A 1,153,433-nucleotide genomic window follows, 5' to 3' on the forward strand; every position below is an offset into this window, starting at 1 on the left:
AGACCGGCAGGCCCAGTGGGGTGTCACAAGCATTTGGCCCAGGACAAAGGGCGCCTTCTTTGTCTGCACAGCGGCACAAACACTCACCTTTCCACTCAGGCCGCCCTCTTACTTGAAGTGTGTGTGGAACCTGTCCGCGCAGTACACCTCGCTGCACAGCTAACCATAGGTCTGAGCATCGTAGCTTCCTGCCAGGTGACCGAAATTCGCAGGCAGATGGGTCCCTGGGACACACGCAGAGAGGCTCCTGCCCCGGCCACAGGCCACCCACTGCCACTGCCACAGATCGTGGGGCACAAAACAGCCCTGTCTGAGGCCGTGCCTCTAGAGGGAGTAGTGGACCAACACTTGTAGTCAACGGGGTCTTCGCGGGTAACTCATTGGAGGGACACAAATAAATCTTTGCGGACTTTCTGATGAAATTTACGAGTGTTCACACCTAAGCCTCTTACAAAGTCAGATGTTTAGCTAAACATGAGCTCATGATCTAATTTTACACAATAATGAAGAAATCAGTTACAGGGGGAGACAATCAGCAAAAACAATCAATACCAGGATTAGATTCCCTAGACCATCGATCAGACGTTGGAATAATCTGGTGCAAGGCAGAAAATATACATAAAACTGGAACTGAAACAAGGAACAAGGATGTTTTCAAAGACTGGTAGGATCTCTAAAACATTTTTAAAGTACATGTCATTGATAAAGCTAAATACTCAAAGGTTGTGTAATACAACAGATTCATCATTGAGAAGAGTGAAATTATGCTGTTTTGAAAACTATGGCAGGTCAGATTTTCTGCCTAAATATATAAGAAGATTTGTCTGAAAACTACACATTATTTCAAAGACTTATTGGCTGTGAAATAAGTTAAGGTTATTTCAAATGGCTTGTCTGCAAAGAAAGGTGAGATGTAGGAAATCACAGAAAGTCGAGGGGAAAATAGGTCAATATATACTTTGCTATATAGTGAACTAAGCTTTTGGCCAGCCACAATGTAGAGGACCTGACCCTTAGAAACTTCCAAGTAAGCTGGAATCTTTAAAAATTCAAATCTTTATAAGTAAAAAATTTATTAAAATGAATAACCAAGTGTTTTAATTGACATCAGAAGATCAAAACAATAAACCCTGAGAACATAGAAAAAAGATAAATAAAGATATGAGCAGAACTTAATACCACAGAAAACGTATAAAATTCAGTTGAGGTAGTAAGTCCAAAGAATATTCTTTGACAAGATTTAAAAGACACACATTGATTAAGGAAAACCAAAACATAAGTAAAGAATAAACAGAAAGAATCAGGACAATGTTATAGCAGAGAATATATGAAATGCCAGTAAATTTGAACATTTGTGTAAATTGGACCATTTCCTAGCTCCTAAACTTTACCAAAATTGACACAAGAGGAAATCATTGAAAGTCATCATGTCAGCCCTTGGCATTCTCGGAATGCCCTGGCCTCAGAATGCAGCATCTGTAGTCCATGGTAACCTGCGGAGAGGGGGCGGGGCTGAGGGAGTTTGGAACACTGCCCTCACAGAGGGAGTGGGTGTGGCCATCTCTGCTGTGACTGAACAAAGGGCAGGGGAGCAGGGGGCCCAGGGCAGGGCCCTCAGAGCCCGGCAGGCCCAGTGGGGTGTCACAAGCATTTAGGCCCAGGCCAAAGGGCGCCTTCTTTGTCTGCACAGCTGCCCAAACTCTCACCTTTCCACTCAGGCCGCCCTCTTACTTGAAGTGTGTGTGGAACCGGTCCGTGCAGTACACCTCGATGCAAAGCTAACCATAGGTCTGGGCATCATAGCTTCCTGCCAGGTGACCGATGTTCGCAGGCAAATAGCTCGTGGGACACACGTGGGGAGACTCCTACCCAGGCCACAGGCCACCCAAATCCACTATCCCAGATCGGGGGCAGCAAAGCAGTCCTGTCTGAGTCCCAGCCTCTAGAGGGCGTAGTGGACCAACACTTGTAGAAAAAGGGGTCTGCGCGGGTAACTCATTGGAGGGACACAAAAAAATCTTTGCGGACTTTCTGCTGAAGCTTACGAGCGTTCACACCTAAGCCTCTTACAAGGTCAGCTGTTTAGCTAAAAATGAGCTCATGATCTAAATTTACACAATAATGAAGAAATCAGCTACAAGGGGAGACAAGAAGCAAAAACAATCAATACCAGAATTAGATTCCCTAGGCCAACCATCAGATGTTGGAATAATCAGGTGCAAGGCAGAAACTATACATAAAACTTGAACTGAAACAAGGAACAAGGATGTTTTCAAAGACTGGTAGGATCTGTAAAACATTTTTAAAGTACATGTCATTGATAAAGCTAAATACTCAATGGTTGTGTAATACAACAGATTCATCATTGAGCAGAGTGAAATTATGCTGTTTTGAAAACTATGGCAGGTCAGATTTTCTGGCTAATTATATAAGAAGATTTCTCTAAAATATACACATTATTTCAAAGACTTATTGGCTGTGAAATAAGTTAAGGATATTTTAAATGGCTTGTTTGCAAAGAAAGGTGTGATGTAGGGAATCACAGAAAGTCGAGGGGAAAATAGGTCAATATATACATTGCCATATGGTGAACTAAGACTTAGGCCAGCCACAATGTAGAGGACCTGACCCTTAGAAACTTACAAGTAAGCTGGAATCTTGAAAACTTCAAATCTTTATAAGTAAAAAGATTTATTAAAATGAATAACCAAGTGTTTTAATTGACATCAGAATATCAAAACAATAAACCTGAGAACATAGAAAACATATAAATAAAGATATGAGCAGAACTTAATACAATAGAAAACGTATAAATTTCAGGTGATGTAGTAAGTCCAAAGAATATTCTTTGACAAGATTAAAAGACACACTTTGATTGAGGAAAACCAAAACATAAGTAAAGAATATACAGAAAGAATCAGGACAATGTTATAGCAGAGAGTATATGAAATGCCAGTAAATTTGAACGTTTGTGTAAAATGGACCAGTTCCTAGCTCCTAAAATTTACCAAAACTGACACAAGAGGAAATCATTTAAGGTCATCATGTCAGCCCTTGGCATTCTCGGAATGCCCTGGACTCAGAATGAAGCATCTTTAGTCCATGGTAAACTGCGGAGAGGGGGCGGGGCTGAGGGAGTTTGGAACACTGCCCTCACAGAGGGAGTGGGTGTGGCCATCTCTGCTGTGACTGAACAAAGGGCAGGGGAGCAGGGGTCCCAGGGCAGGGCCCTCAGAGCCCGGCAGGCCCAGTGGGGTGTCACAAGCATTTAGGCCCAGGACAAAGGGCGCATTCTTTGTATGCACAGCGGCGCAAACTCTCACCTTTCCACTCAGGCCGCCCTCTTACTTGAAGTGTGTGTGGAACCTGTCCGCGCAGTACACCTCGCTGCACAGCTAACCATAGGTCTGAGCATCGTAGCTTCCTGCCAGGTGACCGAAGTTCGCAGGCAGATGGGTCCCTGGGACACACACAGAGAGGCTCCTGCCCCGGCCACAGGCCTCCCACTGCCACTGCCACAGATCGTGGGGCACAAAGCAGCCCTGTCTGAGGCCGTGCCTCTAGAGGGAGTAGTGGACCAACACTTGTAGTAAACGGGGTCCTCGCGGGCAACTCATTGGAGGGACACAAATAAATCTTTGCGGAGTTTCTGATGAAACTTACGAGTGTTCACACCTAAGCCTCTTACAAAGTCAGATATTTAGGTAAACATGAGCCATGATCTAATTTTACACAATAATGAAGAAATCAGCTACAGGGGGAGACAATCAGCAAAAATAATCAATACCAGAATTAGATTCCCTAGGCCATCGATCAGACGTTGGAATAAACAGGTGCAAGGCAGAAAATATACAAAAACTGGAACTGAAACAAGGAACAACGATATTTTCAAAGACTGGTAGGATCTCTAAAACATTTTTAAAGTACATGTCATTGATAAAGCTAAATACTCAAAGGTTGTGTAATACAACAGATTCATCATTGAGAAGAGTGAAATTATGCTGTTTTGAAAACTATGGCAGGTCAGATTTTCTGCCTAAATATATAAGAAGATTTGTCTGAAAACTACACATTATTTCAAAGACTTATTGGCTGTGAAATAAGTTAAGGTTATTTCAAATGGCTTGTCTGCAAAGAAAGGTGAGATGTAGGAAATCACAGAATGTCGATGGGAAAATAGGTCAATATATACTTTGCTATATTGTGAACTAAGCTTTTGGACAGCCACAATGTAGAGGACCTGACACGTAGAAACTTACAAGTCAGCTGGAATCTTGAAAAATTCAAATCTTTATAAGTAAAAAGATTTATTAAAATGAATAACCAAGTGTTTTAATTGGCATCAGAAGATCAAAACAATAAACCCTGAGAACATAGAAAAAAGATAAATAAAGATATGCGCAGAACTTAATACCACAGAAAACGTATAAAATTCAGTTGAGGTAGTAAGTCCAAAGAATATTCTTTGACAAGATTTAAAAGACACACTATGATTAAGGAAAACCAAAACATAAGCAAAGAATATACAGAAAGAATCAGGACAATGTTATAGCAGAGAATATCTGAAATGCCAGTAAATTTGAACATTTGTATAAAGTGGAGCATTTCCTAGCTCCTAAAATTTACCAAAATTGACACAAGAGGAAATCATTTAAGGTCATCATGTCTGCCCTTGGCATTCTTGGAACGCCCTCGGCTCAGAATGCAGCATCTGTAGTCCATGGTAACCTGCGGAGAGGGGGCGGGGCTGAGGGAGGTTGGAACAATGCCTTCACTGAGGGAGTGGGTGGGGCCATCTCTGCTGTGCCTGAACAAAGGGCAGGGGATAAGCGGGCCAACGCCGGGCCCTCAGAGCCCGGCAGGCCCATTCGTGTGTCACAAGCATTTAGGCACAGGTCAAAGTGCGCCTTCTTTGTCTGCACAGCTGCCCAAACTGTCAACTTTCCACTCAGGCCTCCCTCTTACTTGAAGTGTGTGTGGAACCGGTCCGTGCAGTACACCTCGCTGCAAAGCTAACCATAGGTCTGGGCATCATAGCTTCCTGCCAGGTGACCGAAGTTCGCAGGCAGATTGGTCGTGGGACACACGTGGGGAGCCTCCTGCCCAGGCCACAGGCCGCCCAAAGCCACTATCCCAGATCGGGGGCGGCAAAGCAGTCCTGTCTGAGTCCCAGCCTCTAGAGGGAGTAGTGGACCAACACATGTAGAAAAAGGGGTCCGCGCGGGTAACTCATTGGAGGGACACAAAAAAATCTTTGCGGACTTTCTGCTGAAGCTTACGAGCGTTCACACCTAAGACTCTTACAAGGTCAGCTGTTTAGCTAAAAATGAGCTCATGATCTAAATTTACACAATAATGAAGAAATCAGCTACAAGGGGAGAGAAGCAGCAAAAACAATCAATACCAGAATTAGATTCCCTAGGCCAACCATCAGATGTTAGAATAATCAGGTGCAAGGCAGAAAGTATACACAAAACTGGAACTGAAACAAGGAACAAGGATGTTTTAAAAGACTGGTAGCATCTCTAAAACATTTTTAAAGTACATGTCATTGATAAAGCTAAATACTCAATGGTTGTGTAATACAACAGATTCATCATTGAGCAGAGTGAAATTATGCTGTTTTGAAAATTATGGCAGGTCAGATTTTTTGCCTAATTATATAAGAAGATTTCTCTAAAAATTACACATTATTTCAAAGACTTATTGGCTGTGAAATAAGTTAAGGGTATTTCAAATGGCTTGTGTGCAAAGAAAGGTGAGATGTAGGGAATCACAGAAAGCCGAGGGGAAAATAGGTCAATATATACATTGCTATATGGTGAACTAAGACTTAGGCCAGCCACAATGTAGAGGACCTGACCCTTAGAAACTTACAAGTAAGCTGGAATCTTGAAAAGTTCAAATCTTTATAAGTAAAAATATTTTTTAAAATGAATAACCAAGTGTTTTAATTGACATCAGAAGATCAAAACAATAATACCTGAGAACATAGAAAAAATATAAATAAAGATATGAGCAGAACTTAATACAATAGAAAACGTATAAAATTCAGGTGATGTAGTAAGTCCAAAGAATATTCTTTGACAAGATTAAAAGACACACTTTGATTAAGGAAAACCAAAACATAAGTAAAGAATATACAGAAAGAATCAGGACAATGTTATAGCAGAGAGTATATGAAATGCCAGTAAATTTGAACGTTTGTGTAAAGTGGACCAGTTCCTAGCTCCTAAAATTTACCAAAACTGACACAAGAGGAAATCATTTAAGGTCATCATGTCAGCCCTTGGCATTCTCGGAATGCCCTGGACTCAGAATGCAGCATCTTTAGTCCATGGTAACCTGCGGAGAGGGGGCGGGGCTGAGGGAGTTTGGAACACTGCCCTCACAGAGGGAGTGGGTGTGGCCATCTCTGCTGTGACTGAAGAAAGGGCAGGGAAGCAGGGGGCCCAGGGCAGGGCCCTCAGAGCCCGGCAGGCCCAGTGGGGTGTCACAAGCATTTAGGCCCAGGACAAAGGGCGCCTTCTTTGTCTGCACAGCGGCACAAACTCTCACCTTTCCACTCAGGCCGCCCTCTTACTTGAAGTGTGTGTGGAACCTGTCCGCGCAGTACACCTCGCTGCACAGCTAACCATAGGTCTGAGCATCGTAGCTTCCTGCCCGGTGACCGAAGTTCGCAGGCAGATGGGTCCCTGGGACACACGCAGAGGGGCTCCTGCCCCGGCCACAGGCCACCCACTGCCACTGCCCCAGATCGTGGGGAACAAAGCAGCCCTGTCTGAGGCCGTGCCTCTAGAGGGAGTAGTGGACCAACACTTGTAGTCAACGGGGTCCTCGCGGGCAACTCATTGGAGGGACACAAATAAATCTTTGCGGAGTTTCTGATGAAACTTACGAGTGTTCACACCTAAGCCTCTTACAAAGTCAGATGTTTAGCTAAACATGAGCTCATGATCTAATTTTACACAATAATGAAGAAATCAGCTACAGGGGGAGACAATCAGCAAAAACAATCAATACCAGAATTAGATTCCCTAGACCATCGTTCAGACGTTGGAATAATCAGGTGCAAGGCAGAAAATATACATAAAACTGGAACTGAAACAAGGAACAAGGATGTTTTCAAAGACTGGTAGGATCTCTAAAACATTTTTAAAGTACATGTCATTGATAAAGCTAAATACTCAAAGGTTGTGTAATACAACAGATTCATCATTGAGAAGAGTGAAATTATGCTGTTTTGAAAACTATGGCAGGCCAGATATTCTGCCTAAATATATAAGAAGATTCCTCTGAAAACTACACATTATTTCAAAGACTTATTGGCTGTGAAATAATTTAAGGTTATTTCAAATGGCTTGTCTGCAAAGAAAGGTGAGATGTAGGAAATCACAGAAAGTCGAGGGGAAAATAGGTCAATATATACTTTGCTATATTGTGAACTAAGCTTTTGGCCAGCCACAATGTAGAGGACCTGACCCTTAGAAACTTCCAAGTAAGCTGGAATCTTTAAAAATTCAAATCTTTATAAGTAAAAAATTTATTAAAATGAATAACCAAGTGTTTTAATTGACATCAGAAGATCAAAACAATAAACCCTGAGAACATAGAAAAAAGATAAATAAAGATATGAGCAGAACTTAATACCACAGAAAACGTATAAAATTCAGTTGAGGTAGTAAGTCCAAAGAATATTCTTTGACAAGATTTAAAAGACACACATTGATTAAGGAAAACCAAAACATAAGTAAAGAATAAACAGAAAGAATCAGGACAATGTTATAGCAGAGAATATATGAAATGCCAGTAAATTTGAACATTTGTGTAAAGTGGACCATTTCCTAGCTCCTAAACTTTACCAAAATTGACACAAGAGGAAATCATTGAAAGTCATCATGTCAGCCCTTGGCATTCTCGGAATGCCCTGGCCTCAGAATGCAGCATCTGTAGTCCATGGTAACCTGCGGAGAGGGGGCGGGGCTGAGGGAGTTTGGAACACTGCCCTCACAGAGGGAGTGGGTGTGGCCATCTCTGCTGTGACTGAAGAAAGGGCAGGGGAGCAGGGGGCCCAGGGCAGGGCCCTCAGAGCCCGGCAGGCCCAGTGGGATGTCACAAGCATTTAGGCCAAGGCCAAAGGGCGCCTTCTTTGTCTGCACAGCTGCCCAAACTCTCACCTTTCCACTCAGGCCGCCCTCTTACTTGAAGTGTGTGTGGAACCGGTCCGTGCAGTACACCTCGATGCAAAGCTAACCATAGGTCTGGGCATCATAGCTTCCTGCCAGGTGACCGATGTTTGCAGGCAAATAGCTCGTGGGACACACGTGCGGAGACTCCTGCCCAGGCCACAGGCCGCCCAAATCCGCTATCCCAGATGGGGGCAGCAAAGCAGTCCTGTCTGAGTCCCAGCCTCTAGAGGGCGTAGTGGACCAACACTTGTAGAAAAAGGGGTCTGCGCGGGTAACTCATTGGAGGGACACAAAAAAATCTTTGCGGACTTTCTGCTGAAGCTTACGAGCGTTCACACCTAAGCCTCTTACAAGGTCAGCTGTTTAGATAAACATGAGCTCATGATCTAAATTTACACAATAATGAAGAAATCAGCTACAAGGGGAGACAAGCAGCAAAAACAATCAATACCAGAATTAGATTCCCTAGGCCAACCATCAGATGTTGGAATAATCAGGTGCAAGGCAGAAAGTATACACAAAACTGGAACTGAAACAAGGAACAAGGATGTTTTCAAAGACTGGTAGGATCTCTAAAACATTTTTAAAGTACATGTCATTGATAAAGCTAAATACTCAATGGTTGTGTAATACAACAGATTCATCATTGAGCAGAGTGAAATTATGCTGTTTTGAAAACTATGGCAGGTCAGATTTTCTGCCTAATTATATAAGAAGATTTCTCTAAAAAATACACATTATTTCAAAGACTTATTGGCTGTGAAATAAGTTAAGGGTATTTCAAATGGCTTGTGTGCAAAGAAAGGTGAGATGTAGGGAATCACAGAAAGCCGAGGGGAAAATAGGTCAATATATACATTGCTATATGGTGAACTAAGACTTAGGCCAGCCACAATGTAGAGGACCTGACCCTTAGAAACTTACAAGTAAGCTGGAATCTTGAAAAGTTCAAATATTTATAAGTAAAAATATTTTTTAAAATGAATAACCAAGTGTTTTAATTGACATCAGAAGATCAAAACAATAATACCTGAGAACATAGAAAAAATATAAATAAAGATATGAGCAGAACTTAATACAATAGAAAACGTATAAAATTCAGGTGATGTAGTAAGTCCAAAGAATATTCTTTGACAAGATTAAAAGACACACTTTGATTAAGGAAAACCAAAACATAAGTAAAGAATATACAGAAAGAATCAGGAGAATGTTATAGCAGAGAGTATATGAAATGCCAGTAAATTTGAAGGTTTGTGTAAAGTGGACCAGTTCCTAGCTCCTAAAATTTACCAAAACTGACACAAGAGGAAATCATTTAAGGTCATCATGTCAGCCCTTGGCATTCTCGGGATGCCCTGGACTCAGAATGCAGCATCTTTAGTCCATGGTAACCTGCGGAGAGGGGGCGGGGCTGAGGGAGTTTGGAACACTGCCCTCACAGAGGGAGTGGGTGTGGCCATCTCTGCTGTGACTGAAGAAAGGGCAGGGGAGCAGGGGGCCCAGGGCAGGGCCCTCAGAGCCCGGCAGGCCCAGTGGGGTGTCACAAGCATTTAGGCCCAGGACAAAGGGCGCCTTCTTTGTCTGCACAGCGGCACAAACTCTCACCTTTCCACTCAGGCCGCCCTCTTACTTGAAGTGTGTGTGAAACCTGTCCGCGCAGTACACCTCGCTGCACAGCTAACCATAGGTCTGAGCATCGTAGCTTCCTGCCCGGTGACCGAAGTTCGCAGGCAGATGGGTCCCTGGGACACAGGCAGAGAGGCTCCTGCCCCGGCCACAGGCCACCCACTGCCACTGCCACAGATCGTGGGGCACAAAGCAGCCCTGTCTGAGGCCGTGCCTCTAGAGGGAGTAGTGGACCAACACTTGTAGTCAACGGGGTCCTCGCGGGCAACTCATTGGAGGGACACAAATAAATCTTTGCGGACTTTCTGATGAAACTTACGAGTGTTCACACCTAAGCCTCTTACAAAGTCAGATGTTTAGCTAAACATGAGCTCATGATCTAATTTTACACAATAATGAAGAAATCAGCTACAGGGGGAGACAATCAGCAAAAACAATCAATACCAGAATTAGATTCCCTAGACCATCGATTAGACGTTGGAATAATCAGGTGCAAGGCACAAAATATACATAAAACTGGAACTGAAACAAGGAACAAGGATGTTTTCAAAGACTGGTAGGATCTCTAAAACATTTTTAAAGTACATGTCATTGATAAAGCTAAATACTCAAAGGTTGTGTAATACAACAGATTCATCATTGAGAAGAGTGAAATTATGCTGTTTTGAAAACTATGGCAGGTCAGATTTTCTGCCTAATTATATAAGAAGATTTCTCTAAAAAATACACATTATTTCAAAGACTTATTGGCTGTGAAATAAGTTAAGGGTATTTCAAATGGCTTGTGTGCAAAGAAAGGTGAGATGTAGGGAATCACAGAAAGCCGAGGGGAAAATAGGTCAATATATACATTGCTATATGGTGAACTAAGACTTAGGCCAGCCACAATGTAGAGGACCTGACCCTTAGAAACTTACAAGTAAGCTGGAATCTTGAAAAGTTCAAATCTTTATAAGTAAAAATATTTTTTAAAATGAATAACCAAGTGTTTTAATTGACATCAGAAGATCAAAACAATAATACCTGAGAACATAGAAAAAATATAAATAAAGATATGAGCAGAACTTAATACAATAGAAAACGTATAAAATTCAGGTGATGTAGTAAGTCCAAAGAATATTCTTTGACAAGATTAAAAGACACACACTTGATTAAGGAAAACCAAAACATAAGTAAAGAATATACAGAAAGAATCAGGAGAATGTTATAGCAGAGAGTATATGAAATGCCAGTAAATTTGAAGGTTTGTGTAAAGTGGACCAGTTCCTAGCTCCTAAAATTTACCAAAACTGACACAAGAGGAAATCATTTAAGGTCATCATGTCAGCCCTTGGCATTCTCGGAATGCCCTGGACTCAGAATGCAGCATCTTTAGTCCATGGTAACCTGCGGAGAGGGGGCGGGGCTGAGGGAGTTTGGAACACAGCCCTCACAGAGGGAGTGGGTGTGGCCATCTCTGCTGTGACTGAAGAAAGGGCAGGGAAGCAGGGGGCCCAGGGCAGGGCCCTCAGAGCCCGGCAGGCCCAGTGGGGTGTCACAAGCATTTAGGCGCAGGACAAAGGGCGCCTTCTTTGTCTGCACAGCGGCACAAACTCTCACCTTTCCACTCAGGCCGCCCTCTTACTTGAAGTGTGTGTGGAACCTGTCCGCGCAGTACACCTCGCTGCACAGCTAACCATAGGTCTGAGCATCGTAGCTTCCTGCCCGGTGACCGAAGTTCGCAGGCAGATGGGTCCCTGGGACACACGCAGAGAGGCTCCTGCCCCGGCCACAGGCCACCCACTGCCACTGCCCCAGATCGTGGGGAACAAAGCAGCCCTGTCTGAGGCCGTGCCTCTAGAGGGAGTAGTGGACCAACACTTGTAGTCAACGGGGTCCTCGCGGGCAACTCATTGGAGGGACACAAATAAATCTTTGCGGAGTTTCTGATGAAACTTACGAGTGTTCACACCTAAGCCTCTTACAAAGTCAGATGTTTAGCTAAACATGAGCTCATGATCTAATTTTACACAATAATGAAGAAATCAGCTACAGGGGGAGACAATCAGCAAAAACAATCAATACCAGAATTAGATTCCCTAGACCATCGATCAGACGTTGGAATAATCAGGTGCAAGGCAGAAAATATACATAAAACTGGAACTGAAACAAGGAACAAGGATGTTTTCAAAGACTGGTAGGATCTCTAAAACATTTTTAAAGTACATGTCATTGATAAAGCTAAATACTCAAAGGTTGTGTAATACAACAGATTCATCATTGAGAAGAGTGAAATTATGCTGTTTTGAAAACTATGGCAGGCCAGATTTTCTGCCTAAATATATAAGAAGATTCCTCTGAAAACTACACATTATTTCAAAGACTTATTGGCTGTGAAATAAGTTAAGGTTACTTCAAATGGCTTGTCTGCATAGAAAGGTGAGATGTAGGAAATCACAGAAAGTCGAGGGGAAAATAGGTCAATATATACTTTGCTATATTGTGAACTAAGCTTTTGGCCAGCCACAATGTAGAGGACCTGACCCTTAGAAACTTCCAAGTAAGCTGGAATCTTTAAAAATTCAAATCTTTATAAGTAAAAAATTTATTAAAATGAATAACCAAGTGTTTTAATTGACATCAGAAGATCAAAACAATAAACCCTGAGAACATAGAAAAAAGATAAATAAAGATATGAGCAGAACTTAATACCACAGAAAACGTATAAAATTCAGTTGAGGTAGTAAGTCCAAAGAATATTCTTTGACAAGATTTAAAAGACACACATTGATTAAGGAAAACCAAAACATAAGTAAAGAATAAACAGAAAGAATCAGGACAATGTTATAGCAGAGAATATATGAAATGCCAGTAAATTTGAACATTTGTGTAAAGTGGACCATTTCCTAGCTCCTAAACTTTACCAAAATTGACACAAGAGGAAATCATTGAAAGTCATCATGTCAGCCCTTGGCATTCTCGGAATGCCCTGGCCTCAGAATGCAGCATCTGTAGTCCATGGTAACCTGCGGAGAGGGGGCGGGGCTGAGGGAGTTTGGAACACTGCCCTCACAGAGGGAGTGGGTGTGGCCATCTCTGCTGTGACTGAACAAAGGGCAGGGGAGCAGGGGGCCCAGGCAGGGCCCTCAGAGCCCGGCAGGCCCAGTGGGATGTCACAAGCATTTAGGCCAAGGCCAAAGGGCGCCTTCTTTGTCTGCACAGCTGCCCAAACTCTCACCTTTCCACTCAGGCCGCCCTCTTACTTGAAGTGTGTGTGGAACCGGTCCGTGCAGTACACCTCGATGCAAAGCTAACCATAGGTCTGGGCATCATAGCTTCCTGCCAGGTGACCGATGTTCGCAGGCAAATAGCTCGTGGGACACACGTGGGGAGACTCCTGCCCAGGCCACAGGCCGCCCAAATCCACTATCCCAGATCGGGGGCAGCAAAGCAGTCCTGTCTGAGTCCCAGCCTCTAGAGGGCGTAGTGGACCAACACTTGTAGAAAAAGGGGTCCGCGCGGGTAACTCATTGGAGGGCCACAAAAAAATCTTTGCGGACTTTCTGCTGAAGCTTACGGCGTTCACACCTAAGCCTCTTACAAGGTCAGCTGTTTAGATAAACATGAGCTCATGATCTAAATTTACACAATAATGAAGAAATCAGCTACAAGGGGAGACAAGCAGCAAAAACAATCAATACCAGAATTAGATTCCCTAGGCCAACCATCAGATGTTGGAATAATCAGGTGCAAGGCAGAAAGTATACACAAAACTGGAACTGAAACAAGGAACAAGGATGTTTTCAAAGACTGGTAGGATCTCTAAAACATTTTTAAAGTACATGTCATTGATAAAGCTAAATACTCAATGGTTGTGTAATACAACAGATTCATCATTGAGCAGAGTGAAATTATGCTGTTTTGAAAACTATGGCAGGTCAGATTTTCTGCCTAATTATATAAGAAGATTTCTCTAAAAAATACACATTATTTCAAAGACTTATTGGCTGTGAAATAAGTTAAGGGTATTTCAAATGGCTTGTGTGCAAAGAAAGGTGAGATGTAGGGAATCACAGAAAGCCGAGGGGAAAATAGGTCAATATATACATTGCTATATGGTGAACTAAGACTTAGGCCAGCCACAATGTAGAGGACCTGACCCTTAGAAACTTACAAGTAAGCTGGAATCTTGAAAAGTTCAAATATTTATAAGTAAAAATATTTTTTAAAATGAATAACCAAGTGTTTTAATTGACATCAGAAGATCAAAACAATAATACCTGAGAACATAGAAAAAATATAAATAAAGATATGAGCAGAACTTAATACAATAGAAAACGTATAAAATTCAGGTGATGTAGTAAGTCCAAAGAATATTCTTTGACAAGATTAAAAGACACACTTTGATTAAGGAAAACCAAAACATAAGTAAAGAATATACAGAAAGAATCAGGAGAATGTTATAGCAGAGAGTATATGAAATGCCAGTAAATTTGAAGGTTTGTGTAAAGTGGACCAGTTCCTAGCTCCTAAAATTTACCAAAACTGACACAAGAGGAAATCATTTAAGGTCATCATGTCAGCCCTTGGAATTCTCGGAATGCCCTGGACTCAGAATGCAGCATCTTTAGTCCATGGTAACCTGCGGAGAGGGGGCGGGGCTGAGGGAGTTTGGAACACTGCCCTCACAGAGGGAGTGGGTGTGGCCATCTCTGCTGTGACTGAAGAAAGGGCAGGGGAGCAGGGGGCCCAGGGCAGGGCCCTCAGAGCCCGGCAGGCCCAGTGGGGTGTCACAAGCATTTAGGCCCAGGACAAAGGGCGCCTTCTTTGTCTGCACAGCGGCACAAACTCTCACCTTTCCACTCAGGCCGCCCTCTTACTTGAAGTGTGTGTGGAACCTGTCCGCGCAGTACACCTCGCTGCACAGCTAACCATAGGTCTGAGCATCGTAGCTTCCTGCCCGGTGACCGAAGTTCGCAGGCAGATGGGTCCCTGGGACACACGCAGAGAGGCTCCTGCCCCGGCCACAGGCCACCCACTGCCACTGCCCCAGATCGTGGGGAACAAAGCAGCCCTGTCTGAGGCCGTGCCTCTAGAGGGAGTAGTGGACCAACACTTGTAGTCAACGGGGTCCTCGCGGGCAACTCATTGGAGGGACACAAATAAATCTTTGCGGAGTTTCTGATGAAACTTACGAGTGTTCACACCTAAGCCTCTTACAAAGTCAGATGTTTAGCTAAACATGAGCTCATGATCTAATTTTACACAATAATGAAGAAATCAGCTACAGGGGGAGACAATCAGCAAAAACAATCAATACCAGAATTAGATTCCCTAGACCATCGATCAGACGTTGGAATAATCAGGTGCAAGGCAGAAAATATACATAAAACTGGAACTGAAACAAGGAACAAGGATGTTTTCAAAGACTGGTAGGATCTCTAAAACATTTTTAAAGTACATGTCATTGATAAAGCTAAATACTCAAAGGTTGTGTAATACAACAGATTCATCATTGAGAAGAGTGAAATTATGCTGTTTTGAAAACTATGGCAGGCCAGATTTTCTGCCTAAATATATAAGAAGATTTCTCTGAAAACTACACATTATTTCAAAGACTTATTGGCTGTGAAATAAGTTAAGGTTACTTCAAATGGCTTGTCTGCAAAGAAAGGTGAGAAGTAGGAAATCACAGAAAGTCGAGGGGAAAATAGGTCAATATATACTTTGCTATATTGTGAACTAAGCTTTTGGCCAGCCACAATGTAGAGGACCTGACCCTTAGAAATTTCCAAGTAAGCTGGAATCTTTAAAAATTCAAATCTTTATAAGTAAAAAATTTATTAAAATGAATAACCAAGTGTTTTAATTGACATCAGAAGATCAAAACAATAAACCCTGAGAACATAGAAAAAAGATAAATAAAGATATGAGCAGAACTTAATACCACAGAAAACGTATAAAATTCAGTTGAGGTAGTAAGTCCAAAGAATATTCTTTGACAAGATTTAAAAGACACACATTGATTAAGGAAAACCAAAACATAAGTAAAGAATAAACAGAAAGAATCAGGACAATGTTATAGCAGAGAATATATGAAATGCCAGTAAATTTGAACATTTGTGTAAAGTGGACCATTTCCTAGCTCCTAAACTTTACCAAAATTGACACAAGAGGAAATCATTGAAAGTCATCATGTCAGCCCTTGGCATTCTCGGAATGCCCTGGCCTCAGAATGCAGCATCTGTAGTCCATGGTAACCTGCGGAGAGGGGGCGGGGCTGAGGGAGTTTGGAACACTGCCCTCACAGAGGGAGTGGGTGTGGCCATCTCTGCTGTGACTGAACAAAGGGCAGGGGAGCAGGGGGCCCAGGGCAGGGCCCTCAGAGCCCGGCAGGCCCAGTGGGATGTCACAAGCATTTAGGCCAAGGCCAAAGGGCGCCTTCTTTGTCTGCACAGCTGCCCAAACTCTCACCTTTCCACTCAGGCCGCCCTCTTACTTGAAGTGTGTGTGGAACCGGTCCGTGCAGTACACCTCGATGCAAAGCTAACCATAGGTCTGGGCATCATAGCTTCCTGCCAGGTGACCGATGTTCGCAGGCAAATAGCTCGTGGGACACACGTGCGGAGACTCCTGCCCAGGCCACAGGCCGCCCAAATCCGCTATCCCAGATGGGGGCAGCAAAGCAGTCCTGTCTGAGTCCCAGCCTCTAGAGGGCGTAGTGGACCAACACTTGTAGAAAAAGGGGTCTGCGCGGGTAACTCATTGGAGGGACACAAAAAAATCTTTGCGGACTTTCTGCTGAAGCTTACGAGCGTTCACACCTAAGCCTCTTACAAGGTCAGCTGTTTAGATAAACATGAGCTCATGATCTAAATTTACACAATAATGAAGAAATCAGCTACAAGGGGAGACAAGCAGCAAAAACAATCAATACCAGAATTAGATTCCCTAGGCCAACCATCAGATGTTGGAATAATCAGGTGCAAGGCAGAAAGTATACACAAAACTGGAACTGAAACAAGGAACAAGGATGTTTTCAAAGACTGGTAGGATCTCTAAAACATTTTTAAAGTACATGTCATTGATAAAGCTAAATACTCAATGGTTGTGTAATACAACAGATTCATCATTGAGCAGAGTGAAATTATGCTGTTTTGAAAACTATGGCAGGTCAGATTTTCTGCCTAATTATATAAGAAGATTTCTCTAAAAAATACACATTATTTCAAAGACTTATTGGCTGTGAAATAAGTTAAGGGTATTTCAAATGGCTTGTGTGCAAAGAAAGGTGAGATGTAGGGAATCACAGAAAGCCGAGGGGAAAATAGGTCAATATATACATTGCTATATGGTGAACTAAGACTTAGGCCAGCCACAATGTAGAGGACCTGACCCTTAGAAACTTACAAGTAAGCTGGAATCTTGAAAAGTTCAAATCTTTATAAGTAAAAATATTTTTTAAAATGAATAACCAAGTGTTTTAATTGACATCAGAAGATCAAAACAATAATACCTGAGAACATAGAAAAAATATAAATAAAGATATGAGCAGAACTTAATACAATAGAAAACGTATAAAATTCAGGTGATGTAGTAAGTCCAAAGAATATTCTTTGACAAGATTAAAAGACACACTTTGATTAAGGAAAACCAAAACATAAGTAAAGAATATACAGAAAGAATCAGGAGAATGTTATAGCAGAGAGTATATGAAATGCCAGTAAATTTGAAGGTTTGTGTAAAGTGGACCAGTTCCTAGCTCCTAAAATTTACCAAAACTGACACAAGAGGAAATCATTTAAGGTCATCATGTCAGCCCTTGGCATTCTCGGGATGCCCTGGACTCAGAATGCAGCATCTTTAGTCCATGGTAACCTGCGGAGAGGGGGCGGGGCTGAGGGAGTTTGGAACACTGCCCTCACAGAGGGAGTGGGTGTGGCCATCTCTGCTGTGACTGAAGAAAGGGCAGGGGAGCAGGGGGCCCAGGGCAGGGCCCTCAGAGCCCGGCAGGCCCAGTGGGGTGTCACAAGCATTTAGGCCCAGGACAAAGGGCGCCTTCTTTGTCTGCACAGCGGCACAAACTCTCACCTTTCCACTCAGGCCGCCCTCTTACTTGAAGTGTGTGTGAAACCTGTCCGCGCAGTACACCTCGCTGCACAGCTAACCATAGGTCTGAGCATCGTAGCTTCCTGCCCGGTGACCGAAGTTCGCAGGCAGATGGGTCCCTGGGACACACGCAGAGAGGCTCCTGCCCCGGCCACAGGCCACCCACTGCCACTGCCACAGATCGTGGGGCACAAAGCAGCCCTGTCTGAGGCCGTGCCTCTAGAGGGAGTAGTGGACCAACACTTGTAGTCAACGGGGTCCTCGCGGGCAACTCATTGGAGGGACACAAATAAATCTTTGCGGACTTTCTGATGAAACTTACGAGTGTTCACACCTAAGCCTCTTACAATGTCAGATGTTTAGCTAAACATGAGCTCATGATCTAATTTTACACAATAATGAAGAAATCAGCTACAGGGGGAGACAATCAGCAAAAACAATCAATACCAGAATTAGATTCCCTAGACCATCGATTAGACGTTGGAATAATCAGGTGCAAGGCAGAAAATATACATAAAACTGGAACTGAAACAAGGAACAAGGATGTTTTCAAAGACTGGTAGGATCTCTAAAACATTTTTAAAGTACATGTCATTGATAAAGCTAAATACTCAAAGGTTGTGTAATACAACAGATTCATCATTGAGAAGAGTGAAATTATGCTGTTTTGAAAACTATGGCAGGTCAGATTTTCTGCCTAATTATATAAGAAGATTTCTCTAAAAAATACACATTATTTCAAAGACTTATTGGCTGTGAAATAAGTTAAGGGTATTTCAAATGGCTTGTGTGCAAAGAAAGGTGAGATGTAGGGAATCACAGAAAGCCGAGGGGAAAATAGGTCAATATATACATTGCTATATGGTGAACTAAGACTTAGGCCAGCCACAATGTAGAGGACCTGACCCTTAGAAACTTACAAGTAAGCTGGAATCTTGAAAAGTTCAAATCTTTATAAGTAAAAATATTTTTTAAAATGAATAACCAAGTGTTTTAATTGACATCAGAAGATCAAAACAATAATACCTGAGAACATAGAAAAAATATAAATAAAGATATGAGCAGAACTTAATACAATAGAAAACGTATAAAATTCAGGTGATGTAGTAAGTCCAAAGAATATTCTTTGACAAGATTAAAAGACACACACTTGATTAAGGAAAACCAAAACATAAGTAAAGAATATACAGAAAGAATCAGGAGAATGTTATAGCAGAGAGTATATGAAATGCCAGTAAATTTGAAGGTTTGTGTAAAGTGGACCAGTTCCTAGCTCCTAAAATTTACCAAAACTGACACAAGAGGAAATCATTTAAGGTCATCATGTCAGCCCTTGGCATTCTCGGAATGCCCTGGACTCAGAATGCAGCATCTTTAGTCCATGGTAACCTGCGGAGAGGGGGCGGGGCTGAGGGAGTTTGGAACACAGCCCTCACAGAGGGAGTGGGTGTGGCCATCTCTGCTGTGACTGAAGAAAGGGCAGGGAAGCAGGGGGCCCAGGGCAGGGCCCTCAGAGCCCGGCAGGCCCAGTGGGGTGTCACAAGCATTTAGGCGCAGGACAAAGGGCGCCTTCTTTGTCTGCACAGCGGCACAAACTCTCACCTTTCCACTCAGGCCGCCCTCTTACTTGAAGTGTGTGTGGAACCTGTCCGCGCAGTACACCTCGCTGCACAGCTAACCATAGGTCTGAGCATCGTAGCTTCCTGCCCGGTGACCGAAGTTCGCAGGCAGATGGGTCCCTGGGACACACGCAGAGAGGCTCCTGCCCCGGCCACAGGCCACCCACTGCCACTGCCCCAGATCGTGGGGAACAAAGCAGCCCTGTCTGAGGCCGTGCCTCTAGAGGGAGTAGTGGACCAACACTTGTAGTCAACGGGGTCCTCGCGGGCAACTCATTGGAGGGACACAAATAAATCTTTGCGGAGTTTCTGATGAAACTTACGAGTGTTCACACCTAAGCCTCTTACAAAGTCAGATGTTTAGCTAAACATGAGCTCATGATCTAATTTTACACAATAATGAAGAAATCAGCTACAGGGGGAGACAATCAGCAAAAACAATCAATACCAGAATTAGATTCCCTAGACCATCGATCAGACGTTGGAATAATCAGGTGCAAGGCAGAAAATATACATAAAACTGGAACTGAAACAAGGAACAAGGATGTTTTCAAAGACTGGTAGGATCTCTAAAACATTTTTAAAGTACATGTCATTGATAAAGCTAAATACTCAAAGGTTGTGTAATACAACAGATTCATCATTGAGAAGAGTGAAATTATGCTGTTTTGAAAACTATGGCAGGCCAGATTTTCTGCCTAAATATATAAGAAGATTCCTCTGAAAACTACACATTATTTCAAAGACTTATTGGCTGTGAAATAAGTTAAGGTTATTTCAAATGGCTTGTCTGCAAAGAAAGGTGAGATGTAGGAAATCACAGAAAGTCGAGGGGAAAATAGGTCAATATATACTTTGCTATATTGTGAACTAAGCTTTTGGCCAGCCACAATGTAGAGGACCTGACCCTTAGAAACTTCCAAGTAAGCTGGAATCTTTAAAAATTCAAATCTTTATAAGTAAAAAATTTATTAAAATGAATAACCAAGTGTTTTAATTGACATCAGAAGATCAAAACCATAAACCCTGAGAACATAGAAAAAAGATAAATAAAGATATGAGCAGAACTTAATACCACAGAAAACGTATAAAATTCAGTTGAGGTAGTAAGTCCAAAGAATATTCTTTGACAAGATTTAAAAGACACACATTGATTAAGGAAAACCAAAACATAAGTAAAGAATAAACAGAAAGAATCAGGACAATGTTATAGCAGAGAATATATGAAATGCCAGTAAATTTGAACATTTGTGTAAAGTGGACCATTTCCTAGCTCCTAAACTTTACCAAAATTGACACAAGAGGAAATCATTGAAAGTCATCATGTCAGCCCTTGGCATTCTCGGAATGCCCTGGCCTCAGAATGCAGCATCTGTAGTCCATGGTAACCTGCGGAGAGGGGGCGGGGCTGAGGGAGTTTGGAACACTGCCCTCACAGAGGGAGTGGGTGTGGCCATCTCTGCTGTGACTGAACAAAGGGCAGTGGAGCAGGGGGCCCAGGCAGGGCCCTCAGAGCCCGGCAGGCCCAGTGGGATGTCACAAGCATTTAGGCCAAGGCCAAAGGGCGCCTTCTTTGTCTGCACAGCTGCCCAAACTCTCACCTTTCCACTCAGGCCGCCCTCTTACTTGAAGTGTGTGTGGAACCGGTCCGTGCAGTACACCTCGATGCAAAGCTAACCATAGGTCTGGGCATCATAGCTTCCTGCCAGGTGACCGATGTTCGCAGGCAAATAGCTCGTGGGACACACGTGGGGAGACTCCTGCCCAGGCCACAGGCCGCCCAAATCCACTATCCCAGATCGGGGGCAGCAAAGCAGTCCTGTCTGAGTCCCAGCCTCTAGAGGGCGTAGTGGACCAACACTTGTAGAAAAAGGGGTCCGCGCGGGTAACTCATTGGAGGGCCACAAAAAAATCTTTGCGGACTTTCTGCTGAAGCTTACGGCGTTCACACCTAAGCCTCTTACAAGGTCAGCTGTTTAGATAAACATGAGCTCATGATCTAAATTTACACAATAATGAAGAAATCAGCTACAAGGGGAGACAAGCAGCAAAAACAATCAATACCAGAATTAGATTCCCTAGGCCAACCATCAGATGTTGGAATAATCAGGTGCAAGGCAGAAAGTATACACAAAACTGGAACTGAAACAAGGAACAAGGATGTTTTCAAAGACTGGTAGGATCTCTAAAACATTTTTAAAGTACATGTCATTGATAAAGCTAAATACTCAATGGTTGTGTAATACAACAGATTCATCATTGAGCAGAGTGAAATTATGCTGTTTTGAAAACTATGGCAGGTCAGATTTTCTGCCTAATTATATAAGAAGATTTCTCTAAAAAATACACATTATTTCAAAGACTTATTGGCTGTGAAATAAGTTAAGGGTATTTCAAATGGCTTGTGTGCAAAGAAAGGTGAGATGTAGGGAATCACAGAAAGCCGAGGGGAAAATAGGTCAATATATACATTGCTATATGGTGAACTAAGACTTAGGCCAGCCACAATGTAGAGGACCTGACCCTTAGAAACTTACAAGTAAGCTGGAATCTTGAAAAGTTCAAATATTTATAAGTAAAAATATTTTTTAAAATGAATAACCAAGTGTTTTAATTGACATCAGAAGATCAAAACAATAATACCTGAGAACATAGAAAAAATATAAATAAAGATATGAGCAGAACTTAATACAATAGAAAACGTATAAAATTCAGGTGATGTAGTAAGTCCAAAGAATATTCTTTGACAAGATTAAAAGACACACTTTGATTAAGGAAAACCAAAACATAAGTAAAGAATATACAGAAAGAATCAGGAGAATGTTATAGCAGAGAGTATATGAAATGCCAGTAAATTTGAAGGTTTGTGTAAAGTGGACCAGTTCCTAGCTCCTAAAATTTACCAAAACTGACACAAGAGGAAATCATTTAAGGTCATCATGTCAGCCCTTGGAATTCTCGGAATGCCCTGGACTCAGAATGCAGCATCTTTAGTCCATGGTAACCTGCGGAGAGGGGGCGGGGCTGAGGGAGTTTGGAACACTGCCCTCACAGAGGGAGTGGGTGTGGCCATCTCTGCTGTGACTGAAGAAAGGGCAGGGGAGCAGGGGGCCCAGGGCAGGGCCCTCAGAGCCCGGCAGGCCCAGTGGGGTGTCACAAGCATTTAGGCGCAGGACAAAGGGCGCCTTCTTTGTCTGCACAGCGGCACAAACTCTCACCTTTCCACTCAGGCCGCCCTCTTACTTGAAGTGTGTGTGGAACCTGTCCGCGCAGTACACCTCGCTGCACAGCTAACCATAGGTCTGAGCATCGTAGCTTCCTGCCCGGTGACCGAAGTTCGCAGGCAGATGGGTCCCTGGGACACACGCAGAGAGGCTCCTGCCCCGGCCACAGGCCACCCACTGCCACTGCCCCAGATCGTGGGGAACAAAGCAGCCCTGTCTGAGGCCGTGCCTCTAGAGGGAGTAGTGGACCAACACTTGTAGTCAACGGGGTCCTCGCGGGCAACTCATTGGAGGGACACAAATAAATCTTTGCGGAGTTTCTGATGAAACTTACGAGTGTTCACACCTAAGCCTCTTACAAAGTCAGATGTTTAGCTAAACATGAGCTCATGATCTAATTTTACACAATAATGAAGAAATCAGCTACAGGGGGAGACAATCAGCAAAAACAATCAATACCAGAATTAGATTCCCTAGACCATCTATCAGACGTTGGAATAATCAGGTGCAAGGCAGAAAATATACATAAAACTGGAACTGAAACAAGGAACAAGGATGTTTTCAAAGACTGGTAGGATCTCTAAAACATTTTTAAAGTACATGTCATTGATAAAGCTAAATACTCAAAGGTTGTGTAATACAACAGATTCATCATTGAGAAGAGTGAAATTATGCTGTTTTGAAAACTATGGCAGGCCAGATTTTCTGCCTAAATATATAAGAAGATTTCTCTGAAAACTACACATTATTTCAAAGACTTATTGGCTGTGAAATAAGTTAAGGTTATTTCAAATGGCTTGTCTGCAAAGAAAGGTGAGAAGTAGGAAATCACAGAAAGTCGAGGGGAAAATAGGTCAATATATACTTTGCTATATTGTGAACTAAGCTTTTGGCCAGCCACAATGTAGAGGACCTGACCCTTAGAAATTTCCAAGTAAGCTGGAATCTTTAAAAATTCAAATCTTTATAAGTAAAAAATTTATTAAAATGAATAACCAAGTGTTTTAATTGACATCAGAAGATCAAAACAATAAACCCTGAGAACATAGAAAAAAGATAAATAAAGATATGAGCAGAACTTAATACCACAGAAAACGTATAAAATTCAGTTGAGGTAGTAAGTCCAAAGAATATTCTTTGACAAGATTTAAAAGACACACATTGATTAAGGAAAACCAAAACATAAGTAAAGAATAAACAGAAAGAATCAGGACAATGTTATAGCAGAGAATATATGAAATGCCAGTAAATTTGAACATTTGTGTAAAGTGGACCATTTCCTAGCTCCTAAACTTTACCAAAATTGACACAAGAGGAAATCATTGAAAGTCATCATGTCAGCCCTTGGCATTCTCGGAATGCCCTGGCCTCAGAATGCAGCATCTGTAGTCCATGGTAACCTGCGGAGAGGGGGCGGGGCTGAGGGAGTTTGGAACACTGCCCTCACAGAGGGAGTGGGTGTGGCCATCTCTGCTGTGACTGAACAAAGGGCAGGGGAGCAGGGGGCCCAGGGCAGGGCCCTCAGAGCCCGGCAGGCCCAGTGGGATGTCACAAGCATTTAGGCCAAGGCCAAAGGGCGCCTTCTTTGTCTGCACAGCTGCCCAAACTCTCACCTTTCCACTCAGGCCGCCCTCTTACTTGAAGTGTGTGTGGAACCGGTCCGTGCAGTACACCTCGATGCAAAGCTAACCATAGGTCTGGGCATCATAGCTTCCTGCCAGGTGACCGATGTTCGCAGGCAAATAGCTCGTGGGACACACGTGCGGAGACTCCTGCCCAGGCCACAGGCCGCCCAAATCCGCTATCCCAGATGGGGGCAGCAAAGCAGTCCTGTCTGAGTCCCAGCCTCTAGAGGGCGTAGTGGACCAACACTTGTAGAAAAAGGGGTCTGCGCGGGTAACTCATTGGAGGGACACAAAAAAATCTTTGCGGACTTTCTGCTGAAGCTTACGAGCGTTCACACCTAAGTCTCTTACAAGGTCAGCTGTTTAGATAAACATGAGCTCATGATCTAAATTTACACAATAATGAAGAAATCAGCTACAAGGGGAGACAAGCAGCAAAAACAATCAATACCAGAATTAGATTCCCTAGGCCAACCATCAGATGTTGGAATAATCAGGTGCAAGGCAGAAAGTATACACAAAACTGGAACTGAAACAAGGAACAAGTATGTTTTCAAAGACTGGTAGGATCTCTAAAACATTTTTAAAGTACATGTCATTGATAAAGCTAAATACTCAATGGTTGTGTAATACAACAGATTCATCATTGAGCAGAGTGAAATTATGCTGTTTTGAAAACTATGGCAGGTCAGATTTTCTGCCTAATTATATAAGAAGATTTCTCTAAAAAATACACATTATTTCAAAGACTTATTGGCTGTGAAATAAGTTAAGGGTATTTCAAATGGCTTGTGTGCAAAGAAAGGTGAGATGTAGGGAATCACAGAAAGCCGAGGGGAAAATAGGTCAATATATACATTGCTATATGGTGAACTAAGACTTAGGCCAGCCACAATGTAGAGGACCTGACCCTTAGAAACTTACAAGTAAGCTGGAATCTTGAAAAGTTCAAATCTTTATAAGTAAAAATATTTTTTAAAATGAATAACCAAGTGTTTTAATTGACATCAGAAGATCAAAACAATAATACCTGAGAACATAGAAAAAATATAAATAAAGATATGAGCAGAACTTAATACAATAGAAAACGTATAAAATTCAGGTGATGTAGTAAGTCCAAAGAATATTCTTTGACAAGATTAAAAGACACACTTTGATTAAGGAAAACCAAAACATAAGTAAAGAATATACAGAAAGAATCAGGAGAATGTTATAGCAGAGAGTATATGAAATGCCAGTAAATTTGAAGGTTTGTGTAAAGTGGACCAGTTCCTAGCTCCTAAAATTTACCAAAACTGACACAAGAGGAAATCATTTAAGGTCATCATGTCAGCCCTTGGCATTCTCGGGATGCCCTGGACTCAGAATGCAGCATCTTTAGTCCATGGTAACCTGCGGAGAGGGGGCGGGGCTGAGGGAGTTTGGAACACTGCCCTCACAGAGGGAGTGGGTGTGGCCATCTCTGCTGTGACTGAAGAAAGGGCAGGGGAGCAGGGGGCCCAGGGCAGGGCCCTCAGAGCCCGGCAGGCCCAGTGGGGTGTCACAAGCATTTAGGCCCAGGACAAAGGGCGCCTTCTTTGTCTGCACAGCGGCACAAACTCTCACCTTTCCACTCAGGCCGCCCTCTTACTTGAAGTGTGTGTGAAACCTGTCCGCGCAGTACACCTCGCTGCACAGCTAACCATAGGTCTGAGCATCGTAGCTTCCTGCCCGGTGACCGAAGTTCGCAGGCAGATGGGTCCCTGGGACACACGCAGAGAGGCTCCTGCCCCGGCCACAGGCCACCCACTGCCACTGCCACAGATCGTGGGGCACAAAGCAGCCCTGTCTGAGGCCGTGCCTCTAGAGGGAGTAGTGGACCAACACTTGTAGTCAACGGGGTCCTCGCGGGCAACTCATTGGAGGGACACAAATAAATCTTTGCGGACTTTCTGATGAAACTTACGAGTGTTCACACCTAAGCCTCTTACAATGTCAGATGTTTAGCTAAACATGAGCTCATGATCTAATTTTACACAATAATGAAGAAATCAGCTACAGGGGGAGACAATCAGCAAAAACAATCAATACCAGAATTAGATTCCCTAGACCATCGATTAGACGTTGGAATAATCAGGTGCAAGGCAGAAAATATACATAAAACTGGAACTGAAACAAGGAACAAGGATGTTTTCAAAGACTGGTAGGATCTCTAAAACATTTTTAAAGTACATGTCATTGATAAAGCTAAATACTCAAAGGTTGTGTAATACAACAGATTCATCATTGAGAAGAGTGAAATTATGCTGTTTTGAAAACTATGGCAGGTCAGATTTTCTGCCTAATTATATAAGAAGATTTCTCTAAAAAATACACATTATTTCAAAGACTTATTGGCTGTGAAATAAGTTAAGGGTATTTCAAATGGCTTGTGTGCAAAGAAAGGTGAGATGTAGGGAATCACAGAAAGCCGAGGGGAAAATAGGTCAATATATACATTGCTATATGGTGAACTAAGACTTAGGCCAGCCACAATGTAGAGGACCTGACCCTTAGAAACTTACAAGTAAGCTGGAATCTTGAAAAGTTCAAATCTTTATAAGTAAAAATATTTTTTAAAATGAATAACCAAGTGTTTTAATTGACATCAGAAGATCAAAACAATAATACCTGAGAACATAGAAAAAATATAAATAAAGATATGAGCAGAACTTAATACAATAGAAAACGTATAAAATTCAGGTGATGTAGTAAGTCCAAAGAATATTCTTTGACAAGATTAAAAGACACACACTTGATTAAGGAAAACCAAAACATAAGTAAAGAATATACAGAAAGAATCAGGAGAATGTTATAGCAGAGAGTATATGAAATGCCAGTAAATTTGAAGGTTTGTGTAAAGTGGACCAGTTCCTAGCTCCTAAAATTTACCAAAACTGACACAAGAGGAAATCATTTAAGGTCATCATGTCAGCCCTTGGCATTCTCGGAATGCCCTGGACTCAGAATGCAGCATCTTTAGTCCATGGTAACCTGCGGAGAGGGGGCGGGGCTGAGGGAGTTTGGAACACAGCCCTCACAGAGGGAGTGGGTGTGGCCATCTCTGCTGTGACTGAAGAAAGGGCAGGGAAGCAGGGGGCCCAGGGCAGGGCCCTCAGAGCCCGGCAGGCCCAGTGGGGTGTCACAAGCATTTAGGCGCAGGACAAAGGGCGCCTTCTTTGTCTGCACAGCGGCACAAACTCTCACCTTTCCACTCAGGCCGCCCTCTTACTTGAAGTGTGTGTGGAACCTGTCCGCGCAGTACACCTCGCTGCACAGCTAACCATAGGTCTGAGCATCGTAGCTTCCTGCCCGGTGACCGAAGTTCGCAGGCAGATGGGTCCCTGGGACACACGCAGAGAGGCTCCTGCCCCGGCCACAGGCCACCCACTGCCACTGCCCCAGATCGTGGGGAACAAAGCAGCCCTGTCTGAGGCCGTGCCTCTAGAGGGAGTAGTGGACCAACACTTGTAGTCAACGGGGTCCTCGCGGGCAACTCATTGGAGGGACACAAATAAATCTTTGCGGAGTTTCTGATGAAACTTACGAGTGTTCACACCTAAGCCTCTTACAAAGTCAGATGTTTAGCTAAACATGAGCTCATGATCTAATTTTACACAATAATGAAGAAATCAGCTACAGGGGGAGACAATCAGCAAAAACAATCAATACCAGAATTAGATTCCCTAGACCATCGATCAGACGTTGGAATAATCAGGTGCAAGGCAGAAAATATACATAAAACTGGAACTGAAACAAGGAACAAGGATGTTTTCAAAGACTGGTAGGATCTCTAAAACATTTTTAAAGTACATGTCATTGATAAAGCTAAATACTCAAAGGTTGTGTAATACAACAGATTCATCATTGAGAAGAGTGAAATTATGCTGTTTTGAAAACTATGGCAGGCCAGATTTTCTGCCTAAATATATAAGAAGATTCCTCTGAAAACTACACATTATTTCAAAGACTTATTGGCTGTGAAATAAGTTAAGGTTATTTCAAATGGCTTGTCTGCAAAGAAAGGTGAGATGTAGGAAATCACAGAAAGTCGAGGGGAAAATAGGTCAATATATACTTTGCTATATTGTGAACTAAGCTTTTGGCCAGCCACAATGTAGAGGACCTGACCCTTAGAAACTTCCAAGTAAGCTGGAATCTTTAAAAATTCAAATCTTTATAAGTAAAAAATTTATTAAAATGAATAACCAAGTGTTTTAATTGACATCAGAAGATCAAAACCATAAACCCTGAGAACATAGAAAAAAGATAAATAAAGATATGAGCAGAACTTAATACCACAGAAAACGTATAAAATTCAGTTGAGGTAGTAAGTCCAAAGAATATTCTTTGACAAGATTTAAAAGACACACATTGATTAAGGAAAACCAAAACATAAGTAAAGAATAAACAGAAAGAATCAGGACAATGTTATAGCAGAGAATATATGAAATGCCAGTAAATTTGAACATTTGTGTAAAGTGGACCATTTCCTAGCTCCTAAACTTTACCAAAATTGACACAAGAGGAAATCATTGAAAGTCATCATGTCAGCCCTTGGCATTCTCGGAATGCCCTGGCCTCAGAATGCAGCATCTGTAGTCCATGGTAACCTGCGGAGAGGGGGCGGGGCTGAGGGAGTTTGGAACACTGCCCTCACAGAGGGAGTGGGTGTGGCCATCTCTGCTGTGACTGAACAAAGGGCAGTGGAGCAGGGGGCCCAGGCAGGGCCCTCAGAGCCCGGCAGGCCCAGTGGGATGTCACAAGCATTTAGGCCAAGGCCAAAGGGCGCCTTCTTTGTCTGCACAGCTGCCCAAACTCTCACCTTTCCACTCAGGCCGCCCTCTTACTTGAAGTGTGTGTGGAACCGGTCCGTGCAGTACACCTCGATGCAAAGCTAACCATAGGTCTGGGCATCATAGCTTCCTGCCAGGTGACCGATGTTCGCAGGCAAATAGCTCGTGGGACACACGTGGGGAGACTCCTGCCCAGGCCACAGGCCGCCCAAATCCACTATCCCAGATCGGGGGCAGCAAAGCAGTCCTGTCTGAGTCCCAGCCTCTAGAGGGCGTAGTGGACCAACACTTGTAGAAAAAGGGGTCCGCGCGGGTAACTCATTGGAGGGCCACAAAAAAATCTTTGCGGACTTTCTGCTGAAGCTTACGGCGTTCACACCTAAGCCTCTTACAAGGTCAGCTGTTTAGATAAACATGAGCTCATGATCTAAATTTACACAATAATGAAGAAATCAGCTACAAGGGGAGACAAGCAGCAAAAACAATCAATACCAGAATTAGATTCCCTAGGCCAACCATCAGATGTTGGAATAATCAGGTGCAAGGCAGAAAGTATACACAAAACTGGAACTGAAACAAGGAACAAGGATGTTTTCAAAGACTGGTAGGATCTCTAAAACATTTTTAAAGTACATGTCATTGATAAAGCTAAATACTCAATGGTTGTGTAATACAACAGATTCATCATTGAGCAGAGTGAAATTATGCTGTTTTGAAAACTATGGCAGGTCAGATTTTCTGCCTAATTATATAAGAAGATTTCTCTAAAAAATACACATTATTTCAAAGACTTATTGGCTGTGAAATAAGTTAAGGGTATTTCAAATGGCTTGTGTGCAAAGAAAGGTGAGATGTAGGGAATCACAGAAAGCCGAGGGGAAAATAGGTCAATATATACATTGCTATATGGTGAACTAAGACTTAGGCCAGCCACAATGTAGAGGACCTGACCCTTAGAAACTTACAAGTAAGCTGGAATCTTGAAAAGTTCAAATATTTATAAGTAAAAATATTTTTTAAAATGAATAACCAAGTGTTTTAATTGACATCAGAAGATCAAAACAATAATACCTGAGAACATAGAAAAAATATAAATAAAGATATGAGCAGAACTTAATACAATAGAAAACGTATAAAATTCAGGTGATGTAGTAAGTCCAAAGAATATTCTTTGACAAGATTAAAAGACACACTTTGATTAAGGAAAACCAAAACATAAGTAAAGAATATACAGAAAGAATCAGGAGAATGTTATAGCAGAGAGTATATGAAATGCCAGTAAATTTGAAGGTTTGTGTAAAGTGGACCAGTTCCTAGCTCCTAAAATTTACCAAAACTGACACAAGAGGAAATCATTTAAGGTCATCATGTCAGCCCTTGGAATTCTCGGAATGCCCTGGACTCAGAATGCAGCATCTTTAGTCCATGGTAACCTGCGGAGAGGGGGCGGGGCTGAGGGAGTTTGGAACACTGCCCTCACAGAGGGAGTGGGTGTGGCCATCTCTGCTGTGACTGAAGAAAGGGCAGGGGAGCAGGGGGCCCAGGGCAGGGCCCTCAGAGCCCGGCAGGCCCAGTGGGGTGTCACAAGCATTTAGGCGCAGGACAAAGGGCGCCTTCTTTGTCTGCACAGCGGCACAAACTCTCACCTTTCCACTCAGGCCGCCCTCTTACTTGAAGTGTGTGTGGAACCTGTCCGCGCAGTACACCTCGCTGCACAGCTAACCATAGGTCTGAGCATCGTAGCTTCCTGCCCGGTGACCGAAGTTCGCAGGCAGATGGGTCCCTGGGACACACGCAGAGAGGCTCCTGCCCCGGCCACAGGCCACCCACTGCCACTGCCCCAGATCGTGGGGAACAAAGCAGCCCTGTCTGAGGCCGTGCCTCTAGAGGGAGTAGTGGACCAACACTTGTAGTCAACGGGGTCCTCGCGGGCAACTCATTGGAGGGACACAAATAAATCTTTGCGGAGTTTCTGATGAAACTTACGAGTGTTCACACCTAAGCCTCTTACAAAGTCAGATGTTTAGCTAAACATGAGCTCATGATCTAATTTTACACAATAATGAAGAAATCAGCTACAGGGGGAGACAATCAGCAAAAACAATCAATACCAGAATTAGATTCCCTAGACCATCTATCAGACGTTGGAATAATCAGGTGCAAGGCAGAAAATATACATAAAACTGGAACTGAAACAAGGAACAAGGATGTTTTCAAAGACTGGTAGGATCTCTAAAACATTTTTAAAGTACATGTCATTGATAAAGCTAAATACTCAAAGGTTGTGTAATACAACAGATTCATCATTGAGAAGAGTGAAATTATGCTGTTTTGAAAACTATGGCAGGCCAGATTTTCTGCCTAAATATATAAGAAGATTTCTCTGAAAACTACACATTATTTCAAAGACTTATTGGCTGTGAAATAAGTTAAGGTTATTTCAAATGGCTTGTCTGCAAAGAAAGGTGAGAAGTAGGAAATCACAGAAAGTCGAGGGGAAAATAGGTCAATATATACTTTGCTATATTGTGAACTAAGCTTTTGGCCAGCCACAATGTAGAGGACCTGACCCTTAGAAATTTCCAAGTAAGCTGGAATCTTTAAAAATTCAAATCTTTATAAGTAAAAAATTTATTAAAATGAATAACCAAGTGTTTTAATTGACATCAGAAGATCAAAACAATAAACCCTGAGAACATAGAAAAAAGATAAATAAAGATATGAGCAGAACTTAATACCACAGAAAACGTATAAAATTCAGTTGAGGTAGTAAGTCCAAAGAATATTCTTTGACAAGATTTAAAAGACACACATTGATTAAGGAAAACCAAAACATAAGTAAAGAATAAACAGAAAGAATCAGGACAATGTTATAGCAGAGAATATATGAAATGCCAGTAAATTTGAACATTTGTGTAAAGTGGACCATTTCCTAGCTCCTAAACTTTACCAAAATTGACACAAGAGGAAATCATTGAAAGTCATCATGTCAGCCCTTGGCATTCTCGGAATGCCCTGGCCTCAGAATGCAGCATCTGTAGTCCATGGTAACCTGCGGAGAGGGGGCGGGGCTGAGGGAGTTTGGAACACTGCCCTCACAGAGGGAGTGGGTGTGGCCATCTCTGCTGTGACTGAACAAAGGGCAGGGGAGCAGGGGGCCCAGGGCAGGGCCCTCAGAGCCCGGCAGGCCCAGTGGGATGTCACAAGCATTTAGGCCAAGGCCAAAGGGCGCCTTCTTTGTCTGCACAGCTGCCCAAACTCTCACCTTTCCACTCAGGCCGCCCTCTTACTTGAAGTGTGTGTGGAACCGGTCCGTGCAGTACACCTCGATGCAAAGCTAACCATAGGTCTGGGCATCATAGCTTCCTGCCAGGTGACCGATGTTCGCAGGCAAATAGCTCGTGGGACACACGTGCGGAGACTCCTGCCCAGGCCACAGGCCGCCCAAATCCGCTATCCCAGATGGGGGCAGCAAAGCAGTCCTGTCTGAGTCCCAGCCTCTAGAGGGCGTAGTGGACCAACACTTGTAGAAAAAGGGGTCTGCGCGGGTAACTCATTGGAGGGACACAAAAAAATCTTTGCGGACTTTCTGCTGAAGCTTACGAGCGTTCACACCTAAGCCTCTTACAAGGTCAGCTGTTTAGATAAACATGAGCTCATGATCTAAATTTACACAATAATGAAGAAATCAGCTACAAGGGGAGACAAGCAGCAAAAACAATCAATACCAGAATTAGATTCCCTAGGCCAACCATCAGATGTTGGAATAATCAGGTGCAAAGCAGAAAGTATACACAAAACTGGAACTGAAACAAGGAACAAGGATGTTTTCAAAGACTGGTAGGATCTCTAAAACATTTTTAAAGTACATGTCATTGATAAAGCTAAATACTCAATGGTTGTGTAATACAACAGATTCATCATTGAGCAGAGTGAAATTATGCTGTTTTGAAAACTATGGCAGGTCAGATTTTCTGCCTAATTATATAAGAAGATTTCTCTAAAAAATACACATTATTTCAAAGACTTATTGGCTGTGAAATAAGTTAAGGGTATTTCAAATGGCTTGTGTGCAAAGAAAGGTGAGATGTAGGGAATCACAGAAAGCCGAGGGGAAAATAGGTCAATATATACATTGCTATATGGTGAACTAAGACTTAGGCCAGCCACAATGTAGAGGACCTGACCCTTAGAAACTTACAAGTAAGCTGGAATCTTGAAAAGTTCAAATCTTTATAAGTAAAAATATTTTTTAAAATGAATAACCAAGTGTTTTAATTGACATCAGAAGATCAAAACAATAATACCTGAGAACATACAAAAAATATAAATAAAGATATGAGCAGAGCTTAATACAATAGAAAACGTATAAAATTCAGGTGATGTAGTAAGTCCAAAGAATATTCTTTGACAAGATTAAAAGACACACTTTGATTAAGGAAAACCAAAACATAAGTAAAGAATATACGGAAAGAATCAGGAGAATGTTATAGCAGAGAGTATATGAAATGCCAGTAAATTTGAAGGTTTGTGTAAAGTGGACCAGTTCCTAGCTCCTAAAATTTACCAAAACTGACACAAGAGGAAATCATTTAAGGTCATCATGTCAGCCCTTGGCATTCTCGGGATGCCCTGGACTCAGAATGCAGCATCTTTAGTCCATGGTAACCTGCGGAGAGGGGGCGGGGCTGAGGGAGTTTGGAACACTGCCCTCACAGAGGGAGTGGGTGTGGCCATCTCTGCTGTGACTGAAGAAAGGGCAGGGGAGCAGGGGGCCCAGGGCAGGGCCCTCAGAGCCCGGCAGGCCCAGTGGGGTGTCACAAGCATTTAGGCCCAGGACAAAGGGCGCCTTCTTTGTCTGCACAGCGGCACAAACTCTCACCTTTCCACTCAGGCCGCCCTCTTACTTGAAGTGTGTGTGAAACCTGTCCGCGCAGTACACCTCGCTGCACAGCTAACCATAGGTCTGAGCATCGTAGCTTCCTGCCCGGTGACCGAAGTTCGCAGGCAGATGGGTCCCTGGGACACACGCAGAGAGGCTCCTGCCCCGGCCACAGGCCACCCACTGCCACTGCCACAGATCGTGGGGCACAAAGCAGCCCTGTCTGAGGCCGTGCCTCTAGAGGGAGTAGTGGACCAACACTTGTAGTCAACGGGGTCCTCGCGGGCAACTCATTGGAGGGACACAAATAAATCTTTGCGGACTTTCTGATGAAACTTACGAGTGTTCACACCTAAGCCTCTTACAAAGTCAGATGTTTAGCTAAACATGAGCTCATGATCTAATTTTACACAATAATGAAGAAATCAGCTACAGGGGGAGACAATCAGCAAAAACAATCAATACCAGAATTAGATTCCCTAGACCATCGATTAGACGTTGGAATAATCAGGTGCAAGGCACAAAATATACATAAAACTGGAACTGAAACAAGGAACAAGGATGTTTTCAAAGACTGGTAGGATCTCTAAAACATTTTTAAAGTACATGTCATTGATAAAGCTAAATACTCAAAGGTTGTGTAATACAACAGATTCATCATTGAGAAGAGTGAAATTATGCTGTTTTGAAAACTATGGCAGGTCAGATTTTCTGCCTAATTATATAAGAAGATTTCTCTAAAAAATACACATTATTTCAAAGACTTATTGGCTGTGAAATAAGTTAAGGGTATTTCAAATGGCTTGTGTGCAAAGAAAGGTGAGATGTAGGGAATCACAGAAAGCCGAGGGGAAAATAGGTCAATATATACATTGCTATATGGTGAACTAAGACTTAGGCCAGCCACAATGTAGAGGACCTGACCCTTAGAAACTTACAAGTAAGCTGGAATCTTGAAAAGTTCAAATCTTTATAAGTAAAAATATTTTTTAAAATGAATAACCAAGTGTTTTAATTGACATCAGAAGATCAAAACAATAATACCTGAGAACATAGAAAAAATATAAATAAAGATATGAGCAGAACTTAATACAATAGAAAACGTATAAAATTCAGGTGATGTAGTAAGTCCAAAGAATATTCTTTGACAAGATTAAAAGACACACACTTGATTAAGGAAAACCAAAACATAAGTAAAGAATATACAGAAAGAATCAGGAGAATGTTATAGCAGAGAGTATATGAAATGCCAGTAAATTTGAAGGTTTGTGTAAAGTGGACCAGTTCCTAGCTCCTAAAATTTACCAAAACTGACACAAGAGGAAATCATTTAAGGTCATCATGTCAGCCCTTGGCATTCTCGGAATGCCCTGGACTCAGAATGCAGCATCTTTAGTCCATGGTAACCTGCGGAGAGGGGGCGGGGCTGAGGGAGTTTGGAACACAGCCCTCACAGAGGGAGTGGGTGTGGCCATCTCTGCTGTGACTGAAGAAAGGGCAGGGAAGCAGGGGGCCCAGGGCAGGGCCCTCAGAGCCCGGCAGGCCCAGTGGGGTGTCACAAGCATTTAGGCGCAGGACAAAGGGCGCCTTCTTTGTCTGCACAGCGGCACAAACTCTCACCTTTCCACTCAGGCCGCCCTCTTACTTGAAGTGTGTGTGGAACCTGTCCGCGCAGTACACCTCGCTGCACAGCTAACCATAGGTCTGAGCATCGTAGCTTCCTGCCCGGTGACCGAAGTTCGCAGGCAGATGGGTCCCTGGGACACACGCAGAGAGGCTCCTGCCCCGGCCACAGGCCACCCACTGCCACTGCCCCAGATCGTGGGGAACAAAGCAGCCCTGTCTGAGGCCGTGCCTCTAGAGGGAGTAGTGGACCAACACTTGTAGTCAACGGGGTCCTCGCGGGCAACTCATTGGAGGGACACAAATAAATCTTTGCGGAGTTTCTGATGAAACTTACGAGTGTTCACACCTAAGCCTCTTACAAAGTCAGATGTTTAGCTAAACATGAGCTCATGATCTAATTTTACACAATAATGAAGAAATCAGCTACAGGGGGAGACAATCAGCAAAAACAATCAATACCAGAATTAGATTCCCTAGACCATCGATCAGACGTTGGAATAATCAGGTGCAAGGCAGAAAATATACATAAAACTGGAACTGAAACAAGGAACAAGGATGTTTTCAAAGACTGGTAGGATCTCTAAAACATTTTTAAAGTACATGTCATTGATAAAGCTAAATACTCAAAGGTTGTGTAATACAACAGATTCATCATTGAGAAGAGTGAAATTATGCTGTTTTGAAAACTATGGCAGGCCAGATTTTCTGCCTAAATATATAAGAAGATTCCTCTGAAAACTACACATTATTTCAAAGACTTATTGGCTGTGAAATAAGTTAAGGTTATTTCAAATGGCTTGTCTGCAAAGAAAGGTGAGAAGTAGGAAATCACAGAAAGTCGAGGGGAAAATAGGTCAATATATACTTTGCTATATTGTGAACTAAGCTTTTGGCCAGCCACAATGTAGAGGACCTGACCCTTAGAAATTTCCAAGTAAGCTGGAATCTTTAAAAATTCAAATCTTTATAAGTAAAAAATTTATTAAAATGAATAACCAAGTGTTTTAATTGACATCAGAAGATCAAAACAATAAACCCTGAGAACATAGAAAAAAGATAAATAAAGATATGAGCAGAACTTAATACCACAGAAAACGTATAAAATTCAGTTGAGGTAGTAAGTCCAAAGAATATTCTTTGACAAGATTTAAAAGACACACATTGATTAAGGAAAACCAAAACATAAGTAAAGAATAAACAGAAAGAATCAGGACAATGTTATAGCAGAGAATATATGAAATGCCAGTAAATTTGAACATTTGTGTAAAGTGGACCATTTCCTAGCTCCTAAACTTTACCAAAATTGACACAAGAGGAAATCATTGAAAGTCATCATGTCAGCCCTTGGCATTCTCGGAATGCCCTGGCCTCAGAATGCAGCATCTGTAGTCCATGGTAACCTGCGGAGAGGGGGCGGGGCTGAGGGAGTTTGGAACACTGCCCTCACAGAGGGAGTGGGTGTGGCCATCTCTGCTGTGACTGAACAAAGGGCAGGGGAGCAGGGGGCCCAGGGCAGGGCCCTCAGAGCCCGGCAGGCCCAGTGGGGTGTCACAAGCATTTAGGCCCAGGCCAAAGGGCGCCTTCTTTGTCTGCACAGCTGCCCAAACTCTCACCTTTCCACTCAGGCCGCCCTCTTACTTGAAGTGTGTGTGGAACCGGTCCGTGCAGTACACCTCGATGCAAAGCTAACCATAGGTCTGGGCATCATAGCTTCCTGCCAGGTGACCGATGTTCGCAGGCAAATAGCTCGTGGGACACACGTGCGGAGACTCCTGCCCAGGCCACAGGCCGCCCAAATCCGCTATCCCAGATGGGGGCAGCAAAGCAGTCCTGTCTGAGTCCCAGCCTCTAGAGGGCGTAGTGGACCAACACTTGTAGAAAAAGGGGTCTGCGCGGGTAACTCATTGGAGGGACACAAAAAAATCTTTGCGGACTTTCTGCTGAAGCTTACGAGCGTTCACACCTAAGCCTCTTACAAGGTCAGCTGTTTAGATAAACATGAGCTCATGATCTAAATTTACACAATAATGAAGAAATCAGCTACAAGGGGAGACAAGCAGCAAAAACAATCAATACCAGAATTAGATTCCCTAGGCCAACCATCAGATGTTGGAATAATCAGGTGCAAGGCAGAAAGTATACACAAAACTGGAACTGAAACAAGGAACAAGGATGTTTTCAAAGACTGGTAGGATCTCTAAAACATTTTTAAAGTACATGTCATTGATAAAGCTAAATACTCAATGGTTGTGTAATACAACAGATTCATCATTGAGCAGAGTGAAATTATGCTGTTTTGAAAACTATGGCAGGTCAGATTTTCTGCCTAATTATATAAGAAGATTTCTCTAAAAAATACACATTATTTCAAAGAGTTATTGGCTGTGAAATAAGTTAAGGGTATTTCAAATGGCTTGTGTGCAAAGAAAGGTGAGATGTAGGGAATCACAGAAAGCCGAGGGGAAAATAGGTCAATATATACATTGCTATATGGTGAACTAAGACTTAGGCCAGCCACAATGTAGAGGACCTGACCCTTAGAAACTTACAAGTAAGCTGGAATCTTGAAAAGTTCAAATATTTATAAGTAAAAATATTTTTTAAAATGAATAACCAAGTGTTTTAATTGACATCAGAAGATCAAAACAATAATACCTGAGAACATACAAAAAATATAAATAAAGATATGAGCAGAACTTAATACAATAGAAAACGTATAAAATTCAGGTGATGTAGTAAGTCCAAAGAATATTCTTTGACAAGATTAAAAGACACACTTTGATTAAGGAAAACCAAAACATAAGTAAAGAATATACGGAAAGAATCAGGAGAATGTTATAGCAGAGAGTATATGAAATGCCAGTAAATTTGAAGGTTTGTGTAAAGTGGACCAGTTCCTAGCTCCTAAAATTTACCAAAACTGACACAAGAGGAAATCATTTAAGGTCATCATGTCAGCCCTTGGCATTCTCGGGATGCCCTGGACTCAGAATGCAGCATCTTTAGTCCATGGTAACCTGCGGAGAGGGGGCGGGGCTGAGGGAGTTTGGAACACTGCCCTCACAGAGGGAGTGGGTGTGGCCATCTCTGCTGTGACTGAAGAAAGGGCAGGGGAGCAGGGGGCCCAGGGCAGGGCCCTCAGAGCCCGGCAGGCCCAGTGGGGTGTCACAAGCATTTAGGCCCAGGACAAAGGGCGCCTTCTTTGTCTGCACAGCGGCACAAACTCTCACCTTTCCACTCAGGCCGCCCTCTTACTTGAAGTGTGTGTGAAACCTGTCCGCGCAGTACACCTCGCTGCACAGCTAACCATAGGTCTGAGCATCGTAGCTTCCTGCCCGGTGACCGAAGTTCGCAGGCAGATGGGTCCCTGGGACACACGCAGAGAGGCTCCTGCCCCGGCCACAGGCCACCCACTGCCACTGCCACAGATCGTGGGGCACAAAGCAGCCCTGTCTGAGGCCGTGCCTCTAGAGGGAGTAGTGGACCAACACTTGTAGTCAACGGGGTCCTCGCGGGCAACTCATTGGAGGGACACAAATAAATCTTTGCGGACTTTCTGATGAAACTTACGAGTGTTCACACCTAAGCCTCTTACAAAGTCAGATGTTTAGCTAAACATGAGCTCATGATCTAATTTTACACAATAATGAAGAAATCAGCTACAGGGGGAGACAATCAGCAAAAACAATCAATACCAGAATTAGATTCCCTAGACCATCGATTAGACGTTGGAATAATCAGGTGCAAGGCACAAAATATACATAAAACTGGAACTGAAACAAGGAACAAGGATGTTTTCAAAGACTGGTAGGATCTCTAAAACATTTTTAAAGTACATGTCATTGATAAAGCTAAATACTCAAAGGTTGTGTAATACAACAGATTCATCATTGAGAAGAGTGAAATTATGCTGTTTTGAAAACTATGGCAGGTCAGATTTTCTGCCTAATTATATAAGAAGATTTCTCTAAAAAATACACATTATTTCAAAGACTTATTGGCTGTGAAATAAGTTAAGGGTATTTCAAATGGCTTGTGTGCAAAGAAAGGTGAGATGTAGGGAATCACAGAAAGCCGAGGGGAAAATAGGTCAATATATACATTGCTATATGGTGAACTAAGCCTTAGGCCAGCCACAATGTAGAGGACCTGACCCTTAGAAACTTACAAGTAAGCTGGAATCTTGAAAAGTTCAAATCTTTATAAGTAAAAATATTTTTTAAAATGAATAACCAAGTGTTTTAATTGACATCAGAAGATCAAAACAATAATACCTGAGAACATAGAAAAAATATAAATAAAGATATGAGCAGAACTTAATACAATAGAAAACGTATAAAATTCAGGTGATGTAGTAAGTCCAAAGAATATTCTTTGACAAGATTAAAAGACACACACTTGATTAAGGAAAACCAAAACATAAGTAAAGAATATACAGAAAGAATCAGGAGAATGTTATAGCAGAGAGTATATGAAATGCCAGTAAATTTGAAGGTTTGTGTAAAGTGGACCAGTTCCTAGCTCCTAAAATTTACCAAAACTGACACAAGAGGAAATCATTTAAGGTCATCATGTCAGCCCTTGGCATTCTCGGAATGCCCTGGACTCAGAATGCAGCATCTTTAGTCCATGGTAACCTGCGGAGAGGGGGCGGGGCTGAGGGAGTTTGGAACACAGCCCTCACAGAGGGAGTGGGTGTGGCCATCTCTGCTGTGACTGAAGAAAGGGCAGGGAAGCAGGGGGCCCAGGGCAGGGCCCTCAGAGCCCGGCAGGCCCAGTGGGGTGTCACAAGCATTTAGGCGCAGGACAAAGGGCGCCTTCTTTGTCTGCACAGCGGCACAAACTCTCACCTTTCCACTCAGGCCGCCCTCTTACTTGAAGTGTGTGTGGAACCTGTCCGCGCAGTACACCTCGCTGCACAGCTAACCATAGGTCTGAGCATCGTAGCTTCCTGCCCGGTGACCGAAGTTCGCAGGCAGATGGGTCCCTGGGACACACGCAGAGAGGCTCCTGCCCCGGCCACAGGCCACCCACTGCCACTGCCCCAGATCGTGGGGAACAAAGCAGCCCTGTCTGAGGCCGTGCCTCTAGAGGGAGTAGTGGACCAACACTTGTAGTCAACGGGGTCCTCGCGGGCAACTCATTGGAGGGACACAAATAAATCTTTGCGGAGTTTCTGATGAAACTTACGAGTGTTCACACCTAAGCCTCTTACAAAGTCAGATGTTTAGCTAAACATGAGCTCATGATCTAATTTTACACAATAATGAAGAAATCAGCTACAGGGGGAGACAATCAGCAAAAACAATCAATACCAGAATTAGATTCCCTAGACCATCGATCAGACGTTGGAATAATCAGGTGCAAGGCAGAAAATATACATAAAACTGGAACTGAAACAAGGAACAAGGATGTTTTCAAAGACTGGTAGGATCTCTAAAACATTTTTAAAGTACATGTCATTGATAAAGCTAAATACTCAAAGGTTGTGTAATACAACAGATTCATCATTGAGAAGAGTGAAATTATGCTGTTTTGAAAACTATGGCAGGCCAGATTTTCTGCCTAAATATATAAGAAGATTCCTCTGAAAACTACACATTATTTCAAAGACTTATTGGCTGTGAAATAAGTTAAGGTTATTTCAAATGGCTTGTCTGCATAGAAAGGTGAGATGTAGGAAATCACAGAAAGTCGAGGGGAAAATAGGTCAATATATACTTTGCTATATTGTGAACTAAGCTTTTGGCCAGCCACAATGTAGAGGACCTGACCCTTAGAAACTTCCAAGTAAGCTGGAATCTTTAAAAATTCAAATCTTTATAAGTAAAAAATTTATTAAAATGAATAACCAAGTGTTTTAATTGACATCAGAAGATCAAAACCATAAACCCTGAGAACATAGAAAAAAGATAAATAAAGATATGAGCAGAACTTAATACCACAGAAAACGTATAAAATTCAGTTGAGGTAGTAAGTCCAAAGAATATTCTTTGACAAGATTTAAAAGACACACATTGATTAAGGAAAACCAAAACATAAGTAAAGAATAAACAGAAAGAATCAGGACAATGTTATAGCAGAGAATATATGAAATGCCAGTAAATTTGAACATTTGTGTAAAGTGGACCATTTCCTAGCTCCTAAACTTTACCAAAATTGACACAAGAGGAAATCATTGAAAGTCATCATGTCAGCCCTTGGCATTCTCGGAATGCCCTGGCCTCAGAATGCAGCATCTGTAGTCCATGGTAACCTGCGGAGAGGGGGCGGGGCTGAGGGAGTTTGGAACACTGCCCTCACAGAGGGAGTGGGTGTGGCCATCTCTGCTGTGACTGAACAAAGGGCAGTGGAGCAGGGGGCCCAGGCAGGGCCCTCAGAGCCCGGCAGGCCCAGTGGGATGTCACAAGCATTTAGGCCAAGGCCAAAGGGCGCCTTCTTTGTCTGCACAGCTGCCCAAACTCTCACCTTTCCACTCAGGCCGCCCTCTTACTTGAAGTGTGTGTGGAACCGGTCCGTGCAGTACACCTCGATGCAAAGCTAACCATAGGTCTGGGCATCATAGCTTCCTGCCATGTGACCGATGTTCGCAGGCAAATAGCTCGTGGGACACACGTGGGGAGACTCCTGCCCAGGCCACAGGCCGCCCAAATCCACTATCCCAGATCGGGGGCAGCAAAGCAGTCCTGTCTGAGTCCCAGCCTCTAGAGGGCGTAGTGGACAAACACTTGTAGAAAAAGGGGTCCGCGCGGGTAACTCATTGGAGGGCCACAAAAAAATCTTTGCGGACTTTCTGCTGAAGCTTACGGCGTTCACACCTAAGCCTCTTACAAGGTCAGCTGTTTAGATAAACATGAGCTCATGATCTAAATTTACACAATAATGAAGAAATCAGCTACAAGGGGAGACAAGCAGCAAAAACAATCAATACCAGAATTAGATTCCCTAGGCCAACCATCAGATGTTGGAATAATCAGGTGCAAGGCAGAAAGTATACACAAAACTGGAACTGAAACAAGGAACAAGGATGTTTTCAAAGACTGGTAGGATCTCTAAAACATTTTTAAAGTACATGTCATTGATAAAGCTAAATACTCAATGGTTGTGTAATACAACAGATTCATCATTGAGCAGAGTGAAATTATGCTGTTTTGAAAACTATGGCAGGTCAGATTTTCTGCCTAATTATATAAGAAGATTTCTCTAAAAAATACACATTATTTCAAAGACTTATTGGCTGTGAAATAAGTTAAGGGTATTTCAAATGGCTTGTGTGCAAAGAAAGGTGAGATGTAGGGAATCACAGAAAGCCGAGGGGAAAATAGGTCAATATATACATTGCTATATGGTGAACTAAGACTTAGGCCAGCCACAATGTAGAGGACCTGACCCTTAGAAACTTACAAGTAAGCTGGAATCTTGAAAAGTTCAAATATTTATAAGTAAAAATATTTTTTAAAATGAATAACCAAGTGTTTTAATTGACATCAGAAGATCAAAACAATAATACCTGAGAACATAGAAAAAATATAAATAAAGATATGAGCAGAACTTAATACAATAGAAAACGTATAAAATTCAGGTGATGTAGTAAGTCCAAAGAATATTCTTTGACAAGATTAAAAGACACACTTTGATTAAGGAAAACCAAAACATAAGTAAAGAATATACAGAAAGAATCAGGAGAATGTTATAGCAGAGAGTATATGAAATGCCAGTAAATTTGAAGGTTTGTGTAAAGTGGACCAGTTCCTAGCTCCTAAAATTTACCAAAACTGACACAAGAGGAAATCATTTAAGGTCATCATGTCAGCCCTTGGAATTCTCGGAATGCCCTGGACTCAGAATGCAGCATCTTTAGTCCATGGTAACCTGCGGAGAGGGGGCGGGGCTGAGGGAGTTTGGAACACTGCCCTCACAGAGGGAGTGGGTGTGGCCATCTCTGCTGTGACTGAAGAAAGGGCAGGGGAGCAGGGGGCCCAGGGCAGGGCCCTCAGAGCCCGGCAGGCCCAGTGGGGTGTCACAAGCATTTAGGCCCAGGACAAAGGGCGCCTTCTTTGTCTGCACAGCGGCACAAACTCTCACCTTTCCACTCAGGCCGCCCTCTTACTTGAAGTGTGTGTGGAACCTGTCCGCGCAGTACACCTCGCTGCACAGCTAACCATAGGTCTGAGCATCGTAGCTTCCTGCCCGGTGACCGAAGTTCGCAGGCAGATGGGTCCCTGGGACACACGCAGAGAGGCTCCTGCCCCGGCCACAGGCCACCCACTGCCACTGCCCCAGATCGTGGGGAACAAAGCAGCCCTGTCTGAGGCCGTGCCTCTAGAGGGAGTAGTGGACCAACACTTGTAGTCAACGGGGTCCTCGCGGGCAACTCATTGGAGGGACACAAATAAATCTTTGCGGAGTTTCTGATGAAACTTACGAGTGTTCACACCTAAGCCTCTTACAAAGTCAGATGTTTAGCTAAACATGAGCTCATGATCTAATTTTACACAATAATGAAGAAATCAGCTACAGGGGGAGACAATCAGCAAAAACAATCAATACCAGAATTAGATTCCCTAGACCATCGATCAGACGTTGGAATAATCAGGTGCAAGGCAGAAAATATACATAAAACTGGAACTGAAACAAGGAACAAGGATGTTTTCAAAGACTGGTAGGATCTCTAAAACATTTTTAAAGTACATGTCATTGATAAAGCTAAATACTCAAAGGTTGTGTAATACAACAGATTCATCATTGAGAAGAGTGAAATTATGCTGTTTTGAAAACTATGGCAGGCCAGATTTTCTGCCTAAATATATAAGAAGATTTCTCTGAAAACTACACATTATTTCAAAGACTTATTGGCTGTGAAATAAGTTAAGGTTATTTCAAATGGCTTGTCTGCAAAGAAAGGTGAGAAGTAGGAAATCACAGAAAGTCGAGGGGAAAATAGGTCAATATATACTTTGCTATATTGTGAACTAAGCTTTTGGCCAGCCACAATGTAGAGGACCTGACCCTTAGAAATTTCCAAGTAAGCTGGAATCTTTAAAAATTCAAATCTTTATAAGTAAAAAATTTATTAAAATGAATAACCAAGTGTTTTAATTGACATCAGAAGATCAAAACAATAAACCCTGAGAACATAGAAAAAAGATAAATAAAGATATGAGCAGAACTTAATACCACAGAAAACGTATAAAATTCAGTTGAGGTAGTAAGTCCAAAGAATATTCTTTGACAAGATTTAAAAGACACACATTGATTAAGGAAAACCAAAACATAAGTAAAGAATAAACAGAAAGAATCAGGACAATGTTATAGCAGAGAATATATGAAATGCCAGTAAATTTGAACATTTGTGTAAAGTGGACCATTTCCTAGCTCCTAAACTTTACCAAAATTGACACAAGAGGAAATCATTGAAAGTCATCATGTCAGCCCTTGGCATTCTCGGAATGCCCTGGCCTCAGAATGCAGCATCTGTAGTCCATGGTAACCTGCGGAGAGGGGGCGGGGCTGAGGGAGTTTGGAACACTGCCCTCACAGAGGGAGTGGGTGTGGCCATCTCTGCTGTGACTGAACAAAGGGCAGGGGAGCAGGGGGCCCAGGGCAGGGCCCTCAGAGCCCGGCAGGCCCAGTGGGATGTCACAAGCATTTAGGCCAAGGCCAAAGGGCGCCTTCTTTGTCTGCACAGCTGCCCAAACTCTCACCTTTCCACTCAGGCCGCCCTCTTACTTGAAGTGTGTGTGGAACCGGTCCGTGCAGTACACCTCGATGCAAAGCTAACCATAGGTCTGGGCATCATAGCTTCCTGCCAGGTGACCGATGTTCGCAGGCAAATAGCTCGTGGGACACACGTGCGGAGACTCCTGCCCAGGCCACAGGCCGCCCAAATCCGCTATCCCAGATGGGGGCAGCAAAGCAGTCCTGTCTGAGTCCCAGCCTCTAGAGGGCGTAGTGGACCAACACTTGTAGAAAAAGGGGTCTGCGCGGGTAACTCATTGGAGGGACACAAAAAAATCTTTGCGGACTTTCTGCTGAAGCTTACGAGCGTTCACACCTAAGCCTCTTACAAGGTCAGCTGTTTAGATAAACATGAGCTCATGATCTAAATTTACACAATAATGAAGAAATCAGCTACAAGGGGAGACAAGCAGCAAAAACAATCAATACCAGAATTAGATTCCCTAGGCCAACCATCAGATGTTGGAATAATCAGGTGCAAGGCAGAAAGTATACACAAAACTGGAACTGAAACAAGGAACAAGGATGTTTTCAAAGACTGGTAGGATCTCTAAAACATTTTTAAAGTACATGTCATTGATAAAGCTAAATACTCAATGGTTGTGTAATACAACAGATTCATCATTGAGCAGAGTGAAATTATGCTGTTTTGAAAACTATGGCAGGTCAGATTTTCTGCCTAATTATATAAGAAGATTTCTCTAAAAAATACACATTATTTCAAAGAGTTATTGGCTGTGAAATAAGTTAAGGGTATTTCAAATGGCTTGTGTGCAAAGAAAGGTGAGATGTAGGGAATCACAGAAAGCCGAGGGGAAAATAGGTCAATATATACATTGCTATATGGTGAACTAAGACTTAGGCCAGCCACAATGTAGAGGACCTGACCCTTAGAAACTTACAAGTAAGCTGGAATCTTGAAAAGTTCAAATATTTATAAGTAAAAATATTTTTTAAAATGAATAACCAAGTGTTTTAATTGACATCAGAAGATCAAAACAATAATACCTGAGAACATAGAAAAAATATAAATAAAGATATGAGCAGAACTTAATACAATAGAAAACGTATAAAATTCAGGTGATGTAGTAAGTCCAAAGAATATTCTTTGACAAGATTAAAAGACACACTTTGATTAAGGAAAACCAAAACATAAGTAAAGAATATACAGAAAGAATCAGGAGAATGTTATAGCAGAGAGTATATGAAATGCCAGTAAATTTGAAGGTTTGTGTAAAGTGGACCAGTTCCTAGCTCCTAAAATTTACCAAAACTGACACAAGAGGAAATCATTTAAGGTCATCATGTCAGCCCTTGGCATTCTCGGGATGCCCTGGACTCAGAATGCAGCATCTTTAGTCCATGGTAACCTGCGGAGAGGGGGCGGGGCTGAGGGAGTTTGGAACACTGCCCTCACAGAGGGAGTGGGTGTGGCCATCTCTGCTGTGACTGAAGAAAGGGCAGGGGAGCAGGGGGCCCAGGGCAGGGCCCTCAGAGCCCGGCAGGCCCAGTGGGGTGTCACAAGCATTTAGGCCCAGGACAAAGGGCGCCTTCTTTGTCTGCACAGCGGCACAAACTCTCACCTTTCCACTCAGGCCGCCCTCTTACTTGAAGTGTGTGTGAAACCTGTCCGCGCAGTACACCTCGCTGCACAGCTAACCATAGGTCTGAGCATCGTAGCTTCCTGCCCGGTGACCGAAGTTCGCAGGCAGATGGGTCCCTGGGACACACGCAGAGAGGCTCCTGCCCCGGCCACAGGCCACCCACTGCCACTGCCACAGATCGTGGGGCACAAAGCAGCCCTGTCTGAGGCCGTGCCTCTAGAGGGAGTAGTGGACCAACACTTGTAGTCAACGGGGTCCTCGCGGGCAACTCATTGGAGGGACACAAATAAATCTTTGCGGACTTTCTGATGAAACTTACGAGTGTTCACACCTAAGCCTCTTACAAAGTCAGATGTTTAGCTAAACATGAGCTCATGATCTAATTTTACACAATAATGAAGAAATCAGCTACAGGGGGAGACAATCAGCAAAAACAATCAATACCAGAATTAGATTCCCTAGACCATCGATTAGACGTTGGAATAATCAGGTGCAAGGCACAAAATATACATAAAACTGGAACTGAAACAAGGAACAAGGATGTTTTCAAAGACTGGTAGGATCTCTAAAACATTTTTAAAGTACATGTCATTGATAAAGCTAAATACTCAAAGGTTGTGTAATACAACAGATTCATCATTGAGAAGAGTGAAATTATGCTGTTTTGAAAACTATGGCAGGTCAGATTTTCTGCCTAATTATATAAGAAGATTTCTCTAAAAAATACACATTATTTCAAAGACTTATTGGCTGTGAAATAAGTTAAGGGTATTTCAAATGGCTTGTGTGCAAAGAAAGGTGAGATGTAGGGAATCACAGAAAGCCGAGGGGAAAATAGGTCAATATATACATTGCTATATGGTGAACTAAGACTTAGGCCAGCCACAATGTAGAGGACCTGACCCTTAGAAACTTACAAGTAAGCTGGAATCTTGAAAAGTTCAAATCTTTATAAGTAAAAATATTTTTTAAAATGAATAACCAAGTGTTTTAATTGACATCAGAAGATCAAAACAATAATACCTGAGAACATAGAAAAAATATAAATAAAGATATGAGCAGAACTTAATACAATAGAAAACGTATAAAATTCAGGTGATGTAGTAAGTCCAAAGAATATTCTTTGACAAGATTAAAAGACACACACTTGATTAAGGAAAACCAAAACATAAGTAAAGAATATACAGAAAGAATCAGGAGAATGTTATAGCAGAGAGTATATGAAATGCCAGTAAATTTGAAGGTTTGTGTAAAGTGGACCAGTTCCTAGCTCCTAAAATTTACCAAAACTGACACAAGAGGAAATCATTTAAGGTCATCATGTCAGCCCTTGGCATTCTCGGAATGCCCTGGACTCAGAATGCAGCATCTTTAGTCCATGGTAACCTGCGGAGAGGGGGCGGGGCTGAGGGAGTTTGGAACACAGCCCTCACAGAGGGAGTGGGTGTGGCCATCTCTGCTGTGACTGAACAAAGGGCAGGGAAGCAGGGGGCCCAGGGCAGGGCCCTCAGAGCCCGGCAGGCCCAGTGGGGTGTCACAAGCATTTAGGCGCAGGACAAAGGGCGCCTTCTTTGTCTGCACAGCGGCACAAACTCTCACCTTTCCACTCAGGCCGCCCTCTTACTTGAAGTGTGTGTGGAACCTGTCCGCGCAGTACACCTCGCTGCACAGCTAACCATAGGTCTGAGCATCGTAGCTTCCTGCCCGGTGACCGAAGTTCGCAGGCAGATGGGTCCCTGGGACACACGCAGAGAGGCTCCTGCCCCGGCCACAGGCCACCCACTGCCACTGCCCCAGATCGTGGGGAACAAAGCAGCCCTGTCTGAGGCCGTGCCTCTAGAGGGAGTAGTGGACCAACACTTGTAGTCAACGGGGTCCTCGCGGGCAACTCATTGGAGGGACACAAATAAATCTTTGCGGAGTTTCTGATGAAACTTACGAGTGTTCACACCTAAGCCTCTTACAAAGTCAGATGTTTAGCTAAACATGAGCTCATGATCTAATTTTACACAATAATGAAGAAATCAGCTACAGGGGGAGACAATCAGCAAAAACAATCAATACCAGAATTAGATTCCCTAGACCATCGATCAGACGTTGGAATAATCAGGTGCAAGGCAGAAAATATACATAAAACTGGAACTGAAACAAGGAACAAGGATGTTTTCAAAGACTGGTAGGATCTCTAAAACATTTTTAAAGTACATGTCATTGATAAAGCTAAATACTCAAAGGTTGTGTAATACAACAGATTCATCATTGAGAAGAGTGAAATTATGCTGTTTTGAAAACTATGGCAGGCCAGATTTTCTGCCTAAATATATAAGAAGATTCCTCTGAAAACTACACATTATTTCAAAGACTTATTGGCTGTGAAATAAGTTAAGGTTATTTCAAATGGCTTGTCTGCATAGAAAGGTGAGATGTAGGAAATCACAGAAAGTCGAGGGGAAAATAGGTCAATATATACTTTGCTATATTGTGAACTAAGCTTTTGGCCAGCCACAATGTAGAGGACCTGACCCTTAGAAACTTCCAAGTAAGCTGGAATCTTTAAAAATTCAAATCTTTATAAGTAAAAAATTTATTAAAATGAATAACCAAGTGTTTTAATTGACATCAGAAGATCAAAACCATAAACCCTGAGAACATAGAAAAAAGATAAATAAAGATATGAGCAGAACTTAATACCACAGAAAACGTATAAAATTCAGTTGAGGTAGTAAGTCCAAAGAATATTCTTTGACAAGATTTAAAAGACACACATTGATTAAGGAAAACCAAAACATAAGTAAAGAATAAACAGAAAGAATCAGGACAATGTTATAGCAGAGAATATATGAAATGCCAGTAAATTTGAACATTTGTGTAAAGTGGACCATTTCCTAGCTCCTAAACTTTACCAAAATTGACACAAGAGGAAATCATTGAAAGTCATCATGTCAGCCCTTGGCATTCTCGGAATGCCCTGGCCTCAGAATGCAGCATCTGTAGTCCATGGTAACCTGCGGAGAGGGGGCGGGGCTGAGGGAGTTTGGAACACTGCCCTCACAGAGGGAGTGGGTGTGGCCATCTCTGCTGTGACTGAACAAAGGGCAGTGGAGCAGGGGGCCCAGGCAGGGCCCTCAGAGCCCGGCAGGCCCAGTGGGATGTCACAAGCATTTAGGCCAAGGCCAAAGGGCGCCTTCTTTGTCTGCACAGCTGCCCAAACTCTCACCTTTCCACTCAGGCCGCCCTCTTACTTGAAGTGTGTGTGGAACCGGTCCGTGCAGTACACCTCGATGCAAAGCTAACCATAGGTCTGGGCATCATAGCTTCCTGCCAGGTGACCGATGTTCGCAGGCAAATAGCTCGTGGGACACACGTGGGGAGACTCCTGCCCAGGCCACAGGCCGCCCAAATCCACTATCCCAGATCGGGGGCAGCAAAGCAGTCCTGTCTGAGTCCCAGCCTCTAGAGGGCGTAGTGGACCAACACTTGTAGAAAAAGGGGTCCGCGCGGGTAACTCATTGGAGGGCCACAAAAAAATCTTTGCGGACTTTCTGCTGAAGCTTACGGCGTTCACACCTAAGCCTCTTACAAGGTCAGCTGTTTAGATAAACATGAGCTCATGATCTAAATTTACACAATAATGAAGAAATCAGCTACAAGGGGAGACAAGCAGCAAAAACAATCAATACCAGAATTAGATTCCCTAGGCCAACCATCAGATGTTGGAATAATCAGGTGCAAGGCAGAAAGTATACACAAAACTGGAACTGAAACAAGGAACAAGGATGTTTTCAAAGACTGGTAGGATCTCTAAAACATTTTTAAAGTACATGTCATTGATAAAGCTAAATACTCAATGGTTGTGTAATACAACAGATTCATCATTGAGCAGAGTGAAATTACGCTGTTTTGAAAACTATGGCAGGTCAGATTTTCTGCCTAATTATATAAGAAGATTTCTCTAAAAAATACACATTATTTCAAAGACTTATTGGCTGTGAAATAAGTTAAGGGTATTTCAAATGGCTTGTGTGCAAAGAAAGGTGAGATGTAGGGAATCACAGAAAGCCGAGGGGAAAATAGGTCAATATATACATTGCTATATGGTGAACTAAGACTTAGGCCAGCCACAATGTAGAGGACCTGACCCTTAGAAACTTACAAGTAAGCTGGAATCTTGAAAAGTTCAAATATTTATAAGTAAAAATATTTTTTAAAATGAATAACCAAGTGTTTTAATTGACATCAGAAGATCAAAACAATAATACCTGAGAACATAGAAAAAATATAAATAAAGATATGAGCAGAACTTAATACAATAGAAAACGTATAAAATTCAGGTGATGTAGTAAGTCCAAAGAATATTCTTTGACAAGATTAAAAGACACACTTTGATTAAGGAAAACCAAAACATAAGTAAAGAATATACAGAAAGAATCAGGAGAATGTTATAGCAGAGAGTATATGAAATGCCAGTAAATTTGAAGGTTTGTGTAAAGTGGACCAGTTCCTAGCTCCTAAAATTTACCAAAACTGACACAAGAGGAAATCATTTAAGGTCATCATGTCAGCCCTTGGAATTCTCGGAATGCCCTGGACTCAGAATGCAGCATCTTTAGTCCATGGTAACCTGCGGAGAGGGGGCGGGGCTGAGGGAGTTTGGAACACTGCCCTCACAGAGGGAGTGGGTGTGGCCATCTCTGCTGTGACTGAAGAAAGGGCAGGGGAGCAGGGGGCCCAGGGCAGGGCCCTCAGAGCCCGGCAGGCCCAGTGGGGTGTCACAAGCATTTAGGCCCAGGACAAAGGGCGCCTTCTTTGTCTGCACAGCGGCACAAACTCTCACCTTTCCACTCAGGCCGCCCTCTTACTTGAAGTGTGTGTGGAACCTGTCCGCGCAGTACACCTCGCTGCACAGCTAACCATAGGTCTGAGCATCGTAGCTTCCTGCCCGGTGACCGAAGTTCGCAGGCAGATGGGTCCCTGGGACACACGCAGAGAGGCTCCTGCCCCGGCCACAGGCCACCCACTGCCACTGCCCCAGATCGTGGGGAACAAAGCAGCCCTGTCTGAGGCCGTGCCTCTAGAGGGAGTAGTGGACCAACACTTGTAGTCAACGGGGTCCTCGCGGGCAACTCATTGGAGGGACACAAATAAATCTTTGCGGAGTTTCTGATGAAACTTACGAGTGTTCACACCTAAGCCTCTTACAAAGTCAGATGTTTAGCTAAACATGAGCTCATGATCTAATTTTACACAATAATGAAGAAATCAGCTACAGGGGGAGACAATCAGCAAAAACAATCAATACCAGAATTAGATTCCCTAGACCATCGATCAGACGTTGGAATAATCAGGTGCAAGGCAGAAAATATACATAAAACTGGAACTGAAACAAGGAACAAGGATGTTTTCAAAGACTGGTAGGATCTCTAAAACATTTTTAAAGTACATGTCATTGATAAAGCTAAATACTCAAAGGCTGTGTAATACAACAGATTCATCATTGAGAAGAGTGAAATTATGCTGTTTTGAAAACTATGGCAGGCCAGATTTTCTGCCTAAATATATAAGAAGATTTCTCTGAAAACTACACATTATTTCAAAGACTTATTGGCTGTGAAATAAGTTAAGGTTATTTCAAATGGCTTGTCTGCAAAGAAAGGTGAGAAGTAGGAAATCACAGAAAGTCGAGGGGAAAATAGGTCAATATATACTTTGCTATATTGTGAACTAAGCTTTTGGCCAGCCACAATGTAGAGGACCTGACCCTTAGAAATTTCCAAGTAAGCTGGAATCTTTAAAAATTCAAATCTTTATAAGTAAAAAATTTATTAAAATGAATAACCAAGTGTTTTAATTGACATCAGAAGATCAAAACAATAAACCCTGAGAACATAGAAAAAAGATAAATAAAGATATGAGCAGAACTTAATACCACAGAAAACGTATAAAATTCAGTTGAGGTAGTAAGTCCAAAGAATATTCTTTGACAAGATTTAAAAGACACACATTGATTAAGGAAAACCAAAACATAAGTAAAGAATAAACAGAAAGAATCAGGACAATGTTATAGCAGAGAATATATGAAATGCCAGTAAATTTGAACATTTGTGTAAAGTGGACCATTTCCTAGCTCCTAAACTTTACCAAAATTGACACAAGAGGAAATCATTGAAAGTCATCATGTCAGCCCTTGGCATTCTCGGAATGCCCTGGCCTCAGAATGCAGCATCTGTAGTCCATGGTAACCTGCGGAGAGGGGGCGGGGCTGAGGGAGTTTGGAACACTGCCCTCACAGAGGGAGTGGGTGTGGCCATCTCTGCTGTGACTGAACAAAGGGCAGGGGAGCAGGGGGCCCAGGGCAGGGCCCTCAGAGCCCGGCAGGCCCAGTGGGATGTCACAAGCATTTAGGCCAAGGCCAAAGGGCGCCTTCTTTGTCTGCACAGCTGCCCAAACTCTCACCTTTCCACTCAGGCCGCCCTCTTACTTGAAGTGTGTGTGGAACCGGTCCGTGCAGTACACCTCGATGCAAAGCTAACCATAGGTCTGGGCATCATAGCTTCCTGCCAGGTGACCGATGTTCGCAGGCAAATAGCTCGTGGGACACACGTGCGGAGACTCCTGCCCAGGCCACAGGCCGCCCAAATCCGCTATCCCAGATGGGGGCAGCAAAGCAGTCCTGTCTGAGTCCCAGCCTCTAGAGGGCGTAGTGGACCAACACTTGTAGAAAAAGGGGTCTGCGCGGGTAACTCATTGGAGGGACACAAAAAAATCTTTGCGGACTTTCTGCTGAAGCTTACGAGCGTTCACACCTAAGCCTCTTACAAGGTCAGCTGTTTAGATAAACATGAGCTCATGATCTAAATTTACACAATAATGAAGAAATCAGCTACAAGGGGAGACAAGCAGCAAAAACAATCAATACCAGAATTAGATTCCCTAGGCCAACCATCAGATGTTGGAATAATCAGGTGCAAGGCAGAAAGTATACACAAAACTGGAACTGAAACAAGGAACAAGGATGTTTTCAAAGACTGGTAGGATCTCTAAAACATTTTTAAAGTACATGTCATTGATAAAGCTAAATACTCAATGGTTGTGTAATACAACAGATTCATCATTGAGCAGAGTGAAATTATGCTGTTTTGAAAACTATGGCAGGTCAGATTTTCTGCCTAATTATATAAGAAGATTTCTCTAAAAAATACACATTATTTCAAAGAGTTATTGGCTGTGAAATAAGTTAAGGGTATTTCAAATGGCTTGTGTGCAAAGAAAGGTGAGATGTAGGGAATCACAGAAAGCCGAGGGGAAAATAGGTCAATATATACATTGCTATATGGTGAACTAAGACTTAGGCCAGCCACAATGTAGAGGACCTGACCCTTAGAAACTTACAAGTAAGCTGGAATCTTGAAAAGTTCAAATATTTATAAGTAAAAATATTTTTTAAAATGAATAACCAAGTGTTTTAATTGACATCAGAAGATCAAAACAATAATACCTGAGAACATACAAAAAATATAAATAAAGATATGAGCAGAACTTAATACAATAGAAAACGTATAAAATTCAGGTGATGTAGTAAGTCCAAAGAATATTCTTTGACAAGATTAAAAGACACACTTTGATTAAGGAAAACCAAAACATAAGTAAAGAATATACAGAAAGAATCAGGAGAATGTTATAGCAGAGAGTATATGAAATGCCAGTAAATTTGAAGGTTTGTGTAAAGTGGACCAGTTCCTAGCTCCTAAAATTTACCAAAACTGACACAAGAGGAAATCATTTAAGGTCATCATGTCAGCCCTTGGCATTCTCGGGATGCCCTGGACTCAGAATGCAGCATCTTTAGTCCATGGTAACCTGCGGAGAGGGGGCGGGGCTGAGGGAGTTTGGAACACTGCCCTCACAGAGGGAGTGGGTGTGGCCATCTCTGCTGTGACTGAAGAAAGGGCAGGGGAGCAGGGGGCCCAGGGCAGGGCCCTCAGAGCCCGGCAGGCCCAGTGGGGTGTCACAAGCATTTAGGCCCAGGACAAAGGGCGCCTTCTTTGTCTGCACAGCGGCACAAACTCTCACCTTTCCACTCAGGCCGCCCTCTTACTTGAAGTGTGTGTGAAACCTGTCCGCGCAGTACACCTCGCTGCACAGCTAACCATAGGTCTGAGCATCGTAGCTTCCTGCCCGGTGACCGAAGTTCGCAGGCAGATGGGTCCCTGGGACACACGCAGAGAGGCTCCTGCCCCGGCCACAGGCCACCCACTGCCACTGCCACAGATCGTGGGGCACAAAGCAGCCCTGTCTGAGGCCGTGCCTCTAGAGGGAGTAGTGGACCAACACTTGTAGTCAACGGGGTCCTCGCGGGCAACTCATTGGAGGGACACAAATAAATCTTTGCGGACTTTCTGATGAAACTTACGAGTGTTCACACCTAAGCCTCTTACAAAGTCAGATGTTTAGCTAAACATGAGCTCATGATCTAATTTTACACAATAATGAAGAAATCAGCTACAGGGGGAGACAATCAGCAAAAACAATCAATACCAGAATTAGATTCCCTAGACCATCGATTAGACGTTGGAATAATCAGGTGCAAGGCACAAAATATACATAAAACTGGAACTGAAACAAGGAACAAGGATGTTTTCAAAGACTGGTAGGATCTCTAAAACATTTTTAAAGTACATGTCATTGATAAAGCTAAATACTCAAAGGTTGTGTAATACAACAGATTCATCATTGAGAAGAGTGAAATTATGCTGTTTTGAAAACTATGGCAGGTCAGATTTTCTGCCTAATTATATAAGAAGATTTCTCTAAAAAATACACATTATTTCAAAGACTTATTGGCTGTGAAATAAGTTAAGGGTATTTCAAATGGCTTGTGTGCAAAGAAAGGTGAGATGTAGGGAATCACAGAAAGCCGAGGGGAAAATAGGTCAATATATACATTGCTATATGGTGAACTAAGACTTAGGCCAGCCACAATGTAGAGGACCTGACCCTTAGAAACTTACAAGTAAGCTGGAATCTTGAAAAGTTCAAATCTTTATAAGTAAAAATATTTTTTAAAATGAATAACCAAGTGTTTTAATTGACATCAGAAGATCAAAACAATAATACCTGAGAACATAGAAAAAATATAAATAAAGATATGAGCAGAACTTAATACAATAGAAAACGTATAAAATTCAGGTGATGTAGTAAGTCCAAAGAATATTCTTTGACAAGATTAAAAGACACACACTTGATTAAGGAAAACCAAAACATAAGTAAAGAATATACAGAAAGAATCAGGAGAATGTTATAGCAGAGAGTATATGAAATGCCAGTAAATTTGAAGGTTTGTGTAAAGTGGACCAGTTCCTAGCTCCTAAAATTTACCAAAACTGACACAAGAGGAAATCATTTAAGGTCATCATGTCAGCCCTTGGCATTCTCGGAATGCCCTGGACTCAGAATGCAGCATCTTTAGTCCATGGTAACCTGCGGAGAGGGGGCGGGGCTGAGGGAGTTTGGAACACAGCCCTCACAGAGGGAGTGGGTGTGGCCATCTCTGCTGTGACTGAACAAAGGGCAGGGAAGCAGGGGGCCCAGGGCAGGGCCCTCAGAGCCCGGCAGGCCCAGTGGGGTGTCACAAGCATTTAGGCGCAGGACAAAGGGCGCCTTCTTTGTCTGCACAGCGGCACAAACTCTCACCTTTCCACTCAGGCCGCCCTCTTACTTGAAGTGTGTGTGGAACCTGTCCGCGCAGTACACCTCGCTGCACAGCTAACCATAGGTCTGAGCATCGTAGCTTCCTGCCCGGTGACCGAAGTTCGCAGGCAGATGGGTCCCTGGGACACACGCAGAGAGGCTCCTGCCCCGGCCACAGGCCACCCACTGCCACTGCCCCAGATCGTGGGGAACAAAGCAGCCCTGTCTGAGGCCGTGCCTCTAGAGGGAGTAGTGGACCAACACTTGTAGTCAACGGGGTCCTCGCGGGCAACTCATTGGAGGGACACAAATAAATCTTTGCGGAGTTTCTGATGAAACTTACGAGTGTTCACACCTAAGCCTCTTACAAAGTCAGATGTTTAGCTAAACATGAGCTCATGATCTAATTTTACACAATAATGAAGAAATCAGCTACAGGGGGAGACAATCAGCAAAAACAATCAATACCAGAATTAGATTCCCTAGACCATCGATCAGACGTTGGAATAATCAGGTGCAAGGCAGAAAATATACATAAAACTGGAACTGAAACAAGGAACAAGGATGTTTTCAAAGACTGGTAGGATCTCTAAAACATTTTTAAAGTACATGTCATTGATAAAGCTAAATACTCAAAGGCTGTGTAATACAACAGATTCATCATTGAGAAGAGTGAAATTATGCTGTTTTGAAAACTATGGCAGGCCAGATTTTCTGCCTAAATATATAAGAAGATTTCTCTGAAAACTACACATTATTTCAAAGACTTATTGGCTGTGAAATAAGTTAAGGTTATTTCAAATGGCTTGTCTGCAAAGAAAGGTGAGAAGTAGGAAATCACAGAAAGTCGAGGGGAAAATAGGTCAATATATACTTTGCTATATTGTGAACTAAGCTTTTGGCCAGCCACAATGTAGAGGACCTGACCCTTAGAAATTTCCAAGTAAGCTGGAATCTTTAAAAATTCAAATCTTTATAAGTAAAAAATTTATTAAAATGAATAACCAAGTGTTTTAATTGACATCAGAAGATCAAAACAATAAACCCTGAGAACATAGAAAAAAGATAAATAAAGATATGAGCAGAACTTAATACCACAGAAAACGTATAAAATTCAGTTGAGGTAGTAAGTCCAAAGAATATTCTTTGACAAGATTTAAAAGACACACATTGATTAAGGAAAACCAAAACATAAGTAAAGAATAAACAGAAAGAATCAGGACAATGTTATAGCAGAGAATATATGAAATGCCAGTAAATTTGAACATTTGTGTAAAGTGGACCATTTCCTAGCTCCTAAACTTTACCAAAATTGACACAAGAGGAAATCATTGAAAGTCATCATGTCAGCCCTTGGCATTCTCGGAATGCCCTGGCCTCAGAATGCAGCATCTGTAGTCCATGGTAACCTGCGGAGAGGGGGCGGGGCTGAGGGAGTTTGGAACACTGCCCTCACAGAGGGAGTGGGTGTGGCCATCTCTGCTGTGACTGAAGAAAGGGCAGGGGAGCAGGGGGCCCAGGGCAGGGCCCTCAGAGCCCGGCAGGCCCAGTGGGGTGTCACAAGCATTTAGGCCCAGGACAAAGGGCGCCTTCTTTGTCTGCACAGCGGCACAAACTCTCACCTTTCCACTCAGGCCGCCCTCTTACTTGAAGTGTGTGTGAAACCTGTCCGCGCAGTACACCTCGCTGCACAGCTAACCATAGGTCTGAGCATCGTAGCTTCCTGCCCGGTGACCGAAGTTCGCAGGCAGATGGGTCCCTGGGACACACGCAGAGAGGCTCCTGCCCCGGCCACAGGCCACCCACTGCCACTGCCACAGATCGTGGGGCACAAAGCAGCCCTGTCTGAGGCCGTGCCTCTAGAGGGAGTAGTGGACCAACACTTGTAGTCAACGGGGTCCTCGCGGGCAACTCATTGGAGGGACACAAATAAATCTTTGCGGACTTTCTGATGAAACTTACGAGTGTTCACACCTAAGCCTCTTACAAAGTCAGATGTTTAGCTAAACATGAGCTCATGATCTAATTTTACACAATAATGAAGAAATCAGCTACAGGGGGAGACAATCAGCAAAAACAATCAATACCAGAATTAGATTCCCTAGACCATCGATTAGACGTTGGAATAATCAGGTGCAAGGCACAAAATATACATAAAACTGGAACTGAAACAAGGAACAAGGATGTTTTCAAAGACTGGTAGGATCTCTAAAACATTTTTAAAGTACATGTCATTGATAAAGCTAAATACTCAAAGGTTGTGTAATACAACAGATTCATCATTGAGAAGAGTGAAATTATGCTGTTTTGAAAACTATGGCAGGTCAGATTTTCTGCCTAATTATATAAGAAGATTTCTCTAAAAAATACACATTATTTCAAAGACTTATTGGCTGTGAAATAAGTTAAGGGTATTTCAAATGGCTTGTGTGCAAAGAAAGGTGAGATGTAGGGAATCACAGAAAGCCGAGGGGAAAATAGGTCAATATATACATTGCTATATGGTGAACTAAGACTTAGGCCAGCCACAATGTAGAGGACCTGACCCTTAGAAACTTACAAGTAAGCTGGAATCTTGAAAAGTTCAAATCTTTATAAGTAAAAATATTTTTTAAAATGAATAACCAAGTGTTTTAATTGACATCAGAAGATCAAAACAATAATACCTGAGAACATAGAAAAAATATAAATAAAGATATGAGCAGAACTTAATACAATAGAAAACGTATAAAATTCAGGTGATGTAGTAAGTCCAAAGAATATTCTTTGACAAGATTAAAAGACACACACTTGATTAAGGAAAACCAAAACATAAGTAAAGAATATACAGAAAGAATCAGGAGAATGTTATAGCAGAGAGTATATGAAATGCCAGTAAATTTGAAGGTTTGTGTAAAGTGGACCAGTTCCTAGCTCCTAAAATTTACCAAAACTGACACAAGAGGAAATCATTTAAGGTCATCATGTCAGCCCTTGGCATTCTCGGAATGCCCTGGACTCAGAATGCAGCATCTTTAGTCCATGGTAACCTGCGGAGAGGGGGCGGGGCTGAGGGAGTTTGGAACACAGCCCTCACAGAGGGAGTGGGTGTGGCCATCTCTGCTGTGACTGAAGAAAGGGCAGGGAAGCAGGGGGCCCAGGGCAGGGCCCTCAGAGCCCGGCAGGCCCAGTGGGGTGTCACAAGCATTTAGGCGCAGGACAAAGGGCGCCTTCTTTGTCTGCACAGCGGCACAAACTCTCACCTTTCCACTCAGGCCGCCCTCTTACTTGAAGTGTGTGTGGAACCTGTCCGCGCAGTACACCTCGCTGCACAGCTAACCATAGGTCTGAGCATCGTAGCTTCCTGCCCGGTGACCGAAGTTCGCAGGCAGATGGGTCCCTGGGACACACGCAGAGAGGCTCCTGCCCCGGCCACAGGCCACCCACTGCCACTGCCCCAGATCGTGGGGAACAAAGCAGCCCTGTCTGAGGCCGTGCCTCTAGAGGGAGTAGTGGACCAACACTTGTAGTCAACGGGGTCCTCGCGGGCAACTCATTGGAGGGACACAAATAAATCTTTGCGGAGTTTCTGATGAAACTTACGAGTGTTCACACCTAAGCCTCTTACAAAGTCAGATGTTTAGCTAAACATGAGCTCATGATCTAATTTTACACAATAATGAAGAAATCAGCTACAGGGGGAGACAATCAGCAAAAACAATCAATACCAGAATTAGATTCCCTAGACCATCGATCAGACGTTGGAATAATCAGGTGCAAGGCAGAAAATATACATAAAACTGGAACTGAAACAAGGAACAAGGATGTTTTCAAAGACTGGTAGGATCTCTAAAACATTTTTAAAGTACATGTCATTGATAAAGCTAAATACTCAAAGGTTGTGTAATACAACAGATTCATCATTGAGAAGAGTGAAATTATGCTGTTTTGAAAACTATGGCAGGCCAGATTTTCTGCCTAAATATATAAGAAGATTCCTCTGAAAACTACACATTATTTCAAAGACTTATTGGCTGTGAAATAAGTTAAGGTTATTTCAAATGGCTTGTCTGCAAAGAAAGGTGAGAAGTAGGAAATCACAGAAAGTCGAGGGGAAAATAGGTCAATATATACTTTGCTATATTGTGAACTAAGCTTTTGGCCAGCCACAATGTAGAGGACCTGACCCTTAGAAATTTCCAAGTAAGCTGGAATCTTTAAAAATTCAAATCTTTATAAGTAAAAAATTTATTAAAATGAATAACCAAGTGTTTTAATTGACATCAGAAGATCAAAACAATAAACCCTGAGAACATAGAAAAAAGATAAATAAAGATATGAGCAGAACTTAATACCACAGAAAACGTATAAAATTCAGTTGAGGTAGTAAGTCCAAAGAATATTCTTTGACAAGATTTAAAAGACACACATTGATTAAGGAAAACCAAAACATAAGTAAAGAATAAACAGAAAGAATCAGGACAATGTTATAGCAGAGAATATATGAAATGCCAGTAAATTTGAACATTTGTGTAAAGTGGACCATTTCCTAGCTCCTAAACTTTACCAAAATTGACACAAGAGGAAATCATTGAAAGTCATCATGTCAGCCCTTGGCATTCTCGGAATGCCCTGGCCTCAGAATGCAGCATCTGTAGTCCATGGTAACCTGCGGAGAGGGGGCGGGGCTGAGGGAGTTTGGAACACTGCCCTCACAGAGGGAGTGGGTGTGGCCATCTCTGCTGTGACTGAACAAAGGGCAGGGGAGCAGGGGGCCCAGGGCAGGGCCCTCAGAGCCCGGCAGGCCCAGTGGGGTGTCACAAGCATTTAGGCCCAGGCCAAAGGGCGCCTTCTTTGTCTGCACAGCTGCCCAAACTCTCACCTTTCCACTCAGGCCGCCCTCTTACTTGAAGTGTGTGTGGAACCGGTCCGTGCAGTACACCTCGATGCAAAGCTAACCATAGGTCTGGGCATCATAGCTTCCTGCCAGGTGACCGATGTTCGCAGGCAAATAGCTCGTGGGACACACGTGCGGAGACTCCTGCCCAGGCCACAGGCCGCCCAAATCCGCTATCCCAGATGGGGGCAGCAAAGCAGTCCTGTCTGAGTCCCAGCCTCTAGAGGGCGTAGTGGACCAACACTTGTAGAAAAAGGGGTCTGCGCGGGTAACTCATTGGAGGGACACAAAAAAATCTTTGCGGACTTTCTGCTGAAGCTTACGAGCGTTCACACCTAAGCCTCTTACAAGGTCAGCTGTTTAGATAAACATGAGCTCATGATCTAAATTTACACAATAATGAAGAAATCAGCTACAAGGGGAGACAAGCAGCAAAAACAATCAATACCAGAATTAGATTCCCTAGGCCAACCATCAGATGTTGGAATAATCAGGTGCAAGGCAGAAAGTATACACAAAACTGGAACTGAAACAAGGAACAAGGATGTTTTCAAAGACTGGTAGGATCTCTAAAACATTTTTAAAGTACATGTCATTGATAAAGCTAAATACTCAATGGTTGTGTAATACAACAGATTCATCATTGAGCAGAGTGAAATTATGCTGTTTTGAAAACTATGGCAGGTCAGATTTTCTGCCTAATTATATAAGAAGATTTCTCTAAAAAATACACATTATTTCAAAGAGTTATTGGCTGTGAAATAAGTTAAGGGTATTTCAAATGGCTTGTGTGCAAAGAAAGGTGAGATGTAGGGAATCACAGAAAGCCGAGGGGAAAATAGGTCAATATATACATTGCTATATGGTGAACTAAGACTTAGGCCAGCCACAATGTAGAGGACCTGACCCTTAGAAACTTACAAGTAAGCTGGAATCTTGAAAAGTTCAAATATTTATAAGTAAAAATATTTTTTAAAATGAATAACCAAGTGTTTTAATTGACATCAGAAGATCAAAACAATAATACCTGAGAACATACAAAAAATATAAATAAAGATATGAGCAGAACTTAATACAATAGAAAACGTATAAAATTCAGGTGATGTAGTAAGTCCAAAGAATATTCTTTGACAAGATTAAAAGACACACTTTGATTAAGGAAAACCAAAACATAAGTAAAGAATATACGGAAAGAATCAGGAGAATGTTATAGCAGAGAGTATATGAAATGCCAGTAAATTTGAAGGTTTGTGTAAAGTGGACCAGTTCCTAGCTCCTAAAATTTACCAAAACTGACACAAGAGGAAATCATTTAAGGTCATCATGTCAGCCCTTGGCATTCTCGGGATGCCCTGGACTCAGAATGCAGCATCTTTAGTCCATGGTAACCTGCGGAGAGGGGGCGGGGCTGAGGGAGTTTGGAACACTGCCCTCACAGAGGGAGTGGGTGTGGCCATCTCTGCTGTGACTGAAGAAAGGGCAGGGGAGCAGGGGGCCCAGGGCAGGGCCCTCAGAGCCCGGCAGGCCCAGTGGGGTGTCACAAGCATTTAGGCCCAGGACAAAGGGAGCCTTCTTTGTCTGCACAGCGGCACAAACTCTCACCTTTCCACTCAGGCCGCCCTCTTACTTGAAGTGTGTGTGAAACCTGTCCGCGCAGTACACCTCGCTGCACAGCTAACCATAGGTCTGAGCATCGTAGCTTCCTGCCTGGTGACCGAAGTTCGCAGGCAGATGGGTCCCTGGGACACACGCAGAGAGGCTCCTGCCCCGGCCACAGGCCACCCACTGCCACTGCCACAGATCGTGGGGCACAAAGCAGCCCTGTCTGAGGCCGTGCCTCTAGAGGGAGTAGTGGACCAACACTTGTAGTCAACGGGGTCCTCGCGGGCAACTCATTGGAGGGACACAAATAAATCTTTGCGGACTTTCTGATGAAACTTACGAGTGTTCACACCTAAGCCTCTTACAAAGTCAGATGTTTAGCTAAACATGAGCTCATGATCTAATTTTACACAATAATGAAGAAATCAGCTACAGGGGGAGACAATCAGCAAAAACAATCAATACCAGAATTAGATTCCCTAGACCATCGATTAGACGTTGGAATAATCAGGTGCAAGGCACAAAATATACATAAAACTGGAACTGAAACAAGGAACAAGGATGTTTTCAAAGACTGGTAGGATCTCTAAAACATTTTTAAAGTACATGTCATTGATAAAGCTAAATACTCAAAGGTTGTGTAATACAACAGATTCATCATTGAGAAGAGTGAAATTATGCTGTTTTGAAAACTATGGCAGGTCAGATTTTCTGCCTAATTATATAAGAAGATTTCTCTAAAAAATACACATTATTTCAAAGACTTATTGGCTGTGAAATAAGTTAAGGGTATTTCAAATGGCTTGTGTGCAAAGAAAGGTGAGATGTAGGGAATCACAGAAAGCCGAGGGGAAAATAGGTCAATATATACATTGCTATATGGTGAACTAAGACTTAGGCCAGCCACAATGTAGAGGACCTGACCCTTAGAAACTTACAAGTAAGCTGGAATCTTGAAAAGTTCAAATCTTTATAAGTAAAAATATTTTTTAAAATGAATAACCAAGTGTTTTAATTGACATCAGAAGATCAAAACAATAATACCTGAGAACATAGAAAAAATATAAATAAAGATATGAGCAGAACTTAATACAATAGAAAACGTATAAAATTCAGGTGATGTAGTAAGTCCAAAGAATATTCTTTGACAAGATTAAAAGACACACTTTGATTAAGGAAAACCAAAACATAACTAAAGAATATACAGAAAGAATCAGGAGAATGTTATAGCAGAGAGTATATGAAATGCCAGTAAATTTGAAGGTTTGTGTAAAGTGGACCAGTTCCTAGCTCCTAAAATTTACCAAAACTGACACAAGAGGAAATCATTTAAGGTCATCATGTCAGCCCTTGGCATTCTCGGAATGCCCTGGACTCAGAATGCAGCATCTTTAGTCCATGGTAACCTGCGGAGAGGGGGCGGGGCTGAGGGAGTTTGGAACACTGCCCTCACAGAGGGAGTGGGTGTGGCCATCTCTGCTGTGACTGAAGAAAGGGCAGGGGAGCAGGGGTCCCAGGGCAGGGCCCTCAGAGCCCGGCAGGCCCAGTGGGGTGTCACAAGCATTTAGGCCCAGGACAAAGGGCGCCTTCTTTGTCTGCACAGCGGCACAAACTCTCACCTTTCCACTCAGGCCGCCCTCTTACTTGAAGTGTGTGTGGAACCTGTCCGCGCAGTACACCTCGCTGCACAGCTAACCATAGGTCTGAGCATCGTAGCTTCCTGCCCGGTGACCGAAGTTCGCAGGCAGATGGGTCCCTGGGACACACGCAGAGAGGCTCCTGCCCCGGCCACAGGCCACCCACTGCCACTGCCCCAGATCGTGGGGAACAAAGCAGCCCTGTCTGAGGCCGTGCCTCTAGAGGGAGTAGTGGACCAACACTTGTAGTCAACGGGGTCCTCGCGGGCAACTCATTGGAGGGACACAAATAAATCTTTGCGGAGTTTCTGATGAAACTTACGAGTGTTCACACCTAAGCCTCTTACAAAGTCAGATGTTTAGCTAAACATGAGCTCATGATCTAATTTTACACAATAATGAAGAAATCAGCTACAGGGGGAGACAATCAGCAAAAACAATCAATACCAGAATTAGATTCCCTAGAGCATCGATCAGACGTTGGAATAATCAGGTGCAAGGCAGAAAATATACATAAAACTGGAACTGAAACAAGGAACAAGGATGTTTTCAAAGACTGGTAGGATCTCTAAAACATTTTTAAAGTACATGTCATTGATAAAGCTAAATACTCAAAGGTTGTGTAATACAACAGATTCATCATTGAGAAGAGTGAAATTATGCTGTTTTGAAAACTATGGCAGGCCAGATTTTCTGCCTAAATATATAAGAAGATTCCTCTGAAAACTACACATTATTTCAAAGACTTATTGGCTGTGAAATAAGTTAAGGTTATTTCAAATGGCTTGTCTGCAAAGAAAGGTGAGATGTAGGAAATCACAGAAAGTCGAGGGGAAAATAGGTCAATATATACTTTGCTATATTGTGAACTAAGCTTTTGGCCAGCCACAATGTAGAGGACCTGACCCTTAGAAACTTCCAAGTAAGCTGGAATCTTTAAAAATTCAAATCTTTATAAGTAAAAAATTTATTAAAATGAATAACCAAGTGTTTTAATTGACATCAGAAGATCAAAACAATAAACCCTGAGAACATAGAAAAAAGATAAATAAAGATATGAGCAGAACTTAATACCACAGAAAACGTATAAAATTCAGTTGAGGTAGTAAGTCCAAAGAATATTCTTTGACAAGATTTAAAAGACACACATTGATTAAGGAAAACCAAAACATAAGTAAAGAATAAACAGAAAGAATCAGGACAATGTTATGGCAGAGAATATATGAAATGCCAGTAAATTTGAACATTTGTGTAAAGTGGACCATTTCCTAGCTCCTAAACTTTACCAAAATTGACACAAGAGGAAATCATTGAAAGTCATCATGTCAGCCCTTGGCATTCTCGGAATGCCCTGGCCTCAGAATGCAGCATCTGTAGTCCATGGTAACCTGCGGAGAGGGGGCGGGGCTGAGGGAGTTTGGAACACTGCCCTCACAGAGGGAGTGGGTGTGGCCATCTCTGCTGTGACTGAACAAAGGGCAGGGGAGCAGGGGGCCCAGGGCAGGGCCCTCAGAGCCCGGCAGTCCCAGTGGGATGTCACAAGCATTTAGGCCAAGGCCAAAGGGCGCCTTCTTTGTCTGCACAGCTGCCCAAACTCTCACCTTTCCACTCAGGCCGCCCTCTTACTTGAAGTGTGTGTGGAACCGGTCCGTGCAGTACACCTCGATGCAAAGCTAACCATAGGTCTGGGCATCATAGCTTCCTGCCAGGTGACCGATGTTCGCAGGCAAATAGCTCGTGGGACACACGTGCGGAGACTCCTGCCCAGGCCACAGGCCGCCCAAATCCGCTATCCCAGATGGGGGCAGCAAAGCAGTCCTGTCTGAGTCCCAGCCTCTAGAGGGCGTAGTGGACCAACACTTGTAGAAAAAGGGGTCTGCGCGGGTAACTCATTGGAGGGACACAAAAAAATCTTTGCGGACTTTCTGCTGAAGCTTACGAGCGTTCACACCTAAGCCTCTTACAAGGTCAGCTGTTTAGATAAACATGAGCTCATGATCTAAATTTACACAATAATGAAGAAATCAGCTACAAGGGGAGACAAGCAGCAAAAACAATCAATACCAGAATTAGATTCCCTAGGCCAACCATCAGATGTTGGAATAATCAGGTGCAAGGCAGAAAGTATACACAAAACTGGAACTGAAACAAGGAACAAGGATGTTTTCAAAGACTGGTAGGATCTCTAAAACATTTTTAAAGTACATGTCATTGATAAAGCTAAATACTCAATGGTTGTGTAATACAACAGATTCATCATTGAGCAGAGTGAAATTATGCTGTTTTGAAAACTATGGCAGGTCAGATTTTCTGCCTAATTATATAAGAAGATTTCTCTAAAAAATACACATTATTTCAAAGACTTATTGGCTGTGAAATAAGTTAAGGGTATTTCAAATGGCTTGTGTGCAAAGAAAGGTGAGATGTAGGGAATCACAGAAAGCTGAGGGGAAAATAGGTCAATATATACATTGCTATATGGTGAACTAAGACTTAGGCCAGCCACAATGTAGAGGACCTGACCCTTAGAAACTTACAAGTAAGCTGGAATCTTGAAAAGTTCAAATATTTATAAGTAAAAATATTTTTTAAAATGAATAACCAAGTGTTTTAATTGACATCAGAAGATCAAAACAATAATACCTGAGAACATAGGAAAAATATAAATAAAGATATGAGCAGAACTTAATACAATAGAAAACGTATAAAATTCAGGTGATGTAGTAAGTCCAAAGAATATTCTTTGACAAGATTAAAAGACACACTTTGATTAAGGAAAACCAAAACATAAGTAAAGAATATACAGAAAGAATCAGGAGAATGTTATAGCAGAGAGTATATGAAATGCCAGTAAATTTGAAGGTTTGTGTAAAGTGGACCAGTTCCTAGCTCCTAAAATTTACCAAAACTGACACAAGAGGAAATCATTTAAGGTCATCATGTCAGCCCTTGGCATTCTCGGGATGCCCTGGACTCAGAATGCAGCATCTTTAGTCCATGGTAACCTGCGGAGAGGGGGCGGGGCTGAGGGAGTTTGGAACACTGCCCTCACAGAGGGAGTGGGTGTGGCCATCTCTGCTGTGACTGAAGAAAGGGCAGGGGAGCAGGGGGCCCAGGGCAGGGCCCTCAGAGCCCGGCAGGCCCAGTGGGGTGTCACAAGCATTTAGGCCCAGGACAAAGGGCGCCTTCTTTGTCTGCACAGCGGCACAAACTCTCACCTTTCCACTCAGGCCGCCCTCTTACTTGAAGTGTGTGTGGAACCTGTCCGCGCAGTACACCTCGCTGCACAGCTAACCATAGGTCTGAGCATCGTAGCTTCCTGCCCGGTGACCGAAGTTCGCAGGCAGATGGGTCCCTGGGACACACGCAGAGAGGCTCCTGCCCCGGCCACAGGCCACCCACTGCCACTGCCACAGATCGTGGGGCACAAAGCAGCCCTGTCTGAGGCCGTGCCTCTAGAGGGAGTAGTGGACCAACACTTGTAGTCAACGGGGTCCTCGCGGGCAACTCATTGGAGGGACACAAATAAATCTTTGCGGACTTTCTGATGAAACTTACGAGTGTTCACACCTAAGCCTCTTACAAAGTCAGATGTTTAGCTAAACATGAGCTCATGATCTAATTTTACACAATAATGAAGAAATCAGCTACAGGGGGAGACAATCAGCAAAAACAATCAATACCAGAATTAGATTCCCTAGACCATCGATTAGACGTTGGAATAATCAGGTGCAAGGCAAAAAATATACAAAAACGAACTGAAACAAGGAACAAGGATGTTTTCAAAGACTGGTAGGATCTCTAAAACATTTTTAAAGTACATGTCATTGATAAAGCTAAATACTCAAAGGTTGTGTAATACAACAGATTCATCATTGAGAAGAGTGAAATTATGCTGTTTTGAAAACTATGGCAGGTCAGATTTTCTGCCTAATTATATAAGAAGATTTCTCTAAAAAATACACATTATTTCAAAGACTTATTGGCTGTGAAATAAGTTAAGGGTATTTCAAATGGCTTGTGTGTAAAGAAAGGTGAGATGTAGGGAATCACAGAAAGCCGAGGGGAAAATAGGTCAATATATACATTGCTATATGGTGAACTAAGACTTAGGCCAGCCACAATGTAGAGGACCTGACCCTTAGAAACTTACAAGTAAGCTGGAATCTTTAAAAATTCAAATCTTTATAAGTAAAAAGATTCATTAAAATGAATAACCAAGTGTTTTAATTGACATCAGAAGATCAAAACAATAAACTCTGTGAACATAGAATAAAGATAAATAAAGATATGAGCAGAACTTAATACCACAGAAAACGTATAAAATTCAGTTGAGGTAGTAAGTCCAAAGAATATTCTTTGACAAGATTTAAAAGACACACTTTGATTAAGGAAAACCAAAACATAAGTAAAGAATATACAGAAAGAATCAGGACAATGTTATAGCAGAGAATATCTGAAATGCCAGTAAATATGAACATTTCTGTAAAGTGGACCATATCCTAGCTCCTAAAGTTTACCAAAATTGACACAAGAGGAAATCAGTTAAGGTCATCATGTCTGCCCTTGGCATTCTCGGAACGCCCTGGCCTCAGAATGCAGCATCTGTTGTCCATGGTAACCTGGGGAGTGGTGGCGGGGCTGAGGGAGGTTGGAACACTGCCTTCACTGAGGGAGTGAGTGGGGCCATCTCTGCTGTGCCTGAATAAAGGGCAGGGGAGAAGGGTGCCCAGTGCAGGGCCCTCAGAGTCCGGCAGGCCCAGTGGGGTGTCACAAGCATTTAGGCCCAGGCCAAAGGGCGCCTTCTTTGTCTGCACAGCTGCCCAAAATGTCACCTTTCCACTCAGGCCGCCCTCTTACTTGAAGTGTGTGTGGAACTGGTCCGCGCAGTACACCTCGATGCAAAGCTAACCATAGGTCTGGGCATCATAGCTTCCTGCCAGGTGACCGAAGTTCGCAGTCAGATGGGTCGTGGGACACACGTGGGGAGCCTCCTGCCCAGGCCACTGGCCGCCCAAAGCCACTATCCCAGATCGGGTGCAGCAAAGCAGTCCTGTCTGAGTCCAGCCTCTAGAGGGAGTAGTGGACCAACACTTGTAGAAAAAGGGGTCTGCGCGGGTAACTCAATGGAGGGACACAAAAAAATCTTTGCGGACTTTCTGCTGAAGCTTAGGAGCGTTCACACCTAAGCCTCTTACAAGGTCAGCTGTTTAGCTAAACATGAGCTCATGATCTAAATTTACACAATAATGAAGAAATCAGCTACAAGGGGAGACAAGAAGCAAAAACAATCAATACCAGAATTAGATTCCCTAGGCCAACAATCAGATGTTGGAATAATCAGGTACAAGGCAGAAAGTATACATAAAACTTGAACTGAAACAAGGAACAAGGATGTTTTCAAAGACTGGTAGGATCTCTAAAACATTTTTAAAGTACATGTCATTGATAAAGCTAAATACTCAATGGTTGTGTAATACAACAGATTCATCATTGAGCAGAGTGAAATTATGCTGTTTTGAAAACTATGGCAGGTCAGATTTTCTGCCTAATTATATAAGAAGATTTCTCTAAAAAATACACATTATTTCAAAGACTTATTGGCTGTGAAATAAGTTAAGGCTATTTCAAATGGCTTCTTTGCAAAAAAAGGTGAGATGTAGGGAATCACAGAAAGTCGAGGGGAAAATAGGTCAATATATACATTGCCATATGGTGAACTAAGACTTAGGCCAGCCACAATGTAGAGGACCTGACCCTTAGAAACTTACAAGTAAGCTGGAATCTTGAAAAGTTCAAATATTTATAAGTAAAAAGATTTATTAAAATGAATAACCAAGTGTTTTAATTGACATCACAATATCAAAACAATAAACCTGAGAACATAGAAAAAATATAAATAAAGATATGAGCAGAACTTAATACAATAGAAAACGTATAAAATTCAGGTGATGTAGTAAGTCCAAAGAATATTCTTTGACAAGATTAAAAGACACACTTTGATTAAGGAAAACCAAAACATAAGTAAAGAATATACAGAAAGAATCAGGACAATGTTATAGCAGAGAGTATATGAAATGCCAGTAAATTTGAAGGTTTGTGTAAAGTGGACCAGTTCCTAGCTCCTAAAATTTACCAAAACTGACACAAGAGGAAATCATTTAAGGTCATCATGTCAGCCCTTGGCATTCTCGGAATGCCCTGGACTCAGAATGCAGCATCCTTAGTCCATGGGAACCTGCGGAGAAGGGGTGAGGCTGAGGGAGTTTGGAACACTGCCCTCACAGAGTGAGTGGGTGTGGCCATCTCTGCTGTGACTGAACAAAGGGCAGGGGAGCAGGGGGCCCAGGGCAGGGCCCTCAGAGCCCGGCAGGCCCAGTGGTGTGTCACAAGCATTTATGCCCAGGACAAAGGAAGCCTTCTTTGTCTGCACAGCTGCCCAAACTCTCACCTTTCCACTCAGGCCGCCCTCTACTTGAAGGGTGTGTGGAACCTGTCCGCGCAGTACACCTCGCTGCACAGCTACCCATAGGTCTTGGCATCGTAGCTTCCTGTCAGGTGACCGAAGTTCGCAGGCAGATAGGTCCCTGGGACACACGCAGAGAGGCTCCTGCCCCGGCCACAGGCCACCCACTGCCACTGCCACAGATCGTGGGGCACAAAGCAGCCTTGTCTGAGGCCGTGCCTCTAGAGGGAGTAGTGGACCAACACTTGTAGTCAACGGGGTCCTCGCGGACAACTCATTGGAGGGACACAAATAAATCTTTGCGGACTTTCTGATGAAACTTACGAGTGTTCACACCTAAGCCACTTACTAAGTCAGATGTTTAGCTAAACATGAGCTCATGATCTAAATTTACACAATAATGAAGAAATCAGCTACAGGGGGAGACAATCAGCAAAAACAATCAATACCAGAATTAGATTCCCTAGGCCATCGATCAGACGTTGGAATAATCAGGTGCAAGGCAGAAAATATACATAAAACTGGAACTGAAACAAGGAACAAGGATGTTTTCAAAGACTGGTAGGATCTCTAAAACATTTTTAAAGTACATGTCACTGATAAAGCTAAATACTCAAAGGTTGTGTAATACAACAGATTCATCATTGAGAAGAGTGAAATTATGCTGTTTTGAAAACTATGGCAGGTAAGATTTTCTGCCTAAATATATAATAAGATTTCTCAGAAAAATGCACATTATTTCAAAGACTTATTGGCTGTGAAATAAGTTAAGGTTATTTCAAATGGCTTGTCTGCAAAGAAAGGTGAGATGTCCAAATCACAGAAAGTCGAGGGGAAAATAGGTCAATATATACTTTCCTATATTTTGAACTAAGCCTTTGGCCAGGCACAATGTAGAGGACCTGACCCTTAGAAACTTACAAGTAAGCTGGAATCTTTAAAAATTCAAATCTTTATAAGTAAAAAGATTTATTAAAATGAATAACCAAGTGTTTTAATTGACATCAGAAGATCAAAACAATAAACCCTGAGAACATAGAAAAAAGATAATAAAGATATGAGCAGAACTTAATACCACAGAAAACGTATAAAATTCAGTTGAGGTAGTAAATCCAAAGAATATTCTTTGACAAGATTTAAAAGACACACTTTGATTAAGGGAAACCAAAACATAAGTAAACAATATACAGAAAGAATCAGGACAATGTTATAGCAGAGAATATCTGAAATGCCAGTAAATTTGAACATTTGTGTAAAGTGGACCATTTCCTAGCTCCTAAAGTTTACCAAAATTGACACAAGAGGAAATCATTTAAGGTCATCATGTCTGCCCTTGGCATTCTCGGAATGCCCTGGCCTCAGAATGCAGCATCTGTAGTCCATGGTAACCTGCGGAGTGGGGGCGGGGCTGAGGGAGGTTGGAACACTGTCTTCACTGAGGGAGTGGGTGGGGCCATCTCTGCTGTGACTGAACAAAGGGCAGGGGAGAAGGGGGCCCACGGCAGGGCCCTCAGAGCCCGGCAGGCCCAGTCGTGTGTCACAAGCATTTAGGCCCAGGCCAAAGGGCGCCTTGTTTGTCTGCACAGCTGCCCAAACTGTCACCTTTCCACTCAGGCCGCCCTCTTACTTGAAGTGTGTGTGGAACTGGTCCGCGCAGTACACCTCGATGCAAAGCTAACCATAGGTCTGGGCATCATAACTTCCTGCCAGGTGACCGAAGTTCGCAGGCAGATGGGTCGTGGGACACACGTGGGGAGCCTCCTGCCCAGGCCACAGGCCGCCCAAAGCCACTATCCCAGATCGGGTGCAGCAAAGCAGTCCTGTCTGAGTCCCAGCCTCTAGAGGGAGTAGTGGACCAACACTTGTAGAAAAAGGGGTCTGCGCGGGTAACTCATTGGATGGACACAAAAAAATCTTTGTGGACTTTCTGCTGAAGCTTACGAGCGTTCACACCTAAGCCTCTTACAAGGTCAGCTGTTTAGCTAAACATGAGCTCATGATCTAAATTTACACAATAATGAAGAAATCAGCTACAAGGGGAGACAAGAAGCAAAAACAATCAATACCAGAATTAGATTCCCTAGGCCAACCATCAGATGTTGGAATAATCAGGTGCAAGGCAGAAAGTATACATAAAACTTGAACTGAAACAAGGAACAAGGATGTTTTCAAAGACTGGTAGGATCTCTAAAACATTTTTAAAGTACATGTCATTGATTAAGCTAAATACTCAATGGTTGTGTAATACAACAGATTCATCATTGAGCAGAGTGAAATTATGCTGTTTTGAAAACTATGGCAGGTCAGATTTTCTGCCTAATTATATAAGAAGATTTCTCTAAAAAATACACATTATTTCAAAGACTTATTGGCTGTGAAATAAGTTAAGGGTATTTCAAATGGCTTGTTTGCAAAGAAAGGTGAGATGTAGGGAATCACAGAAAGTCGAGGGCAAAATAGGTCAATATATACATTGCCATATGGTGAACTAAGACTTAGGCCAGCCACAATGTAGAGGACCTGACCCTTAGAAACTTACAAGTAAGCTGGAATCTTGAAAAGTTCAAATCTTTATAAGTAAAAAGATTTATTAAAATGAATAACCAAGTGTTTTAATTGACATCAGAATATCAAAACAATAAACCTGAGAACATAGAAAACATATAAATAAAGATATGAGCAGAACTTAATACAATAGAAAACGTATAAAATTCAGGTGATGTAGTAAGTCCAAAGAATATTCTTTGACAAGATTAAAAGACACACTTTGATTAAAGAAAACCAAAACATAAGTAAAGAATATACAGAAAGAATCAGGACAATGTTATAGCAGAGAGTATATGAAATGCCAGTAAATTTGAACGTTTGTGTAAAGTGGACCAGTTCCTAGCTCCTAAAATTTACCAAAACTGACACAAGAGGAAATCATTTAAGGTCATCATGTCAGCCCTTGGCATTCTCGGAATGCCCTGGACTCAGAAAGCAGCATCCTTAGTCCATGGTAAACTGCGGAGAGGGGGCGGGGCTGAGGGAGTTTGGAACACTGCCCTCACAGAGGGAGTGGGTGTGGCTATCTCTGCTGTGACTGAACAAAGGGCAGGGGAGCAGGGGGCCCAGGGCAGGGCCCTCAGAGCCCGGCAGGCCTAGTGGGGTGTCACAAGCATTTAGGCCCAGGACAAAGGGCGCCTTCTTTGTCTGCACAGCGGCACAAACTCTCACCTTTCCACTCAGGCCGACCTCTTTCTTGAAGTGTGTGTGGAACCGGTCCGTGCAGTACACCTCGCTGCACAGCTAACCATAGGTCTGGGCATCGTAGCTTCCTGCCAGGTGACCGAAGTTCGCAGGCAGATGGGTCCCTGGGACACACGCAGAGAGGCTCCTGCCCCGGGCACAGGCCACCCACTGCCATTGCCACAGATCGTGGGGCACAAAGCAGCCCTGTCTGAGGCTGTGCCTCTAGAGGGAGGAGTGGACCAACACTTGTAGTAAACGGGATCCTCACGGGCAACTCATTGGAGGGACACAAATAAATCTTTGCGGAGTTTCTGATGAAACTTACGAGTGTTCACACCTAAGCCTCTTACAAAGTCAGATGTTTAGGTAAACATGAGCCATGATCTAATTTTACACAATAATGAAGAAATCAGCTACAGGGGGAGACAATCAGCAAAAACAGTCAATACCAGAATTAGATTCCCTAGGCCATCGATCAGACGTTGGAATAATCAGGTGCAAGGCAGAAAATATACAAAAACTGGAACTGAAACAAGGAACAAGGATATTTTCAAAGACTGGTAGGATCTCTAAAACATTTTTAAAGTACATGTCATTGATAAAGCTAAATACTCAAAGGTTGTGTAATACAACAGATTCATCATTGAGAAGAGTGAAATTATGCTGTTTTGAAAACTATGGCAGGTCAGATTTTCTGCCTAAATATATAAGAACATTTGTCTGAAAACTACACATTATTTCAAAGACTTATTGGCTGTGAAATAAGTTAAGGTTATTTCAAATGGCTTGTCTGCAAAGAAAGGTGAGATGTAGGAAATCACAGAAAGTCGAGGGGAAAATAGGTCAATATATACTTTGCTATATTGTGAACTAAGCTTTTGGCTAGCCACAATGTAGAGGACCTGACACTTAGAAACTTACAAGTAAGCTGGAATCTTGAAAAATTCAAATCTTTATAAGTAAAAATATTTATTAAAATGAATAACCAAGTGTTTTAATTGACATCAGAAGATCAAAACAATAAACCCTGAGAACATAGAAAAAAGATAAATAAAGATATGAGCAGAACTTAATACCACAGAAAACGTATAAAATTCAGTTGAGGTAGTAAGTCCAAAGAATATTCTTTGACAAGATTTAAAAGACACACTTTGATTAAGGAAAACCAAAACATAAGTAAAGAATATAGAGAAAGAGTCAGGACAATGTTATAGCAGAGAGTATATGAAATGCCAGTAAATTTGAAAGTTTGTGTAAAGTGGACCAGTTCCTAGCTCCTAAAATTTACCAAAACTGACACAAGAGGAAATCATTTAAGGTCATCATGTCAGCCCTTGGCATTCTCGGGATGCCCTGGACTCAGAATGCAGCATATTTAGTCCATGGTAACCTGCGGAGAGGGGGCGGGGCTGAGGGAGTTTGGAACACTGCCCTCACAGAGGGAGTGGGTGTGGCCATCTCTGCTGTGACTGAACAAAGGGCAGGGGAGCAGGGGGCCCAGGGCAGGGCCTTCAGAGCCGGTCAGCCCCAGTGGGGTGTCAAAAGCATTTTGGCCCAGGCCAAAGTGCGCCTTCTTTGTCTGCACAGCGGCACGAACTCTCACCTTTCCACTCAGGCCGCCCTCTTACTTGAAGTGTGTGTGGAACCGGTCCGCGCAGTACACCTCGATGCAAAGCTAACCATAGGTCTGGCCATCATAGCTTCCTGCCAGGTGACCGAAGTTCGCAGGCAGATGGGTCGTGGGACACACGTGGGGAGACTCCTGCCCAGGCCACAAGCCGTCCAAAGCCACTATCCCAGATCGGGGGCAGCAAAGCAGTCCTGTCTGAGTCCCAGCCTCTAGAGGGAGTAGTGGACCAACACTTGTAGAAAAAGGGGTCCGCGCGGGTAACTCATTGGAGGGACACAAAAAAATCTTTGCGGACTTTCTGCTGAAGCTTAGGAGCGTTCACACCTAAGCCTCTTACAAGGTCAGCTGTTTAGATAAACATGAGCTCATGATCTAAATTTACACAATAATGAAGAAATCAGCTACAAGGGGAGACAAGCAGCAAAAACAATCAATACCAGAATTAGATTCCCTAGGCCAACCATCAGATGTTGGAATAATCAGGTGCAAGGCAGAAAGTATACATAAAACTTGAACTGAAAAAAGGAATAAGGATATTTTCAAAGACTGGTAGGATCTCTAAAACATTTTTAAAGTACATGTCATTGATAAAGCTAAATACTCAATGGTTGTGTAATACAACAGATTCAACATTGAGAAGAGTGAAATTATTCTGTTTTGAAAACTATGGCAGGTCAGATTTTCTGCCTAATTATATAAGAAGATTTCTCTAAAAAATACACATTATTTCAAAGACTTATTGGCTGTGAAATAAGTTAAGGTTATTTCAAATGGCTTGTGTGCAAAGAAAGGTGAGATGTAGGGAATCACAGAAAGTCGAGGGGAAAATAGGTCAATATATACATTGCTATATGGTGAACTAAGTCTTAGGCCAACCACAATGTAGAGGACTTGACCATTAGAAACTTACAAGTAAGCTGGAATCTTGAAAAATTCAAATCTTTATAAGTAAAAAGATTTTTTAAAATGAATAACCAAGTGTTTTAATTGACAAGAAGATCAAAACAATAAACCTGAGAACATAGAAACAATATAAATAAAGATATGAGCAGAACTTAATACAATAGAAAACGTATAAAATTCAGCTGATGTAGTAAGTCCAAATAATATTCTTTGACAAGATTAAAAGACACACTTTGATTAAGGAAAACCAAAACATATGTAAAGAATATACAGAAAGAATCAGGAGAATGTTATAGCAGAGAGTATATGAAATGCCAGTAAATTTGAAAGTTTGTATAAAGTGGACCAGTTCCTAGCTCCTAAAATTTACCAAAACTGACACAAGAGGAAATCATTTAAGGTCATCATGTCAGCCCTTGGCATTCTCGGAATGCCCTGGACTCAGAATGCAGCATCTTTAGTCCATGGTAACCTGCGGAGAGGGGGCGGGGCTGAGGGAGTTTGGAACACTGCCCTCACAGAGGGAGTGGGTGTGGCCATCTCTGCTGTGACTGAACAAAGGGCAGGGGAGCAGGGTGCCCAGGGCAGGGCCCTCGGAGCCCGGCAGGCCCAGTGGGGTGTCACAAGCATTTGGCCCAGGACAAAGGGCGCCTTCTTTGTCTGCACAGCGGCACCAACTCTCACCTTTCCACTCAGGCCGCCCTCTTACTTGAAGTGTGTGTGGAACCTGTCCGCGCAGTACACCTCGCTGCACAGCTAACCATAGGTCTGAGCATCGTAGCTTCCTGCCAGGTGACCGAATTTCGCAGGCAGATGGGTCCCTGGGACACACGCAGAGAGGCTCCTGCCCCGGCCACAGGCCACCCACTGCCACTGCCACAGATCGTGGGGCACAAAACAGCCCTGTCTGAGGCCGTGCCTCTAGACGGAGTAGTGGACCAACACTTGTAGTCAACGGGGTCTTCGCGGGTAACTCATTGGAGGGACACAAATAAATCTTTGCGGACTTTCTGAAGAAACTTACGAGTGTTCACACCTAAGCCTCTTACAAAGTCAGATGTTTAGCTAAACATGAGCTCATGATCTAATTTTACACAATAATGAAGAAATCAGCTACAGGGGGAGACAATCAGCAAAAACAATCAATACCAGGATTAGATTCCCTAGACCATCGATCAGACGTTGGAATAATCAGGTGCAAGGCAGAAAATATACATAAAACTGGAACTGAAACAAGGAACAAGGATGTTTTCAAAGACTGGTAGGATCTCTAAAACATTTTTAAAGTACATGTCATTGATAAAGCTAAATACTCAAAGGTTGTGTAATACAACAGATTCATCATTGAGAAGAGTGAAATTATGCTGTTTTGAAAACTATGGCAGGTCAGATTTTCTGCCTAAATATATAAGAAGATTTCTCTGAAAACTACACATTATTTCAAAGACTTATTGGCTGTGAAATAAGTTAAGGGTATTTCAAATGGCTTGTCTGCAAAGAAAGGTGAGATGTAGGAAATCACAGAAAGTCGAGGGGAAAATAGGTCAATATATACTTTGCTATATTGTGAACTAAGCTTTTGGCCAGCCACAATGTAGAGGACCTGACCCTTAGAAACTTCCAAGTAAGCTGGAAACTTTAAAAATTCAAATCTTTATAAGTAAAATATTTATTAAAATGAGTAACCAAGTGTTTTAATTGACATCAGAAGATCAAAACAATAAACCCTGAGAACATAGAAAAAAGATAAATAAAGATATGAGCAGAACTTAATACCACAGAAAACGTATAAAATTCAGTTGAGGTAGTAAGTCCAAAGAATATTCTTTGACAAGATTTAAAAGACACACATTGATTAAGGAAAACCAAAACATAAGTAAAGAATAAACAGAAAGATTCAGGATAATGTTATAGCAGAGAATATATGAAATGCCAGTAAATTTGAACGTTTGTGTAAAGTGGACCATTTCCTAGCTCCTAAACTTTACCAAAATTGACACAAGAGGAAATCATTGAAAGTCATCATGTCAGCCCTTGGCATTCTCGGAATGCCCTGGCCTCAGAATGCAGCATCTGTAGTCCATGGTACCTGCGGAGAGGGGGCGGGGCTGAGGGAGTTTGGAACACTGCCCTCACAGAGGGAGTGGGTGTGGCCATCTCTGCTGTGACTGAACAAAGGGCAGGGGAGCAGGGGGCCCAGGGCAGGACCCTCAGAGCCCGGCAGGCCGAGTGGGGTGTCACAAGCATTTAGGCCCAGGCCAAAGGACGCCTTCTTTGTCTGCACAGCTGCCCAAACTCTCACCTTTCCACTCAGGCCGCCCTCTTACTTGAAGGGTGTGTGGAACCTGTCCGCGCAGTACACCTCGCTGCACAGCTAACCATAGGTCTTGGCATCATAGCTTCCTGTCAGGTGACCGAAATTCGCAGGCAGATGGGTCCCTGGGAAACACGCAGAGAGGCTCCTGCCCCGGCCACAGGCCACCCACTGCCACTGCCACAGATCGTGGGGCACAAAGCAGCCCTGTCTGAGGCCATGCCTCTAGTGGGAGTAGTGGACCAACACTTGTAGTCAACGGGGTCCTCGCGGACAACTCATTGGAGGGACACAAATAAATCTTTGCGGACTTTCTGATGAAACTTACGAGTGTTCACACCTAAGCCTCTTACAAAGTCAGATGTTTAGCTAAACATGAGCTCATGATCTAAATTTACACAATAATGAAGAAATCAGCTACAGGGGGAGACAATCAGCAAAAACAATCAATACCAGAATTAGATTCCCTAGACCATCGATCAGACGTTGGAATAATCAGGTGCAAGGCAGAAAATATACATAAAACTGGAACTGAAACAAGGAACAAGGATGTTTTCAAAGACTGGTAGGATCTCTAAAACATTTTTAAAGTACATGTCATTGATAAAGCTAAATACTCAAAGGCTGTGTAATACAACAGATTCATCATTGAGAAGAGTGAAATTATGCTGTTTTGAAAACTATGGCAGGCCAGATTTTCTGCCTAAATATATAAGAAGATTTCTCTGAAAACTACACATTATTTCAAAGACTTATTGGCTGTGAAATAAGTTAAGGTTATTTCAAATGGCTTGTCTGCAAAGAAAGGTGAGAAGTAGGAAATCACAGAAAGTCGAGGGGAAAATAGGTCAATATATACTTTGCTATATTGTGAACTAAGCTTTTGGCCAGCCACAATGTAGAGGACCTGACCCTTAGAAATTTCCAAGTAAGCTGGAATCTTTAAAAATTCAAATCTTTATAAGTAAAAAATTTATTAAAATGAATAACCAAGTGTTTTAATTGACATCAGAAGATCAAAACAATAAACCCTGAGAACATAGAAAAAAGATAAATAAAGATATGAGCAGAACTTAATACCACAGAAAACGTATAAAATTCAGTTGAGGTAGTAAGTCCAAAGAATATTCTTTGACAAGATTTAAAAGACACACATTGATTAAGGAAAACCAAAACATAAGTAAAGAATAAACAGAAAGAATCAGGACAATGTTATAGCAGAGAATATATGAAATGCCAGTAAATTTGAACATTTGTGTAAAGTGGACCATTTCCTAGCTCCTAAACTTTACCAAAATTGACACAAGAGGAAATCATTGAAAGTCATCATGTCAGCCCTTGGCATTCTCGGAATGCCCTGGCCTCAGAATGCAGCATCTGTAGTCCATGGTAACCTGCGGAGAGGGGGCGGGGCTGAGGGAGTTTGGAACACTGCCCTCACAGAGGGAGTGGGTGTGGCCATCTCTGCTGTGACTGAACAAAGGGCAGGGGAGCAGGGGGCCCAGGGCAGGGCCCTCAGAGCCCGGCAGGCCCAGTGGGGTGTCACAAGCATTTAGGCCCAGGCAAAGGGCGCCTTCTTTGTCTGCACAGCTGCCCAAACTCTCACCTTTCCACTCAGGCCGCCCTCTTACTTGAAGTGTGTGTGGAACCGGTCCGTGCAGTACACCTCGATGCAAAGCTAACCATAGGTCTGGGCATCATAGCTTCCTGCCAGGTGACCGATGTTCGCAGGCAAATAGCTCGTGGGACACACGTGCGGAGACTCCTGCCCAGGCCACAGGCCGCCCAAATCCGCTATCCCAGATGGGGGCAGCAAAGCAGTCCTGTCTGAGTCCCAGCCTCTAGAGGGCGTAGTGGACCAACACTTGTAGAAAAAGGGGTCTGCGCGGGTAACTCATTGGAGGGACACAAAAAAATCTTTGCGGACTTTCTGCTGAAGCTTACGAGCGTTCACACCTAAGCCTCTTACAAGGTCAGCTGTTTAGATAAACATGAGCTCATGATCTAAATTTACACAATAATGAAGAAATCAGCTACAAGGGGAGACAAGCAGCAAAAACAATCAATACCAGAATTAGATTCCCTAGGCCAACCATCAGATGTTGGAATAATCAGGTGCAAGGCAGAAAGTATACACAAAACTGGAACTGAAACAAGGAACAAGGATGTTTTCAAAGACTGGTAGGATCTCTAAAACATTTTTAAAGTACATGTCATTGATAAAGCTAAATACTCAATGGTTGTGTAATACAACAGATTCATCATTGAGCAGAGTGAAATTATGCTGTTTTGAAAACTATGGCAGGTCAGATTTTCTGCCTAATTATATAAGAAGATTTCTCTAAAAAATACACATTATTTCAAAGAGTTATTGGCTGTGAAATAAGTTAAGGGTATTTCAAATGGCTTGTGTGCAAAGAAAGGTGAGATGTAGGGAATCACAGAAAGCCGAGGGGAAAATAGGTCAATATATACATTGCTATATGGTGAACTAAGACTTAGGCCAGCCACAATGTAGAGGACCTGACCCTTAGAAACTTACAAGTAAGCTGGAATCTTGAAAAGTTCAAATATTTATAAGTAAAAATATTTTTTAAAATGAATAACCAAGTGTTTTAATTGACATCAGAAGATCAAAACAATAATACCTGAGAACATACAAAAAATATAAATAAAGATATGAGCAGAACTTAATACAATAGAAAACGTATAAAATTCAGGTGATGTAGTAAGTCCAAAGAATATTCTTTGACAAGATTAAAAGACACACTTTGATTAAGGAAAACCAAAACATAAGTAAAGAATATACGGAAAGAATCAGGAGAATGTTATAGCAGAGAGTATATGAAATGCCAGTAAATTTGAAGGTTTGTGTAAAGTGGACCAGTTCCTAGCTCCTAAAATTTACCAAAACTGACACAAGAGGAAATCATTTAAGGTCATCATGTCAGCCCTTGGCATTCTCGGGATGCCCTGGACTCAGAATGCAGCATCTTTAGTCCATGGTAACCTGCGGAGAGGGGGCGGGGCTGAGGGAGTTTGGAACACTGCCCTCACAGAGGGAGTGGGTGTGGCCATCTCTGCTGTGACTGAAGAAAGGGCAGGGGAGCAGGGGGCCCAGGGCAGGGCCCTCAGAGCCCGGCAGGCCCAGTGGGGTGTCACAAGCATTTAGGCCCAGGACAAAGGGAGCCTTCTTTGTCTGCACAGCGGCACAAACTCTCACCTTTCCACTCAGGCCGCCCTCTTACTTGAAGTGTGTGTGAAACCTGTCCGCGCAGTACACCTCGCTGCACAGCTAACCATAGGTCTGAGCATCGTAGCTTCCTGCCTGGTGTCCGAAGTTCGCAGGCAGATGGGTCCCTGGGACACACGCAGAGAGGCTCCTGCCCCGGCCACAGGCCACCCACTGCCACTGCCACAGATCGTGGGGCACAAAGCAGCCCTGTCTGAGGCCGTGCCTCTAGAGGGAGTAGTGGACCAACACTTGTAGTCAACGGGGTCCTCGCGGGCAACTCATTGGAGGGACACAAATAAATCTTTGCGGACTTTCTGATGAAACTTACGAGTGTTCACACCTAAGCCTCTTACAAAGTCAGATGTTTAGCTAAACATGAGCTCATGATCTAATTTTACACAATAATGAAGAAATCAGCTACAGGGGGAGACAATCAGCAAAAACAATCAATACCAGAATTAGATTCCCTAGACCATCGATTAGACGTTGGAATAATCAGGTGCAAGGCACAAAATATACATAAAACTGGAACTGAAACAAGGAACAAGGATGTTTTCAAAGACTGGTAGGATCTCTAAAACATTTTTAAAGTACATGTCATTGATAAAGCTAAATACTCAAAGGTTGTGTAATACAACAGATTCATCATTGAGAAGAGTGAAATTATGCTGTTTTGAAAACTATGGCAGGTCAGATTTTCTGCCTAATTATATAAGAAGATTTCTCTAAAAAATACACATTATTTCAAAGACTTATTGGCTGTGAAATAAGTTAAGGGTATTTCAAATGGCTTGTGTGCAAAGAAAGGTGAGATGTAGGGAATCACAGAAAGCCGAGGGGAAAATAGGTCAATATATACATTGCTATATGGTGAACTAAGACTTAGGCCAGCCACAATGTAGAGGACCTGACCCTTAGAAACTTACAAGTAAGCTGGAATCTTGAAAAGTTCAAATCTTTATAAGTAAAAATATTTTTTAAAATGAATAACCAAGTGTTTTAATTGACATCAGAAGATCAAAACAATAATACCTGAGAACATAGAAAAAATATAAATAAAGATATGAGCAGAACTTAATACAATAGAAAACGTATAAAATTCAGGTGATGTAGTAAGTCCAAAGAATATTCTTTGACAAGATTAAAAGACACACTTTGATTAAGGAAAACCAAAACATAACTAAAGAATATACAGAAAGAATCAGGAGAATGTTATAGCAGAGAGTATATGAAATGCCAGTAAATTTGAAGGTTTGTGTAAAGTGGACCAGTTCCTAGCTCCTAAAATTTACCAAAACTGACACAAGAGGAAATCATTTAAGGTCATCATGTCAGCCCTTGGCATTCTCGGAATGCCCTGGACTCAGAATGCAGCATCTTTAGTCCATGGTAACCTGCGGAGAGGGGGCGGGGCTGAGGGAGTTTGGAACACTGCCCTCACAGAGGGAGTGGGTGTGGCCATCTCTGCTGTGACTGAAGAAAGGGCAGGGGAGCAGGGGTCCCAGGGCAGGGCCCTCAGAGCCCGGCAGGCCCAGTGGGGTGTCACAAGCATTTAGGCCCAGGACAAAGGGCGCCTTCTTTGTCTGCACAGCGGCACAAACTCTCACCTTTCCACTCAGGCCGCCCTCTTACTTGAAGTGTGTGTGGAACCTGTCCGCGCAGTACACCTCGCTGCACAGCTAACCATAGGTCTGAGCATCGTAGCTTCCTGCCCGGTGACCGAAGTTCGCAGGCAGATGGGTCCCTGGGACACACGCAGAGAGGCTCCTGCCCCGGCCACAGGCCACCCACTGCCACTGCCCCAGATCGTGGGGAACAAAGCAGCCCTGTCTGAGGCCGTGCCTCTAGAGGGAGTAGTGGACCAACACTTGTAGTCAACGGGGTCCTCGCGGGCAACTCATTGGAGGGACACAAATAAATCTTTGCGGAGTTTCTGATGAAACTTACGAGTGTTCACACCTAAGCCTCTTACAAAGTCAGATGTTTAGCTAAACATGAGCTCATGATCTAATTTTACACAATAATGAAGAAATCAGCTACAGGGGGAGACAATCAGCAAAAACAATCAATACCAGAATTAGATTCCCTAGAGCATCGATCAGACGTTGGAATAATCAGGTGCAAGGCAGAAAATATACATAAAACTGGAACTGAAACAAGGAACAAGGATGTTTTCAAAGACTGGTAGGATCTCTAAAACATTTTTAAAGTACATGTCATTGATAAAGCTAAATACTCAAAGGTTGTGTAATACAACAGATTCATCATTGAGAAGAGTGAAATTATGCTGTTTTGAAAACTATGGCAGGCCAGATTTTCTGCCTAAATATATAAGAAGATTCCTCTGAAAACTACACATTATTTCAAAGACTTATTGGCTGTGAAATAAGTTAAGGTTATTTCAAATGGCTTGTCTGCAAAGAAAGGTGAGATGTAGGAAATCACAGAAAGTCGAGGGGAAAATAGGTCAATATATACTTTGCTATATTGTGAACTAAGCTTTTGGCCAGCCACAATGTAGAGGACCTGACCCTTAGAAACTTCCAAGTAAGCTGGAATCTTTAAAAATTCAAATCTTTATAAGTAAAAAATTTATTAAAATGAATAACCAAGTGTTTTAATTGACATCAGAAGATCAAAACAATAAACCCTGAGAACATAGAAAAAAGATAAATAAAGATATGAGCAGAACTTAATACCACAGAAAACGTATAAAATTCAGTTGAGGTAGTAAGTCCAAAGAATATTCTTTGACAAGATTTAAAAGACACACATTGATTAAGGAAAACCAAAACATAAGTAAAGAATAAACAGAAAGAATCAGGACAATGTTATGGCAGAGAATATATGAAATGCCAGTAAATTTGAACATTTGTGTAAAGTGGACCATTTCCTAGCTCCTAAACTTTACCAAAATTGACACAAGAGGAAATCATTGAAAGTCATCATGTCAGCCCTTGGCATTCTCGGAATGCCCTGGCCTCAGAATGCAGCATCTGTAGTCCATGGTAACCTGCGGAGAGGGGGCGGGGCTGAGGGAGTTTGGAACACTGCCCTCACAGAGGGAGTGGGTGTGGCCATCTCTGCTGTGACTGAACAAAGGGCAGGGGAGCAGGGGGCCCAGGGCAGGGCCCTCAGAGCCCGGCAGTCCCAGTGGGATGTCACAAGCATTTAGGCCAAGGCCAAAGGGCGCCTTCTTTGTCTGCACAGCTGCCCAAACTCTCACCTTTCCACTCAGGCCGCCCTCTTACTTGAAGTGTGTGTGGAACCGGTCCGTGCAGTACACCTCGATGCAAAGCTAACCATAGGTCTGGGCATCATAGCTTCCTGCCAGGTGACCGATGTTCGCAGGCAAATAGCTCGTGGGACACACGTGCGGAGACTCCTGCCCAGGCCACAGGCCGCCCAAATCCGCTATCCCAGATGGGGGCAGCAAAGCAGTCCTGTCTGAGTCCCAGCCTCTAGAGGGCGTAGTGGACCAACACTTGTAGAAAAAGGGGTCTGCGCGGGTAACTCATTGGAGGGACACAAAAAAATCTTTGCGGACTTTCTGCTGAAGCTTACGAGCGTTCACACCTAAGCCTCTTACAAGGTCAGCTGTTTAGATAAACATGAGCTCATGATCTAAATTTACACAATAATGAAGAAATCAGCTACAAGGGGAGACAAGCAGCAAAAACAATCAATACCAGAATTAGATTCCCTAGGCCAACCATCAGATGTTGGAATAATCAGGTGCAAGGCAGAAAGTATACACAAAACTGGAACTGAAACAAGGAACAAGGATGTTTTCAAAGACTGGTAGGATCTCTAAAACATTTTTAAAGTACATGTCATTGATAAAGCTAAATACTCAATGGTTGTGTAATACAACAGATTCATCATTGAGCAGAGTGAAATTATGCTGTTTTGAAAACTATGGCAGGTCAGATTTTCTGCCTAATTATATAAGAAGATTTCTCTAAAAAATACACATTATTTCAAAGACTTATTGGCTGTGAAATAAGTTAAGGGTATTTCAAATGGCTTGTGTGCAAAGAAAGGTGAGATGTAGGGAATCACAGAAAGCTGAGGGGAAAATAGGTCAATATATACATTGCTATATGGTGAACTAAGACTTAGGCCAGCCACAATGTAGAGGACCTGACCCTTAGAAACTTACAAGTAAGCTGGAATCTTGAAAAGTTCAAATATTTATAAGTAAAAATATTTTTTAAAATGAATAACCAAGTGTTTTAATTGACATCAGAAGATCAAAACAATAATACCTGAGAACATAGGAAAAATATAAATAAAGATATGAGCAGAACTTAATACAATAGAAAACGTATAAAATTCAGGTGATGTAGTAAGTCCAAAGAATATTCTTTGACAAGATTAAAAGACACACTTTGATTAAGGAAAACCAAAACATAAGTAAAGAATATACAGAAAGAATCAGGAGAATGTTATAGCAGAGAGTATATGAAATGCCAGTAAATTTGAAGGTTTGTGTAAAGTGGACCAGTTCCTAGCTCCTAAAATTTACCAAAACTGACACAAGAGGAAATCATTTAAGGTCATCATGTCAGCCCTTGGCATTCTCGGGATGCCCTGGACTCAGAATGCAGCATCTTTAGTCCATGGTAACCTGCGGAGAGGGGGCGGGGCTGAGGGAGTTTGGAACACTGCCCTCACAGAGGGAGTGGGTGTGGCCATCTCTGCTGTGACTGAAGAAAGGGCAGGGGAGCAGGGGGCCCAGGGCAGGGCCCTCAGAGCCCGGCAGGCCCAGTGGGGTGTCACAAGCATTTAGGCCCAGGACAAAGGGCGCCTTCTTTGTCTGCACAGCGGCACAAACTCTCACCTTTCCACTCAGGCCGCCCTCTTACTTGAAGTGTGTGTGGAACCTGTCCGCGCAGTACACCTCGCTGCACAGCTAACCATAGGTCTGAGCATCGTAGCTTCCTGCCCGGTGACCGAAGTTCGCAGGCAGATGGGTCCCTGGGACACACGCAGAGAGGCTCCTGCCCCGGCCACAGGCCACCCACTGCCACTGCCACAGATCGTGGGGCACAAAGCAGCCCTGTCTGAGGCCGTGCCTCTAGAGGGAGTAGTGGACCAACACTTGTAGTCAACGGGGTCCTCGCGGGCAACTCATTGGAGGGACACAAATAAATCTTTGCGGACTTTCTGATGAAACTTACGAGTGTTCACACCTAAGCCTCTTACAAAGTCAGATGTTTAGCTAAACATGAGCTCATGATCTAATTTTACACAATAATGAAGAAATCAGCTACAGGGGGAGACAATCAGCAAAAACAATCAATACCAGAATTAGATTCCCTAGACCATCGATTAGACGTTGGAATAATCAGGTGCAAGGCAAAAAATATACAAAAACGAACTGAAACAAGGAACAAGGATGTTTTCAAAGACTGGTAGGATCTCTAAAACATTTTTAAAGTACATGTCATTGATAAAGCTAAATACTCAAAGGTTGTGTAATACAACAGATTCATCATTGAGAAGAGTGAAATTATGCTGTTTTGAAAACTATGGCAGGTCAGATTTTCTGCCTAATTATATAAGAAGATTTCTCTAAAAAATACACATTATTTCAAAGACTTATTGGCTGTGAAATAAGTTAAGGGTATTTCAAATGGCTTGTGTGTAAAGAAAGGTGAGATGTAGGGAATCACAGAAAGCCGAGGGGAAAATAGGTCAATATATACATTGCTATATGGTGAACTAAGACTTAGGCCAGCCACAATGTAGAGGACCTGACCCTTAGAAACTTACAAGTAAGCTGGAATCTTTAAAAATTCAAATCTTTATAAGTAAAAAGATTCATTAAAATGAATAACCAAGTGTTTTAATTGACATCAGAAGATCAAAACAATAAACTCTGTGAACATAGAATAAAGATAAATAAAGATATGAGCAGAACTTAATACCACAGAAAACGTATAAAATTCAGTTGAGGTAGTAAGTCCAAAGAATATTCTTTGACAAGATTTAAAAGACACACTTTGATTAAGGAAAACCAAAACATAAGTAAAGAATATACAGAAAGAATCAGGACAATGTTATAGCAGAGAATATCTGAAATGCCAGTAAATATGAACATTTCTGTAAAGTGGACCATATCCTAGCTCCTAAAGTTTACCAAAATTGACACAAGAGGAAATCAGTTAAGGTCATCATGTCTGCCCTTGGCATTCTCGGAACGCCCTGGCCTCAGAATGCAGCATCTGTTGTCCATGGTAACCTGGGGAGTGGTGGCGGGGCTGAGGGAGGTTGGAACACTGCCTTCACTGAGGGAGTGAGTGGGGCCATCTCTGCTGTGCCTGAATAAAGGGCAGGGGAGAAGGGTGCCCAGTGCAGGGCCCTCAGAGTCCGGCAGGCCCAGTGGGGTGTCACAAGCATTTAGGCCCAGGCCAAAGGGCGCCTTCTTTGTCTGCACAGCTGCCCAAAATGTCACCTTTCCACTCAGGCCGCCCTCTTACTTGAAGTGTGTGTGGAACTGGTCCGCGCAGTACACCTCGATGCAAAGCTAACCATAGGTCTGGGCATCATAGCTTCCTGCCAGGTGACCGAAGTTCGCAGTCAGATGGGTCGTGGGACACACGTGGGGAGCCTCCTGCCCAGGCCACTGGCCGCCCAAAGCCACTATCCCAGATCGGGTGCAGCAAAGCAGTCCTGTCTGAGTCCAGCCTCTAGAGGGAGTAGTGGACCAACACTTGTAGAAAAAGGGGTCTGCGCGGGTAACTCAATGGAGGGACACAAAAAAATCTTTGCGGACTTTCTGCTGAAGCTTAGGAGCGTTCACACCTAAGCCTCTTACAAGGTCAGCTGTTTAGCTAAACATGAGCTCATGATCTAAATTTACACAATAATGAAGAAATCAGCTACAAGGGGAGACAAGAAGCAAAAACAATCAATACCAGAATTAGATTCCCTAGGCCAACAATCAGATGTTGGAATAATCAGGTACAAGGCAGAAAGTATACATAAAACTTGAACTGAAACAAGGAACAAGGATGTTTTCAAAGACTGGTAGGATCTCTAAAACATTTTTAAAGTACATGTCATTGATAAAGCTAAATACTCAATGGTTGTGTAATACAACAGATTCATCATTGAGCAGAGTGAAATTATGCTGTTTTGAAAACTATGGCAGGTCAGATTTTCTGCCTAATTATATAAGAAGATTTCTCTAAAAAATACACATTATTTCAAAGACTTATTGGCTGTGAAATAAGTTAAGGCTATTTCAAATGGCTTCTTTGCAAAAAAAGGTGAGATGTAGGGAATCACAGAAAGTCGAGGGGAAAATAGGTCAATATATACATTGCCATATGGTGAACTAAGACTTAGGCCAGCCACAATGTAGAGGACCTGACCCTTAGAAACTTACAAGTAAGCTGGAATCTTGAAAAGTTCAAATATTTATAAGTAAAAAGATTTATTAAAATGAATAACCAAGTGTTTTAATTGACATCACAATATCAAAACAATAAACCTGAGAACATAGAAAAAATATAAATAAAGATATGAGCAGAACTTAATACAATAGAAAACGTATAAAATTCAGGTGATGTAGTAAGTCCAAAGAATATTCTTTGACAAGATTAAAAGACACACTTTGATTAAGGAAAACCAAAACATAAGTAAAGAATATACAGAAAGAATCAGGACAATGTTATAGCAGAGAGTATATGAAATGCCAGTAAATTTGAAGGTTTGTGTAAAGTGGACCAGTTCCTAGCTCCTAAAATTTACCAAAACTGACACAAGAGGAAATCATTTAAGGTCATCATGTCAGCCCTTGGCATTCTCGGAATGCCCTGGACTCAGAATGCAGCATCCTTAGTCCATGGGAACCTGCGGAGAAGGGGTGAGGCTGAGGGAGTTTGGAACACTGCCCTCACAGAGTGAGTGGGTGTGGCCATCTCTGCTGTGACTGAACAAAGGGCAGGGGAGCAGGGGGCCCAGGGCAGGGCCCTCAGAGCCCGGCAGGCCCAGTGGTGTGTCACAAGCATTTATGCCCAGGACAAAGGAAGCCTTCTTTGTCTGCACAGCTGCCCAAACTCTCACCTTTCCACTCAGGCCGCCCTCTACTTGAAGGGTGTGTGGAACCTGTCCGCGCAGTACACCTCGCTGCACAGCTACCCATAGGTCTTGGCATCGTAGCTTCCTGTCAGGTGACCGAAGTTCGCAGGCAGATAGGTCCCTGGGACACACGCAGAGAGGCTCCTGCCCCGGCCACAGGCCACCCACTGCCACTGCCACAGATCGTGGGGCACAAAGCAGCCTTGTCTGAGGCCGTGCCTCTAGAGGGAGTAGTGGACCAACACTTGTAGTCAACGGGGTCCTCGCGGACAACTCATTGGAGGGACACAAATAAATCTTTGCGGACTTTCTGATGAAACTTACGAGTGTTCACACCTAAGCCACTTACTAAGTCAGATGTTTAGCTAAACATGAGCTCATGATCTAAATTTACACAATAATGAAGAAATCAGCTACAGGGGGAGACAATCAGCAAAAACAATCAATACCAGAATTAGATTCCCTAGGCCATCGATCAGACGTTGGAATAATCAGGTGCAAGGCAGAAAATATACATAAAACTGGAACTGAAACAAGGAACAAGGATGTTTTCAAAGACTGGTAGGATCTCTAAAACATTTTTAAAGTACATGTCACTGATAAAGCTAAATACTCAAAGGTTGTGTAATACAACAGATTCATCATTGAGAAGAGTGAAATTATGCTGTTTTGAAAACTATGGCAGGTAAGATTTTCTGCCTAAATATATAATAAGATTTCTCAGAAAAATGCACATTATTTCAAAGACTTATTGGCTGTGAAATAAGTTAAGGTTATTTCAAATGGCTTGTCTGCAAAGAAAGGTGAGATGTCCAAATCACAGAAAGTCGAGGGGAAAATAGGTCAATATATACTTTCCTATATTTTGAACTAAGCCTTTGGCCAGGCACAATGTAGAGGACCTGACCCTTAGAAACTTACAAGTAAGCTGGAATCTTTAAAAATTCAAATCTTTATAAGTAAAAAGATTTATTAAAATGAATAACCAAGTGTTTTAATTGACATCAGAAGATCAAAACAATAAACCCTGAGAACATAGAAAAAAGATAATAAAGATATGAGCAGAACTTAATACCACAGAAAACGTATAAAATTCAGTTGAGGTAGTAAATCCAAAGAATATTCTTTGACAAGATTTAAAAGACACACTTTGATTAAGGGAAACCAAAACATAAGTAAACAATATACAGAAAGAATCAGGACAATGTTATAGCAGAGAATATCTGAAATGCCAGTAAATTTGAACATTTGTGTAAAGTGGACCATTTCCTAGCTCCTAAAGTTTACCAAAATTGACACAAGAGGAAATCATTTAAGGTCATCATGTCTGCCCTTGGCATTCTCGGAATGCCCTGGCCTCAGAATGCAGCATCTGTAGTCCATGGTAACCTGCGGAGTGGGGGCGGGGCTGAGGGAGGTTGGAACACTGTCTTCACTGAGGGAGTGGGTGGGGCCATCTCTGCTGTGACTGAACAAAGGGCAGGGGAGAAGGGGGCCCACGGCAGGGCCCTCAGAGCCCGGCAGGCCCAGTCGTGTGTCACAAGCATTTAGGCCCAGGCCAAAGGGCGCCTTGTTTGTCTGCACAGCTGCCCAAACTGTCACCTTTCCACTCAGGCCGCCCTCTTACTTGAAGTGTGTGTGGAACTGGTCCGCGCAGTACACCTCGATGCAAAGCTAACCATAGGTCTGGGCATCATAACTTCCTGCCAGGTGACCGAAGTTCGCAGGCAGATGGGTCGTGGGACACACGTGGGGAGCCTCCTGCCCAGGCCACAGGCCGCCCAAAGCCACTATCCCAGATCGGGTGCAGCAAAGCAGTCCTGTCTGAGTCCCAGCCTCTAGAGGGAGTAGTGGACCAACACTTGTAGAAAAAGGGGTCTGCGCGGGTAACTCATTGGATGGACACAAAAAAATCTTTGTGGACTTTCTGCTGAAGCTTACGAGCGTTCACACCTAAGCCTCTTACAAGGTCAGCTGTTTAGCTAAACATGAGCTCATGATCTAAATTTACACAATAATGAAGAAATCAGCTACAAGGGGAGACAAGAAGCAAAAACAATCAATACCAGAATTAGATTCCCTAGGCCAACCATCAGATGTTGGAATAATCAGGTGCAAGGCAGAAAGTATACATAAAACTTGAACTGAAACAAGGAACAAGGATGTTTTCAAAGACTGGTAGGATCTCTAAAACATTTTTAAAGTACATGTCATTGATTAAGCTAAATACTCAATGGTTGTGTAATACAACAGATTCATCATTGAGCAGAGTGAAATTATGCTGTTTTGAAAACTATGGCAGGTCAGATTTTCTGCCTAATTATATAAGAAGATTTCTCTAAAAAATACACATTATTTCAAAGACTTATTGGCTGTGAAATAAGTTAAGGGTATTTCAAATGGCTTGTTTGCAAAGAAAGGTGAGATGTAGGGAATCACAGAAAGTCGAGGGCAAAATAGGTCAATATATACATTGCCATATGGTGAACTAAGACTTAGGCCAGCCACAATGTAGAGGACCTGACCCTTAGAAACTTACAAGTAAGCTGGAATCTTGAAAAGTTCAAATCTTTATAAGTAAAAAGATTTATTAAAATGAATAACCAAGTGTTTTAATTGACATCAGAATATCAAAACAATAAACCTGAGAACATAGAAAACATATAAATAAAGATATGAGCAGAACTTAATACAATAGAAAACGTATAAAATTCAGGTGATGTAGTAAGTCCAAAGAATATTCTTTGACAAGATTAAAAGACACACTTTGATTAAAGAAAACCAAAACATAAGTAAAGAATATACAGAAAGAATCAGGACAATGTTATAGCAGAGAGTATATGAAATGCCAGTAAATTTGAACGTTTGTGTAAAGTGGACCAGTTCCTAGCTCCTAAAATTTACCAAAACTGACACAAGAGGAAATCATTTAAGGTCATCATGTCAGCCCTTGGCATTCTCGGAATGCCCTGGACTCAGAAAGCAGCATCCTTAGTCCATGGTAAACTGCGGAGAGGGGGCGGGGCTGAGGGAGTTTGGAACACTGCCCTCACAGAGGGAGTGGGTGTGGCTATCTCTGCTGTGACTGAACAAAGGGCAGGGGAGCAGGGGGCCCAGGGCAGGGCCCTCAGAGCCCGGCAGGCCTAGTGGGGTGTCACAAGCATTTAGGCCCAGGACAAAGGGCGCCTTCTTTGTCTGCACAGCGGCACAAACTCTCACCTTTCCACTCAGGCCGACCTCTTTCTTGAAGTGTGTGTGGAACCGGTCCGTGCAGTACACCTCGCTGCACAGCTAACCATAGGTCTGGGCATCGTAGCTTCCTGCCAGGTGACCGAAGTTCGCAGGCAGATGGGTCCCTGGGACACACGCAGAGAGGCTCCTGCCCCGGGCACAGGCCACCCACTGCCATTGCCACAGATCGTGGGGCACAAAGCAGCCCTGTCTGAGGCTGTGCCTCTAGAGGGAGGAGTGGACCAACACTTGTAGTAAACGGGATCCTCACGGGCAACTCATTGGAGGGACACAAATAAATCTTTGCGGAGTTTCTGATGAAACTTACGAGTGTTCACACCTAAGCCTCTTACAAAGTCAGATGTTTAGGTAAACATGAGCCATGATCTAATTTTACACAATAATGAAGAAATCAGCTACAGGGGGAGACAATCAGCAAAAACAGTCAATACCAGAATTAGATTCCCTAGGCCATCGATCAGACGTTGGAATAATCAGGTGCAAGGCAGAAAATATACAAAAACTGGAACTGAAACAAGGAACAAGGATATTTTCAAAGACTGGTAGGATCTCTAAAACATTTTTAAAGTACATGTCATTGATAAAGCTAAATACTCAAAGGTTGTGTAATACAACAGATTCATCATTGAGAAGAGTGAAATTATGCTGTTTTGAAAACTATGGCAGGTCAGATTTTCTGCCTAAATATATAAGAACATTTGTCTGAAAACTACACATTATTTCAAAGACTTATTGGCTGTGAAATAAGTTAAGGTTATTTCAAATGGCTTGTCTGCAAAGAAAGGTGAGATGTAGGAAATCACAGAAAGTCGAGGGGAAAATAGGTCAATATATACTTTGCTATATTGTGAACTAAGCTTTTGGCTAGCCACAATGTAGAGGACCTGACACTTAGAAACTTACAAGTAAGCTGGAATCTTGAAAAATTCAAATCTTTATAAGTAAAAATATTTATTAAAATGAATAACCAAGTGTTTTAATTGACATCAGAAGATCAAAACAATAAACCCTGAGAACATAGAAAAAAGATAAATAAAGATATGAGCAGAACTTAATACCACAGAAAACGTATAAAATTCAGTTGAGGTAGTAAGTCCAAAGAATATTCTTTGACAAGATTTAAAAGACACACTTTGATTAAGGAAAACCAAAACATAAGTAAAGAATATAGAGAAAGAGTCAGGACAATGTTATAGCAGAGAGTATATGAAATGCCAGTAAATTTGAAAGTTTGTGTAAAGTGGACCAGTTCCTAGCTCCTAAAATTTACCAAAACTGACACAAGAGGAAATCATTTAAGGTCATCATGTCAGCCCTTGGCATTCTCGGGATGCCCTGGACTCAGAATGCAGCATATTTAGTCCATGGTAACCTGCGGAGAGGGGGCGGGGCTGAGGGAGTTTGGAACACTGCCCTCACAGAGGGAGTGGGTGTGGCCATCTCTGCTGTGACTGAACAAAGGGCAGGGGAGCAGGGGGCCCAGGGCAGGGCCTTCAGAGCCGGTCAGCCCCAGTGGGGTGTCAAAAGCATTTTGGCCCAGGCCAAAGTGCGCCTTCTTTGTCTGCACAGCGGCACGAACTCTCACCTTTCCACTCAGGCCGCCCTCTTACTTGAAGTGTGTGTGGAACCGGTCCGCGCAGTACACCTCGATGCAAAGCTAACCATAGGTCTGGCCATCATAGCTTCCTGCCAGGTGACCGAAGTTCGCAGGCAGATGGGTCGTGGGACACACGTGGGGAGACTCCTGCCCAGGCCACAAGCCGTCCAAAGCCACTATCCCAGATCGGGGGCAGCAAAGCAGTCCTGTCTGAGTCCCAGCCTCTAGAGGGAGTAGTGGACCAACACTTGTAGAAAAAGGGGTCCGCGCGGGTAACTCATTGGAGGGACACAAAAAAATCTTTGCGGACTTTCTGCTGAAGCTTACGAGCGTTCACACCTAAGCCTCTTACAAGGTCAGCTGTTTAGATAAACATGAGCTCATGATCTAAATTTACACAATAATGAAGAAATCAGCTACAAGGGGAGACAAGCAGCAAAAACAATCAATACCAGAATTAGATTCCCTAGGCCAACCATCAGATGTTGGAATAATCAGGTGCAAGGCAGAAAGTATACATAAAACTTGAACTGAAAAAAGGAATAAGGATATTTTCAAAGACTGGTAGGATCTCTAAAACATTTTTAAAGTACATGTCTTTGATAAAGCTAAATACTCAATGGTTGTGTAATACAACAGATTCAACATTGAGAAGAGTGAAATTATTCTGTTTTGAAAACTATGGCAGGTCAGATTTTCTGCCTAATTATATAAGAAGATTTCTCTAAAAAATACACATTATTTCAAAGACTTATTGGCTGTGAAATAAGTTAAGGTTATTTCAAATGGCTTGTGTGCAAAGAAAGGTGAGATGTAGGGAATCACAGAAAGTCGAGGGGAAAATAGGTCAATATATACATTGCTATATGGTGAACTAAGTCTTAGGCCAACCACAATGTAGAGGACTTGACCATTAGAAACTTACAAGTAAGCTGGAATCTTGAAAAATTCAAATCTTTATAAGTAAAAAGATTTTTTAAAATGAATAACCAAGTGTTTTAATTGACAAGAAGATCAAAACAATAAACCTGAGAACATAGAAACAATATAAATAAAGATATGAGCAGAACTTAATACAATAGAAAACGTATAAAATTCAGCTGATGTAGTAAGTCCAAATAATATTCTTTGACAAGATTAAAAGACACACTTTGATTAAGGAAAACCAAAACATATGTAAAGAATATACAGAAAGAATCAGGAGAATGTTATAGCAGAGAGTATATGAAATGCCAGTAAATTTGAAAGTTTGTATAAAGTGGACCAGTTCCTAGCTCCTAAAATTTACCAAAACTGACACAAGAGGAAATCATTTAAGGTCATCATGTCAGCCCTTGGCATTCTCGGAATGCCCTGGACTCAGAATGCAGCATCTTTAGTCCATGGTAACCTGCGGAGAGGGGGCGGGGCTGAGGGAGTTTGGAACACTGCCCTCACAGAGGGAGTGGGTGTGGCCATCTCTGCTGTGACTGAACAAAGGGCAGGGGAGCAGGGTGCCCAGGGCAGGGCCCTCGGAGCCCGGCAGGCCCAGTGGGGTGTCACAAGCATTTGGCCCAGGACAAAGGGCGCCTTCTTTGTCTGCACAGCGGCACCAACTCTCACCTTTCCACTCAGGCCGCCCTCTTACTTGAAGTGTGTGTGGAACCTGTCCGCGCAGTACACCTCGCTGCACAGCTAACCATAGGTCTGAGCATCGTAGCTTCCTGCCAGGTGACCGAATTTCGCAGGCAGATGGGTCCCTGGGACACACGCAGAGAGGCTCCTGCCCCGGCCACAGGCCACCCACTGCCACTGCCACAGATCGTGGGGCACAAAACAGCCCTGTCTGAGGCCGTGCCTCTAGACGGAGTAGTGGACCAACACTTGTAGTCAACGGGGTCTTCGCGGGTAACTCATTGGAGGGACACAAATAAATCTTTGCGGACTTTCTGAAGAAACTTACGAGTGTTCACACCTAAGCCTCTTACAAAGTCAGATGTTTAGCTAAACATGAGCTCATGATCTAATTTTACACAATAATGAAGAAATCAGCTACAGGGGGAGACAATCAGCAAAAACAATCAATACCAGGATTAGATTCCCTAGACCATCGATCAGACGTTGGAATAATCAGGTGCAAGGCAGAAAATATACATAAAACTGGAACTGAAACAAGGAACAAGGATGTTTTCAAAGACTGGTAGGATCTCTAAAACATTTTTAAAGTACATGTCATTGATAAAGCTAAATACTCAAAGGTTGTGTAATACAACAGATTCATCATTGAGAAGAGTGAAATTATGCTGTTTTGAAAACTATGGCAGGTCAGATTTTCTGCCTAAATATATAAGAAGATTTCTCTGAAAACTACACATTATTTCAAAGACTTATTGGCTGTGAAATAAGTTAAGGGTATTTCAAATGGCTTGTCTGCAAAGAAAGGTGAGATGTAGGAAATCACAGAAAGTCGAGGGGAAAATAGGTCAATATATACTTTGCTATATTGTGAACTAAGCTTTTGGCCAGCCACAATGTAGAGGACCTGACCCTTAGAAACTTCCAAGTAAGCTGGAAACTTTAAAAATTCAAATCTTTATAAGTAAAATATTTATTAAAATGAGTAACCAAGTGTTTTAATTGACATCAGAAGATCAAAACAATAAACCCTGAGAACATAGAAAAAAGATAAATAAAGATATGAGCAGAACTTAATACCACAGAAAACGTATAAAATTCAGTTGAGGTAGTAAGTCCAAAGAATATTCTTTGACAAGATTTAAAAGACACACATTGATTAAGGAAAACCAAAACATAAGTAAAGAATAAACAGAAAGATTCAGGATAATGTTATAGCAGAGAATATATGAAATGCCAGTAAATTTGAACGTTTGTGTAAAGTGGACCATTTCCTAGCTCCTAAACTTTACCAAAATTGACACAAGAGGAAATCATTGAAAGTCATCATGTCAGCCCTTGGCATTCTCGGAATGCCCTGGCCTCAGAATGCAGCATCTGTAGTCCATGGTACCTGCGGAGAGGGGGCGGGGCTGAGGGAGTTTGGAACACTGCCCTCACAGAGGGAGTGGGTGTGGCCATCTCTGCTGTGACTGAACAAAGGGCAGGGGAGCAGGGGGCCCAGGGCAGGACCCTCAGAGCCCGGCAGGCCGAGTGGGGTGTCACAAGCATTTAGGCCCAGGCCAAAGGACGCCTTCTTTGTCTGCACAGCTGCCCAAACTCTCACCTTTCCACTCAGGCCGCCCTCTTACTTGAAGGGTGTGTGGAACCTGTCCGCGCAGTACACCTCGCTGCACAGCTAACCATAGGTCTTGGCATCATAGCTTCCTGTCAGGTGACCGAAATTCGCAGGCAGATGGGTCCCTGGGAAACACGCAGAGAGGCTCCTGCCCCGGCCACAGGCCACCCACTGCCACTGCCACAGATCGTGGGGCACAAAGCAGCCCTGTCTGAGGCCATGCCTCTAGTGGGAGTAGTGGACCAACACTTGTAGTCAACGGGGTCCTCGCGGACAACTCATTGGAGGGACACAAATAAATCTTTGCGGACTTTCTGATGAAACTTACGAGTGTTCACACCTAAGCCTCTTACAAAGTCAGATGTTTAGCTAAACATGAGCTCATGATCTAAATTTACACAATAATGAAGAAATCAGCTACAGGGGGAGACAATCAGCAAAAACAATCAATACCAGAATTAGATTCCCTAGGCCATCGATCAGACGTTGGAATAATCAGGTGCAAGGCAGAAAATATACATAAAACTGGAACTGAAACAAGGAACAAGGATGTTTTCAAAGACTGGTAGGATCTCTAAAACATTTTTAAAGTACATGTCACTGATAAAGCTAAATACTCAAAGGTTGTGTAATACAACAGATTCGATTGAGAAGAGTGAAATTATGCTGTTTTGAAAACTATGGCAGGTCAGATTTTCTGCCTAAATATATAATAAGATTTCTCAGAAAAATGCACATTATTTCAAAGACTTATTGGCTGTGAAATAAGTTAAGGTTATTTCAAATGGCTTGTCTGCAAAGAAAGGTGAGATGTAGGAAATCACAGAAAGTCGAGGGGAAAATAGGTCAATATATACTTTGCTATATTTTGAACTAAGCCTTTGGCCAGCCACAATGTAGAGGACCTGACCCTTAGAAACTTACAAGTAAGCTGGAATCTTGAAAAATTCAAATCTTTATAAGTAAAAAGATTTATTAAAATGAATAACCAAGTGTTTTAATTGACATCAGAAGATCAAAACAATAAACCCTGAGAACACAGAAAAAATATAAATAAAGATATGAGCAGAACTTAATACCACAGAAAACGTATAAAATTCAGTTGAGGTAGTAAGTCCAAAGAATATTCTTTGACAAGATTTAAAAGACACACTTTGATTAAGGGAAACCAAAACATAAGTAAACAATATACAGAAAGAATCAGGACAATGTTATAGCAGAGAATATCTGAAATGCCAGTAAATTTGAACATTTGTGTAAAGTGGACCATTTCCTAGCTCCTAAAGTTTACCAAAATTGACACAAGAGGAAATCATTTAAGGTCATCATGTCTGCCCTTGGCATTCTCGGAACGCCCTGGCCTCAGAATGCAGCATCTGTAGTCCATGGTAAACTGCGGAGAGTGGGCGGGGCTGAGGGATTTTGGAACACTGTCTTCACTGAGGGAGTGGGTGGGGCCATCTCTGCTGTGACTGAACAAAGGGCAGGGGAGAAGGGGGCCCACGGCAGGGCCCTCAGAGCCCGGCAGGCCCAGTGGGGTGTCACAAGCATTTAGGCCCAGGCCAAAGGGCGCCTTCTTTGTCTGCACAGCTGCGCAAAATGTCACCTTTCCACTCAGGCCGCCCTCTTACTTGAAGTGTGTGTGGAACTGGTCCGCGCAGTACACCTCGATGCAAAGCTAACCATAGGTCTGGGCATCATAGCTTCCTGCCAGGTGACAGAAGTTCGCAGGCAGATGGGTCGTGGGACACACGTGGGGAGCCTCCTGCCCAGGCCACAGGCCGCCCAAAGCCACTATCCCAGATCGGGTGCAGCAAAGCAGTCCTGTCTGAGTCCCAGCCTCTAGAGGGAGTAGTGGACCAACACTTGTAGAAAAAGGGGTCTGCGCGGGTAACTCATTGGAGGGACACAAAAAAATCTTTGCGGACTTTCTGCTGAAGCTTACGAGCGTTCACACCTAAGCCTCTTACAAGGTCAGCTGTTTAGCTAAACATGAGCTCATGATCTAAATTTACACAATAATGAAGAAATCAGCTACAAGGGGAGACAAGAAGCAAAAACAATCAATACCAGAATTAGATTCCCTAGGCCAACCATCAGATGTTGGAGTAATCAGGTGCAAGGCAGAAAGTATACATAAAACTTGAACTGAAACAAGGAACAAGGATGTTTTCAAAGACTGGTAGGATCTCTAAAACATTTTTAAAGTACATGTCATTGATAAAGCTAAATACTCAATGGTTGTGTAATACAACAGATTCATCATTGAGCAGAGTGAAATTATGCTGTTTTGAATACTATGGCAGGTCAGATTTTCTGGCTAATTATATAAGAAGATTTCTCTAAGAAATACACATTATTTCAAAGACTTATTGGCTGTGAAATAAGTTAAGGGTATTTCAAATGGCTTGTTTGCAAAGAAAGGTGAGATGTAGGGAATCACAGAAAGTCGAGGGGAAAATAGGTCAATATATACATTGCCATATGGTGAACTAAGACTAAGGCCAGCCACAATGTAGAGGACCTGACCCTTAGAAACTTACAAGTAAGCTGGAATCTTGAAAAGTTCAAATCTTTATAAGTAAAAAAATTTATTAAAATGAATAACCAAGTGTTTTAATTGACATCAGAATATCAAAACAATAAACCTGAGAACATAGAAAACATATAAATAAAGATATGAGCAGAACTTAATACAATAGAAAACGTATAAAATTCAGGTGATGTAGTAAGTCCAAAGAATATTCTTTGACAAGATTAAAAGACACACTTTGATTGAGGAAAACCAAAACATAAGTAAAGAATATACAGAAAGAATCAGGACAATGTTATAGCAGAGAGTATATGAAATGCCAGTAAATGTGAACGTTTGTGTAAAGTGGACCAGTTCCTAGCTCCTAAAATTTACCAAAACTGACACAAGAGGAAATCATTTAAGGTCATCATGTCAGCCCTTGGCATTCTCAGAATGCCCTGGACTCAGAATGCAGCATCTTTAGTCCATGGTAAACTGCGGAGAGGGGGCGGGGCTGAGGGAGTTTGGAACACTGCCCTCACAGAGGGAGTGGGTGTGGCCATCTCTGCTGTGACTGAACAAAGGGCAGGGGAGCAGGGGTCCCAGGGCAGGGCCCTCAGAGCCCGGCAGGCCCAGTGGGGTGTCACAAGCATTTAGGCCCAGGACAAAGGGCGCCTTCTTTGTCTGCACAGCGGCGCAAACTCTCACCTTTCCACTCAGGCCGCCCTCTTACTTGAAGTGTGTGTGGAACCTGTCCGTGCAGTACACCTCGCTGCACAGCTAACCATAGGTCTGAGCATCGTAGCTTCCTGCCAGATGACCGAAGTTCGCAGGCAGATGGGTCCCTGGGACACACGCAGAGAGGCTCCTGCCCCGGCCACAGGCCTCCCACTGCCACTGCCACAGATCTTGGGGCACAAAGCAGCCCTGTCTGAGGCTGTGCCTCCAGAGGGAGTAGTGGACCAACACTTGTAGTAAACGGGGTCCTCGCGGGCAACTCATTGGAGGGACACAAATAAATTTTTGCGGAGTTTCTGATGAAACTTACGAGTGTTCACACCTAAGCCTCTTACAAAGTCAGATGTTTAGGTAAACATGAGCCATGATCTAATTTTACACAATAATGAAGAAATCAGCTGCAGGGGGAGACAATCAGCAAAAACAATCAATACCAGAATTAGATTCCCTAGGCCATCGATCAGACGTTGGAATAATCAGGTGCAAGGCAGAAAATATACAAAAACTGGAACTGAAACAAGGAACAGCGATATTTTCAAAGACTGGTAGGATCTCTAAAACATTTTTAAAGTACATGTCATTGATAAAGTTAAATACTCAAAGGTTGTGTAATACAACAGATTCATCATTGAGAAGAGTGAAATTATGCTGTTTTGAAAACTATGGCAGGTCAGATTTTCTGCCTAAATATATAAGAAGATTTGTCTGAAAACTACACATTATTTCAAAGACTTATTGGCTGTGAAATAAGTTAATGTTATTTCAAATGGCTTGTCTGCAAAGAAAGGTGAGATGTAGGAAATCACAGAAAGTCGAGGGGAAAATAGGTCAATATATACTTTGCTATATTGTGAACTAAGCTTTTGGCCAGCCACAATGTAGAGGACCTGACACTTAGAAACTTACAAGTAAGCTGGAATCTTGAAAAATTCAAATCTTTATAAGTAAAAAGATTTATTAAAATGAATAACCAAGTGTTTTAATTGACATCAGAAGATCAAAACAATAAACCCTGAGAACATAGAAAAAAGATAAATAAAGATATGAGCAGAACTTAATACCACAGAAAACGTATAAAATTCAGTTTAGGTAGTAAGTCCAAAGAATATTCTTTGACAAGATTTAAAAGACACACTTTGATTAAGGAAAACCAAAACATAAGTAAAGAATATACAGAAAGAATCAGGACAATGTTATAGCAGAGAATATCTGAAATGCCAGTAAATTTGAACATTTGTATAAAGTGGAGCATTTCCTAGCTCCTAAAATTTACCAAAATTGACACAAGAGGAAATCATTTAAGGTCATCATGTCTGCCCTTGGCATTCTCGGAACGCCCTCGGCTCAGAATGCAGCATCTGTAGTCCATGGTAACCTGCGGAGAGGGGGCGGGGTTGAGGGAGTTTGGAACAATGCCTTCACTGAGGGAGTGCGTGGGGCCATCTCTGCTGTGCCTGAACAAAGGGCAGGGGATAAGCGGGCCAACGCCGGGCCCTCAGAGCCCGGCAGGCCCAGTCGTGTGTCACAAGCATTTAGACACAGGTCAAAGTGTGCCTTCTTTGTATGCACAGCTGCCCAAACTCTCACCTTTCCACTCAGGCCGCCCTCTTACTTGAAGTGTGTGTGGAACCGGTCCGTGCAGTACACCACGCTGCAAAGCTAACCATAGGTCTGGGCATCATAGCTTCCTGCCAGGTGACCGAAGTTCGCAGGCAGATGGGTCGTGGGACAAACGTGGGGAGCCTCCTGCCCAGGCCACAGGCCGCCCAAAGCCACTATCCCAGATAGGGGGCGGCAAAGCAGTCCTGTCTGAGTCCCAGCCTCTAGAGGGAGTAGTGGACCAACACATGTAGAAAAAGGGGTCCGCGCGGGTAACTCATTGGAGGGACACAAAAAAATCTTTGCGGATTTTCTGCTGAAGCTTACGAGCGTTCACACCTAAGACTCTTACAAGGTCAGCTGTTTAGCTAAAAATGAGCTCATGATCTAAATTTACACAATAATGAAGAAATCAGCTACAAGGGGAGAGAAGCAGCAAAAACAATCAATACCAGAATTAGATTCCCTAGGCCAACCATCAGATGTTGGAATAATCAGGTGCAAGGCAGAAAGTATACACAAAACTGGAACTGAAACAAGGAACAAGGATGTTTTCAGAGACTGGTAGGATCTCTAAAACATTTTTAAAGTACATGTCATTGATAAAGCTCAATACTCAAAGGTGGTGTACTACAACAGATTCATCATTGAGAAGAGTGAAATTATGCTGTTTTGAAAATTATGGCAGGTCAGATTTTCTGCCTAAATATATAAGAAGATTTCTCAGAAAAATGCACATTATTTCAAAGACTTATTGGCTGTGAAATAAGTTAAGGTTATTTCAAATGGCTTGTCTGCAAATAAAGGTGAGATGTAGGAAATCACAGAAAGTCGAGGGGAAAATAGGTCAATATATACTTTGCTATATTTTGAACTAAGCCTTTGGCCAGCCACAATGTAGAGGACCTGACCCTTAGGAACTTACAAGGAAGCTGGAATCTTTAAAAACTCAAATCTTCATAAGTAAAAAGATTTATTAAAATGAATAACCAAGTGTTTTAATTGACATCAGAAGATCAAAACAATAAACCCTGAGAACATAGAAAAAAGATAAATAAAGATATGAGCAGAACTTAATACAATAGAAAACGTATAAAATTCAGCTGATGTAGTAAGTCCAAATAATATTCTTTGACAAGATTAAAAGACACACTTTGATTAAGGAAAACCAAAACATATGTAAAGAATATACAGAAAGAATCAGGGCAATGTTATAGCAGAGAGTATATGAAATGCCAGTAAATTTGAAAGTTTGTGTAAAGTGGACCAGTTCCTAGCTCCTAAAATTTACCAAAACTGACACAAGAGGAAATCATATAAGGTCATCATGTCAGCCCTTGGCATTCTCGGAATGCCCTGGACTCAGAATGCAGCATCTTTAGTCCATGGTAACCTGCGGAGAGGGGGCGGGGCTGAGGAAGTTTGGAACACTGCCCTCACAGAGGGAGTGGGTGTGGCCATCTCTGCTGTGACTGAACAAAGGGCAGGGGAGCAGGGTGCCCAGGGCAGGGCCCTCGGAGCCCGTCAGGCCCAGTGGGGTGTCACAAGCATTTGGCCAAGGACAAAGGGCGCCTTCTTTGTCTGCACAGCGGCACAAACTCTCACCTTTCCACTCAGGCCGCCCTCTTACTTGAAGTGTGTGTGGAACCTGTCCGCGCAGTACACCTCGCTGCACAGCTAACCATAGGTCTGAGCATCGTAGCTTCCTGCCAGGTGACCGAATTTCGCAGGCAGATGGGTCTCTGGGACACACGCAGAGAGGCTCCTGCACCGGCCACAGGCCACCCACTGCCACTGCCACAGATCGTGGGGCACAAAACAGCCCTGTCTGAGGCCGTGCCTCTAGAGGGAGTAGTGGACCAACACTTGTAGTCAACGGGGTCTTCGCGGGTAACTCATTGGAGGGACACAAATAAATCATTGCGGACTTTCTGATGAAACTTACGAGTGTTCACACCTAAGCCTCTTACAAAGTCAGATGTTTAGCTAAACATGAGCTCATGATCTAATTTTACACAATAATGAAGAAATCAGCTACAGGGGGAGACAATCAGCACAAACAATCAATACCAGGATTAGATTTCCTAGACCATCGATCAGACGTTGGAATAATCAGGTGCAAGGCAGAAAATATACATAAAACTGGAACTGAAACAAGGAACAAGGATGTTTTCAAAGACTGGTAGGATCTCTAAAACATTTTTAAAGTACATGTCATTGATAAAGCTAAATACTCAAAGGTTGTGTAATACAACAGATTCATCATTTAGAAGAGTGAAATTATGCTGTTTTGAAAACTATGGCAGGTCAGATTTTCTGCCTAAATATATAAGAAGATTTCTCTGAAAACTACCCATTATTTCAAAGACTTATTGGCTGTGAAATAAGTTAAGGTTATTTCAAATGGCTTGTCTGCAAAGAAAGGTGAGATGTAGGGAATCACAGAAAGTCGAGGGGAAAATAGGTCAATATATACATTGCTATATGGTGAACTAAGACTTAGGCCAGCCACAATGTAGAGGACCTGACCCTTAGAAACTTACAAGTAAGCTGGAATCTTTAAAAATTCAAATCTTTATAAGTAAAAAATTTATTAAAATGAATAACCAAGTGTTTTAATTGACATCAGAAGATCAAAACAATAAACCCTGAGAACATAGAAAAAAGATAAATAAAGATATGGGCAGAACTTAATACCACAGAAAACGTATAATATTCAGTTGAGGTAGTAAGTCCAAAGAATATTCTTTGACAAGATTTAAAAGACACACATTGATTAAGGAAAACCAAAACATAAGTAAAGAATAAACAGAAAGAATCAGGACAATATTATAGCAGAGAATATCTGAAATGCCAGTAAATTTGAACATTTGTGTAAAGTGGACCATTTCCTAGCTCCTAAACTTTACGAAAATTGACACAAGAGGAAATCATTGAAAGTCATCATGTCAGCCCTTGGCATTCTCGGAATGCCCTGGCCTCAGAATGCAGCATCTGTAGTCCATGGTAACCTGCGGAGAGGGGGCGGGGCTGAGGGAGTTTGGAACACTGCCCTCACAGAGGGAGTGGGTGTGGCCATCTCTGCTGTGACTGAACAAATGGCAGGGGAGCAGGGGGCCCAGGGCAGGGCCCTCAGAGCCCGGCAGGCCCAGTGGGGTGTCACAAGCATTTAGGCCCAGGACAAAGGGCACCATCTTTGTCTGCACAGCTGCCCAAACCCTCACCTTTCCACTCAGGCAGCCCTCTTACTTGAAGTGTGTGTGGAACCTCTCCGCGCAGTTCACCTCCCTGCACAGCTAACCATAGGTCTTGGCATCGTAGCTTCCTGACATGTGACCGAAGTTCGCTGGGAGATGGGTCCCTGGGACACACGCAGAGAGGCTCATGCCCCGGGCACAGGCCACACACTGCCACTGCCACAGATCGTGGGGCACAAAGAAGCCCTGCCTGAGGCCGTACCTCTAGAGGGAGTAGTGGACCAACACTTGTAGTAAACGGGGTCCTCGCGGGCAACTCATGGGAGGGACACAAATAAATCTTTGCGGACTTTCTGATGAAACTTACGAGTGATCACACCTAAGCCTCTTACAAAGTCAGGTGTTTAGCTAAACATGAGCTCATGATCTAATTTTACACAATAATGAAGAAATCAGCTACAGGGTGAGACAATCAGCAAAAACAAACAATATCAGAATTAGATTCCCTATGCCATCGATCAGACGTTGGAATAATCAGGTGCAAGGCAGAAAATATATATAAAACTGAAACTGAAACAAGGAACAAGGATGTTTTCAAAGACTGGTAGGATCTCTAAAACTTTTTTAAAGTACATGTCACTGATAAATATAAATACTCATAGGTTGTGTAATACAACAGATTCATCACTGAGAAGAGTGAAATTATGCTGTTTTGAAAACTATGGCAGGTCAGATTTTCTGCCTAAATATATAAGAAGATTTCTGTTAAAAATGCACATTATTTCAAAGACTTATTGGCTGTGAAATAAGTTAAGTTTATTTCAAATGGCTTGTCTGCAAAGAAAGCTGAGATGTAGGAAATCACAGAAAGTCGAGGGGAATATAGGTCAATATATACTTTGCTATATTGTGAACTAAGCCTTTGGCCAGCCACAATGTAGAGGACCTGACCCTTAGAAACTTACAAGTAAGCTGGAATCTTTAAAAACTCAAATCTTTATAAGTAAAAAGATTTATTAAAATGAATAACCAAGTGTTTTAATTGACATCAGAAGATCAAAACAATAAACCCTGAGAACATAGAAAAAAGATAAATAAAGATATGAGCAGAACTTAATACCATAGAAAACGTATAAAATTCAGTTGAGGTAGTAAGTCCAAAGAATATTCTTTGACAAGATTTAAAAGACACACTTTGATTAAGGAAAACCAAAACATAAGTAAAGAATATACAGAAAGAATCAGGACAATGTTATAGTAGAGAGTATATGAAATGCCAGTAAATTTGAACGTTTGTGTAAAGTGGACCAGTTCCTATCTCCTAAAGTTTAGCAAAATTGACACAAGAGGAAATCATGTAAGATCATCATGTCTGCCCTTGGCATTCTCGGAATGCCCTGGACTCAGAATGCAGCATCTGTAGTCCATGGAAACCTGCGGAGAGGGTGCAGGGCTGAGGGTGGTTGGAACACTGTCCTCACTGAGGGAGTTGGTGTGGCCATCTCTGCTGTGAGTGAACAAAGGGCAGGGGAGCAGGTGTCCCAGGGCAGGGCCCTCAGAGCCCGGCAGGCCCAGTGGGGTGTCACAACGATATAGGCACAGGACAAAGGTGGCCTTATTTGTCTGTACAGCTGCACAAACTCTCACCTTTCCACACAGGCCGCCCTCTTACTTGAAGTGTGTGTGGAACCTGTCCGCGCAGTACACCTCTCTGCACAGCTAACCATAATTCTGGGCATCGTAGCTTCCTGCCAGGTGACCGAAGTTCGCAGGCAGATGGGTCCCTGGGACACACGCAGTGAGGCTCCTGCACGGGACACTGGCCGCCCACTGCCACTGCCCATATCCTGGGCCGCAAAGCAGCCCTGTCTGTGCCGTGCCTCTAGAGGGCGTAGTGGACCAACACTTGTAGAAAACGGGGTTCTGGCGGGCAACTCATTTGAGGGACACAAATAAATCTTTCCCGAATTTCTGATGACGCTTACGAGTGTTCACACCTAAGCCTCTTACAAAATCAGATGTTTAGCTAAACATGAGATCATGATCTAAATTTACAAAATAATGAAGAAATCAGCTACAGGGGGAGACAATCAGCAAAAACAATCAATACCAGAATTAGATTCCCTAGGCCATCGATCAGACGTTGGAATAATCAGGTGCAAGGCAGAAAATATACATAAAACTCGAAAGGAAACAAGGAACAAGGATGTTTTCAAAGACTGGTAGGATCTCTAAAACATTTTTAAAGTACATGTCATTGATAAAGCTAAATACTGAAAGGTTGTGTAATACAACAGATTCATCATTGAGAAGAGTGAAATTATGCTGTTTTGAAATCTATGGCAGGTCAGATTTTCTGTCTAAATATATAAGAAGATTTCTCTAAATATACACATTATTTCAAAGACTTATTGGCTGTGAAATAAGTTAAGGGTATTTCAAATGGCTTGTTTGCAAAGAAAGGTGAGATGTAGGAAATCACAGAAAGTCGAGGGGAAAATAGGTCAATATATACTTTGCCATATTGTGAACTAAGCCTTAGGCCAGCCACAATGTAGAGGACCTGACCCTTAGCAACTTACAAGTAAGCTGGAATCTTTAAAAGTTCAAATCTTTATAAGTAAAAAGATTTATTAAAATAAATAACCAAGTGTTTTAATTGACATCAGAAGATCAAATCAATAAACTCTAGGAACATAGAAAAAAGATGAATAAAGATATGAGCAGAACTTAATACCACAGAAAACGTATAATATTCAGGTGAGATAGGAAGTCCAAAGAATGTTCTTTGACAAGATTTAAAAGACACACTTTGATTAAGGAAAACCAAAACATAAGTAAAGAATATACAGAAAGAATCAGGACAATGTTATAGCAGAGAATATATGAAATGCCAGTAAATTTGAACATTTGTGTAAAGTGGACCGTTTCCTAGCTCCTAATGTTTACCATAACTGACACAAGAGGAAATCATGTAAGGTCATCATGTCTGCCCTTGGCACTCTCGTAATGCCCTGGACTCAGAATGCAGCATCTGTAGTCCATGGTAACCTTCGGTGAGGGGGCAGGGCTGAGGGCGTTTGGAACACGGCGTTCACTGAGGGAGTGGGTGGGGCCAATTCTGCTGTGACTGAACAAAGGGCAGGGGAACAGGGGGCCCAGGGCAGGGCCCTCAGAGCCCGACAGGCCCAGTGGGGTGTCACAAGCATTTAGGCCCAGGACAAAGGGCTCCTTCTTTGTCTGCACAGCTGCCCAAACTTTCACCTTTCGACTCAGGCCGCCCTCTTACTTGAAGTGCATGTGGAATCTGTCCGCGCAGTACACCTCGCTGCACAGCTAACCATAGGTCTGTGCATCGGAGTTTCCTCCCAGGTGACCGAAGTTCTCTGGCAGATGGGTCCCTGGGACACACGCAGTGAGGCTCCAGCACGGGACACAGGCCGTCCACTGCCACTGCCCATATCGAGGGGCGCAAAGCAGCCCTGTCTGGGCCGTGCCTCTAGAGGGAGAAGTGGACCAACACTTGTAGAAAACGGGGTCCTCGCGGGGAACTCATTGGAGGGACACAAATATATCTTTCCGGAATTTCTGAGGACACTTACGAGTGTTCACACCTAAGCCTCTTACAAAGTCAGATGTTCAGCTAAACATGAGATCATGATCTAAATTTACACAATAATGAAGAAATAAGCTACAGGGAGAGACAATCAGCAAAAAATATTTATTCCAGAAGTAGATTCCCTAGGCCATCGCGCAGACGTTGGAATAATCACGTGCAAGGCAGAAAATATACATAAAACTGGAACTGAAACAAGGAACAAGGATGTATCCAAAGACTGGTAGGATCTCTAAAACATTTTTAAAGTACATGTTATTCATAAAGCTAAATACTCAAAGGTTGTGTAATACAACAGATTCATCTTTGAGAAGAGTGAAATTATGCTGTTTTGAAAACTATGGCAGGTCAGATTTTCTGCCTAAATATATAAGAAGATTTCTCTAAAAAATACACATTATTTCAGAGTCTTATTGGCTGTGAAATAAGTTAAGGGTATTTCAAATGGCTTGTCTGCAATGAAAGGTGAGATGTAGGAAATCACAGAAAGTCGAGGGGAAAATAGGTCAATATATACTTTGCTATATTGTGAACTAAGCCTTAGGCCAGCCACAATGTACAGGACCTGACCCTTAGAAACTTACAAGTAATCTGGTATCTTTAAAAGTTCAAATCTTTATAAGTAAAAAGATTTATTAAAATGAATAACCAAGTGTTTTAATTGACATCAGAAGATCAAAATAATAAAACCTGAGAACATAGAAAAAAGATAAATAAAGATATGAGCAGAACTTAATACCACAGAAAACATATAAAATTCAGGTGAGGTAGTAAGTCCAAAGAATATTATTTGACAAGATTTAAAAGACACACTTTGATTAAGGAAAACCAAAACATAAGTGAAGAATATACAGAAAGAATAAGGACAATTTTATAGCAGTGAATATAGGAAATGCCAGTAAATTTGAACATTTGTGTAAAGTGGACCATTGCCTAGCTCCTAGAGATTACAAAAACTGACACAAGAGGAAATCATGTAAGGTCATCATGTCTGCCCTTGGCATTCTCGGAATGCCCTGGACTCAGAATGCAGCATCTGTAGTCCATGGTAACCTGCGGAGAGGGGGCGGGGTTGAGGGCGTTTGGAACACGGCCTTCACTGAGGGAGTGGGTGTGGCCAATTTTGCTCTGACTGAACAAAGGGCAGGGGAACAGGGGGACCAGGGAAGGGCCCTCAGAGCCCGACAGGCCCAGTGGGGTGTCACAAGCATTTAGGCCCAGGACAAAGGGCTCCTTCTTTGTCTGCACAGCTGCCCAAATTTTCACCTTTCCACACAGGCCGCCCTCTTACTTGAAGTGCATGGGGAACCGTCCACGCCGTACACCTTGCTGCACAGCTAACCATAGGTCTGGGCATCAGAGCTTCCTGCCAGGTGACCAAAGTTCGCAGGCAGATGGGTCCCTGGGACACACGCAGAGAGGCTCCTGCACGGGACACAGGCCGCCCACTGCCACTGCCCATATCGAGGGGCGCAAAGCAGCCCTGTCTGTGCCATGCCTCTAGAGGGAGTAGTGGACCAACACTTGTAGAAAATGGGGTCCTCGCGGGCAACTCATTGGAGGGACACAAATAAATCTTTCCGGAATTTCTGATGAAGCTTACGAGTGTTCACACCTAAGCCTCTTACAAAGTCAGAAGTTTAGCTAAACATGAGATCATGATCTAAGTTTACACAATAATGAAGAAATCAGCTACAGGGGGAGACAATCAGCAAAAAAAATCAATACCAGAATTAGATTCCCTAGTCCATCGCTCAGACGTTGGAATAATCAGGTGCAAGGCAGAAAATATACATAAAACTGGAACTGAAACAAGGAACAAGGATGTTTTCAAAGACTGGTAGGATGTCTAAAACATTTTTAAGGTACATGTCAATGATAAAGCTAAATACTCAAAGGTTGTGTAATACAACAGATACATCATTGAGAAGAGTGAAATTATGCTGTTTTGAAAACTATGGCAGGTCAGATTTTCTGCTTAATTATATAAGAAGATTTCTCTCAAAAATACAGATTATTTCAAAGACTTATTGGCTGTGAAATAAAATAAGGGTATTTCAAATGGCTTGTCTGCAAAGAAAGGTGAGATGTAGGAAATCACAGAAAGTCGAGGGGAAACTAGGTCAATATATACTTTGCTATATTGTGAACTAAGCCTTAGGCCAGCCACAATGTAGGAAACCTGACCCTTAGAAACATCCATGTAAGCTGGAATCTTTAAAAGTTCAAATATTTATAAGTAAAAAGATTTATTAAAATGAATAACCAAGTGTTTTAATTGACATCAGAATATCAAAACAATAAACCCTTAGAACATAGAAAAAAATAAATAAAGATATGAGCAGAACTTAATACCACAGAAAACGTATACAATTAAGGTGAGGTAGTAAGTCCAAAGAATATTCTTTGACAAGATTTAAAAGACACACTTTGATTAAGGAAACCAAAACATAATTAAAGAATATACAGAAAAAATCAGGACAATGTTATAGCACGGAATATAGGAAATGCCAGTAAATTTGAACATTTGTGTAAAGTGGACCGTTTCCTAGGTCCTAAAATTTACCAAAACTGACACAAGAGAAAATCAAGTAAGGTCATCATGTCTGCCCTTGGCATTCTCGGAATGCCCTGGACTCAGAATGCAGCATCTGTAGTCCATGGAAACCTTCGGAGAGGGGGCGGGGCTGAGGAAGGTTGAACACTGTCCTCACTGAGGGAGTGGGTGAGGCCATCTCTGCTGTGCCTGAACAAAGGGCAGGGGAGCAGGGGTCCCAGGGCAGGGGCCTCAGAGCCCGGCTGTCACAGTGGGATGTCACAAGCATTTAGACCCAGGACAAAGGACGCCTTCATTGTGTGCACTGCTGCCCAAACTCTAACCTTTCCACTCAGGCCGCCCTGTTACTTGAAGTGTTTGTGGAACCTGTCCGCGCAGTACACCTCGCTGCACAGCTAAACATAAGTCTGGGTATCGTAGCTTCCTGCCAGGTGTCCGAAGTTCGCAGGCTGATGGGTCCCTGGGCCACACGCAGAGAGGCTCCTGAACGGGACACAGGCCGCCCACTGCCACTGCCCATATCGAGGGGCGCAAAGCAGCCCTGTCTGTGCCGTGCCTCTAGAGGGAGTAGTGGACCAACACTTGTAGAAAACGGGGTCCTCGCGGGCAACTCATTGGAGAAACAAATAAATCTTTCCGGAATTTCTGATGACGCTTACGAGTGTTCACACCTAAGCCTCTTACCAAGTCAGATGTTTAGCTAAACATGAGATCATGATCTAAATTTTCACAATAATGAAGAAATCAGCTACAGGTGGAGACAATCAGCAAAAACAATCAATACCAGAATTAGATTCCCTAGTCCATCGCTCAGACGTTGGAATAATCAGGTGCAAGGCAGAAAATATACATAAAACTGGAACTGAAACAAGGAACAAGGATGTTTTCAAAGACTGGTAGGATCTCTAAAACATTTTTAAAGTACATGTCATTGATAAAGCTAAATACTCAAAGGTTGTGTAATACAACAGATTCATCATTGAGAAGAGTGAAATTATGCTGTTTTGAAAACTATGGCAGGTCAGATTTTCTGCCTAAATATATAAGAAGATTTCTCTAAATAATACACATTATTTCAGAGACTTATTGGCTGTGAAATAAGTTAAGGGTATTTCAAATGGCTTGTCTGCAAAGAAAGGTGAGATGTAGGGAATCACAGAAAGTCTAGGGGAAAATAGGTCAATATATACATTGCTATATGGTGAACTAAGCCTTAAGTCAGCTACAATGTAGAGGACCTGACGTTTAGAAACTTACAAGTAAGTTGGAATCTTCAAAAGTTCAAATCTTATAAGTAAAATGATTTATGAAAATGAATAACCAAGTGTTTTGATTGATATCAGAATATCAAAACAATAAACCCTGAGAACATAGAAGAAAGATAAATAAAGATATGAGGAGAACTTAATACAATAGAAAACGTATAAAATTCAGGGGATGTAGTAAGTCCAAAGAATATTCTTTGACAAGATTTAAAAGACACACTTTGATTAAGGAAAACCAAAACATAAGTAAAGAATATACAGAAAGAATCAGGACAATGTTATAGCAGAGAATATATGAAATGCCAGTAAATTTGAACATTTGTGTAAAGTGGACCGTTTCCTAGCTCCTAAAGTTTACCATAACTGACACAAGCGGAAATCATGTAAGATCATCATGTCTGCCCTTGGCATTCTCGGAATGCCCTGGACTCAGAATGCAGCATCTGTAGTCCATGGTAACCAGCGGAGAGGGGGCGGGGCTGAGGGAGGTTGGAACACTGCCCTCACAGAGGGAGTGGGTGTGGCCATCTCTTCTGTGACTGAACAAAGGGCAGGGGAGCAGGGGGCCCAGTGCAGGGCCCTCAGAGACCGCAGGCCCCGTGGTGTGTCAGAAGCATTTAGGCCCAGGACAAAGGGCCCCTTCTTTGTCTGCACAGCTGCCCAAACTCTCACCTATCCACTCAGGACGCCCTCTTACTTGAAGGGCATGTGGAACCTGTCCGCGCTGTAAACCTCGCTGCACAGCTAACCATAGGTCTGGGCATCGTAGCTTCCTGCCAGGTGACTGAAGTTCACAGGCAGATGGGTCCCTGGGACATACGCAGTGAGGCTCCTGCACGGGACAATGGCCGCCCACTGCCACTGCCCATATCGTTCGCCGCAAAGCAGCCCTGTCTGTGCCGTGCCTCTAGAGGGCATAGTGGACCAGCACTTGTAGAAAACGGGGTCCTCGCGGGCAACTCATTGGAGGGACACAAATAAATCTTTGCGGACTTTCTGAAGAAGCTTACGAGTGTTCACACCTAAGCCTCTTACAAAATCAGATGTTTAGCTAAACATGAGATCATGATCTAAATTTACAAAATAATGAAGAAATCAGCTACAAGGGGGAGACAATCAGCAAAAACAATCAGTACCAGAATTAGATTCCCTAGGCCATCGATCAGACGTTGGAAAAATCAGGTGCAAGGCAGAAAATATACATAAAACTGGAACTGAAACAAGGAACAAGGATGTTTTCAAACACCGGTAGGATCTCTAAAACATTTTTAAAGTACATGTCATTGATAAAGCTAAATACTCAAAGGTTGTGTAATACAACAGATTCATCATTGAGAAGAGTGAAATTATGCTGTTTTGAAAACTATGGCAGGTCAGATTTTCTGCTTAATTATATAAGAAGATTTCTCTAAAAAATACACATTATTTCAAAGACTTATTGGCTGTGAAATAAGTTAAGGGTATATCAAATGGCTTGTCTGCAAAGAAAGGTGAGATGTAGGAAATCACAGAAAGTCGAGGGGAAAATAGGTCAATATATACTTTGCTATATTGTGAACTAAGCCTTAGGCCAGCCACAATGTAGGGAACCTGACCCTTAGAAACATCCATGTAAGCTGGAATCTTTAAAAGTTCAAATCTTTATAAGTAAAAAGACTTATTAAAATGAATAACCAAGTGTTTTAATTGACATCAGAATATCAAAACAGTAAACCCTGAGAACATAGAAAAAAAAATAAATAAAGATATGAGCAGAACTTAATACCACAGAAAACGTATACAATTAAGGTGAGGTAGTAAGTCCAAAGAATATTCTTTGACAAGATTTAAAAGACACACTTTGATTAAGGAAAACCAAAACATAAGTAAAGAATATACAGAAAGAATCAGGACAATGTTATAGCAGGGAATATATGAAATGCCAGTAAATTTGAACATTTGTGTAAAGTGGACCGTTTCCTAGGTCCTAAAATTTACCAAAACTGACACAAGAGGAAATCAAGTAAGGTCATCATGTCTGCCCTTGGCATTCTCGGAATGCCCTGGACTAAGAATGCAGCATCTGTACTCCATGGAAACCTGCGGAGAGGGGGCGGGACTGAGGGAGGTTGGAACACTGTCCTCACTGAGGGAGTGGGTGCGGCCATCTCTGCTGTGCCTGAACAAAGGGCAGGGGAGCAGGGGTCCCAGGGCAGGGCCCTCAGAGCCCGGCTGTCCCAGTGGGGTGTCACAACCATTTAGGCCCAGGACAAAGGGCGCCTTCATTGTCTGCACAGCTGCCCAAACTCTAACCTTTCCACTCAGGCCGCCCTGTTACTTGAAGTGTTTGTGGAACCTGTCCGCGCAGTACACCTCGCTGCACAGCTAACCATAAGTCTGGGCATCGTAGCTTCCTGCCAGGTGTCCGAAGTTCGCAGGCTGATGGGTCCCTGGGACACACGCAGAGAGGCTCCTGCACGGGACACAGGCCGCCCACTGCCACAGCCCATATCGTGGGGCGCAAAGCAGCCCTGTCTGTGCCGTGACTCTAGAGGGAGTAGTGGACCAACACTTGTGGAAAACGGGGTCCTCACGGGCAACTCATTAGAGGGACACAAATAAATCTTTGCGGACATTCTAATGAAGCTTACGAGTGTTCAAACCTAAGCCTCTTACAAGGTCAGATGTTTAGCTAAACATGAGCTCATGATCTAAATTTACACAATAAAGAAGTAATCAGCTACAGGGGAAGACAAGCATCAAAAACAATCAATACCAGAATTAGATTCCCTAGGCCATAGATCAGACGTTGGAATAATCAGGTGCAAGGCAGAAAATATACATAAAACTGGAACTGAAACAAGGAACAAGGATGTTTTCAAAGACTGGTAGGATCTCTAAAACATTTTTAAAGTACATGTCATTGATAAAGCTAAATACTCAAAGGTTGTGTAATACAACAGATTCATCATTGAGAAGAGTGAAATTATGCTGTTTTGAAAACTATGGCAGGTCAGATTTTCTGCCTAAATATATAAGAAGATTTCTCTAAAAAATACACATTATTTCAAAGACTTATTGGCTGTGAAATAAGTTAAGGGTATTTCAAATGGCTTGTCTGCAAAGAAAGGTGAGATGTAGGGAATCACAGAAAGTCTAGGGGAAAATAGGTCAATATATACATTGCTATATGGTGAACTAAGCCTTAAGTCAGCAACAATGTAGAGGACCTGACGTTTAGAAACTTACAAGTAAGTTGGAATCTTCAAAAGTTCAAATCTTATAAGTAAAAAGATTTATGAAAATGAATAACCAAGTGTTTTGATTGATATCAGAATATCAAAACAATAAACCCTGTGAACATAGAAAAAAGATAAATAAAGATATGAGGAGAACTTAATACAATAGAAAACGTATAAAATTCAGGGGATGTAGTAAGTCCAAAGAATATTCTTTGACAAGATTTAAAAGACACACTTTGATTAAGGAAAACCAAAACATAAGTAAAGAATATACAGAAAGAATCAGGACAATGTTATAGCAGAGAATATATGAAATGCCAGTAAATTTGAACATTTGTGTAAAGTGGACCGTTTCCTAGCTCCTAAAGTTTACCAAAACTGACACAAGAGGAAATCATGTAAGATCATCATGTCTGCCCTTGGCATTCTCGGAATGCCCTGGACTCAGAATGCAGCATCTGTAGTCCATGAAAACCTGCGGAGAGGGGGCGGGGCTGAGCGTGGTTGGAACACTGTCCTCACTGAGGGAGTGTGTGTGGCCATCTCTGCTGTGAGTGAACAAAGGGCAGGGAAGCAGGGGTCACAGGGCAGGGCCGTCAGAGCCCGGCAGGCCCAGTGGGGTGTGACAAAGATTTAGGCCCAGGACAAAGGTCGCCTTCTTTGTCTGCACAGCTGCCCAAACTCTAACCTTTCCCCTCAGGCCGCCCTCTTACTTGAAGTGTTTGTGGAACCTGTCCGCACAGTACACCTCGCTGCACAGCTAACCATAATTCTGGGCATCGTAGCTTCCTGCCAGGTGACCGAAGTTCACAGGCAGATGGGTCCCTGGGACATACGCAGTGAGGCTCCTGCACGGGACACTGGCCGCCCACTGCCACTGCCCATATCGTGGGCCGCAAAGCAGCCCTGTCTGTGCCGTGCCTCTAGAGGGCGTAGTGGACCAACACTTGTAGAAAACGGGGTCCTCGCGGGCAACTCATTGGAGGGACACAAATAAATCTTTGCGGACTTTCTGAAGAAGCTTACGAGTGTTCACACCTAAGCCTCTTACAAAATCAGATGTTTAGCTAAACATGAGATCATGATCTAAATTTACAAAATAATGAAGAAATCAGCTACAAGGGGGAGACAATCAGCAAAAACTATCAGTACCAGAATTAGATTCCCTAGGCCATCGATCAGACGTTCGAATAATCAGGTGCAAGGCAGAAAATATACATAAAACTGGAACTGAAACAAGGAACAAGGATGTTTTCAAACACCGGTAGGATCTCTAAAACTTTTTTAAAGTACATGTCATTGATAAAGCTAAATACTCAAAGGTTGTGTAATACAACAGATTCATCATTGAGAAGAGTGAAATTATGCTGTTTTGAAAACTATGGCAGGTCAGATTTTCTGCTTAATTATATAAGAAGATTTCTCTAAAAAATACACATTATTTCAAAGACTTATTGGCTGTGAAATAAGTTAAGGGTATTTCAAATGGCTAGTCTGCAAAGAAAGGTGAGATGTAGGAAATCACAGAAAGTCGAGGGGAAAATAGGTCAATATATACTTTGCTATATTGTGAACTAAGCCTTAGGCCAGCCACAATGTAGGGAACCTGACCCTTAGAAACATCCATGTAAGCTGGAATCTTTAAAAGTTCAAATCTTTATAAGTAAAAAGATTTATTAAAATGAATAACCAAGTGTTTTAATTGACATCAGAATATCAAAACAGTAAACCCTGAGAACATAGAAAAAAATAAATAAAGATATGAGCAGAACTTAATACCACAGAAAACGTATACAATTAAGGTGAGGTAGTAAGTCCAAAGAATATTCTTTGACAAGATTTAAAAGACACACTTTGATTAAGGAAAACCAAAACATAAGTAAAGAATATACAGAAAGAATCAGGACAATGTTATAGCAGGGAATATATGAAATGCCAGTAAATTTGAACATTTGTGTAAAGTGGACCGTTTCCTAGTTCCTAAAATTTACCAAAACTGACACAAGAGGAAATCAAGTAAGGTCATCATGTCTGCCCTTGGCATTCTCGGAATGCCCTGGACTCAGAATGCAGCATCTGTAGTCCATGGAAACCTGCGGAGAGGGGGCGGGCCTGAGGGAGGTTGGAACACTGTCCTCACTGAGGGAGTGGGTGTGGCCATCTCTGCTGTGCCTGAACAAAGGGCAGGGGAGCAGGGGTCCCAGGGCAGGGCCCTCAGAGCCCGGCTGTCCCAGTGGGGTGTCACAACCATTTAGGCCCAGGACAAAGGGCGCCTTCATTGTCTGCACAGCTGCCCAAACTCTAACCTTTCCACTCAGGCCGCCCTCTTACTTGAAGTGTTTGTGGAACCTGTCCGCGCAGTACACCTCGCTGCACAGCTAACCATAAGTCTGGGCATCGTAGCTTCCTGCCAGGTGTCCGAAGTTCGCAGGCTGATGGGTCCCTGGGACACACGCAGAGAGGCTCCTGCACGGGACACAGGCCGCCCACTGCCACAGCCCATATCATAGGGCGCAAAGCAGCCCTGTCTGTGCCGTGACTCTAGAGGGAGTAGTGGACCAACACTTGTGGAAAACGGGGTCCTCACGGGCAACTCATTAGAGGGACACAAATAAATCTTTGCGGACATTCTAATGAAGCTTACGAGTGTTCAAACCTAAGCCTCTTACAAGGTCAGATGTTTAGCTAAACATGAGCTCATGATCTAAATTTACACAATAAAGAAGTAATCAGCTACAGGGGGAGACAAGCATCAAAAACAATCAATACCAGAATTAGATTCCCTAGGCCATAGATCAGACGTTGGAATAATCAGGTGCAAGGCAGAAAATATACATAAAACTGGAACTGAAACAAGGAACAAGGATGTTTTCAAAGACTGGTAGGATCTCTAAAACATTTTTAAAGTACATGTCATTGATAAAGCTAAATACTCAAAGGTTGTGTAATACAACAGATTCATCATTGAGAAGAGTGAAATTATGCTGTTTTGAAAACTATGGCAGGTCAGATTTTCTGCCTAAATATATAAGAAGATTTCTCTAAAAAATACACATTATTTCAGAGACTTATTGGCTGTGAAATAAGTTAAGGGTATTTCAAATGGCTTGTCTGCAAAGAAAGGTGAGATGTAGGGAATCACAGAAAGTCGAGGGGAAAATAAGTCAATATATACTTTGCCATATTTTGAAATAAGCCTTAGGCCAGCAACAATGTAGAGGACCTGACCCTTATAAACTTACAAGTAAGCTGGAATCATGAAAAGTTGAAATCATTATCAGTAAAAAGATTTATTAAAATGAATAACCAAGTGTTTTAATTGACATCAGAAGATCAAAACAATAAACCCTGAGAACACAGAAAATATATAAATAAAGGTATGAGGACAACTTAATACAATAGAAAATGTATAAAATTCAGGTTATGTAGTAAGTCTAAGTATTTTCTTTGCCAAGATTTAAAAGACACACTTTGATTAAGGAAAACCAAAACATAAGTAAAGAATATACAGAAAGATTAAGGACAATTTTATAGCAGTGAATATAGGAAATGCCAGTAAATTTGAACATTTGTGTAAAGTGGACCATTTCCTAGGTCCTAAAATTTACCAAAACTGACACAAGAGGAAATCATGTAAGGTCATCATGTCTGCCCTTGGCATTCTCGGAATGCCCTGGACTCAGAATGCAGCATCTGTTGTCCATGGGAACCTGCGGAGAGGGGGCGGGGTTGAGGGCGTTTGGAACAAGGCCTTCACTGAGGGAGTGGGTGTGGCCAATTCTGCTCTGACTGAACAAAGGGCTGGGGAACAGGGGGCCCAGGGCAGGGCCCTCAGAGCCCGACATGCCCAGTGGGGTGTCACAAGAATTTAGGCCCAGGACAAAGGGCTCCTTCTTTGTCTGCACAGCTGCCCAAATTTTCACCTTTCCACTCAGGCCGCCCTGTTACTTGAAGTGCTTGTGGAACCAGTCCGCGCCGTACACCTCGCTGCACAGCTAACCATAGGTCTGGGCATCGTAGCTTCCTGCCAGGTGACCGAAGTTCGCAGGGAGATGGGTCCCTGGGACACACGCAGAGAGGCTCCTGAACGGGACACAGGCCGCCCACTGCCACTGCCCATATCGAGGGGCGCAAAGCAGCCCTGTCTGTGCCGTGCCTCTAGAGGGAGTAGTGGACCAGCACTTGTAGAAAACGGGGTCCTCGCGGGCAACTCATTGGAGGGACAAATAAATGTTTCCGGAATTTCTGATGACGCTTACGAGTGTTCACACCTAAGCCTCTTACCAAGTCAGATGTTTAGCTAAACATGAGATCATGATCTAAATTTACACAATAATGAAGAAATCAGCTACAAGGGGAGACAATCAGCAAAAACAATCAATACCAGAATTAGATTCCCTAGGCCAACCATCAGATGTTGGAATAATCAGGTGCAAGTCAGAAAGTATACATAAAACTTGAACTGAAACAAGGAACAAGGATGTTTTCAAAGACTGGTAGGATCTCTAAAACATTTTTAAAGTACATGTCATTGATAAAGCTAAATACTCAAAGGTTGTGTAATACAACAGATTCATCATTGAGAAGAGTGAGATTATGCTGTTTTGAAAACAATGGCAGGTCAGATTTTCTGCCTAAATATATAAGAAGATTTCTCTAAAAAATACACATTATTTCAGAGACTTATTGGCTGTGAAATAAGTTAAGGGTATTTCAAATGGCTTGTCTGCAAAGAAAGGTGAGATGTAGGAAATCACAGAAAGTCTAGGGGAAAATAGGTCAATATATACATTGCTATATGGTGAACTAAGCCTTAAGTCAGCAACAATGTAGAGGACCTGACGTTTAGAAACTTACAAGTAAGTTGGAATCTTCAAAAGTTCAAATCTTATAAGTAAAAAGATTTATGAAAATGAATAACCAAGTGTTTTGATTGATATCAGAATATCAAAACTATAAACCCTGAGAACATAGAAAAAAGATAAATAAAGATATGACTAGAACTTAATACAATAGAAAACGTATAAAATTCAGGGGATGTAGTAAGTCCAAAGAATATTCTTTGACAAGATTTAAAAGACACACTTTGATTAAGGAAAACCAAAACATAAGTAAAGAATATACAGAAAGAATCAGGACAATGTTATAGCAGAGAATATATGAAATGCCAGTAAATTTGAACATTTGTGTAAAGTGGACCGTTTCCTAGCTCCTAAAGTTTACCAAAACTGACACAAGAGGAAATCATTTAAGGTCATCATGTCTGCCCTTGGCATTCTCGGAATGCCCTGGACTCAGAATGCAGCATCTGTAGTCCATGGAAACCTGCGGAGAGGGGGCGGGGCTGAGGGTGGTTGGAACACTGTCCTCACTGAGGGAGTGGGTGTGGCCATCTCTGCTGTGAGTGAACAAAGAGCAGGGGAGCAGGGGTCACAGGCAGGGCCATCAGAGCCCGGCAGGCCCAGTGGGGTGTCACAACGATTTAGGCCCAGGACAAAGGTCGCCTTCTTTGTCTTCACAGCTGCCCAAACTCTAACCTTTCCCCTCAGGCCGCCCTCTTACTTGAAGGGCATGTGGAACCTGTCCGCACAGTACACCTCGCTGCACAGCTAACCATAATTCTGGGCATCGTAGCTTCCTGCCAGGTGACCGAAGTTCACAGGCAGATGTGTCCCTGGGACATACGCAGTGAGGCTCCTGCACGGGACACTGGCCGCCCACTGCCACTGCCCATATCGTGGGCCGCAAAGCAGCCCTGTCTGTGCCGTGCCTCTAGAGGGCGTAGTGGACCAACACTTGTAGAAAACGGGGTCCTCGCGGGCAACTCATTGGAGGGACACAAATAAATCTTTGCGGACTTTCTGAAGAAGCTTACGAGTGTTCACACCTAAGCCTCTTACAAAATCAGATGTTTAGCTAAACATGAGATCATGATCTAAATTTACAAAATAATGAAGAAATCAGCTACAAGGGGGAGACAATCAGCAAAAACAATCAGTACCAGAATTAGATTCCCTAGGCCATCGATCAGACGTTGGAATAATCAGGTGCAAGGCAGAAAATATACATAAAACTGGAACTGAAACAAGGAACAAGGATGTTTTCAAACACCGGTAGGATCTCTAAAACATTTTTAAAGTACATGTCATTGATAAAGCTAAATACTCAAAGGTTGTGTAATACAACAGATTCATCATTGAGAAGAGTGAGATTATGCTGTTTTGAAAACAATGGCAGGTCAGATTTTCTGCCTAAATATATAAGAAGATTTCTCTAAAAAATACACATTATTTCAGAGACTTATTGGCTGTGAAATAAGTTAAGGGTATTTCAAATGGCTTGTCTGCAAAGAAAGGTGAGATGTAGGAAATCACAGAAAGTCGAGGGGAAAATAGGTCAATATATACATTGCTATATGGTGAACTAAGCCTTAAGTCAGCAACAATGTAGAGGACCTGACGTTTAGAAACTTACAAGTAAGTTGGAATCTTCAAAAGTTCAAATCTTATAAGTAAAAAGATTTATGAAAATGAATAACCAAGTGTTTTGATTGATATCAGAATATCAAAACTATAAACCCTGAGAACATAGAAAAAAGATAAATAAAGATATGAGGAGAACTTAATACAATAGAAAACGTATACAATTAAGGTGAGGTAGTAAGTCCAAAGAATATTCTTTGACAAGATTTAAAAGACACACTTTGATTAAGGAAAACCAAAACATAAGTAAAGAATATACAGAAAGAATCAGGACAATGTTATAGCAGAGAATATATGAAATGCCAGTAAATTTGAACATTTGTGTAAAGTGGACCGTTTCCTAGCTCCTAAAGTTTACCAAAACTGACACAAGAGGAAATCATGTAAGATCATCATGTCTGCCCTTGGCATTCTCGGAATGCCCTGGACTCAGAATGCAGCATCTGTAGTCCATGGAAACCTGCGGAGAGGGGGCGGGGCTGAGGGTGGTTGGAACACTGTCCTCACTGAGGGAGTGGGTGTGGCCATCTCTGCTGTGCCTGAACAAAGGGCAGGGGAGCAGGGGTCCCAGGGCAGGGCCCTCAGAGCCCGGCTGACCCAGTGGGGTGTCACAACCATTTAGGCCCAGGACAAAGGGCGCCTTCATTGTCTGCACAGCTGCCCAAACTCTAACCTTTCCACTCAGGCTGCCCTGTTACTTGGAGTGTTTGTGGAACCTGTCCGCGCAGTACACCTCGCTGCACAGCTAACCATAAGTCTGGGCATCGTAGCTTCCTGCCAGGTGTCCGAAGTTCGCAGGCTGATGGGTCCCTGGGACACACGCAGAGAGGCTCCTGCACGGGACACAGGCCGCCCACTGCCACAGCCCATATCATGGGGCGCAAAGCAGCCCTGTCTGTGCCGTGACTCTAGAGGGAGTAGTGGACCAACAGTTGTGGAAAACGGGGTCCTCACGGGCAACTCATTAGAGGGACACAAATAAATCTTTGCGGACATTCTAATGAAGCTTACGAGTGTTCAAACCTAAGCCTCTTACAAGGTCAGCTGTTTAGCTAAACATGAGCTCATGATCTAAATTTACACAATAAAGAAGTAATCAGCTACAGGGGAAGACAAGCATCAAAAACAATCAATACCAGAATTAGATTCCCTAGGCCATAGATCAGACGTTGGAATAATCAGGTGCAAGGCAGAAAATATACATAAAACTGGAACTGAAACAAGGAACAAGGATGTTTTCAAAGACTGGTAGGATCTCTAAAACATTTTTAAAGTACATGTCATTGATAAAGCTAAATACTCAAAGGTTGTGTAATACAACAGATTCATCATTGAGAAGAGTGAAATTATGCTGTTTTGAAAACTATGGCAGGTCAGATTTTCTGCCTAAATATATAAGAAGATTTCTCTAAAAAATACACATTATTTCAGAGACTTATTGGCTGTGAAATAAGTTAAGGGTATTTCAAATGGCTTGTCTGCAAAGAAAGGTGAGATGTAGGGAATCACAGAAAGTCGAGGGGAAAATAGGTCAATATATACTTTGCCATATTTTGAACTAAGCCTTAGGCCAGCAACAATGTAGAGGACCTGACCCTTATAAACTTACAAGTAAGCTGGAATCATGAAAAGTTGAAATCATTATCAGTAAAAAGATATATTAAAATGAATAACCAAGTGTTTTAATTGACATCAGAAGATCAAAACAATAAACCCTGAGAACACAGAAAATATATAAATAAAGGTATGAGGACAACTTAATACAATAGAAAATGTATAAAATTCAGGTTATGTAGTAAGTCTAAGTATTTTCTTTGCCAAGATTTAAAAGACACACTTTGATTAAGGAAAACCAAAACATAAGTAAAGAATATACAGAAAGATTAAGGACAATTTTATAGCAGTGAATATAGGAAATGCCAGTAAATTTGAACATTTGTGTAAAGTGGACCATTTCCTAGCTCCTAAAGTTTACCAAAACTGACACAAGAGGAAATCATGTAAGGTCATCATGTCTGCCCTTGGCATTCTCGGAATGCCCTGGACTCAGAATGCAGCATCTGTTGTCCATGGGAACCTGCGGAGAGGGGGCGGGGTTGAGGGCGTTTGGAACAAGGCCTTCACTGAGGGAGTGGGTGTGGCCAATTCTGCTCTGACTGAACAAAGGGCTGGGGAACAGGGGGCCCAGGGCAGGGCCCTCAGAGCCCGACATGCCCAGTGGGGTGTCACAAGCATTTAGGCCCAGGACAAAGGGCTCCTTCTTTGTCTGCACAGCTGCCCAAATTTTCACCTTTCCACTCAGGCCGCCCTGTTACTTGAAGTGCTTGTGGAACCAGTCCGCGCCGTACACCTCGCTGCACAGCTAACCATAGGTCTGGGCATCGTAGCTTCCTGCCAGGTGACCGAAGTTCGCAGGGAGATGGGTCCCTGGGACACACGCAGAGAGGCTCCTGTACGGGACACAGGCCGCCCACTGCCACTGCCCATATCGAGGGGCGCAAAGCAGCCCTGTCTGTGCCGTGCCTCTAGAGGGAGTAGTGGACCAACACTTGTAGAAAACGGGGTCCTGGCGGGCAACTCATTGGAGGGACACAAATAAATCTTTCCGGAATTTCTGATGACGCTTACGAGTGTTCACACCTAAGCCTCTTACCAAGTCAGATGTTTAGCTAAACATGAGATCATGATCTAAATTTACACAATAATGAAGAAATCAGCTACAGGGGGAGACAATCAGCAAAAACAATCAATACCAGAATTAGATTCCCATGTCCATCGCTCAGACGTTGGAATAATCAGGTGCAAGGCAGAAAATATACATAAAACTGGAACTGAAACAAGGAACAAGGATGTTTTCAAAGACTGGTAGGATCTCTAAAACATTTTTAAAGTACATGTCATTGATAAAGCTAAATACTCAAAGGTTGTGTAATACAACAGATTCATCATTGAGAAGAGTGAAATTATGCTGTTTTGAAAACTATGGCAGGTCAGATTTTCTGCCTAAATATATAAGAAGATTTCTCTAAAAAATACACATTATTTCAAAGACTTATTGGCTGTGAAATAAGTTAAGGGTATTTCAAATGGCTTGTCTGCAAAGAAAGGTGAGATGTAGGGAATCACAGAAAGTCTAGGGGAAAATAGGTCAATATATACATTGCTATATGGTGAACTAAGCCTTAAGTCAGCAACAATGTAGAGGACCTGACGTTTAGAAACTTACAAGTAAGTTGGAATCTTCAAAAGTTCAAATCTTATAAGTAAAAAGATTTATGAAAATGAATAACCAAGTGTTTTGATTGATATCAGAATATCAAAACAATAAACCCTGTGAACATAGAAAAAAGATAAATAAAGATATGAGGAGAACTTAATACAATAGAAAACGTATAAAATTCAGGGGATGTAGTAAGTCCAAAGAATATTCTTTGACAAGATTTAAAAGACACACTTTGATTAAGGAAAACCAAAACATAAGTAAAGAATATACAGAAAGAATCAGGACAATGTTATAGCAGAGAATATATGAAATGCCAGTAAATTTGAACATTTGTGTAAAGTGGACCGTTTCCTAGCTCCTAAAGTTTACCAAAACTGACACAAGAGGAAATCATGTAAGATCATCATGTCTGCCCTTGGCATTCTCGGAATGCCCTGGACTCAGAATGCAGCATCTGTAGTCCATGAAAACCTGCGGAGAGGGGGCGGGGCTGAGCGTGGTTGGAACACTGTCCTCACTGAGGGAGTGTGTGTGGCCATCTCTGCTGTGAGTGAACAAAGGGCAGGGAAGCAGGGGTCACAGGGCAGGGCCGTCAGAGCCCGGCAGGCCCAGTGGGGTGTGACAAAGATTTAGGCCCAGGACAAAGGTCGCCTTCTTTGTCTGCACAGCTGCCCAAACTCTAACCTTTCCCCTCAGGCCGCCCTCTTACTTGAAGTGTTTGTGGAACCTGTCCGCACAGTACACCTCGCTGCACAGCTAACCATAATTCTGGGCATCGTAGCTTCCTGCCAGGTGACCGAAGTTCACAGGCAGATGGGTCCCTGGGACATACGCAGTGAGGCTCCTGCACGGGACACTGGCCGCCCACTGCCACTGCCCATATCGTGGGCCGCAAAGCAGCCCTGTCTGTGCCGTGCCTCTAGAGGGCGTAGTGGACCAACACTTGTAGAAAACGGGGTCCTCGCGGGCAACTCATTGGAGGGACACAAATAAATCTTTGCGGACTTTCTGAAGAAGCTTACGAGTGTTCACACCTAAGCCTCTTACAAAATCAGATGTTTAGCTAAACATGAGATCATGATCTAAATTTACAAAATAATGAAGAAATCAGCTACAAGGGGGAGACAATCAGCAAAAACTATCAGTACCAGAATTAGATTCCCTAGGCCATCGATCAGACGTTCGAATAATCAGGTGCAAGGCAGAAAATATACATAAAACTGGAACTGAAACAAGGAACAAGGATGTTTTCAAACACCGGTAGGATCTCTAAAACTTTTTTAAAGTACATGTCATTGATAAAGCTAAATACTCAAAGGTTGTGTAATACAACAGATTCATCATTGAGAAGAGTGAAATTATGCTGTTTTGAAAACTATGGCAGGTCAGATTTTCTGCTTAATTATATAAGAAGATTTCTCTAAAAAATACACATTATTTCAAAGACTTATTGGCTGTGAAATAAGTTAAGGGTATTTCAAATGGCTAGTCTGCAAAGAAAGGTGAGATGTAGGAAATCACAGAAAGTCGAGGGGAAAATAGGTCAATATATACTTTGCTATATTGTGAACTAAGCCTTAGGCCAGCCACAATGTAGGGAACCTGACCCTTAGAAACATCCATGTAAGCTGGAATCTTTAAAAGTTCAAATCTTTATAAGTAAAAAGATTTATTAAAATGAATAACCAAGTGTTTTAATTGACATCAGAATATCAAAACAGTAAACCCTGAGAACATAGAGAAAAATAAATAAAGATATGAGCAGAACTTAATACCACAGAAAACGTATACAATTAAGGTGAGGTAGTAAGTCCAAAGAATATTCTTTGACAAGATTTAAAAGACACACTTTGATTAAGGAAAACCAAAACATAAGTAAAGAATATACAGAAAGAATCAGGACAATGTTATAGCAGGGAATATATGAAATGCCAGTAAATTTGAACATTTGTGTAAAGTGGACCGTTTCCTAGTTCCTAAAATTTACCAAAACTGACACAAGAGGAAATCAAGTAAGGTCATCATGTCTGCCCTTGGCATTCTCGGAATGCCCTGGACTAAGAATGCAGCATCTGTAGTCCATGGAAACCTGCGGAGAGGGGGCGGGCCTGAGGGAGGTTGGAACACTGTCCTCACTGAGGGAGTGGGTGTGGCCATCTCTGCTGTGCCTGAACAAAGGGCAGGGGAGCAGGGGTCCCAGGGCAGGGCCCTCAGAGCCCGGCTGTCCCAGTGGGGTGTCACAACCATTTAGGCCCAGGACAAAGGGCGCCTTCATTGTCTGCACAGCTGCCCAAACTCTAACCTTTCCACTCAGGCCGCCCTGTTACTTGAAGTGTTTGTGGAACCTGTCCGCGCAGTACACCTCGCTGCACAGCTAACCATAAGTCTGGGCATCGTAGCTTCCTGCCAGGTGTCCGAAGTTCGCAGGCTGATGGGTCCCTGGGACACACGCAGAGAGGCTCCTGCACGGGACACAGGCCGCCCACTGCCACAGCCCATATCATAGGGCGCAAAGCAGCCCTGTCTGTGCCGTGACTCTAGAGGGAGTAGTGGACCAACACTTGTGGAAAACGGGGTCCTCACGGGCAACTCATTAGAGGGACACAAATAAATCTTTGCGGACATTCTAATGAAGCTTACGAGTGTTCAAACCTAAGCCTCTTACAAGGTCAGATGTTTAGCTAAACATGAGCTCATGATCTAAATTTACACAATAAAGAAGTAATCAGCTACAGGGGGAGACAAGCATCAAAAACAATCAATACCAGAATTAGATTCCCTAGGCCATAGATCAGACGTTGGAATAATCAGGTGCAAGGCAGAAAATATACATAAAACTGGAACTGAAACAAGGAACAAGGATGTTTTCAAAGACTGGTAGGATCTCTAAAACATTTTTAAAGTACATGTCATTGATAAAGCTAAATACTCAAAGGTTGTGTAATACAACAGATTCATCATTGAGAAGAGTGAAATTATGCTGTTTTGAAAACTATGGCAGGTCAGATTTTCTGCCTAAATATATAAGAAGATTTCTCTAAAAAATACACATTATTTCAGAGACTTATTGGCTGTGAAATAAGTTAAGGGTATTTCAAATGGCTTGTCTGCAAAGAAAGGTGAGATGTAGGGAATCACAGAAAGTCGAGGGGAAAATAGGTCAATATATACTTTGCCATATTTTGAACTAAGCCTTAGGCCAGCAACAATGTAGAGGACCTGACCCTTATAAACTTACAAGTAAGCTGGAATCATGAAAAGTTGAAATCATTATCAGTAAAAAGATTTATTAAAATGAATAACCAAGTGTTTTAATTGACATCAGAAGATCAAAACAATAAACCCTGAGAACACAGAAAATATATAAATAAAGGTATGAGGACAACTTAATACAATAGAAAATGTATAAAATTCAGGTTATGTAGTAAGTCTAAGTATTTTCTTTGCCAAGATTTAAAAGACACACTTTGATTAAGGAAAACCAAAACATAAGTAAAGAATATACAGAAAGATTAAGGACAATTTTATAGCAGTGAATATAGGAAATGCCAGTAAATTTGAACATTTGTGTAAAGTGGACCATTTCCTAGCTCCTAAAGTTTACCAAAACTGACACAAGAGGAAATCATGTAAGGTCATCATGTCTGCCCTTGGCATTCTCGGAATGCCCTGGACTCAGAATGCAGCATCTGTTGTCCATGGGAACCTGCGGAGAGGGGGCGGGGTTGAGGGCGTTTGGAACAAGGCCTTCACTGAGGGAGTGGGTGTGGCCAATTCTGCTCTGACTGAACAAAGGGCTGGGGAACAGGGGGCCCAGGGCAGGGCCCTCAGAGCCCGACATGCCCAGTGGGGTGTCACAAGCATTTAGGCCCAGGACAAAGGGCTCCTTCTTTGTCTGCACAGCTGCCCAAATTTTCACCTTTCCACTCAGGCCGCCCTGTTACTTGAAGTGCTTGTGGAACCAGTCCGCGCCGTACACCTCGCTGCACAGCTAACCATAGGTCTGGGCATCGTAGCTTCCTGCCAGGTGACCGAAGTTCGCAGGGAGATGGGTCCCTGGGACACACGCAGAGAGGCTCCTGAACGGGACACAGGCCGCCCACTGCCACTGCCCATATCGAGGGGCGCAAAGCAGCCCTGTCTGTGCCGTGCCTCTAGAGGGAGTAGTGGACCAACACTTGTAGAAAACGGGGTCCTGGCGGGCAACTCATTGGAGGGACACAAATAAATCTTTCCGGAATTTCTGATGACGCTTACGAGTGTTCACACCTAAGCCTCTTACCAAGTCAGATGTTTAGCTAAACATGAGATCATGATCTAAATTTACACAATAATGAAGAAATCAGCTACAGGGGGAGACAATCAGCAAAAACAATCAATACCAGAATTAGATTCCCATGTCCATCGCTCAGACGTTGGAATAATCAGGTGCAAGGCAGAAAATATACATAAAACTGGAACTGAAACAAGGAACAAGGATGTTTTCAAAGACTGGTAGGATCTCTAAAACATTTTTAAAGTACATGTCATTGATAAAGCTAAATACTCAAAGGTTGTGTAATACAACAGATTCATCATTGAGAAGAGTGAAATTATGCTGTTTTGAAAACTATGGCAGGTCAGATTTTCTGCCTAAATATATAAGAAGATTTCTCTAAAAAATACACATTATTTCAAAGACTTATTGGCTGTGAAATAAGTTAAGGGTATTTCAAATGGCTTGTCTGCAAAGAAAGGTGAGATGTAGGGAATCACAGAAAGTCTAGGGGAAAATAGGTCAATATATACATTGCTATATGGTGAACTAAGCCTTAAGTCAGCAACAATGTAGAGGACCTGACGTTTAGAAACTTACAAGTAAGTTGGAATCTTCAAAAGTTCAAATCTTATAAGTAAAAAGATTTATGAAAATGAATAACCAAGTGTTTTGATTGATATCAGAATATCAAAACAATAAACCCTGTGAACATAGAAAAAAGATAAATAAAGATATGAGGAGAACTTAATACAATAGAAAACGTATAAAATTCAGGGGATGTAGTAAGTCCAAAGAATATTCTTTGACAAGATTTAAAAGACACACTTTGATTAAGGAAAACCAAAACATAAGTAAAGAATATACAGAAAGAATCAGGACAATGTTATAGCAGAGAATATATGAAATGCCAGTAAATTTGAACATTTGTGTAAAGTGGACCGTTTCCTAGCTCCTAAAGTTTACCAAAACTGACACAAGAGGAAATCATGTAAGATCATCATGTCTGCCCTTGGCATTCTCGGAATGCCCTGGACTCAGAATGCAGCATCTGTAGTCCATGAAAACCTGCGGAGAGGGGGCGGGGCTGAGCGTGGTTGGAACACTGTCCTCACTGAGGGAGTGTGTGTGGCCATCTCTGCTGTGAGTGAACAAAGGGCAGGGAAGCAGGGGTCACAGGGCAGGGCCGTCAGAGCCCGGCAGGCCCAGTGGGGTGTGACAAAGATTTAGGCCCAGGACAAAGGTCGCCTTCTTTGTCTGCACAGCTGCCCAAACTCTAACCTTTCCCCTCAGGCCGCCCTCTTACTTGAAGTGTTTGTGGAACCTGTCCGCACAGTACACCTCGCTGCACAGCTAACCATAATTCTGGGCATCGTAGCTTCCTGCCAGGTGACCGAAGTTCACAGGCAGATGGGTCCCTGGGACATACGCAGTGAGGCTCCTGCACGGGACACTGGCCGCCCACTGCCACTGCCCATATCGTGGGCCGCAAAGCAGCCCTGTCTGTGCCGTGCCTCTAGAGGGCGTAGTGGACCAACACTTGTAGAAAACGGGGTCCTCGCGGGCAACTCATTGGAGGGACACAAATAAATCTTTGCGGACTTTCTGAAGAAGCTTACGAGTGTTCACACCTAAGCCTCTTACAAAATCAGATGTTTAGCTAAACATGAGATCATGATCTAAATTTACAAAATAATGAAGAAATCAGCTACAAGGGGGAGACAATCAGCAAAAACTATCAGTACCAGAATTAGATTCCCTAGGCCATCGATCAGACGTTCGAATAATCAGGTGCAAGGCAGAAAATATACATAAAACTGGAACTGAAACAAGGAACAAGGATGTTTTCAAACACCGGTAGGATCTCTAAAACTTTTTTAAAGTACATGTCATTGATAAAGCTAAATACTCAAAGGTTGTGTAATACAACAGATTCATCATTGAGAAGAGTGAAATTATGCTGTTTTGAAAACTATGGCAGGTCAGATTTTCTGCTTAATTATATAAGAAGATTTCTCTAAAAAATACACATTATTTCAAAGACTTATTGGCTGTGAAATAAGTTAAGGGTATTTCAAATGGCTAGTCTGCAAAGAAAGGTGAGATGTAGGAAATCACAGAAAGTCGAGGGGAAAATAGGTCAATATATACTTTGCTATATTGTGAACTAAGCCTTAGGCCAGCCACAATGTAGGGAACCTGACCCTTAGAAACATCCATGTAAGCTGGAATCTTTAAAAGTTCAAATCTTTATAAGTAAAAAGATTTATTAAAATGAATAACCAAGTGTTTTAATTGACATCAGAATATCAAAACAGTAAACCCTGAGAACATAGAAAAAAATAAATAAAGATATGAGCAGAACTTAATACCACAGAAAACGTATACAATTAAGGTGAGGTAGTAAGTCCAAAGAATATTCTTTGACAAGATTTAAAAGACACACTTTGATTAAGGAAAACCAAAACATAAGTAAAGAATATACAGAAAGAATCAGGACAATGTTATAGCAGGGAATATATGAAATGCCAGTAAATTTGAACATTTGTGTAAAGTGGACCGTTTCCTAGTTCCTAAAATTTACCAAAACTGACACAAGAGGAAATCAAGTAAGGTCATCATGTCTGCCCTTGGCATTCTCGGAATGCCCTGGACTAAGAATGCAGCATCTGTAGTCCATGGAAACCTGCGGAGAGGGGGCGGGCCTGAGGGAGGTTGGAACACTGTCCTCACTGAGGGAGTGGGTGTGGCCATCTCTGCTGTGCCTGAACAAAGGGCAGGGGAGCAGGGGTCCCAGGGCAGGGCCCTCAGAGCCCGGCTGTCCCAGTGGGGTGTCACAACCATTTAGGCCCAGGACAAAGGGCGCCTTCATTGTCTGCACAGCTGCCCAAACTCTAACCTTTCCACTCAGGCCGCCCTGTTACTTGAAGTGTTTGTGGAACCTGTCCGCGCAGTACACCTCGCTGCACAGCTAACCATAAGTCTGGGCATCGTAGCTTCCTGCCAGGTGTCCGAAGTTCGCAGGCTGATGGGTCCCTGGGACACACGCAGAGAGGCTCCTGCACGGGACACAGGCCGCCCACTGCCACAGCCCATATCATAGGGCGCAAAGCAGCCCTGTCTGTGCCGTGACTCTAGAGGGAGTAGTGGACCAACACTTGTGGAAAACGGGGTCCTCACGGGCAACTCATTAGAGGGACACAAATAAATCTTTGCGGACATTCTAATGAAGCTTACGAGTGTTCAAACCTAAGCCTCTTACAAGGTCAGATGTTTAGCTAAACATGAGCTCATGATCTAAATTTACACAATAAAGAAGTAATCAGCTACAGGGGGAGACAAGCATCAAAAACAATCAATACCAGAATTAGATTCCCTAGGCCATAGATCAGACGTTGGAATAATCAGGTGCAAGGCAGAAAATATACATAAAACTGGAACTGAAACAAGGAACAAGGATGTTTTCAAAGACTGGTAGGATCTCTAAAACATTTTTAAAGTACATGTCATTGATAAAGCTAAATACTCAAAGGTTGTGTAATACAACAGATTCATCATTGAGAAGAGTGAAATTATGCTGTTTTGAAAACTATGGCAGGTCAGATTTTCTGCCTAAATATATAAGAAGATTTCTCTAAAAAATACACATTATTTCAGAGACTTATTGGCTGTGAAATAAGTTAAGGGTATTTCAAATGGCTTGTCTGCAAAGAAAGGTGAGATGTAGGGAATCACAGAAAGTCGAGGGGAAAATAAGTCAATATATACTTTGCCATATTTTGAAATAAGCCTTAGGCCAGCAACAATGTAGAGGACCTGACCCTTATAAACTTACAAGTAAGCTGGAATCATGAAAAGTTGAAATCATTATCAGTAAAAAGATTTATTAAAATGAATAACCAAGTGTTTTAATTGACATCAGAAGATCAAAACAATAAACCCTGAGAACACAGAAAATATATAAATAAAGGTATGAGGACAACTTAATACAATAGAAAATGTATAAAATTCAGGTTATGTAGTAAGTCTAAGTATTTTCTTTGCCAAGATTTAAAAGACACACTTTGATTAAGGAAAACCAAAACATAAGTAAAGAATATACAGAAAGATTAAGGACAATTTTATAGCAGTGAATATAGGAAATGCCAGTAAATTTGAACATTTGTGTAAAGTGGACCATTTCCTAGCTCCTAAAGTTTACCAAAACTGACACAAGAGGAAATCATGTAAGGTCATCATGTCTGCCCTTGGCATTCTCGGAATGCCCTGGACTCAGAATGCAGCATCTGTTGTCCATGGGAACCTGCGGAGAGGGGGCGGGGTTGAGGGCGTTTGGAACAAGGCCTTCACTGAGGGAGTGGGTGTGGCCAATTCTGCTCTGACTGAACAAAGGGCTGGGGAACAGGGGGCCCAGGGCAGGGCCCTCAGAGCCCGACATGCCCAGTGGGGTGTCACAAGAATTTAGGCCCAGGACAAAGGGCTCCTTCTTTGTCTGCACAGCTGCCCAAATTTTCACCTTTCCACTCAGGCCGCCCTGTTACTTGAAGTGCTTGTGGAACCAGTCCGCGCCGTACACCTCGCTGCACAGCTAACCATAGGTCTGGGCATCGTAGCTTCCTGCCAGGTGACCGAAGTTCGCAGGGAGATGGGTCCCTGGGACACACGCAGAGAGGCTCCTGAACGGGACACAGGCCGCCCACTGCCACTGCCCATATCGAGGGGCGCAAAGCAGCCCTGTCTGTGCCGTGCCTCTAGAGGGAGTAGTGGACCAACACTTGTAGAAAACGGGGTCCTCGCGGGCAACTCATTGGAGGGACACAAATAAATCTTTCCGGAATTTCTGATGACGCTTACGAGTGTTCACACCTAAGCCTCTTACCAAGTCAGATGTTTAGCTAAACATGAGATCATGATCTAAATTTACACAATAATGAAGAAATCAGCTACAAGGGGAGACAAGCAGCAAAAACAATCAATACCAGAATTAGATTCCCTAGGCCAACCATCAGATGTTGGAATAATCAGGTGCAAGTCAGAAAGTATACATAAAACTTGAACTGAAACAAGGAACAAGGATGTTTTCAAAGACTGGTAGGATCTCTAAAACATTTTTAAAGTACATGTCATTGATAAAGCTAAATACTCAAAGGTTGTGTAATACAACAGATTCATCATTGAGAAGAGTGAGATTATGCTGTTTTGAAAACAATGGCAGGTCAGATTTTCTGCCTAAATATATAAGAAGATTTCTCTAAAAAATACACATTATTTCAGAGACTTATTGGCTGTGAAATAAGTTAAGGGTATTTCAAATGGCTTGTCTGCAAAGAAAGGTGAGATGTAGGAAATCACAGAAAGTCTAGGGGAAAATAGGTCAATATATACATTGCTATATGGTGAACTAAGCCTTAAGTCAGCAACAATGTAGAGGACCTGACGTTTAGAAACTTACAAGTAAGTTGGAATCTTCAAAAGTTCAAATCTTATAAGTAAAAAGATTTATGAAAATGAATAACCAAGTGTTTTGATTGATATCAGAATATCAAAACTATAAACCCTGAGAACATAGAAAAAAGATAAATAAAGATATGACTAGAACTTAATACAATAGAAAACGTATAAAATTCAGGGGATGTAGTAAGTCCAAAGAATATTCTTTGACAAGATTTAAAAGACACACTTTGATTAAGGAAAACCAAAACATAAGTAAAGAATATACAGAAAGAATCAGGACAATGTTATAGCAGAGAATATATGAAATGCCAGTAAATTTGAACATTTGTGTAAAGTGGACCGTTTCCTAGCTCCTAAAGTTTACCAAAACTGACACAAGAGGAAATCATGTAAGATCATCATGTCTGCCCTTGGCATTCTCGGAATGCCCTGGACTCAGAATGCAGCATCTGTAGTCCATGGAAACCTGCGGAGAGGGGGCGGGGCTGAGGGTGGTTGGAACACTGTCCTCACTGAGGGAGTGGGTGTGGCCATCTCTGCTGTGAGTGAACAAAGAGCAGGGGAGCAGGGGTCACAGGGCAGGGCCATCAGAGCCCGGCAGGCCCAGTGGGGTGTCACAACGATTTAGGCCCAGGACAAAGGTCGCCTTCTTTGTCTTCACAGCTGCCCAAACTCTAACCTTTCCCCTCAGGCCGCCCTCTTACTTGAAGTGTTTGTGGAACCTGTCCGCACAGTACACCTCGCTGCACAGCTAACCATAATTCTGGGCATCGTAGCTTCCTGCCAGGTGACCGAAGTTCACAGGCAGATGTGTCCCTGGGACATACGCAGTGAGGCTCCTGCACGGGACACTGGCCGCCCACTGCCACTGCCCATATCGTGGGCCGCAAAGCAGCCCTGTCTGTGCCGTGCCTCTAGAGGGCGTAGTGGACCAACACTTGTAGAAAACGGGGTCCTCGCGGGCAACTCATTGGAGGGACACAAATAAATCTTTGCGGACTTTCTGAAGAAGCTTACGAGTGTTCACACCTAAGCCTCTTACAAAATCAGATGTTTAGCTAAACATGAGATCATGATCTAAATTTACAAAATAATGAAGAAATCAGCTACAAGGGGGAGACAATCAGCAAAAACAATCAGTACCAGAATTAGATTCCCTAGGCCATCGATCAGACGTTGGAATAATCAGGTGCAAGGCAGAAAATATACATAAAACTGGAACTGAAACAAGGAACAAGGATGTTTTCAAACACCGGTAGGATCTCTAAAACATTTTTAAAGTACATGTCATTGATAAAGCTAAATACTCAAAGGTTGTGTAATACAACAGATTCATCATTGAGAAGAGTGAAATTATGCTGTTTTGAAAACTATGGCAGGTCAGATTTTCTGCCTAAATATATAAGAAGATTTCTCTAAAAAATACACATTATTTCAAAGACTTATTGGCTGTGAAATAAGTTAAGGGTATTTCAAATGGCTTGTCTGCAAAGAAAGGTGAGATGTAGGGAATCACAGAAAGTCTAGGGGAAAATAGGTCAATATATACATTGCTATATGGTGAACTAAGCCTTAAGTCAGCAACAATGTAGAGGACCTGACGTTTAGAAACTTACAAGTAAGTTGGAATCTTCAAAAGTTCAAATCTTATAAGTAAAAAGATTTATGAAAATGAATAACCAAGTGTTTTGATTGATATCAGAATATCAAAACAATAAACCCTGTGAACATAGAAAAAAGATAAATAAAGATATGAGGAGAACTTAATACAATAGAAAACGTATAAAATTCAGGGGATGTAGTAAGTCCAAAGAATATTCTTTGACAAGATTTAAAAGACACACTTTGATTAAGGAAAACCAAAACATAAGTAAAGAATATACAGAAAGAATCAGGACAATGTTATAGCAGAGAATATATGAAATGCCAGTAAATTTGAACATTTGTGTAAAGTGGACCGTTTCCTAGCTCCTAAAGTTTACCAAAACTGACACAAGAGGAAATCATGTAAGATCATCATGTCTGCCCTTGGCATTCTCGGAATGCCCTGGACTCAGAATGCAGCATCTGTAGTCCATGAAAACCTGCGGAGAGGGGGCGGGGCTGAGCGTGGTTGGAACACTGTCCTCACTGAGGGAGTGTGTGTGGCCATCTCTGCTGTGAGTGAACAAAGGGCAGGGAAGCAGGGGTCACAGGGCAGGGCCGTCAGAGCCCGGCAGGCCCAGTGGGGTGTGACAACGATTTAGGCCCAGGACAAAGGTCGCCTTCTTTGTCTGCACAGCTGCCCAAACTCTAACCTTTCCCCTCAGGCCGCCCTCTTACTTGAAGTGTTTGTGGAACCTGTCCGCACAGTACACCTCGCTGCACAGCTAACCATAATTCTGGGCATCGTAGCTTCCTGCCAGGTGACCGAAGTTCACAGGCAGATGGGTCCCTGGGACATACGCAGTGAGGCTCCTGCACGGGACACTGGCCGCCCACTGCCACTGCCCATATCGTGGGCCGCAAAGCAGCCCTGTCTGTGCCGTGCCTCTAGAGGGCGTAGTGGACCAACACTTGTAGAAAACGGGGTCCTCGCGGGCAACTCATTGGAGGGACACAAATAAATCTTTGCGGACTTTCTGAAGAAGCTTACGAGTGTTCACACCTAAGCCTCTTACAAAATCAGATGTTTAGCTAAACATGAGATCATGATCTAAATTTACAAAATAATGAAGAAATCAGCTACAAGGGGGAGACAATCAGCAAAAACTATCAGTACCAGAATTAGATTCCCTAGGCCATCGATCAGACGTTCGAATAATCAGGTGCAAGGCAGAAAATATACATAAAACTGGAACTGAAACAAGGAACAAGGATGTTTTCAAACACCGGTAGGATCTCTAAAACTTTTTTAAAGTACATGTCATTGATAAAGCTAAATACTCAAAGGTTGTGTAATACAACAGATTCATCATTGAGAAGAGTGAAATTATGCTGTTTTGAAAACTATGGCAGGTCAGATTTTCTGCTTAATTATATAAGAAGATTTCTCTAAAAAATACACATTATTTCAAAGACTTATTGGCTGTGAAATAAGTTAAGGGTATTTCAAATGGCTAGTCTGCAAAGAAAGGTGAGATGTAGGAAATCACAGAAAGTCGAGGGGAAAATAGGTCAATATATACTTTGCTATATTGTGAACTAAGCCTTAGGCCAGCCACAATGTAGGGAACCTGACCCTTAGAAACATCCATGTAAGCTGGAATCTTTAAAAGTTCAAATCTTTATAAGTAAAAAGATTTATTAAAATGAATAACCAAGTGTTTTAATTGACATCAGAATATCAAAACAGTAAACCCTGAGAACATAGAAAAAAATAAATAAAGATATGAGCAGAACTTAATACCACAGAAAACGTATACAATTAAGGTGAGGTAGTAAGTCCAAAGAATATTCTTTGACAAGATTTAAAAGACACACTTTGATTAAGGAAAACCAAAACATAAGTAAAGAATATACAGAAAGAATCAGGACAATGTTATAGCAGGGAATATATGAAATGCCAGTAAATTTGAACATTTGTGTAAAGTGGACCGTTTCCTAGTTCCTAAAATTTACCAAAACTGACACAAGAGGAAATCAAGTAAGGTCATCATGTCTGCCCTTGGCATTCTCGGAATGCCCTGGACTAAGAATGCAGCATCTGTAGTCCATGGAAACCTGCGGAGAGGGGGCGGGCCTGAGGGAGGTTGGAACACTGTCCTCACTGAGGGAGTGGGTGTGGCCATCTCTGCTGTGCCTGAACAAAGGGCAGGGGAGCAGGGGTCCCAGGGCAGGGCCCTCAGAGCCCGGCTGTCCCAGTGGGGTGTCACAACCATTTAGGCCCAGGACAAAGGGCGCCTTCATTGTCTGCACAGCTGCCCAAACTCTAACCTTTCCACTCAGGCCGCCCTGTTACTTGAAGTGTTTGTGGAACCTGTCCGCGCAGTACACCTCGCTGCACAGCTAACCATAAGTCTGGGCATCGTAGCTTCCTGCCAGGTGTCCGAAGTTCGCAGGCTGATGGGTCCCTGGGACACACGCAGAGAGGCTCCTGCACGGGACACAGGCCGCCCACTGCCACAGCCCATATCATAGGGCGCAAAGCAGCCCTGTCTGTGCCGTGACTCTAGAGGGAGTAGTGGACCAACACTTGTGGAAAACGGGGTCCTCACGGGCAACTCATTAGAGGGACACAAATAAATCTTTGCGGACATTCTAATGAAGCTTACGAGTGTTCAAACCTAAGCCTCTTACAAGGTCAGATGTTTAGCTAAACATGAGCTCATGATCTAAATTTACACAATAAAGAAGTAATCAGCTACAGGGGGAGACAAGCATCAAAAACAATCAATACCAGAATTAGATTCCCTAGGCCATAGATCAGACGTTGGAATAATCAGGTGCAAGGCAGAAAATATACATAAAACTGGAACTGAAACAAGGAACAAGGATGTTTTCAAAGACTGGTAGGATCTCTAAAACATTTTTAAAGTACATGTCATTGATAAAGCTAAATACTCAAAGGTTGTGTAATACAACAGATTCATCATTGAGAAGAGTGAAATTATGCTGTTTTGAAAACTATGGCAGGTCAGATTTTCTGCCTAAATATATAAGAAGATTTCTCTAAAAAATACACATTATTTCAGAGACTTATTGGCTGTGAAATAAGTTAAGGGTATTTCAAATGGCTTGTCTGCAAAGAAAGGTGAGATGTAGGGAATCACAGAAAGTCGAGGGGAAAATAAGTCAATATATACTTTGCCATATTTTGAAATAAGCCTTAGGCCAGCAACAATGTAGAGGACCTGACCCTTATAAACTTACAAGTAAGCTGGAATCATGAAAAGTTGAAATCATTATCAGTAAAAAGATTTATTAAAATGAATAACCAAGTGTTTTAATTGACATCAGAAGATCAAAACAATAAACCCTGAGAACACAGAAAATATATAAATAAAGGTATGAGGACAACTTAATACAATAGAAAATGTATAAAATTCAGGTTATGTAGTAAGTCTAAGTATTTTCTTTGCCAAGATTTAAAAGACACACTTTGATTAAGGAAAACCAAAACATAAGTAAAGAATATACAGAAAGATTAAGGACAATTTTATAGCAGTGAATATAGGAAATGCCAGTAAATTTGAACATTTGTGTAAAGTGGACCATTTCCTAGCTCCTAAAGTTTACCAAAACTGACACAAGAGGAAATCATGTAAGGTCATCATGTCTGCCCTTGGCATTCTCGGAATGCCCTGGACTCAGAATGCAGCATCTGTTGTCCATGGGAACCTGCGGAGAGGGGGCGGGGTTGAGGGCGTTTGGAACAAGGCCTTCACTGAGGGAGTGGGTGTGGCCAATTCTGCTCTGACTGAACAAAGGGCTGGGGAACAGGGGGCCCAGGGCAGGGCCCTCAGAGCGCGACATGCCCAGTGGGGTGTCACAAGAATTTAGGCCCAGGACAAAGGGCTCCTTCTTTGTCTGCACAGCTGCCCAAATTTTCACCTTTCCACTCAGGCCGCCCTGTTACTTGAAGTGCTTGTGGAACCAGTCCGCGCCGTACACCTCGCTGCACAGCTAACCATAGGTCTGGGCATCGTAGCTTCCTGCCAGGTGACCGAAGTTCGCAGGGAGATGGGTCCCTGGGACACACGCAGAGAGGCTCCTGAACGGGACACAGGCCGCCCACTGCCACTGCCCATATCGAGGGGCGCAAAGCAGCCCTGTCTGTGCCGTGCCTCTAGAGGGAGTAGTGGACCAACACTTGTAGAAAACGGGGTCCTCGCGGGCAACTCATTGGAGGGACACAAATAAATCTTTCCGGAATTTCTGATGACGCTTACGAGTGTTCACACCTAAGCCTCTTACCAAGTCAGATGTTTAGCTAAACATGAGATCATGATCTAAATTTACACAATAATGAAGAAATCAGCTACAAGGGGAGACAAGCAGCAAAAACAATCAATTCCAGAATTAGATTCCCTAGGCCAACCATCAGATGTTGGAATAATCAGGTGCAAGTCAGAAAGTATACATAAAACTTGAACTGAAACAAGGAACAAGGATGTTTTCAAAGACTGGTAGGATCTCTAAAACATTTTTAAAGTACATGTCATTGATAAAGCTAAATACTCAAAGGTTGTGTAATACAACAGATTCATCATTGAGAAGAGTGAGATTATGCTGTTTTGAAAACAATGGCAGGTCAGATTTTCTGCCTAAATATATAAGAAGATTTCTCTAAAAAATACACATTATTTCAGAGACTTATTGGCTGTGAAATAAGTTAAGGGTATTTCAAATGGCTTGTCTGCAAAGAAAGGTGAGATGTAGGAAATCACAGAAAGTCTAGGGGAAAATAGGTCAATATATACATTGCTATATGGTGAACTAAGCCTTAAGTCAGCAACAATGTAGAGGACCTGACGTTTAGAAACTTACAAGTAAGTTGGAATCTTCAAAAGTTCAAATCTTATAAGTAAAAAGATTTATGAAAATGAATAACCAAGTGTTTTGATTGATATCAGAATATCAAAACTATAAACCCTGAGAACATAGAAAAAAGATAAATAAAGATATGACTAGAACTTAATACAATAGAAAACGTATAAAATTCAGGGGATGTAGTAAGTCCAAAGAATATTCTTTGACAAGATTTAAAAGACACACTTTGATTAAGGAAAACCAAAACATAAGTAAAGAATATACAGAAAGAATCAGGACAATGTTATAGCAGAGAATATATGAAATGCCAGTAAATTTGAACATTTGTGTAAAGTGGACCGTTTCCTAGCTCCTAAAGTTTACCAAAACTGACACAAGAGGAAATCATGTAAGATCATCATGTCTGCCCTTGGCATTCTCGGAATGCCCTGGACTCAGAATGCAGCATCTGTAGTCCATGGAAACCTGCGGAGAGGGGGCGGGGCTGAGGGTGGTTGGAACACTGTCCTCACTGAGGGAGTGGGTGTGGCCATCTCTGCTGTGAGTGAACAAAGAGCAGGGGAGCAGGGGTCACAGGGCAGGGCCATCAGAGCCCGGCAGGCCCAGTGGGGTGTCACAACGATTTAGGCCCAGGACAAAGGTCGCCTTCTTTGTCTTCACAGCTGCCCAAACTCTAACCTTTCCCCTCAGGCCGCCCTCTTACTTGAAGTGTTTGTGGAACCTGTCCGCACAGTACACCTCGCTGCACAGCTAACCATAATTCTGGGCATCGTAGCTTCCTGCCAGGTGACCGAAGTTCACAGGCAGATGTGTCCCTGGGACATACGCAGTGAGGCTCCTGCACGGGACACTGGCCGCCCACTGCCACTGCCCATATCGTGGGCCGCAAAGCAGCCCTGTCTGTGCCGTGCCTCTAGAGGGCGTAGTGGACCAACACTTGTAGAAAACGGGGTCCTCGCGGGCAACTCATTGGAGGGACACAAATAAATCTTTGCGGACTTTCTGAAGAAGCTTACGAGTGTTCACACCTAAGCCTCTTACAAAATCAGATGTTTAGCTAAACATGAGATCATGATCTAAATTTACAAAATAATGAAGAAATCAGCTACAAGGGGGAGACAATCAGCAAAAACAATCAGTACCAGAATTAGATTCCCTAGGCCATCGATCAGACGTTGGAATAATCAGGTGCAAGGCAGAAAATATACATAAAACTGGAACTGAAACAAGGAACAAGGATGTTTTCAAACACCGGTAGGATCTCTAAAACATTTTTAAAGTACATGTCATTGATAAAGCTAAATACTCAAAGGTTGTGTAATACAACAGATTCATCATTGAGAAGAGTGAAATTATGCTGTTTTGAAAACTATGGCAGGTCAGATTTTCTGCCTAAATATATAAGAAGATTTCTCTAAAAAATACACATTATTTCAAAGACTTATTGGCTGTGAAATAAGTTAAGGGTATTTCAAATGGCTTGTCTGCAAAGAAAGGTGAGATGTAGGGAATCACAGAAAGTCTAGGGGAAAATAGGTCAATATATACATTGCTATATGGTGAACTAAGCCTTAAGTCAGCAACAATGTAGAGGACCTGACGTTTAGAAACTTACAAGTAAGTTGGAATCTTCAAAAGTTCAAATCTTATAAGTAAAAAGATTTATGAAAATGAATAACCAAGTGTTTTGATTGATATCAGAATATCAAAACAATAAACCCTGTGAACATAGAAAAAAGATAAATAAAGATATGAGGAGAACTTAATACAATAGAAAACGTATAAAATTCAGGGGATGTAGTAAGTCCAAAGAATATTCTTTGACAAGATTTAAAAGACACACTTTGATTAAGGAAAACCAAAACATAAGTAAAGAATATACAGAAAGAATCAGGACAATGTTATAGCAGAGAATATATGAAATGCCAGTAAATTTGAACATTTGTGTAAAGTGGACCGTTTCCTAGCTCCTAAAGTTTACCAAAACTGACACAAGAGGAAATCATGTAAGATCATCATGTCTGCCCTTGGCATTCTCGGAATGCCCTGGACTCAGAATGCAGCATCTGTAGTCCATGAAAACCTGCGGAGAGGGGGCGGGGCTGAGCGTGGTTGGAACACTGTCCTCACTGAGGGAGTGTGTGTGGCCATCTCTGCTGTGAGTGAACAAAGGGCAGGGAAGCAGGGGTCACAGGGCAGGGCCGTCAGAGCCCGGCAGGCCCAGTGGGGTGTGACAACGATTTAGGCCCAGGACAAAGGTCGCCTTCTTTGTCTGCACAGCTGCCCAAACTCTAACCTTTCCCCTCAGGCCGCCCTCTTACTTGAAGTGTTTGTGGAACCTGTCCGCACAGTACACCTCGCTGCACAGCTAACCATAATTCTGGGCATCGTAGCTTCCTGCCAGGTGACCGAAGTTCACAGGCAGATGGGTCCCTGGGACATACGCAGTGAGGCTCCTGCACGGGACACTGGCCGCCCACTGCCACTGCCCATATCGTGGGCCGCAAAGCAGCCCTGTCTGTGCCGTGCCTCTAGAGGGCGTAGTGGACCAACACTTGTAGAAAACGGGGTCCTCGCGGGCAACTCATTGGAGGGACACAAATAAATCTTTGCGGACTTTCTGAAGAAGCTTACGAGTGTTCACACCTAAGCCTCTTACAAAATCAGATGTTTAGCTAAACATGAGATCATGATCTAAATTTACAAAATAATGAAGAAATCAGCTACAAGGGGGAGACAATCAGCAAAAACTATCAGTACCAGAATTAGATTCCCTAGGCCATCGATCAGACGTTCGAATAATCAGGTGCAAGGCAGAAAATATACATAAAACTGGAACTGAAACAAGGAACAAGGATGTTTTCAAACACCGGTAGGATCTCTAAAACTTTTTTAAAGTACATGTCATTGATAAAGCTAAATACTCAAAGGTTGTGTAATACAACAGATTCATCATTGAGAAGAGTGAAATTATGCTGTTTTGAAAACTATGGCAGGTCAGATTTTCTGCTTAATTATATAAGAAGATTTCTCTAAAAAATACACATTATTTCAAAGACTTATTGGCTGTGAAATAAGTTAAGGGTATTTCAAATGGCTAGTCTGCAAAGAAAGGTGAGATGTAGGAAATCACAGAAAGTCGAGGGGAAAATAGGTCAATATATACTTTGCTATATTGTGAACTAAGCCTTAGGCCAGCCACAATGTAGGGAACCTGACCCTTAGAAACATCCATGTAAGCTGGAATCTTTAAAAGTTCAAATCTTTATAAGTAAAAAGATTTATTAAAATGAATAACCAAGTGTTTTAATTGACATCAGAATATCAAAACAGTAAACCCTGAGAACATAGAAAAAAATAAATAAAGATATGAGCAGAACTTAATACCACAGAAAACGTATACAATTAAGGTGAGGTAGTAAGTCCAAAGAATATTCTTTGACAAGATTTAAAAGACACACTTTGATTAAGGAAAACCAAAACATAAGTAAAGAATATACAGAAAGAATCAGGACAATGTTATAGCAGGGAATATATGAAATGCCAGTAAATTTGAACATTTGTGTAAAGTGGACCGTTTCCTAGTTCCTAAAATTTACCAAAACTGACACAAGAGGAAATCAAGTAAGGTCATCATGTCTGCCCTTGGCATTCTCGGAATGCCCTGGACTAAGAATGCAGCATCTGTAGTCCATGGAAACCTGCGGAGAGGGGGCGGGCCTGAGGGAGGTTGGAACACTGTCCTCACTGAGGGAGTGGGTGTGGCCATCTCTGCTGTGCCTGAACAAAGGGCAGGGGAGCAGGGGTCCCAGGGCAGGGCCCTCAGAGCCCGGCTGTCCCAGTGGGGTGTCACAACCATTTAGGCCCAGGACAAAGGGCGCCTTCATTGTCTGCACAGCTGCCCAAACTCTAACCTTTCCACTCAGGCCGCCCTGTTACTTGAAGTGTTTGTGGAACCTGTCCGCGCAGTACACCTCGCTGCACAGCTAACCATAAGTCTGGGCATCGTAGCTTCCTGCCAGGTGTCCGAAGTTCGCAGGCTGATGGGTCCCTGGGACACACGCAGAGAGGCTCCTGCACGGGACACAGGCCGCCCACTGCCACAGCCCATATCATAGGGCGCAAAGCAGCCCTGTCTGTGCCGTGACTCTAGAGGGAGTAGTGGACCAACACTTGTGGAAAACGGGGTCCTCACGGGCAACTCATTAGAGGGACACAAATAAATCTTTGCGGACATTCTAATGAAGCTTACGAGTGTTCAAACCTAAGCCTCTTACAAGGTCAGATGTTTAGCTAAACATGAGCTCATGATCTAAATTTACACAATAAAGAAGTAATCAGCTACAGGGGGAGACAAGCATCAAAAACAATCAATACCAGAATTAGATTCCCTAGGCCATAGATCAGACGTTGGAATAATCAGGTGCAAGGCAGAAAATATACATAAAACTGGAACTGAAACAAGGAACAAGGATGTTTTCAAAGACTGGTAGGATCTCTAAAACATTTTTAAAGTACATGTCATTGATAAAGCTAAATACTCAAAGGTTGTGTAATACAACAGATTCATCATTGAGAAGAGTGAAATTATGCTGTTTTGAAAACTATGGCAGGTCAGATTTTCTGCCTAAATATATAAGAAGATTTCTCTAAAAAATACACATTATTTCAGAGACTTATTGGCTGTGAAATAAGTTAAGGGTATTTCAAATGGCTTGTCTGCAAAGAAAGGTGAGATGTAGGGAATCACAGAAAGTCGAGGGGAAAATAAGTCAATATATACTTTGCCATATTTTGAAATAAGCCTTAGGCCAGCAACAATGTAGAGGACCTGACCCTTATAAACTTACAAGTAAGCTGGAATCATGAAAAGTTGAAATCATTATCAGTAAAAAGATTTATTAAAATGAATAACCAAGTGTTTTAATTGACATCAGAAGATCAAAACAATAAACCCTGAGAACACAGAAAATATATAAATAAAGGTATGAGGACAACTTAATACAATAGAAAATGTATAAAATTCAGGTTATGTAGTAAGTCTAAGTATTTTCTTTGCCAAGATTTAAAAGACACACTTTGATTAAGGAAAACCAAAACATAAGTAAAGAATATACAGAAAGATTAAGGACAATTTTATAGCAGTGAATATAGGAAATGCCAGTAAATTTGAACATTTGTGTAAAGTGGACCATTTCCTAGCTCCTAAAGTTTACCAAAACTGACACAAGAGGAAATCATGTAAGGTCATCATGTCTGCCCTTGGCATTCTCGGAATGCCCTGGACTCAGAATGCAGCATCTGTTGTCCATGGGAACCTGCGGAGAGGGGGCGGGGTTGAGGGCGTTTGGAACAAGGCCTTCACTGAGGGAGTGGGTGTGGCCAATTCTGCTCTGACTGAACAAAGGGCTGGGGAACAGGGGGCCCAGGGCAGGGCCCTCAGAGCGCGACATGCCCAGTGGGGTGTCACAAGAATTTAGGCCCAGGACAAAGGGCTCCTTCTTTGTCTGCACAGCTGCCCAAATTTTCACCTTTCCACTCAGGCCGCCCTGTTACTTGAAGTGCTTGTGGAACCAGTCCGCGCCGTACACCTCGCTGCACAGCTAACCATAGGTCTGGGCATCGTAGCTTCCTGCCAGGTGACCGAAGTTCGCAGGGAGATGGGTCCCTGGGACACACGCAGAGAGGCTCCTGAACGGGACACAGGCCGCCCACTGCCACTGCCCATATCGAGGGGCGCAAAGCAGCCCTGTCTGTGCCGTGCCTCTAGAGGGAGTAGTGGACCAACACTTGTAGAAAACGGGGTCCTCGCGGGCAACTCATTGGAGGGACACAAATAAATCTTTCCGGAATTTCTGATGACGCTTACGAGTGTTCACACCTAAGCCTCTTACCAAGTCAGATGTTTAGCTAAACATGAGATCATGATCTAAATTTACACAATAATGAAGAAATCAGCTACAAGGGGAGACAAGCAGCAAAAACAATCAATTCCAGAATTAGATTCCCTAGGCCAACCATCAGATGTTGGAATAATCAGGTGCAAGTCAGAAAGTATACATAAAACTTGAACTGAAACAAGGAACAAGGATGTTTTCAAAGACTGGTAGGATCTCTAAAACATTTTTAAAGTACATGTCATTGATAAAGCTAAATACTCAAAGGTTGTGTAATACAACAGATTCATCATTGAGAAGAGTGAGATTATGCTGTTTTGAAAACAATGGCAGGTCAGATTTTCTGCCTAAATATATAAGAAGATTTCTCTAAAAAATACACATTATTTCAGAGACTTATTGGCTGTGAAATAAGTTAAGGGTATTTCAAATGGCTTGTCTGCAAAGAAAGGTGAGATGTAGGAAATCACAGAAAGTCTAGGGGAAAATAGGTCAATATATACATTGCTATATGGTGAACTAAGCCTTAAGTCAGCAACAATGTAGAGGACCTGACGTTTAGAAACTTACAAGTAAGTTGGAATCTTCAAAAGTTCAAATCTTATAAGTAAAAAGATTTATGAAAATGAATAACCAAGTGTTTTGATTGATATCAGAATATCAAAACTATAAACCCTGAGAACATAGAAAAAAGATAAATAAAGATATGACTAGAACTTAATACAATAGAAAACGTATAAAATTCAGGGGATGTAGTAAGTCCAAAGAATATTCTTTGACAAGATTTAAAAGACACACTTTGATTAAGGAAAACCAAAACATAAGTAAAGAATATACAGAAAGAATCAGGACAATGTTATAGCAGAGAATATATGAAATGCCAGTAAATTTGAACATTTGTGTAAAGTGGACCGTTTCCTAGCTCCTAAAGTTTACCAAAACTGACACAAGAGGAAATCATGTAAGATCATCATGTCTGCCCTTGGCATTCTCGGAATGCCCTGGACTCAGAATGCAGCATCTGTAGTCCATGGAAACCTGCGGAGAGGGGGCGGGGCTGAGGGTGGTTGGAACACTGTCCTCACTGAGGGAGTGGGTGTGGCCATCTCTGCTGTGAGTGAACAAAGAGCAGGGGAGCAGGGGTCACAGGGCAGGGCCATCAGAGCCCGGCAGGCCCAGTGGGGTGTCACAACGATTTAGGCCCAGGACAAAGGTCGCCTTCTTTGTCTTCACAGCTGCCCAAACTCTAACCTTTCCCCTCAGGCCGCCCTCTTACTTGAAGTGTTTGTGGAACCTGTCCGCACAGTACACCTCGCTGCACAGCTAACCATAATTCTGGGCATCGTAGCTTCCTGCCAGGTGACCGAAGTTCACAGGCAGATGTGTCCCTGGGACATACGCAGTGAGGCTCCTGCACGGGACACTGGCCGCCCACTGCCACTGCCCATATCGTGGGCCGCAAAGCAGCCCTGTCTGTGCCGTGCCTCTAGAGGGCGTAGTGGACCAACACTTGTAGAAAACGGGGTCCTCGCGGGCAACTCATTGGAGGGACACAAATAAATCTTTGCGGACTTTCTGAAGAAGCTTACGAGTGTTCACACCTAAGCCTCTTACAAAATCAGATGTTTAGCTAAACATGAGATCATGATCTAAATTTACAAAATAATGAAGAAATCAGCTACAAGGGGGAGACAATCAGCAAAAACAATCAGTACCAGAATTAGATTCCCTAGGCCATCGATCAGACGTTGGAATAATCAGGTGCAAGGCAGAAAATATACATAAAACTGGAACTGAAACAAGGAACAAGGATGTTTTCAAACACCGGTAGGATCTCTAAAACATTTTTAAAGTACATGTCATTGATAAAGCTAAATACTCAAAGGTTGTGTAATACAACAGATTCATCATTGAGAAGAGTGAGATTATGCTGTTTTGAAAACAATGGCAGGTCAGATTTTCTGCCTAAATATATAAGAAGATTTCTCTAAAAAATACACATTATTTCAGAGACTTATTGGCTGTGAAATAAGTTAAGGGTATTTCAAATGGCTTGTCTGCAAAGAAAGGTGAGATGTAGGAAATCACAGAAAGTCTAGGGGAAAATAGGTCAATATATACATTGCTATATGGTGAACTAAGCCTTAAGTCAGCAACAATGTAGAGGACCTGACGTTTAGAAACTTACAAGTAAGTTGGAATCTTCAAAAGTTCAAATCTTATAAGTAAAAAGATTTATGAAAATGAATAACCAAGTGTTTTGATTGATATCAGAATATCAAAACTATAAACCCTGAGAACATAGAAAAAAGATAAATAAAGATATGAGGAGAACTTAATACAATAGAAAACGTATAAAATTCAGGGGATGTAGTAAGTCCAAAGAATATTCTTTGACAAGATTTAAAAGACACACTTTGATTAAGGAAAACCAAAACATAAGTAAAGAATATACAGAAAGAATCAGGACAATGTTATAGCAGAGAATATATGAAATGCCAGTAAATTTGAACATTTGTGTAAAGTGGACCGTTTCCTAGCTCCTAAAGTTTACCAAAACTGACACAAGAGGAAATCATGTAAGATCATCATGTCTGCCCTTGGCATTCTCGGAATGCCCTGGACTCAGAATGCAGCATCTGTAGTCCATGGAAACCTGCGGAGAGGGGGCGGGGCTGAGGGTGGTTGGAACACTGTCCTCACTGAGGGAGTGGGTGTGGCCATCTCTGCTGTGCCTGAACAAAGGGCAGGGGAGCAGGGTTCCCAGGGCAGGGCCCTCAGAGCCCGGCTGACCCAGTGGGGTGTCACAACCATTTAGGCCCAGGACAAAGGGCGCCTTCATTGTCTGCACAGCTGCCCAAACTCTAACCTTTCCACTCAGGCCGCCCTGTTACTTGGAGTGTTTGTGGAACCTGTCCGCGCAGTACACCTCGCTGCACAGCTAACCATAAGTCTGGGCATCGTAGCTTCCTGCCAGGTGTCCGAAGTTCGCAGGCTGATGGGTCCCTGGGACACACGCAGAGAGGCTCCTGCACGGGACACAGGCCGCCCACTGCCACAGCCCATATCATGGGGCGAAAAGCAGCCCTGTCTGTGCCGTGACTCTAGAGGGAGTAGTGGACCAACAGTTGTGGAAAACGGGGTCCTCACGGGCAACTCATTAGAGGGACACAAATAAATCTTTGCGGACATTCTAATGAAGCTTACGAGTGTTCAAACCTAAGCCTCTTACAAGGTCAGCTGTTTAGCTAAACATGAGCTCATGATCTAAATTTACACAATAAAGAAGTAATCAGCTACAGGGGAAGACAAGCATCAAAAACAATCAATACCAGAATTAGATTCCCTAGGCCATAGATCAGACGTTGGAATAATCAGGTGCAAGGCAGAAAATATACATAAAACTGGAACTGAAACAAGGAACAAGGATGTTTTCAAAGACTGGTAGGATCTCTAAAACATTTTTAAAGTACATGTCATTGATAAAGCTAAATACTCAAAGGTTGTGTAATACAACAGATTCATCATTGAGAAGAGTGAAATTATGCTGTTTTGAAAACTATGGCAGGTCAGATTTTCTGCCTAAATATATAAGAAGATTTCTCTAAAAAATACACATTATTTCAGAGACTTATTGGCTGTGAAATAAGTTAAGGGTATTTCAAATGGCTTGTCTGCAAAGAAAGGTGAGATGTAGGGAATCACAGAAAGTCGAGGGGAAAATAGGTCAATATATACTTTGCCATATTTTGAACTAAGCCTTAGGCCAGCAACAATGTAGAGGACCTGACCCTTATAAACTTACAAGTAAGCTGGAATCATGAAAAGTTGAAATCATTATCAGTAAAAAGATTTATTAAAATGAATAACCAAGTGTTTTAATTGACATCAGAAGATCAAAACAATAAACCCTGAGAACACAGAAAATATATAAATAAAGGTATGAGGACAACTTAATACAATAGAAAATGTATAAAATTCAGGTTATGTAGTAAGTCTAAGTATTTTCTTTGCCAAGATTTAAAAGACACACTTTGATTAAGGAAAACCAAAACATAAGTAAAGAATATACAGAAAGATTAAGGACAATTTTATAGCAGTGAATATAGGAAATGCCAGTAAATTTGAACATTTGTGTAAAGTGGACCATTTCCTAGCTCCTAAAGTTTACCAAAACTGACACAAGAGGAAATCATGTAAGGTCATCATGTCTGCCCTTGGCATTCTCGGAATGCCCTGGACTCAGAATGCAGCATCTGTTGTCCATGGGAACCTGCGGAGAGGGGGCGGGGTTGAGGGCGTTTGGAACAAGGCCTTCACTGAGGGAGTGGGTGTGGCCAATTCTGCTCTGACTGAACAAAGGGCTGGGGAACAGGGGGCCCAGGGCAGGGCCCTCAGAGCCCGACATGCCCAGTGGGGTGTCACAAGCATTTAGGCCCAGGACAAAGGGCTCCTTCTTTGTCTGCACAGCTGCCCAAATTTTCACCTTTCCACTCAGGCCGCCCTGTTACTTGAAGTGTTTGTGGAACCTGTCCGCGCAGTACACCTCGCTGCACAGCTAACCATAAGTCTGGGCATCGTAGCTTCCTGCCAGGTGTCCGAAGTTCGCAGGCTGATGGGTCCCTGGGACACACGCAGAGAGGCTCCTGAACGGGACACAGGCCGCCCACTGCCACTGCCCATATCGAGGGGCGCAAAGCAGCCCTGTCTGTGCCGTGCCTCTAGAGGGAGTAGTGGACCAACACTTGTAGAAAACGGGGTCCTGGCGGGCAACTCATTGGAGGGACACAAATAAATCTTTCCGGAATTTCTGATGACGCTTACGAGTGTTCACACCTAAGCCTCTTACCAAGTCAGATGTTTAGCTAAACATGAGATCATGATCTAAATTTACACAATAATGAAGAAATCAGCTACAGGGGGAGACAATCAGCAAAAACAATCAATACCAGAATTAGATTCCCATGTCCATCGCTCAGACGTTGGAATAATCAGGTGCAAGGCAGAAAATATACATAAAACTGGAACTGAAACAAGGAACAAGGATGTTTTCAAAGACTGGTAGGATCTCTAAAACATTTTTAAAGTACATGTCATTGATAAAGCTAAATACTCAAAGGTTGTGTAATACAACAGATTCATCATTGAGAAGAGTGAAATTATGCTGTTTTGAAAACTATGGCAGGTCAGATTTTCTGCCTAAATATATAAGAAGATTTCTCTAAAAAATACACATTATTTCAGAGACTTATTGGCTGTGAAATAAGTTAAGGGTATTTCAAATGGCTTGTCTGCAAAGAAAGGTGAGATGTAGGGAATCACAGAAAGTCGAGGGGAAAATAGGTCAATATATACTTTGCCATATTTTGAACTAAGCCTTAGGCCAGCAACAATGTAGAGGACCTGACCCTTATAAACTTACAAGTAAGCTGGAATCATGAAAAGTTGAAATCATTATCAGTAAAAAGATTTATTAAAATGAATAACCAAGTGTTTTAATTGACATCAGAAGATCAAAACAATAAACCCTGAGAACACAGAAAATATATAAATAAAGGTATGAGGACAACTTAATACAATAGAAAATGTATAAAATTCAGGTTATGTAGTAAGTCTAAGTATTTTCTTTGCCAAGATTTAAAAGACACACTTTGATTAAGGAAAACCAAAACATAAGTAAAGAATATACAGAAAGATTAAGGACAATTTTATAGCAGTGAATATAGGAAATGCCAGTAAATTTGAACATTTGTGTAAAGTGGACCATTTCCTAGCTCCTAAAGTTTACCAAAACTGACACAAGAGGAAATCATGTAAGGTCATCATGTCTGCCCTTGGCATTCTCGGAATGCCCTGGACTCAGAATGCAGCATCTGTTGTCCATGGGAACCTGCGGAGAGGGGGCGGGGTTGAGGGCGTTTGGAACAAGGCCTTCACTGAGGGAGTGGGTGTGGCCAATTCTGCTCTGACTGAACAAAGGGCTGGGGAACAGGGGGCCCAGGGCAGGGCCCTCAGAGCCCGACATGCCCAGTGGGGTGTCACAAGCATTTAGGCCCAGGACAAAGGGCTCCTTCTTTGTCTGCACAGCTGCCCAAATTTTCACCTTTCCACTCAGGCCGCCCTGTTACTTGAAGTGCTTGTGGAACCAGTCCGCGCCGTACACCTCGCTGCACAGCTAACCATAGGTCTGGGCATCGTAGCTTCCTGCCAGGTGACCGACGTTCGCAGGGAGATGGGTCCCTGGGACACACGCAGAGAGGCTCCTGAACGGGACACAGGCCGCCCACTGCCACTGCCCATATCGAGGGGCGCAAAGCAGCCCTGTCTGTGCCGTGCCTCTAGAGGGAGTAGTGGACCAACACTTGTAGAAAACGGGGTCCTCGCGGGCAACTCATTGGAGGGACACAAATAAATCTTTCCGGAATTTCTGATGACGCTTACGAGTGTTCACACCTAAGCCTCTTACCAAGTCAGATGTTTAGCTAAACATGAGATCATGATCTAAATTTACACAATAATGAAGAAATCAGCTACAGGGGGAGACAATCAGCAAAAACAATCAATACCAGAATTAGATTCCCATGTCCATCGCTCAGACGTTGGAATAATCAGGTGCAAGGCAGAAAATATACATAAAACTGGAACTGAAACAAGGAACAAGGATGTTTTCAAAGACTGGTAGGATCTCTAAAACATTTTTAAAGTACATGTCATTGATAAAGCTAAATACTCAAAGGTTGTGTAATACAACAGATTCATCATTGAGAAGAGTGAAATTATGCTGTTTTGAAAACTATGGCAGGTCAGATTTTCTGCCTAAATATATAAGAAGATTTCTCTAAAAAATACACATTATTTCAGAGACTTATTGGCTGTGAAATAAGTTAAGGGTATTTCAAATGGCTTGTCTGCAAAGAAAGGTGAGATGTAGGAAATCACAGAAAGTCTAGGGGAAAATAGGTCAATATATACATTGCTATATGGTGAACTAAGCCTTAAGTCAGCAACAATGTAGAGGACCTGACGTTTAGAAACTTACAAGTAAGTTGGAATCTTCAAAAGTTCAAATCTTATAAGTAAAAAGATTTATGAAAATGAATAACCAAGTGTTTTGATTGATATCAGAATATCAAAACAATAAACCCTGTGAACATAGAAAAAAGATAAATAAAGATATGAGGAGAACTTAATACAATAGAAAACGTATAAAATTCAGGGGATGTAGTAAGTCCAAAGAATATTCTTTGACAAGATTTAAAAGACACACTTTGATTAAGGAAAACCAAAACATAAGTAAAGAATATACAGAAAGAATCAGGACAATGTTATAGCAGAGAATATATGAAATGCCAGTAAATTTGAACATTTGTGTAAAGTGGACCGTTTCCTAGCTCCTAAAGTTTACCAAAACTGACACAAGAGGAAATCATGTAAGATCATCATGTCTGCCCTTGGCATTCTCGGAATGCCCTGGACTCAGAATGCAGCATCTGTAGTCCATGAAAACCTGCGGAGAGGGGGCGGGGCTGAGCGTGGTTGGAACACTGTCCTCACTGAGGGAGTGTGTGTGGCCATCTCTGCTGTGAGTGAACAAAGGGCAGGGAAGCAGGGGTCACAGGGCAGGGCCGTCAGAGCCCGGCAGGCCCAGTGGGGTGTGACAACGATTTAGGCCCAGGACAAAGGTCGCCTTCTTTGTCTGCACAGCTGCCCAAACTCTAACCTTTCCCCTCAGGCCGCCCTCTTACTTGAAGTGTTTGTGGAACCTGTCCGCACAGTACACCTCGCTGCACAGCTAACCATAATTCTGGGCATCGTAGCTTCCTGCCAGGTGACCGAAGTTCACAGGCAGATGGGTCCCTGGGACATACGCAGTGAGGCTCCTGCACGGGACACTGGCCGCCCACTGCCACTGCCCATATCGTGGGCCGCAAAGCAGCCCTGTCTGTGCCGTGCCTCTAGAGGGCGTAGTGGACCAACACTTGTAGAAAACGGGGTCCTCGCGGGCAACTCATTGGAGGGACACAAATAAATCTTTGCGGACTTTCTGAAGAAGCTTACGAGTGTTCACACCTAAGCCTCTTACAAAATCAGATGTTTAGCTAAACATGAGATCATGATCTAAATTTACAAAATAATGAAGAAATCAGCTACAAGGGGGAGACAATCAGCAAAAACTATCAGTACCAGAATTAGATTCCCTAGGCCATCGATCAGACGTTCGAATAATCAGGTGCAAGGCAGAAAATATACATAAAACTGGAACTGAAACAAGGAACAAGGATGTTTTCAAACACCGGTAGGATCTCTAAAACTTTTTTAAAGTACATGTCATTGATAAAGCTAAATACTCAAAGGTTGTGTAATACAACAGATTCATCATTGAGAAGAGTGAAATTATGCTGTTTTGAAAACTATGGCAGGTCAGATTTTCTGCTTAATTATATAAGAAGATTTCTCTAAAAAATACACATTATTTCAAAGACTTATTGGCTGTGAAATAAGTTAAGGGTATTTCAAATGGCTAGTCTGCAAAGAAAGGTGAGATGTAGGAAATCACAGAAAGTCGAGGGGAAAATAGGTCAATATATACTTTGCTATATTGTGAACTAAGCCTTAGGCCAGCCACAATGTAGGGAACCTGACCCTTAGAAACATCCATGTAAGCTGGAATCTTTAAAAGTTCAAATCTTTATAAGTAAAAAGATTTATTAAAATGAATAACCAAGTGTTTTAATTGACATCAGAATATCAAAACAGTAAACCCTGAGAACATAGAAAAAAAATAAATAAAGATATGAGCAGAACTTAATACCACAGAAAACGTATACAATTAAGGTGAGGTAGTAAGTCCAAAGAATATTCTTTGACAAGATTTAAAAGACACACTTTGATTAAGGAAAACCAAAACATAAGTAAAGAATATACAGAAAGAATCAGGACAATGTTATAGCAGGGAATATATGAAATGCCAGTAAATTTGAACATTTGTGTAAAGTGGACCGTTTCCTAGGTCCTAAAATTTACCAAAACTGACACAAGAGGAAATCAAGTAAGGTCATCATGTCTGCCCTTGGCATTCTCGGAATGCCCTGGACTAAGAATGCAGCATCTGTAGTCCATGGAAACCTGCGGAGAGGGGGCGGGGCTGAGGGAGGTTGGAACACTGTCCTCACTGAGGGAGTGGGTGCGGCCATCTCTGCTGTGCCTGAACAAAGGGCAGGGGAGCAGGGGTCCCAGGGCAGGGCCCTCAGAGCCCGGCTGTCCCAGTGGGGTGTCACAACCATTTATGCCCAGGACAAAGGGCGCCTTCATTGTCTGCACAGCTGCCCAAACTCTAACCTTTCCACTCAGGCCGCCCTGTTACTTGAAGTGTTTGTGGAACCTGTCCGCGCAGTACACCTCGCTGCACAGCTAACCATAAGTCTGGGCATCGTAGCTTCCTGCCAGGTGTCCGAAGTTCGCAGGCTGATGGGTCCCTGGGACACACGCAGAGAGGCTCCTGCACGGGACACAGGCCGCCCACTGCCACAGCCCATATCATGGGGCGCAAAGCAGCCCTGTCTGTGCCGTGACTCTAGAGGGAGTAGTGGACCAACACTTGTGGAAAACGGGGTCCTCACGGGCAACTCATTAGAGGGACACAAATAAATCTTTGCGGACATTCTAATGAAGCTTACGAGTGTTCAAACCTAAGCCTCTTACAAGGTCAGATGTTTAGCTAAACATGAGCTCATGATCTAAATTTACACAATAAAGAAGTAATCAGCTACAGGGGGAGACAAGCATCAAAAACAATCAATACCAGAATTAGATTCCCTAGGCCATAGATCAGACGTTGGAATAATCAGGTGCAAGGCAGAAAATATACATAAAACTGGAACTGAAACAAGGAACAAGGATGTTTTCAAAGACTGGTAGGATCTCTAAAACATTTTTAAAGTACATGTCATTGATAAAGCTAAATACTCAAAGGTTGTGTAATACAACAGATTCATCATTGAGAAGAGTGAAATTATGCTGTTTTGAAAACTATGGCAGGTCAGATTTTCTGCCTAAATATATAAGAAGATTTCTCTAAAAAATACACATTATTTCAGAGACTTATTGGCTGTGAAATAAGTTAAGGGTATTTCAAATGGCTTGTCTGCAAAGAAAGGTGAGATGTAGGGAATCACAGAAAGTCGAGGGGAAAATAGGTCAATATATACTTTGCCATATTTTGAACTAAGCCTTAGGCCAGCAACAATGTAGAGGACCTGACCCTTATAAACTTACAAGTAAGCTGGAATCATGAAAAGTTGAAATCATTATCAGTAAAAAGATTTATTAAAATGAATAACCAAGTGTTTTAATTGACATCAGAAGATCAAAACAATAAACCCTGAGAACACAGAAAATATATAAATAAAGGTATGAGGACAACTTAATACAATAGAAAATGTATAAAATTCAGGTTATGTAGTAAGTCTAAGTATTTTCTTTGCCAAGATTTAAAAGACACACTTTGATTAAGGAAAACCAAAACATAAGTAAAGAATATACAGAAAGATTAAGGACAATTTTATAGCAGTGAATATACGAAATGCCAGTAAATTTGAACATTTGTGTAAAGTGGACCATTTCCTAGCTCCTAAAGTTTACCAAAACTGACACAAGAGGAAATCATGTAAGGTCATCATGTCTGCCCTTGGCATTCTCGGAATGCCCTGGACTCAGAATGCAGCATCTGTTGTCCATGGGAACCTGCGGAGAGGGGGCGGGGTTGAGGGCGTTTGGAACAAGGCCTTCACTGAGGGAGTGGGTGTGGCCAATTCTGCTCTGACTGAACAAAGGGCTGGGGAACAGGGGGCCCAGGGCAGGGCCCTCAGAGCCCGACATGCCCAGTGGGGTGTCACAAGCATTTAGGCCCAGGACAAAGGGCTCCTTCTTTGTCTGCACAGCTGCCCAAATTTTCACCTTTCCACTCAGGCCGCCCTGTTACTTGAAGTGCTTGTGGAACCAGTCCGCGCCGTACACCTCGCTGCACAGCTAACCATAGGTCTGGGCATCGTAGCTTCCTGCCAGGTGACCGACGTTCGCAGGGAGATGGGTCCCTGGGACACACGCAGAGAGGCTCCTGAACGGGACACAGGCCGCCCACTGCCACTGCCCATATCGAGGGGCGCAAAGCAGCCCTGTCTGTGCCGTGCCTCTAGAGGGCGTAGTGGACCAACACTTGTAGAAAACGGGGTCCTCGCGGGCAACTCATTGGAGGGACACAAATAAATCTTTCTGGAATTTCTGATGACGCTTACGAGTGTTCACACCTAAGCCTCTTACCAAGTCAGATGTTTAGCTAAACATGAGATCATGATCTAAATTTACACAATAATGAAGAAATCAGCTACAAGGGGAGACAAGCAGCAAAAACAATCAATACCAGAATTAGATTCCCTAGGCCAACCATCAGATGTTGGAATAATCAGGTGCAAGGCAGAAAGTATACATAAAACTTGAACTGAAACAAGGAACAAGGATGTTTTCAAAGACTGGTAGGATCTCTAAAACATTTTTAAAGTACATGTCATTGATAAAGCTAAATACTCAAAGGTTGTGTAATACAACAGATTCATCATTGAGAAGAGTGAGATTATGCTGTTTTGAAAACAATGGCAGGTCAGATTTTCTGCCTAAATATATAAGAAGATTTCTCTAAAAAATACACATTATTTCAGAGACTTATTGGCTGTGAAATAAGTTAAGGGTATTTCAAATGGCTTGTCTGCAAAGAAAGGTGAGATGTAGGAAATCACAGAAAGTCTAGGGGAAAATAGGTCAATATATACATTGCTATATGGTGAACTAAGCCTTAAGTCAGCAACAATGTAGAGGACCTGACGTTTAGAAACTTACAAGTAAGTTGGAATCTTCAAAAGTTCAAATCTTATAAGTAAAAAGATTTATGAAAATGAATAACCAAGTGTTTTGATTGATATCAGAATATCAAAACTATAAACCCTGAGAACATAGAAAAAAGATAAATAAAGATATGAGGAGAACTTAATACAATAGAAAACGTATAAAATTCAGGGGATGTAGTAAGTCCAAAGAATATTCTTTGACAAGATTTAAAAGACACACTTTGATTAAGGAAAACCAAAACATAAGTAAAGAATATACAGAAAGAATCAGGACAATGTTATAGCAGAGAATATATGAAATGCCAGTAAATTTGAACATTTGTGTAAAGTGGACCGTTTCCTAGCTCCTAAAGTTTACCAAAACTGACACAAGAGGAAATCATGTAAGATCATCATGTCTGCCCTTGGCATTCTCGGAATGCCCTGGACTCAGAATGCAGCATCTGTAGTCCATGGAAACCTGCGGAGAGGGGGCGGGGCTGAGGGTGGTTGGAACACTGTCCTCACTGAGGGAGTGGGTGTGGCCATCTCTGCTGTGAGTGAACAAAGGGCAGGGGAGCAGGGGTCACAGGGCAGGGCCGTCAGAGCCTGGCAGGCCCAGTGGGGTGTCACAACGATTTAGGCCCAGGACAAAGGTCGCCTTCTTTGTCTTCACAGCTGCCCAAACTCTAACCTTTCCCCTCAGGCCGCCCTCTTACTTGAAGTGTTTGTGGAACCTGTCCGCACAGTACAACTCGCTGCACAGCTAACCATAATTCTGGGCATCGTAGCTTCCTGCCAGGTGACCGAAGTTCACAGGCAGATGTGTCCCTGGGACATACGCAGTGAGGCTCCTGCACGGGACACTGGCCGCCCACTGCCACTGCCCATATCGTGGGCCGCAAAGCAGCCCTGTCTGTGCCGTGCCTCTAGAGGGCGTAGTGGACCAACACTTGTAGAAAACGGGGTCCTCGCGGGCAACTCATTGGAGGGACACAAATAAATCTTTGCGGACTTTCTGAAGAAGCTTACGAGTGTTCACACCTAAGCCTCTTACAAAATCAGATGTTTAGCTAAACATGAGATCATGATCTAAATTTACAAAATAATGAAGAAATCAGCTACAAGGGGGAGACAATCAGCAAAAACAATCAGTACCAGAATTAGATTCCCTAGGCCATCGATCAGACGTTGGAATAATCAGGTGCAAGGCAGAAAATATACATAAAACTGGAACTGAAACAAGGAACAAGGATGTTTTCAAACACCGGTAGGATCTCTAAAACATTTTTAAAGTACATGTCATTGATAAAGCTAAATACTCAAAGGTTGTGTAATACAACAGATTCATCATTGAGAAGAGTGAAATTATGCTGTTTTGAAAACTATGGCAGGTCAGATTTTCTGCTTAATTATATAAAAAGATTTCTCTAAAAAATACACATTATTTCAAAGACTTATTGGCTGTGAAATAAGTTAAGGGTATTTCAAATGGCTAGTCTGCAAAGAAAGGTGAGATGTAGGAAATCACAGAAAGTCGAGGGGAAAATAGGTCAATATATACTTTGCTATATTGTGAACTAAGCCTTAGGCCAGCCACAATGTAGGGAACCTGACCCTTAGAAACATCCATGTAAGCTGGAATCTTTAAAAGTTCAAATCTTTATAAGTAAAAAGATTTATTAAAATGAATAACCAAGTGTTTTAATTGACATCAGAATATCAAAACAGTAAACCCTGAGAACATAGAAAAAAAAATAAATAAAGATATGAGCAGAACTTAATACCACAGAAAACGTATACAATTAAGGTGAGGTAGTAAGTCCAAAGAATATTCTTTGACAAGATTTAAAAGACACACTTTGATTAAGGAAAACCAAAACAAAAGTAAAGAATATACAGAAAGAATCAGCACAATGTTATAGCAGGGAATATATGAAATGCCAGTAAATTTGAACATTTGTGTAAAGTGGACCGTTTCCTAGGTCCTAAAATTTACCAAAACTGACACAAGAGGAAATCAAGTAAGGTCATCATGTCTGCCCTTGGCATTCTCGGAATGCCCTGGACTAAGAATGCAGCATCTGTAGTCCATGGAAACCTGCGGAGAGGGGGCGGGGGTGAGGGAGGTTGGAACACTGTCCTCACTGAGGGAGTGGGTGTGGCCATCTCTGCTGTGCCTGAACAAAGGGCAGGGGAGAAGGGGTCCCAGGGCAGGGCCCTCAGTGCCCGGCTGTCCCAGTGGGGTTTCACAACCATTTAGGCCCAGGACAAAGGGCGCCTTCATTGTCTGCACAGCTGCCCAAACTCTAACCTTTCCACTCAGGCCGCCCTGTTACTTGAAGTGTTTGTGGAACCTGTCCGCGCAGTACACCTCGCTGCACAGCTAACCATAAGTCTGGGCATCGTAGCTTCCTGCCAGGTGTCCGAAGTTCGCAGGCTGATGGGTCCCTGGGACACACGCAGAGAGGCTCCTGCACGGGACACAGGCCGCCCACTGCCACAGCCCATATCGTGGGGCGCAAAGCAGCCCTGTCTGTGCCGTGACTCTAGAGGGAGTAGTGGACCAACACTTGTGGAAAACGGGGTCCTCACGGGCAACTCATTAGAGGGACACAAATAAATCTTTGCGGACATTCTAATGAAGCTTACGAGTGTTCAAACCTAAGCCTCTTACAAGGTCAGATGTTTAGCTAAACATGAGCTCATGATCTAAATTTACACAATAAAGAAGTAATCAGCTACAGGGGGAGACAAGCATCAAAAACAATCAATACCAGAATTAGATTCCCTAGGCAATAGATCAGACGTTGGAATAATCAGGTGCAAGGCAGAAAATATACATAAAACTGGAACTGAAACAAGGAACAAGGATGTTTTCAAACACCGGTAGGATCTCTAAAACATTTTTAAAGTACATGTCATTGATAAAGCTAAATACTCAAAGGTTGTGTAATACAACAGATTCATCATTGAGAAGAGTGAAATTATGCTGTTTTGAAAACTATGGCAGGTCAGATTTTCTGCTTAATTATATAAGAAGATTTCTCTAAAAAATACACATTATTTCAAAGACTTATTGGCTGTGAAATAAGTTAAGGGTATATCAAATGGCTTGTCTGCAAAGAAAGGTGAGATGTAGGAAATCACAGAAAGTCGAGGGGAAAATAGGTCAATATATACTTTGCTATATTGTGAACTAAGCCTTAGGCCAGCCACAATGTAGGGAACCTGACCCTTAGAAACATCCATGTAAGCTGGAATCTTTAAAAGTTCAAATCTTTATAAGTAAAAAGACTTATTAAAATGAATAACCAAGTGTTTTAATTGACATCAGAATATCAAAACAGTAAACCCTGAGAACATAGAAAAAAAAATAAATAAAGATATGAGCAGAACTTAATACCACAGAAAACGTATACAATTAAGGTGAGGTAGTAAGTCCAAAGAATATTCTTTGACAAGATTTAAAAGACACACCTTGATTAAGGAAAACCAAAACATAAGTAAAGAATATACAGAAAGAATCAGGACAATGTTATAGCAGGGAATATATGAAATGCCAGTAAATTTGAACATTTGTGTAAAGTGGACCGTTTCCTAGGTCCTAAAATTTACCAAAACTGACACAAGAGGAAATCAAGTAAGGTCATCATGTCTGCCCTTGGCATTCTCGGAATGCCCTGGACTAAGAATGCAGCATCTGTAGTCCATGGAAACCTGCGGAGAGGGGGCGGGACTGAGGGAGGTTGGAACACTGTCCTCACTGAGGGAGTGGGTGCGGCCATCTCTGCTGTGCCTGAACAAAGGGCAGGGGAGCAGGGGTCCCAGGGCAGGGCCCTCAGAGCCCGGCTGTCCCAGTGGGGTGTCACAACCATTTAGGCCCAGGACAAAGGGCGCCTTCATTGTCTGCACAGCTGCCCAAACTCTAACCTTTCCACTCAGGCCGCCCTGTTACTTGAAGTGTTTGTGGAACCTGTCCGCGCAGTACACCTCGCTGCACAGCTAACCATAAGTCTGGGCATCGTAGCTTCCTGCCAGGTGTCCGAAGTTCGCAGGCTGATGGGTCCCTGGGACACACGCAGAGAGGCTCCTGCACGGGACACAGGCCGCCCACTGCCACAGCCCATATCGTGGGGCGCAAAGCAGCCCTGTCTGTGCCGTGACTCTAGAGGGAGTAGTGGACCAACACTTGTGGAAAACGGGGTCCTCACGGGCAACTCATTAGAGGGACACAAATAAATCTTTGCGGACATTCTAATGAAGCTTACGAGTGTTCAAACCTAAGCCTCTTACAAGGTCAGATGTTTAGCCAAACATGAGCTCATGATCTAAATTTACACAATAAAGAAGTAATCAGCTACAGGGGGAGACAAGCATCAAAAACAATCAATACCAGAATTAGATTCCCTAGGCCATAGATCAGACGTTGGAATAATCAGGTGCAAGGCAGAAAATATACATAAAACTGGAACTGAAACAAGGAACAAGGATGTTTTCAAAGACTGGTAGGATCTCTAAAACATTTTTAAAGTACATGTCATTGATAAAGCTAAATACTCAAAGGTTGTGTAATACAACAGATTCATCATTGAGAAGAGTGAAATTATGCTGTTTTGAAAACTATGGCAGGTCAGATTTTCTGCCTAAATATATAAGAAGATTTCTCTAAAAAATACACATTATTTCAGAGACTTATTGGCTGTGAAATAAGTTAAGGGTATTTCAAATGGCTTGTCTGCAAAGAAAGGTGAGATGTAGGGAATCACAGAAAGTCGAGGGGAAAATAGGTCAATATATACTTTGCCATATTTTGAACTAAGCCTTAGGCCAGCAACAATGTAGAGGACCTGACCCTTATAAACTTACAAGTAAGCTGGAATCATGAAAAGTTGAAATCATTATCAGTAAAAAGATTTATTAAAATGAATAACCAAGTGTTTTAATTGACATCAGAAGATCAAAACAATAAACCCTGAGAACACAGAAAATATATAAATAAAGGTATGAGGACAACTTAATACAATAGAAAATGTATAAAATTCAGGTTATGTAGTAAGTCTAAGTATTTTCTTTGCCAAGATTTAAAAGACACACTTTGATTAAGGAAAACCAAAACATAAGTAAAGAATATACAGAAAGATTAAGGACAATTTTATAGCAGTGAATATACGAAATGCCAGTAAATTTGAACATTTGTGTAAAGTGGACCATTTCCTAGCTCCTAAAGTTTACCAAAACTGACACAAGAGGAAATCATGTAAGGTCATCATGTCTGCCCTTGGCATTCTCGGAATGCCCTGGACTCAGAATGCAGCATCTGTTGTCCATGGGAACCTGCGGAGAGGGGGCGGGGTTGAGGGCGTTTGGAACAAGGCCTTCACTGAGGGAGTGGGTGTGGCCAATTCTGCTCTGACTGAACAAAGGGCTGGGGAACAGGGGGCCCAGGGCAGGGCCCTCAGAGCCCGACATGCCCAGTGGGGTGTCACAAGCATTTAGGCCCAGGACAAAGGGCTCCTTCTTTGTCTGCACAGCTGCCCAAATTTTCACCTTTCCACTCAGGCCGCCCTGTTACTTGAAGTGCTTGTGGAACCAGTCCGCGCCGTACACCTCGCTGCACAGCTAACCATAGGTCTGGGCATCGTAGCTTCCTGCCAGGTGACCGACGTTCGCAGGGAGATGGGTCCCTGGGACACACGCAGAGAGGCTCCTGAACGGGACACAGGCCGCCCACTGCCACTGCCCATATCGAGGGGCGCAAAGCAGCCCTGTCTGTGCCGTGCCTCTAGAGGGAGTAGTGGACCAACACTTGTAGAAAACGGGGTCCTCGCGGGCAACTCATTGGAGGGACACAAATAAATCTTTCCGGAATTTCTGATGACGCTTACGAGTGTTCACACCTAAGCCTCTTACCAAGTCAGATGTTTAGCTAAACATGAGATCATGATCTAAATTTACACAATAATGAAGAAATCAGCTACAGGGGGAGACAATCAGCAAAAACAATCAATACCAGAATTAGATTCCCATGTCCATCGCTCAGACGTTGGAATAATCAGGTGCAAGGCAGAAAATATACATAAAACTGGAACTGAAACAAGGAACAAGGATGTTTTCAAAGACTGGTAGGATCTCTAAAACATTTTTAAAGTACATGTCATTGATAAAGCTAAATACTCAAAGGTTGTGTAATACAACAGATTCATCATTGAGAAGAGTGAAATTATGCTGTTTTGAAAACTATGGCAGGTCAGATTTTCTGCCTAAATATATAAGAAGATTTCTCTAAAAAATACACATTATTTCAGAGACTTATTGGCTGTGAAATAAGTTAAGGGTATTTCAAATGGCTTGTCTGCAAAGAAAGGTGAGATGTAGGAAATCACAGAAAGTCTAGGGGAAAATAGGTCAATATATACATTGCTATATGGTGAACTAAGCCTTAAGTCAGCAACAATGTAGAGGACCTGACGTTTAGAAACTTACAAGTAAGTTGGAATCTTCAAAAGTTCAAATCTTATAAGTAAAAAGATTTATGAAAATGAATAACCAAGTGTTTTGATTGATATCAGAATATCAAAACAATAAACCCTGTGAACATAGAAAAAAGATAAATAAAGATATGAGGAGAACTTAATACAATAGAAAACGTATAAAATTCAGGGGATGTAGTAAGTCCAAAGAATATTCTTTGACAAGATTTAAAAGACACACTTTGATTAAGGAAAACCAAAACATAAGTAAAGAATATACAGAAAGAATCAGGACAATGTTATAGCAGAGAATATATGAAATGCCAGTAAATTTGAACATTTGTGTAAAGTGGACCGTTTCCTAGCTCCTAAAGTTTACCAAAACTGACACAAGAGGAAATCATGTAAGATCATCATGTCTGCCCTTGGCATTCTCGGAATGCCCTGGACTCAGAATGCAGCATCTGTAGTCCATGAAAACCTGCGGAGAGGGGGCGGGGCTGAGCGTGGTTGGAACACTGTCCTCACTGAGGGAGTGTGTGTGGCCATCTCTGCTGTGAGTGAACAAAGGGCAGGGAAGCAGGGGTCACAGGGCAGGGCCGTCAGAGCCCGGCAGGCCCAGTGGGGTGTGACAACGATTTAGGCCCAGGACAAAGGTCGCCTTCTTTGTCTGCACAGCTGCCCAAACTCTAACCTTTCCCCTCAGGCCGCCCTCTTACTTGAAGTGTTTGTGGAACCTGTCCGCACAGTACACCTCGCTGCACAGCTAACCATAATTCTGGGCATCGTAGCTTCCTGCCAGGTGACCGAAGTTCACAGGCAGATGGGTCCCTGGGACATACGCAGTGAGGCTCCTGCACGGGACACTGGCCGCCCACTGCCACTGCCCATATCGTGGGCCGCAAAGCAGCCCTGTCTGTGCCGTGCCTCTAGAGGGCGTAGTGGACCAACACTTGTAGAAAACGGGGTCCTCGCGGGCAACTCATTGGAGGGACACAAATAAATCTTTGCGGACTTTCTGAAGAAGCTTACGAGTGTTCACACCTAAGCCTCTTACAAAATCAGATGTTTAGCTAAACATGAGATCATGATCTAAATTTACAAAATAATGAAGAAATCAGCTACAAGGGGGAGACAATCAGCAAAAACTATCAGTACCAGAATTAGATTCCCTAGGCCATCGATCAGACGTTCGAATAATCAGGTGCAAGGCAGAAAATATACATAAAACTGGAACTGAAACAAGGAACAAGGATGTTTTCAAACACCGGTAGGATCTCTAAAACTTTTTTAAAGTACATGTCATTGATAAAGCTAAATACTCAAAGGTTGTGTAATACAACAGATTCATCATTGAGAAGAGTGAAATTATGCTGTTTTGAAAACTATGGCAGGTCAGATTTTCTGCTTAATTATATAAGAAGATTTCTCTAAAAAATACACATTATTTCAAAGACTTATTGGCTGTGAAATAAGTTAAGGGTATTTCAAATGGCTAGTCTGCAAAGAAAGGTGAGATGTAGGAAATCACAGAAAGTCGAGGGGAAAATAGGTCAATATATACTTTGCTATATTGTGAACTAAGCCTTAGGCCAGCCACAATGTAGGGAACCTGACCCTTAGAAACATCCATGTAAGCTGGAATCTTTAAAAGTTCAAATCTTTATAAGTAAAAAGATTTATTAAAATGAATAACCAAGTGTTTTAATTGACATCAGAATATCAAAACAGTAAACCCTGAGAACATAGAAAAAAAATAAATAAAGATATGAGCAGAACTTAATACCACAGAAAACGTATACAATTAAGGTGAGGTAGTAAGTCCAAAGAATATTCTTTGACAAGATTTAAAAGACACACTTTGATTAAGGAAAACCAAAACATAAGTAAAGAATATACAGAAAGAATCAGGACAATGTTATAGCAGGGAATATATGAAATGCCAGTAAATTTGAACATTTGTGTAAAGTGGACCGTTTCCTAGGTCCTAAAATTTACCAAAACTGACACAAGAGGAAATCAAGTAAGGTCATCATGTCTGCCCTTGGCATTCTCGGAATGCCCTGGACTAAGAATGCAGCATCTGTAGTCCATGGAAACCTGCGGAGAGGGGGCGGGGCTGAGGGAGGTTGGAACACTGTCCTCACTGAGGGAGTGGGTGTGGCCATCTCTGCTTTGCCTGAACAAAGGGCAGGGGGGCAGGGGTCCCAGGGCAGGGCCCTCAGAGCCCGGCTGTCCCAGTGGGGTGTCACAACCATTTATGCCCAGGACAAAGGGCGCCTTCATTGTCTGCACAGCTGCCCAAACTCTAACCTTTCCACTCAGGCCGCCCTGTTACTTGAAGTGTTTGTGGAACCTGTCCGCGCAGTACACCTCGCTGCACAGCTAACCATAAGTCTGGGCATCGTAGCTTCCTGCCAGGTGTCCGAAGTTCGCAGGCTGATGGGTCCCTGGGACACACGCAGAGAGGCTCCTGCACGGGACACAGGCCGCCCACTGCCACAGCCCATATCATGGGGCGCAAAGCAGCCCTGTCTGTGCCGTGACTCTAGAGGGAGTAGTGGACCAACACTTGTGGAAAACGGGGTCCTCACGGGCAACTCATTAGAGGGACACAAATAAATCTTTGCGGACATTCTAATGAAGCTTACGAGTGTTCAAACCTAAGCCTCTTACAAGGTCAGATGTTTAGCTAAACATGAGCTCATGATCTAAATTTACACAATAAAGAAGTAATCAGCTACAGGGGGAGACAAGCATCAAAAACAATCAATACCAGAATTAGATTCCCTAGGCCATAGATCAGACGTTGGAATAATCAGGTGCAAGGCAGAAAATATACATAAAACTGGAACTGAAACAAGGAACAAGGATGTTTTCAAAGACTGGTAGGATCTCTAAAACATTTTTAAAGTACATGTCATTGATAAAGCTAAATACTCAAAGGTTGTGTAATACAACAGATTCATCATTGAGAAGAGTGAAATTATGCTGTTTTGAAAACTATGGCAGGTCAGATTTTCTGCCTAAATATATAAGAAGATTTCTCTAAAAAATACACATTATTTCAGAGACTTATTGGCTGTGAAATAAGTTAAGGGTATTTCAAATGGCTTGTCTGCAAAGAAAGGTGAGATGTAGGGAATCACAGAAAGTCGAGGGGAAAATAGGTCAATATATACTTTGCCATATTTTGAACTAAGCCTTAGGCCAGCAACAATGTAGAGGACCTGACCCTTATAAACTTACAAGTAAGCTGGAATCATGAAAAGTTGAAATCATTATCAGTAAAAAGATTTATTAAAATGAATAACCAAGTGTTTTAATTGACATCAGAAGATCAAAACAATAAACCCTGAGAACACAGAAAATATATAAATAAAGGTATGAGGACAACTTAATACAATATAAAATGTATAAAATTCAGGTTATGTAGTAAGTCTAAGTATTTTCTTTGCCAAGATTTAAAAGACACACTTTGATTAAGGAAAACCAAAACATAAGTAAAGAATATACAGAAAGATTAAGGACAATTTTATAGCAGTGAATATAGGAAATGCCAGTAAATTTGAACATTTGTGTAAAGTGGACCATTTCCTAGCTCCTAAAGTTTACCAAAACTGACACAAGAGGAAATCATGTAAGGTCATCATGTCTGCCCTTGGCATTCTCGGAATGCCCTGGACTCAGAATGCAGCATCTGTTGTCCATGGGAACCTGCGGAGAGGGGGCGGGGTTGAGGGCGTTTGGAACAAGGCCTTCACTGAGGGAGTGGGTGTGGCCAATTCTGCTCTGACTGAACAAAGGGCTGGGGAACAGGGGGCCCAGGGCAGGGCCCTCAGAGCCAGACATGCCCAGTGGGGTGTCACAAGCATTTAGGCCCAGGACAAAGGGCTCCTTCTTTGTCTGCACAGCTGCCCAAATTTTCACCTTTCCACTCAGGCCGCCCTGTTACTTGAAGTGCTTGTGGAACCAGTCCGCGCCGTACACCTCGCTGCACAGCTAACCATAGGTCTGGGCATCGTAGCTTCCTGCCAGGTGACCGACGTTCGCAGGGAGATGGGTCCCTGGGACACACGCAGAGAGGCTCCTGAACGGGACACAGGCCGCCCACTGCCACTGCCCATATCGAGGGGCGCAAAGCAGCCCTGTCTGTGCCGTGCCTCTAGAGGGAGTAGTGGACCAACACTTGTAGAAAACGGGGTCCTCGCGGGCAACTCATTGGAGGGACACAAATAAATCTTTCCGGAATTTCTGATGACGCTTACGAGTGTTCACACCTAAGCCTCTTACCAAGTCAGATGTTTAGCTAAACATGAGATCATGATCTAAATTTACACAATAATGAAGAAATCAGCTACAGGGGGAGACAATCAGCAAAAACAATCAATACCAGAATTAGATTCCCATGTCCATCGCTCAGACGTTGGAATAATCAGGTGCAAGGCAGAAAATATACATAAAACTGGAACTGAAACAAGGAACAAGGATGTTTTCAAAGACTGGTAGGATCTCTAAAACATTTTTAAAGTACATGTCATTGATAAAGCTAAATACTCAAAGGTTGTGTAATACAACAGATTCATCATTGAGAAGAGTGAAATTATGCTGTTTTGAAAACTATGGCAGGTCAGATTTTCTGCCTAAATATATAAGAAGATTTCTCTAAAAAATACACATTATTTCAGAGACTTATTGGCTGTGAAATAAGTTAAGGGTATTTCAAATGGCTTGTCTGCAAAGAAAGGTGAGATGTAGGAAATCACAGAAAGTCTAGGGGAAAATAGGTCAATATATACATTGCTATATGGTGAACTAAGCCTTAAGTCAGCAACAATGTAGAGGACCTGACGTTTAGAAACTTACAAGTAAGTTGGAATCTTCAAAAGTTCAAATCTTATAAGTAAAAAGATTTATGAAAATGAATAACCAAGTGTTTTGATTGATATCAGAATATCAAAACAATAAACCCTGTGAACATAGAAAAAAGATAAATAAAGATATGAGGAGAACTTAATACAATAGAAAACGTATAAAATTCAGGGGATGTAGTAAGTCCAAAGAATATTCTTTGACAAGATTTAAAAGACACACTTTGATTAAGGAAAACCAAAACATAAGTAAAGAATATACAGAAAGAATCAGGACAATGTTATAGCAGAGAATATATGAAATGCCAGTAAATTTGAACATTTGTGTAAAGTGGACCGTTTCCTAGCTCCTAAAGTTTACCAAAACTGACACAAGAGGAAATCATGTAAGATCATCATGTCTGCCCTTGGCATTCTCGGAATGCCCTGGACTCAGAATGCAGCATCTGTAGTCCATGAAAACCTGCGGAGAGGGGGCGGGGCTGAGCGTGGTTGGAACACTGTCCTCACTGAGGGAGTGTGTGTGGCCATCTCTGCTGTGAGTGAACAAAGGGCAGGGAAGCAGGGGTCACAGGGCAGGGCCGTCAGAGCCCGGCAGGCCCAGTGGGGTGTGACAACGATTTAGGCCCAGGACAAAGGTCGCCTTCTTTGTCTGCACAGCTGCCCAAACTCTAACCTTTCCCCTCAGGCCGCCCTCTTACTTGAAGTGTTTGTGGAACCTGTCCGCACAGTACACCTCGCTGCACAGCTAACCATAATTCTGGGCATCGTAGCTTCCTGCCAGGTGACCGAAGTTCACAGGCAGATGGGTCCCTGGGACATACGCAGTGAGGCTCCTGCACGGGACACTGGCCGCCCACTGCCACTGCCCATATCGTGGGCCGCAAAGCAGCCCTGTCTGTGCCGTGCCTCTAGAGGGCGTAGTGGACCAACACTTGTAGAAAACGGGGTCCTCGCGGGCAACTCATTGGAGGGACACAAATAAATCTTTGCGGACTTTCTGAAGAAGCTTACGAGTGTTCACACCTAAGCCTCTTACAAAATCAGATGTTTAGCTAAACATGAGATCATGATCTAAATTTACAAAATAATGAAGAAATCAGCTACAAGGGGGAGACAATCAGCAAAAACTATCAGTACCAGAATTAGATTCCCTAGGCCATCGATCAGACGTTCGAATAATCAGGTGCAAGGCAGAAAATATACATAAAACTGGAACTGAAACAAGGAACAAGGATGTTTTCAAACACCGGTAGGATCTCTAAAACTTTTTTAAAGTACATGTCATTGATAAAGCTAAATACTCAAAGGTTGTGTAATACAACAGATTCATCATTGAGAAGAGTGAAATTATGCTGTTTTGAAAACTATGGCAGGTCAGATTTTCTGCTTAATTATATAAGAAGATTTCTCTAAAAAATACACATTATTTCAAAGACTTATTGGCTGTGAAATAAGTTAAGGGTATTTCAAATGGCTAGTCTGCAAAGAAAGGTGAGATGTAGGAAATCACAGAAAGTCGAGGGGAAAATAGGTCAATATATACTTTGCTATATTGTGAACTAAGCCTTAGGCCAGCCACAATGTAGGGAACCTGACCCTTAGAAACATCCATGTAAGCTGGAATCTTTAAAAGTTCAAATCTTTATAAGTAAAAAGATTTATTAAAATGAATAACCAAGTGTTTTAATTGACATCAGAATATCAAAACAGTAAACCCTGAGAACATAGAAAAAAAATAAATAAAGATATGAGCAGAACTTAATACCACAGAAAACGTATACAATTAAGGTGAGGTAGTAAGTCCAAAGAATATTCTTTGACAAGATTTAAAAGACACACTTTGATTAAGGAAAACCAAAACATAAGTAAAGAATATACAGAAAGAATCAGGACAATGTTATAGCAGGGAATATATGAAATGCCAGTAAATTTGAACATTTGTGTAAAGTGGACCGTTTCCTAGGTCCTAAAATTTACCAAAACTGACACAAGAGGAAATCAAGTAAGGTCATCATGTCTGCCCTTGGCATTCTCGGAATGCCCTGGACTAAGAATGCAGCATCTGTAGTCCATGGAAACCTGCGGAGAGGGGGCGGGGCTGAGGGAGGTTGGAACACTGTCCTCACTGAGGGAGTGGGTGTGGCCATCTCTGCTTTGCCTGAACAAAGGGCAGGGGGGCAGGGGTCCCAGGGCAGGGCCCTCAGAGCCCGGCTGTCCCAGTGGGGTGTCACAACCATTTATGCCCAGGACAAAGGGCGCCTTCATTGTCTGCACAGCTGCCCAAACTCTAACCTTTCCACTCAGGCCGCCCTGTTACTTGAAGTGTTTGTGGAACCTGTCCGCGCAGTACACCTCGCTGCACAGCTAACCATAAGTCTGGGCATCGTAGCTTCCTGCCAGGTGTCCGAAGTTCGCAGGCTGATGGGTCCCTGGGACACACGCAGAGAGGCTCCTGCACGGGACACAGGCCGCCCACTGCCACAGCCCATATCATGGGGCGCAAAGCAGCCCTGTCTGTGCCGTGACTCTAGAGGGAGTAGTGGACCAACACTTGTGGAAAACGGGGTCCTCACGGGCAACTCATTAGAGGGACACAAATAAATCTTTGCGGACATTCTAATGAAGCTTACGAGTGTTCAAACCTAAGCCTCTTACAAGGTCAGATGTTTAGCTAAACATGAGCTCATGATCTAAATTTACACAATAAAGAAGTAATCAGCTACAGGGGGAGACAAGCATCAAAAACAATCAATACCAGAATTAGATTCCCTAGGCCATAGATCAGACGTTGGAATAATCAGGTGCAAGGCAGAAAATATACATAAAACTGGAACTGAAACAAGGAACAAGGATGTTTTCAAAGACTGGTAGGATCTCTAAAACATTTTTAAAGTACATGTCATTGATAAAGCTAAATACTCAAAGGTTGTGTAATACAACAGATTCATCATTGAGAAGAGTGAAATTATGCTGTTTTGAAAACTATGGCAGGTCAGATTTTCTGCCTAAATATATAAGAAGATTTCTCTAAAAAATACACATTATTTCAGAGACTTATTGGCTGTGAAATAAGTTAAGGGTATTTCAAATGGCTTGTCTGCAAAGAAAGGTGAGATGTAGGGAATCACAGAAAGTCGAGGGGAAAATAGGTCAATATATACTTTGCCATATTTTGAACTAAGCCTTAGGCCAGCAACAATGTAGAGGACCTGACCCTTATAAACTTACAAGTAAGCTGGAATCATGAAAAGTTGAAATCATTATCAGTAAAAAGATTTATTAAAATGAATAACCAAGTGTTTTAATTGACATCAGAAGATCAAAACAATAAACCCTGAGAACACAGAAAATATATAAATAAAGGTATGAGGACAACTTAATACAATAGAAAATGTATAAAATTCAGGTTATGTAGTAAGTCTAAGTATTTTCTTTGCCAAGATTTAAAAGACACACTTTGATTAAGGAAAACCAAAACATAAGTAAAGAATATACAGAAAGATTAAGGACAATTTTATAGCAGTGAATATAGGAAATGCCAGTAAATTTGAACATTTGTGTAAAGTGGACCATTTCCTAGCTCCTAAAGTTTACCAAAACTGACACAAGAGGAAATCATGTAAGGTCATCATGTCTGCCCTTGGCATTCTCGGAATGCCCTGGACTCAGAATGCAGCATCTGTTGTCCATGGGAACCTGCGGAGAGGGGGCGGGGTTGAGGGCGTTTGGAACAAGGCCTTCACTGAGGGAGTGGGTGTGGCCAATTCTGCTCTGACTGAACAAAGGGCTGGGGAACAGGGGGCCCAGGGCAGGGCCCTCAGAGCCCGACATGCCCAGTGGGGTGTCACAAGCATTTAGGCCCAGGACAAAGGGCTCCTTCTTTGTCTGCACAGCTGCCCAAATTTTCACCTTTCCACTCAGGCCGCCCTGTTACTTGAAGTGCTTGTGGAACCAGTCCGCGCCGTACACCTCGCTGCACAGCTAACCATAGGTCTGGGCATCGTAGCTTCCTGCCAGGTGACCGACGTTCGCAGGGAGATGGGTCCCTGGGACACACGCAGAGAGGCTCCTGAACGGGACACAGGCCGCCCACTGCCACTGCCCATATCGAGGGGCGCAAAGCAGCCCTGTCTGTGCCGTGCCTCTAGAGGGCGTAGTGGACCAACACTTGTAGAAAACGGGGTCCTCGCGGGCAACTCATTGGAGGGACACAAATAAATCTTTCTGGAATTTCTGATGACGCTTACGAGTGTTCACACCTAAGCCTCTTACCAAGTCAGATGTTTAGCTAAACATGAGATCATGATCTAAATTTACACAATAATGAAGAAATCAGCTACAAGGGGAGACAAGCAGCAAAAACAATCAATACCAGAATTAGATTCCCTAGGCCATAGATCAGACGTTGGAATAATCAGGTGCAAGGCAGAAAATATACATAAAACTGGAACTGAAACAAGGAACAAGGATGTTTTCAAAGACTGGTAGGATCTCTAAAACATTTTTAAAGTACATGTCATTGATAAAGCTAAATACTCAATGGTTGTGTAATACAACAGATTCATCATTGAGAAGAGTGAAATTATGCTGTTTTGAAAACTATGGCAGGTCAGATTTTCTGCCTAAATATATAAGAAGATTTCTCTAAAAAATACACATTATTTCAGAGACTTATTGGCTGTGAAATAAGTTAAGGGTATTTCAAATGGCTTGTCTGCAAAGAAAGGTGAGATGTAGGGAATCACAGAAAGTCGAGGGGAAAATAAGTCAATATATACTTTGCCATATTTTGAAATAAGCCTTAGGCCAGCAACAATGTAGAGGACCTGACCCTTATAAACTTACAAGTAAGCTGGAATCATGAAAAGTTGAAATCATTATCAGTAAAAAGATTTATTAAAATGAATAGCCAAGTGTTTTAATTGACATCAGAAGATCAAAACAATAAACCCTGAGAACACAGAAAATATATAAATAAAGGTATGAGGACAACTTAATACAATAGAAAATGTATAAAATTCAGGTTATGTAGTAAGTCTAAGTATTTTCTTTGCCAAGATTTAAAAGACACACTTTGATTAAGGAAAACCAAAACATAAGTAAAGAATATACAGAAAGATTAAGGACAATTTTATAGCAGTGAATATAGGAAATGCCAGTAAATTTGAACATTTGTGTAAAGTGGACCATTTCCTAGCTCCTAAAGTTTACCAAAACTGACACAAGAGGAAATCATGTAAGGTCATCATGTCTGCCCTTGGCATTCTCGGAATGCCCTGGACTCAGAATGCAGCATCTGTTGTCCATGGGAACCTGCGGAGAGGGGGCGGGGTTGAGGGCGTTTGGAACAAGGCCTTCACTGAGGGAGTGGGTGTGGCCAATTCTGCTCTGACTGAACAAAGGGCTGGGGAACAGGGGGCCCAGGGCAGGGCCCTCAGAGCCCGACATGCCCAGTGGGGTGTCACAAGAATTTAGGCCCAGGACAAAGGGCTCCTTCTTTGTCTGCACAGCTGCCCAAATTTTCACCTTTCCACTCAGGCCGCCCTGTTACTTGAAGTGCTTGTGGAACCAGTCCGCGCCGTACACCTCGCTGCACAGCTAACCATAGGTCTGGGCATCGTAGCTTCCTGCCAGGTGACCGAAGTTCGCAGGGAGATGGGTCCCTGGGACACACGCAGAGAGGCTCCTGAACGGGACACAGGCCGCCCACTGCCACTGCCCATATCGAGGGGCGCAAAGCAGCCCTGTCTGTGCCGTGCCTCTAGAGGGAGTAGTGGACCAACACTTGTAGAAAACGGGGTCCTCGCGGGCAACTCATTGGAGGGACACAAATAAATCTTTCCGGAATTTCTGATGACGCTTACGAGTGTTCACACCTAAGCCTCTTACCAAGTCAGATGTTTAGCTAAACATGAGAACATGATCTAAATTTACACAATAATGAAGAAATCAGCTACAAGGGGAGACAAGCAGCAAAAACAATCAATACCAGAATTAGATTCCCTAGGCCAACCATCAGATGTTGGAATAATCAGGTGCAAGTCAGAAAGTATACATAAAACTTGAACTGAAACAAGGAACAAGGATGTTTTCAAAGACTGGTAGGATCTCTAAAACATTTTTAAAGTACATGTCATTGATAAAGCTAAATACTCAAAGGTTGTGTAATACAACAGATTCATCATTGAGAAGAGTGAGATTATGCTGTTTTGAAAACAATGGCAGGTCAGATTTTCTGCCTAAATATATAAGAAGATTTCTCTAAAAAATACACATTATTTCAGAGACTTATTGGCTGTGAAATAAGTTAAGGGTATTTCAAATGGCTTGTCTGCAAAGAAAGGTGAGATGTAGGAAATCACAGAAAGTCTAGGGGAAAATAGGTCAATATATACATTGCTATATGGTGAACTAAGCCTTAAGTCAGCAACAATGTAGAGGACCTGACGTTTAGAAACTTACAAGTAAGTTGGAATCTTCAAAAGTTCAAATCTTATAAGTAAAAAGATTTATGAAAATGAATAACCAAGTGTTTTGATTGATATCAGAATATCAAAACTATAAACCCTGAGAACATAGAAAAAAGATAAATAAAGATATGACTAGAACTTAATACAATAGAAAACGTATAAAATTCAGGGGATGTAGTAAGTCCAAAGAATATTCTTTGACAAGATTTAAAAGACACACTTTGATTAAGGAAAACCAAAACATAAGTAAAGAATATACAGAAAGAATCAGGACAATGTTATAGCAGAGAATATATGAAATGCCAGTAAATTTGAACATTTGTGTAAAGTGGACCGTTTCCTAGCTCCTAAAGTTTACCAAAACTGACACAAGAGGAAATCATGTAAGATCATCATGTCTGCCCTTGGCATTCTCGGAATGCCCTGGACTCAGAATGCAGCATCTGTAGTCCATGGAAACCTGCGGAGAGGGGGCGGGGCTGAGGGTGGTTGGAACACTGTCCTCACTGAGGGAGTGGGTGTGGCCATCTCTGCTGTGAGTGAACAAAGGGCAGGGGAGCAGGGGTCACAGGGCAGGGCCGTCAGAGCCCGGCAGGCCCAGTGGGGTGTCACAACGATTTAGGCCCAGGACAAAGGTCGCCTTCTTTGTCTTCACAGCTGCCCAAACTCTAACCTTTCCGCTCAGGCCGCCCTCTTACTTGAAGTGTTTGTGGAACCTGTCCGCACAGTACACCTCGCTGCACAGCTAACCATAATTCTGGGCATCGTAGCTTCCTGCCAGGTGACCGAAGTTCACAGGCAGATGTGTCCCTGGGACATACGCAGTGAGGCTCCTGCACGGGACACTGGCCGCCCACTGCCACTGCCCATATCGTGGGCCGCAAAGCAGCCCTGTCTGTGCCGTGCCTCTAGAGGGCGTAGTGGACCAACACTTGTAGAAAACGGGGTCCTCGCGGGCAACTCATTGGAGGGACACAAATAAATCTTTGCGGACTTTCTGAAGAAGCTTACGAGTGTTCACACCTAAGCCTCTTACAAAATCAGATGTTTAGCTAAACATGAGATCATGATCTAAATTTACAAAATAATGAAGAAATCAGCTACAAGGGGGAGACAATCAGCAAAAACAATCAGTACCAGAATTAGATTCCCTAGGCCATCGATCAGACGTTGGAATAATCAGGTGCAAGGCAGAAAATATACATAAAACTGGAACTGAAACAAGGAACAAGGATGTTTTCAAACACCGGTTGGATCTCTAAAACATTTTTAAAGTACATGTCATTGATAAAGCTAAATACTCAAAGGTTGTGTAATACAACAGATTCATCATTGAGAAGAGTGAAATTATGCTGTTTTGAAAACTATGGCAGGTCAGATTTTCTGCTTAATTATATAAGAAGATTTCTCTAAAAAATACACATTATTTCAAAGACTTATTGGCTGTGATATAAGTTAAGGGTATTTCAAATGGCTTGTCTGCAAAGAAAGGTGAGATGTAGGAAATCAAAGAAAGTCGAGGGGAAAATAGGTCAATATATACTTTGCTATATTGTGAACTAAGACTTAGGCCAGCCACAATGTAGGGAACCTGACCCTTAGAAACATCCATGTAAGCTGGAATCTTTAAAAGTTCAAATCTTTATAAGTAAAAAGATTTATTAAAATGAATAACCAAGTGTTTTAATTGACATCAGAATATCAAAACAGTAAACCCTGAGAACATAGAAAAAAAATAAATAAAGATATGAGCAGAACTTAATACCACAGAAAACGTATACAATTAAGGTGAGGTAGTAAGTCCAAAGAATATTCTTTGACAAGATTTAAAAGACACACTTTGATTAAGGAAAACCAAAACATAAGTAAAGAATATACAGAAAGAATCAGGACAATGTTATAGCAGGGAATATATGAAATGCCAGTAAATTTGAACATTTGTGTAAAGTGGACCGTTTCCTAGGTCCTAAAATTTACCAAAACTGACACAAGAGGAAATCAAGTAAGGTCATCATGTCTGCCCTTGGCATTCTCGGAATGCCCTGGACTAAGAATGCAGCATCTGTAGTCCATGGAATCCTGCGGAGAGGGGGCGGGGGTGAGGGAGGTTGGAACACTGTCCTCACTGAGGGAGTGGGTGTGGCCATCTCTGCTGTGCCTGAATAAAGGGCAGGGGAGCAGGGGTCCCAGGGCAGGGCCCTCAGAGCCCGGCTGACCCAGTGGGGTGTCACAACCATTTAGGCCCAGGACAAAGGGCGCCTTCATTGTCTGCACAGCTGCCCAAACTCTAACCTTTCCACTCAGGCCGCCCTGTTACTTGAAGTGTTTGTGGAACCTGTCCGCGCAGTACACCTCGCTGCACAGCTAACCATAAGTCTGGGCATCGTAGCTTCCTGCCAGGTGTCCGAAGTTCGCAGGCTGATGGGTCCCTGGGACACACGCAGAGAGGCTCCTGCACGGGACACAGGCCGCCCACTGCCACAGCCCATATCATGGGGCGCAAAGCAGCCCTGTCTGTGCCGTGACTCTAGAGGGAGTAGTGGACCAACAGTTGTGGAAAACGGGGTCCTCACGGGCAACTCATTAGAGGGACACAAATAAATCTTTGCGGACATTCTAATGAAGCTTACGAGTGTTCAAACCTAAGCCTCTTACAAGGTCAGCTGTTTAGCTAAACATGAGCTCATGATCTAAATTTACACAATAAAGAAGTAATCAGCTACAGGGGAAGACAAGCATCAAAAACAATCAATACCAGAATTAGATTCCCTAGGCCATAGATCAGACGTTGGAATAATCAGGTGCAAGGCAGAAAATATACATAAAACTGGAACTGAAACAAGGAACAAGGATGTTTTCAAAGACTGGTAGGATCTCTAAAACATTTTTAAAGTACATGTCATTGATAAAGCTAAATACTCAAAGGTTGTGTAATACAACAGATTCATCATTGAGAAGAGTGAAATTATGCTGTTTTGAAAACTATGGCAGGTCAGATTTTCTGCCTAAATATATAAGAAGATTTCTCTAAAAAATACACATTATTTCAGAGACTTATTGGCTGTGAAATAAGTTAAGGGTATTTCAAATGGCTTGTCTGCAAAGAAAGGTGAGATGTAGGGAATCACAGAAAGTCGAGGGGAAAATAGGTCAATATATACTTTGCCATATTTTGAACTAAGCCTTAGGCCAGCAACAATGTAGAGGACCTGACCCTTATAAACTTACAAGTAAGCTGGAATCATGAAAAGTTGAAATCATTATCAGTAAAAAGATTTATTAAAATGAATAACCAAGTGTTTTAATTGACATCAGAAGATCAAAACAATAAACCCTGAGAACACAGAAAATATATAAATAAAGGTATGAGGACAACTTAATACAATAGAAAATGTATAAAATTCAGGTAATGTAGTAAGTCTAAGTATTTTCTTTGCCAAGATTTAAAAGACACACTTTGATTAAGGAAAACCAAAACATAAGTAAAGAATATACAGAAAGATTAAGGACAATTTTATAGCAGTGAATATAGGAAATGCCAGTAAATTTGAACATTTGTGTAAAGTGGACCATTTCCTAGCTCCTAAAGTTTACCAAAACTGACACAAGAGGAAATCATGTAAGGTCATCATGTCTGCCCTTGGCATTCTCGGAATGCCCTGGACTCAGAATGCAGCATCTGTTGTCCATGGGAACCTGCGGAGAGGGGGCGGGGTTGAGGGCGTTTGGAACAAGGCCTTCACTGAGGGAGTGGGTGTGGCCAATTCTGCTCTGACTGAACAAAGGGCTGGGGAACAGGGGGCCCAGGGCAGGGCCCTCAGAGCCCGACATGCCCAGTGGGGTGTCACAAGCATTTAGGCCCAGGACAAAGGGCTCCTTCTTTGTCTGCACAGCTGCCCAAATTTTCACCTTTCCACTCAGGCCGCCCTGTTACTTGAAGTGTTTGTGGAACCTGTCCGCGCAGTACACCTCGCTGCACAGCTAACCATAAGTCTGGGCATCGTAGCTTCCTGCCAGGTGTCCGAAGTTCGCAGGCTGATGGGTCCCTGGGACACACGCAGAGAGGCTCCTGCACGGGACACAGGCCGCCCACTGCCACAGCCCATATCATGGGGCGCAAAGCAGCCCTGTCTGTGCCGTGACTCTAGAGGGAGTAGTGGACCAACACTTGTGGAAAACGGGGTCCTCACGGGCAACTCATTAGAGGGACACAAATAAATCTTTGCGGACATTCTAATGAAGCTTACGAGTGTTCAAACCTAAGCCTCTTACAAGGTCAGCTGTTTAGCTAAACATGAGCTCATGATCTAAATTTACACAATAAAGAAGTAATCAGCTACAGGGGAAGACAAGCATCAAAAACAATCAATACCAGAATTAGATTCCCTAGGCCATAGATCAGACGTTGGAATAATCAGGTGCAAGGCAGAAAATATACATAAAACTGGAACTGAAACAAGGAACAAGGATGTTTTCAAAGACTGGTAGGATCTCTAAAACATTTTTAAAGTACATGTCATTGATAAAGCTAAATACTCAAAGGTTGTGTAATACAACAGATTCATCATTGAGAAGAGTGAAATTATGCTGTTTTGAAAACTATGGCAGGTCAGATTTTCTGCCTAAATATATAAGAAGATTTCTCTAAAAAATACACATTATTTCAGAGACTTATTGGCTGTGAAATAAGTTAAGGGTATTTCAAATGGCTTGTCTGCAAAGAAAGGTGAGATGTAGGGAATCACAGAAAGTCGAGGGGAAAATAGGTCAATATATACTTTGCCATATTTTGAACTAAGCCTTAGGCCAGCAACAATGTAGAGGACCTGACCCTTATAAACTTACAAGTAAGCTGGAATCATGAAAAGTTGAAATCATTATCAGTAAAAAGATTTATTAAAATGAATAACCAAGTGTTTTAATTGACATCAGAAGATCAAAACAATAAACCCTGAGAACACAGAAAATATATAAATAAAGGTATGAGGACAACTTAATACAATAGAAAATGTATAAAATTCAGGTAATGTAGTAAGTCTAAGTATTTTCTTTGCCAAGATTTAAAAGACACACTTTGATTAAGGAAAACCAAAACATAAGTAAAGAATATACAGAAAGATTAAGGACAATTTTATAGCAGTGAATATAGGAAATGCCAGTAAATTTGAACATTTGTGTAAAGTGGACCATTTCCTAGCTCCTAAAGTTTACCAAAACTGACACAAGAGGAAATCATGTAAGGTCATCATGTCTGCCCTTGGCATTCTCGGAATGCCCTGGACTCAGAATGCAGCATCTGTTGTCCATGGGAACCTGCGGAGAGGGGGCGGGGTTGAGGGCGTTTGGAACAAGGCCTTCACTGAGGGAGTGGGTGTGGCCAATTCTGCTCTGACTGAACAAAGGGCTGGGGAACAGGGGGCCCAGGGCAGGGCCCTCAGAGCCCGACATGCCCAGTGGGGTGTCACAAGCATTTAGGCCCAGGACAAAGGGCTCCTTCTTTGTCTGCACAGCTGCCCAAATTTTCACCTTTCCACTCAGGCCGCCCTGTTACTTGAAGTGTTTGTGGAACCTGTCCGCGCAGTACACCTCGCTGCACAGCTAACCATAAGTCTGGGCATCGTAGCTTCCTGCCAGGTGTCCGAAGTTCGCAGGCTGATGGGTCCCTGGGACACACGCAGAGAGGCTCCTGCACGGGACACAGGCCGCCCACTGCCACAGCCCATATCGTGGGGCGCAAAGCAGCCCTGTCTGTGCCGTGACTCTAGAGGGAGTAGTGGACCAACACTTGTGGAAAACGGGGTCCTCACGGGCAACTCATTAGAGGGACACAAATAAATCTTTGCGGACATTCTAATGAAGCTTACGAGTGTTCAAACCTATGCCTCTTACAAGGTCAGCTGTTTAGCTAAACATGAGCTCATGATCTAAATTTACACAATAAAGAAGTAATCAGCTACAGGGGAAGACAAGCATCAAAAACAATCAATACCAGAATTAGATTCCCTAGGCCATAGATCAGACGTTGGAATAATCAGGTGCAAGGCAGAAAATATACATAAAACTGGAACTGAAACAAGGAACAAGGATGTTTACAAAGACTGGTAGGATCTCTAAAACATTTTTAAAGTACATGTCATTGATAAAGCTAAATACTCAAAGGTTGTGTAATACAACAGATTCATCATTGAGAAGAGTGAAATTATGCTGTTTTGAAAACTATGGCAGGTCAGATTTTCTGCCTAAATATATAAGAAGATTTCTCTAAAAAATACACATTATTTCAGAGACTTATTGGCTGTGAAATAAGTTAAGGGTATTTCAAATGGCTTGTCTGCAAAGAAAGGTGAGATGTAGGGAATCACAGAAAGTCGAGGGGAAAATAGGTCAATATATACTTTGCCATATTTTGAACTAAGCCTTAGGCCAGCAACAATGTAGAGGACCTGACCCTTATAAACTTACAAGTAAGCTGGAATCATGAAAAGTTGAAATCATTATCAGTAAAAAGATTTATTAAAATGAATAGCCAAGTGTTTTAATTGACATCAGAAGATCAAAACAATAAACCCTGAGAACACAGAAAATATATAAATAAAGGTATGAGGACAACTTAATACAATAGAAAATGTATAAAATTCAGGTTATGTAGTAAGTCTAAGTATTTTCTTTGCCAAGATTTAAAAGACACACTTTGATTAAGGAAAACCAAAACATAAGTAAAGAATATACAGAAAGATTAAGGACAATTTTATAGCAGTGAATATAGGAAATGCCAGTAAATTTGAACATTTGTGTAAAGTGGACCATTTCCTAGCTCCTAAAGTTTACCAAAACTGACACAAGAGGAAATCATGTAAGGTCATCATGTCTGCCCTTGGCATTCTCGGAATGCCCTGGACTCAGAATGCAGCATCTGTTGTCCATGGGAACCTGCGGAGAGGGGGCGGGGTTGAGGGCGTTTGGAACAAGGCCTTCACTGAGGGAGTGGGTGTGGCCAATTCTGCTCTGACTGAACAAAGGGCTGGGGAACAGGGGGCCCAGGGCAGGGCCCTCAGAGCCCGACATGCCCAGTGGGGTGTCACAAGCATTTAGGCCCAGGACAAAGGGCTCCTTCTTTGTCTGCACAGCTGCCCAAATTTTCACCTTTCCACTCAGGCCGCCCTGTTACTTGAAGTGCTTGTGGAACCAGTCCGCGCCGTACACCTCGCTGCACAGCTAACCATAGGTCTGGGCATCGTAGCTTCCTGCCAGGTGACCGACGTTCGCAGGGAGATGGGTCCCTGGGACACACGCAGAGAGGCTCCTGAACGGGACACAGGCCGCCCACTGCCACTGCCCATATCGAGGGGCGCAAAGCAGCCCTGTCTGTGCCGTGCCTCTAGAGGGAGTAGTGGACCAACACTTGTAGAAAACGGGGTCCTCGCGGGCAACTCATTGGAGGGACACAAATAAATCTTTCCGGAATTTCTGATGACGCTTACGAGTGTTCACACCTAAGCCTCTTACCAAGTCAGATGTTTAGCTAAACATGAGATCATGATCTAAATTTACACAATAATGAAGAAATCAGTTACAGGGGGAGACAATCAGCAAAAACAATCAATACCAGAATTAGATTCCCATGTCCATCGCTCAGACGTTGGAATAATCAGGTGCAAGGCAGAAAATATACATAAAACTGGAACTGAAACAAGGAACAAGGATGTTTTCAAAGACTGGTAGGATCTCTAAAACATTTTTAAAGTACATGTCATTGATAAAGCTAAATACTCAAAGGTTGTGTAATACAACAGATTCATCATTGAGAAGAGTGAAATTATGCTGTTTTGAAAACTATGGCAGGTCAGATTTTCTGCCTAAATATATAAGAAGATTTCTCTAAAAAATACACATTATTTCAGAGACTTATTGGCTGTGAAATAAGTTAAGGGTATTTCAAATGGCTTGTCTGCAAAGAAAGGTGAGATGTAGGGAATCACAGAAAGTCTAGGGGAAAATAGGTCAATATATACATTGCTATATGGTGAACTAAGCCTTAAGTCAGCAACAATGTAGAGGACCTGACGTTTAGAAACTTACAAGTAAGTTGGAATCTTCAAAAGTTCAAATCTTATAAGTAAAAAGATTTATGAAAATGAATAACCAAGTGTTTTGATTGATATCAGAATATCAAAACAATAAATCCTGTGAACATAGAAAAAAGATAAATAAAGATATGAGGAGAACTTAATACAATAGAAAACGTATAAAATTCAGGGGATGTAGTAAGTCCAAAGAATATTCTTTGACAAGATTTAAAAGACACACTTTGATTAAGGAAAACCAAAACATAAGTAAAGAATATACAGAAAGAATCAGGACAATGTTATAGCAGAGAATATATGAAATGCCAGTAAATTTGAACATTTGTGTAAAGTGGACCGTTTCCTAGCTCCTAAAGTTTACCAAAACTGACACAAGAGGAAATCATGTAAGATCATCATGTCTGCCCTTGGCATTCTCGGAATGCCCTGGACTCAGAATGCAGCATCTGTAGTCCATGAAAACCTGCGGAGAGGGGGCGGGGCTGAGCGTGGTTGGAACACTGTCCTCACTGAGGGAGTGTGTGTGGCCATCTCTGCTGTGAGTGAACAAAGGGCAGGGAAGCAGGGGTCACAGGGCAGGGCCGTCAGAGCCCGGCAGGCCCAGTGGGGTGTGACAACGATTTAGGCCCAGGACAAAGGTCGCCTTCTTTGTCTGCACAGCTGCCCAAACTCTAACCTTTCCCCTCAGGCCGCCCTCTTACTTGAAGTGTTTGTGGAACCTGTCCGCACAGTACACCTCGCTGCACAGCTAACCATAATTCTGGGCATCGTAGCTTCCTGCCAGGTGACCGAAGTTCACAGGCAGATGTGTCCCTGGGACATACGCAGTGAGGCTCCTGCACGGGACACTGGCCGCCCACTGCCACTGCCCATATCGTGGGCCGCAAAGCAGCCCTGTCTGTGCCGTGCCTCTAGAGGGCGTAGTGGACCAACACTTGTAGAAAACGGGGTCCTCGCGGGCAACTCATTGGAGGGACACAAATAAATCTTTGCGGACTTTCTGAAGAAGCTTACGAGTGTTCACACCTAAGCCTCTTACAAAATCAGATGTTTAGCTAAACATGAGATCATGATCTAAATTTACAAAATAATGAAGAAATCAGCTACAAGGGGGAGACAATCAGCAAAAACTATCAGTACCAGAATTAGATTCCCTAGGCCATCGATCAGACGTTCGAATAATCAGGTGCAAGGCAGAAAATATACATAAAAGTGGAACTGAAACAAGGAACAAGGATGTTTTCAAACACCGGTAGGATCTCTAAAACTTTTTTAAAGTACATGTCATTGATAAAGCTAAATACTCAAAGGTTGTGTAATACAACAGATTCATCATTGAGAAGAGTGAAATTATGCTGTTTTGAAAACTATGGCAGGTCAGATTTTCTGCTTAATTATATAAGAAGATTTCTCTAAAAAATACACATTATTTCAAAGACTTATTGGCTGTGAAATAAGTTAAGGGTATTTCAAATGGCTTGTCTGCAAAGAAAGGTGAGATGTAGGAAATCACAGAAAGTCGAGGGGAAAATAGGTCAATATATACTTTGCTATATTGTGAACTAAGCCTTAGGCCAGCCACAATGTAGGGAACCTGACCCTTAGAAACATCCATGTAAGCTGGAATCTTTAAAAGTTCAAATCTTTATAAGTAAAAAGATTTATTAAAATGAATAACCAAGTGTTTTAATTGACATCAGAATATCAAAACAGTAAACCCTGAGAACATAGAAAAAAAATAAATAAAGATATGAGCAGAACTTAATACCACAGAAAACGTATACAATTAAGGTGAGGTAGTAAGTCCAAAGAATATTCTTTGACAAGATTTAAAAGACACACTTTGATTAAGGAAAACCAAAATATAAGTAAAGAATATACAGAAAGAATCAGGACAATGTTATAGCAGGGAATATATGAAATGCCAGTAAATTTGAACATTTGTGTAAAGTGGACCGTTTCCTAGGTCCTAAAATTTACCAAAACTGACACAAGAGGAAATCAAGTAAGGTCATCATGTCTGCCCTTGGCATTCTCGGAATGCCCTGGACTAAGAATGCAGCATCTGTAGTCCATGGAAACCTGCGGAGAGGGGGCGGGGCTGAGGGAGGTTGGAACACTGTCCTCACTGAGGGAGTGGGTGTGGCCATCTCTGCTGTGCCTGAACAAAGGGCAGGGGGGCAGGGGTCCCAGGGCAGGGCCCTCAGAGCCCGGCTGTCCCAGTGGGGTGTCACAACCATTTAGGCCCAGGACAAAGGGCGCCTTCATTGTCTGCACAGCTGCCCAAACTCTAACCTTTCCACTCAGGCCGCCCTGTTACTTGAAGTGTTTGTGGAACCTGTCCGCGCAGTACACCTCGCTGCACAGCTAACCATAAGTCTGGGCATCGTAGCTTCCTGCCAGGTGTCCGAAGTTCGCAGGCTGATGGGTCCCTGGGACACACGCAGAGAGGCTCCTGCACGGGACACAGGCCGCCCACTGCCACAGCCCATATCATGGGGCGCAAAGCAGCCCTGTCTGTGCCGTGCATCTAGAGGGAGTAGTGGACCAACACTTGTGGAAAACGGGGTCCTCACGGGCAACTCATTAGAGGGACACAAATAAATCTTTGCGGACATTCTAATGAAGCTTACGAGTGTTCAAACCTAAGCCTCTTACAAGGTCAGCTGTTTAGCTAAACATGAGCTCATGATCTAAATTTACACAATAAAGAAGTAATCAGCTACAGGGGGAGACAAGCATCAAAAACAATCAATACCAGAATTAGATTCCCTAGGCCATAGATCAGACGTTGGAATAATCAGGTGCAAGGCAGAAAATATACATAAAACTGGAACTGAAACAAGGAACAAGGATGTTTTCAAAGACTGGTAGGATCTCTAAAACATTTTTAAAGTACATGTCATTGATAAAGCTAAATACTCAAAGGTTGTGTAATACAACAGATTCATCATTGAGAAGAGTGAAATTATGCTGTTTTGAAAACTATGGCAGGTCAGATTTTCTGCCTAAATATATAAGAAGATTTCTCTAAAAAATACACATTATTTCAGAGACTTATTGGCTGTGAAATAAGTTAAGGGTATTTCAAATGGCTTGTCTGCAAAGAAAGGTGAGATGTAGGGAATCACAGAAAGTCGAGGGGAAAATAGGTCAATATATACTTTGCCATATTTTGAACTAAGCCTTAGGCCAGCAACAATGTAGAGGACCTGACACTTAGAAACTTACAAGTAAGCTGGAATCATGAAAAGTTGAAATCATTATCAGTAAAAAGATTTATTAAAATGAATAACCAAGTGTTTTAATTGACATCAGAAGATCAAAACAATAAACCCTGAGAACACAGAAAATATATAAATAAAGGTATGAGGACAACTTAATACAATATAAAATGTATAAAATTCAGGTTATGTAGTAAGTCTAAGTATTTTCTTTGCCAAGATTTAAAAGACACACTTTGATTAAGGAAAACCAAAACATAAGTAAAGAATATACAGAAAGATTAAGGACAATTTTATAGCAGTGAATATAGGAAATGCCAGTAAATTTGAACATTTGTGTAAAGTGGACCATTTCCTAGCTCCTAAAGTTTACCAAAACTGACACAAGAGGAAATCATGTAAGGTCATCATGTCTGCCCTTGGCATTCTCGGAATGCCCTGGACTCAGAATGCAGCATCTGTTGTCCATGGGAACCTGCGGAGAGGGGGCGGGGTTGAGGGCGTTTGGAACAAGGCCTTCACTGAGGGAGTGGGTGTGGCCAATTCTGCTCTGACTGAACAAAGGGCTGGGGAACAGGGGGCCCAGGGCAGGGCCCTCAGAGCCCGACATGCCCAGTGGGGTGTCACAAGCATTTAGGCCCAGGACAAAGGGCTCCTTCTTTGTCTGCACAGCTGCCCAAATTTTCACCTTTCCACTCAGGCCGCCCTGTTACTTGAAGTGCTTGTGGAACCAGTCCGCGCCGTACACCTCGCTGCACAGCTAACCATAGGTCTGGGCATCGTAGCTTCCTGCCAGGTGACCGACGTTCGCAGGGAGATGGGTCCCTGGGACACACGCAGAGAGGCTCCTGAACGGGACACAGGCCGCCCACTGCCACTGCCCATATCGAGGGGCGCAAAGCAGCCCTGTCTGTGCCGTGCCTCTAGAGGGAGTAGTGGACCAACACTTGTAGAAAACGGGGTCCTCGCGGGCAACTCATTGGAGGGACACAAATAAATCTTTCCGGAATTTCTGATGACGCTTACGAGTGTTCACACCTAAGCCTCTTACCAAGTCAGATGTTTAGCTAAACATGAGATCATGATCTAAATTTACACAATAATGAAGAAATCAGCTACAAGGGGAGACAAGCAGCAAAAACAATCAATACCAGAATTAGATTCCCTGGGCCAACCATCAGATGTTGGAATAATCAGGTGCAAGTCAGAAAGTATACATAAAACTTGAACTGAAACAAGGAACAAGGATGTTTTCAAAGACTGGTAGGATCTCTAAAATATTTTTAAAGTACATGTCATTGATAAAGCTAAATACTCAAAGGTTGTGTAATACAACAGATTCATCATTGAGAAGAGTGAGATTATGCTGTTTTGAAAACAATGGCAGGTCAGATTTTCTGCCTAAATATATAAGAAGATTTCTCTAAAAAATACACATTATTTCAGAGACTTATTGGCTGTGAAATAAGTTAAGGGTATTTCAAATGGCTTGTCTGCAAAGAAAGGTGAGATGTAGGAAATCACAGAAAGTCTAGGGGAAAAGAGGTCAATATATACATTGCTATATGGTGAACTAAGCCTTAAGTCAGCAACAATGTAGAGGACCTGACGTTTAGAAACTTACAAGTAAGTTGGAATCTTCAAAAGTTCAAATCTTATAAGTAAAAAGATTTATGAAAATGAATAACCAAGTGTTTTGATTGATATCAGAATATCAAAACTATAAACCCTGAGAACATAGAAAAAAGATAAATAAAGATATGAGGAGAACTTAATACAATAGAAAACGTATAAAATTCAGGGGATGTAGTAAGTCCAAAGAATATTCTTTGACAAGATTTAAAAGACACACTTTGATTAAGGAAAACCAAAACATAAGTAAAGAATATACAGAAAGAATCAGGACAATGTTATAGCAGAGAATATATGAAATGCCAGTAAATTTGAACATTTGTGTAAAGTGGACCGTTTCCTAGCTCCTAAAGTTTACCAAAACTGACACAAGAGGAAATCATGTAAGATCATCATGTCTGCCCTTGGCATTCTCGGAATGCCCTGGACTCAGAATGCAGCATCTGTAGTCCATGGAAACCTGCGGAGAGGGGGCGGGGCTGAGGGTGGTTGGAACACTGTCCTCACTGAGGGAGTGGGTGTGGCCATCTCTGCTGTGAGTGAACAAAGGGCAGGGGAGCAGGGGTCACAGGGCAGGGCCGTCAGAGCCCGGCAGGCCCAGTGGGGTGTCACAACGATTTAGGCCCAGGACAAAGGTCGCCTTCTTTGTCTTCACAGCTGCCCAAACTCTAACCTTTCCCCTCAGGCCGCCCTCTTACTTGAAGTGTTTGTGGAACCTGTCCGCACAGTACACCTCGCTGCACAGCTAACCATAATTCTGGGCATCGTAGCTTCCTGCCAGGTGACCGAAGTTCACAGGCAGATGTGTCCCTGGGACATACGCAGTGAGGCTCCTGCACGGGACACTGGCCGCCCACTGCCACTGCCCATATCGTGGGCCGCAAAGCAGCCCTGTCTGTGCCGTGCCTCTAGAGGGCGTAGTGGACCAACACTTGTAGAAAACGGGGTCCTCGCGGGCAACTCATTGGAGGGACACAAATAAATCTTTGCGGACTTTCTGAAGAAGCTTACGAGTGTTCACACCTAAGCCTCTTACAAAATCAGATGTTTAGCTAAACATGAGATCATGATCTAAATTTACAAAATAATGAAGAAATCAGCTACAAGGGGGAGACAATCAGCAAAAACAATCAGTACCAGAATTAGATTCCCTAGGCCATCGATCAGACGTTGGAATAATCAGGTGCAAGGCAGAAAATATACATAAAACTGGAACTGAAACAAGGAACAAGGATGTTTTCAAACACCGGTAGGATCTCTAAAACATTTTTAAAGTACATGTCATTGATAAAGCTAAATACTCAAAGGTTGTGTAATAAAACAGATTCATCATTGAGAAGAGTGAAATTATGCTGTTTTGAAAACTATGGCAGGTCAGATTTTCTGCTTAATTATATAAGAAGATTTCTCTAAAAAATACACATTATTTCAAAGACTTATTGGCTGTGAAATAAGTTAAGGGTATTTCAAATGGCTTGTCTGCAAAGAAAGGTGAGATGTAGGAAATCACAGAAAGTCGAGGGGAAAATAGGTCAATATATACTTTGCTATATTGTGAACTAAGCCTTAGGCCAGCCACAATGTAGGGAACCTGACCCTTAGAAACATCCATGTAAGCTGGAATCTTTAAAAGTTCAAATCTTTATAAGTAAAAAGATTTATTAAAATGAATAACCAAGTGTTTTAATTGACATCAGAATATCAAAACAGTAAACCCTGAGAACATAGAAAAAAAAATAAATAAAGATATGAGCAGAACTTAATACCACAGAAAACGTATACAATTAAGGTGAGGTAGTAAGTCCAAAGAATATTCTTTGACAAGATTTAAAAGACACACTTTGATTAAGGAAAACCAAAACAAAAGTAAAGAATATACAGAAAGAATCAGCACAATGTTATAGCAGGGAATATATGAAATGCCAGTAAATTTGAACATTTGTGTAAAGTGGACCGTTTCCTAGGTCCTAAAATTTACCAAAACTGACACAAGAGGAAATCAAGTAAGGTCATCATGTCTGCCCTTGGCATTCTCGGAATGCCCTGGACTAAGAATGCAGCATCTGTAGTCCATGGAAACCTGCGGAGAGGGGGCGGGGGTGAGGGAGGTTGGAACACTGTCCTCACTGAGGGAGTGGGTGTGGCCATCTCTGCTGTGCCTGAACAAAGGGCAGGGGAGCAGGGGTCCCAGGGCAGGGCCCTCAGTGCCCGGCTGTCCCAGTGGGGTTTCACAACCATTTAGGCCCAGGACAAAGGGCGCCTTCATTGTCTGCACAGCTGCCCAAACTCTAACCTTTCCACTCAGGCCGCCCTGTTACTTGAAGTGTTTGTGGAACCTGTCCGCGCAGTACACCTCGCTGCACAGCTAACCATAAGTCTGGGCATCGTAGCTTCCAGCCAGGTGTCCGAAGTTCGCAGGCTGATGGGTCCCTGGGACACACGCAGAGAGGCTCCTGCACGGGACACAGGCCGCCCACTGCCACAGCCCATATCGTGGGGCGCAAAGCAGCCCTGTCTGTGCCGTGACTCTAGAGGGAGTAGTGGACCAACACTTGTGGAAAACGGGGTCCTCACGGGCAACTCATTAGAGGGACACAAATAAATCTTTGCGGACATTCTAATGAAGCTTACGAGTGTTCAAACCTAAGCCTCTTACAAGGTCAGATGTTTAGCTAAACATGAGCTCATGATCTAAATTTACACAATAAAGAAGTAATCAGCTACAGGGGGAGACAAGCATCAAAAACAATCAATACCAGAATTAGATTCCCTAGGCCATAGATCAGACGTTGGAATAATCAGGTGCAAGGCAGAAAATATACATAAAACTGGAACTGAAACAAGGAACAAGTATGTTTTCAAAGACTGGTAGGATCTCTAAAACATTTTTAAAGTACATGTCATTGATAAAGCTAAATACTCAATGGTTGTGTAATACAACAGATTCATCATTGAGAAGAGTGAAATTATGCTGTTTTGAAAACTATGGCAGGTCAGATTTTCTGCCTAAATATATAAGAAGATTTCTCTAAAAAATACACATTATTTCAGAGACTTATTGGCTGTGAAATAAGTTAAGGGTATTTCAAATGGCTTGTCTGCAAAGAAAGGTGAGATGTAGGGAATCACAGAAAGTCGAGGGGAAAATAGGTCAATATATACTTTGCCATATTTTGAACTAAGCCTTAGGCCAGCAACAATGTAGAGGACCTGACACTTAGAAACTTACAAGTAAGCTGGAATCATGAAAAGTTGAAATCATTATCAGTAAAAAGATTTATTAAAATGAATAACCAAGTGTTTTAATTGACATCAGAAGATCAAAACAATAAACCCTGAGAACACAGAAAATATATAAATAAAGGTATGAGGACAACTTAATACAATAGAAAATGTATAAAATTCAGGTTATGTAGTAAGTCTAAGTATTTTCTTTGCCAAGATTTAAAAGACACACTTTGATTAAGGAAAACCAAAACATAAGTAAAGAATATACAGAAAGATTAAGGACAATTTTATAGCAGTGAATATAGGAAATGCCAGTAAATTTGAACATTTGTGTAAAGTGGACCATTTCCTAGCTCCTAAAGTTTACCAAAACTGACACAAGAGGAAATCATGTAAGGTCATCATGTCTGCCCTTGGCATTCTCGGAATGCCCTGGACTCAGAATGCAGCATCTGTTGTCCATGGGAACCTGCGGAGAGGGGGCGGGGTTGAGGGCGTTTGGAACAAGGCCTTCACTGAGGGAGTGGGTGTGGCCAATTCTGCTCTGACTGAACAAAGGGCTGGGGAACAGGGGGCCCAGGGCAGGGCCCTCAGAGCCCGACATGCCCAGTGGGGTGTCACAAGCATTTAGGCCCAGGACAAAGGGCTCCTTCTTTGTCTGCACAGCTGCCCAAATTTTCACCTTTCCACTCAGGCCGCCCTGTTACTTGAAGTGCTTGTGGAACCAGTCCGCGCCGTACACCTCGCTGCACAGCTAACCATAGGTCTGGGCATCGTAGCTTCCTGCCAGGTGACCGAAGTTCGCAGGGAGATGGGTCCCTGGGACACACGCAGAGAGGCTCCTGAACGGGACACAGGCCGCCCACTGCCACTGCCCATATCGAGGGGCGCAAAGCAGCCCTGTCTGTGCCGTGCCTCTAGAGGGAGTAGTGGACCAACACTTGTAGAAAACGGGGTCCTCGCGGGCAACTCATTGGAGGGACACAAATAAATCTTTCCGGAATTTCTGATGACGCTTACGAGTGTTCACACCTAAGCCTCTTACCAAGTCAGATGTTTAGCTAAACATGAGATCATGATCTAAATTTACACAATAATGAAGAAATCAGCTACAGGGGGAGACAATCAGCAAAAACAATCATTACCAGAATTAGATTCCCTAGTCCATCGCTCAGACGTTGGAATAATCAGGTGCAAGGCAGAAAATATACATAAAACTGGAACGGAAACAAGGAACAAGGATGTTTTCAAAGACTGGTAGGATCTCTAAAACATTTTTAAAGTACATGTCATTGATAAAGCTAAATACTCAAAGGTTGTGTAATACAACAGATTCATCATTGAGAAGAGTGAAATTATGCTGTTTTGAAAACTATGGCAGGTCAGATTTTCTGCCTAAATATATAAGAAGATTTCTCTAAAAAATACACATTATTTCAGAGACTTATTGGCTGTGAAATAAGTTAAGGGTATTTCAAATGGCTTGTCTGCAAAGAAAGGTGAGATGTAGGGAATCACAGAAAGTCTAGGGGAAAATAGGTCAATATATACATTGCTATATGGTGAACTAAGCCTTAAGTCAGCAACAATGTAGAGGACCTGACGTTTAGAAACTTACAAGTAAGTTGGAATCTTCAAAAGTTCAAATCTTATAAGTAAAAAGATTTATGAAAATGAATAACCAAGTGTTTTGATTGATATCAGAATATCAAAACAATAAACCCTGAGAACACAGAAAAAAGATAAATAAAGATATGAGGAGAACTTAATACAATAGAAAACGTATAAAATTAAGGGGATGTAGTAAGTCCAAAGAATATTCTTTGACAAGATTTAAAAGACACACTTTGATTAAGGAAAACCAAAATATAAGTAAAGAATATACAGAAAGAATCAGGACAATGTTATAGCAGAGAATATATGAAATGCCAGTAAATTTGAACATTTGTGTAAAGTGGACCGTTTCCTAGCTCCTAAAGTTTACCAAAACTGACACAAGAGGAAATCATGTAAGATCATCATGTCTGCCCTTGGCATTCTCGGAATGCCCTGGACTCAGAATGCAGCATCTGTAGTCCATGGAAACCTGCGGAGAGGGGGCGGGGCTGAGGGTGGTTGGAACACTGTCCTCACTGAGGGAGTGGGTGTAGCCATCTCTGCTGTGAGTGAACAAAGGGCAGGGAAGCAGGGGTCACAGTGCAGGGCAGTCAGAGCCCGGCAGGCCCAGTGGGGTGTCACAACGATTTAGGCCCAGGACAAAGGTCGCCTTCTTTGTCTGCACAGCTGCCCAAACTCTAACCTTTCCCCTCAGGCCGCCCTCTTACTTGAAGTGTTTGTGGAACCTGTCCGCACAGTACACCTCGCTGCACAGCTAACCATAATTCTGGGCATCGTAGCTTCCTGCCAGGTGACCGAAGTTCACAGGCAGATGGGTCCCTGGGACATACGCAGTGAGGCTCCTGCACGGGACACTGGCCGCCCACTGCCACTGCCCATATCGTGGGGCGCAAAGCAGCCCTGTCTGTGCCGTGCCTCTAGAGGGAGTAGTGGACCAACACTTGTAGAAAACGGGGTCCTCGCGGGCAACTCATTGGAGGGACACAAATAAATCTTTGCGGACTTTCTGAAGAAGCTTACGAGTGTTCACACCTAAGCCTCTTACAAAATCAGATGTTTAGCTAAACATGAGATTATGATCTAAATTTACAAAATAATGAAGAAATCAGCTACAAGGGGGAGACAATCAGCAAAAACAATCAATACCAGAATTAGATTCCCTAGGCCATCGATCAGATGTTGGAATAATCAGGTGCAAGGCAGAAAATATACATAAACCTGGAACTGAAACAAGGAACAAGGATGTTTTCAAAGACTGGTAGGATCTCTAAAACATTTTTAAAGTACATGTCATTGATAAAGCTAAATACTCAAAGGTTGTGTAATACAACAGATTCATCATTGAGAAGAGTGAAATTATGCTGTTTTGAAAACTATGGCAGGTCAGATTTTCTGCTTAATTATATAAGAAGATTTCTCTAAAAAATACACATTATTTCAAAGACTTATTGGCTGTGAAATAAGTTAAGGGTATTTCAAATGGCTTGTCTGCAAAGAAAGGTGAGATGTAGGAAATCACAGAAAGTCGAGGGGAAAATAGGTCAATATATACTTTGCTATATTGTGAACTAAGCCTTAGGCCAGCCACAATGTAGGGAACCTGACCCTTAGAAACATCCATGTAAGCTGGAATCTTTAAAAGTTCAAATCTTTATAAGTAAAAAGATTTATTAAAATGAATAACCAAGTGTTTTAATTGACATCAGAATATCAAAACAGTAAACCCTGAGAACATAGAAAAAAAAATAAATAAAGATATGAGCAGAACTTAATACCACAGAAAACGTATACAATTAAGGTGAGGTAGTAAGTCCAAAGAATATTCTTTGACAAGATTTAAAAGACACACTTTGATTAAGGAAAACCAAAACAAAAGTAAAGAATATACAGAAAGAATCAGCACAATGTTATAGCAGGGAATATATGAAATGCCAGTAAATTTGAACATTTGTGTAAAGTGGACCGTTTCCTAGGTCCTAAAATTTACCAAAACTGACACAAGAGGAAATCAAGTAAGGTCATCATGTCTGCCCTTGGCATTCTCGGAATGCCCTGGACTAAGAATGCAGCATCTGTAGTCCATGGAAACCTGCGGAGAGGGGGCGGGGGTGAGGGAGGTTGGAACACTGTCCTCACTGAGGGAGTGGGTGTGGCCATCTCTGCTGTGCCTGAACAAAGGGCAGGGGAGCAGGGGTCCCAGGGCAGGGCCCTCAGTGCCCGGCTGTCCCAGTGGGGTTTCACAACCATTTAGGCCCAGGACAAAGGGCGCCTTCATTGTCTGCACAGCTGCCCAAACTCTAACCTTTCCACTCAGGCCGCCCTGTTACTTGAAGTGTTTGTGGAACCTGTCCGCGCAGTACACCTCGCTGCACAGCTAACCATAAGTCTGGGCATCGTAGCTTCCAGCCAGGTGTCCGAAGTTCGCAGGCTGATGGGTCCCTGGGACACACGCAGAGAGGCTCCTGCACGGGACACAGGCCGCCCACTGCCACAGCCCATATCGTGGGGCGCAAAGCAGCCCTGTCTGTGCCGTGACTCTAGAGGGAGTAGTGGACCAACACTTGTGGAAAACGGGGTCCTCACGGGCAACTCATTAGAGGGACACAAATAAATCTTTGCGGACATTCTAATGAAGCTTACGAGTGTTCAAACCTAAGCCTCTTACAAGGTCAGATGTTTAGCTAAACATGAGCTCATGATCTAAATTTACACAATAAAGAAGTAATCAGCTACAGGGGGAGACAAGCATCAAAAACAATCAATACCAGAATTAGATTCCCTAGGCCATAGATCAGACGTTGGAATAATCAGGTGCAAGGCAGAAAATATACATAAAACTGGAACTGAAACAAGGAACAAGTATGTTTTCAAAGACTGGTAGGATCTCTAAAACATTTTTAAAGTACATGTCATTGATAAAGCTAAATACTCAATGGTTGTGTAATACAACAGATTCATCATTGAGAAGAGTGAAATTATGCTGTTTTGAAAACTATGGCAGGTCAGATTTTCTGCCTAAATATATAAGAAGATTTCTCTAAAAAATACACATTATTTCAGAGACTTATTGGCTGTGAAATAAGTTAAGGGTATTTCAAATGGCTTGTCTGCAAAGAAAGGTGAGATGTAGGGAATCACAGAAAGTCGAGGGGAAAATAGGTCAATATATACTTTGCCATATTTTGAACTAAGCCTTAGGCCAGCAACAATGTAGAGGACCTGACACTTAGAAACTTACAAGTAAGCTGGAATCATGAAAAGTTGAAATCATTATCAGTAAAAAGATTTATTAAAATGAATAACCAAGTGTTTTAATTGACATCAGAAGATCAAAACAATAAACCCTGAGAACACAGAAAATATATAAATAAAGGTATGAGGACAACTTAATACAATAGAAAATGTATAAAATTCAGGTTATGTAGTAAGTCTAAGTATTTTCTTTGCCAAGATTTAAAAGACACACTTTGATTAAGGAAAACCAAAACATAAGTAAAGAATATACAGAAAGATTAAGGACAATTTTATAGCAGTGAATATAGGAAATGCCAGTAAATTTGAACATTTGTGTAAAGTGGACCATTTCCTAGCTCCTAAAGTTTACCAAAACTGACACAAGAGGAAATCATGTAAGGTCATCATGTCTGCCCTTGGCATTCTCGGAATGCCCTGGACTCAGAATGCAGCATCTGTTGTCCATGGGAACCTGCGGAGAGGGGGCGGGGTTGATGGCGTTTGGAACAAGGCCTTCACTGAGGGAGTGGGTGTGGCCAATTCTGCTCTGACTGAACAAAGGGCTGGGGAACAGGGGGCCCAGGGCAGGGCCCTCAGAGCCCGACATGCCCAGTGGGGTGTCACAAGCATTTAGGCCCAGGACAAAGGGCTCCTTCTTTGTCTGCACAGCTGCCCAAATTTTCACCTTTCCACTCAGGCCGCCCTGTTACTTGAAGTACTTGTGGAACCAGTCCGCGCCGTACACCTCGCTGCACAGCTAACCATAGGTCTGGGCATCGTAGCTTCCTGCCAGGTGACCGAAGTTCGCAGGGAGATGGGTCCCTGGGACACACGCAGAGAGGCTCCTGAACGGGACACAGGCCGCCCACTGCCACTGCCCATATCGAGGGGCGCAAAGCAGCCCTGTCTGTGCCGTGCCTCTAGAGGGAGTAGTGGACCAACACTTGTAGAAAACGGGGTCCTCGCGGGCAACTCATTGGAGGGACACAAATAAATCTTTCCGGAATTTCTGATGACGCTTACGAGTGTTCACACCTAAGCCTCTTACCAAGTCAGATGTTTAGCTAAACATGAGATCATGATCTAAATTTACACAATAATGAAGAAATCAGCTACAGGGGGAGACAATCAGCAAAAACAATCATTACCAGAATTAGATTCCCTAGTCCATCGCTCAGACGTTGGAATAATCAGGTGCAAGGCAGAAAATATACATAAAACTGGAACGGAAACAAGGAACAAGGATGTTTTCAAAGACTGGTAGGATCTCTAAAACATTTTTAAAGTACATGTCATTGATAAAGCTAAATACTCAAAGGTTGTGTAATACAACAGATTCATCATTGAGAAGAGTGAAATTATGCTGTTTTGAAAACTATGGCAGGTCAGATTTTCTGCCTAAATATATAAGAAGATTTCTCTAAAAAATACACATTATTTCAGAGACTTATTGGCTGTGAAATAAGTTAAGGGTATTTCAAATGGCTTGTCTGCAAAGAAAGGTGAGATGTAGGGAATCACAGAAAGTCTAGGGGAAAATAGGTCAATATATACATTGCTATATGGTGAACTAAGCCTTAAGTCAGCAACAATGTAGAGGACCTGACGTTTAGAAACTTACAAGTAAGTTGGAATCTTCAAAAGTTCAAATCTTATAAGTAAAAAGATTTATGAAAATGAATAACCAAGTGTTTTGATTGATATCAGAATATCAAAACAATAAACCCTGAGAACACAGAAAAAAGATAAATAAAGATATGAGGAGAACTTAATACAATAGAAAACGTATAAAATTAAGGGGATGTAGTAAGTCCAAAGAATATTCTTTGACAAGATTTAAAAGACACACTTTGATTAAGGAAAACCAAAATATAAGTAAAGAATATACAGAAAGAATCAGGACAATGTTATAGCAGAGAATATATGAAATGCCAGTAAATTTGAACATTTGTGTAAAGTGGACCGTTTCCTAGCTCCTAAAGTTTACCAAAACTGACACAAGAGGAAATCATGTAAGATCATCATGTCTGCCCTTGGCATTCTCGGAATGCCCTGGACTCAGAATGCAGCATCTGTAGTCCATGGAAACCTGCGGAGAGGGGGCGGGGCTGAGGGTGGTTGGAACACTGTCCTCACTGAGGGAGTGGGTGTAGCCATCTCTGCTGTGAGTGAACAAAGGGCAGGGAAGCAGGGGTCACAGTGCAGGGCAGTCAGAGCCCGGCAGGCCCAGTGGGGTGTCACAACGATTTAGGCCCAGGACAAAGGTCGCCTTCTTTGTCTGCACAGCTGCCCAAACTCTAACCTTTCCCCTCAGGCCGCCCTCTTACTTGAAGTGTTTGTGGAACCTGTCCGCACAGTACACCTCGCTGCACAGCTAACCATAATTCTGGGCATCGTAGCTTCCTGCCAGGTGACCGAAGTTCACAGGCAGATGGGTCCCTGGGACATACGCAGTGAGGCTCCTGCACGGGACACTGGCCGCCCACTGCCACTGCCCATATCGTGGGGCGCAAAGCAGCCCTGTCTGTGCCGTGCCTCTAGAGGGAGTAGTGGACCAACACTTGTAGAAAACGGGGTCCTCGCGGGCAACTCATTGGAGGGACACAAATAAATCTTTGCGGACTTTCTGAAGAAGCTTACGAGTGTTCACACCTAAGCCTCTTACAAAATCAGATGTTTAGCTAAACATGAGATTATGATCTAAATTTACAAAATAATGAAGAAATCAGCTACAAGGGGGAGACAATCAGCAAAAACAATCAATACCAGAATTAGATTCCCTAGGCCATCGATCAGATGTTGGAATAATCAGGTGCAAGGCAGAAAATATACATAAACCTGGAACTGAAACAAGGAACAAGGATGTTTTCAAAGACTGGTAGGATCTCTAAAACATTTTTAAAGTACATGTCATTGATAAAGCTAAATACTCAAAGGTTGTGTAATACAACAGATTCATCATTGAGAAGAGTGAAATTATGCTGTTTTGAAAACTATGGCAGGTCAGATTTTCTACCTAAATATATAAGAAGATTTCTGTAAAAAATACACATTATTTCAAAGACTTATTGGCTGTGAAATAAGTTAAGGGTATTTCAAATGGCTTGTCTGCAAAGAAAGGTGAGATGTAGGGAATCACAGAAAGTCGAGGGGAAAATAGGTCAATATATACTTTGCCATATTGTGAACTAAGCCATAGGCCAGCAACAATGTAGAGGACCTGACCCTTAGAAACTTACAAGTAAGCTGGAATCTTGAAAAGTTGAAATCATTATAAGTAAAAAAGATTTATTAAAATGAATAACCAAGTGTTTTAATTGACATCAGAATATGAAAACAATAAACCTGAGAACACAGAAAAATTATAAATAAAGGTATGAGGAGAACTTAATATAATAGTAAATGTATAAAACTCAGGTGATGTAGTAAGTCTAAGAATTTTCTTTGCCAAGATTTAAAGGACACACTTTGATTAAGGAAAACCAAAACATAAGTAAAGAATATACAGAAAGAATCAGGACAATGTTATAGCAGAGAATATATGAAATGCCATTAAATTTGAACATTTGTGTAAAGTGGACCATTTCCTAGCTCCTAAAGTTTACCAAAATTGACACAAGAGGAAATCATGTAAGGTCATCATGTCTGCCCTTGGCATTCCATGAATGCCCTTGACTCAGAATGCAGCATCTGTAGTCCATGGAAACCTGCGGAGAGGGGGCGGGGTTGAGGGAGGTTGGAACACTGTCCTCACTGTGGGAGTGGGTGTGGACATCTCTGCTCTGACTGAACAATGGGCAGGGGAGCATGGGTCCCAGTGCAGGGCCCTCAGAGCGCGGCAGGCCCAGTGGGGTGTCACAACGATTTAGGCCCAGGAAAAAGGGCGCCTTCTTTGTCTGCACAGCTGCCCGAACTCTAACCTTTCCACACAGGCCGCCCTCTTACTTGAAGTGTTTGTGGAACCTGTCCGCACAGAACACCTCGCTGCACAGCTAACCATAAGTCTGGGCATAGTAGCTTCCTGCCAGGTGATCGAAGTTCGCAGGCAGATGGGTCCCTGGGACACACGCAGAGAGGCTCCTGCAATGGACACAGGCCGCCCACTGCCACTGCCCATATCGTGGGGCGCAAAGCAGCCCTGTCTGTGCCGTGCCTCTAGAGGGAGTAGTGGACCAACACTTGTAGAAAACGGGGTCCGCGCGGGCAACTCATTGGAGGGACACAAATAAATCTTTGCGGACTTTCTGATGAAGCTTACGAGTGTTCACACCTAAGTCTCTTACAAAGTCAGATGTTTAGCTAAACATGAGATCATGATCTAAATTTACAAAATAATGAAGAAATCAGCTACAGGGGGAGACAATCAGCAAAAACAATCAATACCAGAATTAGATTCCCTAAGCCATCGCTCAGACGTTGGAATAATCAGGTGCAAGGCAGAAAATATACATAAAACTGGAAATGAAACAAGGAACAAGGATGTTTTCAAAGACTGGTAGGATATCTAAAACATTTTTAAAGTACATGTGATTGATAAAGCTAAATACTCAAAGGTTGTGTAATACAACAGATTCATCATTGAGAAGAGTGAAATTATGCTGTTTTGAAAATTAGGGCAGGTCAGATTTTCTGCCTAATTATATAAGAAGATTTCTCTAAAAAATACACATTATTTCAGAGACTTATTGGCTGTGAAATAAGTTAAGGTATTTCAAATGGCTTGTCTGCAAAGAAAGTTGTGATGTAGGGAATCACAGAAAGTCGAGGGGAAAATAGGTCAATATATACTTTGCCGTATTGTGAACTAAGCCTTAGGCCAGCAACAATGTAGACGACCTGACCCTTATAAACTTACATGTAAGCTGGAATCTTGAAAAGTTGAAATCATTATAAGTAAAAAGATTTATTAAAATGAATAACCAAGTGTTTTAATTGACATCAGAATATCAAAACAATAAACCTGAGAACACAGAAAAAATATAAATAAAGGCATGAGGAGAACATAATACAATAGAAAATGTGTAAAATTCAGGTGATGTAGTAAGTCTAAGAATTTTCTTTGCCAAGATTTAAAAGATACACTTTGAATAAGGAAAACCAAAACATAAGTAAAGAATATACAGAAAGAATCAGGACAATGTTATAGCAGAGAATATATGAAATGCCACTAAATTTGAACATTTGTGTAAAGTGGACCATTTCCTAGCTCCTAAAGTTTACCAAAATTGACACAAGAGGAAATCATTTAAGGTCAACATGTCTGCCCTTGGCATTCTCGGAACGCCCTGGCTTCAGAATGCAGCATCTGTAGTCCATGGTAACCTGCGGAGAGGGGGCGGGGCTGAGGGAGTTGTGAACACTGACCTCACTGCGGGAGTGGGTGGGGCCATCTCTGCTGTGACTGAACAAAGGGCAGGGCAGAAGGGGGCCAACGGCAGGGCCCTCAGAGCCAGGCAGGCCCAGTCGTGTCTCACAAGCATTTAGGCCCAGGCCAAAGTGTGCCTTTGTCTGCACAGCTGCCCAAACTCTCACCTTTCCACTCAGGCCGCCCTCTTACTTGAAGTGTGTGTGGAAGCATTCTGCGCAGAACACCTCGCTGCAAAGCTAACCATAGGTCTGGGCATCATAGCTTCCTGCCAGGTGACCGAAGTTCGCAGGCAGATGGGTCGTGGGACACACACGGGGAGCCTCCTGCCCAGGCCACAGGCCGCCCAAAGCCACTACCCCAGATCTGGGGAAGCAAAACAGTCCTGTCTGAGTCCCAGCCTCTAGAGGGTGTAGTGGACCAACACTTGTAGAAAACGGGGTCCGCGCGGGTAACTCATTGGAGGGACACAAATAAATCTTTGTGGACTTTCTGCTGAAGCTTACGAGCGTTCACACGTAAGCCTCTTACAAGGTCAGTTGTTTAGCTAAACATGAGTTCATGATCTAAATTTACACAATAATGAAGATATCAGCTACAAGGGGGAACAAGCAGCAAAAAAAATCAATACCAGAATTAGATTCCCTAGGCCATCCATCAGATGCTGGAATAATCAGGTGCAAGGCAGAAAGTATACACAAAACTGGAACTGAAACAAGGAACAAGGATGTTTTCAAAGACTGGTAGGATCTCTAAAACATTTTTAAAGTACATGTCATTGATAAAGCTAAATACTCAAAGGTTGTGTAATACAACAGTTTCATCATTGAGAAGAATGAAATTATGCTGTTTTGAAAACTATGGCAGGTCAGATATTGTGCCTAAATATATAAGAAGATTTCTGTAAAAAATACACATTATTTCAAAGACTTATTGGCTGTGAAATAAGTTAAGGGTATTTCAAATGGCTTGTCTGCAAAGAAAGGTGAGATGTAGGGAATCACAGAAAGTCGAGGGGAAAATAGGTCAATATATACTTTGCCATATTGTGAACTAAGCCTTAGGCCAGCAACAATGTAGAGGACCTGACCCTAAGAAACTTACAAGTAAGCTGGAATCTTGAAAAGTTCAAATCATTATAAGTAAAAAGATTTATTAAAATGAATAACCAAGTGTTTTAATTGACATCAGAATATCAAAACAATAAAGCCTGAGAACATAGAAAAAAGATAAATAAAGATATGAGGAGAACTGAATACAATAGAAAACGTATAAAATTCAGGTGATGTAGTAAGTCCAAAGAATATTCTTTGACCAGATTTAAAACACACACTTTGATAAAGGAAAACCAAAACAAAAGTAAACACAATACAGAAAGAATCAGGACAATGTTATAGCAGAGAATATATGAAATGACAGTAAATTTGAACATTAGTGTAAAGTGGACCATTTCCTTGCTCCTAAAGTTTACCAAAACTGACACAAGAGGAAATCATTTAAGGTCATCATGTCTGCCCTTGGCATTCTCGGAATGCCCTGGACTCAGAATGCAGCATCTGTAGTCCATGGTAACCTGCGGTGACAGGGCGGGGCTGAGGGAGGTTGGAACACTGCCCTCACAGTGGGAGTGGGTGTGGCCAATTCTGCTGTGACTGAACAAAGGGCAGGGGTTATGGTGGCCCAGGGCAGGGCCCTCACAGCCCGGAATGCACAGTGGGGTGTCACAAGCATTTAGGCCCAGGACCAAAGGGCTCCATCTTTTTCTGCACAGCTGCCCAAACTTTCAACTTTCCACTCAGGCCGCCCTCTTACTTGAAGTGCATGTGGAACTTGTCCGCGGAGTACACCTCGCTGCACAGCTCACCATAGGTCTGGGCATCATAGCTTCCTGCCAGGTGACCGAAGTTCGCAGGCAGATGGGTTGTGGGACACACGTGGGGTGCCTCCTGTCCAGGCCACAGGCCGCCCAAAGCCACTATCCCAGAGCGGGGGTAGCAAAGCAGTCCTGTCTGAGTCCCAGCCTCTAGAGGGAGTAGTGGACCAACACTTGTAGAAAAAGGGGTCCGCGCGGGTAACTCATTGGAGGGACACAAAAAAATCTTTGCGGACTTTCTGCTGAAGCTTACGAGCGTTCACACCTAAGCCTCTTACAAGGTCAGCTGTTTAGATAAACATGAGCTCATGATCTAAATTTACACAATAATGAAGAAATCAGCTACAAGGGGAGACAAGAAGCAAAAACAATCAATACCAGAATTAGATTCCCTAGGCCAACCATCAGATGTTGGAATAATCAGGTGCAAGGCAGAAAGTATACATAAAACTTGAACTGAAACAAGGAACAAGGATGTTTTCAAAGACTGGTAGGATCTCTAAAACATTTTTAAAGTACATGTCATTGATAAAGCTAAATACTCAATGGTTGTGTAATACAACAGATTCATCATTGAGAAGAGTGAAATTATGCTGTTTTGAAAACTATGGCAGGTCAGATATTGTGCCTAAATATATAAGAAGATTTCTCTAAAAAATACACATTATTTCAAAGACTTATTGGCTGTGAAATAAGTTAAGGGTATTTCAAATGGCTTGTGTGCAAAGAAAGGTGAGATGTAGGGAATCACAGAAAGTCGAGGGGAAAATAGGTCATTATATACATTGCTATATGGTGAACTAAGACTTAGGTCAGCCACAATGTAGAGGACCTGACCCTTAGAAACTTACAAGCAAGCTGGAATCTTGAAAAGTTCAAATCTTTATAAGTAAAAAGATTTATTAAAATGAATAACCAAGTGTTTTAATTGACATCAGAAGATCAAAACAATAAACCCTGAGAACATAGAAAAAAGATAAATAAAGATATGAGCAGAACTTAATACCACAGAAAACGTATAAAATTCAGTTGAGGTAGTAAGTCCAAAGAATATTCTTTGACAAGATTTAAAAGACACACTTTGATTAAGGAAAACCAAAACATAAGTAAAAAATATACAGAAAGAATCAGGACAATGTTATAGCAGAGAATATCTGAAATGCCAGTAAATTTGAACATTTGTGTAAAGTGGACCATTTCCTAGCTCCTAAAGTTTACCAAAATTGACACAAGAGGAAATCATTTAATGTCATCATGTCTGCCCTTGGCATTCTCGGAACGCCCTGGCCTCAGAATGCAGCATCTGTAGTCCATGGTAACCTGCGGAGAGGGGGCGGGGCTGAGGGAGGTTGGAACACTGCCTTCACTGAGGGAGTGGGTGGGGCCATCTCTGCTGTGACTGAACAAATGGCAGGGGAGACGGGGGCTCAGGGCAGGGCCCTCAGAGCCCGGCAGGCCCAGTTGTGTGTCACAAGCCTTTAGGCCCAGGCCAAAGTGCGCCATCTTTGTCTGCACAGCTGCCCAAACTCTCACCTTTCCACTCAGGCCGCCCTCTTACTTGAAGTGTGTGTGAAACCAGTCCGCGCAGTACACCCCGCTGCAAAGCTAACCATAGGTCTGGTCATCATAGCTTCCTGCCAGGTGACCGAAGTTCACAGGCAGATGGGTCGTGGGACACACGTGGGGGGCCTCCTGCCCAGGCCACAGGCCTCCCAAAGCTACTATCCCAGATCGGGGGCAGCAAAGCTGTCCTGTCTGAGTCCCAGCCTCTAGAGGGAGTAGTGGACCAACACTTGTAGAAAAACGGGTCCGCGTGGGTAACTCATTGGAGGGACACAAAAAAATCTTTGCGGACTTTCTGCTGAAGCTTACGAGCGTTCACACCTAAGCCTCTTACAAGGTCAGCTGTTTAGCTAAACATGAGCTCATGATCTAAATTTACACAATAATGAAGACATCTGCTACAAGGGGAGACAAGCAGCAAAAACAATCAATACCAGAAGTAGATTCCCTAGGCCAACCATCAGATGTTGGAGTAATCAGGTGCAAGGCAGAAAGTATACACAAAACTGGAACTGAAACAAGGGAAATGGATGTTTTTAAAGACTGGTAGGATCTCTAAAACATTTTTAAAGTACATGTCATTGATAAAGCTAAATACTCAAAGGTTGTGTAATACCACAGATTTATCATTGAGAAGAGTGAAATTATGCTGTTTTGAAAATTATGGCAGGTCAGATTTTCTGCCTAAATATATAAGAAGATTTCTCTGAAAAATGCACATTATTTCAAAGAGTTATTGGCTGTGAAATAAGTTAAGTTTATTTCAAATGGCCTGTCTGCAAAGAAAGGTGAGATGTAGGAAATCACAGAAAGTCGAGGGGAAAATAGGTCAATATATACTTTGCTATATTGTGAACTAAGCCTTTGGCCAGCCACAATGTAGAGGACCTGACCTTTAGAAACTTACAAGTAAGCAGGAATCTTTAAAAACTCAAATCTTTATAAGTAAAAAGATTTATTAAAATTAATAACCAAGTGTTTTAATTGACATCAGAAGATCTAAACAATAAACCCTGAGAACATAGAAAAAAGATAAATAAAGATATGAGCAGAACTTAATACCATAGAAAACGTATAAAATTCAGTTGAGGTAGTAAGTCCAAAGAATATTCTTTGACAAGATTTAAAAGACACACTTTGATTAAGGAAAACCAAAACATAAGTAAAGAATATACAGAAAGAATCAGGACAATGTTATAGCAGAGAGTATATGAAATGCCAGTAAAGTTGAACGTTTGTGTAAAGTGGACAAGTTCCTAGCTCCTAAATTTACCAAAACTGACACAAGAGGAAATCATTTAAGGTCATCATGTCAGCCCTTGGCATTCTCGGAATGCCCTGGACTCAGAATGCAACATCTTTAGTCCATGGTAACCTGCGGAGAGGGGGCGGGGCTGAGGGAGTTTGGAACACTGCCCTCACAGAGGGAGTGGGTGTGGCCATCTCTGCTGTGACTGAACAAAGGGCAGGGGAGCAGGGGGCCCAGGGCAGGGCCCTCAGAGCCCGGCAGGCCCAGTGGGGTGTCACAAGCATTTAGGCCCAGGACAAAGGGCACCTTCTTTGTCTGCACAGCGGCACAAACTCTCACCTTTCCACTCAGGCCGCCCTCTTACTTGAAGTGTGTGTGGAATCTGTCCACGCAGTACACCTCGCTGCACAGCTAACCATAGGTCTGGACATCGTAGATTCCTGCCAGGTGACCGAAGTTCGCAGGCAGATGGGTCCCTGGGACACACGCAGAGAGGCTACTCCCCGGGCGACAGGCCGCCCAATGCCACTTCCCCAGATCGTGGGGTGCAAAGCAGCCCTGTCTGAGGCCGTGCCTCTAGAGGGAGTAGTGGACCAACCCTTGTAGAAAACGTGGTCCTCGCAGGCAACTCATTGGAGGGACACAAATAAATCTTTGCGGACTTTCTGATGAAGCTTATGAGTGTTCACACTTAAGCCTCTTACAAAGTCAGATGTTTAGCTAAACATGAGCTCATGATCTAAATTTACACAATAATGAAGAAATTAGCTACAGGGGAGACAATCAGCAAAAACAATCAATACCAGAATTAGATTCCCTAAGCCATCGATCAGACGTTGGAATAATCAGGTGCAAGGCAGAAAATATACATAAAACTGGAACTGAAACAAGGAACAAGGATGTTTTCAAAGACTGGTAGGATCTCTAAAACATTTTTAAAGTACATGTCATTGATAAAGCTAAATACTCAAAGGTTGTGTAATACAACAGATTCATCATTGAGAAGGATGAAATTATGCTGTTTTGAAAACTATGGCAGGTCAGATTTTCTGCCTAAATATATAAGAAGATTTCTCTGAAAAATGCACAATATTTTAAAGACTTAATGGCTGTGAAATAAGTTAAGGTTATTTCCAATGGCTTGTCTGCAAAGAAAGGTGAGATGTAGGAAATCACAGAAAGTCGCGGGGAAAATAGGTCAATATATACTTTGCTGTATTGTGAACTAGGCTTTTGGCCAGCTACAATGTAGAGGACCTGACCCTTAGAAATTTACAAGTAAGCTGGAATCTTTAAAAATTCATATCTTTATAAGAAAAAAGATTTATTAAAATGAATAACCAAGTGTTTTAATTGACATCAGAAGATCAAAACAATAAACCCTGAGAACATAGAAAAAAGATAAATAAAGATATGAGCAGAACTTAATACCACAGAAAACGTATAAAATTCAGTTGAGGTAGTAAGTCCAAAGAATATTCTTTGACAAGATTTAAAAGACACACTTTGATTAAGGAAAACCAAAACATAAGTAAAGAATATACAGAAAGAATCAGGACAATGTTATAGCAGAGAGTATATGATATGGCAGTAAATTTGAACGTTTGTGTAAAGTGGACCATTTCCTAGCTCCTAAAGTTTACCAAAATTGACACAAGAGGAAATCATTTGAGGTCATCATGTCTGCCCTTGGCATACTCAGAATGCCCTGGCCTCAGAATGCAGCATCTGTAGTCCATGGTAACCTGCGGAGAGGGGGCGGGGCTGAGGGAGGTTGGAACACTGCCTTCACTGAGGCAGTGTGTGGGGCCATCTCTGCTGTGACTGAACAAAGGGCAGGGGAGAAGGGGGCCCAGGGCAGGGCCCTCAGAGCCCGGCAGGCCCGGTCGTGTGTCACAAGCATTTAGGCCCAGGCCAAAGTGCGCCTTCTTTGTCTGCACAGCTGCCCAAACTCTCACCTTTCCACTCAGGCCGCCCTCTTACTTGAAGTGTGTGTGGAACCGGTCCGCGCAGTACACCTCGATGCAAAGCTAACCATAGGTCTGGGCATCATAGCTTCCTGCCAGGTGACCGAAGTTCGCAGGCAGATGGGTCGTGGGACACACGTGGGGAGACTCCTGCCCAGGCCACAGGCCGCCCAAAGCCACTATCACAGATGGGGGCAGCAAAGCAGTCCTGTCTGAGTCCCAGGCTCTAGAGGGAGTAGTGGACCAACACTTGTAGAAAAAGGGGTCCGCGCGGGTAACTCATTGGAGGGACACAAAAAAATCTTTGCGGACTTTCTGATGAAACTTACGAGTGTTCACACCTCGGCCTCTTACACAGTCAGATGTTTAGCTAAACATGAGCTCATGATCTAATTTTACACAATAATGAAGAAATCAGATACAGGGGGAGACAATCAGCAAAAACAATCAATACCAGAATTAGATTCCCTAGGCCATCGTTCAGAAGTTGGAATAATCAGGTGCAAGGCAGCAAATATACATAAAACTGGAACTGAAACAAGGAACAAGGATGTTTTCAAAGACTGGTAGGATCTCTAAAACATTTTCAAAGTACATGTCATTGATAAAGCTAAATACTCAATGGTTGTGTAATACAACAGATTCAACATTGAGAAGAGTGAAATTATGCTGTTTTGAAAACTATGGCAGGTCAGATTTTCTGCCTAATTATATAAGAAGATTTCTCTAAAAAATACACATTATTTCAAAGACTTATTGGCTGTGAAATAAGTTAAGGTTATTTCAAATGGCTTGTGTGCAAAGAAAGGTGAGATGTAGGGAATCACAGAAAGTCGAGGGGAAAATAGGTCAATATATACATTGCTATATGGTGAACTAAGACTTAGGCCAGCCACAATGTAGAGGACCTGAACCTTAGAAACTTACAAGTAAGCTGGAATCTTGAAAAGTTCAAATCTTTATAAGTAAAATTATTTATTAAAATGAATAACCAAGTGTTTTAATTGACATCAGAAGATCAAAACAATAAACTTGAGAACATAGAAAAAAATATAAATAAAGATATGAGCAGAACTTAATACAATAGAAAATGTATAAAATTCAGGTGATGTAGTAAGTCCAAAGAATATTCTTTGACAAGATTAAAAGACACACTTTGATTAAGGAACACCAAAACATAAGTAAAGAATATACAGAAAGAATCAGGACAACGTTATAGCAGAGAGTATATGAAATGCCAGAAAATTGGAACGTTTGTGTAAAGTGGACCAGTTCCTAGCTCCTAAAATTTACCAAAACTGACACAAGAGGAAATCATTTAAGGCCATCATGTCAGCCCTTGGCATTCTCGGAATGCCCTGGACTCAGATGCAGCATCTGTAGTCCATGGTAACCTGCGGAGTAGGGGCGGGGCTGAGGGAGTTTGGAACACTGCCCTCACAGAGGGAGTGGGTGTGGCCATCTCTGCTGTGACTGAACAAAGGACAGGGGAGCAGGGGGCCCAGGGCAGGGCCCTCAGAGCCCGGCAGGCCCAGTGGGGTGTCACAAGCATTTAGGCCCAGGACAAAGGAAGCCTTCTTTGTCTGCACAGCTGCCCAAACTCTCACATTTCCACTCAGGCCGCCCTCTTACTTGAAGTGTGTGTGGAACCTGTCCACGCAGTACACCTCGCTGCAGAGCTAACCATAGTTCTGGGCATCGTAGCTTCCTGCCAGTTGACCGAAGTTCGCAGGCAGATGGGTCCCTGGGACACACGCAGAGAGGCTCCTGACCCGGGCAAAGGCCACCCACTGCCACTGCCACAGATCGTGGGGTACAAAGCAGCCCTGTCTGAGGCCGTGCCTCTAGACGGAGTAGTGGACCAAAACTTGTAGTAAACGGGGTCCTCGCGGGCAACTCATTGGAGGGACACAAATAAATCTTTGCGGACTTTCGGATGAAACTTACGAGTGTTCACACCTAAGCCTCTTACAATGTTAGATGTTTAGCTAAACAGGAGCTCATGATCTAATTTTACACAATAATGAAGAAATCAGCTACAGTGGGAGACAATCAGCAAAAACAATCAATACCAGAATTAGATTCCCTAGGCCATCGATCAGACGTTGGAATAATCAGGTGCAAGGCAGAAAATATACATAAAACTGGAACTGAAACAAGGAACAAGGATGTTTTCAAAGACTGGTAGGATCTCTAAAACATTTTTAAAGTACATGTCATTGATAAAGCTAAATACTCAATGGTTGTGTAATACAACAGATTCATCATTGAGAAGAGTGAAATTATGCTGTTTTGAAAATTATGGCAGGTCAGATTTTCTGCCTAAATATATAAGAAGATTTCTCTGAAAAATGCACATTATTTCAAAGACTTATTGGCTGTGAAATAAGTTAAGGTTATTTCAAATGGCTTGTCTGCAAAGAAAGGTGAGGTATAGGAAATCACAGAAAGTCGAGGGGAAAATAGGTCAATATATACTTTGCTATATTGTGAACTAAGCCTTTGGCCAGCCACAATGTAGAGGACCTGACCCTTAGAAACTTACAAGTAAGCTGGAATCTTTAAAAATTCAAATCTTTAGAAGTAAAAAGATTTATAAAAATGAATAACCAAGTGTTTTAATTGACATCAGAAGATCAAAACAATAAACCCTGAGAACATAGAAAAAAGATAAATAAAGATATGAGTAGAACTTAATACCACAGAAAACGTATAAAATTCAGTTGAGGTAGTAAGTCCAAAGAATATTCTTTGAAAAGATTTAAAAGACACACTTTGATTAAGGAAAACCAAAACATAAGTAAAGAATATACAGAAAGAATCAGGACAATGTTATAGCAGAGAATATCTGAAATGTCAGTAAATTTGAACATTTGTGTAAAGTGGAGCATTTCCTAGCTCCTAAAGTTTACCAAAATTGACACAAGAGGAAATCATTTAAGGTCATCATGTCTGCCCTTGGCATTCTCGGAACGCCCTCGGCTCAGAATGCAGCATCTGTAGTCCATGGTAACCTGCGGAGAGGGGTCGGGGCTGAGGGAGGTTGGAACAATGCCTTCACTGAGGGAGTGGGTGGGGCCATCTCTGCTGTGCCTGAACAAAGGGCACGGGATAAGGGGGCCAACGGCCGGGCCCTCAGAGCACGGCAGTCCCAGTCGTGTGTCACAAGCATTTAGGCACAGGTCAAAGTGCGCCTTCTTTGTCTGCACAGCTGCCCAAACTCTCACCTTTCCACTCAGGCCGCCCTCTTACTTGAAGTGTGTGTGGAACTGGTCCGTGCAGTACACCTCGCTGCAAAGCTAACCATAGGTCTGGGCATCATAGCTTCCTGCCAGGTGACCGAAGTTCGCAGGCAGATGGGTCGTGGGACACACGTGGGGAGCCTCCTGCCCAGGACACAGGCCGCCCAAAGCCACTATCCCAGATCGGGGGCAGCAAAGCAGTCCTGTCTGAGTCCCAGCCTCTAGAGGCAGTAGTGGACCAACACTTGTAGAAAAAGGGGTCTGCGAGGGTAACTCATTGGAGGGATACAAAAAAATCTTTGCGGACTTTCTGCTGAAGCTTACGAGCGTTCACACCTAAGCCTCTTACAAGGTCAGCTGTTTAGTTAAACATGAGCTCATGATCTAAACTTACACAATAAAGAAGAAATCAGCTACAAGGGGAGACAAGCAGCAAAAACAATCAATACCAGAATTAGATTCCCTAGGCCAACCATCAGATGTTGGAATAATCAGGTGCAAGGCAGAAAGTATACATAAAACTTGAACTGAAACAAGGAACAAGGATGTTTTCAAAGACTGGTAGGATCTCTAAAACATTTTTAAAGTACATGTCATTGATAAAGCTAAATACTCAAAGGTTGTGTAATACAACAGATTCATCATTGAGCAGAGTGAAATTATGCTGTTTTGAAAACTATGGCAGGTCAGATTTTCTGCCTAATTATATAAGAAGATTTCTCTAAAAATTACACATTATTTCAAAGACTTATTGGCTGTGAAATAAGTTAAGGGTATTTCAAATATCTTGTTTGAAAAGAAAGGTGAGATGTAGGGAATCACAGAAAGTCGAGGGGAAAATAGGTCAATATATACATTGCCATATGGTGAACTAAGACTTAGGCCAGCCACAATGTAGGGGACCTGACCCTTAGAAACTTACAAGTAAGCTGGAATCTTGAAAAGTTCAAATCTTTATAAGTAAAAAGATTTATTAAAATGAATAACCAAGTGTTTTATTTGACAACAGAATATCAAAACAATAAACCTTAGAACATAGAAAACATATAAATAAAGATATGAGCAGAACTTAATACAATAGAAAACGTATAAAATTCAGGTGATGTAGTAAGTCCAAAGAATATTCTTTGACAAGATTAAAAGACACACTTTGATTAAGGAAAACCAAAACATAAGTAAAGAATATACAGAAAGAATCAGGACAATGTTATAGCAGAGAGTATATGAAATGCCAGTAAATTTGAACGTTTGTGTAAAGTGGACCAGTTCCTAGCTCCTAAAATTTACCAAAACTGACACAAGAGGAAATCATTTAAGGTCATCATGTCAGCCCTTGGCATTCTCGGAATGCCCTGGACTCAGAATGCAGCATCTTTAGTCCATGGTAAACGGCGGAGAGGGGGCGGGGCTGAGGGAGTTTGGAACACTGCCCTCACAGAGGGAGTGGGTGTGGCCATCTCTGCTGTGACTGAACAAAGGGCAGGGGAGCAGGGGTCCCAGGGCAGGGCCCTCAGAGCCCGGCAGGCCCAGTGGGGTGTCACAAGCATTTAGGCCCTGGACAAAGGGCGCCTTCTTTGTCTGCACAGCGGCGCAAACTCTCACCTTTCCACTCAGGCCGCCCTCTTACTTGAAGTGTGTGTGGAACCTGTCCGCGCAGTACACCTCGCTGCACAGCTAACCATAGGTCTGAGCATCGTAGCTTCCTGCCAGGTGACCGAAGTTCGCAGGCAGATGGGTCCCTGGGACACACGCAGAGAGGCTCCTGCCCCGGCCACAGGCCTCCCACTGCCACTGCCACAGATCGTGGGGCACAAAGCAGCCCTGTCTGAGGCTGTGCCTCTAGAGGGAGTAGTGGACCAACACTTGTAGTAAACGGGGTCCTCGCGGGCAACTCATTGGTGGGACACAAATAAATCTTTGCGGAGTTTCTGATGAAACTTACGAGTGTTCACACCTAAGCCTCTTACAAAGTCAGATGTTTAGGTAAACATGAGCCATGATCTAATTTTACACAATAATGAAGAAATCAGCTACAGGGGGAGACAATCAGCAAAAACAATCAATACCAGAATTAGATTCCCTAGGCCATCGATCAGACGTTGGAATAATCAGGTGCAAGGCAGAAAATATACAAAAACTGGAACTGAAACAAGGAACAACGATATTTTCAAAGACTGGTAGGATCTCTAAAACATTTTTAAAGTACATGTCATTGATAAAGCTAAATACTCAAAGGTTGTGTAATACAACAGATTCATCATTGAGAAGAGTGAAATTATGCTGTTTTGAAAACTATGGCAGGTCAGATTTTCTGCCTAAATATATAAGAAGATTTGTCTGAAAACTACACATTATTTCAAAGACTTATTGGCTGTGAAATAAGTTAAGGTTATTTCAAATGGCTTGTCTGCAAAGAAAGGTGAGATGTAGGAAATCACAGAAAGTCGAGGGGAAAATAGGTCAATATATACTTTGCTATATTGTGAACTAAGCTTTTGGCCAGCCACAATTTAGAGGACCTGACACTTAGAAACTTACAAGTAAGCTGGAATCTTGAAAAATTCAAATCTTTATAAGTAAAAAGATTTATTAAAATGAATAACCAAGTGTTTTAATTGACATCAGAAGATCAAAACAATAAACCCTGAGAACATAGAAAAAAGATAAATAAAGATATGAGCAGAACTTAATACCACAGAAAACGTATAAAATTCAGGTGAGGTAGTAAGTCCAAAGAATATTCTTTGACAAGATTTAAAAGACACACTTTTATTAAGGAAAACCAAAACATAAGTAAAGAATATACAGAAAGAATCAGGACAATGTTATAGCAGAGAATATCTGAAATGCCAGTAAATTTGAACATTTGTATAAAGTGGAGCATTTCCTAGCTCCTAAAATTTACCAAAATTGACACAAGAGGAAATCATTTAAGGTCATCATGTCTGCCCTTGGCATTCTCGGAACGCCCTCGGCTCAGAATGCAGCATCTGTAGTCCATGGTAACCTGCGGAGAGGGGGCGGGGCTGAGGGAGGTTGGAACAATGCCTTCACTGAGGGAGTGGGTGGGGCCATCTCTGCTGTGCCTGAACAAAGGGCAGGGGATAAGGGGGCCAACGCCGGGCCCTCAGAGCCCGGCAGGCCCATTCGTGTGTCACAAGCATTTAGGCCCAGGTCAAAGTGCGCCTTCTTTGTCTGCACAGCTGCCCAAACTCTCACCTTTCGACTCAGGCCGCCCTCTTACTTGAAGTGTGTGTGGAACCGGTCCGTGCAGTACACCTCGCTGCAAAGCTAACCATAGGTCTGGGCATCATAGCTTCCTGCCAGGTGACCGAAGTTCGCAGGCAGATGGGTCGTGGGACACACGTGGGGAGCCTCCTGCCCAGGCCACAGGCCGCCCAAAGCCACTATCCCAGATCGGGGGCGGCAAAGCAGTCCTGTCTGAGTCCCAGCCTCTAGAGGGAGTAGTAGACCAACACATGTAGAAAGAGGGGTCCGAGCGGGTAACTCATTTGAGGAACACAAAAAAATCTTTGCGGACTTTCTGCTGAAGCTTACGAGCGTTCACACCTAAGACTCTTACAAAGTCAAATGTTTAGCTAAACATGAGCTCATGATCTAATTTTACACAATAATGAAGAAATCAGCTACAGGGGGAGACAATCAGCAAAAACAATCAATACCAGTATTAGATTCCCTAGACCATCGATCAGATGTTGGAATAATCAGGTGCAAGGCAGAAAATATACATAAAACTGCAACTGAAACAAGGAACAAGGATGTTTTCAAAGACTGGTAGGATCTCTAAAACATTTTTAAAGTACATGTCATAGATAAAGCTAAATACTCAAAGGTTGTGTAATACAACGGATTCATCATTGAGAAGAGTGAAATTATGCTGTTTTGAAAACTATGGCAGGTCAGATTTTCTGCCTAAATATATAAGAAGATTTCTCTGAAAGATGCACATTATTTCAAAGACTTATTGGCTGTGAAATAAGTTAAGGTTATTTCAAATGGCTTGTCTGCAAAGAAAGGTGAGATGTAGGAAATCACAGAAAGTCGAGGGGAAAATAGGTCAATATATACTTTGCTATATTGTGAACTAAGCCTTTGGCCAGCCACAATGTAGAGGACCTGACCCTTAGAAACTTACAAGTAAGCTGGAATCTTTAAAAATTCAAATCTTTATAAGTAAAAAGATTTATTAAAATGAATAACCAAGTGTTTTAATTGACATCAGAAGATCAAAACAATAAACTCTGTGAACATAGAAAAAAGATAAATAAAGATATGAGCAGAACTTAATACCACAGAAAACGTATAAAATTCAGTTGAGGTAGTAAGTCCAAAGAATATTCTTTGACAAGATTTAAAAGACACACTTTGATTAAGGAAAACCAAAACATAAGTAAAGAATATACAGAAAGAATCAGGACAATGTTATAGCAGAGAATATCTGAAATGCCAGTAAATATGAACATTTCTGTAAAATGGACCATATCCTAGCTCCTAAAGTTTACCAAAATTGACACAAGAGGAAATCAGTTAAGGTCATCATGTCTGCCCTTGGCATTCTCGGAACGCCCTGGCCTCAGAATGCAGCATCTGTTGTCCATGGTAACCTGGGGAGTGGTGGCGGGGCTGAGGGAGGCTGGAACACTGCCTTCACTGAGGGAGTGAGTGGGGCCATCTCTGCTGTGCCTGAATAAAGGGCAGGGGAGAAGGGGGCCCAGGGCAGGGCCCTCAGAGCCCGGCAGGCCCAGTGGGGTGTCACAAGCATTTAGGCCCAGGCCAAAGGGCGCCTTCTTTGTCTGCACAGCTGCCCAAACTCTCAACTTTCCACTCAGGCCGCCCTCTTACTTGAAGTGTGTGTGGAACTGGTCCGCGCAGTACACCTCGATGCAAAGCTAACCATAGGTCTGGGCATCATAGCTTCCTGCCAGGTGACCGAAGTTCGCAGGCAGATGGGTCGTGGGACACACGTGGGGAGCCTCCTGCCCAGGGCACAGGCCGCCCAAAGCCACTATCCCAGATCGGGTGCAGCAAAGCAGTCCTGTCTGAGTCCCAGTCTCTAGAGGGAGTAGTGGACCAACACTTGTAGAAAAAGGGGTCTGCGCGGGTAACTCATTGCAGGGACACAAAAAAATCTTTGCGGACTTTCTGCTGAAGCTTACGAGCGTTCACACCTAAGCCTCTTACAAGGTCAGCTGTTTAGCTAAACATGAGCTCATGATCTAAATTTACACAATAATGAAGAAATCAGCTACAAGGGGAGACAAGAAGCAAAAACAATCAATACCAGAATTAGATTCCCTAGGCCAACCATCAGATGTTGGAATAATCAGGTGCAAGGCAGAAAGTATACATAAAACTTGAACTGAAACAAGGAACAAGGATGTTTTCAAAGACTGGTAGGATCTCTAAAACATTTTTAAAGTACATGTCATTGATAAAGCTAAATACTCAATGGTTGTGTAATACAACAGATTCATCATTGAGCAGAGTGAAATTATGCTGTTTTGAAAACTATGGCAGGTCAGATTTTCTGCCTAATTATATAAGAAGATTTCTCTAAAAAATACACATTATTTCAAAGACTTATTGGCTGTGAAATAAGTTAAGGGTATTTCAAATGGCTTGTTTGCAAAAAAAGGTGAGATGTAGGGAATCACAGAAAGTCGAGGGGAAAATAGGTCAATATATACATTGCCATATGGTGAACTAAGACTTAGGCCAGCCACAATGTAGAGGACCTGACCCTTAGAAACTTACAAGTAAGCTGGAATCTTGAAAAGTTCAAATCTTTATAAGTAAAAAGATTTATTAAAATGAATAACCAAGTGTTTTAATTGACATCAGAATATCAAAACAATAAACCTGAGAACATAGAAAAAATATAAATAAAGATATGAGCAGAACTTAATACAATAGAAAACGTATAAAATTCAGGTGATGTAGTAAGTCCAAAGAATATTCTCTGACAAGATTAAAAGACACACTTTGATTAAGGAAAATCAAAACATAAGTAAAGAATATACAGAAAGAATCAGGACAATGTTATAGCAGAGAGTATATGAAATGCCAGTAAATTTGAAGGTTTGTGTAAAGTGGACCAGTTCCTAGCTCCTAAAATTTACCAAAACTGACACAAGAGGAAATCATTTAAGGTCATCATGTCAGCCCTTGTCATTCTCGGAATGCCCTGGACTCAGAATGCAGCATCCTTAGTCCATGGGAACCTGCGGAGAAGGGGTGAGGCTGAGGGAGTTTGGAACACTGCCCTCACAGAGGGAGTGGGTGTGGCCATCTCTGCTGTGACTGAACAAAGGGCAGGGGAGCAGGGGGCCCAGGGCAGGGCCCTCAGAGCCCGGCAGGCCCAGTGGTGTGTCACAAGCATTTATGCCCAGGACAAAGGAAGCCTTCTTTGTCTGCACAGCTGCCCAAACTCTCACCTTTCCACTCAGGCCGCCCTCTTACTTGAAGTGTGTGTGGAACCTGTCCGTGCAGTACACCTCGCTGCACAGGTAACCATAGGTCTGGGCATCGTAGCTTCCTGCCAAGTGACCGAAGTTCGCAGGCAGATGGGTCCCTGGGACACACGCAGAGAGGCTCCTGCCCCGGCCACAGGCCACCCACTGCCACTGCCACAGATCGTGGGGCACAAAGCAGCCCTGTCTGAGGCTGTGCCTCTAGAGGGTGTAGTGGACCAACACTTGTAGTAAACGGGGTCCTCGCGGGCAACTCATTGGAGGGACACAAATAAATCTTTGCGGAGTTTCTGATGAAACTTACGAGTGTTCACACCTAAGCCTCTTACAAAGTCAGATGTTTAGGTAAACATGAGCCATGATCTAATTTTACACAATAATGAAGAAATCAGCTACATGGGGAGACAATCAGCAAAAACAATCAATACCAGAATTAGATTCCCTAGGCCATCGATCAGACGTTGGAATAATCAGGTGCAAGGCAGAAAATATACAAAAACTGGAACTGAAACAAGGAACAAGGATATTTTCAAAGACTGGTAGGATCTCTAAAACATTTTTAAAGTACATGTCATTGATAAAGCTAAATACTCAAAGGTTGTGTAATACAACAGATTCATCATTGAGAAGAGTGAAATTATGCTGTTTTGAAAACTATGGCAGGTCAGATTTTCTGCCTAAATATATAAGAAGATTTGTCTGAAAACTACACATTATTTCAAAGACTTATTGGCTGTGAAATAAGTTAAGTTTATTTTAAATGGCTTGTCTGCAAAGAAAGGTGAGATGTAGGAAATCACAGAAAGTCGAGGGGAAAATAGGTCAATATATACTTTGCTATATTGTGAACTAAGCTTTTGGCCAGCCACAATGTAGAGGACCTGACACTTAGAAACTTACAAGTAAGCTGGAATCTTGAAAAATTCAAATCTTTATAAGTAAAATGATTTATTAAAATGAATAACCAAGTGTTTTAATTGACATCAGAAGATCAAAACAATAAACCCTGAGAACATAGAAAAAAGATAAATAAAGATATGAGCAGAACTTAATACCACAGAAAACGTATAAAATTCAGTTGAGGTAGTAAGTCCAAAGAATATTCTTTGACAAGATTTAAAAGACACACTTTGATTAAGGAAAACCAAAACATAAGTTAAGAATATACAGAAAGAATCAGGACAATGTTATAGCAGAGAATATATGAAATGCCAGTAAATTTGAACATTTGTATAAAGTGGAGCATTTCCTAGCTCCTAAAATTTACCAAAATTGACACAAGAGGAAATCATTTAAGGACATCATGTCTGCCCTTGGCATTCTCGGAACGCCCTCGGCTCAGAATGCAGCATCTGTAGTCCATGGTAACCTGCGGAGAGGGGGCGGGGCTGAGGGAGGTTGGAACAATGCCTTCACTGAGGGAGTGGGTGGGGCCATCTCTGCTGTGCCTGAACAAAGGGCACGGGATAAGGGGGCCAACGGCCGGGCCCTCAGAGCACGGCAGTCCCAGTCGTGTGTCACAAGCATTTAGGCACAGGTCAAAGTGCGCCTTCTTTGTCTGCACAGCTGCCCAAACTCTCACCTTTCCACTCAGGCCGCCCTCTTACTTGAAGTGTGTGTGGAACTGGTCCGTGCAGTACACCTCGCTGCAAAGCTAACCATAGGTCTGGGCATCATAGCTTCCTGCCAGGTGACCGAAGTTCGCAGGCAGATGGGTCGTGGGACACACGTGGGGAGCCTCCTGCCCAGGACACAGGCCGCCCAAAGCCACTATCCCAGATCGGGGGCAGCAAAGCAGTCCTGTCTGAGTCCCAGCCTCTAGAGGGAGTAGTGGACCAACACTTGTAGAAAAAGGGGTCTGCGAGGGTAACTCATTGGAGGGATACAAAAAAATCTTTGCGGACTTTCTGCTGAAGCTTACGAGCGTTCACACCTAAGCCTCTTACAAGGTCAGCTGTTTAGTTAAACATGAGCTCATGATCTAAACTTACACAATAAAGAAGAAATCAGCTACAAGGGGAGACAAGCAGCAAAAACAATCAATACCAGAATTAGATTCCCTAGGCCAACCATCAGATGTTGGAATAATCAGGTGCAAGGCAGAAAGTATACATAAAACTTGAACTGAAACAAGGAACAAGGATGTTTTCAAAGACTGGTAGGATCTCTAAAACATTTTTAAAGTACATGTCATTGATAAAGCTAAATACTCAAAGGTTGTGTAATACAACAGATTCATCATTGAGCAGAGTGAAATTATGCTGTTTTGAAAACTATGGCAGGTCAGATTTTCTGCCTAATTATATAAGAAGATTTCTCTAAAAATTACACATTATTTCAAAGACTTATTGGCTGTGAAATAAGTTAAGGGTATTTCAAATATCTTGTTTGAAAAGAAAGGTGAGATGTAGGGAATCACAGAAAGTCGAGGGGAAAATAGGTCAATATATACATTGCCATATGGTGAACTAAGACTTAGGCCAGCCACAATGTAGGGGACCTGACCCTTAGAAACTTACAAGTAAGCTGGAATCTTGAAAAGTTCAAATCTTTATAAGTAAAAAGATTTATTAAAATGAATAACCAAGTGTTTTATTTGACAACAGAATATCAAAACAATAAACCTTAGAACATAGAAAACATATAAATAAAGATATGAGCAGAACTTAATACAATAGAAAACGTATAAAATTCAGGTGATGTAGTAAGTCCAAAGAATATTCTTTGACAAGATTAAAAGACACACTTTGATTAAGGAAAACCAAAACATAAGTAAAGAATATACAGAAAGAATCAGGACAATGTTATAGCAGAGAGTATATGAAATGCCAGTAAATTTGAACGTTTGTGTAAAGTGGACCAGTTCCTAGCTCCTAAAATTTACCAAAACTGACACAAGAGGAAATCATTTAAGGTCATCATGTCAGCCCTTGGCATTCTCGGAATGCCCTGGACTCAGAATGCAGCATCTTTAGTCCATGGTAAACGGCGGAGAGGGGGCGGGGCTGAGGGAGTTTGGAACACTGCCCTCACAGAGGGAGTGGGTGTGGCCATCTCTGCTGTGACTGAACAAAGGGCAGGGGAGCAGGGGTCCCAGGGCAGGGCCCTCAGAGCCCGGCAGGCCCAGTGGGGTGTCACAAGCATTTAGGCCCTGGACAAAGGGCGCCTTCTTTGTCTGCACAGCGGCGCAAACTCTCACCTTTCCACTCAGGCCGCCCTCTTACTTGAAGTGTGTGTGGAACCTGTCCGCGCAGTACACCTCGCTGCACAGCTAACCATAGGTCTGAGCATCGTAGCTTCCTGCCAGGTGACCGAAGTTCGCAGGCAGATGGGTCCCTGGGACACACGCAGAGAGGCTCCTGCCCCGGCCACAGGCCTCCCACTGCCACTGCCACAGATCGTGGGGCACAAAGCAGCCCTGTCTGAGGCTGTGCCTCTAGAGGGAGTAGTGGACCAACACTTGTAGTAAACGGGGTCCTCGCGGGCAACTCATTGGTGGGACACAAATAAATCTTTGCGGAGTTTCTGATGAAACTTACGAGTGTTCACACCTAAGCCTCTTACAAAGTCAGATGTTTAGGTAAACATGAGCCATGATCTAATTTTACACAATAATGAAGAAATCAGCTACAGGGGGAGACAATCAGCAAAAACAATCAATACCAGAATTAGATTCCCTAGGCCATCGATCAGACGTTGGAATAATCAGGTGCAAGGCAGAAAATATACAAAAACTGGAACTGAAACAAGGAACAACGATATTTTCAAAGACTGGTAGGATCTCTAAAACATTTTTAAAGTACATGTCATTGATAAAGCTAAATACTCAAAGGTTGTGTAATACAACAGATTCATCATTGAGAAGAGTGAAATTATGCTGTTTTGAAAACTATGGCAGGTCAGATTTTCTGCCTAAATATATAAGAAGATTTGTCTGAAAACTACACATTATTTCAAAGACTTATTGGCTGTGAAATAAGTTAAGGTTATTTCAAATGGCTTGTCTGCAAAGAAAGGTGAGATGTAGGAAATCACAGAAAGTCGAGGGGAAAATAGGTCAATATATACTTTGCTATATTGTGAACTAAGCTTTTGGCCAGCCACAATTTAGAGGACCTGACACTTAGAAACTTACAAGTAAGCTGGAATCTTGAAAAATTCAAATCTTTATAAGTAAAAAGATTTATTAAAATGAATAACCAAGTGTTTTAATTGACATCAGAAGATCAAAACAATAAACCCTGAGAACATAGAAAAAAGATAAATAAAGATATGAGCAGAACTTAATACCACAGAAAACGTATAAAATTCAGGTGAGGTAGTAAGTCCAAAGAATATTCTTTGACAAGATTTAAAAGACACACTTTTATTAAGGAAAACCAAAACATAAGTAAAGAATATACAGAAAGAATCAGGACAATGTTATAGCAGAGAATATCTGAAATGCCAGTAAATTTGAACATTTGTATAAAGTGGAGCATTTCCTAGCTCCTAAAATTTACCAAAATTGACACAAGAGGAAATCATTTAAGGTCATCATGTCTGCCCTTGGCATTCTCGGAACGCCCTCGGCTCAGAATGCAGCATCTGTAGTCCATGGTAACCTGCGGAGAGGGGGCGGGGCTGAGGGAGGTTGGAACAATGCCTTCACTGAGGGAGTGGGTGGGGCCATCTCTGCTGTGCCTGAACAAAGGGCAGGGGATAAGGGGGCCAACGCCGGGCCCTCAGAGCCCGGCAGGCCCATTCGTGTGTCACAAGCATTTAGGCCCAGGTCAAAGTGCGCCTTCTTTGTCTGCACAGCTGCCCAAACTCTCACCTTTCGACTCAGGCCGCCCTCTTACTTGAAGTGTGTGTGGAACCGGTCCGTGCAGTACACCTCGCTGCAAAGCTAACCATAGGTCTGGGCATCATAGCTTCCTGCCAGGTGACCGAAGTTCGCAGGCAGATGGGTCGTGGGACACACGTGGGGAGCCTCCTGCCCAGGCCACAGGCCGCCCAAAGCCACTATCCCAGATCGGGGGCGGCAAAGCAGTCCTGTCTGAGTCCCAGCCTCTAGAGGGAGTAGTAGACCAACACATGTAGAAAGAGGGGTCCGAGCGGGTAACTCATTTGAGGAACACAAAAAAATCTTTGCGGACTTTCTGCTGAAGCTTACGAGCGTTCACACCTAAGACTCTTACAAAGTCAAATGTTTAGCTAAACATGAGCTCATGATCTAATTTTACACAATAATGAAGAAATCAGCTACAGGGGGAGACAATCAGCAAAAACAATCAATACCAGTATTAGATTCCCTAGACCATCGATCAGATGTTGGAATAATCAGGTGCAAGGCAGAAAATATACATAAAACTGCAACTGAAACAAGGAACAAGGATGTTTTCAAAGACTGGTAGGATCTCTAAAACATTTTTAAAGTACATGTCATAGATAAAGCTAAATACTCAAAGGTTGTGTAATACAACGGATTCATCATTGAGAAGAGTGAAATTATGCTGTTTTGAAAACTATGGCAGGTCAGATTTTCTGCCTAAATATATAAGAAGATTTCTCTGAAAGATGCACATTATTTCAAAGACTTATTGGCTGTGAAATAAGTTAAGGTTATTTCAAATGGCTTGTCTGCAAAGAAAGGTGAGATGTAGGAAATCACAGAAAGTCGAGGGGAAAATAGGTCAATATATACTTTGCTATATTGTGAACTAAGCCTTTGGCCAGCCACAATGTAGAGGACCTGACCCTTAGAAACTTACAAGTAAGCTGGAATCTTTAAAAATTCAAATCTTTATAAGTAAAAAGATTTATTAAAATGAATAACCAAGTGTTTTAATTGACATCAGAAGATCAAAACAATAAACTCTGTGAACATAGAAAAAAGATAAATAAAGATATGAGCAGAACTTAATACCACAGAAAACGTATAAAATTCATTTGAGGTAGTAAGTCCAAAGAATATTCTTTGACAAGATTTAAAAGACACACTTTGATTAAGGAAAACCAAAACATAAGTAAAGAATATACAGAAAGAATCAGGACAATGTTATAGCAGAGAATATCTGAAATGCCAGTAAATATGAACATTTCTGTAAAATGGACCATATCCTAGCTCCTAAAGTTTACCAAAATTGACACAAGAGGAAATCAGTTAAGGTCATCATGTCTGCCCTTGGCATTCTCGGAACGCCCTGGCCTCAGAATGCAGCATCTGTTGTCCATGGTAACCTGGGGAGTGGTGGCGGGGCTGAGGGAGGCTGGAACACTGCCTTCACTGAGGGAGTGAGTGGGGCCATCTCTGCTGTGCCTGAATAAAGGGCAGGGGAGAAGGGGGCCCAGGGCAGGGCCCTCAGAGCCCGGCAGGCCCAGTGGGGTGTCACAAGCATTTAGGCCCAGGCCAAAGGGCGCCTTCTTTGTCTGCACAGCTGCCCAAACTCTCAACTTTCCACTCAGGCCGCCCTCTTACTTGAAGTGTGTGTGGAACTGGTCCGCGCAGTACACCTCGATGCAAAGCTAACCATAGGTCTGGGCATCATAGCTTCCTGCCAGGTGACCGAAGTTCGCAGGCAGATGGGTCGTGGGACACACGTGGGGAGCCTCCTGCCCAGGGCACAGGCCGCCCAAAGCCACTATCCCAGATCGGGTGCAGCAAAGCAGTCCTGTCTGAGTCCCAGTCTCTAGAGGGAGTAGTGGACCAACACTTGTAGAAAAAGGGGTCTGCGCGGGTAACTCATTGCAGGGACACAAAAAAATCTTTGCGGACTTTCTGCTGAAGCTTACGAGCGTTCACACCTAAGCCTCTTACAAGGTCAGCTGTTTAGCTAAACATGAGCTCATGATCTAAATTTACACAATAATGAAGAAATCAGCTACAAGGGGAGACAAGAAGCAAAAACAATCAATACCAGAATTAGATTCCCTAGGCCAACCATCAGATGTTGGAATAATCAGGTGCAAGGCAGAAAGTATACATAAAACTTGAACTGAAACAAGGAACAAGGATGTTTTCAAAGACTGGTAGGATCTCTAAAACATTTTTAAAGTACATGTCATTGATAAAGCTAAATACTCAATGGTTGTGTAATACAACAGATTCATCATTGAGCAGAGTGAAATTATGCTGTTTTGAAAACTATGGCAGGTCAGATTTTCTGCCTAATTATATAAGAAGATTTCTCTAAAAAATACACATTATTTCAAAGACTTATTGGCTGTGAAATAAGTTAAGGGTATTTCAAATGGCTTGTTTGCAAAAAAAGGTGAGATGTAGGGAATCACAGAAAGTCGAGGGGAAAATAGGTCAATATATACATTGCCATATGGTGAACTAAGACTTAGGCCAGCCACAATGTAGAGGACCTGACCCTTAGAAACTTACAAGTAAGCTGGAATCTTGAAAAGTTCAAATCTTTATAAGTAAAAAGATTTATTAAAATGAATAACCAAGTGTTTTAATTGACATCAGAATATCAAAACAATAAACCTGAGAACATAGAAAAAATATAAATAAAGATATGAGCAGAACTTAATACAATAGAAAACGTATAAAATTCAGGTGATGTAGTAAGTCCAAAGAATATTCTCTGACAAGATTAAAAGACACACTTTGATTAAGGAAAATCAAAACATAAGTAAAGAATATACAGAAAGAATCAGGACAATGTTATAGCAGAGAGTATATGAAATGCCAGTAAATTTGAAGGTTTGTGTAAAGTGGACCAGTTCCTAGCTCCTAAAATTTACCAAAACTGACACAAGAGGAAATCATTTAAGGTCATCATGTCAGCCCTTGTCATTCTCGGAATGCCCTGGACTCAGAATGCAGCATCCTTAGTCCATGGGAACCTGCGGAGAAGGGGTGAGGCTGAGGGAGTTTGGAACACTGCCCTCACAGAGGGAGTGGGTGTGGCCATCTCTGCTGTGACTGAACAAAGGGCAGGGGAGCAGGGGGCCCAGGGCAGGGCCCTCAGAGCCCGGCAGGCCCAGTGGTGTGTCACAAGCATTTATGCCCAGGACAAAGGAAGCCTTCTTTGTCTGCACAGCTGCCCAAACTCTCACCTTTCCACTCAGGCCGCCCTCTTACTTGAAGTGTGTGTGGAACCTGTCCGTGCAGTACACCTCGCTGCACAGGTAACCATAGGTCTGGGCATCGTAGCTTCCTGCCAAGTGACCGAAGTTCGCAGGCAGATGGGTCCCTGGGACACACGCAGAGAGGCTCCTGCCCCGGCCACAGGCCACCCACTGCCACTGCCACAGATCGTGGGGCACAAAGCAGCCCTGTCTGAGGCTGTGCCTCTAGAGGGTGTAGTGGACCAACACTTGTAGTAAACGGGGTCCTCGCGGGCAACTCATTGGAGGGACACAAATAAATCTTTGCGGAGTTTCTGATGAAACTTACGAGTGTTCACACCTAAGCCTCTTACAAAGTCAGATGTTTAGGTAAACATGAGCCATGATCTAATTTTACACAATAATGAAGAAATCAGCTACATGGGGAGACAATCAGCAAAAACAATCAATACAAGAATTAGATTCCCTAGGCCATCGATCAGACGTTGGAATAATCAGGTGCAAGGCAGAAAATATACAAAAACTGGAACTGAAACAAGGAACAAGGATATTTTCAAAGACTGGTAGGATCTCTAAAACATTTTTAAAGTACATGTCATTGATAAAGCTAAATACTCAAAGGTTGTGTAATACAACAGATTCATCATTGAGAAGAGTGAAATTATGCTGTTTTGAAAACTATGGCAGGTCAGATTTTCTGCCTAAATATATAAGAAGATTTGTCTGAAAACTACACATTATTTCAAAGACTTATTGGCTGTGAAATAAGTTAAGTTTATTTTAAATGGCTTGTCTGCAAAGAAAGGTGAGATGTAGGAAATCACAGAAAGTCGAGGGGAAAATAGGTCAATATATACTTTGCTATATTGTGAACTAAGCTTTTGGCCAGCCACAATGTAGAGGACCTGACACTTAGAAACTTACAAGTAAGCTGGAATCTTGAAAAATTCAAATCTTTATAAGTAAAATGATTTATTAAAATGAATAACCAAGTGTTTTAATTGACATCAGAAGATCAAAACAATAAACCCTGAGAACATAGAAAAAAGATAAATAAAGATATGAGCAGAACTTAATACCACAGAAAACGTATAAAATTCAGTTGAGGTAGTAAGTCCAAAGAATATTCTTTGACAAGATTTAAAAGACACACTTTGATTAAGGAAAACCAAAACATAAGTTAAGAATATACAGAAAGAATCAGGACAATGTTATAGCAGAGAATATATGAAATGCCAGTAAATTTGAACATTTGTATAAAGTGGAGCATTTCCTAGCTCCTAAAATTTACCAAAATTGACACAAGAGGAAATCATTTAAGGACATCATGTCTGCCCTTGGCATTCTCGGAACGCCCTCGGCTCAGAATGCAGCATCTGTAGTCCATGGTAACCTGCGGAGAGGGGGCGGGGCTGAGGGAGGTTGGAACAATGCCTTCACTGAGGGAGTGGTTGGGGCCATCTCTGCTGTGACTGAACAAAGGGCAGGGGATAAGGGGGCCAACGCCGGGCCCTCAGAGCCCGGCAGGCCCAGTCGTGTGTCACAAGCATTTAGGCACAGGTCAAAGTGCGCCTTCTTTGTCTGCACAGCTGCCCAAACTCTCACCTTTCCACTCAGGCCGCCCTCTTACTTGAAGTGTGTGTGGAACCGGTCCGTGCAGTACACCTCGCTGCAAAGCTAACCATAGGTCTGGGCATCATAGCTTCCTGCCAGGTGACCGAAGTTCGCAGGCAGATGGGTCGTGGGACACACGTGGGGAGCCTCCTGCCCAGGCCACAGGCCGCCCAAAGCCACTATCCCAGATCGGGGGCGGCAAAGCAGTCCTGTCTGAGTCCCAGCCTCTAGAGGGAGTAGTGGACCAACACATGTAGATAAAGGGGTCCGCACGGGTAACTCATTGGAGGGACACAATAAAATCTTTGCGGACTTTCTGCTGAAGCTTACGAGCGTTCACACCTAAGACTCTTACAAGGTCAGCTGTTTAGCTAAAAATGAGCTCATGATCTAAATTTACACAATACTGAAGAAATCAGCTACAAGGGGAGAGAAGCAGCAAAAACAATCATTACCAGAATTAGATTCCCTAGGCCAACCATCAGATGTTGGAATAATCAGGTGCAAGGCAGAAAGTATACAGAAAACTTGAACTGAAAAAAGGAATAAGGATGTTTTCAAAGACTGGTAGGATCTCTAAAACATTTTTAAAGTACATGTCATTGATAAAGCTAAATACTCAATGGTTGTGTAATACAACAGATTCAACATTGAGAAGAGTGAAATTATGCTGTTTTGAAAACTATGGCAGGTCAGATTTTCTGCCTAATTATATAAGAAGATTTATCTAAAAAATACACATTATTTCAAAGACTTATTGGCTGTGAAATAAGTTAAGGTTATTTCAAATGGCTTGTGTGCAAAGAAAGGTGAGATGTAGGGAATCACAGAAAGTCGAGGGGAAAATAGGTCAATATATACATTGGTATATGGTGAACTAAGACTTAGGCCAACCACAATGTAGAGGACCTGACCCTTAGAAACTTACAAGTAAGCTGGAATCTTTAAAAACTCAAATCTTTATAAGTAAAAAGATTTATTAAAATGAATATCCAAGTGTTTTAATTGACATCAGAAGATCAAAACAATAAACCGTGAGAACATAGAAAAAAGATAAATAAAGATATGGGCAGAACTTAATACCATAGAAAACGTATAAAATTCAGTTGAGGTAGTAAGTCCAAAGAATATTCTTTGACAAGATTTAAAAGACACACTTTGATTAAGGAAAACCAAAACATAAGTAAAGAATATACAGAAAGAATCAGGACAATGTTATAGCAGAGAGTATATGAAATGCCAGTAAATTTGAACGTTTGTGTAAAGTGGACCAGTTCCTAGCTCCTAAAATTTACCAAAACTGACACAAGAGGAAATCATTTAAGGTCATCATGTCAGCCCTTGGCATTCTCGGGATGCCCTGGACTCAGAATGCAGCACCTTTAGTCCATGGTAACCTGCGGAGAGGGGGCGGGGCTGAGGGAGTTTGGAACACTGCCCTCACAGAGCGAGTGGGTGTGGCCTTCTCTGCTGTGACTGAAGAAAGGGCAGGGGAGCAGGGGGCCCAGGGCCGGGCCCTCAGAGCCCGGCAGGCCCAGTGGGGTGTCACAAGCATTTAGGCCCAGGCCAAAGGGCGCATTCTTTGTCTGCACAGCTGCCCAAACTGTCACCTTTCCACTCAGGCCGCCCTCTTACTTGAAGTGTGTGTGGAACTGGTCCGCGCAGGACACCTCGATGCAAAGCTAACCATAGGTCTGGGCATCATAGCTTCCTGCCAGGTGACCGAAGTTCGCAGGCAGATGGGTCGTGGGACACACGTGGGGAGCCTCCTGCCCAGGCCACAGGCCGCCCAAAGCCACTATCCCAGATCGGGTGCAGCAAAGCAGTCCTGTCTGAGTCCCAGTCTCTAGAGGGAGTAGTGGACCAACACTTGTAGAAAAAGGGGTCTGCGCGGGTAACTCATTGCAGGGACACAAAAAAATCTTTGCGGACTTTCTGCTGAAGTTTACGAGCGTTCACACCTAAGCCTCTAACAAGGTCAGCTGTTTAGCTAAACATGAGCTCATGATCTAAATTTACACAATAATGAAGAAATCAGCTACAAGGGGAGACAAGAAGCAAAAACTATCAATACCAGAATTAGATTCCCTAGGCCAACCATCAGATGTTGGAATAATCAGGTGCAAGGCAGAAAGTATACATAAAACTTGAACTGAAACAAGGAACAAGGATGTTTTCAAAGACTGGTAGGATCTCTAAAACATTTTTAAAGTACATGTCATTGATAAAGCTAAATACTCAATGGTTGTGTAATACAACAGATTCATCATTGAGCAGAGTGAAATTATGCTGTTTTGAAAACTATGGCAGGTCAGATTTTCTGCCTAATTATATAAGAAGATTTCTCTAAAAAATACACATTATTTCAAAGACTTATTGGCTGTGAAATAAGTTAAGGGTATTTCAAATGGCTTGTTTGCAAAGAAAGGTGAGATGTAGGGAATCACAGAAAGTCGAGGGGAAAATAGGTCAATATATACATTGCCATATGGTGAACTAAGACTTAGGCCAGCCACAATGTAGAGGACCTGACCCTTAGAAACTTACAAGTAAGCTGGAATCTTGAAAAGTTCAAATCTTTATAAGTAAAAAGATTTATTAAAATGAATAACCAAGTGTTTTAATTGACATCAGAATATCAAAACAATAAACCTGAGAACATAGAAAACATATAAATAAAGATATGAGAAGAACTTAATACAATAGAAAACGTATAAAATTCAGGTGATGTAGTAAGTCCAAAGAATATTCTTTGACAAGATTAAAAGACACACTTTGATTAAGGAAAACCAAAACATAAGTAAAGAATATACAGAAAGAATCAGGACAATGTTATAGCAGAGAGTATATGAAATGCCAGTAAATTTGAAGGTTTGTGTAAAGTGGACCAGTTCCTAGCTCCTAAAATTTACCAAAACTGACACAAGAGGAAATCATTTAAGGTCATCATGTCAGCCCTTGTCATTCTCGGAATGCCCTGGACTCAGAATGCAGCATCCTTAGTCCATGGGAACCTGCGGAGAAGGGGTGAGGCTGAGGGAGTTTGGAACACTGCCCTCACAGAGGGAGTGGGTGTGGCCATCTCTGCTGTGACTGAACAAAGGGCAGGGGAGCAGGGGGCCCAGGGCAGGGCCCTCAGAGCCCGGCAGGCCCAGTGGTGTGTCACAAGCATTTATGCCCAGGACAAAGGAAGCCTTCTTTGTCTGCACAGCTGCCCAAACTCTCACCTTTCCACTCAGGCCGCCCTCTTCCTTGAAGTGTGTGTGGAACCTGTCCGTGCAGTACACCTCGCTGCACAGGTAACCATAGGTCTGGGCATCGTAGCTTCCTGCCAAGTGACCGAAGTTCGCAGGCAGGTGGGTCCCTGGGACACACGCAGAGAGGCGCCTGCCCCGGCCACAGGCCACCCACTGCCACTGCCACAGATCGTGGGGCACAAAGCAGCCCTGTCTGAGGCTGTGCCTCTAGAGGGAGTAGTGGACCAACACTTGTAGTAAACGGGGTCCTCGCGGGCAACTCATTGGAGGGACACAAATAAATCTTTGCGGAGTTTCTGATGAAACTTACGAGTGTTCACACCTAAGCCTCTTACAAAATCAGATGTTTAGGTAAACATGAGCCATGATCTAATTTTACACAATAATGAAGAAATCAGCTACAGGGGGAGACAATCAGCAAAAACAATCAATACCAGAATTAGATTCCCTAGGCCATCGATCAGACGTTGGAATAATCAGGTGCAAGGCAGAAAATATACAAAAACTGGAACTGAAACAAGGAACAAGGATATTTTCAAAGACTGGTAGGATCTCTAAAACATTTTTAAAGTACATGTCATTGATAAAGCTAAATACTCAAAGGTTGTGTAATACAACAGATTCATCATTGAGAAGAGTGAAATTATGCTGTTTTGAAAACTATGGCAGGTCAGATTTTCTGCCTAAATATATAAGAAGATTTGTCTGAAAACTACACATTATTTCAAAGACTTATTGGCTGTGAAATAAGTTAAGGTTATTTCAAATGGCTTGTCTGCAAAGAAAGGTGAGATGTAGGAAATCACAGAAAGTCGAGGGGAAAATAGGTCAATATATACTTTGCTATATTGTGAACTAAGCTTTTGGCCAGCCACAATGTAGAGGACCTGACACTTAGAAACTTACAAGTAAGCTGGAATCTTGAAAAATTCAAATCTTTATAAGTAAAAAGATTTATTAAAATGAATAACCAAGTGTTTTAATTGACATCAGAAGATCAAAACAATAAACCCTGAGAACATAGAAAAAAGATAAATAAAGATATGAGCAGAACTTAATACCACAGAAAACGTATAAAATTCAGTTGAGGTAGTAAGTCCAAAGAATATTCTTTGACAAGATTTAAAAGACACACTTTGATTAAGGAAAACCAAAACATAAGTAAAGAATACACAGAAAGAATCAGGACAATGTTATAGCAGAGAATATCTGAAATGCCAGTAAATTTGAACATTTGTATAAAGTGGAGCATTTCCTAGCTCCTAAAATTTACCAAAATTGACACAAGAGGAAATCATTTAAGGTCATCATGTCAGCCCTTGGCATTCTCGGGATGCCCTGGACTCAGAATGCAGCATCTTTAGTCCATGGTAACCTGTGGAGAGGGGGCGGGGCTGAGGGAGTTTGGAACACTGCCCTCACAGAGGGAGTGGGTGTGGCCATCTCTGCTGTGACTGAAGAAAGGGCAGGGGAGCAGGGGGCCCAGGGCAGGGCCCTCAGAGCCCGCCAGGCCCAGTGGGGTGTCAAAAGCATTTAGGCCCAGGCCAAAGTGCGCCTTCTTTGTCTGCACAGCGGCACAAACTCTCACCTTTCCACTCAGGCCGCCCTCTTACTTGAAGTGTGTGTGGAACCGGTCCGCGCAGTACACCTCGATGCAAAGCTAACCATAGGTCTGGCCATCATAGCTTCCTGCCAGGTGACCGAAGTTCGCAGGCAGATGGGTCGTGGCACACACGTGGGGAGACTCCTGCCCAGGACACAGGCCGCCCAAAGCCACTATCCCAGATCGGGGGCAGCAAAGCAGTCCTGTCTGAGTCCCAGCCTCTAGAGGGAGTAGTGGACCAACACTTGTAGAAAAAGGGGTCCGCGCCGGTAACTCATTGGAGGGACACAAAAAAATCTTTGCGGACTTTCTGCTGAAGCTTACGAGCGTTCACACCTAAGCCTCTTACAAGGTCAGCTGTTTAGATAAACATGAGCTCATGATCTAAATTTACACAATAATGAAGAAATCAGCTACAAGGGGAGACAAGCAGCAAAAACAATCAATACCAGAATTAGATTCCCTAGGCCAACCGTCAGATGTTGGAATAATCAGGTGCAAGGCAGAAAGTATACAGAAAACTTGAACTGAAAAAAGGAATAAGGATGTTTTCAAAGACTGGTAGGATCTCTAAAACATTTTTAAAGTACATGTCATTGATAAAGCTAAATACTCAATGGTTGTGTAATACAACAGATTCAACATTGAGAAGAGTGAAATTATGCTGTTTTGAAAACTATGGCAGGTCAGATTTTCTGCCTAATTATATAAGAAGATTTCTGTAAAAAATACACATTATTTCAAAGACTTATTGGCTGTGAAATAAGTTAAGGTTATTTCAAATGGCTTGTGTGCAAAGAAAGGTGAGATGTAGGGAATCACAGAAAGTCGAGGGGAAAATAGGTCAATATATACATTGCTATATGGTGAACTAAGACTTAGGCCAACCACAATGTAGAGAACCTGACCCTTAGAAACTTACAAGTAAGCTGGAATCTTTAAAAACTCAAATCTTTATAAGTAAAAAGATTTATTAAAATGAATATCCAAGTGTTTTAATTGACATCAGAAGATCAAAACAATAAACCGTGAGAACATAGAAAAAAGATAAATAAAGATATGAGCAGAACTTAATACCATAGAAAACGTATAAAATTCAGTTGAGGTAGTAAGTCCAAAGAATATTCTTTGACAAGATTTAAAAGACACACTTTGATTAAGGAAAACCAAAACATAAGTAAAGAATATACAGAAAGAATCAGGACAATGTTATAGCAAAGAGTATATGAAATGCCAGTAAATTTGAACGTTTGTGTAAAGTGGACCAGTTCCTAGCTCCTAAAATTTACCAAAACTGACACAAGAGGAAATCATTTAAGGTCATCATGTCAGCCCTTGGCATTCTCGGGATGCCCTGGACTCAGAATGCAGCATCTTTAGTCCATGGTAACCTGCGGAGAGGGGGCGGGGCTGAGGGAGTTTGGAACACTGCCCTCACAGAGGGAGTGGGTGTGGCCTTCTCTGCTGTGACTGAACAAAGGGCAGGGGAGCAGGGGGCCCAGGGCAGGGCCCTCAGAGCCCGGCAGGCCCAGTGGGGTGTCACAAGCATTTAGGCCCAGGCCAAAGGGCGTCTTCTTTGTCTGCACAGCTGCCCAAACTGTCACCTTTCCACTCAGGCCGCCCACTTACTTGAAGTGTGTGTGGAACTGGTCCGCGCAGGACACCTCGATGCAAAGCTAACCATAGGTCTGGGCATCATAGCTTCCTGCCAGGTGACCGAAGTTCGCAGGCAGATGGGTCGTGGGACACACGTGGGGAGCCTCGTGCCCAGGCCACAGGCCGCCCAAAGCAACTATCCCAGATCGGGTGCAGCAGAGCAGTCCTGTCTGAGTCCCAGCCTCTAGAGGGAGTAGTGGACCAACACTTGTAGAAAAAGGGGTCTGCGCGGGTAACTCATTGCAGGGACACAAAAAAATCCTTGCGGACTTTCTGCTGAAGCTTACGAGCGTTCACACCTAAGCCTCTTACAAGGTCAGCTGTTTAGCTAAACATGAGCTCATGATCTAAATTTACACAGTAATGAAGAAATCTTCTACAAGGGGAGACAAAAGCAAAAACAATCAATACCAGAATTAGATTCCCTAGGCCAACCATCAGATGTTGGAATAATCAGGTGCAAGGCAGAAAGTATACATAAAACTTGAACTGAAACAAGGAACAAGGATGTTTTCAAAGACTGGTAGGATCTCTAAAACATTTTTAAAGTACATGTCATTGATAAAGCTAAATACTCAATGGTTGTGTAATACAACAGATTCATCATTGAGCAGAGTGAAATTATGCTGTTTTGAAAACTATGGCAGGTCAGATTTTCTGCCTAATTATATAAGAAGATTTCTCTAAAAAATACACATTATTTCAAAGACTTATTGGCTGTGAAATAAGTTAAGGGTATTTCAAATGGCTTGTTTGCAAAAAAAGGTGAGATGTAGGGAATCACAGAAAGTCGAGGAGAAAATAGGTCAATATATACATTGCCATATGGTGAACTAAGACTTAGGCCATCCACAATGTAGAGGACCTGACCCTTAGAAACTTACAAGTAAGCTGGAATCTTGAAAAGTTCAAATCTTTATAAGTAAAAAGATTTATTAAAATGAATAACCAAGTGTTTTAATTGACATCAGAATATCAAAACAATAAACCTGAGAACATAGAAAAAATATAAATAAAGATATGAGCAGAACTTAATACAATAGAAAACGTATAAAATTCAGGTGATGTAGTAAGTCCAAAGAATATTCTTTGACAAGATTAAAAGACACACTTTGATTAAGGAAAACCAAAACATAAGTAAAGAATATACAGAAAGAATCAGGACAATGTTATAGCAGAGAGTATATGAAATGCCAGTAAATTTGAAGGTTTGTGTAAAGTGGACCAGTTCCTAGCTCCTAAAATTTACCAAAACTGACACAAGAGGAAATCATTTAAGGTCATCATGTCAGCCCTTGTCATTCTCGGAATGCCCTGGACTCAGAATGCAGCATCCTTAGTCCATGGGAACCTGCGGAGAAGGGGTGAGGCTGAGGGAGTTTGGAACACTGCCCTCACAGAGGGAGTGGGTGTGGCCATCTCTGCTGTGACTGAACAAAGGGCAGGGGAGCAGGGGGCCCAGGGCAGGGCCCTCAGAGCCCGGCAGGCCCAGTGGTGTGTCACAAGCATTTATGCCCAGGACGAAGGAAGCCTTCTTTGTCTGCACAGCTGCCCAAACTCTCACCTTTCCACTCAGGCCGCCCTCTTACTTGAAGTGTGTGTGGAACCTGTCCGTGCAGTACACCTCGCTGCACAGGTAACCATAGGTCTGGGCATCGTAGCTTCCTGCCAAGTGACCGAAGTTCGCAGGCAGATGGGTCCCTGGGACACACGCAGAGAGGCTCCTGCCCCGGCCACAGGCCACCCACTGCCACTGCCACAGATCGTGGGGCACAAAGCAGCCCTGTCTGAGGCTGTGCCTCTAGAGGGAGTAGTGGACCAACACTTGTAGTAAACGGGGTCCTCGCGGGCAACTCATTGGAGGGACACAAATAAATCTTTGCGGAGTTTCTGATGAAACTTACGAGTGTTCACACCTAAGCCTCTTACAAAATCAGATGTTTAGGTAAACATGAGCCATGATCTAATTTTACACAATAATGAAGAAATCAGCTACAGGGGGAGACAATCAGCAAAAACAATCAATACCAGAATTAGATTCCCTAGGCCATCGATCAGACGTTGGAATAATCAGGTGCAAGGCAGAAAATATACAAAAACTGGAACTGAAACAAAGAACAAGGATATTTTCAAAGACTGGTAGGATCTCTAAAACATTTTTAAAGTACATGTCATTGATAAAGCTAAATACTCAAAGGTTGTGTAATACAACAGATTCATCATTGAGAAGAGTGAAATTATGCTGTTTTGAAAACTATGGCAGGTCAGATTTTCTGCCTAAATATATAAGAAGATTTGTCTGAAAACTACACATTATTTCAAAGACTTATTGGCTGTGAAATAAGTTAAGGTTATTTCAAATGGCTTGTCTGCAAAGAAAGGTGAGATGTAGGAAATCACAGAAAGTCGAGGGGAAAATAGGTCAATATATACTTTGCTATATTGTGAACTAAGCTTTTGGCCAGCCACAATGTAGAGGACCTGACACTTAGAAACTTACAAGTAAGCTGGAATCTTGAAAAATTCAAATCTTTATAAGTAAAAAGATTTATTAAAATGAATAACCAAGTGTTTTAATTGACATCAGAAGATCAAAACAATAAACCCTGAGAACATAGAAAAAAGATAAATAAAGATATGAGCAGAACTTAATACCACAGAAAACGTATAAAATACAGTTGAGGTAGTAAGTCCAAAGAATATTTTTTGACAAGATTTAAAAGACACACTTTGATAAAGGAAAACCAAAACATAAGTAAAGAATACACAGAAAGAATCAGGACAATGTTATAGCAGAGAATATCTGAAATGCCAGTAAATTTGAACATTTGTATAAAGTGGAGCATTTCCTAGCTCCTAAAATTTACCAAAATTGACACAAGAGGAAATCATTTAAGGTCATCATGTCAGCCCTTGGCATTCTCGGGATGCCCTGGACTCAGAATGCAGCATCTTTAGTCCATGGTAACCTGCGGAGAGGGGGCGGGGCTGAGGGAGTTTGGAACACTGCCCTCACAGAGGGAGTGGGTGTGGCCATCTCTGCTGTGACTGAACAAAGGGCAGGGGAGCAGGGGGCCCAGGGCAGGGCCCTCAGAGACCGGCAGGCCCAGTGGGGTGTCACAAGCATTTAGGCGCAGGCCAAAGTGCGCCTTCTTTGTCTGCACAGCGGCACAAACTCTCACCTTTCCACTCAGGCCGCCCTCTTACTTGAAGTGTGTGTGGAACCGGTCCGCGCAGTACACTTCGATGCAAAGCTAACCATAGGTCTGGCCATCATAGCTTCCTGCCAGGTGACCGAAGTTCGCAGGCAGATGGGTCGTGGGACACACGTGGGGAGAATCCTGCCCAGGCCACAGGCCGCCCAAAGCCACTATCCCAGATCGGGTGCAGCAAAGCAGTCCTGTCTGAGTCCCAGCCTCTATAGGGAGTAGTGGACCAACACTTGTAGAAAAAGGGGTCCGCGCGGGTAACTCATTGGAGGGACACAAAAAAATCTTTGCGGACTTTCTGCTGAAGCTTACGAGCATTCACAACTAAGCCTCTTACAAGGTCAGCTGTTTAGATAAACATGAGCTCATGATCTAAATTTACACAATAATGAAGAAATCAGCTACAAGGGGAGACAAGCAGCAAAAACAATCAATACCAGAATTAGATTCCTTAGGCCAACCATCAGATGTTGGAATAATCAGGTGCAAGGCAGAAAGTATACATAAAACTTGAACTGAAACAAGGAATAAGGATGTTTTAAAATACTGGTAGGATCTCTAAAATAATTTTAAAGTACATGTCATTGATAAAGCTAAATACTCAATGGTTGTGTAATACAACAGATTCATCATTGAGAAGAGTGAAATTATGCTGTTTTGAAAACTATGGCAGGTCAGATTTTCTGCCTAATTATATAAGAAGATTTCTCTAAAAAATACACATTATTTCAAAGACTTATTGGCTGTGAAATAAGTTAAGGTTATTTCAAATGGCTTGTGTGCAAAGAAAAGTGAGATATAGGGAATCACAGAAAGTCGAGGGGAAAATAGGTCAATATATACATTGCTATATGGTGAACTAAGACTTAGGCCAGCAACAATGTAGAGGACCTGACCCTTAGAAACTTACAAGTAAGCTGGAATCTTGAAAAATTCAAATCTTTATAAGTAAAAAGATTTATTAAAATGAATAACCAAGTGTTTTAATTGACATCAGAAGATCAAAACAATAAACCCTGAGAACATAGAAAAAAGATAAATAAAGATATGAGCAGAACTTAATACCACAGAAAACGTATAAAATTCAGTTGAGGTAGTAAGTCCAAAGAATATTCTTTGACAAGATTTAAAAGACACACTTTGATTAAGGAAAACCAAAACATAAGTAAAGAATATACAGAAAGAATCAGGACAATGTTATAGCAGAGAATATCTGAAATGCCAGTAAATTTGAACATTTGTATAAAGTGGAGCATTTCCTAGCTCCTAAAATTTACCAAAATTGACACAAGAGGAAATCATTTAAGGTCATCATGTCTGCCCTTGGCATTCTCGGAACGCCCTCGGCTCAGAATGCAGCATCAGTAGTCCATGGTAACCTGCGGAGAGGGGGCGCGGCTGAGGGAGGTTGGAACAATGCCTTCACTGAGGGAGTGGGTGGGGCCATCTCTGCTGTGCCTGAACAAAGGGCAGGGGATAAGGGGGCCAACGCCGGGCCCTCAGAGCCCGGCAGGCCCAGTCGTGTGTCACAAGCATTTAGGCATAGGTCAAAGTGCGCCTTCTTTGTCTGCACAGCTGCCCAAACTCTCACCTTTCCACTCAGGCCGCCCTCTTACTTGAAGTGTGTGTGGAACCGGTCCGTGCAGTACACCTCGCTGCAAAGCTAACCATAGGTCTGGGCATCATAGCTTCCTGCCAGGTGACCGAAGTTCGCAGGCAGATGGGTCGTGGGACACACGTGGGGAGCCTCCTGCCCAGGCCACAGGCCGCCCAAAGCCACTATCCCAGATCGGGGGCGGCAAAGCAGTCCTGTCTGAGTCCCAGCCTCTAGAGGGTGTAGTGGACCAACACATGTAGAAAAAGGGGTCCGCGCGGGTAACTCATTGGAGGGACACAAAAAAATCTTTGCGGACTTTCTGCTGAAGCTTATGAGCGTTCACATCTAAGACTCTTACAAGGTCAGCTGTTTAGCTAAAAATGAGCTCATGATCTAAATTTACACAATAATGAAGAAATCAGCTACAAGGGGAGACAAGCAGCAAAAACAATCAATTCCAGAATTAGATTCCCTAGGCCAACCATCAGATGTTGGAATAATCAGGTGCAAGGCAGAAAGTATACACAAAACTGGAACTGAAACAAGGAACAAGGATGTTTTCAATGACTGGTAGGATCTCTAAAACATTTTTAAAGTACATGTCATTGATAAAGCTAAATACTCAAAGGTGGTGTAATACAACAGATTCATCATTGAGAAGAGTGAAATTATGCTGTTTTGAAAATTATGGCAGGTCAGATTTTCTGTCTAAATATATAAGAAGATTTCTCTGAAAAATGCACATTATTTCAAAGACTTATTGGCTGTGAAATAAGTTAAGTTTATTTCAAATGGCTTGTCTGCAAAAAAGGTGAGATGTAGGAAATCACAGAAAGTCGAGGGGAAAATAGGTCAATATATACTTTGCTATATTGTGAACTAAGCCTTTGGCCAGCCACAATGTAGAGGACCTGACCCTTAGAAACTTACAAGTAAGCTGGAATCTTGAAAAATTCAAATCTTCATAAGTAAAAAGATTTATTAAAATGAGTAACCAAGTGTTTTAATTGACATCAGAAGATCAAAACAATAAACCCTGAGAACATAGAAAAAAGATAAATAAAGATATGAGCAGAACTTAATACCATAGAAAACGTATAAAATTCAGTTGAGGTAGTAAGTCCAAAGAATATTCTTTGACAAGATTTAAAAGACACACTTTGATTAAGGAAACCAAAACATAAGTAAAGAATATACAGAAAGAGTCAGGACAATGTTATAGCAGAGAGTATATGAAATGCCAGTAAATTTGAACGTTTGTGTAAAGTGGACCAGTTCCTAGCTCCTAAAATTTACCAAAACTGACACAAGAGGAAATCATTTAAGGTCATCATGTCAGCCCTTGGCATTCTCGGGATGCCCTGGACTCAGAATGCAGCATCTTTAGTCCATGGTAAACTGCGGAGAGGGGGCGGGGCTGAGGGAGTTTGGAACACTGCCCTCACAGAGGGAGTGGGTGTGGCCATCTCTGCTGTGACTGAACAAAGGGCAGGGGAGCAGGGGGCCCAGGGCAGGGCCCTCAGAGCCCGGCAGGCCCAGTGGGGTGTCAAAAGCATTTAGGCCCAGGCCAAAGTGCACCTTCTTTGTCTGCACAGCGGCACAAACTCTCACCTTTCCACTCAGGCCGCCCTATTACTTGAAGTGTGTGTGGAACCGGTCCGCGCAGTACATTTCGAAGCAAAGCTAACCATAGGTCTGGCCATCATAGCTTCCTGCCAGGTGACCGAAGTTCGCAGGCAGATGGGTCGTGGGACACACGTGGGGAGAATCCTGCCCAGGCCACATGCCGCCCAAAGCCACTATCCCAGATCGGGTGCAGCAAAGCAGTCCTGTCTGAGTCCCAGCCTCTAGAGGGAGTAGTGGACCAACACTTGTAGAAAAAGGGGTCCGCGCGGGTAACTCATTGGAGGGACACAAAAAAATCTTTGCGGACTTTCTCCTGAAGCTTACGAGCGTTCACACCTAAGCCTCTTACAAGGTCAGCTGTTTAGATAAACATGAGCTCATGATCTAAATTTACACAATAATGAAGAAATCAGCTACAAGTGGAGACAAGCAGCAAAAACAATCAATACCAGAATTAGATTCCCTAGGCCAACCATCAGATGTTGGAATAATCAGGTGCAAGGCAGAAAGTATACATAAAACTTGAACTGAAACAAGGAATAAGGATGTTTTAAAAGACTGGTAGGATCTCTAAAACATTTTTAAAGTACATGTCATTGATAAAGCTAAATACTCAATGGTTGTGTAATACAACAGATTCAAAATTGAGAAGAGTGAAATTATGCTGTTTTGAAAACTATGGCAGGTCAGATTTTCTGCCAAATTATATAAGAAGATTTCTCTAAAAAATACACATTATTTCAAAGACTTATTGGCTGTGAAATAAGTTAAGGTTATTTCAAATGGCTTGTGTGCAAAGAAAGGTGAGATGTAGGGAATCACAGAAAGTCGAGGGGAAAATAGGTCAATATATACATTGCTATATGGTGAACTAAGACTTAGGCCAGCCACAATGTAGAGGACCTGACCCTTAGAAACTTACAAGTAAGCTGGAATCTTGAAAAATTCAAATCCTTATAAGTAAAAAGATTTTTTAAAATGAATAACCAAGTGTTTTAATTGACATCAGAAGATCAAAACAATAAACCTGAGAACATAGAAACAATATAAATAAAGATATGAGCAGAACTTAATACAATAGAAAACGTATAAAATTCAGCTGATGTAGTAAGTCCAAAGAATATTCTTTGACAAGATTAAAAGACACACTTTGATTAAGGAAAACCAAAACATATGTAAAGAATATACAGAAAGAATCAGGACAATGTTATAGCAGAGAGTATATGAAATGCCAGTAAATTTGAAAGTTTGTGTAAAGTGGACCAGTTCCTAGCTCCTAAAATTTACCAAAACTGACACAAGAGGAAATCATTTAAGGTCATCATGTCAGCCCTTGGCATTCTCGGAATGCCCTGGACTCAGAATGCAGCATCTTTAGTCCATGGTAACCTGCGGAGAGGGGGCGGGGCTGAGGGAGTTTGGAACACTGCCCTCACACAGGGAGTGGTTGTGGCCATCTCTGCTGTGACTGAACAATTGGCAGGGGAGCAGGGTGCCCAGGGCAGGGCCCTCGGAGCCCGGCAGGCCCAGTGGGGTGTCACAAGCATTTGGCCCAGGACAAAGGGCGCCTTCTTTGTCTGCACAGCGGCACAAACTCTCACCTTTCCACTCAGGCCGCCCTCTTACTTGAAGTGTGTGTGGAACCTGTCTGCGCAGTACACCTCGCTGCCCAGCTAACCATAGGTCTGAGCATCGTAGCTTCCTGCCAGGTGACCGAATTTCGCAGGCAGATGGGTCCCTGGGACACACGCAGAGAGGCTCCTGCCCCGGCCACAGGCCAACCACTGCCACTGCCACAGATCGTGGGGCAAAAAACAGCCCTGTCTGAGGCCGTGCCTCTAGAGGGAGTAGTGGACCAACACTTGTAGTCAACGGGGTCTTAGCGGGTAACTCATTGGAGGGACACAAATAAATCTTTGTGGACTTTCTGCTGAAGCTTACGAGCGTTCACACCTAAGACTCTTACAAAGTCAGATGTTTAACTAAACATGAGCTCATGATCTAATTTTACACAATAATGAAGAAATCAGCTACAGGGGGAGACAATCAGCAAAAATAATCAATACCAGGATTAGATTCCCTAGACCATCGATCAGACGTTGGAATAATCAGGTGCAAGGCAGAAAATATACATAAAACTGGAACTGAAACAAGGAACAAGGATGTTTTCAAAGACTGGTAGGATCTCTAAAACATTTTTAAAGTACATGTCATTGATAAAGCTAAATACTCAAAGGTTGTGTAATACAACAGATTCATCAATGAGAAGAGTGAAATTATGCTGTTTTGAAAACTATGGCAGGTCAGATTTTCTGCCTAAATATATAAGAAGATTTGTCTGAAAACTACACATTATTTCAAAGACTTATTGGCTGTGAAATAAGTTAAGGTTATTTCAAATGGCTTGTCTGCAAAGAAAGGTGAGATGTAGGAAATCACAGAAAGTCGAGGGGAAAATAGGTCAATATATACTTTGCTATATTGTGAACTAAGCTTTTGGCCAGCCACAATGTAGAGGACCTGACACTTAGAAACTTACAAGTAAGCTGGAATCTTGAAAAATTCAAATCTTTATAAGTAAAAAGATTTATTAAAATGAATAACCAAGTGTTTTAATTGACATCAGAAGATCAAAACAATAAACCCTGAGAACATAGAAAAAAGATAAATAAAGATATGAGCAGAACTTAATACCACAGAAAACGTATAAAATTCAGTTGAGGTAGTAAGTCCAAAGAATATTCTTTGACAAGATTTAAAAGACACACTTTGATTAAGGAAAACCAAAACATAAGTAAAGAATACACAGAAAGAATCAGGACAATGTTATAGCAGAGAATATCTGAAATGCCAGTAAATTTGAACATTTGTATAAAGTGGAGCATTTCCTAGCTCCTAAAATTTACCAAAATTGACACAAGAGGAAATCATTTAAGGTCATCATGTCAGCCCTTGGCATTCTCGGGATGCCCTGGACTCAGAATGCAGCATCTTTAGTCCATGGTAACCTGTGGAGAGGGGGCGGGGCTGAGGGAGTTTGGAACACTGCCCTCACAGAGGGAGTGGGTGTGGCCATCTCTGCTGTGACTGAAGAAAGGGCAGGGGAGCAGGGGGCCCAGGGCAGGGCCCTCAGAGCCCGGCAGGCCCAGTGGGGTGTCAAAAGCATTTAGGCCCAGGCCAAAGTGCGCCTTCTTTGTCTGCACAGCGGCACAAACTCTCACCTTTCCACTCAGGCCGCCCTCTTACTTGAAGTGTGTGTGGAACCGGTCCGCGCAGTACACCTCGATGCAAAGCTAACCATAGGTCTGGCCATCATAGCTTCCTGCCAGGTGACCGAAGTTCGCAGGCAGATGGGTCGTGGGACACACGTGGGGAGACTCCTGCCCAGGCCACAGGCCGCCCAAAGCCACTATCGCAGATCGTGGGCAGCAAAGCAGTCCTGTCTGAGTCCCAGCCTCTAGAGGGAGTAGTGGACCAACACTTGTAGAAAAAGGGGTCCGCGCCGGTAACTCATTGGAGGGACACAAAAAAATCTTTGCGGACTTTCTGCTGAAGCTTACGAGCGTTCACACCTAAGCCTCTTTCAAGGTCAGCTGTTTAGATAAACATGAGCTCATGATCTAAATTTACACAATAATGAAGAAATCAGCTACAAGGGGAGACAAGCAGCAAAAACAATCAATACCAGAATTAGATTACCTAGGCCAACCGTCAGATGTTGGAATAATCAGGTGCAAGGCAGAAAGTATACAGAAAACTTGAACTGAAAAAAGGAATAAGGATGTTTTCAAAGACTGGTAGGATCTCTAAAACATTTTTAAAGTACATGTCATTGATAAAGCTAAATACTCAATGGTTGTGTAATACAACAGATTCAACATTGAGAAGAGTGAAATTATGCTGTTTTGAAAACTATGGCAGGTCAGATTTTCTGCCTAATTATATAAGAAGATTTCTGTAAAAAAATACACATTATTTCAAAGACTTATTGGCTGTGAAATAAGTTAAGGTTATTTCAAATGGCTTGTGTGCAAAGAAAGGTGAGATGTAGGGAATCACAGAAAGTCGAGGGGAAAATAGGTCAATATATACATTGCTATATGGTGAACTAAGACTTAGGCCAACCACAATGTAGAGAACCTGACCCTTAGAAACTTACAAGTAAGCTGGAATCTTTAAAAACTCAAATCTTTATAAGTAAAAAGATTTATTAAAATGAATATCCAAGTGTTTTAATTGACATCAGAAGATCAAAACAATAAACCGTGAGAACATAGAAAAAAGATAAATAAAGATATGAGCAGAACTTAATACAATAGAAAACGTATAAAATTCAGTTGAGGTAGTAAGTCCAAAGAATATTCTTTGACAAGATTTAAAAGACACACTTTGATTAAGGAAAACCAAAACATAAGTAAAGAATATACAGAAAGAATCAGGACAATGTTATAGCAAAGAGTATATGAAATGCCAGTAAATTTGAACGTTTGTGTAAAGTGGACCAGTTCCTAGCTCCTAAAATTTACCAAAACTGACACAAGAGGAAATCATTTAAGGTCATCATGTCAGCCCTTGGCATTCTCGGGATGCCCTGGACTCAGAATGCAGCATCTTTAGTCCATGGTAACCTGCGGAGAGGGGGCGGGGCTGAGGGAGTTTGGAACACTGCCCTCACAGAGGGAGTGGGTGTGGCCTTCTCTGCTGTGACTGAACAAAGGGCAGGGGAGCAGGGGGCCCAGGGCAGGGCCCTCAGAGCCCGGCAGGCCCAGTGGGGTGTCACAAGCATTTAGGCCCAGGCCAAAGGGCGTCTTCTTTGTCTGCACAGCTGCCCAAACTGTCACCTTTCCACTCAGGCCGCCCACTTACTTGAAGTGTGTGTGGAACTGGTCCGCGCAGGACACCTCGATGCAAAGCTAACCATAGGTCTGGGCATCATAGCTTCCTGCCAGGTGACCGAAGTTCGCAGGCAGATGGGTCGTGGGACACACGTGGGGAGCCTCCTGCCCAGGCCACAGGCCGCCCAAAGCAACTATCCCAGATCGGGTGCAGCAGAGCAGTCCTGTCTGAGTCCCAGCCTCTAGAGGGAGTAGTGGACCAACACTTGTAGAAAAAGGGGTCTGCGCGGGTAACTCATTGCAGGGACACAAAAAAATCCTTGCGGACTTTCTGCTGAAGCTTACGAGCGTTCACACCTAAGCCTCTTACAAGGTCAGCTGTTTAGCTAAACATGAGCTCATGATCTAAATTTACACAGTAATGAAGAAATCTTCTACAAGGGGAGACAAAAGCAAAAACAATCAATACCAGAATTAGATTCCCTAGGCCAACCATCAGATGTTGGAATAATCAGGTGCAAGGCAGAAAGTATACATAAAACTTGAACTGAAACAAGGAACAAGGATGTTTTCAAAGACTGGTAGGATCTCTAAAACATTTTTAAAGTACATGTCATTGATAAAGCTAAATACTCAATGGTTGTGTAATACAACAGATTCATCATTGAGCAGAGTGAAATTATGCTGTTTTGAAAACTATGGCAGGTCAGATTTTCTGCCTAATTATATAAGAAGATTTCTCTAAAAAATACACATTATTTCAAAGACTTATTGGCTGTGAAATAAGTTAAGGGTATTTCAAATGGCTTGTTTGCAAAAAAAGGTGAGATGTAGGGAATCACAGAAAGTCGAGGGGAAAATAGGTCAATATATACATTGCCATATGGTGAACTAAGACTTAGGCCATCCACAATGTAGAGGACCTGACCCTTAGAAACTTACAAGTAAGCTGGAATCTTGAAAAGTTCAAATCTTAATAAGTAAAAGATTTATTAAAATGAATAACCAAGTGTTTTAATTGACATCAGAATATCAAAACAATAAACCTGAGAACATAGAAAAAATATAAATAAAGATATGAGCAGAACTTAATACAATAGAAAACGTATAAAATTCAGGTGATGTAGTAAGTCCAAAGAATATTCTTTGACAAGATTAAAAGACACACTTTGATTAAGGAAAACCAAAACATAAGTAAAGAATATACAGAAAGAATCAGGACAATGTTATAGCAGAGAGTATATGAAATGCCAGTAAATTTGAAGGTTTGTGTAAAGTGGACCAGTTCCTAGCTCCTAAAATTTACCAAAACTGACACAAGAGGAAATCATTTAAGGTCATCATGTCAGCCCTTGTCATTCTCGGAATGCCCTGGACTCAGAATGCAGCATCCTTAGTCCATGGGAACCTGCGGAGAAGGGGTGAGGCTGAGGGAGTTTGGAACACTGCCCTCACAGAGGGAGTGTGTGTGGCCATCTCTGCTGTGACTGAACAAAGGGCAGGGGAGCAGAGGGCCCAGGGCAGGGCCCTCAGAGCCCGGCAGGCCCAGTGGTGTGTCACAAGCATTTATGCCCAGGACGAAGGAAGCCTTCTTTGTCTGCACAGCTGCCCAAACTCTCACCTTTCCACTCAGGCCGCCCTCTTACTTGAAGTGTGTGTGGAACCTGTCCGTGCAGTACACCTCGCTGCACAGGTAACCATAGGTCTGGGCATCGTAGCTTCCTGCCAAGTGACCGAAGTTCGCAGGCAGATGGGTCCCTGGGACACACGCAGAGAGGCTCCTGCCCCGGCCACAGGCCACCCACTGCCACTGCCACAGATCGTGGGGCACAAAGCAGCCCTGTCTGAGGCTGTGCCTCTAGAGGGAGTAGTGGACCAACACTTGTAGTAAACGGGGTCCTCGCGGGCAACTCATTGGAGGTACACAAATAAATCTTTGCGGAGTTTCTGATGAAACTTACGAGTGTTCACACCTAAGCCTCTTACAAAATCAGATGTTTAGGTAAACATGAGCCATGATCTAATTTTACACAATAATGAAGAAATCAGCTACAGGGGGAGACAATCAGCAAAAACTATCAATACCAGAATTAGATTCCCTAGGCCATCGATCAGACGTTGGAATAATCAGGTGCAAGGCAGAAAATATACAAAAACTGGAACTGAAACAAAGAACAAGGATATTTTCAAAGACTGGTAGGATCTCTAAAACATTTTTAAAGTACATGTCATTGATAAAGCTAAATACTCAAAGGTTGTGTAATACAACAGATTCATCATTGAGAAGAGTGAAATTATGCTGTTTTGAAAACTATGGCAGGTCAGATTTTCTGCCTAAATATATAAGAAGATTTGTCTGAAAACTACACATTATTTCAAAGACTTATTGGCTGTGAAATAAGTTAAGGTTATTTCAAATGGCTTGTCTGCAAAGAAAGGTGAGATGTAGGAAATCACAGAAAGTCGAGGGGAAAATAGGTCAATATATACTTTGCTATATTGTGAACTAAGCTTTTGGCCAGCCACAATGTAGAGGACCTGACACTTAGAAACTTACAAGTAAGCTGGAATCTTGAAAAATTCAAATCTTTATAAGTAAAAAGATTTATTAAAATGAATAACCAAGTGTTTTAATTGACATCAGAAGATCAAAACAATAAACCCTGAGAACATAGAAAAAAGATAAATAAAGATATGAGCAGAACTTAATACCACAGAAAACGTATAAAATTCAGTTGAGGTAGTAAGTCCAAAGAATATTTTTTGACAAGATTTAAAAGACACACTTTGATAAAGGAAAACCAAAACATAAGTAAAGAATACACAGAAAGAATCAGGACAATGTTATAGCAGAGAATATCTGAAATGCCAGTAAATTTGAACATTTGTATAAAGTGGAGCATTTCCTAGCTCCTAAAATTTACCAAAATTGACAGAAGAGGAAATCATTTAAGGTCATCATGTCAGCCCTTGGCATTCTCGGGATGCCCTGGACTCAGAATGCAGCATCTTTAGTCCATGGTAACCTGCGGAGAGGGGGCGGGGCTGAGGGAGTTTGGAACACTGCCCTCACAGAGGGAGTGGGTGTGGCCATCTCTGCTGTGACTGAACAAAGGGCAGGGGAGCAGGGGGCCCAGGGCAGGGCCCTCAGAGACCAGCAGGCCCAGTGGGGTGTCACAAGCATTTAGGCGCAGGCCAAAGTGCGCCTTCTTTGTCTGCACAGCGGCACAAACTCTCACCTTTCCACTCAGGCCGCCCTCTTACTTGAAGTGTGTGTGGAACCGGTCCGCGCAGTACACTTCTATGCAAAGCTAACCATAGGTCTGGCCATCATAGCTTCCTGCCAGGTGACCGAAGTTCGCAGGCAGATGGGTCGTGGGACACACGTGGGGAGAATCCTGCCCAGGCCACAGGCCGCCCAAAGCCACTATCCCAGATCGGGTGCAGCAAAGCAGTCCTGTCTGAGTCCCAGCCTCTATAGGGAGTAGTGGACCAACACTTGTAGAAAAAGGGGTCCGCGCGGGTAACTCATTGGAGGGACACAAAAAAATCTTTGCGGACTTTCTGCTGAAGCTTACGAGCATTCACAACTAAGCCTCTTACAAGGTCAGCTGTTTAGATAAACATGAGCTCATGATCTAAATTTACACAATAATGAAGAAATCAGCTACAAGGGGAGACAAGCAGCAAAATCAATCAATACCAGAATTAGATTCCTTAGGCCAACCAACAGATGTTGGAATAATCAGGTGCAAGGCAGAAAGTATACATAAAACTTGAACTGAAACAAGGAATAAGGATGTTTTAAAATACTGGTAGGATCTCTAAAATAATTTTAAAGTTCATGTCATTGATAAAGCTAAATACTCAATGGTTGTGTAATACAACAGATTCATCATTGAGAAGAGTGAAATTATGCTGTTTTGAAAACTATGGCAGGTCAGATTTTCTGCCTAATTATATAAGAAGATTTCTCTAAAAAATACACATTATTTCAAAGACTTATTGGCTGTGAAATAAGTTAAGGTTATTTCAAATGGCTTGTGTGCAAAGAAAAGTGAGATATAGGGAATCACAGAAAGTCGAGGGGAAAATAGGTCAATATATACATTGCTATATGGTGAACTAAGACTTAGGCCAGCAACAATGTAGAGGACCTGACCCTTAGAAACTTACAAGTAAGCTGGAATCTTTAAAAACTCAAATCTTCATAAGTAAAAAGATTTATTAAAATGAGTAACCAAGTGTTTTAATTGACATCAGAAGATCAAAACAATAAACCCTGAGAACATAGAAAAAAGATAAATAAAGATATGAGCAGAACTTAATACCATAGAAAACGTATAAAATTCAGTTGAGGTAGTAAGTCCAAAGAATATTCTTTGACAAGATTTAAAAGACACACTTTGATTAAGGAAAACCAAAACATAAGTAAAGAATATACAGAAAGAGTCAGGACAATGTTATAGCAGAGAGTATATGAAATGCCAGTAAATTTGAACGTTTGTGTAAAGTGGACCAGTTCCTAGCTCCTAAAATTTACCAAAACTGACACAAGAGGAAATCATTTAAGGTCATCATGTCAGCCCTTGGCATTCTCGGGATGCCCTGGACTCAGAATGCAGCATCTTTAGTCCATGGTAAACTGCGGAGAGGGGGCGGGGCTGAGGGAGTTTGGAACACTGCCCTCACAGAGGGAGTGGGTGTGGCCATCTCTGCTGTGACTGAACAAAGGGCAGGGGAGCAGGGGGCCCAGGGCAGGGCCCTCAGAGCCCGGCAGGCCCAGTGGGGTGTCAAAAGCATTTAGGCCCAGGCCAAAGTGCACCTTCTTTGTCTGCACAGCGGCACAAACTCTCACCTTTCCACTCAGGCCGCCCTATTACTTGAAGTGTGTGTGGAACCGGTCCGCGCAGTACATTTCGATGCAAAGCTAACCATAGGTCTGGCCATCATAGCTTCCTGCCAGGTGACCGAAGTTCGCAGGCAGATGGGTCGTGGGACACACGTGGGGAGAATCCTGCCCAGGCCACAGGCCGCCCAAAGCCACTATCCCAGATCGGGTGCAGCAAAGCAGTCCTGTCTGAGTCCCAGCCTCTAGAGGGAGTAGTGGACCAACACTTGTAGAAAAAGGGGTCCGCGCGGGTAACTCATTGGAGGGACACAAAAAAATCTTTGCGGACTTTCTCCTGAAGCTTACGAGCGTTCACACCTAAGCCTCTTACAAGGTCAGCTGTTTAGATAAACATGAGCTCATGATCTAAATTTACACAATAATGAAGAAATCAGCTACAAGTGGAGACAAGCAGCAAAAACAATCAATACCAGAATTAGATTCCCTAGGCCAACCATCAGATGTTGGAATAATCAGGTGCAAGGCAGAAAGTATACATAAAACTTGAACTGAAACAAGGAATAAGGATGTTTTAAAAGACTGGTAGGATCTCTAAAACATTTTTAAAGTACATGTCATTGATAAAGCTAAATACTCAATGGTTGTGTAATACAACAGATTCAAAATTGAGAAGAGTGAAATTATGCTGTTTTGAAAACTATGGCAGGTCAGATTTTCTGCCAAATTATATAAGAAGATTTCTCTAAAAAATACACATTATTTCAAAGACTTATTGGCTGTGAAATAAGTTAAGGTTATTTCAAATGGCTTGTGTGCAAAGAAAGGTGAGATGTAGGGAATCACAGAAAGTCGAGGGGAAAATAGGTCAATATATACATTGCTATATGGTGAACTAAGACTTAGGCCAGCCACAATGTAGAGGACCTGACCCTTAGAAACTTACAAGTAAGCTGGAATCTTGAAAAATTCAAATCCTTATAAGTAAAAAGATTTTTTAAAATGAATAACCAAGTGTTTTAATTGACATCAGAAGATCAAAACAATAAACCTGAGAACATAGAAACAATATAAATAAAGATATGAGCAGAACTTAATACAATAGAAAACGTATAAAATTCAGCTGATGTAGTAAGTCCAAAGAATATTCTTTGACAAGATTAAAAGACACACTTTGATTAAGGAAAACCAAAACATATGTAAAGAATATACAGAAAGAATCAGGACAATGTTATAGCAGAGAGTATATGAAATGCCAGTAAATTTGAAAGTTTGTGTAAAGTGGACCAGTTCCTAGCTCCTAAAATTTACCAAAACTGACACAAGAGGAAATCATTTAAGGTCATCATGTCAGCCCTTGGCATTCTCGGAATGCCCTGGACTCAGAATGCAGCATCTTTAGTCCATGGTAACCTGCGGAGAGGGGGCGGGGCTGAGGGAGTTTGGAACACTGCCCTCACACAGGGAGTGGTTGTGGCCATCTCTGCTGTGACTGAACAATTGGCAGGGGAGCAGGGTGCCCAGGGCAGGGCCCTCGGAGCCCGGCAGGCCCAGTGGGGTGTCACAAGCATTTGGCCCAGGACAAAGGGCGCCTTCTTTGTCTGCACAGCGGCACAAACTCTCACCTTTCCACTCAGGCCGCCCTCTTACTTGAAGTGTGTGTGGAACCTGTCTGCGCAGTACACCTCGCTGCCCAGCTAACCATAGGTCTGAGCATCGTAGCTTCCTGCCAGGTGACCGAATTTCGCAGGCAGATGGGTCCCTGGGACACACGCAGAGAGGCTCCTGCCCCGGCCACAGGCCAACCACTGCCACTGCCACAGATCGTGGGGCACAAAACAGCCCTGTCTGAGGCCGTGCCTCTAGAGGGAGTAGTGGACCAACACTTGTAGTCAACGGGGTCTTCGCGGGTAACTCATTGGAGGGACACAAATAAATCTTTGTGGACTTTCTGCGGAAGCTTACGAGCGTTCACACCTAAGACTCTTACAAAGTCAGATGTTTAACTAAACATGAGCTCATGATCTAATTTTACACAATAATGAAGAAATCAGCTACAGGGGGAGACAATCAGCAAAAATAATCAATACCAGGATTAGATTCCCTAGACCATCGATCAGACGTTGGAATAATCAGGTGCAAGGCAGAAAATATACATAAAACTGGAACTGAAACAAGGAACAAGGATGTTTTCAAAGACTGGTAGGATCTCTAAAACATTTTTAAAGTACATGTCATTGATAAAGCTAAATACTCAAAGGTTGTGTAATACAACAGATTCATCAATGAGAAGAGTGAAATTATGCTGTTTTGAAAACTATGGCAGGTCAGATTTTCTGCCTAAATATATAAGAAGATTTCTCTGAAAACTACACATTATTTCAAAGACTTATTGGCTGTGAAATAAGTTAAGGTTATTTCAAATGGCTTGTCTGCAAAGAAAGGTGAGATGTAGGAAATCACAGAAAGTCGAGGGAAAATAGGTCAATATATATTTTGCTATATTGTGAACTAAGCTTTTGGCCAGCCACAATGTAGAGGACCTGACCCTTAGAAACTTCCAAGTAAGCTGGAATCTTTAAAAATTCAAATCTTTATAAGTAAAAAATTTATTAAAATGAATAACCAAGTGTTTTAATTGACATCAGAAGATCAAAACAATAAACCCTGAGAACATAGAAAAAAGATAAATAAAGATATGAGCAGAACTTAATACCACAGAAAACGTATAAAATTCAGTTGAGGTAGTAAGTCCAAAGAATATTCTTTGACAAGATTTAAAAGACACACTTTGATTAAGGAAAACCAAAACATAAGTAAAGAATAAACAGAAAGAATCAGGACAATGTTATAGCAGAGAATATATGAAATGCCAGTAAATTTGAACATTTGTGTAAAGTGGACCATTTCCTAGCTCCTAAACTTTACCAAAATTGACACAAGAGGAAATCATTGAAAGTCATCATGTCAGCCCTTGGCATTTTCGGAATGCCCTGACCTCAGAATGCAGCATCTGTAGTCCATGGTAACCTGCGGAGAGGGGGCGGGGCTGAGGGAGTTTGGAACACTGCCCTCACAGAGGGAGTGGGTGTGGCCATCTCTGCTGTGACTGAAGAAAGGGCAGGGGAGCAGGGGGCCCAGGGCAGGGCCCTCAGAGCCTGGCAGGCCCAGTCGTGTGTCAAAAGCATTTAGGCCCAGGCCAAAGGGCGCCTTCTTTGTCTGCACAGCTGCCCAAACTCTCACCTTTCCACTCAGGCCGCCCTGTTACTTGAAGTGTGTGTGGAACCGGTCCGCGCAGTACACCTCGATGCAAAGCTAACCATAGGTCTGGGCATCATAACTTCCTGCCAGGTGACCAAATTTCGCAGGCAGATGGGTCGTGGGACACACGTGGGGAGAATCCTGCCCAGGCCACAGGCCGCCCAAAGCCACTATCCCAGATCGGGGGCAGCAAAGCAGTCCTGTCTGAGTCCCAGCCTCTAGAGGGAGTAGTGGACCAACACATGTAGAAAAAGGGGTGCGCGCGGGTAACTCATTGGAGGGACACAAAAAAATCTTTGCGGACTTTCTGCTGAAGCTTACGAGTGTTCACACCTAAGCCTCTTACAAGGTCAGATGTTTAGCTAAACATGAGCTCATGATCTAAATTTACACAATAATGAAGAAATCAGCTACAGGGGGAGACAAGCAGCAAAAACAATCAATACCAGAATTAGATTCCCTAGACCATCGATCAGACGTTGGAATAATCAGGTGCAAGGCAGAAAATATACATAAAACTGGAACTGAAACAAGGAACAAGGATGTTTTCAAAGACTGCTAGGATCTCTAAAACATTTTTAAAGTACATGTCACTGATAAAGCTAAATACTCAAAGATTGTGTAATACAACAGATTCATCATTGAGAAGAGTGAAATTATGCTGTTTTGAAAACTATGGCAGGTAAGATTTTCTGCCAAAATATATAATAAGATTTCTCTGAAAAATGCACATTATTTCAAAGACTTATTGGCTGTGAAATAAGTTAAGGTTATTTCAAATGGCTTGTCTGCAAAGAAAGGTGAGATGTAGGAAATCACAGAAAGTCGAGGGGAAAATAGGTCAATATATACTTTGCTATATTGTGAACTAAGCTTTTGGCCAGCCACAATGTAGAGGACCTGACACTTAGAAACTTACAAGTAAGCTGGAATCTTGAAAAATTCAAATCTTTATAAGTAAAAAGATTTATTAAAATGAATAACCAAGTGTTTTAATTGACATCAGAAGATCAAAACAATAAACCCTGAGAACATAGAAAAAAGATAAATAAAGATATGAGCAGAACTTAATACCACAGAAAACGTATAAAATTCATTTGAGGTAGTAAGTCCAAAGAATATTCTTTGACAAGATTTAAAAGACACACTTTGATAAAGGAAAACCAAAACATAAGTAAAGAATACACAGAAAGAATCAGGACAATGTTATAGCAGAGAATATCTGAAATGCCAGTAAATTTGAACATTTGTATAAAGTGGAGCATTTCCTAGCTCCTAAAATTTACCAAAATTGACACAAGAGGAAATAATTTAAGGTCATCATGTCAGCCCTTGGCATTCTCGGGATGCCCTGGACTCAGAATGCAGCATCTTTAGTCCATGGTAACCTGCGGAGAGGGGGCGGGGCTGAGGGAGTTTGGAACACTGCCCTCACAGAGGCAGTGGGTGTGGCCATCTCTGCTGTGACTGAACAAAGGGCAGGGGAGCAGGGGGCCCAGGGCAGGGCCCTCAGAGACCGGCAGGCCCAGTGGGGTGTCACAAGCATTTAGGCGCATGCCAAAGTGCGCCTTCTTTCTCTGCACAGCGGCACAAACTCTCACCTTTCCACTCAGGCCGCCCTCTTACTTGAAGTGTGTGTGGAACCGGTCCGCGCAGTACACTTCTATGCAAAGCTAACCATAGGTCTGGCCATCATAGCTTCCTGCCAGGTGACCGAAGTTCGCAGGCAGATGGGTCGTGGGACACACGTGGGGAGAATCCTGCCCAGGCCACAGGCCGCCCAAAGCCACTATCCCAGATCGGGTGCAGCAAAGCAGTCCTGTCTGAGTCCCAGCCTCTAGAGGGAGTAGTGGACCAACACTTGTAGAAAAAGGGGTCCGCGCGGGTAACTCATTGGAGGGACACAAAAAAATCTTTGCGGACTTTCTGCTGAAGCTTACGAGCATTCACAACTAAGCCTCTTACAAGGTCAGCTGTTTAGATAAACATGAGCTCATGATCTAAATTTACACAATAATGAAGAAATCAGCTACAAGGGGAGACAAGCAGCAAAAACAATCAATACCAGAATTAGATTCCTTAGGCCAACCATCAGATGTTGGAATAATCAGGTGCAAGGCAGAAAGTATACATAAAACTTGAACTGAAACAAGGAATAAGGATGTTTTAAAATACTGGTAGGATCTCTAAAATAATTTTAAAGTACATGTCATTGATAAAGCTAAATACTCAATGGTTGTGTAATACAACAGATTCATCATTGAGAAGAGTGAAATTATGCTGTTTTGAAAACTATGGCAGGTCAGATTTTCTGCCTAATTATATAAGAAGATTTCTCTAAAAAATACACATTATTTCAAAGACTTATTGGCTGTGAAATAAGTTAAGGTTATTTCAAATGGCTTGTGTGCAAAGAAAAGTGAGATATAGGGAATCACAAAAAGTCGAGGGGAAAATAGGTCAATATATACATTGCTATATGGTGAACTAAGACTTAGGCCAGCAACAATGTAGAGGACCTGACCCTTAGAAACTTACAAGTAAGCTGGAATCTTGAAAAATTCAAATCTTTATAAGTAAAAAGATTTATTAAAATGAATAACCAAGTGTTTTAATTGACATCAGAAGATCATACAATAAACCCTGAGAACATAGAAAAAAGATAAATAAAGATATGAGCAGAACTTAATACCACAGAAAACGTATAAAATTCAGTTGAGGTAGTAAGTCCAAAGAATATTCTTTGACAAGATTTAAAAGACACACTTTGATTAAGGAAAACCAAAACATAAGTAAAGAATATACAGAAAGAATCAGGACAATGTTATAGCAGAGAATATCTGAAATGCCAGTAAATTTGAACATTTGTATAAAGTGGAGCATTTCCTAGCTCCTAAAATTTACCAAAATTGACACAAGAGGAAATCATTTAAGGTCATCATGTCTGCCCTTGGCATTCTCGGAACGCCCTCGGCTCAGAATGCAGCATCAGTAGTCCATGGTAACCTGCGGAGAGGGGGCGCGGCTGAGGGAGGTTGGAACAATGCCTTCACTGAGGGAGTGGGTGGGGCCATCTCTGCTGTGCCTGAACAAAGGGCAGGGGATAAGGGGGCCAACGCCGGGCCCTCAGAGCCCGGCAGGCCCAGTCGTGTGTCACAAGCATTTAGGCATAGGTCAAAGTGCGCCTTCTTTGTCTGCACAGCTGCCCAAACTCTCACCTTTCCACTCAGGCCGCCCTCTTACTTGAAGTGTGTGTGGAACCGGTCCGTGCAGTACACCTCGCTGCAAAGCTAACCATAGGTCTGGGCATCATAGCTTCCTGCCAGGTGACCGAAGTTCGCAGGCAGATGGGTCGTGGGACACACGTGGGGAGCCTCCTGCCCAGGCCACAGGCCGCCCAAAGCCACTATCGCAGATCGGGGGCGGCAAAGCAGTCCTGTCTGAGTCCCAGCCTCTAGAGGGTGTAGTGGACCAACACATGTAGAAAAAGGGGTCCGCGCGGGTAACTCATTGGAGGGACACAAAAAAATCTTTGCGGACTTTCTGCTGAAGCTTATGAGCGTTCACATCTAAGACTCTTACAAGGTCAGCTGTTTAGCTAAAAATGAGCTCATGATCTAAATTTACACAATAATGAAGAAATCAGCTACAAGGGGAGACAAGCAGCAAAAACAATCAATTCCAGAATTAGATTCCCTAGGCCAACCATCAGATGTTGGAATAATCAGGTGCAAGGCAGAAAGTATACACAAAACTGGAACTGAAACAAGGAACAAGGATGTTTTCAATGACTGGTAGGATCTCTAAAACATTTTTAAGTACATGTCATTGATAAAGCTAAATACTCAAAGGTGGTGTAATACAACAGATTCATCATTGAGAAGAGTGAAATTATGCTGTTTTGAAAATTATGGCAGGTCAGATTTTCTGTCTAAATATATAAGAAGATTTCTCTGAAAAATGCACATTATTTCAAAGACTTATTGGCTGTGAAATAAGTTAAGTTTATTTCAAATGGCTTGTCTGCAAAAAAGGTGAGATGTAGGAAATCACAGAAAGTCGAGGGGAAAATAGGTCAATATATACTTTGCTATATTGTGAACTAAGCCTTTGGCCAGCCACAATGTAGAGGACCTGACCCTTAGAAACTTACAAGTAAGCTGGAATCTTTAAAAACTCAAATCTTCATAAGTAAAAAGATTTATTAAAATGAGTAACCAAGTGTTTTAATTGACATCAGAAGATCAAAACAATAAACCCTGAGAACATAGAAAAAAGATAAATAAAGATATGAGCAGAACTTAATACCATAGAAAACGTATAAAATTCAGTTGAGGTAGTAAGTCCAAAGAATATTCTTTGACAAGATTTAAAAGACACACTTTGATTAAGGAAAACCAAAACATAAGTAAAGAATATACAGAAAGAGTCAGGACAATGTTATAGCAGAGAGTATATGAAATGCCAGTAAATTTGAACGTTTGTGTAAAGTGGACCAGTTCCTAGCTCCTAAAATTTACCAAAACTGACACAAGAGGAAATCATTTAAGGTCATCATGTCAGCCCTTGGCATTCTCGGGATGCCCTGGACTCAGAATGCAGCATCTTTAGTCCATGGTAAACTGCGGAGAGGGGGCGGGGCTGAGGGAGTTTGGAACACTGCCCTCACAGAGGGAGTGGGTGTGGCCATCTCTGCTGTGACTGAACAAAGGGCAGGGGAGCAGGGGGCCCAGGGCAGGGCCCTCAGAGCCCGGCAGGCCCAGTGGGGTGTCAAAAGCATTTAGGCCCAGGCCAAAGTGCACCTTCTTTGTCTGCACAGCGGCACAAACTCTCACCTTTCCACTCAGGCCGCCCTATTACTTGAAGTGTGTGTGGAACCGGTCCGCGCAGTACATTTCGATGCAAAGCTAACCATAGGTCTGGCCATCATAGCTTCCTGCCAGGTGACCGAAGTTCGCAGGCAGATGGGTCGTGGGACACACGTGGGGAGAATCCTGCCCAGGCCACAGGCCGCCCAAAGCCACTATCCCAGATCGGGTGCAGCAAAGCAGTCCTGTCTGAGTCCCAGCCTCTAGAGGGAGTAGTGGACCAACACTTGTAGAAAAAGGGGTCCGCGCGGGTAACTCATTGGAGGGACACAAAAAAATCTTTGCGGACTTTCTCCTGAAGCTTACGAGCGTTCACACCTAAGCCTCTTACAAGGTCAGCTGTTTAGATAAACATGAGCTCATGATCTAAATTTACACAATAATGAAGAAATCAGCTACAAGTGGAGACAAGCAGCAAAAACAATCAATACCAGAATTAGATTCCCTAGGCCAACCATCAGATGTTGGAATAATCAGGTGCAAGGCAGAAAGTATACATAAAACTTGAACTGAAACAAGGAATAAGGATGTTTTAAAAGACTGGTAGGATCTCTAAAACATTTTTAAAGTACATGTCATTGATAAAGCTAAATACTCAATGGTTGTGTAATACAACAGATTCAAAATTGAGAAGAGTGAAATTATGCTGTTTTGAAAACTATGGCAGGTCAGATTTTCTGCCAAATTATATAAGAAGATTTCTCTAAAAAATACACATTATTTCAAAGACTTATTGGCTGTGAAATAAGTTAAGGTTATTTCAAATGGCTTGTGTGCAAAGAAAGGTGAGATGTAGGGAATCACAGAAAGTCGAGGGGAAAATAGGTCAATATATACATTGCTATATGGTGAACTAAGACTTAGGCCAGCCACAATGTAGAGGACCTGACCCTTAGAAACTTACAAGTAAGCTGGAATCTTGAAAAATTCAAATCCTTATAAGTAAAAAGATTTTTTAAAATGAATAACCAAGTGTTTTAATTGACATCAGAAGATCAAAACAATAAACCTGAGAACATAGAAACAATATAAATAAAGATATGAGCAGAACTTAATACAATAGAAAACGTATAAAATTCAGCTGATGTAGTAAGTCCAAAGAATATTCTTTGACAAGATTAAAAGACACACTTTGATTAAGGAAAACCAAAACATATGTAAAGAATATACAGAAAGAATCAGGACAATGTTATAGCAGAGAGTATATGAAATGCCAGTAAATTTGAAAGTTTGTGTAAAGTGGACCAGTTCCTAGCTCCTAAAATTTACCAAAACTGACACAAGAGGAAATCATTTAAGGTCATCATGTCAGCCCTTGGCATTCTCGGAATGCCCTGGACTCAGAATACAGCATCTTTAGTCCATGGTAACCTGCGGAGAGGGGGCGGGGCTGAGGGAGTTTGGAACACTGCCCTCACACAGGGAGTGGTTGTGGCCATCTCTGCTGTGACTGAACAATTGGCAGGGGAGCAGGGTGCCCAGGGCAGGGCCCTCGGAGCCCGGCAGGCCCAGTGGGGTGTCACAAGCATTTGGCCCAGGACAAAGGGCGCCTTCTTTGTCTGCACAGCGGCACAAACTCTCACCTTTCCACTCAGGCCGCCCTCTTACTTGAAGTGTGTGTGGAACCTGTCTGCGCAGTACACCTCGCTGCCCAGCTAACCATAGGTCTGAGCATCGTAGCTTCCTGCCAGGTGACCGAATTTCGCAGGCAGATGGGTCCCTGGGACACACGCAGAGAGGCTCCTGCCCCGGCCACAGGCCAACCACTGCCACTGCCACAGATCGTGGGGCACAAAACAGCCCTGTCTGAGGCCGTGCCTCTAGAGGGAGTAGTGGACCAACACTTGTAGTCAACGGGGTCTTCGCGGGTAACTCATTGGAGGGACACAAATAAATCTTTGTGGACTTTCTGCGGAAGCTTACGAGCGTTCACACCTAAGCCTCTTACAAGGTCAGCTGTTTAGCTAAACATGAGCTCATGATCTAAATTTACACAATAATGAAGAAATCAGCTACAGGGGGAGACAATCAGCAAAAACAATCAATACCAGGATTAGATTCCCTAGACCATCGATCAGACGTTGGAATAATCAGGTGCAAGGCAGAAAATATACATAAAACTGGAACTGAAACAAGGAACAAGGATGTTTTCAAAGACTGGTAGGATCTCTAAAACATTTTTAAAGTACATGTCATTGATAAAGCTAAATACTCAAAGGTTGTGTAATACAACAGATTCATCAATGAGAAGAGTGAAATTATGCTGTTTTGAAAACTATGGCAGGTCAGATTTTCTGCCTAAATATATAAGAAGATTTCTCTGAAAACTACACATTATTTCAAAGACTTATTGGCTGTGAAATAAGTTAAGGTTATTTCAAATGGCTTGTCGGCAAAGAAAGGTGAGATGTAGGAAATCACAGAAAGTCGAGGGAAAATAGGTCAATATATATTTTGCTATATTGTGAACTAAGCTTTTGGCCAGCCACAATGTAGAGGACCTGACCCTTAGAAACTTCCAAGTAAGCTGGAATCTTTAAAAATTCAAATCTTTATAAGTAAAAAATTTATTAAAATGAATAACCAAGTGTTTTAATTGACATCAGAAGATCAAAACAATAAACCCTGAGAACATAGAAAAAAGATAAATAAAGATATGAGCAGAACTTAATACCACAGAAAACGTATAAAATTCAGTTGAGGTAGTAAGTCCAAAGAATATTCTTTGACAAGATTTAAAAGACACACTTTGATTAAGAAAAACCAAAACATAAGCAAAGGATATACAGAAAGAATCAGGACAATGTTATAGCAGAGAATATCTGAAATGCCAGTAAATTTGAACATTTGTGTAAAGTGGACCATTTCCTAGCTCCTAAAGTTTACCAAAACTGACACAAGAGGAAATCATTTAAGGTCATCATGTCTGCCCTTGGCATTCTCGGAATGCCCTTGCCTCAGAATGCAGCATCTGTAGTCCATGGTAACCAGCGGAGAGGGGGCGGGGCTGAGGGAGGTTGGATCACTGCCTTCACTGAGGGAGTGGGTGGGTCCATCTCTGCTGTGAGTGAACAAAGGGCATGGGAGAAGGGGGCCAACGGCAGGGCCCTCAGAGCCCGGCAGGCCCAGTCGTGTGTCAGAAGCATTTAGGCACAGGCCAAAGTGCGCCTTCTTTTTCTGCACAGCTGCCCAAACTCTCACCTTTCCACCCAGGCCGCCCTCTTACTTGAAGTGTGTGTGGAACCGGTCCGCGCAGTACACCTCGATGCAAAGCTAACCATAGGTCTGGGCATCATAGCTTCCTGCCAGGTGACCGAAGTTCGCAGGCAGATGGGTCGTGGGACACACGTGGGGAGCCTCCTGCCCAGGCCACTGGCCGCCCAAAGCCACTATACCAGATCGGGGGCGGCAAAGCAGTCCTGTCTGAGTCCCAGCCTCTAGAGGGAGTAGTGGACCAACACTTGTAGAAAAAGGGGTCCGCGCGGGTAACTCATTGGAGGGACACAAAAAAATCTTTGCGGACTTTCTGCTGAAGCTTACGAGCGTTCACACCTAAGCCTCTTACAAGGTCATCTGTTTAGCTAAACATGAGCTCATGATCTAAATTTACACAATAATGAAGAAATCAGCTACATGGGGAGAAAAGCAGCAAAAACAATCAATACCAGAATTAGATTCCCTAGGCCAACCATCAGATGTTGGAATAATCAGGTGCAAGGCAGAAAGTATACATAAAACTTGAACTGAAACATGGAACAAGGATGTTTTCAAAGACTGGTAGGATCTCTAAAACATTTTTAAACTACATGTCATTGATAAAGCTAAATACTCAAAGGTTGTGTAATACAACAGATTCAACATTGAGAAGAGTGAAATTATGCTGTTTTGAAAACTATGGCAGGTCAGATTTTCTGCCTAATTATACAAGAAGATTTCTTAAAAAATACACCTTATTTCAAAGACTTATTGGCTGTGAAATAAGTTAAGGTTATTTCAAATGGCTTGTCTGCAAAGAAAGGTGAGATGTAGGGAATCACAGAAAGTCGAGGGGAAAATAGGTCAATATATACATTGCTATATGTTGAACTAAGACATACGCCAGGCACAATGTAGAGGACCTGACCCTTAGAAACTTACAAGTAAGCTGGAATCTTGAAAAGTTGAAATCCTTATAAGTAAAAAGATTTATTAAAATGATTAACGAAGTGTTATATTTGACATCAGAATATCAAAACAATAAACCTGAGAACATAGAAAAAATATAAATAAAGATATGAGCAGAACTTAATACAATAGAAAACGTATAAAATTCAGGTGATGTAGTAAGTCCAAAGAATATTCTTTGACAAGATTAAAAGACACACTTTGATTAAGGAAAAGCAAAACATAAGTAAAGAATATACAGAAAGAATCAGGATAATGTTATAGCAGAGAGTATATGAAATGCCAGGAAATTTGAACGTTTGTGTAAAGTGGACCAGTTCCTAGCTCCTAAAATTTACCAAAACTGACACAAGAGGAAATCATTTAAGGTCATCATGTCAGCCCTTGGCATTCTCGGAATGCCCTGGACTCAGAATGCAGCATCTTTAGTCCATGGTAACCTGCGGAGAGGGGGCGGGGCTGAGGGAGTTTGGAACACTGCCCTCACAGAGGGAGTGGGTGTGGCCATCTCTGCTGTGACTGAAGAAAGGGCAGGGGAGCAGGGGGCCCGGGGCAGGGCCCTCAGAGCCCGGCAGGCCCAGTGGGGTGTCACAAGCATTTAGGCCCAGGACAAAGGGCGCCTTCTTTGTCTGCACAGCGGCACAAACTCTCACCTTTCCACTCAGGCCGCCCTCTTACTTGAAGTGTGTGTGGAACCTGTCCGCGCAGTACACCTCGCTGCACAGCTAACCATAGGTCTGAGCCTCGTAGCTTCCTGCCCGGTGACCGAAGTTCGCAGGCAGATGGGTCCCTGGGACACACGCAGAGAGGCTCCTGCCCCGGCCACAGGTCACCCACTGCCACTGCCCCAGATCGTGGGGAACAAAGCAGCCCTGTCTGAGGCCGTGCCTCTAGAGGGAGTAGTGGACCAACACTTGTAGTCAACGGGGTCCTCGTGGGCAACTCATTGGAGGGACACAAATAAATCTTTGCGGACTTTCTGATGAAACTTACGAGTGTTCACAACTAAGCCTCTTACAAAGTCAGATGTTTAGCTAAACATGAGCTCATGATCTAATTTTACACAATAATGAAGAAATCAGCTACAAGGGGAGACAATCAGCAAAAACAATCAATACCAGAATTAGATTCCCTAGGCTATCGATCAGACGTTGGAATAATCAGGTGCAAGGCAGAAAATATACATAAAACTGGAACTGAAACAAGGAACAAGGATGTTTTCAAAGACTGGTAGGATCTCTAAAACATTTTTAAAGTACATGTCATTGATAAAGCTAAATACTCAATGGTTGTGTAATACAACAGATTCATCATTGAGAAGAGTGAAATTATGCTGTTTTGAAAATTATGGCAGGTCAGATTTTCTGCCTAAATATATAAGAAGATTTCTCTGAAAAATGCACATTATTTCAAAGACTTATTGGCTGTGAAATAAGTTAAGGTTATTTCAAATGGCTTGTCTGCAAATAAAGGTGAGATGTAGGGAATCACAGAAAGTCGAGGGGAAAATAGGTCAATATATACATTGCTATATGGTGAACTAAGACTTAGGCCAGCCACAATGTAGAGGACCTGACCCTTAGAAACTTACAAGTAAGCTGGAATCCTGAAAAGTTCAAATCTTTATAAGTAAAAAGATTTATTAAAATGAATAACCAAGTGTTTTAATTGACATCAGAATATAAAAACAATAAACCTGAGAACATAGAAAAAATATAAATAAAGATATGAGCAGAACTTAATACAATAGAAAACGTATAAAATTCAGGTGATGTAGTAAGTCCAAAGAATATTCTTTGACAAGATTAAAAGACACACTTTGATTAAGGAAAACCAAAACATAAGTAAAGAATATACAGAAAGAATCAGGACAATGTTATAGCAGAGAGTATATGAAATGCCAGTAAATTTGAAGGTTTGTGTAAAGTGGACCAGTTCCTAGCTCCTAAAATTTACCAAAACTGACACAAGAGGAAATCATTTAAGGTCTTCATGTCAGCCCTTGGCATTCTCGGAATGCCGTGGACTCAGAATGCAGCATCCTTAGTCCATGGGAACCTGCGGAGAAGGTGTGAGGCTGAGGGAGTTTGGAACACTGCCCTCACAGAGGGAGTGGGTGTGGCCATCTCTGCTGTGACTGAACAAAGGGCAGGGGAGCAGGGGGCCCAGGGCAGGGCCCTCAGAGCCCGGCAGGCCCAGTCGTGTGTCACAAGCATTTAGGCCCAGGACAAAGGAAGTCTTCTTTGTCTGCACAGCTGCCCAAACTCTCACATTTCCACTCAGGCCGCCCTCTTACTTGAAGGGTGTGTGGAACCGGTCCGTGCAGTACACCTCGATGCAAAGCTAACCATAGGTCTGGGCATCATAGCTTCCTGCCAGGTGACCGAAGTTCGCAGGCAGATGGGTCGTGGGACACAAGTGGGCAGCCTCCTGCCCAGGCCACAGGCCGCCCAAAGCCACTATCCCAGATCGGGTGCAGCAAAGCAGTCCTGTCTGAGTCCCAGCCTCTAGAGGGAGTAGTGGACCAACACTTGTAGAAAAAGGGGTCCGCACGGGTAACTCATTGCAGGGACACAAAAAAATCTTTGCGGACTTTCTGCTGAAGCTTACGAGCGTTCACACCTAAGCCTCTTACAAGGTCAGATGTTTAGCTAAACATGAGCTCATGATCTAAATTTACACAATAATGAAGAAATCAGCTACAAGGGGAGACAAGAAGCAAAAACAATCAATACCAGAATTAGATTCCCTAGGCCAACCATCAGATGTAGGAATAATCAGGTGCAAGGCAGAAAGTATACATAAAACTGGAACTGAAACAAGGAACAAGGATGTTTTCAAAGACTGGTAGGATCTCTAAAACATTTTTAAAGTACATGTCATTGATAAAGCTAAATACTCAATGGTTGTGTAATACAACAGATTCATCATTGAGCAGAGTGAAATTATGCTGTTTTGAAAACTATGGCAGGTCAGATTTTCTGCCTAATTATATAAGAAGATTTCTCTAAAAAATACACATTATTTCAAAGACTTATTGGCTGTGAAATAAGTTAAGGGTATTTCAAATGGCTTGTCTGCAAAGAAAGGTGAGATGTAGGGAATCACAGAAAGTCGAGGGGAAAATAGGTCAATATATACATTGCCATATGTTGATCTAAGACTTAGGCCAGCCACAATGTAGAGGACCTGACCCTTAGAAACTTACAAGTAAGCTGGAATCTTGAAAAGTTCAAATCTTTATAAGTAAAAAGATTTATTAAAATGAATAACCAAGTGTTTTAATTGACATCAGAATATCAAAACAATAAACCTGAGAACATAGAAAACATATAAATAAAGATATGAGCAGTAGTTAATACAATAGAAAACGTATAAAATTCAGGTGATGTAGTAAGTCCAAAGAATATTCTTTGACAAGATTAAAAGACACACTTTGATTAAGGAAAACCAAAACATAAGTAAAGAATATACAGAAAGAATCAGGACAATGTTATAGAAGAGAGTATATGAAATGCCAATAAATTTGAACGTTTGTGTAAAGTGGACCAGTTCCTAGCTCCTAAAATTTACCAAAACTGACACAAGAGGAAATCATTTAAGGCCATCATGTCAGCCCTTGGCATTCTCGGAATGCCCTGGACTCAGAATGCAGCATCTTTAGTCCATGGTAAAGTGCGGAAAGGGGGCGGGGCTGAGGGAGTTTGGAACACTGCCCTCACAGAGGGAGTGGGTGTGGCCATCTCTGCTGTGACTGAACAAAGGGCAGGGGAGCAGGGGTCCCAGGGCAGGGCCCTCAGAGCCCGGCAGGCCCAGTGGGGTGTCACAAGCATTTAGGCCCAGGACAAAGGGCGCCTTCTTTGTCTGCACAGCGGCGCAAACTCTCACCTTTCCACTCAGGCCGCCATCTTACTTGAAGTGTGTGTGGAACCTGTCCGTGCAGTACACCTCGCTGCACAGCTAACCATATGTCTGGGCATCGTAGCTTCCTGCCAGGTGACCGAAGTTCGCAGGCAGATGGGTCCCTGGGACACACGCAGAGAGGCTCCTGCCCCGGCCAGAGGCCACCCACTGCCACTGCCACAGATCGTGGGGCACAAAGCAGCCCTGTCTGAGGCTGTGCCTCTAGAGAGAGTAGTGGACCAACACTTGTAGTAAACGGGGTCCTCGCGGGCAACTCATTGGAGGGACATAAATAAATCTTTGCGGAGTTTCTGATGAAACTTATGAGTGTTCACACCTAAGCCTCTTACAAATTCAGATGTTTAGCTAAACATGAGCCATGATCTAATTTTACACAATAATGAAGAAATCAGCTACAGGGGGAGACAATCAGCAAAAACAATCAATACCAGAATTAGATTCCCTAGGCCATAGATCAGACGTTGGAATAATCAGGTGCAAGGCAGAAAATATACAAAAACTGGAACTGAAACAAGGAACAAGGATATTTTCAAAGACTGGTAGGATCTCTAAAACATTTTTAAAGTACATGTCATTGATAAAGCTAAATATTCAAAGGTTTTGTAATACAACAGATTCATCATTGAGAAGAGTGAAATTATGCTGTTTTGAAAACTATGGAAGGTCAGATATTCTGCCTAAATATATAATAAGATTTCTCAGAAAAATGCACATTATTTCAAAGACTTATTGGCTGTGAAATAAGTTAAGGTTATTTCAAATGGCTTGTCTGCAAAGAAAGGTGAGATGTAGGAAATCACAGAAAGTCGAGGGGAAAATAGGTCAATATATACTTTGCTATATTGTGAACTAAGCTTTTGTCCAGCCACAATGTAGAGGACCTGACACTTAGAAACTTACAAGTAAGCTGGAATCTTGAAAAATTCAAATCTTTATAAGTAAAATGATTTATTAAAATGAATAACCAAGTGTTTTAATTGACATCAGATGATCAAAACAATAAACCCTGAGAACATAGAAAAAACATAAATAAAGATATGAGCAGAACTTAATACCACAGAAAACGTATAAAATTCAGTTGAGGTAGTAAGTCCAAAGAATATTCTTTGACAAGATTTAAAATACACACTTTGATTAAGGAAAACCAAAACATAAGTAAAGAATATACAGAAAGAATCAGGACAATGTTATAGCACAGAATATCTGAAATGCCAGTAAATTTGAACTTTTGTATAAAGTGGAGCATTTCCTAGCTCCTAAAATTTACCAAAATTGACACAAGAGGAAATCATTTAAGGTCATCATGTCTGCCCTTGGCATTCTCGGAACGCCCTCGGCTCAGAATGCAGCATCTGTAGTCCATGGTAACCTGCGGAGAGGGGGCGGGGCTGAGGGAGGTTGGAACAATGCCTTCACTGAGGGAGTGGGTGGGGCCATCTCTGCTGTGCCTGAACAAAGGGCAGGGGATAAGGGGGCCAACACCGGGCCCTCAGAGCCCGGCAGGCCCAGTCGTGTGTCACAAGCATTTAGGCACAGGTCAAAGTGCGCCTTCTTTGTCTGCACAGCTGCCCAAACTCTCACCTTTCCACTCAGGCCGCCCTCTTACTTGAAGTGTGTGTGGAACCGGTCCGTGCAGTACACCTCGATGCAAAGCTAACCATAGGTCTGGGCATCATAACTTCCTGCCAGGTGACCGAAGTTCGCAGGCAGATGGGTCGTGGGACACACGTGGGGAGACTCCTGCCCAGGCCACAGCCCGCCCAAAGCCACTATCCCAGATCGGGGGCAGCAAAGCAGTCCTGTCTGAGTCCCAGCCTCTAGAGGGAGTAGTGGACCAACACATGTAGAAAAAGGGGTCCGCGCAGGTAACTCATTGGAGGGACACAAATAAATCTTTGCGGACTTTCTGCTGAAGCTTACGAGTGTTCACACCTAAGCCTCTTACAAGGTCAGATGTTTAGCTAAACATGAGCTCATGATCTAAATATACACAATAATGAAGAAATCAGCTACAGTGGGAGACAAGCAGCAAAAACAATCAATACCAGAATTAGATTCCCTAGACCATCGATCAGACGTTGGAATAATCAGGTGCAAGGCAGAAAATATACATAAAACTGGAACTGAAACAAGGAACAAGGATGTTTTCAAAGACTGGTAGGATCTCTAAAACATTTTTAAAGTACATGTCATTGATAAAGCTAAATACTCAAAGGTTGTGTAATACAACAGATTCATCATTGAGAAGAGTGAAATTATGCTGTTTTGAAAACTATGGCAGGTCAGATTTTCTGCCTAAATATATAAGAAGATTTCTCTGAAAAATGCACATTATTTCAAAGACTTATTGGCTGTGAAATAAGTTAAGTTTATTTCAAATGGCTTGTCTGCAAAGAAAGGTGAGATGTAGGAAATCACAGAAAGTCGAGGGGAAAATAGGTCAACATATACTTTGCTATATTGTGAACTAAGCTTTTGGCCAGCCACAATGTAGAGGACCTGACCCTTAGAAACTTCCAAGTAAGCTGGAATCTTGAAAAATTCAAATCTTTATAAGTAAAAAATTTATTAAAATGAATAACCAAGTGTTTTAATTGACATCAGAAGATCAAAACAATAAACCCTGAGAACATAGAAAAAAGATAAATAAAGATATGAGCAGAACTTAATACCACAGAAAACGTATAAAATTCAGTTGAGGTAGTAAGTCCAAAGAATATTCTTTGACAAGATTTAAAAGACACACTTTGATTAAGGAAAACCAAAACATAAGTAAACAATATACAGAAAGAATCAGGACAATGTTATAGCAGAGAATATCTGAAATGCCAGTAAATTTGAAGGTTTGTGTAAAGTGGACCAGTTCCTAGCTCCTAAAATTTACCAAAATTGACACAAGAGGAAATCATTGAAAGTCATCAGGTCAGCCCTTGGCATTCTCGGAATGCCCTGGCCTCAGAATGCAGCATCTGTAGTCCATGGTACCCTGCGGAGAGGGGGCGGGGCTGAGGGAGTTTGGAACACTGCCCTCAGAGAGGGAGTGGGGTGGCCATCTCTGCTGTGACTGAACAAAGGGCAGAGGAGCAGGGGACCCAGGGCAGGGCTCTCAGAGCCCGGCAGGCCCAGTGGGGTGTCACAAGCATTTAGGCCCAGGCCAAAGGGCGCCTTCTTTGTCTGCACAGCTGCCCAAACTCTCACCTTTCCACTCAGGCCGCCCTCTTACTTGAAGTGTGTGTGGAACCGGTCCGTGCAGTACACATCAATGCAAAGCTAACCATAGGTCTGGGCATCATAGCTTCCTGCCATGTGACCGATGTTCGCAGGCAAATAGCTCGTGGGACACACGTGGGGAGACTCCTGCCCAGGCCACAGGCCGCCCAAATCCACTATCCCAGATCGGGGGCAGCAAAGCAGTCCTGTCTGAGTCCCAGCCTCTAGAGGGCGTAGTGGACCAACCCTTGTAGAAAAAGGGGTCCGCGCGGGTAACTCATTGGAGGGCCACAAAAAAATCTTTGCGGACTTTCTGCTGAAGCTTACGAGCGTTCACACCTAAGCCTCTTACAAGGTCAGCTGTTTAGCTAAACATGAGCTCATGATCTAAATTTACACAATAATGAAGAAATCAGCTACAAGGGGAGAGAAGCAGCAAAAACAATCAATACCAGAATTAGATTCCCTAGGCCAACCATCAGATGTTGGAATAATCAGGTGCAAGGCAGAAAGTATACACAAAACTGGAACTGAAACAAGGAACAAGGATGTTTTCAAAGACTGGTAGGATCTCTAAAACATTTTTAAAGTACATGTCATTGATAAAGCTAAATAATCAATGATTGTGTAATACAACAGATTCATCATTGAGCAGAGTGAAATTATGCTGTTTTGAAAACTATGGCAGGTCAGATTTTCTGCCTAATTATATAAGAAGATTTCTCTAAAAAATACACATTATTTCAAAGACTTATTGACTGTGAAATAAGTTAAGGGTATTTCAAATGGCTTGTGTGCAAAGAAAGGTGAGATGTAGGGAATCACAGAAAGCCGAGGGGAAAATAGGTCAATATATACATTGCTATATGGTGAACTAAGACTTAGGCCAGCCACAATGTAGAGGACCTGACCCTTAGAAACTTACAAGTAAGCTGGAATCTTGAAAAGTTCAAATCTTTATAAGTAAAAAGATTTTTTAAAATGAATAACCAAGTGTTTTAATTGATATCAGAAGATCAAAACAATAATACCTGAGAACATAGAAAAAATATAAATAAAGATATGAGCAGAACTTAATACAATAGAAAACGTATAAAATTCAGGTGATGTAGTAAGTCCAAAGAATATTCTTTGACAAGATTAAAAGACACACTTTGATTAAGGAAAACCAAAACATAAGTAAAGAATATACAGAAAGAATCAGGAGAATGTTATAGCAGAGAGTATATGAAATGCCAGTAAATTTGAAGGTTTGTGTAAAGTGGACCAGTTCCTAGCTCCTAAAATTTACCAAAATTGACACAAGAGGAAATCATTTAAGGTCATCATGTCTGCCCTTGGCATTCTCGGAACGCCCTGGCCTCAGAATGCAGCATCTGTAGTCAATGGTAACCTGCGGAGAGGGCTCGGGGCTGAGGGAGGTTGGATCACTGCCTTCACTGAGGGAGTGGGTGGGGCCATCTCTGCTGTGACTGAACAAAGGGCATGGGAGAAGGGGGCCCAGGGCAGGGCCCTCAGAGCCCGGCAGGCCCAGTCGTGTGTCAGAAGCATTTAGGCACAGGCCAAAGTGCGCCTTCTTTTTCTGCACAGCTGCCCAAACTCTCACCTTTCCACTCAGGCCGCCCTCTTACTTGAAGTGTGTGTGGAACCGGTCCGCGCAGTACACCTCGATGCAAAGCTAACCATAGGTCTGGGCATCATAGCTTCCTGCCAGGTGACCGAAGTTCGCAGGCAGATGGGTCGTGGGACACACGTGGGGAGCCTCCTGCCCAGGCCACAGGCCGCCCAAAGCCACTATCCCAGATCGGGGGCGGCAAAGCAGTCCTGTCTGAGTCCCAGCCTCTAGAGGGAGTAGTGGACCAACACTTGTAGAAAAAGGGGTCCGCGCGGGTAACTCATTAGAGGGACACAAAAAAATCTTTGCGGACTTTCTGCTGAAGCTTACGAGCGTTCACACCTAAGACTCTTACAAGGTCAGCTGTTTAGATAAACATGAGCTCATGATCTAAATTTACACAATAATGAAGAAATCAGCTACATGGGGAGACAAGCAGCAAAAACAATCAATACCAGATTTAGATTCCCTAGGCCAACCATCAGATGTTGGAATAATCAGGTGCAAGGCAGAAAGTATACATAAAAGTGGAACTGAAACAAGGAACAAGGATGTTTTCAAAGACTGGTAGGATCTCTAAAACATTTTTAAAGTACATGTCATTGATAAAGCTAAATACTCAAAGTTTGTGTAATACAACAGATTCATCATTGAGAAGAGTGAAATTATGCTGTTTCGAAAACTATGGCAGGTCAGATTTTCTGCCTAAATATATAATAAGATTTCTCTGAAAAATGCACATTATTTCAAAGACTTATTGGCTGTGAAATAAGTTAAGGTTATTTCAAATGGCTTGTCTGCAAAGAAAGGTGAGATGTAGGGAATCACAGAAAGTCGAGGGGAAAATAGGTCAATATATACTTTGCTATATTGTGAACTAAGCTTTTGGACAGCCACAATGTAGAGGACCTGACCCTTAGAAACTTACAAGTAAGCTGGAATCTTGAAAAGTTCAAATCTTTATAAGTAAAAAGATTTTTTTAAATGAATAACCAAGTGTTTTAATTGACATCAGAAGATCAAAACAATAAACCTGAGAACATAGAAACAATATAAATAAAGATATGAGCAGAACTTAATACAATAGAAAACGTATAAAATTCAGCTGATGTAGTGAGTCCAAATAATATTCTTTGACAAGATTAAAAGACACACTTTGATTAAGGAAAACCAAAACATATGTAAAGAATATACAGAAAGAATCAGGACAATGTTATAGCAGAGAGTATATGAAATGCCAGTAAATTTGAAAGTTTGTGTAAAGTGGACCAGTTCCTAGCTCCTAAAATTTACCAAAACTGACACAAGAGGAAATCATTTAAGGTCATCATTTCAGCCCTTGGCATTCTCGGAATGCCCTGGACTCAGAATGCAGCATCTTTAGTCCATGGTAACCTGCGGAGAGGGGGCGGGGCTGAGGGAGTTTGGAACACTGCCCTCACAGAGGGAGTGAGTGTGGCCATCTCTGCTGTGACTGAACAAAGGGCAGGGGAGCAGGGGTCCCAGGGCAGGGCCCTCAGAGCCCGGCAGGCCCAGTGGGGTGTCACAAGCATTTGGCCAAGGACAAAGGGCGCCTTCTTTCTCTGCACAGCGGCACAAACTCTCACCTTTCCACTCAGGCCGCCCTCTTACTTGAAGTGTGTGTGGAACCTGTCCGCGCAGTACACCTCGCTGCACACCTAACCATAGGTCTGAGCATCGTACCTTCCTGCCAGGTGACCGAAGTTCGCAGGCAGATGGGTCCCTGGGACACACGCAGAGAGGCTCCTGCCCCGGCCACAGGCCACCCACTGCCACTGCCACAGATCGTGGGGCACAAAACAGCCCTGTCTGAGGCCGTGCCTCTAGAGGGAGTAGTGGACCAACACTTGTAGTCAACGGGGTCCACGCGGGTAAATCATTGGAGGGACACAAATAAATCTTTGCGGACTTTCTGATGAAACATACGAGTGTTCACACCTAAGCCTCTTACAAAGTCAGATGTTTAGCTAAACATGAGCTCATGATCTAATTTTACACAATAATGAAGAAATCAGCTACAGGGGGAGACAATCAGCAAAAACAATCAATACCAGGATTAGATTCCCTAGACCATCGATCAGACGTTGGAATAATCAGGTGCAAGGCAGAAAATATACATAAAACTGGAACTGAAACAAGGAACAAGGATGTTTTCAAAGACTGGTAGGATCTCTAAAACATTTTTAATGTACATGTCATTGATAAAGCTAAATACTCAAAGGTTGTGTAATACAACAGATTCATCATTGAGAAGAGTGAAATTATGCTGTTTTGAAAACTATGGCAGGTCAGATTTTCTGCCTAAATATATAAGAAGATTTCTCTGATAACTACACATTATTTCAAAAACTTATTGGCTGTGAAATAAGTTAAGGTTATTTCAAATGGCTTGTCTGCAAAGAAAGGTGAGATGTAGGAAATCACAGAAAGTCGAGGGGAAAATAGGTCAATATATACTTTGCTATATTTTGAACTAAGCCTTTGGCCAGCCACAATGTAGAGGACCTGACCCTTAGAAACTTACAAGTAAGCTGTAATCTTTAAAAATTCAAATCTTTATAAGTAAAAAGATTTATTAAAATGAATAACCAAGTGTTTTAATTGACATCAGAAGATCAAAACAATAAACCCTGAGAACATAGAAAAAAGATAAATTAAGATATGAGCAGAACTTAATACCAGAGAAAACGTATAAAATTCAGTTGAGGTAGTAAGTCCAAAGAATATTCTTTGACAAGATTTAAAAGACAAACTTTGATTAAGGAAATCCAAAACATAAGTCAAGAATAAACAGAAAGAATCAGGACAATGTTATAGCAGAGAATATATGAAATTCCAGAAAATTTGAACGTTTGTGTAAAGTGGACCAGTTCCTAGCTCCTAAACTTTACCAAAATTGACACAAGAGGAAATCATTTAAGGTCATCATGTCAGCCCTTGGTATTCTCGGAATGCCCTGGCCTCAGAATGCAGCATCTGTAGTCCATGGTAACCTGCGGAGAGTGGGCGGGGCTGAGGGAGGCTGGAACACTGCCCTCACTGAGGGAGTGGGTGCGGCCATCTCTGCTGTGACTGAACAAAGGGCAGGGGAGCAGGGGGCACAGGGCAAGGCCCTCAGAGCTGGCAGGCCCAGTGGGGTGTCACAAGCATTTAGGCCCAGGCCAAAGGGCGCCTTCTTTGTCTGCACAGCTGCCCAAACTCTCACCTTTCCACTCAGGCCGCCCTCTTACTTGAAGTGTGTGTGGAACCGGTCCGTGCAGTACACCTCGATGCAAAGCTAAACATAGGTCTGGGCATCATAGCTTCCTGCCAGGTGATCGATGTTCGCAGGCAGATGGCTCGTGGGACACACGTGGGGAGACTCCTGCCCAGGCCACAGGCCGCCCAAATCCACTATCCCAGATCGGGGGCAGCAAAGCAGTCCTGTCTGAGTCCCAGCCTCTAGAGGGCGTAGTGGACCAACACTTGTAGAAAAAGGGGTCCGCGCGGGTAACTCATTGGAGGGCAACAAAAAAATCTTTGCGGACTTTCTTCTGAAGCTTACGAGCCTTCACACCTAAGCCTCTTACAAGGTCAGCTGTTCAGATAAACATGAGCTCATGATCTAAATTTACACAATAATGAAAAAATCAGCTACAAGGGGAGACAAGCAGCAAAAACAATCAATACCAGAATAAGATTCCCTAGGCCATCGATCAGACGTTGGAATAATCAGGTGCAAGGCAGAAAATATACATAAAACTGGAACTGAAACAAGGAACAAGGATGTTTTCAAAGACTGGTAGGATCTCTAAAACATTTTTAAAGTACATGTCACTGATAAAGCTAAATACTCAAAGGTTGTGTAATACAACAGATTCATCATTGAGAAGAGTGCTATTATGCTGTTTTGAAAACTATGGCAGGTAAGATTTTCTGCCTAAATATATAATAAGATTTCTCAGAAAAATGCACATTATTTTAAAGACTTATTGGCTGTGAAATAAGTTAAGGTTATTTCAAATGGCTTGTCTGCAAAGAAAGGTGAGATGTAGGAAATCACAGAAAGTCGAGGGGAAAATAGGTCAATATATACTTTGCTATATTTTGAACTAAGCCTTTGGCCAGCCACAATGTAGAGGACCTGACACTTAGAAACTTACAAGTAAGCTGGAATCTTTAAAAATTCAAATCTTTATAAGTAAAAAGATTTATTAAAATGAATAACCAAGTGTTTTAATTGACATCAGATGATCAAAACAATAAACCCTGAGAACATAGAAAAAAGATAAATAAAGATATGAGCAGAACTTAATACCACAGAAAACGTATAAAATTCAGTTGAGGTAGTAAGTCCAAAGAATATTCTTTGACAAGATTTAAAAGACACACTTTGATTAAGGAAAACCAAAACATAAGTAAACAATATACAGAAAGAATCAGGACAATGTTATAGCAGAGAATATCTGAAATGCCAGTAAATTTGAACATTTGTGTAAAGTGGACCATTACCTAGCTCCTAAAGTTTACCAAAATTGACTCAAGAGGAAATCATTTAAGGTCATCATGTCTGCCCTTGGCATTCTCGGAATGCCCTGGCCTCAGAATGCAGCATCTGTAGTCAATGGTAAACTGCGGAGAGGGGGCGGGGCTGAGGGAGGTTGGAACACTGTCTTCACTGAGGGAGTGGGTGGGGCCATCTCTGCTGTGACTGAACAAAGGGCAGGGGATAAGGGGGCCAACGCCGGGCCCTCAGAGCCCGGCAGGCCCAGTCGTGTGTCACAAGCATTTAGGCCCAGGCCAAAGTGCGCCTTCTTTGTCTGCACAGCTGCCCAAACTCTCACCTTTCCACTCAGGCCGCCCTCTTACTTGAAGTGTGTGTGGAACTGGTCCGCGCAGTACACCTCGATGCAAAGCTAACCATAGGTCTGGGCATCATAGCTTCCTGCCAGGTGACCGAAGTTCGCAGACAGATGGGTCGTGGGACACACGTGGGGAGCCTCCTGCCCAGGCCACAGGCCACCCAAAGCCACTATCCCAGATCGGGGGCAGCCAAGCAGTCCTGTCTGAGTCCCAGCCTCTAGAGGGTGTAGTGGACCAACACTTGTAGAAAAAGCGGTCCGCGCGAGTAACTCATTGGAGGGAAACAAAAAAATCTTTGCGGACTTTCTGCTGAAGCTTACGAGCGTTCACACCTAAGACTCTTACAAGGTCAGCTGTTTAGCTAAACATGAGCTCATGATCTAAATTTACACAATAATGAAGAAATCAGCTACAAGGGGAGACAAGCAGCAAAAACAATCAATACTAGAATTAGATTCCCTAGGCCAACCATCAGATGTTGGAATAATCAGGTGCAAGGCAGAAAGTGCACATAAAACTGGAACTGAAACAAGAAACAGGGATGTTTTCAAAGACTGGTAGTATCTCTAAAACATTTTTAAAGTACATGTCATTGATAAAGCTAAATACTCAATGGTTGTGTAATACAACAGATTCAACATTGAGAAGAGTGGAATTATGCTGTTTTGAAAACTATGGCAGGTCAGATTTTCTCTCTAATTATATAAAAAGATTTCTCTAAAAAATACACATTATTTCAAAGACTTATTGGCTGTGAAATAAGTTAAGATTATTTCAAATGGCTTGTCTGCAAAGAAAGGTGAGATGTAGGGAATCACAGAAAGTCGAGGGGAAAATAGGTCAATATATACATTGCTATATGGTGAACTAAGACTTAGGCCAGCCACAATGTAGAGGACCTGACCCTTAGAATCTTACAAGTAAGCTTGAATCTTGAATAGTTCAAATCTTTATAAGTTAAAGGATTTATTAAAATGAATAACCAAGTGTTTTAATTGACATCCGAATATCAAAACAATAAACCTGAGAACACAGAAAAAATATAAATAAAGATATGAGCAGAACTTAATACAATGGAAAACGTATAAAATTCAGGTGATGTAGTAAGTCCAAAGAATATTCTTTGACAAGATTAAAAGACACACTTTGAATAAGGAAAACCAAAACATAAGTAAAGAATATACAGAAAGAATAAGGACAATGTTATAGCAGAGAGTATATGAAATGCCAGTAAATTTGAACGTTTGTGTAAAGTGGACCAGTTCCTAGCTCCTAAAATTTACCAAAACTGACACAAGAGGAAATCATTTAAGGTCATCATGTCAGCCCCTGGCATTCTCGGGATGCCCTGGATTCAGAATGCAGCATCTTTAGTCCATGGTAACCTGCGGAGAGGGGGCGGGGCTGAGGGAGTTTGGAACACTGCCCTCACAGAGGGAGTAGGTGTGGCCATCTCTGCTGTGACTGAACAAAGGGCAGGGGAGCAGGGGGCCCAGGGCAGGGCCCTCAGAGCCCGGCAGGCCCAGTGGGGTGTCAAAAGCATTTAGGCCCAGGCAAAAGTGCGCCTTCTTTGTCTGCACAGCGGCACAAACTCTCACCTTTCCACTCAGGCCGCCCTCTTACTTGAAGTGTGTGTGGAACCGGTCCGCGCAGTACACCTCGATGCAAAGCTAACCATAGGTCTGGCCATCATAGCTTCCTGCCATGTGACCAAAGTTCGCAGGCAGATGGGTCGTGGGACACACGTGGGGAGACTCCTGCCCAGGCCACAGGCCGCCCAAAGCCACTATCCCAGATCGGGGGCAGCAAAGAATTCCTGTCTGAATCCCAGCCTCTAGAGGGAGTAGTGGACCAACACTTGTAGAAAAAGGGGTCCGCGCGGGTAACTCATTGGAGGGACACAAAAAAATCTTTGCGGACTTTCTGCTGAAGCTTACGAGCGTTCACACCTAAGCCTCTTACAAGGTCAGCTGTTTAGATAAACATGAGCTCATGATCTAAATTTACACAATAATGAAGAAATCAGATACAAGGGGAGACAAGCAGGAAAAACAATCAATACCAGAATTAGATTCCCTAGGCCAACCATCAGATGTTGGAATAATCAGGTGCAAGGCAGAAAGTATACATAAAACTTGAACTGAAACAAGGAACAAGGATGTTTTCAAAGACTGGTAGGATCTCTAAAACATTTTTAAAGTACATGTCATTGATAAAGCTAAATACTCAATGGTTGTGTAATACAACAGATTCAACATTGAGAAGAGTGAAATTATGCTGTTTTGAAAACTATGGCAGGTCAGATTTTCTGCCTAATTATATAAGAAGATTTCTCTAAAAAATACACATTATTTCAAAGACTTATTGGCTGTGAAATAAGTTAAGGTTATTTCAAATGGCTTGTGTGCAAAGAAAGGTGAGATGTAGGGAATCACAGAAAGTCGAGTGGAAAATAGGTCAATATATACATTGCTATATGGTGAACTAAGACTTAGGCTAGCCACAATATAGAGGACCTGACCCTTAGAAACTTACAAGTAAGCTGGAATCTTGAAAAGTTCAAATCTTTATAAGTAAAAAGATTTTTTAAAATGAATAACCAAGTGTTTTAATTGACATCAGAAGATCAATACAATAAACCTGAGAACATAGAAACAATATAAATAAAGATATGAGCAGAACTTAATACAATAGAAAACGTATAAAATTCAGCTGATGTAGTAAGTCCAAATAATATTCTTTGACAAGATTAAAAGACACACTTTGATTAAGGAAAACCAAAACATATGTAAAGAATATACAGAAAGAATCAGGACAATGTTATAGCAGAGAGTATATGAAATGCCAGTAAATTTGAAAGTTTGTGTAAAGTGGACCAGTTCCTAGCTCCTAAAATTTACCAAAACTGACACAAGAGGAAATCATTTAAGGTCATCATTTCAGCCCTTGGCATTCTCGGAATGCCCTGGACTCAGAATGCAGCATCTTTAGTCCATGGTAACCTGCGGAGAGGGGGCGGGGCTGAGGGAGTTTGGAACACTGCCCTCACAGAGGGAGTGGGTGTGGCCATCTCTGCTGTGACTGAACAAAGGGCAGGGGAGCAGGGGTCCCAGGGCAGGGCCCTCAGAGCCCGGCAGGCCCAGTGGGGTGTCACAAGCATTTGGCCAAGGACCATGGGCGCCTTCTTTCTCTGCACAGTGGCACAAACTCTCACCTTTCCACTCAGGCCGCCCTCTTACTTGAAGTGTGTGTGGAACCTGTCCGCGCAGTACACCTCGCTGCACAGCTGACCATAGGTCTGAGCATCGTAGCTTCCTGCCAGGTGACCGAAGTTCGCAGGCAGATGGGTCCCTGGGACACACGCAGAGAGGCTCCTGCCCCGGCCACAGGCCACCCACTGCCACTGCCACAGATCGTGGGGCACAAAACAGCCCTGTCTGAGGCCGTGCCTCTAGAGGGAGTAGTGGACCAACACTTGTAGTCAACGGAGTCCTCGCGGGTAACTCATTGGAGGGACACAAATAAATCTTTGCGGACTTTCTGATGAAACTTACGAGTGTTCACACCTAAGCCTCTTACAAATTCTGATGTTTAGCTAAACATGAGCTCATGATCTAATTTTACACTATAATGAAGAAATCAGCTACAGGGGGAGACAATCAGCAAAAACAATCAATACCAGGATTAGATTCCCTAGACCATCGATCAGACGTTGGAATAATCAGGTGCAAGGCAGAAAATATACATAAAACTGGAACTGAAACAAGGAACAAGGATGTTTTCAAAGACTGGTAGGATCTCTAAAACATTTTTAATGTACATGTCATTGATAAAGCTAAATACTCAAAGGTTGTGTAATACAACAGATTCATCATTGAGAAGAGTGAAATTATGCTGTTTTGAAAACTATGGCAGGTCAGATTTTCTGCCTAAATATATAAGAAGATTTGTCTGAAAACTACACATTATTTCAAAGACTTATTGGCTGTGAAATAAGTTAAGGTTATTTCAAATGGCTTGTCTGCAAAGAAAGGTGAGATGTAGGAAATCACAGAAAGTCGAGGGGAAAATAGGTCAATATATACTTTGCAATATTGTGAACTAAGCCTTTGGCCAGCCACAATGTAGAGGACCTGACACTTAGAAACTTACAAGTAAGCTGGAATCTTGAAAAATTCAAATCTTTATAAGTAAAAAGATTTATTAAAATGAATAACCATGTGTTTTAATTGACATCAGAAGATCAAAACAATAAACCCTGAGAACATAGAAAAAAGATAAATAAAGATATGAGCAGAACTTAATACCACAGAAAACGTATAAAATTCAGTTGAGGTAGTAAGTCCAAAGAATATTCTTTGACAAGATTTAAAAGACACACTTTGATTAAGGAAAACCAAAACATAAGTAAAGAATATACAGAAAGAATCAGGACAATGTTATAGCAGAGAATATCTGAAATGCCAGTAAATTTGAACATTTGTATAAAGTGGAGCATTTCCTAGCTCCTAAAATTTACCAAAATTGACACAAGAGGAAATCATTTAAGGTCATCATGTCTGCCCTTGGCCTTCTAGGAACGCCCTCGGCTCAGAATGCAGCATCTGTAGTCCATGGTAACCTGCGGAGAGGGGGCGGGGCTGAGGGAGGTTGGAACAATGCCTTCACTGAGGGAGTGGGTGGGGCCATCTCTGCTGTGCCTGAACAAAGGGCAGGGGATAAGGGGGCCAACGCCGGGCCCTCAGAGCCCGGCAGGCCCAGTCGTGTGTCACAAGCATATAGGCACAGGTCAAAGTGCGCCTTCTTTGTCTGCACAGCAGCCCAAACTCTCACCTTTCCACTCAGGCCGCCCTCTTACTTGAAGTGTGTGTGGAACCGGTCCATGCAGTACACCTCGCTGCAAAGCTAACCATAGGTCTGGGCATCATAGCTTCCTGCCAGGTGACCGAAGTTCGCAGGCAGATGGGTCGAGGGACACACGTGGGGAGCCTCCTGCCCAGGCCACAGGCCGCCCAAAGCCACTATCCCAGATCGGGGGCGGCAAAGCAGTCCTGTCTGAGTCCCAGCCTCTGGAGGGAGTAGTGGACCAACACATGTAGAAAAAGGGGTCCGCACGGGTAACTCATTGGAGGGACACAAAAAAATCTTTGCGGACTTTCTGCTGAAGCTTACGAGCGTTCACACCTAAGACTCTTACAAGGTCAGCTGTTTAGCTAAAAATGAGCTCATGATCTAAATTTACACAATAATGAAGAAATCAGCTACAAGGGGAGAGAAGCAGCAAAAACAATCAATACCAGAATTAGATTCCCTAGGCCAACCATCAGATGTTGGAATAATCAGGTGCAAGGCAGAAAGTATACACAAAACTGGAACTGAAACAAGGAACAAGGATGTTTTCAAAGACTGGTAGGATCTCTAAAACATTTTTAAAGTACATGTCATTGATAAAGCTAAATACTCAAAGGTGGTGTAATACAACAGATTCATCATTGAGAAGAGTGAAATTATGCTGTTTTGAAAATTATGGCAGGTCAGATTTTCTGCCTAAATATATAAGAAGATTTCTCTGAAAAATGCACATTATTTCAAAGACTTATTGGCTGTGAAATAAGTTAAGTTTATTTCAAATGGCTTGTCTGCAAAGAAAGGTGATATGTAGGAAATCACAGAAAGTCGAGGGGAAAATAGGTCAATATATACTTTGCTATATTGTGAACTAAGCCTTTGGCCAGCCACAATGTAGAGGACCTGACCCTTAGAAACTTACAAGTAAGCTGGAATCTTTAAAAACTCAAATCTTCATAAGTAAAAAGATTTATTAAAATGAATAACCAAGTGTTTTAATTGACATCAGAAGATCAAAACAATAAACCCTGAGAACATAGAAAAAAGATAAATAAAGATATGAGCAGAACTTAATACCATAGAAAACGTATAAAATTCAGTTGATGTAGTAAGTCCAAAGAATATTCTTTGACAAGATTTAAAAGACACACTTTGATTAAGGAAAACCAAAACATAAGTAAAGAATATACAGAAAGAATCAGGACAATGTTATAACATAGAGTATATGAAATGCCAGTAAATTTGAAGGTTTGTGTAAAGTGGACCAGTTCCTAGCTCCTAAAATTTACCAAAACTGACACAAGAGTAAATCATTTAAGGTCATCATGTCAGCCCTTGGCATTCTCGGGATGCCCTGGACTCAGAATGCAGCATCTTTAGTCCATGGTAACCTGCGGAGAGGGGGCGGGGCTGAGGGAGTTTGGAACACTGCCCTCACAGAGGCAGTGGGTGTGGCCATCTCTGCTGTGACTGAACAAAGGGCAGGGGAGCAGGGGGCCCAGGGCAGGGCCCTCAGAGCCCGGCAGGCCCAGTGGGGTGTCAAAAGCATTTAGGCCCAGGCCAAAGTGCGCCTTCTTTGTCTGCACAGCGGCACAAACTCTCACCTTTCCACTCAGGCCGCCCTCTTACTTGAAGTGTGTGTGGAACCAGTCCGCGCAATACACCTTGCTGCACAGCTAACCATACGTCTGGGCATTGTAGCTTCCTGCCAGGTGACCGAAGTTCGCAGGCAGATGGGTCGAGGGACACACGTGGGGAGCCTCCTGCCCAGGCCACAGGCCGCCCAAAGCCACTATCCCAGATCGGGGGCGGCAAAGCAGTCCTGTCTGAGTCCCAGCCTCTGGAGGGAGTAGTGGACCAACACATGTAGAAAAAGGGGTCCGCACGGGTAACTCATTGGAGGGACACAAAAAAATCTTTGCGGACTTTCTGCTGAAGCTTACGAGCGTTCACACCTAAGACTCTTACAAGGTCAGCTGTTTAGCTAAAAATGAGCTCATGATCTAAATTTACACAATAATGAAGAAATCAGCTACAAGGGGAGAGAAGCAGCAAAAACAATCAATACCAGAATTAGATTCCCTAGGCCAACCATCAGATGTTGGAATAATCAGGTGCAAGGCAGAAAGTATACACAAAACTGGAACTGAAACAAGGAACAAGGATGTTTTCAAAGACTGGTAGGATCTCTAAAACATTTTTAAAGTACATGTCATTGATAAAGCTAAATACTCAAAGGTGGTGTAATACAACAGATTCATCATTGAGAAGAGTGAAATTATGCTGTTTTGAAAATTATGGCAGGTCAGATTTTCTGCCTAAATATATAAGAAGATTTCTCTGAAAAATGCACATTATTTCAAAGACTTATTGGCTGTGAAATAAGTTAAGTTTATTTCAAATGGCTTGTCTGCAAAGAAAGGTGATATGTAGGAAATCACAGAAAGTCGAGGGGAAAATAGGTCAATATATACTTTGCTATATTGTGAACTAAGCCTTTGGCCAGCCACAATGTAGAGGACCTGACCCTTAGAAACTTACAAGTAAGCTGGAATCTTTAAAAACTCAAATCTTCATAAGTAAAAAGATTTATTAAAATGAATAACCAAGTGTTTTAATTGACATCAGAAGATCAAAACAATAAACCCTGAGAACATAGAAAAAAGATAAATAAAGATATGAGCAGAACTTAATACCATAGAAAACGTATAAAATTCAGTTGATGTAGTAAGTCCAAAGAATATTCTTTGACAAGATTTAAAAGACACACTTTGATTAAGGAAAACCAAAACATAAGTAAAGAATATACAGAAAGAATCAGGACAATGTTATAACATAGAGTATATGAAATGCCAGTAAATTTGAAGGTTTGTGTAAAGTGGACCAGTTCCTAGCTCCTAAAATTTACCAAAACTGACACAAGAGTAAATCATTTAAGGTCATCATGTCAGCCCTTGGCATTCTCGGGATGCCCTGGACTCAGAATGCAGCATCTTTAGTCCATGGTAACCTGCGGAGAGGGGGCGGGGCTGAGGGAGTTTGGAACACTGCCCTCACAGAGGCAGTGGGTGTGGCCATCTCTGCTGTGACTGAACAAAGGGCAGGGGAGCAGGGGGCCCAGGGCAGGGCCCTCAGAGCCCGGCAGGCCCAGTGGGGTGTCAAAAGCATTTAGGCCCAGGCCAAAGTGCGCCTTCTTTGTCTGCACAGCGGCACAAACTCTCACCTTTCCACTCAGGCCGCCCTCTTACTTGAAGTGTGTGTGGAACCGGTCCGCGCAGTACACTTCGATGCAAAGCTAACCATAGGTCTGGCCATCATAGCTTCCTGCCAGGAGACCGAAGTTCGCAGGCAGATGGGTCATGGGACACACGTGGGGAGAATCCTGCCCAGGCCACAGGCCGCCCAAAGCCACTATCCCAGATCGGGTGCAGCAAAGCAGTCCTGTCTGAGTCCCAGCCTCTAGAGTGAGTAGTGGACCAACACTTGTAGAAAAAGGGGTCCGCGCGGGTAACTCATTGGAGGCACACAAAAAAATCTTTGCGGACTTTCTGCTGAAGCTTACGAGCGTTCACACCTAAGCCTCTTACAAGGTCAGCTGTTTAGATAAACATGAGCTCATGATCTAAATTTACACAATAATGAAGAAATCAGCTACAAGGGAAGACAAGCAGCAAAAACAATCAATACCAGAATTAGATTCCCTAGGCCAACCATCAGATGTTGGAATAATCAGGTGCAAGGCAGAAAGTATACATAAAACTTGAACTGAAACAAGGAACAAGGATGTTTTCAAAGACTGGTAGGATCTCTAAAACATTTTTAAAGTACATGTCATTGATAAAGCTAAATACTCAATGGTTGTGTAATACAACAGATTCAACATTGAGAAGAGTGAAATTATGCTGTTTTGAAAACTATGGCAAGTCAGATTTTCTGCCTAATTATATAAGAAGATTTCTCTAAAAAATACACATTATTTCAAAGACTTATTGGCTGTGAAATAAGTTAAGGTTATTTCAAATGGCTTGTGTGCAAAGAAAGGTGAGATGTAGGGAATCACAGAAAGTCGAGGGGAAAATAGGTCAATATATACATTGCTATATGGTGAACTAAGACTTAGGCCAGCCACAATGTAGAGGACCTGACCCTTAGAAACTTACAAGTAAGCTGGAAGCTTGAAAAATTCAAACCCTTATAAGTAAAATTTTTTTTTTAAATGAATAACCAAGTGTTTTAATTGACATCAGAATATCAAAACAATAAACCTGAGAACATAGAAACAATATAAATAAAGATATGAGCAGAACTTAATACAATAGAAAACGTATAAAATTCAGGTGATGGAGAAAGTCTAAATAATATTCTTTGACAAGATTAAAAGACACACTTTGATTAAGGAAAACCAAAACATAAGTAAAGAATATACAGAAAGAATCAGGACAATGTTATAGCAGAGAGTATATGAAATGCCAGTAAATTTGAACGTTTGTGTAAAGTGGACCAGTACCTAGCTCCTAAAATTTACCAAAACTGACACAAGAGGAAATCATTTAAGGTCATCATGTCAGCCCTTGGCATTCTCGGAATGCCCTGGACTCAGAATGCAGCATCTTTAGTCCATGGTAAACTGCGGAGAGGGGGCGGGGCTGAGGGAGTTTGGAACACTGCCCTCACAGAGGGAGTGGGTGTGTCCATCTCTGCTGTGACTGAACAAAGGGCAGGGGAGCAGGGGTCCCAGGGCAGGGCCCTCAGAGCCCGGCAGGCCCAGTGGGGTGTCACAAGCATTTAGGCCCAGGACAAAGGGCGCCTTCTTTGTCTGCACAGCGGCGCAAACTCTCACCTTTCCACTCAGGCCGCCCTCTTACTTGAAGTGTGTGTGGAACCTGTCCGTGCAGTACACCTCGCTGCACAGCAAACCATAGGTCTGGGCATCGTAGCTTCCTGCCAGGTGACCGAAGTTCGCAGGCAGATGGGTCCCTGGGACACACGCAGAGAGGCTCCTGCCCCGGCCACAGGCCACCCACTGCCACTGCCACAGATCGTGGGGCACAAAGCAGCCCTGTCTGAGGCTGTGCCTCTAGAGGGAGTAGTGGACCAACACTTGCAGTAAATGGGGTCCTCGCGGGCAGCTCATTGGAGGGACACAAATAAATCTTTGCGGAGTTTCTGATGAAACTTACGAGTGTTCACACCTAAGCCTCTTACAAAGTCAGATGTTTAGCTAAACATGAGCTGATGATCTAAATTTACACAATAATGAAGAAATCAGCTACAGGGGGAGACAATCAGCAAAAACAATCAATACCAGAATTAGATTCCCTAGGCCATCGATCAGACGTTGGAATAATCAGGTGCAAGGCAGAAAATATACATAAAATTGGAACTGAAACAAGGAACAAGGATGTTTTCAAAGACTGGTAGGATCTCTAAAACATTTTTAAAGTACATGTCACTGATAAAGCTAAATACTCAAAGGTTGTGTAATACAACAGATTCATCATTGAGAAGAGTGAAATTATGCTGTTTTGAAAATTTTGGCAGGTCAGATTTTCTGCCTAAATATACAATAAGATTTCTCAGAAAAATGCACATTATTTCAAAGACTTATTGGCTGTGAAATAAGTTAAGGTTATTTCAAATGGCTTGTCTGCAAAGAAAGGTGAGATGTAGGAAATCACAGAAAGTCGAGGGGAAAATAGGTCAATATATACTTTGCTATATTTTGAACTAAGCCTTTGGCCAGCCACAATGTAGAGGACCTGACCCTTAGAAACTTACAAGTAAGCTGTAATCTTTAAAAATTCAAATCTTTATAAGTAAAAAGATTTATTAAAATGAATAACCAAGTGTTTTAATTGACATCAGAAGATCAAAACAATAAACCCTGAGAACATAGAAAAAAGATAAATAAAGATATGAGCAGAACTTAATACCACAGAAAACGTATAAAATTCAGTTGAGGTAGTAAGTCCAAAGAATATTCTTTGACAAGATTTAAAAGACACACTTTGATTAAGGAAAACCAAAACATAAGTAAACAATATACAGAAAGAATCAGGACAATGTTATAGCAGAGAATATCTGAAATGCCTGTAAATTTGAACATTTGTGTAAAGTGGACCATTTCCTAGCTCCTAAAGTTTACCAAAATTGACACAAGAGGAAATCATTTAAGGTCATCATGTCTGCCCTTGGCATTCTCGGAACGCCCTGGCCTCAGAATGCAGCATCTGTAGTCCATGGTAAACTGCGGAGAGGGGGCGGGGCTGAGGGAGGATGGAACACTGTCTTCACTGAGGGAGTGGGTGGGGCCATCTCTGCTGTGACTGAACAAAGGGCAGGGGAGAAGGGGGCCCACGGCAGGGCCCTCAGAGCCCGGCAGGCCCAGTCGTGTGTCACAAGCATTTAGGCCCAGGCCAAAGTGCGCCTTCTTTGTCTGCACAGCTGCCCAAACTGTCACCTTTCCACTCAGGCCGCCCTCTTACTTGAAGTGTGTGTGGAACTGGTCCGCGCAGTACACCTCGATGCAAAGCTAACCATAGGTCTGGGCATCATAGCTTCCTGCCAGGTGACCGAAGTTCGCAGGCAGATGGGTCGTGGGACACACGTGGGGATCCTACTGCCCAGGCCACAGGCCGCCCAAAGCCACTATCCCAGATCGGGTGCAGCAAAGCAGTCCTGTCTGAGTCCCAGCCTCTAGAGGGAGTAGTGGACCAACACTTGTAGAAAAAGGGGTCTGCGTGGGTAACTCATTGGAGGGACACAAAAAAATCTTTGCGGACTTTCTGCTGAAGCTTACGAGCGTTCACACCTAAGCCTCTTACAAGGTCAGCTGTTTAGATAAACATGAGCTCATGATCTGAATTTACACAATAATGAAGAAATCAGCTACAAGGGGAGACAAGCAGCAAAAACAATCAATACCAGAATTAGATTCCCTAGGCCAACCATCAGATGTTGGAATAATCAGGTGCAAGGAAGAAAGTATACATAAAACTTGAACTGAAAAAAGGAATAAGGATGTTTTCAACGACTGGTAGGATCTCTAAAACATTTTTAAAGTACATGTCATTGATAAAGCTAAATACTCAATGGTTGTGTAATACAACAGATTCAACATTGAGAAGAGTGAAATTATGCTGTTTTGAAAACTATGGCAGGTCAGATTTTCTGCCTAATTATATAAGAAGATTTCTCTAAAAAATACACATTATTTCAAAGACTTATTGGCTGTGAAATAAGTTAAGGGTATTTCAAATGGCTTGTGTGCAAAGAAAGGTGAGATGTAGGGAATCACAGAAAGTCGAGGGGAAAATAGGTCAATATATACATTGCTATATGGTGAACTAAGACTTAGGCCAGCCACAATGTAGAGGACCTGACCCTTAGAAACTTACAAGTAAGCTGGAATCTTGAAAAATTCAAATCCTTATAAGTAAAAATTTTTTTTAAAATGAATAACCAAGTGTTTTAATTGACATCAGAATATCAAAACAATAAACCTGAGAACATAGAAACAATATAAATAAAGATATGAGCAGAACTTAATACAATAGAAAACGTATAAAATTCAGGTGATGTAGTAAGTCCAAATAATATTCTTTGACAAGATTAAAAGACACACTTTGATTAAGGAAAACCAAAACATAAGTAAAGAATATACAGAAAGAATCAGGACAATGTTATAGCAGAGAGTATATGAAATGCCAGTAAATTTGAACGTTTGTGTAAAGTGGACCAGTTCCTAGCTCCTAAAATTTACCAAAACTGACACAAGAGGAAATCATTTAAGGTCATCATGTCAGCCCTTGGCATTCTCGGAATGCCCTGGACTCAGAATGCAGCATCTTTAGTCCATGGTAAACTGCGGAGAGGGGGCGGGGCTGAGGGAGTTTGGAACACTGCCCTCACAGAGGGAGTGGGTGTGTCCATCTCTGCTGTGACTGAACAAAGGGCAGGGGAGCAGGGGTCCCAGGGCAGGGCCCTCAGAGCCCGGCAGGCCCAGGGGGGTGTCACAAGCATTTAGGCCCAGGACAAAGGGCGCCTTCTTTGTCTGCACAGCGGCGCAAACTCTCACCTTTCCACTCAGGCCGCCCTCTTACTTGAAGTGTGTGTGGAACCTGTCCGTGCAGTACACCTCGCTGCACAGCAAACCATAGGTCTGGGCATCGTAGCTTCCTGCCAGGTGACCGAAGTTCGCAGGCAGATGGGTCCCTGGGACACACGCAGAGAGGCTCCTGCCCCGGCCACAGGCCACCCACTGCCACTGCCACAGATCGTGGGGCACAAAGCAGCCCTGTCTGAGGCTGTGCCTCTAGAGGGAGTAGTGGACCAACACTTGCAGTAAATGGGGTCCTCGCGGGCAGCTCATTGGAGGGACACAAATAAATCTTTGCGGAGTTTCTGATGAAACTTACGAGTGTTCACACCTAAGCCTCTTACAAAGTCAGATGTTTAGCTAAACATGAGCTGATGATCTAAATTTACACAATAATGAAGAAATAAGCTACAGGGGGAGACAATCAGCAAAAACAATCAATACCAGAATTAGATTCCCTAGGCCATCGATCAGACGTTGGAATAATCAGGTGCAAGGCAGAAAATATACATAAAATTGGAACTGAAACAAGGAACAAGGATGTTTTCAAAGACTGGTAGGATCTCTAAAACATTTTTAAAGTACATGTCACTGATAAAGCTAAATACTCAAAGGTTGTGTAATACAACAGATTCATCATTGAGAAGAGTGAAATTATGCTGTTTTGAAAACTATGGCAGGTCAGATTTTCTGCCTAAATATATAATAAGATTTCTCAGAAAAATGCACATTATTTCAAAGACTTATTGGCTGTGAAATAAGTTAAGGTTATTTCAAATGGCTTGTCTGCAAAGAAAGGTGAGATGTAGGAAATCACAGAAAGTCGAGGGGAAAATAGGTCAATATATACTTTGCTATATTTTGAACTAAGCCTTTGGCCAGCCACAATGTAGAGGACCTGACCCTTAGAAACTTACAAGTAAGCTGGAATCTTGAAAAATTCAAATCTTTATAAGTAAAAAGATTTATTAAAATGAATAACCAAGTGTTTTAATTGACATCAGAAGATCAAAACAATAAACCCTGAGAACATAGAAAAAAGATAAATAAAGATATGAGCAGAACTTAATACCACAGAAAACGTATAAAATTCAGTTGAGGTAGTAAGTCCAAAGAATATTCTTTGACAAGATTTAAAAGACACACTTTGATTAAGGAAAACCAAAACATAAGTAAAGAATATACAGAAAGAATCAGGACAATGTTATAGCAGAGAATATCTGAAATGCCAGTAAATTTGAACATTTGTGTAAAGTGGACCATTTCCTAGCTCCTAAAGTTTACCAAAATTGACACAAGAGGAAATCATTTAAGGTCATCATGTCTGCCCTTGGCATTCTCGGAACGCCCTGGCCTCAGAATGCAGCATCTGTAGTCCATGGTAAACTGCGGAGAGGGGGCGGGGCTGAGGGAGGTTGGAACACTGTCTTCACTGAGGGAGTGGGTGGGGCCATCTCTGCTGTGACTGAACAAAGGGCATGGGAGAAGGGGGCCCACGGCAGGGCCCTCAGAGCCCGGCAGGCCCAGTCGTGTGTCACAAGCATTTAGGCCCAGGCCAAAGTGCGCCTTCTTTGTCTGCACAGCTGCCCAAACTGTCACCTTTCCACTCAGGCCGCCCTCTTACTTGAAGTGTGTGTGGAACTGGTCCGCGCAGTACACCTCGATGCAAAGCTAACCATAGGTCTGGGCATCATAGCTTCCTGCCAGGTGACCGAAGTTCGCAGGCAGATGGGTCGTGGGACACACGTGGGGAGAATCCTGCCCAGGCCACAGGCCGCCCAAAGCCACTATCCCAGATCGGGTGCAGCAAAGCAGTCCTGTCTGAGTCCCAGCCTCTAGAGGGAGTAGTGGACCAACACTTGTAGAAAAAGGGGTCTGCGCGGGTAACTCATTGGAGGGACACAAAAAAATCTTTGCGGACTTTCTGCTGAAGCTTACGAGCGTTCACACCTAAGCCTCTTACAAGGTCAGCTGTTTAGATAAACATGAGCTCATGATCTGAATTTACACAATAATGAAGAAATCAGCTACAAGGGGAGACAAGCAGCAAAAACAATCAATACCAGAATTAGATTCCCTAGGCCAACCATCAGATGTTGGAATAATCAGGTGCAAGGAAGAAAGTATACATAAAACTTGAACTGAAACAAGGAATAAGGATGTTTTCAACGACTGGTAGGATCTCTAAAACATTTTTAAAGTACATGTCATTGATAAAGCTAAATACTCAATGGTTGTGTAATACAACAGATTCAACATTGAGAAGAGTGAAATTATGCTGTTTTGAAAACTATGGCAGGTCAGATTTTCTGCCTAATTATATAAGAAGATTTCTCTAAAAAATACACATTATTTCAAAGACTTATTGGCTGTGAAATAAGTTAAGGGTATTTCAAATGGCTTGTGTGCAAAGAAAGGTGAGATGTAGGGAATCACAGAAAGTCGAGGGGAAAATAGGTCAATATATACATTGCTATATGGTGAACTAAGACTTAGGCCAGCCACAATGTAGAGGACCTGACCCTTAGAAACTTACAAGTAAGCTGGAATCTTGAAAAATTCAAATCCTTATAAGTAAAAATTTTTTTTAAAATGAATAACCAAGTGTTTTAATTGACATCAGAATATCAAAACAATAAACCTGAGAACATAGAAACAATATAAATAAAGATATGAGCAGAACTTAATACAATAGAAAACGTATAAAATTCAGGTGATGTAGTAAGTCCAAATAATATTCTTTGACAAGATTAAAAGACACACTTTGATTAAGGAAAACCAAAACATAAGTAAAGAATATACAGAAAGAATCAGGACAATGTTATAGCAGAGAGTATATGAAATGCCAGTAAATTTGAACGTTTGTGTAAAGTGGACCAGTTCCTAGCTCCTAAAATTTACCAAAACTGACACAAGAGGAAATCATTTAAGGTCATCATGTCAGCCCTTGGCATTCTCGGAATGCCCTGGACTCAGAATGCAGCATCTTTAGTCCATGGTAAACTGCGGAGAGGGGGCGGGGCTGAGGGAGTTTGGAACACTGCCCTCACAGAGGGAGTGGGTGTGTCCATCTCTGCTGTGACTGAACAAAGGGCAGGGGAGCAGGGGTCCCAGGGCAGGGCCCTCAGAGCCCGGCAGGCCCAGGGGGGTGTCACAAGCATTTAGGCCCAGGACAAAGGGCGCCTTCTTTGTCTGCACAGCGGCGCAAACTCTCACCTTTCCACTCAGGCCGCCCTCTTACTTGAAGTGTGTGTGGAACCTGTCCGTGCAGTACACCTCGCTGCACAGCAAACCATAGGTCTGGGCATCGTAGCTTCCTGCCAGGTGACCGAAGTTCGCAGGCAGATGGGTCCCTGGGACACACGCAGAGAGGCTCCTGCCCCGGCCACAGGCCACCCACTGCCACTGCCACAGATCGTGGGGCACAAAGCAGCCCTGTCTGAGGCTGTGCCTCTAGAGGGAGTAGTGGACCAACACTTGCAGTAAATGGGGTCCTCGCGGGCAGCTCATTGGAGGGACACAAATAAATCTTTGCGGAGTTTCTGATGAAACTTACGAGTGTTCACACCTAAGCCTCTTACAAAGTCAGATGTTTAGCTAAACATGAGCTGATGATCTAAATTTACACAATAATGAAGAAATCAGCTACAGGGGGAGACAATCAGCAAAAACAATCAATACCAGAATTAGATTCCCTAGGCCATCGATCAGTCGTTGGAATAATCAGGTGCAAGGCAGAAAATATATATAAAATTGGAACTGAAACAAGGAACAAGGATGTTTTCAAAGACTGGTAGGATCTCTAAAACATTTTTAAAGTACATGTCACTGATAAAGCTAAATACTCAAAGGTTGTGTAATACAACAGATTCATCATTGAGAAGAGTGAAATTATGCTGTTTTGAAAACTATGGCAGGTCAGATTTTCTGCCTAAATATATAATAAGATTTCTCAGAAAAATGCACATTATTTCAAAGACTTATTGGCTGTGAAATAAGTTAAGGTTATTTCAAATGGCTTGTCTGCAAAGAAAGGTGAGATGTAGGAAATCACAGAAAGTCGAGGGGAAAATAGGTCAATATATACTTTGCTATATTTTGAACTAAGCCTTTGGCCAGCCACAATGTAGAGGACCTGACCCTTAGAAACTTACAAGTAAGCTGGAATCTTGAAAAATTCAAATCTTTATAAGTAAAAAGATTTATTAAAATGAATAACCAAGTGTTTTAATTGACATCAGAAGATCAAAACAATAAACCCTGAGAACATAGAAAAAAGATAAATAAAGATATGAGCAGAACTTAATACCACAGAAAACGTATAAAATTCAGTTGAGGTAGTAAGTCCAAAGAATATTCTTTGACAAGATTTAAAAGACACACTTTGATTAAGGAAAACCAAAACATAAGTAAACAATATACAGAAAGAATCAGGACAATGTTATAGCAGAGAATATCTGAAATGCCTGTAAATTTGAACATTTGTGTAAAGTGGACCATTTCCTAGCTCCTAAAGTTTACCAAAATTGACACAAGAGGAAATCATTTAAGGTCATCATGTCTGCCCTTGGCATTCTCGGAACGCCCTGGCCTCAGAATGCAGCATCTGTAGTCCATGGTAAACTGCGGAGAGGGGGCGGGGCTGAGGGAGGTTGGAACACTGTCTTCACTGAGGGAGTGGGTGGGGCCATCTCTGCTGTGACTGAACAAAGGGCATGGGAGAAGGGGGCCCACGGCAGGGCCCTCAGAGCCCGGCAGGCCCAGTCGTGTGTCACAAGCATTTAGGCCCAGGCCAAAGTGCGCCTTCTTTGTCTGCACAGCTGCCCAAACTGTCACCTTTCCACTCAGGCCGCCCTCTTACTTGAAGTGTGTGTGGAACTGGTCCGCGCAGTACACCTCGATGCAAAGCTAACCATAGGTCTGGGCATCATAGCTTCCTGCCAGGTGACCGAAGTTCGCAGGCAGATGGGTCGTGGGACACACGTGGGGAGAATCCTGCCCAGGCCACAGGCCGCCCAAAGCCACTATCCCAGATCGGGTGCAGCAAAGCAGTCCTGTCTGAGTCCCAGCCTCTAGAGGGAGTAGTGGACCAACACTTGTAGAAAAAGGGGTCTGCGCGGGTAACTCATTGGAGGGACACAAAAAAATCTTTGCGGACTTTCTGTTGAAGCTTACGAGCGTTCACACCTAAGCCTCTTACAAGGTCAGCTGTTTAGATAAACATGAGCTCATGATCTAAATTTACACAATAATGAAGAAATCAGCTACAAGGGAAGACAAGCAGCAAAAACAATCAATACCAGAATTAGATTCCCTAGGCCAACCATCAGATGTTGGAATAATCAGGTGCAAGGCAGAAAGTATACATAAAACTTGAACTGAAACAAGGAACAAGGATGTTTTCAAAGACTGGTAGGATCTCTAAAACATTTTTAAAGTACATGTCATTGATAAAGCTAAATACTCAATGGTTGTGTAATACAACAGATTCATCATTGAGCAGAGTGAAATTATGCTGTTTTGAAAACTATGGCAGGTCAGATTTTCTGCCTAATTATATAAGAAGATTTCTCTAAAAAATACACATTATTTCAAAGACTTATTGGCTGTGAAATAAGTTAAGGGTATTTCAAATGGCTTGTTTGCAAAGAAAGGTGTGATGTAGGGAATCACAGAAAGTCGAGGGGAAAATAGGTCAATATATACATTGCCATATGGTGAACTAAGACGTAGGCCAGCCACAATGTAGAGGACCTGACCCTTAGAAACTTACAAGTAAGCTGGAATCTTGAAAAGTTCAAATCTTTATAAGTAAAAAGATTTATTTAAATGAATAACCAAGTGTTTTAATTGACATCAGAATATCAAAACAATAAACCTGAGAACATAGAAAACATATAAATAAAGATATGAGCAGAACTTAATACAATAGAAAACGTATAAAATTCAGGTGATGTAGTAAGTCCATAGAATATTCTTTGACAAGATTAAAAGACACACTTTGATTAAGGAAAACCAAAACATAAGTAAAGAATATACAGAAAGAATTAGGACAATGTTATAGCAGAGAGTATATGAAATGCCAGTAAATTTGAACGTTTGTGTAAAGTGGACCAGTTCCTAGCTCCTAAAATTTACCAAAACTGACACAAGAGGAAATCATTTAAGGTCATCATTTCAGCCCTTGGCATTCTCGGAATGCCCTGGACTCAGAATGCAGCATCTTTAGTCCATGGTAAACTGCGGAGAGGGGGCGGGGCTGAGGGAGTTTGGAACACTGCCCTCACAGAGGGAGTGGGTGTGTCCATCTCTGCTGTGACTGAACAAAGGGCAGGGGAGCATGGGGCCAAGGGCAGGGCCCTCAGAGCCCGGCAGGCCCAGTGGGGTGTCACAAGCATTTAGGCCCAGGACAAAGGGCGCCTTCTTTGTCTGCACAGCGGCACAAACTCTCACCTTTCCACTCAGGCCGCCCTCTTACTTGAAAGGTGTGTGGAACCTGTCCGCGCAGTACACCTCGCTGCACAGCTAACCATGGGTCTTGGCATCGTAGCTTCCTGTCAGGTGACCGAAGTTCGCAGGCAGATGGGTCCCTGGGACACACGCAGAGAGGCTCCTGCCCCGGCCACAGGCCACCCACTTCCACTGCCAAAGATCGTGGGGCACAAAGCAGCCCTGTCTGAGGCCGTGCCTCTAGATGGAGTAGTGGACCAACACTTATAGTCAACGGGGTCCTCGCGGACAACTCATTGGAGGGACACAAATAAATCTTTGCGGACTTTCTGATGAAACTTACGAGTGTTCACACCTAAGCCTCTTACAAAGTCAGATGTTTAGCTAAACATGAGCTCATGATCTAAATTTACACAATAATGAAGAAATCAGCTACAGGGGGAGACAATCAGCAAAAACAATCAATACCAGAATTAGATTCCCTAGGCCATCGATCAGACGTTGGAATAATCAGGTGCAAGGCAGAAAATATACATAAAACTGGAACTGAAACAAGGAACAAGGATGTTTTCAAAGACTGGTAGGATCTGTAAAACATTTTTAAAGTACATGTCACTGATAAAGCTAAATACTCAAAGGTTGTGTAATACAACAGATTCATCATTGAGAAGAGTGAAATTATGCTGTTTTGAAAACTATGGCAGGTCAGATTTTCTGCCTAAATATATAATAAGATTTCTCAGAAAAATGCACATTATTTCAAAGACTTATTGGCTGTGAAATAAGTTAAGTTTATTTCAAATGGCTTGTCTGCAAAGAAAGGTGAGATGTAGGAAATCACAGAAAGTCGAGGGGAAAATAGGTCAATATATACTTTGCTATATTGTGAACTAAGCCTTTGGCCAGCCACAATGTAGAGGACCTGACCCTTAGAAACTTACAAGTAAGCTGCAATCTTTAAAAACTCAAATCTTCATAAGTAAAAAGATTTATTAAAATGAATAACCAAGTGTTTTAATTGACATCAGAAGATCAAAACAATAAACCCTGAGAACATAGAAAAAAGATAAATAAAGATATGAGCAGAACTTAATACCATAGAAAACGTATAAAATTCAGTTGAGGTAGTAAGTCCAAAGAATATTCTTTGACAAGATTTAAAAGACACACTTTGATTAAGGAAAACCAAAACATAAGTAAAGAATATACAGAAAGAGTCAGGACAATGTTATAGTAGAGAGTATATGAAATGCCAGTAAATTTGAACGTTTGTGTAAAGTGGACCAGTTCCTAGCTCCTAAAATTTACCAAAACTGACACAAGAGGAAATCATTTAAGGACATCATGTCAGCCCTTGGCATTCCCTGGATGCCCTGGACTCAGAATGAAGCATCTTTAGTCCATGGTAACCTGCGGAGAGGGGGCGGGGCTGAGGGAGTTTGGAACACTGCCCTCACAGAGGCAGTGGGTGTGGCCATCTCTGCTGTGACTGAACAAAGGGCAGGGGAGCAGGGGGCCCAGGGCAGGGCCCTCAGAGCCCGGCAGGCCCAGTGGGGTGTCAAAAGCATTTAGGCCCAGGCCAAAGTGCGCCTTCTTTGTCTGCACAGCGGCACAAACTCTCACTTTTCCACTCAGGCCGCCCTCTTACTTGAAGTGTGTGTGGAACCGGTCCGCGCAGTACACTTCGATGCAAAGCTAACCATAGGTCTGGGCATCATAGCTTCCTGCCAGGAGACCGAAGTTCGCAGGCAGATGTGTCATGGGACACACGTGGGGAGAATCCTGCCCAGGCCACAGGCCGCCCAAAGCCACTATCCCAGATCGGGTGCAGCAAAGCAGTCCTGTCTGAGTCCCAGCCTCTAGAGGGAGTAGTGGACCAACACTTGTAGAAAAAGGGGTCCGCGCGGGTAACTCATTGGAGGCACACAAAAAAATCTTTGCGGACTTTCTGCTGAAGCTTACGAGCGTTCACACCTAAGCCTCTTACAAGGTCAGCTGTTTAGCTAAACATGAGCTCATGATCTAAATTTACACAATAATGAAGAAATCAGCTACAAGGGAAGACAAGCAGCAAAAACAATCAATACCAGAATTAGATTCCCTAGGCCAACCATCAGATGTTGGAATAATCAGGTGCAAGGCAGAAAGTATACATAAAACTTGAACTGAAACAAGGAACAAGGATGTTTTAAAAGACTGGTAGGATCTCTAAAACATTTTTAAAGTACATGTCATTGATAAAGCTAAATACTCAATGGTTGTGTAATACAACAGATTCAACATTGAGAAGAGTGAAATTATGCTGTTTTGAAAACTATGGCAAGTCAGATTTTCTGCCTAATTATATAAGAAGATTTCTCTAAAAAATACACATTATTTCAAAGACTTATTGGCTGTGAAATAAGTTAAGGTTATTTCAAATGGCTTGTGTGCAAAGAAAGGTGAGATGTAGGGAATCACAGAAAGTCGAGGGGAAAATAGGTCAATATATACATTGCTATATGGTGAACTAAGACTTAGGCCAGCCACAATGTAGAGGACCTGACCCTTAGAAACTTACAAGTAAGCTGGAATCTTGAAAAATTCAAATCCTTATAAGTAAAAATTTTTTTTAAAATGAATAACCAAGTGTTTTAATTGACATCAGAATATCAAAACAATAAACCTGAGAACATAGAAACAATATAAATAAAGATATGAGCAGAACTTAATACAATAGAAAACGTATAAAATTCAGGTGATGTAGTAAGTCCAAATAATATTCTTTGACAAGACTAAAAGACACACTTTGATTAAGGAAAACCAAAACATAAGTAAAGAATATACAGAAAGAATCAGGACAATGTTATAGCAGAGAGTATATGAAATGCCAGTAAATTTGAACGTTTGTGTAAAGTGGACCAGTTGCTAGCTCCTAAAATTTACCAAAACTGACACAAGAGGAAATCATTTAAGGTCATCATGTCAGCCCTTGGCATTCTCGGAATGCCCTGGACTCAGAATGCAGCATCTTTAGTCCATGGTAAACTGCGGAGAGGGGGCGGGGCTGAGGGAGTTTGGAACACTACCCTCACAGAGGGAGTGGGTGTGTCCATCTCTGCTGTGACTGAACAAAGGGCAGGGGAGCAGGGGTCCCAGGGCAGGGCCCTCAGAGCCCGGCAGGCCCTGTGGGGTGTCACAAGCATTTAGGCCCAGGACAAAGGGCGCCTTCTTTGTCTGCACAGCGGCGCAAACTCTCACCTTTCCACTCAGGCCGCCCTCTTACTTGAAGTGTGTGTGGAACCTGTCCGTGCAGTACACCTCGCTGCACAGCAAACCATAGGTCTGGGCATCGTAGCTTCCTGCCAGGTGACCGAAGTTCGCAGGCAGATGGGTCCCTGGGACACACGCAGAGAGGCTCCTGCCCCGGCCACAGGCCACCCACTGCCACTGCCACAGATCGTGGGGCACAAAGCAGCCCTGTCTGAGGCTGTGCCTCTAGAGGGAGTAGTGGACCAACACTTGCAGTAAATGGGGTCCTCGCGGGCAGCTCATTGGAGGGACACAAATAAATCTTTGCGGAGTTTCTGATGAAACTTACGAGTGTTCACACCTAAGCCTCTTACAAAGTCAGATGTTTAGCTAAACATGAGCTCATGATCTAAATTTACACAATAATGAAGAAATCAGCTACAGGGGGAGACAATCAGCAAAAACAATCAATACCAGAATTAGATTCCCTAGGCCATCGATCAGACGTTGGAATAATCAGGTGCAAGGCAGAAAATATACATAAAATTGGAACTGAAACAAGGAACAAGGATGTTTTCAAAGACTGGTAGGATCTCTAAAACATTTTTAAAGTACATGTCACTGATAAAGCTAAATACTCAAAGGTTGTGTAATACAACAGATTCATCATTGAGAAGAGTGAAATTATGCTGTTTTGAAAACTATGGCAGGTCAGATTTTCTGCCTAAATATATAATAAGATTTCTCAGAAAAATGCACATTATTTCAAAGACTTATTGGCTGTGAAATAAGTTAAGGTTATTTCAAATGGCTTGTCTGCAAAGAAAGGTGAGATGTAGGAAATCACAGAAAGTCGAGGGGAAAATAGGTCAATATATACTTTGCTATATTTTGAACTAAGCCTTTGGCCAGCCACAATGTAGAGGACCTGACCCTTAGAAACTTACAAGTAAGCTGGAATCTTGAAAAATTCAAATCTTTATAAGTAAAAAGATTTATAAAAATGAATAACCAAGTGTTTTAATTGACATCAGAAGATCAAAACAATAAACCCTGAGAACATAGAAAAAAGATAAATAAAGATATGAGCAGAACTTAATACCACAGAAAACGTATAAAATTCAGTTGAGGTAGTAAGTCCAAAGTATATTCTTTGACAAGATTTAAAAGACACACTTTGATTAAGGAAAACCAAAACATAAGTAAAGAATATACAGAAAGAATCAGGACAATGTTATAGCAGAGAATATCTGAAATGCCAGTAAATTTGAACATTTGTGTAAAGTGGACCATTTCCTAGCTCCTAAAGTTTACCAAAATTGACACAAGAGGAAATCATTTAAGGTCATCATGTCTGCCCTTGGCATTCTCGGAACGCCCTGGCCTCAGAATGCAGCATCTGTAGTCCATGGTAAACTGCGGAGAGGGGGCGGGGCTGAGGGAGGTTGGAACACTGTCTTCACTGAGGGAGTGGGTGGGGCCATCTGTGCTGTGACTGAACAAAGGGCATGGGAGAAGGGGGCCCACGGCAGGGCCCTCAGAGCCCGGCAGGCCCAGTCGTGTGTCACAAGCATTTAGGCCCAGGCCAAAGTGCGCCTTCTTTGTCTGCACAGCTGCCCAAACTGTCACCTTTCCACTCAGGCCGCCCTCTTACTTGAAGTGTGTGTGGAACTGGTCCGCGCAGTACACCTCGATGCAAAGCTAACCATAGGTCTGGGCATCATAGCTTCCTGCCAGGTGACCGAAGTTCGCAGGCAGATGGGTCGTGGGACACACGTGGGGAGAATCCTGCCCAGGCCACAGGCCGCCCAAAGCCACTATCCCAGATCGGGTGCAGCAAAGCAGTCCTGTCTGAGTCCCAGCCTCTAGAGGGAGTAGTGGACCAACACTTGTAGAAAAAGGGGTCTGCGCGGGTAACTCATTGGAGGGACACAAAAAAATCTTTGCGGACTTTCTGTTGAAGCTTACGAGCGTTCACACCTAAGCCTCTTACAAGGTCAGCTGTTTAGATAAACATGAGCTCATGATCTAAATTTACACAATAATGAAGAAATCAGCTACAAGGGAAGACAAGCAGCAAAAACAATCAATACCAGAATTAGATTCCCTAGGCCAACCATCAGATGTTGGAATAATCAGGTGCAAGGCAGAAAGTATACATAAAACTTGAACTGAAACAAGGAACAAGGATGTTTTAAAAGACTGGTAGGATCTCTAAAACATTTTTAAAGTACATGTCATTGATAAAGCTAAATACTCAATGGTTGTGTAATACAACAGATTCAACATTGAGAAGAGTGAAATTATGCTGTTTTGAAAACTATGGCAAGTCAGATTTTCTGCCTAATTATATAAGAAGATTTCTCTAAAAAATACACATTATTTCAAAGAGTTATTGGCTGTGAAATAAGTTAAGGTTATTTCAAATGGCTTGTGTGCAAAGAAAGGTGAGATGTAGGGAATCACAGAAAGTCGAGGGGAAAATAGGTCAATATATACATTGCTATATGGTGAACTAAGACTTAGGCCAGCCACAATGTAGAGGACCTGACCCTTAGAAACTTACAAGTAAGCTGGAATCTTGAAAAATTCAAATCCTTATAAGTAAAAATTTTTTTTAAAATGAATAACCAAGTGTTTTAATTGACATCAGAATATCAAAACAATAAACCTGAGAACATAGAAACAATATAAATAAAGATATGAGCAGAACTTAATACAATAGAAAACGTATAAAATTCAGGTGATGTAGTAAGTCCAAATAATATTCTTTGACAAGATTAAAAGACACACTTTGATTAAGGAAAACCAAAACATAAGTAAAGAATATACAGAAAGAATCAGGACAATGTTATAGCAGAGAGTATATGAAATGCCAGTAAATTTGAACGTTTGTGTAAAGTGGACCAGTTCCTAGCTCCTAAAATTTACCAAAACTGACACAAGAGGAAATCATTTAAGGTCATCATGTCAGCCCTTGGCATTCTCGGAATGCCCTGGACTCAGAATGCAGCATCTTTAGTCCATGGTAAACTGCGGAGAGGGGGCGGGGCTGAGGGAGTTTGGAACACTGCCCTCACAGAGGGAGTGGGTGTGTCCATCTCTGCTGTGACTGAACAAAGGGCAGGGGAGCAGGGGTCCCAGGGCAGGGCCCTCAGAGCCCGGCAGGCCCAGGGGGGTGTCACAAGCATTTAGGCCCAGGACAAAGGGCGCCTTCTTTGTCTGCACAGCGGCGCAAACTCTCACCTTTCCACTCAGGCCGCCCTCTTACTTGAAGTGTGTGTGGAACCTGTCCGTGCAGTACACCTCGCTGCACAGCAAACCATAGGTCTGGGCATCGTAGCTTCCTGCCAGGTGACCGAAGTTCGCAGGCAGATGGGTCCCTGGGACACACGCAGAGAGGCTCCTGCCCCGGCCACAGGCCACCCACTGCCACTGCCACAGATCGTGGGGCACAAAGCAGCCCTGTCTGAGGCTGTGCCTCTAGAGGGAGTAGTGGACCAACACTTGCAGTAAATGGGGTCCTCGCGGGCAGCTCATTGGAGGGACACAAATAAATCTTTGCGGAGTTTCTGATGAAACTTACGAGTGTTCACACCTAAGCCTCTTACAAAGTCAGATGTTTAGCTAAACATGAGCTGATGATCTAAATTTACACAATAATGAAGAAATCAGCTACAGGGGGAGACAATCAGCAAAAACAATCAATACCAGAATTAGATTCCCTAGGCCATCGATCAGTCGTTGGAATAATCAGGTGCAAGGCAGAAAATATATATAAAATTGGAACTGAAACAAGGAACAAGGATGTTTTCAAAGACTGGTAGGATCTCTAAAACATTTTTAAAGTACATGTCACTGATAAAGCTAAATACTCAAAGGTTGTGTAATACAACAGATTCATCATTGAGAAGAGTGAAATTATGCTGTTTTGAAAACTATGGCAGGTCAGATTTTCTGCCTAAATATATAAGAAGATTTGTCTGAAAACTACACATTATTTCAAAGACTTATTGGCTGTGAAATAAGTTAAGGTTATTTCAAATGGCTTGTCTGCAAAGAAAGGTGAGATGTAGGAAATCACAGAAAGTCGAGGGGAAAATAGGTCAATATATACTTTGCAATATTGTGAACTAAGCCTTTGGCCAGCCACAATGTAGAGGACCTGACACTTAGAAACTTACAAGTAAGCTGGAATCTTGAAAAATTCAAATCTTTATAAGTAAAAAGATTTATTAAAATGAATAACCATGTGTTTTAATTGACATCAGAAGATCAAAACAATAAACCCTGAGAACATAGAAAAAAGATAAATAAAGATATGAGCAGAACTTAATACCACAGAAAACGTATAAAATTCAGTTGAGGTAGTAAGTCCAAAGAATATTCTTTGACAAGATTTAAAAGACACACTTTGATTAAGGAAAACCAAAACATAAGTAAAGAATATACAGAAAGAATCAGGACAATGTTATAGCAGAGAATATCTGAAATGCCAGTAAATTTGAACATTTGTATAAAGTGGAGCATTTCCTAGCTCCTAAAATTTACCAAAATTGACACAAGAGGAAATCATTTAAGGTCATCATGTCTGCCCTTGGCCTTCTAGGAACGCCCTCGGCTCAGAATGCAGCATCTGTAGTCCATGGTAACCTGCGGAGAGGGGGCGGGGCTGAGGGAGGTTGGAACAATGCCTTCACTGAGGGAGTGGGTGGGGCCATCTCTGCTGTGCCTGAACAAAGGGCAGGGGATAAGGGGGCCAACGCCGGGCCCTCAGAGCCCGGCAGGCCCAGTCGTGTGTCACAAGCATATAGGCACAGGTCAAAGTGCGCCTTCTTTGTCTGCACAGCAGCCCAAACTCTCACCTTTCCACTCAGGCCGCCCTCTTACTTGAAGTGTGTGTGGAACCGGTCCATGCAGTACACCTCGCTGCAAAGCTAACCATAGGTCTGGGCATCATAGCTTCCTGCCAGGTGACCGAAGTTCGCAGGCAGATGGGTCGAGGGACACACGTGGGGAGCCTCCTGCCCAGGCCACAGGCCGCCCAAAGCCACTATCCCAGATCGGGGGCGGCAAAGCAGTCCTGTCTGAGTCCCAGCCTCTGGAGGGAGTAGTGGACCAACACATGTAGAAAAAGGGGTCCGCACGGGTAACTCATTGGAGGGACACAAAAAAATCTTTGCGGACTTTCTGCTGAAGCTTACGAGCGTTCACACCTAAGACTCTTACAAGGTCAGCTGTTTAGCTAAAAATGAGCTCATGATCTAAATTTACACAATAATGAAGAAATCAGCTACAAGGGGAGAGAAGCAGCAAAAACAATCAATACCAGAATTAGATTCCGTAGGCCAACCATCAGATGTTGGAATAATCAGGTGCAAGGCAGAAAGTATACACAAAACTGGAACTGAAACAAGGAACAAGGATGTTTTCAAAGACTGGTAGGATCTCTAAAACATTTTTAAAGTACATGTCATTGATAAAGCTAAATACTCAAAGGTGGTGTAATACAACAGATTCATCATTGAGAAGAGTGAAATTATGCTGTTTTGAAAATTATGGCAGGTCAGATTTTCTGCCTAAATATATAAGAAGATTTCTCTGAAAAATGCACATTATTTCAAAGACTTATTGGCTGTGAAATAAGTTAAGTTTATTTCAAATGGCTTGTCTGCAAAGAAAGGTGATATGTAGGAAATCACAGAAAGTCGAGGGGAAAATAGGTCAATATATACTTTGCTATATTGTGAACTAAGCCTTTGGCCAGCCACAATGTAGAGGACCTGACCCTTAGAAACTTACAAGTAAGCTGGAATCTTTAAAAACTCAAATCTTCATAAGTAAAAAGATTTATTAAAATGAATAACCAAGTGTTTTAATTGACATCAGAAGATCAAAACAATAAACCCTGAGAACATAGAAAAAAGATAAATAAAGATATGAGCAGAACTTAATACCATAGAAAACGTATAAAATTCAGTTGATGTAGTAAGTCCAAAGAATATTCTTTGACAAGATTTAAAAGACACACTTTGATTAAGGAAAACCAAAACATAAGTAAAGAATATACAGAAAGAATCAGGACAATGTTATAACATAGAGTATATGAAATGCCAGTAAATTTGAAGGTTTGTGTAAAGTGGACCAGTTCCTAGCTCCTAAAATTTACCAAAACTGACACAAGAGTAAATCATTTAAGGTCATCATGTCAGCCCTTGGCATTCTCGGGATGCCCTGGACTCAGAATGCAGCATCTTTAGTCCATGGTAACCTGCGGAGAGGGGGCGGGGCTGAGGGAGTTTGGAACACTGCCCTCACAGAGGCAGTGGGTGTGGCCATCTCTGCTGTGACTGAACAAAGGGCAGGGGAGCAGGGGGCCCAGGGCAGGGCCCTCAGAGCCCGGCAGGCCCAGTGGGGTGTCAAAAGCATTTAGGCCCAGGCCAAAGTGCGCCTTCTTTGTCTGCACAGCGGCACAAACTCTCACCTTTCCACTCAGGCCGCCCTCTTACTTGAAGTGTGTGTGGAACCGGTCCGCGCAGTACACTTCGATGCAAAGCTAACCATAGGTCTGGCCATCATAGCTTCCTGCCAGGAGACCGAAGTTCGCAGGCAGATGGGTCATGGGACACACGTGGGGAGAATCCTGCCCAGGCCACAGGCCGCCCAAAGCCACTATCCCAGATCGGGTGCAGCAAAGCAGTCCTGTCTGAGTCCCAGCCTCTAGAGTGAGTAGTGGACCAACACTTGTAGAAAAAGGGGTCCGCGCGGGTAACTCATTGGAGGCACACAAAAAAATCTTTGCGGACTTTCTGCTGAAGCTTACGAGCGTTCACACCTAAGCCTCTTACAAGGTCAGCTGTTTAGCTAAACATGAGCTCATGATCTAAATTTACACAATAATGAAGAAATCAGCTACAAGGGAAGACAAGCAGCAAAAACAATCAATACCAGAATTAGATTCCCTAGGCCAACCATCAGATGTTGGAATAATCAGGTGCAAGGAAGAAAGTATACATAAAACTTGAACTGAAACAAGGAACAAGGATGTTTTCAAAGACTGGTAGGATCTCTAAAACATTTTTAAAGTACATGTCATTGATAAAGCTAAATACTCAATGGTTGTGTAATACAACAGATTCAACATTGAGAAGAGTGAAATTATGCTGTTTTGAAAACTATGGCAAGTCAGATTTTCTGCCTAATTATATAAGAAGATTTCTCTAAAAAATACACATTATTTCAAAGACTTATTGGCTGTGAAATAAGTTAAGGTTATTTCAAATGGCTTGTGTGCAAAGAAAGGTGAGATGTAGGGAATCACAGAAAGTCGAGGGGAAAATAGGTCAATATATACATTGCTATATGGTGAACTAAGACTTAGGCCAGCCACAATGTAGAGGACCTGACCCTTAGAAACTTACAAGTAAGCTGGAAGCTTGAAAAATTCAAATCCTTATAAGTAAAATTTTTTTTTTAAATGAATAACCAAGTGTTTTAATTGACATCAGAATATCAAAACAATAAACCTGAGAACATAGAAACAATATAAATAAAGATATGAGCAGAACTTAATACAATAGAAAACGTATAAAATTCAGGTGATGGAGAAAGTCTAAATAATATTCTTTGACAAGATTAAAAGACACACTTTGATTAAGGAAAACCAAAACATAAGTAAAGAATATACAGAAAGAATCAGGACAATGTTATAGCAGAGAGTATATGAAATGCCAGTAAATTTGAACGTTTGTGTAAAGTGGACCAGTACCTAGCTCCTAAAATTTACCAAAACTGACACAAGAGGAAATCATTTAAGGTCATCATGTCAGCCCTTGGCATTCTCGGAATGCCCTGGACTCAGAATGCAGCATCTTTAGTCCATGGTAAACTGCGGAGAGGGGGCGGGGCTGAGGGAGTTTGGAACACTGCCCTCACAGAGGGAGTGGGTGTGTCCATCTCTGCTGTGACTGAACAAAGGGCAGGGGAGCAGGGGTCCCAGGGCAGGGCCCTCAGAGCCCGGCAGGCCCAGTGGGGTGTCACAAGCATTTAGGCCCAGGACAAAGGGCGCCTTCTTTGTCTGCACAGCGGCGCAAACTCTCACCTTTCCACTCAGGCCGCCCTCTTACTTGAAGTGTGTGTGGAACCTGTCCGTGCAGTACACCTCGCTGCACAGCAAACCATAGGTCTGGGCATCGTAGCTTCCTGCCAGGTGACCGAAGTTCGCAGGCAGATGGGTCCCTGGGACACACGCAGAGAGGCTCCTGCCCCGGCCACAGGCCACCCACTGCCACTGCCACAGATCGTGGGGCACAAAGCAGCCCTGTCTGAGGCTGTGCCTCTAGAGGGAGTAGTGGACCAACACTTGCAGTAAATGGGGTCCTCGCGGGCAGCTCATTGGAGGGACACAAATAAATCTTTGCGGAGTTTCTGATGAAACTTACGAGTGTTCACACCTAAGCCTCTTACAAAGTCAGATGTTTAGCTAAACATGAGCTCATGATCTAAATTTACACAATAATGAAGAAATCAGCTACAGGGGGAGACAATCAGCAAAAACAATCAATACCAGAATTAGATTCCCTAGGCCATCGATCAGACGTTGGAATAATCAGGTGCAAGGCAGAAAATATACATAAAATTGGAACTGAAACAAGGAACAAGGATGTTTTCAAAGACTGGTAGGATCTCTAAAACATTTTTAAAGTACATGTCACTGATAAAGCTAAATACTCAAAGGTTGTGTAATACAACAGATTCATCATTGAGAAGAGTGAAATTATGCTGTTTTGAAAATTTTGGCAGGTCAGATTTTCTGCCTAAATATACAATAAGATTTCTCAGAAAAATGCACATTATTTCAAAGACTTATTGGCTGTGAAATAAGTTAAGGTTATTTCAAATGGCTTGTCTGCAAAGAAAGGTGAGATGTAGGAAATCACAGAAAGTCGAGGGGAAAATAGGTCAATATATACTTTGCTATATTTTGAACTAAGCCTTTGGCCAGCCACAATGTAGAGGACCTGACCCTTAGAAACTTACAAGTAAGCTGGAATCTTGAAAAATTCAAATCTTTATAAGTAAAAAGATTTATTAAAATGAATAACCAAGTGTTTTAATTGACATCAGAAGATCAAAACAATAAACCCTGAGAACATAGAAAAAAGATAAATAAAGATATGAGCAGAACTTAATACCACAGAAAACGTATAAAATTCAGTTGAGGTAGTAAGTCCAAAGAATATTCTTTGACAAGATTTAAAAGACACACTTTGATTAAGGAAAACCAAAACATAAGTAAACAATATACAGAAAGAATCAGGACAATGTTATAGCAGAGAATATCTGAAATGCCTGTAAATTTGAACATTTGTGTAAAGTGGACCATTTCCTAGCTCCTAAAGTTTACCAAAATTGACACAAGAGGAAATCATTTAAGGTCATCATGTCTGCCCTTGGCATTCTCGGAACGCCCTGGCCTCAGAATGCAGCATCTGTAGTCCATGGTAAACTGCGGAGAGGGGGCGGGGCTGAGGGAGGATGGAACACTGTCTTCACTGAGGGAGTGGGTGGGGCCATCTCTGCTGTGACTGAACAAAGGGCAGGGGAGAAGGGGGCCCACGGCAGGGCCCTCAGAGCCCGGCAGGCCCAGTCGTGTGTCACAAGCATTTAGGCCCAGGCCAAAGTGCGCCTTCTTTGTCTGCACAGCTGCCCAAACTGTCACCTTTCCACTCAGGCCGCCCTCTTACTTGAAGTGTGTGTGGAACTGGTCCGCGCAGTACACCTCGATGCAAAGCTAACCATAGGTCTGGGCATCATAGCTTCCTGCCAGGTGACCGAAGTTCGCAGGCAGATGGGTCGTGGGACACACGTGGGGATCCTACTGCCCAGGCCACAGGCCGCCCAAAGCCACTATCCCAGATCGGGTGCAGCAAAGCAGTCCTGTCTGAGTCCCAGCCTCTAGAGGGAGTAGTGGACCAACACTTGTAGAAAAAGGGGTCTGCGCGGGTAACTCATTGGAGGGACACAAAAAATCTTTGCGGACTTTCTGCTGAAGCTTACGAGCGTTCACACCTAAGCCTCTTACAAGGTCAGCTGTTTAGATAAACATGAGCTCATGATCTAAATTTACACAATAATGAAGAAATCAGCTACAAGGGGAGACAAGCAGCAAAAACAATCAATACCAGAATTAGATTCCCTAGGCCAACCATCAGATGTTGGAATAATCAGGTGCAAGGCAGAAAGTATACATAAAACTTGAACTGAAACAAGGAACAAGGATGTTTTCAAAGACTGGTAGGATCTCTAAAACATTTTTAAAGTACATGTCATTGATAAAGCTAAATACTCAATGGTTGTGTAATACAACAGATTCATCATTGAGCAGAGTGAAATTATGCTGTTTTGAAAACTATGGCAGGTCAGATTTTCTGCCTAATTATATAAGAAGATTTCTCTAAAAAATACACATTATTTCAAAGACTTATTGGCTGTGAAATAAGTTAAGGGTATTTCAAATGGCTTGTTTGCAAAGAAAGGTGTGATGTAGGGAATCACAGAAAGTCGAGGGGAAAATAGGTCAATATATACATTGCCATATGGTGAACTAAGACGTAGGCCAGCCACAATGTAGAGGACCTGACCCTTAGAAACTTACAAGTAAGCTGGAATCTTGAAAAGTTCAAATCTTTATAAGTAAAAAGATTTATTTAAATGAATAACCAAGTGTTTTAATTGACATCAGAATATCAAAACAATAAACCTGAGAACATAGAAAACATATAAATAAAGATATGAGCAGAACTTAATACAATAGAAAACGTATAAAATTCAGGTGATGTAGTAAGTCCATAGAATATTCTTTGACAAGATTAAAAGACACACTTTGATTAAGGAAAACCAAAACATAAGTAAAGAATATACAGAAAGAATTAGGACAATGTTATAGCAGAGAGTATATGAAATGCCAGTAAATTTGAACGTTTGTGTAAAGTGGACCAGTTCCTAGCTCCTAAAATTTACCAAAACTGACACAAGAGGAAATCATTTAAGGTCATCATTTCAGCCCTTGGCATTCTCGGAATGCCCTGGACTCAGAATGCAGCATCTTTAGTCCATGGTAAACTGCGGAGAGGGGGCGGGGCTGAGGGAGTTTGGAACACTGCCCTCACAGAGGGAGTGGGTGTGTCCATCTCTGCTGTGACTGAACAAAGGGCAGGGGAGCATGGGGCCAAGGGCAGGGCCCTCAGAGCCCGGCAGGCCCAGTGGGGTGTCACAAGCATTTAGGCCCAGGACAAAGGGCGCCTTCTTTGTCTGCACAGCGGCACAAACTCTCACCTTTCCACTCAGGCCACCCTCTTACTTGAAAGGTGTGTGGAACCTGTCCGCGCAGTACACCTCGCTGCACAGCTAACCATAGGTCTTGGCATCGTAGCTTCCTGTCAGGTGACCGAAGTTCGCAGGCAGATGGGTCCCTGGGACACACGCAGAGAGGCTCCTGCCCCGGCCACAGGCCACCCACTTCCACTGCCAAAGATCGTGGGGCACAAAGCAGCCCTGTCTGAGGCCGTGCCTCTAGATGGAGTAGTGGACCAACACTTATAGTCAACGGGGTCCTCGCGGACAACTCATTGGAGGGACACAAATAAATCTTTGCGGACTTTCTGATGAAACTTACGAGTGTTCACACCTAAGCCTCTTACAAAGTCAGATGTTTAGCTAAACATGAGCTCATGATCTAAATTTACACAATAATGAAGAAATCAGCTACAGGGGGAGACAATCAGCAAAAACAATCAATACCAGAATTAGATTCCCTAGGCCATCGATCAGACGTTGGAATAATCAGGTGCAAGGCAGAAAATATACATAAAACTGGAACTGAAACAAGGAACAAGGATGTTTTCAAAGACTGGTAGGATCTGTAAAACATTTTTAAAGTACATGTCACTGATAAAGCTAAATACTCAAAGGTTGTGTAATACAACAGATTCATCATTGAGAAGAGTGAAATTATGCTGTTTTGAAAACTATGGCAGGTCAGATTTTCTGCCTAAATATATAATAAGATTTCTCAGAAAAATGCACATTATTTCAAAGACTTATTGGCTGTGAAATAAGTTAAGTTTATTTCAAATGGCTTGTCTGCAAAGAAAGGTGAGATGTAGGAAATCACAGAAAGTCGAGGGGAAAATAGGTCAATATATACTTTGCTATATTGTGAACTAAGCCTTTGGCCAGCCACAATGTAGAGGACCTGACCCTTAGAAACTTACAAGTAAGCTGCAATCTTTAAAAACTCAAATCTTCATAAGTAAAAAGATTTATTAAAATGAATAACCAAGTGTTTTAATTGACATCAGAAGATCAAAACAATAAACCCTGAGAACATAGAAAAAAGATAAATAAAGATATGAGCAGAACTTAATACCATAGAAAACGTATAAAATTCAGTTGAGGTAGTAAGTCCAAAGAATATTCTTTGACAAGATTTAAAAGACACACTTTGATTAAGGAAAACCAAAACATAAGTAAAGAATATACAGAAAGAGTCAGGACAATGTTATAGTAGAGAGTATATGAAATGCCAGTAAATTTGAACGTTTGTGTAAAGTGGACCAGTTCCTAGCTCCTAAAATTTACCAAAACTGACACAAGAGGAAATCATTTAAGGACATCATGTCAGCCCTTGGCATTCCCTGGATGCCCTGGACTCAGAATGAAGCATCTTTAGTCCATGGTAACCTGCGGAGAGGGGGCGGGGCTGAGGGAGTTTGGAACACTGCCCTCACAGAGGCAGTGGGTGTGGCCATCTCTGCTGTGACTGAACAAAGGGCAGGGGAGCAGGGGGCCCAGGGCAGGGCCCTCAGAGCCCGGCAGGCCCAGTGGGGTGTCAAAAGCATTTAGGCCCAGGCCAAAGTGCGCCTTCTTTGTCTGCACAGCGGCACAAACTCTCACTTTTCCACTCAGGCCGCCCTCTTACTTGAAGTGTGTGTGGAACCGGTCCGCGCAGTACACTTCGATGCAAAGCTAACCATAGGTCTGGGCATCATAGCTTCCTGCCAGGAGACCGAAGTTCGCAGGCAGATGTGTCATGGGACACACGTGGGGAGAATCCTGCCCAGGCCACAGGCCGCCCAAAGCCACTATCCCAGATCGGGTGCAGCAAAGCAGTCCTGTCTGAGTCCCAGCCTCTAGAGGGAGTAGTGGACCAACACTTGTAGAAAAAGGGGTCCGCGCGGGTAACTCATTGGAGGCACACAAAAAAATCTTTGCGGACTTTCTGCTGAAGCTTACGAGCGTTCACACCTAAGCCTCTTACAAGGTCAGCTGTTTAGCTAAACATGAGCTCATGATCTAAATTTACACAATAATGAAGAAATCAGCTACAAGGGAAGACAAGCAGCAAAAACAATCAATACCAGAATTAGATTCCCTAGGCCAACCATCAGATGTTGGAATAATCAGGTGCAAGGCAGAAAGTATACATAAAACTTGAACTGAAACAAGGAACAAGGATGTTTTAAAAGACTGGTAGGATCTCTAAAACATTTTTAAAGTACATGTCATTGATAAAGCTAAATACTCAATGGTTGTGTAATACAACAGATTCAACATTGAGAAGAGTGAAATTATGCTGTTTTGAAAACTATGGCAAGTCAGATTTTCTGCCTAATTATATAAGAAGATTTCTCTAAAAAATACACATTATTTCAAAGACTTATTGGCTGTGAAATAAGTTAAGGTTATTTCAAATGGCTTGTGTGCAAAGAAAGGTGAGATGTAGGGAATCACAGAAAGTCGAGGGGAAAATAGGTCAATATATACATTGCTATATGGTGAACTAAGACTTAGGCCAGCCACAATGTAGAGGACCTGACCCTTAGAAACTTAAAAGTAAGCTGGAATCTTGAAAAATTCAAATCCTTATAAGTAAAAATTTTTTTTAAAATGAATAACCAAGTGTTTTAATTGACATCAGAATATCAAAACAATAAACCTGAGAACATAGAAACAATATAAATAAAGATATGAGCAGAACTTAATACAATAGAAAACGTATAAAATTAAGGTGATGTAGTAAGTCCAAATAATATTCTTTGACAAGACTAAAAGACACACTTTGATTAAGGAAAACCAAAACATAAGTAAAGAATATACAGAAAGAATCAGGACAATGTTATAGCAGAGAGTATATGAAATGCCAGTAAATTTGAACGTTTGTGTAAAGTGGACCAGTTGCTAGCTCCTAAAATTTACCAAAACTGACACAAGAGGAAATCATTTAAGGTCATCATGTCAGCCCTTGGCATTCTCGGAATGCCCTGGACTCAGAATGCAGCATCTTTAGTCCATGGTAAACTGCGGAGAGGGGGCGGGGCTGAGGGAGTTTGGAACACTACCCTCACAGAGGGAATGGGTGTGTCCATCTCTGCTGTGACTGAACAAAGGGCAGGGGAGCAGGGGTCCCAGGGCAGGGCCCTCAGAGCCCGGCAGGCCCTGTGGGGTGTCACAAGCATTTAGGCCCAGGACAAAGGGCGCCTTCTTTGTCTGCACAGCGGCCCAAACTCTCACCTTTCCACTCAGGCCGCCCTCTTACTTGAAGTGTGTGTGGAACCTGTCCGTGCAGTACACCTCGCTGCACAGCAAACCATAGGTCTGGGCATCGTAGCTTCCTGCCAGGTGACCGAAGTTCGCAGGCAGATGGGTCCCTGGGACACACGCAGAGAGGCTCCTGCCCCGGCCACAGGCCACCCACTGCCACTGCCACAGATCGTGGGGCACAAAGCAGCCCTGTCTGAGGCTGTGCCTCTAGAGGGAGTAGTGGACCAACACTTGCAGTAAATGGGGTCCTCGCGGGCAGCTCATTGGAGGGACACAAATAAATCTTTGCGGAGTTTCTGATGAAACTTACGAGTGTTCACACCTAAGCCTCTTACAAAGTCAGATGTTTAGCTAAACATGAGCTCATGATCTAAATTTACACAATAATGAAGAAATCAGCTACAGGGGGAGACAATCAGCAAAAACAATCAATACCAGAATTAGATTCCCTAGGCCATCGATCAGACGTTGGAATAATCAGGTGCAAGGCAGAAAATATACATAAAATTGGAACTGAAACAAGGAACAAGGATGTTTTCAAAGACTGGTAGGATCTCTAAAACATTTTTAAAGTACATGTCACTGATAAAGCTAAATACTCAAAGGTTGTGTAATACAACAGATTCATCATTGAGAAGAGTGAAATTATGCTGTTTTGAAAACTATGGCAGGTCAGATTTTCTGCCTAAATATATAATAAGATTTCTCAGAAAAATGCACATTATTTCAAAGACTTATTGGCTGTGAAATAAGTTAAGGTTATTTCAAATGGCTTGTCTGCAAAGAAAGGTGAGATGTAGGAAATCACAGAAAGTCGAGGGGAAAATAGGTCAATATATACTTTGCTATATTTTGAACTAAGCCTTTGGCCAGCCACAATGTAGAGGACCTGACCCTTAGAAACTTACAAGTAAGCTGGAATCTTGAAAAATTCAAATCTTTATAAGTAAAAAGATTTATAAAAATGAATAACCAAGTGTTTTAATTGACATCAGAAGATCAAAACAATAAACCCTGAGAACATAGAAAAAAGATAAATAAAGATATGAGCAGAACTTAATACCACAGAAAACGTATAAAATTCAGTTGAGGTAGTAAGTCCAAAGTATATTCTTTGACAAGATTTAAAAGACACACTTTGATTAAGGAAAACCAAAACATAAGTAAAGAATATACAGAAAGAATCAGGACAATGTTATAGCAGAGAATATCTGAAATGCCAGTAAATTTGAACATTTGTGTAAAGTGGACCATTTCCTAGCTCCTAAAGTTTACCAAAATTGACACAAGAGGAAATCATTTAAGGTCATCATGTCTGCCCTTGGCATTCTCGGAACGCCCTGGCCTCAGAATGCAGCATCTGTAGTCCATGGTAAACTGCGGAGAGGGGGCGGGGCTGAGGGAGGTTGGAACACTGTCTTCACTGAGGGAGTGGGTGGGGCCATCTGTGCTGTGACTGAACAAAGGGCATGGGAGAAGGGGGCCCACGGCAGGGCCCTCAGAGCCCGGCAGGCCCAGTCGTGTGTCACAAGCATTTAGGCCCAGGCCAAAGTGCGCCTTCTTTGTCTGCACAGCTGCCCAAACTGTCACCTTTCCACTCAGGCCGCCCTCTTACTTGAAGTGTGTGTGGAACTGGTCCGCGCAGTACACCTCGATGCAAAGCTAACCATAGGTCTGGGCATCATAGCTTCCTGCCAGGTGACCGAAGTTCGCAGGCAGATGGGTCGTGGGACACACGTGGGGAGAATCCTGCCCAGGCCACAGGCCGCCCAAAGCCACTATCCCAGATCGGGTGCAGCAAAGCAGTCCTGTCTGAGTCCCAGCCTCTAGAGGGAGTAGTGGACCAACACTTGTAGAAAAAGGGGTCTGCGCGGGTAACTCATTGGAGGGACACAAAAAAATCTTTGCGGACTTTCTGTTGAAGCTTACGAGCGTTCACACCTAAGCCTCTTACAAGGTCAGCTGTTTAGATAAACATGAGCTCATGATCTAAATTTACACAATAATGAAGAAATCAGCTACAAGGGAAGACAAGCAGCAAAAACAATCAATACCAGAATTAGATTCCCTAGGCCAACCATCAGATGTTGGAATAATCAGGTGCAAGGCAGAAAGTATACATAAAACTTGAACTGAAACAAGGAACAAGGATGTTTTAAAAGACTGGTAGGATCTCTAAAACATTTTTAAAGTACATGTCATTGATAAAGCTAAATACTCAATGGTTGTGTAATACAACAGATTCAACATTGAGAAGAGTGAAATTATGCTGTTTTGAAAACTATGGCAAGTCAGATTTTCTGCCTAATTATATAAGAAGATTTCTCTAAAAAATACACATTATTTCAAAGAGTTATTGGCTGTGAAATAAGTTAAGGTTATTTCAAATGGCTTGTGTGCAAAGAAAGGTGAGATGTAGGGAATCACAGAAAGTCGAGGGGAAAATAGGTCAATATATACATTGCTATATGGTGAACTAAGACTTAGGCCAGCCACAATGTAGAGGACCTGACCCTTAGAAACTTACAAGTAAGCTGGAATCTTGAAAAATTCAAATCCTTATAAGTAAAAATTTTTTTTAAAATGAATAACCAAGTGTTTTAATTGACATCAGAATATCAAAACAATAAACCTGAGAACATAGAAACAATATAAATAAAGATATGAGCAGAACTTAATACAATAGAAAACGTATAAAATTCAGGTGATGTAGTAAGTCCAAATAATATTCTTTGACAAGATTAAAAGACACACTTTGATTAAGGAAAACCAAAACATAAGTAAAGAATATACAGAAAGAATCAGGACAATGTTATAGCAGAGAGTATATGAAATGCCAGTAAATTTGAACGTTTGTGTAAAGTGGACCAGTTCCTAGCTCCTAAAATTTACCAAAACTGACACAAGAGGAAATCATTTAAGGTCATCATGTCAGCCCTTGGCATTCTCGGAATGCCCTGGACTCAGAATGCAGCATCTTTAGTCCATGGTAAACTGCGGAGAGGGGGCGGGGCTGAGGGAGTTTGGAACACTGCCCTCACAGAGGGAGTGGGTGTGTCCATCTCTGCTGTGACTGAACAAAGGGCAGGGGAGCAGGGGTCCCAGGGCAGGGCCCTCAGAGCCCGGCAGGCCCAGGGGGGTGTCACAAGCATTTAGGCCCAGGACAAAGGGCGCCTTCTTTGTCTGCACAGCGGCGCAAACTCTCACCTTTCCACTCAGGCCGCCCTCTTACTTGAAGTGTGTGTGGAACCTGTCCGTGCAGTACACCTCGCTGCACAGCAAACCATAGGTCTGGGCATCGTAGCTTCCTGCCAGGTGACCGAAGTTCGCAGGCAGATGGGTCCCTGGGACACACGCAGAGAGGCTCCTGCCCCGGCCACAGGCCACCCACTGCCACTGCCACAGATCGTGGGGCACAAAGCAGCCCTGTCTGAGGCTGTGCCTCTAGAGGGAGTAGTGGACCAACACTTGCAGTAAATGGGGTCCTCGCGGGCAGCTCATTGGAGGGACACAAATAAATCTTTGCGGAGTTTCTGATGAAACTTACGAGTGTTCACACCTAAGCCTCTTACAAAGTCAGATGTTTAGCTAAACATGAGCTGATGATCTAAATTTACACAATAATGAAGAAATCAGCTACAGGGGGAGACAATCAGCAAAAACAATCAATACCAGAATTAGATTCCCTAGGCCATCGATCAGTCGTTGGAATAATCAGGTGCAAGGCAGAAAATATATATAAAATTGGAACTGAAACAAGGAACAAGGATGTTTTCAAAGACTGGTAGGATCTCTAAAACATTTTTAAAGTACATGTCACTGATAAAGCTAAATACTCAAAGGTTGTGTAATACAACAGATTCATCATTGAGAAGAGTGAAATTATGCTGTTTTGAAAACTATGGCAGGTCAGATTTTCTGCCTAAATATATAATAAGATTTCTCAGAAAAATGCACATTATTTCAAAGACTTATTGGCTGTGAAATAAGTTAAGGTTATTTCAAATGGCTTGTCTGCAAAGAAAGGTGAGATGTAGGAAATCACAGAAAGTCGAGGGGAAAATAGGTCAATATATACTTTGCTATATTTTGAACTAAGCCTTTGGCCAGCCACAATGTAGAGGACCTGACCCTTAGAAACTTACAAGTAAGCTGGAATCTTGAAAAATTCAAATCTTTATAAGTAAAAAGATTTATTAAAATGAATAACCAAGTGTTTTAATTGACATCAGAAGATCAAAACAATAAACCCTGAGAACATAGAAAAAAGATAAATAAAGATATGAGCAGAACTTAATACCACAGAAAACGTATAAAATTCAGTTGAGGTAGTAAGTCCAAAGAATATTCTTTGACAAGATTTAAAAGACACACTTTGATTAAGGAAAACCAAAACATAAGTAAACAATATACAGAAAGAATCAGGACAATGTTATAGCAGAGAATATCTGAAATGCCAGTAAATTTGAACATTTGTGTAAAGTGGACCATTTCCTAGCTCCTAAAGTTTACCAAAATTGACACAAGAGGAAATCATTTAAGGTCATCATGTCTGCCCTTGGCATTCTCGGAACGCCCTGGCCTCAGAATGCAGCATCTGTAGTCCATGGTAAACTGCGGAGAGGGGGCGGGGCTGAGGGAGGTTGGAACACTGTCTTCACTGAGGGAGTGGGTGGGGCCATCTCTGCTGTGACTGAACAAAGGGCATGGGAGAAGGGGGCCCACGGCAGGGCCCTCAGAGCCCGGCAGGCCCAGTCGTGTGTCACAAGCATTTAGGCCCAGGCCAAAGTGCGCCTTCTTTGTCTGCACAGCTGCCCAAACTGTCACCTTTCCACTCAGGCCGCCCTCTTACTTGAAGTGTGTGTGGAACTGGTCCGCGCAGTACACCTCGATGCAAAGCTAACCATAGGTCTGGGCATCATAGCTTCCTGCCAGGTGACCGAAGTTCGCAGGCAGATGGGTCGTGGGACACACGTGGGGAGAATCCTGCCCAGGCCACAGGCCGCCCAAAGCCACTATCCCAGATCGGGTGCAGCAAAGCAGTCCTGTCTGAGTCCCAGCCTCTAGAGGGAGTAGTGGACCAACACTTGTAGAAAAAGGGGTCTGCGTGGGTAACTCATTGGAGGGACACAAAAAAATCTTTGCGGACTTTCTGCTGAAGCTTACGAGCGTTCACACCTAAGCCTCTTACAAGGTCAGCTGTTTAGATAAACATGAGCTCATGATCTGAATTTACACAATAATGAAGAAATCAGCTACAAGGGGAGACAAGCAGCAAAAACAATCAATACCAGAATTAGATTCCCTAGGCCAACCATCAGATGTTGGAATAATCAGGTGCAAGGAAGAAAGTATACATAAAACTTGAACTGAAAAAAGGAATAAGGATGTTTTCAACGACTGGTAGGATCTCTAAAACATTTTTAAAGTACATGTCATTGATAAAGCTAAATACTCAATGGTTGTGTAATACAACAGATTCAACATTGAGAAGAGTGAAATTATGCTGTTTTGAAAACTATGGCAGGTCAGATTTTCTGCCTAATTATATAAGAAGATTTCTCTAAAAAATACACATTATTTCAAAGACTTATTGGCTGTGAAATAAGTTAAGGGTATTTCAAATGGCTTGTGTGCAAAGAAAGGTGAGATGTAGGGAATCACAGAAAGTCGAGGGGAAAATAGGTCAATATATACATTGCTATATGGTGAACTAAGACTTAGGCCAGCCACAATGTAGAGGACCTGACCCTTAGAAACTTACAAGTAAGCTGGAATCTTGAAAAATTCAAATCCTTATAAGTAAAAATTTTTTTTAAAATGAATAACCAAGTGTTTTAATTGACATCAGAATATCAAAACAATAAACCTGAGAACATAGAAACAATATAAATAAAGATATGAGCAGAACTTAATACAATAGAAAACGTATAAAATTCAGGTGATGTAGTAAGTCCAAATAATATTCTTTGACAAGATTAAAAGACACACTTTGATTAAGGAAAACCAAAACATAAGTAAAGAATATACAGAAAGAATCAGGACAATGTTATAGCAGAGAGTATATGAAATGCCAGTAAATTTGAACGTTTGTGTAAAGTGGACCAGTTCCTAGCTCCTAAAATTTACCAAAACTGACACAAGAGGAAATCATTTAAGGTCATCATGTCAGCCCTTGGCATTCTCGGAATGCCCTGGACTCAGAATGCAGCATCTTTAGTCCATGGTAAACTGCGGAGAGGGGGCGGGGCTGAGGGAGTTTGGAACACTGCCCTCACAGAGGGAGTGGGTGTGTCCATCTCTGCTGTGACTGAACAAAGGGCAGGGGAGCAGGGGTCCCAGGGCAGGGCCCTCAGAGCCCGGCAGGCCCAGGGGGGTGTCACAAGCATTTAGGCCCAGGACAAAGGGCGCCTTCTTTGTCTGCACAGCGGCGCAAACTCTCACCTTTCCACTCAGGCCGCCCTCTTACTTGAAGTGTGTGTGGAACCTGTCCGTGCAGTACACCTCGCTGCACAGCAAACCATAGGTCTGGGCATCGTAGCTTCCTGCCAGGTGACCGAAGTTCGCAGGCAGATGGGTCCCTGGGACACACGCAGAGAGGCTCCTGCCCCGGCCACAGGCCACCCACTGCCACTGCCACAGATCGTGGGGCACAAAGCAGCCCTGTCTGAGGCTGTGCCTCTAGAGGGAGTAGTGGACCAACACTTGCAGTAAATGGGGTCCTCGCGGGCAGCTCATTGGAGGGACACAAATAAATCTTTGCGGAGTTTCTGATGAAACTTACGAGTGTTCACACCTAAGCCTCTTACAAAGTCAGATGTTTAGCTAAACATGAGCTGATGATCTAAATTTACACAATAATGAAGAAATCAGCTACAGGGGGAGACAATCAGCAAAAACAATCAATACCAGAATTAGATTCCCTAGGCCATCGATCAGACGTTGGAATAATCAGGTGCAAGGCAGAAAATATACATAAAATTGGAACTGAAACAAGGAACAAGGATGTTTTCAAAGACTGGTAGGATCTCTAAAACATTTTTAAAGTACATGTCACTGATAAAGCTAAATACTCAAAGGTTGTGTAATACAACAGATTCATCATTGAGAAGAGTGAAATTATGCTGTTTTGAAAACTATGGCAGGTCAGATTTTCTGCCTAAATATATAATAAGATTTCTCAGAAAAATGCACATTATTTCAAAGACTTATTGGCTGTGAAATAAGTTAAGGTTATTTCAAATGGCTTGTCTGCAAAGAAAGGTGAGATGTAGGAAATCACAGAAAGTCGAGGGGAAAATAGGTCAATATATACTTTGCTATATTTTGAACTAAGCCTTTGGCCAGCCACAATGTAGAGGACCTGACCCTTAGAAACTTACAAGTAAGCTGGAATCTTGAAAAATTCAAATCTTTATAAGTAAAAAGATTTATTAAAATGAATAACCAAGTGTTTTAATTGACATCAGAAGATCAAAACAATAAACCCTGAGAACATAGAAAAAAGATAAATAAAGATATGAGCAGAACTTAATACCACAGAAAACGTATAAAATTCAGTTGAGGTAGTAAGTCCAAAGAATATTCTTTGACAAGATTTAAAAGACACACTTTGATTAAGGAAAACCAAAACATAAGTAAAGAATATACAGAAAGAATCAGGACAATGTTATAGCAGAGAATATCTGAAATGCCAGTAAATTTGAACATTTGTGTAAAGTGGACCATTTCCTAGCTCCTAAAGTTTACCAAAATTGACACAAGAGGAAATCATTTAAGGTCATCATGTCTGCCCTTGGCATTCTCGGAACGCCCTGGCCTCAGAATGCAGCATCTGTAGTCCATGGTAAACTGCGGAGAGGGGGCGGGGCTGAGGGAGGTTGGAACACTGTCTTCACTGAGGGAGTGGGTGGGGCCATCTCTGCTGTGACTGAACAAAGGGCATGGGAGAAGGGGGCCCACGGCAGGGCCCTCAGAGCCCGGCAGGCCCAGTCGTGTGTCACAAGCATTTAGGCCCAGGCCAAAGTGCGCCTTCTTTGTCTGCACAGCTGCCCAAACTGTCACCTTTCCACTCAGGCCGCCCTCTTACTTGAAGTGTGTGTGGAACTGGTCCGCGCAGTACACCTCGATGCAAAGCTAACCATAGGTCTGGGCATCATAGCTTCCTGCCAGGTGACCGAAGTTCGCAGGCAGATGGGTCGTGGGACACACGTGGGGAGAATCCTGCCCAGGCCACAGGCCGCCCAAAGCCACTATCCCAGATCGGGTGCAGCAAAGCAGTCCTGTCTGAGTCCCAGCCTCTAGAGGGAGTAGTGGACCAACACTTGTAGAAAAAGGGGTCTGCGCGGGTAACTCATTGGAGGGACACAAAAAAATCTTTGCGGACTTTCTGCTGAAGCTTACGAGCGTTCACACCTAAGCCTCTTACAAGGTCAGCTGTTTAGATAAACATGAGCTCATGATCTGAATTTACACAATAATGAAGAAATCAGCTACAAGGGGAGACAAGCAGCAAAAACAATCAATACCAGAATTAGATTCCCTAGGCCAACCATCAGATGTTGGAATAATCAGGTGCAAGGAAGAAAGTATACATAAAACTTGAACTGAAACAAGGAATAAGGATGTTTTCAACGACTGGTAGGATCTCTAAAACATTTTTAAAGTACATGTCATTGATAAAGCTAAATACTCAATGGTTGTGTAATACAACAGATTCAACATTGAGAAGAGTGAAATTATGCTGTTTTGAAAACTATGGCAGGTCAGATTTTCTGCCTAATTATATAAGAAGATTTCTCTAAAAAATACACATTATTTCAAAGACTTATTGGCTGTGAAATAAGTTAAGGGTATTTCAAATGGCTTGTGTGCAAAGAAAGGTGAGATGTAGGGAATCACAGAAAGTCGAGGGGAAAATAGGTCAATATATACATTGCTATATGGTGAACTAAGACTTAGGCCAGCCACAATGTAGAGGACCTGACCCTTAGAAACTTACAAGTAAGCTGGAATCTTGAAAAATTCAAATCCTTATAAGTAAAAATTTTTTTTAAAATGAATAACCAAGTGTTTTAATTGACATCAGAATATCAAAACAATAAACCTGAGAACATAGAAACAATATAAATAAAGATATGAGCAGAACTTAATACAATAGAAAACGTATAAAATTCAGGTGATGTAGTAAGTCCAAATAATATTCTTTGACAAGACTAAAAGACACACTTTGATTAAGGAAAACCAAAACATAAGTAAAGAATATACAGAAAGAATCAGGACAATGTTATAGCAGAGAGTATATGAAATGCCAGTAAATTTGAACGTTTGTGTAAAGTGGACCAGTTCCTAGCTCCTAAAATTTACCAAAACTGACACAAGAGGAAATCATTTAAGGTCATCATGTCAGCCCTTGGCATTCTCGGAATGCCCTGGACTCAGAATGCAGCATCTTTAGTCCATGGTAAACTGCGGAGAGGGGGCGGGGCTGAGGGAGTTTGGAACACTACCCTCACAGAGGGAGTGGGTGTGTCCATCTCTGCTGTGACTGAACAAAGGGCAGGGGAGCAGGGGTCCCAGGGCAGGGCCCTCAGAGCCCGGCAGGCCCTGTGGGGTGTCACAAGCATTTAGGCCCAGGACAAAGGGCGCCTTCTTTGTCTGCACAGCGGCGCAAACTCTCACCTTTCCACTCAGGCCGCCCTCTTACTTGAAGTGTGTGTGGAACCTGTCCGTGCAGTACACCTCGCTGCACAGCAAACCATAGGTCTGGGCATCGTAGCTTCCTGCCAGGTGACCGAAGTTCGCAGGCAGATGGGTCCCTGGGACACACGCAGAGAGGCTCCTGCCCCGGCCACAGGCCACCCACTGCCACTGCCACAGATCGTGGGGCACAAAGCAGCCCTGTCTGAGGCTGTGCCTCTAGAGGGAGTAGTGGACCAACACTTGCAGTAAATGGGGTCCTCGCGGGCAGCTCATTGGAGGGACACAAATAAATCTTTGCGGAGTTTCTGATGAAACTTACGAGTGTTCACACCTAAGCCTCTTACAAAGTCAGATGTTTAGCTAAACATGAGCTCATGATCTAAATTTACACAATAATGAAGAAATCAGCTACAGGGGGAGACAATCAGCAAAAACAATCAATACCAGAATTAGATTCCCTAGGCCATCGATCAGACGTTGGAATAATCAGGTGCAAGGCAGAAAATATACATAAAATTGGAACTGAAACAAGGAACAAGGATGTTTTCAAAGACTGGTAGGATCTCTAAAACATTTTTAAAGTACATGTCACTGATAAAGCTAAATACTCAAAGGTTGTGTAATACAACAGATTCATCATTGAGAAGAGTGAAATTATGCTGTTTTGAAAACTATGGCAGGTCAGATTTTCTGCCTAAATATATAATAAGATTTCTCAGAAAAATGCACATTATTTCAAAGACTTATTGGCTGTGAAATAAGTTAAGGTTATTTCAAATGGCTTGTCTGCAAAGAAAGGTGAGATGTAGGAAATCACAGAAAGTCGAGGGGAAAATAGGTCAATATATACTTTGCTATATTTTGAACTAAGCCTTTGGCCAGCCACAATGTAGAGGACCTGACCCTTAGAAACTTACAAGTAAGCTGGAATCTTGAAAAATTCAAATCTTTATAAGTAAAAAGATTTATTAAAATGAATAACCAAGTGTTTTAATTGACATCAGAAGATCAAAACAATAAACCCTGAGAACATAGAAAAAAGATAAATAAAGATATGAGCAGAACTTAATACCACAGAAAACGTATAAAATTCAGTTGAGGTAGTAAGTCCAAAGAATATTCTTTGACAAGATTTAAAAGACACACTTTGATTAAGGAAAACCAAAACATAAGTAAAGAATATACAGAAAGAATCAGGACAATGTTATAGCAGAGAATATCTGAAATGCCAGTAAATTTGAACATTTGTGTAAAGTGGACCATTTCCTAGCTCCTAAAGTTTACCAAAATTGACACAAGAGGAAATCATTTAAGGTCATCATGTCTGCCCTTGGCATTCTCGGAACGCCCTGGCCTCAGAATGCAGCATCTGTAGTCCATGGTAAACTGCGGAGAGGGGGCGGGGCTGAGGGAGGTTGGAACACTGTCTTCACTGAGGGAGTGGGTGGGGCCATCTCTGCTGTGACTGAACAAAGGGCATGGGAGAAGGGGGCCCACGGCAGGGCCCTCAGAGCCCGGCAGGCCCAGTCGTGTGTCACAAGCATTTAGGCCCAGGCCAAAGTGCGCCTTCTTTGTCTGCACAGCTGCCCAAACTGTCACCTTTCCACTCAGGCCGCCCTCTTACTTGAAGTGTGTGTGGAACTGGTCCGCGCAGTACACCTCGATGCAAAGCTAACCATAGGTCTGGGCATCATAGCTTCCTGCCAGGTGACCGAAGTTCGCAGGCAGATGGGTCGTGGGACACACGTGGGGAGAATCCTGCCCAGGCCACAGGCCGCCCAAAGCCACTATCCCAGATCGGGTGCAGCAAAGCAGTCCTGTCTGAGTCCCAGCCTCTAGAGGGAGTAGTGGACCAACACTTGTAGAAAAAGGGGTCTGCGCGGGTAACTCATTGGAGGGACACAAAAAAATCTTTGCGGACTTTCTGCTGAAGCTTACGAGCGTTCACACCTAAGCCTCTTACAAGGTCAGCTGTTTAGATAAACATGAGCTCATGATCTGAATTTACACAATAATGAAGAAATCAGCTACAAGGGGAGACAAGCAGCAAAAACAATCAATACCAGAATTAGATTCCCTAGGCCAACCATCAGATGTTGGAATAATCAGGTGCAAGGAAGAAAGTATACATAAAACTTGAACTGAAACAAGGAATAAGGATGTTTTCAACGACTGGTAGGATCTCTAAAACATTTTTAAAGTACATGTCATTGATAAAGCTAAATACTCAATGGTTGTGTAATACAACAGATTCAACATTGAGAAGAGTGAAATTATGCTGTTTTGAAAACTATGGCAGGTCAGATTTTCTGCCTAATTATATAAGAAGATTTCTCTAAAAAATACACATTATTTCAAAGACTTATTGGCTGTGAAATAAGTTAAGGGTATTTCAAATGGCTTGTGTGCAAAGAAAGGTGAGATGTAGGGAATCACAGAAAGTCGAGGGGAAAATAGGTCAATATATACATTGCTATATGGTGAACTAAGACTTAGGCCAGCCACAATGTAGAGGACCTGACCCTTAGAAACTTACAAGTAAGCTGGAATCTTGAAAAATTCAAATCCTTATAAGTAAAAATTTTTTTTAAAATGAATAACCAAGTGTTTTAATTGACATCAGAATATCAAAACAATAAACCTGAGAACATAGAAACAATATAAATAAAGATATGAGCAGAACTTAATACAATAGAAAACGTATAAAATTCAGGTGATGTAGTAAGTCCAAATAATATTCTTTGACAAGACTAAAAGACACACTTTGATTAAGGAAAACCAAAACATAAGTAAAGAATATACAGAAAGAATCAGGACAATGTTATAGCAGAGAGTATATGAAATGCCAGTAAATTTGAACGTTTGTGTAAAGTGGACCAGTTCCTAGCTCCTAAAATTTACCAAAACTGACACAAGAGGAAATCATTTAAGGTCATCATGTCAGCCCTTGGCATTCTCGGAATGCCCTGGACTCAGAATGCAGCATCTTTAGTCCATGGTAAACTGCGGAGAGGGGGCGGGGCTGAGGGAGTTTGGAACACTACCCTCACAGAGGGAGTGGGTGTGTCCATCTCTGCTGTGACTGAACAAAGGGCAGGGGAGCAGGGGTCCCAGGGCAGGGCCCTCAGAGCCCGGCAGGCCCTGTGGGGTGTCACAAGCATTTAGGCCCAGGACAAAGGGCGCCTTCTTTGTCTGCACAGCGGCGCAAACTCTCACCTTTCCACTCAGGCCGCCCTCTTACTTGAAGTGTGTGTGGAACCTGTCCGTGCAGTACACCTCGCTGCACAGCAAACCATAGGTCTGGGCATCGTAGCTTCCTGCCAGGTGACCGAAGTTCGCAGGCAGATGGGTCCCTGGGACACACGCAGAGAGGCTCCTGCCCCGGCCACAGGCCACCCACTGCCACTGCCACAGATCGTGGGGCACAAAGCAGCCCTGTCTGAGGCTGTGCCTCTAGAGGGAGTAGTGGACCAACACTTGCAGTAAATGGGGTCCTCGCGGGCAGCTCATTGGAGGGACACAAATAAATCTTTGCGGAGTTTCTGATGAAACTTACGAGTGTTCACACCTAAGCCTCTTACAAAGTCAGATGTTTAGCTAAACATGAGCTCATGATCTAAATTTACACAATAATGAAGAAATCAGCTACAGGGGGAGACAATCAGCAAAAACAATCAATACCAGAATTAGATTCCCTAGGCCATCGATCAGACGTTGGAATAATCAGGTGCAAGGCAGAAAATATACATAAAATTGGAACTGAAACAAGGAACAAGGATGTTTTCAAAGACTGGTAGGATCTCTAAAACATTTTTAAAGTACATGTCACTGATAAAGCTAAATACTCAAAGGTTGTGTAATACAACAGATTCATCATTGAGAAGAGTGAAATTATGCTGTTTTGAAAACTATGGCAGGTCAGATTTTCTGCCTAAATATATAATAAGATTTCTCAGAAAAATGCACATTATTTCAAAGACTTATTGGCTGTGAAATAAGTTAAGGTTATTTCAAATGGCTTGTCTGCAAAGAAAGGTGAGATGTAGGAAATCACAGAAAGTCGAGGGGAAAATAGGTCAATATATACTTTGCTATATTTTGAACTAAGCCTTTGGCCAGCCACAATGTAGAGGACCTGACCCTTAGAAACTTACAAGTAAGCTGGAATCTTGAAAAATTCAAATCTTTATAAGTAAAAAGATTTATTAAAATGAATAACCAAGTGTTTTAATTGACATCAGAAGATCAAAACAATAAACCCTGAGAACATAGAAAAAAGATAAATAAAGATATGAGCAGAACTTAATACCACAGAAAACGTATAAAATTCAGTTGAGGTAGTAAGTCCAAAGTATATTCTTTGACAAGATTTAAAAGACACACTTTGATTAAGGAAAACCAAAACATAAGTAAAGAATATACAGAAAGAATCAGGACAATGTTATAGCAGAGAATATCTGAAATGCCAGTAAATTTGAACATTTGTGTAAAGTGGACCATTTCCTAGCTCCTAAAGTTTACCAAAATTGACACAAGAGGAAATCATTTAAGGTCATCATGTCTGCCCTTGGCATTCTCGGAACGCCCTGGCCTCAGAATGCAGCATCTGTAGTCCATGGTAAACTGCGGAGAGGGGGCGGGGCTGAGGGAGGTTGGAACACTGTCTTCACTGAGGGAGTGGGTGGGGCCATCTCTGCTGTGACTGAACAAAGGGCATGGGAGAAGGGGGCCCAGGGCAGGGCCCTCAGAGCCCGGCAGGCCCAGTCGTGTGTCACAAGCATTTAGGCCCAGGCCAAAGTGCGCCTTCTTTGTCTGCACAGCTGCCCAAACTGTCACCTTTCCACACAGGCCGCCCTCTTACTTGAAGTGTGTGTGGAACTGGTCCGCGCAGTACACCTCGATGCAAAGCTAACCATAGGTCTGGGCATCATAGCTTCCTGCCAGGTGACCGAAGTTCGCAGGCAGATGGGTCGTGGGACACACGTGGGGAGAATCCTGCCCAGGCCACAGGCCGCCCAAAGCCACTATCCCAGATCGGGTGCAGCAAAGCAGTCCTGTCTGAGTCCCAGCCTCTAGAGGGAGTAGTGGACCAACACTTGTAGAAAAAGGGGTCTGCGCGGGTAACTCATTGGAGGGACACAAAAAAATCTTTGCGGACTTTCTGCTGAAGCTTACGAGCGTTCACACCTAAGCCTCTTACAAGGTCAGCTGTTTAGATAAACATGAGCTCATGATCTGAATTTACACAATAATGAAGAAATCAGCTACAAGGGGAGACAAGCAGCAAAAACAATCAATACCAGAATTAGATTCCCTAGGCCAACCATCAGATGTTGGAATAATCAGGTGCAAGGAAGAAAGTATACATAAAACTTGAACTGAAACAAGGAATAAGGATGTTTTCAACGACTGGTAGGATCTCTAAAACATTTTTAAAGTACATGTCATTGATAAAGCTAAATACTCAATGGTTGTGTAATACAACAGATTCAACATTGAGAAGAGTGAAATTATGCTGTTTTGAAAACTATGGCAGGTCAGATTTTCTGCCTAATTATATAAGAAGATTTCTCTAAAAAATACACATTATTTCAAAGACTTATTGGCTGTGAAATAAGTTAAGGGTATTTCAAATGGCTTGTGTGCAAAGAAAGGTGAGATGTAGGGAATCACAGAAAGTCGAGGGGAAAATAGGTCAATATATACATTGCTATATGGTGAACTAAGACTTAGGCCAGCCACAATGTAGAGGACCTGACCCTTAGAAACTTACAAGTAAGCTGGAATCTTGAAAAATTCAAATCCTTATAAGTAAAAATTTTTTTTAAAATGAATAACCAAGTGTTTTAATTGACATCAGAATATCAAAACAATAAACCTGAGAACATAGAAACAATATAAATAAAGATATGAGCAGAACTTAATACAATAGAAAACGTATAAAATTCAGGTGATGTAGTAAGTCCAAATAATATTCTTTGACAAGACTAAAAGACACACTTTGATTAAGGAAAACCAAAACATAAGTAAAGAATATACAGAAAGAATCAGGACAATGTTATAGCAGAGAGTATATGAAATGCCAGTAAATTTGAACGTTTGTGTAAAGTGGACCAGTTCCTAGCTCCTAAAATTTACCAAAACTGACACAAGAGGAAATCATTTAAGGTCATCATGTCAGCCCTTGGCATTCTCGGAATGCCCTGGACTCAGAATGCAGCATCTTTAGTCCATGGTAAACTGCGGAGAGGGGGCGGGGCTGAGGGAGTTTGGAACACTACCCTCACAGAGGGAGTGGGTGTGTCCATCTCTGCTGTGACTGAACAAAGGGCAGGGGAGCAGGGGTCCCAGGGCAGGGCCCTCAGAGCCCGGCAGGCCCTGTGGGGTGTCACAAGCATTTAGGCCCAGGACAAAGGGCGCCTTCTTTGTCTGCACAGCGGCGCAAACTCTCACCTTTCCACTCAGGCCGCCCTCTTACTTGAAGTGTGTGTGGAACCTGTCCGTGCAGTACACCTCGCTGCACAGCAAACCATAGGTCTGGGCATCGTAGCTTCCTGCCAGGTGACCGAAGTTCGCAGGCAGATGGGTCCCTGGGACACACGCAGAGAGGCTCCTGCCCCGGCCACAGGCCACCCACTGCCACTGCCACAGATCGTGGGGCACAAAGCAGCCCTGTCTGAGGCTGTGCCTCTAGAGGGAGTAGTGGACCAACACTTGCAGTAAATGGGGTCCTCGCGGGCAGCTCATTGGAGGGACACAAATAAATCTTTGCGGAGTTTCTGATGAAACTTACGAGTGTTCACACCTAAGCCTCTTACAAAGTCAGATGTTTAGCTAAACATGAGCTCATGATCTAAATTTACACAATAATGAAGAAATCAGCTACAGGGGGAGACAATCAGCAAAAACAATCAATACCAGAATTAGATTCCCTAGGCCATCGATCAGACGTTGGAATAATCAGGTGCAAGGCAGAAAATATACATAAAATTGGAACTGAAACAAGGAACAAGGATGTTTTCAAAGACTGGTAGGATCTCTAAAACATTTTTAAAGTACATGTCACTGATAAAGCTAAATACTCAAAGGTTGTGTAATACAACAGATTCATCATTGAGAAGAGTGAAATTATGCTGTTTTGAAAACTATGGCAGGTCAGATTTTCTGCCTAAATATATAATAAGATTTCTCAGAAAAATGCACATTATTTCAAAGACTTATTGGCTGTGAAATAAGTTAAGGTTATTTCAAATGGCTTGTCTGCAAAGAAAGGTGAGATGTAGGAAATCACAGAAAGTCGAGGGGAAAATAGGTCAATATATACTTTGCTATATTTTGAACTAAGCCTTTGGCCAGCCACAATGTAGAGGACCTGACCCTTAGAAACTTACAAGTAAGCTGGAATCTTGAAAAATTCAAATCTTTATAAGTAAAAAGATTTATTAAAATGAATAACCAAGTGTTTTAATTGACATCAGAAGATCAAAACAATAAACCCTGAGAACATAGAAAAAAGATAAATAAAGATATGAGCAGAACTTAATACCACAGAAAACGTATAAAATTCAGTTGAGGTAGTAAGTCCAAAGTATATTCTTTGACAAGATTTAAAAGACACACTTTGATTAAGGAAAACCAAAACATAAGTAAAGAATATACAGAAAGAATCAGGACAATGTTATAGCAGAGAATATCTGAAATGCCAGTAAATTTGAACATTTGTGTAAAGTGGACCATTTCCTAGCTCCTAAAGTTTACCAAAATTGACACAAGAGGAAATCATTTAAGGTCATCATGTCTGCCCTTGGCATTCTCGGAACGCCCTGGCCTCAGAATGCAGCATCTGTAGTCCATGGTAAACTGCGGAGAGGGGGCGGGGCTGAGGGAGGTTGGAACACTGTCTTCACTGAGGGAGTGGGTGGGGCCATCTGTGCTGTGACTGAACAAAGGGCATGGGAGAAGGGGGCCCAGGGCAGGGCCCTCAGAGCCCGGCAGGCCCAGTCGTGTGTCACAAGCATTTAGGCCCAGGCCAAAGTGCGCCTTCTTTGTCTGCACAGCTGCCCAAACTGTCACCTTTCCACTCAGGCCGCCCTCTTACTTGAAGTGTGTGTGGAACTGGTCCGCGCAGTACACCTCGATGCAAAGCTAACCATAGGTCTGGGCATCATAGCTTCCTGCCAGGTGACCGAAGTTCGCAGGCAGATGGGTCGTGGGACACACGTGGGGAGAATCCTGCCCAGGCCACAGGCCGCCCAAAGCCACTATCCTAGATCGGGTGCAGCAAAGCAGTCCTGTCTGAGTCCCAGCCTCTAGAGGGAGTAGTGGACCAACACTTGTAGAAAAAGGGGTCTGCGCGGGTAACTCATTGGAGGGACACAAAAAAATCTTTGCGGACTTTCTGCTGAAGCTTACGAGCGTTCACACCTAAGCCTCTTACAAGGTCAGCTGTTTAGATAAACATGAGCTCATGATCTGAATTTACACTATAATGAAGAAATCAGCTACAAGGGGAGACAAGCAGCAAAAACAATCAATACCAGAATTAGATTCCCTAGGCCAACCATCAGATGTTGGAATAATCAGGTGCAAGGCAGAAAGTATACATAAAACTTGAACTGAAAAAAGGAATAAGGATGTTTTCAACGACTGGTAGGATCTCTAAAACATTTTTAAAGTACATGTCATTGATAAAGCTAAATACTCAATGGTTGTGTAATACAACAGATTCAACATTGAGAAGAGTGAAATTATGCTGTTTTGAAAACTATGGCAGGTCAGATTTTCTGCCTAATTATATAAGAAGATTTCTCTAAAAAATACACATTATTTCAAAGACTTATTGGCTGTGAAATAAGTTAAGGGTATTTCAAATGGCTTGTGTGCAAAGAAAGGTGAGATGTAGGGAATCACAGAAAGTCGAGGGGAAAATAGGTCAATATATACATTGCTATATGGTGAACTAAGACTTAGGCCAGCCACAATGTAGAGGACCTGACCCTTAGAAACTTACAAGTAAGCTGGAATCTTGAAAAATTCAAATCCTTATAAGTAAAAATTTTTTTTAAAATGAATAACCAAGTGTTTTAATTGACATCAGAATATCAAAACAATAAACCTGAGAACATAGAAACAATATAAATAAAGATATGAGCAGAACTTAATACAATAGAAAACGTATAAAATTCAGGTGATGTAGTAAGTCCAAATAATATTCTTTGACAAGACTAAAAGACACACTTTGATTAAGGAAAACCAAAACATAAGTAAAGAATATACAGAAAGAATCAGGACAATGTTATAGCAGAGAGTATATGAAATGCCAGTAAATTTGAACGTTTGTGTAAAGTGGACCAGTTCCTAGCTCCTAAAATTTACCAAAACTGACACAAGAGGAAATCATTTAAGGTCATCATGTCAGCCCTTGGCATTCTCGGAATGCCCTGGACTCAGAATGCAGCATCTTTAGTCCATGGTAAACTGCGGAGAGGGGGCGGGGCTGAGGGAGTTTGGAACACTACCCTCACAGAGGGAGTGGGTGTGTCCATCTCTGCTGTGACTGAACAAAGGGCAGGGGAGCAGGGGTCCCAGGGCAGGGCCCTCAGAGCCCGGCAGGCCCTGTGGGGTGTCACAAGCATTTAGGCCCAGGACAAAGGGCGCCTTCTTTGTCTGCACAGCGGCGCAAACTCTCACCTTTCCACTCAGGCCGCCCTCTTACTTGAAGTGTGTGTGGAACCTGTCCGTGCAGTACACCTCGCTGCACAGCAAACCATAGGTCTGGGCATCGTAGCTTCCTGCCAGGTGACCGAAGTTCGCAGGCAGATGGGTCCCTGGGACACACGCAGAGAGGCTCCTGCCCCGGCCACAGGCCACCCACTGCCACTGCCACAGATCGTGGGGCACAAAGCAGCCCTGTCTGAGGCTGTGCCTCTAGAGGGAGTAGTGGACCAACACTTGCAGTAAATGGGGTCCTCGCGGGCAGCTCATTGGAGGGACACAAATAAATCTTTGCGGAGTTTCTGATGAAACTTACGAGTGTTCACACCTAAGCCTCTTACAAAGTCAGATGTTTAGCTAAACATGAGCTCATGATCTAAATTTACACAATAATGAAGAAATCAGCTACAGGGGGAGACAATCAGCAAAAACAATCAATACCAGAATTAGATTCCCTAGGCCATCGATCAGACGTTGGAATAATCAGGTGCAAGGCAGAAAATATACATAAAATTGGAACTGAAACAAGGAACAAGGATGTTTTCAAAGACTGGTAGGATCTCTAAAACATTTTTAAAGTACATGTCACTGATAAAGCTAAATACTCAAAGGTTGTGTAATACAACAGATTCATCATTGAGAAGAGTGAAATTATGCTGTTTTGAAAACTATGGCAGGTCAGATTTTCTGCCTAAATATATAATAAGATTTCTCAGAAAAATGCACATTATTTCAAAGACTTATTGGCTGTGAAATAAGTTAAGGTTATTTCAAATGGCTTGTCTGCAAAGAAAGGTGAGATGTAGGAAATCACAGAAAGTCGAGGGGAAAATAGGTCAATATATACTTTGCTATATTTTGAACTAAGCCTTTGGCCAGCCACAATGTAGAGGACCTGACCCTTAGAAACTTACAAGTAAGCTGGAATCTTGAAAAATTCAAATCTTTATAAGTAAAAAGATTTATTAAAATGAATAACCAAGTGTTTTAATTGACATCAGAAGATCAAAACAATAAACCCTGAGAACATAGAAAAAAGATAAATAAAGATATGAGCAGAACTTAATACCACAGAAAACGTATAAAATTCAGTTGAGGTAGTAAGTCCAAAGTATATTCTTTGACAAGATTTAAAAGACACACTTTGATTAAGGAAAACCAAAACATAAGTAAAGAATATACAGAAAGAATCAGGACAATGTTATAGCAGAGAATATCTGAAATGCCAGTAAATTTGAACATTTGTGTAAAGTGGACCATTTCCTAGCTCCTAAAGTTTACCAAAATTGACACAAGAGGAAATCATTTAAGGTCATCATGTCTGCCCTTGGCATTCTCGGAACGCCCTGGCCTCAGAATGCAGCATCTGTAGTCCATGGTAAACTGCGGAGAGGGGGCGGGGCTGAGGGAGGTTGGAACACTGTCTTCACTGAGGGAGTGGGTGGGGCCATCTGTGCTGTGACTGAACAAAGGGCATGGGAGAAGGGGGCCCACGGCAGGGCCCTCAGAGCCCGGCAGGCCCAGTCGTGTGTCACAAGCATTTAGGCCCAGGCCAAAGTGCGCCTTCTTTGTCTGCACAGCTGCCCAAACTGTCACCTTTCCACTCAGGCCGCCCTCTTACTTGAAGTGTGTGTGGAACTGGTCCGCGCAGTACACCTCGATGCAAAGCTAACCATAGGTCTGGGCATCATAGCTTCCTGCCAGGTGACCGAAGTTCGCAGGCAGATGGGTCGTGGGACACACGTGGGGAGAATCCTGCCCAGGCCACAGGCCGCCCAAAGCCACTATCCCAGATCGGGTGCAGCAAAGCAGTCCTGTCTGAGTCCCAGCCTCTAGAGGGAGTAGTGGACCAACACTTGTAGAAAAAGGGGTCTGCGCGGGTAACTCATAGGAGGGACACAAAAAAATCTTTGCGGACTTTCTGCTGAAGCTTACGAGCGTTCACACCTAAGCCTCTTACAAGGTCAGCTGTTTAGATAAACATGAGCTCATGATCTAAATTTACACAATAATGAAGAAATCAGCTACAAGGGAAGACAAGCAGCAAAAACAATCAATACCAGAATTAGATTCCCTAGGCCAACCATCAGATGTTGGAATAATCAGGTGCAAGGCAGAAAGTATACATAAAACTTGAACTGAAACAAGGAATAAGGATGTTTTCAACGACTGGTAGGATCTCTAAAACATTTTTAAAGTACATGTCATTGATAAAGCTAAATACTCAATGGTTGTGTAATACAACAGATTCAACATTGAGAAGAGTGAAATTATGCTGTTTTGAAAACTATGGCAAGTCAGATTTTCTGCCTAATTATATAAGAAGATTTCTCTAAAAAATACACATTATTTCAAAGACTTATTGGCTGTGAAATAAGTTAAGGGTATTTCAAATGGCTTGTGTGCAAAGAAAGGTGAGATGTAGGGAATCACAGAAAGTCGAGGGGAAAATAGGTCAATATATACATTGCTATATGGTGAACTAAGACTTAGGCCAGCCACAATGTAGAGGACCTGACCCTTAGAAACTTACAAGTAAGCTGGAATCTTGAAAAATTCAAATCCTTATAAGTAAAAATTTTTTTTAAAATGAATAACCAAGTGTTTTAATTGACATCAGAATATCAAAACAATAAACCTGAGAACATAGAAACAATATAAATAAAGATATGAGCAGAACTTAATACAATAGAAAACGTATAAAATTCAGGTGATGTAGTAAGTCCAAATAATATTCTTTGACAAGACTAAAAGACACACTTTGATTAAGGAAAACCAAAACATAAGTAAAGAATATACAGAAAGAATCAGGACAATGTTATAGCAGAGAGTATATGAAATGCCAGTAAATTTGAACGTTTGTGTAAAGTGGACCAGTTCCTAGCTCCTAAAATTTACCAAAACTGACACAAGAGGAAATCATTTAAGGTCATCATGTCAGCCCTTGGCATTCTCGGAATGCCCTGGACTCAGAATGCAGCATCTTTAGTCCATGGTAAACTGCGGAGAGGGGGCGGGGCTGAGGGAGTTTGGAACACTACCCTCACAGAGGGAGTGGGTGTGTCCATCTCTGCTGTGACTGAACAAAGGGCAGGGGAGCAGGGGTCCCAGGGCAGGGCCCTCAGAGCCCGGCAGGCCCTGTGGGGTGTCACAAGCATTTAGGCCCAGGACAAAGGGCGCCTTCTTTGTCTGCACAGCGGCGCAAACTCTCACCTTTCCACTCAGGCCGCCCTCTTACTTGAAGTGTGTGTGGAACCTGTCCGTGCAGTACACCTCGCTGCACAGCAAACCATAGGTCTGGGCATCGTAGCTTCCTGCCAGGTGACCGAAGTTCGCAGGCAGATGGGTCCCTGGGACACACGCAGAGAGGCTCCTGCCCCGGCCACAGGCCACCCACTGACACTGCCACAGATCGTGGGGCACAAAGCAGCCCTGTCTGAGGCTGTGCCTCTAGAGGGAGTAGTGGACCAACACTTGCAGTAAATGGGGTCCTCGCGGGCAGCTCATTGGAGGGACACAAATAAATCTTTGCGGAGTTTCTGATGAAACTTACGAGTGTTCACACCTAAGCCTCTTACAAAGTCAGATGTTTAGCTAAACATGAGCTCATGATCTAAATTTACACAATAATGAAGAAATCAGCTACAGGGGGAGACAATCAGCAAAAACAATCAATACCAGAATTAGATTCCCTAGGCCATCGATCAGACGTTGGAATAATCAGGTGCAAGGCAGAAAATATACATAAAATTGGAACTGAAACAAGGAACAAGGATGTTTTCAAAGACTGGTAGGATCTCTAAAACATTTTTAAAGTACATGTCACTGATAAAGCTAAATACTCAAAGGTTGTGTAATACAACAGATTCATCATTGAGAAGAGTGAAATTATGCTGTTTTGAAAACTATGGCAGGTCAGATTTTCTGCCTAAATATATAATAAGATTTCTCAGAAAAATGCACATTATTTCAAAGACTTATTGGCTGTGAAATAAGTTAAGGTTATTTCAAATGGCTTGTCTGCAAAGAAAGGTGAGATGTAGGAAATCACAGAAAGTCGAGGGGAAAATAGGTCAATATATACTTTGCTATATTTTGAACTAAGCCTTTGGCCAGCCACAATGTAGAGGACCTGACCCTTAGAAACTTACAAGTAAGCTGGAATCTTGAAAAATTCAAATCTTTATAAGTAAAAAGATTTATTAAAATGAATAACCAAGTGTTTTAATTGACATCAGAAGATCAAAACAATAAACCCTGAGAACATAGAAAAAAGATAAATAAAGATATGAGCAGAACTTAATACCACAGAAAACGTATAAAATTCAGTTGAGGTAGTAAGTCCAAAGTATATTCTTTGACAAGATTTAAAAGACACACTTTGATTAAGGAAAACCAAAACATAAGTAAAGAATATACAGAAAGAATCAGGACAATGTTATAGCAGAGAATATCTGAAATGCCAGTAAATTTGAACATTTGTGTAAAGTGGACCATTTCCTAGCTCCTAAAGTTTACCAAAATTGACACAAGAGGAAATCATTTAAGGTCATCATGTCTGCCCTTGGCATTCTCGGAACGCCCCGGCCTCAGAATGCAGCATCTGTAGTCCATGGTAAACTGCGGAGAGGGGGCGGGGCTGAGGGAGGTTGGAACACTGTCTTCACTGAGGGAGTGGGTGGGGCCATCTCTGCTGTGACTGAACAAAGGGCATGGGAGAAGGGGGCCCAGGGCAGGGCCCTCAGAGCCCGGCAGGCCCAGTCGTGTGTCACAAGCATTTAGGCCCAGGCCAAAGTGCGCCTTCTTTGTCTGCACAGCTGCCCAAACTGTCACCTTTCCACTCAGGCCGCCCTCTTACTTGAAGTGTGTGTGGAACTGGTCCGCGCAGTACACCTCGATGCAAAGCTAACCATAGGTCTGGGCATCATAGCTTCCTGCCAGGTGACCGAAGTTCGCAGGCAGATGGGTCGTGGGACACACGTGGGGAGAATCCTGCCCAGGCCACAGGCCGCCCAAAGCCACTATCCTAGATCGGGTGCAGCAAAGCAGTCCTGTCTGAGTCCCAGCCTCTAGAGGGAGTAGTGGACCAACACTTGTAGAAAAAGGGGTCTGCGCGGGTAACTCATTGGAGGGACACAAAAAAATCTTTGCGGACTTTCTGCTGAAGCTTACGAGCGTTCACACCTAAGCCTCTTACAAGGTCAGCTGTTTAGATAAACATGAGCTCATGATCTGAATTTACACTATAATGAAGAAATCAGCTACAAGGGGAGACAAGCAGCAAAAACAATCAATACCAGAATTAGATTCCCTAGGCCAACCATCAGATGTTGGAATAATCAGGTGCAAGGAAGAAAGTATACATAAAACTTGAACTGAAAAAAGGAATAAGGATGTTTTCAACGACTGGTAGGATCTCTAAAACATTTTTAAAGTACATGTCATTGATAAAGCTAAATACTCAATGGTTGTGTAATACAACAGATTCAACATTGAGAAGAGTGAAATTATGCTGTTTTGAAAACTATGGCAGGTCAGATTTTCTGCCTAATTATATAAGAAGATTTCTCTAAAAAATACACATTATTTCAAAGACTTATTGGCTGTGAAATAAGTTAAGGGTATTTCAAATGGCTTGTGTGCAAAGAAAGGTGAGATGTAGGGAATCACAGAAAGTCGAGGGGAAAATAGGTCAATATATACATTGCTATATGGTGAACTAAGACTTAGGCCAGCCACAATGTAGAGGACCTGACCCTTAGAAACTTACAAGTAAGCTGGAATCTTGAAAAATTCAAATCCTTATAAGTAAAAATTTTTTTTAAAATGAATAACCAAGTGTTTTAATTGACATCAGAATATCAAAACAATAAACCTGAGAACATAGAAACAATATAAATAAAGATATGAGCAGAACTTAATACAATAGAAAACGTATAAAATTCAGGTGATGTAGTAAGTCCAAATAATATTCTTTGACAAGACTAAAAGACACACTTTGATTAAGGAAAACCAAAACATAAGTAAAGAATATACAGAAAGAATCAGGACAATGTTATAGCAGAGAGTATATGAAATGCCAGTAAATTTGAACGTTTGTGTAAAGTGGACCAGTTCCTAGCTCCTAAAATTTACCAAAACTGACACAAGAGGAAATCATTTAAGGTCATCATGTCAGCCCTTGGCATTCTCGGAATGCCCTGGACTCAGAATGCAGCATCTTTAGTCCATGGTAAACTGCGGAGAGGGGGCGGGGCTGAGGGAGTTTGGAACACTACCCTCACAGAGGGAGTGGGTGTGTCCATCTCTGCTGTGACTGAACAAAGGGCAGGGGAGCAGGGGTCCCAGGGCAGGGCCCTCAGAGCCCGGCAGGCCCTGTGGGGTGTCACAAGCATTTAGGCCCAGGACAAAGGGCGCCTTCTTTGTCTGCACAGCGGCGCAAACTCTCACCTTTCCACTCAGGCCGCCCTCTTACTTGAAGTGTGTGTGGAACCTGTCCGTGCAGTACACCTCGCTGCACAGCAAACCATAGGTCTGGGCATCGTAGCTTCCTGCCAGGTGACCGAAGTTCGCAGGCAGATGGGTCCCTGGGACACACGCAGAGAGGCTCCTGCCCCGGCCACAGGCCACCCACTGCCACTGCCACAGATCGTGGGGCACAAAGCAGCCCTGTCTGAGGCTGTGCCTCTAGAGGGAGTAGTGGACCAACACTTGCAGTAAATGGGGTCCTCGCGGGCAGCTCATTGGAGGGACACAAATAAATCTTTGCGGAGTTTCTGATGAAACTTACGAGTGTTCACACCTAAGCCTCTTACAAAGTCAGATGTTTAGCTAAACATGAGCTCATGATCTAAATTTACACAATAATGAAGAAATCAGCTACAGGGGGAGACAATCAGCAAAAACAATCAATACCAGAATTAGATTCCCTAGGCCATCGATCAGACGTTGGAATAATCAGGTGCAAGGCAGAAAATATACATAAAATTGGAACTGAAACAAGGAACAAGGATGTTTTCAAAGACTGGTAGGATCTCTAAAACATTTTTAAAGTACATGTCACTGATAAAGCTAAATACTCAAAGGTTGTGTAATACAACAGATTCATCATTGAGAAGAGTGAAATTATGCTGTTTTGAAAACTATGGCAGGTCAGATTTTCTGCCTAAATATATAATAAGATTTCTCAGAAAAATGCACATTATTTCAAAGACTTATTGGCTGTGAAATAAGTTAAGGTTATTTCAAATGGCTTGTCTGCAAAGAAAGGTGAGATGTAGGAAATCACAGAAAGTCGAGGGGAAAATAGGTCAATATATACTTTGCTATATTTTGAACTAAGCCTTTGGCCAGCCACAATGTAGAGGACCTGACCCTTAGAAACTTACAAGTAAGCTGGAATCTTGAAAAATTCAAATCTTTATAAGTAAAAAGATTTATTAAAATGAATAACCAAGTGTTTTAATTGACATCAGAAGATCAAAACAATAAACCCTGAGAACATAGAAAAAAGATAAATAAAGATATGAGCAGAACTTAATACCACAGAAAACGTATAAAATTCAGTTGAGGTAGTAAGTCCAAAGTATATTCTTTGACAAGATTTAAAAGACACACTTTGATTAAGGAAAACCAAAACATAAGTAAAGAATATACAGAAAGAATCAGGACAATGTTATAGCAGAGAATATCTGAAATGCCAGTAAATTTGAACATTTGTGTAAAGTGGACCATTTCCTAGCTCCTAAAGTTTACCAAAATTGACACAAGAGGAAATCATTTAAGGTCATCATGTCTGCCCTTGGCATTCTCGGAACGCCCTGGCCTCAGAATGCAGCATTTGTAGTCCATGGTAAACTGCGGAGAGGGGGCGGGGCTGAGGGAGGTTGGAACACTGTCTTCACTGAGGGAGTGGGTGGGGCCATCTGTGCTGTGACTGAACAAAGGGCATGGGAGAAGGGGGCCCACGGCAGGGCCCTCAGAGCCCGGCAGGCCCAGTCGTGTGTCACAAGCATTTAGGCCCAGGCCAAAGTGCGCCTTCTTTGTCTGCACAGCTGCCCAAACTGTCACCTTTCCACTCAGGCCGCCCTCTTACTTGAAGTGTGTGTGGAACTGGTCCGCGCAGTACACCTCGATGCAAAGCTAACCATAGGTCTGGGCATCATAGCTTCCTGCCAGGTGACCGAAGTTCGCAGGCAGATGGGTCGTGGGACACACGTGGGGAGAATCCTGCCCAGGCCACAGGCCGCCCAAAGCCACTATCCCAGATCGGGTGCAGCAAAGCAGTCCTGTCTGAGTCCCAGTCTCTAGAGGGAGTAGTGGACCAACACTTGTAGAAAAAGGGGTCTGCGCGGGTAACTCATAGGAGGGACACAAAAAAATCTTTGCGGACTTTCTGCTGAAGCTTACGAGCGTTCACACCTAAGCCTCTTACAAGGTCAGCTGTTTAGATAAACATGAGCTCATGGTCTAAATTTACACAATAATGAAGAAATCAGCTACAAGGGAAGACAAGCAGCAAAAACAATCAATACCAGAATTAGATTCCCTAGGCCAACCATCAGATGTTGGAATAATCAGGTGCAAGGCAGAAAGTATACATAAAACTTGAACTGAAACAAGGAATAAGGATGTTTTCAACGACTGGTAGGATCTCTAAAACATTTTTAAAGTACATGTCATTGATAAAGCTAAATACTCAATGGTTGTGTAATACAACAGATTCAACATTGAGAAGAGTGAAATTATGCTGTTTTGAAAACTATGGCAAGTCAGATTTTCTGCCTAATTATATAAGAAGATTTCTCTAAAAAATACACATTATTTCAAAGACTTATTGGCTGTGAAATAAGTTAAGGGTATTTCAAATGGCTTGTGTGCAAAGAAAGGTGAGATGTAGGGAATCACAGAAAGTCGAGGGGAAAATAGGTCAATATATACATTGCTATATGGTGAACTAAGACTTAGGCCAGCCACAATGTAGAGGACCTGACCCTTAGAAACTTACAAGTAAGCTGGAATCTTGAAAAATTCAAATCCTTATAAGTAAAAATTTTTTTTAAAATGAATAACCAAGTGTTTTAATTGACATCAGAATATCAAAACAATAAACCTGAGAACATAGAAACAATATAAATAAAGATATGAGCAGAACTTAATACAATAGAAAACGTATAAAATTCAGGTGATGTAGTAAGTCCAAATAATATTCTTTGACAAGACTAAAAGACACACTTTGATTAAGGAAAACCAAAACATAAGTAAAGAATATACAGAAAGAATCAGGACAATGTTATAGCAGAGAGTATATGAAATGCCAGTAAATTTGAACGTTTGTGTAAAGTGGACCAGTTCCTAGCTCCTAAAATTTACCAAAACTGACACAAGAGGAAATCATTTAAGGTCATCATGTCAGCCCTTGGCATTCTCGGAATGCCCTGGACTCAGAATGCAGCATCTTTAGTCCATGGTAAACTGCGGAGAGGGGGCGGGGCTGAGGGAGTTTGGAACACTACCCTCACAGAGGGAGTGGGTGTGTCCATCTCTGCTGTGACTGAACAAAGGGCAGGGGAGCAGGGGTCCCAGGGCAGGGCCCTCAGAGCCCGGCAGGCCCTGTGGGGTGTCACAAGCATTTAGGCCCAGGACAAAGGGCGCCTTCTTTGTCTGCACAGCGGCGCAAACTCTCACCTTTCCACTCAGGCCGCCCTCTTACTTGAAGTGTGTGTGGAACCTGTCCGTGCAGTACACCTCGCTGCACAGCAAACCATAGGTCTGGGCATCGTAGCTTCCTGCCAGGTGACCGAAGTTCGCAGGCAGATGGGTCCCTGGGACACACGCAGAGAGGCTCCTGCCCCGGCCACAGGCCACCCACTGCCACTGCCACAGATCGTGGGGCACAAAGCAGCCCTGTCTGAGGCTGTGCCTCTAGAGGGAGTAGTGGACCAACACTTGCAGTAAATGGGGTCCTCGCGGGCAGCTCATTGGAGGGACACAAATAAATCTTTGCGGAGTTTCTGATGAAACTTACGAGTGTTCACACCTAAGCCTCTTACAAAGTCAGATGTTTAGCTAAACATGAGCTCATGATCTAAATTTACACAATAATGAAGAAATCAGCTACAGGGGGAGACAATCAGCAAAAACAATCAATACCAGAATTAGATTCCCTAGGCCATCGATCAGACGTTGGAATAATCAGGTGCAAGGCAGAAAATATACATAAAATTGGAACTGAAACAAGGAACAAGGATGTTTTCAAAGACTGGTAGGATCTCTAAAACATTTTTAAAGTACATGTCACTGATAAAGCTAAATACTCAAAGGTTGTGTAATACAACAGATTCATCATTGAGAAGAGTGAAATTATGCTGTTTTGAAAACTATGGCAGGTCAGATTTTCTGCCTAAATATATAATAAGATTTCTCAGAAAAATGCACATTATTTCAAAGACTTATTGGCTGTGAAATAAGTTAAGGTTATTTCAAATGGCTTGTCTGCAAAGAAAGGTGAGATGTAGGAAATCACAGAAAGTCGAGGGGAAAATAGGTCAATATATACTTTGCTATATTTTGAACTAAGCCTTTGGCCAGCCACAATGTAGAGGACCTGACCCTTAGAAACTTACAAGTAAGCTGGAATCTTGAAAAATTCAAATCTTTATAAGTAAAAAGATTTATTAAAATGAATAACCAAGTGTTTTAATTGACATCAGAAGATCAAAACAATAAACCCTGAGAACATAGAAAAAAGATAAATAAAGATATGAGCAGAACTTAATACCACAGAAAACGTATAAAATTCAGTTGAGGTAGTAAGTCCAAAGTATATTCTTTGACAAGATTTAAAAGACACACTTTGATTAAGGAAAACCAAAACATAAGTAAAGAATATACAGAAAGAATCAGGACAATGTTATAGCAGAGAATATCTGAAATGCCAGTAAATTTGAACATTTGTGTAAAGTGGACCATTTCCTAGCTCCTAAAGTTTACCAAAATTGACACAAGAGGAAATCATTTAAGGTCATCATGTCTGCCCTTGGCATTCTCGGAACGCCCTGGCCTCAGAATGCAGCATTTGTAGTCCATGGTAAACTGCGGAGAGGGGGCGGGGCTGAGGGAGGTTGGAACACTGTCTTCACTGAGGGAGTGGGTGGGGCCATCTGTGCTGTGACTGAACAAAGGGCATGGGAGAAGGGGGCCCACGGCAGGGCCCTCAGAGCCCGGCAGGCCCAGTCGTGTGTCACAAGCATTTAGGCCCAGGCCAAAGTGCGCCTTCTTTGTCTGCACAGCTGCCCAAACTGTCACCTTTCCACTCAGGCCGCCCTCTTACTTGAAGTGTGTGTGGAACTGGTCCGCGCAGTACACCTCGATGCAAAGCTAACCATAGGTCTGGGCATCATAGCTTCCTGCCAGGTGACCGAAGTTCGCAGGCAGATGGGTCGTGGGACACACGTGGGGAGAATCCTGCCCAGGCCACAGGCCGCCCAAAGCCACTATCCCAGATCGGGTGCAGCAAAGCAGTCCTGTCTGAGTCCCAGTCTCTAGAGGGAGTAGTGGACCAACACTTGTAGAAAAAGGGGTCTGCGCGGGTAACTCATAGGAGGGACACAAAAAAATCTTTGCGGACTTTCTGCTGAAGCTTACGAGCGTTCACACCTAAGCCTCTTACAAGGTCAGCTGTTTAGATAAACATGAGCTCATGGTCTAAATTTACACAATAATGAAGAAATCAGCTACAAGGGAAGACAAGCAGCAAAAACAATCAATACCAGAATTAGATTCCCTAGGCCAACCATCAGATGTTGGAATAATCAGGTGCAAGGCAGAAAGTATACATAAAACTTGAACTGAAACAAGGAATAAGGATGTTTTCAACGACTGGTAGGATCTCTAAAACATTTTTAAAGTACATGTCATTGATAAAGCTAAATACTCAATGGTTGTGTAATACAACAGATTCAACATTGAGAAGAGTGAAATTATGCTGTTTTGAAAACTATGGCAAGTCAGATTTTCTGCCTAATTATATAAGAAGATTTCTCTAAAAAATACACATTATTTCAAAGACTTATTGGCTGTGAAATAAGTTAAGGGTATTTCAAATGGCTTGTGTGCAAAGAAAGGTGAGATGTAGGGAATCACAGAAAGTCGAGGGGAAAATAGGTCAATATATACATTGCTATATGGTGAACTAAGACTTAGGCCAGCCACAATGTAGAGGACCTGACCCTTAGAAACTTACAAGTAAGCTGGAATCTTGAAAAATTCAAATCCTTATAAGTAAAAATTTTTTTTAAAATGAATAACCAAGTGTTTTAATTGACATCAGAATATCAAAACAATAAACCTGAGAACATAGAAACAATATAAATAAAGATATGAGCAGAACTTAATACAATAGAAAACGTATAAAATTCAGGTGATGTAGTAAGTCCAAATAATATTCTTTGACAAGACTAAAAGACACACTTTGATTAAGGAAAACCAAAACATAAGTAAAGAATATACAGAAAGAATCAGGACAATGTTATAGCAGAGAGTATATGAAATGCCAGTAAATTTGAACGTTTGTGTAAAGTGGACCAGTTCCTAGCTCCTAAAATTTACCAAAACTGACACAAGAGGAAATCATTTAAGGTCATCATGTCAGCCCTTGGCATTCTCGGAATGCCCTGGACTCAGAATGCAGCATCTTTAGTCCATGGTAAACTGCGGAGAGGGGGCGGGGCTGAGGGAGTTTGGAACACTACCCTCACAGAGGGAGTGGGTGTGTCCATCTCTGCTGTGACTGAACAAAGGGCAGGGGAGCAGGGGTCCCAGGGCAGGGCCCTCAGAGCCCGGCAGGCCCTGTGGGGTGTCACAAGCATTTAGGCCCAGGACAAAGGGCGCCTTCTTTGTCTGCACAGCGGCGCAAACTCTCACCTTTCCACTCAGGCCGCCCTCTTACTTGAAGTGTGTGTGGAACCTGTCCGTGCAGTACACCTCGCTGCACAGCAAACCATAGGTCTGGGCATCGTAGCTTCCTGCCAGGTGACCGAAGTTCGCAGGCAGATGGGTCCCTGGGACACACGCAGAGAGGCTCCTGCCCCGGCCACAGGCCACCCACTGCCACTGCCACAGATCGTGGGGCACAAAGCAGCCCTGTCTGAGGCTGTGCCTCTAGAGGGAGTAGTGGACCAACACTTGCAGTAAATGGGGTCCTCGCGGGCAGCTCATTGGAGGGACACAAATAAATCTTTGCGGAGTTTCTGATGAAACTTACGAGTGTTCACACCTAAGCCTCTTACAAAGTCAGATGTTTAGCTAAACATGAGCTCATGATCTAAATTTACACAATAATGAAGAAATCAGCTACAGGGGGAGACAATCAGCAAAAACAATCAATACCAGAATTAGATTCCCTAGGCCATCGATCAGACGTTGGAATAATCAGGTGCAAGGCAGAAAATATACATAAAATTGGAACTGAAACAAGGAACAAGGATGTTTTCAAAGACTGGTAGGATCTCTAAAACATTTTTAAAGTACATGTCACTGATAAAGCTAAATACTCAAAGGTTGTGTAATACAACAGATTCATCATTGAGAAGAGTGAAATTATGCTGTTTTGAAAACTATGGCAGGTCAGATTTTCTGCCTAAATATATAATAAGATTTCTCAGAAAAATGCACATTATTTCAAAGACTTATTGGCTGTGAAATAAGTTAAGGTTATTTCAAATGGCTTGTCTGCAAAGAAAGGTGAGATGTAGGAAATCACAGAAAGTCGAGGGGAAAATAGGTCAATATATACTTTGCTATATTTTGAACTAAGCCTTTGGCCAGCCACAATGTAGAGGACCTGACCCTTAGAAACTTACAAGTAAGCTGGAATCTTGAAAAATTCAAATCTTTATAAGTAAAAAGATTTATTAAAATGAATAACCAAGTGTTTTAATTGACATCAGAAGATCAAAACAATAAACCCTGAGAACATAGAAAAAAGATAAATAAAGATATGAGCAGAACTTAATACCACAGAAAACGTATAAAATTCAGTTGAGGTAGTAAGTCCAAAGTATATTCTTTGACAAGATTTAAAAGACACACTTTGATTAAGGAAAACCAAAACATAAGTAAAGAATATACAGAAAGAATCAGGACAATGTTATAGCAGAGAATATCTGAAATGCCAGTAAATTTGAACATTTGTGTAAAGTGGACCATTTCCTAGCTCCTAAAGTTTACCAAAATTGACACAAGAGGAAATCATTTAAGGTCATCATGTCTGCCCTTGGCATTCTCGGAACGCCCTGGCCTCAGAATGCAGCATTTGTAGTCCATGGTAAACTGCGGAGAGGGGGCGGGGCTGAGGGAGGTTGGAACACTGTCTTCACTGAGGGAGTGGGTGGGGCCATCTGTGCTGTGACTGAACAAAGGGCATGGGAGAAGGGGGCCCACGGCAGGGCCCTCAGAGCCCGGCAGGCCCAGTCGTGTGTCACAAGCATTTAGGCCCAGGCCAAAGTGCGCCTTCTTTGTCTGCACAGCTGCCCAAACTGTCACCTTTCCACTCAGGCCGCCCTCTTACTTGAAGTGTGTGTGGAACTGGTCCGCGCAGTACACCTCGATGCAAAGCTAACCATAGGTCTGGGCATCATAGCTTCCTGCCAGGTGACCGAAGTTCGCAGGCAGATGGGTCGTGGGACACACGTGGGGAGAATCCTGCCCAGGCCACAGGCCGCCCAAAGCCACTATCCCAGATCGGGTGCAGCAAAGCAGTCCTGTCTGAGTCCCAGTCTCTAGAGGGAGTAGTGGACCAACACTTGTAGAAAAAGGGGTCTGCGCGGGTAACTCATAGGAGGGACACAAAAAAATCTTTGCGGACTTTCTGCTGAAGCTTACGAGCGTTCACACCTAAGCCTCTTACAAGGTCAGCTGTTTAGATAAACATGAGCTCATGGTCTAAATTTACACAATAATGAAGAAATCAGCTACAAGGGAAGACAAGCAGCAAAAACAATCAATACCAGAATTAGATTCCCTAGGCCAACCATCAGATGTTGGAATAATCAGGTGCAAGGCAGAAAGTATACATAAAACTTGAACTGAAACAAGGAATAAGGATGTTTTCAACGACTGGTAGGATCTCTAAAACATTTTTAAAGTACATGTCATTGATAAAGCTAAATACTCAATGGTTGTGTAATACAACAGATTCAACATTGAGAAGAGTGAAATTATGCTGTTTTGAAAACTATGGCAAGTCAGATTTTCTGCCTAATTATATAAGAAGATTTCTCTAAAAAATACACATTATTTCAAAGACTTATTGGCTGTGAAATAAGTTAAGGGTATTTCAAATGGCTTGTGTGCAAAGAAAGGTGAGATGTAGGGAATCACAGAAAGTCGAGGGGAAAATAGGTCAATATATACATTGCTATATGGTGAACTAAGACTTAGGCCAGCCACAATGTAGAGGACCTGACCCTTAGAAACTTACAAGTAAGCTGGAATCTTGAAAAATTCAAATCCTTATAAGTAAAAATTTTTTTTAAAATGAATAACCAAGTGTTTTAATTGACATCAGAATATCAAAACAATAAACCTGAGAACATAGAAACAATATAAATAAAGATATGAGCAGAACTTAATACAATAGAAAACGTATAAAATTCAGGTGATGTAGTAAGTCCAAATAATATTCTTTGACAAGACTAAAAGACACACTTTGATTAAGGAAAACCAAAACATAAGTAAAGAATATACAGAAAGAATCAGGACAATGTTATAGCAGAGAGTATATGAAATGCCAGTAAATTTGAACGTTTGTGTAAAGTGGACCAGTTCCTAGCTCCTAAAATTTACCAAAACTGACACAAGAGGAAATCATTTAAGGTCATCATGTCAGCCCTTGGCATTCTCGGAATGCCCTGGACTCAGAATGCAGCATCTTTAGTCCATGGTAAACTGCGGAGAGGGGGCGGGGCTGAGGGAGTTTGGAACACTACCCTCACAGAGGGAGTGGGTGTGTCCATCTCTGCTGTGACTGAACAAAGGGCAGGGGAGCAGGGGTCCCAGGGCAGGGCCCTCAGAGCCCGGCAGGCCCTGTGGGGTGTCACAAGCATTTAGGCCCAGGACAAAGGGCGCCTTCTTTGTCTGCACAGCGGCGCAAACTCTCACCTTTCCACTCAGGCCGCCCTCTTACTTGAAGTGTGTGTGGAACCTGTCCGTGCAGTACACCTCGCTGCACAGCAAACCATAGGTCTGGGCATCGTAGCTTCCTGCCAGGTGACCGAAGTTCGCAGGCAGATGGGTCCCTGGGACACACGCAGAGAGGCTCCTGCCCCGGCCACAGGCCACCCACTGCCACTGCCACAGATCGTGGGGCACAAAGCAGCCCTGTCTGAGGCTGTGCCTCTAGAGGGAGTAGTGGACCAACACTTGCAGTAAATGGGGTCCTCGCGGGCAGCTCATTGGAGGGACACAAATAAATCTTTGCGGAGTTTCTGATGAAACTTACGAGTGTTCACACCTAAGCCTCTTACAAAGTCAGATGTTTAGCTAAACATGAGCTCATGATCTAAATTTACACAATAATGAAGAAATCAGCTACAGGGGGAGACAATCAGCAAAAACAATCAATACCAGAATTAGATTCCCTAGGCCATCGATCAGACGTTGGAATAATCAGGTGCAAGGCAGAAAATATACATAAAATTGGAACTGAAACAAGGAACAAGGATGTTTTCAAAGACTGGTAGGATCTCTAAAACATTTTTAAAGTACATGTCACTGATAAAGCTAAATACTCAAAGGTTGTGTAATACAACAGATTCATCATTGAGAAGAGTGAAATTATGCTGTTTTGAAAACTATGGCAGGTCAGATTTTCTGCCTAAATATATAATAAGATTTCTCAGAAAAATGCACATTATTTCAAAGACTTATTGGCTGTGAAATAAGTTAAGGTTATTTCAAATGGCTTGTCTGCAAAGAAAGGTGAGATGTAGGAAATCACAGAAAGTCGAGGGGAAAATAGGTCAATATATACTTTGCTATATTTTGAACTAAGCCTTTGGCCAGCCACAATGTAGAGGACCTGACCCTTAGAAACTTACAAGTAAGCTGGAATCTTGAAAAATTCAAATCTTTATAAGTAAAAAGATTTATTAAAATGAATAACCAAGTGTTTTAATTGACATCAGAAGATCAAAACAATAAACCCTGAGAACATAGAAAAAAGATAAATAAAGATATGAGCAGAACTTAATACCACAGAAAACGTATAAAATTCAGTTGAGGTAGTAAGTCCAAAGTATATTCTTTGACAAGATTTAAAAGACACACTTTGATTAAGGAAAACCAAAACATAAGTAAAGAATATACAGAAAGAATCAGGACAATGTTATAGCAGAGAATATCTGAAATGCCAGTAAATTTGAACATTTGTGTAAAGTGGACCATTTCCTAGCTCCTAAAGTTTACCAAAATTGACACAAGAGGAAATCATTTAAGGTCATCATGTCTGCCCTTGGCATTCTCGGAACGCCCTGGCCTCAGAATGCAGCATTTGTAGTCCATGGTAAACTGCGGAGAGGGGGCGGGGCTGAGGGAGGTTGGAACACTGTCTTCACTGAGGGAGTGGGTGGGGCCATCTGTGCTGTGACTGAACAAAGGGCATGGGAGAAGGGGGCCCACGGCAGGGCCCTCAGAGCCCGGCAGGCCCAGTCGTGTGTCACAAGCATTTAGGCCCAGGCCAAAGTGCGCCTTCTTTGTCTGCACAGCTGCCCAAACTGTCACCTTTCCACTCAGGCCGCCCTCTTACTTGAAGTGTGTGTGGAACTGGTCCGCGCAGTACACCTCGATGCAAAGCTAACCATAGGTCTGGGCATCATAGCTTCCTGCCAGGTGACCGAAGTTCGCAGGCAGATGGGTCGTGGGACACACGTGGGGAGAATCCTGCCCAGGCCACAGGCCGCCCAAAGCCACTATCCCAGATCGGGTGCAGCAAAGCAGTCCTGTCTGAGTCCCAGTCTCTAGAGGGAGTAGTGGACCAACACTTGTAGAAAAAGGGGTCTGCGCGGGTAACTCATAGGAGGGACACAAAAAAATCTTTGCGGACTTTCTGCTGAAGCTTACGAGCGTTCACACCTAAGCCTCTTACAAGGTCAGCTGTTTAGATAAACATGAGCTCATGGTCTAAATTTACACAATAATGAAGAAATCAGCTACAAGGGAAGACAAGCAGCAAAAACAATCAATACCAGAATTAGATTCCCTAGGCCAACCATCAGATGTTGGAATAATCAGGTGCAAGGCAGAAAGTATACATAAAACTTGAACTGAAACAAGGAATAAGGATGTTTTCAACGACTGGTAGGATCTCTAAAACATTTTTAAAGTACATGTCATTGATAAAGCTAAATACTCAATGGTTGTGTAATACAACAGATTCAACATTGAGAAGAGTGAAATTATGCTGTTTTGAAAACTATGGCAAGTCAGATTTTCTGCCTAATTATATAAGAAGATTTCTCTAAAAAATACACATTATTTCAAAGACTTATTGGCTGTGAAATAAGTTAAGGGTATTTCAAATGGCTTGTGTGCAAAGAAAGGTGAGATGTAGGGAATCACAGAAAGTCGAGGGGAAAATAGGTCAATATATACATTGCTATATGGTGAACTAAGACTTAGGCCAGCCACAATGTAGAGGACCTGACCCTTAGAAACTTACAAGTAAGCTGGAATCTTGAAAAATTCAAATCCTTATAAGTAAAAATTTTTTTTAAAATGAATAACCAAGTGTTTTAATTGACATCAGAATATCAAAACAATAAACCTGAGAACATAGAAACAATATAAATAAAGATATGAGCAGAACTTAATACAATAGAAAACGTATAAAATTCAGGTGATGTAGTAAGTCCAAATAATATTCTTTGACAAGACTAAAAGACACACTTTGATTAAGGAAAACCAAAACATAAGTAAAGAATATACAGAAAGAATCAGGACAATGTTATAGCAGAGAGTATATGAAATGCCAGTAAATTTGAACGTTTGTGTAAAGTGGACCAGTTCCTAGCTCCTAAAATTTACCAAAACTGACACAAGAGGAAATCATTTAAGGTCATCATGTCAGCCCTTGGCATTCTCGGAATGCCCTGGACTCAGAATGCAGCATCTTTAGTCCATGGTAAACTGCGGAGAGGGGGCGGGGCTGAGGGAGTTTGGAACACTACCCTCACAGAGGGAGTGGGTGTGTCCATCTCTGCTGTGACTGAACAAAGGGCAGGGGAGCAGGGGTCCCAGGGCAGGGCCCTCAGAGCCCGGCAGGCCCTGTGGGGTGTCACAAGCATTTAGGCCCAGGACAAAGGGCGCCTTCTTTGTCTGCACAGCGGCGCAAACTCTCACCTTTCCACTCAGGCCGCCCTCTTACTTGAAGTGTGTGTGGAACCTGTCCGTGCAGTACACCTCGCTGCACAGCAAACCATAGGTCTGGGCATCGTAGCTTCCTGCCAGGTGACCGAAGTTCGCAGGCAGATGGGTCCCTGGGACACACGCAGAGAGGCTCCTGCCCCGGCCACAGGCCACCCACTGCCACTGCCACAGATCGTGGGGCACAAAGCAGCCCTGTCTGAGGCTGTGCCTCTAGAGGGAGTAGTGGACCAACACTTGCAGTAAATGGGGTCCTCGCGGGCAGCTCATTGGAGGGACACAAATAAATCTTTGCGGAGTTTCTGATGAAACTTACGAGTGTTCACACCTAAGCCTCTTACAAAGTCAGATGTTTAGCTAAACATGAGCTCATGATCTAAATTTACACAATAATGAAGAAATCAGCTACAGGGGGAGACAATCAGCAAAAACAATCAATACCAGAATTAGATTCCCTAGGCCATCGATCAGACGTTGGAATAATCAGGTGCAAGGCAGAAAATATACATAAAATTGGAACTGAAACAAGGAACAAGGATGTTTTCAAAGACTGGTAGGATCTCTAAAACATTTTTAAAGTACATGTCACTGATAAAGCTAAATACTCAAAGGTTGTGTAATACAACAGATTCATCATTGAGAAGAGTGAAATTATGCTGTTTTGAAAACTATGGCAGGTCAGATTTTCTGCCTAAATATATAATAAGATTTCTCAGAAAAATGCACATTATTTCAAAGACTTATTGGCTGTGAAATAAGTTAAGGTTATTTCAAATGGCTTGTCTGCAAAGAAAGGTGAGATGTAGGAAATCACAGAAAGTCGAGGGGAAAATAGGTCAATATATACTTTGCTATATTTTGAACTAAGCCTTTGGCCAGCCACAATGTAGAGGACCTGACCCTTAGAAACTTACAAGTAAGCTGGAATCTTGAAAAATTCAAATCTTTATAAGTAAAAAGATTTATTAAAATGAATAACCAAGTGTTTTAATTGACATCAGAAGATCAAAACAATAAACCCTGAGAACATAGAAAAAAGATAAATAAAGATATGAGCAGAACTTAATACCACAGAAAACGTATAAAATTCAGTTGAGGTAGTAAGTCCAAAGTATATTCTTTGACAAGATTTAAAAGACACACTTTGATTAAGGAAAACCAAAACATAAGTAAAGAATATACAGAAAGAATCAGGACAATGTTATAGCAGAGAATATCTGAAATGCCAGTAAATTTGAACATTTGTGTAAAGTGGACCATTTCCTAGCTCCTAAAGTTTACCAAAATTGACACAAGAGGAAATCATTTAAGGTCATCATGTCTGCCCTTGGCATTCTCGGAACGCCCTGGCCTCAGAATGCAGCATTTGTAGTCCATGGTAAACTGCGGAGAGGGGGCGGGGCTGAGGGAGGTTGGAACACTGTCTTCACTGAGGGAGTGGGTGGGGCCATCTGTGCTGTGACTGAACAAAGGGCATGGGAGAAGGGGGCCCACGGCAGGGCCCTCAGAGCCCGGCAGGCCCAGTCGTGTGTCACAAGCATTTAGGCCCAGGCCAAAGTGCGCCTTCTTTGTCTGCACAGCTGCCCAAACTGTCACCTTTCCACTCAGGCCGCCCTCTTACTTGAAGTGTGTGTGGAACTGGTCCGCGCAGTACACCTCGATGCAAAGCTAACCATAGGTCTGGGCATCATAGCTTCCTGCCAGGTGACCGAAGTTCGCAGGCAGATGGGTCGTGGGACACACGTGGGGAGAATCCTGCCCAGGCCACAGGCCGCCCAAAGCCACTATCCCAGATCGGGTGCAGCAAAGCAGTCCTGTCTGAGTCCCAGCCTCTAGAGGGAGTAGTGGACCAACACTTGTAGAAAAAGGGGTCTGCGCGGGTAACTCATAGGAGGGACACAAAAAAATCTTTGCGGACTTTCTGCTGAAGCTTACGAGCGTTCACACCTAAGCCTCTTACAAGGTCAGCTGTTTAGATAAACATGAGCTCATGATCTAAATTTACACAATAATGAAGAAATCAGCTACAAGGGAAGACAAGCAGCAAAAACAATCAATACCAGAATTAGATTCCCTAGGCCAACCATCAGATGTTGGAATAATCAGGTGCAAGGCAGAAAGTATACATAAAACTTGAACTGAAACAAGGAATAAGGATGTTTTCAACGACTGGTAGGATCTCTAAAACATTTTTAAAGTACATGTCATTGATAAAGCTAAATACTCAATGGTTGTGTAATACAACAGATTCAACATTGAGAAGAGTGAAATTATGCTGTTTTGAAAACTATGGCAAGTCAGATTTTCTGCCTAATTATATAAGAAGATTTCTCTAAAAAATACACATTATTTCAAAGACTTATTGGCTGTGAAATAAGTTAAGGGTATTTCAAATGGCTTGTGTGCAAAGAAAGGTGAGATGTAGGGAATCACAGAAAGTCGAGGGGAAAATAGGTCAATATATACATTGCTATATGGTGAACTAAGACTTAGGCCAGCCACAATGTAGAGGACCTGACCCTTAGAAACTTACAAGTAAGCTGGAATCTTGAAAAATTCAAATCCTTATAAGTAAAATTTTTTTTTAAAATGAATAACCAAGTGTTTTAATTGACATCAGAATATCAAAACAATAAACCTGAGAACATAGAAACAATATAAATAAAGATATGAGCAGAACTTAATACAATAGAAAACGTATAAAATTCAGGTGATGTAGTAAGTCCAAATAATATTCTTTGACAAGACTAAAAGACACACTTTGATTAAGGAAAACCAAAACATAAGTAAAGAATATACAGAAAGAATCAGGACAATGTTATAGCAGAGAGTATATGAAATGCCAGTAAATTTGAACGTTTGTGTAAAGTGGACCAGTTCCTAGCTCCTAAAATTTACCAAAACTGACACAAGAGGAAATCATTTAAGGTCATCATGTCAGCCCTTGGCATTCTCGGAATGCCCTGGACTCAGAATGCAGCATCTTTAGTCCATGGTAAACTGCGGAGAGGGGGCGGGGCTGAGGGAGTTTGGAACACTACCCTCACAGAGGGAGTGGGTGTGTCCATCTCTGCTGTGACTGAACAAAGGGCAGGGGAGCAGGGGTCCCAGGGCAGGGCCCTCAGAGCCCGGCAGGCCCTGTGGGGTGTCACAAGCATTTAGGCCCAGGACAAAGGGCGCCTTCTTTGTCTGCACAGCGGCGCAAACTCTCACCTTTCCACTCAGGCCGCCCTCTTACTTGAAGTGTGTGTGGAACCTGTCCGTGCAGTACACCTCGCTGCACAGCAAACCATAGGTCTGGGCATCGTAGCTTCCTGCCAGGTGACCGAAGTTCGCAGGCAGATGGGTCCCTGGGACACACGCAGAGAGGCTCCTGCCCCGGCCACAGGCCACCCACTGACACTGCCACAGATCGTGGGGCACAAAGCAGCCCTGTCTGAGGCTGTGCCTCTAGAGGGAGTAGTGGACCAACACTTGCAGTAAATGGGGTCCTCGCGGGCAGCTCATTGGAGGGACACAAATAAATCTTTGCGGAGTTTCTGATGAAACTTACGAGTGTTCACACCTAAGCCTCTTACAAAGTCAGATGTTTAGCTAAACATGAGCTCATGATCTAATTTTACACAATAATGAAGAAATCAGCTACAGGGGGAGACAATCAGCAAAAACAATCAATACCAGAATTAGATTCCCTAGGCCATCGATCAGACGTTGGAATAATCAGGTGCAAGGCAGAAAATATACATAAAATTGGAACTGAAACAAGGAACAAGGATGTTTTCAAAGACTGGTAGGATCTCTAAAACATTTTTAAAGTACATGTCACTGATAAAGCTAAATACTCAAAGGTTGTGTAATACAACAGATTCATCATTGAGAAGAGTGAAATTATGCTGTTTTGAAAACTATGGCAGGTCAGATTTTCTGCCTAAATATATAATAAGATTTCTCAGAAAAATGCACATTATTTCAAAGACTTATTGGCTGTGAAATAAGTTAAGGTTATTTCAAATGGCTTGTCTGCAAAGAAAGGTGAGATGTAGGAAATCACAGAAAGTCGAGGGGAAAATAGGTCAATATATACTTTGCTATATTTTGAACTAAGCCTTTGGCCAGCCACAATGTAGAGGACCTGACACTTAGAAACTTACAAGTAAGCTGGAATCTTGAAAAATTCAAATCTTTATAAGTAAAAAGATTTATTAAAATGAATAACCAAGTGTTTTAATTGACATCAGAAGATCAAAACAATAAACCCTGAGAACATAGAAAAAAGATAAATAAAGATATGAGCAGAACTTAATACCACAGAAAACGTATAAAATTCAGTTGAGGTAGTAAGTCCAAAGTATATTCTTTGACAAGATTTAAAAGACACACTTTGATTAAGGAAAACCAAAACATAAGTAAAGAATATACAGAAAGAATCAGGACAATGTTATAGCAGAGAATATCTGAAATGCCAGTAAATTTGAACATTTGTGTAAAGTGGACCATTTCCTAGCTCCTAAAGTTTACCAAAATTGACACAAGAGGAAATCATTTAAGGTCATCATGTCTGCCCTTGGCATTCTCGGAACGCCCTGGCCTCAGAATGCAGCATCTGTAGTCCATGGTAAACTGCGGAGAGGGGGCGGGGCTGAGGGAGGTTGGAACACTGTCTTCACTGAGGGAGTGGGTGGGGCCATCTCTGCTGTGACTGAACAAAGGGCATGGGAGAAGGGGGCCCACGGCAGGGCCCTCAGAGCCCGGCAGGCCCAGTCGTGTGTCACAAGCATTTAGGCCCAGGCCAAAGTGCGCCTTCTTTGTCTGCACAGCTGCCCAAACTGTCACCTTTCCACTCAGGCCGCCCTCTTACTTGAAGTGTGTGTGGAACTGGTCCGCGCAGTACACCTCGATGCAAAGCTAACCATAGGTCTGGGCATCATAGCTTCCTGCCAGGTGACCGAAGTTCGCAGGCAGATGGGTCGTGGGACACACGTGGGGAGAATCCTGCCCAGGCCACAGGCCGCCCAAAGCCACTATCCCAGATCGGGTGCAGCAAAGCAGTCCTGTCTGAGTCCCAGCCTCTAGAGGGAGTAGTGGACCAACACTTGTAGAAAAAGGGGTCTGCGCGGGTAACTCATAGGAGGGACACAAAAAAATCTTTGCGGACTTTCTGCTGAAGCTTACGAGCGTTCACACCTAAGCCTCTTACAAGGTCAGCTGTTTAGATAAACATGAGCTCATGATCTAAATTTACACAATAATGAAGAAATCAGCTACAAGGGAAGACAAGCAGCAAAAACAATCAATACCAGAATTAGATTCCCTAGGCCAACCATCAGATGTTGGAATAATCAGGTGCAAGGCAGAAAGTATACATAAAACTTGAACTGAAACAAGGAATAAGGATGTTTTCAACGACTGGTAGGATCTCTAAAACATTTTTAAAGTACATGTCATTGATAAAGCTAAATACTCAATGGTTGTGTAATACAACAGATTCAACATTGAGAAGAGTGAAATTATGCTGTTTTGAAAACTATGGCAAGTCAGATTTTCTGCCTAATTATATAAGAAGATTTCTCTAAAAAATACACATTATTTCAAAGACTTATTGGCTGTGAAATAAGTTAAGGTTATTTCAAATGGCTTGTGTGCAAAGAAAGGTGAGATGTAGGGAATCACAGAAAGTCGAGGGGAAATAGGTCAATATATACATTGCTATATGGTGAACTAAGACTTAGGCCAGCCACAATGTAGAGGACCTGACCCTTAGAAACTTACAAGTAAGCTGGAATCTTGAAAAATTCAAATCCTTATAAGTAAAAAGATTTTTTAAAAGGAATAACCAAGTGTTTTAATTGACATCAGAAGATCAAAACAATAAACCTGAGAACATAGAAACAATATAAATAAAGATATGAGCAGAACTTAATACAATAGAAAACGTATAAAATTCAGCTGATGTAGTAAGTCCAAAGAATATTCTTTGACAAGATTAAAAGACACACTTTGATTAAGGAAAACCAAAACATAAGTAAAGAATATACAGAAAGAATCAGGATAATGTTATAGCAGAGAGTATATGAAATGGCAGGAAATTTGAACGTTTGTGTAAAGTGGACCAGTTCCTAGCTCCTAAAATTTACCAAAACTGACACAAGAGGAAATCATTTAAGGTCATCATGTCAGCCCTTGGCATTCTCGGAATGCCCTGGACTCAGAATGCAGCATCTTTAGTCCATGGTAAACTGCGGAGAGGGGGCGGGGCTGAGGGAGTTTGGAACACTGCCCTCACAGAGGGAGTGGGTGTGTCCATCTCTGCTGTGACTGAACAAAGGGCAGGGGAGCAGGGGGCCCAGGGCAGGGCCCTCAGAGCCCGGCAGGCCCAGTGGGGCGTCACAAGCATTTAGGCCCAGGACAAAGGGCGCCTTCTTTGTCTGCACAGCGGCACAAACTCTCACCTTTCCACTCAGGCCGCCCTCTTACTTGAAGTGTGTGTGGAACCTGTCCGCGCAGTACACCTCGCTGCACAGCTAACCATAGGTCTGAGCATCGTAGCTTCCTGCCCGGTGACCGAAGTTCGCAGGCAGATGGGTCCCTGGGACACACGCAGAGAGGCTCCTGCCCCGGCCACAGGCCACCCACAGCCACTGCCCCAGATCGTGGGGAACAAAGCAGCCCTGTCTGAGGCCGTGCCTCTAGAGGGAGTAGTGGACCAACACTTGTAGTCAACGGGGTCCTCGCGGGCAACTCATTGGAGGGACACAAATAAATCTTTGCGGACTTTCTGATGAAACCTACGAGTGTTCACAACTAAGCCTCTTACAAAGTCAGATGTTTAGCTAAACATGAGCTCATGATCTAATTTTACACAATAATGAAGAAATCAGCTACAGGGGGAGACAATCAGCAAAAACAATCAATACCAGAATTAGATTCCCTAGTCTATCGATCAGACGTTGGAATAATCAGGTGCATGGCAGAAAATATACATAAAACTGGAACTGAAACAAGGAACAAGGATGTTTTCAAAGACTGGTAGTATCTCTAAAACATTTTTAAAGTACATGTCATTGATAAAGCTAAATACTCAATGGTTGTGTAATACAAGAGATTCATCATTGAGAAGAGTGAAATTATGCTGTTTTGAAAATTATGGCAGGTCAGATTTTCTGCCTAAATATATAAGAAGATTTCTTTTAAAATGCACACTATTTCAAAGACTTATTGGCTGTGAAATAAGTTAAGGTTATTTCAAATGGCTTGTCTGCAAATAAAGGTGAGATGTAGGGAATCACAGAAAGTCGAGGGGAAAATAGGTCAATATATACATTGCTATATGGTGAACTAAGACTTAGGCCAGCCACAATGTAGAGGACCTGACCCTTAGAAACTTACAAGTAAGCTGGAATCTTGAAAAGTTCAAATCTTTATAAGTAAAAAGATTTATTAAAATGAATAACCAAGTGTTTTAATTGACATCAGAAGATCAAAACAATAAACCTGAGAACATAGAAAACATATAAATAAAGATATGAGCAGAACTTAATACAATAGAAAACCTATAAAATTCAGGTGATGTAGTAAGTCCAAAGAATATTCTTTGACAAGATTAAAAGACACACTTTGATTAAGGAAAACCAAAACATAAGTAAAGAATATACAGAAAGAATCAGGACAATGTTATAACAGAGAGTATATGAAATGCCAGTAAATTTGAAGGTTTGTGTAAAGTGGACCAGTTCCTAGCTCCTAAAATTTACCAAAACTGACACAAGAGGAAATCATTTAAGGTCATCATGTCAGCCCTTGGCATTCTCGGAATGCCCAGGACTCAGAATGCAGCATCCTTAGTCCATGGGAACCTGCGGAGAAGGGGTGAGGCTGAGGGAGTTTGGAACACTGCCCTCACAGAGGGAGTGGGTGGGGCCATCTCTGCTGTGCCTGAACAAAGGGCAGGGGATAAGGGGGCCAACGCCGGGCCCTCAGAGCCCGGCAGGCCCATTCGTGTGTCACAAGCATTTAGGCTCAGGTCAAAGTGCGCCTTCTTTGTCTGCACAGCTGCCCAAACTCTCACCTTTCCACTCAGGCCGCCCTCTTACTTGAAGTGTGTGTGGAACCGGTCCGTGCAGTACACCTCGCTGCAAAGCTAACCATAGGTCTGGGCATCATAGCTTCCTGCCAGGTGACCGAAGTTCGCAGGCAGATGGGTCGTGGGACACACGTGGGGAGCCTCCTGCCCAGGCCACAGGCCGCCCAAAGCCACTATCCCAGATCGGGTGCAGCAAAGCAGTCCTGTCTGAGTCCCAGCCTCTAGAGGGAGTAGTGGACCAACACTTGTAGAAAAAGGGGTCTGCGCGGGTAACTCATTGGAGGGACACAAAAAAATCTTTGCGGACTTTCTGCTGAAGCTTACGAGCGTTCACACCTTAGCCTCTTACAAGGTCAGCTGTTTAGCTAAACATGAGCTCATGATCTAAATTTACACAATAATGAAGAAATCAGCTACAAGGGGAGACAAGAAGCAAAAACAATCAGTACCAGAATTAGATTCCCTAGGCCAACCATCAGATGTTGGAATAATCAGGTGCAAGGCAGAAAGTATACATAAAACTGGAACTGAAACAAGGAACAAGGATGTTTTCAAAGACTGGTAGGATCTCTAAAACATTTTTAAAGTACATGTCATTGATAAAGCTAAATACTCAATGGTTGTGTAATACAACAGATTCATCATTGAGCAGAGTGAAATTATGCTGTTTTGAAAACTATGGCAGGTCAGATTTTCTGGCTAATTATATAAGAAGATTTCTCTAAGAAATACACATTATTTCAAAGACTTATTGGCTGTGAAATAAGTTAAGGGTATTTCAAATTGCTTGTGTGCAAGGAAAGGTGTGATGTAGGGAATCACAGAAAGTCGAGGGGAAAATAGGTCAATATATACATTGCCATATGGTGAACTAAGACTTAGGCCAGCCACAATGTAGAGGACCTGACCCTTAGAAACTTACAAGTAAGCTGGAATCTTGAAAAGTTCAAATATTTATAAGTAAAAAGATTTAATAAAATGAATAACCAAGTGTTTTAATTGACATCAGAATATCAAAACAATAAACCTGAGAACATAGAAAACATATAAATAAAGATATGAGCAGAACTTAATACAATAGAAAACGTATAAAATTCAGGTGATGTAGTAAGTCCAAAGAATATTCTTTGACAAGATTAAAAGACACACTTTGATTGAGGAAAACCAAAACATAAGTAAAGAATATACAGAAAGAATCAGGACAATGTTATAGCAGAGAGTATATGAAATGCCAGTAAATTTGAACGTTTGTGTAAAGTGGACCAGTTCCTAGCTCCTAAAATTTACCAAAACTGACACAAGAGGAAATCATTTAAGGTCATCATGTCAGCCCTTGGCATTCTCGGAATGCCCTGGACTCAGAATGAAGCATCTTTAGTCCATGGTAAACTGCGGAGAGGGGGCGGGGCTGAGGGAGTTTGGAACACTGCCCTCACAGAGGGAGTGGGTGGGGCCATCTCTGCTGTGACTGAACAAAGGGCAGGGGAGCAGGCGTCCCAGGGCAGGGCCCTCAGAGCCCGGCAGGCCCAGTGGGGTGTCACAAGCATTTATGCCCAGGACAAAGGGCGCCTTCTTTGTCTGCACAGCGGTGCAAACTCTCACCTTTCCACTCAGGCCGCCCTCTTACTTGAAGTGTGTGTGGAACCTGTCCGCGCAGTACACCTCGCTGCACAGCTAACCATAGGTCTGAGCATCGTAGCTTCCTGCCAGGTGACTGAAGTTCGCAGGCAGATGGGTCCCTGGGACACACGCAGAGAGGCTCCTGCCCCGGCCACAGGCCTCCCACTGCCACTGCCCCAGATCGTGGGGCACAAAGCAGCCCTGTCTGAGGCCGTGCCTCTAGAGGGAGTAGTGGACCAACACTTGTAGTAAACGGGGTCCTCGCGGGCAACTCATTGGAGGGACACAAATAAATCTTTGCGGAGTTTCTGATGAAACTTACGAGTGTTCACACCTAAGCCTCTTACAAAGTCAGATATTTAGGTAAACATGAGCCATGATCTAATTTTACACAATAATGAAGAAATCAGCTACAGGGGGAGACAATCAGCAAAAACAATGAATACCAGAATTAGATTCCCTAGGCCATCGATCAGACGTTGGAATAATCAGGTGCAAGGCAGAAAATATACAAAAACTGGAACTGAAACAAGGAACAACGATATTTTCAAAGACTGGTAGGATCTCTAAAACATTTTTAAAGTACATGTCATTGATAAAGCTAAATACTCAAAGGTTGTGTAATACAACAGATTCATCATTGAGAAGAGTGAAATTATGCTGTTTTGAAAACTATGGCAGGTCAGATTTTCTGCCTAAATATATAAGAAGATTTGTCTGAAAACTACACATTATTTCAAAGACTTATTGGCTGTGAAATAAGTTAAGGTTATTTCAAATGGCTTGTCTGCAAAGAAAGGTGAGATGTAGGAAATCACAGAAAGTCGATGGGAAAATAGGTCAATATATACTTTGCTATACTGTGAACTAAGCTTTTGGACAGCCACAATGTAGAGGACCTGACACTTAGAAACTTACAAGTAAGCTGGAATCTTGAAAAATTCAAATCTTTTAAGTAAAAAGTTTTATTAAAATGAATAACCAAGTGTTTTAATTGACATCAGAAGATCAAAACAATAAACCCTGAGAACATAGAAAAAAGATAAATAAAGATATGAGCAGAACTTAATACCACAGAAAACGTATAAAATTCAGTTGAGGTAGTAAGTCCAAAGAATATTCTTTGACAAGATTTAAAAGACACACTTTGATTAAGGAAAACCAAAACATAAGTAAAGAATATACAGAAAGAGTCAGGACAATGTTATAGCAGAGAGTATATGAAATGCCAGTAAATTTGAACGTTTGTGTAAAGTGGACCAGTTCCTAGCTCCTAAAATTTACCAAAACTGACACAAGAGGAAATCATTTAAGGTCATCATGTCAGCCCTTGGCATTCTCGGGATGCCCTGGAGTCAGAATGCAGCATCTTTAGTCCATGGTAACCTGCGGAGAGGGGGCGGGGCTGAGGGAGTTTGGAACACTGCCCTCACAGAGGGAGTGGGTGTGGCCATCTCTGCTGTGACTGAACAAAGGGCAGGGGAGCAGGGTGCCCAGGGCAGGGCCCTCAGAGCCCGGCAGGCCCAGTGGGGTGTCACAAGCATTTGGCCCAGGACAAAGGGCGCCTTCTTTGTCTGCACAGCGGCACAAACTCTCACCTTTCCACTCAGGCCGCCCTCTTACTTGAAGTGTGTGTGGAACCTGTCCGCGCAGTACACCTCGCTGCACAGCTAACCATAGGTCTGAGCATCGTAGCTTCCTGCCAGGTGACCGAAATTCGCAGGCAGATGGGTCCCTGGGACACACGCAGAGAGGCTCCTGCCCCGGCCACAGGCCACCCACTGCCACTGCCACAGATCGTGGGGCACAAAGCAGCCCTGTCTGAGGCCGTGCCTCTAGAGGGAGTAGTGGACCAACACTTGTAGTCAACGGGGTCTTCGCGGGTAACTCATTGGAGGGACACAAATAAATCTTTGCGGACTTTCTGATGAAATTTACGAGTGTTCACACCTAAGCCTCTTACAAAGTCAGATGTTTAGCTAAACATGAGCTCATGATCTAATTTTACACAATAATGAAGAAATCAGCTACAGGGGGAGACAATCAGCAAAAACAATCAATACCAGGATTAGATTCCCTAGACCATCGATCAGACGTTGGAATAATCAGGTGCAAGGCAGAAAATATACATAAAACTGGAACTGAAACAAGGAACAAGGATGTTTTCAAAGACTGGTAGGATCTCTAAAACATTTTTAAAGTACATGTCATTGATAAAGCTAAATACTCAAAGGTTGTGTAATACAACAGATTCATCATTGAGAAGAGTGAAATTATGCTGTTTTGAAAACTATGGCAGGTCAGATTTTCTGCCTAAATATATAAGAAGATTTCTCTGAAAACTACACATTATTTCAAAGACTTATTGGCTGTGAAATAAGTTAAGGTTATTTCAAATGGCTTGTCTGCAAAGAAAGGTGAGATGTAGGAAATCACAGAAAGTCGAGGGGAAAATAGGTCAATATATACTTTGCTATATAGTGAACTAAGCTTTTGGCCAGCCACAATGTAGAGGACCTGACCCTTAGAAACTTCCAAGTAAGCTGGAATCTTTAAAAATTCAAATCTTTATAAGTAAAAAATTTATTAAAATGAATAACCAAGTGTTTTAATTGACATCAGAAGATCAAAACAATAAACCCTGAGAACATAGAAAAAAGATAAATAAAGATATGAGCAGAACTTAATACCACAGAAAACGTATAAAATTCAGTTGAGGTAGTAAGTCCAAAGAATATTCTTTGACAAGATTTAAAAGACACACATTGATTAAGGAAAACCAAAACATAAGTAAAGAATAAACAGAAAGAATCAGGACAATGTTATAGCAGAGAATATATGAAATGCCAGTAAATTTGAACATTTGTGTAAAGTGGACCATTTCCTAGCTCCTAAAGTTTACCAAAATTGACACAAGAGGAAATCATTTAAGGTCATCATGTCTGCCCTTGGCATTCTCGGAACGCCCTGGCCTCAGAATGCAGCATCTGTAGTCCATGGTAACCTGCGGAGAGGGGGCGGGGCTGAGGGAGTTTGGAACACTGCCCTCACAGAGGGAGTGGGTGTGGCCATCTCTGCTGTGACTGAACAAAGGGCAGGGGAGCAGGGGGCCCAGGGCAGGGCCCTCAGAGCCCGGCAGGCCCAGTGGGGTGTCACAAGCATTTAGGCCCAGGCCAAAGGGCGCCTTCTTTGTCTGCACAGCTGCCCAAACTCTCACCTTTCCACTCAGGCCGCCCTCTTACTTGAAGTGTGTGTGGAACCGGTCCGTGCAGTACACCTCGATGCAAAGCTAACCATAGGTCTGGGCATCATAGCTTCCTGCCAGGTGACCGATGTTCGCAGGCAAATAGCTCGTGGGACACACGTGGGGAGACTCCTACCCAGGCCACAGGCCGCCCAAATCCACTATCCCAGATCGGGGGCAGCAAAGCAGTCCTGTCTGAGTCCCAGCCTCTAGAGGGCGTAGTGGACCAACACTTGTAGAAAAAGGGGTCTGCGCGGGTAACTCATTGGAGGGACACAAAAAAATCTTTGCGGACTTTCTGCTGAAGCTTACGAGCGTTCACACCTAAGCCTCTTACAAGGTCAGCTGTTTAGCTAAACATGAGCTCATGATCTAAATTTACACAATAATGAAGAAATCAGCTACAAGGGGAGACAAGAAGCAAAAACAATCAATACCAGAATTAGATTCCCTAGGCCAACCATCAGATGTTGGAATAATCAGGTGCAAGGCAGAAAGTATACATAAAACTTGAACTGAAACAAGGAACATGGATGTTTTCAAAGACTGGTAGGATCTCTAAAACATTTTTAAAGTACATGTCATTGATAAAGCTAAATACTCAATGGTTGTGTAATACAACAGATTCATCATTGAGCAGAGTGAAATTATGCTGTTTTGAAAACTATGGAAGGTCAGATTTTCTGTCTAATTATATAAGAAGATTTCTCTAAGAAATACACATTATTTCAAAGACTTATTGGCTGTGAAATAAGTTAAGGGTATTTCAAATGGCTTGTTTGCAAAGAAAGGTGTGATGTAGGGAATCACAGAAAGTCGAGGGGAAAATAGGTCAATATATACATTGCCATATGGTGAACTAAGACTTAGGCCAGCCACAATGTAGAGGACCTGACCCTTAGAAACTTACAAGTAAGCTGGAATCTTTAAAAACTCAAATCTTCATAAGTAAAAAGATTTATTAAAATGAATAACCAAGTGTTTTAATTGACATCAGAAGATCAAAACAATAAACCCTGAGAACATAGAAAAAAGGTAAATAAAGATATGAGCAGAACTTAATACGATAGAAAATGTATAAAATTCAGTTGAGGTAGTAAGTCCAAAGAATATTCTTTGACAAGATTTAAAAGACACACTTTGATTAAGGAAAACCAAAACATAAGTAAAGAATTTACAGAAAGAGTCAGGACAATGTTATAGCAGAGAGTATATGAAATGCCAGTAAATTTGAACGTTTGTGTAAAGTGGACCAGTTCCTAGCTCCTAAAATTTACCAAAACTGACACAAGAGGAAATCATTTAAGGTCATCATGTCAGCCCTTGGCATTCTCGGGATGCCCTGGAGTCAGAATGCAGCATCTTTAGTCCATGGTAACCTGCGGAGAGGGGGCGGGGCTGAGGGAGTTTGGAACACTGCCCTCACAGAGGGAGTGGGTGTGGCCATCTCTGCTGTGACTGAACAAAGGGCATGGGAGCAGGGTGCCCAGGGCAGGGCCCTCGGAGCCCGGCAGGCCCAGTGGTGTGTCACAAGCATTTGGCCCAGGCCAAAGGGCGCCTTCTTTGTCTGCACAGCGGCACAAACTCTCACCTTTCCACTCAGGCCGCCCTCTTACTTGAAGTGTGTGTGGAACCTGTCCGCGCAGTACACCTCGCTGCACAGCTAACCATAGGTCTGAGCATCGTAGCTTCCTGCCAGGTGACCGAAATTCGCAGGCAGATGGGTCCCTGGGACACACGCAGAGAGGCTCCTGCCCCGGCCACAGGCCACCCACTGCCACTGCCACAGATCGTGGGGCACAAAACAGCCCTGTCTGAGGCCGTGCCTCTAGAGGGAGTAGTGGACCAACACTTGTAGTCAATGGGGTCTTCGCGGGTAACTCATTGGAGGGACACAAATAAATCTTTGCGGACTTTCTGATGAAATTTACGAGTGTTCACACCTAAGCCTCTTACAAAGTCAGATGTTTAGCTAATCATGAGCTCATGATCTAATTTTACACAATAATGAAGAAATCAGCTACAGGGGGAGACAATCAGCAAAAACAATCAATACCAGGATTAGATTCCCTAGACCATCGATCAGACGTTGGAATAATCAGGTGCAAGGCAGAAAATATACATAAAACTGGAACTGAAACAAGGAACAAGGATGTTTTCAAAGACTGGTAGGATCTCTAAAACATTTTTAAAGTACATGTCATTGATAAAGCTATATACTCAAAGGTTGTGTAATACAACAGATTCATCATTGAGAAGAGTGAAATTATGCTGTTTTGAAAACTATGGCAGGTCAGATTTTCTGCCTAAATATATAAGAAGATTTCTCTGAAAACTACACATTATTTCAAAGACTTATTGGCTGTGAAATAAGTTAAGGTTATTTCAAATGGCTTGTCTGCAAAGAAAGGTGAGATGTAGGAAATCACAGAAAGTCGAGGGGAAAATAGGTCAATATATACTTTGCTATATAGTGAACTAAGCTTTTGGCCAGCCACAATGTAGAGGACCTGACCCTTAGAAACTTCCAAGTAAGCTGGAATCTTTAAAAATTCAAATCTTTATAAGTAAAAAATTTATTAAAATGAATAACCAAGTGTTTTAATTGACATCAGAAGATCAAAACAATAAACCCTGAGAACATAGAAAAAAGATAAATAAAGATATGAGCAGAACTTAATACCACAGAAAACGTATAAAATTCAGATGAGGTAGTAAGTCCAAAGAATATTCTTTGACAAGATTTAAAAGACACACATTGATTAAGGAAAACCAAAACATAAATAAAGAATAAACAGAAAGAATCAGGACAATGTTATAGCAGAGAATATATGAAATGCCAGTAAATTTGAACATTTGTGTAAAGTGGACCATTTCCTATCTCCTAAAGTTTACCAAAATTGACACAAGAGGAAATCATTTAAGGTCATCATGACTGCCCTTGGCATTCTCGGAACGCCCTGGCCTCAGAATGCAGCATCTGTAGTCCATGGTAACCTGCGGAGATGGGGCGGGGCTGAGGGAGTTTGGAACACTGCCCTCACAGAGGGAGTGGGTGTGGCCATCTCTGCTGTGACTGAACAAAGGGCAGGGGAGCAGGGTGCCCAGGGCAGGGCCCTCAGAGCCCGGCAGGCCCAGTGGGGTGTCACAAGCATTTAGGCCCAGGCCAAAGGGCGCCTTCTTTGTCTGCACAGCTGCCCAAACTATCACATTTCCACTCAGGCCGCCCTCTTACTTGAAGTGTGTGTGGAACCGGTCCGTGCAGTACACCTCGATGCAAAGCTAACCATAGGTCTGGGCATCATAGCTTCCTGCCAGGTGACCGATGTTCGCAGGCAAATAGCTCGTGGGACACACGTGGGGAGACTCCTACCCAGGCCAGAGGCCGCCCAAATCCACTATCCCAGATCGGGGGCAGCAAAGCAGTCCTGTCTGAGTCCCAGCCTCTAGAGGGCGTAGTGGACCAACACTTGTAGAAAAAGGGTCTGCGCGGGTAACTCATTGGAGGGACACAAAAAAATCTTTGCGGACTTTCTGCTGAAGCTTACGAGCGTTCACACCTAAGCCTCTTACAAGGTCAGCTGTTTAGCTAAACATGAGCTCATGATCTAAATTTACACAATAATGAAGAAATAAGCTACAAGGGGAGACAAGAAGCAAAAACAATCAATACCAGAATTAGATTCCCTAGGCCAACCATCAGATGTTGGAATAATCAGGTGCAAGGCAGAAAGTATACATAAAACTTGAACTGAAACAAGGAACATGGATGTTTTCAAAGACTGGTAGGATCTCTAAAACATTTTTAAAGTACATGTCATTGATAAAGCTAAATACTCAATGGTTGTGTAATACAACAGATTCATCATTGAGCAGAGTGAAATTATGCTGTTTTGAAAACTATGGCAGGTCAGATTTTCTGGCTAATTATATAAGAAGATTTCTCTAAGAAATACACATTATTTCAAAGACTTATTGGCTGTGAAATAAGTTAAGGGTATTTCAAATGGCTTGTTTGCAAAGAAAGGTGTGATGTAGGGAATCACAGAAAGTCGAGGGGAAAATAGGTCAATATATACATTGCCATATGGTGAACTAAGACTTAGGCCAGCCACAATGTAGAGGACCTGACCCTTAGAAACTTACAAGTAAGCTGGAATCTTGAAAAGTTCAAATCTTTATAAGTAAAAAGATTTATTAAAATGAATAACCAAGTGTTTTAATTGACATCAGAATATCAAAACAATAAACCTGAGAACATAGAAAACATATAAATAAAAATATGAGCAGAACTTAATACAATAGAAAACGTATAAAATTCAGGTGATGTAGTAAGTCCAAAGAATATTCTTTGACAAGATTAAAAGACACACTTTGATTGAGGAAAACCAAAACATAAGTAAAGAATATACAGAAAGAATCAGGACAATGTTATAGCAGAGAGTATATGAAATGCCAGTAAATTTGAACGTTTGTGTAAAGTGGACCAGTTCCTAGCTCCTAAAATTTACCAAAACTGACACAAGAGGAAATCATTTAAGGTCATCATGTCAGCCCTTGGCATTCTCGGAATGCCCTGGACTCAGAATGAAGCATCTTTAGTCCTTGGTAAACTGCGGAGAGGGGGCGGGGCTGAGGGAGTTTGGAACACTGCCCTCACAGAGGGACTGGGTGTGGCCATCTCTGCTGTGACTGAACAAAGGGCAGGGGAGCAGGGGTCCCAGGGCAGGGCCCTCAGAGCCCGGCAGGCCCAGTGGGGTGTCACAAGCATTTAGGCCCAGGACAAAGGGCGCCTTCTTTGTCTGCACAGCGGCGCAAACTCTCACCTTTCCACTCAGGCCGCCCTCTTACTTGAAGTGTGTGTGGAACCTGTCCACGCAGTACACCTCGCTGCACAGTTAACCATAGGTCTGAGCATCGTAGCTTCCTGCCAGGTGACCGAAGTTCGCAGGCAGATGGGTCCCTGGGACACACGCAGAGAGGCTCCTGCCCCGGCCACAGGCCTCCCACTGCCACTGCCACAGATCGTGGGGCACAAAGCAGCCCTGTCTGAGGCTGTGCCTCTAGAGGGAGTAGTGGACCAACACTTGTAGTAAACGGGTTCTCGCGGGCAACTCATTGGAGGGACACAAATAAATCTTTGCGGAGTTTCTGATGAAACTTACGAGTGTTCACACCTAAGCCTCTTACAAAGTCAGATATTTAGGTAAACATGAGCCATGATCTAATTTTACACAATAATGAAGAAATCAGCTACAGGGGGAGACAATCAGCAAAAACAATCAATACCAGAATTAGATTCCCTAGGCCATCGATCAGACGTTGGAATAATCAGGTGCAAGGCAGAAAATATACAAAAACTGGAACTGAAACAAGGAACAAGGATGTTTTCAAAGACTGGTAGGATCTCTAAAACATTTTTAAAGTACATGTCATTGATAAAGCTAAATACTCAAAGGTTGTGTAATACAACAGATTCATCATTGAGAACAGTGAAATTATGCTGTTTTGAAAACTATGGCAGGTCAGATTTTCTGCCTAAATATATAAGAAGATTTGTCTGAAAACTACACATTATTTCAAAGACTTATTGGCTGTGAAATAAGTTAAGGTTATTTCAAATGGCTTGTCTGCAAAGAAAGGTGAGATGTAGGAAATCACAGAAAGTCGAGGGGAAAATAGGTCAATATATACTTTGCTATATAGTGAACTAAGCTTTTGGCCAGCCACAATGTAGAGGACCTGACCCTTAGAAACTTCCAAGTAAGCTGGAATCTTTAAAAATTCAAATCTTTATAAGTAAAAAATTTATTAAAATGAATAACCAAGTGTTTTAATTGACATCAGAAGATCAAAACAATAAACCCTGAGAACATAGAAAAAAGATAAATAAAGATATGAGCAGAACTTAATACCACAGAAAACGTATAAAATTCAGTTGAGGTAGTAAGTCCAAAGAATATTCTTTGACAAGATTTAAAAGACACACATTGATTAAGGAAAACCAAAACATAAGTAAAGAATAAACAGAAAGAATCAGGACAATGTTATAGCAGAGAATATATGAAATGCCAGTAAATTTGAACATTTGTGTAAAGTGGACCATTTCCTAGCTCCTAAACTTTACCAAAATTGACACAAGAGGAAATCATTGAAAGTCATCATGTCAGCCCTTGGCATTCTCGGAATGCCCTGGCCTCAGAATGCAGCATCTGTAGTCCATGGTAACCTGCGGAGAGGGGGCGGGGCTGAGGGAGTTTGGAACACTGCCCTCACAGAGGGAGTGGGTGTGGCCATCTCTGCTGTGACTGAACAAAGGGCAGGGGAGCAGGGGGCCCAGGGCAGGGCCCTCAGAGCCCGGCAGGCCCAGTGGGGTGTCACAAGCATTTAGGCCCAGGCCAAAGGGCGCCTTCTTTGTCTGCACAGCTGCCCAAACTCTCACCTTTCCACTCAGGCCGCCCTCTTACTTGAAGTGTGTGTGGAACCGGTCCGTGCAGTACACCTCGATGCAAAGCTAACCATAGGTCTGGGCATCATAGCTTCCTGCCAGGTGACCGATGTTCGCAGGCAAATAGCTCGTGGGACACACGTGGGGAGACTCCTACCCAGGCCACAGGCCGCCCAAATCCACTATCCCAGATCGGGGGCAGCAAAGCAGTCCTGTCTGAGTCCCAGCCTCTAGAGGGCGTAGTGGACCAACACTTGTAGAAAAAGGGGTCTGCGCGGGTAACTCATTGGAGGGACACAAAAAAATCTTTGCGGACTTTCTGCTGAAGCTTACGAGCGTTCACACCTAAGCCTCTTACAAGGTCAGCTGTTTAGCTAAACATGAGCTCATGATCTAAATTTACACAATAATGAAGAAATCAGCTACAAGGGGAGACAAGAAGCAAAAACAATCAATACCAGAATTAGATTCCCTAGGCCAACCATCAGATGTTGGAATAATCAGGTGCAAGGCAGAAAGTATACATAAAACTTGAAATGAAACAAAGAACAAGGATGTTTTCAAAGACTGGTAGGATCTCTAAAACATTTTTAAAGTACATGTCATTGATAAAGCTAAATACTCAATGGTTGTGTAATACAACAGATTCATCATTGAGCAGAGTGAAATTATGCTGTTTTGAAAACTATGGCAGGTCAGATTTTCTGGCTAATTATATAAGAAGATTTCTCTAAGAAATACACATTATTTCAAAGACTTATTGGCTGTGAAATAAGTTAAGGGTATTTCAAATGGCTTGTTTGCAAAGAAAGGTGTGATATAGGGAATCACAGAAAGTCGAGGGGAAAATAGGTCAATATATACATTGCCATATGGTGAACTAAGACTTAGGCCAGCCACAATGTAGAGGACCTGACCCTTAGAAACTTACAAGTAAGCTGGAATCTTGAAAAGTTCAAATCTTTATAAGTAAAAAGATTTATTAAAATGAATAACCAAGTGTTTTAATTGACATCAGAATATCAAAACAATAAACCTGAGAACATAGAAAACATATAAATAAAAATATGAGCAGAACTTAATACAATAGAAAACGTATAAAATTCAGGTGATGTAGTAAGTCCAAAGAATATTCTTTGACAAGATTAAAAGACACACTTTGATTGAGGAAAACCAAAACATAAGTAAAGAATATACGGAAAGAATCAGGACAATGTTATAGCAGAGAGTATATGAAATGCCAGTAAATTTGAACGTTTGTGTAAAGTGGACCAGTTCCTAGCTCCTAAAATTTACCAAAACTGACACAAGAGGAAATCATTTAAGGTCATCATGTCAGCCCTTGGCATTCTCGGAATGCCCTGGACTCAGAATGAAGCATCTTTAGTCCTTGGTAAACTGCGGAGAGGGGGCGGGGCTGAGGGAGTTTGGAACACTGCCCTCACAGAGGGAGTGGGTGTGGCCATCTCTGCTGTGACTGAACAAAGGGCAGGGGAGCAGGGGTCCCAGGGCAGGGCCCTCAGAGCCCGGCAGGCCCAGTGGGGTGTCACAAGCATTTAGGCCCAGGACAAAGGGCGCCTTCTTTGTCTGCACAGCGGCGCAAACTCTCACCTTTCCACTCAGGCCGCCCTCTTACTTGAAGTGTGTGTGGAACCTGTCCGCGCAGTACACCTCGCTGCACAGCTAACCATAGGTCTGAGCATCGTAGCTTCCTGCCAGGTGACCGAAGTTCGCAGGCAGATGGGTCCCTGGGACACACGCAGAGAGGCTCCTGCCCCGGCCACAGGCCTCCCACTGCCACTGCCACAGATCGTGGGGCACAAAGCAGCCCTGTCTGAGGCTGTGCCTCTAGAGGGAGTAGTGGACCAACATTTGTAGTAAACGGGGTCCTCGCGGGCAACTCATTGGAGGGACACAAATAAATCTTTGCGGAGTTTCTGATGAAACTTACGAGTGTTCACACCTAAGCCTCTTACAAAGTCAGATATTTAGGTAAACATGAGCCATGATCTAATTTTACACAATAATGAAGAAATCAGCTACAGGGGGAGACAATCAGCAAAAACAATCAATACCAGAATTAGATTCCCTAGGCCATCGATCAGACGTTGGAATAATCAGGTGCAAGGCAGAAAATATACAAAAACTGGAACTGAAACAAGGAACAACGATATTTTCAAAGACTGGTAGGATCTCTAAAACATTTTTAAAGTACAAGTCATTGATAAAGCTAAATACTCAAAGGTTGTGTAATACAACAGATTCATCATTGAGAAGAGTGAAATTATGCTGTTTTGAAAACTATGGCAGGTCAGATTTTCTGCCTAAATATATAAGAAGATTTGTCTGAAAACTACACATTATTTCAAAGACTTATTGGCTGTGAAATAAGTTAAGGTTATTTCAAATGGCTTGTCTGCAAAGAAAGGTGAGATGTAGGAAATCACAGAAAGTCGATGGGAAAATAGGTCAATATATACTTTGCTATATTGTGAACTAAGCTTTTGGACAGCCACAATGTAGAGGACCTGACACTTAGAAACTTACAAGTAAGCTGGAATCTTGAAAAATTCAAATCTTTATAAGTAAAAAGATTTATTAAAATGAATAACCATGTGTTTTAATTGGCATCAGAAGATCAAAACAATAAACCCTGAGAACATAGAAAAAAGATAAATAAAGATATGAGCAGAACTTAATACCACAGAAAACGTATAAAATTCAGTTGAGGTAGTAAGTCCAAAGAATATTCTTTGACAAGATTTAAAAGACACACTATGATTAAGGAAAACCAAAACATAAGTAAAGAATATACAGAAAGAATCAGGACAATGTTATAGCAGAGAATATCTGAAATGCCAGTAAATTTGAACATTTGTATAAAGTGGAGCATTTCCTAGCTCCTAAAATTTACCAAAATTGACACAAGAGGAAATCATTTAAGGTCATCATGTCTGCCCTTGGCATTCTCGGAACGCCCTCGGCTCAGAATGCAGCATCTGTAGTCCATGGTAACCTGCGGAGAGGGGGCGGGGCTGAGGGAGGTTGGAACAATGCCTTCACTGAGGGAGTTGGTGGGGCCATCTCTGCTCTGCCTGAACAAAGGGCAGGGGATAAGGGGGCCAACGCCGGGCCCTCAGAGCCCGGCAGGCCAATTCGTGTGTCACAAGCATTTAGGCACAGGTCAAAGTGCGCCTTCTTTGTCTGCACAGCTGCCCAAACTGTCACCTTTCCACTCAGGCCGCCCTCTTACTTGAAGTGTGTGTGGAACCGGTCCGTGCAGTACACCTCGCTGCAAAGCTAACCATAGGTCTGGGCATCATAGCTTCCTGCCAGGTGACCGAAGTTCGCAGGCAGATGGGTCGTGGGACACACGTGGGGAGCCTCCTGCCCAGGCCACAGGCCGCCCAAAGCCACTATCCCAGATCGGGGGCGGCAAAGCAGTCCTGTCTGAGTCCCAGCCTCTAGAGGGAGTAGTGGACCAACACATGTAGAAAAAGGGGTCCGCGCGGGTAACTCATTGGAGGGACACAAAAAAATCTTTGCGGACTTTCTGCTGAAGCTTACGAGCGTTCACACCTAAGACTCTTACAAGGTCAGCTGTTTAGCTAAAAATGAGCTCATGATCTAAATTTACACAATAATGAAGAAATCAGCTACAAGGGGAGAGAAGCAGCAAAAACAATCAATACCAGAATTAGATTCCCTAGGCCAACCATCAGATGTTGGAATAATCAGGTGCAAGGCAGAAAGTATACACAAAACTGGAACTGAAACAAGGAACAAGGATGTTTTCAAAGACTGGTAGGATCTCTAAAACATTTTTAAAGTACATGTCATTGATAAAGCTAAATACTCAAAGGTGGTGTAATACAACAGATTCATCATTGAGAAGAGTGAAATTATGCTGTTTTGAAAATTATGGCAGGTCAGATTTTCTGCCTAAATATATAAGAAGATTTCTCTGAAAAATGCACATTATTTCAAAGACTTATTGGCTGTGAAATAAGTTAAGTTTATTTCAAATGGCTTGTCTGCAAGGAAAGGTGAGATGTAGGAAATCACAGAAAGTCGAGGGGAAAATAGGTCAATATATACTTTGCTATATTGTGAACTAAGCCTTTGGCCAGCCACAATGTAGAGGACCTGACCCTTAGAAACTTACAAGTAAGCTGGAATCTTTAAAAACTCAAATCTTCATAAGTAAAAAGATTTATTAAAATGAATAACCAAGTGTTTTAATTGACATCAGAAGATCAAAACAATAAACCCTGAGAACATAGAAAAAAGATAAATAAAGATATGAGCAGAACTTAATACCATAGAAAACGTATAAAATTCAGTTGAGGTAGTAAGTCCAAAGAATATTCTTTGACAAGATTTAAAAGACACACTTTGATTAAGGAAAACCAAAACATAAGTAAAGAATATACAGAAAGAGTCAGGACAATGTTATAGCAGAGAGTATATGAAATGCCCGTAAATTTGAACGTTTGTGTAAAGTGGACCAGTTCCTAGCTCCTAAAATTTACCAAAACTGACACAAGAGGAAATCATTTAAGGTCATCATGTCAGCCCTTGGCATTCTCGGGATGCCCTGAACTCAGAATGCAGCATCTTTAGTCCATGGTAACCTGCGGAGAAGGGGCGGGGCTGAGGGAGTTTGGAACACTGCCCTCACAGAGGGAGTGGGTGTGGCCATCTCTGCTGTGACTGAACAAAGGGCAGGGGAGCAGGGTGCCCAGGGCAGGGCCCTCAGAGCCCGGCAGGCCAAGTGGGGTGTCACAAGCATTTGGCCCAGGACAAAGGGCGCCTTCTTTGTCTGCACAGCGGCACAAACTCTCACCTTTCCACTCAGGCCGCCCTCTTACTTGAAGTGTGTGTGGAACCTGTCCGCGCAGTACACCTCGCTGCACAGCTAACCATAGGTCTGAGCATCGTAGCTTCCTGCCAGGTGACCGAAATTCGCAGGCAGATGGGTCCCTGGGACACACGCAGAGAGGCTCCTGCCCCGGCCACAGGCCACCCACTGCCACTGCCACAGATCGTGGGGCACAAAACAGCCCTGTCTGAGGCCGTGCCTCTAGAGGGAGTAGTGGACCAACACTTGTAGTCAACGGGGTCTTCGCGGGTAACTCATTGGAGGGACACAAATAAATCTTTGCGGACTTTCTGATGAAATTTACGAGTGTTCACACCTAAGCCTCTTACAAAGTCAGATGTTTAGCTAAACATGAGCTCATGATCTAATTTTACACAATAATGAAGAAATCAGCTACAGGGGGAGACAATCAGCAAAAACAATCAATACCAGGATTAGATTCCCTAGACCATCGATCAGACGTTGGAATAATCAGGTGCAAGGCAGAAAATATACATAAGACTGGAACTGAAACAAGGAACAAGGATGTTTTCAAAGACTGGTAGGATCTCTAAAACATTTTTAAAGTACATGTCATTGATAAAGCTAAATACTCAAAGGTTGTGTAATACAACAGATTCATCATTGAGAAGAGTGAAATTATGCTGTTTTGAAAACTATGGCAGGTCAGATTTTCTGCCTAAATATATAAGAAGATTTCTCTGAAAACTACACATTATTTCAAAGACTTATTGGCTGTGAAATAAGTTAAGGTTATTTCAAATGGCTTGTCTGCAAAGAAAGGTGAGATGTAGGAAATCACAGAAAGTCGAGGGGAAAATAGGTCAATATATACTTTGCTATATAGTGAACTAAGCTTTTGGCCAGCCACAATGTAGAGGACCTGACCCTTAGAAACTTCCAAGTAAGCTGGAATCTTTAAAAATTCAAATCTTTATAAGTAAAAAATTTATTAAAATGAATAACCAAGTGTTTTAATTGACATCAGAAGATCAAAACAATAAACCCTGAGAACATAGAAAAAAGATAAATAAAGATATGAGCAGAACTTAATACCACAGAAAACGTATAAAATTCAGTTGAGGTAGTAAGTCCAAAGAATATTCTTTGACAAGATTTAAAAGACACACATTGATTAAGGAAAACCAAAACATAAGTAAAGAATAAACAGAAAGAATCAGGACAATGTTATAGCAGAGAATATATGAAATGCCAGTAAATTTGAACATTTGTGTAAAGTGGACCATTTCCTAGCTCCTAAACTTTACCAAAATTGACACAAGAGGAAATCATTGAAAGTCATCATGTCAGCCCTTGGCATTCTCGGAATGCCCTGGCCTCAGAATGCAGCATCTGTAGTCCATGGTAACCTGCGGAGAGGGGGCGGGGCTGAGGGAGTTTGGAACACTGCCCTCACAGAGGGAGTGGGTGTGGCCATCTCTGCTGTGACTGAACAAAGGGCAGGGGAGCAGGGGGCCCAGGGCAGGGCCCTCAGAGCCCGGCAGGCCCAGTGGGGTGTCACAAGCATTTAGGCCCAGGCCAAAGGGCGCCTTCTTTGTCTGCACAGCTGCCCAAACTCTCACCTTTCCACTCAGGCCGCCCTCTTACTTGAAGTGTGTGTGGAACCGGTCCGTGCAGTACACCTCGATGCAAAGCTAACCATAGGTCTGGGCATCATAGCTTCCTGCCAGGTGACCGATGTTCGCAGGCAAATAGCTCGTGGGACACACGTGGGGAGACTCCTACCCAGGCCACAGGCCGCCCAAATCCACTATCCCAGATCGGGGGCAGCAAAGCAGTCCTGTCTGAGTCCCAGCCTCTAGAGGGCGTAGTGGACCAACACTTGTAGAAAAAGGGGTCTGCGCGGGTAACTCATTGGAGGGACACAACAAAATCTTTGCGGACTTTCTGCTGAAGCTTACGAGCGTTCACACCTAAGCCTCTTACAAGGTCAGCTGTTTAGCTAAACATGAGCTCATGATCTAAATTTACACAATAATGAAGAAATAAGCTACAAGGGGAGACAAGAAGCAAAAACAATCAATACCAGAATTAGATTCCCTAGGCCAACCATCAGATGTTGGAATAATCAGGTGCAAGGCAGAAAGTATACATAAAACTTGAACTGAAACAAGGAACATGGATGTTTTCAAAGACTGGTAGGATCTCTAAAACATTTTTAAAGTACATGTCATTGATAAAGCTAAATACTCAATGGTTGTGTAATACAACAGATTCATCATTGAGCAGAGTGAAATTATGCTGTTTTGAAAACTATGGCAGGTCAGATTTTCTGGCTAATTATATAAGAAGATTTCTCTAAGAAATACACATTATTTCAAAGACTTATTGGCTGTGAAATAAGTTAAGGGTATTTCAAATGGCTTGTTTGCAAAGAAAGGTGTGATGTAGGGAATCACAGAAAGTCGAGGGGAAAATAGGTCAATATATACATTGCCATATGGTGAACTAAGACTTAGGCCAGCCACAATGTAGAGGACCTGACCCTTAGAAACTTACAAGTAAGCTGGAATCTTGAAAAGTTCAAATCTTTATAAGTAAAAAGATTTATTAAAATGAATAACCAAGTGTTTTAATTGACATCAGAATATCAAAACAATAAACCTGAGAATATAGAAAACATATAAATAAAAATATGAGCAGAACTTAATACAATAGAAAACGTATAAAATTCAGGTGATGTAGTAAGTCCAAAGAATATTCTTTGACAAGATTAAAAGACACACTTTGATTGAGGAAAACCAAAACATAAGTAAAGAATATACAGAAAGAATCAGGACAATGTTATAGCAGAGAGTATATGAAATGCCAGTAAATTTGAACGTTTGTGTAAAGTTGACCAGTTCCTAGCTCCTAAAATTTACCAAAACTGACACAAGAGGAAATCATTTAAGGTCATCATGTCAGCCCTTGGCATTCTCGGAATGCCCTGGACTCAGAATGAAGCATCTTTAGTCCTTGGTAAACTGCGGAGAGGGGGCGGGGCTGAGGGAGTTTGGAACACTGCCCTCACAGAGGGAGTGGGTGTGGCCATCTCTGCTGTGACTGAAGAAAGGGCAGGGAAGCAGGGGGCCCAGGGCAGGGCCCTCAAAGCCCGGCAGGCCCAGTGGGGTGTCACAAGCATTTAGGCCCAGGACAAAGGGCGCCTTCTTTGTCTGCACAGCGGCACAAACTCTCACCTTTCCACTCAGGCCGCCCTCTTACTTGAAGTGTGTGTGGAACCTGTCCGCGCAGTACACCTCGCTGCACAGCTAACCATAGGTCTGAGCATCGTAGCTTCCTGCCCGGTGACCGAAGTTCGCAGGCAGATGGGTCCCTGGGACACACGCAGAGAGGCTCCTGCCCCGGCCACAGGCCACCCACTGCCACTGCCCCAGATCGTGGGGAACAAAGCAGCCCTGTCTGAGGCCGTGCCTCTAGAGGGAGTAGTGGACCAACACTTGTAGTCAACGGGGTCCTCGCGGGCAACTCATTGGAGGGACACAAATAAATCTTTGCGGAGTTTCTGATGAAACTTACGAGTGTTCACACCTAAGCCTCTTACAAAGTCAGATGTTTAGCTAAACATGAGCTCATGATCTAATTTTACACAATAATGAAGAAATCAGCTACAGGGGGAGACAATCAGCAAAAACAATCAATACCAGAATTAGATTCCCTAGGCCATCGATCAGACGTTGGAATAATCAGGTGCAAGGCAGAAAATATACATAAAACTGGAACTGAAACAAGGAACAAGGATGTTTTCAAAGACTGGTAGGATCTCTAAAACATTTTTAAAGTACATGTCATTGATAAAGCTAAATACTCAAAGGTTGTGTAATACAACAGATTCATCATTGAGAAGAGTGAAATTTTGCTGTTTTGAAAACTATGGCAGGTCAGATTTTCTGCCTAAATATATAAGAAGATTTCTCTGAAAACTACACATTATTTCAAAGACTTATTGGCTGTGAAATAAGTTAAGGTTATTTCAAATGGCTTGTCTGCAAAGAAAGGTGAGATGTAGGAAATCACAGAAAGTCGAGGGGAAAATAGGTCAATATATACTTTGCTATATTGTGAACTAAGCTTTTGGCCAGCCACAATGTAGAGGACCTGACCCTTAGAAACTTCCAAGTAAGCTGGAATCTTTAAAAATTCAAATCTTTATAAGTAAAAAATTTATTAAAATGAATAACCAAGTGTTTTAATTGACATCAGAAGATCAAAACAATAAACCCTGAGAACATAGAAAAAAGATAAATAAAGATATGAGCAGAACTTAATACCACAGAAAACGTATAAAATTCAGTTGAGGTAGTAAGTCCAAAGAATATTCTTTGACAAGATTTAAAAGACACACATTGATTAAGGAAAACCAAAACATAAGTAAAGAATAAACAGAAAGAATCAGGACAATGTTATAGCAGAGAATATATGAAATGCCAGTAAATTTGAACATTTGTGTAAAGTGGACCATTTCCTAGCTCCTAAACTTTACCAAAATTGACACAAGAGGAAATCATTGAAAGTCATCATGTCAGCCCTTGGCATTCTCGGAATGCCCTGGCCTCAGAATGCAGCATCTGTAGTCCATGGTAACCTGCGGAGAGGGGGCGGGGCTGAGGGAGTTTGGAACACTGCCCTCACAGAGGGAGTGGGTGTGGCCATCTCTGCTGTGACTGAACAAAGGGCAGTGGAGCAGGGGGCCCAGGCAGGGCCCTCAGAGCCCGGCAGGCCCAGTGGGATGTCACAAGCATTTAGGCCAAGGCCAAAGGGCGCCTTCTTTGTCTGCACAGCTGCCCAAACTCTCACCTTTCCACTCAGGCCGCCCTCTTACTTGAAGTGTGTGTGGAACCGGTCCGTGCAGTACACCTCGATGCAGAGCTAACCATAGGTCTGGGCATCATAGCTTCCTGCCAGGTGACCGATGTTTGCAGGCAAATAGCTCGTGGGACACACGTGGGGAGACTCCTGCCCAGGCCACAGGCCGCCCAAATCCACTATCCCAGATCGGGGGCAGCAAAGCAGTCCTGTCTGAGTCCCAGCCTCTAGAGGGCGTAGTGGACCAACACTTGTAGAAAAAGGGGTCCGCGCGGGTAACTCATTGGAGGGCCACAAAAAAATCTTTGCGGACTTTCTGCTGAAGCTTACGGCGTTCACACCTAAGCCTCTTACAAGGTCAGCTGTTTAGATAAACATGAGCTCATGATCTAAATTTACACAATAATGAAGAAATCAGCTACAAGGGGAGACAAGCAGCAAAAACAATCAATACCAGAATTAGATTCCATAGGCCAACCATCAGATGTTGGAATAATCAGGTGCAAGGCAGAAAGTATACACAAAACTGGAACTGAAACAAGGAACAAGGATGTTTTAAAAGACTGGTAGGATCTCTAAAACATTTTTAAAGTACATGTCATTGATAAAGCTAAATACTCAATGGTTGTGTAATACAACAGATTCATCATTGAGCAGAGTGAAATTATGCTGTTTTGAAAACTATGGCAGGTCAGATTTTCTGCCTAATTATATAAGAAGATTTCTCTAAAAAATACACATTATTTCAAAGACTTATTGGCTGTGAAATAAGTTAAGGGTATTTCAAATGGCTTGTGTGCAAAGAAAGGTGAGATGTAGGGAATCACAGAAAGCCGAGGGGAAAATAGGTCAATATATACATTGCTATATGGTGAACTAAGACTTAGGCCAGCCACAATGTAGAGGACCTGACCCTTAGAAACTTACAAGTAAGCTGGAATCTTGAAAAGTTCAAATCTTTATAAGTAAAAATATTTATTAAAATGAATAACCAAGTGTTTTAATTGACATCAGAAGATCAAAACAATAATACCTGAGAACATAGAAAAAATATAAATAAAGATATGAGCAGAACTTAATACAATAGAAAACGTATAAAATTCAGGTGATGTAGTAAGTCCAAAGAATATTCTTTGACAAGATTAAAAGACACACTTTGATTAAGGAAAACCAAAACATAAGTAAAGAATATACAGAAAGAATCAGGAGAATGTTATAGCAGAGAGTATATGAAATGCCAGTAAATTTGAAGGTTTGTGTAAAGTGGACCAGTTCCTAGCTCCTAAAATTTACCAAAACTGACACAAGAGGAAATCATTTAAGGTCATCTTGTCAGCCCTTGGAATTCTCGGAATGCCCTGGTCTCAGAATGCAGCATCTTTAGTCCATGGTAACCTGCGGAGAGGGGGCGGGGCTGAGGGAGTTTGGAACACTGCCCTCACAGAGGGAGTGGGTGTGGCCATCTCTGCTGTGACTGAAGAAAGGGCAGGGGAGCAGGGGTCCCAGGGCAGGGCCCTCAGAGCCCGGCAGGCCCAGTGGGGTGTCACAAGCATTTAGGCCCAGGACAAAGGGCGCCTTCTTTGTCTGCACAGCGGCACAAACTCTCACCTTTCCACTCAGGCCGCCCTCTTACTTGAAGTGTGTGTGGAACCTGTCTGCGCAGTACACCTCGCTGCACAGCTAACCATAGGTCTGAGCATCGTAGCTTCCTGCCCGGTGACCGAAGTTCGCAGGCAGATGGGTCCCTGGGACACACGCAGAGAGGCTCCTGCCCCGGCCACAGGCCACCCACTGCCACGGCCCCAGATCGTGGGGAACAAAGCAGCCCTGTCTGAGGCCGTGCCTCTAGAGGGAGTAGTGGACCAACACTTGTAGTCAACGGGGTCCTCGCGGGCAACTCATTGGAGGGACACAAATAAATCTTTGCGGACTTTCTGATGAAACTTACGAGTGTTCACACCTAAGCCTCTTACAAAGTCAGATGTTTAGCTAAACATGAGCTCATGATCTAATTTTACACAATAATGAAGAAATCAGCTACAGGGGGAGACAATCAGCAAAAACAATCAATACCAGAATTAGATTCCCTAGACCATCGATCAGACGTTGGAATAATCAGGTGCAAGGCAGAAAATATACATAAAACTGGAACTGAAACAAGGAACAAGGATGTTTTCAAAGACTGGTAGGATCTCTAAAACATTTTTAAAGTACATGTCATTGATAAAGCTAAATACTCAAAGGTTGTGTAATACAACAGATTCATCATTGAGAAGAGTGAAATTATGCTGTTTTGAAAACTATGGCAGGCCAGATTTTCTGCCTAAATATATAAGAAGATTTCTCTGAAAACTACACATTATTTCAAAGATTATTGGCTGTGAAATAAGTTAAGGTTATTTCAAATGGCTTGTCTGCAAAGAAAGGTGAGATGTAGGAAATCACAGAAAGTCGAGGGGAAAATAGGTCAATATATACTTTGCTATATTGTGAACTAAGCTTTTGGCCAGCCACAATGTAGAGGACCTGACCCTTAGAAATTTCCAAGTAAGCTGGAATCTTTAAAAATTCAAATCTTTATAAGTAAAAAATTTATTAAAATGAATAACCAAGTGTTTTAATTGACATCAGAAGATCAAAACAATAAACCCTGAGAACATAGAAAAAAGATAAATAAAGATATGAGCAGAACTTAATACCACAGAAAACGTATAAAATTCAGTTGAGGTAGTAAGTCCAAAGAATATTCTTTGACAAGATTTAAAAGACACACATTGATTAAGGAAAACCAAAACATAAGAAAAGAATAAACAGAAAGAATCAGGACAATGTTATAGCAGAGAATATATGAAATGCCAGTAAATTTGAACATTTGTGTAAAGTGGACCATTTCCTAGCTCCTAAACTTTACCAAAATTGACACAAGAGGAAATCATTGAAAGTCATCATGTCAGCCCTTGGCATTCTCGGAATGCCCTGGCCTCAGAATGCAGCATCTGTAGTCCATGGTAACCTGCGGAGAGGGGGCGGGGCTGAGGGAGTTTGGAACACTGCCCTCACAGAGGGAGTGGGTGTGGCCATCTCTGCTGTGACTGAACAAAGGGCAGGGGAGCAGGGGGCCCAGGGCAGGGCCCTCAGAGCCCGGCAGGCCCAGTGGGATGTCACAAGCATTTAGGCCAAGGCCAAAGGGCGCCTTCTTTGTCTGCACAGCTGCCCAAACTCTCACCTTTCCACTCAGGCCGCCCTCTTACTTGAAGTGTGTGTGGAACCGGTCCGTGCAGTACACCTCGATGCAAAGCTAACCATAGGTCTGGGCATCATAGCTTCCTGCCAGGTGACCGATGTTCGCAGGCAAATAGCTCGTGGGACACACGTGCGGAGACTCCTGCCCAAGCCACAGGCCGCCCAAATCCACTATCCCAGATGGGGGCAGCAAAGCAGTCCTGTCTGAGTCCCAGCCTCTAGAGGGCGTAGTGGACCAACACTTGTAGAAAAAGGGGTCTGCGCGGGTAACTCATTGGAGGGACACAAAAAATTCTTTGCGGACTTTCTGCTGAAGCTTATGAGCGTTCACACCTAAGCCTCTTACAAGGTCAGCTGTTTAGAAAAACATGAGCTCATGATCTAAATTTACACAATAATGAAGAAATCAGCTACAAGGGGAGACAAGCAGCAAAAACAATCAATACCAGAATTAGATTCCCTAGGCCAACCATCAGATGTTGGAATAATCAGGTGCAAGGCAGAAAGTATACACAAAACTGGAACTGAAACAAGGAACAAGGATGTTTTCAAAGACTGGTAGGATCTCTAAAACATTTTTAAAGTACATGTCATTGATAAAGCTAAATACTCAATGGTTGTGTAATACAACAGATTCATCATTGAGCAGAGTGAAATTATGCTGTTTTGAAAACTATGGCAGGTCAGATTTTCTGCCTAATTATATAAGAAGATTTCTCTAAAAAATACACATTATTTCAAAGACTTATTGGCTGTGAAATAAGTTAAGGGTATTTCAAATGGCTTGTGTGCAAAGAAAGGTGAGATGTAGGGAATCACAGAAAGCCGAGGGGAAAATAGGTCAATATATACATTGCTATATGGTGAACTAAGACTTAGGCCAGCCACAATGTAGAGGACCTGACCCTTAGAAACTTACAAGTAAGCTGGAATCTTGAAAAGTTCAAATATTTATAAGTAAAAATATTTTTTAAAATGAATAACCAAGTGTTTTAATTGACATCAGAAGGTCAAAACAATAATACCTGAGAACATAGAAAAAATATAAATAAAGATATGAGCAGAACTTAATACAATAGAAAACGTATAAAATTCAGGTGATGTAGTAAGTCCAAAGAATATTCTTTGACAAGATTAAAAGACACACTTTGATTAAGGAAAACCAAAACATAAGTAAAGAATATACAGAAAGAATCAGGAGAATGTTATAGCAGAGAGTATATGAAATGCCAGTAAATTTGAAGGTTTGTGTAAAGTGGACCAGTTCCTAGCTCCTAAAATTTACCAAAACTGACACAAGAGGAAATCATTTAAGGTCATCATGTCAGCCCTTGGCATTCTCGGGATGCCCTGGACTCAGAATGCAGCATCTTTAGTCCATGGTAACCTGCGGAGAGGGGGCGGGGCTGAGGGAGTTTGGAACACTGCCCTCACAGAGGGAGTGGGTGTGGCCATCTCTGCTGTGACTGAAGAAAGGGCAGGGGAGCAGGGGGCCCAGGGCAGGGCCCTCAGAGCCCGGCAGGCCCAGTGGGGTGTCACAAGCATTTAGGCTCAGGACAAAGGGCGCCTTCTTTGTCTGCACAGCGGCACAAACTCTCACCTTTCCACTCAGGCCGCCCTCTTACTTGAAGTGTGTGTGAAACCTGTCCGCGCAGTACACCTCGCTGCACAGCTAACCATAGGTCTGAGCATCGTAGCTTCCTGCCCGGTGACCGAAGTTCGCAGGCAGATGGGTCCCTGGGACACACGCAGAGAGGCTCCTGCCCCAGCCACAGGCCACCCACTGCCACTGCCACAGATCGTGGGGCACAAGGCAGCCCTGTCTGAGGCCGTGCCTCTAGAGGGAGTAGTGGACCAACACTTGTAGTCAACGGGGTCCTCGCGGGCAACTCATTGGAGGGACACAAATAAATCTTTGCGGACTTTCTGATGAAACTTACGAGTGTTCACACCTAAGCCTCTTACAAAGTCAGATGTTTAGCTAAACATGAGCTCATGATCTAATTTTACACAATAATGAAGAAATCAGCTACAGGGGGAGACAATCAGCAAAAACAATCAATACCAGAATTAGATTCCCTAGACCATCGATCAGACGTTGGAATAATCAGGTGCAAGGCACAAAATATACATAAAACTGGAACTGAAACAAGGAACAAGGATGTTTTCAAAGACTGGTAGGATCTCTAAAACATTTTTAAAGTACATGTCATTGATAAAGCTAAATACTCAAAGGTTGTGTAATACAACAGATTCATCATTGAGAAGAGTGAAATTATGCTGTTTTGAAAACTATGGCAGGTCAGATTTTCTGCCTAAATATATAAGAAGATTTCTCTGAAAAATGCACATTATTTCAAAGACTTATTGGCTGTGAAATAAGTTAAGGTTATTTCAAATGGCTTGTCTGCAAAGAAAGGTGAGATGTAGGAAATCACAGAAAGTCGAGGGGAAAATAGGTCAATATATACTTTGCTATATTGTGAACTAAGCCTTTGGCCAGCCACAATGTAGAGGACCTGACCCTTAGAAACTTACAAGTAAGCTGGAATCTTTAAAAATTCAAATCTTTATAAGTAAAAAGATTCATTAAAATGAATAACCAAGTGTTTTAATTGACATCAGAAGATCAAAACAATAAACTCTGTGAACATAGAAAAAAGATAAATAAAGATATGAGCAGAACTTAATACCACAGAAAACGTATAAAATTCAGGTGAGGTAGTAAGTCCAAAGAATATTCTTTGACAAGATTTAAAAGACACACTTTGATTAAGGAAAACCAAAACATAAGTAAAGAATATACAGAAAGAATCAGGACAATGTTATAGCAGAGAATATCTGAAATGCCAGTAAATATGAACATTTCTGTAAAGTGGACCATATCCTAGCTCCTAAAGTTTACCAAAATTGACACAAGAGGAAATCAGTTAAGGTCATCATGTCTGCCCTTGGCATTCTCGGAATGCCCTGGCCTCAGAATGCAGCATCTGTAGTCCATGGTAACCTGCGGAGTGGGGGCGGGGCTGAGGGAGATTGGAACACTGTCTTCACTGAGGGAGTGGGTGGGGCCATCTCTGCTGTGACTGAACAAAGGGCAGGGGAGAAGGGGGCCCACGGCAGGGCCCTCAGAGCCCGGCAGGCCCAGTCGTGTGTCACAAGCATTTAGGCCCAGGCCAAAGGGCGCCTTGTTTGTCTGCACAGCTGCCCAAACTGTCACCTTTCCACTCAGGCCGCCCTCTTACTTGAAGTGTGTGTGGAACTGGTCCGCGCAGTACACCTCGATGCAAAGCTAACCATAGGTCTGGGCATCATAGCTTCCTGCCAGGGGACCGAAGTTCGCAGGCAGATGGGTCGTGGGACACACGTGGGGAGCCTCCTGCCCAGGCCACAGGCCGCCCAAAGCCACTATCCCAGATCGGGTGCAGCAAAGCAGTCCTGTCTGACTCCCAGCCTCTAGAGGGAGTAGTGGACCAACACTTGTAGAAAAAGGGGTCTGCGCGGGTAACTCATTGGATGGACACAAAAAAATCTTTGTGGACTTTCTGCTGAAGCTTACGAGCGTTCACACCTAAGCCTCTTACAAGGTCAGCTGTTTAGCTAAACATGAGCTCATGATCTAAATTTACACAATAATGAAGAAATCAGCTACAAGGGGAGACAAGAAGCAAAAACAATCAATACCAGAATTAGATTCCCTAGGCCAACCATCAGATGTTGGAATAATCAGGTGCAAGTCAGAAAGTATACATAAAACTTGAACTGAAACAAGGAACAAGGATGTTTTCAAAGACTGGTAGGATCTCTAAAACATTTTTAAAGTACATGTCATTGATAAAGCTAAATACTCAATGGTTGTGTAATACAACAGATTCATCATTGAGCAGAGTGAAATTATGCTGTTTTGAAAACTATGGCAGGTCAGATTTTCTGCCTAATTATATAAGAAGATTTCTCTAAAAAATACACATTATTTCAAAGACTTATTGGCTGTGAAATAAGTTAAGGGTATTTCAAATGGCTTGTTTGCAAAGAAAGGTGAGATGTAGGGAATCACAGAAAGTCGAGGGCAAAATAGGTCAATATATACATTGCCATATGGTGAACTAAGACTTAGGCCAGCCACAATGTAGAGGACCTGACCCTTAGAAACTTACAAGTAAGCTGGAATCTTGAAAAGTTCAAATCTTTATAAGTAAAAAGATTTATTAAAATGAATAACCAAGTGTTTTAATTGATATCAGAATATCAAAACAATAAACCTGAGAACATAGAAAACATATAAATAAAGATATGAGCAGAACTTAATACAATAGAAAACGTATAAAATTCAGGTGTTGTAGTAAGTCCAAAGAATGTTCTTTGACAAGATTAAAAGACACACTTTGATTAAAGAAAACCAAAACATAAGTAAAGAATATAGAGAAAGAATCCGGACAATGTTATAGCAGAGAGTATATGAAATGCCAGTAAATTTGAAGGTTTGTGTAAAGTGGAACAGTTCCTAGCTCCTAAAATTTACCAAAACTGACACAAGAGGAAATCATTTAAGGTCATCATGTCAGCCCTTGGCATTCTCGGAATGCCCTGGACTCAGAATGCAGCATCCTTAGTCCATGGTAAACTGCGGAGAGGGGGCGGGGCTGAGGGAGTTTGGAACACTGCCCACACAGAGGGAGTGGGTGTGGCTATCTCTGCTGTGACTGAACAAAGGGCAGGGGAGCAGGGGTCCCAGGGCAGGGCCCTCAGAGCCCGGCAGGCGCAGTGGGGTGTCACAAGCATTTAGGCCCAGGACAAAGGGCGCCTTCTTTGTCTGCACAGCGGCACAAACTCTCACCTTTCCACTCAGGCCGACCTCTTTCTTGAAGTGTGTGTGGAACCTGTCCGTGCAGTACACCGCGCTGCACAGCTAACCATAGGTCTGGGCATCGTAGCTTCCTGCCAGGTGATCGAAGTTCGCAGGCAGATGGGTCCCTGGGACACACGCAGAGAGGCCCCTGCCCCGGGCACAGGCCACCCACTGCCACTGCCACAGATCGTGGGGCACAAAGCAGCCCTGTCTGAGGCTGTGCCTCTAGAGGGAGGAGTGGACCAACACTTGTAGTAAACGGGATCCTCGCGGGCAACTCATTGGAGGGACACAAATAAATCTTTGCGGAGTTTCTGATGAAACTTACGAGTGTTCACACCTAAGCCTCTTACAAAGTCAGATGTTTAGGTAAACATGAGCCATGATCTAATTTTACACAATAATGAAGAAATCAGCTACAGGGGGAGACAATCAGCAAAAACAATCAATACCAGAATTAGATTCCCTAGGCCATCGATCAGACGTTGGAATAATCAGGTGCAAGGCAGAAAATATACAAAAACTGGAACTGAAACAAGGAACAAGGATATTTTCAAAGACTGGTAGGATCTCTAAAACATTTTTAAAGTACATGTCATTGATAAAGCTAAATACTCAAAGGTTGTGTAATACAACAGATTCATCATTGAGAAGAGTGAAATTATGCTGTTTTGAAAACTATGGCAGGTCAGATTTTCTGCCTAAATATATAAGAAGATTTGTCTGAAAACTACACATTATTTCAAAGACTTATTGGCTGTGAAATAAGTTAAGGTTATTTCAAATGGCTTGTCTGCAAAGAAAGGTGAGATGTAGGAAATCACAGAAAGTCGAGGGGAAAATAGGTCAATATATACTTTGCTATATTGTGAACTAAGCTTTTGGCCAGCCACAATGTAGAGGACCTGACACTTAGAAACTTACAAGTAAGCTGGAATCTTGAAAAATTCAAATCTTTATAAGTAAAAATATTTATTAAAATGAATAACCAAGTGTTTTAAATGACATCAGAAGATCAAAACAATAAACCCTGAGAACATAGAAAAAAGATAAATAAAGATATGAGCAGAACTTAATACCACAAAAAACGTATAAAATTCAGTTGAGGTAGTAAGTCCAAAGAATATTCTTTGACAAGATTTAAAAGACACACTTTGATTAAGGAAAACCAAAACATAAGTAAAGAATATAGAGAAAGAGTCAGGACAATGTTATAGCAGAGAGTATATGAAATGCCAGTAAATTTGAACGTTTGTGTAAAGTGGACCAGTTCCTAGCTCCTAAAATTTACCAAAACTGACACAAGAGGAAATCATTTAAGGTCATCATGTCAGCCCTTGGCATTCTCGGGATGCCCTGGACTCAGAATGCAGCATATTTAGTCCATGGTAACCTGCGGAGAGGGGGCGGGGCTGAGGGAGTTTGGAACACTGCCCTCACAGAGGGAGTGGGTGTGGCCATCTCTGCTGTGACTGAAGAAAGGGCAGGGGAGCAGGGGGCCCAGGGCAGGGCCTTCAGAGCCCGGCAGGCCCAGTGGGGTGTCAAAAGCATTTTGGCCCAGGCCAAAGTGCGCCTTCTTTGTCTGCACAGCGGCACGAACTCTCACCTTTCCACTCAGGCCGCCCTCTTAGTTGAAGTGTGTGTGGAACCGGTCCGCGCAGTACACCTCAATGCAAAGCTAACCATAGGTCTGGCCATCATAGCTTCCTGCCAGGTGACCGAAGTTCGCAGGCAGATGGGTCGTGGGACACACGTGGGGAGACTCCTGCCCAGGCCACAAGCCGCCCAAAGCCACTATCCCAGATCGGGGGCAGCAAAGCAGTCCTGTCTGAGTCCCAGCCTCTAGAGGGAGTAGTGGACCAACACTTGTAGAAAAAGGGGTCCGCGCGGGTAACTCATTGGAGGGACACAAATAAATCTTTGCGGACTTTCTGCTGAAGCTTACGAGCGTTCACACCTAAGCCTCTTACAAGGTCAGCTGTTTAGATAAACATGAGCTTATGATCTAAATTTACACAATAATGAAGAAATCAGCTACAAGGGGAGACAAGCAGCAAAAACAATCAATACCAGAATTAGATTCCCTAGGCCAACCATCAGATGTTGGAATAATCAGGTGCAAGGCAGAAAGTATACATAAAACTTGAACTGAAAAAAGGAATAAGGATATTTTCAAAGACTGGTAGGATCTCTAAAACATTTTTAAAGTACATGTCATTGATAAAGCTAAATACTCAATGGTTGTGTAATACAACAGATTCAACATTGAGAAGAGTGAAATTATTCTGTTTTGAAAACTATGGCAGGTCAGATTTTCTGCCTAATTATATAAGAAGATTTCTCTAAAAAATACACATTATTTCAAAGACTTATTGGCTGTGAAATAAGTTAAGGTTATTTCAAATGGCTTGTGTGCAAAGAAAGGTGAGATGTAGGGAATCACAGAAAGTCGAGGGGAAAATAGGTCAATATATACATTGCTATATGGTGAACTAAGACTTAGGCCAACCACAATGTAGAGGAGCTGACCATTAGAAACTTACAAGTAAGCTGGAATCTTGAAAAATTCAAATCCTTATAAGTAAAAAGATTTTTTAAAATGAATAACCAAGTGTTTTAATTGACAAGAAGATCAAAACAATAAACCTGAGAACATAGAAACAATATAAATAAAGATATGAGCAGAACTTAATACAATAGAAAACGTATAAAATTCAGCTGATGTAGTAAGTCCAAATAATATTCTTTGACAAGATTAAAAGACACACTTTGATTAAGGAAAACCAAAACATATGTAAAGAATATACAGAAAGAATCAGGAGAATGTTATAGCAGAGAGTATATGAAATGCCAGTAAATTTGAAAATTTGTGTAAAGTGGACCAGTTCCTAGCTCCTAAAATTTACCAAAACTGACACAAGAGGAAATCATTTAAGGTCATCATGTCAGCCCTTGGCATTCTCGGAATGCCCTGGACTCAGAATGCAGCATCTTTAGTCCATGGTAACCTGCGGAGAGGGGGCGGGGCTGAGGGAGTTTGGAACACTGCCCTCACAGAGGGAGTGGGTGTGGCCATCTCTGCTGTGACTGAACAAAGGGCAGGGGAGCAGGGTGCCCAGGGCAGGGCCCTCGGAGCCCGGCAGGCCCAGTGGGGTGTCACAAGCATTTGGCCCAGGACAAAGGGCGCCTTCTTTGTCTGCACAGTGGCACCAACTCTCACCTTTCCACTCAGGCCGCCCTCTTACTTGAAGTGTGTGTGGAACCTGTCCGCGCAGTACACCTCGCTGCACACCTAACCATAGGTCTGAGCATCGTACCTTCCTGCCAGGTGACCGAAGTTCGCAGGCAGATGGGTCCCTGGGACACACGCAGAGAGGCTCCTGCCCCGGCCACAGGCCTCCCACTGCCACTGCCACAGATCGTGGGGCACAAAACAGCCCTGTCTGAGGCCGTGCCTCTAGACGGAGTAGTGGACCAACACTTGTAGTCAACGGGGTCTTCGCGGGTAACTCATTGGAGGGACACAAATAAATCTTTGCGGACTTTCTGAAGAAACTTACGAGTGTTCACACCTAAGCCTCTTACAAAGTCAGATGTTTAGCTAAACATGAGCTCATGATCTAGTTTTACACAATAATGAAGAAATCAGCTACAGGGGGAGACAATCAGCAAAAACAATCAATACCAGGAATAGATTCCCTAGACCATCGATCAGACGTTGGAATAATCAGGTGCAAGGCAGAAAATATACATAAAACTGGAACTGAAACAAGGAACAAGGATGTTTTCAAAGACTGGTAGGATCTCTAAAACATTTTTAAAGTACATGTCATTGATAAAGCTAAATACTCAAAGGTTGTGTAATACAACAGATTCATCATTGAGAAGAGTGAAATTATGCTGTTTTGAAAACTATGGCAGGTCAGATTTTCTGCCTAAATATATAAGAAGATTTCTCTGAAAACTACACATTATTTCAAAGACTTATTGGCTGTGAAATAAGTTAAGGTTATTTCAAATGGCTTGTCTGCAAAGAAAGGTGAGATGTAGGAAATCACAGAAAGTCGAGGGGAAAATAGGTCAATATATACTTTGCTATATTGTGAACTAAGCTTTTGGCCAGCCACAATGTAGAGGACCTGACCCTTAGAAACTTCCAAGTAAGCTGGAAACTTTAAAAATTCAAATCTTTATAAGTAAAAAATTTATTAAAATGAGTAACCAAGTGTTTTAATTGACATCAGAAGATCAAAACAATAAACCCTGAGAACATAGAAAAAAGATAAATAAAGATATGAGCAGAACTTAATACCGCAGAAAACGTATAAAATTCAGTTGAGGTAGTAAGTCCAAAGAATATTCTTTGACAAGATTTAAAAGACACACATTGATTAAGGAAAACCAAAACATAAGTAAAGAATAAACAGAAAGATTCAGGATAATGTTATAGCAGAGAATATATGAAATGCCAGTAAATTTGAACGTTTGTGTAAAGTGGACCATTTCCTAGCTCCTAAACTTTACCAAAATTGACACAAGAGGAAATCATTGAAAGTCATCATGTCAGCCCTTGGCATTCTCGGAATGCCCTGGCCTCAGAATGCAGCATCTGTAGTCCATGGTACCTGCGGAGAGGGTGCGGGGCTGAGGGAGTTTGGAACACTGCCCTCACAGAGGGAGTGGGTGTGGCCATCTCTGCTGTGACTGAACAAAGGGCAGGGGAGCAGGGGGCCCAGGGCAGGACACTCAGAGCCCGGCAGGCCCAGTGGGGTGTCACAAGCATTTAGGCCCAGGCCAAAGGACGCCTTCTTTGTCTGCACAGCTGCCCAAACTCTCACCTTTCCACTCAGGCCGCCCTCTTACTTGAAGGGTGTGTGGAACCTGTCCGCGCAGTACACCTCGCTGCACAGGTAACCATAGGTCTTGGCATCGTAGCTTCCTGTCAGGTGACCGAAATTCGCAGGCAGATGGGTCCCTGGGACACACGCAGAGAGGCTCCTGCCCCGGCCACAGGCCACCCACTGCCACTGCCACAGATCGTGGGGCACAAAGCAGCCCTGTCTGAGGCCATGCCTCTAGTGGGAGTAGTGGACCAACACTTGTAGTCAACGGGGTCCTCGCGGACAACTCATTGGAGGGACACAAATAAATCTTTGCAGACTTTCTGATGAAACTTACGAGTGTTCACACCTAAGCCTCTTACAAAGTCAGATGTTTAGCTAAACATGAGCTCATGATCTAAATTTACACAATAATGAAGAAATCAGCTACAGGGGGAGACAATCAGCAAAAACAATCAATACCAGAATTAGATTCCCTAGGCCATCGATCAGACGTTGGAATAATCAGGTGCAAGGCAGAAAATATACATAAAACTGGAACTGAAACAAGGAACAAGGATGTTTTCAAAGACTGGTAGGATCTCTAAAACATTTTTAAAGTACATGTCACTGATAAAGCTAAATACTCAAAGGTTGTGTAATACAACAGATTCGATTGAGAAGAGTGAAATTATGCTGTTTTGAAAACTATGGCAGGTCAGATTTTCTGCCTAAATATATAATAAGATTTCTCAGAAAAATGCACATTATTTCAAAGACTTATTGGCTGTGAAATAAGTTAAGGTTATTTCAAATGGCTTGTCTGCAAAGAAAGGTGAGATGTAGGAAATCACAGAAAGTCGAGGGGAAAATAGGTCAATATATACTTTGCTATATTTTGAACTAAGCCTTTGGCCAGCCACAATGTAGAGGACCTGACCCTTAGAAACTTACAAGTAAGCTGGAATCTTGAAAAATTCAAATCTTTATAAGTAAAAAGATTTATTAAAATGAATAACCAAGTGTTTTAATTGACATCAGAAGATCAAAACAATAAACCCTGAGAACATAGAAAAAAGATAAATAAAGATATGAGCAGAACTTAATACCACAGAAAACGTATAAAATTCAGTTGAGGTAGTAAGTCCAAAGAATATTCTTTGACAAGATTTAAAAGACACACTTTGATTAAGGAAAACCAAAACATAAGTAAACAATATACAGAAAGAATCAGGACAATGCTATAGCAGAGAATATCTAAAATGCCAGTAAATTTGAACATTTGTGTAAAGTGGACCATTTCCTAGCTCCTAAAGTTTACCAAAATTGACACAAGAGGAAATCATTTAAGGTCATCATGTCTGCCCTTGGCATTCTCGGAACGCCCTGGCCTCAGAATGCAGCATCTGTAGTCCATGGTAAACTGCGGAGAGGGGGCGGGGCTGAGGGAGGTTGGAACACTGTCTTCACTGAGGGAGTGGGTGGGGCCATCTCTGCTGTGACTGAACAAAGGGCAGGGGAGAAGGGGGCCCACGGCAGGGCCCTCAGAGCCCGGCAGGCCCAGTGGGGTGTCACAAGCATTTAGGCCCAGGCCAAAGGGCGCCTTCTTTGTCTGCACAGCTGCCCAAAATGTCACCTTTCCACTCAGGCCGCCCTCTTACTTGAAGTGTGTGTGGAACTGGTCCGCGCAGTACACCTCGATGCAAAGCTAACCATAGGTCTGGGCATCATAGCTTCCTGCCAGGTGACAGAAGTTCGCAGGCAGATGGGTCGTGGGACACACGTGGGGAGCCTCCTGCCCAGGCCACAGGCCGCCCAAAGCCACTATCCCAGATCGGGTGCAGCAAAGCAGTCCTGTCTGAGTCCCAGCCTCTAGAGGGAGTAGTGGACCAACACTTGTAGAAAAAGGGGTCTGCGCGGGTAACTCATTGGAGGGACACAAAAAAATCTTTGCGGACTTTCTGCTGAAGCTTACGAGCGTTCACACCTAAGCCTCTTACAAGGTCAGCTGTTTAGCTAAACATGAGCTCATGATCTAAATTTACACAATAATGAAGAAATCAGCTACAAGGGGAGACAAGAAGCAAAAACAATCAATACTAGAATTAGATTCCCTAGGCCAACCATCAGATGTTGGAATAATCAGGTGCAAGGCAGAAAGTATACATAAAACTTGAACTGAAACAAGGAACAAGGATGTTTTCAAAGACTGGTAGGATCTCTAAAACATTTTTAAAGTACATGTCATTGATAAAGCTAAATACTCAATGGTTGTGTAATACAACAGATTCATCATTGAGCAGAGTGAAATTATGCTGTTTTGAATACTATGGCAGGTCAGATTTTCTGGCTAATTATATAAGAAGATTTCTCTAAGAAATACACATTATTTCAAAGACTTATTGGCTGTGAAATAAGTTAAGGGTATTTCAAATGGCTTGTTTGCAAAGAAAGGTGAGATGTAGGGAATCACAGAAAGTCGAGGGGAAAATAGGTCAATATATACATTGCCATATGGTGAACTAAGACTTAGGCCAGCCACAATGTAGAGGACCTGACCCTTAGAAACTTACAAGTAAGCTGGAATCTTGAAAATTTCAAATCATTTATAAGTAAAAAGATTTATTAAAATGAATAACCAAGTGTTTTAATTGACATCAGAATATCAAAACAATAAACCTGAGAACATAGAAAACATATAAATAAAGATATGAGCAGAACTTAATACAATAGAAAACGTATAAAATTCAGGTGATGTAGTAAGTCCAAAGAATATTCTTTGACAAGATTAAAAGACACACTTTGATTGAGGAAAACCAAAACATAAGTAAAGAATATACAGAAAGAATCAGGACAATGTTATAGCAGAGAGTATATGAAATGCCAGTAAATTTGAACGTTTGTGTAAAGTGGACCAGTTCCTAGCTCCTAAAATTTACCAAAACTGACACAAGAGTAAATCATTTAAGGTCATCATGTCAGCCCTTGGCATTCTCAGAATGCCCTGGACTCAGAATGCAGCATCTTTAGTCCATGGTAAACGGCGGAGAGGGGGCGGGGCTGAGGGAGTTTGGAACACTGCCCTCACAGAGGGAGTGGGTGTGGCCATCTCTGCTGTGACTGAACAAAGGGCAGGGGAGCAGGGGTCCCAGGGCAGGGCCCTCAGAGCCCGGCAGGCCCAGTGGGGTGTCACAAGCATTTAGGCCCAGGACAAAGGGCGCCTTCTTTGTCTGCACAGCGGCGCAAACTCTCACCTTTCCACTCAGGCCGCCCTCTTACTTGAAGTGTGTGTGGAACCTGTCCGCGCAGTACACCTCGCTGCACAGCTAACCATAGGTCTGAGCATCGTAGCTTCCTGCCAGGTGACCGAAGTTCGCAGGCAGATGGGTCCCTGGGACACACGCAGAGAGGCTCCTGCCCCGGCCACAGGCCTCCCACTGCCACTGCCACAGATCTTGGGGCACAAAGCAGCCCTGTCTGAGGCTGTGCCTCCAGAGGGAGTAGTGGACCAACACTTGTAGTAAACGGGGTCCTCGCGGGCAACTCATTGGAGGGACACAAATAAATTTTTGCGGAGTTTCTGATGAAACTTACGAGTGTTCACACCTAAGCCTCTTACAAAGTCAGATGTTTAGGTAAACATGAGCCATGATCTAATTTTACACAATAATGAAGAAATCAGCTACAGGGGGAGACAATCAGCAAAAACAATCAATACCAGAATTAGATTCCCTAGGCCATCGATCAGACGATGGAATAATCAGGTGCAAGGCAGAAAATATACAAAAACTGGAACTGAAACAAGGAACAGCGATATTTTCAAAGACTGGTAGGATCTCTAAAACATTTTTAAAGTACATGTCATTGATAAAGCTAAATACTCAAAGGTTGTGTAATACAACAGATTCATCATTGAGAAGAGTGAAATTATGCTGTTTTGAAAACTATGGCAGGTCAGATTTTCTGCCTAAATATATAAGAAGATTTGTCTGAAAACTACACATTATTTCAAAGACTTATTGGCTGTGAAATAAGATAAGGTTATTTCAAATGGCTTGTCTGCAAAGAAAGGTGAGATGTAGGAAATCACAGAAAGTCGAGGGGAAAATAGGTCAATATATACTTTGCTATATTGTGAACTAAGCTTTTGGCCAGCCACAATGTAGAGGACCTGACACTTAGAAACTTACAAGTAAGCTGGAATCTTGAAAAATTCAAATCTTTATAAGTAAAAAGATTTATTAAAATGAATAACCAAGTGTTTTAATTGACATCAGAAGATCAAAACAATAAACCCTGAGAACATAGAAAAAAGATAAATAAAGATATGAGCAGAACTTAATACCACAGAAAACGTATAAAATTCAGTTGAGGTAGTAAGTCCAAAGAATATTCTTTGACAAGATTTAAAAGACACACTTTGATTAAGGAAAACCAAAACATAAGTAAAGAATATACAGAAAGAATCAGGACAATGTTATAGCAGAGAATATCTGAAATGCCAGTAAATTTGAACATTTGTATAAAGTGGAGCATTTCCTAGCTCCTAAAATTTACCAAAATTGACACAAGAGGAAATCATTTAAGGTCATCATGTCTGCCCTTGGCATTCTCGGAACGCCCTCGGCTCAGAATGCAGCATCTGTAACCATGGTAACCTGCGGAGAGGGGGCGGGGTTGAGGGAGTTTGGAACAATGCCTTCACTGAGGGAGAGCGTGGGGCCATCTCTGCTGTGCCTGAACTAAGGGCAGGGGATAAGCGGGCCAACGCCGGGCCCTCAGAGCCCGGCAGGCCCAGTCGTGTGTCACAAGCATTTAGGCACAGGTCAAAGTGTGCCTTCTTTGTCTGCACAGCTGCCCAAACTCTCACCTTTCCACTCAGGCCGCCCTCTTACTTGAAGTGTGTGTGGAACCGGTCCGTGCAGTACACCACGCTGCAAAGCTAACCATAGGTCTGGGCATCATAGCTTCCTGCCAGGTGACCGAAGTTCGCAGGCAGATGGGTCGTGGGACACACGTGGGGAGCCTCCTGCCCAGGCCAAAGGCCGCCCAAAGCCACTATCCCAGATAGGGGGCGGCAAAGCAGTCCTGTCTGAGTCCCAGCCTCTAGAGGGAGTAGTGGACCAACACATGTAGAAAAAGGGGTCCGCGCGGGTAACTCATTGGAGGGACACAAAAAAATCTTTGCGGACTTTCTGCTGAAGCTTACGAGCGTTCACACCTAAGACTCTTACAAGGTCAGCTGTTTAGCTAAAAATGAGCTCATGGTCTAAATTTACACAATAATGAAGAAATCAGCTACAAGGGGAGAGAAGCAGCAAAAACAATCAATACCAGAATTAGATTCCCTAGGCCAACCATCAGATGTTGGAATAATCAGGTGCAAGGCAGAATGTATACACAAAACTGGAACTGAAACAAGGAACAAGGATGTTTTCAGAGACTGGTAGGATCTCTAAAACATTTTTAAAGTACATGTCATTGATAAAGCTCAATACTCAAAGGTGGTGTAATACAACAGATTCATCATTGAGAAGAGTGAAATTATGCTGTTTTGAAAATTATGGCAGGTCAGATTTTCTGCCTAAATATATAAGAAGATTTCTCAGAAAAATGCACATTATTTCAAAGACTTATTGGCTGTGAAATAAGTTAAGGTTATTTCAAATGGCTTGTCTGCAAATAAAGGTGAGATGTAGGAAATCACAGAAAGTCGAGGGGAAAATAGGTCAATATATATTTTGCTATATTTTGAACTAAGCCTTTGGCCAGCCACAATGTAGAGGACCTGACCCTTAGAAACTTACAAGGAAGCTGGAATCTTTAAAAACTCAAATCTTCATAAGTAAAAAGATTTATTAAAATGAATAACCAAGTGTTTTAATTGACATCAGAAGATCAAAACAATAAACCCTGAGAACATAGAAAAAAGATAAATAAAGATATGAGCAGAACTTAATACAATAGAAAACGTATAAAATTCAGCTGATGTAGTAAGTCCAAATAATATTCTTTGACAAGATTAAAAGACACACTTTGATTAAGGAAAACCAAAACATATGTAAAGAATATACAGAAAGAATCAGGGCAATGTTATAGCAGAGAGTATATGAAATGCCAGTAAATTTGAAAGTTTGTGTAAAGTGGACCAGTTCCTAGCTCCTAAAATTTACCAAAACTGACACAAGAGGAAATCATTTAAGGTCATCATGTCAGCCCTTGGCATTCTCGGAATGCCCTGGACTCAGAATGCAGCATCTTTAGTCCATGGTAACCTGCGGAGAGGGGGCGGGGCTGAGGAAGTTTGGAACACTGCCCTCACAGAGGGAGTGGGTGTGGCCATCTCTGCTGTGACTGAACAAAGGGCAGGGGAGCAGGGTGCCCAGGGCAGGGCCCTCGGAGCCCGTCAGGCCCAGTGGGGTGTCACAAGCATTTGGCCCAGGACAAAGGGCGCCTTCATTGTCTGCACAGCGGCAAAAACTCTCACCTTTCCACTCAGGCCGCCCTCTTACTTGAAGTGTGTGTGGAACCTGTCCGCGCAGTACACCTCGCTGCACAGCTAACCATAGGTCTGAGCATCGTAGCTTCCTGCCAGGTGACCGAATTTCGCAGGCAGATGGGTCTCTGGGACACACGCAGAGAGGCTCCTGCCCCGGCCACAGGCCACCCACTGCCACTGCCACAGATCGTGGGGCACAAAACAGCCCTGTCTGAGGCCGTGCCTCTAGAGGGAGTAGTGGACCAACACTTGTAGTCAACGGGGTCTTCGCGGGTAACTCATTGGAGGGACACAAATAAATCTTTGCGGACTTTCTGATGAAACTTACGAGTGTTCACACCTATGCCTCTTACAAAGTCAGATGTTTAGCTAAGCATGAGCTCATGATCTAATTTTACACAATAATGAAGAAATCAGCTACAGGGGGAGACAATCAGCACAAACAATCAATACCAGGATTAGATTTCCTAGACCATCGATCAGACGTTGGAATAATCAGGTGCAAGGCAGAAAATATACATAAAACTGGAACTGAAACAAGGAACAAGGATGTTTTCAAAGACTGGTAGGATCTCTAAAACATTTTTAAAGTACATGTCATTGATAAAGCTAAATACTCAAAGGTTGTGTAATACAACAGATTCATCATTTAGAAGAGTGAAATTATGCTGTTTTGAAAACTATGGCAGGTCAGATTTTCTGCCTAAATATATAAGAAGATTTCTCTGAAAACTACCCATTATTTCAAAGACTTATTGCCTGTGAAATAAGTTAAGGTTATTTCAAATGGCTTGTCTGCAAAGAATGGTGAGATATAGGGAATCACAGAAAGTCGAGGGGAAAATAGGTCAATATATACATTGCTATATGGTGAACTAAGACTTAGGCCAGCCACAATGTAGAGGACCTGACCCTTAGAAACTTCCAAGTAAGCTGGAATCTTTAAAAATTCAAATCTTTATAAGTAAAAAATTTATTAAAATGAATAACCAAGTGTTTTAATTGACATCAGAAGATCAAAACAATAAACCCTGAGAACATAGAAAAAAGATAAATAAAGATATGAGCAGAACTTAATACCACAGAAAACGTATAAAATTCAGTTGAGGTAGTAAGTCCAAAGAATATTCTTTGACAAGATTTAAAAGACACACATTGATTAAGGAAAACCAAAACATAAGTAAAGAATAAACAGAAAGAATCAGGACAATATTATAGCAGAGAATATCTGAAATGCCAGTAAATTTGAACATTTTTGTAAAGTGGACCATTTCCTAGCTCCTAAACTTTACCAAAATTGACACAAGAGGAAATCATTGAAAGTCATCATGTCAGCCCTTGGCATTCTCGGAATGCCCTGGCCTCAGAATGCAGCATCTGTAGTCCATGGTAACCTGCGGAGAGGGGGCGGGGCTGAGGGAGTTTGGAACACTGCCCTCACAGAGGGAGTGGGTGTGGCCATCTCTGCTGTGACTGAACAAAGTGCAGGGGAGCAGGGGGCCCAGGGCAGGGCCCTCAGAGCCCGGCAGGCCCAGTGGGGTGTCACAAGCATTTAGGCCCAGGACAAAGGGCACCATCTTTGTCTGCACAGCTGCCCAAACCCTCACCTTTCCACTCAGGCAGCCCTCTTACTTGAAGTGTGTGTGGAACCTCTCCGCGCAGTTCACCTCCCTGCACAGCTAACCATAGGTCTTGGCATCGTAGCTTCCTGACATGTGACCGAAGTTCGCTGGGAGATGGGTCCCTGGGACACACGCAGAGAGGCTCATGCCCCGGGCACAGGCCACACACTGCCACTGCCACAGATCGTGGGGCACAAAGAAGCCCTGCCTGAGGCCGTGCCTCTAGAGGGAGTAGTGGGCCAACACTTGTAGTAAACGGGGTCCTCGCGGGCAACTCATGGGAGGGACACAAATAAATCTTTGCGGACTTTCTGATGAAACTTACGAGTGATCACACCTAAGCCTCTTACAAAGTCAGGTGTTTAGCTAAACATGAGCTCATGATCTAATTTTACACAATAATGAAGAAATCAGCTACAGGGTGAGACAATCAGCAAAAACAAACAATATCAGAATTAGATTCCCTATGCCATCGATCAGACGTTGGAATAATCAGGTGCAAGGCAGAAAATATATATAAAACTGAAACTGAAACAAGGAACAAGGATGTTTTCAAAGACTGGTAGGATCTCTAAAACATTTTTAAAGTACATGTCACTGATAAATATAAATACTCATAGGTTGTGTAATACAACAGATTCATCACTGAGAAGAGTGAAATTATGCTGTTTTGAAAACTATGGCAGGTCAGATTTTCTGCCTAAATATATAAGAAGATTTCTGTGAAAAATGCACATTATTTCAAAGACTTATTGGCTGTGAAATAAGTTAAGTTTATTTCAAATGGCTTGTCTGCAAAGAAAGGTGAGATGTAGGAAATCACAGAAAGTCGAGGGGAATATAGGTCAATATATACTTTGCTATATTGTGAACTAAGCCTTTGGCCAGCCACAATGTAGAGGACCTGACCCTTAGAAACTTACAAGTAAGCTGGAATCTTTAAAAACTGAAATCTTTATAAGTAAAAAGATTTATTAAAATGAATAACCAAGTGTTTTAATTGACATCAGAAGATCAAAACAATAAACCCTGAGAACATAGAAAAAAGATAAATAAAGATATGAGCAGAACTTAATACCATAGAAAACGTATAAAATTCAGTTGAGGTAGTAAGTCCAAAGAATATTCTTTGACAAGATTTAAAAGACACACTTTGATTAAGGAAAACCAAAACATAAGTAAAGAATATACAGAAAGAATCAGGACAATGTTATAGTAGAGAGTATATGAAATGCCAGTAAATTTGAACGTTTGTGTAAAGTGGACCAGTTCCTATCTCCTAAAGTTTAGCAAAATTGACACAAGAGGAAATCATGTAAGATCATCATGTCTGCCCTTGGCATTCTCGGAATGCCCTGGACTCAGAATGCAGCATCTGTAGTCCATGGAAACCTGCGGAGAGGGGGCAGGGCTGAGGGTGGTTGGAACACTGTCCTCACTGAGGGAGTTGGTGTGGCCATCTCTGCTGTGAGTGAACAAAGGGCAGGGGAGCAGGTGTCCCAGGGCAGGGCCCTCAGAGCCCGGCAGGCCCAGTGGGGTGTCACAACGATATAGGCACAGGACAAAGGTCGCCTTATTTGTCTGTACAGCTGCCCAAACCCTAACCTTTCCCCTCAGGCCGCCTTCTTACTTGAAGTGTTTGTGGAACCTGTCCGCGCAGTACACCTCTCTGCACAGCTAACCATAATTCTGGGCATCGTAGCTTCCTGCCAGGTGACCGAAGTTCGCAGGCAGATGGGTCCCTGGGACACACGAAGTGAGGCTCCTGCACGGGACACTGGCCGCCCACTGCCACTGCCCATATCCTGGGCCGCAAAGCAGCCCTGTCTGTGCCGTGCCTCTAGAGGGCGTAGTGGACCAACACTTGTAGAAAACGGGGTTCTGGCGGGCAACTCATTTGAGGGACACAAATAAATCTTTCCGGAATTTCTGATGACGCTTACGAGTGTTCACACCTAAGCCTCTTACAAAATCAGATGTTTAGCTAAACATGAGATCATGATCTAAATTTACAAAATAATGAAGAAATCAGCTACAGGGGGAGACAATCAGCAAAAACAATCAATACCAGAATTAGATTCCCTAGGCCATCGATCAGACGTTGGAATAATCAGGTGCAAGGCAGAAAATATACATAAAACTCGAAATGAAACAAGGAACAAGGATGTTTTCAAAGACTGGTAGGATCTCTAAAACATTTTTAAAGTACATGTCATTGATAAAGCTAAATACTGAAAGGTTGTGTAATACAACAGATTCATCATTGAGAAGAGTGAAATTATGCTGTTTTGAAATCTATGGCAGGTCAGATTTTCTGTCTAAATATATAAGAAGATTTCTCTAAAAAATACACATTATTTCAAAGACTTATTGGCTGTGAAATAAGTTAAGGGTATTTCAAATGGCTTGTTTGCAAAGAAAGGTGAGATGTAGGAAATCACAGAAAGTCGAGGGGAAAATAGGTCAATATATACTTTGCCATATTGTGAACTAAGCCTTAGGCCAGCCACAATGTAGAGGACCTGACCCTTAGCAACTTACAAGTAAGCTGGAATCTTTAAAAGTTCAAATCTTTATAAGTAAAAAGATTTATTAAAATAAATAACCAAGTGTTTTAATTGACATGAGAAGATCAAATCAATAAACTCTAGGAACATAGAAAAAAGATGAATAAAGATATGAGCAGAACTTAATACCACAGAAAACGTATAATATTCAGGTGACATAGGAAGTCCAAAGAATATTCTTTGACAAGATTTAAAAGACACACTTTGATTAAGGAAAACCAAAACATAAGTAAAGAATATACAGAAAGAATCAGGACAATGTTATAGCAGAGAATATATGAAATGCCAGTAAATTTGAACATTTGTGTAAAGTGGACCGTTTCCTAGCTCCTAATGTTTACCAAAACTGACACAAGAGGAAATCATGTAAGGTCATCATGTCTGCCCTTGGCACTCTCGTAATGCCCTGGACTCAGAATGCAGCATCTGTAGTCCATGGTAACCTTCGGTGAGGGGGCAGGGCTGAGGGCATTTGGAACACGGCGTTCACTGAGGGAGTGGGTGGGGCCAATTCTGCTGTGACTGAACAAAGGGCAGGGGAACAGGGGGCCCAGGGCCGGGCCCTCAGAGCCCGACAGGCCCAGTGGGGTGTCACAAGCATTTAGGCCCAGGACAAAGGGCTCCTTTTTGTCTGCACAGCTGCCCAAACTTTCACCTTTCGACTCAGGCCGCCCTCTTACTTGAAGTGCATGTGGAATCTGTCCGCGCAGTACACCTCGCAGAACAGCTAACCATAGGTCTGTGCATCGGAGTTTCCTCCCAGGTGACCGAAGTTCTCTGGCAGATGGGTCCCTGGGACACACTCAGTGAGGCTCCTGCACGGGAAACAGGCCGTCCACTGCCACTGCCCATATCGAGGGGCGCAAAGCAGCCCTGTCTGTGCCGTGCCTCTAGAGGGAGAAGTGGACCAACACTTGTAGAAAACGGGGTCCTCGCGGGGAACTCATTGGAGGGACACAAATATATCTTTCCGGAATTTCTGAGGACACTTACGAGTGTTCACACCTAAGCCTCTTACAAAGTCAGATGTTCAGCTAAACATGAGATCATGATCTAAATTTACACAATAATGAAGAAATAAGCTACAGGGGGAGACAATCAGCAAAAAATATTTATTCCAGAAGTAGATTCCCTAGGCCATCGCGCAGACGTTGGAATAATCACGTGCAAGGCAGAAAATATACATAAAACTGGAACTGAAACAAGGAACAAGGATGTATCCAAAGACTGGTAGGATCTCTAAAACATTTTTAAAGTACATGTTATTCATAAAGCTAAATACTCAAAGGTTGTGTAATACAACAGATTCATCTTTGAGAAGAGTGAAATTATGCTGTTTTGAAAACTATGGCAGGTCAGATTTTCTGCCTAAATATATAAGAAGATTTCTCTAAAAAATACACATTATTTCAGAGTCTTATTGGCTGTGAAATAAGTTAAGGGTATTTCAAATGGCTTGTCTGCAATGAAAGGTGAGATGTAGGAAATCACAGAAAGTCGAGGGGAAAATAGGTCAATATATACTTTGCTATATTGTGAACTAAGCCTTAGGCCAGCCACAATGTACAGGACCTGACCCTTAGAAACTTACAAGTAATCTGGTATCTTTAAAAGTTCAAATCTTTATAAGTAAAAAGATTTATTAAAATGAATAACCAAGTGTTTTAATTGACATCAGAAGATCAAAATAATAAAACCTGAGAACATAGAAAAAAGATAAATAAAGATATCAGCAGAACTTAATACCACAGAAAACATATAAAATTCAGGTGAGGTAGTAAGTCCAAAGAATATTATTTGACAAGATTTAAAAGACACACTTTGATTAAGGAAAACCAAAACATAAGTGAAGAATATACAGAAAGAATAAGGACAATTTTATAGCAGTGAATATAGGAAATGCCAGTAAATTTGAACATTTGTGTAAAGTGGACCATTGCCTAGCTCCTAAAGATTACAAAAACTGACACAAGAGGAAATCATGTAAGGTCATCATGTCTGCCCTTGGCATTCTCGGAATGCCCTGGACTCAGAATGCAGCATCTGTTGTCCATGGTAACCTGCGGAGAGGGGGCGGGGTTGAGGGCGTTTGGAACACGGCCTTCACTGAGGGAGTGGGTGTGGCCAATTTTGCTCTGACTGAACAAAGGGCAGGGGAACAGGGGGCCCAGGGAAGGGCCCTCAGAGCCCGACAGGCCCAGTGGGGTGTCACAAGCATTTGGGCCCAGGACAAAGGGCTCCTTCTTTGTCTGCACAGCTGCCCAAATTTTCACCTTTCCACACAGGCCGCCCTCTTACTTGAAGTGCATGGGGAACCGTCCACGCCGTACACCTTGCTGCACAGCTAACCATAGGTCTGGGCATCAGAGCTTCCTGCCAGGTGACAAAAGTTCGCAGGCAGATGGGTCCCTGGGACACACGCAGAGAGGCTCCTGCACGGGACACAGGCCGCCCACTGCCACTGCCCATATCGAGGGGCGCAAAGCAGACCTGTCTGTGCCATGCCTCTAGAGGGAGTAGTGGACCAACACTTGTAGAAAATGGGGTCCTCGCGGGCAACTCATTGGAGGGACACAAATAAATCTTTCCGGAATTTCTGATGAAGCTTACGAGTGTTCACACCTAAGCCTCTTACAAAGTCAGAAGTTTAGCTAAACATGAGATCATGATCTAAGTTTACACAATAATGAAGAAATCAGCTACAGGGGGAGACAATCAGCAAAAAAAATCAATACCAGAATTAGATTCCCTAGTCCATCGCTCAGACGTTAAATAATCAGGTGCAAGGCAGAAAACATACATAAAACTGGAACTGAAACAAGGAACAAGGATGTTTTCAAAGACTGGTAGGATGTCTAAAACATTTTTAAGGTACATGTCAATGATAAAGGTAAATACTCAAAGGTTGTGTAATACAACAGATACATCATTGAGAAGAGTGAAATTATGCTGTTTTGAAAACTATGGCAGGTCAGATTTTCTGCTTAATTATATAAGAAGATTTCTCTCAAAAATACAGATTATTTCAAAGACTTATTGGCTGTGAAATAAGATAAGGGTATTTCAAATGGCTTGTCTGCAAAGAAAGGTGAGATGTAGGAAATCACAGAAAGTCGAGGGGAAACTAGGTCAATATATACTTTGCTATATTGTGAACTAAGCCTTAGGCCAGCCACAATGTAGGAAACCTGACCCTTAGAAACATCCATGTAAGCTGGAATCTTTAAAAGTTCAAATCTTTATAAGTAAAAAGATTTATTAAAATGAATAACCAAGTGTTTTAATTGACATCAGAATATCAAAACAATAAACCCTTAGAACATAGAAAAAAATAAATAAAGATATGAGCAGAACTTAATACCACAGAAAACGTATACAATTAAGGTGAGGTAGTAAGTCCAAAGAATATTCTTTGACAAGATTTAAAAGACACACTTTGATTAAGGAAACCAAAACATAATTAAAGAATATACAGAAAAAATCAGGACAATGTTATAGCAGGGAATATATGAAATGCCAGTAAATTTGAACATTTGTGTAAAGTGGACCGTTTCCTAGGTCCTAAAATTTACCAAAACTGACACAAGAGGAAATCAAGTAAGGTCATCATGTCTGCCCTTGGCATTCTCGGAATGCCCTGGACTAAGAATGCAGCATCTGTAGTCCATGGAAACCTTCGGAGAGGGGGCGGGGCTGAGGAAGGTTGGAACACTGTCCTCACTGAGGGAGTGGGTGAGGCCATCTCTGCTGTGCCTGAACAAAGGGCAGGGGAGCAGGGGTCCCAGGGCAGGGGCCTCAGAGCCCGGCTGTCACAGTGGGATGTCACAAGCATTTAGACCCAGGACAAAGGGCGCCTTCATTGTCTGCACTGCTGCCCAAACTCTAACCTTTCCACTCAGGCCGCCCTGTTACTTGAAGTGTTTGTGGAACCTGTCCGCGCAGTACACCTCGCTGCACAGCTAAACATAAGTCTGGGTATCGTAGCTTCCTGCCAGGTGTCCGAAGTTCGCAGGCTGATGGGTCCCTGGGCCACACGCAGAGAGGCTCCTGAACGGGACACAGGCCGCCCACTGCCACTGCCCATATCGAGGGGCGCAAAGCAGCCCTGTCTGTGCCGTGCCTCTAGAGGGAGTAGTGGACCAACACTTGTAGAAAACGGGGTCCTCGCGGGCAACTCATTGGAGGGACACAAATAAATCTTTCCGGAATTTCTGATGACGCTTACGAGTGTTCACACCTAAGCCTCTTACCAAGTCAGATGTTTAGCTAAACATGAGATCATGATCTAAATTTTCACAATAATGAAGAAATCAGCTACAGGTGGAGACAATCAGCAAAAACAATCAATACCAGAATTATATTCCCTAGTCCATCGCTCAGACGTTGGCATAATCAGGTGCAAGGCAGAAAATATACATAAAACTTGAACTGAAACAAGGAACAAGGATGTTTTCAAAGACTGGTAGGATCTCTAAAACATTTTTAAAGTACATGTCATTGATAAAGCTAAATACTCAAAGGTTGTGTAATACAACAGATTCATCATTGAGAAGAGTGAAATTATGCTGTTTTGAAAACTATGGCAGGTCAGATTTTCTGCCTAAATATATAAGAAGATTTCTCTAAAAAATACACATTATTTCAGAGACTTATTGGCTGTGAAATAAGTTAAGGGTATTTCAAATGGCTTGTCTGCAAAGAAAGGTGAGATGTAGGGAATCACAGAAAGTCTAGGGGAAAATAGGTCAATATATACATTGCTATATGGTGAACTAAGCCTTAAGTCAGCTACAATGTAGAGCACCTGACGTTTAGAAACTTACAAGTAAGTTGGAATCTTCAAAAGTTCAAATCTTATAAGTAAAATGATTTATGAAAATGAATAACCAAGTGTTTTGATTGATATCAGAATATCAAAACAATAAACCCTGAGAACATAGAAGAAAGATAAATAAAGATATGAGGAGAACTTAATACAATAGAAAACGTATAAAATTCAGGGGATGTAGTAAGTCCAAAGAATATTCTTTGACAAGATTTAAAAGACACACTTTGATTAAGGAAAACCAAAACATAAGTAAAGAATATACAGAAAGAATCAGGACAATGTTATAGCAGAGAATATATGAAATGCCAGTAAATTTGAACATTTGTGTAAAGTGGACCGTTTCCTAGCTCCTAAAGTTTACCATAACTGACACAAGCGGAAATCATGTAAGATCATCATGTCTGCCCTTGGCATTCTCGGAATGCCCTGGACTCAGAATGCAGCATCTGTAGTCCATGGTAACCAGCGGAGAGGGGGCGGGGCTGAGGGAGGTTGGAACACTGCCCTCACAGAGGGAGTGGGTGTGGCCATCTCTTCTGTGACTGAACAAAGGGCAGGGGAGCAGGGGGCCCAGTGCAGGGCCCTCAGAGCCCGCAGGCCCCGTGGTGTGTCAGAAGCATTTAGGTCCAGGACAAAGGGCCCCTTCTTTGTCTGCACAGCTGCCCAAACTCTCACCTATCCACTTAGGACGCCCTCTTACTTGAAGGGCATGTGGAACCTGTCCGCGCTGTAAACCTCGCTGCACAGCTAACCATAGGTCTGGGCATCGTAGCTTCCTGCCAGGTGACTGAAGTTCACAGGCAGATGGGTCCCTGGGACATACGCAGTGAGGCCCCTGCACGGGACAATGGCCGCCCACTGCCACTGCCCATATCGTTCGCCGCAAAGCAGCCCTGTCTGTGCCGTGCCTCTAGAGGGCGTAGTGGACCAGCACTTGTAGAAAACGGGGTCCTCGCGGGCAACTCATTGGAGGGACACAAATAAATCTTTGCGGACTTTCTGAAGAAGCTTACGAGTGTTCACACCTAAGCCTCTTACAAAATCAGATGTTTAGCTAAACATGAGATCATGATCTAAATTTACAAAATAATGAAGAAATCAGCTACAAGGGGGAGACAATCAGCAAAAACAATCAGTACCAGAATTAGATTCCCTAGGCCATCGATCAGACGTTGGAATAATCAGGTGCAAGGCAGAAAATATACATAAAACTGGAACTGAAACAAGGAACAAGGAGGTTTTCAAACACCGGTAGGATCTCTAAAACATTTTTAAAGTACATGTCATTGATAAAGCTAAATACTCAAAGGTTGTGTAATACAACAGATTCATCATTGAGAAGAGTGAAATTATGCTGTTTTGAAAACTATGGCAGGTCAGATTTTCTGCTTAATTATATAAGAAGATTTCTCTAAAAAATACACATTATTTCAAAGACTTATTGGCTGTGAAATAAGTTAAGGGTATATCAAATGGCTTGTCTGCAAAGAAAGGTGAGATGTAGGAAATCACAGAAAGTCGAGGGGAAAATAGGTCAATATATACTTTGCTATATTGTGAACTAAGCCTTAGGCCAGCCACAATGTAGGGAACCTGACCCTTAGAAACATCCATGTAAACTGGAATCTTTAAAAGTTCAAATCTTTATAAGTAAAAAGATTTATTAAAATGAATAACCAAGTGTTTTAATTGACATCAGAATATCAAAACAGTAAACCCTGAGAACATAGAAAAAAAAATAAATAAAGATATGAGCAGAACTTAATACCACAGAAAACGTATACAATTAAGGTGAGGTAGTAAGTCCAAAGAATATTCTTTGACAAGATTTAAAAGACACACTTTGATTAAGGAAAACCAAAACATAAGTAAAGAATATACAGAAAGAATCAGGACAATGTTATACCAGGGAATATCTGAAATGCCAGTAAATTTGAACATTTGTGTAAAGTGGACCGTTTCCTAGGTCCTAAAATTTACCAAAACTGACACAAGAGGAAATCAAGTAAGGTCATCATGTCTGCCCTTGGCATTCTCGGAATGCCCTGGACTAAGAATGCAGCATCTGTAGTCCATGGAAACCTGCGGAGAGGGGGCGGGACTGATGGGGGTTGGAACACTGTCCTCACTGAGGGAGTGGGTGTGGCCATCTCTGCTGTGCCTGAACAAAGGGCAGGGGAGCAGGGGTCCCAGGGCAGGGCCCTCAGAGCCCGGCTGTCCCAGTGGGGTGTCACAACCATTTAGGCCCAGGACAAAGGGCGCCTTCATTGTCTGCACAGCTGCCCAAACTCTAACCTTTCCACTCAGGCCGCCCTGTTACTTGAAGTGTTTGTGGAACCTGTCCGCGCAGTACACCTCGCTGCACAGCTAACCATAAGTCTGGGCATCGTAGCTTCCTGCCAGGTGTCCGAAGTTCGCAGGCTGATGGGTCCCTGGGACACACGCAGAGAGGCTCCTGCACGGGACACAGGCCGCCCACTGCCACAGCCCATATCGTGGGGCGCAAAGCAGCCCTGTCTGTGCCGTGACTCTAGAGGGAGTAGTGGACCAACACTTGTGGAAAACGGGGTCCTCACGGGCAACTCATTAGAGGGACACAAATAAATCTTTGCGGACATTCTAATGAAGCTTACGAGTGTTCAAACCTAAGCCTCTTACAAGGTCAGATGTTTAGCTAAACATGAGCTCATGATCTAAATTTACACAATAAAGAAGTAATCAGCTACAGGGGAAGACAAGCATCAAAAACAATCAATACCAGAATTAGATTCCCTAGGCCATAGATCAGACGTTGGAATAATCAGGTGCAAGGCAGAAAATATACATAAAACTGGAACTGAAACAAGGAACAAGGATGTTTTCAAAGACTGGTAGGATCTCTAAAACATTTTTAAAGTACATGTCATTGATAAAGCTAAATACTCAAAGGTTGTGTAATACAACAGATTCATCATTGAGAAGAGTGAAATTATGCTGTTTTGAAAACTATGGCAGGTCAGATTTTCTGCCTAAATATATAAGAAGATTTCTCTAAAAAATACACATTATTTCAGAGACTTATTGGCTGTGAAATAAGTTAAGGGTATTTCAAATGGCTTGTCTGCAAAGAAAGGTGAGATGTAGGGAATCACAGAAAGTCGAGGGGAAAATAGGTCAATATATACTTTGCCATATTTTGAACTAAGCCTTAGGCCAGCAACAATGTAGAGGACCTGACCCTTATAAACTTACAAGTAAGCTGGAATCATGAAAAGTTGAAATCATTATCAGTAAAAAGATTTATTAAAATGAATAACCAAGTGTTTTAATTGACATCAGAAGATCAAAACAATAAACCCTGAGAACACAGAAAATATATAAATAAAGGTATGAGGACAACTTAATACAATAGAAAATGTATAAAATTCAGGTTATGTAGTAAGTCTAAGTATTTTCTTTGCCAAGATTTAAAAGACACACTTTGATTAAGGAAAACCAAAACATAAGTAAAGAATATACAGAAAGATTAAGGACAATTTTATAGCAGTGAATATAGGAAATGCCAGTAAATTTGAACATTTGTGTAAAGTGGACCATTTCCTAGCTCCTAAAGTTTACCAAAACTGACACAAGAGGAAATCATGTAAGGTCATCATGTCTGCCCTTGGCATTCTCGGAATGCCCTGGACTCAGAATGCAGCATCTGTTGTCCATGGGAACCTGCGGAGAGGGGGCGGGGTTGAGGGCGTTTGGAACAAGGCCTTCACTGAGGGAGTGGGTGTGGCCAATTCTGCTCTGTCTGAACAAAGGGCTGGGGAACAGGGGGCCCAGGGCAGGGCCCTCAGAGCCCGACATGCCCAGTGGGGTGTCACAAGCATTTAGGCCCAGGACAAAGGGCTCCTTCTTTGTCTGCACAGCTGCCCAAATTTTCACCTTTCCACTCAGGCCGCCCTGTTACTTGAAGTGTTTGTGGAACCTGTCCGCGCAGTACACCTCGCTGCACAGCTAACCATAAGTCTGGGCATCGTAGCTTCCTGCCAGGTGTCCGAAGTTCGCAGGCTGATGGGTCCCTGGGACACACGCAGAGAGGCTCCTGCACGGGACACAGGCCGCCCACTTCTACAGCCCATATCGTGGGGCGCAAAGCAGCCCTGTCTGTGCCGTGACTCTAGAGGGAGTAGTGGACCAACACTTGTGGAAAACGGGGTCCTCACGGGCAACTCATTAGAGGGACACAAATAAATCTTTGCGGACATTCTAATGAAGCTTACGAGTGTTCAAACCTAAGCCTCTTACAAGGTCAGCTGTTTAGCTAAACATGAGCTCATGATCTAAATTTACACAATAAAGAAGTAATCAGCTACAGGGGAAGACAAGCATCAAAAACAATCAATACCAGAATTAGATTCCCTAGGCCATAGATCAGACGTTGGAATAATCAGGTGCAAGGCAGAAAATATACATAAAACTGGAACTGAAACAAGGAACAAGGATGTTTTCAAAGACTGGTAGGATCTCTAAAACATTTTTAAAGTACATGTCATTGATAAAGCTAAATACTCAAAGGTTGTGTAATACAACAGATTCATCATTGAGAAGAGTGAAATTATGCTGTTTTGAAAACTATGGCAGGTCAGATTTTCTGCCTAAATATATAAGAAGATTTCTCTAAAAAATACACATTATTTCAGAGACTTATTGGCTGTGAAATAAGTTAAGGGTATTTCAAATGGCTTGTCTGCAAAGAAAGGTGAGATGTAGGGAATCACAGAAAGTCGAGGGGAAAATAGGTCAATATATACTTTGCCATATTTTGAACTAAGCCTTAGGCCAGCAACAATGTAGAGGACCTGACCCTTATAAACTTACAAGTAAGCTGGAATCATGAAAAGTTGAAATCATTATCAGTAAAAAGATTTATTAAAATGAATAACCAAGTGTTTTAATTGACATCAGAAGATCAAAACAATAAACCCTGAGAACACAGAAAATATATAAATAAAGGTATGAGGACAACTTAATACAATAGAAAATGTATAAAATTCAGGTTATGTAGTAAGTCTAAGTATTTTCTTTGCCAAGATTTAAAAGACACACTTTGATTAAGGAAAACCAAAACATAAGTAAAGAATATACAGAAAGATTAAGGACAATTTTATAGCAGTGAATATAGGAAATGCCAGTAAATTTGAACATTTGTGTAAAGTGGACCATTTCCTAGCTCCTAAAGTTTACCAAAATGGACACAAGAGGAAATCATGTAAGGTCATCATGTCTGCCCTTGGCATTCTCGGAATGCCCTGGACTCAGAATGCAGCATCTGTTGTCCATGGGAACCTGCGGAGAGGGGGCGGGGTTGAGGGCGTTTGGAACAAGGCCTTCACTGAGGGAGTGGGTGTGGCCAATTCTGCTCTGACTGAACAAAGGGCTGGGGAACAGGGGGCCCAGGGCAGGGCCCTCAGAGCCCGACATGCCCAGTGGGGTGTCACAAGCATTTAGGCCCAGGGCAAAGGGCTCCTTCTTTGTCTGCACAGCTGCCCAAATTTTCACCTCTCCACTCAGGCCGCCCTGTTACTTGAAGTGCTTGTGGAACCAGTCCGCGCCGTACACCTCGCTGCACAGCTAACCATAGGTCTGGGCATCGTAGCTTCCTGCCAGGGGACCGAAGTTCGCAGGGAGATGGGTCCCTGGGACACACGCAGAGAGGCTCCTGAACGGGACACAGGCCGCCCACTGCCACTGCCCATATCGAGGGGCGCAAAGCAGCCCTGTCTGTGCCATGCCTCTAGAGGGAGTAGTGGACCAACACTTGTAGAAAACGGGGTCCTCGCGGGCAACTCATTGGAGGGACACAAATAAATCTTTCCGGAATTTCTGATGACGCTTACGAGTGTTCACACCTAAGCCTCTTACCAAGTCAGATGTTTAGCTAAACATGAGATCATGATCTAAATTTACACAATAATGAAGAAATCAGCTACAAGGGGAGACAAGCAGCAAAAACAATCAATACCAGAATTAGATTCCCTAGGCCAACCATCAGATGTTGGAATAATCAGGTGCAAGTCAGAAAGTATACATAAAACTTGAACTGAAACAAGGAACAAGGATGTTTTCAAAGACTGGTAGGATCTCTAAAACATTTTTAAAGTACATGTCATTGATAAAGCTAAATACTCAAAGGTTGTGTAATACAACAGATTCATCATTGAGAAGAGTGAGATTATGCTGTTTTGAAAACAATGGCAGGTCAGATTTTCTGCCTAAATATATAAGAAGATTTGTCTAAAAAATACACATTATTTCAGAGACTTATTGGCTGTGAAATAAGTTAAGGGTATTTCAAATGGCTTGTCTGCCAAAAAGGTGAGATGTAGGAAATCACAGAAAGTCTAGGGGAAAATAGGTCAATATATACATTGCTATATGGTGAACTAAGCCTTAAGTCAGCAACAATGTAGAGGACCTGACGTTTAGAAACTTACAAGTAAGTTGGAATCTTCAAAAGTTCAAATCTTATAAGTAAAAAGATTTATGAAAATGAATAACCAAGTGTTTTGATTGATATCAGAATATCAAAACTATAAACCCTGAGAACATAGAAAAAAGATAAATAAAGATATGAGGAGAACTTAATACAATAGAAAACGTATAAAATTCAGGGGATGTAGTAAGTCCAAAGAATATTCTTTGACAAGATTTAAAAGACACACTTTGATTAAGGAAAACCAAAACATAAGTAAAGAATATACAGAAAGAATCAGGACAATGTTATAGCAGAGAATATATGAAATGCCAGTAAATTTGAACATTTGTGTAAAGTGGACCGTTTCCTAGCTCCTAAAGTTTACCAAAACTGACACAAGAGGAAATCATGTAAGATCATCATGTCTGCCCTTGGCATTCTCGGAATGCCCTGGACTCAGAATGCAGCATCTGTAGTCCATGGAAACCTGCGGAGAGGGGGCGGGGCCGAGGGTGGTTGGAACACTGTCCTCACTGAGGGAGTGGGTGTGGCCATCTCTGCTGTGAGTGAACAAAGAGCAGGGGAGCAGGGGTCACAGGGCAGGGCCGTCAGAGCCCGGCAGGCCCAGTGGGGTGTCACAACGATTTAGGCCCAGGACAAAGGTCGCCTTCTTTGTCTTCACAGCTGCCCAAACTCTAACCTTTCCCCTCAGGCCGCCCTCTTACTTGAAGTGTTTGTGGAACCTGTCCGCACAGTACACCTCGCTGCACAGCTAACCATAATTCTGGGCATCGTAGCTTCCTGCCAGGTGACCGAAGTTCACAGGCAGATGTGTCCCTGGGACATACGCAGTGAGGCTCCTGCACGGGACACTGGCCGCCCACTGCCACTGCCCATATCGTGGGCCGCAAAGCAGCCCTGTCTGTGCCGTGCCTCTAGAGGGCGTAGTGGACCAACACTTGTAGAAAACGGGGTCCTCGCGGGCAACTCATTGGAGGGACACAAATAAATCTTTGCGGACTTTCTGAAGAAGCTTACGAGTGTTCACACCTAAGCCTCTTACAAAATCAGATGTTTAGCTAAACATGAGATCATGATCTAAATTTACAAAATAATGAAGAAATCAGCTACAAGGGGGAGACAATCAGCAAAAACAATCAGTACCAGAATTAGATTCCCTAGGCCATCGATCAGACGTTGGAATAATCAGGTGCAAGGCAGAAAATATACATAAAACTGGAACTGAAACAAGGAACAAGGAGGTTTTCAAACACCGGTAGGATCTCTAAAACATTTTTAAAGTACATGTCATTGATAAAGCTAAATACTCAAAGGTTGTGTAATACAACAGATTCATCATTGAGAAGAGTGAGATTATGCTGTTTTGAAAACAATGGCAGGTCAGATTTTCTGCCTAAATATATAAGAAGATTTCTCTAAAAAATACACATTATTTCAGAGACTTATTGGCTGTGAAATAAGTTAAGGGTATTTCAAATGGCTTGTCTGCAAAGAAAGGTGAGATGTAGGAAATCACAGAAAGTCTAGGGGAAAATAGGTCAATATATACATTGCTATATGTTGAACTAAGCCTTAGGCCAGCCACAATGTAGGGAACCTGACCCTTAGAAACATCCATGTAAGCTGGAATCTTTAAAAGTTCAAATCTTTATAAGTAAAAAGATTTATTAAAATGAATAACCAAGTGTTTTAATTGACATCAGAATATCAAAACAGTAAACCCTGAGAACATAGAAAAAAAATAAATAAAGATATGAGCAGAACTTAATACCACAGAAAACGTATACAATTAAGGTGAGGTAGTAAGTCCAAAGAATATTCTTTGACAAGATTTAAAAGACACACTTTGATTAAGGAAAACCAAAACAAAAGTAAAGAATATACAGAAAGAATCAGCACAATGTTATAGCAGGGAATATATGAAATGCCAGTAAATTTGAACATTTGTGTAAAGTGGACCGTTTCCTAGGTCCTAAAATTTACCAAAACTGACACAAGAGGAAATCAAGTAAGGTCATCATGTCTGCCCTTGGCATTCTCGGAATGCCCTGGACTAAGAATGCTGCATCTGTAGTCCATGGAAACCTGCGGAGAGGGGGCGGGGGTGAGGGAGGTTGGAACACTCTCCTCACTGAGGGAGTGGGTGTGGCCATCTCTGCTGTGCCTGAACAAAGGGCAGGGGAGCAGGGGTCCCAGGGCAGGGCCCTCAGTGCCCGGCTGTCCCAGTGGGGTTTCACAAACATTTAGGCCCAGGACAAAGGGCGCCTTCATTGTCTGCACAGCTGCCCAAACTATAACCTTTCCACTCAGGCCGCCCTGTTACTTGAAGTGTTTGTGGAACCTGTCCGCGCAGTACACCTCGCTGCACAGCTAACCATAAGTCTGGGCATCGTAGCTTCCTTCCAGGTGTCCGAAGTTCGCAGGCTGATGGGTCCCTGGGACACACGCAGAGAGGCTCCTGCACGGGACACAGGCCGCCCACTGCCACAGCCCATATCGTGGGGCGCAAAGCAGCCCTGTCTGTGCCGTGACTCTAGAGGGAGTAGTGGACCAACACTTGTAGAAAACGGGGTCCTCACGGGCAACTCATTAGAGGGACACAAATAAATCTTTGCGGACATTCTAATGAAGCTTACGAGTGTTCAAACCTAAGCCTCTTACAAGGTCAGCTGTTTAGCTAAACATGAGCTCATGATCTAAATTTACACAATAAAGAAGTAATCAGCTACAGGGGGAGACAAGCATCAAAAACAATCAATACCAGAATTAGATTCCCTAGGCCATAGATCAGACGTTGGAATAATCAGGTGCAAGGCAGAAAATATACATAAAACTGGAACTGAAACAAGGAACAAGGATGTTTTCAAAGACTGGTAGGATCTCTAAAACATTTTTAAAGTACATGTCATTGATAAAGCTAAATACTCAAAGGTTGTGTAATACAACAGATTCATCATTGAGAAGAGTGAAATTATGCTGTTTTGAAAACTATGGCAGGTCAGATTTTCTGCCTAAATATATAAGAAGATTTCTCTAAAAAATACACATTATTTCAGAGACTTATTGGCTGTGAAATAAGTTAAGGGTATTTCAAATGGCTTGTCTGCAAAGAAAGGTGAGATGTAGGGAATCACAGAAAGTCGAGGGGAAAATAGGTCAATATATACTTTGCCATATTTTGAACTAAGCCTTAGGCCAGCAACAATGTAGAGGACCTGACCCTTAGAAACTTACAAGTAAGCTGGAATCATGAAAAGTTGAAATCATTATCAGTAAAAAGATTTATTAAAATGAATAACCAAGTGTTTTAATTGACATCAGAAGATCAAAACAATAAACCCTGAGAACACAGAAAATATATAAATAAAGGTATGAGGACAACTTAATACAATAGAAAATGTATAAAATTCAGGTTATGTAGTAAGTCTAAGTATTTTCTTTGCCAAGATTTAAAAGACACACTTTGATTAAGGAAAACCAAAACATAAGTAAAGAATATACAGAAAGATTAAGGACAATTTTATAGCAGTGAATATAGGAAATGCCAGTAAATTTGAACATTTGTGTAAAGTGGACCATTTCCTAGCTCCTAAAGTTTACCAAAACTGACACAAGAGGAAATCATGTAAGGTCATCATGTCTGCCCTTGGCATTCTCGGAATGCCCTGGACTCAGAATGCAGCATCTGTTGTCCATGGGAACCTGCGGAGAGGGGGCGGGGTTGAGGGCGTTTGGAACAAGGCCTTCACTGAGGGAGTGGGTGTGGCCAATTCTGCTCTGACTGAACAAAGGGCTGGGGAACAGGGGGCCCAGGGCAGGGCCCTCAGAGCCCGACATGCCCAGTGGGGTGTCACAAGCATTTAGGCCCAGGACAAAGGGCTCCTTCTTTGTCTGCACAGCTGCCCAAATTTTCACCTTTCCACTCAGGCCGCCCTGTTACTTGAAGTGTTTGTGGAACCGGTCCGCGCAGTACACCTCGCTGCACAGCTAACCATAAGTCTGGGCATCGTAGCTTCCTGCCAGGTGTCCGAAGTTCGCAGGCTGATGGGTCCCTGGGACACACGCAGAGAGGCTCCTGCACGGGACACAGGCCGCCCACTGCCACAGACCATATCATGGGGCGCAAAGCAGCCCTGTCTGTGCCGTGACTCTAGAGGGAGTAGTGGACCAACACTTGTGGAAAACGGGGTCCTCACGGGCAACTCATTAGAGGGACACAAATAAATCTTTGCGGACATTCTAATGAAGCTTACGAGTGTTCAAACCTAAGCCTCTTACAAGGTCAGCTGTTTAGCTAAACATGAGCTCATGATCTAAATTTACACAATAAAGAAGTAATCAGCTACAGGGGAAGACAAGCATCAAAAACAATCAATACCAGAATTAGATTCCCTAGGCCATAGATCAGACGTTGGAATAATCAGGTGCAAGGCAGAAAATATACATAAAACTGGAACTGAAACAAGGAACAAGGATGTTTTCAAAGACTGGTAGGATCTCTAAAACATTTTTAAAGTACATGTCATTGATAAAGCTAAATACTCAAAGGTTGTGTAATACAACAGATTCATCATTGAGAAGAGTGAAATTATGCTGTTTTGAAAACTATGGCAGGTCAGATTTTCTGCCTAAATATATAAGAAGATTTCTCTAAAAAATACACATTATTTCAGAGACTTATTGGCTGTGAAATAAGTTAAGGGTATTTCAAATGGCTTGTCTGCAAAGAAAGGTGAGATGTAGGGAATCACAGAAAGTCGAGGGGAAAATAGGTCAATATATACTTTGCCATATTTTGAACTAAGCCTTAGGCCAGCAACAATGTAGAGGACCTGACCCTTATAAACTTACAAGTAAGCTGGAATCATGAAAAGTTGAAATCATTATCAGTAAAAAGATTTATTAAAATGAATAGCCAAGTGTTTTAATTGACATCAGAAGATCAAAACAATAAACCCTGAGAACACAGAAAATATATAAATAAAGGTATGAGGACAACTTAATACAATAGAAAATGTATAAAATTCAGGTTATGTAGTAAGTCTAAGTATTTTCTTTGCCAAGATTTAAAAGACACACTTTGATTAAGGAAAACCAAAACATAAGTAAAGAATATACAGAAAGATTAAGGACAATTTTATAGCAGTGAATATAGGAAATGCCAGTAAATTTGAACATTTGTGTAAAGTGGACCATTTCCTAGCTCCTAAAGTTTACCAAAACTGACACAAGAGGAAATCATGTAAGGTCATCATGTCTGCCCTTGGCATTCTCGGAATGCCCTGGACTCAGAATGCAGCATCTGTTGTCCATGGGAACCTGCGGAGAGGGGGCGGGGTTGAGGGCGTTTGGAACAAGGCCTTCACTGAGGGAGTGGGTGTGGCCAATTCTGCTCTGACTGAACAAAGGGCTGGGGAACAGGGGGCCCAGGGCAGGGCCCTCAGAGCCCGACATGCCCAGTGGGGTGTCACAAGCATTTAGGCCCAGGACAAAGGGCTCCTTCTTTGTCTGCACAGCTGCCCAAATTTTCACCTTTCCACTCAGGCCGCCCTGTTACTTGAAGTGCTTGTGGAACCAGTCCGCGCCGTACACCTCGCTGCACAGCTAACCATAGGTCTGGGCATCGTAGCTTCCTGCCAGGTGACCGACGTTCGCAGGGAGATGGGTCCCTGGGACACACGCAGAGAGGCTCCTGAACGGGACACAGGCCGCCCACTGCCACTGCCCATATCGAGGGGCGCAAAGCAGCCCTGTCTGTGCCGTGCCTCTAGAGGGAGTAGTGGACCAACACTTGTAGAAAACGGGGTCCTCGCGGGCAACTCATTGGAGGGACACAAATAAATCTTTCCGGAATTTCTGATGACGCTTACGAGTGTTCACACCTAAGCCTCTTACCAAGTCAGATGTTTAGCTAAACATGAGATCATGATCTAAATTTACACAATAATGAAGAAATCAGCTACAGGGGGAGACAATCAGCAAAAACAATCAATACCAGAATTAGATTCCCATGTCCATCGCTCAGACGTTGGAATAATCAGGTGCAAGGCAGAAAATATACATAAAACTGGAACTGAAACAAGGAACAAGGATGTTTTCAAAGACTGGTAGGATCTCTAAAACATTTTTAAAGTACATGTCATTGATAAAGCTAAATACTCAAAGGTTGTGTAATACAACAGATTCATCATTGAGAAGAGTGAAATTATGCTGTTTTGAAAACTATGGCAGGTCAGATTTTCTGCCTAAATATATAAGAAGATTTCTCTAAAAAATACACATTATTTCAGAGACTTATTGGCTGTGAAATAAGTTAAGGGTATTTCAAATGGCTTGTCTGCAAAGAAAGGTGAGATGTAGGGAATCACAGAAAGTCTAGGGGAAAATAGGTCAATATATACATTGCTATATGGTGAACTAAGCCTTAAGTCAGCAACAATGTAGAGGACCTGACGTTTAGAAACTTACAAGTAAGTTGGAATCTTCAAAAGTTCAAATCTTATAAGTAAAAAGATTTATGAAAATGAATAACCAAGTGTTTTGATTGATATCAGAATATCAAAACAATAAACCCTGTGAACATAGAAAAAAGATAAATAAAGATATGAGGAGAACTTAATACAATAGAAAACGTATAAAATTCAGGGGATGTAGTAAGTCCAAAGAATATTCTTTGACAAGATTTAAAAGACACACTTTGATTAAGGAAAACCAAAACATAAGTAAAGAATATACAGAAAGAATCAGGACAATGTTATAGCAGAGAATATATGAAATGCCAGTAAATTTGAACATTTGTGTAAAGTGGACCGTTTCCTAGCTCCTAAAGTTTACCAAAACTGACACAAGAGGAAATCATGTAAGATCATCATGTCTGCCCTTGGCATTCTCGGAATGCCCTGGACTCAGAATGCAGCATCTGTAGTCCATGAAAACCTGCGGAGAGGGGGCGGGGCTGAGCCTGGTTGGAACACTGTCCTCACTGAGGGAGTGGGTGTGGCCATCTCTGCTGTGAGTGAACAAAGGGCAGGGAAGCAGGGGTCACAGGGCAGGGCCGTCAGAGCCCGGCAGGCCCAGTGGGGTGTGACAACGATTTAGGCCCAGGACAAAGGTCGCCTTCTTTGTCTGCACAGCTGCCCAAACTCTAACCTTTCCCCTCAGGCCGCCCTCTTACTTGAAGTGTTTGTGGAACCTGTCCGCACAGTACACCTCGCTGCACAGCTAACCATAATTCTGGGCATCGTAGCTTCCTGCCAGGTGACCGAAGTTCACAGGCAGATGGGTCCCTGGGACATACGCAGTGAGGCTCCTGCACGGGACACTGGCCGCCCACTGCCACTGCCCATATCGTGGGCCGCAAAGCAGCCCTGTCTGTGCCGTGCCTCTAGAGGGCGTAGTGGACCAACACTTGTAGAAAACGGGGTCCTCGCGGGCAACTCATTGGAGGGACACAAATAAATCTTTGCGGACTTTCTGAAGAAGCTTACGAGTGTTCACACCTAAGCCTCTTACAAAATCAGATGTTTAGCTAAACATGAGATCATGATCTAAATTTACAAAATAATGAAGAAATCAGCTACAAGGGGGAGACAATCAGCAAAAACTATCAGTACCAGAATTAGATTCCCTAGGCCATCGATCAGACGTTCGAATAATCAGGTGCAAGGCAGAAAATATACATAAAACTGGAACTGAAACAAGGAACAAGGATGTTTTCAAACACCGGTAGGATCTCTAAAACTTTTTTAAAGTACATGTCATTGATAAAGCTAAATACTCAAAGGTTGTATAATACAACAGATTCATCATTGAGAAGATTGAAATTATGCTGTTTTGAAAACTATGGCAGGTCAGATTTTCTGCTTAATTATATAAGAAGATTTCTCTAAAAAATACACATTATTTCAAAGACTTATTGGCTGTGAAATAAGTTAAGGGTATTTCAAATGGCTTGTCTGCAAAGAAAGGTGAGATGTAGGAAATCACAGAAAGTCGAGGGGAAAATAGGTCAATATATACTTTGCTATATTGTGAACTAAGCCTTAGGCCAGCCACAATGTAGGGAACCTGACCCTTAGAAACATCCATGTAAGCTGGAATCTTTAAAAGTTCAAATCTTTATAAGTAAAAAGATTTATTAAAATGAATAACCAAGTGTTTTAATTGACATCAGAATATCAAAACAGTAAACCCTGAGAACATAGAAAAAAAATAAATAAAGATATGAGCAGAACTTAATACCACAGAAAACGTATACAATTAAGGTGAGGTAGTAAGTCCAAAGAATATTCTTTGACAAGATTTAAAAGACACACTTTGATTAAGGAAAACCAAAACATAAGTAAAGAATATACAGAAAGAATCAGGACAATGTTATAGCAGGGAATATATGAAATGCCAGTAAATTTGAACATTTGTGTAAAGTGGACCGTTTCCTAGGTCCTAAAATTTACCAAAACTGACACAAGAGGAAATCAAGTAAGGTCATCATGTCTGCCCTTGGCATTCTCGGAATGCCCTGGACTAAGAATGCAGCATCTGTAGTCCATGGAAACCTGCGGAGAGGGGGCTGGTCTGAGGGAGGTTGGAACACTGTCCTCACTGAGGGAGTGGGTGTGGCCATCTCTGCTGTGCCTGAACAAAGGGCAGGGGGGCAGGGGTCCCAGGGCAGGGCCCTCAGAGCCCGGCTGTCCCAGTGGGGTGTCACAACCATTTAGGCCCAGGACAAAGGGCGCCTTCATTGTCTGCACAGCTGCCCAAACTCTAACCTTTCCACTCAGGCCGCCCTGTTACTTGAAGTGTTTGTGGAACCTGTCCGCGCAGTACACCTCGCTGCACAGCTAACCATAAGTCTGGGCATCGTAGCTTCCTGCCAGGTGTCCGAAGTTCGCAGGCTGATGGGTCCCTGGGACACACGCAGAGAGGCTCCTGCACGGGACACAGGCCGCCCACTGCCACAGCCCATATCATGGGGCGCAAAGCAGCCCTGTCTGTGCCGTGACTCTAGAGGGAGTAGTGGACCAACACTTGTGGAAAACGGGGTCCTCACGGGCAACTCATTAGAGGGACACAAATAAATCTTTGCGGACATTCTAATGAAGCTTACGAGTGTTCAAACCTAAGCCTCTTACAAGGTCAGCTGTTTAGCTAAACATGAGCTCATGATCTAAATTTACACAATAAAGAAGTAATCAGCTACAGGGGGAGACAAGCATCAAAAACAATCAATACCCGAATTAGATTCCCTAGGCCATAGATCAGACGTTGGAATAATCAGGTGCAAGGCAGAAAATATACATAAAACTGGAACTGAAACAAGGAACAAGGATGTTTTCAAAGACTGGTAGGATCTCTAAAACATTTTTAAAGTACATGTCATTGATAAAGCTAAATACTCAAAGGTTGTGTAATACAACAGATTCATCATTGAGAAGAGTGAAATTATGCTGTTTTGAAAACTATGGCAGGTCAGATTTTCTGCCTAAATATATAAGAAGATTTCTCTAAAAAATACACATTATTTCAGAGACTTATTGGCTGTGAAATAAGTTAAGGGTATTTCAAATGGCTTGTCTGCAAAGAAAGGTGAGATGTAGGGAATCACAGAAAGTCGAGGGGAAAATAAGTCAATATATACTTTGCCATATTTTGAAATAAGCCTTAGGCCAGCAACAATGTAGAGGACCTGACCCTTATAAACTTACAAGTAAGCTGGAATCATGAAAAGTTGAAATCATTATCAGTAAAAAGATTTATTAAAATGAATAACCAAGTGTTTTAATTGACATCAGAAGATCAAAACAATAAACCCTGAGAACACAGAAAATATATAAATAAAGGTATGAGGACAACTTAATACAATAGAAAATGTATAAAATTCAGGTTATGTAGTAAGTCTAAGTATTTTCTTTGCCAAGATTTAAAAGACACACTTTGATTAAGGAAAACCAAAACATAAGTAAAGAATATACAGAAAGATTACGGACAATTTTATAGCAGTGAATATAGGAAATGCCAGTAAATTTGAACATTTGTGTAAAGTGGACCATTTCCTAGCTCCTAAAGTTTACCAAAACTGACACAAGAGGAAATCATGTAAGGTCATCATGTCTGCCCTTGGCATTCTCGGAATGCCCTGGACTCAGAATGCAGCATCTGTTGTCCATGGGAACCTGCGGAGAGGGGGCGGGGTTGAGGGCGTTTGGAACAAGGCCTTCACTGAGGGAGTGGGTGTGGCCAATTCTGCTCTGACTGAACAAAGGGCTGGGGAACAGGGGGCGCAGGGCAGGGCCCTCAGAGCCCGACATGCCCAGTGGGGTGTCACAAGCATTTAGGCCCAGGACAAAGGGCTCCTTCTTTGTCTGCACAGCTGCCCAAATTTTCACCTTTCCACTCAGGCCGCCCTGTTACTTGAAGTGCTTGTGGAACCAGTCCGCGCCGAACACCTCGCTGCACAGCTAACCATAGGTCTGGGCATCGTAGCTTCCTGCCAGGTGACCGAAGTTCGCAGGGAGATGGGTCCCTGGGACACACGCAGAGAGGCTCCTGAACGGGACACAGGGCGCCCACTGCCACTGCCCATATCGAGGGGCGCAAAGCAGCCCTGTCTGTGCCGTGCCTCTAGAGGGAGTAGTGGACCAACACTTGTAGAAAACGGGGTCCTCGCAGGCAACTCATTGGAGGGACACAAATAAATCTTTCCGGAATTTCTGATGACGCTTACGAGTGTTCACACCTAAGCCTCTTACAAAATCAGATGTTTAGCTAAACATGAGATCATGATCTAAATTTACACAATAATGAAGAAATCAGCTACAAGGGGAGACAAGCAGCAAAAACAATCAATACCAGAATTAGATTCCCTAGGCCAACCATCAGATGTTGGAATAATCAGGTGCAAGTCAGAAAGTATACATAAAACTTGAACTGAAACAAGGAACAAGGATGTTTTCAAAGACTGGTAGGATCTCTAAAACATTTTTAAAGTACATGTCATTGATAAAGCTAAATACTCAAAGGTTGTGTAATACAACAGATTCATCATTGAGAAGAGTGAGATTATGCTGTTTTGAAAACAATGGCAGGTCAGATTTTCTGCCTAAATATATAAGAAGATTTCTCTAAAAAATACACATTATTTCAGAGACTTATTGGCTGTGAAATAAGTTAAGGGTATTTCAAATGGCTTGTCTGCAAAGAAAGGTGAGATGTAGGAAATCACAGAAAGTCTAGGGGAAAAGAGGTCAATATATACATTGCTATATGGTGAACTAAGCCTTAAGTCAGCAACAATGTAGAGGACCTGACGTTTAGAAACTTACAAGTAAGTTGGAATCTTCAAAAGTTCAAATCTTATAAGTAAAAAGATTTATGAAAATGAATAACCAAGTGTTTTGATTGATATCAGAATATCAAAACTATAAACCCTGAGAACATAGAAAAAAGATAAATAAAGATATGAGGAGAATTTAATACAATAGAAAACGTATAAAATTCAGGGGATGTAGTAAGTCCAAAGAATATTCTTTGACAAGATTTAAAAGACACACTTTGATTAAGGAAAACCAAAACATAAGTAAAGAATATACAGAAAGAATCAGGACAATGTTATAGCAGAGAATATATGAAATGCCAGTAAATTTGAACATTTGTGTAAAGTGGACCGTTTCCTAGCTCCTAAAGTTTACCAAAACTGACACAAGAGGAAATCATGTAAGATCATCATGTCTGCCCTTGGCATTCTCGGAATGCCCTGGACTCAGAATGCAGCATCTGTAGTCCATGGAAACCTGCGGAGAGGGGGCGGGGCTGAGGGTGGTTGGAACACTGTCCTCACTGAGGGAGTGGGTGTGGCCATCTCTGCTGTGAGTGAACAAAGAGCAGGGGAGCAGGGGTCACAGGGCAGGGCCGTCAGAGCCCGGCAGGCCCAGTGGGGTGTCACAACGATTTAGGCCCAGGACAAAGGTCGCCTTCTTTGTCTTCACAGCTGCCCAAACTCTAACCTTTCCCCTCAGGCCGCCCTCTTACTTGAAGTGTTTGTGGAACCTGTCCGCACAGTACACCTCGCTGCACAGCTAACCATAATTCTGGGCATCGTAGCTTCCTGCCAGGTGACCGAAGTTCACAGGCAGATGTGTCCCTGGGACATACGCAGTGAGGCTCCTGCACGGGACACTGGCCGCCCACTGCCACTGCCCATATCGTGGGCCGCAAAGCAGCCCTGTCTGTGCCGTGCTTCTAGAGGGCGTAGTGGACCAACACTTGTAGAAAACGGGGTCCTCGCGGGCAACTCATTGGAGGGACACAAATAAATCTTTGCGGACTTTCTGAAGAAGCTTACGAGTGTTCACACCTAAGCCTCTTACAAAATCAGATGTTTAGCTAAACATGAGATCATGATCTAAATTTACAAAATAATGAAGAAATCAGCTACAAGGGGGAGACAATCAGCAAAAACAATCAGTACCAGAATTAGATTCCCTAGGCCATCGATCAGACGTTGGAATAATCAGGTGCAAGGCAGAAAATATACATAAAACTGGAACTGAAACAAGGAACAAGGATGTTTTCAAACACCGGTAGGATCTCTAAAACATTTTTAAAGTACATGTCATTGATAAAGCTAAATACTCAAAGGTTGTGTAATACAACAGATTCATCATTGAGAAGAGTGAGATTATGCTGTTTTGAAAACAATGGCAGGTCAGATTTTCTGCCTAAATATATAAGAAGATTTCTCTAAAAAATACACATTATTTCAGAGACTTATTGGCTGTGAAATAAGTTAAGGGTATTTCAAATGGCTTGTCTGCAAAGAAAGGTGAGATGTAGGAAATCACAGAAAGTCTAGGGGAAAAGAGGTCAATATATACATTGCTATATGGTGAACTAAGCCTTAAGTCAGCAACAATGTAGAGGACCTGACGTTTAGAAACTTACAAGTAAGTTGGAATCTTCAAAAGTTCAAATCTTATAAGTAAAAAGATTTATGAAAATGAATAACCAAGTGTTTTGATTGATATCAGAATATCAAAACTATAAACCCTGAGAACATAGAAAAAAGATAAATAAAGATATGAGGAGAACTTAATACAATAGAAAACGTATAAAAATCAGGGGATGTAGTAAGTCCAAAGAATATTCTTTGACAAGATTTAAAAGACACACTTTGATTAAGGAAAACCAAAACATAAGTAAAGAATATACAGAAAGAATCAGGACAATGTTATAGCAGAGAATATATGACATGCCAGTAAATTTGAACATTTGTGTAAAGTGGACCGTTTCCTAGCTCCTAAAGTTTACCAAAACTGACACAAGAGGAAATCATGTAAGATCATCATGTCTGCCCTTGGCATTCTCGGAATGCCCTGGACTCAGAATGCAGCATCTGTAGTCCATGGAAACCTGCGGAGAGGGGGCGGGGGGCTGAGGGTGGTTGGAACACTGTCCTCACTGAGGGAGTGGGTGTGGCCATCTCTGCTGTGAGTGAACAAAGGGCAGGGGAGCAGGGGTCACAGGGCAGGGCCGTCAGAGCCCGGCAGGCCCAGTGGGGTGTCACAACGATTTAGGCCCAGGACAAAGGTCGCCTTCTTTGTCTTCACAGCTGCCCAAACTCTAACCTTTCCCCTCAGGCCGCCTTCTTACTTGAAGTGTTTGTGGAACCTGTCCGCACAATACACCTCGCTGCACAGCTAACCATAATTCTGGGCATCGTAGCTTCCTGCCAGGTGACCGAAGTTCACAGGCAGATGTGTCCCTGGGACATACGCAGTGAGGCTCCTGCACGGGACACTGGCCGCCCACTGCCACTGCCCATATCGTGGGCCGCAAAGCAGCCCTGTCTGTGCCGTGCCTCTAGAGGGCGTAGTGGACCAACACTTGTAGAAAACGGGGTCCTCGCGGGCAACTCATTGGAGGGACACAAATAAATCTTTGCGGACTTTCTGAAGAAGCTTACGAGTGTTCACACCTAAGCCTCTTACAAAATCAGATGTTTAGCTAAACATGAGATCATGATCTAAATTTACAAAATAATGAAGAAATCAGCTACAAGGGGGAGACAATCAGCAAAAACAATCAGTACCAGAATTAGATTCCCTAGGCCATCGATCAGACGTTGGAATAATCAGGTGCAAGGCAGAAAATATACATAAAACTGGAACTGAAACAAGGAACAAGGAGGTTTTCAAACACCGGTAGGATCTCTAAAACATTTTTAAAGTACATGTCATTGATAAAGCTAAATACTCAAAGGTTGTGTAATACAACAGATTCATCATTGAGAAGAGTGAAATTATGCTGTTTTGAAAACTATGGCAGGTCAGATTTTCTGCTTAATTATATAAGAAGATTTCTCTAAAAAATACACATTATTTCAAAGACTTATTGGCTGTGATATAAGTTAAGGGTATTTCAAATGGCTTGTCTGCAAAGAAAGGTGAGATGTAGGAAATCAAAGAAAGTCGAGGGGAAAATAGGTCAATATATACTTTGCTATATTGTGAACTAAGCCTTAGGCCAGCCACAATGTAGGGAACCTGACCCTTAGAAACATCCATGTAAGCTGGAATCTTTAAAAGTTCAAATCTTTATAAGTAAAAAGATTTATTAAAATGAATAACCAAGTGTTTTAATTGACATCAGAATATCAAAACAGTAAACCCTGAGAACATAGAAAAAAAATAAATAAAGATATGAGCAGAACTTAATACCACAGAAAACGTATACAATTAAGGTGAGGTAGTAAGTCCAAAGAATATTCTTTGACAAGATTTAAAAGACACACTTTGATTAAGGAAAACCAAAACATAAGTAAAGAATATACAGAAAGAATCAGGACAATGTTATAGCAGGGAATATATGAAATGCCAGTAAATTTGAACATTTGTGTAAAGTGGACCGTTTCCTAGGTCCTAAAATTTACCAAAACTGACACAAGAGGAAATCAAGTAAGGTCATCATGTCTGCCCTTGGCATTCTCGGAATTCCCTGGACTAAGAATGCAGCATCTGTAGTCCATGGAATCCTGCGGAGAGGGGGAGGGGCTGAGGGAGGTTGGAACACTGTCCTCACTGAGGGAGTGGGTGTGGCCATCTCTGCTGTGCCTGAACAAAGGGCAGGGGAGCAGGGGTCCCAGGGCAGGGTCCTCAGAGCCCGGCTGACCCAGTGGGGTGTCACAACCATTTAGGCCCAGGACAAAGGGCGCCTTCATTGTCTGCACAGCTGCCCAAACTCTAACCTTTCCACTCAGGCCGCCCTGTTACTTGAAGTGTTTGTGGAACCTGTCCGCGCAGTACACCTCGCTGCACAGCTAACCATAAGTCTGGGCATCGTAGCTTCCTGCCAGGTGTCCGAAGTTCGCAGGCTGATGGGTCCCTGAGACACACGCAGAGAGGCTCCTGCACGGGACACAGGCCGCCCACTGCCACAGCCCATATCATGGGGCGCAAAGCAGCCCTGTCTGTGCCGTGACTCTAGAGGGAGTAGTGGACCAACACTTGTGGAAAACGGGGTCCTCACGGGCAACTCATTAGAGGGACACAAATAAATCTTTGCGGACATTCTAATGAAGCTTACGAGTGTTCAAACCTAAGCCTCTTACAAGGTCAGCTCTTTAGCTAAACATGAGCTCATGATCTAAATTTACACAATAAAGAAGTAATCAGCTACAGGGGAAGACAAGCATCAAAAACAATCAATACCAGAATTAGATTCCCTAGGCCATAGATCAGACGTTGGAATAATCATGTGCAAGGCAGAAAATATACATAAAACTGGAACTGAAACAAGGAACAAGGATGTTTTCAAAGACTGGTAGGATCTCTAAAACATTTTTAAAGTACATGTCATTGATAAAGCTAAATACTCAAAGGTTGTGTACTACAACAGATTCATCATTGAGAAGAGTGAAATTATGCTGTTTTGAAAACTATGGCAGGTCAGATTTTCTGCCTAAATATATAAGAAGATTTCTCTAAAAAATACACATTATTTCAGAGACTTATTGGCTGTGAAATAAGTTAAGGGTATTTCAAATGGCTTGTCTGCAAAGAAAGGTGTGATGTAGGGAATCACAGAAAGTCGAGGGGAAAATAGGTCAATATATACTTTGCCATATTTTGAACTAAGCCTTAGGCCAGCAACAATGTAGAGGACCTGACCCTTAGAAACTTACAAGTAAGCTGGAATCATGAAAAGTTGAAATCATTATCAGTAAAAAGATTTATTAAAATGAATAACCAAGTGTTTTAATTGACATCAGAAGATCAAAACAATAAACCCTGAGAACACAGAAAATATATAAATAAAGGTATGAGGACAACTTAATACAATAGAAAATGTATAAAATTCAGGTTATGTAGTAAGTCTAAGTATTTTCTTTGCCAAGATTTAAAAGACACACTTTGATTAAGGAAAACCAAAACATAAGTAAAGAATATACAGAAAGATTAAGGACAATTTTATAGCAGTGAATATAGGAAATGCCAGTAAATTTGAACATTTGTGTAAAGTGGACCATTTCCTAGCTCCTAAAGTTTACCAAAACTGACACAAGAGGAAATCATGTAAGGTCATCATGTCTGCCCTTGGCATTCTCGTAATGCCCTGGACTCAGAATGCAGCATCTGTTGTCCATGGGAACCTGCGGAGAGGGGGCGGGGTTGAGGGCGTTTGGAACAAGGCCTTCACTGAGGGAGTGGGTGTGGCCAATTCTGCTCTGACTGAACAAAGGGCTGGGGAACAGGGGGCCCAGGGCAGGGCCCTCAGAGCCCGACATGCCCAGTGGGGTGTCACAAGCATTTAGGCCCAGGGCAAAGGGCTCCTTCTTTGTCTGCACAGCTGCCCAAATTTTCACCTTTCCACTCAGGCCGCCCTGTTACTTGAAGTGCTTGTGGAACCAGTCCGCGCCGTACACCTCGCTGCACAGCTAACCATAGGTCTGGGCATCGTAGCTTCCTGCCAGGTGACCGAAGTTCGCAGGGTGATGGGTCCCTGGGACACACGCAGAGAGGCTCCTGAACGGGACACAGGCCGCCCACTGCCACTGCCCATATCGAGGGGCGCAAAGCAGCCCTGTCTGTGCCGTGCCTCTAGAGGGAGTAGTGGACCAACACTTATAGAAAACGGGGTCCTCGCGGGCAACTCATTGGAGGGACACAAATAAATCTTTCCGGAATTTCTGATGACGCTTACGAGTGTTCACACCAAAGCCTCTTACAAAATCAGATGTTTAGCTAAACATGAGATCATGATCTAAATTTACACAATAATGAAGAAATCAGCTACAAGGGGAGACAAGCAGCAAAAACAATCAATACCAGAATTAGATTCCCTAGGCCAACCATCAGATGTTGGAATAATCAGGTGCAAGTCAGAAAGTATACATAAAACTTGAACTGAAACAAGGAACAAGGATGTTTTCAAAGACTGGTAGGATCTCTAAAACATTTTTAAAGTACATGTCATTCATAAAGCTAAATACTCAAAGGTTGTGTAATACAACAGATTCATCATTGAGAAGAGTGAGATTATGCTGTTTTGAAAACAATGGCAGGTCAGATTTTCTGCCTAAATATATAAGAAGATTTCTCTAAAAAATACACATTATTTCAGAGACTTATTGGCTGTGAAATAAGTTAAGGGTATTTCAAATGGCTTGTCTGCAAAGAAAGGTGAGATGTAGGAAATCACAGAAAGTCTAGGGGAAAATAGGTCAATATATACATTGCTATATGGTGAACTAAGCCTTAAGTCAGCAACAATGTAGAGGACCTGACCTTTAGAAACTTACAAGTAAGTTGGAATCTTCAAAAGTTCAAATCTTATAAGTAAAAAGATTTATGAAAATGAATAACCAAGTGTTTTGATTGATATCAGAATATCAAAACAATAAACCCTGAGAACATAGAAAAAAGATAAATAAAGATATGAGGAGAACTTAATACAATAGAAAACGTATAAAATTCAGGGGATGTAGTAAGTCCAAAGAATATTCTTTGACAAGATTTAAAAGACAAACTTTGATTAAGGAAAACCAAAACATAAGTAAAGAATATACAGAAAGAATCAGGACAATGTTATAGCAGAGAATATATGAAATGCCAGTAAATTTGAACATTTGTGTAAAGTGGACCGTTTCCTAGCTCCTAAAGATTACCAAAACTGACACAAGAGGAAATCATGTAAGATCATCATGTCTGCCCTTGGCATTCTCGGAATGCCCTGGACTCAGAATGCAGCATCTGTAGTCCATGGAAACCTGCGGAGAGGGGGCGGGGCTGAGGGTGGTTGGAACACTGTCCTCACTGAGGGAGTGGGTGTGGCCATCTCTGCTGTGAGTGAACAAAGAGCAGGGGAGCAGGGGTCACAGGGCAGGGCCCTCAGATCGCGGCAGGCCCAGTGGGGTGTCACATATATTTATGCCCAGTAAAAAGGGCGCCTTCTTTGTCTGCACAGCTGCCCGAACTCTAACCTTTCCACACAGGCCGCCCTCTTACTTGAAGTGTTTGTGGAACCTGTCCGCACAGTACACCTCGCTGCACAGCTAACCATAAGTCTGGGCATAGTAGCTTCCTGCCAGGTGATCGAAGTTCGCAGGCAGATGGGTCCCTGGGACACACGCAGAGAGGCTCCTGCAATGGACACAGGCCGCCCACTGCCACTGCCCATATCGTGGGGTGCAAAGCAGCCCTGTCTGTGCCGTGCCTCTAGAGGGAGTAGTGGACCAACACTTGTAGAAAACAGGGTCCGCGCGGGCAACTCATTGGAGGGACACAAATAAATCTTTGCGGACTTTCTGATGAAGCTTACGAGTGTTCACACCTAAGTCTCTTACAAAGTCAGATGTTTAGCTAAACATGAGATCATGATGTAAATTTACAAAATAATGAAGAAATCAGCTACAGGGGGAGACAATCAGCAAAAACAATCAATACCAGAATTAGATTCCCTAGGCCATCGCTCAGACGTTGGAATAATCAGGTGCAAGGCAGAAAATATACATAAAACTGGAAATGAAACAAGGAACAAGGATGTTTTCAAAGACTGGTAGGATATCTAAAACATTTTTAAAGTACATGTGATTGATAAAGCTAAATACTCAAAGGTTGTGTAATACAACAGATTCATCATTGAGAAGAGTGAAATTATGCTGTTTTGAAAATTAGGGCAGGTCAGATTTTCTGCCTAATTATATCTAAGATTTCTCTAAAAAATACACATTATTTCAGAGACTTATTGGCTGTGAAATAAGTTAAGGTATTTCAAATGGCTTGTCTGCAAAGAAAGTTGTGATGTAGGGAATCACAGAAAGTCGAGGGGAAAATAGGTCAATATATACTTTGCCGTATTGTGAACTAAGCCTTAGGCCAGCAACAATGTAGACGACCTGACCCTTATAAACTTACATGTAAGCTGGAATCTTGAAAAGTTGAAATCATTATAAGTAAAAAGATTTATTAAAATGAATAACCAAGTGTTTTAATTGACATCAGAATATCAAAACAATAAACCTGAGAACACAGAAAAAAAATAAATAAAGGCATGAGGAGAACATAATACAATAGAAAATGTGTAAAATTCAGGTGATGTAGTAAGTCTAAGAATTTTCTTTGCCAAGATTTAAAAGATACACTTTGAATAAGGAAAACCAAAACATAAGTAAAGAATATACAGAAAGAATCAGGACAATGTTATAGCAGAGAATATATGAAATGCCACTAAATTTGAACATTTGTGTAAAGTGGACCATTTCCTAGCTCCTAAAGTTTACCAAAATTGACACAAGAGGAAATCATTTAAGGTCAACATGTCTGCCCTTGGCATTCTCGGAACGCCCTGGCTTCAGAATGCAGCATCTGTAGTCCATGGTAACCTGCGGAGAGGGGGCGGGGCTGAGGGAGTTGGGAACACTGACCTCACTGCGGGAGTGGGTGGGGCCATCTCTGCTGTGACTGAACAAAGGGCAGGGCAGAAGGGGGCCAACGGCAGGGCCCTCAGAGCCAGGCAGGCCCAGTCGTGTGTCACAAGCATTTAGGCCCAGGCCAAAGTGTGCCTTCTTTGTCTGCACAGCTGCCCAAACTCTCACCTTTCCACTCAGGCCGCCCTCTTACTTGAAGTGTGTGTGGAAGCATTCTGCGCAGAACACCTCGCTGCAAAGCTAACCAGAGGTCTGGGCATCATAGCTTCCTGCCAGGTGACCGAAGTTCGCAGGCAGATGGGTCGTGGGACACACGCGGGGAGCCTCCTGCCCAGGCGACAGGCCGCCCAAAGCCACTACCCCAGATCTGGGGAAGCAAAACAGCCCTGTCTGAGTCCCAGCCTCTAGAGGGTGTAGTGGACCAACACTTGTAGAAAACGGGGTCCGCGCGGGTAACTCATTGGAGGGACACAAATAAATCTTTGTGGACTTTCTGCTGAAGCTTACGAGCGTTCACACGTAAGCCTCTTACAAGGTCAGTTGTTTAGCTAAACATGAGTTCATGATCTAAATTTACACAATAATGAAGATATCAGCTACAAGGGGGAACAAGCAGCAAAAACAATCAATACCAGAATTAGATTCCCTAGGCCATCCATCAGATGCTGGAATAATCAGGTGCAAGGCAGAAAGTATACACAAAACTGGAACTGAAACAAGGAACAAGGATGTTTTCAAAGACTGGTAGGATCTCTAAAACATTTTTAAAGTACATGTCATTGATAAAGCTAAATACTCAAAGGTTGTGTAATACAACAGTTTCATCATTGAGAAGAATGAAATTATGCTGTTTTGAAAACTATGGCAGGTCAGATATTGTGCCTAAATATATAAGAAGATTTCTGTAAAAAATACACATTATTTCAAAGACTTATTGGCTGTGAAATAAGTTAAGGGTATTTCAAATGGCTTGTCTGCAAAGAAAGGTGAGATGTAGGGAATCACAGAAAGTCGAGGGGAAAATAGGTCAATATATACTTTGCCATATTGTGAACTAAGCCTTAGGCCAGCAACAATGTAGAGGACCTGACCCTTAGAAACTTACAAGTAAGCTGGAATCTTGAAAAGTTGAAATCATTATAAGTAAAAAAGATTTATTAAAATGAATAACCAAGTGTTTTAATTGACATGAGAATATCAAAACAATAAACCTGAGAACACAGAAAAATTATAAATAAAGGTATGAGGAGAACTTAATATAATAGTAAATGTATAAAACTCAGGTGATATAGTAAGTCTAAGAATTTTCTTTGCCAAGATTTAAAGGACACTCTTTGATTAAGGAAAACCAAAACATAAGTAAAGAATATACAGAAAGAATCAGGACAATGTTATAGCAGAGAATATATGAAATGCCAGTAAATTTGAACATTTGTGTAAAGTGGACCATTTCCTAGCTCCTAAAGTTTACCAAAATTGACACAAGAGGAAATCATGTAAGGTCATCATGTCTGCCCTTGGCATTCCATAAATGCTCTGGACTCAGAATGCAGCATCTGTAGTCCATGGAAACCTGCGGAGAGGGGGCGGGGTTGAGGAGAGTTGGAACACTGTCCTCACTGTGGGAGTGGTTGTGGCCATCTCTGCTCTGACTGAACAATGGGCAGGGAAGCAGGGGTCCCAGTGCAGGGCCCTCAGATCGCGGCAGGCCCAGTGGGGTGTCACATATATTTAGGCCCAGGAAAAAGGGCGCCTTCTTCGTCTGCACAGCTGCCCGAACTCTAACCTTTCCACACAGGCCGCCCTCTTACTTGAAGTGTTTGTGGAACCTGTCCGCACAGTACACCTCGCTGCACAGCTAACCATAAGTCTGGGCATAGTAGCTTCCTGCCAGGTGATCGAAGTTCGCAGGCAGATGGGTCCCTGGGACACACGCAGAGAGGCTCCTGCAATGGACACAGGCCGCCCACTGCCACTGCCCATATCGTGGGGTGCAAAGCAGCCCTGTCTGTGCCGTGCCTCTAGAGGGAGTAGTGGACCAACACTTGTAGAAAACAGGGTCCGCGCGGGCAACTCATTGGAGGGACACAAATAAATCTTTGCGGACTTTCTGATGAAGCTTACGAGTGTTCACACCTAAGTCTCTTACAAAGTCAGATGTTTAGCTAAACATGAGATATTGATGTAAATTTACAAAATAATGAAGAAATCAGCTACAGGGGGAGACAATCAGCAAAAACAATCAATACCAGAATTAGATTCCCTAGGCCATCGCTCAGACGTTGGAATAATCAGGTGCAAGGCAGAAAATATACATAAAACTGGAACTGAAACAAGGAACAAGGATGTTTTCAAAGACTGGTAGGATATCTAAAACATTTTTAAAGTACATGTCATTGATAAAGCTAAATACTCAAAGGTTGTGTAATACAACAGATTCATCATTGAGAAGAGTGAAATTATGCTGTTTTGAAAATTATGGCAGGGCAGATTTTCTGCCTAATTATATAAGAAGATTTCTCTAAAAAATACACATTATTTCAGAGACTTATTGGCTGTGAAATAAGTTAAGGTATTTCAAATGGCTTGTCTGCAAAGAAAGTTGAGATGTAGGGAATCACAGAAAGTCGAGGGGAAAATAGATCAATATATACTTTGCCATATTGTGAACTAAGCCTTAGGCCAGCAACAATGTAGACGACCTGACCCTTATAAACTTACATGTAAGCTGGAATCTTGAAAAGTTGAAATCATTATAAGTAAAAAGATTTATTAAAATGAATAACCAAGTGTTTTAATTGACATCAGAATATCAAAACAATAAACCTGAGAACACAGAAAAAATATAAATAAAGGAATGAGGAGAACTTAATACAATAGAAAATGTGTAAAATTCAGGTGATGTAGTAAGTCTATGAATTTTCTTTGCCAAGATTTTAAGATACACTATGATTAAGGAAAACCAAAACATAAGTAAAGAATATACAGAAAGAATCAGGACAATGTTATAGCAGAGAATATATGAAATGCCATTAAATTTGAACATTTGTGTAAAGTGGACCATTTCCTAGCTCCTAAAGTTTACCAAAACTGACACAAGAGGAAATCATGTAAGGTCATCATGTCTGCCCTTGGCATTCTCGGAATGCCCTGAACTCAGAATGCAGCATCTGTAGTCCAGGTAACCTTTGGAGATGGGGCAGGGCTGAGGGAGTTGGGAACACTGCCCTCACAGAGGGAGTGGGTGTGTCCATCTCTGCTGTGACTGAACAAACGGCAGGGCAGAAGGGGGCCAACGGCAGGGCCCTCAGAGCCCGGCAGGCCCAGTCGTGTGTCACAAGCATTTAGGCCCAGGCCAAAGTGTGACTTCTTTGTCTGCACAGCTGCCCAAACTCTCACCTTTCCACTCAGGCCGCCCTCTTACTTGAAGTGTGTGTGGAACCAGTCTGCGCAGTACACATCGCTGCAAAGCTAACCATAGGTCTGGGCATCATAGCTTCCTGCCAGGTGACCGAAGTTCGCAGGCAGATGGGGCGTGGGACACACGTGGGGAGCCTCCTGCCCAGGCCACAGGCCGCCCAAAGCCACTACCCCAGATCAGGGGAAGCAAAACAATCCTGTCTGAGTCCCAGCCTCTAGAGGGTGTAGTGGACCAACACTTGTAGAAAACGGGGTCCGCGCGGGTAACTCATTGGAGGGACACAAAAAAATCTTTGTGGACTTTCTGCTGAAGCTTACGAGCGTTCACACCTAAGCCTCTTACAAGGTCAGCTGTTTAGCTAAACATGAGTTCATGATCTAAATTTACACAATAATGAAGATATCAGTTACAAGGGGAAACAAGCAGCAAAAACAATCTATACCAGAATTAGATTCCCTAGGCCATCCATCAGATGTTGGAATAATCAGGTGCAAGGCATAAAGTATACACAAACCTGGAACTGAAACAAGGAACAAGGATGTTTTCAAAGACTGGTAGGATCTCTAAAACATTTTTAAAGTACATGTCATTGATAAAGCTAAATACTCAAAGGTTGTGTCATACAACAGATTCATCATTGAGAAGAGTGAAATTATGCTGTTTTGAAAACTATGGCAGGTCAGATTTTCTGCCTAATTATATAAGAAGATTTCTCTAAAAATAAACATTAGTTCAGAGAGTTATTGGCTGTGAAATAAGTTAAGGGTATTTCAAACGGCTTGTCTGCAAAGAAAGGTGAGATGTAGGGAATCACAGAAAGTCGAGGGGAAAATAGGTCAATATATACATTGCTATATGGTGAACTAAGCTTTAGGCCAGCAACAATGGAGAGGACCTGACCCTTAGAAACATACAAGTAAGCTGGAATCTTGAAAAGTTCAAATCATTATAAGTAAAAAGATTTATTAAAATGAATAACCAAGTGTTTTTATTGACATCAGAATATCAAAACAATAAAGCCTGAGAACATAGAAAAAAGATAAATAAAGATATGAGGAGAACTGAATACAATAGAAAACGTATAAAATTCAGGTGATGTAGTAAGTCCAAAGAATATTCTTTGACCAGATTTAAAACACACACTTTGATAAAGGAAAACCAAAACAAAAGTAAACACAATACAGAAAGAATCAGGACAATGTTATAGCAGAGAATATATGAAATGACAGTAAATTTGAACATTAGTGTAAAGTGGACCATTTCCTTGCTCCTAAAGTTTACCAAAACTGACACAAGAGGAAATCATTTAAGGTCATCATGTCTGCCCTTGGCATTCTCGGAATGCCCTGGACTCAGAATGCAGCATCTGTAGTCCATGGTAACCTGCGGTGACAGGGCGGGGCTGAGGGAGGTTGGAACACTGCCCTCACAGTGGGAGTGGGTGTGGCCAATTCTGCTGTGACTGAACAAAGGGCAGGGGTAATGGTGGCCCAGGGCAGGGCCCTCACAGCCCGGAATGCACAGTGGGGTCTCACAAGCATTTAGGCCCAGGACAAAGGGCTCCTTCTTTTTCTGCACAGCTGCCCAAACTTTCACCTTTCCACTCAGGCCGCCCTCTTACTTGAAGTGCATGTGGAACTTGTCCGCGGAGTACACCTCGCTGCACAGCTCACCATAGGTCTGGGCATCATAGCTTCCTGCCAGGTGACCGAAGTTCGCAGGCAGATGGGTTGTGGGACACACGTGGGGTGCCTCCTGTCCAGGCCACAGGCCGCCCAAAGCCACTATCCCAGATCGGGGGTAGCAAAGCAGTCCTGTCTGAGTCCCAGCCTCTAGCGGGAGTAGTGGACCAACACTTGTAGAAAAAGGGGTCCGCGCGGGTAACTCATTGGAGGGACACAAAAAAATCTTTGCGGACTTTCTGTTGAAGCTTAGGAGCGTTCACAACTAAGCCTCTTACAAGGTCAGCTGTTTAGCTAAACATGAGCTCATGATCTAAATTTACACAATAATGAAGAAATCAGCTACAAGGGGAGACAAGCAGCAAAAACAATCAATACCAGAATTAGATTCCTTAGGCCAACCATTAGATGTTGAATAATCAGGTGCAAGGCACAAAGTATACAAAAAACTGGAAATGAAACAAGGAACAAGGATGTTTTCAAATACAGGTAGGATCTCTAAAACATTTTTAAAGTACATGTCATTGATAAAGCTAAATACTCAATGGTTGTGTAATACAACAGATTCAACATTGAGAAGAGTGAATTTATGCTGTTTTGAAAACTATGGCAGGTCAGATTTTCTGCCTAATTATATAAGAAGATTTCTCTAAAAAATACACATTATTTCAAAGACTTATTGGCTGTGAAATAAGTTAAGGGTATTTCAAATGGCTTGTGTGCAAAGAAAGGTGAGATGTAGGGAATCACAGAAAGTCGAGGGGAAAATAGGTCATTATATACATTGCTATATGGTGAACTAAGACTTAGGTCAGCCACAATGTAGAGGACCTGACCCTTAGAAACTTACAAGCAAGCTGGAATCTTGAAAAGTTCAAATCTTTATAAGTAAAAAGATTTATTAAAATGAATAACCAAGTGTTTTAATTGACATCAGAATATCAAAACAATAAACATGAGAACATAGAAAAAATATAAATAAAGATATGAGCAGAACTTAATACAATAGAAAATGTATAAAATTCAGGTGATGTAGTAAGTCCAAAGAATATTCTTTGACAAGATTAAAAGACACACTTTGATTAAGGAACACCAAAACATAAGTAAAGAATATACAGAAAGAATCAGTACAACGTTATAGCAGAGAGTATATGAAATGCTAGACAATTTGAACGTTTGTGTAAAGTGGACCAGTTCCTAGCTCCTAAAATTTACCAAAACTGACACAAGAGGAAATCATTTAAGGCCATCATGTCAGCCCTTGGCATTCTCGGAATGCCCTGGACTCAGAATGCAGCATCTGTAGTCCATGGTAACCTGCGGAGAAGGGGCGGGGCTGAGGGACTTTGGAAGACTGCACTCACAGAGGGAGTGGGTGTGGCCATCTCTGCTGTGACTGAACAAAGGACAGGGGAGCAGGGGGCCCAGGGCCGGGCCCTCAGAGCCCGGCTGGCCCAGTGGGGTGTCACAAGCATTTAGGCCCAGGACAAAGCAAGCCTTCTTTGTCTGCACAGCTGCCCAAACTCTCACCTTTCCACTCAGGCCGCCCTCTTACTTGAAGTGTGTGTGGAACCTGTCCGCGCAGTACACCTCGCTGCACAGCTAACCATAGGTCTGGGCATCGTAGCTTCCTGCCAGTTGACCGAAGTTCGCAGGCAGATGGGTCCCTGGGACACACGCAGAGAGGCTCCTCCCCCGGCCACAGGCCACCCACTGCCACTGCCACAGATCGTGGGGTACAAAGCAGCCCTGTCTGAGGCCGTGCCTCTAGAGGGAGTAGTGGACCAGCACTTGTAGTAAACGGGGTCCTCGCGGGCAACTCATTGGAGGGACACAAATAAATCTTGGCGGACTTTCGGATGAAACTTACGAGTGTTCACACCTAAGCCTCTTACAATGTCAGATGTTTAGCTAAACATGAGCTCATGATCTAATTTTACACAATAATGAAGAAATCAGCTACAGGGGGAGACAATCAGCAAAAACAATCAATACCAGAATTAGATTCCCTAAGCCATCGATCAGACGTTGGAATAATCAGGTGCAAGGCAGAAAATATACATAAAACTGGAACTGAAACAAGGAACAAGGATGTTTTCAAAGACTGGTAGGATCTCTAAAACATTTTTAAAGTACATGTCATTGATAAAGCTAAATACTCAATGGTTGTGTAATACAACAGATTCAACATTGAGAAGAGTGAAATTATGCTGTTTTGAAAACTATGGCAGGTCAGATTTTCTGCCTAATTATATAAGAAGATTTCTCTAAAAAATACACATTATTTCAAAGACTTATTGGCTGTGAAATAAGTTATGTATTTCAAATGGCTTGTGTGCAAAGAAAGGTGAGATGTAGGGAATCACAGAAATTCGAGGGGAAAATAGGTCAATATATACATTGCTATATGGTGAACTAAGACTTAGGCCAGCCACAATGTAGAGGACCTGACCCTTAGAAACTTACAAGTAAGCTAGAATCTTGAAAAGTTCAAATCTTTATAAGTTAAAAGATTTATTAAAATGAATAACCAAGTGTTTTAATTGACATCAGAAGATCAAAACAATAAACCCTGAGAACATAGAAAAAAGAAAAATAAAGATATGAGCAGAACTTAATACCACAGAAAACGTATAAAATTCAGTTGAGGTAGTAAGTCCAAAGAATATTCTTTGACAAGATTTAAAAGACACACTTTGATTAAGGAAAACCAAAACATAAGTAAAGAATATACAGCAAGAATCAGGACAATGTTATAGCAGAGAGTATATGAAATGCCTGGAAATTTGAACGTTTGTGTAAAGTGGAGCAGTTCCTAGCTCCTAAAGTTTACCAAAATTGACACAAGAGGAAATCATTTAAGGTCATCATGTCTGCCCTTGTCATTCTCGGAATGCCCTGGCCTCAGAATGCAGCATCTGTAGTCCATGGTAACCTGCGGAGAGGGGGCGGGGCTGAGGGAGGTTGGAACACTGCCTTCACTGAGGGATTGGTTGGGGCCATTTCTGCTGTGACTGAACAAAGGGCAGGGGAGAAGGGGGCCAACGGCAAGGCCCTCAGAGCCCGGCAGGCCCTGTCGTGTGTCAGATGCATTTAGGCACAGGCCAAAGTGCGCCTTCTTTGTCTGCACAGCTGCCCAAACTCTCACCTTTCCACTCAGGCCGCCCTCTTACTTGAAGTGTGTGTGGAACCGGTCCGCGCAGTACACCTCGATGCAAAGCTAACCATAGGTCTGGGCATCATAGCTTCCTGCCAGGTGACTGAAGTTCGCAGGAAGATCAGTCGTGCGACACACGTGGGGAGACTCCTGCCCATGCCACAGGCCGCCCAAAGCCACTATCCCAGATCGGGGGCAGCAAAGCAGTCCTGTCTGAGTCCCAGGCTCTAGAAGGAGTAGTGAACCAACACTTGTAGAAAAAGGGGTCCGCGCGGGTAACTCATTGGAGGGACACAAAAAAATCTTTGCGGACTTTCTGCTGAAGCTTAAGAGCGTTCACACCTAAGACTCTTACAAGGTCAGCTGTTTAGCTAAACATGAGCTCATGATCTAAATTTACACAATAATGAAGAAATCAGCTACAAGGGGAGACAAGGAGCAAAAACAATCAATACCAGAATTAGATTCCCTAGGCCAACCATCAGATGTTGGAATATTCAGATACAAGGCAGATAGGATACACAAAACTGGAACAGAAACAAGGAACAAGGATGTTTTCAAAGACTGGTAGGATCACTAAAACATTTTTAAAGTACATGTCATTGATAAAGCTAAATACTCAAAGGTTGTGTAATACAACAGATTCATCATTGAGAATAGTGAAGTTATGCTGTATTGAAAACTATGGCAGGTCAGATTTTCTGCCTAAATATATAAGAAGATTTCTCTGAAAAATGCACATTATTTCAAAGACTTCTTGGCTGTGAAATAAGTTAAGTTTATTTCAAATGGCTTGTCTGCAAAAAAGGTGAGATGTAGGAAATCACAGAAAGTCGAGGGGAAAATAGGTCAATATATACTTTGCTATATTGTGAACTAAGCCTATGGCCAGCCACAATGTAGAGGACCTGACACTTAGAAACTTACAAGTAAGCTGGAATCTTTAAAAATTCAAATCTTTATAAGTAAAAAGATTTATTAAATGAATAACGAAGTGTTTTAATTGACATCAGAAGATCAAAACAATAAACCCTGAGAACATAGAAAAAAGATAAATAAAGATATGAGCAGAACTTAATACCACAGAAAACGTATAAAATTCAGTTGAGGTAGTAAGTCCAAAGAATATTCTTTGACAAGATTTAAAAGACACACTTTGATTAAGGAAAACCAAAACATAAGTAAAAAATATACAGAAAGAATCAGGACAATGTTATAGCAGAGAATATCTGAAATGCCAGTAAATTTGAACATTTGTGTAAAGTGGACCATTTCCTAGCTCCTAAAGTTTACCAAAATTGACACAAGAGGAAATCATTTAAGGTCATCATGTCTGCCCTTGGCATTCTCGGAACGCCCTGGCCTCAGAATGCAGCATCTGTAGTCCATGGTAACCTGCGGAGAGGGGGCGGGGCTGAGGGAGGTTGGAACACTGCCTTCACTGAGGGAGTGGGTGGGGCCATCTCTGCTGTGACTGAACAAATGGCAGGGGAGAAGGGGGCCCAGGGCAGGGCCCTCAGAGCCCGGCAGGCCCAGTTGTGTGTCACAAGCCTTTAGGCCCAGGCCAAAGTGCGCCATCTTTGTCTGCACAGCTGCCCAAACTCTCACCTTTCCACTCAGGCCGCCCTCTTACTTGAAGTGTGTGTGAAACCAGTCCGCGCAGTACACCCCGCTGCAAAGCTAACCATAGGTCTGGGCATCATAGCTTCCTGCCAGGTGACCGAAGTTCACAGGCAGATGGGTCGTGGGACACACGTGGGGGGCCTCCTGCCCAGGCCACAGGCCTCCCAAAGCTACTATCCCAGATCGGGGGCAGCAAAGCTGTCCTGTCTGAGTCCCAGCCTCTAGAGGGAGTAGTGGACCAACACTTGTAGAAAAACGGGTCCGCGTGGGTAACTCATTGGAGGGACACAAAAAAATCTTTGCGGACTTTCTGCTGAAGCTTACGAGCGTTCACACCTAAGCCTCTTACAAGGTCAGCTGTTTAGCTAAACATGAGCTCATGATCTAAATTTACACAATAATGAAGACATCTGCTACAAGGGGAGACAAGCAGCAAAAACAATCAATACCAGAAGTAGATTCCCTAGGCCAACCATCAGATGTTGGAATAATCAGGTGCAAGGCAGAAAGTATACACAAAACTGGAACTGAAACAAGGGAAATGGATGTTTTCAAAGACTGGTAGGATCTCTAAAACATTTTTAAAGTTCATGTCATTGATAAAACTAAATACTCAAAGGTTGTGTAATACCACAGATTTATCATTGAGAAGAGTGAAATTATGCTGTTTTGAAAATTATGGCAGGTCAGATTTTCTGCCTAAATATATAAGAAGATTTCTCTGAAAAATGCACATTATTTCAAAGAGTTATTGGCTGTGAAATAAGTTAAGTTTATTTCAAATGGCTTGTCTGCAAAGAAAGGTGAGATGTAGGAAATCACAGAAAGTCGAGGGGAAAATAGGGCAATATATACTTTGCTATATTGTGAACTAAGCCTTTGGCCAGCCACAATGTAGAGGACCTGACCTTTAGAAACTTACAAGTAAGCAGGAATCTTTAAAAACTCAAATCTTTATAAGTAAAAAGATTTATTAAAATGAATAACCAAGTGTTTTAATTGACATCAGAAGATCTAAACAATAAACCCTGAGAACATAGAAAAAAGATAAATAAAGATATGAGCAGAACTTAATACCATAGAAAACGTATAAAATTCAGTTGAGGTAGTAAGTCCAAAGAATATTCTTTGACAAGATTTAAAAGACACACTTTGATTAAGGAAAACCAAAACATAAGTAAAGAATATACAGAAAGAATCAGGACAATGTTATAGCAGAGAGTATATGAAATGCCAGTAAAGTTGAACGTTTGTGTAAAGTGGACAAGTTCCTAGCTCCTAAATTTACCAAAACTGACACAAGAGGAAATCATTTAAGGTCATCATGTCAGCCCTTGGCATTCTCGGAATGCCCTGGACTCAGAATGCAACATCTTTAGTCCATGGTAACCTGCGGAGAGGGGGCGGGGCTGAGGGAGTTTGGAACACTGCCCTCACAGAGGGAGTGGGTGTGTCCATCTCTGCTGTGACTGAAAAAGGGCAGGGGAGCAGGGGGCCCAGGGCAGGGCCCTCAGAGCCCGGCAGGCCCAGTGGGGGTCACAAGCATTTAGGCCCAGGACAAAGGGCGCCTTCTTTGTCTGCACAGCGGCACAAACTCTCACCTTTCCACTCAGGCCGCCCTCTTACTTGAAGTGTGTGTGGAACCTGTCCACGCAGTACACCTCGCTGCACAGCTAAACATAGGTCTGGACATCGTAGATTCCTGCCAGGTGACCGAAGTTCGCAGGCAGATGGGTCCCTGGGACACACGCAGAGAGGCTACTCCCCGGGCGACAGGCCGCCCAATGCCACTTCCCCAGATCGTGGGGTGCAAAGCAGCCCTGTCTGAGGCCGTGCCTCTAGTGGGAGTAGTGGACCAACCCTTGTAGAAAACGTGGTCCTCGCAGGCAACTCATTGGAGGGACACAAATAAATCTTGGCGGACTTTCTGATGAAGCTTATGAGTGTTCACACTTAAGCCTCTTACAAAGTCAGATGTTTAGCTAAACATGAGCTCATGATCTAAATTTACACAATAATGAAGAAATCAGCTACAGGGGAGACAATCAGCAAAAACAATCAATACCAGAATTAGATTCCCTAAGCCATCGATCAGACGTTGGAATAATCAGGTGCAAGGCAGAAAATATACATAAAACTGGAACTGAAACAAGGAACAAGGATGTTTTCAAAGACTGGTAGGATCTCTAAAACATTTTTAAAGTACATGTCATTGATAAAGCTAAATACTCAATGGTTGTGTAATACAACAGATTCAACATTGAGAAGAGTGAAATTATGCTGTTTTGAAAACTATGGCAGGTCAGATTTTCTGCCTAATTATATAAGAAGATTTCTCTAAAAAATACACATTATTTCAAAGACTTATTGGCTGTGAAATAAGTTATGAATTTCAAATGGCTTGTGTGCAAAGAAAGGTGAGATGTAGGGAATCACAGAAATTCGAGGGGAAAATAGGTCAATATATACATTGCTATATGGTGAACTAAGACTTAGGCCAGCCACAATGTAGAGGACCTGACCCTTAGAAACGTACAAGTAAGCTAGAATCTTGAAAAGTTCAAATCTTTATAAGTTAAAAGATTTATTAAAATGAATAACCAAGTGTTTTAATTGACATCAGAAGATCAAAACAATAAACCCTGAGAACATAGAAAAAAGAAAAATAAAGATATGAGCAGAACTTAATACCACAAAAAACGTATAAAATTCAGTTGAGGTAGTAAGTCCAAAGAATATTCTTTGACAAGATTTAAAAGACACACTTTGATTAAGGAAAACCAAAACATAAGTAAAGAATATACAGCAAGAATCAGGACAATGTTATAGCAGAGAGTATATGAAATGCCTGGAAATTTGAACGTTTGTGTAAAGTGGACCAGTTCCTAGCTCCTAAAGTTTACCAAAATTGACACAAGAGGAAATCATTTAAGGTCATCATGTCTGCCCTTGTCATTCTCGGAATGCCCTGGCCTCAGAATGCAGCATCTGTAGTCCATGGTAACCTGCGGAGAGGGGGCGGGGCTGAGGGAGGTTGGAACACTGCCTTCACTGAGGGATTGGTTGGGGCCATCTCTGCTGTGACTGAACAAAGGGCAGGGGAGAAGGGGGCCAACGGCAAGGCCCTCAGAGCCCGGCAGGCCCTGTCGTGTGTCAGATGCATTTAGGCACAGGCCAAAGTGCGCCTTCTTTGTCTGCACAGCTGCCCAAACTCTCACCTTTCCACTCAGGCCGCCCTCTTACTTGAAGTGTGTGTGGAACCGGTCCGCGCAGTACACCTCGATGCAAAGCTAACCATAGGTCTGGGCATCATAGCTTCCTGCCAGGTGACTGAAGTTCGCAGGAAGATCAGTCGTGCGACACACGTGGGGAGACTCCTGCCCATGCCACAGGCCGCCCAAAGCCACTATCCCAGATCGGGGGCCGCAAAGCAGTCCTGTCTGAGTCCCAGGCTCTAGAAGGAGTAGTGAACCAACACTTGTAGAAAAAGGGGTCCGCGCGGGTAACTCATTGGAGGGACACAAAAAAATCTTTGCGGACTTTCTGCTGAAGCTTAAGAGCGTTCACACCTAAGACTCTTACAAGGTCAGCTGTTTAGCTAAACATGAGCTCATGATCTAAATTTACACAATAATGAAGAAATCAGCTACAAGGTGAGACAAGGAGCAAAAACAATCAATACCAGAATTAGATTCCCTAGGCCAACCATCAGATGTTGGAATATTCAGATACAAGGCAGATAGGATACACAAAACTGGAACAGAAACAAGGAACAAGGATGTTTTCAAAGACTGGTAGGATCACTAAAACATTTTTAAAGTACATGTCATTGATAAAGCTAAATACTCAAAGGTTGTGTAATACAACAGATTCATCATTGAGAATAGTGAAGTTATGCTGTATTGAAAACTATGGCAGGTCAGATTTTCTGCCTAAATATATAAGAAGATTTCTCTGAAAAATGCACATTATTTCAAAGACTTCTTGGCTGTGAAATAAGTTAAGTTTATTTCAAATGGCTTGTCTGCAAAAAAGGTGAGATGTAGGAAATCACAGAAAGTCGAGGGGAAAATAGGTCAATATATACTTTGCTATATTGTGAACTAAGCCTATGGCCAGCCACAATGTAGAGGACCTGACACTTAGAAACTTACAAGTAAGCTGGAATCTTTAAAAATTCAAATCTTTATAAGTAAAAAGATTTATTAAATGAATAACGAAGTGTTTTAATTGACATCAGAAGATCAAAACAATAAACCCTGAGAACATAGAAAAAAGATAAATAAAGATATGAGCAGAACTTAATACCACAGAAAACGTATAAAATTCAGTTGAGGTAGTAAGTCCAAAGAATATTCTTTGACAAGATTTAAAAGACACACTTTGATTAAGGAAAACCAAAACATAAGTAAAAAATATACAGAAAGAATCAGGACAATGTTATAGCAGAGAATATCTGAAATGCCAGTAAATTTGAACATTTGTGTAAAGTGGACCATTTCCTAGCTCCTAAAGTTTACCAAAATTGACACAAGAGGAAATCATTTAAGGTCATCATGTCTGCCCTTGGCATTCTCGGAACGCCCTGGCCTCAGAATGCAGCATCTGTAGTCCATGGTAACCTGCGGAGAGGGGGCGGGGCTGAGGGAGGTTGGAACACTGCCTTCACTGAGGGAGTGGGTGGGGCCATCTCTGCTGTGACTGAACAAATGGCAGGGGAGAAGGGGGCCCAGGGCAGGGCCCTCAGAGCCCGGCAGGCCCAGTTGTGTGTCACAAGCCTTTAGGCCCAGGCCAAAGTGCGCCATCTTTGTCTGCACAGCTGCCCAAACTCTCACCTTTCCACTCAGGCCGCCCTCTTACTTGAAGTGTGTGTGAAACCAGTCCGCGCAGTACACCCCGCTGCAAAGCTAACCATAGGTCTGGGCATCATAGCTTCCTGCCAGGTGACCGAAGTTCACAGGCAGATGGGTCGTGGGACACACGTGGGGGGCCTCCTTCCCAGGCCACAGGCCTCCCAAAGCTACTATCCCAGATCGGGGGCAGCAAAGCTGTCCTGTCTGTGTCCCAGCCTCTAGAGGGAGTAGTGGACCAACACTTGTAGAAAAACGGGTCCGCGTGGGTAACTCATTGGAGGGACACAAAAAAATCTTTGCGGACTTTCTGCTGAAGCTTACGAGCGTTCACACCTAAGCCTCTTACAAGGTCAGCTGTTTAGCTAAACATGAGCTCATGATCTAAATTTACACAATAATGAAGACATCTGCTACAAGGGGAGACAAGCAGCAAAAACAATCAATACCAGAAGTAGATTCCCTAGGCCAACCATCAGATGTTGGAATAATCAGGTGCAAGGCAGAAAGTATACACAAAACTGGAACTGAAACAAGGGAAATGGATGTTTTCAAAGACTGGTAGGATCTCTAAAACATTTTTAAAGTACATGTCATTGATAAAGCTAAATACTCAAAGGTTGTGTAATACCACAGATTTATCATTGAGAAGAGTGAAATTATGCTGTTTTGAAAATTATGGCAGGTCAGATTTTCTGCCTAAATATATAAGAAGATTTCTCTGAAAAATGCACATTATTTCAAAGAGTTATTGGCTGTGAAATAAGTTAAGTTTATTTCAAATGGCTTGTCTGCAAAGAAAGGTGAGATGTAGGAAATCACAGAAAGTCGAGGGGAAAATAGGGCAATATATACTTTGCTATATTGTGAACTAAGCCTTTGGCCAGCCACAATGTAGAGGACCTGACCTTTAGAAACTTACAAGTAAGCAGGAATCTTTAAAAACTCAAATCTTTATAAGTAAAAAGATTTATTAAAATGAATAACCAAGTGTTTTAATTGACATCAGAAGATCTAAACAATAAACCCTGAGAACATAGAAAAAAGATAAATAAAGATATGAGCAGAACTTAATACCATAGAAAACGTATAAAATTCAGTTGAGGTAGTAAGTCCAAAGAATATTCTTTGACAAGATTTAAAAGACACACTTTGATTAAGGAAAACCAAAACATAAGTAAAGAATATACAGAAAGAATCAGGACAATGTTATAGCAGAGAGTATATGAAATGCCAGTAAAGTTGAACGTTTGTGTAAAGTGGACAAGTTCCTAGCTCCTAAATTTACCAAAACTGACACAAGAGGAAATCATTTAAGGTCATCATGTCAGCCCTTGGCATTCTCGGAATGCCCTGGACTCAGAATGCAACATCTTTAGTCCATGGTAACCTGCGGAGAGGGGGCGGGGCTGAGGGAGTTTGGAACACTGCCCTCACAGAGGGAGTGGGTGTGTCCATCTCTGCTGTGACTGAAAAAGGGCAGGGGAGCAGGGGGCCCAGGGCAGGGCCCTCAGAGCCCGGCAGGCCCAGTGGGGGTCACAAGCATTTAGGCCCAGGACAAAGGGCGCCTTCTTTGTCTGCACAGCGGCACAAACTCTCACCTTTCCACTCAGGCCGCCCTCTTACTTGAAGTGTGTGTGGAACCTGTCCACGCAGTACACCTCGCTGCACAGCTAAACATAGGTCTGGACATCGTAGATTCCTGCCAGGTGACCGAAGTTCGCAGGCAGATGGGTCCCTGGGACACACGCAGAGAGGCTACTCCCCGGGCGACAGGCCGCCCAATGCCACTTCCCCAGATCGTGGGGTGCAAAGCAGCCCTGTCTGAGGCCGTGCCTCTAGTGGGAGTAGTGGACCAACCCTTGTAGAAAACGTGGTCCTCGCAGGCAACTCATTGGAGGGACACAAATAAATCTTGGCGGACTTTCTGATGAAGCTTATGAGTGTTCACACTTAAGCCTCTTACAAAGTCAGATGTTTAGCTAAACATGAGCTCATGATCTAAATTTACACAATAATGAAGAAATCAGCTACAGGGGAGACAATCAGCAAAAACAATCAATACCAGAATTAGATTCCCTAAGCCATCGATCAGACGTTGGAATAATCAGGTGCAAGGCAGAAAATATACATAAAACTGGAACTGAAACAAGGAACAAGGATGTTTTCAAAGACTGGTAGGATCTCTAAAACATTTTTAAAGTACATGTCATTGATAAAGCTAAATACTCAATGGTTGTGTAATACAACAGATTCAACATTGAGAAGAGTGAAATTATGCTGTTTTGAAAACTATGGCAGGTCAGATTTTCTGCCTAATTATATAAGAAGATTTCTCTAAAAAATACACATTATTTCAAAGACTTATTGGCTGTGAAATAAGTTATGAATTTCAAATGGCTTGTGTGCAAAGAAAGGTGAGATGTAGGGAATCACAGAAATTCGAGGGGAAAATAGGTCAATATATACATTGCTATATGGTGAACTAAGACTTAGGCCAGCCACAATGTAGAGGACCTGACCCTTAGAAACGTACAAGTAAGCTAGAATCTTGAAAAGTTCAAATCTTTATAAGTTAAAAGATTTATTAAAATGAATAACCAAGTGTTTTAATTGACATCAGAAGATCAAAACAATAAACCCTGAGAACATAGAAAAAAGAAAAATAAAGATATGAGCAGAACTTAATACCACAGAAAACGTATAAAATTCAGTTGAGGTAGTAAGTCCAAAGAATATTCTTTGACAAGATTTAAAAGACACACTTTGATTAAGGAAAACCAAAACATAAGTAAAGAATATACAGCAAGAATCAGGACAATGTTATAGCAGAGAGTATATGAAATGCCTGGAAATTTGAACGTTTGTGTAAAGTGGACCAGTTCCTAGCTCCTAAAGTTTACCAAAATTGACACAAGAGGAAATCATTTAAGGTCATCATGTCTGCCCTTGTCATTCTCGGAATGCCCTGGCCTCAGAATGCAGCATCTGTAGTCCATGGTAACCTGCGGAGAGGGGGCGGGGCTGAGGGAGGTTGGAACACTGCCTTCACTGAGGGATTGGTTGGGGCCATCTCTGCTGTGACTGAACAAAGGGCAGGGGAGAAGGGGGCCAACGGCAAGGCCCTCAGAGCCCGGCAGGCCCTGTCGTGTGTCAGATGCATTTAGGCACAGGCCAAAGTGCGCCTTCTTTGTCTGCACAGCTGCCCAAACTCTCACCTTTCCACTCAGGCCGCCCTCTTACTTGAAGTGTGTGTGGAACCGGTCCGCGCAGTACACCTCGATGCAAAGCTAACCATAGGTCTGGGCATCATAGCTTCCTGCCAGGTGACTGAAGTTCGCAGGAAGATCAGTCGTGCGACACACGTGGGGAGACTCCTGCCCATGCCACAGGCCGCCCAAAGCCACTATCCCAGATCGGGGGCAGCAAAGCAGTCCTGTCTGAGTCCCAGGCTCTAGAAGGAGTAGTGAACCAACACTTGTAGAAAAAGGGGTCCGCGCGGGTAACTCATTGGAGGGACACAAAAAAATCTTTGCGGACTTTCTGCTGAAGCTTAAGAGCGTTCACACCTAAGACTCTTACAAGGTCAGCTGTTTAGCTAAACATGAGCTCATGATCTAAATTTACACAATAATGAAGAAATCAGCTACAAGGGGAGACAAGGAGCAAAAACAATCAATACCAGAATTAGATTCCCTAGGCCAACCATCAGATGTTGGAATATTCAGGTACAAGGCAGATAGGATACACAAAACTGGAACAGAAACAAGGAACAAGGATGTTTTCAAAGACTGGTAGGATCACTAAAACATTTTTAAAGTACATGTCATTGATAAAGCTAAATACTCAAAGGTTGTGTAATACAACAGATTCATCATTGAGAATAGTGAAGTTATGCTGTTTTGAAAACTATGGCAGGTCAGATTTTCTGCCTAAATATATAAGAAGATTTCTCTGAAAAATGCACATTATTTCAAAGACTTCTTGGCTGTGAAATAAGTTAAGTTTATTTCAAATGGCTTGTCTGCAAAAAAGGTGAGATGTAGGAAATCACAGAAAGTCGAGGGGAAAATAGGTCAATATATACTTTGCTATATTGTGAACTAAGCCTATGGCCAGCCACAATGTAGAGGACCTGACACTTAGAAACTTACAAGTAAGCTGGAATCTTTAAAAATTCAAATCTTTATAAGTAAAAAGATTTATTAAATGAATAACGAAGTGTTTTAATTGACATCAGAAGATCAAAACAATAAACCCTGAGAACATAGAAAAAAGATAAATAAAGATATGAGCAGAACTTAATACCACAGAAAACGTATAAAATTCAGTTGAGGTAGTAAGTCCAAAGAATATTCTTTGACAAGATTTAAAAGACACACTTTGATTAAGGAAAACCAAAACATAAGTAAAAAATATACTGAAAGAATCAGGACAATGTTATAGCAGAGAATATCTGAAATGCCAGTAAATTTGAACATTTGTGTAAAGTGGACCATTTCCTAGCTCCTAAAGTTTACCAAAATTGACACAAGAGGAAATCATTTAAGGTCATCATGTCTGCCCTTGGCATTCTCGGAACGCCCTGGCCTCAGAATGCAGCATCTGTAGTCCATGGTAACCTGCGGAGAGGGGGCGGGGCTGAGGGAGGTTGGAACACTGCCTTCACTGAGGGAGTGGGTGGGGCCATCTCTGCTGTGACTGAACAAATGGCAGGGGAGAAGGGGGCCCAGGGCAGGGCCCTCAGAGCCCGGCAGGCCCAGTTGTGTGTCACAAGCCTTTAGGCCCAGGCCAAAGTGCGCCATCTTTGTCTGCACAGCTGCCCAAACTCTCACCTTTCCACTCAGGCCGCCCTCTTACTTGAAGTGTGTGTGAAACCAGTCCGCGCAGTACACCCCGCTGCAAAGCTAACCATAGGTCTGGGCATCATAGCTTCCTGCCAGGTGACCGAAGTTCACAGGCAGATGGGTCGTGGGACACACGTGGGGGGCCTCCTGCCCAGGCCACAGGCCTCCCAAAGCTACTATCCCAGATCGGGGGCAGCAAAGCTGTCCTGTCTGAGTCCCAGCCTCTAGAGGGAGTAGTGGACCAACACTTGTAGAAAAACGGGTCCGCGTGGGTAACTCATTGGAGGGACACAAAAAAATCTTTGCGGACTTTCTGCTGAAGCTTACGAGCGTTCACACCTAAGCCTCTTACAAGGTCAGCTGTTTAGCTAAACATGAGCTCATGATCTAAATTTACACAATAATGAAGACATCTGCTACAAGGGGAGACAAGCAGCAAAAACAATCAATACCAGAAGTAGATTCCCTAGGCCAACCATCAGATGTTGGAATAATCAGGTGCAAGGCAGAAAGTATACACAAAACTGGAACTGAAACAAGGGAAATGGATGTTTTCAAAGACTGGTAGGATCTCTAAAACATTTTTAAAGTACATGTCATTGATAAAGCTAAATACTCAAAGGTTGTGTAATACCACAGATTTATCATTGAGAAGAGTAAAATTATGCTGTTTTGAAAATTATGGCAGGTCAGATTTTCTGCCTAAATATATAAGAAGATTTCTCTGAAAAATGCACATTATTTCAAAGAGTTATTGGCTGTGAAATAAGTTAAGTTTATTTCAAATGGCTTGTCTGCAAAGAAAGGTGAGATGTAGGAAATCACAGAAAGTCGAGGGGAAAATAGGTCAATATATACTTTGCTATATTGTGAACTAAGCCTTTGGCCAGCCACAATGTAGAGGACCTGACCTTTAGAAACTTACAAGTAAGCAGGAATCTTTAAAAACTCAAATCTTTATAAGTAAAAAGATTTATTAAAATGAATAACCAAGTGTTTTAATTGACATCAGAAGATCTAAACAATAAACCCTGAGAACATAGAAAAAAGATAAATAAAGATATGAGCAGAACTTAATACCATAGAAAACGTATAAAATTCAGTTGAGGTAGTAAGTCCAAAGAATATTCTTTGACAAGATTTAAAAGACACACTTTGATTAAGGAAAACCAAAACATAAGTATAGAATATACAGAAAGAATCAGGACAATGTTATAGCAGAGAGTATATGAAATGCCAGTAAAGTTGAACGTTTGTGTAAAGTGGACAAGTTCCTAGCTCCTAAATTTACCAAAACTGACACAAGAGGAAATCATTTAAGGTCATCATGTCAGCCCTTGGCATTCTCGGAATGCCCTGGACTCAGAATGCAACATCTTTAGTCCATGGTAACCTGCGGAGAGGGGGCGGGGCTGAGGGAGTTTGGAACACTGCCCTCACAGAGGGAGTGGGTGTGGCCATCTCTGCTGTGACTGAAAAAGGGCAGGGGAGCAGGGGGCCCAGGGCAGGGCCCTCAGAGCCCGGCAGGCCCAGTGGGGGTCACAAGCATTTAGGCCCAGGACAAAGGGCGCCTTCTTTGTCTGCACAGCGGCACAAACTCTCACCTTTCCACTCAGGCCGCCCTCTTACTTGAAGTGTGTGTGGAACCTGTCCACGCAGTACACCTCGCTGCACAGCTAACCATAGGTCTGGACATCGTAGATTCCTGCCAGGTGACCGAAGTTCGCAGGCAGATGGGTCCCTGGGACACACGCAGAGAGGCTACTCCCCGGGCGACAGGCCGCCCAATGCCACTTCCCCAGATCGTGGGGTGCAAAGCAGCCCTGTCTGAGGCCGTGCCTCTAGAGGGAGTAGTGGACCAACCCTTGTAGAAAACGTGGTCCTCGCAGGCAACTCATTGGAGGGACACAAATAAATCTTGGCGGACTTTCTGATGAAGCTTATGAGTGTTCACACTTAAGCCTCTTACAAAGTCAGATGTTTAGCTAAACATGAGCTCATGATCTAAATTTACACAATAATGAAGAAATCAGCTACAGGGGAGACAATCAGCAAAAACAATCAATACCAGAATTAGATTCCCTAAGCCATCGATCAGACGTTGGAATAATCAGGTGCAAGGCAGAAAATATACATAAAACTGGAACTGAAACAAGGAACAAGGATGTTTTCAAAGACTAGTAGGATCTCTAAAACATTTTTAAAGTACATGTCATTGATAAAGCTAAATACTCAAAGGTTGTGTAATACAACAGATTCATCATTGAGAAGGATGAAATTATGCTGTTTTGAAAACTATGGCAGGTCAGATTTTCTGCCTAAATATATAGGAAGATTTCTCTGAAAATTCCACATTATTTTAAAGACTTAATGGCTGTGAAATAAGTTAAGGTTATTTCCAATGGCTTGTCTGCAAAGAAAGGTGAGATGTAGGAAATCACAGAAAGTCGCGGGGAAAATAGGTCAATATATACTTTGCTATATTGTGAACTAGGCCTTTGGCCAGCTACAATGTAGAGGACCTGACCCTTAGAAATTTACAAGTAAGCTGGAATCTTTAAAAATTCATATCTTTATAAGAAAAAAGATTGATTAAAATGAATAACCAAGTGTTTTAATTGACATCAGAATATAAAAACAATAAACCCTGAGAACATAGAAAAAAGATAAATAAAGATATGAGCAGAACTTAATACCACAGAAAACGTATAAAATTCAGTTGAGGTAGTAAGTCCAAAGAATATTCTTTGACAAGATTTAAAAGACACACTTTGATTAAGGAAAACCAAAACATAAGTAAAGAATATACAGAAAGAATCAGGACAATGTTATAGCAGAGAGTATATGATATGGCAGTAAATTTGAACGTTTGTGTAAAGTGGACCATTTCCTAGCTCCTAAAGTTTACCAAAATTGACACAAGAGGAAATCATTTGAGGTCATCATGTCTGCCCTTGGCATACTCGGAATGCCCTGGCCTCAGAATGCAGCATCTGTAGTCCATGGTAACCTGCGGAGAGGGGGCGGGGCTGAGGGAGGTTGGAACACTGCCTTCACTGAGGCAGTGTGTGGGGCCATCTCTGCTGTGACTGAACAAAGGGCAGGGGAGAAGGGGGCCCAGGGCAGGGCCCTCAGAGCCCGGCAGGCCCGGTCGTGTGTCACAAGCATTTAGGCCCAGGCCAAAGTGCGCCTTCTTTGTCTGCACAGCTGCCCAAACTCTCACCTTTCCACTCAGGCCGCCCTCTTACTTGAAGTGTGTGTGGAACCGGTCCGCGCAGTACACCTCGATGCAAAGCTAACCATAGGTCTGGGCATCATAGCTTCCTGCCAGGTGACCGAAGTTCGCAGGCAGATGGGTCGTGGGACACACGTGGGGAGACTCCTGCCCAGGCCACAGGCCGCCCAAAGCCACTATCACAGATCGGGGGCAGCAAAGCAGTCCTGTCTGAGTCCCTGGCTCTAGAGGGAGTAGTGGACCAACACTTGTAGAAAAAGGGGTCCGCGCGTGTAACTCATTGGAGGGACACAAATAATCTTTGCGGACTTTCTAATGAAACTTACGAGTGTTCACACCTAAGCCTCTTACACAGTCAGATGTTTAGCTAAACATGAGCTCATGATCTAATTTTACACAATAATGAAGAAATCAGATACAGGGGGAGTCAATCAGCAAAAACAATCAATACCAGAATTAGATTCCCTAGGCCATCGTTCAGAAGTTGGAATAATCAGGTGCAAGGCAGAAAATATACATAAAACTGGAACTGAAACAAGGAACAAGGATGTTTTCAAAGACTGGTAGGATCTCTAAAACATTTTCAAAGTACATGTCATTGATAAAGCTAAATACTCAATGGTTGTGTAATACAACAGATTCAACATTGAGAAGAGTGAAATTATGCTGTTTTGAAAACTATGGCAGGTCAGATTTTCTGCCTAATTATATAAGAAGATTTCTCTAAAAAATACACATTATTTCAAAGACTTATTGGCTGTGAAATAAGTTAAGGTTATTTCAAATGGCTTGTGTGCAAAGAAAGGTGAGATGTAGGGAATCACAGAAAGTCGAGGGGAAAATAGGTCAATATATACATTGCTATATGGTGAACTAAGACTTAGGCCAGCCACAATGTAGAGGACCTGACCCTTAGAAACTTACAAGTAAGCTGGAATCTTGAAAAGTTCAAATCTTTATAAGTAAAATTATTTCTTAAAATGAATAACCAAGTGTTTTAATTGACATCAGAAGATCAAAACAATAAACCTGAGAACATAGAAAAAAATATAAATAAAGATATGAGCAGAACTTAATACAATAGAAAATGTATAAAATTCAGGTGATGTAGTAAGTCCAAAGAATATTCTTTGACAAGATTAAAAGACACACTTTGATTAAGGAACACCAAAACATAAGTAAAGAATATACAGAAAGAATCAGGACAACGTTATAGCAGAGAGTATATGAAATGCCAGAAAATTGGAACGTTTGTGTAAAGTGGACCAGTTCCTAGCTCTTAAAATTTACCAAAACTGACACAAGAGGAAATCATTTAAGGCCATCATGTCAGCCCTTGGCATTCTCGGAATGCCCTGGACTCAGATGCAGCATCTGTAGTCCATGGTAACCTGCGGAGTAGGGGCGGGGCTGAGGGAGTTTGGAACACTGCCCTCACAGAGGGAGTGGGTGTGGCCATCTGTGCTGTGACTGAACAAAGGACAGGGGAGCAGGGGGCCCAGGGCAGGGCCCTCAGAGCCCGGCAGGCCCAGTGGCGTGTCACAAGCATTTAGGCCCAGGACAAAGGAAGCCTTCTTTGTCTGCACAGCTGCCCAAACTCTCACATTTCCACTCAGGCCGCCCTCTTACTTGAAGTGTGTGTGGAACCTGTCCACGCAGTACACCTCGCTGCAGAGCTAACCATAGTTCTGGGCATCGTAGCTTCCTGCCAGTTGACCGAAGTTCGCAGGCAGATGGGTCCCTGGGACACACGCAGAGAGGCTCCTGACCCGGGCAAAGGCCACCCACTGCCACTGCCACAGATCGTGGGGTACAAAGCAGCCCTGTCTGAGGCCTTGCCTCTAGACGGAGTAGTGGACAAACACTTGTAGTAAACGGGGTCCTCGCGGGCAACTCATTGGAGGGACACAAATAAATCTTTGCGGACTTTCGGATGAAACTTACGAGTGTTCACACCTAAGCCTCTTACAATGTCAGATGTTTAGCTAAACATGAGCTCATGATCTAATTTTACACAATAATGAAGAAATCAGCTACAGTGGGAGACAATCAGCAAAAACAATCAATACCAGAATTAGATTCCCTAGGCCATCGATCAGACGTTGGAATAATCAGGTGCAAGGCAGAAAATATACATAAAACTGGAACTGAAACAAGGAACAAGGATGTTTTCAAAGACTGGTAGGATCTCTAAAACATTTTTAAAGTACATGTCATTGATAAAGCTAAATACTCAATGGTTGTGTAATACAACAGATTCATCATTGAGAAGAGTGAAATTATGCTGTTTTGAAAATTATGGGAGGTCAGATTTTCTGCCTAAATATATAAGAAGATTTCTCTGAAAAATGCACATTATTTCAAAGACTTATTGGCTGTGAAATAAGTTAAGGTTATTTCAAATGGCTTGTCTGCAAAGAAAGGTGAGGTATAGGAAATCACAGAAAGTCGAGGGGAAAATAGGTCAATATATACTTTGCTATATTGTGAACTAAGCCTTTGGCCAGCCACAATGTAGAGGACCTGACCCTTAGAAACTTACAAGTAAGCTGGAATCTTTAAAAATTCAAATCTTTAGAAGTAAAAAGATTTATAAAAATGAATAACCAAGTGTTTTAATTGACATCAGAAGATCAAAACAATAAACCCTGAGAACATAGAAAAAAGATAAATAAAGATATGAGCAGAACTTAATACCACAGAAAACGTATAAAATTCAGTTGAGGTAGTAAGTCCAAAGAATATTCTTTGAAAAGATTTAAAAGACACACTTTGATTAAGGAAAACCAAAACATAAGTAAAGAATATACAGAAAGAATCAGGACAATGTTATAGCAGAGAATATCTGAAATGTCAGTAAATTTGAACATTTGTGTAAAGTGGACCATTTCCTAGCTCCTAAAGTTTACCAAAATTGACACAAGAGGAAATCATTTAAGGTCATCATGTCTGCCCTTGGCATTCTCGGAACGCCCTCGGCTCAGAATGCAGCATCTGTAGTCCATGGTAACCTGCGGAGAGGGGTCGGTGCTGAGGGAGGTTGGAACAATGCCTTCACTGAGGGAGTGGGTGGGGCCATCTCTGCTGTGCCTGAACAAAGGGCACGGGATAAGGGGGCCAACGGCCGGGCCCTCAGAGCACGGCAGTCCCAGTCGTGTGTCACAAGCATTTAGGCACAGGTCAAAGTGCGCCTTCTTTGTCTGCACAGCTGCCCAAACTCTCACCTTTCCACTCAGGCCGCCCTCTTACTTGAAGTGTGTGTGGAACTGGTCCGTGCAGTACACCTCGCTGCAAAGCTAACCATAGGTCTGGGCATCATAGCTTCCTGCCAGGTGACCGAAGTTCGCAGGCAGATGGGTCGTGGGACACACGTGGGGAGCCTCCTGCCCAGGCCACAGGCCGCCCAAAGCCACTATCCCAGATCGGGGGCAGCAAAGCAGTCCTGTCTGAGTCCCAGCCTCTAGAGGGAGTAGTGGACCAACACTTGTAGAAAAAGGGGTCTGCGCGGGTAACTCATTGGAGGGACACAAAAAAATCTTTGCAGACTTTCTGCTGAAGCTTACGAGCGTTCACACCTAAGCCTCTTACAAGGTCAGCTGTTTAGTTAAACATGAGCTCATGATCTAAACTTACACAATAATGAAGAAATCAGCTACAAGGTGAGACAAGCAGCAAAAACAATCAATACCAGAATTAGATTTCCTAGGCCAACAATCAGATGTTGGAATAATCAGGTGCAAGGCAGAAAGTATACACAAAACTGGAACTGAAACAAGGAACAAGGATGTTTTGAAAGACTGGTAGGATCTCTAAAACATTTTTAAAGAACATGTCATTGATAAAGCTAAATACTCAAAGGTTGTGTAATACAACAGATTCATCATTGAGAAGAGTGAAATTATGCTGTTTTGAAAATTATGGCAGGTCAGATTTTCTGCCTAAATATATAAGAAGATTTCTCTGAAAAATGCACATTATTTCAAAGACTTATTGGCTGTGAAATAAGTTAAGTTTATTTCAAATGGCTTGTCTGCAAAGAAAGGTGAGATATAGGAAATCACAGAAAGTCGAGGGGAAAATAGGTCAATATATACTTTGCTATATTGTGAACTAAGCCTTTGGCCAGCCACAATGTAGAGGACCTGACCCTTAGAAACTTACAAGTAAGCTGGAATCTTTAAAAACTCAAATCTTTATAAGTAAAAAGATTTATTAAAATGAATAACCAAGTGTTTTAATTGACATCAGAAGATCAAAACAATAAACCCTGAGAACATAGAAAAAAGATAAATAAAGATATGAGCAGACCTTAATACCATAGAAAACGTATAAAATTCAGGTGAGGTAGTAAATCCAAAGAATATTCTTTGACAAGATTTAAAAGACACACTTTGATTAAGGAAAACCAAAACATAAGTAAAGAATATACAGAAAGAATCAGGACAATGTTATAGCAGAGAGTATATGAAATGCCAGTAAATTTGAACGTTTGTGTAAAGTGGACCATTTCCTAGCTCCTAAAATTTACCAAAACTGACACAAGAGGAAATCATTTAAGGTCATCATGTCAGCCCTTGGCATCCTCGGGATGCCCTGGACTCAGAATGCAGCATCTTTATTCCATGGTAACCTGCGGAGAGGGGGCGGGCCTGAGGTAGTTTGGAACACTGCCCTCACAGAGGGAGTGGGTGTGGCCATCTCTGCTGTGACTGAACAAAGGGCAGGGGAGCATGGGGCCCAGGGCAGGGCCCTCAGAGCCCGGCAGGGCCAGTGGGGTGTCAAAAGCATTTAGGCCCATGCCAAAGTGCGCCTTCTTTGTCTGCACAGAGGCACAAACCCTCACCTTTCCACTCAGGCCGCCCTCTTACTTGAAGTGTGTGTGGAACCGGTCCGCGCAGTACACCTCGATGCAAAGCTAACCATAGGTCTGGGCATCATAGCTTCCTGCCAGGTGACAGAATTTCGCAGGCAGATGGGTCGTGGGACACACGTGGGGAGACTCCTGCCCAGGCCACAGGCCGCCCAAAGCCACTATCCCAGATCGGGGGCAGCAAAGCAGTCCTGTCTGAGTCCCAGCCTCTAGAGGGAGTAGTGGACCAACACTTGTAGAAAAAGGGGTCCGCGCCGGTAACTCATTGGAGGGACACAAAAAAATCTTTGCAGACTTTCTGCTGAAGCTTACGAGCGTTCACACCTAAGCCTCTTACAAGGTCAGCTGTTTAGCTAAACATGAGCTCATGATCTAAATTTACACAATAATGAAGAAATCAGCTACAAGGGGAGACAAGCAGCAAAAACAATCAATACCAGAATTAGATTCCCAAGGCCAACCATCAGATGTTGGAATAATCAGGTGCAAGGCAGAAAGTATACATAAAACTTGAACTGAAACAAGGAAGAAGGATGTTTTCAAAGACTGGTAGGATTTCTAAAACATTTTTAAAGTACATGTCATTGATAAATATAAATATTCAATGGTTGTGTAATACAACAGATTCAACATTGAGAAGAGTGAAATTATGCTGTTTTGAAAACTATGGCAGGTCAGATTTTCTGCGTAATTATATAAGAAGATTTCTCTAAAAAATACACATTATTTCAAGGACTTATTGGCTGTGAAATAAGTTAAGGTTATTTCAAATGGCTTGTGTGCAAAGAAAGGTGAGATGTAGGGAATCACAGAAAGTCGAGGGGAAAATAGGTCAATATATACATTGCTATATGGTGAACTAAGACTTAGGCCAGCCACAATGTAGAGGACCTGACCCTTAGAAATTAACAAGTAAGCTGGAATCTTGAAAAGTTCAAATCTTTATAAGTAAAAACATTTTTTAAAATGAATAACCAAGTGTTTTAATTGGCCTCAGAAGATCAAAACAATAAACCTGAGAACATAGAAAAAATATAAATAAAGATATGAGCAGAACTTAATACAATAGAAAACGTATAAAATTCAGCTGATGTAGTAAGTCGAAAGAATATTCTTTGACAAGACTAAAAGACACACTTTGATTAAGGAAAACCAAAACATAAGTAAAGAATATACAGAAAGAATCAGGACAATGTTATAGCAGAGAGTATATGAAATGGCAGTAAATTTGAAAGTTTGTGTAAAGTGGACCAGTTCCTAGCTCCTAAAATTTAACAAAACTGACACAAGAGGAAATCATTTAATGTCATCATGTCAGCCCTTGGCATTCTCGGAATGCCCTGGACTCAGAATGCAGCATCTTTAGTCCATGGTAACCTGCGGAGAGGGGGCGGGGCTGAGGGAGTTTGGAACACCGCCCTCACAGAGGGAGTGGGTGTGGCCATCTCTGCTGTGACTGAACAAAGGGCAGGTGAGCAGGGGGCCCAGGGCAGGGCCCTCAGAGCCCGGCAGGCCCAGTGGGGTGTCACAAGCATTTAGGCCCAGGACAAAGGGCGCCTTCTTTGTCTGCACAGTGGCACAAACTCTCACCTTTCCACTCAGGCCGCCCTCTTACTTGAAGTGTGTGTGGAACCTGTCCGCGCAGTACACCTCGCTGCACAGCTAACCATAGGTCTGGGCATCGTAGCTTCCTGCCAGGTGACCGAAGTTCGCAGGCAGATGGGTCCCTGGGACACACGCAGAGAGGCTCCTGCCCCGGCCACAGGCCACCCACTGCCACTGACACAGATCGTGGGGCACAAAGCAGCCCTGTCTGAGGCCGTGCCTCTAGAGGGAGTAGTGGACCAACACTTGTAGTCAACGGGGTCCTAGCCGGCAACTCATTGGAGGGACACAAATAAATCTTACCGGACTTTCTGCTGAAGCTTACGAGCGTTCACACCTAAGACTCTTACAAGGTCAGCTGTTTAGATAAACATGAGCTCATGATCTAAATTTACACAATAATGAAGAAATCAGCTACAAAGGGAGACAAGCAGCAAAAACAATCAATACCAGAATTAGATTCCCTAGGCCAACCATCAGATGTAGGAATAATCAGGTGCAAGGAAGAAATTATACACAAAACTGGAACTGAAACAAGGAACAAGGATGTTTTCAAAGACTGGTAGGATCTCTAAAACATTTTCAAAGTACATGTCATTGATAAAGCTAAATACTCAAAGGTTGTGTAATAAAACAGATTAATCATTGAGAAGAGTGAAATTATGGTGTTTTGAAAATTATGGCAGGTCAGATTTTCTGCCTAAATATATAAGAAGATTTCTCTGAAAAATGCACATTATTTCAAAGACTTATTGGCTGTGAAATAAGTTAAGTTTATTTCAAATGGCTTGTCTGCAAAGAAAGGTGAGATGTAGGAAATCACAGAAAGTCGAGGGGAAAATAGGTCAATATATACTTTGCTATATTGTGAACTAAGCCTTTGGCCAGCCACAATGTAGAGGACCTGACCCTTAGAAACTTACAAGTAAGCTGGTATCTTTAAAAACTCAAATCTTTATAAGTAAAAAGATTTATTAAAATGAATAACCAAGTGTTTTAATTGACATCAGAAGATCAAAACAATAAACCCTGAGAACATAGAAAAAAGATAAATAAAGATATGAGCAGAACTTAATACCGTAGAAAACGTATAAAATTCAGTTGAGGTAGTAAGTCCAAAGAATATTCTTTGACATGATTAAAAGACACACTTTGATTAAGGAAAACCAAAACATAAGTAAAGAATATACAGAAAGAATCAGGACAATGTTATAGCAGAGAGTATATGAAATGCCAGTAAATTTGAAGGTTTGTGTAAAGTGGACCAGTTCCTAGCTCCTAAAATTTACCAAAACTGACACAAGAGGAAATCATTTAAGGTCATCATGTCAGCCCTTGGCATTCTCCGAATGCCCGGGACTCAGAATGCAGCATCTTTAGTCCATGGTAACCTGCGGAGAGTAGGCGGGGCTGAGGGAGTTTGGAACACTGCCCTCACAGAGGGAGTGGGTGTGGCCATCTCTGCTGTGACTGAACAAAGGGCAGGGGAGCAGGGGGCCCAGGGCAGGGACCTCAGAGCCTGGCAGGCCCAGTGGGGTGTCACAAGCATTTAGGCCCAGGACAACGGGCGCCTTCTTTGTCTGCACAGCGGCACAAACTCTCACCTTTCCACTCAGGCCGCCCCCTTACTTGAAGTGTGTGTGGAACCTGTCCGCGCAGTACACCTCGCTGCAGAGCTAACCATAGGTCTGGGCATCGTATATTCCTGCCAGGTGACCGAAGTTCGCAGGCAGATGGGTCCCTGGGACACACGCAGAGAGGCTCCTACCCGGGCCACAGGCCGCCCAATGCCACTGCCCCAGATCGTGGGGCGCAAAGCAGCCCTGTCTGAGGCCGTGCCTCTAGAGGGAGTAGTGGACCAACCCTTGTTGAAAACGGGGTCATCGCGGGCAACTCATTGGAGGGACACAAATAAATCTTTGCGGACTTTCTGATGAAGCTTATGAGTGTTCACACCTAAGCCTCTTACAAAGTCAGATGTTTAGGTAAACATGAGCTCATGATCTAAATTTACACAATAATGAAGAAATCAGCTACAGGGGGAGACAATCAGCAAAAACAATCAATACCAGAATTAGATTCCCTAAGCCATCGATCAGACGTTGGAATAATCAGGTGCAAGGCAGAAAATATACATAAAACTGGAACTGAAACAAGGAACAAGGATGTTTTCAAAGACTGGTAGGATCTCTAAAACATTTTTAAAGTACATGTCATTGATAAAGCTAAATACTCAAAGGTTGTGTAATACAACAGATTCATCATTGAGAAGAGTGAAATTATGCTGTTTTGAAAACTATGGCAGGTCAGATTTTCTGCCTAAATATATAAGAAGATTTCTCAGAAAAATGTACATTATTTCAAAGACTTATTGGCTGTGAAATAAGTTAAGGTTATTTCAAATGGATTGTCTGCAAAGAAAGGTGAGATGTAGGAAATCACAGAAAGTCGGGGGGATAATAGGTCAATATATACTTTGCTATATTGTGAACTAAGCCTTTGGCCAGCCACGATGTAGAGGACCTGACCCTTAGAAACTTACAAGTAAGCTGGAATCTTTAAAAATTCAAATCTTTATAAGTAAAAAGATTTATTAAAATGAATAACCAAGTGTTTTAATTGACATCAGAAGATCAAAACAATAAACCCTGAGAACATAGAAAAAAGATAAATAAAGATATGAGCAGAACTTAATACCACAGAAAACGTATAAAATTCAGTTGAGGTAGTAAGTCCAAAGAATATTCTTTGACAAGATTTAAAAGACACACTTTGATTAAGGAAAACCAAAACAAAAGTAAAGCATATACAGAAAGAATCAGGATAATGTTATAGCAGAGAATATCTGAAATGCCAGTAAATTTGAACATTTGTGTAAATTGGACCATTTCCTAGCTCCTAAACTTTACCAAAATTGACAGAAGAGGAAATCATTTAAGGTCATCATGTCTGCCCTTGGCATTCTCGGAACGCCCTGGCCTCAGAATGCAGCATCTGTTGTCCATGGTAACCTGGGGAGAGGGGGCGGGGCTGAGGGAGGTTGGAACACTGCCTTCACTGAGGGAGTGGGTGGGGCCATCTCTGCTGTGACTGAACAAAGGGCAGGGGGGAAGGGGGCCCAGGGCAGGGCCCTCAGAGCCCGGCCGGCCCAGTCGTGTGTCACAAGCATTTAGGCCCAGGCCAAAGTGCGCCTTCTTTGTCTGCACAGAGGCACAAACTCTCACCTTTCCACTCAGGCCGCCCTCTTACTTGAAGTGTGTGTGGAACCGGTCCGCGCAGTACACCTCGATGCAAAGCTAACCATAGGTCTGGGCATCATAGCTTCCTGCCAGGTGACCGAAGTTCGCAGGCAGATGGGTCGTGGGACACACGTGGGGAGACTCCTGCCCAGGCCACCGGCCGCCCAAAGCCACTATCACAGTTCGGGGGCAGCAAAGCAGTCCTGTCTGAGTCCCAGGCTCTAGAGGGAGTAGTGGACCAACACTTGTAGAAAAAGGGGTCCGATCGGGTAACTCATTGGAGGGACACAAAAAAATCTTTGCGGACTTTCTGATGAAACTTACGAGTGTTCACACCTAAGCCTCTTACACAGTCAGATGTTTAGCTAAACATGAGCTCATGATCTAATTTTACACAATAATGAAGAAATCAGATACAGGGGGAGACAATCAGCAAAAACAATCAATACCAGAATTAGATTCCCTAGGCCATCGATCAGAAGTTGGAATAATCAGGTGCAAGGCAGAAAATATACATAAAACTGGAACTGAAACAAGGAACAAGGATGTTTTCAAAGACTGGTAGGATCTCTAAAACATTTTCAAAGTACATGTCATTGATAAAGCTAAATACTCAATGGTTGTGTAATACAACAGATTCAACATTGAGAAGAGTGAAATTATGCTGTTTTGAAAACTATGGCAGGTCAGATTTTCTGCCTAATTATATAAGAAGATTTCTCTAAAAAATACACATTATTTCAAAGACTTATTGGCTGTGAAATAAGTTAAGGTTATTTCAAATGGCTTGTGTGCAAAGAAAGGTGAGATGTAGGGAATCACAGAAAGTCGAGGGGAAAATAGGTCAATATATACATTGCTATATAGTGAACTAAGACTTATGCCAGCCACAATGTAGAGGACCTGACCCTTAGAAACTTACAAGTAAGCTGGAATCTTGAAAAGTTCAAATCTTTATAAGTAAAATTATTTCTTAAAATGAATAACCAAGTGTTTTAATTGACATCAGAAGATCAAAACAATAAACCTGAGAACATAGAAAAAAATATAAATAAAGATATGAGCAGAACTTAATACAATAGAAAATGTATAAAATTCAGGTGATGTAGTAAGTCCAAAGAATATTCTTTGACAAGATTAAAAGACACACTTTGATTAAGGAACACCAAAACATAAGTAAAGAATATACAGAAAGAATCAGGACAACGTTATAGCAGAGAGTATATGAAATGCCAGAAAATTTGAACATTTGTGTAAAGTGGACCAGTTCCTAGCTCCTAAAATTTACCAAAACTGACACAAGAGGAAATCATTTAAGGCCATCATGTTAGCCCTTGGCATTCTTGAATGCCCTGGACTCAGAATGCAGCATCTGTAGTCCATGGTAACCTGCGGTGTAGGGGCGGGGCTGAGGGAGTTTGGAACACTGCCCTCACAGAGGGAGTGGGTGTGGCCATCTCTGCTGTGACTGAACAAAGGACAGGGGAGCAGGGGGCCCAGGGCAGGGCCCTCAGAGCCCGGCAAGCCCAGTGGGGTGTCACAAGCATTTAGGCCCAGGACAAAGGAAGCCTTCTTTGTGTGCACAACTGCCCAAACTCTCACCTTTCCACTCAGGCCGCCCTCTTACTTGAAGTGTGTGTGGAACCTGTCCACGCAGTACACCTCGCTGCAGAGCTAACCATAGGTCTGGGCATCGTAGCTTCCTGCCAGGTGACCTAAGTTCGCAGGCAGATGGGTCCCTGGGACGCACGCAGAGAGGCTCCTGCCCCGGCCACAGGCCACCCACTGCCACTGCCACAGATCGTGGGGTACAAAGCAGCCCTGTCTGAGGCCGTGCCTCTAGAGGGAGTAGTGGAACAACACTTGTAGTAAACGGGGTCCTCGCGGGCAACTCATTGGAGGGACACAAATAAATCTTTGCGGACTTTCGGATGAAACTTACGATTGTTCACACCTAAGCCTCTTACAATGTCAGATGTTTAGCTAAACATGAGCTCATGATCTAATTTTACACAATAATGAAGAAATCAGCTACAGTGGGAGACAATCAGCAAAAACAATCAATACCAGAATTAGATTCCCTAGGCCATCGATCAGACGTTGGAATAATCAGGTGCAAGGCAGAAAATATACATAAAACTGGAACTGAAACAAGGAACAAGGATGTTTTCAAAGACTGGTAGGATCTCTAAAACATTTTTAAAGTACATGTCATTGATAAAGCTAAATACTCAATGGTTGTGTAATACAACAGATTCATCATTGAGAAGAGTGAAATTATGCTGTTTTGAAAACTATGGCAGGTCAGATTTTCTGCCTAAATATATAAGAAGATTTCTCTGAAAAATGCACATTATTTCAAAGACTTATTGGCTGTGAAATAAGTTAAGGTTATTTCAAATGGCTTGTCTGCAAAGAAAGGTGAGATATAGGAAATCACAGAAAGTCGAGGGGAAAATAGGTCAATATATACTTTGCTATATTGTGAACTAAGCCTTTGGCCAGGCACAATGTAGAGGACCTGAACCTTAGAAACTTACACGTAAGCTGGAATCTTTAAAAATTCAAATCTTTATAAGTAAAAAGATTTATTAAAATGAATAACCAAGTGTTTTAATTGACATCAGAAGATCAAAACAATAAACCCTGAGAACAAAGAAAAAAGATAAATAAAACTATGAGCAGAACTTAATACCACAGAAAACGTATAAAATTCAGTTGAGGTAGTAAGTCCAAAGAATATTCTTTGACAAGATTTAAAAGAAACACTTTGATTAAGGAAAACCAAAACAAAAGTTAAGAATATACAGAAAGAATCAGGATAATGTTATAGTAGAGAATATCTGAAATGCCAGTAAATTTGAACATTTGTGTAAAGTGGACCATTTCCTAGCTCCTAAACTTTACCAAAATTGACAGAAGAGGAAATCATTTAAGGTCATCATGTCTGCCCTTGGCATTCTCGGTACGCCTTGGCCTCAGAATGCAGCATCTGTTGTCCATGGTAACCTGGGGAGAGGGGGCGGTGCTGAGGGAGGTTGGAAAACTGCCTTCACTGAGGGAGTGGGTGGGGCCATCTCTGCTGTGACTGAACAAAGGGCAGGGGAGAAGGGGGCCCAGGGCAGGGCCCTCAGATCACGGCAGGCCCAGTCGTGTGTCACAAGCATTTAGGCCCAGGCCAAAGTGCGCCATCTTTGTCTGCACAGCTGCCCAAACTCTCACCTTTCCACTCAGGCCGCCCTCTTACTTGAAGTGTGTGTGGAACCGGTCCGCGCAGTACACCTCGATGCAAACCTAACCATAGGTCTGGGCATCATAGCTTCCTGCCAGGTGACCGAAGTTCGCAGGCAGATGGGTCGTGGGACACACGTGGGGAGACTCCTGCCCAGGCCACAGGCCGCCCAAAGCCACTATCACAGATCGGGGGCAGCAAAGCAGTCCTGTCTGAGTCCCAGGCTCTAGAGGGAGTAGTGGACCAACACTTGTAGAAAAAGGGGTCCGCGCGGGTAACTCATTGGAGGGACACAAAAAAATCTTTGCGGACTTTCTGATGAAACTTACGAGTGTTCACACCTAAGCCTCTTACACAGTCAGATGTTTAGCTAAACATGAGCTCATGATCTAATTTTACACAATAATGAAGAAATCAGATACAGGGGGAGACAATCAGCAAAAACAATCAATACCAGAATTAGATTCCCTAGGCCATCGATCAGAAGTTGGAATAATCAGGTGCAAGGCAGAAAATATACATAAAACTGGAACTGAAACAAGGAACAAGGATGTTTTCAAAGACTGGTAGGATCTCTAAAACATTTTCAAAGTACATGTCATTGATAAAGCTAAATACTCAATGGTTGTGTAATACAACAGATTCAACATTGAGAAGAGTGAAATTATGCTGTTTTGAAAACTATGGCAGGTCAGATTTTCTGCCTAATTATATAAGAAGATTTCTCTAAAAAATACACATTATTTCAAAGACTTATTGGCTGTGAAATAAGTTAAGGTTATTTCAAATGGCTTGTGTGCAAAGAAAGGTGAGATGTAGGGAATCACAGAAAGTCGAGGGGAAAATAGGTCAATATATACATTGCTATATGGTGAACTAAGACTTAGGCCAGCCACAATGTAGAGGACCTGACCCTTAGAAACTTACAAGTAAGCTGGAATCTTGAAAAGTTCAAATCTTTATAAGTAAAATTATTTTTTAAAATGAATAACCAAGTGTTTTAATTGACATCAGAAGATCAAAACAATAAACCTGAGAACATAGAAAAAAATATAAATAAAGATATGAGCAGAACTTAATACAATAGAAAATGTATAAAATTCAGGTGATGTAGTAAGTCCAAAGAATATTCTTTGACAAGATTAAAAGACACACTTTGATTAAGGAACACCAAAACATAAGTAAAGAATATACAGAAAGAATCAGGACAACGTTATAGCAGAGAGTATATGAAATGCTAGACAATTGGAACGTTTGTGTAAAGTGGACCAGTTCCTAGCTCCTAAAATTTACCAAAACTGACACAAGAGGAAATCATTTAAGGCCATCATGTCAGCCCTTGGCATTCTCGGAATGCCCTGGACTCAGAATGCAGCATCTGTAGTCCATGGTAACCTGCGGAGAAGGGGCGGGGCTGAGGGACTTTGGAAGACTGCACTCACAGAGGGAGTGGGTGTGGCCATCTCTGCTGTGACTGAACAAAGGACAGGGAAGCAGGGGGCCCAGGGCCGGGCCCTCAGATCCCGGCTGGCCCAGTGGGGTGTCACAAGCATTTAGGCCCAGGACAAAGGAAGCCTTCTTTGTCTGCACAGCTGCCCAAACTCTCACCTTTCCACTCAGGCCGCCCACTTACTTGAAGTGTGTGTGGAACCTGTCCGCGCAGTACACCTCGCTGCACAGCTAACCATAGGTCTGGGCATTGTAGCTTCCTGCCAGTTGACCGAAGTTCGCAGGCAGATGGGTCCCTGGGACACACGCAGAGAGGCTCCTGCCCCGGCCACAGGCCACCCACTGCCACTGCCACAGATCGTGGGGTACAAAGCAGCCCTGTCTGAGGCCGTGCCTCTAGAGGGAGTAGTGGACCAGCACTTGTAGTAAACGGGGTCCTCGCGGGCAACTCATTGGAGGGACACAAATAAATCTTGGCGGACTTTCGGATGAAACTTACGAGTGTTCACACCTAAGCCTCTTACAATGTCAGATGTTTAGCTAAACATGAGCTCATGATCTAATTTTACACAATAATGAAGAAATCAGCTACAGGGGGAGACAATCAGCAAAAACAATCAATACCAGAATTAGATTCCCTAAGCCATCGATCAGACGTTGGAATAATCAGGTGCAAGGCAGAAAATATACATAAAACTGGAACTGAAACAAGGAACAAGGATGTTTTCAAAGACTGGTAGGATCTCTAAAACATTTTTAAAGTACATGTCATTGATAAAGCTAAATACTCAATGGTTGTGTAATACAACAGATTCAACATTGAGAAGAGTGAAATTATGCTGTTTTGAAAACTATGGCAGGTCAGATTTTCTGCCTAATTATATAAGAAGATTTCTCTAAAAAATACACATTATTTCAAAGACTTATTGGCTGTGAAATAAGTTATGTATTTCAAATGGCTTGTGTGCAAAGAAAGGTGAGATGTAGGGAATCACAGAAATTCGAGGGGAAAATAGGTCAATATATACATTGCTATATGGTGAACTAAGACTTAGGCCAGCCACAATGTAGAGGACCTGACCCTTAGAAACTTACAAGTAAGCTAGAATCTTGAAAAGTTCAAATCTTTATAAGTTAAAAGATTTATTAAAATGAATAACCAAGTGTTTTAATTGACATCAGAAGATCAAAACAATAAACCTGAGAACATAGAAAAAAGAAAAATAAAGATATGAGCAGAACTTAATACCACAGAAAACGTATAAAATTCAGTTGAGGTAGTAAGTCCAAAGAATATTCTTTGACAAGATTTAAAAGACACACTTTGATTAAGGAAAACCAAAACATAAGTAAAGAATATACAGCAAGAATCAGGACAATGTTATAGCAGAGAGTATATGAAATGCCTGGAAATTTGAACGTTTGTGTAAAGTCGACCAGTTCCTAGCTCCTAAAGTTTACCAAAATTGACACAAGAGGAAATCATTTAAGGTCATCATGTCTGCCCTTGTCATTCTCGGAATGCCCTGGCCTCAGAATGCAGCATCTGTAGTCCATGGTAACCTGCGGAGAGGGGGCGGGGCTGAGGGAGGTTGGAACACTGCCTTCACTGAGGGATTGGTTGGGGCCATCTCTGCTGTGACTGAACAAAGGGCAGGGGAGAAGGGGGCCAACGGCAAGGCCCTCAGAGCCTGGCAGGCCCTGTCGTGTGTCAGATGCATTTAGGCACAGGCCAAAGTGCGCCTTCTTTGTCTGCACAGCTGCCCAAACTCTCACCTTTCCACTCAGGCCGCCCTCTTACTTGAAGTGTGTGTGGAACCGGTCCGCGCAGTACACCTCGATGCAAAGCTAACCATAGGTCTGGGCATCATAGCTTCCTGCCAGGTGACTGAAGTTCGCAGGAAGATCAGTCGTGCGACACACGTGGGGAGACTCCTGCCCATGCCACAGGCCGCCCAAAGCCACTATCCCAGATCGGGGGCAGCAAAGCAGTCCTGTCTGAGTCCCAGGCTCTAGAAGGAGTAGTGAACCAACACTTGTAGAAAAAGGGGTCCGCGCGGGTAACTCATTGGAGGGACACAAAAAAATCTTTGCGGACTTTCTGCTGAAGCTTAAGAGCGTTCACACCTAAGACTCTTACAAGGTCAGCTGTTTAGCTAAACATGAGCTCATGATCTAAATTTACCCAATAATGAAGAAATCAGCTACAAGGGGAGACAAGGAGCAAAAACAATCAATACCAGAATTAGATTCCCTAGGCCAACCATCAGATGTTGGAATATTCAGGTACAAGGCAGATAGGATACACAAAACTGGAACAGAAACAAGGAACAAGGATGTTTAAAAAGACTGGTAGGATCACTAAAACATTTTTAAAGTACATGTCATTGATAAAGCTAAATACTCAAAGGTTGTGTAATACAACAGATTCATCATTGAGAATAGTGAAGTTATGCTGTTTTGAAAACTATGGCAGGTCAGATTTTCTGCCTAAATATATAAGAAGATTTCTCTGAAAAATGCACATTATTTCAAAGACTTCTTGGCTGTGAAATAAGTTAAGTTTATTTCAAATGGCTTGTCTGCAAAAAAGGTGAGATGTAGGAAATCACAGAAAGTCGAGGGGAAAATAGGTCAATATATACTTTGCTATATTGTGAACTAAGCCTATGGCCAGCCACAATGTAGAGGACCTGACACTTAGAAACTTACAAGTAAGCTGGAATCTTTAAAAATTCAAATCTTTATAAGTAAAAAGATTTATTAAATGAATAACGAAGTGTTTTAATTGACATCAGAAGATCAAAACAATAAACCCTGAGAACATAGAAAAAAGATAAATAAAGATATGAGCAGAACTTAATACCACAGAAAACGTATAAAATTCAGTTGAGGTAGTAAGTCCAAAGAATATTCTTTGACAAGATTTAAAAGACACACTTTGATTAAGGAAAACCAAAACATAAGTAAAAAATATACAGAAAGAATCAGGACAATGTTATAGCAGAGAATATCTGAAATGCCAGTAAATTTGAACATTTGTGTAAAGTGGACCATTTCCTAGCTCCTAAAGTTTACCAAAATTGACACAAGAGGAAATCATTTAAGGTCATCATGTCTGCCCTTGGCATTCTCGGAACGCCCTGGCCTCAGAATGCAGCATCTGTAGTCCATGGTAACCTGCGGAGAGGGGGCGGGGCTGAGGGAGGTTGGAACACTGCCTTCACAGAGGGAGTGGGTGGGGCCATCTCTGCTGTGACTGAACAAATGGCAGGTGAGAAGGGGGCCCAGGGCAGGGCCCTCAGAGCCCGGCAGGCCCAGTTGTGTGTCACAAGCCTTTAGGCCAGGCCAAAGTGCGCCATCTTTGTCTGCACAGCTGCCCAAACTCTCACCTTTCCACTCAGGCCGCCCTCTTACTTGAAGTGTGTGTGAAACCAGTCCGCGCAGTACACCCCGCTGCAAAGCTTACCATAGGTCTGGGCATCATAGCTTCCTGCCAGGTCACCGAAGTTCACAGGCAGATGGGTCGTGGGACACACGTGGGGGGCCTCCTGCCCAGGCCACAGGCCTCCCAAAGCTACTATCCCAGATCGGGGGCAGCAAAGCTGTCCTGTCTGAGTCCCAGCCTCTAGAGGGAGTAGTGGACCAACACTTGTAGAAAAACGGGTCCGCGTGGGTAACTCATTGGAGGGACACAAAAAAATCTTTGCGGACTTTCTGCTGAAGCTTACGAGCGTTCACACCTAAGCCTCTTACAAGGTCAGCTGTTTAGCTAAACATGAGCTCATGATCTAAATTTACACAATAATGAAGACATCTGCTACAAGGGGAGACAAGCAGCAAAAACAATCAATACCAGAAGTAGATTCCCTAGGCCAACCATCAGATGTTGGAATAATCAGGTGCAAGGCAGAAAGTATACACAAAACTGGAACTGAAACAAGGGAAATGGATGTTTTCAAAGACTGGTAGGATCTCTAAAACATTTTTAAAGTACATGTCATTGATAAAGCTAAATACTCAAAGGTTGTGTAATACCACAGATTTATCATTGAGAAGAGTGAAATTATGCTGTTTTGAAAATTATGGCAGGTCAGATTTTCTGCCTAAATATATAAGAAGATTTCTCTGAAAAATGCACATTATTTCAAAGAGTTATTGGCTGTGAAATAAGTTAAGTTTATTTCAAATGGCTTGTCTGCAAAGAAAGGTGAGATGTAGGAAATCACAGAAAGTCGAGGGGAAAATAGGTCAATATATACTTTGCTATATTGTGAACTAAGCCTTTGGCCAGCCACAATGTAGAGGACCTGACCTTTAGAAACTTACAAGTAAGCAGGAATCTTTAAAAACTCAAATCTTTATAAGTAAAAAGATTTATTAAAATGAATAACCAAGTGTTTTAATTGACATCAGAAGATCTAAACAATAAACACTGAGAACATAGAAAAAAGATAAATAAAGATATGAGCAGAACTTAATACCATAGAAAACGTATAAAATTCAGTTGAGGTAGTAAGTCCAAAGAATATTCTTTGACAAGATTTAAAAGACACACTTTGATTAAGGAAAACCAAAACATAAGTAAAGAATATACAGAAAGAATCAGGACAATGTTATAGCAGAGAGTATATGAAATGCCAGTAAAGTTGAACGTTTGTGTAAAGTGGACAAGTTCCTAGCTCCTAAATTTACCAAAACTGACACAAGAGGAAATCATTTAAGGTCATCATGTCAGCCCTTGGCATTCTCGGAATGTCCTGGACTCAGAATGCAACATCTTTAGTCCATGGTAACCTGCGGAGAGGGGGCGGGGCTGAGGGAGTTTGGAACACTGCCCTCACAGTGGGAGTGGGTGTGGCCATCTCTGCTGTGACTGAAAAAGGGCAGGGGAGCAGGGGGCCCAGGGCAGGGCCCTCAGAGCCCGGCAGGCCCAGTGGGGGTCACAAGCATTTAGGCCCAGGACAAAGGGCGCCTTCTTTGTCTGCACAGCGGCACAAACTCTCACCTTTCCACTCAGGCCGCCCTCTTACTTGAAGTGTGTGTGGAACCTGTCCACGCAGTACACCTCGCTGCACAGCTAACCATAGGTCTGGACATCGTAGATTCCTGCCAGGTGACCGAAGTTCGCAGGCAGATGGGTCCCTGGGACACACGCAGAGAGGCTACTCCCCGGGCGACAGGCCGCCCAATGCCACTTCCCCAGATCGTGGGGTGCAAAGCAGCCCTGTCTGAGGCCGTGCCTCTAGAGGGAGTAGTGGACCAACCCTTGTAGAAAACGTGGTCCTCGCAGGCAACTCATTGGAGGGACACAAATAAATCTTTGCGGACTTTCTGATGAAGCTTATGAGTGTTCACACTTAAGCCTCTTACAAAGTCAGATGTTTAGCTAAACATGAGCTCATGAACTAAATTTACACAATAATGAAGAAATCAGCTACAGGGGAGACAATCAGCAAAAACAATCAATACCAGAATTAGATTCCCTAAGCCATCGATCAGACGTTGGAATAATCAGGTGCAAGGCAGAAAATATACATAAAACTGGAACTGAAACAAGGAACAAGGATGTTTTCAAAGACTGGTAGGATCTCTAAAACATTTTTAAAGTACATGTCATTGATAAAGCTAAATACTCAAAGGTTGTGTAATACAACAGATTCATCATTGAGAAGGATGAAATTATGCTGTTTTGAAAACTATGGCAGGTCAGATTTTCTGCCTAAATATATAGGAAGATTTCTCTGAAAATTCCACATTATTTTAAAGACTTAATGGCTGTGAAATAAGTTAAGGTTATTTCCAATGGCTTGTCTGCAAAGAAAGGTGAGATGTAGGAAATCACAGAAAGTCGCGGGGAAAATAGGTCAATATATACTTTGCTATATTGTGAACTAGGCCTTTGGCCAGCTACAATGTAGAGGACCTGACCCTTAGAAATTTACAAGTAAGCTGGAATCTTTAAAAATTCATATCTTTATAAGAAAAAAGATTGATTAAAATGAATAACCAAGTGTTTTAATTGACATCAGAATATAAAAACAATAAACCCTGAGAACATAGAAAAAAGATAAATAAAGATATGAGCAGAACTTAATACCACAGAAAACGTATAAAATTCAGTTGAGGTAGTAAGTCCAAAGAATATTCTTTGACAAGATTTAAAAGACACACTTTGATTAAGGAAAACCAAAACATAAGTAAAGAATATACAGAAAGAATCAGGACAATGTTATAGCAGAGAGTATATGATATGGCAGTAAATTTGAACGTTTGTGTAAAGTGGACCATTTCCTAGCTCCTAAAGTTTACCAAAATTGACACAAGAGGAAATCATTTGAGGTCATCATGTCTGCCCTTGGCATACTCGGAATGCCCTGGCCTCAGAATGCAGCATCTGTAGTCCATGGTAACCTGCGGAGAGGGGGCGGGGCTGAGGGAGGTTGGAACACTGCCTTCACTGAGGCAGTGTGTGGGGCCATCTCTGCTGTGACTGAACAAAGGGCAGGGGAGAAGGGGGCCCAGGGCAGGGCCCTCAGAGCCCGGCAGGCCCGGTCGTGTGTCACAAGCATTTAGGCCCAGGCCAAAGTGCGCCTTCTTTGTCTGCACAGCTGCCCAAACTCTCACCTTTCCACTCAGGCCGCCCTCTTACTTGAAGTGTGTGTGGAACCGGTCCGCGCAGTACACCTCGATGCAAAGCTAACCATAGGTCTGGGCATCATAGCTTCCTGCCAGGTGACCGAAGTTCGCAGGCAGATGGGTCGTGGGACACACGTGGGGAGACTCCTGCCCAGGCCACAGGCCGCCCAAAGCCACTATCACAGATCGGGGGCAGCAAAGCAGTCCTGTCTGAGTCCCAGGCTCTAGAGGGAGTAGTGGACCAACACTTGTAGAAAAAGGGGTCCGCGCGTGTAACTCATTGGAGGGACACAAAAAAATCTTTGCGGACTTTCTAATGAAACTTACGAGTGTTCACACCTAAGCCTCTTACACAGTCAGATGTTTAGCTAAACATGAGCTCATGATCTAATTTTACACAATAATGAAGAAATCAGATACAGGGGGAGTCAATCAGCAAAAACAATCAATACCAGAATTAGATTCCCTAGGCCATCGTTCAGAAGTTGGAATAATCAGGTGCAAGGCAGAAAATATACATAAAACTGGAACTGAAACAAGGAACAAGGATGTTTTCAAAGACTGGTAGGATCTCTAAAACATTTTCAAAGTACATGTCATTGATAAAGCTAAATACTCAATGGTTGTGTAATACAACAGATTCAACATTGAGAAGAGTGAAATTATGCTGTTTTGAAAACTATGGCAGGTCAGATTTTCTGCCTAATTATATAAGAAGATTTCTCTAAAAAATACACATTATTTCAAAGACTTATTGGCTGTGAAATAAGTTAAGGTTATTTCAAATGGCTTGTGTGCAAAGAAAGGTGAGATGTAGGGAATCACAGAAAGTCGAGGGGAAAATAGGTCAATATATACATTGCTATATGGTGAACTAAGACTTAGGCCAGCCACAATGTAGAGGACCTGACCCTTAGAAACTTACAAGTAAGCTGGAATCTTGAAAAGTTCAAATCTTTATGAGTAAAATTATTTCTTAAAATGAATAACCAAGTGTTTTAATTGACATCAGAAGATCAAAACAATAAACCTGAGAACATAGAAAAAAATATAAATAAATATATGAGCAGAACTTAATACAATAGAAAATGTATAAAATTCAGGTGATGTAGTAAGTCCAAAGAATATTCTTTGACAAGATTAAAAGACACACTTTGATTAAGGAACACCAAAACATAAGTAAAGAATATACAGAAAGAATCAGGACAACGTTATAGCAGAGAGTATATGAAATGCCAGAAAATTGGAACGTTTGTGTAAAGTGGACCAGTTCCTAGCTCCTAAAATTTACCAAAACTGACACAAGAGGAAATCATTTAAGGCCATCATGTCAGCCCTTGGCATTCTCGGAATGCCCTGGACTCAGATGCAGCATCTGTAGTCCATGGTAACCTGCGGAGTAGGGGCGGGGCTGAGGGAATTTGGAACACTGCCCTCACAGAGGGAGTGGGTGTGGCCATCTCTGCTGTGACTGAACAAAGGACAGGGGAGCAGGGGGCCCAGGGCAGGGCCCTCAGAGCCCGGCAGGCCCAGTGGCGTGTCACAAGCATTTAGGCCCAGGACAAAGGAAGCCTTCTTTGTCTGCACAGCTGCCCAAACTCTCACATTTCCACTCAGGCCGCCCTCTTACTTGAAGTGTGTGTGGAACCTGTCCACGCAGTACACCTCGCTGCAGAGCTAACCATAGTTCTGGGCATCGTAGCTTCCTGCCAGTTGACCGAAGTTCGCAGGCAGATGGGTCCCTGGGACACACGCAGAGAGGCTCCTGACCCGGGCAAAGGCCACCCACTGCCACTGCCACAGATCGTGGGGTACAAAGCAGCCCTGTCTGAGGCCTTGCCTCTAGACGGAGTAGTGGACCAACACTTGTAGTAAACGGGGTCCTCGCGGGCAACTCATTGGAGGGACACAAATAAATCTTTGGGGACTTTCGGATGAAACTTACGAGTGTTCACACCTAAGCCTCTTACAATGTCAGATGTTTAGCTAAACATGAGCTCATGATCTAATTTTACACAATAATGAAGAAATCAGCTACAGTGGGAGACAATCAGCAAAAACAATCAATACCAGAATTAGATTCCCTAGGCCATCGATCAGACGTTGGAATAATCAGGTGCAAGGCAGAAAATATACATAAAACTGGAACTGAAACAAGGAACAAGGATGTTTTCAAAGACTGGTAGGATCTCTAAAACATTTTCAAAGTACATGTCATTGATAAAGCTAAATACTCAATGGTTGTGTAATACAACAGATTCAACATTGAGAAGAGTGAAATTATGCTGTTTTGAAAACTATGGCAGGTCCGATTTTCTGCCTAATTATATAAGAAGATTTCTCTAAAAAATACACATTATTTCAAAGACTTATTGGCTGTGAAATAAGTTAAGGTTATTTCAAATGGCTTGTGTGCAAAGAAAGGTGAGATGTAGGGAATCACAGAAAGTCGAGGGGAAAATAGGTCAATATATACATTGCTATATGGTGAACTAAGACTTAGGCCAGCCACAATGTAGAGGACCTGACCCTTAGAAACTTACAAGTAAGCTGGAATCTTGAAAAGTTCAAATCTTTATAAGTAAAATTATTTCTTAAAATGAATAACCAAGTGTTTTAATTGACATCAGAAGATCAAAACAATAAACCTGAGAACATAGAAAAAAATATAAATAAAGATATGAGCAGAACTTAATACAATAGAAAATGTATAAAATTCAGGTGATGTAGTAAGTCCAAAGAATATTCTTTGACAAGATTAAAAGACACACTTTGATTAAGGAACACCAAAACATAAGTAAAGAATATACAGAAAGAATCAGGACAACGTTATAGCAGAGAGTATATGAAATGCCAGAAAATTGGAACGTTTGTGTAAAGTGGACCAGTTCCTAGCTCCTAAAATTTACCAAAACTGACACAAGAGGAAATCATTTAAGGCCATAATGTCAGCCCTTGGCATTCTCGGAATGCCCTGGACTCAGATGCAGCATCTGTAGTCCATGGTAACCTGCGGAGTAGGGGCGGGGCTGAGGGAGTTTGGAACACTGCCCTCACAGAGGGAGTGGGTGTGGCCATCTCTGCTGTGACTGAACAAAGGACAGGGGAGCAGGGGGCCCAGGGCAGGGCCCTCAGAGCCCGGCAGGCCCAGTGGCGTGTCACAAGCATTTAGGCCCAGGACAAAGGAAGCCTTCTTTGTCTGCACAGCTGCCCAAACTCTCACATTTCCACTCAGGCCGCCCTCTTACTTGAAGTGTGTGTGGAACCTGTCCACGCAGTACACCTCGCTGCAGAGCTAACCATAGTTCTGGGCATCGTAGCTTCCTGCCAGTTGACCGAAGTTCGCAGGCAGATGGGTCCCTGGGACACACGCAGAGAGGCTCCTGACCCGGGCAAAGGCCACCCACTGCCACTGCCACAGATCGTGGGGTACAAAGCAGCCCTGTCTGAGTCCCAGCCTCTAGAGGGAGTAGTGGACCAACACTTGTAGAAAAAGGGGTCTGCGCGGGTAACTCATTGGAGGGACACAAAAAAATCTTTGCAGACTTTCTGCTGAAGCTTACGAGCGTTCACACCTAAGCCTCTTACAAGGTCAGCTGTTTAGTTAAACATGAGCTCATGATCTAAACTTACACAATAATGAAGAAATCAGCTACAAGGGGAGACAAGCAGCAAAAACAATCAATACCAGAATTAGATTTCCTAGGCCAACAATCAGATGTTGGAATAATCAGGTGCAAGGCAGAAAGTATACACAAAACTGGAACTGAAACAAGGAACAAGGATGTTTTGAAAGACTGGTAGGATCTCTAAAACATTTTTAAAGAACATGTCATTGATAAAGCTAAATACTCAAAGGTTGTGTAATACAACAGATTCATCATTGAGAAGAGTGAAATTATGCTGTTTTGAAAATTATGGCAGGTCAGATTTTCTGCCTAAATATATAAGAAGATTTCTCTGAAAAATGCACATTATTTCAAAGACTTATTGGCTGTGAAATAAGTTAAGTTTATTTCAAATGGCTTGTCTGCAAAGAAAGGTGAGATATAGGAAATCACAGAAAGTCGAGGGGAAAATAGGTCAATATATACTTTGCTATATTGTGAACTAAGCCTTTGGCCAGCCACAATGTAGAGGACCTGACCCTTAGAAACTTACAAGTAAGCTGGAATCTTTAAAAACTCAAATCTTTATAAGTAAAAAGATTTATTAAAATGAATAACCAAGTGTTTTAATTGACATCAGAAGATCAAAACAATAAACCCTGAGAACATAGAAAAAAGATAAATAAAGATATGAGCAGAACTTAATACCATAGAAAACGTATAAAATTCAGGTGAGGTAGTAAATCCAAAGAATATTCTTTGACAAGATTTAAAAGACACACTTTGATTAAGGAAAAACAAAACATAAGTAAAGAATATACAGAAAGAATCAGGACAATGTTATAGCAGAGAGTATATGAAATGCCAGTAAATTTGAACGTTTGTGTAAAGTGGACCATTTCCTAGCTCCTAAAATTTACCAAAACTGACACAAGAGGAAATCATTTAAGGTCATCATGTCAGCCCTTGGCATCCTCGGGATGCCCTGGACTCAGAATGCAGCATCTTTATTCCATGGTAACCTGCGGAGAGGGGGCGGGCCTGAGGTAGTTTGGAACACTGCCCTCACAGAGGGAGTGGGTGTGGCCATCTCTGCTGTGACTGAACAAAGGGCAGGGGAGCATGGGGCCCAGGGCAGGGCCCTCAGAGCCCGGCAGGGCCAGTGGGGTGTCAAAAGCATTTAGGCCCATGCCAAAGTGCGCCTTCTTTGTCTGCACAGAGGCACAAACCCTCACCTTTCCACTCAGGCCGCCCTCTTACTTGAAGTGTGTGTGGAACCGGTCCGCGCAGTACACCTCGATGCAAAGCTAACCATAGGTCTGGGCATCATAGCTTCCTGCCAGGTGACAGAATTTCGCAGGCAGATGGGTCGTGGGACACACGTGGGGAGACTCCTGCCCAGGCCACAGGCCGCCCAAAGCCACTATCCCAGATCGGGGGCAGCAAAGCAGTCCTGTCTGAGTCCCAGCCTCTAGAGGGAGTAGTGGACCAACACTTGTAGAAAAAGGGGTCCGCGCCGGTAACTCATTGGAGGGACACAAAAAAATCTTTGCAGACTTTCTGCTGAAGCTTACGAGCGTTCACACCTAAGCCTCTTACAAGGTCAGCTGTTTAGCTAAACATGAGCTCATGATCTAAATTTACACAATAATGAAGAAATCAGCTACAAGGGGAGACAAGCAGCAAAAACAATCAATACCAGAATTAGATTCCCAAGGCCAACCATCAGATGTTGGAATAATCAGGTGCAAGGCAGAAAGTATACATAAAACTTGAACTGAAACAAGGAAGAAGGATGTTTTCAAAGACTGGTAGGATTTCTAAAACATTTTTAAAGTACATGTCATTGATAAATATAAATATTCAATGGTTGTGTAATACAACAGATTCAACATTGAGAAGAGTGAAATTATGCTGTTTTGAAAACTATGGCAGGTCAGATTTTCTGCGTAATTATATAAGAAGATTTCTCTAAAAAATACACATTATTTCAAGGACTTATTGGCTGTGAAATAAGTTAAGGTTATGTCAAATGGCTTGTGTGCAAAGAAAGGTGAGATGTAGGGAATCACAGAAAGTCGAGGGGAAAATAGGTCAATATATACATTGCTATATGGTGAACTAAGACTTAGGCCAGCCACAATGTAGAGGACCTGACCCTTAGAAATTAACAAGTAAGCTGGAATCTTGAAAAGTTCAAATCTTTATAAGTAAAAACATTTTTTAAAATGAATAACCAAGTGTTTTAATTGGCCTCAGAAGATCAAAACAATAAACCTGAGAACATAGAAAAAATATAAATAAAGATATGAGCAGAACTTAATACAATAGAAAACGTATAAAATTCAGCTGATGTAGTAAGTCCAAAGAATATTCTTTGACAAGACTAAAAGACACACTTTGATTAAGGAAAACCAAAACATAAGTAAAGAATATACAGAAAGAATCAGGACAATGTTATAGCAGAGAGTATATGAAATGGCAGTAAATTTGAAAGTTTGTGTAAAGTGGACCAGTTCCTAGCTCCTAAAATTTAACAAAACTGACACAAGAGGAAATCATTTAATGTCATCATGTCAGCCCTTGGCATTCTCGGAATGCCCTGGACTCAGAATGCAGCATCTTTAGTCCATGGTAACCTGCGGAGAGGGGGCGGGGCTGAGGGAGTTTGGAACACTGCCCTCACAGAGGGAGTGGGTGTGGCCATCTCTGCTGTGACTGAACAAAGGGCAGGTGAGCAGGGGGCCCAGGGCAGGGCCCTCAGAGCCCGGCAGGCCCAGTGGGGTGTCACAAGCATTTAGGCCCAGGACAAAGGGCGCCTTCTTTGTCTGCACAGTGGCACAAACTCTCACCTTTCCACTCAGGCCGCCCTCTTACTTGAAGTGTGTGTGGAACCTGTCCGCGCAGTACACCTCGCTGCACAGCTAACCATAGGGCTGGGCATCGTAGCTTCCTGCCAGGTGACCGAAGTTCGCAGGCAGATGGGTCCCTGGGACACACGCAGAGAGGCTCCTGCCCCGGCCACAGGCCACCCACTGCCACTGCCACAGATCGTGGGGCACAAAGCAGCCCTGTCTGAGGCCGTGCCTCTAGAGGGAGTAGTGGACCAACACTTGTAGTCAACAGGGTCCTAGCCGGCAACTCATTGGAGGGACACAAATAAATCTTACCGGACTTTCTGCTGAAGCTTACGAGCGTTCACACCTAAGACTCTTACAAGGTCAGCTGTTTAGATAAACATGAGCTCATGATCTAAATTTACACAATAATGAAGAAATCAGCTACAAAGGGAGACAAGCAGCAAAAACAATCAATACCAGAATTAGATTCCCTAGGCCAACCATCAGATGTAGGAATAATCAGGTGCAAGGAAGAAATTATACACAAAACTGGAACTGAAACAAGGAACAAGGATGTTTTCAAAGACTGGTAGGATCTCTAAAACATTTTCAAAGTACATGTCATTGATAAAGCTAAATACTCAAAGGTTGTGTAATACAACAGATTAATCATTGAGAAGAGTGAAATTATGGTGTTTTGAAAATTATGGCAGGTCAGATTTTCTGCCTAAATATATAAGAAGATTTCTCTGAAAAATGCACATTATTTCAAAGACTTATTGGCTGTGAAATAAGTTAAGTTTATTTCAAATGGCTTGTCTGCAAAGAAAGGTGAGATGTAGGAAATCACAGAAAGTCGAGGGGAAAATAGTTCAATATATACTTTGCTATATTGTGAACTAAGCCTTTGGCCAGCCACAATGTAGAGGACCTGACCCTTAGAAACTTACAAGTAAGCTGGTATCTTTAAAAACTCAAATCTTTATAAGTAAAAAGATTTATTAAAATGAATAACCAAGTGTTTTAATTGACATCAGAAGATCAAAACAATAAACCCTGAGAACATAGAAAAAAGATAAATAAAGATATGAGCAGAACTTAATACCATAGAAAACGTATAAAATTCAGTTGAGGTAGTAAGTCCAAAGAATATTCTTTGACATGATTAAAAGACACACTTTGATTAAGGAAAACCAAAACATAAGTAAAGAATATACAGAAAGAATCAGGACAATGTTATAGCAGAGAGTATATGAAATGCCAGTAAATTTGAAGGTTTGTGTAAAGTGGACCAGTTCCTAGCTCCTAAAATTTACCAAAACTGACACAAGAGGAAATCATTTAAGGTCATCATGTCAGCCCTTGGCATTCTCCGAATGCCCGGGACTCAGAATGCAGCATCTTTAGTCCATGGTAACCTGCGGAGAGTAGGCGGGGCTGAGGGAGTTTGGAACACTGCCCTCACAGAGGGAGTGGGTGTGGCCATCTCTGCTGTGACTGAACAAAGGGCAGGGGAGCAGGGGGCCCAGGGCAGGGCCCTCAGAGCCTGGCAGGCCCAGTGGGGTGTCACAAGCATTTAGGCCCAGGACAACGGGCGCCTTCTTTGTCTGCACAGCGGCACAAACTCTCACCTTTCCACTCAGGCCGCCCCCTTACTTGAAGTGTGTGTGGAACCTGTCCGCGCAGTACACCTCGCTGCAGAGCTAACCATAGGTCTGGGCATCGTATATTCCTGCCAGGTGACCGAAGTTCGCAGGCAGATGGGTCCCTGGGACACACGCAGAGAGGCTCCTACCCGGTCCACAGGCCGCCCAATGCCACTGCCCCAGATCGTGGGGCGCAAAGCAGCCCTGTCTGAGGCCGTGCCTCTAGAGGGAGTAGTGGACCAACCCTTGTTGAAAACGGGGTCATCGCGGGCAACTCATTGGAGGGACACAAATAAATCTTTGCGGACTTTCTGATGAAGCTTATGAGTGTTCACACCTAAGCCTCTTACAAAGTCAGATGTTTAGGTAAACATGAGCTCATGATCTAAATTTACACAATAATGAAGAAATCAGCTACAGGGGGAGACAATCAGCAAAAACAATCAATACCAGAATTAGATTCCCTAAGCCATCGATCAGACGTTGGAATAATCAGGTGCAAGGCAGAAAATATACATAAAACTGGAACTGAAACAAGGAACAAGGATGTTTTCAAAGACTGGTAGGATCTCTAAAACATTTTTAAAGTACATGTCATTGATAAAGCTAAATACTCAAAGGTTGTGTAATACAACAGATTCATCATTGAGAAGAGTGAAATTATGCTGTTTTGAAAACTATGGCAGGTCAGATTTTCTGCCTAAATATATAAGAAGATTTCTCAGAAAAATGTACATTATTTCAAAGACTTATTGGCTGTGAAATAAGTTAAGGTTATTTCAAATGGCTTGTCTGCAAAGAAAGGTGAGATGTAGGAAATCACAGAAAGTCGGGGGGAAAATAGGTCAATATATACTTTGCTATATTGTGAACTAAGCCTTTGGCCAGCCACGATGTAGAGGACCTGACCCTTAGAAACTTACAAGTAAGCTGGAATCTTTAAAAATTCAAATCTTTATAAGTAAAAAGATTTATTAAAATGAATAACCAAGTGTTTTAATTGACATCAGAAGATCAAAACAATAAACCCTGAGAACATAGAAAAAAGATAAATAAAGATATGAGCAGAACTTAATACCACAGAAAACGTATAAAATTCAGTTGAGGTAGTAAGTCCAAAGAATATTCTTTGACAAGATTTAAAAGACACACTTTGATTAAGGAAAACCAAAACAAAAGTAAAGCATATACAGAAAGAATCAGGATAATGTTATAGCAGAGAATATCTGAAATGCCAGTAAATTTGAACATTTGTGTAAAGTGGACCATTTCCTAGCTCCTAAACTTTACCAAAATTGACAGAAGAGGAAATCATTTAAGGTCATCATGTCTGCCCTTGGCATTCTCGGAACGCCCTGGCCTCAGAATGCAGCATCTGTTGTCCATGGTAACCTGGGGAGAGGGGGCGGTGCTGAGGGAGGTTGGAACACTGCCTTCACTGAGGGAGTGGGTGGGGCCATCTCTGCTGTGACTGAACAAAGGGCAGGGGAGAAGGGGGCCCAGGGCAGGGCCCTCAGAGCCCGGCCGGCCCAGTCGTGTGTCACAAGCATTTAGGCCCAGGCCAAAGTGCGCCTTCTTTGTCTGCACAGAGGCACAAACTCTCACCTTTCCACTCAGGCCGCCCTCTTACTTGAAGTGTGTGTGGAACCGGTCCGCGCAGTACACCTCGATGCAAAGCTAACCATAGGTCTGGGCATCATAGCTTCCTGCCAGGTGACCGAAGTTCGCAGGCAGATGGGTCGTGGGACACACGTGGGGAGACTCCTGCCCAGGCCACAGGCCGCCCAAAGCCACTATCACAGATCGGGGGCAGCAAAGCAGTCCTGTCTGAGTCCCAGGCTCTAGAGGGAGTAGTGGACCAACACTTGTAGAAAAAGGGGTCCGCGCGGGTAACTCATTGGAGGGACACAAAAAAATCTTTGCGGACTTTCTGATGAAACTTACGAGTGTTCACACCTAAGCCTCTTACACAGTCAGATGTTTAGCTAAACATGAGCTCATGATCTAATTTTACAAAATAATGAAGAAATCAGATACAGGGGGAGACAATCAGCAAAAACAATCAATACCAGAATTAGATTCCCTAGGCCATCGATCAGAAGTTGGAATAATCAGGTGCAAGGCAGAAAATATACATAAAACTGGAACTGAAACAAGGAACAAGGATGTTTTCAAAGACTGGTAGGTTCTCTAAAACATTTTCAAAGTACATGTCATTGATAAAGCTAAATACTCAATGGTTGTGTAATACAACAGATTCAACATTGAGAAGAGTGAAATTATGCTGTTTTGAAAACTATGGCAGGTCAGATTTTCTGCCTAATTATATAAGAAGATTTCTCTAAAAAATACACATTATTTCAAAGACTTATTGGCTGTGAAATAAGTTAAGGTTATTTCAAATGGCTTGTGTGCAAAGAAAGGTGAGATGTAGGGAATCACAGAAAGTCGAGGGGAAAATAGGTCAATATATACATTGCTATATAGTGAACTAAGACTTATGCCAGCCACAATGTAGAGGACCTGACCCTTAGAAACTTACAAGTAAGCTGGAATCTTGAAAAGTTCAAATCTTTATAAGTAAAATTATTTTTTAAAATGAATAACCAAGTGTTTTAATTGACATCAGAAGATCAAAACAATAAACCTGAGAACATAGAAAAAAATATAAATAAAGATATGAGCAGAACTTAATACAATAGAAAATGTATAAAATTCAGGTGATGTAGTAAGTCCAAAGAATATTCTTTGACAAGATTAAAAGACACACTTTGATTAAGGAACACCAAAACATAAGTAAAGAATATACAGAAAGAATCAGGACAACGTTATAGCAGAGAGTATATGAAATGCCAGAAAATTTGAACATTTGTGTAAAGTGGACCAGTTCCTAGCTCCTAAAATTTACCAAAACTGACACAAGAGGAAATCATTTAAGGCCATCATGTTAGCCCTTGGCATTCTTGAATGCCCTGGACTCAGAATGCAGCATCTGTAGTCCATGGTAACCTGCGGTGTAGGGGCGGGGCTGAGGGAGTTTGGAACACTGCCCTCACAGAGGGAGTGGGTGTGGCCATCTCTGCTGTGACTGAACAAAGGACAGGGGAGCAGGGGGCCCAGGGCAGGGCCCTCAGAGCCCGGCAAGCCCAGTGGGGTGTCACAAGCATTTAGGCCCAGGACAAAGGAAGCCTTCTTTGTGTGCACAACTGCCCAACCTCTCACCTTTCCACTCAGGCCGCCCTCTTACTTGAAGTGTGTGTGGAACCTGTCCACGCAGTACACCTCGCTGCAGAGCTAACCATAGGTCTGGGCATCGTAGCTTCCTGCCAGGTGACCTAAGTTCGCAGGCAGATGGGTCCCTGGGACACACGCAGAGAGGCTCCTGCCCCGGCCACAGGCCACCCACTGCCACTGCCACAGATCGTGGGGTACAAAGCAGCCCTGTCTGAGGCCGTGCCTCTAGAGGGAGTAGTGGACCAACACTTGTAGTAAACGGGGTCCTCGCGGGCAACTCATTGGAGGGACACAAATAAATCTTTGCGGACTTTCGGATGAAACTTACGATTGTTCACACCTAAGCCTCTTACAATGTCAGATGTTTAGCTAAACATGAGCTCATGATCTAATTTTACACAATAATGAAGAAATCAGCTACAGTGGGAGACAATCAGCAAAAACAATCAATACCAGAATTAGATTCCCTAGGCCATCGATCAGACGTTGGAATAATCAGGTGCAAGGCAGAAAATATACATAAAACTGGAACTGAAACAAGGAACAAGGATGTTTTCAAAGACTGGTAGGATCTCTAAAACATTTTTAAAGTACATGTCATTGATAAAGCTAAATACTCAATGGTTGTGTAATACAACAGATTCATCATTGAGAAGAGTGAAATTATGCTGTTTTGAAAACTATGGCAGGTCAGATTTTCTGCCTAAATATATAAGAAGATTTCTCTGAAAAATGCACATTATTTCAAAGACTTATTGGCTGTGAAATAAGTTAAGGTTATTTCAAATGGCTTGTCTGCAAAGAAAGGTGAGATATAGGAAATCACAGAAAGTCGAGGGGAAAATAGGTCAATATATACTTTGCTATATTGTGAACTAAGCCTTTGGCCAGGCACAATGTAGAGGACCTGAACCTTAGAAACTTACAAGTAAGCTGGAATCTTTAAAAATTCAAATCTTTATAAGTAAAAAGATTTATTAAAATGAATAACCAAGTGTTTTAATTGACATCAGAAGATCAAAACAATAAACCCTGAGAACAAAGAAAAAAGATAAATAAAACTATGACCAGAACTTAATACCACAGAAAACGTATAAAATTCAGTTGAGGTAGTAAGTCCAAAGAATATTCTTTGACAAGATTTAAAAGAAACACTTTGATTAAGGAAAACCAAAACAAAAGTTAAGAATATACAGAAAGAATCAGGATAATGTTATAGCAGAGAATATCTGAAATGCCAGTAAATTTGAACATTTGTGTAAAGTGGACCATTTCCTAGCTCCTAAACTTTACCAAAATTGACAGAAGAGGAAATCATTTAAGGTCATCATGTCTGCCCTTGGCATTCTCGGAACGCCCTGGCCTCAGAATGCAGCATCTGTTGTCCATGGTAACCTGGGGAGAGGGGGCGGTGCTGAGGGAGTTTGGAACACTGCCTTCACTGAGGGAGTGGGTGGGGCCATCTCTGCTGTGACTGAACAAAGGGCAGGGGAGAAGGGGGCCCAGGGCAGGGCCCTCAGATCACGGCAGGCCCAGTCGTGTGTCACAAGCATTTAGGCCCAGGCCAAAGTGCGCCATCTTTGTCTGCACAGCTGCCCAAACTCTCACCTTTCCACTCAGGCCGCCCTCTTACTTGAAGTGTGTGTGGAACCGGTCCGCGCAGTACACCTCGATGCAAAGCTAACCATAGGTCTGGGCATCATAGCTTCCTGCCAGGTGACCGAAGTTCGCAGGCAGATGGGTCGTGGGACACACGTGGGGAGACTCCTGCCCAGGCCACAGGCCGCCCAAAGCCACTATCACAGATCGGGGGCAGCAAAGCAGTCCTGTCTGAGTCCCAGGCTCTAGAGGGAGTAGTGGACCAACACTTGTAGAAAAAGGGGTCCGCGCGGGTAACTCATTGGAGGGACACAAAAAAATCTTTGCGGACTTTCTGATGAAACTTACGAGTGTTCACACCTAAGCCTCTTACACAGTCAGATGTTTAGCTAAACATGAGCTCATGATCTAATTTTACACAATAATGAAGAAATCAGATACAGGGGGAGACAATCAGCAAAAACAATCAATACCAGAATTAGATTTCCTAGGCCAACCATCAGATGTTGGAATAATCAGGTGCAAGGCAGAAAATATACATAAAACTGGAACTGAAACAAGGAACAAGGATGTTTTCAAAGACTGGTAGGATCTCTAAAACATTTTTAAAGTACATGTCATTGATAAAGCTAAATACTCAAAGGTTGTGTAATACAACAGATTCATCATTGAGAAGAGTGAAATTATGCTGTTTTGAAAATTATGGCAGGTCAGATTTTCTGCCTAAATATATAAGAAGATTTCTCTGAAAAATGCACATTATTTCAAAGACTTATTGGCTGTGAAATAAGTTAAGTTTATTTCAAATGGCTTGTCTGCAAAGAAAGGTGAGATGTAGGAAATCACAGAAAGTCGAGGGGAAAATAGGTCAATATATACTTTGCTATATTGTGAACTAAGCCTTTGGCCAGCCATAATGTAGAGGACCTGACCCTTAGAAACTTACAAGGAAGCTGGAATCTTTTAAAACTCAAATCTTTATAAGTAAAAAGATTTATTAAAATGAATAACCAAGTGTTTTAATTGACATCAGAAGATCAAAACAATAAACCCTGAGAACATAGAAAAAAGATAAATAAAGATATGAGCAGAACTTAATACCATAGAAAACGTATAAAATTCAGTTGAGGTAGTAAGTCCAAAGAATATTCTTTGACAAGATTTAAAAGACACACTTTGATTAAGGAAAACCAAAACATAAGTAAAGAATATACAGAAAGAGTCAGGACAATGTTATAGCAGAGAGTATATGAAATGCCAGTAAATTTGAACGTTTGGTAAAGTGGACCAGTTCCTAGCTCCTAAAATTTACCAAAACTGACACAAGAGGAAATCATTTAAGGTCATCATGTCAGCCCTTGGCATTCTCGGGATGCCCTGGACTCAGAATGCAGCATCTTTATTCCTTGGTAACCTGCGGAGAGGGGGCGGGGCTGAGGGAGTTTGGAACACTGCCCTCACAGAGGGAGTGGGTGTGGCCATCTCTGCTGTGACTGAACAAAGGGCAGGGGAGCATGGGGCCCAGGGCAGGGCCCTCAGAGCCCGGCAGGCCCAGTGGGGTGTCAAAAGCATTTAGGCCCAGGCCAAAGTGCGCCTTCTTTGTCTGCACAGCGGCACAAACTTTCACCTTTCCACTCAGGCCGCCCTCTTGCTTGAAGTGTGTGTGGAACCGGTCCGTGCAGTACACCTCGATGCAAAGCTAACCATAGGTCTGGGCATCATAGCTTCCTGCCAGTTGACAGAAGTTCGCAGGCAGATGGGTCGTGGGACACACGTGGGGAGACTCCTGCCCAGGCCACAGGCCGCACAAAGCCACTATCCCAGATCGGGGGCAGCAAAGCAGTCCTGTCTGAGTCCCAGCCCCTAGAGGGAAGAGTGGACCAACACTTGTAGAAAAAGGGGTCCGCGCGGGTAACTCATTGGAGGGACACAAAAAAATCTTTGCGGACTTTCTGCTGAAGCTTACGAGCGTTCACACCTAAGACACTTACAAGGTCAGCTGTTTAGCTAAACATGAGCTCATGATCTAAATTTACACAATAATGAAGAAATCAGCTACAAGGGGAGACAAGCAGCAAAAACAATCAATACCAGAATTAGATTCCCTAGGCCAACCATCAGATGTTGGAATAATCAGGTGCAAGGCAGAAAATATACATAAAACTGGAACTGAAACAAGGAACAAGGATGTTTTCAAAGACTGGTAGGATCTCTAAAACATTTTTAAAGTACATGTCACAGATAAATCTAAATACTCAAAGGTTGTTTAATACAACAGATTCATCACTGAGAAGAGTGAAATTATGCTGTTTTGAAAACTATGGCAGGTCAGATTTTCTGCCTAAATATATAAGAAGATTTCTCTGAAAAATGCACATTATTTCAAAGACTTATTGGCTGTGAAATAAGTTAAGGTTATTTCAAATGGCTTGTCTGCAAAGATAGGTGAGATGTCTGAAATCACAGAAAGTCGAGGGGAAAATAGGTCAATATATACTTTGCTATATTGTGAACTAAGCCTTTGGCCAGCCACAATGTAGAGGACCTGACCCTTAGAAACTTACAATTAAGCTGGTATGTTTAAAAACTCAAATCTTTATAAGTAAAAAGATTTATTAAAATGAATAACCAAGTGTTTTAATTGACATCAGAAGATCAAAACAATAAACGCTGAGAACATAGAAAAAAGATAAATAAAGATATGAGCAGAACTTAATACCATAGAAAACGTATAAAATTCAGTTGAGGTAGTAAGTCCAAAGAATATTCTTTGACATGATTAAAAGACACACTTTGATTAAGTAAAACCAAAACATAAGTAAAGAATATACAGAAAGAATCAGGACAATGTTATAGCAGAGAGTATATGAAATGCCAGTAAATTTGAAGGTTTGTGTAAAGTGGACCAGTTCCTAGCTCCTAAAATTTACCAAAACTGACACAAGAGGAAATCATTTAAGGTCATCATGTCAGCCCTTGGCATTCTCGGAATGCCCGGGAGTCAGAATGCAGCATCTTTAGTCCATGGTAACCTGCGGAGAGGGGGCGGGGCTGAGGGAGTTTGGAACACTGCCCTCACAGAGGGAGTGGGTGTGGCCATCTCTGCTGTGACTGAACAAAGGGCAGGGGAGCAGGGGGCCCAGGGCAGGGCCCTCCGAGCCCGGCAGCCCCTGTGGGGTGTCACAAGCATTTAGGCCCAGGAAAAAGGGCGCCTTCTTTGTCTGCACAGCGGCACAAACTCTCACCTTTCCACTCAGGCCCCCCTCTTACTTGAAGTGTGGGTGGAACCTGTCCGCACAGTACACCTCGCTGCAGAGCTAACCATAGGTCTGGGCATCGTAGATTCCTGCCAGGTGACCGAAGTTCGCAGGCAGATGGGTCCCTGGGACACACGCAGAGAGGCTCCTGCCCCGGCCACAGGCCACCCACTGCCACTGCCACAGATCGTGGGGTACAAAGCAGCCCTGTCTGAGGCCGTGCCTCTAGACGGAGTAGTGGACCAACACTTGTAGTAAACGGGGTCCTCGCGGGCAACTCATTGGAGGGACACAAATAAATCTTTGCGGACTTTCGGATGAAACTTACGAGTGTTCACACCTAAGCCTCTTACAATGTCAGATGTTTAGCTAAACATGAGCTCATGATCTAATTTTACACAATAATGAATAAATCAGCTACAGTGGGAGACAATCAGCAAAAACAATCAATACCAGAATTAGATTCCCTAGGCCATCGATCAGACGTTGGAATAATCAGGTGCAAGGCAGAAAATATACATAAAACTGGAACTGAAACAAGGAACAAGGATGTTTTCAAAGACTGGTAGGATCTCTAAAACATTTTTAAAGTACATGTCATTGATAAAGCTAAATACTCAATGGTTGTGTAATACAACAGATTCATCTTTGAGAAGAGTGAAATTATGCTGTTTTGAAAATTATGGCAGGTCAGATTTTCTGCCTAAATATATAAGAAGATTTCTCTGAAAAATGCACATTATTTCAAAGACTTATTGGCTGTGAAATAAGTTAAGGTTATTTCAAATGGCTTGTCTGCAAAGAAAGGTGAGATATAGGAAATCACAGAAAGTCGAGGGGAAAATAGGTCAATATATACTTTGCTATATTGTGAACTAAGCCTTTGGCCAGCCACAATGTAGAGGACCTGACCCTTAGAAAGTTACAAGTAAGCTGGAATCTTTAAAAATTCAAATCTTTATAAGTAAAAAGATTTATTAAATGAATAACCAAGTGTTTTAATTGACATCAGAAGATCAAAACAATAAACTCTGAGAACATAGAAAAAAGATAAATAAAGATATGAACAGAACTTAATACCACAGAAAACTTATAAAATTCAGTTGAGGTAGTAAGTCCAAAGAATATTCTTTGACAAGATTTAAAAGAAACACTTTGATTAAGGAAAACCAAAACATAAGCAAAGAATATACAGAAAGAATCAGGACAATGTTATAGCAGAATATATCTGAAATGCCAGTAAATTTGAACATTTCTGTAAAGTGGACCATTTCCTAGCTCCTAAAGTTTACCAAAATTGACACAAGAGGAAATCATTTAAGGACATCATGTCTGCCCTTGGCATTCTCGGAAGGCCCTGGCCTCAAAATGCAGCATCTGTTGTCCATGGTAACCTGGGGAGAGGGGGCGGGGCTGAGGGAGGTTGGAACACTGCCTTCACTGAGGGAGTGGGTGGGGCCATCTCTACTGTGACTGAACAAAGGGCAGGAGAGAAGGGGGCCAACGGCAGGGCCCTCAGAGCCCGGCAGGCCCAGTCGTGTGTCACAAGCATTTAGGCCCAGGCCAAAGTGCGCCTTCTTTGTCTGCACAGCTGCCCAAACTCTCACCTTTCCACTCAGGCCGCCCTCTTACTTGAAGTGTGTGTGGAACCGGTCCGCGCAGTACACCTCGATGAAAGCTAACCATAGGTCTGGGCATCATAGCTTCCTGCCAGGTGACCGAAGTTCGCAGGCAGATGGGTCGTGGGACACACGTGGGGAGACTCCTGCCCAGGCCACAGGCCGCCCAAAGCCACTATCCCAGATCGGGGGCAGCAAAGCAGTCCTGTCTGAGTCCCAGCCTCTAGAGGGAGTAGTGGACCAACACTTGTAGAAAAAGGGGTCCGTGCGGGTAACTCATTGGAGGGACACAAAAAAATCTTTGCGGACTTTCTGCTGAAGCTTACGAGCGTTCACACCTAAGACTCTTACAAGGTCAGCTGTTTAGCTAAACATGAGCTCATGATCTAAATTTACACAATAATGAAGAAATCAGCTACAAGGGGAGACAAGCAGCAAAAACAATCAATACCAGAATTAGATTCCCTAGGCCAACCATCAGATGTTGGAATAATCAGGTGCAAGGCAGAAAGTACAAATAAATCTGGAACTGAAACAAGGAACAAGGATGTTTTCAAAGACTGGTAGGATCTCTAAAACATTTTTAAAGTACATGTCATTGATAAAGCTAAATACTCAATGGTTGTGTAATACAACAGATTCAACATTGAGAAGAGTGAATTTATGCTGTTTTGAAAACTATGGCAGGTCAGATTTTCTGCCTAATTATATAAGAAGATTTCTCTAAAAAATACACATTATTTCAAAGATTTATTGGCTGTGAAATAAGTTAAGATTATTTCAAATGGCTTGTCTGCAAAGAAAGGTGAGATGTAGGGAATCACAGAAAGTTGAGGGGAAAATAGGTCAATATATACATTGCTATATAGTGAACTAAGACTTAGGCCAGCCACAATGTAGAAGACCTGACCCTTAGAAACTTACAAGTAAGCTGGAATCTTGAATAGTTCAAATCTTTATAAGTTAAAAGATTTATTAAAATGAATAACCAAGTGTTTTAATTGACATCAGAATATCAAAACAATAAACCTGAGAATATAGAAAAAATATAAATAAAGATATGAGCAGAACTTAATACAATAGAAAACGTATAAAATTCAGGAGATGTAGTAAGTCCAAAGAATATTCTTTGACAAGATTAAAAGACACACTTTGATTAAGGAAAACCAAAACATAAGTAAAGAATATACAGAAAGAATAAGACAATGTTATAGCAGAGAGTATATGAAATGCCAGTAAATTTGAAGGTTTGTGTAAAGTTGACCAGTTCCTAGCTTCTAAAATTTACCAAAACTGACACAAGAGGAAATCATTTAGGGTCATCATGTCAGCCCTTGCCATTCTCGGAATGCCCAGGACTCAGAATGCAGCATCTTTAGTCCATGGTAACCTGCGGAGAAGGGGCGGGTCTGAGGGAGTGTGGAACACTGCCCTCACGGAGGGAGTGGGTGTGGCCATCTCTGCTGTGACTGAACAAAGTGCAGGGGAGCAGGGGGCCCAGGGCAGGGACCTCAGAGCCCGGCAGGCCCAGTGGGGTGTCACAAGCATTTAGGCCCAGGACAAAGGGCACCTTCTTTGTCTGCACAGCTTCCCAAACCCTCACCTTTCTACTCAGGCCGCCCGCTTACTTGAAGTGTGTGTGGAACCTGTCCGCGCAGTTCACCTCGCTGCACAGCTAACCATAGGTCTGGGCATCGTAGCTTCCTGCCATGTGACCGAAGTTCGCAGGGAGATGGTTCCCTGGGACACACGCAGAGAGGCTCATGCCCCGGCCACAGGCCACCCACTGCCACTGCCACAGATCGCGGGGAACAAAGCAGCCCTGTCTGAGGCCGTGCCTCTAGAGGGAGTAGTGGACCAACACTTGTAGTAAACGGGGTCCTCGCGGGCAACTCATTGGAGGGACACAAATAAATCTTTGCGGACTTTCTGATGAAATATACGAGTGATCACACCTAAGCCTCTTACAAAGTCAGATGTTTAGCTAAACATGAGCTCATGATCTAATTTTACACAATAATGAAGAAATCAGCTACAGGGGGAGACAATCAACAAAAACAAACAATACCAGAATTAGATTCCCTAGGCCATCGATCAGACATTGGAATAATCAGGTGCAAGGCAGAAAATATACATAAAACTGGAACTGAAACAAGGAACAAGGATGTTTTCAAAGACTGGTAGGATCTCTAAAACATTTTTAAAGTACATGTCACAGATAAATCTAAATACTCAAAGGTTGTTTAATACAACAGATTCATCACTGAGAAGAGTGAAATTATGCTGTTTTGAAAACTATGGCAGGTCAGATTTTCTGCCTAAATATATAAGAAGATTTCTCTGAAAAATGCACATTATTTCAAAGACTTATTGGCTGTGAAATAAGTTAAGGTTATTTCAAATGGCTTGTCTGCAAAGATAGGTGAGATGTCTGAAATCACAGAAAGTCGAGGGGAAAATAGGTCAATATATACTTTGCTATATTGTGAACTAAGCTTTTGGCCAGCCACAATGTAGAGGACCTGACACTTAGAAACTTACAAGTAAGCTGGAATCTTTAAAAATTCAAATCTTTATAAGTAAAAAGTTTTATTAAAATGAATAACCAATTGTTTTAATTTACATCAGAAGATCAAAACAATAAACCCTGAGAACATAGAAAAAAGATAAATAAAGATATGAGCAGAACTTAATACCACAGAAAACGTATAAAATTCAGTTGAGGTAGTAAGTCCAAAGAATATTCTTTGACAAGATTTAAAAGACACACTTTGATTAAGGAAAACCAAAACATAAGTAAAGAATATACAGAAAGAATCAGGACAATGTTACAGCAGAGAATATCTGAAATGCCAGTAAATTTGAACATTTGTGTAAAGTGGACCATTTCCTAGCTCCTAAAGTTTACCAAAACTGACACAAGAGGAAATCATTTAAGGTCATCATGTCTGCCCTTGGCATTCTCGGAATGCCCTGGCCACAGAATGCAGCATCTGTAGTCCATGGTAACCAGCGGAGAGGGGGCGGGGCTGAGGGATGTTAGATCACTGCCTTCACTGAGGGAGTGGGTGGGTCCATCTCTGCTGTGACTGACAAAGGGCATGGGAGAAGGTGGCCCACGGCAGGGGCCTCAGAGCCCGGCAGGCCCAGTCGTGTGTCACAAGCATTTAGGCACAGGCCATAGTGCGCATTCTTTGTCTGCACAGCTGCTCAAACTCTCACCTTTCCACTCAGGCCGCCCTCTTACTTGAAGTGTGTGTGGAACCAGTCCGCGCAGTACACCTCGCTGCAAAGCTAACCATAGGTCTGGGCATCATAGCTTCCTGCCCGGTGACCGAAGTTCACAGGCAGATGGGTCGTGGGACACACGTGGGGAGCCTCCTGCCCAGGCCACAGGCCGCCCAAAGCTACTATCCCAGATCGGGGGCAGCAAAGCAGTCCTCTCTGAGTCCCAGCCTCTAGAGGGAGTAGTGGACCAACACTTGTAGTAAAAGGTGTCCGCGCGGGTAACTCATTGGAGGGACACAAAAAAATCTTTGCGGACTTTCTTTTGAAGCTTACGAGCGTTCACCCCTAAGCCTCTTACAAGGTCAGCTGTTTAGCTAAACATGAGCTCATGATCTAAATTTACACAATAATGAAGAAATCAGCTACAAGGGGAGACAAGCAGCAAAAACAATCAATACCAGAATTAGATTCCCTAGGCCAACCATCAGATGTTGGAATAATCAGGTGCAAGGCAGAAAGTATACATAAAACTTGAACTGAAACAAGGAATAAGGATGTTTTCAAAGACTGGTAGGATCTCTAAAACATTTATAAAGTATATGACATTGATAAAGCTAAATACTCAGAGGTTGTGTAAGACAACAGATTCATCATTGAGAAGAGTGAAATTATGCTGTTTTGAAAACTATGGCAGGTCAGATTTCTGCCTAATTATATAAGAAGATTTCTCTAAAAATACACATATAGCAGAGAACATCTGAAATGCCAGTACATTTGAACATGTCTCTAAAGTGGACCATTTCCTAGCTCCTAAAGTTTACCAAAAGTAACACAAGAGGAAATCATTGAAGCTCATCATGTCTGCCCTTGGCATTCTCGGAACTCCCTGGCCTCAGAATGCAGCATCTGTAGTCCATGGTAAACTGCGGAGAGGGTGCGGGGCTGAGGGAGCCTGGAACACTGCCCTCACTGAGGGAGTGGGTGTGGCCATTTCTGCTGTGACTGAACAAAGGTCAGGGGAGCAGTGCGTCCAGTGCAGGGCCCTCAGAGCCCGGCAGGCCCAGTGCGGTTTCACAAGAATTTAGGCCCAGGCCAAAGGGCGCCTTCTTTGTCTGCACAGCTGCCCAATCTCTAACCTTTCCACTCAGGCCGCCCACTTACTTGATGTATGTGTGGAACCTGTCCGCGGAGTACACCTCGCTGCACAGCTAACCATTGGTCTGGGCATCGTAAGCTTCCTGCCAGGTGACCGAATCTCGCAGGCAGATGGGTACGTGGGACACACGCAGAGAGGCTCCTGCCTGGGCCCCGGGCGGCCCAAAGACGCTGCCCCAGATCGGCGGACGCAAAGCAGCCCTGTCTGAGTCCCTGCATCTATAGGGAGTATTGGAACAACACTTGTAGAAAACGGGGTCCTCGTGGGCAACTCATTAGAGGGACACAAATAAATCTTTGCCGACTTTCTGCTGAAGCTTACGAGCGTTCACACCTAAGCCTCTTACAAGGTTAGCTGTTTGGCTAAACATGAGCTCATGATCTAAATTTACACAATAATGAAGAAATCAGCTACAAGGTGGAGACCATCAGCAAAAACAATCAATACCAGAATTAGATTCCTTAGGCCATCCATCAGATGTTGGATATAATCAGGTGCAAGGCAGAAAATATACATAAAACTGGAACTGAAACAAGGAACAAGGATGTTTTCAAAGACTGGTAGGATCTCTAAAACATTTTTAAAGTACATGTCATTGATAAAGCTAAATACTTAAAGGTTGTTTAATACAGCAGATACATCATTGAGAAGAGTGAAATTATGCTGATTTGAAAACTATGGCAGGTCATATTTTCTGCCTAATTATATAAGAAGATTTCTCTAAAAAATACACATTATTTCAAAGACTTATTGGCTGTGAAATAAGTTAAGGGTATTTCAAATGGCTTGTCGGCAAAGAAAGGTGAGATGTAGGGAATCACAGAAAGCACAGGGGAAAATAGATCAATACATATATACCCATTCTGTGAACTAAGCCTTAGGGCAGCCACAATATAGAGGGCCTAACCCTTAGAAACTTACAAGTAAGAGGGAATCTTCAAAAGTTCAAACCTTTATAAGTAAAAAGATTTATGAAAATGTATAACCAAGTGTTTTAATTGACATTAGAAGATCAAAACAATAAACCCTGAGAACATAGAAAAAGATAAATAAATATATAAGTAGAACTTAGTACAACAGAAAACGTATAAAACTCAGGTGACGTAGTAAGTCCAAAGAATATTCTTTGAAAAGATTTAAAAGACACACTTTGATTAAGGAAAAGAAAAACATAAGTAAAGAATATACAGAAAGAATCAGCACAATGTTATAGCAGAGAATATCTGAAATGCCAGTAAATTTGAACATTTCTGTAAAGTGGACCATTTCCTAGCTCTTAAAGTTTACCAAAACTGACACAAGAGGAAATCATTTAAGGTCATCATGTCTGCCCTTGGCATTCTCGGAAGGCCCTTGCCTCAGAATGCAGCATCTGTAGTCCATGGTAACCTGCGGAGATGGGGCGGGGCTGAGGGAGGCTGGAACACTGCCCTCACTGAGGGAGTGGGTGTGGCCATCTCTGCTGTGACTGAACAAAGGGCAGGGGAACAGTGCATCCAGGGAAGGGTCCCTCAGAGCCCGGCAGGCCCAGTGTGGTTTCACAAGCATTTAGGCCCAGTACAAAGGGCGCCTTCTTTGTCTGCACAGCTTCCCAAACTCTCACCTTTCCACTCAGGACGACCACTTACTTGAAGTGTGTGTGGAACCTGTCTGCGCAGTACACCTCGCTGCACAGCTAACCATAGGTCTCGGCATCGTAGCTTCATGCCAGGTGTCCGAAGTTCGCAGGCAGATGGGTAAAAGGGAAACCCGCGGAGAGGCTCCTGCCCGGGCCACAGGCCGCCCACTGCCCCTTCCACAGATCGGGGCCCACAAAGCAGCCCTGTCTGACTCCCTGCCTCTAGAGGGAGTATTGGACCAACACTTGTAGAAAACGGGGTCCTCGCGGGCCCCTCATTGGAGGGACACAAATAAATATTTGCCGACTTTCTGATGAAGCTTACGAGAGTTCTCACCTAAGATCTTACAAGGTCAGCTGTTTAGCTAAACAGGAGCTCATGATCTAAATTTACACAATAATGAAGAAATCAGCTACAAGGTGGAGACAATCAGCAAAAACAAGCAATACCAAAATTAGATACCCTAGGCCATCCATCACATGTTGGAATAATCAGGTGCAAGGCAGAAAATATACATAAAACTGGAACTGAAACAAGGAACAAAGATGTTTTCAAAGACTGGTAGGATCTCTAAAACATTTTTAAAGCACATGTCATTGATAAAGCTAAATATTCAAAGGTTGTGTAATACAACAGATTCATCATTGAGAAGAGGGAAATTATACTGTTTTGAAAACTATGGCTGGTCAGATTTTCTGCCTAATTATATAAGAAAATATCTCTAAAAATAGACATTATTTCAAAGATTTATTGGATGTGAAATAAGTTAAGGATATTGCAAATGGCTTGTCTGCACACAAAGGTGAGATGTAGGGAATCAAAGAAAGTCGAGGGAAAAATAGGTCAATATATACATTGTTATATGGTGAACTAAGCCTTAGGTCAGCAACAATGTAGAGGACCTGATCCTTAGAAACTTTCAAGTAAGTTGGAATCTTCAAAAGTTCAAATCTTTATAAGTAAAAAGATTTATTAAAATGAATAACCAAGTGTTTTAATTGGCATCAGAAGATCAAATCAATAAACCCTGAGAACATAGAAAAAAGATAAATAAAAATATGAGCAGAACTTAGTACAACAGAAAACGTATAAAATTCAGGTGATGTAGTAAGTCCAAAGAATATTGTTTGAAAACATTTAAAAGACACACTTTGATTAAGGAAAACAAAAAGATAAGTCAAGAATATACAGAAAGAATCAGGACAATGTTATCGCAGAGAATATATGAAATGCCAGTAAATTTGAACATGTCTGTAAAGTGGACCATTTCCTAGCTCTTAAAGTTTACCAAAAGTAACACAAGAGGAAATCATTGAAGCTCATCATGTCTGCCCTTGGCATTCTCGGAACGCCCCGGCCTCAGAATGCAGCATCTGTAGTCCATGGTAACCTGCGGAGAGGGGGCGGGGCTGAGGGAGGTTGGAACACTGCCCTCACTGAGGGAGTGGGGGTGGCCATCTCTGCTGTGACTGAACAAAGGGCAGGGGAGCAGGGCGTCCAGTTCAGGGCCCTCACAGCCCGGCAGGCCCAGTGCGGTTTCGCAAGCATTTAGGCCCAGGCCAAAGGGCTCCTTCTTTGTCTGCACAGCTGCCCAAACTCTCACCTTTCAACTCAGGCCGCCCTCTTACTTGAAGTGTGTGTGGAACCTGTCCACGCAGTACACTTCGCTGCACAGCTAGCAATAGGTCTGGGCATCGTAGCTTCCAGCCAGGTGACTGAAGTTCGCGGGCAGATGGGTCCGTGGGACACAGGCGGAGAGGCTCCTGCCTTGGCCACGGGCGGCCCAAAGATCCTGCCCCAGATAGGCGGCTGCAAAGCAGCCCAGTCTGTGTCCCTGCCTCTAGAGGGAGTATTGGACCAACACTTGTAGAAAACAGTGTCCTCGCGGGCAACTCATTAGAGGGACACAAATAAATCTTTGCCGACTTTCTGATGAAGCTTACGAGCGTTCATACCTAAGCCTCTTACAGGGTCAGCTGTTTAGCTAAACATGAGCTCATTATCTAAATTTACACAATAATGAAGAAATCAGCTACAAGGGGGAGACACTCAGCAAAAACAAGCAATACCAGAATTAGATTCCATAGGCCATCCATCAGATGTTGGAATAATCAGGTGCAAGGCAGAATATATACATAAAACTGGAACTGAAACAAGGAAAAAGGATGTTTTCAATGACTGGTGGGATCTCTAAAACATTTTTAAAATACATGTCATTGATAAGCTAAATACTCAAAAGTTGTGTAATACAACAGATTCATCCTTGAGAAGAGTGAAATTATGCTGTTTTGAAAACTATGGCAGGTCAGATTTTCTGCCTAATTATATAAGAAGATTTCTCTAAAAAATACACATTATTTCAAAGACTTATTGGCTGTGAAATAAGTTAAGGGTATTTCAAATGGCTTGTCTGCAAAGAAAGGTGAGATGTAGGGAATCACAGAAAGTAGAGGGGGAAATAGCTCAATATATACATTGCTATATGCTGAACTAAGCCTTAGGGCAGCAACAATATAGAGGACCTGACGCTTAGAAACTTACAAGTAAGCTGGAATCTTCAAAAGTTCAAATCTTTATAAGTAAAAAGATTTATGAAAATGAATAACCAAGTGTTTTAATTGACATCAGAAGATCAAAACAATAAAACCTGAGAACATAGAAAAAACATAACTAAAGATATGAGCAGAACTTAATACAACAGAAAACGTATAAAATTCATGTGATGTAGTGAGTCCAAAGAATATTCTTTGAAAAGATTTAAAAGACACACTTTGATTAAGGAAAACAAAAACATAAGTAAAGAATATACAGAAAGAATCAGGACAATGTTATAGCAGAGAACATCTGAAATGCCAGTAAATTTGAACATGTCTCTAAAGTGGACCATTTCCTAGCTCTTAATGTTTACCAAAATTGTCCCAAGATGAAATCATTTAAGGTCATCATGTCTGCCCTTGGCATTCTCGGAACGCCCTGGCCTCAGAATGCAGCATCTGTAGTCCATGGTAACCTGCGGAGAGGGGGCGGGGCTGAGGGAGCCTGGAACACTGCCCTCACTGAGGGAGTGGGTGTGGCCATCTCTGCTGGACTGAACAAAGTGCGGGGGAGCAGGGCGTCCAGTACAGGGCCCTCAGAGCCCGGCAAGCGCAGTGCGGTTTCACAAGCATTTAGGCCTAGGCCAAAGGGCGCCTTCTTTGTCTGAACAGCTGCCCAAACTCTCACCTTTCAACTCAGGCCGCCCTCTTACTTGAAGTGTGTGTGGAACCTGTCCGCGAAGTACACCTCGCTGCAGAGCTAACCATAGGTCTGGGCATCGTAACTTCCTGCCAGGTGACCGAAGATCACAGGCAGATTGGTCCGTGGGACACACGCGGAGAGGCTCCTGCCTGGGCCACTTGCGGCCCAAAGACCCTGCCCCAGATCGGCGGCCACAAAGCAGCCCAGTCTGTGTCCCTGCCTCTAGAGGGAGTATTGGACCAACACTTGTAGTAAACGGTGTCCTCGCGGGCAACTCATTGGAGGGACACAAAAAAATCTTTGCCGACTGTCTGATGAAGCTTACGAGCGTTCACAGCTAAGCCTCTTACAATGTCAGCTGTTTAGCTAAACATGAGCTCATGATCTAAATTTACACAATAATGAAGATATCAGCTACAAGGGGGAGACAGTCAGCAAAATCAATCAATACCAGAATTAGATTCCCTAGGCTATCCATCAGATGTTGGAATATTCCGGTGCAAGGCAGAAAATATACATAAAACTGGAACTGAAACAAGGAATAAGGATGTTTTCAAAGACTGGTAGGATCTCTAAAACATTTTTAAAGTACATGTCATTGATAAAGCTAAATACTCAAAGTTTGTGTAATACAACAGATTGATCATTGAGAAGAGTGAAATTATGCTGTTTTGAAAACTATGTCAGGTCAGATTTTCTGCCTAATTATAAATGAAGATTTATCTAAAAAATACACATTATTTCAAAGACTTATTGGCTGTGAAATAAGGTAAGGGTATTTCAAATGGCTTGTCTGCAAAGAAAGGTGAGATCTAGGGAATCACAGAAAGCCGATTGGAAAATAGTTCAATATATATATTGCTATATGGTGAACTAATCCTTAGGCCAGCAACAATGTAGAGGACCTGACGCTTAGAAACTTAGAAGTAAGCTGGAATCTTCAAAAGTTCAAATCTTTATAAGTAAAAAGATTTATGAAAATGAATAACCAAGTGTTTTAATTTGCATTAGAAGATCAAAACAATAAACCCGGAGAACATAGAAAAAAGATAAATAAAGATATGAGCAGAACTTAACAAAACAGAAAACGTATGCAATTCAGGTAATGTAGTAAGTCCAAAGAATATTCTTTGAAAGTATTTAAAAGACAGAGTTTGATTAAGGAAAACAATAACATAAGTAAAGCATATACTGAAAGAATCAGAACACTGTTATAGCAGAGAATATATGAAATGCCCGTAAATTTGAACATTTCTGTAAAGTGGACCATTTCCTAGCTCCTAAAGTTTACCAAAACTGACACTAGAGGAAACTATTTAAGGTCATCATGTCTGCCCTTGGCATTCTCGGAACGCCCTGGCCACAGATTGCAGCATCAGTAGTCCATGGTAACCTGCGGAGAGGGGGCGGGGCTGAGGGAGGTTGGAACACTGCCCTCACTGAGGGAGTGGGTGTGGCCATCTCTGCTGTGACTGAACAAAGGGAAGGGGAGCAAGAGTCCAAGAGCTGGGCCCTCAGAGCCCGGCAGGCCCAGTAGGGTGTCACAAGCATTTAGGCCCAGGCCAAAGGACGCCTTCTTTGTCTGCACAGCTGCCCAAACTTTCACCTTTCCACTGAGGCTGCCCTCTTACTTGAAGTGTGTGTGGAACCTGTCCGCGCAGTACACCTCGCTAAACAGCTAACCATAGGACTGGGCGTCGTAGTTTCCTGCCAGGTGACCGAAGTTCGCAGGCAGATGTGTCCCTGGGACACAGGCGGAGAGGTTCATGCCCGGGCCACAGGCCGCCCACTGCCCCTGCCCCAGATCGGGGGCCGGAAACAGCCCTCTCTGAGTCCCCTGCCACTAGAGGGAGTATTGGACCAACACTTGTGGAAAACGGGGTCCTCGCGGGCAGCACTTTGGAGGGACACAAATAAATCTTTGCCGACTTTCTGATGAAGCTTACGAGCGTTCACACCTAAGCCTCATATAAGGTCAGCTGTTTAGCTAAACATGAGCTCATCATCTAAATTTACACAATAATGAAGAAATCAGCTACAAGGGGAATCAATCAGCAAAAACAATCAATACCAGAATTAGATTCCCTAGGCCATCCATCAGATGTTGGAATTATCAGGTGCAAGGCAGAATATATACACAAAACTGGAACTGAAACAAGGAACAAGGATGATTTCGAAGACTGGTAGGATCTCTAAAACATTTTTAAAGTACATGTCATTGATAAAGCTAAATACTCAGAGGTTGTGTAAGACAACAGATACATCATTGAGTAGAGTGAAATTATGCTGTTTTGAAAACTATGGCAGGTCAGATTTTCTGCCTTATTATATAAGAAGATTTCCCTAAAAAATATACATTATTTCAACGACTTATTGGCTGTGAAATAAGTTAAGGGTATTTTAAATGGCTTGTCTGCAAAGAAAGGTGAGATGTAGGGAATCACAGAAAGTCGAGGGAAAATAGGTCAATATATACACTGCTATATGGTGAACTAAGCCTTAGGCCACCAACAATGTAGAGGACCTGACCCTTAGAAACTTACAAGTAAGCTGGAATCTTCAAAGTTCAAATATTTATAAGTAAAAAGATTTATTAAAATGAATAACCAAGTGTTTTAATTGACATCAGAAGATCAAAACAATAAACGCTGAGAACATAGAAAAAAGATAAATAAAGATATGAGCAGAACTTAATACCATAGAAAACGTATAAAATTCAGTTGAGGTAGTAAGTCCAAAGAATATTCTTTGACATGATTAAAAGACGCACTTTGATTAAGTAAAACCAAAACATAAGTAAAGAATATACAGAAAGAATCAGGACAATGTTATAGCAGAGAGTATATGAAATGCCAGTAAATTTGAAGGTTTGTGTAAAGTGGACCAGTTCCTAGCTCCTAAAATTTACCAAAACTGACACAAGAGGAAATCATTTAAGGTCATCATGTCAGCCCTTGGCATTCTCGGGATGCCCTGGACTCAGAATGCAGCATCTTTAGTCCATGGTAACCTGCGGAGAGGGGGCGGGGCTGAGGGAGTTTGGAACACTGCCCTCACAGAGGGAGTGGGTGTGGCCATCTCTGCTGTGACTGAACAAAGGGCAGGGGAGCAAGGGGCCCAGGGCAGGGCCCTCCGAGCCCGGCAGCCCCTGTGGGCTGTCACAAGCATTTAGGCCCAGGAAAAAGGGCGCCTTCTTTGTCTGCACAGCGGCACAAACTCTCACCTTTCCACTCAGGCCGCCCTCTTACTTGAAGTGTGGGTGGAACCTGTCCGCGCAGTACACCTCGCTGCAGAGCTAACCATAGGTCTGGGCATCGTAGATTCCTGCCAGTTGACCGAAGTTCGCAGGCAGTTGGGTCCCTGGGACACACGCAGAGAGGCTCCTGCCCCGGCCACAGGCCACCCACTGCCACTGCCACAGATCGTGGGGTACAAAGCAGCCCTGTCTGAGGCCGTGCCTCTAGACGGAGTAGTGGACCAACACGTGTAGTAAACGGGGTCCTCGCGGGCAACTCATTGGAGGGACACAAATAAATCTTTGCGGACTTTCGGATGAAACTTACGAGTGTTCACACCTAAGCCTCTTACAATGTCAGATGTTTAGCTAAACATGAGCTCATGATCTAATTTTACACAATAATGAAGAAATCAGCTACAGTGGGAGACAATCAGCAAAAACAATCAATACCAGAATTAGATTCCCTAGGCCATCGATCAGACGTTGGAATAATCAGGTGCAAGGCAGAAAATATACATAAAACTGGAACTGAAACAAGGAACAAGGATGTTTTCAAAGACTGGTAGGATCTCTAAAACATTTTTAAAGTACATGTCATTGATAAAGCTAAATACTCAATGGTTGTGTAATACAACAGATTCATCATTGAGAAGAGTGAAATTATGCTGTTTTGAAAATTATGGCAGGTCAGATTTTCTGCCTAAATATATAAGAAGATTTCTCTGAAAAATGCACATTATTTCAAAGACTTATTGGCTGTGAAATAAGTTAAGGTTATTTCAAATGGCTTGTCTGCAAAGAAAGGTGAGATATAGGAAATCACAGAAAGTCGAGGGGAAAATAGGTCAATATATACTTTGCTATATTGTGAACTAAGCCTTTGGCCAGCCACAATGTAGAGGACCTGACCCTTAGAAACTTACAAGTAAGCTGGAATCTTTAAAAATTCAAATCTTTATAAGTAAAAAGATTTCTTAAATGAATAACCAAGTGTTTTAATTGACATCAGAAGATCAAAACAATAAACTCTGAGAACATAGAAAAAAGATAAATAAAGATATGAACAGAACTTAATACCACAGAAAACTTATAAAATTCAGTTGAGGTAGTAAGTCCAAAGAATATTCTTTGACAAGATTTAAAAGAAACACTTTGATTAAGGAAAACCAAAACATAAGCAAAAAATATACAGAAAGAATCAGGACAATGTTATAGCAGAATATATCTGAAATGCCAGTAAATTTGAACATTTCTGTAAAGTGGACCATTTCCTAGCTCCTAAAGTTTACCAAAATTGACACAAGAGGAAATCATTTAAGGTCATCATGTCTGCCCTTGGCATTCTCGGAAGGCCCTGGCCTCAAAATGCAGCATCTGTTGTCCATGGTAACCTGGGGAGAGGGGGCGGGGCTGAGGGAGGTTGGAACACTGCCTTCACTGAGGGAGTGGGTGGGGACATCTCTACTGTGACTGAACAAAGGGCAGGAGAGTAGGGGGCCAACGGCAGGGCCCTCAGAGCCCAGCAGGCCCAGTCGTGTGTCACAAGCATTTAGGCCCAGGCCAAAGTGCGCCTTCTTTGTCTGCACAGCTGCCCAAACTCTCACCTTTCCACTCAGGCCCCCCTCTTACTTGAAGTGTGTGTGGAACCGGTCCGCGCAGTACACCTCGATGAAAGCTAACCATAGGTCTGGGCATCATAGCTTCCTGCCAGGTGACCGAAGTTCGCAGGCAGATGGGTCGTGGGACACACGTGGGGAGACTCCTGCCCAGGCCACAGGCCGCCCAAAGCCACTATCCCAGATCGGGGGCAGCAAAGCAGTCCTGTCTGAGTCCCAGCCTCTAGAGGGAGTAGTGGACCAACACTGGTAGAAAAAGGGGTCCGCGCGGGTAACTCATTGGAGGGACACAAAAAAATCTTTGCGGACTTTCTGCTGAAGCTTACGAGCGTTCACACCTAAGACTCTTACAAGGTCAGCTGTTTAGCTAAACATGAGCTCATGATCTAAATTTACACAATAATGAAGAAATCAGCTACAAGTGGAGACAAGCAGCAAAAACAATCAATACCAGAATTAGATTCCCTAGGCCAACCATCAGATGTTGGAATAATCAGGTGCAAGGCAGAAAGTACACATAAATCTGGAACTGAAACAAGAAACAAGGATGTTTTCAAAGACTGGTAGGATCTCTAAAACATTTTTAAAGTACATGTCATTGATAAAGCTAAATACTCAATGGTTGTGTAATACAACAGATTCAACATTGAGAAGAGTGAATTTATGCTGTTTTGAAAACTATGGCAGGTCAGATTTTCTGTCTAATTATATAAGAAGATTTCTCTAAAAAATACACATTATTTCAAAGATTTATTGGCTGTGAAATAAGTTAAGATTATTTCAAATGGCTTGTCTGCAAAGAAAGGTGAGATGTAGGGAATCACAGAAAGTTGAGGGGAAAATAGGTCAATATATACATTGCTATATAGTGAACTAAGACTTAGGCCAGCCACAATGTAGAAGACCTGACCCTTAGAAACTTACAAGTAAGCTGGAATCTTGAATAGTTCAAATCTTTATAAGTTAAAAGATTTATTAAAATGAATAACCAAGTGTTTTAATTGACATCAGAATATCAAAACAATAAACCTGAGAATATAGAAAAAATATAAATAAAGATATGAGCAGAACTTAATACAATAGAAAACGTATAAAATTCAGGAGATGTAGTAAGTCCAAAGAATATTCTTTGACAAGATTAAAAGACACACTTTGATTAAGGAAAACCAAAACATAAGTAAAGAATATACAGAAAGAATAAGACAATGTTATAGCAGAGAGTATATGAAATGCCAGTAAATTTGAAGGTTTGTGTAAAGTTGACCAGTTCCTAGCTTCTAAAATTTACCAAAACTGACACAAGAGGAAATCATTTAGGGTCATCATGTCAGCCCTTGGCATTCTCGGAATGCCCAGGACTCAGAATGCAGCATCTTTAGTCCATGGTAACCTGCGGAGAAGGGGCGGGTCTGAGGGAGTGTGGAACACTGCCCTCACGGAGGGAGTGGGTGTAGCCATCTCTGCTGTGACTGAACAAAGTGCAGGGGAGCAGGGGGCCCAGGGCAGGGACCTCAGAGCCCGGCAGGCCCAGTGGGGTGTCACAAGCATTTAGGCCCAGGACAAAGGGCACCTTCTTTGTCTGCACAGCTTCCCAAACCCTCACCTTTCTACTCAGGCCGCCCGCTTACTTGAAGTGTGTGTGGAACCTGTCCGCGCAGTTCACCTCGCTGCACAGCTAACCATAGGTCTGGGCATCGTAGCTTCCTGCCATGTGACCGAAGTTCGCAGGGAGATGGTTCCCTGGGACACACGCAGAGAGGCTCATGCCCCGGCCACAGGCCACCCACTGCCACTGCCACAGATCGCGGGGAACAAAGCAGCCCTGTCTGAGGCCGTGCCTCTAGAGGGAGTAGTGGACCAACACTTGTAGTAAACGGGGTCCTCGCGGGCAACTCATTGGAGGGACACAAATAAATCTTTGCGGACTTTCTGATGAAATATACGAGTGATCACACCTAAGCCTCTTACAAAGTCAGATGTTTAGCTAAACATGAGCTCATGATCTAATTTTACACAATAATGAAGAAATCAGCTACAGGGGGAGACAATCAACAAAAACAAACAATACCAGAATTAGATTCCCTAGGCCATCGATCAGACATTGGAATAATCAGGTGCAAGGCAGAAAATATACATAAAACTGGAACTGAAACAAGGAACAAGGATGTTTTCAAAGACTGGTAGGATCTCTAAAACATTTTTAAAGTACATGTCACAGATAAATCTAAATACTCAAAGGTTGTTTAATACAACAGATTCATCACTGAGAAGAGTGAAATTATGCTGTTTTGAAAACTATGGCAGGTCAGATTTTCTGCCTAAATATATAAGAAGATTTCTCTGAAAAATGCACATTATTTCAAAGACTTATTGGCTGTGAAATAAGTTAAGGTTATTTCAAATGGCTTGTCTGCAAAGATAGGTGAGATGTCTGAAATCACAGAAAGTCGAGGGGAAAATAGGTCAATATATACTTTGCTATATTGTGAACTAAGCCTTGGGCCAGCCACAATGTAGAGGACCTGACACTTAGAAACTTACAAGTAAGCTGGAATCTTTAAAAATTCAAATCTTTATAAGTAAAAAGTTTTATTAAAATGAATAACCAATTGTTTTAATTTACATCAGAAGATCAAAACAATAAACCCTGAGAACATAGAAAAAAGATAAATAAAGATATGAGCAGAACTTAATACCACAGAAAACGTATAAAATTCAGTTGAGGTAGTAAGTCCAAAGAATATTCTTTGACAAGATTTAAAAGACACACTTTGATTAAGGAAAACCAAAACATAAGTAAAGAATATACAGAAAGAATCAGGACAATGTTACAGCAGAGAATATCTGAAATGCCAGTAAATTTGAACATTTGTGTAAAGGGGACCATTTCCTAGCTCCTAAAGTTTACCAAAACTGACACAAGAGGAAATCATTTAAGGTCATCATGTCTGCCCTCGGCATTCTCGGAATGCCCTGGCCACAGAATGCAGCATCTGTAGTCCATGGTAACCAGCGGAGAGGGGGCGGGGCTGAGGGAGGTTAGATCACTGCCTTCACTGAGGGAGTGGGTGGGTCCATCTCTGCTGTGACTGACAAAGGGCATGGGAGAAGGGGGCCCACGGCAGGGGCCTCAGAGCCCGGCAGGCCCAATCGTGTGTCAGAAGCATTTAGGCACAGGCCATAGTGCGCATTCTTTGTCTGCACAGCTGCTCAAACTCTCACCTTTCCACTCAGGCCGCCCTCTTACTTGAAGTGTGTGTGGAACCAGTCCGCGCAGTACACCTCGCTGCAAAGATAACCATAGGTCTGGGCATCATAGCTTCCTGCCCGGTGACCGAAGTTCACAGGCAGATGGGTCGTGGGACACACGTGGGGAGCCTCCTGCCCAGGCCACAGGCCGCCCAAAGCTACTATCCCAGATCGGGGGCAGCAAAGCAGTCCTCTCTGAGTCCCAGCCTCTAGAGGGAGTAGTGGACCAACACTTGTAGTAAAAGGGGTCCGCGCGGGTAACTCATTGGAGGGACACAAAAAAATCTTTGCGGACTTTCTTTTGAAGCTTACGAGCGTTCACCCCTAAGCCTCTTACAAGGTCAGCTGTTTAGCTAAACATGAGCTCATGATCTAAATTTACACAATAATGAAGAAATCAGCTACAAGGGGAGACAAGCAGCAAAAACAATCAATACCAGAATTAGATTCCCTAGGCCAACCATCAGATGTTGGAATAATCAGGTGCAAGGCAGAAAGTATACATAAAACTTGAACTGAAACAAGGAATAAGGGTGTTTTCAAAGACTGGTAGGATCTCTAAAACATTTATAAAGTATATGACATTGATAAAGCTAAATACTCAGAGGTTGTGTAAGACAACAGATTCATCATTGAGAAGAGTGAAATTATGCTGTTTTGAAAACTATGGCAGGTCAGATTTCTGCCTAATTATATAAGAAGATTTCTCTAAAAATACACATATAGCAGAGAACATCTGAAATGCCAGTACATTTGAACATGTCTCTAAAGTGGACCATTTCCTAGCTCCTAAAGTTTACCAAAAGTAACACAAGAGGAAATCATTGAAGCTCATCATGTCTGCCCTTGGCATTCTCGGAACTCCCTGGCCTCAGAATGCAGCATCTGTAGTCCATGGTAAACTGCGGAGAGGGTGCGGGGCTGAGGGAGCCTGGAACACTGCCCTCACTGAGGGAGTGGGTGTGGCCATTTCTGCTGTGACTGAACAAAGGTCAGGGGAGCAGTGCGTCCAGTGCAGCGCCCTCAGAGCCCGGCAGGCCCAGTGCGGTTTCACAAGAATTTAGGCCCAGGCCAAAGGGCGCCTTCTTTGTCTGCACAGCTGCCCAATCTCTAACCTTTCCACTCAGGCCGCCCACTTACTTGATGTATGTGTGGAACCTGTCCGCGGAGTACACCTCGCTGCACAGCTAACCATTGGTCTGGGCATCGTAAGCTTCCTGCCAGGTGACCGAATCTCGCAGGCAGATGGGTACGTGGGACACACGCAGAGAGGCTCCTGCCTGGGCCCCGGGCGGCCCAAAGACGCTGCCCCAGATCGGCGGACGCAAAGCAGCCCTGTCTGAGTCCCTGCATCTATAGGGAGTATTGGAACAACACTTGTAGAAAACGGGGTCCTCGTGGGCAACTCATTAGAGGGACACAAATAAATCTTTGCCGACTTTCTGCTGAAGCTTACGAGCGTTCACACCTAAGCCTCTTACAAGGTTAGCTGTTTGGCTAAACATGAGCTCATGATCTAAATTTACACAATAATGAAGAAATCAGCTACAAGGTGGAGACCATCAGCAAAAACAATCAATACCAGAATTAGATTCCTTAGGCCATCCATCAGATGTTGGATATAATCAGGTGCAAGGCAGAAAATATACATAAAACTGGAACTGAAACAAGGAACAAGGATGTTTTCAAAGACTGGTAGGATCTCTAAAACATTTTTAAAGTACATGTCATTGATAAAGCTAAATACTTAAAGGTTGTTTAATACAGCAGATACATCATTGAGAAGAGTGAAATTATGCTGATTTGAAAACTATGGCAGGTCATATTTTCTGCCTAATTATATAAGAAGATTTCTCTAAAAAATACACATTATTTCAAAGACTTATTGGCTGTGAAATAAGTTAAGGGTATTTCAAATGGCTTGTCGGCAAAGAAAGGTGAGATGTAGGGAATCACAGAAAGCACAGGGGAAAATAGATCAATACATATATACCCATTCTGTGAACTAAGCCTTAGGGCAGCCACAATATAGAGGGCCTAACCCTTAGAAACTTACAAGTAAGAGGGAATCTTCAAAAGTTCAAACCTTTATAAGTAAAAAGATTTATGAAAATGTATAACCAAGTGTTTTAATTGACATTAGAAGATCAAAACAATAAACCCTGAGAACATAGAAAAAGATAAATAAATATATAAGTAGAACTTAGTACAACAGAAAACGTATAAAACTCAGGTGACGTAGTAAGTCCAAAGAATATTCTTTGAAAAGATTTAAAAGACACACTTTGATTAAGGAAAAGAAAAACATAAGTAAAGAATATACAGAAAGAATCAGCACAATGTTATAGCAGAGAATATCTGAAATGCCAGTAAATTTGAACATTTCTGTAAAGTGGACCATTTCCTAGCTCTTAAAGTTTACCAAAACTGACACAAGAGGAAATCATTTAAGGTCATCATGTCTGCCCTTGGCATTCTCGGAAGGCCCTTGCCTCAGAATGCAGCATCTGTAGTCCATGGTAACCTGCGGAGATGGGGCGGGGCTGAGGGAGGCTGGAACACTGCCCTCACTGAGGAAGTGGGTGTGGCCATCTCTGCTGTGACTGAACAAAGGGCAGGGGAACAGTGCATCCAGGGAAGGGCCCCTCAGAGCCCGGCAGGCCCAGTGTGGTTTCACAAGCATTTAGGCCCAGTACAAAGGGCGCCTTCTTTGTCTGCACAGCTTCCCAAACTCTCACCTTTCCACTCAGGACGACCTCTTACTTGAAGTGTGTGTGGAACCTGTCTGCGCAGTACACCTCGCTGCACAGCTAACCATAGGTCTCGGCATCGTAGCTTCATGCCAGGTGACCGAAGTTCGCAGGCAGATGGGTAACAGGGAAACCCGCGGAGAGGCTCCTGCCCGGGCCACAGGCCGCCCACTGCCCCTTCCACAGATCGGGGCCCACAAAGCAGCCCTGTCTGACTCCCTGCCTCTAGAGGGAGTATTGGACCAACACTTGTAGAAAACGGGGTCCTCGCGGGCCCCTCATTGGAGGGACACAAATAAATATTTGCCGACTTTCTGATGAAGCTTACGAGAGTTCTCACCTAAGATCTTACAAGGTCAGCTGTTTAGCTAAACAGGAGCTCATGATCTAAATTTACACAATAATGAAGAAATCAGCTACAAGGTGGAGACAATCAGCAAAAACAAGCAATACCAAAATTAGATACCCTAGGCCATCCAGCACATGTTGGAATAATCAGGTGCAAGGCAGAAAATATACATAAAACTGGAACTGAAACAAGGAACAAAGATGTTTTCAAAGACTGGTAGGATCTCTAAAACATTTTTAAAGCACATGTCATTGATAAAGCTAAATATTCAAAGGTTGTGTAATACAACAGATTCATCATTGAGAAGAGGGAAATTATACTGTTTTGAAAACTATGGCTGGTCAGATTTTCTGCCTAATTATATAAGAAAATATCTCTAAAAAATAGACATTATTTCAAAGATTTATTGGATGTGAAATAAGGTAAGGATATTGCATATGGCTTGTCTGCACACAAAGGTGAGATGTAGGGAATCAAAGAAAGTCGAGGGAAAAATAGGTCAATATATACATTGTTATATGGTGTAATAAGCCTTAGGTCAGCAACAATGTAGAGGACCTGATCCTTAGAAACTTTCAAGTAAGTTGGAATCTTCAAAAGTTCAAATCTTTATAAGTAAAAAGATTTATTAAAATGAATAACCAAGTGTTTTAATTGGCATCAGAAGATCAAATCAATAAACCCTGAGAACATAGAAAAAAGATAAATAAAAATATGAGCAGAACTTAGTACAACAGAAAACGTATAAAATTCAGGTGATGTAGTAAGTCCAAAGAATATTGTTTGAAAACATTTAAAAGACACACTTTGATTAAGGAAAACAAAAAGATAAGTCAAGAATATACAGAAAGAATCAGGACAATGTTATCGCAGAGAATATATGAAATGCCAGTAAATTTGAACATGTCTGTAAAGTGGACCATGTCCTAGCTCCTAAAGTTTACCAAAAGTAACACAAGAGGAAATCATTGAAGCTCATCATGTCTGCCCTTGGCATTCTCGGAACGCCCCGGCCTCAGAATGCAGCATCTGTAGTCCATGGTAACCTGCGGAGAGGGGGCGGGGCTGAGGGAGGTTGGAACACTGCCCTCACTGAGGGAGTGGGGGTGGCCATCTCTGCTGTGACTGAACAAAGGGCAGGGGAGCAGGGCGTCCAGTTCAGGGCCCTCACAGCCCGGCAGGCCCAGTGCGGTTTCGCAAGCATTTAGGCCCAGGCCAAAGGGCTCCTTCTTTGTCTGCACAGCTGCCCAAACTCTCACCTTTCAACTCAGGCCGCCCTCTTACTTGAAGTGTGTGTGGAACCTGTCCACGCAGTACACTTCGCTGCACAGCTAGCAATAGGTCTGGGCATCGTAGCTTCCAGCCAAGTGACTGAAGTTCGCGGGCAGATGGGTCCGTGGGACACAGGCGGAGAGGCTCCTGCCTTGGCCACGGGCGGCCCAAAGACCCTGCCCCAGATAGGCGGCTGCAAAGCAGCCCAGTCTGTGTCCCTGCCTCTAGAGGGAGTATTGGACCAACACTTGTAGAAAACAGTGTCCTCGCGGGCAACTCATTAGAGGGACACAAATAAATCTTTGCCGACTTTCTGATGAAGCTTACGAGCGTTCATACCTAAGCCTCTTACAGGGTCAGCTGTTTAGCTAAACATGAGCTCATTATCTAAATTTACACAATAATGAAGAAATCAGCTACAAGGGGGAGACACTCAGCAAAAACAAGCAATACCAGAATTAGATTCCATAGGCCATCCATCAGATGTTGGAATAATCAGGTGCAAGGCAGAATATATACATAAAACTGGAACTGAAACAAGGAAAAAGGATGTTTTCAATGACTGGTGGGATCTCTAAAACATTTTTAAAATACATGTCATTGATAAGCTAAATACTCAAAAGTTGTGTAATACAACAGATTCATCCTTGAGAAGAGTGAAATTATGCTGTTTTGAAAACTATGGCAGGTCAGATTTTCTGCCTAATTATATAAGAAGATTTCTCTAAAAAATACACATTATTTCAAAGACTTATTGGCTGTGAAATAAGTTAAGGGTATTTCAAATGGCTTGTCTGCAAAGAAAGGTGAGATGTAGGGAATCACAGAAAGTAGAGGGGGAAATAGCTCAATATATACATTGCTATATGCTGAACTAAGCCTTAGGGCAGCAACAATATAGAGGACCTGACGCTTAGAAACTTACAAGTAAGCTGGAATCTTCAAAAGTTCAAATCTTTATAAGTAAAAAGATTTATGAAAATGAATAACCAAGTGTTTTAATTGACATCAGAAGATCAAAACAATAAAACCTGAGAACATAGAAAAAACATAACTAAAGATATGAGCAGAACTTAATACAACAGAAAACGTATAAAATTCATGTGATGTAGTGAGTCCAAAGAATATTCTTTGAAAAGATTTAAAAGACACACTTTGATTAAGGAAAACAAAAACATAAGTAAAGAATATACAGAAAGAATCAGGACAATGTTATAGCAGAGAACATCTGAAATGCCAGTAAATTTGAACATGTCTCTAAAGTGGACCATTTCCTAGCTCTTAATGTTTACCAAAATTGTCCCAAGATGAAATCATTTAAGGTCATCATGTCTGCCCTTGGCATTCTCGGAACGCCCTGGCCTCAGAATGCAGCATCTGTAGTCCATGGTAACCTGCGGAGAGGGGGCGGGGCTGAGGGAGCCTGGAACACTGCCCTCACTGAGGGAGTGGGTGTGGCCATCTCTGCTGGACTGAACAAAGTGCGGGGGAGCAGGGCGTCCAGTACAGGGCCCTCAGAGCCCGGCAAGCGCAGTGCGGTTTCACAAGCATTTAGGCCTAGGCCAAAGGGCGCCTTCTTTGTCTGAACAGCTGCCCAAACTCTCACCTTTCAACTCAGGCCGCCCTCTTACTTGAAGTGTGTGTGGAACCTGTCCGCGAAGTACACCTCGCTGCAGAGCTAACCATAGGTCTGGGCATCGTAACTTCCTGCCAGGTGACCGAAGATCACAGGCAGATTGGTCCGTGGGACACACGCGGAGAGGCTCCTGCCTGGGCCACTTGCGGCCCAAAGACCCTGCCCCAGATCGGCGGCCACAAAGCAGCCCAGTCTGTGTCCCTGCCTCTAGAGGGAGTATTGGACCAACACTTGTAGTAAACGGTGTCCTCGCGGGCAACTCATTGGAGGGACACAAAAAAATCTTTGCCGACTGTCTGATGAAGCTTACGAGCGTTCACAGCTAAGCCTCTTACAATGTCAGCTGTTTAGCTAAACATGAGCTCATGATCTAAATTTACACAATAATGAAGATATCAGCTACAAGGGGGAGACAATCAGCAAAATCAATCAATACCAGAATTAGATTCCCTAGGCTATCCATCAGATGTTGGAATATTCCGGTGCAAGGCAGAAAATATACATAAAACTGGAACTGAAACAAGGAATAAGGATGTTTTCAAAGACTGGTAGGATCTCTAAAACATTTTTAAAGTACATGTCATTGATAAAGCTAAATACTCAAAGTTTGTGTAATACAACAGATTGATCATTGAGAAGAGTGAAATTATGCTGTTTTGAAAACTATGTCAGGTCAGATTTTCTGCCTAATTATAAATGAAGATTTATCTAAAAAATACACATTATTTCAAAGACTTATTGGCTGTGAAATAAGGTAAGGGTATTTCAAATGGCTTGTCTGCAAAGAAAGGTGAGATCTAGGGAATCACAGAAAGCCGATTGGAAAATAGTTCAATATATATATTGCTATATGGTGAACTAATCCTTAGGCCAGCAACAATGTAGAGGACCTGACGCTTAGAAACTTAGAAGTAAGCTGGAATCTTCAAAAGTTCAAATCTTTATAAGTAAAAAGATTTATGAAAATGAATAACCAAGTGTTTTAATTTGCATTAGAAGATCAAAACAATAAACCCGGAGAACATAGAAAAAAGATAAATAAAGATATGAGCAGAACTTAACAAAACAGAAAACGTATGCAATTCAGGTAATGTAGTAAGTCCAAAGAATATTCTTTGAAAGTATTTAAAAGACAGAGTTTGATTAAGGAAAACAATAACATAAGTAAAGCATATACTGAAAGAATCAGAACACTGTTATAGCAGAGAATATATGAAATGCCCGTAAATTTGAACATTTCTGTAAAGTGGACCATTTCCTAGCTCCTAAAGTTTACCAAAACTGACACTAGAGGAAACTATTTAAGGTCATCATGTCTGCCCTTGGCATTCTCGGAACGCCCTGGCCACAGATTGCAGCATCAGTAGTCCATGGTAACCTGCGGAGAGGGGGCGGGGCTGAGGGAGGTTGGAACACTGCCCTCACTGAGGGAGTGGGTGTGGCCATCTCTGCTGTGACTGAACAAAGGGAAGGGGAGCAAGAGTCCAAGAGCTGGGCCCTCAGAGCCCGGCAGGCCCAGTAGGGTGTCACAAGCATTTAGGCCCAGGCCAAAGGACGCCTTCTTTGTCTGCACAGCTGCCCAAACTTTCACCTTTCCACTGAGGCTGCCCTCTTACTTGAAGTGTGTGTGGAACCTGTCCGCGCAGTACACCTCGCTAAACAGCTAACCATAGGACTGGGCGTCGTAGTTTCCTGCCAGGTGACCGAAGTTCGCAGGCAGATGTGTCCCTGGGACACAGGCGGAGAGGTTCATGCCCGGGCCACAGGCCGCCCACTGCCCCTGCCCCAGATCGGGGGCCGGAAACAGCCCTCTCTGAGTCCCCTGCCACTAGAGGGAGTATTGGACCAACACTTGTGGAAAACGGGGTCCTCGCGGGCAGCACTTAGGAGGGACACAAATAAATCTTTGCCGACTTTCTGATGAAGCTTACGAGCGTTCACACCTAAGCCTCATATAAGGTCAGCTGTTTAGCTAAACATGAGCTCATCATCTAAATTTACACAATAATGAAGAAATCAGCTACAAGGGGAATCAATCAGCAAAAACAATCAATACCAGAATTAGATTCCCTAGGCCATCCATCAGATGTTGGAATTATCAGGTGCAAGGCAGAATATATACACAAAACTGGAACTGAAACAAGGAACAAGGATGATTTCGAAGACTGGTAGGATCTCTAAAACATTTTTAAAGTACATGTCATTGATAAAGCTAAATACTCAGAGGTTGTGTAAGACAACAGATACATCATTGAGTAGAGTGAAATTATGCTGTTTTGAAAACTATGGCAGGTCAGATTTTCTGCCTTATTATATAAGAAGATTTCCCTAAAAAATATACATTATTTCAACGACTTATTGGCTGTGAAATAAGTTAAGGGTATTTTAAATGGCTTGTCTGCAAAGAAAGGTGAGATGTAGGGAATCACAGAAAGTCGAGGGAAAATAGGTCAATATATACACTGCTATATGGTGAACTAAGCCTTAGGCCACCAACAATGTAGAGGACCTGACCCTTAGAAACTTACAAGTAAGCTGGAATCTTCAAAGTTCAAATAATTATAAGTAAAAAGATTTATTAAAATGAATAACCAAGTGTTTTAATTGACATCAGAAGATCAAAACAATAAACGCTGAGAACATAGAAAAAAGATAAATAAAGATATGAGCAGAACTTAATACCATAGAAAACGTATAAAATTCAGTTGAGGTAGTAAGTCCATAGAATATTCTTTGACATGATTAAAAGACGCACTTTGATTAAGTAAAACCAAAACATAAGTAAAGAATATACAGAAAGAATCAGGACAATGTTATAGCAGAGAGTATATGAAATGCCAGTAAATTTGAAGGTTTGTGTAAAGTGGACCAGTTCCTAGCTCCTAAAATTTACCAAAACTGACACAAGAGGAAATCATTTAAGGTCATCATGTCAGCCCTTGGCATTCTCGGGATGCCCTGGACTCAGAATGCAGCATCTTTAGTCCATGGTAACCTGCGGAGAGGGGGCGGGGCTGAGGGAGTTTGGAACACTGCCCTCACAGAGGGAGTGGGTGTGGCCATCTCTGCTGTGACTGAACAAAGGGCAGGGGAGCAGGGGGCCCAGGGCAAGGCCCTCCGAGCCCGGCAGCCCCTGTGGGGTGTCACAAGCATTTAGGCCCAGGAAAAAGGGCGCCTTCTTTGTCTGCACAGCGGCACAAACTCTCACCTTTCCACTCAGGCCGCCCTCTTACTTGAAGTGTGGGTGGAACCTGTCCGCGCAGTACACCTCGCTGCAGAGCTAACCATAGGTCTTGGCATCGTAGATTCCTGCCAGGTGACCGAAGTTCGCAGGCAGATGGGTCCCTGGGACACACGCAGAGAGGCTCCTGCCCCGGCCACAGGCCACCCACTGCCACTGCCACAGATCGTGGGGTACAAAGCAGCCCTGTCTGAGGCCGTGCCTCTAGACGGAGTAGTGGACCAACACTTGTAGTAAACGGGGTCCTCGCGGGCAACTCATTGGTGGGACACAAATAAATCTTTGCGGACTTTCGGATGAAACTTACGAGTGTTCACACCTAAGCCTCTTACAATGTCAGATGTTTAGCTAAACATGAGCTCATGATCTAATTTTACACAATAATGAAGAAATCAGCTACAGTGGGAGACAATCAGCAAAAACAATCAATACCAGAATTAGATTCCCTAGGCCATCGATCAGACGTTGGAATAATCAGGTGCAAGGCAGAAAATATACATAAAACTGGAACTGAAACAAGGAACAAGGATGTTTTCAAAGACTGGTAGAATCTCTAAAACATTTTTAAAGTACATGTCATTGATAAAGCTAAATACTCAATGGTTGTGTAATACAACAGATTCATCATTGAGAAGAGTGAAATTATGCTGTTTTGAAAATTATGCCAGGTCAGATTTTCTGCCTAAATATATAAGAAGATTTCTCTGAAAAATGCACATTATTTCAAAGACTTATTGGCTGTGAAATAAGTTAAGGTTATTTCAAATGGCTTGTCTGCAAAGAAAGGTGAGATATAGGATATCACAGAAAGTCGAGGGGAAAATAGGTCAATATATACTTTGCTATATTGTGAACTAAGCCTTTGGCCAGCCACAATGTAGAGGACCTGACCCTTAGAAACTTACAAGTAAGCTGGAATCTTTAAAAATTCAAATCTTTATAAGTAAAAAGATTTATTAAAATGAATAACCAAGTGTTTTAATTGACATCAGAAGATCAAAACAATAAACTCTGAGAACATAGAAAAAAGATAAATAAAGATATGAACAGAACTTAATACCACAGAAAACTTATAAAATTCAGTTGAGGTAGTAAGTCCAAAGAATATTCTTTGACAAGATTTAAAAGAAACACTTTGATTAAGGAAAACCAAAACATAAGCAAAGAATATACAGAAAGAATCAGGACAATGTTATAGCAGAATATATCTGAAATGCCAGTAAATTTGAACATTTCTGTAAAGTGGACCATTTCCTAGCTCCTAATGTTTACCAAAATTGACACAAGAGGAAATCATTTAAGGTCATCATGTCTGCCCTTGGCATTCTCGGAACGCCCTGGCCTCAAAATGCAGCATCTGTTGTCCATGGTAACCTGGGGAGAGGGGGCGGGGCTGAGGGAGGTTGGAACACTGCCTTCACTGAGGGAGTGGGTGGGGCCATCTCTACTGTGACTGAACAAAGGGCAGGAGAGAAGGGGGCCAACGGCAGGGCCCTCAGAGCCCGGCAGGCCCAGTCGTGTGTCACAAGCATTTAGGCCCAGGCCAAAGTGCGCCTTCTTTGTCTGCACAGCTGCCCAAACTCTCACCTTTCCACTCAGGCCGCCCTCTTACTTGAAGTGTGTGTGGAACCGGTCCGCGCAGTACACCTCGATGAAAGCTAACCATAGGTCTGGGCATCATAGCTTCCTGCCAGGTGACCGAAGTTCGCAGGCAGATGGGTCGTGGGACACACGTGGGGAGACTCCTGCCCAGGCCACAGGCCGCCCAAAGCCACTATCCCAGATCGGGGGCAGCAAAGCAGTCCTGTCTGAGTCCCAGCCTCTAGAGGGAGTAGTGGACCAACACTGGTAGAAAAAGGGGTCCGCGCGGGTAACTCATTGGAGGGACACAAAAAAATCTTTGCGGACTTTCTGCTGAAGCTTACGAGCGTTCACACCTAAGACTCTTACAAGGTCAGCTGTTTAGCTAAACATGAGCTCATGATCTAAATTTACACAATAATGAAGAAATCAGCTACAAGGGGAGACAAGCAGCAAAAACAATCAATACCAGGATTAGATTCCCTAGGCCAACCATCAGATGTTGGAATAATCAGGTGCAAGGCAGAAAGTACACATAAATCTGGAACTGAAACAAGAAACAAGGATGTTTTCAAATACTGGTAGGATCTCTAAAACATTTTTAAAGTACATGTCATTGATAAAGCTAAATACTCAATGGTTGTGTAATACAACAGATTCAACATTGAGAAGAGTGAATTTATGCTGTTTTGAAAACTATGGCAGGTCAGATTTTCTGTCTAATTATATAAGAAGATTTCTCTAAAAAATACACATTATTTCAAAGACTTATTGGCTGTGAAATAAGTTAAGATTATTTCAAATGGCTTGTCTGCAAAGAAAGGTGAGATGTAGGGAATCACAGAAAGTTGAGGGGAAAATAGGTCAATATATACATTGCTATATAGTGAACTAAGACTTAGGCCAGCCACAATGTAGAGGACCTGACCCTTAGAAACTTACAAGTAAGCTGGAATCTTGAATAGTTCAAATCTTTATAAGTTAAAAGATTTATTAAAATGAATAACCAAGTGTTTTAATTGACATCAGAATATCAAAACAATAAACCTGAGAATATAGAAAAAATATAAATAAAGATATGAGCAGAACTTAATACAATAGAAAACGTATAAAATTCAGGTGATGTAGTAAGTCCAAAGAATATTCTTTGACAAGATTAAAAGACACACTTTGATTAAGGAAAACCAAAACATAAGTAAAGAATATACAGAAAGAATAAGACAATGTTATAGCAGAGAGTATATGAAATGCCAGTAAATTTGAAGGTTTGTGTAAAGTTGACCAGTTCCTAGCTTCTAAAATTTACCATAACTGACACAAGAGGAAATCATTTAGGGTCATCATGTCAGCCCTTGGCATTCTCGGAATGCCCAGGACTCAGAATGCAGCATCTTTAGTCCATGGTAACCTGCGGAGAAGGGGCGGGTCTGAGGGAGTGTGGAACACTGCCCTCACGGAGGGAGTGGGTGTGGCCATCTCTGCTGTGACTGAACAAAGTGCAGGGGAGCAGGGGGCCCAGGGCAGGGACCTCAGAGCCCGGCAGGCCCAGTGGGGTGTCACAAGCATTTAGGCCCAGGACAAAGGGCACCTTCTTTGTCTGCACAGCTTCCAAAACCCTCACCTTTCTACTCAGGCCGCCCGCTTACTTGAAGTGTGTGTGGAACCTGTCCGCGCAGTTCACCTCGCTGCACAGCTAACCATAGGTCTGGGCATCGTAGCTTCCTGCCATGTGACCGAAGTTCGCAGGGAGATGGTTCCCTGGGACACACGCAGAGAGGCTCCTGCCCCAGCCACAGGCCACCCACTGCCACTGCCACAGATCGCGGGGCACAAAGCAGCCCTGTCTGAGGCCGTGCCTCTAGAGGGAGTAGTGGACCAACACTTGTAGTAAACGGGGTCTTCGCGGGCAACTCATTGGACGGAGACAAATAAATCTTTGCGGACTTTCTGATGAAATTTACGAGTGATCACACCTAAGCCTCTTACAAAGTCAGATGTTTAGCTAAACATGAGCTCATGATCTAATTTTACACAATAATGAAGAAATCAGCTACAGGGGGAGACAATCAACAAAAACAAACAATACCAGAATTAGATTCCCTAGGCCATCGATCAGACATTGGAATAATCAGGTGCAAGGCAGAAAATATACATAAAACTGGAACTGAAACAAGGAACAAGGATGTTTTCAAAGACTGGTAGGATCTCTAAAACATTTTTAAAGTACATGTCACAGATAAATCTAAATACTCAAAGGTTGTTTAATACAACAGATTCATCACTGAGAAGAGTGAAATTATGCTGTTTTGAAAACTATGGCAGGTCAGATTTTCTGCCTAAATATATAAGAAGATTTCTCTGAAAAATGCACATTATTTCAAAGACTTATTGGCTGTGAAATAAGTTAAGGTTATTTCAAATGGCTTGTCTGCAAAGATAGGTGAGATGTCTGAAATCACAGAAAGTCGAGGGGAAAATAGGTCAATATATACTTTGCTATATTGTGAACTAAGCCTTTGGCCAGCCACAATGTAGAGGACCTGACCCTTAGAAACTTACAAGTAAGCTGGAATCTTTAAAAATTCAAATCTTTATAAGTAAAAAGATTTATTAAAATGAATAACCAAGTGTTTTAATTGACATCAGAAGATCAAAACAATAAACTCTGAGAACATAGAAAAAAGATAAATAAAGATATGAACAGAACTTAATACCACAGAAAACTTATAAAATTCAGTTGAGGTAGTAAGTCCAAAGAATATTCTTTGACAAGATTTAAAAGAAACACTTTGATTAAGGAAAACCAAAACATAAGCAAAGAATATACAGAAAGAATAAGGACAATGTTATAGCAGAATATATCTGAAATGCCAGTAAATTTGAACATTTCTGTAAAGTGGACCATTTCCTAGCTCATAATGTTTACCAAAATTGACACAAGAGGAAATCATTTAAGGTCATCATGTCTGCCCTTGGCATTCTCGGAACGCCCTGGCCTCAAAATGCAGCATCTGTTGTCCATGGTAACCTGGGGAGAGGGGGCGGGGCTGAGGGAGGTTGGAACACTGCCTTCACTGAGGGAGTGGGTGGGGCCATCTCTACTGTGACTGAACAAAGGGCAGGAGAGAAGGGGGACAACGGCAGGGCCCTCAGAGCCCGGCAGGCCCTGTCGTGTGTCACAAGCATTTAGGCCCAGGCCAAAGTGCGCCTTCTTTGTCTGCACAGCTGCCCAAACTCTCACCTTTCCACTCAGGCCCCCCTCTTACTTGAAGTGTGTGTGGAACCGGTCCGCGCAGTACACCTCGATGAAAGCTAACCATAGGTCTGGGCATCATAGCTTCCTGCCAGGTGACCGAAGTTCGCAGGCAGATGGGTCGTGGGACACACGTGGGGAGACTCCTGCCCAGGCCACAGGCCGCCCAAAGCCACTATCCCAGATCGGGGGCAGCAAAGCAGTCCTGTCTGAGTCCCAGCCTCTAGAGGGAGTAGTGGACCAACACTGGTAGAAAAAGGGGTCCGCGCGGGTAACTCATTGGAGGGACACAAAAAAATCTTTGCGGACTTTCTGCTGAAGCTTACGAGCGTTCACACCTAAGACTCTTACAAGGTCAGCTGTTTAGCTAAACATGAGCTCATGATCTAAATTTACACAATAATGAAGAAATCAGCTACAAGGGGAGACAAGCAGCAAAAACAATCAATACCAGAATTAGATTCCCTAGGCCAACCATCAGATGTTGGAATAATCAGGTGCAAGGCAGAAAGTACACATAAATCTGGAACTGAAACAAGAAACAAGGATGTTTTCAAAGACTGGTAGGATCTCTAAAACATTTTTAAAGTACATGTCATTGATAAAGCTAAATACTCAATGGTTGTGTAATACAACAGATTCAACATTGAGAAGAGTGAATTTATGCTGTTTTGAAAACTATGGCAGGTCAGATTTTCTGTCTAATTATATAAGAAGATTTCTCTAAAAAATACACATTATTTCAAAGACTTATTGGCTGTGAAATAAGTTAAGATTATTTCAAATGGCTTGTCTGCAAAGAAAGGTGAGATGTAGGGAATCACAGAAAGTTGAGGGGAAAATAGGTCAATATATACATTGCTATATAGTGAACTAAGACTTAGGCCAGCCACAATGTAGAGGACCTGACCCTTAGAAACTTACAAGTAAGCTGGAATCTTGAATAGTTCAAATCTTTATAAGTTAAAAGATTTATTAAAATGAATAACCAAGTGTTTTAATTGACATCAGAATATCAAAACAATAAACCTGAGAATATAGAAAAAATATAAATAAAGATATGAGCAGAACTTAATACAATAGAAAACGTATAAAATTCAGGTGATGTAGTAAGTCCAAAGAATATTCTTTGACAAGGTTAAAAGACACACTTTGATTAAGGAAAACCAAAACATAAGTAAAGAATATACAGAAAGAATAAGACAATGTTATAGCAGAGAGTATATGAAATGCCAGTAAATTTGAAGGTTTGTGTAAAGTTGACCAGTTCCTAGCTTCTAAAATTTACCAAAACTGACACAAGAGGAAATCATTTAGGGTCATCATGTCAGCCCTTGGCATTCTCGGAATGCCCAGGACTCAGAATGCAGCATCTTTAGTCCATGGTAACCTGCGGAGAAGGGGCGGGTCTGAGGGAGTGTGGAACACTGCCCTCACGGAGGGAGTGGGTGTGGCCATCTCTGCTGTGACTGAACAAAGTGCAGGGGAGCAGGGGGCCCAGGGCAGGGACCTCAGAGCCCGGCAGGCCCAGTGGGGTGTCACAAGCATTTAGGCCCAGGACAAAGGGCACCTTCTTTGTCTGCACAGCTTCCCAAACCCTCACCTTTCTACTCAGGCCGCCCGCTTACTTGAAGTGTGTGTGGAACCTGTCCGCGCAGTTCACCTCGCTGCACAGCTAACCATAGGTCTGGGCATCGTAGCTTCCTGCCATGTGACCGAAGTTCGCAGGGAGATGGTTCCCTGGGACACACGCAGAGAGGCTCATGCCCCGGCCACAGGCCACCCACTGCCACTGCCACAGATCGCGGGGCACAAAGCAGCCCTGTCTGAGGCCGTGCCTCTAGAGGGAGTAGTGGACCAACACTTGTAGTAAACGGGGTCCTCGCGGGCAACTTATTGGAGGGACACAAATAAATCTTTGCGGACTTTCTGATGAAATTTACGAGTGATCACACCTAAGCCTCTTACAAAGTCAGATGTTTAGCTAAACATGAGCTCATGATCTAATTTTACACAATAATGAAGAAATCAGCTACAGGGGGAGACAATCAACAAAAACAAACAATACCAGAATTAGATTCCCTAGGCCATCGATCAGACATTGGAATAATCAGGTGCAAGGCAGAAAATATACATAAAACTGGAACTGAAACAAGGAACAAGGATGTTTTCAAAGACTGGTAGGATCTCTAAAACATTTTTAAAGTACATGTCATTGATAAAGCTAAATACTTAAAAGTTGTTTAATACAACAGATACATCATTGAGAAGAGTGAAATTATGCTGATTTGAAAACTATGGCAGGTCATGTTTTCTGCCTAATTATATAAGAAGATTTCTCTAAAAAATACACATTATTTCAAAGACTTATTGGCTGTGAAATAAGTTAAGGGTATTTCAAATGGCTTGTCTGCAAAGAAAGGTGAGATGTAGGGAATCACAGAAAGCACAGGGGAAAATAGATTAATACATATATAGCTATTCGGTGAACTAAGCCTTAGGCCAGCAACAATATAGACGACCTAACCCTTAGAAACTTACAAGTAAGAGGGAATCTTCAAAGCTTCAAACCTTTATAAGTAAAAAGATTTATGAAAATGAATAACCAAGTGTTTTAATTGACATCAGAAGATCAAAACAATAAACCCTGAGAACATAGAAAAAGACAAATAAATATATAAGTAGAACTTAATACAACAGAAAACGTATAAAACTCAGGTGACGTAGTAAGTCCAAAGAATATTCTTTGAAAAGATTTAAAAGACACAATTTGATTAAGGAAAAGAAAAACATAAGTAAAGAATATACTGAAAGAAGCAGGACAATGTTATAGCAGAGAATATCTGAAATGCCAGTAAATTTGAACATTTCTGTAAAGTGGACCATTTCCTAGCTCTTAAAGTTTACCAAAACTGACACAAGAGGAAATCATTTAAGGTCATCATGTCTGCCCTTGGCATTCTTGGAAGGCCCTTGCCTCAGAATGCAGCATCTGTAGTCCATGGTAACCTGCGGAGAGGGGGCGGGGCTGAGGGAGGCTGGAACACTGCCCTCACTGAGGGAGTGGGTGTGGCCAACTCTGCTGTGACTGAACAAAGGGCAGGGGAACAGTGCGTTCAGGGAAGGGCCCTCAGAGCCCGGCAGGCCCAGTGTGGTTTCACAAGCATTTAGGCCCAGTACAAAGGGCGCCTTCTTTGTCTGCACAGCTGCCCAGACTCTCACCTTTCCACTCAGGACGCCCTCTTACTTGAAGTGTGTGTGGAACCTGTCTGCGCAGTACACCTCGCTGCACAGCTAACCATAGGTCTCGGCATCGTAGCTTCATGCCAGGTGACTGAAGTTCGCAGGCAGATGGGTAACAGGGAAACCCGCGGAGAGGCTCCTGCCCGGGCCACAGGCCGCCCACTGCCCCTTCCCCAGATCGGGGCCCACAAAGCAGCCCTGTCTGACTCCCTGCCTCTAGAGGGAGTATTGGACCAACACTTGTAGAAAACGGGGTCCTCGCGGGCCACCCATTGGAGGGACACATATAAATATTTGCCGACTTTCTGATGAAGCTTACGAGAGTTCTCACCTAAGATCTTACAAGGTCAGCTGTTTAGCTAAACAGGAGCTCATGATCTAAATTTACACAATAATGAAGAAATCAGCTACAAGGTGGAGACAATCAGCAAAAACAAGCAATACCAAAATTAGATACCCTAGGCCATCCATCAGATGTTGGAATAATCAGGTGCAAGGCAGAAAATATACATAAAACTGGAACTGAAACAAGGAACAAAGATGTTTTCAAAGACTGGTAGGATCTCTAAAACATTTTTTTTTTTTTCTTTTTGCGGTATGCGGGCCTCTCACTGTTGTGGCCTCTCCCGTTGCAGAGCACAGGCTCCGGATGCGCAGGCCCAGCGGCCATGGCTCACGGGCCCAGCCGCTCCGCGGCATATGGGATCCTCCCAGACCGGGGCACGAACCCGTATCCCCTGCATCGGCAGGCGGACTCTCAACCACTGCGCCACCAGGGAGGCCCTCTAAAATATTTTTAAAGCACATGTCATTGATACAGCTAAATATTCAAAGGTTGTGTAATACAACAGATTCATCATTGAGAAGAGTGAAATTATGCTGTTTTGAAAACTATGGCTGGTCAGATTTTCCGCCTAATTATATAAGAAGATATCTCTAAAAAATAGACATTATTTCAAAGATTTATTGGATGTGAAATAAGGTAAGGATATTGCAAATGGCTTGTCTGCACAGAAAGGTGAGATGTAGGGAATCACAGAAAGTCGAGGGAAAAATAGGTCAATATATACATTGTTATGTGGTGAAGTAAGCCTTAGATCAGCAACAATGTAGAGGACCTGATCCTTAGAAACTTTCAAGTAAGTTGGAATCTTCAAAAGTTCAAATCTTTATAAGTAAATAGATTTATTAAAATGAATAACCAAGTGTTTTAATTGGCATCAGAAGATCAAATCAATAAACCCTGAGAACATAGAAAAAAGATATATAAAAATATGAGCAGAACTTAGTACAACAGAAAACGTATAAAATTCAGGTGATGTAGTAAGTCCAAAGAATATTGTTTGAAAACATTTAAAAGACACACTTTGATTAAGGAAAACAAAAAGATAAGTCAAGAATATACAGAAAGAATCAGGAAAATGTTATAGCAGAGAATATATGAAATGCCAGTAAATTTGAACATTTCTGTAAAGTGGACCATTTCCTAGCTCCTAAAGTTTACCAAAAGTAACTAAAGAGGAAATCATTGAAGCTCATCATGTCTGCCCTTGGCATACTCGGAACGCCCCGGCCTCAGAATGCAGCATCTGTAGTCCATGGTAACCTGCGGAGAGGGGGCGGGGCTGAGGGAGGTTGGAACACTGCCCTCACTGAGGGAGTGGGGGTGGCCATCTCTGCTGTGAGTGAACAAAGGGCAGGGGAGCAGGGCGTCCAGTTCAGGTCCCTCAGAGCCCGGCAGGACCAGTGCGGTTTCACAAGCATTTAGGCCCAGGCCAAAGGGCTCCTTCTTTCTCTGCACAGCTGCCCAAACTCTCACCTTTCAACTCAGGCCGCCCTCTTACTTGAAGTGTGTGTGGAACCTGTCCACGCAGTACACTTCGCTGCACAGCTAACCATAGGTCTGGGCATCGTAGCTTCCAGCCAGGTGACTGAAGTTCGCAGGCAGATGGGTCCGTGGGACACAGGCGGAGAGGCTCCTGCCTGGGCCACGGGCGGCCCAAAGACCCTGCCCCAGATAGGCGGCTGCAAAGCAGCCCAGTCTGTGTCCCTGCCTCTAGAGGGAGTATTGGACCAACACTTGTAGAAAACGGTGTCCTTGCGGGCAACTCATTTGAGGGACACAAATAAATCTTTGCCAACTTTCTGATGAAGCTTACGAGCGTTCATACCTAAGCCTCTTACAGGGTCAGCTGTTTAGCTAAACATGAGCTCATTATCTAAATTTACACAATAATGAAGAAATCAGCTACAAGGGGGAGACACTCAGCAAAAACAAGCAATACCAGAATTAGATTCCAAAGGCCATCCATCAGATGTTGGAATAATCAGGTGCAATGCAGAATATATACATAAAACTGGAACTGAAATAAGGAACAAGGATGTTTTCAAAGACTGGTAGGATCTCTAAAACATTTTTAAAATACATGTCATTGATAAAGCTAAATACTCAAAAGTTGTGTAATACAACAGATTCATCTTTGAGAAGAGTGAAATTATGCTGTTTTGAAAACTATGGCAGGTCAGATTTTCTGCCTAATTATATAAGAAGATTTCTCTAAAAAATACACATTATTTCAAAGACTTATTGGCTGTGAAATAAGTTAAGGGTATTTCAAATGGCTTGTCTGCAAAGAAAGGTGAGATGTAGGGATTCACAGAAAGTAGAGGGGGAAATAGGTCAATATATACATTGCTATATGGTGAACTAAGCCTTAGGGCAGCAACAATATAGAGGACCTGACGCTTAGAAACTTACAAGTAAGCTGGAATCTTCAAAAGTGCAAATCTTTATAAGTAAAAAGATTTATGAAAATGAATAAGCAAGTGTTTTAATTGACATCAGAAGATCAAAACAATAAAACCTGAGAACATAGAAAAAACATAAATAAAGATATGAGCAGAATTTAATACAACAGAAAACGTATAACATTCATGTGATGTAGTGAGTCCAAAGAATATTCTTTGAAAAGATTTAAAAGACACACTTTGATTAAGGAAAACAAAAACATAAGTAAAGAATATACAGAAAGAATCAGGACAATGTTATAGCAGAGAACATCTGAAATGCCAGTAAATTTGAACATGTCTCTAAAGTGGACAATTTCCTAGCTCTTAATGTTTACCAAAATTGTCCCAAGATGAAATCATTTAAGGTCATCATGTCTGCCCTTGGCATTCTCCGAACGCCCTGGCCTCAGAATGCAGCATCTGTAGTCCATGGTAACCTGCGGAGAGGGGGCGGGGCTGAGGGAGCCTGGAACACTGCCCTCACTGAGGGAGTGGGTGTGGCCATCTCTGCTGGACTGAACAAAGGGCGGGGGAGCAGGGCGTCCAGTAAAGGGCCCTCAGAGCCCGGCAAGCGCAGTGTGGTTTCACAGGCCTTTAGGCCCAGGCCAAAGGGCGCCTTCTTTGTCTGAACAGCTGCCCAAACTCTCACCTTTCAACTCAGGCCGCCCTCTTATTGAAGTGTGTGTGGAACCTGTCCGCGCAGTACACCTCGCTGCACAGCTAACCATAGGTCTGGGCATCGTAACTTCCTGCCAGGTGACCGAAGATCACAGGCAGATTGGTCCGTGGGACACACGCGGAGAGGCTCCTGCCTGGGCCACTGCCGGCCCAAAGACCCTGCCCCAGATCGGCGGCCACAAAGCAGCCCAGTCTGTGTCCCTGCCTCTAGAGGGAGTATTGGACCAACACTTGTAGTAAACTGTGTCCTCGCGGGCAACTCATTGGAGGGACACAAAAAAATCTTTGCCGACTGTCTGATGAAGCTTACGAGCGTTCACAGCTAAGCCTTTTACAAGGTCAGCTGTTTAGCTAAACATGAGCTCATGACCTAAATTTACACAATAATGAAGAAATCAGCTACAAAGGGAGACAATCAGCAAAATCAATCAATACCAGAATTAGATTCCCTAGGCTATCCATCAGATGTTGGAATATTCAGGTGCAAGGCAGAAAATATACATAAAACTGGAACTGAAACAAGGAATAAGGATGTTTTCAAAGACTGGTAGGATCTCTAAAACATTTTTAAAGTACATGTCATTGATAAAGCTAAATACTCAAAGTTTGTGTAATACAACAGATTCATCACTGAGAAGAGTGAAATTATGCTGTTTTGAAAACTATGGCAGGTCAGATTTTCTGCCTAATTATATAAGAAGATTTCTCTAAAAATACACATTATTTCAACGGCTTATTGGCTTTGAAATAAGTTAAGGGTATTTCCAAAGGCTTGTCTGCAAAGAAAGGTGAGATGTAGGGAATCACAGAAAGCCGAGGGGAAAATAGGTCAATATATACATTGTTAATGGTGAACTAAGCATTAGGCCAGCAACAATGTAGAGAGCATGACCCTTAGAAACTTACAAGTAAGCTGGAATAATTAAAATTTCAAATCTTTATAAGAAAAAGATTTATTAAAATGAATACCAAGTGTTTTAATTGACATCAGAAGATCAAAACAATAAACCCTGAGAACATAGAAAAAAGATAAATAAAGATATGAGCCGAACTTAATAAAACAGAAAACGTATAAAATTCAGGTGATGTAGTAAGTCCAAAGAATATTCTTTGAAAGATTTAAAAGACACACTTTGATTAAGGAAAACAAAAACATAAGTAAAGAATATACAAAAGAATCAGGACAATGTTATAGTAGAGAATATATGAAATGCCAGTAAATTTGAACATTTCTGTAAAGTGGACCATTTCCTAGCTCCTAAAGTTTACCAAACTGACACAAGAGGTAATCATTTAAGGTCATCATCTCTGCCCTTGGCATTCTCGGAACGCCCAGGCCTCAGAATGCAGCATCTGTAGTCCATGGTAAACTGCGGAGAGGAGGCGGGGATGAGGGAGGTTGGAACACTGCCCTCATTGAGGGAGTGTGTGTGGCCATCTCTGCTGTGACTGAACAAAGGGCAGGGGAGCAAGGGTCCCAAGGCATGGCATTCAGAGCCAGGCAGGCACAGTGGGCTGTCACAAGCATTATGCCCAGGCCAAAGGACGACATCTTTGTCTGCACAGCTGCCCAAACTCTCACCTTTCCACTCAGGCCGCCCTGTTACTTAAAGTGTGTGTGGAACCTGTCCACGCAGTACACCTCACTGAACAGCTAACAATAAGTCTGGGCGTCTTAGCTTCCTGCCAGGTGACCGAAGTTCGCAGGCAGATGGGTCCCTGGGACACACGCGGAGAGGATCCTGCTCGGGCCACAGGCCGCCCACAGCCCCTGCCCGTGATCGTCGGCCGCAAAGCAGCCCTGTCTGAGTCCCCTACTTCTAGAGGGAGTATTGGATCAACACTTGTAGAAAACGGGGTCCTCGCGGGCAACTCATTGGAGGAACACAAATAAATCTTTGCCGACTTTTTGCTGAAGCTTACGAGGTTTCACCCCTAAACCTCTTACAAGGTCAGCTGTTAACTAAACATGAGCTCATGATCTAAATTTACACAATAATGAAGAAATCAGCTACAAGGGGAGACAGTCAGCAAAAACAATCAATACCAGAATTAGATTCCCTAGGACATCCATCATATGTTGGAATAATCAGGTGCAAGGCAGAAAATATACATAAAACTGGAACTGAAACAAGGAACAAGGATGTTTTCAAAGACTGGTAGGATCTCTAAAACCTTTTTAAAGTACATGTCATTGATAAAGCTAAATACTCAAAGTTTGTGTAACACAACAGATTCATCATTGAGAAGAGTGAAATTATGCTGTTGTGAAAACTATGGCAGGTCAGATTTTCTGCCTAATTATATAAGAAGATTTCTCTAAAAATACACATTATTTCAACGACTTATTTGCGTTGAAATAAGTTAAGGGTATTTCCAATAGCTTGTCTGCAAAGAAATGTGAGATGTAGGGAATCACAGAAAGCCGAGGGGAAAATAGGTCTATATATACATTGTTAATGGTGAACTAAGCATTAGGCCAGCAACAATGTAGAGGGCCTGACCCTTAGAAACTTACAAGTAAGCTGGAATCTTCAAAAGTTCAAATCTTTATAAGTAAAAAGATTTATTAAAGTGAATAACCAAGTGTTTTAATTGACATCAGAAGATCAAAACAATAAACCCTGAGAACATAGAAAAAAGCTAAATAAAGATAAGAGCAGAACTTAACACAACAGAAAACGTATACAATTCAGGTAATGTAGTAAGTCCAAAGAATATTCTTGAAAAGATTTAAAAGACAGAGTTTGATTAAGGAAAACAAAAACATAAGTAAAGCATATACAGAAAGAATCAGGACAAGGTTATAGCAGAGAATATATGAAATGCCCGTAAATTTGAACATTTCTGTAAAGTGGACCATTTCCTAGCTCCTAAAGTTTACCAAAACTGACACAAGAGGAAACTATTTAAGGTCATCATGTCTGCCCTTGGCATTCTCGGAACGCCCTGGCCTCATAATACAGCATCTGTAGTCCATGGTAACCTGCGGAGAGGGGGAAAGGCTGAGCGAGGTTGGAACACTGCCCTCACTGAGGGAGTGGGTGTGGCCATCTCTGCTGTGACTGAACAAAGGTCAGGGGAGCAGGGGGCCCAAGGCTGGGCCCTCAGAGACCGGCATGCCCAGTGGGTTGCCACAAGCATTTATGCCCAGGCCAAAGGGCGCCTTCTTTGTCTGCACAGCTGCCCAAGCTCTCAACTTTCCCCACAGGCCGCACTCTTACTAGAAGTGTGTGTGGAACCTGTCCATGCAGTACACCTCGCTGCACAGCTAACAATAGGTCTAGGCATTGTACCTTCCTACCAGGTGACCGAAGTTCGCAGGCAGATGGGTCCCTGGGACACTAGAGGAGAGGGTCCCGCCCGTTCCCCAGGCTGCCCACTGCCCCTGCCCCAGATCGGTGGCCCCCAACAGCCCTCTCTGAGTCCCCTGCCACTAGAGGGAGTATTGGACCAACACTTGTAGAAAACCGGGTCTTCGTGGGCAACTCATTGGAGGAAAACAAATAAATCTTTGCCGACTTTCTGCTGAAGCTTATGAGCGTTCACACCATAGCCTCATACAAGGTCAGCTGTTTAGCTAAACATGAGCTCATTATCTAAATTTACACAATAATAAAGAAATCAGCTACAAGGGGAAACAATCACCAAAAACAATCAATACCAGTATTAGATTCCCTAGGCCATCCATCAGATGTTGGAATAATCAAGTGCAATGCAGAAAATATACACAAAACTGGAAGTGAAACAAGGAACAATGATGTTTTCAAAGACTGGTAGGATCTCTAAAACATTTTTAAAGTATATGTCATTGATAAAGCTAAATTATCAGAGGTTGTGTAAGACAACAGATTCATCATTGAGAAGAGTGAAATTACGCTGTTTTGAAAAATATGGCAGGACAGATTTTCTGCCTAATTATATAAGAAGATTTCTCTAAAAAATTCACATTATTTCAACGACTTATTCGCTGTGAAATAAGTTAAGGGTATTTCAAATGGCTTGTCTGCAAAGAAAGGCGAGATGTAGGGAATCACAGTAAGTCGAGGGGAAAATAGATCAATATATACATTGCTATATGGTGAACAAAGACTTAGGCCAGCAACAATGTAGAGGACCTGACCCTTAGAATCTTACAAGTAAGCTAGAATCTTCAAAAGTCCGAATCTTTATAAGTAAAAAGATATATTAAAGTGAATAACCAAGTGTTTTAATTGACATCAGAAGATCAAAACAATAAACCCTGAGAAAATAGAAAAAAGATAAATAAAGAAATGAGCAGAACTTAATAAAACAGAAAACTTATACAATTCAGGTAATGTAGTAAGTCCAAAGAATATTCTTTGAAAAGATTTAAAAGACAGAGTTTGATTAAGGAAAACAAAAACATAAGTAAAGCATATACAGAAAGAATCAGGACAATGTTATAGCAGAGAATATATGAAATGCCCGTAAATTTGAACATTTCTGTAAATTGGACCATTTCGTAGCTCCTAAAGTTTACCAAAACTGACACAAGAGGAAACTTTTTAAGGTCATCATGTCTGCACTTGGCATTCTCGTAACGCCCTGCCCTCAGAATGCAGCATCTGTCGTCCATGGTAACCTGCGGAGAGGGGGCGGGGCTGAGGGACGTTGGAACACTGCCCTCACTGAGGGAGTGGGAGTGGCCATCTCTGCTGGGACTGAACAAAGGGCAGGGGAGCAAGGGTCCCAGGGCAGGTCCCTCAGAGCCCGGCAGGCCCAGTGGTGTGTCATAAGCATTTAGGCCCAGGCCAAAGGACGCCTTCTTTGTCTGCACAGCTGCCCAAACTCTCACCTTTCCACTCAGGCCGCCCTCTTACTTTAATTGTGTGTGGAACCTGACCGCGCATTACACCTCGCTGAACAGATAACCATATGTCTGGGCGTTGTAGCTTCCTGCCAGGTGACCGAAGTTCGCAGGCAGATGGGTCCCTGGGACACACGCGGAGAGGTTCATGCCCGGGCCACAGGCCGCCCACTGCCCCTGCCCCAGTTCGGGGGCCGCAAACAGGCCTCTCTGAGTCCCCTGACACTAGAGGGAGTATTGGACCAACACTTGTAAAAAACGGGGTCATCGCGGGCAACACATTGAAGGGACACAAATAAATCTTTGCCGACTTTTCGATGAAGCTTACGAGCGTTCACACCTAAGCCCCATACAAGGTCAGCTGTTTACCTAAACATGAGCTCATCATCTAAATTTACACAATAATGAAGAAATCAGCTACAAGGGGAAACAATCACCAAAAACAATCAATACCAGAATTAGATTACCTAGGGCATCCATCAGATGTTGGAATAATCAGGTGCAAGGCAGAAAATATACACAAAACTGGAACTGAAAGAAGGAACAAGGATGTATTCAAAGACTGGTAGGATCTCTAAAACATTTTTAAAGTACATGTCATTGATAAAGCTAAATACTCAGAGGTTGTGTAAGACAACAGATTCATCTTTGAGAAGAGAGAAATTATGCTGTTTTGAAAACTTTGGCAGGTCAGATTTTCTGCCTAATTATATAAGAAGATTTCCCTAAAAAATACACATTATTTCAATGACTTATTCGCTGTTGAATAAGTTAAGGGTATTTCAAATGGCTTGTCTGCAAAGAAAGGTGAGATGTAGGGAATCACAGAAAGATGAGGGGAAAATAGGTCAATATATACATTGCTATATGGTGAACTAAGCCTTATGCCAGCGACAATATAGAGGACCTGACCCTTAGAAACTTACCAGTAAGCTGGAGTCTTCAAAAGTTCAAATCTTTATAAGTAAAAATATTTATTAAAATGAATAACCAAGTGTTTTAATTGACATCAGAAGATCAAAACAATAAACCCTGAGAACATAGAAAAAAGATAAATAAAGATATGAGGAGAACTTAATGCAACAGAAAACGTTTAAAATTCAGGTGATGTAGTAAGTCCAAAGAATATTCTTTGAAAGATTTAAAAGACACACTTTGATTAAGTAAAACCAAAACATAAGTAAAGAATATACAAAAGAATCAGGACAATGTTATAGCAGAGAATATATGAAATGCCCGTAAATTTGAACATTTCTGTAAATTGGACCATTTCGTAACTCCTAAAGTTTACGAAAACTGACACAAGAGGAAAATTTTTAAGGTCATCATGTCTGCACTTGGCATTCTCGGAACGCCCTGGCCTCAGAATGCAGCATCTGTAGTCCATGGTAACCTGCGGAGAGGGGGCGGGGCTGAGGGAGGTTGGAACACTGCCCTCACTGAGGGAGTGTGAGTGGCCATCTCTGCTGTGACTGAACAAAGGGCAAGGGAGCAGGGGCCCAGGGCAGGGCCCTCAGAGCCCGGCAGGGGCAGTGGAGTGTCAGAAGCATTTAGGCCCATGCTGAAGAGTGCGTTCTTTGTCAGCACAGCGGCCCAAACTCTCATCTTTCCACTCAGGCCGCCCTCTTACTTGAAGTGTGTGTGGAATCTGTCCGCACAGTACTCTTCTCTGAACAGCTAACCATAGGTCTGGGCATTGTAACTTCCTGCCAGGTGACAGACGTCCGCAGGCAGATGGGTCCCTGGGACACACGCGGAGAGGCTCCTGCCCGGGCCACAGGCCGCCCACAGTCCCTGGTACAGATCGTGGGCAGCAAAGCAGCCCTGTCTGAGTCCCCTACTTGTAGAGGGAGTATTGGATCAACACTTGTAGAAAACGGGGTCCTCGCGGGCAACGCAATGGGGGAACACAAATAAATCATTGCCGACTTTTTGCTGAAGCTTCTGAGGTTTCACCTCTAAATCTCTTACAACGTCAGCTGTTAACTAAACATGAGCTCATGATCTAAATTTACACAATAATGAAGAAATCAGCTACAAGAGGAGACAATCAGCAAAAACAATCAATACCAGAATTAGATTCCCTAGGCCATCCATCAGATGTTGGAATAATCCGGTGCAAGGCAGGAAATATACACAAAACTGGAACTGAAAGAAGGAACAAGGATGTTTTCAAAGACTGGTAGGATCTCTAAAACATTTTTAAAGTACATGTCATTGATAAAGCTAAATAATCAAAGCTTGTGTAACACAACAGATTCATCATTGAGAAGAGTGAAATTATGCTGTTTTGAAAACTATGGCAGGTGAGATTTTCTGCCTAATTATATAAGAAGATTTCCCTAAAAAATACACATTATTTCAAAGAATTATTGGCTGTGAAATAAGTTAAGGGTAATTCAAATGTCTTGTCTGCACAGAAAGGTGAGATGTAGGGAATCACAGAAAGTCGAGGTGAAAATAGGTCAATATATACACTGGTATATGGTGAACTAAGCCTTAGGCCAGCAACAATGTAGAGGACCTGACACTTAGAAACTTACAAGTAAGCTGGAATCTTCAAAAGTTCAAATCTTTATAAGTAAAAAGATTTATTAAATTGAAAAACCAAGTGTTGTAATTGACATCAGAAGATCAAAACAAAAAACCCTGAGAAAATAGAAAAAAGATAAATAAAGATATGAGCAGAACTTAACACAACAGAAAACGTATACAATTCAGGTAATGTAGTAAGTCCAGAGAATATTCTTTGAAAGGATTTAAAAGACAGAGTTTGATTAATGAAAACAAAAACATAAGTAAAGCATATAAAGAAAGAATCAGGACAATGTTATAGCAGAGAATATATGAAATGCCCGTAAATTTGAACATTTCTGTAAAGTGGACCATTTCCTAGCTCCTAAAGTTTACCAAAACTGACACTAGAGGAAACCATTTAAGGTCATCATGTCTGCCCTTGGCATTCTCGAAACGCTCTGCCCACAGAATGCAGCATCTGTAGTCCATGGTAACCTGCGCAGAGGGGGCGGGGCTGTGGGAGGTTGGAACACTGCCCTCACCGAGGGAGTGGGTGTGGCCATCTCTGCTGTGACTGAACAAAGGGCAGGGGAGCAAGGGTCCCAGTGCAGGGCCCTCAGAGCCCGGCAGGCCCAGTGGGGTGTCACAAGCATTTAGGCCTAGGCCAAAGGACGCCTTCTTTGTCTGCACAGCTTCCCAAACTCTCACCATTCCCCTCAGGCCGCCCTCTTACTAGAAGTGTGTGTGGAACCTGTCCACGCAGTACACCTAGCTGCACAGCTATCCTTAGGTCTGGGTATTGTAGCTTCCTGCCAGGTGACTGAAGTTCGCAGGCTCATTCGTTCCTGGGACACACGAGGAGAGGCTCCTGCCCGGGCCACAGACATCCCACAGCCCCTGCCCCAGATCGGGGGCCGCAAAGGAGCCCTGTCTGTGTCTCTTGCCAATAGAGAGAGTATTGGACCAACACTTGTAGAAAATGGTGTCCTCGCGGGCAACTCATTGGAGGAACACAAATAAATCAATGCCGACTTTCTGCTGAAGATTACGAGGTTTCACCCCTAAGCCTCTTAAAAGGTGAGCTGTTTAGCTAAACATGAGCTCATGATCTAAATTTACACAATAATGAAGAAATCAGCTACAAGGGTAGACAATCAGCAAAAACAATCAATACCAGAATTAGATTCCCTAGGCCATCCATCAGATGTTCCAATAATCAGGTGCAAGGCAGATAATATACATAAAACTGGAAATGAAACATGGAACAAGGATGTTTTCAAAGACTGGTAGGATCTCTAAAACCGTTTTAAAGTACATGCCATTGATAAAGCTAAATACTCAAAATTTGTGTAATACAACAGATTCATCATTGAGAAGAGTGAAATTATGCTCTTTTGAAAACTATGGCAGGTTAGATTTTCGGCCTAATTATATAAGAAGATTTCTCTAAAAAATACACATTATTTCAAAGACTTATTGGCTGTGAAATAAATTAAGGGTATTTCAAATGGCTTGTCTGCAAGAAAGGTGAGATGTAGGGAATCACAGAAAGTCGAGGGGAATATAGGTCAACATATACACTGCTATATGGGGTACTAAGCCTTAGGCCAGCAACAATGTAGAGGTCGTGACCCTTAGAAACTTACAAGTAAGCTGGATTCTTCAAAAGTTCAAATCTGTATAAGTTTAAAGATTTATTAAAATGAATAACCAAGTGTTTTAATTGACATGAGAAGATCAAAACAATAAACCCTGAGAACATAGAAAAAAGATAAATAAAGATATGAGCAGAACTTAATACAACAGAAAACGAATAAAATTTAGGTGATTTAGTAAGTCCAAAGAATATTCTTTGAAAAGATTTAAAAGACACACTTTGATTAAGGAAAACAAAAAAAAGTAAATAATATACAGAAAGAAACAGGACAATGTTATAGCGGAGAATATATGAATTGCCAGTAAATTTGAATATTTCTGTAAAGTGGACCATTTCCTAGCTCCTAAACTTTACCAAAACTGACACAAGAGGAACTCATTTAAGGTCAACATGTCTGCCCTTGGCATTCTCGGAACGCCCTGGCCTCAGAATGCAGCATCTGTAGTCCATGGTAACCTGCGGAGAGGGGGCGTGGCTGAGGGAGGTTGGAAGACTGCCCTCACTGAGGGAGTCGGTGTGGTCATCTCTGCTGTGACTGAACAAAGGGCAGGGGAGCAGGGGGCACAGGGCAGGGCCCTCAGAGCCCGGCAGACCCAGTGGGGTGTCACAAGCATTTAGGCCCAGGCCAAAGGGCGCTTTCTTTGTCTGCACAGCTGCCCAAACTCTCACCTTTCCACTCAGGCCGCCCTCTTATTTGAAGTGTGTTGGGTACCTGTCCGCGCAGTACACCTCGCTGCACAGCTAACCATATGTCAAGGCATCGTAGCTTCCTGCCAGGTGACTGAAGTTCGCAGGCAAATGTGTCCCTGGGACACATGCGGAGAGGCTCCTGCCCGGGCCACAGGCCGCCCACTGGCCCTGCCCCAAATCGAAGGCTGAAAAGCAGCCATGTCTGAGTCCACTGCCTCTCGAAAGAGTATTGGACCATCACTTGTAGAAAACGGGGTTCTTGCGGGCAACTCATTGGAGGGCCACAAATAAATCTTTGCCGACTTTGTGCTGAAGCGTACCAGCGTTCACACCTAAGCCTCTTACAAGGTCAGCTGTTTAGCTAAACATGAGCTCATGATCTAAATTTACACAATATTGAAGAAATCAGCTACAAAGGGAGACAATCAGCAAAAACAATCAATACCAGAATGAGATTCCCTAGGCCATCCATCTGATGTTGGAATAATCAGGTGCAAGGCAGAAAATATACATAAAACTGGAACTGAAACAAGGAACAAGGAGGTTTTCAAAGGCTGGTAGGATCTCTAAAACATTTTTAAAGTACATTTCGTTGATAAACCTAAATACTCAAAGGTTGTTTAATACCACAGATTAAGCATTGAGAAGAGTGAAATTATGCTGTTTTCAAAACTATGGCAGGTGAGATTTTCTGTCTAATTATATAAGAAGATTTCTCTAAAAAATAGACATTATTTCAAAGACTTATTGGCTGTGAAATAAGTTAAGTGTATTTCAAATGGCTTGTCTGCAAAGAAAGGTGAGATGTAGGGAATCACAGAAAGTCGAGGGGAAAATGTCAATATATACATTGCTATATGGTGAACTAAGCCTTAGGCCAGCCACAATGTAGAGGACCTGACCCTTAGAAACTTGAAAGTGAGCTGGAATCTTTAAAAGTTCAAATCTTTATAAGTAAAAAGATTGATGAAAATGAATAACCAAGTGTTTTAATGGACATCAGAAGATCAAAACAATAAACCCTGAGAACATAGAAAAAAGATAAAGATAGATATGAGCAGAACTTAATACCACAGAAAACGTATAAAATTCAGGTGAGGTAGTAAGTCCAAAGAATATTCCTTGAAAAGATTTAAAAGACACACTTTGATTAAGGAAAGCACAAACATAATTAAAGAATATATAGAAAGAATCAGGACAATGTTATAGCAGAGAATATATGAAATGCCAGTAAATTTGAACATTTCTGTAAAGTGGACCATTTCCTAGCTCCTACAGTTTACCAAAACTGACACAAGAGGAAATCATTTAAGGTCATCATGTCTGCCTTTGGCATTCTCGGAAAGCCCTGGCCTCAGAATGCAGCATCTGTAGTCCATGGTAACCTGTGGAGAGTGGGCGGGTCTGAGGGAGGCTGGAACACTGCCCTCACGGAGGGAGTGGGTGTGGCCATCTCTGCTGTGACTTAACAAAGGGCAGGGGATCATGGGGCCCAGGGCAGGACCCTCAGAGCAAGGCAGGCCCAGTGGGGTGTCGCAAGCATTTAGGCACAGGCCATAGGGCGCCTTCTTTGTCTGCACAACTGGCCAAACTCTCACTTTTCCACTGAGGCCACCCACTTATTTGAAGTGTGTGTGGAACCTGTCCACGCAGTATACCTCGCTGCACAGCTAACCATAGGTCTGGGCATCGTAGCTTCCTGCCAGGTGACCGAAGTTCGCAGGAGACATGATTCCCAGGTTCACACGCAGAGAGGCTCCTGCCCGGGCCACACGACGCCCACTGCCCAAGCCCAAGATCGGGGGCCGAAAGCAGCCCTGTCTAAGTCCCCTACCCCTAGAGGGAGTATTGGACCAACACTTCTAGAAAACGGGGTCCTTGTGGGCAACTCATTGGAGGGACACAAATAAATCTTTGCCGACTTTTTGCTGAAACTTACGAGCGTTCACACATAAGCCTTTTACAACGTCAGCTGTTTAGCTAAACATGAGCTCATGACCTAAATTTACACAATAATGAAGAAATCAGCTACAAAGGGAGACAATCAGCAAAAACAATCAATACCAGAATTAGATTCCCTAGGCCATCCGTCAGATGTTGGAATAATCAGGTGCTAGGCAGAAAATATACATAAACCTGGAAAAGAAACAAGGAACAAGGATGTTTTCAAAGACTGGTAGGATCTCTAAAATATTTTTAAAGTACATGTAATTGATAAAGCTAAATACTCAAAGGTTGTTTAATACAACAAATAAAGCAGTGAGAAGAGTGAAATTATGCTGTTTAGAAAACTATGGAAGGTGAGATTTTCTGCCTAATTATATAAGATGATTTCTCTAAAAAATACACATTATTTCAAAGACTTATTGGCTGTGAAATAAGTTAAGGGTATTTCAAAAGTCTTGTCTGCAAAGAAATGTGAGATGTAGGGAATCACAGAAAGCCGAGGGGATAATATGTCAATATATACATTGCTATATGGTGAACTAAGCCTTAGGCCGGCAACAGTGTAGAGGAATGGACACTTAGAAACGTACACGGAAGCTGGAATCTTTAAAAGTTCAAATCTTTATAAGTAAAAAGATTTATTAAAAATAATAACCAAGTGTTTTACTTGACATCAGAAAATCAAAACAATAAACCCTGAGAACATAGAAAAAAGATAAAGATAGATATGAGCAGAACTTAATACTACAGAAAACGTATAAAATTCAGGTTAGGTAGTAAGTCCAAAGAATATTCTTTGAAAAGATTTAAAAGACACACTTTGATTAAGGAAAGCACAAACATAATTAAAGAATATATAGAAAGAATCAGGACAATGTTATAGCAGAGAATATATGAAATGCCAGTAAACTTGAACATTTCTGTAAAGCGGACCATTTCCTAGCTGCTACAGTTTACGAAAACTGACACAAGAGGAAATCATTTAAGGTCATCATGTCTGCCCTTGGCATTCTCGGAACGCCCTGGCCTCAGAATGCAGCATCTGTAGTCCATGGTAACCTGCGGAGAGGGGGCGTGGCTGAGGGAGGTTGGAAGACTGCCATCACTGAGGGAGTGGGTGTGGCCATCTCTGCTGTGACTGAACAAAGGCCAGGGGAGCAGGGGGCCCAGGGCAGGGCCCTCAGATCCCGGCAGACCCAGTGGGGTGTCACAAGCATTTAGGCCCAGGCCAAAGGGCGCCTTCTTTGTCTGCACAGCTGCCCAAACTCTCACCTTTCCACTCAGGCCACCCTCTTATTTGAAGTGTGTTTGGAACCTGTCCGCGCAGTACACCTCGCTGCACAGCTAACCATAGGTCAGGGCTTCGTAGCTTCCTGCCAGGTGACCGAAGTTTGCAGGCAAATGGGTCCCTGGGACACATGCGGAGAGGCTCCTGCCCGGGCCACAGGCCGCCCACAGGCCCTGCCCCAGATCGAAGGCTGAAAAGCAGCCATGTCTGAGTCCACTGCCTCTCGAAGGAGTATTGGACCAACACTTGTAGAAATCGGGGTTCTTGCGGGCAACTCATTGGAGGGACACAAATAAATCTTTGCCGACTTTCTGCTGAAGCTTACCAGTGTTCACACCTAAGCCTCTTACAAGGACAGCTGTTTAGCTAAACATGAGCTCATGATCTAAATTTACACAAAATTGAAGAAATCAGCTACAAAGGGAGACAATCAGCAAAAACAATCAATACCAGAATGAGATTCCCTAGGCCATCCATCTGAAGTTGGAATAATCAGGTGCAAGGCAGAAAATATACATAAAACTGGAACTGAAACAAGGAACAAGGAGGTTTTCAAAGGCTGGTAGGATCTCTAAAACATTTTTAAAGTACATGTCGTTGAAAAACCTAAATACTCAAAGGTTGTTTAATACCACAGATTAAGCATTGAGAAGAGTGAAATTATGCTGTTTTAAAAACTATGGAAGGTGAGATTTTCTGCCTCATTATATAAGAAGATTTCTCTAAAAAATAGACATTATTTCAAAGACTTATTGGCTGTGAAATAAGTTAAGTGTATTTCAAATGGCTTGTCTGCAAAGAAAGGTGAGATGTAGTGAATCACAGAAAGTCGAGGGGAAAATGTCAATATATACATTGCTATATGGTGAACTAAGCCTTAGGCCAGCCACAATGTAGGGGACCTGACCCTTAGAAACTTGAAAGTGAGCTGGAATCTTTAAAAGTTCAAATCTTTATAAGTAAAAAGATTGATGAAAATGAATAACCAAGTGTTTTAATTGACATCAGAAGATCAAAACAATAAACCCTGAAAACATAGAAAAAAGATAAGTAAAGATATGAGCAGAAGTTAATACCACAGAAAACGTATAAAATTCAGGTGAGGTAGTAAGTCCAAAGAATATTCTTTGAAAAGATTTAAAAGACACACTTTGATTAAGGAAAACAAAAAAAAGTAAAGAATATACAGAAAGAATCAGGACAATGTTATAGCAGAGAATATATGATATGCCAATAAATTTGAATATTTCTGTAAAGTGGACCATTTCCTAGCTCCTACAGTTTACCAAAACTGACACAAGAGGAAATCATTTAAGGTCATCATGTCTGCCCTTGGCATTCTCGGAACGCCCTGGCCTCAGAATGCAGCATCTGTAGTCCATGGTAACCTGTGGAGAGTGGGCGGGTCTGAGGGAGGCTGGAACACTGCCCTCACGGAGGGAGTGGGTGTGGCCATCTCTGCTGTGACTGAACAAAGGGCAGGGGAGCATGGGGCCCAGGGCAGGACCCTCAGAGCAAGGCAGGTCCAGTGGGGTGTCGCAAGCATTTAGGCCCAGGCCATAGGGCGCCTTCTTTGTCTGCACAGCTGGCCAAACTCTCACTTTTCCACTCAGGCCACCCACTTATTTGAAGTGTGTGTGGAACCTGTCAACGCAGTATACCTCGCTGCACAGCTAACCATAGGTCTGGGCTTCGTAGCTTCCTGCCAGGTGACCGAAGTTCGCAGGAGAGTTGATTCCCAGGTTCACACGCAGAGAGGCTCCTGCCCAGGACACACGCCGCCCACTGCCCCTGCCCAAGATCGGGGGCCGAAAGCAGCCCTGTCTAAGTCCCCTACCCCTAGAGGGAGTATAGGACCAACACTTCTAGAAAACGGGGTCCTTGTGGGCAACTCATTGGAGGGACACAAATAAATCTTTGCCGACTTTTTGCTGAAACTTACGAGCGTTCACACATAAGCCTTTTACAAGGTCAGCTGTTTAGCTAAACATGAGCTCATGACGTAAATTTACACAATAATGAAGAAATCAGCTACAAAGGGAGACAATCAGCAAAAACAATCAATACCAGAATTAGATTCCTTAGGCCATCCGTGGGATGTTGGAATAATCAGGGGCTAGGCAGAAAATATACATAAATCTGGAAAAGAAACAAGGAACAAGGATGTTTTCAAAGACTGGTAGGGTCTCTAAAACATTTTTAAAGTACATGTCATTGATAAAGCTAAATACACAAAGGTTGTTTAATACAGCAAATTAAGCTGTGAGAAGAGTGAAGTTATGCTGTTTAGAAAACTATGCAACGTGAGATTTTCTGCCTAATTATATAAGATGATTTCTCTAAAAAATACACATTATTTCAAAGACTTATTGGCTGTGAAGTAAGTTAAGGGTATTTCAAATGGCTTGTCTGCAAAGAAAGGTGAGATGTAGGGAATCACAGAAAGCCGAGGGGATAATATGTCAATATATACATAGCTATATGTTGATCTAAGCCTTAGGCCGGCAACAGTGTAGAGGAATGGACCCTTAGAAACGTACAAGTAAGCTGGAATCTTTAAAAGTTCAAATCTTTATAAGTAAAAAGATTTATTAAAATGAATAACCAAGTGTTTTACTTGACATCAGAAAATCAAAACTATAAACCCTGAGAACATAGAAAAAAGATAAATAAAGATATGAGCAGAACTTAATACAACAGAAACCGTATAAAATTCAGGTGATTTAGTAAGTCCAAAGAATATTTTTTGAAAAGATTTAAAAGACACACTTTGATTAAGGAAAACATAAACATAAGTAAAGAATATGCAGAAAGAATCAGGACAATGTTATAGCAGAGAATATATGAAATGCCAGTAAACTTGAACATTTCTGTAAAGCGGAACATTTCCTAGCTGCTACAGTTTACGAAAACTGACACAAGAGGAAATCATTTAAGGTCATCATGTCTGCCCTTGGCATTCTCGGAACGCCCTGGCCTCAGAATGCAGCATCTGTAGTCCATGGTAACCTGCGGAGAGGGGGCGTGGCTGAGGGAGGTTGGAAGCCTGCCATCACTGAGGGAGTGGGTGTGGCCATCTCTGCTGTGACTGAACAAAGGCCAGGGGAGCAGGGGGCCCAGGGCAGCGCCCTCAGAGCCCGGCAGACCCAGTGGGGTGTCACAAGCATTTAGGCCCAGGCCAAAGGGCGCCTTCTTTGTCTGCACAGCTGCCCAAACTCTCAACTTTCCACTCAGGCCACCCTCTTATTTGAAGTGTGTTTGGAACCTGTCCGCGCAGTACACCTCGCTGCACAGCTAACCATAGGTCAGGGCATCGTAGCTTCCTGCCAGGTGACCGTAATTCGCAGTCTAATGGGTCCCTGGGACACATGCGGAGAGGCTCCTGCCCGGGCCACATGCCGCCCACTGGCCCTGCCCCAGTTCGAAGGCTGAAAAGCAGCCATGTCTGAGTCCACTGCCTCTCGAAGGAGTATTGGACCAACACTTGTAGAAAATGGGGTCCTTGCGGGCAACTCATTGGAGGGACACAAATAAATCTTTGCCGTCTTTCTGCTGAAGCGTACCAGCGTTCACACCTAAGCCTCTTACAAGGTCAGCTGTTTAGCTAAACATGAGCTCATGATGTAAATTTATACAATATTGAAGAAATCATCTACAAAGTGAGACAATCAGCAAAAACAATCAATACCAGAATGAGATTCCCTAGGCCATCCATCTGATGTTGGAATAATCAGGTGCAAGGCAGAAAATATACATAAAACTGGAACTGAAAGAAGGAACAAGGAGGTTTTCAAAGGCTGGTAGGACCTCTAAAACATTTTTAAAATACATGTCTTTGATAAACCTAAATAATCAAAGGTTGTTTAATACCACAGATTAAGCATTGAGAAGAGTGAATTTATGCTGTTTTGAAAACTATGGCAGGTGAGATTTTCTGCCTAATTATGTCAGAAGATTTCTCTAAAAAATAGACATTATTTCAAAGACTTATTGGCTGTGAAATAAGTTAAGTGTATTTCAAATGGCTTGTCTGCAAAGAAAGGTGAGATGTAGGGAATCACAGAAAGTCGAGGGGAAAATGTCAATATATACATTGCTATATGGTGAACTAAGCTTTAGGCCAGCCACAATGTAGAGGACCTGACCCTTAGAAACTTAAAAGTGAGCTGGAATCTTTAAAAGTTCAAATCTTTATAAGTAAAAAGATTGATGAAAATGAATAACCAAGTGTTTTAATTGACATCAGAAGATCAAAACAATAAACCCTGAGAACATAGAAAAAAGATAAAGATAGATATGAGCAGAACTTAATACCACAGAAAACGTATAAAATTCAGGTGAGGTAGTAAGTCCAAAGAATATTCTTTGAAAAGATTTAAAAGACACACTTTGATTAAGGAAAGCACAAACATAATTAAAGAATATATAGAAAGAATCAGGACAATGTTATAGCAGAGAATATATGAAATGACAGTAAATTTGAACATTTCTGTAAAGTGGACCATTTCCTAGCTCCTACAGTTTACCAAAACTGACACAAGAGGAAATCATTTAAGGTCATCATGTGTGCCCTTGGCATTCTCGGAACGCCCTGGCCTCAGAATGCAGCATCTGTAGTCCATGGTAAACTGTGGAGAGTGGGCGGGGCTGAGGGAGGCTGGAACACTGCCCTCAAGGAGGGAGTGGGTGTGGCCATCTCTGCTGTGACTGAACAAAGGGCAGGGGAGCAGGGGGCCCAGGGCAGGGCCCTCAGATCAAGGCAGGCCCAGTGGGGTTTCGCAAGCATTTAGGCCCAGGCCATAGGGCGCCTTCTTTGTCTGCACAGCTGGCCAAACTCTCACTTTTCCACTGAGGCCACCCACTTATTTGAAGTGTGTGTGGAACCTGTCCACGCAGTATACCTCGCTGCACAGCTAACCATAGGTCTGGGCATCGTAGCTTCCTGCCAGGTGACCGAAGTTCGCAGGAGAGATGATTCCCAGGTTCACACGCAGAGAGGCTCCTGCCCGGGCCACACGCCGCCCACATCCCCTGCCCAAGATCGGGGGCCGAAAGCAGCCCTGTCTATGTCCCCTACCCCTAGAGGGAGTATTGGACCAACACTTCTAGAAAACGGGGTCCTTGTGGGCAACTCATTGGAGGGACACATATAAATCTTTGCCGACTTTTTGCTGAAACTTACGAGCGTTCACACATAAGCCTTTTACAACGTCAGCTGTTTAGCTAAACATGAGCTCATGACCTAAATTTACACAATAATGAAGAAATCAGCTACAAAGGGAGACAATCAGCAAAAACAATCAATACAAGAATTAGATTCCCTAGGCCATCCTTGAGATGTTGGAATAATCAGGTGCTAGGCAGAAAATATACATAAACCTGGAAAAGAAACAAGGAACAAGGATGTTTTCAAAGACTGGTAGGATCTCTAAAACATTTTTAGAGTACATGTCATTGATAAAGCTAAATACTCAAAGGTTGTTTAATACAACAAATTAAGCAGTGAGAAGAGTGAAATTATGCTGTTTAGAAAACTATGGAAGGTGAGATTTTCTGCCTAATTATATAAGATGATTTCTCTAAAAAATACACATTATTTCAAAGACTTATTGGCTGTGAAATAAGTTAAGGGTATTTCAAATGTCTTGTCTGCAAAGAAAGGTGAGATGTAGGGAATCACAGAAAGCCGAGGGGAAAATATGTCAATATATACATTGCTATATGGTGAACTAAGCCTTAGGCCGGCAACAGTGTAGAGGAATGGACCCTTAGAAACGTACATGGAAGCTGGAATCTTTAAAAGTTCAAATCTTTATAAGTAAAAAGATTTATTAAAAATAATAAACAAGTGTTTTACTTGACATCAGAAAATCAAAACAATAAACCCTGAGAACATAGAAAAAAGATAAATAAAGATATGAGCAGAACTTAATACAACAGAAAACGTATAAAATTTAGGTGATTTAGTAAGTCCAAAGAATATTCTTTGAAAAGATTTAAAAGACACACTTTGATTTAGGAAAACAAAAAAAGTAAATAATATACAGAAAGAATCAGGACAATGTTATAGCGGAGAATATATGAATTGCCAGTAAATTTGAATATTTCTGTAAAGTGGACCATTTCCTAGCTCCTAAAGTTTACCAAAACTGACACAAGAGGAAATCATTTAAGGTCGTCATGTCTGCCCTTGGCATCCTCGGAACGCCCTGGCCTCAGAATGCAGCATCTGTAGTCCATGGTAACCTGCGGAGAGGGGGCGTGGCTGAGGGAGGTTGGAAGACTGCCCTCACTGAGGGAGTGGGTGTGGTCATCTCTGCTGTGACTGAACAAAGGGCAGGGGAGCATGGGGCCCAGGGCAGGACCCTCAGAGCAAGGCAGGCCCAGTGTGGTGTCACAAGCATTTAGGCCCAGGCCATAGGGCGCCTTCTTTGTCTGCACAGCTGGCCAAACTCTCACTTTTGCACTGAGGCCACCCACTTATTTGAAGTGTGTGTGGAACCTGTCCACGCAGTATACCTCGCTGCACAGCTAACCATAGGTCTGGGCATCGTAGCTTACTGCCAGGTGACCGAAGTTCGCAGGAGAGATGATTCCCAGGTTCACACGCAGAGAGGCTCCTGCCCGGGCCACACGCCGCCCACTGCCCCTGCCCAAGATCGGGGGCCGAAAGCAGCCCTGTCTAAGTCCCCTACCCCTAGAGGGAGTATTGGACCAACACTTCTAGAAAACGGGGTCCTTGTGGGCAACTCATTGGAGGGACACAAATAAATCTTTGCCGACTTTTTGCTGAAACTTACGAGCGTTCACACCTAAGCCTTTTACAAGGTCAGCTGTTTAGCTAAACATGAGCTCATGACCTAAATTTACACAATAATGAAGAAATCAGCTACAAAGGGAGACAATCAGCAAAAACAATCAATACCAGAATTAGATTCCGTAGGCCATCCGACAGATGTTGGAATAATCAGGTGCTAGGCAGAAAATATACATAAACCTGGAAAAGAAACAAGGAACAAGGATGTTTTCAAAGACTGGTAGGATCTCTAAAACATTTTTAAAGTACATGTCATTGATAAAGCTAAATACTCAAAGGTTGTGTAATACAACAGTTTCATCATTGAGAAGAATGAAATTATGCTGTTTTGAAAACTATGGCTGGTCAGATTTTCTGCCTAATTATATAAGAAGATTTCTCTAAAAAATACACATTATTTCAAAGACTTATTGGCTGTGAAATAAGTTAAGGGTATTTCAAATGTCTTGTCTGCAAAGAAAGGTGAGATGTAGGGAATCACAGAAAGCCGAGGGGATAATATGTCAATATATACATAGCTATATGTTGATCTAAGCCTTAGGCCAGCAACAGTGTAGAGGAATGGACCCTTAGAAACGGACAAGTAAGCTGGAATCTTTAAAAGTTCAAATCTTTATAAGTAAAAAGATTTATTAAAATGAATAACCAAGTGTTTTACTTGACATCAGAAAATCAAAACTATAAACCCTGAGAACATAGAAAAAAGATAAATAATGATATGAGCAGAACTTAATACAACAGAAAACGTATAAAATTCTGGTGATTTAGTAAGTCCAAAGAATATTCTTTGAAAAGATTTAAAAGACACACTTTGATTAAGGAAAACATAAACATAAGTAAAGAATATGCAGAAAGAATCAGGACAATGTTATAGGAGAGAATATATGAAATGCCAGTAAACTTGAACATTTCTGTAAAGCGGACCATTTCCTAGCTGCTACAGTTTACGAAAAGTGACACAAGAGGAAATCATTTAAGGTCCTCATGTCTGCCCTTGGCATTCTCGGAACGCCCTGGCATCAGAATGCAGCATCTGTAGTCCATGGTAACCTGCGGAGAGGGGGCGTGGCTGAGGGAGGTTGGAAGCCTGCCATCACTGAGGGAGTGGGTGTGGCCATCTCTGCTGTGACTGAACAAAGGGCAGGGGAGCAGGGGGCCCAGGGCAGCGCCCTCAGAGCCCGGCAGAACCAGTGGGGTGTCACAAGCATTTAGGCCCAGGCCAAAGGGCGCCTTCTTTGTCTGCACAGCTGCCCAAACTCTCACCATTCCACTCAGGCCGCCCTCTTATTTGAAGTGTGTTTGGAACCTGTCCGCGCAGTACACCTCGCTGCACATCTATCCATAGGACAGGGCATCGTAGCTTCCTGCCAGGTGACCGAAGTTCGCAGGCAAATGGGTCCCTGGGACACATGCGGAGAGGCTCCTGCCCGGGCCACATGCCGCCCACTGGCCCTGCCCCAAATCGAAGCCTGAAAAGCAGCAATGTCTGAGTCCACTGCCTCTCGAAGGAGTATTGGACCAACACTTGTAGAAAATGGGGTCCTTGCGGGCAACTCATTGGAGGGACACAAATAAATCTTTGCCGTCTTTCTGCTGAAGCGTACCAGCGTTCACACCTAAGCCTCTTACAAGGTCAGCTGTTTAGCTAAACATGAGCTCATGATCTAAATTTACACAATATTGAAGAAATCAGCTACAAAGTGAGACAATCAGCAAAAACAATCAATACCAGAATGAGATTCCCTAGGCCATCCATCTGATGTTGGAATAATCAGGTGCAAGGCAGAAAATATACATAAAACTGGAACTGAAAGAAGGAACAAGGAGGTTTTCAAAGGCTGGTAGGAACTCTAAGACATTTTTAAAGTACATGTCATTGATAAACCTAAATACTCAAAGGTTGTTTAATACCACAGATTAAGCATTGAGAAGAGTGAAATTATGCTGTTTTGAAAACTATGGCAGGTGAGATTTTCTGCCTAATTATGTCAGAAGATTTCTCTAAAAAATATACATTATTTCAAAGACTTATTGGCTGTGAAATAAGTTAAGTGTATTTCAAATGGCTTGTCTGCAAAGAAAGGTGAGATGTAGGGAATCACAGAAAGTCGAGGGGAAAATGTCAATATATACATTGCTATATGGTGAACTAAGCTTTAGGCCAGCCACAATGTAGAGGACCTGACCCTTAGAAACTTAAAAGTGAGCTGGAATCTTTAAAAGTTCAAATCTTTATAAGTAAAAAGATTGATGAAAATGAATAACCAAGTGTTTTAATTGACATCAGAAGATCAAAACAATAAACCCTGAGAACATAGAAAAAAGATAAAGATAGATATGAGCAGAACTTAATACCACAGAAAACGTATAAAATTCAGGTGTGGTAGTAAATCCAAAGAATATTCTTTGAAAAGATTTAAAAGACACACTTTGATTAAGGAAATCACAAACATAATTAAAGAATATACAGAAAGAATCAGGACAATGTTATAGCAGAGAATATATGAAATGCCAGTAAATTTGAACATTTCTGTAAAGTGGACCATTTCCTAGCTCCTACAGTTTACCAAAACTGACACAAGAGGAAATCATTTAAGGTCATCATGTCTGCCCTTGGCATTCTCGGAACGCCCTGGCCTCAGAATGCAGCATCAGTAGTCCATGGTAACCTGTGGAGAGTGGGCGGGGCTGAGGGAGGCTGGAACACTGCCCTCAAGGGGGAGTGGGTTTGGCCATCTCTGCTCTGACTGAACAAAGGGCAGGGGAGCAGGAGGCCCAGGGCAGGACCCTCAGATCAAGGCAGGCCCAGTGGGGTGTCACAAGCATTTAGGCCCAGGCCAAAGGGCGCCTTCTTTGTCTGCACAGCTGGCCAAACTCTCACTTTTCCACTGAGGCCACCCACTTATTTGAAGTGTGTGTGGAACCTGTCCACGCAGTATACCTCGCTGCACAGCTAACCATAGGTCTGGGCATCGTAGCTTCCTGCCAGGTGACCGAAGTTCGCAGGAGAGATGATTCCCAGGTTCACATGCAGAGAGGCTCCTGCCCGGGCCACACGCCGCCCACTTCCCCTGCCCAAGATCGGGGGCCGAAAGCAGCCCTCTCTAAGTCCCCTACCCCTAGAGGGAGTATTGGACCAACACTTCTAGAAAACGGGGTCCTTGTGGGCAACTCATTGGAGGGACACAAATAAATCTTGGCCGACTTTTTGCTGAAACTTACGAGCGTTCACACCTAAGCCTTTTACAAGGTCAGCTGTTTAGCTAAACATGAGCTCATGACCTAAATTTACACAATAATGAAGAAATCAGCTACAAAGGGAGACAATCAGCAAAAACAATCAATACCAGAATTAGATTCCCTAGGCCATCCGTCAGATGTTGGAATAATCAGGTGCTAGGCAGAAAATATACATAAACCTGGAAAAGAAACAAGGAACAAGGATGTTTTCAAAGACTGGTAGGATCTCTAAAACATTTTTAGAGTACATGTCATTGATAAAGCTAAATACTCAAAGGTTGTTTAATACAACAAATTAAGCAGTGAGAAGAGTGAAATTTTGCTGTTTAGAAAACTATGGAAGGTGAGATTTTCTGCCTAATTATATAAGATGATTTCTCTAAAAAATACACATTATTTCAAAGACTTATTGGCTGTGAAATAAGTTAAGGGTATTTCAAATGTCTTGTCTGCAAAGAAAGGTGAGATGTAGGGAATCACAGAAAGCCGAGGGGATAATATGTCAATATATACATTGCTATATGGTGAACTAAGCCTTAGGCCGGCAACAGTGTAGAGGAATGGACCCTTAGAAACGTACAAGGAAGCTGGAATCTTTAAAAGTTCAAATCTTTATAAGTAAAAAGATTTATTAAAAATAATAACCCAGTGTTTTACTTGACATCAGAAAATCAAAACAATAAACCCTGAGAACATAGAAAAAAGATAAATAAAGATATGAGCAGAACTTAATACAACAGAAAACGTTTAAAATTTAGGTGATTTAGTAAGTCCAAAGAATATTCTTTGAAAAGATTTAAAAGACACACTTTGATTTAGGAAAACAAAAAATTGTAAATAATATACAGAAAGAATCAGGACAATGTTATAGCGGAGAATATATGAATTGCCACTAAATATGAATATTTCTGTAAAGTGGACCATTTCCTAGCTCCTAAACTTTACCAAAACTGACACAAGAGGAAATCATTTAAGGTCATCATGTCTGCCCTTGGCATTCTCGGAACGCCCTGGCCTCAGAATGCAGCATCTGTAGTCCATGGTAACCTGCGGAGAGGGTGCGTGGCTGAGGGAGGTTGGAAGACTGCCCTCACTGAGGGAGTGGGTGTGGTCATCTCTGCTGTGACTGAACAAAGGGCACGGGAGCATGGGGCCCAGGGCAGGGCCCTCAGAGCCCGGCAGGCCTAGTGGGGTGTCACAAGCATTTAGGCCCAGGCCAAAGGGCGCTTTCTTTGTCTGCACAGCTGCCAAATCTCTCACCTTTCCACTCAGGCCGCCCTCTTATTTGAAGTGTGTTGGGTACCTGTCCGCGCAGTACACCTCGCTGCACAGCAAAACCATAGGTCAAGGCATCGTAGCTTCCTGCCACGTGAGTGAAGTTCGCAGGCAAATGTGTCCCTGGGACACATGCGGAGAGGCTCCTGCCCGGGCCACAGGCCGCCCACTGGCCCTGCCCCAGATCGAAGGCTGAAAAGCATCCATGTCTGAGTCCACTGCCTCTCGAAGGAGTATTGGACCAACACTTGTAGAAATCGGGGTTCTTGCGGGCAACTCATTGGAGGGACACAAATAAATCTTTGCCGACTTTCTGCTGAAGCTTACCAGCGTTCACACCTAAGCCTCTTACAAGGTCAGCTGTTTAGCTAAACATGAGCTCATGATCTAAATTTACACAAAATTGAAGAAATCAGCTACAAAGGGAGACAATCAGCAAAAACAATCAATACCAGAATGAGATTCCCTAGGCCATCCATCTGATGTTGGAATAATCAGGTGCAAGGCAGAAAATATACATAAAACTGGAACTGAAAGAAGGAACAAGGAGGTTTTCAAAGGCTGGTAGGATCTCTAAAACATTTTTAAAGTACATTTCGTTGATAAACCTAAATACTCAAAGGTTGTTTAATACCACAGATTAAGCATTGAGAAGAGTGAAATTATGCTGTTTTGAAAACTATGGCAGGTGAGATTTTCTGCCTAATTATGTCAGAAGATTTCTCTAAAAAATAGACATTATTTCAAAGACTTATTGGCTGTGAAATAAGTTAAGTGTACTTCAAATGGCTTGTCTGCAAAGAAAGGTGAGATGTAGGGAATCACAGAAAGTCGAGGGGAAAATGTCAATATATACATTGCTATATGGTGAACTAAGCGTTAGGCCAGCCACAATGTAGAGGACATGACCCTTAGAAACTTAAAAGTGAGCTGGAATCTTTAAAAGTTCAAATCTTTATAAGTAAAAAGATTGATGAAAATGAATAACCAAGTGTTTTAATTGACATCAGAAGATCAAAACAATAAACACTGAGAACATAGAATAAAGATAAAGATAGATATGAGCAGAACTTAATACCACAGAAAACGTATAAAATTCAGGTGAGGTAGTAAGTCCAAAGAATATTCTTTGAAAAGATTTAAAAGACACACTTTGATTAAGGAAAGCACAAACATAATTAAAGAATATATAGAAAGAATCAGGACAATGTTAGAGCAGAGAATATATGAAATGCCAGTAAATTTGAACATTTCTGTAAAGTGGACCATTTCCTAGCTCCTACAGTTTACCAAAACTGACACAAGAGGAAATCATTTAAGGTCATCATGTCTGCCCTTGGCATTCTCGGAACGCCCTGGCCTCAGAATGCAGCATCTGTAGTCCATGGTAACCTGTGGAGAGTGGGCGGGGCTGAGGGAGGCTGGAACACTGCCCTCACGGAGGGAGTGGGTGTGGCCATCTCTGCTCTGACTGAACAAAGGGCAGGGGAGCAGGGGGCCCAGGGCAGGACCCTCAGATCAAGGCAGGCCCAGTGGGGTGTCACAAGCATTTAGGCCCAGGCCAAAGGGCGCCTTCTTTGTCAGCACAGCTGGCCAAACTCTCACTTTTCCACTGAGGCCACCCACTTATTTGAAGTGTGTGTGGAACCTGTCCATGCAGTATACCTCGCTGCACAGCTAACCATAGGTCTGGGCATCGTAGCTTCCTGCCAGGTGACCGAAGTTCGCAGGAGAGATGATTCCCAGGTTCACATGCAGAGAGGCTCCTGCCCGGGCCACACGCCGCCCACTTCCCCTGCCCAAGATCGGGGGCCGAAAGCAGCCCTGTCTAAGTCCCCTACCCCTAGAGGGAGTATTGGACCAACACTTCTAGAAAACGGGGTCCTTGTGGGCAACTCATTGGAGGGACACAAATAAATCTTTGCCGACTTTTTGCTGAAACTTACGAGCGTTCACACCTAAGCCTTTTACAAGGTCAGCTGTTTAGCTAAACATGAGCTCATGACCTAAATTTACACAATAATGAAGAAATCAGCTACAAAGGGAGACAATCAGCAAAAACAATCAATACCAGAATTAGATTCCCTAGGCCATCCGTCAGATGTTGGAATAATCAGGTGCTAGGCAGAAAATATACATAAACCTGGAAAAGAAACAAGGAACAAGGATGTTTTCAAAGACTGGTAGGATCTCTAAAACATTTTTAGAGTACATGTCATTGATAAAGCTAAATACTCAAAGGTTGTTTAATACAACAAATTAAGCAGTGAGAAGAGTGAAATTTTGCTGTTTAGAAAACTATGGAAGGTGAGATTTTCTGCCTAATTATATAAGATGATTTCTCTAAAAAATACACATTATTTCAAAGACTTATTGGCTGTGAAATAAGTTAAGGGTATTTCAAATGTCTTGTCTGCAAAGAAAGGTGAGATGTAGGGAATCACAGAAAGCCGAGGGGATAATATGTCAATATATACATTGCTATATGGTGAACTAAGCCTTAGGCCGGCAACAGTGTAGAGGAATGGACCCTTAGAAACGTACAAGGAAGCTGGAATCTTTAAAAGTTCAAATCTTTATAAGTAAAAAGATTTATTAAAAATAATAACCAAGTGTTTTACTTGACATCAGAAAATCAAAACAATAAACCCTGAGAACATAGAAAAAAGATAAATAAAGATATGAGCAGAACTTAATACAACAGAAAACGTATAAAATTTAGGTGATTTAGTAAGTCCAAAGAATATTCTTTGAAAAGATTTAAAAGACACACTTTGATTTAGGAAAACCAAAAATTATAAATAATATACAGAAAGAATCAGGACAATGTTATAGCGGAGAATATATGAATTGCCACTAAATTTGAATATTTCTGTAAAGTGGACCATTTCCTAGCTCCTAAACTTTACCAAAACTGACACAAGAGGAAATCATTTAAGGTCATCATGTCTGCCCTTGGCATTCTCGGAACGCCCTGGCCTCAGAATGCAGCATCTGTAGTCCATGGTAACCTGCGGAGAGGGGGCGTGGCTGAGGGAGGTTGGAAGACTGCCCTCACTGAGGGAGTGGGTGTGGTCATCTCTGCTGTGACTGAACAAAGGGCACGGGAGCATGGGGCCCAAGGCAGGGCCCTCAGAGCCCGGCAGGCCTAGTGGGGTGTCACAAGCATTTAGGCCCAGGCCAAAGGGCGCTTTCTTTGTCTGCACAGCTGCCAAAACTCTCACCTTTCCACTCAGGCCGCCCTCTTATTTGAAGTGTGTTGGGTACCTGTCCGCGCAGTACACCTCGCTGCACAGCTAACCATAGGTCAAGGCATCGTAGCTTCCTGCCACGTGAGTGAAGTTCGCAGGCAAATGTATCCCTGGGACACATGCGAAGAGGCTCCTGCCCGGGCCACAGGCCGCCCACTGGTCCTGCCCCAGATCGAAGGCTGAAAAGCAGCCATGTCTGAGTCCACTGCCTCTCGAAGGAGTATTGGACCAACACTTGTAGAAATCGGGGTTCTTGCGGGCAACTCATTGGAGGGACACAAATAAATCTTTGCCGACTTTCTGCTGAAGCTTACCAGCGTTCACACCTAAGCCTCTTACAAGGTCAGCTGTTTAGCTAAACATGAGCTCATGATCTAAATTTACACAAAATTGAAGAAATCAGCTACAAAGGGAGACAATCAGCAAAAACAATCAATACCAGAATGAGATTCCCTAGGCCATCCATCTGATGTTGGAATAATCAGGTGCAAGGCAGAAAATATACATAAAACTGGAACTGAAAGAAGGAACAAGGAGGTTTTCAAAGGCTGGTAGGATCTCTAAAACATTTTTAAAGTACATTTCGTTGATAAACCTAAATACTCAAAGGTTGTTTAATACCACAGATTAAGCATTGAGAAGAGTGAAATTATGCTGTTTTGAAAACTATGGCAGGTGAGATTTTCTGCCTAATTATGTCAGAAGATTTCTCTAAAAAATAGACATTATTTCAAAGACTTATTGGCTGTGAAATAAGTTAAGTGTACTTCAAATGGCTTGTCTGCAAAGAAAGGTGAGATGTAGGGAATCACAGAAAGTCGAGGGGAAAATGTCAATATATACATTGCTATATGGTGAACTAAGCGTTAGGCCAGCCACAATGTAGAGGACATGACCCTTAGAAACTTAAAAGTGAGCTGGAATCTTTAAAAGTTCAAATCTTTATAAGTAAAAAGATTGATGAAAATGAATAACCAAGTGTTTTAATTGACATCAGAAGATCAAAACAATAAACCCTGAGAACATAGAAAAAAGATAAAGATAGATATGAGCAGAACTTAATACCACAGAAAACGTATAAAATTCAGGTGAGGTAGTAAGTCCAAAGAATATTCTTTGAAAAGATTTAAAAGACACACTTTGATTAAGGAAAGCACAAACATAATTAAAGAATATATAGAAAGAATCAGGACAATGTTAGAGCAGAGAATATATGAAATGCCAGTAAATTTGAACATTTCTGTAAAGTGGACCATTTCCTAGCTCCTACAGTTTACCAAAACTGACACAAGAGGAAATCATTTAAGGTCATCATGTCTGCCCTTGGCATTCTCGGAACGCCCTGGCCTCAGAATGCAGCATCTGTAGTCCATGGTAACCTGTGGAGAGTGGGCGGGGCTGAGGGAGGCTGGAACACTGCCCTCACGGAGGGAGTGGGTGTGGCCATCTCTGCTGTGACTGAACAAAGGGCAGGGGAGCAGTGGGCCCAGGGCAGGGCCCTCAGATCAAGGCAGGCCCAGTGGGGTGTCACAAGCATTTAGGCCCAAGCCATAGGGCGCCTTCTTTGTCTGCACAGCTGGCCAAACTCTCACTTTTCCACTGAGGCCACCCACTTATTTGAAGTGTGTGTGGAACCTGTCCACGCAGTATACCTCGCTGCACAGCTAACCATAGGTCTGGGCATCGTAGCTTCCTGCCAGGTGACCGAAGTTCGCAGGAGAGATGATTCCCATGTTCACACGCAGAGAGGCTCCTGCCCGGGCCACACGCCGCCCACTGCCCCTGCCCAAGATCGGGGGCCGAAAGCAGCCCTGTCTAAGTCCCCTACCCCTAGAGGTAGTATTGGACCAACACTTCTAGAAAACGGGGTACTTGTGGCAACTCATTGGAGGGACTCAGATAAATCTTTGCCGACTTTTTGCTGAAACTTACGAGCGTTCACAACTAAGCTTTTTACAAGGTCAGCTGTTTAGCTAAACATGAGCTCATGACCTAAATTTACACAATAATGAAGAAATCAGCTACAAAGGGAGACAATCAGCAAAAACAATCAATACCAGAATTAGATTCCCTAGGCCATCCGTCAGATGTTGGAATAATCAGGTGCTAGGCAGAAAATATACATAAACCTGGAAAAGAAACAAGGAACAAGGATGTTTTCAAAGACTGGTAGGATCTCTAAAACATTTTTAGAGTACATATCATTGATAAAGCTAAATACTCAAAGGTTGTTTAATACAACAAATTAGGCAGTGAGAAGAGTGAAATTATGCTGTTTAGAAAACTATGGAAGGTGAGATTTTCTGCCTAATTATATAAGATGATTTCTCTAAAAAATACACATTATTTCAAAGACTTATTGGCTGTGAAATAAGTTAAGGGTATTTCAAATGTCTTGTCTGCAAAGAAATGTGAGATGTAGGGAATCACAGAAAGCCGAGGGGATAATATGTCAATATATACATTGCTATATGGTTAACTAAGCCTTAGGCCGGCAACAGTGTAGAGGAATGGACCCATAGAAACATACAAGGAAGCTGGAATTTTTAAAAGTTCAAATCTTTATACGTAAAAAGATTTATTAAAAATAATAACCAAGTGTTTTACTTGACATCAGAAATCAAAACAATAAACCCTGAGAACATAGAAAAAAGATAACTAAAGATATGAGCAGAACTTAATACAACAGAAAACGTATAAAATTTAGGTGATTTAGTAAGTCCAAAGAATATTCTTTGAAAAGATTTAAAAGACAAACTTTGATTTAGGAAAACAAAAAAAAGTAAATAATATACAGAAAGAATCAGGACAATGTTATAGCGGAGAATATATGAATTGCCAGTAAATTTGAATATTTCTGTAAAGTGGACCATTTCCTGGCTCCTAAACTTTACTAAAACTGACACAAGAGGAAATCATTTAAGGTCATCATGTCTGCCCCTTGGCATTCTCGGAACGCCATGGCCTCAGAATGCAGCATCTGTAGTCCATGGTAACCTGCGGAGAGGGGGCGTGGCTGAGGGAGGTTGGAAGACTGCCCTCACTGAGGGAGTGGGTGTGGTCATCTCTGCTGTGACTGAACAAAGGGCAGGGGAGCAGGGGGCCCAGGGCAGGGCCCTCAGAGCCCGGCAGACCCAGTGGGGTGTCACAAGCATTTAGGCCCAGGCCAAAGGGCGCTTTCTTTGTCTGCACAGCTGCCCAAACTCTCACCTTTCCACTCAGGCCGCCCTCTTATTTGAAGTGTGTTGGGTACCTGTCCGCGCAGTACACCTCGCTGCACAGCTAACCATAGGTCAAGGCATCGTAGCTTCCTGCCACGTGAGTGAAGTTCGCAGGCAAATGTGTCCCTGGGACACATGCGGAGAGGCTCCTGCCCGGGCCACAGGCCGCCCACTGGCCCTGCCCCAGATCGAAGGCTGAAAAGCAGCCATGTCTGAGTCCACTGCCTCTCGAAGGAGTATTGGACCAACACTTGTAGAAATCGGGGTTCTTGCGGGCAACTCATTGGAGGGACACAAATAAATCTTTGCCGACTTTCTGCTGAAGCTTACCAGCGTTCACACCTAAGCCTCTTACAAGGTCAGCTGTTTAGCTAAACATGAGCTCATGATCTAAATTTACACAAAATTGAAGAAATCAGCTACAAAGGGAGACAATCAGCAAAAACAATCAATACCAGAATGAGATTCCCTAGGCCATCCATCTGATGTTGGAATAATCAGGTGCAAGGCAGAACATATACATAAAACTGGAACTGAAACAAGGATCAAGGAGGTTTTCAAAGGCTGGTAGGATCTCTAAAACATTTTTAAAGTACATTTCGTTGATAAACCTAAATACTCAAAGGTTGTTTAATACCACAGATTAAGCATTGAGAAGAGTGAAATTATGCTGTTTTCAAAACTATGGCAGGTGAGATTTTCTGCCTAATTATATAAGACGATTTCTCTAAAAAATAGACATTATTTCAAAGACTTATTGGCTGTGAAATAAGTTAAGTGTATTTCAAATGGCTTGTCTGCAAAGAAAGGAGAGATGTAGGGAATCACAGAAAGTCGAGGGGAAAATGTCAATATATACATTGCTATATGGTGAACTAAGCCTTAGGCCAGCCACAATGTACAGGGACCTGACCCTTAGAAACTTGAAAGTGAGCTGGAATCTTTAAAAGTTCAAATCTTTATAAGTAAAAAGATTGATGAAAATGAATAACCAAGTGTTTTAATTGACATCAGAAGATCAAAACAATAAACCCTGAGAACATAGAAAAAAGATAAAGATAGATATGAGCAGAACTTAATACCACAGAAAACGTATAAAATTCAGGTGTGGTACTAAGTCCAAAGAATATTCTTTGAAAAGATTTAAAAGACACACTTTGATTAAGGAAAGCACAAACATAATTAAAGAATATATAGAAAGAATCAGGACAATGTTAGAGCAGAGAATATATGAAATGCCATTAAATTTGAACATTTCTGTAAAGTGGACCATTTCCTAGCTCCTACAGTTTACCAAAACTGACACAAGAGGAAATCATTTAAGGTCATCATGTCTGCCCTTGGCATTCTCGGAACGCTTTGGCCTCAGAATGCAGCATCTGTAGTCCATGGTAACCTGTGGAGAGTGGGCGGGGCTGAGGGAGGCTGGAACACTGCCCTCACGGAGGGAGTGGGTGTGGCCATCTCTGCTGTGACTGAACAAAGGGCAGGGGAGCAGGGGGCCCAGGGCAGGGCCCTCAGATCAAGGCAGGCCCAGTGGGGTGTCACAAGCATTTAGGCCCAGGCCAAAGTGCGCCTTCTTTGTCTGCACACCTGGCCAAACTCTCACTTTTCCACTGAGGCCACCCACTTATTTGAAGTGTGTGTGGAACCTGTCCACGCAGTATACCTCGCTGCACAGCTAACCATAGGTCTGTGCATCGTAGCTTCCTGCCAGGTGACCGAAGTTCGCAAGAGAGATGATTCCCAGGTTCACACGCAGAGAGGCTCCTGCCCGGGCCAAAGGCCGCCCACTGCCCCTGCCCAAGATCGGGGGCCGAAAGCAGCCCTGTCTAAGTCCCCTACCCCTAGAGGGAGTATTGGACCAACACTTCTAGAAAACGGGGTCCTTGTGGGCAACTCATTGGAGGGACACAAATAAATCTTTGCCGACTTTTTGCTGAAACATACGAGCGTTCACACCTAAGCCTTTTACAAGGTCAGCTGTTTAGCTAAACATGAGCTCATGACCTAAATTTACACAATAATGAAGAAATCAGCTACAAAGGGAGACAATCAGCAAAAACAATCAATACCAGATTTAGATTCCCTAGGCCATCCGTCAGATGTTGGAATAATCAGGTGCTAGGCAGAAAATATACATAAACCTGGAAAAGAAACAAGGAACAAGGATGTTTTCAAAGACTGGTAGGATCTCTAAAACATTTTTAGAGTACATGTCATTGATAAAGCTAAATACTCAAAGGTTGTTTAATACAACAAATTAAGCAGTGAGAAGAGTGAAATTATGCTGTTTAGAAAACTATGGAAGGTGAGATTTTCTGCCTAATTATATAAGATGATTTCTCTAAAAAATACACATTATTTCAAAGACTTATTGGCTGTGAAATAAGTTAAGGGTATTTCAAATGTCTTGTCTGCAAAGAAAGGTGAGATGTAGGGAATCACAGAAAGCTGAGGGGATAATATGTCAATATATACATTGCTATATGGTGAACTAAGCCTTAGGCCGGCAACAGTGTAGAGGAATGGACCCTTAGGAACGTACAAGGAAGCTGGAATCTTTAAAAGTTCAAATCTTTATAAGTAAAAGTATTATTAAAAATAATAACCAAGTGTTTTACTTGACATCAGAAAATCAAAACAATAAACCCTGAGAACATAGAAAAAAGATAAATAAAGATATGAGCAGAACTTAATACAACAGAAAACGTATAAAATTTAGGTGATTTAGTAATTCCAAAGAATATTCTTTGAAAAGATTTAAAAGACACACTTTGATTAAGGAAAACATAAACATAAGTAAACAATATGCAGAAAGAATCAGGACAATGTTATAGCAGAGAATATATGAAATGCCAGTAAACTTGAACATTTCTGTAAAGCGGACCATTTCCTAGCTGCTACAGTTTACGAAAACTGACACAAGAGGAAATCATTTAAGGTCATCATGTCTGCCCTTGGCATTCTCGGAACGCCCTGGCCTCAGAATGCAGCATCTGTAGTCCATGGTAACCTGCGGAGAGGGGGCGTGGCTGAGTTAGTTTGGAAGACTGCCATCACTGAGGGAGTGGGTGTGGCCATCTCTGCTGTGACTGAACAAAGGGCAGGGGAGCAGGGGGCTCAGGGCAGGGCCCTCAGAGCCCGGCAGAGCCAGTGGGGTGTCAGAAGCATTTAGGCCCAGGCCAAAGGGCGCCTTCTTTGTCTGCACAGCTGCCCAAACTCTCACCTTTCCACTCAGGCCGCCCTCTTATTTGAAGTGTGTTTGGAACCTGTCCGCGCAGTACACCTCGCTGCACAGCTAACCATAGGTCAGGGCATCGTAGCTTCCTGCCAGGTGACCGAAGTTCGCAGTCAAATGTGTCCCTGGGACACATGCGGAGAGGCTCCTGCCCGGGCCACAGGCCGCCCACTGGCCCTGCCCCAGATCGAAGGCTGAAAAGCAGCCATGACTGAGTCCACTGCCTCTCGAAGGAGTATTGGACCAACACTTGTAGAAAACGGGGTCCTTGCGGGCAACTCATTGGAGGGACACAAATAAATCTTTGCCGACTTTCTGCTGAAGCGTACCAGCGTTCACACCTAAGCCTCTCACAAGGTCAGCTGTTTAGCTAAACATGAGCTCATGATCTAAATTTACACAATATTGAAGAAATCAGCTACAAAGTGAGACAATCAGCAAAAACATTCAATACCAGAATGAGATTCCCTAGGCCATCCATCTGATGTTGGAATAATCAGGTGCAAGGCAGAAAATATACATAAAACTGGAACTGAAAGAAGGAACAAGGAGGTTTTCAAAGGCTGGTAGGATCTCTAAAATATTTTTAAAGTACATGTCATTGATAAACCTAAATACTCAAAGGTTGTTTAATACCACAGATTAAGCATTGAGAAGAGTGAAATTATGCTGTTTTGAAAACTATGGCAGGTGAGATTTTCTGCCTAATTATGTCAGAAGATTTCTCTAAAAAATAGACATTATTTCAAAAACTTATTGGCTGTGAAATAAGTTAAGTGTATTTCAAATGGCTTGTCTGCAAAGAAAGGTGAGATGTAGGGAATCACAGAAAGTCGAGGGGAAAATGTCAATATATACATTGCTATATGGTGAACTAAGCCTTAGGCCAGCCACAATGTAGAGGACCTGACCCTTAGAAACTTAAAAGTGAGCTGGAATCCTTAAAAGTTCAAATCTTTATAAGTAAAAAGATTGATGAAAATGAATAACCAAGTGTTTTAATTGACATCAGAAGATGAAAACAATAAACCCTGAGAACATAGAATAAAGATAAAGATAGATATGAGCAGAACTTAATACCACAGAAAACGTATAAAATTCAGGTGAGGTAGTAAGTCCAAAGAATATTCTTTGAAAAGATTTAAAAGACACACTTTGATTAAGGAAAGCACAAACATAATTAAAGAATATATAGAAAGAATCAGGACAATGTTAGAGCAGAGAATATATGAAATGCCAGTAAATTTGAACATTTCTGTAAAGTGGACCATTTCCTAGCTCCTACAGTTTACCAAAACTGACACAAGAGGAAATCATTTAAGGTCATCATGTCTGCCCTTGGCATTCTCGGAACGCCCTGGCCTCAGAATGCAGCATCTGTAGTCCATGGTAACCTGTGGAGAGTGGGCGGGTCTGAGGGAGGCTGGAACACTGCCCTCACTGAGAGAGTGGGTGTGGCCATCTCTGCTGTGACTGAATAAAGGGCAGGGGAGCATGGGGCCCAGGGCAGTGCCCTCAGAGCAAGTCAGGCCCAGTGGGTTGTCACAAGCATTTAGGCCCAGGCCATAGGTCGCCTTCTTTGTCTGCACAGCTGGCCAAACTCTCACTTTTCCACTGAGGCCACCCACTTATTTGAAGTGTGTGTGGAACCTGTCCACGCAGTATACCTCGCTGCACAGCTAACCATAGGTCTGGGCATCGTAGCTTCCTGCCAGGTGACCGAAGTTCGCAGGAGAGATGATTCCCAGGTTCACACGCAGAGAGGCTCCTGCCCGGGCCACACGCCGCCCACTGCCCCTGCCCAAGATCGGGGGCCGAAAGCAGCCCTGTCTAAGTCCCCTACCCCTAGAGGGAGTATTGGACCAACACTTCTAGAAAACGGGGTACTTGTGGCAACTCATTGGAGGGACTCAGATAAATCTTTGCCGACTTTTTGCTGAAACTTACGAGCGTTCACAACTAAGCCTTTTACAAGGTCAGCTGTTTAGCTAAACATGAGCTCATGACCTAAATTTACACAATAATGAAGAAATCAGCTACAAAGGGAGACAATCAGCAAAAACAATCAATACCAGAATTAGATTCCCTAGGCCATCCGTCAGATGTTGGAATAATCAGGTGCTAGGCAGAAAATATACATAAACCTGGAAAAGAAACAAGGAACAAGGATGTTTTCAAAGACTGGTAGGATCTCTAAAACATTTTTAGAGTACATATCATTGATAAAGCTAAATACTCAAAGGTTGTTTAATACAACAAATTAAGCAGTGAGAAGAGTGAAATTATGCTGTTTAGAAAACTATGGAAGGTGAGATTTTCTGCCTAATTATATAAGATGATTTCTCTAAAAAATACACATTATTTCAAAGACTTATTGGCTGTGAAATAAGTTAAGGGTATTTCAAATGTCTTGTCTGCAAAGAAATGTGAGATGTAGGGAATCACAGAAAGCCGAGGGGATAATATGTCAATATATACATTGCTATATGGTTAACTAAGCCTTAGGCCGGCAACAGTGTTGAGGAATGGACCCATAGAAACATACAAGGAAGCTGGAATTTTTAAAAGTTCAAATCTTTATACGTAAAAAGATTTATTAAAAATAATAACCAAGTGTTTTACTTGACATCAGAAATCAAAACAATAAACCCTGAGAACATAGAAAAAAGATAACTAAAGATATGAGCAGAACTTAATACAACAGAAAACGTATAAAATTTAGGTGATTTAGTAAGTCCAAAGAATATTCTTTGAAAAGATTTAAAAGACAAACTTTGATTTAGGAAAACAAAAAAAAGTAAATAATATACAGAAAGAATCAGGTCAATGTTATAGCGGAGAATATATGAATTGCCAGTAAATTTGAATATTTCTGTAAAGTGGACCATTTCCTGGCTCCTAAACTTTACTAAAACTGACACAAGAGGAAATCATTTAAGGTCATCATGTCTGCCCTTGGCATTCTCGGAACGCCCTGCCTCAGAATGCAGCATCTGTAGTCCATGGTAACCTGCGGAGAGGGGGCGTGGCTGAGGGAGGTTGGAAGACTGCCCTCACTGAGGGAGTGGGTGTGGTCATCTCTGCTGTGACTGAACAAAGGGCAGGGGAGCAGGGAGCCCAGGGCAGGGCCCTCAGAGCCCGGCAGACCCAGTGGGGTGTCACAAGCATTTAGGCCCAGGCCAAAGGGCGCTTTCTTTGTCTGCACAGCTGCCCAAACTCTCACCTTTCCACTCAGGCCGCCCTCTTATTTGAAGTGTGTTGGGTACCTGTCCGCGCAGTACACCTCGCTGCACAGCTAACCATAGGTCAAGGCATCGTAGCTTCCTGCCACGTGAGTGAAGTTCGCAGGCAAATGTGTCCCTGGGACACATGCGGAGAGGCTCCTGCCCGGGCCACAGGCCGCCCACTGGCCCTGCCCCAGATCGAAGGCTGAAAAGCAGCCATGTCTGAGTCCACTGCCTCTCGAAGGAGTATTGGACCAACACTTGTAGAAATCGGGGTTCTTGCGGGCAACTCATTGGAGGGACACAAATAAATCTTTGCCGACTTTCTGCTGAAGCTTACCAGCGTTCACACCTAAGCCTCTTACAAGGTCAGCTGTTTAGCTAAACATGAGCTCATGATCTAAATTTACACAAAATTGAAGAAATCAGCTACAAAGGGAGACAATCAGCAAAAACAATCAATACCAGAATGAGATTCCCTAGGCCATCCATCTGATGTTGGAATAATCAGGTGCAAGGCAGAACATATACATAAAACTGGAACTGAAACAAGGATCAAGGAGGTTTTCAAAGGCTGGTAGGATCTCTAAAACATTTTTAAAGTACATTTCGTTGATAAACCTAAATACTCAAAGGTTGTTTAATACCACAGATTAAGCATTGAGAAGAGTGAAATTATGCTGTTTTCAAAACTATGGCAGGTGAGATTTTCTGCCTAATTATATAAGACGATTTCTCTAAAAAATAGACATTATTTCAAAGACTTATTGGCTGTGAAATAAGTTAAGTGTATTTCAAATGGCTTGTCTGCAAAGAAAGGAGAGATGTAGGGAATCACAGAAAGTCGAGGGGAAAATGTCAATATATACATTGCTATATGGTGAACTAAGCCTTAGGCCAGCCACAATGTACAGGGACCTGACCCTTAGAAACTTGAAAGTGAGCTGGAATCTTTAAAAGTTCAAATCTTTATAAGTAAAAAGATTGATGAAAATGAATAACCAAGTGTTTTAATTGACATCAGAAGATCAAAACAATAAACCCTGAGAACATAGAAAAAAGATAAAGATAGATATGAGCAGAACTTAATACCACAGAAAACGTATAAAATTCAGGTGTGGTACTAAGTCCAAAGAATATTCTTTGAAAAGATTTAAAAGACACACTTTGATTAAGGAAAGCACAAACATAATTAAAGAATATATAGAAAGAATCAGGACAATGTTAGAGCAGAGAATATATGAAATGCCATTAAATTTGAACATTTCTGTAAAGTGGACCATTTCCTAGCTCCTACAGTTTACCAAAACTGACACAAGAGGAAATCATTTAAGGTCATCATGTCTGCCCTTGGCATTCTCGGAACGCTTTGGCCTCAGAATGCAGCATCTGTAGTCCATGGTAACCTGTGGAGAGTGGGCGGGGCTGAGGGAGGCTGGAACACTGCCCTCACGGAGGGAGTGGGTGTGGCCATCTCTGCTGTGACTGAACAAAGGGCAGGGGAGCAGGGGGCCCAGGGCAGGGCCCTCAGATCAAGGCAGGCCCAGTGGGGTGTCACAAGCATTTAGGCCCAGGCCAAAGTGCGCCTTCTTTGTCTGCACACCTGGCCAAACTCTCACTTTTCCACTGAGGCCACCCACTTATTTGAAGTGTGTGTGGAACCTGTCCACGCAGTATACCTCGCTGCACAGCTAACCATAGGTCTGGGCATCGTAGCTTCCTGCCAGGTGACCGAAGTTCGCAAGAGAGATGATTCCCAGGTTCACACGCAGAGAGGCTCCTGCCCGGGCCAAAGGCCGCCCACTGCCCCTGCCCAAGATCGGGGGCCGAAAGCAGCCCTGTCTAAGTCCCCTACCCCTAGAGGGAGTATTGGACCAACACTTCTAGAAAACGGGGTCCTTGTGGGCAACTCATTGGAGGGACACAAATAAATCTTTGCCGACTTTTTGCTGAAACATACGAGCGTTCACACCTAAGCCTTTTACAAGGTCAGCTGTTTAGCTAAACATGAGCTCATGACCTAAATTTACACAATAATGAAGAAATCAGCTACAAAGGGAGACAATCAGCAAAAACAATCAATACCAGATTTAGATTCCCTAGGCCATCCGTCAGATGTTGGAATAATCAGGTGCTAGGCAGAAAATATACATAAACCTGGAAAAGAAACAAGGAACAAGGATGTTTTCAAAGACTGGTAGGATCTCTAAAACATTTTTAGAGTACATGTCATTGATAAAGCTAAATACTCAAAGGTTGTTTAATACAACAAATTAAGCAGTGAGAAGAGTGAAATTATGCTGTTTAGAAAACTATGGAAGGTGAGATTTTCTGCCTAATTATATAAGATGATTTCTCTAAAAAATACACATTATTTCAAAGACTTATTGGCTGTGAAATAAGTTAAGGGTATTTCAAATGTCTTGTCTGCAAAGAAAGGTGAGATGTAGGGAATCACAGAAAGCTGAGGGGATAATATGTCAATATATACATTGCTATATGGTGAACTAAGCCTTAGGCCGGCAACAGTGTAGAGGAATGGACCCTTAGGAACGTACAAGGAAGCTGGAATCTTTAAAAGTTCAAATCTTTATAAGTAAAAGTATTATTAAAAATAATAACCAAGTGTTTTACTTGACATCAGAAAATCAAAACAATAAACCCTGAGAACATAGAAAAAAGATAAATAAAGATATGAGCAGAACTTAATACAACAGAAAACGTATAAAATTTAGGTGATTTAGTAATTCCAAAGAATATTCTTTGAAAAGATTTAAAAGACACACTTTGATTAAGGAAAACATAAACATAAGTAAACAATATGCAGAAAGAATCAGGACAATGTTATAGCAGAGAATATATGAAATGCCAGTAAACTTGAACATTTCTGTAAAGCGGACCATTTCCTAGCTGCTACAGTTTACGAAAACTGACACAAGAGGAAATCATTTAAGGTCATCATGTCTGCCCTTGGCATTCTCGGAACGCCCTGGCCTCAGAATGCAGCATCTGTAGTCCATGGTAACCTGCGGAGAGGGGGCGTGGCTGAGTTAGTTTGGAAGACTGCCATCACTGAGGGAGTGGGTGTGGCCATCTCTGCTGTGACTGAACAAAGGGCAGGGGAGCAGGGGGCTCAGGGCAGGGCCCTCAGAGCCCGGCAGAGCCAGTGGGGTGTCAGAAGCATTTAGGCCCAGGCCAAAGGGCGCCTTCTTTGTCTGCACAGCTGCCCAAACTCTCACCTTTCCACTCAGGCCGCCCTCTTATTTGAAGTGTGTTTGGAACCTGTCCGCGCAGTACACCTCGCTGCACAGCTAACCATAGGTCAGGGCATCGTAGCTTCCTGCCAGGTGACCGAAGTTCGCAGTCAAATGTGTCCCTGGGACACATGCGGAGAGGCTCCTGCCCGGGCCACAGGCCGCCCACTGGCCCTGCCCCAGATCGAAGGCTGAAAAGCAGCCATGACTGAGTCCACTGCCTCTCGAAGGAGTATTGGACCAACACTTGTAGAAAACGGGGTCCTTGCGGGCAACTCATTGGAGGGACACAAATAAATCTTTGCCGACTTTCTGCTGAAGCGTACCAGCGTTCACACCTAAGCCTCTCACAAGGTCAGCTGTTTAGCTAAACATGAGCTCATGATCTAAATTTACACAATATTGAAGAAATCAGCTACAAAGTGAGACAATCAGCAAAAACATTCAATACCAGAATGAGATTCCCTAGGCCATCCATCTGATGTTGGAATAATCAGGTGCAAGGCAGAAAATATACATAAAACTGGAACTGAAAGAAGGAACAAGGAGGTTTTCAAAGGCTGGTAGGATCTCTAAAATATTTTTAAAGTACATGTCATTGATAAACCTAAATACTCAAAGGTTGTTTAATACCACAGATTAAGCATTGAGAAGAGTGAAATTATGCTGTTTTGAAAACTATGGCAGGTGAGATTTTCTGCCTAATTATGTCAGAAGATTTCTCTAAAAAATAGACATTATTTCAAAGACTTATTGGCTGTGAAATAAGTTAAGTGTATTTCAAATGGCTTGTCTGCAAAGAAAGGTGAGATGTAGGGAATCACAGAAAGTCGAGGGGAAAATGTCAATATATACATTGCTATATGGTGAACTAAGCCTTAGGCCAGCCACAATGTAGAGGACCTGACCCTTAGAAACTTAAAAGTGAGCTGGAATCCTTAAAAGTTCAAATCTTTATAAGTAAAAAGATTGATGAAAATGAATAACCAAGTGTTTTAATTGACATCAGAAGATGAAAACAATAAACCCTGAGAACATAGAATAAAGATAAAGATAGATATGAGCAGAACTTAATACCACAGAAAACGTATAAAATTCAGGTGAGGTAGTAAGTCCAAAGAATATTCTTTGAAAAGATTTAAAAGACACACTTTGATTAAGGAAAGCACAAACATAATTAAAGAATATATAGAAAGAATCAGGACAATGTTAGAGCAGAGAATATATGAAATGCCAGTAAATTTGAACATTTCTGTAAAGTGGACCATTTCCTAGCTCCTACAGTTTACCAAAACTGACACAAGAGGAAATCATTTAAGGTCATCATGTCTGCCCTTGGCATTCTCGGAACGCCCTGGCCTCAGAATGCAGCATCTGTAGTCCATGGTAACCTGTGGAGAGTGGGCGGGTCTGAGGGAGGCTGGAACACTGCCCTCACTGAGAGAGTGGGTGTGGCCATCTCTGCTGTGACTGAATAAAGGGCAGGGGAGCATGGGGCCCAGGGCAGTGCCCTCAGAGCAAGTCAGGCCCAGTGGGTTGTCACAAGCATTTAGGCCCAGGCCATAGGTCGCCTTCTTTGTCTGCACAGCTGGCCAAACTCTCACTTTTCCACTGAGGCCACCCACTTATTTGAAGTGTGTGTGGAACCTGTCCACGCAGTATACCTCGCTGCACAGCTAACCATAGGTCTGGGCATCGTAGCTTCCTGCCAGGTGACCGAAGTTCGCAGGAGAGATGATTCCCAGGTTCACACGCAGAGAGGCTCCTGCCCGGGCCACACGCCGCCCACTGCCCCTGCCCAAGATCGGGGGCCGAAAGCAGCCCTGTCTAAGTCCCCTACCCCTAGAGGGAGTATTGGACCAACACTTCTAGAAAACGGGGTACTTGTGGCAACTCATTGGAGGGACTCAGATAAATCTTTGCCGACTTTTTGCTGAAACTTACGAGCGTTCACAACTAAGCCTTTTACAAGGTCAGCTGTTTAGCTAAACATGAGCTCATGACCTAAATTTACACAATAATGAAGAAATCAGCTACAAAGGGAGACAATCAGCAAAAACAATCAATACCAGAATTAGATTCCCTAGGCCATCCGTCAGATGTTGGAATAATCAGGTGCTAGGCAGAAAATATACATAAACCTGGAAAAGAAACAAGGAACAAGGATGTTTTCAAAGACTGGTAGGATCTCTAAAACATTTTTAGAGTACATATCATTGATAAAGCTAAATACTCAAAGGTTGTTTAATACAACAAATTAAGCAGTGAGAAGAGTGAAATTATGCTGTTTAGAAAACTATGGAAGGTGAGATTTTCTGCCTAATTATATAAGATGATTTCTCTAAAAAATACACATTATTTCAAAGACTTATTGGCTGTGAAATAAGTTAAGGGTATTTCAAATGTCTTGTCTGCAAAGAAATGTGAGATGTAGGGAATCACAGAAAGCCGAGGGGATAATATGTCAATATATACATTGCTATATGGTTAACTAAGCCTTAGGCCGGCAACAGTGTAGAGGAATGGACCCATAGAAACATACAAGGAAGCTGGAATTTTTAAAAGTTCAAATCTTTATACGTAAAAAGATTTATTAAAAATAATAACCAAGTGTTTTACTTGACATCAGAAATCAAAACAATAAACCCTGAGAACATAGAAAAAAGATAACTAAAGATATGAGCAGAACTTAATACAACAGAAAACGTATAAAATTTAGGTGATTTAGTAAGTCCAAAGAATATTCTTTGAAAAGATTTAAAAGACAAACTTTGATTTAGGAAAACAAAAAAAAGTAAATAATATACAGAAAGAATCAGGACAATGTTATAGCGGAGAATATATGAATTGCCAGTAAATTTGAATATTTCTGTAAAGTGGACCATTTCCTGGCTCCTAAACTTTACTAAAACTGACACAAGAGGAAATCATTTAAGGTCATCATGTCTGCCCCTTGGCATTCTCGGAACGCCCTGGCCTCAGAATGCAGCATCTGTAGTCCATGGTAACCTGCGGAGAGGGGGCGTGGCTGAGGGAGGTTGGAAGACTGCCCTCACTGAGGGAGTGGGTGTGGTCATCTCTGCTGTGACTGAACAAAGGGCAGGGGAGCAGGGGGCCCAGGGCAGGGCCCTCAGAGCCCGGCAGACCCAGTGGGGTGTCACAAGCATTTAGGCCCAGGCCAAAGGGCGCTTTCTTTGTCTGCACAGCTGCCCAAACTCTCACCTTTCCACTCAGGCCGCCCTCTTATTTGAAGTGTGTTGGGTACCTGTCCGCGCAGTACACCTCGCTGCACAGCTAACCATAGGTCAAGGCATCGTAGCTTCCTGCCACGTGAGTGAAGTTCGCAGGCAAATGTGTCCCTGGGACACATGCGGAGAGGCTCCTGCCCGGGCCACAGGCCGCCCACTGGCCCTGCCCCAGATCGAAGGCTGAAAAGCAGCCATGTCTGAGTCCACTGCCTCTCGAAGGAGTATTGGACCAACACTTGTAGAAATCGGGGTTCTTGCGGGCAACTCATTGGAGGGACACAAATAAATCTTTGCCGACTTTCTGCTGAAGCTTACCAGCGTTCACACCTAAGCCTCTTACAAGGTCAGCTGTTTAGCTAAACATGAGCTCATGATCTAAATTTACACAAAATTGAAGAAATCAGCTACAAAGGGAGACAATCAGCAAAAACAATCAATACCAGAATGAGATTCCCTAGGCCATCCATCTGATGTTGGAATAATCAGGTGCAAGGCAGAACATATACATAAAACTGGAACTGAAACAAGGATCAAGGAGGTTTTCAAAGGCTGGTAGGATCTCTAAAACATTTTTAAAGTACATTTCGTTGATAAACCTAAATACTCAAAGGTTGTTTAATACCACAGATTAAGCATTGAGAAGAGTGAAATTATGCTGTTTTCAAAACTATGGCAGGTGAGATTTTCTGCCTAATTATATAAGACGATTTCTCTAAAAAATAGACATTATTTCAAAGACTTATTGGCTGTGAAATAAGTTAAGTGTATTTCAAATGGCTTGTCTGCAAAGAAAGGAGAGATGTAGGGAATCACAGAAAGTCGAGGGGAAAATGTCAATATATACATTGCTATATGGTGAACTAAGCCTTAGGCCAGCCACAATGTACAGGGACCTGACCCTTAGAAACTTGAAAGTGAGCTGGAATCTTTAAAAGTTCAAATCTTTATAAGTAAAAAGATTGATGAAAATGAATAACCAAGTGTTTTAATTGACATCAGAAGATCAAAACAATAAACCCTGAGAACATAGAAAAAAGATAAAGATAGATATGAGCAGAACTTAATACCACAGAAAACGTATAAAATTCAGGTGTGGTACTAAGTCCAAAGAATATTCTTTGAAAAGATTTAAAAGACACACTTTGATTAAGGAAAGCACAAACATAATTAAAGAATATATAGAAAGAATCAGGACAATGTTAGAGCAGAGAATATATGAAATGCCATTAAATTTGAACATTTCTGTAAAGTGGACCATTTCCTAGCTCCTACAGTGTACCAAAACTGACACAAGAGGAAATCATTTAAGGTCATCATGTCTGCCCTTGGCATTCTCGGAACGCCCTGGCCTCAGAATGCAGCATCTGTAGTCCATGGTAACCTGTGGAGAGTGGGCGGGGCTGAGGGAGGCTGGAACACTGCCCTCACGGAGGGAGTGGGTGTGGCCATCTCTGCTGTGACTGAACAAAGGGCAGGGGAGCAGGGGGCCCAGGGCAGGGCCCTCAGATCAAGGCAGGCCCAGTGGGGTGTCACAAGCATTTAGGCCCAGGCCAAAGTGCGCCTTCTTTGTCTGCACACCTGGCCAAACTCTCACTTTTCCACTGAGGCCACCCACTTATTTGAAGTGTGTGTGGAACCTGTCCACGCAGTATACCTCGCTGCACAGCTAACCATAGGTCTGGGCATCGTAGCTTCCTGCCAGGTGACCGAAGTTCGCAAGAGAGATGATTCCCAGGTTCACACGCAGAGAGGCTCCTGCCCGGGCCAAAGGCCGCCCACTGCCCCTGCCCAAGATCGGGGGCCGAAAGCAGCCCTGTCTAAGTCCCCTACCCCTAGAGGGAGTATTGGACCAACACTTCTAGAAAACGGGGTCCTTGTGGGCAACTCATTGGAGGGACACAAATAAATCTTTGCCGACTTTTTGCTGAAACATACGAGCGTTCACACCTAAGCCTTTTACAAGGTCAGCTGTTTAGCTAAACATGAGCTCATGACCTAAATTTACACAATAATGAAGAAATCAGCTACAAAGGGAGACAATCAGCAAAAACAATCAATACCAGATTTAGATTCCCTAGGCCATCCGTCAGATGTTGGAATAATCAGGTGCTAGGCAGAAAATATACATAAACCTGGAAAAGAAACAAGGAACAAGGATGTTTTCAAAGACTGGTAGGATCTCTAAAACATTTTTAGAGTACATGTCATTGATAAAGCTAAATACTCAAAGGTTGTTTAATACAACAAATTAAGCAGTGAGAAGAGTGAAATTATGCTGTTTAGAAAACTATGGAAGGTGAGATTTTCTGCCTAATTATATAAGATGATTTCTCTAAAAAATACACATTATTTCAAAGACTTATTGGCTGTGAAATAAGTTAAGGGTATTTCAAATGTCTTGTCTGCAAAGAAAGGTGAGATGTAGGGAATCACAGAAAGCCGAGGGGATAATATGTCAATATATACATTGCTATATGGTGAACTAAGCCTTAGGCCGGCAACAGTGTAGAGGAATGGACCCTTAGGAACGTACAAGGAAGCTGGAATCTTTAAAAGTTCAAATCTTTATAAGTAAAAGTATTATTAAAAATAATAACCAAGTGTTTTACTTGACATCAGAAAATCAAAACAATAAACCCTGAGAACATAGAAAAAAGATAAATAAAGATATGAGCAGAACTTAATACAACAGAAAACGTATAAAATTTAGGTGATTTAGTAATTCTAAAGAATATTCTTTGAAAAGATTTAAAAGACACACTTTGATTAAGGAAAACATAAACATAAGTAAACAATATGCAGAAAGAATCAGGACAATGTTATAGCAGAGAATATATGAAATGCCAGTAAACTTGAACATTTCTGTAAAGCGGACCATTTCCTAGCTGCTACAGTTTACGAAAACTGACACAAGAGGAAATCATTTAAGGTCATCATGTCTGCCCTTGGCATTCTCGGAACGCCCTGGCCTCAGAATGCAGCATCTGTAGTCCATGGTAACCTGCGGAGAGGGGGCGTGGCTGAGTTAGTTTGGAAGACTGCCATCACTGAGGGAGTGGGTGTGGCCATCTCTGCTGTGACTGAACAAAGGGCAGGGGAGCAGGGGGCTCAGGGCAGGGCCCTCAGAGCCCGGCAGAGCCAGTGGGGTGTCAGAAGCATTTAGGCCCAGGCCAAAGGGCGCCTTCTTTGTCTGCACAGCTGCCCAAACTCTCACCTTTCCACTCAGGCCGCCCTCTTATTTGAAGTGTGTTTGGAACCTGTCCGCGCAGTACACCTCGCTGCACAGCTAACCATAGGTCAGGGCATCGTAGCTTCCTGCCAGGTGACCGAAGTTCGCAGTCAAATGTGTCCCTGGGACACATGCGGAGAGGCTCCTGCCCGGGCCACAGGCCGCCCACTGGCCCTGCCCCAGATCGAAGGCTGAAAAGCAGCCATGACTGAGTCCACTGCCTCTCGAAGGAGTATTGGACCAACACTTGTAGAAAACGGGGTCCTTGCGGGCAACTCATTGGAGGGACACAAAGAAATCTTTGCCGACTTTCTGCTGAAGCGTACCAGCGTTCACACCTAAGCCTCTCACAAGGTCAGCTGTTTAGCTAAACATGAGCTCATGATCTAAATTTACACAATATTGAAGAAATCAGCTACAAAGTGAGACAATCAGCAAAAACATTCAATACCAGAATGAGATTCCCTAGGCCATCCATCTGATGTTGGAATAATCAGGTGCAAGGCAGAAAATATACATAAAACTGGAACTGAAACAACGAACAAGGAGGTTTTCAAAGGCTGGTAGGATCTCTAAAATATTTTTAAAGTACATGTCATTGATAAACCTAAATACTCAAAGGTTGTTTAATACCACAGATTAAGCATTGAGAAGAGTGAAATTATGCTGTTTTGAAAACTATGGCAGGTGAGATTTTCTGCCTAATTATGTCAGAAGATTTCTCTAAAAAATAGACATTATTTCAAAGACTTATTGGCTGTGAAATAAGTTAAGTGTATTTCAAATGGCTTGTCTGCAAAGAAAGGTGAGATGTAGGGAATCACAGAAAGTCGAGGGGAAAATGTCAATATATACATTGCTATATGGTGAACTAAGCCTTAGGCCAGCCACAATGTAGAGGACCTGACCCTTAGAAACTTAAAAGTGAGCTGGAATCCTTAAAAGTTCAAATCTTTATAAGTAAAAAGATTGATGAAAATGAATAACCAAGTGTTTTAATTGACATCAGAAGATGAAAACAATAAACCCTGAGAACATAGAATAAAGATAAAGATAGATATGAGCAGAACTTAATACCACAGAAAACGTATAAAATTCAGGTGAGGTAGTAAGTCCAAAGAATATTCTTTGAAAAGATTTAAAAGACACACTTTGATTAAGGAAAGCACAAACATAATTAAAGAATATATAGAAAGAATCAGGACAATGTTATAGCAGAGAATATATGAAATGCCAGTAAATTTGAACATTTCTGTAAAGTGGACCATTTCCTAGCTCCTACAGTTTACCAAAACTGACACAAGAGGAAATCATTTAAGGTCATCATGTCTGCCCTTGGCATTCTCGGAACGCCCTGGCCTCAGAATGCAGCATCTGTAGTCCATGGTAACCTGTGGAGAGTGGGCGGGTCTGAGGGAGGCTGGAACACTGCCCTCACTGAGAGAGTGGGTGTGGCCATCTCTGCTGTGACTGAATAAAGGGCAGGGGAGCATGGGGCCCAGGGCAGTGCCCTCAGAGCAAGTCAGGCCCAGTGGGTTGTCACAAGCATTTAGGCCCAGGCCATAGGTCGCCTTCTTTGTCTGCACAGCTGGCCAAACTCTCACTTTTCCACTGAGGCCACCCACTTATTTGAAGTGTGTGTGGAACCTGTCCACGCAGTATACCTCGCTGCACAGCTAACCATAGGTCTGGGCATCGTAGCTTCCTGCCAGGTGACCGAAGTTCTCAGGAGAGATGATTCCCAGGTTCACACGCAGAGACGCTCCTGCCCGGGCCACACGCCGCCCACTGCCCCTGCCCAAGATCGGGGGCCGAATGCAGCCCTGTCTAAGTCCCCTAACCCTAGAGGGAGTATTGGACCAACACTTCTAGAAAACGGGGTCCTTGTGGGAAACTCATTGGAGGGACACAAATAAATCTTTGCCGACTTTTTGCTGAAACTTACGAGCGTTCACACCTAAGCCTTTTACAAGGTCAGCTGTTTAGCTAAACATGAGCTCATGACCTAAATTTACACAATAATGAAGAAATCAGCTACAAAGGGAGACAATCAGCAAAAACAATCAATACCAGAATTAGATTCCCTAGGCCATCCGTCAGATGTTGGAATAATCAGGTGCTAGGCAGAAAATATACATAAACCTGGAAAAGAAAGAAGGAACAAGGATGTTTTCAAAGACTGGTAGGGTCTCTAAAACATTTTTAAAGTACATGTCATTGATAAAGCTAAATACACAAAGGTTGTTTAATACAGCAAATTAAGGTGTGAGAAGAGTGAAGTTATGCTGTTTAGAAAACTATGGAAGGTGAGATTTTCTGCCTAATTATATAAGATGATTTCTATAAAAAATACACATTATTTCAAAGACTTATTGGCTGTGAAATAAGTTAACGGTATTTCAAATGTCTTGTCTGCAAAGAAAGGTGAGATGTAGGGGGTGACAGAAAGCCGAGGGGAAAATATGTCAATATATACATAGCTATATGTTGAACTAAACCTTAGGCCGGCAACATTGTAGAGGAAAGGACCCTTAGAAACGTACAAGGAAGCTGGAATCTTTAAAAGTTCAAATCTTTATAAGTAAAAAGATTTATTAAAAATAATAACCAAGTGTTTTACTTGACATCAGAAAATCAAAACTATAAACCCTGAGAACATAGAAAAAAGATAAATAAAGATATGAGCAGAACTTAATACAACAGAAAACGTATAAAATTCAGGTGATTTAGTAAATCCAAAGAATATTCTATGAAAAGATTTAAAAGACACACTTTGATTAAGGAAAACATAAACATAAGTAAAGAATATGCAGAAAGAATCAGGACAATGTTATAGCAGAGAATATATGAAATGCCAGTAAACTTGAACATTTCTGTAAAGCGGACCATTTCCTAGCTGCTACAGTTTACGAAAACTAACAGAAGAGGAAATCATTTAAGGTCATCATGTCTGCCCTTGGCATTCTCGGAACACCCTGGCCTCAGAATGCAGCATCTGTAGTCCATGGTAACCTGCGGAGAGGGGGCGTGGCTGAGTTAGTTTGGAAGACTGCCATCACTGAGGGAGTGGGTGTGGCCATCTCTGCTGTGACTGAACAAAGGGCAGGGGAGCAGGGGGCCCAGGGCAGGGCCCTCAGAGCCCGGCAGACCCAGTGGGGTGTCAGAAGCATTTAGGCCCAGGCCAAAGGGCGCCTTCTTTGTCTGCACAGCTGCCCAAACTCTCACCTTTCCACTCAGGCCGCCCTCTTATTTGAAGTGTGTTTGGAACCTGTCCGCGCAGTACACCTCGATGCACAGCTAACCATAGGTCAGGGCATCGTAGCTTCCTGCCAGGTGACCGAAGTTCGCAGGCAAATGGGTCCCTGGGACACATGCGGAGAGGCTCCTGCCCGGGCCACAGGCCGCCCACTGGCCCTGCCCCAGATCGAAGGCTGAAAAGCAGCCATGTCTGAGTCCACTGCCTCTCGAAGGAGTATTGGACCAACACTTGTAGAAAACGGGGTCCTTGCGGGCAACTCATTGGAGGGACACAAATAAATCTTTGCCGACTTTCTGCTGAAGCGTACCAGCGTTCACACCTAAGCCTCTTACAAGGTCAGCTGTTTAGCTAAACATGAGCTCATGATCTAAATTTACACAATATTGAAGAAATCAGCTACAAAGTGAGACAATCAGCAAAAACAATCAATACCAGAATGAGATTCCCTAGGCCATCCATCTGATGTTGGAATAATCAGGTGCAAGGCAGAAAATATACATAAAACTGGAACTGAAACAAGAAACAAGGAGGTTTTCAAAGGCTGGTATGATCTCTAAAACATTTTTAAAGTACATGTCATTGATAAACCTAAATACTCAAAGGTTGTTTAATACCACAGATTAAGCATTGAGAAGAGTGAAATTATGCTGTTTTGAAAACTATGGCAGGTGAGATTTTCTGCCTAATTATGTCAGAAGATTTCTCTAAAAAATAGACATTATTTCAAAGACTTATTGGCTGTGATATAAGTTAAGTGTATTTCAAATGGCTTGTCTGCAAAGAAAGGTGAGATGTAGGGAATCACAGAAAGTCGAGGGGAAAATGTCAATATATACATTGCTATATGGTGAACTAAGCTTTAGGCCAGCCACAATGTAGAGGACCTGACCCTTAGAAACTTGAAAGTGAGCTGGAATCTTTAAAAGTTCAAATCTTTATAAGAAAAAAGATTGATGAAAATGAATAACCAAGTGTTTTAATTGACATCAGAAGATCAAAACAATAAACCCTGAGAACATAGAAAAAAGATAAAGATAGATATGAGCAGAACTTAATACCACAGAAAACGTATAAAATTCAGGTGTGGTAGTAAGTCCAAAGAATATTCTTTGAAAAGATTTAAAAGACACACTTTGATTAAGGAAAGCACAAACATAATTAAAGAATATATAGAAAGAATCAGGACAATGTTAGAGCAGAGAATATATGAAATGCCAATAAATTTGAACATTTCTGTAAAGTGGACCATTTCCTAGCTCCTACAGTTTACCAAAACTGACACAAGAGGAAATCATTTAAGGTCATCATGTCTGCCCTTGGCATTCTCGGAACGCCCTGGCCTCAGAATGCAGCATCTGTAGTCCATGGTAACCTGTGGAGAGTGGGCAGAGCTGAGGGAGGCTGGAACACTGCCCTCACGGAGGGAGTGGGTGTGGCCATCTCTGCTGTGACTGAACAAAGGGCAGGGGAGCAGGGGGCCCAGGGCAGGGCCCTCAGATCAAGGCAGGCCCAGTGGGGTGTCACAAGCATTAAGGCCCAGGCCAAAGGGCGCCTTCTTTGTCTGCACACCTGGCCAAACTCTCACTTTTCCACTGAGGCCACCCACTTATTTGAAGTGTGTGTGGAACCTGTCCACGCAGTATACCTCGCTGCACAGCTAACCATAGGTCTGGGCATCGTAGCTTCCTGCCAGTTGACCGAAGTTCGCAGGAGAGATGATTCCCAGGTTCACATGCAGAGAGGCTCCTGCCCGGGCCAAAGGCCGCCCACTGCCCCTGCCCAAGATCGGGGGCCGAAAGCAGCCCTGTCTAAGTCCCCTACCCCTAGAGGGAGTATTGGACCAACACTTCTAGAAAACGGGGTCCTTGTGGGCAACTCATTGGAGGGACACAAATAAATCTTTGCCGACTTTTTGCTGAAACATACGAGCGTTCACACCTAAGCCTATTACAAGGTCAGCTGTTTAGCTAAACATGAGCTCATGACCTAAATTTACACAATAATGAAGAAATCAGCTACAAAGGGAGACAATCAGCAAAAACAATCAATACCAGAATTAGATTCCCTAGGCCATCCGTCAGATGTTGGAATAATCAGGTGCTAGGCAGAAAATATACATAAACCTGGAAAAGAAACAAGGAACAAGGATGTTTTCAAAGACTGGTAGGATCTCTAAAACATTTTTAGAGTACATGTCATTGATAAAGCTAAATACTCAAAGGTTGTTTAATACAACAAATTAAGCAGTGAGAAGAGTGAAATTATGCTGTTTAGAAAACTATGGAAGGTGAGATTTTCTGCCTAATTATATAAGATGATTTCTCTAAAAAATACACATTATTTCAAAGACTTATTGGCTGTGAAATAAGTTAAGGGTATTTCAAATGTCTTGTCTGCAAAGAAATGTGAGATGTAGGGAATCACAGAAAGCCGAGGGGATAATATGTCAAAATATACATTGCTATATGGTGAACTAAGCCTTAGGCCGGCAACAGTGTTTAGGAATGGACCCTTAGGAACGTACAAGGAAGCTGGAATCTTTAAAAGTTCAAATCTTTATAAGTAAAAAGATTTATTAAAAATAATAAACAAGTGTTTTACTTGACATCAGAAAATCAAAACAATATACCCTGAGAACATAGAAAAAAGATAAATAAAGATATGAGCAGAACTTAATACAACAGAAAACGTATAAAATTTAGGTGATTTAGTAAGTCCAAAGAATATTCTTTGAAAAGATTTAAAAGACACACTTTGATTTAGGAAAACAAAAAAAAAAGTAAATAATATACAGAAAGAATCAGGACAATGTTATAGCGGAGAATATATGAATTGCCAGTAAATTTGAATATTTCTGTAAAGTGGACCATTTCCTAGCTCCTAAACTTTACCAAAACTGACACAAGAGGAAATCATTTAAGGTCATCATGTCTGCCCTTGGCATTCTCGGAAAGCCCTGGCCTCAGAATGCAGCATCTGTAGTCCATGGTAACCTGCGGAGAGGGGGCGTGGCTGAGGGAGGTTGGAAGACTGCCATCACTGAGGGAGTGGGTGTGGCCATCTCTGCTGTGACTGAACAAAGGGCAGGGGAGCAGGGGGCCCAGGGCAGGGCCCTCAGAGCCCGGCAGACCCAGTGGGCTGTCACAAGCATTTAGGCCCAGGCCAAAGGGCGCCCTCTTTGTCTGCACAGCTGCCCAAACTCTCACCTTTCCACTCAGGCCACCCTCTTATTTGAAGTGTGTTTGGAACCTCTCCGCGCAGTACACCTCGCTGCACAGCTAACCATAGGTCAGGGCATCGAAACTTCCTGCCAGGTGACCGAAGTTCGCAGTCAAATGGGTCCCTGGGACACATGCGGAGAGGCTCCTGCCCGGGCCACAGGCCGCCCATTGGCCCTGCCCCAAATCGAAGGCTGAAAAGCAGCCATGTCTGAGTCCACTGCCTCTCGAAGGAGTATTGGACCAACACTTGTAGAAAACGGGGTCCTTGCGGGCAACTCATTGGAGGGACACAAATAAATCTTTGCCGACTTTCTGCTGAAGCGTACCAGCGTTCACACCTAAGCCTCTTACAAGGTCAGCTGTTTAGCTAAACATGAGCTCATGATCTAAATTTACACAATATTGAAGAAATCAGCTACAAAGGGAGACAATCAGCAAAAACAATCAATACCAGAATTAGATTCCCTAGGCCATCCGTCAGATGTTGGAATAATCAGGTGCTAGGCAGAAAATATACATAAACCTGGAAAAGAAACAAGGAACAAGGATGTTTTCAAAGACTGGTAGGATCTCTAAAACATTTTTAGAGTACATATCATTGATAAAGCTAAATACTCAAAGGTTGTTTAATACAACAAATTAAGCAGTGAGAAGAGTGAAATTATGCTGTTTAGAAAACTATGGAAGGTGAGATTTTCTGCCTAATTATATAAGATGATTTCTCTAAAAAATACACATTACTTCAAAGACTTATTGGCTGTGAAATAAGTTAAGGGTATTTCAAATGTCTTGTCTGCAAAGAAATGTGAGATGTAGGGAATCACAGAAAGCCGAGGGGATAATATGTCAATATATACATAGCTATATGGTTAACTAAGCCTTAGGCCGGCAACAGTGTAGAGGAATGGACCCATAGAAACGTACAAGGAAGCTGGAATCTTTAAAAGTTCAAATCTTTATACGTAAAAAGATTTATTAAAAATAATAACCAAGTGTTTTACTTGACATCAGAAATCAAAACAATAAACCCTGAGAACATAGAAAAAAGATAAATAAAGATATGAGCAGAACTTAATACAACAGAAAACGTATAAAATTTAGGTAATTTAGTAAGTCCAAAGAATATTCTTTGAAAAGATTTAAAAGACACACTTTGATTTAGGAAAACAAAAAAAAGTAAATAATATACAGAAAGAATCAGGACAATGTTATAGCGGAGAATATATGAATTGCCAGTAAATTTGAATATTTCTGTAAAGTGGACCATTTCCTAGCTCCTAAACTTTACCAAAAGTGACACAAGAGGAAATCATTTAAGGTCATCATGTCTGCCCCTTGGCATTCTCGGAACGCCCTGGCCTCAGAATGCAGCATCTGTAGTGCATGGTAACCTGCGGAGAGGGGGCGTGGCTGAGGGAGTTTGGAAGACTGCCCTCACTGAGGCAGTGGGTGTGGTCATCTCTGCTGTGACTGAACAAAGGGCAGGGGAGCAGGGGGCCCAGGGCAGGGCCCTCAGAGCCCGGCAGACCCAGTTGGGTGTCACAAGCATTTAGGCCCAGGCCAAAGGGCGCTTTCTTTGTCTGCACAGCTGCCCAAACTCTCAGCTTTCCACTCAGGCCGCCCTCTTATTTGAAGTGTGTTGGGTACCTGTCCGCGCAGTACACCTCGCTGCACAGCTAACCATAGGTCAAGGCATCGTAGCTTCCTGACACGTGAGTGAAGTTCGCAGGCAAATATGTCCCTGGGACACATGCGGAGAGGCTCCTGCCCGGGCCACAGGCCGCCCACTGGCCCTGCCCCAGATCGAAGGCTGAAAAGCAGCCATGTCTGAGTCCACTGCCTCTCGAAGGAGTATTGGACCAACACTTGTAGAAATCGGTGTTCTTGCGGTCAACTCATTGGAGGGACACAAATAAATCTTTGCCGTCTTTCTGCTGAAGCTTACCAGCGTTCACACCTAAGCCTCTTACAAGGTCAGCTGTTTAGCTAAACATGAGCTCATGATCTAAATTTACACAAAATTGAAGAAATCAGTTACAAAGGGAGACAATCAGCAAAAACAATCAATACCAGAATGAGATTCCCTAGGCCATCCATCTGATGTTGGAATAATCAGGTGCAAGGCAGAACATATACATAAAACTGGAACTGAAACAAGGATCAAGGAGGTTTTCAAAGGCTGGTAGGATCTCTAAAACATTTTTAAAGTACATTTCGTTGATAAACCTAAATACTCAAAGGTTGTTTAATAACACAGATTAAGCATTGAGAAGAGTGAAATTATGCTGTTTTCAAAACTGTGGCAGGTGAGATTTTCTGCCTAATTATATAAGAAGATTTCTCTAAAAAATAGACATTATTTCAAAGACTTATTGGCTGTGAAATAAGTTAAGTGTATTTCAAATGGCTTGTCTGCAAAGAAAGGTGAGATGTAGGGAATCACAGAAAGTCGAGGGGAAAATGTCAATATATACATTGCTATATGGTGAACTAAGCCTTAGGCCAGCCACAATGTACAGGGACCTGACCCTTAGAAACTTGAAAGTGAGCTGGAATCTTTAAAAGTTCAAATCTTTATAAGTAAAAAGATTGATGAAAATGAATAACCAAGTGTTTTAATTGACATCAGAAGATCAAAACAATAAACCCTGAGAACATAGAAAAAAGATAAATAAAGATATGAGCAGAACTTAATACTACAGAAAACGTATAAAATTCAGGTGAGGTAGTAAGTCCAAAGAATATTCTTTGAAAAGATTTAAAAGACACACTTTGATTAAGGAAAACCAAAAAAAGTAAAGAATATACAGAAAGAATCAGGACAATGTTATAGCAGAGAATATATGAAATGCCAGTAAATTTGAATATTTCTGTAAAGTGGACCATTTCCTAGCTCCTACAGTTTACCAAAACTGACACAAGAGGAAATCATTTAAGGTCATCATGTCTGCCCTTGGCATTCTCGGAACGCCCTGGCCTCAGAATGCAGCATCTGTAGTCCATGGTAACCTGTGGAGAGTGGGCGGGTCTGAGGGAGGCTGGAACACTGCCCTCACGGAGGGAGTGGGTGTGGCCATCTCTGCTGTGACTGAACAAAGGGCAGGGGAGCATGGGGCCCAGGGCAGGACCCTCAGAGCAAGGCAGGCCCAGTGGGGTGTCGCAAGCATTTAGGCACAGGCCATAGGGCGCCTTCTTTGTCTGCACAGCTGGCCAAACTCTCACTTTTCCACTCAGGCCACCCACTTATTTGAAGTGTGTGTGGAACCTGTCCACGCAGTATACCTCGCTGCACAGCTAACCATAGGTCTGGGCATCGTAGCTTCCTGCCAGGTGACCGAAGTTCACAGGAGAGATGATTCCCAGGTTCACACGCAGAGAGGCTCCTGCCCGGGCCACAAGCCGCCCACTGCCCCTGCCCAAGATCGGGGGCCGAAAGCAGCCCTGTCTAAGTCCCCTACCCCTAGAGCGAGTATTGGACCAACACTTCTAGAAAACGGGGTCCTTGTGGGCAACTCATTGGAGGGACACAAATAAATATTTGCCGACTTTTTGCTGAAACTTACGAGCGTTCACACATAAGCCTTTTACAAGATCAGCTGTTTAGCTAAACATGAGCTCATGACCTAAATTTACACAATAAGGAAGAAATCAGCTACAAAGTGAGACAATCAGCAAAAACAATCAATACCAGAATGAGATTCCCTAGGCCATCCATCTGATGTTGGAATAATCAGGTGCAAGGCAGAAAATATACATAAAACTGGAACTGAAACAACGAACAAGGAGGTTTTCAAAGGCTGGTAGGATCTCTAAAACATTTTTAAAGTACATGTCATTGATAAACCTAAATACTCAAAGGTTGTTTAATACCACAGATTAAGCATTGAGAAGAGTGAAATTATGCTGTTTTGAAAACTATGGCAGGTGAGATTTCCTGCCTAATTAAGTCAGAAGATTTCTGTAAAAAATAGACATTATTTCAAAGACTTATTGGCTGTGAAATAAGTTAAGTGTATTTCAAATGGCTTGTCTGCAAAGAAAGGTGAGATGTAGGGAATCACAGAAAGTCGAGGGGAAAATGTCAATATATACATTGCTATATGGTGAACTAAGCTTTAGGCCAGCCACAATGTAGAGGACCTGACCCTTAGAAACATGAAAGTGAGCTGGAATCTTTAAAAGTTCAAATCTTTATAAGTAAAAAGATTGATGAAAATGAAAAACCAAGTGTTTTAATTGACATCAGAAGATCAAAACAATAAACCCTGAGAACATAGAAAAAAGATAAAGAGATATGAGCAGAACTTAATACCACAGAAAACGTATAAAATTCAGGTGTGGTAGTAAGTCCAAAGAATATTCTTTGAAAAGATTTAAAAGACACACTTTGATTAAGGAAAGCACAAACATAATTAAAGAATATATAGAAAGAATCAGGACAATGTTATAGCAGAGAATATATGAAATGCCATTAAATTTGAACATTTCTGTAAAGTGGACCATTTCCTAGCTCCTACAGTTTACCAAAACTGACACAAGAGGAAATCATTTAAGGTCATCATGTCTGCCCTTGGCATTCTCGGAACGCCCTGGCCTCAGAATGCAGCATCTATAGTCCATGGTAACCTGTGGAGAGTGGGCGGGGCTGAGGGAGGCTGGAACACTGCCCTCACGGAGGGAGTGGGTGTGGCCATCTCTGCTGTGACTGAACAAAGGGCAGGGGAGCAGGAGGCCCAGGGCAGGGCCCTCAGATCAAGGCAGGCCCAGTGGGGTGTCACAAGCATTTAGGCCCAGGCCAAAGTGCGCCTTCTTTGTCTGCACACCTGGCCAAACTCTCACTTTTCCACTGAGGCCACCCACTTATTTGAAGTGTGTGTGGAACCTGTCCACGCAGTATACCTCGCTGCACAGCTAACCATAGGTCTGGGCATCGTAGCTTCCTGCCAGGTGACCGAAGTTCGCAGGAGAGATGATTCCCAGGTTCACACGCAGAGAGGCTCCTGCCCGGGCCAAAGGCCGCCCACTGCCCCTGCCCAAGATCGGGGGCCGAAAGCAGCCCTGTCTAAGTCCCCTACCCCTAGAGGGAGTATTGGACCAACACTTCTAGAAAACGGGGTCCTTGTGGGCAACTCATTGGAGGGACACAAATAAATCTTTGCCAACTTTTTGCTGAAACATACGAGCGTTCACACCTAAGCCTTTTACAAGGTCAGCTGTTTAGCTAAACATGAGCTCATGACCTAAATTTACACAATAATGAAGAAATCAGCTACAAAGGGAGACAATCAGCAAAAACAATCAATACCAGAATTAGATTCCCTAGGCCATCCGTCAGATGTTGGAATAATCAGGTGCTAGGCAGAAAATATACATAAACCTGGATAAGAAACAAGGAACAAGGATGTTTTCAAAGACTGGTAGGATCTCTAAAACATTTTTAGAGTACATGTCATTGATAAAGCTAAATACTCAAAGGTTGTTTAATACAACAAATTAAGCAGTGAGAAGAGTGAAATTATGCTGTTTACAAAACTATGGAAGGTGAGATTTTCTGCCTAATTATATAAGATGATTTCTCTAAAAAATACACATTATTTCAAAGACTTATTGGCTGTGAAATAAGTTAAGGGTATTTCAAATGTCTTGTCTGCAAAGAAAGGTGAGATGTAGGGAATCACAGAAAGCCGAGGGGATAATATGTCAATATATACATTGCTATATGGTGAACTAAGCCTTAGGCCGGCAACAGTGTAGAGGAATGGACCCTTAGGAACGTACAAGGAAGCTGGAATCTTTAAAAGTTCAAATCTTTATAAGTAAAAGAATTATTAAAAATAATAACCAAGTGTTTTACTTGACATCAGAAAATCAAAACAATAAACCCTTAGAACATAGAAAAAAGATAAATAAAGATATGAGCAGAACTTAATACAACAGAAAACGTATAAAATTTAGGTGATTTAGTAAGTCCAAAGAATATACTTTGAAAAGATTTAAAAGACACACTTTGATTAAGGAAAACATAAACATAAGTAAAGAATATGCAGAAAGAATCAGGACAATGTTATAGCAGAGAATATATGAAATGCCAGTAAACTTGAACATTTCTGTAAAGCAGACCATTTCCTAGCTGCTACAGTTTACGAAAACTGACACAAGAGGAAATCATTTAAGGTCATCATGTCTGCCCTTGGCATTCTCGGAACGCCCTGGCCTCAGAATGCAGCATCTGTAGTCCATGGTAACCTGTGGAGAGTGGGCGGGTCTGAGGGAGGCTGGAACACTGCCCTCACTGAGAGAGTGGGTGTGGCCATCTCTGCTGTGACTGAATAAAGGCAGGGCAGCATGGGGCCCAGGGCAGGGCCCTCAGAGCAAGTCAGGCCCAGTGGGTTGTCACAAGCATTTAGGCCCAGGCCATAGGGCGCCTTCTTTGTCTGCACAGCTGGCCAAACTCTCACTTTTCCACTGAGGCCACCCACTTATTTGAAGTGTGTGTGGAACCTGTCCACGCAGTATACCTCGCTGCACAGCTAACCATAGGTCTGGGCATCGTAGCTTCCTGCCAGGTGACCGAAGTTCTCAGGAGAGATGATTCCCAGGTTCACACGCAGAGACGCTCCTGCCCGGGCCACACGCCGCCCACTGCCCCTGCCCAAGATCGGGGGCCGAATGCAGCCCTGTCTAAGTCCCCTAACCCTAGAGGGAGTATTGGACCAACACTTCTAGAAAACGGGGTCCTTGTGGGAAACTCATTGGAGGGACACAAATAAATCTTTGCCGACTTTTTGCTGAAACTTACGAGAGTTCACACCTAAGCCTTTTACAAGGTCAGCTGTTTAGCTAAACATGAGCTCATGACCTAAATTTACACAATAATGAAGAAATCAGCTACAAAGGGAGACAATCAGCAAAAACAATCAATACCAGTATTAGATTCCCTAGGCCATCCGTCAGATGTTGGAATAATCAGGTGCTAGGCAGAAAATATACATAAACCTGGAAAAGAAACAAGGAACAAGGATGTTTTCAAAGACTGGTAGGGTCTCTAAAACATTTTTAAAGTACATGTCATTGATAAAGCTAAATACACAAAGGTTGTTTAATACAGCAAATTAAGGTGTGAGAAGAGTGAAGTTATGCTGTTTAGAAAACTATGGAAGGTGAGATTTTCTGCCTAATTATATAAGATGATTTCTATAAAAAATACACATTATTTCAAAGACTTATTGGCTGTTAAATAAGTTAACGGTATTTCAAATGTCTTGTCTGCAAAGAAAGGTGAGATGTAGGGGGTGACAGAAAGCCGAGGGGAAAATATGTCAATATATACATAGCTATATGTTGAACTAAACCTTAGGCCGGCAACATTGTAGAGGAAAGGACCCTTAGAAACGTACAAGGAAGCTGGAATCTTTAAAAGTTCAAATCTTTATAAGTAAAAAGATTTATTAAAAATAATAACCAAGTGTTTTACTTGACATCAGAAAATCAAAACTATAAACCCTGAGAACATAGAAAAAAGATAAATAAAGATATGAGCAGAACTTAATACAACAGAAAACGTATAAAATTCAGGTGATTTAGTAAATCCAAAGAATATTCTATGAAAAGATTTAAAAGACACACTTTGATTAAGGAAAACATAAACATAAGTAAAGAATATGCAGAAAGAATCAGGACAATGTTATAGCAGAGAATATATGAAATGCCAGTAAACTTGAACATTTCTGTAAAGCGGACCATTTCCTAGCTGCTACAGTTTACGAAAACTGACACAAGAGGAAATCATTTAAGGTCATCATGTCTGCCCTTGGCATTCTCGGAACGCCCTGGCCTCAGAATGCAGCATCTGTAGTCCATGGTAACCTGCGGAGAGGGGGCGTGGCTGAGGGAGTTTGGAAGACTGCCATCACTGAGGGAGTGGGTGTGGCCATCTCTGCTGTGACTGAACAAAGGGCAGGGGAGCAGGGGGTCCAGGGCAGGGCCCTCAGAGCCCGGCAGACCCAGTGCGGTGTCAGAAGCATTTAGGCCCAGGCCAAAGGGCGCCTTCTTTGTCTGCACAGCTGCCCAAACTCTCACCTTTCCACTCAGGCCGCCCTCTTATTTGAAGTGTGTTTGGAACCTGTCCGCGCAGTACACCTCGCTGCACAGCTAACCATAGGTCAGGGCATCGTAGCTTCCTGCCAGGTGACCGAAGTTCGCAGGCAAATGGGTCCCTGGGACACATGCGGAGAGGCTCCTGCCCGGGCCACAGGCCGCCCAATGGCCCTGCCCCAGATCGAAGGCTGAAAAGCAGCCATGTCTGAGTCCACTGCCTCTCGAAGGAGTATTGGACCAACACTTGTAGAATACGGGGTCCTTGCGGGCAACTCATTGGAGGGACACAAATAAATCTTTGCCGACTTTCTGCTGAAGCGTACCAGCGTTCACACCTAAGCCTCTTACAAGGTCAGCTGTTTAGCTAAACATGAGCTCATGATCTAAATTTACACAATATTGAAGAAATCAGCTACAAAGTGAGACAATCAGCAAAAACAATCAATACCAGAATGAGATTCCCTAGGCCATCCATCTGATGTTGGAATAATCAGGTGCAAGGCAGAAAATATACATAAAACTGGAACTGAAAGAAGGAACAAGGAGGTTTTCAAAGGCTGGTAGGATCTCTAAAACATTTTTAAAGTACATGTCATTGATAAACCTAAATACTCAAAGGTTGTTTAATACCACAGATTAAGCATTGAGAAGAGTGAAATTATGCTGTTTTGAAAACTATGGCAGGTGAGATTTTCTGCCTAATTATGTCAGAAGATTTCTCTAAAAAATAGACATTATTTCAAAGACTTATTGGCTGTGATATAAGTTAAGTGTATTTCAAATGGCTTGTCTGCAAAGAAAGGTGAGATGTAGGGAATCACAGAAAGTCGAGGGGAAAATGTCAATATATACATTGCTATATGGTGAACTAAGCTTTAGGCCAGCCACAATGTAGAGGACCTGACCCTTAGAAACTTGAAAGTGAGCTGGAATCTTTAAAAGTTCAAATCTTTATAAGAAAAAAGATTGATGAAAATGAATAACCAAGTGTTTTAATTGACATCAGAAGATCAAAACAATAAACCCTGAGAACATAGAAAAAAGATAAAGATAGATATGAGCAGAACTTAATACCACAGAAAACGTATAAAATTCAGGTGTGGTAGTAAGTCCAAAGAATATTCTTTGAAAAGATTTAAAAGACACACTTTGATTAAGGAAAGCACAAACATAATTAAAGAATATATAGAAAGAATCAGGACAATGTTATAGCAGAGAATATATGAAATGCCAGTAAATTTGAACATTTCTGTAAAGTGGACCATTTCCTAGCTCCTACAGTTTACCAAAACTGACACAAGAGGAAATCATTTAAGGTCATCATGTCTGCCCTTGGCATTCTCGGAACGCCCTGGCCTCAGAATGCAGCATCTGTAGTCCATGGTAACCTGTGGAGAGTGGGCGGGGCTGAGGGAGTCTGGAACACTGCCCTCACGGAGGGAGTGGGTGTGGCCATCTCTGCTGTGACTGAACAAAGGGCAGGGGAGCAGGGGGCCCAGGGCAGGGCCCTCAGATCAAGGCAGGCCCAGTGGGGTGTCACAAGCATTAAGGCCCAGGCCAAAGGGCGCCTTCTTTGTCTGCACACCTGGCCAAACTCTCACTTTTCCACTGAGGCCACCCACTTATTTGAAGTGTGTGTGGAACCTGTCCATGCAGTATTACTCGCTGCACAGCTAACCATACGTCTGGGCATCGTAGCTTCCTGCCAGGTGACCGAAGTTCGCAGGAGAGATGATTCCCAGGTTCACACGCAGAGAGGCTCCTGCCCGGGCCACACGCCGCCCACTGCCCCTGCCCAAGATCGGGGGCCGAAAGCAGCCCTGTCTAAGTCCCCTACCCCTAGAGGGAGTATTGGACCAACACTTCTAGAAAACGGGGTCCTTGTGGGCAACTCATTGGAGGGACACAAATAAATCTTTGCCGACTTTTTGCTGAAACATACGAGCGTTCACACCTAAGCCTATTACAAGGTCAGCTGTTTAGCTAAACATGAGCTCATGACCTAAATTTACACAATAATGAAGAAATCAGCTACAAAGGGAGACAATCAGCAAAAACAATCAATACCAGAATTAGATTCCCTAGGCCATCCGTCAGATGTTGGAATAATCAGGTGCTAGGCAGAAAATATACATAAACCTGGAAAAGAAACAAGGAACAAGGATGTTTTCAAAGACTGGTAGGATCTCTAAAACATTTTTACAGTACATGTCATTGATAAAGCTAAATACTCAAAGGTTGTTTAATACAACAAATTAAGCAGTGAGAAGAGTGAAATTATGCTGTTTAGAAAACTATGGAAGGTGAGATTTTCTGCCTAATTATATAAGATGATTTCTCTAAAAAATACACATTATTTCAAAGACTTATTGGCTGTGAAATAAGTTAAGGGTATTTCAAATGTCTTGTCTGCAAAGAAAGGTGAGATGTAGGGAATCACAGAAAGCCGAGGGGATAATATGTCAAAATATACATTGCTATATGGTGATCTAAGCCTTAGGCCGGCAACAGTGTAGAGGAATGGACCCTTAGGAACGTACAAGGAAGCTGGAATCTTTAAAAGTTCAAATCTTTATAAGTAAAAAGATTTATTAAAAATAATAACCAAGTGTTTTACTTGACATCAGAAAATCAAAACAATATACCCTGAAAACATAGAAAAAAGATAAATAAAGATATGAGCAGAACTTAATACAACAGAAAACGTATAAAATTTAGGTGATTTAGTAAGTCCAAAGAATATTCTTTGAAAAGATTTAAAAGACACACTTTGATTTAGGAAAACAAAAAAAAAGTAAATAATATACAGAAAGAATCAGGACAATGTTATAGCGGAGAATATATGAACTGCCAGTAAATTTGAATATTTCTGTAAAGTGGACCTTTTCCTATCTCCTAAAGTTTACCAAAACTGACACAAGAGGAAATCATTTAAGGTCATCATGTCTGCCCTTGGCATTCTCGGAACGCCCTGGCCTCAGAATGCAGCATTTTTAGTCCATGGTAACCTGCAGAGAGGGGGCGTGGCTGAGGGAGGTTGGAAGCCTGCCATCACTGAGGGAGTGGGTGTGGCGATCTCTGCTGTGACTGAACAAAGGGCAGGGGAACAGGGGGCCCAGGGCAGGGCCCTCAGAGCCCGGCAGACCCAGTGGGGTGTCACAAGCATTTAGGCCCAGGCCATAGGGCGCTTTCTTTGTCTGCACAGCTGCCCAAACTCTCACCTTTCCACTCAGGCCACCCTCTTATTTGAAGTGTGTTGGGTACCTGTCCGCGCAGTACACCTCGCTGCACAGCTAACCATAGGTCAAGGCATCGTAGCTTCCTGCCAGGTGACTGAAGTTTGCAGGCAAATGGGTCCCTGGGACACATGGGGAGAGGTTCCTGCCCGGGACACAGGCCGCCCACTGGCCCTGCCCCAGATCGAAGGCTGAAAATCAGCCATGTCTGAGTCCACTGCCTCGCGAAGGAGTATTGGACCAACACTTGTAGAAAACGGGGTCCTTGCGGGCAACTCATTGGAGGGACACAAATAAATCTTTGCCGACTTTCTGCTGAAGCTTACCAGCGTTCACACCTAGGCCTCTTACATGGTCAGCTGTTTAGCTAAACATGAGCTCATGATCTAAATTTACACAATATTGAAGAAATCAGCTACAAAGGGAGACAATCAGCAAAAACAATCAATACCAGAATGAGATTCCCTAGGCCATCCATCTGATGTTGGAATAATCAGGTGCAAGGCAGAAAATATACAAAAAACTGGAACTGAAACAAGGAACAAGGAGGATTTCAAAGGCTGGTAGGATCTCTAAAACGTTTTTAAAGTACATTTCGTTGATAAACCTAAATACTCAAAGGTTGTTTAATACCACAGATTAAGCATTGAGAAGAGTGAAATTATGCTGTTTTGAAAACTATGGCAGGTGAGATTTTCTGCCTAATTATGTCAGAAGATTTCTCTAAAAAATAGACATTATTTCAAAGACTTATTGGCTGTGAAATAAGTTAAGTGTATTTCAAATGGCTTGTCTGCAAAGAAAGGTGAGATGTAGGGAATCACAGAAAGTCGAGGGGAAAATGTCAATATATACATTGCTATATGGTGAACTAAGCCTTAGGCCAGCCACAATGTAGAGGACCTGACCATTAGAAACTTAAAAGTGAGCTGGAATCTTTAAACGTTCAAATCTTTATAAGTAAAAAGATTGATGAAATTGAATAACCAAGTGTTTTAATTGACATCAGAAGATCAAAACAATAAACCCTGAGAACATAAAAAAAGATAAATAAAGATATGAGCAGAACTTAATACCACAGAAAACGTATAAAATTCAGGTGAGGTAGTAAGTCCAAAGAATATTCTTTGAAAAGATTTAAAAGACACACTTTGATTAAGGAAAGCACAAACATAATTAAAGAATATATAGAAAGAATCAGGACAATGTTATAGCAGAGAATATATGAAATGCCAGTAAATTTGAACATTTCTGTAAAGTGGACCATTTCCTAGCTCTTACAGTTTACCAAAACTGACACAAGAGGAAATCATTTAAGGTCATCATGTCTGCCCTTGGCATTCTCGGAACGCCCTGGCCTCAGAATGCAGCATCTGTAGTCCATGGTAACCTGAGGAGAGTGGGCGGGGCTGAGGGAGGCTGGAACACTGCCCTCACTGAGGGAGTGTGTGTGGCCATCTCTGCTGTGACTGAACAAAGGGCAGGGGAGCAGGGGGCCCACGGCAGGGCCCTCAGAGCAAGGCAGGACCAGTGGGGTGTCACAAGCATTAAGGCCCAGGCCAAAGGGCGCCTTCTTTGTCTGCACAGCTGGCCAAACTCTCACTTTTCCACTGAGGCCACCCACTTATTTGAAGTGTGTGTGGAACCTGTCCACCCAGTATACCTCGCTGCACAGCTAACCATAGGTCTGGGCATCGTAGCTTCCTGCCAGGTGACCGAAGTTCGCAGGAGAGATGATTCCCAGGTTCACATGCAGAGAGGCACCTGCCCGGGCCACAGGCGGCCCACTGCCCCTGCCCAAGGTCAGCGGCCGAAAGCAGCCCTGTCTATTTCCCCTACCCCTAGAGGGAGTATTGGACCAACACTTCTAGAAAACGTGGTCCTTGTGGGCAACTCATTGGAGGGACACAAATAAATCTTTGCCGACTTTTTGCTGAAACTTACGAGCGTTCACTCCTAAGCCTTTTACAAGGTCAGCTGTTTAGCTAAACATGAGCTCATGATCTAAATGTACACAATAATGAAGAAATCAGCTACAAAGGGAGACAATCAGCAAAAACAATCCATACCAGAATGAGATTCCCTAGGCCATCCATCTGATGTTGGAATAATCAGGTGCAAGGCAGAAAATATACATAAAACTGGAACTGAAACAAGGAAAAAGGAGGTTTTCAAAGGCTGGTAGGATCTCTAAAACATTTTTAAAGTACATGTCATTGATAAACCTAAATACTCTAAGGTTGTTTAATACCACAGATTAAGCATTGAGAAGAGTGAAATTATGCTGTTTTGAAAACTATGGCAGGTAAGATTTTCTGTCTAATTATGTCAGAAGATTTCTCTAAAAAATAGACATTATTTCAAAGACTTATTGACTGTGAAATAAGTTAAGTGTATTTCAAATGGCTTGGCTGCAAAGAAAGGTGAGATGTAGGGAATCACAGAAAGTCGAGGGGAAAATGTCAATATATACATTGCTATATGGTGAACTATGCCTTAGGCCAGCCACAATGTAGAGGACCTGACCCTTAGAAACTTAAAAGTGAGCTGGAATCTTTAAAAGTTCAAATCTTTATAAGTAAAAAGATTGATGAAAATGAATAACCAAGTGTTTTAATAGACATCAGATCAAAACAATAAACCCTGAGAACATAGAAAAAAGATAAAGATAGATATGAGCAGAACTTAATACCACAGAAAACGTATAAAATTCAGCTGAGGTAGTAAGTCCAAAGAATATTCTTTGAAAAGATTTAAAAGACACACTTTGATTAAGGAAAGCACAAACATAATTAAAGAATATATAGAAAGAATCAGGACAATGTTATAGCAGAGAATATATGAAATGCCGGTAAATTTGAACATTTCTGTAAAGTGGACCATTTCCTAGCTCCTACACTTTACCAAAACTGACACAAGAGGAAATCATTTAAGGTCATCATGTCTGCCCTTGGCATTCTCGGAACGCCCTGGCCACAGAATGCAGTATCTGTAGTCCATGGTAACCTGTGGAGAGTGGGCGGGGCTGAGGGAGGCTGGAACACTGCCCTCACTGAGGGAGTGTGTGTGGCCATCTCTGCTGTGACTGAACAAAGGGCTGGGGAGCAGGGGGCCCAGGGCAGGGCCCTCAGAGCAAGGCAGGCCCAGTGGGGTGTCACAAGCATTTAGGCCCAGGCCATACGGCGCCTTCTTTGTCTGCACAGCTGGCACAACTCTCACTTTCCACTGAGGCCACCCACTTATTTGAAGTGTGTGTGGAACCTGTCCACGCAGTATACCTAGCTGCACAGCTAACCATAGGTCTGGGCATCGTAGCTTCCTGCCAGGTGACCGAAGTTCGCAGGAGAGATGATTCCCATTTTCACACGCAGAGACGCTCCTGCCCGGGCCACACGCCGCCCACTGCCCCTGCCCAAGATCGGGGGCCGAATGCAGCCCTTTCTAAGTCCCCTACCCCTAGAGGGAGTATTGGACCAACACTTCTAGAAAACGGGGTCCTTGTGGGCAACTCATTGGAGGGACACAAATAAATCTTTGCCGACTTTTTGCTGAAACTTACGAGCGTTCACACCTAAGCCTTTTACAAGGTCAGCTGTTTAGCTAAACATGAGCTCATGACCTAAATTTACACAATAATGAAGAAATCAGCTACAAAGTGAGACAATCAGCAAAAACAATAATACCAGAATTAGATTCCCTAGGCCATCCGTCAGATGTTGGAATAATCAGGTGCTAGGCAGAAAATATACATAAACCTGCAAAGGAAACAAGGAACAAGGATGTTTTCAAAGACTGGTAGGGTCTCTAAAACATTTTTAAAGTACATGTCATTGATAAAGCTAAATACACAAAGGTTGTTTAATACAGCAAATTAAGCTGTGAGAAGAGTGAAGTTATGCTGTTTAGAAAACTATGGAAGGTGAGATTTTCTGCCTAAATATATAAGATGATTTCTCTAAAAAATACACATTATTTCAAAGACTTATTGGCTGTGAAATAAGTTAAGGGTATTTCAAATGTCTTGTCTGCAAAGAAAGGTGAGATGTAGGGAGTCACAGAAAGCCGAGGGGAAAATATGTCAATATATACATAGCTATATGTTGAACTAAGCCTTAGGCCGGCAACATTGTAGAGGAAAGGACCCTTAGAAACGTTCAAGTAAGCTGGAATCTTTAAAAGTTCAAATCTTTATAAGTAAAAAGATTTATTAAAAATAATAACCAAGTGTTTTACTTGACATCAGAAAATCAAAACTATAAACCCTGAGAACATAGAAAAAAGATAAATAAAGATATGAGCAGAACTTAATACAACAGAAAACGTATCAAATTCAGGTGATTTAGTAAGTCCAAAGAATATTCTTTGAAAAGATTTAAAAGACACACTTTGATTAAAGAAAACATAAACATAAGTAAAGAATATGCAGAAAGAATCAGGACAATGTTATAGCAGAGAATATATGAAATGCCAGTAAACTTGAACAATTCTGTAAAGCGGACCATTTCCTAGCTGCTACAGTTTACGAAAACTAACACAAGAGGAAATCATTTAAGGTCATCATGTCTGCCCTTGGCATTCTCGGAACGCCCTGGCCTCAGAATGCAGCATCTGTAGTCCATGGTAACCTGCGGAGAGGGGGCGTGGCTGAGGGAGTTTGGAAGACTGCCATCACTGAGGGAGTGGGTGTGGCCATCTCTGCTGTGACTGAACAAAGGGCAGGGGAGCAGGGGGCCCAGGGCAGGGCCCTCAGAGCCCGGCAGACCCTGTGGGGTGTCAGAAGCATTTAGGCCCAGGCCAAAGGGCGCCTTCTTTGTCTGCACAGCTGCCCAAACTCTCACCTTTCCACTCAGGCCGCCCTCTTATTTGAAGTGTGTTTGGAACCTGTCCACGCAGTACACCTTGCTGCACAGCTAACCATAGGTCAGGGCATCGTAGCTTCCTGCCAGGTGACCGAAGTTCGCAGGCAAATGTGTCCCTGGGACACATGCGGAGAGGCTCCTGCCCGGGCCATAGGCCGCCCACTGGCCCTGCCGCAGATCGAAGGCTGAAAAGCAGCCATGTCTGAGTCCACTGCCTCTCGAAGGAGTATTGGACCAACACTTGTAGAAAACGGGGTCCTTGCGGGCAACTCATTGGAGGGACAAAAATAAATCTTTGCCGACTTTCGGCTGAAGCGTACCAGCGTTCACACCTAAGCCTCTTACAAGGTCAGCTGTTTAGCTAAACATGAGCTCATGATCTAAATTTACACAATATTGAAGAAATCAGCTACAAAGTGAGACAATCAGCAAAAACAATCAATACCAGAATTAGATTCCCTAGGCCATCCATCTGATGTTGGAATAATCAGGTGAAAGGCAGAAAATATACATAAACCTGGAACTGAAAGAAGGAACAAGGAGGTTTTCAAAGGCTGGTAGGATCTCTAAAACATTTTTAAAGTACATGTCATTGATAAACCTAAATACTCAAAGGTTGTTTAATACCAGAGATTAAGCATTGAGAAGAGTGAAATTATGCTGTTTTGAAAACTATGACAGGTGAGATTTTCTGCCTAATTATGTCAGAAGATTTCTCTAAAAAATAGACATTATTTCAAAGACTTATTGGCTGTGAAATAAGTTAAGTGTATTTCAAATGGCTTGTCTGAAAAGAAAGGTGAGATGTAGGGAACCACAGAAAGTCGAGGGGAAAATGTCAATATATACATTGCTATATGGTGAACTAAGCCTTAGGCCAGCCACAATGTAGAGGACCTGACCCTTAGAAACTTAAAAGTGAGCTGGAATCTTTAAAAGTTCAAATCTTTATAAGTAAAAAGATTGATGAAAATGAATAACCAAGTGTTTTAATTGACATCAGAAGATCAAAACAATAAACCCTGTGAACATAGAATAAAGATAAAGATAGATATGAGCAGAACTTAATACCACAGAAAACGTATAAAATTCAGGTGAGGTAGTAAGTCCAAAGAATATTCTTTGAAAAGATTTAAAAGACACACTTTGATTAAGGAAAGCACAAACATAATTAAAGAATATATAGAAAGAATCAGGACAATGTTATAGCAGATAATATATGAAATGCCAGTAAATTAGAACATTTCTGTAAAGTGGACCATTTCCTAGCTCCTACAGTTTACCAAAACTGACACAAGAGGAAATCATTTAAGGTCATCATGTCTGTCCTTGGCATTCTCGGAACACCCTGGCCTCAGAATGCAGCATCTGTAGTCCAAGGTAACCTGCGGAGAGTGGGCGGGACTGAGGGAGGCTGGAACACTGACCTCACAGAGGGAGTGGGTGTGGCCATCTCTGCTGTGACTGAACAAATGGCAGGGGAGCAGCGGGCCCTGGGCAGGGCCCTCAGAGCCCGGCAGGCCTAGTGGGGTGTCACAAGCATTTAGGCCCAGGCCATACGGCGCCTTCTTTGTCTGGACAGCAGCCCAAACTCTCACTTTTCCACTCAGGCCGCCCACTTAGTTGCAGTGAGTGTGGAACCTGTCCGCGCAGTATACCTCGCTGCACAGCTAACCATAGGTCTGGGCATAATAGCTTCTGCCAGGTGACCGAAGTTCGCAGGAGAGATGATTCCCAGGTTCACATGCAGAGAGGCACCTGCCCGGGCCACAGGCGGCCCACTGCCCCTGCCCAAGATCGGGGGCCGAAAGCAGCCCTGTCTAATACCCCTACCCCTAGAGGGAGTATTGGACCAACACTTCTAGAAAACGGGGTCCTTGTGGGCAACTCATTGGAGGGACACAAATAAATCTTTGCCGACTCTTTGCTGAAACTTACAAGCGTTCACACCTAAGCCTTTTACAAGTTCAGCTGTTTAGCTAAACATGAGCTCATGATCTAAATTTACACAATAATGAAGAATTCAGCTAAAAGGGAGACAATCAGCCAAAACAATCAATACCAGAATTAGATTCCCTAGGCCATCCCTCAGATGTTGGAATAATCAGGTGCTAGGCAGCATATATACATAAACCTGGAAAAGAAACAAGGAACAAGGATGTTTTCAAAGACTGGTAGGATCTCTAAAACATTTTTAAAGTACATGTCATTGATAAAGCTAAATACTCAAAGGTTGTTTAATACAACAAATTAAGCAGTGTGAAGAGTGAAATTATGCTGTTTAGAAAAATATGGAAGGTGAGATTTTCTGCCTAATTATATAAGATGATTTCTCTAAAAAATACACATTATTTCAAAGACTTATTGGCTGTGAAATAAGTTAAGGGTATTTCAAATGTCTTTTCTGCAAAGAAATGTGAGATGTAGGGAATCACAGAAAGCCGAGGGGATAATATGTCAATATATACATTGCTATATGTTGAACTAAGCCTTAGGCCGGCAACAGTGTAGAGGAATGGACCCTTAGAAACGTACAAGTAAGCTGGAATCTTTAAAAGTTCAACTCTTTATAAGTAAAAAGATTTACTAAAAATAATAACCAAGTGTTTTACTTGACATCAGAAAATCAAAACTATAAACCCTGAGAACATAGAAAAAAGATAAATAAAGATATGAGAAGAACTTAATACCACAGAAAACGTGTAAAATTTAGGTGATTTAGTAAGTCCAAAGAATATTCTTTGAAAAGATTTAAAAGACACACTTTGATTTAGGAAAACAAAAAAAAGTAAATAATATACAGAAAGAATCAGGACAATGTTATAGCGGAGAATATATGAATTGCCAGTAAATTTGAATATTTCTGTAAAGTGGACCATTTCCTAGCTCCTAAACTTTACCAAAACTGACACAAGAGGGAATCATTTAAGGTCATCATGTCTGCCCTTGGCATTCTCGGAACGCCCTGGCCTCAGAATGCAGCATCTGTAGTCCATGGTAACCTGCGGAGAGGGGGCGTGGCTGAGGGAGGTTGGAAGCCTGCCATCACTGAGGGAGTGGGTGTGGCCATCTCTGCTGTGACTGAACAAAGGCCAGGGGAGCAGGGGGCCCAGGGCAGGGCCCTCAGAGACCGGCAGACCCAGTGGGGTGTCACAAGCATTTAGGCCCAGGCCAAAGGGCGCCTTCTTTGTCTGCACAGCTGCCCAAACTCTCACCTTTCCACTCAGGCCGCCCTCTTATTTGAAGTGTGTTTGGAACCTGTCCGCGCAGTACACCTCGCTGCACAGCTAACCATAGGTCAGGGCATCGTAGCTTCCTGCCAGGTGACCGAAGTTTGCAGTCAAATGGGTCCCTGGGACACATGCGGAGAGGCTCCTGCCCGGGCCACAGGCCGCCCACTGGCCTTGCCCCAGATCGAAGGCTGAAAATCAGCCATGTCTTAGTCCACTGCCTCTCGAAGGAGTATTGGACCAACACTTGTAGAAAACGGGGTCCTTGCGGGCAACTCATTGGAGGGACACAAATAAATCTTTGCCGACTTTCTGCTGAAGCCTACCAGCGTTCACACCTAAGCCTCTTACAAGGTCAGCTGTTTAGCTAAACATGAGCTCATGATCTAAATTTACACAATATTGAAGAAATCAGCTACAAAGTGAGACAATCAGCAAAAACAATCATTACCAGAATGAGATTCCCTAGGTCATCCATCTGATGTTGGAATAATCAGGTGCAAGGCAGAAAATATACATAAAACTGGAACTGAAAGAAGGAAAAGGGAGGTTTTCAAAGGCTGGTAGGATCTCTAAAACATTTTTAAAGTACATGTCATTGATAAACCTAAATACTCAAAGGTTGTTTAATACCACAGATTAAGCATTGAGAAGAGTGAAATTATGCTGTTTTGAAAACTATGGCAGGTGAGATTTTCTGCCTAATTATGTCAGAAGATTTCTCTAAAAAATAGACATTATTTCAAAGACTTATTGGCTGTGAAATAAGTTAAGTGTATTTCAAATGGCTTGTCTGCAAAGAAAGGTGAGATGTAGGGAATCACAGAAAGTCGAGGGGAAAATGTCAATATATACATTGCTATATGGTGAACTAAGCCTTAGGCCAGCCACAATGTAGAGGACCTGACCCTTAGAAACTTAAAAGTGAGCTGGAATCTTTAAAAGTTCAAATCTTTATATGTAAAAAGATTGATGAAAATGAATAACCAAGTGTTTTAATTGACATCAGAAGATGAAAACAATAAACCCTGAGAACATAGAAAAAAGATAAAGATAGATATGAGCAGAACTTAATACCACAGAAAACGTATAAAATTCAGGTGAGGTAGTAAGTCCAAAGAATATTCTTTGAAAAGATTTAAAAGACACACTTTGATTAAGGAAAGCACAAACATAATTAAAGAATATATAGAAAGAATCAGGACAATGTTAGAGCAGAGAATATATGAAATGCCAGTAAATTTGAACATTTCTGTAAAGTGGACCATTTCCTAGCTCCTACAGTTTACCAAAACTGACACAAGAGGAAATCATTTAAGGTCATCATGTCTGCCCTTGGCATTCTCGGAACGCCCTGGCCTCAGAATGCAGCATCTCTAGTCCATGGTAACCTGTGGAGAGTGTTCGGGACTGAGGGAGGCTGGAACACTGCCCTCACGGAGGGAGTGGGTGAGGCCATCACTGCTGTGACTGAACAAAGGGCAGGGGAGCAGCAGGCCCTGGGCAGGGCCCTCAGAGCCCGGCAGGCCTAGTGGGGTGTCACAAGCATTTAGGCCCAGGCCTTAGAGCGCCTTCTTTGTCTGCACAGCTGCCCAAACTCTAACTTTTCCACTCAGGCCGCCCACTTAGTTGCAGTGAATGTGGAACCTGTCCGCACAGTATACCTCGCTGCACAGCTAACCATAGGTCTGGGCATCATAGCTTCCTGCCAGGTGACCGAAGTTCGCAGGAGAGATGATTCCCAGGTTCACATGCAGAGAGGCTCCTGCCCGGGCCACAGGCGGCCCACTGCCCCTGCCCAAGATCGGGGGCAGAAAGAAGCCCTGTCTAAGTCCCCTACCCCTAGAGGGAGTATTGGACCAACACTTCTAGAAAACGGGGTCCTTGTGGGCAACTCATTGGAGGGACACAAATAAATCTGTGCCGACTTTTTGCTGAAACTTACGAGCGTTCACACCTAAGCCTTTTACAAGGTCAGCTGTTTAGCTAAACATGAGCTCATGATCTAAATTTACACAATAATGAAGAAATCAGCTACAAAGGGAGACAATCAGCAAAAACAATCAATACCAGGATTAGATTCCCTAGGCCATCCGTCAGATGTTGTAATAATCAGGTGCTAGGCAGAAAATATACATAAACCTGGAAAAGAAACAAGGAACAAGGATGTTTTCAAAGACTGGTAGGATCTCTAAAACATTTTTAAAGTACATGTCATTGATAAAGCTAAATACTCAAAGGTTGTTTAATACAACAAATTAAGCAGTGAGAAGAGTGAAATTATGCTGTTTAGAAAACTATGGAAGGTGATATTTTCTGCCTAATTATATAAGATGATTTCTCTAAAAAATACACATTATTTCAAAGACTTATTGGCTGTGAAATAAGTTAAGGGTATTTCAAATGTCTTGTCTGCAAAGAAATGTGAGATGTAGGGAATCACAGAAAGCCGAGGGGATAATATGTCAATATATACATTGCTATATGGTGAACTAAGCCTTAGGGGGGCAACAGTGTAGAGGAATGGTCCCTTAGAAACGTACAAGTAAGCTGGAATCTTTAAAAGTTCAAATCTTTATAAGTAAAAAGATTTATTAAAAAAAATAACCAAGTGATTTACTTGACATCAGAAAATCAAAACAATAAACCCTGAGAACATAGAAAAAAGATAAATAAAGATATGAGCAGAACTTAATACAACAGAAAACATATAAAATTTAGGTGATTTAGTAAGTCCAAAGAATATTCTTTGAAAAGATTTAAAAGACACACTTTGATTTAGGAAAACAAAAAAAAGTAAATAATATACAGAAAGAATCAGGACAATGTTATAGCGGAGAATATATGAATTGCCAGTAAATTTGAATATTTCTGTAAAGTGGACCATTTCCTAGCTCCTAAAGTTTACCAAAACTGACACAAGAGGAAATCATTTCAGGTCATCATGTCTGCCCTTGGCATTCTCGGAACGCCCTGGCCTCAGAATGCAGCATCTGTAGTCCATGGTAACCTGAGGAGAGGGGGCGTGGCTGAGGGAGGTTGGAAGACTGCCCTCACTCTGGGAGTGGGTGTGGCCATCTCTGCTGTGACTGAACAAATGGCAGGGAGCAGGGGGCCCAGGGCAGGGCCCTCAGAGCCCGGCCGACCCAGTGGGGTGTCACAAGCATTTAGGCCCAGGCCAAAGGGCGCCTTCTTTGTCTGCACAGCTGCCCAAACTCTCAGCTTTCCACTCAGGCCGCCCTCTTATTTGAAGTGTGTTGGGTACCTGTCCGCGCAGTACACCTCGCTGCACAGCTAACCATAGGGCAAGGCATCATAGCTTCCTGCCAGGTGACTGAAGTTCGCAGGCAAATGGGTCCCTGGGACACATGCGGAGAGGCTCCTGCCCGGGCCACAGGCCGCCCACTGGCCCAGCCCCAGATCGAAGCCTGAAAAGCAGCCATGACTGAGTCCACTGCCTCTCGAAGTAGTATTCGACCAACACTTGTAGAAAACGGGGTCCTTGCGGGCAAATCATTGGAGGGACACAAATAAATCTTTTCGAATTTCTGCTGAAGCTTACCAGCGTTCACACCTAAGCCTCTTACAAGGTCAGCTGTTTAGCTAAACATGAGCTCATGATCTAAATTTACACAATATTGAAGAAATCAGCTACAAAGGGAGACAATCAGCAAAAACAATCAATACCAGAATGAGATTCCCTAGGCCATCCATCTGATGTTGGAATAATCAGGTGCAAGGCAGAAAATATACATAAAACTGGAACTGAAACAAGGAACAAGGAGGTTTTCAAAGGCTCGTAGGATCTCTAAAACATTTTTAAAGTACATGTCGTTGATAAACCTAAATACTCAAAGGTTGTTTAATACCACAGATTAAGCATTGAGAAGAGTGAAATTATGCTGTTTTGAAAACTATGGCAGGTGAGATTTTCTGCCTAATTATATAAAAAGATTTCTCTAAAAAATAGACATTATATCAAAGACTTATTGGCTGTGAAATATGTTAAGAGAATTTCAAATGACTTGTCTGCAAAGAAAGGTGAGATGTAGGGAATCACAGAAAGTCGAGGGGAAAATATCAATATATACATTGCTATATGGTGAACTAAGCCTTAGGCCAGCCACAATGTAGAGGACCTGACCCTTAGAATCTTGAAAGTGAGCTGGAATCTTTAAAAGTTCAAATCTTTATAAGTAAAAAGATTGATGAAAATGAATAACCAAGTGTTTTAATTGACATCAGATTATCAAAACAATAAACCCTGAGAACATAGAAAAAAGATAAATAAAGATATGAGCAGAACTTAATACCACAGAAAACGTATAAAATTCAGGTGAGGTAGTAAGTCCAAAGAATATTCTTTGAAAAGATTTAAAAGACACACTTTGATTAAGGAAAACAAAAAAAATTAAAGAAAATACAGAAAGAATCAGGACAATGTTAGAGCAGAGAATATATGAAATGCCAGTAAATTTGAACATTTCTGTAAAGTGGATCATTTCCTAGCTCCTACAGTTTCCCAAAACTGACACAAGAGGAAATCATTTAAGGTCATCATGTCTGCCCTTGGCATTCTCGGAACGCCCTGGCCTCAGAATGCAGCATCTGTAGTCCATGGTAACCTGTGGAGAGTGGGCGGGGCTGAGGGAGGCTGGAACACTGCCCTCACTGAGGGAGTGGGTGTGGCCATCTCTGCTGTGACTGAACAAAGAGCAGGGGAGCAGGGGGCCCAGGGCACGGCCCTCAGAGCAAGGCAGGCCCAGTGGGGTGTCACAAGCATTTAGGCCCAGGCCATAGGGCGCCTTCTTTGTCTGCACAGCTGGCCAAACTCTCACTTTTCCACTCAGGCCACCCACTTATTTGAAGTGTGTGTGGAACCTGTCCACGCAGTATACCTCGCTGCACAGCTAACCATAGGTCTGGGCATCGTAGCTTCCTGCCAGGTGACCGAAGTTCGCAGGAGAGATGATTCCCAGGTTCACACGCAGAGAGGCTCCTGCCCGGGCCACACGCCGCCCACTGCCCCTGCCCAAGATTGGGGGCCGAAAGCAGCCCTGTCTAAGTCCCCTACCCCTAGAGGGAGTATTGGACCAACACTTCTAGAAAACGGGGTCCTTGTGGGCAACTCATTGGAGGGACACAAATAAATCTTTGCCGACTTTTTGCTGAAACATACGAGCGTTCACACCTAAGCCTTTTACAAGGTCAGCTATTTAGCTAAACATGAGCTCATGACCTAAATTTACACAATAATGAATAAATCAGCTACAAAGGGAGACAATCAGCAAAAACAATCAATACCAGAATTTGATTCCCTAGCCCATCCGTCAGATGTTGGAATAATCAGGTGCTAGGCAGAAAATATACATAAACCTGGAAAAGAAACAAGGAACAAGGATGTTTTCAAAGACTGGTAGGGTCTCTAAAACATTTTTAAAGTACATGTCATTGATAAAGCTAAATACACAAAGGTTGTTTAATACAGCAAATTAAGCTGTGAGAAGAGTGAAGTTATGCTGTTTAGAAAACTATGGAACGTGAGATTTTCTGCCTAATTATATAAGATGATTTCTCTAAAAAATACACATTATTTCAAAGACTTATTGGCTGTGAAATAAGTTAAGGGTATTTCAAGTGGCTTGTCTGCAAAGAAAGGTGAGATGTAGGGAATCACAGAAAGCCGAGGGGATAATATGTCAATATATACATAGCTATACGTTGATCTAAGCCTTAGGCCGGCAACAGTGTAGAGGAATGGACCCTTAGAAACGTACAAGTAAGCTGGAATCTTTAAAAGTTCAAATCTTTATAAGTAGAAAGATTTATTAAAATGAGTAGAACTTAATACAACAGAAAACGTATAAATTTCAGGTGATTTAGTAAGTCCAAAGAATATTCTTTGAAAAGATTTAAAAGACACACTTTGATTAAGGAAAACATAAACATAAGTAAAGAATATGCAGAAAGAATCAGGACAATGTTATAGCAGAGAATATATGAAATGCCAGTAAACTTGAACATTTCTGTAAAGCGGACCATTTCCTAGCTGCTACAGTTTACGAAAACTGACACAAGAGGAAATCATTTAAGGTCATCATGTCTGCCCTTGGCATTCTCGGAACGCCCTGGCCTCAGAATGCAGCATCGGTAGTCCATGGTAACCTGCGGAGAGGGGGCGTGGCTGAGGGAGCTTGGAAGACTGCCCTCACTGAGGGAATGTGTGTGGCCATCTCTGCTGTGACTGAACAAAGGGCAGGGGAGCAGGGGTCCCAGGGCAGGGCCCTCAGAGCCCGGCAGACCCAGTGGGGTGTCACAAGCATTTAGGCCCAGGCCAAAGGGCGCCTTCTTTGTCTGCACAGCTACCCAAACTCTCACCTTTCCACTCAGGCCGCCATCATATTTGAAGTGTGTTTGGAACCTGTCCGCGCAGTACACCTCGCTGCACAGCTAACCATACGTCAGGGCATCGTAGCTTCCTGCCAGGTGACCGAAGTTCGCAGGCAAATGGGTCCCTGGGACCCATGCGGAGAGGCTCCTGCCCGGGCCACAGGCCGCCCACTGGCCCTGCCCCAGATCGAAGCCTGAAAAGTAGCCATGTCTGAGTCCACTGCCTCTCGAAGGAGTATTGGACCAACACTTGTAGAAAACGGGGTCCTTGCGGGCAACTCATTGGAGGGACACAAATAAATCTTTGCCGACTTTCTGCTGAAGCGTACCAGCGTTTACACCTAAGCCTCTTACAAGGTCAGTTGTTTAGCTAAACATGAGCTCATGAACTAAATTTACACAATATTGAAGAAATCAGCTACAAAGTGAGACAATCAGCAAAAACAATCAATACCAGAATGAGATTCCCTAGGCCATCCATCTGATGTTGGAATAATCAGGTGCAAGGCAGAAAATATACATAAAACTGGAACTGAAAGAAGGAACAAGGAGGTTTTCAAAGGCTGGTAGGATCTCTAAAACATTTTTAAAGTACATGTCATTGATAAACCTAAATACTCAAAGGTTGTTTAATACCACAGATTAAGCATTGAGAAGAGTGAAATTATGCTGTTTTGAAAACTATGGCAGGTGAGATTTTCTGCCTAATTATGTCAGAAGATTTCTCTAAAAAATAGACATTATTTCAAAGACTTATTGGCTGTGAAATAAGTTAAGTGTATTTCAAATGGCTTGTCTGCAAAGAAAGGTGAGATGTAGGGAATCACAGAAAGTCGAGGGGAAAATGTCAACATATACATTGCTATATGGTGAACTAAGCTTTAGGCCAGCCACAATGTAGAGGACCTGACCCTTAGAAACTTAAAAGTGAGCTGGAATCTTTAAAAGTTCAAATCTTTATAAGTAAAAAGATTGATGAAAATGAATAACCAAGTGTTTTAATTGACATCAGAAGATCAAAACAATAAACCCTGAGAACATAGAAAAAAGAAAAAGATAGATATGAGCAGAACTTAATACCACAGAAAACGTATAAAATTCAGGTGAGGTAGTAAGTCCAAAGAATATTCTTTGAAAAGATTTAAAAGACACACTTTGATTAAGGAAAGCACAAACATAATTAAAGAATATATAGAAAGAATCAGGACAATGTTATAGCAGAGAATATATGAAATGCCAGTAAATTTGAACATTTCTGTAAAGTGGACCATTTCCTAGCTCCTACAGTTTACCAAAACTGACACAAGAGGAAATCATTTAAGGTCATCATGTCGGCCCTTGGCATTCTCGGAACGCCCTGGCCTCAGAATGCAGCATCTGTAGTCCATGGTAACCTGTGGAGAGTGGGCGGGTCTGAGGGAGGCTGGAACACAGCCCTCACAGAGGGAGTGGGTGTGGCCATCTCTGCTGTGACTGAACAAAGAGCAGGGGAGCAGCAGGCCCTGGGCAGGGCCCTCAGAGCCAGGCAGGCCTAGTGGGGTGTCACAAGCATTTAGGCCCAGGCCTTAGGGCGCCTTCTTCGTCTGCACAGCTGCCCAAACTCTCACTTTTCCACTCAGGCCGCCCACTTAGTTGCAGTGAGTGTGGAACCTGTCCGCGCAGTATACCTCGCTGCACAGCTTAACATAGGTCTGGGCATCATAGCTTCCTGCCAGGTGACCGAAGTTCGCAGGAGAGATGATGCCCAGGTTCACATGCAGAGAGGCTCCTGCCCAGGCCACAGGCGGCCCACTGCCCCTGCCCAAGATCGGGGGCCGAAAGCAGCCCTGTCTAAGTCCCCTACCCCTAGAGGGAGTATTGGACCAACACTTCTAGAAAACGGGGTCCTTGTGGGCAACTCATTGGAGGGACACAAATAAATCTTTGCCGACTTTTTGCTGAAACTTACGAGCGTTCACACCTAAGCCTTTTACAAGGTCAGCTGTTTAGCTAAACATGAGCTCATGATCTAAATTTACACAATAATGAAGAAATCAGCTACAAAGGGAGACAATCAGCAAAAACAATCAATACCAGAATTAGATTCCGTAGGCCATCCGACAGATGTTGGAATAATCAGGTGCTAGGCAGAAAATATACATAAACCTGGAAAAGAAACAAGGAACAAGGATGTTTTCAAAGACTGGTAGGATCTCTAAAACATTTTTAAAGTACATGTCATTGATAAAGCTAAATACTCAAAGGTTGTTTAATACAACAAATTAAGCAGTGAGAAGAGTGAAATTATGCTGTTTAGAAAACTATGGAAGGTGAGATTTTCTGCCTAATTATATAAGATGATTTCTCTAAAAAATACACATTATTTCAAAGACTTATTGGCTGTGAAATAAGTTAAGGGTATTTCAAATGTCTTGTCTGCAATGAAAGGTGAGTTGTAGGGAATCACAGAAAGCCGCGGGGATAATATGTCAATATATACATTGCTATATGGTGAACTAAGCCTTAGGCCGGCAACAGTGTAGAGGAATGGACCCTTAGAAACGTACATGGAAGCTAGAATCTTTAAAAGTTCAAATCTTTATAAGTAAAAAGATTTATTAAAATTAATAACCAAGTGTTTTACTTGACATCAGAAAAACAAATCAATAAACCCTGAGAACATAGAAAAAAGATAAATAAAGATATGAGCAGAACTTAATACAACAGAAAACGTATAAAATTGAGGTGATTTAGTAAGTCCAAAGAATATTCTTGGAAAAGATTTAAAAGACACACTTTGATTTAGGAAAACAAAAAAAAGTAAATAATATACAGAAAGAATCAGGACAATGTTATAGCGGAGAATATATGAATTGCCAGTAAATTTGAAAATTTCTGTAAAGTGGACCATTTCCTAGCTCCTACAGTTTACAAAAACTGACACAAGAGGAAATCATTTAAGGTCATCATGTCTGCCCTTGGTATTCTTGGAACGCCCTGGCCTCAGAATGCAGCATCTGTAGTCCATGGTAACCTGTGGAGAGTGGGCGGGGCTGAGGGAGGCTGGAACACTGCCCTCACTGAGGGAGTGTGTGTGGCCATCTCTGCTGTGACTGAACAAAGGGCAGGGGAGCAGGGGGCCCAGGGCAGGTCCCTCAGAGCCCGGCAGACCCAGTGGGGTGTCACAAGCATTTAGGCCCAGGCCAAAGGGCGCACTCTTTGTCTGCACAGCTGCCCAAACTCTCACCTTTCCACTCAGGCCGCCCTCTTATTTGAAGTGTGTTGGGTACCTGTCCGCGCAGTACACCTCGCTGCACAGCTAACCATAGGTCAGGGCATCGTAGCTTCCTGCCAGGTGACCGAAGTTCGCAGGCAAATGGGTCCCTGGGACACATGCGGAGAGGCTCCTGCCCGGGCCACAGGCCGCCCACTGGCCCTGCCCCAGATCGAAGGCTGAAAAGCAGCCATGTCTGAGTCCACTGCCTCTCGAAGGAGTATTGGACCAACACTTGTAGAAAACGGGGTCCTTGCGGGCAACTCATTGGAGGGACACAAATAAATCTTTGCTGACTTTCTGCTGAAGCGTACCAGCGTTCACACCTAAGCCTCTTACAAGGTCAGCTGTTTAGCTAAACATGAGCTCATGATCTAAATTTACACAATATTGAAGAAATCAGCTACAAAGGGAGACAATCAGCAAAAACAATCAATACCAGAATGAGATTCCCTAGGCCATCCATCTGATGTTGGAATAATCAGGTGCAAGGCAGAAAATATACATAAACCTGGAACTGAATGAAGGAACAAGGAGGTTTTCAAAGGCTGGTAGGATCTCTAAAACATTTTTAAAGTACATGTCATTGATAAACCTAAATACTCAAAGGTTGTTTAATACCACAGATTAAGCATTGAGAAGAGTGAAATTATGCTGTTTTGAAAACTATGGCAGGTGAGATTTTCTGCCTAATTATGTCAGAAGATTTCTCTAAAAAAATAGACATTATTTCAAAGACTTATTGGCTGTGAAATAAGTTAAGTGTATTTCAAATGGCTTGTCTGCAAAGAAAGGTGAGATGTAGGGAATCACAGAAAGTCGAGGGGAAAATGTCAATATATACATTGCTATATGGTGAACTAAGCCTTAGGCCAGCCACAATGTAGAGGACCTGACCCTTAGAAACTTAAAAGTGAGCTGGAATCTTTAAAAGTTCAAATCTTTATAAGTAAAAAGATTGATGAAAATGAATAACCAAGTGTTTTAATTGACATCAGAAGATCAAAACAATAAACCCTGAGAACATAGAAAAAAGATAAATAAAGATATGAGCAGAACTTAATACCACAGAAAACGTATAAAATTCAGTTGAGGTAGTAAGTCCGAAGAATATTCTTTGAAAATATTTAAAAGACACACTTTGATTAAGGAAAGCACAAACATAATTAAAGAATACATAGAAAGAATCAGGACAATGTTATAGCAGAGAATATATGAAATGCCAGTAAATTTGAACATTTCTGTAAATTGGACCATTTCCTAGCTCCTACAGTTTACCAAAACTGACACAAGAGGAAATCATTTAAGGTCATCATGTCTGCCCTTGGCATTCTCGGAACGCCCTGGCCTCAGAATGCAGCATCTGTAGTCCATGGTAAGCCGCGGAGAGTGGGCGGGACTGAGGGAGGCTGGAACACTACCCTCACAGAGGGAGTGGGTGTGGCCATCTTTGCTGTGACTGAACAAAGGGCAGGGGAGCAGCGGGCCCTGGGCAGGGCCCTCAGAGCACGGCAGGACTAGTGGGGTGTCACAAGCATTTAGGCCCAGGCCTTAGGGCGCCTTCTTTGTCTGCACAGCTGGCCAAACTCTCACTTTTCCACTGAGGCCACCCACTTATTTGAAGTGTGTGTGGAACCTGTCCACGCAGTATACATCGCTGCACAGCTAACCATAGGTCTGGGCATCGTAGCTTCCTGCCAGGTGACCGAAGTTCGCAGGAGAGATGATTCCCAGGTTCACATGAAGAGAGGCTCCTGCCCGGGCCCCAGGCGGCCCACTGCCCCTGCCCAAGATCTGGGGCCGAAAGCAGCCCTGTCTAATTACCCTACCCCTAGAGGGAGTATTGGACCAAAACTTCTAGAAAACGGGGTCCTTGTGGGCAACTCATTGGAGGGACACAAATAAATCTTTGCCGACTTTTTGCTGAAACTTACGAGCGTTCACACCTAAGCCTTTTACAAGGTCAGCTGTTTAGCTAAACATGAGCTCATGATCTAAATTTACACAATAATGAAGAAACCAGCTACAAAGGGAGACAATCAGCAAAAACAATCAATACCAGAATTAGATTCCCTAGGCCATCCGTCAGATGTTGGAATAATCAGGTGCTAGGCAGAAAATATACATAAACCTGGAAAAGAAACAAGGAACAAGGATGTTTTCAAAGACTGGTAGGATCTCTAAAACATTTTTAAAGTACATGTCATTGATAAAGCTAAATACTCAAAGGTTGTTTAATAAAACAAATTAAGCAGTGAGAAGAGTGAAATTATGCTGTTTAGAAAACTATGGAAGGTGAGATTTTCTGCCTAATTATATAAGATGATTTCTCTAAAAAATACACATTATTTCAAAGACTTATTGGCTGTGAAATAAGTTAAGGGTATTTCAAATGTCTTGTCTGCAAAGAAATGTGAGATGTAGGGAATCACAGAAAGCCGAGGGGATAATATGTCAATATATACATTGCTATATGGTGAACTAAGCCTTAGGCCGGCAACAGTGTAGAGGAATGGACCCTTAGAAACGTACAAGTAAGCTGGAATCTTTAAAAGTTCAAATCTTTATAAGTAAAAAGATTTATTAAAAATAATAACCAAGTGTTTTACTTGACATCAGAAAATCAAAACAAAAAACCCTGAGAACATAGAAAAAAGATAAATAAAGATATGAGCAGAACTTAATACAACAGAAAACGTATAAAATTTAGGTGATTTAGTAAGTCCAAAGAATATTCTTTGAAAAGATTTAAAAGACACACTTTGATTTAGGAAAACAAAAAAAAGTAAATAATATACAGAAAGAATCAGGACAATGTTATAGCGGAGAATATATGAATTGCCAGTAAATTTGAATATTTCTGTAAAGTGGACCATTTCCTAGCTCCTAAAGTTTACCAAAACTGACACAAGAGGAAATCATTTAAGGTCATCATGTCTGCCCTTGGCATTCTCGGAACGCCCTGGCCTCAGAATGCAGCATCTGTAGTCCATGGTAACCTGCGGAGAGGGGGCGTGGCTGAGGGAGGTTGGAAGACTGCCCTCACTGAGGGAGTGGGTGTGGCCATCTCTGCTGTGACTGAACAAAGGGCAGGGGAGCAGGGGGCCCACGGCAGGGCCCTCAGAGCCCGGCAGACCCAGTGGGTTGTCACAAGCATTTAGGCCCAGGCCAAAGGGTGCCTTCTTTGTCTGCACAGTTGCCCAAACTCTCACCTTTCCACTCAGACCGCCCTCTTATTTGAAGTGTGTTGTGTACCTGTCCGCACAGTACACCTCGCTGCAAAGCTAACCATAAGTCAAGGCATCGTAGCTTCCTGCCAGGTGACTGATGTTCGCAGGCAAACGGGTCCCTGGGACACATGCGGAGAGGCTCCTTCCCGGGCCACAGGCCGCCCACTGGCCCTGCCCCAGATCGAAGCCTGAAAAGCAGCCATGTCTGAGTCCACTGCCTCTCGAAGGAGTATTCGACCAACACTTGTAGAAAACGGGGTTCTTGCGGGCAACTCATTGGAGGGAAACAAATAAATCTTTGCCGACTTTCTGCTGAAGCTTACCAGCGTTCACACCTAAGCCTCTTACAAGTTCAGCTGTTTAGCTAAACATGAGCTCATGATCTAAATTTACACAATATTGAAGAAATCAGCTACAAAGGGAGACAATCAGCAAAAACAATCAATACCAGAATGAGATTCCCTAGGCCATCCATCTGATGTTGGAATAATCAGGTGCAAGGCAGAAAATATACATAAAACTGGAACTGAAACAAGGAACAAGGAGGTTTTCAAAGGCTGGTAGGATCTCAAAAACATTTTTAAAGTACATGTCGTTGATAAACCTAAATACTCAAAGGTTGTTTAATACCACAGATTAAGCATTGAGAAGAGTGAAATTATGCTGTTTTGAAAACTATGGCAGGTGAGATTTTCTGCCTAATTATGTCAGAAGATTTCTCTAAAAAATAGACATTATTTCAAAGACTTATTGGCTGTGAAATAAGTTAAGTGTATTTCAACTGGCTTGTCTGCAAAGAAAGGTGAGATGTAGGGAATCACAGAAAGTCGAGGGGAAAATGTCTATATATACATTGCTATATGGTGAACTAAGCCTTAGGCCAGCCACAATGTAGAGGACCTGACCCTTAGAAACTTGAAAGTGACCTGGAATCTTTAAAAGTTCAAATCTTTATAAGTAAAAAGATTGATGAAAATGAATAACCAAGTGTTTTAATTGACATCAGAAGATGAAAACAATAAACCCTGAGAACATAGAAAAAAGATAAATAAAGATATGAGCAGAACTTAATACCACAGAAAACGTATAAAATTCAGGTGAGGTAGTAAGTCCATAGAATATTCTTTGAAAAGATTTAAAAGACACACTTTGATTAAGGAAAACACAAAAAAGTAAAGAATATACAGAAAGAAACAGGACAATGTTATAGCAGAGAATATATGAAATGCCAGTAAATTTGAACATTTCTGTAAAGTGGACCATTTCCTAGCTCCTACAGTTTACCAAAACTGACACAAGAGGAAATCATTTAAGGTCATCATGTCTGCCCTTGGCATTCTCGGAACGCCCTGGCCTCAGAATGCAGCATCTGTAGTCCATGGAAACATGTGGAGAGTGGGCGGGGCTGAGGGAGGCTGGAACACTGCCCTCACTGAGGGAGTGGGTGTGGCCATCTCTGCTGAGACTGAACAAAGGGCAGGGGAGCATGGGGCCCAGGGCAGGGCCCTCAGAGCAAGGCAGGCCCAGTGGGGTGTCACAAGCATTTAGGCCCAGGCCATAGGGAGCCTTCTTTGTCTGCACAGCTGGCCAAACTCTCACTTTTCCACTCAGGCCACCCACTTATTTGAAGTGTGTGTGGAACCTGTCCACGCAGTATACCTCGCTGCACAGCTAACCATAGGTCTGGGCATCGTAGCTTCCTGCCAGGTGACCGAAGTTCGCAGGAGAGATGATTCCCAGGTTCACACGCAGAGAGGCTCCTGCCCAGTCCACACGCCTCCCACTGCCCCTGCCCACGATCGGGGGCCGAAAGCAGCCCTGTCTAAGTCCCCTACCCCTAGAGGGAGTATTGGACCAACACTTCTAGAAAACGGGGTCCTTGTGGGCAACTCATTGGAGGGACACAAATAAATCTTTGCCGACTTTTTGCTGAAACTTACGAGCGTTCACACCTAAGCCTTTTACAAGGTCAGCTGTTTAGCTAAACATGAGCTCATGACCTAAATTTACACAATAATGAAGAAATCAGCTACAAAGGGAGACAATCAGCAAAAACAATCAATACCAGAATTAGATTCCCTAGGCCATCCGTCAGATGTTGGAATAATCAGGTGCTAGGCAGAAAATATACATAAACCTGGAAAAGAAACAAGGAACAAGGATGTTTTCAAAGACTGGTATGGTCTCTAAAACATTTTAAAAGTACATGTCATTGATAAAGCTAAAAACACAAAGGTTGTTTAATACAGCAAATTAAGCTGTGAGAAGAGTGAAGTTATGCTGTTTAGAAAGCTATGGAAGGTGAGATTTTCTGCCTAATTATATAAGATGATTTCTCTAAAAAATACACATTATTTCAAAGACTTATTGGCTGTGAAATAAGTTAAGGGTATTTCAAATGGCTTGTCTGCAAAGAAAGGTGAGATGTAGGGAATCACAGAAAGCCGAGGGGATACTATGTCAATATATACATAGCTATATGTTGATCTAAGCCTTAGGCCGGCAACAGTGTAGAGGAATGGACCCTTAGAAACGTACAAGTAAGCTGGAATCTTTAAAAGTTCAAATCATTATAAGTAAAAAGATTATTAAAATGAATAACCAAGTGTTTTACTTGACATCAGAAAATCAAAACTATAAACCCTGAGAACATAGAAAAAAGATAAATAAAGATATGAGCAGAACTTAATACAACAGAAAACGTATAAAATTCAGGTGATTTAGTAAGTCCAAAGAATATTCTTTGAAAAGATTTAAAAGACACACTTTGATTAAGGAAAACATAAACATAAGTAAAGAATATGCAGAAAGAATCAGGACAATGTTATAGCAGAGAATATATGAAATGCCAGTAAACTTGAACATTTCTGTAAAGCGGACCATTTCCTAGCTGCTACAGTTTACGAAAAGTGACACAAGAGGAAATCATTTAAGGTCGTCATGTCTGCCCTTGGCCTTCTCGGAAAGCCCTGGCCTCAGAATGCAGCATCTGTAGTCCATGGTAACCTGCGGAGAGGGTGCGTGGCTGAGGGAGGTTGGAAGACTGCCATCACGGAGGGAGTGGGTGTGGCCAACACTGCTGTGACTGAACAAAGGGCAGGGGAGCAGGGAGCCCAGGGCAGGGCCCTCAGAGCCCGGCAGACCCAGTGCGGTGTCACAAGCATTTAGGCCCAGGCCAAAGGGCGCCTTCTTTGTCTGCACAGCTGCCCAAACTCTCACCTTTCCACTCAGGCCGCCCTCTTATTTGAAGTGTGTACGGTACCTGTCCACGCAGTACACCTCGCTGCACAGCTAACCATAGGTCAAGGCATCGTAGCTTCCTGCCAGGTGACCGAAGTTCGCAGGCAAATGTGTCCCTGGGACACATGCGGAGAGGCTCCTGCCTGGGCCACAGGCCGCCCACTGGCCCTGCCCCAGATCGAAGCCTGAAAAGCAGCCATGTCTGAGTCCACTGCCTCTCGAAGGAGTATTCGACCAACACTTGTAGAAAACGGGGTTCTTGCGGGCAATTCATTGGAGGGACAGAAATAAATCTTTGCCGACTTTCTGCTGAAGCTTACCAGCGTTCACACCTAAGCCTCTTACAAGGTCAGCTGTTTACCTAAACATGAGCTCAATATCTAAATTTACACAATATTGAAGAAATCAGCTACAAAGGGAGACAATCAGCAAAAACAATCAATACCAGAATGAGATTGCCTAGGCCATCCATCTGATGTTGGAATAATCAGGTGCAAGGCAGAAAATATACATAAAAATGGAACTGAAACAAGGAACAAGGAGGTTTTCAAAGGCTGGTAGGATCTCTAAAACATTTTTAAAGTACATGTCATTGATAAACCTAAATACTCAAAGGTTGTTTAATACCACAGATTAAGCATTGAGAAGAGTGAAATTATGCTGTTTTCAAAACTATGGCACGTGAGATTTTCTGCCTAATTATGTCAGAAGATTTCTCTAAAAAATAGACATTATTTCAAAGACTTATTGGCTGTGAAATAAGTTAAGTGTATTTCAAATGGCTTGTCTGCAAAGAAAGGTGAGATGTAGGGAATCACAGAAAGTCGAGGGGAAAATGTCAATATATACATTGCTATATGGTGAACTAAGCCTTAGGCCAGACACAATGTAGAGGACCTGACCCTTAGAAACTTGAAAGTGAGCTGGAATTTTTAAAAGTTCAAATCTTTATAAGTAAAAAGTTTGATGAAAATGAATAACCAAGTGTTTTAATTGACATCAGAAGATCAAAACAATAAACCCTGAGAACATAGAAAAAAGATAAAGATAGATATGAGCAGAACTTAATACCACAGAAAACGAATAAAATTCAGGTGAGGTAGTAAGTCCAAAGAATATTCTTTGAAAAGATTTAAAAGACACACTTTGATTAAGGAAAGCACAAACATAATTAAAGAATATATAGAAAGAATCAGGACAATGTTATAGCAGAGAATATATGAAATGCCAGTAAATTTGAACATTTCTGTAAAGTGGACCATTTCCTAGCTCCTACAGTTTACCAAAACTGACACAAGAGGAAATCATTTAACATCATCATGTCTGCCCTTGGCATTCTCGGAACGCCCTGGCCTCAGAATGCAGCATCTGTAGTCCATGGTAACCTGCGGAGAGGGTGCGTTGCTGAGGGAGGTTGGAAGACTGCCATCACGGAGGGAGTGGGTGTGGACATCTCTGCTGTGACTGAACAAAGGGCAGGGGAGCAGGGGGCCCAGGGCAGGGCCCTCAGAGCCCGGCAGACCCAGTGGGGTGTCACAAGCATTTAGGCCCAGGCCAAAGGGCGCCTTCTTTGTCTGCACAGCTGCCCAAACTCTCACCTTTCCACTCAGGCCGCCCTCTTATTTGAAGTGTGTTTGGAACCTGTCCGCGCAGTACACCTCGCTGCACAGCTAACCATAGGTCAGGGCATCGTAGCTTCCTGCCAGGTGACCGAAGTTCGCAGGCAAATGGGTCCCTGGGACACATGCGGAAAGGCTCCTGCCCGGGCCACAGGCCGCCCACTGGCCCTGCCCCAGATCGAAGCCTGAAAATCAGCCATGTCTGAGTCCACTGCCTCTCGAAGGAGTATTGGACCAACACTTGTAGAAAACGGGGTCCTTGCGGGCAACTCATTGGAGGGACACAAATGAATCTTTGCCGACTTTCTGCTGAAGTGTACCAGCGTTCACACCTAAGCCTCTTACAAGGTCAGCTGTTTAGCTAAACATGAGCTCATGATCTAAATTTACACAATATTGAAGAAATCAGCTACAAAGTGAGACAATCAGCAAAAACAATCAATACCAGAATGAGATTCCCGAGGCCATCCATCTGATGTTGGAATAATCAGGTGCAAGGCAGAAAATATACATAAAACTGGAACTGAAAGAAGGAACAAGGAGGTTTTCAAAGGCTGGTAGGATCTCTAAAACATTTTTAAAGTACATGTCATTGATAAACCTAAATACTCAAAGGTTGTTTAATACCACAGTTTAAGCATTGAGAAGAGTGAAATTATGCTGTTTTGAAAACTATGGCAGGTGAGATTTTCTGCCTAATTATGTCAGAAGATTTCTCTAAAAAATAGACATTATTTCAAAGACTTATTGGCTGTGAAATAAGTTAAGTGTATTTCAAATGGCTTGTCTGCAAAGAAAGGTGAGATGTAGGGAATCACAGAAAGTCGAGGGGAAAATGTCAATATATACATTGCTATATGGTGAACTAAGCCTTAGGCCAGCCACAATGTAGAGGACCTGACCCTTAGAAACTTAAAAGTGAGCTGGAATCTTTAAAAGTTCAAATCTTTATAAGTAAAAAGAATGATGAAAATGAATAACCAAGTGTTTTAATTGACATCAGAAGATCAAAACAATAAACCCAGAGAACATAGAAAAAAGATAAAGATAGATATGAGCAGAACTTAATACCACAGAAAACGTATAAAATTCAGGTGAGGTAGTAAGTCCAAAGAATATTCTTTGAAAAGATTTAAAAGACACACTTTGATTAAGGAAAGCACAAACATAATTAAAGAATATATAGAAAGAATCAGGACAATGTTATAGCAGAGAATATATGAAATGCCAGTAAATTTGAACATTTCTGTAAAGTGGACCATTTCCTAGCTCCTACAGTTTACCAGAACTGACACAAGAGGAAATCATTTAAGGTCATCATGACTGCCCTTGGCATTCTCGGAATGCCCTGGCCTCAGAATGCAGCATCTGTAGTCCATGGTAACCTGCGGAGAGTGGGCGGGAATGAGGGAGGCGGGAACACTGCCCTCACAGACGGAGTGGGTGTGGCCATCTCTGCTGTGACTGAACAGAGGGCAGGGGAGCAGCGGGCCCTGGGCAGGGCCCTCAGAGCCCGGCAGGCCTACTGGGGTGTCACAAGCATTTAGGCCCAGGCCTTAGGGCGCCTTCTTTGTCTGCACAGCTGCCCAAACTCTCACTTTTCCACTCAGGCCGCCCACTTAGTTGCAGTGAGTGTGGAACCTGTCCGCGCAGTATACCTCGCTGCACAGCTAACCATAGGTCTGGGCATCATAGCTTCCTGCCAGGTGGCCGAAGTTCGCAGGAGAGATGATTCCCAGGTTCACATGAAGAGAGGCTCCTGCCCGGGCCACAGGCGGCCCACTGCCCCTGCCCAAGTTCGGGGGCCGAAAGCAGCCCTGTCTAATTCCCCTACCCCTAGAGGGAGTATTGGACCAACACTTCTAGAAAACGGGGTCCTTGTGGGCAACTCATTGGAGGGACACAAATAAATCTTTGCCGACTTTTTGCTGAAACTTACGAGCATTCACACCTAAGCCTTTTACAAGGTCAGCTGTTTAGCTAAACATGAGCTCATGATCTAAATTTACACAATAATGAAGAAATCAGCTACAAAGGGAGACAATCAGCAAAAACAGTCAATACCAGTATTAGATTCCCTAGGCCATCCGTCAGAAGTTGGAATAATCAGGTGCTAGGCAGAAAATATACATAAACCTGGAAAAGAAACAAGGAACAAGGATGTTTTCAAAGACTGGTAGGATCTCTAAAACATTTTTAAAATACATGTCATTGATAAAGCTAAATACTCAAAGGTTGTTTAATACAACAAATTAAGCAGTGAGAAGAGTGAAATTATGCTGTTTAGAAAACTATGGAAGGTGAGATTTTCTGCCTAATTATATAAGATGATTTCTCTAAAAAATACACATTATTTCAAAGACTTATTGGCTGTGAAATAAGTTAAGGGTATTTCAAATGTCTTGTCTGCAAAGAAATGTGAGATGTAGGGAATCACAGAAAGCCGAGGGGATAATATGTCAATATATACATTGCTATATGGTGAACTAATCCTTATGCAGGCAACAGTGTAGAGGAATGGACCCTTAGAAACATACAAGTAAGCTGGAATCTTTAAAAGTTCAAATATTTATAAGTAACAAGATTTATTAAAAATAATAACCAAGTGTTTTACTTGACATCAGAAAATCAAAACAATAAACCCTGAGAACATAGAAAGAAGATAAATAAAGATATGAGCAGAACTTAATACAACAGAAAACGTATAAAATTTAGGTGATTTAGTAAGTGCAAAGAATATTCTTTGAAAAGATTTAAAAGACACACTTTGATTTAGGAAAGCAAAAAAAAGTAAATAATATACAGAAAGAATCAGGACAATGTTATAGCGGAGTATATATGAATTGCCAGTAAATTTGAATATTTCTGTAAAGTGGACCATTTCCTAGCTCCTAAAGTTTACCAAAACTGACACAAGAGGAAATCATTTAAGGTCATCATGCCTGCCCTTGGCATTCTCGGAACGCCCTGGCCTCATAATGCAGCATCTGTAGTGCATGGTAACCTGCGGAGAGGGGGCGTGGCTGAGGGAGGTAGGAAGACTGCCCTCAATGAGGGAGTGGGTGTGGCCATGTCTGCTGTGACTGAACAAAGGGCAGGGGAGCAGGGGGCCAAGGGCAGGGCCCTCAGAGCCCGGCAGACCCAGTGGGGTGTCACAAGCATTTAGGCCCAGGCCAAAGGGCGCCTTCTTTGTCTGCACAGCTGCCCAAATTCTCACCTTTCCACTCAGGCCGCCCTCTTATTTGAAGTGTGTTTGGAACCTGTCCGCGCAGTACACCTCGCTGCAGAGCTAACCATAGGTCAGGGCATCGTAGCTTCCTGCCAGGTGACCGAAGTTCGCAGGCAAATGGGTCCCTGGGACTCATGCGGAGAGGCTCCTGCCCGGGCCACAGGCCGCCCACTGGCCCTGCCCCAGATCGAAGGCTGAAAAGCAGCCATGTCTGAGTCCACTGCCTCTCGAAGGAGTATTGGACCAACACTTGTAGAAAACTGGGTCCTTGCGGGCAACTCATTGGAGGGACACAAATAAATCTTTGCCGACTTTCTGCTGAAGCGTAGCAGCGTTCACACCTAAGCCTCTTACAAGGTCAGCTGTTTAGCTAAACATGAGCTCATGATCTAAATTTACACAATATTGAAGAAATCAGCTACAAAGTGAGACAATCAGCAAAAACAATCCATACCAGAATGAGATTCCCTAGGCCATCCATCTGATGTTGGAATAATCAGGTGCAAGGCAGAAAATATACATAAAACTGGAACTGAAACAAGGAACAAGGAGGTTTTCAAAGGCTGGTAGGATCTCTAAAACATTTTTAAAGTACATGTCATTGATAAACCTAAATACTCAAAGGTTGTTTAATACCACAGATTAAGCATTGAGAAGAGTGAAATTATGCTGTTTTGAAAACTATGGCAGGTGAGATTTTCTGCTTAATTATGTCAGAAGATTTCTCTAAAAAATAGACATTATTTCAAAGACTTATTGGCTGTGAAATAAGTTAAGTGTATTTCAAATGGCTTGTCTGCAAAGAAAGGTGAGATGTAGGGAATCACAGAAAGTCGAGGGGAAAATGTCAATATATACATTGCTATATGGTGAACTAAACCTTAGGCCAGCCACAATGTAGAGGACCTGACCCTTAGAAACTTAAAAGTGAGCTGGAATCTTTAAAAGTTCAAATCTTTATAAGTAAAAAGAATGATGAAAATGAATAACCAAGTGTTTTAATTGACATCAGAAGATCAAAACAATAAACCCAGAGAACATAGAAAAAAGATAAAGATAGATATGAGCAGAACTTAATACCACAGAAAACGTATAAAATTCAGGTGAGGTAGTAAGTCCAAAGAATATTCTTTGAAAAGATTTAAAAGACACACTTTGATTAAGGAAAGCACAAACATAATTAAAGAATATATAGAAAGAATCAGGACAATGTTATAGCAGAGAATATATGAAATGCCAGTAAATTTGAACATTTCTGTAAAGTGGACCATTTCCTAGCTCCTACAGTTTACGAAAACTGACACAAGAGGAAATCATTTAAGGTCATCATGTCTGCCCTTGGCATTCTCGGAACGCCCTGGCCTCAGAATGCAGCATCTGTAGTCCATGGTAACCTGCGGAGAGTGGGCGGGACTGAGGGAGGCTGGAACACTGCCCTCACAGAGGGAGTGGGTGTGGCCATCTCTGCTGTGACTGAACAAAGGGCAGGGGAGCAGGGGTCCAGGGCTGGGCCCTCAGAGCCCGGCAGGCCCAGTGGGGTGTCACAAGCATTTAGGCCCAGGCCATAGGGTGCCTTCATTGTCTACACAGCTGCCCAAACTCTCACTTTTCCACTCAGGCCACCCACTTTGTTGAAGTGTGTATGGAACCTGTCCACGCAGTATACCTCGCTGCACAGCTAAACATAGGTCTGGGCATGGTAGCTTCCTGCCAGGTCACCGAAGTTCGCAGGATAGATGATTCCCAGGTTCACACGCAGGGAGGCTCCTGCCCGGGCCAAAGGCCGCCCACTGTCCCTGCCCAAGATCGGGGGCCAAAAGCAGCCCTGTCTAATTCCCCTACACCTAGAGGGAGTATTGGACCAACACTTCTAGAAAACGGGTTCCTTGTGGGCAACTCATTGGAGGGACACAAATAAATCTTTGCCGACTTTTTGCTGAAACTTACGAGCGTTCACACCTAAAACTCTTACAAGGTCAGCTGTTTAGCTAAACATGAGCTCATGATCTAAATTTACACAATAATGAAGAACTCAGCTACAAAGGGAGACAATAAGCAAAAACAATCAATACCAGAATTAGATTCCCTAGGCCATCCTTGAGATGTTGGAATAATCAGGTGCTAGGCAGAAAATATACATAAACTTGGAAATGAAACAAGGAACAAGGATGTTTTCAAAGACTGGTAGGGTCTCTAAAATATATATATATATATATATATTTTTTTTTTTTTGCAGTACGCGGGCCTCTCACTGCTGTGGCCTCTCCCGTTGTGGAGTACAGGCTCCGGACACGCTGGCTCAACGGCCATGGCTCACGGGCCCAGCCGCTCCGCGGCATGTGGGATCTTCCCTGACCGGGGCATGAACCCGTGTCCCCTGCATCGGCAGGCGGACTCTCAACCAGTGTGCCACCAGGGAAGCCCTCTAAAACATTTTTAAAGTACATGTCATTGATAAAGCTAAATACACAAAGGTTGTTTAATACAGCAAATTAAGCTGTGAGAAGAGTGAAGTTATGCTGTTTAGAAAACTATGGAAGGTGAGATTTTCTGCCTAATTATATAAGATGATTTCTCTAAAAAATACACATTATTTCAAAGACTTATTGGCTGTGAAATAAGTTAAGGGTATTTTAAATGGCTTGTCTGCAAAGAAAGGTGAGATGTAGGGAATCACAGAAAGCCGAGGGGATAATAAGTCAATATATACATAGCTATATGTTGATCTAAGCCTTAGGCCGGCAACAGTGTAGAGGAATGGACCCTTAGAAACGTACAAGTAAGCAGGAATCTTTAAAAGTTCAAATCTTTATAAGTACAAAGATTTATTAAAATGAATAACCAAGTGTTTTACTTGACATCAGAAAATCAAAACTATAAACCCTGAGAACATAGAAAAAAGATAAATAAAGATATGAGCAGAACTTAATACAACAGAAAACGTATAAAATTCAGGTGATTTAGTAAGTCCAAAGAATATTCTTTGAAAAGATTTAAAAGACACACTTTGATTAAGGAAAACATAAACATAAGTAAAGAATATACAGAAAGAATCAGGACAATGTTATAGCAGAGAATATATGAAATGCCAGTAAATTTGAACATTTCTGTAAAGCGGACCATTTCCTAGCTCCTACAGTTTACCAAAACTGACACAAGAGGAAATCATTTAAGGTCATCATGTCTGCCCTTGGCATTCTCGGAACGCCCTGGCCTCAGAATGCAGCATCGGTAGTCTATGGTAACCTGCGGAGAGGGGGCGTGGCTGAGGGAGCTCGGAAGACTGCCCTCACTGAGGGAGTGGGTGTGGCCATCTCTGCTGTGACTGAACAATGGGCAGGGGAGCAGGGGGCCAAGGGCAGGGCCCTCAGAGCCCGGCAGACCCAGTGGGGTGTCACAAGCATTTAGGTCCAGGCCAAAGGGCGCCTTCTTTGTCTGCACAGCTGCCCAAACTCTCACCTTTCCACTCTGGCCGCCCTCTTATTTGAAGTGTGTTTGGAACCTGTCCGCGCTGTACACCTCACTGCACAGCTAACCATAGGTCAGGGCATCGTAGCTTCCTGCCAGGTGACCGAAGTTCGCAGGCAAATGGGTCCCTGGGACACATGCGGAGAGGCTCCTGCCTGGGCCACAGGCCGCCCACTGGCCCTGCCCCAGATCGAAGGCTGAAAAGCAGCCATGTCTGAGTCCACTGCCTCTCGAAGGAGTATTGGACCAACACTTGTAGAAAACGGGGTCCTTGCGGGCAACTCATTGGAGGGACACAAATAAATCATTGCCGAGTTTCTGCTGAAGCGTACCAGTGTTCACACCTAAGCCTCTTACAAGGTCAGCTGTTTAGCTAAACATGAGCTCATGATCTAAATTTACACAATATTGAAGAAATCAGCTACAAATTGAGACAATCAGCAAAAACAATCAATACCAGAATGAGATTCCCTAGGCCATCCATCTGATGTTGGAATAATCAGGTGCAAGGCAGAAAATATACATAAAACTGGAACTGAAACAAGGAACAAGGAGGTTTTCAAAGGCTGGTAGGATATCTAAAACATTTTTAAAGTACATGTCGTTGATAAACCTAAATACTCAAAGGTTTTTTAATACCACAGATTAAGCATTGAGAAGAGTGAAATTATGCTGTTTTGAAAACTATGGCAGGTGAGATTTTCTGCCTAATTATGTCAGAAGATTTCTCTAAAAAATAGACATTATTTCAAAGACTTATTGGCTGTGAAATAAGTTAAGTGTATTTCAAATGGCTTGTCTGCAAAGAAAGGTGAGATGTAGGGAATCACAGAAAGTCGAGGGGAAAATGTCAATATATACATTTTTATATGGTGAACTAAGCCTTAGGCCAGCCACAATGTAGAGGACCTGACCCTTAGAAACTAGAAAGTGAGCTGGAATCTTTAAAAGTTCAAATCTTTATAAGTAAAAAGATTGATGAAAATGAATAACCAAGTGTTTTAATTGACATCAGAAGATCAAAACAATAAACCCTGAGAACACAGAAAAAAGATAAATAAAGATATGAGCAGAACTTCATACCACAGAAAATGTATAAAATTTAGGTGAGGTAGTAAGTCCAAAGAATATTCTTTGAAAAGATTTAAAAGACACACTTTGATTAAGGAAAACAAAATAAAGTAAAGAATATACAGAAAGAATCAGGACAATGTTATAGCAGAGAATATATGAAATGCCAGTAAATTTGAACATTTCTGTAAAGCGGACCATTTCCTAGCTCCTTCAGTTTACCAAAACTGACACAAGAGGAAATCATTTAAGGTCATCATGTCTGCCCTTGGCATTCTCGGAACGCCCTGGCCTCAGAATGCAGCATCTGTAGTCCATGGTAACCTGCGGAGAGAGGGCGGGGCTGAGGGAGGCTGGAACACTGCCCTCACTGAGGGAGTGGGTGTGGCCATCTCTGCTGTGACTGAACAAAGTGCAGGGGAGCAGGGGGCCCAGGGCAGGGCCCTCAGAGCAAGGCAGGCCCAGTGGGGTGTCACAAGCATTTAGGCCCAGGCCATAGGGCGCCTTCTTTGTCTTCACAGCTGCCCAAACTCTCACTTTTCCACTCAGCCCACCCACTTATTTGAAGTGTGTGTGGAACCTGTCCACGCAGTATACCTCGTGCACAGCTAACCATAGGTCTGGGCATCGTAGCATCCTGCCAGGTGACCGAAGTTCGCAGGAGAGATGATTCCGAGGTTCACACGCAGAGAGGCTCCTGCCCGGGCCACACGCCGCCCACTGCCCCTGCCCAAGATCGGGGGACGAAAGCAGCAATGTCTAAGTCCCCTACCCCTAGAGGGAGTATTGGACCAACACTTCTAGAAAACGGGGTCCTTGTGGGCAACTCATTGGAGGGACACAAATAAATCTTTGCCGACTTTTTGCTGAAAGTTATGAGCGTTCACACCTAAGCGTCTTACAAGGTCAGCTGTTTAGCTAAACATGAGCTCATGGTCTAAATTTACACAATAATGAAGAAATCAGCTACAAAGGGAGACAATCAGCAAAAGCAATCAATACTAGAATTAGAGTCCCTAGGCCACCCGTCAGATGTTGGAATAATCAGGTGCCTGGCAGAAAATATACATAAACCTGGAAATGAAACAAGGAACAAGGATGTTATCAAAGACTGGTAGGGTCTCTAAAACATTTTTAAAGTACATGTCATTGATAAAGCTAAATACACAAAGGTTGTTTAATACAGCAAATTAAGCTGTGAGAAGAGTGAAGTTATGCTGTTTAGAAAACTATGGAACGTGAGATTTTCTGCCTAATTATATAAGATGTTTTCTCTAAAAATTACACATTATTTCAAAGACTTATTGGCTGTGAAATAAGTTAAGGGTATTTCAAATGGCTTGTCTGCAAAGAAAGGTGAGATGTAGGGAATCACAGAAAACCGAGGGGATAATATGTCAATATATACATAGCTATATGTGGAACTAAGCCTTAGGCCGGCAACAGTGTAGAGGAATGGACCCTTAGAAACGCACAAGTAAGCTGTAATCTTTAAAAGTTCAAATCTTTATAAGTAAAAAGATTTATTAAAATGAATAACCAAGTGTTTTACTTGACATCAGAAGATCAAAACAATAAACCCTGAGAACATAGAAAAAAGATAAATAAAGATATGAGCAGAAGTTAATACAACAGAAAACGTATAAAATTCAGGTGATTTAGTAAGTCCAAAGAATATTCTTTGAAAAGATTTAAAAGACACACTTTGATTAAGGAAAACATAAACATAAGTAAAGAATATGCAGAAAGAATCAGGAAAATGTTATAGCAGAGAATATATGAAATGCCAGTAAACTTGAATATTTCTGTAAAGCGGACCATTTCCTAGCTGCTACAGTTTACGAAAACTGACACAAGAGGAAATCATTTAAGGTCATCATGTCTGCCCTTGGCATTCTCGGAACGCCCTGGCCTCAGAATGCAGCATCTGTAGTCCATGGTAACCTGCGGAGAGGGGGCGTGGCTGAGGGAGGTTGGAAGACTGCCATCACTGAGGGAGTGGGTGTGGCCATCTCTGCTGTGACTGAACAAGGGGCAGGGGAGCAGGGGGCCCAGGGCAGGGCCCTCAGAGCCCGGCAGACCCTGTGGGGTGTCACAAGCATTTAGGCCCAGGCCAAAGGGCGCCTTCTTTTTCTGCACAGCTGCCCAAACTCTCACCTTTCCACTCAGGCCGCCCTCTTATTTGAAGTGTGTTTGGAACCTGTCCGTGCAGTACACCTCGCTGCACAGCTATCCATAGGTCAGGGCATCGTAGCTTCCTGCCAGGTGACTGAAGTTCGCAGGCAAATGGGTCCCTGGGACACATGCGGAGAGGCTCCTGCCCGGTCACAGGCCGCCCACTGGCCCTGCCCCAGATCGAAGCCTGAAAAGCAGCCATGTCTGAGTCCACTGCCTCTCGAAGGAGTATTGGACCAACACTTGTAGAAAACGGGGTCCTTGCGGGCAACTCATTGGAGGGACACAAATAAATCTTTGCCGACTTTCTGCTGAAGCGTACCAGCGTTCACACCTAAGCCTCTTACAAGGTCAGCTGTTTAGCAAAACATGAGCTCATGATCTAAATTTACACAATATTGAAGAAATCAGCTACAAAGTGAGACAATCAGCAAAAACAATCAATACCAGAATGAGATTCCTAGGCCATCCATCTGATGTTGGAATAATCAGGTGCAAGGCAGAAAATATACATAAAACTGGAACTGAAACAAGGAACAAGGAGGTTTTCAAAGGCTGGTAGGTTCTCTAAAACATTTTTAAAGTACATGTCATTGATAAACCTAAATACTCAAAGGTTGTTTAATACCACAGATTAAGCATTGAGAAGAGTGAAATTATGCTGTTTTGAAAACTTTGGCAGGTGAGATTTTTTGCCTAATTATGCCAGAAGATTTCTCTAACAAATAGACATTATTTCAAAGACTTATTGGCTGTGAAATAAGTTAAGTGTATTTCAAGTGGCTTGTCTGCAAAGAAAGGTGAGATGTAGGGAATCACAGAAAGTCGAGGGGAAAATGTCAATATATATATTGCTATATGGTGAACTAAGCCTTAGGCCAGCCACAATGTAGAGGACCTGACCCTTAGAAACTTAAAAGTGAGCTGGAATCTTTAAAAGTTCAAATCTTTATAAGTAAAAAGATTGATGAAAATGAATAACCAAGTGTTTTAATTGATATCAGAAGATCAAAACAATAAACCCTGAGAACATAGAAAAAAGATAAAGATAGATATGAGCAGAACTAATACCACAGAAAACGTATAAAATTCAGGTGAGGTAGTAAGTCCAAAGAATATTCTTTGAAAAGATTTAAAAGACACACTTTGATTAAGGAAAGCACAAACATAATTAAAGAATATACAGAAAGAATCAGGACAATGTTATAGCAGAGAATATATGAAATGCCAGTAAATTTGAACATTTCTGTAAAGTGGACCATTTCCTAGCTCCTAAAGTTTACCAAAACTGACACAAGAGGAAATCATTTAAGGTCATCATGTCTGCCCTTGGCATTCTCGGAACGCCCTGGCCTCAGAATGCAGCATCTGTAGTCCATGGTAACCTGTGGAGAGTGTTCGGGACTGAGGGAGGCTGGAACACTGCCCTCACGGAGGGAGTGGGTGAGGCCATCACTGCTGTGACTGAACAAAGGTCAGGGGAGCAGCAGGCCCTGGGCAGGGCCCTCAGAGCCCGGCAGGCCTAGTGGGGTGTCACAAGCATTTAGGTCCAGGCCTTAGAGCGCCTTCTTTGTCTGCACAGCTGCCCAAACTCTAACTTTTCCACTCAGGCCGCCCACTTAGTTGCAGTGAGTGTGGAACCTGTCCGCACAGTATACCTCGCTGCACAGCTAACCATAGGTCTGGGCATCATAGCTTCCTGCCAGGTGACCGAAGTTCGCAGGAGAGATGATTCCCAGGTTCACATGCCAAGAGGCTCCTGCCCGGGCCACAGGCGGCCCACTGCCCCTGCCCAAGATCGGGGGCAGAAAGCAGCCCTCTCTAAGTCCCCTACCCCTAGAGGGAGTATTGGACCAACACTTCTAGAAAACGGGGTCCTTGTGGGCAACTCATTGGAGGGACACAAATAAATCTGTGCCGACTTTTTGCTGAAACTTACGAGCGTTCACACCTAAGCCTTTTACAAGGTCAGCTGTTTAGCTAAACATGAGCTCATGATCTAAATTTACACAATAATGAAGAAATCAGCTACAAAGGGAGACAATCAGCAAAAACAATCAATACCAGGATTAGATTCCCTAGGCCATCCGTCAGATGTTGGAATAATCAGGTGCTAGGCAGAAAATATACATAAACCTGGAAAAGAAACAAGGAACAAGGATGTTTTCAAAGACTGGTAGGATCTCTAAATCATTTTTAAAGTACATGTCATTGATAAAGCTAAATACTCAAAGGTTGTTTAATACAACAAATTAAGCAGTGAGAAGAGTGAAATTATGCTGTTTAGAAAACTGTGGAAGGTGATATTTTCTGCCTAATTATATAAGATGATTTCTCTAAAAAATACACATTATTTCAAAGACTTATTGGCTGTGAAATAAGTTAAGGGTATTTCAAATGTCTTGTCTGCAAAGAAATGTGAGATGTAGGGAATCACAGAAAGCCGAGGGGATAATATGTCAATATATACATTGCTATATGGTGAACTAAGCCTTAGGGGGGCAACAGTGTAGAGGAATGGTCCCTTAGAAACGTACAAGTAAGCTGGAATCTTTAAAAGTTCAAATCTTTATAAGTAAAAAGATTTATTAAAAAAAATAACCAAGTGATTTACTTGACATCAGAAAATCAAAACAATAAACCCTGAGAACATAGAAAAAAGATAAATAAAGATATGAGCAGAACTTAATACAACAGAAAACATATAAAATTTAGGTGATTTAGTAAGTCCAAAGAATATTCTTTGAAAAGATTTAAAAGACACACTTTGATTTAGGAAAACAAAAAAAAGTAAATAATATACAGAAAGAATCAGGACAATGTTATAGCGGAGAATATATGAATTGCCAGTAAATTTGAATATTTCTGTAAAGTGGACCATTTCCTAGCTCCTAAAGTTTACCAAAACTGACACAAGAGGAAATCATTTCAGGTCATCATGTCTGCCCTTGGCATTCTCGGAACGCCCTGGCCTCAGAATGCAGCATCTGTAGTCCATGGTAACCTGCGGAGAGTGGGCGGGACTGAGGGAGGCTGGAACACTGCCCTCACAGAGGGAGTGGGTGTGGCCATCTCTGCTGTGACTGAACAAAGGGCAGGGGAGCAGGGGTCCAGGGCTGGGCCCTCAGAGCCCGGCAGGCCCAGTGGGGTGTCACAAGCATTTAGGCCCAGGCCATAGGGTGCCTTCATTGTCTACACAGCTGCCCAAACTCTCACTTTTCCACTCAGGCCACCCACTTTGTTGAAGTGTGTATGGAACCTGTCCACGCAGTATACCTCGCTGCACAGCTAAACATAGGTCTGGGCATGGTAGCTTCCTGCCAGGTCACCGAACTTCGCAGGATAGATGATTCCCAGGTTCACACGCAGGGAGGCTCCTGCCCGGGCCAAAGGCCGCCCACTGTCCCTGCCCAAGATCGGGGGCCAAAAGCAGCCCTGTCTAATTCCCCTACACCTAGAGGGAGTATTGGACCAACACTTCTAGAAAACGGGTTCCTTGTGGACAACTCATTGGAGGGACACAAATAAATCTTTGCCGACTTTTTGCTGAAACTTACGAGCGTTCACACCTAAAACTCTTACAAGGTCAGCTGTTTAGCTAAACATGAGCTCATGATCTAAATTTACACAATAATGAAGAACTCAGCTACAAAGGGAGACAATAAGCAAAAACAATCAATACCAGAATTAGATTCCCTAGGCCATCCTTGAGATGTTGGAATAATCAGGTGCTAGGCAGAAAATATACATAAACTTGGAAATGAAACAAGGAACAAGGATGTTTTCAAAGACTGGTAGGGTCTCTAAAATATATATATATATATATATATATATATTTTTTTGCAGTACGCGGGCCTCTCACTGCTGTGGCCTCTCCCGTTGTGGAGTACAGGCTCCGGACACGCTGGCTCAACGGCCATGGGTCACGGGCCCAGCCGCTCCGCGGCATGTGGGATCTTCACTGACCGGGGCACGAACCCGTGTCCCCTGCATCGGCAGGCGGACTCTCAACCAGTGTGCCACCAGGGAAGCCCTCTAAAACATTTTTAAAGTACATGTCATTGATAAAGCTAAATACTCAATGGTTGTTTAATACAACAAATTAAGCAGTGAAAAGAGTGACATTATGCTGTTTAGAAAACTATGGAAGGTGAGATTTTCTGCCTAATTATATAAGATGTTTTCTCTAAAAAATACACATTATTTCAAAGACTTATTGGCTGTGAAATAAGTTAAGGGTATTTCAAATGGCTTGTCTGCAAAGAAAGGTGAGATGTAGGGAATCACAGAAAGCCGAGGGGATAATATGTCAATATATACATAGCTATATGATGAACTAAGCCTTAGGCCGGCAACAGTGTAGAGGAATGGACCCTTAGAAACGTACAAGTAAGCAGGAATCTTTAAAAGTTCAAATCTTTATAAGTACAAAGATTTATTAAAATGAATAACCAAGTGTTTTACTTGACATCAGAAAATCAAAACTATAAACCCTGAGAACATAGAAAAAAGATAAATAAAGATATGAGCAGAACTTAATACAACAGAAAACGTATAAAATTCAGGTGATTTAGTAAGTCCAAAGAATATTCTTTGAAAAGATTTAAAAGACACACTTTGATTAAGGAAAACATAAACATAAGTAAAGAATATACAGAAAGAATCAGGACAATGTTATAGCAGAGAATATATGAAATGCCAGTAAATTTGAACATTTCTGTAAAGCGGACCATTTCCTAGCTCCTACAGTTTACCAAAACTGACACAAGAGGAAATCATTTAAGGTCATCATGTCTGCCCTTGGCATTCTCGGAACGCCCTGGCCTCAGAATGCAGCATCGGTAGTCTATGGTAACCTGCGGAGAGGGGGCGTGGCTGAGGGAGCTCGGAAGACTGCCCTCACTGAGGGAGTGGGTGTGGCCATCTCTGCTGTGACTGAACAATGGGCAGGGGAGCAGGGGGCCAAGGGCAGGGCCCTCAGAGCCCGGCAGACCCAGTGGGGTGTCACAAGCATTTAGGTCCAGGCCAAAGGGCGCCTTCTTTGTCTGCACAGCTGCCCAAACTCTCACCTTTCCACTCTGGCCGCCCTCTTATTTGAAGTGTGTTTGGAACCTGTCCGCGCTGTACACCTCGCTGCACAGCTAACCATAGGTCAGGGCATCGTAGCTTCCTGCCAGGTGACCGAAGTTCGCAGGCAAATGGGTCCCTGGGACACATGCGGAGAGGCTCCTGCCCGGGCCACAGGCCGCCCACTGGCCCTGCCCCAGATCGAAGGCTGAAAAGCAGCCATGTCTGAGTCCACTGCCTCTCGAAGGAGTATTGGACCAACACTTGTAGAAAACGGGGTCCTTGCGGGCAACTCATTGGAGGGACACAAATAAATCATTGCCGAGTTTCTGCTGAAGCGTACCAGTGTTCACACCTAAGCCTCTTACAAGGTCAGCTGTTTAGCTAAACATGAGCTCATGATCTAAATTTACACAATATTGAAGAAATCAGCTACAAATTGAGACAATCAGCAAAAACAATCAATACCAGAATGAGATTCCCTAGGCCATCCATCTGATGTTGGAATAATCAGGTGCAAGGCAGAAAATATACATAAAACTGGAACTGAAACAAGGAACAAGGAGGTTTTCAAAGGCTGGTAGGATATCTAAAACATTTTTAAAGTACATGTCGTTGATAAACCTAAATACTCAAAGGTTGTTTAATACCACAGATTAAGCATTGAGAAGAGTGAAATTATGCTGTTTTGAAAACTATGGCAGGTGAGATTTTCTGCCTAATTATGTCAGAAGATTTCTCTAAAAAATAGACATTATTTCAAAGACTTATTGGCTGTGAAATAAGTTAAGTGTATTTCAAATGGCTTGTCTGCAAAGAAAGGTGAGATGTAGGGAATCACAGAAAGTCGAGGGGAAAATGTCAATATATACATTTTTATATGGTGAACTAAGCCTTAGGCCAGCCACAATGTAGAGGACCTGACCCTTAGAAACTAGAAAGTGAGCTGGAATCTTTAAAAGTTCAAATCTTTATAAGTAAAAAGATTGATGAAAATGAATAACCAAGTGTTTTAATTGACATCAGAAGATCAAAACAATAAACCCTGAGAACACAGAAAAAAGATAAATAAAGATATGAGCAGAACTTCATACCACAGAAAATGTATAAAATTTAGGTGAGGTAGTAAGTCCAAAGAATATTCTTTGAAAAGATTTAAAAGACACACTTTGATTAAGGAAAACAAAATAAAGTAAAGAATATACAGAAAGAATCAGGACAATGTTATAGCAGAGAATATATGAAATGCCAGTAAATTTGAACATTTCTGTAAAGCGGACCATTTCCTAGCTCCTTCAGTTTACCAAAACTGACACAAGAGGAAATCATTTAAGGTCATCATGTCTGCCCTTGGCATTCTCGGAACGCCCTGGCCTCAGAATGCAGCATCTGTAGTCCATGGTAACCTGCGGAGAGAGGGCGGGGCTGAGGGAGGCTGGAACACTGCCCTCACTGAGGGAGTGGGTGTGGCCATCTCTGCTGTGACTGAACAAAGTGCAGGGGAGCAGGGGGCCCAGGGCAGGGCCCTCAGAGCAAGGCAGGCCCAGTGGGGTGTCACAAGCATTTAGGCCCAGGCCATAGGGCGCCTTCTTTGTCTGCACAGCTGCCCAAACTCTCACTTTTCCACTCAGCCCACCCACTTATTTGAAGTGTGTGTGGAACCTGTCCACGCAGTATACCTCGTGCACAGCTAACCATAGGTCTGGGCATCGTAGCATCCTGCCAGGTGACCGAAGTTCGCAGGAGAGATGATTCCGAGGTTCACACGCAGAGAGGCTCCTGCCCGGGCCACACGCCGCCCACTGCCCCTGCCCAAGATCGGGGGACGAAAGCAGCAATGTCTAAGTCCCCTACCCCTAGAGGGAGTATTGGACCAACACTTCTAGAAAACGGGGTCCTTGTGGGCAACTCATTGGAGGGACACAAATAAATCTTTGCCGACTTTTTGCTGAAAGTTATGAGCGTTCACACCTAAGCGTCTTACAAGGTCAGCTGTTTAGCTAAACATGAGCTCATGGTCTAAATTTACACAATAATGAAGAAATCAGCTACAAAGGGAGACAATCAGCAAAAGCAATCAATACTAGAATTAGAGTCCCTAGGCCACCCGTCAGATGTTGGAATAATCAGGTGCCTGGCAGAAAATATACATAAACCTGGAAATGAAACAAGGAACAAGGATGTTATCAAAGACTGGTAGGGTCTCTAAAACATTTTTAAAGTACATGTCATTGATAAAGCTAAATACACAAAGGTTGTTTAATACAGCAAATTAAGCTGTGAGAAGAGTGAAGTTATGCTGTTTAGAAAACTATGGAACGTGAGATTTTCTGCCTAATTATATAAGATGTTTTCTCTAAAAATTACACATTATTTCAAAGACTTATTGGCTGTGAAATAAGTTAAGGGTATTTCAAATGGCTTGTCTGCAAAGAAAGGTGAGATGTAGGGAATCACAGAAAGCCGAGGGGATAATATGTCAATATATACATAGCTATATGTGGAACTAAGCCTTAGGCCGGCAACAGTGTAGAGGAATGGACCCTTAGAAACGCACAAGTAAGCTGTAATCTTTAAAAGTTCAAATCTTTATAAGTAAAAAGATTTATTAAAATGAATAACCAAGTGTTTTACTTGACATCAGAAGATCAAAACAATAAACCCTGAGAACATAGAAAAAAGATAAATAAAGATATGAGCAGAAGTTAATACAACAGAAAACGTATAAAATTCAGGTGATTTAGTAAGTCCAAAGAATATTCTTTGAAAAGATTTAAAAGACACACTTTGATTAAGGAAAACATAAACATAAGTAAAGAATATGCAGAAAGAATCAGGAAAATGTTATAGCAGAGAATATATGAAATGCCAGTAAACTTGAATATTTCTGTAAAGCGGACCATTTCCTAGCTGCTACAGTTTACGAAAACTGACACAAGAGGAAATCATTTAAGGTCATCATGTCTGCCCTTGGCATTCTCGGAACGCCCTGGCCTCAGAATGCAGCATCTGTAGTCCATGGTAACCTGCGGAGAGGGGGCGTGGCTGAGGGAGGTTGGAAGACTGCCATCACTGAGGGAGTGGGTGTGGCCATCTCTGCTGTGACTGAACAAGGGGCAGGGGAGCAGGGGGCCCAGGGCAGGGCCCTCAGAGCCCGGCAGACCCTGTGGGGTGTCACAAGCATTTAGGCCCAGGCCAAAGGGCGCCTTCTTTTTCTGCACAGCTGCCCAAACTCTCACCTTTCCACTCAGGCCGCCCTCTTATTTGAAGTGTGTTTGGAACCTGTCCGTGCAGTACACCTCGCTGCACAGCTATCCATAGGTCAGGGCATCGTAGCTTCCTGCCAGGTGACTGAAGTTCGCAGGCAAATGGGTCCCTGGGACACATGCGGAGAGGCTCCTGCCCGGTCACAGGCCGCCCACTGGCCCTGCCCCAGATCGAAGCCTGAAAAGCAGCCATGTCTGAGTCCACTGCCTCTCGAAGGAGTATTGGACCAACACTTGTAGAAAACGGGGTCCTTGCGGGCAACTCATTGGAGGGACACAAATAAATCTTTGCCGACTTTCTGCTGAAGCGTACCAGCGTTCACACCTAAGCCTCTTACAAGGTCAGCTGTTTAGCAAAACATGAGCTCATGATCTAAATTTACACAATATTGAAGAAATCAGCTACAAAGTGAGACAATCAGCAAAAACAATCAATACCAGAATGAGATTCCCTAGGCCATCCATCTGATGTTGGAATAATCAGGTGCAAGGCAGAAAATATACATAAAACTGGAACTGAAACAAGGAACAAGGAGGTTTTCAAAGGCTGGTAGGTTCTCTAAAACATTTTTAAAGTACATGTCATTGATAAACCTAAATACTCAAAGGTTGTTTAATACCACAGATTAAGCATTGAGAAGAGTGAAATTATGCTGTTTTGAAAACTTTGGCAGGTGAGATTTTTTGCCTAATTATGCCAGAAGATTTCTCTAACAAATAGACATTATTTCAAAGACTTATTGGCTGTGAAATAAGTTAAGTGTATTTCAAGTGGCTTGTCTGCAAAGAAAGGTGAGATGTAGGGAATCACAGAAAGTCGAGGGGAAAATGTCAATATATATATTGCTATATGGTGAACTAAGCCTTAGGCCAGCCACAATGTAGAGGACCTGACCCTTAGAAACTTAAAAGTGAGCTGGAATCTTTAAAAGTTCAAATCTTTATAAGTAAAAAGATTGATGAAAATGAATAACCAAGTGTTTTAATTGATATCAGAAGATCAAAACAATAAACCCTGAGAACATAGAAAAAAGATAAAGATAGATATGAGCAGAACTAATACCACAGAAAACGTATAAAATTCAGGTGAGGTAGTAAGTCCAAAGAATATTCTTTGAAAAGATTTAAAAGACACACTTTGATTAAGGAAAGCACAAACATAATTAAAGAATATACAGAAAGAATCAGGACAATGTTATAGCAGAGAATATATGAAATGCCAGTAAATTTGAACATTTCTGTAAAGTGGACCATTTCCTAGCTCCTAAAGTTTACCAAAACTGACACAAGAGGAAATCATTTAAGGTCATCATGTCTGCCCTTGGCATTCTCGGAACGCCCTGGCCTCAGAATGCAGCATCTGTAGTCCATGGTAACCTGTGGAGAGTGTTCGGGACTGAGGGAGGCTGGAACACTGCCCTCACGGAGGGAGTGGGTGAGGCCATCACTGCTGTGACTGAACAAAGGTCAGGGGAGCAGCAGGCCCTGGGCAGGGCCCTCAGAGCCCGGCAGGCCTAGTGGGGTGTCACAAGCATTTAGGTCCAGGCCTTAGAGCGCCTTCTTTGTCTGCACAGCTGCCCAAACTCTAACTTTTCCACTCAGGCCGCCCACTTAGTTGCAGTGAGTGTGGAACCTGTCCGCACAGTATACCTCGCTGCACAGCTAACCATAGGTCTGGGCATCATAGCTTCCTGCCAGGTGACCGAAGTTCGCAGGAGAGATGATTCCCAGGTTCACATGCCAAGAGGCTCCTGCCCGGGCCACAGGCGGCCCACTGCCCCTGCCCAAGATCGGGGGCAGAAAGCAGCCCTGTCTAAGTCCCCTACCCCTAGAGGGAGTATTGGACCAACACTTCTAGAAAACGGGGTCCTTGTGGGCAACTCATTGGAGGGACACAAATAAATCTGTGCCGACTTTTTGCTGAAACTTACGAGCGTTCACACCTAAGCCTTTTACAAGGTCAGCTGTTTAGCTAAACATGAGCTCATGATCTAAATTTACACAATAATGAAGAAATCAGCTACAAAGGGAGACAATCAGCAAAAACAATCAATACCAGGATTAGATTCCCTAGGCCATCCGTCAGATGTTGGAATAATCAGGTGCTAGGCAGAAAATATACATAAACCTGGAAAAGAAACAAGGAACAAGGATGTTTTCAAAGACTGGTAGGATCTCTAAAACATTTTTAAAGTACATGTCATTGATAAAGCTAAATACTCAAAGGTTGTTTAATACAACAAATTAAGCAGTGAGAAGAGTGAAATTATGCTGTTTAGAAAACTATGGAACGTGATATTTTCTGCCTAATTATATAAGATGATTTCTCTAAAAAATACACATTATTTCAAAGACTTATTGGCTGTGAAATAAGTTAAGGGTATTTCAAATGTCTTGTCTGCAAAGAAATGTGAGATGTAGGGAATCACAGAAAGCCGAGGGGATAATATGTCAATATATACATTGCTATATGGTGAACTAAGCCTTAGGGGGGCAACAGTGTAGAGGAATGGTCCCTTAGAAACGTACAAGTAAGCTGGAATCTTTAAAAGTTCAAATCTTTATAAGTAAAAAGATTTATTAAAAAAAATAACCAAGTGATTTACTTGACATCAGAAAATCAAAACAATAAACCCTGAGAACATAGAAAAAAGATAAATAAAGATATGAGCAGAACTTAATACAACAGAAAACATATAAAATTTAGGTGATTTAGTAAGTCCAAAGAATATTCTTTGAAAAGATTTAAAAGACACACTTTGATTTAGGAAAACAAAAAAAAGTAAATAATATACAGAAAGAATCAGGACAATGTTATAGCGGAGAATATATGAATTGCCAGTAAATTTGAATATTTCTGTAAAGTGGACCATTTCCTAGCTCCTAAAGTTTACCAAAACTGACACAAGAGGAAATCATTTCAGGTCATCATGTCTGCCCTTGGCATTCTCGGAACGCCCTGGCCTCAGAATGCAGCATCTGTAGTCCATGGTAACCTGAGGAGAGGGGGCGTGGCTGAGGGAGGTTGGAAGACTGCCCTCACTCTGGGAGTGGGTGTGGCCATCTCTGCTGTGACTGAACAAATGGCAGGGAGCAGGGGGCCCAGGGCAGGGCCCTCAGAGCCCGGCCGACCCAGTGGGGTGTCACAAGCATTTAGGCCCAGGCCAAAGGGCGCCTTCTTGTCTGCACAGCTGCCCAAACTCTCAGCTTTCCACTCAGGCCGCCCTCTTATTTGAAGTGTGTTGGGTACCTGTCCGCGCAGTACACCTCGCTGCACAGCTAACCATAGGGCAAGGCATCATAGCTTCCTGCCAGGTGACTGAAGTTCGCAGGCAAATGGGTCCCTGGGACACATGCGGAGAGGCTCCTGCCCGGGCCACAGGCCGCCCACTGGCCCAGCCCCAGATCGAAGCCTGAAAAGCAGCCATGACTGAGTCCACTGCCTCTCGAAGTAGTATTCGACCAACACTTGTAGAAAACGGGGTCCTTGCGGGCAACTCATTGGAGGGACACAAATAAATCTTTTCGAATTTCTGCTGAAGCTTACCAGCGTTCACACCTAAGCCTCTTACAAGGTCAGCTGTTTAGCTAAACATGAGCTCATGATCTAAATTTACACAATATTGAAGAAATCAGCTACAAAGGGAGACAATCAGCAAAAACAATCAATACCAGAATGAGATTCCCTAGGCCATCCATCTGATGTTGGAATAATCAGGTGCAAGGCAGAAAATATACATAAAACTGGAACTGAAACAAGGAACAAGGAGGTTTTCAAAGGCTCGTAGGATCTCTAAAACATTTTTAAAGTACATGTCGTTGATAAACCTAAATACTCAAAGGTTGTTTAATACCACAGATTAAGCATTGAGAAGAGTGAAATTATGCTGTTTTGAAAACTATGGCAGGTGAGATTTTCTGCCTAATTATATAAAAAGATTTCTCTAAAAAATAGACATTATATCAAAGACTTATTGGCTGTGAAATAAGTTAAGAGAATTTCAAATGACTTGTCTGCAAAGAAAGGTGAGATGTAGGGAATCACAGAAAGTCGAGGGGAACATATCAATATATACATTGCTATATGGTGAACTAAGCCTTAGGCCAGCCACAATGTAGAGGACCTGACCCTTAGAATCTTGAAAGTGAGCTGGAATCTTTAAAAGTTCAAATCTTTATAAGTAAAAAGATTGATGAAAATGAATAACCAAGTGTTTTAATTGACATCAGATTATCAAAACAATAAACCCTGAGAACATAGAAAAAAGATAAATAAAGATATGAGCAGAACTTAATACCACAGAAAACGTATAAAATTCAGGTGAGGTAGTAAGTCCAAAGAATATTCTTTGAAAAGATTTAAAAGACACACTTTGATTAAGGAAAACAAAAAAAATTAAAGAAAATACAGAAAGAATCAGGACAATGTTAGAGCAGAGAATATATGAAATGCCAGTAAATTTGAACATTTCTGTAAAGTGGACCATTTCCTAGCTCCTACAGTTTACCAAAACTGAAACAAGAGGAAATCATTTAAGGTCATCATGTCTGCCCTTGGCATTCTCGGAACGCCCTGGCCTCAGAATGCAGCATCTGTAGTCCATGGTAACCTGTGGAGAGTGGGCGGGGCTGAGGGAGGCTGGAACACTGCCCTCACTGAGGGAGTGGGTGTGGCCATCTCTGCTGTGACTGAACAAAGGGCAGGGGAGCAGGGGGCCCAGGGCAGGGCCCTCAGAGCAAGGCAGGCCCAGTGGGGTGTCACAAGCATTTAGGCCCAGGCCATAGGGCGCCTTCTTTGTCTGCACAGCTGGCCAAACTCTCACTTTTCCACTCAGGCCACCCACTTATTTGAAGTGTGTGTGGAACCTGTCCACGCAGTATACCTCGCTGCACAGCTAACCATAGGTCTGGGATTCGTAGCTTCCTGCCAGGTGACCGAAGTTCGCAGGAGAGATGATTCCCAGGTTCACACGCAGAGAGGCTCCTGCCCAGGCCACACGCCGCCCACTGCCCCTGCACAAGATCGGGGGCCGAAAGCAGCCCTGTCTAAGTCCCTTACCCCTAGAGGGAGTATTGGACCAACACTTCTAGAAAACGGGGTCCTTGTGGGCAACTCATTGGAGGGACACAAATAAATCTTTGCCGACTTTTTGCTGAAACTTACGAGCGTTCACACCTAAGCCTTTTACAAGGTCAGCTATTTAGCTAAACATGAGCTCATGACCTAAATTTACACAATAATGAATAAATCAGCTACAAAGGGAGACAATCAGCAAAAACAATCAATACCAGAATTTGATTCCCTAGCCCATCCGTCAGATGTTGGAATAATCAGGTGCTAGACAGAAAATATACATAAACCTGGAAAAGAAACAAGGAACAAGGATGTTTTCAAAGACTGGTAGGGTCTCTAAAACATTTTTAAAGTACATGTCATTGATAAAGCTAAATACACAAAGGTTGTTTAATACAGCAAATTAAGCTGTGAGAAGAGTGAAGTTATGCTGTTTAGAAAACTATGGAACGTGGGATTTTCTGCCTAATTATATAAGATGATTTCTCTAAAAAATACACATTATTTCAAAGACTTATTGGCTGTGAAATAAGTTAAGGGTATTTCAAGTGGCTTGTCTGCAAAGAAAGGTGAGATGTAGGGAATCACAGAAAGCCGAGAGGATAATATGTCAATATATACATAGCTATACGTTGATCTAAGCCTTAGGCCGGCAACAGTGTAGAGGAATGGACCCTTAGAAACGTACAAGTAAGCTGGAATCTTTAAAAGTTCAAATCTTTATAAGTAAAAAATTATTAAAATGAATAACCAAGTGTTTTACTTGACATCAGAAAATCAAAACTATAAACCCTGCGAACATAGAAAAAAGATAACTAAAGATATGAGCAGAACTTAATACAACAGAAAACGTATAAAATTCAGGTGATTTAGTAAGTCCAAAGAATATTCTTTGAAAAGAATTAAAAGACTCACTTTGATTAAGGAAAACATAAACATAAGTAAAGAATATGCAGAAAGAATCATGACAATGTTATAGCAGAGAATATATGAAATGCCAGTAAACTTGATCATTTCTGTAAAGCGGACCATTTCCTAGCTGCTACAGTTTACGAAAAGTGACACAAGAGGAAATCATTTAAGGTTGTCATGTCTGCCCTTGGCATTCTCGGAACGCCCTGGCCTCAGAATGCAGCATCTGTAGTCCATGGTAACCTGCGGAGAGGGTGCGTGGCTGACGGAGGTTGGAAGACTGCCATCACGGAGGGAGTGGGTGTGGCCATCTCTGCTGTGACTGAACAAAGGGCAGGGGAGCAGGGAGCCCAGGGCAGGGCCCTCAGAGCCCGGCAGACCCAGTCGGGTGTCACAAGCATTTAGGCCCAGGCCAAAGGGCGCCTTCTTTGTCTGCACAGCTGCCCAAACTCTCACCTTTCCACTCAGGCCCCCCTCATATTTGAAGTGTGTTGGGTACCTGTCCGCGCAGTACACCTCGCTGCACAGCTAACCATAGGTCAAGGCATCGTAGCTTCCTGCCAGGTGACCGAAGTTCGCAGGCAAATGGGTCCCTGGGACACATGCGGAGAGGCTCCTACCCTGGCCACAGGCCACCCACTGGCCCTGCCCCAGATCGAAGCCTGAAAAGCAGCCATGTCTGAGTCCACTGCCTCTCGAAGGAGTATTCGACCAACACTTGTAGAAAACGGGGTTCTTGCGGGCAACTCATTGGAAGGACACAAATAAATCTTTGCCGACTTTCTGCTGAAGCTTACCAGCGTTCACACCTAAGCCTCTTACAAGGTCAGCTGTTTAGCTAAACATGAGCTCATGATCTAAATTTACACAATATTGAAGAAATCAGCTACAAAGGGAGACAATCAGCAAAAACAATCAATACCAGAATGAGATTCCCTAGGCCATCCATCTGATGTTGGAATAATCAGGTGCAAGGCAGAAAATATACATAAAACTGGAACTGAAACAAGGAACAAGGAGGTTTTCAAAGGCAGGTAGGATCTCTAAAACATTTTTAAAGTACATGTCATTGATAAACCTAAATACTCAAAGGTTGTTTAATACCACAGATTAAGCATTGAGAAGAGTGAAATTATGCTGTTCTGAAAACTATGGCAGGTGAGATTTTCTGCCTAATTATGTCAGAAGATTTCTCTAAAAAATAGACATTATTTCAAAGACTTATTGGCTGTGAAATAAGTTAAGTGTATTTCAAATGGCTTGTCTGCAAAGAAAGGTGAGATGTAGGGAATCACAGAAAGTCGAGGGGAAAATGTCAATATATACATTGCTATATGGTGAACTAAGCCTTAGGCCAGCAACAATGTAGAGGACGTGACCCTTAGAAACTTGAAAGTGAGCTGGAATCTTTAAAAGTTCAAATCTTTATAAGTAAAAAGATTGATGAAAATGAATAACCAAGTGTTTTAATTGACATCAGAAGGTCAAAACAATAAACCCTGAGAACATAGAAAAAAGATAAATAAAGATATGAGCAGAACTTAATACCACAGAAAACGTATAAAATTCAGGTGAGGTAGTAAGTCCAAAGAATATTCTTTGAAAAGCTTTAAAAGACACACTTTGATTAAGGAAAACAAAAAAAAGTAAAGAATATACAGAAAGAATCAGGACAATGTTATAGCAGAGAATATATGAAATGCCAGTAAATTTGAAAATTTCTGTAAAGTGGACCAGTTCCTAGCTCCTACAGTTTACCAAAACTGACACAAGAGGAAATCATTTAAGGTCATTATGTCTGCCCTTGGCATTCTCGGAACGCCCTGGCCTCAGAATGCAGCATCTGTAGTCCATGGTAACCAGCGGAGAGGGGGCGGGGCTGAGGGAGGTTGGATCACTGCCTTCACTGAGGGAGTGGGTGGGGCCATCTCTGCTGTGACTGAACAAAGGGCATGGGAGAAGGGGCCAACGGCAGGGCCCTCAGAGCCCGGCCGGCCCAGTCGTGTGTCAGAAGAATTTAGGCACAGGCCAAAGTGCGCCTTCTTTTTCTGCACAGCTGCCCAAACTCTCACCTTTCCACCCAGGCCGCCCTCTTATTTGAAGTGTGTGTGGAACCTGTCCACGCAGTATACCTCGCTGCACAGCTAACCATAGGTCTGGGCATCGTAACTTCCTGCCAGGTGACCGAAGTTCGCAGGAGAGATGATTCCCAGGTTCACACGCAGAGAGGCTCCTGCCCAAGCCACACGCCGCCCACTGCCCCTGCCCAAGATCGGGGGCCGAAAGCAGCCCTGTCTAAGTCCCCTACCCCTAGAGGGAGTATTGGACCAACACTTCTAGAAAACGGGGTCCTTGTGGGCAACTCATTGGAGGGACACAAATAAATCTTTGCCGACTTTTTGCTGAAACTTACGAGCGTTCACACCTAAGCCTTTTACAAGGTCAGCTGTTTAGCTAAACATGAGCTCATGACCTAAATTTACACAATAATGAAGAAATCAGCTACAAAGGGAGACAATCAGCAAAAACAATCAATACCAGATTTAGATTCCCTAGGCCATCCGTCAGATGTTGGAATAATCAGGTGCTAGGCAGAAAATATACATAAACCTGGAAAAGAAACAAGGAACAAGGATGTTTTCAAAGACTGGTAGGGTCTCTAAAACATTTTTAAAGTACATATCATTGATAAAGCTAAAAACACAAAGGTTGTTAAATACAGCAAATTAAGCTGTGAGAAGAGTGAAGTTATGCTGTTTAGAAAACTATGGAAGGTGAGATTTTCTGCCTAATTATATAAGATGATTTCTCTAAAAAATACACATTATTTCAAAGACTTATTGGCTGTGAAATAAGTTAAGGGTATTTCAAATGGCTTGTCTGCAAAGAAAGGTGAGATGTAGGGAATCACAGAAAGCCGAGGGGATAATATGTAAATATATACATAGCTATATGTTGATCTAAGTCTTAGGCCGGCAACAGTGTAGAGGAATGGACCCTTAGAAACGTACAAGTAAGCTGGAATCTTTAAAAGTTCAAATCTTTATAAGTAAAAAATTATTAAAATGAATAACCAAGTGTTTTACTTGACATCAGAAAATCAAAACTATAAACCCTGAGAACATAGAAAAAAGATAACAAAAGATATGTGCAGAACTTAATAAAACAGAAAACGTATAAAATTCAGGTGATTTAGTAAGTCCAAAGAATATTCTTTGAAAAGAATTAAAAGACTCACTTTGATTAAGGAAAACATAAAAATAAGTAAAGAATATGCAGAAAGAATCAGGACAATGTTATAGCAGAGAATATATGAAATGCCAGTAAACTTGAGCATTTCTGTAAAGCGGACCATTTCCTAGCTGCTACAGTTTACGAAAAGTGACACAAGAGGAAATCATTTAAGGTCGTCATGTCTGCCCTTGGCATTCTCGGAACGCCCTGGCTTCAGAATGCAGCATCTGTAGTCCATGGTAACCTGCGGAGAGGGTGTGTGGCTGAGGGAGGTTGGAAGAGTGCCATCACGGAGGGAGTGGGTGTGGCCATCTCTGCTGTGACTGAACAAAGGGCAGGGGAGCAGGGAGCCCAGGGCAGGGCCCTCAGAGCCCGGCAGTCCCAGTGGGGTGTCACAAGCATTTAGGCCCAGGCCAAAGGGCGCCTTCTTTGTCTGCACAGCTGCCCAAACTCTCACCTTTCCACTCAGGCCGCCCTCTTATTTGAAGTGGGTTTGGAACCTGTCCGCGCAGTACACCTCGCTGCACAGCTAACCATAGGTCAGGCCATCGTAGCTTCCTGCCAGGTGACCGAAGTTCGCAGGCAAATGGGTCCCTGGGACACATGCAGAGAGGCTCCTGCCCGGGCCACAGGCCGCCCACAGTCCCTGCCCCAGATCGAAGCCTGAAAAGCAGCCATGTCTGAGTCCACTGCCTCTCGAAGGAGTATTGGACCAACACTTGTAGAAAACGGGGTCCTTGCGGGCCACTCATTGGAGGGACACAAATAAATCTTTGCCGACTTTCTGCTGAAGCGTACCAGCGTTCACACCTAAGCCTCTTACAAGGTCAGCTGTTTAGCTAAACATGAGCTCATGATTTAAATTTGCACAATATTGAAGAAATCAGCTACAAAGCGAGACAATCAGCAAAAACAATCAATACCAGAATGAGATTCCCTAGGCCATCCATCTGACGTTGGAATAATCAGGTGCAAGGCAGAAAATATACATAAAACTGGAACTGAAACAAGGAACAAGGAGGTTTTCAAAGGCTGGTAGGATCTCTAAAACATTTTTAAAGTACATGTCATTGATAAACCTAAATACTCAAAGGTTGTTTAATACCACAGATTAAGCATTGAGAAGAGTGAAATTATGCTGTTTTGAAAACTATGGCAGGTGAGATTTTCTGCCTAATTATGTCAGAATATATCTCTAAAAAATAGACATTATTTCAAAGACTTATTGGCTGTGAAATATGTTAAGTGTATTTCAAATGGCTTGTCTGCAAAGAAAGGTGAGATGTAGGGAATCACAGAAAGTCAAGGGGAAAATGTCAATATATACATTGCTATATGGTGAACTAAGCCTTAGGCCAGCCACAATGTAGAGGACCTGACCCTTAGTAACTTAAAAGTGAGCTGGAATCGTTAAAAGTTCAAATCTTTATAAGTAAAAAGATTGATGAAAATGAATAACCAAGTGTTTTAATTGACATCAGAAGATCAAAACAATAAACCCTGAGAACATAGAAAAAAGATAAAGATAGATATGAGCAGAACTTAATACCACAGTAACGTATAAAATTCAGGTGAGGTAGTAAGTCCAAAGAATATTCTTTGAAAAGATTTAAAAGACACACTTTGATTAAGGAAAGCACAAACATAATTAAAGAATATATAGAAAGAATCAGGACAATGTTATAGCAGAGAATATATGAAATGCCAGTAAATTTGAACATTTCTGTAAAGTGGACCATTTCCTAGCTCCTACAGTTTACCAAAACTGACACAAGAGGAAATCATTTAAGGTCATCATGTCTGCCCTTGGCATTCTCGGAACGCCCTGGCCTCAGAATGCAGCATCTGTAGTCCATGGTAACCTGTGGAGAGTGGGCGGGGCTGAGGGAGGCTGGAACACTGCCCTCACTGAGGGAGTGTGTGTGGCCATCTCTGCTGTGACTGAACAAAGGCAGGGGAGCATGTGGCCCAGGGCAGGGCCCTCAGAGCAAGGCAGGCCCAGTGGGGTGTCACAAGCATTTAGGCCCAGGCCATAGGGCGCCTTCCTTGTCTGCACAGCTGCACAAAACCTCACTTTTCCATTCAGGCCACCCACATAGTTGAAGTGTGTATGGAACCTGTCCACGCAGTATACCTCGCTGCACAGCTAACCATAGGTCTGGGCATCGTAGCTTCCTGCCAGGTGACCGAAGTTCGCAGGAGAGATGTTTCCCAGGTTCACACGAAGAGAGGCTCCTGCCCGGGCCACACGCCGCCCACTGCCCCTGCCCAAGATTGGGGGCCGAAAGCAGCCCTGTCTAAGTCCCCTACCCCTAGAGGGAGTATTGGACCAACACTTCTAGAAAACGGGGTCCTTGTGGGCAACTCATTGGAGGGACACAAATAAATCTTTCCCGACTTTTTGCTGAAACTTACGAGCGTTCACACCTAAGGCATTTACAAGGTCAGCTGTTTAGCTAAACATGAGCTCATGCCCTAAATTTACACAATAATGAAGAAATCACCTAAAGGGGGAGACAATCAGCAAAAACAATCAATACCAGAATTAGATTCCCTAGGCAATCCGTCAGATGTTGGAATAATCAGGTGCTAGGCAGAAAATATACATAAACCTGGAAAAGAAACAAGGAACAAGGATGTTTTCAAAGACTGGTACGGTCTCTAAAACATTTTTAAAGTACATGTCATTGAAAAAGCTAAATACACAAAGGTTGTTTAATACAGCAAATTAAGCTGTGAGAAGAGTGAAGTTAGGCTGTTTAGAAAACTATGGAACGTGAGATTTTCTGCCTAATTATATAAGATGATTTCTCTAAAATATACACATTATTTCAAAGACTTATTGGCTGTGAAATAAGTTAAGGGTATTTCAAATGTCTTGTCTGCAAAGAAAGGTGTGATGTAGGGAATCACAGAAAGCCGAGGGGATAATATGTCTATATATACATAGCTATATGTTGATCTAACCCTTAGGCCGGCAACAGTGTAGAGGAATCGACCCTTAGAAACGTACAAGTAAGCTGGAATCTTTAAAAGTTCAAATCTTTATAAGTAAAAAGATTTATTAAAATGAATAACCAAGTGTTTTACTTGACATCAGAAAATCAAAACTATAAACCCTGAGAACATAGAAAAAAGATAAATAAAGATATGAGCAGAACTGAATACAACAGAAAACGTATAAAATTCAGGTGTTTTAGTAAGTCCAAAGAATATTCTTTGAAAAGATTTAAAAGACACACTTTGATTAAGGAAAACATAAACATAAGTATAGAATATGCAGAAAGAATCAGGACAATGTTATAGCAGAGAATATATGAAATGCCAGTAAACTTGAACATTTCTGTAAAGCGGACCATTTCCTAGCTGCTACAGTTTACGAAAACTGACACAAGAGGAAATCATTTAAGGTCATCATGACTGCCCTTGGCATTCTCGGAACGCCCTGGCCTCAGAATGCAGCATCTGTAGTCCATGGTAACCTGCGGAGAGGCGGCGTGGCTGAGGGAGGTTGGAAGACTTCCCTCACTGAGGGAGTGGGTGTGGCCATCTCTGCTGTGACTGAACAAAGGGCAGGGGAGCAGGGGGCCCAGGGCAGGGCCCTCAGAGCCCGGCAGACCCAGTGGGGTGTCACAAGCATTTAGGCCCAGGCCAAAGGGCGCCTTCTTTGTCTGCAAAGCTGCCCAAACTCTCACCTTTCCACTCAGGCCGCCCTCTTATTTGAAGTGTGTTTGGAACCTGTCCGCGCAGTACACCTCGCTGCACAGCTAACCGTAGGTCAGGGCATCGTAGCTTCCTGCCAGGTGACCGAAGTTCGCAGGCAAAAGGGTCCGTGGGACACATGCGGAGAGGCTCCTGCTCGGGCCACAGGCCGCCCACTGGCCCTGCCCCAGATCGAAGCCTGAAAAGCAGCCATGTCTGAGTCCACTGCCTCTCGAAGGAGTATTGGACCAACACTTGTAGAAAACGGGGTCCTTGCGGGCAACTCATTGGAGGGACACAAATAAATCTTTGCCGACTTTCTGCTGAAGCGTACCAGCGTTCACACCTAAGCCTCTTACAAGGTCAGCTGTTTAGCTAAACATGAGCTCATGATCTAAATTTACACAATATTGAAGAAATCAGCTACAAAGTGAGACAATCAGCAAAAACAATCAATACCAGAATGAGATTCCCTAGGCCATCCATCTGATGTTGGAATAATCAGGTGCAAGGCAGAAAATATACATAAAACTGGAACTGAAACAAGGAACAAGGAGGTTTTCAAAGGCTGGTAGGATATCTAAAACATTTTTAAAGTACATGTCATTGATAAACCTAAATACTCAAAGGTTGTTTAATACCACAGATTAAGCATTGAGAAGAGTGAAATTATGCTGTTTTGAAAACTGTGGCAGGTGAGATTTTCTGCCTAATTATGTCAGAAGATTTCTCTAAAAAATAGACATTATTTCAAAGACTTATTGGCTGTGAAATAAGTTAAGTGTATTTCAAATGGCTTGTCTGCAAAGAAAGGTGAGATGTAGGGAATCACAGAAAGTCGAGGGGAAAATGTCAATATATACATTGCTATATGGTGAACTAAGCCTTAGGCCCGCCACAATGTAGAGGACCTGACCATTAGAAACTTAAAAGTGAGCTGGAATCTTTAAACGTTCAAATCTTTATAAGTAAAAAGATTGATGAAAATGAATAACCAAGTGTTTTAATTGACATCAGAAGATCAAAACAATAAACCCTGAGAACATAGAAAAAAGATAAAGATAGATATGAGCAGAACTTAATACCACAGAAAACGTATAAAATCCAGGTGAGGTAGTAAGTCCAAAGAATATTCTTTGAAAAGATTTAAAAGACACACTTTGATTAAGGAGAGCACAAACATAATTAAAGAATATATAGAAAGAATCAGGACAATGTTATAGCAGAGAACATATGAAATGCCAGTAAATTTGAACATTTCTGTAAAGTGGACCATTTCCTAGCTCCTACAGTTTACCAAAACTGACACAAGAGGAAATCATTTAAGGACATCATGTCTGCCCTTGGCATTCTCGGAACGCCCTGGCCTCAGAATGCAGCATCTGTAGTCCATGGTAACCTGCGGAGAGTGGGCGGGACTGAGGGAGGCTGGAACACTGCCCTCACAGAGGGAGTGGGTGTGGCCATCTCTGCTGTGACTGAACAAAGGGCAGGGGAGCAGCGGGCCCTGGGCAAGGCCCTCAGAGCCCGGCAGGCCTAGTGGGGTGTCACCAGCTTTTAGGCTCAGGCCTTTGGGCGCCTTCTTTGTCTGCACAGCTGCCCAAACTCTCACTTTTCCACTCAGGCCGCCCACTTAGTTGCAGTGAGTTTGGAACCTGTCCGCGCAGTATACCTCGCTGCACAGCTAACCATAGGTCTGGGCATCGTAGCTTCCTGCCAGGTGACCGAAGTTCGCAGGAGAGATGATTCCCAGGTTCACATGCAGAGAGGCTCCTGCCCGGGCCACACGCTGCCCACTGCCCCTGCCCAAGATCGGGGGCCGAAAGCAGCCCTGTCTAAGTCCCCTACCCCTAGATGGAGTATTGGACCAACACTTCTAGAAAACGGGGTCCTTGTGGGCAACGCATTGGAGGGACACAAATAAATCTTTGCCGACTTTTCGCTGAAACTTACGAGCGTTCAAACCTAAGCCTTTTACAAGGTCAGCTGTTTAGCTAAACATGATCTCATGACCTAAATTTACACAATAATGAAGAAATCAACTACAAAGGGAGACAATCAGCAAAAACAATCAATACCAGAATTAGATTCCCTAGGCCATCCGTCAGATGTTGGAATAATCAGGTGCTAGGCAGAAAATATACATAAACGTGGAAAAGAAACAAGGAACAAGGATGTTTTCAAAGACTGGTAGGGTCTCTAAAACATTTTTAAAGTACATGTCATTGATAAAGCTAAATACACAAAGGTTGTTTAATACAGCAAATTAAGCTGTGAGAAGAGTGAAGTTATGCTGTTTAGAAAACTATGGAAGGTGAGATTTTCTGCCTAATTATATAAGATGATTTCTCTAAAAAATACACATTATTTCAAAGACTTATTGGCTGTGAAATAAGTTAAGGGTATTTTAAATGGCTTGTCTGCAAAGAAAGGTGAGATGTAGGGAATCACAGAAAGCCGAGGGGATAATAAGTCAATATATACATAGCTATATGTTGATCTAAGCCTTAGGCCGGCAACAGTGTAGAGGAATGGACCCTTAGAAACGTACAAGTAAGCTGGAATCTTTAAAAGTTCAAATCTTTATAAGTAAAAAGATTTATTAAAATGAATAACCAAGTGTTTTACTTGACATCAGAAAATCAAAACTATAAACCCTGAGAACATAGAAAAAAGATAAATAAAGATATGAGCAGAACTTAATACAACAGAAAACGTATAAAATTCAGGTGATTTAGTAAGTCCAAAGAATATTCTTTGAAAAGATTTAAAAGACACACTTTGATTAAGGAAAACATAAACATAAGTAAAGAATATGCAGAAAGAATCAGGACAATGTTATAGCAGAGAATATATGAAATGCCAGTAAACTTGAACATTTCTGTAAAGCGGACCATTTCCTAGCTGCTACAGTTTACGAAAACTGACACAAGAGGAAATCATTTAAGGTCATCATGTCTGCCCTTGGCATTCACGGAACGACCTGGCCTCAGAATGCAGCATCTGTAGTCCATGGTAACCTGCGTTGAGCGGGCGTGTCTGAGGGAGGTTGGAAGTCTGCCATCACTGAGGGAGTGGGTGTGGCCATCTCTGCTGTGACTGAACAAAGGGCAGGGGAGCAGGGGGCCCAGGGCAGGGCCCTCAGAGCCCGGCAGACCCAGTGGGGTGTCACAAGCATTTAGGCCCAGGCCAAAGGGCGCCTTCTTTGTCTGCACAGCTGCCCAAACTCTCACCTTTCCACTCACGCCGCCCTCTTATTTGAAGTGTGTTTGGAACCTGTCCGCGCAGTACACCTCGCTGCACAGCTAACCATAGGTCAGGGCATCGTAGCTTCCTGCCAGGTGACCGAAGTTCGCAGGCAAATGGGTCCCTGGGACACATGCGGAGAGGCTCCTGCCCGGGCCACAGGCCGCCCACTGGCCCTGCCCCAGATCGAAGCCTGAAAAGCAGCCATGTCTGAGTCCACTGCCTCTCGAAGGATTATTGGACCAACACTTGTAGAAAACGGGGTCTTTGCGGGCAACTCATTGGAGGGACACAAATAAATCTTTGCCGACTTTCTGCTGAAGCGTACCAGCGTTCACACCTAAGCCTCTTACAAGGTCAGCTGTTTAGCTAAACATGAGCTCATGATCTAAATTTACACAATATTGAAGAAATCAGCTACAAAGTGAGACAATCAGCAAAAACAATCAATACCAGAATGAGATTCCCTAGGACCATCCATCTGATGTTGGAATAATCAGGTGCAAGGCAGAAAATATACATAAAACTGGAACTGAAACAAGGAACAAGGAGGTTTTCAAAGGCTGGTAGGATCTCTAAAACATTTTTAAAGTACATGTCATTGATAAACCTAAATACTCAAAGGTTGTTTAATACCACAGATTAAGCATTGAGAAGAGTGAAATTATGCTGTTTTGAAAACTATGGCAGGTGAGATTTTCTGCCTAATTATGTCTGAAGATTTCTCTAAAAAATAGACATTATTTCAAAGACTTATTGGCTCTGAAATAAGTTAAGTGTATTTCAAATGGCTTGTCTGCAAAGAAAGCTGAGATGTAGGGAATCACAGAAAGTCGAGGGGAAAATGTCAATATATACATTGCTATATGGTGAACTAAGCGTTAGGCCAGCCACAATGTAGAGGACCTGAACCTTAGAAACTTAAAAGTGAGCTGGAATCTTTAAAAGTTCAAATCTTTATAAGTAAAAAAGATTGATGAAAATGAATAACCAAGTGTTTTAATTGACATCAGAAGATCAAAACAATAAACCCTGAGAACATAGAAAAAAGATAAATATAGATATGAGCAGAACTTAATACCACAGAAAACGTATAAAATTCAGGTGAGGTAGTAAGTCCAAAGAATATTCTTTGAAAAGATTTAAAAGACACACTTTGATTAAGGAAAGCACAAACATAATTAAAGAATATATAGAAAGAATCAGGACAATGTTATAGCAGAGAATATATGAAATGCCAGTAAATTTGAACATTTCTGTAAAGTGGACCATTTCCTAGCTCCTACAGTTTACCAAAACTGACACAAGAGGAAATCATTTAAGGTCATCATGTCTGCCCTTGGCATTCTCGGAACGCCCTGGCCTCAGAATGCAGCATCTGTAGTCCATGGTAACCTGTGGAGGGTGGGCGGGGCTGAGGGAGGCTGGAACACTGCCCTCACTGAGGGAGTGTGTGTGGCCATCTCTGCTGTGACTGAACAAAGGGCAGGGGAGCAGGGGGCCAAGGGCAGGGCCCTCAGAGCAAGGCAGGCCCAGTGTTGGGTCACAAGCATTTAGGCCCAGGCCATAGGGCGCCTTCTTTGTCTGCACAGCTGTCCAAAATCTCACTTTTCCACTGAGGCCTCCCACTTATTTGAAGTGTGTGTGGAACCTGTCCACGCAGTATACCTCGCTGCACAGCTAACCATAGGTCTGGGCTTCGTAGCTTCCTGCCAGGTGACCGAAGTTCGCAGGAGAGATGATTCCCAGGTTCACACGCAGAGAGGCTCCTGCCCGGGCCACACGCCGCCCACTGCCCCTGCCCAAGATCGGGGGCCGAAAGCAGCCCTGTCTAAGTCCCCTACACCTAGATGGAGTATTGGACCAACACTTCTAGAAAACAGGGTCCTTGTGGGCAACGCATTGGAGGGACACAAATAAATCTTTGCCGACTTTTTGCTGGAACTTACGAGCGTTCACACATAAGCCTTTTACAAGGTCAGCTGTTTAGCTAAACATGAGCTCATGACCTAAATTTACACAATAATGAAGAAATCAACTACAAAGGGAGACAATCAGCAAAAACAATCAATACCAGAATTAGATTCCCTAGGCCATCCATTAGATGTTGGAATAATCAGGTGCTAGGCAGAAAATATACATAAACCTGGAAAAGAAACAAGGAACAAAGATGTTTTCAAAGACTGGTAGGGTCTCTAAAACATTTTTAAAGTACATGTCATTGATAAATCTAAATAAACAAAGGTTGTTTAATACAGCAAATTAAGCTGTGAGAAGAGTGAAGTTATGCTGTTTAGAAAACTATGGAAGGTGAGATTTTCTGCCTAATTATATAAGATGATTTCTCTAAAAAATACACATTATTTCAAAACTTATTGGCTGTGAAATAAGTTAAGGGTATTTCAAATGTCTTGTCTGCAAAGAAAGGTGAGATGTAGGGAATCACAGAAAGCCGAGGGGATAATATGTCAATATATACATAGCTATATGTTGATCTAAGCCTTAGGCCGGCAACAGTGTAGAGGAATGGACCCTTAGAAACGTACAAGTAAGCTGGAATCTTTAAAAGTACAAATCTTTATAAGTAAAAAGATTTATTAAGATGAATAACCAAGTGTTTTACTTCACATCAGAAAATCAAAACTATAAACCCTGAGAACATAGAAAAAAGATAAATAAAGATATGAGCAGAACTTAATACAACAGAAAACGTATAAAATTCAGGTGATTTAGTAAGTCCAAAGAATATTCTTTGAAAAGATTTAAAAGACACACTTTGATTAAGGAAAACATAAACATAAGTAAAGAATATGCAGAAAGAATCAGGACAATGATATAGCAGAGAATATATGATGCCAGTAAACTTGAACATTTCTGTAAAGCGGACCATTTCCTAGCTGCTACAGTTTACGAAAAATGACACAAGAGGAAATCATTTAAGGTCATCATGTCTGCCCTTGGCATTCTCGGAACGCCCTGGCCTCAGAATGCAGCATCTGTAGTCCATGGTAACCTGCGGAGAGGGGTCGTGGCTGAGGGAGTTTGGAAGACTGCCATCACTGAGGGAGTGGGTGTGGCCATCTCTGCTGTGACTGAACAAAGGGCAGGGGAGCAGGGGGCCCAGGGCAGGGCCCTCAGAGCCCGGCAAACCCAGTGGGGTGTCACAAGCATTTAGGCCCAGGCCAAAGGGCGCCTTCTTTGTCTGCACAGCTGCCCAAACTCTCACCTTTCCACTCACGCCGCCCTCTTATTTGAAGTGTGTTTGGAACCTGTCCGCGCAGTACACCTCGCTGCACAGCTAACCATAGGTCACGGCATCGTAGCTTCCTGCCAGGTGACCGAAGTTCGCAGGCAAATGGGTCCCTGGGACACATGCGGAGAGGCTCCTGCCCGGGCCACAGGCCGCCCACAGGCCCTGCCCCAGATCGAAGCCTGAAAAGCAGCCATGTCTGGGTCCACTGCCTCTCGAAGGAGTATTGGACCAACTCTTGTAGAAAACGGGGTCCTTGCGGGCAACTCATTGGAGGGACACAAATAAATCTTTGCCGACTTTCTGCTGAAGCGTACCAGCGTTCACACCTAAGCCTCTTACAAGGTCAGCTGTTTAGCTAAACATGAGCTCATGACCTAAATTTACACAATATTGAAGAAATCAGCTACAGAGTGAGACAATCAGCAAAAACAATCAATACCAGAATGAGATTCCCTAGGCCATCCATCTGATGTTGGATTAATCAGGTGCAAGGCAGAAAATATACATAAAACTGGAACTGAAACAAGGAACAAGGAGGTTTTCAAAGGCTGGTAGGATCTCTAAAACATTTTTAAAGTACATGTCATTGATAAACCTAAATACTCAAAGGTTGTTTAATACCACAGATTAAGCATTCAGAAGAGTGAAATTATGCTGTTTTGAAAACTATGGCAGGTGAGATTTTCTGCCTAATTATGTCTGAAGATTTCTCTAAAAAATAGACATTATTTCAAAGACTTATTGGCTCTGAAATAAGTTAAGTGTATTTCAAATGGCTTGTCTGCAAAGAAAGCTGAGATGTAGGGAATCACAGAAAGTCGAGGGGAAAATGTCAATATATACATTGCTATATGGTGAACTAAGCGTTAGGCCAGCCACAATGTAGAGGACCTGAACCTTAGAAACTTAAAAGTGAGCTGGAATCTTTAAAAGTTCAAATCTTTATAAGTAAAAAAGATTGATGAAAATGAATAACCAAGTGTTTTAATTGACATCAGAAGATCAAAACAATAAACCCTGAGAACATAGAAAAAAGATAAATATAGATATGAGCAGAACTTAATACCACAGAAAACGTATAAAATTCAGGTGAGGTAGTAAGTCCAAAGAATATTCTTTGAAAAGATTTAAAAGACACACTTTGATTAAGGAAAGCACAAACATAATTAAAGAATATATAGAAAGAATCAGGACAATGTTATAGCAGAGAATATATGAAATGCCAGTAAATTTGAACATTTCTGTAAAGTGGACCATTTCCTAGCTCCTACAGTTTACCAAAACTGACACAAGAGGAAATCATTTAAGGTCATCATGTCTGCCCTTGGCATTCTCGGAACGCCCTGGCCTCAGAATGCAGCATCTGTAGTCCATGGTAACCTGTGGAGAGTGGGCGGGGCTGAGGGAGGCTGGAACACTGCCCTCACTGAGGGAGTGTGTGTGGCCATCTCTGCTGTGACTGAACAAAGGGCAGGGGAGCAGGGGGCCAAGGGCAGGGCCCTCAGAGCAAGGCAGGCCCAGTGTTGGGTCACAAGCATTTAGGCCCAGGCCATAGGGCGCCTTCTTTGTCTGCACAGCTGTCCAAAATCTCACTTTTCCACTGAGGCCTCCCACTTATTTGAGGTGTGTGTGGAACCTGTCCACGCAGTATACCTCGCTGCACAGCTAACCATAGGTCTGGGCTTCGTAGCTTCCTGCCAGGTGACCGAAGTTCGCAGGAGAGATGATTCCCAGGTTCACACGCACAGAGGCTCCTGCCCGGGCCACACGCCGCCCACTGCCCAAGCCCAAGATCGGGGGCCGAAAGCAGCCCTGTCTAAGTCCCCTACCCCTCGAGGGAGTATTGGACCAACACTTCTAGAAAACGGGGTCCTTGTGGGCAACTCATTGGAGGGACACAAATAAATCTTTGCCGACTTTTTGCTGAAACTTACGAGCGTTCACACCTAAGCCTTTTACAAGGTCAGCTGTTTAGCTAAACATGAGCTCATGACCTAAATTTACACAATAATGAAGAAATCAGCTACAAAGGGAGACAATCAGCAAAAACAATCAATACCAGAATTAGATTCCCTAGGCCATCCGTCAGATGTTGGTATAATCAGGTGCTAGGCAGAAAATATACATAAACCTGGAAAAGAAACAAGGAACAAGGATGTTTTCAAAGACCGGTAGGATCTCTAAAACATTTTTAGAGTACATGTCATTGATAAAGCTAAATACTCAAAGGTTGTTTAATACAGCAAATTAAGCTGTGAGAAGAGTGAAGTTATGCTGTTTAGAAAACTATGGAACGTGAGATTTTCTGCCTAATTATATAAGATGATTTCTCTAAAAAATACACATTATTTCAAAGATTTATTGGCTGTGAAATAAGTTAAGGGTATTTCAAATGTCTTGTCTGCAAAGAAAGGTGAGATGTAGGGAATCACAGAAAGCCGAGGGATAATATGTCAATATATACATAGCTATATGTTGATCTAAGCCTTAGGCCGGCAACAGTGTAGAGGAATGGACCCTTAGAAAGGTACAAGTAAGCTGGAATCTTTAAAAGTTCAAATCTTTATAAGTAAAAAGATTTATTAAAATGAATAACCAAGTGTTTTACTTGACATCAGAAAATCAAAACTATAAACCCTGAGAACATAGAAAAAAGATAAGTAAAGATATGAGCAGAACTTAATACAACAGAAAACGTATAAAATTCAGGTGATTTAGTAAGTCCAAAGAATATTCTTTGAAAAGATTTAAAAGACACACTTTGATTAAGGAAAACATAAACATAAGTAAAGAATATGCAGAAAGAATCAGGACAATGATATAGCAGAGAATATATGAAATGCCAGTAAACTTGAACATTTCTGTAAAGCGGACCATTTCCTAGCTGCTACAGTTTACGAAAACTGACACAAGAGGAAATCATTTAAGGTCATCATGTCTGCCCTTGGCATTCTCGGAACGCCCTGGCCTCAGAATGCAGCATCTGTAGTCCATGGTAACCTGCGGAGAGGGTGCGTGGCTGAGGGAGGTTGGAAGACTGCCATCACTGAGGGAGTGGGTGTGGCCATCTCTGCTGTGACTGAACAAAGGGCAGGGGAGCAGGGGGCCCAGGGCAGGGCCCTCAGAGCCCGGCAGACCCAGTGGGGTGTCACAAGCATTTAGGCCCAGGCCAAAGGGCGCCTTCTTTGTCTGCACAGCTGCCCAAACTCTCACCTTTCCTCTCAGGCCGCCCTCTTATTTGAAGTGTGTTTGGAACCTGTCCGCGCAGTACACCTCGCTGCACAGCTAACCATAGGTCAGGGCATCGTAGCTTCCTGCCAGGTGACCGAAGTTCGCAGGCAAATGTGTCCCTGGGACACATGCGGAGAGGCTCCTGCCCGGGCCACAGGCCGCCCACTGGCCCTGCCCCAGATCGAAGCCTGAAAAGCAGCCATGTCTGGGTCCACTGCCTCTCGAAGGAGTATTGGACCAACACTTGTAGAAAACGGGGTCCTTGCGGGCAACTCATTGGAGGGACACAAATAAATCTTTGCCGACTTTCTGCTGAAGCGTACCAGCGTTCACACCTAAGCCTCTTACAAGGTCAGCTGTTTAGCTAAACATGAGCTCATGATCTAAATTTACACAATATTGAAGAAATCAGCTACAAAGTGAGACAATCAGCAAAAACAATCAATACCAGAATGAGATTCCCTAGGCCATCCATCTGATTTTGGAATAATCAGGTGCAAGGCAGAAAATATACATAAAACTGGAACTGAAACAAGGAACAAGGAGGTTTTCAAAGGATGGTAGGATCTCTAAAACATTTTTAAATTACATGTCATTGATAAACCTAAATACTCAAAGGTTGTTTAATACCACAGAATAAGCATTGAGAAGAGTGAAATTATGCTGTTTTGAAAACTATGGCAGGTGAGATTTTCTGCCTAATTATGTCAGAAGATTTCTCTAAAAAATAGACATTATTTCAAAGACTTATTGGCTGTGAAATAAGTTAAGTGTATTTCAAATGGCTTGTCTGCAAAGAAAGGTGAGATGTAGGGAATCACAGAAAATCGAGGGGAAAATGTCAATATATACATTGCTATATGGTGAACTAAGCGTTAGGCCAGCCACAATGTAGAGGACCTGAACCTTAGAAACTTAAAAGTGAGCTGGAATCTTTAAAAGTTCAAATCTTTATAAGTAAAAAAGATTGATGAAAATGAATAACCTAGTGTTTTAATTGACATCAGAAGATCAAAACAATAAACCCTGAGAACATAGAAAAAAGATAAAGATAGATATGAGCAGAACTTAATACCACAGAAAACGTATAAAATTCAGGTGAGGTAGTAAGTCCAAAGAATATTCTTTGAAAAGATTTAAAAGTCACACTTTGATTAAGGAAAGCACAAACATAATTAAAGAATATATAGAAAGAATCAGGACAATGTTATAGCAGAAAAAATATGAAATGCCAGTAAATTTGAAAATTTCTGTAAAGTGGACCATTTCCTAGCTCCTACAGTTTACCAAAACTGACACAAGAGGAAATCATTTAAGGTCATCATGTCTGCCCTTGGCATTCTCGGAACGCCCTGGCCTCAGAATGCAGCATCTGTAGTCCATGGTAACCTGTGGAGTGTGGGCGGGGCTGAGGGAGGCTGGAACACAGCCCTCACTGAGGAGGTGTGTGTGGCCATCTCTGCTGTGACTGAACAAATGTCAGGGGAGCAGGGGGCCAAGGGCAGGGCCCTCAGAGCAAGGCAGGCCCAGTGTTGTGTCACAAGCATTTAGGCCCAGGCCATAGGGCGCCTTCTTTGTCTGCACAGCTGTCCAAACTCTCACTTTTCCACTGAGGCCTCCCACTTATTTGAAGTGTGTGTGGAACCTGTCCACGCAGTATACCTCGCTGCACAGCTAACCATAGGTCTGGGCATCGTAGCTTCCTGCCAGGTGACCGAAGTTCGCAGGAGAGATGATTCCCAGGTTCACACGCAGAGAGGCTCCTGCCCGGGCCACACGCCGCCCACTGCCCCTGCCCAAGATCGGGGGCCGAAAGCAGCCCTGTCTAAGTCCCCTACACCTAGATGGAGTATTGGACCAACATTTCTAGAAAACAGGGTCCTTGTGGGCAACGAATTGTAGGGACACAAATAAATCTTTGCCGACTTTTTGCTGAAACTTACGAGCGTTCACACCTAAGCCCTTTACAAGGTCAGCTGTTTAGCTAAACATGAGCTCATGACCTAAATTTACACAATAATGAAGAAATCAACTACAAAGGGAGACAATCAGCAAAAACAATCAATACCAGAATTAGATTCCCTAGGCCATCCATTAGATGTTGGAATAATCAAGTGCTAGGCAGAAAATATACATAAACCTGGAAAAGAAACAAGGAACAAGGATGTTTTCAAAGACTGGTAGGGTCTCTAAAACATTTTTAAAGTACATGTCATTGATAAAGCTAAATACACAAAGGTTGTTTAATACAGCAAATTAAGCTGTGAGAAGAGTGAAGTTATGCTGTTTAGAAAACTATGGAAGGTGAGATTTTCTGCCTAATTATATAAGATGATTTCTCTAAAAAATACATATTATTTCAAAGACTTATTGGCTGTGAAATAAGTTAAGGGTATTTCAAATGTCTTGTCTGCAAAGAAAGGTGAGATGTAGGGAATCACAGAAAGCCGAGGGGATAATATGTCAATATATACATAGCTATATGTTGATCTAAGCCTTAGGCCGGCAACAGTGTAGAGGAATGGACCCTTAGAAACGTACAAGTAAGCTGGAATCTTTAAAAGTTCAAATCTTTATAAGTAAAAAGATTTATTAAAATGAATAACCAAGTGTTTTACTTGACATCAGAAAATCAAAACTATAAACCCTGAGAACATAGAAAAAAGATAAGTAAAGATATGAGCAGAACTTAATACAACAGAAAACGTATAAAATTCAGGTGATTTAGTAAGTCCAAAGAATATTCTTTGAAAAGATTTAAAAGACACACTTTGATTAAGGAAAACATAAACATAAGTAAAGAATATGCAGAAAGAATCAGGACAATGATATAGCAGAGAATATATGAAATGCCAGTAAACTTGAACATTTCTGTAAAGCGGACCATTTCCTAGCTGCTACAGTTTACGAAAACTGACACAAGAGGAAATCATTTAAGGTCATCATGTCTGCCCTTGGCATTCTCGGAACGCCCTGGCCTCAGAATGCAGCATCTGTAGTCCATGGTAACCTGCGGAGAGGGTGCGTGGCTGAGGGAGGTTGGAAGACTGCCATCACTGAGGGAGTGGGTGTGGCCATCTCTGCTGTGACTGAACAAAGGGCAGGGGAGCAGGGGGCCCAGGGCAGGGCCCTCAGAGCCCGGCAGACCCAGTGGGGTGTCACAAGCATTTAGGCCCAGGCCAAAGGGCGCCTTCTTTGTCTGCACAGCTGCCCAAACTCTCACCTTTCCTCTCAGGCCGCCCTCTTATTTGAAGTGTGTTTGGAACCTGTCCGCGCAGTACACCTCGCTGCACAGCTAACCATAGGTCAGGGCATCGTAGCTTCCTGCCAGGTGACCGAAGTTCGCAGGCAAATGGGTCCCTGGGACACATGCGGAGAGGCTCCTGCCCGGGCCACAGGCCGCCCACTGGCCCTGCCCCAGATCGAAGCCTGAAAAGCAGCCATGTCTGGGTCCACTGCCTCTCGAAGGAGTATTGGACCAACACTTGTAGAAAACGGGGTCCTTGCGGGCAACTCATTGGAGGGACACAAATAAATCTTTGCCGACTTTCTGCTGAAGCGTACCAGCGTTCACACCTAAGCCTCTTACAAGGTCAGCTGTTTAGCTAAACATGAGCTCATGATCTAAATTTACACAATATTGAAGAAATCAGCTACAAAGTGAGACAATCAGCAAAAACAATCAATACCAGAATGAGATTCCCTAGGCCATCCATCTGATTTTGGAATAATCAGGTGCAAGGCAGAAAATATACATAAAACTGGAACTGAAACAAGGAACAAGGAGGTTTTCAAAGGATGGTAGGATCTCTAAAACATTTTTAAATTACATGTCATTGATAAACCTAAATACTCAAAGGTTGTTTAATACCACAGAATAAGCATTGAGAAGAGTGAAATTATGCTGTTTTGAAAACTATGGCAGGTGAGATTTTCTGCCTAATTATGTCAGAAGATTTCTCTAAAAAATAGACATTATTTCAAAGACTTATTGGCTGTGAAATAAGTTAAGTGTATTTCAAATGGCTTGTCTGCAAAGAAAGGTGAGATGTAGGGAATCACAGAAAATCGAGGGGAAAATGTCAATATATACATTGCTATATGGTGAACTAAGCGTTAGGCCAGCCACAATGTAGAGGACCTGAACCTTAGAAACTTAAAAGTGAGCTGGAATCTTTAAAAGTTCAAATCTTTATAAGTAAAAAAGATTGATGAAAATGAATAACCTAGTGTTTTAATTGACATCAGAAGATCAAAACAATAAACCCTGAGAACATAGAAAAAAGATAAAGATAGATATGAGCAGAACTTAATACCACAGAAAACGTATAAAATTCAGGTGAGGTAGTAAGTCCAAAGAATATTCTTTGAAAAGATTTAAAAGTCACACTTTGATTAAGGAAAGCACAAACATAATTAAAGAATATATAGAAAGAATCAGGACAATGTTATAGCAGAAAAAATATGAAATGCCAGTAAATTTGAAAATTTCTGTAAAGTGGACCATTTCCTAGCTCCTACAGTTTACCAAAACTGACACAAGAGGAAATCATTTAAGGTCATCATGTCTGCCCTTGGCATTCTCGGAACGCCCTGGCCTCAGAATGCAGCATCTGTAGTCCATGGTAACCTGTGGAGAGTGGGCGGGGCTGAGGGAGGCTGGAACACAGCCCTCACTGAGGAGGTGTGTGTGGCCATCTCTGCTGTGACTGAACAAATGTCAGGGGAGCAGGGGGCCAAGGGCAGGGCCCTCAGAGCAAGGCAGGCCCAGTGTTGTGTCACAAGCATTTAGGCCCAGGCCATAGGGCGCCTTCTTTGTCTGCACAGCTGTCCAAACTCTCACTTTTCCACTGAGGCCTCCCACTTATTTGAAGTGTGTGTGGAACCTGTCCACGCAGTATACCTCGCTGCACAGCTAACCATAGGTCTGGGCATCGTAGCTTCCTGCCAGGTGACCGAAGTTCGCAGGAGAGATGATTCCCAGGTTCACACGCAGAGAGGCTCCTGCCCGGGCCACACGCCGCCCACTGCCCCTGCCCAAGATCGGGGGCCGAAAGCAGCCCTGTCTAAGTCCCCTACACCTAGATGGAGTATTGGACCAACATTTCTAGAAAACAGGGTCCTTGTGGGCAACGAATTGGAGGGACACAAATAAATCTTTGCCGACTTTTTGCTGAAACTTACGAGCGTTCACACCTAAGCCCTTTACAAGGTCAGCTGTTTAGCTAAACATGAGCTCATGACCTAAATTTACACAATAATGAAGAAATCAACTACAAAGGGAGACAATCAGCAAAAACAATCAATACCAGAATTAGATTCCCTAGGCCATCCATTAGATGTTGGAATAATCAAGTGCTAGGCAGAAAATATACATAAACCTGGAAAAGAAACAAGGAACAAGGATGTTTTCAAAGACTGGTAGGGTCTCTAAAACATTTTTAAAGTACATGTCATTGATAAAGCTAAATACACAAAGGTTGTTTAATACAGCAAATTAAGCTGTGAGAAGAGTGAAGTTATGCTGTTTAGAAAACTATGGAAGGTGAGATTTTCTGCCTAATTATATAAGATGATTTCTCTAAAAAATACATATTATTTCAAAGACTTATTGGCTGTGAAATAAGTTAAGGGTATTTCAAATGTCTTGTATGCAAAGAAAGGTGAGATGTAGGGAATCACAGAAAGCCGAGGGGATAATATGTCAATATATACATAGCTATATGTTGATCTAAGCCTTAGGCCGGCAACAGTGTAGAGGAATGGACCCTTAGAAACGTACAAGTAAGCTGGAATCTTTAAAAGTTCAAATATTTATAAGTAAAAAGATTTATTAAAATGAATAACCAAGTGTTTTACTTGACATCAGAAAATCAAAACTATAAACCCTGAGAACATAGAAAAAGAGATAAATAAAGATATGAGCAGAACTTAATACAACAGAAAACGTATAAAATTCAGGTGATTTAGTAAGTCCAAAGAATATTCTTTGAAAAGATTTAAAAGACACACTTTGATTAAGGAAAACACAAACATAAGTAAAGAATATGCAGAAAGAATCAGGACAATGATATAGCAGAGAATATATGAAATGCCAGTAAACTTGAACATTTCTGTAAAGCGGACCATTTCCTAGCTGCTACAGTTTACGAAAACTGACACAAGAGGAAGTCATTTACGGTCATCATGTCTGCCCTTGGCATTCTCGGAACGCCCTGGCCTCAGATTGCAGCATCTGTAGTCCATGGTAACCTGCGGAGAGGGTGCGTGGCTGAGGGAGGTTGGAAGACTGCCATCACTGAGGGAGTGGGTGTGGCCATCTCTGCTGTGACTGAACAAAGGGCAGGGGAGCAGGGGGCCCAGGGCAGGGCCCTCAGAGCCCGGCAGACCCAGTGGGGTGTCACAAGCATTTAGGCCCAGGCCAAAAGGCGCCTTCTTTGTCTGCACAGCTGCCCAAACTCTCACCTTTCCTCTCAGGCCGCCCTCTTATTTGAAGTGTGTTTGGAACCTGTCCGCGCAGTACACCTCGCTGCACAGCTAACCATAGGTCAGGGCATCGTAGCTTCCTGCCAGGTGACCGAAGTTCGCAGGCAAATGGGTCCCTGGGACACATGCGGAGAGGCTCCTGCCCGGGCCACAGGCCGCCCACTGGCCCTGCCCCAGATCGAAGCCTGAAAAGCAGCCATGTCTGGGTCCACTGCCTCTCGAAGGAGTATTGGACCAACACTTGTAGAAAACGGGGTCCTTGCGGGCAACTCATTGGAGGGACACAAATAAATCTTTGCCGACTTTCTGCTGAAGCGTACCAGCGTTCACACCTAAGCCTCTTACAAGGTCAGCTGTTTATCTAAACATGAGCTCATGATCTAAATTTACACAATATTGAAGAAATCAGCTACAGAGTGAGACAATCAGCAAAAACAATCAATAACAGAATGAGATTCCCTAGGCCATCCATCTGATGTTGGAATAATCAGGTGCAAGGCAGAAAATATACATAAAACTGGATCTGAAACAAGGAACAAGGAGGTTTTCAAAGGCTGGTAGGATCTCTAAAACATTTTTAAAGTATATGTCATTGATAAACCTAAATACTCAAAGGTTGTTTAATACCACAGATAAAGCATTGAAAAGAGTGAAATTATGCTGTTTTGAAAACTATGGCAGGTGAGATTTTCTGCCTAATTATGTCAGAAGATTTCTCTAAAAAATAGACATTATTTCAAAGACTTATTGGCTGTGAAATAAGTTAAGTGTATTTCAAATGGCTTGTCTGCAAAGAAAGGTGAGATGTAGGGAATCACAGAAAGTCGAGGGGAAAATGTCAATATATATATTGCTATATGGTGAACTAAGCGTTAGGCCATCCACAATGTAGAGGACCTGAACCTTAGAAACTTAAAAGTGAGCAGGAATCTTTAAAAGTTCAAATCTTTATAAGTAAAAAGATTGATGAAAATGAATAACCAAGTGTTTGAATTGACATCAGAAGATCAAAACAATAAACCCTGAGAACATAGAAAAAAGATAAAGATAGATATGAGCAGAACTTAATACCACAGAAAACGTATAAAATTCAGGTGAGGTAGTAAGTCCAAAGAATATTCTTTGAAAAGATTTAAAAGACACACTTTGGTTAAGGAAAGCACAAACATAATTAAAGAATATATAGAAAGAATCAGGACAATGTTATAGCAGAGAATATATGAAATGCCAGTAAATTTGAACATTTCTGTAAAGTGGACCATTTCCTAGCTCCTACAGTTTACCAAAACTGACACAAGAGGAAATCATTTAAGGTCATCATGTCTGCCCTTGGCATTCTCGGAACGCCCTGGCCTCAGAATGCAGCATCTGTAGTCCATGGTAACCTGTGGAGAGTGGGAGGGGCTGAGGGAGGCTGGAACACTGCCCTCACTGAGGGAGTGGGCGTGGCCATCTCTGCTGTGACTGAACAAAGTTCAGGGGAGCAGGGGGCCCAGGGCAGGGCCCTCAGAGCAAGGCAGGCCCAGTGGGGTGTCACAAGCATATAGGCCCAGGCCAAAGGGCGCCTTCTTTGTCTGCACAGCTGGCCAAACTCTCACTTTTCCACTGAGGCCACCCACTTATTTGAAGTGTGTGTGGAACCTGTCCACCCAGTATACCTCGCTGCACAGCTAAACATAGGTCTGGGCATCGTAGCTTCCTGCCAGGTGACCAAAGTTCGCAGGAGAGATGATTCCCAGGTTCACACGCAGAGAGCCTCCTGCCCGGGCCACAAGCCGCCCACTGCCCCTGCCCAAGATCGGGGGCCGAAAGCAGCCCTGTCTAAGTCCCCTACCCCTAGAGGGAGTATTGGACCAACACTTCTAGAAAACGGGGTCCTTGTGGGCAACTCATTGGAGGGACACAAATAAATCTTTGCCGACTTTTTGCTGAAACTTACGAGCGTTCACACATAAGCCTTTTACAAGGTCAGCTGTTTATCTAAACATGAGCTCATGACCTAAATTTACACAATAATGAAGAAATCAGCTACAAAGGGAGACAATCAGCAAAAACTATCAATACCAGAATGAGATTCCCTAGGCCATCCGTCAGATGTTGGAATAATCAGGTGCTAGGCAGAAAATATACATAAACCTGGAAAAGAAACAAGGAACAAGGATGTTTTCAAAGACTGGTAGGATCTCTAAAACATTTTTAAAGTACATGTCATTGATAAAGCTACATACTCAAAGGTTGTTTAATACAACAAATTAAGCAGTGAGAAGAGTGAAATTATGCTGTTTAGAAAACTATGGAAGGTGAGATGTTCTGCCTAATTATATAAGATGATTTCTCTAAAAAATACACATTATTTCAAAGACTTATTGGCTGTGAAATAAGTTAAGGGTATTTCAAATGTCTTGTCTGCAAAGAAATGTGAGATGTAGGGAATCACAGAAAGCCGAGGGGATAATATGTCAATATATACATTGCTATATGGTGAACTAAGCCTTAGGCCGGCAGCAGTGTAGAGGAATGGACCCTTAGGAACGTACAAGGAAGCTGGAATCTTTAAAAGTTCAAATCTTTATAAGTAAAAACATTTATTAAAAATAATAATCAAGTGTTTTACTTGACATCAGAAAATCAAAACAATAAACCCTGAGAACATAGAAAAAAGATAAATAAAGATATGAGCAGAACATAATACAACAGAAAACGTATAAAATTTAGGTAATTTAGTAAGTCCAAAGAATATTCTTTGAAAAGATTTAAAAGACACACTTTGATTTAGGAAAACAAAAAAAGTAAATAATATACAGAAAGAATCAGGACAATGTTATAGCGGAGAATATATGAATTGCCAGTAAATTTGAATATTTCTGTAAAGTGGACCATTTCCTAGCTCCTAAAGTTTACCAAAACTGACACAAGAGGAAATCATTTAAAGTCATCATGTCTGCCCTTGGCATTCTCGGAAAGCCCTGGCCGCAGAATGCAGAATCTGTAGTCCATGGTAACCTGAGGAGAGGGGGCGTGGCTGAGGGAGGTTGGAAGACTGCCCTCACTGAGGGAGTGGGTGTGGCCATCTCTGCTGTGACTGAACAAAGGGCAGGGGAGCAGGGGGCCAAGGGCAGGGCCCTCAGAGCCCGGCAGACCCAGTGGGGTGTCACAAGCATTTAGGCCCAGGCCAAAGGGCGCTTTCTTTGTCTGCACAGCTGCCCAAACTCTCACCTTTCCACTCAGGCCGCCCTCTTATTTGAAGTGTGTTGGGTACCTGTCCGTGCAGTACACCTAGCTGCACAGCTAACCATAGGTCAAGGCATCGTAGCTTCCTGCCAGGTGACTGAAGTTCGCAGGCAAATGGGTCCCTGGGACACATGCGGAGAGGCTCCTGCCCGCGCCACAGGCCGCCCACTGGCCCTGCCCCAGATCGAAGGCTGAAAAGCAGCCATGTCTGAGTCCACTGCCTCTCGAAGGAGTATTGGACCAACACATGTAGAAAACGGGGTTCTTGCGGGCAACTCATTGGAGGGACACAAATAAATCTTTGCCGACTTTCTGCTGAAGCGTACCAGCGTTCACACCAAAGCCTCTTACAAGGTCAGCTGTTTAGCTAAACATGAGCTCATGATCTAATTTTACGCAATATTGAAGAAATCAGCTACAAAGGGAGACAATCAGCAAAAACAATGAATACCAGAATGAGATTCCCTAGGCCATCCATCTGATGTTGGAATAATCAGGTGCAAGGCAGAAAATATACATAAAACTGGAACTGAAACAAGGAACAAGGAGGTTTTCAAAAGCTTGTAGGATCTCTAAAACATTTTTAAAGTACATGTCGCTGATAAACCTAAATACTCAAAGGTTGTTTAATACCACAGATTAAGCATTGAGAAGAGTGAAATTATGCTGTTTTGAAAACTATGGCAGGTGAGACTTTCTGCCTAATTATAGAAGAAGATTTCTCTAAAAAATAGACATTATTTCAAAGACTTATTGGCTGTGAAATAAGTTAAGTGTATTTCAAATGGCTTGTCTGCAAAGAAAGGTGAGATGTAGGGAATCACAGAAAGTCGAGGGGAAAATGTCAATATATACATTGCTATATGGTGAACTAAGCCTTAGGACAGCCACAATGTAGAGGACCTGACCCTTAGAAACTTAAAAGTGAGCTGGAATCTTTAAAAGTTCAAATCTTTATAAGTAAAAAGATTGATGAAAATGAATAACCAAGTGTTTTAATTTACATCAGAAGATCAAAACAATAAACCCTGAGAACATAGAAAAAAGATAAATAAGATATGAGCAGAACTTAATACCACAGAAAACGCATAAAATTCAGGTGAGGTAGTAAGTCCAAAGAATATTCTTTGAAAAGATTTAAAAGACACACTTTGATTAAGGAAAACAAAAAAAAGTAAAGAATATATAGAAAGAATCAGGACAATGTTATAGCAGAGAATATATGAAATGCCAGTAAAATTGAACATTTCCGTAAAGTGGACCATTTCCTAGCTCCTACAGTTTACCAAAACTGACACAAGAGGAAATCATTTAAGGTCATCATGTCTGCCCTTGGCATTCTCGGAACGCCCTGGCCTCAGAATGCAGCATCTGTAGTCCATGGTAACCTGTGGAGAGTGGGCGGGGCTGAGGGAGGCTGGAACATTGCCCTCACTGAGGGAGTGGGTGTGGCCATCTCTGCTGTGACTGAACAAAGAGCAGGGGAGCATGAGGCCCTGGGCAGGGCCCTCAGAGCATGGCAGGCCCAGTGGGGTGTCACAAGCATTTAGGCCCAGGCCATAGGGCGCCTTCTTTGTCTGCACAGCTGCCCAAACTCTCACTATTCCACTCAGGCCACCCACTTATTTGAAGTGTGTGTGGAACCTGTCCACGCAGTATACCTCGCTGCACAGCTAACCATAGGTCTGGGCATCGAAGCTTCCTGCCAGGTGACCGAAGTTCGCAGGAGAGATGATTCCCAGGTCCACATGCAGAGAGGCTCCTGCCCGGGCCACAGGCGGCCCACTGCCCCTGCCCAAGATCGGGGGCCGAAAGCAGCCCTGTCTAATTCCCCTACCCCTAGAGGGAGTATTGGACCAACACTTTTAGAAAACGGGGTCCTTGTGGGCAACTCATTGGAGGGACACCAAGAAATCTTTCCCGACTTTTTGCTGAAACTTACGAGCGTTCACACGTAAGGCTTTTACAAGGTCAGCTGTTTAGCTAAACATGAGCTCATGCCCTAAATTTACACAATAATGAAGAAATCAGCTAAAGGGGGAGACAACCAGCAAAAACAATCAATACCAGAATTAGATTCCCTAGGCCATCCGTAAGATGTTGGAATAATCAGGTGCTAGGCAGAAAATATACATAAACCTGGAAAAGAAACAAGGAACAAGGATGTTTTCAAAGACTGGTAGGGTCTCTAAAACATTTTTAAAGTAAATGTCATTCAAAAAGCTAAATACACAAAGGTTGTTTAATACAGCAAATTAAGCTGTGAGAAGAGTGAAGTTATGCTGTTTAGAAAACTATGGAACGTGAGATTTTCTGCCTAATTATATAAGATGATTTCTCTAAAATATACACATTATTTCAAAGACTTATTGGCTGTGAAATAAGTTAAGGGTTTTTCAAATGTCTTGTCTGCAAAGAAAGGTGAGATGTAGGGAGTCACAGAAAGCCGAGGTGAAAATATGTCAATATATACATAGTTATATGTTGAACTAAGCCTTACGCCGGCAACAGTGTAGAGTAATGGACCCTTAGAAACGTACAAGTAAGCTGGAATCTTTAAAAGTTCAAATCTTTATAAGTAAAAAGATTTATTAAAATGAATAACCAAGTGTTTTACTTGACATCAGAAAATCAAAACTATAAACCCTGAGAACATAGAAAAAAGATAAATAAAGATATGAGCAGAACTTAATACAACAGAAAACGTATAAAATTCAGGTGATTTAGTAAGTCCAAAGAATATTCTTTGAAAAGATTTAAAAGACACACTTTGATTAAGGAAAACATAAACATAAGTAAAGAATATGCAGAAAGATTCAGGACAATGTTATAGCAGAGAATATATGAAATGCCAGTAAACTTGAACATTTCTGTAAAGCGGACCATTTCCTAGCTGCTACAGTTTACGAAAACTGACACAAGAGGAAATCATTTAAGGTCATCATGTCTGCCCTTGGCATTCTCGGAACGCCCTGGCCTCAGAATGCAGCATCTGTAGTCCATGGTAACCTGCGGAGAGTGGGCGTGGGTGAGGGAGGTTGGAAGACTGCCATCACTGAGGGAGTGGGTGTGGCCATCTCTGCTGTGACTGAACAAAGTGCACGGGAGCAGTGGGCCCAGGGCTGGGCCCTCAGAGCCCGGCAGACCCAGTGGGGTGTCACAAGCATTTAGGCCCAGGCCAAAGGGCGCCTTCTTTGTCTGCACAGCTGCCCAAACTCTCACCTTTACACTCAGGCCGCCCTCTTATTTGAAGTGTGTTTGGAACCTGTCCGCTCAGTACACCTCGCTGCACAGCTAACCATAGTTCAGGGCATCGTAGCTTCCTGCCAGGTGACCGATGTTCGCAGGCAAATGGGTCCCTGGGACACATGCGGAGAGGCTCCTGCCCGGGCCACAGTCCGCCCACTGGCCCTGCCCCAGATCGAAGGCTGAAAAGCAGCCATGTCTGAGTCCACTGCCTCTCGAAGGAGTATTGGACCAACACTTGTAGAAAACGGGGTCCTTGCGGGCAACTCATTGGAGGGACACAAATAAATCTTTGCCGACTTTCTGCTGAAGCGTACCAGCGTTCACACCTAAGCCTCTTACAAGGTCAGCTGTTTAGCTAAACATGAGCTCATGATCTAAATTTACACAATATTGACGAAATCAGCTACAAAGGGAGACAATCAGCAAAAACAATCAATACCAGAATGAGATTCCCTAGGCCATCCATCTGATGTTGGAATAATCAGGTGCAAGGCAGAAAATATACATAAAACTGGAACTGTAAGAAGGAACAACGAACTTTTCAAAGGTTGGTAGGATCTCTAAAACATTTTTAAAGTACATGTCATTGATAAACCTAAATACACAAAGGTTGTTTAATACCACAGATTAAGCATTGAGAAGAGTGAAATTATGCTGTTTTGAAAACTATGGCAGGTGAGATTTTCTGCCTAATTATGTCAGAAGATTTCTCTAAAAAATAGATATTATTTCAAAGACTTATTGGCTGTGAAATAAGTTAAGTGTATTTCAAATGGCTTGTCTGCAAAGAAAGGTGAGATGTAGGGAATCACAGAAAGTCGAGGGGAAAATGTCAATATATACATTGCTATATGGTGAACTAAGCCTTAGGCCAGACACAATGTAGAGGACCTGACCCTTAGAAACTTAAAAGTGAGCTGGAATCTTTAAAAGTTCAAATCTTTATAAGTAAAAAGATTGATGAAAATGAATAACCAAGTGTTTTAATTGACATCAGAAGATCAAAACAATAAACCCTGAGAACATAGAAAAAAGATAAAGATAGATATGAGCAGAACTTAATACCACAGAAAACGTATAAAATTCAGGTGAGGTAGTAAGTCCAAAGAAATTTCTTTGAAAAGATTTAAAAGACACACTTTGATTAAGGAAAGCACAAACATAATTAAAGAATATATAGAAAGAATCAGGACAATGTTATAGCAGAGAATATATGAAATGCCAGTAAATTTGAACATTTCTGTAAAGTGGACCATTTCCTAGCTCCTACAGTTTACCAAAACTGACACCAGAGGAAATCATTTAAGGTCATCATGTCTGCCCTTGGCATTCTCGGAACGCCCTGGCCTCAGAATGCAGCATCTGTAGTCCACGGTAACCTGTGGAGAGTGGGCGGGGCTGAGGGAGGCTGGAACACTGCCCTCACGGAGGGAGTGGGTGTGGCCATCTCTGCTGTGACTGAACAAAGGGCAGGGGAGCAGGGGGCCCAGGGCAGGGGCCTCAGAGCAAGGCAGGCCCAGTGGGGTGTCACAAGCATTTAGGCCCAGGCCAAAGGGCGCCTTCTTTGTCTGCACAGCTGGCCAAACTCTCACTTTTCCACTGAGGCCACCCACTTATTTGAAGTGTGTGTGGAACCTGTCCACGCAGTATACCTCGCTGCACAGCTAACCATAGGTCTGGGCATCGTAGCTTCCTGCCAGGTGACCGAAGTTCGCAGGAGAGATGATTCCCAGGTTCACACGCAGAGAGGCTCCTTCCCGGGCCACACGCCGCCCACTGCCCCTGCCCAAGATCGGGGGCCGAAAGCAGCCCTGTCTAAGTCCCCTACCCCTAGAGGGAGTATTGGACCAACACTTCTAGAAAACGGTGTCCTTGTGGGCAACTCATTGGAGGGACACAAATAAATCTTTGCCGACTTTTTGCTGAACCTTACGAGCGTTCACACCTAAGCCTTTTACAAGGTCAGCTGTTTAGCTAAACATGAGCTCATGACCTAATTTTACACAATAATGAAGAAATCAGCTACAAAGGGAGACAATCAGCAAAAACAATCAATACCAGAATTAGATTCCCTAGGCCATTCGTCAGATGTTGGATTAATCAGGTGCTAGGCAGAAAATATACATAAACCTGGAAAAGAAACAAGGAACAAGGATGTTTTCAAAGACTGGTAGGGTCTCTAAAACATTTTTAAAGTACATGTCATTGATAAAGCTAAATACACAAAGGTTGTTTAATACAGCAAATAAAGCTGTGAGAAGAGTGAAGTTATGCTGTTTAGAAAACTATGGAACGTGAGATTTTCTGCCTAATTATATAAGATGATTTCTCTAAAAAATACACATTATTTCAAAGAATTATTGGCTGTGAAGTAAGTTAAGTGTTTTTCAAATGGCTTGTCTGCAAAGAAAGGGGAGATGTAGGGAGTCACAGAAATCCGAGGGGATAATATGTCAATATATACATAGCTATTTGTTGATCTAAGCCTTAGGCCTGCAACAGTGTAGAGGAATGGACCCTTAGAAACGTACAAGTAAGCTGGAGTCTTTAAAAGTTCAAATCTTTATAAGTAAAAAGATTTATTAAAATGAATAACCAAGTGTTTTACTTGACATCAGAAAATCAAAACTATAAACCCTGAGAACATAGAAAAAAGATAAATAAAGATATGAGCAGAACTTAATACAACAGAAAACTTATAAAATTCAGGTGATTTAGTAAGTCCAAAGAATATTCTTTGAAAAGATTTAAAAGACACACTTTACTTAAGGAAAACATAAATATAAGTAAAGAATATGCAGAAAGAATCAGGACAATGTTATAGCAGAGAATATATGAAATGCCAGTAAACTTGAACATTTCTGTAAAGCGGACCATTTCCTAGCTGCTACAGTTTACGAAAACTGACACAAGAGGAAATCATTTAAGGTCATCATGTCTGCCCTTGGCATTCTCGGAACGCCCTGGCCACAGATTGCAGCATCTGTAGTCCATGGTAACCTGCGTTGAGGGGGCGTGGCTGATGGAGGTTGGAAGTCTGCCATCACTGAGGGAGTGGGTGTGGCCATCTCTGCTGTGACTGAACAAAGGGCAGGGGAGCAGGGGGCCCAGGGCAGGGCCCTCAGAGCCCGGCAGACCCAGTGGGGTGTCACAAGCATTTAGGCCCAGGCCAAAGGGCGCCTCCTTTGTCTGCACAGCTGCCCAAGCTCTCACCTTTCCACTCAGGCCACCCTCTTATTTGAAGTGTGTTTGGAACCTGTCCACGCAGTACACCTCGCTGCACAGCTAACCATAGGTCAGGGCATCGTAGCTTCCTGCCAGGTGACCGAAGTTCGCAGGCAAATGTGTCCCTGGGACACATGCGGAGAGGCTCCTGCCCGGGCCACAGGCCTCCCACTGGCCCTGCCCCAGATCGAAGGCTGAAAAGCAGCCATGTCTGAGTCCACTGCCTCTCGAAGGAGTATTGGACCAACACTTGTAGAAAACGGGGTCCTTGCGGGCAACTCATTGGAGGGACACAAATAAATCTTTGCCGACTTTCTGCTGAAGCATACCAGCGTTCACACCTAAGCCTCTTACAAGGTCAGCTGTTTAGCTAAACATGAGCTCATGATCTAAATTTACACAATATTGAAGAAATCAGCTACAAAGTGAGACAATCAGCAAAAACAATCAATACCAGAATGAGATTCCCTAGGCCATCCATCTGATGTTGGAATAATCAGGTGAAAGGCAGAAAATATACATAAAACTGGAACTGAAAGAAGGAACAAGGAGGTTTTCAAAGGCTGGTAGGATCTCTAAAACATTTTTAAAGTACATGTCATTGATAAACCTAAATACTCAAAGATTGTTTAATACCACAGATTAAGCATTGAGAAGAGTGAAATTATGCTGTTTTGAAAACTATGGCAGGTGAGATTTTCTGCCTAATTATGTCAGAAGATTTCTCTAAAAAATAGACATTATTTCAAAGACTTATTGGCTGTGAAATAAGTTAAGTGTATTTCAAATGGCTTGTCTGCAAAGAAAGGTGAGATGTAGGGAATCACAGAAAGTAGAGGGGAAAATGTCAATATATACATTGCTATATGGTGAACTAAGCCTTAGGCCAGCCACAATGTAGAGGACCTGACCCTTAGAAACTTAAAAGTGAGCTGGAATCTTTAAAAGTTCAAATCTTTATAAGTAAAAAGATTGATGAAAATGAATAACCAAGTGTTTTAATTGACATCAGAAGATCAAAACAATAAACCCTGAGAACATAGAAAAAAGATAAAGATAGATATGAGCAGAACTTAATACCACAGAAAACGTATAAAATTCAGGTGAGGTAGTAAGTCCAAAGAATATTCTTTGAAAAGATTTAAAAGACACACTTTGATTAAGGAAAGCACAAACATAATTAAAGAATATATAGAAAGAATCAGGACAATGTTATAGCAGAGAATATATGAAATGCCAGTAAATTTGAACATTTCTGTAAAGTGGACCATTTCTTAGCTCCTACAGTTTACCAAAACTGACACAAGAGGAAATCATTTAAGGTCATCATGTCTGCCCTTGGCATTCTCGGAACGCCCTGGCCTCAGAATGCAGCATCTGTAGTCCATGGTAACCTGCGGAGTGTGGGCGGGGCTGAGGGAGGCTGGAACACTGCCCTCACTGAGGGAGTGGGCGTGGCCATCTCTGCTGTGACTGAACAAAGGGCAGGGGAGCAGGGGGCCCAGGGCAGGGCCCTCAGAGCAAGGCAGGCCCAGTGGGGTGTCACAAGCATTAAGGCCCAGGCCAAAGGGCGCCTTCTTTGTCTGCACAGCTGGCCAAACTCTCACTTTTCCACTGAGGCCACCCACTTATTTGAAGTGTGTGTGGAACCTGTCCACGCAGTATACCTCGCTGCACAGCTAACCATAGGTCTGGGCATCGTAGCTTCCTGCCAGGTGACCGAAGTTCGCAGAAGAGATGATTCCCAGGTTCACACGCAGAGAGCCTCCTGCCCGGGACACACGCCGCCCACTGCCCCTGCCCAAGATCGGGGGCCGAAAGCAGCCCTGTCTAAGTCCCCTACCCCTAGAGGGAGTATTGGACCAACACTTCTAGAAAACGGGGTCCTTGTGGGCAACTCATTGGAGGGACACAAATAAATCTTTGCCGACTTTTTGCTGAAACTTACGAGCGTTCACACCTAAGCCTTTTACAAGGTCAGCTGTTTAGCTAAACATGAGCTCATGACCTAATTTTACACAATAATGAAGAAATCAGCTACAAAGGGAGACAATCAGCAAAAACAATCAATACCAGAATTAGATTCCCTAGGCCATTCGTCAGATGTTGGATTAATCAGGTGCTAGGCAGAAAATATACATAAACCTGGAAAAGAAACAAGGAACAAGGATGTTTTCAAAGACTGGTAGGGTCTCTAAAACATTTTTAAAGTACATGTCATTGATAAAGCTAAATACACAAAGGTTGTTTAATACAGCAAATTAAGCTGTGAGAAGAGTGAAGTTATGCTGTTTAGAAAACTATGGAACGTGAGATTTTCTGCCTAATTATATAAGATGATTTCTCTAAAAAATACACATTATTTCAAAGAATTATTGGCTGTGAAGTAAGTTAAGTGTTTTTCAAATGGCTTGTCTGCATAGAAAGGGGAGATGTAGGGAGTCACAGAAAGCCGAGGGGATAATATGTCAATATATACATAGCTATTTGTTGATCTAAGCCTTAGGCCTGCAACAGTGTAGAGGAATGGACCCTTAGAAACGTACAAGTAAGCTGGAGTCTTTAAAAGTTCAAATCTTTATAAGTAAAAACATTTATTAAAATGAATAACCAAGTGTTTTATTTGACATCAGAAAATCAAAACTATAAACCCTGAGAACATAGAAAAAAGATAAATAAAGATATGAGCAGAACTTAATACAACAGAAAACTTATAAAATTCAGGTGATTTAGTAAGTCCAAAGAATATTCTTTGAAAAGATTTAAAAGACACACTTTACTTAAAGAAAACATAAATATAAGTAAAGAATATGCAGAAAGAATCAGGACAATGTTATAGCAGAGAATATATGAAATGCCAGTAAACTTGAACATTTCTGTAAAGCGGACCATTTCCTAGCTGCTACAGTTTACGAAAACTGACACAAGAGGAAATCATTTAAGGTCATCATGTCTGCCCTTGGCATTCTCGGAACGCCCTGGCCTCAGAATGCAGCATCTGTAGTCCATGGTAACCTGCGTTGAGGGGGCGTGGCTGAGGGAGGTTGGAAGTCTGCCATCACAGAGGGAGTGGGTGTGGCCATCTCTGCTGTGACTGAACAAAGGGCAGGGGAGCAGGGGGCCCAGGGCAGGGGCCTCAGAGCCCGGCAGACCCAGTGGGGTGTCACAAGCATTTAGGCCCAGGCCAAAGGGCGCCTTCTTTGTCTGCACATCTGCCCAAGCTCTCACCTTTCCACTCAGGCCACCCTCTTATTTGAAGTGTGTTTGGAACCTGTCCACGCAGTACACCTCGCTGCACAGCTAACCATAAGTCAGGGCATCGTAGCTTCCTGCCAGGTGACCGAAGTTCGCAGGCAAATGTGTCCCTGGGACACATGCGGAGAGCCTCCTGCCAGGGCCACAGGCCTCCCACTGGCCCTGCCCCAGATCGAAGGCTGAAAAGCAGCCATGTCTGAGTCCACTGCCTCTCGAAGGAGTATTGGACCAACACTTGTAGAAAACGGGGTCCTTGCGGGCAACTCATTGGAGGGACACAAATAAATCTTTGCCGACTTTCTGCTGAAGCATACCAGCGTTCACACCTAAGCCTCTTACAAGGTCAGCTGTTTAGCTAAACATGAGCTCATGATCTAAATTTACACAATATTGAAGAAATCAGCTACAAAGTGAGACAATCAGCAAAAACAATCAATACCAGAATGAGATTCCCTAGGCCATCCATCTGATGTTGGAATAATCAGGTGAAAGGCAGAAAATATACATAAAACTGGAACTGAAAGAAGGAACAAGGAGGTTTTCAAAGGCTGGTAGGATCTCTAAAACATTTTTAAAGTACATGTCATTGATAAACCTAAATACTCAAAGGTTGTTTAATACCACAGATTAAGCATTGAGAAGAGTGAAATTATGCTGTTTTGAAAACTATGGCAGGTGAGATTTTCTGCCTAATTATGTCAGAAGATTTCTCTAAAAAATAGACATTATTTCAAAGACTTATTGGCTGTGAAATAAGTTAAGTGTATTTCAAATGGCTTGTCTGCAAAGAAAGGTGAGATGTAGGGAATCACAGAAAGTCGAGGGGAAAATGTCAATATATACATTGCTATATGGTGAACTAAGCCTTAGGCCAGCCACAATGTAGAGGACCTGACCCTTAGAAACTTAAAAGTGAGCTGGAATCTTTAAAAGTTCAAATCTTTATAAGTAAAAAGATTGATGAAAATGAATAACCAAGTGTTTTAATTTACATCAGAAGATCAAAACAATAAACCCTGAGAACATAGAAAAAAGATAAAGATAGATATGAGCAGAACTTAATAAAACAGAAAACGTATAAAATTCAGGTGAGGTAGGAAGTCCAAAGAATATTCTTTGAAAAGATTTAAAAGACACACTTTGATTAAGGAAAGCACAAACATAATTAAAGAATATATAGAAAGAATCAGGACAATGTTATAGCAGAGAATATATGAAATGCCAGTAAATTTGAACATTTCTGTAAAGTGGACCATTTCCTAGCTCCTACAGTTTACCAAAACTGACACAAGAGGAAATCATTTAAGGTCATCATGTCTGCCCTTGGCATTCTCGGAACGCCCTGGCCTCAGAATGCAGCATCTGTAGTCCATGGTAACCTGTGGAGAGTGGGCGGGGCTGAGGGAGGCTGGAACACTGCCCTCACGGAGGGAGTGGGTGTGGCCATCTCTGCTGTGACTGAACAAAGGGCAGGGGAGCAGGGGGCCCAGGGCAGGGCCCTCAGAGCAAGGCAGGCCCAGTGGGGTGTCACAAGCATTTAGGCCCAGGCCAAAGGGCGCCTTCTTTGTCTGCACAGCTGGCCAAACTCTCACTTTTCCACTGAGGCCACCCACTTATTTGAAGTGTGTGTGGAACCTGTCCACGCAGTATACCTCGCTGCACAGCTAACCATAGGTCTGGGCATCGTAGCTTCCTGCCAGGTGACCGAAGTTCGCAGGAGAGATGATTCCCAGGTTCACACGCAGAGAGCCTCCTGCCCGGGCCACACGCCGCCCACTGCCCCTGCCCAAGATCGGGGGCCGAAAGCAGCCCTGTCTAAGTCCCCTACCCCTAGAGGGAGTATTGGACCAACACTTCTAGGAAACGGGGTCCTTGTGGGCAACTCATTGGAGGGACACAAATAAATCTTTGCCGACTTTTTGCTGAAACTTACGAGCGTTCACACATAAGCCTTTTACAAGGTCAGCTGTTTAGCTAAACATGAGCTCATGACCTAAATTTACACAATAATGAAGAAATCAGCTACAAAGGGAGACAATCAGCAAAAACAATCAATACCAGAATTAGATTCCCTAGGCCATCCGTCAGATGTTGGAATAATCAGGTGCTAGGCAGAAAATATACATAAATCTGGAAAAGAAGCAAGGAACAAGGATGTTTTCAATGACTGGTAGGATCTCTAAAACATTTTTAAAGTACATGTCATTGATAAAGCTAAATACTCAAAGATTGTTTAATACAACAAATTAAGCAGTGAGAAGAGTGAAATTATGCTGTTTAGAAAACTATGGAAGGTGAGATTTTCTGCCTAATTATATAAGATGATTTCTCTAAAAAATACACATTATTTCAAAGACTTATTGGCTGTGAAATAAGTTAAGGGTATTTCAAATGTCTTGTCTGCAAAGAAAGGTGAGATGTAGGGAATCACAGAAAGCCGAGGGGATAATATGTGAATATATACATTGCTATAAGGTGAACTAAGCCTTAGGCCGGCAACAGTGTAGAGGAATGGACCCCTAGGAACGTACAAGGAAGCTGGAATCTTTAAAAGTTCAAATCTTTATAAGTAAAAAGATTTATTAAAAATAATAACCAAGTGTTTTACTTGACATCAGAAAATCAAAACAATAAACCCTGAGAACATAGAAAAAAGATAAATAAAGATATGAGCAGAACTTAATACAACAGAAAACGTATAAAATTTAGGTAATTTAGTAAGTCCAAAGAATATTCTTTGAAAAGATTTCAAAGACACACTTTGATTTAGGAAAACAAAAAAATTAAATAATATACAGAAAGAATCAGGACAATGTTATAGCGGAGTATATATGAATTGCCAGTAAATTTGAATATTTCTGTAAATTGGACCATTTCCTAGCTCCTAAAGTTTACCAAAACTGACACAAGAGGAAATCATTTAAGGTCATCATGTCTGCCCTTGGCATTCTCGGAAAGCCCTGGCCTCAGAATGCCGCATCTGTAGTCCATGGTAACCTGCGGAGAGGGGGCGTGGCTGAGGGAGGTTGGAAGACTGCCCTCACTGAGGGAGTGGGTGTGGCCATCTCTGCTGTGACTGAACAAAGGGCAGGGGAGCATGGGGCCCAGGGCAGGGCCCTCAGAGCCCGGCAGACCCAGTGGGGTGTCACAAGCATTTAGGCCCAGGCCAAAGGGCGCTTTCTTTGTCTGCACAGCTGCCCAAACTCTCACCTTTCCACTCAGGCCGCCCTCTTATTTGAAGTGTGTTGGGTAACTGTCCGCGCAGTACACCTCGCTGCACAGCTAACCATAGGTCAAGGCATCGTAGCTTCCTGCCAGGTGACTGAAGTTCGCAGGCAAATGGGTCCCTGGGACACATGCGGAGAGGCTCCTGCCCGGGCCACAGGCCGCCCACTGGCCCTGCCCCAGATCGAAGGCTGGAAAGCAGCCATGTCTGAGTCAACTGCCTCTCGAAGGAGTATTGGACCAACACATGTAGAAAACGGGGTTCTTGCGGGCAACTCATTGGAGGGACAGAAATAAATCTTTGCCGACTTTCTGCTGAAGCTTACCAGCGTTCACACCAAAGCCTCTTACAAGGTCAGCTGTTTAGCTAAACATGAGCTCATGATCTAAATTTACACAATATTGAAGAAATCAGCTACAAAGGGAGACAATCAGCAAAAACAATCAATACCAGAATGAGATTCCCTAGGCCATCCATCTGATGTTGGAATAATCAGGTGCAAGGCAGAAAATATACATAAAACTCGAACTGAAACAAGGAACAAGGAGGTTTTCAAAGGCTGGTAGGATCTATAAAACATTTTTAAAGTACATTTCGTTGATAAACCTAAATACTCAAAGGTTGTTTAATACCACAGATTAAGCATTGAGAAGAGTGAAATTATGCTGTTTTGAAAACTATGGCAGGTGAGATTTTCTGCCTAATTATATAAGAAGATTTCTCTAAAAAATAGACATTATTTCAAAGACTTATTGGCTGTGAAATAAGTTAAGTGTATTTCAAATGGCTGGTCTGCAAAGAAATGTGAGATGTAGGGAATCACAGAAAGTCGAGGGGAAAATGTCAATATATACATTGCTATATGGTGAACTAAGCATTAGGCCAGCCACAATGTAGAGGACCTTACCCTTAGAAACTTGAAAGTGAGCTGGAATCTTTAAAAGTTCAAATCTTTATAAGTAAAAAGATTGATGAAAATGAATAACCAAGTGTTTTAATTGACATCAGAAGATCAAACCAATAAACCCTGAGAACATAGAAAAAAGATAAATAAAGATATGAGCAGAACTTAATACCAGAGAAAACGTATAATATTCAGGTGAGGTAGTAAGTCCAAAGAATATTCTTTGAAAAGATTTAAAAGACACACTTTGATTAAGGAAAACAAAAAAAAGTAAAGAATATACAGAAAGAATCAGGACAAAGTTATAGCAGAGAATATATGAAATGCCAGTAAATTTGAAAATTTCTGTAAAGTGGACCATTTCCTAGCTCCTACAGTTTACCAAAACTGACACAAGAGGAAATCATTTAAGGTCATCATGTCTGCCCTTGGCATTCTCGGAACGCCCTGGGCTAAGAATGCAGCATCTGTAGTCCATGGTAACCTGGGGAGAGTGGGCGGGTCTGAGGGAGGCTGGAACACTGCCCTCACGGAGGGAGTGGGTGTGGCAATCTCTGCTGTGACTGAACAAAGGGCAGGGGAGCATGGGGCCCTGGGCAGGGCCCTCAGAGCAAGGCAGGCCCAGTGGGGTGTCACAAGCATTTAGGCCCAGGCCATAGGGCGCCTTCTTTGTCTGCACAGCTGGCCAAACTCTCACTTTTCCACTGAGGCCACCAACTTATTTGAAGTGTGTGTGGAACCTGTCCACGCAGTATACCTCGCTGCACAGCTAACCATAGGTCTGGGCATCGTAGCTTCCTGCCAGGTGACCGATGTTCGCAGGAGAGATGATTCCCAGGTTCACACGCAGAGAGGCTCCTGCCCGGGCCACACGCCGCCCACTGCCCCTGCCCAAGATCGGGGGCCGAAAGCAGCCCTGTCTAAGTCCCCAACCCCTAGAGGGAGTATTGGACCAACACTTCTAGAAAACGGGGTCCTTGTGGGCAACTCATTGGAGGGACACAAATAAATCTTTGCCGACTTTTTGCTGAAACTTAGGAGCGTTCACACCTAAGCCTTTTACAAGGTCAGCTGTTTAGCTAAACATGAGCTCATGACCTAAATTTACACAATAATGAAGAAATCATCTACAAAGGGAGACAATCAGCAAAAACAATCAATACCAGAATTAGATTCCCTAGGCCATCCGTCAGATGTTGGAATAATCAGGTGCTAGGCAGAAAATATACATAAACCTGGAAAAGAAACAAGGAACAAGGATGTTTTCAAAGACTGGTAGGGTCTCTAAAACATTTTTAAAGTACATGTCATTGATAAAGCTAAATACACAAAGGTTGTTTAATACAGCAAATTAAGCTGTGAGAAGAGTGAAGTTATGCTGTTTAGAAAACTATGGAACGTGAGATTTTCTGCCTAATTATATAAGATGATTTCTCTAAAAAATACACAGTATTTCAAAGACTTATTGGCTGTGAAATAAGTTAAGGGAATTTCAAATGTCTTGTCTGCAAAGAAAGGTGAGATGTAGGGAGTCACAGAAAGCCGAGGGGAAAATATGTCAATATATACATAGCTATATGTTGAACTAAGCCTTAGGCCGGCAACAGTGTAGAGGAAAGGACCCTTAGAAACGTACAAGTAAGCTGGAATCTTTAAAAGTTCAAATCTTTATAAGTAAAAAGATTTATTAAGATGAATAACCAAGTGTTTTACTTGACATCAGAAAATCAAAACTATAAACCCTGAGAACATAGAAAAAAGATAAATAAAGATATGAGCAGAACTTAATACAACAGAAAACGTATAAAATTCAGGTGATTTAGTAAGTCCAAAGAATATTCTTTGAAAAGATTTAAAAGACACAGTTTGATTAAGGAAAACATAAACATAAGTAAAGAATATGCAGAAAGAATCAGGACAATGTTATAGCAGAGAATATATGAAATGCCAGTAAATTTGAACATTTCTGTAAAGTGGACCGTTTCCTAGCTCCTTCAGTTTACCAAAACTGACACAAGAGGAAATCATTTAAGGTCATCATGTCTGCCCTTGGCATTCTCGGAACGCCCTGGCCTCAGAATGCAGCATCTGTAGGCCATGGTAACCTGTGGAGAGTGGGCGGGGCTGAGGGAGGCTGGAACACTGCCCTCACGGAGGGAGTGGGTGTGGCCATCTCTGCTGTGACTGAACAAAGGGCAGGGGAGCAGGGGGCCCAGGGCAGGGCCCTCAGAGCCCGGCAGACCCAGTGGGGTGTCACAAGCATTTAGGCCCAGGCCAAAGGGCGCCTTCTTTGTCTGCACAGCTGCCCAAACTCTCACCTTTCCACTCAGGCCACCCTCTTATTTGAAGTGTGTTTGGAACCTGTCCACGCAGTACACCTCGCTGCACAGCTAACCTTAGGTCAGGGCATCGTAGCTTCCTGCCAGGTGACCGAAGTTCGCAGGCAAATGGGTCCCTGGGACACATGCGGAGAGGCTCCTGCCCGGGCCACAGGCCGCCCACTGGCCCTGCCCCAGATCGAAGCCTGAAAAGCAGCCATGTCTGAGTCCACTGCCTCTCGAAGGAGTATTGGACCAACACTTGTAGAAAACGGGGTCCTTGTGGGCAACTCATTGGAGGGACACAAATAAATCTTTGCCGACTTTCTGCTGAAGCGTACCAGCGTTCACACCTAAGCCTCTTACAAGGTCAGCTGTTTAGCTAAACATGAGCTCATGATCTAAATTTAAACAATATTGAAGAAATCAGCTACAAAGTGAGACAATCAGCAAAAACAATCAATACCAGAATGAGATTCCCTAGGCCATCCATCTGATGTTGGAATAATCAGGTGCAAGACAGAAAATATACATAAAACTGGAACTGAAAGAAGGAACAAGGAGGTTTTCAAAGGCTGGTAGGATCTCTAAAACATTTTTAAAGTACATGTCATTGATAAACCTAAATACTCAAAGGTTGTTTAATACCACAGATTAAGCATTGAGAAGAGTGAAATTATGCTGTTTTGAAAACTATGGCAGGTGAGATTTTCTGCCTAATTATGTCAGAAGATTTCTCTAAAAAATAGACATTATTTCAAAGACTTATTGGCTGTGAAATAAGTTAAGTGTATTTCAAATGGCTTGTCTGCAAAGAAAGGTGAGATGTAGGGAATCACAGAAAGCCGAGGGGATAATATGTCAATATATACATAGCTATATGTTGATCTAAGCCTTAGGCCGGCAACAGTGTAGAGGAATGGACCCTTAGAAACGTACAAGTAAGCTGGAATCCTTAAAAGTTAAAATCTTTATAAGTAAAAAGATTTATTAAAATGAATAACCAAGTGTTTTAATTGACATCAGAAAATCAAAACTATAAACCCTGAGAACATAGAAAAAAGATAAATAAAGATATGAGCAGTACTTAATACAACAGAAAACGTATAAAATTCAGGTGATTTAGTAAGTCCAAAGAATATTCTTTGAAAAGATTTAAAAGACACACTTTGATTAAGGAAAACATAAACATAAGTAAAGAATATGCAGAAAGAATCAGGACAATGTTATAGCAGAGAATATATGAAATGCCAGTAAACTTGAACATTTCTGTAAAGCGGACCATTTCCTAGCTGCTACAGTTTACGAAAACTGACACAAGAGGAAATCATTTAAGGTCATCATGTCTGCCCTTGGCATTCTCGGAACGCACTGGCCTCAGAATGCAGCATCTGTAGTCCATGGTAACCTGCGGAGAGGGGGCGTGGCTGAGGGAGGTTGGAAGCCTGCACTCACTGAGGGAGTGGGTGTGGCCATCTCTGCTGTGACTGAACAAAGGGCAGGGGAGCAGGGGGCCCAGGGCAGGGCCCTCAGAGCCCGGCAGACCATGTGGGGTGTCACAAGCATTTAGGCCCAGGCCAAAGGGCGCCTTCTGTGTCTGCACAGCTGCCCAAACTCTCACCTTTCCACTCAGGCCTCCCTCGTACTTGAAGTGTGTGTGGAACCTGTCCGCGCAGTACACCTCGCTGCACAGCTAACCATATGTCAGGGCATCGTAGCTTCCTGCCAGGTGACCGAAGTTCGCAGGCAAATGGGTCCCTGGGACACATGCGGAGAGTCTCCTGCCCGGGCCACAGGCCGCCCACTGGCCCTGCCCCTGATCGAAGGCTGAAAAGCAGCCATGTCTGAGTCCACTGCCTCTCGAAGGAGTATTGGACCAACACTTGTAGAAAACGGGGTCCTTGCGGGCAACTCATTGGAGGGACACAAATAAATCTTTGCCGACTTTCTGCTGAAGCGTACCAGCGTTCACACCTAAGCCTCTTACAAGGTCAGCTGTTTAGCTAAACATGAGCTCATGATCTAAATTTAAACAATATTGAAGAAATCAGCTACAAAGTGAGACAATCAGCAAAAACAATCAATACCAGAATGAGATTCCCTAGGCCATCCATCTGATGTTGGAATAATCAGGTGCAAGGCAGAAAATATACATAAAACTGGAACTGAAAGAAGGAACAAGGAGGTTTTCAAAGGCTGGTAGGATCTCTAAAATATTTTTAAAGTACATGTCATTGATAAACCTAAATACTCAAAGGTTGTTTAATACCACAGATTAAGCATTGAGAAGAGTGAAATTATGCTGTTTTGAAAACTATGGCAGGTGAGATTTTCTGCCTAATTATGTCAGAAGATTTCTCTAAAAAATAGACATTATTTCAAAGACTTATTGGCTGTGAAATAAGTTAAGTGTATTTCAAATGGCTTGTCTGCAAAGAAAGGTGAGATGTAGGGAATCACAGAAAGTCGAGGGGAAAATGTCAATATATACATTGCTATATGGTGAACTAAGCCTTAGGCCAGCCACAATGTAGAGGACCTGACCCTTAGAAACTTAAAAGTGAGCTGGAATCTTTAAAAGTTCAAATCTTTATAAGTAAAAAGATTGATGAAAATGAATAACCAAGTGTTTTAATTGACATCAGAAGATCAAAACAATAAACCCTGAGAACATAGAAAAAAGATAAAGATAGATATGAGCAGAACTTAATACCACAGAAAACGTATAAAATTCAGGTGAGGTAGTAAGTCCAAAGAATATTCTTTGAAAAGATTTAAAAGACACACTTTGATTAAGGAAAGCACAAACATAATTAAAGAATATATAGAAAGAATCAGGACAATGTTATAGCAGAGAATATATGAAATGCCAGTAAATTTGAACATTTCTGTAAAGTGGACCATTTCCTAGCTCCTACAGTTTACCAAAACTGACACCAGAGGAAATCATTTAAGGTCATCATGTCTGCCCTTGGCATTCTCGGAACGCCCTGGCCTCAGAATGCAGCATCTGTAGTCCATGGTAACCTGTGGAGAGTGGGCGGGGCTGAGGGAGGCTGGAACACTGCCCTCACGGAGGGAGTGGGTGTGGCCATCTCTGCTGTGACTGAACAAAGGGCAGGGGAGCAGGGGGCCCAGGGCAGGGCCCTCAGAGCAAGGCAGGCCCAGTGGGGTGTCACAAGCATTTAGGCCCAGGCCAAAGGGCGCCTTCTTTGTCTGCACAGCTGGCCAAACTCTCACTTTTCCACTGAGGCCACCCACTTATTTGAAGTGTGTGTGGAACCTGTCCACTCAGTATACCTCGCTGCACAGCTAACCATAGGTCTGGGCATCGTAGCTTCCTGCCAGGTGACCGAAGTTCGCAGGAGAGATGATTCCCAGGTTCACACGCAGAGAGGCTCCTGCCCGGGCTACACGCCGCCCACTGCCCAAGCCCAAGATCGGGGGCCGAAAGCAGCCCTGTCTAAGTCCCCTACCCCTAGAGGGAGTATTGGACCAACACTTCTAGAAAACGGGGTCCTTGTGGGCAACTCATTGGAGGGACACAAATAAATCTTTGCCGACTTTTTGCTGAAACTTACCAGCGTTCACACCTAAGCCTTTTACAAGGTAAGCTCTTTAGCTAAACATGAGCTCATGACCTAAATTTACACAATAATGAAGAAATCAGCTCCAAAGGGAGACAATCAGCAAAAACAATCAATACCAGAATTAGATTCCCTAGGCCATCCGTCAGATGTTGGAATAATCAGGTGCTAGGCAGAAAATATACATAAACCTGGAAAAGAAACAAGGAACAAGGATGTTTTCAAAGACCGGTAGGATCTGTAAAATATTTTTAGAGTACATGTCATTGATAAAGCTAAATACTCAAAGGTTGTTTAATACAACAAATTAAGCAGTGAGAAGAGTGAAATTATGCTGTTTAGAAAACTATGGAAGGTGAGATTTTCTGCCTAATTATATAAGATGATTTCTCTAAAAAATACACATTATTTCAAAGACTTATTGGCTGTGAAATAAGTTAAGGGTATTTCAAATGTCTTGTCTGCAAAGAAAGGTGAGATGTAGGGAATCACCGAAAGCCGAGGGGATAATATGTCAATATATACATTGCTATATGGTGAACTAAGCCTTAGGCCGGCAACAGTGTAGAGGAATGGACCCTTAGACACGTACAAGGAAGCTGGAATCTTTAAAAGTTCAAATCTTTATAAGTAAAAAGATTTATTAAAAATAATAACCAAGTGTTTTACTTGACATCAGAAAATCAAAACAATAAACCCTGAGAACATAGAAAAAAGATAAATAAAGATATGAGCAGAACTTAATACAACAGAAAACGTATAAAATTTAGGTGATTTAGTAAGTCCAAAGAATACGGTTTGAACAGATTTAAAAGACACACTTTGATTAAGGAAAACAAAAAAAAGTAAATAATATACAGATTGAATCAGGACAATGTTATAGCGGAGAATATATGAATTGCCAGTAAATTTGAATATTTCTGTAAAGTGGACCATTTCCTAGCTCCTACAGTTTACCAAAACTGACACAAGAGGAAATCATTTAAGGTCATCATGTCTGCCCTTGGCATTCTCAGAACGCCCTGGCCTCAGAATGCAGCATCTGTAGTCCATGGTAACCTGCGGAGAGGTGGCGTGGCTGAGGGAGGTTGGAAGTCTGCCATCACTGAGGGAGTGGGTGTGGCCATCTCTGCTGTGACTGAACAAAGGGCAGGGTAGCAGGGGGACCAGGGCAGGGCCCTCAGAGCCCGGCAGACCCAGTGGGGTGTCAGAAGCATTTAGGCCCAGGCCAAAGGGCAATTTCTTTGTCTGCACAGCTGCCCAAACTCTCACCTTTCCACTCAGGCCGCACTCTTATTTGAAGTGTGTGTGGAACCTGTCCACGCAGTACACGTCGCTGCACAGCTAACCATAGGTCAGGGCATCGTAGCTTCCTGCCAGGTGACCGAAGTTTGCAGGCAAATGTGTCCCTGGGACACATGCGGAGAGGCTCCTGCCCGGGCCACAGGCCTCCCACTGGCCCTGCCCCAGATCGAAGGCTGAAAAGCAGCCATGTCTGAGTCCACTGCCTCTCGAAGGAGTATTGGACCAACACTTGTAGAAAACGGGGTCCTTGCGGGCAACTCATTGGAGGGACACAAATAAATCTTTGCCGACTTTCTGCTGAAGCGTACCAGTGTTCACACCTAAGCCTCTTACAAGGTCAGCTGTTTAGCTAAACATGAGCTCATGATCTAAATTTAAACAATATTGAAGAAATCAGCTACAAAGTGAGACAATCAGCAAAAACAATCAATACCAGAATGAGATTCCCTAGGCCATCCATCTGATGTTGGAATAATCAGGTGCAAGGCAGAAAATATACATAAAACTGGAACTGAAAGAAGGAACAAGGAGGTTTTCAAAGGCTGGTAGGATCTCTAAAACATTTTTAAAGTACATGTCATTGATAAATCTAAATACTCAAAGGTTGTTTAATACCACAGATTAAGCATTGAGAAGAGTGAAATTATGCTGTTTTCAAAACAATGGCAGGTGAGATTTTCTGCCTAATTATGTCAGAAGATTTCTCTAAAAAATAGACATTATTTCAAAGACTTATTGGCTGTGAAATAAGTTAAGTGTATTTCAAATGGCTTGTCTGCAAAGAAAGGTGAGATGTAGGGAATCACAGAAAGTCGAGGGGAAAATGTCAATATATACATTGCTATATGGTGAACTAAGCCTTAGGCCAGCCACAATGTAGAGGACTTGAACCTTAGAAACTTAAAAGTGAGCTGGAATCTTTAAAAGTTCAAATATTTATAAGTAAAAAGATTGATGAAAATGAATAACCAAGTGTTTTAATTGACATCAGAAGATCAAAACAATAAACACTGAGAACATAGAAAAAAGATAAAGATAGATATGAGCAGAACTTAATACCACAGAAAACATATAAAGTTCAGGTGAGGTAGTAAGTCCAAAGAATATTCTTTGAAAATATTTAAAAGACACACTTTGATTAAGGAAAGCACAAACATAATTAAAGAATATATAGAAAGAATCAGGACAATGTTATAGCAGAGAATATATGAAATGCCAGTAAATTTGAACATTTCTGTAAAGTGGACCATTTCCTAGCTCCTACAGTTTACCAAAACTGACACAAGAGGAAATCATTTAAGGTCATCATGTCTGCCCTTGCCATTCTCGGAACGCCCTGGCCTCAGAATGCAGCATCTGTAGTCCATGGTAACCTGCGGAGAGGGGGCGTGGCTGAGGGAGGCTGGAACACTGCCCTCACTGAGGGAGTGGGCGTGGCCATCTCTGCTGTGACTGAACAAAGGGCAGGGGAGCAGGGGGCCCAGGGCAGGGCCCTCAGAGCAAGGCAGGCCCAGTGGGGTGTCACAAGCATTTAGGCCCAGGCCAAAGGGCGCCTTCTTTGTCTGCACATCTGGCCAAACTCTCACTTTTCCACTGAGGCCACCCACTTATTTGAATTGTGTGTGGAAGTGTCCACGCAGTATACCTCGCTGCACAGCTAACCATAGGTCTGGGCATCGTAGCTTCCTGCCAGGTGACCGAAGTTCGCAGGAGAGATGATTCCCAGGTTCACACGCAGAGAGCCTCCTGCACGGGCCACACGCCGCCCACTGCCCCTGCCCAAGATCCGGGGCCGAAAGCAGCCCTGTCTAAGTCCCCTACCCCTAGAGGGAGTATTGGACCAACACTTCTAGAAAACGGGGTCCTTGTGGGCAACTCATTGGAGGGACACAAATAAATCTTTGCCGACTTTTTGCTGAAACTTACGAGCGTTCACACATAAGCCTTTTACAAGGTCAGCTGTTTAGCTAAACATGAGCTCATGACCTAAATTTGCACAATAATGAAGAAATCAGCTACAAAGGGAGACAATCAGCAAAAACAATCAATACCAGAATTAGATTCCCTAGGCCATCCGTCAGATGTTGGAATAATCAGGTGCTAGGCAGAAAATATACATAAATCTGGAAAAGAAACAAGGAACAAGGATGTTTTCAAAGACTGGTAGGATCTCTAAAACATTTTTAAAGTACATGTCATTGATAAAGCTAAATACTCAAAGATTGTTTAATACAACAAATTAAGCAGTGAGAAGAGTGAAATTATGCTGTTTAGAAAACTATGGAAGGTGAGATTTTCTGCCTAATTATATAAGATGATTTCTCTAAAAAACACACATTATTTCAAAGACTTATTGGCTGTGAAATAAGTTAAGGGTATTTCAAATGTCTTGTCTGCAAAGAAAGGTGAGATGTAGGGAATCACAGAAAGCCGAGGGGATTATATGTGAATATATACATTGCTATATGGTGAACTAAGCCTTAGGCCGGCAACAGTGTAGAGGAATGGACCCTTAGGAACGTACAAGGAAGCTGGAATCTTTAAAAGTTCAAATCTTTATAAGTAAAAAGATTTATTAAAAATAATAACCAAGTGTTTTACTTGACATCAGAAAATCAAAACAATAAACCCTGAGAACATAGAAAAAAGATAAATAAAGATATGAGCAGAACTTAATACAACAGAAAGCGTATAAAATTTAGGTAATTTAGTAAGTCCAAAGAATATTCTTTGAAAAGATTTAAAAGACACACTTTGATTTAGGAAAACAAAAAAAGTAAATAATATACAGAAAGAATCAGGACAATGTTATAGCGGAGTATATATGAATTGCCAGTAAATTTGAATATTTCTGTAAATTGGACCATTTCCTAGCTCCTAAAGTTTACCAAAACTGACACAAGAGGAAATCATTTAAGGTCATCATGTCTGCCCTTGGCATTCTCGGAAAGCCCTGGCCTCAGAATGAAGAATCTGTAGTCCATGGTTACCTGAGGAGAGGGGGCGTGGCTGAGGGAGGTTGGAAGACTGCCCTCACTGAGGGAGTGGGTGTGGCCATCTCTGCTGTGACTGAACAAAGGGCAGGGGAGCAGGGGGCCCAGGGCAGGGGCCTCAGAGCCCTGCAGACCCAGTGGGGTGTCACAAGCATTTAGGCCCAGGCCAAAGGGCGCTTTCTTTGTCTGCACAGCTGCCCAAACTCTCACCTTTCCACTCAGGCCGCCCTCTTATTTGAAGTTTGTTGGGTAACTGTCCGCGCAGTACACCTCGCTGCACAGCTAACCATAGGTCAAGGCATCGTAGCTTCCTGCCAGGTGACTGAAGTTCGCAGGCAAATGGGTCCCTGGGACACATGCGGAGAGGCTCCTGCCCGGGCCACAGGCCGCCCACTGGCCCTGCCCCAGATCGAAGGCTGGAAAGCAGCCATGTCTGAGTCCACTGCCTCTCGAAGGAGTATTGGACCAACACATGTAGAAAACGGGGTTCTTGTGGGCAACTCATTGGAGGGACACAAATAAATCTTTGCCGACTTTCTGCTGAAGCTTACCAGCGTTCACACCAAAGCCTCTTACAAGGTCAGCTGTTTAGCTAAACATGAGCTCATGATCTAAATTTACACAATATTGAAGAAATCAGCTACAAAGGGAGACAATCAGCAAAAACAATCAATACCAGAATGAGATTCCCTATGCCATCCATCTGATGTTGGAATAATCAGTTGCAAGGCAGAAAATATACATAAAACTGGAACTGAAACAAGGAACAAGGAGGTTTTCAAAGGCTGGTAGGATCTCTAAAACATTTTTATAGTACATTTCGTTGATAAACCTAAATACTCAAAGGTTGTTTAATACCACAGATTAAGCATTGAGAAGAGTGAAATTATGCTGTTTTGAAAACTATGGCAGGTGAGATTTTCTGCCTAATTATATAAGAAGATTTCTCTAAAAAATAGACATTATTTCAAAGACTTATTGGCTGTGAAATAAGTTAAGTGTATTTCAAATGGCTGGTCTGCAAAGAAATGTGAGATGTAGGGAATCACAGAAAGTCGAGGGGAAAATGTCAATATATACATTGCTATATGGTGAACTAAGCATTAGGCCAGCCACAATGTAGAGGACCTTACCCTTAGAAACTTGAAAGTGAGATGGAATCTTTAAAAGTTCAAATCTTTATAAGTAAAAAGATTGATGAAAATGAATAACCAAGTGTTTTAATTGACATCAGAAGATCAAACCAATAAACCCTGAGAACATAGAAAAAAGATAAATAAAGATATGAGCAGAACTTAATACCAGAGAAAACGTATAATATTCAGGTGAGGTAGTAAGTCCAAAGAATATTCTTTGAAAAGATTTAAAAGACACACTTTGATTAAGGAAAACAAATAAAAGTAAAGAATATACAGAAAGAATCAGGACAAAGTTATAGCAGAGAATATATGAAATGCCAGTAAATTTGAAAATTTCTGTAAAGTGGACCATTTCCTAGCTCCTACAGTTTACCAAAACTGACACAAGAGGAAATCATTTAAGGTCATCATGTCTGCCCTTGGCATTCTCGGAACGCCCTGGGCTCAGAATGCAGCATCTGTAGTCCATGGTAACCTGGGGAGAGTGGGCGGGTCTGAGGGAGGCTGGAACACTGCCCTCACGGAGGGAGTGGGTGTGGCCATCTCTGCTGTGACTGAACAAAGGGCAGGGGAGCATGGGGCCCTGGGCAGGGCCCTCAGAGCAAGGCAGGCCCAGTGGGGTGTCACAAGCATTTAGGCCCAGGCCATAGGGCGCCTTCTTTGTCTGCACAGCTGGCCAAACTCTCACTTTTCCACTGAGGCCACCAACTTATTTGAAGTGTGTGTGGAACCTGTCCACGCAGTATACCTCGCTGCACAGCTAACCATATGTCTGGGCATCGTAGCTTCCTGCCAGGTGACCGATGTTCACAGGAGAGATGATTCCCAGGTTCACACGCAGAGAGGCTCCTGCCCGGGCCACACGCCGCCCACTGCCCCTGCCCAAGATCGGGTGCCGAAAGCAGCCCTGTCTAAGTCCCCTACCCCTAGAGGGAGTATTGGACCAACACTTCTAGAAAACGGGGTCCTTGTGGGCAACTCATTGGAGGGACACAAATAAATCTTTGCCGACTTTTTGCTGAAACTTACGAGCGTTCACACCTAAGCCTTTTACAAGGTCAGCTGTTTAGCTAAACATGAGCTCATGATCTAAATTTACACAATAATGAAGAAATCATCTACAAAGGGAGACAATCAGCAAAAACAATCAATACCAGAATTAGATTCCCTAGGCCATCCGTCAGATGTTGGAATAATCAGGTGCTAGGCAGAAAATATACATAAACCTGGAAAAGAAACAAGGAACAAGGATGTTTTCAAAGACTGGTAGGGTCTCTAAAACATTTTTAAAGTACATGTCATTGATAAAGCTAAATACACAAAGGTTGTTTAATACAGCAAATTAAGCTGTGAGAAGAGTGAAGTTATGCTGTTTAGAAAACTATGGAACGTGAGATTTTCTGCCTAATTATATAAGATGATTTCTCTAAAAAATACACATTATTTCAAAGACTTATTGGCTGTGAAATAAGTTAAGGGTATTTCAAATGTCTTGTCTGCAAAGAAAGGTGAGATGTAGGGAGTCACAGAAAGCCGAGGGGAAAATATGTCAATATATACATAGCTATATGTTGAACTAAGCCTTAGGCCGGCAACAGTGTAGAGGAAAGGACCCTTAGAAACGTACAAGTAAGCTGGAATCTTTAAAAGTTCAAATCTTTATAAGTAAAAAGATTTATTAAGATGAATAACCAAGTGTTTTACTTGACATCAGAAAATCAAAACTATAAACCCTGAGAACATAGAAAAAAGATAAATAAAGATATGAGCAGAACTTAATACAACAGAAAACGTATAAAATTCAGGTGATTTAGTAAGTCCAAAGAATATTCTTTGAAAAGATTTAAAAGACACAGTTTGATCAAGGAAAACATAAACATAAGTAAAGAATATGCAGAAAGAATCAGGACAATGTTATAGCAGAGAATATATGAAATGCCAGTAAACTTGAACATTTCTGTAAAGCGGACCATTTCCCAGCTGCTACAGTTTACGAAAACTGACACAAGAGGAAATCATTTAAGGTCATCATGTCTGCCCTTGGCATTCTCGGAACGCCCTGGCCTCAGAATGCAGCATCTGTAGTCCATGGTAACCTGCGGAGAGGGGGCGTGGCTGAGGGAGGCTGGAAGACTGCCCTCACTGAGGGAGTGGGTGTGGCCATCCCTGCTGTGACTGAACAAAGGGCAGGGGAGCAGGGGGCCCAGGGCAGGGCCCTCAGAGCCCGGGAGACCCAGTGGGGTGTCACAAGCATTTAGGCCCAGGCCAAAGGGCGCCTTCTTTGTCTGCACAGCTGCCCAAACTCTCACCTTTCCACTCAGGCCGCCCTCGTACTTGAAGTGTGTGTGGAACCTGTCTGCGCAGTACACCTCGCTGCACAGCTAACCATATGTCAGGGCATCGTAGCTTCCTGCCAGGTGACCGAAGTTCGCAGGCAAATGGGTCCCTGGGACACATGCGGAGAGGCTCCTGCCCGGGCCACAGGCCGCACACTGGCCCTGCCCCAGATCGAAGGCTGAAAAGCAGCCATGTCTGAGTCCAATGCCTCTCGAAGGAGTATTGGACCAACACTTGTAGAAAACGGGGTCCTTGCGGGCAACTGATTGGAGGGACACAAATAAATCTTTGCCGACTTTCTGCTGAAGCGTACCAGCGTTCACACCTAAGCCTCTTACTAGGTCAGCTGTTTAGTTAAACATGAGCTCATGATCTAAATTTACACAATATTGAAGAAATCAGCTACAAAGTGAGACAATCAGCAAAAACAATCAATACCAGAATGAGATTCCCTAGGCCATCCATCTGATGTTGGAATAATCAGGTGCAAGGCAGAAAATATACATAAAACTGGAACTGAAACAAGGAACAAGGAGGTTTTCAAAGGCTGGTAGGATCTCTAAAACATTTTTAAAGTACATGTCATTGATAAACCTAAATACTCAAAGGTTGTTTAATACCACAGATTAAGCATTGAGAAGAGTGAAATTATGCTGTTTTGAAAACTATGGCAGGTGAGATTTTCTGCCTAATTATGTCAGAAGATTTCTCTAAAAAATAGACATTATTTCAAAGACTTATTGGCTGTGAAATAAGTTAAGTGTATTTCAAATGGCTTGTCTGCAAAGAAAGGTGAGATGTAGGGAATCACAGAAAGTCGAGGGGAAAATGTCAATATATACATTGCTATATGGTGAACTAAGCCTTAGGCCAGCCACAATGTAGAGGACCTGACCCTTAGAAACTTAAAAGTGAGCTGGATCTTTTTTTTTTTTTTTTTTTGCGTTACGCGGGCCTCTCACTGTTGTGGCCTCTCCCCTTGCGGAGCGCAGGCTCCGGACACACAGGCTCAGCGGCCATGGCTCACGGGCCTAGCCCCTCTGCGGCATGTGGGATCTTCCCGGACCGGGGCACGAACCCGTGTCCCCTGCATCGGCAGGCGGACTCTCAACCACTGCGCCACCAGGGAAGCCCGAGCTGGAATATTTAAAAGTTCAAATCTTTATAAGTAAAAAGATTGATGAAAATGAATAACCAAGTGTTTTAATTGACATCAGAAGATCAAAACAATAAACCCTGAGAACATAGAAAAAAGATAAAGATAGATATGAGCAGAACTTAATACCACAGAAAACGTATAAAATTCAGGTGAGGTAGTAAGTCCAAAGAATATTCTTTGAAAAGATTTAAAAGACACATTTTGATTAAGGAAAGCACAAACATAATTAAAGAATATATAGAAAGAATCAGGACAATGTTATAGCAGAGAATATATGAAATGCCAGTAAATTTGAACATTTCTGTAAAGTGGACCATTTCCTAGCTCCTACAGTTTACCAAAACTGACACAAGAGGAAATCATTTAAGGTCATCATGTCTGCCCTTGGCATTCTCGGAACGCCCTGGCCTCAGAATGCAGCATCTGTAGTCCATGGTAACCTGTGGAGAGTGGGCGGGGCTGAGGGAGGCTGGAACACTGCCCTCACGGAGGGAGTGGGTGTGGCCATCTCTGCTGTGACTGAACAAAGGGCAGGGGAGCAGGGGGCCCAGGGCAGGACCCTCAGAGCAAGGCAGGCCCAGTGGGGTGTCACAAGCATTTAGGCCCAGGCCAAAGGGCGCCTTCTTTGTCTGCACAGCTGCCCAAACTCTCACCTTTCCACTCAGGCCGCCCTCTTATTTGAAGAGTGTTTGGAACCTCTCCACCCAGTATACCTCGCTGCACAGCTAACAATAGGTCTGGGCATCGTAGCTTCCTGCCAGGTGACCGAAGTTCGCAGGAGAGATGATTCCCAGGTTCACACGCAGAGAGGCTACTTCCCGGGCCACACGCCGCCCACTGCCCCCGCCCAAGTTCGGGGGCCGAAAGCAGCCCTGTCTAAGTCCCCTACCCCTAGAGGGAGTATTGGACCAACACTTCTAGAAAACGGGGTCCTTGCGGGCAACTCATTGGAGGGACACAAATAAATCTTTGCCGACATTTTGCTGAAACTTACCAGCGTTCACACCTAAGCCTCTTACAAGGTCAGCTGTTTAGCTAAACATGAGCTCATGATCTAAATTTACACAAAATTGATGAAATCAGCTACAAAGGGAGACAATCAGCAAAAACAATCAATACCAGAATGAGATTCCCTAGGCCATCCATCTGATGTTGGAATAATCAGGTGCAAGGCAGAAAATATACATAAACCTGGAACTGAAACAAGGAACAAGGAAGTTTTCAAAGGCTGGTAGGATCTCTAAAACATTTTTAAAGTACATGTCATTGATAAACCTAAATACTCAAAGGTTGTTTAATACCACAGATTAAGCATTGAGAAGAGTGAAATTATGCTGTTTTGAAAACTATGGCAGGTGAGATTTTCTGCCTAATTATGTCAGAAAATTTCTCTATAAATAGACATTATTTCAAAGACTTATTGGCTGTGAAATAAGTTAAGTGTATTTCAAATGGCTTGTCTGCAAAGAAAGGTGAGATGTAGGGAATCACAGAAAGTCGAGGGGAAAATGTCAATATATACATTGCTATATGGTGAACTAAGCCTTAGGCCAGCCACAATGTAGAGGACCTGACCCTTAGAAACTTATAAGTGAGCTGGAATCTTTAAATGTTCAAATCTTTATAAGTAAAAAGATTGATGAAAATGAATAACCAAGTGTTTTAATTGACATCAGAAGATCAAAACAATAAACCCTGAGAACATAGATAAAAGATAAAGATAGATATTAGCAGAACTTAATACCACAGAAAACGTATAAAATTCAGGTGAGGTAGTAAGTCCAAAGAATATTCTTTGAAAAGATTTAAAAGACACACTTTGATTAAGGAAAGCACAAACATAATTAAAGAATATATAGAAAGAATCAGGACAATGTTATAGCAGAGAATATATGAAATGCCAGTAAATTTGAACATTTCTGTAAAGTGGACCATTTCCTAGCTTCTACAGTTTACCAAAACTGACACAAGAGGAAATCATTTAAGGTCATCAGGTCTGCCCTTGGCATTCTCGGAACGCCCTGGCCTCAGAATGCAGCATCTGTAGTCCATGGTAACCTGTGGAGAGTGGGCGGGACTGAGGGAGGCTGGAACACTGCCCTCACGGAGGGAGTGGGTGTGGCCATCTCTGCTGTGACTGAACAAAGGGCAGGGGAGCAGGGGGCCCAGGGCAGGGCCCTCAGAGCAAGGCAGGCCCAGTGGGGTGTCACAAGCATTTAGGCCCAGGCCAAAGGGCGCCTTCTTTGTCTGCACAGCTGGCCAAACTCTCACTTTTCCACTGAGGCCACCCACTTATTTGAAGTGTGTGTGGAACCTGTCCACGCAGTATACCTCGCTGCACAGCTAACCATAGGTCTGGGCATCGTAGCTTCCTGCCAGGTGACCGAAGTTCGCAGGAGAGATGATTCCCAGGTTCACACGCAGAGAGGCTCCTGCCCGGGCCACACGCCGCCCACTGCCCAAGCCCAAGATCGTGGGCCGAAAGCAGCCATGTCTAAGTCCCCAACCCCTAGAGGGAGTATTGGACCAACACTTCTAGAAAACGGGGTCCTTGTGGGCAACTCATTGGAGGGACACAAATAAATCTTTGCCGACTTTTTGCTGAAACTTACCAGCGTTCACACCTAAGCCTTTTACAAGGTAAGCTCTTTAGCTAAACATGAGCTCATGACCTAAATTTACACAATAATGAAGAAATCAGCTACAAAGGGAGACAATCAGCAAAAACAATCAATACCAGAATTAGATTCCCTAGGCCATCCGTCAGATGTTGGAATAATCAGGTGCTAGGCAGAAAATATACATAAACCTGGAAAAGAAACAAGGAACAAGGAGGTTTTCAAAGACTGGTAGGATCTCTAAAACATTTTTAGAGTACATGTCATTGATAAAGCTAAATATTCAAAGGTTGTTTAATACAACAAATTAAGCAGTGAGAAGAGTGAAATTATGCTGTTTAGAAAACTATGGAAGGTGAGATTTTCTGCCTAATTATATAACATGATTTCTCTAAAAAATTCACATTATTTCAAAGACTTATTGGCTGTGAAATAAGTTAAGGGCATTTCAAATGTCTTGTCTGCAAAGAAATGTGAGATGTAGGGAATCACAGAAAGCCGAGGGGATAATATGTCAATATATACATTGCTATATGGTGAACTAAGCCTTAGGCCGGCAACAGTGTAGAGGAATGGACCCTTAGAAACGTACAAGGAAGCTGGAATCTTTAAAAGTTCAAATCTTTATAAGTAAAAAGATTTATTAAAAATAATAACCAAGTGTTTTACTTGACATCAGAAAATCAAAACAATAAACCCTGAGAACATAGAAAAAAGATAAATAAAGATATGAGCAGAACTTAATACAACAGAAAACGTATAAAATTTAGGTGGTTTAGTAAGTCCAAAGAATATTCTTTGAAAAGATTTAAAAGACACACTTTGATTAAGGAAAACAAAAAAAAGTAAATAATATACAGAAAGAATCAGGACAATGTTATAGCAGAGAATATATGAATTGCCAGTAAATTTGAATATTTCTGTAAAGTGGACCATTTCCTAGCTCCTAAACTTTACCAAAACTGACACAAGAGGAAATCATTTAATGTCATCATGTCTGCCCTTGGCATTCTCGGAACGCCCTGGCCTCAGAATGCAGCATCTCTAGTCCATGGTAACCTGCGGAGAGGGGGCGTTGCTGAGGGAGGTTGGAAGACTGCCCTCACTGAGGGAGTGGGTGTGGTCATCTCTGCTGTGACTGAACAAAGGGCAGGGGAGCAGGGTGCCCAGGGCAGGGCCCTCATAGCCCGGCAGACCCAGTGGGGTGTCACAAGCATTTAGGCCCAGGCCAAAGGGCGCTTTCTTTGTCTGCACAGCTGCCCAAACTCTCACCTTTCCACTCAGGCCGCCCTCTTATTTGAAGAGTGTTGGGTACCTGTCCGCGCAGTACACCTCGCTGCACAGCTAACCATAGGTCAAGGCATCGTAGCTTCCTGCCAGGTGACTGAAGTTCGCAGGCAAATGGGTCCCTGGGACACATGCGGAGAGGCTCCTGCCCGGGCCACAGGCCGCCCACTGGCCCTGCCCCAGATCGAAGGCTGAAAAGCAGCCATGTCTGAGTCCACTGCCTCTCGAAGGAGTATTGGACCAACACTTGTAGAAATCGGGGTTCTTGCGGGCAACTCATTGGAGGGACACAAATAAATCTTTGCCGACTTTTTGCTGATACTTACGAGCGTTCACACATAAGCCTCTTACAAGGTCAGCTGTTTAGCTAAACATGAGCTCATGATCTAAATTTAAACAAAATTGAAGAAATCAGCTACAAAGGGAGACAATCAGCAAAAACAATCAATACCAGAATGAGATTCCCTAGGCCATCCATCTGATGTTGGAATAATCAGGTGAAAGGCAGAAAATATACATAAAACTGGAACTGAAAGAAGGAACAAGGAGGTTTTCAAAGGCTGGTAGGATCTCTAAAACATTTTTAAAGTACATTTCGTTGATAAACCTAAATACTCAAAGGTTGTTTAATACCACAGATTAAGCATTGAGAAGAGTGAAATTATGCTGTTTTCAAAACTATGGCAGGTGAGATTTTCTGCCTAATTATATAAGAAGATTTCTCTAAAAAATAGACATTATTTCAAAGACTTATTGGCTGTGAAATAAGTTAAGTGTATTTCAAATGGCTTGTCTGCAAAGAAAGGTGAGATGTAGGGAATCACAGAAAGTCGAGGGGAAAATGTCAATATATACATTGCTATATGGTGAACTAAGCCTTAGGCCAGCCACAATGTAGAGGACCTGACCCTTAGAAACTTGAAAGTGAGCTGGAATCTTTAAAAGTTCAAATCTTTATATGTAAAAAGATTGATGAAAATGAATAACCAAGTGTTTTAATTGACATCAGAAGATCAAAACAATAAACCCTGAGAACATAGAGAAAAGATAAATAAAGATATGAGCAGAACTTAATACCACAGAAAACGTATAAAATTCAGGTGAGGTAGTAAGTCCAAAGAATATTCTTTGAAAAGATTTAATAGACACACTTTGATTAAGGAAAGCACAAACATAATTAAAGAATATATAGAAAGAATCAGGACAATGTTATAGCAGAGAATATATGAAATGCCAGTAAATTTGAACATTTCTGTAAAGTGGACCATTTCCTAGCTCCTACAGTTTAACAAAACTGACACAAGAGGAAATCATTTAAGGTCATCATGTCTGCCCTTGGCATTCTCGGAACGCCCTGGCCTCAGAATGCAGCATCTGTAGTCCATGGTAACCAGTGGAGAGTGGGCGGGTCTGAGGGAGGCTGGAACACTGCCCACACGGAGGGAGTGGGTGTGGCCATCTCTGCTGTGACTGAACAAAGGGCAGGGGAGCATGGGGCCCAGGGCAGGACCCTCAGAGCAAGGCAGGCCCAGTGGGGTGTCGCAAGCATTTAGGCACAGGCCATAGGGCGCCTTCTTTGTCTGCACAGCTGGCCAAACTCTCACTTTTCCACTCAGGCCACCCACTTATTTGAAGTGTGTGTGGAACCTGTCCACGCAGTATACCTCGCTGCACAGCTAACCATAGGTCTGGGCATCGTAGCTTCCTGCCAGGTGACCGAAGTTCGCAGGAGAGATGATTCCCAGGTTCACACGCAGAGAGGCTCCTGCCCGGGCCACACGCCGCCCACTGCCCCTGCCCAAGATCGGGGGCCGAAAGCAGCCCTGTCTAAGTCCCCTACCCCTAGAGGGAGTATTGGACCAACACTTCTAGAAAACGGGGTCCTTGCGGGCAACTCATTGGAGGGACACAAATAAATCTTTGCCGACATTTTGCTGATACTTACGAGCGTTCACACATAAGCCTTTTACAAGGTCAGCTGTTTAGCTAAGCATGAGCTCATGACCTAAATTTACACAATAATGAAGAAATCAGCTACAAAGGGAGACAATCAGCAAAAACAATCAATACCAGAATTAGATTCCCTAGGCCATCCGTCAGATGTTGGAATAATCAGGTGCTAGGCAGAAAATATACATAAACCTGGAAAAGAAACAAGGAACAAGGATGTTTTCAAAGACTGGTAGGGTCTCTAAAACATTTTTAAAGTACATGTCATTGATAAAGCTAAATACACAATGGTTGTTTAATACAGCAAATTAAGCATTGAGAAGAGTGAAATTATGCTGTTTTGAAAACTATGGCAGGTGAGATTTTCTGCCTAATTATATAAGAAGATTTCTCTAAAAAATAGACATTATTTCAAAAACTTATTGGCTGTGAAATAAGTTAAGTGTATTTCAAATGGCTTGTCTGCAAAGAAAGGTGAGATGTAGGGAATCACAGAAAGTCGAGGGGAAAATGTTAATATATACATTGCTATATGGTGAACTAAGCCTTAGGCCAGCCACAATGTAGAGGACCTGACCCTTAGAAACTTATAAGTGAGCTGGAATCTTTAAAAGTTCAAATCTTTATAAGTAAAAAGATTTATTAAAATGAATAACCAAGTGTTTTACTTGACATCAGAAAATCAAAACTATAAACCCTGAGAACATAGAAAAAAGATAAATAAAGATATGAGCAGTACTTAATACAACAGAAAACGTATAAAATTCAGGTGATTTAGTAAGTCCAAAGAATATTCTTTGAAAAGATTTAAAAGACACACTTTGATTAAGGAAAACATAAACATAAGTAAAGAATATGCAGAAAGAATCAGGACAATGTTATAGCAGAGAATATATGAAATGCCAGTAAACTTGAACATTTCTGTAAAGCGGACCATTTCCTAGCTGCTACAGTTTACGAAAACTGACACAAGAGGAAATCATTTAATGTCATCATGTCTGCCCTTGGCATTCTCGGAACGCCCTGGCCTCAGAATGCAGCATCTGTAGTCCATGGTAACCTGCGGAGAGGGTGCGTGGCTGAGGGAGTTTGGAAGCCTGCCCTCACTGAGGGAGTGGGTGTGGCCATTTCTACTGTGACTGAACAAAGGGCAGGGGAGCAGGGGGCCCAGGGCAGGGCCCTCAGAGCCCGGCAGACCCAGTGGGGTGTCACAAGCATTTAGGCCCAGGCCAAAGGGCGCCTTCTTTGTCTGCACAGCTGCCCAAACTCTCACCTTTCCACTCAGGCCGCCCTCGTACTTGAAGTGTGTGTGGAACCTGTCCGCGCAGTACACCTCGCTGCACAGCTAACCATATGTCAGGGCATCGTAGCTTCCTGCCAGGTGACCGAAGTTCGCAGGCAAATGGGTCCCTGGGACACATGCGGAGAGTCTCCTGCCCGGGCCACAGGCCGCCCACTGGCCCTGCCCCAGATCGAAGGCTGAAAAGCAGCCATGTCTGAGTCCACTGCCTCTCGAAGGAGTATTGGACCAACACTTGTAGAAAACGGGGTCCTTGCGGGCAACTCATTGGAGGGACACAAATAAATCTTTGCCGACTTTCTGCTGAAGCGTACCAGCGTTCACACCTAAGCCTCTTACAAGGTCAGCTGTTTAGCTAAACATGAGTTCATGATCTAAATTTAAACAATATTGAAGTAATCAGCTACAAAATGAGACAATCAGCAAAAACAATCAATACCAGAATGAGATTCCCTAGGCCATCCATCTGATGTTGGAATAATCAGGTGCAAGGCAGAAAATATACATAAAACTGGAACTGAAAGAAGGAACAAGGAGGTTTTCAAAGGCTGGTAGGATCTCTAAAACATTTTTAAAGTACATGTCATTGATAAACCTAAATACTCAAAGGTTGTTTAATACCACAGATTAAGCATTGAGAAGAGTGAAATTATGCTGTTTTGAAAACTATGGCAGGTGAGATTTTCTGCCTAATTATGTCAGAAGATTTCTCTAAAAAATAGACATTATTTCAAAGACTTATTGGCTGTGAAATAAGTTAAGTGTATTTCAAATGGCTTGTCTGCAAAGAAAGGTGAGATGTAGGGAATCACAGAAAGTCGAGGGGAAAATGTCAATATATACATTGCTATATGGTGAACTAAGCCTTAGGCCAGCCACAATGTAGAGGACCTGACCCTTAGAAACTTGAAAGTGAGCTGGAATCTTTAAAAGTTCAAATCTTTATATGTAAAAAGATTGATGAAAATGAATAACCAAGTGTTTTAATTGACATCAGAAGATCAAAACAATAAACCCTGAGAACATAGAGAAAAGATAAATAAAGATATGAGCAGAACTTAATACCACAGAAAACGTATAAAATTCAGGTGAGGTAGTAAGTCCAAAGAATATTCTTTGAAAAGATTTAAAAGACACACTTTGATTAAGGAAAACAAAAAAAAGTAAAGAATATACAGAAAGAATCAGGACAATGTTATAGCAGAGAATATATGAAATGCCAGTAAATTTGAATATTTCTGTACAGTGGACCATTTCCTAGCTCCTACAGTTTACCAAAACTGACACAAGAGGAAATCATTTAAGGTCATCATGTCTGCCCTTGGCATTCTCGGAATGCCCTGGCCTCAGAATGCAGCATCTGTAGTCCATGGTAACCAGTGGAGAGTGGGCGGGTCTGAGGGAGGCTGGAACACTGCCCACACGGAGGGAGTGGGTGTGGCCATCTCTGCTGTGACTGAACAAAGGGCAGGGGAGCATGGGGCCCAGGGCAGGACCCTCAGAGCAAGGCAGGCCCAGTGGGGTGTCGCAAGCATTTAGGCACAGGCCATAGGGCGCCTTCTTTGTCTGCACAGCTGGCCAAACTCTCACTTTTCCACTCAGGCCACCCACTTATTTGAAGTGGGTGTGGAACCTGTCCACGCAGTATACCTCGCTGCACAGCTAACCATAGGTCTGGGCATCGTAGCTTCCTGCCAGGTGACCGAAGTTCGCAGGAGAGATGATTCCCAGGTTCACACGCAGAGAGGCTCCTGCCCGGGCCACACGCCGCCCACTGCCCCTGCCCAAGATCGGGGGCCGAAAGCAGCCCTGTCTAAGTCCCCTACCCTTAGAGGGAGTATTGGACCAACACTTCTAGAAAACGGGGTCCTTGTGGGCAACTCATTGGAGGGACACAAATAAATCTTTGCCGACATTTTGCTGATACTTACGAGCGTTCACACATAAGCCTTTTACAAGGTCAGCTGTTTAGCTAAGCATGAGCTCATGACCTAAATTTACACAATAATGAAGAAATCAGCTACAAAGGGAGACAATCAGCAAAAACAATCAATACCAGAATTAGATTCCCTAGGCCATCCGTCAGATGTTGGAATAATCAGGTGCTAGGCAGAAAATATACATAAACCTGGAAAAGAAACAAGGAACAAGGATGTTTTCAAAGACTGGTAGGGTCTCTAAAACATTTTTAAAGTACATGTCATTGATAAACCTAAATACACAATGGTTGTTTAATACAGCAAATTAAGCATTGAGAAGAGTGAAATTATGCTGTTTTGAAAACTATGGCAGGTGAGATTTTCTGCCTAATTATATAAGAAGATTTCTCTAAAAAATAGACATTATTTCAAAGACTTATTGGCTGTGAAATAAGTTAAGTGTATTTCAAATGGCTTGTCTGCAAAGAAAGGTGAGATGTAGGGAATCACAGAAAGTCGAGGGGAAAATGTCAATATATACATTGCTATATGGTGAACTAAGCCTTAGGCCAGCCACAATGTAGAGGACCTGACCCTTAGAAACTTATAAGTGAGCTGGAATCTTTAAAAGTTCAAATCTTTATAAGTAAAAAGATTTATTAAAATGAATAACCAAGTGTTTTACTTGACATCAGAAAATCAAAACTATAAACCCTGAGAACATAGAAAAAAGATAAATAAAGATATGAGCAGTACTTAATACATCAGAAAACGTATAAAATTCAGGTGATTTAGTAAGTCCAAAGAATATTCTTTGAAAAGATTTAAAAGACACACTTTGATTAAGGAAAACATAAACATAAGTAAAGAATATGCAGAAAGAATCAGGACAATGTTATAGCAGAGAATATATGAAATGCCAGTAAACTTGAACATTTCTGTAAAGCGGACCATTTCCTAGCTGCTACAGTTTACGAAAACTGACACAAGAGGAAATCATTTAATGTCATCATGTCTGCCCTTGGCATTCTCGGAACGCCCTGGCCTCAGAATGCAGCATCTGTAGTCCATGGTAACCTGCGGAGAGGGTGCGTGGCTGAGGGAGTTTGGAAGCCTGCCCTCACTGAGGGAGTGGGTGTGGCCATTTCTACTGTGACTGAACAAAGGGCAGGGGAGCAGGGGGCCCAGGGCAGGGCCCTCAGAGCCCGGCAGACCCAGTGGGGTGTCACAAGCATTTAGGCCCAGGCCAAAGGGCGCCTTCTTTGTCTGCACAGCTGCCCAAACTCTCACCTTTCCACTCAGGCCGCCCTCGTACTTGAAGTGTGTGTGGAACCTGTCCGCGCAGTACACCTCGCTGCACAGCTAACCATATGTCAGGGCATCGTAGCTTCCTGCCAGGTGACCGAAGTTCGCAGGCAAATGGGTCCCTGGGACACATGCGGAGAGTCTCCTGCCCGGGCCACAGGCCGCCCACTGGCCCTGCCCCAGATCGAAGGCTGAAAAGCAGCCATGTCTGAGTCCACTGCCTCTCGAAGGAGTATTGGACCAACACTTGTAGAAAACGGGGTCCTTGCGGGCAACTCATTGGAGGGACACAAATAAATCTTTGCCGACTTTCTGCTGAAGCGTACCAGCGTTCACACCTAAGCCTCTTACAAGGTCAGCTGTTTAGCTAAACATGAGTTCATGATCTAAATTTAAACAATATTGAAGTAATCAGCTACAAAATGAGACAATCAGCAAAAACAATCAATACCAGAATGAGATTCCCTAGGCCATCCATCTGATGTTGGAATAATCAGGTGCAAGGCAGAAAATATACATAAAACTGGAACTGAAAGAAGGAACAAGGAGGTTTTCAAAGGCTGGTAGGATCTGTAAAACATTTTTAAAGTACATGTCATTGATAAACCTAAATACTCAAAGGTTGTTTAATACCACAGATTAAGCATTGAGAAGAGTGAAATTATGCTGTTTTGAAAACTATGGCAGGTGAGATTTTCTGCCTAATTATGTCAGAAGATTTCTCTAAAAAATAGACATTATTTCAAAGACTTATTGGCTGTGAAATAAGTTAAGTGTATTTCAAATGGCTTGTCTGCAAAGAAAGGTGAGATGTAGGGAATCACAGAAAGTCGAGGGGAAAATGTCAATATATACATTGCTATATGGTGAACTAAGCCTTAGGCCAGCCACAATGTAGAGGACCTGACCCTTAGAAACTTAAAAGTGAGCTGGAATCTTTAAAAGTTCAAATCTTTATAAGTAAAAAGATTGATGAAAATGAATAACCAAGTGTTTTAATTGACATCAGAAGATCAAAACAATAAACCCTGAGAACATAGAAAAAAGATAAAGATAGATATGAGCAGAACTTAATACCACAGAAAACGTATAAAATTCAGGTGAGGTAGTAAGTCCAAAGAATATTCTTTGAAAAGATTTAAAAGTCACACTTTGATTAAGGAAAGCACAAACATAATTAAAGAATATATAGAAAGAATCAGGACAATGTTATAGCAGAGAATATATGAAATGCCAGTAAATTTGAACATTTCTGTAAAGTGGACCGTTTCCTAGCTCCTACAGTTTACCAAAACTGACACAAGAGGAAATCATTTAAGGTCATCATGTCTGCCCTTGGCATTCTCGGAACGCCCTGGCCTCAGAATGCAGCATCTGTAGTCCATGGTAACCTGTGGAGAGTGGGCGGGGCTGAGGGAGGCTGGAACACTGCCCTCACGGAGGGAGTCGGTGTGGCCATCTCTGCTGTGACTGAACAAAGGGCAGGGGAGCAGGGGGCCCAGGGCAGGGCCCTCAGAGCAAGGCAGGCTCAGTGGGGTGTCACAAGCATTTAGGCCCAGGCCAAAGGGCGCCTTCTTTGTCTGCACAGCTGGCCAAACTCTCACTTTTCCACTGAGGCCACCCACTTATTTGAAGTGTGTGTGGAACCTGTCCACGCAGTATACCTCGCTGCACAGCTAACCATAGGTCTGGGCATCGTAGCTTCCTGCCAGGTGACCGAAGTTCGCAGGAGAGATGATTCCCAGGTTCACACGCAGAGAGGCTCCTGCCCGGGCCACACGCCGCCCACTGCCCAAGCCCAAGATCGGGGGCCGAAAGCAGCCCTGTCTAAGTCCCCTACCTCTAGAGGGAGTATTGGACCAACACTTCTAGAAAACGGGGTCCTTGTGGGCAACTCATTGGAGGGACACAAATAAATCTTTGCCGACTTTTTGCTGAAACTTACGAGCGTTCACACCTAAGCCTTTTACAAGGTCAGCTGTTTAGCTAAACATGAGCTCATGACCTAAATTTACACAATAATGAAGAAATCAGCTACAAAGGGAGACAATCAGCAAAAACAATCAATACCAGAATTAGATTCCCTAGGCCATCCGTCAGATGTTGGAATAATCAGGTGCTAGGCAGAAAATATACATAAAACTGGAAAAGAAACAAGGAACAAGGATGTTTTCAAAGACCGGTAGGATCTCTAAAACATTTTTAGAGTACATGTCATTGATAAAGCTAAATACTCAAAGGTTGTTTAATACAGCAAATTAAGCTGTGAGAAGAGTGAAGTTATGCTGTTTAGAAAACTGTGGAACGTGAGATTTTCTGCCTAATTATATAAGATGATTTCTCTAAAAAATACACATTATTTCAAAGACTTATTGGCTGTGAAATAAGTTAAGGGTATTTCAAATGTCTTGTCTGCAAAGAAAGGTGAGATGTAGGGAATCACAGAAAGCCGAGGGGATAATATGTCAATATATACATAGCTATATGTTGATCTAAGCCTTAGGCCGGCAACAGTGTAGAGGAATGGACCCTTAGAAACGTACAAGTAAGCTGGAATCTTTAAAAGTTCAAATCTTTATAAGTAAAAAGATTTATTAAAATGAATAACCAAGTGTTTTACTTGACATCAGAAAATCAAAACTATAAACCCTGAGAACATAGAAAAAAGATAAATAAAGATATGAGCAGTACTTAATACAACAGAAAACGTATAAAATTCAGGTGATTTAGTAAGTCCAAAGAATATTCTTTGAAAAGATTTAAAAGACACACTTTGATTAAGGAAAACATAAACATAAGTAAAGAATATGCAGAAAGAATCAGGACAATGTTATAGCAGAGAATATATGAAATGCCAGTAAACTTGAACATTTCTGTAAAGCGGACCATTTCCTAGCTGCTACAGTTTACGAAAACTGACACAAGAGGAAATCATTTAAGGTCATCATGTCTGCCCTTGGCATTCTCGGAATGCACTGGCCTCAGAATGCAGCATCTGTAGTCCATGGTAACCTGCGGAGAGGGGGCGTGGCTGAGGGAGGTTGGAAGCCTGCCCTCACTGAGGGAGTGGGTGTGGCCATCTCTGCTGTGACTGAACAAAGGGCAGGGGAGCAGGGGGCCCAGGGCCGGGCCCTCAGAGCCCGGCAGTCCCAGTGGGGTGTCACAAGCATTTAGGCCCAGGCCAAAGGGCGCCTTCTTTGTCTGCACAGCTACACAAACTCTCACCATTCCACTCAGGCCGCCCTCGTACTTGAAGTGTGTGTGGAACCTGTCCGCGCAGTACACCTCGCTGCACAGCTAACCATATGTCAGGGCATCGTAGCTTCCTGCCAGGTGACCGAAGTTCGCAGGCAAATGGGTCCCTGGGACACATGCGGAGAGTCTCCTGCCCGGGCCACAGGCCGCCCACTGGCCCTGCCCCAGATCGAAGGCTGAAAAGCAGCCATGTCTGAGTCCACTGCCTCTCGAAGGAGTATTGGACCAACACTTGTAGAAAACGGGGTCCTTGTGGGCAACTCATTGGAGGGACACAAATAAATCTTTGCCGACTTTCTGCTGAAGCGTACCAGCGTTCACACCTAAGCCTCTTACAAGGTCAGCTGTTTAGCTAAACATGAGCTCATGATCTAAATTTAAACAATATTGAAGAAATCAGCTACAAAGTGAGACAATCAGCAAAAACAATCAATACCAGAATGAGATTCCCTAGGCCATCCATCTGATGTTGGAATAATCAGGTGCAAGGCAGAAAATATACATAAAACTTGAACTGAAAGAAGGAACAAGGAGGTTTTCAAAGGCTGGTAGGATCTCTAAAACATTTTTAAAGTACATGTCATTGATAAACCTAAATACTCAAAGGTTGTTTAATACCACAGATTAAGCATTGAGAAGAGTGAAATTATGCTGTTTTCAAAACTATGGCAGGTGAGATTTTCTGCCTAATTATGTCAGAAGATTTCTCTAAAAAATAGACATTATTTCAAAGACTTATTGGCTGTGAAATAAGTTAAGTGTATTTCAAATGGCTTGTCTGCAAAGAAAGGTGAGATGTAGGGAATCACAGAAAGCCGAGGGGATAATATGTCAATATATACATAGCTATATGTTGATCTAAGCCTTAGGCCGGCAACAGTGTAGAGGAATGGACCCTTAGAAACGTACAAGTAAGCTGGAATCCTTAAAAGTTCAAATCTTTATAAGTAAAAAGATTTATTAAAATGAATAACCAAGTGTTTTACTTGACATCAGAAAATCAAAACTATAAACCCTGAGAACATAGAAAAAAGATAAATAAAGATATGAGCAGTACTTAATACAACAGAAAACGTATAAAATTCAGGTGATTTAGTAAGTCCAAAGAATATTCTTTGAAAAGATTTAAAAGACACACTTTGATTAAGGAAAACATAAACATAAGTAAAGAATATGCAGAAAGAATCAGGACAATGTTATAGCAGAGAATATATGAAATGCCAGTAAACTTGAACATTTCTGTAAAGCGGACCATTTCCTAGCTGCTACAGTTTACGAAAACTGACACAAGAGGAAATCATTTAAGGTCATCATGTCTGCCCTTGGCATTCTCGGAACGCCCTGGCCTCAGAATGCAGCATCTGTAGTACATGGTAACCTGCGGAGAGGGGGCGTGGCTGAGGGAGGTTGGAAGCCTGCCCTCACTGAGGGAGTGGGTGTGGCCATCTCTGCTGTGACTGAACAAAGGGCAGGGGAGCAGGGGGCCCAGGGCCGGGCCCTCAGAGCCCGGCAGACCCAGTGGGGTGTCACAAGCATTTAGGCCCAGGCCAAAGGGCGCCTTCTTTGTCTGCACAGCTGCCCAAACTCTCACCTTTCCACTCAGCCCGCCCTCGTACTTGAAGTGTGTGTGGAACCTGTCCGCACAGTACACCTCGCTGCACAGCTAACCATATGTCAGGGCATCGTAGCTTCCTGCCAGGTGACCGAAGTTCGCAGGCAAATGGGTCCCTGGGACACATGCGGAGAGTCTCCTGCCCGGGCCACAGGCCGCCCACTGGCCCTGCCCCTGATCGAAGGCTTAAAAGCAGCCATGTCTGAGTCCACTGCCTCTCGAAGGAGTATTGGACCAACACTTGTAGAAAACGGGGTCCTTGCGGGCAACTCATTGGAGGGACACAAAAAATCTTTGCCGACTTTCTGCTGAAGCGTACCAGCGTTCACACCTAAGCCTCTTACAAGGTCAGCTGTTTAGCTAAACATGAGCTGATGATCTAAATTTAAACAATATTGAAGAAATCAGCTACAAAGTGAGACAATCAGCAAAAACAATCAATACCAGAATGAGATTCCCTAGGCCATCCATCTGATGTTGGAATAATCAGGTGCAAGGCAGAAAATATACATAAAACTGGAACTGAAAGAAGGAACAAGGAGGTTTTCAAAGGCTGGTAGGATCTCTAAAACCTTTTTAAAGTACATGTCATTGATAAACCTAAATACTCAAAGGTTGTTTAATACCACAGATTAAGCATTGAGAAGAGTGAAATTATGCTGTTTTGAAAACTATGGCAGGTGAGATTTTCTGCCTAATTATGTCAGAAGATTTCTCTAAAAAATAGACATTATTTCAAAGACTTATTGGCTGTGAAATAAGTTAAGTGTATTTCAAATGGCTTGTCTGCAAAGAAAGGTGAGATGTAGGGAATCACAGAAAGTCGAGGGGAAAATGTCAATATATACATTGCTATATGGTGAACTAAGCCTTAGGCCAGCCACAATGTAGAGGACCTCACCCTTAGAAACTTAAAAGTGAGCTGGAATCTTTAAAAGTTCAAATCTTTATAAGTAAAAAGATTGATGAAAATGAATAACCAAGTGTTTTAATTGACATCAGAAGATCAAAACAATAAACCCTGAGAACATAGAAAAAAGATAAAGATAGATATGAGCAGAACTTAATACCACAGAAAACGTATAAAATTCAGGTGAGGTAGTAAGTCCAAAGAATATTCTTTGAAAAGATTTAAAAGACACACTTTGATTAAGGAAAGCACAAACATAATTAAAGAATATATAGAAAGAATCAGGACAATGTTATAGCAGAGAATATATGAAATGCCAGTAAATTTGAACATTTCTGTAAAGTGGACCATTTCCTAGCTCCTACAGTTTACCAAAACTGACACAAGAGGAAATCATTTAAGGTCATCATGTCTGCCCTTGACATTCTCGGAACGCCGTGGCCTCAGAATGCAGCATCTGTAGTCCATGGTAACCTGTGGAGAGTGGGCGGGGCTGAGGGAGGCTGGAACACTGCCCTCACGGAGGGAGTGGGTGTGGCCATCTCTGCTGTGACTGAACAAAGGGCAGGGGAGCAGGGGGCCCAGGGCAGGGCCCTCAGAGCAAGGCAGGCCCAGTGGTGTGTCACAAGCATTTAGGCCCAGGCCAAAGGGCGCCTTCTTTGTCTGCACAGCTGGCCAAACTCTCACTTTTCCACTGAGGCCACCCACTTATTTGAAGTGTGGGTGGAACCTGTCCACGCAGTATACCTCGCTGCACAGCTAACCATAGGTCTGGGCATCGTAGCTTCCTGCCAGGTGACCGAAGTTCGCAGGAGAGATGATTCCCAGGTTCACACGCAGAGAGGCTCCTGCCCGGGCCACACGCCGCCCACTGCCCCTGCCCAAGATCGGGGGCCGAAAGCAGCCCTGTCTAAGTCCCCTACCCCTAGAGGAGTATTTGACCAACACTTCTAGAAAACGGGGTCCTTGTGGGCAACTCATTGGAGGGACACAAATAAATCTTTGCCGACATTTTGCTGATACTTACGAGCGTTCACACATAAGCCTTTTACAAGGTCAGCTGTTTAGCTAAGCATGAGCTCATGACCTAAATTTACACAATAATGAAGAAATCAGCTACAAAGGGAGACAATCAGCAAAAACAATCAATACCAGAATTAGATTCCCTAGGCCATCCGTCAGATGTTGGAATAATCAGGTGCTAGGCAGAAAATATACATAAACCTGGAAAAGAAACAAGGAACAAGGATGTTTTCAAAGACTGGTAGGGTCTCTAAAACATTTTTAAAGTACATGTCATTGATAAAGCTAAATACACAATGGTTGTTTAATACAGCAAATTAAGCATTGAGAAGAGTGAAATTATGCTGTTTTGAAAACTATGGCAGGTGAGATTTTCTGCCTAATTATATAAGAAGATTTCTCTAAAAAATAGACATTATTTCAAAGACTTATTGGCTGTGAAATAAGTTAAGTGTATTTCAAATGGCTTGTCTGCAAAGAAAGGTGAGATGTAGGGAATCACAGAAAGTCGAGGGGAAAATGTCAATATATACATTGCTATATGGTGAACTAAGCCTTAGGCCAGCCACAATGTAGAGGACCTGACCCTTAGAAACTTATAAGTGAGCTGGAATCTTTAAAAGTTCAAATCTTTATAAGTAAAAAGATTTATTAAAATGAATAACCAAGTGTTTTACTTGACATCAGAAAATCAAAACTATAAACCCTGAGAACATAGAAAAAAGATAAATAAAGATATGAGCAGTACTTAATACAACAGAAAACGTATAAAATTCAGGTGATTTAGTAAGTCCAAAGAATATTCTTTGAAAAGATTTAAAAGACACACTTTGATTAAGGAAAACATAAACATAAGTAAAGAATATGCAGAAAGAATCAGGACAATGTTATAGCAGAGAATATATGAAATGCCAGTAAACTTGAACATTTCTGTAAAGCGGACCATTTCCTAGCTGCTACAGTTTACGAAAACTGACACAAGAGGAAATCATTTAATGTCATCATGTCTGCCCTTGGCATTCTCGGAACGCCCTGGCCTCAGAATGCAGCATCTGTAGTCCATGGTAACCTGCGGAGAGGGTGCGTGGCTGAGGGAGTTTGGAAGCCTGCCCTCACTGAGGGAGTGGGTGTGGCCATTTCTACTGTGACTGAACAAAGGGCAGGGGAGCAGGGGGCCCAGGGCAGGGCCCTCAGAGCCCGGCAGACCCAGTGGGGTGTCACAAGCATTTAGGCCCAGGCCAAAGGGCGCCTTTTTTGTCTGCACAGCTGCCCAAACTCTCACCTTTCCACTCAGGCCGCCCTCGTACTTGAAGTGTGTGTGGAACCTGTCCGCGCAGTACATCTCGCTGCACAGCTAACCATATGTCAGGGCATCGTAGCTTCCTGCCAGGTGACCGAAGTTCGCAGGCAAATGGGTCCCTGGGACACATGCGGAGAGTCTCCTGCCCGGGCCACAGGCCGCCCACTGGCCCTGCCCCAGATCGAAGGCTGAAAAGCAGCCATGTCTGAGTCCACTGCCTCTCGAAGGAGTATTGGACCAACACTTGTAGAAAACGGGGTCCTTGCGGGCAACTCATTGGAGGGACACAAATAAATCTTTGCCGACTTTCTGCTGAAGCGTACCAGCGTTCACACCTAAGCCTCTTACAAGGTCAGCTGTTTAGCTAAACATGAGTTCATGATCTAAATTTAAACAATATTGAAGTAATCAGCTACAAAATGAGACAATCAGCAAAAACAATCAATACCAGAATGAGATTCCCTAGGCCATCCATCTGATGTTGGAATAATCAGGTGCAAGGCAGAAAATATACATAAAACTGGAACTGAAAGAAGGAACAAGGAGGTTTTCAAAGGCTGGTAGGATCTGTAAAACATTTTTAAAGTACATGTCATTGATAAACCTAAATACTCAAAGGTTGTTTAATACCACAGATTAAGCATTGAGAAGAGTGAAATTATGCTGTTTTGAAAACTATGGCAGGTGAGATTTTCTGCCTAATTATGTCAGAAGATTTCTCTAAAAAATAGACATTATTTCAAAGACTTATTGGCTGTGAAATAAGTTAAGTGTATTTCAAATGGCTTGTCTGCAAAGAAAGGTGAGATGTAGGGAATCACAGAAAGTCGAGGGGAAAATGTCAATATATACATTGCTATATGGTGAACTAAGCCTTAGGCCAGCCACAATGTAGAGGACCTGACCCTTAGAAACTTAAAAGTGAGCTGGAATCTTTAAAAGTTCAAATCTTTATAAGTAAAAAGATTGATGAAAATGAATAACCAAGTGTTTTAATTGACATCAGAAGATCAAAACAATAAACCCTGAGAACATAGAAAAAAGATAAAGATAGATATGAGCAGAACTTAATACCACAGAAAACGTATAAAATTCAGGTGAGGTAGTAAGTCCAAAGAATATTCTTTGAAAAGATTTAAAAGTCACACTTTGATTAAGGAAAGCACAAACATAATTAAAGAATATATAGAAAGAATCAGGACAATGTTATAGCAGAGAATATATGAAATGCCAGTAAATTTGAACATTTCTGTAAGTGGACCGTTTCCTAGCTCCTACAGTTTACCAAAACTGACACAAGAGGAAATCATTTAAGGTCATCATGTCTGCCCTTGGCATTCTCGGAACGCCCTGGCCTCAGAATGCAGCATCTGTAGTCCATGGTAACCTGTGGAGAGTGGGCGGGGCTGAGGGAGGCTGGAACACTGCCCTCACGGAGGGAGTCGGTGTGGCCATCTCTGCTGTGACTGAACAAAGGGCAGGGGAGCAGGGGGCCCAGGGCAGGGCCCTCAGAGCAAGGCAGGCTCAGTGGGGTGTCACAAGCATTTAGGCCCAGGCCAAAGGGCGCCTTCTTTGTCTGCACAGCTGGCCAAACTCTCACTTTTCCACTGAGGCCACCCACTTATTTGAAGTGTGTGTGGAACCTGTCCACGCAGTATACCTCGCTGCACAGCTAACCATAGGTCTGGGCATCGTAGCTTCCTGCCAGGTGACCGAAGTTCGCAGGAGAGATGATTCCCAGGTTCACACGCAGAGAGGCTCCTGCCCGGGCCACACGCCGCCCACTGCCCAAGCCCAAGATCGGGGGCCGAAAGCAGCCCTGTCTAAGTCCCCTACCTCTAGAGGGAGTATTGGACCAACACTTCTAGAAAACGGGGTCCTTGTGGGCAACTCATTGGAGGGACACAAATAAATCTTTGCCGACTTTTTGCTGAAACTTACGAGCGTTCACACCTAAGCCTTTTACAAGGTCAGCTGTTTAGCTAAACATGAGCTCATGACCTAAATTTACACAATAATGAAGAAATCAGCTACAAAGGGAGACAATCAGCAAAAACAATCAATACCAGAATTAGATTCCCTAGGCCATCCGTCAGATGTTGGAATAATCAGGTGCTAGGCAGAAAATATACATAAAACTGGAAAAGAAACAAGGAACAAGGATGTTTTCAAAGACCGGTAGGATCTCTAAAACATTTTTAGAGTACATGTCATTGATAAAGCTAAATACTCAAAGGTTGTTTAATACAGCAAATTAAGCTGTGAGAAGAGTGAAGTTATGCTGTTTAGAAAACTGTGGAACGTGAGATTTTCTGCCTAATTATATAAGATGATTTCTCTAAAAAATACACATTATTTCAAAGACTTATTGGCTGTGAAATAAGTTAAGGGTATTTCAAATGTCTTGTCTGCAAAGAAAGGTGAGATGTAGGGAATCACAGAAAGCCGAGGGGATAATATGTCAATATATACATAGCTATATGTTGATCTAAGCCTTAGGCCGGCAACAGTGTAGAGGAATGGACCCTTAGAAACGTACAAGTAAGCTGGAATCTTTAAAAGTTCAAATCTTTATAAGTAAAAAGATTTATTAAAATGAATAACCAAGTGTTTTACTTGACATCAGAAAATCAAAACTATAAACCCTGAGAACATAGAAAAAAGATAAATAAAGATATGAGCAGTACTTAATACAACAGAAAACGTATAAAATTCAGGTGATTTAGTAAGTCCAAAGAATATTCTTTGAAAAGATTTAAAAGACACACTTTGATTAAGGAAAACATAAACATAAGTAAAGAATATGCAGAAAGAATCAGGACAATGTTATAGCAGAGAATATATGAAATGCCAGTAAACTTGAACATTTCTGTAAAGCGGACCATTTCCTAGCTGCTACAGTTTACGAAAACTGACACAAGAGGAAATCATTTAAGGTCATCATGTCTGCCCTTGGCATTCTCGGAATGCACTGGCCTCAGAATGCAGCATCTGTAGTCCATGGTAACCTGCGGAGAGGGGGCGTGGCTGAGGGAGGTTGGAAGCCTGCCCTCACTGAGGGAGTGGGTGTGGCCATCTCTGCTGTGACTGAACAAAGGGCAGGGGAGCAGGGGGCCCAGGGCCGGGCCCTCAGAGCCCGGCAGTCCCAGTGGGGTGTCACAAGCATTTAGGCCCAGGCCAAAGGGCGCCTTCTTTGTCTGCACAGCTACACAAACTCTCACCATTCCACTCAGGCCGCCCTCGTACTTGAAGTGTGTGTGGAACCTGTCCGCGCAGTACACCTCGCTGCACAGCTAACCATATGTCAGGGCATCGTAGCTTCCTGCCAGGTGACCGAAGTTCGCAGGCAAATGGGTCCCTGGGACACATGCGGAGAGTCTCCTGCCCGGGCCACAGGCCGCCCACTGGCCCTGCCCCAGATCGAAGGCTGAAAAGCAGCCATGTCTGAGTCCACTGCCTCTCGAAGGAGTATTGGACCAACACTTGTAGAAAACGGGGTCCTTGTGGGCAACTCATTGGAGGGACACAAATAAATCTTTGCCGACTTTCTGCTGAAGCGTACCAGCGTTCACACCTAAGCCTCTTACAAGGTCAGCTGTTTAGCTAAACATGAGCTCATGATCTAAATTTAAACAATATTGAAGAAATCAGCTACAAAGTGAGACAATCAGCAAAAACAATCAATACCAGAATGAGATTCCCTAGGCCATCCATCTGATGTTGGAATAATCAGGTGCAAGGCAGAAAATATACATAAAACTTGAACTGAAAGAAGGAACAAGGAGGTTTTCAAAGGCTGGTAGGATCTCTAAAACATTTTTAAAGTACATGTCATTGATAAACCTAAATACTCAAAGGTTGTTTAATACCACAGATTAAGCATTGAGAAGAGTGAAATTATGCTGTTTTCAAAACTATGGCAGGTGAGATTTTCTGCCTAATTATGTCAGAAGATTTCTCTAAAAAATAGACATTATTTCAAAGACTTATTGGCTGTGAAATAAGTTAAGTGTATTTCAAATGGCTTGTCTGCAAAGAAAGGTGAGATGTAGGGAATCACAGAAAGCCGAGGGGATAATATGTCAATATATACATAGCTATATGTTGATCTAAGCCTTAGGCCGGCAACAGTGTAGAGGAATGGACCCTTAGAAACGTACAAGTAAGCTGGAATCCTTAAAAGTTCAAATCTTTATAAGTAAAAAGATTTATTAAAATGAATAACCAAGTGTTTTACTTGACATCAGAAAATCAAAACTATAAACCCTGAGAACATAGAAAAAAGATAAATAAAGATATGAGCAGTACTTAATACAACAGAAAACGTATAAAATTCAGGTGATTTAGTAAGTCCAAAGAATATTCTTTGAAAAGATTTAAAAGACACACTTTGATTAAGGAAAACATAAACATAAGTAAAGAATATGCAGAAAGAATCAGGACAATGTTATAGCAGAGAATATATGAAATGCCAGTAAACTTGAACATTTCTGTAAAGCGGACCATTTCCTAGCTGCTACAGTTTACGAAAACTGACACAAGAGGAAATCATTTAAGGTCATCATGTCTGCCCTTGGCATTCTCGGAACGCCCTGGCCTCAGAATGCAGCATCTGTAGTACATGGTAACCTGCGGAGAGGGGGCGTGGCTGAGGGAGGTTGGAAGCCTGCCCTCACTGAGGGAGTGGGTGTGGCCATCTCTGCTGTGACTGAACAAAGGGCAGGGGAGCAGGGGGCCCAGGGCCGGGCCCTCAGAGCCCGGCAGACCCAGTGGGGTGTCACAAGCATTTAGGCCCAGGCCAAAGGGCGCCTTCTTTGTCTGCACAGCTGCCCAAACTCTCACCTTTCCACTCAGCCCGCCCTCGTACTTGAAGTGTGTGTGGAACCTGTCCACGCAGTACACCTCGCTGCACAGCTAACCATATGTCAGGGCATCGTAGCTTCCTGCCAGGTGACCGAAGTTCGCAGGCAAATGGGTCCCTGGGACACATGCGGAGAGTCTCCTGCCCGGGCCACAGGCCGCCCACTGGCCCTGCCCCTGATCGAAGGCTTAAAAGCAGCCATGTCTGAGTCCACTGCCTCTCGAAGGAGTATTGGACCAACACTTGTAGAAAACGGGGTCCTTGCGGGCAACTCATTGGAGGGACACAAAAAATCTTTGCCGACTTTCTGCTGAAGCGTACCAGCGTTCACACCTAAGCCTCTTACAAGGTCAGCTGTTTAGCTAAACATGAGCTGATGATCTAAATTTAAACAATATTGAAGAAATCAGCTACAAAGTGAGACAATCAGCAAAAACAATCAATACCAGAATGAGATTCCCTAGGCCATCCATCTGATGTTGGAATAATCAGGTGCAAGGCAGAAAATATACATAAAACTGGAACTGAAAGAAGGAACAAGGAGGTTTTCAAAGGCTGGTAGGATCTCTAAAACCTTTTTAAAGTACATGTCATTGATAAACCTAAATACTCAAAGGTTGTTTAATACCACAGATTAAGCATTGAGAAGAGTGAAATTATGCTGTTTTGAAAACTATGGCAGGTGAGATTTTCTGCCTAATTATGTCAGAAGATTTCTCTAAAAAATAGACATTATTTCAAAGACTTATTGGCTGTGAAATAAGTTAAGTGTATTTCAAATGGCTTGTCTGCAAAGAAAGGTGAGATGTAGGGAATCACAGAAAGTCGAGGGGAAAATGTCAATATATACATTGCTATATGGTGAACTAAGCCTTAGGCCAGCCACAATGTAGAGGACCTCACCCTTAGAAACTTAAAAGTGAGCTGGAATCTTTAAAAGTTCAAATCTTTATAAGTAAAAAGATTGATGAAAATGAATAACCAAGTGTTTTAATTGACATCAGAAGATCAAAACAATAAACCCTGAGAACATAGAAAAAAGATAAAGATAGATATGAGCAGAACTTAATACCACAGAAAACGTATAAAATTCAGGTGAGGTAGTAAGTCCAAAGAATATTCTTTGAAAAGATTTAAAAGACACACTTTGATTAAGGAAAGCACAAACATAATTAAAGAATATATAGAAAGAATCAGGACAATGTTATAGCAGAGAATATATGAAATGCCAGTAAATTTGAACATTTCTGTAAAGTGGACCATTTCCTAGCTCCTACAGTTTACCAAAACTGACACAAGAGGAAATCATTTAAGGTCATCATGTCTGCCCTTTGCATTCTCGGAACGCCGTGGCCTCAGAATGCAGCATCTGTAGTCCATGGTAACCTGTGGAGAGTGGGCGGGGCTGAGGGAGGCTGGAACACTGCCCTCACGGAGGGAGTGGGTGTGGCCATCTCTGCTGTGACTGAACAAAGGGCAGGGGAGCAGGGGGCCCAGGGCAGGGCCCTCAGAGCAAGGCAGGCCCAGTGGTGTGTCACAAGCATTTAGGCCCAGGCCAAAGGGCGCCTTCTTTGTCTGCACAGCTGGCCAAACTCTCACTTTTCCACTGAGGCCACCCACTTATTTGAAGTGTGGGTGGAACCTGTCCACGCAGTATACCTCGCTGCACAGCTAACCATAGGTCTGGGCATCGTAGCTTCCTGCCAGGTGACCGAAGTTCGCAGGAGAGATGATTCCCAGGTTCACACGCAGAGAGGCTCCTGCCCGGGCTACACGCCGCCCACTGCCCAAGCCCAAGATCGGGGGCCGAAAGCAGCCCTGTCTAAGTCCCCTACCCCTAGAGGGTGTATTGGACCAACACTTCTAGAAAACGGGGTCCTTGTGGGCAACTCATTGGAGGGACACAAATAAATCTTTGCCGACTTTTTGCTGAAACTTACGAGCGTTCACACCTAAGCCTTTTACAAGGTCAGCTGTTTAGCTAAACATGAGCTCATGACCTAAATTTACACAATAATGAAGAAATCAGCTACAAAGGGAGACAATCAGCAAAAACAATCAATACCAGAATTAGATTCCCTAGGCCATCCGTCAGATGTTGGAATAATCAGGTGCTAGGCAGAAAATATACATAAACCTGGAAAAGAAACAAGGAACAAGGATATTTTCAAAGACCGGTAGGATCTCTAAAACATTTTTAGAGTACATGTCATTGATAAAGGTAAATACTCAAAGGTTGTTTAATACAACAAATTAAGCAGTGAGAAGAGTGAAATTATGCTGTTTAGAAAACTATGGAAGGTGAGATTTTCTGCCTAATTATATAAGATGATTTCTCTAAAAAAATACACATTATTTCAAAGACTTATTGGCTGTGAAATAAGTTAAGGGTATTTCAAATGTCTTGTCTGCAAAGAAAGGTGAGATGTAGGGAATCACCGAAAGCCGAGGGGATAATATGTCTATATATACATTGCTATATGGTGAACTAAGCCTTAGGCCGGCAACAGTGTAGAGGAATGGACCCTTAGAAACGTACAAGGAAGCTGGAATCTTTAAAAGTTCAAATCTTTATAAGTAAAAAGATTTATTAAAAATAATAACCAAGTGTTTTACTTGACATCAGAAAATCAAAACAATAAACCCTGAGAACATAGAAAAAAGATAAATAAAGATATGAGCAGAACTTAATACAACAGAAAACGTATAAAATTTAGGTGATTTAGTAAGTCCAAAGAATATTCTTTGAAAAGATTTAAAATACACACTTTGATTAAGGAAAACAAAAAAAAGTAAATAATATACAGATTGAATCAGGACAATGTTATAGCGGAGAATATATGAATTGCCAGTAAATTTGAATATTTCTGTAAAGTGGACCATTTCCTAGCTCCTAAACTTTACCAAAACTGACACAAGAGGAAATCATTTAAGGTCATCATGTCTGCCCTTGGCATTCTCAGAACGCCCTGGCCTCAGAATGCAGCATCTGTAGTCCATGGTAACCTGCGGAGAGGTGGCGTGGCTGAGGGACGTTGGAAGTCTGCCATCACTGAGGGAGTGGGTGTGGCCATCTCTGCTGTGACTGAACAAAGGGCAGGGGAGCAGGGGGCCCAGGGCAGGGACCTCAGAGCCCGGCAGACCCAGTGGGGTGTCACAAGCATTTAGGCCCAGGCCAAAGGCCAATTTCTTTGTCTGCACAGCTGCCCAAACTCTCACCTTTCCACTCAGGCCGCCCTCTTATTTGAAGTGTGTTGGGTACCTGTCCGCGCAGTACACCTCGCTGCACAGCTAACCATAGGTCAAGGCATCGTAGCTTCCAGCCAGCTGACTGAAGTTCGCAGGCAAATGTGTCCCTTGGACACATGCGGAGAAGCTCCTGCCCGGGCCACAGGCCGCCCACTGGCCCTGCCCAGATCGAAGGCTGAAAAGCAGCCATGTCTGAGTCCACTGCCTCTCGAAGGAGTATTGGACCAACACTTGTAGAAATCGGGGTTCTTGCGGGCAACTCATTGGAGGGACACAAATAAATCTTTGCCGACTTTCTGCTGAAGCGTACCAGCGTTCACACCTAAGCCTCTTACAAGGTCAGCTGTTTAGCTAAACATGATCTCATGATCTAAATTTAAACAATATTGAAGAAATCAGCTACAAAGTGAGACAATCAGCAAAAACAATCAATACCAGAATGAGATTCCCTAGGCCATCCATCTGATGTTGGAATAATCAGGTGCAAGGCAGAAAATATACATAAAACTGGAACTGAAAGAAGGAACAAGGAGGTTTTCAAAGGCTGGTAGGATCTCTAAAACCTTTTTAAAGTACATGTCATTGATAAACCTAAATACTCAAAGGTTGTTTAATACCACAGATTAAGCATTGAGAAGAGTGAAAGTATGCTGTTTTCAAAACTATGGCAGGTGAGATTTTCTGCCTAATTATGTCAGAAGATTTCTCTAAAAAATAGACATTATTTCAAAGACTTATTGGCTGTGAAATAAGTTAAGGGTATTTCAAATGGCTTGTCTGCAAAGAAAGGTGAGATGTAGGGAATCACAGAAAGCCGAGGGGATAATATGTCAATATATACATAGCTATATGTTGATCTAAGCCTTAGGCCGGCAACAGTGTAGAGGAATGGACCCTTAGAAACGTACAAGTAAGCTGGAATCCTTAAAAGTTCAAATCTTTATAAGTAAAAAGATTTATTAAAATGAATAACCAAGTGTTTTACTTGACATCAGAAAATCAAAACTATAAACCCTGAGAACATAGAAAAAAGATAAATAAAGATATGAGCAGTACTTAATACAACAGAAAACGTATAAAATTCAGGTGATTTAGTAAGTCCAAAGAATATTCTTTGAAAAGATTTAAAAGACACACTTTGATTAAGGAAAACATAAACATAAGTAAAGAATATGCAGAAAGAATCAGGACAATGTTATAGCAGAGAATATATGAAATGCCAGTAAACTTGAACATTTCTGTAAAGCGGACCATTTCCTAGCTGCTACAGTTTACGAAAACTGACACAAGAGGAAATCATTTAAGGTCATCATGTCTGCCCTTGGCATTCTCGGAACGCCCTGGCCTCAGAATGCAGCATCTGTAGTACATGGTAACCTGCGGAGAGGGGGCGTGGCTGAGGGAGGTTGGAAGCCTGCCCTCACTGAGGGAGTGGGTGTGGCCATCTCTGCTGTGACTGAACAAAGGGCAGGGGAGCAGGGGGCCCAGGGCCGGGCCCTCAGAGCCCGGCAGACCCAGTGGGGTGTCACAAGCATTTAGGCCCAGGCCAAAGGGCGCCTTCTTTGTCTGCACAGCTGCCCAAACTCTCACCTTTCCACTCAGCCCGCCCTCGTACTTGAAGTGTGTGTGGAACCTGTCCACGCAGTACACCTCGCTGCACAGCTAACCATATGTCAGGGCATCGTAGCTTCCTGCCAGGTGACCGAAGTTCGCAGGCAAATGGGTCCCTGGGACACATGCGGAGAGTCTCCTGCCCGGGCCACAGGCCGCCCACTGGCCCTGCCCCTGATCGAAGGCTTAAAAGCAGCCATGTCTGAGTCCACTGCCTCTCGAAGGAGTATTGGACCAACACTTGTAGAAAACGGGGTCCTTGCGGGCAACTCATTGGAGGGACACAAAAAATCTTTGCCGACTTTCTGCTGAAGCGTACCAGCGTTCACACCTAAGCCTCTTACAAGGTCAGCTGTTTAGCTAAACATGAGCTGATGATCTAAATTTAAACAATATTGAAGAAATCAGCTACAAAGTGAGACAATCAGCAAAAACAATCAATACCAGAATGAGATTCCCTAGGCCATCCATCTGATGTTGGAATAATCAGGTGCAAGGCAGAAAATATACATAAAACTGGAACTGAAAGAAGGAACAAGGAGGTTTTCAAAGGCTGGTAGGATCTCTAAAACCTTTTTAAAGTACATGTCATTGATAAACCTAAATACTCAAAGGTTGTTTAATACCACAGATTAAGCATTGAGAAGAGTGAAATTATGCTGTTTTGAAAACTATGGCAGGTGAGATTTTCTGCCTAATTATGTCAGAAGATTTCTCTAAAAAATAGACATTATTTCAAAGACTTATTGGCTGTGAAATAAGTTAAGTGTATTTCAAATGGCTTGTCTGCAAAGAAAGGTGAGATGTAGGGAATCACAGAAAGTCGAGGGGAAAATGTCAATATATACATTGCTATATGGTGAACTAAGCCTTAGGCCAGCCACAATGTAGAGGACCTCACCCTTAGAAACTTAAAAGTGAGCTGGAATCTTTAAAAGTTCAAATCTTTATAAGTAAAAAGATTGATGAAAATGAATAACCAAGTGTTTTAATTGACATCAGAAGATCAAAACAATAAACCCTGAGAACATAGAAAAAAGATAAAGATAGATATGAGCAGAACTTAATACCACAGAAAACGTATAAAATTCAGGTGAGGTAGTAAGTCCAAAGAATATTCTTTGAAAAGATTTAAAAGACACACTTTGATTAAGGAAAGCACAAACATAATTAAAGAATATATAGAAAGAATCAGGACAATGTTATAGCAGAGAATATATGAAATGCCAGTAAATTTGAACATTTCTGTAAAGTGGACCATTTCCTAGCTCCTACAGTTTACCAAAACTGACACAAGAGGAAATCATTTAAGGTCATCATGTCTGCCCTTTGCATTCTCGGAACGCCGTGGCCTCAGAATGCAGCATCTGTAGTCCATGGTAACCTGTGGAGAGTGGGCGGGGCTGAGGGAGGCTGGAACACTGCCCTCACGGAGGGAGTGGGTGTGGCCATCTCTGCTGTGACTGAACAAAGGGCAGGGGAGCAGGGGGCCCAGGGCAGGGCCCTCAGAGCAAGGCAGGCCCAGTGGTGTGTCACAAGCATTTAGGCCCAGGCCAAAGGGCGCCTTCTTTGTCTGCACAGCTGGCCAAACTCTCACTTTTCCACTGAGGCCACCCACTTATTTGAAGTGTGGGTGGAACCTGTCCACGCAGTATACCTCGCTGCACAGCTAACCATAGGTCTGGGCATCGTAGCTTCCTGCCAGGTGACCGAAGTTCGCAGGAGAGATGATTCCCAGGTTCACACGCAGAGAGGCTCCTGCCCGGGCTACACGCCGCCCACTGCCCAAGCCCAAGATCGGGGGCCGAAAGCAGCCCTGTCTAAGTCCCCTACCCCTAGAGGGTGTATTGGACCAACACTTCTAGAAAACGGGGTCCTTGTGGGCAACTCATTGGAGGGACACAAATAAATCTTTGCCGACTTTTTGCTGAAACTTACGAGCGTTCACACCTAAGCCTTTTACAAGGTCAGCTGTTTAGCTAAACATGAGCTCATGACCTAAATTTACACAATAATGAAGAAATCAGCTACAAAGGGAGACAATCAGCAAAAACAATCAATACCAGAATTAGATTCCCTAGGCCATCCGTCAGATGTTGGAATAATCAGGTGCTAGGCAGAAAATATACATAAACCTGGAAAAGAAACAAGGAACAAGGATATTTTCAAAGACCGGTAGGATCTCTAAAACATTTTTAGAGTACATGTCATTGATAAAGGTAAATACTCAAAGGTTGTTTAATACAACAAATTAAGCAGTGAGAAGAGTGAAATTATGCTGTTTAGAAAACTATGGAAGGTGAGATTTTCTGCCTAATTATATAAGATGATTTCTCTAAAAAAATACACATTATTTCAAAGACTTATTGGCTGTGAAATAAGTTAAGGGTATTTCAAATGTCTTGTCTGCAAAGAAAGGTGAGATGTAGGGAATCACCGAAAGCCGAGGGGATAATATGTCTATATATACATTGCTATATGGTGAACTAAGCCTTAGGCCGGCAACAGTGTAGAGGAATGGACCCTTAGAAACGTACAAGGAAGCTGGAATCTTTAAAAGTTCAAATCTTTATAAGTAAAAAGATTTATTAAAAATAATAACCAAGTGTTTTACTTGACATCAGAAAATCAAAACAATAAACCCTGAGAACATAGAAAAAAGATAAATAAAGATATGAGCAGAACTTAATACAACAGAAAACGTATAAAATTTAGGTGATTTAGTAAGTCCAAAGAATATTCTTTGAAAAGATTTAAAATACACACTTTGATTAAGGAAAACAAAAAAAAGTAAATAATATACAGATTGAATCAGGACAATGTTATAGCGGAGAATATATGAATTGCCAGTAAATTTGAATATTTCTGTAAAGTGGACCATTTCCTAGCTCCTAAACTTTACCAAAACTGACACAAGAGGAAATCATTTAAGGTCATCATGTCTGCCCTTGGCATTCTCAGAACGCCCTGGCCTCAGAATGCAGCATCTGTAGTCCATGGTAACCTGCGGAGAGGTGGCGTGGCTGAGGGACGTTGGAAGTCTGCCATCACTGAGGGAGTGGGTGTGGCCATCTCTGCTGTGACTGAACAAAGGGCAGGGGAGCAGGGGGCCCAGGGCAGGGACCTCAGAGCCCGGCAGACCCAGTGGGGTGTCACAAGCATTTAGGCCCAGGCCAAAGGCCAATTTCTTTGTCTGCACAGCTGCCCAAACTCTCACCTTTCCACTCAGGCCGCCCTCTTATTTGAAGTGTGTTGGGTACCTGTCCGCGCAGTACACCTCGCTGCACAGCTAACCATAGGTCAAGGCATCGTAGCTTCCAGCCAGCTGACTGAAGTTCGCAGGCAAATGTGTCCCTTGGACACATGCGGAGAAGCTCCTGCCCGGGCCACAGGCCGCCCACTGGCCCTGCCCAGATCGAAGGCTGAAAAGCAGCCATGTCTGAGTCCACTGCCTCTCGAAGGAGTATTGGACCAACACTTGTAGAAATCGGGGTTCTTGCGGGCAACTCATTGGAGGGACACAAATAAATCTTTGCCGACTTTCTGCTGAAGCGTACCAGCGTTCACACCTAAGCCTCTTACAAGGTCAGCTGTTTAGCTAAACATGATCTCATGATCTAAATTTAAACAATATTGAAGAAATCAGCTACAAAGTGAGACAATCAGCAAAAACAATCAATACCAGAATGAGATTCCCTAGGCCATCCATCTGATGTTGGAATAATCAGGTGCAAGGCAGAAAATATACATAAAACTGGAACTGAAAGAAGGAACAAGGAGGTTTTCAAAGGCTGGTAGGATCTCTAAAACCTTTTTAAAGTACATGTCATTGATAAACCTAAATACTCAAAGGTTGTTTAATACCACAGATTAAGCATTGAGAAGAGTGAAAGTATGCTGTTTTGAAAACTATGGCAGGTGAGATTTTCTGCCTAATTATGTCAGAAGATTTCTCTAAAAAATAGACATTATTTCAAAGACTTATTGGCTGTGAAATAAGTTAAGTGTATTTCAAATGGCTTGTCTGCAAAGAAAGGTGAATGTAGGGAATCAGAGAAAGTCGAGGGGAAATGTCAATATATACATTGCTATATGGTGAACTAAGCCTTAGGCCAGCCACAATGTAGAGGACCTGACCCTTAGAAACTTGAAAGTGAGCTGGAATCTTTAAAAGTTCAAATCTTTATATGTAAAAATATTGATGAAAATGAATAACCAAGTGTTTTACTTGACATCAGAAAATCAAAACTATAAACCCTGAGAACATAGAAAAAAGATAAATAAAGATATGAGCAGTACTTAATACAACAGAAAACGTATAAAATTCAGGTGATTTAGTAAGTCCAAAATATATTCTTTGAAAAGATTTAAAAGACACACTTTGATTAAGGAAAACATAAACATAAGTAAAGAATATGCAGAAAGAATCAGGACAATGTTATAGCAGAGAATATATGAAATGCCAGTAAACTTGAACATTTCTGTAAAGCGGACCATTTCCTAGCTGCTACAGTTTACGAAAACTGACACAAGAGGAAATCATTTAAGGTCATCATGTCTGCCCTTGGCATTCTCGGAACGCCCTGGCCACAGAATGCAGCATCTGTAGTCCATGGTAACCTGCGTTGAGGGGGCGTGGCTGAGGGAGGTTGGAAGTCTGCCATCACTGAGGGAGTGGGTGTGGCCATCTCTGCTGTGACTGAACAAAGGGCAGGGGAGCAGGGGGCCCAGGGCCGGGCCCTCAGAGCCCGGCAGACCCAGTGGGGTGTCACAAGCATTTAGGCCCAGGCCAAAGGGCGCCTTCTTTGTCTGCATAGCTGCCCAAGCTCTCACCTTTCCACTCAGGCCACCCTCTTATTTGAAGTGTGTTTGGAACCTGTCCACGCAGTACACTTCGCTGCACAGCTAACCATAGGTCAGGGCATCGTAGCTTCCTGCCAGGTGACCGAAGTTTGCAGGCAAATGTGTCCCTGGGACACATGCGGAGAGGCTCCTGCCCGGGCCACAGGCCTCCCACTGGCCCTGCCCCAGATCGAAGGCTGAAAAGCAGCCATGTCTGAGTCCACTGCCTCTCGAAGGAGTATTGGACCAACACTTGTAGAAAACGGGGTCCTTGCGGGCAACTCATTGGAGGGACACAAATAAATCTTTGCCGACTTTCTGCTGAAGCGTACCAGCGTTCACACCTAAGCCTCTTACAAGGTCAGCTGTTTAGCTAAACATGAGCTCATGATCTAAATTTAAACAATATTGAAGAAATCAGCTACAAAGTGAGACAATCAGCAAAAACAATCAATACCAGAATGAGATTCCCTAGGCCATCCATCTGATGTTGGAATAATCAGGTGCAAGGCAGAAAATATACATAAAACTGGAACTGAAAGAAGGAACAAGGAGGTTTTCAAAGGCTGGTAGGATCTCTAAAACATTTTTAAAGTACATGTCATTGATAAACCTAAACACTCAAAGGTTGTTTAATACCACAGATTAAGCATTGAGAAGAGTGAAATTATGCTGTTTTGAAAACTATGGCAGGTGAGATTTTCTGCCTAATTATGTCAGAAGATTTCTCTAAAAAATAGACATTATTTCAAAGACTTATTGGCTGTGAAATAAGTTAAGTGTATTTCAAATGGCTTGTCTGCAAAGAAAGGTGAGATGTAGGGAATCACAGAAAGTCGAGGGGAAAATGTCAATATATACATTGCTATATGGTGAACTAAGCCTTAGGCCAGCCACAATGTAGAGGACCTGACCCTTAGAAACTTAAAAGTGAGCTGGAATCTTTAAAAGTTCAAATCTTTATAAGTAAAAAGATTGATGAAAATGAATAACCAAGTGTTTTAATTGACATCAGAAGATCAAAACAATAAACCCTGAGAATATAGAAAAAAGATAAAGATAGATATGAGCAGAACTTAATACCACAGAAAACGTATAAAGTTCAGGTGAGGTAGTAAGTCCAAAGAATATTGTTTGAAAATATTTAAAAGACACACTTTGATTAAGGAAAGCACAAACATAATTAAAGAATATATAGAAAGAATCAGGACAATGTTATAGCAGAGAATATATGAAATGCCAGTAAATTTGAACATTTCTGTAAAGTGGACCATTTCCTAGCTCCTACAGTTTACCAAAACTGACACAAGAGGAAATCATTTAAGGTCATAATGTCTGCCCTTGGCATTCTCGGAACGCCCTGGCCTCAGAATGCAGCATCTGTAGTCCATGGTAACCTTCGGAGAGGGGGCGTGGCTGGGGGAGGCTGGAACACTGCCCTCACTGAGGGAGTGGGCGTGGCCATCTCTGCTGTGACTGAACAAAGGGCAGGGGAGCAGGGGGCCCAGGGCAGGGCCCTCAGAGCAAGGCAGGCCCAGTGGGGTGTCACAAGCATTTAGGCCCAGGCCAAAGGGCGCCTTCTTTGTCTGCACAGCTGGCCAAACTCTCACTTTTCCACTGAGGCCACCCACTTACTTGAAGTGTGTGTGGAACCTGTCCACGCAGTATACCTCGCTGCACAGCTAACCATAGGTCTGGGCATCGTAGCTTCCTGCCAGGTGACCGAAGTTCGCAGGAGAGATGATTCCCAGGTTCACACGCAGAGAGCCTCCTGCCCGGGCCACACGCCGCCCACTGCCCCTGCCCTAGATCGGGGGCCGAAAGCAGCCCTGTCTAAGTCCACTACCCCTAGAGGGAGTATTGGACCAACACTTCTAGAAAACGGGGTCCTTGTGGGCAACTCATTGGAGGGACACAAATAAATCTTTGCCGACTTTTTGCTGAAACTTACGAGCGTTCACACATAAGCCTTTTACAAGGTCAGCTGTTTAGCTAAACATGAGCTCATGACCTAAATTTACACAATAATGAAGAAATCAGCTAAAAAGGGAGACAATCAGCAAAAACAATCAATACCAGAATTAGATTCCCTAGGCCATCCGTCAGATGTTGGAATAATCAGGTGCTAGGCAGAAAATATACATAAATCTGGAAAAGAAACAAGGAACAAGGATGTTTTCAAAGACTGGTAGGATCTCTAAAACATTTTTAAAGTATATGTCATTGATAAAGCTAAATACTCAAAGATTGTTTAATACAACAAATTAAGCAGTGAGAAGAGTGAAATTATGCTGTTTAGAAAACTATGGAAGGTGAGATTTTCTGCCTAATTATATAAGATGATTTCTCTAAAAAATACACATTATTTCAAAGACTTATTGGCTGTGAAATAAGTTAAGGGTATTTCAAAAGGCTTGTCTGCAAAGAAAGGTGAGATGTAGGGAATCACAGAAAGCCGAGGGTATAATATGTCAATATATACATTGCTATATGGTGATCTATGCCTTAGGCCGGCAACTGTGTAGAGGAATGGACCCTTAGGAACGTACAAGGAAGCTGGAATCTTTAAAAGTTCAAATCTTTATAAGTAAAAATATTTATTAAAAATAATAACCAAGTGTTTTACTTGACATCAGAAAATCAAAACAATAAACCCTGAGAACATAGAAAAAAGATAAATAAAGATATGAGCAGAACTTAATACAACAGAAAGCGTATAAAATTTAGGTAATTTAGTAAGTCCAAAGAATATTCTTTGAAAAGATTTAAAAGACACACTTTGATTTAGGAAAACAAAAAAAGTAAATAATATACAGAAAGAATCAGGACAATGTTATAGCGGAGTATATATGAATTGCCAGTAAATTTGAATATTTCTGTAAATTGGACCATTTCCTAGCTCCTAAAGTTTACCAAAACTGACACAAGAGGAAATCATTTAAGGTCATCATGTCTGCCCTTGGCATTCTAGGAAAACCCTGGCCTCAGAATGCAGAATCTGTAGTCCATGGTTACCTGAGGAGAGGGGGCGTGGCTGAGGGAGGTTGGAAGACTGCCCTCACTGAGGGAGTGGGTGTGGCCATCTCTGCTGTGACTGAACAAAGGGCAGGGGAGCAGGGGGCCCAGGGCAGGGCCCTCAGAGCCCGGCAGACCCAGTGGGGTGTCACAAGCATTTAGGCCCAGGCCAAAGGGCGCTTTCTTTGTCTGCACAGCTGCCCAAACTCTCACCTTTCCACTCAGGCCGCCCTCTTATTTGAAGTGTGTTGGGTAACTGTCCGCGCAGTACACCTCGCTGCACAGCTAACCATAGGTCAAGGCATCGTAGCTTCCTGCCAGGTGACTGAAGTTCGCAGGCAAATGGGTCCCTGGGACACATGCGGAGAGGCTCCTGCCCGGGCCACAGGCCGCCCACTGGCCCTGCCCCAGATCGAAGGCTGGAAAGCAGCCATGTCTGAGTCCACTGCCTCTCGAAGGAGTATTGGACCAACACATGTAGAAAACGGGGTTCTTGCGGGCAACTCATTGGAGGGACACAAATAAATCTTTGCCGACATTCTGCTGAAGCTTACCAGCGTTCACACCAAAGCCTCTTACAAGGTCAGCTGTTTAGCTAAACATGAGCTCATGATCTAAATTTACACAATATTGAAGAAATCAGCTACAAAGGGAGACAATCAGCAAAAACAATCAATACCAGAATGAGATTCCCTATGCCATCCATCTGATGTTGGAATAATCAGGTGCAAGGCAGAAAATATACATAAAACTGCAACTGAAACAAGGAACAAGGAGGTTTTCAAAGGCTGGTAGGATCTCTAAAACATTTTTAAAGTACATTTCGTTGATAAACCTAAATACTCAAAGGTTGTTTAATACCACAGATTAAGCATTGAGAAGAGTGAAATTATGCTGTTTTGAAAACTATGGCAGGTGAGATTTTCTGCCTAATTATATAAGAAGATTTCTCTAAAAAATAGACATTATTTCAAAGACTTATTGGCTGTGAAATAAGTTAAGTGTATTTCAAATGGCTGGTCTGCAAAGAAATGTGAGATGTAGGGAATCACAGAAAGTCGAGGGGAAAATGTCAATATATACATTGCTATATGGTGAACTAAGCATTAGGCCAGCCACAATATAGAGGATCTTACCCTTAGAAACTTGAAAGTGAGATGGAATCTTTAAAAGTTCAAATCTTTATAAGTAAAAAGATTGATGAAAATGAATTACCAAGTGTTTTAATTGACATCAGAAGATCAAACCAATAAACACTGAGAACATAGAAAAAAGATAAATAAAGATATGAGCAGAACTTAATACCAGAGAAAACGTATAATATTCAGGTGAGGTAGTAAGTCCAAAGAATATTCTTTGAAAAGATTTAAAAGACACACTTTGATTAAGGAAAACAAAAAAAAGTAAAGAATATACAGAAAGAATCAGGAAAAAGTTATAGCAGAGAATATATGAAATGCAAGTAAATTTGAAAATTTATGTAAAGTGGACCATTTCCTAGCTCCTACAGTTTACCAAAACTGACACAATAGGAAATCATTTAAGGTCATCATGTCTGCCCTTGGTATTCTCGGAACGCCCTGGGCTCAGAATGCAGCATCTGTAGTCCATGGTAACCTGGGGAGAGTGGGCGGGTCTGAGGGAGGCTGGAACACTGCCCTCACGGAGGGAGTGGGTGTGGCCATCTCTGCTGTGACTGAACAAAGGGCAGGGGAGCATGGGGCCCTGGGCAGGGCCCTCAGAGCAAGGCAGGCCCAGTGGGGTGTCACAAGCTTTTAGGCCCAGGCCATAGGGCGCCTTCTTTGTCTGCACAGCTGGCCAAACTCTCACTTTTCCACTGAGGCCACCAACTTATTTGAAGTGTGTGTGGAACCTGTCCACGCAGTATACCTCGCTGCACAACTAATCATAGGTCTGGGCATCGTAGCTTCCTGCCAGGTGACCGATGTTCGCAGGAGAGATGATTCCCAGGTTCACAGGCAGAGAGGCTCCTGCCCAAGCCACACGCCGCCCACTGCCCCTGCCCAAGTTCGGGGGCCGAAAGCAGCCCTGTCTAAGTCCCCTACCCCTAGAGGGAGTATTGGACCAACACTTCTAGAAAACGGGGTCCTTGTGGGCAACTCATTGGAGGGACACAAATAAATCTTTGCCGACTTTTTGCTGAAACTTACGAGCGTTCACACCTAAGCCTTTTACAAGGTCAGCTGTTTAGCTAAACATGAGCTCATGACCTAAATTTACACAATAATGAAGAAATCATCTACAAAGGGAGACAATCAGCAAAAACAATCAATACCAGAATTAGATTCCCTAGGCCATCCGTCAGATGTTGGAATAATCAGGTGCTAGGCAGAAAATATACATAAACCTGGAAAAGAAACAAGGAACAAGGATGTTTTCAAAGACTGGTAGGGTCTCTAAAACATTTTTAAAGTACATGTCATTGATAAAGCTAAATACACAAAGGTTGTTTAATACAGCAAATTAAGCTGTGAGAAGAGTGAAGTTATGCTGTTTAGAAAACTATGGAACGTGAGATTTTCTGCCTAATTATATAAGATGATTTCTCTAAAAAATACACATTATTTCAAAGACTTATTGGCTGTGAAATAAGTTAAGGGTATTTCAAATGTCTTGTCTGCAAAGAAAGGTGAGATGTAGGGAGTCACAGAAAGCCGAGGGGAAAATATGTCAATATATACATAGCTATATGTTGAACTAAGCCTTAGGCCGGCAACAGTGTAGAGGAAAGGACCCTTAGAAACGTACAAGTAAGCTGGAATCTTTAAAAGTTCAAATCTTTATAAGTAAAAAGATTTATTAAGATGAATAACCAAGTGTTTTACTTGACATCAGAAAATCAAAACTATAAACCCTGAGAACATAGAAAAAAGATAAATAAAGATATGAGCAGAACTTAATACAACAGAAAACGTATAAAATTCAGGTGATTTAGTAAGTCCAAAGAATATACTTTGAAAAGATTTAAAAGACACAGTTTGATTAAGGAAAACACAAACATAAGTAAAGAATATGCAGAAAGAATCAGGACAATGTTATAGCAGAGAATATATGAAATGCCAGTAAACTTGAACATTTCTGTAAAGCGGACCATTTCCCAGCTGCTACAGTTTACGAAAACTGACACAAGAGGAAATCATTTAAGGTCATCATGTCTGCCCTTGGCATTCTCGGAACGCCCTGGCCTCAGAATGCAGCATCTGTAGTCCATGGTAACCTGCGGAGAGGGGGCGTGGCTGAGGGAGGCTGGAAGACTGCCCTCACTGAGGGATTGGGTGTGGCCATCCCTGCTGTGACTGAACAAAGGGCAGGGGAGCAGGGGGCCCAGGGCAGGGCCCTCAGAGCCCGGCAGACCCAGTGGGGTGTCACAAGCATTTAGGCCCAGGCCAAAGGGCGCCTTCTTTGTCTGCACAGCTGCCCAAACTCTCACCTTTCCACTCAGGCCGCCCTCGTACTTGAAGTGTGTGTGGAACCTGTCTGCGCAGTACACCTCGCTGCACAGCTAACCATATGTCAGGGCATCGTAGCTTCCTGCCAGGTGACCGAAGTTCGCAGGCAAATGGGTCCCTGGGACACATGCGGAGAGTCTCCTGCCCGGGCCACAGGCCGCCCACTGGCCCTGCCCCAGATCGAAGGCTGAAAAGCAGCCATGTCTGAGTCCACTGCCTCTCGAAGGAGTATTGGACCAACACTTGTAGAAAACGGGGTCCTTGTGGGCAACTCATTGGAGGGACACAAATAAATCTTTGCCGACTTTCTGCTGAAGCGTACCAGCGTTCACACCTAAGCCTCTTACAAGGTCAGCTGTTTAGCTAAACATGAGCTCATGATCTAAATTTACACAATATTGAAGAAATCAGCTACAAAGGGAGACAATCAGCAAAAACAATCAATACCAGAATGAGATTCCCTAGGCCATCCATCTGATGTTGGAATAATCAGGTGCAAGACAGAAAATATACATAAAACTGGAACTGAAAGAAGGAACAAGGAGGTTTTCAAAGGCTGGTAGGATCTCTAAAACATTTTTAAAGTACATGTCATTGATAAACCTAAATACTCAAAGGTTGTTTAATACCACAGATTAAGCATTGAGAAGAGTGAAAGTATGCTGTTTTGAAAACTATGGCAGGTGAGATTTTCTGCCTAATTATGTCAGAAGATTTCTCTAAAAAATAGACATTATTTCAAAGACTTATTGGCTGTGAAATAAGTTAACTGTATTTCAAATGGCTTGTCTGCAAAGAAAGGTGAGATGTAGGGAATCACAGAAAGCCGAGGGGATAATATGTCAATATATACAAAGCTATATGTTGATCTAAGCCTTAGGCCGGCAACAGTGTAGAGGAATGGACCCTTAGAAAGGTACAAGTAAGCTGGAATCTTTAAAAGTTCAAATCTTTATAAGTAAAAAGATTTATTAAATTGAATAACCAAGTGTTTTACTTGACATCAGAAAATCAAAACTATAAACCCTGAGAACATAGAAAAAAGATAAATAAAGATATGAGCAGTACTTAATACAACAGAAAACGTATAAAATTCAGGTGATTTAGTAAGTCCAAAGAATATTCTTTGAAAAGATTTAAAAGACACACTTTGATTAAGGAAAACATAAACATAAGTAAAGAATATGCAGAAAGAATCAGGACAATGTTATAGCAGAGAATATATGAAATGCCAGTAAACTTGAACATTTCTGTAAAGCGGACCATTTCCTAGCTGCTACAGTTTACGAAAACTGACACAAGAGGAAATCATTTAAGGTCATCATGTCTGCCCTTGGCATTCTCGGAATGCCCTGGCCTCAGAATGCAGCATCTGTAGTCCATGGTAACCTGCGGAGAGGGGGCGTGGCTGAGGGAGGTTGGAAGCCTGCCCTCACTGAGGGAGTGGGTGTGGCCATCTCTGCTGTGACTGAACAAAGGGCAGGGGAGCAGGGGGCCCAGGGCAGGGCCCTCAGAGCCCGGCAGACCCAGTGGGGTGTCACAAGCATTTAGGCCCAGGCCAAAGGGCGCCTTCTTTGTCTGCACAGCTGCCCAAACTCTCACCTTTCCACTCAGGCCGCCCTCGTACTTGAAGTGTGTGTGGAACCTGTCCGCGCAGTACACCTCGCTGCACAGCTAACCATATGTCAGGGCATCGTAGCTTCCTGCCAGGTGACCGAAGTTCGCAGGCAAATGGGTCCCTGGGACACATGCGGAGAGTCTCCTGCCCGGGCCACAGGCCGCCCACTGGCCCTGCCCCTGATCGAAGGCTGAAAAGCAGCCATGTCTGAGTCCACTGCCTCTCGAAGGAGTATTGGACCAACACTTGTAGAAAACGGGGTCCTTGCGGGCAACTCATTGGAGGGACACAAATAAATCTTTGCCGACTTTCTGCTGAAGCGTACCAGCGTTCACACCTAAGCCTCTTACAAGGTCAGCTGTTTAGCTAAACATGAGCTCATGATCTAAATTTACACAATATTGAAGAAATCAGCTACAAAGGGAGACAATCAGCAAAAACAATCAATACCAGAATGAGATTCCCTAGGCCATCCATCTGATGTTGGAATAATCAGGTGCAAGGCAGAAAATATACATAAAACTGGAACTGAAAGAAGGAACAAGGAGGTTTTCAAAGGCTGGTAGGATCTCTAAAACATTTTTAAAGTACATGTCATTGATAAACCTAAATACTCAAAGGTTGTTTAATACCACAGATTAAGCATTGAGAAGAGTGAAATTATGCTGTTTTGAAAACTATGGCAGGTGAGATTTTCTGCCTAATTATGTCAGAAGATTTCTCTAAAAAATAGACATTATTTCAAAGACTTATTGGCTGTGAAATAAGTTAAGTGTATTTCAAATGGCTTGTCTGCAAAGAAAGGTGAGATGTAGGGAATCACAGAAAGTCGAGGGGAAAATGTCAATATATACATTGCTATATGGTGAACTAAGCCTTAGGCAAGCCACAATGTAGAGGACCTGACCCTTAGAAACTTATAAGTGAGCTGGAATCTTTAAAAGTTCAAATCTTTATAAGTAAAAAGATTGATGAAAATGAATAACCAAGTGTTTTAATTGACATCAGAAGATCAAAACAATAAACCCTGAGAACATAGAAAAAAGATAAAGATAGATATGAGCAGAACTTAATACCACAGAAAACGTATAAAATTCAGGTGAGGTAGTAAGTCCAAAGAATATTCTTTGAAAAGATTTAAAAGACACACTTTGATTAGGGAAAGCACAGACATAATTAAAGAATATATAGAAAGAATCAGGACAATGTTATAGCAGAGAATATATGAAATGCCAGTAAATTTGAACATTTCTGTAAAGTGGACCATTTCCTAGCTCCTACAGTTTACCAAAACTGACACAAGAGGAAATCATTTAAGGTCATCATGTCTGCCCTTGGCATTCTCGGAACGCCCTGGCCTCAGAATGCAGCATCTGTAGTCCATGGTAACCTGTGGAGAGTGGGCGGGGCTGAGGGAGGCTGGAACACTGCCCTCACGGAGGGAGTGGGTGTGGCCATCTCTGCTGTGACTGAACAAAGGGCAGGGGAGCAGGGGGCCCAGGGCAGGGCCCTCAGAGCAAGGAAGGCCCAGTGGGGTGTCACAAGCATTTAGGCCCAGGCCAAAGGGCGCCTTCTTTGTCTGCACAGCTGGCCAAACTCTCACTTTTCCACTCAGGCCACCCACTTATTTGAAGTGTGTGTGGAACCTGTCCACGCAGTATACCTCGCTGCACAGCTAACCATAGGTCTGGGCATCGTAGCTTCCTGCCAGGTGACCGAAGTTCGCAGGAGAGATGATTCCCAGGTTCACACGCAGAGAGGCTCCTGCCCGGGCCACACGCCGCCCACTGCCCAAGCCCAAGATCGGGGGCCGAAAGCAGCCCTGTCTAAGTCCCCTACCCCTAGAGGGAGTATTGGACCAACACTTCTAGAAAACGGGGTCCTTGTGGGCAACTCATTGGAGGGACACAAATAAATCTTTGCCGACTTTTTGCTGAAATTTACGAGCGTTCACACCTAAGCCTTTTACAAGGTCAGGTGTTTAGCTAAACATGAGCTCATGACCTAAATTTACACAATAATGAAGAAATCAGCTACAAAGGGAGACAATCAGCAAAAACAATCAATACCAGAATTAGATTCCCTAGGCCATCCGTCAGATGTTGGAATAATCAGGTGCTAGGCAGAAAATATACATAAACCTGGAAAAGAAACAAGGAACAAGGATGTTTTCAAAGACCGGTAGGATCTCTAAAACATTTTTAGAGTACATGTCATTGATAAAGCTAAATACTCAAAGGTTGTTTAATACAACAAATTAAGCAGTGAGAAGAGTGAAATTATGCTGTTTAGAAAACTATGGAAGGTGAGATTTTCTGCCTAATTATATAAGATGATTTCTCTAAAAAATACACATTATTTCAAAGACTTATTGGCTGTGAAGTAAGTTAAGGGTATTTCAAATGTCTTGTCTGCAAAGAAAGGTGAGATGTAGGGAATCACAGAAAGCCGAGGGGATAATATGTCAATATATACATAGCTATATGTTGATCTAAGCCTTAGGCCGGGAACAGTGTAGAGGAATGGACCCTTAGAAACGTACAAGTAAGCTGGAATCTTTAAAAGTTCAAATCTTTATATGTAAAAAGATTGATGAAAATGAATAACCAAGTGTTTTACTTGACATCAGAATATCAAAACTATAAACCCTGAGAACATAGATAAAAGATAAATAAAGATATGAGCAGTACTTAATACAACAGAAAACGTATAAAATTCAGGTGATTTAGTAAGTCCAAAGAATATTCTTTGAAAAGATTTAAAAGACACACTTTGATTAAGGAAAACATAAACATAAGTAAAGAATATGCAGAAAGAATCAGGACAATGTTATAGCAGAGAATATATGAAATGCCAGTAAACTTGAACATTTCTGTAAAGCGGACCATTTCCTAGCTGCTACAGTTTACGAAAACTGACACAAGAGGAAATCATTTAAGGTCATCATGTCTGCCCTTGGCATTCTCGGAACGCCCTGGCCTCAGAATGCAGCATCTGTAGTCCATGGTAACCTGCGGAGAGGGGGCGTGGCTGAGGGAGGTTGGAAGCCTGCCCTCACTGAGGGAGTGGGTGTGGCCATCTCTGCTGTGACTGAACAAAGGGCAGGGGAGCAGGGGGCCCAGGGCAGGGCCCTCAGAGCCCGGCAGACCCAGTGGGGTGTCACAAGCATTTAGGCCCAGGCCAAAGGGCGCCTTCTTTGTCTGCACAGCTACACAAACTCTCACCTTTCCACTCAGGCCGCCCTCGTACTTGAAGTGTGTGTGGAACCTGTCCGCGCAGTACACCTCGCTGCACAGCTAACCATATGTCAGGGCATCGTAGCTTCCTGCCAGGTGACCGAAGTTCGCAGGCAAATGGGTCCCTGGGACACATGCGGAGAGTCCCCTGCCCGGGCCACAGGCCGCCCACTGGCCCTGCCCCAGATCGAAGGCTGAAAAGCAGCCATGTCTGAGTCCACTGCCTCTGGAAGGATTATTGGACCAACACTTGTAGAAAACGGGGTCCTTGTGGGCAACTCATTGGAGGGACACAAATAAATCTTTGCCGACTTTCTGCTGAAGCGTACCAGCGTTCACACCTAAGCCTCTTACAAGGTCAGCTGTATAGCTAAACATGAGCTCATGATCTAAATTTAAACAATATTGAAGAAATCAGCTACAAAGTGAGACAATCAGCAAAAACAATCAATACCAGAATGAGATTCCCTAGGCCATCCATCTGATGTTGGAATAATCAGGTGCAAGACAGAAAATATACATAAAACTGGAACTGAAAGAAGGAACAAGGAGGTTTTCAAAGGCTGGTTGGATCTCTAAAACATTTTTAAAGTACATGTCATTGATAAACCTAAATACTCAAAGGTTGTTTAATACCACAGATTAAGCATTGAGAAGAGTGAAATTATGCTGTTTTGAAAACTATGGCAGGTGAGATTTTCTGCCTAATTATGTCAGAAGATTTCTCTAAAAAATAGACATTATTTCAAAGACTTATTGGCTGTGAAATAAGTTAAGTGTATTTCAAATGGCTTGTCTGCAAAGAAAGGTGAGATGTAGGGAATCACAGAAAGCCGAGGGGATAATATGTCAATATATACATAGCTATATGTTGATCTAAGCCTTAGGCCGGCAACAGTGTAGAGGAATGGACCCTTAGAAAGGTACAAGTAAGCTGGAATCTTTAAAAGTTCAAATCTTTATAAGTAAAAAGATTTATTAAAATGAATAACCAAGTGTTTTACTTGACATCAGAAAATCAAAACTATAAACCCTGAGAACATAGAAAAAAGATAAATAAAGATATGAGCAGTACTTAATACAACAGAAAACGTATAAAATTCAGGTGATTTAGTAAGTCCAAAGAATATTCTTTGAAAAGATTTAAAAGACACACTTTGATTAAGGAAAACATAAACATAAGTAAAGAATATGCAGAAAGAATCAGGACAATGTTATAGCAGAGAATATATGAAATGCCAGTAAACTTGAACATTTCTGTAAAGCGGACCATTTCCTAGCTGCTACAGTTTACGAAAACTGACACAAGAGGAAATCATTTAAGGTCATCATGTCTGCCCTTGGCATTCTCGGAACGCCCTGGCCTCAGAATGCAGCATCTGTAGTCCATGGTAACCTGCGGAGAGGGGGCGTGGCTGAGGGAGGTTGGAAGCCTGCCCTCACTGAGGGAGTGGGTGTGGCCATCTCTGCTGTGACTGAACAAAGGGAAGGGGAGCAGGGGGCCCAGGGCAGGGCCCTCAGAGCCCGGCAGACCCAGTGGTGTGTCACAAGCATTTAGGCCCAGGCCAAAGGGCGCCTTCTTTGTCTGCACAGCTGCCCAAACTCTCACCTTTCCACTCAGGCCGCCCTCGTACTTGAAGTGTGTGTGGAACCTGTCCGCGCAGTACACCTCGCTGCACAGCTAACCATATGTCAGGGCATCGTAGCTTCCTGCCAGGTGACCGAAGTTCGCAGGCAAATGGGTCCCTGGGACACATGCGGAGAGTCTCCTGCCCGGGCCACAGGCCGCCCACTGGCCCTGCCCCAGATCGAAGGCTGAAAAGCAGCCATGTCTGAGTCCACTGCCTCTCGAAGGAGTATTGGACCAACACTTGTAGAAAACGGGGTCCTTGCGGGCAACTCATTGGAGGGACACAAATAAATCTTTGCCGACTTTCTGCTGAAGCGTACCAGCGTTCACACCTAAGCCTCTTACAAGGTCAGCTGTTTAGCTAAACATGAGCTCATGATCTAAATTTAAACAATATTGAAGAAATCAGCTACAAAGTGAGACAATCAGCAAAAACAATCAATACCAGAATGAGATTCCCTAGGCCATCCATCTGATGTTGGAATAATCAGGTGCAAGGCAGAAAATATACATAAAACTGGAACTGAAAGAAGGAACAAGGAGGTTTTCAAAGGCTGGTAGGATCTCTAAAACATTTTTAAAGTACATGTCATTGATAAACCTAAATACTCAAAGGTTGTTTAATACCACAGATTAAGCATTGAGAAGAGTGAAATTATGCTGTTTTGAAAACTATGGCAGGTGAGATTTTCTGCCTAATTATGTCAGAAGATTTCTCTAAAAAATAGACATTATTTCAAAGACTTATTGGCTGTGAAATAAGTTAAGTGTATTTCAAATGGCTTGTCTGCAAAGAAAGGGGAGATGTAGGGAATCACAGAAAGTCGAGGGGAAAATGTCAATATATACATTGCTATATGGTGAACTAAGCCTTAGGCCAGCCACAATGTAGAGGACCTGACCCTTAGAAACTTAAAAGTGAGCTGGAATCTTTAAAAGTTCAAATCTTTATAAGTAAAAAGATTGATGAAAATGAATAACCAAGTGTTTTAATTGACATCAGAAGATCAAAACAATAAACCCTGAGAACATAGAAAAAAAGATAAAGATAGATATGAGCAGAACTTAATACCACAGAAAACGTATAAAATTCAGGTGAGGTAGTAAGTCCAAAGAATATTCTTTGAAAAGATTTAAAAGACACACTTTGATTAAGGAAAGCACAAACATAATTAAAGAATATATAGAAAGAATCAGGACAATGTTATAGCAGAGAATATATGAAATGCCAGTAAATTTGAACATTTCTGTAAAGTGGACCATTTCCTAGCTCCTACAGTTTACCAAAACTGACACAAGAGGAAATCATTTAAGGTCATCATGTCTGCCCTTGGCATTCTCGGAACGCCCTGGCCTCAGAATGCAGCATCCGTAGTCCATGGTAACCTGTGGAGAGTGGGCGGGGCTGAGGGAGGCTGGAACACTGCCCTCACGGAGGGAGTGGGTGTGGCCATCTCTGCTGTGACTGAACAAAGGGCAGGGGAGCAGGGGGCCCAGGGCAGGGCCCTCAGAGCAAGGCAGGCCCAGTGGGGTGTCACAAGCATTTAGGCCCAGGCCAAAGGGCGCCTTCTTTGTCTGCACAGCTGGCCAACCAATCACTTTTCCACTCAGGCCACCCACTTATTTGAAGTGTGTGTGGAACCTGTCCACGCAGTATACCTCGCTGCACAGCTAACCATAGGTCTGGGCATCGTAGCTTCCTGCCAGGTGACCGAAGTTCGCAGGAGAGATGATTCCCAGGATCACACGCAGAGAGGCTCCTGCCCGGGCTACACGCCGCCCACTGCCCAAGCCCAAGATCGGGGGCCGAAAGCAGCCCTGTGTAAGTCCCCTACACCTAGAGGGAGTATTGGACCAACACTTCTAGAAAACGGGGTCCTTGTGGGCAACTCATTGGAGGGACACAAATAAATCTTTGCCGACTTTTTGCTGAAACTTACGAGCGTTCACACCTAAGCCTTTTACAAGGTCAGCTGTTTAGCTAAACATGAGCTCATGACCTAAATTTACACAATAATGAAGAAATCAGCTACAAAGGGAGACAATCAGTAAAAACAATCAATACCAGAATTAGATTCCCTAGGCCATCCGTCAGATGTTGGAATAATCAGGTGCTAGGCAGAAAATATACATAAACCTGGAAAAGAAACAAGGAACAAGGATGTTTTCAAAGACTGGTAGGATCTCTAAAACATTTTTAGAGTACATGTCATTGATAAAGGTAAATACTCAAAGGTTGTTTAATACAACAAATTAAGCAGTGAGAAGAGTGAAATTATGCTGTTTAGAAAACTATGGAAGGTGAGATTTTCTGCCTAATTATATAAGATGATTTCTCTAAAAAATACACATTATTTCAAAGACTTATTGGCTGTGAAATAAGTTAATGGCATTTCAAATGTCTTGTCTGCAAAGAAATGTGAGAAGTAGGGAATCACAGAAAGCCGAGGGGATAATATGTCAATATATACATTGCTATATGGATAACTAAGCCTTAGGCCGGCAACAGTGTAGAGGAATGGACCCTTAGAAACGTACAAGGAAGCTGGAATCTTTAAAAGTTCAAATCTTTATAAGTAAAAATATTTATTAAAAATAATAACCAAGTGTTTTACTTGACATCAGAAAATCAAAACAATAAACCCTGAGAACATAGAAAAAAGATAAATAAAGATATGAGCAGAACTTAATACAACAGAAAACGTATAAAATTTAGGTGTTTTAGTAAGTCCAAAGAATATTCTTTGAAAAGATTTAAAAGACACACTTTGATTTAGGAAAACAAAAAAAAGTAAATAATATACAGAAAGAATCAGGACAATGTTATAGCGGAGAATATATGAATTGCCAGTAAATTTGAATATTTATGTAAAGTGGACCATTTCCTAGCTCCTAAACTTTACCAAAACTGACACAAGAGGAAATCATTTAATGTCATCATGTCTGCCCTTGGCATTCTCGGAACGCCCTGGCCTCAGAATGCAGCATCTCTAGTCCATGGTAACCTGCGGAGAGGGGGCGTGGCTGAGGGAGGTTGGAAGACTGCCCTCACTGAGGGAGTGGGTGTGGTCATCTCTGCTGTGACTGAACAAAGGGCAGGGGAGCAGGGGGCCCAGTGCAGGGCCCTCATAGCCCGGCAGACCCAGTGGGGTGTCACAAGCATTTAGGCCCAGGCCAAAGGGCGCTTTCTTTGTCTGCACAGCTGCCCAAACTCTCACCTTTCCACTCAGGCCGCCCTCTTATTTGAAGTGTGTTGGGTACCTGTCCGCGCAGTACACCTCGCTGCACAGCTAACCATAGGTCAAGGCATCGTAGCTTCCTGCCAGGTGACTGAATTTCGCAGGCAAATGGGTCCCTGGGACACATGCGGAGAGTCTCCTGCCCGGGCCACAGGCCGCCCACTGGCCCTGCCACAGATCGAAGGCTGAAAAGCAGCCATGTCTGAGTCCACTGCCTCTCGAAGGAGTATTGGACCAACACTTGTAGAAATCGGGGTTCTTGCGGGCAACTCATTGGAGGGACACAAATAAATCTTTGCCGACTTTTTGCTGATACTTACGAGCGTTCACACATAAGCCTCTTACAAGGTCAGCTGTTTAGCTAAACATGAGCTCATGATCTAAATTTAAACAAAATTGAAGAAATCAGCTACAAAGGGAGACAATCAGCAAAAACAATCAATACCAGAATGAGATTCCCTAGGCCATCCATCTGATGTTGGAATAATCAGGTGCAAGGCAGAAAATATACATAAAACTGGAACTGAAAGAAGGAACAAGGAGGTTTTCAAAGGCTGGTAGGATCTCTAAAACATTTTTAAAGTACATTTCGTTGATAAACCTAAATACTCAAAGGTTGTTTAATACCACAGATTAAGCATTGAGAAGAGTGAAATTATGCTGTTTTCAAAACTATGGCAGGTGAGATTTTCTGCCTAATTATATAAGAAGATTTCTCTAAAAAATAGACATTATTTCAAAGACTTATTGGCTGTGAAATAAGTTAAGTGTATTTCAAATGGCTTGTCTGCAAAGAAAGGTGAGATGTAGGGAATCACAGAAAGTCGAGGGGAAAATGTCAATATATACATTGCTATATGGTGAACTAAGCCTTAGGCCAGCCACAATGTAGAGAACCTGACCCTTAGAAACTTGAAAGTGACCTGGAATCTTTAAAAGTTCAAATCTTTATATGTAAAAAGATTGAAGAAAATGAATAACCAAGTGTTTTAATTGACATCAGAAGATCAAAACAATAAACCCTGAGAACATAGAGAAAAGATAAATAAAGATATGAGCAGAACTTAATACCACAGAAAACGTATAAAATTCAGGTGAGGTAGTAAGTCCAAAGAATATTCTTTGAAAAGATTTAAAAGACACACTTTGATTAAGGAAAACAAAAAAAAAGTAAAGAATATACAGAAAGAATCAGGACAATGTTATAGCAGAGAATATATGAAATGCCAGTAAATTTGAATATTTCTGTAAAGTGGACCATTTCCTAGCTCCTACAGTTTACCAAAACTGACACAAGAGGAAATCATTTAAGGTCATCATGTCTGCCCTTGGCATTCTCGGAACGCCCTGGCCTCAGAATGCAGCATCTGTAGTCCATGGTAACCTGTGGAGAGTGGGCGGGTCTGAGGGAGGCTGGAACACTGCCCACACGGAGGGAGTGGGTGTGGCCATCTCTGCTGTGACTGAACAAAGGGCAGGGGAGCATGGGGCCCAGGGCAGGAACCTCAGAGCAAAGCAGGCCCAGTGGGGTGTCGCAAGCATTTAGGCACAGGCCATAGGGCGCCTTCTTTGTCTGCACAGCTGGCCAAACTCTCACTTTTCCACTCAGGCCACCCACTTATTTGAAGTGTGTGTGGAACCTGTCCATGCAGTATACCTCGCTGCACAGCTAACCATAGGTCTGGGCATCGTAGCTTCCTGCCAGGTGACCGAAGTTCGCAGGAGAGATGATTCCCAGGTTCACACGCAGAGAGGCTCCTGCCCGGGCCACACGCCGCCCACTGCCCCTGCCCAAGATCGGGGGCCGAAAGCAGCCCTGTCTAAGTCCCCTACCCCTAGAGGGAGTATTGGACCAACACTTCTAGAAAACGGGGTCCTTGCGGGCAACTCATTGGAGGGACACAAATAAATCTTTACCGACATTTTGCTGATACTTACGTGCGTTCACACATAAGCCTTTTACAAGGTCAGCTGTTTAGCTAAGCATGAGCTCATGACCTAAATTTACACAATAATGAAGAAATCAGCTACAAAGGGAGACAATCAGCAAAAACAATCAATACCAGAATTAGATTCCCTAGGCCATCCGTCAGATGTTGGAATAATCAGGTGCTAGGCAGAAAATATACATAAACCTGGAAAAGAAACAAGGAACAAGGATGTTTTCAAAGACTGGTAGGGTCTCTAAAACATTTTTAAGGTACATGTCATTGATAAAGCTAAATACACAATGGTTGTTTAATACAGCAAATTAAGCATTGAGAAGAGTGAAATTATGCTGTTTTGAAAACTATGGCAGGTGAGATTTTCTGCCTAATTATATAAGAATATTTCTCTAAAAAATAGACATTATTTCAAAGACTTATTGGCTGTGAAATAAGTTAAGTGTATTTCAAATGGCTTGTCTGCAAAGAAAGGTGAGATATAGGGAATCACAGAAAGTCGAGGGGAAAATGTCAATATATACATTGCTATATGGTGAACTAAGCCTTAGGCCAGCCACAATGTAGAGGACCTGACCCTTAGAACCTTATAAGTGAGCTGGAATCTTTAAAAGTTCAAATCTTTATAAGTAAAAAGATTTATTAAAATGAATAACCAAGTGTTTTACTTGACATCAGAAAATCAAAACTATAAACCCTGAGAACATAGAAAAAAGATAAATAAAGATATGAGCAGTACTTAATACAACAGAAAACGTATAAAATTCAGGTGATTTAGTAAGTCCAAAGAATATTCTTTGAAAAGATTTAAAAGACACACTTTGATTAAGGAAAACATAAACATAAGTAAAGAATATGCAGAAAGAATCAGGACAATGTTATAGCAGAGAATATATGAAATGCCAGTAAACTTGAACATTTCTGTAAAGCGGACCATTTCCTAGCTGCTACAGTTTACGAAAACTGACACAAGAGGAAATCATTTAAGGTCATCATGTCTGCCCTTGGCATTCTCGGAATGCCCTGGCCTCAGAATGCAGCAACTGTAGTCCATGGTAACCTGCGGAGAGGGGGCGTGGCTGAGGGAGGTTGGAAGCCTGCCCTCACTGAGGGAGTGGGTGTGGCCATCTCTGCTGTGACTGAACAAAGGGCAGGGGAGCAGGGGGCCCAGGGCAGGGCCCTCAGAGCCCGGCAGACCCAGTGGGGTGTCACAAGCATTTAGGCCCAGACCAAAGGGCGCCTTCTTTGTCTGCACAGCTGCCCAAACTCTCACCTTTCCACTCAGGCCGCCCTCGTACTTGAAGTGTGTGTGGAACTTGTCCGCGCAGTACACCTCGCTGCACAGCTAACCATATTTCAAGGCATCGTAGCTTCCTGCCAGGTGACCGAAGTTCGCAGGCAAATGGGTCCCTGGGACACATGCGGAGAGTCTCCTGCCCGGGCCACAGGCCGCCCACTGGCCGTGCCCCTGATCGAAGGCTGAAAAGCAGCCATGTCTGAGTCCACTGCCTCTCGAAGGAGTATTGGACCAACACTTGTAGAAAACGGGGTCCTTGCGGGCAACTCATTGGAGGGACACAAATAAATCTTTGCCGACTTTCTGCTGAAGCGTACCAGCGTTCACACCTAAGCCTCTTACAAGGTCAGCTGTTTAGCTAAACATGAGCTCATGATCTAAATTTACACAATATTGAAGAAATCAGCTACAAAGTGAGACAATCAGCAAAAACAATCAATACCAGAATGAGATTCCCTAGGCCATCCATCTGATGTTGGAATAATCAGGTGCAAGGCAGAAAATATACATAAAACTGGAACTGAAAGAAGGAACAAGGAGGTTTTCAAAGGCTGGTAGGATCTCTAAAACATTTTTAAAGTACATGTCATTGATAAACCTAAATACTCAAAGGTTGTTTAATACCACAGATTAAGCATTGAGAAGAGTGAAATTATGCTGTTTTGAAAACTATGGCAGGTGAGATTTTCTGCCTAATTATGTCAGAAGATTTCTGTAAAAATTAGACATTATATCAAAGACTTATTGGCTGTGAAATAAGTTAAGTGTATTTCAAATGGCTTGTCTGCAAAGAAAGGTGAGATGTAGGGAATCACAGAAAGTCGAGGGGAAAATGTCAATATATACATTGCTATATGGTGAACTAAGCCTTAGGCCAGCCACAATGTAGAGGACCTGACCATTAGAACTTGAAAGTGAGCTGGAATCTTTAAAAGTTCAAATCTTTATAAGTAAAAAGATTGATGAAAATGAATAACCAAGTGTTTTAATTGACATCAGAAGATCAAAACAATAAACCCTGAGAACATAGAAAAAAGATAAAGATAGATATGAGCAGAACTTAATACCACAGAAAACGTATAAAATTCAGGTGACGTAGTAAGTCCAAAGAATATTCTTTGAAAAGATTTAAAAGACACACTTTGATTAGGGAAAGCACAGACATAATTAAAGAATATATAGAAAGAATCAGGACAATGTTATAGCAGAGAATATATGAAATGCCAGTAAATTTGAACATTTCTGTAAAGTGGACCATTTCCTAGCTCCTACAGTTTACCAAAACTGACACAAGAGGAAATCATTTAAGGTCATCATGTCTGCCCTTGGCATTCTCGGAACGCCCTGGCCTCAGAATGCAGCATCTGTAGTCCATGGTAACCTGTGGAGAGTGGGCGGGGCTGAGGGAGGCTGGAACACTGCCCTCACGGAGGGAGTGGGTGTGGCCATCTCTGCTGTGACTGGACAAAGGGCAGGGGAGCAGGGGGCCCAGGGCAGGGCCCTCAGAGCAAGGCAGGCCCAGTGGGGTGTCACAAGCATTTAGGCCCAGGCCAAAGGGCGCCTTCTTTGTCTGCACAGCTGGCCAAACTCTCACTTTTCCACTCAGGCCACCCACTTATTTGAAGTGTGTGTGGAACCTGTCCACGCAGTATACCTCGCTGCACAGCTAACCATAGGTCTGGGCATCGTAGCTTCCTGCCAGGTGACCGAAGTTCGCAGGAGAGATGATTCCCAGGTTCACACGCAGAGAGGCTCCTGCCCGGGCCACACGCCGCCCACTGCCCAAGCCCAAGATCGGGGGCCGAAAGCAGCCCTGTCTAAGTCCCCTACCCCTAGAGGGAGTATTGGACCAACACTTCTAGAAAACGGGGTCCTTGTGGGCAACTCATTGGAGGGACACAAATAAATCTTTGCCGACTTTTTGCTGAAACTTACGAGCGTTCACACCTAAGCCTTTTACAAGGTCAGCTGTTTAGCTAAACATGAGCTCATGACCTAAATTTACACAATAATGAAGAAATCAGCTACAAAGGGAGACAATCAGCAAAAACAATCAATACCAGAATTAGATTCCCTAGGCCATCCGTCAGATGTTGGAATAATCAGGTGCTAGGCAGAAAATATACATAAACCTGGAAAAGAAACAAGGAACAAGGATGTTTTCAAAGACTGGTAGGATCTCTAAAACATTTTTAGAGTACATGTCATTGATAAAGGTAAATACTCAAAGGTTGTTTAATACAACAAATTAAGCAGTGAGAAGAGTGAAATTATGCTGTTTAGAAAACTATGGAAGGTGAGATTTTCTGCCTAATTATATAAGATGATTTCTCTAAAAAATACACATTATTTCAAAGACTTATTGGCTGTGAAATAAGTTAAGGGCATTTCAAATGTCTTGTCTGCAAAGAAATGTGAGAAGTAGGGAATCACAGAAAGCCGAGGGTATAATATGTCAATATATACATTGCTATATGGATAACTAAGCCTTAGGCCGGCAACAGTGTAGAGGAATGGACCCTTAGAAACGTACAAGTAAGCTGGAATCTTTAAAAGTTCAAATCTTTATAAGTAAAAAGATTTATTAAAAATAATAACCAAGTGTTTTACTTGACATCAGAAAATCAAAACAATAAACCCTGAGAACATAGAAAAAAGATAAATAAAGATATGAGCAGAACTTAATACAACAGAAAACGTATAAAATTTAGGTGATTTAGTAAGTCCAAAGAATATTCTTTGAAAAGATTTAAAAGACACACTCTGATTTAGGAAAACAAAAAAAAGTAAATAATATACAGAAAGAATCAGGACAATGTTATAGCGGAGAATATATGAATTGCCAGTAAATTTGAATATTTATGTAAAGTGGACCATTTCCTAGCTCCTAAGCTTTACCAAAACTGACACAAGAGGAAATCATTTAAGGTCATCATGTCTGCCCTTGGCATTCTCGGAACGCCCTGCCTCAGAATGCAGCATCTGTAGTCCATGGTAACCTGCGGAGAGGGGGCGTGGCTGAGGGAGGTTGGAAGACTGCCCTCACTGAGGGAGTGGGTGTGGTCATCTCTGCTGTGACTGAACGAAAGGCAGGGGAGCAGGGGGCCCAGGGCAGGGCCCTCAGAGCCCGACAGACCCAGTGGGGTGTCACAAGCATTTAGGCCCAGGCCAAAGGGCGCTTTCTTTGTCTGCACAGATGCCCAAACTCTCACCTTTCCACTCAGGCCGCCCTCTTATTTGAAGTGTGATGGGTACCTGTCCTCGCAGTACACCTCGCTGCACAGCTAACCATAGGTCAAGGCATCGTAGCTTCCTTCCAGGTGACTGAAGTTCGCAGGCAAATGTGTCCCTGGGACACATGCGGAGAGGCTCCTGCCCGGGCCACAGGCCGCCCACTGGCCCTGCCCCAGATCGAAGGCTGAAAAGCAGCCATGTCTGAGTCCACTGCCTCTCGAAGGAGTATTGGACCAACACTTGTAGAAAACGGGGTCCTTGCGGGCAACTCATTGGAGGGACACAAATAAATCTTTGCCGACTTTCTGCTGAAGCGTACCAGCGTTCACACCTAAGCCTCTTACAAGGTCAGCTGTTTAGCTAAACATGAGCTCATGATCTAAATTTACACAATATTGAAGAAATCAGCTACAAAGTGAGACAATCAGCAAAAACAATCAATACCAGAATGAGATTCCCTAGGCCATCCATCTGATGTTGGAATAATCAGGTGCAAGGCAGAAAATATACATAAAACTGGAACTGAAAGAAGGAACAAGGAGGTTTTCAAAGGCTGGTAGGATCTGTAAAACATTTTTAAAGTACATGTCATTGATAAACCTAAATACTCAAAGGTTGTTTAATACCACAGATTAAGCATTGAGAAGAGTGAAATTATGCTGTTTTGAAAACTATGGCAGGTGAGATTTTCTGCCTAATTATGTCAGAAGATTTCTCTAAAAATAGACATTATTTCAAAGACTTATTGGCTGTGAAATAAGTTAAGTGTATTTCAAATGGCTTGTCTGCAAAGAAAGGTGAGATGTAGGGAATCACAGAAAGTCGAGGGGAAAATGTCAATATATACATTGCTATATGGTGAACTAAGCCTTAGGCCAGCCACAATGTAGAGGACCTGACCCTTAGAAACTTATAAGTGAGCTGGAATCCTTAAAAGTTCAAATCTTTATAAGTAAAAAGATTGATGAAAATGAATAACCAAGTGTTTTACTTGACATCAGAAAATCAAAACTATAAACCCTGAGAACATAGAAAAAAGATAAATAAAGATATGAGCAGTACTTAATACAACAGAAAACGTATAAAATTCAGGTGATTTAGTAAGTCCAAAATATATTCTTTGAAAAGATTTAAAAGACACACTTTGATTAAGGAAAACATAAACATAAGTAAAGAATATGCAGAAAGAATCAGGACAATGTTATAGCAGAGAATATATGAAATGCCAGTAAACTTGAACATTTCTGTAAAGCGGACCATTTCCTAGCTGCTACAGTTTACGAAAACTGACACAAGAGGAAATCATTTAAGGTCATCATGTCTGCCCTTGGCATTCTCGGAACGCCCTGGCCTCAGAATGCAGCATCTGTAGTCCATGGTAACCTGCGTTGAGGGGGCGTGGCTGAGGGAGGTTGGAAGTCTGCCATCACTGAGGGAGTGGGTGTGGCCATCTCTGCTGTGACTGAACAAAGGGCAGGGGAGCAGGGGGCCCAGGGCAGGGCCCTCAGAGCCCGGCAGACCCAGTGGGGTGTCACAAGCATTTAGGCCCAGGCCAAAGGGCGCCTTCTTTGTCTGCACAGCTGCCCAAGCTCTCACCTTTCCACTCAGGCCACCCTCTTATTTGAAGTGTGTTTGGAACCTGTCCACGCAGTACACTTCGCTGCACAGCTAACCATAGGTCAGGGCATCGTAGCTTCCTGCCAGGTGACCGAAGTTTGCAGGCAAATGTGTCCCTGGGACACATGCGGAGAGGCTCCTGCCCGGGCCACAGGCCTCCCACTGGCCCTGCCCCAGATCGAAGGCTGAAAAGCAGCCATGTCTGAGTCCACTGCCTCTCGAAGGAGTATTGGACCAACACTTGTAGAAAACGGGGTCCTTGCGGGCAACTCATTGGAGGGACACAAATAAATCTTTGCCGACTTTCTGCTGAAGCGTACCAGCGTTCACACCTAAGCCTCTTACAAGGTCAGCTGTTTAGCTAAACATGAGCTCATGATCTAAATTTAAACAATATTGAGGAAATCAGCTACAAAGTGAGACAATCAGCAAAAACAATCAATACCAGAATGAGATTCCCTAGGCCATCCATCTGATGTTGGAATAATCAGGTGCAAGGCAGAAAATATATATAAAACTGGAACTGAAAGAAGGAACAAGGAGGTTTTCAAAGGCTGGTAGGATCTCTAAAACATTTTTAAAGTACATGTCATTGATAAACCTAAACACTCAAAGGTTGTTTAATACCACAGATTAAGCATTGAGAAGAGTGAAATTATGCTGTTTTCAAAACTATGGCAGGTGAGATTTTCTGCCTAATTATGTCAGAAGATTTCTCTAAAAAATAGACATTATTTCAAAGACTTATTGGCTGTGAAATAAGTTAAGTGTATTTCAAATGGCTTGTCTGCAAAGAAAGGTGAGATGTAGGGAATCACAGAAAGTCGAGGGGAAAATGTCAATATATACATTGCTATATGGTGAACTAAGCCTTAGGCCAGCCACAATGTAGAGGACCTGACCCTTAGAAACTTAAAAGTGAGCTGGAATCTTTAAAAGTTCAAATCTTTATAAGTAAAAAGATTGATGAAAATGAATAACCAAGTGTTTTAATTGACATCAGAAGATCAAAACAATAAACCCTGAGAACATAGAAAAAAGATAAAGATAGATATGAGCAGAACTTAATACCACAGAAAACGTATAAAGTTCAGGTGAGGTAGTAAGTCCAAAGAATATTCTTTGAAAAGATTTAAAAGACACACTTTGATTAAGGAAAGCACAAACATAATTAAAGAATATATAGAAAGAATCAGGACAATGTTATAGCAGAGAATATATGAAATGCCAGTAAATTTGAACATTTCTGTAAAGTGGACCATTTCCTAGCTCCTACAGTTTACCAAAACTGACACAAGAGGAAATCATTTAAGGTCATAATGTCTGCCCTTGGCATTCTCGGAACGCCCTGGCCTCAGAATGCAGCATCTGTAGTCCATGGTAACCTTCGGAGAGGGGGCGTGGCTGGGGGAGGCTGGAACACTGCCCTCACTGAGGGAGTGGGCGTGGCCATCTCTGCTGTGACTGAACAAAGGGCAGGGGAGCAGGGGGCCCAGGGCAGGGCCCTCAGAGCAAGGCAGGCCCAGTGGGGTGTCACAAGCATTTAGGCCCAGGCCAAAGGGCGCCTTCTTTGTCTGCACAGCTGGCCAAACTCTCACTTTTCCACTGAGGCCACCCACTTACTTGAAGTGTGTGTGGAACCTGTCCACGCAGTATACCTCGCTGCACAGCTAACCATAGGTCTGGGCATCGTAGCTTCCTGCCAGGTGACCGAAGTTCGCAGGAGAGATGATTCCCAGGTTCACACGCAGAGAGCCTCCTGCCCGGGCCACACGCCGCCCACTGCCCCTGCCCAAGATCGGGGGCCGAAAGCAGCCCTGTCTAAGTCCCCTACCCCTAGAGGGAGTATTGGACCAACACTTCTAGAAAACGGGGTCCTTGTGGGCAACTCATTGGAGGGACACAAATAAATCTTTGCCGACTTTTTGCTGAAACTTACGAGCGTTCACACATAAGCCTTTTACAAGGTCAGCTGTTTAGCTAAACATGAGCTCATGACCTAAATTTACACAATAATGAAGAAATCAGCTACAAAGGGAGACAATCAGCAAAAACAATCAATACCAGAATTAGATTCCCTAGGCCATTCGTCAGATGTTGGAATAATCAGGTGCTAGGCAGAAAATATACATAAATCTGGAAAAGAAACAAGGAACAAGGATGTTTTCAAAGACTGGTAGGATCTCTAAAACATTTTTAAAGTACATGTCATTGATAAAGCTAAATACTCAAAGATTGTTTAATACAACAAATTAAGCAGTGAGAAGAGTGAAATTATGCTGTTTAGAAAACTATGGAAGGTGAGATTTTCTGCCTAATTATATAAGATGATTTCTCTAAAAAATACACATTATTTCAAAGACTTATTGGCTGTGAAATAAGTTAAGGGTATTTCAAAAGGCTTGTCTGCAAAGAAAGGTGAGATGTAGGGAATCACAGAAAGCCGAGGGGATAATATGTCAATATATACATTGCTATATGGTGAACTAAGCCTTAGGCCGGCAACAGTGTAGAGGAATGGACCCTTAGGAACGTACAAGGAAGCTGGAATCTTTAAAAGTTCAAATCTTTATAAGTAAAAATATTTATTAAAAATAATAACCAAGTGTTTTACTTGACATCAGAAAATCAAAACAATAAACCCTGAGAACATAGAAAAAAGATAAATAAAGATATGAGCAGAACTTAATACAACAGAAAGCGTATAAAATTTAGGTAATTTAGTAAGTCCAAAGAATATTCTTTGAAAAGATTTAAAAGACACACTTTGATTTAGGAAAACAAAAAAAGTAAATAATATACAGAAAGAATCAGGACAATGTTATAGCGGAGTATATATGAATTGCCAGTAAATTTGAATATTTCTGTAAATTGGACCATTTCCTAGCTCCTAAAGTTTACCAAAACTGACACAAGAGGAAATCATTTAAGGTCATCATGTCTGCCCTTGGCATTCTCGGAAAGCCCTGGCCTCAGAATGCAGAATCTGTAGTCCATGGTTACCTGAGGAGAGGGGGCGTGGCTGAGGGAGGTTGGAAGACTGCCCTCACTGAGGGAGTGGGTGTGGCCATCTCTGCTGTGACTGAACAAAGGGCAGGGGAGCAGGGGGCCCAGGGCAGGGGCCTCAGAGCCCGGCAGACCCAGTGGGGTGTCACAAGCATTTAGGCCCAGGCCAAAGGGCGCTTTCTTTGTCTGCACAGCTGCCCAAACTCTCACCTTTCCACTCAGGCCGCCCTCTTATTTGAAGTGTGTTGGGTAACTGTCCGCGCAGTGCACCTCGCTGCACAGCTAACCATAGGTCAAGGCATCGTAGCTTCCTGCCAGGTGACTGAAGTTCGCAGGCAAATGGGTCCCTGGGACACATGCGGAGAGGCTCCTGCCCGGGCCACAGGCCGCCCACTGGCCCTGCCCCAGATCGAAGGCTGGAAAGCAGCCATGTCTGAGTCCACTGCCTCTCGAAGGAGTATTGGACCAACACATGTAGAAAACGGGGTTCTTGCGGGCAACTCATTGGAGGGACACAAATAAATCTTTGCCGACATTCTGCTGAAGCTTACCAGCGTTCACACCAAAGCCTCTTACAAGGTCAGCTGTTTAGCTAAACATGAGCTCATGATCTAAATTTACACAATATTGAAGAAATCAGCTACAAAGGGAGACAATCAGCAAAAACAATCAATACCAGAATGAGATTCCCTATGCCATCCATCTGATGTTGGAATAATCAGGTGCAAGGCAGAAAATATACATAAAACTGCAACTGAAACAAGGAACAAGGAGGTTTTCAAAGGCTGGTAGGATCTCTAAAACATTTTTAAAGTACATTTCGTTGATAAACCTAAATACTCAAAGGTTGTTTAATACCACAGATTAAGCATTGAGAAGAGTGAAATTATGCTGTTTTGAAAACTATGGCAGGTGAGATTTTCTGCCTAATTATATAAGAAGATTTCTCTAAAAAACAGACATTATTTCAAAGACTTATTGGCTGTGAAATAAGTTAAGTGTATTTCAAATGGCTGGTCTGCAAAGAAATGTGAGATGTAGGGAATCACAGAAAGTCGAGGGGAAAATGTCAATATATACATTGCTATATGGTGAACTAAGCATTAGGCCAGCCACAATATAGAGGACCTTACCCTTAGAAACTTGAAAGTGAGATGGAATCTTTAAAAGTTCAAATCTTTATAAGTAAAAAGATTGATGAAAATGAATAACCAAGTGTTTTAATTGACATCAGAAGATCAAACCAATAAACACTGAGAACATAGAAAAAAGATAAATAAAGATATGAGCAGAACTTAATACCAGAGAAAACGTATAATATTCAGGTGAGGTAGTAAGTCCAAAGAATATTCTTTGAAAAGATTTAAAAGACACACTTTGATTAAGGAAAACAAAAAAAAGTAAAGAATATACAGAAAGAATCAGGAAAAAGTTATAGCAGAGAATATATGAAATGCAAGTAAATTTGAAAATTTCTGTAAAGTGGACCATTTCCTAGCTCCTACAGTTTACCAAAACTGACACAATAGGAAATCATTTAAGGTCATCATGTCTGCCCTTGGCATTCTCGGAACGCCCTGGGCTCAGAATGCAGCATCTGTAGTCCATGGTAACCTGGGGAGAGTGGGCGGGTCTGAGGGAGGCTGGAACACTGCCCTCACGGAGGGAGTGGGTGTGGCCATCTCTGCTGTGACTGAACAAAGGGCAGGGGAGCATGGGGCCCTGGGCAGGGCCCTCAGAGCAAGGCAGGCCCAGTGGGGTGTCACAAGCATTTAGGCCCAGGCCATAGGGCGCCTTCTTTGTCTGCACAGCTGGCCAAACTCTCACTTTTCCACTGAGGCCACCAACTTATTTGAAGTGGGTTTGGAACCTGTCCACGCAGTATACCTCGCTGCACAGCTAATCATAGGTCTGGGCATCGTAGCTTCCTGCCAGGTGACCGATGTTCGCAGGAGAGATGATTCCCAGGTTCACACGCAGAGAGGCTCCTGCCCGGGCCACACGCCGCCCACTGCCCCTGCCCAAGATCGGGGGCCGAAAGCAGCCCTGTCTAAGTCCCCTAACCCTAGAGGGAGTATTGGACCAACACTTCTAGAAAACGGGGTTCTTGTGGGCAACTCATTGGAGGGACACAAATAAATCTTTGCCGACTTTTTGCTGAAACTTACGAGCGTTCACACCTAAGCCTTTTACAAGGTCAGCTGTTTAGCTAAACATGAGCTCATGACCTAAATTTACACAATAATGAAGAAATCATCTACAAAGGGAGACAATCAGCAAAAACAATCAATACCAGAATTAGATTCCCTAGGCCATCCGTCAGATGTTGGAATAATCAGGTGCTAGGCAGAAAATATACATAAACCTGGAAAAGAAACAAGGAACAAGGATGTTTTCAAAGACTGGTAGGGTCTCTAAAACATTTTTAAAGTACATGTCATTGATAAAGCTAAATACACAAAGGTTGTTTAATACAGCAAATTAAGCTGTGAGAAGAGTGAAGTTATGCTGTTTAGAAAACTATGGAACGTGAGATTTTCTGCCTAATTATATAAGATGATTTCTCTAAAAAATACACATTATTTCAAAGACTTATTGGCTGTGAAATAAGTTAAGGGTATTTCAAATGTCTTGTCTGCAAAGAAAGGTGAGATGTAGGGAGTCACAGAAAGCCGAGGGGAAAATATGTCAATATATACATAGCTATATGTTGAACTAAGCCTTAGGCCGGCAACAGTGTAGAGGAAAGGACCCTTAGAAACGTACAAGTAAGCTGGAATCTTTAAAAGTTCAAATCTTTATAAGTAAAAAGATTTATTAAGATGAATAACCAAGTGTTTTACTTGACATCAGAAAATCAAAACTATAAACCCTGAGAACATAGAAAAAAGATAAATAAAGATATGAGCAGTACTTAATACAACAGAAAACGTATAAAATTCAGGTGATTTAGTAAGTCCAAATAATATTCTTTGAAAAGATTTAAAAGACACAGTTTGATTAAGGAAAACACAAACATAAGTAAAGAATATGCAGAAAGAATCAGGACAATGTTATAGCAGAGAATATATGAAATGCCAGTAAACTTGAACATTTCTGTAAAGCGGACCATTTCCCAGCTGCTACAGTTTACGAAAACTGACACAAGAGGAAATCATTTAAGGTCATCATGTCTGCCCTTGGCATTCTCGGAACGCCCTGGCCTCAGAATGCAGCATCTGTAGTCCATGGTAACCTGCGGAGAGGGGGCGTGGCTGAGGGAGGCTGGAAGACAGCCCTCACTGAGGGATTGGGTGTGGCCATCCCTGCTGTGACTGAACAAAGGGCAGGGGAGCAGGGGGCCCAGGGCAGGGCCCTCAGAGCCCGGCAGACCCAGTGGGGTGTCACAAGCATTTAGGCCCAGGCCAAAGGGCGCCTTCTTTGTCTGCACAGCTGCCCAAACTCTCACCGTTCCACTCAGGCCGCCCTCGTACTTGAAGTGTGTGTGGAACCTGTCTGCGCAGTACACCTCGCTGCACAGCTAACCATATGTCAGGGCATCGTAGCTTCCTGCCATGTGACCGAAGTTCGCAGGCTAATGGGTCCCTGGGACACATGCGGAGAGGCTCCTGCCCGGGCCACAGGCCGCCCACTGGCCCTGCCCCAGATCGAAGGCTGAAAAGCAGCCATGTCTGAGTCCACTGCCTCTCGAAGGAGTATTGGACCAACACTTGTAGAAAACGGGGTCCTTGCGGGCAACTCATTGGAGGGACACAAATAAATCTTTGCCGACTTTCTGCTGAAGCGTACCAGCGTTCACACCTAAGCCTCTTACTAGGTCCGCTGTTTAGTTAAACATGAGCTCATGATCTAAATTTACACAATATTGAAGAAATCAGCTACAAAGTGAGACAATCAGCAAAAACAATCAATACCAGAATGAGATTCCCTAGGCCATCCATCTGATGTTGGAATAATCAGGTGCAAGGCAGAAAATATACATAAAACTGGAACTGAAACAAGGAACAAGGAGGTTTTCAAAGGCTGGTAGGATCTCTAAAACATTTTTAAAGTACATGTCATTGATAAACCTAAATACTCAAAGGTTGTTTAATACCACAGATTAAGCATTGAGAAGAGTGAAATTATGCTGTTTTGAAAACTATGGCAGGTGAGATTTTCTGCCTAATTATGTCAGAAGATTTCTCTAAAAAATAGACATTATTTCAAAGACTTATTGGCTGTGAAATAAGTTAAGTGTACTTCAAATGGCTTGTCTGCAAAGAAAGGTGAGATGTAGGGAATCACAGAAAGTCGAGGGGAAAATGTCAATATATACATTGCTATATGGTGAACTAAGCCTTAGGCCAGCCACAATGTAGAGGACCTGACCCTTAGAAATTTAAAAGTGAGCTGGATCTTTTTTTTTTTTTTTTTTTTTGCGTTACGCGGGCCTCTCACTGTTGTGGCCTCTCCCCTTGCGGAGCGCAGGCTCCGGACGCACAGGTTCAGCGGCCATGGCTCACGGGCCTAGCCGCTCTGCGGCATGTGGGATCTTCCCGGACCGGGGCACGAACCCGTGTCCCCTGCATCGGCAGGCGGACTCTCAACCACTGCGCCACCAGGGAAGCCCGAGCTGGAATATTTAAAAGTTCAAATCTTTATAAGTAAAAAGATTGATGAAAATGAATAACCAAGTGTTTTAATTGACATCAGAAGATCAAAACAATAAACCCTGAGAACATAGAAAAAAGATAAAGATAGATATGAGCAGAACTTAATACCACAGAAAACGTATAAAATTCAGGTGAGGTAGTAAGTCCAAAGAATATTCTTTGAAAAGATTTAAAAGACACACTTTGATTAAGGAAAGCACAAACATAATTAAAGAATATATAGAAAGAATCAGGACAATGTTATAGCAGAGAATATATGAAATGCCAGTAAATTTGAACATTTCTGTAAAGTGGACCATTTCCTAGCTCCTACAGTTTACCAAAACTGACACAAGAGGAAATCATTTAAGGTCATCATGTCTGCCCTTGGCATTCTCGGAACGCCCTGGCCTCAGAATGCAGCATCTGTAGTCCATGGTAACCTGTGGAGAGTGGGCGGGGCTGAGGGAGGCTGGAACACTGCCCTCACGGAGGGAGTGGGTGTGGCCATCTCTGCTGTGACTGAACAAAGGGCAGGGGAGCAGGGGGCCCAGGGCAGGACCCTCAGAGCAAGGCAGGCCCAGTGGGGTGTCACAAGCATTTAGGCCCAGGCCAAAGGGCGCCTTCTTTGTCTGCACAGCTGGCCAAACTCTCACTTTTCCACTGAGGCCACCCACTTATTTGAAGTGTGTGTGGAACCTGTCCACGCAGTATACCTCGCTGCACAGCTAACAATAGGTCTGGGCATCGTAGCTTCCTGCCAGGTGACCGAAGTTCGCAGGAGAGATGATTCCCAGGATCACACGCAGAGAGGCTCCTGCCCGGGCCACACGCCGCCCACTGCCCAAGCCCAAGATCGGGGGCCGAAAGCAGCCCTGTCTAAGTCCCCTACCCCTAGAGGGAGTATTGTACCAACACTTCTAGAAAACGGGGTCCTTGCGGGCAACTCATTGGAGGGACACAAATAAATCTTTGCCGACTTTTTGCTGAAACTTACGAGCGTTCACACCTAAGCCTTTTACAAGGTCACCTGTTTAGCTAAACATGAGCTCATGACCTAAATTTACACAATAATGAAGAAATCAGCTACAAAGGGAGACAATCAGCAAAAACAATCAATACCAGAATTAGATTCCCTAGGCCATCCGTCAGATGATGGAATAATCAGGTGCTAGGCAGAAAATATACATAAACCTGGAAAAGAAACAAGGAACAAGGATGTTTTCAAAGACTGGTAGGATCTCTAAAACATTTTTAGAGTACATGTCATTGATAAAGCTAAATACTCAAAGGTTGTTTAATACAACAAATTAAGCAGTGAGAAGAGTGAAATTATGCTGTTTAGAAAACTATGGAAGGTGAGATTTTCTGCCTAATTATATAAGATGATTTCTCTAAAAAATACACATTATTTCAAAGACTTATTGGCTGTGAAATAAGTTAAGGGCATTTCAAATGTCTTGTCTGCAAAGAAATGTGAGAAGTAGGGAATCACAGAAAGCCGAGGGTATAATATGTCAATATATACATTGCTATATGGATAACTAAGCCTTAGGCCGGCAACAGTGTAGAGGAATGGACCCTTAGAAACGTACAAGGAAGCTGGAATCTTTAAAAGTTCAAATCTTTATAAGTAAAAAGATTTATTAAAAATAATAACCAAGTGTTTTACTTGACATCAGAAAATCAAAACAATAAACCCTGAGAACATAGAAAAAAGATAAATAAAGATATGAGCAGAACTTAATACAACAGAAAACGTATAAAATTTAGGTGATTTAGTAAGTCCAAAGAATATTCTTTGAAAAGATTTAAAAGACACACTTTGATTTAGGAAAACAAAAAAAAGTAAATAATATACAGAAAGAATCAGGACAATGTTATAGCGGAGAATATATGAATTGCCAGTAAATTTGAATATTTATGTAAAGTGGACCATTTCCTAGCTCCTAAGCTTTACCAAAACTGACACAAGAGGAAATCATTTAAGGTCATCATGTCTGCCCTTGGCATTCTCGGAACGCCCTGCCTCAGAATGCAGCATCTGTAGTCCATGGTAACCTGCGGAGAGGGGGCGTGGCTGAGGGAGGTTGGAAGACTGCCCTCACTGAGGGAGTGGGTGTGGTCATCTCTGCTGTGACTGAACGAAGGGCAGGGGAGCAGGGGGCCCAGGGCAGGGCCCTCAGAGCCCGGCAGACCCAGTGGGGTGTCACAAGCATTTAGGCCCAGGCCAAAGGTCGCTTTCTTTGTCTGCACAGATGCCCAAACTCTCACCTTTCCACTCAGGCCGCCCTCTTATTTGAAGTGTGATGGGTACCTGTCCTCGCAGTACACCTCGCTGCACAGCTAAACATAGGTCAAGGCATCGTAGCTTCCTTCCAGGTGACTGAAGTTCGCAGGCAAATGTGTCCCTGGGACACATGCGGAGAGGCTCCTGCCCGGGCCACAGGCCGCCCACTGGCCCTGCCCCAGATCGAAGGCTGAAAAGCAGCCATGTCTGAGTCCACTGCCTCTCGAAGGAGTATTGGACCAACACTTGTAGAAAACGGGGTCCTTGCGGGCAACTCATTGGAGGGACACAAATAAATCTTTGCCGACTTTCTGCTGAAGCGTACCAGCGTTCACACCTAAGCCTCTTACAAGGTCAGCTGTTTAGCTAAACATGAGCTCATGATCTAAATTTACACAATATTGAAGAAATCAGCTACAAAGTGAGACAATCAGCAAAAACAATCAATACCAGAATGAGATTCCCTAGGCCATCCATCTGATGTTGGAATAATCAGGTGCAAGGCAGAAAATATACATAAAACTGGAACTGAAACAAGGAACAAGGAGGTTTTCAAAGGCTGGTAGGATCTGTAAAATATTTTTAAAGTACATGTCATTGATAAACCTAAATACTCAAAGGTTGTTTAATACCACAGATTAAGCATTGAGAAGAGTGAAATTATGCTGTTTTGAAAACTATGGCAGGTGAGATTTTCTGCCTAATTATGTCAGAAGATTTCTCTAAAAATAGACATTATTTCAAAGACTTATTGGCTGTGAAATAAGTTAAGTGTATTTCAAATGGCTTGTCTGCAAAGAAAGGTGAGATGTAGGGAATCACAGAAAGTCAAGGGGAAAATGTCAATATATACATTGCTATATGGTGAACTAAGCCTTAGGCCAGCCACAATGTAGAGGACCTGACCCTTAGAAACTTATAAGTGAGCTGGAATCCTTAAAAGTTCAAATCTTTATAAGTAAAAAGATTGATGAAAATGAATAACCAAGTGTTTTACTTGACATCAAAAAATCAAAACTATAAACCCTGAGAACATAGAAAAAAGATAAATAAAGATATGAGCAGTACTTAATACAACAGAAAACGTATAAAATTCAGGTGATTTAGTAAGTCCAAAATATATTCTTTGAAAAGATTTAAAAGACACACTTTGATTAAGGAAAACATAAACATAAGTAAAGAATATGCAGAAAGAATCAGGACAATGTTATAGCAGAGAATATATGAAATGCCAGTAAACTTGAACATTTCTGTAAAGCAGACCATTTCCTAGCTGCTACAGTTTACGAAAACTGACACAAGAGGAAATCATTTAAGGTCATCATGTCTGCCCTTGGCATTTTCGGAACGCCCTGGCCACAGAATGCAGCATCTGTAGTCCATGGTAACCTGCGTTGAGGGGGCGTGGCTGAGGGAGGTTGGAAGTCTGCCATCACTGAGGGAGTGGGTGTGGCCATCTCTGCTGTGACTGAACAAAGGGCAGGGGAGCAGGGGGCCCAGGGCAGGGCCCTCAGAGCCCGGCAGACCCAGTGGGGTGTCACAAGCATTTAGGCCCAGGCCAAAGGGCGCCTTCTTTGTCTGCACAGCTGCCCAAGCTCTCACCTTTCCACTCAGGCCACCCTCTTATTTGAAGTGTGTTTGGAACCTGTCCACGCAGTACACTTCGCTGCACAGCTAACCATAGGTCAGGGCATCGTAGCTTCCTGCCAGGTGACCGAAGTTTGCAGGCAAATGTGTCCCTGGGACACATGCGGAGAGGCTCCTGCCCGGGCCACAGGCCTCCCACTGGCCCTGCCCCAGATCGAAGGCTGAAAAGCAGCCATGTCTTAGTCCACTGCCTCTCGAAGGAGTATTGGACCAACACTTGTAGAAAACGGGGTCCTTGCGGGCAACTCATTGGAGGGACACAAATAAATCTTTGCCGACTTTCTGCTGAAGCGTACCAGCGTTCACACCTAAGCCTCTTACAAGGTCAGCTGTTTAGCTAAACATGAGCTCATGATCTAAATTTACACAATATTGAAGAAATCAGCTACAAAGTGAGACAATCAGCAAAAACAATCAATACCAGAATGAGATTCCCTAGGCCATCCATCTGATGTTGGAATAATCAGGTGCAAGGCAGAAAATATACATAAAACTGGAACTGAAACAAGGAACAAGGAGGTTTTCAAAGGCTGGTAGGATCTCTAAAACATTTTTAAAGTACATGTCATTGATAAACCTAAACACTCAAATGTTGTTTAATACCACAGATTAAGCATTGAGAAGAGTGAAATTATGCTGTTTTCAAAACTATGGCAGGTGAGATTTTCTGCCTAATTATGTCAGAAGATTTCTCTAAAAAATAGACATTATTTCAAAGACTTATTGGCTGTGAAATAAGTTAAGTGTATTTCAAATGGCTTGTCTGCAAAGAAAGGTGAGATGTAGGGAATCACAGAAAGTCGAGGGGAAAATGTCAATATATACATTGCTATATGGTGAACTAAGCCTTAGGCCAGCCACAATGTAGAGGACCTGACCCTTAGAAACTTAAAAGTGAGCTGGAATCTTTAAAAGTTCAAATCTTTATAAGTAAAAAGATTGATGAAAATGAATAACCAAGTGTTTTAATTGACATCAGAAGATCAAAACAATAAACCCTGAGAACATAGAAAAAAGATAAAGATAGATATGAGCAGAACTTAATACCACAGAAAACGTATAAAGTTCAGGTGAGGTAGTAAGTCCAAAGAATATTCTTTGAAAATATTTAAAAGACACACTTTGATTAAGGAAAGCACAAACATAATTAAAGAATATATAGAAAGAATCAGGACAATGTTATAGCAGAGAATATATGAAATGCCAGTAAATTTGAACATTTCTGTAAAGTGGACCATTTCCTAGCTCCTACAGTTTACCAAAACTGACACAAGAGGAAATCATTTAAGGTCATAATGTCTGCCCTTGGCATTCTCGGAACGCCCTGGCCTCAGAATGCAGCATCTGTAGTCCATGGTAACCTTCGGAGAGGGGGCGTGGCTGGGGGAGGCTGGAACACTGCCCTCACTGAGGGAGTGGGCGTGGCCATCTCTGCTGTGACTGAACAAAGGGCAGGGGAGCAGGGGGCCCAGGGCAGGGCCCTCAGAGCAAGGCAGGCCCAGTGGGGTGTCACAAGCATTTAGGCCCAGGCCAAAGGGCGCCTTCTTTGTCTGCACAGCTGGCCAAACTCTCACTTTTCCACTGAGGCCACCCACTTACTTGAAGTGTGTGTGGAACCTGTCCACGCAGTATACCTCGCTGCACAGCTAACCATAGGTCTGGGCATCGTAGCTTCCTGCCAGGTGACCGAAGTTCGCAGGAGAGATGATTCCCAGGTTCACACGCAGAGAGCCTCCTGCCCGGGCCACACGCCGCCCACTGCCCCTGCCCAAGATCGGGGGCCGAAAGCAGCCCTGTCTAAGTCCCCTACCCCTAGAGGGAGTATTGGACCAACACTTCTAGAAAACGGGGTCCTTGTGGGCAACTCATTGGAGGGACACAAATAAATCTTTGCCGACTTTTTGCTGAAACTTACGAGCGTTCACACCTAAGCCTTTTACAAGGTCAGCTGTTTAGCTAAACATGAGCTCATGACCTAAATTTACACAATAATGAAGAAATCAGCTACAAAGGGAGACAATCAGCAAAAACAATCAATACCAGAATTAGATTCCCTAGGCCATCCGTCAGATGTTGGAATAATCAGGTGCTAGGCAGAAAATATACATAAATCTGGAAAAGAAACAAGGAACAAGGATGTTTTCAAAGACTGGTAGGATCTCTAAAACATTTTTAAAGTACATGTCATTGATAAAGCTAAATACTCAAAGATTGTTTAATACAACAAATTAAGCAGTGAGAAGAGTGAAATTATGCTGTTTAGAAAACTATGGAAGGTGAGATTTTCTGCCTAATTATATAAGATGATTTCTCTAAAAAATACACATTATTTCAAAGACTTATTGGCTGTGAAATAAGTTAAGGGTATTTCAAAAGGCTTGTCTGCAAAGAAAGGTGAGATGTAGGGAATCACAGAAAGCCGAGGGGATAATATGTCAATATATACATTGCTATATGGTGAACTAAGCCTTAGGCCGGCAACAGTGTAGAGGAATGGACCCTTAGGAACGTACAAGGAAGCTGGAATCTTTAAAAGTTCAAATCTTTATAAGTAAAAATATTTATTAAATATAATAACCAAGTGTTTTACTTGACATCAGAAAATCAAAACAATAAACCCTGAGAACATAGAAAAAAGATAAATAAAGATATGAGCAGAACTTAATACAACAGAAAGCGTATAAAATTTAGGTAATTTAGTAAGTCCAAAGAATATTCTTTGAAAAGATTTAAAAGACACACTTTGATTTAGGAAAACAAAAAAAAGTAAATAATATACAGAAAGAATCAGGACAATGTTATAGCGGAGTATATATGAATTGCCAGTAAATTTGAATATTTCTGTAAATTGGACCATTTCCTAGCTCCTAAAGTTTACCAAAACTGACACAAGAGGAAATCATTTAAGGTCATCATGTCTGCCCTTGGCATTCTCGGAAAGCCCTGGCCTCAGAATGCAGAATCTGTAGTCCATGGTTACCTGAGGAGAGGGGGCGTGGCTGAGGGAGGTTGGAAGACTGCCCTCACTGAGGGAGTGGGTGTGGCCATCTCTGCTGTGACTGAACAAAGGGCAGGGGAGCAGGGGGCCCAGGGCAGGGCCCTCAGAGACCGGCAGACCCAGTGGGGTGTCACAAGCATTTAGGCCCAGGCCAAAGGGCGCTTTCTTTGTCTGCACAGCTGCCCAAACTCTCACCTTTCCACTCAGGCCGCCCTCTTATTTGAAGTGTGTTGGGTAACTGTCCGCGCAGTACACCTCGCTGCACAGCTAACCATAGGTCAAGGCATCGTAGCTTCCTGCCAGGTGACTGAAGTTCGCAGGCAAATGGGTCCCTGGGACACATGCGGAGAGGCTCCTGCCCGGGCCACAGGCCGCCCACTGGCCCTGCCCCAGATCGAAGGCTGGAAAGCAGCCATGTCTGAGTCCACTGCCTCTCGAAGGAGTATTGGACCAACACATGTAGAAAACGGGGTTCTTGCGGGCAACTCATTGGACGGACACAAATAAATCTTTGCCGACATTCTGCTGAAGCTTACCAGCGTTCACACCAAAGCCTCTTACAAGGTCAGCTGTTTAGCTAAACATGAGCTCATGATCTAAATTTACACAATATTGAAGAAATCAGCTACAAAGGGAGACAATCAGCAAAAACAATCAATACCAGAATGAGATTCCCTATGCCATCCATCTGATGTTGGAATAATCAGGTGCAAGGCAGAAAATATACATAAAACTGCAACTGAAACAAGGAACAAGGAGGTTTTCAAAGGCTGGTAGGATCTCTAAAACATTTTTAAAGTACATTTCGTTGATAAACCTAAATACTCAAAGGTTGTTTAATACCACAGATTAAGCATTGAGAAGAGTGAAATTATGCTGTTTTGAAAACTATGGCAGGTGAGATTTTCTGCCTAATTATATAAGAAGATTTCTCTAAAAAACAGACATTATTTCAAAGACTTATTGGCTGTGAAATAAGTTAAGTGTATTTCAAATGGCTGGTCTGCAAACAAATGTGAGATGTAGGGAATCACAGAAAGTCGAGGGGAAAATGTCAATATATACATTGCTATATGGTGAACTAAGCATTAGGCCAGCCACAATATAGAGGACCTTACCCTTAGAAACTTGAAAGTGAGATGGAATCTTTAAAAGTTCAAATCTTTATAAGTAAAAAGATTGATGAAAATGAATAACCAAGTGTTTTAATTGACATCAGAAGATCAAACCAATAAACACTGAGAACATAGAAAAAAGATAAATAAAGATATGAGCAGAACTTAATACCAGAGAAAACGTATAATATTCAGGTGAGGTAGTAAGTCCAAAGAATATTCTTTGAAAAGATTTAAAAGACACACTTTGATTAAGGAAAACAAAAAAAAGTAAAGAATATACAGAAAGAATCAGGAAAAAGTTATAGCAGAGAATATATGAAATGCAAGTAAATTTGAAAATTTCTGTAAAGTGGACCATTTCCTAGCTCCTACAGTTTACCAAAACTGACACAATAGGAAATCATTTAAGGTCATCATGTCTGCCCTTGGCATTCTCGGAACGCCCTGGGCTCAGAATGCAGCATCTGTAGTCCATGGTAACCTGGGGAGAGTGGGCGGGTCTGAGGGAGGCTGGAACACTGCCCTCACGGAGGGAGTGGGTGTGGCCATCTCTGCTGTGACTGAACAAAGGGCAGGGGAGCATGGGGCCCTGGGCAGGGCCCTCAGAGCAAGGCAGGCCCAGTGGGGTGTCACAAGCATTTAGGCCCAGGCCATAGGGCGCCTTCTTTGTCTGCACAGCTGGCCAAACTCTCACTTTTCCACTCAGGCCACCAACTTATTTGAAGTGTGTGTGGAACCTGTCCACGCAGTATACCTCGCTGCACAGCTAATCATAGGTCTGGGCATCGTAGCTTCCTGCCAGGTGACCGATGTTCGCAGGAGAGATGATTCCCAGGTTCACACGCAGAGAGGCTCCTGCCTGGGCCACACGCCGCCCACTGCCCCTGCCCAAGATCGGGGGCCGAAAGCAGCCCTGTCTAAGTCCCCTAACCCTAGAGGGAGTATTGGACCAACACTTCTAGAAAACGGGGTCCTTGTGGGCAACTCATTGGAGGGACACAAATAAATCTTTGCCGACTTTTTGCTGAAACTTACGAGCGTTCACACCTAAGCCTTTTACAAGGTCAGCTGTTTAGCTAAACATGAGCTCATGACCTAAATTTACACAATAATGAAGAAATCATCTACAAAGGGAGACAATCAGCAAAAACAATCAATACCAGAATTAGATTCCCTAGGCCATCCGTCAGATGTTGGAATAATCAGGTGCTAGGCAGAAAATATACATAAACCTGGAAAAGAAACAAGGAACAAGGATGTTTTCAAAGACTGGTAGGGTCTCTAAAACATTTTTAAAGTACATGTCATTGATAAAGCTAAATACACAAAGGTTGTTTAATACAGCAAATTAAGCTGTGAGAAGAGTGAAGTTATGCTGTTTAGAAAACTATGGAAGGTGAGATTTTCTGCCTAATTATATAAGATGATTTCTCTAAGAAATACACATTATTTCAAAGACTTATTGGCTGTGAAATAAGTTAAGGGTATTTCAAATGTCTTGTCTGCAAAGAAAGGTGAGATGTAGGGAGTCACAGAAAGCCGAGGGGAAAATATGTCAATATATACATAGCTATATGTTGAACTAAGCCTTAGGCCGGCAACAGTGTAGAGGAAAGGACCCTTAGAAACGTACAAGTAAGCTGGAATCTTTAAAAGTTCAAATCTTTATAAGTAAAAAGATTTATTAAGATGAATAACCAAGTGTTTTACTTGACATCAGAAAATCAAAACTATAAACCCTGATAACATAGAAAAAAGATAAATAAAGATATGAGCAGAACTTAATACAACAGAAAACGTATAAAATTCAGGTGATTTAGTAAGTCCAAAGAATATTCTTTGAAAAGATTTAAAAGACACACTTTGATTAAGGAAAACATAAACATAAGTAAAGAATATGCAGAAAGAATCAGGACAATGTTATAGCAGAGAATATATGAAATGCCAGTAAACTTGAACATTTCTGTAAAGCGGACCATTTCCTAGCTGCTACAGTTTACGAAAACTGACACAAGAGGAAATCATTTAAGGTCATCATGTCTGCCCTTGGCATTCTCGGAACGCCCTGGCCTCAGAATGCAGCATCTGTAGTCCATGGTAACCTGCGGAGAGGGGGCGTGGCTGAGGGAGGCTGGAAGACTGCCCTCACTGAGGGATTGGGTGTGGCCATTCCTGCTGTGACTGAACAAAGGGCAGGGGAGCAGGGGGCCCAGGGCAGGGCCCTCAGAGCCCGGCAGACCCAGTGGGGTGTCACAAGCATTTAGGCCCAGGCCAAAGGGCGCCTTCTTTGTCTGCACAGCTGCCCAAACTCTCACCTTTCCACTCAGACCGCCCTCGTACTTGAAGTGTGTGTGGAACCTGTCTGCGCAGTACACCTCGCTGCACAGCTAACCATATGTCAGGGCATCGTAGCTTCCTGCCATGTGACCGAAGTTCGCAGGCAAATGGGTCCCTGGGACACATGCGGAGAGGCTCCTGCCCAGGCCACAGGCCGCCCACTGGCCCTGCCCCAGATCGAAGGCTGAAAAGCAGCCATGTCTGAGTCCACTGCCTCTCGAAGGAGTATTGGACCAACACTTGTAGAAAACGGGGTCCTTGCGGGCAACTCATTGGAGGGACACAAATAAATCTTTGCCGACTTTCTGCTGAAGCGTACCAGCGTTCACACCTAAGCCTCTTACTAGGTCAGCTGTTTAGTTAAACATGAGCTCATGATCTAAATTTACACAATATTGAAGAAATCAGCTACAAAGTGAGACAATCAGCAAAAACAATCAATACCAGAATGAGATTCCCTAGGCCATCCATCTGATGTTGGAATAATCAGGTGCAAGGCAGAAAATATACATAAAACTGGAACTGAAACAAGGAACAAGGAGGTTTTCAAAGGCTGGTAGGATCTCTAAAACATTTTTAAAGTACATGTCATTGATAAACCTAAATACTCAAAGGTTGTTTAATACCACAGATTAAGCATTGAGAAGAGTGAAATTATGCTGTTTTGAAAACTATGGCAGGTGAGATTTTCTGCCTAATTATGTCAGAAGATTTCTCTAAAAAATAGACATTATTTCAAAGACTTATTGGCTGTGAAATAAGTTAAGTGTACTTCAAATGGCTTGTCTGCAAAGAAAGGTGAGATGTAGGGAATCACAGAAAGTCGAGGGGAAAATGTCAATATATACATTGCTATATGGTGAACTAAGCCTTAGGCCAGCCACAATGTAGAGGACCTGACCCTTAGAAACTTAAAAGTGAGCTGGATCTTTTTTTTTTTTTTTTTTTTTTTGCGTTACGCGGGCCTCTCACTGTTGTGGCCTCTCCCCTTGCGGAGCGCAGGCTCCGGACGCACAGGTTCAGCGGCCATGGCTCACGGGCCTAGCCGCTCTGCGGCATGTGGGATCTTCCCGGACCGGGGCACGAACCCGTGTCCCCTGCATCGGCAGGCGGACTCTCAACCACTGCGCCACCAGGGAAGCCCGAGCTGGAATATTTAAAATTTCAAATCTTTATAAGTAAAAAGATTGATGAAAATGAATAACCAAGTGTTTTACTTGACATCAGAAGATCAAAACAATAAACCCTGAGAACATAGAAAAAAGATAAAGATAGATATGAGCAGAACTTAATACCACAGAAAACGTATAAAATTCAGGTGAGGTAGTAAGTCCAAAGAATATTCTTTGAAAAGATTTAAAAGACACACTTTGATTAAGGAAAGCACAAACATAATTAAAGAATATATAGAAAGAATCAGGACAATGTTATAGCAGAGAATATATGAAATGCCAGTAAATTTGAACATTTCTGTAAAGTGGACCATTTCCTAGCTCCTACAGTTTACCAAAACTGACACAAGAGGAAATCATTTAAGGTCATCATGTCTGCCCTTGGCATTCTCGGAACGCCCTGGCCTCAGAATGCAGCATCTGTAGTCCATGGTAACCTGTGGAGAGTGGGCGGGGCTGAGGGAGGCTGGAACACTGCCCTCACGGAGGGAGTGGGTGTGGCCATCTCTGCTGTGACTGAACAAAGGGCAGGGGAGCAGGGGGCCCAGGGCAGGACCCTCAGAGCAAGGCAGGCCCAGTGGGGTGTCACAAGCATTTAGGCCCAGGCCAAAGGGCGCCTTCTTTGTCTGCACAGCTGCCCAAACTCTCACCTTTCCACTCAGGCCGCCCTCTTATTTGAAGTGTGTTTGGAACCTGTCCACCCAGTATACCTCGCTGCACAGCTAACAATAGGTCTGGGCATCGTAGCTTCCTGCCAGGTGACCGAAGTTCGCAGGAGAGATGATTCCCAGGTTCACACGCAGAGAGGCTACTTCCCGGGCCACACGCCGCCCACTGCCCCCGCCCAAGTTCGGGGGCCGAAAGCAGCCCTGTCTAAGTCCCCTACCCCTAGAGGGAGTATTGGACCAACACTTCTAGAAAACGGGGTCCTTGCGGGCAACTCATTGGAGGGACACAAATAAATCTTTGCCGACATTTTGCTGAAACTTACCAGCGTTCACACCTAAGCCTCTTACAAGGTCAGCTGTTTAGCTAAACATGAGCTCATGATCTAAATTTACACAAAATTGAAGAAATCAGCTACAAAGGGAGACAATCAGCAAAAACAATCAATACCAGAATGAGATTCCATAGGCCATCCATCTGATGTTGGAATAATCAGGTGCAAGGCAGAAAATATACATAAAACTGGAACTGAAACAAGGAACAAGGAGGTTTTCAAAGGCTGGTAGGATCTCTAAAACATTTTTAAAGTACATGTCATTGATAAACCTAAATACTCAAAGGTTGTTTAATACCACAGATTAAGCATTGAGAAGAGTGAAATTATGCTGTTTTGAAAACTATGGCAGGTAGGATTTTCTGCCTAATTATGTCAGAAGATTTCTCTAAAAAATAGACATTATTTCAAAGACTTATTGGCTGTGAAATAAGTTAAGTGTACTTCAAATGGCTTGTCTGCAAAGAAAGGTGAGATGTAGGGAATCACAGAAAGTCGAGGGGAAAATGTCAATATATACATTGCTATATGGTGAACTAAGCCTTAGGCCAGCCACAATGTAGAGGACCTGACCCTTAGAAACTTAAAAGTGAGCTGGATCTTTTTTTTTTTTTTTTTTTTGCGTTACGCGGGCCTCTCACTGTTGTGGCCTCTCCCCTTGCGGAGCGCAGGCTCCGGACGCACAGGTTCAGCGGCCATGGCTCACGGGCCTAGCCGCTCTGCGGCATGTGGGATCTTCCCGGACCGGGGCACGAACCCGTGTCCCCTGCATCGGCAGGCGGACTCTCAACCACTGCGCCACCAGGGAAGCCCGAGCTGGAATATTTAAAAGTTCAAATCTTTATAAGTAAAAAGATTGATGAAAATGAATAACCAAGTGTTTTAATTGACATCAGAAGATCAAAACAATAAACCCTGAAAACATAGAAAAAAGATAAAGATAGATATGAGCAGAACTTAATACCACAGAAAACGTATAAAATTCAGGTGAGGTAGTAAGTCCAAAGAATATTCTTTGAAAAGATTTAAAAGACACACTTTGATTAAGGAAAGCACAAACATAATTAAAGAATATATAGAAAGAATCAGGACAATGTTATAGCAGAGAATATATGAAATGCCAGTAAATTTGAACATTTCTGTAAAGTGGACCATTTCCTAGCTCCTACAGTTTACCAAAACTGACACAAGAGGAAATCATTTAAGGTCATCATGTCTGCCCTTGGCATTCTCGGAACGCCCTGGCCTCAGAATGCAGCATCTGTAGTCCATGGTAACCTGTGGAGAGTGGGCGGGGCTGAGGGAGGCTGGAACACTGCCCTCACGGAGGGAGTGGGTGTGGCCATCTCTGCTGTGACTGAACAAAGGGCAGGGGAGCAGGGGGCCCAGGGCAGGACCCTCAGAGCAAGGCAGGCCCAGTGGGGTGTCACAAGCATTTAGGCCCAGGCCAAAGGGCGCCTTCTTTGTCTGCACAGCTGCCCAAACTCTCACCTTTCCACTCAGGCCGCCCTCTTATTTGAAGTGTGTTTGGAACCTGTCCACCCAGTATACCTCGCTGCACAGCTAACAATAGGTCTGGGCATCGTAGCTTCCTGCCAGGTGACCGAAGTTCGCAGGAGAGATGATTCCCAGGTTCACACGCAGAGAGGCTACTTCCCGGGCCACACGCCGCCCACTGCCCCCGCCCAAGTTCGGGGGCCGAAAGCAGCCCTGTCTAAGTCCCCTACCCCTAGAGGGAGTATTGGACCAACACTTCTAGAAAACGGGGTCCTTGCGGGCAACTCATTGGAGGGACACAAATAAATCTTTGCCGACATTTTGCTGAAACTTACCAGCGTTCACACCTAAGCCTCTTACAAGGTCAGCTGTTTAGCTAAACATGAGCTCATGATCTAAATTTACACAAAATTGAAGAAATCAGCTACAAAGGGAGACAATCAGCAAAAACAATCAATACCAGAATGAGATTCCCTAGGCCATCCATCTGATGTTGGAATAATCAGGTGCAAGGCAGAAAATATACATAAAACTGGAACTGAAACAAGGAACAAGGAAGTTTTCAAAGGCTGGTAGGATCTCTAAAACATTTTTAAAGTACATGTCATTGATAAACCTAAATACTCAAAAGTTGTTTAATACCACAGATTAAGCATTGAGAAGAGTGAAATTATGCTGTTTTGAAAACTATGGCAGGTGAGATTTTCTGCCTAATTATGTCAGAAAATTTCTCTATAAATAGACATTATTTCAAAGACTTATTGGCTGTGAAATAAGTTAAGTGTATTTCAAATGGCTTGTCTGCAAAGAAAGGTGAGATGTAGGGAATCACAGAAAGTCGAGGGGAAAATGTCAATATATACATTGCTATATGGTGAACTAAGCCTTAGGCCAGCCACAATGTAGAGGACCTGACCCTTAGAAACTTATAAGTGAGCTGGAATCTTTAAATGTTCAAATCTTTATAAGAAAAAGATTGATGAAAATGAATAACCAAGTGTTTTAATTGACATCAGAAGATCAAAACAATAAACCCTGAGAACATAGATAAAAGATAAAGATAGATATGAGCAGAACTTAATACCACAGAAAACGTATAAAATTCAGGTGAGGTAGTAAGTCCAAAGAATATTCTTTGAAAAGATTTAAAAGACACACTTTGATTAAGGAAAGCACAAACATAATTAAAGAATATATAGAAAGAATCAGGACAATGTTATAGCAGAGAATATATGAAATGCCAGTAAATTTGAACATTTCTGTAAAGTGGACCATTTCCTAGCTTCTACAGTTTACCAAAACTGACACAAGAGGAAATCATTTAAGGTCATCATGTCTGTCCTTGGCATTCTCGGAACGCCCTGGCCTCAGAATGCAGCATCTGTAGTCCATGGTAACCTGTGGAGAGTGGGCGGGGCTGAGGGAGGCTGGAACACTGCCCTCACGGAGGGAGTGGGTGTGGCCATCTCTGCTGTGACTGAACAAAGGGCAGGGGAGCAGGGGGCCCAGGGCAGGGCCCTCAGAGCCCGGCAGACCCAGTGGGGTGTCACAAGCATTTAGGCCCAGGCCAAAGGGCGCCTTCTTTGTCTGCACAGCTGCCCAAACTCTCACCTTTCCACTCAGGCCGCCCTCGTACTTGAAGTGTGTGTGGAACCTGTCTGCGCAGTACACCTCGCTGCACAGCTAACCATATGTCAGGGCATCGTAGCTTCCTGCCATGTGACCGAAGTTCGCAGGCAAATGGGTCCCTGGGACACATGCGGAGAGGCTCCTGCCCGGGCCACAGGCCGCCCACTGGCCCTGCCCCAGATCGAAGGCTGAAAAGCAGCCATGTCTGAGTCCACTGCCTCTCGAAGGAGTATTGGACCAACACTTGTAGAAAACGGGGTCCTTGCGGGCAACTCATTGGAGGGACACAAATAAATCTTTGCCGACTTTCTGCTGAAGCGTACCAGCGTTCACACCTAAGCCTCTTACTAGGTCAGCTGTTTAGTTAAACATGAGCTCATGATCTAAATTTACACAATATTGAAGAAATCAGCTACAAAGTGAGACAATCAGCAAAAACAATCAATACCAGAATGAGATTCCCTAGGCCATCCATCTGATGTTGGAATAATCAGGTGCAAGGCAGAAAATATACATAAAACTGGAACTGAAACAAGGAACAAGGAGGTTTTCAAAGGCTGGTAGGATCTCTAAAACATTTTTAAAGTACATGTCATTGATAAACCTAAATACTCAAAGGTTGTTTAATACCACAGATTAAGCATTGAGAAGAGTGAAATTATGCTGTTTTGAAAACTATGGCAGGTGAGATTTTCTGCCTAATTATGTCAGAAGATTTCTCTAAAAAATAGACATTATTTCAAAGACTTATTGGCTGTGAAATAAGTTAAGTGTACTTCAAATGGCTTGTCTGCAAAGAAAGGTGAGATGTAGGGAATCACAGAAAGTCGAGGGGAAAATGTCAATATATACATTGCTATATGGTGAACTAAGCCTTAGGCCAGCCACAATGTAGAGGACCTGACCCTTAGAAACTTAAAAGTGAGCTGGATCTTTTTTTTTTTTTTTTTTTTTGCGTTACGCGGGCCTCTCACTGTTGTGGCCTCTCCCCTTGCGGAGCGCAGGCTCCGGACGCACAGGTTCAGCGGCCATGGCTCACGGGCCTAGCCGCTCTGCGGCATGTGGGATCTTCCCGGACCGGGGCACGAACCCGTGTCCCCTGCATCGGCAGGCGGACTCTCAACCACTGCGCCACCAGGGAAGCCCGAGCTGGAATATTTAAAAGTTCAAATCTTTATAAGTAAAAAGATTGATGAAAATGAATAACCAAGTGTTTTACTTGACATCAGAAGATCAAAACAATAAACCCTGAGAACATAGAAAAAAGATAAAGATAGATATGAGCAGAACTTAATACCACAGAAAACGTATAAAATTCAGGTGAGGTAGTAAGTCCAAAGAATATTCTTTGAAAAGATTTAAAAGACACACTTTGATTAAGGAAAGCACAAACATAATTAAAGAATATATAGAAAGAATCAGGACAATGTTATAGCAGAGAATATATGAAATGCCAGTAAATTTGAACATTTCTGTAAAGTGGACCATTTCCTAGCTCCTACAGTTTACCAAAACTGACACAAGAGGAAATCATTTAAGGTCATCATGTCTGCCCTTGGCATTCTCGGAACGCCCTGGCCTCAGAATGCAGCATCTGTAGTCCATGGTAACCTGTGGAGAGTGGGCGGGGCTGAGGGAGGCTGGAACACTGCCCTCACGGAGGGAGTGGGTGTGGCCATCTCTGCTGTGACTGAACAAAGGGCAGGGGAGCAGGGGGCCCAGGGCAGGACCCTCAGAGCAAGGCAGGCCCAGTGGGGTGTCACAAGCATTTAGGCCCAGGCCAAAGGGCGCCTTCTTTGTCTGCACAGCTGCCCAAACTCTCACCTTTCCACTCAGGCCGCCCTCTTATTTGAAGTGTGTTTGGAACCTGTCCACCCAGTATACCTCGCTGCACAGCTAACAATAGGTCTGGGCATCGTAGCTTCCTGCCAGGTGACCGAAGTTCGCAGGAGAGATGATTCCCAGGTTCACACGCAGAGAGGCTACTTCCCGGGCCACACGCCGCCCACTGCCCCCGCCCAAGTTCGGGGGCCGAAAGCAGCCCTGTCTAAGTCCCCTACCCCTAGAGGGAGTATTGGACCAACACTTGTAGAAAACGGGGTCCTTGCGGGCAACTCATTGGAGGGACACAAATAAATCTTTGCCGACATTTTGCTGAAACTTACCAGCGTTCACACCTAAGCCTCTTACAAGGTCAGCTGTTTAGCTAAACATGAGCTCATGATCTAAATTTACACAAAATTGAAGAAATCAGCTACAAAGGGAGACAATCAGCAAAAACAATCAATACCAGAATGAGATTCCCTAGGCCATCCATCTGATGTTGGAATAATCAGGTGCAAGGCAGAAAATATACATAAAACTGGAACTGAAACAAGGAACAAGGAGGTTTTCAAAGGCTGGTAGGATCTCTAAAACATTTTTAAAGTACATGTCATTGATAAACCTAAATACTCAAAGGTTGTTTAATACCACAGATTAAGCATTGAGAAGAGTGAAATTATGCTGTTTTGAAAACTATGGCAGGTGAGATTTTCTGCCTAATTATGTCAGAAGATTTCTCTAAAAAATAGACATTATTTCAAAGACTTATTGGCTGTGAAATAAGTTAAGTGTACTTCAAATGGCTTGTCTGCAAAGAAAGGTGAGATGTAGGGAATCACAGAAAGTCGAGGGGAAAATGTCAATATATACATTGCTATATGGTGAACTAAGCCTTAGGCCAGCCACAATGTAGAGGACCTGACCCTTAGAAACTTAAAAGTGAGCTGGATCTTTTTTTTTTTTTTTTTTTTTGCGTTACGCGGGCCTCTCACTGTTGTGGCCTCTCCCCTTGCGGAGCGCAGGCTCCGGACGCACAGGTTCAGCGGCCATGGCTCACGGGCCTAGCCGCTCTGCGGCATGTGGGATCTTCCCGGACCGGGGCACGAACCCGTGTCCCCTGCATCGGCAGGCGGACTCTCAACCACTGCGCCACCAGGGAAGCCCGAGCTGGAATATTTAAAAGTTCAAATCTTTATAAGTAAAAAGATTGATGAAAATGAATAACCAAGTGTTTTAATTGACATCAGAAGATCAAAACAATAAACCCTGAGAACATAGAAAAAAGATAAAGATAGATATGAGCAGAACTTAATACCACAGAAAACGTATAAAATTCAGGTGAGGTAGTAAGTCCAAAGAATATTCTTTGAAAAGATTTAAAAGACACACTTTGATTAAGGAAAGCACAAACATAATTAAAGAATATATAGAAAGAATCAGGACAATGTTATAGCAGAGAATATATGAAATGCCAGTAAATTTGAACATTTCTGTAAAGTGGACCATTTCCTAGCTCCTACAGTTTACCAAAACTGACACAAGAGGAAATCATTTAAGGTCATCATGTCTGCCCTTGGCATTCTCGGAACGCCCTGGCCTCAGAATGCAGCATCTGTAGTCCATGGTAACCTGTGGAGAGTGGGCGGGGCTGAGGGAGGCTGGAACACTGCCCTCACGGAGGGAGTGGGTGTGGCCATCTCTGCTGTGACTGAACAAAGGGCAGGGGAGCAGGGGGCCCAGGGCAGGACCCTCAGAGCAAGGCAGGCCCAGTGGGGTGTCACAAGCATTTAGGCCCAGGCCAAAGGGCGCCTTCTTTGTCTGCACAGCTGCCCAAACTCTCACCTTTCCACTCAGGCCGCCCTCTTATTTGAAGTGTGTTTGGAACCTGTCCACCCAGTATACCTCGCTGCACAGCTAACAATAGGTCTGGGCATCGTAGCTTCCTGCCAGGTGACCGAAGTTCGCAGGAGAGATGATTCCCAGGTTCACACGCAGAGAGGCTACTTCCCGGGCCACACGCCGCCCACTGCCCCCGCCCAAGTTCGGGGGCCGAAAGCAGCCCTGTCTAAGTCCCCTACCCCTAGAGGGAGTATTGGACCAACACTTCTAGAAAACGGGGTCCTTGCGGGCAACTCATTGGAGGGACACAAATAAATCTTTGCCGACATTTTGCTGAAACTTACCAGCGTTCACACCTAAGCCTCTTACAAGGTCAGCTGTTTAGCTAAACATGAGCTCATGATCTAAATTTACACAAAATTGAAGAAATCAGCTACAAAGGGAGACAATCAGCAAAAACAATCAATACCAGAATGAGATTCCCTAGGCCATCCATCTGATGTTGGAATAATCAGGTGCAAGGCAGAAAATATACATAAAACTGGAACTGAAACAAGGAACAAGGAAGTTTTCAAAGGCTGGTAGGATCTCTAAAACATTTTTAAAGTACATGTCATTGATAAACCTAAATACTCAAAAGTTGTTTAATACCACAGATTAAGCATTGAGAAGAGTGAAATTATGCTGTTTTGAAAACTATGGCAGGTGAGATTTTCTGCCTAATTATGTCAGAAAATTTCTCTATAAATAGACATTATTTCAAAGACTTATTGGCTGTGAAATAAGTTAAGTGTATTTCAAATGGCTTGTCTGCAAAGAAAGGTGAGATGTAGGGAATCACAGAAAGTCGAGGGGAAAATGTCAATATATACATTGCTATATGGTGAACTAAGCCTTAGGCCAGCCACAATGTAGAGGACCTGACCCTTAGAAACTTATAAGTGAGCTGGAATCTTTAAATGTTCAAATCTTTATAAGAAAAAGATTGATGAAAATGAATAACCAAGTGTTTTAATTGACATCAGAAGATCAAAACAATAAACCCTGAGAACATAGATAAAAGATAAAGATAGATATGAGCAGAACTTAATACCACAGAAAACGTATAAAATTCAGGTGAGGTAGTAAGTCCAAAGAATATTCTTTGAAAAGATTTAAAAGACACACTTTGATTAAGGAAAGCACAAACATAATTAAAGAATATATAGAAAGAATCAGGACAATGTTATAGCAGAGAATATATGAAATGCCAGTAAATTTGAACATTTCTGTAAAGTGGACCATTTCCTAGCTTCTACAGTTTACCAAAACTGACACAAGAGGAAATCATTTAAGGTCATCATGTCTGTCCTTGGCATTCTCGGAACGCCCTGGCCTCAGAATGCAGCATCTGTAGTCCATGGTAACCTGTGGAGAGTGGGCGGGGCTGAGGGAGGCTGGAACACTGCCCTCACGGAGGGAGTGGGTGTGGCCATCTCTGCTGTGACTGAACAAAGGGCAGGGGAGCAGGGGGCCCAGGGCAGGGCCCTCAGAGCCCGGCAGACCCAGTGGGGTGTCACAAGCATTTAGGCCCAGGCCAAAGGGCGCCTTCTTTGTCTGCACAGCTGCCCAAACTCTCACCTTTCCACTCAGGCCGCCCTCGTACTTGAAGTGTGTGTGGAACCTGTCTGCGCAGTACACCTCGCTGCACAGCTAACCATATGTCAGGGCATCGTAGCTTCCTGCCATGTGACCGAAGTTCGCAGGCAAATGGGTCCCTGGGACACATGCGGAGAGGCTCCTGCCCGGGCCACAGGCCGCCCACTGGCCCTGCCCCAGATCGAAGGCTGAAAAGCAGCCATGTCTGAGTCCACTGCCTCTCGAAGGAGTATTGGACCAACACTTGTAGAAAACGGGGTCCTTGCGGGCAACTCATTGGAGGGACACAAATAAATCTTTGCCGACTTTCTGCTGAAGCGTACCAGCGTTCACACCTAAGCCTCTTACTAGGTCAGCTGTTTAGTTAAACATGAGCTCATGATCTAAATTTACACAATATTGAAGAAATCAGCTACAAAGTGAGACAATCAGCAAAAACAATCAATACCAGAATGAGATTCCCTAGGCCATCCATCTGATGTTGGAATAATCAGGTGCAAGGCAGAAAATATACATAAAACTGGAACTGAAACAAGGAACAAGGAGGTTTTCAAAGGCTGGTAGGATCTCTAAAACATTTTTAAAGTACATGTCATTGATAAACCTAAATACTCAAAGGTTGTTTAATACCACAGATTAAGCATTGAGAAGAGTGAAATTATGCTGTTTTGAAAACTATGGCAGGTGAGATTTTCTGCCTAATTATGTCAGAAGATTTCTCTAAAAAATAGACATTATTTCAAAGACTTATTGGCTGTGAAATAAGTTAAGTGTACTTCAAATGGCTTGTCTGCAAAGAAAGGTGAGATGTAGGGAATCACAGAAAGTCGAGGGGAAAATGTCAATATATACATTGCTATATGGTGAACTAAGCCTTAGGCCAGCCACAATGTAGAGGACCTGAACCTTAGAAACTTAAAAGTGAGCTGGATCTTTTTTTTTTTTTTTTTTTTTGCGTTACGCGGGCCTCTCACTGTTGTGGCCTCTCCCCTTGCGGAGCGCAGGCTCCGGACGCACAGGTTCAGCGGCCATGGCTCACGGGCCTAGCCGCTCTGCGGCATGTGGGATCTTCCCGGACCGGGGCACGAACCCGTGTCCCCTGCATCGGCAGGCGGACTCTCAACCACTGCGCCACCAGGGAAGCCCGAGCTGGAATATTTAAAAGTTCAAATCTTTATAAGTAAAAAGATTGATGAAAATGAATAACCAAGTGTTTTACTTGACATCAGAAGATCAAAACAATAAACCCTGAGAACATAGAAAAAAGATAAAGATAGATATGAGCAGAACTTAATACCACAGAAAACGTATAAAATTCAGGTGAGGTAGTAAGTCCAAAGAATATTCTTTGAAAAGATTTAAAAGACACACTTTGATTAAGGAAAGCACAAACATAATTAAAGAATATATAGAAAGAATCAGGACAATGTTATAGCAGAGAATATATGAAATGCCAGTAAATTTGAACATTTCTGTAAAGTGGACCATTTCCTAGCTCCTACAGTTTACCAAAACTGACACAAGAGGAAATCATTTAAGGTCATCATGTCTGCCCTTGGCATTCTCGGAACGCCCTGGCCTCAGAATGCAGCATCTGTAGTCCATGGTAACCTGTGGAGAGTGGGCGGGGCTGAGGGAGGCTGGAACACTGCCCTCACGGAGGGAGTGGGTGTGGCAATCTCTGCTGTGACTGAACAAAGGGCAGGGGAGCAGGGGGCCCAGGGCAGGACCCTCAGAGCAAGGCAGGCCCAGTGGGGTGTCACAAGCATTTAGGCCCAGGCCAAAGGGCGCCTTCTTTGTCTGCACAGCTGCCCAAACTCTCACCTTTCCACTCAGGCCGCCCTCTTATTTGAAGTGTGTTTGGAACCTGTCCACCCAGTATACCTCGCTGCACAGCTAACAATAGGTCTGGGCATCGTAGCTTCCTGCCAGGTGACCGAAGTTCGCAGGAGAGATGATTCCCAGGTTCACACGCAGAGAGGCTACTTCCCGGGCCACACGCCGCCCACTGCCCCCGCCCAAGTTCGGGGGCCGAAAGCAGCCCTGTCTAAGTCCCCTACCCCTAGAGGGAGTATTGGACCAACACTTGTAGAAAACGGGGTCCTTGCGGGCAACTCATTGGAGGGACACAAATAAATCTTTGCCGACATTTTGCTGAAACTTACCAGCGTTCACACCTAAGCCTCTTACAAGGTCAGCTGTTTAGCTAAACATGAGCTCATGATCTAAATTTACACAAAATTGAAGAAATCAGCTACAAAGGGAGACAATCAGCAAAAACAATCAATACCAGAATGAGATTCCCTAGGCCATCCATCTGATGTTGGAATAATCAGGTGCAAGGCAGAAAATATACATAAAACTGGAACTGAAACAAGGAACAAGGAGGTTTTCAAAGGCTGGTAGGATCTCTAAAACATTTTTAAAGTACATGTCATTGATAAACCTAAATACTCAAAGGTTGTTTAATACCACAGATTAAGCATTGAGAAGAGTGAAATTATGCTGTTTTGAAAACTATGGCAGGTGAGATTTTCTGCCTAATTATGTCAGAAGATTTCTCTAAAAAATAGACATTATTTCAAAGACTTATTGGCTGTGAAATAAGTTAAGTGTACTTCAAATGGCTTGTCTGCAAAGAAAGGTGAGATGTAGGGAATCACAGAAAGTCGAGGGGAAAATGTCAATATATACATTGCTATATGGTGAACTAAGCCTTAGGCCAGCCACAATGTAGAGGACCTGACCCTTAGAAACTTAAAAGTGAGCTGGATCTTTTTTTTTTTTTTTTTTTTTTTGCGTTACGCGGGCCTCTCACTGTTGTGGCCTCTCCCCTTGCGGAGCGCAGGCTCCGGACGCACAGGTTCAGCGGCCATGGCTCACGGGCCTAGCCGCTCTGCGGCATGTGGGATCTTCCCGGACCGGGGCACGAACCCGTGTCCCCTGCATCGGCAGGCGGACTCTCAACCACTGCGCCACCAGGGAAGCCCGAGCTGGAATATTTAAAAGTTCAAATCTTTATAAGTAAAAAGATTGATGAAAATGAATAACCAAGTGTTTTAATTGACATCAGAAGATCAAAACAATAAACCCTGAGAACATAGAAAAAAGATAAAGATAGATATGAGCAGAACTTAATACCACAGAAAACGTATAAAATTCAGGTGAGGTAGTAAGTCCAAAGAATATTCTTTGAAAAGATTTAAAAGACACACTTTGATTAAGGAAAGCACAAACATAATTAAAGAATATATAGAAAGAATCAGGACAATGTTATAGCAGAGAATATATGAAATGCCAGTAAATTTGAACATTTCTGTAAAGTGGACCATTTCCTAGCTCCTACAGTTTACCAAAACTGACACAAGAGGAAATCATTTAAGGTCATCATGTCTGCCCTTGGCATTCTCGGAACGCCCTGGCCTCAGAATGCAGCATCTGTAGTCCATGGTAACCTGTGGAGAGTGGGCGGGGCTGAGGGAGGCTGGAACACTGCCCTCAAGGAGGGAGTGGGTGTGGCCATCTCTGCTGTGACTGAACAAAGGGCAGGGGAGCAGGGGGCCCAGGGCAGGACCCTCAGAGCAAGGCAGGCCCAGTGGGGTGTCACAAGCATTTAGGCCCAGGCCAAAGGGCGCCTTCTTTGTCTGCACAGCTGCCCAAACTCTCACCTTTCCACTCAGGCCGCCCTCTTATTTGAAGTGTGTTTGGAACCTGTCCACCCAGTATACCTCGCTGCACAGCTAACAATAGGTCTGGGCATCGTAGCTTCCTGCCAGGTGACCGAAGTTCGCAGGAGAGATGATTCCCAGGTTCACACGCAGAGAGGCTACTTCCCGGGCCACACGCCGCCCACTGCCCCCGCCCAAGTTCGGGGGCCGAAAGCAGCCCTGTCTAAGTCCCCTACCCCTAGAGGGAGTATTGGACCAACACTTCTAGAAAACGGGGTCCTTGCGGGCAACTCATTGGAGGGACACAAATAAATCTTTGCCGACATTTTGCTGAAACTTACCAGCGTTCACACCTAAGCCTCTTACAAGGTCAGCTGTTTAGCTAAACATGAGCTCATGATCTAAATTTACACAAAATTGAAGAAATCAGCTACAAAGGGAGACAATCAGCAAAAACAATCAATACCAGAATGAGATTCCATAGGCCATCCATCTGATGTTGGAATAATCAGGTGCAAGGCAGAAAATATACATAAAACTGGAACTGAAACAAGGAACAAGGAAGTTTTCAAAGGCTGGTAGGATCTCTAAACATTTTTAAAGTACATGTCATTGATAAACCTAAATACTCAAAGGTTGTTTAATACCACAGATTAAGCATTGAGAAGAGTGAAATTATGCTGTTTTGAAAACTATGGCAGGTGAGATTTTCTGCCTAATTATGTCAGAAAATTTCTCTATAAATAGACATTATTTCAAAGACTTATTGGCTGTGAAATAAGTTAAGTGTATTTCAAATGGCTTGTCTGCAAAGAAAGGTGAGATGTAGGGAATCACAGAAAGTCGAGGGGAAAATGTCAATATATACATTGCTATATGGTGAACTAAGCCTTAGGCCAGCCACAATGTAGAGGACCTGACCCTTAGAAACTTATAAGTGAGCTGGAATCTTTAAATGTTCAAATCTTTATAAGAAAAAGATTGATGAAAATGAATAACCAAGTGTTTTAATTGACATCAGAAGATCAAAACAATAAACCCTGAGAACATAGATAAAAGATAAAGATAGATATGAGCAGAACTTAATACCACAGAAAACGTATAAAATTCAGGTGAGGTAGTAAGTCCAAAGAATATTCTTTGAAAAGATTTAAAAGACACACTTTGATTAAGGAAAGCACAAACATAATTAAAGAATATATAGAAAGAATCAGGACAATGTTATAGCAGAGAATATATGAAATGCCAGTAAATTTGAACATTTCTGTAAAGTGGACCATTTCCTAGCTTCTACAGTTTACCAAAACTGACACAAGAGGAAATCATTTAAGGTCATCATGTCTGTCCTTGGCATTCTCGGAACGCCCTGGCCTCAGAATGCAGCATCTGTAGTCCATGGTAACCTGTGGAGAGTGGGCGGGGCTGAGGGAGGCTGGAACACTGCCCTCACGGAGGGAGTGGGTGTGGCCATCTCTGCTGTGACTGAACAAAGGGCAGGGGAGCAGGGGGCCCAGGGCAGGGCCCTCAGAGCAAGGCAGGCCCAGTGGGGTGTCACAAGCATTTAGGCCCAGGCCAAAGGGCGCCTTCTTTGTGTGCACAGCTGGCCAAACTCTCACTTTTCCACTGAGGCCACCCACTTATTTGAAGTGTGTGTGGAACCTGTCCACGCAGTATACCTCGCTGCACAGCTAACCATAGGTCTGGGCATCGTAGCTTCCTGCCAGGTGACCGAAGTTCGCAGGAGAGATGATTCCCAGGTTCACACGCAGAGAGGCTCCTGCCCGGGCCACACGCCGCCCACTGCCCAAGCCCAAGATCGGGGGCCGAAAGCAGCCATGTCTAAGTCCCCTACCCCTAGAGGGAGTATTGGACCAACACTTCTAGAAAACGGGGTCCTTGTGGGCAACTCATTGGAGGGACACAAATAAATCTTGGCCGACTTTTTGCTGAAAATTACCAGCGTTCACACCTAAGCCTTTTACAAGGTAAGCTGTTTAGCTAAACATGAGCTCATGACCTAAATTTACACAATAATGAAGAAATCAGCTACAAAGGGAGACAATCAGCAAAAACAATCAATACCAGAATTAGATTCCCTAGGCCATCCGTCAGATGTTGGAATAATCAGGTGCTAGGCAGAAAATATACATAAACCTGGAAAAGAAACAAGGAACAAGGAGGTTTTCAAAGACTGGTAGGATCTCTAAAACATTTTTAGAGTACATGTCATTGATAAAGCTAAATACTCAAAGGTTGTTTAATACAACAAATTAAGCAGTGAGAAGAGTGAAATTATGCTGTTTAGAAAACTATGGAAGGTGAGATTTTCTGCCTAATTATATAAGATGATTTCTCTAAAAAATTCACATTATTTCAAAGACTTATTGGCTGTGAAATAAGTTAAGGGCATTTCAAATGTCTTGTCTGCAAAGAAATGTGAGATGTAGGGAATCACAGAAAGCCGAGGGGATAATATGTCAATATATACATTGCTATATGGTGAACTTAGCCTTAGGCCGGCAACAGTGTAGAGGAATGGACCCTTAGAAACGTACAAGGAAGCTGGAATCTTTAAAAGTTCAAATCTTTATAAGTAAAAAGATTTATTAAAAATAATAACCAAGTGTTTTACTTGACATCAGAAAATCAAAACAATAAACCCTGAGAACATAGAAAAAAGATAAATAAAGATATGAGCAGAACTTAATACAACAGAAAACGTATAAAATTTAGGTGATTTAGTAAGTCCAAAGAATATTCTTTGAAAAGATTTAAAAGACACACTTTGATTAAGGAAAACAAAAAAAGTAAATAATATACAGAAAGAATCAGGACAATGTTGTAGCGGAGAATATATGAATTGCCAGTAAATTTGAATATTTCTGTAAAGTGGACCATTTCCTAGCTCCTAAACTTTACCAAAACTGACACAAGAGGAAATCATTTAAGGTCATCATGTCTGCCCTTGGCATTCTCGGAACGCCCTGGCCTCAGAATGCAGCATCTGTAGTCCATGGTAACCTGCGGAGAGGGGGCGTGGCTGAGGGAGGTAGGAAGACTGCCCTCACTGAGGGAGTGGGTGTGGTCATCTCTGCTGTGACTGAACAAAGGGCAAGGGAGCAGGGGGCCCAGGGCAGGGCCCTCAGAGCCCGGCAGACCCAGTGGGGTGTCACAAGCATTTAGGCCCAGGCCAAAGGGCGCCTTCTTTGTCTGCACAGCTGCCCAAACTCTCACCTTTCCACTCAGGCCGCCCTCGTACTTGAAGTGTGTGTGGAATCTGTCCGCGCAGTACACCTCGCTGCACAGCTAACCATATGTCAGGGCATCGTAGCTTCCTGCCAGGTGACCGAAGTTCGCAGGCAAATGGGTCCCTGGGACACATGCGGAGAGTCTCCTGCCCGGGCCACAGGCCGCCCACTGGCCCTGCCCCAGATCGAAGGCTGAAAAGCAGCCATGTCTGAGTCCACTGCCTCTCGAAGGAGTATTGGACCAACACTTGTAGAAAACGGGGTCCTTGCGGGCAACTCATTGAAGGGACACAAATAAATCTTTGCCGACTTTCTGCCGAAGCGTACCAGCGTTCACACCTAAGCCTCTTACAAGGTCAGCTGTTTAGCTAAACATGAGCTCATGATCTAAATTTAAACAATATTGAAGAAATCAGCTACAAAGTGAGACAATCAGCAAAAACAATCAATACCAGAATGAGATTCCCTAGGCCATCCATCTGATGTTGGAATAATCAGGTGCAAGGCAGAAAATATACATAAAACTGGAACTGAAAGAAGGAACAAGGAGGTTTTCAAAGGCTGGTAGGAACTCTAAAACATTTTTAAAGTACATGTCATTGATAAACCTAAATACTCAAAGGTTGTTTAATACCACAGATTAAGCATTGAGAAGAGTGAAATTATGCTGTTTTGAAAACTATGGCAGGTGAGATTTTCTGCCTAATTATGTCAGAAGATTTCTCTAAAAAATAGACATTATTTCAAAGACTTATTGGCTGTGAAATAAGTTAAGTGTATTTTAAATGGCTTGTCTGCAAAGAAAGGTGAGATGTAGGGAATCACAGAAAGTCGAGGGGAAAATGTCAATATATACATTGCTATATGGTGAACTAAGCCTTAGGCCAGCCACAATGTAGAGGACCTGACCCTTAGAAACTTATAAGTGAGCTGGAATCTTTAAAAGTTCAAATCTTTATAAGTAAAAGGATTGATGAAAATGAATAACCAAGTGTTTTAATTGACATCAGAAGATCAAAACAATAAACCCTGAGAACATAGAAAAAAGATAAAGATAGATATGAGCAGAACTTAATACCACAGAAAACGTATAAAATTCAGGTGAGGTAGTAAGTCCAAAGAATATTCTTTGAAAAGATTTAAAAGACACACTTTGATTAAGGAAAGCACAAACATAATTAAAGAATATATAGAAAGAATCAGGACAATGTTATAGCAGAGAATATATGAAATGCCAGTAAATTTGAACATTTCTGTAAAGTGGACCATTTCCTAGCTCCTACAGTTTACCAAAACTGACACAAGAGGAAATCATTTAAGGTCATCATGTCTGCCCTTGGCATTCTCGGAACGCCCTGGCCTCAGAATGCAGCATCTGTAGTCCATGGTAACCTGTGGAGAGTGGGCGGGGCTGAGGGAGGCTGGAACACTGCCCTCACGGAGGGAGTGTGTGTGGCCATCTCTGCTGTGACTGAACAAAGGGCAGGGGAGCAGGGGGCCCAGGGCAGGGCCCTCAGAGCAAGGCAGGCCCAGTGGGGTGTCACAAGCATTTAGGCCCAGGCCAAAGGGCGCCTTCTTTGTCTGCACAGCTGGCCAAACTCTCACTTTTCCACTGAGGCCACCCACTTATTTGAAGTGTGTGTGGAACCTGTCCACGCAGTATACCTCGCTGCACAGCTAACCATAGGTCTGGGCATCGTAGCTTCCTGCCAGGTGACCGAAGTTCGCAGGAGAGATGATTCCCAGGTTCACACGCACAGAGGCTCCTGCCCGGGCCACACGCCGCCCACTTCCCAAGCCCAAGATCGGGGGCCGAAAGCAGCCCTGTCTAAGTCCCCTACCCCTCGAGGGAGTATTGGACCAACACTTCTAGAAAACGGGGTCCTTGTGGGCAACTCATTGGAGGGACACAAATAAATCTTTGCCGACTTTTTGCTGAAACTTACGAGCGTTCACACATAAGCCTTTTACAAGGTCAGCTGTTTAGCTAAACATGAGCTCATGACCTAAATTTACACAATAATGAAGAAATCAGCTACAAAGGGAGACAATCAGCAAAAACAATCAATACCAGAATTAGATTCCCTAGGCCATCCGTCAGATGTTGGAATAATCAGGTGCTAGGCAGAAAATATACATAAACCTGGAAAAGAAACAAGGAACAAGGATGATTTCAAAGACTGGTAGGATCTCTAAAACATTTTTAGAGTACATGTCATTGATAAAGCTAAATACTCAAAGGTTGTTTAATACAACAAATTAAGCAGTGAGAAGAGTGAAATTATGCTGTTTAGAAAACTATGGAAGGTGAGATTTTCTGCCTAATTATATAAGATGATTTCTCTAAAAAATAAACATTATTTCAAAGACATATTGGCTGTGAAATAAGTTAAGGGCATTTCAAATGTCTTGTCTGAAAAGAAATGTGAGATGTAGGGAATCACAGAAAGCCGAGGGGATAATATGTCAATATATACATTGCTATATGGTGAACTAAGCCTTAGGCCGGCAACAGTGTAGAGGAATGGACCCTTAGAAACGTACAAGTAAGCTGGAATCTTTAAAAGTTCAAATCTTTATAAGTAAAAAGATTTATTAAAATTAATATCCAAGTGTTTTACTTGACATCAGAAAATCAAAACAATAAACCATGAGAACCTAGAAAAAAGATAAATAAAGATATGAGCAGAACTTAATACAACAGAAAACGTATAAAATTTAGGTGATTTAGTAAGTCCAAAGAATATTCTTTGAAAAGATTTAAAAGACACACTTTGATTAAGGAAAACAAAAAAAAGTAAATAATATACAGAAAGAATCAGGACAATGTTATAGCGGAGAATATATGAATTGCCAGTAAATTTGAATATTTCTGTAAAGAGGACCATTTCCTAGCTCCTAAACTTTACCAAAACTGACACAAGAGGAAATCATTTAATGTCATCATGTCTGCCCTTGGCATTCTCGGAACGCCCTGGCCTCAGAATGCAGCATCTCTAGTCCATGGTAACCTGCGGAGAGGGGGCGTGGCTGAGGGAGGTTGGAAGACTGCCCTCACTGAGGGAGTGGGTGTGGTCATCTCTGCTGTGACTGAACAAAGGGCAGGGGAGCAGGGGGCCCAGTGCAGGGCCCTCATAGCCCGGCAGACGCAGTGGGGTGTCACAAGCATTTAGGCCCAGGCCAAAGGGCGCTTTCTTTGTCTGCACAGCTGCCCAAACTCTCACCTTTCCACTCAGGCCGCCCTCTTATTTGAAGTGTGTTGGGTACCTGTCCGCGCAGTACACCTCGCTGCACAGCTAACCATAGGTCAAGGCATCGTAGCTTCCTGCCAGGTGACTGAAGTTCGCAGGCAAATGGGTCCCTGGGACACATGCGGAGAGGCTCCTGCCCGGGCCACAGGCCGCACACTGGCCCTGCCCCAGATAGAAGGCTGAAAAGCAGCCATGTCTGAGTCCACTGCCTCTCGAAGGAGTATTGGACCAACACTTGTAGAAATCGGGGTTCTTGCGGGCAACTCATTGGAGGGACACAAATAAATCTTTGCCGACTTTTTGCTGATACTTACGAGCGTTCACACATAAGCCTCTTACAAGGTCAGCTGTTTAGCTAAACATGAGCTCATGATCTAAATTTAAACAAAATTGAAGAAATCAGCTACAAAGGGAGACAATCAGCAAAAACAATCAATACCAGAATGAGATTCCCTAGGCCATCCATCTGATGTTGGAATAATCAGGTGCAAGGCAGAAAATATACATAAAACTGGAACTGAAAGAAGGAACAAGGAGGTTTTCAAAGGCTGGTAGGATCTCTAAAACATTTTTAAAGTACATTTCGTTGATAAACCTAAATACTCAAAGGTTGTTTAATACCACAGATTAAGCATTGAGAAGAGTGAAATTATGCTGTTTTCAAAACTATGGCAGGTGAGATTTTGTGCCTAATTATATAAGAAGATTTCTCTAAAAAATAGACATTATTTCAAAGACTTATTGGCTGTGAAATAAGTTAAGTGTATTTCAAATGGCTTGTCTGCAAAGAAAGGTGAGATGTAGGGAATCACAGAAAGTCGAGGGGAAAATGTCAATATATACATTGCTATATGGTGAACTAAGCCTTAGGCCAGCCACAATGTAGAGAACCTGACCCTTAGAAACTTGAAAGTGAGCTGGAATCTTTAAAAGTTCAAATCTTTATATGTAAAAAGATTGATGAAAATGAATAACCAAGTGTTTTAATTGACATCAGAAGATCAAAACAATAAACCCTGAGAACATAGAGAAAAGATAAATAAAGATATGAGCAGAACTTAATACCACAGAAAACGTATAAAATTCAGGTGAGGTAGTAAGTCCAAAGAATATTCTTTGAAAAGATTTAAAAGACACACTTTGATTAAGGAAAACAAAAAACAAGTAAAGAATATACAGAAAGAATCAGGACAATGTTATAGCAGAGAATATATGAAATGCCAGTAAATTTGAATATTTCTGTAAAGTGGACCATTTCCTAGCTCCTACAGTTTACCAAAACTGACACAAGAGGAAATCATTTAAGGTCATCATGTCTGCCCTTGGCATTCTCGGAACGCCCTGGCCTCAGAATGCAGCATCTGTAGTCCATGGTAACCTGTGGAGAGTGGGCGGGTCTGAGGGAGGCTGGAACACTGCCCACACGGAGGGAGTGGGTGTGGCCATCTCTGCTGTGACTGAACAAAGGGCAGGGGAGCATGGGGCCCAGGGCAGGAACCTCAGAGCAAGGCAGGCCCAGTGGGGTGTCGCAAGCATTTAGGCACAGGCCATAGGGCGCCTTCTTTGTCTGCACAGCTGGCCAAACTCTCACTTTTCCACTCAGGCCACCCACTTATTTGAAGTGTGTGTGGAACCTGTCCATGCAGTATACCTCGCTGCACAGCTAACCATAGGTCTGGGCATCGTAGCTTCCTGCCAGGTGACCGAAGTTCGCAGGAGAGATGATTCCCAGGTTCACACGCAGAGAGGCTCCTGCCCGGGCCACACGCCGCCCACTGCCCCTGCCCAAGATCGGGGGCCGAAAGCAGCCCTGTCTAAGTCCCCTACCCCTAGAGGGAGTATTGGACCAACACTTCTAGAAAACGGGGTCCTTGCGGGCAACTCATTGGAGGGACACAAATAAATATTTACCGACATTTTGCTGATACTTACGAGCGTTCACACATAAGCCTTTTACAAGGTCAGCTGTTTAGCTAAGCATGAGCTCATGACCTAAATTTACACAATAATTAATAAATCAGCTACAAAGGGAGACAATCAGCAAAAACAATCAATACCAGAATTAGATTCCCTAGGCCATCCGTCAGATGTTGGAATAATCAGGTGCTAGGCAGAAAATATATATAAACCTGGAAAAGAAACAAGGAACAAGGATGTTTTCAAAGACTGGTAGGGTCTCTAAAACATTTTTAAAGTACATGTCATTGATAAAGCTACATACTCAAAGGTTGTTTAATACAACAAATTAAGCAGTGAGAAGAGTGAAATTATGCTGTTTAGAAAACTATGGAAGGTGAGATGTTCTGCCTAATTATATAAGAAGATTTCTCTAAAAAATAGACATTATTTCAAAGACTTATTGGCTGTGAAATAAGTTAAGTGTATTTCAAATGGCTTGTCTGCAAAGAAAGGTGAGATATAGGGAATCACAGAAAGTCGAGGGGAAAATGTCAATATATACATTGCTATATGGTGAACTAAGCCTTAGGCCAGCCACAATGTAGAGGACCTGACCCTTAGAAACTTATAAGTGAGCTGGAATCTTTAAAAGTTCAAATCTTTATAAGTAAAAAGATTTATTAAAATGAATAACCAAGTGTTTTACTTGACATCAGAAAATCAAAACTATAAACCCTGAGAACATAGAAAAAAGATAAATAAAGATATGAGCAGTACTTAATACAACAGAAAACGTATAAAATTCAGGTGATTTAGTAAGTCCAAAGAATATTCTTTGAAAAGATTTAAAAGACACACTTTGATTAAGGAAAACATAAACATAAGTAAAGAATATGCAGAAAGAATCAGGACAATGTTATAGCAGAGAATATATGAAATGCCAGTAAACTTGAACATTTCTGTAAAGCGGACCATTTCCTAGCTGCTACAGTTTACGAAAACTGACACAAGAGGAAATCATTTAAGGTCATCATGTCTGCCCTTGGCATTCTCGGAACGCCCTGGCCTCAGAATGCAGAATCTGTAGTCCATGGTAACCTGCGGAGAGGGTGCGTGGCTGAGGGAGTTTGGAAGCCTGCCCTCACTGAGGGAGTGGGTGTGGCCATTTCTACTGTGACTGAACAAAGGGCAGGGGAGCAGGGGGCCCAGGGCAGGGCCCTCAGAGCCCGGCAGACCCAGTGGGGTGTCACAAGCATTTAGGCCCAGGCCAAAGGGCGCCTTCTTTGTCTGCACAGCTGCCCAAACTCTCACCTTTCCACTCAGGCCGCCCTCGTACTTGAAGTGTGTGTGGAACCTGTCCGCGCAGTACACCTCGCTGCACAGCTAACCATATGTCAGGGCATCGTAGCTTCCTGCCAGGTGACCGAAGTTCGCAGGCAAATGGGTCCCTGGGACACATGCGGAGAGTCTCCTGCCCGGGCCTCAGGCCGCCCACTGGCCCTGCCCCAGATCGAAGTCTGAAAAGCAGCCATGTCTGAGTCCACTGCCTCTCGAAGGAGTATTGGACCAACACTTGTAGAAAACGTGGTCCTTGCGGGCAACTCATTGGAGGGACACAAATAAATCTTTGCCGACTTTCTGCTGAAGCATACCAGCGTTCACACCTAAGCCTCTTACAAGGTCAGCTGTTTAGCTAAACATGAGTTCATGATCTAAATTTAAACAATATTGAAGTAATCAGCTACAAAATGAGACAATCAGCAAAAACAATCAATACCAGAATGAGATTCCCTAGGCCATCCATCTGATGTTGGAATAATCAGGTGCAAGGCAGAAAATATACATAAAACTGGAACTGAAAGAAGGAACAAGGAGGTTTTCAAAGGCTGGTAGGATCTGTAAAACATTTTTAAAGTACATGTCATTGATAAACCTAAATACTCAAAGGTTGTTTAATACCACAGATTAAGCATTGAGAAGAGTGAAATTATGCTGTTTTGAAAACTATGGCAGGTGAGATTTTCTGCCTAATTATGTCAGAAGATTTCTCTAAAAAATAGATATTATTTCAAAGACTTATTGGCTGTGAAATAAGTTAAGTGTATTTCAAATGGCTTGTCTGCAAAGAAAGGTGAGATGTAGGGAATCACAGAAAGTCGAGGGGAAAATGTCAATATATACATTGCTATATGGTGAACTAAGCCTTAGGCCAGCCACAATGTAGAGGACCTTACCCTTAGAAACTTGAAAGTGAGCTGGAATCTTTAAAAGTTCAAATCTTTATAAGTAAAAAGATTGATGAAAATGAATAACCAAGTGTTTTAATTGACATCAGAAGATCAAAACAATAAACCCTGAGAACATAGAAAAAAGATAAAGATAGATATGAGCAGAACTTAATACCACAGAAAACGTATAAAATTCAGGTGAGGTAGTAAGTCCAAAGAATATTCTTTGAAAAGATTTAAAAGACACACTTTGATTAAGGAAAGCACAAACATAATTAAAGAATATATAGAAAGAATCAGGACAATGTTATAGCAGAGAATATATGAAATGCCAGTAAATTTGAACATTTCTGTAAAGTGGACCATTTCCTAGCTCCTACAGTTTACCAAAACTGACACAAGAGGAAATCATTTAAGGTCATCATGTCTGCCCTTGGCATTCTCGGAACGCCCTGGCCTCAGAATGCAGCATCTGTAGTCCATGGTAAACTGTGGAGAGTGGGCGGGGCTGAGGGAGGCTGGAACACTGCCCTCACGGAGGGAGTGGGTGTGGCCATCTCTGCTGTGACTGAACAAAGGGCAGGGGAGCAGGGGGCCCAGGGCAGGGCCCTCAGAGCAAGGCAGGCCCAGTGGGGTGTCACAAGCATTTAGGCCCAGGCCAAAGGGCGCCTTCTTTGTCTGCACAGCTGGCCAAACTCTCACTTTTCCACTGAGGCCACCCACTTATTTGAAGTGTGTGTGGAACCTGTCCACGCAGTATACCTCGCTGCACAGCTAACCATAGGTCTGGGCATCGTAGCTTCCTGCCAGGTGACCGAAGTTCGCAGGAGAGATGATTCCCAGGTTCACACGCAGAGAGGCTCCTGCCCGGGCCACACGCCGCCCACTGCCCAAGCCCAAGATCGGGGGCCGAAAGCAGCCCTGTCTAAGTCCCCTACCCCTAGAGGGAGTATTGGACCAACACTTCTAGAAAACGGGGTCCTTGTGGGCAACTCATTGGAGGGACACAAATAAATCTTTGCCGACTTTTTGCTGAAACTTACGAGCGTTCACACCTAAGCCATTTACAAGGTCAGCTGTTTAGCTAAACATGAGCTCATGACCTAAATTTACACAATAATGAAGAAATCAGCTACAAAGGGAGACAATCAGCAAAAACAATCAATACCAGAATTAGATTCCCTAGGCCATCCGTCAGATGTTGGAATAATCAGGTGCTAGGCAGAAAATATACATAAACCTGGAAAAGAAACAAGGAACAAGGATGTTTTCAAAGACCGGTAGGATCTCTAAAACATTTTTAGAGTACATGTCATTGATAAAGCTAAATACTCAAAGGTTGTTTAATACAGCAAATTAAGCTGTGAGAAGAGTGAAGTTATGCTGTTTAGAAAACTATGGAACGTGAGATTTTCTGCCTAATTATATAAGATGATTTCTCTAAAATATACACATTATTTCAAAGACTTATTGGCTGTGAAATAAGTTAAGGGTATTTCAAATGTCTTGTCTGCAAAGAAAGGTGAGATGTAGGGAATCACACAAAGCCGAGGGGATAATATGTCAATATATACATAGCTATATGTTGATCTAAGCCTTAGGCCGGCAACAGTGTAGAGGAATGGACCCTTAGAAACGTACAAGTAAGCTGGAATCTTTAAAAGTTCAAATCTTTATAAGTAAAAAGATTTATTAAAATGAATAACCAAGTGTTTTACTTGACATCAGAAAATCAAAACTATAAACCCTGAGAACATAGAAAAAAGATAAATAAAGATATGAGCAGTACTTAATACAACAGAAAACGTATAAAATTCAGGTGATTTAGTAAGTCCAAAGAATATTCTTTGAAAAGATTTAAAAGACACACTTTGATTAAGGAAAACATAAACATAAGTAAAGAATATGCAGAAAGAATCAGGACAATGTTATAGCAGAGAATATATGAAATGCCAGTAAACTTGAACATTTCTGTAAAGCGGACCATTTCCTAGCTGCTGCAGTTTACGAAAACTGACACAAGAGGAAATCATTTAAGGTCATCATGTCTGCCCTTGGCATTCTCGGAATGCACTGGCCTCAGAATGCAGCATCTGTAGTCCATGGTATCCTGCGGAGAGGGGGCGTGGCTGAGGGAGGTTGGAAGCCTGCCCTCACTGAGGGAGTGGGTGTGGCCATCTCTGCTGTGACTGAAGAAAGGGCAGGGGAGTAGGGGGCCCAGGGCCGGGCCCTCAGAGCCCGGCAGACCCAGTGGGGTGTCACAAGCATTTAGGCCCAGGCCAAAGGGCGCCTTCTTTGTCTGCACAGCTACACAAACTCTCACCTTTCCACTCAGGCCGCCATTGTACTTGAAGTGTGTGTGGAACCTGTCCGCGCAGTACACCTCGCTGCACAGCTAACCATATGTCAGGGCATCGTAGCTTCCTGCCAGGTGACCGAAGTTCGCAGGCAAATGGGTCCCTGGGACACATGCGGAGAGTCTCCTGCCCGGGCCACAGGCCGCCCACTGGCCCTGCCCCAGATCGAAGGCTGAAAAGCAGCCATGTCTGAGTCCACTGCCTCTCGAAGGAGTATTGGACCAACACTTGTAGAAAACGGGGTCCTTGTGGGCAACTCATTGGAGGGACACAAATAAATCTTTGCCGACTTTCTGCTGAAGCGTACCAGCGTTCACACCTAAGCCTCTTACAAGGTCAGCTGTTTAGCTAAACATGAGCTCATGATCTAAATTTACACAATATTGAAGAAATCAGCTACAAAGTGAGACAATCAGCAAAAACAATCAATACCAGAATGAGATTCCCTAGGCCATCCATCTGATGTTGGAATAATCAGGTGCAAGACAGAAAATATACATAAAACTGGAACTGAAAGAAGGAACAAGGAGGTTTTCAAAGGCTGGTAGGATCTCTAAAACATTTTTAAAGTACATGTCATTGATAAACCTAAATACTCAAAGGTTGTTTAATACCACAGATTAAGCATTGAGAAGAGTGAAATTATGCTGTTTTGAAAACTATGGCAGGTGAGATTTTCTGCCTAATTATGTCAGAAGATTTCTCTAAAAAATAGACATTATTTCAAAGACTTATTGGCTGTGAAATAAGTTAAGTGTATTTCAAATGGCTTGTCTGCAAAGAAAGGTGAGATGTAGGGAATCACAGAAAGCCGAGGGGATAATATGTCAATATATACAAAGCTATATGTTGATCTAAGCCTTAGGCCGGCAACAGTGTAGAGGAATGGACCCTTAGAAAGGAACAAGTAAGCTGGAATCTTTAAAAGTTCAAATCTTTATAAGTAAAAAGATTTATTAAATTGAATAACCAAGTGTTTTACTTGACATCAGAAAATCAAAACTATAAACCCTGAGAACATAGAAAAAAGATAAAGATAGATATGAGCAGTACTTAATACAACAGAAAACGTATAAAATTCAGGTGATTTAGTAAGTCCAAAGAATATTCTTTGAAAAGATTTAAAAGACACACTTTGATTAAGGAAAACATAAACATAAGTAAAGAATATGCAGAAAGAATCAGGACAATGTTATAGCAGAGAATATATGAAATGCCAGTAAACTTGAACATTTCTGTAAAGCGGACCATTTCCTAGCTGCTACAGTTTACGAAAACTGACACAAGAGGAAATCATTTAAGGTCATCATGTCTGCCCTTGGCATTCTCGGAACGCCCTGGCCTCAGAGTGCAGCATCTGTAGTCCATGGTAACCTGCGGAGAGGGGGCGTGGCTGAGGGAGGTTGGAAGCCTGCCCTCACTGAGGGAGTGGGTGTGGCCATCTCTGCTGTGACTGAACAAAGGGCAGGGGAGCAGGGGGCCCAGGGCAGGGCCCTCAGAGCCCGGCAGACCCAGTGGGGTGTCACAAGCATTTAGGCCCAGGCCAAAGGGCGCCTTCTTTGTCTGCACAGCTACACAAACTCTCACCTTTCCACTCAGGACGCCCTCGTACTTGAAGTGTGTGTGGAACCTGTCCGCGCAGTACACCTCGCTGCACAGCTAACCATATGTCAGGGCATCGTAGCTTCCTGCCTGGTGACCGAAGTTCGCAGGCAAATGGGTCCCTGGGACACATGCGGAGAGTCCCCTGCCCGGGCCACAGGCCGCCCACTGGCCCTGCCCCAGATCGAAGGCTGAAAAGCAGCCATGTCTGAGTCCACTGCCTCTGGAAGGATTATTGGACCAACACTTGTAGAAAACGGGGTCCTTGTGGGCAACTCATTGGAGGGACACACATAAATCTTTGCCGACTTTCTGCTGAAGCGTACCAGCGTTCACACCTAAGCCTCTTACAAGGTCAGCTGTATAGCTAAACATGAGCTCATGATCTAAATTTAAACAATATTGAAGAAATCAGCTACAAAGTGAGACAATCAGCAAAAACAATCAATACCAGAATGAGATTCCCTAGGCCATCCATCTGATGTTGGAATAATCAGGTGCAAGACAGAAAATATACATAAAACTGGAACTGAAAGAAGGAACAAGGAGGTTTTCAAAGGCTGGTTGGATCTCTAAAACATTTTTAAAGTACATGTCATTGATAAACCTAAATACTCAAAGGTTGTTTAATACCACAGATTAAGCATTGAGAAGAGTGAAATTATGCTGTTTTGAAAACTATGGCAGGTGAGATTTTCTGCCTAATTATGTCAGAAGATTTCTCTAAAAAATAGACATTATTTCAAAGACTTATTGGCTGTGAAATAAGTTAAGTGTATTTCAAATGGCTTGTCTGCAAAGAAAGGTGAGATGTAGGGAATCACAGAAAGTCGAGGGGAAAATGTCAATATATACATTGCTATATGGTGAACTAAGCCTTAGGCCAGCCACAATGTAGAGGACCTGACCCTTAGAAACTTAAAAGTGAGCTGGAATCTTTAAAAGTTCAAATCTTTATAAGTAAAAAGATTGATGAAAATGAATAACCAAGTGTTTTAATTGACATCAGAAGATCAAAACAATAAACCCTGAGAACATAGAAAAAAAGATAAAGATAGATATGAGCAGAACTTAATACCACAGAAAACGTATAAAATTCAGGTGAGGTAGTAAGTCCAAAGAATATTCTTTGAAAAGATTTAAAAGACACACTTTGATTAAGGAAAGCACAAACATAATTAAAGAATATATAGAAAGAATCAGGACAATGTTATAGCAGAGAATATATGAAATGCCAGTAAATTTGAACATTTCTGTAAAGTGGACCATTTCCTAGCTCCTACAGTTTACCAAAACTGACACAAGAGGAAATCATTTAAGGTCATCATGTCTGCCCTTGGCATTCTCGGAACGCCCTGGCCTCAGAATGCAGCATCTGTAGTCCATGGTAACCTGTGGAGAGTGGGCGGGGCTGAGGGAGGCTGGAACACTGCCCTCACGGAGGGAGTGGGTGTGGCCATCTCTGCTGTGACTGAACAAAGGGCAGGGGAGCAGGGGGCCCAGGGCAGGGCCCTCAGAGCAAGGCAGGCCCAGTGGGGTGTCACAAGCATTTAGGCCCAGGCCAAAGGGCGCCTTCTTTGTCTGCACAGCTGGCCAAACAATCACTTTTCCACTCAGGCCACCCACTTATTTGAAGTGTGTGTGGAACCTGTCCACGCAGTATACCTCGCTGCACAGCTAACCATAGGTCTGGGCATCGTAGCTTCCTGCCAGGTGACCGAAGTTCGCAGGAGAGATGATTCCCAGGATCACACGCAGAGAGGCTCCTGCCCGGGCTACACGCCGCCCACTGCCCAAGCCCAAGATCGGGGGCCGAAAGCAGCCCTGTGTAAGTCCCCTACACCTAGAGGGAGTATTGGACCAACACTTCTAGAAAACGGGGTCCTTGTGGGCAACTCATTGGAGGGACACAAATAAATCTTTGCCGACTTTTTGCTGAAACTTACGAGCGTTCACACCTAAGCCTTTTACAAGGTCAGCTGTTTAGCTAAACATGAGCTCATGACCTAAATTTACACAATAATGAAGAAATCAGCTACAAAGGGAGACAATCAGCAAAAACAATCAATACCAGAATTACATTCCCTAGGCCATCCGTCAGATGTTGGAATAATCAGGTGTTAGGCAGAAAATATACATAAACCTGGAAAAGAAACAAAGAAGAAGGATGTTTTCAAAGACCGGTAGGATCTCTAAAACATTTTTAGAGTACATGTCATTGATAAAGGTAAATACTCAAAGGTTGTTTAATACAACAAATTAAGCAGTGAGAAGAGTGAAATTATGCTGTTTAGAAAACTATGGAAGGTGAGATTTTCTGCCTAATTATATAACATGATTTCTCTAAAAAATACACATTATTTCAAAGACTTATTGGCTGTGAAATAAGTTAAGGGTATTTCAAATGTCTTGTCTGCAAAGAAAGGTGAGAAGTAGGGAATCACAGAAAGCCGAGGGGATAATATGTCAATATATACATTGCTATATGGTGAACTAAGCCTTAGGCCGGCAACAGTGTAGAGGAATGGACCCTTAGAAACGTACAAGGAAGCTGGAATCTTTAAAAGTACAAATCTTTATAAGTAAAAAGATTTATTAAAAATAATAACCAACTGTTTTACTTGACATCAGAAAATCAAAACAATAAACCCTGAGAACATAGAAAAAAGATAAATAAAGATATGAGCAGAACTTAATACAACAGAAAACGTATAAAATTTAGGTGATTTAGTAAGTCCAAAGAATATACTTTGAAAAGATTTAAAATACACACTTTGATTAAGGAAAACAAAAAAAAGTAAATAATATACAGAAAGAATCAGGACAATGTTATAGCGGAGAATATATGAATTGCCAGTAAATTTGAATATTTCTGTAAAGTGGACCATTTCCTAGCTCCTACAGTTTACCAAAACTGACACAAGAGGAAATCATTTAAGGTCATCATGTCTGCCCTTGGCATTCTCAGAACGCCCTGGCCTCAGAATGCAGCATCTGTAGTCCATGGTAACCTGCGGAGAGGTGGCGTGGCTGAGGGAGGTTGGAAGACTGCCCTCACTGAGGGAGTGGGTGTGGTCATCTCTGCTGTGACTGAACAAAGGGCAGGGGAGCAGGGGGCCCAGGGCAGGTCCCTCAGAGCCCGGCAGACCCAGTGGGGTGTCACAAGACTTTAGGCCCAGGCCAAAGGGCGCTTTCTTTGTCTGCACAGCTGCCCAAACTCTCACCTTTCCACTCAGGCCACCCTATTATTTGAAGTGTGTTGGGTACCTGTCCGCGCAGTACACCTCGCTGCACAGCTAACCATAGGTCAAGGCATCGTAGCTTCCTGCCAGCTGACTGAAATTCGCAGGCAAATGTGTCCCTTGGACACATGCGGAGAGGCTCCTGCCCGGGCCACAGGCCGCCCACTGGCCATGCCCCAGATCGAAGGATGAAAAGCAGCCATGTCTGAGTCCACTGCCTCTCGAAGGAGTATTGGACCAACACTTGTAGAAATCGGTGTTCTTGCGGGCAACTCATTGGAGGGACACAAATAAATCTTTGCCGACTTTCTGCTGAAGCGTACCAGCGTTCACACCTAAGCCTCTTACAAGGTCAGCTGTTTAGCTAAACATGATCTCATGATCTAAATTTAAACAATATTGAAGAAATCAGCTACAAAGTGAGACAATCAGCAAAAACAATCAATACCAGAATGAGATTCCCTAGGCCATCCATCTGATGTTGGAATAATTAGGTGCAAGGCAGAAAATATACATAAAACTGGAACTGAAAGAAGGAACAAGGAGGTTTTCAAAGGCTGGTAGGATCTCTAAAACATTTTTAAAGTACATGTCATTGATAAACCTAAATACTCAAAGGTTGTTTAATACCACAGATTAAGCAGTGAGAAGAGTGAAATTATGCTGTTTTGAAAACTATGGCAGGTGAGATTTTCTGCCTAATTATGTCAGAAGATTTCTCTAAAAAATAGACATTATTTCAAAGACTTATTGGCTGCGAAATAAGTTAAGTGTATTTCAAATGGCTTGTCTGCAAAGAAAGGTGAGATGTAGGGAATCACAGAAAGCCGAGGGGATAATATGTCAATATATACATAGCTATATGTTGATCTAAGCCTTCGGCCGGCAACAGTGTAGAGGAATGGACCCTTAGAAACGTACAAGTAAGCTGGAATCTTTAAAAGTTCAAATCTTTATAAGTAAAAAGATTTATTAAAATGAATAACCAAGTGTTTTACTTGACATCAGAAAATCAAAACTATAAACCCTGAGAACATAGAAAAAAGATAAATAAAGATATGAGCAGTACTTAATACAACAGAAAACGTATAAAATTCAGGTGATTTAGTAAGTCCAAAGAATATTCTTTGAAAAGATTTAAAAGACACACTTTGATTAAGGAAAACATAAACATAAGTAAAGAATATGCAGAATGAATCAGGACAATGTTATAGCAGAGAATATATGAAATGCCAGTAAACTTGAACATTTCTGTAAAGCGGACCATTTCCTAGCTGCTACAGTTTACGAAAACTGACACAAGAGGAAATCATTTAAGGTCATCATGTCTGCCCTTGGCATTCTCGGAATGCCCTGGCCTCAGAATGCAGCATCTGTAGTCCATGGTAACCTGCGGAGAGGGGGCGTGGCTGAGGGAGTTTGGAAGCCTGCCCTCACTGAGGGAGTGGGTGTGGCCATCTCTGCTGTGACTGAACAAAGGTCAGGGGAGCAGGGTGCCCAGGGAAGGGCCCTCAGAGCCCGGCAGACCCAGTGGGGTGTCACAAGCATTTAGGCCCAGGCCAAAGGGCGCCTTCTTTGTCTGCACAGCTGCCCAAACTCTCACCTTTCCACTCAGGCCGCCCTCGTACTTGAAGTGTGTGTGGAACCTGTACGCGCAGTACACCTCGCTGCACAGCTAACCATAGGTCAGGGCATCGTAGCTTCCTGCCAGGTGACCGAAGTTCGCAGGCAAATGGGTCCCTGGGACACATGCGGAGAGTCTCCTGCCCGGGCCACAGGCCGCCCACTGGCCCTGCCCCAGATCGAAGGCTGAAAAGCAGCCATGTCTGAGTCCACTGCCTCTCGAAGGAGTATTGGACCAACACTTGTAGAAAACGGGGTCCTTGCGGGCAACTCATTGGAGGGACACAAATAAATCTTTGCCGACTTTCTGCTGAAGCGTACCAGCGTTCACACCTAAGCCTCTTACAAGGTCAGCTGTTTAGCTAAACATGAGCTCATGATCTAAATTTACACAATATTGAAGAAATCAGCTACAAAGTGAGACAATCAGCAAAAACAATCAATACCAGAATGAGATTCCCTAGGCCATCCATCTGATGTTGGAATAATCAGGTGCAAGGCAGAAAATATACATAAAACTGGAACTGAAAGAAGGAACAAGGAGGTTTTCAAAGGCTGGTAGGATCTGTAAAACATTTTTAAAGTACATGTCATTGATAAACCTAAATACTCAAAGGTTGTTTAATACCACAGATTAAGCATTGAGAAGAGTGAAATTATGCTGTTTTGAAAACTATGGCAGGTGAGATTTTCTGCCTAATTATGTCAGAAGATTTCTCTAAAAAATAGACATAATTTCAAAGACTTATTGGCTGTGAAATAAGTTAAGTGTATTTCAAATGGGTTGTCTGCAAAGAAAGGTGAGATGTAGGGAATCACAGAAAGTCGAGGGGAAAACGTCAATATATATATTGCTATATGGTGAACTAAGCCTTAGGCCAGCCACAATGTAGAGGACCTGACCCTTAGAAACTTATAAGTGAGCTGGAATCCTTAAAAGTTCAAATCTTTATAAGTAAAAAGATTGATGAAAATGAATAACCAAGTGTTTTAATTGACATCAGAAGATCAAAACAATAAACCCTGAGAACATAGAAAAAAGATAAAGATAGATATGAGCAGAACTTAATACCACAGAAAACGTATAAAATTCAGGTGAGGTAGTAAGTCCAAAGAATATTCTTTGAAAAGATTTAAAAGACACACTTTGATTAAGGAAAGCACAAACATAATTAAAGAATATATAGAAAGAATCAGGACAATGTTATAGCAGAGAATATATGAAATGCCAGTAAATTTGAACATTTCTGTAAAGTGGACCATTTCCTAGCTCCTACAGTTTACCAAAACTGACACAAGAGGAAATCATTTAAGGTCATCATGTCTGCCCTTGGCATTCTCGGAACGCCCTGGCCTCAGAATGCAGCATCTGTAGTCCATGGTAACCTGTGGAGAGTGGGCGGGGCTGAGGGAGGCTGGAACACTGCCCTCACGGAGGGAGTGGGTGTGGCCATCTCTGCTGTGACTAAACAAAGGGCAGGGGAGCAGGGGGCCCAGGGCAGGGCCCTCAGAGCAAGGCAGGCCCAGTGGGGTGTCACAAGCATTTAGGCCCAGGCCAAAGGGCGCCTTCTTTGTCTGCACAGCTGGCCAAACTCTCACTTTTCCACTGAGGCCACCCACTTATTTGAAGTGTGTGTGGAACCTGTCCACGCAGTATACCTCGCTGCACAGCTAACCATAGGTCTGGGCATCGTAGCTTCCTGCCAGGTGACCGAAGTTCGCAGGAGAGATGATTCCCATGTTCACACGCAGAGAGGCTCCTGCCCGGGCCACACGCCGCCCACTGCCCAAGCCCAAGATCAGGGGCATAAAGCAGCCCTGTCTAAGTCCCCTACCCCTAGAGGGAGTATTGTACCAACACTTCTAGAAAACGGGGTCCTTGTGGGCAACTCATTGGAGGGACACAAATAAATCTTTGCCGACTTTTTGCTGAAACTTACGAGCGTTCACACCTAAGCCGTTTACAAGGTCACCTGTTTAGCTAAACATGAGCTCATGACCTAAATTTACACAATAATGAAGAAATCAGCTACAAAGGGAGACAATCAGCAAAAACAATCAATACCAGAATTAGATTCCCTAGGCCATCCGTCAGATGTTGGAATAATCAGGTGCTAGGCAGAAAATATACATAAACCTGGAAAAGAAACAAGGAACAAGGATGTTTTCAAAGACTGGTAGGATCTCTAAAACATTTTTAGAGTACATGTCATTGATAAAGGTAAATACTCAAAGGTTGTTTAATACAACAAATTAAGCAGTGAGAAGAGTGAAATTATGCTGTTTAGAAAACTATGGAAGGTGAGATTTTCTGCCTAATTATATAAGATGATTTCTCTAAAAAATACACATTATTTCAAAGACTTATTGGCTGTGAAATAAGTTAAGGGCATTTCAAATGTCTTGTCTGCAAAGAAATGTGAGAAGTAGGGAATCACAGAAAGCCGAGGGGATAATATGTCAATATATACATTGCTATATGGATAACTAAGCCTTAGGCCGGCAACAGTGTAGAGGAATGGACCCTTAGAAACGTACAAGGAAGCTGGAATCTTTAAAAGTTCAAATCTTTATAAGTAAAAAGATTTATTAAAAATAATAACCAAGTGTTTTACTTGACATCAGAAAATCAAAACAATAAACCCTGAGAACATAGAAAAAAGATAAATAAAGATATGAGCAGAACTTAATACAACAGAAAACGTATAAAATTTAGGTGATTTAGTGAGTCCAAAGAATATTCTTTGAAAAGATTTAAAAGACACACTTTGATTTAGGAAAACAAAAAAAAGTAAATAATATACAGAAAGACTCAGGACAATGTTATAGCGGAGAATATATGAATTGCCAGTAAATTTGAATATTTATGTAAAGTGGACCATTTCCTAGCTCCTAAGCTTTACCAAAACTGACACAAGAGGAAATCATTTAAGGTCATCATGTCTGCCCTTGGCATCCTCGGAACGCCCTGCCTCAGAATGCAGCATCTGTAGTCCATGGTAACCTGCGGAGAGGGGGCGTGGCTGAGGGAGGTTGGAAGACTGCCCTCACTGAGGGAGTGGGTGTGGTCATCTCTGCTGTGACTGAACGAAGGGCAGGGGAGCAGGGGGCCCAGGGCAGGGCCCTCAGAGCCCGGCAGACCCAGTGGGGTGTCACAAGCATTTAGGCCCAGGCCAAAGGGCGCTTTCTTTGTCTGCACAGATGCCCAAACTCTCACCTTTCCACTCAGGCCGCCCTCTTATTTGAAGTGTGATGGGTACCTGTCCTCGCAGTACACCTCGCTGCACAGCTAACCATAGGTCAAGGCATCGTAGCTTCCTTCCAGGTGACTGAAGTTCGCAGGCAAATGTGTCCCTGGGACACATGCGGAGAGGCTCCTGCCCGGGCCACAGGCCGCCCACTGGCCCTGCCCCAGATCGAAGGCTGAAAAGCAGCCATGTCTGAGTCCACTGCCTCTCGAAGGAGTATTGGACCAACACTTGTAGAAAACGGGGTCCTTGCGGGCAACTCATTGGAGGGACACAAATAAATCTTTGCCGACTTTCTGCTGAAGCGTACCAGCGTTCACACCTAAGCCTCTTACAAGGTCAGCTGTTTAGCTAAACATGAGCTCATGATCTAAATTTACACAATATTGAAGAAATCAGCTACAAAGTGAGACAATCAGCAAAAACAATCAATACCAGAATGAGATTCCCTAGGCCATCCATCTGATGTTGGAATAATCAGGTGCAAGGCAGAAAATATACATAAAACTGGAACTGAAAGAAGGAACAAGGAGGTTTTCAAAGGCTGGTAGGATCTGTAAAACATTTTTAAAGTACATGTCATTGATAAACCTAAATACTCAAAGGTTGTTTAATACCACAGATTAAGCATTGAGAAGAGTGAAATTATGCTGTTTTGAAAACTATGGCAGGTGAGATTTTCTGCCTAATTATGTCAGAAGATTTCTCTAAAAAATAGACATTATTTCAAAGACTTATTGGCTGTGAAATAAGTTAAGTGTATTTCAAATGGCTTGTCTGCAAAGAAAGGTGAGATGTAGGGAATCACAGAAAGTCGAGGGGAAAATGTCAATATATACATTGCTATATGGGGAACTAAGCCTTAGGCCAGCCACAATGTAGAGGACCTGACCCTTAGAAACTTATAAGTGAGCTGGAATCCTTAAAAGTTCAAATCTTTATAAGTAAAAAGATTGATGAAAATGAATAACCAAGTGTTTTAATTGACATCAGAAGATCAAAACAATAAACCCTGAGAACATAGAAAAAAGATAAAGATAGATATGAGCAGAACTTAATACCACAGAAAAAGTATAAAATTCAGGTGAGGTAGTAAGTCCAAAGAATATTCTTTGAAAAGATTTAAAAGACACACTTTGATTAAGGAAAGCACAAACATAATTAAAGAATATATAGAAAGAATCAGGACAATGTTATAGCAGAGAATATATGAAATGCCAGTAAATTTGAACATTTCTGTAAAGTGGACCATTTCCTAGCTCCTACAGTTTACCAAAACTGACACAAGAGGAAATCATTTAAGGTCATCATGTCTGCCCTTGGCATTCTCGGAACGCCCTGGCCTCAGAATGCAGCATCTGTAGTCCATGGTAACCTGTGGAGAGTGGGCGGGGCTGAGGGAGGCTGGAACACTGCCCTCACGGAGGGAGTGGGTGTGGCCATCTCTGCTGTGACTGAACAAAGGGCAGGGGAGCAGGGGGCCCAGGGCAGGGCCCTCAGAGCAAGGCAGGCCCAGTGGGGTGTCACAAGCATTTAGGCCCAGGCCAAATGGCGCCTTCTTTGTCTGCACAGCTGGCCAAACTCTCACTTTTCCACTGAGGCCACCTACTTATTTGAAGTGTGTGTGGAACCTGTCCACGCAGTATACCTCGCTGCACAGCTAACAATAGGTCTGGGCATCGTAGCTTCCTGCCAGGTGACCGAAGTTCGCAGGAGAGATGATTCCCAGGATCACACGCAGAGAGGCTCCTGCCCGGGCCACACGCCGCCCACTGCCCAAGCCCAAGATCGGGGGCCGAAAGCAGCCCTGTCTAAGTCCCCTACCGCTAGAGGGAGTATTGTACCAACACTTCTAGAAAACGGGGTCCTTGCGGGCAACTCATTGGAGGGACACAAATAAATCTTTGCCGACTTTTTGCTGAAACTTACGAGCGTTCACACCTAAGCCTTTTACAAGGTCACCTGTTTAGCTAAACATGAGCTCATGACCTAAATTTACACAATAATGAAGAAATCAGCTACAAAGGGAGACAATCAGCAAAAACAATCAATACCAGAATTAGATTCCCTAGGCCATCCGTCAGATGATGGAATAATCAGGTGCTAGGCAGAAAATATACATAAACCTGGAAAAGAAACAAGGAACAAGGATGTTTTCAAAGACTGGTAGGATCTCTAAAACATTTTTAGAGTACATGTCATTGATAAAGCTAAATACTCAAAGGTTGTATAATACAAAAAATTAAGCAGTGAGAAGAGTGAAATTATGCTGTTTAGAAAACTATGGAAGGTGAGATTTTCTGCCTAATTATATAAGATGATTTCTCTAAAAAATACACATTATTTCATAGACTTATTGGCTGTGAAATAAGTTAAGGGCATTTCAAATGTCTTGTCTGCAAAGAAATGTGAGAAGTAGGGAATCACAGAAAGCCGAGGGTATAATATGTCAATATATACATTGCTATATGGATAACTAAGCCTTAGGCCGGCAACAGTGTAGAGGAATGGACCCTTAGAAACATACAAGGAAGCTGGAATCTTTAAAAGTTCAAATCTTTATAAGTAAAAAGATTTATTAAAAATAATAACCAAGTGTTTTACTTGACATCAGAAAATCAAAACAATAAACCCTGAGAACATAGAAAAAAGATAAATAAAGATATGAGCAGAACTTAATACAACAGAAAACGTATAAAATTTAGGTGATTTAGTAAGTCCAAAGAATATACTTTGAAAAGATTTAAAAGTCACACTTTGATTTAGGAAAACAAAAAAAAGTAAATAATATACAGAAAGAATCAGGACAATGTTATAGCGGAGAATATATGAATTGCCAGTAAATTTGAATATTTATGTAAAGTGGACCATTTCCTAGCTCCTAAGCTTTACCAAAACTGACACAAGAGGAAATCATTTAAGGTCATCATGTCTGCCCTTGGCATTCTCGGAACGCCCTGCCTCAGAATGCAGCATCTGTTGTCCATGGTAACCTGCGGAGAGGGGGCGTGGCTGAGGGAGGTTGGAAGACTGCCCTCACTGAGGGAGTGGGTGTGGTCATCTCTGCTGTGACTGAACGAAGGGCAGGGGAGCAGGGGGCCCAGGGCAGGGCCCTCAGAGCCCGGCAGACCCAGTGGGGTGTCACAAGCATTTAGGCCCAGGCCAAAGGGCGCTTTCTTTGTCTGCACAGATGCCCAAACTCTCACCTTTCCACTCAGGCCGCCCTCTTATTTGAAGTGTGATGGGTACCTGTCCTCGCAGTACACCTCGCTGCACAGCTAACCATAGGTCAAGGCATCGTAGCTTCCTTCCAGGTGACTGAAGTTCGCAGGCAAATGTGTCCCTGGGACACATGCGGAGAGGCTCCTGCCCGGGCCACAGGCCGCCCACTGGCCCTGCCCCAGATCGAAGGCTGAAAAGCAGCCATGTCTGAGTCCACTGCCTCTCGAAGGAGTATTGGACCAACACTTGTAGAAAACGGGGTCCTTGCGGGCAACTCATTGGAGGGACACAAATAAATCTTTGCCGACTTTCTGCTGAAGCGTACCAGCGTTCACACCTAAGCCTCTTACAAGGTCAGCTGTTTAGCTAAACATGAGCTCATGATCTAAATTTACACAATATTGAAGAAATCAGCTACAAAGTGAGACAATCAGCAAAAACAATCAATACCAGAATGAGATTCCATAGGCCATCCATCTGATGTTGGAATAATCAGGTGCAAGGCAGAAAATATACATAAAACTGGAACTGAAAGAAGGAACAAGGAGGTTTTCAAAGGCTGGTAGGCTCTGTAAAACATTTTTAAAGTACATGTCATTGATAAACCTAAATACTCAAAGGTTGTTTAATACCACAGATTAAGCATTGAGAAGAGTGAAATTATGCTGTTTTGAAAACTATGGCAGGTGAGATTTTCTGCCTAATTATGTCAGAAGATTTCTCTAAAAATAGACATTATTTCAAAGACTTATTGGCTGTGAAATAAGTTAAGTGTATTTCAAATGGCTTGTCTGCAAAGAAAGGTGAGATGTAGGGAATCACAGAAAGTCGAGGGGAAAATGTCAATATATACATTGCTATATGGTGAACTAAGCCTTAGGCCAGCCACAATGTAGAGGACCTGACCCTTAGAAACTTATAAGTGAGCTGGAATCCTTAAAAGTTCAAATCTTTATAAGTAAAAAGATTGATGAAAATGAATAACCAAGTGTTTTAATTGACATCAGAAGATCAAAACAATAAACCCTGAGAACATAGAAAAAAGATAAAGATAGATATGAGCAGAACTTAATACCACAGAAAACGTATAAAATTCAGGTGAGGTAGTAAGTCCAAAGAATATTCTTTGAAAAGATTTAAAAGACACACTTTGATTAAGGAAAGCACAAACATAATTAAAGAATATATAGAAAGAATCAGGACAATGTTATAGCAGAGAATATATGAAATGCCAGTAAATTTGAACATTTCTGTAAAGTGGACCATTTCCTAGCTCCTACAGTTTACCAAAACTGACACAAGAGGAAATCATTTAAGGTCATCATGTCTGCCCTTGGCATTCTCGGAACGCCCTGGCCTCAGAATGCAGCATCTGTAGTCCATGGAAACCTGTGGAGAGTGGGCGGGGCTGAGGGAGGCTGGAACACTGCCCTCACGGAGGGAGTGGGTGTGGCCATCTCTGCTGTGACTAAACAAAGGGCAGGGGAGCAGGGGGCCCAGGGCAGGGCCCTCAGAGCAAGGCAGGCCCAGTGGGGTGTCACAAGCATTTAGGCCCAGGCCAAATGGCGCCTTCTTTGTCTGCACAGCTGGCCAAACTCTCACTTTTCCACTGAGGCCACCCACTTATTTGAAGTGTGTGTGGAACCTGTCCACGCAGTATACCTCGCTGCACAGCTAACAATAGGCCTGGGCATCGTAGCTTCCTGCCAGGTGACCGAAGTTCGCAGGAGAGATGATTCCCAGGATCACACGCAGAGAGGCTCCTGCCCGGGCCACACGCCGCCCACTGCCCAAGCCCAAGATCGGGGGCCGAAAGCAGCCCTGTCTAAGTCCCCTACCCCTAGAGGGAGTATTGTACCAACACTTCTAGAAAACGGGGTCCTTGCGGGCAACTCATTGGAGGGACACAAATAAATCTTTGCCGACTTTTTGCTGAAACTTACGAGCGTTCACACCTAAGCCTTTTACAAGGTCACCTGTTTAGCTAAACATGAGCTCATGACCTAAATTTACACAATAATGAAGAAATCAGCTACAAAGGGAGACAATCAGCAAAAACAATCAATACCAGAATTAGATTCCCTAGGCCATCCGTCAGATTATGGAATAATCAGGTCCTAGGCAGAAAATATACATAAACCTGGAAAAGAAACAAGGAACAAGGATGTTTTCAAAGACTGGTAGGATCTCTAAAACATTTTTAGAGTACATGTCATTGATAAAGCTAAATACTCAAAGGTTGTTTAATACAACAAATTAAGCAGTGAGAAGAGTGAAATTATGCTGTTTAGAAAACTATGGAAGGTGAGATTTTCTGCCTAATTATATAAGATGATTTCTCTAAAAAATACACATTATTTCAAAGACTTATTGGCTGTGAAATAAGTTAAGGGCATTTCAAATGTCTTGTCTGCAAAGAAATGTGAGAAGTAGGGAATCACAGAAAGCCGAGGGTATAATATGTCAATATATACATTGCTATATGGATAACTAAGCCTTAGGCCGGCAACAGTGTAGAGGAATGGACCCTTAGAAACGTACAAGGAAGCTGGAATCTTTAAAAGTTCAAATCTTTATAAGTAAAAAGATTTATTAAAAATAATAACCAAGTGTTTTACTTGACATCAGAAAATCAAAACAATAAACCCTGAGAACATAGAAAAAAGATAAATAAAGATATGAGCAGAACTTAATACAACAGAAAACGTATAAAATTTAGGTGATTTAGTAAGTCCAAAGAATATTCTTTGAAAAGATTTAAAAGACACACTTTGATTTAGGAAAACAAAAAAAAGTAAATAATATACAGAAAGAATCAGGACAATGTTATAGCGGAGAATATATGAATTGCCAGTAAATTTGAATATTTATGTAAAGTGGACCATTTCCTAGCTCCTAAACTTTACCAAAACTGACACAAGAGGAAATCATTTAAGGTCATCATGTCTGCCCTTGGCATTCTCGGAACGCCCTGGCCTCAGAATGCAGCATCTGTAGTCCATGGTAACCTGCGGAGAGGGGGCGTGGCTGAGGGAGGTTGGAAGACTGCCCTCACTGAGGGAGTGGGTGTGGTCATCTCTGCTGTGACTGAACGAAGGGCAGGGGAGCAGTGGGCCCAGGGCATGGCCCTCAGAGCCCGGCAGACCCAGTGGGGTGTCACAGGCATTTAGGCCCAGGCCAAAGGGCGCTTTCTTTGTCTGCACAGCTGCCCAAACTCTCACCTTTCCACTCAGGCCGCCCTCTTATTTGAAGTGTGATGGGTACCTGTCCTCGCAGTACACCTCGCTGCACAGCTAACCATAGGTCAAGGCATCGTAGCTTCCTTCCAGGTGACTGAAGTTCGCAGGCCAATGTGTCCCTGGGACACATGCGGAGAGGCTCCTGCCGGGCCACAGGCCGCCCACTGGCCCTGCCCCAGTTCGAAGGCTGAAAAGCAGCCATGTCTGAGTCCACTGCCTCTCGAAGGAGTATTGGACCAACACTTGTAGAAATCGGGGTTCTTGCGGGCAACTCATTGGAGGGACACAAATAAATCTTTGCCGACTTTCTGCTGAATCTTACCAGCGTTCACACCTAAGCCTCTTACAAGGTCAGCTGTTTAGCTAAACATGAGCTCATGATCTAAATTTACACAAAATTGAAGAAATCAGCTACAAAGGGAGACAATCAGCAAAAACAATCAATACCAGAATGAGATTCCCTAGGCCATCCATCTGATGTTGGAATAATCAGGTGCAAGGCAGAAAATATACATGAAACTGGAACTGAAACAAGGAACAAGGAGGTTTTCAAAGGGTGGTAGGATCTCTAAAATATTTTTAAAGTACATTTCGTTGATAAACCTAAATACTCAAAGGTTGTTTAATACCACAGATTAAGCATTGAGAAGAGTGAAATTATGCTGTTTTCAAAACTATGGCAGGTGAGATTTTCTGCCTAATTGTATAAGAAGATTTCTCTAAAAAATAGACATTATTTCAAAGACTTATTGGCTGTGAAATAAGTTAAGTGTATTTCAAATGGCTTGTCTGCAAAGAAAGGTGAGATGTAGGGAATCACAGAAATTCGAGGGGAAAATGTCAATATATACATTGCTATATGGTGAACTAAGCCTTAGGCCAGCCACAATGTAGAGGACCTGACCCTTAGAAACTTGAAAGTGAGCTGGAATCTTTAAAAGTTCAAATCTTTATAAGTAAAAAGATTGATGAAAATGAATAACCAAGTGTTTTAATTGACATCAGAAGATCAAAACAATAAACCCTGAGAACATAGAAAAAAGATAAATAAAGATATGAGCAGAACTTAATACCACAGAAAACGTATAAAATTCAGGTGAGGTAGTAAGTCCAAAGAATATTCTTTGAAAAGATTTAAAAGACACACTTTGATTAAGGAAAACAAAAAAAAGTAAAGAATATACAGAAAGAATCAGGACAATGTTATAGCAGAGAATATATGAAATGCCAGTAAATTTGAATATTTCTGTAAAGTGGACCATTTCCTAGCTCCTACAGTTTACCAAAACTGACACAAGAGGAAATCATTTAAGGTCATCATGTCTGCCCTTGGCATTCTCGGAACGCCCTGGCCTCAGAATGCAGCATCTGTAGTCCATGGTAACCTGTGGAGAGTGGGCGGGTCTGAGGGAGGCTGGAACACTGCCCTCACGGAGGGAGTGGGTGTGGCCATCTCTGCTGTGACTGAACAAAGGGCAGGGGAGCATGGGGTCCAGGGAAGGACCCTGAGAGCAAGGCAGGCCCAGTGGGGTGTCGCAAGCATTTAGGCACAGGCCATAGGGCGCCTTTTTTGTCTGCACAGCTGGCCAAACTCTCACTTTTCCACTCAGGCCACCCACTTATTTGAAGTGTGTGTGGAACCTGTCCACGCAGTATACCTCGCTGCACAGCTAACCATAGGTCTGGGCATCGTAGCTTCCTGCCAGGTGACCGAAGTTCGCAGGAGAGATGATTCCCAGGTTCACACGCAGAGAGGCTCCTGCCCGGTCCACACGCCGCCCACTGCCCCTGCCAAAGATTGGGGGCCGAAAGCAGCCCTGTCTAAGTCCCCTACCCCTAGAGGGAGTATTGGACCAACACTTCTAGAAAACGGGGTCCTTGTGGGCAACTCATTGGAGGGACACAAATAAATCTTTGCCGACTTTTTGCTGAAACTTACGAGTGTTCACACCTAAGCCTTTTACAAGGTCAGCTGTTTAGCTAAACATGAGCTCATGACCTAAATTTACACAATAATGAAGAAATCAGCTACAAAGGGAGACAATCAGCAAAAACAATCAATACCAGAATTAGATTCCCTAGGCCATCCGTCAGACGTTGGAATAATCAGCTGCTAGGCAGAAAATATGCATAAACCTGGAAAAGAAACAAGGAACAAGGATGTTTTCAAAGACTGGTAGGGTCTCTAAAACATTTTTAAAGTACATGTCATTGATAACGCTAAATACACAAATGTTGTTTAATACAGCAAATTAAGCTGTGAGAAGAGTGAAGTTATGCTGTTTAGAAAACTATGGAAGGTGAGATTTTCTGCCTAATTATATAAGATGATTTCTCTAAAAAATACACATTATTTCAAAGACTTATTGGCTGTGAAGTAAGTTAAGGGTATTTCAAATGGCTTTTCTGCAAAGAAATGTGAGATGTAGGGAATCACAGAAAGCCGAGGGCATAATATGTCAATATATACATACCTATATGTTGATCTAAGCCTAAGGCCGGCAACAGTGTAGAGGAATGGACCCTTAGAAACATACAAGTAAGCTGCAATATTTAAAAGTTCAAATCTTTATAAGTAAAAAGATTTATTAAAATGAATAACCAAGTGTTTTACTTGACATCAGAAAATCAAAACTATAAACCCTGAGAATATAGAAAAAAGATAACTAAAGATATGAGCAGAACTTAATACAACAGAAAACGTATAAAATTCAGGTGATTTAGTAAGTCCAAAGAATATTCTTTGAAAAGATTTAAAAGACACACTTTGATTAAGGAAAACATAAACTTAAGTAAAGAATATGCAGAAAGAATCAGGACAATGTTATAGCAGAGAATATATGAAATTCCAGTAAACTTGAACATTTCTGTAAAGCGCACCATTTCCTAGCTGCTACAGTTTACGAAAACTGACACAAGAGGAAATCATTTAAGGTCATCATGTCTGCCCTTGGCATTCTCGGAACGCCCTGGCCTCAGAATGCAGCATCTGTAGTCCATGGTAACCTGCGGAGAGGGTGCGTGGCTGAGGGAGGTTGGAAGAATGCCCTCACTGAGGGAGTGGGTGCGGCCATCTCTGCTGTGACTGAACAAAGGGCAGGGGAGCAGGGGGCCCAGGGCAGGGCCCTCAGAGCCCGGCAGACCCAGTGGGGTTTCACAAGCATTTAGGCCCAGGCCAAAGGGCGCCTTCTTTGTCTGCACAGCTGCCAAACTCTCACCTTTCCACTCAGGCCGCCCTATTATTTGAACTGTGTTGGGTACCTGTCCACGCAGTACACCTCGCTGCACAGCTAACCATATGTCAAGGCATCGTAGCTTCTTGCCAGGTGACTGAAGTTCGCAGGCAAATGGGTCCCTGGGACACATGCGGAGAGGCTCCTGCCCGGGCCACAGGCCGTTCACTGGCCCTGCCCCAGATCGAAGGCTGAAAAGCAGCCATGTCTGAGTCCACTGCCTTTCGAAGGAGTATTGGACCAACACTTGTAGAAAACGGGGTTCTTGCGGGCAACTCATTGGAGGGTCACAAATAAATCTTTGCCGACTTTCTGCTGAAGCTTACCAGCGTTCACCCCTAAGCCTCTTACACGGTCAGCTGTTTAGCTAAACATGAGCTCATGTTCTAAATTTACACAATCTTGAAGAAATCAGCTACAAAGGGAGACAATCAGCAAAAACAATCAATACCAGAATGAGATTCCCTAGGCCATTCATCTGATGTTGGAATAATCAGGTGCAAGGCAGAAAATATACATAAAACTGGAACTGAAAGAAGGAACAAGGAGGTTTTCAAAGGCTGGTAGGATCTCTAAAACATTTTTAAAGTACATGTCATTGATAAACCTAAATACTCAAAGGTTGTTTAATACCACAGATTAAGCATTGAGAAGAGTGAAATTATGCTGTTTTGAAAACTATGGCAGGTGAGATTTTCTGCCTAATTATGTCAGAAGATTTCTCTAAAAAATAGACATTATTTCAAAGACTTATTGGCTGTGAAATAAGTTAAGTGTATTTCAAATGGCTTGTCTGCAAAGAAAGGTGAGATGTAGGGAATCACAGAAAGTCGAGGGGAAAATGTCAATATATACATTGCTATATGGTGAACTAAGCCTTAGGCCAGCCACAATGTAGAGGACCTGACCCTTAGAAACTTGAAAGTGAGCTGGAATCTTTAAAAGTTCAAATCTTTATATGTAAAAAGATTGATGAAAATGAATAACCAAGTGTTTTACTTGACATCAGAAAATCAAAACTATAAACCCTGAGAACATAGAAAAAAGATAAATAAAGATATGAGCAGTACTTAATACAACAGAAAACGTATAAAATTCAGGTGATTTAGTAAGTCCAAAGAATATTCTTTGAAAAGATTTAAAAGACACACTTTGATTAAGGAAAACATAAACATAAGTAAAGAATATGCAGAAAGAATCAGGACAATGTTATAGCAGAGAATATATGAAATGCCAGTAAACTTGAACATTTCTGTAAAGCGGACCATTTCCAAGCTGCTACAGTTTACGAAAACTGACACAAGAGGAAATCATTTAAGGTCATCATGTCTGCCCTTGGCATTCTCGGAACGCCCTGGCCACAGAATGCAGCATCTGTAGTCCATGGTAACCTGCGTTGAGGGGGCGTGGCTGAGGGAGGTTGGAAGTCTGCCATCACTGAGGGAGTGGGTGTGGCCATCTCTGCTGTGACTGAACAAAGGGCAGGGGAGCAGGGGGCCCAGGGCAGGGCCCTCAGAGCCCGGCAGACCCAGTGGGGTGTCACAAGCATTTGGCCCAGGCCAAAGGGCGCCTTCTTTGTCTGCACAGCTGCCCAAGCTCTCACCTTTCCACTCAGGCCACCCTCTTATTTGAAGTGTGTTTGGAACCTGTCCACGCAGTACACCTCGCTGCACAGCTAACCATAGGTCAGGGCATCGTAGCTTCCTGCCAGGTGACCGAAGTTCACAGGCAAATGTGTCCCTGGGACACATGCGGAGAGGCTCGTGCCCGGGCTACAGGCCTCCCACTGGCCCTGCCCCAGATCGACGGCTGAAAAGCAGCCATGTCTGAGTCCACTGCCTCTCGAAGGAGTATTGGACCAACACTTGTAGAAAACGGGGTCCTTGCGGGCAACTCATTGGAGGGACACAAATAAATCTTTGCCGACTTTCTGCTGAAGCGTACCAGCGTTCACACCTAAGCCTCTTACAAGGTCAGCTGTTTAGCTAAACATGAGCTCATGATCTAAATTTAAACAATATTGAAGAAATCAGCTACAAAGTGAGACAATCAGCAAAAACAATCAATACCAGAATGAGATTCCCTAGGCCATCCATCTGATGTTGGAATAATCAGGTGCAAGGCAGAAAATATACATAAAACTGGAACTGAAAGAAGGAACAAGGAGGTTTTCAAAGGCTGGTAGGATCTCTAAAACATTTTTAAAGTACATGTCATTGATAAACCTAAATACTCAAAGGTTGTTTAATACCACAGATTAAGCATTGAGAAGAGTGAAATTATGCTGTTTTGAAAACTATGGCAGGTGAGATTTTCTGCCTAATTATGTCAGAAGATTTCTCTAAAAAATAGACATTATTTCAAAGACTTATTGGCTGTGAAATAAGTTAAGTGTATTTCAAATGGCTTGTCTGCAAAGAAAGGTGAGATGTAGGGAATCACAGAAAGTCGAGGGGAAAATGTCAATATATACATTGCTATATGGTGAACTAAGCCTTAGGCCAGCCACAATGTAGAGGACCTGACCCTTAGAAACCTAAAAGTGAGCTGGAATCTTTAAAAGTTCAAATCTTTATAAGTAAAAAGATTGATCAAAATGAATAACCAAGTGTTTTAATTGACATCAGAAGATCAAAACAATAAACCCTGAGAACATAGAAAAAAGATAAAGATAGATATGAGCAGAACTTAATACCACAGAAAACGTATAAAATTCAGGTGAGGTAGTAAGTCCAAAGAATATTCTTTGAAAAGATTTAAAAGACACACTTTGATTAAGGAAAACAAAAAAAAGTAAAGAATATACATAAAGAATCAGGACAATGTTATAGCAGAGAATATATGAAATGCCAGTAAATTTGAAAATTTCTGTAAAGTGGACCATTTCCTAGCTCCTACAGTTTAGCAAAACTGACACAAGAGGAAATCATTTAAGGTCATAATGTCTGCCCTTGGCATTCTCGGAACGCCCTGGCCTCAGAATGCAGCATCTGTAGTCCATGGTAACCTTCGGAGAGGGGGCGTGGCTGGGGGAGGCTGGAACACTGCCCTCACTGAGGGAGTGGGCGTGGCCATCTCTGCTGTGACTGAACAAAGGGCAGGGGAGCAGGGGGCCCAGGGCAGGGCCCTCAGAGCAAGGCAGGCCCAGTGGGGTGTCACAAGCATTTAGGCCCAGGCCAAAGGGCGCCTTCTTTGTCTGCACAGCTGGCCAAACTCTCACTTTTCCACTGAGGCCACCCACTTACTTGAAGTGTGTGTGGAACCTGTCCACGCAGTATACCTCGCTGCACAGCTAACCATAGGTCTGGGCATCGTAGCTTCCTGCCAGGTGACCGAAGTTCGCAGGAGAGATGATTCCCAGGTTCACACGCAGAGAGCCTCCTGCCCGGGCCACACGCCGCCCACTGCCCCTGCCCAAGATCGGGGGCCGAAAGCAGCCCTGTCTAAGTCCCCTACCCCTAGAGGGAGTATTGGACCAACACTTCTAGAAAACGGGGTCCTTGTGGGCAACTCATTGGAGGGACACAAATAAATCTTTGCCGACTTTTTGCTGAAACTTACGAGCGTTCACACCTAAGCCTTTTACAAGGTCAGCTGTTTAGCTAAACATGAGCTCATGACCTAAATTTACACAATAATGAAGAAATCAGCTACAAAGGGAGACAATCAGCAAAAACAATCAATACCAGAATTAGATTCCCTAGGCCATCCGTCAGATGTTGGAATAATCAGGTGCTAGGCAGAAAATATACATAAACCTGGAAAAGAAACAAGGAACAAGGATGTTTTCAAAGACTGGTAGGGTCTCTAAAACATTTTTAAAGTACATGTCATTGATAAAGTTAAATAAACAAAGGTTGTTTAATACAGCAAATTAAGCTGTGAGAAGAGTGAAGTTATGCTGTTTAGAAAACTATGGAACGTGAGATTTTCTGCCTAATTATATAAGATGATTTCTCTAAAAAATACACATTATTTCAAAGACTTATTGGCTGTGAAATAAGTTAAGGGTATTTCAAATGTCTTGTCTGCAAAGAAAGGTGAGATGTAGGGAATCACAGAAAGCCGAGGGGATAATATGTCAATATATACATAGCTATATGTTGATCTAAGCCTTAGGCCGGCAACAGTGTAGAGGAATGGACCCTTAGAAACGTATAAGTAAGCTGGAATCTTTAAAAGTTCAAATCATTATAAGTAAAAAGATTTATTAAAATGAATAACCAAGTGTTTTACTTGACATCAGAAAATCAAAACAATAAACCCTGAGAACATAGAAAAAAGATAAATAAAGATATGAGCAGAACTTAATACAACAGAAAACGTATAAAATTCAGGTGATTTAGTAAGTCCAAAGAATATTCTTTGAAAAGATTTAAAAGACACACTTTGATTAAGGAAAACATAAACTTAAGTATAGAATATGCAGAAAGAATCAGAACAATGTTATAGCAGAGAATATATGAAATGCCAGTAAACTTGAACATTTCTGTAAAGCGGACCATTTCCTAGCTGCTACAGTTTACGAAAACTGACACAAGAGGAAATCATTTAAAGTCATCATGTCTGCCCTTGGCATTCTCGGAACGCCCTGGCCTCAGAATGCAGCATCTGTAGTCCATGGTAACCTGCGGAGAGGGGGCGTGGCTGAGGGAGTTTGGAAGACTGCCCTCACTGAGGGAGTGGGTGCGGCCATCTCTGCTGTGACTGAACAAAGGGCAGGGGAGCAGGGGGCCCAGGGCAGGGCCCTCAGAGCCCGGCAGACCCAGTGGGGTTTCACAAGCATTTAGGCCCAGGCCAAAGGGCGCCTTCTTTGTCTGCACAGCTGCCCAAACTCTCACCTTTCCACTCAGGCCGCCCTCTTATTTGAAGTGTGTTGGGTACCTGTCCGCGCAGTACACCTCGCTGCACAGCTAACCATAAGACAAGGCATCGTAGCTTCCTGCCAGGTGACTGAAGTTCGCAGGCAAATGGGTCCCTGGGACACATGCGGAGAGGCTCCTGCCCGGGCCACAGGCCGCCCACTGGCCCTGCCCCAGATCGAAGGCTGAAAAGCAGCCATGTCTGAGTCCACTGCCTCTCGAAGGAGTATTGGACCAACACTTGTAGAAAACCGGGTACTTGCGGGCAACTCATTGGAGGGACACAAATAAATCTTTGCCGACTTTCTGCTGAAGCTTACCAGCGTTCACACCTAAGCCTCTTACAAGGTCAGCTGTTTAGCTAAACATGAGCTCATGATCTAAATTTACACAATATTGAAGAAATCAGCTACAAAGGGTGACAATCAGCAAAAACAATCAATACCAGAATGAGATTCCCTAGGCCATCCATCTGATGTTGGAATAATCAGGTGCAAGGCAGAAAATATACATAAAACTGGAACTGAAAGAAGGAACAAGGAGGTTTTCAAAGGCTGGTAGGATCTCTAAAACATTTTTAAAGTACATGTCATTGATAAACCTAAATACTCAAAGGTTGTTTAATACCACAGATTAAGCATTGAGAAGAGTGAAATTATGCTGTTTTGAAAACTATGGCAGGTGAGATTTTCTGCCTAATTATGTCAGAAGATTTCTCTAAAAAATAGACATTATTTCAAAGACTTATTGGCTGTGAAATAAGTTAAGTGTATTTCAAATGGCTTGTCTGCAAAGAAAGGTGAGATGTAGGGAATCACAGAAAGTCGAGGGGAAAATGTCAATATATACATTGCTATATGGTGAACTAAGCCTTAGGCCAGCCACAATGTAGAGGACCTGACCCTTAGAAACTTAAAAGTGAGCTGGAATCTTTAAAAGTCCAAATCTTTATAAGTAAAAAGGATTGATGAAAATGAATAACCAAGTGTTTTAATTGACATCAGAAGATCAAAACAATAAACCCTGAGAACATAGAAAAAAGATAAAGATAGATATGAGCAGAACTTAATACCACAGAAAACGTATAAAATTCAGGTGAGGTAGTAAGTCCAAAGAATATTCTTTGAAAAGATTTAAAAGACACACTTTGATTAAGGAAAGCACAAACATAATTAAAGAATATATAGAAAGAATCAGGACAATGTTATAGCAGAGAATATATGAAATGCCAGTAAATTTGAACATTTCTGTAAAGTGGACCATTTCCTAGCTCCTACAGTTTACCAAAACTGACACAAGAGGAAATCATTTAAGGTTATCATGTCTGCCCTTGGCATTCTCGGAACGCCCTGGCCTCAGAATGCAGCATCTGTAGTCCATGGTAACCTGCGGAGAGTGGGCGGGAGTGAGGGAGGCTGGAACACTGCCCTCACAGAGGGAGTGGGTGTGGCCATCTCTGCTGTGACTGAACAAAGGGCAGGGGAGCAGCGGGCCCTGGGCAGGGCCCTCAGAGCCCGGCAGGCCTAGTGGGGTGTCACAAGCATTTAGGCCCAGGCCTTAGGGCGCCTTCTTTGTCTGCACAGCTGCCCAAACTCTCACTTTTCCACTCAGGCCGCCCACTTAGTTGCAGTAAGTGTGGAACCTGTCCACGCAGTATACGTCGCTGCACAGCTAACCATAGGTCTGGGCATCATAGCTTCCTGCCAGGTGACCGAAGTTCGCAGGAGAGATGATTCCCAGGTTCACATGCAGAGAGGCTCCTGCCCGGGCCACAGGCGGCCCACTCCCCCTGCCCAAGATCGGGGTCCAAAAGCAGCCCAGTCTAATTCCCCTACCCCTAGAGGGAGTATTGGACCAACACTTCTAGAAAACGGAGTCCTTGTGGGCAACTCATTGGAGGGACACAAATAAATCTTTGCCGACTTTTTGCTGAAACTTACGAGCGTTCACACATAAGCCTTTTACAAGATTAGCTGTTTAGCTAAACATGAGCTCATGATCTAAATTTACACAATAATGAAGAAATCAGCTACAAAGGGAGACAATCAGCAAAAACAATCAATAACAGAATTAGATTCCCTAGGCCATCCGTCAGATGTTGGAATAATCAGGTGCTAGGCAGAAAATATACATAAACCTGGAAAAGAAACAAGGAACAAGGATGTTTTCAAAGACTGGTAGGGTCTCTAAAACATTTTTAAAGTACATGTCATTGATAAAGCTAAATACTCAAAGGTTGTTTAATACAACAAATTAAGCAGTGAGAAGAGTGAAATTATGCTGTTTAGAAAACTATGGAAGGTGAGAATTTCTGCCTAATTATATAAGATTATTTCTCTAAAAAATACACATTATTTCAAAGACTTATTGGCTGTGAAATAAGTTAAGGGTATTTCAAATGTCTTGTCTGCAAAGAAAGGTGAGATGTAGGGAATCACAAAAAGCCGAGGGGATAATATGTCAATATATACATTGCTATATGGTGAACTAAGCCTTTGGCCGGCAACAGTGTAGAGGAATGGATCCTTAGAAACGTAAAAGTAAGCTGGAATCTTTAAAAGTTCAAATCTTTATAAGTAAAAAGATTTATTAAAAATAATAACCAAGTGTTTTACTTGACATCAGAAAATCAAAACAATAAACCCTGAGAAAATAGAAAAAAGATAAATAAAGATATGAGCAGAACTTAATACAACAGAAAACGTATAAAATTTAGGTGATTTAGTAAGTCCAAAGAATATTCTTTGAAAAGATTTAAAAGACACACTTTGATTTAGGAAAACAAAAAAAAGGTAAATAATATACAGAAAGAATCAGAACAATGTTATAGCGGAGAATATATGAATTGCCAGTAAATTTGAATATTTCTGTAAAGTGGACCATTTCCTAGCTCCTAAAGTTTACCAAAACTGACACAAGAGGAAATCATTTAAGGTCATCATGTCTGCCCTTGGCATTCTCGGAACGCCCTGGCCTCAGAATTCAGCATCTGTTGTCCATGGTAACCTGCGGAGAGGGGGCGTGGCTGAGGGAGGTTGGAAGACTGCCCTCACTGAGGGAGTGGGTGTGGCCATCTCTGCTGTGACTGAACAAAGGGCAGGGGAGCAGGGGGCCCAGGGCAGGGCCCTCAGAGCCCGGCAGACCCAGTGGGGTGTCACAAGCATTTAGGCCCAGGCCAAAGGGCGCTTTCTTTGTCTGCACAGCTGCCCAAACTCTCACCTTTCCACTCAGACCGCCCTCTTATTTGAAGTGTGTTGGGTAACTGTCCGCGCAGTACTCCTCGCTGCACAGCTAACCATAGGTCAAGGCATCGTAGCTTCCTGCCAGGTGACTGAAGTTCGCAGGCAAATGGGTCCCTGGGACACATGCGGAGAGGCTCCTGCCCGGGCCACAGGCCGCTCACTGGCCCTGCCCCAGATCGAAGGCTGAAAAGCAGCCATGTCTGAGTCCACTGCCTCTCGAAGGAGTATTGGACCAACACTTGTAGAAAACCGGGTACTTGCGGGCAACTCATTGGAGGGACACAAATAAATCTTTGCCGACTTTCTGCTGAAGCGTACCAGCGTTCACACCTAAGCCTCTTACAAGGTCAGCTGTTTAGCTAAATATGAGCTCATGATCTAAATTTACACAATATTGAAGAAATCAGCTACAAAGGGAGACAATCAGCAAAAACAATCAATACCAGAATGAGATTCCCTAGGCCATCCATCTGATGTTGGAATAATCAGGTGCAAGGCAGGAAATATACATAAAACTGGAACTGAAACAAGGAACAAGGAGGTTTTCAAAGGCTGGTAGGATCTCTAAAACATTTTTAAAGTACATATCATTGAGAAACCTAAATACTCAAAGGTTGTTTAATACCACAGATTACGCATTGAGAAGAGTGAAATTATGCTGTTTTGAAAACTATGGCAGGTGAGATTTTCTGCCTAATTATGTCAGAAGATTTCTTTAAAAATTAGACATTATTTCAAAGACTTATTGGCTGTGAAATAAGTTAAGTGTATTTCAGATGGCTTGTCTGCAAAGAAAGGTGAGATGTAGGGAATCACAGAAAGTCGAGGGGAAAATGTCAATATATACATTGCTATATGGTGAACTAAGCCTTAAGCGAGCCACAATGTAGAGGATCTGACCTTTAGAAACTTAAAAGTGAGCTGGAATCTTTAAAAGTTCAAATCTTTATAAGTAAAAAGATTGATGAAAATGAATAACCAAGTGTTTTAATTGACATCAGAAGATCAAAACAATAAACCCTGAGAACATAGAAAAAAGATAAATAAAGATATGAGCAGAACTTAATACAACAGAAAACGTATAAAATTCAGGTGAGGTAGTAAGTCCAAAGAATATTCTTTGAAAAGATTTAAAAGACACACTTTGATTAAGGAAAACAAAAAAAAGTAAAGAATATACAGAAAGAATCAGGACAATGTTATAGCAGAGAATATATGAAATGCCAGTAAATTTGAAAATTTCTGTAAAGTGGACCATTTCCTAGCTCCTACAGTTTACCAAAACTGACACAAGAGGAAATCATTTAAGGTCATCATGTCTACCCTTGACATTCTTGGAACGCCCTGGCCTCAGAATGCAGCATCTGTAGTCCATGGTAACCTGTGGAGAGTGGGCGGGGCTGAGGGAGGCTGGAACACTGCCCTCACTGAGGGAGTGGGTGTGGCCATCTCTGCTGTGTCTGAACAAAGGGCAGGGGAGCAGGGGGCCCAGGGCAGGGCCCTCAGAGCAAGGTAGGCCCAGTGGGGTGTCACAAGCATTTAGGCCCAGGCCATAGGGCGCCTTCTTTGTCTGCACAGCTGCCCAAACTCTCACTTTTCCACTCAGGCCACCCACTTATTTGAAGTGTGTGTGGAACCTGTCCACGCAGTATACCTCGCTGCACAGCTAACCATAGGTCTGGGCATCGTAGCTTCCTGCCAGGTGACCGTAGTTCGCAGGAGAGATGATTCCCAGGTTCACACGCAGAGAGGCTCCAGCCCGGGCCACACGCCGCCCACTGCCCCTGCCCAAGATCGGGGGCCGAAAGCAGCCCTGTCTAAGTCCCCTACCCCTAGAGGGAGTATTGGACCAACACTTCTAGAAAACGGGGTCCTTGTGGGCAACTCATTGGAGGGACACAAATAAATCTTTGCCGACTTTTTGCTGAAACTTACGAGCGTTCACACCTAAGCCTTTTACAAGGTCAGCTGTTTAGCTAAACATGAGCTCATGACGTAAATTTACACAATAATGAAGAAATCAGCTACAAAGGGAGACAATCAGCAAAAACAATCAATACCAGAATTAGATTCCCTAGGCCCTCCGTCAGATGTTGGAATAATCAGGTGCTAGGCAGAGAATATACATAAACCTGGAAAAGAAACAAGGAACAAGGATGTTTTCAAAGACTGGTAGGGTCTCTAAAACATTTTTAAAGTACATGTCATTGATAAAGCTAAATACACAAAGGTTGTTTAATACAGCAAATTAAGCTGTGAGAAGAGTGAAGTTATGCTGTTTAGAAAACTATGGAAGGTGAGATTTTCTGCCTAATTATATAAGATGATTTCTCTAAAAAATACACATTATTTCAAAGACTTATTGGCTGTGAAATAAGTTAAGGGTATTTCAAATGTCTTGTCTGCAAAGAAAGGGGAGATGTAGGGAGTCACAGAAAGCCGAGGGGAAAATATGTCAATATATACATAGCTATATGTTGAAGTAAGCCTTAGGCCGGCAACAGTGTAGAGGAAAGGACCCTTAGAAACGTACAAGTAAGCTGGAATCTTTAAAAGTTCAAATCTTTATAAGTAAAAAGATTTATTAAAATGAATAACCAAGTGTTTTACTTGACATCAGAAAATCAAAACTATAAACCCTGAGAACATAGAAAAAAGATAAATAAAGATATGAGCAGAACTTAATACAACAGAAAACGTATAAAATTCAGGTGATTTAGTAAGTCCAAAGAATATACTTTGAAAAGATTTAAAAGACACACTTTGATTAAGGAAAACATAAACATAAGTAAAGAATATGCAGAAAGAATCAGGACAATGATATAGCAGAGAATATATGAAATGCCAGTAAACTTGAACATTTCTGTAAAGCGGACCATTTCCTAGCTGCTACAGTTTACGAAAACTGACACAAGAGGAAATCATTTAAGGTCATCATGTCTGCCCTTGGCATTCTCGGAACGCCCTGGCCTCAGAATGCAGCATCTGTAGTCCATGGTAACCTGCGGAGAGGGGGCGTGGCTGAGGGAGGTTGGAAGACTGCCATCACTGAGGGAGTGGGTGTGGCCATCTCTGCTGTGACTGAACAAAGGGCAGGGGAGCAGGGGGCCCAGTGCAGGGACCTCAGAGCCCGGCAGACCCAGTGGGGTGTCACAAGAATTTAGGCCCAGGCCATAGGGCGCCTTCTTTGTCTGCACAGCTGCCCAAACTCTCACCTTTCCACTCAGGCCGCCCTCTTATTTGAAGTGTGTTTGGAACCTGTCCGTGCAGTACACCTCGCTGCACAGCTAACCATAGGTCAGGGCATCGTAGCTTCCTGCCAGGTGACCGAAGTTCGCAGGCAAATGGGTCCCTGGGACACATGCGGAGAGGCTCCTGCCCGGGCCACAGGCCGCCCACTGGCCCTGCCCCAGATCGAAGCCTGAAAAGCAGCCATGTCTGAGTCCACTGCCTCTCGAAGGAGTATTCGACCAACACTTGTAGAAAACGGGGTCCTTGCGGGCAACTCATTGGAGGGACACAGATAAATCTTTGCCGACTTTGTGCTGAAGCGTACCAGCGTTCACACCTAAGCCTCTTACAAGGTCAGCTGTTTAGCTAAACATGAGCTCATGATATAAATTTACACAATATTGAAGAAATCAGCTACAAAGTGAGACAATCAGCAAAAACAATAAATACCAGAATGAGATTCCCTAGGCCATCAATCTGATGTTGGCATAATCAGGTGCAAGGCAGAAAATATACATAAAACTGGAGCTGAAACAAGGAACAAGGAGGTTTTCAAAGGTTGGTAGGATCTCTAAAACATTTTTAAAGTACATGTCGTTGATAAACCTAAGTACTCAAAGGTTGTTTAATACCACAGATTAAGCATTGAGAAGAGTGAAATTATGCTGTTTTCAAAACTATGGCAGGTCAGATTTTCTGCCTAATTATATAAGAAGATTTCTCTAAAAAATAGACATTATTTCAAAGACTTATTGGCTGTGAAATAAGTTAAGTGTATTTCAAATGGCTTGTCTGCAAAGAAAGGTGAGATGTAGGGAATCACAGAAAGTCGAGGGGAAAATGTCAATATATACATTGCTATATGGTGAACTAAGCCTTAGGCCAGCCACAATGTAGAGGACCTGACCTTTAGAAACTTAAAAGTGAGCTGGAATCTTTAAAAGTTCAAATCTTTATAAGTAAAAAGATTGATGAAAATGAAATACCAAGTGTTTTAATTGACATCAGATGATCAAAACAATAAACCCTGAGAACATAGAAAAAAGATAAATAAAGATATGAGCAGAACTTAATACAACAGAAAACGTATAAAATTCAGGTGAGGTAGTAAGTCCAAAGAATATTCTTTGAAAAGATTTAAAAGACACACTTTGATTAAGGAAAACAAAAAAAAGTAAAGAATATACAGAAAGAATCAGGACAATGTTATAGCAGAGAATATATGAAATGCCAGTAAATTTGAAAATTTCTGTAAAGTGGACCATTTCCTAGCTCCTACAGTTTACCAAAACTGACACAAGAGGAAATCATTTAAGGTCATCATGTCTGCCCTTGACATTCTCGGAACGCCCTGGCCTCAGAATGCAGCATCTGTAGTCCATGGTAACCTGTGGAGAGTGGGCGGGGCTGAGGGAGGCTGGAACACTGCCCTCACTGAGGGAGTGGGTGTGGCCATCTCTGCTGTGTCTGAACAAAGGGCAGGGGAGCAGGGGGCCCAGGGCAGGGCCCTCAGAGCAAGGTAGGCCCAGTGGGGTGTTCCAAGCATTTAGGCCCAGGCCATAGGGCGCCTTCTTTGTCTGCACAGCTGGCCAAACTCTCATTTTTCCACTCAGGCCACCCACTTATATGAAGTGTGTGTGGAACCTGTCCACGCAGTATACCTCGCTGCACAGCTAACCATAGGTCTGGGCATCGTAGCTTCCTGCCAGGTGACCGTAGTTCACAGGAGAGATGATTCCCAGGTTCACACGCAGAGAGGCTCCAGCCCGGACCACACGCCGCCCACTGCCCCTGCCCAAGATCGGGGGCCGAAAGCAGCCCTGTCTAAGTCCCCTAGCCCTAGAGGGCGTATTGGACCAACACTTCTAGAAAACGGGGTCCTTGTGGGCAACTCATTGGAGGGACACAAATAAATCTTTGCCGACTTTTTGCTGAAACTTACGAGCGTTCACACCTAAGCCTTTTACAAGGTCAGCAGTTTAGCTAAACATGAGCTCATGACCTAAATTTACACAATAATGAAGAAATCAGCTACAAAGGGAGACAATCAGCAAAAACAACCAATACCAGAATTAGATTCCCTAGGCCATCCGTCAGATGTTGGAATAATCAGGTGCTAGGCAGAAAATATACATAAACCTGGAAAAGAAACAAGGAACAAGGATGTTTTCAAAGACTGGTAGGGTCTCTAAAACATTTTTAAAGTACATGTCATTGATAAAGCTAAATACACAAAGGTTGTTTAATACAGCAAGTTAAGCTGTGAGAAGAGTGAAGTTATGCTGTTTAGAAAACTATGGAACGTGAGATTTTCTGCCTAATTATATAAGATGATTTCTCTAAAAAATACACATTATTTCAAAGACTTATTGGCTGTGAAATAAGTTAAGGGTATTTCAAATGTCTTGTCTGCAAAGAAAGGGGAGATGTAGGGAATCACAGAAAGCCGAGGGGATAATATGTCAATATATGCATAGCTATATGTTGATCTAAGCCTTAGGCCGGCAACAGTGTACAGGAATGGACCCTTAGAAACGTACAAGTAAGCTGGAATCTTTAAAAGTTCAAATCTTTATAAGTAAAAAGATTTATTAAAATGAATAACCAAGTGTTTTACTTGACATCAGAAAATCAAAACAATAAACCCTGAGAACATAGAAAAAAGATAAATAAAGATATGAGCAGAACTTAATACAACAGAAAACGTATAAAATTCAGGTGATTTAGTAAGTCCAAAGAATATTCTTTGAAAAGATTTAAAAGACACACTTTGATTAAGGAAAACATAAACTTAAGTAAAGAATATGCAGAAAGAATCAGGACAATGTTATAGCAGAGAATATATGAAATGCCAGTAAACTTGAACATTTCTGTAAAGCGGACCATTTCCTAGCTGCTACAGTTTACGGAAACTGACACAAGAGGAAATCATTTAAGGTCATCATGTCTGCCCTTGGCATTCTCGGAACGCCCTGGCCTCAGAATGCAGCATCTGTAGTCCATGGTAACCTGCGGAGAGGGGGCGTGGCTGAGGGAGGTTGGAAGACTGCCGTCACTGAGGGAGTGGGTGCGGCCATCACTGCTGTGACTGAACAAAGGGCAGGGGAGCAGGGGGCCCAGGGCAGGGCCCTCAGAGCCCGGCAGACCCAGTGGGGTTTAACAAGCATTTAGGCCCAGGCCAAAGGGTGCCTTCTTTGTCTGCACAGCTGCCCAAACTCTCACCTTTCCACTCAGGCCGCCCTCTTATTTATAGTGTGTTGGGTACCTGTCCGCGCAGTACACCTCGCTGCACAGCTAACCATATGTCAAGGCATCGTAGCTTCCTGCCAGGTGACTGAAGTTCGCAGGCAAATGGGTCCCTGGGACACATGCGGATAGGCTCCTGCCCTGGCCACAGGCCGCCCACTGGCCCTGCCCCAGATCGAAGGCTGAAAATCAGCCATGTCTGAGTCCACTGACTTTCGAAGGAGTATTGGACCAACACTTGTAGAAAACGGGGTTCTTGCGGGCAACTCATTGGAGGGTCACAAATAAATCTTTGCCCACTTTCTGCTGAAGCTTACCAGCGTTCACCCCTAAGCCTCTTACACGGTCAGCTGTTTAGCTAAACATGAGCTCATGATCTAAATTTACACAATCTTGAAGAAATCAGCTACAAAGGGAGACAATCAGCAAAAACAATCAATACCAGAATGAGATTCCCTAGGCCATCCATCTGATGTTGGAATAATCAGGTGCAAGGCAGAAAATATACATAAAACTGGAACTGAAAGAAGGAACAAGGAGGTTTTCAAAGGCTGGTAGGATCTCTAAAACATTTTTAAAGTACATGTCATTGATAAACCTAAATACTCAAAGGTTGTTTAATACCACAGATTAAGCATTGAGAAGAGTGAAATTATGCTGTTTTGAAAACTGTGGCAGGTGAGATTTTCTGCCTAATTATGTCAGAAGATTTCTCTAAAAAATAGACATTATTTCAAAGACTTATTGGCTGTGAAATAAGTTAAGTGTATTTCAAATGGCTTGTCTGCAAAGAAAGGTGAGATGTAGGGAATCACAGAAAGTCGAGGGGAAAATGTCAATATATACATTGCTATATGGTGAACTAAGCCTTAGGCCAGCCACAATGTAGAGGACCTGACCCTTAGAAACTTGAAAGTGAGCTGGAATCTTTAAAAGTTCAAATCTTTATATGTAAAAAGATTGATGAAAATGAATAACCAAGTGTTTTACTTGACATCAGAAAATCAAAACTATAAACCCTGAGAACATAGAAAAAAGATAAATAAAGATATGAGCAGTACTTAATACAACAGAAAACGTATAAAATTCAGGTGATTTAGTAAGTCCAAAGAATATTCTTTGAAAAGATTTAAAAGACACACTTTGATTAAGGAAAACATAAACATAAGTAAAGAATATGCAGAAAGAATCAGGACAATGTTATAGCAGAGAATATATGAAATGCCAGTAAACTTGAACATTTCTGTAAAGCGGACCATTTCCAAGCTGCTACAGTTTACGAAAACTGACACAAGAGGAAATCATTTAAGGTCATCATGTCTGCCCTTGGCATTCTCGGAACGCCCTGGCCACAGAATGCAGCATCTGTAGTCCATGGTAACCTGCGTTGAGGGGGCGTGGCTGAGGGAGGTTGGAAGTCTGCCATCACTGAGGGAGTGGGTGTGGCCATCTCTGCTGTGACTGAACAAAGGGCAGGGGAGCAGGGGGCCCAGGGCAGGGCCCTCAGAGCCCGGCAGACCCAGTGGGGTGTCACAAGCCTTTGGCCCAGGCCAAAGGGCGCCTTCTTTGTCTGCACAGCTGCCCAAGCTCTCACCTTTCCACTCAGGACACCCTCTTATTTGAAGTGTGTTTGGAACCTGTCCACCCAGTACACCTCGCTGCACAGCTAACCATAGGTCAGGGCATCGTAGCTTCCTGCCAGGTGACCGAAGTTCACAGGCAAATGTGTCCCTGGGACACATGCGGAGAGGCTCCTGCCCGGGCCACAGGCCTCCCACTGTCCCTGCCCCAGATCGACGGCTGAAAAGCAGCCATGTCTGAGTCCACTGCCTCTCGAAGGAGTATTGGACCAACACTTGTAGAAAACGGGGTCCTTGCGGGCAACTCATTGGAGGGACACAAATAAATCTTTGCCGACTTTCTGCTGAAGCTTACCAGCGTTCACACCTAAGCCTCTTACAAGGTCAGCTGTTTAGCTAAACATGACCTCATGATCTAAATTTAAACAATATTGAAGAAATCAGCTACAAAGTGAGACAATCAGCAAAAACAATCAATACCAGAATGAGATTCCCTAGGCCATCCATCTGATGTTGGAATAATCAGGTGCAAGGCAGAAAATATACATAAAACTGGAACTGAAAGAAGGAACAAGGAGGTTTTCAAAGGCTGGTAGGATCTCTAAAACATTTTTAAAGTACATGTCATTGATAAACCTAAATACTCAAAGGTTGTTTAATACCACAGATTAAGCATTGAGAAGAGTGAAATTATGCTGTTTTGAAAACTATGGCAGGTGAGATTTTCTGCCTAATTATGTCAGAAGATTTCTCTAAAAAATAGACATTATTTCAAAGACTTATTGGCTGTGAAATAAGTTAAGTGTATTTCAAATGGCTTGTCTGCAAAGAAAGGTGAGATGTAGGGAATCACAGAAAGTCGAGGGGAAAATGTCAATATATACATTGCTATATGGTGAACTAAGCCTTAGGCCAGCCACAATGTAGAGGACCTGACCCTTAGAAACTTAAAAGTGAGCTGGAATCTTTAAAAGTTCAAATCTTTATAAGTAAAAAGATTGATGAAAATAAATAACCAAGTGTTTTAATTGACATCAGAAGATCAAAACAATAAACCCTGAGAACATAGAAAAAAAATAAAGATAGATATGAGCAGAACTTAATACCACAGAAAACGTATAAAATTCAGGTGAGGTAGTAAGTCCAAAGAATATTCTTTGAAAAGATTTAAAAGACACACTTTGATTAAGGAAAACAAAAAAAAGTAAAGAATATACAGAAAGAATCAGGACAATGTTATAGCAGAGAATATATGAAATGCCAGTAAATTTGAAAATTTCTGTAAAGTGGACCATTTCCTAGCTCCTACAGTTTACCAAAACTGACACAAGAGGAAATCATTTAAGGTCATCATGTCTACCCTTGACATTCTCGGAACGCCCTGGCCTCAGAATGCAGCATCTGTAGTCCATGGTAACCTGTGGAGAGTGGGCGGGGCTGAGGGAGGCTGGAACACTGCCCTCACTGAGGGAGTGGGTGTGGCCATATCTGCTGTGTCTGAACAAAGGGCAGGGGAGCAGGGGGCCCAGGGCAGGGCCCTCAGAGCAAGGTAGGCCCAGTGGGGTGTCACAAGCATTTAGGCCCAGGCCATAGGGCGCCTTCTTTGTCTGCACAGCTGCCCAAACTCTCACTTTTCCACTCAGGCCACCCACTTATTTGAAGTGTGTGTGGAACCTGTCCACGCAGTATACCTCGCTGCTCAGCTAACCATAGGTCTGGGCATCGTAGCTTCCTGCCAGGTGACCGTAGTTCGCAGGAGAGATGATTCCCAGGTTCACACGCAGAGAGGCTCCAGCCCGGGCCACACGCCGCCCACTGCCCCTGCCCAAGATCGGGGGCCGAAAGCAGCCCTGTCTAAGTCCCCTACCCCTAGAGGGAGTATTGGACCAACACTTCTAGAAAACGGGGTCCTTGTGGGCAACTCATTGGAGGGACACAAATAAATCTTTGCCGACTTTTTGCTGAAACTTACGAGCGTTCACACCTAAGCCTTTTACAAGATTAGCTGTTTAGCTAAACATGAGCTCATGATCTAAATTTACACAATAATGAAGAAATCAGCTACAAAGGGAGACAATCAGCAAAAACAATCAATAACAGAATTAGATTCCCTAGGCCATCCGTCAGATGTTGGAATAATCAGGTGCTAGGCAGAAAATATACATAAACCTGGAAAAGAAACAAGGAACAAGGATGTTTTCAAAGACTGGTAGGGTCTCTAAAACATTTTTAAAGTACATGTCATTGATAAAGCTAAATACTCAAAGGTTGTTTAATACAACAAATTAAGCAGTGAGAAGAGTGAAATTATGCTGTTTAGAAAACTATGGAAGGTGAGAATTTCTGCCTAATTATATAAGATTATTTCTCTAAAAAATACACATTATTTCAAAGACTTATTGGCTGTGAAATAAGTTAAGGGTATTTCAAATGTCTTGTCTGCAAAGAAAGGTGAGATGTAGGGAATCACAAAAAGCCGAGGGGATAATATGTCAATATATACATTGCTATATGGTGAACTAAGCCTTAGGCCGGCAACAGTGTAGAGGAATGGATCCTTAGAAACGTAAAAGTAAGCTGGAATCTTTAAAAGTTCAAATCTTTATAAGTAAAAAGATTTATTAAAAATAATAACCAAGTGTTTTACTTGACATCAGAAAATCAAAACAATAAACCCTGAGAAAATAGAAAAAAGATAAATAAAGATATGAGCAGAACTTAATACAACAGAAAACGTATAAAATTTAGGTGATTTAGTAAGTCCAAAGAATATTCTTTGAAAAGATTTAAAAGACACACTTTGATTTAGGAAAACAAAAAAAAGTAAATAATATACAGAAAGAATCAGAACAATGTTATAGCGGAGAATATATGAATTGCCAGTAAATTTGAATATTTCTGTAAAGTGGACCATTTCCTAGCTCCTAAAGTTTACCAAAACTGACACAAGAGGAAATCATTTAAGGTCATCATGTCTGCCCTTGGCATTCTCGGAACGCCCTGGCCTCAGAATGCAGCATCTGTTGTCCATGGTAACCTGCGGAGAGGGGGCGTGGCTGAGGGAGGTTGGAAGACTGCCCTCACTGAGGGAGTGGGTGTGGCCATCTCTGCTGTGACTGAACAAAGGGCAGGGGAGCAGGGGGCCCAGGGCAGGGCCCTCAGAGCCCGGCAGACCCAGTGGGGTGTCACAAGCATTTAGGCCCAGGCCAAAGGGCGCTTTCTTTGTCTGCACAGCTGCCCAAACTCTCACCTTTCCACTCAGACCGCCCTCTTATTTGAAGTGTGTTGGGTAACTGTCCGCGCAGTACTCCTCGCTGCACAGCTAACCATAGGTCAAGGCATCGTAGCTTCCTGCCAGGTGACTGAAGTTCGCAGGCAAATGGGTCCCTGGGACACATGCGGAGAGGCTCCTGCCCGGGCCACAGGCCGCCCACTGGCCCTGCCCCAGATCGAAGGCTGAAAAGCAGCCATGTCTGAGTCCACTGCCTCTCGAAGGAGTATTGGACCAACACTTGTAGAAAACCGGGTACTTGCGGGCAACTCATTGGAGGGACACAAATAAATCTTTGCCGACTTTCTGCTGAAGCGTACCAGCGTTCACAGCTAAGCCTCTTACAAGGTCAGCTGTTTAGCTAAATATGAGCTCATGATCTAAATTTACACAATATTGAAGAAATCAGCTACAAAGGGAGACAATCAGCAAAAACAATCAATACCAGAATGAGATTCCCTAGGCCATCCATCTGATGTTGGAATAATCAGGTGCAAGGCAGGAAATATACATAAAACTGGAACTGAAACAAGGAACAAGGAGGTTTTCAAAGGCTGGTAGGATCTCTAAAACATTTTTAAAGTACATATCATTGAGAAACCTAAATACTCAAAGGTTGTTTAGTACCACAGATTACGCATTGAGAAGAGTGAAATTATGCTGTTTTGAAAACTATGGCAGGTGAGATTTTCTGCCTAATTATGTCAGAAGAGTTCTCTAAAAATTAGACATTATTTCAAAGACTTATTGGCTGTGAAATAAGTTAAGTGTATTTCAGATGGCTTGTCTGCAAAGAAAGGTGAGATGTAGGGAATCACAGAAAGTCGAGGGGAAAATGTCGATATATACATTGCTATATGGTGAACTAAGCCTTAAGCGAGCCACAATGTAGAGGATCTGACCTTTAGAAACTTAAAAGTGAGCTGGAATCTTTAAAAGTTCAAATCTTTATAAGTAAAAAGATTGATGAAAATGAATAACCAAGTGTTTTAATTGACATCAGAAGATCAAAACAATAAACCCTGAGAACATAGAAAAAAGATAAATAAAGATATGAGCAGAACTTAATACAACAGAAAACGTATAAAATTCAGGTGAGGTAGTAAGTCCAAAGAATATTCTTTGAAAAGATTTAAAAGACACACTTTGATTAAGGAAAACAAAAAAAAGTAAAGAATATACAGAAAGAATCAGGACAATGTTATAGCAGAGAATATATGAAATGCCAGTAAATTTGAAAATTTCTGTAAAGTGGACCATTTCCTAGCTCCTACAGTTTACCAAAACTGACACAAGAGGAAATCATTTAAGGTCATCATGTCTACCCTTGACATTCTCGGAACGCCCTGGCCTCAGAATGCAGCATCTGTAGTCCATGGTAACCTGTGGAGAGTGGGCGGGGCTGAGGGAGGCTGGAACACTGCCCTCACTGAGGGAGTGGGTGTGGCCATATCTGCTGTGTCTGAACAAAGGGCAGGGGAGCAGGGGGCCCAGAGCAGGGCCCTCAGAGCAAGGCAGGCCCAGTGGGGTGTCACAAGCATTTAGGCCCAGGCCATAGGGCGCCTTCTTTGTCTGCACAGCTGCCCAAACTCTCACTTTTCCACTCAGGCCACCCACTTATTTGAAGTGTGTGTGGAACCTGTCCACGCAGTATACCTCGCTGCACAGCTAACCATAGGTCTGGGCATCGTAGCTTCCTGCCAGGTGACCGTAGTTCGCAGGAGAGATGATTCCCAGGTTCACACGCAGAGAGGCTCCAGCCCGGGCCACACGCCGCCCACTGCCCCTGCCCAAGATCGGGGGCCGAAAGCAGCCCTGTCTAAGTCCCCTACCCCTAGAGGGAGTATTGGACCAACACTTCTAGAAAACGGGGTCCTTGTGGGCAACTCATTGGAGGGACACAAATAAATCTTTGCCGACTTTTTGCTGAAACTTACGAGCGTTCACACCTAAGCCTTTTACAAGGTCAGCTGTTTAGCTAAACATGAGCTCATGACCTAAATTTACACAATAATGAAGAAATCAGCTACAAAGGGAGACAATCAGCAAAAACAATCAATACCAGAATTAGATTCCCTAGGCCCTCCGTCAGATGTTGGAATAATCAGGTGCTAGGCAGAGAATATACATAAACCTGGAAAAGAAACAAGGAACAAGGATGTTCTCAAAGACTGGTAGGGTCTCTAAAACATTTTTAAAGTACATGTCATTGATAAAGCTAAATACACAAAGGTTGTTTAATACAGCAAATTAAGCTGTGAGAAGAGTGAAGTTATGCTGTTTAGAAAACTATGGAAGGTGAGATTTTCTGCCTAATTATATAAGATGATTTCTCTAAAAAATACACATTATTTCAAAGACTTATTGGCTGTGAAATAAGTTAAGGGTATTTCAAATGTCTTGTCTGCAAAGAAAGGGGAGATGTAGGGAGTCACAGAAAGCCGAGGGGAAAATATGTCAATATATACATAGCTATATGTTGAAGTAAGCCTTAGGCCGGCAACAGTGTAGAGGAAAGGACCCTTAGAAACGTACAAGTAAGCTGGAATCTTTAAAAGTTCAAATCTTTATAAGTAAAAAGATTTATTAAAATGAATAACCAAGTGTGTTACTTGACATCAGAAAATCAAAACTATAAACCCTGAGAACATAGAAAAAAGATAAATAAAGATATGAGCAGAACTTAATACAACAGAAAACGTATAAAATTCAGGTGATTTAGTAAGTCCAAAGAATATACTTTGAAAAGATTTAAAAGACACACTTTGATTAAGGAAAACATAAACATAAGTAAAGAATATGCAGAAAGAATCAGGACAATGATATAGCAGAGAATATATGAAATGCCAGTAAACTTGAACATTTCTGTAAAGCGGACCATTTCCTAGCTGCTACAGTTTACGAAAACTGACACAAGAGGAAATCATTTAAGGTCATCATGTCTGCCCTTGGCATTCTCGGAACGCCCTGGCCTCAGAATGCAGCATCTGTAGTCCATGGTAACCTGCGGAGAGGGGGCGTGGCTGAGGGAGGTTGGAAGACTGCCATCACTGAGGGAGTGGGTGTGGCCATCTCTGCTGTGACTGAACAAAGGGCAGGGGAGCAGGGGGCCCAGTGCAGGGACCTCAGAGCCCGGCAGACCCAGTGGGGTGTCACAAGCATTTAGGCCCAGGCCATAGGGCGCCTTCTTTGTCTGCACAGCTGCCCAAACTCTCACCTTTCCACTCAGGCCGCCCTCTTATTTGAAGTGTGTTTGGAACCTGTCCGTGCAGTACACCTCGCTGCACAGCTAACCATAGGTCAGGGCATCGTAGCTTCCTGCCAGGTGACCGAAGTTCGCAGGCAAATGGGTCCCTGGGACACATGCGGAGAGGCTCCTGCCCGGGCCACAGGCCGCCCACTGGCCCTGCCCCAGATCGAAGCCTGAAAAGCAGCCATGTCTGAGTCCACTGCCTCTCGAAGGAGTATTCGACCAACACTTGTAGAAAACGGGGTCCTTGCGGGCAACTCATTGGAGGGACACAGATAAATCTTTGCCGACTTTGTGCTGAAGCGTACCAGCGTTCACACCTAAGCCTCTTACAAGGTCAGCTGTTTAGCTAAACATGAGCTCATGATATAAATTTACACAATATTGAAGAAATCAGCTACAAAGTGAGACAATCAGCAAAAACAATAAATACCAGAATGAGATTCCCTAGGCCATCAATCTGATGTTGGCATAATCAGGTGCAAGGCAGAAAATATACATAAAACTGGAGCTGAAACAAGGAACAAGGAGGTTTTCAAAGGTTGGTAGGATCTCTAAAACATTTTTAAAGTACATGTCGTTGATAAACCTAAGTACTCAAAGGTTGTTTAATACCACAGATTAAGCATTGAGAAGAGTGAAATTATGCTGTTTTCAAAACTATGGCAGGTCAGATTTTCTGCCTAATTATATAAGAAGATTTCTCTAAAAAATAGACATTATTTCAAAGACTTATTGGCTGTGAAATAAGTTAAGTGTATTTCAAATGGCTTGTCTGCAAAGAAAGGTGAGATGTAGGGAATCACAGAAAGTCGAGGGGAAAATGTCAATATATACATTGCTATATGGTGAACTAAGCCTTAGGCCAGCCACAATGTAGAGGACCTGACCTTTAGAAACTTAAAAGTGAGCTGGAATCTTTAAAAGTTCAAATCTTTATAAGTAAAAAGATTGATGAAAATGAAATACCAAGTGTTTTAATTGACATCAGATGATCAAAACAATAAACCCTGAGAACATAGAAAAAAGATAAATAAAGATATGAGCAGAACTTAATACAACAGAAAACGTATAAAATTCAGGTGAGGTAGTAAGTCCAAAGAATATTCTTTGAAAAGATTTAAAAGACACACTTTGATTAAGGAAAACAAAAAAAAGTAAAGAATATACAGAAAGAATCAGGACAATGTTATAGCAGAGAATATATGAAATGCCAGTAAATTTGAAAATTTCTGTAAAGTGGACCATTTCCTAGCTCCTACAGTTTACCAAAACTGACACAAGAGGAAATCATTTAAGGTCATCATGTCTGCCCTTGACATTCTCGGAACGCCCTGGCCTCAGAATGCAGCATCTGTAGTCCATGGTAACCTGTGGAGAGTGGGCGGGGCTGAGGGAGGCTGGAACACTGCCCTCACTGAGGGAGTGGGTGTGGCCATCTCTGCTGTGTCTGAACAAAGGGCAGGGGAGCCGGGGGCACAGGGCAGGGCCCTCAGAGCAAGGTAGGCCCAGTGGGGTGTCACAAGCATTTAGGCCCAGGCCATAGGGCGCCTTCTTTGTCTGCACAGCTGGCCAAACTCTCATTTTTCCACTCAGGCCACCCACTTATATGAAGTGTGTGTGGAACCTGTCCACGCAGTATACCTCGCTGCACAGCTAACCATAGGTCTGGCCATCGTAGCTTCCTGCCAGGTGACCGTAGTTCACAGGAGAGATGATTCCCAGGTTCCCACGCAGAGAGGCTCCAGCCCGGACCACACGCCGCCCACTGCCCCTGCCCAAGATCGGGGGCCGAAAGCAGCCCTGTCTAAGTCCCCTAGCCCTAGAGGGCGTATTGGACCAACACTTCTAGAAAACGGGGTCCTTGTGGGCAACTCATTGGAGGGACACAAATAAATCTTTGCCGACTTTTTGCTGAAACTTACGAGCGTTCACACCTAAGCCTTTTACAAGGTCAGCAGTTTAGCTAAACATGAGCTCATGACCTAAATTTACACAATAATGAAGAAATCAGCTACAAAGGGAGACAATCAGCAAAAACAACCAATACCAGAATTAGATTCCCTAGGCCATCCGTCAGATGTTGGAATAATCAGGTGCTAGGCAGAAAATATACATAAACCTGGAAAAGAAACAAGGAACAAGGATGTTTTCAAAGACTGGTAGGGTCTCTAAAACATTTTTAAAGTACATGTCATTGATAAAGCTAAATACACAAAGGTTGTTTAATACAGCAAGTTAAGCTGTGAGAAGAGTGAAGTTATGCTGTTTAGAAAACTATGGAACGTGAGATTTTCTGCCTAATTATATAAGATGATTTCTCTAAAAAATACACATTATTTCAAAGACTTATTGGCTGTGAAATAAGTTAAGTGTATTTCAAATGTCTTGTCTGCAAAGAAAGGTGAGATGTAGGGAATCACAGAAAGCCGAGGGGATAATATGTCAATATATGCATAGCTATATGTTGATCTAAGCCTTAGGCCGGCAACAGTGTACAGGAATGGACCCTTAGAAACGTACAAGTAAGCTGGAATCTTTAATAGTTCAAATCTTTATAAGTAAAAAGATTTATTAAAATGAATAACCAAGTGTTTTACTTGACATCAGAAAATCAAAACAATAAACCCTGAGAACATAGAAAAAAGATAAATAAAGATATGAGCAGAACTTAATACAACAGAAAACGTATAAAATTCAGGTGATTTAGTAAGTCCAAAGAATATTCTTTGAAAAGATTTAAAAGACACACTTTGATTAAGGAAAACATAAACTTAAGTAAAGAATATGCAGAAAGAATCAGGACAATGTTATAGCAGAGAATATATGAAATGCCAGTAAACTTGAACATTTCTGTAAAGCGGACCATTTCCTAGCTGCTACAGTTTACGGAAACTGACACAAGAGGAAATCATTTAAGGTCATCATGTCTGCCCTTGGCATTCTCGGAACGCCCTGGCCTCAGAATGCAGCATCTGTAGTCCATGGTAACCTGCGGAGAGGGGGCGTGGCTGAGGGAGGTTGGAAGACTGCCGTCACTGAGGGAGTGGGTGCGGCCATCACTGCTGTGACTGAACAAAGGGCAGGGGAGCAGGGGGCCCAGGGCAGGGCCCTCAGAGCCCGGCAGACCCAGTGGGGTTTAACAAGCATTTAGGCCCAGGCCAAAGGGTGCCTTCTTTGTCTGCACAGCTGCCCAAACTCTCACCTTTCCACTCAGGCCGCCCTCTTATTTATAGTGTGTTGGGTACCTGTCCGCGCAGTACACCTCGCTGCACAGCTAACCATATGTCAAGGCATCGTAGCTTCCTGCCAGGTGACTGAAGTTCGCAGGCAAATGGGTCCCTGGGACACATGCGGATAGGCTCCTGCCCTGGCCACAGGCCGCCCACTGGCCCTGCCCCAGATCGAAGGCTGAAAATCAGCCATGTCTGAGTCCACTGCCTTTCGAAGGAGTATTGGACCAACACTTGTAGAAAACGGGGTTCTTGCGGGCAACTCATTGGAGGGTCACAAATAAATCTTTGCCGACTTTCTGCTGAAGCTTACCAGCGTTCACCCCTAAGCCTCTTACACGGTCAGCTGTTTAGCTAAACATGAGCTCATGATCTAAATTTACACAATCTTGAAGAAATCAGCTACAAAGGGAGACAATCAGCAAAAACAATCAATACCAGAATGAGATTCCCTAGGCCATCCATCTGATGTTGGAATAATCAGGTGCAAGGCAGAAAATATACATAAAACTGGAACTGAAAGAAGGAACAAGGAGGTTTTCAAAGGCTGGTAGGATCTCTAAAACATTTTTAAAGTACATGTCATTGATAAACCTAAATACTCAAAGGTTGTTTAATACCACAGATTAAGCATTGAGAAGAGTGAAATTATGCTGTTTTGAAAACTGTGGCAGGTGAGATTTTCTGCCTAATTATGTCAGAAGATTTCTCTAAAAAATAGACATTATTTCAAAGACTTATTGGCTGTGAAATAAGTTAAGTGTATTTCAAATGGCTTGTCTGCAAAGAAAGGTGAGATGTAGGGAATCACAGAAAGTCGAGGGGAAAATGTCAATATATACATTGCTATATGGTGAACTAAGCCTTAGGCCAGCCACAATGTAGAGGACCTGACCCTTAGAAACTTGAAAGTGAGCTGGAATCTTTAAAAGTTCAAATCTTTATATGTAAAAAGATTGATGAAAATGAATAACCAAGTGTTTTACTTGACATCAGAAAATCAAAACTATAAACCCTGAGAACATAGAAAAAAGATAAATAAAGATATGAGCAGTACTTAATACAACAGAAAACGTATAAAATTCAGGTGATTTAGTAAGTCCAAAGAATATTCTTTGAAAAGATTTAAAAGACACACTTTGATTAAGGAAAACATAAACATAAGTAAAGAATATGCAGAAAGAATCAGGACAATGTTATAGCAGAGAATATATGAAATGCCAGTAAACTTGAACATTTCTGTAAAGCGGACCATTTCCAAGCTGCTACAGTTTACGAAAACTGACACAAGAGGAAATCATTTAAGGTCATCATGTCTGCCCTTGGCATTCTCGGAACGCCCTGGCCACAGAATGCAGCATCTGTAGTCCATGGTAACCTGCGTTGAGGGGGCGTGGCTGAGGGAGGTTGGAAGTCTGCCATCACTGAGGGAGTGGGTGTGGCCATCTCTGCTGTGACTGAACAAAGGGCAGGGGAGCAGGGGGCCCAGGGCAGGGCCCTCAGAGCCCGGCAGACCCAGTGGGGTGTCACAAGCCTTTGGCCCAGGCCAAAGGGCGCCTTCTTTGTCTGCACAGCTGCCCAAGCTCTCACCTTTCCACTCAGGCCACCCTCTTATTTGAAGTGTGTTTGGAACCTGTCCACGCAGTACACCTCGCTGCACAGCTAACCATAGGTCAGGGCATCGTAGCTTCCTGCCAGGTGACCGAAGTTCGCAGGCAAATGTGTCCCTGGGACACATGCGGAGTGGCTCCTGCCCGGGCCACAGGCCTCCCACTGTCCCTGCCCCAGATCGACGGCTGAAAAGCAGCCATGTCTGAGTCCACTGCCTCTCGAAGGAGTATTGGACCAACACTTGTAGAAAACGGGGTCCTTGCGGGCAACTCATTGGAGGGACACAAATAAATCTTTGCCGACTTTCTGCTGAAGCTTACCAGCGTTCACACCTAAGCCTCTTACAAGGTCAGCTGTTTAGCTAAACATGACCTCATGATCTAAATTTAAACAATATTGAAGAAATCAGCTACAAAGTGAGACAATCAGCAAAAACAATCAATACCAGAATGAGATTCCCTAGGCCATCCATCTGATGTTGGAATAATCAGGTGCAAGGCAGAAAATATACATAAAACTGGAACTGAAAGAAGGAACAAGGAGGTTTTCAAAGGCTGGTAGGATCTCTAAAACATTTTTAAAGTACATGTCATTGATAAACCTAAATACTCAAAGGTTGTTTAATACCACAGATTAAGCATTGAGAAGAGTGAAATTATGCTGTTTTGAAAACTATGGCAGGTGAGATTTTCTGCCTAATTATGTCAGAAGATTTCTCTAAAAAATAGACATTATTTCAAAGACTTATTGGCTGTGAAATAAGTTAAGTGTATTTCAAATGGCTTGTCTGCAAAGAAAGGTGAGATGTAGGGAATCACAGAAAGTCGAGGGGAAAATGTCAATATATACATTGCTATATGGTGAACTAAGCCTTAGGCCAGCCACAATGTAGAGGACCTGACCCTTAGAAACTTAAAAGTGAGCTGGAATCTTTAAAAGTTCAAATCTTTATAAGTAAAAAGATTGATGAAAATAAATAACCAAGTGTTTTAATTGACATCAGAAGATCAAAACAATAAACCCTGAGAACATAGAAAAAAGATAAAGATAGATATGAGCAGAACTTAATACCACAGAAAACGTATAAAATTCAGGTGAGGTAGTAAGTCCAAAGAATATTCTTTGAAAAGATTTAAAAGACACACTTTGATTAAGGAAAACAAAAAAAAGTAAAGAATATACAGAAAGAATCAGGACAATGTTATAGCAGAGAATATATGAAATGCCAGTAAATTTGAAAATTTCTGTAAAGTGGACCATTTCCTAGCTCCTACAGTTTACCAAAACTGACACAAGAGGAAATCATTTAAGGTCATCATGTCTGCCCTTGACATTCTCGGAACGCCCTGGCCTCAAAATGCAGCATCTGTAGTCCATGGTAACCTGTGGAGAGTGGGCGGGGCTGAGGCAGCCTGGAACACTGCCCTCACTGAGGGAGTGGGTGTGGCCATCTCTGCTGTGTCTGAACAAAGGGCAGGGGAGCAGGGGGCCCAGGGCAGGGCCCTCAGAGCAAGTAAGGCCCAGTGGGTTGTCACAAGCATTTAGGCCCAGGCCATAGGGCGCCTTCTTTGTCTGCACAGCTGGCCAAACTCTCACTTTTCCACACAGGCCACCCACTTATATGAAGTGTGTGTGGAACCTGTCCACGCAGTATACCTCGCTGCACAGCTAACCATAGGTCTGGGCATCGTAGCTTCCTGCCAGGTGACCGTAGTTCGCAGGAGAGATGATTCCCAGGTTCACACGCAGAGAGGCTCCTGCCCGGTCCACACGCCGCCCACTGCCCCTGCCCAAGATCGGGGGCCGAAAGCAGCCCTGTCTAAGTCCCCTACCCCTAGAGGGAGTATTGGACCAACACTTCTAGAAAACGGGGTCCTTGTGGGCAACTCATTGGAGGGACACAAATAAATCTTTGCCGACTTTTTGCTGAAACTTACGAGCGTTCACACCTAAGCCTTTTACAAGGTCAGCTGTTTAGCTAAACATGAGCTCATGACCTAAATTTACACAATAATGAAGAAATCAGCTACAAAGGGAGACAATCAGCAAAAACAATCAATACCAGAATTAGATTCCCTAGGCCATCCGTCAGATGTTGGAATAATCAGGTGCTAGGCAGAAAATATACATAAACCTGGAAAAGAAACAAGGAACAAGGATGTTTTCAAAGACTGGTAGGGTCTCTAAAACATTTTTAAAGTACATGTCATTGATAAAGTTAAATAAACAAAGGTTGTTTAATACAGCAAATTAAGCTGTGAGAAGAGTGAAGTTATGCTGTTTAGAAAACTATGGAACGTGAGATTTTCTGCCTAATTATATAAGATGATTTCTCTAAAAAATACACATTATTTCAAAGACTTATTGGCTGTGAAATAAGTTAAGGGTATTTCAAATGTCTTGTCTGCAAAGAAAGGTGAGATGTAGGGAATCACAGAAAGCCGAGGGGATAATATGTCAATATATACATAGCTATATGTTGATCTAAGCCTTAGGCCGGCAACAGTGTAGAGGAATGGACCCTTAGAAACGTATAAGTAAGCTGGAATCTTTAAAAGTTCAAATCATTATAAGTAAAAAGATTTATTAAAATGAATAACCAAGTGTTTTACTTGACATCAGAAAATCAAAACAATAAACCCTGAGAACATAGAAAAAAGATAAATAAAGATATGAGCAGAACTTAATACAACAGAAAACGTATAAAATTCAGGTGATTTAGTAAGTCCAAAGAATATTCTTTGAAAAGATTTAAAAGACACACTTTGATTAAGGAAAACATAAACTTAAGTATAGAATATGCAGAAAGAATCAGAACAATGTTATAGCAGAGAATATATGAAATGCCAGTAAACTTGAACATTTCTGTAAAGCGGACCATTTCCTAGCTGCTACAGTTTACGAAACTGACACAAGAGGAAATCATTTAAGGTCATCATGTCTGCCCTTGGCATTCTCGGAACGCCCTGGCCTCAGAATGCAGCATCTGTAGTCCATGGTAACCTGCGGAGAGGGGGCGTGGCTGAGGGAGTTTGGAAGACTGCCCTCACTGAGGGAGTGGGTGCGGCCATCTCTGCTGTGACTGAACAAAGGGCAGGGGAGCAGGGGGCCCAGGGCAGGGCCCTCAGAGCCCGGCAGACCCAGTGGGGTTTCACAAGCATTTAGGCCCAGGCCAAAGGGCGCCTTCTTTGTCTGCACAGCTGCCCAAACTCTCACCTTTCCACTCAGGCCGCCCTCTTATTTGAAGTGTGTTGGGTACCTGTCCGCGCAGTACACCTCGCTGCACAGCTAACCATAAGTCAAGGCATCGTAGCTTCCTGCCAGGTGACTGAAGTTCGCAGGCAAATGGGTCCCTGGGACACATGCGGAGAGGCTCCTGCCCGGGCCACAGGCCGCCCACTGGCCCTGCCCCAGATCGAAGGCTGAAAAGCAGCCATGTCTGAGTCCACTGCCTCTCGAAGGAGTATTGGACCAACACTTGTAGAAAACCGGGTACTTGCGGGCAACTCATTGGAGGGACACAAATAAATCTTTGCCGACTTTCTGCTGAAGCTTACCAGCGTTCACACCTAAGGCTCTTACAAGGTCAGCTGTTTAGCTAAACATGAGCTCATGATCTAAATTTACACAATATTGAAGAAATCAGCTACAAAGGGTGACAATCAGCAAAAACAATCAATACCAGAATGAGATTCCCTAGGCCATCCATCTGATGTTGGAATAATCAGGTGCAAGGCAGAAAATATACATAAAACTGGAACTGAAAGAAGGAACAAGGAGGTTTTCAAAGGCTGGTAGGATCTCTAAAACATTTTTAAAGTACATGTCATTGATAAACCTAAATACTCAAAGGTTGTTTAGTACCACAGATTACGCATTGAGAAGAGTGAAATTATGCTGTTTTGAAAACTATGGCAGGTGAGATTTTCTGCCTAATTATGTCAGAAGAGTTCTCTAAAAATTAGACATTATTTCAAAGACTTATTGGCTGTGAAATAAGTTAAGTGTATTTCAGATGGCTTGTCTGCAAAGAAAGGTGAGATGTAGGGAATCACAGAAAGTCGAGGGGAAAATGTCGATATATACATTGCTATATGGTGAACTAAGCCTTAAGCGAGCCACAATGTAGAGGATCTGACCTTTAGAAACTTAAAAGTGAGCTGGAATCTTTAAAAGTTCAAATCTTTATAAGTAAAAAGATTGATGAAAATGAATAACCAAGTGTTTTAATTGACATCAGAAGATCAAAACAATAAACCCTGAGAACATAGAAAAAAGATAAATAAAGATATGAGCAGAACTTAATACAACAGAAAACGTATAAAATTCAGGTGAGGTAGTAAGTCCAAAGAATATTCTTTGAAAAGATTTAAAAGACACACTTTGATTAAGGAAAACAAAAAAAAGTAAAGAATATACAGAAAGAATCAGGACAATGTTATAGCAGAGAATATATGAAATGCCAGTAAATTTGAAAATTTCTGTAAAGTGGACCATTTCCTAGCTCCTACAGTTTACCAAAACTGACACAAGAGGAAATCATTTAAGGTCATCATGTCTACCCTTGACATTCTCGGAACGCCCTGGCCTCAGAATGCAGCATCTGTAGTCCATGGTAACCTGTGGAGAGTGGGCGGGGCTGAGGGAGGCTGGAACACTGCCCTCACTGAGGGAGTGGGTGTGGCCATATCTGCTGTGTCTGAACAAAGGGCAGGGGAGCAGGGGGCCCAGAGCAGGGCCCTCAGAGCAAGGCAGGCCCAGTGGGGTGTCACAAGCATTTAGGCCCAGGCCATAGGGCGCCTTCTTTGTCTGCACAGCTGCCCAAACTCTCACTTTTCCACTCAGGCCACCCACTTATTTGAAGTGTGTGTGGAACCTGTCCACGCAGTATACCTCGCTGCACAGCTAACCATAGGTCTGGGCATCGTAGCTTCCTGCCAGGTGACCGTAGTTCGCAGGAGAGATGATTCCCAGGTTCACACGCAGAGAGGCTCCAGCCCGGGCCACACGCCGCCCACTGCCCCTGCCCAAGATCGGGGGCCGAAAGCAGCCCTGTCTAAGTCCCCTACCCCTAGAGGGAGTATTGGACCAACACTTCTAGAAAACGGGGTCCTTGTGGGCAACTCATTGGAGGGACACAAATAAATCTTTGCCGACTTTTTGCTGAAACTTACGAGCGTTCACACCTAAGCCTTTTACAAGGTCAGCTGTTTAGCTAAACATGAGCTCATGACCTAAATTTACACAATAATGAAGAAATCAGCTACAAAGGGAGACAATCAGCAAAAACAATCAATACCAGAATTAGATTCCCTAGGCCCTCCGTCAGATGTTGGAATAATCAGGTGCTAGGCAGAGAATATACATAAACCTGGAAAAGAAACAAGGAACAAGGATGTTCTCAAAGACTGGTAGGGTCTCTAAAACATTTTTAAAGTACATGTCATTGATAAAGCTAAATACACAAAGGTTGTTTAATACAGCAAATTAAGCTGTGAGAAGAGTGAAGTTATGCTGTTTAGAAAACTATGGAAGGTGAGATTTTCTGCCTAATTATATAAGATGATTTCTCTAAAAAATACACATTATTTCAAAGACTTATTGGCTGTGAAATAAGTTAAGGGTATTTCAAATGTCTTGTCTGCAAAGAAAGGGGAGATGTAGGGAGTCACAGAAAGCCGAGGGGAAAATATGTCAATATATACATAGCTATATGTTGAAGTAAGCCTTAGGCCGGCAACAGTGTAGAGGAAAGGACCCTTAGAAACGTACAAGTAAGCTGGAATCTTTAAAAGTTCAAATCTTTATAAGTAAAAAGATTTATTAAAATGAATAACCAAGTGTGTTACTTGACATCAGAAAATCAAAACTATAAACCCTGAGAACATAGAAAAAAGATAAATAAAGATATGAGCAGAACTTAATACAACAGAAAACGTATAAAATTCAGGTGATTTAGTAAGTCCAAAGAATATACTTTGAAAAGATTTAAAAGACACACTTTGATTAAGGAAAACATAAACATAAGTAAAGAATATGCAGAAAGAATCAGGACAATGATATAGCAGAGAATATATGAAATGCCAGTAAACTTGAACATTTCTGTAAAGCGGACCATTTCCTAGCTGCTACAGTTTACGAAAACTGACACAAGAGGAAATCATTTAAGGTCATCATGTCTGCCCTTGGCATTCTCGGAACGCCCTGGCCTCAGAATGCAGCATCTGTAGTCCATGGTAACCTGCGGAGAGGGGGCGTGGCTGAGGGAGGTTGGAAGACTGCCATCACTGAGGGAGTGGGTGTGGCCATCTCTGCTGTGACTGAACAAAGGGCAGGGGAGCAGGGGGCCCAGTGCAGGGACCTCAGAGCCCGGCAGACCCAGTGGGGTGTCACAAGCATTTAGGCCCAGGCCATAGGGCGCCTTCTTTGTCTGCACAGCTGCCCAAACTCTCACCTTTCCACTCAGGCCGCCCTCTTATTTGAAGTGTGTTTGGAACCTGTCCGTGCAGTACACCTCGCTGCACAGCTAACCATAGGTCAGGGCATCGTAGCTTCCTGCCAGGTGACCGAAGTTCGCAGGCAAATGGGTCCCTGGGACACATGCGGAGAGGCTCCTGCCCGGGCCACAGGCCGCCCACTGGCCCTGCCCCAGATCGAAGCCTGAAAAGCAGCCATGTCTGAGTCCACTGCCTCTCGAAGGAGTATTCGACCAACACTTGTAGAAAACGGGGTCCTTGCGGGCAACTCATTGGAGGGACACAGATAAATCTTTGCCGACTTTGTGCTGAAGCGTACCAGCGTTCACACCTAAGCCTCTTACAAGGTCAGCTGTTTAGCTAAACATGAGCTCATGATATAAATTTACACAATATTGAAGAAATCAGCTACAAAGTGAGACAATCAGCAAAAACAATAAATACCAGAATGAGATTCCCTAGGCCATCAATCTGATGTTGGCATAATCAGGTGCAAGGCAGAAAATATACATAAAACTGGAGCTGAAACAAGGAACAAGGAGGTTTTCAAAGGTTGGTAGGATCTCTAAAACATTTTTAAAGTACATGTCGTTGATAAACCTAAGTACTCAAAGGTTGTTTAATACCACAGATTAAGCATTGAGAAGAGTGAAATTATGCTGTTTTCAAAACTATGGCAGGTCAGATTTTCTGCCTAATTATATAAGAAGATTTCTCTAAAAAATAGACATTATTTCAAAGACTTATTGGCTGTGAAATAAGTTAAGTGTATTTCAAATGGCTTGTCTGCAAAGAAAGGTGAGATGTAGGGAATCACAGAAAGTCGAGGGGAAAATGTCAATATATACATTGCTATATGGTGAACTAAGCCTTAGGCCAGCCACAATGTAGAGGACCTGACCTTTAGAAACTTAAAAGTGAGCTGGAATCTTTAAAAGTTCAAATCTTTATAAGTAAAAAGATTGATGAAAATGAAATACCAAGTGTTTTAATTGACATCAGATGATCAAAACAATAAACCCTGAGAACATAGAAAAAAGATAAATAAAGATATGAGCAGAACTTAATACAACAGAAAACGTATAAAATTCAGGTGAGGTAGTAAGTCCAAAGAATATTCTTTGAAAAGATTTAAAAGACACACTTTGATTAAGGAAAACAAAAAAAAGTAAAGAATATACAGAAAGAATCAGGACAATGTTATAGCAGAGAATATATGAAATGCCAGTAAATTTGAAAATTTCTGTAAAGTGGACCATTTCCTAGCTCCTACAGTTTACCAAAACTGACACAAGAGGAAATCATTTAAGGTCATCATGTCTGCCCTTGACATTCTCGGAACGCCCTGGCCTCAGAATGCAGCATCTGTAGTCCATGGTAACCTGTGGAGAGTGGGCGGGGCTGAGGGAGGCTGGAACACTGCCCTCACTGAGGGAGTGGGTGTGGCCATCTCTGCTGTGTCTGAACAAAGGGCAGGGGAGCCGGGGGCACAGGGCAGGGCCCTCAGAGCAAGGTAGGCCCAGTGGGGTGTCACAAGCATTTAGGCCCAGGCCATAGGGCGCCTTCTTTGTCTGCACAGCTGGCCAAACTCTCATTTTTCCACTCAGGCCACCCACTTATATGAAGTGTGTGTGGAACCTGTCCACGCAGTATACCTCGCTGCACAGCTAACCATAGGTCTGGCCATCGTAGCTTCCTGCCAGGTGACCGTAGTTCACAGGAGAGATGATTCCCAGGTTCCCACGCAGAGAGGCTCCAGCCCGGACCACACGCCGCCCACTGCCCCTGCCCAAGATCGGGGGCCGAAAGCAGCCCTGTCTAAGTCCCCTAGCCCTAGAGGGCGTATTGGACCAACACTTCTAGAAAACGGGGTCCTTGTGGGCAACTCATTGGAGGGACACAAATAAATCTTTGCCGACTTTTTGCTGAAACTTACGAGCGTTCACACCTAAGCCTTTTACAAGGTCAGCAGTTTAGCTAAACATGAGCTCATGACCTAAATTTACACAATAATGAAGAAATCAGCTACAAAGGGAGACAATCAGCAAAAACAACCAATACCAGAATTAGATTCCCTAGGCCATCCGTCAGATGTTGGAATAATCAGGTGCTAGGCAGAAAATATACATAAACCTGGAAAAGAAACAAGGAACAAGGATGTTTTCAAAGACTGGTAGGGTCTCTAAAACATTTTTAAAGTACATGTCATTGATAAAGCTAAATACACAAAGGTTGTTTAATACAGCAAGTTAAGCTGTGAGAAGAGTGAAGTTATGCTGTTTAGAAAACTATGGAACGTGAGATTTTCTGCCTAATTATATAAGATGATTTCTCTAAAAAATACACATTATTTCAAAGACTTATTGGCTGTGAAATAAGTTAAGTGTATTTCAAATGTCTTGTCTGCAAAGAAAGGTGAGATGTAGGGAATCACAGAAAGCCGAGGGGATAATATGTCAATATATGCATAGCTATATGTTGATCTAAGCCTTAGGCCGGCAACAGTGTACAGGAATGGACCCTTAGAAACGTACAAGTAAGCTGGAATCTTTAATAGTTCAAATCTTTATAAGTAAAAAGATTTATTAAAATGAATAACCAAGTGTTTTACTTGACATCAGAAAATCAAAACAATAAACCCTGAGAACATAGAAAAAAGATAAATAAAGATATGAGCAGAACTTAATACAACAGAAAACGTATAAAATTCAGGTGATTTAGTAAGTCCAAAGAATATTCTTTGAAAAGATTTAAAAGACACACTTTGATTAAGGAAAACATAAACTTAAGTAAAGAATATGCAGAAAGAATCAGGACAATGTTATAGCAGAGAATATATGAAATGCCAGTAAACTTGAACATTTCTGTAAAGCGGACCATTTCCTAGCTGCTACAGTTTACGGAAACTGACACAAGAGGAAATCATTTAAGGTCATCATGTCTGCCCTTGGCATTCTCGGAACGCCCTGGCCTCAGAATGCAGCATCTGTAGTCCATGGTAACCTGCGGAGAGGGGGCGTGGCTGAGGGAGGTTGGAAGACTGCCGTCACTGAGGGAGTGGGTGCGGCCATCACTGCTGTGACTGAACAAAGGGCAGGGGAGCAGGGGGCCCAGGGCAGGGCCCTCAGAGCCCGGCAGACCCAGTGGGGTTTAACAAGCATTTAGGCCCAGGCCAAAGGGTGCCTTCTTTGTCTGCACAGCTGCCCAAACTCTCACCTTTCCACTCAGGCCGCCCTCTTATTTATAGTGTGTTGGGTACCTGTCCGCGCAGTACACCTCGCTGCACAGCTAACCATATGTCAAGGCATCGTAGCTTCCTGCCAGGTGACTGAAGTTCGCAGGCAAATGGGTCCCTGGGACACATGCGGATAGGCTCCTGCCCTGGCCACAGGCCGCCCACTGGCCCTGCCCCAGATCGAAGGCTGAAAATCAGCCATGTCTGAGTCCACTGCCTTTCGAAGGAGTATTGGACCAACACTTGTAGAAAACGGGGTTCTTGCGGGCAACTCATTGGAGGGTCACAAATAAATCTTTGCCGACTTTCTGCTGAAGCTTACCAGCGTTCACCCCTAAGCCTCTTACACGGTCAGCTGTTTAGCTAAACATGAGCTCATGATCTAAATTTACACAATCTTGAAGAAATCAGCTACAAAGGGAGACAATCAGCAAAAACAATCAATACCAGAATGAGATTCCCTAGGCCATCCATCTGATGTTGGAATAATCAGGTGCAAGGCAGAAAATATACATAAAACTGGAACTGAAAGAAGGAACAAGGAGGTTTTCAAAGGCTGGTAGGATCTCTAAAACATTTTTAAAGTACATGTCATTGATAAACCTAAATACTCAAAGGTTGTTTAATACCACAGATTAAGCATTGAGAAGAGTGAAATTATGCTGTTTTGAAAACTGTGGCAGGTGAGATTTTCTGCCTAATTATGTCAGAAGATTTCTCTAAAAAATAGACATTATTTCAAAGACTTATTGGCTGTGAAATAAGTTAAGTGTATTTCAAATGGCTTGTCTGCAAAGAAAGGTGAGATGTAGGGAATCACAGAAAGTCGAGGGGAAAATGTCAATATATACATTGCTATATGGTGAACTAAGCCTTAGGCCAGCCACAATGTAGAGGACCTGACCCTTAGAAACTTGAAAGTGAGCTGGAATCTTTAAAAGTTCAAATCTTTATATGTAAAAAGATTGATGAAAATGAATAACCAAGTGTTTTACTTGACATCAGAAAATCAAAACTATAAACCCTGAGAACATAGAAAAAAGATAAATAAAGATATGAGCAGTACTTAATACAACAGAAAACGTATAAAATTCAGGTGATTTAGTAAGTCCAAAGAATATTCTTTGAAAAGATTTAAAAGACACACTTTGATTAAGGAAAACATAAACATAAGTAAAGAATATGCAGAAAGAATCAGGACAATGTTATAGCAGAGAATATATGAAATGCCAGTAAACTTGAACATTTCTGTAAAGCGGACCATTTCCAAGCTGCTACAGTTTACGAAAACTGACACAAGAGGAAATCATTTAAGGTCATCATGTCTGCCCTTGGCATTCTCGGAACGCCCTGGCCACAGAATGCAGCATCTGTAGTCCATGGTAACCTGCGTTGAGGGGGCGTGGCTGAGGGAGGTTGGAAGTCTGCCATCACTGAGGGAGTGGGTGTGGCCATCTCTGCTGTGACTGAACAAAGGGCAGGGGAGCAGGGGGCCCAGGGCAGGGCCCTCAGAGCCCGGCAGACCCAGTGGGGTGTCACAAGCCTTTGGCCCAGGCCAAAGGGCGCCTTCTTTGTCTGCACAGCTGCCCAAGCTCTCACCTTTCCACTCAGGCCACCCTCTTATTTGAAGTGTGTTTGGAACCTGTCCACGCAGTACACCTCGCTGCACAGCTAACCATAGGTCAGGGCATCGTAGCTTCCTGCCAGGTGACCGAAGTTCGCAGGCAAATGTGTCCCTGGGACACATGCGGAGTGGCTCCTGCCCGGGCCACAGGCCTCCCACTGTCCCTGCCCCAGATCGACGGCTGAAAAGCAGCCATGTCTGAGTCCACTGCCTCTCGAAGGAGTATTGGACCAACACTTGTAGAAAACGGGGTCCTTGCGGGCAACTCATTGGAGGGACACAAATAAATCTTTGCCGACTTTCTGCTGAAGCTTACCAGCGTTCACACCTAAGCCTCTTACAAGGTCAGCTGTTTAGCTAAACATGACCTCATGATCTAAATTTAAACAATATTGAAGAAATCAGCTACAAAGTGAGACAATCAGCAAAAACAATCAATACCAGAATGAGATTCCCTAGGCCATCCATCTGATGTTGGAATAATCAGGTGCAAGGCAGAAAATATACATAAAACTGGAACTGAAAGAAGGAACAAGGAGGTTTTCAAAGGCTGGTAGGATCTCTAAAACATTTTTAAAGTACATGTCATTGATAAACCTAAATACTCAAAGGTTGTTTAATACCACAGATTAAGCATTGAGAAGAGTGAAATTATGCTGTTTTGAAAACTATGGCAGGTGAGATTTTCTGCCTAATTATGTCAGAAGATTTCTCTAAAAAATAGACATTATTTCAAAGACTTATTGGCTGTGAAATAAGTTAAGTGTATTTCAAATGGCTTGTCTGCAAAGAAAGGTGAGATGTAGGGAATCACAGAAAGTCGAGGGGAAAATGTCAATATATACATTGCTATATGGTGAACTAAGCCTTAGGCCAGCCACAATGTAGAGGACCTGACCCTTAGAAACTTAAAAGTGAGCTGGAATCTTTAAAAGTTCAAATCTTTATAAGTAAAAAGATTGATGAAAATAAATAACCAAGTGTTTTAATTGACATCAGAAGATCAAAACAATAAACCCTGAGAACATAGAAAAAAGATAAAGATAGATATGAGCAGAACTTAATACCACAGAAAACGTATAAAATTCAGGTGAGGTAGTAAGTCCAAAGAATATTCTTTGAAAAGATTTAAAAGACACACTTTGATTAAGGAAAACAAAAAAAAGTAAAGAATATACAGAAAGAATCAGGACAATGTTATAGCAGAGAATATATGAAATGCCAGTAAATTTGAAAATTTCTGTAAAGTGGACCATTTCCTAGCTCCTACAGTTTACCAAAACTGACACAAGAGGAAATCATTTAAGGTCATCATGTCTGCCCTTGACATTCTCGGAACGCCCTGGCCTCAAAATGCAGCATCTGTAGTCCATGGTAACCTGTGGAGAGTGGGCGGGGCTGAGGCAGCCTGGAACACTGCCCTCACTGAGGGAGTGGGTGTGGCCATCTCTGCTGTGTCTGAACAAAGGGCAGGGGAGCAGGGGGCCCAGGGCAGGGCCCTCAGAGCAAGTAAGGCCCAGTGGGTTGTCACAAGCATTTAGGCCCAGGCCATAGGGCGCCTTCTTTGTCTGCACAGCTGGCCAAACTCTCACTTTTCCACACAGGCCACCCACTTATATGAAGTGTGTGTGGAACCTGTCCACGCAGTATACCTCGCTGCACAGCTAACCATAGGTCTGGGCATCGTAGCTTCCTGCCAGGTGACCGTAGTTCGCAGGAGAGATGATTCCCAGGTTCACACGCAGAGAGGCTCCTGCCCGGTCCACACGCCGCCCACTGCCCCTGCCCAAGATCGGGGGCCGAAAGCAGCCCTGTCTAAGTCCCCTACCCCTAGAGGGAGTATTGGACCAACACTTCTAGAAAACGGGGTCCTTGTGGGCAACTCATTGGAGGGACACAAATAAATCTTTGCCGACTTTTTGCTGAAACTTACGAGCGTTCACACCTAAGCCTTTTACAAGGTCAGCTGTTTAGCTAAACATGAGCTCATGACCTAAATTTACACAATAATGAAGAAATCAGCTACAAAGGGAGACAATCAGCAAAAACAATCAATACCAGAATTAGATTCCCTAGGCCATCCGTCAGATGTTGGAATAATCAGGTGCTAGGCAGAAAATATACATAAACCTGGAAAAGAAACAAGGAACAAGGATGTTTTCAAAGACTGGTAGGGTCTCTAAAACATTTTTAAAGTACATGTCATTGATAAAGTTAAATAAACAAAGGTTGTTTAATACAGCAAATTAAGCTGTGAGAAGAGTGAAGTTATGCTGTTTAGAAAACTATGGAACGTGAGATTTTCTGCCTAATTATATAAGATGATTTCTCTAAAAAATACACATTATTTCAAAGACTTATTGGCTGTGAAATAAGTTAAGGGTATTTCAAATGTCTTGTCTGCAAAGAAAGGTGAGATGTAGGGAATCACAGAAAGCCGAGGGGATAATATGTCAATATATACATAGCTATATGTTGATCTAAGCCTTAGGCCGGCAACAGTGTAGAGGAATGGACCCTTAGAAACGTATAAGTAAGCTGGAATCTTTAAAAGTTCAAATCATTATAAGTAAAAAGATTTATTAAAATGAATAACCAAGTGTTTTACTTGACATCAGAAAATCAAAACAATAAACCCTGAGAACATAGAAAAAAGATAAATAAAGATATGAGCAGAACTTAATACAACAGAAAACGTATAAAATTCAGGTGATTTAGTAAGTCCAAAGAATATTCTTTGAAAAGATTTAAAAGACACACTTTGATTAAGGAAAACATAAACTTAAGTATAGAATATGCAGAAAGAATCAGAACAATGTTATAGCAGAGAATATATGAAATGCCAGTAAACTTGAACATTTCTGTAAAGCGGACCATTTCCTAGCTGCTACAGTTTACGAAACTGACACAAGAGGAAATCATTTAAGGTCATCATGTCTGCCCTTGGCATTCTCGGAACGCCCTGGCCTCAGAATGCAGCATCTGTAGTCCATGGTAACCTGCGGAGAGGGGGCGTGGCTGAGGGAGTTTGGAAGACTGCCCTCACTGAGGGAGTGGGTGCGGCCATCTCTGCTGTGACTGAACAAAGGGCAGGGGAGCAGGGGGCCCAGGGCAGGGCCCTCAGAGCCCGGCAGACCCAGTGGGGTTTCACAAGCATTTAGGCCCAGGCCAAAGGGCGCCTTCTTTGTCTGCACAGCTGCCCAAACTCTCACCTTTCCACTCAGGCCGCCCTCTTATTTGAAGTGTGTTGGGTACCTGTCCGCGCAGTACACCTCGCTGCACAGCTAACCATAAGTCAAGGCATCGTAGCTTCCTGCCAGGTGACTGAAGTTCGCAGGCAAATGGGTCCCTGGGACACATGCGGAGAGGCTCCTGCCCGGGCCACAGGCCGCCCACTGGCCCTGCCCCAGATCGAAGGCTGAAAAGCAGCCATGTCTGAGTCCACTGCCTCTCGAAGGAGTATTGGACCAACACTTGTAGAAAACCGGGTACTTGCGGGCAACTCATTGGAGGGACACAAATAAATCTTTGCCGACTTTCTGCTGAAGCTTACCAGCGTTCACACCTAAGGCTCTTACAAGGTCAGCTGTTTAGCTAAACATGAGCTCATGATCTAAATTTACACAATATTGAAGAAATCAGCTACAAAGGGTGACAATCAGCAAAAACAATCAATACCAGAATGAGATTCCCTAGGCCATCCATCTGATGTTGGAATAATCAGGTGCAAGGCAGAAAATATACATAAAACTGGAACTGAAAGAAGGAACAAGGAGGTTTTCAAAGGCTGGTAGGATCTCTAAAACATTTTTAAAGTACATGTCATTGATAAACCTAAATACTCAAAGGTTGTTTAATACCACAGATTAAGCATTGAGAAGAGTGAAATTATGCTGTTTTGAAAACTATGGCAGGTGAGATTTTCTGCCTAATTATGTCAGAAGATTTCTCTAAAAAATAGACATTATTTCAAAGACTTATTGGCTGTGAAATAAGTTAAGTGTATTTCAAATGGCTTGTCTGCAAAGAAAGGTGAGATGTAGGGAATCACAGAAAGTCGAGGGGAAAATGTCAATATATACATTGCTATATGGTGAACTAAGCCTTAGGCCAGCCACAATGTAGAGGACCTGACCCTTAGAAACTTAAAAGTGAGCTGGAATCTTTAAAAGTCCAAATCTTTATAAGTAAAAAGGATTGATGAAAATGAATAACCAAGTGTTTTAATTGACATCAGAAGATCAAAACAATAAACCCTGAGAACATAGAAAAAAGATAAAGATAGATATGAGCAGAACTTAATACCACAGAAAACGTATAAAATTCAGGTGAGGTAATAAGTCTAAAGAATATTCTTTGAAAAGATTTAAAAGACACACTTTGATTAAGGAAAGCACAAACATAATTAAAGAATATATAGAAAGAATCAGGACAATGTTATAGCAGAGAATATATGAAATGCCAGTAAATTTGAACATTTCTGTAAAGTGGACCATTTCCTAGCTCCTACAGTTTACCAAAACTGACACAAGAGGAAATCATTTAAGGTCATCATGTCTGCCCTTGGCATTCTCGGAACGCCCTGGCCTCAGAATGCAGCATCTGTAGTCCATGGTAACCTGCGGAGAGTGGGCGGGAGTGAGGGAGGCTGGAACCCTGCCCTCACAGAGGGAGTGGGTATGGCCATCTCTGCTGTGACTGAACAAAGGGCAGGGGAGCAGCGGGCCCTGGGCAGGGCCCTCAGAGCCCGGCAGGCCTAGTGGGGTGTCACAAGCATTTAGGCCCAGGCCTTAGGGCGCCTTCTTTGTCTGCACAGCTGCCCAAACTCTCACTTTTCCACTCAGGCCGCCCACTTAGTTGCAGTAAGTGTGGAACCTGTCCACGCAGTATACCTCGCTGCACAGCTAACCATAGGTCTGGGCATCATAGCTTCCTGCCAGGTGACCGAAGTTCGCAGGAGAGATGATTCCCAGGTTCACATGCAGAGAGGCTCCTGCCCGGGCCACAGGCGGCCCACTGCCCCTGCCCAAGATCGGGGTCCGAAAGCAGCCCTGTCTAATTCCCCTACCCCTAGAGGGAGTATTGGACCAACACTTCTAGAAAACGGAGTCCTTGTGGGCAACTCATTGGAGGGACACAAATAAATCTTTGCTGACTTTTTGCTGAAACTTACGAGCGTTCACACATAAGCCTTTTACAAGATTAGCTGTTTAGCTAAACATGAGCTCATGATCTAAATTTACACAATAATGAAGAAATCAGCTACAAAGGGAGACAATCAGCAAAAACAATCAATAACAGAATTAGATTCCCTAGGCCATCCGTCAGATGTTGGAATAATCAGGTGCTAGGCAGAAAATATACATAAACCTGGAAAAGAAACAAGGAACAAGGATGTTTTCAAAGACTGGTAGGGTCTCTAAAACATTTTTAAAGTACATGTCATTGATAAAGCTAAATACTCAAAGGTTGTTTAATACAACAAATTAAGCAGTGAGAAGAGTGAAATTATGCTGTTTAGAAAACTATGGAAGGTGAGAATTTCTGCCTAATTATATAAGATTATTTCTCTAAAAAATATACATTATTTCAAAGACTTATTGGCTGTGAAATAAGTTAAGGGTATTTCAAATGTCTTGTCTGCAAAGAAAGGTGAGATGTAGGGAATCACAAAAAGCCGAGGGGATAATATGTCAATATATACATTGCTATATGGTGAACTAAGCCTTAGGCCGGCAACAGTGTAGAGGAATGGATCCTTAGAAACGTACAAGTAAGCTGGAATCTTTAAAAGTTCAAATCTTTATAAGTAAAAAGATTTATTAAAAATAATAACCAAGTGTTTTACTTGACATCAGAAAATCAAAACAATAAACCCTGAGAAAATAGAAAAAAGATAAATAAAGATATGAGCAGAACTTAATACAACAGAAAACGTATAAAATTTAGGTGATTTAGTAAGTCCAAAGAATATTCTTTGAAAAGATTTAAAAGACACACTTTGATTTAGGAAAACAAAAAAAAGTAAATAATATACAGAAAGAATCAGAACAATGTTATAGCGGAGAATATATGAATTGCCAGTAAATTTGAATATTTCTGTAAAGTGGACCATTTCCTAGCTCCTAAAGTTTACCAAAACTGACACAAGAGGAAATCATTTAAGGTCATCATGTCTGCCCTTGGCATTCTCGGAACGCCCTGGCCTCAGAATGCAGCATCTGTAGTCCATGGTAACCTGCGGAGAGGGGGCGTGGCTGTGGGAGGTTGGAAGACTGCCCTCACTGAGGGAGTGGGTGTGGCCATCTCTGCTGTGACTGAACAAAGGGCAGGGGAGCAGGGGGCCCAGGGCAGGGCCCTCAGAGCCCGGCAGACCCAGTGGGGTGTCACAAGCATTTAGGCCCAGGCCAAAGGGCGCTTTCTTTGTCTGCACAGCTGCCCAAACTCTCACCTTTCCACTCAGACCGCCCTCTTATTTGAAGTGTGTTGGGTAACTGTCCGCGCAGTACTCCTCGCTGCACAGCTAACCATAGGTCAAGGCATCGTAGCTTCCTGCCAGGTGACTGAAGTTCGCAGGCAAATGGGTCTCTGGGACACATGCGGAGAGGCTCCTGCCCGGGCCACAGGCCGCTCACTGGCCCTGACCCAGATCGAAGGCTGAAAAGCAGCCATGTCTGAGTCCACTGCCTCTCGAAGGAGTATTGGACCAACACTTGTAGAAAACCGGGTACTTGCGGGCAACTCATTGGAGGGACACAAATAAATCTTTGCCGACTTTCTGCTGAAGCTTACCAGCGTTCACACCTAAGCCTCTTACAAGGTCAGCTGTTTAGCTAAATATGAGCTCATGATCTAAATTTACACAATATTGAAGAAATCAGCTACAAAGGGAGACAATCAGCAAAAACAATCAATACCAGAATGAGATTCCCTAGGCCATCCATCTGATGTTGGAATAATCAGGTGCAAGGCAGGAAATATACATAAAACTGGAACTGAAACAAGGAACAAGGAGGTTTTCAAAGGCTGGTAGGATCTCTAAAACATTTTTAAAGTACATATCATTGAGAAACCTAAATACTCAAAAGTTGTTTAATACGACAGATTACGCATTGAGAAGAGTGAAATTATGCTGTTTTGAAAACTATGGCAGGTGAGATTTTCTGCCTAATTATGTCAGAAGATTTCTCTAAAAATTAGACATTATTTCAAAGACTTATTGGCTGTGAAATAAGTTAAGTGTATTTCAGATGGCTTGTCTGCAAAGAAAGGTGAGATGTAGGGAATCACAGAAAGTCGAGGGGAAAATGTCAATATATACATTGCTATATGGTGAACTAAGCCTTAAGCGAGCCACAATGTAGAGGACCTGACCTTTAGAAACTTAAAAGTGAGCTGGAATCTTTAAAAGTTCAAATCTTTATAAGTAAAAAGATTGATGAAAATGAATAACCAAGTGTTTTAATTGACATCAGAAGATCAAAACAATAAACCCTGAGAACATAGAAAAAAGATAAATAAAGATATGAGCAGAACTTAATACAACAGAAAACGTATAAAATTCAGGTGAGGTAGTAAGTCCAAAGAATATTCTTTGAAAAGATTTAAAAGACACACTTAGATTAAGGAAAACAAAAAAAAGTAAAGAATATACAGAAAGAATCAGGAAAATGTTATAGCAGAGAATATATGAAATGCCAGTAAATTTGAAAATTTCTGTAAAGTGGACCATTTCCTAGCTCCTACAGTTTACCAAAACTGACACAAGAGGAAATCATTTAAGGTCATCATGTCTACCCTTGACATTCTCGGAACGCCCTGGCCTCAGAATGCAGCATCTGTAGTCCATGGTAACCTGTGGAGAGTGGGCGGGGCTGAGGGAGGCTGGAACACTGCCCTCACTGAGGGAGTGGGTGTGGCCATCTCTGCTGTGTCTGAACAAAGGGCAGGGGAGCAGGGGGCCCAGGGCAGGGCCCTCAGAGCAAGGTAGGCCCAGTGGGGTGTCACAAGCATTTAGGCCCAGGCCATAGGGCGCCTTCTTTGTCTGCACAGCTGGCCAAACTCTCACTTTTCCACTCAGGCCACCCACTTATTTGAAGTGTGTGTGGAACCTGTCCACGCAGTATACCTCGCTGCACAGCTAACCATAGGTCTGGGCATCGTAGCTTCCTGCCAGGTGACCGTAGTTCGCAGGAGAGATGATTCCCAGGTTCACACGCAGAGAGGCTCCAGCCCGGGCCACACGCCGCCCACTGCCCCTGCCCAAGATCGGGGGCCGAAAGCAGCCCTGTCTAAGTCCCCTACCCCTAGAGGGAGTATTGGACCAACACTTCTAGAAAACGGGGTCCTTGTGGGCAACTCATTGGAGGGACACAAATAAATCTTTGCCGACTTTTTGCTGAAACTTACGAGCGTTCACACCTAAGCCTTTTACAAGGTCAGCTGTTTAGCTAAACATGAGCTCATGACCTAAATTTACACAATAATGAAGAAATCAGCTACAAAGGGAGACAATCAGCAAAAACAATCAATACCAGAATTAGATTCCCTAGGCCATCCGTCAGATGTTGGAATAATCAGGTGCTAGGCAGAGAATATACATAAACCTGGAAAAGAAACAAGGAACAAGGATGTTTTCAAAGACTGGTAGGGTCTCTAAAACATTTTTAAAGTACATGTCATTGATAAAGCTAAATACACAAAGGTTGTTTAATACAGCAAATTAAGCTGTGAGAAGAGTGAAGTTATGCTGTTTAGAAAACTATGGAAGGTGAGATTTTCTGCCTAATTATATAAGATGATTTCTCTAAAAAATACACATTATTTCAAAGACTTATTGGCTGTGAAATAAGTTAAGGGTATTTCAAATGTCTTGTCTGCAAAGAAAGGGGAGATGTAGGGAGTCACAGAAAGCCGAGGGGAAAATATGTCAATATATACATAGCTATATGTTGAACTAAGCCTTAGGCCGGCAACAGTGTAGAGGAAAGGACCCTTAGAAACGTACAAGTAAGCTGGAATCTTTAAAAGTTCAAATCTTTATAAGTAAAAAGATTTATTAAAATGAATAACCAAGTGTTTTACTTGACATCAGAAAATCAAAACTATAAACCCTGAGAACATAGAAAAAAGATAAATAAAGATATGAGCAGAACTTAATACAACAGAAAACGTATAAAATTCAGGTGATTTAGTAAGTCCAAAGAATATACTTTGAAAAGATTTAAAAGACACACTTTGATTAAGGAAAACATAAACATAAGTAAAGAATATGCAGAAAGAATCAGGACAATGATATAGCAGAAAATATATGAAATGCCAGTAAACTTGAACATTTCTGTAAAGCGGACCATTTCCTAGCTGCTACAGTTTACGAAAACTGACACAAGAGGAAATCATTTAAGGTCATCATGTCTGCCCTTGGCATTCTCGGAACGCCCTGGCCTCAGAATGCAGCATCTGTAGTCCATGGTAACCTGCGGAGAGGGGGCGTGGCTGAGGGAGGTTGGAAGACTGCCAGCACTGAGGGAGTGGGTGTGGCCATCTCTGCTGTGACTGAACAAAGGGCAGGGGAGCAGGGGGCCCAGGGCAGGGCCCTCAGAGCCCGGCAGACCCAGTGGGGTGTCACAAGCATTTAGGCCCAGGCCAAAGGGCGGTTCTTTGTCTGCACAGCTGCCCAAACTCTCACCTTACCACTCAGGCCGCCCTCTTATTTGAAGTGTGTTTGGAACCTGTCCGCGCAGTACACCTCGCTGCACAGCTAACCATAGGTCAGGGCATCGTAGCTTCCTGCCAGGTGACCGAAGTTCGCAGGCAAATGGGTCCCTGGGACACATGCGGAGAGGCTCCTGCCCGTGCCACAGGCCGCCCACTGGCCCTGCCCCAGATCGAAGCCTGAAAAGCAGCCATGTCTGAGTCCACTGCCTCTCGAAGGAGTATTGGACCAACACTTGTAGAAAACGGGGTCCTTGCGGGCAACTCATTGGAGGGACACAAATAAATCTTTGCCGACTTTCTGCTGAAGCGTACCAGCGTTCACACCTAAGCCTCTTACACGGTCAGCTGTTTAGCTAAACATGAGCTCATGATCTAAATTTACACAATCTTGAAGAAATCAGCTACAAAGGGAGACAATCAGCAAAAACAATCAATACCAGAATGAGATTCCCTAGGCCATCCATCTGATGTTGGAATAATCAGGTGCAAGGCAGAAAATATACATAAAACTGGAACTGAAAGAAGGAACAAGGAGGTTTTCAAAGGCTGGTAGGATCTCTAAAACATTTTTAAAGTACATGTCATTGATAAACCTAATTACTCAAAGGTTGTTTAATACCACAGATTAAGCATTGAGAAGAGTGAAATTATGCTGTTTTGAAAACTGTGGCAGGTGAGATTTTCTGCCTAATTATGTCAGAAGATTTCTCTAAAAAATAGACATTATTTCAAAGACTTATTGGCCGTGAAATAAGTTAAGTGTATTTCAAATGGCTTGTCTGCAAAGAAAGGTGAGATGTAGGGAATCACAGAAAGTCGAGGGGAAAATGTCAATATATACATTGCTATATGGTGAACTAAGCCTTAGGCCAGCCACAATGTAGAGGACCTGACCCTTAGAAACTTAAAAGTGAGCTGGAATCTTTAAAAGTCCAAATCTTTATAAGTAAAAAGGATTGATGAAAATGAATAACCAAGTGTTTTAATTGACATCAGAAGATCAAAACAATAAACCCTGAGAACATAGAAAAAAGATAAAGATAGATATGAGCAGAACTTAATACCACAGAAAACGTATAAAATTCAGGTGAGGTAGTAAGTCCAAAGAATATTCTTTGAAAAGATTTAAAAGACACACTTTGATTAAGGAAAGCACAAACATAATTAAAGAATATATAGAAAGAATCAGGACAATGTTATAGCAGAGAATATATGAAATGCCAGTAAATTTGAACATTTCTGTAAAGTGGACCATTTCCTAGCTCCTACAGTTTACCAAAACTGACACAAGAGGAAATCATTTAAGGTCATCATGTCTGCCCTTGGCATTCTCGGAACGCCCTGGCCTCAGAATGCAGCATCTGTAGTCCATGGTAACCTGCGGAGAGTGGGCGGGACTGAGGGAGGCTGGAACACTGCCCTCACAGAGGGAGTGGGTGTGGCCATCTCTGCTGTGACTGAACAAAGGGCAGGGGAACAGCGGGCCCTGGGCAGGGCCCTCAGAGCCCGGCAGGCCTAGTGGGGTGTCACAAGCATTTAGGCCCAGGCCTTAGGGCGCCTTCTTTGTCTGCACAGCTGCCCAAACTCTCACTTTTCCACTCAGGCCGCACACTTAGTTGCAGTGAGTGTGGAACCTGTCCGCGCAGTATACCTCGCTGCACAGCTAACCATAGGTCTGGGCATCATAGCTTCCTGCCAGGTGACCGAAGTTCGCAGAAGAGATGATTCCCAGGTTCACATGCAGAGAGGCTCCTGCCCGGGCCACAGGCGGCCCACTGCCCCTGCCCAAGATCGGGGGCCGAAAGCAGCCCTGTCTAATTCCCCTACCCCTAGAGGGAGTATAGGACCAACACTTCTAGAAAACGGGGTCCTTGTGGGCAACTCATTGGAGGGACACAAATAAATCTTTGCCGACTTTTTGCTGAAACTTACGAGCGTTCACACCTAAGCCTTTTACAAGGTTAGCTGTTTAGCTAAACATGAGCTCATGATCTAAATTTACACAATAATGAAGAAATCAGCTACAAAGGGAGACAATCAGCAAAAACAATCAATACCAGAATTAGATTCCCTAGGCCATCCTTCAGATGTTGGAATAATCACGTGCTAGGCAGAAAATATACATAAACCTGGAAAAGAAACAAGGAACAAGGATGTTTTCAAAGACTGGTAGGGTCTCTAAAACATTTTTAAAGTACATGTCATTGATAAAGCTAAATACTCAAAGGTTGTTTAATACAACAAATTAAGCAGTGAGAAGAGTGAAATTATGCTGTTTAGAAAACTATGGAAGGTTTGAATTTCTGCCTAATTATATAAGATGATTTCTCTAAAAAATACACATTATTTCAAAGACTTATTGGCTGTGAAATAAGTTAAGGGTATTTCAAATGTCTTGTCTGCAAAGAAAGGTGAGATGTAGGGAATCACAAAAAGCCGAGGGGTTAATATGTCAATATATACATTGCTATATGGTGAACTAAGCCTTAGGCCGGCAACAGTGTAGAGGAATGGACCCTTAGAAACGTACAAGTAAGCTGGAATCTTTAAAAGTTCAAATCTTTATAAGTAAAAAGATTTATTAAAAATAATAACCAAGTGTTTTACTTGACATCAGAAAATCAAAACAATAAACCCTGAGAACATGGAAAAAAGATAAATAAAGATATGAGCAGAACTTAATACAACAGAAAACGTATAAAATTTAGGTGATTTAGTAAGTCCAAAGAATATTCTTTGAAAAGATTTAAAAGACACACTTTGATTTAGGAAAACAAAAAAAAGTAAATAATATACAGAAAGAATCAGGACAATGTTATAGGGGAGAATATATGAATTGCCAGTAAATTTGAATATTTCTGTAAAGTGGACCATTTCCTAGCTCCTAAAGTTTACCCAAACTGACACAAGAGGAAATCATTTAAGGTCATCATGTCTGCCCTTGGCATTCTCGGAACGCCCTGGCCTCAGAATGCAGCATCTGTAGTCCATGGTAACCTGCGGAGAGGGGGCGTGGCTGAGGGAGGTTGGAAGACTGCCCTCACTGAGGGAGTGGGTGTGGCCATCTCTGCTGTGACTGAACAAAGGGCAGGGGAGCAAGGGGCCCAGGGCAGGGCCCTCAGAGTCCGGCAGACCCAGTGGGGTGTCACAAGCATTTAGGCCCAGGCCAAAGGGCGCTTTCTTTGTCTGCACAGCTGCCCAAACTCTCACCTTTCCACTCAGACCGCCCTCTTATTTGAAGTGTGTTGGGTACCTGTCCGTGCAGTACACCTCGCTGCACAGCTAACCATAGGTCAAGGCATCGTAGCTTCCTGCCAGGTGACTGAAGTTCGCAGGCAAATGGGTCCCTGGGACACATGCGGAGAGGCTCCTGCCCGGGCCACAGGCCGCACACTGGCCCTGCCCCAGATCGAAGGCTGTAAAGCAGCCATGTCTGAGTCCACTGCCTCTCGAAGGAGTATTGGACCAACACTTGTAGAAAACCGGGTACTTGCGGGCAACTCATTGGAGGGACACAAATAAATCTTTGCCGACTTTCTGCTGAAGCTTACCAGCGTTCACACCTAAGCCTCTTACAAGGTCAGCTGTTTAGCTAAACATGAGCTCATGATCTAAATTTACACAATATTGAAGAAATCAGCTACAAAGGGAGACAATCAGCCAAAACAATCAATACCAGAATGAGATTCCCTAGGCCATCCATCTGATGTTGGAATAATCAGGTGCAAGGCAGAAAATATACAAAAAACTGGAACTGAAACAAGGAACAAGGAGGTTTTCAAAGGCTGGTAGGATCTCTAAAACATTTTTAAAGTACATGTCATTGAGAAACCTAAATACTCAAAGGTTGTTTAATACCACAGATTAAGCATTGAGAAGAGTGAAATTATGATGTTTTGAAAACTATGGAAGGTGAGATTTTCTGCCTAATTATGTCAGAAGATTTCTGTAAAAATTAGACATTATATCAAAGACTTATTGGCTGTGAAATAAGTTAAGTGTATTTCAAATGGCTTGTCTGCAAAGAAAGGTGAGATGTAGGGAATCACAGAAAGTCGAGGGGAAAATGTCAATATATACATTGCTATATGGTGAACTAAGCCTTAGGCCAGACACAATGTAGAGGACCTGACCCTTAGAAACTTAAAAGTGAGCTGGAATCTTTAAAAGTTCAAATCTTTATAAGTAAAAAGATTGATGAAAATGAATAACCAAGTGTTTTAATTGACATCAGAAGATCAAAACAATAAACCCTGAGAACATAGAAAAAAGATAAAGATAGATATGAGCAGAACTTAATACCACAGAAAACGTATAAAATTCAGGTGAGGTAGTAAGTCCAAAGAATATTCTTTGAAAAGATTTAAAAGACACACTTTGATTTAGGAAAACAAAAAAAAGTAAATAATATACAGAAAGAATCAGGACAATGTTATAGCGGAGAATATATGAATTGCCAGTAAATTTGAATATTTCTGTAAAGTGGACCATTTCCTAGCTCCTACAGTTTACCAAAACTGACACAAGAGGAAATCATTTAAGGTCATCATGTCTGCCCTTGGCATTCTCGGAACGCCCTGGCCTCAGAATGCAGCATCTGTAGTCCATGGTAACCTGTGGAGAGTGGGCGGGGATGAGGGAGGCTGGAACACTGCCCTCACGGAGGGTGTGGGTGTGGCCATCTCTGCTGTGACTGAACATAGGGCAGGGGAGCAGGGGGCCCAGGGCAGGGCCCTCAGAGCAAGGCAGGCCCAGTGGGGTGTCACAAGCATTTAGGCCCAGGCCATAGGGCGCCTTCTTTTTCTGCACAGCTGGCCAAACTCTCACTTTTCCACTCAGGCCACCCACTTATTTGAAGTGTGTGTGGAACCTGTCCACGCAATATACCTCGCTGCACAGCTAACCATAGGTCTGGGCATCGTAGCTTCCTGCCAGGTGACCGAAGTTCGCAGGAGAGATGATTCCCAGGTTCACACGCAGAGAGGCTACTGCCCGGGCCACACGCCGCCCACTGCCCCAGCCCAAGATCGGGGGCCGAAAGCAGCCCTGTCTAAGTCCCCTACCCCTAGAGGGAGTATTGGACCAACACTTCTAGAAAACGGGGTCCTTGTGGGCAACTCATTGGAGGGACACAAATAAATCTTTGCCGACTTTTTGCTGAAACTTACGAGCATTCACACCTAAGCCTTTTACAAGGTCAGCTGTTTAGCTAAACATGAGCTCATGACCTAAATTTACACAATAATGAAGAAATCAGCTACAAAGGGAGACAATCAGCAAAAACAATCAGTACCAGAATTAGATTCCCTAGGCCTTCCGTCAGATGTTGGAATAATCAGGTGCTAGGCAGAAAATATACATAAACCTGGAAAAGAAACAAGGAACAAGGATGTTTTCAAAGACTGGTAGGATCTCTAAAACATTTTTAGAGTACATGTCATTGATAAAGCTACATACTCAAAGGTTGTTTAATACAACAAATTAAGCAGTGAGAAGAGTGAAATTATGCTGTTTAGAAAACTATAGAAGGTGAGATTTTCTGCCTAATTATATAAGATGATTTCTCTAAAAAATACACATTATTTCAAAGACTTATTGGCTGTGAAATAAGTTAAGGGTATTTCAAATGTCTTGTCTGCAAAGAAAGGTGAGATATAGGGTGTCACAGAAAGCCGAGGGGAAAATATGTCAATATATACATAGCTATATGTTGAACTAAGCCTTAGGCCGGCAACAGTGTAGAGGAAAGGACCATTAGAAACGTACAAGTAAGCTGGAATCTTTAAAAGTTCAAATCTTTATAAGTAAAAAGATTTATTATAATGAATAACCAACTGTTTTACTTGACATCAGAAAATCAAAACTATAAACCCTGAGAACATAGAAAAAAGATAAATAAAGATATGAGCAGAACTTAATACAACAGAAAACGTATAAAATTCAGGTGATTTAGTAAGTCCAAAGAATATATTTTGAAAAGATTTAAAAGACACACTTTGATTAAGGAAAACATAAACATAAGAAAAGAATATGCAGAAAGAATCAGGACAATGATATAGCAGAGAATATATGAAATGCCAGTAAACTTGAACATTTCTGTAAAGCGGACCATTTCCTAGCTGCTACAGTTTACGAAAACTGACACAAGAGGAAATCATTTAAGGTCATCATGTCTGCCCTTGGCATTCTCGGAACGCCCTGGCCTCAGAATGCAGCATCTGTAGTCCATGGTAACCTGCGGAGAGGGGGCGTGGCTGAGGGAGGTTGGAAGACTGCCAGCACTGAGGCAGTGGGTGTGGCCATCTCTGCTGTGACTGAACAAAGGGCTGGGGAGCAGGGGGCCCAGTGCAGGGCCCTCAGAGCCCGGCAGACCCAGTGTGGTGTCACAAGCATTTAGGCCCAGGCCAAAGGGCGCCTTCTTTGTCTGCACAGCTGCCCAAACTCTCACATTTCCACTCAGGCCGCCCTCTTATTTGAAGTGTGTTTGGAACCTGTCCGCGCAGTACACCTCGCTGCACAGCTAACCATAGGTCAGGGCATCGTAGCTTCCTGCCAGGTGACCGAAGTTCGCAGGCAAATGGGTCCCTGGGACACATGCGGAGAGGCTCCTGCCCAGGCCACAGGCCGCCCACTGGCCCTGCCCCAGATCGAAGGCTGAAAAGCAGCCATGTCTGAGTCCACTGCCTCTCGAAGGAGTATTGGACCAACACTTGTATAAAACGGGGTCCTTGCGGGCAACTCATTGGAGGGACACAGATAAATCTTTGCCGACTTTCTGCTGAAGCGTACCAGCGTTCACACCTAAGCCTCTTACATGGTCAACTGTTTAGCTAAACATGAGCTCATGATCTAAATTTACACAATATTGAAGAAATCAGCTACAAAGTGAGACAATCAGCAAAAACAATCAATACCAGAATGAGATTACCTAGGCCATCCATCTGATGTTGGAATAATCAGGTGCAATGCAGAAAATATACATAAAACTGGAACTGAAACAAGGATCAAGGAGGTTTTCAAAGGCTGGTAGGATCTCTAAAACATTTTTAAAGTACATGTCATTGATAAACCTAAATACTCAAAGGTTGTTTAATACAACAGATTAAGCATTGAGAAGAGTGAAATTATGCTGTTTTGAAAACTATGGCAGGTGAGATTTTCTGCCTAATTATGTCAGAAGATTTCTCTAAAAATTAGACATTATTTCAAAGACTTATTGGCTGTGAAATAAGTTAAGTGTATTTCAAATGGCTTGTCTGCAAAGAAAGGTGAGATGTAGGGAATCACAGAAAGTCGAGGGGAAAATGTCAATATATACATTGCTATATGGTGAACTAAGCCTTAGGCCAGACACAATGTAGAGGACCTGACCCTTAGAAACTTAAAAGTGAGCTGGAATCATTAAAAGTTCAAATCTTTATAAGTAAAAAGATTGATGAAAATGAATAACCAAGTGTTTTATTTGACATCAGAATATCAAAACAATAAGCCCTGAGAACATAGAAAAAGATAAAGATAGATATGAGCAGAACTTAATACCACAGAAAACGTATAAAATTCAGGTGAGGTAGTAAGTCCAAAGAATATTCTTTGAAAAGATTTAAATGACACACTTTGATTAAGGAAAGCACAAACATAATTAAAGAATATATAGAAAGAATCAGGACAATGTTATAGCAGAGAATATATGAAATGCCAGTAAATTTGAACATTTCTGTAAAGTGGACCATTTCCTAGCTCCTACAGTTTACCAAAACTGACACAAGGGGAAATCATTTAAGGTCATCATGTCTGCCCTTGGCATTCTCGGAACGCCATGGCCTCAGAATGCAGCATCTGTAGTCCATGGTAACCTGCGGAGATTGGGCGGGACTGAGGGAGGCTGGAACCCTGCCCTCACAGAGGGAGTGGGTGTGGTCATCTCTGCTGTGACTGAACAAAGGGCAGGGGAGCAGCGGGCCCTGGGCAGGGCCCTCAGAGCACGGCAGGCCTAGTGGGGTGTCACAAGCATTTAGGCCCAGGCCTTAGGGCGCCTTCTTTGTCTGCACAGCTGCCCAAACTATCACTTTTCCACTCAGGCCGCCCACTTAGTTGCAGTGTGTGTGGAACCTGTCTGCGCAGTATACCTCGCTGCACAGCTAACCATAGGTCTGGGCATCATAGCTTCCTGCCAGGTGACCGAAGTTCGCAGGAGAGATGATTCACAGGTTCACATGCAGAGAGGCTCCTGCCCGGGCCACAGGCGGCCGACTGCCCCTGCCCAAGATCGGGGGCCGAAAGCAGCCCTGTCTAATTCCCCTACCCCTAGGGGGAGTATTGGACCAACACTTCTAGAAAACGGGGTCCTTGTGGGCAACTCATTGGAGGGACACAAATAAATCTTTGCCGACTTATTGCTGAAACTTACGAGCGTTCACACTTAAGCCTTTTACAAGGTCAGCTGTTTAGCTAAACATGAGCTCATGATCTAAATTTACACAATAATGAAGAAATCAGCTACAAAGGGAGACAATCAGCAAAAACAATCAATACCAGAATTAGATTCCCTAGGCCATCCGTCAGATGTTGGAATAATCAGGTGCTAGGCAGAAAATATACATAAACCTGGAAAAGAAACAAGGAACAAGGATGTTTTCAAAGACTGGTAGGATCTCTAAATCATTTTTAAAGTACATGTCATTGATAAAGCTAAATACTCAAAGGTTGTTTAATACAACAAATTAAGCAGTGAGAAGAGTGAAATTATGCTGTTTAGAAAACTATGGAAGGTGAGATTTTCTGCCTAATTATATAAGATGATTTCTCTACAAAATACACATTATTTCAAAGACTTATTGGCTGTGAAATAAGTTAAGGGTATTTCAAATGTCTTGTCTGCAAAGAAAGGTGAGATGTAGGGAATCACAGAAAGCCGAGGGGATAATATGTCAATATATACATTGCTATATGGTGAACTAAGCCTTAGTCGGGCAACAGTGTAGAGGAATGGACCCTTAGAAACGTAAAAGGAAGCTGGAATCTTTAAAAGTTCAAATCTTTATAAGTAAAAAGATTTATTAAAAATAATAACCAAGTGTTTTACTTGACATCAGAAAATCAAAACAATAAACCCTGAGAACATAGAAAAAAGATAAATAAAGATATGAGCAGAACTTAATACAACAGAAAACGTATAAAATTTAGGTGATTTAGTAAGTCCAAAGAATATTCTTTGAAAAGATTTAAAAGACACACTTTGATTAAGGAAAACATAAACTTAAGTAAAGAATATGCAGAAAGAATCAGGACAATGTTATAGCAGAGAATATATGAAATGCCAGTAAACTTGAACATTTCTGTAAAGCGGACCATTTCCTAGCTGCTACAGTTTACGAAAACTGACACAAGAGGAAATCATTTAAGGTCATCATGTCTGCCCTTGGCATTCTCGGAACGCCCTGGCCTCAGAATGCAGCATCTGTAGTCCATGGTAACCTGCGGAGAGGGGGCGTGGCTGAGGGAGGTTGGAAGACTGCCATCACTGAGGGAGTGGGTGTGGCCATCTCTGCTGTGACTGAACAAAGGGCAGGGGAGCAGGGGGCCCAGGGCAGGGCCCTCAGAGCCCGGCAGACCCAGTGGGGTGTCACAAGCATTTAGGCCCAGGCCAAAGGGCGCTTTCTTTGTCTGCACAGCTGCCCAAACTCTCACCTTTCCTCTCAGGCCACCCTCTTATTTGAAGTGTGTTTGGAACCTGTCCGCGCAGTACACCTCGCTGCACAGCTAACCATAGGTCAGGGCATCGTAGCTTCCTGCCAGGTGACCGAAGTTCGCAGGAAAATGGGTCCCAGGGACACATGCGGAGAGGCTCCTGCCCGGGCCACAGGCCGCCCACTGGCCCTGCCCCAGATCGAAGCCTGAAAAGCAGCCATGTCTGAGTCCACTGCCTCTCGAAGGAGTATTGGACCAACACTTGTAGAAAACGGGGTCCTTGCAGGCAACTCATTGGAGGGACACAAATAAATCTTTGCCGACTTTCTGCTGAAGCGTACCAGCGTTCACACCTAAGCCTCTTACAAGGTCAGCTGTTTAGCTAAACATGAGCTCATGATCTAAATTTACACAATCTTGGAGAAATCAGCTACAAAGGGAGACAATCAGCAAAAACAATCAATACCAGAATGAGATTCCCTAGGCCATCCATCTGATGTTGGAATAATCAGGTGCAAGGCAGAAAATATACATAAAACTGGAACTGAAACAAGGATCAAGGAGGTTTTCAAAGGCTGGTAGGATCTCTAAAACATTTTTAAAGTACATGTCATTGATAAACCTAAATACTCAAAGGTTGTTTAATACCACAGATTAAGCATTGAGAAGAGTGAAATTATGCTGTTTTGAAAACAATGGCAGGTGAGATTTTCTGCCTAATTATGTCAGAAGATTTCTCTAAAAATAGACATTATTTCAAAGACTTATTGGCTGTGAAATAAGTTAAGTGTATTTCAAATGGCTTGTCTGCAAAGAAAGGTGAGATGTAGGGAATCACAGAAAGTCGAGGGGAAAATGTCAATATATACATTGCTATATGGTGAACTAAGCCTTAGGCCAGCCACAATGTAGAGGACCGGACCCTTAGAAACTTAAAAGTGAGCTGGAATCTTTAAAAGTTCAAATCTTTATAAGTAAAAAGATTGATGAAAATGAATAACCAAGTGTTTTAATTGACATCAGAAGATCAAAACAATAAAATCTGAGAACATAGAAAAAAGATAAAGATAGATATGAGCAGAACTTAATACCACAGAAAACGTATAAAATTCAGTTGAGGTAGTAAGTCCAAAGAATATTCCTTGAAAAGATTTAAAAGACACACTTTGATTAAGGAAAGCACAAACATAATTAAAGAATATATAGAAAGAATCAGGACAATGTTATAGCAGAGAATATATGAAATGCCAGTAAATTTGAACATTTCTGTAAAGTGGACCATTTCCTAGCTCCTACAGTTTACCAAAACTGACACAAGGGGAAATCATTTAAGGTCATCATGTCTGCCCTTGGCATTCTCGGAACGCCATGGCCTCAGAATGCAGCATCTGTAGTCCATGGTAACCTGCGGAGATTGGGCGGGACTGAGGGAGGCTGGAACACTGCCCTCACAGAGGGAGTGGGTGTGGCCATCTCTGCTGTGACTGAACAAAGGGCAGGGGAGCAGCGGGCCCTGGGCAGGGCCCTCAGAGCCCGGCAGGCCTAGTGGGGTGTCACAAGCATTTAGGCCCAGGCCTTAGGGCGCCTTCTTTGTCTGCACAGCTGCCCAAACTCTCACTTTTCCACTCAGGCCGCCCACTTAGTTGCAGTGAGTGTGGAACCTGTCTGCGCAGTATACCTCGCTGCACAGCTAACCATAGGTCTGGGCATCATAGCTTCCTGCCAGGTGACCGAAGTTCGCAGGAGAGATGATTCCCAGGTTCACATGCAGAGAGGCTCCTGCCCGGGCCACAGGCGGCCCACTGCCCCTGCCCAAGATCGGGGGCTGAAAGCAGCCCTGTCTAATTCCCCTTACCCTAGAGGGAGTATTGGACCAACACTTCTAGAAAACGGGGTCCTTGTGGGCAACTCATTGGAGGGACACAAATAAATCTTTGCCGACTTTTTGCTGAAACTTACGAGCGTTCACACTTAAGCCTTTTACAAGGTCAGCTGTTTAGCTAAACATGAGCTCATGATCTAAATTTACACAATAATGAAGAAATCAGCTACAAAGGGAGACAATCAGCAAAAACAATCAATACCAGAATTACATTCCCTAGGCCATCCGTCAGATGTTGGAATAATCAGGTGCTAGGCAGAAAATATACATAAACCTGGAAAAGAAACAAGGAACAAGGATGTTTTCAAAGACTGGTAGGATCTCTAAAACATTTTTAAAGTACATGTCATTGATAAAGCTAAATACTCAAAGGTTGTTTAATACAACAAATTAAGAAGTGAGAAGAGTGAAATTATGCTGTTTAGAAAACTATGGAATGTGAGATTTTCTGCCTAATTATATAAGATGATTTCTCTAAAAAATACACATTATTTCAAAGACTTATTGGCTGTGAAATAAGTTAAGGCTATTTCAAATGTCTTGTCTGCAAAGAAAGGTGAGATGTAGGGAATCACAGAAAGCCGAGGGGATAATATGTCAATATATACATTGCTATATGGTGAACTAAGCCTTAGGCCGGCAACAGTGTAGAGGAATGGACCCTTAGAAACGTACAAGGAAGCTGGAATCTTTAAAAGTTCAAATCTTTATAAGTAAAAAGATTTATTAAAAATAATAACCAAGTGTTTTACTTGACATCAGAAAATCAAAACAATAAACCCTGAGAACATAGAAAAAAGATAAATAAAGATATGAGCAGAACTTAATACAACAGAAAACGTATAAAATTTAGGTGATTTAGTAAGTCCAAAGAATATTCTTTGAAAAGATTTAAAAGACACACTTTGATTTAGGAAAACAAAAAAAATTAAATAATATACAGAAAGAATCAGGACAATGTTATAGCGGAGAATATATGAATTGCCAGTAAATTTGAATATTTCTGTAAAGTGGACCATTTCCTAGCTGCTACAGTTTACCAAAACTGACACAAGAGGAAATCATTTAAGGTCATCATGTCTGCCCTTGGCATTCTCGGAACGCCCTGGCCTCAGAATGCAGCATCTGTAGTCCATGGTAACCTGTGGAGAGTGGGCGGGGCTGAGGGAGGCTGGAACACTGCCCTCACTGAGGGAGTGTGTGTGGCCATCTCTGCTGTGACTGAACAAAGGGTAGGGGAGCAGGGGGCCCAGGGCAGGTCCCTCAGAGCAAGGCAGGCCCAGTGGGTTGTCACAAGCATTTAGGCCCAGGCCATAGGGCGCCTTCTTTGTCTGCACAGCTGGCCAAACTCTCACTTTTCCACTGAGGCCACCCAATTATTTGAAGTGTGTGTGGAACCTGTCCACGCAGTATACCTCGCTGCACAGCTAACCATAGGTCTGGGCATCGTAGCTTCCTGCCAGGTGACCGAAATTCGCAGGAGAGGTGATTCCCAGGTTCACACGCAGAGAGGCTCCTGCCCGGGCCACACGCCGCCCACTGCCCCTGCCCAAGATCGGGGGCAGAAAGCAGCCCTGTCTAAGTCCCCTACCCCTAGAGGGAGTATTGGACCAACACTTCTAGAAAACGGGTCCTTGTGGGCAACTCATTGGAGGGACAGAAATAAATCTTTGCCGACTTTTTGCTGAAACTTACGAGCGTTCACACCTAAGCCTTTTACAAGGTCAGCTGTTTAGCTAAACATGAGCTCATGACCTAAATTTACACAATAATGAAGAAATCAACTACAAAGGGAGACAATCAGCAAAAACAATCAATACCAGAATTAGTTTCCCTAGGCCATCCGTCAGATGTTGGAATAATCGGGTGCTAGGCAGAAAATATACATAAACCTGGAAAAGAAACAAGGAACAAGGATGTTTTCAAAGACTGGTAGGGTCTCTAAAACATTTTTAAAGTACATGTCATTAATAAAGCTAAATACACAAAGGTTGTTTAATACAGCAAATTAAGCTGTGAGAAGAGTGAAGTTATGCTGTTTAGAAAACTATGGAACGTGAGATTTTCTGCCTAATTATATAAGATGATTTCTCTAAAAAATACACATTATTTCAAAGACTTATTGGCTGTGAAATAAGTTAAGGGTATTTCAAATGTCTTGTCTGCAAAGAAAGGTGAGATGTAGGGAATCACAGAAAGCCGAGGGGATAATATGTCAATATATACATAGCTATATGTTGATCTAAGCCTTAGGCCGGCAACAGTGTAGAGGAATGGACCCTTAGAAACGTACAACTAAGCTGGAATCTTTAAAAGTTCAAATCTTTATAAGTAAAAAGATTTATTAAAATGAATAACGAAGTGTTTTACTTGACATCAGAAAATCAAAACAATAAACCCTGAGAACATAGAAAAAAGATAAATAAAGATATGAGCAGAACTTAATACAACAGAAAACGTATAAAATTCAGGTGATTTAGTAAGTCCAAAGAATATTCTTTGAAAAGATTTAAAAGACACACTTTGATTAAGGAAAACATAAACTTAAGTAAAGAATATGCAGAAAGAATCAGGACAATGTTATAGCAGAGAATATATGAAATGCCAGTAAACTTGAACATTTCTGTAAAGCGGACCATTTCCTAGCTGCTACAGTTTACGAAAACTGACACAAGAGGAAATCATTTAAGGTCATCATGTCTGCCCTTGGCATTCTCGGAACGCCCTGGCCTCAGAATGCAGCATCTGTAGTCCATGGTAACCTGCGGAGAGGGGGCGTGGCTGAGGGAGGTTGGAAGACTGCCATCACTGAGGGAGTGGGTGTGGCCATCTCTGCTGTGACTGAACAAAGGGCAGGGGAGCAGGGGGCCCAGGGCAGGGCCCTCAGAGCCCGGCAGACCCAGTGGGGTGTCACAAGCATTTAGCCCCAGGCCAAAGGGCGCCTTCTTTGTCTGCACAGCTGCCCAAACTCTCACCTTTCCACTCAGGCCGCCCTCTTATTTGAAGTGTGTTTGGAACCTGTCCGCGCAGTACACCTCGCTGCACAGCTAACCATAGGTCAGGGCATCGTAGCTTCCTGCCAGGTGACCGAAGTTCGCAGGCAAATGGGTACCTGGTACACATGCGGAGAGGCTCCTGCCCGGACCACAGGCCGCCCACTGGCCCTGCCCCAGATCGAAGGCTGAAAAGCAGCCATGTCTGAGTCCACTGCCTCTCGAAGGAGTATTGGACCAACACTTGTAGAAAACGGGGTCCTTGCGGGCAACTCATTGGAGGGACACAAATAAATCTTTGCCGACTTTCTGCTGAAGCGTACCAGCGTTCACACCTAAGCCTCTTACAAGGTCAGCTGTTTAGCTAAACATGAGCTCATGATCTAAATTTACACAATCTTGAAGAAATCAGCTACAAAGGGAGACAATCAGCAAAAACAATCAATACCAGAATGAGATTCCCTAGGCCATCCATCTGATGTTGGAATAATTAGGTGCAAGGCAGAAAATATACATAAAACTGGAACTGAAACAAGGAACAAGGAGGTTTTCAAAGGCTGGTAGGATCTGTAAAACATTTTTAAAGTACATGTCATTGATAAACCTAAATACTCAAAGGTTGTTTAATACCACAGATTAAGCATTGAGAAGAGTGAAATTATGCTGTTTTGAAAACTATGGCAGGTGAGATTTTCTGCCTAATTATGTCAGAAGATTTCTCTAAAAAATAGACATTATTTCAAAATCTTATTGGCTGTGAAATAAGTTAAGTGTATTTCAAATGGCTTGTCTGCAAAGAAAGGTGAGATGTAGGAATCACAGAAAGTCGAGGGGAAAATATCAATATATACATTACTATATGGTGAACTAAGCCTTAGGCCAGCCACAATGTAGAGGACCTGACCCTTAGAAGCTTAAAAGTGAGCTGGAATCTTTAAAAGTTCAAATCTTTATAAGTAAAAAGATTGATGAAAATGAATAACCAATTGTTTTAATTGACATCAGAAGATCAAAACAATAAACCCTGAGAACATAGAAAAAAGATAAAGATAGGTATGAGCAGAACTTAATACAACAGAAAACGTATAAAATTCAGGTGATTTAGTAAGTCCAAAGAATATTCTTTGAAAAGATTTAAAAGACACACTTTGATTAAGGAAAGCACAAACATAATTAAAGAATATATAGAAAGAATCAGGACAATGTTATAGCAGAGAATATATGAAATGCCAGTAAATTTGAACATTTCTGTAAAGTGGACCATTTCCTAGCTCCTACAGTTTACCCAAACTGACACAAGGGGAAATCATTTAAGGTCATCCTGTCTGCCCTTGGCATTCTCGGAACGCCCTGGCCTCAGAATGCAGCATCTGTAGTCCTTGGTAACCTGCGGAGAGTGGGCGGGACTGAGGGAGGCTGGAACACTGCCCTCACAGAGGGAGTGGGTGTGGCCATTTCTGCTCTGACTGAACAAAGGGCAGGGGAGCAGCGGGCCCTGGGCAGGGCCCTCAGAGTCCGGCAGGCCTAGTGGGGTGTCACAAGCATTTAGGCCCAGGCCTTAGGGCGCCTTCTTTGTCAGCACAGCTGCCCAAACTCTCACTTTTCCACTCAGGCCGCCCACTTAGTTGCAGTGAGTGTGGAACCTGTCTGCGCAGTATACCTCGCTGCACAGCTAACCATAGGTCTGGGCATCATAGCTTCCTGCCAGGTGACCGAAGTTCGCAGGAGAGATGATTCCCAGGTTCACATGCACAGAGGCTCCTGCCCGGGCCACAGGCGGCCCACTGCCCCTGCCCAAGATCGGGGGCCGAAAGCAGCCCTGTCTAATTCCCCTTACCCTAGAGGGAGTATTGGACCAACACTTCTAGAAAACGGGGTCCTTGTGGGCAACTCATTGGAGGGACACAAATAAATCTTTGCCGACTTTTTGCTGAAACTTACGAGCGTTCACACCTAAGCCTTTTACAAGGTCAGCTGTTTAGCTAAACATGAGCTCATGATCTAAATTTACACAATAATGAAGAAATCAGCTACAAAGGGAGACAATCAGCAAAAACAATCAATACCAGAATTAGATTCCTTAGGCCATCCGTCAGATGTTGGAATAATCAGGTGCTAGGCAGAAAATATACATAAACCTGGAAAAGAAACAAGGAACAAGGATGTTTTCAAAGACTGGTAGGATCTCTAAAACATTTTTAAAGTACATGTCATTGATAAAGCTAAATACTCAAAGGTTGTTTAATACAAAAAATTAAGCAGTGAGAAGAGTGAAATTATGCTGTTTAGAAAACTATGGAAGGTGAGATTTTCTGCCTAATTATATAAGATGATTTCTCTAAAAAATACACATTATTTCAAAGACTTATTGGCTGTGAAATAAGTTAAGGGTATTTCAAATGTCTTGTCTGCAAAGAAAGGTGAGATGTAGGGAATCACAGAAAGCCGAGGGGATAATATGTCAATATATACATGGCTATATGGTGAACTAAGCCTTAGGCGGGCAACAGTGTAGAGGAATGGACCCTTAGAAACGTACAAGGAAGCTGGAATCTTTAAAAGTTCAAATCTTTATAAGTAAAAAGATTTATTAAAAATAATAACCAAGTGTTTTACTTGACATCAGAAAATCAAAACAATAAACCCTGAGAACATAGAAAAAAGATAAATAAAGATATGAGCAGAACTTAATCCAACAGAAAACGTATAAAATTTAGGTGATTTAGTAAGTCCAAAGAATATTCTTTGAAAAGATTTAAAAGACACACTTTGATTTAGGAAAACAAAAAAAAGTAAATAATATACAGAAAGAATCAGGACAATGTTATAGCGGAGAATATATGAATTGCCAGTAAATTTGAATATTTCTGTAAAGTGGACCATTTCCTAGCTCCTACAGTTTACCAAAACTGACACAAGAGGAAATCATTTAAGGTCATCCTGTCTGCCCTTGGCATTCTCGGAACGCCCTGGCCTCAGAATGCAGCATCTGTAGTCCATGGTAACCTGTGGAGAGTGGGCGGGGCTGAGGGAGGCTGGAACACTGCCCTCACTGAGGGAGTGTGTGTGGCCATCTCTGCTGTGACTGAACAAAGGGTAGGGGAGCAGGGGGCCCAGGGCAGGTCCCTCAGAGCAAGGCAGGCCCAGTGGGTTGTCACAAGCATTTAGGCCCAGGCCAAAGGCGCCTTCTTTGTCTGCACAGCTGGCCAAACTCTCACTTTTCCACTGAGGACACCCACTTATTTGAAGTGTGTGTGGAACCTGTCCACGCAGTATACCTCGCTGCACAGCTAACCATAGGTCTGGGCATCGTAGCTTCCTGCCAGGTGACCGAAGTTCGCAGGAGAGGTGATTCCCAGGTTCACACGCAGAGAGGCTCCTGCCCGGGCCACATGCCGCCCACTGCCCCTGCCCAAGATCGGGGGCAGAAAGCAGCCCTGTCTAAGTCCCCTACCCCTAGAGGGAGTATTGGACCAACACTTCTAGAAAACGGGGTCCTTGTGGGCAACTCATTGGAGGGACACAAATAAATCTTTGCCGACTTTTTGCTGAACCTTACGAGCTTTCACACCTAAGCCTTTTACAAGGTCAGCTGTTTAGCTAAACATGAGCTCATGACCTAAATTTACACAATAATGAAGAAATCAACTACAAAGGGAGACAATCAGCAAAAACAATCAATACCAGAATTAGTTTCCCTAGGCCATCCGTCAGATGTTGGAATAATCAGGTGCTAGGCAGAAAATATACATAAATCTGGAAAAGAAACAAGGAACAAGGATGTTTTCAAAGACTGGTAGGGTCTCTAAAACATTTTTAAAGTACATGTCATTAATAAAGCTAAATACACAAAGGTTGTTTAATACAGCAAATTAAGCTGTGAGAAGAGTGAAGTTATGCTGTTTAGAAAACTATGGAATGTGAGATTTTCTGCCTAATTATATAAGATGATTTCTCTAAAAAATACACATTATTTCAAAGACTTATTGGCTGTGTAATAAGTTAAGGTTATTTCAAATGTCTTGTCTGCAAAGAAGGGTGAGATGTAGGGAATCACAGAAAGCCGAGGGGATAATATGTCAATATATACATAGCTATATGTTGATCTAAGCCTTAGGCCGGCAACAGTGTAGAGGAATGGACCCTTAGAAACGTACAAGGAAGCTGGAATCTTTAAAAGTTCAAATCTTTATAAGTAAAAAGATTTATTAAAATGAATAACCAAGTGTTTTACTTGACATCAGAAAATCAAAACAATAAACCCTGAGAACATAGAAAAAAGATAAATAAAGATAAGAGCAGAACTTAATACAACAGAAAACGTATAAAATTCAGGTGATTTAGTAAGTCCAAAGAATATTCTTTGAAAAGATTTAAAAGACACACTTTGATTAAGGAAAACATAAACATAAGTAAAGAATATGCAGAAAGAATCAGGACAATGTTATAGCAGAGAATATATGAAATGCCAGTAAACTTGAACATTTCTGTAAAGCGCACCATTTCCTAGCTGCTATAGTTTACAAAAACTGACACAAGAGGAAATCATTTAAGGTCATCATGTCTGCCCCTGGCATTCTCGGAACGCCCTGGCCTCAGAATGCAGCATCTGTAGTCCATGGTAACCTGCGGAGAGGGGGCGTGGCTGAGGGAGGTTGCAAGACTGCCATCACTGAGGGAGTGGGTGTGGCCATCTCTTCTGTGACTGAACAAAGGGCAGGGGAGCAGGGGGCCCAGGGCAGAGCCCTCAGAGCCCGGCAGACCCAGTGGGGTGTCACAAGCATTTAGGCCCAGGCCAAAGGGCGCCTTCTTTGTCTGCACATCTGCCCAAACTCTCACCTTTCCACTCAGGCGGCCCTCTTGTTTGAAGTGTGTTTGGAACCTGTCCGCGCAGTACACCTCGCTGCACAGCTAACCATAGGTCAGGGCATCGTAGCTTCCTGCCAGGTGACCGAAGTTCGCAGGCAAATGTGTCCCTGGGACACATGCGGAGAGGCTCCTGCCCGGGCCACAGGCCGCCCACTGGCCCTGCCCAAGATCGAAGGCTGAAAAGCAGCCATGTCTGAGTCCACTGCCTCTCGAAGGAGTATTGGACCAACACTTGTAGAAATCGGGGATCTTGCGGGCAACTCATTGGAGGGACACAAATAAATCTTTGCCGACTTTCTGCTGAATCTTACCAGCGTTCACACCTAAGCCTCTTACAAGGTCAGCTGTTTAGCTAAACATGAGCTCATGATCTAAATTTACACAAAATTGAAGAAATCAGCTACAAAGGGAGACAATCAGCAAAAACAATCAATACCAGAATGAGATTCCCTAGGCCATCCATCTGATGTTGGAATAATCAGGTGCAAGGCAGAAAATATACATAAAACTGGAACTGAAAGAAGGAACAAGGAGGTTTTCAAAGGCTGGTAGGATCTCTAAAACATTTTTAAAGTACATTTCGTTGATAAACCTAAATACTCAAAGGTTGTTTAATACCACAGATTAAGCATTGAGAAGAGTGAAATTATGCTGTTTTCAAAACTATGGCAGGTGAGATTTTCTGCCTAATTATAAAAGAAGATTTCTCTAAAAAATAGACATTATTTCAAAGACTTATTGGCTGTGAAATAAGTTAAGTGTATTTCAAATGGCTTGTCTGCAAAGAAAGGTGAGATGTAGGGAATCACAGAAATTCGAGGGGAAAATGTCAATATATACATTGCTATATGGTGAACTAAGCCTTAGGCCAGCCACAATGTAGAGGACCTGACCCTTAGAAACTTGAAAGTGAGCTGGAATCTTTAAAAGTTCAAATCTTTATAAGTAAAAAGATTGATGAAAATGAATAACCAAGTGTTTTAATTGACATCAGAAGATCAAAACAATAAACCCTGAGAACATAGAAAAAAGATAAATAAAGATATGAGCAGAACTTAATACCACAGAAAACGTATAAAATTCAGGTGAGGTAGTAAGTCCAAAGAATATTCTTTGAAAAGATTTAAAAGACACACTTTGTTTAAGGAAAACAAAAAAAAGTAAAGAATATACAGAAAGAATCAGGACAATGTTATAGCAGAGAATATATGAAATGCCAGTAAATTTGAATATTTCTGTAAAGTGGACCATTTCCTAGTTCCTACAGTTTACCAAAACTGACACAAGAGGAAATCATTTAAGGTCATTATGTCTGCCCTTGGCATTCTCGGAACGCCCTGGCCTCAGAATGCAGCATCTGTAGTCCATGGTAACCTGTGGAGAGGGGACGTGGCTGAGGGAGGTAGGAACACGGCCCTCACAGAGGGAGTGGGTGTGGCCATCTCTGCTGTGACTGAACAAAGGGCAGGGGCGCAGCGGGCCCTGGGCAGGGCCCTCAGAGCCCGGCAGGCCTAGTGGGGTGTCACAAGCATTTAGGCCCAGGCCTTAGGGCGCCTTCTTTGTCTGCACAGCTGCCCAAACTCTCACTTTTCCACTCAGGCCGCCCACTTAGTTGCAGTGAGTGTGGAACCTGTCCGCGCAGTATACCTCGCTGCACAGCTAACCATAGGTCTGGGCATCATAGCTTCCTGCCAGGTGACCGAAGTTCGCAGGAGAGATGATTCCCAGGTTCACATGCAGAGAGGCTCCTGCCCGGGCCACAGGAGGCCAACTGCCCCTGCCCAAGATCGGGGGCCGAAAGCAGCCCTGTCTAAGTCCCCTACCCCTAGAGGGAGTATTGGACCAACACTTCTAGAAAACGGGGTCCTTGTGGGCAACTCATTGGAGGGACACAAATAAATCTTTGCCGACTTTTTGCTGAAACTTACGAGCGTTCACACTTAAGCCTTTTACAAGGTCAGCTGTTTAGCTAAACATGAGCTCATGATCTAAATTTACACAATAATGAAGAAATCAGCTACAAAGGGAGACAATCAGCAAAAACAATCAATACCAGAATTAGATTCCCTAGGCCATCCGTCACATGTTGGAATAATCAGGTGCTAGGCAGAAAATATACATAAAGCTGGAAAAGAAACAAGGAACAAGGATGTTTTCAAAGACTGGTAGGATCTCTAAAACATTTTTAAAGTACATGTCATTGATAAAGCTAAATACTCAAAGGTTGTTTAATACAACAAATTAAGCAGTGAGAAGAGTGAAATTATGCTGTTTAGAAAACTATGGAAGGTGAGATTTTCTGCCTAATTATATAAGATGATTTCTCTAAAAAATACACATTATTTCAAAGACTTATTGGCTGTGAAGTAAGTTAAGGGTATTTCAAATGCCTTGTCTGCAAAGAAAGGTGAGATGTAGGGAATCACAGAAAGCCGAGGGCATAATATGTCAATATATACATAGCTATATGTTGATCTAAGCCTCAGGCCGGCAACATTGTAGAGGAATGGACCCTTAGAAACGTTCAAGTAAGCTGGAATCTTTAAAAGTTCAAATCTTTATAAGTAAAAAGATTTATTAAAATGAATACCCAAGTGTTTTACTTGACATCAGAAACTCAAAACTATAAACCATGAGAATATAGAAAAAAGATAACTAAAGATATGAGCAGAACTTAATACAACAGAAAACGTATAAAATTCAGGTGATTTAGTAAGTCCAAAGAATATTCTTTGAAAAGATTTAAAAGACACACTTTGATTAAGGAAAACATAAACACAAGAAAAGAATATACAGAAAGAATCAGGACAATGTTATAGCAGAGAATATATGAAATGCCAGAAAACTTGAACATTTCTGAAAAGCGGACCATTTCCTAGATGCTACAGTTTACGAAAACTGACACAAGAGGAAATTATTTAAGGTCGTCATGTCTGCCCTTGGCATTCTCGGAACGCCCTGGCCTCAGAATGCAGCATCTGTAGTCCTTGGTAACCTGTGGAGAGGGGGCGTGTCTGAGGGAGGCTGGAACACTGCCCTCACTGAGGGAGTGGGTGTGGCCATCTCTGCTGTGACTGAACAAAGGGCAGGGGAGCAGGGGGCCCAGGGCAGGGCCCTCAGAGCCCGGCAGACCCAGTGGGGTGTCACAAGCATTTAGGCCCAGGCCAAAGGGCGCCTTCTTTGTCTGCACAGCTGCCCAAACTCTCACCTTTCCACTCAGGCCGCCCTCTTATTTGAAGTGTGTTTGGAACCTGTCCACGCAGTACACCTCGCTGCACAGCTAACCATAGGTCAGGGCATCGTAGATTCCTGCCAGGTGACCGAAGTTCGCAGGCAAATGGGTCCCTGGGACACATGCGGAGAGGCTCCTGCCCGGGCCACAGGCCGCCCACTGGCCATGCCCCAGATCGAAGGCTGAAAAGCAGCCATGTCTGAGTCCACTGCCTCTCGAAGGAGTATTGGACCAACACTTGTAGAAAACGGGGTCCTTGCGGGCAACTCATTGGAGGGACACAAATAAATCTTTGCCGCCTTTCTGCTGAAGCGTACCAGCGTTCACACCTAAGCCTCTTACAAGGTCAGCTGTTTAGCTAAACATGAGCTCATGATCTAAATTTACACAATCTTGAAGAAATCAGCTACAAAGGGAGACAATCAGCAAAAACAATCAATACCAGAATGAGATTCCCTAGGCCATCCATCTGATGTTGGAATAATCAGGTGCAAGGCAGAAAATATACATAAAACTGGAACTGAAAGAAGGAACAAGGAGGTTTTCAAAGGCTGGTAGGATCTCAAAACATTTTTAAAGTACATGTCATTGATAAACCTAAATACTCAAAGGTTGTTTAATACCACAGATTAAGCATTGAGAAGAGTGAAATTATGCTGTTTTGAAAACTATGGCAGGTGAGATTTTCTGCCTAATTATGTCAGAAGATTTCTCTAAAAAATAGACATTATTTCAAAGACTTATTGGCTGTGAAATAAGTTAAGGGTATTTCAAATGTCTTGTCTGCAAAGAAATGTGAGATGTAGGGAATCAGAGAAAGCCGAGGGGATAATATGTCAATATATACATTGCTATATGGTGAACTAAGCCTTAGGCGGGCAACAGTGTAGAGGAATGGACCCTTAGAAACGTACAAGGAAGCTGGAATCTTTAAAAGTTCATATCTTTATAAGTAAAAAGATTTATTAAAAATAATACCCAAGTGTTTTACATTATATCAGAAAATCAAAACAATAAACCCTGAGAACATAGAAAAAAGATAAATAAAGATATGAGCAGAACTTAATACAACAGAAAACGTATAAAATTTAGGTGATTTAGTAAGTCCAAAGAATATTCTTTCAAAAGATTTAAAAGACACACTTTGATTTAGGAAAAAAAAAAAGTAAATAATATACAGAAAGAATCAGGACAATGTTATAGCGGAGAATATATGAATTGCCAGTAAATTTGAATATTTCTGTAAAGTGGACCATTTCCTAGCTCCTACAGTTTACCAAAACTGACACAAGAGGAAATCATTTAAGGTCATCATGTCTGCCCTTGGCATTCTCGGAACGCCCTGGCCTCAGAATGCAGCATCTGTAGTCCATGGTAACCTGCGGAGAGGGGTCGTGGCTCAGGGAGGTTGGAAGACTGCCCTAACTGAGGGAGTGGGTGTGGCCATCTCTGCTGTGACTGAGCAAAGAGCAGGGGAGCAGGGGGCCCAGGGCAGGGCCCTCAGAGCCCGGCAGACCCAGTGGGGTGTCACAAGCATTTAGGCCCAAGCCAAAGGGCGCCTTCTTTGTCTGCACAGCTGCCCAAACTCTCACCTTTCCACTCAGGCCGCCCTCTTATTTGAAGTGTGTTGGGTACCTGTCCACGCAGTACACCTCGCTGCACAGCTAACCATATGTCAAGGCATCGTAGCTTCCTGCCAGGTGACTGAAGTTCGCAGGCAAATTGGTCCCTGGGACACATGCGGAGAGGCTCCTGCCCGGGCCACAGGCCGCCCACTGGCCCTGCCCCAGATCGAAGGCTGAAAAGCAGCCATGTCTGAGTCCACTGCCTTTCGAAGGAGTATTGGACCAACACTTGTAGAAAACGGGGTTCTTGCGGGCAACTCATTGGAGGGTCACAAATAAATCTTTGCCGACTTTCTGCTGAAGCTTACCAGCGTTCACCCCTAAGCCTCTTACACGGTCAGCTGTTTAGCTAAACATGAGCTCATGATCTAAATTTACACAATCTTGAAGAAATCAGCTACAAAGGGAGACAATCAGCAAAAACAATCAATACCTGAATGAGATTCCCTAGGCCATCCATCTGATGTAGGAATAATCAGGTGCAAGGCAGAAAATATACATAAAACTGGAACTGAAAGAAGGAACAAGGAGGTTTTCAAAGGCTGGTAGGATCTCTAAAACATTTTTAAAGTACATGTCATTGATAAACCTAAATACTCAAAAGTTGTTTAATACCACAGATTAAGCATTGAGAAGAGTGAAATTATGCTGTTTTGAAAACTATGGCAGGTGAGATTTTCTGCCTAATTATGTCAGAAGATTTCTCTAAAAAATAGACATTATTTCAAAGACTTATTGGCTGTGAAATAAGTTAAGTGTATTTCAAATGGCTTGTCTGCAAAGAAAGGTGAGATGTAGGGAATCACAGAAAGTCGAGGGGAAAATGTCAATATATACATTGCTATATGGTGAACTAAGCCTTAGGCCAGCCACAATGTAGAGGACCTGACCCTTAGAAACTTAAAAGTGAGCTGGAATCTTTAAAAGTCCAAATCTTTATAAGTAAAAAGGATTGATGAAAATGAATAACCAAGTGTTTTAATTGACATCAGAAGATCAAAACAATAAACCCTGAGAACATAGAAAAAAGATAAAGATAGATATGAGCAGAACTTAATACCACAGAAAACGTATAAAATTCAGGTGAGGTAGTAAGTCCAAAGAATATTCTTTGAAAAGATTTAAAAGACACACTTTGATTAAGGAAAGCACAAACATAATTAAAGAATATATAGAAAGAATCAGGACAATGTTATAGCAGAGAATATATGAAATGCCAGTAAATTTGAACATTTCTGTAAAGTGGACCATTTCCTAGCTCCTACAGTTTACCAAAACTGACACAAGAGGAAATCATTTAAGGTCATCATGTCTGCCCTTGGCATTCTCGGAACGCCCTGGCCTCAGAATGCAGCATCTGTAGTCCATGGTAACCTGCGGAGAGTGGGCGGGACTGAGGGAGGCTGGAACACTGCCCTCACAGAGGGAGTGGGTGTGGCCATCTCTGCTGTGACTGAACAAAGGGCAGGGGAGCAGCGGGCCCTGGGCAAGGCACTCAGAGCCCGGCAGGCCAAGTGGGGTGTCACAAGCATTTAGGCCCAGGCCTTAGGGCGCCTTCTTTGTCTGCACAGCTGCCCAAACTCTCACTTTTCCACTCAGGCCGCCCACTTAGTTGCAGTGAGTGTGGAACCTGTCCGCGCAGTATACGTCGCTGCACAGCTAACCATAGGTCTGGGCATCATAGCTTCCTGCCAGGTGACCGAAGTTCGCAGGAGAGATGATTCCCAGGTTCACATGCAGAGAGGCTTCTGCCCGGGCCACAGGCGGCCCACTGCCCCTGCCCAAGATCGGGGGCCGAAAGCAGCCCTGTCTAAGTCCCCTACCCCTAGAGGGAGCATTGGACCAACACTTCTAGAAAACGGGGTCCTTATGGGCAACTCATTGGAGGGACACAAATAAATCTTTGCCGACTTTTTGCTGAAACTTACGAGCGTTCACACCTAAGCCTTTTACAAGGTTAGCTGTTTAGCTAAACATGAGCTCATGATCTAAATTTACACAATAATGAAGAAATCAGCTACAAAGGGAGACAATCAGCAAAAACATTCAATACCAGAATTAGATTCCCTAGGCCATCCTTCAGATGTTGGAATAATCAGGTGCTAGGCAGAAAATATACATAAACCTGGAAAAGAAACAAGGAACAAGGATGTTTTCAAAGACTGGTAGGGTCTCTAAAACATTTTTAAAGTACATGTCATTGATAAAGCTAAATACTCAAAGGTTGTTAAATACAACAAATTAAGCAGTGAGAAGAGTGAAATTATGCTGTTTAGAAAACTATGGAAGGTGAGAATTTCTGCCTAATTATATAAGATTATTTCTCTAAAAAATACACATTATTTCAAAGACTTATTGGCTGTGAAATAAGTTAAGGGTATTTCAAATGTCTTGTCTGCAAAGAAAGGTGAGATGTAGGGAATCACAGAAAGCCGAGGGGATAATATGTCAATATATACATTGCTATATGGTGAACTAAGCCTTAGGCCGGCAACAGTGTAGAGGAATGGATCCTTAGAAACGTACAAGTAAGCTGGAATCTTTAAAAGTTCAAATCTTTATAAGTAAAAAGATTTATTAAAAATAATAACCAAGTGTTTTACTTGACATCAGAAAATCAAAACAATAAACCCTGAAAACATGGAAAAAAGATAAATAAAGATATGAGCAGAACTTAATACAACAGAAAACGTATAAAATTTAGGTGATTTAGTAAGTCCAAAGAATATTCTTTGAAAAGATTTAAAAGACACACTTTGATTAAGGAAAACAAAAAAAAAGTAAATAATATACAGAAAGAATCAGGACAATGTTATAGCGGAGAATATATGAATTGCCAGTAAATTTGAATATTTATGTAAAGTGGACCATTTCCTAGCTCCTAAAGTTTACCAAAACTGACACAAGAGGAAATCATTTAAGGTCATCATGTCTGCCCTTGGCATTCTCGGAACGCCCTGGCCTCAGAATGCAGCATCTGTAGTCCATGGTAACCTGTGGAGAGGGGGCGTGGCTGAGGGAGGTTGGAAGACTGCCCTCACTGAGGGAGTGGTTGTGGCCATCTCTGCTGTGACTGAACAAAGGGCAGGGGAGCAGGGGGCCCAGGGCAGGGCCCTCAGAGCCCGGCAGACCCAGTGGGGTGTCACAAGCATTTAGGCCCAGGCCAAAGGGCGCTTTCTTTGTCTGCACAGCTGCCCAAACTCTCACCTTTCCACTCAGACCGCCCTCTTATTTGAAGTGTGTTGGGTACCTGTCCGCGCAGTACACCTCGCTGCACAGCTAACCATAGGTCAAGGCATCGTAGCTTCCTGCCAGGTGACTGAAGTTCGCAGGCAAATGGGTCCCTGGGACACATGCGGAGAGGCTCCTGCCCGGGCCACAGGCCGCCCACTGGCCCTGCCCCAGATCGAAGGCTGAAAAGCAGCCATGTCTGAGTCCACTGCCTCTCGAAGGAGTATTGGACCAACACTTGTAGAAAACCGGGTACTTGCGGGCAACTCATTGGAGGGACACAAATAAATCTTTGCCGACTTTCTGCTGAAGCTTACCAGCGTTCACACCTAAGCCTCTTACAAGGTCAGCTGTTTAGCTAAATATGAGCTCATGATCTAAATTTACACAATATTGAAGAAATCAGCTACAAAGGGAGACAATCAGCAAAAACAATCAATACCAGAATGAGATTCCCTAGGCCATCCATCTGATGTTGGAATAATCAGGTGCAAGGCAGAAAATATACATAAAACTGGAACTGAAACAAGGAAAAAGGAGGTTTTCAAAGGCTGGTAGGATCTCTAAAACATTTTTAAAGTACATGTCATTGATAAACCTAAATACTCAAAGGTTGTTTAATACCACAGATTAAGCATTGAGAAGAGTGAAATTATGCTGTTTTGAAAACTATGGCAGGTGAGATTTTCTGCCTAATTATGTCAGAAGATTTCTCTAAAAATTAGACATTATTTCAAAGACATATTGGCTGTGAAATAAGTTAAGTGTATTTCAAACGGCTTGTCTGCAAAGAAATGTGAGATGTAGGGAATCACAGAAAGTCGAGGGGAAAATGTCAATATATACATTGCTATATGGTGAACTAAGCCTTAGGCCAGCCACAATGTAGAGGACCTGACCCTTAGAAACTTAAAAGTGAGCTGGAATCTTTAAAAGTTCAAATCTTTATAAGTAAAAAGATTGATGAAAATGAATAACCAAGTGTTTTAATTGACATCAGAAGATCAAAACAATAAACCCTGAGAACATAGAAAAAAGATAAATAAAGATATGAGCAGAACTTAATACAACAGAAAACGTATAAAATTCAGGTGAGGTAGTAAGTCCAAAGAATATTCTTTGAAAAGATTTAAAAGACACACTTTGATTAAGGAAAACAAAAAAAAGTAAAGAATATACAGAAAGAATCAGGACAATGTTATAGCAGAGAATATATGAAATGCCAGTAAATTTGAACATTTCTGTAAAGTGGACCATTTCCTAGCTCCTACAGTTTACCAAAACTGACACAAGAGGAAATCATTTAAGGTCATCATGTCTGCCCTTGGCATTCTCGGAACGCCCTGGCCTCAGAATGCAGCACCTGTAGTCCATGGTAACCTGTGGAGAGTGGGCGGTGCTGAGGGAAGCTGGAACACTGCCCTCACTGAGGGAGTGTGTGTGGCCATCTCTGCTGTGACTGAACAAAGGGCAGGGGAGCAGGGGGCCCAGGTCAGGGCCCTCAGAGCAAGGCAGGCCCAGTGGGGTGTCAGAAACATTTAGGCCCAGGCCTTAGGGCGCCTTCTTTGTCTGCACAGCTGGCCAAACTCTCACTTTTCCACTGAGGCCACCCACTTATTTGAAGTGTGTGTGGAACCTGTCCACGCAGTATACCTCGCTGCACAGCTAACCATAGGTCTGGGCATCGTAGCTTCCTGCCAGGTGACCGAAGTTCGCAGAAGAGATGATTCCCAGGTTCACACGCAGAGAGGCTCCTGCCCGGGCCACACGCCGCCCATTGACCCTGCCCAAGATCGGGGGCCGAAAGCAGCCCTGTCTAAGTCCCCTACCCCTAGAGGGAGTATTGGACCAACACTTCTAGAAAACGGGGTCCTTGTGGGCAACTCATTGGAGGGACACAAATAAATCTTTGCCGACTTTTTGCTGAAACTTACGAGCGTTCACACCTAAGCCTTTTACAAGGTCAGCTGTTTAGCTAAACATGAGCTCATGACCTAAATTTACACAATAATGAAGAAATCAGCTACAAAGGGAGACAATCAGCAAAAACAATCAATACCAGAATTAGATTCCCTAGGCCATCCGTCAGATGTTGGAATAATCAGGTGCTAGGCAGAAAATATACATAAACCTGGAAAACAAACAAGAAACAAGGATGTTTTCAAAGACTGGTAGGATCTCTAAAACATTTTTAGAGTACATGTCATTGATAAAGCTAAATACTCAAAGGTTGTTTAATACAACAAATTAAGCAGTGAGAAGAGTGAAATTATGCTGTTTAGAAAACTATGGAAGGTGAGATTTTCTGCCTAATTATATAAGATGATTTCTCTAAAAAATACACATTATTTCAAAGACTTATTGGCTGTGAAATAAGTTAAGGGTATTTCAAATGTCTTGCCTGCAAAGAAAGGTGAGATGTAGGGAGTCACAGAAAGCCGAGGGGAAAATATGTCAATATATACATAGCTATATGTTGAACTAAGCCTTAGGCCGGCAACAGTGTGGAGGAGAGGACCCTTAGAAACGTACAAGTAAGCTGGAATCTTTAAAAGTTCAAATCTTTATAAGTAAAAAGATTTATTAAAATGAATAACCAAGTGTTTTACTTGACATCAGAAAATCAAAACTATAAACCCTGAGAACATAGAAAAAAGATAAATAATGGTATGAGCAGAACTTAATACAACAGAAAACGTATAAAATTCAGGTGATTTAGTAAGTCCAAAGAATATATTTTGAAAAGACTTAAAAGACACACTTTGATTAAGGAAAACATAAACATAAGTAAAGAATATGCAGAAAGAATCAGGACAATGATATAGCAGAGAATATATGAAATGCCAGTAAACTTGAACATTTCTGTAAAGCGGACCATTTCCTAGCTGCTACAGTTTACGAAAACTGACACAAGAGGAAATCATTTAAGGTCATCATGTCTGCCCTTGGCATTCTCGGAACGCCCTGGCCTCAGAATGCAGCATCTGTAGTCCATGGTAACCTGCGGAGAGGGGGCGTGGCTGAGGGAGGTTGGAAGACTGCCATCACTGAGCGAGTGGGTGTGGCCATCTCTGCTGTGACTGAACAAAGGGCAGGGGAGCAGGGGGCCCAGTGCAGGGCCCTCAGAGCCCGGCAGACCCAGTGGTGTGTCACAAGCATTTAGGCCCAGGCCAAAGGGCGCCTTCTTTGTCTGCACAGCTGCCCAAACTCTCACCTTTCCACTCAGGCCGCCCTCTTATTTGAAGTGTGTTGGGTACCTGTCCGCGCAGTACACCTCGCTGCACAGCTAACCATAGGTCAGGGCATCGTAGCTTCCTGCCAGGTGACCGAAGTTCGCAGGCAAATGGGTCCCTGGGACACATGCGGAGAGGCTCCTGCCCGGGCCACAGGCCGCCCACTGGCCCTGCCCCAGATCGAAGGCTGAAAAGCAGCCATGTCTGAGTCCACTGCCTCTCGAAGGAGTATTGGACCAACACTTGTAAAAAACGGGGTCCTTGCGGGCAACTCATTGGAGGGACACAGATAAATCTTTGCCGACTTTCTGCTGAAGCGTACCAGCGTTCACACCTAAGCCTCTTACAAGGTCAGCTGTTTAGCTAAACATGAGCTCATGATCTAAATTTACACAATATTGAAGAAATCAGCTACAAAGTGAGACAATCAGGAAAAACAATAAATACCAGAATGAGATTCCCTAGGCCATCCATCTGATGTTGGAATAATCAGGTGCAAGGCAGAAAATATACATAAAACTGGAACTGAAACAAGGAACAAGGAGGTTTTCAAAGGCTGGTAGGGTCTCTAAAATATTTTTAAAGTACATGTCATTGATAAACCTAAATACTCAAAGGTTGTTTAATACAACAAATTAAGCATTGAGAAGAGTGAAATTATGCTGTTTTGAAAACTATGGCAGGTGAGATTTTCTGCCTAATTATGTCAGAAGATTTCTCTAAAAATTAGACATTATTTCAAAGACTTATTGGCTGTGAAATAAGTTAAGTGTATTTCAAATGGCTTGTCTGCAAAGAAAGGTGAGATGTAGGGAATCACAGAAAGTCGAGGGGAAAATGTCAATATATACATTGCTATATGGTGAACTAAGCCTTAGGCCAGCCACAATGTAGAGGACCTGACCCTTAGAAACTTAAAAGTGAGCTGGAATCTTTAAAAGTTCAAATCTTTATAAGTAAAAAGATTGATGAAAATGAATAACCAAGTGTTTTAATTGACATCAGAAGATCAAAACAATAAACCCTGAGAACATAGAAAAAAGATAAAGATAGATATGAGCAGAACTTAATACCACAGAAAACGTATAAAATTCAGGTGAGGTAGTAAGTCCAAAGAATATTCTTTGAAAAGATTTAAATGACACACTTTGATTAAGGAAAGCACAAACATAATTAAAGAATATATAGAAAGAATCAGGACAATGTTATAGCAGAGAATATATGAAATGCCAGTAAATTTGAACATTTCTGTAAAGTGGACCATTTCCTAGCTCCTACAGTTTACCCAAACTGACACAGGGGGAAATCATTTAAGGTCATCATGTCTCCCCTTGGAATTCTCGGAACGCCCTGGCCTCAGAATGCAGCATCTGTAGTCCATGGTAACCTGCGGAGAATGGGCGGGACTGAGGGAGGCTGGAACACTGCCCTCACAGAGGGAGTGGGTGTGGCCATCTCTGCTGTGACTGAAGAAAGGGCAGGGGAGCAGCGGGCCCTGGGCAGGGCCCTCAGAGCCCGGCAGGCCTAGTGGGGTGTCACAAGCATTTAGGACCAGGCCTTAGGGCGCCTTCTTTGTCTGCACAGCTGCCCAAACTCTCACTTTTCCACTCAGGCCGCCCACTTAGTTGCAGTGAGTGTGGAACCTGTCTGCGCAGTATACCTCGCTGCACAGCTAACCATAGGTCTGGGCATCATAGCTTCCTGCCTGGTGACCGAAGTTCGCAGGAGAGATGATTCCCAGGTTCACATGCAGAGAGGCTCCTGCCCGGGCCACAGGCGGCCCACTGCCCCTGCCCAAGATCGGGGTCCGAAAGCAGCCCTGTCTAATTCCCCTACCCCTAGAGGGAGTATTGGACCAACACTTCTAGAAAACGGGGTCCTTGTGGGCAACTCATTGGAGGGACACAAATAAATCTTTGCCGACTTTTTGCTGAAACTTACGAGCGTTCACACTTAAGCCTTTTACAAGGTCAGCTGTTTAGCTAAACATGAGCTCATGATCTAAATTTACACAATAATGAAGAAATCAGCTACAAAGGGAGACAATCAGCAAAAACAATCAAAACCAGAATTAGATTCCCTAGGCCATCCGTCAGATGTTGGAATAATCAGGTGCTAGGCAAAAAATATACATAAACCTGGAAAAGAAACAAGGAACAAGGATGTTTTCAAAGACTGGTAGGATCTCTAAAACATTTTTAAAGTACATGTCATTGATAAAGCTAAATACTCAAAGGTTGTTTAATACAACAAATTAAGCAGTGAGAAGAGTGAAATTATGCTGTTTAGAAAACTATGGAAGGTGAGATTTTCTGCCTAATTATATAAGATGATTTCTCTAAAAAATACACATTATTTCAAAGACTTATTGGCTGTGAAATAAGTTAAGGGTATTTCAAATGTCTTGTCTGCAAAGAAAGGTGAGATGTAGGGAATCACAGAAAGCCGAGGGGATAATATGTCAATATATACATTGCTATATGGTGAACTAAGCCTTAGGCCGGCAACAGTGTAGAGGAATGGACCCTTAGAAACGTACAAGGAAGCTGGAATCTTTAAAAGTTCAAATCTTTATAAGTAAAAAGATTTATTAAAAATAATAACCAAGTGTTTTACTTGACATCAGAAAATCAAAACAATAAACGCTGAGAACATAGAAAAAAGATAAATAAAAATATGAGCAGAACTTAATACAACATTAAACGTATAAAATTTAGGTGATTTAGTAAGTCCAAAGAATATTCTTTGAAAAGATTTAAAAGACACACTTTGATTTAGGAAAACAAAAAAAAGTAAATAATATACAGAAAGAATCAGGACAATGTTATAGCGGAGAATATATGAATTGCCAGTAAATTTGAATATTTCTGTAAAGTGGACCTTTTCCTAGCTCCTAAAGTTTACCAAAACTGACACAAGAGGAAATCATTTAAGGTCATCATGTCTGCCCTTGGTATTCTCGGAACGCCCTGGCCTCAGAATGCAGAATCTGTAGTCCATGGTAACCTGTGGAGAGTGGGCGGGGCTGAGGGAGGCTGGAACACTGCCCTCACTGAGGGAGTGTGTGTGGCCATCTCTGCTGTGACTGAACAAAGGGCAGGGGAGCAGGGGGCCCAGGTCAGGGCCCTCAGAGCAAGGCAGGCCCAGTGGGTTGTCACAAGCATTTAGGCCCAGGCCATAGGGCGCCTTCATTGTCTGCACAGCTGGCCAAACTCTCACTTTGCACTGAGGCCACCCACTTATTTGAAGTGTGTGTGGAACCTGTCCACGCAGTATACCTCGCTGCACAGCTAACCATATGTCTGGGCATCGTAGCTTCCTGCCAGGTGACCGAAGTTCGCAGGAGGGGTGATTCCCAGGTTCACACGCAGAGAGGCTCCTGCCCGGGCCACACGCCGCCCACTGCCCCTGCGCAAGATCGGGGGCAGAAAGCAGCCCTGTCTAAGTCCCCTACCCCTAGAGGGAGTATTGGACCAACACTTCTAGAAAACGGGGTCCTTGTGGGCAACTCATTGGAGGGACACAAATAAATCTTTGCCGACTTTTTGCTGAAACTTACGAGCGTTCACACCTAAGCCTTTTACAAGGTCAGCTGTTTAGCTAAACATGAGCTCATGACCTAAATTTACACAATAATGAAGAAATCAACTACAAAGGGAGACAATCAGCAAAAACAATCAATACCAGAATTAGTTTCCCTAGGCCATCCGTCAGATGTTGGAATAATCAGGTGCTAGGCAGAAAATATACATAAACCTGGAAAAGAAACAAGGAACAAGGATGTTTTCAAAGACTGGTAGGGTCTCTAAAACATTTTTAAAGTACATGTCATTAATAAAGCTAAATACACAAAGGTTGTTTAATACAGCAAATTAAGCTGTGAGAAGAGTGAAGTTATGCTGTTTAGAAAACTATGGAACGTGAGATTTTCTACCTAATTATATAAGATGATTTCTCTAAAAAATACACATTATTTCAAAGACTTATTGGCTGTGAAGTAACTTAAGGGTATTTCAAATGGCTTGTCTGCAAAGAAAGGTGAGATGTAGGGAATCACAGAAAGCCGAGGGGATAATATGTCAATATATACATAGCTATATGTTGATCTAAGCCTTAGGCCGGCAACAGTGGAGAGGAATGGACCCTTAGAAACGTACAAGTAAGCTGGAATCTTTAAAAGTTCAAATCTTTATAAGTAAAAAGATTTATTAAAATGAATAACCAAGTGTTTTACTTGACATCAGAAAATTAAAACTATAAACCCTGAGAACATAGAAAAAAGATAAATAAAGATATGAGCAGAACTTAATACAACAGAAAACGTATAAAATTCAGGTGATTTAGTAAGTCCAAAGAATATTCTTTGAAAAGATTTAAAAGACACACTTTGATTAAGGAAAACATAAACTTAAGTAAAGAATATGCAGAAAGAATCAGGACAATGTTATAGCAGAGAATATATGAAATGCCAGTAAACTTGAACATTTCTGTAAAGCGGACCATTTCCTAGCTGCTACAGTTTACGAAAACTGACACAAGAGGAAATCATTTAAGGTCATCATGTCTGCCCTTGGCATTCTCGGAACGCCCTGGCCTCAGAATGCAGCATCTGTAGTCCATGGTAACCTGCGGAGAGGGGGCGTGGCTGAGGGAGGTTGGAAGACTGCCATCACTGAGGGAGTGGGTGTGGCCATCTCTGCTGTGACTGAACAAAGGGCAGGGGAGCAGGGGGCCCAGGGCAGGGCCCTCAGAGCCCGGCAGACCCAGTGGGGTGTCACAAGCATTTAGGCCCAGGCCAAAGTGCGCCTTCTTTGTCTGCACAGCTGCCCAAACTCTCACCTTTCCACTCAGGCCGCCCTCTTATTTGAAGTGTGTTTGGAACCTCTCCGCGCAGTACACCTCGCTGCACAGCTAACCATAGGTCAGGGCATCGTAGCTTCCTGCCAGGTGACCGAAGTTCGCAGGCAAATGGGTCCCTGGGACACATGCGGGGAGGTTCCTGCCCGGGCCACAGGCCGCCCACTGGCCATGCCCCAGATCGAAGGCTGAAAAGCAGCCATGTCTGAGTCCACTGCCTCTCGAAGGAGTATTGGACCAACACTTGTAAAAAACGGGGTCCTTGCGGGCAACTCATTGGAGGGACACAAATAAATCTTTGCCGACTTTCTGCTGAAGCGTACCAGCGTTCACACCTAAGCCTCTTACAAGGTCAGCTGTTTAGCTAAACATGAGCTCATGATCTAAATTTACACAATCTTGAAGAAATCAGCTACAAAGTGAGAAAATCAGCAAAAACAATCAATACCAGAATGAGATTCCCTAGGCCATCCATCTGATGTTGGAATAATCAGGTGCAAGGCAGAAAATATACATAAAACTGGAACTGAAAGAAGGAACAAGGAGGTTTTCAAAGGCTGGTAGGATCTCTAAAACATTTTTAAAGTACATGTCATTGATAAACCTAAATACTCAAAGGTTGTTTAATACCACAGATTAAGCATTGAGAAGAGTGAAATTATGCTGTTTTGAAAACTATGGCAGGTGAGATTTTCTGCCTAATTATGTCAGAAGATTTCCCTAAAAAATAGACATTATTTCAAAGACTTATTGGCTGTGAAATAAGTTAAGTGTATTTCAAATGGCTTGTCTGCAAAGAAATGTGAGATGTAGGGAATCACAGAAAGTCGAGGGGAAAATGTCAATATATACATTGCTATATGGTGAACTAAGCCTTAGGCCAGCCACAATGTAGAGGACCTGACCCTTAGAAACTTAAAAGTGAGCTGGAATCTTTAAAAGTTCAAATCTTTATAAGTAAAAAGATTGATGAAAATGAATAACCAAGTGTTTTAATTGACATCAGAAGATCAAAACAATAAACCCTGAGAACATAGAAAAAAGATAAATAAAGATATGAGCAGAACTTAATACAACAGAAAACGTATAAAATTCAGGTGAGGTAGTAAGTCCAAAGAATATTCTTTGAAAAGATTTAAAAGACACACTTTGATTAAGGAAAACAAAAAAAAGTAAAGAATATACAGAAAGAATCAGGACAATGTTATAGCAGAGAATATATGAAATGCCAGTAAATTTGAACATTTCTGTAAAGTGGACCATTTCCTAGCTCCTACAGTTTACCAAAACTGACACAAGAGGAAATCATTTAAGGTCATCATGTCTGCCCTTGGCATTCTCGGAACGCCCTGGCCTCAGAATGCAGCACCTGTAGTCCATGGTAACCTGTGGAGAGTGGGCGGGGCTGAGGGAAGCTGGAACACTGCCCTCACTGAGGGAGTGTGTGTGGCCATCTCTGCTGTGACTGAACAAAGGGCAGGGGAGCAGGGGGCCCAGGTCAGGGCCCTCAGAGCCCGGCAGGCCTAGTGGGGTGTCACAAGCATTTAGGCCCAGGCCTTAGGGCGCCTTTTTGTCTGCACAGATGCCCAAACTCTCACTTTTCCACTCAGGCCGCCCACTTAGTTGCAGTGAGTGTGGAACCTGTCTGCGCAGTATACCTCGCTGCACAGCTAACCATACGTCTGGGCATCATAGCTTCCTGCCAGGTGACCGAAGTTCACAGGAGAGATGATTCCCAGGTTCACATGCAGAGAGGCTCCTGCCCGGGCCACAGGCGGCCCACTGACCCTGCCCAAGATCGGGGGCCGAAAGCAGCCCTGTCTAATTCCCCTACCCCTAGAGGGACTATTGGACCAACACTTCTAGAAAATGGGGTCCTTGTGGGCAACTCATTGGAGGGACACAAATAAATCTTTGCCGACTTTTTGCTGAAACTTACGAGCGTTCACACCTAAGCCTTTTACAAGGTTAGCTGTTTAGCTAAACATGAGCTCATGATCTAAATTTACACAATAATGAAGAAATCAGCTACAAAGGGAGACAATCAGCAAAAACAATCAATACCAGAATTAGATTCCCTAGGCCATCCTTCAGATGTTGGAATAATCAGGTGCTAGGCAGAAAATATACATAAACCTGGAAAAGAAACAAGGAACAAGGATGTTTTCAAAGACTGGTAGGGTCTCTAAAACATTTTTAAAGTACATGTCATTGATAAAGCTAAATACTCAAAGGTTGTTTAATACAACAAATTAAGCAGTGAGAAGAGTGAAATTATGCTGTTTAGAAAACTATGGAAGGTGAGAATTTCTGCCTAATTATATAAGATGATTTCTCTAAAAAATACACATTATTTCAAAGACTTATTGGCTGTGAAATAAGTTAAGGGTATTTCGAATGTCTTGTCTGCAAAGAAAGGTGAGATGTAGGGAATCACAAAAAGCCGAGGGGATAATATGTCAATATATACATTGCTATATGGTGAACTAAGCCTTAGGCCGGCAACAGTGTAGAGGAATGGACCCTTAGAAACGTACAAGGAAGCTGGAATCTTTAAAAGTTCAAATCTTTATAAGTAAAAAGATTTATTAAAAATAATAACCAAGTGTTTTACTTGACATCAGAAAATCAAAACAATAAACCCTGAGAACATAGAAAAAAGATAAATAAAGATATGAGCAGAACTTAATACAACAGAAAACGTATAAAATTTAGGTGATTTAGTAAGTCCAAAGAATATTCTTTGAAAAGATTTAAAAGACACACTTTGATTTAGGAAAACAAAAAAAAGTAAATAATATACAGAAAGAATCAGGACAATGTTATAGCGGAGAATATATGAATTGCCAGTAAATTTGAATATTTATGTAAAGTGGACCATTTCCTAGCTCCTAAGCTTTACCAAAACTGACACAAGAGGAAATCATTTAAGGTCATCATGTCTGCCCTTGGCATTCTCGGAACGCCCTGCCTCAGAATGCAGCATCTGTAGTCCATGGTAAACTGCAGAGAGGGGGCGTGGCTGAGGGAGGTTGGAAGACTGCCCTCACTGAGGGAGTGGGTGTGGTCATCTCTGCTGTGACTGAACGAAGGGCAGGGGAGCAGGGGGCCCAGGGCAGGGCCCTCAGAGCCCGGCAGACCCAGTGGGGTGTCACAAGCATTTAGGCCCAGGCCAAAGGGCGCTTTCTTTGTCTGCACAGATGCCCAAACTCTCACCTTTCCACTCAGGCCGCCCTCTTATTTGAAGTGTGATGGGTACCTGTCCTCGCAGTACACCTCGCTGCACAGCTAACCATAGGTCAAGGCATCGTAGCTTCCTTCCAGGTGACTGAAGTTCGCAGGCAAATGTGTCCCTGGGACACATGCGGAGAGGCTCCTGCCCGGGCCACAGGCCGCCCACAGGCCCTGCCCCAGATCGAAGGCTGAAAAGCAGCCATGTCTGAGTCCACTGCCTCTCGAAGGAGTATTGGACCAACACTTGTAGAAAACGGGGTCCTTGCGGGCAACTCATTGGAGGGACACAAATAAATCTTTGCCGACTTTCTGCTGAAGCGTACCAGCGTTCACACCTAAGCCTCTTACAAGGTCAGCTGTTTAGCTAAACATGAGCTCATGATCTAAATTTAAACAATATTGAAGAAATCAGCTACAAAGTGAGACAATCAGCAAAAACAATCAATACCAGAATGAGATTCCCTAGGCCATCCATCTGATGTTGGAATAATCAGGTGCAAGGCAGAAAATATACATAAAACTGGAACTGAAAGAAGGAACAAGGAGGTTTTCAAAGGCTGGTAGGATCTGTAAAACATTTTTAATGTACATGTCATTGATAAACCTAAATACTCAAAGCTTGTTTAATACCACAGATTAAGCATTGAGAAGAGTGAAATTATGCTGTTTTGAAAACTATGGCAGGTGAGATTTTCTGCCTAATTATGTCAGAAGATTTCTCTAAAAAATAGACATTATTTCAAAGACTTATTGGCTGTGAAATAAGTTAAGTGTATTTCAAATGGCTTGTCTGCAATGAAAGGTGAGATGTAGGGAATCACAGAAAGCCGAGGGGAAAATGTCAATATATACATTGCTATATGGTGAACTAATCCTTAGGCCAGCCACAATGTAGAGGACCTGACCTTTAGAAACTTAAAAGTGAGATGGAATCTTTAAAAGTTCAAATCTTTATAAGTAAAAAGATTGATGAAAATGAATAACCAAGTGTTTTAATTGACATCAGAAGATCAAAACAATAAACCCTGAGAACATAGAAAAAAGATAAATAAAGATATGAGCAGAACTTAATACCACAGAAAACGTATAAAATTCAGGTGAGGTAGTAAGTCCAAAGAATATTCTTTGAAAAGATTTAAAAGACACACTTTGATTAAGGAAAGCACAAACATAATTAAAGAATATATAGAAAGAATCAGGACAATGTTATAGCAGAGAATATATGAAATGCCAGTAAATTTGAAAATTTCTGTAAAGTGGACCATTTCCTAGCTCCTACAGTTTACCAAAACTGACACAAGAGGAAATCATTTAAGGTCATCATGTCTGCCCTTGGCATTCTCGGAACGCCCTGGCCTCAGAATGCAGCATCTGTAGTCCATGGTAACCTGTGGAGAGTGGGCGGGGCTGAGGGAGGCTGGAACACTGCCCTCACGGAGGGAGTGGGTGTGGCCATCTCTGCTGTGACTGAACAAAGGGCAGGGGAGCAGGGGGCCCAGGGCAGGGCCCTCAGAGCAAGGCAGGCCCAGTGGGGTGTCACAAGCATTTAGGCCCAGGCCAAATGGCGCCTTCTTTGTCTGCACAGCTGGCCAAACCCTCACTTTTCCACTCAGGCCACCCACTTATTTGAAGTGTGTGTGGAACCTGTCCATGCAGTATACCTCGCTGCACAGCTAACAATAGGTCTGGGCATCGTAGCTTCCTGCCAGGTGACCGAAGTTCGCAGGAGAGATGATTCCCAGGATCACACGCAGAGAGGCTCCTGCCCGGGCCACACGCCGCCCACTGCCCAAGCCCAAGATCGGGGGCCGAAAGCAGCCCTGTCTAAGTCCCCTACCCCTAGAGGGAGTATTGTACCAACACTTCTAGAAAACGGGGTCCTTGCGGGCAACTCATTGGAGGGACACAAATAAATCTTTGCCGACTTTTTGCTGAAACTTACGAGCGTTCACACCTAAGCCTTTTACAAGGTCACCTGTTTAGCTAAACATGAGCTCATGACCTAAATTTACACAATAATGAAGAAATCAGCTACAAAGGGAGACAATCAGCAAAAACAATCAATACCAGAATTAGATTCCCTAGGCCATCCGTCAGATGATGGAATAATCAGGTGCTAGGCAGAAAATATACATAAACCTGGAAAAGAAACAAGGAACAAGGATGTTTTCAAAGACTGGTAGGATCTCTAAAACATTTTTAGAGTACATGTCATTGATAAAGCTAAATACTCAAAGGTTGTTTAATACAACAAATTAAGCAGTGAGAAGAGTGAAATTATGCTGTTTAGAAAACTATGGAAGGTGAGATTTTCTGCCTAATTATATAAGATGATTTCTCTAAAAAATACACATTATTTCAAAGACTTATTGGCTGTGAAATAAGTTAAGGGCATTTCAAATGTCTTGTCTGCAAAGAAATGTGAGAAGTAGGGAATCACAGAAAGCCGAGGGTATAATATGTCAATATATACATTGCTATATGGATAACTAAGCCTTAGGCCGGCAACAGTGTAGAGGAATGGACCCTTAGAAACGTACAAGGAAGCTGGAATCTTTAAAAGTTCAAATCTTTATAAGTAAAAAGATTTATTAAAAATAATAACCAAGTGTTTTACTTGACATCAGAAAATCAAAACAATAAACCCAGAGAACATAGAAAAAAGATAAATAAAGATATGAGCAGAACTTAATACAACAGAAAACGTATAAAATTCAGGTGATTTAGTAAGTCCAAAGAATATTCTTTGAAAAGATTTAAAAGACACACTTTGATTTAGGAAAACAAAAAAAAGTAAATAATATACAGAAAGAATCAGGACAATGTTATAGCGGAGAATATATGAATTGCCAGTAAATTTGAATATTTCTGTAAAGTGGACCATTTCCTAGCTCCTAAACTTTACCAAAACTGACACAAGAGGAAATCATTTAAGGTCATCATGTCTGCCCTTGGCATTCTCGGAACGCCCTGGCCTCAGAATGCAGCATCTGTAGTCCATGGTAACCTGCGGAGAGGGGGCGTGGCTGAGGGAGGTTGGAAGACAGCCCTCACTGAGGGAGTGGGTGTGGTCATCTCTGCTGTGACTGAACGAAGGGCAGGGGAGCAGTGGGCCCAGGGCATGGCCCTCAGAGCCCGGCAGACCCAGTGGGGTGTCACAGGCATTTAGGCCCAGGCCAAAGGGCGCTTTCTTTGTCTGCACAGCTGCCCAAACTCTCACCTTTCCACTCAGGCCGCCCTCTTATTTGAAGTGTGATGGGTACCTGTCCTCGCAGTACACCTCGCTGCACAGCTAACCATAGGTCAAGGCATCGTAGCTTCCTTCCAGGTGACTGAAGTTCGCAGGCAAATGTGTCCCTGGGACACATGCGGAGAGGCTCCTGCCGGGCCACAGTCCGCCCACTGGCCCTGCCCCAGATCGAAGGCTGAAAAGCAGCCATGTCTGAGTCCACTGCCTCTCGAAGGAGTATTGGACCAACACTTGTAGAAATCGGGGTTCTTGCGGGCAACTCATTGGAGGGACACAAATAAATCTTTGCCGACTTTCTGCTGAATCTTACCAGCGTTCACACCTAAGCCTCTTACAAGGTCAGCTGTTTAGCTAAACATGAGCTCATGATCTAAATTTACACAAAATTGAAGAAGTCAGCTACAAAGGGAGACAATCAGCAAAAACAATCAATACCAGAATGAGATTCCCTAGGCCATCCATCTGATGTTGGAATAATCAGGTGCAAGGCAGAAAATATACATAAACCTGGAACTGAAACAAGGAACAAGGAGGTTTTCAAAGGCTGGTAGGATCTCTAAAATATTTTTAAAGTACATTTCGTTGATAAACCTAAATACTCAAAGGTTGTTTAATACCACAGATTAAGCATTGAGAAGAGTGAAATTATGCTGTTTTGAAAACTATGGCAGGTGAGATTTTCTGCCTAATTATGTCAGAAGATTTCTCTAAAAAATAGACATTATTTCAAAGACTTATTGGCTGTGAAATAAGTTAAGTGTATTTCAAATGGCTTGTCTGCAAAGAAAGGTGAGATGTAGGGAATCACAGAAATTCGAGGGGAAAATGTCAATATATACATTGCTATATGGTGAACTAAGCCTTAGGCCAGCCACAATGTAGAGGACCTGACCCTTAGAAACTTGAAAGTGAGCTGGAATCTTTAAAAGTTCAAATCTTTATAAGTAAAAAGATTGATGAAAATGAATAACCAAGTGTTTTAATTGACATCAGAAGATCAAAACAATAAACCCTGAGAACATAGAAAAAAGATAAATAAAGATATGAGCAGAACTTAATACCACAGAAAACGTATAAAATTCAGGTGAGGTAGTAAGTCCAAAGAATATTCTTTGAAAAGATTTAAAAGACACACTTTGATTAAGGAAAACAAAAAAAAGTAAAGAATATACAGAAAGAATCAGGACAATGTTATAGCAGAGAATATATGAAATGCCAGTAAATTTGAATATTTCTGTAAAGTGGACCATTTCCTAGCTCCTACAGTTTATCAAAACTGACACAAGAGGAAATCATTTAAGTTCATCATGTCTGCCCTTGGCATTCTCGGAACGCCCTGGCCTCAGAATGCAGCATCAGTAGTCCATGGTAACCTGTGGAGAGTGGGCGGGTCTGAGGGAGGCTGGAACACTGCCCTCACGGAGGGAGTGGGTGTGGCCATCTCTGCTGTGACTGAACAAAGGCCAGGGGAGCATGGGGACCAGGGCAGGACCCTGAGAGCAAGGCAGGCCCAGTGGGGTGTCGCAAGCATTTAGGCACAGGCCATAGGGCGCCTTTTTTGTCTGCACAGCTGACCAAACTCTCACTTTTCCACTCAGGCCACCCACTTATTTGAAGTGTGTGTGGAACCTGTCCACGCAGTATACCTCGCTGCACAGCTAACCATAGGTCTGGGCATCGTAGCTTCCTGCCAGGTGACCGAAGTTCGCAGGAGAGATGATTCCCATGTTCACACGCAGAGAGGCTCCTGCCCGGGCCACACGCAGCCCACTGCCCCTGCCAAAGATTGGGGGCCGAAAGCAGCCCTGTCTAAGTCCCCTACCCCTAGAGGGAGTATTGGACCAACACTTCTAGAAAACGGGGTCCTTGTGGGCAACTCATTGAAGGGACACAAATAAATCTTTGCCGACTTTTTGCTGAAACTTACGAGTGTTCACACCTAAGCCTTTTACAAGGTCAGCTGTTTAGCTAAACATGAGCTCATGACCTAAATTTACACAATAATGAAGAAATCAGCTACAAAGGGAGACAATCAGCAAAAACAATCAATACCAGAATTAGATTTCCTAGGCCATCCGTCAGACGTTGGAATAATCAGCTGCTAGGCAGAAAATATACATAAACCTGGAAAAGAAACAAGGAACAAGGATGTTTTCAAAGACTGGTAGGGTCTCTAAAACATTTTTAAAGTACATGTCATTGATAACGCTAAATACACAAAGGTTGTTTAATACAGCAAATTAAGCTGTGAGAAGAGTGAAGTTATGCTGTTTAGAAAACTATGGAAGGTGAGATTTTCTGCCTAATTATATAAGATGATTTCTCTAAAAAATACACATTATTTCAAAGACTTATTGGCTGTGAAGTAAGTTAAGGGTATTTCAAATGGCTTGTCTGCAAAGAAAGGTGAGATGTAGGGAATCACAGAAAGCCGAGGGCATAATATGTCAATATATACATACCTATATGTTGATCTAAGCCTTAGGCCGGCAACAGTGTAGAGGAATGGACCCTTAGAAACGTACAAGTAAGCTGGAATATTTAAAAGTTCAAATCTTTATAAGTAAAAAGATTTATTAAAATGAATAACCAAGTGTTTTACTTGACATCAGAAAATCAAAACTATAAACCCTGAGAATATAGAAAAAAGATAACTAAAGATATGAGCAGAACTTAATACAACAGAAAACGTATAAAATTCAGGTGATTTAGTAAGTCCAAAGAATATTCTTTGAAAAGATTTAAAAGACACACTTTGATTAAGGAAAACATAAACTTAAGTAAAGAATATGCAGAAAGAATCAGGACAATGTTATAGCAGAGAATATATGAAATGCCAGTAAACTTGAACATTTCTATAAAGCGCACCATTTCCTAGCTGCTACAGTTTACGAAAACTGACACAACAGGAAATCATTTAAGGTCATCATGTCTGCCCTTGGCATTCTCGGAACGCACTGGCCTCAGAATGCAGCATCTGTAGTCCATGGTAACCTGCGGAGAGGGTGCGTGGCTGAGGGAGTTTGGAAGACTGCCCTCACTGAGGGAGTGGGTGCGGCCATCTCTGCTGTGACTGAACAAAGGGCAGGGGAGCAGGGGGCCCAGGGCAGGGCCCTCAGAGCCCGGCAGACCCAGTGGGGTTTCACAAGCATTTAGGCCCAGGCCAAAGGGCGCCTTCTTTGTCTGCACAGCTGCCCAAATTCTCACCTTTCCACTCAGGCCGCCCTCTTATTTGAACTGTGTTGGGTACCTGTCCGCGCAGTACACCTCGCTGCACAGCTAACCATATGTCAAGGCATCGTAGCTTCCTGCCAGGTGACTGAAGTTCGCAGGCAAATGGGTCCCTGGGACACATGCGGAGAGGCTCCTGCCCGGGCCACAGGCCGTTCACTGGCCCTGCCCCAGATCGAAGGCTGAAAAGCAGCCATGTCTGAGTCCACTGCCATTCGAAGGAGTATTGGACCAAAACTTGTAGAAAACGGGGTTCTTGCGGGCAACTCATTGGAGGGTCACAAATAAATCTTTGCCGACTTTCTGCTGAAGCTTACCAGCGTTAACCCCTAAGCCTCTTACACGGTCAGCTGTTTAGCTAAACATGAGCTCATGTTCTAAATTTACACAATCTTGAAGAAATCAGCTACAAAGGGAGACAATCAGCAAAAACAATCAATACCAGAATGAGATTCCCTAGGCCATTCATCTGATGTTGGAATAATCAGGTGCAAGGCAGAAAATATACATAAAACTGGAACTGAAAGAAGGAACAAGGAGGTTTTCAAAGGCTGGTAGGATCTCTAAAACATTTTTAAAGTACATGTCATTGATAAACCTAAATACTCAAAGGTTGTTTAATACCACAGATTAAGCATTGAGAAGAGTGAAATTATGCTGTTTTGAAAACTATGGCAGGTGAGATTTTCTGCCTAATTATGTCAGAAGATTTCTCTAAAAAATAGACATTATTTCAAAGACTTATTGGCTGTGAAATAAGTTAAGTGTATTTCAAATGGCTTGTCTGCAAAGAAAGGTGAGATGTAGGGAATCACAGAAAGTCGAGGGGAAAATGTCAATATATACATTGCTATATGGTGAACTAAGCCTTAGGCCAGCCACAATGTAGAGGACCTGACCCTTAGAAACTTGAAAGTGAGCTGGAATCTTTAAAAGTTCAAATCTTTATATGTAAAAAGATTGATGAAAATGAATAACCAAGTGTTTTACTTGACATCAGAAAATCAAAACTATAAACCCTGAGAACATAGAAAAAAGATAAATAAAGATATGAGCAGTACTTAATACAACAGAAAACGTATAAAATTCAGGTGATTTAGTAAGTCCAAAGAATATTCTTTGAAAAGATTTAAAAGACACACTTTGATTAAGGAAAACATAAACATAAGTAAAGAATATGCAGAAAGAATCAGGACAATGTTATAGCAGAGAATATATGAAATGCCAGTAAACTTGAACATTTCTGTAAAGCGGCCCATTTCCAAGCTGCTACAGTTTACGAAAACTGACACAAGAGGAAATCATTTAAGGTCATCATGTCTGCCCTTGGCATTCTCGGAACGCCCTGGCCACAGAATGCAGCATCTGTAGTCCATGGTAACCTGCGTTGAGGGGGCGTGGCTGAGGGAGGTTGGAAGTCTGCCATCACTGAAGGAGTGGGTGTGGCCATCTCTGCTGTGACTGAACAAAGGGCAGGGGAGCAGGGGGCCCAGGGCAGGGCCCTCAGAGCCCGGCAGACCCAGTGGGGTGTCACAAGCATTTGGCCCAGGCCAAAGGGCGCCTTCTTTGTCTGCACAGCTGCCCAAGCTCTCACCTTTCCACTCAGGCCACCCTCTTATTTGAAGTGTGTTTGGAACCTGTCCACGCAGTACACCTCGCTGCACAGCTAACCATAGGTCAGGGCATCGTAGCTTCCTGCCACGTGACCGAAGTTCGCAGGCAAATGTGTCCCTGGGACACATGCGGAGAGGCTCCTGCCCGGGCCACAGGCCTCCCACTGGCCCTGCCCCAGATCGACGGCTGAAAAGCAGCCATGTCTGAGTCCACTGCCTCTCGAAGGAGTATTGGACCAACACTTGTAGAAAACGGGGTCCTTGCGGGCAACTCATTGGAGGGACACAAATAAATCTTTGCCGACTTTCTGCTGAAGCTTACCAGCGTTCACACCTAAGCCTCTTACAAGGTCAGCTGTTTAGCTAAACATGACCTCATGATCTAAATTTAAACAATATTGAAGAAATCAGCTACAAAGTGAGACAATCAGCAAAAACAATCAATACCAGAATGAGATTCCCTAGGCCATCCATCTGATGTTGGAATAATCAGGTGCAAGGCAGAAAATATACATAAAACTGGAACTGAAAGAAGGAACAAGGAGGTTTTCAAAGGCTGGTAGGATCTCTAAAACATTTTTAAAGTACATGTCATTGATAAACCTAAATACTCAAAGGTTGTTTAATACCACAGATTAAGCATTGAGAAGAGTGAAATTATGCTGTTTTGAAAACTATGGCAGGTGAGATTTTCTGCCTAATTATGTCAGAAGATTTCTCTAAAAAATAGACATTATTTCAAAGACTTATTGGCTGTGAAATAAGTTAAGTGTATTTCAAATGGCTTGTCTGCAAAGAAAGGTGAGATGTAGGGAATCACAGAAAGTCGAGGGGAAAATGTCAATATATACATTGCTATATGGTGAACTAAGCCTTAGGCCAGCCACAATGTAGAGGACCTGACCCTTAGAAACTTAAAAGTGAGCTGGAATCTTTAAAAGTTCAAATCTTTATAAGTAAAAAGATTGATGAAAATAAATAACCAAGTGTTTTAATTGACATCAGAAGATCAAAACAATAAACCCTGAGAACATAGAAAAAAGATAAAGATAGATATGAGCAGAACTTAATACCACAGAAAACGTATAAAATTCAGGTGAGGTAGTAAGTCCAAAGAATATTCTTTGAAAAGATTTAAAAGACACACTTTGATTAAGGAAAACAAAAAAAAGTAAAGAATATACAGAAAGAATCAGGACAATGTTATAGCAGAGAATATATGAAATGCCAGTAAATTTGAAAATTTCTGTAAAGTGGACCATTTCCTAGCTCCTACAGTTTACCAAAACTGACACAAGAGGAAATCATTTAAGGTCATCATGTCTGCCCTTGACATTCTCGGAACGCCCTGGCCTCAAAATGCAGCATCTGTAGTCCATGGTAACCTGTGGAGAGTGGGCGGGGCTGAGGGAGGCTGGAACACTGCCCTCACTGAGGGAGTGGGTGTGGCCATCTCTGCTGTGTCTGAACAAAGGGCAGGGGAGCAGGGGGCCCAGGGCAGGGCCCTCAGAGCAAGGTAGGCCCAGTGGGTTGTCACAAGCATTTAGGCCCAGGCCATAGGGCGCCTTCTTTGTCTGCACAGCTGGCCAAACTCTCACTTTTCCACACAGGCCACCCACTTATATGAAGTGTGTGTGGAACCTGTCCACGCAGTATACCTCGCTGCACAGCTAACCATAGGTCTGGGCATCGTAGCTTCCTGCCAGGTGACCGTAGTTCGCAGGAGAGATGATTCCCAGGTTCACACGCAGAGAGGCTCCTGCCCGGTCCACACGCCGCCCACTGCCCCTGCCCAAGATCGGGGGCCGAAAGCAGCCCTGTCTAAGTCCCCTACCCCTAGAGGGAGTATTGGACCAACACTTCTAGAAAACGGGGTCCTTGTGGGCAACTCATTGGAGGGACACAAATAAATCTTTGCCGACTTTTTGCTGAAACTTACGAGCGTTCACACCTAAGCCTTTTACAAGGTCAGCTGTTTAGCTAAACATGAGCTCATGACCTAAATTTACACAATAATGAAGAAATCAGCTACAAAGGGAGACAATCAGCAAAAACAATCAATACCAGAATTAGATTCCCTAGGCCATCCGTCAGATGTTGGAATAATCAGGTGCTAGGCAGAAAATATACATAAACCTGGAAAAGAAACAAGGAACAAGGATGTTTTCAAAGACTGGTAGGGTCTCTAAAACATTTTTAAAGTACATGTCATTGATAAAGTTAAATAAACAAAGGTTGTTTAATACAGCAAATTAAGCTGTGAGAAGAGTGAAGTTATGCTGTTTAGAAAACTATGGAACGTGAGATTTTCTGCCTAATTATATAAGATGATTTCTCTAAAAAATACACATTATTTCAAAGACTTATTGGCTGTGAAATAAGTTAAGGGTATTTCAAATGTCTTGTCTGCAAAGAAAGGTGAGATGTAGGGAATCACAGAAAGCCGAGGGGATAATATGTCAATATATACATAGCTATATGTTGATCTAAGCCTTAGGCCGGCAACAGTGGAGAGGAATGGACCCTTAGAAACGTATAAGTAAGCTGGAATCTTTAAAAGTTCAAATCATTATAAGTAAAAAGATTTATTAAAATGAATAACCAAGTGTTTTACTTGACATCAGAAAATCAAAACAATAAACCCTGAGAACATAGAAAAAAGATAAATAAAGATATGAGCAGAACTTAATACAACAGAAAACGTATAAAATTCAGGTGATTTAGTAAGTCCAAAGAATATTCTTTGAAAAGATTTAAAAGACACACTTTGATTAAGGAAAACATAAACTTAAGTATAGAATATGCAGAAAGAATCAGAACAATGTTATAGCAGAGAATATATGAAATGCCAGTAAACTTGAACATTTCTGTAAAGCGGACCATTTCCTAGCTGCTACAGTTTACGAAACTGACACAAGAGGAAATCATTTAAGGTCATCATGTCTGCCCTTGGCATTCTCGGAACGCCCTGGCCTCAGAATGCAGCATCTGTAGTCCATGGTAACCTGCGGAGAGGGGGCGTGGCTGAGGGAGTTTGGAAGACTGCCCTCACTGAGGGAGTGGGTGCGGCCATCTCTGCTGTGACTGAACAAAGGGCAGGGGAGCAGGGGGCCCAGGGCAGGGCCCTCAGAGCCCGGCAGACCCAGTGGGGTTTCACAAGCATTTAGGCCCAGGCCAAAGGGCGCCTTCTTTGTCTGCACAGCTGCCCAAACTCTCACCTTTCCACTCAGGCCGCCCTCTTATTTGAAGTGTGTTGGGTACCTGTCCGCGCAGTACACCTCGCTGCACAGCTAACCATAAGTCAAGGCATCGTAGCTTCCTGCCAGGTGACTGAAGTTCGCAGGCAAATGGGTCCCTGGGACACATGCGGAGAGGCTCCTGCCCGGGCCACAGGCCGCCCACTGGCCCTGCCCCAGATCGAAGGCTGAAAAGCAGCCATGTCTGAGTCCACTGCCTCTCGAAGGAGTATTGGACCAACACTTGTAGAAAACCGGGTACTTGCGGGCAACTCATTGGAGGGACACAGATAAATCTTTGCCGACTTTCTGCTGAAGCTTACCAGCGTTCACACCTAAGCCTCTTACAAGGTCAGCTGTTTAGCTAAACATGAGCTCATGATCTAAATTTACACAATATTGAAGAAATCAGCTACAAAGGGTGACAATCAGCAAAAACAATCAATACCAGAATGAGATTCCCTAGGCCATCCATCTGATGTTGGAATAATCAGGTGCAAGGCAGAAAATATACATAAAACTGGAACTGAAAGAAGGAACAAGGAGGTTTTCAAAGGCTGGTAGGATCTCTAAAACATTTTTAAAGTGCATGTCATTGATAAACCTAAATACTCAAAGGTTGTTTAATACCACAGATTAAGCATTGAGAAGAGTGAAATTATGCTGTTTTGAAAACTATGGCAGGTGAGATTTTCTGCCTAATTATGTCAGAAGATTTCTCTAAAAAATAGACATTATTTCAAAGACTTATTGGCTGTGAAATAAGTTAAGTGTATTTCAAATGGCTTGTCTGCAAAGAAAGGTGAGATGTAGGGAATCACAGAAAGTCGAGGGGAAAATGTCAATATATACATTGCTATATGGTGAACTAAGCCTTAGGCCAGCCACAATGTAGAGGACCTGACCCTTAGAAACTTAAAAGTGAGCTGGAATCTTTAAAAGTCCAAATCTTTATAAGTAAAAAGGATTGATGAAAATGAATAACCAAGTGTTTTAATTGACATCAGAAGATCAAAACAATAAACCCTGAGAACATAGAAAAAAGATAAAGATAGATATGAGCAGAACTTAATACCACAGAAAACGTATAAAATTCAGGTGAGGTAATAAGTCCAAAGAATATTCTTTGAAAAGATTTAAAAGACACACTTTGATTAAGGAAAGCACAAACATAATTAAAGAATATATAGAAAGAATCAGGACAATGTTATAGCAGAGAATATATGAAATGCCAGTAAATTTGAACATTTCTGTAAAGTGGACCATTTCCTAGCTCCTACAGTTTACCAAAACTGACACAAGAGGAAATCATTTAAGGTCATCATGTCTGCCCTTGGCATTCTCGGAACGCCCTGGCCTCAGAATGCAGCATCTGTAATCCATGGTAACCTGCGGAGAGTGGGCGGGAGTGAGGGAGGCTGGAACACTGCCCTCACAGAGGGAGTGGGTGTGGCCATCTCTGCTGTGACTGAACAAAGTGCAGGGGAGCAGCGGGCCCTGGGCAGGGCCCTCAGAGCCCGGCAGGCCTAGTGGGGTGTCACAAGCATTTAGGCCCAGGCCTTAGGGCGCCTTCTTTGTCTGCACAGCTGCCCAAACTCTCACTTTTCCACTCAGGCCGCCCACTTAGTTGCAGTAAGTGTGGAACCTGTCCACGCAGTATACCTCGCTGCACAGCTAACCATAGGTCTGGGCATCATAGCTTCCTACCAGGTGACCGAAGTTCGCAGGAGAGATGATTCCCAGGTTCACATGCAGAGAGGCTCCTGCCCGGGCCACAGGCGGCCCACTGCCCCTGCCCAAGATCGGGGTCCGAAAGCAGCCCTGTCTAATTCCCCTACCCCTAGGGGGAGTATTGGACCAACACTTCTAGAAAACGGAGTCCTTGTGGGCAACTCATTGGAGGGACACAAATAAATCTTTGCTGACTTTTTGCTGAAACTTACGAGCGTTCACACATAAGCCTTTTACAAGATTAGCTGTTTAGCTAAACATGAGCTCATGATCTAAATTTACACAATAATGAAGAAATCAGCTACAAAGGGAGACAATCAGCAAAAACAATCAATAACAGAATTAGATTCCCTAGGCCATCCGTCAGATGATGGAATAATCAGGTGCTAGGCAGAAAATATACATAAACCTGGAAAAGAAACAAGGAACAAGGATGTTTTCAAATACTGGTAGGGTCTCTAAAACATTTTTAAAGTACATGTCATTGATAAAGCTAAATACTCAAAGGTTGTTTAATACAACAAATTAAGCAGTGAGAAGAGTGAAATTATGCTGTTTAGAAAACTATGGAAGGTGAGAATTTCTGCCTAATTATATAAGATTATTTCTCTAAAAAATATACATTATTTCAAAGACTTATTGGCTGTGAAATAAGTTAAGGGTATTTCAAATGTCTTGTCTGCAAAGAAAGGTGAGATGTAGGGAATCACAAAAAGCCGAGGGGATAATATGTCAATATATACATTGCTATATGGTGAACTAAGCCTTAGGCCGGCAACAGTGTAGAGGAATGGATCCTTAGAAACGTACAAGTAAGCTGGAATCTTTAAAAGTTCAAATCTTTATAAGTAAAAAGATTTATTAAAAATAATAACCAAGTGTTTTACTTGACATCAGAAAATCAAAACAATAAACCCTGAGAATATAGAAAAAAGATAAATAAAGATATGAGCAGAACTTAATACAACAGAAAACGTATAAAATTTAGGTGATTTAGTAAGTCCAAAGAATATTCTTTGAAAAGATTTAAAAGACACACTTTGATTTAGGAAAACAAAAAAAAGTAAATAATATACAGAAAGAATCAGAACAATGTTATAGCGGAGAATATATGAATTGCCAGTAAATTTGAATATTTCTGTAAAGTGGACCATTTCCTAGCTCCTAAAGTTTACCAAAACTGACACAAGAGGAAATCATTTAAGGTCATCATGTCTGCCCTTGGCATTCTCGGAACGCCCTGGCCTCAGAATGCAGCATCTGTAGTCCATGGTAACCTGCGGAGAGGGGGCGTGGCTGTGGGAGGTTGGAAGACTGCCCTCACTGAGGGAGTGGGTGTGGCCATCTCTGCTGTGACTGAACAAAGGGCAGGGGAGCAGGGGGCCCAGGGCAGGGCCCTCAGAGCCCGGCAGACCCAGTGGGGTGTCACAAGCATTTAGGCCGAGGCCAAAGGGCGCTTTCTTTGTCTGCACAGCTGCCCAAACTCTCACCTTTCCACTCAGACCGCCCTCTTATTTGAAGTGTGTTGGGTAACTGTCCGCGCAGTACTCCTCGCTGCACAGCTAACCATAGGTCAAGGCATCGTAGCTTCCTGCCAGGTGACTGAAGTTCGCAGGCAAATGGGTCCCTGGGACACATGCGGAGAGGCTCCTGCCCGGGCCACAGGCCGCTCACTGGCCCTGCCCCAGATCGAAGGCTGAAAAGCAGCCATGTCTGAGTCCACTGCCTCTCGAAGGAGTATTGGACCAACACTTGTAGAAAACCGGGTACTTGCGGGCAACTCATTGGAGGGACACAAATAAATCTTTGCCGACTTTCTGCTGAAGCTTACCAGCGTTCACACCTAAGCCTCTTACAAGGTCAGCTGTTTAGCTAAATATGAGCTCATGATCTAAATTTACACAATATTGAAGAAATCAGCTACAAAGGCAGACAATCAGCAAAAACAATCAATACCAGAATGAGATTCCCTAGGCCATCCATCTGATGTTGGAATAATCAGGTGCAAGGCAGAAAATATACATAAAACTGGAACTGAAACAAGGAACAAGGAGGTTTTCAAAGGCTGGTAGGATCTCTAAAACATTTTTAAAGTACATATCATTGAGAAACCTAAATACTCAAAGGTTGTTTAATACCACAGATTACGCATTGAGAAGAGTGAAATTATGCTGTTTTGAAAACTATGGCAGGTGAGATTTTCTGCCTAATTATGTCAGAAGATTTCTCTAAAAATTAGACATTATTTCAAAGACTTATTGGCTGTGAAATAAGTTAAGTGTATTTCAGATGGCTTGTCTGCAAAGAAAGGTGAGATGTAGGGAATCACAGAAAGTCGAGGGGAAAATGTCAATATATACATTGCTATATGGTGAACAAAGCCTTAAGCGAGCCACAATGTAGAGGACCTGACCTTTAGAAACTTAAAAGTGAGGTGGAATCTTTAAAAGTTCAAATCTTTATAAGTAAAAAGATTGATGAAAATGAATAACCAAGTGTTTTAATTGACATCAGAAGATCAAAACAATAAACCCTGAGAACATAGAAAAAAGATAAATAAAGATATGAGCAGAACTTAATACCACAGAAAACGTATAAAATTCAGGTGAGGTAGTAAGTCCAAAGAATATTCTTTGAAAAGATTTAAAAGACACACTTTGATTAAGGAAAACAAAAAAAAGTAAAGAATATACAGAAAGAATCAGGAAAATGTTATAGCAGAGAATATATGAAATGCCAGTAAATTTGAAAATTTCTGTAAAGTGGACCATTTCCTAGCTCCTACAGTTTACCAAAACTGACACAAGAGGAAATCATTTAAGGTCATCATGTCTACCCTTGACATTCTCGGAACGCCCTGGCCTCAGAATGCAGCATCTGTAGTCCATGGTAACCTGTGGAGAGTGGGCGGGGCTGAGGGAGGCTGGAACACTGCCCTCACTGAGGGAGTGGGTGTGGCCATCTCTGCTGTGTCTGAACAAAGGGCAGGGGAGCAGGGGGCCCAGGGCAGGGCCCTCAGAGCAAGGTAGGCCCAGTGGGGTGTCACAAGCATTTAGGCCCAGGCCATAGGGCGCCTTCTTTGTCTGCACAGCTGGCCAAACTCTCACTTTTCCACTCAGGCCACCCACTTATTTGAAGTGTGTGTGGAACCTGTCCACGCAGTATACCTCGCTGCACAGCTAACCATAGGTCTGGGCATCGTAGCTTCCTGCCAGGTGACCGTAGTTCGCAGGAGAGATGATTCCCAGGTTCACACGCAGAGAGGCTCCAGCCCGGGCCACACGCCGCCCACTGCCCCTGCCCAAGATCGGGGGCCGAAAGCAGCCCTGTCTAAGTCCCCTACCCCTAGAGGGAGTATTGGACCAACACTTCTAGAAAACGGGGTCCTTGTGGGCAACTCATTGGAGGGACACAAATAAATCTTTGCCGACTTTTTGCTGAAACTTACGAGCGTTCACACCTAAGCCTTTTACAAGGTCAGCTGTTTAGCTAAACATGAGCTCATGACCTAAATTTACACAATAATGAAGAAATCAGCTACAAAGGGAGACAATCAGCAAAAACAATCAATACCAGAATTAGATTCCCTAGGCCATCCGTCAGATGTTGGAATAATCAGGTGCTAGGCAGAGAATATACATAAACCTGGAAAAGAAACAAGGAACAAGGATGTTTTCAAAGACTGGTAGGGTCTCTAAAACATTTTTAAAGTACATGTCATTGATAAAGCTAAATACACAAAGGTTGTTTAATACAGCAAATTAAGCTGTGAGAAGAGTGAAGTTATTCTGTTTAGAAAACTATGGAAGGTGAGATTTTCTGCCTAATTATATAAGATGATTTCTCTAAAAAATACACATTATTTCAAAGACTTATTGGCTGTGAAATAAGTTAAGGGTATTTCAAATGTCTTGTCTGCACAGAAAGGGGAGATGTAGGGAGTCACAGAAAGCCGAGGGGAAAATATGTCAATATATACATAGCTATATGTTGAACTAAGCCTTAGGCCGGCAACAGTGTAGAGGAAAGGACCCTTAGAAACGTACAAGTAAGCTGGAATCTTTAAAAGTTCAAATCTTTATAAGTAAAAAGATTTATTAAAATGAATAACCAAGTGTTTTACTTGACATCAGAAAATCAAAACTATAAACCCTGAGAACATAGAAAAAAGATAAATAAAGATATGAGCAGAACTTAATACAACAGAAAACGTATAAAATTCAGGTGATTTAGTAAGTCCAAAGAATATACTTTGAAAAGATTTAAAAGACACACTTTGATTAAGGAAAACATAAACATAAGTAAAGAATATGCAGAAAGAATCAGGACAATGATATAGCAGAGAATATATGAAATGCCAGTAAACTTGAACATTTCTGTAAAGCGGACCATTTCCTAGCTGCTACAGTTTACGAAAACTGACACAAGAGGAAATCATTTAAGGTTATCATGTCTTCCCTTGGCATTCTCGGAACGCCCTGGCCTCAGAATGCAGCATCTGTAGTCCATGGTATCCTGCGGAGAGGGGGCGTGGCTGAGGGAGGTTGGAAGACTGCCCTCACTGAGGGAGTGGGTGTGGCCATCTCTGCTGTGACTGAACAAAGGGCAGGGGAGCAGGGGGCCCAGGGCAGGGCCCTCAGAGCCCGGCAGACCCAGTGGGGTGTCACAAGCATTTAGGCCCAGGCCAAAGGGCGGTTCTTTGTCTGCACAGCTGCCCAAACTCTCACCTTACCACTCAGGCCGCCCTCTTATTTGAAGTGTGTTTGGAACCTGTCCGCGCAGTACACCTCGCTGCACAGCTAACCATAGGTCAGGGCATCGTAGCTTCCTGCCAGGTGACTGAAGTTCGCAGGCAAATGGGTCCCTGGGACACATGCGGAGAGGCTCCTGCCCGTGCCACAGGCCGCCCACTGGCCCTGCCCCAGATCGAAGCCTGAAAAGCAGCCATGTCTGAGTCCACTGCCTCTCGAAGGAGTATTGGACCAACACTTGTAGAAAACGGGGTCCTTGCGGGCAACTCATTGCAGGGACACAAATAAATCTTTGCTGACTTTCTGCTGAAGCGTACCAGCGTTCACACCTAAGCCTCTTACACGGTCAGCTGTTTAGCTAAACATGAGCTCATGATCTAAATTTACACAATCTTGAAGAAATCAGCTACAAAGGGAGACAATCAGCAAAAACAATCAATACCAGAATGAGATTCCCTAGGCCATCCATCTGATGTTGGAATAATCAGGTGCAAGGCAGAAAATATACATAAAACTGGAACTGAAAGAAGGAACAAGGAGGTTTTCAAAGGCTGGTAGGATCTCTAAAACATTTTTAAAGTACATGTCATTGATAAACCTAATTACTCAAAGGTTGTTTAATACCACAGATTAAGCATTGAGAAGAGTGAAATTATGCTGTTTTGAAAACTGTGGCAGGTGAGATTTTCTGCCTAATTATGTCAGAAGATTTCTCTAAAAAATAGACATTATTTCAAAGACTTATTGGCCGTGAAATAAGTTAAGTGTATTTCAAATGGCTTGTCTGCAAAGAAAGGTGAGATGTAGGGAATCACAGAAAGTCGAGGGGAAAATGTCAATATATACATTGCTATATGGTGAACTAAGCCTTAGGCCAGCCACAATGTAGAGTACCTGACCCTTAGAAACTTAAAAGTGAGCTGGAATCTTTAAAAGTCCAAATCTTTATAAGTAAAAGGATTGATGAAAATGAATAACCAAGTGTTTTAATTGACATCAGAAGATCAAAACAATAAACCCTGAGAACATAGAAAAAAGATAAAGATAGATATGAGCAGAACTTAATACCACAGAAAACGTATAAAATTCAGGTGAGGTAGTAAGTCCAAAGAATATTCTTTGAAAAGATTTAAAAGACACACTTTGATTAAGGAAAGCACAAACATAATTAAAGAATATATAGAAAGAATCAGTACAATGTTATAGCAGAGAATATATGAAATGCCAGTAAATTTGAACATTTCTGTAAAGTGGACCATTTCCTAGCTCCTACAGTTTACCAAAACTGACACAAGAGGAAATCATTTAAGGTCATCATGTCTGCCCTTGGCATTCTCGGAACGCCCTGGCCTCAGAATGCAGCATCTGTAGTCCATGGTAACCTGCGGAGAGTGGGCGGGACTGAGGGAGGCTGGAACACTGCCCTCACAGAGGGAGTGGGTGTGGCCATCTCTGCTGTGACTGAACAAAGGGCAGGGGAGCAGCGGGCCCTGGGCAGGGCCCTCAGAGCCCGGCAGGCCTAGTGGGGTGTCACAAGCATTTAGGCCCAGGCCTTAGGGCGCCTTCTTTGTCTGCACAGCTGCCCAAACTCTCACTTTTCCACTCAGGCCGCACACTTAGTTGCAGTGAGTGTGGAACCTGTCCGCGCAGTATACCTCGCTGCACAGCTAACCATAGGTCTGGGCATCATAGCTTCCTGCCAGGTGACCGAAGTTCGCAGAAGAGATGATTCCCAGGTTCACATGCAGAGAGGCTCCTGCCCGGGCCACAGGCGGCCCACTGCCCCTGCCCAAGATCGGGGGCCGAAAGCAGCCCTGTCTAATTCCCCTACCCCTAGAGGGAGTATAGGACCAACACTTCTAGAAAACGGGGTCCTTGTGGGCAACTCATTGGAGGGAGACAAATAAATCTTTGCCGACTTTTTGCTGAAACTTACGAGCGTTCACACCTAAGCCTTTTACAAGGTTAGCTGTTTAGCTAAACATGAGCTCATGATCTAAATTTACACAATAATGAAGAAATCAGCTACAAAGGGAGACAATCAGCAAAAACAATCAATACCAGAATTAGATTCCCTAGGCCATCCTTCAGATGTTGGAATAATCACGTGCTAGGCAGAAAATATACATAAACCTGGAAAAGAAACAAGGAACAAGGATGTTTTCAAAGACTGGTAGGGTCTCTAAAACATTTTTAAAGTACATGTCATTGATAAAGCTAAATACTCAAAGGTTGTTTAATACAACAAATTAAGCAGTGAGAAGAGTGAAATTATGCTGTTTAGAAAACTATGGAAGGTTTGAATTTCTGCCTAATTATATAAGATGATTTCTCTAAAAAATACACATTATTTCAAAGACTTATTGGCTGTGAAATAAGTTAAGGGTATTTCAAATGTCTTGTCTGCAAAGAAAGGTGAGATGTAGGGAATCACAAAAAGCCGAGGGGTTAATATGTCAATATATACATTGCTATATGGTGAACTAAGCCTTAGGCCGGCAACAGTGTAGAGGAATGGACCCTTAGAAACGTACAAGTAAGCTGGAATCTTTAAAAGTTCAAATCTTTATAAGTAAAAAGATTTATTAAAAATAATAACCAAGTGTTTTACTTGACATCAGAAAATCAAAACAATAAACCCTGAGAACATGGAAAAAAGATAAATAAAGATATGAGCAGAACTTAATACAACAGAAAACGTATAAAATTTAGGTGATTTAGTAAGTCCAAAGAATATTCTTTGAAAAGATTTAAAAGACACACTTTGATTTAGGAAAACAAAAAAAAGTAAATAATATACAGAAAGAATCAGGACAATGTTATAGGGGAGAATATATGAATTGCCAGTAAATTTGAATATTTCTGTAAAGTGGACCATTTCCTAGCTCCTAAAGTTTACCCAAACTGACACAAGAGGAAATCATTTAAGGTCATCATGTCTGCCCTTGGCATTCTCGGAACGCCCTGGCCTCAGAATGCAGCATCTGTAGTCCATGGTAACCTGCGGAGAGGGGGCGTGGCTGAGGGAGGTTGGAAGACTGCCCTCACTGAGGGAGTGGGTGTGGCCATCTCTGCTGTGACTGAACAAAGGGCAGGGGAGCAAGGGGCCCAGGGCAGGGCCCTCAGAGCCCGGCAGACCCAGTGGGGTGTCACAAGCATTTAGGCCCAGGCCAAAGGGCGCTTTCTTTGTCTGCACAGCTGCCCAAACTCTCACCTTTCCACTCAGACCGCCCTCTTATTTGAAGTGTGTTGGGTACCTGTCCGTGCAGTACACCTCGCTGCACAGCTAACCATAGGTCAAGGCATCGTAGCTTCCTGCCAGGTGACTGAAGTTCGCAGGCAAATGGGTCCCTGGGACACATGCGGAGAGGCTCCTGCCCGGGCCACAGGCCGCACACTGGCCCTGCCCCAGATCGAAGGCTGAAAAGCAGCCATGTCTGAGTCCACTGCCTCTCGAAGGAGTATTGGACCAACACTTGTAGAAAACCGGGTACTTGCGGGCAACTCATTGGAGGGACACAAATAAATCTTTGCCGACTTGCTGCTGAAGCTTACCAGCGTTCACACCTAAGCCTCTTACAAGGTCAGCTGTTTAGCTAAACATGAGCTCATGATCTAAATTTACACAATATTGAAGAAATCAGCTACAAAGGGAGACAATCAGCCAAAACAATCAATACCAGAATGAGATTCCCTAGGCCATCCATCTGATGTTGGAATAATCAGGTGCAAGGCAGAAAATATACATAAAACTGGAACTGAAACAAGGAACAAGGAGGTTTTCAAAGGCTGGTAGGATCTCTAAAACATTTTTAAAGTACATGTCATTGAGAAACCTAAATACTCAAAGGTTGTTTAATACCACAGATTAAGCATTGAGAAGAGTGAAATTATGATGTTTTGAAAACTATGGAAGGTGAGATTTTCTGCCTAATTATGTCAGAAGATTTCTGTAAAAATTAGACATTATATCAAAGACTTATTGGCTGTGAAATAAGTTAAGTGTATTTCAAATGGCTTGTCTGCAAAGAAAGGTGAGATGTAGGGAATCACAGAAAGTCGAGGGGAAAATGTCAATATATACATTGCTATATGGTGAACTAAGCCTTAGGCCAGACACAATGTAGAGGACCTGACCCTTAGAAACTTAAAAGTGAGCTGGAATCTTTAAAAGTTCAAATCTTTATAAGTAAAAAGATTGATGAAAATGAATAACCAAGTGTTTTAATTGACATCAGAAGATCAAAACAATAAACCCTGAGAACATAGAAAAAAGATAAAGATAGATATGAGCAGAACTTAATACCACAGAAAACGTATAAAATTCAGGTGAGGTAGTAAGTCCAAAGAATATTCTTTGAAAAGATTTAAAAGACACACTTTGATTTAGGAAAACAAAAAAAAGTAAATAATATACAGAAAGAATCAGGACAATGTTATAGCGGAGAATATATGAATTGCCAGTAAATTTGAATATTTCTGTAAAGTGGACCATTTCCTAGCTCCTACAGTTTACCAAAACTGACACAAGAGGAAATCATTTAAGGTCATCATGTCTGCCCTTGGCATTCTCGGAACGCCCTGGCCTCAGAATGCAGCATCTGTAGTCCATGGTAACCTGTGGAGAGTGGGCGGGGCTGAGGGAGGCTGGAACACTGCCCTCACGGAGGGTGTGGGTGTGGCCATCTCTGCTGTGACTGAACAAAGGGCAGGGGAGCAGGGGGCCCAGGGCAGGGCCCTCAGAGCAAGGCAGGCCCAGTGGGGTGTCACAAGCATTTAGGCCCAGGCCATAGGGCGCCTTCTTTTTCTGCACAGCTGGCCAAACTCTCACTTTTCCACTCAGGCCACCCACTTATTTGAAGTGTGTGTGGAACCTGTCCACGCAATATACCTCGCTGCACAGCTAACCATAGGTCTGGGCATCGTAGCTTCCTGCCAGGTGACCGAAGTTCGCAGGAGAGATGATTCCCAGGTTCACACGCAGAGAGGCTACTGCCCGGGCCACACGCCGCCCACTGCCCCAGCCCAAGATCGGGGGCCGAAAGCAGCCCTGTCTAAGTCCCCTACCCCTAGAGGGAGTATTGGACCAACACTTCTAGAAAACGGGGTCCTTGTGGGCAACTCATCGGAGGGACACAAATAAATCTTTGCCGACTTTTTGCTGAAACTTACGAGCGTTCACACCTAAGCCTTTTACAAGGTCAGCTGTTTAGCTAAACATGAGCTCATGACCTAAATTTACACAATAATGAAGAAATCAGCTACAAAGGGAGACAATCAGCAAAAACAATCAGTACCAGAATTAGATTCCCTAGGCCATCCGTCAGATGTTGGAATAATCAGGTGCTAGGCAGAAAATATACATAAACCTGGAAAAGAAACAAGGAACAAGGATGTTTTCAAAGACTGGTAGGATCTCTAAAACATTTTTAGAGTACATGTCATTGATAAAGCTACATACTCAAAGGTTGTTTAATACAACAAATTAAGCAGTGAGAAGAGTGAAATTATGCTGTTTAGAAAACTATAGAAGGTGAGATTTTCTGCCTAATTATATAAGATGATTTCTCTAAAAAATACACATTATTTCAAAGACTTATTGGCTGTGAAATAAGTTAAGGGTATTTCAAATGTCTTGTCTGCAAAGAAAGGTGAGATATAGGGTGTCACAGAAAGCCGAGGGGAAAATATGTCAATATATACATAGCTATATGTTGAACTAAGCCTTAGGCCGGCAACAGTGTAGAGGAAAGGACCATTAGAAACGTACAAGTAAGCTGGAATCTTTAAAAGTTCAAATCTTTATAAGTAAAAAGATTTATTATAATGAATAACCAACTGTTTTACTTGACATCAGAAAATCAAAACTATAAACCCTGAGAACATAGAAAAAAGATAAATAAAGATATGAGCAGAACTTAATACAACAGAAAACGTATAAAATTCAGGTGATTTAGTAAGTCCAAAGAATATATTTTGAAAAGATTTAAAAGACACACTTTGATTAAGGAAAACATAAACATAAGAAAAGAATATGCAGAAAGAATCAGGACAATGATATAGCAGAGAATATATGAAATGCCAGTAAACTTGAACATTTCTGTAAAGCGGACCATTTCCTAGCTGCTACAGTTTACGAAAACTGACACAAGAGGAAATCATTTAAGGTCATCATGTCTGCCCTTGGCATTCTCGGAACGCCCTGGCCTCAGAATGCAGCATCTGTAGTCCATGGTAACCTGCGGAGAGGGGGCGTGGCTGAGGGAGGTTGGAAGACTGCCAGCACTGAGGCAGTGGGTGTGGCCATCTCTGCTGTGACTGAACAAAGGGCTGGGGAGCAGGGGGCCCAGTGCAGGGCCCTCAGAGCCCGGCAGACCCAGTGTGGTGTCACAAGCATTTAGGCCCAGGCCAAAGGGCGCCTTCTTTGTCTGCACAGCTGCCCAAACTCTCACATTTCCACTCAGGCCGCCCTCTTATTTGAAGTGTGTTTGGAACCTGTCCGCGCAGTACACCTCGCTGCACAGCTAACCATAGGTCAGGGCATCGTAGCTTCCTGCCAGGTGACCGAAGTTCGCAGGCAAATGGGTCCCTGGGACACATGCGGAGAGGCTCCTGCCCAGGCCACAGGCCGCCCACTGGCCCTGCCCCAGATCGAAGGCTGAAAAGCAGCCATGTCTGAGTCCACTGCCTCTCGAAGGAGTATTGGACCAACACTTGTATAAAACGGGGTCCTTGCGGGCAACTCATTGGAGGGACACAGATAAATCTTTGCCGACTTTCTGCTGAAGCGTACCAGCGTTCACACCTAAGCCTCTTACATGGTCAACTGTTTAGCTAAACATGAGCTCATGATCTAAATTTACACAATATTGAAGAAATCAGCTACAAAGTGAGACAATCAGCAAAAACAATCAATACCAGAATGAGATTACCTAGGCCATCCATCTGATGTTGGAATAATCAGGTGCAATGCAGAAAATATACATAAAACTGGAACTGAAACAAGGATCAAGGAGGTTTTCAAAGGCTGGTAGGATCTCTAAAACATTTTTAAAGTACATGTCATTGATAAACCTAAATACTCAAAGGTTGTTTAATACCACAGATTAAGCATTGAGAAGAGTGAAATTATGCTGTTTTGAAAACTATGGCAGGTGAGATTTTCTGCCTAATTATGTCAGAAGATTTCTCTAAAAATTAGACATTATTTCAAAGACTTATTGGCTGTGAAATAAGTTAAGTGTATTTCAAATGGCTTGTCTGCAAAGAAAGGTGAGATGTAGGGAATCACAGAAAGTCGAGGGGAAAATGTCAATATATACATTGCTATATGGTGAACTAAGCCTTAGGCCAGACACAATGTAGAGGACCTGACCCTTAGAAACTTAAAAGTGAGCTGGAATCATTAAAAGTTCAAATGTTTATAAGTAAAAAGATTGATGAAAATGAATAACCAAGTGTTTTATTTGACATCAGAATATCAAAACAATAAACCCTGAGAACATAGAAAAAGATAAAGATAGATATGAGCAGAACTTAATACCACAGAAAACGTATAAAATTCAGGTGAGGTAGTAAGTCCAAAGAATATTCTTTGAAAAGATTTAAATGACACACTTTGATTAAGGAAAGCACAAACATAATTAAAGAATATATAGAAAGAATCAGGACAATGTTATAGCAGAGAATATATGAAATGCCAGTAAATTTGAACATTTCTGTAAAGTGGACCATTTCCTAGCTCCTACAGTTTACCAAAACTGACACAAGGGGAAATCATTTAAGGTCATCATGTCTGCCCTTGGCATTCTCGGAACGCCATGGCCTCAGAATGCAGCATCTGTAGTCCATGGTAACCTGCGGAGATTGGGCGGGACTGAGGGAGGCTGGAACCCTGCCCTCACAGAGGGAGTGGGTGTGGCCATCTCTGCTGTGACTGAACAAAGGGCAGGGGAGCAGCGGGCCCTGGGCAAGGCCCTCAGAGCCCGGCAGGCCTAGTGGGGTGTCACAAGCATTTAGGCCCAGGCCTTAGGGCGCCTTCTTTGTCTGCACAGCTGCCCAAACTATCACTTTTCCACTCAGGCCGCCCACTTAGTTGCAGTGTGTGTGGAACCTGTCTGCGCAGTATACCTCGCTGCACAGCTAACCATAGGTCTGGGCATCATAGCTTCCTGCCAGGTGATCGAAGTTCGCACGAGAGATGATTCACAGGTTCACATGCAGAGAGGCTCCTGCCCTGGCCACAGGCGGCCCACTGCCCCTGCCCAAGATCGGGGGCCGAAAGCAGCCCTGTCTAATTCCCCTACCCCTAGGGGGAGTATTGGACCAACACTTCTAGAAAACGGGGTCATTGTGGGCAACTCATTGGAGGGACACAAATAAATCTTTGCCGACTTATTGCTGAAACTTACGAGCGTTCACACTTAAGCCTTTTACAAGGTCAGCTGTTTAGCTAAACATGAGCTCATGATCTAAATTTACACAATAATGAAGAAATCAGCTACAAAGGGAGACAATCAGCAAAAACAATCAATACCAGAATTAGATTCCCTAGGCCATCCGTCAGATGTTGGAATAATCAGGTGCTAGGCAGAAAATATACATAAACCTGGAAAAGAAACAAGGAACAAGGATGTTTTCAAAGACTGGTAGGGTCTCTAAAATATTTTTAGAGTACATGTCATTGATAAAGCTAAATACTCAAAGGTTGTTTAATACAACAAATTAAGCAGTGAGAAGAGTGAAATTATGCTGTTTAGAAAACTATGGAAGGTGAGATTTTCTGCCTAATTATATAAGATGATTTCTCTAAAAAATACACATTATTTCAAAGACTTATTGGCTGTGAAATAAGTTAAGGGTATTTCAAATGTCTTGTCTGCAAAGAAAGGTGAGATATAGGGTGTCACAGAAAGCCGAGGGGAAAATATGTCAATATATACATAGCTATATGTTGAACTAAGCCTTAGGCCGGCAACAGTGTAGAGGAAAGGACCGTTAGAAACGTACAAGTAAGCTGGAATCTTTAAAAGTTCAAATCTTTATAAGTAAAAAGATTTATTGTAATGAATAACCAACTGTTTTACTTGACATCAGAAAATCAAAACTATAAACCCTGAGAACATAGAAAAAAGATAAATAAAGATATGAGCAGAACTTAATACAACAGAAAACGTATAAAATTCAGGTGATTTAGTAAGTCCAAAGAATATATTTTGAAAAGATTTAAAAGACACACTTTGATTAAGGAAAACATAAACATAAGAAAAGAATATGCAGAAAGAATCAGGACAATGATATAGCAGAGAATATATGAAATGCCAGTAAACTTGAACATTTCTGTAAAGCGGACCATTTCCTAGCTGCTACAGTTTACGAAAACTGACACAAGAGGAAATCATTTAAGGTCATCATGTCTGCCCTTGGCATTCTCGGAACACCCTGGCCTCAGAATGCAGCATCTGTAGTCCATGGTAACCTGCGGAGAGGGGGCGTGGCTGAGGGAGGTTGGAAGACTGCCAGCACTGAGGCAGTGGGTGTGGCCATCTCTGCTGTGACTGAACAAAGGGCTGGGGAGCAGGGGGCCCAGTGCAGGGCCCTCAGAGCCCGGCAGACCCAGTGTGGTGTCACAAGCATTTAGGCTCAGGCCAAAGGGCGCCTTCTTTGTCTGCACAGCTGCCCAAACTCTCACATTTCCACTCAGGCCGCCCTCTTATTTGAAGTGTGTTTGGAACCTGTCCGCGCAGTACACCTCGCTGCACAGCTAACCATAGGTCAGGGCATCGTAGCTTCCTGCCAGGTGACCGAAGTTCGCAGGCAAATGGGTCCCTGGGACACATGCGGAGAGGCTCCTGCCCAGGCCACAGGCCGCCCACTGGCCCTGCCCCAGATCGAAGGCTGAAAAGCAGCCATGTCTGAGTCCACTGCCTCTCGAAGGAGTATTGGACCAACACTTGTATAAAACGTGGTCCTTGCGGGCAACTCATTGGAGGGACACAGATAAATCTTTGCCGACTTTCTGCTGAAGCGTACCAGCGTTCACACCTAAGCCTCTTACATGGTCAACTGTTTAGCTAAACATGAGCTCATGATCTAAATTTACACAATATTGAAGAAATCAGCTACAAAGTGAGACAATCAGCAAAAACAATAAATACCAGAATGAGATTACCTAGGCCATCCATCTGATGTTGGAATAATCAGGTGCAATGCAGAAAATATACATAAAACTGGAACTGAAACAAGGATCAAGGAGGTTTTCAAAGGCTGGTAGGATCTCTAAAACATTTTTAAAGTACATGTCATTGATAAACCTAAATACTCAAAGGTTGTTTAATACAACAGATTAAGCATTGAGAAGAGTGAAATTATGCTGTTTTGAAAACTATGGCAGGTGAGATTTTCTGCCTAATTATGTCAGAAGATTTCTCTAAAAATTAGACATTATTTCAAAGACTTATTGGCTGTGAAATAAGTTAAGTGTATTTCAAATGGCTTGTCTGCAAAGATAGGTGAGATGTGGGGAATCACAGAAAGTCGAGGGGAAAATGTCAATATATACATTGCTATATGGTGAACTAAGCCTTAGGCCAGACACAATGTAGAGGACCTGACCCTTAGAAACTTAAAAGTGAGCTGGAATCTTTAAAAGTTCAAATCTTTAAAGTAAAAAGATTGATGAAAATGAATAACCAAGTGTTTTATTTGACATCAGAATATCAAAACAATAAACCCTGAGAACATAGAAAAAGATAAGATAGATATGAGCAGAACTTAATACCACAGAAAACGTATAAAATTCAGGTGAGGTAGTAAGTCCAAAGAATATTCTTTGAAAAGATTTAAATGACACACTTTGATTAAGGAAAGCACAAACATAATTAAAGAATATATAGAAAGAATCAGGACAATGTTATAGCAGAGAATATATGAAATGCCAGTAAATTTGAACATTTCTGTAAAGTGGACCATTTCCTAGTTCCTACAGTTTACCAAAACTGACACAAGGGGAAATCATTTAAGGTCATCATGTCTGCCCTTGGCATTCTCGGAACGCCATGGCCTCAGAATGCAGCATCTGTAGTCCATGGTAACCTGCGGAGATTGGGCGGGACTGAGGGAGGCTGGAACCCTGCCCTCACAGAGGGAGTGGGTGTGGCCATCTCTGCTGTGACTGAACAAAGGGCAGGGGAGCAGCGGGCCCTGGGCAGGGCCCTCAGAGCCCGGCAGGCCTAGTGGGGTGTCACAAGCATTTAGGCCCAGGCCTTAGGGCGCCTTCTTTGTCTGCACAGCTGCCCAAACTATCACTTTTCCACTCAGGCCGCCCACTTAGTTGCAGTGTGTGTGGAACCTGTCTGCGCAGTATACCTCGCTGCACAGCTAACCATAGGTCTGGGCATCATAGCTTCCTGCCAGGTGACCGAAGTTCGCAGGAGAGATGATTCACAGGTTCACATGCAGAGAGGCTCCTGCCCGGGCCACAGGCGGCCCACTGCCCCTGCCCAAGATCGGGGGCCGAAAGCAGCCCTGTCTAATTCCCCTACCCCTAGGGGGATTATTGGACCAACTCTTCTAGAAAACGGGGTCCTTGTGGGCAACTCATTGGAGGGACACAAATAAATCTTTGCCGACTTATTGCTGAAACTTACGAGCGTTCACACTTAAGCCTTTTACAAGGTCAGCTGTTTAGCTAAACATGAGCTCATGATCTAAATTTACACAATAATGAAGAAATCAGCTACAAAGGGAGACAATCAGCAAAAACAATCAATACCAGAATTAGATTCCCTAGGCCATCCGTCAGATGTTGGAATAATCAGGTGCTAGGCAGAAAATATACATAAACCTGGAAAAGAAACAAGGAACAAGGATGTTTTCAAAGACTGGTAGGATCTCTAAATCATTTTTAAAGTACATGTCATTGATAAAGCTAAATACTCAAAGGTTGTTTAATACAACAAATTAAGCAGTGAGAAGAGTGAAATTATGCTGTTTAGAAAACTATGGAAGGTGAGATTTTCTGCCTAATTATATAAGATGATTTCTCTACAAAATACACATTATTTCAAAGACTTATTGGCTGTGAAATAAGTTAAGGGTATTTCAAATGTCTTGTCTGCAAAGAAAGGTGAGATGTAGGGAATCACAGAAAGCCGAGGGGATAATATGTCAATATATACATTGCTATATGGTGAACTAAGCCTTAGTCGGGCAACAGTGTAGAGGAATGGACCCTTAGAAACGTAAAAGGAAGCTGGAATCTTTAAAAGTTCAAATCTTTATAAGTAAAAAGATTTATTAAAAATAATAACCAAGTGTTTTACTTGACATCAGAAAATCAAAACAATAAACCCTGAGAACATAGAAAAAAGATAAATAAAGATATGAGCAGAACTTAATACAACAGAAAACGTATAAAATTTAGGTGATTTAGTAAGTCCAAAGAATATTCTTTGAAAAGATTTAAAAGACACACTTTGATTAAGGAAAACATAAACTTAAGTAAAGAATATGCAGAAAGAATCAGCACAATGTTATACCAGAGAATATATGAAATGCCAGTAAACTTGAACATTTCTGTAAAGCGGACCATTTCCTAGCTGCTACAGTTTACGAAAACTGACACAAGAGGAAATCATTTAAGGTCATCATGTCTGCCCTTGGCATTCTCGGAACGCCCTGGCCTCAGAATGCAGCATCTGTAGTCCATGGTAACCTGCGGAGAGGGGGCGTGGCTGAGGGAGGTTGGAAGACTGCCATCACTGAGGGAGTGGGTGTGGCCATCTCTGCTGTGACTGAACAAAGGGCAGGGGAGCAGGGGGCCCAGGGCAGGGCCCTCAGAGCCCGGCAGACCCAGTGGGGTGTCACAAGCATTTAGGCCCAGGCCAAAGGGCGCTTTCTTTGTCTGCACAGCTGCCCAAACTCTCACCTTTCCACTCAGGCCACCCTCTTATTTGAAGTGTGTTTGGAACCTGTCCGCGCAGTACACCTCGCTGCACAGCTAACCATAGGTCAGGGCATCGTAGCTTCCTGCCAGGTGACCGAAGTTCGCAGGCAAATGGGTCCCAGGGACACATGCGGAGAGGCTCCTGCCCGGGCCACAGGCCGCCCACTGGCCCTGCCCCAGATCGAAGCCTGAAAAGCAGCCATGTCTGAGTCCACTGCCTCTCGAAGGAGTATTGGACCAACACTTGTAGAAAACGGGGTCCTTGCAGGCAACTCATTGGAGGGACACAAATAAATCTTTGCCGACTTTCTGCTGAAGCGTACCAGCGTTCACACCTAAGCCTCTTACAAGGTCAGCTGTTTAGCTAAACATGAGCTCATGATCTAAATTTACACAATCTTGGAGAAATCAGCTACAAAGGGAGACATTCAGCAAAAACAATCAATACCAGAATGAGATTCCCTAGGCCATCCATCTGATGTTGGAATAATCAGGTGCAAGGCAGAAAATATACATAAAACTGGAACTGAAACAAGGATCAAGGAGGTTTTCAAAGGCTGGTAGGATCTCTAAAACATTTTTAAAGTACATGTCATTGATAAACCTAAATACTCAAAGGTTGTTTAATACCACAGATTAAGCATTGAGAAGAGTGAAATTATGCTGTTTTGAAAACAATGGCAGGTGAGATTTTCTGCCTAATTATGTCAGAAGATTTCTCTAAAAATAGACATTATTTCAAAGACTTATTGGCTGTGAAATAAGTTAAGTGTATTTCAAATGGCTTGTCTGCAAAGAAAGGTGAGATGTAGGGAATCACAGAAAGTCGAGGGGAAAATGTCAATATATACATTGCTATATGGTGAACTAAGCCTTAGGCCAGCCACAATGTAGAGGACCGGACCCTTAGAAACTTAAAAGTGAGCTGGAATCTTTAAAAGTTCAAATCTTTATAAGTAAAAAGATTGATGAAAATGAATAACCAAGTGTTTTAATTGACATCAGAAGATCAAAACAATAAAATCTGAGAACATAGAAAAAAGATAAAGATAGATATGAGCAGAACTTAATACCACAGAAAACGTATAAAATTCAGTTGAGGTAGTAAGTCCAAAGAATATTCCTTGAAAAGATTTAAAAGACACACTTTGATTAAGGAAAGCACAAACATAATTAAAGAATATATAGAAAGAATCAGGACAATGTTATAGCAGAGAATATATGAAATGCCAGTAAATTTGAACATTTCTGTAAAGTGGACCATTTCCTAGCTCCTACAGTTTACCAAAACTGACACAAGGGGAAATCATTTAAGGTCATCATGTCTGCCCTTGGCATTCTCAGAACGCCATGGCCTCAGAATGCAGCATCTGTAGTCCATGGTAACCTGCGGAGATTGGGCGGGACTGAGGGAGGCTGGAACACTGCCCTCACAGAGGGAGTGGGTGTGGCCATCTCTGCTGTGACTGAACAAAGGGCAGGGGAGCAGCGGGCCCTGGGCAGGGCCCTCAGAGCCCGGCAGGCCTAGTGGGGTGTCACAAGCATTTAGGCCCAGGCCTTAGGGCGCCTTCTTTGTCTGCACAGCTGCCCAAACTCTCACTTTTCCACTCAGGCCGCCCACTTAGTTGCAGTGAGTGTGGAACCTGTCTGCGCAGTATACCTCGCTGCACAGCTAACCATAGGTCTGGGCATCATAGCTTCCTGCCAGGTGACCGAAGTTCGCAGGAGAGATGATTCCCAGGTTCACATGCAGAGAGGCTCCTGCCCGGGCCACAGGCGGCCCACTGCCCCTGCCCAAGATCGGGGGCTGAAAGCAGCCCTGTCTAATTCCCCTACCCCTAGAGGGAGTATTGGACCAACCCTTCTAGAAAACGGGGTCCTTGTGGGCAACTCATTGGAGGGACACAAATAAATCTTTGCCGACTTTTTGCTGAAACTTACGAGCGTTCACACTTAAGCCTTTTACAAGGTCAGCTGTTTAGCTAAACATGAGCTCATGATCTAAATTTACACAATAATGAAGAAATCAGCTACAAAGGGAGACAATCAGCAAAAACAATCAATACCAGAATTAGATTCCCTAGGCCATCCGTCAGATGTTGGAATAATCAGGTGCTAGGCAGAAAATATACATAAACCTGGAAAAGAAACAAGGAACAAGGATGTTTTCAAAGACTGGTAGGATCTCTAAAACATTTTTAAAGTACATGTCATTGATAAAGCTAAATACTCAAAGGTTGTTTAATACAACAAATTAAAAAGTGAGAAGAGTGAAATTATGCTGTTTAGAAAACTATGGAATGTGAGATTTTCTGCCTAATTATATAAGATGATTTCTCTAAAAAATACACATTATTTCAAAGACTTATTGGCTGTGAAATAAGTTAAGGGTATTTCAAATGTCTTGTCTGCAAAGAAAGGTGAGATGTAGGGAATCACAGAAAGCCGAGGGGATAATATGTCAATATATACATTGCTATATGGTGAACTAAGCCTTAGGCCGGCAACAGTGTAGAGGAATGGACCCTTAGAAACGTACAAGGAAGCTGGAATCTTTAAAAGTTCAAATCTTTATAAGTAAAAAGATTTATTAAAAATAATAACCAAGTGTTTTACTTGATATCAGAAAATCAAAACAATAAACCCTGAGAACATAGAAAAAAGATAAATAAAGATATGAGCAGAACTTAATACAACAGAAAACGTATAAAATTTAGGTGATTTAGTAAGTCCAAAGAATATTCTTTGAAAAGATTTAAAAGACACACTTTGATTTAGGAAAACAAAAAAAAGTAAATAATATACAGAAAGAATCAGGACAATGTTATAGCGGATAATATATGAATTGCCAGTAAATTTGAATATTTCTGTAAAGTGGACCATTTCCTAGCTCCTACAGTTTACCAAAACTGACACAAGAGGAAATCATTTAAGGTCATCATGTCTGCCCTTGGCATTCTCGGAACGCCCTGGCCTCAGAATGCAGCATCTGTAGTCCATGGTAACCTGTGGAGAGTGGGCGGGGCTGAGGGAGGCTGGAACACTGCCCTCACTGAGGGAGTGTGTGTGGCCATCTCTGCTGTGACTGAACAAAGGGTAGGGGAGCAGGGGGCCCAGGGCAGGTCCCTCAGAGCAAGGCAGGCCCAGTGGGTTGTCACAAGCATTTAGGCCCAGGCCATAGGGCGCCTTCTTTGTCTGCACAGCTGGCCAAACTCTCACTTTTCCACTGAGGCCACCCACTTATTTGAAGTGTGTGTGGAACCTGTCCACGCAGTATACCTCGCTGCACAGCTAACCATAGGTCTGGGCATCGTAGCTTCCTGCCAGGTGACCGAAATTCGCAGGAGAGTTGATTCCCAGGTTCACACGCAGAGAGGCTCCTGCCCGGGCCACACGCCGCCCACTGCCCCTGCCCAAGATCGGGGGCAGAAAGCAGCCCTGTCTAAGTCCCCTACCCCTAGAGGGAGTATTGGACCAACACTTCTAGAAAACGGGGTCCTTGTGGGCAACTCATTGGAGGGACAGAAATAAATCTTTGCCGACTTTTGCTGAAACTTACGAGCGTTCACACCTAAGCCTTTTACAAGGTCAGCTGTTTAGCTAAACATGAGCTCATGACCGAAATTTACACAATAATGAAGAAATCAACTACAAAGGGAGACAATCAGCAAAAACAATCAATACCAGAATTAGTTTCCCTAGGCCATCCGTCAGATGTTGGAATAATCGGGTGCTAGGCAGAAAATATACATAAACCTGGAAAAGAAACAAGGAACAAGGATGTTTTCAAAGACTGGTAGGGTCTCTAAAACATTTTTAAAGTACATGTCATTCATAAAGCTAAATACACAAAGGTTGTTTAATACAGCAAATTAAGCTGTGAGAAGAGTGAAGTTATGCTGTTTAGAAAACTATGGAACGTGAGATTTTCTGCCTAATTATATAAGATGATTTCTCTAAAAAATACACATTATTTCAAAGACTTATTGGCTGTGAAATAAGTTAAGGGTATTTCAAATGTCTTGTCTGCAAAGAAAGGTGAGATGTAGGGAATCACAGAAAGCCGAGGGGATAATATGTCAATATATACATAGCTATATGTTGATCTAAGCCTTAGGCCGGCAACAGTGTAGAGGAATGGACCCTTAGAAACGTACAACTAAGCTGGAATCTTTAAAAGTTCAAATCTTTATAAGTAAAAAGATTTATTAAAATGAATAACGAAGTGTTTTACTTGACATCAGAAAATCAAAACAATAAACCCTGAGAACATAGAAAAAAGATAAATAAAGATATGAGCAGAACTTAATACAACAGAAAACGTATAAAATTCAGGTGATTTAGTAAGTCCAAAGAATATTCTTTGAAAAGATTTAAAAGACACACTTTGATTAAGGAAAACATAAACTTAAGTAAAGAATATGCAGAAAGAATCAGGACAATGTTATAGCAGAGAATATATGAAATGCCAGTAAACTTGAACATTTCTGTAAAGCGGACCATTTCCTAGCTGCTACAGTTTACGAAAACTGACACAAGAGGAAATCATTTAAGGTCATCATGTCTGCCCTTGGCATTCTCGGAACGCCCTGGCCTCAGAATGCAGCATCTGTAGTCCATGGTAACCTGCGGAGAGGGGGCGTGGCTGAGGGAGGTTGGAAGACTGCCATCACTGAGGGAGTGGGTGTGGCCATCTCTGCTGTGACTGAACAAAGGGCAGGGGAGCAGGGGGCCCAGGGCAGGGCCCTCAGAGCCCGGCAGACCCAGTGGGGTGTCACAAGCATTTAGCCCCAGGCCAAAGGGCGCCTTCTTTGTCTGCACAGCTGCCCAAACTCTCACCTTTCCACTCAGGCCGCCCTCTTATTTGAAGTGTGTTTGGAACCTGTCCGCGCAGTACACCTCGCTGCACAGCTATCCATAGGTCAGGGCATCGTAGCTTCCTGCCAGGTGACCGAAGTTCGCAGGCAAATGGGTACCTGGGACACATGCGGAGAGGCTCCTGCCCGGGCCACAGGCCGCCCACTGGCCCTGCCCCAGATCGAAGCCTGAAAAGCAGCCATGTCTGAGTCCACTGCCTCTCGAAGGAGTATTGGACCAACACTTGTAGAAAACGGGGTCCTTGCGGGCAACTCATTGGAGGGACACAAATAAATCTTTGCCGACTTTCTGCTGAAGCGTACCAGCGTTCACACCTAAGCCTCTTACAAGGTCAGCTGTTTAGCTAAACATGAGATCATGATCTAAATTTACACAATCTTGAAGAAATCAGCTACAAAGGGAGACAATCAGCAAAAACAATCAATACCAGAATGAGATTCCCTAGGGCATCCATCTGATGTTGGAATAATTAGGTGCAAGGCAGAAAATATACATAAAACTGGAACTGAAACAAGGAACAAGGAGGTTTTCAAAGGCTGGTAGGATCTGTAAAACATTTTTAAAGTACATGTCATTGATAAACCTAAATACTCAAAGGTTGTTTAATACCACAGATTAAGCATTGAGAAGAGTGAAATTATGCTGTTTTGAAAACTATGGCAGGTGAGATTTTCTGCCTAATTATGTCAGAAGATTTCTCTAAAAAATAGACATTATTTCAAAATCTTATTGGCTGTGAAATAAGTTAAGTGTATTTCAAATGGCTTGTCTGCAAAGAAAGGTGAGATGTAGGGAATCACAGAAAGTCGAGGGGAAAATGTCAATATATACATTACTATATGGTGAACTAAGCCTTAGGCCAGCCACAATGTAGAGGACCTGACCCTTAGAAGCTTAAAAGTGAGCTGGAATCTTTAAAAGTTCAAATCTTTATAAGTAAAAAGATTGATGAAAATGAATAACCAATTGTTTTAATTGACATCAGAAGATCAAAACAATAAACCCTGAGAACATAGAAAAAAGATAAAGATAGGTATGAGCAGAACTTAATACAACAGAAAACGTATAAAATTCAGGTGATTTAGTAAGTCCAAAGAATATTCTTTGAAAAGATTTAAAAGACACACTTTGATTAAGGAAAGCACAAACATAATTAAAGAATATATAGAAAGAATCAGGACAATGTTATAGCAGAGAATATATGAAATGCCAGTAAATTTGAACATTTCTGTAAAGTGGACCATTTCCTAGCTCCTACAGTTTACCCAAACTGACACAAGGGGAAATCATTTAAGGTCATCCTGTCTGCCCTTGGCATTCTCGGAACGCCCTGGCCTCAGAATGCAGCATCTGTAGTCCTTGGTAACCTGCGGAGAGTGGGCGGGACTGAGGGAGGCTGGAACACTGCCCTCACAGAGGGAGTGGGTGTGGCCATTTCTGCTCTGACTGAACAAAGGGCAGGGGAGCAGCGGGCCCTGGGCAGGGCCCTCAGAGTCCGGCAGGCCTAGTGGGGTGTCACAAGCATTTAGGCCCAGGCCTTAGGGCGCCTTCTTTGTCAGCACAGCTGCCCAAACTCTCACTTTTCCACTCAGGCCGCCCACTTAGTTGCAGTGAGTGTGGAACCTGTCTGCGCAGTATACCTCGCTGCACAGCTAACCATAGGTCTGGGCATCATAGCTTCCTGCCAGGTGACCGAAGTTCGCAGGAGAGATGATTCCCAGGTTCACATGCACAGAGGCTCCTGCCCGGGCCACAGGCGGCCCACTGCCCCTGCCCAAGATCGGGGGCCGAAAGCAGCCCTGTCTAATTCCCCTTACCCTAGAGGGAGTATTGGACCAACACTTCTAGAAAACGGGGTCCTTGTGGGCAACTCATTGGAGGGACACAAATAAATCTTTGCCGACTTTTTGCTGAAACTTACGAGCGTTCACACCTAAGCCTTTTACAAGGTCAGCTGTTTAGCTAAACATGAGCTCATGATCTAAATTTACACAATAATGAAGAAATCAGCTACAAAGGGAGACAATCAGCAAAAACAATCAATACCAGAATTAGATTCCTTAGGCCATCCGTCAGATGTTGGAATAATCAGGTGCTAGGCAGAAAATATACATAAACCTGGAAAAGAAACAAGGAACAAGGATGTTTTCAAAGACTGGTAGGATCTCTAAAACATTTTTAAAGTACATGTCATTGATAAAGCTAAATACTCAAAGGTTGTTTAATACAAAAAATTAAGCAGTGAGAAGAGTGAAATTATGCTGTTTAGAAAACTATGGAAGGTGAGATTTTCTGCCTAATTATATAAGATGATTTCTCTAAAAAATACACATTATTTCAAAGACTTATTGGCTGTGAAATAAGTTAAGGGTATTTCAAATGTCTTGTCTGCAAAGAAAGGTGAGATGTAGGGAATCACAGAAAGCCGAGGGGATAATATGTCAATATATACATGGCTATATGGTGAACTAAGCCTTAGGCGGGCAACAGTGTAGAGGAATGGACCCTTAGAAACGTACAAGGAAGCTGGAATCTTTAAAAGTTCAAATCTTTATAAGTAAAAAGATTTATTAAAAATAATAACCAAGTGTTTTACTTGACATCAGAAAATCAAAACAATAAACCCTGAGAACATAGAAAAAAGATAAATAAAGATATGAGCAGAACTTAATCCAACAGAAAACGTATAAAATTTAGGTGATTTAGTAAGTCCAAAGAATATTCTTTGAAAAGATTTAAAAGACACACTTTGATTTAGGAAAACAAAAAAAAGTAAATAATATACAGAAAGAATCAGGACAATGTTATAGCGGAGAATATATGAATTGCCAGTAAATTTGAATATTTCTGTAAAGTGGACCATTTCCTAGCTCCTACAGTTTACCAAAACTGACACAAGAGGAAATCATTTAAGGTCATCCTGTCTGCCCTTGGCATTCTCGGAACGCCCTGGCCTCAGAATGCAGCATCTGTAGTCCATGGTAACCTGTGGAGAGTGGGCGGGGCTGAGGGAGGCTGGAACACTGCCCTCACTGAGGGAGTGTGTGTGGCCATCTCTGCTGTGACTGAACAAAGGGTAGGGGAGCAGGGGGCCCAGGGCAGGTCCCTCAGAGCAAGGCAGGCCCAGTGGGTTGTCACAAGCATTTAGGCCCAGGCCAAAGGCGCCTTCTTTGTCTGCACAGCTGGCCAAACTCTCACTTTTCCACTGAGGCCACCCACTTATTTGAAGTGTGTGTGGAACCTGTCCACGCAGTATACCTCGCTGCACAGCTAACCATAGGTCTGGGCATCGTAGCTTCCTGCCAGGTGACCGAAGTTCGCAGGAGAGGTGATTCCCAGGTTCACACGCAGAGAGGCTCCTGCCCGGGGCACATGCCGCCCACTGCCCCTGCCCAAGATCGGGGGCAGAAAGCAGCCCTGTCTAAGTCCCCTACCCCTAGAGGGAGTATTGGACCAACACTTCTAGAAAACGGGGTCCTTGTGGGCAACTCATTGGAGGGACACAAATAAATCTTTGCCGACTTTTTGCTGAAACTTACGAGCTTTCACACCTAAGCCTTTTACAAGGTCAGCTGTTTAGCTAAACATGAGCTCATGACCTAAATTTACACAATAATGAAGAAATCAACTACAAAGGGAGACAATCAGCAAAAACAATCAATACCAGAATTAGTTTCCCTAGGCCATCCGTCAGATGTTGGAATAATCAGGTGCTAGGCAGAAAATATACATAAATCTGGAAAAGAAACAAGGAACAAGGATGTTTTCAAAGACTGGTAGGGTCTCTAAAACATTTTTAAAGTACATGTCATTAATAAAGCTAAATACACAAAGGTTGTTTAATACAGCAAATTAAGCTGTGAGAAGAGTGAAGTTATGCTGTTTAGAAAACTATGGAATGTGAGATTTTCTGCCTAATTATATAAGATGATTTCTCTAAAAAATACACATTATTTCAAAGACTTATTGGCTGTGTAATAAGTTAAGGTTATTTCAAATGTCTTGTCTGCAAAGAAGGGTGAGATGTAGGGAATCACAGAAAGCCGAGGGGATAATATGTCAATATATACATAGCTATATGTTGATCTAAGCCTCAGGCCGGCAACAGTGTAGAGGAATGGACCCTTAGAAACGTACAAGGAAGCTGGAATCTTTAAAAGTTCAAATCTTTATAAGTAAAAAGATTTATTAAAATGAATAACCAAGTGTTTTACTTGACATCAGAAAATCAAAACAATAAACCCTGAGAACATAGAAAAAAGATAAATAAAGATATGAGCAGAACTTAATACAACAGAAAACGTATAAAATTCAGGTGATTTAGTAAGTCCAAAGAATATTCTTTGAAAAGATTTAAAAGACACACTTTGATTAAGGAAAACATAAACATAAGTAAAGAATATGCAGAAAGAATCAGGACAATGTTATAGCAGAGAATATATGAAATGCCAGTAAACTTGAACATTTCGGTAAAGCGCACCATTTCATAGCTGCTATAGTTTACGAAAACTGACACAAGAGGAAATCATTTAAGGTCATCATGTCTGCCCTTGGCATTCTCGGAACGCCCTGGCCTCAGAATGCAGCATCTGTAGTCCATGGTAACCTGCGGAGAGGGGGCGTGGCTGAGGGAGGTTGCAAGACTGCCATCACTGAGGGAGTGGGTGTGGCCATCTCTGCTGTGACTGAACAAAGGGCCGGGGAGCAGGGGGCCCAGGGCAGAGCCCTCAGAGCCCGGCAGACCCAGTGGGGTGTCACAAGCATTTAGGCCCAGGCCAAAGGGCGCCTTCTTTGTCTGCACAGCTGCCCAAACTCTCACCTTTCCACTCAGGCCGCCCTCTTGTTTGAAGTGTGTTTGGAACCTGTCCGCGCAGTACACCTCGCTGCACAGCTAACCATAGGTCAGGGCATCGTAGCTTCCTGCCAGGTGACCGAAGTTCGCAGGCAAATGTGTCCCTGGGACACATGCGGAGAGGCTCCTGCCCGGGCCACAGGCCGCCCACTGGCCCTGCCCAAGATCGAAGGCTGAAAAGCAGCCATGTCTGAGTCCACTGCCTCTCGAAGGAGTATTGGACCAACACTTGTAGAAATCGGGGATCTTGCGGGCAACTCATTGGAGGGACACAAATAAATCTTTGCCGACTTTCTGCTGAATCTTACCAGCGTTCACACCTAAGCCTCTTACAAGGTCAGCTGTTTAGCTAAACATGAGCTCATGATCTAAATTTACACAAAATTGAAGAAATCAGCTACAAAGGGAGACAATCAGCAAAAACAATCAATACCAGAATGAGATTCCCTAGGCCATCCATCTGATGTTGGAATAATCAGGTGCAAGGCAGAAAATATACATAAAACTGGAACTGAAAGAAGGAACAAGGAGGTTTTCAAAGACTGGTAGGATCTCTAAAACATTTTTAAAGTACATTTCGTTGATAAACCTAAATACTCAAAGGTTGTTTAATACCACAGATTAAGCATTGAGAAGAGTGAAATTATGCTGTTTTCAAAACTATGGCAGGTGAGATTTTCTGCCTAATTATAAAAGAAGATTTCTCTAAAAAATAGACATTATTTCAAAGACTTATTGGCTGTGAAATAAGTTAAGTGTATTTCAAATGGCTTGTCTGCAAAGAAAGGTGAGGTGTAGGGAATCACAGAAATTCGAGGGGAAAATGTCAATATATACATTGCTATATGGTGAACTAAGCCTTAGGGCAGCCACAATGTAGAGGACCTGACCCTTAGAAACTTGAAAGTGAGCTGGAATCTTTAAAAGTTCAAATCTTTATAAGTAAAAAGATTGATGAAAATGAATAACCAAGTGTTTTAATTGATATCAGAAGATCAAAACAATAAACCCTGAGAACATAGAAAAAAGATAAATAAAGATATGAGCAGAACTTAATACCACAGAAAACGTATAAAATTCAGGTGAGGTAGTAAGTCCAAAGAATATTCTTTGAAAAGATTTAAAAGACACACTTTGTTTAAGGAAAACAAAAAAAAGTAAAGAATATACAGAAAGAATCAGGACAATGTTATAGCAGAGAATATATGAAATGCCAGTAAATTTGAATATTTCTGTAAAGTGGACCATTTCCTAGTTCCTACAGTTTACCAAAACTGACACAAGAGGAAATCATTTAAGGTCATTATGTCTGCCCTTGGCATTCTCGGAACGCCCTGGCCTCAGAATGCAGCATCTGTAGTCCATGGTAAGCTGTGGAGAGGGGACGTGGCTGAGGGAGGTAGGAACACGGCCCTCACAGAGGGAGTGGGTGTGGCCATCTCTGCTGTGACTGAACAAAGGGCAGGGGCGCAGCGGGCCCTGGGCAGGGCCCTCAGAGCCCGGCAGGCCTAGTGGGGTGTCACAAGCATTTAGGCCCAGGCCTTAGGGCGCCTTCTTTGTCTGCACAGCTGCCCAAACTCTCACTTTTCCACTCAGGCCGCCCACTTAGTTGCAGTGAGTGTGGAACCTGTCCGCGCAGTATACCTCGCTGCACAGCTAACCATAGGTCTGGGCATCATAGCTTCCTGCCAGGTGACCGAAGTTCGCAGGAGAGATGATTCCCAGGTTCACATGCAGAGAGGCTCCTGCCCGGGCCACAGGAGGCCAACTGCCCCTGCCCAAGATCGGGGGCCGAAAGCAGCCCTGTCTAAGTCCCCTACCCCTAGAGGGAGTATTGGACCAACACTTCTAGAAAACGGGGTCCTTGTGGGCAACTCATTGGAGGGACACAAATAAATCTTTGCCGACTTTTTGCTGAAACTTACGAGCGTTCACACTTAAGCCTTTTACAAGGTCAGCTGTTTAGCTAAACATGAGCTCATGATCTAAATTTACACAATAATGAAGAAATCAGCTACAAAGGGAGACAATCAGCAAAAACAATCAATACCAGAATTAGATTCCCTAGGCCATCCGTCACATGTTGGAATAATCAGGTGCTAGGCAGAAAATATACATAAAGCTGGAAAAGAAACAAGGAACAAGGATGTTTTCAAAGACTGGTAGGATCTCTAAAACATTTTTAAAGTACATGTCATTGATAAAGCTAAATACTCAAAGGTTGTTTAATACAACAAATTAAGCAGTGAGAAGAGTGAAATTATGCTGTTTAGAAAACTATGGAAGGTGAGATTTTCTGCCTAATTATATAAGATGATTTCTCTAAAAAATACACATTATTTCAAAGACTTATTGGCTGTGAAGTAAGTTAAGGGTATTTCAAATGCCTTGTCTGCAAAGAAAGGTGAGATGTAGGGAATCACAGAAAGCCGAGGGCATAATATGTCAATATATACATAGCTATATGTTGATCTAAGCCTCAGGCCGGCAACATTGTAGAGGAATGGACCCTTAGAAACGTTCAAGTAAGCTGGAATCTTTAAAAGTTCAAATCTTTATAAGTAAAAAGATTTATTAAAATGAATACCCAAGTGTTTTACTTGACATCAGAAACTCAAAACTATAAACCATGAGAATATAGAAAAAAGATAACTAAAGATATGAGCAGAACTTAATACAACAGAAAACGTATAAAATTCAGGTGATTTAGTAAGTCCAAAGAATATTCTTTGAAAAGATTTAAAAGACACACTTTGATTAAGGAAAACATAAACACAAGAAAAGAATATACAGAAAGAATCAGGACAATGTTATAGCAGAGAATATATGAAATGCCAGAAAACTTGAACATTTCTGAAAAGCGGACCATTTCCTAGATGCTACAGTTTACGAAAACTGACACAAGAGGAAATTATTTAAGGTCGTCATGTCTGCTCTTGGCATTCTCGGAACGCCCTGGCCTCAGAATGCAGCATCTGTAGTCCTTGGTAACCTGTGGAGAGGGGGCGTGTCTGAGGGAGGCTGGAACACTGCCCTCACTGAGGGAGTGGGTGTGGCCATCTCTGCTGTGACTGAACAAAGGGCAGGGGAGCAGGGGGCCCAGGGCAGGGCCCTCAGAGCCCGGCAGACCCAGTGGGGTGTCACAAGCATTTAGGCCCAGGCCAAAGGGCGCCTTCTTTGTCTGCACAGCTGCCCAAACTCTCACCTTTCCACTCAGGCCGCCCTCTTATTTGAAGTGTGTTTGGAACCTGTCCGCGCAGTACACCTCGCTGCACAGCTAACCATAGGTCAGGGCATCGTAGATTCCTGCCAGGTGACCGAAGTTCGCAGGCAAATGGGTCCCTGGGACACATGCGGAGAGGCTCCTGCCCGGGCCACAGGCCGCCCACTGGCCATGCCCCAGATCGAAGGCTGAAAAGCAGCCATGTCTGAGTCCACTGCCTCTCGAAGGAGTATTGGACCAACACTTGTAGAAAACGGGGTCCTTGCGGGCAACTCATTGGAGGGACACAAATAAATCTTTGCCGCCTTTCTGCTGAAGCGTACCAGCGTTCACACCTAAGCCTCTTACAAGGTCAGCTGTTTAGCTAAACATGAGCTCATGATCTAAATTTACACAATCTTGAAGAAATCAGCTACAAAGGGAGACAATCAGCGAAAACAATCAATACCAGAATGAGATTCCCTAGGCCATCCATCTGATGTTGGAATAATCAGGTGCAAGGCAGAAAATATACATAAAACTGGAACTGAAAGAAGGAACAAGGAGGTTTTCAAAGGCTGGTAGGATCTCAAAACATTTTTAAAGTACATGTCATTGATAAACCTAAATACTCAAAGGTTGTTTAATACCACAGATTAAGCATTGAGAAGAGTGAAATTATGCTGTTTTGAAAACTATGGCAGGTGAGATTTTCTGCCTAATTATGTCAGAAGATTTCTCTAAAAAATAGACATTATTTCAAAGACTTATTGGCTGTGAAATAAGTTAAGGGTATTTCAAATGTCTTGTCTGCAAAGAAATGTGAGATGTAGGGAATCAGAGAAAGCCGAGGGGATAATATGTCAATATATACATTGCTATATGGTGAACTAAGCCTTAGGCGGGCAACAGTGTAGAGGAATGGACCCTTAGAAACGTACAAGGAAGCTGGAATCTTTAAAAGTTCATATCTTTATAAGTAAAAAGATTTATTAAAAATAATACCCAAGTGTTTTACATTATATCAGAAAATCAAAACAATAAACCCTGAGAACATAGAAAAAAGATAAATAAAGATATGAGCAGAACTTAATACAACAGAAAACGTATAAAATTTAGGTGATTTAGTAAGTCCAAAGAATATTCTTTCAAAAGATTTAAAAGACACACTTTGATTTAGGAAAAAAAAAAAGTAAATAATATACAGAAAGAATCAGGACAATGTTATAGCGGAGAATATATGAATTGCCAGTAAATTTGAATATTTCTGTAAAGTGGACCATTTCCTAGCTCCTACAGTTTACCAAAACTGACACAAGAGGAAATCATTTAAGGTCATCATGTCTGCCCTTGGCATTCTCGGAACGCCCTGGCCTCAGAATGCAGCATCTGTAGTCCATGGTAACCTGCGGAGAGGGGTCGTGGCTGAGGGAGGTTGGAAGACTGCCCTAACTGAGGGAGTGGGTGTGGCCATCTCTGCTGTGACTGAGCAAAGAGCAGGGGATCAGGGGGCCCAGGGCAGGGCCCTCAGAGCCCGGCAGACCCAGTGGGGTGTCACAAGCATTTAGGCCCAAGCCAAAGGGCGCCTTCTTTGTCTGCACAGCTGCCCAAACTCTCACCTTTCCACTCAGGCCGCCCTCTTATTTGAAGTGTGTTGGGTACCTGTCCGCGCAGTACACCTCGCTGCACAGCTAACCATATGTCAAGGCATCGTAGCTTCCTGCCAGGTGACTGAAGTTCGCAGGCAAATTGGTCCCTGGGACACATGCGGAGAGGCTCCTGCCCGGGCCACAGGCCGCCCACTGGCCCTGCCCCAGATCGAAGGCTGAAAAGCAGCCATGTCTGAGTCCACTGCCTTTCGAAGGAGTATTGGACCAACACTTGTAGAAAACGGGGTTCTTGCGGGCAACACATTGGAGGGTCACAAATAAATCTTTGCCGACTTTGTGCTGAAGCTTACCAGCGTTCACCCCTAAGCCTCTTACACGGTCAGCTGTTTAGCTAAACATGAGCTCATGATCTAAATTTACACAATCTTGAAGAAATCAGCTACAAAGGGAGACAATCAGCAAAAACAATCAATACCAGAATGAGATTCCCTAGGCCATCCATCTGATGTAGGAATAATCAGGTGCAAGGCAGAAAATATACATAAAACTGGAACTGAAAGAAGGAACAAGGAGGTTTTCAAAGGCTGGTAGGATCTCTAAAACATTTTTAAAGTACATGTCATTGATAAACCTAAATACTCAAAAGTTGTTTAATACCACAGATTAAGCATTGAGAAGAGTGAAATTATGCTGTTTTGAAAACTATGGCAGGTGAGATTTTCTGCCTAATTATGTCAGAAGATTTCTCTAAAAAATAGACATTATTTCAAAGACTTATTGGCTGTGAAATAAGTTAAGTGTATTTCAAATGGCTTGTCTGCAAAGAAAGGTGAGATGTAGGGAATCACAGAAAGTCGAGGGGAAAATGTCAATATATACATTGCTATATGGTGAACTAAGCCTTAGGCCAGCCACAATGTAGAGGACCTGACCCTTAGAAACTTAAAAGTGAGCTGGAATCTTTAAAAGTCCAAATCTTTATAAGTAAAAAGGATTGATGAAAATGAATAACCAAGTGTTTTAATTGACATCAGAAGATCAAAACAATAAACCCTGAGAACATAGAAAAAAGATAAAGATAGATATGAGCAGAACTTAATACCACAGAAAACGTATAAAATTCAGGTGAGGTAGTAAGTCCAAAGAATATTCTTTGAAAAGATTTAAAAGACACACTTTGATTAAGGAAAGCACAAACATAATTAAAGAATATATAGAAAGAATCAGGACAATGTTATAGCAGAGAATATATGAAATGCCAGTAAATTTGAACATTTCTGTAAAGTGGACCATTTCCTAGCTCCTACAGTTTACCAAAACTGACACAAGAGGAAATCATTTAAGGTCATCATGTCTGCCCTTGGCATTCTCGGAACGCCCTGGCCTCAGAATGCAGCATCTGTAGTCCATGGTAACCTGCGGAGAGTGGGCGGGACTGAGGGAGTCTGGAACACTGCCCTCACAGAGGGAGTGGGTGTGGCCATCTCTGCTGTGACTGAACAAAGGGCAGGGGAGCAGCGGGCCCTGGGCAAGGCACTCAGAGCCCGGCAGGCCAAGTGGGGTGTCACAAGCATTTAGGCCCAGGCCTTAGGGCGCCTTCTTTGTCTGCACAGCTGCCCAAACTCTCACTTTTCCACTCAGGCCGCCCACTTAGTTGCAGTGAGTGTGGAACCTGTCCGCGCAGTATACGTCGCTGCACAGCTAACCATAGGTCTGGGCATCATAGCTTCCTGCCAGGTGACCGAAGTTCGCAGGAGAGATGATTCCCAGGTTCACATGCAGAGAGGCTTCTGCCCGGGCCACAGGCGGCCCACTGCCCCTGCCCAAGATCGGGGGCCGAAAGCAGCCCTGTCTAAGTCCCCTACCCCTAGAGGGAGTATTGGACCAACACTTCTAGAAAACGGGGTCCTTATGGGCAACTCATTGGAGGGACACAAATAAATCTTTGCCGACTTTTTGCTGAAACTTACGAGGGTTCACACCTAAGCCTTTTACAAGGTTAGCTGTTTAGCTAAACATGAGCTCATGATCTAAATTTACACAATAATGAAGAAATCAGCTACAAAGGGAGACAATCAGCAAAAACAATCAATACCAGAATTAGATTCCCTAGGCCATCCTTCAGATGTTGGAATAATCAGGTGCTAGGCAGAAAATATACATAAACCTGGAAAAGAAACAAGGAACAAGGATGTTTTCAAAGACTGGTAGGGTCTCTAAAACATTTTTAAAGTACATGTCATTGATAAAGCTAAATACTCAAAGGTTGTTAAATACAACAAATTAAGCAGTGAGAAGAGTGAAATTATGCTGTTTAGAAAACTATGGAAGGTGAGAATTTCTGCCTAATTATATAAGATTATTTCTCTAAAAAATACACATTATTTCAAAGACTTATTGGCTGTGAAATAAGTTAAGGGTATTTCAAATGTCTTGTCTGCAAAGAAAGGTGAGATGTAGGGAATCACAGAAAGCCGAGGGGATAATATGTCAATATATACATTGCTATATGGTGAACTAAGCCTTAGGCCGGCAACAGTGTAGAGGAATGGATCCTTAGAAACGTACAAGTAAGCTGGAATCTTTAAAAGTTCAAATCTTTATAAGTAAAAAGATTTATTAAAAATAATAACCAAGTGTTTTACTTGACATCAGAAAATCAAAACAATAAACCCTGAAAACATGGAAAAAAGATAAATAAAGATATGAGCAGAACTTAATACAACAGAAAACGTATAAAATTTAGGTGATTTAGTAAGTCCAAAGAATATTCTTTGAAAAGATTTAAAAGACACACTTTGATTAAGGAAAACAAAAAAAAGTAAATAATATACAGAAAGAATCAGGACAATGTTATAGCGGAGAATATATGAATTGCCAGTAAATTTGAATATTTATGTAAAGTGGACCATTTCCTAGCTCCTAAAGTTTACCAAAACTGACACAAGAGGAAATCATTTAAGGTCATCATGTCTGCCCTTGGCATTCTCGGAACGCCCTGGCCTCAGAATGCAGCATCTGTAGTCCATGGTAACCTGTGGAGAGGGGGCGTGGCTGAGGGAGGTTGGAAGACTGCCCTCACTGAGGGAGTGGTTGTGGCCATCTCTGCTGTGACTGAACAAAGGGCAGGGGAGCAGGGGGCCCAGGGCAGGGCCCTCAGAGCCCGGCAGACCCAGTGGGGTGTCACAAGCATTTAGGCCCAGGCCAAAGGGCGCTTTCTTTGTCTGCACAGCTGCCCAAACTCTCACCTTTCCACTCAGACCGCCCTCTTATTTGAAGTGTGTTGGGTACCTGTCCGCGCAGTACACCTCGCTGCACAGCTAACCATAGGTCAAGGCATCGTAGCTTCCTGCCAGGTGACTGAAGTTCGCAGGCAAATGGGTCCCTGGGACACATGCGGAGAGGCTCCTGCCCGGGCCACAGGCCGCCCACTGGCCCTGCCCCAGATCGAAGGCTGAAAAGCAGCCATGTCTGAGTCCACTGCCTCTCGAAGGAGTATTGGACCAACACTTGTAGAAAACCGGGTACTTGCGGGCAACTCATTGGAGGGACACAAATAAATCTTTGCCGACTTTCTGCTGAAGCTTACCAGCGTTCACACCTAAGCCTCTTACAAGGTCAGCTGTTTAGCTAAATATGAGCTCATGATCTAAATTTACACAATATTGAAGAAATCAGCTACAAAGGGAGACAATCAGCAAAAACAATCAATACCAGAATGAGATTCCCTAGGCCATCCATCTGATGTTGGAATAATCAGGTGCAAGGCAGAAAATATACATAAAACTGGAACTGAAACAAGGAACAAGGAGGTTTTCAAAGGCTGGTAGGATCTCTAAAACATTTTTAAAGTACATGTCATTGATAAACCTAAATACTCAAAGGTTGTTTAATACCACAGATTAAGCATTGAGAAGAGTGAAATTATGCTGTTTTGAAAACTATGGCAGGTGAGATTTTCTGCCTAATTATGTCAGAAGATTTCCCTAAAAAATAGACATTATTTCAAAGACTTATTGGCTGTGAAATAAGTTAAGTGTATTTCAAACGGCTTGTCTGCAAAGAAATGTGAGATGTAGGGAATCACAGAAAGTCGAGGGGAAAATGTCAATATATACATTGCTATATGGTGAACTAAGCCTTAGGCCAGCCACAATGTAGAGGACCTGACCCTTAGAAACTTAAAAGTGAGCTGGAATCTTTAAAAGTTCAAATCTTTATAAGTAAAAAGATTGATGAAAATGAATAACCAAGTGTTTTAATTGACATCAGAAGATCAAAACAATAAACCCTGAGAACATAGAAAAAAGATAAATAAAGATATGAGCAGAACTTAATACAACAGAAAACGTATAAAATTCAGGTGAGGTAGTAAGTCCAAAGAATATTCTTTGAAAAGATTTAAAAGACACACTTTGATTAAGGAAAACAAAAAAAAGTAAAGAATATACAGAAAGAATCAGGACAATGTTATAGCAGAGAATATATGAAATGCCAGTAAATTTGAACATTTCTGTAAAGTGGACCATTTCCTAGCTCCTACAGTTTACCAAAACTGACACAAGAGGAAATCATTTAAGGTCATCATGTCTGCCCTTGGCATTCTCGGAACGCCCTGGCCTCAGAATGCAGCACCTGTAGTCCATGGTAACCTGTGGAGAGTGGGCGGGGCTGAGGGAAGCTGGAACACTGCCCTCACTGAGGGAGTGTGTGTGGCCATCTCTGCTGTGACTGAACAAAGGGCAGGGGAGCAGGGGGCCCAGGTCAGGGCCCTCAGAGCAAGGCAGGCCCAGTGGGGTGTCAGAAACATTTAGGCCCAGGCCTTAGGGCGCCTTCTTTGTCTGCACAGCTGGCCAAACTCTCACTTTTCCACTGAGGCCACCCACTTATTTGAAGTGTGTGTGGAACCTGTCCACGCAGTATACCTCGCTGCACAGCTAACCATAGGTCTGGGCATCGTAGCTTCCTGCCAGGTGACCGAAGTTCGCAGAAGAGATGATTCCCAGGTTCACACGCAGAGAGGCTCCTGCCCGGGCCACACGCCGCCCATTGACCCTGCCCAAGATCGGGGGCCGAAAGCAGCCCTGTCTAAGTCCCCTACCCCTAGAGGGAGTATTGGACCAACACTTGTAGAAAACGGGGTCCTTGTGGGCAACTCATTGGAGGGACACAAATAAATCTTTGCCGACTTTTTGCTGAAACTTACGAGCGTTCACACCTAAGCCTTTTACAAGGTCAGCTGTTTAGCTAAACATGAGCTCATGACCTAAATTTACACAATAATGAAGAAATCAGCTACAAAGGGAGACAATCAGCAAAAACAATCAATACCAGAATTAGATTCCCTAGGCCATCCGTCAGATGTTGGAATAATCAGGTGCTAGGCAGAAAATATACATAAACCTGGAAAACAAACAAGAAACAAGGATGTTTTCAAAGACTGGTAGGATCTCTAAAACATTTTTAGAGTACATGTCATTGATAAAGCTAAATACTCAAAGGTTGTTTAATACAACAAATTAAGCAGTGAGAAGAGTGAAATTATGCTGTTTAGAAAACTATGGAAGGTGAGATTTTCTGCCTAATTATATAAGATGATTTCTCTAAAAAATACACATTATTTCAAAGACTTATTGGCTGTGAAATAAGTTAAGGGTATTTCAAATGTCTTGCCTGCAAAGAAAGGTGAGATGTAGGGAGTCACAGAAAGCCGAGGGGAAAATATGTCAATATATACATAGCTATATGTTGAACTAAGCCTTAGGCCGGCAACAGTGTGGAGGAGAGGACCCTTAGAAACGTACAAGTAAGCTGGAATCTTTAAAAGTTCAAATCTTTATAAGTAAAAAGATTTATTAAAATGAATAACCAAGTGTTTTACTTGACATCAGAAAATCAAAACTATAAACCCTGAGAACATAGAAAAAAGATAAATAATGGTATGAGCAGAACTTAATACAACAGAAAACGTATAAAATTCAGGTGATTTAGTAAGTCCAAAGAATATATTTTGAAAAGACTTAAAAGACACACTTTGATTAAGGAAAACATAAACATAAGTAAAGAATATGCAGAAAGAATCAGGACAATGATATAGCAGAGAATATATGAAATGCCAGTAAACTTGAACATTTCTGTAAAGCGGACCATTTCCTAGCTGCTACAGTTTACGAAAACTGACACAAGAGGAAATCATTTAAGGTCATCATGTCTGCCCTTGGCATTCTCGGAACGCCCTGGCCTCAGAATGCAGCATCTGTAGTCCATGGTAACCTGCGGAGAGGGGGCGTGGCTGAGGGAGGTTGGAAGACTGCCATCACTGAGCGAGTGGGTGTGGCCATCTCTGCTGTGACTGAACAAAGGGCAGGGGAGCAGGGGGCCCAGTGCAGGGCCCTCAGAGCCCGGCAGACCCAGTGGTGTGTCACAAGCATTTAGGCCCAGGCCAAAGGGCGCCTTCTTTGTCTGCACAGCTGCCCAAACTCTCACCTTTCCACTCAGGCCGCCCTCTTATTTGAAGTGTGTTGGGTACCTGTCCGCGCAGTACACCTCGCTGCACAGCTAACCATAGGTCAGGGCATCGTAGCTTCCTGCCAGGTGACCGAAGTTCGCAGGCAAATGGGTCCCTGGGACACATGCGGAGAGGCTCCTGCCCGGGCCACAGGCCGCCCACTGGCCCTGCCCCAGATCGAAGGCTGAAAAGCAGCCATGTCTGAGTCCACTGCCTCTCGAAGGAGTATTGGACCAACACTTGTAAAAAACGGGGTCCTTGCGGGCAACTCATTGGAGGGACACAGATAAATCTTTGCCGACTTTCTGCTGAAGCGTACCAGCGTTCACACCTAAGCCTCTTACAAGGTCAGCTGTTTAGCTAAACATGAGCTCATGATCTAAATTTACACAATATTGAAGAAATCAGCTACAAAGTGAGACAATCAGCAAAAACAATAAATACCAGAATGAGATTCCCTAGGCCATCCATCTGATGTTGGAATAATCAGGTGCAAGGCAGAAAATATACATAAAACTGGAACTGAAACAAGGAACAAGGAGGTTTTCAAAGGCTGGTAGGGTCTCTAAAATATTTTTAAAGTACATGTCATTGATAAACCTAAATACTCAAAGGTTGTTTAATACAACAAATTAAGCATTGAGAAGAGTGAAATTATGCTGTTTTGAAAACTATGGCAGGTGAGATTTTCTGCCTAATTATGTCAGAAGATTTCTCTAAAAATTAGACATTATTTCAAAGACTTATTGGCTGTGAAATAAGTTAAGTGTATTTCAAATGGCTTGTCTGCAAAGAAAGGTGAGATGTAGGGAATCACAGAAAGTCGAGGGGAAAATGTCAATATATACATTGCTATATGGTGAACTAAGCCTTAGGCCAGCCACAATGTAGAGGACCTGACCCTTAGAAACTTAAAAGTGAGCTGGAATCTTTAAAAGTTCAAATCTTTATAAGTAAAAAGATTGATGAAAATGAATAACCAAGTGTTTTAATTGACATCAGAAGATCAAAACAATAAACCCTGAGAACATAGAAAAAAGATAAAGATAGATATGAGCAGAACTTAATACCACAGAAAACGTATAAAATTCAGGTGAGGTAGTAAGTCCAAAGAATATTCTTTGAAAAGATTTAAATGACACACTTTGATTAAGGAAAGCACAAACATAATTAAAGAATATATAGAAAGAATCAGGACAATGTTATAGCAGAGAATATATGAAATGCCAGTAAATTTGAACATTTCTGTAAAGTGGACCATTTCCTAGCTCCTACAGTTTACCCAAACTGACACAGGGGGAAATCATTTAAGGTCATCATGTCTCCCCTTGGAATTCTCGGAACGCCCTGGCCTCAGAATGCAGCATCTGTAGTCCATGGTAACCTGCGGAGAGTGGGCGGGACTGAGGGAGGCTGGAACACTGCCCTCACAGAGGGAGTGGGTGTGGCCATCTCTGCTGTGACTGAAGAAAGGGCAGGGGAGCAGCGGGCCCTGGGCAGGGCCCTCAGAGCCCGGCAGGCCTAGTGGGGTGTCACAAGCATTTAGGCCCAGGCCTTAGGGCGCCTTCTTTGTCTGCACAGCTGCCCAAACTCTCACTTTTCCACTCAGGCCGCCCACTTAGTTGCAGTGAGTGTGGAACCTGTCTGCGCAGTATACCTCGCTGCACAGCTAACCATAGGTCTGGGCATCATAGCTTCCTGCCTGGTGACCGAAGTTCGCAGGAGAGATGATTCCCAGGTTCACATGCAGAGAGGCTCCTGCCCGGGCCACAGGCGGCCCACTGCCCCTGCCCAAGATCGGGGTCCGAAAGCAGCCCTGTCTAATTCCCCTACCCCTAGAGGGAGTATTGGACCAACACTTCTAGAAAACGGGGTCCTTGTGGGCAACTCATTGGAGGGACACAAATAAATCTTTGCCGACTTTTTGATGAAACTTACGAGCGTTCACACTTAAGCCTTTTACAAGGTCAGCTGTTTAGCTAAACATGAGCTCATGATCTAAATTTACACAATAATGAAGAAATCAGCTACAAAGGGAGACAATCAGCAAAAACAATCAAAACCAGAATTAGATTCCCTAGGCCATCCGTCAGATGTTGGAATAATCAGGTGCTAGGCAAAAAATATACATAAACCTGGAAAAGAAACAAGGAACAAGGATGTTTTCAAAGACTGGTAGGATCTCTAAAACATTTTTAAAGTACATGTCATTGATAAAGCTAAATACTCAAAGGTTGTTTAATACAACAAATTAAGCAGTGAGAAGAGTGAAATTATGCTGTTTAGAAAACTATGGAAGGTGAGATTTTCTGCCTAATTATATAAGATGATTTCTCTAAAAAATACACATTATTTCAAAGACTTATTGGCTGTGAAATAAGTTAAGGGTATTTCAAATGTCTTGTCTGCAAAGAAAGGTGAGATGTAGGGAATCACAGAAAGCCGAGGGGATAATATGTCAATATATACATTGCTATATGGTGAACTAAGCCTTAGGCCAGCAACAGTGTAGAGGAATGGACCCTTAGAAACGTACAAGGAAGCTGGAATCTTTAAAAGTTCAAATCTTTATAAGTAAAAAGATTTATTAAAAATAATAACCAAGTGTTTTACTTGACATCAGAAAATCAAAACAATAAACGCTGAGAACATAGAAAAAAGATAAATAAAAATATGAGCAGAACTTAATACAACATTAAACGTATAAAATTTAGGTGATTTAGTAAGTCCAAAGAATATTCTTTGAAAAGATTTAAAAGACACACTTTGATTTAGGAAAACAAAAAAAAGTAAATAATATACAGAAAGAATCAGGACAATGTTATAGCGGAGAATATATGAATTGCCAGTAAATTTGAATATTTCTGTAAAGTGGACCTTTTCCTAGCTCCTAAAGTTTACCAAAACTGACACAAGAGGAAATCATTTAAGGTCATCATGTCTGCCCTTGGTATTCTCGGAACGCCCTGGCCTCAGAATGCAGAATCTGTAGTCCATGGTAACCTGTGGAGAGTGGGCGGGGCTGAGGGAGGCTGGAACACTGCCCTCACTGAGGGAGTGTGTGTGGCCATCTCTGCTGTGACTGAACAAAGGGCAGGGGAGCAGGGGGCCCAGGTCAGGGCCCTCAGAGCAAGGCAGGCCCAGTGGGTTGTCACAAGCATTTAGGCCCAGGCCATAGGGCGCCTTCATTGTCTGCACAGCTGGCCAAACTCTCACTTTTGCACTGAGGCCACCCACTTATTTGAAGTGTGTGTGGAACCTGTCCACGCAGTATACCTCGCTGCACAGCTAACCATATGTCTGGGCATCGTAGCTTCCTGCCAGGTGACCGAAGTTCGCAGGAGGGGTGATTCCCAGGTTCACACGCAGAGAGGCTCCTGCCCGGGCCACACGCCGCCCACTGCCCCTGCGCAAGATCGGGGGCAGAAAGCAGCCCTGTCTAAGTCCCCTACCCCTAGAGGGAGTATTGGACCAACACTTCTAGAAAACGGGGTCCTTGTGGGCAACTCATTGGAGGGACACAAATAAATCTTTGCCGACTTTTTGCTGAAACTTACGAGCGTTCACACCTAAGCCTTTTACAAGGTCAGCTGTTTAGCTAAACATGAGCTCATGACCTAAATTTACACAATAATGAAGAAATCAACTACAAAGGGAGACAATCAGCAAAAACAATCAATACCAGAATTAGTTTCCCTAGGCCATCCGTCAGATGTTGGAATAATCAGGTGCTAGGCAGAAAATATACATAAACCTGGAAAAGAAACAAGGAACAAGGATGTTTTCAAAGACTGGTAGGGTCTCTAAAACATTTTTAAAGTACATGTCATTAATAAAGCTAAATACACAAAGGTTGTTTAATACAGCAAATTAAGCTGTGAGAAGAGTGAAGTTATGCTGTTTAGAATACTATGGAACGTGAGATTTTCTACCTAATTATATAAGATGATTTCTCTAAAAAATACACATTATTTCAAAGACTTATTGGCTGTGAAGTAAGTTAAGGGTATTTCAAATGGCTTGTCTGCAAAGAAAGGTGAGATGTAGGGAATCACAGAAAGCCGAGGGGATAATATGTCAATATATACATAGCTATATGTTGATCTAAGCCTTAGGCCGGCAACAGTGGAGAGGAATGGACCCTTAGAAACGTACAAGTAAGCTGGAATCTTTAAAAGTTCAAATCTTTATAAGTAAAAAGATTTATTAAAATGAATAACCAAGTGTTTTACTTGACATCAGAAAATTAAAACTATAAACCCTGAGAACATAGAAAAAAGATAAATAAAGATATGAGCAGAACTTAATACAACAGAAAACGTATAAAATTCAGGTGATTTAGTAAGTCCAAAGAATATTCTTTGAAAAGATTTAAAAGACACACTTTGATTAAGGAAAACATAAACTTAAGTAAAGAATATGCAGAAAGAATCAGGACAATGTTATAGCAGAGAATATATGAAATGCCAGTAAACTTGAACATTTCTGTAAAGCGGACCATTTCCTAGCTGCTACAGTTTACGAAAACTGACACAAGAGGAAATCATTTAAGGTCATCATGTCTGCCCTTGGCATTCTCGGAACGCCCTGGCCTCAGAATGCAGCATCTGTAGTCCATGGTAACCTGCGGAGAGGAGGCGTGGCTGAGGGAGGTTGGAAGACTGCCATCACTGAGGGAGTGGGTGTGGCCATCTCTGCTGTGACTGAACAAAGGGCAGGGGAGCAGGGGGCCCAGGGCAGGGCCCTCAGAGCCCGGCAGACCCAGTGGGGTGTCACAAGCATTTAGGCCCAGGCCAAAGTGCGCCTTCTTTGTCTGCACAGCTGCCCAAACTCTCACCTTTCCACTCAGGCCGCCCTCTTATTTGAAGTGTGTTGGGTACCTGTCCGCGCAGTACACCTCGCTGCACAGCTAACCATAGGTCAGGGCATCGTAGCTTCCTGCCAGGTGACCGAAGTTCGCAGGCAAATGGGTCCCTGGGACACATGCGGAGAGGTTCCTGCCCGGGCCACAGGCCGCCCACTGGCCCTGCCCCAGATCGAAGGCTGAAAAGCAGCCATGTCTGAGTCCACTGCCTCTCGAAGGAGTATTGGACCAACACTTGTAAAAAACGGGGTCCTTGCGGGCAACTCATTGGAGGGACACAAATAAATCTTTGCCGACTTTCTGCTGAAGCGTACCAGCGTTCACACCTAAGCCTCTTACAAGGTCAGCTGTTTAGCTAAACATGAGCTCATGATCTAAATTTACACAATCTTGAAGAAATCAGCTACAAAGTGAGAAAATCAGCAAAAACAATCAATACCAGAATGAGATTCCCTAGGCCATCCATCTGATGTTGGAATAATCAGGTGCAAGGCAGAAAATATACATAAAACTGGAACTGAAAGAAGGAACAAGGAGGTTTTCAAAGGCTGGTAGGATCTCTAAAACATTTTTAAAGTACATGTCATTGATAAACCTAAATACTCAAAGGTTGTTTAATACCACAGATTAAGCATTGAGAAGAGTGAAATTATGCTGTTTTTGAAAACTATGGCAGGTGAGATTTTCTGCCTAATTATGTCAGAAGATTTCCCTAAAAAATAGACATTATTTCAAAGACTTATTGGCTGTGAAATAAGTTAAGTGTATTTCAAATGGCTTGTCTGCAAAGAAATGTGAGATGTAGGGAATCACAGAAAGTCGAGGGGAAAATGTCAATATATACATTGCTATATGGTGAACTAAGCCTTAGGCCAGCCACAATGTAGAGGACCTGACCCTTAGAAACTTAAAAGTGAGCTGGAATCTTTAAAAGTTCAAATCTTTATAAGTAAAAAGATTGATGAAAATGAATAACCAAGTGTTTTAATTGACATCAGAAGATCAAAACAATAAACCCTGAGAACATAGAAAAAAGATAAATAAAGATATGAGCAGAACTTAATACAACAGAAAACGTATAAAATTCAGGTGAGGTAGTAAGTCCAAAGAATATTCTTTGAAAAGATTTAAAAGACACACTTTGATTAAGGAAAACAAAAAAAAGTAAAGAATATACAGAAAGAATCAGGACAATGTTATAGCAGAGAATATATGAAATGCCAGTAAATTTGAACATTTCTGTAAAGTGGACCATTTCCTAGCTCCTACAGTTTACCAAAACTGACACAAGAGGAAATCATTTAAGGTCATCATGTCTGCCCTTGGCATTCTCGGAACGCCCTGGCCTCAGAATGCAGCACCTGTAGTCCATGGTAACCTGTGGAGAGTGGGCGGGGCTGAGGGAAGCTGGAACACTGCCCTCACTGAGGGAGTGTGTGTGGCCATCTCTGCTGTGACTGAACAAAGGGCAGGGGAGCAGGGGGCCAAGGTCAGGGCCCTCAGAGCAAGGCAGGCCCAGTGGGGTGTCAGAAACATTTAGGCCCAGGCCTTAGGGCGCCTTCTTTGTCTGCACAGCTGGCCAAACTCTCACTTTTCCACTGAGGCCACCCACTTATTTGAAGTGTGTGTGGAACCTGTCCACGCAGTATACCTCGCTGCACAGCTAACCATAGGTCTGGGCATCGTAGCTTCCTGCCAGGTGACCGAAGTTCGCAGAAGAGATGATTCCCAGGTTCACACGCAGAGAGGCTCCTGCCCGGGCCACACGCCGCCCATTGACCCTGCCCAAGATCGGGGGCCGAAAGCAGCCCTGTCTAAGTCCCCTACCCCTAGAGGGAGTATTGGACCAACACTTGTAGAAAACGGGGTCCTTGTGGGCAACTCATTGGAGGGACACAAATAAATCTTTGCCGACTTTTTGCTGAAACTTACGAGCGTTCACACCTAAGCCTTTTACAAGGTCAGCTGTTTAGCTAAACATGAGCTCATGACCTAAATTTACACAATAATGAAGAAATCAGCTACAAAGGGAGACAATCAGCAAAAACAATCAATACCAGAATTAGATTCCCTAGGCCATCCGTCAGATGTTGGAATAATCAGGTGCTAGGCAGAAAATATACATAAACCTGGAAAACAAACAAGAAACAAGGATGTTTTCAAAGACTGGTAGGATCTCTAAAACATTTTTAGAGTACATGTCATTGATAAAGCTAAATACTCAAAGGTTGTTTAATACAACAAATTAAGCAGTGAGAAGAGTGAAATTATGCTGTTTAGAAAACTATGGAAGGTGAGATTTTCTGCCTAATTATATAAGATGATTTCTCTAAAAAATACACATTATTTCAAAGACTTATTGGCTGTGAAATAAGTTAAGGGTATTTCAAATGTCTTGCCTGCAAAGAAAGGTGAGATGTAGGGAGTCACAGAAAGCCGAGGGGAAAATATGTCAATATATACATAGCTATATGTTGAACTAAGCCTTAGGCCGGCAACAGTGTGGAGGAGAGGACCCTTAGAAACGTACAAGTAAGCTGGAATCTTTAAAAGTTCAAATCTTTATAAGTAAAAAGATTTATTAAAATGAATAACCAAGTGTTTTACTTGACATCAGAAAATCAAAACTATAAACCCTGAGAACATAGAAAAAAGATAAATAATGGTATGAGCAGAACTTAATACAACAGAAAACGTATAAAATTCAGGTGATTTAGTAAGTCCAAAGAATATATTTTGAAAAGACTTAAAAGACACACTTTGATTAAGGAAAACATAAACATAAGTAAAGAATATGCAGAAAGAATCAGGACAATGATATAGCAGAGAATATATGAAATGCCAGTAAACTTGAACATTTCTGTAAAGCGGACCATTTCCTAGCTGCTACAGTTTACGAAAACTGACACAAGAGGAAATCATTTAAGGTCATCATGTCTGCCCTTGGCATTCTCGGAACGCCCTGGCCTCAGAATGCAGCATCTGTAGTCCATGGTAACCTGCGGAGAGGGGGCGTGGCTGAGGGAGGTTGGAAGACTGCCATCACTGAGCGAGTGGGTGTGGCCATCTCTGCTGTGACTGAACAAAGGGCAGGGGAGCAGGGGGCCCAGTGCAGGGCCCTCAGAGCCCGGCAGACCCAGTGGTGTGTCACAAGCATTTAGGCCCAGGCCAAAGGGCGCCTTCTTTGTCTGCACAGCTGCCCAAACTCTCACCTTTCCACTCAGGCCGCCCTCTTATTTGAAGTGTGTTGGGTACCTGTCCGCGCAGTACACCTCGCTGCACAGCTAACCATAGGTCAGGGCATCGTAGCTTCCTGCCAGGTGACCGAAGTTCGCAGGCAAATGGGTCCCTGGGACACATGCGGAGAGGCTCCTGCCCGGGCCAAAGGCCGCCCACTGGCCCTGCCCCAGATCGAAGGCTGAAAAGCAGCCATGTCTGAGTCCACTGCCTCTCGAAGGAGTATTGGACCAACACTTGTAAAAAACGGGGTCCTTGCGGGCAACTCATTGGAGGGACACAGATAAATCTTTGCCGACTTTCTGCTGAAGCGTACCAGCGTTCACACCTAAGCCTCTTACAAGGTCAGCTGTTTAGCTAAACATGAGCTCATGATCTAAATTTACACAATATTGAAGAAATCAGCTACAAAGTGAGACAATCAGCAAAAACAATAAATACCAGAATGAGATTCCCTAGGCCATCCATCTGATGTTGGAATAATCAGGTGCAAGGCAGAAAATATACATAAAACTGGAACTGAAACAAGGAACAAGGAGGTTTTCAAAGGCTGGTAGGGTCTCTAAAATATTTTTAAAGTACATGTCATTGATAAACCTAAATACTCAAAGGTTGTTTAATACAACAAATTAAGCATTGAGAAGAGTGAAATTATGCTGTTTTGAAAACTATGGCAGGTGAGATTTTCTGCCTAATTATGTCAGAAGATTTCTCTAAAAATTAGACATTATTTCAAAGACTTATTGGCTGTGAAATTAGTTAAGTGTATTTCAAATGGCTTGTCTGCAAAGAAAGGTGAGATGTAGGGAATCACAGAAAGTCGAGGGGAAAATGTCAATATATACATTGCTATATGGTGAACTAAGCCTTAGGCCAGCCACAATGTAGAGGACCTGACCCTTAGAAACTTAAAAGTGAGCTGGAATCTTTAAAAGTTCAAATCTTTATAAGTAAAAAGATTGATGAAAATGAATAACCAAGTGTTTTAATTGACATCAGAAGATCAAAACAATAAACCCTGAGAACATAGAAAAAAGATAAAGATAGATATGAGCAGAACTTAATACCACAGAAAACGTATAAAATTCAGGTGAGGTAGTAAGTCCAAAGAATATTCTTTGAAAAGATTTAAATGACACACTTTGATTAAGGAAAGCACAAACATAATTAAAGAATATATAGAAAGAATCAGGACAATGTTATAGCAGAGAATATATGAAATGCCAGTAAATTTGAACATTTCTGTAAAGTGGACCATTTCCTAGCTCCTACAGTTTACCCAAACTGACACAGGGGGAAATCATTTAAGGTCATCATGTCTCCCCTTGGAATTCTCGGAACGCCCTGGCCTCAGAATGCAGCATCTGTAGTCCATGGTAACCTGCGGAGAGTGGGCGGGACTGAGGGAGGCTGGAACACTGCCCTCACAGAGGGAGTGGGTGTGGCCATCTCTGCTGTGACTGAAGAAAGGGCAGGGGAGCAGCGGGCCCTGGGCAGGGCCCTCAGAGCCCGGCAGGCCTAGTGGGGTGTCACAAGCATTTAGGCCCAGGCCTTAGGGCGCCTTCTTTGTCTGCACAGCTGCCCAAACTCTCACTTTTCCACTCAGGCCGCCCACTTAGTTGCAGTGAGTGTGGAACCTGTCTGCGCAGTATACCTCGCTGCACAGCTAACCATAGGTCTGGGCATCATAGCTTCCTGCCAGGTGACCGAAGTTCGCAGGAGAGATGATTCCCAGGTTCACATGCAGAGAGGCGCCTGCCCGGGCCACAGGCGGCCCACTGCCCCTGCCCAAGATCGGGGTCCGAAAGCAGCCCTGTCTAATTCCCCTACCCCTAGAGGGAGTATTGGACCAACACTTCTAGAAAACGGGGTCCTTGTGGGCAACTCATTGGAGGGACACAAATAAATCTTTGCCGACTTTTTGCTGAAACTTACGAGCGTTCACACTTAAGCCTTTTACAAGGTCAGCTGTTTAGCTAAACATGAGCTCATGATCTAAATTTACACAATAATGAAGAAATCAGCTACAAAGGGAGACAATCAGCAAAAACAATCAAAACCAGAATTAGATTCCCTAGGCCATCCGTCAGATGTTGGAATAATCAGGTGCTAGGCAAAAAATATACATAAACCTGGAAAAGAAACAAGGAACAAGGATGTTTTCAAAGACTGGTAGGATCTCTAAAACATTTTTAAAGTACATGTCATTGATAAAGCTAAATACTCAAAGGTTGTTTAATACAACAAATTAAGCAGTGAGAAGAGTGAAATTATGCTGTTTAGAAAACTATGGAAGGTGAGATTTTCTGCCTAATTATATAAGATGATTTCTCTAAAAAATACACATTATTTCAAAGACTTATTGGCTGTGAAATAAGTTAAGGGTATTTCAAATGTCTTGTCTGCAAAGAAAGGTGAGATGTAGGGAATCACAGAAAGCCGAGGGGATAATATGTCAATATATACATTGCTATATGGTGAACTAAGCCTTAGGCCGGCAACAGTGTAGAGGAATGGACCCTTAGAAACGTACAAGGAAGCTGGAATCTTTAAAAGTTCAAATCTTTATAAGTAAAAAGATTTATTAAAAATAATAACCAAGTGTTTTACTTGACATCAGAAAATCAAAACAATAAACGCTGAGAACATAGAAAAAAGATAAATAAAAATATGAGCAGAACTTAATACAACATTAAACGTATAAAATTTAGGTGATTTAGTAAGTCCAAAGAATATTCTTTGAAAAGATTTAAAAGACACACTTTGATTTAGGAAAACAAAAAAAAGTAAATAATATACAGAAAGAATCAGGACAATGTTATAGCGGAGAATATATGAATTGCCAGTAAATTTGAATATTTCTGTAAAGTGGACCTTTTCCTAGCTCCTAAAGTTTACCAAAACTGACACAAGAGGAAATCATTTAAGGTCATCATGTCTGCCCTTGGTATTCTCGGAACGCCCTGGCCTCAGAATGCAGAATCTGTAGTCCATGGTAACCTGTGGAGAGTGGGCGGGGCTGAGGGATGCTGGAACACTGCCCTCACTGAGGGAGTGTGTGTGGCCATCTCTGCTGTGACTGAACAAAGGGCAGGGGAGCAGGGGGCCCAGGTCAGGGCCCTCAGAGCAAGGCAGGCCCTGTGGGTTGTCACAAGCATTTAGGGCCAGGCCATAGGGCGCCTTCATTGTCTGCACAGCTGGCCAAACTCTCACTTTTGCACTGAGGCCACCCACTTATTTGAAGTGTGTGTGGAACCTGTCCACGCAGTATACCTCGCTGCACAGCTAACCATATGTCTGGGCATCGTAGCTTCCTGCCAGGTGACCGAAGTTCGCAGGAGGGGTGATTCCCAGGTTCACACGCAGAGAGGCTCCTGCCCGGGCCACACGCCGCCCACTGCCCCTGCGCAAGATCGGGGGCAGAAAGCAGCCCTGTCTAAGTCCCCTACCCCTAGAGGGAGTATTGGACCAACACTTCTAGAAAACGGGGTCCTTGTGGGCAACTCATTGGAGGGACACAAATAAATCTTTGCCGACTTTTTGCTGAAACTTACGAGCGTTCACACCTAAGCCTTTTACAAGGTCAGCTGTTTAGCTAAACATGAGCTCATGACCTAAATTTACACAATAATGAAGAAATCAACTACAAAGGGAGACAATCAGCAAAAACAATCAATACCAGAATTAGTTTCCCTAGGCCATCCGTCAGATGTTGGAATAATCAGGTGCTAGGCAGAAAATATACATAAACCTGGAAAAGAAACAAGGAACAAGGATGTTTTCAAAGACTGGTAGGGTCTCTAAAACATTTTTAAAGTACATGTCATTAATAAAGCTAAATACACAAAGGTTGTTTAATACAGCAAATTAAGCTGTGAGTAGAGTGAAGTTATGCTGTTTAGAAAACTATGGAACGTGAGATTTTCTACCTAATTATATAAGATGATTTCTCTAAAAAATACACATTATTTCAAAGACTTATTGGCTGTGAAGTAAGTTAAGGGTATTTCAAATGGCTTGTCTGCAAAGAAAGGTGAGATGTAGGGAATCACAGAAAGCCGAGGGGATAATATGTCAATATATACATAGCTATATGTTGATCTAAGCCTTAGGCCGGCAACAGTGGAGAGGAATGGACCCTTAGAAACGTACAAGTAAGCTGGAATCTTTAAAAGTTCAAATCTTTATAAGTAAAAAGATTTATTAAAATGAATAACCAAGTGTTTTACTTGACATCAGAAAATTAAAACTATAAACCCTGAGAACATAGAAAAAAGATAAATAAAGATATGAGCAGAACTTAATACAACAGAAAACGTATAAAATTCAGGTGATTTAGTAAGTCCAAAGAATATTCTTTGAAAAGATTTAAAAGACACACTTTGATTAAGGAAAACATAAACTTAAGTAAAGAATATGCAGAAAGAATCAGGACAATGTTATAGCAGAGAATATATGAAATGCCAGTAAACTTGAACATTTCTGTAAAGCGGACCATTTCCTAGCTGCTACAGTTTACGAAAACTGACACAAGAGGAAATCATTTAAGGTCATCATGTCTGCCCTTGGCATTCTCGGAACGCCCTGGCCTCAGAATGCAGCATCTGTAGTCCATGGTAACCTGCGGAGAGGGGGCGTGGCTGAGGGAGGTTGGAAGACTGCCATCACTGAGGGAGTGGGTGTGGCCATCTCTGCTGTGACTGAACAAAGGGCAGGGGAGCAGGGGGCCCAGGGCAGGGCCCTCAGAGCCCGGCAGACCCAGTGGGGTGTCACAAGCATTTAGGCCCAGGCCAAAGTGCGCCTTCTTTGTCTGCACAGCTGCCCAAACTCTCACCTTTCCACTCAGGCCGCCCTCTTATTTGAAGTGTGTTTGGAACCTCTCCGCGCAGTACACCTCGCTGCACAGCTAACCATAGGTCAGGGCATCGTAGCTTCCTGCCAGGTGACCGAAGTTCGCAGGCAAATGGGTCCCTGGGACACATGCGGAGAGGTTCCTGCCCGGGCCACAGGCCGCCCACTGGCCCTGCCCCAGATCGAAGGCTGAAAAGCAGCCATGTCTGAGTCCACTGCCTCTCGAAGGAGTATTGGACCAACACTTGTAAAAAACGGGGTCCTTGCGGGCAACTCATTGGAGGGACACAAATAAATCTTTGCCGACTTTCTGCTGAAGCGTACCAGCGTTCACACCTAAGCCTCTTACAAGGTCAGCTGTTTAGCTAAACATGAGCTCATGATCTAAATTTACACAATCTTGAAGAAATCAGCTACAAAGTGAGAAAATCAGCAAAAACAATCAATACCAGAATGAGATTCCCTAGGCCATCCATCTGATGTTGGAATAATCAGGTGCAAGGCAGAAAATATACATAAAACTGGAACTGAAAGAAGGAACAAGGAGGTTTTCAAAGGCTGGTAGGATCTCTAAAACATTTTTAAAGTACATGTCATTGATAAACCTAAATACTCAAAGGTTGTTTAATACCACAGATTAAGCATTGAGAAGAGTGAAATTATGCTGTTTTGAAAACTATGGCAGGTGAGATTTTCTGCCTAATTATGTCAGAAGATTTCCCTAAAAAATAGACATTATTTCAAAGACTTATTGGCTGTGAAATAAGTTAAGTGTATTTCAAATGGCTTGTCTGCAAAGAAAGGTGAGATGTTGGGAATCACAGAAAGTCGAGGGGAAAATGTCAATATATACATTGCTATATGGTGAACTAAGCCTTAGGCCAGCCACAATGTAGAGGACCTGACCCTTAGAAACTTAAAAGTGAGCTGGAATCTTTAAAAGTTCAAATCTTTATAAGTAAAAAGATTGATGAAAATGAATAACCAAGTGTTTTAATTGACATCAGAAGATCAAAACAGTAAACCCTGAGAACAAAGAAAAAAGATAAAGATAGATATGAGCAGAACTTATTACCACAGAAAAGTATAAAATTCAGGTGAGGTAGTAAGTCCAAAGAATATTCTTTGAAAAGATTTAAAAGACACACTTTGATTAAGGAAAGCACAAACATAATTAAAGAATATATAGAAAGATTCAGGACAATGTTATAGCAGAGAATATATGAAATGCCAGTAAATTTGAACATTTCTGTAAAGTGGACCATTTCCTAGCTCCTACAGTTTACCAAAACTGACACAAGAGGAAATCATTTAAGGTCATCATGTCTGCCCTTGGCATTCTCGGAACGCCCTGGCCTCAGAATGCAGCATCTGTAGTCCATGGTAACCTGCGGAGAGTGGGCGGGACTGAGGGAGGCTGGAACACTGCCCACACAGAGGGAGTGGGTGTGGCCATCTCTGCTGTGACTGAACAAAGGGCAGGGGAGCAGCGGGCCCTGGGCAGGGCCCTCAGAGCCCGGCAGGCCTAGTGGGGTGTCACAAGCATTTAGGCCCAGGCCTTAGGGCGCCTTTTTGTCTGCACAGATGCCCAAACTCTCACTTTTCCACTCAGGCCGCCCACTTAGTTGCAGTGAGTGTGGAACCTGTCTGCGCAGTATACCTCGCTGCACAGCTAACCATACGTATGTGCATCATAGCTTCCTGCCAGGTGACCGAAGTTCACAGGAGAGATGATTCCCAGGTTCACATGCAGAGAGGCTCCTGCCCGGGCCACAGGCGGCCCACTGACCCTGCCCAAGATCGGGGGCCGAAAGCAGCCCTGTCTAATTCCCCTACCCCTAGAGGGACTATTGGACCAACACTTCTAGAAAATGAGGTCCTTGTGGGCAACTCATTGGAGGGACACAAATAAATCTTTGCCGACTTTTTGCTGAAACTTACGAGCGTTCACACTTAAGCCTTTTACAAGGTCAGCTGTTTAGCTAAACATGAGCTCATGATCTAAATTTACACAATAATGAAGAAATCAGCTACAAAGGGAGACAATCAGCAAAAACAATCAATACCAGAATTAGATTCCTTAGGCCATCCGTCAGATGTTGGAATAATCAGGTGCTAGGCAGAAAATATACATAAACCTGAAAAGAAACAAGGAACAAGGATGTTTTCAAAGACTTGTAGGATCTCTAAAACATTTTTAAAGTACATGTCATTGATAAAGCTAAATACTCAAAGGTTGTTTAATACAACAAATTAAGCAGTGAGAAGAGTGAAATTATGCTGTTTATAAAACTATGGAAGGTGAGATTTTCAGCCTAATTATATAAGATGATTTCTCTAAAAAAACCACATTATTTCAAAGAATTATTGGCTGTGAAATAAGTTAAGGGTATTTCAAATGTCTTGTCTGCAAACAAAGGTGAGATGTAGGGAATCACAGAAAGCCGAGGGGATAATATGTCAATATATACAATGCTATATGGTGAACTAAGCCTTAGGCCGGCAACAGTGTAGAGGAATGGACTCTTAGAAACGTACAAGGAAGCTGGAATCTTTAAAAGTTCAAATCTTTATAAGTAAAAAGATTTATTAAAAATAATATTCAAGTGTTTTACTTGACATCAGAAAATCAAAGCAATAAACCCTGAGAACATAGAAAAAAGATAAATAAAGATATGAGCAGAACTTAATACAACAGAAAACGTATAAAATTTAGGTGATTTAGTAAGTCCAAAGAATATTCTTTGAAAAGATTTAAAAGACACACTTTGATTTAGGAAAACAAAAAAAAGTAAATAATATACAGAAAGAATCAGGACAATGTTATAGCGGAGAATATATGAATTGCCAGTAAATTTGAATATTTCTGTAAAGTGGACCATTTCCTAGCTCCTACAGTTTACCAAAACTGACACAAGAGGAAATCATTTAAGGTCATCATGTCTGCCCTTGGCATTCTCGGAACGCCCTGGCCTCAGAATGCAGCATCTGTAGTCCATGGTAACCTGCGGAGAGTGGGCGGGACTGAGGGAGGCTGGAACACTGCCCTCACAGAGGGAGTGGGTGTGGCCATCTCTGCTGTGACTGAACAAAGGGCAGGGGAGCAGGGGGCCCAGGGCAGGGCCCTCATAGCCCGGCAGACCCAGTGGGGTGTCACAAGCATTTAGGCCCAGGCCAAAGGGCGCTTTCTTTGTCTGCACAGCTGCCCATACTCTCACCTTTCCACTCAGGCCGCCCTCTTATTTGAAGTGTGTTGGGTACCTGTCCTCGCAGTACACCTCGCTGCACAGCTAACCATAGGTCAAGGCATCGTAGCTTCCTGCCAGGTGACTGAAGTTCGCAGGCAAATGTGTCCCTGGGACACATGCGGAGAGGCTCGTGCCCGGGCCACAGGCCGCCCACTGGCCCTGCCCCAGATCGAAGGCTGAAAAGCAGCCATGTCTGAGTCCACTGCCTCTCGAAGGAGTATTGGACCAACACTTGTAGAAATCGGGGTTCTTGCGGGCAACTCATTGGAGGGACACAAATAAATCTTTGCCGACTTTCTGCTGAAGCTTACCAGCATTCACACCTAAGCCTCTTACAAGGTCAGCTGTTTAGCTAAACATGAGCTCATGATCTAAATTTACACAAAATTGAAGAAATCAGCTACAAAGTGAGACAATCAGCAAAAACAATCAATACCAGAATGAGATTCCCTAGGCCATCCATCTGATGTTGGAATAATCAGGTGCAAGGCAGAAAATATACATAAAACTGGAAGTGAAACAAGGAACAAGGAGGTTTTCAAAGGCTGGTAGGATCTCTAAAATATTTTTAAAGTACATGTCATTGATAAACCTAAATACTCAAAGGATGTTTAATACCACAGATTAAGCATTGAGAAGAGTGAAATTATGCTGTTTTGAAAACTATGGCAGGTGAGATTTTCTGCCTAATTATGTCAGAAGATTTCTCTAAAAAATAGACATTATTTCAAAGACTTATTGGCTGTGAAATAAGTTAAGTGTATTTCAAATGGCTTGTCTGCAAAGAAAGGTGAGATGTAGGGAATCACAGAAAGTCGAGGGGAAAATGTCAATATATACATTGCTATATGGTGAACTAAGCCTTAGGCCAGCCACAATGTAGAGGACCTGACCCTTAGAAACTTAAAAGTGAGCTGGAATCTTTAAAAGTTCAAATATTTATAAGTAAAAAGATTGATGAAAATGAATAACCAAGTGTTTTAATTGACATCAGAAGATCAAAACAATAAACCCTGAGAACATAGAAAAAAGATAAAGATAGATATGAGCAGAACTTAATACCACAGAAAACGTATAAAATTCAGGTGATGTAGTAAGTCCAAAGAATATTCTTTGAAAAGATTTAAAAGACACACTTTGATTAAGGAAAGCACAAACATAATTAAAGAATATATAGAAAGAATCAGGACAATGTTATAGCAGAGAATATATGAAATGCCAGTAAATTTGAACATTTCTGTAAAGTGGACCATTTCCTAGCTCCTACAGTTTACCAAAACTGACACAAGAGGAAATCATTTAAGGTCATCATGTCTGCCCTTGACATTCTCGGAACGCCCTGGCCTCAGAATGCAGCATCTGTAGTCCATGGTAACCTGTGGAGAGTGGGCGGGGCTGAGGGAGGCTGGAACACTGCCCTCACTGAGGGAGTGGGTGTGGCCATCTCTGCTGTGTCTGAACAAAGGGCAGGGGAGCAGGGGGCCCAGTGCAGGGCCCTCAGAGCAAGGCAGGCCCAGTGGGGTGTCACAAGCATTTAGGCCCAGGCCAAAGGGCGCCTTCATTGTCTGCACAGCTGGCCAAACTCTCACTTTTCCACTGAGGCCACCCACTTATTTGAAGTGTGTGTGGAACCTGTCCACGCAGTATACCTCGCTGCACAGCGAACAATAGGTCTGGGCATCGTAGCTTCCTGCCAGGTGACCGAAGTTCGCAGGAGCGATGATTCCCAGGTTCACACGCAGAGAGGCTCCTGCCCTGGCCACAAGCCGCCCACTGCCCCTGCCCAAGATCGGGGGCCGAAAGCAGCCCTGTCTAAGTCCCCTACCCCTAGAGGGAGTATTGGACCAACACTTCTAGAAAACGGGGTCCTTGTGGGCAACTCATTGGAGGGACACAAATAAATCTTTGCCGACTTTTTGCTGAAACTTACGAGCGTTCACACCTAAGACTTTTACAAGGGCAGCTGTTTAGCTAAACATGAGCTCATGACCTAAATTTACACAATAATGAAGAAATCAGCTACAAAGGGAGACAATCAGCAAAAACAATCAATACCAGAATTAGTTTCCCTAGGCCATCCGTCAGATGTTGGAATAATCAGGTGCTAGGCAGAAAATATACATAAACCTGGAAAAGAAACAAGGAACAAGGATGTTTTCAAAGACTGGTAGGATCTCTAAAACATTTTTAGAGTACATGTCATTGATAAAGCTAAATACTCAAAGGTTGTTTAATACAACAAATTAAGCAGTGAGAAGAGTGAAATTATGCTGTTTAGAAAACTATGGAAGGTGAGATTTTCTGCCTAATTATATAAGATGATTTCTCTAAAAAATACACATTATTTCAAAGACTTATTGGCTGTGAATTAAGTTAAGGGTATTTCAAATGTCTTGTCTGCAAAGAAATGTGAGATGTAGGGAATCACAGAAAGCCGAGGGGATAATATGTCAATATATACATTGCTATATGGTTAACTAAGCCTTAGGCCGGCAACAGTGTAGAGGAATGGACCCTTAGAAACGTACAAGGAAGCTGGAATCTTTAAAAGTTCAAATCTTTATAAGTAAAAAGATTTATTAAAAATAATAACCAAGTGTTTTACTTGACATCAGAAAATCAAAACAAGAAACCCTGAGAACATAGAAAAAAGATAAATAAAGATATGAGCAGAACTTAATACAACAGAAAACGTATAAAATTTAGGTGATTTAGTAAGTCCAAAGAATATTCTTTGAAAAGATTTAAAAGACACACTTTGATTTAGGAAAACAAAAAAAAGTAAATAATATACAGAAAGAATCAGGACAATGTTATAGCAGAGAATATATGAAATGCCAGTAAATTTGAACATTTCTGTAAAGTGGACCATTTCCTAGCTCCTACAGTTTACCAAAACTGACACAAGAGGAAATCATTTAAGGTCATCATGTCTGCCCTTGGCATTCTCGGAACGCCCTGGCCTCAGAATGCAGCATCTGTAGTCCATGGTAACCTGCGGAGTGTGGGCGGGACTGAGGGAGGCTGGAACACTGCCCTCACAGAGGGAGTGGGTGTGGCCATCTCTGCTGTGACTGAACAAAGGGCAGGGGAGCAGGGGGCCCAGGGCAGGGCCCTCAGAGCCCGGCAGACCCAGTGGGGTGTCACAAGCATTTAGGCCCAGGCCAAAGGGCGCCTTCTTTGTCTGCACAGCTGCCCAAACTCTCACCTTTCCACTCAGGCCGCCCTCGTACTTGAAGTGTGTGTGGAACCTGTCTGCGCAGTACACCTCGCTGCACAGCTAACCATATGTCAGGGCATCGTAGCTTCCTGCCAGGTGACCGAAGTTCGCAGGCAAATGGGTCCCTGGGACACATGCGGAGAGTCTCCTGCCCGGGCCACAGGCCGCCCACTGGCCCTGCCCCAGATCGAAGGCTGAAAAGCAGCCATGTCTGAGTCCACTGCCTCTCGAAGGAGTATTGGACCAACACTTGTAGAAAACGGGGTCCTTGCGGGCAACTCATTGGAGGGACACAAATAAATCTTTGCCGACTTTCTGCTGAAGGGTACCAGCATTCACACCTAAGCCTCTTACAAGGTCAGCTGTTTAGCTAAACATGAGCTCATGATCTAAATTTACACAATCTTGAAGAAATCAGCTACAAAGGGAGACAATCAGCAAAAACAATCAATACCAGAATGAGATTCCTTAGGCCATCCATCTGATGTTGGAATAATCAGGTGCAAGGCAGAAAATATACATAAAACTGGAACTGAAACAAGGAACAAGGAGGTTTTCAAAGGCTGGTAGGATCTCTAAAACATTTTTAAAGTACATGTCATTGATAAACCTAAATACTCAAAGGTTGTTTAACACCACAGATTAAGCATTGAGAAGAGTGAAATTATGCTGTTTTGAAAACTATGGCAGGTGAGATTTTCTGCCTAATTATGTCAGAAGATTTCTCTAAAAAATAGACATTATTTCAAAGACTTATTGGCTGTGAAATAAGTTAAGTGTATTTCAAATGGCTTGTCTGCAAAGAAAGGTGAGATGTAGGGAATCACAGAAAGTCGAGGGGAAAATGTCAATATATACATTGCTATATGGTGAACTAAGCCTTAGGCCAGCCACAATGTAGAGGACCTGACCCTTAGAAACTTAAAAGTGAGCTGGAATCTTTAAAAGTTCAAATCTTTATAAGTAAAAAGATTGATGAAAATGAATAACCAAGTGTTTTAATTGACATCAGAAGATCAAAACAATAAACCCTGAGAACATAGAAAAAAGATAAAGATAGGTATGAGCAGAACTTAATACCACAGAAAACGTATAAAATTCAGGTGATTTAGTAAGTCCAAAGAATATTCTTTGAAAAGATTTAAAAGACACACTTTGATTTAGGAAAACAAAAAATAGTAAATAATATACAGAAAGAAACAGGACAATGTTATAGCGGAGAATATATGAATTGCCAGTAAATTTGAATATTTCTGTAAAGTGGACCATTTCCTAGCTCCTACAGTTTACCAAAACTGACACAAGAGGAAATCATTTAAGGTCATCATGTCTGCCCTTGGCATTCTCGGAACGCCCTGGCCTCAGAATGCAGCATCTGTAGTCCATGGTAACCTGTGGAGAGTGGGCGGGGCTGAGGGAGGCTGGAACACTGCCCTCACTGAGGGAGTGTGTGTGGCCATCTCTGCTGTGACTGAACAAAGGGTAGGGGAGCAGGGGGCCCAGGGCAGGTCACTCAGAGCAAGGCAGGCCCAGTGGGTTGTCACAAGCATTTAGGGCCAGGCCATAGGGCGCCTTCTTTGTCTGCACAGCTGGCCAAACTCTCACTTTTCCACTGAGGCCACCCACTTATTTGAAGTGTGTGTGGAACCTGTCCACGCAGTATACCTCGCTGCACAGCTAACCATAGGTCTGGGCATCGTAGCTTCCTGCCAGGTGACCGAAGTTCGCAGGAGAGGTGATTCCCAGGTTCACACGCAGAGAGGCTCCTGCCCGGGCCACACGCCACCCACTGCCCCTGTCCAAGATCGGGGGCAGAAAGCAGCCCTGTCTAAGTCCCCTACCCCTAGAGGGAGTATTGGACCAACACTTCTAGAAAACGGGGTCCTTGTGGGCAACTCATTGGAGGGACACACATAAATCTTTGCCGACTTTTTGCTGAAACTTACGAGCGTTCACACCTAAGCCTTTTACAAGGTCAGCTGTTTAGCTAAACATGAGCTCATGACCTAAATTTACACAATAATGTAGAAATCAACTACAAAGGGAGACAATCAGCAAAAACAATCAATACCAGAATTAGTTTCCCTAGGCCATACGTCAGATGTTGGAATAATCAGGTGCTAGGCAGAAAATATACATAAACCTGGAAAAGAAACAAGGAACAAGGATGTTTTCAAAGACTGGTAGGGTCTCTAAAACATTTTTAAAGTACATGGCATTAATAAAGCTAAATACACAAAGGTTGTTTAATACAGCAAATTAAGCTGTGAAAAGAGTGAAGTTATGCTGTTTAGAAAACTATGGAACGTGAGATTTTCTTCCTAATTATATAAGAGGATTTCTCTAAAAAATACACATTATTTCAAAGACTTATTGGCTGTGAAATAAGTTAAGGGTATTTCAAATGTCTTGTCTGCAAAGAAAGGTGAGATGTAGGGAATCACAGAAAGCCGAGGGTATAATATGTCAATATATACATAGCTATATGTTGATCTAAGCCTTAGGCCGGCAACAGTGTAGACGAATGGACCCTTAGAAACGTACAAGTATGCTGGAATCTTTATAAGTTCAAATCTTTATAAGTAAAAATATTTATTAAAATGAATAACCAAGTGTTTTACTTGACATCAGAAAATCAAAACAATAAACCCTGAGAACATAGAAAAAAGATAAATAAAGATATGAGCAGGACTTAATACAACAGAAAACGTATAAAATTCAGGTGATTTAGTAAGTCCAAAGAATAGTCTTTGAAAAGATTTAAAAGACACACTTTGATTTAGGAAAACATAAACTTAAGTAAAGAATATGCAGAAAGAATCAGGACAATGTTATAGCAGAGAATATATGAAATGCCAGTAAACTTGAACATTTCTGTAAAGCGGACCATTTCCTAGCTGCTACAGTTTACGAAAACTGACACAAGAGGAAATCATTTAAGGTCATCATGTCTGCCCTTGGCATTCTCGGAACGCCCTGGCCTCAGAATGCAGCATCTGTAGTCCATGGTAAACTGCAGAGAAAGGGCGTGGCTGAGGGAGGTTGGAAGACTGCCATCTCTGAGGGAGTGGGTGTGGCCATCTCTGCTGTGACTGAAAAAAGGGCAGGGGAGCAGGGGGCCCAGGGCAGGGCCCTCAGAGCCCGGCAGACCCAGTGGGGTGTCACAAGCATTTAGGCCCAGGCCAAAGGGCGCCTTCTTTGTCTGCACAGCTGCCCAAACTCTCACCTTTCCACTCAGGCCGCCCTCTTATTTGAAGTGTGTTTGGAACCTGTCCGCACAGTACACCTCGCTGCACAGCTAACCATAGGTCAGGGCATCGTAGCTTCCTGCCAGGTGACCGAAGTTCGTAGGCAAATGGGTCCCTGGGACACATGCGTAGAGGCTCCTGCCCGGGCCACAGGCCGCCCACTGGCCCTGCCCCAGATCGAAGGCTGAAAAGCAGCCATGTCTGAGTCCACTGCCTCTCGAAGGAGTATTGGACAAACACTTGTAGAAAACGGAGTCCTTGCGGGCAACTCATTGGAGGGACACAAATAAATCTTTGCCGACTTTCTGCTGAAGCTTACCAGCGTTCACACCTAAGCCTCTTACAAGGTCAGCTGTTTAGCTACACATGAGCTCATGATCTAAATTTACACAATCTTGAAGAAATCAGGTACAAAGGGAGACAATCAGCAAAAACAATCAATACCAGAATGAGATTCCCTAGGCCATCCATCTGATGTTGGAATAATCAGGTGCAAGGCAGAAAATATACATAAAACTGGAACTGAAACAAGGAACAAGGAGGTTTTCAAAGGCTGATAGGATCTCTAAAACATTTTTAAAGTACATGTAATTGATAAACCTAAATACTCAAAGGTTGTTTAATACAACAAATTAAGCAGTGAGAAGAGTGAAATTATGCTGTTTAGAAAACTATGGAAGGTGAGATTTTCTGCCTAATTATATAAGATGATTTCTCTAAAAAATACACATTATTTCAAAGACTTATTGGCTGTGAAATAAGTTAAGGGTATTTCAAATGTCTTGTCTGCATGAAAGGTGAGATGTAGGGAATCACAGAAAGCCGAGGGGATAATATGTCAATATATACATTGCTATATGGTGAACTAAGCCTTAGGCCGGCAACAGTGTAGAGGAATGGACCCATAGAAACGTACAAGGAAGCTGGAATCTTTAAAAGTTCAAATCTTTATAAGTAAAAAGATTTATTAAAAATAATAACCAAGTGTTTTACTTGACATCAGAAAATCAAAACAACAAACCCTGAGAACATAGAAAAAAGATAAATAAAGATATGAGCAGAACTTAATACAACAGAAAACGTATAAAATTTAGGTGATTTAGTAAGTCCAAAGAATATTCTTTGAAAAGATTTAAATGACACACTTTGATTTAGGAAAACAAAAAAAAGTAAATAATATACAGAAAGAATCAGGACAATGTTATTGCGGAGATTATATGAATTGCCAGTAAATTTGAATATTTCTGTAAAGTGGACCATTTCCTAGCTCCTACAGTTTACCAAAACTGGCACAAGAGGAAATCATTTAAGGTCATCATGTCTGCCCTTGGCATTCTCGGAACGCCCTGGCCTCAGAATGCAGCATCTGTAGTCCATGGTAACCTGTGGATAGTGGGCGGGGCTGAGGGAGGCTGGAACACTGCCCTCACTGAGGGAGTGTGTGTGGCCATCTCTGCTGTGACTGAACAAAGGGTAGGGGAGAAGGGGGCCCAGGGCAGGACCCTCAGAGCAAGGCAGGCCCAGTGGGTTGTCACAAGCATTTAGGGCCAGGTCATAGGGCGCCTTCTTTGTCTGCACAGCTGGCCAAACTCTCACTTTTCCACTGAGGCCACCCACTTATTTGAAGTGTGTGTGGAACCTGTCCACGCAGTATACATCGCTGCACAGCTAACCATAGGTCTGGGCATCGTAGCTTCCTGCCAGGTGACCGAAGTTCGCAGGAGAGGTGATTCCCAGGTTCACACGCAGAGAGGCTCCTGCCCGGGCCACACGCCGCCCACTGCCCCTGCCCAAGATCGGGGGCAGAAAGCAGCCCTGTCTAAGTCCCCTACCCCTAGAGGGAGTATTGGACCAACACTTCTAGAAAACGGGGTCCTTGTGGGCAACTCATTGGAGGGACACACATAAATCTTTGCCGACTTTTTGCTGAAACTTACGAGCGTTCACACCTAAGCCTTTTACAAGGTCAGCTGTTTAGCTAAACATGAGCTCATGACCTAAATTTACACACTAATGAAGAAATCAACTACAAAGGGAGACAATCAGCAAAAACAATCAATACCAGAATTAGTTTCCCTAGGCCATCCGTCAGATGTTGGAATAATCAGGTGCTAGGCAGAAAATATACATAAACCTGTAAAAGAAACAAGGAACAAGGATGTTTTCAAAGACTGGTAGGGTCTCTAAAACATTTTTAAAGTACATGTCATTAATAAAGCTAAATACACAAAGGTTGTTTAGTACAGCAAATTAAGCTGTGAGAAGAGTGAAGTTATGCTGTTTAGAAAACTATGGAACGTGAGATTTTCTGCCTAATTATATAAGATGATTTCTCTAAAAAATACACATTATTTCAAAGACTTATTGGCTGTGAAATAAGTTAAGGGTATTTCAAATGTCTTGTCTGCAAAGAAAGGTGAGATGTAGGGAATCACAGAAAGCCGAGGGGATAATATGTCAATATATACATTGCTATATGGTGAACTAAGCCTTAGGCCGGCAACAGTGTAGAGGAATGGACCCTTAGAAACGTACAAGGAAGCTGGAATCTTTAAAAGTTCAAATCTTTATAAGTAAAAAGATTTATTAAAAATAATAACCAAGTGTTTTACTTGACATCAGAAAATCAAAACAATAAACCCTGAGAACATAGAAAAAAGATAAATAAAGATATGAGCAGAACTTAATACAACAGAAAACGTATAAAATTTAGGTGATTTAGTAAGTCCAAAGAATATTCTTTGAAAAGATTTAAAAGACACACTTTGATTTAGGAAAACAAAAAAAAGTAAATAATATACAGAAAGAATCAGGACAATGTTATAGCGGAGAATAAATGAATTGCCAGGAAATTTGAATATTTCTGTAAAGTGGACCATTTCCTAGCTCCTACAGTTTACCAAAACTGACACAAGAGGAAATCATTTAAGGTCATCATGTCTGCCCTTGGCATTCTCGGAACGCCCTGGCCTCAGAATGCAGCATCTGAAGTCCATGGTAACCTGTGGAGAGTGGGCGGGGCTGAGGGAGGCTGGAACACTGCCCTCACTGAGGGAGTGTGTGTGGCCATCTCTGCTGTGTCTGAACAAAGGGCAGGGGAGCAGGGGGCCCAGGGCAGGGCCCTCAGAGCCCGGCAGGCCTAGTAGGGTGTCACAAGCATTTAGGCCCAGGCCTTATGGCGCCTTTTTGTCTGCACAGATGCCCAAACTCTCACTTTTCCACTCAGGCCGCCCACTTAGTTGCAGTGAGTGTGGAACCTGTCTGCGCAGTATACCTCGCTGCACAGCTAACCATAGGTCTGGGCATCATAGCTTCCTGCCAGGTGACCGAAGTTCACAGGAGAGATGATTCCCAGGTTCACATGCAGAGAGGCTCCTGCCCGGGCCACAGGCGGCCCACTGCCCCTGCCCAAGATCGGGGGCCGAAAGCAGCCCTGTCTAATTCCCCTACCCCTAGAGGGAGTATTGGACCAACACTTCTAGAAAACGGGGTCCTTGTGGGCAACTCATTGGAGGGACACAAATAAATCTTTGCCGACTTTTTGCTGAAACTTACGAGCGTTCACACCTAAGCCTTTTACAAGGTCAGCTGTTTAGCTAAACATGAGCTCATGATCTAAATTTACACAATAATGAAGAAATCAGCTACAAAGGGAGACAATCAGCAAAAACAATCAATACCAGAATTAGATTCCTTAGGCCATCCGTCAGATGTTGGAATAATCAGGTGCTAGGCAAAAAATATACATAAACCTGGAAAAGAAACAAGGAACAAGGATGTTTTCAAAGACTGGTAGGATCTCTAAAACATTTTTAAAGTACATGTCATTGATAAAGCTAAATACACAAAGGTTGTTTAATACAGCAAATTAAGCAGTGAGAAGAGTGAAATTATGCTGTTTAGAAAACTATGGAAGGTGAGATTTTCTGCCTAATTATATAAGATGATTTCTCTAAAAAAAACACACAATTTCAAAGACTTATTGGCTGTGAAATAAGTTAAGGGTATTTCAAATGTCTTGTCTGCAAAGAAAGGTGAGATGTAGGGAATCACAGAAAGCCGAGGGGATAATATGTCAATATATACATTGCTATATGGTGAACTAAGCCTTAGGCCGGCAACAGTGTAGAGGAATGGACCCTTAGAAACGTACAAGGAAGCTGGAATCTTTAAAAGTTCAAGTCTTTATAAGTAAAAAGATTTATTAAAAATAATAACCAAGTGTTTTACTTGACATCATAAAATCAAAACAATAAACCCTGAGAACATAGAAAAAAGATAAATAAAGATATGAGCAGAACTTAATACCACAGAAAACGTATAAAATTCAGGTGAGGTAGTAAGTCCAAAGAATATTCTTTGAAAAGATTTAAAAGACACACTTTGATTAAGGAAAACAAAAAAAAGTAAAGAATATACAGAAAGAATCAGGACAATGTTATAGCAGAGAATATATGAAATGCCAGTAAATTTGAACATTTCTGTAAAGTGGACCATTTCCTAGCTCCTACAGTTTACGAAAACTGACACAAGAGGAAATCATTTAAGGTCGTCATGTCTGCCCTTGGCATTCTCGGAACGCCCTGGCCTCAGAATGCAGCACCTGTAGTCCATGGTAACCTGTGGAGAGTGGGCGGGGCTGAGGGAGGCTGGAACACTGCCCTCACTGAGGGAGTGTGTGTGGCCATCTCTGCTGTGACTGAACAAACGGCAGGGGAGCAGGGGGCCCAGGGCAGGGCCCTCAGAGCAAGGCAGGCCCAGTGGGGTGTCACAAACATTTAGGCCCAGGTCATAGGGCGCCTTCTTTGTCTGCACAGCTGGCCAAACTCTCACTTTTCCACTCAGGCCACCCACTTATTTGAAGTGTGTGTGGAACCTGTCCACGCAGTATACCTCGCTGCACAGCTAACCATAGGTCTGGGCATCGTAGCTTCCTGCCAGGTGACAGAAGTTCGCAGGAGCGATGATTCCCAGGTTCACACGCAGAGAGGCTCCTGCCCGGGCCACACGCCGCCCACTGCCCCTGCCCAAGATCGGGGGCCGAAAGCAGCCCAGTCTAAGTCCCCTACCCCTAGAGGGAGTATTGGACCAACACTTCTAGAAAACGGGGTCCTTGTGGGCAACTCATTGGAGGGACACAAATAAATCTTTGCCAACTTTTTGCTGAAACTTACGAGCGTTCACACCTAAGCCTTTTACAAGGTCAGCTGTTTAGCTAAACATTAGCTCATGACCTAAATTTACACAATAATGAAGAAATCAGCTACAAAGGGAGACAATCAGCAAAAACAATCAATACCAGAATGAGATTCCCTAGGCCATCCGTCAGATGTTGGAATAATCAGGTGCTAGGCAGAAAATATACATAAACCTGGAAAAGAAACAAGGAACAAGGATGTTTTCAAAGACTGGTAGGGTCTCTAAAACATTTTTAAAGTACATGTCATTGATAAAGCTAAATACACAAAGGTTGTTTAATACAGCAAATTAAGCTGTGAGAAGAGTGAAGTTATGCTGTTTAGAAAACTATGGAACGTGAGATTTTCTGCCTAATTATATAAGATGATTTCTCTAAAAAATACACATTATTTCAAAGACTTATTGGCTGTGAAATAAGTTAAGGGTATTTCAAATGGCTTGTCTGCAAAGAAAGGTGAGATGTAGGGAATCACAGAAAGCCGAGGGGATAATATGTCACTATATACATAGCTATATGTTGACCTAAGCCTTAGGCCGGCAACAGTGTAGAGGAATGGACCCTTAGAAACGTACAAGTAAGCTGGAATCTTTAAAAGATCAAATCTTTATAAGTAAAAAGATTTATTAAAATGAATAACAAAGTGTTTTACTTGACATCAGAAAATCAAAACTATAAACCCTGAGAACATAGAAAAAAGATAAATAAAGATATGAGCAGAACTTAGTACAACAGAAAACGTATAAAATTCAGGTGATTTAGTAAGTCCAAAGAATATTCTTTGAAAAGATTTAAAAGACACACTTTGATTAAGGAAAACATAAACATAAGTAAAGAATATGCAGAAAGAAGGACAATGTTATAGCAGAGAATATATGAAATGCCAGTAAACTTGAACATTTCTGTATAGCGGACCATTTCCTAGCTACTACAGTTTACGAAAACTGACACAAGAGGAAATCATTTAAGGTCATCATGTCTGCCCTTGGCATTCTCGGAACGCCCTGGCCTCAGAATGCAGCATCTGTAGTCCATGGTAACCTGTGGAGAGTGGGCGGGGCTGAGGGAGGCTGGAACACTGCCCTCACTGAGGGAGTGTGTGTGGCCATCTCTGCTGTGACTGAACAAATGGTAGGGGAGCAGGGGGCCAAGGTCAGGACCCTCTGAGCAAGGCAGGCCCAGTGGGTTGTCACAAGCATTTAGGCCCAGGCCATAGGGCGCCTTCTTTGTCTGCACAGCTGGCCAAACTCTCACTTTTCCACTGAGGCCACCCACTTATTTGAAGTGTGTGTGGAACCTGTCCACGCAGTATACCTCGCTGCACAGCTAACCATAGGTCTGGGCTTCGTAGCTTCCTGCCAGGTGACCGAAGTTCGCAGGAGAGATGATTCCCAGGTTCACACGCAGAGAGGCTCCTGCCCGGGCCACACGCCGCCCACTGCCCCTGCGCAAGATCGGGGGCAGAAAGCAGCCCTGTCTAAGTCCCCTACCCCTAGAGGGAGTATTGGACCAACACTTCTAGAAAACGGGGTCCTTGTGGGCAACTCATTGGAGGGACACAAATAAATCTTTGCCGACTTTTTGCTGAAACTTACGAGCGTTCACACCTAAGCCTTTTACAAGGTCAGCTGTTTAGCTAAACATGAGCTCATGACCTAAATTTACACAATAATGAAGAAATCAGCTACAAAGGGAGACAATCAGCAAAAACAATCAATACCAGAATTAGATTCCCTAGGCCATCCGTCAGATGTTGGAATAATCAGGTGCTAGGCAGAGAATATACATAAACCTGGAAAAGAAACAAGGAACAAGGATGTTTTCAAAGACTGGTAGGGTCTCTAAAACATTTTTAAAGTACATGTCATTCAAAAAGCTAAATACTCAAAGGTTGTTTAATACAACAAATTAAGCAGTGAGAAGAGTGAAATTATGCTGTTAAGAAAACTATGGAACGTGAGATTTTCTGCCTAATTATATAAGATGATTTCTCTAAAAAATACACATTATTTCAAAGAATTATTGGCTGTGAAATAAGTTAAGGGTATTTCAAATGGCTTGTCTGCAAAGAGAGGTGAGATGTAGGGATTCACAGAAAGCCGAGGGGATAATATGTCAATATATACATAGGTATATGGTGAACTAAGCCTTAGGCCGGCAACAGTGTAGAGGAATGGACCCTTAGAAACGTACAAGTAAGCTGGAATCTTTAAAATTTCAAATCTTTATAAGTGAAAAGATTTATTAAAATGAATAACCAAGTGTTTTACTTGACATCAGAAAATCAAAATATAAACCCTGAGAACATAGAAAAAAGATAAATAAAGATATGAGCAGAACTTAATACAACAGAAAACGTATAAAATTCAGGTGATTTAGTAAGTCCAAAGAAGTTTCTTTGAAAAGATTTAAAAGACACACTTTGATTAAGGAAAACATAAACATAAGTAAAGAATATACAGAAAGAATCAGGACAATGTTATAGCAGAGATTATATGAAATGCCAGTAAATTTGAACATTTCTGTAAAGCGGACCAATTCCTATCTCCTAAAGTTTACCAAAACTGACACAAGAGGAAATCATTTAAGGTCATCATGTCTGCCCTTGGCATTCTCGGAACGCCCTGGCCTCAGAATGCAGCATCTGTAGTCCATGGTAACCTCCGGAGACTGGGTGTGGCTGAGGGAGCTTGGAAGACTGCCCTCACTGAGGGAGTGGGTGTGGCCATCTCTGCTGTGACTGAACAAAGTGCAGGGGAGCAGGGGGCCCAGGGCAGGGCCCTCAGAGCCCGGCAGACCCAGTGGGGTGTCACAAGCATTTAGGCACAGGCCAAAGGGCGCCTTCATTGTCTGCACAGCGGCCCAAACTCTCACCTTTCCACTCAGGCCGCCCTCATATTTGAAGTGTGTTTGGAACCTGTCCGCACAGTACACCTCGCTGCACAGTTAACCATAGGTCAGGGCATCGTAGCTTTCTGCCAGGTGACCGAAGTTCGCAGGCAAATGGGTCCCTGGGACACATGCGGAGAGGCTCCTGCCCGGGCAACAGGCCGCCCACTGGCCCTGCCCCAGATCGAAGGCTGAAAAGCAGCCATGTCTGAGACCACTGCCTCTCGAAGGAGTATTGGACCAACACTTGTAGAAAACGGGGTCCTTGTGGGCAACTCATTGGAGGGACACAAATAAATCTTTGCCGACTTTCTGCTGAAGCTTACCAGCGTTCACACCTAAGCCTCTTACAAGGTCAGCTGTTTAGCTAAACATGAGCGCATGATCTAAATTTACACAATATTGAAGAAATCAGCTACAAAGTGAGACAATCAGCAAAAACAATCAATACCAGAATGAGATTCCCTAGGCCAACCATCTGATGTTGGAATAATCAGGTGCAAGGCAGAAAATATACATAAAACTGGAACGGAAACAAGGAACAAGGAGGTTTTCAAAGGCTGGTAGGATCTCTAAAACATTTTTAAAGTACATGTCGTTGATAAACCTAAATACTCAAAGGTTGTTTAATACCACAAATTAAGCATTGAGAAGAGTGAAATTATGCTGTTTTCAAAACTATGGCAGGTGAGATTTTCTTCCTAATTATATAAGAAGATTTCTCTAAAAAACAGACATTATTTCAAAGTCTTATTGGCTGTGAAATAAGTTAAGTGTATTTCAAATGGCTTTTCTGCAAAGAAAGGTGAGATGTAGGGAATCACAGAAAGTCGAGGGGAAAATGTCAATATATACATTGCTACATGGTGAACTAAGACTTAGGCCAGCCACAATGTAGAGGACCTGACCCTTAGAAACTTGAAAGTGAGCTGGAATCTTTAAGAGTTCAAATCTTTATAAGTAAGAAGTTTGACGAAAATGAATAACCAAGTGTTTTAATTGACATCAGAAGATCAAAACAATAAACCCTGAGAACATAGAAAAAAGATAAATAAAGATATAAGCAGAACTTAATACCACAGAAAACGTATAAAATTCAGGTCAGGTAGTAAGTCCAAAGAATATTCTTTGAAAAGATTTAAAAGACACACTTTGATTAATGAAAACACAAACATAATTAAAGAATATGTAGAAAGAATCAGGACAATGTTATAGCAGAGAATGTATGAAATGCCAGTAAATTTGAACATTTCTATTAAGCGGACCATTTCCTAGCTCCTACAGTTTACCAAAACTGACACAAGAGGAAATCATTTAAGGTCATCATGTCTGCCCTTGGCATTCTCGGAACGCCCTGGCCTCAGAATGCAGCATCTGTAGTCCATGGTAACCTGCGGAGAGTGGGCGGGGCTGAGGGAGGCTGGAACACTGCCCTCACAGAGGGAGTGGGTGTGGCCATCTCTGCTGTGACTGAACAAGGGCAGGGGAGCAGGGGGCCCAGGGCAGGGCCCTCAGAGCCAGGCAGGCCCAGTGAGGTGTCACAAGCATTTAGGCCCTGGCCATAGGGCGCCTTCTTTGTCTGCACAGCTGCCCAAACTCTCACTTTTCCACTCTGGCCACCAACTTTTTTGAAGTGTGTGTGGAACCTGTCCGCGTTGTATACCTCGCTGCACAGCTATCCATAGGGCTGGGCATCGTAGCTTCCTGCCAGGTGACCGAAGTTCGCAGGAGAGATGATTCCCAGGTTCGCACGCAGAGAGGCTCCTGCCCGGGCCACAGGCCGCCCACTGCCAGTGCCCATGATCGGGGGCCGAAAGCAGCCCTGTCTAAGTCCCCTACCCCTAGAGGGAGTATTGGACCAACACTTCTAGAAAACGGGGTTCTTGTGGGCAACTCATTGGAGGGACACAAATAAATCTTTGCTGACTTTTTGCGGAAACATAGGGGCGTTCACACCTAAGCCTCTTACAAGGTCAGCTGTTTAGCTAAACATGAGCTCATGATCTAAATTTACACAATAATGAAGAAATCATCTACAAAGGGAGACAATCAGCAAAAACAATCAAAACCGGAATTAGATTCCCTAGGCCATCCTTGAGATGTTGGAATAATCAGGTGCAAGGCAGAAAGTATACATAAAACTTGAACTGAAACAAGGAATAAGGATGTTTTCAAAGACTGGTAGGATCTCTAAAACATTTTTAAAGTACATGTCTTTGATAAAGCTAAATACCCAATGGATGTGTAATACAACAGATTCAACATTGAGAAGAGTGAAATTATGCTGTTTTGAAAACTATGGCAGGTCAGATTTTCTGCCTAATTATATAAGAAGATTTCTCTAAAAAATACACATTATTTCAAAGACTTATTGGCTGTGAAATAAGTTAAGGGTATTTCAAATGGCTTGTGTGCAAAGAAAGGTGAGATGTAGGGAATCACAGAAAGTCGAGGGGAAAATAAGTCAATATATACATTGCTATATGGTGAACTAAGACTTAGGCCAGCCACAATGTAGTGGACCTGACCCTTAGAAACTTACAAGTAAGCTGGTATCTTGAAAAGTTCAAATCTTTATAAGTAAAAAGATTTATTAAAATGAATAACCAAGTGTTTTAATTGACATCAGAAGATCAAAACAATAAACCTGAGAACATAGAAAAAATATAAATAAAGATATGAGCAGAACTTAATACAATAGAAAACGTATAAAATTCAGGTGATGTAGTAAGTCCAAAGAATATTGTTTGAGAAGATTAAAAGACACACTTTGATTAAGGAAAAAAAAACATAATTAAAGAATATACAGAAAGAATCAGGACAATGTTATAGCAGAGAGTATATGAAATGCCAGTAAATTTGAACGTTTGTGTAAAGTGGACCAGTTCCTAGCTCCTAAAATTTACCAAAACTGACACAAGAGGAAATCATTTAAGGTCATCATGTCAGCCCTTGGCATTCTCAGAATGCCCTGGACTCAGAATGCAGCATCTTTAGTCCATGATATCGTGTGGAGAGGGGACGGGGCTGAGGAAGTTTGGAACACTGTCCTCACAGAGGGAGTGGGTGTGGACATCTCTGCTGTGACTGAACAAAGGGTAGGGGAGAAGGAGGCCCAGGGCAGGGCCCTCAGAGCCCGGCAGGCCCAGTGGGGTGTCACAAGCATTTAGGCCCAGGACAAATGGCGCCTTCTTTGTCTGCACAGCTGCCCAAACTCTCACCTTTCCACTCAGGCCGTCCTCTTACTTGAAGTGTGTGTGGAACCTGTCCGCGCAGTACACCTCGGTGCACAGCTAACCATAGGTCTGGGCATCGTAGCTTCCTGCCAGGTGACCGAAGTTCGCAGGCAGATGGGTCCCTGGGACACACGCAGAGAGGCTCCTGCCCCGGCCACAGGCCACCCACTGCCACTGCCATAGATCGTGGGGCACAAAGCAGCCCTGTCTGAGGCCGTGCCTCTAGAGGGAGTAGTGGACCAACACTTGTAGTCAACGGGGTCCTCGCGGGCAACTCATTGGAGGGACACAAATAAATCTTTGCGGACTTTCTGATGAAACTTACGAGTGTTCACACCTAAGCCTCTTACAAAGTCAGATGTTTAGCTAAACATGAGCTCATGATCTAAATTTACACAATAATGAAGAAATTAGCTACAGGGGGAGACAATCAGCAAAAACAATCAATACCAGAATTAGATTCCCTAGGCCATCGATCAGACGTTGGAATAATCAGGTGCAAGGCAGAAAGTATACACAAAACTGGAACTGAAAGAAGGAACAAGGATATTTCAAAGACTGGTAGGATCGTTAAAACATTTTTAAAGTACATGTCATTGATAAAGCTAAATACTCAAAGGTTGTGTAATACAACAGATTCATCATTGAGAAGAGTGAAATTATGCTGTTTTGAAAACTATGGCAGGTCAGATTTTCTACCTAAATATATAAGAAGATTTGTCTGAAAACTACACATTATTTCAAAGACTTATTGGCTGTGAAATAAGTTAAGGTTATTTCAACTGGCTTGTCTGCAAAGAAAGGTGAGATGTAGGAAATCACAGAAAGTCGAGGGGAAAATAGGTCAATATATACTTTGCTATATTGTGAAGTAAGCCTTTGGCCAGCCCAATGTAGAGGACCTGACCCTTAGAAACTGACAAGTAAGCTGGAATCTTTAAAAATTCAAATCTTTATAAGTAAAAAGATTTATTAAAATGAATAACCAAGTGTTTTAATTGACATCAGAAGATCAAAACAATAAACCCTGAGAACATAGAAAAAATATAAATAAAGATATGAGCAGAACTTAATACAATAGAAAACGTATAAAATTCAGGTGATGTAGTAAGTCCAAAGAATATTCTTTGACAAGATTAAAAGACACACTTTGATTAAGGGAAACCAAAACATAAGTAAAGAATATACAGAAAGAATCAGGACAATGTTATAGTAGAGAGTATATGAAATGCCTGTAAATTTGAACGTTTGTGTAAAGTGGACCAGTTCCTAGCTTCTAAAATTTAACAAAACTGACACAAGAGGAAATCATTTAAGGTCATCATGTCAGCCCTTGGCATTCTCGGAATGCCCTGGACTCAGAATGCAGCATCTGTAGTCCATGGTAACCTGTGGGGTTGGGGGGCGGGGCTGAGGGAGTTTGGAACACTGCCCTCACAGAGGGAGTGGGTGTGGCCATCTCTGCTGTGACTGAACAAAGGGCAGGGGAGCAGGGGGACCAGGGCAGGGCCCTCAGAGACCGGCAGGCCGAGTGGGTTGTCACAAGCATTTAGGCCCGGGACAAAGGGCGCCTTCTTTGTCTGCACAGCAGCACAAACTCTCAACTTTCCACTCAGGCCGCCCTCTTACTTGATGTGTGTGTGGAACCTGTCCGCACAGTACACCTCCCTGCAGAGCTAACCATAGTTCTGGGCATCGTAGCTTCCTGCCAGGTGACCGAAGTTCGCAGGCAGATGGGTCCCTGGGACACACGCACAGAGTCTCCTGCCCCGGCCACAGGCCGCCCACTGCCACTGCCACAGATCGTGGGGCACAAAGCAGCCCTGTCTGAGGCCGTGCCTCTAGAGGGAGTAGTGGACCAACACTTGTAATAAACGGGGTCCTCGCAGGCAACTCATTGCAGGAACACAAATAAATCTTTGCGGACTTTCTGATGAAACTTACGAGTGTTCACACCTAAGCCTCTTACAAAGTCAGATGTTTAGCTAAACATGAGCTCATGATCTAATTTTACACAATAATGAAGAAATCAGCTACAGGGGGAGACAATCAGCAAAAACAATCAATACCAGAATTAGATTCCCTAGGCCATCGATCAGACGTTGGAATAATCAGGTGCAAGGCAGAAAATATACATAAAACTGGAACTGAAACAAGGAACAAGGATGTTTTCAAAGACTGGTAGGATCTCTAAAACATTTTTAAAGTACATGTCATTGATAAAGCTAAATACTCAAAGGTTGTGTAATACAACAGATTCATCATTGAGAAGAGTGAAATTATGCTGTTTTGAAAACTATGGCAGGTCAGATTTTCTGCCTAAATATATAAGAAGATTTCTCTGAAAAATACACATTATTTCAAAGACTTATTGGCTGTGAAATAAGTTAAGTTTATTTCAAATGGCTTGTCTGCAAAGAAAGGTGAGTTATAGGAAATCACAGAAAGTCGAGGGGAAAATAGGTCAATATATACTTTGCTATATTGTGAACTAAGCCTTTGGCCAGCCACAATGTAGAGGACGGGACCCTTAGAAACTTACAAGTAAGCTGGAAGCTTTAAAAATTCAAATCTTTATAAGTAAAAAGATTTATTAAAATGAATAACCAGGTGTTTTAATTGACATCAGAAGATCAAAACAATAAACCCTGAGAACATAAAAAAAGATAAATAAATCTATGAGCAGAACTTAATACCACAGAAAACGTATAAAATTCAGTTGAGGTAGTAAGTCCAAAGAATATTCTTTGACAAGGTTTAAAAGACACACTTTGATTAAGGAAAACCTAAACATAAGTAAAGAATATACAGAAAGAATCAGGACAATGTTATAGCAGAGAATATATGAAATGCCAGTAAATTTGAACATTTGTGTAAAGTGGACCAGTTGCTAGCTCCTAATGTTTACCAAAACTGACACAAGAGGAAATCATTTAAGGTCATCATGTCTGCCCTTGGCATTCTCGGAATGCCCTAGCCTCAGAATGCAGCATCAGTAGTCCATGGTAACCTGCGGAGAGGGGGCTGGGCTGAGGGAGGTAGGAACACGGCCCTCACAGAGGGAGTGGGTGGGGCCATCTCTGCAGTGACTGAACAAAGGGCAGGGGAGCAGGGGGCCCAGGGCAGGGCCCTCAGAGCCCAGCAGGCCCAGTGGGGTGTCACAAGCATTTAGGCCCAGGACAAAGGAAGCCTTCTTTGTCTGCACAGCTGCCCAAACTCTCACCTTTCCTCTCAGGTCGCCCTCTTATTGAAGTGTGTGTGGAACCTGTCCACGCAGTACACCTCGCTGCACAGCTCACCATAGGTCTGGGCATCGTAGCTTCCTGCCAGGTGACGGAAGCTCGCAGGCAGATGGGTCACTGGGACACACGCAGAGAGGCTCCTACCCGGGCCACAGGCCGCCAACTGCCACTGCCCCAGATCGTGGGGCGCAAAGCAGCCCTGTCTGAGGCCGTGCCTCTAGAGGGAGTAGTGGACCAACACTTGTAGAGAACGGGGCCCTCGCGCGCAACTCATTGGAGGGACACAAATAAATCTTTGCGGACTCTGTGATGAAGCTTACGAGGGTTCACACATAAGCCTCTTACATAGTCAGATGTTTAGCTAAACATGAGCTCATGATCTAATTTTACACAATAATGAAGAAATCAGCAACAGGGGGAGACAATCAGCAAAAACAATCAATACCAAAATTAGATTCCCTAGGCCATCGATCAGACGTTGGAATAATCAGGTGCAAGGCAGAAAATATACATAAAACTGGAAATGAAACAAGGAACAAGGATGTTTTCAAAGACTGGTAGGATCTCTAAAACATTTTTAAAGTACATGTCATTGATAAAGGTAAATACTCAAAGGTTGTGTAATACAACAGATTCATCATTGTGAAGAGTGAAATTATGCTGTTTTGAAAACTATGGTAGGTCAGATTTTCTGCCTAAATATATAAGAAGATTTCTCTGAAAAATACACATTATTTCAAAGACTCTTTGGCTGTGAAATAAGTTAAGTTTATTTCAAATGGCTTGTCTGCAAAGAAAGGTGAGTTATAGGAAATCACAGAAAGTCGAGGGGAAAATAGGTCAATATATACTTTGCTATATTGTGAACTAAGCATTTGGCCAGCCACAATGTAGAGGACGGGACCCTTAGAAACTTACAAGTAAGCTGGAAGCTTTAAAAATTCAAATCTTTATAAGTAAAAAGATTTATTAAAATGAATAACCAGGTGTTTTAATTGACATCAGAAGATCAAAACAATAAACCCTGAGAATATAGAAAAAAGATAAATAAATCTATGAGCAGAACTTAATACCACAGAAAACGTATAAAATTCAGTTGAGGTAGTAAGTCCAAAGAATATTCTTTGACAAGGTTTAAAAGACACACTTTGTTTAAGGAAAACCAAAACATAAGTAAAGAATATACAGAAAGAATCAGGACAATGTTATAGCAGAGAATATATGAAATGCCAGTAAATTTGAACATTTGTGTAAAGTGGACCATTTCCTAGCTCCTAAAGTTTAACAAAATTGACACTAGAGGAAATCATTTAAGGTCATCATGTCTGCTCTTGGCATTCTCGGAATGCCCTAGACTCAGAATGCAGCATCTGTATTCCATGGTAACCTGCGGAGAGGGCATGGAGCTGAGGGATGTTGGAACACTGCCTTCACTGAGGGAGTGGGTGGGGCCATCTCTGCTGTGACTGAACAAAGGGCAGGGGAGAAGTGGGCCCAGGGCAGGGCCCTCAGAACCCGGCAGGGCCAGTCGTGTGTCAGAAGCATTTAGGCCCAGGCCAAAGTGCGCCTTCTTTGTCTGCACAGCTGCCCAAACTCTCACGTTTCCACTCAGGCCGCCCTCTTACTTGAAGTGTGTGTGGAACCGGTCCGCGCAGTACACCTCGCTGCAAAGCTATCCATAGGACTGGGCATCATAGCTTCCTGCCAGGGGAACGAAGTTCGCAGGCAGATGGGTCGTGGGACACGCGTGGTGAACCTCATGCCCCGGCCACAGGCCGCCCAAAGCCACTATCCCAGATCGGGGGCAGCAAAGCAGTCCTGTCTGAGTCCCAGCCTCTAGAGGGAGTAGTGGACCAACACTTGTAGAAAACGGGGTCCGCGCGGGTAACTCATTGGAGGGACACAAAAAAATCTTTGCGGACTTTCTGCTGAAGCTTACGAGCGTTCACACATAAGCCTCTTACAAGGTCATCTGTTTAGCTAAACATGAGCTCATGATCTAAATTTACACAATAATGAAGAAATCAGCTACAAGGGGAGACAAGCAGCAAAAACAATCAATACCAGAATTAGATTCCCTAGGCCAACCATCAGATGTTGGAATAATCAGGTGCAAGGCAGAAAGTATATACAAAACTGGAACTGAAACAAGGAACAAGGATGTTTTCAAAGACTGGTAGGATCTCTAAAACATTTTTAAAGTACATGTCATTGATAAAGCTAAATACTCAATGGTTGTGTAATACAACAGATTCATCATTGAGAAGAGTGAAATTATGCTGTTTTGAAAACTATGGCACGTCAGATTTTCTTCCTAATTATATAAGAAGATTTCTCTAAAAATACACATTATTTCAAAGACTTATTGGCTGTGAAATAAGTTAAGGGTATTTCAAATGGCTTGTCTGCAAAGAAAGGTGAGATGTAGGGAATCACAGAAAGTCGAGGGGAAAATAGGTCAATATATACATTGCTATATGGTGAACTAAGACTTAGGCCAGCCACAATGTAGAGGACCTGACCCTTAGAAACTTACAAGTAAGCTGGAATCTTGAAAAGTTCAAATCTTTAGAAGTAAAAAGATTTATTAAAATGAATAACCAAGTGTTTTAATTGACATCAGAAGATCAAAACAATAAACATGAGAACATAGAAAAAATATAAATAAAGATATGAGCAGAACTTAATACAATAGAAAACGTATAAAATTCAGGTGATGTAGTAAGTCCAAAGAATATTCTTTGACAAGATTAAAAGACACACTTTGATTAAGGAAAACCAAAACATAATTAAAGAATATACAGAAAGAATCAGGACAATGTTATAGCAGAGAGTATATGAAATGCCAGTAAATTTGAACATTTGTGTAAAGTGGACCAGTTCCTAGCTCCTAAAATTTACCAAAACTGACAAAAGAGGAAATCATTTAAGGTCGTCAGGTCTGCCCTTGGCATTCTCGGAACGCCCTGGAGTCAGAATGCAGCATCTGTAGTCCATGTTAACCTGCGGAGAGGGGGCGGGGCTGAGGGAGTTTGGAACACAGCCCTCACAGAGGGAGTGGGTGTGGCAATCTCTGCTGTGACTGAACAAAGGGCAGGGGAGCAGGGGGCCCAGGGCAGGGCCCTCAGAGCCCGGCAGGCCCAGTCGTGTGTCACAAGCATTTAGGCACAGGCCAAAGTGCGCCTTCTTTTTCTGCACAGCTGCCCAAACTCTCACCTTTCCACTCAGGCCGCACTCTTACTTGAAGTGTGTGTGGAACCGGTCCTAGCAGTACACCTCGATGCAAAGCTAACCATAGGTCTGGGCATCATAGCTTCCTGCCAGGTGACCGAAGTTCGCAGGCAGATGGGTCGTGGGACACACGTGGGGAACCTCCTGCCCAGGCCACAGGCCGCCCAAAGCCACTATCCCAGATCGGGGGCAGCAAAGCAGTCCTGTCTGAGACCCAGCCTCTAGAGGGAGTAGTGGACCAACACTTGTAGAAAAAGGTGTCCGCGTGGGTAACTCATTGGAGGGACACAAAAAAATCTTTGCAGACTTTCTGCTGAAGCTTACGAGCGTTCACACCTAAGCCTCTTACAAGGTCAGCTGTTTAGCTAAACATGAGCTCATGATCTAAATTTACACAATAATGAAGAAATCAGCTACAAGGGGAGACAAGCAGCAAAAACAATCAATACCAGAATTAGATTCCCTAGGCCAACCATCAGATGTTGGAATACTCAGGTGCAAGGCAGAAAGTATACATAAAACTTGAACTGAAACAAGGAACAAGGATGTTTTCAAAGACTGGTAGGATCTCTAAAACATTTTTAAAGTACATGTCATTGATAAAGCTAAATACTAAATTGTTGTGTAATACAACATATTCAACATTGAGAAGAGTGAAATTATGCTGTTTTGAAAACTATGGCAGGTCAGATTTTCTGCCTAATTATATAAGAAGATTTCTCTAAAAAATACACATTATTTCAAAGACTTATTGGCTGTGAAATAAGTGAAGGGTATTTCAAATGGCTTGTCTGAAAAGAAAGGTGAGATGTATGGAATCACAGAAAGTCGAGGGGAAAATAGGTCAATATATACATTGCTATATGATGAACTAAGACATAGGCCAGCCACAATGTAGAGGACCTGACCCTTAGAAACTTACAAGTAAGCTGGAATCTTGAAAAGTTCAAATCTTTATAAGTAAAAAGATTTATTAAAATGAATAACCAAGTGTTTTAATTGACATCAGAATATCAAACAATAAACCTGAGAACATAGAAAAAATATAAATAAAGATATGAGCAGAACTTAATACAGTTGAAAACGTATAAAATTCAGGTGATGTAGTAAGTCCAAAGAATATTCTTTGACAAGATTAAAAGACACACTTTGATTAAGGAAAACCAAAACATAAGTAAAGAATATACAGAAAGAATCAGGACAATGTTATAGCACAGAGTATATGAAATGCCAGTAAATTTGAAAGTTTGTGTAAAGTGGACCAGTTCCTAGCTCCTAAAATTTACCAAAACTGACACAAGAGGAAATCATTTAAGGTCATCATGTCAGCCCTTGGCATTCTCGGAATGCCCTGGATTCAGAATGCAGCATCTTTAGTCCATGGTAACCTGTGGAGAGGGGGCGGGGCTGAGGGAGTTTGGAACACTGCCCTCAGAGAGGGAGAAGGTGTGGCCATCTCTCCTGTGACTGAACAAAGGTCAGGGGAGCAGGGGACCAAGAGCAGGGCCCTCAGAGCCCGGCAGGCTCAGTGGGGTGTCACAAGCATTTAGGCCAAGGACAAAGGGCACCTTCTTTGTCTGCACAGCTGCCCAAACTCTCACCTTTCCCCTCAGGGCGCCCTGTTAATTGAAGTGTGTGTGGAACCTGTTCGCGCAGTACACCTCACTGCAAAGCTAACCATAGGTCTGGGCATCGTAGCTTCCTGCCAGGTGACCGAAGTTCGCAGGCAGATGGGTCCGTGGACACACGCAGAGAGGCTCCTGCCCCGGCCACAGGCCCCCCACTGCCACTGCCACAGATCCTGGGGCACAAAGCAGCCCTGTCTGAGGCCGTGCCTCTAGAGGGAGTAGTGGACCAACACTTGTAGTTAATGGTGTCCTCGCGGGCAACTCATTGGAGGGACACAAATAAATCTTTGCGGACTTTCTGATGAAACTTACGAGTGTTCACACCTAAGCCTCTTACAATGTCAGATGTTTAGCTAAACATGAGCTCATGATCTAATTTTACACAATAATGAAGAAATCAGCTACAGGGGGAGACAATCAGCAAAAACAATCAATACCAGAATTAGATGCCCTAGGCCATCGAGCAGACGTTGGAATAATCAGGTGCAAGGCAGAAAATATACATAAAACTGGAACTGAAACAAGGAACAAGGATGTTTTCAAAGACTGGTAGGATCTCTAAAACATTTTTAAAGTACATGTCATTGATAAAGCTAAATACTGAAAGGTTGTGTAATAGAACAGATTCATCATTGAGAAGAGTGAAATTATGCTGTTTTGAAAACTACGGCAGGTCAGATTTTCTGCCTAAATATATAAGAAGATTTGTCTGAGAACTACACATTATTTCAAAGACTTATTGGCTGTGAAATCAGTTAAGGTTATTTCAAATGGCTTGTCTGCAAAGAAAGGTGAGATGTGGGAAATCACAGAAAGTCGAGGGGAAAATAGGTCAATATATACTTTGCTATATTGTGAACTAAGCCTTTGGCCAGCCACAATGTAGAGGACCTGACCCTTAGAAACTTACAAGTAAGATGGAATCTTTAAAAATTCAAATCTTTATAAGTAAAAAGATTTATTAAAATGAATAACCAAGTGTTTTAATTGACATCAGAAGATCAAAACAATAAACCCTGAGAACATAGAAAAAAGATAAATACAGATATGAGCAGAATTTAATACCACAGAAAACGTATAAAATTCAGTTGAGGTAGTAAGACCAAAGAATATTCTTTGACAAGATTTAAAAGACACACTTTGATTAAGGAAAACCAAAACATAAGTAAAGAATATACAGAAAGAATCAGGACAATGTTATAGCAGAGAATATCTGAAATGCCAGTAAATTTGAACATTTGTGTAAAGAGGACCATTTCCTAGTTCCTAAAGTTTACCAAAATTGACACAAGAGGAAATCATTTAAGGTCATCATGTCTGCCCTTGGCATTCTCGGAATGCCCTGGCCTCAGAATGCAGCATCTGTAGTCCTTGGTAACCTGCGGAGAGGGGGCGGGGCTGAGGGAGGTAGGAACACGGCCCTCACAGAGGGAGTGGGTGGGGCCATCTCTGCTGTGACTGAACAAAGGGCAGGGGAGAAGGGTGCCCAGGGCAGGGCCCTCAGAGCCCGGCAGGCACAGTGGGGTGTCACAAGAATTTAGGCCCAGGCCAAAGTGCGCCTTCTTTGTCTGCACAGCTGCCCAAACTCTCACCTTTCCACTCAGGCCGCCCTCTTACTTGAAGTGTGTGTGGAACCGGTCCGCGCAGTACACCTCGCTGCAAAGCTAACCATAGGTCTGGCCATCATAGCTTCCTGCCAGGTGACCGAAGTTCGCACGGAGATGGGTCGTGGGACACACGTGGGGAGCCTCCTGCCCAGGCCACAGGCCGCCCAAAGCCACTATCCCAGATCGGGGGCAGCAAAGCAGTCCTGTCTGAGTCCCAGCCTCTAGAGGGAGTAGTGGACCAACACTTGTAGAAAAAGGGGTCCGCGCGGGTAACTCATTGGAGGGACACAAAAAATCTTTGCGGACTTTCTGTGAAGCTTACGAGCGTTCACACCTAAGCCTCTTACAAGGTCAGCTGTTTAGCTAAACATGAGCTCATGATCTAAATTTACACAATAATGAAGAAATCAGCTACAAGGGGAGACAAGCAGCAAAAACAATCAATACCAGAATTAGATTCCCTAGGCCAACCATCAGATGTTGGAATAATCAGGTGCAAGGCAGAAAGTATACACAAAACTGGAACTGAAAAAAGGAACAAGGATGTTTTCAAAGACTGGTAGGATCTCTAAAACATTTTTAAAGTATATGTCATTGATAAAGCTAAATACTCAAAGGTTGTGTAATACAACAGATTCAACATTGAGAAGAATGAAATTATGCTGTTTTGAAAACTATGGCAGGTCAGATTTTCTGCCTAATTATATAAGAAGATTTCTCTAAAAATTACACATTATTTCAAAGACTTATTGGCTGTGAAATAAGTTAAGGTTATTTTAAATGGCTTGTCTGCAAAGAAAGGTGAGATGTAGGGAATCACAGAAAGTCGAGGGGAAAATAGGTCAATATATACATTGCTATATGGTGAACTAAGACTTAGGCCAGCCACAATGTAGAGGACCTGACCCTTAGAAACTTACAAGTAAGCTGGAATCTTGAAAAGTTCAAATCTTTAGAAGTAAAAATATTTATTAAAATGAATAACCAAGTGTTTTAATTGACATCAGAAGATCAAAACAATAAACCTTGGAACATAAAAAAATATAAATAAAGATATGAGCAGAACTTAATACAATAGAAAACGTATAAAATTCAGGTGATGTAGTAAGTCCAAAGAATATTCTTTGACAAGATTAAAAGACACACTTTGATTAAGGAAAAAAAAAACATAAGTAAAGAATATACAGAAAGAATCAGGACAATGTTATAGCAGAGATTATATGAAATGCCAGTAAATTTGAACGTTTGTGTAAAGTGGACCAGTTCCTAGCTCCTAAAATTTACCAAACTGACACAAGAGGAAATCATTTAAGGTCATCATGTCAGCCCTTGGCATTCTCGGAATGCCCTGGACTCAGAATGCAGCATCTTTAATCCATGGTAACGTGTGGAGAGGGGACGGGGCTGAGGGAGTTTGGAACACTGGCCTCACAGAGGGAGTGGGTGTGGACATCTCTGCTGTGACTGAACAAAGGGTAGGGGAGTAGGGGGCCCAGGGCTGGGCCCTCAGAGCCCGGCAGGCCCTGTGGGGTGTCACTAGCATTTAGGCCCAGGACAAAGGGCGCCTTCTTTGTCTGCACAGCTGCCCAAACTCTCAAATTTCCACTCAGTCCGCCCTCTTACTTGAAGTGTGTGTGGAACCTGTCCGCGCAGTACACCTCGCTGCACAGCTAACCATAGGTCTGGGCATCGTAGCTTCCTGCCAGGTGACCGAAGTTCGCAGGAAGATGGGTCCCTGGGACACATGCAGAGAGGCTCCTGCCCCGGCACAGGCCACCCACTGCCACTGCCATAGATCGTGGGGCACAAAGCAGCCCTGTCTGAGGCCGTGCCTCTAGAGGGAGTAGTGGACCAACACTTGTAGTCAACGGGGTCCTCGTGGACAACTCATTGGAGGGAAACAAATAAATCTTTGCGGACTTTCTGATGAAACTTACGAGTGTTCACACCTAAGCCTCTTACAAAGTCAGATGTTTAGCTAAACATGAGCTCATGATCTAAATTTACACAATAATGAAAAAATTAGTTACAGGGGGAGACAATCAGCAAAAACAATCAATACCATAATTAGATTCCCCAGGCCATCGATCAGACGTTGGAATAATCATGTGCAAGGCAGAAAGTATACACAAAACTGGAACTGAAAGAAGGAACTAGGATGTTTTCAAAGACTGGAAGGATCTCTAAAACATTTTTAAAGTACATGTCATTGATAAAGCTAAATACTCAAAGGTTGTGTAATACAACAGATTCATCAGTGAGAAGAGTGAAATTATGCTGTTTTGAAAACTATGGCAGGGCAGATTTTCTGCCTAAATATATAAGAAGATTTGTCTGAAAACTACACATTATTTCAAAGACTTATTGGCTGTGAAATAAGTTAAGGTTATTTCAAATGGCTTGTCTGCAAAGAAAGGAGAGATGTAGGAAATCACAGAAAGTCGAGGGGAAAATAGGTCAATATATACTTTGCTATATTGTGAACTAAGCCTTTGGCCAGCCACAATGTAGAGGACCTGACCCTTAGAAACTGACAAGTAAGATGGAATCTTTAAAAATTCAAATCTTTATAAGTAAAAATATTTATTAAAATGAATAACCAAGTGTTTTAATTGACATCAGAAGATCAAAACAATAAACCCTGAGAACATATAAAAAAGATAAATACAGATATGAGCAGAACTTAATACCACAGAAAACGTATAAAATTCAGTTGAGGTAGTAAGTCCAAAGAATATTCTTTGACAAGATTTAAAAGACACAATTTGATTAAGGAAAACCAAAACATAAGTAAAGAATATAGAGAAAGAATCAGGACAATGTTATAGCAGAGAATATCTGAAATGCCAGTAAATTTGAACATTTGTGTAAAGTGGACCATTTCCTAGCTCCTAAACTTTACCAAAATTGACACAAGAGGAAATCATTTAAGGTCATCATGTCGGCCCTTGGCATTCTCGGAATGCCCTGGCCTCAGAATGCAGCATCTGTAGTCCATGGTAACCTGCGGAGAGGAGGCGGGGCTGAGGGAGGTTGGAACACGGCCCTCACTGAGGGAGTGCGTGGGGCCATCTCTGCTGTGACTGAACAAAGGGCAGGGGAGCAGGGGTCCCAGGGCAGGGCCCTCAGAGCCCGGCAGGCCCAGTGGGGTGTCACAAGCATTTAGGCCCTGGACAAAGGAAGCCTTCTTTGTCTGCACATCTGCCCAAACTGTCACCATTCCACTCAGGCCGCCCTCTTATTGAAGTGTGTGTGGAACCTGTCCGCGCAGTACACCTCGCTGCACAGCTACCCATAGGTCTGGGCATCATAGCTTCCTGCCAGGTGACCGAAGTTCGCAGGCAGATGGGTCGTGGGACACACGTGGGGAACCTCCTGCCCAGGCCACAGGCCGCCCAATGCCACTATCCCAGATCGGGGGCAGCAAAGCAGTCCTGTCTGAGTCCCAGCCTCTAGAGGGAGTAGTGGACCAACACTTGTAGAAAAAGGTGTCCGCGCGGGTAACTCATTGGAGGGACACAAAAAAATCTTTGCAGACTTTCTGCTGAAGCTTACGAGTGTTCACACCTAAGCCTCTTACAAGGTCAGCTGTTTATCTAAACATGAGCTCATGATCTAAATTTACACAATAATGAAGAAATCAGCTACAAGGGGAGACAAGCAGCAAAAACAATCAATACCAGAATTAGATTCCCTAGGCCAACCATCAGATGTTGGAATACTCAGGTGCAAGGCTGAAAGTATACATAAAACTTGAACTGAAACAAGGAACAAGGATGTTTTCAAAGACTGGTAGGATCTCTAAAACATTTTTAAAGTACATGTCATTGATAAAGCTAAATACTAAATTGTTGTGTAATACAACATATTCAACATTGAGAAGAGTGAAATTATGCTGTTTTGAAAACTATGGCAGGTCAGATTTTCTGCCTAATTATATAAGAAGATTTCTCTAAAAAATACACATTATTTCAAAGACTTATTGGCTGTGAAATAAGTTAAGGGTATTTCAAATGGCTTGTCTGCAAAGAAAGGTGAGATGTATGGAATCACAGAAAGTCGAGGGGAAAATAGGTCAATATATACATTGCTATATGATGAACTAAGACATAGGCCAGCCACAATGTAGAGGACCTGACCCTTAGAAACTTACAAGTAAGCTGGAATCTTGAAAAGTTCAAATCTTTATAAGTAAAAAGATTTATTAAAATGAATAACCAAGTGTTTTAATTGACATCAGAATATCAAACAATAAACCTGAGAACATAGAAAAAATATAAATAAAGATATGAGCAGCACTTAATACAGTTGAAAACGTATAAAATTCAGGTGATGTAGTAAGTCCAAAGAATATTCTTTGACAAGATTAAACGACACACTTTGATTAAGGAAAACCAAAACATAAGTAAAGAATATACAGAAAGAATCAGGACAATGTTATAGCAGAGAGTATATGAAATGCCAGTAAATTTGAAAGTTTGTGTAAAGTGGACCAGTTCCTAGCTCCTAAAATTTACCAAAACTGACACAAGAGGAAATCATTTAAGGTCATCATGTCAGCCCTTGGCATTCTCGGAATGCCCTGGATTCAGAATGCAGCATCTTTAGTCCATGGTAACCTGTGGAGAGGGGGCGGGGCTGAGGGAGTTTGGAACACTGCCCTCACAGAGGGAGTGGGTGTGGCCATCTCTGCTGTGACTGAACAAAGGTCAGGGGAGCAGGGGACCACGGGCAGGGCCCTCAGAGCCCGGCAGGCTCAGTGGGGTGTCACAAGCATTTAGGCCAAGGACAAAGGGCACCTTCTTTGTCTGCACAGCTGCCCAAACTCTCACCTTTCCACTCAGGGCGCCCTGTTAATTGAAGTGTGTGTGGAACCTGTCCGCGCAGTACACCTCGCTGCAAAGCTAACCATAGGTCTGGGCATCGTAGCTTCCTGCCAGGTGACCGAAGTTCGCAGGCAGATGGGTCCGTGGACACACGCAGAGAGGCTCCTGCCCCGGCCACAGGCCCCCCACTGCCACTGCCACAGATCGTGGGGCACAAAGCAGCCCTGTCTGAGGCCGTGCCTCTAGAGGGAGTAGTGGACCAACACTTGTAGTTAATGGTGTCCTCGCGGGCAACTCATTGGAGGGACACAAATAAATCTTTGCGGACTTTCTGATGAAACTTACGAGTGTTCACACCTAAGCCTCTTACAATGTCAGATGTTTAGCTAAACATGAGCTCATGATCTAATTTTACACAATAATGAAGAAATCAGCTACAGGGGGAGACAATCAGCAAAAACAATCAATACCAGAATTAGATGCCCTAGGCCATCGAGCAGACGTTGGAATAATCAGGTGCAAGGCAGAAAATATACATAAAACTGGAACTGAAACAAGGAACAAGGATGTTTTCAAAGACTGGTAGGATCTCTAAAACATTTTTAAAGTACATGTCATTGATAAAGCTAAATACTGAAAGGTTGTGTAATAGAACAGATTCATCATTGAGAAGAGTGAAATTATGCTGTTTTGAAAACTACGGCAGGTCAGATTTTCTGCCTAAATATATAAGAAGATTTGTCTGAGAACTACACATTATTTCAAAGACTTATTGGCTGTGAAATCAGTTAAGGTTATTTCAAATGGCTTGTCTGCAAAGAAAGGTGAGATGTAGGGAATCACAGAAAGTCGAGGGGAAAATAGGTCAATATATACTTTGCTATATTGTGAACTAAGCCTTTGGCCAGCCACAATGTAGAGGACCTGACCCTTAGAAACTTACAAGTAAGATGGAATCTTTAAAAATTCAAATCTTTATAAGTAAAAAGATTTATTAAAATGAATAACCAAGTGTTTTAATTGACATCAGAAGATCAAAACAATAAACCCTGAGAACATAGAAAAAAGATAAATACAGATATGAGCAGAATTTAATACCACAGAAAACGTATAAAGTTCAGTTGAGGTAGTAAGTCCAAAGAATATTCTTTGACAAGATTTAAAAGACACACTTTGATTAAGGAAAACCAAAACATAAGTAAAGAATATACAGAAAGAATCAGGACAATGTTATAGCAGAGAATATCTGAAATGCCAGTAAAATTGAACATTTGTGTAAAGAGGACCATTTCCTAGTTCCTAAAGTTTACCAAAATTGACACAAGAGGAAATCATTTAAGGTCATCATGTCTGCCCTTGGCATTCTCGGAATGCCCTGGCCTCAGAATGCAGCATCTGTAGTCCTTGGTAACCTGCGGAGAGGGGGCGGGGCTGAGGGAGGTTGGAACACTGCCTTCACTGAGGGAGTGGGTGGGGCCATCTCTGCTGTGACTGAACAAAGGGCAGGGGAGCAGGGTGCCCAGGTCAGGGCCCTCAGAGCCAGGCAGGCACAGTGGGGTGTCACAAGAATTTAGGCCCAGGCCAAAGTGCGCCTTCTTTGTCTGCACAGCTGCCCAAACTCTCACCTTTCCACTCAGGCCGCCCTCTTACTTGAAGTGTGTGTGGAACCGGTCCGCGCAGTACACCTCGCTGCAAAGCTAACCATAGGTCTGGGCATCATAGCTTCCTGCCAGGTGACCGAAGTTCGCACGGAGATGGGTCGTGGGACACACGTGGGGAGCCTCCTGCCCAGGCCACAGGCCGCCCAAAGCCACTATCCCAGATCGGGGGCAGCAAAGCAGTCCTGTCTGAGTCCCAGCCTCTAGAGGGAGTAGTGGACCAACACTTGTAGAAAAAGGGGTCCGCGCGGGTAACTCATTGGAGGGACACAAAAAATCTTTGCGGACTTTCTGTGAAGCTTACGAGCGTTCACACCTAAGCCTCTTACAAGGTCAGCTGTTTAGCTAAACATGAGCTCATGATCTAAATTTACACAATAATGAAGAAATCAGCTACAAGGGGAGACAAGCAGCAAAAACAATCAATACCAGAATTAGATTCCCTAGGCCAACCATCAGATGTTGGAATAATCAGGTGCAAGGCAGAAAGTATACACAAAACTGGAACTGAAAAAAGGAACAAGGATGTTTTCAAAGACTGGTAGGATCTCTAAAACATTTTTAAAGTGTATGTCATTGATAAAGCTAAATACACAAAGGTTGTGTAATACAACAGATTCAACATTGAGAAGAATGAAATTATGCTGTTTTGAAAACTATGGCTGGTCAGATTTTCTGCCTAATTATATAAGAAGATTTCTCTAAAAATTACACATTATTTCAAAGACTTATTGGCTGTGAAATAAGTTAAGGTTATTTCAAATGGCTTGTCTGCAAAGAAAGGTGAGATGTAGGGAATCACAGAAAGTCGAGGGGAAAATAGGTCAATATATACATTGCTATATGGTGAACTAAGACTTAGGCCAGCCACAATGTAGAGGACCTGACCCTTAGAAACTTACAAGTAAGCTGGAATCATGAAAAGTTCAAATCTTTAGAAGTAAAAATATTTATTAAAATGAATAACCAAGTGTTTTAATTGACATCAGAAGATCAAAACAATAAACCTTGGAACATAAAAAAATATAAATAAAGATATGAGCAGAACTTAATACAATAGAAAACGTATAAAATTCAGGTGATGTAGTAAGTCCAAAGAATATTCTTTGACAAGATTAAAAGACACACTTTGATTAAGGAAAAAAAAACATAATTAAAGAATATACAGAAAGAATCAGGACAATGTTATAGCAGAGAGTATATGAAATGCCAGTAAATTTGAACGTTTGTGTAAAGTGGACCAGTTCCTAGCTCCTAAAATTTACCAAACTGACACAAGAGGAAATCATTTAAGGTCATCATGTCAGCCCTTGGCATTCTCGGAATGCCCTGGACTCAGAATGCAGCATCTTTAATCCATGATAACGTGTGGACAGGGGACGGGGCTGAGGGAGTATGGAACACTGGCCTCACAGAGGGAGTGGGTGTGGACATCTCTGCTGTGACTGAACAAAGGGTAGGGGAGCAGGGGGCCCAGGGCTGGGCCCTCAGAGCCCGGCAGGCCCAGTGGGGTGTCACTAGCATTTAGGCCCAGGACAAAGGGCGCCTTCTTTGTCTGCACAGCTGCCCAAACTCTCAAATTTCCACTCAGTCCGCCCTCTTACTTGAAGTGTGTGTGGAACCTGTCCGCGCAGTACACCTCGCTGCACAGCTAACCATAGGTCTGGGCATCGTAGCTTCCTGCCAGGTGACCGAAGTTCGCAGGAAGATGGGTCCCTGGGACACATGCAGAGAGGCTCCTGCCCCGGCACAGGCCACCCACTGCCACTGCCATAGATCGTGGGGCACAAAGCAGCCCTGTCTGAGGCCGTGCCTCTAGAGGGAGTAGTGGACCAACACTTGTAGTCAACGGGGTCCTCGTGGGCAACTCATTGGAGGGAAACAAATAAATCTTTGCGGACTTTCTGATGAAACTTACGAGTGTTCACACCTAAGCCTCTTACAAAGTCAGATGTTTAGCTAAACATGAGCTCATGATCTAAATTTACACAATAATGAAGAAATTAGCTACAGGGGGAGACAATCAGCAAAAACAATCAATACCAGAATTAGATTCCCTAGGCCATCGATCAGACGTTTGAATAATCATGTGCAAGGCAGAAAGTATACACAAAACTGGAACTGAAAGAAGGAACTAGGATGTTTTCAAAGACTGGAAGGATCTCTAAAACATTTTTAAAGTACATGTCATTGATAAAGCTAAATACTCAAAGGTTGTGTAATACAACAGATTCATCAGTGAGAAGAGTGAAATTATGCTGTTTTGAAAACTATGGCAGGGCAGATTTTCTGCCTAAATATATAAGAAGATTTGTCTGAAAACTACACATTATTTCAAAGACTTATTGGCTGTGAAATCAGTTAAGGTTATTTCAAATGGCTTGTCTGCAAAGAAAGGAGAGATGTAGGAAATCACAGAAAGTCGAGGGGAAAATAGGTCAATATATACTTTGCTATATTGTGAACTAAGCCTTTGGCCAGCCACAATGTAGAGGACCTGACCCTTAGAAACTGACAAGTAAGATGGAATCTTTAAAAATTCAAATCTTTATAAGTAAAAAGATTTATTAAAATGAATAACCAAGTGTTTTAATTGACATCAGAAGATCAAAACAATAAACCCTGAGAACATAGAAAAAAGATAAATACAGATATGAGCAGAACTTAATACCACAGAAAACGTATAAAATTCAGTTGAGGTAGTAAGTCCAAAGAATATTCTTTGACAAGATTTAAAAGACACACTTTGATTAAGGAAAACCAAAACATAAGTAAAGCATATAGAGAAAGAATCAGGACAATGTTATAGCAGAGAATATCTGAAATGCCAGTAAATTTGAACATTTGTGTAAAGTGGACCATTTCCTGGCTCCTAAACTTTACCAAAATTGACACAAGAGGAAATCATTTAAGGTCATCATGTCTGCCCTTGGCATTCTCGGAATGCCCTGGCCTCAGAATGCAGCATCTGTAGTCCATGGTAACCTGCGGAGAGGAGGCGGGGCTGAGGGAGGTTGGAACACGGCCCTCACTGAGGGAGTGCGTGGGGCCATCTCTGCTGTGACTGAACAAAGGGCAGGGGAGCAGGGGGCCCAGGGCACGGCCCTCAGAGCCCGGCAGGCCCAGTGGGGTGTCACAAGCATTTAGGCCCTGGACAAAGGAAGCATTCTTTGTCTGCACAGCTGCCCAAACTCTCACCATTCCACTCAGGCCGCACTCGTACTTGAAGTGTGTGTGGAACCTGTCCGCGCAGTACACCTCGCTGCACAGCTAACCATAGGTCTGGGCATCGTAGCTTCCTGCCAGGTGACGGAAGCTCGCAGGCAGATGGGTCCCTGGGACTCACGCAGAGAGGCTCCTACCCGGGACACAGGCCGCCCACTGCCACTGCCCCAGATCGTGGGGCGCAAAGCAGCCCTGTCTGAGGCCGTGCCTCTAGAGGGAGTGGTGGACCAACACTTGTAGAGAACGGGGCCCTCGCGGGCAACTCATTGGAGGGACACAAATAAATCTTTGCGGACTCTGTGATGAAGTTTACGAGGGTTCACATATAAGCCTCTTACATAGTCAGATGTTTAGCTAAACATGAGCTCATGATCTAAATTTACACAATAATGAAGAAATCAGCTACAGGGGGAGACAATCAGCAAAAACAATCAATACCAGAAATAGATTCCCTAGGACATCGGTCAGACGTTGGAATAATCAGGTGCAAGGCAGAAAATATACATAAAACTGGAAATGAAACAGGGAACAAGGATGTTTTCAAAGACTGGTAGGATCTCTAAAACATTTTTAAAGTACATGTCATTGATAAAGCTAAATACTCAAAGGTTGTGTAATACAACAGATTCATCATTGAGAAGAGTGAAATTATGCTGTTTTGAAAACTATGGCAGGTCAGATTTTCTGCTTAAATATATAAGAAGATTTCTCTGAAAACTACACATTATTTCAAAGACTTATTGGCTGTGAAATAAGTTAAGGTTATTTCAAATGGCTTGTCTGCAAAGAAAGGTGAGTTATAGGAAATCACAGAAAGTCGAGGGGAAAATAGGTCAATATATACTTTGCTATATTGTGAACTAAGCCTTTGGCCAGCCACAATGTAGTGGACGTGACCCTTAGAAACTTATAAGTAAGCTGGAAGCTTTAAAAATTCAAATCTTTATAAGTAAAAAGATTGATTAAAATGAATAACCAAGTGTTTTAATTGACATCAGAAGATCAAAACAATAAACCCTGAGAACATAGAAAAAAGATAAATAAATCTATGAGCAGAACTTAATACCACAGAAAACGTATAAAATTCAGTTGAGGTAGTAAGTCCAAAGAATATTCTTTGACAAAGTTTAAAAGACACACTTTGATTAAGGAAAACCAAAACATAAGTAAAGAATATACAGAAAGAATCAGGACAATGTTATAGCAGAGAATATATGAAATGCCAGTAAATTTGAACATTTGTGTAAAGTGGACCATTTCCTAGCTCCTAAAGTTTACCAAAATTGACACAAGAGGAAATCATTTAAGGTCATCATGTCTGCCCTTGGCATTCTCGGAACGCCCTGGCCTCAGAATGCAGCATCTGTAGTCCATGGTAACCTGCGGAGTGGGGGCGGGGCTGAGGGAGGCTGGAACACTGCCTTCACTGAGGGAGTGGGTGGGGCCATCTCTGCTGTGACTGAACAAAGGGCAGGGGAGAAGGGGGCCAATGGCAGGGCCCTCAGAACCCGGCAGGGCCAGTCGTGTGTCACAAGCATTTAGGCCCAGGCCAAAGTGCGCCTTCTTTGTCTGCACAGCTGCCCAAACTCTCACCTTTCCACTCAGGCCGTCCTCTTACTTGAAGTGTGTGTGGAACCGGTCCGCGCAGTACACCTCGCTGCAAAGCTAACCATAGGTCTCGGCATCATAGCTTCCTGCCAGGGAACCGAAGTTCGCAGGCAGATGGGTCGTGGGACACACGTGGGGAACATCCTGCCCAGGCCACAGGCCGCCCAAAGCCACTATCCCAGATCGGGAGCAGCAAAGCAGTCCTGTCTGAGTCCCAGCCTCTAGAGGGAGTAGTGGACCAACACTTGTAGAAAAAGGGGTCCGCGCGGGTAACTCATTGGAGGGACACAAAAAAATCTTTGCGGACTCTCTGCTGAAGCTTACGAGCGTTCACACATAAGCCTCTTACATGGTCAGCTGTTTAGCTAAACATGAGCTCATGATCTAAATTTACACAATAATGAAGAAATCAGCTACAAGGGGAGACAAGCAGCAAAAACAATCCATACCATAATTAGATTCCCTAGGCCAACCATCAGATGTTGGAATAATCAGGTGCAAGGCAGAAAGTATATACAAAACTGGAACTGAAACAAGGAACAAGGATGTTTTCAAAGACTGGTAGGATCTCTAAAACATTTTTAAAGTACATGGCATTGATAAAGCTAAATACTCAATGGTTGTGTAATACAACAGATTCATCATTGAGAAGAGTGAAATTATGCTGTTTTGAAAACTATGGCAGGTCAGATTTTCTGCCTAATTTTATAAGAAGATTTCTCTAAAAATACACATTATTTCAAAGACTTATTGGCTGTGAAATAAGTTAAGGTTATTTCAAATGGCTTGTCTGCAAAGAAAGGTGAGATGTAGGGAATCACAGAAAGTCGAGGGGAAAATAGGTCAATATATACATTGCTATATGGTGAACTAAGACTTAGGCCAGCCACAATGTAGAGGACCTGACCCTTAGAAACTTACAAGTAAGCTGGAATCTTGAAAAGTTCAAATCTTTAGAAGTAAAAAGATTTATTAAAATGAATAACCAAGTGTTTTAATTGACATCAGAAGATCAAAACAATAAACCTGAGAACATAGAAAAAATATAAATAAAGATATTAGCAGAACTTAATACAATAGAAAACGTATAAAATTCAGGTGATGTAGTAAGTCCAAAGAATATTCTTTGACAAGATTAAAAGACACACTTTGATTAAGGAAAACCAAAACATAAGTAAAGAATATACAGAAAGAATCAGGACAATGTTATAGCAGAGAGTATATGAAATGCCAGTAAATTTGAACATTTGTGTAAAGTGGACCAGTTCCTAGCTCCTAAAATTTAACAAAACTGACAAAAGAGGAAATCATTTAAGGTCGTCATGTCTGCCCTTGGCATTCTCGGAATGCCCTGGACTCAGAATGCAGCCTCTGTAGTCCATGTTAACCTGCGGAGAGGGGGCGGGGCTGAGGGAGTTTCGAACACAGCCCTCATAGAGGGAGTGGGTGTGGCAATCTCTGCTGTGACTGAACAAAGGGCAGGGGAGCAGGGGGCCCAGGGCAGGGCCCTCAGAGCCCGGCAGGCCCAGTGGGGTACACAAGCATTTAGGCCCAGGACAAAGGAAGCCTTCTTTGTCTGCACAGCTGCCCAAACTCTCACCTTTCCACTCAGGCCGCCCTCTTACTTGAAGTGTGTGTGGAACCTGTCCGCGCAGTACACCTCGCTGCACAGCTAACCATAGTTCTGGCATCGTAGCTTCCTGCCAGGTGACCGAAGTTCGCAGGCAGATGGGTCCCTGGGACACACGCAGAGAGTCTCCTAACCGGGCCACAGGCCGCCCACTGCCACTGCCCCAGATCGTGGGGTGCCAAACAGCCCTGTCTGAGGCCGTGCCTCTAGAGGGAGTAGTGGACCAACCCTAGTAGAAAACGGGGTCCCCGCGGGCAACTCATTGGAGGGACACAAATAAATCTTTGCGGACTTTCTGATGAAGCTTACGAGTGTTCACACCTAAGCCTCTTACAAAGTCAGATGTTTAGCTAAACATGAGCTCATGATCTAAATTTACACAATAATGAAGAAATCAGCTACAGGGGGAGACAATCAGCAAAAACAATCAATACCAGAATTAGATTTCCTAAGCCATCGATCAGACGTTGGAATAATCAGGTGCAAGGCACAAAATATACATAAAAGTGGAACTGAAACAAGGAACAAGGATGTTTTCAAAGACTGGTAGGATCTCTAAACCATTTTTAAAGTACATGTCATTGATAAAGCTAAATACTCAAAGGTTGTGTAATACAACAGATACATCATTGAGAAGAGTGAAATTATGCTGTTTTGAAAACTATGGCAGGTCAGATTTTGTGCCTAAATATATAATAAGATTTCTCTGAAAAATGCACATTATTTCAAAGACTTATTGGCAGTAAAATAAGTTAAGGTTATTTCAAATGGCTTGTCTGCAAAGAAAGGTGAGATGTAGGAAATCACAGAAAGTCGAGGGGAAAATAGGTCAATATATACTTTGCTATATTGTGAACTAAGCCTTTGGCCAGCCACAATGTAGAGGACCTGACCCTTAGAAACTTACAAGTAAGCTGGAATCTTTAAAAATTCAAATCTTTATAAGTAAAAAGATTTATTAAAATGAATAACCAAGTGTTTTAATTGACATCAGAAGATCAAAACAATAAACCCTGAGAACATAGAAAAAAGATAAATAAAGATATGAGCAGAAATTAATACCACAGAAAACGTATAAAATTCAGTTGAGGTACTAAGTCCAAAGAATATTCTTTGACAAGATTTAAAAGACACACTTTGATTAAGGAAAACCAAAACATAAGTAAAGAATATACAGAAAGAATCAGGACAATGTTATAGCACAGAGTATATGAAATGCCAGTAAATTTGAACATTTGTGTAAAGTGGACCAGTTCCTAGCTCCTAAAGTTTACCAAAACTGACACAAGAGGAAATCATTTAAGGTCATCATGTCTGCCCTTGGCATTCTCGGAATGCCCTGGCCTCAGAATGCAGCATCTGTAGTCCATGGTAACCTGCGGAGAGGGGGCGGGGCTGAGGGAGGTAGGAACACGGCCCTCACAGAGGGAGTGGGTGGGGCCATCTCTGCTGTGACTGAACAAAGGGCAGGGGAGCAGGGGGCCCAGGGCAGGGCACTCAGAGGCCAGCAGGCCCAGTGGGGTGTCACAAGCGTTTAGGCCCAGGACAAAGGAAGCCTTCTTTGTCTGCACAGCTGCCCAAACTCTCACCTTTCCACTCAGGCCGCCCTCTTATTGAAGTGTGTGTGGAACCTGTCCGCGCAGTACACCTCGCTGCACAGCTAACCATAAGTCTGGGCATCGTAGCTTCCTGCCAGGTGACGGAAGCTCGCAGGCAGATGGGTCCCTGGGACACACGCAGAGAGGCTCCTACCCGGGCCACAGGCCGCCCACTGCCACTGCCCCAGATCGTGGGGCGCAAAGCATCCCTGTCTGAGGCCGTGCCTCTAGAGGGAGTAGTGGACCAACACTTGTAGAGAACGGGGCCCACGCGGGCAACTCATTGGAGGGACACAAATAAATCTTTGCGGATTCTGTGATGAAGCTTACGAGGGTTCACACATAAGCCTCTTACATAGTCAGATGTTTAGCTAAACATGAGCTCATGATCTAAATTTACACAATAATGAAGAAATCAGGTACAGGGGGAGACAATCAGCCAAAACAATCAATACCAGAATTAGATTCCCTAGGCCATCGAACAGACGTTGGAATAATCAGGTGCAAGGCAGAAAATATACATAAAACTGGAAATGAAACAAGGAACAAGGATGTTTTCAAAGACTGGTAGGATCTCTAAAACATTTTTAAAGTACATGTCATTGATAAAGCTAAATACTCAAAGGTTGTGTAATACAACAGATTCATCATTGAGAAGAGTGAAATTATGCTGTTTTGAAAACTATGGCAGGTCAGATTTTCTGCCTAAATATATAAGAAGATTTCTCTGAAAAATACACATTATTTCAAAGACTTAATGGCTGAGAAATAAGTTAAGTTTATTTCAAATGGCTTGTCTGCAAAGAAAGGTGAGTTATAGGAAATCACAGAAAGTCGAGGGGAAAATAGGTCAATATATACTTTGCTATATTGTGAACTAAGCCTTTGGCCAGCCACTATGTAGAGGACGGGACCCTTAGAAACTTACAAGTAAGCTGGAAGCTTTAAAAATTCAAATCTTTATAAGTAAAAAGATTTATTAAAATGAATAACCAGGTGTTTTAATTGACATCAGAAGATCAAAACAATAAACCCTGAGAACATATAAAAAAGATAAATAAATCTATGAGCAGAACTTAATACCACAGAAAACGTATAAAATTCAGTTGAGGTAGTAAGTCCAAAGAATATTCTTTGACAAGGTTTAAAAGACACACTTTGATTAAGGAAAACCAAAACATAAGTAAAGAATATACAGAAAGAATCAGGACAATGTTATAGCAGAGAATATATGAAATGCCAGTAAATTTGAACATTTGTGTAAAGTGGACCAGTTGCTAGCTCCTAAAGTTTACCAAAACTGACACAAGAGGAAATCATTTAAGGTCATCATGTCTGCCCTTGGCATTCTCGGAATGCCCTGGCCTCAGAATGCAGCATCTGTAGTCCATGGTAACCTGCGGAGAGGGGGCGGGGCTGAGGGAGGTAGGAACAGGGCCCTCACAGAGGGAGTGGGTGGGGCCATCTCTGCTGTGACTGAACAAAGGGCAGGGGAGCAGGGGGCCCAGGGCTGGGCCCTCAGAGCCCAGCAAGCCCAGTGGGGTGTCACAAGCAATTAGGCCCAGGACAAAGGAAGCCTTCTTTGTCTGCACAGCTGCCCAAACTCTCACCTTTCCTCTCAGGCCGCCCTCTTATTGAAGTGTGTGTGGAACCTGTCCGCGCAGTACACCTCGCTGCACAGCTAACCATTGGTCTGGGCATCGTAGCTTCCTGCCAGGTGACGAAAGCTCGCAGGCAGATGGGTCACTGGGACACACGCAGAGAGGCTCCTACCCGGGCCACAGGCCGCCCACTGCCACTGCCGCAGATCGTGGGGCGCAAAGCAGCCCTGTCTGAGGCCGTACCTCTAGAGGGAGTAGTGGACCAACCCTAGTAGAAAACGGGGCCCTCGCGGGCAACTCATTGGAGGGACACAAATAAATCTTTGCGGACTCTGTGATGAAGCTTACGAGGGTTCACACATAAGCCTCTTACATAGTCAGATGTTTAGCTAAACATGAGCTCATGATCTAATTTTACACAATAATGAAGAAATCAGCTACAGGGGGAGACAATCAGCAAAAACAATCAATACCAGAATTAGATTTCCTAAGCCATCGATCAGACGTTGGAATAATCAGGTGCAAGGCTAAAAAATATACATAAAACTGGAACTGAAACAAGGAACAAGGATGTTTTCAAAGACTGGTAGGATCTCTAAAACATTTTTGTAGTACATGTCATTGATAAAGATAAATACTCAAAGGTTGTGTAATACAACAGATTTATCATTGAGAAGAGTGAAATTATGCTGTTTTGAAAACTATGGCAGGTCATATTTTCTGCCTACATATATAAGAAGATTTCTCTGCAAACTACACATTATTTCAAATATTTATTGGCTGTGAAATAAGTTAAGGTTATTTCAAACGGCTTGTCTGCAAATAAAGGTGAGATGTAAGAAATCACAGAAAGTCGAGGGGAAAATAGGTCAATATATACTTTGCTATATTGTGAACTAAGCCTTTGGCCAGCCCCAATGTAGAGGACCTGACCCTTAGAAATTTACAAGTAAGCTGGTAGCTTTAAAAATTCAAATCTTTATAAGTAAAAAGATTTATTAAAATGAATAACCAAGTGTTTTAATTGACATCAGAAGATCAAAACAATAAACCCTGAGAACATAGAAAAAAGATAAATAAAGATATGAGCAGAACTTAATACCACAGAAAACGTATAAAATTCAGTTGAGGTAGTAAGTCCAAAGAATATTCTTTGACAAGATTTAAAAGACACACTTTGATTAAGGAAAACGAAAACATAAATAAAGAATATACACAAAGAATCAGGACAATGTTATAGCAGAGAATATCTGAAATGCCAGTAAATTTGAACATTTGTGTAAAGTGGACCATTTCCTAGCTCCTAAACTTTACCAAAATTGACACAAGAGGAAATCATTTAAGGTCATCATGTCTGCCCTTGGCATTCTCGGAACGCCCTGGCCTCAGAATGCAGCATCTGTAGTCCATGGTAACCTGGGGAGAGAGGTCGGGGCTGAGGGAGGTTGGAACACTGCCTTCACTGAGGGAGTGGGTGGGGCCATCTCTGCTGTGACTGAACAAAAGGCAGGGGAGAAGGGGGCCCACGGCAGGGCCCTCAGAGCCCGGCAGGCCCAGTCGTGTGTCACAAGCATTTAGGCACAGGCCAAAGTGCGCCTTCTTTTTCTGCACAGCTGCCCAAACTCTCACCTTTCCACTCAGGCCGCCCTCTTACTTGAAGTGTGTGTGGAACCGGTCCTAGCAGTACACCTCGATGCAAAGCTAACCATAGGTCTGGGCATCATAGCTTCCTGCCAGGTGACTGAAGTTCGCAGGCAGATGGGTCGTGGGACACACGTGGGGAGACTCCTGCCGAGGCCACAGGCCGCCCAAAGCCACTATCCCAGATCGGGGGCAGCAAAGCAGTCCTGTCTGAGTCCCAGCCTCTAGAGGGAGTAGTGGACCAACACTTGTAGAAAAAGGGGTCCGCGCGGGTAACTCATTGGAGGGACACAAAAAAATCTTTGCAGACTTTCCGCTGAAGCTTACGAGCGTTCACACCTAAGCCTCTTACAAGGTCAGCTGTTTATCTAAACATGAGCTCATGATCTAAATTTACACAATAATGAAGAAATCAGCTACAAGGGGAGACAAGCAGCAAAAACAATCAATACCAGAATTAGATTCCCTAGGCCAACCATCAGATGTTGGAATACTCAGGTGCAAGTCAGAAAGTATACATAAAACTTGAACTGAAACAAGGAACAAGGATGTTTTCAAAGACTGGTAGGATCTCTAAAACATTTTTAAAGTACATGTCATTGATAAAGCTAAATACTAAATTGTTGTGTAATACAATATATTCAACATTGAGAAGAGTGAAATTATGCTGTTTTGAAAACTATGGCAGGTCAGATTTTCTGCCTAATTATATAAGAAGATTTCTCTAAAAAATACACATTATTTCAATGACTTATTGGCTGTGAAATAAGTTAACGGTATTTCAAATGGCTTGTCTGAAAAGAAAGGTGAGATGTAGGGAATCACAGAAAGTCGAGGGGAAAATAGGTCAATATATACATTGCTATATGATGAACTAAGACTTAGGCCAGCCACAATGTAGAGGACCTGACCCTTAGAAACTTTCAAGTAAGCTGGAATCTTGAAAAGTTCAAATCTTTATAAGTAAAAAGATTTATTAAAATGAATAACCAAGTGTTTTAATTGACATCAGAATATCAAACAATAAACCTGAGAACATAGAAAAAATATAAATAAAGATATGAGCAGAACTTAATACAGTTGAAAACGTATAAAATTCAGGTGATGTAGTAAGTCCAAAGAATATTCTTTGACAAGATTAAACGACACACTTTGATTAAGGAAAACCAAAACATAAGTAAAGAATATACAGAAAGAATCAGGACAATGTTATAGCAGAGAGTATATGAAATGCCAGTAAATTTGAAAGTTTGTGTAAAGTGGACCAGTTCCTAGCTCCTAAAATTTACCAAAACTGACACAAGAGGAAATCATTTAAGGTCATCATGTCAGCCCTTGGCATTCTCAGAATGCCCTGGATTCAGAATGCAGCATCTTTAGTCCATGGTAACCTGTGGAGAGGGGGCGGGGCTGAGGGAGTTTGGAACACTGCCCTCACAGAGGGAGTGGGTGTGGCCATCTCTGCTGTGACTGAACAAAGGTCAGGGGAGCAGGGGACCACGGGCAGGGCCCTCAGAGCCCGGCAGGCTCAGTGGGGTGTCACAAGCATTTAGGCCAAGGACAAAGGGCACCTTCTTTGTCTGCACAGCTGCCCAAACTCTCACCTTTCCACTCAGGGCGCCCTGTTAATTGAAGTGTGTGTGGAACCTGTCCGCGCAGTACACCTCGCTGCAAAGCTAACCATAGGTCTGGGCATCGTAGCTTCCTGCCAGGTGACCGAAGTTCGCAGGCAGATGGGTCCGTGGACACACGCAGAGAGGCTCCTGCCCCGGCCACAGGCCCCCCACTGCCACTGCCACAGATCGTGGGGCACAAAGCAGCCCTGTCTGAGGCCGTGCCTCTAGAGGGAGTAGTGGACCAACACTTGTAGTTAATGGTGTCCTCGCGGGCAACTCATTGGAGGGACACAAATAAATCTTTGCGGACTTTCTGATGAAACTTACGAGTGTTCACACCTAAGCCTCTTACAATGTCAGATGTTTAGCTAAACATGAGCTCATGATCTAATTTTACACAATAATGAAGAAATCAGCTACAGGGGGAGACAATCAGCAAAAACAATCAATACCAGAATTAGATGCCCTAGGCCATCGAGCAGACGTTGGAATAATCAGGTGCAAGGCAGAAAATATACATAAAACTGGAACTGAAACAAGGAACAAGGATGTTTTCAAAGACTGGTAGGATCTCTAAAACATTTTTAAAGTACATGTCATTGATAAAGCTAAATACTGAAAGGTTGTGTAATAGAACAGATTCATCATTGAGAAGAGTGAAATTATGCTGTTTTGAAAACTACGGCAGGTCAGATTTTCTGCCTAAATATATAAGAAGATTTGTCTGAGAACTACACATTATTTCAAAGACTTATTGGCTGTGAAATCAGTTAAGGTTATTTCAAATGGCTTGTCTGCAAAGAAAGGTGAGATGTAGGGAATCACAGAAAGTCGAGGGGAAAATAGGTCAATATATACTTTGCTATATTGTGAACTAAGCCTTTGGCCAGCCACAATGTAGAGGACCTGACCCTTAGAAACTTACAAGTAAGATGGAATCTTTAAAAATTCAAATCTTTATAAGTAAAAAGATTTATTAAAATGAATAACCAAGTGTTTTAATTGACATCAGAAGATCAAAACAATAAACCCTGAGAACATAGAAAAAAGATAAATACAGATATGAGCAGAATTTAATACCACAGAAAACGTATAAAGTTCAGTTGAGGTAGTAAGTCCAAAGAATATTCTTTGACAAGATTTAAAAGACACACTTTGATTAAGGAAAACCAAAACATAAGTAAAGAATATACAGAAAGAATCAGGACAATGTTATAGCAGAGAATATCTGAAATGCCAGTAAAATTGAACATTTGTGTAAAGAGGACCATTTCCTAGTTCCTAAAGTTTACCAAAATTGACACAAGAGGAAATCATTTAAGGTCATCATGTCTGCCCTTGGCATTCTCGGAATGCCCTGGCCTCAGAATGCAGCATCTGTAGTCCTTGGTAACCTGCGGAGAGGGGGCGGGGCTGAGGGAGGTTGGAACACTGCCTTCACTGAGGGAGTGGGTGGGGCCATCTCTGCTGTGACTGAACAAAGGGCAGGGGAGCAGGGTGCCCAGGTCAGGGCCCTCAGAGCCAGGCAGGCACAGTGGGGTGTCACAAGAATTTAGGCCCAGGCCAAAGTGCGCCTTCTTTGTCTGCACAGCTGCCCAAACTCTCACCTTTCCACTCAGGCCGCCCTCTTACTTGAAGTGTGTGTGGAACCGGTCCGCGCAGTACACCTCGCTGCAAAGCTAACCATAGGTCTGGGCATCATAGCTTCCTGCCAGGTGACCGAAGTTCGCACGGAGATGGGTCGTGGGACACACGTGGGGAGCCTCCTGCCCAGGCCACAGGCCGCCCAAAGCCACTATCCCAGATCGGGGGCAGCAAAGCAGTCCTGTCTGAGTCCCAGCCTCTAGAGGGAGTAGTGGACCAACACTTGTAGAAAAAGGGGTCCGCGCGGGTAACTCATTGGAGGGACACAAAAAATCTTTGCGGACTTTCTGTGAAGCTTACGAGCGTTCACACCTAAGCCTCTTACAAGGTCAGCTGTTTAGCTAAACATGAGCTCATGATCTAAATTTACACAATAATGAAGAAATCAGCTACAAGGGGAGACAAGCAGCAAAAACAATCAATACCAGAATTAGATTCCCTAGGCCAACCATCAGATGTTGGAATAATCAGGTGCAAGGCAGAAAGTATACACAAAACTGGAACTGAAAAAAGGAACAAGGATGTTTTCAAAGACTGGTAGGATCTCTAAAACATTTTTAAAGTGTATGTCATTGATAAAGCTAAATACACAAAGGTTGTGTAATACAACAGATTCAACATTGAGAAGAATGAAATTATGCTGTTTTGAAAACTATGGCTGGTCAGATTTTCTGCCTAATTATATAAGAAGATTTCTCTAAAAATTACACATTATTTCAAAGACTTATTGGCTGTGAAATAAGTTAAGGTTATTTCAAATGGCTTGTCTGCAAAGAAAGGTGAGATGTAGGGAATCACAGAAAGTCGAGGGGAAAATAGGTCAATATATACATTGCTATATGGTGAACTAAGACTTAGGCCAGCCACAATGTAGAGGACCTGACCCTTAGAAACTTACAAGTAAGCTGGAATCTTGAAAAGTTCAAATCTTTAGAAGTAAAAATATTTATTAAAATGAATAACCAAGTGTTTTAATTGACATCAGAAGATCAAAACAATAAACCTTGGAACATAAAAAAATATAAATAAAGATATGAGCAGAACTTAATACAATAGAAAACGTATAAAATTCAGGTGATGTAGTAAGTCCAAAGAATATTCTTTGACAAGATTAAAAGACACACTTTGATTAAGGAAAAAAAAACATAATTAAAGAATATACAGAAAGAATCAGGACAATGTTATAGCAGAGAGTATATGAAATGCCAGTAAATTTGAACGTTTGTGTAAAGTGGACCAGTTCCTAGCTCCTAAAATTTACCAAACTGACACAAGAGGAAATCATTTAAGGTCATCATGTCAGCCCTTGGCATTCTCGGAATGCCCTGGACTCAGAATGCAGCATCTTTAATCCATGATAACGTGTGGACAGGGGACGGGGCTGAGGGAGTATGGAACACTGGCCTCACAGAGGGAGTGGGTGTGGACATCTCTGCTGTGACTGAACAAAGGGTAGGGGAGCAGGGGGCCCAGGGCTGGGCCCTCAGAGCCCGGCAGGCCCAGTGGGGTGTCACTAGCATTTAGGCCCAGGACAAAGGGCGCCTTCTTTGTCTGCACAGCTGCCCAAACTCTCAAATTTCCACTCAGTCCGCCCTCTTACTTGAAGTGTGTGTGGAACCTGTCCGCGCAGTACACCTCGCTGCACAGCTAACCATAGGTCTGGGCATCGTAGCTTCCTGCCAGGTGACCGAAGTTCGCAGGAAGATGGGTCCCTGGGACACATGCAGAGAGGCTCCTGCCCCGGCACAGGCCACCCACTGCCACTGCCATAGATCGTGGGGCACAAAGCAGCCCTGTCTGAGGCCGTGCCTCTAGAGGGAGTAGTGGACCAACACTTGTAGTCAACGGGGTCCTCGTGGGCAACTCATTGGAGGGAAACAAATAAATCTTTGCGGACTTTCTGATGAAACTTACGAGTGTTCACACCTAAGCCTCTTACAAAGTCAGATGTTTAGCTAAACATGAGCTCATGATCTAAATTTACACAATAATGAAGAAATTAGCTACAGGGGGAGACAATCAGCAAAAACAATCAATACCAGAATTAGATTCCCTAGGCCATCGATCAGACGTTTGAATAATCATGTGCAAGGCAGAAAGTATACACAAAACTGGAACTGAAAGAAGGAACTAGGATGTTTTCAAAGACTGGAAGGATCTCTAAAACATTTTTAAAGTACATGTCATTGATAAAGCTAAATACTCAAAGGTTGTGTAATACAACAGATTCATCAGTGAGAAGAGTGAAATTATGCTGTTTTGAAAACTATGGCAGGGCAGATTTTCTGCCTAAATATATAAGAAGATTTGTCTGAAAACTACACATTATTTCAAAGACTTATTGGCTGTGAAATAAGTTAAGGTTATTTCAAATGGCTTGTCTGCAAAGAAAGGAGAGATGTAGGAAATCACAGAAAGTCGAGGGGAAAATAGGTCAATATATACTTTGCTATATTGTGAACTAAGCCTTTGGCCAGCCACAATGTAGAGGACCTGACCCTTAGAAACTGACAAGTAAGATGGAATCTTTAAAAATTCAAATCTTTATAAGTAAAAAGATTTATTAAAATGAATAACCAAGTGTTTTAATTGACATCAGAAGATCAAAACAATAAACCCTGAGAACATAGAAAAAAGATAAATACAGATATGAGCAGAACTTAATACCACAGAAAACGTATAAAATTCAGTTGAGGTAGTAAGTCCAAAGAATATTCTTTGACAAGATTTAAAAGACACACTTTGATTAAGGAAAACCAAAACATAAGTAAAGCATATAGAGAAAGAATCAGGACAATGTTATAGCAGAGAATATCTGAAATGCCAGTAAATTTGAACATTTGTGTAAAGTGGACCATTTCCTGGCTCCTAAACTTTACCAAAATTGACACAAGAGGAAATCATTTAAGGTCATCATGTCTGCCCTTGGCATTCTCGGAATGCCCTGGCCTCAGAATGCAGCATCTGTAGTCCATGGTAACCTGCGGAGAGGAGGCGGGGCTGAGGGAGGTTGGAACACGGCCCTCACTGAGGGAGTGCGTGGGGCCATCTCTGCTGTGACTGAACAAAGGGCAGGGGAGCAGGGGGCCCAGGGCACGGCCCTCAGAGCCCGGCAGGCCCAGTGGGGTGTCACAAGCATTTAGGCCCTGGACAAAGGAAGCATTCTTTGTCTGCACAGCTGCCCAAACTCTCACCATTCCACTCAGGCCGCACTCGTACTTGAAGTGTGTGTGGAACCTGTCCGCGCAGTACACCTCGCTGCACAGCTAACCATAGGTCTGGGCATCGTAGCTTCCTGCCAGGTGACGGAAGCTCGCAGGCAGATGGGTCCCTGGGACTCACGCAGAGAGGCTCCTACCCGGGACACAGGCCGCCCACTGCCACTGCCCCAGATCGTGGGGCGCAAAGCAGCCCTGTCTGAGGCCGTGCCTCTAGAGGGAGTGGTGGACCAACACTTGTAGAGAACGGGGCCCTCGCGGGCAACTCATTGGAGGGACACAAATAAATCTTTGCGGACTCTGTGATGAAGTTTACGAGGGTTCACATATAAGCCTCTTACATAGTCAGATGTTTAGCTAAACATGAGCTCATGATCTAAATTTACACAATAATGAAGAAATCAGCTACAGGGGGAGACAATCAGCAAAAACAATCAATACCAGAAATAGATTCCCTAGGACATCGGTCAGACGTTGGAATAATCAGGTGCAAGGCAGAAAATATACATAAAACTGGAAATGAAACAGGGAACAAGGATGTTTTCAAAGACTGGTAGGATCTCTAAAACATTTTTAAAGTACATGTCATTGATAAAGCTAAATACTCAAAGGTTGTGTAATACAACAGATTCATCATTGAGAAGAGTGAAATTATGCTGTTTTGAAAACTATGGCAGGTCAGATTTTCTGCCTAAATATATAAGAAGATTTCTCTGAAAACTACACATTATTTCAAAGACTTATTGGCTGTGAAATAAGTTAAGGTTATTTCAAATGGCTTGTCTGCAAAGAAAGGTGAGTTATAGGAAATCACAGAAAGTCGAGGGGAAAATAGGTCAATATATACTTTGCTATATTGTGAACTAAGCCTTTGGCCAGCCACAATGTAGTGGACGTGACCCTTAGAAACTTATAAGTAAGCTGGAAGCTTTAAAAATTCAAATCTTTATAAGTAAAAAGATTGATTAAAATGAATAACCAAGTGTTTTAATTGACATCAGAAGATCAAAACAATAAACCCTGAGAACATAGAAAAAAGATAAATAAATCTATGAGCAGAACTTAATACCACAGAAAACGTATAAAATTCAGTTGAGGTAGTAAGTCCAAAGAATATTCTTTGACAAAGTTTAAAAGACACACTTTGATTAAGGAAAACCAAAACATAAGTAAAGAATATACAGAAAGAATCAGGACAATGTTATAGCAGAGAATATATGAAATGCCAGTAAATTTGAACATTTGTGTAAAGTGGACCATTTCCTAGCTCCTAAAGTTTACCAAAATTGACACAAGAGGAAATCATTTAAGGTCATCATGTCTGCCCTTGGCATTCTCGGAACGCCCTGGCCTCAGAATGCAGCATCTGTAGTCCATGGTAACCTGCGGAGTGGGGGCGGGGCTGAGGGAGGCTGGAACACTGCCTTCACTGAGGGAGTGGGTGGGGCCATCTCTGCTGTGACTGAACAAAGGGCAGGGGAGAAGGGGGCCAATGGCAGGGCCCTCAGAACCCGGCAGGGCCAGTCGTGTGTCACAAGCATTTAGGCCCAGGCCAAAGTGCGCCTTCTTTGTCTGCACAGCTGCCCAAACTCTCACCTTTCCACTCAGGCCGTCCTCTTACTTGAAGTGTGTGTGGAACCGGTCCGCGCAGTACACCTCGCTGCAAAGCTAACCATAGGTCTCGGCATCATAGCTTCCTGCCAGGGAACCGAAGTTCGCAGGCAGATGGGTCGTGGGACACACGTGGGGAACATCCTGCCCAGGCCACAGGCCGCCCAAAGCCACTATCCCAGATCGGGAGCAGCAAAGCAGTCCTGTCTGAGTCCCAGCCTCTAGAGGGAGTAGTGGACCAACACTTGTAGAAAAAGGGGTCCGCGCGGGTAACTCATTGGAGGGACACAAAAAAATCTTTGCGGACTCTCTGCTGAAGCTTACGAGCGTTCACACATAAGCCTCTTACATGGTCAGCTGTTTAGCTAAACATGAGCTCATGATCTAAATTTACACAATAATGAAGAAATCAGCTACAAGGCGAGACAAGCAGCAAAAACAATCCATACCATAATTAGATTCCCTAGGCCAACCATCAGATGTTGGAATAATCAGGTGCAAGGCAGAAAGTATATACAAAACTGGAACTGAAACAAGGAACAAGGATGTTTTCAAAGACTGGTAGGATCTCTAAAACATTTTTAAAGTACATGGCATTGATAAAGCTAAATACTCAATGGTTGTGTAATACAACAGATTCATCATTGAGAAGAGTGAAATTATGCTGTTTTGAAAACTATGGCAGGTCAGATTTTCTGCCTAATTTTATAAGAAGATTTCTCTAAAAATACACATTATTTCAAAGACTTATTGGCTGTGAAATAAGTGAAGGGTATTTCAAATGGCTTGTCTGCAAAGAAAGGTGAGATGTAGGGAATCACAGAAAGTCGAGGGGAAAATAGGTCAATATATACATTGCTATATGGTGAACTAAGACTTAGGCCAGCCACAATGTAGAGGACCTGACCCTTAGAAACTTACAAGTAAGCTGGAATCTTGAAAAGTTCAAATCTTTAGAAGTAAAAAGATTTATTAAAATGAATAACCAAGTGTTTTAATTGACATCAGAAGATCAAAACAATAAACCTGAGAACATAGAAAAAATATAAATAAAGATATTAGCAGAACTTAATACAATAGAAAACGTATAAAATTCAGGTGATGTAGTAAGTCCAAAGAATATTCTTTGACAAGATTAAAAGACACACTTTGATTAAGGAAAACCAAAACATAAGTAAAGAATATACAGAAAGAATCAGGACAATGTTATAGCAGAGAGTATATGAAATGCCAGTAAATTTGAACATTTGTGTAAAGTGGACCAGTTCCTAGCTCCTAAAATTTAACAAAACTGACAAAAGAGGAAATCATTTAAGGTCGTCATGTCTGCCCTTGGCATTCTCGGAATGCCCTGGACTCAGAATGCAGCCTCTGTAGCCCATGTTAACCTGCGGAGAGGGGGCGGGGCTGAGGGAGTTTCGAACACAGCCCTCATAGAGGGAGTGGGTGTGGCAATCTCTGCTGTGACTGAACAAAGGGCAGGGGAGCAGGGGGCCCAGGGCAGGGCCCTCAGAGCCCGGCAGGCCCAGTGGGGTACACAAGCATTTAGGCCCAGGACAAAGGAAGCCTTCTTTGTCTGCACAGCTGCCCAAACTCTCACCTTTCCACTCAGGCCGCCCTCTTACTTGAAGTGTGTGTGGAACCTGTCCGCGCAGTACACCTCGCTGCACAGCTAACCATAGTTCTGGGCATCGTAGCTTCCTGCCAGGTGACCGAAGTTCGCAGGCAGATGGGTCCCTGGGACACACGCAGAGAGTCTCCTAACCGGGCCACAGGCCGCCCACTGCCACTGCCCCAGATCGTGGGGTGCCAAACAGCCCTGTCTGAGGCCGTGCCTCTAGAGGGAGTAGTGGACCAACCCTAGTAGAAAACGGGGTCCTCGCGGGCAACTCATTGGAGGGACACAAATAAATCTTTGCGGAATTTCTGATGAAGCTTACGAGTGTTCACACCTAAGCCTCTTACAAAGTCAGATGTTTAGCTAAACATGAGCTCATGATCTAAATTTACACAATAATGAAGAAATCAGCTACAGGGGGAGACAATCAGCAAAAACAATCAATACCAGAATTAGATTTCCTAAGCCATCGATCAGACGTTGGAATAATCAGGTGCAAGGCACAAAATATACATAAAAGTGGAACTGAAACAAGGAACAAGGATGTTTTCAAAGACTGGTAGGATCTCTAAACCATTTTTAAAGTACATGTCATTGATAAAGCTAAATACTCAAAGGTTGTGTAATACAACAGATACATCATTGAGAAGAGTGAAATTATGCTGTTTTGAAAACTATGGCAGGTCAGATTTTGTGCCTAAATATATAATAAGATTTCTCTGAAAAATGCACATTATTTCAAAGACTTATTGGCAGTAAAATAAGTTAAGGTTATTTCAAATGGCTTGTCTGCAAAGAAAGGTGAGATGTAGGAAATCACAGAAAGTCGAGGGGAAAATAGGTCAATATATACTTTGCTATATTGTGAACTAAGCCTTTGGCCAGCCACAATGTAGAGGACCTGACCCTTAGAAACTTACAAGTAAGCTGGAATCTTTAAAAATTCAAATCTTTATAAGTAAAAAGATTTATTAAAATGAATAACCAAGTGTTTTAATTGACATCAGAAGATCAAAACAATAAACCCTGAGAACATAGAAAAAAGATAAATAAAGATATGAGCAGAAATTAATACCACAGAAAACGTATAAAATTCAGTTGAGGTACTAAGTCCAAAGAATATTCTTTGACAAGATTTAAAAGACACACTTTGATTAAGGAAAACCAAAACATAAGTAAAGAATATACAGAAAGAATCAGGACAATGTTATAGCACAGAGTATATGAAATGCCAGTAAATTTGAACATTTGTGTAAAGTGGACCAGTTCCTAGCTCCTAAAGTTTAACAAAACTGACACAAGAGGAAATCATTTAAGGTCATCATGTCTGCCCTTGGCATTCTCGGAATGCCCTGGCCTCAGAATGCAGCATCTGTAGTCCATGGTAACCTGCGGAGAGGGGGCGGGGCTGAGGGAGGTAGGAACACGGCCCTCACAGAGGGAGTGAGTGGGGCCATCTCTGCTGTGACTGAACAAAGGGCAGGGGAGCAGGGGGCCCAGGGCAGGGCACTCAGAGGCCAGCAGGCCCAGTGGGGTGTCACAAGCGTTTAGGCCCAGGACAAAGGAAGCCTTCTTTGTCTGCACAGCTGCCCAAACTCTCACCTTTCCACTCAGGCCGCCCTCTTATTGAAGTGTGTGTGGAACCTGTCCGCGCAGTACACCTCGCTGCACAGCTAACCATAAGTCTGGGCATCGTAGCTTCCTGCCAGGTGACGGAAGCTCGCAGGCAGATGGGTCCCTGGGACACACGCAGAGAGGCTCCTACCCGGGCCACAGGCCGCCCACTGCCACTGCCCCAGATCGTGGGGCGCAAAGCATCCCTGTCTGAGGCCGTGCCTCTAGAGGGAGTAGTGGACCAACACTTGTAGAGAACGGGGCCCACGCGGGCAACTCATTGGAGGGACACAAATAAATCTTTGCGGATTCTGTGATGAAGCTTACGAGGGTTCACACATAAGCCTCTTACATAGTCAGATGTTTAGCTAAACATGAGCTCATGATCTAAATTTACACAATAATGAAGAAATCAGGTACAGGGGGAGACAATCAGCCAAAACAATCAATACCAGAATTAGATTCCCTAGGCCATCGAACAGACGTTGGAATAATCAGGTGCAAGGCAGAAAATATACATAAAACTGGAAATGAAACAAGGAACAAGGATGTTTTCAAAGACTGGTAGGATCTCTAAAACATTTTTAAAGTACATGTCATTGATAAAGCTAAATACTCAAAGGTTGTGTAATACAACAGATTCATCATTGAGAAGAGTGAAATTATGCTGTTTTGAAAACTATGGCAGGTCAGATTTTCTGCCTAAATATATAAGAAGATTTCTCTGAAAAATACACATTATTTCAAAGACTTAATGGCTGAGAAATAAGTTAAGTTTATTTCAAATGGCTTGTCTGCAAAGAAAGGTGAGTTATAGGAAATCACAGAAAGTCGAGGGGAAAATAGGTCAATATATACTTTGCTATATTGTGAACTAAGCCTTTGGCCAGCCACTATGTAGAGGACGGGACCCTTAGAAACTTACAAGTAAGCTGGAAGCTTTAAAAATTCAAATCTTTATAAGTAAAAAGATTTATTAAAATGAATAACCAGGTGTTTTAATTGACATCAGAAGATCAAAACAATAAACCCTGAGAACATATAAAAAAGATAAATAAATCTATGAGCAGAACTTAATACCACAGAAAACGTATAAAATTCAGTTGAGGTAGTAAGTCCAAAGAATATTCTTTGACAAGGTTTAAAAGACACACTTTGATTAAGGAAAACCAAAACATAAGTAAAGAATATACAGAAAGAATCAGGACAATGTTATAGCAGAGAATATATGAAATGCCAGTAAATTTGAACATTTGTGTAAAGTGGACCAGTTGCTAGCTCCTAAAGTTTACCAAAACTGACACAAGAGGAAATCATTTAAGGTCATCATGTCTGCCCTTGGCATTCTCGGAATGCCCTGGCCTCAGAATGCAGCATCTGTAGTCCATGGTAACCTGCGGAGAGGGGGCGGGGCTGAGGGAGGTAGGAACAGGGCCCTCACAGAGGGAGTGGGTGGGGCCATCTCTGCTGTGACTGAACAAAGGGCAGGGGAGCAGGGGGCCCAGGGCTGGGCCCTCAGAGCCCAGCAGGCCCAGTGGGGTGTCACAAGCAATTAGGCCCAGGACAAAGGAAGCCTTCTTTGTCTGCACAGCTGCCCAAACTCTCACCTTTCCTCTCAGGCCGCCCTCTTATTGAAGTGTGTGTGGAACCTGTCCGCGCAGTACACCTCGCTGCACAGCTAACCATAGGTCTGGGCATCGTAGCTTCCTGCCAGGTGACGAAAGCTCGCAGGCAGATGGGTCACTGGGACACACGCAGAGAGGCTCCTACCCGGGCCACAGGCCGCCCACTGCCACTGCCCCAGATCGTGGGGCGCAAAGCAGCCCTGTCTGAGGCCGTACCTCTAGAGGGAGTAGTGGACCAACCCTAGTAGAAAACGGGGCCCTCGCGGGCAACTCATTGGAGGGACACAAATAAATCTTGGCGGACTCTGTGATGAAGCTTACGAGGGTTCACACATAAGCCTCTTACATAGTCAGATGTTTAGCTAAACATGAGCTCATGATCTAATTTTACACAATAATGAAGAAATCAGCTACAGGGGGAGACAATCAGCAAAAACAATCAATACCAGAATTAGATTTCCTAAGCCATCGATCAGACGTTGGAATAATCAGGTGCAAGGCTAAAAAATATACATAAAACTGGAACTGAAACAAGGAACAAGGATGTTTTCAAAGACTGGTAGGATCTCTAAAACATTTTTGTAGTACATGTCATTGATAAAGATAAATACTCAAAGGTTGTGTAATACAACAGATTTATCATTGAGAAGAGTGAAATTATGCTGTTTTGAAAACTATGGCAGGTCATATTTTCTGCCTACATATATAAGAAGATTTCTCTGCAAACTACACATTATTTCAAATATTTATTGGCTGTGAAATAAGTTAAGGTTATTTCAAACGGCTTGTCTGCAAATAAAGGTGAGATGTAAGAAATCACAGAAAGTCGAGGGGAAAATAGGTCAATATATACTTTGCTATATTGTGAACTAAGCCTTTGGCCAGCCCCAATGTAGAGGACCTGACCCTTAGAAATTTACAAGTAAGCTGGTAGCTTTAAAAATTCAAATCTTTATAAGTAAAAAGATTTATTAAAATGAATAACCAAGTGTTTTAATTGACATCAGAAGATCAAAACAATAAACCCTGAGAACATAGAAAAAAGATAAATAAAGATATGAGCAGAACTTAATACCACAGAAAACGTATAAAATTCAGTTGAGGTAGTAAGTCCAAAGAATATTCTTTGACAAGATTTAAAAGACACACTTTGATTAAGGAAAACGAAAACATAAATAAAGAATATACACAAAGAATCAGGACAATGTTATAGCAGAGAATATCTGAAATGCCAGTAAATTTGAACATTTGTGTAAAGTGGACCATTTCCTAGCTCCTAATCTTTACCAAAATTGACACAAGAGGAAATCATTTAAGGTCATCATGTCTGCCCTTGGCATTCTCGGAACGCCCTGGCCTCAGAATGCAGCATCTGTAGTCCATGGTAACCTGGGGAGAGAGGTCGGGGCTGAGGGAGGTTGGAACACTGCCTTCACTGAGGGAGTGGGTGGGGCCATCTCTGCTGTGACTGAACAAAAGGCAGGGGAGAAGGGGGCACACGGCAGGGCCCTCAGAGCCCGGCAGGCCCAGTCGTGTGTCACAAGCATTTAGGCACAGGCCAAAGTGCGCCTTCTTTTTCTGCACAGCTGCCCAAACTCTCACCTTTCCACTCAGGCCGCCCTCTTACTTGAAGTGTGTGTGGAACCGGTCCTAGCAGTACACCTCGATGCAAAGCTAACCATAGGTCTGGGCATCATAGCTTCCTGCCAGGTGACTGAAGTTCGCAGGCAGATGGGTCGTGGGACACACGTGGGGAGACTCCTGCCGAGGCCACAGGCCGCCCAAAGCCACTATCCCAGATCGGGGGCAGCAAAGCAGTCCTGTCTGAGTCCCAGCCTCTAGAGGGAGTAGTGGACCAACACTTGTAGAAAAAGGGGTCCGCGCGGGTAACTCATTGGAGGGACACAAAAAAATCTTTGCAGACTTTCCGCTGAAGCTTACGAGCGTTCACACCTAAGCCTCTTACAAGGTCAGCTGTTTATCTAAACATGAGCTCATGATCTAAATTTACACAATAATGAAGAAATCAGCTACAAGGGGAGACAAGCAGCAAAAACAATCAATACCAGAATTAGATTCCCTAGGCCAACCATCAGATGTTGGAATACTCAGGTGCAAGTCAGAAAGTATACATAAAACTTGAACTGAAACAAGGAACAAGGATGTTTTCAAAGACTGGTAGGATCTCTAAAACATTTTTAAAGTACATGTCATTGATAAAGCTAAATACTAAATTGTTGTGTAATACAATATATTCAACATTGAGAAGAGTGAAATTATGCTGTTTTGAAAACTATGGCAGGTCAGATTTTCTGCCTAATTATATAAGAAGATTTCTCTAAAAAATACACATTATTTCAATGACTTATTGGCTGTGAAATAAGTTAACGGTATTTCAAATGGCTTGTCTGAAAAGAAAGGTGAGATGTAGGGAATCACAGAAAGTCGAGGGGAAAATAGGTCAATATATACATTGCTATATGATGAACTAAGACTTAGGCCAGCCACAATGTAGAGGACCTGACCCTTAGAAACTTTCAAGTAAGCTGGAATCTTGAAAAGTTCAAATCTTTATAAGTAAAAAGATTTATTAAAATGAATAACCAAGTGTTTTAATTGACATCAGAATATCAAACAATAAACCTGAGAACATAGAAAAGATATAAATAAAGATATGAGCAGAACTTAATACAGTTGAAAACGTATAAAATTCAGGTGATGTAGTAAGTCCAAAGAATATTCTTTGACAAGATTAAAAGACACACTTTGATTAAGGAAAACCAAAACATAAGTAAAGAATATACAGAAAGAATCAGGACAATGTTATAGCAGAGAGTATATGAAATGCCAGTAAATTTGAAAGTTTGTGTAAAGTGGACCAGTTCCTAGCTCCTAAAATTTACCAAAACTGACACAAGAGGAAATCATTTAAGGTCATCATGTCAGCCCTTGGCATTCACGGAATGCCCTGGATTCAGAATGCAGCTTCTTTAGTCCATGGTAACCTGTGGAGAGGGGGCGGGGATGAGGGAGTTTGGAACACAGCCCTCACAGAGGGAGTGGGTGTGGCCATCTCTGCTGTGACTGAACAAAGGTCAGGGGAGCAGGGGACCAAGGGCAGGGCCCTCAGAGCCCGGCAGGCTCAGTGGGGTGTCACAAGCATTTAGGCCCAGGCCAAAGTGCGCCTTCTTTGTCTGCACAGCTGCCCAAACTCTCACCTTTCCACTCAGGGCGCCCTGTTAATTGAAGTGTGTGTAGAACCTGTCCGCGCAGTACACCTCGCTGCAAAGCTAACCATAGGTCTGGGCATCATAGCTTCCTGCCAGGTGACCGAAGTTCGCAGGCAGATGGGTCCCTGGACACACGCAGAGAGGCACCTGCCCCGGCCACAGGCCCCCCACTGCCACTGCCACAGATCGTGGGGCACAAAGCAGCCCTGTCTGAGGCCGTGCCTCTAGAGGGAGTAGTGGACCAACACTTGTAGTAAATGGTGTCCTCGCGGGCAACTCATTGGAGGGACACAAATAAATCTTTGCGGACTTTCTGATGAAACTTACGAGTGTTCACACCTAACCCTCTTACAAAGTCAGATGTTTAGCTAAACATGAGCTCATGATCTAATTTTACACAATAATGAAAAAATCAGCTACAGGGGGAGACAATCAGCAAAAACAATCAATACCAGAATTAGATGCCCTAGGCCATCGAGCAGACATTGGAATAATCAGGTGCAAGGCAGAAAATATACATAAAACTGGAACTGAAACAAGGAACAAGGATGTTTTCAAAGACTGGTAGGATCTCTAAAACATTTTTAAAGTACATGTCATTGATAAAGCTAAATACTCAAAGGTTGTGTAATACAACAGATTCATCAGTGAGAAGAGTGAAATTATGCTGTTTTGAAAACTATGGCAGGGCAGATTTTCTGCCTAAATATATAAGAAGATTTGTCTGAAAACTACACATTATTTCAAAGACTTATTGGCTGTGAAATAAGTTAAGGTTATTTCAAATGGCTTGTCTGCAAAGAAAGGAGAGATGTAGGAAATCACAGAAAGTCGAGGGGAAAATAGGTCAATATATACTTTGCTATATTGTGAACTAAGCCTTTGGCCAGCCACAATGTAGAGGACCTGACCCTTAGAAACTGACAAGTAAGGTGGAATCTTTAAAAATTCAAATCTTTATAAGTAAAAAGATTGATTAAAATGAATAACCAAGTGTTTTAATTGACATCAGAAGATCAAAACAATAAACCCTGAGAACATAGAAAAAAGATAAATACAGATATGAGCAGAACTTAATACCACAGAAAACGTATAAAATTCAGTTGAGGTAGTAAGTCCAAAGAATATTCTTTGACAAGATTTAAAAGACACACTTTGATTAAGGAAAACCAAAACATAAGTAAAGCATATAGAGAAAGAATCAGGACAATGTTATAGCAGAGAATATCTGAAATGCCAGTAAATTTGAACATTTGTGTAAAGTGGACCATTTCCTGGCTCCTAAACTTTACCAAAATTGACACAAGAGGAAATCATTTAAGGTCATCATGTCTGCCCTTGGCATTCTCGGAATGCCCTGGCCTCAGAATGCAGCATCTGTAGTCCATGGTAACCTGCGGAGAGGAGGCGGGGCTGAGGGAGGTTGGAACACGGCCTTCACTGAGGGAGTGCGTGGGGCCATCTCTGCTGTGACTGAACAAAGGGCAGGGGAGCAGGGGGCCCAGGGCAGGGCCCTAAGAGCCCGGCAGGCCCAGTGGGGTGTCACAAGCATTTAGGCCCTGGACAAAGGAAGCCTTCTTTGTCTGCAGAGCTGCCCAAACTCTCACCATTCCACTCAGGCCGCCCTCGTACTTGAAGTGTGTGTGGAACCTGTCCGCGCAGTACACCTCGCTGCACAGCTAACCATAGGTCTGGGCATCGTAGCTTCCTGCCAGGTGACGGAAGCTCGCAGGCAGATGGGTCCCTGGGACTCACGCAGAGAGGCTCCTACCCGGGACACAGGCCGCCCACTGCCACTGCCCCAGATCGTGGGGCGCAAAGCAGCCCTGTCTGAGGCCGTGCCTCTAGAGGGAGTGGTGGACCAACACTTGTAGTTAATGGTGTCCTCGCGGGCAACTCATTGGAGGGACACAAATAAATCTTTGCGGACTTTCTGATGAAACTTACGAGTGTTCACACCTAAGCCTCTTACAATGTCAGATGTTTAGCTAAACATGAGCTCATGATCTAATTTTACACAATAATGAAGAAATCAGCTACAGGGGGAGACAATCAGCAAAAACAATCAATACCAGAATTAGATGCCCTAGGCCATCGAGCAGACGTTGGAATAATCAGGTGCAAGGCAGAAAATATACATAAAACTGGAACTGAAACAAGGAACAAGGATGTTTTCAAAGACTGGTAGGATCTCTAAAACATTTTTAAAGTACATGTCATTGATAAAGCTAAATACTGAAAGGTTGTGTAATAGAACAGATTCATCATTGAGAAGAGTGAAATTATGCTGTTTTGAAAACTACGGCAGGTCAGATTTTCTGCCTAAATATATAAGAAGATTTGTCTGAGAACTACACATTATTTCAAAGACTTATTGGCTGTGAAATCAGTTAAGGTTATTTCAAATGGCTTGTCTGCAAAGAAAGGTGAGATGTAGGGAATCACAGAAAGTCGAGGGGAAAATAGGTCAATATATACTTTGCTATATTGTGAACTAAGCCTTTGGCCAGCCACAATGTAGAGGACCTGACCCTTAGAAACTTACAAGTAAGATGGAATCTTTAAAAATTCAAATCTTTATAAGTAAAAAGATTTATTAAAATGAATAACCAAGTGTTTTAATTGACATCAGAAGATCAAAACAATAAACCCTGAGAACATAGAAAAAAGATAAATACAGATATGAGCAGAATTTAATACCACAGAAAACGTATAAAGTTCAGTTGAGGTAGTAAGTCCAAAGAATATTCTTTGACAAGATTTAAAAGACACACTTTGATGAAGGAAAACCAAAACATAAGTAAAGAATATACAGAAAGAATCAGGACAATGTTATAGCAGAGAATATCTGAAATGCCAGTAAAATTGAACATTTGTGTAAAGAGGACCATTTCCTAGTTCCTAAAGTTTACCAAAATTGACACAAGAGGAAATCATTTAAGGTCATCATGTCTGCCCTTGGCATTCTCGGAATGCCCTGGCCTAAGAATGCAGCATCTGTAGTCCTTGGTAACCTGCGGAGAAGGGGCGGGGCTGAGGGAGGTTGGAACACTGCCTTCACTGAGGGAGTGGGTGGGGCCATCTCTGCTGTGACTGAACAAAGGGCAGGGGAGCAGGGTGCCCAGGTCAGGGCCCTCAGAGCCAGGCAGGCACAGTGGGGTGTCACAAGAATTTAGGCCCAGGCCAAAGTGCGCCTTCTTTGTCTGCACAGCTGCCCAAACTCTCACCTTTCCACTCAGGCCGCCCTCTTACTTGAAGTGTGTGTGGAACCGGTCCGCGCAGTACACCTCGCTGCAAAGCTAACCATAGGTCTGGGCATCATAGCTTCCTGCCAGGTGACCGAAGTTCGCACGGAGATGGGTCGTGGGACACACGTGGGGAGCCTCCTGCCCAGGCCACAGGCCGCCCAAAGCCACTATCCCAGATCGGGGGCAGCAAAGCAGTCCTGTCTGAGTCCCAGCCTCTAGAGGGAGTAGTGGACCAACACTTGTAGAAAAAGGGGTCCGCGCGGGTAACTCATTGGAGGGACACAAAAAATCTTTGCGGACTTTCTGTGAAGCTTACGAGCGTTCACACCTAAGCCTCTTACAAGGTCAGCTGTTTAGCTAAACATGAGCTCATGATCTAAATTTACACAATAATGAAGAAATCAGCTACAAGGGGAGACAAGCAGCAAAAACAATCAATACCAGAATTAGATTCCCTAGGCCAACCATCAGATGTTGGAATAATCAGGTGCAAGGCAGAAAGTATACACAAAACTGGAACTGAAAAAAGGAACAAGGATGTTTTCAAAGACTGGTAGGATCTCTAAAACATTTTTAAAGTGTATGTCATTGATAAAGCTAAATACACAAAGGTTGTGTAATACAACAGATTCAACATTGAGAAGAATGAAATTATGCTGTTTTGAAAACTATGGCTGGTCAGATTTTCTGCCTAATTATATAAGAAGATTTCTCTAAAAATTACACATTATTTCAAAGACTTATTGGCTGTGAAATAAGTTAAGGTTATTTCAAATGGCTTGTCTGCAAAGAAAGGTGAGATGTAGGGAATCACAGAAAGTCGAGGGGAAAATAGGTCAATATATACATTGCTATATGGTGAACTAAGACTTAGGCCAGCCACAATGTAGAGGACCTGACCCTTAGAAACTTACAAGTAAGCTGGAATCTTGAAAAGTTCAAATCTTTAGAAGTAAAAATATTTATTAAAATGAATAACCAAGTGTTTTAATTGACATCAGAAGATCAAAACAATAAACCTTGGAACATAAAAAAATATAAATAAAGATATGAGCAGAACTTAATACAATAGAAAACGTATAAAATTCAGGTGATGTAGTAAGTCCAAAGAATATTCTTTGACAAGATTAAAAGACACACTTTGATTAAGGAAAAAAAAACATAATTAAAGAATATACAGAAAGAATCAGGACAATGTTATAGCAGAGAGTATATGAAATGCCAGTAAATTTGAACGTTTGTGTAAAGTGGACCAGTTCCTAGCTCCTAAAATTTACCAAACTGACACAAGAGGAAATCATTTAAGGTCATCATGTCAGCCCTTGGCATTCTCGGAATGCCCTGGACTCAGAATGCAGCATCTTTAATCCATGATAACATGTGGACAGGGGACGGGGCTGAGGGAGTATGGAACACTGGCCTCACAGAGGGAGTGGGTGTGGACATCTCTGCTGTGACTGAACAAAGGGTAGGGGAGCAGGGGGCCCAGGGCTGGGCCCTCAGAGCCCGGCAGGCCCAGTGGGGTGTCACTAGCATTTAGGCCCAGGACAAAGGGCGCCTTCTTTGTCTGCACAGCTGCCCAAACTCTCAAATTTCCACTCAGTCCGCCCTCTTACTTGAAGTGTGTGTGGAACCTGTCCGCGCAGTACACCTCGCTGCACAGCTAACCATAGGTCTGGGCATCGTAGCTTCCTGCCAGGTGACCGAAGTTCGCAGGAAGATGGGTCCCTGGGACACATGCAGAGAGGCTCCTGCCCCGGCACAGGCCACCCACTGCCACTGCCATAGATCGTGGGGCACAAAGCAGCCCTGTCTGAGGCCGTGCCTCTAGAGGGAGTAGTGGACCAACACTTGTAGTCAACGGGGTCCTCGTGGGCAACTCATTGGAGGGAAACAAATAAATCTTTGCGGACTTTCTGATGAAACTTACGAGTGTTCACACCTAAGCCTCTTACAAAGTCAGATGTTTAGCTAAACATGAGCTCATGATCTAAATTTACACAATAATGAAGAAATTAGCTACAGGGGGAGACAATCAGCAAAAACAATCAATACCAGAATTAGATTCCCTAGGCCATCGATCAGACGTTTGAATAATCATGTGCAAGGCAGAAAGTATACACAAAACTGGAACTGAAAGAAGGAACTAGGATGTTTTCAAAGACTGGAAGGATCTCTAAAACATTTTTAAAGTACATGTCATTGATAAAGCTAAATACTCAAAGGTTGTGTAATACAACAGATTCATCAGTGAGAAGAGTGAAATTATGCTGTTTTGAAAACTATGGCAGGGCAGATTTTCTGCCTAAATATATAAGAAGATTTGTCTGAAAACTACACATTATTTCAAAGACTTATTGGCTGTGAAATAAGTTAAGGTTATTTCAAATGGCTTGTCTGCAAAGAAAGGAGAGATGTAGGAAATCACAGAAAGTCGAGGGGAAAATAGGTCAATATATACTTTGCTATATTGTGAACTAAGCCTTTGGCCAGCCACAATGTAGAGGACCTGACCCTTAGAAACTGACAAGTAAGATGGAATCTTTAAAAATTCAAATCTTTATAAGTAAAAAGATTTATTAAAATGAATAACCAAGTGTTTTAATTGACATCAGAAGATCAAAACAATAAACCCTGAGAACATAGAAAAAAGATAAATACAGATATGAGCAGAACTTAATACCACAGAAAACGTATAAAATTCAGTTGAGGTAGTAAGTCCAAAGAATATTCTTTGACAAGATTTAAAAGACACACTTTGATTAAGGAAAACCAAAACATAAGTAAAGCATATAGAGAAAGAATCAGGACAATGTTATAGCAGAGAATATCTGAAATGCCAGTAAATTTGAACATTTGTGTAAAGTGGACCATTTCCTGGCTCCTAAACTTTACCAAAATTGACACAAGAGGAAATCATTTAAGGTCATCATGTCTGCCCTTGGCATTCTCGGAATGCCCTGGCCTCAGAATGCAGCATCTGTAGTCCATGGTAACCTGCGGAGAGGAGGCGGGGCTGAGGGAGGTTGGAACACGGCCCTCACTGAGGGAGTGCGTGGGGCCATCTCTGCTGTGACTGAACAAAGGGCAGGGGAGCAGGGGGCCCAGGGCACGGCCCTCAGAGCCCGGCAGGCCCAGTGGGGTGTCACAAGCATTTAGGCCCTGGACAAAGGAAGCATTCTTTGTCTGCACAGCTGCCCAAACTCTCACCATTCCACTCAGGCCGCACTCGTACTTGAAGTGTGTGTGGAACCTGTCCGCGCAGTACACCTCGCTGCACAGCTAACCATAGGTCTGGGCATCGTAGCTTCCTGCCAGGTGACGGAAGCTCGCAGGCAGATGGGTCCCTGGGACTCACGCAGAGAGGCTCCTACCCGGGACACAGGCCGCCCACTGCCACTGCCCCAGATCGTGGGGCGCAAAGCAGCCCTGTCTGAGGCCGTGCCTCTAGAGGGAGTGGTGGACCAACACTTGTAGAGAACGGGGCCCTCGCGGGCAACTCATTGGAGGGACACAAATAAATCTTTGCGGACTCTGTGATGAAGTTTACGAGGGTTCACATATAAGCCTCTTACATAGTCAGATGTTTAGCTAAACATGAGCTCATGATCTAAATTTACACAATAATGAAGAAATCAGCTACAGGGGGAGACAATCAGCAAAAACAATCAATACCAGAAATAGATTCCCTAGGACATCGGTCAGACGTTGGAATAATCAGGTGCAAGGCAGAAAATATACATAAAACAGGAAATGAAACAGGGAACAAGGATGTTTTCAAAGACTGGTAGGATCTCTAAAACATTTTTAAAGTACATGTCATTGATAAAGCTAAATACTCAAAGGTTGTGTAATACAACAGATTCATCATTGAGAAGAGTGAAATTATGCTGTTTTGAAAACTATGGCAGGTCAGATTTTCTGCCTAAATATATAAGAAGATTTCTCTGAAAACTACACATTATTTCAAAGACTTATTGGCTGTGAAATAAGTTAAGGTTATTTCAAATGGCTTGTCTGCAAAGAAAGGTGAGTTATAGGAAATCACAGAAAGTCGAGGGGAAAATAGGTCAATATATACTTTGCTATATTGTGAACTAAGCCTTTGGCCAGCCACAATGTAGTGGACGTGACCCTTAGAAACTTATAAGTAAGCTGGAAGCTTTAAAAATTCAAATCTTTATAAGTAAAAAGATTGATTAAAATGAATAACCAAGTGTTTTAATTGACATCAGAAGATCAAAACAATAAACCCTGAGAACATAGAAAAAAGATAAATAAATCTATGAGCAGAACTTAATACCACAGAAAACGTATAAAATTCAGTTGAGGTAGTAAGTCCAAAGAATATTCTTTGACAAAGTTTAAAAGACACACTTTGATTAAGGAAAACCAAAACATAAGTAAAGAATATACAGAAAGAATCAGGACAATGTTATAGCAGAGAATATATGAAATGCCAGTAAATTTGAACATTTGTGTAAAGTGGACCATTTCCTAGCTCCTAAAGTTTACCAAAATTGACACAAGAGGAAATCATTTAAGGTCATCATGTCTGCCCTTGGCATTCTCGGAACGCCCTGGCCTCAGAATGCAGCATCTGTAGTCCATGGTAACCTGCGGAGTGGGGGCGGGGCTGAGGGAGGCTGGAACACTGCCTTCACTGAGGGAGTGGGTGGGGCCATCTCTGCTGTGACTGAACAAAAGGCAGGGGAGAAGGGGGCCAATGGCAGGGCCCTCAGAACCCGGCAGGGCCAGTCGTGTGTCACAAGCATTTAGGCCCAGGCCAAAGTGCGCCTTCTTTGTCTGCACAGCTGCCCAAACTCTCACCTTTCCACTCAGGCCGTCCTCTTACTTGAAGTGTGTGTGGAACCGGTCCGCGCAGTACACCTCGCTGCAAAGCTAACCATAGGTCTCGGCATCATAGCTTCCTGCCAGGGAACCGAAGTTCGCAGGCAGATGGGTCGTGGGACACACGTGGGGAACATCCTGCCCAGGCCACAGGCCGCCCAAAGCCACTATCCCAGATCGGGAGCAGCAAAGCAGTCCTGTCTGAGTCCCAGCCTCTAGAGGGAGTAGTGGACCAACACTTGTAGAAAAAGGGGTCCGCGCGGGTAACTCATTGGAGGGACACAAAAAAATCTTTGCGGACTCTCTGCTGAAGCTTACGAGCGTTCACACATAAGCCTCTTACATGGTCAGCTGTTTAGCTAAACATGAGCTCATGATCTAAATTTACACAATAATGAAGAAATCAGCTACAAGGGGAGACAAGCAGCAAAAACAATCCATACCATAATTAGATTCCCTAGGCCAACCATCAGATGTTGGAATAATCAGGTGCAAGGCAGAAAGTATATACAAAACTGGAACTGAAACAAGGAACAAGGATGTTTTCAAAGACTGGTAGGATCTCTAAAACATTTTTAAAGTACATGGCATTGATAAAGCTAAATACTCAATGGTTGTGTAATACAACAGATTCATCATTGAGAAGAGTGAAATTATGCTGTTTTGAAAACTATGGCAGGTCAGATTTTCTGCCTAATTTTATAAGAAGATTTCTCTAAAAATACACATTATTTCAAAGACTTATTGGCTGTGAAATAAGTGAAGGGTATTTCAAATGGCTTGTCTGCAAAGAAAGGTGAGATGTAGGGAATCACAGAAAGTCGAGGGGAAAATAGGTCAATATATACATTGCTATATGGTGAACTAAGACTTAGGCCAGCCACAATGTAGAGGACCTGACCCTTAGAAACTTACAAGTAAGCTGGAATCTTGAAAAGTTCAAATCTTTAGAAGTAAAAAGATTTATTAAAATGAATAACCAAGTGTTTTAATTGACATCAGAAGATCAAAACAATAAACCTGAGAACATAGAAAAAATATAAATAAAGATATTAGCAGAACTTAATACAATAGAAAACGTATAAAATTCAGGTGATGTAGTAAGTCCAAAGAATATTCTTTGACAAGATTAAAAGACACACTTTGATTAAGGAAAACCAAAACATAAGTAAAGAATATACAGAAAGAATCAGGACAATGTTATAGCAGAGAGTATATGAAATGCCAGTAAATTTGAACATTTGTGTAAAGTGGACCAGTTCCTAGCTCCTAAAATTTAACAAAACTGACAAAAGAGGAAATCATTTAAGGTCGTCATGTCTGCCCTTGGCATTCTCGGAATGCCCTGGACTCAGAATGCAGCCTCTGTAGTCCATGTTAACCTGCGGAGAGGGGGCGGGGCTGAGGGAGTTTCGAACACAGCCCTCATAGAGGGAGTGGGTGTGGCAATCTCTGCTGTGACTGAACAAAGGGCAGGGGAGCAGGGGGTCCAGGGCAGGGCCCTCAGAGCCCGGCAGGCCCAGTGGGGTACACAAGCATTTAGGCCCAGGACAAAGGAAGCCTTCTTTGTCTGCACAGCTGCCCAAACTCTCACCTTTCCACTCAGGCCGCCCTCTTACTTGAAGTGTGTGTGGAACCTGTCCGCGCAGTACACCTCGCTGCACAGCTAACCATAGTTCTGGGCATCGTAGCTTCCTGCCAGGTGACCGAAGTTCGCAGGCAGATGGGTCCCTGGGACACACGCAGAGAGTCTCCTAACCGGGCCACAGGCCGCCCACTGCCACTGCCCCAGATCGTGGGGTGCCAAACAGCCCTGTGTGAGGCCGTGCCTCTAGAGGGAGTAGTGGACCAACCCTAGTAGAAAACGGGGTCCTCGCCGGCAACTCATTGGAGGGACACAAATATATCTTTGCGGACTTTCTGATGAAGCTTACGAGTGTTCACACCTAAGCCTCTTACAAAGTCAGATGTTTAGCTAAACATGAGCTCATGATCTAAATTTACACAATAATGAAGAAATCAGCTACAGGGGGAGACAATCAGCAAAAACAATCAATACCAGAATTAGATTTCCTAAGCCATCGATCAGACGTTGGAATAATCAGGTGCAAGGCACAAAATATACATAAAAGTGGAACTGAAACAAGGAACAAGGATGTTTTCAAAGACTGGTAGGATCTCTAAACCATTTTTAAAGTACATGTCATTGATAAAGCTAAATACTCAAAGGTTGTGTAATACAACAGATACATCATTGAGAAGAGTGAAATTATGCTGTTTTGAAAACTATGGCAGGTCAGATTTTGTGCCTAAATATATAATAAGATTTCTCTGAAAAATGCACATTATTTCAAAGACTTATTGGCAGTAAAATAAGTTAAGGTTATTTCAAATGGCTTGTCTGCAAAGAAAGGTGAGATGTAGGAAATCACAGAAAGTCGAGGGGAAAATAGGTCAATATATACTTTGCTATATTGTGAACTAAGCCTTTGGCCAGCCACAATGTAGAGGACCTGACCCTTAGAAACTTACAAGTAAGCTGGAATCTTTAAAAATTCAAATCTTTATAAGTAAAAAGATTTATTAAAATGAATAACCAAGTGTTTTAATTGACATCAGAAGATCAAAACAATAAACCCTGAGAACATAGAAAAAAGATAAATAAAGATATGAGCAGAAATTAATACCACAGAAAACGTATAAAATTCAGTTGAGGTACTAAGTCCAAAGAATATTCTTTGACAAGATTTAAAAGACACACTTTGATTAAGGAAAACCAAAACATAAGTAAAGAATATACAGAAAGAATCAGGACAATGTTATAGCACAGAGTATATGAAATGCCAGTAAATTTGAACATTTGTGTAAAGTGGACCAGTTCCTAGCTCCTAAAGTTTACCAAAACTGACACAAGAGGAAATCATTTAAGGTCATCATGTCTGCCCTTGGCATTCTCGGAATGCCCTGGCCTCAGAATGCAGCATCTGTAGTCCATGGTAACCTGCGGAGAGGGGGCGGGGCTGAGGGAGGTAGGAACACGGCCCTCACAGAGGGAGTGGGTGGGGCCATCTCTGCTGTGACTGAACAAAGGGCAGGGGAGCAGGGGGCCCAGGGCAGGGCACTCAGAGGCCAGCAGGCCCAGTGGGGTGTCACAAGCGTTTAGGCCCAGGACAAAGGAAGCCTTCTTTGTCTGCACAGCTGCCCAAACTCTCACCTTTCCACTCAGGCCGCCCTCTTATTGAAGTGTGTGTGGAACCTGTCCGCGCAGTACACCTCGCTGCACAGCTAACCATAAGTCTGGGCATCGTAGCTTCCTGCCAGGTGACGGAAGCTCGCAGGCAGATGGGTCCCTGGGACACACGCAGAGAGGCTCCTACCCGGGCCACAGGCCGCCCACTGCCACTGCCCCAGATCGTGGGGCGCAAAGCATCCCTGTCTGAGGCCGTGCCTCTAGAGGGAGTAGTGGACCAACACTTGTAGAGAACGGGGCCCACGCGGGCAACTCATTGGAGGGACACAAATAAATCTTTGCGGATTCTGTGATGAAGCTTACGAGGGTTCACACATAAGCCTCTTACATAGTCAGATGTTTAGCTAAACATGAGCTCATGATCTAAATTTACACAATAATGAAGAAATCAGGTACAGGGGGAGACAATCAGCCAAAACAATCAATACCAGAATTAGATTCCCTAGGCCATCGAACAGACGTTGGAATAATCAGGTGCAAGGCAGAAAATATACATAAAACTGGAAATGAAACAAGGAACAAGGATGTTTTCAAAGACTGGTAGGATCTCTAAAACATTTTTAAAGTACATGTCATTGATAAAGCTAAATACTCAAAGGTTGTGTAATACAACAGATTCATCATTGAGAAGAGTGAAATTATGCTGTTTTGAAAACTATGGCAGGTCAGATTTTCTGCCTAAATATATAAGAAGATTTCTCTGAAAAATACACATTATTTCAAAGACTTAATGGCTGAGAAATAAGTTAAGTTTATTTCAAATGGCTTGTCTGCAAAGAAAGGTGAGTTATAGGAAATCACAGAAAGTCGAGGGGAAAATAGGTCAATATATACTTTGCTATATTGTGAACTAAGCCTTTGGCCAGCCACTATGTAGAGGACGGGACCCTTAGAAACTTACAAGTAAGCTGGAAGCTTTAAAAATTCAAATCTTTATAAGTAAAAAGATTTATTAAAATGAATAACCAGGTGTTTTAATTGACATCAGAAGATCAAAACAATAAACCCTGAGAACATATAAAAAAGATAAATAAATCTATGAGCAGAACTTAATACCACAGAAAACGTATAAAATTCAGTTGAGGTAGTAAGTCCAAAGAATATTCTTTGACAAGGTTTAAAAGACACACTTTGATTAAGGAAAACCAAAACATAAGTAAAGAATATACAGAAAGAATCAGGACAATGTTATAGCAGAGAATATATGAAATGCCAGTAAATTTGAACATTTGTGTAAAGTGGACCAGTTGCTAGCTCCTAAAGTTTACCAAAACTGACACAAGAGGAAATCATTTAAGGTCATCATGTCTGCCCTTGGCATTCTCGGAATGCCCTGGCCTCAGAATGCAGCATCTGTAGTCCATGGTAACCTGCGGAGAGGGGGCGGGGCTGAGGGAGGTAGGAACAGGGCCCTCACAGAGGGAGTGGGTGGGGCCATCTCTGCTGTGACTGAACAAAGGGCAGGGGAGCAGGGGGCCCAGGGCTGGGCCCTCAGAGCCCAGCAGGCCCAGTGGGGTGTCACAAGCAATTAGGCCCAGGACAAAGGAAGCCTTCTTTGTCTGCACAGCTGCCCAAACTCTCACCTTTCCTCTCAGGCCGCCCTCTTATTGAAGTGTGTGTGGAACCTGTCCGCGCAGTACACCTCGCTGCACAGCTAACCATAGGTCTGGGCATCGTAGCTTCCTGCCAGGTGACGAAAGCTCGCAGGCAGATGGGTCACTGGGACACACGCAGAGAGGCTCCTACCCGGGCCACAGGCCGCCCACTGCCACTGCCCCAGATCGTGGGGCGCAAAGCAGCCCTGTCTGAGGCCGTACCTCTAGAGGGAGTAGTGAACCAACCCTAGTAGAAAACGGGGCCCTCGCGGGCAACTCATTGGAGGGACACAAATAAATCTTTGCGGACTCTGTGATGAAGCTTACGAGGGTTCACACATAAGCCTCTTACATAGTCAGATGTTTAGCTAAACATGAGCTCATGATCTAATTTTACACAATAATGAAGAAATCAGCTACAGGGGGAGACAATCAGCAAAAACAATCAATACCAGAATTAGATTTCCTAAGCCATCGATCAGACGTTGGAATAATCAGGTGCAAGGCTAAAAAATATACATAAAACTGGAACTGAAACAAGGAACAAGGATGTTTTCAAAGACTGGTAGGATCTCTAAAACATTTTTGTAGTACATGTCATTGATAAAGATAAATACTCAAAGGTTGTGTAATACAACAGATTTATCATTGAGAAGAGTGAAATTATGCTGTTTTGAAAACTATGGCAGGTCATATTTTCTGCCTACATATATAAGAAGATTTCTCTGCAAACTACACATTATTTCAAATATTTATTGGCTGTGAAATAAGTTAAGGTTATTTCAAACGGCTTGTCTGCAAATAAAGGTGAGATGTAAGAAATCACAGAAAGTCGAGGGGAAAATAGGTCAATATATACTTTGCTATATTGTGAACTAAGCCTTTGGCCAGCCCCAATGTAGAGGACCTGACCCTTAGAAATTTACAAGTAAGCTGGTAGCTTTAAAAATTCAAATCTTTATAAGTAAAAAGATTTATTAAAATGAATAACCAAGTGTTTTAATTGACATCAGAAGATCAAAACAATAAACCCTGAGAACATAGAAAAAAGATAAATAAAGATATGAGCAGAACTTAATACCACAGAAAACGTATAAAATTCAGTTGACGTAGTAAGTCCAAAGAATATTCTTTGACAAGATTTAAAAGACACACTTTGATTAAGGAAAACGAAAACATAAATAAAGAATATACACAAAGAATCAGGACAATGTTATAGCAGAGAATATCTGAAATGCCAGTAAATTTGAACATTTGTGTAAAGTGGACCATTTCCTAGCTCCTAAACTTTACCAAAATTGACACAAGAGGAAATCATTTAAGGTCATCATGTCTGCCCTTGGCATTCTCGGAACGCCCTGGCCTCAGAATGCAGCATCTGTAGTCCATGGTAACCTGGGGAGAGAGGTCGGGGCTGAGGGAGGTTGGAACACTGCCTTCACTGAGGGAGTGGGTGGGGCCATCTCTGCTGTGACTGAACAAAAGGCAGGGGAGAAGGGGGCCCACGGCAGGGCCCTCAGAGCCCGGCAGGCCCAGTCGTGTGTCACAAGCATTTAGGCACAGGCCAAAGTGCGCCTTCTTTTTCTGCACAGCTGCCCAAACTCTCACCTTTCCACTCAGGCCGCCCTCTTACTTGAAGTGTGTGTGGAACCGGTCCTAGCAGTACACCTCGATGCAAAGCTAACCATAGGTCTGGGCATCATAGCTTCCTGCCAGGTGACTGAAGTTCGCAGGCAGATGGGTCGTGGGACACACGTGGGGAGACTCCTGCCGAGGCCACAGGCCGCCCAAAGCCACTATCCCAGATCGGGGGCAGCAAAGCAGTCCTGTCTGAGTCCCAGCCTCTAGAGGGAGTAGTGGACCAACACTTGTAGAAAAAGGGGTCCGCGCGGGTAACTCATTGGAGGGACACAAAAAAATCTTTGCAGACTTTCCGCTGAAGCTTACGAGCGTTCACACCTAAGCCTCTTACAAGGTCAGCTGTTTATCTAAACATGAGCTCATGATCTAAATTTACACAATAATGAAGAAATCAGCTACAAGGGGAGACAAGCAGCAAAAACAATCAATACCAGAATTAGATTCCCTAGGCCAACCATCAGATGTTGGAATACTCAGGTGCAAGTCAGAAAGTATACATAAAACTTGAACTGAAACAAGGAACAAGGATGTTTTCAAAGACTGGTAGGATCTCTAAAACATTTTTAAAGTACATGTCATTGATAAAGCTAAATACTAAATTGTTGTGTAATACAATATATTCAACATTGAGAAGAGTGAAATTATGCTGTTTTGAAAACTATGGCAGGTCAGATTTTCTGCCTAATTATATAAGAAGATTTCTCTAAAAAATACACATTATTTCAATGACTTATTGGCTGTGAAATAAGTTAACGGTATTTCAAATGGCTTGTCTGAAAAGAAAGGTGAGATGTAGGGAATCACAGAAAGTCGAGGGGAAAATAGGTCAATATATACATTGCTATATGATGAACTAAGACTTAGGCCAGCCACAATGTAGAGGACCTGACCCTTAGAAACTTTCAAGTAAGCTGGAATCTTGAAAAGTTCAAATCTTTATAAGTAAAAAGATTTATTAAAATGAATAACCAAGTGTTTTAATTGACATCAGAATATCAAACAATAAACCTGAGAACATAGAAAAAATATAAATAAAGATATGAGCAGAACTTAATACAGTTGAAAACGTATAAAATTCAGGTGATGTAGTAAGTCCAAAGAATATTCTTTGACAAGATTAAAAGACACACTTTGATTAAGGAAAACCAAAACATAAGTAAAGAATATACAGAAAGAATCAGGACAATGTTATAGCAGAGAGTATATGAAATGCCAGTAAATTTGAAAGTTTGTGTAAAGTGGACCAGTTCCTAGCTCCTAAAATTTACCAAAACTGACACAAGAGGAAATCATTTAAGGTCATCATGTCAGCCCTTGGCATTCACGGAATGCCCTGGATTCAGAATGCAGCTTCTTTAGTCCATGGTAACCTGTGGAGAGGGGGCGGGGATGAGGGAGTTTGGAACACAGCCCTCACAGAGGGAGTGGGTGTGGCCATCTCTGCTGTGACTGAACAAAGGTCAGGGGAGCAGGGGACCAAGGGCAGGGCCCTCAGAGCCCGGCAGGCTCAGTGGGGTGTCACAAGCATTTAGGCCCAGGCCAAAGTGCGCCTTCTTTGTCTGCACAGCTGCCCAAACTCTCACCTTTCCACTCAGGGCTCCCTGTTAATTGAAGTGTGTGTAGAACCTGTCCGCGCAGTACACCTCGCTGCAAAGCTAACCATAGGTCTGGGCATCATAGCTTCCTGCCAGGTGACCGAAGTTCGCAGGCAGATGGGTCCCTGGACACACGCAGAGAGGCACCTGCCCCGGCCACAGGCCCCCCACTGCCACTGCCACAGATCGTGGGGCACAAAGCAGCCCTGTCTGAGGCCGTGCCTCTAGAGGGAGTAGTGGACCAACACTTGTAGTAAATGGTGTCCTCGCGGGCAACTCATTGGAGGGACACAAATAAATCTTTGCGGACTTTCTGATGAAACTTACGAGTGTTCACACCTAACCCTCTTACAAAGTCAGATGTTTAGCTAAACATGAGCTCATGATCTAATTTTACACAATAATGAAAAAATCAGCTACAGGGGGAGACAATCAGCAAAAACAATCAATACCAGAATTAGATGCCCTAGGCCATCGAGCAGACATTGGAATAATCAGGTGCAAGGCAGAAAATATACATAAAACTGGAACTGAAACAAGGAACAAGGATGTTTTCAAAGACTGGTAGGATCTCTAAAACATTTTTAAAGTACATGTCATTGATAAAGCTAAATACTCAAAGGTTGTGTAATACAACAGATTCATCAGTGAGAAGAGTGAAATTATGCTGTTTTGAAAACTATGGCAGGGCAGATTTTCTGCCTAAATATATAAGAAGATTTGTCTGAAAACTACACATTATTTCAAAGACTTATTGGCTGTGAAATAAGTTAAGGTTATTTCAAATGGCTTGTCTGCAAAGAAAGGAGAGATGTAGGAAATCACAGAAAGTCGAGGGGAAAATAGGTCAATATATACTTTGCTATATTGTGAACTAAGCCTTTGGCCAGCCACAATGTAGAGGACCTGACCCTTAGAAACTGACAAGTAAGGTGGAATCTTTAAAAATTCAAATCTTTATAAGTAAAAAGATTGATTAAAATGAATAACCAAGTGTTTTAATTGACATCAGAAGATCAAAACAATAAACCCTGAGAACATAGAAAAAAGATAAATACAGATATGAGCAGAACTTAATACCACAGAAAACGTATAAAATTCAGTTGAGGTAGTAAGTCCAAAGAATATTCTTTGACAAGATTTAAAAGACACACTTTGATTAAGGAAAACCAAAACATAAGTAAAGAATATAGAGAAAGAATCAGGACAATGTTATAGCAGAGAATATCTGAAATGCCAGTAAATTTGAACATTTGTGTAAAGTGGACCATTTCCTGGCTCCTAAACTTTACCAAAATTGACACAAGAGGAAATCATTTAAGGTCATCATGTCTGCCCTTGGCATTCTCGGAATGCCCTGGCCTCAGAATGCAGCATCTGTAGTCCATGGTAACCTGCGGAGAGGAGGCGGGGCTGAGGGAGGTTGGAACACGGCCTTCACTGAGGGAGTGCGTGGGGCCATCTCTGCTGTGACTGAACAAAGGGCAGGGGAGCAGGGGGCCCAGGGCAGGGCCCTAAGAGCCCGGCAGGCCCAGTGGGGTGTCACAAGCATTTAGGCCCTGGACAAAGGAAGCCTTCTTTGTCTGCAGAGCTGCCCAAACTCTCACCATTCCACTCAGGCCGCCCTCGTACTTGAAGTGTGTGTGGAACCTGTCCGCGCAGTACACCTCGCTGCACAGCTAACCATAGGTCTGGGCATCGTAGCTTCCTGCCAGGTGACGGAAGCTCGCAGGCAGATGGGTCCCTGGGACTCACGCAGAGAGGCTCCTACCCGGGACACAGGCCGCCCACTGCCACTGCCCCAGATCGTGGGGCGCAAAGCAGCCCTGTCTGAGGCCGTGCCTCTAGAGGGAGTGGTGGACCAACACTTGTAGAGAACGGGGCCCTCGCGGGCAACTCATTGGAGGGACACAAATAAATCTTTGCGGACTCTGTGATGAAGTTTACGAGGGTTCACATATAAGCCTCTTACATAGTCAGATGTTTAGCTAAACATGAGCTCATGATCTAAATTTACACAATAATGAAGAAATCAGCTACAGGGGGAGACAATCAGCAAAAACAATCAATACCAGAAATAGATTCCCTAGGACATCGGTCAGACGTTGGAATAATCAGGTGCAAGGCAGAAAATATACATAAAACTGGAAATGAAACAAGGAACAAGGATGTTTTCAAAGACTGCTAGGATCTCTAAAACATTTTTAAAGTACATGTCATTGATAAAGCTAAATACTCAAAGGTTGTGTAATACAACAGATTCATCATTGAGAAGAGTGAAATTATGCTGTTTTGAAAACTATGGCAGGTCAGATTTTCTGTCTAAATATATAAGAAGATTTCTCTGAAAACTACACATTATTTCAAAGACTTATTGGCTGTGAAATAAGTTAAGGTTATTTCAAATGGCTTGTCTGCAAAGAAAGGTGAGTTATAGGAAATCACAGAAAGTCGAGGGGAAAATAGGTCAATATATACTTTGCTATATTGTGAACTAAGCCTTTGGCCAGCCACAATGTAGTGGACGTGACCCTTAGAAACTTATAAGTAAGCTGGAAGCTTTAAAAATTCAAATCTTTATAAGTAAAAAGATTGATTAAAATGAATAACCAAGTGTTTTAATTGACATCAGAAGATCAAAACAATAAACCCTGAGAACATAGAAAAAAGATAAATAAATCTATGAGCAGAACTTAATACCACAGAAAACGTATAAAATTCAGTTGAGGTAGTAAGTCCAAAGAATATTCTTTGACAAAGTTTAAAAGACACACTTTGATTAAGGAAAACCAAAACATAAGTAAAGAATATACAGAAAGAATCAGGACAATGATATAGCAGAGAATATATGAAATGCCAGTAAATTTGAACATTTGTGTAAAGTGGACCATTTCCTAGCTCCTAAAGTTTACCAAAATTGACACAAGAGGAAATCATTTAAGGTCATCATGTCTGCCCTTGGCATTCTCGGAACGCCCTGGCCTCAGAATGCAGCATCTGTAGTCCATGGTAACCTGCGGAGTGGGGGCGGGGCTGAGGGAGGCTGGAACACTGCCTTCACTGAGGGAGTGGGTGGGGCCATCTCTGCTGTGACTGAACAAAGGGCAGGGGAGAAGGGGGCCAATGGCAGGGCCCTCAGGACCCGGCAGGGCCAGTCGTGTGTCACAAGCATTTAGGCCCAGGCCAAAGTGCGCCTTCTTCGTCTGCACAGCTGCCCAAACTCTCACCTTTCCACTCAGGCCGTCCTCTTACTTGAAGTGTGTGTGGAACCGGTCCGCGCAGTACACCTCGCTGCAAAGCTAACCATAGGTCTGGGCATCATAGCTTCCTGCCAGGTGACCGAAGTTCGCAGGGAGATGGGTCGTGGGACACACGTGGGGAGCCTCCTGCCCAGGCCACAGGCCGCCCAAAGCCACTATCCCAGATCGGGGGCAGCAAAGCAGTCCTGTCTGAGTCCCAGCCTCTAGAGTGAGTAGTGGACCAACACTTGTAGAAAAAGGGGTCCGCGCGGGTAACTCATTGGAGGGACACAAAAAATCTTTGCGGACTTTCTGTGAAGCTTACGAGCGTTAACACCTAAGCCTCTTACAAGGTCAGGTGTTTAGCTAAACATGAGCTCATGATCTAAATTTACACAATAATGAAGAAATCAGCTACAAGGGGAGACAAGCAGCAAAAACAATCAATACCAGAATTAGATTCCCTAGGCCAACCATCAGATGTTGGAATAATCAGGTGCAAGGCAGAAAGTATACAGAAAACTGGAACTGAAAAAAGGAACAAGGATGTTTTCAAAGACTGGTAGGATCTCTAAAACATTTTTAAAGTATATGTCATTGATAAAGCTAAATATTCAAAGGTTGTGTAATACAACAGATTCAACATTGAGAAGAATGAAATTATGCTGTTTTGAAAACTATGGCAGGTCAGATTTTCTGCCTAATTATATAAGAAGATTTCTCTAAAAATTACACATTATTTCAAAGACTTATTGGCTGTGAAATAAGTTAAGGTTATTTCAAATGGCTTGTCTGCAAAGAAAGGTGAGATGTAGGGAATCACAGAAAGTCGAGGGGAAAATAGGTCAATATATACATTGCTATATGGTGAACTAAGACTTAGGCCAGCCACAATGTAGAGGACCTGACCCTTAGAAACTTACAAGTAAGCTGGAATCTTGAAAAGTTCAAATCTTTAGAAGTAAAAAGATTTATTAAAATGAATAACCAAGTGTTTTAATTGACATCAGAAGATCAAAACAATAAACCTGGGAACATAGAAAAAATATAAATAAAGTTATGACCAGAACTTAATACAATAGAAAACGTATAAAATTCAGGTGATGTAGTAAGTCCAAAGAATATTCTTTGACAAGATTAAAAGACACACTTTGATTAAGGAAAAAAAAACATAATTAAAGAATATACAGAAAAAATCAGGACAATGTTATAGCAGAGAGTATATGAAATGCCAGTAAATTTGAACGTTTGTGTAAAGTGGACCAGTTCCTAGCTCCTAAAATTTACCAAACTGACACAAGAGGAAATCATTTAAGGTCTTCATGTCAGCCCTTGGCATTCTCGGAATGCCCTGGACTCAGAATGCAGCATCTTAGTCCATGATAACGTGTGGAGAGGGGACGGGGCTGAGGGAGTTTGGAACACTGGCCTCACAGAGGGAGTGGGTGTGGACATCTCTGCTGTGACTGAACAAAGGGTAGGGGAGCAGGGGGCCCAGGGCAGGGCCCTCAGAGCCCGGCAGGCCCAGAGGGGTGTCACAAGCATTTAGGCCCAGTACAAAGGGCGCCTTCTTTGTCTGCACAGCTGCCCAAACTCTCAAATTTCCACTCAGTCCGCCCTCTTACTTGAAGTGTGTGTGGAACCTGTCCGCGCAGTACACCTCGCTGCACAGCTAACCATAGGTCTGGGCATCGTAGCTTCCTGCCGGGTGACCGAAGTTCGCAGGCAGATGGGTCCCTGGGACACATGCAGAGAGGCTCCTGCCCCGGCACAGGCCACCCACTGCCACTGCCATAGATCGTGGGGCACAAAGCAGCCCTGTCTGAGGCCGTGCCTCTAGAGGGAGTAGTGGACCAACACTTGTAGTCAACGGGGACCTCGTGGGCAACTCATTGGAGGGAAACAAATAAATCTTTGCGGACTTTCTGATGAAACTTACGAGTGTTCACACCTAAGCCTCTTACAAAGTCAGATGTTTAGCTATACATGAGCTCATGATCTAAATTTACACAATAATGAAGAAATTAGCTACAAGGGGAGACAATCAGCAAAAACAATCAATACCAGAATTAGATTCCCTAGGCCATCGATCAGACGTTGGAATAATCATGTGCAAGGCAGAAAGTATACACAAAACTGGAACTGAAAGAAGGAACTAGGATGTTTTCAATGACTGGAAGGATCTCTAAAACATTTTTAAAGTACATGTCATTGATAAAGCTAAATACTCAAAGGTTGTGTAATACAACAGATTCATCATTGAGAAGAGTGAAATTATGCTGTTTTGAAAACTATGGCAGGGCAGATTTTATGCCTAAATATATAAGAAGATTTCTCTGAAAACTACACATTATTTCAAAGACTTATTGGCTGTGAAATAAGTTAAGGTTATTTCAAATGGCTTGTCTGAAAAGAAAGGTGAGATGTAGGAAATCACAGAAAGTCGAGGGGAAAATAGGTCAATATATACTTTGCTATATTGTGAACTAAGCCTTTGGCCAGCCACAATGTAGAGGACCTGACCCTTAGAAACTGACAAGTAAGATGGAATCTTTAAAAATTCAAATCTTTATAAGTAAAAAGATTTATTAAAATGAATAACCAAGTGTTTTAATTGACATCAGAAGATCAAAACAATAAACCCTTAGAACATAGAAAAAAGATAAATACAGATATGAGCAGAACTTAATACCACAGAAAACGTATAAAATTCAGTTTAGGTAGTAAGTCCAAAGAATATTCTTTGACAAGATTTAAAAGACACACTTTGATTAAGGAAAACCAAAACATAAGTAAAGAATATAGAGAAAGAATCAGGACAATGTTATAGCAGAGAATATCTGAAATGCCAGTGAATTTGAACATTTGTGTAAAGTGGACCATTTCCTAGCTCCTAAACTTTACCAAAATTGACACAAGAGGAAATCATTTAAGGTCATCATGTCTGCCCTTGGCATTCTCGGAATGCCCTGGCCTCAGAATGCAGCATCTGTAGTCCATGGTAACCTGCGGAGAGGAGGCGGGGCTGAGGGTGGTTGGAACACGGCCTTCACTGAGGGAGTGCGTGGGGCAATCTCTGCTGTGACTGAACAAAGGGCAGGGGAGCAGGGGGCCCAGGGCAGGGCCCTCAGAGCCCGGCAGGCCCAGTGGGGTGTCACAAGCCTTTAGGCCCAGGACAAAGGAAGCCTTCTTTGTCTGCACAGCTGCCCAAACTCTCACCATTCCACTCAGGCCGCCCTCTTATTGAAGTGTGTGTGGAACCTGTCCGCGCAGTACACCTCGCTGCACAGCTAACCATAGGTCTGGGCATCGTAGCTTCCTTCCAGGAGACGGAAGCTCGCAGGCAGATGGGTCCCTGGGACACACGCAGAGAGTCTCCTACCCGGGCCACAGGCCGCCCACTGCCACTGCCCCAGATCGTGGGGCACAAAGCAGCCCTGTCTGAGGCCGTGCCTCTAGAGGGAGTGGTGGACCAACACTTGTGGAGAACGGGGCCCTCGCGGGCAACTCATTGGAGGGACACAAATAAATCTTGGCGGACTCTGTGATGAAGTTTACCAGGGTTCACATATAAGCCTCTTACATAGTCAGATGTTTAGCTAAACATGAGCTCATGATCTAAATTTACACAATAATGAAGAAATCAGCTACAGGGGGAGACAATCAGCAAAAACATTCAATACCAGAATTAGATTCCCTAGGACATCGGTCAGACATTGGAATAATCAGGTGCAAGGCAGAAAGTATACACAATACTGGAACTGAAACAAGGAACAAGGATGTTTTCAAAGACTGGTAGGATCTCTAAAACATTTTTAAAGTGCATGTCATTGATAAAGCTAAATACTCAATGGTTGTTTAATACAACAGATTCATCATTGAGAAGAGTGAAATTATGCTGTTTTGAAAACTATGGCAGGTCAGATTTTCTGCCTAATTATATAAGAAGATTTCTCTAAAAAATACACATTATTTCAAAGACTTATTGGCTGTGAAATAAGTGAAGGGTATTTCAAATGGCTTGTCTACAAAGAAAGGTGAGATGTAGGGAATCACAGAATGTCGAGGGGAAAATGTGTCAATATATACATTGCTATAGGGTGAACTAAGCCTTAGGCGAGCAACAATGTAGAAGACCTTGCCCTTAGAAACTTACAAGTAAGCTGGAATCTTCAAAAGTTCAAATCTTTATAAGTAAAAAGATTTATTAAAAGGAATAACCAAGTGTTTTAATTGACATCAGAAGATCAAAACAATAAACCCTGAGAACATAGAAGAAAGATAAATAAATATATGAGCAGAACTTAATACAACAGAAAACGTATAAAATTGAGGTGATTTAGTAAGTCCAAAGAATATTCTTTGAAAAGATTTAAAAGACACACTTTGATTAAGGAAAACAAAAACATAAGTCAAGAATATACAGAAAGAATCAGACAATCTTATAGCAGAGAATATATGCAATGCCAGTAAATTTGAACATTTCTCTAAAGTGGACCAGTTCCTAGCTCCTAAAGTTTACCAAAACTGACACAAGAGGGAATCATTTAAGGTTATCATGTCTGTGTTGGTCATTCTCGGAACGCCCTGGCCTCAGAATGCAGCATCAGTAGTCCATGGTAACCTGCGAAGAGGGGGCGGGGCTGAGGGAGGTTGGAACACTGCCCTCACTGAGGGAGTGGGTGTGGCCATCTCTGCTGTAACTGATCAAAGGGCAGGGGAGCAGGGGTCCCAGGGCAGCGCACTCAGAGTTCGGGAGGCCCAGTGGGGTGTCACAAGCATTTAGGCCCAGGCCAAAGGGCGCCTTCTTTGTCTGCACAGCCGCCCAAACTCTCACCTTTCCACTCAGGACGCCCTCGTACTTGAAGTGTGTGTGGAACCTGTCCGCGCTGTACACCTTGCTGCATAGCTAACCATAGGTCTGGGCATCGTAGCTTCCTGCCAGGTGACCGAAGTTCGCAGGCAGATGGTTCCCTGGGACACACGCCGAGAGGCTCCTGCCTGGGCCACAGACCGCCCACAGGCCCTGCCCCACATCAGTGGCCGCAAAGTAGCCCTGTCTGAGTACCCTGCCTCTAGAGGGAGTATTGGAACAACACTTCTAGTAAATGGGGTCCTTGCGGGTAACTCATTGTAGAGACACAAATAAATCTTTGCCGACTTCCTGCTGAAGCTTACGAGCGTTCACACCTAAGCCACTTACAAGGTCAGCTGTTTAGCTAATCATGAGCTCATGATCTAAATTTACACAATAATGAAGAAATCAGCTACAAGGGGAGGCAATCAGCAAAAACAATCAATACCAGCATTAGATTCCCTAGGCCATCCATCAGATGTTGGAATAATCAGGTGCAAGGCAGAAAATATACATAAAACTGGAACTGAAACAAGGAACAAGGATGTTTTCAAAGACTGGTAGGATCTCTAAAACGTTTTTAAATTACATGTCATTGATAAAGCTAAATACTCAAAGGTTGTGTAATAGAACAGATTCATCATTGAGAAGAGTGAAATTATGCTGTTTTGAAAACTATGGCAGGTCAGATTTTCTGCCTAATTATAGAAGAAGATTTCTCTAAAAAATACACATTATTTTAAAGACTTATTGGCTGTGAAATAAGTTAAGGGTATTTCAAATGGCTTGTCTGCAAAGAAAGGTGAGATGTAGGGAATCACAGAAAGTCGAGGGGAAAATATGTCAATATATACTTCGCTATAGGGTGAAATAAGCCTTAGACCATCAACAATGTAGAGGACCTGATCCTGTGAAACGTACAAGTAAGCTGGAAACTTCAAATGTTCAAATCTTGATAAGTAAAAAGATTCATTAAAATGAATAACCAAGTGTTTTAAATGACATCAGAAGATCAAAACAATAAACCCTGAGAACATAGAAAAAAGATAAATAAAGATATGGGCAGAACTTAATACAACAGAAAACGTATAAAATTGAGGTGATTTAGTAAGTCCAAGGAATACGGTTTGAACAGATTTAAAAGACACACTTTGATTAAGGAAAACAAAAACAGAATTAAAGAATATATAGAAAGAATCAGGACAATGTTATAGCAGAGAATATATGAAATGCCAGTAAATTTGAACATTTCTGTAAAGTGGACCATTTCCTAGCTCCTAAAGTTTACCAAAACTGACACAAGAGGAAATCATTTAAGGTCATTATGTCTAACCTTGGCATTCTCGGAATACCCTGGCCTCAGAATGCAGCATCTGTTGTCCATGGTAAGCTGCGGAGAGGTGGCGGGGCAGAGGGTGGTTGGAACACTGCCCACAATGAGGGAGTGGGTGTGGCCATCTCTGCTGTGACTGAACAAAGGGCAGGGGAGCAGGTGGCCGAGGGCAGGGCCCTCAGAGCCCGGGAGGCCCAGTGGGGTGTCACAAGCATTTAGGCCAAGGCCAAAGGGCGCCTTCTTTGTCTGCACAGCTGCCAACACTCTCACCTTTCCACTCAGGCCGACCCCTTACTTGAAGTGTGTGTGGAACCTGTCTGCGCAGTACACCTCGCTGCACAGCTAACCATAGGTCTGGGCATCGTAGCTTCCTGACAGGTCACCGAAGTTCGCAAGCAGATGGTTACCTGGGACACACGCCGAGAGGCTCCTGCCTGGGCCACAGACCGCCCATGGCCGTGGCCCACATCAGTGGCCGCAAAGCAGCCCTGTCTGAGTACCCTGCCTCTAGAGGGAGTACTGGAACAACACTTCTAGAAAATGGGGTCCTTGCGGGTAACTCATTGTAGAGACACAAATAAATCTTTGCTGACTTCCTGTTGAAGATTACGAGTGTTGACACCTAAGCCACTTACAAGGTCAGCTGTTTATCTAATCATGAGCTCATGATCTAAATTTACACAATAAAGAAGAAATCAGCTACAAGTGGAGGCAATCAGCAAAAACAATCAATACCAGTATTAGATTACATAGGCCATCCATCAGATGTTGGAATAATCAGGTGCAAGGCAGAAAATATACATACAACTAGAACTGAACTAAGGAACACGGATGTTTTCAAAGACTGGTGGGATCTCTAAAATAGTTTTAAAGTACATGTCATTGATAAAGCGAAATACTCAAAGGTTGTGAAATACAACAGATTCATCATTGAGAAGAGTGAAATTATGCTGTTTTGAAAACTATGGCAGGTCAGATTTTCTGCCTAATTATAGAAGAAGATTTCTCTAAAAAATACACATTATTTCAAAGACTTATTGGCTGTGAAATAAGTGAAGGGTATTTCAAATGGCTTGTCTGCAAAGAAAGGTGAGATGTAGGGAATCACAGAAACTCGAGGGGAAAATGTGTCAATATATACATTGCTATAGGGTGAACTAAGCCTTAAGCGAGCAACAATGTAGAGGACCTTGCCGTTAGAAACTTACAGGTAAGCTGGAATCTTCAAAAGTTCAAACCTTTATAAGTAAAAAGATTTATTAAAAGGAATAACCAAGTGTTTTAATTGACATCAGAAGATCAAAACAATAAACCCTGAGAACATAGAAAAAAGATACATAAAGATATGAGCAGAACATAATACAACAGAAAACGTATAAAATTGAGGTGATTTAGTAAGTCCAAAGAATACGGTTTGAACAGATTTAAAAGACACACTTTGATTAAGGAAGACAAAAATATAAGTCAAGAATATACAGAAAGAATCAGACAAACTTATAGCAGAGGATATATGCAATGCCAGTAAATTTGAACATTTCTCTAAAGTGGACCATTTCCTAGCTCCTAAAGTTTACCAAAACTGACACAAGAGGAAATCAATTAAGGTCATTATGTCTGCCCTTGGCATTCTCGGAATACCCTGGCCTCAGAATGCAGCATCTGTTGTCCATGGTAAGCTGCGGAGAGGTGGCGGGGCAGAGGGTGTTTGGAACACTGCCCACAATGAGGGAGTGGGTGTGGCCATCTCTGCTGTGACTGAACAAAGGGCAGGGGAGCAGGGTGCCGAGAGCAGGGCCCTCAGAGCCCGGCAGGCCAGGTGGGGTGTCACAAGCATTTAGGCCCAGGCCAAAGGGCGCCTTCTTTGTCTGCACAGCTGCCAACACTCTCACCTTTCCACTCAGGCCGACCCCTTACTTGAAGTGTGTGTGGAACCTGTCTGCGCAGTACACCTCACTGCACAGCTAACCATAGGTCTGCGCATCATAGCTTCCTGCCCGGTCACCGAAGTTCGCAAGCAGATGGTTACCTGGTACACACACCGAGAGGCTCCTGTCTGGGCCACAGACCGCCCATGGCCCTGGCCCACATCAGTGGCCGCAAATCAGCCATGTCTGAGTACCCTGCCTCTAGAGGGAGTACTGGAACAACACTTCTAGAAAATGGGGTCCTTGCGGGTAACTCATTGTAGAGACACAAATAAATCTTTGCTGACTTCCTGTTGAAGCTTACGAGTGTTGACACCTAAGCCACTTACAAGGTCAGCTGTTTATCTAATCATGAGCTCATGATCTAAATTTACACAATAAAGAAGAAATCAGCTACAAGTGGAGGCAATCAGCAAAAACAATCAATACCAGTATTAGATTACATAGGCCATCCATCAGATGTTGGAATAATCAGGTGCAAGGCAGAAAATATACATACAACTGGAACTGAACTAAGGAACACGGATGTTTTCAAAGACTGGTAGGATCTCTAAAATAGTTTTAAAGTACATGTCATTGATAAAGCTAAATACTCAAAGGTTGTGTAATACATCAGATTTATCATTGAGAAGAGTGAAATTATGCTGTTTTGAAAACTATGGCAGGTCAGATTTTCTGCCTAATTATAGAAGAAGATTTCTCTAAAAAATACACATTATTTCAAAGACTTATTGGCTGTGAAATAAGTGAAGGGTATTTCAAATGGCTTGTCTACAAAGAAAGGTGAGATGTAGGGAATCACAGAATGTCGAGGGGAAAATGTGTCAATATATACATTGCTATAGGGTGAACTAAGCCTTAGGCCAGCAACAATGTAGAAGACCTTGCCCTTAGAAACTTACAAGTAAGCTGGAATCTTCAAAAGTTCAAATCTTTATAAGTAAAAAGATTTATTAAAAGGAATAACCAAGTGTTTTAATTGACATCAGAAGATCAAAACAATAAACCCTGAGAACATAGAAGAAAGATAAATAAATATATGAGAAGAACTTAATACAACAGAAAACGTATAAAATTGAGGTGATTTAGTAAGTCCAAAGAATATTTTTTGAAAAGATTTAAAAGACACACTTTGATTAAGGAAAACAAAAACATAAGTCAAGAATATACAGAAAGAATCAGACAATCTTATAGCAGAGAATATATGCAATGCCAGTAAATTTGAACATTTCTCTAAAGTGGACCATTTCCTAGCTCCTAAAGTTTACCAAAACTGACACAAGAGGGAATCATTTAAGGTCATCATGTCTGTGTTGGGCATTCTCGGAACGCCCTGGCCTCAGAATGCAGCATCAGTAGTCCATGGTAACCTGCGAAGAGGGGGCGGGGCTGAGGGAGGTTGGAACACTGCCCTCACAGAGGGAGTGGGTGTGGCCATCTCTGCTGTAACTGATCAAAGGGCAGGGGAGCAGGGGTCCCAGGGCAGGGCCCTCAGAGTTCGGGAGGCCCAGTGGGGTGTCACAAGCATTTAGGCCCAGGCCAAAGGGCGCCTTCTTTGTCTGCACAGCAGCCCAAACTCTCACCTTTCCACTCAGGACGCCCTCGTACTTGAAGTGTGTGTGGAACCTGTCCGCGCTGTACACCTCGCTGCACAGCTAACCATAGGTCTGGGCATCGTAGCTTCCTGCCAGGTGACCGAAGTTCGCAGGCAGATGTTTCCCTGGGACACACGCCGAGAGGCTCCTGCCTGGGCCACAGACCGCCCACAGGCCCTGCCCCACATCAGTGGCCGCAAAGTAGCCCTGTCTGAGTACCCTGCCTCTAGAGGGAGTATTGGAACAACACTTCTAGTAAATGGGGTCCTTGCGGGTAACTCATTGTAGAGACACAAATAAATCTTTGCCGACTTCCTGCTGAAGCTTACGAGCGTTCACACCTAAGCCACTTACAAGGTCAGCTGTTTAGCTAATCATGAGCTCATGATCTAAATTTACACAATAATGAAGAAATCAGCTACAAGGGGAGGCAATCAGCAAAAACAATCAATACCAGCATTAGATTCCCTAGGCCATCCATCAGATGTTGGAATAATCAGGTGCAAGGCAGAAAATATACATAAAACTGGAACTGAAACAAGGAACAAGGATGTTTTCAAAGACTGGTAGGATCTCTAAAACGTTTTTAAATTACATGTCATTGATAAAGCTAAATACTCAAAGGTTGTGTAATAGAACAGATTCATCATTGAGAAGAGTGAAATTATGCTGTTTTGAAAACTATGGCAGGTCAGATTTTCTGCCTAATTATAGAAGAAGATTTCTCTAAAAAATACACATTATTTTAAAGACTTATTGGCTGTGAAATAAGTTAAGGGTATTTCAAATGGCTTGTCTGCAAAGAAAGGTGAGATGTAGGGAATCACAGAAAGTCGAGGGGAAAATATGTCAATATATACTTTGCTATAGGGTGAAATAAGCCTTAGACCATCAACAATGTAGAGGACCTGATCCTGTGAAACGTACAAGTAAGCTGGAAACTTCAAAAGTTCAAATCTTGATAAGTAAAAAGATTCATTAAAATGAATAACCAAGTGTTTTAAATGACATCAGAAGATCAAAACAATAAACCCTGAGAACATAGAAGAAAGATAAATAAATATATGAGCAGAACTTAATACAACAGAAAACGTATAAAATTGAGGTGATTTAGTAAGTCCAAAGAATATTCTTTGAAAAGATTTAAAAGACACACTTTGATTAAGGAAAACAAAAACATAAGTCAAGAATATACAGAAAGAATCAGACAAACTTATAGCAGAGAATATATGCAATGCCAGTAAATTTGAACATTTCTCTAAAGAGGACCATTTCCTAGCTCCTAATGTTTACCAAAACTGACACAAGAGGAAATCATTTAAGGTCAATATGTCTGCCATTGGCATTCTCGGAATACCCTGGCCTCAGAATGCAGCATCTGTTGTCCATTGTAAGCTGCGGAGAGGTGGCGGGGCAGAGGGTGTTTGGGACACAGCCCACAATGAGGGAGTGGGTGTGGCCATCTCTGCTGTGACTGAACAAAGGGCAGGGGAGCAGGGGACCCAGGGCTGGGCCCTCAGAGCCCGGCAGGCCCAGTGGGGTGTCACAAGCATTTAGGTCCAGGACAAAGGGCGCCTTCTTTGTCTGCACAGCTGCCAACATTCTCACCTTTCCACTCAGGCCGACCCCTTACTTGAAGTGTGTGTGGAACCTGTCTGCGCACTACACTTCTCTGCACATAGGTCTGCACATCGTAGCTTCCTCACAGTTGACCGAAGTTCGCAGGCAGATGGTTCCCTGGGACACACGCCGAGAGGCTCCTGCCTGGGCCACAGACCGCCCATGGCCCTGCCCCACATCAGTGGCAGCAAAGTAGCCCTGTCTGAGTACCCTGCCTCTAGAGGGAGTATTGGAACAACACTTCTAGAAAATGGGGTCCTTGCGTGGAACTCATTGTAGAGACACAAATAAATCTTTGCTGACTTCCTGTTGAAGCTTACGAGCTTTGACGCCTAAGCCACTTACAAGGTCAGCTGTTTATCTAATCATGAGCTCATGATCTAAATTTACACAATAATGAAGAAATCAGCTACAAGGGGAGGCAATCAGCAAAAACAATCAATACCAGAATTAGATTCCGTAGGCCATCCATCAGATGTTGGAATAATCAGGTGCAAGGCAGAAAATATACATAAAACTGGAACTGAAACAAGGAACACGGATGTTTTCAAAGACTGGTAGGATCTCTAAAACGTTTTTAAATTTCATGTCATTGATAAAGCGAAATACTCAAAGGTTGTGAAATACAACAGAATCATCATTGAGAAGAGTGAAATTATGCTGTTTTGAAAACAATGGCAGGTCAGATTTTCTGCCTAATTATAGAAGAAGATTTCTCTAAAAAATACACATTATTTCAAAGACTTATTGGCTGTGAAATAAGTGAAGGGTATTTCAAATGGCTTGTCTGCAAAGAAAGGTGAGATGTAGGGAATCACAGAAAGTCCAGGGGAAAATGTGTCAATATATACATTGCTATAGGGTGAACTAAGCCTTAGGCGAGCAACAATGTAGAAGACCTTGCCCTTAGAAACTTACAAGTAAGCTGGAATCTTCAAAAGTTCAAATCTTTATAAGTAAAAAGATTTATTATAAGGAATAACCAAGTGTTTTAATTGACATCAGAAGATCAAAACAATAAACCCTGAGAACATAGAAGAAAGATAAATAAATATATGAGCAGAACTTAATACAACAGAAAACGTATAAAATTGAGGTGATTTAGTAAGTCCAAAGAATATTCTTTGAAAAGATTTAAAGACACACTTTGATTAAGGAAAACAAAAACATAAGTCAAGAATATACAGAAAGAATCAGTCAAACTTATAGCAGAGAATATATGCAATGCCAGTAAATTTGAACATTTCTCTAAAGTGGACCATATCCTAGCTCCTAAAGTTTACCAAAACTGACACAAGAGGGTATCATTTAAGGTCATCATGTCTGTCCTGGGCATTCTGGGAACGCCCTGGCCTCAGAATGCAGCATCAGTAGTCCATGGTAACCTGCGAAGAGGGGGCGGGGCTGAGGGAGGTTGGAACACTGCCCTCACAGAGGGAGAGGGTGTGGCCATCTCTGCTGTAACTGATCAAAGGGCAGGGGAGCAGGGGTCCCAGGGCAGGGCCCTCAGAGTTCGGGAGGCCCAGTGGGGTGTCACAAGCATTTAGGCCCAGGCCAAAGGGCGCCTTCTTTGTCTGCACAGCTGCCCAAACTCTTACCTTTCCACTCAGGCCGCCCTCGTACTTGAAGTGTGTTTGGAACCTGTCCGCGCTGTACACCTTGCTGCATAGCTAACCATAGGTCTGGGCATCGTAGCTTCCTGCCAGGTGACCGAAGTTCGCAGGCAGATGGTTCACTGGGACACACGCCGAGAGGCTCCTGGCTGGGCCACAGACCGCCCATGGCCCTGCCCCACATCAGTGGCCGCAAAGTAACCCTGTCTGAGTACCCTGCCTCTAGAGGGAGTATTGGAACAACACTTCTAGTAAATGGGGTCCTTGCGGGTAACTCATTGTAGAGACACAAATAAATCTTTGCCGACTTCCTGTTGAAGCTTAGGAGCATTGACACCTAAGCCACTTACAAGGTCAGCTGTTTAGCTAATCATGAGCTCATGATCGAAATTTACACAATAATGAAGAAATCAGCTACAAGGGGAGGCAATCAGCAAAAACAATCAATACCAGAATTAGATTCCCTAGGCCATCCATCAGATGTTGGAATAATCAGGTGCAAGGCAGAAAATATACATAAAACTGGAACTGAAACAAGGAACACGGATGTTTTCAAAGACTGGTAGGATTTCTAAAACGTTTTTAAATTACATGTCATTGATATATCTAAATACTCTAAGGTTGTGTAATAGAACAGATTCATCATTGAGAAGAGTGAAATTATGCTGTTTTGAAAACTATGGCAGGTCAGATTTTCTGCCTAATTATAGAAGAAGATTTCTCTAAAAAATACACATTATTTTAAAGACTTATTGGCTGTGAAATAAGTGAAGGGTATTTCAAATGGCTTGTCTGCAAAGAAAGGTGAGATGTAGGGAATCACAGAAAGTCGAGGGGAAAATATGTCAATATATACTTTGCTATAGGGTGAAATAAGCCTTAGACCATCAACAATGTAGAGGACCTGATCCTGTGAAACTTACAAGTAATCTGGAAACTTCAAAAGTTCAAATCTTGATAAGTAAAAAGATTCATTAAAATGAATAACCAAGTGTTTTAAATGACATCAGAAGATCAAAACAATAAACCCTGAGAACATAGAAAAAAGATAAATAAAGATATGGGCAGAACTTAATACAACAGAAAACGTATAAAATTGAGGTGATTTAGTAAGTCCAAAGAATACGGTTTGAACAGATTTAAAAGACACACTTTGATTAAGGAAAACAAAAACAGAATTAAAGAATATATAGAAAGAATCAGGACAATGTTATAGCAGAGAATATATGAAATGCCAGTAAATTTGAACATTTCTGTAAAGTGGACCATTTCCTAGCTCCTAAAGTTTACCAAAACTGACACAAGAGGAAATCATTTAAGGTCATTATGTCTGCCCTTGGCATTCTCGGAATACCCTGGCCTCAGAATGCAGCATCTGTTGTCCATGGTAAGCTGCGGAGAGGTGGCGGGGCAGAGGGTGGTTGGAACACTGCCCACAATGAGGGAGTGGTTGTGGCCATCTCTGCTGTGACTGAACAAAGGGCAGGGGAGCAGGTGGCCGAGGGCAGGGCCCTCAGAGCCCGGGAGGCCCAGTGTGGTGTCAGAAGCATTTAGGCCCAGGCCAAAGGGCGCCTTCTTTGTCTGCACAGCTGCCAACACTCTCACCTTTCCACTCAGGCCGACCCCTTACTTGAAGTGTGTGTGGAACCTGTCTGCGCAGTACACCTCGCTGCACAGCTAACCATAGGTCTGGGCATCGTAGCTTCCTGACAGGTCACCGAAGTTCGCAAGCAGATGGTTACCTGGGACACACGCCGAGAGGCTCCTGCCTGGGCCACAGACCGCCCATGGCCGTGGCCCACATCAGTGGCCGCAAATCAGCCCTGTCTGAGTACCCTGCCTCTAGAGGGAGTACTGGAACAACACTTCTAGAAAATGGGGTCCTTGCGGGTAACTCATTGTAGAGACACAAATAAATCTTTGCTGACTTCCTGTTGAAGCTTACGAGTGTTGACACCTAAGCCACTTACAAGGTCAGCTGTTTAGCTAATCATGAGCTCATGATCTAAATTTACACAATAATGAAGAAATCAGCTACAAGGGGAGGCAATCAGCAAAAACAATCAATACCAGAATTAGATTCCCTAGGCCATCCATCAGATGTTGGAATAATCAGGTGCAAGGCAGAAAATATACATACAACTGGAACTGAACTAAGGAACACGGATGTTTTCAAAGACTGGTGGGATCTCTAAAATAGTTTTAAAGTACATGTCATTGATAAAGCTAAATACTCAAAGGTTGTGTAATACAACAGATTTATCATTCAGAAGAGTGAAATTATGCTGTTTTGAAAACTATGGCAGGTCAGATTTTCTGCCTAATTATATAAGAAGATTTCTCTAAAAAATACACATTATTTCAAAGACTTATTGGCTGTGAAATAAGTGAAGGGTATTTCAAATGGCTTGTCTGCAAAGAAAGGTGAGATGTAGGGAATCACAGAAAGTCGAGGGGAAAATGTGTCAAAATATACATTGCTATAGGGTGAACTAAGCCTTAAGCGAGCAACAATGTAGAGGACCTTGCCCTTAGAAACTTACAGGTAAGCTGGAATCTTCAAAAGTTCAAACCTTTATAAGTAAAAAGATTTATTAAAAGGAATAACCAAGTGTTTTAATTGACATCAGAAGATCAAAACAATAAACCCTGAGAACATAGAAAATAGATACATAAAGATATGAGCAGAACTGAATACAACAGAAAACGTATAAAATTGAGGTGATTTAGTAAGTCCAAAGAATACGGTTTGAACAGATTTAAAAGACACACTTTGATTAAGGAAGACAAAAATATAAGTCAAGAATATACAGAAAGAATCAGACAAACTTATAGCAGAGAATATATGAAATGCCAGTAAATTTGAACATTTCTCTAAAGTGGACCATTTCCTAGCTCCTAATGTTTACCAAAACTGACACAAGAGGAAATCATTTAAGGTCATTATGTCTGCCATTGGCATTCTCGGAATACCCTGGCCTCAGAATGCAGCATCTGTTGTCCATTGTAAGCTGCGGAGAGGTGGCGGGGCAGAGGGTGTTTGGGACACAGCCCACAATGAGGGAGTGGGTGTGGCCATCTCTGCTGTGACTGAACAAAGGGCAGGGGAGCAGGGGACCCAGGGCAGGGCCCTCAGAGCCCGGCAGGCCCAGTGGGGTGTCACAAGCATTTAGGCCCAGGCCAAAGGGCGCCTTCTTTGTCTGCACAGCTGCCAACATTCTCACCTTTCCACTCAGGCCGACCCCTTACTTGAAGTGTGTGTGGAACCTGTCTGTGCAGTACACTTCTCTGCACAGCTAACCATAGGTCTGCGCATCGTAGCTTCCTGAGAGTTGACCGAAGTTCGCAGGCAGATGGTTACCTGGGACACACGCCGAGAGGCTCCTGCCTGGGACACAGACCGCCCATGGCCCTGCCCCACATCAGTGGCAGCAAAGTAGCCCTGTCTGATTACCCTGCCTCTAGAGGGAGTATTGGAACAACACTTCTAGAAAATGGGGTCCTTGCGGGGAACTCATTGTAGAGGCACAAATAAATCTTTGCCGACTTCCAGTTGAAGCTTACGAGCATTGACACCTAAGCTACTTACAAGGTCAGCTGTTTAGCTAATCATGAGCTCATGATCTAAATTTACACAATAATGAAGAAATCAGCTACAAGTGGAGGCAATCAGCAAAAACAATCAATACCAGAATTAGATTCCGTAGGCCATCCATCAGATGTTGGAATAATCAGGTGCAAGGCAGAAAATATACATAAAACTGGAACTGAAACAAGGAACAAGGATGTTTTCAAAGACTGGTAGGATTTCTAAAACGTTTTTAAATTACATGTCATTGATAAAGCGAAATACTCAAAGGTTGTGAAATACAACAGATTCATCATTGAGAAGAGTGAAATTATGCTGTTTTGAAAACTATGGCAGGTCAGATTTTCTGCCTAATTATAGAAGAAGATTTCTCTAAAAAATACACATTAGTTCAAAGACTTATTGGCTGTGAAATAAGTGAAGGGTATTTCAAATGGCTTGTCTGCAAAGAAAGGTGAGATGTAGGGAATCACAGAAGGTCCAGGGGAAAATGTGTCAATATATACATTGCTATAGGGTGAACTAAGCCTTAGGCGAGCAACAATGTAGAGGACCTTGCCCTTAGAAACTTACAAGTAAGCTGGAATCTTCAAAAGTTCAAATCTTTATAAGTAAAAAGATTTATTAAAAGGAATAACCAAGTGTTTTAATTGACATCAGAAGATCAAAACAATAAACCCTGAGAATATAGAAAATAGATAAATACAGATATGAGCAGAACTTAATACAACAGAAAACATATAAAATTGAGGTGATTTAGTAAGTCCAAAAAATATTCTTTGAAAAGATTTAAAAGACACACTTTGATTAAGGAAAAGAAAAACATAAGTCAAGAATATACAAAAAGAATCAGACAATCTTATAGCAGAGAATATATAAAATGCCAGTAAATTTGAACATTTCTGTAAAGTGGACCATTTCCTAGCTCCTAAAGTTTACCAAAACTGACACAAGATGGAATCATTTAAGGTCATCATGTCTGCCCTGGGCATTCTCGGAACGCCCTGGCCTCAGAATGCAGCATCTGTAGTCCATGGTAACCTGCGAAGAGGCGGCGGGGCTGAGGGAGGTTGGAACACTGCCCTCACAGAGGGTGTGGGTGTGGCCATCTCTGCTGTGACTGATCAAAGGGCAGGGGAGCAGGGGTCCCAGGGCAGGGCCCTCAGAGTTCGGGAGGCCCAGGGGGGTGTCACCAGCATTTAGGCCCAGGCCAAAGGGCGCCTTCTTTGTCTGCACAGCTGCCCAAACTCTCACCTTTCCACTCAGGCCGCCCTCGTACTTGAAGTGTGTGTGGAACCTGTCCGCGCAGTACACCTTGCTGCATAGCTAACCATAGGTCTGGGCATCGTAGCTTAGTGCCGGTGACCGAAGTTCCCTGGCAGATGGGTCCCTGGGACACACGCAGAGAGGCTCCTGCCGGGGCCACAGGCCGCCCACAGCCCCTGCCCCAGATCGGGGAACGCAAAGCAGACCTGTCTGAGTCCCCTGCCTCTAGAGGGAGTATCGGACCAACACTTGTAGAAAACGGGGTCCTCGAGGGCAACTCATTGGTGGGACACAAATAAATCTTTGCCAACTTTCTGCTGAAGCTTACGAGCGTTCACACCTAAGCCACTTACAAGGTCAGCTGTTTAGCTAAACATGAGCTCATGATCTAAATTTACACAATAATGAAGAAATCAGCTACAAGGGGAGACAATCAGCAAAAACAATCAATACCAGAATTAGATTCCCTAGGCCATCCATCAGATGTTGGAATAATCAGGTGCAAGGCAGAAAATATACATAAAACTGGAACTGAAACAAGGAACAAGGATGTTTTCAAAGACTGGTAGGATCTCTAAAACGTTTTTAAATTACATGTCATTGATAAATCGAAATACTCAAAGGTTGTGTAATACAACAGATTCATCATTGAGAAGAGTGAAATTATGCTGTTTTGAAAACTATGGCAGGTCAGATTTTCTGCCTAATTATAGAATAAGTTTTCTCTAAAAATACACATTAGTTTAAAGACTTATTGGCTGTGAAATAAGTTAAGGGTATTTCAAATGGCTTGTCTGCAAAGAAAGGTGAGATGTAGTTAATCACAGAAAGTCGAGGGAAAATATGTCAATATATACTTTGCTATAGGGTGAAATAATCCTTAGACCATCAACAATGTAGAGGACCTGATCCTGTGAAACGTACAAGTAAGCTGGAATCTTCAAAAGTTCAAATCTTGATAAGTAAAAAGATGCATTAAAATGAATAACCAAGTGTTTTAAATGACATCAGAAGATCAAAACAATAAACCCTGAGAACATAGAAAAAAGATAAATAAAGATATGGGCAGAATTTAGAACAACAGAAAACGTATAAAATTGAGGTGATTTAGTAATTCCAAAGAATACGGTTTGAACAGATTTAAAAGACACACTTTGATTAAGGAAAACAAAAACAGAATTAAAGAATATATAGAAAGAATCAGGACAATGTTATAGCAGAGAATATATGAAATGCCAGTAAATTTGAACATTTCTGTAAAGTGGACCATTTCCTAGCTCCTAAAGTTTACCAAAACTACACAAGAGGAAATCAATTAAGGTCATTATGTCTGCCCTTGGCATTCTCGGAATACCCTGGCCTCAGAATGCAGCATCTGTTGTCCATGGTAAGCTGCGGAGAGGTGGCGGGGCAGAGGGAGGTTGGAACACTGCCCACAATGAGGGAGTGGGTGTGGCCATCTCTGCTGTGACTGAACAAAGGGCAGGGGAGCAGGGTGCCGAGAGCAGGGCCCTCAGAGCCCGGCAGGCCCCGTGTGGTGTCACAAGCATTTAGGCCCAGGCCAAAGGGCGCCTTCTTTGTCTGCACAGCTGCCAACACTCTCACCTTTCCACTCAGGCCGACCCCTTACTTGAAGTGTGTGTGGAACCTGTCTGCGCAGTACACCTCGCTGCACAGCTAACCATAGGTCTGCGCATCGTAGCTTCCTGCCAGGTCACCGAAGTTCACAAGCAGATGGTTACCTGGGACACACGCCGAGAGGCTCCTGTCTGGGATACAGACCGCCCATGGCCCTGGCCCACATCAGTGGCCGCAAATCAGCCCTGTCTGAGTACCCTGCCTCTAGAGGGAGTACTGGAACAACACTTCTAGAAAATGGGGTCCTTGCGGGTAACTCATTGTAGAGACACAAATAAATCTTTGCTGACTTCCTGTTGAAGCTTACGAGTGTTGACACCTAAGCCACTTACAAGGTCAGCTGTTTATCTAATCATGAGCTAATGATCTAAATTTACACAATAAAGAAGAAATCAGCTACAAGTGGAGGCAATCAGCAAAAACAATCAATACCAGTATTAGATTACATAGGCCATCCATCAGATGTTGGAATAATCAGGTGCAAGGCAGAAAATATACATACAACTGGAACTGAACTAAGGAACACGGATGTTTTCAAAGACTGGTAGGATCTCTAAAATAGTTTTAAAGTACATGTCATTGATAAAGCTAAATACTCAAAGCTTGTGTAATACATCAGATTGATCATTGAGAAGAGTGAAATTATGCTGTTTTGAAAACTATGGCAGGCCAGATTTTCTGCCTAATTATATAAGAAGATTTCTCTAAAAAATACACATTATTTCAAAGACTTATTGGCTGTGAAATAAGTGAAGGGTATTTCAAATGGCTTGTCTGCAAAGAAAGGTGAGATGTAGGGAATCACAGAAAGTCGAGGGGAAAATGTGTCAATATATACATTGCTATAGGGTGAACTAAGCCTTAGGCGAGCCACAATGTAGAAGACCTTGCCCTTAGAAACTTACAAGTAAGCTGGAATCTTCAAAAGTTCAAATCTTTATAAGTAAAAAGATTTATTAAAAGGAATAACCAAGTGTTTTAATTGACATCAGAAGATCAAAACAATAAACCCTGAGAACATAGAAGAAAGATAAATAAATATATGAGCAGAACTTAATACAACAGAAAACGTATAAAATTGAGGTGATTTAGTAAGTCCAAAGAATATTCTTTGAAAAGATTTAAAAGACACACTTTGATTAAGGAAAACAAAAACATAAGTCAAGAATATACAGAAAGAATCAGACAAACTTATAGCAGAGAATATATGCAATGCCAGTAAATTGGAACATTTCTCTAAAGTGGACCATTTCCTAGCTCCTAAAGTTTACCAAAACTGACACAAGAGGGAATCATTTAAGGTCATCATGTCTGTCCTGGGCATTCTCGGAACGCCCTGGCCTCAGAATGCAGCATCTGTAGTCCATGGTAACCTGTGGAGAGTGGGTGGGGCTGAGGGAGGCTGGAACACTGCCCTCACGGAGGGAGTGGGTGTGGCCATCTCTGCTGTGACTGAACAAAGGGCAGGGGAGCAGGGGGCCCAGGGCATGGCCCTCAGAGCAAGGCAGGCCCAGTGGGGTGTCACAAGCATTTAGGCCCAGGCCAAAGGGCGCCTTCTTTGTCTGCACAGCTGCCCAAACTCTTACCTTTCCACTCAGGCCGCCCTCGTACTTGAAGTGTGTGTGGAACCTGTCCGCGCTGTACACCTTGCTGCACAGCTAACCATAGGTCTGGGCATCGTAGCTTCTGCCAGGTGACCGAAGTTCTCAGGCAGATGGTTCCCTGGGACACACGCCGAGAGGCTCCTGCCTGTGCCACAGACCGCCCATGGCCCTGCCCCACATCAGTGGCCGCAAAGTAGCCCTGTCTGAGTACCCTGCCTCTAGAGGGAGTATTGGAACAACACTTCTAGTAAATTGGGTCCTTGCGGGTAACTCATTGTAGAGACACAAATAAATCTTTGCCGACTTCCTGTTGAAGCTTACGAGCTTTGACACCTAAGCCACTTACAAGGTCAGCTGTTTAGCTAATCATGAGCTCATGATCGAAATTTACACAATAATGAAGAAATCAGCTACAAGGGGAGGCAATCAGCTAAAACAATCAATACCAGAATTAGATTCCCTAGGCCATCCATCAGATGTTGGAATAATCAGGTGCAAGGCAGAAAATATACATAAAACTGGAACTGAAACAAGGAACAAGGATGTTTTCAAAGACTGGTAGGATCTCTAAAACGTTTTTAAATTACATGTCATTGATAAAGCTAAATACTCAAAGGTTGTGTAATAGAACAGATTCATCATTGAGAAGAGTGAAATTATGCTGTTTTGAAAACTATGGCAGGTCAGATTTTCTGCCTAATTATAGAAGACGTTTTCTCTAAAAAATACATATTATTTTAAAGACTTATTGGCTGTGAAATAAGTTAAGGGTATTTCAAATGGCTTGTCTGCAAAGAAAGGTGAGACGTAGGGAATCACAGAATGTCGCGGGGAAAATATGTCAATATATACTTTGCTATAGGGTGAAATAAGCCTTAGACCATCAACAATGTAGAGGATCTGATCCTGTGAAACGTACAAGTAAGCTGGATACTTCAAAAGTTCAAATCTTGATAAGTAAAAAGATTCATTAAAATGAATAACCAAGTGTTTTAAATGGCATCAGAAGATCAAAACAATAAACCCTGAGAACATAGAAAAAAGATAAATAAAGATATGGGCAGAACTTAATACAACAGAAAACGTATAATTGAGGTGATTTAGTAAGTCCAAAGAATACGGTTTGAACAGATTTAAAAGACACACTTTGATTAAGGAAAACAAAAACAGAATTAAAGAATATATAGAAAGAATCAGGACAATGTTAGAGCAGAGAATATATGAAATGCCAGTAAATTTGAACATTTCTGTAAAGTGGACCATTTCCTTGCTCCTAAAATTTACCAAAACTGACACAAGAGCAAATCATTTAAGGTCATTATGTCTGCCCTTGGCATTCTCGGAATACCCTGGCCTCAGAATGCAGCATCTGTTGTCCATGGTAAGCTGCGGAGAGGTGGCGGGGCAGAGGGTGGTTGGAACACTGCCCATAATGAGGGAGTGGGTGTGGCCATCTCTGCTGTGACTGAACAAAGGGCAGGGGAGCAGGTGGCCGAGGGCAGGGCCCTCAGAGCCCGGGAGGCCCAGTGGGGTGTCACAAGCATTTAGGCCCAGGCCAAAGGGCGCCTTCTTTGTCTGCACAGCTGCCAACACTCTCACCTTTCCACTCAGGCCGACCCCTTACTTGAAGTGTGTGTGGAACCTGTCTGGGCAGTACACCTCGCTGCACAGCTAACCATAGGTCTGGGCATCGTAGCTTCCTGACAGGTCACCGAAGTTCGCAAGCAGATGGTTACCTGGGACACACGCCGAGAGGCTCCTGCCTGGGCCACAGACCGCCCATGGCCGTGGCCCACATCAGTGGCCGCAAAGCAGCCCTGTCTGAGTACCCTGCCTCTAGAGGGAGTACTGGAACAACACTTCTAGAAAATGGGGTCCTTGCGGGTAACTCATTGTAGAGACACAAATAAATCTTTGCTGACTTCCTGTTGAAGCTTACAAGTATTGACACCTAAGCCACTTACAAGTCAGCTCTTTAGCTAATCATGAGCTCATGATATAAATTTACACAATAATGAAGAAATCAGCTACAAGGGGAGGCAATCAGCAAAAACAATCAATACCAGAATTAGATTCCCTAGGCCATCCATCAGATGTTGGAATAATCAGGTGCAAGGCAGAAAATATACATACAACTGGAACTGAACTAAGGAACACGGATGTTTTCAAAGACTGGTGGGATCTCTAAAATAGTTTTAAAGTACATGTCATTGATAAAGCTAAATACTCAAAGGTTGTGTAATACAACAGATTTATCATTGAGAAGAGTGAAATTATGCTGTTTTGAAAACTATGGCAGGTCAGATTTTCTGCCTAATTATATAAGAAGATTTCTCTAAAAAATACACATTATTTCAAAGACTTATTGGCTGTGAAATAAGTGAAGGGTATTTCAAATGGCTTGTCTGCAAAGAAAGGTGAGATGTAGGGAATCACAGAAAGTCGAGGGGAAAATGTGTCAATATATACATTGCTATAGGGTGAACTAAGCCTTAAGCGAGCAACAATGTAGAGGACCTTGCCCTTAGAAACTTACAGGTAAGCTGGAATCTTCAAAAGTTCAAACCTTTATAAGTAAAAAGATTTATTAAAAGGAATAACCAAGTGTTTTAATTGACATCAGAAGATCAAAACAATAAACCCTGAGAACATAGAAAAAAGATACATAAAGATAAGAGCAGAACTTAATACAACAGAAAACGTATAAAATTGAGGTGATTTAGTAAGTCCAAAGAATACGGTTTGAACAGATTTAAAAGACACACTTTGATTAAGGAAGACAAAAATATGTCAGGAATATACAGAAAGAATCAGACAAACTTATAGCTGAGAATATATGAAATGCCAGTAAATTTGAACATTTCTCTAAAGTGGACCATTTCCTAGCTCCTAATGTTTACCAAAACTGACACAAGAGGAAATCATTTAAGGTCATTATGTCTGCCATTGGCATTCTCGGAATACCCTGGCCTCAGAATGCAGCATCTGTTGTCCATGGTGAGCTGCGGAGAGGTGGCGGGGCAGAGGGTGTTTGGGACACAGCCCACAATGAGGGAGTGGGTGTGGCCATCTCTGCTGTGACTGAACAAAGGGCAGGGGAGCAGGCGACCCAGGGCAGGGCCCTCAGAGCCCGGCAGGCCCAGTGGGGTGTCACAAGCATTTAGGCCCAGGCCAAAGGGCGCCTTTTTGTCTGCACAGCTGCCAACATTCTCACCTTTCCACTCAGGCCGACCCCTTACTTGAAGTGTGTGTGTAACCTGTCTGCGCAGTACACTTCTCTGCACAGCTAACCATAGGTCTGCGCATCGTAGCTTCCTGACAGTTGACCGAAGTTCGCAGGCAGATGGTTCCCTGGGACACACGCCGAGAGGCTCCTGCCTGGGCCACAGACCGCCCATGGCCCTGCCCCACATCAGTGGCAGCAAAGTAGCCCTGTCTGAGTACCCTGCCTCTAGAGGGAGTATTGGAACAACACTTCTAGAAAATGGGGTCCTTGCGGGGAACTCATTGTAGAGGCACAAATAAATATTTGCCGACTTCCTGTTGAAGCTTATGAGCATTGACACCTAAGCCACTTACAAGGTCAGCTGTTTAGCTAATCATGAGCTCATGATCTAAATTTACACAATAATGAAGAAATCAGCTACAAGGGGAGGCAATCAGCAAAAACAATCAATACCAGAATTAGATTCCCTAGGCCATCCATCAGATGTTGGAATAATCAGGTGCAAGGCAGAAAATATACATAAAACTGGAACTGAAACAAGGAACAAGGATGTTTTCAAAGACTGGTAGGATCTCTAAAACGTTTTTAAATTACATGTCATTGATAAAGCGAAATACTCAAAGGTTGTGAAATACAACAGATTCATCATTGAGAAGAGTGAAATTATGCTGTTTTGAAAACTATGGCAGGTCAGATTTTCTGCCTAATTATAGAAGAAGATTTCTCTAAAAAATACACATTATTTCAAGGACTTATAGGCTGTGAAATAAGTGAAGGGTATTTCAAATGGCTTGTCTGCAAAGAAAGGTGAGATGTAGGGAATCACAGAAAGTCCAGGGGAAAATGTGTCAATATATACATTGCTATAGGGTGAACTAAGCCTTAGGCGAGCAACAATGTAGAGGACCTTAGCCTTAGAAACTTACAAGTAAGCTGGAATCTTCAAAAGTTCAAATCTTTATAAGTAAAAAGATTTATTAAAAGGAATAACCAAGTATTTTAATTGGCATCAGAAGATCAAAACAATAAACCCTGAGAATATAGAAAAAAGATAAATAAAGATATGAGCAGAACTTAATACAACAGAAAACATATAAAATTGAGGTGATTTAGTAAGTCCAAAGAATATTCTTTGAAAAGATTTAAAAGACACACTTTGATTAAGGAAAACAAAAACATAAGTCAAGAATATACAGAAAGAATCAGACAATCTTATAGCAGAGAATATATAAAATGCCAGTAAATTTGAACATTTCTCTAAAGTGGACCATTTCCTAGCTCCTAAAGTTTACCAAAACTGACACAAGAGGGAATCATTTAAGGTCATCATGTCTGCCCTGGGCATTCTCGGAACACCCTGGCCTCAGAATGCAGCATCTGTAGTCCATGGTAACCTGCGAAGAGGGGGCGGGGCTGAGGGAGGTTGGAACACTGTCCTCACAGAGGGAGTGGGTGTGGCCATCTCTGCTGTGACTGATCAAAGGGCAGGGGAGCAGGGGTCCCAGGGCAGGGCCCTCAGAGTTCGGGAGGCCCAGTGGGGTGTCACCAGCATTTAGGCCCAGGCCAAAGGGCGCCTTCTTTGTCTGCACAGCTGCCCAAACTCTCACCTTTCCACTCAGGCCGCCCTCGTACTTGAAGTTTGTGTGGAACCTGTCCGCGCAGTACACCTTGCTGCATAGCTAACCATAGGTCTGGGCATCGTAGCTTAGTGCCGGTGACCGAAGTTCCCTGGCAGATGGGTCCCTGGGACACACGCAGAGAGGCTCCTGCCGGGCCCACAGGCCGCCCTCAGCCCCTGCCCCAGATCGGGGGACGCAAAGCAGACCTGTCTGAGTCCCCTGACTCTAGAGGGAGTATTGGACCAACACTTGTAGAAAACGGGGTCCTCGAGGGCAACTCATTGGTGGGACAAAAATAAATCTTTGCCAACTTTCTGCTGAAGCTTACGAGCGTTCACACCTAAGCCACTTACAAGGTCAGCTGTTTAGCTAAACATGAGCTCATGATCTAAATTTACACAATAATGAAGAAATCAGCTACAAGGGGAGACAATCAGCAAAAACAATCAATACCAGAATTAGATTCCCTGGGCCATCCATCAGATGTTGGAATAATCAGGTGCAAGGTAGAAAATATACATAAAACTGGAACTGAAACAAGGAACAAGGATGTTTTCAAAGACTGGTAGGTTCTCTAAAACGTTTTTAAATTACATGTCATTGATAAATCGAAATACTCAAAGGTTGTGTAATAGAACAGATTCATCATTGAGAAGAGTGAAATTATGCTGATTGAAAACTATGGCAGGTCAGATTTTCTGCCTAATTATATAATAAGTTTTCTCTAAAAATACACATTAGTTTAAAGACTTATTGGCTGTGAAATAAGTTAAGGGTATTTCAAATGGCTTGTCTGCAAAGAAAGGTGAGATGTAGTTAATCACAGAAAGTCGAGGGAAAATATGTCAATATATACTTTGCTTTAGGGTGAAATAATCCTTAGACCATCAACAATGTAGAGGACCTGATCCTGTGAAACGTACAAGTAAGCTGGAATCTTCAAAAGTTCAAATCTTGATAAGTAAAAAGATGCATTAAAATGAATAACCAAGTGTTTTAAATGACATCAGAAGATCAAAACAATAAACCCTGAGAACATAGAAAAAAGATAAATAAAGATATGGGCAGAATTTAGTACAACAGAAAACGTATAAAATTGAGGTGATTTAGTAATTCCAAAGAATACGGTTTGAACAGATTTAAAAGACACACTTTGATTAAGGAAAACAAAAACAGAATTAAAGAATATATAGAAAGAATCAGGACAATGTTATAGCAGAGAATATATGAAATGCCAGTAAATTTGAACATTTCTGTAAAGTGGACCATTTCCTAGCTCCTAAAGTTTACCAAAACTGACACAAGAGGAAATCAATTAAGGTCATTATGTCTGCCCTTGGCATTCTCGGAATACCCTGGCCTCAGAATGCAGCATCTGTTGTCCATGGTAAGCTGCGGAGAGGTGGCGGGGCAGAGGGAGGTTGGAACACTGCCCACAATGAGGGAGTGGGTGTGGCCATCTCTGCTGTGACTGAACAAAGGGCAGGGGAGCAGGGTGCCGAGAGCAGAGCCCTCAGAGCCCGGCAGGCCCAGTGGGGTGTCACAAGCATTTAGGCCCAGGCCAAAGGGCGCCTTCTTTGTCTGCACAGCTGCCAACACTCTCACCTTTCCACTCAGGCCGACCCCTTACTTGAAGTGTGTGTGGAACCTGTCTGTGCAGTACACCTCGCTGCACAGCTAACCATAGGTCTGCGCATCGTAGCTTCCTGCCAGGTCACCGAAGTTCACAAGCAGATGGTTACCTGGGACACACGCCGAGAGGCTCCTGTCTGGGACACAGACCGCCCATGGCCCTGCCCCACATCAGTGGCCGCAAATCAGCCCTGTCTGAGTACCCTGCCTCTAGAGGGAGTACTGGAACAACACTTCTAGAAAATGGGGTCCTTGCGGGTAACTCATTGTAGAGACACAAATAAATCTTTGCTGACTTCCTGTTGAAGCTTACGAGTGTTGACACCTAAGCCACTTACAAGGTCAGCTGTTTATCTAATCATGAGCTCATGATCTAAATTTACACAATAAAGAAGAAATCAGCTACAAGTGGAGGCAATCAGCAAAAACCATCAATACCAGTATTAGATTACATAGGCCATCCATCAGATGTTGGAATAATCAGGTGCAAGGCAGAAAATATACATACAACTGGAACTGAACTAAGGAACACGGATGTTTTCAAAGACTGGTAGGATCTCTAAAATAGTTTTAAAGTACATGTCATTGATAAAGCTAAATACTCAAAGGTTGTGTAATACATCAGATTGATCATTGAGAAGAGTGAAATTATGCTGTTTTGAAAAGTATGGCAGGACAGATTTTCTGCCTAATTATATAAGAAGATTTCTCTAAAAAATACACATTATTTCAAAGCCTTATTGGCTGTGAAATAAGTGAAGGGTATTTCAAATGGCTTGTCTGCAAAGAAAGGTGAGATGTAGGGAATCACAGAAAGTCGAGGGGAAAATGTGTCAATATATACATTGCTATAGGGTGAACTAAGCCTTAGGCGAGCAACAATGTAGAAGACCTTGCCCTTAGAAACTTACAAGTAAGCTGGAATCTTCAAAAGTTCAAATCTTTATAAGTAAAAAGATTTATTAAAAGGAATAACCAAGTGTTTTAATTGACATCAGAAGATCAAAACAATAAACCCTGAGAACATAGAAGAAAGATAAATAAATATATGAGCAGAACTTAATACAACAGAAAACGTATAAAATTGAGGTGATTTAGTAAGTACAAAGAATATTCTTTGAAAAGATTTAAAAGACACACTTTGATTAAGGAAAACAAAAACATAAGTCAAGAATATACAGAAAGAATCAGACAAACTTATAGCAGAGAATATATGCAATGCCAGTAAATTTGAACATTTCTCTAAAGTGGACCATTTCCTAGCTCCTAAAGTTTACCAAAACTGACACAAGAGGGAATCATTTAAGGTCATCATGTCTGTCCTGGGCATTCTCGGAACGCCCTGGCCTCAGAATGCAGCATCTGTAGTCCATGGTAACCTGCGAAGAGGGGGCGGGGCTGAGGGAGGTTGGAACACTGCCCTCACAGAGGGAGTGGGTGTGGCCATCTCTGCTGTAACTGATCAAAGGGCAGGGGAGCAGGGGTCCCAGGGCAGGGCCCTCAGAATTTGGGAGGCCCAGTGGGGTGTCACAAGCATTTAGGCCCAGGCCAAAGGGCACCTTCTTTGTCTGCACAGCTGCCCAAACTCTTACCTTTCCACTCAGGCCGCCCTCGTACTTGAAGTGTGTGTGGAACCTGTCCGCGCTGTACACCTTGCTGCACAGCTAACCATAGGTCTGGGCATCGTAGCTTCCTGCCAGGTGACCGAAGTTCGCAGGCAGATGGTTCCCTGGGACACACGCCGAGAGGCTCCTGCCTGGGCCACAGACCGCCCATGGCCCTGCCCCACATCAGTGGCCGCAAATCAGCCCTGTCTGAGTACCCTGCCTCTAGAGGGAGTATTGGAACGACACTTCTAGTAAATGGGGTCCTTGCGGGTAACTCATTGTAGAGACACAAATAAATCTTTGCCGACTTCCTGTTGAAGCTTACGAGCTTTGACACCTAAGCCACTTACAAGGTCAGCTGTTTAGCTAATCATGAGCTCATGATCTAAATTTACACAATAATGAAGAAATCAGCTACAAGGGGAGGCAATCAGCAAAAACAATCAATACCAGAATTAGATTCCCTAGGCCATCCATCAGATGTTGGAATAATCAGGTGCAAGGCAGAAAATATACATAAAACTGGAACTGAAACAAGGAACAAGGATGTTGTCAAAGACTGGTAGGATCTCTAAAACGTTTTTAAATTACATGTCATTGATAAAGCTAAATACTCAAAGGTTGTGAAATACAACAGATTCATCATTGAGAAGAGTGAAATTATGCTGTTTTGAAAACTATGGCAGGTCAGATTTTCTGCCTATTCATACAAGAAGATTTCTTAAAACATACACATTATTTTAAAGTCTTATTGGCTGTGAAATAAGTTAAGGGTATTTCAAATGGCTTGTCTGCAAAGAAAGGTGAGATGTAGGGAATTACAGAAAGTCGAGGGGAAAATATGTCAATATATACTTTGCTATAGGGTGAAATAAGCCTTAGACCATCAACAATGTAGAGGACCTCATCCTGTGAAACGTACAAGTAAGCTGGAATCTTCAAAAGTTCAAATCTTTATAAGTAAAAAGATTCACTAAAATGAGTAACCAAGTGTTTTAAATGACATCAGAAGATCAAAACAATAAACCCTGAGAACATAGAAAAAAGATAAATTAAATATGGGCAGAACTTAATACAACAGAAAACGTGTAAAATTGAGGTGATTTAGTAAGTCCGAAGAATACGGTTTGAACAGATTTAAAAGACACACTTTGATTAAGGAAAACAAAAACAGAATTAAAGAATATATAGAAAGAATCAGGACAATGTTATAGCAGAGAATATATGAAATGCCAGTAAATTTGAACATTTCTGTAAAGTGTACCATTTCCTAGCTCCTAAAGTTTACCAAAACTGACACAAGAGGAAATCATTTAAGGTCATTATGTCTGCCCTTGGCATTCTCGGAATACCCTGGCCTCAGAATGCAGCATCTGTTGTCCATGGTAAGCTGCGGAGAGGTGGCGGGGCAGAGGGTGGTTGGAACACTGCCCACCATGAGGGAGTGGGTGTGAGCATCTCTGCTGTGACTGAACAAAGGGCAGGGGAGCAGGGTGCCGAGGGCAGGGCCCTCAGAGCCCGGCAGGCCCAGTGGGGTGTCACAAGCATTTAGGCCCAGGCCAAAGGGCGCCTTCTTTGACTGCACAGCTGCCAACACTCTCACCTTTCCACTCAGGCCGACACCTTACTTGAAGTGTGTGTGGAACCTGTCAGCGCAGTACACCTCTCTGCACAGCTAACCATAGGTCTGGGCATCGTAGCTTCCTGCCAGGTGACCGAAGTTCGCAGGCAGATGGTTCTCTTGGACACACGCCGAGAGGCTCCTGCCTGGGCCACAGACCGCCCATGGCCCTGCCCCACATCAGTGGCCGCAAAGTAGCCCTGTCTGAGTACCGTGCCTCTAGAGGGAGTATTGGAACAACACTTCTAGTAAATGGGGTCCTTGCGGGTAACTCATTGTAGAGACACAAATAAATCTTTGCCGACTTCCTGTTGAAGCTTACGAGCATTGACACCTAAGCCACTTACAAGGTCACCTGTTTAGCTAATCATGAGCTCATGATCTAAATTTACACAATAATGAAGAAATCAGCTACAAGGGGAGGCAATCAGCAAAAACAATCAATACCAGAATTAGATTCCCTAGGCCATCCATCAGTTGTTGGAATAAACAGGTGCAAGGCAGAAAATATACATACATCTGGAACTGAACTAAGGAACAAGGATGTTTTCAAAGACTGGTAGTATCTCTAAAATATTTTTAAAGTACATTTCATTGATAAAGCTAAATACTCAAAGGTTGTGTAATACAACATATTTATCATTGAGAAGAGTGAAATTATGCTGTTTTGAAAACTATGGCAAATCAGATTTTCTGCCTAATATTAGAAGAAGATTTCTCTAAAAAAATACACATTATTTCAAAGACTTATTGGCTGTGAAATAAGTTAAGGGTATTTCAAATGGCTTTTCTGCAAAGAAAGGTGAGATGTAGGGAATCACAGAAAGTCGAGGGGAAAATGTGTCAATATATACATTGCTATAAGGTGAACTAAGCCTTAGGCGAGCAACAATGTAGAGGACCTTGCCCTTAGAAACTTACAAGTAAGCTGGAATCTTCAAAAGTTCAAATCTTTATAAGTAAGAAGGTTTATTAAAAAGAATAACCAAGTGTTTTATTTGACATCACAAGATCAAAACAATAAACCCTGAGAACATAGAAAAAAGATAAAGATATGAGTAGAACTTAATACAACAGAAAACGTATAAAATTGAGGTGATTTAGTAAGTCCAAAAAATATTCTTTGAAAAGATTTAAAAGACACACCTTGATTAAGGAAAACAAAAACATAAGTCAAGAATATACAGAAAGAAACAGACAATCTTATAGCAGAGAATATATGCAATGCCAGTAAATTTGAACATTTCTGTAAAGTGGACTATTTCCTAGCTCCTAAAGTTTACCAAAACTGACACAAGAGGGAATCATTTAAGGTCATCATGTCTGCCCTGGGCATTCTCGGAACGCCCTGGCCTCAGAATGCAGCATCTTTAGTCCATGGTAACCTGCGAAGAGGGGGCGGGGCTGAGGGAGGTTGGAACACTGCCCTCACAGAGGGAGTGGGTGTGGCCATCTCTGCTGTGACTGATCAAAGGGCAGGGGAGCAGGGGTCCCAGGGCAGGGCTCTCAGAGTTCGGGAGGCACAGTGAGGTGTCACAAGCATTTAGGCCCAGGCCAAAGGGCGCCTTCTTTGTCTGCACAGCTGCCCAAACTCTCACCTTTCCACTCAGGCCGCCCTCGTACTTGAAGTGTGTGTGGAACCTGTCCGCGCAGTACACCTTGCTGCATAGCTAACCATAGGTCTGGGCATCGTAGCTTAGTGCCGGTGACCGAAGTTCGCTGGCAGATGGGTCCCTGTGAAACACGCAGAGAGGCTCCTGCCGGGGCCACAGGCCGCCCACAGCCCCTGCCCCAGATCGGGGGACGCAAAGCAGACCTGTCTGAGTCCCCTGCCTCTAGAGGGAGTATTGGACCAACACTTGTAGAAAACGGGGTCCTCGAGGGCAACTCATTGGTGGGACACAAATAAATCTTTGCCAACTTTCTGCTGAAGCTTACGAGCGTTCACACCTAAGCCACTTACAAGGTCAGCTGTTTAGCTAAACATGAGCTCATGATCTAAATTTACACAATAATGAAGAAATCAGCTACAAGGGGAGACAATCAGCAAAAACAATCAATACCAGAATTAGATTCCCTAGGCCATCCATCAGATGTTGGAATAATCAGGTGCAAGGCAGAAAATATACATAAAACTGGAACTGAAACAAGGAATAAGGATGTTTTCAAAGACTGGTAGGATCTCTAAAACGTTTTTAAATTACATGTCATTGATAAATCGAAATACTCAAAGGTTGTGTAATAGAACAGATTCATCATTGAGAAGAGTGAAATTATGCTGTTTTGAAAACTATGGCAGGTCAGATTTTCTGCCTAATTATATAATAAGTTTTCTCTAAAAATACACATTAGTTTAAAGACTTATTGGCTGTGAAATAAGTTAAGGGTATTTCAAATGGCTTGTCTGCAAAGAAAGGTGAGATGTAGGGAATCACAGAAAGTCGAGGGAAAATATGTCAATATATACTTTGCTATAGGGTGAAATAAGCCTTAGACCATCAACAATGTAGAGGACCTGATCCTGTGAAACGCACAAGTAAGCTGGAATCTTCAAAAGTTCAAATCTTGATAAGTAAAAAGATTCATTAAAATGAATAACCAAGTGTTTAAAATGACATCAGAAGATCAAAACAATAAACCCTGAGAACATAGAAAAAAGATAAATAAAGGTATGGGCAGAACTTAATACAACAGAAAACGTATAAAATTGAGGTGATTTAGTAAGTCCGAAGAATACGGTTTGAACAGATTTAAAAGACACACTTTGATTAAGGAAAACAAAAACAGAATTAAAGAATATATAGAAAGAATCAGGACAAAGTTATAGCAGAGAATATATGAAATGCCAGTAAATTTGAACATTTCTGTAAAGTGGACCATTTCCTAGCTCCTAAAGTTTACCAAAACTGACACAAGAGGAAATCATTTAAGGTCATTATGTCTGCCCATGGCATTCTCGGAATACCCTGGCCTCAGAATGCAGCATCTGTTGTCCATGGTAAGCTGCGAAGAGTTGGCGGGGCAGAGGGCGGTTGGAACACTGCCCACAATGAGGGAGTGGGTGTGGCCATCTCTGCTGTGACTGAACAAAGGGCAGGGGAGCAGGGGGCCCAGGACAGGGCCCTCAGAGCCCGGCAGGCCCAGTGGGGTGTCACAAGCATTTAGGCCCAGGCCAAAGGGCGCCTTCTTTGTCTGCACAGATGCCAAAACTCTCACCTTTCCACTCAGGCCGACCCCTTACTTGAAGTGTGTGTGGAACCTGTTTGCGCAGTACACTTCTCTGCACAGCTAACCATAGGTCTGGGCATTGTAGCTTCCTGCCAGGTCACCGAATTTCGCAAGCAGATGGTTACCTGGGACACACGCCGAGAGGCTCCTGCCTGGGCCACAGACCGCCCATGGTCCTGGCCCACATCAGTGGCCGCAAAGCAGCCCTGTCTGAGTACCCTGCCTCTAGAGGGAGTACTGGAACAACACTTCTAGAAAATGGGGTCATGGCGGGTAACTCATTGTAGAGACACAAATAAATCTTTGCTGACTCCCTGTTGAAGCTTACGAGTGTTGACACCTAAGCCACTTACAAGGTCAGCTGTTTATCTAATCATGAGCTCATGATCTAAACTTACACAATAATGAAGATAACAGCTACAAGGGGAGGCAATCAGCAAAAACAATCAATACCAGAATTAGATTCCCTAGGCCATCCATTAGATGTTGGAATAATCAGGTGCAAGGCAGAAAATATACTTACAACTGGAACTGAACTAAGGAACACGGATGTTTTCAAAGACTGGTAGGATCTCTAAAATAGTTTTAAAGTACATGTCATTGATAAAGCTAAATACTCAAAGGTTGTGTAATACAACAGATTTATCATTGAGAAGAGTGAAATTATGCTGTTTTGAAAACTATGGCAGGTCAGATTTTCTGCCTAATTATACAAGAAGATATCTCTAAAAAATACACATTATTTCAAAAACTTATTGGCTGTGAAATAAGTGAAGGGTATTTCAAATGGCTTGTCTGCAAAGAAAGGTGAGATATAGGGAATCACAGAAAGTCGAGGGGAAAATGTGTCAATATATACATTGCTCTAGGGTGAACTAAGCCTTAGGCGAGCAACAATGTAGAGGACCTTGCCCTTAGAAAATTACAAGTAAGCTGGAATCTTCAAAAGTTCAAATCTTTATAAGTAAGAAGGTTTATTAAAGGAATAACCAAGTGTTTTAATTGACATCAGAAGATCAAAACAATAAACCCTGAGAACATAGAAAAAAGATAAATAAATCTATGAGCAGAACTTAATACAACAGAAAACGTATAAAATTGAGGTGATTTAGTAAGTCCAAAGAATATTCTTTGAAAAGATTTAAAAGACACACTTTGATTAAGGAAAACAAAAACATAAGTCAAGAATATACAGAAAGAATCAGACAATCTTATAGCAGAGAATATATGAAATGCCAGTAAATTTGAACATTTCTGTAAAGTGGACCATTTCCTAGCTCCTAAAGTTTACCAATACTGACACAAGAGGGAATCATTTAAGGTCATCATGTCTGCCCTGGGCATTCTCGGAAGGCCCTGGCCTCAGAATGCAGCATCTGTAGTCCATGGTAACCTGCGAAGAGGCGGCGGGGCTGAGGGAGGTTGGAACACTGCCCTCACAGAGGGAGTGGGTGTGGCCATCTCTGCGGTGACTGATCAAAGGGCAGGGGAGCAGGGGTCCCAGGGCAGGGCCCTCAGAGTTCGGGAGGCCCAGTGGGGTGTCACAAGCATTTAGGCCCAGGCCAAAGGGCGCCTTCTTTGTCTGCACAGCTGCCCAAACTCTCACCTTTCCACTCAGGCCGCCCTCGTACTTGAAGTGTGTGTGGAACCTGTCCGCGCAGTACACCTTGCTGCATAGCTAACCATAGGTCTGGGCATCGTAGCTTAGTGCCGGTGACCGAAGTTCCCTGGCAGATGGGTCCCTGGGACACACGCAGAGAGGCTCCTGCCGGGGCCACAGGCCGCCCACAGCCCCTGCCCCAGATCGGGGGACGCAAAGCAGACCTGTCTGAGTCCCCTGCCTCTAGAGGGAGTATCGGACCAACACTTGTAGAAAACGGGGTCCTCGAGGGCAACTCATTGGTGGGACACAAATAAATCTTTGCCAACTTTCTGCTGAAGCTTACGAGCGTTCACACCTAAGCCACTTACAAGGTCAGCTGTTTAGCTAAACATGAGCTCATGATCTAAATTTACACAATAATGAAGAAATCAGCTACAAGGGGAGACAATCAGCAAAAACAATCAATACCAGAATTAGATTCCCTAGGCCATCCATCAGATGTTGGAATAATCAGGTGCAAGGCAGAAAATATACATAAAACTGGAACTGAAACAAGGAACAAGGATGTTTTCAAAGACTGGTAGGATCTCTAAAACGTTGTTAAATTACATGTCATTGATAAATCGAAATACTCAAAGGTTGTGTAATACAACAGATTCATCATTGAGAAGAGTGAAATTATGCTGTTTTGAAAACTATGGCAGGTCAGATTTTCTGCCTAATTATAGAATAAGTTTTCTCTAAAAATACACATTAGTTTAAAGACTTATTGGCTGTGAAATAAGTTAAGGGTATTTCAAATGGCTTGTCTGCAAAGAAAGGTGAGATGTAGTTAATCACAGAAAGTCGAGGGAAAATATGTCAATATATACTTTGCTATAGGGTGAAATAAGCCTTAGACCATCAACAATGTAGAGGACCTCATCCTGTGAAACGTACGAGTAAGCTGGAATCTTCAAAAGTTCAAATCTTGATAAGTAAAAAGATTCACTAAAATGAGTAACCAAGTGTTTTAAATGACATCAGAAGATCAAAACAATAAACCCTGAGAACATAGAAAAAAGATAAATAAAGATATGGTTAGAATTTAGTACAACAGAAAACGTGTAAAATTGAGGTGATTTAGTAAGTCCGAAGAATACGGTTTGAACAGATTTAAAAGACACACTTTGATTAAGGAAAACAAAAACAGAATTAAAGAATATATAGAAAGAATCAGGACAATGTTATAGCAGAGAATATATGAAATGCCAGTAAATTTGAACATTTCTGTAAAGTGGACCATTTCCTAGCTCCTAAAGTTTACCAAAACTGACACAAGAGGAAATCAATTAAGGTCATTATGTCTGCCCTTGGCATTCTCGGAATACCCTGGCCTCAGAATGCAGCATCTGTTGTCCATGGTAAGCTGCGGAGAGGTGGCGGGGCAGAGGGTGGTTGGAACACTGCCCACAATGAGGGAGTGGGTGTGGCCATCTCTGCTGTGACTGAACAAAGGGCAGGGGAGCAGGGGGCCGAGGGCAGGGCCCTCAGAGCCCGGCAGGCCCAGTGGGGTGTCACAAGCATTTAGGCCCAGGCCAAAGGGCGCCTTCTTTGTCTGCACAGCTGCCAACACTCTCACCTTTCCACTCAGGCCGACCCCTTACTTGAAGTGTGTGTGGAACATGTCTGCGCAGTACACCTCGCTGCACAGCTAACCATAGGTCTGCGCATCGTAGCTTCCTGCCAGGTCACCGAAGTTCGCAAGCAGATGGTTACCTGGGACACACGCCGAGAGGCTCCTGTCTGGGCCACAGACCGCCCATGGCCCTGGCCCACATCAGTGGCCGCAAATCAGCCCTGTCTGAGTACCCTGCCTCTAGAGGGAGTACTGGAACAACACTTCTAGAAAATGGGGTCCTTGCGGGTAACTCATTGTAGAGACACAAATAAATCTTTGCTGACTTCCTGTTGAAGCTTACGACTGTTGACACCTAAGCCACTTACAAGGTCAGCTGTTTATCTAATCATGAGCTCATGATCTAAATTTACACAATAAAGAAGAAATCAGCTACAAGTGGAGGCAATCAGCAAAAACAATCAATACCAGTATTAGATTACATAGGCCATCCATCAGATGTTGGAATAATCAGGTGCAAGGCAGAAAATATACATACAACTGGAACTGAACTAAGGAACACGGATGTTTTCAAAGACTGGTAGGATCTCTAAAATAGTTTTAAAGTACATGTCATTGATAAAGCTAAATACTCAAAGGTTGTGTAATACATCAGATTTATCATTGAGAAGAGTGAAATTATGCTGTTTTGAAAACTATGGCAGGTCAGATTTTCTGCCTAATTATAGAAGAAGATTTCTCTAAAAAATACACATTATTTCAAAGCCTTATTGGCTGTGAAATAAGTGAAGGGTATTTCAAATGGCTTGTCTGCAAAGAAAGGTGAGATGTAGGGAATCACAGAAAGTCGAGGGGAAAATGTGTCAATATATACATTGCTATAGGGTGAACTAAGCCTTAGGCGAGCAACAGTGTAGAAGACCTTGCCCTTAGAAACTTACAAGTAAGCTGGAATCTTCAAAAGTTCAAATCTTTATAAGTAAAAAGATTTATTAAAAGGAATAACCAAGTGTTTTAATTGACATCAGAAGATCAAAACAATAAACCCTGAGAACATAGAAGAAAGATAAATAAATATATGAGCAGAACTTAATACAACAGAAAACGTATAAAATTGAGGTGATTTAGTAAGTCCAAAGAATATTCTTTGAAAAGATTTAAAAGACACACTTTGATTAAGGAAAACAAAAACATAAGTCAAGAATATACAGAAAGAATCAGACAATCTTATAGCAGAGAATATATGCAATGCCAGTACATTTGAACCTTTCTCTAAAGTGGACCATTTCCTAGCTCCTAAAGTTTACCAAAACTGACACAAGAGGGAATCATTTAAGGTCATCATGTCTGTCCTGGGCATTCTCGGAACGCCCTGGCCTCACAATGCAGCATCAGTAGTCATGGTAACCTGCGAAGAGGGTCGGGGCTGAGGGAGGTTGGAACACTGCCCTCACAGAGGGAGTGGGTGTGGCCATCTCTGCTGTAACTGATCAAAGGGCAGGGGAGCAGGGGTCCCAGGGCAGGGCCCTCAGAGTTCGGGAGGCCCAGTGGGGTGTCACAAGCATTTAGGCCCAGGCCAAAGGGCGCCTTCTTTGTCTGCACAGCTGCCCAACCTCTCACCTTTCCACTCAGGCCGCCCTCGTCCTTGAAGTGTGTGTGGAACCTGTCCGCGCAGTACACCTTGCTGCATAGCTAACCATAGGTCTGGGCATCGTAGCTTCCTGCCGGTGACCAAAGTTCGCTGGCAGATGGGTCCCTGGGACACACGCAGAGAGGCTCCTGCCTGGCCCACAGGCCGCCCACAGCCCCTGCCCCAGATCGGGGGACGCAAAGCAGACCTGTCTGAGTCCCCTGCCTCTAGAGGGAGTATTGGACCAACACTTGTAGAAAACGGGGTCCTCGAGGGCAACTCATTGGAGGGACACAAATAAATCTTTGCCATCTTTCTGCTGAAGCTTACGAGCGTTCACACCTAAGCCACTTACAAGGTCAGCTGTTTAGCTAAACATGAGCTCATGATCTAAATTTACACAATAATGAAGAAATCAGCTACAAGGGGAGACATTCAGCAAAAACAATCAATACCAGAATTAGATTCCCTAGGCCATCCATCAGATGTTGGAATAATCAGGTGCAAGGCAGAAAATATACATAAAACTGGAACTGAAACAAGGAACAAGGATGTTTTCAAAGACTGGTAGGATCTCTAAAACGTTTTTAAATTACATGTCATTGATAAAGCTAAATACTCAAAGGTTGTGTAATAGAACAGATTCATCATTGAGAAGAGTGAAATTATGCTGTTTTGAAAACTATGGCAGGTCAGATTTTCTGCCTAATTATAGAATAAGTTTTCTCTAAAAATACACATTAGTTTAAAGACTTATTGGCTGTGAAATAAGTTAAGGGTATTTCAAATGGCTTGTCTGCAAAGAAAGGTGAGATGTAGTTAATCACAGAAAGTCGAGGGAAAATATGTCAATATATACTTTGCTATAGGGTGAAATAATCCTTAGACCATCAACAATGTAGAGGACCTGATCCTGTGAAACGTACAAGTAAGCTGGAATCTTCAAAAGTTCAAATCTTTATAAGTAAAAAGATGCATTAAAATGAATAACCAAGTGTTTTAAATGACATCAGAAGATCAAAACAATAAACCCTGAGAACATAGAAAAAAGATAAATAAAGATATGGGCAGAATTTAGTACAACAGAAAACGTATAAAATTGAGGTGATTTAGTAATTCCAAAGAATACGGTTTGAACAGATTTAAAAGACACACTTTGATTAAGGAAAACAAAAACAGAATTAAAGAATATATAGAAAGAATCAGGACAATGTTATAGCAGAGAATATATGAAATGCCAGTAAATTTGAACATTTCTGTAAAGTGGACCATTTCCTAGCTCCTAAAGTTTACCAAAACTGACACAAGAGGAAATCAATTAAGGTCATTATGTCTGCCCTTGGCATTCTCGGAATACCCTGGCCTCAGAATGCAGCATCTGTTGTCCATGGTAAGCTGCGGAGAGGTGGCGGGGCAGAGGGTGGTTGGAACACTGCCCACAATGAGGGAGTGGGTGTGGCCATCTCTGCTGTGACTGAACAAAGGGCAGGGGAGCAGGGGGCCGAGGGCAGGGCCCTCAGAGCCCGGCAGGCCCAGTGGGGTGTCACAAGCATTTAGGCCCAGGCCAAAGGGCGCCTTCTTTGTCTGCACAGCTGCCAACACTCTCACCTTTCCACTCAGGCCGACCCCTTACTTGAAGTGTGTGTGGAACCTGTCTGCACAGTACACCTCGCTGCACAGCTAACCATAGGTCTGCGCATCGTAGCTTCCTGCCAGGTCACCGAAGTTCGCAAGAAGATGGTTACCTGGGACACACGCCGAGAGGTTCCTGTCTGGGCCACAGACCGCCCATGGCCCTGGCCCACATCAGTGGCCGCAAATCAGCCCTGTCTGAGTACCCTGCCTCTAGAGGGAGTACTGGAACAACACTTCTAGAAAATGGGGTCCTTGCGGGTAACTCATTGTAGAGACACAAATAAATCTTTGCTGACTTCTTGTTGAAGCTTACGAGTGTTGACACCTAAGCCACTTACAAGGTCAGCTGTTTATCTAATCATGAGCTCATGATCTAAATTTACACAATATAGAAGAAATCAGCTACAAGTGGAGGCAATCAGCAAAAACAATCAATACCAGTATTAGATTACATAGGCCATCCATCAGATGTTGGAATAATCAGGTGCAAGGCAGAAAATATACATACACCTGGAACTGAACTAAGGAACACGGATGTTTTCAAAGACTGCTAGGATCTCTAAAATAGTTTTAAAGTACATGTCATTGATAAAGCTAAATACTCAAAGGTTGTGTAATACATCAGATTTATCATTGAGAAGAGTGAAATTATGCTGTTTTGAAAACTATGGCAGGTCAGATTTTCTGCCTAATTATAGAAGAAGATTTCTCTAAAAAATACACATTATTTCAAAGCCTTATTGGCTGTGAAATAAGTGAAGGGTATTTCAAATGGCTTGTCTGCAAAGAAAGGTGAGATGTAGGCAAACACAGAAAGTCGAGGGGAAAATGTGTCAATATATACATTGCTATAGGGTGAACTAAGACTTAGGCGAGCAACAGTGTAGAAGACCTTGCCCTTAGAAACTTACAAGTAAGCTGGAATCTTCAAAAGTTCAAATCTTTATAAGTAAAAAGATTTATTAAAAGGAATAACCAAGTGTTTTAATTGACATCAGAAGATCAAAACAATAAACCCTGAGAACATAGAAGAAAGATAAATAAATATATGAGCAGAACTTAATACAACAGAAAACGTATAAAATTGAGGTGATTTAGTAAGTCCAAAGAATATTCTTTGAAAAGATTTAAAAGACACACTTTGATTAAGGAAAACAAAAACATAAGTCAAGAATATACAGAAAGAATCAGACAATCTTATAGCAGAGAATATATGCAATGCCAGTAAATTTGAACATTTCTCTAAAGTGGACCATTTCCTAGCTCCTAAAGTTTACCAAAACTGACACAAGAGGGAATCATTTAAGGTCATCATGTCTGTCCTGGGCATTCTCGGAACGCCCTGGCCTCACAATGCAGCATCAGTAGTCATGGTAACCTGCGAAGAGGGTCGGGGCTGAGGGAGGTTGGAACACTGCCCTCACAGAGGGAGTGGGTGTGGCCATCTCTGCTGTAACTGATCAAAGGGCAGGGGAGCAGGGGTCCCAGGGCAGGGCCCTCAGAGTTCGGGAGGCCCAGTGGGGTGTCACAAGCATTTAGGCCCAGGCCAAAGGGCGCCTTCTTTGTCTGCACAGCTGCCCAACCTCTCACCTTTCCACTCAGGCCGCCCTCGTCCTTGAAGTGTGTGTGGAACCTGTCCGCGCAGTACACCTTGCTGCATAGCTAACCATAGGTCTGGGCATCGTAGCTTCCTGCCGGTGACCAAAGTTCGCTGGCAGATGGGTCCCTGGGACACACGCAGAGAGGCTCCTGCCCGGCCCACAGGCCGCCCACAGCCCCTGCCCCAGATCGGGGGACGCAAAGCAGACCTGTCTGAGTCCCCTGCCTCTAGAGGGAGTATTGGACCAACACTTGTAGAAAACGGGGTCCTCGAGGGCAACTCATTGGAGGGACACAAATAAATCTTTGCCAACTTTCTGTTGAAGCTTACGAGCGTTCACAGCTAAGCCACTTACAAGGTCAGCTGTTTAGCTAAACAGGAGCTCATGATCTAAATTTACACAATAATGAAGAAATCAGCTACAAGGGGAGACAATCAGCAAAAACAATCAATACCAGAATTAGATTCCCTAGGCCATCCATCAGATGTTGGAATAATCAGGTGCAAGGCAGAAAATATACATAAAACTGGAACTGAAACAAGGAACAAGGATGTTTTCAAAGACTGGTAGGATCTCTAAAATGTTTTTAAATTGCATGTCTTTGATAAAGCTAAATACTCAAAGGTTGTGTAATAGAATAGATTCATCATTGAGAAGAGTGAATTTATGCTGTTTTGAAAACTATGGCAGGTCAGATTTTCTGCCTAATTATAGAAGAAGATTTCACTAAATCATACACATTATTTTAAAGTCTTATTGGCTGTGAAATAAGTTAAGGGTACTTCAAATGGCTTGTCTGCAAGGAAAGGTGAGATGTAGGGAATCACAGAAAGTCGAGGGGAAAATGTGTCAATATATACATTGCTATAGGGTGAACTAAGCCTTAGGCGAGCAACAGTGTAGAAGACCTTGCCCTTAGAAACTTACAAGTAAGCTGGAATCTTCAAAAGTTCAAATCTTTATAAGTAAAAAGATTTATTAAAAGGAATAACCAAGTGTTTTAATTGACATCAGAAGATCAAAACAATTAACCCTGAGAACATAGAAGAAAGATAAATAAATATATGAGCAGAACTTAATACAACAGAAAACGTATAAAATTGAGGTGATTTAGTAAGTCCAAAGAATATTCTTTGAAAAGATTTAAAAGACACACTTTGATTAAGGAAAACAAAAACATAAGTCAAGAATATACAGAAAGAATCAGACAATCTTATAGCAGAGAATATATGCAATGCCAGTACATTTGAACCTTTCTCTAAAGTGGACCATTTCCTAGCTCCTAAAGTTTACCAAAACTGACACAAGAGGGAATCATTTAAGGTCATCATGTCTGTCCTGGGCATTCTCGGAACGCCCTGGCCTCACAATGCAGCATCAGTAGTCATGGTAACCTGCGAAGAGGGTCGGGGCTGAGGGAGGTTGGAACACTGCCCTCACAGAGGGAGTGGGTGTGGCCATCTCTGCTGTAACTGATCAAAGGGCAGGGGAGCAGGGGTCCCAGGGCAGGGCCCTCAGAGTTCGGGAGGCCCAGTGGGGTGTCACAAGCATTTAGGCCCAGGCCAAAGGGCGCCTTCTTTGTCTGCACAGCTGCCCAACCTCTCACCTTTCCACTCAGGCCGCCCTCGTCCTTGAAGTGTGTGTGGAACCTGTCCGCGCAGTACACCTTGCTGCATAGCTAACCATAGGTCTGGGCATCGTAGCTTCCTGCCGGTGACCAAAGTTCGCTGGCAGATGGGTCCCTGGGATACACGCAGAGAGGCTCCTGCCTGGCCCACAGGCCGCCCACAGCCCCTGCCCCAGATCGGGGGATGCAAAGCAGACCTGTCTGAGTCCCCTGCCTCTAGAGGGAGTATTGGACCAACACTTGTAGAAAACGGGGTCCTCGAGGGCAACTCATTGGAGGGACACAAATAAATCTTTGCCATCTTTCTGCTGAAGCTTACGAGCGTTCACACCTAAGCCACTTACAAGGTCAGCTGTTTAGCTAAACATGAGCTCATGATCTAAATTTACACAATAATGAAGAAATCAGCTACAAGGGGAGACATTCAGCAAAAACAATCAATACCAGAATTAGATTCCCTAGGCCATCCATCAGATGTTGGAATAATCAGGTGCAAGGCAGAAAATATACATAAAACTGGAACTGAAACAAGGAACAAGGATGTTTTCAAAGACTGGTAGGATCTCTAAAACGTTTTTAAATTACATGTCATTGATAAAGCTAAATACTCAAAGGTTGTGTAATAGAACAGATTCATCATTGAGAAGAGTGAAATTATGCTGTTTTGAAAACTATGGCAGGTCAGATTTTCTGCCTAATTATAGAATAAGTTTTCTCTAAAAATACACATTAGTTTAAAGACTTATTGGCTGTGAAATAAGTTAAGGGTATTTCAAATGGCTTGTCTGCAAAGAAAGGTGAGATGTAGTTAATCACAGAAAGTCGAGGGAAAATATGTCAATATATACTTTGCTATAGGGTGAAATAATCCTTAGACCATCAACAATGTAGAGGACCTGATCCTGTGAAACGTACAAGTAAGCTGGAATCTTCAAAAGTTCAAATCTTGATAAGTAAAAAGATTCAGGGCTTCCCTGGTGGCACAGTGGTTGAGAGTCCGCCTGCCAATGCAGGAGACACGGGTTCGTGCCCAGGTTCGGGAAGATCCCACATGCTGCAGAGCGGCTGGGCCCATGAGCCATGGCCACTGAGCCTGCGCTCCGCAAAGGGAGAGGCCACAACAGTGAGAGAGGCCCACGTACCCAAAAAAAAAAAAAAAAAAAAAAAAAAAAAAAAAAAAAAGTAAAAAGATTCATTAAAATGAATAACCAAGTGTTTTAAATGACATCAGAAGATCAAAACAATAAACCCTGAGAACATAGAAAAAAGATAAATAAAGATATGGGCAGAATTTAGTACAACAGAAAACGTATAAAATTGAGGTGATTTAGTAATTCCAAAGAATACGGTTTGAACAGATTTAAAAGACACACTTTGATTAAGGAAAACAAAAACAGAATTAAAGAATATATAGAAAGAATCAGGACAATGTTATAGCAGAGAATATATGAAATGCCAGTAAATTTGAACATTTCTGTAAAGTGGACCATTTCCTAGCTCCTAAAGTTTACCAAAACTGACACAAGAGGAAATCAATTAAGGTCATTATGTCTGCCCTTGGCATTCTCGGAATACCCTGGCCTCAGAATGCAGCATCTGTTGTCCATGGTAAGCTGCGGAGAGGTGGCGGGGCAGAGGGTGGTTGGAACACTGCCCACAATGAGGGAGTGGGTGTGGCCATCTCTGCTGTGACTGAACAAAGGGCAGGGGAGCAGGGGGCCGAGGGCAGGGCCCTCAGAGCCCGGCAGGCCCAGTGGGGTGTCACAAGCATTTAGGCCCAGGCCAAAGGGCGCCTTCTTTGTCTGCACAGCTGCCAACACTCTCACCTTTCCACTCAGGCCGACCCCTTACTTGAAGTGTGTGTGGAACCTGTCTGCGCAGTACACCTCGCTGCACAGCTAACCATAGGTCTGTGCATCGTAGCTTCCTGCCAGGTCACCGAAGTTCGCAAGCAGATGGTTACCTGGGACACACGCCGAGAGGCTCCTGTCTGGGCCACAGACCGCCCATGGCCCTGGCCCACATCAGTGGCCGCAAATCAGCCCTGTCTGAGTACCCTGCCTCTAGAGGGAGTACTGGAACAACACTTCTAGAAAATGGGGTCCTTGCGGGTAACTCATTGTAGAGACACAAATAAATCTTTGCTGACTTCCTGTTGAAGCTTACGACTGTTGACACCTAAGCCACTTACAAGGTCAGCCGTTTATCTAATCATGAGCTCATGATCTAAATTTACACAATAAAGAAGAAATCAGCTACAAGTGGAGGCAATCAGCAAAAACAATCAATACCAGTATTAGATTACATAGGCCATCCATCAGATGTTGGAATAATCAGGTGCAAGGCAGAAAATATACATACAACTGGAACTGAACTAAGGAACACGGATGTTTTCAAAGACTGGTAGGATCTCTAAAATAGTTTTAAAGTACATGTCATTGATAAAGCTAAATACTCAAAGGTTGTGTAATACATCAGATTTATCATTGAGAAGAGTGAAATTATGCTGTTTTGAAAACTATGGCAGGTCAGATTTTCTGCCTAATTATAGAAGAAGATTTCTCTAAAAAATACACATTATTTCAAAGCCTTATTGGCTGTGAAATAAGTGAAGGGTATTTCAAATGGCTTGTCTGCAAAGAAAGGTGAGATGTAGGGAATCACAGAAAGTCGAGGGGAAAATGTGTCAATATATACATTGCTATAGGGTGAACTAAGCCTTAGGCGAGCAACAGTGTAGAAGACCTTGCCCGTAGAAACTTACAAGTAAGCTGGAATCTTCAAAAGTTCAAATCTTTATAAGTAAAAAGATTTATTAAAAGGAATAACCAAGTGTTTTAATTGACATCAGAAGATCAAAACAATAAACCCTGAGAACATAGAAGAAAGATAAATAAATATATGAGCAGAACTTAATACAACAGAAAACGTATAAAATTGAGGTGATTTAGTAAGTCCAAAGAATATTCTTTGAAAAGATTTAAAAGACACACTTTGATTAAGGAAAACAAAAACATAAGTCAAGAATATACAGAAAGAATCAGACAATCTTATAGCAGAGAATATATGCAATGCCAGTACATTTGAACCTTTCTCTAAAGTGGACCATTTCCTAGCTCCTAAAGTTTACCAAAACTGACACAAGAGGGAATCATTTAAGGTCATCATGTCTGTCCTGGGCATTCTCGGAACGCCCTGGCCTCACAATGCAGCATCAGTAGTCATGGTAACCTGCGAAGAGGGTCGGGGCTGAGGGAGGTTGGAACACTGCCCTCACAGAGGGAGTGGGTGTGGCCATCTCTGCTGTAACTGATCAAAGGGCAGGGGAGCAGGGGTCCCAGGGCAGGGCCCTCAGAGTTCGGGAGGCCCAGTGGGGTGTCACAAGCATTTAGGCCCAGGCCAAAGGGCGCCTTCTTTGTCTGCACAGCTGCCCAACCTCTCACCTTTCCACTCAGGCCGCCCTCGTCCTTGAAGTGTGTGTGGAACCTGTCCGCGCAGTACACCTTGCTGCATAGCTAACCATAGGTCTGGGCATCGTAGCTTCCTGCCGGTGACCAAAGTTCGCTGGCAGATGGGTCCCTGGGACACACGCAGAGAGGCTCCTGCCCGGCCCACAGGCCGCCCACAGCCCCTGCCCCAGATCGGGGGACGCAAAGCAGACCTGTCTGAGTCCCCTGCCTCTAGAGGGAGTATTGGACCAACACTTGTAGAAAACGGGGTCCTCGAGGGCAACTCATTGGAGGGACACAAATAAATCTTTGCCAACTTTCTGTTGAAGCTTACGAGCGTTCACAGCTAAGCCACTTACAAGGTCAGCTGTTTAGCTAAACAGGAGCTCATGATCTAAATTTACACAATAATGAAGAAATCAGCTACAAGGGGAGACAATCAGCAAAAACAATCAATACCAGAATTAGATTCCCTAGGCCATCCATCAGATGTTGGAATAATCAGGTGCAAGGCAGAAAATATACATAAAACTGGAACTGAAACAAGGAAAAAGGATGTTTTCAAACACTGGTAGGATCTCTAAAATGTTTTTAAATTGCATGTCTTTGATAAAGCTAAATACTCAAAGGTTGTGTAATAGAATAGATTCATCATTGAGAAGAGTGAATTTATGCTGTTTTGAAAACTATGGCAGGTCAGATTTTCTGCCTAATTATAGAAGAAGATTTCACTAAATCATACACATTATTTTAAAGTCTTATTGGCTGTGAAATAAGTTAAGGGTACTTCAAATGGCTTGTCTGCAAGGAAAGGTGAGATGTAGGGAATCACAGAAAGTCGAGGGGAAAATATGTCAATATATACTTTGCTATAGGGTGAAATAAGCCTTAGACCATCAACAATGTAGAGGACCTCATCCTGTGAAACGTATGAGTAAGCTGGAATCTTCAAAAGTTCAAATCTTTATAAGTAAAAAGATTCACTAAAATGAGTAACCAAGTGTTTTAAATGACATCAGAAGATCAAAACAATAAACCCTGAGAACATAGAACAAAGATAAATTAAATATGGGCAGAACTTAATACAACAGAAAACGTGTAAAATTGAGGTGATTTAGTAAGTCCGAAGAATACGGTTTGAACAGATTTAAAAGACACACTTTGATTAAGGAAAACAAAAACAGAATTAAAGAATATATAGAAAGAATCAGGACAATGTTATAGCAGAGAATATATGAAATGCCAGTACATTTGAACATTTCTGTAAAGTGGACCATTTCCTTGCTCCTAAAGTTTACCAAAACGGACACAAGAGGAAATCAATTAAGGTCATTATGTCTGCCCTTGGGATTCTCGGAATACCCTGGCCTCAGAATGCAGCATCTGTAGTACATGGTAACCTGCGAAGACGGGGCGGGGCTGAGGGAGGTTGGAACACTGCCCTCACAGAGGGAGTGGGTGTGGCCATCTCTGCTGTAACTGATCAAAGGGCAGGGGAGCAGGGGTCCCAGGGCAGGGCCCTCAGAGTTCGGGAGGCCCAGTGGGGTGTCACAAGCATTTAGACCCAGGTCAAAGGGCGCCTTCTTTGTCTGCACAGCTGCCCAAACTCTCACCTTTCCACTCAGGCCGCGCTCGTACTTGAAGTGTGTGTGGAACCTGTCCGCGCAGTACACCTTGCTGCATAGCTAACCATAGGTCTGGGCATCGTAGCTTCCTGCCGGTGACCAAAGTTCGCTGGCAGATGGGTCCCTGGCACCCAGGCAGAGAGGCTCCTGCCCGGCCCACAGGCCGCCCACAGCCCCTGCCCCAGATCGGGGCACGCAAAGCAGACCTGTCTGAGTCCCCTGCCTCTAGAGGGAGTATTGGACCAACACTTGTAGAAAACGGGGTCCTCGAGGGCAACTCATTGGAGGGACAAAAATAAATCTTTGCCAACTTTCTGCTGAAGCTTATGAGCCTTCACACCTAAGCCACTTACAAGGTCAGCTGTTTAGCTAAACATGAGCTCATGATCTAAATTTACACAATAATGAAGAAATCAGCTACAAGGGGAGACAATCAGCAAAAACAATCAATACCAGAATTAGATTCCCTAGGCCATCCATCAGATGTTAGAATAATCAGGTGCAAGGCAGAAAATATACATAAAACTGGAACTGAAACAAGGAACAAGGATGTTTTCAAAGACTGGTAGGATGTCTAAAACGTTTTTAAATTACATGTCATTGATAAAGCTAAATACTCAAAGGTTGTGTAATAGAACAGATACATCTTTGAGAAGAGTGAAATTATGCTGTTTTGAAAACTATGGCAGGTCAGATTTTCTGCCTAATTATAGAATAAGTTTTCTCTAAAAATACACATTAGTTTAAAGACTTATTGGCTGTGAAATAAGTTAAGGGTATTTCAAATGGCTTGTCTGCAAAGAAAGGTGAGATGTAGTTAATCACAGAAAGTCGATGGAAAATATGTCAATATATACTTTGCTATAGGGTGAAATAATCCTTAGACCATCAACAATGTAGAGGACCTGATCCTGTGAAACGTACAAGTAAGCTGGAATCTTCAAAAGTTCAAATCTTGATAAGTAAAAAGATTCATTAAAATGAATAACCAAGTGTTTTAAATGACATCAGAAGATCAAAACAATAAACCCTGAGAACATAGAAAAAAGATAAATAAAGATATGGGCAGAATTTAGTACAACAGAAAACGTATAAAATTGAGGTGATTTAGTAATTCCAAAGAATACGGTTTGAACAGATTTAAAAGACACACTTTGATTAAGGAAAACAAAAACAGAATTAAAGAATATATAGAAAGAATCAGGACAATGTTATAGCAGAGAATATATGAAATGCCAGTAAATTTGAACATTTCTGTAAAGTGGACCATTTCCTAGCTCCTAAAGTTTACCAAAACTGACACAAGAGGAAATCAATTAAGGTCATTATGTCTGCCCTTGGCATTCTCGGAATACCCTGGCCTCAGAATGCAGCATCTGTTGTCCATGGTAAGCTGCGGAGAGGTGGCGGGGCAGAGGGTGGTTGGAACACTGCCCACAATGAGGGAGTGGGTGTGGCCATCTCTGCTGTGACTGAACAAAGGGCAGGGGAGCAGGGGGCCGAGGGCAGGGCCCTCAGAGCCCGGCAGGCCCAGTGGGGTGTCACAAGCATTTAGGCCCAGGCCAAAGGGCGCCTTCTTTGTCTGCACAGCTGCCAACACTCTCACCTTTCCACTCAGGCCGACCCCTTACTTGAAGTGTGTGTGGAACCTGTCTGCGCAGTACACCTCGCTGCACAGCTAACCATAGGTCTGCGCATCGTAGCTTCCTGCCAGGTCACCGAAGTTCGCAAGCAGATGGTTACCTGGGACACACGCCGAGAGGCTCCTGTCTGGGCCACAGACCGCCCATGGCCCTGGCCCACATCAGTGGCCGCAAATCAGCCCTGTCTGAGTACCCTGCCTCTAGAGGGAGTACTGGAACAACACTTCTAGAAAATGGGGTCCTTGCGGGTAACTCATTGTAGAGACACAAATAAATCTTTGCTGACTTCCTGTTGAAGCTTACGACTGTTGACACCTAAGCCACTTACAAGGTCAGCTGTTTATCTAATCATGAGCTCATGATCTAAATTTACACAATAAAGAAGAAATCAGCTACAAGTGGAGGCAATCAGCAAAAACAATCAATACCAGTATTAGATTACATAGGCCATCCATCAGATGTTGGAATAATCAGGTGCAAGGCAGAAAATATACATACAACTGGAACTGAACTAAGGAACACGGATGTTTTCAAAGACTGGTAGGATCTCTAAAATAGTTTTAAAGTACATGTCATTGATAAAGCTAAATACTCAAAGGTTGTGTAATACATCAGATTTATCATTGAGAAGAGTGAAATTATGCTGTTTTGAAAACTATGGCAGGTCAGATTTTCTGCCTAATTATAGAAGAAGATTTCTCTAAAAAATACACATTATTTCAAAGCCTTATTGGCTGTGAAATAAGTGAAGGGTATTTCAAATGGCTTGTCTGCAAAGAAAGGTGAGATGTAGGGAATCACAGAAAGTCGAGGGGAAAATGTGTCAATATATACATTGCTATAGGGTGAACTAAGCCTTAGGCGAGCAACAGTGTAGAAGACCTTGCCCTTAGAAACTTACAAGTAAGCTGGAATCTTCAAAAGTTCAAATCTTTGGGCCTCCCTGGTGGCGCAGTGGTTGAGAGTCCGCCTGCCGATGCAGGGGATACGGGTTCGTGCCCCGGTCTGGGAGGATCCCATATGCCGCGGAGCGGCTGGGCCCGTGAGCCATGGCCGCTGGGCCTGCGCATCCGGAGCCTGTGCTCCGCAACGGGAGAGGCCACAACAGTGAGAGGCCCGCATACCGCAAAAAAAAAAAAAAAAAAAAAAAAAAAAAAAAAAAAAAAAAGTTCAAATCTTTATAAGTAAAAAGATTTATTAAAAGGAATAACCAAGTGTTTTAATTGACATCAGAAGATCAAAACAATAAACCCTGAGAACATAGAAGAAAGATAAATAAATATATGAGCAGAACTTAATACAACAGAAAACGTATAAAATTGAGGTGATTTAGTAAGTCCAAAGAATATTCTTTGAAAAGATTTAAAAGACACACTTTGATTAAGGAAAACAAAAACATAAGTCAAGAATATACAGAAAGAATCAGACAATCTTATAGCAGAGAATATATGCAATGCCAGTAAATTTGAACATTTCTCTAAAGTGGACCATTTCCTAGCTCCTAAAGTTTACCAAAACTGACACAAGAGGGAATCATTTAAGGTCATCATGTCTGTCCTGGGCATTCTCGGAACGCCCTGGCCTCACAATGCAGCATCAGTAGTCATGGTAACCTGCGAAGAGGGTCGGGGCTGAGGGAGGTTGGAACACTGCCCTCACAGAGGGAGTGGGTGTGGCCATCTCTGCTGTAACTGATCAAAGGGCAGGGGAGCAGGGGTCCCAGGGCAGGGCCCTCAGAGTTCGGGAGGCCCAGTGGGGTGTCACAAGCATTTAGGCCCAGGCCAAAGGGCGCCTTCTTTGTCTGCACAGCTGCCCAACCTCTCACCTTTCCACTCAGGCCGCCCTCGTCCTTGAAGTGTGTGTGGAACCTGTCCGCGCAGTACACCTTGCTGCATAGCTAACCATAGGTCTGGGCATCGTAGCTTCCTGCCGGTGACCAAAGTTCGCTGGCAGATGGGTCCCTGGGACACACGCAGAGAGGCTCCTGCCCGGCCCACAGGGCGCCCACAGCCCCTGCCCCAGATCGGGGGACGCAAAGCAGACCTGTCTGTGTCCCCTGCCTCTAGAGGGAGTATTGGACCAACACTTGTAGAAAACGGGGTCCTCGAGGGCAACTCATTGGAGGGACACAAATAAATCTTTGCCAACTTTCTGTTGAAGCTTACGAGCGTTCACAGCTAAGCCACTTACAAGGTCATCTGTTTAGCTAAACAGGAGCTCATGATCTAAATTTACACAATAATGAAGAAATCAGCTACAAGGGGAGACAATCAGCAAAAACAATCAATACCAGAATTAGATTCCCTAGGCCATCCATCAGATGTTGGAATAATCAGGTGCAAGGCAGAAAATATACATAAAACTGGAACTGAAACAAGGAAAAAGGATGTTTTCAAAGACTGGTAGGATCTCTAAAATGTTTTTAAATTGCATGTCTTTGATAAAGCTAAATACTCAAAGGTTGTGTAATAGAATAGATTCATCATTGAGAAGAGTGAATTTATGCTGTTTTGAAAACTATGGCAGGTCAGATTTTCTGCCTAATTATAGAAGAAGATTTCACTAAAACATACACATTATTTTAAAGTCTTATTGGCTGTGAAATAAGTTAAGGGTACTTCAAATGGCTTGTCTGCAAAGAAAGGTGAGATGTAGGGAATCACAGAAAGTCGAGGGGAAAATATGTCAATATATACTTTGCTATAGGGTGAAATAAGCCTTAGACCATCAACAATGTAGAGGACCTCATCCTCTGAAACGTACGAGTAAGCTGGAATCTTCAAAAGTTCAAATCTTTATAAGTAAAAAGATTCACTAAAATGAGTAACCAAGTGTTTTAAATGACATCAGAAGATCAAAACAATAAACCCTGAGAACATAGAAAAAAGATAAATTAAATATGGGCAGAACTTAATACAACAGAAAACGTGTAAAATTGAGGTGATTTAGTAAGTCCGAAGAATACGGTTTGAACAGATTTAAAAGACACACTTTGATTAAGGAAAACAAAAACAGAATTAAAGAATATATAGAAAGAACCAGGACAATGTTATAGCAGAGAATATATGAAATGCCAGTAAATTTGAACATTTCTGTAAAGTGGACCATTTCCTAGCTCCTAAAGTTTACCAAAACGGACACAAGAGGAAATCAATTAAGGTCATTATGTCTGCCCTTGGCATTCTCGGAATACCCTGGCCTCAGAATGCAGCATCTGTAGTACATGGTAACCTGCGAAGAGGGGGCGGGGCTGAGGGAGGTTGGAACACTGCCCTCACAGAGGGAGTGGGTATGGCCATCTCTGCTGTAACTGATCAAAGGGCAGGGGAGCAGGGGTCCCAGGGCAGGGCCCTCAGAGTTCGGGAGGCCCAGTGGGGTGTCACAAGCATTTAGACCCAGGTCAAAGGGCTCCTTCTTTGTCTGCACAGCTGCCCAAACTCTCACCTTTCCACTCAGGCCGCGCTCGTACTTGAAGTGTGTGTGGAACCTGTCCGCGCAGTACACCTTGCTGCATAGCTAACCATAGGTCTGGGCATCGAAGCTTCCTGCCGGTGACCAAAGTTCGCTGGCAGATGGGTCCCTGGGACACACGCAGAGAGGCTCCTGCCCGGCCCACAGGCCGCCCACAGCCCCTGCCCCAGATCGGGGGACGCAAAGCAGACCTGTCTGAGTCCCCTGCCTCTAGAGGGAGTATTGGACCAACACTTGTAGAAAACGGGGTCCTCGAGGGCAACTCATTGGAGGGACAAAAATAAATCTTTGCCAACTTTCTGCTGAAGCTTATGAGCGTTCACACCTAAGCCACTTACAAGGTCAGCTGTTTAGCTAAACATGAGCTCATGATCTAAATTTACACAATAATGAAGAAATCAGCTGCAAGGGGAGACAATCAGCAAAAACAATCAATACCAGAATTAGATTCCCTAGGCCATCCATCAGATGTTAGAATAATCAGGTGCAAGGCAGAAAATATACATAAAACTGGAACTGAAACAAGGAACAAGGATGTTTTCAAAGACTGGTAGGATGTCTAAAACGTTTTTAAATTACATGTCATTGATAAAGCTAAATACTCAAAGGTTGTGTAATAGAACAGATTCATCATTGAGAAGAGTGAAATTATGCTGTTTTGAAAACTATGGCAGGTCAGATTTTCTGCCTAATTATAGAATAAGTTTTCTCTAAAAATACACATTAGTTTAAAGACTTATTGGCTGTGAAATAAGTTAAGGGTATTTCAAATGGCTTGTCTGCAAAGAAAGGTGAGATGTAGTTAATCACAGAAAGTCGAGGGAAAATATGTCAATATATACTTTGCTATAGGGTGAAATAATCCTTAGACCATCAACAATGTAGAGGACCTGATCCTGTGAAACGTACAAGTAAGCTGGAATCTTCAAAAGTTCAAATCTTGATAAGTAAAAAGATTCATTAAAATGAATAACCAAGTGTTTTAAATGACATCAGAAGATCAAAACAATAAACCCTGAGAACATAGAAAAAAGATAAATAAAGATATGGGCAGAATTTAGTACAACAGAAAACGTATAAAATTGAGGTGATTTAGTAATTCCAAAGAATACGGTTTGAACAGATTTAAAAGACACACTTTGATTAAGGAAAACAAAAACTGAATTAAAGAATATATAGAAAGAATCAGGACAATGTTATAGCAGAGAATATATGAAATGCCAGTAAATTTGAACATTTCTGTAAAGTGGACCATTTCCTAGCTCCTAAAGTTTACCAAAACTGACACAAGAGGAAATCAATTAAGGTCATTATGTCTGCCCTTGGCATTCTCGGAATACCCTGGCCTCAGAATGAAGCATCTGTTGTCCATGGTAAGCTGCGGAGAGGTGGCGGGGCAGAGGGTGGTTGGAACACTGCCCACAATGAGGGAGTGGGTGTGGCCATCTCTGCTGTGACTGAACAAAGGGCAGGGGAGCAGGGGGCCGAGGGCAGGGCCCTCAGAGCCCGGCAGGCCCAGTGGGGTGTCACAAGCATTTAGGCCCAGGCCAAAGGGCGCCTTCTTTGTCTGCACAGCTGCCAACACTCTCACCTTTCCACTCAGGCCGACCCCTTACTTGAAGTGTGTGTGGAACCTGTCTGCGCAGTACACCTCGCTGCACAGCTAACCATAGGTCTGCGCATCGTAGCTTCCTGCCAGGTCACCGAAGTTCGTAAGCAGATGGTTACCTGGGACACACGCCGAGAGGCTCCTGTCTGGGCCACAGACCGCCCATGGCCCTGGCCCACATCAGTGGCCACAAATCAGCCCTGTCTGAGTACCCTGCCTCTAGAGGGAGTACTGGAACAACACTTCTAGAAAATGGGGTCCTTGCGGGTAACTCATTGTAGAGACACAAATAAATCTTTGCTGACTTCCTGTGGAAGCTTACGAGTGTTGACACCTAAGCCACTTACAAGGTCAGCTGTTTATCTAATCATGAGCTCATGATCTAAATTTACACAATAAAGAAGAAATCAGCTACAAGTGGAGGCAATCAGCAAAAACAATCAATACCAGTATTAGATTACATAGGCCATCCATCAGATGTTGGAATAATCAGGTGCAAGGCAGAAAATATACATACAACTGGAACTGAACTAAGGAACACGGATGTTTTCAAAGACTGGTAGGATCTCTAAAATAGTTTTAAAGTACATGTCATTGATAAAGCTAAATACTCAAAGGTTGTGTAATACATCAGATTTATCATTGAGAAGAGTGAAATTATGATGTTTTGAAAACTATGGCAGGTCAGATTTTCTGCCTAATTATAGAAGAAGATTTCTCTAAAAAATACACATTATTTCAAAGCCTTATTGGCTGTGAAATAAGTGAAGGGTATTTCAAATGGCTTGTCTGCAAAGAAAGGTGAGATGTAGGCAAACACAGAAAGTCGAGGGGAAAATGTGTCAATATATACATTGCTATAGGGTGAACTAAGCCTTAGGCGAGCAACAGTGTAGAAGACCTTGCCCTTAGAAACTTACAAGTAAGCTGGAATCTTCAAAAGTTCAAATCTTTATAAGTAAAAAGATTTATTAAAAGGAATAACCAAGTGTTTTAATTGACATCAGAAGATCAAAACAATAAACCCTGAGAACATAGAAGAAAGATAAATAAATATATGAGCAGAACTTAATACAACAGAAAACGTATAAAATTGAGGTGATTTAGTAAGTCCAAAGAATATTCTTTGAAAAGATTTAAAAGACACACTTTGATTAAGGAAAACAAAAACATAAGTCAAGAATATACAGAAAGAATCAGACAATCTTATAGCAGAGAATATATGCAATGCCAGTAAATTTGAACATTTCTCTAAAGTGGACCATTTCCTAGCTCCTAAAGTTTACCAAAACTGACACAAGAGGGAATCATTTAAGGTCATCATGTCTGTCCTGGGCATTCTCGGAACGCCCTGGCCTCACAATGCAGCATCAGTAGTCATGGTAACCTGCGAAGAGGGTCGGGGCTGAGGGAGGTTGGAACACTGCCCTCACAGAGGGAGTGGGTGTGGCCATCTCTGCTGTAACTGATCAAAGGGCAGGGGAGCAGGGGTCCCAGGGCAGGGCCCTCAGAGTTCGGGAGGCCCAGTGGGGTGTCACAAGCATTTAGGCCCAGGCCAAAGGGCGCCTTCTTTGTCTGCACAGCTGCCCAACCTCTCACCTTTCCACTCAGGCCGCCCTCGTCCTTGAAGTGTGTGTGGAACCTGTCCGCGCAGTACACCTTGCTGCATAGCTAACCATAGGTCTGGGCATCGTAGCTTCCTGCCGGTGACCAAAGTTCGCTGGCAGATGGGTCCCTGGGACACACGCAGAGAGGCTCCTGCCCGGCCCACAGGGCGCCCACAGCCCCTGCCCCAGATCGGGGGACGCAAAGCAGACCTGTCTGTGTCCCCTGCCTCTAGAGGGAGTATTGGACCAACACTTGTAGAAAACGGGGTCCTCGAGGGCAACTCATTGGAGGGACACAAATAAATCTTTGCCAACTTTCTGTTGAAGCTTACGAGCGTTCACAGCTAAGCCACTTACGAGGTCATCTGTTTAGCTAAACAGGAGCTCATGATCTAAATTTACACAATAATGAAGAAATCAGCTACAAGGGGAGACAATCAGCAAAAACAATCAATACCAGAATTAGATTCCCTAGGCCATCCATCAGATGTTGGAATAATCAGGTGCAAGGCAGAAAATATACATAAAACTGGAACTGAAACAAGGAAAAAGGATGTTTTCAAAGACTGGTAGGATCTCTAAAATGTTTTTAAATTGCATGTCTTTGATAAAGCTAAATACTCAAAGGTTGTGTAATAGAATAGATTCATCATTGAGAAGAGTGAATTTATGCTGTTTTGAAAACTATGGCAGGTCAGATTTTCTGCCTAATTATAGAAGAAGATTTCACTAAAACATACACATTATTTTAAAGTCTTATTGGCTGTGAAATAAGTTAAGGGTACTTCAAATGGCTTGTCTGCAAAGAAAGGTGAGATGTAGGGAATCACAGAAAGTCGAGGGGAAAATATGTCAATATATACTTTGCTATAGGGTGAAATAAGCCTTAGACCATCAACAATGTAGAGGACCTCATCCTCTGAAACGTACGAGTAAGCTGGAATCTTCAAAAGTTCAAATCTTTATAAGTAAAAAGATTCACTAAAATGAGTAACCAAGTGTTTTAAATGACATCAGAAGATCAAAACAATAAACCCTGAGAACATAGAAAAAAGATAAATTAAATATGGGCAGAACTTAATACAACAGAAAACGTGTAAAATTGAGGTGATTTAGTAAGTCCGAAGAATACGGTTTGAACAGATTTAAAAGACACACTTTGATTAAGGAAAACAAAAACAGAATTAAAGAATATATAGAAAGAACCAGGACAATGTTATAGCAGAGAATATATGAAATGCCAGTAAATTTGAACATTTCTGTAAAGTGGACCATTTCCTAGCTCCTAAAGTTTACCAAAACGGACACAAGAGGAAATCAATTAAGGTCATTATGTCTGCCCTTGGCATTCTCGGAATACCCTGGCCTCAGAATGCAGCATCTGTAGTACATGGTAACCTGCGAAGAGGGGGCGGGGCTGAGGGAGGTTGGAACACTGCCCTCAGAGAGGGAGTGGGTATGGCCATCTCTGCTGTAACTGATCAAAGGGCAGGGGAGCAGGGGTCCCAGGGCAGGGCCCTCAGAGTTCGGGAGGCCCAGTGGGGTGTCACAAGCATTTAGACCCAGGTCAAAGGGCGCCTTCTTTGTCTGCACAGCTGCCCAAACTCTCACCTTTCCACTCAGGCCGCGCTCGTACTTGAAGTGTGTGTGGAACCTGTCCGCGCAGTACACCTTGCTGCATAGCTAACCATAGGTCTGGGCATCGAAGCTTCCTGCCGGTGACCAAAGTTCGCTGGCAGATGGGTCCCTGGGACACACGCAGAGAGGCTCCTGCCCGGCCCACAGGCCGCCCACAGCCCCTGCCCCAGATCGGGGGACGCAAAGCAGACCTGTCTGAGTCCCCTGCCTCTAGAGGGAGTATTGGACCAACACTTGTAGAAAACGGGGTCCTCGAGGGCAACTCATTGGAGGGACAAAAATAAATCTTTGCCAACTTTCTGCTGAAGCTTATGAGCGTTCACACCTAAGCCACTTACAAGGTCAGCTGTTTAGCTAAACATGAGCTCATGATCTAAATTTACACAATAATGAAGAAATCAGCTGCAAGGGGAGACAATCAGCAAAAACAATCAATACCAGAATTAGATTCCCTAGGCCATCCATCAGATGTTAGAATAATCAGGTGCAAGGCAGAAAATATACATAAAACTGGAACTGAAACAAGGAACAAGGATGTTTTCAAAGACTGGTAGGATGTCTAAAACGTTTTTAAATTACATGTCATTGATAAAGCTAAATACTCAAAGGTTGTGTAATAGAACAGATTCATCATTGAGAAGAGTGAAATTATGCTGTTTTGAAAACTATGGCAGGTCAGATTTTCTGCCTAATTATAGAATAAGTTTTCTCTAAAAATACACATTAGTTTAAAGACTTATTGGCTGTGAAATAAGTTAAGGGTATTTCAAATGGCTTGTCTGCAAAGAAAGGTGAGATGTAGTTAATCACAGAAAGTCGAGGGAAAATATGTCAATATATACTTTGCTATAGGGTGAAATAATCCTTAGACCATCAACAATGTAGAGGACCTGATCCTGTGAAACGTACAAGTAAGCTGGAATCTTCAAAAGTTCAAATCTTGATAAGTAAAAAGATTCATTAAAATGAATAACCAAGTGTTTTAAATGACATCAGAAGATCAAAACAATAAACCCTGAGAACATAGAAAAAAGATAAATAAAGATATGGGCAGAATTTAGTACAACAGAAAACGTATAAAATTGAGGTGATTTAGTAATTCCAAAGAATACGGTTTGAACAGATTTAAAAGACACACTTTGATTAAGGAAAACAAAAACTGAATTAAAGAATATATAGAAAGAATCAGGACAATGTTATAGCAGAGAATATATGAAATGCCAGTAAATTTGAACATTTCTGTAAAGTGGACCATTTCCTAGCTCCTAAAGTTTACCAAAACTGACACAAGAGGAAATCAATTAAGGTCATTATGTCTGCCCTTGGCATTCTCGGAATACCCTGGCCTCAGAATGAAGCATCTGTTGTCCATGGTAAGCTGCGGAGAGGTGGCGGGGCAGAGGGTGGTTGGAACACTGCCCACAATGAGGGAGTGGGTGTGGCCATCTCTGCTGTGACTGAACAAAGGGCAGGGGAGCAGGGGGCCGAGGGCAGGGCCCTCAGAGCCCGGCAGGCCCAGTGGGGTGTCACAAGCATTTAGGCCCAGGCCAAAGGGCGCCTTCTTTGTCTGCACAGCTGCCAACACTCTCACCTTTCCACTCAGGCCGACCCCTTACTTGAAGTGTGTGTGGAACCTGTCTGCGCAGTACACCTCGCTGCACAGCTAACCATAGGTCTGCGCATCGTAGCTTCCTGCCAGGTCACCGAAGTTCGTAAGCAGATGGTTACCTGGGACACACGCCGAGAGGCTCCTGTCTGGGCCACAGACCGCCCATGGCCCTGGCCCACATCAGTGGCCACAAATCAGCCCTGTCTGAGTACCCTGCCTCTAGAGGGAGTACTGGAACAACACTTCTAGAAAATGGGGTCCTTGCGGGTAACTCATTGTAGAGACACAAATAAATCTTTGCTGACTTCATGTTGAAGCTTACGAGTGTTGACACCTAAGCCACTTACAAGGTCAGCTGTTTATCTAATCATGAGCTCATGATCTAAATTTACACAATAAAGAAGAAATCAGCTACAAGTGGAGGCAATCAGCAAAAACAATCAATACCAGTATTAGATTACATAGGCCATCCATCAGATGTTGGAATAATCAGGTGCAAGGCAGAAAATATACATACAACTGGAACTGAACTAAGGAACACGGATGTTTTCAAAGACTGGTAGGATCTCTAAAATAGTTTTAAAGTACATGTCATTGATAAAGCTAAATACTCAAAGGTTGTGTAATACATCAGATTTATCATTGAGAAGAGTGAAATTATGATGTTTTGAAAACTATGGCAGGTCAGATTTTCTGCCTAATTATAGAAGAAGATTTCTCTAAAAAATACACATTATTTCAAAGCCTTATTGGCTGTGAAATAAGTGAAGGGTATTTCAAATGGCTTGTCTGCAAAGAAAGGTGAGATGTAGGCAAACACAGAAAGTCGAGGGGAAAATGTGTCAATATATACATTGCTATAGGGTGAACTAAGCCTTAGGCGAGCAACAGTGTAGAAGACCTTGCCCTTAGAAACTTACAAGTAAGCTGGAATCTTCAAAAGTTCAAATCTTTATAAGTAAAAAGATTTATTAAAAGGAATAACCAAGTGTTTTAATTGACATCAGAAGATCAAAACAATAAACCCTGAGAACATAGAAGAAAGATAAATAAATATATGAGCAGAACTTAATACAACAGAAAACGTATAAAATTGAGGTGATTTAGTAAGTCCAAAGAATATTCTTTGAAAAGATTTAAAAGACACACTTTGATTAAGGAAAACAAAAACATAAGTCAAGAATATACAGAAAGAATCAGACAATCTTATAGCAGAGAATATATGCAATGCCAGTAAATTTGAACATTTCTCTAAAGTGGACCATTTCCTAGCTCCTAAAGTTTACCAAAACTGACACAAGAGGGAATCATTTAAGGTCATCATGTCTGTCCTGGGCATTCTCGGAACGCCCTGGCCTCACAATGCAGCATCAGTAGTCATGGTAACCTGCGAAGAGGGTCGGGGCTGAGGGAGGTTGGAACACTGCCCTCACAGAGGGAGTGGGTATGGCCATCTCTGCTGTAACTGATCAAAGGGCAGGGGAGCAGGGGTCCCAGGGCAGGGCCCTCAGAGTTCGGGAGGCCCAGTGGGGTGTCACAAGCATTTAGGCCCAGGCCAAAGGGCGCCTTCTTTGTCTGCACAGCTGCCCAACCTCTCACCTTTCCACTCAGGCCGCCCTCGTACTTGAAGTGTGTGTGGAACCTGTCCGCGCAGTACACCTTGCTGCATAGCTAACCATAGGTCTGGGCATCGTAGCTTCCTGCCGGTGACCAAAGTTCGCTGGCAGATGGGTCCCTGGGACACACGCAGAGAGGCTCCTGCCCGGCCCACAGGGCGCCCACAGCCCCTGCCCCAGATCGGGGGACGCAAAGCAGACCTGTCTGTGTCCCCTGCCTCTAGAGGGAGTATTGGACCAACACTTGTAGAAAACGGGGTCCTCGAGGGCAACTCATTGGAGGGACACAAATAAATCTTTGCCAACTTTCTGTTGAAGCTTACGAGCGTTCACAGCTAAGCCACTTACAAGGTCATCTGTTTAGCTAAACAGGAGCTCATGATCTAAATTTACACAATAATGAAGAAATCAGCTACAAGGGGAGACAATCAGCAAAAACAATCAATACCAGAATTAGATTCCCTAGGCCATCCATCAGATGTTGGAATAATCAGGTGCAAGGCAGAAAATATACATAAAACTGGAACTGAAACAAGGAAAAAGGATGTTTTCAAAGACTGGTAGGATCTCTAAAATGTTTTTAAATTGCATGTCTTTGATAAAGCTAAATACTCAAAGGTTGTGTAATAGAATAGATTCATCATTGAGAAGAGTGAATTTATGCTGTTTTGAAAACTATGGCAGGTCAGATTTTCTGCCTAATTATAGAAGAAGATTTCACTAAAACATACACATTATTTTAAAGTCTTATTGGCTGTGAAATAAGTTAAGGGTACTTCAAATGGCTTGTCTGCAAAGAAAGGTGAGATGTAGGGAATCACAGAAAGTCGAGGGGAAAATATGTCAATATATACTTTGCTATAGGGTGAAATAAGCCTTAGACCATCAACAATGTAGAGGACCTCATCCTCTGAAACGTACGAGTAAGCTGGAATCTTCAAAAGTTCAAATCTTTATAAGTAAAAAGATTCACTAAAATGAGTAACCAAGTGTTTTAAATGACATCAGAAGATCAAAACAATAAACCCTGAGAACATAGAAAAAAGATAAATTAAATATGGGCAGAACTTAATACAACAGAAAACGTGTAAAATTGAGGTGATTTAGTAAGTCCGAAGAATACGGTTTGAACAGATTTAAAAGACACACTTTGATTAAGGAAAACAAAAACAGAATTAAAGAATATATAGAAAGAACCAGGACAATGTTATAGCAGAGAATATATGAAATGCCAGTAAATTTGAACATTTCTGTAAAGTGGACCATTTCCTAGCTCCTAAAGTTTACCAAAACGGACACAAGAGGAAATCAATTAAGGTCATTATGTCTGCCCTTGGCATTCTCGGAATACCCTGGCCTCAGAATGCAGCATCTGTAGTACATGGTAACCTGCGAAGAGGGGGCGGGGCTGAGGGAGGTTGGAACACTGCCCTCACAGAGGGAGTGGGTATGGCCATCTCTGCTGTAACTGATCAAAGGGCAGGGGAGCAGGGGTCCCAGGGCAGGGCCCTCAGAGTTCGGGAGGCCCAGTGGGGTGTCACAAGCATTTAGACCCAGGTCAAAGGGCGCCTTCTTTGTCTGCACAGCTGCCCAAACTCTCACCTTTCCACTCAGGCCGCGCTCGTACTTGAAGTGTGTGTGGAACCTGTCCGCGCAGTACACCTTGCTGCATAGCTAACCATAGGTCTGGGCATCGAAGCTTCCTGCCGGTGACCAAAGTTCGCTGGCAGATGGGTCCCTGGGACACACGCAGAGAGGCTCCTGCCCGGCCCACAGGCCGCCCACAGCCCCTGCCCCAGATCGGGGGACGCAAAGCAGACCTGTCTGAGTCCCCTGCCTCTAGAGGGAGTATTGGACCAACACTTGTAGAAAACGGGGTCCTCGAGGGCAACTCATTGGAGGGACAAAAATAAATCTTTGCCAACTTTCTGCTGAAGCTTATGAGCGTTCACACCTAAGCCACTTACAAGGTCAGCTGTTTAGCTAAACATGAGCTCATGATCTAAATTTACACAATAATGAAGAAATCAGCTGCAAGGGGAGACAATCAGCAAAAACAATCAATACCAGAATTAGATTCCCTAGGCCATCCATCAGGTGTTAGAATAATCAAGTGCAAGGCAGAAAATATACATAAAACTGGAACTGAAACAAGGAACAAGGATGTTTTCAAAGACTGGTAGGATGTCTAAAACGTTTTTAAATTACATGTCATTGATAAAGCTAAATACTCAAAGGTTGTGTAATAGAACAGATTCATCATTGAGAAGAGTGAAATTATGCTGTTTTGAAAACTATGGCAGGTCAGATTTTCTGCCTAATTATAGAATAAGTTTTCTCTAAAAATACACATTAGTTTAAAGACTTATTGGCTGTGAAATAAGTTAAGGGTATTTCAAATGGCTTGTCTGAAAAGAAAGGTGAGATGTAGTTAATCACAGAAAGTCGAGGGAAAATATGTCAATATATACTTTGCTATAGGGTGAAATAATCCTTAGACCATCAACAATGTAGAGGACCTGATCCTGTGAAACGTACAAGTAAGCTGGAATCTTCAAAAGTTCAAATCTTGATAAGTAAAAAGATTCATTAAAATGAATAACCAAGTGTTTTAAATGACATCAGAAGATCAAAACAATAAACCCTGAGAACATAGAAAAAAGATAAATAAAGATATGGGCAGAATTTAGTACAACAGAAAACGTATAAAATTGAGGTGATTTAGTAATTCCAAAGAATACGGTTTGAACAGATTTAAAAGACACACTTTGATTAAGGAAAACAAAAACTGAATTAAAGAATATATAGAAAGAATCAGGACAATGTTATAGCAGAGAATATATGAAATGCCAGTAAATTTGAACATTTCTGTAAAGTGGACCATTTCCTAGATCCTAAAGTTTACCAAAACTGACACAAGAGGAAATCAATTAAGGTCATTATGTCTGCCCTTGGCATTCTCGGAATACCCTGGCCTCAGAATGAAGCATCTGTTGTCCATGGTAAGCTGCGGAGAGGTGGCGGGGCAGAGGGTGGTTGGAACACTGCCCACAATGAGGGAGTGGGTGTGGCCATCTCTGCTGTGACTGAACAAAGGGCAGGGGAGCAGGGGGCCGAGGGCAGGGCCCTCAGAGCCCGGCAGGCCCAGTGGGGTGTCACAAGCATTTAGGCCCAGGCCAAAGGGCGCCTTCTTTGTCTGCACAGCTGCCAACACTCTCACCTTTCCACTCAGGCCGACCCCTTACTTGAAGTGTGTGTGGAACCTGTCTGCGCAGTACACCTCGCTGCACAGCTAACCATAGGTCTGCGCATCGTAGCTTCCTGCCAGGTCACCGAAGTTCGTAAGCAGATGGTTACCTGGGACACACGCCGAGAGGCTCCTGTCTGGGCCACAGACTGCCCATGGCCCTGGCCCACATCAGTGGCCACAAATCAGCCCTGTCTGAGTACCCTGCCTCTAGAGGGAGTACTGGAACAACACTTCTAGAAAATGGGGTCCTTGCGGGTAACTCATTGTAGAGACACAAATAAATCTTTGCTGACTTCCTGTTGAAGCTTACGAGTGTTGACACCTAAGCCACTTACAAGGTCAGCTGTTTATCTAATCATGAGCTCATGATCTAAATTTACACAATAAAGAAGAAATCAGCTACAAGTGGAGGCAATCAGCAAAAACAATCAATACCAGTATTAGATTACATAGGCCATCCATCAGATGTTGGAATAATCAGGTGCAAGGCAGAAAATATACATACAACTGGAACTGAACTAAGGAACACGGATGTTTTCAAAGACTGGTAGGATCTCTAAAATAGTTTTAAAGTACATGTCATTGATAAAGCTAAATACTCAAAGGTTGTGTAATACATCAGATTTATCATTGAGAAGAGTGAAATTATGATGTTTTGAAAACTATGGCAGGTCAGATTTTCTGCCTAATTATAGAAGAAGATTTCTCTAAAAAATACACATTATTTCAAAGACTTATTGGCTGTGAAATAAGTGAAGGGTATTTCAAATGGCTTGTCTGCAAAGAAAGGTGAGATGTAGGGAATCACAGAAAGTCGAGGGGAAAATAGGTCAATATATACATTGCTATAGGGTGAACTAAGCCTTAGGCGAGCAACAATGTAGAAGACCTTGCCCTTAGAAACTTACAAGTAAGCTGGAATCTACAAAAGTTCAAATCTTTATAAGTAAAAAGATTTATTAAAAGGAATAACCAAGTGTTTTAATTGACATCAGAAGATCAAAACAATAAACCCTGAGAACATAGAAGAAAGATAAATAAATATATGAGCAGAACTTAATACAACAGAAAACGTACAAAATTGAGGTGATTTAGTAAGTCCAAAGAATATTCTTTGAAAAGATTTAAAAGACACACTTTGATTAAGGAAAACAAAAACATAAGTCAAGAATATACAGAAAGAATCAGACAAACTTATAGCAGAGAATATATGCAATGCCAGTAAATTTGAACATTTCTCTAAAGTGGACCATTTCCTAGCTCCTAAAGTTTACCAAAACTGACACAAGAGGGAATCATTTAAGGTCATCATGTCTGTCCTGGGCATTCTCGGAACGCCCTGGCCTCAGAATGCAGCATCTGTAGTCCATGGTAACCTGCGAAGAGGGGGCGGGGCTGAGGGAGGTTGGAACACTGCCCTCACAGAGGGAGTGGGTGTGGCCATCTCTGCTGTAACTGATCAAAGGGCAGGGGAGCAGGGGTCCCAGGGCAGGGCCCTCAGAGTTCGGGAGGCCCAGTGGGGTGTCACAAGCATTTAGGCCCAGGCCAAAGGGTGCCTTCTTTGTCTGCACAGCTGCCCAAACTCTCACCTTTCCACTCAGGCCGCCCTCGTACTTGAAGTGTGTGTGGAACCTGTCCGCGCAGTACACCTTGCTGCATAGCTAACCATAGGTCTGGGCATCGTAGCTTCCTGCCGGTGACCAAAGTTCCCGGGCAGATGGGTCCCTGGGACCCACGCAGAGAGGCTCCTGCCCGGCCCACAGGCCTCCCACAGCCCCTGACCCAGATCGGGGGACGCAAAGCAGACCTGTCTGAGTCCCCTGCCTCTAGAGGGAGTATTGGACCAACACTTGTAGAAAACGGGGTCCTCGAGGGCAACTCATTGGAGGGACAAAAATAAATCTTTGCCAACTTTCTGCTGAAGCTTAAGTGCGTTCACACCTAAGCCACTTACAAGGTCAGCTGTTTAGCTAAACATGAGCTCATGATCTAAATTTACACAATAATGAAGAAATCAGCTACAAGGGGAGACAATCAGCAAAAACAATCAATACCAGAATTAGATTCCCTAGGCCATCCATCAGATGTTGGAATACTCAGGTGCAAGGCAGAAAATATACATAAAACTGGAACTGAAACAAGGAAAAAGGCTGTTTTCAAACACTGGTAGGATCTCTAAAATGTTTTTAAATTGCATGTCTTTGATAAAGCTAAATACTCAAAGGTTGTGTAATAGAATAGATTCATCATTGAGAAGAGTGAATTTATGCTGTTTTGAAAACTATGGCAGGTCAGATTTTCTGCCTAATTATAGAAGAAGATTTCACTAAAACATACACATTATTTTAAAGTCTTATTGGCTGTGAAATAAGTTAAGGGTACTTCAAATGGCTTGTCTGCAAAGAAAGGTGAGATGTAGGGAATCACAGAAAGTCGAGGGGAAAATATGTCAATATATACTTTGCTATAGGGTGAAATAAGCCTTAGACCATCAACAATGTAGAGGACCTCATCCTGTGAAACGTACGAGTAAGCTGGAATCTTCAAAAGTTCAAATCTTTATAAGTAAAAAGATTCACTAAAATGAGTAACCAAGTGTTTTAAATGACATCAGAAGATCAAAACAATAAACCCTGAGAACACAGAAAAAAGATAAATTAAATATGGGCAGAACTTAATACAACAGAAAACGTGTAAAATTGAGGTGATTTAGTAAGTCCGAAGAATACGGTTTGAACAGATTTAAAAGACACACTTTGATTAAGGAAAACAAAAACAGAAATAAAGAATATATAGAAAGAATCAGGACAATGTTATAGCAGAGAATATATGAAATGCCAGTAAATTTGAACATTTCTGTAAAGTGGACCATTTCCTAGCTCCTAAAGTTTACCAAAACGGACACAAGAGGAAATCAATTAAGGTCATTATGTCTGCCCTTGGCATTCTCGGAATACCCTGGCCTCAGAATGCAGCATCTGTAGTACATGGTAACCTGCGAAGAGGGGGCGGGGCTGAGGGAGGTTGGAACACTGCCCTCACAGAGGGAGTGGGTGTGGCCATCTCTGCTGTAACTGATCAAAGGGCAGGGGAGCAGGGGTCCCAGGGCAGGGCCCTCAGAGTTCGGGAGGCCCAGTGGGGTGTCACAAGCATTTAGGCCCAGGCCAAAGGGCGCCTTCTTTGTCTGCACAGCTGCCCAACCTCTCACCTTTCCACTCAGGCCGCCCTCGTCCTTGAAGTGTGTGTGGAACCTGTCCGCGCAGTACACCTTGCTGCATAGCTAACCATAGGTCTGGGCATCGTAGCTTCCTGCCGGTGACCAAAGTTCGCTGGCAGATGGGTCCCTGGGACCCACGCAGAGAGGCTCCTGCCCGGCCCACAGGGCGCCCACAGCCCCTGCCCCAGATCGGGGCACGCAAAGCAGACCTGTCTGAGTCCCCTTCCTCTAGAGGGAGTATTGGACCAACACTTGTAGAAAACGGGGTCCTCGAGGGCAACTCATTGGAGGGACACAAATAAATCTTTGCCAACTTTCTGTTGAAGCTTACGAGCGTTCACAGCTAAGCCACTTACAAGGTCAGCTGTTTAGCTAAACAGGAGCTCATGATCTAAATTTACACAATAATGAAGAAATCAGCTACAAGGGGAGACAATCAGCAAAAACAATCAATACCAGAATTAGATTCCCTAGGCCATCCATCAGATGTTGGAATAATCAGGTGCAAGGCAGAAAATATACATAAAACTGGAACTGAAACAAGGAAAAAGGATGTTTTCAAAGACTGGTAGGATCTCTAAAATGTTTTTAAATTGCATGTCTTTGATAAAGCTAAATACTCAAAGGTTGTGTAATAGAATAGATTCATCATTGAGAAGAGTGAATTTATGCTGTTTTGAAAACTATGGCAGGTCAGATTTTCTGCCTAATTATAGAAGAAGATTTCACTAAATCATACACATTATTTTAAAGTCTTATTGGCTGTGAAATAAGTTAAGGGTACTTCAAATGGCTTGTCTGCAAGGAAAGGTGAGATGTAGGGAATCACAGAAAGTCGAGGGGAAAATATGTCAATATATACTTTGCTATAGGGTGAAATAAGCCTTAGACCATCAACAATGTAGAGGACCTCATCCTGTGAAACGTACGAGTAAGCTGGAATCTTCAAAAGTTCAAATCTTTATAAGTAAAAAGATTCACTAAAATGAGTAACCAAGTGTTTTAAATGACATCAGAAGATCAAAACAATAAACCCTGAGAACATAGAACAAAGATAAATTAAATATGGGCAGAACTTAATACAACAGAAAACGTGTAAAATTGAGGTGATTTAGTAAGTCCGAAGAATACGGTTTGAACAGATTTAAAAGACACACTTTGATTAAGGAAAACAAAAACAGAATTAAAGAATATATAGAAAGAATCAGGACAATGTTATAGCAGAGAATATATGAAATGCCAGTAAATTTGAACATTTCTGTAAAGTGGACCATTTCCTAGCTCCTAAAGTTTACCAAAACTGACACAAGAGGAAATCAATTAAGGTCATTATGTCTGCCCTTGGCATTCTCGGAATACCCTGGCCTCAGAATGCAGCATCTGTTGTCCATGGTAAGCTGCGGAGAGGTGGCGGGGCAGAGGGTGGTTGGAACACTGCCCACAATGAGGGAGTGGGTGTGGCCATCTCTGCTGTGACTGAACAAAGGGCAGGGGAGCAGGGGGCCGAGGGCAGGGCCCTCAGAGCCCGGCAGGCCCAGTGGGGTGTCACAAGCATTTAGGCCCAGGCCAAAGGGCGCCTTCTTTGTCTGCACAGCTGCCAACACTCTCACCTTTCCACTCAGGCCGACCCCTTACTTGAAGTGTGTGTGGAACCTGTCTGCGCAGTACACCTCGCTGCACAGCTAACCATAGGTCTGCGCATCGTAGCTTCCTGCCAGGTCACCGAAGTTCGCAAGCAGATGGTTACCTGGGACACACGCCGAGAGGCTCCTGTCTGGGCCACAGACCGCCCATGGCCCTGGCCCACATCAGTGGCCGCAAATCAGCCCTGTCTGAGTACCCTGCCTCTAGAGGGAGTACTGGAACAACACTTCTAGAAAATGGGGTCCTTGCGGGTAAATCATTGTAGAGACACAAATAAATCTTTGCTGACTTCCTGTTGAAGCTTACGAGTGTTGACACATAAGCCACTTACAAGGTCAGCTGTTTATCTAATCATGAGCTCATGATCTAAATTTACACAATAAAGAAGAAATCAGCTACAAGTGGAGGCAATCAGCAAAAACAATCAATACCAGTATTAGATTACATAGGCCATCCATCAGATGTTGGAATAATCAGGTGCAAGGCAGAAAATATACATACAACTGGAACTGAACTAAGGAACACGGATGTTTTCAAAGACTGGTAGGATCTCTAAAATAGTTTTAAAGTACATGTCATTGATAAAGCTAAATACTCAAAGGTTGTGTAATACATCAGATTTATCATTGAGAAGAGTGAAATTATGCTGTTTTGAAAACTATGGCAGGTCAGATTTTCTGCCTAATTATAGAAGAAGATTTCTCTAAAAATTACACATTATTTCAAAGCCTTATTGGCTGTGAAATAAGTGAAGGGTATTTCAAATGGCTTGTCTGCAAAGAAAGGTGAGATGTAGGGAATCACAGAAAGTCGAGGGGAAAATGTGTCAATATATACATTGCTATAGGGTGAACTAAGCCTTAGGCGAGCAACAGTGTAGAAGACCTTGCCCTTAGAAACTTACAAGTAAGCTGGAATCTTCAAAAGTTCAAATCTTTATAAGTAAAAAGATTTATTAAAAGGAATAACCAAGTGTTTTAATTGACATCAGAAGATCAAAACAATAAACCCTGAGAACATAGAAGAAAGATAAATAAATATATGAGCAGAACTTAATACAACAGAAAACGTATAAAATTGAGGTGATTTAGTAAGTCCAAAGAATATTCTTTGAAAAGATTTAAAAGACACACTTTGATTAAGGAAAACAAAAACATAAGTCAAGAATATACAGAAAGAATCAGACAATCTTATAGCAGAGAATATATGCAATGCCAGTACATTTGAACCTTTCTCTAAAGTGGACCATTTCCTAGCTCCTAAAGTTTACCAAAACTGACACAAGAGGGAATCATTTAAGGTCATCATGTCTGTCCTGGGCATTCTCGGAACGCCCTGGCCTCACAATGCAGCATCAGTAGTCATGGTAACCTGCGAAGAGGGTCGGGGCTGAGGGAGGTTGGAACACTGCCCTCACAGAGGGAGTGGGTGTGGCCATCTCTGCTGTAACTGATCAAAGGGCAGGGGAGCAGGGGTCCCAGGGCAGGGCCCTCAGAGTTCGGGAGGCCCAGTGGGGTGTCACAAGCATTTAGGCCCAGGCCAAAGGGCGCCTTCTTTGTCTGCACAGCTGCCCAACCTCTCACCTTTCCACTCAGGCCGCCCTCGTCCTTGAAGTGTGTGTGGAACCTGTCCGCGCAGTACACCTTGCTGCATAGCTAACCATAGGTCTGGGCATCGTAGCTTCCTGCCGGTGACCAAAGTTCGCTGGCAGATGGGTCCCTGGGACACACGCAGAGAGGCTCCTGCCCGGCTCACAGGCCGCCCACAGCCCCTGCCCCAGATCGGGGGACGCAAAGCAGACCTGTCTGAGTCCCCTGCCTCTAGAGGGAGTATTGGACCAACACTTGTAGAAAACGGGGTCCTCGAGGGCAACTCATTGGAGGGACACAAATAAATCTTTGCCAACTTTCTGTTGAAGCTTACGAGCGTTCACAGCTAAGCCACTTACAAGGTCAGCTGTTTAGCTAAACAGGAGCTCATGATCTAAATTTACACAATAATGAAGAAATCAGCTACAAGGGGAGACAATCAGCAAAAACAATCAATACCAGAATTAGATTCCCTAGGCCATCCATCAGATGTTGGAATAATCAGGTGCAAGGCAGAAAATATACATAAAACTGGAACTGAAACAAGGAAAAAGGATGTTTTCAAACACTGGTAGGATCTCTAAAATGTTTTTAAATTGCATGTCTTTGATAAAGCTAAATACTCAAAGGTTGTGTAATAGAATAGATTCATCATTGAGAAGAGTGAATTTATGCTGTTTTGAAAACTATGGCAGGTCAGATTTTCTGCCTAATTATAGAAGAAGATTTCACTAAATCATACACATTATTTTAAAGTCTTATTGGCTGTGAAATAAGTTAAGGGTACTTCAAATGGCTTGTCTGCAAGGAAAGGTGAGATGTAGGGAATCACAGAAAGTCGAGGGGAAAATATGTCAATATATACTTTGCTATAGGGTGAAATAAGCCTTAGACCATCAACAATGTAGAGGACCTCATCCTGTGAAACGTACGAGTAAGCTGGAATCTTCAAAAGTTCAAATCTTTATAAGTAAAAAGATTCACTAAAATGAGTAACCAAGTATTTTAAATGACATCAGAAGCTCAAAACAATAAACCCTGAGAACACAGAAAAAAGATAAATTAAATATGGGCAGAACTTAATACAACAGAAAACGTGTAAAATTGAGGTGATTTAGTAAGTCCGAAGAATACGGTTTGAACAGATTTAAAAGACACACTTTGATTAAGGAAAACAAAAACAGAATTAAATAATATATAGAAAGAATCAGGACAATGTTATAGCAGAGAATATATGAAATGCCAGTAAATTTGAACATTTCTGTAAAGTGGACCATTTCCTAGCTCCTAAAGTTTACCAAAACGGACACAAGAGGAAATCAATTAAGGTCATTATGTCTGCCCTTGGCATTCTCGGAATACCCTGGCCTCAGAATGCAGCATCTGTAGTACATGGTAACCTGCGAAGAGGGGGCGGGGCTGAGGGAGGTTGGAACACTGCCCTCACAGAGGGAGTGGGTGTTGCCATCTCTGCTGTAACTGATCAAAGGGCAGGGGAGCAGGGGTCCCAGGGCAGGGCCCTCAGAGTTCGGGAGGCCCAGTGGGGTGTCACAAGCATTTAGACCCAGGTCAAAGGGCGCCTTCTTTGTCTGCACAGCTGCCCAAACTCTCACCTTTCCACTCAGGCCGCGCTCGTACTTGAAGTGTGTGTGGAACCTGTCTGCGCAGTACACCATGCTGCATAGCTAACCATAGGTCTGGGCATCGTGGCTTCCTGCCGGTGACCAAAGTTCGCTGGCAGATGGGTCCCTGGGACCCACGCAGAGAGGCTCCTGCCCGGCCCACAGGCCGCCCACAGCCCCTGCCCCAGATCGGGGCACGCAAAGCAGACCTGTCTGAGTCCCCTGCCTCTAGAGGGAGTATTGGACCAACACTTGTAGAAAACAGGGTCCTCGAGGGCAACTCATTGGAGGGACAAAAATAAATCTTTGCCAACTTTCTGCTGAAGCTTATGAGCCTTCACACCTAAGCCACTTACAAGGTCAGCTGTTTAGCTAAACATGAGCTCATGATCTAAATTTACACAATAATGAAGAAATCAGCTACAAGGGGAGACAATCAGCAAAAACAATCAATACCAGAATTAGATTCCCTAGGCCATCCATCAGATGTTAGAATAATCAGGTGCAAGGCAGAAAATATACATAAAACTGGAACTGAAACAAGGAACAAGGATGTTTTCAAAGACTGGTAGGATGTCTAAAACGTTTTTAAATTACATGTCATTGATAAAGCTAAATACTCAAAGGTGGTGTAATAGAACAGATTCATCTTTGAGAAGAGTGAAATTATGCTGTTTTGAAAACTATGGCAGGTCAGATTTTCTGCCTAATTATAGAATAAGTTTTCTCTAAAAATACACATTAGTTTAAAGACTTATTGGCTGTGAAATAAGTTAAGGGTATTTCAAATGGCTTGTCTGCAAAGAAAGGTGAGATGTAGTTAATCACAGAAAGTCGAGGGAAAATATGTCAATATATACTTTGCTATAGGGTGAAATAATCCTTAGACCATCAACAATGTAGAGGACCTGATCCTGTGAAACGTACAAGTAAGCTGGAATCTTCAAAAGTTCAAATCTTGATAAGTAAAAAGATTCATTAAAATGAATAACCAAGTGTTTTAAATGACATCAGAAGATCAAAACAATAAACCCTGAGAACATAGAAAAAAGATAAATAAAGATATGGGCAGAATTTAGTACAACAGAAAACGTATAAAATTGAGGTGATTTAGTAATTCCAAAGAATACGGTTTGAACAGATTTAAAAGACACACTTTGATTAAGGAAAACAAAAACTGAATTAAAGAATATATAGAAAGAATCAGGACAATGTTATAGCAGAGAATATATGAAATGCCAGTAAATTTGAACATTTCTGTAAAGTGGACCATTTCCTAGCTCCTAAAGTTTACCAAAACTGACACAAGAGGAAATCAATTAAGGTCATTATGTCTGCCCTTGGCATTCTCGGAATACCCTGGCCTCAGAATGCAGCATCTGTTGTCCATGGTAAGCTGCGGAGAGGTGGCGGGGCAGAGGGTGGTTGGAACACTGCCCACAATGAGGGAGTGGGTGTGGCCATCTCTGCTGTGACTGAACAAAGGGCAGGGGAGCAGGGGGCCGAGGGCAGGGCCCTCAGAGCCCGGCAGGCCCAGTGGGGTGTCACAAGCATTTAGGCCCAGGCCAAAGGGCGCCTTCTTTGTCTGCACAGCTGCCAACACTCTCACCTTTCCACTCAGGCCGACCCCTTACTTGAAGTGTGTGTGGAACCTGTCTGCGCAGTACACCTCGCTGCACAGCTAACCATAGGTCTGCGCATCGTAGCTTCCTGCCAGGTCACCGAAGTTCGCAAGCAGATGGTTACCTGGGACACACGCCGAGAGGCTCCTGTCTGGGCCACAGACCGCCCATGGCCCTGGCCCACATCAGTGGCCGCAAATCAGCCCTGTCTGAGTACCCTGCCTCTAGAGGGAGTACTGGAACAACACTTCTAGAAAATGGGGTCCTTGCGGGTAACTCATTGTAGAGACACAAATAAATCTTTGCTGACTTCCTGTTGAAGCTTACGACTGTTGACACCTAAGCCACTTACAAGGTCAGCTGTTTATCTAATCATGAGCTCATGATCTAAATTTACACAATAAAGAAGAAATCAGCTACAAGTGGAGGCAATCAGCAAAAACAATCAATACCAGTATTAGATTACATAGGCCATCCATCAGATGTTGGAATAATCAGGTGCAAGGCAGAAAATATACATACAACTGGAACTGAACTAAGGAACACGGATGTTTTCAAAGACTGGTAGGATCTCTAAAATAGTTTTAAAGTACATGTCATTGATAAAGCTAAATACTCAAAGGTTGTGTAATACATCAGATTTATCATTGAGAAGAGTGAAATTATGCTGTTTTGAAAACTATGGCAGGTCAGATTTTCTGCCTAATTATAGAAGAAGATTTCTCTAAAAAATACACATTATTTCAAAGCCTTATTGGCTGTGAAATAAGTGAAGGGTATTTCAAATGGCTTGTCTGCAAAGAAAGGTGAGATGTAGGGAATCACAGAAAGTCGAGGAGAAAATGTGTCAATATATACATTGCTATAGGGTGAACTAAGCCTTAGGCGAGCAACAATGTAGAAGACCTTGCCCTTAGAAACTTACAAGTAAGCTGGAATCTTCAAAAGTTCAAATCTTTATAAGTAAAAAGATTTATTAAAAGGAATAACCAAGTGTTTTAATTGACATCAGAAGATCAAAACAATAAACCCTGAGAACATAGAAGAAAGATAAATAAATATATGAGCAGAACTTAATACAACAGAAAACGTATAAAATTGAGGTGATTTAGTAAGTCCAAAGAATATTCTTTGAAAAGATTTAAAAGACACACTTTGATTAAGGAAAACAAAAACATAAGTCAAGAATATACAGAAAGAATCAGACAATCTTATAGCAGAGAATATATGCAATGCCAGTACATTTGAACTTTTCTCTAAAGTGGACCATTTCCTAGCTCCTAAAGTTTACCAAAACTGACACAAGAGGGAATCATTTAAGGTCATCATGTCTGTCCTGGGCATTCTCGGAACGCCCTGGCCTCACAATGCAGCATCAGTAGTCATGGTAACCTGCGAAGAGGGTCGGGGCTGAGGGAGGTTGGAACACTGCCCTCACAGAGGGAGTGGGTGTGGCCATCTCTGCTGTAACTGATCAAAGGGCAGGGGAGCAGGGGTCCCAGGGCAGGGCCCTCAGAGTTCGGGAGGCCCAGTGGGGTGTCACAAGCATTTAGGCCCAGGCCAAAGGGCGCCTTCTTTGTCTGCACAGCTGCCCAACCTCTCACCTTTCCACTCAGGCCGCCCTCGTACTTGAAGTGTGTGTGGAACCTGTCCGCGCAGTACACCTTGCTGCATAGCTAACCATAGGTCTGGGCATCGTAGCTTCCTGCCGGTGACCAAAGTTCGCTGGCAGATGGGTCCCTGGGACACACGCAGAGAGACTCCTGCCCGGCCCACAGGGCGCCCACAGCCCCTGCCCCAGATCGGGGGACGCAAAGCAGACCTGTCTGTGTCCCCTGCCTCTAGAGGGAGTATTGGACCAACACTTGTAGAAAACGGGGTCCTCGAGGGCAACTCATTGGAGGGACACAAATAAATCTTTGCCAACTTTCTGTTGAAGCTTACGAGCGTTCACAGCTAAGCCACTTACAAGGTCATCTGTTTAGCTAAACAGGAGCTCATGATCTAAATTTACACAATAATGAAGAAATCAGCTACAAGGGGAGACAATCAGCAAAAACAATCAATACCAGAATTAGATTCCCTAGGCCATCCATCAGATGTTGGAATAATCAGGTGCAAGGCAGAAAATATACATAAAACTGGAACTGAAACAAGGAAAAAGGATGTTTTCAAAGACTGGTAGGATCTCTAAAATGTTTTTAAATTGCATGTCTTTGATAAAGCTAAATACTCAAAGGTTGTGTAATAGAATAGATTCATCATTGAGAAGAGTGAATTTATGCTGTTTTGAAAACTATGGCAGGTCAGATTTTCTGCCTAATTATAGAAGAAGATTTCACTAAAACATACACATTATTTTAAAGTCTTATTGGCTGTGAAATAAGTTAAGGGTACTTCAAATGGCTTGTCTGCAAAGAAAGGTGAGATGTAGGGAATCACAGAAAGTCGAGGGGAAAATATGTCAATATATACTTTGCTATAGGGTGAAATAAGCCTTAGACCATCAACAATGTAGAGGACCTCATCCTCTGAAACGTACGAGTAAGCTGGAATCTTCAAAAGTTCAAATCTTTATAAGTAAAAAGATTCACTAAAATGAGTAACCAAGTGTTTTAAATGACATCAGAAGATCAAAACAATAAACCCTGAGAACATAGAAAAAAGATAAATTAAATATGGGCAGAACTTAATACAACAGAAAACGTGTAAAATTGAGGTGATTTAGTAAGTCCGAAGAATACGGTTTGAACAGATTTAAAAGACACACTTTGATTAAGGAAAACAAAAACAGAATTAAAGAATATATAGAAAGAACCAGGACAATGTTATAGCAGAGAATATATGAAATGCCAGTAAATTTGAACATTTCTGTAAAGTGGACCATTTCCTAGCTCCTAAAGTTTACCAAAACGGACACAAGAGGAAATCAATTAAGGTCATTATGTCTGCCCTTGGCATTCTCGGAATACCCTGGCCTCAGAATGCAGCATCTGTAGTACATGGTAACCTGCGAAGAGGGGGCGGGGCTGAGGGAGGTTGGAACACTGCCCTCACAGAGGGAGTGGGTATGGCCATCTCTGCTGTAACTGATCAAAGGGCAGGGGAGCAGGGGTCCCAGGGCAGGGCCCTCAGAGTTCGGGAGGCCCAGTGGGGTGTCACAAGCATTTAGACCCAGGTCAAAGGGCTCCTTCTTTGTCTGCACAGCTGCCCAAACTCTCACCTTTCCACTCAGGCCGCGCTCGTACTTGAAGTGTGTGTGGAACCTGTCCGCGCAGTACACCTTGCTGCATAGCTAACCATAGGTCTGGGCATCGAAGCTTCCTGCCGGTGACCAAAGTTCGCTGGCAGATGGGTCCCTGGGACACACGCAGAGAGGCTCCTGCCCGGCCCACAGGCCGCCCACAGCCCCTGCCCCAGATCGGGGGACGCAAAGCAGACCTGTCTGAGTCCCCTGCCTCTAGAGGGAGTATTGGACCAACACTTGTAGAAAACGGGGTCCTCGAGGGCAACTCATTGGAGGGACAAAAATAAATCTTTGCCAACTTTCTGCTGAAGCTTATGAGCGTTCACACCTAAGCCACTTACAAGGTCAGCTGTTTAGCTAAACATGAGCTCATGATCTAAATTTACACAATAATGAAGAAATCAGCTGCAAGGGGAGACAATCAGCAAAAACAATCAATACCAGAATTAGATTCCCTAGGCCATCCATCAGATGTTAGAATAATCAGGTGCAAGGCAGAAAATATACATAAAACTGGAACTGAAACAAGGAACAAGGATGTTTTCAAAGACTGGTAGGATGTCTAAAACGTTTTTAAATTACATGTCATTGATAAAGCTAAATACTCAAAGGTTGTGTAATAGAACAGATTCATCATTGAGAAGAGTGAAATTATGCTGTTTTGAAAACTATGGCAGGTCAGATTTTCTGCCTAATTATAGAATAAGTTTTCTCTAAAAATACACATTAGTTTAAAGACTTATTGGCTGTGAAATAAGTTAAGGGTATTTCAAATGGCTTGTCTGCAAAGAAAGGTGAGATGTAGTTAATCACAGAAAGTCGAGGGAAAATATGTCAATATATACTTTGCTATAGGGTGAAATAATCCTTAGACCATCAACAATGTAGAGGACCTGATCCTGTGAAACGTACAAGTAAGCTGGAATCTTCAAAAGTTCAAATCTTGATAAGTAAAAAGATTCATTAAAATGAATAACCAAGTGTTTTAAATGACATCAGAAGATCAAAACAATAAACCCTGAGAACATAGAAAAAAGATAAATAAAGATATGGGCAGAATTTAGTACAACAGAAAACGTATAAAATTGAGGTGATTTAGTAATTCCAAAGAATACGGTTTGAACAGATTTAAAAGACACACTTTGATTAAGGAAAACAAAAACTGAATTAAAGAATATATAGAAAGAATCAGGACAATGTTATAGCAGAGAATATATGAAATGCCAGTAAATTTGAACATTTCTGTAAAGTGGACCATTTCCTAGCTCCTAAAGTTTACCAAAACTGACACAAGAGGAAATCAATTAAGGTCATTATGTCTGCCCTTGGCATTCTCGGAATACCCTGGCCTCAGAATGCAGCATCTGTTGTCCATGGTAAGCTGCGGAGAGGTGGCGGGGCAGAGGGTGGTTGGAACACTGCCCACAATGAGGGAGTGGGTGTGGCCATCTCTGCTGTGACTGAACAAAGGGCAGGGGAGCAGGGGGCCGAGGGCAGGGCCCTCAGAGCCCGGCAGGCCCAGTGGGGTGTCACAAGCATTTAGGCCCAGGCCAAAGGGCGCCTTCTTTGTCTGCACAGCTGCCAACACTCTCACCTTTCCACTCAGGCCGACCCCTTACTTGAAGTGTGTGTGGAACCTGTCTGCGCAGTACACCTCGCTGCACAGCTAACCATAGGTCTGCGCATCGTAGCTTCCTGCCAGGTCACCGAAGTTCGCAAGCAGATGGTTACCTGGGACACACGCCGAGAGGCTCCTGTCTGGGCCACAGACCGCCCATGGCCCTGGCCCACATCAGTGGCCGCAAATCAGCCCTGTCTGAGTACCCTGCCTCTAGAGGGAGTACTGGAACAACACTTCTAGAAAATGGGGTCCTTGCGGGTAACTCATTGTAGAGACACAAATAAATCTTTGCTGACTTCCTGTTGAAGCTTACGACTGTTGACACCTAAGCCACTTACAAGGTCAGCTGTTTATCTAATCATGAGCTCATGATCTAAATTTACACAATAAAGAAGAAATCAGCTACAAGTGGAGGCAATCAGCAAAAACAATCAATACCAGTATTAGATTACATAGGCCATCCATCAGATGTTGGAATAATCAGGTGCAAGGCAGAAAATATACATACAACTGGAACTGAACTAAGGAACACGGATGTTTTCAAAGACTGGTAGGATCTCTAAAATAGTTTTAAAGTACATGTCATTGATAAAGCTAAATACTCAAAGGTTGTGTAATACATCAGATTTATCATTGAGAAGAGTGAAATTATGCTGTTTTGAAAACTATGGCAGGTCAGATTTTCTGCCTAATTATAGAAGAAGATTTCTCTAAAAAATACACATTATTTCAAAGCCTTATTGGCTGTGAAATAAGTGAAGGGTATTTCAAATGGCTTGTCTGCAAAGAAAGGTGAGATGTAGGGAATCACAGAAAGTCGAGGAGAAAATGTGTCAATATATACATTGCTATAGGGTGAACTAAGCCTTAGGCGAGCAACAATGTAGAAGACCTTGCCCTTAGAAACTTACAAGTAAGCTGGAATCTTCAAAAGTTCAAATCTTTATAAGTAAAAAGATTTATTAAAAGGAATAACCAAGTGTTTTAATTGACATCAGAAGATTAAAACAATAAACCCTGAGAACATAGAAGAAAGATAAATAAATATATGAGCAGAACTTAATACAATAGAAAACGTATAAAATTGAGGTGATTTAGTAAGTCCAAAGAATATTCTTTGAAAAGATTTAAAAGACACACTTTGATTAAGGAAAACAAAAACATAAGTCAAGAATATACAGAAAGAATAAGACAATCTTATAGCAGAGAATATATGCAATGCCAGTACATTTGAACTTTTCTCTAAAGTGGACCATTTCCTAGCTCCTAAAGTTTACCAAAACTGACACAAGAGGGAATCATTTAAGGTCATCATGTCTGTCCTGGGCATTCTCGGAACGCCCTGGCCTCACAATGCAGCATCAGTAGTCATGGTAACCTGCGAAGAGGGTCGGGGCTGAGGGAGGTTGGAACACTGCCCTCACAGAGGGAGTGGGTGTGGCCATCTCTGCTGTAACTGATCAAAGGGCAGGGGAGCAGGGGTCCCAGGGCAGGGCCCTCAGAGTTCGGGAGGCCCAGGGGGTGTCACAAGCATTTAGGCCCAGGCCAAAGGGCGCCTTCTTTGTCTGCACAGCTGCCCAACCTCTCACCTTTCCACTCAGGCCGCCCTCGTACTTGAAGTGTGTGTGGAACCTGTCCGCGCAGTACACCTTGCTGCATAGCTAACCATAGGTCTGGGCATCGTAGCTTCCTGCCGGTGACCAAAGTTCGCTGGCAGATGGGTCCCTGGGACACACGCAGAGAGGCTCCTGCCCGGCCCACAGGCCGCCCACAGCCCCTGCCCCAGATCGGGGGACGCAAAGCAGACCTGTCTGTGTCCCCTGCCTCTAGAGGGAGTATTGGACCAACACTTGTAGAAAACGGGGTCCTCGAGGGCAACTCATTGGAGGGACACAAATAAATCTTTGCCAACTTTCTGTTGAAGCTTACGAGCGTTCACAGCTAAGCCACTTACAAAGTCAGCTGTTTAGCTAAACAGGAGCTCATGATCTAAATTTACACAATAATGAAGAAATCAGCTACAAGGGGAGACAATCAGCAAAAACAATCAATACCAGAATTAGATTCCCTAGGCCATCCATCAGATGTTGGAATAATCAGGTGCAAGGCAGAAAATATACATAAAACTGGAACTGAAACAAGGGAAAAGGATGTTTTCAAAGACTGGTAGGATCTCTAAAATGTTTTTAAATTGCATGTCTTTGATAAAGCTAAATACTCAAAGGTTGTGTAATAGAATAGATTCATCATTGAGAAGAGTGAATTTATGCTGTTTTGAAAACTATGGCCGGTCAGATTTTCTGCCTAATTATAGAAGAAGATTTCACTAAAACATACACATTATTTTAAAGTCTTATTGGCTGTGAAATAAGTTAAGGGTACTTCAAATGGCTTGTCTGCAAAGAAAGGTGAGATGTAGGGAATCACAGAAAGTCGAGGGGAAAATATGTCAATATATACTTTGCTATAGGGTGAAATAAGCCTTAGACCATCAACAATGTAGAGGACCTCATCCTGTGAAACGTACGAGTAAGCTGGAATCTTCAAAAGTTCAAATCTTTATAAGTAAAAAGATTCACTAAAATGAGTAACCAAGTGTTTTAAATGACATCAGAAGTTCAAAACAATAAACCCTGAGAACATAGAAAAAAGATAAATTAAATATGGGCAGAACTTAATACAACAGAAAACGTGTAAAATTGAGGTGATTTAGTAAGTCCGAAGAATACGGTTTGAACAGATTTAAAAGACACACTTTGATTAAGGAAAACAAAAACAGAATTAAAGAATATATAGAAAGAATCAGGACAATGTTATAGCAGAGAATATATGAAATGCCAGTAAATTTGAACATTTCTGTAAAGTGGACCATTTCCTAGCTCCTAAAATTTACCAAAACGGACACAAGAGGAAATCAATTAAGGTCATTATGTCTGCCCTTGGCATTCTCGGAATACCCTGGCCTCAGAATGCAGCATCTGTAGTCCATGGTAACCTGCGAAGAGGGGGCGGGGCTGAGGGAGGTTGGAACACTGCCCTCACAGAGGGAGTGGGTGTGGCCATCTCTGCTGTAACTGATCAAAGGGCAGGGGAGCAGGGGTCCCAGGGCAGGGCCCTCAGAGTTCGGGAGGCCCAGTGGGGTGTCACAAGCATTTAGGCCCAGGTCAAAGGGCGCCTTCTTTGTCTGCACAGCTGCCCAAACTCTCACCTTTCCACTCAGGCCGCCCTCGTCCTTGAAGTGTGTGTGGAACCTGTCCGCGCAGTACACCTTGCTGCATAGCTAACCATAGGTCTGGGCATCGTAGCTTCCTGCCGGTGACCAAAGTTCGCTGGCAGATGGGTCCCTGGGACCCACGCAGAGAGGCTCCTGCCCGGCCCACAGGCCGCCCACAGCCCCTGCCCCAGATCGGGGCACGCAAAGCAGACCTGTCTGAGTCCCCTGCCTCTAGAGGGAGTATTGGACCAACACTTGTAGAAAACGGGGTCCTCGAGGGCAACTCATTGGAGGGACAAAAATAAATCTTTGCCAACTTTCTGCTGAAGCTTATGAGCCTTCACACCTAAGCCACTTACAAGGTCAGCTGTTTAGCTAAACATGAGCTCATGATCTAAATTTACACAATAATGAAGAAATCAGCTACAAGGGGAGACAATCAGCAAAAACAATCAATACCAGAATTAGATTCCCTAGGCCATCCATCAGATGTTAGAATAATCAGGTGCAAGGCAGAAAATATACATAAAACTGGAACTGAAACAAGGAACAAGGATGTTTTCAAAGACTGGTAGGATGTCTAAAACGTTTTTAAATTACATGTCATTGATAAAGCTAAATACTCAAAGGTTGTGTAATAGAACAGATTCATCATTGAGAAGAGTGAAATTATGCTGTTTTGAAAACTATGGCAGGTCAGATTTTCTGCCTAATTATAGAATAAGTTTTCTCTAAAAATACACATTAGTTTAAAGACTTATTGGCTGTGAAATAAGTTAAGGGTATTTCAAATGGCTTGTCTGCAAAGAAAGGTGAGATGTAGTTAATCACAGAAAGTCGAGGGAAAATATGTCAATATATACTTTGCTATAGGGTGAAATAATCCTTAGACCATCAACAATGTAGAGGACCTGATCCTGTGAAACGTACAAGTAAGCTGGAATCTTCAAAAGTTCAAATCTTGATAAGTAAAAAGATTCATTAAAATGAATAACCAAGTGTTTTAAATGACATCAGAAGATCAAAACAATAAACCCTGAGAACATAGAAAAAAGATAAATAAAGATATGGGCAGAATTTAGTACAACAGAAAACGTATAAAATTGAGGTGATTTAGTAATTCCAAAGAATACGGTTTGAACAGATTTAAAAGACACACTTTGATTAAGGAAAACAAAAACTGAATTAAAGAATATATAGAAAGAATCAGGACAATGTTATAGCAGAGAATATATGAAATGCCAGTAAATTTGAACATTTCTGTAAAGTGGACCATTTCCTAGCTCCTAAAGTTTACCAAAACTGACACAAGAGGAAATCAATTAAGGTCATTATGTCTGCCCTTGGCATTCTCGGAATACCCTGGCCTCAGAATGCAGCATCTGTTGTCCATGGTAAGCTGCGGAGAGGTGGCGGGGCAGAGGGTGGTTGGAACACTGCCCACAATGAGGGAGTGGGTGTGGCCATCACTGCTGTGACTGAACAAAGGGCAGGGGAGCAGGGGGCCGAGGGCAGGGCCCTCAGAGCCCGGCAGGCCCAGTGGGGTGTCACAAGCATTTAGGCCCAGGCCAAAGGGCGCCTTCTTTGTCTGCACAGCTGCCAACACTCTCACCTTTCCACTCAGGCCGACCCCTTACTTGAAGTGTGTGTGGAACCTGTCTGCGCAGTACACCTCGCTGCACAGCTAACCATAGGTCTGCGCATCGTAGCTTCCTGCCAGGTCACCGAAGTTCGTAAGCAGATGGTTACCTGGGACACACGCCGAGAGGCTCCTGTCTGGGCCACAGACCGCCCATGACCCTGGCCCACATCAGTGGCCACAAATCAGCCCTGTCTGAGTACCCTGCCTCTAGAGGGAGTACTGGAACAACACTTCTAGAAAATGGGGTCCTTGCGGGTAACTCATTGTAGAGACACAAATAAATCTTTGCTGACTTCCTGTTGAAGCTTACGACTGTTGACACCTAAGCCACTTACAAGGTCAGCTGTTTATCTAATCATGAGCTCATGATCTAAATTTACACAATAAAGAAGAAATCAGCTACAAGTGGAGGCAATCAGCAAAAACAATCAATACCAGTATTAGATTACATAGGCCATCCATCAGATGTTGGAATAATCAGGTGCAAGGCAGAAAATATACATACAACTGGAACTGAACTAAGGAACACGGATGTTTTCAAAGACTGGTAGGATCTCTAAAATAGTTTTAAAGTACATGTCATTGATAAAGCTAAATACTCAAAGGTTGTGTAATACATCAGATTTATCATTGAGAAGAGTGAAATTATGCTGTTTTGAAAACTATGGCAGGTCAGATTTTCTGCCTAATTATAGAAGAAGATTTCTCTAAAAAATACACATTATTTCAAAGACTTATTGGCTGTGAAATAAGTGAAGGGTATTTCAAATGGCTTGTCTGCAAAGAAAGCTGAGATGTAGGGAATCACAGAAAGTCGAGGGGAAAATAGGTCAA

This window comes from Mesoplodon bidens (assembly GCF_964165515.1).
Source record: "Mesoplodon bidens genome assembly, chromosome: Y".
Classification (NCBI taxonomy): Eukaryota; Metazoa; Chordata; class Mammalia; order Artiodactyla; family Ziphiidae; genus Mesoplodon; species Mesoplodon bidens.